The sequence below is a fragment of the Danio rerio genome, chromosome 8, assembly GCF_052040795.2.
Source record: "Danio rerio strain M-AB ecotype USA chromosome 8, GRCz13ab, whole genome shotgun sequence".
In the NCBI taxonomy this organism is placed as follows: domain Eukaryota; kingdom Metazoa; phylum Chordata; class Actinopteri; order Cypriniformes; family Danionidae; genus Danio; species Danio rerio.
Genome location: NC_141028.1, coordinates 36,360,520 through 37,500,505, shown reverse-complemented (window position 1 = coordinate 37,500,505; position 1,139,986 = coordinate 36,360,520). Strand labels below are relative to the sequence as shown.

Here is a 1,139,986-nt window from a genome sequence, read left to right as displayed (position 1 = left end):
ATTGCAGAATTTTGTGCCAGATTTTATAAAGATTTATAATCTTCTAAATTTTGTCAGGCATCCGCCACACATTTTTTTGATTCGTTATCCAACATAAATAAAATCAGTTCTGAAGAGAGTCTTCTGTGTGATGCTCCTATTAGTCTTACTGAAATTGCTGAGACAATTGATCATCTCAAATATAATAAATCCCCTGGAACTGATGGGTTGTCTGCAGAAATTAAAAAAAAACTGGCTCCTTTTTTACACAAAATGTTTTTAGAAAGTATTGAGAATTTAATGCTCCCTCCTACTTTATGTCAGGGTCTAATAACTCTAATACCCAAGTCCAATAGAGACCCCCTTTTAATAGAAAACTGGCGTCCAATCTCCTTATTGAACACTGACTATAAAATTATTGCCCTAGTCTTAGCAAAAAGATATTAAAATCTATTCTAAATAGTATAATAGATGAGTGCCAATCAGGTTTTATACCCCAGAGACATATATCTAATAATATCCGCTTGATTTTAGATTTATTGGATTATTCAGATCTTATTTCTACTGACAGTTTTATTCTTTTTTTGGATTATTATAAAGCATTTGATTGCCTAGAACATGATTTTATATTACACGCCCTGCGTAAACTTGGTTTTGGTAGTTTTTTCTGTAATTGTATAAAAATGTTTTATAATAATGGAAATAGTTCTATTCGGCTTTACAATGGCACTTCTCCCAGATTTGATTTAAAGCGTGGTGTAAGACAAGGATGCCCCATTTCCCCATATCTGTTCTTAATTGCTACACAATTTTTAATTTTACATATTAAAGAAAGTCCTCTTAAAGGAATTTCTGTCGCTGGAACAGAATTGATAATCAGCCAGTTAGCTGATGATACTGCGTTGTTTTTAAAAGATGTCTCTCAGATCCTGAAGAAGATTTCTATTCTCTCAGTGTGAAGTATTTTCTAAGTGTAAAGCAGTTAATTTTCTCTTCTCAAAATGTATGTAGTGTTTGCAGCAAACATGCCAGCCTGTGTTAAAAATACAGTGATATGTCTGTGTAAGATGAGAGTGCCTGCACAGAAGCAACACTAGGAGAAGGCTGAGTGACTGATTGTGTAGAATAACTGAATATGTAAAGCACTGATTATATATGTTAAATACTTCTATGAAGCTATATGTGTCAGAAGTTAGAATGAGTAACATATTATCAAGTGATTATGCTTTCATGACAATGTATGTAAACACTTAATCCTTTTGCATAAGTTGCATCTATACTTTGCTGACATAGACCTGTAACATCTCTGCTGACATGAGCTAGTGGGCTGAGAGCCAAGAATAGCAGGACCCCTTAGACTAGAAACCTATTCAAAAATGGTCAAGAGTTAAAAAGAGACTTAGGGGTGTGTCAAATAATCCTGTATAAAAATTGTAACAAACACACTGAAAGTTTAGAAGGTGCAGGAGAGACTTCAGAAGGTGTCCAGGAGAGACTTCAGAATGCTCTGGGGTCTGCTCTGCTCTTTCTCGGCTTTATTATGGAGAATAAAGTCTATTTTCTGATATTCAAAACCTCTGGTCTGATAATTTCTAATTGATTAGACGTCGAATTTACGACAAATGGCGCCCAACGTGGGGCTGGACAGAGACGAACGGGTGACACTGGACATGCTGGGGCTTGGAGGAAAAACACAAATATGTGGCCACGATAAAAAACGGTAAGCAATTTTCGCTTATACGTTTGTGTTTTTTCTACCAAGGATCTGCTTGTAATGGTAAAAAGTCACTTGAACTGTTTCTCCAGCTATAACGAACTACAAGTAAAACTAAAAAAGTAAAAGTAAAGATATAAAAGGAAAACAATGGGGTTTTGAATACCAGAAGAAAATAACAATTTGCATGCAAATGATCTGTGTTTCCTAAGAGGGCCTTGACGGATAGGATAAACGTTAACTAGTAACTGTTACTCATGTTTGGGAAATTTTTTAATATTATAAAGAATATGCATAGAGCATTTTTAAGTTTTAAAAGGAAGTTCTTAAAGTGTGGTGACAGTTAAGAGATTAAAGCAGATTAATAAAGTAGAGAGAAGCGCGCAAAGACCTCAGAGTACCCGTTCTGTTTTAATAATAATAAATATTATTATTCAGGAGGCTGGGGGAAAAAAGGCACAAATCCTGTGAAATGCTACTTTTACTGAAGAACAGTAAAGAGGGAGCAGAAGTAACAGGTCACTCAAGAGGAGTGTAGTGGAGAATTCTGTGGTTATAGCTCTAAGGTTAGAGGCTGCTCGGACAGGTCACTCAAGAGGAGTGAGGTGTATGTATGTAATTGTAAGTATTTGTGTATTTGTCAGTGTTGCTGGGGTGCTTAGAAGCTATCACCTTTGATCTAGAGAGACTAGAATAGAGGTGAGATTCAGGTTACACAGTGTAAGAGATGAGGTTAGGACGAGTGAGAAGTATGATTGTGTTTAGAAGTATGGTTGCAAAAAGAGTGAGTTTAAAAGAATTATCGTTTTATATTATAATATAAAAGAAGGACTGCATATGTTGTGTGATTAAGGAACACTAAGATAGAGAGTGATGCAGTTTAGGGAAGATATTGTGATACAGAGGAGGATTAAGCCTCATAAAATTAATTGAGATCATATTGCATTTGAAAGACACAGACTAAAAAGAAGAATATACGAGTTAAACATTTTTCTGAATAATCTCTGTGTGTTTGAAGTGTTTTTAAATATGAACTAGGCAGAGAGGTGACTGAAATTCCTGACATGTTGTAAGGTCCACCCAGCTGGTCCAATGCCGGTGTCCACTGGTGGATGAAGGTTCACTGCATGTTCGGTCTTTCCAGTGCACAATGTTGATTTATATTAAACTTAACTCATATCTGACTCCAATTTTAGTATGAGGTGGTTTAGAATATTAATATATTTATCCTCGTTTTATCTGACTCCAATTATAAAACATTAAGAAGATTATATCAATATGTAATTTAGATAAATGTTTGAACCGTTTGTCTTCACTAGTAACTATTACATTCGTTCATTCGGGTGCTCATGTCGCTCAGAGAAATCGCCTCGGCCGAAGGCGTCCCTCACGGTCACACTCCGGTCAGTCTTGAATATTAAACAGAGGTAAATTGACTAATACTTTAGATGGCCGCTACCAGCGCGCTCGTTCTAAAATACTTTAGTTAGTCCCGCTTAGATGTACACCTTTGAGTTAAGACAATCATCATTTCTAATTAGAGGTTAGGGCATTAATATAAATGTACCCGACTACTGGACTCTATAGTAACTTTAGTTTTCACCAAGCCCATGGTTTCCCATATGAACTTAATTTAGAATAATATTACCTTCAAACAAAGGTCGGGTACCCAATCTAGGTTAGTCATGCAACACCTTGTTGACCTAGACGGAAGTTATCGCCCTTTCCACCTAAGTACACATGAATCAATATCAAGAGTCAGCCGGATCGCTAAAACACAATTAGTGTGCCAATGCTCCATCTCAATTGGATTTTAGTCCGTCTACTGACCTGACGCAAGACGTGCGGAAACAAGGATACAGCGTAATCTACTTGAATGAATAATTACAGAGTGAGCAAAATATGGTCAAACATTACAATTTATTAGTCAGGTAAATGTATTATGCCAATTCAATCAGTCAATTCATAAATGATCAATACAAAACATCAAATTATCAAAGATAAATCCAAGATGAAAAAGATGCATTCCTGACTTTGTAATATACATAACATGGGGCAGACCCCATGTTATGGGCTGATCTGGTTAGGCAGAATCGCCCTGAGTTTTTCTTAGACCTTACCTTAAATAATCCAAGAATTCCCTCAAGGAAGGGGGTGTGTGTGTAAAAAGTCACACCCTTCACAGTGGTTCAAAAGATGCCTGAAGTTATATATTTATTGTTCTGATTATGTCTATTTCTGAGAGAATGAGACCATTGTACCAATCGCACTGAGACATTTCAAATGATATCAAACATGATAGTTAAAGTCAGTTTGGTTAATCTAAAACATTGAAACATTGAAATGACCATATGTGTGAGTTGGGGGGATGAAGCTGAGTCTCAGCATAGTCAGATGCAAATGCAGCAGGAACTGTTTTTTCACGCATTCCCCCCTGGTGGGTTGTGGAGTCCATTGGCCCTGTCTTCAGCTCATGTTTTGAATTGTCAAAGATATCAGAATATTTGTAATATTTCAATTCTTACAATGTCGACAGTCTGGAAGAAGGTCTGCTTCAGGAGTGGTAAGAATCTGTCTATTTTAAGAACAAAAGTTTCACAGGACAGATAGAAGCTAAAGAGTAAAAGAAATATTATAAGGATATTAAATAAATAGAAATATTATAAAGTAATGTAATAAGATAAATAAAATAAGAAAATATTAATGATAGAATAAGATTTAATAAATAAAAAGTGTTAATAAAAATGCAACTGGAAGCTATACTAATAAATATTAAGAAATTCAAAAATTGATGCATAGAAATATCTACATATGGAGATTAATAGTTATATTGATCAGGAAATAAATTTACTAAATCAGTATGAATAAAAATAAATAAGTTAATAATTTGAGTAAATAAAGAATTAGAAGAAAAAACTTTGATGAATATGGATTAATTGAAGAGTTAATGATCAAATGTTTAAGGAAAATAAGCTTAAAAAAAATTAATTAGGAAAATCTAAGAGACAAAAATGCTAATTTTTGAAAAGGAAAAGAAAATGGAGAAAAAAGAAGTCCAAACATTGTTTAATAGAATTAAAAGATAAGATGTTTAAAAATATATATTATAAAGTAATATAAGATAAAAATTAGAAAAAAACAGTAACATTTTGAAGAAAACAAGATTTGGCTTTAAAAGATAAAATTATGTTTAAGTGCAATAAAAAATTGTTGTGGAGTAATTTGACTGTTGTCATCTGTTTTAAAGTCAGCTACAGGCTGTCATCTGAGCCAACAGCTATTTGTAGTAAAAGCAGTGAGTTAGATGTAAAGCATAGACACTGAGGAGACATTAAAGAACAGCATAGTGAGTTCAAACATTTTATAGTTAATATTTTATGTACTTAAAACTAATTGACAATTAAAAATTGCATTTCAGATTGGAAAAATGCTTAAAGTAAACAAACATGTAGAGTTAAAATAGTACTATGAACTCTAAGCTATTGCAGTAAGGATTTTGAACAGTTATATCAGATGTAAGCACCATATAGTACTGTTGAATTAAAACAGGTATGGAAATGTTAGAGAAATTAAAATAGTGTAAGATGTAATGTAACTAGTGAGGAAACACTAGAATAAGATTAGGAAAAATAAGTGAAGCACAATCTAAAGCCAAAGAAATTAATTATAAGAACATTTAACAAATAGAAAATTAAGCATATTTACATATGATAAAAATGATTGAGAATGAAAAATAATTAGAGAAAATAAGTTGGTAAACAACAAAAGGAGTCTTTATTTGATGAAGGAAAAAAGGGGAAAAAAAAACAATTTATTAAGTCATGAGCTAAATTCTATATATATTAATTAAGAGGACATAGGGATGAACTTTGGGGGACTGTAGTCTTGTACCTACCAGACATTTCTGAGAACACTGGCAAATGGAAAGGTGTTTGAAAAACACAGAGCAAAATGGCTGTTGACACTTGTGACATGCTACAGCAGTGATGCAGGCACTGCATACTCAGGATTTACTGAGGACTGAAAAAGCTACATTTGTTCAGAGACATTCAAAAGAGAAACTAACAAGAGACTGATGAACTGATCAAAAAGAAAAAAACGCTCCACCAGAACTTTACATCAGCTGAGTCAAAGAAAGAAACCAGCCCAAAGAGAGAGGGGGAAACACTGTGCCCTGACATGAAGGAATTTCAGGACACCACAGAAGCACCAATTTGTGAGCTATAGTTGTCTCAGGTTGCGAGGGGGGATAGTCTGACAGTCCATCTCAAAGTAGTTCCTAAAGTCCAAATTAAGTTCAAGCATTACAGAAGGAAAATTAAGAACAAAAGTTTAGCTACCCATTCTTGTATCAAATCAGACTCCTGTCAATTTGAGAGAAATTATTATTATGCAAATTTTTAAGTAAGAAAAAGTGTTATAAGGTCATTTCATGGTGAAACTTTAAATATTGAATGATATATTATGATGAATGTTAAATAATTTAGGTTTAAGTTTTAATAGGTTTAATCATAAAAGTCCTTAAACATTGAAGGGTAAATTACAATGCAGCAGATTGACTAAAGAAAAAGAGAAAAAGCTTTTGATAAGGCAATAAATAATTTGGAGAATAAATAAGAATATAACTAAGTATTTAAATTAATATTAAGTAAAGGAAATATCTTAACATAATCTTATTGTGAATGGCCTAAATCAAGATTGAATATTAAAAACTGGAAAGAGATTCAAATTTAGAAAAATGATTTATAGTTAAAAAGAAGATTGAAATAACAATTTTAATTAATTCATAGGACAAAAAAAAAAGAATTATTATATAGATCAGAAAATAAATGAGTAAAGGAAAGAAGTGTCAAATTCCAACTAAATGATTGTCATTACAGGACTGAGATGCAGATAAAATCAGCCAGCACAGTGAGGTTAAAATGGATTAGATGCAGAATCTGCCCAGAAAGAAAACCACTAAATGCTGAAATAGGTATAAAACTCTATTGAAACGTGTAAAAATATAAGAGCACTAATAGAAACATCTAGATAATGTAATATGCAATCTGTCCTAGACATTTCTATTTAAATTTAAAGTAGTAATAAATTATAAGTAACTAATAATATTTAATTGAAGTTAAATTGATAATTGAAATAAATGGTTAATCAAGACAGATAAAAGAGGCTTAATGTTGATAATATGATTTAAGAGCAATCAATAGGAGAAGATTTTCCAGCTGAAGTTCATATTGTATGTGAAGATATGTTCTTTTGGATGGTAAATATATTAAGTGCTTAGTTTCTATTGAGTTCATTTTAGGTAACTACCAGAGGAGGGTAGAAACTTGTTTGTACTTGTGTAGCTTGATGAATAGCAAACACTGTATACACCAGAATGCATAAAGGGTTAAAATTAGGGAAAATATCTTAGGATGAACACTGTCACAATAGGTGGATGATTGAATTATCTACAGCTTCACAAAGATCTAGTTCATTTAAAATACTTGACTGGAGACCATTGCTCCAAACAGTGAGATGATGACTGTTTTTGGTGTTGACTGGATAGATAATTATTCTGTAAACAAGCACAGTTGAGAAACTATGATGAGTAGATGATTAGAGGTAGCATCAGGAGCAGATTATGAAGCAGGGATAGTTATTACATCTGTGACAAAAGAAGTACTTCCTAAATTTTGAAATGCCTTCAGAAATAAGTTCATAATGGGTTTGCATTCATGAAGTTAATGAATGATCAATAAATAAAAACATCTAAAGGAGTATGAAAAATTATGAATAAAGCAAAAGAGAGAATAATTGTATTATGCTCAATTACCAGAAATGGCTGAAAGAGATGAAGATGATCCATCAAGACCAACGCTCAATGAAATATGTGAAAATAATAAACTTAATGGGATTAATTTGCTAACAAGTGCATTGGTGAGTGATGGCATGGAAACTGACAGAAACAGGCATCTAACACTGCATCGCATGAACTACTCTTGGGTCGACCCTTGAAAGAAACCTTGAAAGAAACCATGAAAGAAACCTTGCAAGAAACAGCATGACCCTTGCAAGAAACCACATGAAACTTTGCATAAAACCTGGCATATAATCTCACCTATAACCATGCACATAACTCTTGGAATGGTTTGCAAAGATGTCTAATGCAGTAGGGACTTTTATGAAGAAACAAATAATTGCCATGTGCATAGCGATATCTGTGCAGGAAACCAGAAAGGAGCCATGTGAGAGAGCAGTGATACAAGGTCCAATTGGTCTAGGTGATTGAGTCTATCTGTGGATGCTCTGGAGAGCTCAGGAGGAAAGGACCATATCTGGATGAGGGCAAATCCAACAGCTGCCAAAGGGGATGCCATTGATGAGGTACCAATGCCTCAAAGGAGCGAAAGGGAACAACTCCAGCAAGGGAAAGCTGACCGGAAACAGAGGAGCCTAAATATTCCAAAGTTCTAAACTACTAAGTGCAACGTGTGGAAGCAAGAGGTTATCAGAGCAAAGTAAAGAGTGATTCTGATAATGTGCCTGAGTACCACATACAGCAGTGCCACAAGTCAAGGGATGATGAATGCACAACTGCAGATTTCAGAACTCAGACTCTTAACCACACATCTCCATCAACATCTTTTCAAAGTTTAATGAAGATGCTGATAGCTTACAAGAAGAGAAACAAGGATGAGCAAAGATCAAGATCAACATTTGATGCTTTTTACGTTTGCATATTGATTTTGTTTGCATATTTATTATAATATCACTTCAGTATATTCTACATGAGTGTGAAAACTAGCAGCTAGCACTGAACCAACTGAATACTTATGCTCAAAACATTGTTGTCTTTGATGTGTTAAGAGAAAAACAGAGTACAGTCTTTTACTTCCTTCAAATCAAGTGAGAGGGGAGATGTTTGGCTGGACTTCTGTCAAAGTACGGTGGCATAATCTGGTCAATTGATAACAGCTATGTGGCTAATATCAGTCACTAGATAGAGGTAATTAAGAGAACTGGATTATGAAATTGCACTTTGGGTTAAAAGACAATAATATTAAGACTAAAGTCTTTAGAGGAGGGATTGAAGAAGATTTCTATTCTCTCAGTGTGAAGTATTTTCTAAGTGTAAAGCAGTTAATTTTCTCTTCTCAAAATGTATGCAGCAAACATGCCAGCGTGTGTTAAAAATACAGTGATATGTCTGTGTAAGATGAGAGTGCCTGCACAGAAGCAACACTAGGAGAAGGCTGAGTGACTGATTGTGTAGAATAACTGAATATGTAAAGCACTGATTATATATGTTAAATACTTCTATGAAGCTATATGTGTCAGAAGTTAGAATGAGTAACATATTATCAAGTGATTATGCTTTCATGACAATGTATGTAAACACTTAATCCTTTTGCATAAGTTGCATCTATACTTTGCTGACATAGACCTGTAACATCTCTGCTGACATGAGCTAGTGGGCTGAGAGCCAAGAATAGCAGGACCCCTTAGACTAGAAACCTATTCAAAAATGGTCAAGAGTTAAAAAGAGACTTAGGGGTGTGTCAAATAATCCTGTATAAAAATTGTAACAAACACACTGAAAGTTTAGAAGGTGCAGGAGAGACTTCAGAATGCTCTGGGGTCTGCTCTGCTCTTTCTCGGCTTTATTATGGAGAATAAAGTCTATTTTCTGATATTCAAAACCTCTGGTCTGATAATTTCTAATTGATTAGACGTCGAATTTACGACAATCCCAATTGCTTTAAAGTCTCTTCAGTTTTTTACTAATGCTTCTGGCCTTCAGCTTAATATTGATAAGTGTGAGTTGCTTCCGATTAAAAAATGTGTTGCCACCTCTATTTATAATATTCCTGTCAAAGAGAATGTAAAATATTTAGGAATTAGAATAACAAAAGACATAAAACTAAGATGTAAGGAAAACTTTGACCCAAATTAGAAAAAACAAAAAAAATTTAATGTTTGGTTACTAAGAGATTTATCTTTAAAAGGTAGGACTTTACTTACAAAAGCTGAAGGCATCTCTAGGTTATCCTATGCGGCTCATTCTTTATTTGTAGATAAACCGACCTGTAAATTGATTGATGTAATGCTGTTTAAATTTCTTTGGAAGAATAAAACGCACTATGTTAGAAAATCAGTTATTTTAAATTCCTATAATAAGGGTGGCTTAAACTTCATAGATTTTGATTCACTTAATAATACCTTAAAAATAAATTGGCTTAAACGCTTTCTCCACAATCAATCTTCTATTTGGAATGTAATTCCTAATTTTATTTTTTCTCAATTAGGAGGCATTGACTTTTTATTAATGTGTAATTTCTCAATTAACAAACTGCCTATCAAACTTTCCAATTTTCATCAGCAAATGCTTCAGGCTTGGAAACTTGTTTATAAGCACAATTTCTCGCCACACAATTTTTTAATTTGGAACAATTGTAATATTTTGTATAAGAGGAAATCTATATTCTTTAATAATTGGTTCAGTAACGGTGTGATATTAGTAAAGCAGTTATTTGACAGTAATGGTAATTTATTTACTTACTCTGTTTTTACTGCAAGATATAGTCTTGACATATGTAAAAAAGAATTTAATATAGTTTGTAAGGCCATCTCCTCTGAAATCTGTATGCTTTTTAGAAATAATAATAATAATAATTCATTGATTTCTGCTTGTTCCCTTAGTCCTGATTCTACTGCTGTTGGTTCTATTTGTTTTTCCACTAAAAAATCCAATCATAAAATCAGATCTTTATTTTTAGACCTTATCATCACAAATCCTTCTTCTATTTCTTATTGGAACAACCTATTTGATGATATTAAATGGTCGTATGTCTGGTCGCTCCCCCAGAAATTTTTTTTAACAAATAAAATTAAAGAAAAACTTTTAAAATTATTCACAGGTTTTATCCCGGTTTTATCCCACAGGTTTTTAACAATATTTACAAAAATTCAAAAATGACATTGACATCTCTTGCACTTTCTGTGAAACCTCTTCTGAATCTGTTGCTCACTTGTTTTGGGAGTGTCCCACTGTTAAATCTTTTTGGTCTGATGTAAACTCTTTAATTGTCCAAAAGGTTTGTGGTGATTTTTCTTTAAGCTATCGTCATGTTATTTTGGGGCTATATATTAAAGGAAAAGAATTCCTTAATGCAACTTTTTGCATAAACCTCATTTTATTTATTGGAAAGTTTTTTATACACAAATGCAAATATACTCATAGTAAGCCTAATTTTTTATTTTTTAAACGAGAACTAGCTCTTTATTTAAAAAACATCATAGACTCTCACAATAAGAAAGCTATTAAAACTTCTAAAATATGTGGTTTATTTAATATTCTGCAATATTTTAATTTTTCTTTATGTGCCCTTAATTATTTATTTTTCTTCTTCTTTTCTCTCTCTTGTTCCCTTTAATTTCTTTTACATTTATTATATTTGTTCTAAATTTGTTACAATCCACTTTTTTCAAAAAGTAATATTTCTATTGATTGTACTATACTTCTTTCAGTTTTGTATCGGTATTTGTTGTAATGTAATGTTACTATTGCAATAAAAAAAAAAAAAATTCCAAAAAAAAAAAAAAGAATCAAATTTTAACACGGAAGAGTTTTTTTTGTCTCTCTCAAATTAAAGCAATATTTCTTAATCTTGTTGTTTTTTTTGTTTGTTTTTTTTTACTGTACAGTTGCCCCAGGTGTTAATCAGGTGTGATGCCTGCTCATCTGACCTTTGACCTCGGCACTTAACTGCTGCCAGTTTTCTTTCAATGCCATGAGATTTCTGAATTCTACATGCAGGAACCGATGCATTCCTTTTTTTTCCTTTTTTTTTTAAACAAAACAGATATGGCAGACACGGCCAAACATTGAAACTTTGGAGGGCATTGAGGGGGAAAAAAAAGCACAATATCATCAAGGGGAATAAAAGGTTTGATCAAAGCGTGCGTTTACACACGTTCATTTAAATATGGACAAAACCAACATTGGGTTATTTTTGTTATTAGATTTAAAATGCACGGACCCTATTTGACCCAGTGTTCATATATACATATGTTTTTATGAATGAATATTTTTGCATATAAAAGATAATAAAAGACTGACTAGACAGATTAGATAGTTTAATAGACAGATTGACACGTGTAGTCATTCGTTCCTGTGTATTTGATGACTAGCTTCAAGCAGTATCTGGCTGCAGACTTGCATGCAATCTGAGACACAAAGCACTCAGCGGAGCTAGTGAGGTCACTGTGAGAGGCGGGGTTAGGGGTGCACACTCACTGACAGCCTAGATTTAGCCTGGTTTTAACCAAGCCGTCTATTAGACTTTTAACCCTTATGTATTGTTCATATTGTTCAAGTGGCTGTTTTTGCCCCCAATGACCTCCATTATAACTAAACTTGTTTTAATTGCAAAGCCATGACACCAGATAGTAACTCATTCTTTATTGTTGGTGGTTTCCCTGTTGGGATGAGATAAAATGAGTCATTTTTACTTTTGATGGTCAGTTGGCACCTTTAAACACCCCAAAAAAATGCTTGCTGGGATGGTACCAAGAGGCTGTGCTCACTTCTGGACAGAGGGGGTGTAGACTTGCAGCTAGTGCCGATAAGAGGTGCAGACGCTGAGGCTGTTCTGTATGCGAGTGTTGAGGTTTTGAAACATCAGCTGACAACGTGTAGGTAGAGAGTAGCAGGTTCTGGGAGTAGATGAGCTTGTCACCGGTGTAGACTTTGACCGACTTGTGAAGTTACTCACAAGACCTCCGCTTATGGGACATTACCATTCAAATGAAACGTTTCCAGCAGAATATGACGCTTTAAAAAACTCCATCGGCACTGGTAACTATGAAAAACACGACTGAGCACTAATAGTGTACTCAACACTTTACACTGACATTTGAAGGATCACCTGACATTAAAGACTGAAGTAAGAACGCTGAAAAAAACCCATCAGATTTTAGCCCAGAAGAGTTTCTCTTTTCCTAAATTAAAGCAAAACTTCATGATATTGTGTTTATGAATTCATTCGTGTGTGTGTGTGTGTGTGTGTGTGTGTTGCACTGCTGGAGTGAAGGTTAACCAGTCCACACAGTTCATGCGGCTATAATCTTTATTATCTTTTATTAATAAACTATGTACAATATTTACACGTCGGCTCCAGGTCTCTTGGATGAAGGTCTCTCAGCGACGTGGTCTCTTCTGGTCGCCGCGCGTCTCTGGTGAAGATGGGGAGCGGGACCGTTTCCCTCCGGCGTCCCGGACCGAAGATGCCGCACCTGCTGAGGACGAGGAGGGCAAAGGCTCGGTCTGGCAGGAGAAGGACGGCCTCTTTCTCTTCTCAGCAGCATAGGCCTCACTGAACAGATCGAGCGCAAACACACACAAGCAGACATCATGTGAGATTTGGACAAACACTAGAACATGCGGCTATGCCAAGTACAGTTTACTCACACGTCTATGATGGGAATGACGTATCGGCCGCTGCCGTCTATCATGACTCCCTTTCGGTCTGGGTCGTCCACCTCCAACAGGAAGCTGCGGGGAATCCCTGTGCTCTTCCGGATGCGCTTGTGCGGCGCGGAGCGGCTGCCCTGTGAATTGAGGAGTGACAGTCAAACTCTGAGCAAACAATCTGACTGATGAGGACAAGAGCTCAAGTTCACAGCAACCGTGAGCTTGGAAAACCCAGTTACCACATTAGTGGGGCAGTGCCTAATGTGGTGTCCCGGGATCCCAAGCAGCCTCATGGCCTCACTAGTGAACATCAGAACCATGAGAATCAGCTCAGACATCTCTCACAAAGCAAACCTGTCAGTGTCTGAACGCTCACCTGCTGGAGTAGTAGCACAGGCTGGACTGGTACATCACCGCTTTCAGCTTGTCCTCCTCTGACGCCTTTGCCTCAGCCAGATTCTCAGTCTGTTTCACAGGCATTTGCACATTTGAATCTTTTTCACCCTCAACCCTTCAAACAATCTCAAATCTCCCTAAGAAGCTGAGTGCGTGTGCGTATATTGTGTGCTTTACATTGCTATTGTGCTATTCATTTGTTCAATACCTTCAACAACTGCTCCAGTGAGAGGAGTGAAGGATCAGCTCTAGGTGAAGGTTCACGCCAGCGTCCAGCTTGATGTCTGCAAAACAAAGGAGCTTGTGTGACTAAAACACCAGGGACAGACCAGGAGTCTTCATATAACATCTAACAGAGGACGCGTGTGCTCATTTCACAGCACTTACCCAACAAATCTTCTGTTTGAGGACTTCAGTCCCGCCGCAGGGATCCGTCTGATGATGACCGACGTGTTTTTAGGGATGAGAGCATCATCTGTGTATTCTGACAGCAAAATAAAATCAGAATCAGCACATAATTATGGAGCACGGTATACTTTGAGAGCCATTAGCCTTTTAAAACAGCCAAAACATCCCTACATGTCAGCATCAGCACCACCTTACAGCTTCCAGAAGTGTCTGATGTAACGCATCTAATGTTAGCGTAGAACAGTTGAAGTGTCTTTTCCTCAACTCACCTTCATCAGTCTGGGCGTTGCTGATCTTCAGCTGGCAGAACTTCAGCCTCTTGCTCCTCATGATCTGCCGCTTCAGCTGATGTTGAGGCCTTCAAACTGGAGCGAGTCGTAGGTGAGTCGACTCTGGAACCTGTAGTGAACACAAGACATACTGAACACAAACACAAAGCACAGCGTAATAAAAAGGGTCAAACCTGAGTGATGGGAACAGCAGGCGATCAATCGACGTATCCAACGATCAATAATATCGATAATCTGGAAAAATTGTCACGGAGGACGCAGAGATCAGATGCCAATCGACACAGCGAGATTCAAACAACACCCACAGGACGGTTGTCATGGATGCTGATGATGAACACGTGACGCATGCGCTGTACAACTTCCGGCAATATTATCATTATTAATATTAATTTTATTGATAGTAGTAGTAAAATCATTGCGATAAGTATAATAAAATAAACAGCAGAACAGTTGGCCATCTCTGAATAATACACAGCGACGTTTCCCTGCACGAACGATTCAGGCCTTCGCCAAGAAGACTCGGGTGAGTCGATGATTCAGGGATTGATTCAACTGTCCGTTCATCCTATTGGCTTCTTTGGCTGAATGAATCGTTCAATGCTTTACTCAAATAAAGCGGCCTCTTGCTGCCACCTATTGGGGGTTTGCTTTTTTGTTTTCAAAAGTACTTTGACACTTTTTTAAAGGCACCTTTAAGTTCATTTTTGCACAAAAGCTCGTCTCTGTGCGTTCCAAATGGTTTGAAATTTCCTTAGCACATGGTTTTCTTGATGCGTTTGAAATTTTCAATGTAAATCCACTCGTACTTGCATTTGATCTTTATTATGCCTTAAAATCAAAACTATACTAAAGGTGTCTTATCCAAATGCAGATTTTCATTCAAAACGTTATGACAGAACCATATTACTTTACAGTGGCCCATGGATATATATATATATATATATATATATATATATATATATGTGTGTGTGTGTGTTGCTTGTTTCTTATTTACCCATGCAGTGACTTTTAGGCATAAATACTATGTAGGCTTGCTAAAGGGTTGCATGAGAAATGTCATCATCGTGAGAGCTTGACTTTTTTTTTGTCGCTGCCTTTAGTTGTGGTGAAATGAGATGCATCATGTCGTTTATCTGTTTGTGCAGTCTGTACCTTCATTTCTGAATCGTGTGGCATCGTACTTGAAGCCAAGTCATTTAGCCCAAGGCATAGTTGTCTTAGAATGAGTAGTTTGCTGATCAAATTCCACATTTTGATGAGGCAAAACACATCTTGGATGTTTTAATTACTATTTTAGGTGAAAAACAAAACAATGAGATTTGTGTAAAATCTAAAGTTAACCAAGTCCAGCCCGCCATCTTGTCCTGCCTCTCAGTTCTCTTAAGCCTTGGGCCGGCTCTGTGAAGTGGCCTCTTTTGGGCTCATCATTGAAGACCGGACGAGCTGCAACATTTCGTTCTGCCAGGTTCTGGGAGTAGATGAGCATGTCATCGCTCTAGACTATGGTCAACTTGTGAAGTTACTCATACACCTCCGCTCATGGCATATTACCATTAAAATGAAACTTTTCCAGCAGAATATGACGCTCTAAAAAAAAAAAACTCCATCGGCACTGGTAACTATGAAAAACACGACTGAGCACTAATGGTACACTCAACAATTTACACTGACATTTGAAGGATCACCTGACATTAAAGACTGACGTAAGAACGCTGGAGGAACATCAAATTTTAACACGGAAGAGTTTTTTTTGTCTCTCTCAAATTAAAGCAATATTTCTTAATCTTGTTGTTTTTTTTTTTTTTTTACTGTACAGTTGCCCCAGGTGTTTATCAGGTGTGATGCCTGCTCATCTGACCTTTGACCTCGGCACTCAACTGCTGCCAGTTTTCTTTCAATGCCATGAGATTTCTGAATTCTACATGCAGGAACCGATGCATTCCTTTTTTTTTTTTAAACAAAACAGATATGGCAGACACGGCCAAACATTGAAACTTTGGAGGGCATTGAGGGGAAAAAAAAGCACAATATCATCAAGGGGAATAAAAGGTTTGATCAAAGCGTGCGTTTACACACGTTCATTTAAATATGGACAAAACCAACATTGGGTTAATTTTGTTATTAGATTTAAAATGCACGGACCCTATTTGACCCAGTGTTCATATATACATATGTTTTTATGAATGAATATTTTTGCATATAAAAGATAATAAAAGACTGACTAGACAGATTAGATAGTTTAATAGACAGATTGACACGTGTAGTCATTCGTTCCTGTGTATTTGATGACTAGCTTCCAGCAGTATCTGGCTGCAGACTTGCATGCAATCTGAGACACAAAGCACTCAGCGGAGCTAGTGAGGTCACTGTGAGAGGCGGGGTTAGGGGTGCACACTCACTGACAGCCTAGATTTAGCCTGGTTTTAACCAAGCCGTCTATTAGACTTTTAACCCTTATGTATTGTTCATATTGTTCAAGTGGCTGTTTTTTGCCCCCAATGACCTCCATTATAACTAAACTTGTTTTAATTGCAAAGCCATGACACCAGATAGTAACTCATTCTTTATTGTTGGTGGTTTCCCTGTTGGGATGAGATAAAATGAGTCATTTTTACTTTTGATGGTCAGTTGGCACCTTTAAACACCCCAAAAAAATGCTTGCTGGGATGGTACCAAGAGGCTGTGCTCACTTCTGGACAGAGGGGGTGTAGACTTGCAGCTAGTGCCGATAAGTGGTGCAGACGCTGAGGCTGTTCTGTATGCGAGTGTTGAGGTTTTGAAACATCAGCTGACAACGTGTAGGTAGAGAGTAGCAGGTTCTGGGAGTAGATGAGCTTGTCACCGGTGTAGACTTTGACCGACTTGTGAAGTTACTCACAAGACCTCCGCTTATGGGACATTACCATTCAAATGAAACGTTTCCAGCAGAATATGACGCTTCAAAAAACTCCATCGGCACTGGTAACTATGAAAAACACGACTGAGCACTAATAGTGTACTCAACACTTTACACTGACATTTGAAGGATCACCTGACATTAAAGACTGAAGTAAGAACGCTGAAAAAAACCCATCAGATTTTAGCCCAGAAGAGTTTCTCTTTTCCTAAATTAAAGCAAAACTTCATGATATTGTGTTTATGAATTCATTCGTGTGTGTGTGTGTGTGTGTGTGTGTGTGTATGTGTGTGTTGCACTGCTGGAGTGAAGGTTAACCAGTCCACACAGTTCATGCGGCTATAATCTTTATTATCTTTTATTAATAAACTATGTACAATATTTACACGTCGGCTCCAGGTCTCTTGGATGAAGGTCTCTCAGCGACGTGGTCTCTTCTGGTCGCCGCGCGTCTCTGGTGAAGATGGGGAGCGGGACCGTTTCCCTCCGGCGTCCCGGACCGAAGATGCCGCACCTGCTGAGGACGAGGAGGGCAAAGGCTCGGTCTGGCAGGAGAAGGACGGCCTCTTTCTCTTCTCAGCAGCATAGGCCTCACTGAACAGATCGAGCGCAAACACACACAAGCAGACATCATGTGAGATTTGGACAAACACTAGAACATGCGGCTATGCCAAGTACAGTTTACTCACGCGTCTATGATGGGAATGACGTATCGGCCGCTGCCGTCTATCATGACTCCCTTTCGGTCTGGGTCGTCCACCTCCAACAGGAAGCTGCGGGGAATCCCTGTGCTCTTCCGGATGCGCTTGTGCGGCGCGGAGCGGCTGCCCTGTGAATTGAGGAGTGACAGTCAAACTCTGAGCAAACAATCTGACTGATGAGGACAAGAGCTCAAGTTCACAGCAACCGTGAGCTTGGAAAACCCAGTTACCACATTAGTGGGGCAGTGCCTAATGTGGTGTCCCGGGATCCCAAGCAGCCTCATGGCCTCACTAGTGAACATCAGAACCATGAGAATCAGCTCAGACATCTCTCACAAAGCAAACCTGTCAGTGTCTGAACGCTCACCTGCTGGAGTAGTAGCACAGGCTGGACTGGTACATCACCGCTTTCAGCTTGTCCTCCTCTGACGCCTTTGCCTCAGCCAGATTCTCAGTCTGTTTCACAGGCATTTGCACATTTGAATCTTTTTCACCCTCAACCCTTCAAACAATCTCAAATCTCCCTAAGAAGCTGAGTGCGTGTGCGTATATTGTGTGCTTTACATTGCTATTGTGCTATTCATTTGTTCAATACCTTCAACAACTGCTCCAGTGAGAGGAGTGAAGGATCAGCTCTAGGTGAAGGTTCACGCCAGCGTCCAGCTTGATGTCTGCAAAACAAAGGAGCTTGTGTGACTAAAACACCAGGGACAGACCAGGAGTCTTCATATAACATCTAACAGAGGACGCGTGTGCTCATTTCACAGCACTCACCCAACAAATCTTCTGTTTGAGGACTTCAGTCCCGCCGCAGGGATCCGTCTGATGATGACCGACGTGTTTTTAGGGATGAGAGCATCATCTGTGTATTCTGACAGCAAAATAAAATCAGAATCAGCACATAATTATGGAGCACGGTATACTTTGAGAGCCATTAGCCTTTTAAAACAGCCAAAACATCCCTACATGTCAGCATCAGCACCACCTTACAGCTTCCAGAAGTGTCTGATGTAACGCATCTAATGTTAGCGTAGAACAGTTGAAGTGTCTTTTCCTCAACTCACCTTCATCAGTCTGGGCGTTGCTGATCTTCAGCTGGCAGAACTTCAGCCTCTTGCTCCTCATGATCTGCCGCTTCAGCTCCCCCGCGCTGATGTTGAGGCCTTCAAACTGGAGCGAGTCGTAGGTGAGTCGACTCTGGAACCTGTAGTGAACACAAGACATACTGAACACAAACACAAAGCACAGCGTAATAAAAAGGGTCAAACCTGAGTGATGGGAACAGCAGGCGATCAATCGACGTATCCAACGATCAATAATATCGATAATCTGGAAAAATTGTCACGGAGGACGCAGAGATCAGATGCCAATCGACACAGCGAGATTCAAACAACAGCCACAGGACGGTTGTCATGGATGCTGATGATGAACACGTGACGCATGCGCTGTACAACTTCCGGCAATATTATCATTATTAATTTTATTGATAGTAGTAGTAAAATCATTGCGATAAGTATAATAAAATAAACAGCAGAACAGTTGGCCATCTCTGAATAATACACAGCGACGTTTCCCTGCACGAACGATTCAGGCCTTCGCCAAGAAGACTCGGGTGAGTCGATGATTCAGGGATTGATTCAACTGTCCGTTCATCCTATTGGCTTCTTTGGCTGAATGAATCGTTCAATGCTTTACTCAAATAAAGCGGCCTCTTGCTGCCACCTATTGGGGGTTTGCTTTTTTGTTTTCAAAAGTACTTTGACACTTTTTTAAAGGCACCTTTAAGTTCATTTTTGCACAAAAGCTCGTCTCTGTGCGTTCCAAATGGTTTGAAATTTCCTTAGCACATGGTTTTCTTGATGCGTTTGAAATTTTCAATGTAAATCCACTCGTACTTGCATTTGATCTTTATTATGCCTTAAAATCAAAACTATACTAAAGGTGTCTTATCCAAATGCAGATTTTCATTCAAAACGTTATGACAGAACCATATTACTTTACAGTGGCCCATGGATATATATATATATATATATATATATATATATATGTGTGTGTGTGTGTGTTGCTTGTTTCTTATTTACCCATGCAGTGACTTTTAGGCATAAATACTATGTAGGCTTGCTAAAGGGTTGCATGAGAAATGTCATCATCGTGAGAGCTTGACTTTTTTTTTGTCGCTGCCTTTAGTTGTGGTGAAATGAGATGCATCATGTCGTTTATCTGTTTGTGCAGTCTGTACCTTCATTTCTGAATCGTGTGGCATCGTACTTGAAGCCAAGTCATTTAGCCCAAGGCATAGTTGTCTTAGAATGAGTAGTTTGCTGATCAAATTCCACATTTTGATGAGGCAAAACACATCTTGGATGTTTTAATTACTATTTTAGGTGAAAAACAAAACAATGAGATTTGTGTAAAATCTAAAGTTAACCAAGTCCAGCCCGCCATCTTGTCCTGCCTCTCAGTTCTCTTAAGCCTTGGGCCGGCTCTGTGAAGTGGCCTCTTTTGGGCTCATCATTGAAGACCGGACGAGCTGCAACATTTCGTTCTGCCAGGTTCTGGGAGTAGATGAGCATGTCATCGCTCTGGACTATGGTCAACTTGTGAAGTTACTCATACACCTCCGCTCATGGCATATTACCATTAAAATGAAACTTTTCCAGCAGAATATGACGCTCTAAAAAAAAAAAACTCCATCGGCACTGGTAACTATGAAAAACACGACTGAGCACTAATGGTACACTCAACAATTTACACTGACATTTGAAGGATCACCTGACATTAAAGACTGACGTAAGAACGCTGGAGGAACATCAAATTTTAACACGGAAGAGTTTTTTTTGTCTCTCTCAAATTAAAGCAATATTTCTTAATCTTGTTGTTTTTTTTTTTTTTTTACTGTACAGTTGCCCCAGGTGTTTATCAGGTGTGATGCCTGCTCATCTGACCTTTGACCTCGGCACTCAACTGCTGCCAGTTTTCTTTCAATGCCATGAGATTTCTGAATTCTACATGCAGGAACCGATGCATTCCTTTTTTTTTTTTTAAACAAAACAGATATGGCAGACACGGCCAAACATTGAAACTTTGGAGGGCATTGAGGGGAAAAAAAAGCACAATATCATCAAGGGGAATAAAAGGTTTGATCAAAGCGTGCGTTTACACACGTTCATTTAAATATGGACAAAACCAACATTGGGTTAATTTTGTTATTAGATTTAAAATGCACGGACCCTATTTGACCCAGTGTTCATATATACATATGTTTTTATGAATGAATATTTTTGCATATAAAAGATAATAAAAGACTGACTAGACAGATTAGATAGTTTAATAGACAGATTGACACGTGTAGTCATTCGTTCCTGTGTATTTGATGACTAGCTTCCAGCAGTATCTGGCTGCAGACTTGCATGCAATCTGAGACACAAAGCACTCAGCGGAGCTAGTGAGGTCACTGTGAGAGGCGGGGTTAGGGGTGCACACTCACTGACAGCCTAGATTTAGCCTGGTTTTAACCAAGCCGTCTATTAGACTTTTAACCCTTATGTATTGTTCATATTGTTCAAGTGGCTGTTTTTTGCCCCCAATGACCTCCATTATAACTAAACTTGTTTTAATTGCAAAGCCATGACACCAGATAGTAACTCATTCTTTATTGTTGGTGGTTTCCCTGTTGGGATGAGATAAAATGAGTCATTTTTACTTTTGATGGTCAGTTGGCACCTTTAAACACCCCAAAAAAATGCTTGCTGGGATGGTACCAAGAGGCTGTGCTCACTTCTGGACAGAGGGGGTGTAGACTTGCAGCTAGTGCCGATAAGTGGTGCAGACGCTGAGGCTGTTCTGTATGCGAGTGTTGAGGTTTTGAAACATCAGCTGACAACGTGTAGGTAGAGAGTAGCAGGTTCTGGGAGTAGATGAGCTTGTCACCGGTGTAGACTTTGACCGACTTGTGAAGTTACTCACAAGACCTCCGCTTATGGGACATTACCATTCAAATGAAACGTTTCCAGCAGAATATGACGCTTCAAAAAACTCCATCGGCACTGGTAACTATGAAAAACACGACTGAGCACTAATAGTGTACTCAACACTTTACACTGACATTTGAAGGATCACCTGACATTAAAGACTGAAGTAAGAACGCTGAAAAAAACCCATCAGATTTTAGCCCAGAAGAGTTTCTCTTTTCCTAAATTAAAGCAAAACTTCATGATATTGTGTTTATGAATTCATTCGTGTGTGTGTGTGTGTGTGTGTGTGTGTGTGTGTGTGTTGCACTGCTGGAGTGAAGGTTAACCAGTCCACACAGTTCATGCGGCTATAATCTTTATTATCTTTTATTAATAAACTATGTACAATATTTACACGTCGGCTCCAGGTCTCTTGGATGAAGGTCTCTCAGCGACGTGGTCTCTTCTGGTCGCCGCGCGTCTCTGGTGAAGATGGGGAGCGGGACCGTTTCCCTCCGGCGTCCCGGACCGAAGATGCCGCACCTGCTGAGGACGAGGAGGGCAAAGGCTCGGTCTGGCAGGAGAAGGACGGCCTCTTTCTCTTCTCAGCAGCATAGGCCTCACTGAACAGATCGAGCGCAAACACACACAAGCAGACATCATGTGAGATTTGGACAAACACTAGAACATGCGGCTATGCCAAGTACAGTTTACTCACGCGTCTATGATGGGAATGACGTATCGGCCGCTGCCGTCTATCATGACTCCCTTTCGGTCTGGGTCGTCCACCTCCAACAGGAAGCTGCGGGGAATCCCTGTGCTCTTCCGGATGCGCTTGTGCGGCGCGGAGCGGCTGCCCTGTGAATTGAGGAGTGACAGTCAAACTCTGAGCAAACAATCTGACTGATGAGGACAAGAGCTCAAGTTCACAGCAACCGTGAGCTTGGAAAACCCAGTTACCACATTAGTGGGGCAGTGCCTAATGTGGTGTCCCGGGATCCCAAGCAGCCTCATGGCCTCACTAGTGAACATCAGAACCATGAGAATCAGCTCAGACATCTCTCACAAAGCAAACCTGTCAGTGTCTGAACGCTCACCTGCTGGAGTAGTAGCACAGGCTGGACTGGTACATCACCGCTTTCAGCTTGTCCTCCTCTGACGCCTTTGCCTCAGCCAGATTCTCAGTCTGTTTCACAGGCATTTGCACATTTGAATCTTTTTCACCCTCAACCCTTCAAACAATCTCAAATCTCCCTAAGAAGCTGAGTGCGTGTGCGTATATTGTGTGCTTTACATTGCTATTGTGCTATTCATTTGTTCAATACCTTCAACAACTGCTCCAGTGAGAGGAGTGAAGGATCAGCTCTAGGTGAAGGTTCACGCCAGCGTCCAGCTTGATGTCTGCAAAACAAAGGAGCTTGTGTGACTAAAACACCAGGGACAGACCAGGAGTCTTCATATAACATCTAACAGAGGACGCGTGTGCTCATTTCACAGCACTTACCCAACAAATCTTCTGTTTGAGGACTTCAGTCCCGCCGCAGGGATCCGTCTGATGATGACCGACGTGTTTTTAGGGATGAGAGCATCATCTGTGTATTCTGACAGCAAAATAAAATCAGAATCAGCACATAATTATGGAGCACGGTATACTTTGAGAGCCATTAGCCTTTTAAAACAGCCAAAACATCCCTACATGTCAGCATCAGCACCACCTTACAGCTTCCAGAAGTGTCTGATGTAACGCATCTAATGTTAGCGTAGAACAGTTGAAGTGTCTTTTCCTCAACTCACCTTCATCAGTCTGGGCGTTGCTGATCTTCAGCTGGCAGAACTTCAGCCTCTTGCTCCTCATGATCTGCCGCTTCAGCTCCCCCGCGCTGATGTTGAGGCCTTCAAACTGGAGCGAGTCGTAGGTGAGTCGACTCTGGAACCTGTAGTGAACACAAGACATACTGAACACAAACACAAAGCACAGCGTAATAAAAAGGGTCAAACCTGAGTGATGGGAACAGCAGGCGATCAATCGACGTATCCAACGATCAATAATATCGATAATCTGGAAAAATTGTCACGGAGGACGCAGAGATCAGATGCCAATCGACACAGCGAGATTCAAACAACAGCCACAGGACGGTTGTCATGGATGCTGATGATGAACACGTGACGCATGCGCTGTACAACTTCCGGCAATATTATCATTATTAATATTAATTTTATTGATAGTAGTAGTAAAATCATTGCGATAAGTATAATAAAATAAACAGCAGAACAGTTGGCCATCTCTGAATAATACACAGCGACGTTTCCCTGCACGAACGATTCAGGCCTTCGCCAAGAAGACTCGGGTGAGTCGATGATTCAGGGATTGATTCAACTGTCCGTTCATCCTATTGGCTTCTTTGGCTGAATGAATCGTTCAATGCTTTACTCAAATAAAGCGGCCTCTTGCTGCCACCTATTGGGGGTTTGCTTTTTTGTTTTCAAAAGTACTTTGACACTTTTTTAAAGGCACCTTTAAGTTCATTTTTGCACAAAAGCTCGTCTCTGTGCGTTCTGACCGATCGCCCGGTCCCCACTATGTTTTGCCTTTAAAAGACTCAGGGGGCGTTGCTGATATGCCTAGTGCAGTTTTTTCACTGATCCCCACCTTGACCATTTACCTGAATTGAGTGTGTAAGTGTGTGTCGGCGCACTGCTCTATAGCGGTCCTGTAGTCGGATGGCGGTACTGCACCCTGACACACACTTGACGCAATTCACACACTCTGCCTACTGCACATGCGCAATCTCATAAGTGAATCCGACTTTAATCAACTTAATTAACATCTATCATCAAATTATTCGAATTTTTGGGTAAGTTAGAATGTTTTTCACCATCATAATGTAATAAAATAGGTTATATGACAAATACTTATGTTGCATATTTTGACAGTTATCAGGTATAGTTAATTAAATGTTTTAACGAATTTCCTGGGTGTTTTAATCGATGTTGTTTCAAATTACGTATTAATATAACACTGATAAGACACAAACTACAGTTCGGTATGTAATTTAACTTGTTTACACGAGTAAAAGTTACTCGCGCTAATGTGCTAACGTGCTAACTGCCCGGTGCTACGTGAGTCAGAGGCCGGGGTGGAGTGCATGAGCCGCGGTCAGACAGTCACCAATCACCGGGCGGCTAAATGGATCGACGGAGGATAAAACCATTAAAAGATGCGGAGAAACACATCACCAGCTCCACTGACAAGACCCATTCACTGGAAACCGAATATATAGAAGGTTACTAAGGTATGTTTTCATAGTTCTTGTATCGTACTTTTTAAATGGTTAATTGCTTTAAACATTTAACGTTAATCCTGAAATAACACTATTATATACTATTTATACGTTAATGTAGTAATATAACGTTAGAGGTTATAATTAAAATGTGGGGCTATCTGGTCCTAGAAATGTACTTAATTTATTGTTCTATGACGTGTAGAAACGTTTTATTTTAGATAAATAATTATAATACATAAATGTTCACTGTGTGTGTTTTATTTATTTATTTGCTGTCAACTGGTAGCCTTTTACAATAAGGTTAAATTAGTTAATGCTGGTTAATGCATTTACTAACATGAACAATAAATAATACTTTATTACAGTATTTGTTCATGTTTGTTAACTTTAGTAAATGAAAATAAAGTTGTTCATTACTAGTTGAACACGCACAATGCATTAATTATTGCAATGCATTATTACTGGTACAAGCATGAATGTAGATTTGAATAATGCATTAGTAATTAGTAAATGTTAAACTGATTAATAAATGCTGTACATGCATTGTTCATTACTAGGTCATGTTAGTAAGTACATTAACTAATAAAACCTAATTGTAAAGTGTGACCTGTAAACAATCGAAGTGGAAAAAAAGTTCTTTAAAACTGTCCTAAGAAAGAAGAACAGGTGTTCAATAGTATTAGAACAACATTGAGGAAAGGTTCTGATCCACTTCAAAAGGTTTACTGTATTTATAATTCACACACAGAGAGGATGCTAATGTGAGGTTTTTGTAGTTTTTGAACCCTACACATTTCATTAAATCTTTTAGGTCAGAGTTTGAGTTGTCCACATTTATTAAAGGAAGTTTTGTGGTTGAGTACAAATGATAGAGCTTGTGGAAGCAAAGCATATATGAGATATAATAAAAATACTGTCTTTATGTTTGACTTTATATGGTAAAACAAGAACAGGTGGTTAAGTGTTTTCCCCATTCAAATGTACATGTATATATTACATTCATTGTGTTTGTATTCATGCCATAGTTTAGCTTTTTATTGCTATGAGAGGGCATAATTAAAATGTTGCTTGCTCTTTTCTCTTAGTTTTGCAGCATTGATGCCGATCATGAGGACGATCTGCACCCTAACTGCACTGTCAATAAGATCGTTGTTCAGAGAAAACCTCATTTGTGCCTTTTTGCAATCAGGGATATTTTCTTTGGAGAGGAAATAACGTTTGACTATGGCGCATGTGATTGGCCTTGGAGAAAGGTTTGACATTTTGATTACTTAATACATTAATCCTTAATACATTCAGCAAAGCTAAGAGTTTTTTAATGTTAATATAGATTAAGGGTAAATCTGTTCAAAAATAAAGAGTTTGCATCATCCATAAGAGATAATGAAATCAATCTCTTAATATCTTCTTCTTGTCTTAATGGGTAAAAAAGTTTAATTAATTGGGTAATGCTTTACTTTAAAGGGGGGTTCATAAGACTGTCATGAAAGCTTTATAGTCATGACATGACTTATATAACAAAGCTGTTTTTAAATAGCTTTCATTGAAGGATGCCCATATGACTGCAGAAGAAAACTGCTCCGACAACTCTCTGATGAGGTATGTTTATTAGTATTATTATTATTATTAGTAGTAGTAGTAGTAGTAGTAGTAGTAGATGTTGTTGCTGTAGTAGTGCATTTAATTGTAATTATTTAACTTAGTGTGTGTCCTAATTTATGAACATATGCAATAGTGTAACATTGTGGGGACCAGAGGCATGTTAGAGAAGCTGTGAAACACACTTAGTCCTCAATACACACACAGTACGGTCTGACATAGTGGGGACCAGGAGCCCTGAGTACTACTGTCTAATTATTATTTTGTGTTTTTTATATTCAGCTTTCATTGAAGTATGATCATATGACGAGAAGAAGAGAACTGCTCTGCTCCAGTAGGAGACCCACAACCCTCTGATGAGGTGTGTTTAAATTTAATAATAATAATTATTATTATTAGTAGTAGTAGTAGAAGTAGAAGTGTGTGTCCTAATTGGTGAACGTATGCACTAGTGTAACATTGTGGGGACCAGAGGCATGTTAGAGAAACTGTGAAACACACTTAGTCCTGAATACACACTCAGTACGGTCTGACATAGTGGGGACCGGAACCCTTGAGTACTACTGTCTAACTAATATAAATTTTTTTATTTTCAGCTTATATTGAAGGATGACCATATGACAGAGGAAGAGAACTGCTCTGCTCCAGTACGTGACCCACAACTCTGATAAGGTGTGTTTAATGTTGTTGTTATTTTTATTAGTAGTAGTAGTAGTAGTAGTAGTAGTTGTAGTAGTTGTTGTTGTAGTAGTAGTGCATTTAATTGTAATTATTTTCTTAATCAAAATCTAGAAATGAAATAGAGTGTGTGTCCTAATTGGTGAACCCATGCACTAGTGTAACATTGTGGGGACCAGAGGCATGTTAGAGAAGCTGTGAAACACACTTAGTCCTGAATACACACAGTAAGGTCTGACATAGTGGGGACCGGGACCCTTGAGTACTGCTGTCTAACTAATATTTTTTTTTTTATTTTTTTTATTCAGCTTTGCTGAAGTATGACCGTATGACAGAAGGAGAGAACTGCTCTGCTCCAGTACGTGACCCACAACTCTCTGATGAGGTGTGTTTAATGTTGTTGTTATTATTTTTATTAGTAGTAGTAGTTGTAGTAGTTGTTGATGTAGTAGTAGTAGTGCATTTAATTGTAATTATTTAACTTAATCAAAATATAGAAATGAAACAGAGTGTGTGTCCTAATGTATGAATGTATGCACTAGTGTAACATTGTGGGGACCAGAGGCATGTACCAGAGGCATGTTAGAGAAACTGTGAAACACACTTAGTCCTGAATACACACAGTAAGGTCTGACGTAGTGGGGACCGGGACCCTTGAGTACTACTGTCTAACTAATATATATATATATTTTTTTTTATTATTCAGCTTTTATTGAAGGATGGAAGGATGACCATATGACAGAGGAAGAGAACTGCTCTGCTCCAGTAGGAGACCCACAACTCTGATGAGGTGTGTGTATAATAATAATAATAACAATTATTATTATTATTATATTATTATTATTATTATTAATATTATTAGTTGTAGTAGTAATAGTAGTTGTTGTTGTAGTAGTGGTGTATTTAATTGTAATTATTTAACTTAATCAAAATATAGAAATGAAACAGAGTGTGTGTCCTAATTGGTGAACATATGCACTGACATTGTGGGGACCAGAGGCATGTTAGAGAAGCTGTGAAACACACTTAGTCCTCAATACACACACAGTAAGGTCTGACATAGTGGGGACCACGACCCTTGAGTACTGCTGTCTAACTAATATATATTTTTTATATTCAGCTTTTATTGAAGGATGACCATATGACAGAGGAAGAGAACTGCTCTGCTCCAGCACGTAACTCACAACTCTGTTATTGCATATCAGATTTAACGAACCGTTTACTACGGATTTCATGTAATTTTGATAACTGCATTAATCAGATGTCATCAAGCTGCTGTGCCGTCAGCCAATCGTTGTATTGCTGATAATGATTTTGAGGATCGATAGATCTGTCACAACACACAGTCACAACACCTCTCAGATCAGTTTAATCTGATTCGCAAACTTTTTTGAAGAACCAAATTAGCCTAAGATGAGTTATCAAGATTAAAAGATCCAGGATCTGTAATATATTCTTAGATTATTTAAGCGAGGTCCGAAGAACAGACCCCTGGACCCTTGAGTACTACTGTCTAAATTATATTTTTCAAAATAAAAATTATAAATTATATATAAAAATATGTAAATATTTTTTATAAAATATTTATAAAATTATATATAAAATATATATTTTTAATTATATACAGTTGAAGTCAGAATTATTAGCCCCCTTGTTTATTTCTTGTACTAAATTTCTGTTTAATGGAAAGCAGATTTTTTAAACACATTTCTAATCATAACAGTGTTAATAACTCATCTCTAATAACTGATTTATTTTCTCTTTGCCATGATGACAGTAAAAATTATTTGACTAGATATTTTTCAAGACACTTCTATACAGCTTAAAGTGACATTTAAAGGCTTCACTAAGTTAATTAGGGTAACTAGGCAAGTTATTGGAGGGATAATAATATTGACCTTAAAATGGTTCATAAAAAATTAAAACTGCTTTTATTCTAGCTGAAATAAAACAAATAAGACTTTCTCCAGAAGAAAAAAATATTATCAGAAATACTATGAAAAAATTCCCTGCTCTGTTACACATCATTTGGGAAATATTTGTAAAAAAGTTTTAAAAAGGTGGGCTGACTTCAACTGTATATACTTTCATATATATATATCATTTCATATAACCATCATTATACAATAACTTGACTAATTACCCTAACCTGTCTAGTTAACCTAATTACCCTAGTGAAGCCTTTAAATTTCACTTTAAGCTGTATAGAAGTGTCTTAAAGAATATCTAGTCTAATATTATTTACTGTCGTCATGGCAAAGAGAAAATAAGTCCATTATTAGAAATGATTATTAGAAATAGTTATTAAAACTATTATGTTTAGAAATGTGTTGAAAAAAATCTTCTCTCCGTTAAACAGAAATTGGGGAAATAATAAACAAGCTGTCTAATAATTCAGGGGGGCTAATAATTCTGACTTCAACTGTATATAAAGAGTTTCATTGCAGAACGAGATATATCCATTTAAAAAAAATGTTGGTAATTTTGACATTATTTTTCAGGACATCAACAGTCAAGTTCATTCACAATTTTTGTACATTAAACTATAACTTGAGCTCAGTGAAGGCCAGGAACACAATATTTTCAAATCCAGGATATTTTTTATTTAATTTTATGTCTATAATTAAGTAAAAAAAGACATGCCAAAATGCTACATATTAATCCAACCCACATTGTCAAACATGGAATAATATATGCAAAGATTGATTAATAATAATAAGATTCTAAGTTAGATTTGGCCAGAATGTACACAACATAACATAACATAACTTTTTTTTTTTTTTTTTGCAAAACGCTACATCCACCTTAGGCTATATTATACTACATTAATACCATTACCAAAAGCTAGTGAATCAATGTTTTGTTTGATAAGTAAGATTAAGTTAGTTAGATAAATGACCTTTAGCTTGGTACAGAAAGAGTGGGGGGCGGCTCCTTCCACACCGCTGCAGAAAACCAAACCTGTATGATTAGAGCGGGCGGAGCTGAGTCCGTGACACAAACTTGCCTCGCTATGTCATATTTAATGAATTATTTCACTGTAATAATAATAATAGCTTATTTATTTGGTTGTGAAAAAGCTAAACCGTTTTCTCCATAACAACATGTGCCCTTTAAGTTCCTTTGTAATAAATCAACAACAACAAGAATTAATTTTAAATAATAGGTGCAACCACATAAATAAATCTTCAGATAGGCTACTCAGCTACATTTAAGAAATTATTTAAAAAATAAACTTATAAAGAACACTTGCAGACAGGTATCTTGTGATGGGGAGTAGGAAAAAAGGCGCTCCTAGGCCTTCTCTTGACATCAGCGGAGACTCGTTCCCTGCTGCATTTGTGTATTGTTGACGCAGAAGTATCTTATTCTGGTCCACTTTTGTGGCCTTTTTATAATTTTTTGTGAAGTTGAAGACTTCATCTTCTATCGCTAAATCAATGAGCAAACTCTGAGCACTTCACCGGTGATGACTCTCTTCCCAGGGGATGCTGAGCTCGCGCCGCATCCTGAACGCTCTCTAACTGTTATATCGCACTTTGTAAAGAAACTGGTCTGACGGATATTGCGTTTTGTGAAAAAAAATACGTTTTGTACTTGGCCTAAAATGTGCATTCTTAAATGTTATTAATGGCAGCAATTGACACATAGATTAAGGTACATCTGAACAGTGATTTCCAATAATAAAATCCAAATGTCAAAAAATGCCGTTTATCGCATTTTGCAACCGAACTCTTCATATGTATGTGTGTGTTATGACTGTATGACTGCAGAAGAGAACTGCTCTGTTCCCACAACTCAGTTTTTCTGGGACTTGAAAACAGACGCTCAGCAGATTTTAAAGGGGGGAATCTTGATCAAATCGTGGGTTTACACACAAACATGTAATACAGTGCCAGATTTTCTGGATGTTATATACACATTTGTATTTGCAAACATATACCATATTGTTTTAAATGATGTATTTTTGTGTGGGTTTTTACATTCAGAGAAAGTTACAGTGGATCGTGATTTTGGAGGAGGTGAAGTCCAATCTAAAAGGTAAAAATATTATTTATTTTTCTAATCAGATTTTTTCTTTTTTCAGAATGTTTATTTTTATCATGATATGTATGTGCTATGTTTGAAAACTATTTTTAAGCTACCATCACACGCTTTTACCCATTAAAAAGAACAACACAAAATCAAATAAATATTTTGGTAAGCTTTATGCAGAGAAGTCAACTCTCAGACTTGATTTTTACTTTCAGAGTCCCCTCAAGTATCATCACCATGGTACAGTGTCTGTGAAGATAGTGATGCAGACCCAGCATTCACAAAAAAGAGAGGTGTGATCATTAAAGTTAATTTGTGACTGACTTGTGTTATTGTACAAGTCCAAATGCACAAGCTCATTTACATAACATGTAGGGTAAAACAGGACAGAAGCACATTACTTCCATGATGATTTCAGTACAGTTGCACTTGATGTCTCATTTCATGTTAGTTAAACAATATTGCTAAATACTTTGGAAAAATATACTAATTGCATATCTGGTTACACTTTATTTTGATAATTTACTTTACTACTACTACTAACTACAAGTAACTGCAACTACTTGTCAACTAACAGTATTAGACTGTCTGTTAGAATCAACACTGCTAATGCTCTACTAAATTTATATAAGAATTAGTCATATTGTACTAATTTTGAGCGTAACCTAACAGTCTGCTGTACTATTTACTGAGACCAATGAGAGTTGGTTTTATTGAGGTAACCTTAACTGTCAGCTAATACTCTACACTCTAAAATTAATAAAAATAAGTAATAATAATTAAATTAGCAGTTTTTCATAATTTGTTTTTATGAAATCTGTTTGTTTCTGCTTTTGAATTGCATTATGGGATCTTGATCTTTCTTCCAACAACTTTTAATCTTAAAAAGTAAAAAAAAGTGACTTTTTGTTTGGGTTGTTGTTGTATATTATGCTACAGAAACCTTGTAATAAACTGCCGGTACATTTTCTGTTATTCTAAAGACTTATTTATCTCTATATATTATTTCTTATACATTATATTATTTCAAACTACTAAAATGTCAGTAAAAGTCACTTTGTTAAACTGTAGAGTTGAATTTTCAACATCAAAAGTGCACAGAGCAGAGATCAACATCCCATAATGCAATTCACCACCACAAAAAAACAAACAAAAAAAAAACACTTGTAAATCACAAAATACAGGAACTGGTAATGAACAGATATCTGTTACAGTGTAGTGTTTTGAGCTAAACTTGAGCTAACAGTCTGCTAATACTCTACTGATAATCAGATGAGCGTTAGTCTTATTGAAATACTCTAATACATAATACTTTACGGTGAGATAATTAACGTAGTTGCAGAGTTACGCATAGTTAGAAGAATGTCTAAACTGGACTATGGAATAAAGTGTAACCCCATTAACCAGATTTGGAGTTATTAGGAAGTATTTTTTAATCCATCTCCATCTTAAGTATTTTTAATAATAGGCAAGACATATTTTTCTAGCATTTTCTATCACAATATTAAACTAACATAACAGCACATGTTGTAAAAATGACTGAACATTTATGCAACTAAAACCACTTTTTTATATTTTAACCACCCATAGGTCCCATAAAGAGAAGATCCTGGAGCAAACAGGAAGTACATGCTGTGGTGAAAGCTGAACCATTGGCTCTAAAAACCAGAGATTGGTCAGCTTTGGATTTTTATATTAAAAACTGAATCTCGGCTCTTTAGATAAAAAATCTGAATAACACTTTTATAGTAAGTATACACTATACATCATTAGTTTAGCACTAACTCTACATTAATAGACTTTAGGAAGCAGTTTATAAATACAGCTTCAAACGCTGTATTCTTGACTTGACTTAATTGTATTTTCATGCTTTGTTACTGATTCATTTTTCATTACTATATTATGTATTGCATTATTTACAAACTATTTGTATATAAGAGTAGTTGGTGGTTTTTAAGATAATTCAGAATGAGTTATTAAATGATTAATAAACTATTCAAATGAGCATTTATACATGTTATATTCAGGCATATAGTAATTGTAACCATGTGTGTTAGTAAATGCTATAATAACACAACTTCATGCAGTTTTGTGACCTAAGGACTGTTTATAGTTGATAAATCCCTTATAAATGTCAATTTAAGGCTCAGTATCTAATGAACAATAAATCTTTGCAATCTTATTTAAAAAATTCTGTAAAGTTTAAACATTGCAAAATAAAAATACAACATCATTTCAAAACAACAATTAACAATATGACAAGATTCATTTCAGTGTTTCTGTGATGTTTGCACTGTACAGTAATTTTATATTTTGATAAGATTGCAAAGATTTATTTTTCATTAGATAGTTTCATTTGTGTATCTTGAAATTAATGGAAAAAAAAAATATATATATATCTTCTTTGGCCTTAGTCCCGTATGATTGCGGGGTCGGCTCTTTTTGGAACAAGGCCTTCAGTTTTAGACTTGTCCATATGATAACGACTTTTTTACACCTTCCGGCCAGCCTGTCATATGGGCCTGTCACACTCATACACTAGGGACAATTTAGCCTTCCCAATTCACCTGTAGCATGTCTTTGGACTGTGCCTTTGCACCCGGAGGAAACCCACACGAATGCAGGGAGAACATGCAAACTTCTCACAGAAATGCCAACTGAGCCGAGGTTCAAACCAGTGACCCAGCGACCTTCTTGCTGTGAGGCGACAGCACTACCTACCGCGCCACTGCTTCACCATATATATATATATATGTATATATATATATAAAGCTATAAATCACTCCCCCTTTTAATTTATTTCTTTTTTTCTGTGTAGAATATAGCTGAGATTTTAATTTTCATTTATAAGGGATTTATAAAGCATCAATAGTCCTCACTTTAGATTAGCTCACAAAACTGCATGAAGTTGAGTTAATAAAGCATTTATTATTAGACAGAGTAACCATTACTATATGCCTGATTAATAAGATATATAAATGTTGGGTAACACTATAATAACTGCACACAATGAATTATTTATGAAACATTAGCAAATAGTTAGTTGAACGTTTGTTAAGCATTAACGCTACATTAATAGACATTAGTAAGCAGTTTATAAATTATATTTATAAATATAAATTACAAATATTATTGACTTATAAGCACAATTATAATGTGCTTAATGATTGTTTTCATACTTGGTAAATAATGCAATACTTAATTTAGTAATGAAAAATACATCATTAACAAACCAGATATTTAAAAGTAGTAGGTGTTTTTTTTTAGATAATTCAGAATGTGCAAGTAAATGATTAATAAACTATTCAAAATAACATTGATAATTCTTATTATTCAGGCATATAATAAGTTGTTTAGTATGTTAATAAATGCTTTATGAACTCAACTTCATGCAGTTTTGTGATCTAATCTAAAGCGAGGGCTATTCATGCTTTATAAATCCATTATAAATGACAATATAAGGCTCAGTTACATTATATACAGGGAAAAAATGACTATTAATTTCTACTTATTACAAGATGCTCAAATGAAACTGTATCAAATGAAAAGTAAATCATTGCAATCTTGTCTAAATATAAAATTGCTTTACACGTAATGTATTGTTAAATTATTATATTGTTGTTTTATCAAATGATGTTGTATTTCGACACTCCTGTTATTCAGCAATGTTTAAAATTTACAGTAATTGTATTTGTTTAGGTATGATTGCAAATACTTATTGTTTATTTGATACACAGTAGGTAGTGCTGTCACAGCAAGAAGGTCGCTGGTTCGAGCCCTGGCTGGGTCAGTTGGCATTTCTGTGTAAAGTTTGCATGTTCTCCCTGTGTTGGTGTGGGTTTCCTCCAGGTGCTCCTACATGCGGTACAGGTGAATTGGGTAGCCTAAAATGGTCCGTAGTAAATGAGTGTGTATGTGTATGGATGTGTCCCAGGGATGGGTTGCAGCTGGAAGGGCATCCGCTGCATAAAAACGTGCTGGATAAGTTGGTGGTTCAATCCGCTGTTGCGACCCCGAATTAATAAAGAGAGAAAACCAAAATGAAAATAAATGAATAAATGAATGATTCTGAGCCTTTAATTGTCATTTATAAGGGATTTATAAAGCATCAATATTCCTCACTTTAGATTAGATCTCAAAACTACATGAAGTTGAGTTAATAAAGCATTATTTAACATGCAGAAAAACGTATTATATACAGGGCTCCAAACCGGTTCAAGGAACGGAAACGAAAAACAGAATCAAATGACGTTTTTCAGGAACAGAAACGAAAACCGAAAAAAAAAGATCAACTTTAATCGTTCTGAACAGAAATGTTTACAGTTAAACGGTTAATAATGTCATTTTATCGTTCTCTTTATTATATTATTTTTGGGAGACAAAAAGCATTAATTTAAAGCATGTGAACAAATGCGACGGTGACGCTCGTTTTTATATAAACTATAAATGTCTGGCCGTGATGCGTATTTAGGCCTATGCCAGTCTATAAAAGATAATGTAGCTTAAAACACTTTAAAATTTTAGAGAACGTAATACAGTTTGCACAACCAATGTTTGGTCTTAATAACCTGCCCATAATTAAACGTCATGTAGCCTACTTTTTGATTACTTGACCAGCGGATTAATGGCAGCACCAGCGGATAAACGAGATCTGAGCATAATAGGTATGACCAATATGTGCATAACCAATATGCAAAGTCAAGAGAGTGCACGACTCCATAGGGTAACGTAGCCTAAACTGCGCACACTTGATTATGTAATGTGTGAAATCGTGGACGCATCTCAAAGAGCAAAGCATAACTTATTAAATGCCCATGCTTAATCGGTCATCGATAAGGTCTATCGGTTTTAAAGGGTTACCGACAATAAATCAATCGAGTAATCGTTAGCATCCCTAGTTTAATCAATGAATGTGTTAAATTTTATATTTATATTAAAGATGAATAAGGCAAGAATATGATAATGATACTTTTTAGATTTTTACACCTACAAAAATATCTTGTGGTGGTGCACTTGTTTAATAAAAATCTTTGTAAATAGGTTATCTGTAAAAAACGCAATCAGAGCCAATGACATGTAGAAGTAGTGTTGCCTAAACGGCTATTAAATTTCTAATAAAATTAAAACCAAAGTATAAATCATTGCATTTTTCGTTTGATAAAAATATACAGAAACGAAATAAAATCATAAGGATGCTAGTTTGTAATTTATGTTAATAATAAATAAATGACATGCTTAGACTATAAGCTTAACGGCTATACGCTGCCAATAGGCCACTAATAAATATTATTTTACTTTGTACTGGATTATAATGTATATTTTACTATAAAAACTAAATATAGCATGTCTTACTGTCATTTAAAACAAGTAATTCAAAATACACATCAGAACTGTAGACCTGCTGTGTGTAAACTGTATACAGGGGGTGTTGGTCAATCAATAGCCTACAGCACATAATTGAACTAATTATGATGCTAACTGTTATTTAGCTCTTAATATAGGCCTACGATATATTTTCTGGTGTTTAATTTTGCATGAGCAAATAGCAGTATAGCCTAAAGTAAATTTTTTAAAAAGATTTTACTAATATTAATAATAATGGATATAATAAATTTAAATAATAATTGCACTGTGCAGTGTACTAAATATTTGTATTAGGCTACATGACTGAAAAACTATTTCATAACAATTTTCATAATTTTTACTGCTATTTCATATTATACAACATCTAAATGTAGGGCCGGGCCTGCGCTCGATACCAAGGAGTGGGGCTGTGTGTAGAGTGAACCGATTGGATTTTCTTTTTTTTTTTCTTTTTTTTTTAGCCCTGATTATATGCCTGAATAGTAAATGTATAAATGTTCATTTATATAGTATTTTAATCATTTATTTACTCATTCTTAATGATCTTAAAAAACACCAATTATTCTTAGACAGTTTGTAAATAATGCAATACTTCATTTAGTTATGAAAAATGAATTATAAACAAAGTATGAAAACACAAAAATTGAGCACATTACACATGCTTATAAGTCAACAATAGAGCATCTAGCTGTGTTTATAAACTGCTTACTATTAATGTAGAGTTAATGCTTAACAAATGATGTCTATTTGGAGTTTTGGTGGCTTGGTTATATGATGAAGGTTTTGCATTTGTGGGGTTCAGTTCTTTATTAATATATTTTAAAATATTTTTAATGTTTTTTTTTTCAAATAGTTAAAATACGACAGAAACAGAAATAGAACATACTGGTGGGTTTTAAAAGTTTACCCAAAAATGTACATTATATTATTAATTACTTGCCCTCATCTCACTCTAATCCCCTGAGACCTTCATTCTTCTTCAGACTCAAAGGAAGATAACTTAGATGAAGTGCAAGAACTCCTCATCCTCCATAGACAGCAAGGGATTGAAACAATTTGAAGGAGAGGAATTAATAAAAGAATCTTCATTTTGAGGTGAACTAACCGTTTAATATTATTTGCTATTGCACTTAACTAAATGTGCACGCAGACATGGAAGAGTTATGTGGAAGCTTGTTATACCCAATGAGAACTGCTTTTAGACAAGCAAGAGAGTTTCATGGATTTTGTGTTTACTGCTTTTTTTGTGTTTAAAGGTTTTGTGGAAATTATTTATAATAAATATAACATTTATTAAATCTATTCTGGACCATTTCCTGTTTGGATCTTGAGGTTCCTTCTGTATTCAAATTACATTTCTTATAAACTGACCTGCTCTTCAAATGAAAATTCTAAAGCAGTTTACTGTCAAATTACTTGATTGAGGTTTAAAATTTAATATTAGTAAGGGTGCTGATCTGATCCCCACGTTGCCTAAAAACCGGTAATGTGTGTGTAGAACTGGTCCTTACTTTGACTAAAAAACGGTAATGTGTGTGTAGATCTGGGGCCTCATGTATCAAAGCTGCGTACGCACAAAAACTTTGCGTACGCCAGGTTTCACGCTCAGAATCGCTCACGTTTGGATTTACTAACGATGAACTGAACGTGGGAATGTGCGCAGCTTCACGGCAGCTTTCTGGCAGGCGTACGCACATTTTTTGTGCGTGTCTGTTTTATTTCCATTGGCGACTCCTAGAGGCGGTTGTGTTAAATTCCTCTCTACAAAGTGTCTGAGCCTTGCAATGGCAGCTGTATGAGACGGGTTCAGCAGGTATATAAGGTTTCCATACCATACATTTGACCAGCTAAACATTAAAGCACAATTTGCAGCAGTCGCCTGTTTTCCCAATGTAATCTGAGCGATCTACCACACGCACATTGCTATAAAGACACTATCTGAAGATGAATTTGCATGCGTGAATCAGAAACATTTCCATTCAATAAATGTGCAAATAAAATATGATGCTTATTGATATGAAGTTATTGATTATTCCTACTTGTCTTTCTCGTGATAAATAGTTGGCAAAATCTGATATGTAGCGGGGGAAAAAACAAGAAAGAGTTCATCAGACGCTGGATTCGAGCCGAGTTCATGCTCGAACGTATAAATTCATGATCACATGCGTCTTACGAGTAGCGCCACTGAGACTGTCAAACGACCTGCAACATTTTACAGATATAAATCACACTATTTCTTTATTTTAATGCACTCAGTGCGATGTTCAGACCCAACTGTGTTGACCGCATCAGCTAAACTCTCCCACTCTATTTTTTTCTTTTGTTGTTAATTCCGGAAAACAAACTTGCAAATAACACCGCTTTTCTCCGGTCTACCTCCGAAAGCAGCGCCTCCAATTCACATTCTGTTAAAAGTTTCTGTTTTTGCTTGCTTTTGCCATTGCTTTTTCGTTGGGTTTTGCCATTAGCATAGTCATTAGCATATTAATACAGGGGAGGAGGCAGGGAGGGGTTTTGTGCTCGTGCATGTTGCGCTCAGTTTCACGTTCATTCAGATGTACAAAAGAATATGCGTGAGATTCGGCGTACGCAGTGTTTCTGTAAGAATTGAAATATTGCAAATATTCTGATATCTTTGACAATTCAAAACATGAGCTGAAGACAGGGCCAATGGACTCCACAACCCACCAGGGGGGAATGCGTGAAAAACCAGTTCCTGCTGCATTTGCATCTGACTATGCTGAGACTCAGCTTCATCCCCCCAAGTCACACATATGGTCATTTCAATGTTTCAATGTTTTAGACTAACCAAACTGACTTTAACTATCATGTTTGATATCATTTGAAATGTCTCAGTGCGATTGGTACAATGGTCTCATTCTCTCAGAAATAGACATAATCAGAACAATAAATATATAACTTCAGGCATCTTTTGAACCACTGAGAGGGGTGTGCCACTAAGTGTGAATGCCTTTTGTTCACACCAACTTCCTTGAGGGAATTCTTGGATTATTTAAGGTAAGGTCTAAGAAAAACTCAGGGCGATTCTGCCTAACCAGATCAGCCCATAACATGGGGTCTGCCCCATGTTATGTATATTACAAAGTCAGGAATGCATCTTTTTCATCTTGGATTTATCTTTGATAATTTGATGTTTTGTATTGATCATTTATGAATTGACTGATTGAATTGGCATAATACATTTACCTGACTAATAAATTGTAATGTTTGACCATATTTTGCTCACTCTGTAATTATTAATTCAAGTAGATTACGCTGTATCCTTGTTTCCGCACGTCTTGCGTCAGGTCAGTAGACGGACTAAAATCCAATTGAGATGGAGCATTGGGCACACTAATTGTGTTTTAGGGATCCGGCTGACTCTTGATATTGATTCATGTGTACTTAGGTGGAAAGGGCGATAACTTCCGTCTAGGTCAACAAGGTGTTGCACGACTAACCTAGATTGGGTACCCGACCTTTGTTTGAAGGTAATATTATTCTAAATTAAGTTCATATGGGAAACCATGGGCTTGGTGAAAACCAAAGTTACTATAGAGTCCAGTAGTCGGTACATTTATATTAATGCCCTAACCTCTAATTAGAAATGATGATTATCTTAACTCAAAGGTGTACATCTAAGCGGGACTAACTAAAGTATTTTAGAACGAGCGCGCTGGTAGCGGCCATCTAAAGTATTAGTCAATTTACCTCTGTTTAATATTCAAGACTGACCGGAGTGTGACCGTGAGGGACGCCTTCGGCCGAGGCGATTTCTCTGAGCGACATGAGCACCCGAATGAACGGATGTAATAGTTACTAGTGAAGACAAACGGTTCAAACATTTATCTAAATTACATATTGATATAATCTTCTTAATGTTTTATGATTGGAGTCAGATAAAACGAGGATAAACATATTAATATTCTAAACCATCTCATACTAAAATTGGAGTCAGATATGAGTTAAGTTTAAGATAAATCAACATTGTGCACTGGAAAGACCGAACATGCAGTGAACCTTCATCCACCATTGGATACCGTCATTGGACCAACTGGCTGGACCCTACAGTTTCATACATCTGAATTTTTTTCTGCGTACGCACATTTACAGCTTTGTGCGTACGCAATGTTTTAGTAAGATTTCCACGCAAGTCTTCGTACATGAGGCCCCTGGTCCTTGCTTTGACTCAAAACCAGTGATGTGTGTGTAGATCTGGTCCCTACTTTGACTCAAAACCAGTGATGTGTGTGTAGATCTGGGGCCTCATGTACGAAGACTTGCGTGGAAATCTTACTAAAACATTGCGTACGCACGAAGCTGTAAATGTGCGTACGCAGAAAAAAATTCAGATGTATGAAACACTGCGTACGCCGAATTTCACGCATATTCTTTTGTACATCTGAATGAACGTGAAACTGAGCGCAACATGCACGAGCGCAAAACCCCTCCCTGCCTCCTCCCCCGTATGAATATGCTAATGACTATGCTAATGGCAAAACCCAACGAAAAAGCAACGGCAAAATCAAGCAAAAAGAGAAACTTTGAACAGAATGTGAAATGGAGGTGCTGCTTTCGGAGGTAGACCGGAGAAAAGCGGTGTTATTTGCAAGTTTGTTCTCCGGAATTAACAACAAAAGAAAAAAATAGAGTGGGAGTTTAGCTGATACGGTTAACACAGTTGGGTCTGAACATCGCACTGAGTGCATTTAAAAAAGAAATAGTGTGGTTTATAACTGAAAAATGTTGCAATACCCTAAGCGGTCTCAGTGGCGCACCTCATAAGAAGCATGAGATCATGTACAGACAAATTCGAGCGTAAACTCGGCTCGAATCCAGCGTCTGATAAATTCTTTCTTCTTTTTTCCCCCGCTACATATCAGATTTTGCCAACTATTTATCAAGAGAAAGACAAGTAGGAATCATCAATAAGTTTGTGCATCATATTTTATTTGCACATTTATTGAATGGAAATGTTTCTGATTCACGCATGCAAATTCATCTTCAGATAGTGTCTTTATAGCAATGTGTGTGCGGTAGATTGCTCAGATTACATTGCGACTGCTGCAATTTGCGCTTTAATGTTTAGCTGGTCAACTGTATGGTATGGAAATGTTACATACCTACTATATGAACCCGTCTCATACAGCTGCCATTGCAAGGCTCAGACACTTTGTAGAGAAGAATTTAACACAACTGCCTCTAGGAGTCGCCAATGGAAATAAAACAGACACGCACAAAAAATGTGCGTACGCCTGCCAGAAAGCTGCCGTGAACCTGCGCACATTCCCACGTTCAGTTCATTGTTAGTAAATCCAAACGTGAGCGATTCTGAGCGTGAAACCTGGCGTACGCAAAGTTTTTGTGCGTACGCAGCGTTGATACATGAGGCCCCTGGTCCTTACTTTGACTCAATACCGGTAATGTGTGTGTAGATCTGGTCCCTACTTTGACTCAATACCAGTAAAGTGTGTGTAGAATTGGTCCCCACTTTGTCTAAAAATCGGTTGTGTATGTGGCGGACCCCACTTCTACACAAAACCTGAAATGTCCCCACAAGTGACCACTGTGTCAGGTCTAAAAATAAAATTGCAGAATATCCAAAATCTGAAGTGATTTTATGAAATAGTTTGTGTTTTTGTGTGGCAAACTATTTTTTTATGTCTCTAACATCATCAGAAAGGGCGGTCCCCATTACGTAACCACCGTGACAGGTGACCCCCACAATGCACAAAAACAAGTATGTGTGTGTTGCTTGTTTCTTATTTACCCATGCAGTGACTTTTAGGCATAAATACTATGTAGGCTTGCTAAAGGGTTGCATGAGAAATGTCATCATCGTGAGAGCTTGACTTTTTTTTTGTCGCTGCCTTTAGTTGTGGTGAAATGAGATGCATCATGTCGTTTATCTGTTTGTGCAGTCTGTACCTTCATTTCTGAATCGTGTGGCATCGTACTTGAAGCCAAGTCATTTAGCCCAAGGCATAGTTGTCTTAGAATGAGTAGTTTGCTGATCAAATTCCACATTTTGATGAGGCAAAACACATCTTGGATGTTTTAATTACTATTTTAGGTGAAAAACAAAACAATGAGATTTGTGTAAAATCTAAAGTTAACCAAGTCCAGCCCGCCATCTTGTCCTGCCTCTCAGTTCTCTTAAGCCTTGGGCCGGCTCTGTGAAGTGGCCTCTTTTGGGCTCATCATTGAAGACCGGACGAGCTGCAACATTTCGTTCTGCCAGGTTCTGGGAGTAGATGAGCATGTCATCGGTCTAGACTATGGTCAACTTGTGAAGTTACTCATACACCTCCGCTCATGGCATATTACCATTAAAATGAAACTTTTCCAGCAGAATATGACGCTCTAAAAAAAAAAACTCCATCGGCACTGGTAACTATGAAAAACACGACTGAGCACTAATGGTACACTCAACAATTTACACTGACATTTGAAGGATCACCTGACATTAAAGACTGACGTAAGAACGCTGGAGGAACATCAAATTTTAACACGGAAGAGTTTTTTTTGTCTCTCTCAAATTAAAGCAATATTTCTTAATCTTGTTGTTTTTTTTTTTTTTTTACTGTACAGTTGCCCCAGGTGTTTATCAGGTGTGATGCCTGCTCATCTGACCTTTGACCTCGGCACTCAACTGCTGCCAGTTTTCTTTCAATGCCATGAGATTTCTGAATTCTACATGCAGGAACCGATGCATTCCTTTTTTTTCCTTTTTTTTTTTTAAACAAAACAGATATGGCAGACACGGCCAAACATTGAAACTTTGGAGGGCATTGAGGGGAAAAAAAAAAGCACAATATCATCAAGGGGAATAAAAGTTTTGATCAAAGCGTGCGTTTACACACGTTCATTTAAATATGGACAAAACCAACATTGGGTTATTTTTGTTATTAGATTTAAAATGCACGGACCCTATTTGACCCAGTGTTCATATATACATATGTTTTTATGAATGAATATTTTTGCATATAAAAGATAATAAAAGACTGACTAGACAGATTAGATAGTTTAATAGACAGATTGACACGTGTAGTCATTCGTTCCTGTGTATTTGATGACTAGCTTCCAGCAGTATCTGGCTGCAGACTTGCATGCAATCTGAGACACAAAGCACTCAGCGGAGCTAGTGAGGTCACTGTGAGAGGCGGGGTTAGGCACACTCACTGACAGCCTAGATTTAGCCTGGTTTTAACCAAGCCGTCTATTAGACTTTTAACCCTTATGTATTGTTCATATTGTTCAAGTGGCTGTTTTTGCCCCCAATGACCTCCATTATAACTAAACTTGTTTTAATTGCAAAGCCATGACACCAGATAGTAACTCATTCTTTATTGTTGGTGGTTTCCCTGTTGGGATGAGATAAAATGAGTCATTTTTACTTTTGATGGTCAGTTGGCACCTTTAAACACCCCAAAAATGCTTGCTGGGATGGTACCAAGAGGCTGTGCTCACTTCTGGACAGAGGGGGTGTAGACTTGCAGCTAGTGCCGATAAGAGGTGCAGACGCTGAGGCTGTTCTGTATGCGAGTGTTGAGGTTTTGAAACATCAGCTGACAACGTGTAGGTAGAGAGTAGCAGGTTCTGGGAGTAGATGAGCTTGTCACCGGTGTAGACTTTGACCGATTTGTGAAGTTACTCACAAGACCTCCGCTTATGGGACATTACCATTCAAATGAAACGTTTCCAGCAGAATATGACGCTTTAAAAAACTCCATCGGCACTGGTAACTATGAAAAACACGACTGAGAGAGGACTTCCGGTTGCGCCACCGACAGGATGACTGCTTAATCTTCGAGCTCGCCGACGGTTAACAAAATAACCCCCTAAAACCTGATTTTGTAAAACTTTGGGAGTATTAAAGTAATGATGGAGAAAGGGGTCACCACAAGGAGCAAAATAACATCGAATGTATCAGAAAACAACCCTGAAACAAGTCAAGTAACGTTAAACAGAAGCCGTTCCCGGACACCATCACCTCATGGCGAAGAGGGCCCCGAGGTCAGTCTGCGGTGTATTCTCATCGAACTTCGAGAATTCAGAAAGGATAACATGGAGCAGTTTGACGAATTCAAACAGGAATTAAAAAGAACGAACGATAGACTGGAAGAGGCTGAGGAAAGAATTGAAGAGACCGAGACCACGCTACAATTAGCATCGACGCTAATCAAACGCCTCATACAGCGCCAAGCTAATCTGGAAGCCAGAGTGCTCGATCAGGAAGGACGGGCACGCAGAGATAATCTAAGGATTTACGGTATACCTGAAGACAAGGAAGGCACAGACATGATCGAGTTTCTAAATAATTTGCTGAAAAACGCATTGGACTTACCCCGGGACCGTGAACTTGGAATTGAACGAGCACATCGAGCATTACAACTGAAACCCAGTAACCCGGAGGCAAAGCCACGCTCAAAAGTAGTGAAATTTTCGAGCTACCGGACGAAAGAAGAAGTGCTTCGAAAGGCCTGGCAGAGAAAAAAGGTGTATTTTAATGACACTCGTTTCTTCGTAGACCACGACTTCCCTTTAGAGGTGCTTAAAAAGCGAGGAGAGTATGTCGAAGTCAAGAAAGTATTGAAGGAGAAGCAAATAAAATTCCAGACCCCATACCCGGCAAGGATGCGTGTTTTCTATGAGGATGGCACCCAACTGTACCAGAGTGCGACGGAGGCAACGAAAGACTTGGTCAAGCGTGGATTTACGGTCGCGGTGGTGAAACCTTCCGTGGCAATAGAACAGGAGGAAATTACAGCTAAACAACTAACCACCTGGCAACCGGTACTGAAACGACGGGACCGGGGAGAAGATCAGAGATACGGAGAGGTGGCCGGTGACGCACAACCCAAAAAAGCTTCCCGCAGTCAGTATAAGGAGAAGCTTAAGCAATTTAGAAAATGAACAAAAACGGAATTCTATACATCTAATCCAGGAAAACAGCTAAGATCTCATATGTCTTTCACACCAATATTTTATCCTATCTGACTGTTTTTGAAACAATCATCTGAATGAATAACGTTATATTCCTAATTGCGTTCGAATAATGTTTGAAAATGTCGGTACTTGATTATTGACTGTCATCCGAGGATAATTTTCTTTTGGAGTTAGACTTTTTTTTTGTGTTGTCTGGACTAATTTACGACCAATTAATAGGGCCCCACTTCTTGAATAAAGTGGACATTTCCCTTACGGAGGCTTAAAACGCAGTAAGCCCCATAAGGCTCTTTAGAATCGAGCCTCTACACCGGAAGCAACTGTTCTTGTTAGTTACGGTGGTGTAATGTTCTTTAAAATTGTTCTAATTTGGTATCAGTTTAGTATCTATAATTTAAGAGAGGCAATGTCAAAATATACACTACAGTCAATAAGAGAGACGCAGAGGGGAATTAAATTGGTTAGTAAACTACGAAAATATGAATAAAGGTAATCTTAAAGTTATTACATTTAATGTAAATGAAGTGTTGAATCCAGCTAAGAGGAGTCAAATACTGTTAAAAATGAAAAAAGAAAATGCAGGGATAGTGTTGTTACAAGAGACACACCTTACACCAATAGAACATGAAAAATTAAAGAGAATGGGATTTTCCAAAGTGTATTATTCTTCTTACAAATCAGGACATAGAAGGGGAGTAGCAATATTAATTTCGCAAAAAATACCATTTGAACACCTCTCAGAAATTTCAGACAAGGAAGGGAGATATATTTCAGTAACAGGGAAAGTTGAAGATATTAATATAACTTTATGTAATGTATATGCTCCCCCAGGAAGCAAGTTATCTTTCTATAGGAAAATAATTGACTTAATGATAGAAGGCAAAGGAATTGTTATATGTGGTGGAGATTGGAATATCCGTCTTAATCCAAATCTAGATTCATCAAAAAACTCTAAACTCGCACCCCTACATAAAAAAATAAAAATTGTAATGAATGAGCTAGGTATAGTAGATCTCTGGAGAGATCTTTATCCAACAGGCCGTGACTACACTTTTTACTCAAACCCCCATGATGTATACTCACGAATAGATTATTTTTTTGTACTCAAGCGAGATCGACATAGAGTACAAACCTGTGATATTGGAACGATTGACCTATCTGATCACGCCCCTCTCTCTTGTACTATACATATTAGAGATAATCCAGGAAGAACATTGTGGAGATTAAATACAAATATGCTGAATAATCAACAATTTCAAACTCAAATTAAGGAAGATATAAAGTTATTTTTTACAGAGAAGGATAATGGAGAAGTTAACCCAGCCATATTATGGGATACATTAAAAGCAGTCATTAGAGGTAGAATCATATCACTATGTGCTCAAGAAAAGAAACAAAAACGATTAAAATTAACAAACCTTAATGAAGAACTAAAAGATCTGGAATTACAACATAAGAAGGAAAAAAAAATCTGATTTAATGACTAAAATAAAGAAAATCAGAAACGAGATAAATTGAATATATGCACAAGAAATTGAAAGAAAGATTAATTTTACAAAACAAAAATACTATGAATCTGGTCCAAAGGGCACTAAATTGTTAGCAAGAAGGATGCAAAAACAACAAATTGAGAGATCAATATACAAAATAAGGGATTTGAATTCTAAAAATACACTACACAAACAACATGAAATACAAAAGACTTTTGAAAACTATTACGAGCTCTTGTATACTCAGCCACATTTAAAGAACGCCCAACAAATAGAACAATTTCTCGATTCTATCAACCTACCAGTTGTAACAGAAGAACAAAATAAAATATTAACTGCTGAAATAACTGAAACTGAATTAGTCAACGCTATTTCTAATCTTAAATCAAATAAGTCACCTGGCCCCGACGGGTTTTCATCAGAATGGTATAAAACTTTTCGATCAAACTTAACTCCAAGCCTACTCCAAGCGTGCAATATCACTATAAAAGAGGGTAAGATGCCCCCATCATGGAATGAAGCAGTAATCTCTGTTTTACCAAAGGAGGGGAAAGATAAATTAGAATGCGGTTCATATAGGCCAATCTCGATCTTAAATGTTGATTATAAATTATACACAGGCATTCTCGCCAAAAGACTAGAAAAGATTCTTCCGCAGCTAATACATAAAGATCAGACAGGTTTTATCTCGCAAAGACAAACTTATGATAATATTAGAAGATCCTTACATTTACTAAATCATATATATCAGAACAAAATGGAGGCTCTTTTAATCAGTCTTGACGCGGAGAAGGCTTTTGACTCTGTAAATTGGTCTTTTTTATATAAAGCTCTTGAAAGATTTGGCATACATGAAAACTTTATAAAAGGCATTCGTACAATTTACAATAAACCAGTAGCCCGGATAAAAATAAATGGATACCTCACAGACACCATAACATTACAACGTGGGACAAGACAAGGATGCCCAATCTCACCATTGTTATTTGCTCTATATATAGAACCTTTGGCACAATGGATAAGACAAACTAAAAATATTAAAGGTATAAACATAAATGGAGATATTCACAAGCTGGCATTGTATGCAGATGATATTTTGATTTATTTAAGCACACCCACAACCTCACTTCCTGAACTAATGACTTTACTGGAGAAATTTGGTTCCTATGCAGGTTATAAATTAAATATACAAAAAACACAGACCCTATCTTTTAAATATACACCCCCAGTAACTATAAAAGACAAATTGAATATGAAATGGGATCAGAAATCACTAAAATACTTAGGAATTCATTTAACAAAAGAGATTTCAACATTGGCAAAAGTAAATTATGATCCTCTACTAATAAATATTAAAAATGATATACACAGATGGAATGCCGTTTCTTTCTTGAGCTTTAGCCAGAGAATTGACGCAATAAGAGTGAATGTCCTTCCTCGATACCTCTATTTATTCCAAGCTCTCCCAACAGAAATACCCCAAACACATTGGTCAGAATTGAACAAGACCATTTCTAGATTCATTTGGCAGGGGAAAAAACCAAGGATTAAATTAAAAACAGTAGAACTTCCAAAGGAACAAGGAGGAATGGCTTTACCCTACTTTAAGGATTACTTTTATGCAGCCCAGACTAAATATCTGGTTAACCTATGTAACCCAACATATCAAGCAAAATGGAAAGACATTGAAATTACACTAATGAATGATCCTCCATTACAAGCGATATTGGCACATAAAAACCTGGGGGGATACATAGAAAAAACGCAAAATTTATGGATTAAAGCCCAATTAAAAATTTGGAACATTATAAAAGAAGAATACAAACTGAATGATAAACTACAAATAATTCAATGGTGTGCTTATGACACTGAATTCAAACCAAATCAAATGGACTATAGATTTAAATCCTGGATTTCTAAAGGAATATTAACATTCTACTCACTCACAGAGAAAGGCCTTTTGAAAGATTTTGAAAGGCTGAAGAAAGAATATAACCTGGATAAATCTGATTTTTATAGATACCTTCAATTACGTAACCACTTTGAAAATAATATTAAAATTAAAACAGATCTGGATGACTCAATACTGAAAATTTTTATAGATGCCTACAAAGGCAGTGGGAGTAAAGGTATAATTTCAAAACTTTATAAAGGATTTAGATCGATTAAACCCCATTCAACAGAATATGTTAAAGAAAAATGGGAAAAGGAAAGTAATGCCATTATTACGGTGGAAGAATGGTTAGACATATGTAGATTTACATCAAAATGTACTAATTCACATATGTGGAGAGAATTTGGATGGAAATGTCTAATGAGATTTTTCATCACGCCAAAACAAAGAGCATACACCACAGGAAAGAACACTAAGTGCTGGAGACTATGCGGGTCTCAGGAACCTAATCACTGGCACATTTTTTGGGAATGTCCAGTAATAAAGCAATTTTGGGTAGAAGTACATGGAGTAATAGAAAACATACTTAATATTACACTACCCTTTCAATTTATAGTTATTTATTTTGGAAGCTCTGATATCCAAATATGAAAATCTGATAAATACTTTTAAATTTTAAATATTTATAACTGTAATATTAAAATATTAAACTGATAAATATTTTAATACTCGCAGCCAAAAAAGCAATTACAAGACACTGGTTACTTCCTGAATCCCCAACAACCCAAGAATGGCTAGAGATAGTATATAATATCTATGTGATGGAAAAAATTACATTCTCCCTTCGACTCCAAATTAATACATTTAGAAACATCTGGTCCAAGTGGACTGATTACGTTAGATTGCTCCATCCAATCTTCATAGAAATATAAAACTATTACTATCTAATTCCCATCCACATAACAAACATTTTTTCAATTTACGACCCATTGCACTCCCCCTTTAATCATCTTTTTAAATTAGTAATTCACAGTTGATAATAACCTAAAGTTGAATGAATAAATAAAGATTTGACCCTCTCTGACCTATGGAAATTTAGTATTGTTATTATTTATGTTACCATTTTACTGTTATTTTCATATATTGTATTTGATGAAACCTTTATTTATTTTTTTTTATTTTTAATTTTTTTGTGTTCTGTTACTTTAGAGTTTGTGAAAAAGAAAAATGTTAAGCAGTCGGAAATGTTTTCTCCTAAGTGGTATCATTGTACTGTGTTTATTGCTACTACAAATAAAAAGTTATAAAAAAAAAAAAAAAGAAAAACACGACTGAGCACTAATAGTGTACTCAACACTTTACACTGACATTTGAAGGATCACCTGACATTATGACTGAAGTAAGAACGCTGAAAAAAACCCATCAGATTTTAGCCCAGAAGAGTTTCTCTTTTCCTAAATTAAAGCAAAACTTCATAATATTGTGTTTATGAATTCATTCGTGTGTGTGTGTGTGTGTGTGTGTGTGTGTGTGTGTGTGTGTGTGTTGCACTGCTGGAGTGAAGGTTAACCAGTCCACACAGTTCATGCGGCTATAATCTTTATTATCTTTTATTAATAAACTATGTACAATATTTACACGTCGGCTCCAGGTCTCTTGGATGAAGGTCTCTCAGCGACGTGGTCTCTTCTGGTCGCCGCGCGTCTCTGGTGAAGATGGGGAGCGGGACCGTTTCCCTCCGGCGTCCCGGACCGAAGATGCCGCACCTGCTGAGGACGAGGAGGGCAAAGGCTCGGTCTGGCAGGAGAAGGACGGCCTCTTTCTCTTCTCAGCAGCATAGGCCTCACTGAACAGATCGAGCGCAAACACACACAAGCAGACATCATGTGAGATTTGGACAAACACTAGAACATGCGGCTATGCCAAGTACAGTTTACTCACGCGTCTATGATGGGAATGACGTATCGGCCGCTGCCGTCTATCATGACTCCCTTTCGGTCTGGGTCGTCCACCTCCAACAGGAAGCTGCGGGGAATCCCTGTGCTCTTCCGGATGCGCTTGTGCGGCGCGGAGCGGCTGCCCTGTGAATTGAGGAGTGACAGTCAAACTCTGAGCAAACAATCTGACTGATGAGGACAAGAGCTCAAGTTCACAGCAACCGTGAGCTTGGAAAACCCAGTTACCACATTAGTGGGGCAGTGCCTAATGTGGTGTCCCGGGATCCCAAGCAGCCTCATGGCCTCACTAGTGAACATCAGAACCATGAGAATCAGCTCAGACATCTCTCACAAAGCAAACCTGTCAGTGTCTGAACGCTCACCTGCTGGAGTAGTAGCACAGGCTGGACTGGTACATCACCGCTTTCAGCTTGTCCTCCTCTGACGCCTTTGCCTCAGCCAGATTCTCAGTCTGTTTCACAGGCATTTGCACATTTGAATCTTTTTCACCCTCAACCCTTCAAACAATCTCAAATCTCCCTAAGAAGCTGAGTGCGTGTGCGTATATTGTGTGCTTTACATTGCGTTTTGCTATTGTGCTATTCATTTGTTCAATACCTTCAACAACTGCTCCAGTGAGAGGAGTGAAGGATCAGCTCTAGGTGAAGGTTCACGCCAGCGTCCAGCTTGATGTCTGCAAAACAAAGGAGCTTGTGTGACTAAAACACCAGGGACAGACCAGGAGTCTTCATATAACATCTAACAGAGGACGCGTGTGCTCATTTCACAGCACTCACCCAACAAATCTTCTGTTTGAGGACTTCAGTCCCGCCGCAGGGATCCGTCTGATGATGACCGACGTGTTTTTAGGGATGAGAGCATCATCTGTGTATTCTGACAGCAAAATAAAATCAGAATCAGCACATAATTATGGAGCACGGTATACTTTGAGAGCCATTAGCCTTTTAAAACAGCCAAAACATCCCTACATGTCAGCATCAGCACCACCTTACAGCTTCCAGAAGTGTCTGATGTAACGCATCTAATGTTAGCGTAGAACAGTTGAAGTGTCTTTTCCTCAACTCACCTTCATCAGTCTGGGCGTTGCTGATCTTCAGCTGGCAGAACTTCAGCCTCTTGCTCCTCATGATCTGCCGCTTCAGCTCCCCCGCGCTGATGTTGAGGCCTTCAAACTGGAGCGAGTCGTAGGTGAGTCGACTCTGGAACCTGTAGTGAACACAAGACATACTGAACACAAACACAAAGCACAGCGTAATAAAAAGGGTCAAACCTGAGTGATGGGAACAGCAGGCGATCAATCGACGTATCCAACGATCAATAATATCGATAATCTGGAAAAATTGTCACGGAGGACGCAGAGATCAGATGCCAATCGACACAGCGAGATTCAAACAACAGCCACAGGACGGTTGTCATGGATGCTGATGATGAACACGTGACGCATGCGCTGTACAACTTCCGGCAATATTATCATTATTAATATTAATTTTATTGATAGTAGTAGTAAAATCATTGCGATAAGTATAATAAAATAAACAGCAGAACAGTTGGCCATCTCTGAATAATACACAGCGACGTTTCCCTGCACGAACGATTCAGGCCTTCGCCAAGAAGACTCGGGTGAGTCGATGATTCAGGGATTGATTCAACTGTCCGTTCATCCTATTGGCTTCTTTGGCTGAATGAATCGTTCAATGCTTTACTCAAATAAAGCGGCCTCTTGCTGCCACCTATTGGGGGTTTGCTTTTTTGTTTTCAAAAGTACTTTGACACTTTTTTAAAGGCACCTTTAAGTTCATTTTTGCACAAAAGCTCGTCTCTGTGCGTTCCAAATGGTTTGAAATTTCCTTAGCACATGGTTTTCTTGATGCGTTTGAAATTTTCAATGTAAATCCACTCGTACTTGCATTTGATCTTTATTATGCCTTAAAATCAAAACTATACTAAAGGTGTCTTATCCAAATGCAGATTTTCATTCAAAACGTTATGACAGAACCATATTACTTTACAGTGGCCCATGGATATATATATATATATATATATATATATATATATATATATATATGTGTGTGTGTGTGTGTTGCTTGTTTCTTATTTACCCATGCAGTGACTTTTAGGCATAAATACTATGTAGGCTTGCTAAAGGGTTGCATGAGAAATGTCATCATCGTGAGAGCTTGACTTTTTTTTTTGTCGCTGCCTTTAGTTGTGGTGAAATGAGATGCATCATGTCGTTTATCTGTTTGTGCAGTCTGTACCTTCATTTCTGAATCGTGTGGCATCGTACTTGAAGCCAAGTCATTTAGCCCAAGGCATAGTTGTCTTAGAATGAGTAGTTTGCTGATCAAATTCCACATTTTGATGAGGCAAAACACATCTTGGATGTTTTAATTACTATTTTAGGTGAAAAACAAAACAATGAGATTTGTGTAAAATCTAAAGTTAACCAAGTCCAGCCTGCCATCTTGTCCTGCCTCTCAGTTCTCTTAAGCCTTGGGCCGGCTCTGTGAAGTGGCCTCTTTTGGGCTCATCATTGAAGACCGGACGAGCTGCAACATTTCGTTCTGCCAGGTTCTGGGAGTAGATGAGCATGTCATCGCTCTAGACTATGGTCAACTTGTGAAGTTACTCATACACCTCCGCTCATGGCATATTACCATTAAAATGAAACTTTTCCAGCAGAATATGACGCTCTAAAAAAAAAAAACTCCATCGGCACTGGTAACTATGAAAAACACGACTGAGCACTAATGGTACACTCAACAATTTACACTGACATTTGAAGGATCACCTGACATTAAAGACTGACGTAAGAACGCTGGAGGAACATCAAATTTTAACACGGAAGAGTTTTTTTTGTCTCTCTCAAATTAAAGCAATATTTCTTAATCTTGTTGTTTTTTTTTTTTTTTACTGTACAGTTGCCCCAGGTGTTTATCAGGTGTGATGCCTGCTCATCTGACCTTTGACCTCGGCACTCAACTGCTGCCAGTTTTCTTTCAATGCCATGAGATTTCTGAATTCTACATGCAGGAACCGATGCATTCCTTTTTTTTTTTTTAAACAAAACAGATATGGCAGACACGGTCAAACATTGAAACTTTGGAGGGCATTGAGGGGAAAAAAAAGCACAATATCATCAAGGGGAATAAAAGGTTTGATCAAAGCGTGCGTTTACACACGTTCATTTAAATATGGACAAAACCAACATTGGGTTAATTTTGTTATTAGATTTAAAATGCACGGACCCTATTTGACCCAGTGTTCATATATACATATGTTTTTATGAATGAATATTTTTGCATATAAAAGATAATAAAAGACTGACTAGACAGATTAGATAGTTTAATAGACAGATTGACACGTGTAGTCATTCGTTCCTGTGTATTTGATGACTAGCTTCCAGCAGTATCTGGCTGCAGACTTGCATGCAATCTGAGACACAAAGCACTCAGCGGAGCTAGTGAGGTCACTGTGAGAGGCGGGGTTAGGGGTGCACACTCACTGACAGCCTAGATTTAGCCTGGTTTTAACCAAGCCGTCTATTAGACTTTTAACCCTTATGTATTGTTCATATTGTTCAAGTGGCTGTTTTTTGCCCCCAATGACCTCCATTATAACTAAACTTGTTTTAATTGCAAAGCCATGACACCAGATAGTAACTCATTCTTTATTGTTGGTGGTTTCCCTGTTGGGATGAGATAAAATGAGTCATTTTTACTTTTGATGGTCAGTTGGCACCTTTAAACACCCCAAAAAAATGCTTGCTGGGATGGTACCAAGAGGCTGTGCTCACTTCTGGACAGAGGGGGTGTAGACTTGCAGCTAGTGCCGATAAGTGGTGCAGACGCTGAGGCTGTTCTGTATGCGAGTGTTGAGGTTTTGAAACATCAGCTGACAACGTGTAGGTAGAGAGTAGCAGGTTCTGGGAGTAGATGAGCTTGTCACCGGTGTAGACTTTGACCGACTTGTGAAGTTACTCACAAGACCTCCGCTTATGGGACATTACCATTCAAATGAAACGTTTCCAGCAGAATATGACGCTTCAAAAAACTCCATCGGCACTGGTAACTATGAAAAACACGACTGAGCACTAATAGTGTACTCAACACTTTACACTGACATTTGAAGGATCACCTGACATTAAAGACTGAAGTAAGAACGCTGAAAAAAACCCATCAGATTTTAGCCCAGAAGAGTTTCTCTTTTCCTAAATTAAAGCAAAACTTCATGATATTGTGTTTATGAATTCATTCGTGTGTGTGTGTGTGTGTGTGTGTGTGTGTGTGTGTGTGTGTGTATGTGTGTGTTGCACTGCTGGAGTGAAGGTTAACCAGTCCACACAGTTCATGCGGCTATAATCTTTATTATCTTTTATTAATAAACTATGTACAATATTTACACGTCGGCTCCAGGTCTCTTGGATGAAGGTCTCTCAGCGACGTGGTCTCTTCTGGTCGCCGCGCGTCTCTGGTGAAGATGGGGAGCGGGACCGTTTCCCTCCGGCGTCCCGGACCGAAGATGCCGCACCTGCTGAGGACGAGGAGGGCAAAGGCTCGGTCTGGCAGGAGAAGGACGGCCTCTTTCTCTTCTCAGCAGCATAGGCCTCACTGAACAGATCGAGCGCAAACACACACAAGCAGACATCATGTGAGATTTGGACAAACACTAGAACATGCGGCTATGCCAAGTACAGTTTACTCACGCGTCTATGATGGGAATGACGTATCGGCCGCTGCCGTCTATCATGACTCCCTTTCGGTCTGGGTCGTCCACCTCCAACAGGAAGCTGCGGGGAATCCCTGTGCTCTTCCGGATGCGCTTGTGCGGCGCGGAGCGGCTGCCCTGTGAATTGAGGAGTGACAGTCAAACTCTGAGCAAACAATCTGACTGATGAGGACAAGAGCTCAAGTTCACAGCAACCGTGAGCTTGGAAAACCCAGTTACCACATTAGTGGGGCAGTGCCTAATGTGGTGTCCCGGGATCCCAAGCAGCCTCATGGCCTCACTAGTGAACATCAGAACCATGAGAATCAGCTCAGACATCTCTCACAAAGCAAACCTGTCAGTGTCTGAACGCTCACCTGCTGGAGTAGTAGCACAGGCTGGACTGGTACATCACCGCTTTCAGCTTGTCCTCCTCTGACGCCTTTGCCTCAGCCAGATTCTCAGTCTGTTTCACAGGCATTTGCACATTTGAATCTTTTTCACCCTCAACCCTTCAAACAATCTCAAATCTCCCTAAGAAGCTGAGTGCGTGTGCGTATATTGTGTGCTTTACATTGCTATTGTGCTATTCATTTGTTCAATACCTTCAACAACTGCTCCAGTGAGAGGAGTGAAGGATCAGCTCTAGGTGAAGGTTCACGCCAGCGTCCAGCTTGATGTCTGCAAAACAAAGGAGCTTGTGTGACTAAAACACCAGGGACAGACCAGGAGTCTTCATATAACATCTAACAGAGGACGCGTGTGCTCATTTCACAGCACTTACCCAACAAATCTTCTGTTTGAGGACTTCAGTCCCGCCGCAGGGATCCGTCTGATGATGACCGACGTGTTTTTAGGGATGAGAGCATCATCTGTGTATTCTGACAGCAAAATAAAATCAGAATCAGCACATAATTATGGAGCACGGTATACTTTGAGAGCCATTAGCCTTTTAAAACAGCCAAAACATCCCTACATGTCAGCATCAGCACCACCTTACAGCTTCCAGAAGTGTCTGATGTAACGCATCTAATGTTAGCGTAGAACAGTTGAAGTGTCTTTTCCTCAACTCACCTTCATCAGTCTGGGCGTTGCTGATCTTCAGCTGGCAGAACTTCAGCCTCTTGCTCCTCATGATCTGCCGCTTCAGCTCCCCCGCGCTGATGTTGAGGCCTTCAAACTGGAGCGAGTCGTAGGTGAGTCGACTCTGGAACCTGTAGTGAACACAAGACATACTGAACACAAACACAAAGCACAGCGTAATAAAAAGGGTCAAACCTGAGTGATGGGAACAGCAGGCGATCAATCGACGTATCCAACGATCAATAATATCGATAATCTGGAAAAATTGTCACGGAGGACGCAGAGATCAGATGCCAATCGACACAGCGAGATTCAAACAACAGCCACAGGACGGTTGTCATGGATGCTGATGATGAACACGTGACGCATGCGCTGTACAACTTCCGGCAATATTATCATTATTAATATTAATTTTATTGATAGTAGTAGTAAAATCATTGCGATAAGTATAATAAAATAAACAGCAGAACAGTTGGCCATCTCTGAATAATACACAGCGACGTTTCCCTGCACGAACGATTCAGGCCTTCGCCAAGAAGACTCGGGTGAGTCGATGATTCAGGGATTGATTCAACTGTCCGTTCATCCTATTGGCTTCTTTGGCTGAATGAATCGTTCAATGCTTTACTCAAATAAAGCGGCCTCTTGCTGCCACCTATTGGGGGTTTGCTTTTTTGTTTTCAAAAGTACTTTGACACTTTTTTAAAGGCACCTTTAAGTTCATTTTTGCACAAAAGCTCGTCTCTGTGCGTTCCAAATGGTTTGAAATTTCCTTAGCACATGGTTTTCTTGATGCGTTTGAAATTTTCAATGTAAATCCACTCGTACTTGCATTTGATCTTTATTATGCCTTAAAATCAAAACTATACTAAAGGTGTCTTATCCAAATGCAGATTTTCATTCAAAACGTTATGACAGAACCATATTACTTTACAGTGGCCCATGGATATATATATATATATATATATATATATATATATATGTGTGTGTGTGTGTGTTGCTTGTTTCTTATTTACCCATGCAGTGACTTTTAGGCATAAATACTATGTAGGCTTGCTAAAGGGTTGCATGAGAAATGTCATCATCGTGAGAGCTTGACTTTTTTTTTGTCGCTGCCTTTAGTTGTGGTGAAATGAGATGCATCATGTCGTTTATCTGTTTGTGCAGTCTGTACCTTCATTTCTGAATCGTGTGGCATCGTACTTGAAGCCAAGTCATTTAGCCCAAGGCATAGTTGTCTTAGAATGAGTAGTTTGCTGATCAAATTCCACATTTTGATGAGGCAAAACACATCTTGGATGTTTTAATTACTATTTTAGGTGAAAAACAAAACAATGAGATTTGTGTAAAATCTAAAGTTAACCAAGTCCAGCCCGCCATCTTGTCCTGCCTCTCAGTTCTCTTAAGCCTTGGGCCGGCTCTGTGAAGTGGCCTCTTTTGGGCTCATCATTGAAGACCGGACGAGCTGCAACATTTCGTTCTGCCAGGTTCTGGGAGTAGATGAGCATGTCATCGCTCTAGACTATGGTCAACTTGTGAAGTTACTCATACACCTCCGCTCATGGCATATTACCATTAAAATGAAACTTTTCCAGCAGAATATGACGCTCTAAAAAAAAAAACTCCATCGGCACTGGTAACTATGAAAAACACGACTGAGCACTAATGGTACACTCAACAATTTACACTGACATTTGAAGGATCACCTGACATTAAAGACTGACGTAAGAACGCTGGAGGAACATCAAATTTTAACACGGAAGAGTTTTTTTTGTCTCTCTCAAATTAAAGCAATATTTCTTAATCTTGTTGTTGTTTTTTTTTTTTACTGTACAGTTGCCCCAGGTGTTTATCAGGTGTGATGCCTGCTCATCTGACCTTTGACCTCGGCACTCAACTGCTGCCAGTTTTCTTTCAATGCCATGAGATTTCTGAATTCTACATGCAGGAACCGATGCATTCCTTTTTTTTTTTTAAACAAAACAGATATGGCAGACACGGCCAAACATTGAAACTTTGGAGGGCATTGAGGGGAAAAAAAAGCACAATATCATCAAGGGGAATAAAAGGTTTGATCAAAGCGTGCGTTTACACACGTTCATTGAAATATGGACAAAACCAACATTGGGTTAATTTTGTTATTAGATTTAAAATGCACGGACCCTATTTGACCCAGTGTTCATATATACATATGTTTTTATGAATGAATATTTTTGCATATAAAAGATAATAAAAGACTGACTAGACAGATTAGATAGTTTAATAGACAGATTGACACGTGTAGTCATTCGTTCCTGTGTATTTGATGACTAGCTTCCAGCAGTATCTGGCTGCAGACTTGCATGCAATCTGAGACACAAAGCACTCAGCGGAGCTAGTGAGGTCACTGTGAGAGGCGGGGTTAGGGGTGCACACTCACTGACAGCCTAGATTTAGCCTGGTTTTAACCAAGCCGTCTATTAGACTTTTAACCCTTATGTATTGTTCATATTGTTCAAGTGGCTGTTTTTTGCCCCCAATGACCTCCATTATAACTAAACTTGTTTTAATTGCAAAGCCATGACACCAGATAGTAACTCATTCTTTATTGTTGGTGGTTTCCCTGTTGGGATGAGATAAAATGAGTCATTTTTACTTTTGATGGTCAGTTGGCACCTTTAAACACCCCAAAAAAATGCTTGCTGGGATGGTACCAAGAGGCTGTGCTCACTTCTGGACAGAGGGGGTGTAGACTTGCAGCTAGTGCCGATAAGTGGTGCAGACGCTGAGGCTGTTCTGTATGCGAGTGTTGAGGTTTTGAAACATCAGCTGACAACGTGTAGGTAGAGAGTAGCAGGTTCTGGGAGTAGATGAGCTTGTCACCGGTGTAGACTTTGACCGACTTGTGAAGTTACTCACAAGACCTCCGCTTATGGGACATTACCATTCAAATGAAACGTTTCCAGCAGAATATGACGCTTTAAAAAACTCCATCGGCACTGGTAACTATGAAAAACACGACTGAGCACTAATAGTGTACTCAACACTTTACACTGACATTTGAAGGATCACCTGACATTAAAGACTGAAGTAAGAACGCTGAAAAAAACCCATCAGATTTTAGCCCAGAAGAGTTTCTCTTTTCCTAAATTAAAGCAAAACTTCATGATATTGTGTTTATGAATTCATTCGTGTGTGTGTGTGTGTGTGTGTGTGTGTTGCACTGCTGGAGTGAAGGTTAACCAGTCCACACAGTTCATGCGGCTATAATCTTTATTATCTTTTATTAATAAACTATGTACAATATTTACACGTCGGCTCCAGGTCTCTTGGATGAAGGTCTCTCAGCGACGTGGTCTCTTCTGGTCGCCGCGCGTCTCTGGTGAAGATGGGGAGCGGGACCGTTTCCCTCCGGCGTCCCGGACCGAAGATGCCGCACCTGCTGAGGACGAGGAGGGCAAAGGCTCGGTCTGGCAGGAGAAGGACGGCCTCTTTCTCTTCTCAGCAGCATAGGCCTCACTGAACAGATCGAGCGCAAACACACACAAGCAGACATCATGTGAGATTTGGACAAACACTAGAACATGCGGCTATGCCAAGTACAGTTTACTCACGCGTCTATGATGGGAATGACGTATCGGCCGCTGCCGTCTATCATGACTCCCTTTCGGTCTGGGTCGTCCACCTCCAACAGGAAGCTGCGGGGAATCCCTGTGCTCTTCCGGATGCGCTTGTGCGGCGCGGAGCGGCTGCCCTGTGAATTGAGGAGTGACAGTCAAACTCTGAGCAAACAATCTGACTGATGAGGACAAGAGCTCAAGTTCACAGCAACCGTGAGCTTGGAAAACCCAGTTACCACATTAGTGGGGCAGTGCCTAATGTGGTGTCCCGGGATCCCAAGCAGCCTCATGGCCTCACTAGTGAACATCAGAACCATGAGAATCAGCTCAGACATCTCTCACAAAGCAAACCTGTCAGTGTCTGAACGCTCACCTGCTGGAGTAGTAGCACAGGCTGGACTGGTACATCACCGCTTTCAGCTTGTCCTCCTCTGACGCCTTTGCCTCAGCCAGATTCTCAGTCTGTTTCACAGGCATTTGCACATTTGAATCTTTTTCACCCTCAACCCTTCAAACAATCTCAAATCTCCCTAAGAAGCTGAGTGCGTGTGCGTATATTGTGTGCTTTACATTGCGTTTTGCTATTGTGCTATTCATTTGTTCAATACCTTCAACAACTGCTCCAGTGAGAGGAGTGAAGGATCAGCTCTAGGTGAAGGTTTACGCCAGCGTCCAGCTTGATGTCTGCAAAACAAAGGAGCTTGTGTGACTAAAACACCAGGGACAGACCAGGAGTCTTCATATAACATCTAACAGAGGACGCGTGTGCTCATTTCACAGCACTTACCCAACAAATCTTCTGTTTGAGGACTTCAGTCCCGCCGCAGGGATCCGTCTGATGATGACCGACGTGTTTTTAGGGATGAGAGCATCATCTGTGTATTCTGACAGCAAAATAAAATCAGAATCAGCACATAATTATGGAGCACGGTATACTTTGAGAGCCATTAGCCTTTTAAAACAGCCAAAACATCCCTACATGTCAGCATCAGCACCACCTTACAGCTTCCAGAAGTGTCTGATGTAACGCATCTAATGTTAGCGTAGAACAGTTGAAGTGTCTTTTCCTCAACTCACCTTCATCAGTCTGGGCGTTGCTGATCTTCAGCTGGCAGAACTTCAGCCTCTTGCTCCTCATGATCTGCCGCTTCAGCTCCCCCGCGCTGATGTTGAGGCCTTCAAACTGGAGCGAGTCGTAGGTGAGTCGACTCTGGAACCTGTAGTGAACACAAGACATACTGAACACAAACACAAAGCACAGCGTAATAAAAAGGGTCAAACCTGAGTGATGGGAACAGCAGGCGATCAATCGACGTATCCAACGATCAATAATATCGATAATCTGGAAAAATTGTCACGGAGGACGCAGAGATCAGATGCCAATCGACACAGCGAGATTCAAACAACACCCACAGGACTTCTTCTTCTTCTTCTTCCTGGTGTTTATTGGCGGTTCGCATTCTTATCAGAGCATTACCGCCACCTACTGTGGGTTATGGATCAGAGACTCTCTTATTTTTATTTATTTATATATATATATATATATATATATATTTTTTTTTTACCTCTTGACTCTTCAAAACCCGAGCCTTCGATGTTGCTGCGTGTTCAGCTCCTCCATCTACAGCTCAGGTCCTTCACAGCCGAGACATAGAAAACATAGTAGATGAGAGGAGAAAGCTTAATATTGTTATAAATAAAATAATAATTAAGTTAATTAAATAAATATATTTAGACATTCTATATCCTATGTATTAACTGAGTTCTTTTTAAGAATTGAATCAACCATTTCTTTCCTTCCTGATATAAAAACTCTTTCAGTGTTATTTGTTCATCATTTATCTGTAGGTCATTAATTAACATATTTCTTTCCTCTGTGTATTTATTGCAACTAATGATTACATGTTCTACTGTCTCTCTTTCTCCGCATCCATCACACAACCCTGTTGGATGTTTTCCTATCATGTGTAATGTAGTGTTCAGCCCTGTATGTCCTATCCTTATTCTTGAAAGAATACAATCCTCCTTCCTGCTCCCCCATGATTTCAAAATCTGTCCTACCTTTGGTTGTATTGCATATAAATGTCTGCCTTTTTGTTCATTGTCCCAACTTATTTGCCACTTTTTGTGTATTCCCTTTTTAATTACTGATTTAAGTTCAGCCCTACTATACCTGATTTTCATTTCTATCCTCTCTTTTGCCATTACTGTTTTTGCTAATCTATCTGCTGCTTCATTGCCCTCAACTCCTGAATGTGCTGGTACCCATACAAACTCAACTACTTTGTTTTTCTGTTCTAAATTTTGTAATAATTGAAGAATTTCTATTATAATGTCCTGTCTAGTTTCCGATTTTTTAATATCCAGGCATAGTAACGCTGAAGTTGAATCAGAACATATTATCGACTTGTTTAGATCCATTTCATAAACTTTGTTGACTGCTAGCATAATTGCTAGCAGCTCTCCTGTAAATACTGACAAATGATTAGATATTCTTTTCCCTTCTAACACATCTAAACTTGGAATAATATATGCGATCCCCACCCGGCCACTTTGCGGATCTTTTGATGCATCTGTAAAAATGTGTGTATACTGATCATATTTTGTCCCGATATACTCTCTTGTTAGATATCCCTCTGTTAACTCATGTCCTTTTTCCTGTCTGTCTTTCAATAATTTGAGGTCTATTTTTGGTTGTGGTAATATCCATAAAAGTGTTGTTGGTAGAACTATTGATGGTATAATATTATATTCATTTAATTTCATTTCCTGTACTAATTCCTCAATAATCCAGTTAAAGCTATTAATTTTCTTTTTCCCATATTCCCAACATACCTCCATTAGTGTTTTTACAGGATGATTAACCTCTTGGCCTTTTGTTCTTGCCCAGTATGTCAATATCAGTTGTTTCCTTCTTAGTTGAATTGGCATTTCCCCCATCTCCACCTGCAAAGCTGGAACTGGAGAGGAAGAATATGCTCCGCAACAAATTCTAAGAGCTTGGGATTGTATTCTTTCAAGTTTTTCTAATTGTGACTTTGCTGCTGAATTGTATGCCACACAACCATAATCTAAAATTGCTCTGATCATTGTTACATAAATAGTTTTTAAAGCTAGTCTATCTGCTCCCCACTCACGCCCAGAAATACATCTCATTACATTCAAAATTCTTTTGCATTTCTCCTGCATCTTACTGATGTGATTACTCCATGTAGCTCTAGAATCTAACCACATACCTAAAAACCTGATCATTTTTACTTGTTCTAATTCTATATTATATATTTTCAGTTTTAGGTCAATACTACTTTTTTTGTTTGTAAAGAAAATATATTTGGTTTTTTCCACTGAAAATTTAAAACCCCATTTATTTGACCAGTTCTCAACTTTAATTAATGCTGTTTGCATTTTATTAACTATATGATCCACATTTCTGCCTCTTAACCATAGAGCTCCATCATCTGCAAACAGAGATTTATTGATATTTCTTTCTAAACTTGAAAAAACATCATTAATCATAATTAGAAATAACAAAGGACTTATAACACTGCCTTGTGGAGTACCATTTTCAATAATTCCTCTACTCGACACATCTTTCCCAATCTTTACTCTAATATATCTTTCAATTAAAAACTCTTTAATCCAATTAAATAGTCTACCACTTATTCCTATTTGGTTCAACTTAATTAACAGGCCCTCCTTCCATAGCATATCATATGCTTTCTCAATATCAAAGAAAACTGCCACTACTGTTTCCTTATTAGTTAACGCTTTCCTAATGTCTGTTTCTAAATTAATAACTGAGTCCATTGTACCTCTTCCACTTCTGAATTCACTTTGATAAGGGGAGAAAAAGTTATTTTTCTCCAAGTGATACCCAAGTCTGTCAGTGATCATTTTTTCCATTAATTTACACATGTGTGATGTTAGTGCTATTGGTCTATAGCTTAAAGGATTACTAGGGTCTTTACCTGATTTTTTTATGGGTATAATTAATGAATCCTTCCATTCTAGAGGCAATTTTCCTTCTTCCCACACCCTGTTATAAAATTCCAGAATTTTCCTTAGTGACTCTTCACTTAACTTTTTTAACATCACATAGCTTATATCGTCTTGTCCTGGAGTTGATGTCTTGGTGTATTTTAATGCCCTTTTCATTTCTGAAAAGGTGAACAAGACATCTAACGTACCTTCGGTAACTGTCCTTTTTTCCATTATATTACAATTCCCGGATAACACTCTTTCTCTCATATTCTTACTTTCATTTGTCAAGTTATTGGAGCTGTTTACTTTTAAGAACTCATTTTTAAACATTTCTGCTTTATCTTTAACATTTACTGCATTCTTGCTTCCTACATTTAATACTGGGTATTCATATTCTCTTCTAATACCACTCATTTTTCTTATCATATTCCATACTTCCTCAACCGGAGTACTTTTCCCAATTTCATTACAAAACGATCTCCAATATTCTTTCTTCTTTTCTCTGATTATTTTCCTAGTTTCTGCCTGAGCTTTCTTATATTCTATCAAGTTTTGCAATTTATGTGTTCTCTTTAGAATTTTAAATGCCTTCCTTTTTTTTCTTACTGCTATTGTACACTGGTCATTCCACCATGGGACCATTTTCCCTACTCTTTTTCCTGAACTCTTTGGAATACTTTCATTTGCTGCATGCCGAATTACATTACTTAACTCTGCATATAGCCTTTCAATTTCAATATCTTCATTCATCTTAATTTTTTTCAACCCTTCTTCACTTATTTCTTTGAATTTCTCCCAATCAGCTTTCTCATACTTCCATTTTCCAGAATTACCTTTATTAACATTCTTATTCTCACTATTTATAATTGAACTAATAATAGGAAAATGGTCACTTCCAATTGAGCATTTCCTTATGACCTCCCATACTGTAATTCCACCCAGTGAATTTGACACAATTGTTAGGTCAAGTGCTGATTCTTTGCTTGTATTTACATCCATTCGTGTATATCCTCCATCATTCATGCATACCAAATTTTTCTTTTCTATAATCTCCTCTATTACCATACCATTTCTATCTGTTATTATTCCTCCCCATAGTGTATTATGTGCATTAAAATCACCACACCATATAACCCTTTCTTCATTTAGACCTTTAATTTCTTCCATACTATCCATTGTTAGTTTTTTACATGGGTTATAAAAATTTATTATAACATACTCTTTTATTCCATACCATATTTCTATCACTATATATTCCAGGTTTACTCCTTTTTCCAAAGTTCTATAAGGCATTCCTTCTTTTATAAACGTGACACAACCTCCACCTATACCTTCTTCCCTGTCCCTTCTTACACTTACATATCCCTTTAAAACAAAATCTAACCTTGAGTTCAACCAAGTTTCCTGAATACATATTACATTAGGTTTTTCTTTCATTTTACTTAAATATCCCTTAAACTCTTGTCCATTAGCACATAGACTTCTTGCATTCCATTGTAGGATTCTCAACATAACCCTACTAACCTATTCCTATCTCCTGACTCTCTTGAAAATCTGAACTGAGGCTTCTTCTTATATCATCACTCTTCAGACCCTTTATTTCCAGATACCTTTCTGCTGCTTTAATTATTATTTGTATCTTTTCTGTTCTTCTTTCTGTTTGGGCAGTGCAGTTAATTACTTCTACCATGAAGAGTACAAAATTTTTCTTGCTTACTAACGCCAAATCCTCTGATGACCTACTTTCACCAATTCTTTCTTCTCCTTCATTTTTCTTACCTGAATCCAATCTTACTGTTTCATTTGACTTCCTCTTTTCCCTCACCATCTTTACTGCTTCAGCGTAAGTTAGATTGTTTTTTTCTTTTTCCTGCTGAACTTCCACTGCCCTTTTTCTTGCCTCACAACCTCCATATGCAGCATTATGTCCTCCTCCACAGTTGCAACATTTCACCTCCACTCCTTCTTCACACTTTCCAAATTCGTGTTCCCCTCCACATCGCGCACATCTTATTTTTGATTTACATAAAGCTGCTGTGTGCCCATACCTCTGACAGTTGTAACATCTCATTGGAGGTGCATTGTATTCTATAACTGGGTAGCTGATGAATCCCATTCTGACTTTATCTGGCATTTCTCTTCCTTCAAATTTAATGCGCACCGACAGACTGTCCATTCTTCTTCCTTCTCTATTCATCTTCAATCTAACTGCGTCTATGACTTTACCTCCATCAAGATTCTTTTTTAATTCCTCCATTGTTACCCCAATAGGAACTCCTTTTATCACGCCAAATATCCATGAATTCTGACCTATGATCTTACTACTCGTAACAACCTTCTTCCCCACTGTTTTTACTTTCATTGCCTTATTTTTCTGTTCTTCGTTTTTGCACACAATCATTAACGCACCATCCTGAAGCACCTTTGCGAATGCGATTTCACCTACTTGTTTCTTTAATTCATGTGTCAACATCATTGGATTTATTCCTGAAACTCCCGTTTCTTCCTTGAATCTTAATATTATCCTAAATCCTAATTTGGCTTTTTCTCCAACCCCTTCCTCCTCACTCGCTAGCGAACTACTTTCCGATGCATCCTCCTTACCTTTTTTCCTTTTCCTAGATGCTTTTTTCCCGTATCGTCCTTCTATTTGTGTCCATCCTATATCCATATCATCCTCTTCCTCCTCTTCACCACTATTCTCTACTCTTAGAGTCTCCGATCCATTCCCAACTTTATTTTCTCGATTTCTATTCTTTGAATTATTTTGATTGTTTGAATTCGCCGCCATTACTCTGTCGACGTCATCAACCTTCCGCCTTCCGGTATATCGACCCCATCACACCCACAGGACGGTTGTCATGGATGCTGATGATGAACACGTGACGCATGCGCTGTACAACTTCCGGCAATATTATCATTATTAATATTAATTTTATTGATAGTAGTAGTAAAATCATTGCGATAAGTATAATAAAATAAACAGCAGAACAGTTGGCCATCTCTGAATAATACACAGCGACGTTTCCCTGCACGAACGATTCAGGCCTTCGCCAAGAAGACTCGGGTGAGTCGATGATTCAGGGATTGATTCAACTGTCCGTTCATCCTATTGGCTTCTTTGGCTGAATGAATCGTTCAATGCTTTACTCAAATAAAGCGGCCTCTTGCTGCCACCTATTGGGGGTTTGCTTTTTTGTTTTCAAAAGTACTTTGACACTTTTTTAAAGGCACCTTTAAGTTCATTTTTGCACAAAAGCTCGTCTCTGTGCGTTCCAAATGGTTTGAAATTTCCTTAGCACATGGTTTTCTTGATGCGTTTGAAATTTTCAATGTAAATCCACTCGTACTTGCATTTGATCTTTATTATGCCTTAAAATCAAAACTATACTAAAGGTGTCTTATCCAAATGCAGATTTTCATTCAAAACGTTATGACAGAACCATATTACTTTACAGTGGCCCATGGATATATATATATATATATATGTGTGTGTGTGTGTGTTGCTTGTTTCTTATTTACCCATGCAGTGACTTTTAGGCATAAATACTATGTAGGCTTGCTAAAGGGTTGCATGAGAAATGTCATCATCGTGAGAGCTTGACTTTTTTTTTGTCGCTGCCTTTAGTTGTGGTGAAATGAGATGCATCATGTCGTTTATCTGTTTGTGCAGTCTGTACCTTCATTTCTGAATCGTGTGGCATCGTACTTGAAGCCAAGTCATTTAGCCCAAGGCATAGTTGTCTTAGAATGAGTAGTTTGCTGATCAAATTCCACATTTTGATGAGGCAAAACACATCTTGGATGTTTTAATTACTATTTTAGGTGAAAAACAAAACAATGAGATTTGTGTAAAATCTAAAGTTAACCAAGTCCAGCCCGCCATCTTGTCCTGCCTCTCAGTTCTCTTAAGCCTTGGGCCGGCTCTGTGAAGTGGCCTCTTTTGGGCTCATCATTGAAGACCGGACGAGCTGCAACATTTCGTTCTGCCAGGTTCTGGGAGTAGATGAGCATGTCATCGGTCTAGACTATGGTCAACTTGTGAAGTTACTCATACACCTCCGCTCATGGCATATTACCATTAAAATGAAACTTTTCCAGCAGAATATGACGCTCTAAAAAAAAAAACTCCATCGGCACTGGTAACTATGAAAAACACGACTGAGCACTAATGGTACACTCAACAATTTACACTGACATTTGAAGGATCACCTGACATTAAAGACTGACGTAAGAACGCTGGAGGAACATCAAATTTTAACACGGAAGAGTTTTTTTTGTCTCTCTCAAATTAAAGCAATATTTCTTAATCTTGTTGTTTTTTTTGTTTTGTTTTTTTTTACTGTACAGTTGCCCCAGGTGTTTATCAGGTGTGATGCCTGCTCATCTGACCTTTGACCTCGGCACTCAACAGCTGCCAGTTTTCTTTCAATGCCATGAGATTTCTGAATTCTACATGCAGGAACCGATGCATTCCTTTTTTTTCCTTTTTTTTTTTTTAAACAAAACAGATATGGCAGACACGGCCAAACATTGAAACTTTGGAGGGCATTGAGGGGAAAAAAAAGCACAATATCATCAAGGGGAATAAAAGGTTTGATCAAAGCGTGCGTTTACACACGTTCATTTAAATATGGACAAAACCAACATTGGGTTATTTTTGTTATTAGATTTAAAATGCACGGACCCTATTTGACCCAGTGTTCATATATACATATGTTTTTATGAATGAATATTTTTGCATATAAAAGATAATAAAAGACTGACTAGACAGATTAGATAGTTTAATAGACAGATTGACACGTGTAGTCATTCGTTCCTGTGTATTTGATGACTAGCTTCCAGCAGTATCTGGCTGCAGACTTGCATGCAATCTGAGACACAAAGCACTCAGCGGAGCTAGTGAGGTCACTGTGAGAGGCGGGGTTAGGGGTGCACACTCACTGACAGCCTAGATTTAGCCTGGTTTTAACCAAGCCGTCTATTAGACTTTTAACCCTTATGTATTGTTCATATTGTTCAAGTGGCTGTTTTTGCCCCCAATGACCTCCATTATAACTAAACTTGTTTTAATTGCAAAGCCATGACACCAGATAGTAACTCATTCTTTATTGTTGGTGGTTTCCCTGTTGGGATGAGATAAAATGAGTCATTTTTACTTTTGATGGTCAGTTGGCACCTTTAAACACCCCAAAAAAATGCTTGCTGGGATGGTACCAAGAGGCTGTGCTCACTTCTGGACAGAGGGGGTGTAGACTTGCAGCTAGTGCCGATAAGTGGTGCAGACGCTGAGGCTGTTCTGTATGCGAGTGTTGAGGTTTTGAAACATCAGCTGACAGCGTGTAGGTAGAGAGTAGCAGGTTCTGGGAGTAGATGAGCTTGTCACCGGTGTAGACTTTGACCGACTTGTGAAGTTACTCACAAGACCTCCGCTTATGGGACATTACCATTCAAATGAAACGTTTCCAGCAGAATATGACGCTTCAAAAAACTCCATCGGCACTGGTAACTATGAAAAACACGACTGAGCACTAATAGTGTACTCAACACTTTACACTGACATTTGAAGGATCACCTGACATTAAAGACTGAAGTAAGAACGCTGAAAAAAACCCATCAGATTTTAGCCCAGAAGAGTTTCTCTTTTCCTAAATTAAAGCAAAACTTCATGATATTGTGTTTATGAATTCATTCGTGTGTGTGTGTGTGTGTGTGTGTGTATGTGTGTGTTGCACTGCTGGAGTGAAGGTTAACCAGTCCACACAGTTCATGCGGCTATAATCTTTATTATCTTTTATTAATAAACTATGTACAATATTTACACGTCGGCTCCAGGTCTCTTGGATGAAGGTCTCTCAGCGACGTGGTCTCTTCTGGTCGCCGCGCGTCTCTGGTGAAGATGGGGAGCGGGACCGTTTCCCTCCGGCGTCCCGGACCGAAGATGCCGCACCTGCTGAGGACGAGGAGGGCAAAGGCTCGGTCTGGCAGGAGAAGGACGGCCTCTTTCTCTTCTCAGCAGCATAGGCCTCACTGAACAGATCGAGCGCAAACACACACAAGCAGACATCATGTGAGATTTGGACAAACACTAGAACATGCGGCTATGCCAAGTACAGTTTACTCACGCGTCTATGATGGGAATGACGTATCGGCCGCTGCCGTCTATCATGACTCCCTTTCGGTCTGGGTCGTCCACCTCCAACAGGAAGCTGCGGGGAATCCCTGTGCTCTTCCGGATGCGCTTGTGCGGCGCGGAGCGGCTGCCCTGTGAATTGAGGAGTGACAGTCAAACTCTGAGCAAACAATCTGACTGATGAGGACAAGAGCTCAAGTTCACAGCAACCGTGAGCTTGGAAAACCCAGTTACCACATTAGTGGGGCAGTGCCTAATGTGGTGTCCCGGGATCCCAAGCAGCCTCATGGCCTCACTAGTGAACATCAGAACCATGAGAATCAGCTCAGACATCTCTCACAAAGCAAACCTGTCAGTGTCTGAACGCTCACCTGCTGGAGTAGTAGCACAGGCTGGACTGGTACATCACCGCTTTCAGCTTGTCCTCCTCTGACGCCTTTGCCTCAGCCAGATTCTCAGTCTGTTTCACAGGCATTTGCACATTTGAATCTTTTTCACCCTCAACCCTTCAAACAATCTCAAATCTCCCTAAGAAGCTGAGTGCGTGTGCGTATATTGTGTGCTTTACATTGCGTTTTGCTATTGTGCTATTCATTTGTTCAATACTTTCAACAACTGCTCCAGTGAGAGGAGTGAAGGATCAGCTCTAGGTGAAGGTTCACGCCAGCGTCCAGCTTGATGTCTGCAAAACAAAGGAGCTTGTGTGACTAAAACACCAGGGACAGACCAGGAGTCTTCATATAACATCTAACAGAGGACGCGTGTGCTCATTTCACAGCACTTACCCAACAAATCTTCTGTTTGAGGACTTCAGTCCCGCCGCAGGGATCCGTCTGATGATGACCGACGTGTTTTTAGGGATGAGAGCATCATCTGTGTATTCTGACAGCAAAATAAAATCAGAATCAGCACATAATTATGGAGCACGGTATACTTTGTGAGCCATTAGCCTTTTAAAACAGCCAAAACATCCCTACATGTCAGCATCAGCACCACCTTACAGCTTCCAGAAGTGTCTGATGTAACGCATCTAATGTTAGCGTAGAACAGTTGAAGTGTCTTTTCCTCAACTCACCTTCATCAGTCTGGGCGTTGCTGATCTTCAGCTGGCAGAACTTCAGCCTCTTGCTCCTCATGATCTGCCGCTTCAGCTCCCCCGCGCTGATGTTGAGGCCTTCAAACTGGAGCGAGTCGTAGGTGAGTCGACTCTGGAACCTGTAGTGAACACAAGACATACTGAACACAAACACAAAGCACAGCGTAATAAAAAGGGTCAAACCTGAGTGATGGGAACAGCAGGCGATCAATCGACGTATCCAACGATCAATAATATCGATAATCTGGAAAAATTGTCACGGAGGACGCAGAGATCAGATGCCAATCGACACAGCGAGATTCAAACAACAGCCACAGGACGGTTGTCATGGATGCTGATGATGAACACGTGACGCATGCGCTGTACAACTTCCGGCAATATTATCATTATTAATATTAATTTTATTGATAGTAGTAGTAAAATCATTGCGATAAGTATAATAAAATAAACAGCAGAACAGTTGGCCATCTCTGAATAATACACAGCGACGTTTCCCTGCACGAACGATTCAGGCCTTCGCCAAGAAGACTCGGGTGAGTCGATGATTCAGGGATTGATTCAACTGTCCGTTCATCCTATTGGCTTCTTTGGCTGAATGAATCGTTCAATGCTTTACTCAAATAAAGCGGCCTCTTGCTGCCACCTATTGGGGGTTTGCTTTTTTGTTTTCAAAAGTACTTTGACACTTTTTTAAAGGCACCTTTAAGTTCATTTTTGCACAAAAGCTCGTCTCTGTGCGTTCCAAATGGTTTGAAATTTCCTTAGCACATGGTTTTCTTGATGCGTTTGAAATTTTCAATGTAAATCCACTCGTACTTGCATTTGATCTTTATTATGCCTTAAAATCAAAACTATACTAAAGGTGTCTTATCCAAATGCAGATTTTCATTCAAAACGTTATGACAGAACCATATTACTTTACAGTGGCCCATGGATATATATATATATATATATGTGTGTGTGTGTGTTGCTTGTTTCTTATTTACCCATGCAGTGACTTTTAGGCATAAATACTATGTAGGCTTGCTAAAGGGTTGCATGAGAAATGTCATCATCGTGAGAGCTTGACTTTTTTTTTGTCGCTGCCTTTAGTTGTGGTGAAATGAGATGCATCATGTCGTTTATCTGTTTGTGCAGTCTGTACCTTCATTTCTGAATCGTGTGGCATCGTACTTGAAGCCAAGTCATTTATGTTATGTATTTGTGTTTTTTGTGCTCTGTTTTCTCTGTGTTTTTTTCCCTCTCTCTCTCTCTCTCGCTCTGTTCTCCCGTATCTGCTCTCATGTATTCTCAGGTTCTGTTCATTGGTCCATTCAGCTGTCAGTCATTCCTCTCCGGTTACGTCACTCTTACGTCACATCCAATAAGCAAAGACCTCCCGTGTTAAAAGCGCGCGCCAGACCACTCGCTCTTTCTTGTTTTCTTGTTTTCTTGCTTGCATTTTTCTCTTTTGCTGTTTGTCGCTTATTTGTATTTACTGCGTGCGTTTAGAAATTACCCCGTCTAACTGTGTTTTGTTGTTGCTTGTTTTTGTGTGCACGTTATCCGTCCGTTATTCGTACATTGTTCTTAGTTTATCGTTGTTTACGAGGCTTGGACGAAGCGGACAGGTAAGAAGGTCACGTGACATACATTTCGCAACACTCAGGACTGCTCTGCTGTCTAGTACACTAGGTTAGGGGCGAGCGCCACTCCTTGTACTTTTTGAATAGATAGATAGAGTAGATAGTTAGGGCTCGGAAGATCTTCGTGTGTTAATTATACTGTTTTTCACATAGTTAGTTAGCTAGATGCTTCTGGGAAGTTAGATTTAGTTTGGGTTTTGTTCTTTTCATTTCTTTAGCGCCGCCCGCGTCCCTTCTGCCAGCTCTCTTGTTTTCCCGTCTTTATTTGTTTCAGTGTTGTACATATTGTAAATAGTATATTTTTGCTTTACTTACTTTTTCTTTATTTTTGATTAATTCGTTGTTGTTGTTCACTTTGGGATTGTAAATAAAAGCACACATTTTTTGGCATTACTTTGGTTGTCTTTCCACTCATTCACTGTTTATACAAATATATTTTAATTAAATAAATGTCAAACCCCACACCCTAGACTAACATCAGGGGTTTGTAACATTTTTGGGGGCTCGTCCGGGATCATTTAACCCATTTTTAAACAATTAAAATTGTTTGTATTTATAGTTTGAGTGTGAAAGCAACCTGCTAATTTACAAAGGCCCACTGTAGGCCCGACCCGCGGAACGCGCTGCTCAGGTAAACGCGCACACACACACACACATTTCTCTCTGTATTGTTTCTGGTATAAGTAAATAAACAGGATGGCATTGTTTGATTTACAGACATTTATTAATAATCCAACCGTAGAACAATTCGACCGCTGTAGAAAAGATGAATTATTACAGATAGCGGACCATTTCAAAATTTCAGTGATAAAACAAGCTCTTAAGAAAAATATTAAGAGTGCCTTATACGAAAGGTTGGTTGAATTAAAGGTTCTCATAATGCCTGTTGTGGAAGAGGAAGAAACCGAGTTTCTTGGTGCTGGCGCGCAAAGCTCAAGTGCAGATGAGCCGGATGAAGGGCGAAATGAAAGCGGTGCTGCGGCTGCGCTCACTGAAGGCAAGCCAACACTGTCACCTTTCGATCCGTTTTCCCCCGTTTATTCTGGGTCTAAAGAGGATGGACGTTTAAAAGTCCGCCTGGCCCGTTTACAGTTTGAGGCACAGGAAAGGGCACAAGCGCGTCAGGCTGAGATGGAACTGAGACTCGAAATCCGCAGGCTTGAAGTTACGGCCGAAAAAGAGGTGAAGCTGCGTCAGCTGGAGTTGGAGGCTTTAAAAACTCCTCCTAAAGTGGCTGCGCAGTCCACCCGTGCTGAGACCTCTGTTGCTCCGGCGGGCGATCCAACCTCAACCACCTTCGATATAAGCAAATATGTATCTCTCGTACCAATATTTAGGGAATCCGAAGTCGATACATATTTTAGCGCTTTCGAGCGCATAGCGGCTTCTTTTCGCTGGCCTAAAGATTCATGGTCCCTTCTTCTCCAGTGCAAATTGGTTGGAAAGGCACAGGAGGTTTTTGCTACACTGTCCTTAGAGGACAGCCTTAATTATGATACTGCTAAATCAGCAATCCTCCGTGCTTATGAACTCGTACCTGAAGCATACAGACAGAAATTTAGAAATCACAAAAAGCTTTCTAGCCAGACTTTTGTTGAGTACGCGCGAGAAAAAGGTGTTCTTTTTGATAAATGGTGTAATGCAAATAAGGCAACTGACTTTAATTCGTTAAGAGAATTAATTTTGCTTGAAGAATTTAAAGATAGATTGCCTGAACGTGTAGTGGTATACCTTAACGAACAAAAAGTTATGTCGTTGTCACAGGCAGCTGTGTTGGCAGATGAGTTTGTGCTTACGCACAAAAATGTGTTCTATCCAGTCCGATCGGATAAAAATCCCACTGTTCAGTCTGGGAATTTTCCAAGAATTCTGACTGCTACTTCCCGACCTAAAGAGGCAATAGAGTGTTACTACTGCCATAAGAAAGGGCACAAATTATCTGAATGTTCCACGCTGAAGCGAAAAAATCCGCAACAGCCATCTAAAAGTGTTGGTTTTGCAAAATCTATTACAACCAACAGCAATGATGAGAGCACTGATCCGAGCTATACACCATTCTTGCTCAGGGGTCTAATTTCATTATCTGGCAACCCCGAAGATCAGTGTGAGGTTGTATTGCTGCGTGATACAGGCGCTTCTCACTCGTTTATGGTAGAAAATGCATTATCTCTGCCTGAACACTCATCTTGTGGATCTAATATTTTAGTCCAAGGCATTGAGATGGGTTTTGTAAATGTGCCACTATATCGCGTTCATTTACAGTGCGATTTATTCACTGGGTTTGTGTCAGTCGGCATTCGTCCTTCTCTTCCTGTTAAAGGAGTTTCATTTATTCTAGGTAATGATTTGGCAGGTGGTAAAGTAATGCCTATTTTAGAAGTTACTGATCACCCAAATCTTACCTATTGTCCAGACGAATTATCAGTAAATCACCCAGATACTTTCCCAGCATGCGTAATGACGCGCGCCATGTCACGGAAAGATGATTCAGTTGATTTATCAGACTCTTTTATTGCGCCAGTATTTTCTAAGAATGTAGTTTCTCCTACTGACAAAACAGCTACACAGAAACAACAGGAAAAATCAGAATATTTTAATTTTGATGGTGATGCTCTGAGTTTGCCCGTTACTCGTCAGCAGATTATTGCTGCGCAGAAAGATGATGATTCTTTGGTAAAGTGCTTCGACTCCGTTGTTGATTCAGATCAGATTGATAAAAAGCAAATTGCGTATTTCGTCGAAAATGGCTTGTTGATGCGCAAGTGGTGCTCTAATATTGAGACTGATGCTGATTGGAATAATGTCTATCAAATTGTCGTTCCCTCCGCTTACCGCCAACATGTATTATGTCTCGCACACGATCATGTGATGTCAGGTCATTTAGGTATCACGAAAACATACAATCGGATACTTAAACATTTCTTTTGGCCTTGTTTAAAGAAGGACGTCGTGCAGTTTTGTCGCACCTGCCATACGTGCCAATGCATGGGGAAGCCAAACCAGGTAATTCCACCTGCTCCTCTTTTTCCCATCCCAGTCATAGGAGAGCCATTTGAACATGTAATTATTGATTGTGTGGGTCCATTACCTAAAACCAAAACAGGTAATCAGTTTTTACTTACAATAATGTGTACTGCTACTCGATTTCCCGAGGCAATACCGCTCCGCAGAATTACAGCTCCTCTTATAATCAAATCATTGATTAAATTTTTCTCCACATTCGGCTTACCAAAAATCATACAAACTGACCAAGGATCAAATTTTATGTCAAAAATGTTTTCGCAAGTTCTAAAATCACTGTCTATCACCCACCGAGTATCAAGTGCTTATCACCCACAAAGTCAAGGTGCTCTCGAGCGATTTCACCAGACGCTCAAGTCTATGTTAAAGAAATACTGTGCGGATACCTGCAAAGACTGGGATGAGGGCGTTCCATTGGTACTATTAGCGGTGAGAGAAACTATTCAAGAGTCTCTCGGGTTTAGCCCCGCTCAGCTTGTATTCGGTCACGATTTGCGAACTCCTCTTAAACTTCTGAAGGAGAACATTTTGGAAATTAAGGAAAGTCCAAAAATGAATGTTCTTAGTTATGTCAGCCGTTTCAGAGAACGTTTACATGATGCTTGTAAATTGGCAAAAGAATCACTTAAAGCTGCGCAAAATGTCATGAAGCGTCAGTATGACACCCGAGCAGTCGCGCGCTCCTTTCAGCCCGGCGATCAGGTGCTCGTACTGTTGCCAATGCCTGGTTCTGCTCTCTCTGCCCGCTTTTCTGGACCCTATGAGGTGCAGAAAAAGTTAAGCGAGACAGATTACGTAATTGAAACACCTAAAAGAAAACGCAAATCGCGCGTATGTCATGTTAACATGTTAAAAACGTACCATGTTAAAGAGAAAACTCAGATCACCACACCTGTTCTTCCTGCTGTTGCAGTTGTGAGCGATGTTACGCATTCTGAAGTTGATGATAGCCTGGTGTTACGCAATGCTCCTCAGCAGTGCGCTCGTTTAACTAATTCAGAGATGCTGAAAAATCTGAATTCACATCTTACGTATTTATCAGATTCACAAAGGAAAGATATCATTAATTTAATTCAGAAATTCCCCAATCTTTTCAGTGACACTCCAACGCAAACATCCGTAATTAAACATGACATCAATATTCAAAATTCTTCCCCAATAAAGCAACATCCTTACCGTGTGAACGCACACAAGCGTGCTATTATGAGGAAGGAGGTTGAATATTTGATGGAAAATGGTCTTGCAGTTCCTAGTTGCAGTCCATGGAGTTCACCGTGCGTTCTGGTACCCAAACCAGACGGAACATTTAGATTCTGCACAGATTACCGTAAGGTTAATGCTGTCACTGTCCCAGATTGCTACCCTTTACCCCGTATGGAAGATTGTATTGACAACCTTGGTTCAGCTAGTTTTGTCACTAAACTTGATTTGTTAAAGGGCTACTGGCAAATTAAATTAACTCCGCAAGCTTCTGCTATCTCAGCCTTCGTTACACCAGATCACTTCATGCAATATTCAGTTATGGCCTTCGGATTGCGAAACGCACCTGCCACATTTCAAAGATTAATTAATACGGTTTTAGTCGGCGTTCCAAATTGTAACGCATATTTGGATGACTTAGTGGTTTATGCATCTGAATGGTCTGAACACATTTCTTTGCTGCACACTGTTTTTGAAAAACTGTCCAACGCCACATTAACATTAAATTTGGCAAAATGTGAATTTGCTAGGGCGACCGTCACATACCTTGGTAAGGAAGTTGGTCAAGGTCAAGTTCGGCCAGTCGCTGCGAAAGTCTCCGCCATAGCCGAATTTCCCGTACCTAAAACCAGGCGAGAGTTGCGCCGGTTTTTGGGTATGTCGGGGTACTATCGGAGTTTCTGCCGAAACTTTTCCAGTGTGGTTTCACCCCTAACGAATTTACTTAGTCCTTCTCAGCAATTTGTTTGGTCAGCTGAGTGTCAGCATGCTTTTGAGAGCATAAAAGCTTTGCTCTGCTGCGCTCCTGTCCTCGCGGCCCCAGATTTCACCACTCCTTTTAAACTGGAAGTAGACGCGAGTGCTTTAGGTGCTGGCGCGGTACTTATTCAGGAGGACCGTGATGGCATCGAGCACCCTGTTTGTTATTTTTCCAGAAAATTCAACAAACACCAAATTAATTACTCCACTATCGAAAAAGAAGCACTTGCATTACTATTGGCATTACAATACTTTGAAGTTTACCTTGGTTCCAGTTCGTTTCCAATCATTGTTTACACCGATCACAATCCGTTAGTTTTTCTCTCCCGTATGTACAATCAAAATCAGCGCCTCATGCGCTGGGCTTTGATTGTACAGAATTACAACCTGGAAATCCGTCACAAGAAAGGCACCGACAATATAGTGGCCGATGCTCTTTCCAGGTGTGTGTAGTTGGTCGTAATTAAACCGCATGGTTTGTTTTGCGAGTTTTTTTACTATTTCACAATTTTTTTTTTAACAAACAATATTATATGTTTGTTCTCATGGGTGGGAGTGTTATGTATTTGTGTTTTTTGTGCTCTGTTTTCTCTGTGTTTTTTTCCCTCTCTCTCTCTCTCTCGCTCTGTTCTCCCGTATCTGCTCTCATGTATTCTCAGGTTCTGTTCATTGGTCCATTCAGCTGTCAGTCATTCCTCTCCGGTTACGTCACTCTTACGTCACATCCAATAAGCAAAGACCTCCCGTGTTAAAAGCGCGCGCCAGACCACTCGCTCTTTCTTGTTTTCTTGTTTTCTTGCTTGCATTTTTCTCTTTTGCTGTTTGTCGCTTATTTGTATTTACTGCGTGCGTTTAGAAATTACCCCGTCTAACTGTGTTTTGTTGTTGCTTGTTTTTGTGTGCACGTTATCCGTCCGTTATTCGTACATTGTTCTTAGTTTATCGTTGTTTACGAGGCTTGGACGAAGCGGACAGGTAAGAAGGTCACGTGACATACATTTCGCAACACTCAGGACTGCTCTGCTGTCTAGTACACTAGGTTAGGGGCGAGCGCCACTCCTTGTACTTTTTGAATAGATAGATAGAGTAGATAGTTAGGGCTCGGAAGATCTTCGTGTGTTAATTATACTGTTTTTCACATAGTTAGTTAGCTAGATGCTTCTGGGAAGTTAGATTTAGTTTGGGTTTTGTTCTTTTCATTTCTTTAGCGCCGCCCGCGTCCCTTCTGCCAGCTCTCTTGTTTTCCCGTCTTTATTTGTTTCAGTGTTGTACATATTGTAAATAGTATATTTTTGCTTTACTTACTTTTTCTTTATTTTTGATTAATTCGTTGTTGTTGTTCACTTTGGGATTGTAAATAAAAGCACACATTTTTTGGCATTACTTTGGTTGTCTTTCCACTCATTCACTGTTTATACAAATATATTTTAATTAAATAAATGTCAAACCCCACACCCTAGACTAACATCAGGGGTTTGTAACATTTAGCCCAAGGCATAGTTGTCTTAGAATGAGTAGTTTGCTGATCAAATTCCACATTTTGATGAGGCAAAACACATCTTGGATGTTTTAATTACTATTTTAGGTGAAAAACAAAACAATGAGATTTGTGTAAAATCTAAAGTTAACCAAGTCCAGCCCGCCATCTTGTCCTGCCTCTCAGTTCTCTTAAGCCTTGGGCCGGCTCTGTGAAGTGGCCTCTTTTGGGCTCATCATTGAAGACCGGACGAGCTGCAACATTTCGTTCTGCCAGGTTCTGGGAGTAGATGAGCATGTCATCGCTCTAGACTATGGTCAACTTGTGAAGTTACTCATACACCTCCGCTCATGGCATATTACCATTAAAATGAAACTTTTCCAGCAGAATATGATGCTCTAAAAAAAAAAACTCCATCGGCACTGGTAACTATGAAAAACACGACTGAGCACTAATGGTACACTCAACAATTTACACTGACATTTGAAGGATCACCTGACATTAAAGACTGACGTAAGAACGCTGGAGGAACATCAAATTTTAACACGGAAGAGTTTTTTTTGTCTCTCTCAAATTAAAGCAATATTTCTTAATCTTGTTGTTTTTTTTTTTTTTTACTGTACAGTTGCCCCAGGTGTTTATCAGGTGTGATGCCTGCTCATCTGACCTTTGACCTCGGCACTCAACTGCTGCCAGTTTTCTTTCAATGCCATGAGATTTCTGAATTCTACATGCAGGAACCGATGCATTCCTTTTTTTTCCTTTTTTTTTTTTAAACAAAACAGATATGGCAGACACGGCCAAACATTGAAACTTTGGAGGGCATTGAGGGGAAAAAAAAGCACAATATCATCAAGGGGAATAAAAGGTTTGATCAAAGCGTGCGTTTACACACGTTCATTTAAATATGGACAAAACCAACATTGGGTTATTTTTGTTATTAGATTTAAAATGCACGGACCCTATTTGACCCAGTGTTCATATATACATATGTTTTTATGAATGAATATTTTTGCATATAAAAGATAATAAAAGACTGACTAGACAGATTAGATAGTTTAATAGACAGATTGACACGTGTAGTCATTCGTTCCTGTGTATTTGATGACTAGCTTCCAGCAGTATCTGGCTGCAGACTTGCATGCAATCTGAGACACAAAGCACTCAGCGGAGCTAGTGAGGTCACTGTGAGAGGCGGGGTTAGGGGTGCACACTCACTGACAGCCTAGATTTAGCCTGGTTTTAACCAAGCCGTCTATTAGACTTTTAACCCTTATGTATTGTTCATATTGTTCAAGTGGCTGTTTTTTGCCCCCAATGACCTCCATTATAACTAAACTTGTTTTAATTGCAAAGCCATGACACCAGATAGTAACTCATTCTTTATTGTTGGTGGTTTCCCTGTTGGGATGAGATAAAATGAGTCATTTTTACTTTTGATGGTCAGTTGGCACCTTTAAACACCCCAAAAAAATGCTTGCTGGGATGGTACCAAGAGGCTGTGCTCACTTCTGGACAGAGGGGGTGTAGACTTGCAGCTAGTGCCGATAAGTGGTGCAGACGCTGAGGCTGTTCTGTATGCGAGTGTTGAGGTTTTGAAACATCAGCTGACAACGTGTAGGTAGAGAGTAGCAGGTTCTGGGAGTAGATGAGCTTGTCACCGGTGTAGACTTTGACCGACTTGTGAAGTTACTCACAAGACCTCCGCTTATGGGACATTACCATTCAAATGAAACGTTTCCAGCAGAATATGACGCTTCAAAAAACTCCATCGGCACTGGTGACTATGAAAAACACGACTGAGCACTAATAGTGTACTCAACACTTTACACTGACATTTGAAGGATCACCTGACATTAAAGACTGAAGTAAGAACGCTGAAAAAAACCCATCAGATTTTAGCCCAGAAGAGTTTCTCTTTTCCTAAATTAAAGCAAAACTTCATAATATTGTGTTTATGAATTCATTCGTGTGTGTGTGTGTGTGTGTGTGTTGCACTGCTGGAGTGAAGGTTAACCAGTCCACACAGTTCATGCGGCTATAATCTTTATTATCTTTTATTAATAAACTATGTACAATATTTACACGTCGGCTCCAGGTCTCTTGGATGAAGGTCTCTCAGCGACGTGGTCTCTTCTGGTCGCCGCGCGTCTCTGGTGAAGATGGGGAGCGGGACCGTTTCCCTCCGGCGTCCCGGACCGAAGATGCCGCACCTGCTGAGGACGAGGAGGGCAAAGGCTCGGTCTGGCAGGAGAAGGACGGCCTCTTTCTCTTCTCAGCAGCATAGGCCTCACTGAACAGATCGAGCGCAAACACACACAAGCAGACATCATGTGAGATTTGGACAAACACTAGAACATGCGGCTATGCCAAGTACAGTTTACTCACGCGTCTATGATGGGAATGACGTATCGGCCGCTGCCGTCTATCATGACTCCCTTTCGGTCTGGGTCGTCCACCTCCAACAGGAAGCTGCGGGGAATCCCTGTGCTCTTCCGGATGCGCTTGTGCGGCGCGGAGCGGCTGCCCTGTGAATTGAGGAGTGACAGTCAAACTCTGAGCAAACAATCTGACTGATGAGGACAAGAGCTCAAGTTCACAGCAACCGTGAGCTTGGAAAACCCAGTTACCACATTAGTGGGGCAGTGCCTAATGTGGTGTCCCGGGATCCCAAGCAGCCTCATGGCCTCACTAGTGAACATCAGAACCATGAGAATCAGCTCAGACATCTCTCACAAAGCAAACCTGTCAGTGTCTGAACGCTCACCTGCTGGAGTAGTAGCACAGGCTGGACTGGTACATCACCGCTTTCAGCTTGTCCTCCTCTGACGCCTTTGCCTCAGCCAGATTCTCAGTCTGTTTCACAGGCATTTGCACATTTGAATCTTTTTCACCCTCAACCCTTCAAACAATCTCAAATCTCCCTAAGAAGCTGAGTGCGTGTGCGTATATTGTGTGCTTTACATTGCGTTTTGCTATTGTGCTATTCATTTGTTCAATACCTTCAACAACTGCTCCAGTGAGAGGAGTGAAGGATCAGCTCTAGGTGAAGGTTCACGCCAGCGTCCAGCTTGATGTCTGCAAAACAAAGGAGCTTGTGTGACTAAAACACCAGGGACAGACCAGGAGTCTTCATATAACATCTAACAGAGGACGCGTGTGCTCATTTCACAGCACTTACCCAACAAATCTTCTGTTTGAGGACTTCAGTCCCGCCGCAGGGATCCGTCTGATGATGACCGACGTGTTTTTAGGGATGAGAGCATCATCTGTGTATTCTGACAGCAAAATAAAATCAGAATCAGCACATAATTATGGAGCACGGTATACTTTGAGAGCCATTAGCCTTTTAAAACAGCCAAAACATCCCTACATGTCAGCATCAGCACCACCTTACAGCTTCCAGAAGTGTCTGATGTAACGCATCTAATGTTAGCGTAGAACAGTTGAAGTGTCTTTTCCTCAACTCACCTTCATCAGTCTGGGCGTTGCTGATCTTCAGCTGGCAGAACTTCAGCCTCTTGCTCCTCATGATCTGCCGCTTCAGCTCCCCCGCGCTGATGTTGAGGCCTTCAAACTGGAGCGAGTCGTAGGTGAGTCGACTCTGGAACCTGTAGTGAACACAAGACATACTGAACACAAACACAAAGCACAGCGTAATAAAAAGGGTCAAACCTGAGTGATGGGAACAGCAGGCGATCAATCGACGTATCCAACGATCAATAATATCGATAATCTGGAAAAATTGTCACGGAGGACGCAGAGATCAGATGCCAATCGACACAGCGAGATTCAAACAACACCCACAGGACGGTTGTCATGGATGCTGATGATGAACACGTGACGCATGCGCTGTACAACTTCCGGCAATATTATCATTATTAATATTAATTTTATTGATAGTAGTAGTAAAATCATTGCGATAAGTATAATAAAATAAACAGCAGAACAGTTGGCCATCTCTGAATAATACACAGCGACGTTTCCCTGCACGAACGATTCAGGCCTTCGCCAAGAAGACTCGGGTGAGTCGATGATTCAGGGATTGATTCAACTGTCCGTTCATCCTATTGGCTTCTTTGGCTGAATGAATCGTTCAATGCTTTACTCAAATAAAGCGGCCTCTTGCTGCCACCTATTGGGGGTTTGCTTTTTTGTTTTCAAAAGTACTTTGACACTTTTTTAAAGGCACCTTTAAGTTCATTTTTGCACAAAAGCTCGTCTCTGTGCGTTCCAAATGGTTTGAAATTTCCTTAGCACATGGTTTTCTTGATGCGTTTGAAATTTTCAATGTAAATCCACTCGTACTTGCATTTGATCTTTATTATGCCTTAAAATCAAAACTATACTAAAGGTGTCTTATCCAAATGCAGATTTTCATTCAAAACGTTATGACAGAACCATATTACTTTACAGTGGCCCATGGATATATATATATATATATATATATATATATATATATATATATATATATATATATATATATATATATATGTGTGTGTGTGTGTTGCTTGTTTCTTATTTACCCATGCAGTGACTTTTAGGCATAAATACTATGTAGGCTTGCTAAAGGGTTGCATGAGAAATGTCATCATCGTGAGAGCTTGACTTTTTTTTTGTCGCTGCCTTTAGTTGTGGTGAAATGAGATGCATCATGTCGTTTATCTGTTTGTGCAGTCTGTACCTTCATTTCTGAATCGTGTGGCATCGTACTTGAAGCCAAGTCATTTAGCCCAAGGCATAGTTGTCTTAGAATGAGTAGTTTGCTGATCAAATTCCACATTTTGATGAGGCAAAACACATCTTGGATGTTTTAATTACTATTTTAGGTGAAAAACAAAACAATGAGATTTGTGTAAAATCTAAAGTTAACCAAGTCCAGCCCGCCATCTTGTCCTGCCTCTCAGTTCTCTTAAGCCTTGGGCCGGCTCTGTGAAGTGGCCTCTTTTGGGCTCATCATTGAAGACCGGACGAGCTGCAACATTTCGTTCTGCCAGGTTCTGGGAGTAGATGAGCATGTCATCGCTCTAGACTATGGTCAACTTGTGAAGTTACTCATACACCTCCGCTCATGGCATATTACCATTAAAATGAAACTTTTCCAGCAGAATATGACGCTCTAAAAAAAAAAACTCCATCGGCACTGGTAACTATGAAAAACACGACTGAGCACTAATGGTACACTCAACAATTTACACTGACATTTGAAGGATCACCTGACATTAAAGACTGACGTAAGAACGCTGGAGGAACATCAAATTTTAACACGGAAGAGTTTTTTTTTGTCTCTCTCAAATTAAAGCAATATTTCTTAATCTTGTTGTTTTTTGTTTTTTTTTACTGTACAGTTGCCCCAGGTGTTTATCAGGTGTGATGCCTGCTCATCTGACCTTTGACCTCGGCACTCAACTGCTGCCAGTTTTCTTTCAATGCCATGAGATTTCTGAATTCTACATGCAGGAACCGATGCATTCCTTTTTTTTCCTTTTTTTTTTTTAAACAAAACAGATATGGCAGACACGGCCAAACATTGAAACTTTGGAGGGCATTGAGGGGAAAAAAAAGCACAATATCATCAAGGGGAATAAAAGGTTTGATCAAAGCGTGCGTTTACACACGTTCATTTAAATATGGACAAAACCAACATTGGGTTATTTTTGTTATTAGATTTAAAATGCACGGACCCTATTTGACCCAGTGTTCATATATACATATGTTTTTATGAATGAATATTTTTGCATATAAAAGATAATAAAAGACTGACTAGACAGATTAGATAGTTTAATAGACAGATTGACACGTGTAGTCATTCGTTCCTGTGTATTTGATGACTAGCTTCCAGCAGTATCTGGCTGCAGACTTGCATGCAATCTGAGACACAAAGCACTCAGCGGAGCTAGTGAGGTCACTGTGAGAGGCGGGGTTAGGGGTGCACACTCACTGACAGCCTAGATTTAGCCTGGTTTTAACCAAGCCGTCTATTAGACTTTTAACCCTTATGTATTGTTCATATTGTTCAAGTGGCTGTTTTTGCCCCCAATGACCTCCATTATAACTAAACTTGTTTTAATTGCAAAGCCATGACACCAGATAGTAACTCATTCTTTATTGTTGGTGGTTTCCCTGTTGGGATGAGATAAAATGAGTCATTTTTACTTTTGATGGTCAGTTGGCACCTTTAAACACCCCAAAAAAATGCTTGCTGGGATGGTACCAAGAGGCTGTGCTCACTTCTGGACAGAGGGGGTGTAGACTTGCAGCTAGTGCCGATAAGTGGTGCAGACGCTGAGGCTGTTCTGTATGCGAGTGTTGAGGTTTTGAAACATCAGCTGACAGCGTGTAGGTAGAGAGTAGCAGGTTCTGGGAGTAGATGAGCTTGTCACCGGTGTAGACTTTGACCGACTTGTGAAGTTACTCACAAGACCTCCGCTTATGGGACATTACCATTCAAATGAAACGTTTCCAGCAGAATATGACGCTTCAAAAAACTCCATCGGCACTGGTAACTATGAAAAACACGACTGAGCACTAATAGTGTACTCAACACTTTACACTGACATTTGAAGGATCACCTGACATTAAAGACTGAAGTAAGAACGCTGAAAAAAACCCATCAGATTTTAGCCCAGAAGAGTTTCTCTTTTCCTAAATTAAAGCAAAACTTCATGATATTGTGTTTATGAATTCATTCGTGTGTGTGTGTGTGTGTGTGTGTGTATGTGTGTGTTGCACTGCTGGAGTGAAGGTTAACCAGTCCACACAGTTCATGCGGCTATAATCTTTATTATCTTTTATTAATAAACTATGTACAATATTTACACGTCGGCTCCAGGTCTCTTGGATGAAGGTCTCTCAGCGACGTGGTCTCTTCTGGTCGCCGCGCGTCTCTGGTGAAGATGGGGAGCGGGACCGTTTCCCTCCGGCGTCCCGGACCGAAGATGCCGCACCTGCTGAGGACGAGGAGGGCAAAGGCTCGGTCTGGCAGGAGAAGGACGGCCTCTTTCTCTTCTCAGCAGCATAGGCCTCACTGAACAGATCGAGCGCAAACACACACAAGCAGACATCATGTGAGATTTGGACAAACACTAGAACATGCGGCTATGCCAAGTACAGTTTACTCACGCGTCTATGATGGGAATGACGTATCGGCCGCTGCCGTCTATCATGACTCCCTTTCGGTCTGGGTCGTCCACCTCCAACAGGAAGCTGCGGGGAATCCCTGTGCTCTTCCGGATGCGCTTGTGCGGCGCGGAGCGGCTGCCCTGTGAATTGAGGAGTGACAGTCAAACTCTGAGCAAACAATCTGACTGATGAGGACAAGAGCTCAAGTTCACAGCAACCGTGAGCTTGGAAAACCCAGTTACCACATTAGTGGGGCAGTGCCTAATGTGGTGTCCCGGGATCCCAAGCAGCCTCATGGCCTCACTAGTGAACATCAGAACCATGAGAATCAGCTCAGACATCTCTCACAAAGCAAACCTGTCAGTGTCTGAACGCTCACCTGCTGGAGTAGTAGCACAGGCTGGACTGGTACATCACCGCTTTCAGCTTGTCCTCCTCTGACGCCTTTGCCTCAGCCAGATTCTCAGTCTGTTTCACAGGCATTTGCACATTTGAATCTTTTTCACCCTCAACCCTTCAAACAATCTCAAATCTCCCTAAGAAGCTGAGTGCGTGTGCGTATATTGTGTGCTTTACATTGCGTTTTGCTATTGTGCTATTCATTTGTTCAATACTTTCAACAACTGCTCCAGTGAGAGGAGTGAAGGATCAGCTCTAGGTGAAGGTTCACGCCAGCGTCCAGCTTGATGTCTGCAAAACAAAGGAGCTTGTGTGACTAAAACACCAGGGACAGACCAGGAGTCTTCATATAACATCTAACAGAGGACGCGTGTGCTCATTTCACAGCACTTACCCAACAAATCTTCTGTTTGAGGACTTCAGTCCCGCCGCAGGGATCCGTCTGATGATGACCGACGTGTTTTTAGGGATGAGAGCATCATCTGTGTATTCTGACAGCAAAATAAAATCAGAATCAGCACATAATTATGGAGCACGGTATACTTTGTGAGCCATTAGCCTTTTAAAACAGCCAAAACATCCCTACATGTCAGCATCAGCACCACCTTACAGCTTCCAGAAGTGTCTGATGTAACGCATCTAATGTTAGCGTAGAACAGTTGAAGTGTCTTTTCCTCAACTCACCTTCATCAGTCTGGGCGTTGCTGATCTTCAGCTGGCAGAACTTCAGCCTCTTGCTCCTCATGATCTGCCGCTTCAGCTCCCCCGCGCTGATGTTGAGGCCTTCAAACTGGAGCGAGTCGTAGGTGAGTCGACTCTGGAACCTGTAGTGAACACAAGACATACTGAACACAAACACAAAGCACAGCGTAATAAAAAGGGTCAAACCTGAGTGATGGGAACAGCAGGCGATCAATCGACGTATCCAACGATCAATAATATCGATAATCTGGAAAAATTGTCACGGAGGACGCAGAGATCAGATGCCAATCGACACAGCGAGATTCAAACAACACCCACAGGACGGTTGTCATGGATGCTGATGATGAACACGTGACGCATGCGCTGTACAACTTCCGGCAATATTATCATTATTAATATTAATTTTATTGATAGTAGTAGTAAAATCATTGCGATAAGTATAATAAAATAAACAGCAGAACAGTTGGCCATCTCTGAATAATACACAGCGACGTTTCCCTGCACGAACGATTCAGGCCTTCGCCAAGAAGACTCGGGTGAGTCGATGATTCAGGGATTGATTCAACTGTCCGTTCATCCTATTGGCTTCTTTGGCTGAATGAATCGTTCAATGCTTTACTCAAATAAAGCGGCCTCTTGCTGCCACCTATTGGGGGTTTGCTTTTTTGTTTTCAAAAGTACTTTGACACTTTTTTAAAGGCACCTTTAAGTTCATTTTTGCACAAAAGCTCGTCTCTGTGCGTTCCAAATGGTTTGAAATTTCCTTAGCACATGGTTTTCTTGATGCGTTTGAAATTTTCAATGTAAATCCACTCGTACTTGCATTTGATCTTTATTATGCCTTAAAATCAAAACTATACTAAAGGTGTCTTATCCAAATGCAGATTTTCATTCAAAACGTTATGACAGAACCATATTACTTTACAGTGGCCCATGGATATATATATATATATATATGTGTGTGTGTGTGTTGCTTGTTTCTTATTTACCCATGCAGTGACTTTTAGGCATAAATACTATGTAGGCTTGCTAAAGGGTTGCATGAGAAATGTCATCATCGTGAGAGCTTGACTTTTTTTTTGTCGCTGCCTTTAGTTGTGGTGAAATGAGATGCATCATGTCGTTTATCTGTTTGTGCAGTCTGTACCTTCATTTCTGAATCGTGTGGCATCGTACTTGAAGCCAAGTCATTTATGTTATGTATTTGTGTTTTTTGTGCTCTGTTTTCTCTGTGTTTCTTTCCCTCTCTCTCTCTCTCTCGCTCTGTTCTCCCGTATCTGCTCTCATGTATTCTCAGGTTCTGTTCATTGGTCCATTCAGCTGTCAGTCATTCCTCTCCGGTTACGTCACTCTTACGTCACATCCAATAAGCAAAGACCTCCCGTGTTAAAAGCGCGCGCCAGACCACTCGCTCTTTCTTGTTTTCTTGTTTTCTTGCTTGCATTTTTCTCTTTTGCTGTTTGTCGCTTATTTGTATTTACTGCGTGCGTTTAGAAATTACCCCGTCTAACTGTGTTTTGTTGTTGCTTGTTTTTGTGTGCACGTTATCCGTCCGTTATTCGTACATTGTTCTTAGTTTATCGTTGTTTACGAGGCTTGGACGAAGCGGACAGGTAAGAAGGTCACGTGACATACATTTCGCAACACTCAGGACTGCTCTGCTGTCTAGTACACTAGGTTAGGGGCGAGCGCCACTCCTTGTACTTTTTGAATAGATAGATAGAGTAGATAGTTAGGGCTCGGAAGATCTTCGTGTGTTAATTATACTGTTTTTCACATAGTTAGTTAGCTAGATGCTTCTGGGAAGTTAGATTTAGTTTGGGTTTTGTTCTTTTCATTTCTTTAGCGCCGCCCGCGTCCCTTCTGCCAGCTCTCTTGTTTTCCCGTCTTTATTTGTTTCAGTGTTGTACATATTGTAAATAGTATATTTTTGCTTTACTTACTTTTTCTTTATTTTTGATTAATTCGTTGTTGTTGTTCACTTTGGGATTGTAAATAAAAGCACACATTTTTTGGCATTACTTTGGTTGTCTTTCCACTCATTCACTGTTTATACAAATATATTTTAATTAAATAAATGTCAAACCCCACACCCTAGACTAACATCAGGGGTTTGTAACATTTTTGGGGGCTCGTCCGGGATCATTTAACCCATTTTTAAACAATTAAAATTGTTTGTATTTATAGTTTGAGTGTGAAAGCAACCTGCTAATTTACAAAGGCCCACTGTAGGCCCGACCCGCGGAACGCGCTGCTCAGGTAAACGCGCACACACACACACACATTTCTCTCTGTATTGTTTCTGGTATAAGTAAATAAACAGGATGGCATTGTTTGATTTACAGACATTTATTAATAATCCAACCGTAGAACAATTCGACCGCTGTAGAAAAGATGAATTATTACAGATAGCGGACCATTTCAAAATTTCAGTGATAAAACAAGCTCTTAAGAAAAATATTAAGAGTGCCTTATACGAAAGGTTGGTTGAATTAAAGGTTCTCATAATGCCTGTTGTGGAAGAGGAAGAAACCGAGTTTCTTGGTGCTGGCGCGCAAAGCTCAAGTGCAGATGAGCCGGATGAAGGGCGAAATGAAAGCGGTGCTGCGGCTGCGCTCACTGAAGGCAAGCCAACACTGTCACCTTTCGATCCGTTTTCCCCCGTTTATTCTGGGTCTAAAGAGGATGGACGTTTAAAAGTCCGCCTGGCCCGTTTACAGTTTGAGGCACAGGAAAGGGCACAAGCGCGTCAGGCTGAGATGGAACTGAGACTCGAAATCCGCAGGCTTGAAGTTACGGCCGAAAAAGAGGTGAAGCTGCGTCAGCTGGAGTTGGAGGCTTTAAAAACTCCTCCTAAAGTGGCTGCGCAGTCCACCCGTGCTGAGACCTCTGTTGCTCCGGCGGGCGATCCAACCTCAACCACCTTCGATATAAGCAAATATGTATCTCTCGTACCAATATTTAGGGAATCCGAAGTCGATACATATTTTAGCGCTTTCGAGCGCATAGCGGCTTCTTTTCGCTGGCCTAAAGATTCATGGTCCCTTCTTCTCCAGTGCAAATTGGTTGGAAAGGCACAGGAGGTTTTTGCTACACTGTCCTTAGAGGACAGCCTTAATTATGATACTGCTAAATCAGCAATCCTCCGTGCTTATGAACTCGTACCTGAAGCATACAGACAGAAATTTAGAAATCACAAAAAGCTTTCTAGCCAGACTTTTGTTGAGTACGCGCGAGAAAAAGGTGTTCTTTTTGATAAATGGTGTAATGCAAATAAGGCAACTGACTTTAATTCGTTAAGAGAATTAATTTTGCTTGAAGAATTTAAAGATAGATTGCCTGAACGTGTAGTGGTATACCTTAACGAACAAAAAGTTATGTCGTTGTCACAGGCAGCTGTGTTGGCAGATGAGTTTGTGCTTACGCACAAAAATGTGTTCTATCCAGTCCGATCGGATAAAAATCCCACTGTTCAGTCTGGGAATTTTCCAAGAATTCTGACTGCTACTTCCCGACCTAAAGAGGCAATAGAGTGTTACTACTGCCATAAGAAAGGGCACAAATTATCTGAATGTTCCACGCTGAAGCGAAAAAATCCGCAACAGCCATCTAAAAGTGTTGGTTTTGCAAAATCTATTACAACCAACAGCAATGATGAGAGCACTGATCCGAGCTATACACCATTCTTGCTCAGGGGTCTAATTTCATTATCTGGCAACCCCGAAGATCAGTGTGAGGTTGTATTGCTGCGTGATACAGGCGCTTCTCACTCGTTTATGGTAGAAAATGCATTATCTCTGCCTGAACACTCATCTTGTGGATCTAATATTTTAGTCCAAGGCATTGAGATGGGTTTTGTAAATGTGCCACTATATCGCGTTCATTTACAGTGCGATTTATTCACTGGGTTTGTGTCAGTCGGCATTCGTCCTTCTCTTCCTGTTAAAGGAGTTTCATTTATTCTAGGTAATGATTTGGCAGGTGGTAAAGTAATGCCTATTTTAGAAGTTACTGATCACCCAAATCTTACCTATTGTCCAGACGAATTATCAGTAAATCACCCAGATACTTTCCCAGCATGCGTAATGACGCGCGCCATGTCACGGAAAGATGATTCAGTTGATTTATCAGACTCTTTTATTGCGCCAGTATTTTCTAAGAATGTAGTTTCTCCTACTGACAAAACAGCTACACAGAAACAACAGGAAAAATCAGAATATTTTAATTTTGATGGTGATGCTCTGAGTTTGCCCGTTACTCGTCAGCAGATTATTGCTGCGCAGAAAGATGATGATTCTTTGGTAAAGTGCTTCGACTCCGTTGTTGATTCAGATCAGATTGATAAAAAGCAAATTGCGTATTTCGTCGAAAATGGCTTGTTGATGCGCAAGTGGTGCTCTAATATTGAGACTGATGCTGATTGGAATAATGTCTATCAAATTGTCGTTCCCTCCGCTTACCGCCAACATGTATTATGTCTCGCACACGATCATGTGATGTCAGGTCATTTAGGTATCACGAAAACATACAATCGGATACTTAAACATTTCTTTTGGCCTTGTTTAAAGAAGGACGTCGTGCAGTTTTGTCGCACCTGCCATACGTGCCAATGCATGGGGAAGCCAAACCAGGTAATTCCACCTGCTCCTCTTTTTCCCATCCCAGTCATAGGAGAGCCATTTGAACATGTAATTATTGATTGTGTGGGTCCATTACCTAAAACCAAAACAGGTAATCAGTTTTTACTTACAATAATGTGTACTGCTACTCGATTTCCCGAGGCAATACCGCTCCGCAGAATTACAGCTCCTCTTATAATCAAATCATTGATTAAATTTTTCTCCACATTCGGCTTACCAAAAATCATACAAACTGACCAAGGATCAAATTTTATGTCAAAAATGTTTTCGCAAGTTCTAAAATCACTGTCTATCACCCACCGAGTATCAAGTGCTTATCACCCACAAAGTCAAGGTGCTCTCGAGCGATTTCACCAGACGCTCAAGTCTATGTTAAAGAAATACTGTGCGGATACCTGCAAAGACTGGGATGAGGGCGTTCCATTGGTACTATTAGCGGTGAGAGAAACTATTCAAGAGTCTCTCGGGTTTAGCCCCGCTCAGCTTGTATTCGGTCACGATTTGCGAACTCCTCTTAAACTTCTGAAGGAGAACATTTTGGAAATTAAGGAAAGTCCAAAAATGAATGTTCTTAGTTATGTCAGCCGTTTCAGAGAACGTTTACATGATGCTTGTAAATTGGCAAAAGAATCACTTAAAGCTGCGCAAAATGTCATGAAGCGTCAGTATGACACCCGAGCAGTCGCGCGCTCCTTTCAGCCCGGCGATCAGGTGCTCGTACTGTTGCCAATGCCTGGTTCTGCTCTCTCTGCCCGCTTTTCTGGACCCTATGAGGTGCAGAAAAAGTTAAGCGAGACAGATTACGTAATTGAAACACCTAAAAGAAAACGCAAATCGCGCGTATGTCATGTTAACATGTTAAAAACGTACCATGTTAAAGAGAAAACTCAGATCACCACACCTGTTCTTCCTGCTGTTGCAGTTGTGAGCGATGTTACGCATTCTGAAGTTGATGATGGCCTGGTGTTACGCAATGCTCCTCAGCAGTGCGCTCGTTTAACTAATTCAGAGATGCTGAAAAATCTGAATTCACATCTTACGTATTTATCAGATTCACAAAGGAAAGATATCATTAATTTAATTCAGAAATTCCCCAATCTTTTCAGTGACACTCCAACGCAAACATCCGTAATTAAACATGACATCAATATTCAAAATTCTTCCCCAATAAAGCAACATCCTTACCGTGTGAACGCACACAAGCGTGCTATTATGAGGAAGGAGGTTGAATATTTGATGGAAAATGGTCTTGCAGTTCCTAGTTGCAGTCCATGGAGTTCACCGTGCGTTCTGGTACCCAAACCAGACGGAACATTTAGATTCTGCACAGATTACCGTAAGGTTAATGCTGTCACTGTCCCAGATTGCTACCCTTTACCCCGTATGGAAGATTGTATTGACAACCTTGGTTCAGCTAGTTTTGTCACTAAACTTGATTTGTTAAAGGGCTACTGGCAAATTAAATTAACTCCGCAAGCTTCTGCTATCTCAGCCTTCGTTACACCAGATCACTTCATGCAATATTCAGTTATGGCCTTCGGATTGCGAAACGCACCTGCCACATTTCAAAGATTAATTAATACGGTTTTAGTCGGCGTTCCAAATTGTAACGCATATTTGGATGACTTAGTGGTTTATGCATCTGAATGGTCTGAACACATTTCTTTGCTGCACACTGTTTTTGAAAAACTGTCCAACGCCACATTAACATTAAATTTGGCAAAATGTGAATTTGCTAGGGCGACCGTCACATACCTTGGTAAGGAAGTTGGTCAAGGTCAAGTTCGGCCAGTCGCTGCGAAAGTCTCCGCCATAGCCGAATTTCCCGTACCTAAAACCAGGCGAGAGTTGCGCCGGTTTTTGGGTATGTCGGGGTACTATCGGAGTTTCTGCCGAAACTTTTCCAGTGTGGTTTCACCCCTAACGAATTTACTTAGTCCTTCTCAGCAATTTGTTTGGTCAGCTGAGTGTCAGCATGCTTTTGAGAGCATAAAAGCTTTGCTCTGCTGCGCTCCTGTCCTCGCGGCCCCAGATTTCACCACTCCTTTTAAACTGGAAGTAGACGCGAGTGCTTTAGGTGCTGGCGCGGTACTTATTCAGGAGGACCGTGATGGCATCGAGCACCCTGTTTGTTATTTTTCCAGAAAATTCAACAAACACCAAATTAATTACTCCACTATCGAAAAAGAAGCACTTGCATTACTATTGGCATTACAATACTTTGAAGTTTACCTTGGTTCCAGTTCGTTTCCAATCATTGTTTACACCGATCACAATCCGTTAGTTTTTCTCTCCCGTATGTACAATCAAAATCAGCGCCTCATGCGCTGGGCTTTGATTGTACAGAATTACAACCTGGAAATCCGTCACAAGAAAGGCACCGACAATATAGTGGCCGATGCTCTTTCCAGGTGTGTGTAGTTGGTCGTAATTAAACCGCATGGTTTGTTTTGCGAGTTTTTTTACTATTTCACAATTTTTTTTTTAACAAACAATATTATATGTTTGTTCTCATGGGTGGGAGTGTTATGTATTTGTGTTTTTTGTGCTCTGTTTTCTCTGTGTTTTTTTCCCTCTCTCTCTCTCTCTCGCTCTGTTCTCCCGTATCTGCTCTCATGTATTCTCAGGTTCTGTTCATTGGTCCATTCAGCTGTCAGTCATTCCTCTCCGGTTACGTCACTCTTACGTCACATCCAATAAGCAAAGACCTCCCGTGTTAAAAGCGCGCGCCAGACCACTCGCTCTTTCTTGTTTTCTTGTTTTCTTGCTTGCATTTTTCTCTTTTGCTGTTTGTCGCTTATTTGTATTTACTGCGTGCGTTTAGAAATTACCCCGTCTAACTGTGTTTTGTTGTTGCTTGTTTTTGTGTGCACGTTATCCGTCCGTTATTCGTACATTGTTCTTAGTTTATCGTTGTTTACGAGGCTTGGACGAAGCGGACAGGTAAGAAGGTCACGTGACATACATTTCGCAACACTCAGGACTGCTCTGCTGTCTAGTACACTAGGTTAGGGGCGAGCGCCACTCCTTGTACTTTTTGAATAGATAGATAGAGTAGATAGTTAGGGCTCGGAAGATCTTCGTGTGTTAATTATACTGTTTTTCACATAGTTAGTTAGCTAGATGCTTCTGGGAAGTTAGATTTAGTTTGGGTTTTGTTCTTTTCATTTCTTTAGCGCCGCCCGCGTCCCTTCTGCCAGCTCTCTTGTTTTCCCGTCTTTATTTGTTTCAGTGTTGTACATATTGTAAATAGTATATTTTTGCTTTACTTACTTTTTCTTTATTTTTGATTAATTCGTTGTTGTTGTTCACTTTGGGATTGTAAATAAAAGCACACATTTTTTGGCATTACTTTGGTTGTCTTTCCACTCATTCACTGTTTATACAAATATATTTTAATTAAATAAATGTCAAACCCCACACCCTAGACTAACATCAGGGGTTTGTAACATTTAGCCCAAGGCATAGTTGTCTTAGAATGAGTAGTTTGCTGATCAAATTCCACATTTTGATGAGGCAAAACACATCTTGGATGTTTTAATTACTATTTTAGGTGAAAAACAAAACAATGAGATTTGTGTAAAATCTAAAGTTAACCAAGTCCAGCCCGCCATCTTGTCCTGCCTCTCAGTTCTCTTAAGCCTTGGGCCGGCTCTGTGAAGTGGCCTCTTTTGGGCTCATCATTGAAGACCGGACGAGCTGCAACATTTCGTTCTGCCAGGTTCTGGGAGTAGATGAGCATGTCATCGCTCTAGACTATGGTCAACTTGTGAAGTTACTCATACACCTCCGCTCATGGCATATTACCATTAAAATGAAACTTTTCCAGCAGAATATGATGCTCTAAAAAAAAAAACTCCATCGGCACTGGTAACTATGAAAAACACGACTGAGCACTAATGGTACACTCAACAATTTACACTGACATTTGAAGGATCACCTGACATTAAAGACTGACGTAAGAACGCTGGAGGAACATCAAATTTTAACACGGAAGAGTTTTTTTTGTCTCTCTCAAATTAAAGCAATATTTCTTAATCTTGTTGTTTTTTTTTTTTTTACTGTACAGTTGCCCCAGGTGTTTATCAGGTGTGATGCCTGCTCATCTGACCTTTGACCTCGGCACTCAACTGCTGCCAGTTTTCTTTCAATGCCATGAGATTTCTGAATTCTACATGCAGGAACCGATGCATTCCTTTTTTTTCCTTTTTTTTTTTTAAACAAAACAGATATGGCAGACACGGCCAAACATTGAAACTTTGGAGGGCATTGAGGGGAAAAAAAAGCACAATATCATCAAGGGGAATAAAAGGTTTGATCAAAGCGTGCGTTTACACACGTTCATTTAAATATGGACAAAACCAACATTGGGTTATTTTTGTTATTAGATTTAAAATGCACGGACCCTATTTGACCCAGTGTTCATATATACATATGTTTTTATGAATGAATATTTTTGCATATAAAAGATAATAAAAGACTGACTAGACAGATTAGATAGTTTAATAGACAGATTGACACGTGTAGTCATTCGTTCCTGTGTATTTGATGACTAGCGTCCAGCAGTATCTGGCTGCAGACTTGCATGCAATCTGAGACACAAAGCACTCAGCGGAGCTAGTGAGGTCACTGTGAGAGGCGGGGTTAGGGGTGCACACTCACTGACAGCCTAGATTTAGCCTGGTTTTAACCAAGCCGTCTATTAGACTTTTAACCCTTATGTATTGTTCATATTGTTCAAGTGGCTGTTTTTGCCCCCAATGACCTCCATTATAACTAAACTTGTTTTAATTGCAAAGCCATGACACCAGATAGTAACTCATTCTTTATTGTTGGTGGTTTCCCTGTTGGGATGAGATAAAATGAGTCATTTTTACTTTTGATGGTCAGTTGGCACCTTTAAACACCCCAAAAAAATGCTTGCTGGGATGGTACCAAGAGGCTGTGCTCACTTCTGGACAGAGGGGGTGTAGACTTGCAGCTAGTGCCGATAAGTGGTGCAGACGCTGAGGCTGTTCTGTATGCGAGTGTTGAGGTTTTGAAACATCAGCTGACAGCGTGTAGGTAGAGAGTAGCAGGTTCTGGGAGTAGATGAGCTTGTCACCGGTGTAGACTTTGACCAACTTGTGAAGTTACTCACAAGACCTCCGCTTATGGGACATTACCATTCAAATGAAACGTTTCCAGCAGAATATGACGCTTCAAAAAACTCCATCGGCACTGGTAACTATGAAAAACACGACTGAGCACTAATAGTGTACTCAACACTTTACACTGACATTTGAAGGATCACCTGACATTAAAGACTGAAGTAAGAACGCTGAAAAAAACCCATCAGATTTTAGCCCAGAAGAGTTTCTCTTTTCCTAAATTAAAGCAAAACTTCATGATATTGTGTTTATGAATTCATTCGTGTGTGTGTGTGTGTGTGTGTGTGTGTTGCACTGCTGGAGTGAAGGTTAACCAGTCCACACAGTTCATGCGGCTATAATCTTTATTATCTTTTATTAATAAACTATGTACAATATTTACACGTCGGCTCCAGGTCTCTTGGATGAAGGTCTCTCAGCGACGTGGTCTCTTCTGGTCGCCGCGCGTCTCTGGTGAAGATGGGGAGCGGGACCGTTTCCCTCCGGCGTCCCGGACCGAAGATGCCGCACCTGCTGAGGACGAGGAGGGCAAAGGCTCGGTCTGGCAGGAGAAGGACGGCCTCTTTCTCTTCTCAGCAGCATAGGCCTCACTGAACAGATCGAGCGCAAACACACACAAGCAGACATCATGTGAGATTTGGACAAACACTAGAACATGCGGCTATGCCAAGTACAGTTTACTCACGCGTCTATGATGGGAATGACGTATCGGCCGCTGCCGTCTATCATGACTCCCTTTCGGTCTGGGTCGTCCACCTCCAACAGGAAGCTGCGGGGAATCCCTGTGCTCTTCCGGATGCGCTTGTGCGGCGCGGAGCGGCTGCCCTGTGAATTGAGGAGTGACAGTCAAACTCTGAGCAAACAATCTGACTGATGAGGACAAGAGCTCAAGTTCACAGCAACCGTGAGCTTGGAAAACCCAGTTACCACATTAGTGGGGCAGTGCCTAATGTGGTGTCCCGGGATCCCAAGCAGCCTCATGGCCTCACTAGTGAACATCAGAACCATGAGAATCAGCTCAGACATCTCTCACAAAGCAAACCTGTCAGTGTCTGAACGCTCACCTGCTGGAGTAGTAGCACAGGCTGGACTGGTACATCACCGCTTTCAGCTTGTCCTCCTCTGACGCCTTTGCCTCAGCCAGATTCTCAGTCTGTTTCACAGGCATTTGCACATTTGAATCTTTTTCACCCTCAACCCTTCAAACAATCTCAAATCTCCCTAAGAAGCTGAGTGCGTGTGCGTATATTGTGTGCTTTACATTGCGTTTTGCTATTGTGCTATTCATTTGTTCAATACCTTCAACAACTGCTCCAGTGAGAGGAGTGAAGGATCAGCTCTAGGTGAAGGTTCACGCCAGCGTCCAGCTTGATGTCTGCAAAACAAAGGAGCTTGTGTGACTAAAACACCAGGGACAGACCAGGAGTCTTCATATAACATCTAACAGAGGACGCGTGTGCTCATTTCACAGCACTTACCCAACAAATCTTCTGTTTGAGGACTTCAGTCCCGCCGCAGGGATCCGTCTGATGATGACCGACGTGTTTTTAGGGATGAGAGCATCATCTGTGTATTCTGACAGCAAAATAAAATCAGAATCAGCACATAATTATGGAGCACGGTATACTTTGAGAGCCATTAGCCTTTTAAAACAGCCAAAACATCCCTACATGTCAGCATCAGCACCACCTTACAGCTTCCAGAAGTGTCTGATGTAACGCATCTAATGTTAGCGTAGAACAGTTGAAGTGTCTTTTCCTCAACTCACCTTCATCAGTCTGGGCGTTGCTGATCTTCAGCTGGCAGAACTTCAGCCTCTTGCTCCTCATGATCTGCCGCTTCAGCTCCCCCGCGCTGATGTTGAGGCCTTCAAACTGGAGCGAGTCGTAGGTGAGTCGACTCTGGAACCTGTAGTGAACACAAGACATACTGAACACAAACACAAAGCACAGCGTAATAAAAAGGGTCAAACCTGAGTGATGGGAACAGCAGGCGATCAATCGACGTATCCAACGATCAATAATATCGATAATCTGGAAAAATTGTCACGGAGGACGCAGAGATCAGATGCCAATCGACACAGCGAGATTCAAACAACACCCACAGGACGGTTGTCATGGATGCTGATGATGAACACGTGACGCATGCGCTGTACAACTTCCGGCAATATTATCATTACTAATATTAATTTTATTGATAGTAGTAGTAAAATCATTGCGATAAGTATAATAAAATAAACAGCAGAACAGTTGGCCATCTCTGAATAATACACAGCGACGTTTCCCTGCACGAACGATTCAGGCCTTCGCCAAGAAGACTCGGGTGAGTCGATGATTCAGGGATTGATTCAACTGTCCGTTCATCCTATTGGCTTCTTTGGCTGAATGAATCGTTCAATGCTTTACTCAAATAAAGCGGCCTCTTGCTGCCACCTATTGGGGGTTTGCTTTTTTGTTTTCAAAAGTACTTTGACACTTTTTTAAAGGCACCTTTAAGTTCATTTTTGCACAAAAGCTCGTCTCTGTGCGTTCCAAATGGTTTGAAATTTCCTTAGCACATGGTTTTCTTGATGCGTTTGAAATTTTCAATGTAAATCCACTCGTACTTGCATTTGATCTTTATTATGCCTTAAAATCAAAACTATACTAAAGGTGTCTTATCCAAATGCAGATTTTCATTCAAAACGTTATGACAGAACCATATTACTTTACAGTGGCCCATGGATATATATATATATATATATGTGTGTGTGTGTGTTGCTTGTTTCTTATTTACCCATGCAGTGACTTTTAGGCATAAATACTATGTAGGCTTGCTAAAGGGTTGCATGAGAAATGTCATCATCGTGAGAGCTTGACTTTTTTTTTGTCGCTGCCTTTAGTTGTGGTGAAATGAGATGCATCATGTCGTTTATCTGTTTGTGCAGTCTGTACCTTCATTTCTGAATCGTGTGGCATCGTACTTGAAGCCAAGTCATTTAGCCCAAGGCATAGTTGTCTTAGAATGAGTAGTTTGCTGATCAAATTCCACATTTTGATGAGGCAAAACACATCTTGGATGTTTTAATTACTATTTTAGGTGAAAAACAAAACAATGAGATTTGTGTAAAATCTAAAGTTAACCAAGTCCAGCCCGCCATCTTGTCCTGCCTCTCAGTTCTCTTAAGCCTTGGGCCGGCTCTGTGAAGTGGCCTCTTTTGGGCTCATCATTGAAGACCGGACGAGCTGCAACATTTCGTTCTGCCAGGTTCTGGGAGTAGATGAGCATGTCATCGCTCTAGACTATGGTCAACTTGTGAAGTTACTCATACACCTCCGCTCATGGCATATTACCATTAAAATGAAACTTTTCCAGCAGAATATGACGCTCTAAAAAAAAAAACTCCATCGGCACTGGTAACTATGAAAAACACGACTGAGCACTAATGGTACACTCAACAATTTACACTGACATTTGAAGGATCACCTGACATTAAAGACTGACGTAAGAACGCTGGAGGAACATCAAATTTTAACACGGAAGAGTTTTTTTTTGTCTCTCTCAAATTAAAGCAATATTTCTTAATCTTGTTGTTTTTTGTTTTTTTTTACTGTACAGTTGCCCCAGGTGTTTATCAGGTGTGATGCCTGCTCATCTGACCTTTGACCTCGGCACTCAACTGCTGCCAGTTTTCTTTCAATGCCATGAGATTTCTGAATTCTACATGCAGGAACCGATGCATTCCTTTTTTTTCCTTTTTTTTTTTTAAACAAAACAGATATGGCAGACACGGCCAAACATTGAAACTTTGGAGGGCATTGAGGGGAAAAAAAAGCACAATATCATCAAGGGGAATAAAAGGTTTGATCAAAGCGTGCGTTTACACACGTTCATTTAAATATGGACAAAACCAACATTGGGTTATTTTTGTTATTAGATTTAAAATGCACGGACCCTATTTGACCCAGTGTTCATATATACATATGTTTTTATGAATGAATATTTTTGCATATAAAAGATAATAAAAGACTGACTAGACAGATTAGATAGTTTAATAGACAGATTGACACGTGTAGTCATTCGTTCCTGTGTATTTGATGACTAGCTTCCAGCAGTATCTGGCTGCAGACTTGCATGCAATCTGAGACACAAAGCACTCAGCGGAGCTAGTGAGGTCACTGTGAGAGGCGGGGTTAGGGGTGCACACTCACTGACAGCCTAGATTTAGCCTGGTTTTAACCAAGCCGTCTATTAGACTTTTAACCCTTATGTATTGTTCATATTGTTCAAGTGGCTGTTTTTGCCCCCAATGACCTCCATTATAACTAAACTTGTTTTAATTGCAAAGCCATGACACCAGATAGTAACTCATTCTTTATTGTTGGTGGTTTCCCTGTTGGGATGAGATAAAATGAGTCATTTTTACTTTTGATGGTCAGTTGGCACCTTTAAACACCCCAAAAAATGCTTGCTGGGATGGTACCAAGAGGCTGTGCTCACTTCTGGACAGAGGGGGTGTAGACTTGCAGCTAGTGCCGATAAGTGGTGCAGACGCTGAGGCTGTTCTGTATGCGAGTGTTGAGGTTTTGAAACATCAGCTGACAACGTGTAGGTAGAGAGTAGCAGGTTCTGGGAGTAGATGAGCTTGTCACCGGTGTAGACTTTGACCGACTTGTGAAGTTACTCACAAGACCTCCGCTTATGGGACATTACCATTCAAATGAAACGTTTCCAGCAGAATATGACGCTTTAAAAAACTCCATCGGCACTGGTAACTATGAAAAACACGACTGAGCACTAATAGTGTACTCAACACTTTACACTGACATTTGAAGGATCACCTGACATTAAAGACTGAAGTAAGAACGCTGAAAAAAACCCATCAGATTTTAGCCCAGAAGAGTTTCTCTTTTCCTAAATTAAAGCAAAACTTCATAATATTGTGTTTATGAATTCATTCGTGTGTGTGTGTGTGTGTGTGTGTGTGTGTTGGCATATGTGGTTTATGGAACCAATTTTCAGGTTTACCCACCAGCATTATGAGACCATTTAGTTTATGAGACCATTTTTGGTGGTCTCATAAACTAAAAATTTAAGTGGATATTAAAAATGGTTTAAATGATGATTATTCATTACAATGACCTAAATGATAATTATAAGACTTGTTTCAAAAGTTTACATTGTTATTTGGTTATTATTACACTTGGTGTGCTTTTTATGACCTTTACAAATATGGTCTTGTAAACCATGATGTGTATGTGTGATCTTTGAACAGCGCCTCTGTAGGCGGAACTTGGTACTGCATTTCTATACACACTCGCGCCAAATCTTACACAATTTCGCGCCATACATTCAATCGCGGGAAAACGTCCCTCATGAAGACTGTGGACGTGACAGTCGCGCTTCAAGCAGTGAAACATCAAACAAATAAGTCATTTGTTTTTAATACTTTGTACATTATTTATTATTATATGTACTGTATTATTCCACTTGTTATTCAAAATAGCAAGTTTATTTATATATTTATATCCGGCGCGTACTGTTTTAGACAATAATAATTAGTGACTGGGAACAGAAGATGAGAACAAATAAACGTTAGAAATAGGTGTTTGTAATGGCAGCATCAGACGTAGTTCTTCAAAATGTGTATTTGCTAATAATAGCACGCGCTCGGCCTGTATCTGGCTCGGAAGCGCCGGTGTCGATTTCACCCAGAACCGGGCAGAGCTCACTCCTCCGCGGTAAACAATTCGCCGTCTGATTCCATGAGATGTAACGTTATGATAGATGCACTATGTAACTGTGATTTTTTTTCTACACATACTTTTATGTGAGAAGCAATGACCATTCGAATATGGTATAAATAACATGGTAACAAGGTATATTAAACATAAATATGACGTAGAAACAATTTACTAAACTTGAATTATTAAGCATGATTGAACAAAATGTTTGAATTTAGTAATGTAAATGTGTGGTTTTATTTTTTCTAATGTTTTTTGTGATAAACTTGTGTTCAGTTAAACTGTACATTTGAATAAATGAACTTTTATTATGAAAAGAGGTTAACTTACCCAAGTTAAATAACTTTATTTGATCAAATTGTCAAAATAGTGCACTACTAACTTATATTTTGTTAAATGGTTTGAAATGTGATAACTGTATTATGAAATTTGATAACTATATTACTATTTTCTGTTTTGGTCTTCTTTAGAGAATTTTACACTACGTCACATATATTAATACTGCTTTGCATATGTGGTATTGTATTGATATTATAAACTGTGAAGTTTAACCTTATATAATATTTTAACAGTGAATGAATGGTGGTAAGAGTCAAAGCAGAGGATTAAATCCTTTGAAAGATGCTGCTCATCATGTGAGGTTGGGGAAGGATAAAGACATGCTTACGTGGAGGTACATCAGTGACATCAAAGGTACCAAAGTTTTGTACATGTTTTTTCTTACTGCAGGTAGTCCCCAGTTATTGTTTCATTATAAGCATAGTGTATAAAATGTTAAGATGCAAAAAGGAGTTTAATTTAACACAAAAAAATTAAGTCATGAATGATGATTTGATGACAAGACATTATAAATGTCAACAAATAACATTTAAATAATAATAATAATAAAAAGAAATGTCCTAATTGAAAACCACACTTTAAAATGTTAATGTTTAATTTAAGAGTCTAAAAAATGCTAATATTAATGATTTCCATATTAGTGAAAAGTTAAAACTATTAAAGATTGTACACTATCCAGGGCCTGATTAACCAATGGTTAATAACACACATTGATGGAATAAGCCATTTACACAAATTTTGTCAGACAAGTGATGTCTGACCGACAGAGACAACATAACTAAATAGCGCCAGTGGTGTAGCTTGTAATGCACAGCAACATGTTTTGACGCGATTGATCATCAACTCGAGTTCTAATATACCGTCTGCTGAACTTATTCTTATTTTTTTTCTCCCCATTGGATATCAGATGGGAAATACATTTATTTTTAGGAAACATTTAAAAAAAAATTAAAATAATGCAAATGTTAAATAAAGTCACAAGTGCCTCGTGTGTTTTGATGATGTTTATCTTATTTCTCTAAATAGGTATTTTAAATATATAATAAAGTTATTTTCAAATGTTAGCAACATCTTAATAGAATTCATTTGTATTTATTTATTTGTGACGTTAGTCACTAGGGGTGTAACGGATCACTGTTGATCCGTGATCGATACGGATCACAACCCACGGTTCGGAATGCGCGTGACCCGTAGATTAATAACTTTTTTTGAACTTGTAGGTTAATCCAACATTTATAACAATCGCAGAGAGATCGCCTCCCGTGTCATTCAAATTGCATGAATGAAAGCATTTTGGCTTCCCTGTAAAATATAATGATGACGTTGTGGGACCTACATAAATGCTTTTGGCTATTAAGGTGTTTTTTTGTCACTGTTTGTTTAGCCTGCATTAATGCATTCATTATGGTAAGAATAAAATCACTGTTTAATGAAACAAGATGCTGGTGAAAGCAACTACATTGTGTAACCAACAGATGGCGACAAACAAACATCAAAACTATGTAATTGAATAGGTTTTCAAATATAATACACCTACAGTATAATGAAACATGAAGTTTTATGTGTGAATTGTTGAATCATTAATTGAAGATAAATATATGTTGTGCAAGATTTCTATACATTTTGCATTATCAGCAACAGTAGCAAAGATCATATTTCATATTGAATACTTTTTTTTAGCTGGTTATTTCCTGATTTTTATTTTTTATTAAAATTACAGGTTCTATTTTCTGTTTGTTAAAAGCAATGTTTTATGCAGTAACATTTTTGTATAAATGGAAAGCAAATTGTCTCCTCCCTTTTTTGCTGATCCAAAAAATGGTCCGATCCATAACTCAAAAAACGTAGAGTGATCCGAACTGCAGATTTTGGATCCGTTACACCACTATTAGTCGCCCTTTCCCAAACCCTGGTTAGCCTGTCGATTATCATTTGCCACAACTAGCGCTACTTCACCCATATTCTCCTACCTCATGGCTCTGTTGAAGAGCATTTAATAGGTTGCACATGTCTTAATAAAGGTTGCCTCCCTCTCTTTAAAAACATTTTTTTTAGAAACTAGGCATTTCCTCTTAGCAAATAGTCAATATCATATATTAGGGGTGTAACGATACACTCAGCTCACGATACGATGTGTATCACGATATAGTGTTCACGATTCGATATGTATCACGATATTTGGAATAAAAATTGAAAATTTAACTGAAATGCAAATTTTACCAAGTAAACTATTTTTTATGTATTTCTTTTGTTTCAACTTGTTAAACTGAACCTTCTTTTAGAAAATATATTAAACAGGCCTGTCTCTGGAAAATAAAACAATTTAAAAACTTCTTAAAAAATATTATTGAAATGACAGAGACAAAATTAAGGAACAATTTAAGTAAAGGTGCAAAAAAATAAGCTTTCTATTCAATTGAATTTAACAGTGAGAGCTTAAGGCTTTGCTTGGTCACTTGCGTTTTTTGTGTGCAAAAAAAAATCTACATTTCCAGGTAATCAGCAGTTCTATAAGATAATCCTGAACTTATGTGTATCTGTCTGAGAGGCTATCAAGTGTATCATGTTGACATGCATTTTTGTGTACCTCTGTACTCAAATTTAGCTTTAAAGGGTTAGCTCGTCGTAATCATAACTCTAAAATCGATATGATTGTTTAAATAATGTGTACGTTTTCGGTTTCATTTACACTGCTAAGTGCTGTTCAAACTTCCCACGCTGCTCCTGAAAGATCACTCTGTTCCACAAACTGAATGTTGTTTACTACTTTATTAGTCACAACCTGCAGGTTCTGTTCACTGAAGCAGACGCGCGCGTATGGCAAGCCGTTTTAGCATTTAAACCTTTGTTCTGACTATCCATAAATATATGTAATTCATATTTAATTAAATTCATTTAGAGATATCTCTAATTATATTTTGACTAGTCGAATTATAATTATGACTAGTCAAAATATAATTAAAGATATCTCTAAATATATTTATGGATAGTCAGATCAAAGGTTTAAATGTTAAAACGGCTTGCCATACGCACGCGTCTATCATAGTCCGCCCTTTGTAGTAACAGCTCACGGTCAGCTCATGTCATGTGTGATTTTGCGGCCGCCAATACATCATATGAAGACAGAATGATATTTTAGGGTGAATTGTACCTTATAAATACAGTATGTGACTCTTTCAACACCATTAGGAGGTATCCCTGTCGCTGTGCAAAGTATGTAAATCACTGTGAAGACTTTAAAACTTAGGATGTGTGACCCAGTATGCGTGTCAAAAAGCGGACGAGTCTAAAGCAATTACTGTACAACCGAAATGTTGCCAGACGTCTGATTTTGAGAGGATGGGCCATCCTCTATTTCAACTCCACTCATCTTGGTTTGCTAACATTACTGCTGCTGCAATCTGAACTCACGTGCGACAGCAGGTGGAACGTAGCTCACGTGCAAACAGCTCAACTAATAAGAGAAAACGGACGTCATATCGTAATCATATCGTCATAACGCCACGATGCATATCGAGACATTTTTGCATCGCAATAAATCGTACAACGATAAATCGTTACACCCCTATCATATATTATTATTATCATTGTATTTAAATTGTCAGAAAATGTCACCATGTATAAAAAGCATGCAGATTTTTTCCTTTCCTTCTTTACTTTTTTTAACTAAACAGCATGCTTTAATTGGTGAAGTGCTTGTAAGTTTTGAAATAACCTGCACTGAATTGAGCGGACTGTAGTGTAGTATTTGCCGTAGATCAAAATGAGTGAACAAGTGGATTTGGCAATCACAAGAGAAAAAGAGGAGAGGGTGCATCTTTATTGAGGCATGTTTCATGTATTCACTCCTTCAAACAGACCCATGATGAGGAGAATGAGAGTATAGAAGACGTTATGGTAATGTTATGTGCAAGCTAGCATTAACCAGGTGGAGGATGCTAATGGCAGTGCAGACTGGATTCATCGTGTGTCTGAGGGCGTACTCGCACTGTACAGTTGCCATGAACCAGGCTGAAGCATGCTTTTCCCCCCTTCCGTCTCCCCCTACGGCCTGCACTCACATTGCATTCGTGCCTGGGCAGTCTTATGTCAACGAACGTGCTGTTCAGTAAGCGCTCTCGCAAAGCACAGTGGAGAATAGTAATAAATACCTTTTAAAATATATATTTTAGTACTGCTTCAGTTAGCTTGAACAAGTGTACTTATACCATCAATTTTCATTTTCATAAGAAAATTTTCATTTTCTTAAAAAATAAGTTAAATCTTTGTAGACTATATATATATATAATTTATTTAAAAAATGTGGGCAATATATTATAGATTTGTTTTGAAAAAAATGTATTCTATTCTTATTTTTTTTAATACAGACCTCTTGAGTTCTTAATCCGGGCCTGACACTATCAAATAGTAAAGTATTAGATAATTGTTTTGGGCCAGTTTCCTGTACAGTGTACTTTTTGTGCACTATTAAACCAACATAATGAATTTTTTCAATGATTTAGTTTCTTCTGTATCAGTTTTCACTGTCCAGAAAAGTTTGTGATGCATACTCTGTGGAGTCAGTGTTCATGTGTTGACAGAACTGTTTTTATTTGGCAGAGTTACAATTTTAATCTTGTATAAAAAAAAGTACCTTGTGTTTAATTTTAAAACATTGTTCTGCACGATATCACAACATACAATTGTAATTTTAGAGTGTGTCATGTGGAGGAGTTGACCTTCTCTCCTGTAACAAACATGAAAAAGCAAAGGTAGGGTATATTGGATTTTATTTTAAAAATTGGCATATTTTGAACCGTATGTAGTATTAAATATAATGTTTAATAATGTCTGTTTAGCACACACTTGAGTTGTTTTAGCTTTATTTTCTGTGTTTTGATTATGTTTTTCAGTCTCCTCATGAGCCATTATCTTTGAATTCTGAACAGAGTGAGCTTCAAAGAGGTTTGTCTATATAATTGTCTTTTAAATGTTGATCTGAAGAGATATTTTCTTATTGTTCCTGTATCTGTGCAGTTATTTTTATATAATAATACATTTAATATGGGTGTAGCGATACATTATTATATTGAGAATCGCAATATAACAATTCAAAGTTTTTTCTTTAGATTAGCCTCTATTCACACGGTGAGTATTATGTGTAACAGGGCTCGAAATTGCGACCATTTTGGTCGCATATGCGCCCGAAAATTAATCGATGCGACCTCATAATATATTTGGGCGCATTAGTGCGACCTGTTTTGATTTTTTTTTTTAAAACGTGCTGAATCGCTCTTCCCTGCCGCTATATTGGTTCATATTAGCTGTCAATCACTCAAGGCTATCCACTGTTAGATGACAGGGAGGGAGCTTTTATGTCCACGGGAAATGCAAACGGCTAAAGTGTGAAAACGTAAAGCACACAGGTTTGCAAAGTGCAAACCCCACCTAAAGTTGAGGCGCAGATGAGAGCGATCATGACACGTGGTGAATATTGATCCGCCAGCTGAGATCAATCGAGTACGTGCTTTTCGGAGAAGGTGGTCGAATCTCCATGCGTTGCATTCACTGCGTGTTCAGCGCAAATGTCCGCTAAAAGTCAAATCTAATACTGTATCATCGCCAAAGAAGCTCGCCTTTACTAAGTTTACACTGAAACTGCGTCTCATAACAAACAGCGGTATTGCGCCGGTGCTCAACCTGCTCATAAATTGGGTCGGCTGACTCGCCTGCTTTTCCACAAACACAGAAAAATGAAGATCAGCTCAGACTGAACATTTAAATTGACACAAACTGAAACCAAAACTTTTAAATAGTGATAGAAGTGAGACTTTATTTACTTTCTTTTGCCTATTCTTTCATGAGATGTATATTTTTTTTTTATTTAGTTACTGATGACTGTTTTGCAGCTTTCAGCCTTGAATTTAATATTTTATTATAATCTTTTGTTTGTTTTGCAGCTGAAATATTATTTATTAAACTGACATGCATATATATGCTGTTTAGCAGTACAAAATAAATATTTCTTACTGCAATGCTTCATTTTTGTTTGATGCAAACTATACATTTATTTTTCAGAAAGTAACAGACTTTTTATAGCAGATAACTTGCATTCAAGCACATTCAAGGCAGCATGATAATGACAAATGTAATTCATTGTTACTATTATTGTCATTTTCATCATCATTAATATTCTAGAATTTTAATACATACACATTTTGGAATTATTGCACACAAATATCAATGTCATCTCTAAATTTTTTGTGGTGCTCCTAAATTTTTTCTGGTGCTCCTAAATTTTTGAAGTTGGGAGCACCGGTGCTACCAAGTAAAAAAGTTAATTTCGAGCCCTGTGTAAGATTAAACGTTTACACAGTTGCAGTATAAACTACTGTTGTTAAATGATGAAAATAATGCAAGTTGAAATCTGATGATGACAAATGCCTGGTTATACCAGTGAAAATGATCTATTTGCATGTGGACCATAAGAGAGTGCAAGCATACATCTAACACTCATCTTCAGAATTTTGAATTTGTATTCTGATGTCATCTCTGTCCTGTGCATTAAAGACCAATTTAAAGTTTAACATGCCAGATCTATGCAAAATTGAGCATTTTAACCATTACTAGGCCTACATATTATAATAATATTGTTTTTTACCACATTTGAGAAATAACAAATATTACTAATATTTAAAGCTTTTTTTTTATAGCTTACAATATTGAGATATCAAGAGAAACAATGTCAAGTTTGCTGACCTATCAATAGGCTATTGTTTTAATATCTGTGTGTTTGCTCATGGTTTATGAGGACCAAGTATGTCTACTGAATGTGACTTAGCAGTAGGCTATTGTTTTGTTAAATCTGTTTATTCATGGTTTATGAGGACATGGTTTGTTATGCGAGACTTAAAGCTTTTAATGTTTTCTTCATCTTTCTTTGCTTCTCTCTTTCAGCGCCTCCATGAGCCTGTGGCTTTAACCAACACAAACAGAGCTGTCTTCTACAGAGGTTTGTTAATTATTTTGTCATGCTAATTTGACACTCCTTAAAGGGATAGTTCATCCAAAAAGTGCAATTGTCTCATTATTTGATCCCCCTTTACTTGTCTCAAACCATTATTGGGATATTTCTTCTGTTAAAGACAAAAGAAGATACTTAGAAAAAATATGGAAACCTGTAACCATAGACTTCCATATTATTTGTGTTTTCTGTTGTGGAAGTCAATGATTGCAGGTTTTCTTCTTCCATCAAAATATCTTGTTTTTGTTGTTTAACAGAAGTAATAAACCCTTAAATGTTTGGAACACTTGAGGGTAAATTAATAGTGAGTAAATATAAATTTTTGTGTGAATCATCCCTTTAAGTGCTAAAATGACAGTTTCATATTTCTACTACATTCAACGTAGCAGTCCTGTGTGTTTAGTCATGGTTTATGAGGACCAAGTATGTCTATTTTATGTGAGTTAGCAGCAAGCTATTGTTATATCAAATATGTGTGTTTACTCATAGTTTATGAGGACATGATTGGTTATGGAAGACTTGAAGCTTTCAGTAAGTGAATGTCATGTTTTCTTCATCTTTCTTTGCTTCTCTCTTTCGGTACCTCCATGAGCCCGTCGCTTGGACAAACACAAACAGAGTTGTTTTCTACAGAGGTTTGTTAATTCTTTTGTCAAGCTATTTTGACACTCCTTAAAGGCATAGTTCACCCAAAAATGAACATTTACTCACTATTAATTTACCCTCAAGTGTTTCAAACCTTTATGGGTTTCTTTTTTTCTGTTTAATAAAACAAATGAGATACTTTGAAAAAAGATGGAAACATGTATCCATTGACTTACATAATAGAAAACACAAATAATATGAAAGTCAATGGTTACAGGTTTCCATCGTTTTTCAAAGTATCTTCTTTTGTGTTTAACAGAAAAAAGAAACCCTTAAAGGTTTGGAACACTTGAGGGTAAATTAATAGTGAGTAAATGTTAATTTTTGTGTGAATCATCCCTTTAAGTGCTAAAATGACAGTTACATATTTCTGCTAAATGCAGTGTAGCAGTCCTGTATGTTTAGTCATGGTTTATGAGGACCAAGTATGTCTATTAGATGTGACTTAGCAGTAGGATATTGTTTTAATAAATCTGTGTGTTTACTCATGGTTTATGAGGACACAGTATGTGTAGGTTTACATGGTGCTAGCAGTAGACTATTATAACATGTGTTTCTTCATGGTTTATGAGGGCATTTTTTGTTATGCGAGACTTCAAACAGTTAGTAAACAAATGTTACATTTTCTTTATCTTTGTTTCTCTCTTTCAGTACCGCTATGAGCTCGTCACTTTGAGAGGTTTGTTAATTATTTTGTCAAACTATTTTGACACTTTTTAAAAGGATAGTTCTCCCAAAAAGTACAATTGTGTCATCATTTGCTCACCCTTTAATTGTCTCAAACCTTTTTGGGGTTATTTATTCTGTTAAAGACAAAAGAAAATACTTACAAATAATATGGGAGTGAATGATTACAGGTTTCCATCTTTTCTTGTTTTCTACCATGAAAGTCAATGATTGCAGATTTTCTTCCACCAAATGTCTTGTTTTTGTTTTTTATCAGAAGAAATAAACACGTAAAGGTTTGGAACCCTTGAGGGTAAATTGTTAGTGAGTAAATGTTCGTTTTTGGGTGAATCATCCCTTTAAGTGCTAAAATAACAGTTTCATATTTCTGCTAAATGCAGTGTAGCAGTCCTGTGTGTTTTGTCATGGTTTATGAGGACCAAGTATGTCTATTGGATGTGACTTAGCAGTAGGATATTGTTTTAATAAATCTGTGTGTTTACTCATGGTTTATGAGGACACTGTATGTAGAATGCAATGTTAGCAGTAGACTATTGTTTTATAACGTGTGTGTTTCTTCATGGTTTATGAGGACATGATTGGTTAAACAAGACTTAAAGCTTTCAGTAAGCGAATCTCATGTTTTCTTCATCTTTCTTTACTTTTCTTTTTCAGCACCTCCATAAGCCAGTCGCTTTGACAAACACAGAGTTGTCTTCTACAGAGGTTTGTTAATTCTTTTGTCAAGCTATTTTGATACTTCTTGAAAGGATAGTTTTACCCAAAAATGAACATTTACTCACTATTAGTTTACCCTCAAGTGTTCCAAACCTTTATGGTTTTCTTTTTTCTGTTTAACAAAACAAATAAGATACTTTGAAATAAGATAGAAACCTCTAACCATTGACTTCCATAGTAGTAAAAAACAAGTAATATAAAAGTCAATGGTTACAGGTTTCCATCGTTTTTCAAAGTATGTTTTGTTTTTAACAAAAGAAATAAACCCTTAAAGGTTTGGAACACTCGAGGGTAAATTAATAGTGAGTAAATGTTAATTTTTAGGTGAACCATCCCTTTAAGTGCTAAAATGACAGTTTCCTATTTCTGCTAAATGCAGGTTAGCAGTCCTGTGTGTTTAGTCATGGTTTATGAGGACCAAGTATGTCTATTAGATGTGACTTAGCAGTAGACTATTGTTTTATTAAATCTGTGTGTTTCTTCATGGTTCATAAGGACACAGTATGTGTAGGTTGACATAGTGCTAGCAGTAGACAATTATAACGTGTGTTTCTTCGTAATTTGTAAGGGCATGATTTGTTATGCGTGACTTAAAGTAATTTAACAATGTTAAAAAAATCTTATCTTTGCTTCTCTTTTTCAGTACCTCCCTGAGCCCGTCACTTTGACCAACACAGAGTTGTTTTCTACAGAGGTTTGTTTATTCTTTTGTCATGTTATTTTGACACTCCTTAAAGGGATAGTTCACCCAACAGTACAATTGTGTCCTCATTTGCCTACCCTTTACTTGTTTCTTTATTTGTTCTGTTAAAGACAAAACAAAATACTTTTAAAAAGATGTAAACCTGTAATTCATAGTAAGTAAATGTTCATTTTTGGGTGAACCATCCCTTTAAGTGCTAAAATGACAGTTTCTTAATTAGACTAAATGCAGTGTAGCAATCCTGTGTGTTTAGTCATGGTTTATGAGGACATGATTGGTTTTGTGAGACTTAAAGCTTTCAGTAAGCGAATGTCATGTTTCCTTCATCTTTCTTTGCTTCTCTCTTTCAGTACCTCCATGACCCAGTCACTTTGTCAAACACAAACAAAGCTGTCTTCTACAGAGGTTAGTTAATTCTTTTGTAATGCTATTTTGACACTCCTTAAAGGGATAGTTCACCCAAACAGTACAATTGTGTCATCATTTGCTCACCCTTTACTTGTTTTAAATCTTTATGGGTTTATTTTTTCTGTTGAACACAAAAGAAGATACTTTGAAAAAAGATGGAAACTTGTAACCATTGACTTCCATATTATTTGTGTTTTCTATTATGGAAGTCATTAGCCCCTTTCACACAGTGATACCGGTAAATATCTGGAAAATTTCCGGAAAGACTTTACCGGTATATTCAAAAAAGCGCTGTTCACACAGGCGAGGACGTTACGGAAATTTTCCGGAAAAGAGCATTCACACATCCATTCCAAAATACCGGTAAATTCTGACAACATTCACCACAAATGAGCTTTAAACGGCTGCGCTTGTATTTGTAAACATTTGACTAAATTACAAACTCTGTGGATGATCAATATTGTGAACAACTTTCGCAGGATCACTTTCGCATGTCGAGATGTTCATGATATGTGCATGTGCAAAGCTTGAAGGTAAACAAACAACGGCTTATCATAAGCATCTCATCGATGATTATTTACACAGTTATCATTAAGAAGAACATATAAACGTGATCTGACTAACTTCTAGCAGCTAAATGTGTCTGGAAAAATATTCAAAGGCTTTTATCCTCACAAACCGCGCGGACGTAAATGCGTCTGACTGTTGTGATTGGCTAAAGCAGACGTCTCACGTCAGCACGTTCTAGACGTGCACGCGCTTATTACGGGAATCTTCCTTTTGCATTCACACAGCGCAGCATTCCGGCACATTGCCGGTAATGTTACAACTTCTCTTTCCGGAAAATAGCCAGAACGAATTTACCGGTATTTTCAAAAAGGACCTGTTCACACATACAACCTTTCCGGAAAATTGCCGGCAATTTTCCGGAAAGGTCTGTATGTGTGAAAGGGGCTATTGATTGCAGGTTTTCTTCTTCCATCATAATATCTTGTTTTTGTTGTTTATCAGAAGAAATAAGCACATAAAAGTTTGGAACACTTGAGGGTAAATTCATAGTGAGTAAATGTTCATTTTTGAGTGAACCATCCCTTTAAATGCTAAAATTACAGTTTCCTTTTTCAGCTAAATGCAATGTAGCGGTCCTGTGTGTTTAGTCATGGTTTATGAAGACACAGTATGTCTATTTAATGTGACTTAGCAGTAGGATGTTGTTTTATGGAAACTGCGTGTTTCTTCATGGTTTATGAGGACACAGTATGTGTAGTTTTACATGGTGCTAGCAGTAGACTATTATAACGTGTGTTTCTTCATGGTTTATGAGGGCATGGTTTGTTGTGCAAAACTTAAAACAGTAAGTAAACGAATGGTAAATTTTCTTTATCTTTGCTTCTCTCTTTCAGTACCTTCATGAGTCCGTCACTTTGACAAACACAAACAGAGTTGTCTTCTACAGAGGTTTGTTAATTCTTTTGTAATGCTATTTTGACACTCCCTAAATGGATAGTTCACCCAAACGGTACAAATGTGTCATTATTTGCTTACATTTTACTTGTTTCAAACCATTTTGGGTTATTTCTTCTGTTAAAGACAAAAGAAAGTACTTTAAAAAAAGATGTAAACCTGTAACCATAGACTTCCATAGTAGAAAACACAAATAATATGAAAGTCAATATTCATTGGTTTTCAAAGTATCTTTTGTGTTTAATAGAAGAAATAAACCCATAAAGGTTTGGAACACATGAGGGTAAATTAATAGAGTAAATGTTAATTTTTGGATGAACTACCCCTTTAAGTGCTAAAATAACAGTTTCCTATCACTGCTAAATGCAGTGTAGCAGTCCTGCGTGTTTAGTCATGGTTTATAAGGACCAAGTATGTCTATTAGATGTGACTTAGCAGTAGACTATTGTTTTATTAAATCTGTGTATTTCTTCAGGGTTCATGAGGACATGATTGGTTATGCGAGCCTTAAAGCTTTCAGTAGTTTTCTTCATCTTTCTTTGCTTCTCGCTTTTAGTACCTATATGAGCCTGTCACTTTGACAAACACAAAGACTTGTCTTCTACAGAGGTTTTTGTAATTGTTTTGTCAAGCTATTTTGGTACTTTAAACCAATCATGTCCTCATAAACCATGAAGAAGCACACATTATAAAACAACAGTCTTCTGTTAACATTGTAAAACTACACATACTGTGTCCTCATAAACCATGAAGAAACACAGATTTAATAAAAAAAACATTGTACTGCTAAGTCACATCCAATAGTCATACTTGGTCCTCATAAACCATGACTAAACACACAGGACTGCTACACTGCATTTAGCAGAAATAGGAAACTGTAATTTTAGCACTTAAAGGGATGATTCACCCAAAAATTAACATTTACTCACCATTAATTTACCCTCAAGTGTTCCAAACCTTTATGGGTTTCTTTTTTTCTGTTTGACAAAACAAATAAGATACTTTGAAAAAAGATGGATACCTCTAACCATTGACTTTCATATTATTTTTGATTTCTATTATGGAAGTCATTGATTGCAGGTTTTCTTCTTCTGTCAAAATATCTAGTTTTTTTTGTAGGTTTGGAACACTTGAGGGTAAATTAATAGTGAGTAAATGTTCATTTTTGGGTGATCAATCTCTCTGAGTGTTAAAATGACAGTTTCCTATTTTTACTAAATGCAATTTAGCAGTCCTGTGTGTTTAGTCAGGGTTTATGAGGACCAAGTATGTCTATTGGATGTGAGTTAGCAACAGGCTATTGTTTTATTAAATCTGTGTGTTTACTCATGGTTTATGAGGACACAGTATGTGTAAGTTTACATAGTGCTAGCAGTTGACTTATAACTTGTTTCTTCATGGTTTATAAGGGCATGGTTTGTTATGCGTGACTTAAAAAGTCCCTTCAAGTGCTAAAATTACAGTTTCCTATTTCTGCTAAATGCAGTGTAGCAGTCCTGTGTGTTTAGTCATGGTTTACGAGGACCAAGTATGTCTATTGAATGTGACTTAGCAGTAGACTATTGTTTTATTAAATCTGTGTGTTTCTTCATGGTTCATGAGGACACAGTATGTGTAGGTTTACAATGTTACCAGTAGACTTATTTCATAACGTTTGTTTCTTCATGGTTTATGAGGACATGATTGGTTTTGTGAGACTTAAAGCTTTCAGTAAGTGAATGTCATGTTTTCTTCATCTTTCTTTACTTCTCTCCTTCAGCACCTCCATAAGCCAGTCGCTTTGTCAAACACAAACAGAGTTGTCTTCTACAGAGGTTTGTTAATAATTTTGTCAAGCTATTTTGACGCTCCTTAAAGGGCTAGTTCACCCAAAAGTACAATTGTGTCATCATTTGCTCACCATTTGCTTGTTTTAAATTTTTATGGGTTTATTTTTTCTGTTAAACACAAAAGAAGATACTTTGAAATAAGGTGGAAACCTGTAACCATTGACTTCCATATTTTTTGTGTTTTCTATTGTGGAAGTCAATGATTGCAGGTTTTCTTCTTCAATCAAAATATCTTGTTTTGTTTTTTATCAGAAGAAATAAACCCTTAAAGGTTTGGAACACTTGAGGGTAAATTCATAGTAAGGAAATGTTCATTTTTGGGTGAACCATCACTTTAAGTGCTAAAATGACAGTTTCCTATTTTTACTAAATGCAGGTTAGCAGTCCTTTGAGTTTAGTCATGGTTTATGAGGACCAAGTATGTCTATTGGATGTGACTTACCAGCAGGCTATTGTTTTATTAAATCTGTGTGTTTCTTCATGGTTTATAAGGACATGATTGGTTTGCGAGACATAAAGCTTTCATTAAGCCAATGACATGTCTTCTCAGGGCTCGAAATTAACTTTTTTACTTGGTAGCACCGGTGCTCCCAACTTCAAATATTTAGGAGCACCAAAAAATTTTTAGGAGCACCAGAAAAAATTTAGGAGCACCCACCAAAAATGAATGAGCACCGCTGCAAATTGTTTTTTAAGGGATTTATTGTATTTTAAAACAACATTAATAGGACTAACAAAAACCAGAAACAACTATCTAACTAATGCTGCGAAGACATTGATATTTGTGTGCAATAATTCCAAAATGAATGTCTAATAATTAGGCCATAGAATATTAATGATGATGAAAATGACAATAATAGTAACAATGAATTCCATTTCTCATTATGATACTGCCTTGAATGTGCATGAATGTAGGTTATCTGCTATTAAAAGTCTGTTACTTTATGAAAAATAATTGTATAGTTTGCATCAAACAAAAATGAAGCATTGCAGTAAGAAATATTAATTTTGTACTGCTGTTTTTATATGCATGTCAATTTAATAAATAATATTTCTGCTACAAAACAAACAAAAGATTATAATAAATCATTCAATTCAATGATGAAAGCTGCAAAGCAGTCATCAGTAAATAAATAAAAAAATAATATATACCTTAAAAAAGAATAGACAAAAGAAAGAAAGTAAAGTCTCGCTTCTATCACTCTTTTAAAGTTTTGGTTTCAGTTTGTGTCAATTTAAAGGTTCAGTCTGAGATGATCTTCATTTTTCTGTGTTTGTGGAAAAGCAGGCGAGTCAGCCGACCCAATTAATAAGTAGGCAGCGCAAGATTCTTGCGCTAACCATCGGCGCAAATCCGGTCTTTGTTATGAGCCGCAGTTTCAGTGTAAACTTAGTAAAGGCGAGCTTCTTTGGCGATGATATGTACAGTATTAGATTTGACTTTCAGCGGACATTTGCGCTGAACACGCAGTGAAAGCGACGCATGGAGATTCGGGCACCTTCTCCAAGAAGCGCGTACTCGATTGATCACAGCTGGCGGATCATTATTCACCACGTGACGTGTCATGATCGCTTTCATCTGCGCCTCAACTTAGGTGGGGTTTTCAAACTTGTGAGCTTTAAGTTTTTACTCTTCAGCCGTTTGCATTTCCTGTGGTCATAAAAGCTCCTTCCCTGTCATCTGACAGCGCAATACCTTGAGTGAATGACAGCTAATATGAACCAATATAGAGGCAGGGAAGAGCGATTCAGCATGTTTTTAGAAAAAACCAAAACAGGTCGCACTACAACCATTATCTGCAGTCGCACTAATGCGCCCAAATATATTATGAGGTCGCATAGATTAATTTTCGGGCGCATATGCGACCAAAATGGTCGCAATTTCGAGCCCTGCTTCTTAATCTTTCTGTGCTTCTTTCTTTCAGTATCTCAATGAGCTCGTCACTTTGACAAACACAAACAGAGCTGTCTTCTACAGAGGTTTGTTAATTTTTTGTCAAGCTATTTTGACAGTCGTTAAAGGGATAGTTTACCCAAAAATGACAATTGTTTCATCATTTGCTCATCCTTTACTTGTTCTAAACCTTATGGGTTTAATTCTTCTGTTAAAGACAAAAGAAAATACTTTTAAAAAAAAAGATGGAAACCTGTAACCATAGATTTCCATAATAGAAAATACCAATAATATGAAAGTCAATGGTTACAGGTTTTCATCAGTTTTCAAAGTATCTTTTGTGTTTAACAGAAGAAATAAACCCATAAAAGTTTGGAACACTTGAGGGTAAATTAATAGTAAGTAAATGTTAATTTTTGGGTGAACCATCACTTTAAGTGCAAAATTGACAGTTTCCTATTTTTACTAAATGCAGGTTAGCAGTCCTGTATGTTTAGTCATGGTTTATGAGAACTAAGTATGTCTATTGGATGTGACTTAGCAGTAGGTTGTTGTTTTATTAAATCTGTGTGTTTCTTCATGGTATATGAGGACACAGTATGTGTAGGTTTACAATGGTTTACATAGTGCTAGCAGTAGACTATTATAACATGTTTCTTCATGGTTTATGAGGGCAGAGTAAAGGAGTACACCCAAAAACGACAATTGTGTCCTCATTTGCTCACCCTTTACTTGTTTTAAATCTTTATGGGTTTATTTTTCTGTTAAACACAAAAGAAGATGGAAACCTGTAACCATTGACTTTCATATTTTTTGTGTTTTCTATTATGAAAGTCAATGATTGCAGGTTTTCTTCTTCCATCAAAATATCTTGTTTTTGTTGTTTATCAGAAGAAATAAACCCTTAAAGGGTTGGAATGCTTTGGGGTATATTAATAGCAAGTACATTTTCATTTTTGGATGAACCATCCTTTTAAGTGCTAAAGTAACAGTTTCCTATTTCTGCTAAATGCAGGTTAGCAGTCCTGTGTGTTTATTCATGGTTTATGAGGACCAAGTATGTCTATTGGATGTGACTTAGCAGTAGACTATTGTTTTATTAAATCTGTGTGTTTCTTCATGGTTCATGAGGACACAGTATGTGTAGGTTTACAATGTTACCAGTAGACTGTTATTTTATAACGTGTGTGTTTCTTCATGGTTTATGAGGACATGATTGGTTTTGCAAGACTTAAAGCTTTCAGTAAGTGAATTTCATGTTTTCTTCATCTTTCTTTACTTCTCTCTTTCAGCACCTCTATAAGTCAGTCACTTTGACAAACACAAACAGAGCTGTCTTCTACAGAGGTTTGTTAATTCTTTTGTAATGCTATTTTGACACTCCTTAAAAGGATAGTTCACCCAAAAATGACAATTTTGTCATCATTTGCTCATCCTTCACTTCCTTCAATCTGTGTTTCTTCATGGTTTATGAGGACACAGTATGTGTAGGTTTACATGGTGCTAGCAGTAGACTATTATAACATGTGTTTCTTCATGGTTTATGAGGGCATGGTTTGTTATGCGAGACTTTAAAAGTAAGTAAACGAATGTTGAATTTTCTTTATCTTTGCTTTTCTGTTTCAGTACCTCCATGAGCCAGTCGCTTTGACCAACACAGAGTTGTTTTTTACAGAGGTTTGTTAATTCTTTTGTCAAGAATTAACAAACCTCTGTAGAAAACAACTCTGTGACTGGCTCATACCCAAAAATGACAAATGTGTCATCATTTGCACACCCTTTATGGGTTTATTTTTTCTGTTAAACACAAAAGAAGATGGAAGATGAAAACCTGTACTCATTGACTTCCATATTTTTGGTGTTTTTATTTTGGAAGTCAATGATTGCAGGTTTTCTTCTTCCATCAAAATACCTTGTTTTTCGTTTAACAGAAAAAATAAACTTGTAAAGTAGAAAAGTCCAATAGTAGGAAAAATAATAACATGGAAGTCAATGAGTGCACGTTTTAATTTATTAAGAAAATAAACTAATAATAATTAAAATAATTAAATAATTTAAATAAGTGAATAATAATGTCTCTCTCACTTTTTCCCTTCAGGAAATAACAGGTGAATCTTGACAGAAATCCAGGAAGCCAGACAGTGATGGTGGTGATGTTAAGAATTTCTGTCAATAACAATGCAGGAAGAAACTAAGTAACTAAAATTACTTTAAAAATAATGTGCATTTTAGGCCTTTTTTATTTTAAGCAAATTTTAAGCATGATCTAAAGGGTTGAGTTTATTTTCTTAATGAGTTATAGGTGTATTTTGAGAATAAACCAATCAGAGTCTCATCTCCCATTCCCTTTAATAGCCTTGCATCGTGCCATAAGCGCATTTGCTATTTACATGACGTAAAGTAAGTTTAAGTGGAAAAACTGAGCATTTCACAAGCAAACAGTTAACAGTTATTTTTAACAGAAAACTGTTAAACAGAGCATCTACCGCGCGAGAATGAGAGATAAATGATCTACTTTCACTTTCGCTCTTGGTGGATAGGAAAATCTTTACGCACAGACATCAGTTAGCCTAATAATAATAATTAGTTGCGTTTGTTAAGCGCAAGTATTTGTTTCAAAACTATTTCTAAATGCAGTTCTAATTTTCAGCAAATGAATAAATGAACAATAATAACTAAGTGTTGTCATAAACCTGAGTTATATCCTAAAAAACATGTTGCCCGCATATGGTCTAAAACCTGCAGGTGGGCAAATCTAAGCTTTTTTTTAATAAAACAAATATAAATATGGATATAATAATTATTACTGCTAATAATAACATACAAAAGCAAATTGTTATGAATAAAAACTATTGCGTCGTAGAGTGATAAACAGTGTTTGTTATTTTAAAGTGATAGGACTAAGATGGTCAATAAATAAGCTTTTTATTTACCTATTAATTCACAGTTTTAATTTACATTTTGTTGATTATATTTTACTCTTACTTTTACCTATTAAAAATCTTATTTTTTTCTTATTATTACTCTTATTTTACTTTTATTATATTTATATTTTACTATTATGTTATTTTGTCTCAATTACTGTACATTAATAGCAAATTAATATTTAAGTAGGCCTAATTATTTATTTAAAAACATTACCAGCGAAATACTGAGAAACGGTCTGGCGCTATTTTTATATACAGGCCTATCATAATTTTAAAGAAAGCTGCAAGGTGTGCTACATTATTTTAAATTATTTTTTCTGTCTGTTACTTGAAGTTCAGTGCGTGTGCCTGTGCGCTGAGAGACAAGGCAATATTGACAAAATATTGAATTTTGTTTTTTATATTGCATTGCATTAATTTGCAGAGATGTTTTATAGTTTATACAGGCCTAAAATAAACGCTTTGGTACAGAGTTATTATTTTAAAACAAACCTGTGTTTGTAATGATAGATGTAGGTGTCACAAAATACTTTTTAAATCAGTGTTTTTATTAATATGATTATTATTTATTGTGGACAACACTTAATAAATACTGAAATGTCCTTAATACACACCTTATTTTTTTATCAATTACAGTGCTTCCCGCTAGGGCTGCTCTATTATGGGAAAAATCATAATCACGATTTTTTTGGTCATTATTTTAATCACAATTATTCAAAATGATTATCAGTTCAAGTCAAAATTATTAGGGCTCCTGTGAAATTATTATTATTATTTTTTATAAATATTTCCCAAATGATGTTTAACAGATTCAGGAATTTTTCACAGTATTTCCTATAATATTTTTTCCTTTGGAGGAAGTCTTATTTGTTTTATTTCAGCTAAAATAAAAGCAGGTTTAAATATTTTGAATTCTATTTTATGGTCAATATTAATAGCTCCCTTAAGCAAAGTAGTTTTTGATGGTCAGCAGAAGAAATTACTGGTATACAATGACTTGCCCAATTATCCTAATTAAGCCTTTGAATCGTACTTTAATCTGAATGCTTGTATTTTGAAAAATATCTAGTAAAATATGTGCTGTCATCATAACAAAGATGAATGAAATCAGTTATAAAAAATTTGTTATTAAAACTATTATGTTTAGAAATGGGTTAAAAAAAATCTTCTTTCCATTAATCAGAAATTGGGGGGGGAAAGTAGGGCTAATAATTTAGATTTCAACTGTATTCATTTATTTTCCTCCCTGCAAAGGAAAGGGAAATATGTACAATAGAATAAAAATATGAAACAAACTGTGCTTTAAGCATCTTCACTGTAAAAAAAAAAAACTTTGATTATAGCTACTAAAGTCCTTCAGACAAGAACAGTGAGGGATTGTCTTCTTTTGTTGTTTGATTAATGGTAAAAACAGTCGGCAGCAGGAATATCACGCACTTTCACTTTAAGAGCAGTACGGTTCTGATTTATGGTTTCTCTTTCACATGTCTTTTGATTCTCAACTAGTTTGTTTATTACTTAAATGAGAGTTAATATGAATAATCACTGAACATCGCGTTTTGATACCTATTTGACCATTAAAATGCTCACATTAAGATAACTTTAGATGTGTGTGCTTTGCTCTGAGCACACAGTGTGCGAATATGTGTGTGCCGCATACACAAACCATGCGGTCTCATTCATGCTTTTAAAACATGAATGATTCGAATGTACATCAATGAATGATGCACATGCCGTGCTGCAAAATTACAATGCATGCTTTTAGTAATATTCACGTGAAACTGAGCTTTGCAGAGCAACAAATGTGTACAACTGAAAAGAGGACGATATATGATGCAACAATCGTTTTATCTCGATTAATGATTTTCATATTCGTTTGAAGCCATAATCAAAATCGAATTTTCGATTAATTGCATAGCCCTACTTCCCGTATGTTTATAATATACTTGCGAGGGTAGCAGGCCCGGCGCCAGGATATCATAACTGAGGAGGCATTTTAATCCCATGACTAATTTTGGTCCCTCTTGTTCCTTTCATTTAGGCTATTTATTCACATTAATTATTACTTTGCATTACTGCCTAAGTTACTGACTCAAGGCAGTAATATACTTTTTTATAGTAATAATGATATGCAGTTTTGCTATTATTGATTTTATACCATTTATCAACGCAGACAGATCATGGTTCATTGCCAAACGAGTGCTTTATATCAAATTTTATTATCCTTATATGGGCCTATAATAGGCCTATAAAGGTTTAAAGTTTTAGGTAAAGACGTCAAACTATGCCCATACATGCAAGCCAATCCACGGTTAGACTATTCTATAACCGGTAAATAAATATAGTAAAATCAGCATTACTGAATCACGCTTCACAAAACCTTAACCAACCAAAATCAGTGTTAGGAAAAAGTTAAATGTTACAATCAAATGTCATTAAAAAAATTTTATTAAGTTACATTTTAAGGCATTAGTACGGAGACTCGGAAGGGACGTGATGGTGAAGAAAAAAATTGGGTGGAAGAAAAAAAAACTGAGTGGGAGAAAAAAAAAGGATGGTAGAAAAAAAAACAGTGATAGGAATATATATATATATATATTTTTAAGTTTTTGTTCCCTCACAAAGATGTTTTGCGTTATCCACACTTCCTGTTCACTTCATACCTGTCAACCCTCCTGTATTTTACCATTCTATCCCTCTATCATACTATTGTTAAGTATTTTCCCATATTTCTCATATATTTTTATTTTTGAAAGCATTCTGAAACAAATATAAAAATGTCTGCATTTACTTTCTTTCCATTAAAAGCTGTGGGTTGATCATCGCCCTTCATATGCAACCTCTGAATCAGGGAATGATAAACTGATCCCAGATCAACTTCTGTACATGCCATTTAAAGAGGAGCTAAAGTGCAGGATTCAGATCTGTGTTTAAACAGACAAATATACTTAACAATATGTAAACATGTTCGTCCTGTGTGTTTTATTTTAAACACAACTCATTTTCTCTTAAATGAGCACAGTTACTTAAGTAATGGAATACTTTCATTATAGATCTGTGCATTCTTAAATTGACACCTCTGATATGAAATAAAAGAAAATGAGAGATTCATTTGCTGCTCATCACTTGTTTGATAACAGAGGTGTCGCTTTAAATGGTGTGTATAGAAGCTGATCTGGGATCAGTTTATCATACCTAGCACATCCGTATACATGCATTCGCTAATTCACAGGTTGCATATGAAGAGCGATGATCGACCCACAGCTTTAATGGAAAGAAAGAGAAATATGGGAGAATCACAGCAAAAACGGAAGGCTTGGGAGAATCCTGGTAAAACAGGAGGGTTGACATGTATGAAGTAATCAGGAAGTGTTTGTGGAAAAACAGTTTTGCGAGAACGCAAAACATCTGCGAGGGAACGCAAAAACTTCCAAAAGAGGATTTTTAAATAAAAATATAGTCAAGGTAAAATGTTCAAAAACTAGGTCTGAGTCACTCCTTTTCTTCCGCCGTCTCATTAACACACCTTTATTAAATTACAATAATTAACAAATTGCACAAACAAACAGTAATATTTAAGAGTAAACTAATGAGCTATTTAAAAGTACACTTTAAAGAAAACCACATTTATAAGAGAGACTGTGCCTTAAAGCATATACTGCTCTGTCACACTGCTTTTATTTATTATTTTAGGTTTGTTTATGAATGAATTATTTAAGTTAAATATTTCATGTATGTGGTTTAATATTTAATTGGTCATTAAATCAAATGAAGAAGCTAGCTACTTTATTTTTTGACACTTCAACCGATCAGTAAACAAAGAAATGAACAACCACAGATTATTTTATTCTCTCTGTAAAGTATTTAGATACTTAGACTATACTAAATAATTAGACTATTCTATATAGTTTTTAACATTGTTTGGGCTCAGTTGGGATTATTTGTTAATGAACTGCCACTCATCTTTCCATTAAACATTTTGATATTAAAATTATGTTTTAACTTTATGTCTCCAAGATTGCATTGTAATTTTCTAAGTTAAACTAAACTAGTTAAACTAGACAATTAAAATATGCTGTAAAAAAGTTTAGGTTGATAACTATTTTATTTTGGCTGGAAATGATTTACTGCTGGTTTTATCTGACCAGAGAACAACACAATGTTGGAATTGACGTAGTAGCATTGTGTAAAGTGCGATATGAGACAGCATATTTAATCCTTGCACTATTTTAAGTGAATGCATATGTATTCCACCGACTCCAAAATTAGGAGTTAAGAGTCTCATCCAAAAAACCCAGAACCGAACATCCCTAATCGACGCCCCATTGATGTTTCTTTGAACATCAGGTGCCATTATTAACTGTTTATCAAGTTAAATTTCAAACTGAACCTATAACTGTTTTTGATTAATTCAAAGTATAGCCCAGACTATTTTTTTCCTTTTCAAAAGCAGAAGCAGTATAGCCTAAACAGGACAGTTTTACAAATGTACAGATAAGCATTTTTATAACTGAACATCACAAAAGGCCTACAAGAATTTTCAGTCCATTTTTATATACAGGCCTATTATAATTTTAAAGAAAACTGCTAGGTGGGCTATATTATTTTAAATCTAGCCTATATTATTTTTATTAATTTCCTCTGTATCTGTCACTTGCGATTCAATGCACATGTGCTGAGCGAGACGAGAAATAAGGCAATATTGACCATTTTTTATAGGCCACTATAGTATATAATAGTTTGTTTTTACATATAGTATTGCATTAATTTGCATTGACGTTTTGTAGTTTGTAGAGGCCTAAAATGAATGCCTCGATTTGGAGTTATTTAAAACATAATCCTGCGTTTTTAACATTCTTTAAACCAATGTTTTTTATTATTATTATTTAATGTGAATAACTTTTAATTAAAAATTGTAATGTATTTATTACACCACCTTATTGGGAAAAAAAAACGATCAATTACAGTGCTTCCCGCAGGTTTGAAATATAGGACTTGCAGCATTGAAACACCATTTACCCACATCACATAGTTAACTATGCGACAGACAAAACTTAATTGCATTTTTAATAATAATTGTATTTATTATGACACTTTTTCTTTTAATGGGTTAAAGTAAAAAAAAAAAAAAAGAATGTTACAAAAGAAAGAAATGCTTTATGCTATTTAGGAGCAATGTGCAGCCACTGACAGGTAAAATTCGCTTTTCTCTCACAAGTTAAAAAAGCAAATTAGGCTTGCCACGATAGACGGTGTTGACGGTGATACCGGTTTTAAGACGCAACACCGGTGACATCACGTTTTTACCGTGACACCGTCCTCACATTTGTTTTTTCTAAGTATTCGTTTTATTTATTTATTTTTTTATTAAATATTTATTTTAATTAAATGGAAAATAGAATTCGTAATAATTTACTTAAGGCCAGAGCATGCTTTATAATTAAAATCTGAACATAGTAATGCGTCATATTTCATTTATCACGTGAGAATAAATATGCAAGGCATACTCTCATTTTAAAAATCACGCGACCATCATCTCACAGTGTTTAATAATAAATATCTTATTTTTATTAAAACAAGAATGATGTAGCAATGCCGCGCCATCGACAAGCCAACTGCAGAGAAACAAAGCAATCATCACGGCAACTGAAGTGAGCACTTTTTCCGAAGTTCAGCTCTTCTTTTTTGCACTTTATGCATTTCATGTAAAAAAATAAAAGATGAATATGCCTACAAGAATGTAACCTGTGTGCGCGCGTCTTTTATCACTGAGGCCGCTGTCTTTAAAAACCGAAAGTTGCTTCATCTGTCTGGAAATATTTCGGCTTTTAATAAATGAAAAGTTAATTTAGGTGAGCCAATATTAAAAATTGCTATAAAGTAACTGTGAAGTGCGGCTACACATCGAATCTGAGGTCTGATCTCATCTCTCTCTCGCTATCATTCAGACATCGAAACGCCACACAGGTCAAGTCGCAAAACTGAGGCTGGTACCAGCTGACAGGTAGAACAGCTGAAGCCTTTGCGAAATCTTTCAAAATACAGCGCTGAAATTAACAGGCACAAATATCTTTGAGCCAGAAAGTCACGCCTTATCTGTCAAAACGCAATTCGAGCCAATAGGAGTTGTGTAGCCTATTAATTATATTAATTCTAATAAAATGAAAACCAAATTAAACTATTCATTGCATTTTTCGATTGATAAAAATATACGTAAACGAAAAAAAATCAAACGGTGGCTAGTTTGTATTAATGTGTCTTAAAATTAATAAAAATATGCTCAGCCTATTTAAGCTTCACGGTTATATGCTGCGAAGCATGTTACTGAACTACAATATCTCCGAGGGAGACTATATAACTCGATAGACAACATTACCTTGAGGGATTTTAAAAACAAAAGGTGTTTTAAAAAAGGAACAACACGCCAATCGGCAACAAATAAAACATCTTGCCAGGGTATGCTGTGTGTAATCCGCCACTGACAGTGACATAAGACACCTGCGCCTGTCAACTGTGCTTGTAAGAGAGCTCAAAGCTTGTATGGATATAACCAAAAAAAGCAAGATCATATAGTTATAAATATTCCATAACAATACTTATCGAAATATTTATACATTTACATGTTGATTATTTTTTTAGCCTGTTAAATAAAATTACTTTTATTTAGCCTGTCTTTAGATTTTTTACACAATGTTTAATTTCTTAACATTTCTTTCTTTTTTATTTAAAGTTTATATATAAAATGAGTGCTAGCTTGTTTAGTTGTGATCATTATGCAAGGATCATATTTCATATTCGGTTTATTCTTCACTAGCCTATAAATTCGTTAATAAGGCTATTTTATAAACGGATTGTTCATAAGGACTAAGCTATTAATATATAATGCAATAGGCTAAATAATACATTAAGAAATAGAGTGGAGGAACTAGGAACTATGACGTCACTTTGTAGGCTAATCGGCTGCTAGCATAAAACTGGTTCCCTCGTGGAAATCCCTATAGGATTTTCCCATAGGGTTTTCGAAGATTGCGAATAATACGCTCTGTGTTCAAACACTGTTCATTACACTTACACGTTTTGTTCAGCCGGATAATTGTCACACGAAAATATAACATTGAGCACTTTTGGATCTTAAATGCAAACGCAAGACTTAAAAAGCTAACATAAGGCTATAAACGGACTACAGCGCCCTCGGGGCGCTCGTCAGTGACGTCAGCCCCACCCTACTACAGACGACTTATCAAGCTTATTTTTAGAAATAACGTCCATGACAAAGAGTTAACCTCTCAGTATATTATATTGTAATCCACGCTATATATTATAAACTAATAAATACGCAAACACACATAGACCTTTGTGCCTTTTGGATCGTTTTTACGTGGGAAATACATGTTTTGCTTTGCGGTTGTTCTAAAAGTTTAAAAAATGTGTATAAATGTGCCTATATAGTATTATTATGAGACATATTTAAATAAGTGTATCGCTCGCGTGCACACAGCCCGCTTACCTTAACAGACGACGGCGTGAGGAGGAACAAGTCTATCAAATGCCTGCAGGTTTCATCATCATGGACACAGAATAACATTCAATATTCCTTTTGTGTCACGAAGTACAGCGAAAAACAGCCCAATACAGTCACATCTGCTATACGTTTTATGGAGGAGTGTAAATATTGCAGTTATGACAGAGTTAAATGTGTTGATGAAGAAAAAAAGACGAGAAATCACTTGATCACGTTAAAATGACAGTTAACATGCATGTATTTTTACACATTTATTCACACGTTTGCATTACTGAGAGCAGGAAAGAAACTGAGCAGTATCTTCATATTATCGTTTAATTAAAATGAATGATCAACAAATGAATCTGTCTCGACAGCCTTTACATGTGAAGGAATTATCTACACACAATCTGAATTCTCAATTAGAATAATACAACAAACTATAAAATACTATTCTGAAAATACTTAAATCACAGACTAATCCAAACGCCCAAGCGAGCTGCGCTCCAGACCAGATCAGCTCGATGACGTATAATGCCCCCGACGCAGCCTGTAGTCTCATTTAGCAACTTGATAGCAACCGTCTTTTTAAAGAAGCATAATCGATTTAAAAGTTGAAGAGTGTGCTGTAACTGATGTGTTTTATGTCGTAGAACAAAACGTGAAAGTATATTGAGTTGGTGTTAGCCACGGACCTTATTTGAGCGATTTTACTGAAACCCCATTCAAAAAACCCATTGACTTTGGGACGAGGGAACCGGAAGTGCTAAAATGCTAACTCGCTTCCGGGTTTTTGCATACAAATTGACGTCATAGTTCCTCCACTCTATTGAAGTCAGGTAGGACAACAAAAGACAACCAAACATGTTCCCCCTGTTAGCAAATGTAACCAAAAAGTATCTTTACGTGCAACAAGCTGCTCATCTGAGGGTGTGTTCAGCACGATGGGGAACATAGTAAGCCCCACAAGATCCCATCTTAAGCCAGAGATGGTCAACATATTGGCCAGGATTCCTCGCAAAGAACAAGTAAACCTCACTGTTAATAAATGCCAATTTACAATGTTTTATTTTTTATTTTTTTTTAAAGACTGTGTCAACCTGTCATTTTTGTAATGTAATTTTGAAAGCTTTTCTTTTATATTTGTTTCTTGTTCATTCGTTTAATCTTATTTAAACTTTGTGCAATTTAATTACTTATCTTGCTATTTTATTTTCTTATTCGTTTTAAAAACATTCTAACATTCATCACATTCGTCCATTCAAACAATTTACGCCGAATTGGCAATTCCCGCAAAACTGAAAGTGAAAGTATTATATGCATTTATAAGCTATTTAAAAGCAGAAAGAAAAGAGGAAACCCCGACCCCCACTATGATACCGGTATTACCGGTGTTGTCACATGTCGATTAACCGGTGGGGAAATTTCCTCATCGTCACAACCTTAATTTGAATGATTTTAGATGTGTATATAAAATAGCCTATGTAAAATATTAACATCATCAAATTAATAAAATAATGACAAATTTGAAATAAATGACAGAAAAGTTAATAAAAACAGACATTCTCTAAAAAATGTAAAAATCGCAATATTAAAATGAGTAGATTTTTTTTTAATAAAATGCGTTGATTAACTATTACTATTGGTGTATATATTTTACAGCCAGTCTAGATCTCATTACGTCCTCTCCCGAGTATATAGCCGAAGTTTTTCTTAGTCGTTTACATTAAAGAATCTATTATTTACTTTTTCTCTCTGTATCGCGGCTGAGTGTGCGCTGTCAGCTGAATATAGGCTTAAATTAAATCTAAAAAGCAACTAGCCTGCGAGCTAATATTTGTTTTTGTTTTTTTTCGCATAACAGCCAATTTCAACCGCGAGGAGATACCAACAGCTTGATATGCAACATTTTCTAAAATGTTATTTAGCTTGGAATAAAAACAATTCACAAAAAATGATTTAGTGTGTGTGTTTTTTTAAGATTGGATTAGCCTATTTCACAGTGTGTAAACATTAGAAATAATAATTAGGCTAAAATACAGTAGATTACCCCTTCATTCAGATATATGTCGTTGTTTGGGAAACTCTCCCCTGGTCTAGAAGTTTCTCTTGCTTCTTATCTGCTCCACAAGCGCAGCACGCTTCTTCCTCTGGCTCTGCACCAGGGCTGGGTTTCCCAAACAACAACGTAACTCGCGGCAGAAATATCATAGTACAATGTGTCGTTTGGGAAAAGAACGATGTAGTGACGAGTGTGTCCCAAAACCTGTAGTTTCTCTGTCACAGATCTATTGTTTGACCCACATTAGTTATAACGTAAAATGCCCATAATGATGCTCTAAACGAGGTGGTAACAATTTCTTTAGAGAGAGAGAAAAAAAAAAACATTATTTTATTTGCAAAGTATATTGTTTTACACAATCACACATTTAAAAAAAAAATCTATCATAGTTTTGGTGAAAACATGCACTTATATTCCATATTAATTGAAATATATATAACGGCACATATAAGACCTATATTTGTTTCCTTTACAAATATTATTAAGAATTTCATTTCTAATTTCATATATAAATCATTAATGGTTGTAGGCCTAATTTACAGTAGGCTATTTATTTAGAAATAGAAAAAACTTTTTAATATAATATTAATTATTATTATTATTATTAAAGTAGGATATTGCAAACAATATGCAAAATAAATGCAAACAATATTCCATGACTCCCAATATCAATTGCTACGAGCCTAATATAGAAATTTTAATTAACACGTAGTTCAGTCCATAAGTTGCTGTGAATAGAAACAGCCTATATAAGCCTACATTACCAGAAGTTGGCCTATAGGTAAAAGGTATATAACCGGGGATTTTGTGTCAACCTTGCTTGTGAAATATACTCAAGATATACCCCTGCCCTCATCTCAAACAAAATGTTTGGCTATTAATGAAGCAGCCTGTCTGAGGTGTTAATGGGGCATTGCGCTTTAACCGAAAACAACAACAACCCAAAAGCACTAAATTGGTTACAGGGGTTGCTTCAGAAAATTGCCTAATAATAATAGAAGTAGTAGTAATAATAATAATAATAATAATAACTACTGGCATGTTTATAACTAAAGTTGTTTTTACTTCGGTTGCACCACATGCTCTTAAGGCAAACCGTAGTTAGTAAGGTCATAAGCTCTCCGTAAAGCCATACATAGTTGCATTAAATCACCTAATATCAAATAAAAAGTGTTTCAATCGTTAAACTGATTTAGAATTCTGCAACTAATGCATCTACATATAACTGTTCTTTGAAAATTTGCTGTGAATGCACACAAATTACACAAAGTTATCAAAACATAAAACTTGATTTTTTAAATATTCTACACGTTAAAGAAAAAATAGCAGGGAGAAAAAACCCAGTCATAAAGAAATGTATGTTAACACAAAACATTTCTTGAAACAAAATTAAACTCTTCATTCACAAACCGAAAGAAATGCGAGATTTAGGAAGAAAATAAGGCTGTGAATAGAGGGAGATCATCGCAAGCTCCTCGATGTAAACTAATCTCACCGTCATCTCTTTTCTACCATTATACATGGGGGGAGGCTGCGGTAAATGTTTAGTTGGAACACAGCGTTAGGTTTAAACTGAGTGAAATGCTGCAACACAGAAATATTTAGTAGTGCGTACATTGTAAATTAGTGTCCCTTTAAGTCACAACTAGGCTTCATTTTAACTTACACACTGCTGGTGCAACTGGCCCCATGTAATCAAAAAAGGCTGCATATTAATAAGTGGGTCGCGGGTTATAATCTAAAAGCTATTGCCAGTCAAACACAGCACAGCCATTACAGCAAAATGGAGAGATTTAAATGTACATATTGCACATATGGAATTATCCACTCACTGCATGTCGTCTACCCTGATAAACATGCTAATTGTCTTATTATTATTAATATTATATTGTATGCACTTATGAAATTAAAGTTTATAGAGCCTGGTTTATACTTCTGCGTTATGATCGGCGTAACCCACGGCACATGCAAGCCGCGTAGCTGTTTATTTTACTTCTGCGCAATGTCTCTGTTGGTCTGCATTAACACTTTCAAAACGCTAGTTGGCAGTGAGGTGTTAATGTTCCTCTGTGTTGAGTTTCTTCGCTGTTGTTTTGTTTTTTCTAAACGCTTCCTGAACATGCAAGTGACTCAAACTCGCTCATTTTGAGGCTGGAACCGGCGGACGTGGAACAACTTTAACTATGAGATAAACACAAAACAAAACTTTCTATCCAGAGCTCCTTCATGGGACTCCACACGTGTAAACAATCGCTCTATTGGGCTCGCACCACTCGCACGGCTCTTGGTCCCGCCCCCAGACTTGTCAGCGCTGCCAAGCCGACCAATCACGACCATCAAACAAATCACGACCTTGCGCTCTGTGTCGTTGCGACTTGTAGTTACATTTTTTGAGAGGTGCACATCATCGACGCCGACGGCCAATAAACAATGCTTAAACATTAAAATGTGCTTTTAGAAACTTAAAATATTTATGTTTCTAATATTTAATTATACATTTGCTGTGTTTAATATAGGGGATAGAATAGCATACAGTATACAAAAAAAAAATTTTTTGTCCTTTATACCGAAATAGGCCGGCTATAAGAGGAGGCGCTCTATTAAACAAGCAGAAACAGCACAGACTGTTCACTCTGCATGCATGTGAAAGAAATGAACAGAGAAAAATAAACAGACAATAAATAATAGTCGACTCACCTTACGTGCCGATATGCCCATTTATTTAATTCATAACTGCCACTAATAGCTATGCAAAAGGGAACCTATTTTGAGTGTTTGGCATGTAGTGACAGATTTTCAAATATTTGTAACCTGGCCTATAATAAATAATAATAATTATTGATAAAGCAAGTTATACTGCTATCAGGTGATGTGTTTCATTGACTCGATAACCTTAATATTTTGTAGTGTGTGCTGTGACGCGATTTTCATTTCTTGCAATGTGCGCACGTTTAAGATTTGAGGTAATAACATCGCCATGATAGTCAAAGAAATGTAAACATTCTTTTTACCCCAACACAATTTAATAGGGCGCTATAAAGGCTAAACAACTTCATTCTTATATTTGTTTAATTTTTGCAGCCTGGGGCTATACTTCTCACCATCTATTGTATCTTTTCTAAAGCATACAGTATAGTGTAAAAGCATGTTTATTACTAAGAAAAAAGAAAATGTATTTTTTAATTGATCACATCACATAATCTACTGTAGGCTACATTACACATACAGTAAGGGCTGCTCTATTATGGGAAAAATCATAATCACGATTATTTTTGTCATAATTGCAAACAAGATTATTCAAAACGATTTTTCAGCTGAAGTCAAAATTATTAGCGCTCCTGTGAATTTTTTATTTATATTTTTTTAATAAATATTTCCAAAAGGATGTTTAACAAATTCAGGATTTTTTTACAGTATTTTCTATAATATTTTTTTTCTTCTGGAGGAAGTCTTATTTGTTTTATTTTGGCTAGAATAAAAGCAGGTTTAAATATTTTGAAACCTATTTTAAGGTCAATATTAATGACTTGCCCAATTATCCTAATTAAGCCTTTGAATTGTACTTTAATCTGAATGCTTGTACTTTGAAAAATATATAGTAAAGTATGTGCTGTCATCATAACAAAGATGAATGAAATCAGTTATAAAAAATTAGTTATTAAAACTATTATGTTTAGAAATGGGTTGAAAAAAAATCTTCTTTCCATTAAACAGAAATTGGTGGAAAATGGTTGCTAATAATTCAGGAGGGCTAATAATTCGGATTTCAACTGTATATATGCAGTTATTTTCCTCCCTGTAAATGAGCAAAGGGAAATATGTACAATAGAATAAAAATATGAAACAAACTGTGCTTTAAGCTTCTTATAAATGATCACTGAACACAGCATTTTGACACCTATTTGACCATTAAAACGCTCACAGTAAGATAACTTTAGATGTGTGTACTCTGCTCGTCTAGCCTAAGTGCACACACACAGCAGCATGTACAAATCAGATTATGAAAAATGATGAAGAGCATGCTTTTCCTTTTATCCTTTATTTTTAGTTTTTTTTTTTTTGTTTTTATTTACACATTTTTTTAAGTGGTGAGGACAATATTCACTGGTTCCCCCCTCCTGTATAATAATTAAATGTTACATTTTTAAGAACTTCACAAATAGCCTAAATAACACTTTTCAGTATCAGTGATAATATAAATAGTAACTAATAATAATAATGATAATAATAAAAAGAAGAACAAAAAATATTAGCCTATTGATAACAATATAAATGAGATGTTGAGGAAAAAACAGCGTAGGCTACTAACTCTCCACTGTTTTTGGTAAATTATTTGACAGAAAAGCTAACATGCTGACACATTGTCTGGATTAAGCAGACCTAGTTGGAGTCGCAATGTTTCCAGCAGCACTCAATACACGTTCAGACTTTCTATCGCAGTGCTTGTAGCGCAAATGCACAAATGCTTTTTCCTATGCTACATTTCTCGTCAATGTCTTCCATTTATCACTTTCTCTTTTGTATCTGGCCATTTTTAAATAGGGCTCTGCGATATCTGGCTGACAAAAAAATCAAAAAATAAATTTTAATTTTTATAATTTTATATATTTTTATTTTATTTTTTGTGCTCATAATATTGACCTTTGCAGTTTTTACCTTTTTATTATTCAGCTAAACTAAAAAACGGAAGACTTTCTCCAGTGGAAAAATATAATAGGGAATATTATGAAATTATTGATTGCCTTTTTTTAAAATTAAGAAAAGTCTTTACATGGAAAGGTCATATCACTTTCAATAGTCCACAATGATTCAAAGCAGCTACTGAAAGTTATACTCGCATATGTTGCTGTTAAATCATGTAGTTGTGTGATGTATAACCATGGTGTAAGTGCACACCTAAGGATTAACCTTTTTTCCAAGAAAGAGACTTTTAAACGATATTGATGAACAGTTGATATGATCTATTAAAAGTCAGTGATGCTAACAGTTAATCATCTTGTTTGCTTTCAGGCTCTAGCACTGGCAGAACAACCTACATGAGAAGACCATGGACAAAAGCAGACGTGAAGGCTGTAATGAGTTCAAAAGACTGATTATTATTATACACATTTTCATTTTTTTCCCTTGTCACAGAGTGACAATATTTAACCATTTTCAAACCCACTTCTGTTCCATGCCAGTGCTTCACAGTCCATCATCACTCTAGGGTAGTCTCTACATTGCTCTACAGTTTGCCTCTGCTTCTCAACCCATGTCTGCCACTACTCCACAGTCTGGTACTGCTCCACAGTCCAGGTCCACGTCTGCTTCATGAGCCTGGGCAATACCCATCACACAAAAATACATAACCCACAAATGCAGTCCCTCAGACTAAACATTTACAACAGTGTTGAGTAGCAAAAAGACATGTTTTTTGTTTTTTATTTACATGTTTGAAAATGGTCAAATATTGTCACTGTGACAAAAAAGTGAAAATGTGTATGATATTAATTAGTCACATTATAACACATTATATTACTGTCACATTACGAAATTTAGTTTTTAATCTGTTTTGTGTTCATATCATTCTGTATGTATCATTCAATTTGTGGAATCAAACTTTTATGTCTAGTTTTATCTTTTTTTCTTTTTATCTATCTTTTTATCTATTTTTATCCATCTATTTTTTGTTCTTGTCAGAGCGATAATAGTTGATGCATTTCATAATAAAATGTATATACATGTTTAGTTCCCCTGCTGTTTTCCTGGACTTCAAAAGTAAAATTAAAAAAGTTTATTTTTTTATTTCTGTCATTGAGTGGCAATGTTTTGTATTTGACAGTATTCTAGTGCACTACCATGTTGTGTTCTAGTATAAATATTTAAATTTGAAAAAGAATAATCTGTTGAACGACTTAATTAAATTTTAAAATACCATTAGTTTGTTTATAAGCTGTAATCATTCATTCATTCATTTTCTTTTCGGCTTAACCCCTTTATTTATCAGGGGTTTCCACAGTGAAATGAACCACCAACTTATCCAGAATATGTTTTACGTTGCGGTTGTTCTTCCAGCTGCAACCCATCACTGGAAAACATCCATACACACTCATACACACACACTACGGACAATTTAGTGTATTCAATCCCCTGTACCGCTTGTCTTTGGACTGTGGGGGAAACCGGAGCACCTGGAGGAAACCCACTCCAACACAGAGAACATGCAAACTCCACACAGAGTTCACAGAGGGGAACATTTGTGTTCTGGCAAAGTAAAAGAATAAAATAATGAATATGTTATCGTACAGTTGTGCTTCTGGTTGTTCATGGTTGAAGGTTCTTTGCCAATTATGTTCTTTTTTTATCTGAAGTTGCCTTTCAAAATATCTACTGTCCTATAAAATAAGAGCAAAGGCCCTTAAACAATTAACTCTTCATACTTTAATGTTAAAATGCTGTCTTTTTCAGGTTATTGTTCAACAGTACATTAAACAGATTGTTTAACTGATACAACACAATAAGCCTACAGAATTGTTAAATCAAAAGTGTATTTTAAGCAAAATAGTATTTTGTCATTTAAGAAGTGACAGGCAGAACCTTAGCAACTGAGATGGGTTTAGCAGGTGTCTAGCTGAGGAAAGCCAGAGTCTGTTCTGTTGTCACCCTTACTGCAATAGCAGAATAGTGTGATATGTAAAATGTGTTAATCAGTCCTTTTAAACCATGAAGGGGCTAGGTTTGTGTGTAACATGTAAACAGACCTTGTAAACCATGATTTTGTCTGTCCCCATAAGCCTGTGAAATGTCACATAGTTAATTTGAGTGTGTTGTGAAACTAAAATTGCTGTTTTTAAGCGTTGTTTGCCTTTTGTAGCTCAAATAAAAAATTTTGGCACAAGTTTTATGTTCGTAGGATGTTGGCAAAGGTATGTCCCCGTAAACCACCAAAAAGTCACATTGACCTCATAAACCATGTATGCCTGTATGTGTGTGTGTGTGTGTTGCACTGCTGGAGTGAAGGTTAACCAGTCCACACAGTTCATGCGGCTATAATCTTTATTATCTTTTATTAATAAACTATGTACAATATTTACACGTCGGCTCCAGGTCTCTTGGATGAAGGTCTCTCAGCGACGTGGTCTCTTCTGGTCGCCGCGCGTCTCTGGTGAAGATGGGGAGCGGGACCGTTTCCCTCCGGCGTCCCGGACCGAAGATGCCGCACCTGCTGAGGACGAGGAGGGCAAAGGCTCGGTCTGGCAGGAGAAGGACGGCCTCTTTCTCTTCTCAGCAGCATAGGCCTCACTGAACAGATCGAGCGCAAACACACACAAGCAGACATCATGTGAGATTTGGACAAACACTAGAACATGCGGCTATGCCAAGTACAGTTTACTCACGCGTCTATGATGGGAATGACGTATCGGCCGCTGCCGTCTATCATGACTCCCTTTCGGTCTGGGTCGTCCACCTCCAACAGGAAGCTGCGGGGAATCCCTGTGCTCTTCCGGATGCGCTTGTGCGGCGCGGAGCGGCTGCCCTGTGAATTGAGGAGTGACAGTCAAACTCTGAGCAAACAATCTGACTGATGAGGACAAGAGCTCAAGTTCACAGCAACCGTGAGCTTGGAAAACCCAGTTACCACATTAGTGGGGCAGTGCCTAATGTGGTGTCCCGGGATCCCAAGCAGCCTCATGGCCTCACTAGTGAACATCAGAACCATGAGAATCAGCTCAGACATCTCTCACAAAGCAAACCTGTCAGTGTCTGAACGCTCACCTGCTGGAGTAGTAGCACAGGCTGGACTGGTACATCACCGCTTTCAGCTTGTCCTCCTCTGACGCCTTTGCCTCAGCCAGATTCTCAGTCTGTTTCACAGGCATTTGCACATTTGAATCTTTTTCACCCTCAACCCTTCAAACAATCTCAAATCTCCCTAAGAAGCTGAGTGCGTGTGCGTATATTGTGTGCTTTACATTGCTATTGTGCTATTCATTTGTTCAATACCTTCAACAACTGCTCCAGTGAGAGGAGTGAAGGATCAGCTCTAGGTGAAGGTTCACGCCAGCGTCCAGCTTGATGTCTGCAAAACAAAGGAGCTTGTGTGACTAAAACACCAGGGACAGACCAGGAGTCTTCATATAACATCTAACAGAGGACGCGTGTGCTCATTTCACAGCACTTACCCAACAAATCTTCTGTTTGAGGACTTCAGTCCCGCCGCAGGGATCCGTCTGATGATGACCGACGTGTTTTTAGGGATGAGAGCATCATCTGTGTATTCTGACAGCAAAATAAAATCAGAATCAGCACATAATTATGGAGCACGGTATACTTTGAGAGCCATTAGCCTTTTAAAACAGCCAAAACATCCCTACATGTCAGCATCAGCACCACCTTACAGCTTCCAGAAGTGTCTGATGTAACGCATCTAATGTTAGCGTAGAACAGTTGAAGTGTCTTTTCCTCAACTCACCTTCATCAGTCTGGGCGTTGCTGATCTTCAGCTGGCAGAACTTCAGCCTCTTGCTCCTCATGATCTGCCGCTTCAGCTCCCCCGCGCTGATGTTGAGGCCTTCAAACTGGAGCGAGTCGTAGGTGAGTCGACTCTGGAACCTGTAGTGAACACAAGACATACTGAACACAAACACAAAGCACAGCGTAATAAAAAGGGTCAAACCTGAGTGATGGGAACAGCAGGCGATCAATCGACGTATCCAACGATCAATAATATCGATAATCTGGAAAAATTGTCACGGAGGACGCAGAGATCAGATGCCAATCGACACAGCGAGATTCAAACAACAGCCACAGGACGGTTGTCATGGATGCTGATGATGAACACGTGACGCATGCGCTGTACAACTTCCGGCAATATTATCATTATTAATTTTATTGATAGTAGTAGTAAAATCATTGCGATAAGTATAATAAAATAAACAGCAGAACAGTTGGCCATCTCTGAATAATACACAGCGACGTTTCCCTGCACGAACGATTCAGGCCTTCGCCAAGAAGACTCGGGTGAGTCGATGATTCAGGGATTGATTCAACTGTCCGTTCATCCTATTGGCTTCTTTGGCTGAATGAATCGTTCAATGCTTTACTCAAATAAAGCGGCCTCTTGCTGCCACCTATTGGGGGTTTGCTTTTTTGTTTTCAAAAGTACTTTGACACTTTTTTAAAGGCACCTTTAAGTTCATTTTTGCACAAAAGCTCGTCTCTGTGCGTTCCAAATGGTTTGAAATTTCCTTAGCACATGGTTTTCTTGATGCGTTTGAAATTTTCAATGTAAATCCACTCGTACTTGCATTTGATCTTTATTATGCCTTAAAATCAAAACTATACTAAAGGTGTCTTATCCAAATGCAGATTTTCATTCAAAACGTTATGACAGAACCATATTACTTTACAGTGGCCCATGGATATATATATATATATATATATATGTGTGTGTGTGTGTGTTGCTTGTTTCTTATTTACCCATGCAGTGACTTTTAGGCATAAATACTATGTAGGCTTGCTAAAGGGTTGCATGAGAAATGTCATCATCGTGAGAGCTTGACTTTTTTTTTGTCGCTGCCTTTAGTTGTGGTGAAATGAGATGCATCATGTCGTTTATCTGTTTGTGCAGTCTGTACCTTCATTTCTGAATCGTGTGGCATCGTACTTGAAGCCAAGTCATTTAGCCCAAGGCATAGTTGTCTTAGAATGAGTAGTTTGCTGATCAAATTCCACATTTTGATGAGGCAAAACACATCTTGGATGTTTTAATTACTATTTTAGGTGAAAAACAAAACAATGAGATTTGTGTAAAATCTAAAGTTAACCAAGTCCAGCCCGCCATCTTGTCCTGCCTCTCAGTTCTCTTAAGCCTTGGGCCGGCTCTGTGAAGTGGCCTCTTTTGGGCTCATCATTGAAGACCGGACGAGCTGCAACATTTCGTTCTGCCAGGTTCTGGGAGTAGATGAGCATGTCATCGCTCTAGACTATGGTCAACTTGTGAAGTTACTCATACACCTCCGCTCATGGCATATTACCATTAAAATGAAACTTTTCCAGCAGAATATGACGCTCTAAAAAAAAAAAACTCCATCGGCACTGGTAACTATGAAAAACACGACTGAGCACTAATGGTACACTCAACAATTTACACTGACATTTGAAGGATCACCTGACATTAAAGACTGACGTAAGAACGCTGGAGGAACATCAAATTTTAACACGGAAGAGTTTTTTTTGTCTCTCTCAAATTAAAGCAATATTTCTTAATCTTGTTGTTTTTTTTTTTTTTTTACTGTACAGTTGCCCCAGGTGTTTATCAGGTGTGATGCCTGCTCATCTGACCTTTGACCTCGGCACTCAACTGCTGCCAGTTTTCTTTCAATGCCATGAGATTTCTGAATTCTACATGCAGGAACCGATGCATTCCTTTTTTTTTTTTTAAACAAAACAGATATGGCAGACACGGCCAAACATTGAAACTTTGGAGGGCATTGAGGGGAAAAAAAAGCACAATATCATCAAGGGGAATAAAAGGTTTGATCAAAGCGTGCGTTTACACACGTTCATTTAAATATGGACAAAACCAACATTGGGTTAATTTTGTTATTAGATTTAAAATGCACGGACCCTATTTGACCCAGTGTTCATATATACATATGTTTTTATGAATGAATATTTTTGCATATAAAAGATAATAAAAGACTGACTAGACAGATTAGATAGTTTAATAGACAGATTGACACGTGTAGTCATTCGTTCCTGTGTATTTGATGACTAGCTTCCAGCAGTATCTGGCTGCAGACTTGCATGCAATCTGAGACACAAAGCACTCAGCGGAGCTAGTGAGGTCACTGTGAGAGGCGGGGTTAGGGGTGCACACTCACTGACAGCCTAGATTTAGCCTGGTTTTAACCAAGCCGTCTATTAGACTTTTAACCCTTATGTATTGTTCATATTGTTCAAGTGGCTGTTTTTTGCCCCCAATGACCTCCATTATAACTAAACTTGTTTTAATTGCAAAGCCATGACACCAGATAGTAACTCATTCTTTATTGTTGGTGGTTTCCCTGTTGGGATGAGATAAAATGAGTCATTTTTACTTTTGATGGTCAGTTGGCACCTTTAAACACCCCAAAAAAATGCTTGCTGGGATGGTACCAAGAGGCTGTGCTCACTTCTGGACAGAGGGGGTGTAGACTTGCAGCTAGTGCCGATAAGTGGTGCAGACGCTGAGGCTGTTCTGTATGCGAGTGTTGAGGTTTTGAAACATCAGCTGACAACGTGTAGGTAGAGAGTAGCAGGTTCTGGGAGTAGATGAGCTTGTCACCGGTGTAGACTTTGACCGACTTGTGAAGTTACTCACAAGACCTCCGCTTATGGGACATTACCATTCAAATGAAACGTTTCCAGCAGAATATGACGCTTCAAAAAACTCCATCGGCACTGGTAACTATGAAAAACACGACTGAGCACTAATAGTGTACTCAACACTTTACACTGACATTTGAAGGATCACCTGACATTAAAGACTGAAGTAAGAACGCTGAAAAAAACCCATCAGATTTTAGCCCAGAAGAGTTTCTCTTTTCCTAAATTAAAGCAAAACTTCATGATATTGTGTTTATGAATTCATTCGTGTGTGTGTGTGTGTGTGTGTGTGTGTGTGTGTGTATGTGTGTGTTGCACTGCTGGAGTGAAGGTTAACCAGTCCACACAGTTCATGCGGCTATAATCTTTATTATCTTTTATTAATAAACTATGTACAATATTTACACGTCGGCTCCAGGTCTCTTGGATGAAGGTCTCTCAGCGACGTGGTCTCTTCTGGTCGCCGCGCGTCTCTGGTGAAGATGGGGAGCGGGACCGTTTCCCTCCGGCGTCCCGGACCGAAGATGCCGCACCTGCTGAGGACGAGGAGGGCAAAGGCTCGGTCTGGCAGGAGAAGGACGGCCTCTTTCTCTTCTCAGCAGCATAGGCCTCACTGAACAGATCGAGCGCAAACACACACAAGCAGACATCATGTGAGATTTGGACAAACACTAGAACATGCGGCTATGCCAAGTACAGTTTACTCACGCGTCTATGATGGGAATGACGTATCGGCCGCTGCCGTCTATCATGACTCCCTTTCGGTCTGGGTCGTCCACCTCCAACAGGAAGCTGCGGGGAATCCCTGTGCTCTTCCGGATGCGCTTGTGCGGCGCGGAGCGGCTGCCCTGTGAATTGAGGAGTGACAGTCAAACTCTGAGCAAACAATCTGACTGATGAGGACAAGAGCTCAAGTTCACAGCAACCGTGAGCTTGGAAAACCCAGTTACCACATTAGTGGGGCAGTGCCTAATGTGGTGTCCCGGGATCCCAAGCAGCCTCATGGCCTCACTAGTGAACATCAGAACCATGAGAATCAGCTCAGACATCTCTCACAAAGCAAACCTGTCAGTGTCTGAACGCTCACCTGCTGGAGTAGTAGCACAGGCTGGACTGGTACATCACCGCTTTCAGCTTGTCCTCCTCTGACGCCTTTGCCTCAGCCAGATTCTCAGTCTGTTTCACAGGCATTTGCACATTTGAATCTTTTTCACCCTCAACCCTTCAAACAATCTCAAATCTCCCTAAGAAGCTGAGTGCGTGTGCGTATATTGTGTGCTTTACATTGCTATTGTGCTATTCATTTGTTCAATACCTTCAACAACTGCTCCAGTGAGAGGAGTGAAGGATCAGCTCTAGGTGAAGGTTCACGCCAGCGTCCAGCTTGATGTCTGCAAAACAAAGGAGCTTGTGTGACTAAAACACCAGGGACAGACCAGGAGTCTTCATATAACATCTAACAGAGGACGCGTGTGCTCATTTCACAGCACTTACCCAACAAATCTTCTGTTTGAGGACTTCAGTCCCGCCGCAGGGATCCGTCTGATGATGACCGACGTGTTTTTAGGGATGAGAGCATCATCTGTGTATTCTGACAGCAAAATAAAATCAGAATCAGCACATAATTATGGAGCACGGTATACTTTGAGAGCCATTAGCCTTTTAAAACAGCCAAAACATCCCTACATGTCAGCATCAGCACCACCTTACAGCTTCCAGAAGTGTCTGATGTAACGCATCTAATGTTAGCGTAGAACAGTTGAAGTGTCTTTTCCTCAACTCACCTTCATCAGTCTGGGCGTTGCTGATCTTCAGCTGGCAGAACTTCAGCCTCTTGCTCCTCATGATCTGCCGCTTCAGCTCCCCCGCGCTGATGTTGAGGCCTTCAAACTGGAGCGAGTCGTAGGTGAGTCGACTCTGGAACCTGTAGTGAACACAAGACATACTGAACACAAACACAAAGCACAGCGTAATAAAAAGGGTCAAACCTGAGTGATGGGAACAGCAGGCGATCAATCGACGTATCCAACGATCAATAATATCGATAATCTGGAAAAATTGTCACGGAGGACGCAGAGATCAGATGCCAATCGACACAGCGAGATTCAAACAACACCCACAGGACGGTTGTCATGGATGCTGATGATGAACACGTGACGCATGCGCTGTACAACTTCCGGCAATATTATCATTATTAATATTAATTTTATTGATAGTAGTAGTAAAATCATTGCGATAAGTATAATAAAATAAACAGCAGAACAGTTGGCCATCTCTGAATAATACACAGCGACGTTTCCCTGCACGAACGATTCAGGCCTTCGCCAAGAAGACTCGGGTGAGTCGATGATTCAGGGATTGATTCAACTGTCCGTTCATCCTATTGGCTTCTTTGGCTGAATGAATCGTTCAATGCTTTACTCAAATAAAGCGGCCTCTTGCTGCCACCTATTGGGGGTTTGCTTTTTTGTTTTCAAAAGTACTTTGACACTTTTTTAAAGGCACCTTTAAGTTCATTTTTGCACAAAAGCTCGTCTCTGTGCGTTCCAAATGGTTTGAAATTTCCTTAGCACATGGTTTTCTTGATGCGTTTGAAATTTTCAATGTAAATCCACTCGTACTTGCATTTGATCTTTATTATGCCTTAAAATCAAAACTATACTAAAGGTGTCTTATCCAAATGCAGATTTTCATTCAAAACGTTATGACAGAACCATATTACTTTACAGTGGCCCATGGATATATATATATATATATATATATATATGTGTGTGTGTGTGTTGCTTGTTTCTTATTTACCCATGCAGTGACTTTTAGGCATAAATACTATGTAGGCTTGCTAAAGGGTTGCATGAGAAATGTCATCATCGTGAGAGCTTGACTTTTTTTTTGTCGCTGCCTTTAGTTGTGGTGAAATGAGATGCATCATGTCGTTTATCTGTTTGTGCAGTCTGTACCTTCATTTCTGAATCGTGTGGCATCGTACTTGAAGCCAAGTCATTTAGCCCAAGGCATAGTTGTCTTAGAATGAGTAGTTTGCTGATCAAATTCCACATTTTGATGAGGCAAAACACATCTTGGATGTTTTAATTACTATTTTAGGTGAAAAACAAAACAATGAGATTTGTGTAAAATCTAAAGTTAACCAAGTCCAGCCCGCCATCTTGTCCTGCCTCTCAGTTCTCTTAAGCCTTGGGCCGGCTCTGTGAAGTGGCCTCTTTTGGGCTCATCATTGAAGACCGGACGAGCTGCAACATTTCGTTCTGCCAGGTTCTGGGAGTAGATGAGCATGTCATCGCTCTAGACTATGGTCAACTTGTGAAGTTACTCATACACCTCCGCTCATGGCATATTACCATTAAAATGAAACTTTTCCAGCAGAATATGACGCTCTAAAAAAAAAAAACTCCATCGGCACTGGTAACTATGAAAAACACGACTGAGCACTAATGGTACACTCAACAATTTACACTGACATTTGAAGGATCACCTGACATTAAAGACTGACGTAAGAACGCTGGAGGAACATCAAATTTTAACACGGAAGAGTTTTTTTTGTCTCTCTCAAATTAAAGCAATATTTCTTAATCTTGTTGTTTTTTTTTTTTTTACTGTACAGTTGCCCCAGGTGTTTATCAGGTGTGATGCCTGCTCATCTGACCTTTGACCTCGGCACTCAACTGCTGCCAGTTTTCTTTCAATGCCATGAGATTTCTGAATTCTACATGCAGGAACCGATGCATTCCTTTTTTTTTTTTTAAACAAAACAGATATGGCAGACACGGCCAAACATTGAAACTTTGGAGGGCATTGAGGGGAAAAAAAAGCACAATATCATCAAGGGGAATAAAAGGTTTGATCAAAGCGTGCGTTTACACACGTTCATTTAAATATGGACAAAACCAACATTGGGTTAATTTTGTTATTAGATTTAAAATGCACGGACCCTATTTGACCCAGTGTTCATATATACATATGTTTTTATGAATGAATATTTTTGCATATAAAAGATAATAAAAGACTGACTAGACAGATTAGATAGTTTAATAGACAGATTGACACGTGTAGTCATTCGTTCCTGTGTATTTGATGACTAGCTTCCAGCAGTATCTGGCTGCAGACTTGCATGCAATCTGAGACACAAAGCACTCAGCGGAGCTAGTGAGGTCACTGTGAGAGGCGGGGTTAGGGGTGCACACTCACTGACAGCCTAGATTTAGCCTGGTTTTAACCAAGCCGTCTATTAGACTTTTAACCCTTATGTATTGTTCATATTGTTCAAGTGGCTGTTTTTTGCCCCCAATGACCTCCATTATAACTAAACTTGTTTTAATTGCAAAGCCATGACACCAGATAGTAACTCATTCTTTATTGTTGGTGGTTTCCCTGTTGGGATGAGATAAAATGAGTCATTTTTACTTTTGATGGTCAGTTGGCACCTTTAAACACCCCAAAAAAATGCTTGCTGGGATGGTACCAAGAGGCTGTGCTCACTTCTGGACAGAGGGGGTGTAGACTTGCAGCTAGTGCCGATAAGTGGTGCAGACGCTGAGGCTGTTCTGTATGCGAGTGTTGAGGTTTTGAAACATCAGCTGACAACGTGTAGGTAGAGAGTAGCAGGTTCTGGGAGTAGATGAGCTTGTCACCGGTGTAGACTTTGACCGACTTGTGAAGTTACTCACAAGACCTCCGCTTATGGGACATTACCATTCAAATGAAACGTTTCCAGCAGAATATGACGCTTCAAAAAACTCCATCGGCACTGGTAACTATGAAAAACACGACTGAGCACTAATAGTGTACTCAACACTTTACACTGACATTTGAAGGATCACCTGACATTAAAGACTGAAGTAAGAACGCTGAAAAAAACCCATCAGATTTTAGCCCAGAAGAGTTTCTCTTTTCCTAAATTAAAGCAAAACTTCATGATATTGTGTTTATGAATTCATTCGTGTGTGTGTGTGTGTGTGTGTGTGTGTGTGTGTGTATGTGTGTGTTGCACTGCTGGAGTGAAGGTTAACCAGTCCACACAGTTCATGCGGCTATAATCTTTATTATCTTTTATTAATAAACTATGTACAATATTTACACGTCGGCTCCAGGTCTCTTGGATGAAGGTCTCTCAGCGACGTGGTCTCTTCTGGTCGCCGCGCGTCTCTGGTGAAGATGGGGAGCGGGACCGTTTCCCTCCGGCGTCCCGGACCGAAGATGCCGCACCTGCTGAGGACGAGGAGGGCAAAGGCTCGGTCTGGCAGGAGAAGGACGGCCTCTTTCTCTTCTCAGCAGCATAGGCCTCACTGAACAGATCGAGCGCAAACACACACAAGCAGACATCATGTGAGATTTGGACAAACACTAGAACATGCGGCTATGCCAAGTACAGTTTACTCACGCGTCTATGATGGGAATGACGTATCGGCCGCTGCCGTCTATCATGACTCCCTTTCGGTCTGGGTCGTCCACCTCCAACAGGAAGCTGCGGGGAATCCCTGTGCTCTTCCGGATGCGCTTGTGCGGCGCGGAGCGGCTGCCCTGTGAATTGAGGAGTGACAGTCAAACTCTGAGCAAACAATCTGACTGATGAGGACAAGAGCTCAAGTTCACAGCAACCGTGAGCTTGGAAAACCCAGTTACCACATTAGTGGGGCAGTGCCTAATGTGGTGTCCCGGGATCCCAAGCAGCCTCATGGCCTCACTAGTGAACATCAGAACCATGAGAATCAGCTCAGACATCTCTCACAAAGCAAACCTGTCAGTGTCTGAACGCTCACCTGCTGGAGTAGTAGCACAGGCTGGACTGGTACATCACCGCTTTCAGCTTGTCCTCCTCTGACGCCTTTGCCTCAGCCAGATTCTCAGTCTGTTTCACAGGCATTTGCACATTTGAATCTTTTTCACCCTCAACCCTTCAAACAATCTCAAATCTCCCTAAGAAGCTGAGTGCGTGTGCGTATATTGTGTGCTTTACATTGCTATTGTGCTATTCATTTGTTCAATACCTTCAACAACTGCTCCAGTGAGAGGAGTGAAGGATCAGCTCTAGGTGAAGGTTCACGCCAGCGTCCAGCTTGATGTCTGCAAAACAAAGGAGCTTGTGTGACTAAAACACCAGGGACAGACCAGGAGTCTTCATATAACATCTAACAGAGGACGCGTGTGCTCATTTCACAGCACTCACCCAACAAATCTTCTGTTTGAGGACTTCAGTCCCGCCGCAGGGATCCGTCTGATGATGACCGACGTGTTTTTAGGGATGAGAGCATCATCTGTGTATTCTGACAGCAAAATAAAATCAGAATCAGCACATAATTATGGAGCACGGTATACTTTGAGAGCCATTAGCCTTTTAAAACAGCCAAAACATCCCTACATGTCAGCATCAGCACCACCTTACAGCTTCCAGAAGTGTCTGATGTAACGCATCTAATGTTAGCGTAGAACAGTTGAAGTGTCTTTTCCTCAACTCACCTTCATCAGTCTGGGCGTTGCTGATCTTCAGCTGGCAGAACTTCAGCCTCTTGCTCCTCATGATCTGCCGCTTCAGCTCCCCCGCGCTGATGTTGAGGCCTTCAAACTGGAGCGAGTCGTAGGTGAGTCGACTCTGGAACCTGTAGTGAACACAAGACATACTGAACACAAACACAAAGCACAGCGTAATAAAAAGGGTCAAACCTGAGTGATGGGAACAGCAGGCGATCAATCGACGTATCCAACGATCAATAATATCGATAATCTGGAAAAATTGTCACGGAGGACGCAGAGATCAGATGCCAATCGACACAGCGAGATTCAAACAACACCCACAGGACGGTTGTCATGGATGCTGATGATGAACACGTGACGCATGCGCTGTACAACTTCCGGCAATATTATCATTATTAATATTAATTTTATTGATAGTAGTAGTAAAATCATTGCGATAAGTATAATAAAATAAACAGCAGAACAGTTGGCCATCTCTGAATAATACACAGCGACGTTTCCCTGCACGAACGATTCAGGCCTTCGCCAAGAAGACTCGGGTGAGTCGATGATTCAGGGATTGATTCAACTGTCCGTTCATCCTATTGGCTTCTTTGGCTGAATGAATCGTTCAATGCTTTACTCAAATAAAGCGGCCTCTTGCTGCCACCTATTGGGGGTTTGCTTTTTTGTTTTCAAAAGTACTTTGACACTTTTTTAAAGGCACCTTTAAGTTCATTTTTGCACAAAAGCTCGTCTCTGTGCGTTCCAAATGGTTTGAAATTTCCTTAGCACATGGTTTTCTTGATGCGTTTGAAATTTTCAATGTAAATCCACTCGTACTTGCATTTGATCTTTATTATGCCTTAAAATCAAAACTATACTAAAGGTGTCTTATCCAAATGCAGATTTTCATTCAAAACGTTATGACAGAACCATATTACTTTACAGTGGCCCATGGATATATATATATATATATATATATATATATATATATATATATGTGTGTGTGTGTGTTGCTTGTTTCTTATTTACCCATGCAGTGACTTTTAGGCATAAATACTATGTAGGCTTGCTAAAGGGTTGCATGAGAAATGTCATCATCGTGAGAGCTTGACTTTTTTTTTGTCGCTGCCTTTAGTTGTGGTGAAATGAGATGCATCATGTCGTTTATCTGTTTGTGCAGTCTGTACCTTCATTTCTGAATCGTGTGGCATCGTACTTGAAGCCAAGTCATTTAGCCCAAGGCATAGTTGTCTTAGAATGAGTAGTTTGCTGATCAAATTCCACATTTTGATGAGGCAAAACACATCTTGGATGTTTTAATTACTATTTTAGGTGAAAAACAAAACAATGAGATTTGTGTAAAATCTAAAGTTAACCAAGTCCAGCCCGCCATCTTGTCCTGCCTCTCAGTTCTCTTAAGCCTTGGGCCGGCTCTGTGAAGTGGCCTCTTTTGGGCTCATCATTGAAGACCGGACGAGCTGCAACATTTCGTTCTGCCAGGTTCTGGGAGTAGATGAGCATGTCATCGCTCTAGACTATGGTCAACTTGTGAAGTTACTCATACACCTCCGCTCATGGCATATTACCATTAAAATGAAACTTTTCCAGCAGAATATGACGCTCTAAAAAAAAAAAACTCCATCGGCACTGGTAACTATGAAAAACACGACTGAGCACTAATGGTACACTCAACAATTTACACTGACATTTGAAGGATCACCTGACATTAAAGACTGACGTAAGAACGCTGGAGGAACATCAAATTTTAACACGGAAGAGTTTTTTTTGTCTCTCTCAAATTAAAGCAATATTTCTTAATCTTGTTGTTTTTTTTTTTTTTTACTGTACAGTTGCCCCAGGTGTTTATCAGGTGTGATGCCTGCTCATCTGACCTTTGACCTCGGCACTCAACTGCTGCCAGTTTTCTTTCAATGCCATGAGATTTCTGAATTCTACATGCAGGAACCGATGCATTCCTTTTTTTTTTTTTAAACAAAACAGATATGGCAGACACGGCCAAACATTGAAACTTTGGAGGGCATTGAGGGGAAAAAAAAGCACAATATCATCAAGGGGAATAAAAGGTTTGATCAAAGCGTGCGTTTACACACGTTCATTTAAATATGGACAAAACCAACATTGGGTTAATTTTGTTATTAGATTTAAAATGCACGGACCCTATTTGACCCAGTGTTCATATATACATATGTTTTTATGAATGAATATTTTTGCATATAAAAGATAATAAAAGACTGACTAGACAGATTAGATAGTTTAATAGACAGATTGACACGTGTAGTCATTCGTTCCTGTGTATTTGATGACTAGCTTCCAGCAGTATCTGGCTGCAGACTTGCATGCAATCTGAGACACAAAGCACTCAGCGGAGCTAGTGAGGTCACTGTGAGAGGCGGGGTTAGGGGTGCACACTCACTGACAGCCTAGATTTAGCCTGGTTTTAACCAAGCCGTCTATTAGACTTTTAACCCTTATGTATTGTTCATATTGTTCAAGTGGCTGTTTTTTGCCCCCAATGACCTCCATTATAACTAAACTTGTTTTCATTGCAAAGCCATGACACCAGATAGTAACTCATTCTTTATTGTTGGTGGTTTCCCTGTTGGGATGAGATAAAATGAGTCATTTTTACTTTTGATGGTCAGTTGGCACCTTTAAACACCCCAAAAAAATGCTTGCTGGGATGGTACCAAGAGGCTGTGCTCACTTCTGGACAGAGGGGGTGTAGACTTGCAGCTAGTGCCGATAAGTGGTGCAGACGCTGAGGCTGTTCTGTATGCGAGTGTTGAGGTTTTGAAACATCAGCTGACAACGTGTAGGTAGAGAGTAGCAGGTTCTGGGAGTAGATGAGCTTGTCACCGGTGTAGACTTTGACCGACTTGTGAAGTTACTCACAAGACCTCCGCTTATGGGACATTACCATTCAAATGAAACGTTTCCAGCAGAATATGACGCTTCAAAAAACTCCATCGGCACTGGTAACTATGAAAAACACGACTGAGCACTAATAGTGTACTCAACACTTTACACTGACATTTGAAGGATCACCTGACATTAAAGACTGAAGTAAGAACGCTGAAAAAAACCCATCAGATTTTAGCCCAGAAGAGTTTCTCTTTTCCTAAATTAAAGCAAAACTTCATGATATTGTGTTTATGAATTCATTCGTGTGTGTGTGTGTGTGTGTGTGTGTGTATGTGTGTGTTGCACTGCTGGAGTGAAGGTTAACCAGTCCACACAGTTCATGCGGCTATAATCTTTATTATCTTTTATTAATAAACTATGTACAATATTTACACGTCGGCTCCAGGTCTCTTGGATGAAGGTCTCTCAGCGACGTGGTCTCTTCTGGTCGCCGCGCGTCTCTGGTGAAGATGGGGAGCGGGACCGTTTCCCTCCGGCGTCCCGGACCGAAGATGCCGCACCTGCTGAGGACGAGGAGGGCAAAGGCTCGGTCTGGCAGGAGAAGGACGGCCTCTTTCTCTTCTCAGCAGCATAGGCCTCACTGAACAGATCGAGCGCAAACACACACAAGCAGACATCATGTGAGATTTGGACAAACACTAGAACATGCGGCTATGCCAAGTACAGTTTACTCACGCGTCTATGATGGGAATGACGTATCGGCCGCTGCCGTCTATCATGACTCCCTTTCGGTCTGGGTCGTCCACCTCCAACAGGAAGCTGCGGGGAATCCCTGTGCTCTTCCGGATGCGCTTGTGCGGCGCGGAGCGGCTGCCCTGTGAATTGAGGAGTGACAGTCAAACTCTGAGCAAACAATCTGACTGATGAGGACAAGAGCTCAAGTTCACAGCAACCGTGAGCTTGGAAAACCCAGTTACCACATTAGTGGGGCAGTGCCTAATGTGGTGTCCCGGGATCCCAAGCAGCCTCATGGCCTCACTAGTGAACATCAGAACCATGAGAATCAGCTCAGACATCTCTCACAAAGCAAACCTGTCAGTGTCTGAACGCTCACCTGCTGGAGTAGTAGCACAGGCTGGACTGGTACATCACCGCTTTCAGCTTGTCCTCCTCTGACGCCTTTGCCTCAGCCAGATTCTCAGTCTGTTTCACAGGCATTTGCACATTTGAATCTTTTTCACCCTCAACCCTTCAAACAATCTCAAATCTCCCTAAGAAGCTGAGTGCGTGTGCGTATATTGTGTGCTTTACATTGCTATTGTGCTATTCATTTGTTCAATACCTTCAACAACTGCTCCAGTGAGAGGAGTGAAGGATCAGCTCTAGGTGAAGGTTCACGCCAGCGTCCAGCTTGATGTCTGCAAAACAAAGGAGCTTGTGTGACTAAAACACCAGGGACAGACCAGGAGTCTTCATATAACATCTAACAGAGGACGCGTGTGCTCATTTCACAGCACTTACCCAACAAATCTTCTGTTTGAGGACTTCAGTCCCGCCGCAGGGATCCGTCTGATGATGACCGACGTGTTTTTAGGGATGAGAGCATCATCTGTGTATTCTGACAGCAAAATAAAATCAGAATCAGCACATAATTATGGAGCACGGTATACTTTGAGAGCCATTAGCCTTTTAAAACAGCCAAAACATCCCTACATGTCAGCATCAGCACCACCTTACAGCTTCCAGAAGTGTCTGATGTAACGCATCTAATGTTAGCGTAGAACAGTTGAAGTGTCTTTTCCTCAACTCACCTTCATCAGTCTGGGCGTTGCTGATCTTCAGCTGGCAGAACTTCAGCCTCTTGCTCCTCATGATCTGCCGCTTCAGCTCCCCCGCGCTGATGTTGAGGCCTTCAAACTGGAGCGAGTCGTAGGTGAGTCGACTCTGGAACCTGTAGTGAACACAAGACATACTGAACACAAACACAAAGCACAGCGTAATAAAAAGGGTCAAACCTGAGTGATGGGAACAGCAGGCGATCAATCGACGTATCCAACGATCAATAATATCGATAATCTGGAAAAATTGTCACGGAGGACGCAGAGATCAGATGCCAATCGACACAGCGAGATTCAAACAACAGCCACAGGACGGTTGTCATGGATGCTGATGATGAACACGTGACGCATGCGCTGTACAACTTCCGGCAATATTATCATTATTAATATTAATTTTATTGATAGTAGTAGTAAAATCATTGCGATAAGTATAATAAAATAAACAGCAGAACAGTTGGCCATCTCTGAATAATACACAGCGACGTTTCCCTGCACGAACGATTCAGGCCTTCGCCAAGAAGACTCGGGTGAGTCGATGATTCAGGGATTGATTCAACTGTCCGTTCATCCTATTGGCTTCTTTGGCTGAATGAATCGTTCAATGCTTTACTCAAATAAAGCGGCCTCTTGCTGCCACCTATTGGGGGTTTGCTTTTTTGTTTTCAAAAGTACTTTGACACTTTTTTAAAGGCACCTTTAAGTTCATTTTTGCACAAAAGCTCGTCTCTGTGCGTTCTGACCGATCGCCCGGTCCCCACTATGTTTTGCCTTTAAAAGACTCAGGGGGCGTTGCTGATATGCCTAGTGCAGTTTTTTCACTGATCCCCACCTTGACCATTTACCTGAATTGAGTGTGTAAGTGTGTGTCGGCGCACTGCTCTATAGCGGTCCTGTAGTCGGATGGCGGTACTGCACCCTGACACACACTTGACGCAATTCACACACTCTGCCTACTGCACATGCGCAATCTCATAAGTGAATCCGACTTTAATCAACTTAATTAACATCTATCATCAAATTATTCGAATTTTTGGGTAAGTTAGAATGTTTTTCACCATCATAATGTAATAAAATAGGTTATATGACAAATACTTATGTTGCATATTTTGACAGTTATCAGGTATAGTTAATTAAATGTTTTAACGAATTTCCTGGGTGTTTTAATCGATGTTGTTTCAAATTACGTATTAATATAACACTGATAAGACACAAACTACAGTTCGGTATGTAATTTAACTTGTTTACACGAGTAAAAGTTACTCGCGCTAATGTGCTAACGTGCTAACTGCCCGGTGCTACGTGAGTCAGAGGCCGGGGTGGAGTGCATGAGCCGCGGTCAGACAGTCACCAATCACCGGGCGGCTAAATGGATCGACGGAGGATAAAACCATTAAAAGATGCGGAGAAACACATCACCAGCTCCACTGACAAGACCCATTCACTGGAAACCGAATATATAGAAGGTTACTAAGGTATGTTTTCATAGTTCTTGTATCGTACTTTTTAAATGGTTAATTGCTTTAAACATTTAACGTTAATCCTGAAATAACACTATTATATACTATTTATACGTTAATGTAGTAATATAACGTTAGAGGTTATAATTAAAATGTGGGGCTATCTGGTCCTAGAAATGTACTTAATTTATTGTTCTATGACGTGTAGAAACGTTTTATTTTAGATAAATAATTATAATACATAAATGTTCACTGTGTGTGTTTTATTTATTTATTTGCTGTCAACTGGTAGCCTTTTACAATAAGGTTAAATTAGTTAATGCTGGTTAATGCATTTACTAACATGAACAATAAATAATACTTTATTACAGTATTTGTTCATGTTTGTTAACTTTAGTAAATGAAAATAAAGTTGTTCATTACTAGTTGAACACGCACAATGCATTAATTATTGCAATGCATTATTACTGGTACAAGCATGAATGTAGATTTGAATAATGCATTAGTAATTAGTAAATGTTAAACTGATTAATAAATGCTGTACATGCATTGTTCATTACTAGGTCATGTTAGTAAGTACATTAACTAATAAAACCTAATTGTAAAGTGTGACCTGTAAACAATCGAAGTGGAAAAAAAGTTCTTTAAAACTGTCCTAAGAAAGAAGAACAGGTGTTCAATAGTATTAGAACAACATTGAGGAAAGGTTCTGATCCACTTCAAAAGGTTTACTGTATTTATAATTCACACACAGAGAGGATGCTAATGTGAGGTTTTTGTAGTTTTTGAACCCTACACATTTCATTAAATCTTTTAGGTCAGAGTTTGAGTTGTCCACATTTATTAAAGGAAGTTTTGTGGTTGAGTACAAATGATAGAGCTTGTGGAAGCAAAGCATATATGAGATATAATAAAAATACTGTCTTTATGTTTGACTTTATATGGTAAAACAAGAACAGGTGGTTAAGTGTTTTCCCCATTCAAATGTACATGTATATATTACATTCATTGTGTTTGTATTCATGCCATAGTTTAGCTTTTTATTGCTATGAGAGGGCATAATTAAAATGTTGCTTGCTCTTTTCTCTTAGTTTTGCAGCATTGATGCCGATCATGAGGACGATCTGCACCCTAACTGCACTGTCAATAAGATCGTTGTTCAGAGAAAACCTCATTTGTGCCTTTTTGCAATCAGGGATATTTTCTTTGGAGAGGAAATAACGTTTGACTATGGCGCATGTGATTGGCCTTGGAGAAAGGTTTGACATTTTGATTACTTAATACATTAATCCTTAATACATTCAGCAAAGCTAAGAGTTTTTTAATGTTAATATAGATTAAGGGTAAATCTGTTCAAAAATAAAGAGTTTGCATCATCCATAAGAGATAATGAAATCAATCTCTTAATATCTTCTTCTTGTCTTAATGGGTAAAAAAGTTTAATTAATTGGGTAATGCTTTACTTTAAAGGGGGGTTCATAAGACTGTCATGAAAGCTTTATAGTCATGACATGACTTATATAACAAAGCTGTTTTTAAATAGCTTTCATTGAAGGATGCCCATATGACTGCAGAAGAAAACTGCTCCGACAACTCTCTGATGAGGTATGTTTATTAGTATTATTATTATTATTAGTAGTAGTAGTAGTAGTAGTAGTAGTAGATGTTGTTGCTGTAGTAGTGCATTTAATTGTAATTATTTAACTTAGTGTGTGTCCTAATTTATGAACATATGCAATAGTGTAACATTGTGGGGACCAGAGGCATGTTAGAGAAGCTGTGAAACACACTTAGTCCTCAATACACACACAGTACGGTCTGACATAGTGGGGACCAGGAGCCCTGAGTACTACTGTCTAATTATTATTTTGTGTTTTTTATATTCAGCTTTCATTGAAGTATGATCATATGACGAGAAGAAGAGAACTGCTCTGCTCCAGTAGGAGACCCACAACCCTCTGATGAGGTGTGTTTAAATTTAATAATAATAATTATTATTATTAGTAGTAGTAGTAGAAGTAGAAGTGTGTGTCCTAATTGGTGAACGTATGCACTAGTGTAACATTGTGGGGACCAGAGGCATGTTAGAGAAACTGTGAAACACACTTAGTCCTGAATACACACTCAGTACGGTCTGACATAGTGGGGACCGGAACCCTTGAGTACTACTGTCTAACTAATATAAATTTTTTTATTTTCAGCTTATATTGAAGGATGACCATATGACAGAGGAAGAGAACTGCTCTGCTCCAGTACGTGACCCACAACTCTGATAAGGTGTGTTTAATGTTGTTGTTATTTTTATTAGTAGTAGTAGTAGTAGTAGTAGTAGTTGTAGTAGTTGTTGTTGTAGTAGTAGTGCATTTAATTGTAATTATTTTCTTAATCAAAATCTAGAAATGAAATAGAGTGTGTGTCCTAATTGGTGAACCCATGCACTAGTGTAACATTGTGGGGACCAGAGGCATGTTAGAGAAGCTGTGAAACACACTTAGTCCTGAATACACACAGTAAGGTCTGACATAGTGGGGACCGGGACCCTTGAGTACTGCTGTCTAACTAATATTTTTTTTTTAATTTTTTTTATTCAGCTTTGCTGAAGTATGACCGTATGACAGAAGGAGAGAACTGCTCTGCTCCAGTACGTGACCCACAACTCTCTGATGAGGTGTGTTTAATGTTGTTGTTATTATTTTTATTAGTAGTAGTAGTTGTAGTAGTTGTTGATGTAGTAGTAGTAGTGCATTTAATTGTAATTATTTAACTTAATCAAAATATAGAAATGAAACAGAGTGTGTGTCCTAATGTATGAATGTATGCACTAGTGTAACATTGTGGGGACCAGAGGCATGTACCAGAGGCATGTTAGAGAAACTGTGAAACACACTTAGTCCTGAATACACACAGTAAGGTCTGACGTAGTGGGGACCGGGACCCTTGAGTACTACTGTCTAACTAATATATATATATATTTTTTTTTATTATTCAGCTTTTATTGAAGGATGGAAGGATGACCATATGACAGAGGAAGAGAACTGCTCTGCTCCAGTAGGAGACCCACAACTCTGATGAGGTGTGTGTATAATAATAATAATAACAATTATTATTATTATTATATTATTATTATTATTATTAATATTATTAGTTGTAGTAGTAATAGTAGTTGTTGTTGTAGTAGTGGTGTATTTAATTGTAATTATTTAACTTAATCAAAATATAGAAATGAAACAGAGTGTGTGTCCTAATTGGTGAACATATGCACTGACATTGTGGGGACCAGAGGCATGTTAGAGAAGCTGTGAAACACACTTAGTCCTCAATACACACACAGTAAGGTCTGACATAGTGGGGACCACGACCCTTGAGTACTGCTGTCTAACTAATATATATTTTTTATATTCAGCTTTTATTGAAGGATGACCATATGACAGAGGAAGAGAACTGCTCTGCTCCAGCACGTAACTCACAACTCTGTTATTGCATATCAGATTTAACGAACCGTTTACTACGGATTTCATGTAATTTTGATAACTGCATTAATCAGATGTCATCAAGCTGCTGTGCCGTCAGCCAATCGTTGTATTGCTGATAATGATTTTGAGGATCGATAGATCTGTCACAACACACAGTCACAACACCTCTCAGATCAGTTTAATCTGATTCGCAAACTTTTTTGAAGAACCAAATTAGCCTAAGATGAGTTATCAAGATTAAAAGATCCAGGATCTGTAATATATTCTTAGATTATTTAAGCGAGGTCCGAAGAACAGACCCCTGGACCCTTGAGTACTACTGTCTAAATTATATTTTTCAAAATAAAAATTATAAATTATATATAAAAATATGTAAATATTTTTTATAAAATATTTATAAAATTATATATAAAATATATATTTTTAATTATATACAGTTGAAGTCAGAATTATTAGCCCCCTTGTTTATTTCTTGTACTAAATTTCTGTTTAATGGAAAGCAGATTTTTTAAACACATTTCTAATCATAACAGTGTTAATAACTCATCTCTAATAACTGATTTATTTTCTCTTTGCCATGATGACAGTAAAAATTATTTGACTAGATATTTTTCAAGACACTTCTATACAGCTTAAAGTGACATTTAAAGGCTTCACTAAGTTAATTAGGGTAACTAGGCAAGTTATTGGAGGGATAATAATATTGACCTTAAAATGGTTCATAAAAAATTAAAACTGCTTTTATTCTAGCTGAAATAAAACAAATAAGACTTTCTCCAGAAGAAAAAAATATTATCAGAAATACTATGAAAAAATTCCCTGCTCTGTTACACATCATTTGGGAAATATTTGTAAAAAAGTTTTAAAAAGGTGGGCTGACTTCAACTGTATATACTTTCATATATATATATCATTTCATATAACCATCATTATACAATAACTTGACTAATTACCCTAACCTGTCTAGTTAACCTAATTACCCTAGTGAAGCCTTTAAATTTCACTTTAAGCTGTATAGAAGTGTCTTAAAGAATATCTAGTCTAATATTATTTACTGTCGTCATGGCAAAGAGAAAATAAGTCCATTATTAGAAATGATTATTAGAAATAGTTATTAAAACTATTATGTTTAGAAATGTGTTGAAAAAAATCTTCTCTCCGTTAAACAGAAATTGGGGAAATAATAAACAAGCTGTCTAATAATTCAGGGGGGCTAATAATTCTGACTTCAACTGTATATAAAGAGTTTCATTGCAGAACGAGATATATCCATTTAAAAAAAATGTTGGTAATTTTGACATTATTTTTCAGGACATCAACAGTCAAGTTCATTCACAATTTTTGTACATTAAACTATAACTTGAGCTCAGTGAAGGCCAGGAACACAATATTTTCAAATCCAGGATATTTTTTATTTAATTTTATGTCTATAATTAAGTAAAAAAAGACATGCCAAAATGCTACATATTAATCCAACCCACATTGTCAAACATGGAATAATATATGCAAAGATTGATTAATAATAATAAGATTCTAAGTTAGATTTGGCCAGAATGTACACAACATAACATAACATAACTTTTTTTTTTTTTTTTTGCAAAACGCTACATCCACCTTAGGCTATATTATACTACATTAATACCATTACCAAAAGCTAGTGAATCAATGTTTTGTTTGATAAGTAAGATTAAGTTAGTTAGATAAATGACCTTTAGCTTGGTACAGAAAGAGTGGGGGGCGGCTCCTTCCACACCGCTGCAGAAAACCAAACCTGTATGATTAGAGCGGGCGGAGCTGAGTCCGTGACACAAACTTGCCTCGCTATGTCATATTTAATGAATTATTTCACTGTAATAATAATAATAGCTTATTTATTTGGTTGTGAAAAAGCTAAACCGTTTTCTCCATAACAACATGTGCCCTTTAAGTTCCTTTGTAATAAATCAACAACAACAAGAATTAATTTTAAATAATAGGTGCAACCACATAAATAAATCTTCAGATAGGCTACTCAGCTACATTTAAGAAATTATTTAAAAAATAAACTTATAAAGAACACTTGCAGACAGGTATCTTGTGATGGGGAGTAGGAAAAAAGGCGCTCCTAGGCCTTCTCTTGACATCAGCGGAGACTCGTTCCCTGCTGCATTTGTGTATTGTTGACGCAGAAGTATCTTATTCTGGTCCACTTTTGTGGCCTTTTTATAATTTTTTGTGAAGTTGAAGACTTCATCTTCTATCGCTAAATCAATGAGCAAACTCTGAGCACTTCACCGGTGATGACTCTCTTCCCAGGGGATGCTGAGCTCGCGCCGCATCCTGAACGCTCTCTAACTGTTATATCGCACTTTGTAAAGAAACTGGTCTGACGGATATTGCGTTTTGTGAAAAAAAATACGTTTTGTACTTGGCCTAAAATGTGCATTCTTAAATGTTATTAATGGCAGCAATTGACACATAGATTAAGGTACATCTGAACAGTGATTTCCAATAATAAAATCCAAATGTCAAAAAATGCCGTTTATCGCATTTTGCAACCGAACTCTTCATATGTATGTGTGTGTTATGACTGTATGACTGCAGAAGAGAACTGCTCTGTTCCCACAACTCAGTTTTTCTGGGACTTGAAAACAGACGCTCAGCAGATTTTAAAGGGGGGAATCTTGATCAAATCGTGGGTTTACACACAAACATGTAATACAGTGCCAGATTTTCTGGATGTTATATACACATTTGTATTTGCAAACATATACCATATTGTTTTAAATGATGTATTTTTGTGTGGGTTTTTACATTCAGAGAAAGTTACAGTGGATCGTGATTTTGGAGGAGGTGAAGTCCAATCTAAAAGGTAAAAATATTATTTATTTTTCTAATCAGATTTTTTCTTTTTTCAGAATGTTTATTTTTATCATGATATGTATGTGCTATGTTTGAAAACTATTTTTAAGCTACCATCACACGCTTTTACCCATTAAAAAGAACAACACAAAATCAAATAAATATTTTGGTAAGCTTTATGCAGAGAAGTCAACTCTCAGACTTGATTTTTACTTTCAGAGTCCCCTCAAGTATCATCACCATGGTACAGTGTCTGTGAAGATAGTGATGCAGACCCAGCATTCACAAAAAAGAGAGGTGTGATCATTAAAGTTAATTTGTGACTGACTTGTGTTATTGTACAAGTCCAAATGCACAAGCTCATTTACATAACATGTAGGGTAAAACAGGACAGAAGCACATTACTTCCATGATGATTTCAGTACAGTTGCACTTGATGTCTCATTTCATGTTAGTTAAACAATATTGCTAAATACTTTGGAAAAATATACTAATTGCATATCTGGTTACACTTTATTTTGATAATTTACTTTACTACTACTACTAACTACAAGTAACTGCAACTACTTGTCAACTAACAGTATTAGACTGTCTGTTAGAATCAACACTGCTAATGCTCTACTAAATTTATATAAGAATTAGTCATATTGTACTAATTTTGAGCGTAACCTAACAGTCTGCTGTACTATTTACTGAGACCAATGAGAGTTGGTTTTATTGAGGTAACCTTAACTGTCAGCTAATACTCTACACTCTAAAATTAATAAAAATAAGTAATAATAATTAAATTAGCAGTTTTTCATAATTTGTTTTTATGAAATCTGTTTGTTTCTGCTTTTGAATTGCATTATGGGATCTTGATCTTTCTTCCAACAACTTTTAATCTTAAAAAGTAAAAAAAAGTGACTTTTTGTTTGGGTTGTTGTTGTATATTATGCTACAGAAACCTTGTAATAAACTGCCGGTACATTTTCTGTTATTCTAAAGACTTATTTATCTCTATATATTATTTCTTATACATTATATTATTTCAAACTACTAAAATGTCAGTAAAAGTCACTTTGTTAAACTGTAGAGTTGAATTTTCAACATCAAAAGTGCACAGAGCAGAGATCAACATCCCATAATGCAATTCACCACCACAAAAAAACAAACAAAAAAAAAACACTTGTAAATCACAAAATACAGGAACTGGTAATGAACAGATATCTGTTACAGTGTAGTGTTTTGAGCTAAACTTGAGCTAACAGTCTGCTAATACTCTACTGATAATCAGATGAGCGTTAGTCTTATTGAAATACTCTAATACATAATACTTTACGGTGAGATAATTAACGTAGTTGCAGAGTTACGCATAGTTAGAAGAATGTCTAAACTGGACTATGGAATAAAGTGTAACCCCATTAACCAGATTTGGAGTTATTAGGAAGTATTTTTTAATCCATCTCCATCTTAAGTATTTTTAATAATAGGCAAGACATATTTTTCTAGCATTTTCTATCACAATATTAAACTAACATAACAGCACATGTTGTAAAAATGACTGAACATTTATGCAACTAAAACCACTTTTTTATATTTTAACCACCCATAGGTCCCATAAAGAGAAGATCCTGGAGCAAACAGGAAGTACATGCTGTGGTGAAAGCTGAACCATTGGCTCTAAAAACCAGAGATTGGTCAGCTTTGGATTTTTATATTAAAAACTGAATCTCGGCTCTTTAGATAAAAAATCTGAATAACACTTTTATAGTAAGTATACACTATACATCATTAGTTTAGCACTAACTCTACATTAATAGACTTTAGGAAGCAGTTTATAAATACAGCTTCAAACGCTGTATTCTTGACTTGACTTAATTGTATTTTCATGCTTTGTTACTGATTCATTTTTCATTACTATATTATGTATTGCATTATTTACAAACTATTTGTATATAAGAGTAGTTGGTGGTTTTTAAGATAATTCAGAATGAGTTATTAAATGATTAATAAACTATTCAAATGAGCATTTATACATGTTATATTCAGGCATATAGTAATTGTAACCATGTGTGTTAGTAAATGCTATAATAACACAACTTCATGCAGTTTTGTGACCTAAGGACTGTTTATAGTTGATAAATCCCTTATAAATGTCAATTTAAGGCTCAGTATCTAATGAACAATAAATCTTTGCAATCTTATTTAAAAAATTCTGTAAAGTTTAAACATTGCAAAATAAAAATACAACATCATTTCAAAACAACAATTAACAATATGACAAGATTCATTTCAGTGTTTCTGTGATGTTTGCACTGTACAGTAATTTTATATTTTGATAAGATTGCAAAGATTTATTTTTCATTAGATAGTTTCATTTGTGTATCTTGAAATTAATGGAAAAAAAAATATATATATATATCTTCTTTGGCCTTAGTCCCGTATGATTGCGGGGTCGGCTCTTTTTGGAACAAGGCCTTCAGTTTTAGACTTGTCCATATGATAACGACTTTTTTACACCTTCCGGCCAGCCTGTCATATGGGCCTGTCACACTCATACACTAGGGACAATTTAGCCTTCCCAATTCACCTGTAGCATGTCTTTGGACTGTGCCTTTGCACCCGGAGGAAACCCACACGAATGCAGGGAGAACATGCAAACTTCTCACAGAAATGCCAACTGAGCCGAGGTTCAAACCAGTGACCCAGCGACCTTCTTGCTGTGAGGCGACAGCACTACCTACCGCGCCACTGCTTCACCATATATATATATATATGTATATATATATATAAAGCTATAAATCACTCCCCCTTTTAATTTATTTCTTTTTTTCTGTGTAGAATATAGCTGAGATTTTAATTTTCATTTATAAGGGATTTATAAAGCATCAATAGTCCTCACTTTAGATTAGCTCACAAAACTGCATGAAGTTGAGTTAATAAAGCATTTATTATTAGACAGAGTAACCATTACTATATGCCTGATTAATAAGATATATAAATGTTGGGTAACACTATAATAACTGCACACAATGAATTATTTATGAAACATTAGCAAATAGTTAGTTGAACGTTTGTTAAGCATTAACGCTACATTAATAGACATTAGTAAGCAGTTTATAAATTATATTTATAAATATAAATTACAAATATTATTGACTTATAAGCACAATTATAATGTGCTTAATGATTGTTTTCATACTTGGTAAATAATGCAATACTTAATTTAGTAATGAAAAATACATCATTAACAAACCAGATATTTAAAAGTAGTAGGTGTTTTTTTTTAGATAATTCAGAATGTGCAAGTAAATGATTAATAAACTATTCAAAATAACATTGATAATTCTTATTATTCAGGCATATAATAAGTTGTTTAGTATGTTAATAAATGCTTTATGAACTCAACTTCATGCAGTTTTGTGATCTAATCTAAAGCGAGGGCTATTCATGCTTTATAAATCCATTATAAATGACAATATAAGGCTCAGTTACATTATATACAGGGAAAAAATGACTATTAATTTCTACTTATTACAAGATGCTCAAATGAAACTGTATCAAATGAAAAGTAAATCATTGCAATCTTGTCTAAATATAAAATTGCTTTACACGTAATGTATTGTTAAATTATTATATTGTTGTTTTATCAAATGATGTTGTATTTCGACACTCCTGTTATTCAGCAATGTTTAAAATTTACAGTAATTGTATTTGTTTAGGTATGATTGCAAATACTTATTGTTTATTTGATACACAGTAGGTAGTGCTGTCACAGCAAGAAGGTCGCTGGTTCGAGCCCTGGCTGGGTCAGTTGGCATTTCTGTGTAAAGTTTGCATGTTCTCCCTGTGTTGGTGTGGGTTTCCTCCAGGTGCTCCTACATGCGGTACAGGTGAATTGGGTAGCCTAAAATGGTCCGTAGTAAATGAGTGTGTATGTGTATGGATGTGTCCCAGGGATGGGTTGCAGCTGGAAGGGCATCCGCTGCATAAAAACGTGCTGGATAAGTTGGTGGTTCAATCCGCTGTTGCGACCCCGAATTAATAAAGAGAGAAAACCAAAATGAAAATAAATGAATAAATGAATGATTCTGAGCCTTTAATTGTCATTTATAAGGGATTTATAAAGCATCAATATTCCTCACTTTAGATTAGATCTCAAAACTACATGAAGTTGAGTTAATAAAGCATTATTTAACATGCAGAAAAACGTATTATATACAGGGCTCCAAACCGGTTCAAGGAACGGAAACGAAAAACAGAATCAAATGACGTTTTTCAGGAACAGAAACGAAAACCGAAAAAAAAAGATCAACTTTAATCGTTCTGAACAGAAATGTTTACAGTTAAACGGTTAATAATGTCATTTTATCGTTCTCTTTATTATATTATTTTTGGGAGACAAAAAGCATTAATTTAAAGCATGTGAACAAATGCGACGGTGACGCTCGTTTTTATATAAACTATAAATGTCTGGCCGTGATGCGTATTTAGGCCTATGCCAGTCTATAAAAGATAATGTAGCTTAAAACACTTTAAAATTTTAGAGAACGTAATACAGTTTGCACAACCAATGTTTGGTCTTAATAACCTGCCCATAATTAAACGTCATGTAGCCTACTTTTTGATTACTTGACCAGCGGATTAATGGCAGCACCAGCGGATAAACGAGATCTGAGCATAATAGGTATGACCAATATGTGCATAACCAATATGCAAAGTCAAGAGAGTGCACGACTCCATAGGGTAACGTAGCCTAAACTGCGCACACTTGATTATGTAATGTGTGAAATCGTGGACGCATCTCAAAGAGCAAAGCATAACTTATTAAATGCCCATGCTTAATCGGTCATCGATAAGGTCTATCGGTTTTAAAGGGTTACCGACAATAAATCAATCGAGTAATCGTTAGCATCCCTAGTTTAATCAATGAATGTGTTAAATTTTATATTTATATTAAAGATGAATAAGGCAAGAATATGATAATGATACTTTTTAGATTTTTACACCTACAAAAATATCTTGTGGTGGTGCACTTGTTTAATAAAAATCTTTGTAAATAGGTTATCTGTAAAAAACGCAATCAGAGCCAATGACATGTAGAAGTAGTGTTGCCTAAACGGCTATTAAATTTCTAATAAAATTAAAACCAAAGTATAAATCATTGCATTTTTCGTTTGATAAAAATATACAGAAACGAAATAAAATCATAAGGATGCTAGTTTGTAATTTATGTTAATAATAAATAAATGACATGCTTAGACTATAAGCTTAACGGCTATACGCTGCCAATAGGCCACTAATAAATATTATTTTACTTTGTACTGGATTATAATGTATATTTTACTATAAAAACTAAATATAGCATGTCTTACTGTCATTTAAAACAAGTAATTCAAAATACACATCAGAACTGTAGACCTGCAGTGTGTAAACTGTATACAGGGGGTGTTGGTCAATCAATAGCCTACAGCACATAATTGAACTAATTATGATGCTAACTGTTATTTAGCTCTTAATATAGGCCTACGATATATTTTCTGGTGTTTAATTTTGCATGAGCAAATAGCAGTATAGCCTAAAGTAAATTTTTTAAAAAGATTTTACTAATATTAATAATAATGGATATAATAAATTTAAATAATAATTGCACTGTGCAGTGTACTAAATATTTGTATTAGGCTACATGACTGAAAAACTATTTCATAACAATTTTCATAATTTTTACTGCTATTTCATATTATACAACATCTAAATGTAGGGCCGGGCCTGCGCTCGATACCAAGGAGTGGGGCTGTGTGTAGAGTGAACCGATTGGATTTTCTTTTTTTTTTTCTTTTTTTTTTAGCCCTGATTATATGCCTGAATAGTAAATGTATAAATGTTCATTTATATAGTATTTTAATCATTTATTTACTCATTCTTAATGATCTTAAAAAACACCAATTATTCTTAGACAGTTTGTAAATAATGCAATACTTCATTTAGTTATGAAAAATGAATTATAAACAAAGTATGAAAACACAAAAATTGAGCACATTACACATGCTTATAAGTCAACAATAGAGCATCTAGCTGTGTTTATAAACTGCTTACTATTAATGTAGAGTTAATGCTTAACAAATGATGTCTATTTGGAGTTTTGGTGGCTTGGTTATATGATGAAGGTTTTGCATTTGTGGGGTTCAGTTCTTTATTAATATATTTTAAAATATTTTTAATGTTTTTTTTTTCAAATAGTTAAAATACGACAGAAACAGAAATAGAACATACTGGTGGGTTTTAAGAGTTTACCCAAAAATGTACATTATATTATTAATTACTTGCCCTCATCTCACTCTAATCCCCTGAGACCTTCATTCTTCTTCAGACTCAAAGGAAGATAACTTAGATGAAGTGCAAGAACTCCTCATCCTCCATAGACAGCAAGGGATTGAAACAATTTGAAGGAGAGGAATTAATAAAAGAATCTTCATTTTGAGGTGAACTAACCGTTTAATATTATTTGCTATTGCACTTAACTAAATGTGCACGCAGACATGGAAGAGTTATGTGGAAGCTTGTTATACCCAATGAGAACTGCTTTTAGACAAGCAAGAGAGTTTCATGGATTTTGTGTTTACTGCTTTTTTTGTGTTTAAAGGTTTTGTGGAAATTATTTATAATAAATATAACATTTATTAAATCTATTCTGGACCATTTCCTGTTTGGATCTTGAGGTTCCTTCTGTATTCAAATTACATTTCTTATAAACTGACCTGCTCTTCAAATGAAAATTCTAAAGCAGTTTACTGTCAAATTACTTGATTGAGGTTTAAAATTTAATATTAGTAAGGGTGCTGATCTGATCCCCACGTTGCCTAAAAACCGGTAATGTGTGTGTAGAACTGGTCCTTACTTTGACTAAAAAACGGTAATGTGTGTGTAGATCTGGGGCCTCATGTATCAAAGCTGCGTACGCACAAAAACTTTGCGTACGCCAGGTTTCACGCTCAGAATCGCTCACGTTTGGATTTACTAACGATGAACTGAACGTGGGAATGTGCGCAGCTTCACGGCAGCTTTCTGGCAGGCGTACGCACATTTTTTGTGCGTGTCTGTTTTATTTCCATTGGCGACTCCTAGAGGCGGTTGTGTTAAATTCCTCTCTACAAAGTGTCTGAGCCTTGCAATGGCAGCTGTATGAGACGGGTTCAGCAGGTATATAAGGTTTCCATACCATACATTTGACCAGCTAAACATTAAAGCACAATTTGCAGCAGTCGCCTGTTTTCCCAATGTAATCTGAGCGATCTACCACACGCACATTGCTATAAAGACACTATCTGAAGATGAATTTGCATGCGTGAATCAGAAACATTTCCATTCAATAAATGTGCAAATAAAATATGATGCTTATTGATATGAAGTTATTGATTATTCCTACTTGTCTTTCTCGTGATAAATAGTTGGCAAAATCTGATATGTAGCGGGGGAAAAAACAAGAAAGAGTTCATCAGACGCTGGATTCGAGCCGAGTTCATGCTCGAACGTATAAATTCATGATCACATGCGTCTTACGAGTAGCGCCACTGAGACTGTCAAACGACCTGCAACATTTTACAGATATAAATCACACTATTTCTTTATTTTAATGCACTCAGTGCGATGTTCAGACCCAACTGTGTTGACCGCATCAGCTAAACTCTCCCACTCTATTTTTTTCTTTTGTTGTTAATTCCGGAAAACAAACTTGCAAATAACACCGCTTTTCTCCGGTCTACCTCCGAAAGCAGCGCCTCCAATTCACATTCTGTTAAAAGTTTCTGTTTTTGCTTGCTTTTGCCATTGCTTTTTCGTTGGGTTTTGCCATTAGCATAGTCATTAGCATATTAATACAGGGGAGGAGGCAGGGAGGGGTTTTGTGCTCGTGCATGTTGCGCTCAGTTTCACGTTCATTCAGATGTACAAAAGAATATGCGTGAGATTCGGCGTACGCAGTGTTTCTGTAAGAATTGAAATATTGCAAATATTCTGATATCTTTGACAATTCAAAACATGAGCTGAAGACAGGGCCAATGGACTCCACAACCCACCAGGGGGGAATGCGTGAAAAACCAGTTCCTGCTGCATTTGCATCTGACTATGCTGAGACTCAGCTTCATCCCCCCAAGTCACACATATGGTCATTTCAATGTTTCAATGTTTTAGACTAACCAAACTGACTTTAACTATCATGTTTGATATCATTTGAAATGTCTCAGTGCGATTGGTACAATGGTCTCATTCTCTCAGAAATAGACATAATCAGAACAATAAATATATAACTTCAGGCATCTTTTGAACCACTGAGAGGGGTGTGCCACTAAGTGTGAATGCCTTTTGTTCACACCAACTTCCTTGAGGGAATTCTTGGATTATTTAAGGTAAGGTCTAAGAAAAACTCAGGGCGATTCTGCCTAACCAGATCAGCCCATAACATGGGGTCTGCCCCATGTTATGTATATTACAAAGTCAGGAATGCATCTTTTTCATCTTGGATTTATCTTTGATAATTTGATGTTTTGTATTGATCATTTATGAATTGACTGATTGAATTGGCATAATACATTTACCTGACTAATAAATTGTAATGTTTGACCATATTTTGCTCACTCTGTAATTATTAATTCAAGTAGATTACGCTGTATCCTTGTTTCCGCACGTCTTGCGTCAGGTCAGTAGACGGACTAAAATCCAATTGAGATGGAGCATTGGGCACACTAATTGTGTTTTAGGGATCCGGCTGACTCTTGATATTGATTCATGTGTACTTAGGTGGAAAGGGCGATAACTTCCGTCTAGGTCAACAAGGTGTTGCACGACTAACCTAGATTGGGTACCCGACCTTTGTTTGAAGGTAATATTATTCTAAATTAAGTTCATATGGGAAACCATGGGCTTGGTGAAAACCAAAGTTACTATAGAGTCCAGTAGTCGGTACATTTATATTAATGCCCTAACCTCTAATTAGAAATGATGATTATCTTAACTCAAAGGTGTACATCTAAGCGGGACTAACTAAAGTATTTTAGAACGAGCGCGCTGGTAGCGGCCATCTAAAGTATTAGTCAATTTACCTCTGTTTAATATTCAAGACTGACCGGAGTGTGACCGTGAGGGACGCCTTCGGCCGAGGCGATTTCTCTGAGCGACATGAGCACCCGAATGAACGGATGTAATAGTTACTAGTGAAGACAAACGGTTCAAACATTTATCTAAATTACATATTGATATAATCTTCTTAATGTTTTATGATTGGAGTCAGATAAAACGAGGATAAACATATTAATATTCTAAACCATCTCATACTAAAATTGGAGTCAGATATGAGTTAAGTTTAAGATAAATCAACATTGTGCACTGGAAAGACCGAACATGCAGTGAACCTTCATCCACCATTGGATACCGTCATTGGACCAACTGGCTGGACCCTACAGTTTCATACATCTGAATTTTTTTCTGCGTACGCACATTTACAGCTTTGTGCGTACGCAATGTTTTAGTAAGATTTCCACGCAAGTCTTCGTACATGAGGCCCCTGGTCCTTGCTTTGACTCAAAACCAGTGATGTGTGTGTAGATCTGGTCCCTACTTTGACTCAAAACCAGTGATGTGTGTGTAGATCTGGGGCCTCATGTACGAAGACTTGCGTGGAAATCTTACTAAAACATTGCGTACGCACGAAGCTGTAAATGTGCGTACGCAGAAAAAAATTCAGATGTATGAAACACTGCGTACGCCGAATTTCACGCATATTCTTTTGTACATCTGAATGAACGTGAAACTGAGCGCAACATGCACGAGCGCAAAACCCCTCCCTGCCTCCTCCCCCGTATGAATATGCTAATGACTATGCTAATGGCAAAACCCAACGAAAAAGCAACGGCAAAATCAAGCAAAAAGAGAAACTTTGAACAGAATGTGAAATGGAGGTGCTGCTTTCGGAGGTAGACCGGAGAAAAGCGGTGTTATTTGCAAGTTTGTTCTCCGGAATTAACAACAAAAGAAAAAAATAGAGTGGGAGTTTAGCTGATACGGTTAACACAGTTGGGTCTGAACATCGCACTGAGTGCATTTAAAAAAGAAATAGTGTGGTTTATAACTGAAAAATGTTGCAATACCCTAAGCGGTCTCAGTGGCGCACCTCATAAGAAGCATGAGATCATGTACAGACAAATTCGAGCGTAAACTCGGCTCGAATCCAGCGTCTGATAAATTCTTTCTTCTTTTTTCCCCCGCTACATATCAGATTTTGCCAACTATTTATCAAGAGAAAGACAAGTAGGAATCATCAATAAGTTTGTGCATCATATTTTATTTGCACATTTATTGAATGGAAATGTTTCTGATTCACGCATGCAAATTCATCTTCAGATAGTGTCTTTATAGCAATGTGTGTGCGGTAGATTGCTCAGATTACATTGCGACTGCTGCAATTTGCGCTTTAATGTTTAGCTGGTCAACTGTATGGTATGGAAATGTTACATACCTACTATATGAACCCGTCTCATACAGCTGCCATTGCAAGGCTCAGACACTTTGTAGAGAAGAATTTAACACAACTGCCTCTAGGAGTCGCCAATGGAAATAAAACAGACACGCACAAAAAATGTGCGTACGCCTGCCAGAAAGCTGCCGTGAACCTGCGCACATTCCCACGTTCAGTTCATTGTTAGTAAATCCAAACGTGAGCGATTCTGAGCGTGAAACCTGGCGTACGCAAAGTTTTTGTGCGTACGCAGCGTTGATACATGAGGCCCCTGGTCCTTACTTTGACTCAATACCGGTAATGTGTGTGTAGATCTGGTCCCTACTTTGACTCAATACCAGTAAAGTGTGTGTAGAATTGGTCCCCACTTTGTCTAAAAATCGGTTGTGTATGTGGCGGACCCCACTTCTACACAAAACCTGAAATGTCCCCACAAGTGACCACTGTGTCAGGTCTAAAAATAAAATTGCAGAATATCCAAAATCTGAAGTGATTTTATGAAATAGTTTGTGTTTTTGTGTGGCAAACTATTTTTTTATGTCTCTAACATCATCAGAAAGGGCGGTCCCCATTACGTAACCACCGTGACAGGTGACCCCCACAATGCACAAAAACAAGTATGTGTGTGTTGCTTGTTTCTTATTTACCCATGCAGTGACTTTTAGGCATAAATACTATGTAGGCTTGCTAAAGGGTTGCATGAGAAATGTCATCATCGTGAGAGCTTGACTTTTTTTTTGTCGCTGCCTTTAGTTGTGGTGAAATGAGATGCATCATGTCGTTTATCTGTTTGTGCAGTCTGTACCTTCATTTCTGAATCGTGTGGCATCGTACTTGAAGCCAAGTCATTTAGCCCAAGGCATAGTTGTCTTAGAATGAGTAGTTTGCTGATCAAATTCCACATTTTGATGAGGCAAAACACATCTTGGATGTTTTAATTACTATTTTAGGTGAAAAACAAAACAATGAGATTTGTGTAAAATCTAAAGTTAACCAAGTCCAGCCCGCCATCTTGTCCTGCCTCTCAGTTCTCTTAAGCCTTGGGCCGGCTCTGTGAAGTGGCCTCTTTTGGGCTCATCATTGAAGACCGGACGAGCTGCAACATTTCGTTCTGCCAGGTTCTGGGAGTAGATGAGCATGTCATCGGTCTAGACTATGGTCAACTTGTGAAGTTACTCATACACCTCCGCTCATGGCATATTACCATTAAAATGAAACTTTTCCAGCAGAATATGACGCTCTAAAAAAAAAAACTCCATCGGCACTGGTAACTATGAAAAACACGACTGAGCACTAATGGTACACTCAACAATTTACACTGACATTTGAAGGATCACCTGACATTAAAGACTGACGTAAGAACGCTGGAGGAACATCAAATTTTAACACGGAAGAGTTTTTTTTGTCTCTCTCAAATTAAAGCAATATTTCTTAATCTTGTTGTTTTTTTTTTTTTTTTACTGTACAGTTGCCCCAGGTGTTTATCAGGTGTGATGCCTGCTCATCTGACCTTTGACCTCGGCACTCAACTGCTGCCAGTTTTCTTTCAATGCCATGAGATTTCTGAATTCTACATGCAGGAACCGATGCATTCCTTTTTTTTCCTTTTTTTTTTTTAAACAAAACAGATATGGCAGACACGGCCAAACATTGAAACTTTGGAGGGCATTGAGGGGAAAAAAAAAAGCACAATATCATCAAGGGGAATAAAAGTTTTGATCAAAGCGTGCGTTTACACACGTTCATTTAAATATGGACAAAACCAACATTGGGTTATTTTTGTTATTAGATTTAAAATGCACGGACCCTATTTGACCCAGTGTTCATATATACATATATTTTTATGAATGAATATTTTTGCATATAAAAGATAATAAAAGACTGACTAGACAGATTAGATAGTTTAATAGACAGATTGACACGTGTAGTCATTCGTTCCTGTGTATTTGATGACTAGCTTCCAGCAGTATCTGGCTGCAGACTTGCATGCAATCTGAGACACAAAGCACTCAGCGGAGCTAGTGAGGTCACTGTGAGAGGCGGGGTTAGGCACACTCACTGACAGCCTAGATTTAGCCTGGTTTTAACCAAGCCGTCTATTAGACTTTTAACCCTTATGTATTGTTCATATTGTTCAAGTGGCTGTTTTTGCCCCCAATGACCTCCATTATAACTAAACTTGTTTTAATTGCAAAGCCATGACACCAGATAGTAACTCATTCTTTATTGTTGGTGGTTTCCCTGTTGGGATGAGATAAAATGAGTCATTTTTACTTTTGATGGTCAGTTGGCACCTTTAAACACCCCAAAAATGCTTGCTGGGATGGTACCAAGAGGCTGTGCTCACTTCTGGACAGAGGGGGTGTAGACTTGCAGCTAGTGCCGATAAGAGGTGCAGACGCTGAGGCTGTTCTGTATGCGAGTGTTGAGGTTTTGAAACATCAGCTGACAACGTGTAGGTAGAGAGTAGCAGGTTCTGGGAGTAGATGAGCTTGTCACCGGTGTAGACTTTGACCGATTTGTGAAGTTACTCACAAGACCTCCGCTTATGGGACATTACCATTCAAATGAAACGTTTCCAGCAGAATATGACGCTTTAAAAAACTCCATCGGCACTGGTAACTATGAAAAACACGACTGAGAGAGGACTTCCGGTTGCGCCACCGACAGGATGACTGCTTAATCTTCGAGCTCGCCGACGGTTAACAAAATAACCCCCTAAAACCTGATTTTGTAAAACTTTGGGAGTATTAAAGTAATGATGGAGAAAGGGGTCACCACAAGGAGCAAAATAACATCGAATGTATCAGAAAACAACCCTGAAACAAGTCAAGTAACGTTAAACAGAAGCCGTTCCCGGACACCATCACCTCATGGCGAAGAGGGCCCCGAGGTCAGTCTGCGGTGTATTCTCATCGAACTTCGAGAATTCAGAAAGGATAACATGGAGCAGTTTGACGAATTCAAACAGGAATTAAAAAGAACGAACGATAGACTGGAAGAGGCTGAGGAAAGAATTGAAGAGACCGAGACCACGCTACAATTAGCATCGACGCTAATCAAACGCCTCATACAGCGCCAAGCTAATCTGGAAGCCAGAGTGCTCGATCAGGAAGGACGGGCACGCAGAGATAATCTAAGGATTTACGGTATACCTGAAGACAAGGAAGGCACAGACATGATCGAGTTTCTAAATAATTTGCTGAAAAACGCATTGGACTTACCCCGGGACCGTGAACTTGGAATTGAACGAGCACATCGAGCATTACAACTGAAACCCAGTAACCCGGAGGCAAAGCCACGCTCAAAAGTAGTGAAATTTTCGAGCTACCGGACGAAAGAAGAAGTGCTTCGAAAGGCCTGGCAGAGAAAAAAGGTGTATTTTAATGACACTCGTTTCTTCGTAGACCACGACTTCCCTTTAGAGGTGCTTAAAAAGCGAGGAGAGTATGTCGAAGTCAAGAAAGTATTGAAGGAGAAGCAAATAAAATTCCAGACCCCATACCCGGCAAGGATGCGTGTTTTCTATGAGGATGGCACCCAACTGTACCAGAGTGCGACGGAGGCAACGAAAGACTTGGTCAAGCGTGGATTTACGGTCGCGGTGGTGAAACCTTCCGTGGCAATAGAACAGGAGGAAATTACAGCTAAACAACTAACCACCTGGCAACCGGTACTGAAACGACGGGACCGGGGAGAAGATCAGAGATACGGAGAGGTGGCCGGTGACGCACAACCCAAAAAAGCTTCCCGCAGTCAGTATAAGGAGAAGCTTAAGCAATTTAGAAAATGAACAAAAACGGAATTCTATACATCTAATCCAGGAAAACAGCTAAGATCTCATATGTCTTTCACACCAATATTTTATCCTATCTGACTGTTTTTGAAACAATCATCTGAATGAATAACGTTATATTCCTAATTGCGTTCGAATAATGTTTGAAAATGTCGGTACTTGATTATTGACTGTCATCCGAGGATAATTTTCTTTTGGAGTTAGACTTTTTTTTTGTGTTGTCTGGACTAATTTACGACCAATTAATAGGGCCCCACTTCTTGAATAAAGTGGACATTTCCCTTACGGAGGCTTAAAACGCAGTAAGCCCCATAAGGCTCTTTAGAATCGAGCCTCTACACCGGAAGCAACTGTTCTTGTTAGTTACGGTGGTGTAATGTTCTTTAAAATTGTTCTAATTTGGTATCAGTTTAGTATCTATAATTTAAGAGAGGCAATGTCAAAATATACACTACGGTCAATAAGAGAGACGCAGAGGGGAATTAAATTGGTTAGTAAACTACGAAAATATGAATAAAGGTAATCTTAAAGTTATTACATTTAATGTAAATGAAGTGTTGAATCCAGCTAAGAGGAGTCAAATACTGTTAAAAATGAAAAAAGAAAATGCAGGGATAGTGTTGTTACAAGAGACACACCTTACACCAATAGAACATGAAAAATTAAAGAGAATGGGATTTTCCAAAGTGTATTATTCTTCTTACAAATCAGGACATAGAAGGGGAGTAGCAATATTAATTTCGCAAAAAATACCATTTGAACACCTCTCAGAAATTTCAGACAAGGAAGGGAGATATATTTCAGTAACAGGGAAAGTTGAAGATATTAATATAACTTTATGTAATGTATATGCTCCCCCAGGAAGCAAGTTATCTTTCTATAGGAAAATAATTGACTTAATGATAGAAGGCAAAGGAATTGTTATATGTGGTGGAGATTGGAATATCCGTCTTAATCCAAATCTAGATTCATCAAAAAACTCTAAACTCGCACCCCTACATAAAAAAATAAAAATTGTAATGAATGAGCTAGGTATAGTAGATCTCTGGAGAGATCTTTATCCAACAGGCCGTGACTACACTTTTTACTCAAACCCCCATGATGTATACTCACGAATAGATTATTTTTTTGTACTCAAGCGAGATCGACATAGAGTACAAACCTGTGATATTGGAACGATTGACCTATCTGATCACGCCCCTCTCTCTTGTACTATACATATTAGAGATAATCCAGGAAGAACATTGTGGAGATTAAATACAAATATGCTGAATAATCAACAATTTCAAACTCAAATTAAGGAAGATATAAAGTTATTTTTTACAGAGAAGGATAATGGAGAAGTTAACCCAGCCATATTATGGGATACATTAAAAGCAGTCATTAGAGGTAGAATCATATCACTATGTGCTCAAGAAAAGAAACAAAAACGATTAAAATTAACAAACCTTAATGAAGAACTAAAAGATCTGGAATTACAACATAAGAAGGAAAAAAAAATCTGATTTAATGACTAAAATAAAGAAAATCAGAAACGAGATAAATTGAATATATGCACAAGAAATTGAAAGAAAGATTAATTTTACAAAACAAAAATACTATGAATCTGGTCCAAAGGGCACTAAATTGTTAGCAAGAAGGATGCAAAAACAACAAATTGAGAGATCAATATACAAAATAAGGGATTTGAATTCTAAAAATACACTACACAAACAACATGAAATACAAAAGACTTTTGAAAACTATTACGAGCTCTTGTATACTCAGCCACATTTAAAGAACGCCCAACAAATAGAACAATTTCTCGATTCTATCAACCTACCAGTTGTAACAGAAGAACAAAATAAAATATTAACTGCTGAAATAACTGAAACTGAATTAGTCAACGCTATTTCTAATCTTAAATCAAATAAGTCACCTGGCCCCGACGGGTTTTCATCAGAATGGTATAAAACTTTTCGATCAAACTTAACTCCAAGCCTACTCCAAGCGTGCAATATCACTATAAAAGAGGGTAAGATGCCCCCATCATGGAATGAAGCAGTAATCTCTGTTTTACCAAAGGAGGGGAAAGATAAATTAGAATGCGGTTCATATAGGCCAATCTCGATCTTAAATGTTGATTATAAATTATACACAGGCATTCTCGCCAAAAGACTAGAAAAGATTCTTCCGCAGCTAATACATAAAGATCAGACAGGTTTTATCTCGCAAAGACAAACTTATGATAATATTAGAAGATCCTTACATTTACTAAATCATATATATCAGAACAAAATGGAGGCTCTTTTAATCAGTCTTGACGCGGAGAAGGCTTTTGACTCTGTAAATTGGTCTTTTTTATATAAAGCTCTTGAAAGATTTGGCATACATGAAAACTTTATAAAAGGCATTCGTACAATTTACAATAAACCAGTAGCCCGGATAAAAATAAATGGATACCTCACAGACACCATAACATTACAACGTGGGACAAGACAAGGATGCCCAATCTCACCATTGTTATTTGCTCTATATATAGAACCTTTGGCACAATGGATAAGACAAACTAAAAATATTAAAGGTATAAACATAAATGGAGATATTCACAAGCTGGCATTGTATGCAGATGATATTTTGATTTATTTAAGCACACCCACAACCTCACTTCCTGAACTAATGACTTTACTGGAGAAATTTGGTTCCTATGCAGGTTATAAATTAAATATACAAAAAACACAGACCCTATCTTTTAAATATACACCCCCAGTAACTATAAAAGACAAATTGAATATGAAATGGGATCAGAAATCACTAAAATACTTAGGAATTCATTTAACAAAAGAGATTTCAACATTGGCAAAAGTAAATTATGATCCTCTACTAATAAATATTAAAAATGATATACACAGATGGAATGCCGTTTCTTTCTTGAGCTTTAGCCAGAGAATTGACGCAATAAGAGTGAATGTCCTTCCTCGATACCTCTATTTATTCCAAGCTCTCCCAACAGAAATACCCCAAACACATTGGTCAGAATTGAACAAGACCATTTCTAGATTCATTTGGCAGGGGAAAAAACCAAGGATTAAATTAAAAACAGTAGAACTTCCAAAGGAACAAGGAGGAATGGCTTTACCCTACTTTAAGGATTACTTTTATGCAGCCCAGACTAAATATCTGGTTAACCTATGTAACCCAACATATCAAGCAAAATGGAAAGACATTGAAATTACACTAATGAATGATCCTCCATTACAAGCGATATTGGCACATAAAAACCTGGGGGGATACATAGAAAAAACGCAAAATTTATGGATTAAAGCCCAATTAAAAATTTGGAACATTATAAAAGAAGAATACAAACTGAATGATAAACTACAAATAATTCAATGGTGTGCTTATGACACTGAATTCAAACCAAATCAAATGGACTATAGATTTAAATCCTGGATTTCTAAAGGAATATTAACATTCTACTCACTCACAGAGAAAGGCCTTTTGAAAGATTTTGAAAGGCTGAAGAAAGAATATAACCTGGATAAATCTGATTTTTATAGATACCTTCAATTACGTAACCACTTTGAAAATAATATTAAAATTAAAACAGATCTGGATGACTCAATACTGAAAATTTTTATAGATGCCTACAAAGGCAGTGGGAGTAAAGGTATAATTTCAAAACTTTATAAAGGATTTAGATCGATTAAACCCCATTCAACAGAATATGTTAAAGAAAAATGGGAAAAGGAAAGTAATGCCATTATTACGGTGGAAGAATGGTTAGACATATGTAGATTTACATCAAAATGTACTAATTCACATATGTGGAGAGAATTTGGATGGAAATGTCTAATGAGATTTTTCATCACGCCAAAACAAAGAGCATACACCACAGGAAAGAACACTAAGTGCTGGAGACTATGCGGGTCTCAGGAACCTAATCACTGGCACATTTTTTGGGAATGTCCAGTAATAAAGCAATTTTGGGTAGAAGTACATGGAGTAATAGAAAACATACTTAATATTACACTACCCTTTCAATTTATAGTTATTTATTTTGGAAGCTCTGATATCCAAATATGAAAATCTGATAAATACTTTTAAATTTTAAATATTTATAACTGTAATATTAAAATATTAAACTGATAAATATTTTAATACTCGCAGCCAAAAAAGCAATTACAAGACACTGGTTACTTCCTGAATCCCCAACAACCCAAGAATGGCTAGAGATAGTATATAATATCTATGTGATGGAAAAAATTACATTCTCCCTTCGACTCCAAATTAATACATTTAGAAACATCTGGTCCAAGTGGACTGATTACGTTAGATTGCTCCATCCAATCTTCATAGAAATATAAAACTATTACTATCTAATTCCCATCCACATAACAAACATTTTTTCAATTTACGACCCATTGCACTCCCCCTTTAATCATCTTTTTAAATTAGTAATTCACAGTTGATAATAACCTAAAGTTGAATGAATAAATAAAGATTTGACCCTCTCTGACCTATGGAAATTTAGTATTGTTATTATTTATGTTACCATTTTACTGTTATTTTCATATATTGTATTTGATGAAACCTTTATTTATTTTTTTTTATTTTTAATTTTTTTGTGTTCTGTTACTTTAGAGTTTGTGAAAAAGAAAAATGTTAAGCAGTCGGAAATGTTTTCTCCTAAGTGGTATCATTGTACTGTGTTTATTGCTACTACAAATAAAAAGTTATAAAAAAAAAAAAAAAAGAAAAACACGACTGAGCACTAATAGTGTACTCAACACTTTACACTGACATTTGAAGGATCACCTGACATTATGACTGAAGTAAGAACGCTGAAAAAAACCCATCAGATTTTAGCCCAGAAGAGTTTCTCTTTTCCTAAATTAAAGCAAAACTTCATAATATTGTGTTTATGAATTCATTCGTGTGTGTGTGTGTGTGTGTGTGTGTGTGTGTGTGTATGTGTGTGTTGCACTGCTGGAGTGAAGGTTAACCAGTCCACACAGTTCATGCGGCTATAATCTTTATTATCTTTTATTAATAAACTATGTACAATATTTACACGTCGGCTCCAGGTCTCTTGGATGAAGGTCTCTCAGCGACGTGGTCTCTTCTGGTCGCCGCGCGTCTCTGGTGAAGATGGGGAGCGGGACCGTTTCCCTCCGGCGTCCCGGACCGAAGATGCCGCACCTGCTGAGGACGAGGAGGGCAAAGGCTCGGTCTGGCAGGAGAAGGACGGCCTCTTTCTCTTCTCAGCAGCATAGGCCTCACTGAACAGATCGAGCGCAAACACACACAAGCAGACATCATGTGAGATTTGGACAAACACTAGAACATGCGGCTATGCCAAGTACAGTTTACTCACGCGTCTATGATGGGAATGACGTATCGGCCGCTGCCGTCTATCATGACTCCCTTTCGGTCTGGGTCGTCCACCTCCAACAGGAAGCTGCGGGGAATCCCTGTGCTCTTCCGGATGCGCTTGTGCGGCGCGGAGCGGCTGCCCTGTGAATTGAGGAGTGACAGTCAAACTCTGAGCAAACAATCTGACTGATGAGGACAAGAGCTCAAGTTCACAGCAACCGTGAGCTTGGAAAACCCAGTTACCACATTAGTGGGGCAGTGCCTAATGTGGTGTCCCGGGATCCCAAGCAGCCTCATGGCCTCACTAGTGAACATCAGAACCATGAGAATCAGCTCAGACATCTCTCACAAAGCAAACCTGTCAGTGTCTGAACGCTCACCTGCTGGAGTAGTAGCACAGGCTGGACTGGTACATCACCGCTTTCAGCTTGTCCTCCTCTGACGCCTTTGCCTCAGCCAGATTCTCAGTCTGTTTCACAGGCATTTGCACATTTGAATCTTTTTCACCCTCAACCCTTCAAACAATCTCAAATCTCCCTAAGAAGCTGAGTGCGTGTGCGTATATTGTGTGCTTTACATTGCTATTGTGCTATTCATTTGTTCAATACCTTCAACAACTGCTCCAGTGAGAGGAGTGAAGGATCAGCTCTAGGTGAAGGTTCACGCCAGCGTCCAGCTTGATGTCTGCAAAACAAAGGAGCTTGTGTGACTAAAACACCAGGGACAGACCAGGAGTCTTCATATAACATCTAACAGAGGACGCGTGTGCTCATTTCACAGCACTCACCCAACAAATCTTCTGTTTGAGGACTTCAGTCCCGCCGCAGGGATCCGTCTGATGATGACCGACGTGTTTTTAGGGATGAGAGCATCATCTGTGTATTCTGACAGCAAAATAAAATCAGAATCAGCACATAATTATGGAGCACGGTATACTTTGAGAGCCATTAGCCTTTTAAAACAGCCAAAACATCCCTACATGTCAGCATCAGCACCACCTTACAGCTTCCAGAAGTGTCTGATGTAACGCATCTAATGTTAGCGTAGAACAGTTGAAGTGTCTTTTCCTCAACTCACCTTCATCAGTCTGGGCGTTGCTGATCTTCAGCTGGCAGAACTTCAGCCTCTTGCTCCTCATGATCTGCCGCTTCAGCTCCCCCGCGCTGATGTTGAGGCCTTCAAACTGGAGCGAGTCGTAGGTGAGTCGACTCTGGAACCTGTAGTGAACACAAGACATACTGAACACAAACACAAAGCACAGCGTAATAAAAAGGGTCAAACCTGAGTGATGGGAACAGCAGGCGATCAATCGACGTATCCAACGATCAATAATATCGATAATCTGGAAAAATTGTCACGGAGGACGCAGAGATCAGATGCCAATCGACACAGCGAGATTCAAACAACAGCCACAGGACGGTTGTCATGGATGCTGATGATGAACACGTGACGCATGCGCTGTACAACTTCCGGCAATATTATCATTATTAATATTAATTTTATTGATAGTAGTAGTAAAATCATTGCGATAAGTATAATAAAATAAACAGCAGAACAGTTGGCCATCTCTGAATAATACACAGCGACGTTTCCCTGCACGAACGATTCAGGCCTTCGCCAAGAAGACTCGGGTGAGTCGATGATTCAGGGATTGATTCAACTGTCCGTTCATCCTATTGGCTTCTTTGGCTGAATGAATCGTTCAATGCTTTACTCAAATAAAGCGGCCTCTTGCTGCCACCTATTGGGGGTTTGCTTTTTTGTTTTCAAAAGTACTTTGACACTTTTTTAAAGGCACCTTTAAGTTCATTTTTGCACAAAAGCTCGTCTCTGTGCGTTCCAAATGGTTTGAAATTTCCTTAGCACATGGTTTTCTTGATGCGTTTGAAATTTTCAATGTAAATCCACTCGTACTTGCATTTGATCTTTATTATGCCTTAAAATCAAAACTATACTAAAGGTGTCTTATCCAAATGCAGATTTTCATTCAAAACGTTATGACAGAACCATATTACTTTACAGTGGCCCATGGATATATATATATATATATATATATATATATATATATATATATATATATATATATATGTGTGTGTGTGTGTGTTGCTTGTTTCTTATTTACCCATGCAGTGACTTTTAGGCATAAATACTATGTAGGCTTGCTAAAGGGTTGCATGAGAAATGTCATCATCGTGAGAGCTTGACTTTTTTTTTGTCGCTGCCTTTAGTTGTGGTGAAATGAGATGCATCATGTCGTTTATCTGTTTGTGCAGTCTGTACCTTCATTTCTGAATCGTGTGGCATCGTACTTGAAGCCAAGTCATTTAGCCCAAGGCATAGTTGTCTTAGAATGAGTAGTTTGCTGATCAAATTCCACATTTTGATGAGGCAAAACACATCTTGGATGTTTTAATTACTATTTTAGGTGAAAAACAAAACAATGAGATTTGTGTAAAATCTAAAGTTAACCAAGTTAAAGTTAAAGCGGCCTCTTGCTGCCACCTATTGGGGGTTTGCTTTTTTGTTTTCAAAAGTACTTTGACACTTTTTTAAAGGCACCTTTAAGTTCATTTTTGCACAAAAGCTCGTCTCTGTGCGTTCCAAATGGTTTGAAATTTCCTTAGCACATGGTTTTCTTGATGCGTTTGAAATTTTCAATGTAAATCCACTCGTACTTGCATTTGATCTTTATTATGCCTTAAAATCAAAACTATACTAAAGGTGTCTTATCCAAATGCAGATTTTCATTCAAAACGTTATGACAGAACCATATTACTTTACAGTGGCCCATGGATATATATATATATATATATATATATATATATATATATATGTGTGTGTGTGTGTTGCTTGTTTCTTATTTACCCATGCAGTGACTTTTAGGCATAAATACTATGTAGGCTTGCTAAAGGGTTGCATGAGAAATGTCATCATCGTGAGAGCTTGACTTTTTTTTTGTCGCTGCCTTTAGTTGTGGTGAAATGAGATGCATCATGTCGTTTATCTGTTTGTGCAGTCTGTACCTTCATTTCTGAATCGTGTGGCATCGTACTTGAAGCCAAGTCATTTAGCCCAAGGCATAGTTGTCTTAGAATGAGTAGTTTGCTGATCAAATTCCACATTTTGATGAGACAAAACACATCTTGGATGTTTTAATTACTATTTTAGGTGAAAAACAAAACAATGAGATTTGTGTAAAATCTAAAGTTAACCAAGTCCAGCCCGCCATCTTGTCCTGCCTCTCAGTTCTCTTAAGCCTTGGGCCGGCTCTGTGAAGTGGCCTCTTTTGGGCTCATCATTGAAGACCGGACGAGCTGCAACATTTCGTTCTGCCAGGTTCTGGGAGTAGATGAGCATGTCATCGCTCTAGACTATGGTCAACTTGTGAAGTTACTCATACACCTCCGCTCATGGCATATTACCATTAAAATGAAACTTTTCCAGCAGAATATGACGCTCTAAAAAAAAAAACTCCATCGGCACTGGTAACTATGAAAAACACGACTGAGCACTAATGGTACACTCAACAATTTACACTGACATTTGAAGGATCACCTGACATTAAAGACTGACGTAAGAACGCTGGAGGAACATCAAATTTTAACACGGAAGAGTTTTTTTTGTCTCTCTCAAATTAAAGCAATATTTCTTAATCTTGTTGTTTTTTTTTTTTTTACTGTACAGTTGCCCCAGGTGTTTATCAGGTGTGATGCCTGCTCATCTGACCTTTGACCTCGGCACTCAACTGCTGCCAGTTTTCTTTCGATGCCATGAGATTTCTGAATTCTACATGCAGGAACCGATGCATTCCTTTTTTTTTTTTTAAACAAAACAGATATGGCAGACACGGCCAAACATTGAAACTTTGGAGGGCATTGAGGGGGAAAAAAAAGCACAATATCATCAAGGGGAATAAAAGGTTTGATCAAAGCGTGCGTTTACACACGTTCATTTAAATATGGACAAAACCAACATTGGGTTAATTTTGTTATTAGATTTAAAATGCACGGACCCTATTTGACCCAGTGTTCATATATACATATGTTTTTATGAATGAATATTTTTGCATATAAAAGATAATAAAAGACTGACTAGACAGATTAGATAGTTTAATAGACAGATTGACACGTGTAGTCATTCGTTCCTGTGTATTTGATGACTAGCTTCCAGCAGTATCTGGCTGCAGACTTGCATGCAATCTGAGACACAAAGCACTCAGCGGAGCTAGTGAGGTCACTGTGAGAGGCGGGGTTAGGGGTGCACACTCACTGACAGCCTAGATTTAGCCTGGTTTTAACCAAGCCGTCTATTAGACTTTTAACCCTTATGTATTGTTCATATTGTTCAAGTGGCTGTTTTTTGCCCCCAATGACCTCCATTATAACTAAACTTGTTTTCATTGCAAAGCCATGACACCAGATAGTAACTCATTCTTTATTGTTGGTGGTTTCCCTGTTGGGATGAGATAAAATGAGTCATTTTTACTTTTGATGGTCAGTTGGCACCTTTAAACACCCCAAAAAAATGCTTGCTGGGATGGTACCAAGAGGCTGTGCTCACTTCTGGACAGAGGGGGTGTAGACTTGCAGCTAGTGCCGATAAGTGGTGCAGACGCTGAGGCTGTTCTGTATGCGAGTGTTGAGGTTTTGAAACATCAGCTGACAACGTGTAGGTAGAGAGTAGCAGGTTCTGGGAGTAGATGAGCTTGTCACCGGTTTAGACTTTGACCGACTTGTGAAGTTACTCACAAGACCTCCGCTTATGGGACATTACCATTCAAATGAAACGTTTCCAGCAGAATATGACGCTTCAAAAAACTCCATCGGCACTGGTAACTATGAAAAACACGACTGAGCACTAATAGTGTACTCAACACTTTACACTGACATTTGAAGGATCACCTGACATTAAAGACTGAAGTAAGAACGCTGAAAAAAACCCATCAGATTTTAGCCCAGAAGAGTTTCTCTTTTCCTAAATTAAAGCAAAACTTCATGATATTGTGTTTATGAATTCATTCGTGTGTGTGTGTGTGTGTGTGTGTGTGTGTGTGTGTGTTGCACTGCTGGAGTGAAGGTTAACCAGTCCACACAGTTCATGCGGCTATAATCTTTATTATCTTTTATTAATAAACTATGTACAATATTTACACGTCGGCTCCAGGTCTCTTGGATGAAGGTCTCTCAGCGACGTGGTCTCTTCTGGTCGCCGCGCGTCTCTGGTGAAGATGGGGAGCGGGACCGTTTCCCTCCGGCGTCCCGGACCGAAGATGCCGCACCTGCTGAGGACGAGGAGGGCAAAGGCTCGGTCTGGCAGGAGAAGGACGGCCTCTTTCTCTTCTCAGCAGCATAGGCCTCACTGAACAGATCGAGCGCAAACACACACAAGCAGACATCATGTGAGATTTGGACAAACACTAGAACATGCGGCTATGCCAAGTACAGTTTACCCACGCGTCTATGATGGGAATGACGTATCGGCCGCTGCCGTCTATCATGACTCCCTTTCGGTCTGGGTCGTCCACCTCCAACAGGAAGCTGCGGGGAATCCCTGTGCTCTTCCGGATGCGCTTGTGCGGCGCGGAGCGGCTGCCCTGTGAATTGAGGAGTGACAGTCAAACTCTGAGCAAACAATCTGACTGATGAGGACAAGAGCTCAAGTTCACAGCAACCGTGAGCTTGGAAAACCCAGTTACCACATTAGTGGGGCAGTGCCTAATGTGGTGTCCCGGGATCCCAAGCAGCCTCATGGCCTCACTAGTGAACATCAGAACCATGAGAATCAGCTCAGACATCTCTCACAAAGCAAACCTGTCAGTGTCTGAACGCTCACCTGCTGGAGTAGTAGCACAGGCTGGACTGGTACATCACCGCTTTCAGCTTGTCCTCCTCTGACGCCTTTGCCTCAGCCAGATTCTCAGTCTGTTTCACAGGCATTTGCACATTTGAATCTTTTTCACCCTCAACCCTTCAAACAATCTCAAATCTCCCTAAGAAGCTGAGTGCGTGTGCGTATATTGTGTGCTTTACATTGCTATTGTGCTATTCATTTGTTCAATACCTTCAACAACTGCTCCAGTGAGAGGAGTGAAGGATCAGCTCTAGGTGAAGGTTCACGCCAGCGTCCAGCTTGATGTCTGCAAAACAAAGGAGCTTGTGTGACTAAAACACCAGGGACAGACCAGGAGTCTTCATATAACATCTAACAGAGGACGCGTGTGCTCATTTCACAGCACTTACCCAACAAATCTTCTGTTTGAGGACTTCAGTCCCGCCGCAGGGATCCGTCTGATGATGACCGACGTGTTTTTAGGGATGAGAGCATCATCTGTGTATTCTGACAGCAAAATAAAATCAGAATCAGCACATAATTATGGAGCACGGTATACTTTGAGAGCCATTAGCCTTTTAAAACAGCCAAAACATCCCTACATGTCAGCATCAGCACCACCTTACAGCTTCCAGAAGTGTCTGATGTAACGCATCTAATGTTAGCGTAGAACAGTTGAAGTGTCTTTTCCTCAACTCACCTTCATCAGTCTGGGCGTTGCTGATCTTCAGCTGGCAGAACTTCAGCCTCTTGCTCCTCATGATCTGCCGCTTCAGCTCCCCCGCGCTGATGTTGAGGCCTTCAAACTGGAGCGAGTCGTAGGTGAGTCGACTCTGGAACCTGTAGTGAACACAAGACATACTGAACACAAACACAAAGCACAGCGTAATAAAAAGGGTCAAACCTGAGTGATGGGAACAGCAGGCGATCAATCGACGTATCCAACGATCAATAATATCGATAATCTGGAAAAATTGTCACGGAGGACGCAGAGATCAGATGCCAATCGACACAGCGAGATTCAAACAACAGCCACAGGACGGTTGTCATGGATGCTGATGATGAACACGTGACGCATGCGCTGTACAACTTCCGGCAATATTATCATTATTAATATTAATTTTATTGATAGTAGTAGTAAAATCATTGCGATAAGTATAATAAAATAAACAGCAGAACAGTTGGCCATCTCTGAATAATACACAGCGACGTTTCCCTGCACGAACGATTCAGGCCTTCGCCAAGAAGACTCGGGTGAGTCGATGATTCAGGGATTGATTCAACTGTCCGTTCATCCTATTGGCTTCTTTGGCTGAATGAATCGTTCAATGCTTTACTCAAATAAAGCGGCCTCTTGCTGCCACCTATTGGGGGTTTGCTTTTTTGTTTTCAAAAGTACTTTGACACTTTTTTAAAGGCACCTTTAAGTTCATTTTTGCACAAAAGCTCGTCTCTGTGCGTTCCAAATGGTTTGAAATTTCCTTAGCACATGGTTTTCTTGATGCGTTTGAAATTTTCAATGTAAATCCACTCGTACTTGCATTTGATCTTTATTATGCCTTAAAATCAAAACTATACTAAAGGTGTCTTATCCAAATGCAGATTTTCATTCAAAACGTTATGACAGAACCATATTACTTTACAGTGGCCCATGGATATATATATATATATATATATATATATATATATATATATATATATATATATATATATATATATGTGTGTGTGTGTGTTGCTTGTTTCTTATTTACCCATGCAGTGACTTTTAGGCATAAATACTATGTAGGCTTGCTAAAGGGTTGCATGAGAAATGTCATCATCGTGAGAGCTTGACTTTTTTTTTTGTCGCTGCCTTTAGTTGTGGTGAAATGAGATGCATCATGTCGTTTATCTGTTTGTGCAGTCTGTACCTTCATTTCTGAATCGTGTGGCATCGTACTTGAAGCCAAGTCATTTAGCCCAAGGCATAGTTGTCTTAGAATGAGTAGTTTGCTGATCAAATTCCACATTTTGATGAGGCAAAACACATCTTGGATGTTTTAATTACTATTTTAGGTGAAAAACAAAACAATGAGATTTGTGTAAAATCTAAAGTTAACCAAGTCCAGCCCGCCATCTTGTCCTGCCTCTCAGTTCTCTTAAGCCTTGGGCCGGCTCTGTGAAGTGGCCTCTTTTGGGCTCATCATTGAAGACCGGACGAGCTGCAACATTTCGTTCTGCCAGGTTCTGGGAGTAGATGAGCATGTCATCGCTCTAGACTATGGTCAACTTGTGAAGTTACTCATACACCTCCGCTCATGGCATATTACCATTAAAATGAAACTTTTCCAGCAGAATATGACGCTCTAAAAAAAAAAAACTCCATCGGCACTGGTAACTATGAAAAACACGACTGAGCACTAATGGTACACTCAACAATTTACACTGACATTTGAAGGATCACCTGACATTAAAGACTGACGTAAGAACGCTGGAGGAACATCAAATTTTAACACGGAAGAGTTTTTTTTGTCTCTCTCAAATTAAAGCAATATTTCTTAATCTTGTTGTTTTTTTTTTTTTTTACTGTACAGTTGCCCCAGGTGTTTATCAGGTGTGATGCCTGCTCATCTGACCTTTGACCTCGGCACTCAACTGCTGCCAGTTTTCTTTCAATGCCATGAGATTTCTGAATTCTACATGCAGGAACCGATGCATTCCTTTTTTTTTTTTTAAACAAAACAGATATGGCAGACACGGCCAAACATTGAAACTTTGGAGGGCATTGAGGGGAAAAAAAAGCACAATATCATCAAGGGGAATAAAAGGTTTGATCAAAGCGTGCGTTTACACACGTTCATTTAAATATGGACAAAACCAACATTGGGTTAATTTTGTTATTAGATTTAAAATGCACGGACCCTATTTGACCCAGTGTTCATATATACATATGTTTTTATGAATGAATATTTTTGCATATAAAAGATAATAAAAGACTGACTAGACAGATTAGATAGTTTAATAGACAGATTGACACGTGTAGTCATTCGTTCCTGTGTATTTGATGACTAGCTTCCAGCAGTATCTGGCTGCAGACTTGCATGCAATCTGAGACACAAAGCACTCAGCGGAGCTAGTGAGGTCACTGTGAGAGGCGGGGTTAGGGGTGCACACTCACTGACAGCCTAGATTTAGCCTGGTTTTAACCAAGCCGTCTATTAGACTTTTAACCCTTATGTATTGTTCATATTGTTCAAGTGGCTGTTTTTTGCCCCCAATGACCTCCATTATAACTAAACTTGTTTTAATTGCAAAGCCATGACACCAGATAGTAACTCATTCTTTATTGTTGGTGGTTTCCCTGTTGGGATGAGATAAAATGAGTCATTTTTACTTTTGATGGTCAGTTGGCACCTTTAAACACCCCAAAAAAATGCTTGCTGGGATGGTACCAAGAGGCTGTGCTCACTTCTGGACAGAGGGGGTGTAGACTTGCAGCTAGTGCCGATAAGTGGTGCAGACGCTGAGGCTGTTCTGTATGCGAGTGTTGAGGTTTTGAAACATCAGCTGACAACGTGTAGGTAGAGAGTAGCAGGTTCTGGGAGTAGATGAGCTTGTCACCGGTGTAGACTTTGACCGACTTGTGAAGTTACTCACAAGACCTCCGCTTATGGGACATTACCATTCAAATGAAACGTTTCCAGCAGAATATGACGCTTCAAAAAACTCCATCGGCACTGGTAACTATGAAAAACACGACTGAGCACTAATAGTGTACTCAACACTTTACACTGACATTTGAAGGATCACCTGACATTAAAGACTGAAGTAAGAACGCTGAAAAAAACCCATCAGATTTTAGCCCAGAAGAGTTTCTCTTTTCCTAAATTAAAGCAAAACTTCATGATATTGTGTTTATGAATTCATTCGTGTGTGTGTGTGTGTGTGTGTGTGTATGTGTGTGTTGCACTGCTGGAGTGAAGGTTAACCAGTCCACACAGTTCATGCGGCTATAATCTTTATTATCTTTTATTAATAAACTATGTACAATATTTACACGTCGGCTCCAGGTCTCTTGGATGAAGGTCTCTCAGCGACGTGGTCTCTTCTGGTCGCCGCGCGTCTCTGGTGAAGATGGGGAGCGGGACCGTTTCCCTCCGGCGTCCCGGACCGAAGATGCCGCACCTGCTGAGGACGAGGAGGGCAAAGGCTCGGTCTGGCAGGAGAAGGACGGCCTCTTTCTCTTCTCAGCAGCATAGGCCTCACTGAACAGATCGAGCGCAAACACACACAAGCAGACATCATGTGAGATTTGGACAAACACTAGAACATGCGGCTATGCCAAGTACAGTTTACTCACGCGTCTATGATGGGAATGACGTATCGGCCGCTGCCGTCTATCATGACTCCCTTTCGGTCTGGGTCGTCCACCTCCAACAGGAAGCTGCGGGGAATCCCTGTGCTCTTCCGGATGCGCTTGTGCGGCGCGGAGCGGCTGCCCTGTGAATTGAGGAGTGACAGTCAAACTCTGAGCAAACAATCTGACTGATGAGGACAAGAGCTCAAGTTCACAGCAACCGTGAGCTTGGAAAACCCAGTTACCACATTAGTGGGGCAGTGCCTAATGTGGTGTCCCGGGATCCCAAGCAGCCTCATGGCCTCACTAGTGAACATCAGAACCATGAGAATCAGCTCAGACATCTCTCACAAAGCAAACCTGTCAGTGTCTGAACGCTCACCTGCTGGAGTAGTAGCACAGGCTGGACTGGTACATCACCGCTTTCAGCTTGTCCTCCTCTGACGCCTTTGCCTCAGCCAGATTCTCAGTCTGTTTCACAGGCATTTGCACATTTGAATCTTTTTCACCCTCAACCCTTCAAACAATCTCAAATCTCCCTAAGAAGCTGAGTGCGTGTGCGTATATTGTGTGCTTTACATTGCTATTGTGCTATTCATTTGTTCAATACCTTCAACAACTGCTCCAGTGAGAGGAGTGAAGGATCAGCTCTAGGTGAAGGTTCACGCCAGCGTCCAGCTTGATGTCTGCAAAACAAAGGAGCTTGTGTGACTAAAACACCAGGGACAGACCAGGAGTCTTCATATAACATCTAACAGAGGACGCGTGTGCTCATTTCACAGCACTCACCCAACAAATCTTCTGTTTGAGGACTTCAGTCCCGCCGCAGGGATCCGTCTGATGATGACCGACGTGTTTTTAGGGATGAGAGCATCATCTGTGTATTCTGACAGCAAAATAAAATCAGAATCAGCACATAATTATGGAGCACGGTATACTTTGAGAGCCATTAGCCTTTTAAAACAGCCAAAACATCCCTACATGTCAGCATCAGCACCACCTTACAGCTTCCAGAAGTGTCTGATGTAACGCATCTAATGTTAGCGTAGAACAGTTGAAGTGTCTTTTCCTCAACTCACCTTCATCAGTCTGGGCGTTGCTGATCTTCAGCTGGCAGAACTTCAGCCTCTTGCTCCTCATGATCTGCCGCTTCAGCTCCCCCGCGCTGATGTTGAGGCCTTCAAACTGGAGCGAGTCGTAGGTGAGTCGACTCTGGAACCTGTAGTGAACACAAGACATACTGAACACAAACACAAAGCACAGCGTAATAAAAAGGGTCAAACCTGAGTGATGGGAACAGCAGGCGATCAATCGACGTATCCAACGATCAATAATATCGATAATCTGGAAAAATTGTCACGGAGGACGCAGAGATCAGATGCCAATCGACACAGCGAGATTCAAACAACAGCCACAGGACGGTTGTCATGGATGCTGATGATGAACACGTGACGCATGCGCTGTACAACTTCCGGCAATATTATCATTATTAATATTAATTTTATTGATAGTAGTAGTAAAATCATTGCGATAAGTATAATAAAATAAACAGCAGAACAGTTGGCCATCTCTGAATAATACACAGCGACGTTTCCCTGCACGAACGATTCAGGCCTTCGCCAAGAAGACTCGGGTGAGTCGATGATTCAGGGATTGATTCAACTGTCCGTTCATCCTATTGGCTTCTTTGGCTGAATGAATCGTTCAATGCTTTACTCAAATAAAGCGGCCTCTTGCTGCCACCTATTGGGGGTTTGCTTTTTTGTTTTCAAAAGTACTTTGACACTTTTTTAAAGGCACCTTTAAGTTCATTTTTGCACAAAAGCTCGTCTCTGTGCGTTCCAAATGGTTTGAAATTTCCTTAGCACATGGTTTTCTTGATGCGTTTGAAATTTTCAATGTAAATCCACTCGTACTTGCATTTGATCTTTATTATGCCTTAAAATCAAAACTATACTAAAGGTGTCTTATCCAAATGCAGATTTTCATTCAAAACGTTATGACAGAACCATATTACTTTACAGTGGCCCATGGATATATATATATATATATGTGTGTGTGTGTGTTGCTTGTTTCTTATTTACCCATGCAGTGACTTTTAGGCATAAATACTATGTAGGCTTGCTAAAGGGTTGCATGAGAAATGTCATCATCGTGAGAGCTTGACTTTTTTTTTGTCGCTGCCTTTAGTTGTGGTGAAATGAGATGCATCATGTCGTTTATCTGTTTGTGCAGTCTGTACCTTCATTTCTGAATCGTGTGGCATCGTACTTGAAGCCAAGTCATTTAGCCCAAGGCATAGTTGTCTTAGAATGAGTAGTTTGCTGATCAAATTCCACATTTTGATGAGGCAAAACACATCTTGGATGTTTTAATTACTATTTTAGGTGAAAAACAAAACAATGAGATTTGTGTAAAATCTAAAGTTAACCAAGTCCAGCCCGCCATCTTGTCCTGCCTCTCAGTTCTCTTAAGCCTTGGGCCGGCTCTGTGAAGTGGCCTCTTTTGGGCTCATCATTGAAGACCGGACGAGCTGCAACATTTCGTTCTGCCAGGTTCTGGGAGTAGATGAGCATGTCATCGCTCTAGACTATGGTCAACTTGTGAAGTTACTCATACACCTCCGCTCATGGCATATTACCATTAAAATGAAACTTTTCCAGCAGAATATGACGCTCTAAAAAAAAAAACTCCATCGGCACTGGTAACTATGAAAAACACGACTGAGCACTAATGGTACACTCAACAATTTACACTGACATTTGAAGGATCACCTGACATTAAAGACTGACGTAAGAACGCTGGAGGAACATCAAATTTTAACACGGAAGAGTTTTTTTTGTCTCTCTCAAATTAAAGCAATATTTCTTAATCTTGTTGTTTTTTTTTTTTTACTGTACAGTTGCCCCAGGTGTTTATCAGGTGTGATGCCTGCTCATCTGACCTTTGACCTCGGCACTCAACTGCTGCCAGTTTTCTTTCAATGCCATGAGATTTCTGAATTCTACATGCAGGAACCGATGCATTCCTTTTTTTTTTTTTAAACAAAACAGATATGGCAGACACGGCCAAACATTGAAACTTTGGAGGGCATTGAGGGGAAAAAAAAGCACAATATCATCAAGGGGAATAAAAGGTTTGATCAAAGCGTGCGTTTACACACGTTCATTTAAATATGGACAAAACCAACATTGGGTTAATTTTGTTATTAGATTTAAAATGCACGGACCCTATTTGACCCAGTGTTCATATATACATATGTTTTTATGAATGAATATTTTTGCATATAAAAGATAATAAAAGACTGACTAGACAGATTAGATAGTTTAATAGACAGATTGACACGTGTAGTCATTCGTTCCTGTGTATTTGATGACTAGCTTCCAGCAGTATCTGGCTGCAGACTTGCATGCAATCTGAGACACAAAGCACTCAGCGGAGCTAGTGAGGTCACTGTGAGAGGCGGGGTTAGGGGTGCACACTCACTGACAGCCTAGATTTAGCCTGGTTTTAACCAAGCCGTCTATTAGACTTTTAACCCTTATGTATTGTTCATATTGTTCAAGTGGCTGTTTTTTGCCCCCAATGACCTCCATTATAACTAAACTTGTTTTAATTGCAAAGCCATGACACCAGATAGTAACTCATTCTTTATTGTTGGTGGTTTCCCTGTTGGGATGAGATAAAATGAGTCATTTTTACTTTTGATGGTCAGTTGGCACCTTTAAACACCCCAAAAAAATGCTTGCTGGGATGGTACCAAGAGGCTGTGCTCACTTCTGGACAGAGGGGGTGTAGACTTGCAGCTAGTGCCGATAAGTGGTGCAGACGCTGAGGCTGTTCTGTATGCGAGTGTTGAGGTTTTGAAACATCAGCTGACAACGTGTAGGTAGAGAGTAGCAGGTTCTGGGAGTAGATGAGCTTGTCACCGGTGTAGACTTTGACCGACTTGTGAAGTTACTCACAAGACCTCCGCTTATGGGACATTACCATTCAAATGAAACGTTTCCAGCAGAATATGACGCTTCAAAAAACTCCATCGGCACTGGTAACTATGAAAAACACGACTGAGCACTAATAGTGTACTCAACACTTTACACTGACATTTGAAAGATCACCTGACATTAAAGACTGAAGTAAGAACGCTGAAAAAAACCCATCAGATTTTAGCCCAGAAGAGTTTCTCTTTTCCTAAATTAAAGCAAAACTTCATGATATTGTGTTTATGAATTCATTCGTGTGTGTGTGTGTGTGTGTGTGTGTGTTGCACTGCTGGAGTGAAGGTTAACCAGTCCACACAGTTCATGCGGCTATAATCTTTATTATCTTTTATTAATAAACTATGTACAATATTTACACGTCGGCTCCAGGTCTCTTGGATGAAGGTCTCTCAGCGACGTGGTCTCTTCTGGTCGCCGCGCGTCTCTGGTGAAGATGGGGAGCGGGACCGTTTCCCTCCGGCGTCCTGGACCGAAGATGCCGCACCTGCTGAGGACGAGGAGGGCAAAGGCTCGGTCTGGCAGGAGAAGGACGGCCTCTTTCTCTTCTCAGCAGCATAGGCCTCACTGAACAGATCGAGCGCAAACACACACAAGCAGACATCATGTGAGATTTGGACAAACACTAGAACATGCGGCTATGCCAAGTACAGTTTACTCACGCGTCTATGATGGGAATGACGTATCGGCCGCTGCCGTCTATCATGACTCCCTTTCGGTCTGGGTCGTCCACCTCCAACAGGAAGCTGCGGGGAATCCCTGTGCTCTTCCGGATGCGCTTGTGCGGCGCGGAGCGGCTGCCCTGTGAATTGAGGAGTGACAGTCAAACTCTGAGCAAACAATCTGACTGATGAGGACAAGAGCTCAAGTTCACAGCAACCGTGAGCTTGGAAAACCCAGTTACCACATTAGTGGGGCAGTGCCTAATGTGGTGTCCCGGGATCCCAAGCAGCCTCATGGCCTCACTAGTGAACATCAGAACCATGAGAATCAGCTCAGACATCTCTCACAAAGCAAACCTGTCAGTGTCTGAACGCTCACCTGCTGGAGTAGTAGCACAGGCTGGACTGGTACATCACCGCTTTCAGCTTGTCCTCCTCTGACGCCTTTGCCTCAGCCAGATTCTCAGTCTGTTTCACAGGCATTTGCACATTTGAATCTTTTTCACCCTCAACCCTTCAAACAATCTCAAATCTCCCTAAGAAGCTGAGTGCGTGTGCGTATATTGTGTGCTTTACATTGCGTTTTGCTATTGTGCTATTCATTTGTTCAATACCTTCAACAACTGCTCCAGTGAGAGGAGTGAAGGATCAGCTCTAGGTGAAGGTTCACGCCAGCGTCCAGCTTGATGTCTGCAAAACAAAGGAGCTTGTGTGACTAAAACACCAGGGACAGACCAGGAGTCTTCATATAACATCTAACAGAGGACGCGTGTGCTCATTTCACAGCACTTACCCAACAAATCTTCTGTTTGAGGACTTCAGTCCCGCCGCAGGGATCCGTCTGATGATGACCGACGTGTTTTTAGGGATGAGAGCATCATCTGTGTATTCTGACAGCAAAATAAAATCAGAATCAGCACATAATTATGGAGCACGGTATACTTTGAGAGCCATTAGCCTTTTAAAACAGCCAAAACATCCCTACATGTCAGCATCAGCACCACCTTACAGCTTCCAGAAGTGTCTGATGTAACGCATCTAATGTTAGCGTAGAACAGTTGAAGTGTCTTTTCCTCAACTCACCTTCATCAGTCTGGGCGTTGCTGATCTTCAGCTGGCAGAACTTCAGCCTCTTGCTCCTCATGATCTGCCGCTTCAGCTCCCCCGCGCTGATGTTGAGGCCTTCAAACTGGAGCGAGTCGTAGGTGAGTCGACTCTGGAACCTGTAGTGAACACAAGACATACTGAACACAAACACAAAGCACAGCGTAATAAAAAGGGTCAAACCTGAGTGATGGGAACAGCAGGCGATCAATCGACGTATCCAACGATCAATAATATCGATAATCTGGAAAAATTGTCACGGAGGACGCAGAGATCAGATGCCAATCGACACAGCGAGATTCAAACAACACCCACAGGACGGTTGTCATGGATGCTGATGATGAACACGTGACGCATGCGCTGTACAACTTCCGGCAATATTATCATTATTAATATTAATTTTATTGATAGTAGTAGTAAAATCATTGCGATAAGTATAATAAAATAAACAGCAGAACAGTTGGCCATCTCTGAATAATACACAGCGACGTTTCCCTGCACGAACGATTCAGGCCTTCGCCAAGAAGACTCGGGTGAGTCGATGATTCAGGGATTGATTCAACTGTCCGTTCATCCTATTGGCTTCTTTGGCTGAATGAATCGTTCAATGCTTTACTCAAATAAAGCGGCCTCTTGCTGCCACCTATTGGGGGTTTGCTTTTTTGTTTTCAAAAGTACTTTGACACTTTTTTAAAGGCACCTTTAAGTTCATTTTTGCACAAAAGCTCGTCTCTGTGCGTTCCAAATGGTTTGAAATTTCCTTAGCACATGGTTTTCTTGATGCGTTTGAAATTTTCAATGTAAATCCACTCGTACTTGCATTTGATCTTTATTATGCCTTAAAATCAAAACTATACTAAAGGTGTCTTATCCAAATGCAGATTTTCATTCAAAACGTTATGACAGAACCATATTACTTTACAGTGGCCCATGGATATATATATATATATATGTGTGTGTGTGTGTTGCTTGTTTCTTATTTACCCATGCAGTGACTTTTAGGCATAAATACTATGTAGGCTTGCTAAAGGGTTGCATGAGAAATGTCATCATCGTGAGAGCTTGACTTTTTTTTTGTCGCTGCCTTTAGTTGTGGTGAAATGAGATGCATCATGTCGTTTATCTGTTTGTGCAGTCTGTACCTTCATTTCTGAATCGTGTGGCATCGTACTTGAAGCCAAGTCATTTAGCCCAAGGCATAGTTGTCTTAGAATGAGTAGTTTGCTGATCAAATTCCACATTTTGATGAGGCAAAACACATCTTGGATGTTTTAATTACTATTTTAGGTGAAAAACAAAACAATGAGATTTGTGTAAAATCTAAAGTTAACCAAGTCCAGCCCGCCATCTTGTCCTGCCTCTCAGTTCTCTTAAGCCTTGGGCCGGCTCTGTGAAGTGGCCTCTTTTGGGCTCATCATTGAAGACCGGACGAGCTGCAACATTTCGTTCTGCCAGGTTCTGGGAGTAGATGAGCATGTCATCGGTCTAGACTATGGTCAACTTGTGAAGTTACTCATACACCTCCGCTCATGGCATATTACCATTAAAATGAAACTTTTCCAGCAGAATATGACGCTCTAAAAAAAAAACTCCATCGGCACTGGTAACTATGAAAAACACGACTGAGCACTAATGGTACACTCAACAATTTACACTGACATTTGAAGGATCACCTGACATTAAAGACTGACGTAAGAACGCTGGAGGAACATCAAATTTTAACACGGAAGAGTTTTTTTTGTCTCTCTCAAATTAAAGCAATATTTCTTAATCTTGTTGTTTTTTTGTTTTTTTTTTACTGTACAGTTGCCCCAGGTGTTTATCAGGTGTGATGCCTGCTCATCTGACCTTTGACCTCGGCACTCAACTGCTGCCAGTTTTCTTTCAATGCCATGAGATTTCTGAATTCTACATGCAGGAACCGATGCATTCCTTTTTTTTCCTTTTTTTTTTTTAAACAAAACAGATATGGCAGACACGGCCAAACATTGAAACTTTGGAGGGCATTGAGGGGAAAAAAAAGCACAATATCATCAAGGGGAATAAAAGGTTTGATCAAAGCGTGCGTTTACACACGTTCATTTAAATATGGACAAAACCAACATTGGGTTAATTTTGTTATTAGATTTAAAATGCACGGACCCTATTTGACCCAGTGTTCATATATACATATGTTTTTATGAATGAATATTTTTGCATATAAAAGATAATAAAAGACTGACTAGACAGATTAGATAGTTTAATAGACAGATTGACACGTGTAGTCATTCGTTCCTGTGTATTTGATGACTAGCTTCCAGCAGTATCTGGCTGCAGACTTGCATGCAATCTGAGACACAAAGCACTCAGCGGAGCTAGTGAGGTCACTGTGAGAGGCGGGGTTAGGGGTGCACACTCACTGACAGCCTAGATTTAGCCTGGTTTTAACCAAGCCGTCTATTAGACTTTTAACCCTTATGTATTGTTCATATTGTTCAAGTGGCTGTTTTTGCCCCCAATGACCTCCATTATAACTAAACTTGTTTTAATTGCAAAGCCATGACACCAGATAGTAACTCATTCTTTATTGTTGGTGGTTTCCCTGTTGGGATGAGATAAAATGAGTCATTTTTACTTTTGATGGTCAGTTGGCACCTTTAAACACCCCAAAAAAATGCTTGCTGGGATGGTACCAAGAGGCTGTGCTCACTTCTGGACAGAGGGGGTGTAGACTTGCAGCTAGTGCCGATAAGAGGTGCAGACGCTGAGGCTGTTCTGTATGCGAGTATTGAGGTTTTGAAACATCAGCTGACAACGTGTAGGTAGAGAGTAGCAGGTTCTGGGAGTAGATGAGCTTGTCACCGGTGTAGACTTTGACCGACTTGTGAAGTTACTCACAAGACCTCCGCTTATGGGACATTACCATTCAAATGAAACGTTTCCAGCAGAATATGACGCTTTAAAAAACTCCATCGGCACTGGTAACTATGAAAAACACGACTGAGGGCATGCGCAACGGACGGTGATGGCTGCTTAGTGAAACGCGCTCTGCTTCAGATGTCCTTTTCTTTTATAAATATTCCTACTGAGCTTTAAACTGAGGTTTTAAGTATTCGCTTTTGTTAAGAGACGTCAGAGATGGCATCCAAACGAGAATTGCTACACTCGCCCTCCAAAAAACGACCTAAAGATGACGAACGCCTTTACGACGCCATTGCCGAGATGCTCGAACAACAACTGAGCGCTATAAAGCTAAGTATGTCTGCGATCGTTCGGGAGGAAATTTCAAAGATTTCTACACGTCTTAACTCCCTGGAAAATGATGTCAAAGCGGTCGGCGACAGACTGGATTATATGCAATCCACAGTGCGCGATATTAAAAAGGATTCGATTGCCAGCACGTCGCGTGTGGAGGAGCTACAGGAGAAGCTTTGGCTTTACGAAGACAAGGCCAGACAAAATAATCTAAGATTGGTGGGTTTACCTGAAGGCGCGGAAAGCAGCAATGCAATTCAGTTCCTGCAGACCCAGATTCCTAAGTGGCTGCCGGCCTTGCAAGGGAAGGTGATCGAGATTGAACGCGCACATCGCCTGTACGCGAACGAAGATTCCTCCAGAAAGAAAGCGCGCACTTTGATTTTCAAACTTCTCCGGTACAATGACAGGCAAGCGATTCTTAAGGAAGCCAGAAATTCTTCATCCCTAAATTACGAAGGAACCAAACTATGGTTCTTCCCCGATTACAGCAAGGGCACGTCTCAAAAAAGGAAAGTCATGTCAGAAAAAAGGAAACGTCTCCAACAGTTGGGCATTGAGTCTTTCTTGTTATACCCAGCAGTGGTGAAAGTGTTAAACGGCCGTGAGCAAATTCTCTTCAAAACACCCACAGATCTGGAGAAGTTCGTCTCATCGCTAAATGCTGACACTCCGATGGGAGAAAACCTGACGGCGCTATCAACTGACTAAATTTTGCCTCATATAAAGGGTGCTTACTACATATTTCAAGTAGGAATTTAAGTTGTATTACTGATATGGACATTTGATTAGGCGAGACACGGCTCCCTGGGTATAGCCGCGCAGCTCGAGCGCATGGCCTCGAATTTGTTTATTTTCCAGGCAGGTAAGAGAGACTGTATTCTCTCTCTACAGGCTGCCATTTATATTTTGTTTATTCTGTTTTTATTTAATTTAATCATTTCGTTGTTGTTAACAGGGTTTGCTTTTTCTTATTATATATTCAATTTGATGGTTCTCTGGGGAGACATTCTTGATTACATGTGTGCTATTTATGGGTTTAAAATGATCACTGTATCTGTTAAGTGTTTAATCTATGCGTTCTGTTATGAATGATATCAACGTGATATCGTGGAATGTCAATGGCTTGAATTCACCGGTAAAGAGAACAAAATGCCTGGATTATTTACATCGCAAGAGAGCCGATATAGCTCTCATACAAGAATCCCACTTCAGGGCCTCAGATGTTACTCGTTGTCAAAATAGACATTTTAAAATTATAGCCGCTTCATCTTACACTAGCGCTTCAAGAGGAGTGCTAATACTTCAAAATAGAAGATTCCCATTTATATTAGAGAAATCAGGGAGTGATGATCATGGGGCGATCACATATGTTTTGGGATCCTGGAATAGTTTAAAAATAGCTTTTGTTTCAGTCTATGCCCCAAATAAATTTGACAGTTTTTTTTCCTTCGCTTACCAAGCTCCTCCTTAGCTTTGGTGACTACAATCTGGTAGTGGGTATGGATGCTAATGCAGTTGTCAATCCCTCTATTGATAAGTCTCTCTCCGCACCGTCCGCTGTACACAGTGACCAGTCTTCCCGGGCATTGAATGAGCTTATTTTGGATAATGACTTGTGTGATATCTGGAGGCTGCAGAATGAAAAATGTAGAGACTATACCTTTTATTCTTCCCGACACAAGACATTTACAAGAATAGATTATATTCTTATATCAAAATATTTAATTCAGAGTGTAAATAACATAGGTATTCTCCCCATGCTCATTTCAGACCATTCGGCAGTAATTTGTAATTTATCACCCCCTACAGGATTTCAAAGGACAAAAAGGTGGCGCTTTAACACAACTCTGCTACTGAAAGATGATTTTATTAAACAGTTACGAGATAATCTGACCATGTTTCTTTCAGAAAACTCCAGTTCAGCAGTTAATCCGCAGATTTTATGGGAAACAACCAAGTGTTTTCTGAGAGGGAACTGTATATCATTTGCCTCCTATGAACATAGATCTAAAACTAAAGAATTAAATCATTTAGAAAAACAAATTAAAATAATAGAGAGAGACTTAAAGGAAACTTTTTCAGAACAGAAGAGCAGGATTTTAGGAAATTTAAAATCTGATTGCAATGCAATTTTATTAAGAAAGGCAGAATTTTTGATTCATCGCACCAAACAAAATTATTATTTTAATGCAGAACGACCCACTAAATTATTAGCTTTAAGGCTGAAACATAATGAGGCAATGTCATCAATAACAGCCATTAAGGATAGTATGGGCACCCTGCATACTGCTCCGGACAAGGTGAATGCTACATTCAAGAACTTCTATGAGCATCTTTACAGTTCCGAGGTGGGGATAGAGGATCAACAAACAATTGAATTTATATCAAAACTAAATCTCCCTTGCCTAAGTGATGAGCAACAGAAATTTTTAGACTCTCCAATTACATTAAGTGAAGTAAAAGAAGCTCTAGAGTCAATGAATAAAGGAAAGGCCCCGGGCCTAGATGGTCTACCCCCAGAGTTGTATTTGGTGATATGGGACTTGCTAGGACCACTCCTTCTAAATTCCTTAAATTTTGCAATAGATACAGGTTGTTTTCACAGAGATCAGAATACTGCCCTTATCTCACTGATTTTAAAAAAGGGAAGGACCCCTTTAGCTGCTCTAGTTACAGGCCGATTTCACTAATCTGTACAGACACTAAGGTTTACGCAAAAGTTCTAGCCCGCCGTTTAGATCAAATTGCCGGTTCTATAATTTCCCATGACCAGACAGGCTTTCTTAAGGGTCGCTCTGCTATGGATAATGTCAGACGACTTTTAAATATCATGGACAAGTCCAAACTTACTGAGGATCAAAGTGCTATTCTCTCACTAGATGCAGAGAAAGCCTTTGACCGGGTCGAATGGACATATCTCTGGTCAGTTTTGAAGTGTCTGGGCTTTGGTCCAAATTTTATACATATGGTACAAACTCTGTATCGTAATTCAGCTGCAAGGGTGTCAACAGGGTTGAGCTGCTCAAGTGCTTTTCTGCTGGGCAGAGGCACAAGACAGGGCTGCCCATTGTCACCATTGTTGTTTGCCCTTTCGTTAGAGCCTTTGGCCCAGGCAATTCGTCAGGATCATGTAATCGCCCCTATCATTATAGATAATTCTAAACATCACATCTCTCTGTTCGCTGATGATATTCTACTATATATGTCAGATACTTCTACCTCTATTATTCAATGTCTTAAAATATTTAATGATTTTAGAAAAGTGAGTGGGTATAAGATTAACTGGGAGAAATCTGTACTAATGCCACTGTCGGGGAGAAGTGATATCACGTCAGTGCCCGCTTCAATTCCAGTTAATAGCGCATTTACATATTTAGGAATTCAGATTCTTCCTTCACTTCAGGTGATGGTCAAACAAAACTATAGTTCCTTATTCAACAATATCAGACAGGACCTAGAGAGATGGGGCGCACTATTACTCTCTCTGCAAGGTAGGATTGCGATTATCAAAATGAATGTTCTACCTAGACTTCTATTTTTATTTACCATGATTCCTCTTTCTCCACATAAGACGTTTTTTAAAGAAATAAATTCCATTATAACTAAATTTATTTGGAACAACAAACGTCCTCGAATTAAACTTAAAACATTACAAAAAACACCTGCTAAAGGGGGGTTGGCAGTTCCTAACATTCAACTATATTTCTGGGCATGTCGACTGCGCAGTCTTAAGACTTGGTTGGAAGTAGATGCTGATATTGCTTGGCGTAACATTGAATCATCTGCTGTGCATCCACACCGACTACAAGATTTGTTATTTACGGGATTACCTAAAAGAAAGTAAAAAAAATTGATAATAGAATAGTGGTTGACTCCCTTAAAATATGGTATGATGTTTGCAAATTTACTGGATGCACCAACAAATTTACAAAAGAATCTCCGATTTGGAACAATTATCATTTACAATCTGGGGGTAAGCCCTTTATATATAAGCTGTGGTCAGATCAAGGTATTTCTGTGTTGGGTGATATCTTCGACAACCAGGGCTTGAGGTCTTTCCAGGATTTGAAAGAAGGTTACAATCTCCCCGGACATTCCTACTTTCTGTATTTAAGGCTGAGAAGTGCAATGCGCGCTTATGGAGTTCCGTGGAACTGTAATTTGGACAATCATCCATTGCGGGACTGTGTGAATTTCTCTCAGTCACGTGGATCAATCTCATGCATTTACAACAAACTGCTTAATTATGACTCTGTTGCACTCCCCATCATCACAATATGGGAAAAGGAACTGTCCTCTTACCAACTGAACTGGGACTAGATATGGGAAAGTATCCAGGTGATGTCTAAGAATCCTGCCCATCAACTCATACACTATAAACTGATCCACAAGGCTTATGCAACTCCATATGTGCTTCACCGCATGAAACGGTTACCTACCCCTTTTTGTACACTGTGTAATTCAAACTCTGTGGGGACATACATGCATATGTTTTTTGAATGTCCACTTATCAGTACATTTTGGGATAAGGTATTTCAAACTACTTCAGAATTGTGTGAGATGTTCATTCCCAAATACCCTAATATCTGTTTATTGAATGATGATTATGATCTAAACCTAAACAATTCCCAACGCAGGATATTTCATACTGCACTAACTGCAGCCAAGAAAGTTATATTTAAAATATGGCATGAACCCTCATTTCCAGCGGATAAAATGTGGCTTATTGAACTAAAAAATATTGCACTGTAAGAACGTTCCACTGCAAGAATTAACAGAGCTAAACCCCATACAATCAAAGCATGGTCCGATTTTATTGAGAAAATTTCTTATATAATAACTAGTTAATTCTCACCCCAGAGTTTTTTTTTTCTTTTTTTTCTGTGTATTGTTATTCATTTATTATTGTAATGTCTTTATTTTATTATTATTATTATTTGAAATTTCTTTATGTATTTTTATTTAATGCAAACCCTGGCTTGTATATAGTTGTTGCTAGCTATGTATGCTGGCTTTGTTCTGCAATAAATAAATAATAAAAAAAAAAAAACACGACTGAGCACTAATAGTGTACTCAACACTTTACACTGACATTTGAAGGATCACCTGACATTAAAGACTGAAGTAAGAACGCTGAAAAAAACCCATCAGATTTTAGCCCAGAAGAGTTTCTCTTTTCCTAAATTAAAGCAAAACTTCATGATATTGTGTTTATGAATTCATTCGTGTGTGTGTGTGTGTGTGTATGTGTGTGTTGCACTGCTGGAGTGAAGGTTAACCAGTCCACACAGTTCATGCGGCTATAATCTTTATTATCTTTTATTAATAAACTATGTACAATATTTACACGTCGGCTCCAGGTCTCTTGGATGAAGGTCTCTCAGCGACGTGGTCTCTTCTGGTCGCCGCGCGTCTCTGGTGAAGATGGGGAGCGGGACCGTTTCCCTCCGGCGTCCCGGACCGAAGATGCCGCACCTGCTGAGGACGAGGAGGGCAAAGGCTCGGTCTGGCAGGAGAAGGACGGCCTCTTTCTCTTCTCAGCAGCATAGGCCTCACTGAACAGATCGAGCGCAAACACACACAAGCAGACATCATGTGGTATTTGGACAAACACTAGAACATGCGGCTATGCCAAGTACAGTTTACTCACGCGTCTATGATGGGAATGACGTATCTGCCGCTGCCGTCTATCATGACTCCCTTTCGGTCTGGGTCGTCCACCTCCAACAGGAATCCCTGTGCTCTTCCGGATGCGCTTGTGCGGCGCGGAGCGGCTGCCCTGTGAATTGAGGAGTGACAGTCAAACTCTGAGCAAACAATCTGACTGATGAGGACAAGAGCTCAAGTTCACAGCAACCGTGAGCTTGGAAAACCCAGTTACCACATTAGTGGGGCAGTGCCTAATGTGGTGTCCCGGGATCCCAAGCAGCCTCATGGCCTCACTAGTGAACATCAGAACCATGAGAATCAGCTCAGACATCTCTCACAAAGCAAACCTGTCAGTGTCTGAACGCTCACCTGCTGGAGTAGTAGCACAGGCTGGACTGGTACATCACCGCTTTCAGCTTGTCCTCCTCTGACGCCTTTGCCTCAGCCAGATTCTCAGTCTGTTTCACAGGCATTTGCACATTTGAATCTTTTTCACCCTCAACCCTTCAAACAATCTCAAATCTCCCTAAGAAGCTGAGTGCGTGTGCGTATATTGTGTGCTTTACATTGCGTTTTGCTATTGTGCTATTCATTTGTTCAATACCTTCAACAACTGCTCCAGTGAGAGGAGTGAAGGATCAGCTCTAGGTGAAGGTTTACGCCAGCGTCCAGCTTGATGTCTGCAAAACAAAGGAGCTTGTGTGACTAAAACACCAGGGACAGACCAGGAGTCTTCATATAACATCTAACAGAGGACGCGTGTGCTCATTTCACAGCACTTACCCAACAAATCTTCTGTTTGAGGACTTCAGTCCCGCCGCAGGGATCCGTCTGATGATGACCGACGTGTTTTTAGGGATGAGAGCATCATCTGTGTATTCTGACAGCAAAATAAAATCAGAATCAGCACATAATTATGGAGCACGGTATACTTTGAGAGCCATTAGCCTTTTAAAACAGCCAAAACATCCCTACATGTCAGCATCAGCACCACCTTACAGCTTCCAGAAGTGTCTGATGTAACGCATCTAATGTTAGCGTAGAACAGTTGAAGTGTCTTTTCCTCAACTCACCTTCATCAGTCTGGGCGTTGCTGATCTTCAGCTGGCAGAACTTCAGCCTCTTGCTCCTCATGATCTGCCGCTTCAGCTCCCCCGCGCTGATGTTGAGGCCTTCAAACTGGAGCGAGTCGTAGGTGAGTCGACTCTGGAACCTGTAGTGAACACAAGACATACTGAACACAAACACAAAGCACAGCGTAATAAAAAGGGTCAAACCTGAGTGATGGGAACAGCAGGCGATCAATCGACGTATCCAACGATCAATAATATCGATAATCTGGAAAAATTGTCACGGAGGACGCAGAGATCAGATGCCAATCGACACAGCGAGATTCAAACAACACCCACAGGACTTCTTCTTCTTCTTCTTCCTGGTGTTTATTGGCGGTTCGCATTCTTATCAGAGCATTACCGCCACCTACTGTGGGTTATGGATCAGAGACTCTCTTATTTTTATTTATTTATATATATATATATATATATATATATATATATTTTTTTTTTACCTCTTGACTCTTCAAAACCCGAGCCTTCGATGTTGCTGCGTGTTCAGCTCCTCCATCTACAGCTCAGGTCCTTCACAGCCGAGACATAGAAAACATAGTAGATGAGAGGAGAAAGCTTAATATTGTTATAAATAAAATAATAATTAAGTTAATTAAATAAATATATTTAGACATTCTATATCCTATGTATTAACTGAGTTCTTTTTAAGAATTGAATCAACCATTTCTTTCCTTCCTGATATAAAAACTCTTTCAGTGTTATTTGTTCATCATTTATCTGTAGGTCATTAATTAACATATTTCTTTCCTCTGTGTATTTATTGCAACTAATGATTACATGTTCTACTGTCTCTCTTTCTCCGCATCCATCACACAACCCTGTTGGATGTTTTCCTATCATGTGTAATGTAGTGTTCAGCCCTGTATGTCCTATCCTTATTCTTGAAAGAATACAATCCTCCTTCCTGCTCCCCCATGATTTCAAAATCTGTCCTACCTTTGGTTGTATTGCATATAAATGTCTGCCTTTTTGTTCATTGTCCCAACTTATTTGCCACTTTTTGTGTATTCCCTTTTTAATTACTGATTTAAGTTCAGCCCTACTATACCTGATTTTCATTTCTATCCTCTCTTTTGCCATTACTGTTTTTGCTAATCTATCTGCTGCTTCATTGCCCTCAACTCCTGAATGTGCTGGTACCCATACAAACTCAACTATTTTGTTTTTCTGTTCTAAATTTTGTAATAATTGAAGAATTTCTATTATAATGTCCTGTCTAGTTTCCGATTTTTTAATATCCAGGCATAGTAACGCTGAAGTTGAATCAGAACATATTATCGACTTGTTTAGATCCATTTCATAAACTTTGTTGACTGCTAGCATAATTGCTAGCAGCTCTCCTGTAAATACTGACAAATGATTAGATATTCTTTTCCCTTCTAACACATCTAAACTTGGAATAATATATGCGATCCCCACCCGGCCACTTTGCGGATCTTTTGATGCATCTGTAAAAATGTGTGTATACTGATCATATTTTGTCCCGATATACTCTCTTGTTAGATATCCCTCTGTTAACTCATGTCCTTTTTCCTGTCTGTCTTTCAATAATTTGAGGTCTATTTTTGGTTGTGGTAATATCCATAAAAGTGTTGTTGGTAGAACTATTGATGGTATAATATTATATTCATTTAATTTCATTTCCTGCACTAATTCCTCAATAATCCAGTTAAAGCTATTAATTTTCTTTTTCCCATATTCCCAACATACCTCCATTAGTGTTTTTACAGGATGATTAACCTCTTGGCCTTTTGTTCTTGCCCAGTATGTCAATATCAGTTGTTTCCTTCTTAGTTGAATTGGCATTTCCCCCATCTCCACCTGCAAAGCTGGAACTGGAGAGGAAGAATATGCTCCGCAACAAATTCTAAGAGCTTGGGATTGTATTCTTTCAAGTTTTTCTAATTGTGACTTTGCTGCTGAATTGTATGCCACACAACCATAATCTAAAATTGCTCTGATCATTGTTACATAAATAGTTTTTAAAGCTAGTCTATCTGCTCCCCACTCACGCCCAGAAATACATCTCATTACATTCAAAATTCTTTTGCATTTCTCCTGCATCTTACTGATGTGATTACTCCATGTAGCTCTAGAATCTAACCACATACCTAAAAACCTGATCATTTTTACTTGTTCTAATTCTATATTATATATTTTCAGTTTTAGGTCAATACTACTTTTTTTGTTTGTAAAGAAAATATATTTGGTTTTTTCCACTGAAAATTTAAAACCCCATTTATTTGACCAGTTCTCAACTTTAATTAATGCTGTTTGCATTTTATTAACTATATGATCCACATTTCTGCCTCTTAACCATAGAGCTCCATCATCTGCAAACAGAGATTTATTGATATTTCTTTCTAAACTTGAAAAACATCATTAATCATAATTAGAAATAACAAAGGACTTATAACACTGCCTTGTGGAGTACCATTTTCAATAATTCCTCTACTCGACACATCTTTCCCAATCTTTACTCTAATATATCTTTCAATTAAAAACTCTTTAATCCAATTAAATAGTCTACCACTTATTCCTATTTGGTTCAACTTAATTAACAGGCCCTCCTTCCATAGCATATCATATGCTTTCTCAATATCAAAGAAAACTGCCACTACTGTTTCCTTATTAGTTAACGCTTTCCTAATGTCTGTTTCTAAATTAATAACTGAGTCCATTGTACCTCTTCCACTTCTGAATTCACTTTGATAAGGGGAGAAAAAGTTATTTTTCTCCAAGTGATACCCAAGTCTGTCAGTGATCATTTTTTCCATTAATTTACACATGTGTGATGTTAGTGCTATTGGTCTATAGCTTAAAGGATTACTAGGGTCTTTACCTGATTTTTTTATGGGTATAATTAATGAATCCTTCCATTCTAGAGGCAATTTTCCTTCTTCCCACACCCTGTTATAAAATTCCAGAATTTTCCTTAGTGACTCTTCACTTAACTTTTTTAACATCACATAGCTTATATCGTCTTGTCCTGGAGTTGATGTCTTGGTGTATTTTAATGCCCTTTTCATTTCTGAAAAGGTGAACAAGACATCTAACGTACCTTCGGTAACTGTCCTTTTTTCCATTATATTACAATTCCCGGATAACACTCTTTCTCTCATATTCTTACTTTCATTTGTCAAGTTATTGGAGCTGTTTACTTTTAAGAACTCATTTTTAAACATTTCTGCTTTATCTTTAACATTTACTGCATTCTTGCTTCCTACATTTAATACTGGGTATTCATATTCTCTTCTAATACCACTCATTTTTCTTATCATATTCCATACTTCCTCAACCGGAGTACTTTTCCCAATTTCATTACAAAACGATCTCCAATATTCTTTCTTCTTTTCTCTGATTATTTTCCTAGTTTCTGCCTGAGCTTTCTTATATTCTATCAAGTTTTGCAATTTATGTGTTCTCTTTAGAATTTTAAATGCCTTCCTTTTTTTTCTTACTGCTATTGTACACTGGTCATTCCACCATGGGACCATTTTCCCTACTCTTTTTCCTGAACTCTTTGGAATACTTTCATTTGCTGCATGCCGAATTACATTACTTAACTCTGCATATAGCCTTTCAATTTCAATATCTTCATTCATCTTAATTTTTTTCAACCCTTCTTCACTTATTTCTTTGAATTTCTCCCAATCAGCTTTCTCATACTTCCATTTTCCAGAATTACCTTTATTAACATTCTTATTCTCACTATTTATAATTGAACTAATAATAGGAAAATGGTCACTTCCAATTGAGCATTTCCTTATGACCTCCCATACTGTAATTCCACCCAGTGAATTTGACACAATTGTTAGGTCAAGTGCTGATTCTTTGCTTGTATTTACATCCATTCGTGTATATCCTCCATCATTCATGCATACCAAATTTTTCTTTTCTATAATCTCCTCTATTACCATACCATTTCTATCTGTTATTATTCCTCCCCATAGTGTATTATGTGCATTAAAATCACCACACCATATAACCCTTTCTTCATTTAGACCTTTAATTTCTTCCATACTATCCATTGTTAGTTTTTTACATGGGTTATAAAAATTTATTATAACATACTCTTTTATTCCATACCATATTTCTATCACTATATATTCCAGGTTTACTCCTTTTTCCAAAGTTCTATAAGGCATTCCTTCTTTTATAAACGTGACACAACCTCCACCTATACCTTCTTCCCTGTCCCTTCTTACACTTACATATCCCTTTAAAACAAAATCTAACCTTGAGTTCAACCAAGTTTCCTGAATACATATTACATTAGGTTTTTCTTTCATTTTACTTAAATATCCCTTAAACTCTTGTCCATTAGCACATAGACTTCTTGCATTCCATTGTAGGATTCTCAACATAACCCTACTAACCTATTCCTATCTCCTGACTCTCTTGAAAATCTGAACTGAGGCTTCTTCTTATATCATCACTCTTCAGACCCTTTATTTCCAGATACCTTTCTGCTGCTTTAATTATTATTTGTATCTTTTCTGTTCTTCTTTCTGTTTGGGCAGTGCAGTTAATTACTTCTACCATGAAGAGTACAAAATTTTTCTTGCTTACTAACGCCAAATCCTCTGATGACCTACTTTCACCAATTCTTTCTTCTCCTTCATTTTTCTTACCTGAATCCAATCTTACTGTTTCATTTGACTTCCTCTTTTCCCTCACCATCTTTACTGCTTCAGCGTAAGTTAGATTGTTTTTTTCTTTTTCCTGCTGAACTTCCACTGCCCTTTTTCTTGCCTCACAACCTCCATATGCAGCATTATGTCCTCCTCCACAGTTGCAACATTTCACCTCCACTCCTTCTTCACACTTTCCAAATTCGTGTTCCCCTCCACATCGCGCACATCTTATTTTTGATTTACATAAAGCTGCTGTGTGCCCATACCTCTGACAGTTGTAACATCTCATTGGAGGTGCATTGTATTCTATAACTGGGTAGCTGATGAATCCCATTCTGACTTTATCTGGCATTTCTCTTCCTTCAAATTTAATGCGCACCGACAGACTGTCCATTCTTCTTCCTTCTCTATTCATCTTCAATCTAACTGCGTCTATGACTTTACCTCCATCAAGATTCTTTTTTAATTCCTCCATTGTTACCCCAATAGGAACTCCTTTTATCACGCCAAATATCCATGAATTCTGACCTATGATCTTACTACTCGTAACAACCTTCTTCCCCACTGTTTTTACTTTCATTGCCTTATTTTTCTGTTCTTCGTTTTTGCACACAATCATTAACGCACCATCCTGAAGCACCTTTGCGAATGCGATTTCACCTACTTGTTTCTTTAATTCATGTGTCAACATCATTGGATTTATTCCTGAAACTCCCGTTTCTTCCTTGAATCTTAATATTATCCTAAATCCTAATTTGGCTTTTTCTCCAACCCCTTCCTCCTCACTCGCTAGCGAACTACTTTCCGATGCATCCTCCTTACCTTTTTTCCTTTTCCTAGATGCTTTTTTCCCGTATCGTCCTTCTATTTGTGTCCATCCTATATCCATATCATCCTCTTCCTCCTCTTCACCACTATTCTCTACTCTTAGAGTCTCCGATCCATTCCCAACTTTATTTTCTCGATTTCTATTCTTTGAATTATTTTGATTGTTTGAATTCGCCGCCATTACTCTGTCGACGTCATCAACCTTCCGCCTTCCGGTATATCGACCCCATCACACCCACAGGACGGTTGTCATGGATGCTGATGATGAACACGTGACGCATGCGCTGTACAACTTCCGGCAATATTATCATTATTAATATTAATTTTATTGATAGTAGTAGTAAAATCATTGCGATAAGTATAATAAAATAAACAGCAGAACAGTTGGCCATCTCTGAATAATACACAGCGACGTTTCCCTGCACGAACGATTCAGGCCTTCGCCAAGAAGACTCGGGTGAGTCGATGATTCAGGGATTGATTCAACTGTCCGTTCATCCTATTGGCTTCTTTGGCTGAATGAATCGTTCAATGCTTTACTCAAATAAAGCGGCCTCTTGCTGCCACCTATTGGGGGTTTGCTTTTTTGTTTTCAAAAGTACTTTGACACTTTTTTAAAGGCACCTTTAAGTTCATTTTTGCACAAAAGCTCGTCTCTGTGCGTTCCAAATGGTTTGAAATTTCCTTAGCACATGGTTTTCTTGATGCGTTTGAAATTTTCAATGTAAATCCACTCGTACTTGCATTTGATCTTTATTATGCCTTAAAATCAAAACTATACTAAAGGTGTCTTATCCAAATGCAGATTTTCATTCAAAACGTTATGACAGAACCATATTACTTTACAGTGGCCCATGGATATATATATATATATATATATATATATATATATATATATGTGTGTGTGTGTGTGTTGCTTGTTTCTTATTTACCCATGCAGTGACTTTTAGGCATAAATACTATGTAGGCTTGCTAAAGGGTTGCATGAGAAATGTCATCATCGTGAGAGCTTGACTTTTTTTTTGTCGCTGCCTTTAGTTGTGGTGAAATGAGATGCATCATGTCGTTTATCTGTTTGTGCAGTCTGTACCTTCATTTCTGAATCGTGTGGCATCGTACTTGAAGCCAAGTCATTTAGCCCAAGGCATAGTTGTCTTAGAATGAGTAGTTTGCTGATCAAATTCCACATTTTGATGAGGCAAAACACATCTTGGATGTTTTAATTACTATTTTAGGTGAAAAACAAAACAATGAGATTTGTGTAAAATCTAAAGTTAACCAAGTCCAGCCCGCCATCTTGTCCTGCCTCTCAGTTCTCTTAAGCCTTGGGCCGGCTCTGTGAAGTGGCCTCTTTTGGGCTCATCATTGAAGACCGGACGAGCTGCAACATTTCGTTCTGCCAGGTTCTGGGAGTAGATGAGCATGTCATCGCTCTAGACTATGGTCAACTTGTGAAGTTACTCATACACCTCCGCTCATGGCATATTACCATTAAAATGAAACTTTTCCAGCAGAATATGACGCTCTAAAAAAAAAAACTCCATCGGCACTGGTAACTATGAAAAACACGACTGAGCACTAATGGTACACTCAACAATTTACACTGACATTTGAAGGATCACCTGACATTAAAGACTGACGTAAGAACGCTGGAGGAACATCAAATTTTAACACGGAAGAGTTTTTTTTGTCTCTCTCAAATTAAAGCAATATTTCTTAATCTTGTTGTTTTTTTGTTTTTTTTACTGTACAGTTGCCCCAGGTGTTTATCAGGTGTGATGCCTGCTCATCTGACCTTTGACCTCGGCACTCAACTGCTGCCAGTTTTCTTTCAATGCCATGAGATTTCTGAATTCTACATGCAGGAACCGATGCATTCCTTTTTTTTCCTTTTTTTTTTTTAAACAAAACAGATATGGCAGACACGGCCAAACATTGAAACTTTGGAGGGCATTGAGGGGAAAAAAAAGCACAATATCATCAAGGGGAATAAAAGGTTTGATCAAAGCGTGCGTTTACACACGTTCATTTAAATATGGACAAAACCAACATTGGGTTATTTTTGTTATTAGATTTAAAATGCACGGACCCTATTTGACCCAGTGTTCATATATACATATGTTTTTATGAATGAATATTTTTGCATATAAAAGATAATAAAAGACTGACTAGACAGATTAGATAGTTTAATAGACAGATTGACACGTGTAGTCATTCGTTCCTGTGTATTTGATGACTAGCTTCCAGCAGTATCTGGCTGCAGACTTGCATGCAATCTGAGACACAAAGCACTCAGCGGAGCTAGTGAGGTCACTGTGAGAGGCGGGGTTAGGGGTGCACACTCACTGACAGCCTAGATTTAGCCTGGTTTTAACCAAGCCGTCTATTAGACTTTTAACCCTTATGTATTGTTCATATTGTTCAAGTGGCTGTTTTTGCCCCCAATGACCTCCATTATAACTAAACTTGTTTTAATTGCAAAGCCATGACACCAGATAGTAACTCATTCTTTATTGTTGGTGGTTTCCCTGTTGGGATGAGATAAAATGAGTCATTTTTACTTTTGATGGTCAGTTGGCACCTTTAAACACCCCAAAAAAATGCTTGCTGGGATGGTACCAAGAGGCTGTGCTCACTTCTGGACAGAGGGGGTGTAGACTTGCAGCTAGTGCCGATAAGTGGTGCAGACGCTGAGGCTGTTCTGTATGCGAGTGTTGAGGTTTTGAAACATCAGCTGACAGCGTGTAGGTAGAGAGTAGCAGGTTCTGGGAGTAGATGAGCTTGTCACCGGTGTAGACTTTGACCGACTTGTGAAGTTACTCACAAGACCTCCGCTTATGGGACATTACCATTCAAATGAAACGTTTCCAGCAGAATATGACGCTTCAAAAAACTCCATCGGCACTGGTAACTATGAAAAACACGACTGAGCACTAATAGTGTACTCAACACTTTACACTGACATTTGAAGGATCACCTGACATTAAAGACTGAAGTAAGAACGCTGAAAAAAACCCATCAGATTTTAGCCCAGAAGAGTTTCTCTTTTCCTAAATTAAAGCAAAACTTCATGATATTGTGTTTATGAATTCATTCGTGTGTGTGTGTGTGTGTGTGTGTGTGTGTGTGTATGTGTGTGTTGCACTGCTGGAGTGAAGGTTAACCAGTCCACACAGTTCATGCGGCTATAATCTTTATTATCTTTTATGAATAAACTATGTACAATATTTACACGTCGGCTCCAGGTCTCTTGGATGAAGGTCTCTCAGCGACGTGGTCTCTTCTGGTCGCCGCGCGTCTCTGGTGAAGATGGGGAGCGGGACCGTTTCCCTCCGGCGTCCCGGACCGAAGATGCCGCACCTGCTGAGGACGAGGAGGGCAAAGGCTCGGTCTGGCAGGAGAAGGACGGCCTCTTTCTCTTCTCAGCAGCATAGGCCTCACTGAACAGATCGAGCGCAAACACACACAAGCAGACATCATGTGAGATTTGGACAAACACTAGAACATGCGGCTATGCCAAGTACAGTTTACTCACGCGTCTATGATGGGAATGACGTATCGGCCGCTGCCGTCTATCATGACTCCCTTTCGGTCTGGGTCGTCCACCTCCAACAGGAAGCTGCGGGGAATCCCTGTGCTCTTCCGGATGCGCTTGTGCGGCGCGGAGCGGCTGCCCTGTGAATTGAGGAGTGACAGTCAAACTCTGAGCAAACAATCTGACTGATGAGGACAAGAGCTCAAGTTCACAGCAACCGTGAGCTTGGAAAACCCAGTTACCACATTAGTGGGGCAGTGCCTAATGTGGTGTCCCGGGATCCCAAGCAGCCTCATGGCCTCACTAGTGAACATCAGAACCATGAGAATCAGCTCAGACATCTCTCACAAAGCAAACCTGTCAGTGTCTGAACGCTCACCTGCTGGAGTAGTAGCACAGGCTGGACTGGTACATCACCGCTTTCAGCTTGTCCTCCTCTGACGCCTTTGCCTCAGCCAGATTCTCAGTCTGTTTCACAGGCATTTGCACATTTGAATCTTTTTCACCCTCAACCCTTCAAACAATCTCAAATCTCCCTAAGAAGCTGAGTGCGTGTGCGTATATTGTGTGCTTTACATTGCGTTTTGCTATTGTGCTATTCATTTGTTCAATACCTTCAACAACTGCTCCAGTGAGAGGAGTGAAGGATCAGCTCTAGGTGAAGGTTCACGCCAGCGTCCAGCTTGATGTCTGCAAAACAAAGGAGCTTGTGTGACTAAAACACCAGGGACAGACCAGGAGTCTTCATATAACATCTAACAGAGGACGCGTGTGCTCATTTCACAGCACTTACCCAACAAATCTTCTGTTTGAGGACTTCAGTCCCGCCGCAGGGATCCGTCTGATGATGACCGACGTGTTTTTAGGGATGAGAGCATCATCTGTGTATTCTGACAGCAAAATAAAATCAGAATCAGCACATAATTATGGAGCACGGTATACTTTGAGAGCCATTAGCCTTTTAAAACAGCCAAAACATCCCTACATGTCAGCATCAGCACCACCTTACAGCTTCCAGAAGTGTCTGATGTAACGCATCTAATGTTAGCGTAGAACAGTTGAAGTGTCTTTTCCTCAACTCACCTTCATCAGTCTGGGCGTTGCTGATCTTCAGCTGGCAGAACTTCAGCCTCTTGCTCCTCATGATCTGCCGCTTCAGCTCCCCCGCGCTGATGTTGAGGCCTTCAAACTGGAGCGAGTCGTAGGTGAGTCGACTCTGGAACCTGTAGTGAACACAAGACATACTGAACACAAACACAAAGCACAGCGTAATAAAAAGGGTCAAACCTGAGTGATGGGAACAGCAGGCGATCAATCGACGTATCCAACGATCAATAATATCGATAATCTGGAAAAATTGTCACGGAGGACGCAGAGATCAGATGCCAATCGAAACAGCAAGATTCAAACAACACCCACAGGACGGTTGTCATGGATGCTGATGATGAACACGTGACGCATGCGCTGTACAACTTCCGGCAATATTATCATTATTAATATTAATTTTATTGATAGTAGTAGTAAAATCATTGCGATAAGTATAATAAAATAAACAGCAGAACAGTTGGCCATCTCTGAATAATACACAGCGACGTTTCCCTGCACGAACGATTCAGGCCTTCGCCAAGAAGACTCGGGTGAGTCGATGATTCAGGGATTGATTCAACTGTCCGTTCATCCTATTGGCTTCTTTGGCTGAATGAATCGTTCAATGCTTTACTCAAATAAAGCGGCCTCTTGCTGCCACCTATTGGGGGTTTGCTTTTTTGTTTTCAAAAGTACTTTGACACTTTTTTAAAGGCACCTTTAAGTTCATTTTTGCACAAAAGCTCGTCTCTGTGCGTTCCAAATGGTTTGAAATTTCCTTAGCACATGGTTTTCTTGATGCGTTTGAAATTTTCAATGTAAATCCACTCGTACTTGCATTTGATCTTTATTATGCCTTAAAATCAAAACTATACTAAAGGTGTCTTATCCAAATGCAGATTTTCATTCAAAACGTTATGACAGAACCATATTGCTTTACAGTGGCCCATGGATATATATATGTGTGTGTGTGTGTGTGTGTGTGTGTGTGTGTGTGTGTGTTTGTTTTTATTACATGGTGGGGACCTCAGCATGATAGCACACTCACAAAGTGGGGACCAAAAACATAGTGGGGACCGATCGCCCGGTCCCCACTATGTTTTGCCTTTAAAAGACTCAGGGGGCGTTGCTGATATGCCTAGTGCAGTTTTTTCACTGATCCCCACCTTGACCATTTACCTGAATTGAGTGTGTAAGTGTGTGTCGGCGCACTGCTCTATAGCGCTCCTGTAGTCGGATGGCGGTACTGCACCCTGACACACGCTTGACGCAATTCACACACTCTGCCTACTGCACATGCGCAATCTCATAAGTGAATCCGACTTTAATCAACTTAATTAAGATCTATCATCAAATTATTCGAATTTTTGGGTAAGTTAGAATGTTTTTCACCATCATAATGTAATAAAATAGGTTATATGACAAATACTTATGTTGCATATTTTGACAGTTATCAGGTATAGTTAATTAAATGTTTTAACGAATTTCCTGGGTGTTTTAATCGATGTTGTTTCAAATTACGTATTAATATAACACTGATAAGACACAAACTACAGTTCGGTATGTAATTTAACTTGTTTACACGAGTAAAAGTTACTCGCGCTAATGTGCTAACGTGCTAACTGCCCGGTGCTACGTGAGTCAGAGGCCGGGGTGGAGTGCATGAGCCGCGGTCAGACAGTCACCAATCACCGGGCGGCTAAATGGATCGACGGAGGATAAAACCATTAAAAGATGCGGAGAAACACATCACCAGCTCCACTGACAAGACCCATTCACTGGAAACCGAATATATAGAAGGTTACTAAGGTATGTTTTCATAGTTCTTGTATCGTACTTTTTAAATGGTTAATTGCTTTAAACATTTAACGTTAATCCTGAAATGACACTATTATATACTATTTATACGTTAATGTAGTAATATAACGTTAGAGGTTATAATTAAAATGTGGGGCTATCTGGTCCTAGAAATGTACTTAATTTATTGTTCTATGACGTGTAGAAACGTTTTATTTTAGATAAATAATTATAATACATAAATGTTCACTGTGTGTGTTTTATTTATTTATTTGCTGTCAAATGGTAGCCTTTTACAATAAGGTTAAATTAGTTAATGCTGGTTAATGCATTTACTAACATGAACAATACATAATACTTTATTACAGTATTTGTTCATGTTTGTTAACTTTAGTAAATGAAAATAAAGTTGTTCATTACTAGTTGAACACGCACAATGCATTAATTATTGCAATGCATTATTACTGGTACAAGCATGAATGTAGATTTGAATAATGCATTAGTAATTAGTAAATGTTAAACTGATTAATAAATGCTGTACATGCATTGTTCATTACTAGGTCATGTTAGTAAGTAGTAGTACATTAACTAATAAAACCTGATTGTAAAGTGTGACCTGTAAACAATTAAAGTGGAAAAAAAGTTCTTTAAAACTGTCCTAAGAAAGAAGAACAGGTGTTCAATAGTATTAGAACAACATTGAGGAAAGGTTCTGATCCACTTCAAAAGGTTTACTGTATTTATAATTCACACACAGAGAGGATGCTAATGTGAGGTTTTTGTAGTTTTTGAACCCTACACATTTCATTAAATCTTTTAGGTCAGAGTTTGCGTTGTCCACATTTATTAAAGGAAGTTTTGTGGTTGAGTACAAATGATAGAGCTTGTGGAAGCAAAGCATATATGAGATATAATAAAAATACTGTCTTTATGTTTGACTTTATATGGTAAAACAAGAACAGGTGGTTAAGTGTTTTCCCCATTCAAATGTACATGTATATATTATATTCATTCTGTTTGTATTCATGCCATAGTTTAGCTTTTTATTGCTATGAGAGGGCATAATTAAAATGTTGCTTGCTCTTTTCTCTTAGTTTTGCAGCATTGATGCCGATCATGAGGACGATCTGCACCCTAACTGCACTGTCAATAAGATCGTTGTTCAGAGAAAACCTCATTTGTGCCTTTTTGCAATCAGGGATATTTTCTTTGGAGAGGAAATAACGTTTGACTATGGCGCATGTGATTGGCCTTGGAGAAAGGTTTGACATTTTGATTACTTAATACATTAATCCTTAATACATTCAGCAAAGCTAAGAGTTTTTTAATGTTAATATAGATTAAGGGTAAATCTGTTCAAAAATAAAGAGTTTGCATCATCCATAAGAGATAATGAAATCAATCTCTTAATATCTTCTTCTTGTCTTAATGGGTAAAAAAGTTTAATTAATTGGGTAATGCTTTACTTTAAAGGGGGGTTCATAAGACTGTCATGAAAGCTTTATAGTCATGACATGACTTGTATAACAAAGCTGTTTTTAAATAGCTTTCATTGAAGGATGCCCATATGACTGCAGAAGAAAACTGCTCCGACAACTCTCTGATGAGGTATGTTTATTAGTATTATTATTATTAGTAGTAGTAGTAGTAGTAGTAGTAGTAGATGTTGTTGCTGTAGTAGTGCATTTAATTGTAATTATTTAACTTAGTGTGTGTCCTAATTTATGAACATATGCAATAGTGTAACATTGTGGGGACCAGAGGCATGTTAGAGAAGCTGTGAAACACACTTAGTCCTCAATACACACACAGTACGGTCTGACATAGTGGGGACCAGGAGCCCTGAGTACTACTGTCTAATTATTATTTTGTGTTTTTTATATTCAGCTTTCATTGAAGTATGATCATATGACGAGAAGAAGAGAACTGCTCTGCTCCAGTAGGAGACCCACAACCCTCTGATGAGGTGTGTTTAAATTTAATAATAATAATAATTATTATTAGTAGTAGTAGTAGAAGTAGAAGTGTGTGTCCTAATTGGTGAACGTATGCACTAGTGTAACATTGTGGGGACCAGAGGCATGTTAGAGAAACTGTGAAACACACTTAGTCCTGAATACACACTCAGTACGGTCTGACATTGTGGGGACCGGAACCCTTGAGTACTGCTGTCTAACTAATATAAATTTTTTTATTTTCAGCTTATATTGAAGGATGACCATATGACAGAGGAAGAGAACTGCTCTGCTCCAGCACGTGACCCACAACTCTGATGAGGTGTGTTTAATGTTGTTGTTATTTTTATTAGTAGTAGTAGTAGTAGTTGTAGTAGTTGTTGTTGTAGTAGTAGTGCATTTAATTGTAATTATTTTCTTAATCAAAATCTAGAAATGAAATAGAGTGTGTGTCCTAATTGGTGAACCCATGCACTAGTGTAACATTGTGGGGACCAGAGGCATGTTAGAGAAGCTGTGAAACACACTTAGTCCTCAATACACACACAGTAAGGTCTGACATAGTGGGGACCGCGACCCTTGAGTACTGCTGTCTAACTAATATATATTTTTTATATTCAGCTTTTATTGAAGGATGACCATATGACAGAGGAAGAGAACTGCTCTGCTCCAACACGTAACTCACAACTCTGTTATTGCATATCAGATTCAACGAACCGTTTACTACGGATTTCATGTAATTTTGATAACTGTGCATTAATCAGATGTCATCAAGCTGCTGTGCCGTCAGCCAATCGTTGTATTGCTGATAATGATTTTGAGGATCGATAGATCTGTCACAACACACAGTCACAACACCTCTCAGATCAGTTTAATCTGATTCGCAAACTTTTTTGAAGAACCAAATTAGCCTAAGATGAGTTATCAAGATTAAAAGATCCAGGATCTGTAATATATTCTTAGATTATTTAAGCGAGGTCCGAAGAACAGACCCCTGGACCCTTGAGTACTACTGTCTAAATTATATTTTTCAAAATAAAAATTATAAATTATATATAAAAATATATAAAATATATTTATAAGATATTTATAAAATTATATATAAAATATACATTTTTAATTATATACAGTTAAAGTCAGAATTATTAGCCCCCTTGTTTATTTCTTGTACTAAATTTCTGTTTAATGGAAAGCAGATTTTTTAAACACATTTCTAATCATAACAGTGTTAATAACTCATCTCTAATAACTGATTTATTTTCTCTTTGCCATGATGACAGTAAAAATTATTTGACTAGATATTTTTCAAGACACTTCTATACAGCTTAAAGTGACATTTAAAGGCTTCACTAAGTTAATTAGGGTAACTAGGCAAGTTATTGGAGGGATAATAATATTGACCTTAAAATGGTTCATAAAAAATTAAAACTGCTTTTATTCTAGCTGAAATAAAACAAATAAGACTTTCTCCAGAAGAAAAAAATATTATCAGAAATACTATGAAAAAATTCCCTGCTCTGTTACACATCATTTGGCAAATATTTGTAAAAAAGTTTTAAAAAGGTGGGCTGACTTCAACTGTATATACTTTCATATATATATATATATATATATATATATATATATATATATATATATATATATATATATATATATATATATATATATATACACACAGTTGAAGTCAGAATTATTAGACCCCTTGGAATTTTTCTCTTCTTTTTTAAATATTTCCTAAACGATGTTTAACAGAGCAAGGAAATTTTCACAGTGTGTCTGATAATATTTTTTTCTTCTGGAGAAAGTCTTATTTGTTTTATTTTGACTAGAATAAAAACAATTTACATTTTTTTAAACACCGTTTAAGGGACAAAATTATTAGCCTCTTTAAGCTATATTTTTTTCTCGATAATCTACAGAACAAACCATCATTATACAATAACTTGACTAATTACCCTAACCTGTCTAGTTAACCTAATTACCCTAGTGAAGCCTTTAAATTTCACTTTAAGCTGTATAGAAGTGTCTTAAAGAATATCTAGTCTAATATTATTTACTGTCGTCATGGCAAAGAGAAAATAAGTCCATTATTAGAAATGATTATTAGAAATAGTTATTAAAACTATTATGTTTAGAAATGTGTTGAAAAAAATCTTCTCTCCGTTAAACAGAAATTGGGGAAATAATAAACAAGCTGTCTAATAATTCAGGGGGGCTAATAATTCTGACTTCAACTGTATATAAAGAGTTTCATTGCAGAACGAGATATATCCATTTAAAAAAATGTTGGTAATTTTGACATTATTTTTCAGGACATCAACAGTCAAGTTCATTCACAATTTTTGTACATTAAACTATAACTTGAGCTCAGTGAAGGCCAGGAACACAATATTTTCAAATCCAGGATATTTTTTATTTAATTTTATGTCTATAATTAAGTAAAAAAAGACATGCCAAAATGCTACATATTAATCCAACCCACATTGTCAAACATGGAATAATATATGCAAAGATTGATTAATAATAATAAGATTCTAAGTTAGATTTGGCCAGAATGTACACAACATAACATAACATAACTTTTTTTTTTTTTTTTGCAAAACGCTACATCCACCTTAGGCTATATTATACTACATTAATACCATTACCAAAAGCTAGTGAATCAATGTTTTGTTTGATAAGTAAGATTAAGTTAGTTAGATAAATGACCTTTAGCTTGGTACAGAAAGAGTGGGGGGCGGCTCCTTCCACACCGCTGCAGAAAACCAAACCTGTATGATTAGAGCGGGCGGAGCTGAGTCCGTGACACAAACTTGCCTCGCTATGTCATATTTAATGAATTATTTCACTGTAATAATAATAATAGCTTATTTATTTGGTTGTGAAAAAGCTAAACCGTTTTCTCCATAACAACATGTGCCCTTTAAGTTCCTTTGTAATAAATCAACAACAACAAGAATTAATTTTAAATAATAGGTGCAACCACATAAATAAATCTTCAGATAGGCTACTCAGCTACATTTAAGAAATTATTTAAAAAATAAACTTATAAAGAACACTTGCAGACAGGTATCTTGTGATAGGGAGTAGGAAAAAAGGCGCTCCTAGGCCTTCTCTTGACATCAGCGGAGACTCGTTCCCTGCTGCATTTGTGTATTGTTGACGCAGACGTATCTTATTCTGGTCCACTTTTGTGGCCTTTTTATAATTTTTTGTGAAGTTGAAGACTTCATCTTCTATCGCTAAATCAATGAGCAAACTCTGAGCACTTCACCGGTAATGACTCTCTTCCCAGGGGATGCTGAGCTCGCGCCGCATCCTGAACGCTCTCTAACTGTTATATCGCACTTTGTAAAGAAACTGGTCTGACGGATATTGCGTTTTGTGAAAAAAAAATACGTTTTGTACTTGGCCTAAAATGTGCATTCTTAAATGTTATTAATGGCAGCAATTCACACATAGATTAAGGTACATCTGAACAGTGATTTCCAATAATAAAATCCAAATGTCAAAAAATGCCGTTTATCGCATTTTGCAACCAAACTCTTCATATGTATGTGTGTGTTATGACTGTATGACTGCAGAAGAGAACTGCTCTGTTCCCACAACTCAGTTTTTCTGGGACTTGAAAACAGACGCTCAGCAGATTTTAAAGGGGGGAATCTTGATCAAATCGTGGGTTTACACACAAACATGTAATACAGTGCCAGATTTTCTGGATGTTATATACACATTTGTATTTGCAAACATATACCATATTGTTTTAAATGATGTATTTTTGTGTGGGTTTTTACATTCAGAGAAAGTTACAGTGGATCGTGATTTTGGAGGAGGTGAAGTCCAATCTAAAAGGTAAAAATATTATTTATTTTTCTAATCAGATTTTTTCTTTTTTCAGAATGTTTATTTTTATCATGATATGTATGTGCTATGTTTGAAAACTATTTTTAAGCTACCATCACACGCTTTTACCCATTAAAAAGAACAACACAAAATCAAATAAATATTTTGGTAAGCTTTATGCAGAGAAGTCAACTCTCAGACTTGATTTTTACTTTCAGAGTCCCCTCAAGTATCATCACCATGGTACAGTGTCTGTGAAGATAGTGATGCAGACCCAGCATTCACAAAAAAGAGAGGTATGATCATTAAAGTTAATTTGTGACTGACTTGTTTTATTGTACAAGTCCAAATGCACAAGCTCATTTACATAACATGTAGGGTAAAACAGGACAGAAGCACATTACTTCCATGATGATTTCAGTACAGTTGCACTTGATGTCTCATTTCATGTTAGTTAAACAATATTGCTAAATACTTTGGAAAAATATACTAATTGCATATCTGGTTACACTTTATTTTGATAATTTACTTTACTACTACTACTAACTACTAACTACAAGTAACTGCAACTACTTGTCAACTAACAGCCATTAGACTGTCTGTTAGAATCAACACTGCTAATGCTCTACTAAATTTATATAAGAATTAGTCATATTGTACTAATTTTGAGCGTAACCTAACAGTCTGCTGTACTATTTACTGAGACCAATGAGAGTTGGTTTTATTGAGGTAACCTTAACTGTCAGCTAATACTCTACACTCTAAAATTAATAAAAATAAGTAATAATAATTAAATTAGCAGTTTTTCATAATTTGTTTTTATGAAATCTGTTTGTTTCTGCTTTTGAATTGCATTATGGGATCTTGATCTTTCTTCCAACAACTTTTAATCTTAAAAAGTAAAAAAAAGTGACTTTTTGTTTGGGTTGTTGTTGTATATTATGCTACAGAAACCTTGTAATAAACTGCCGGTACATTTTCTGTTATTCTAAAGACTTATTTATCTCTATATATTATTTCTTATACATTATATTATTTCAAACTACTAAAATGTCAGTAAAAGTCACTTTGTTAAACTGTAGAGTTGAATTTTCAACATCAAAAGTGCACAGAGCAGAGATCAACATCCCATAATGCAATTCACCACCACAAAAAAACAAACAAAAAAAAAAACACTTGTAAATCACAAAATACAGGAACTGGTAATGAACAGATATCTGTTACAGTGTAGTGTTTTGAGCTAAACTTGAGCTAACAGTCTGCTAATACTCTACTGATAATCAGATGAGCGTTAGTCTTATTGAAATACTCTAATACATAATACTTTACGGTGAGATAATTAACGTAGTTGCAGAGTTACGCATAGTTAGAAGAATGTCTAAACTGGACTATGGAATAAAGTGTAACCCCATTAACCAGATTTGAAGTTAATAGGAAGTATTTTTTAATCCATCTCCATCTTAAGTATTTTTAATAATAGGCAAGACATATTTTTCTAGCATTTTCTATCACAATATTAAACTAACATAACAGCACATGTTGTAAAAATGACTGAACATTTATGCAACTAAAACCACTTTTTTATATTTTAACCACCCATAGGTCCCATAAAGAGAAGATCCTGGAGCAAACAGGAAGTACATGCTGTGGTGAAAGCTGAACCATTGGCTCTAAAAACCAGAGATCAGCTTTGGATTTTTATATTAAAAACTGAATCTCGGCTCTTTAGATAAAAAATCTGAATAACACTTTTATAGTAAGTATACACTATACATCATTAGTTTAGCACTAACTCTACATTAATAGACTTTAGGAAGCAGTTTATAAATACAGCTTCAAACGCTGTATTCTTGACTTGACTTAATTGTATTTTCATGCTTTGTTACTGATTCATTTTTCATTACTATATTATGTATTGCATTATTTACAAACTATTTGTATATAAGAGTAGTTGGTGGTTTTTAAGATAATTCAGAATGAGTTATTAAATGATTAATAAACTATTCAAATGAGCATTTATACATGTTATATTCAGGCATATAGTAATTGTAACCATGTGTGTTAGTAAATGCTATAATAACACAACTTCATGCAGTTTTGTGACCTAAGGACTGTTTATAGTTGATAAATCCCTTATAAATGTCAATTTAAGGCTCAGTATCTAATGAACAATAAATCTTTGCAATCTTATTTTAAAAATTCTGTAAAGTTTAAACATTGCAAAATAAAAATACAACATCATTTCAAAACAACAATTAACAATATGACAAGATTCATTTCAGTGTTTCTGTGATGTTTGCACTGTACAGTAATTTTATATTTTGATAAGATTGCAAAGATTTATTTTTCATTAGATAGTTTCATTTGTGTATCTTGAAATTAATGGAAAAAAAAAAATATATATATATATCTTCTTTGGCCTTAGTCCCGTATGATTGCGGGGTCGGCTCTTTTTGGAACAAGTCCTTCAGTTTTAGACTTGTCCATATGATAACGACTTTTTTACACCTTCCGGCCAGCCTGTCATATGGGCCTGTCACACTCATACACTAGGGACAATTTAGCCTTCCCAATTCACCTGTAGCATGTCTTTGGACTGTGCCTTTGCACCCGGAGGAAACCCACACGAATGCAGGGAGAACATGCAAACTTCTCACAGAAATGCCAACTGAACCGAGGTTCAAACCAGTGACCCAGCGACCTTCTTGCTGTGAGGCGACAGCACTACCTACCGCGCCACTGCTTCACCATATATATATATAAAGCTATAAATCACTCCCCCTTTTAATTTATTTCTTTTTTTCTGTGTAGAATATAGCTGAGATTTTAATTTTCATTTATAAGGGATTTATAAAGCATCAATAGTCCTCACTTTAGATTAGCTCACAAAACTGCATGAAGTTGAGTTTATAAAGCATTATTTAACATGCAGAAAAACGTATTATATGCAGGGCTCCAAACCGGTTCAAGGAACGGAAACGAAAAACAGAATCAAATGACATTTTTCAGGAACAGAAACGAAAACCGAAAAAAAAAGATCAACTTTAATCGTTCTGAACAGAAATGTTTACAGTTAAACGGTTAATAATGTTATTTTATCGTTCTCTTTATTATATTATTTTTGGGAGACAAAAAGCATTAATTTAAAGCATGTGAACAAATGCGACGGTGACGCTCGTTTTTATATAAACTATAAATGTCTGGCCGTGATGCGTATTTAGGCCTATGCCAGTCTATAAAAGATAATGTAGCTTAAAACACTTTAAAATTTTAGAGAACGTAATACAGTTTGCACAACCAATGTTTGGTCTTAATAACCTGCCCATAATTAAACGTCATGTAGCCTACTTTTTGATTACTTGACCAGCGGATTAATGGCAGCACCAGCGGATAAACGAGATCTGAGCATAATAGGTATGACCAATATGTGCATAACCAATATGCAAAGTCAAGAGAGTGCACGACTCCATAGGGTAACGTAGCCTAAACTGCGCACACTTGATTATGTAATGTGTGAAATCGTGGACGCATCTCAAAGAGCAAAGCATAACTTATTAAATGCCCATGCTTAATCGGTCATCGATAAGGTCTATCGGTTTTAAAGGGTTACCGACAATAAATCAATCGAGTAATCGTTAGCATCCCTAGTTTAATCAATGAATGTGTTAAATTTTAAATTTATATTAAAGATGAATAAGGCAAGAATATGATAATGATACTTTTTAGATTTTTACACCTACAAAAATATCTTGTGGTAGTGCACTTGTTTAATAAAAATCTTTGTAAATAGGTTATCTGTAAAAAACGCAATCAGAGCCAATGACATGTAGAAGTAGTGTTGCCTAAACGGCTATTAAATTTCTAATAAAATTAAAACCAAAGTATAAATCATTGCATTTTTCGTTTGATAAAAATATACAGAAACGAAATAAAATCATAAGGATGCTAGTTTGTAATTTATGTTAATAATAAATAAATTACATGCTTAGACTATAAGCTTAACGGCTATACGCTGCCAATAGGCCACTAATAAATATTATTTTACTTTGTACTGGATTATAATGTATATTTTACTATAAAAACTAAATATAGCATGTCTTACTGTCATTTAAAACAAGTAATTCAAAATACACATCAGAACTGTAGACCTGCAGTGTGTAAACTGTATACAGGGGGTGTTGGTCAATCAATAGCCTACAGCACATAATTGAACTAATTATGATGCTAACTGTAATTTAGCTCTTAATATAGGCCTACGATATATTTTCTGGTGTTTAATTTTGCATGAGCAAATAGCAGTATAGCCTAAAGTAAATTTTTTAAAAAGATTTTACTAATATTAATAATAATGGATATAATAAATTTAAATAATAATTGCACTGTGCAGTGTACTAAATATTTGTATTAGGCTACATGACTGAAAAACTATTTCATAACAATTTTCATAATTTTTACTGCTATTTCATATTATACAACATCTAAATGTAGGGCCGGGCCTGCGCTCGATACCAAGGAGTGGGGCTGTGTGTAGAGGGAACCGATTGGATTTTCTTTTTTTTTTTCTTTTTTTTTTAGCCCTGATTATATGCCTGAATAGTAAATGTATAAATGTTCATTTATATAGTTTTTTAATCATTTATTTACTCATTCTTAATGATCTTAAAAAACACCAATTATTCTTAGACAGTTTGTAAATAATGCAATACTTCATTTAGTTATGAAAAATGAATTATAAACAAAGTATGAAAACACAAAAATTGAGCACATTACACATGCTTATAAGTCAACAATAGAGCATCTAGCTGTGTTTATAAACTGCTTACTATTAATGTAGAGTTAATGCTTAACAAATGATGTCTATTTGGAGTTTTGGTGGCTTGGTTATATGATGAAGGTTTTGCATTTGTGGGGTTCAGTTCTTTATTAATATATTTTAAAATATTTTTAATGTTTTTTTTTTCAAATAGTTAAAATACGACAGAAACAGAAATAGAACATACTGGTGGGTTTTAAGAGTTTACCCAAAAATGTACATTATATTATTAATTACTTGCCCTCATCTCACTCTAATCCCCTGAGACCTTCATTCTTCTTCAGACTCAAAGGAAGATAACTTAGATGAAGTGCAAGAACTCCTCATCCTCCATAGACAGCAAGGGATTGAAACAATTTGAAGGAGAGGAATTAATAAAAGAATCTTCATTTTGAGGTGAACTAACCGTTTAATATTATTTGCTATTGCACTTAACTAAATGTGCACGCAGACATGGAAGAGTTATGTGGAAGCTTGTTATACCCAATGAGAACTGCTTTTAGACAAGCAAGAGAGTTTCATGGATTTTGTGTTTACTGTTTTTTTTGTGTTTAAAGGTTTTGTGGAAATTATTTATAATAAATATAACATTTATTAAATCTATTCTGGACCATTTCCTGTTTGGATCTTGAGGTTCCTTCTGTATTCAAATTACATTTTTTATAAACTGACCTGCTCTTCAAATGAAAATTCTAAAGCAGTTTACTGTCAAATTACTTGATTGAGGTTTAAAATTTAATATTAGTAAGGGTGCTGATCTGATCCCCACGTTGCCTAAAAACTGGTAATGTGTGTGTAGAACTGGTCCTTACTTTGACTAAAAAACGGTAATGTGTGTGTAGAACTGGTCCTTACTTTGACTAAAAAACGGTAATGTGTGTGTAGATCTGGGGCCTCATGTATCAACGCTGCGTTCGCACAAAAACTTTGCGTACGCCAGGTTTCACGCTCAGAATTGCTCACGTTTGGATTTACTAACGATGAACTGAACGTGGGAATGTGCGCAGCTTCACGGCAGCTTTCTGGCAGGCGTACGCACATTTTTTGTGCGTGTCTGTTTTATTTCCATTGGCGACTCCTAGAGGCAGTTGTGTTAAATTCCTCTCTACAAAGTGTCTGAGCCTTGCAATGGCAGCTGTATGAGACGGGTTCATATAGTAGGTATGTAACATTTCCATACCATACAGTTGACCAGCTAAACATTAAAGCGCAAATTGCAGCAGTCGCAATGTAATCTATTTACTAATCTAATCTATCAATTATTTATTATTATATGTACTGTATTATTCCACTTGTTATTCAAAATAGCAAGTTTATTTATATATTTATATCCGGCGCGTACTGTTTTAGACAATAATAATTAGTGACTGGGAACAGAAGATGAGAACAAATAAACGTTAGAAATAGGTGTTTGTAATGGCAGCATCAGACGTAGTTCTTCAAAATGTGTATTTGCTAATAATAGCACGCGCTCGGCCTGTATCTGGCTCGGAAGCGCCGGTGTCGATTTAACCCAGAACCGGGTAGAGCTCACTCCTCCGCGGTAAACAATTCGCCGTCTGATTCCATGAGATGTAACGTTATGATAGATGCACTATGTAACTGTGATTTTTTTTCTACACATACTTTTATGTGAGAAGCAATGACCATTCGAATATGGTATAAATAACATGGTAACAAGGTATATTAAACATAAATATGACGTAGAAACAATTTACTAAACTTGAATTATTAAGCATGATTGAACAAAATGTTTGAATTTAGTAATGTAAATGTGTGGTTTTATTTTTTCTAATGTTTTTTTGTGATAAACTTGTGTTCAGTTAAACTGTACATTTGAATAAATGAACTTTTATTATGAAAAGAGGTTAACTTACCCAAGTTAAATAACTTTATTTGATCAAATTGTCAAAATAGTGCACTACTAACTTATATTTTGTTAAATGGTTTGAAATGTGATAACTGTATTATGAAATTTGATAACTATATTACTATTTTCTGTTTTGGTCTTCTTTAGAGAATTTTACACTACGTCACATATATTAATACTGCTTTGCATATGTGGTATTGTATTGATATTATAAACTGTGAAGTTTAACCTTATATAATATTTTAACAGTGAATGAATGGTGGTAAGAGTCAAAGCAGAGGATTAAATCCTTTGAAAGATGCTGCTCATCATGTGAGGTTGGGGAAGGATAAAGACATGCTTACGTGGAGGTACATCAGTGACATCAAAGGTACCAAAGTTTTGTACATGTTTTTTCTTACTGCAGGTAGTCCCCAGTTATTGTTTCATTATAAGCATAGTGTATAAAATGTTAAGATGCAAAAAGGAGTTTAATTTAACACAAAAAAATTAAGTCATGAATGATGATTTGATGACAAGACATTATAAATGTCAACAAATAACATTTAAATAATAATAATAATAAAAAGAAATGTCCTAATTGAAAACCACACTTTAAAATGTTAATGTTTAATTTAAGAGTCTAAAAAATGCTAATATTAATGATTTCCATATTAGTGAAAAGTTAAAACTATTAAAGATTGTACACTATCCAGGGCCTGATTAACCAATGGTTAATAACACACATTGATGGAATAAGCCATTTACACAAATTTTGTCAGACAAGTGATGTCTGACCGACAGAGACAACATAACTAAATAGCGCCAGTGGTGTAGCTTGTAATGCACAGCAACATGTTTTGACGCGATTGATCATCAACTCGAGTTCTAATATACCGTCTGCTGAACTTATTCTTATTTTTTTTCTCCCCATTGGATATCAGATGGGAAATACATTTATTTTTAGGAAACATTTAAAAAAAAATTAAAATAATGCAAATGTTAAATAAAGTCACAAGTGCCTCGTGTGTTTTGATGATGTTTATCTTATTTCTCTAAATAGGTATTTTAAATATATAATAAAGTTATTTTCAAATGTTAGCAACATCTTAATAGAATTCATTTGTATTTATTTATTTGTGACGTTAGTCACTAGGGGTGTAACGGATCACTGTTGATCCGTGATCGATACGGATCACAACCCACGGTTCGGAATGCGCGTGACCCGTAGATTAATAACTTTTTTTGAACTTGTAGGTTAATCCAACATTTATAACAATCGCAGAGAGATCGCCTCCCGTGTCATTCAAATTGCATGAATGAAAGCATTTTGGCTTCCCTGTAAAATATAATGATGACGTTGTGGGACCTACATATGGAACAAAATCAATGCCTAAAGTCTTGAATTAAAAAGCTTGTTGAATATCACAAACTGAAAAAAATAATACACCGTATTAACAAGTTCTTGCATTTTAATGACTTGAATTCCAGGGTTTGTATTTTTAGGTCCTGAATTTTAACATATCTGTTTATTTAAGCTGTGAATATTTCAACGAAAAATATTTCAAACACGTTTTCATACTTAAAAATTTAATAATTCATATTCAATTTTCAGATTTCACTTAAAAAATATTCAATACCCTTTAAAAATACGATGTATAATATTCAAAAGGTCATTTTCAGTTCATTTTATTTCAGTTCTAATATTCGCTTCCATAAATTCAGTGGATCAAATTCGACTGATAAAATTCAACATTACATCCGGGAACTGCAGGAGAAGCAATAGATTGCAGATTGAAGATCGCCAGCTGCTCTAGCTTTCACCAGCAGGTGGAGATGGAATAATGTAAGATTTTTAACCCAGTAAACAGGCGAGAAAAAGGCTAATAGAGGCAAAAAAGTAGCATTTAATTTTGATATCAATGCCTTGGACATTATAAATAATAAAAAGTATGAGTAAAATGAGTAAATGAGGTTTTAGTCATCTATATTTGCCCTTATGTAACGGAAGCCAGCTGGTGATCGCGTAAAGCTCACTCCTCGGATCCAGGGACAGACGTTCTGCAATCTTATCGGAGCTTGTCTCCCATGCTGGCTCGTTACCTGCTCGGACCGGTGCGGTTACTTGCACATAAACCGTCTTTTGATGAATATGATGTTAAACATTGTCTATCTTTATTGACTCTTTCTTCCATAGACGCGAAGTATTATATTGACAGCTAAAGAATATAAACGTAAGAGAAACAGGAGAGGAAATATTATAATAATAATACAAAATAGATAAACATTGACAGGGCTAAGAACAATTACGAACAAAGATTTTCAAAACCAGAGAGATTTTATCAGGATGTCACAAAACAGTTTACTTGGAACTGTTAAACAGTGTTCAGGTATGATTTAAGGTTGGTTATGGATGGGGCGTCTAATTTAAAATAATTTAATATAATGTGCGAATGCATTAAAGGAGCGTCTTCAGTTATTCACACAGAACCGTCTAATATGGCATAACTATAAGGAGTAATGTTTGCGCTGTTTAAACGCAGCTATGTCAGGATTGGGATAGGTTATACATTTTCATCATTTAAATTATTATTATGATTGTTAATATTATTATTGTATGACATTTATTTGGGCTATTGCGCTTAAATAAGTCATCTGTAATTCTAAATTAATATTTCTATTTATCCTTTTTATCACTCTGCCTGTCTTTCTCTTCTTTTTTCTAGTTTTTGGGGTTCTGCCATGGTTAAACGTTTGCAAAATGTCTTAGTTTGTCCAGATTATTGTTTTATTGTTATGTAGCCTATAGGCGAGAAAAAGGTATTAACGCAAAAGTGGCAACGTCGCAGCCAATGATAAGTAATAAAATGAGTCGCCTATGGTTTGATAATAGGCAGTTATAACTGACTTTAATTAGTTTTTATTAAATGAGAAAACCGTTATTTATAACTTTGCAGCGACCGTTTGTATTTTATGATTAGCAAAGTTTATCTTTTTTGCAGTTATTAAACATATAAACTTATTTAAACTGGTTTAAATTTAATATAGTTGTCACTTCAGCTAGTTTCATAAGATTAATGTTTAGAATGCGTGGTTTGACATGCGTGGTTGAGGGGTTCCTGCAAAGCAGCTCAATGTTCATCCTCATGGGGTATTACTGAGCTTTAATCGCCATCCACTGTAGAGAATGTATTTGCTCATTTATTTTATTAACTCTTTTCTGCAAGTGTGTTTTATGATTTCACAAAGTCAAACCATTATGTTTTTATTTTATATTTTGAGATGATCATATTTAAATAAACAATTGCTAGGGTAGCTAATAGTTTCTTTTTTCTTAAAAAAAAATCAGTAGCTTATAAAATCATAATTTTTGCTTGACAAAGTTGTTTAGGATTCTGGATGCATTTTTGATGTGTTGGAAACTCATAATCTCACACTAATCAATTATATTATCAGAAATGACAGATATAAGAAATCCATTAATATTCATCACTCTTTTTACAATTATACAAGCAATTTCACGCAGACATCAGCTCCACTTTCGGAAATGGTAAACAGCGAGGTGTTATTCATATAAGCCCAAGCATGACATATGCCATGATAAATATAATAATCGAAACACTCTTGTAGGCTATTCTTGTGCTTGGCCAAATGTCATGACTTTCACTTTCATTTTACATTATTATGCACAAGCCCAGATATCATCTGAAACTTTGGAAGAATTCCTATCATATATTGGCAGCCATCCAGCATCTCTTAACCAGTTTGATATGCGGCGCTGGCTCTGACCGGCCACCGGAGCTCGCGGCCACTCGTTCGACTTTGTCGTGAGCAAGCCGCACCGCACATGCATAAAAACGTCAATCATTTCATTCATTCATCAATTCATTCATTTTCCTTCTGCTTTGTCTCTATTTTAGAGGAAAAGATAATCTGGACAAACTAAAGACATTTTGCAAACGTTTAACCGTGGCAGAACCCCAAAAATTCGAAAAAAAAGAAGAGAAAGACGATAGCAAAGTGATAGCTAAAAAGGATAAATAGAAATATTAATTTAGAATCACGGATGACTTATTTAAGCGCAATAGCCCAAATACATGTCATAAAATAATAATAATAACAATCATAATTTAAATAATGAAATTATAACCTATCCCAATCCTGACATAGCTGCGTTTAAATAATAACTGAAGACGCTCCTTTAATGCATTCACACATTGTATTAAATTATTTTAAATTAGACGCCCCATCCATAACCAACCTTAAATCATACCTGAACACTGTTTAACAGTTCCAAGTAAACTGTTTTGTGACATCCTGATAAAATCTCTCTGGTTTTGAAAATCTTTGTTCGTAATTGTTCTTAGCCCTGTCAATGTTTATCTATTTTGTATTATTATTATAATATTTCCTCTCCTGTTTCTCTTACGTTTATATTCTTTAGCTGTCAATATAATACTTCGCGTCTATGGAAGAAAGAGTCAATAAAGATAGACAATGTTTAACATCATATTCATCAAAAGACGGTTTATGTGCAAGTAACCGCACCGGTCCGAGCAGGTAACGAGCCAGCATGGGAGACAAGCTCCGATAAGATTGCAGAACGTCTGTCCCTGGATCCGAGGAGTGAGCTTTACGCGATCACCAGCTGGCTTCCGTTACATAAGGGCAAATATAGATGACTAAAACCTCATTTACTCATTTTACTCATACTTTTTATTATTTATAATGTCCAAGGCATTGATATTAAAATTAAATGCTACTTTTTTGCCTCTATTAGCCTTTTTCTCGCCTGTTTACTGGGTTAAAAATCTTACATTATTCCATCTCCACCTGCTGGTGAAAGCTAGAGCAGCTGGCGATCTTCAATCTGCAATCTATTGCTTCTCCTGCAGTTCCCAGATGTAAAGTTGAATTTTATCAGTCGAATTTGATCCACTGAATTTATGGAAGCGAATATTAGAACTGAAATAAAATGAACTGAAAATGACCTTTTGAATATTATACATCGTATTTTTAAAGGGTATTGAATATTTTTTAAGTGAAATCTGAAAATTGAATATGAATTATTGAATTTTTAAGTATGAAAACGTGTTTGAAATATTTTTCGTTGAAATATTCACAGCTTAAATAAACAGATATGTTAAATTTCAGGACCTAAAAATACAAACCCTGGAATTCAAGTCATTAAAATGCAAGAACTTGTTAATACGGTGTATTATTTTTTTCAGTTTGTGATATTCAACAAGCTTTTTAATTCAAGACTTTAGGCATTGATTTTGTTCCATACCTACATAAATGCTTTTGGCTATTAAGGTGTTTTTTTGTCACTGTTTGTTTAGCCTGCATTAATGCATTCATTATGGTAAGAATAAAATCACTGTTTAATGAAACAAGATGCTGGTGAAAGCAACTACATTGTGTAACCAACAGATGGCGACAAACAAACATCAAAACTATGTAATTGAATAGGTTTTCAAATATAATACACCTACAGTATAATGAAACATGAAGTTTTATGTGTGAATTGTTGAATCATTAATTGAAGATAAATATATGTTGTGCAAGATTTCTATATATTTTGCATTATCAGCAACAGTAGCAAAGATCATATTTCATATTGAATACTTTTTTTTAGCTGGTTATTTCCTGATTTTTTTTTTTTATTAAAATTACAGGTTCTATTTTCTGTTTGTTAAAAGCAATGTTTTATGCAGTAACATTTTTGTATAAATGGAAAGCAAATTGTCTCCTCCCTTTTTTGCTGATCCAAAAAGTGGTCCGATCCATAACTCAAAAAACGTAGAGTGATCCGAACTGCAGATTTTGGATCCGTTACACCACTATTAGTCGCCCTTTCCCAAACCCTGGTTAGCCTGTCGATTATCATTTGCCACAACTAGCGCTACTTCACCCATATTCTCCTACCTCATGGCTCTGTTGAAGAGCATTTAATAGGTTGCACATGTCTTAATAAAGGTTGCCTCCCTCTCTTTAAAAACATTTTTTTTAGAAACTAGGCATTTCCTCTTAGCAAATAGTCAATATCATATATTAGGGGTGTAACGATACACTCAGCTCACGATACGATGTGTATCACGATATAGTGTTCACGATTCGATATGTATCACGATATTTGGAATAAAAATTGAAAATTTAACTGAAATGCAAATTTTACCAAGTAAACTATTTTTTATGTATTTCTTTTGTTTCAACTTGTTAAACGGAACCTTCTTTTAGAAAATATATTAAACAGGCCTGTCTCTGGAAAATAAAACAATTTAAAAACTTCTTAAAAAATATTATTGAAATGACAGAGACAAAATTAAGGAACAATTTAAGTAAAGGTGCAAAAAAATAAGCTTTCTATTCAATTGAATTTAACAGTGAGAGCTTAAGGCTTTGCTTGGTCACTTGCGTTTTTTGTGTGTGCAAAAAAAAATCTACATTTTCAGGTAATCAGCAGTTCTATAAGATAATCCTGAACTTATGTGTATCTGTCTGAGAGGTTTTTATGGATGGCTGTCTTCATGTTGGGCATGAGTGACAGGGTGGCCGTCTTATCATTACACAGGACAGTCGTGACTCTTTTTAGCAGTTTAGGCAGGTTTACTATAGGCTCGTTTGAGGTGCGCCTCGCCTTGACTGCATTGTAAACGAGAGCAGGCGTGCGCAGTAAGAGGAGGGCTCAAAAATTACATCAGAAGTCGGACACCTGCCGAATCTCGCTGTTAAGCCACCTGGAAACGTCACCAGTGGCGGAGATCTCGTTCGCGTTTTTTATCGCAGACGAATGACCTCATGAAAAAATACTATGGTGATTTATAGTAAATATTATAGCATTTTTGAACATGTTTATTCAGTATTGTGTTGTGTTTATAGTTGTTGTGATACCAGAAATATAAAATTTAAATAGGCTATTTTATAACATGGTTCAAAAGCACAACAGTATACATTACTATAGTATTTTTAATATGGGAGTGGATGCAATAGAAATATCACTGTTTTTACATAAAGATGGTCAGAATTACAGAAGATGAACAGCTCATTAACTAAAAGGGTGTATTAAAAATATAATTCTGTATATTCAACAAACATTAAAAGAATAACAAAATAAACAGCTTATACAGCAAGAAAACTTTCAAGAAACCTAATTTGGCTACATTATAAATGAAGTAGCCATAGCAAGATGCTTTTGAGTGACAAGTCATGACAAATGTTTGTTTGACAAATAAATTCTTAGGGGGTTAATTATATTGACAAGCTTATTAGGTCTATATAAACTGCTTTTACTCCAGCCAGACTAAAATAAACAGCCCAAGACTTTCTCCAGAATAAAAACTATTAGACTGTAGGAAAAACTATCAAAATATTCTTGGTCTAATAAACATGACTTTTGACTTCACATACATATATATATATACATATGTGTGTGTGTGTCTTGTTTACTACACCCTTTTCACTTCTCATATGAAACCACACAAAGATAAGGCATAATGACAAAACAGTCTGATTATCTTTGTATTTCTGAATATATGTATATATTGGATTGACTTTAATGGAATAATGCTGCATAAAAATTACAATACAAAATTCACACAAACATACAAAAAGTGAAAATGACAACAAACAGGACTTAGAACTGAGAGAGAAATACACACACACATCCTAATGATTTATTAGTAACATTTAGTTATATTACATAGGTCACGTTATGTTTTACAAAGATGTGTTTTGTTTTTGTTTGTGTGTAAATCTAAATAAATAACCATATGTTATGCTCTTTATGACTTTTTTTAAAATTATCAACGAAAAAACAAAAAAAAAGTATTCAACAAATCCAGGTATAAACCTTAGTAAAACAAGATAATAAAGTGTAATGTGTCAGTCTCATCCAATCAGCATTAAGCTGTGTCGTCAGCCAGTCGTTTCCCATCATGCTTTTGGTAACGCAGTCTTTTGAGAGCAACTGCGGCCAACTGCTCTATCCGAGGTACCCGCCTCACGATCGCGAGAGTTTTTTGGCGCACGTCAGCGTGACATCAGAGCGAGGCGAAGGCAAGGCGGACACATTTCTAACCGGCATGCATCTTGCGGTGATCACCGGTGATCCATTCTGCGCAGATTTTGGCCAAGTCAAACGAGCCTTATTTCTTCGGCGTCGCTGATGTCGGCGCTATCAAGTGTATCATGTTGACGTGCATTTTTGTGTACCTCTGTACTCAAATTTAGCTTTAAAGGGTTAGCTCGTCGTAATCATAACTCTAAAATCGATATGATTGTTTAAATAATGTGTACGTTTTCGGTTTCATTTACACTGCTAAGTGCTGTTCAAACTTCCCACGCTGCTCCTGAAAGATCACTCTGTTCCACAAACTGAATGTTGTTTACTACTTTATTAGTCACAACCTGCAGGTTCTGTTCACTGAAGCAGACGCGCGCGTATGGCAAGCCGTTTTAGCATTTAAACCTTTGTTCTGACTATCCATAAATATATGTAATTCATATTTAATTAAATTCATTTAGAGATATCTCTAATTATATTTTGACTAGTCGAATTATAATTATGACTAGTCAAAATATAATTAGAGATATCTCTAAATATATTTATGGATAGTCAGATCAAAGGTTTAAATGTTAAAACGGCTTGCCATACGCACGCGTCTATCATAGTCCGCCCTTTGTAGTAACAGCTCACGGTCAGCTCATGTCATGTGTGATTTTGCGGCCGCCAATACATCATATGAAGACAGAATGATATTTTAGGGTGAATTGTACCTTATAAATACAGTATGTGACTCTTTCAACACCATTAGGAGGTATCCCTGTCGCTGTGCAAAGTATGTAAATCACTGTGAAGACTTTAAAACTTAGGATGTGTGACCCAGTATGCGTATCAAAAAGCGGACGAGTCTAAAGCAATTACTGTACAACCGAAATGTTGCCAGACGTCTGATTTTGAGAGGATGGGCCATCCTCTATTTCAACTCCACTCATCTTGGTTTGCTAACATTACTGCTGCTGCAATCTGAACTCACGTGCGACAGCAGGTGGAACGTAGCTCACGTGCAAACAGCTCAACTAATAAGAGAAAACGGACGTCATATCGTAATCATATCGTCATAACGCCACGATGCATATCGAGACATTTTTGCATCGCAATAAATCGTACAACGATAAATCGTTACACCCCTATCATATATTATTATTATCATTGTATTTAAATTGTCAGAAAATGTCACCATGTATAAAAAGCATGCAGATTTTTTCCTTTCCTTCTTTACTTTTTTTAACTAAACAGCATGCTTTAATTGGTGAAGTGCTTGTAAGTTTTGAAATAACCTGCACTGAATTGAGCGGACTGAAGTGTAGTATTTGCCGTAGATCAAAATGAGTGAACAAGTGGATTTGGCAATCACAAGAGAAAAAGAGGAGAGGGTGCATCTTTATTGAGGCATGTTTCATGTATTCACTCCTTCAAACAGACCCATGATGAGGAGAATGAGAGTATAGAAGACGTTATGGTAATGTTATGTGCAAGCTAGCATTAACCAGATGGAGGATGCTAATGGCAGTGCAGACTGGATTCATCGTGTGTCTGAGGGCGTACTCGCACTGTACAGTTGCCATGAACCAGGCTGAAGCATGCTTTTCCCCCCTTCCGTCTCCCCCTACGGCCTGCACTCACATTGCATTCGTGCCTGGGCAGTCTTATGTCAACGAACGTGCTGTTCAGTAAGCGCTCTCGCAAAGCACAGTGGAGAATAGTAATAAATACCTTTTAAAATATATATTTTAGTACTGCTTCAGTTAGCTTGAACAAGTGTACTTATACCATCAATTTTCATTTTCATAAGAAAATTTTCATTTTCTTAAAAAATAAGTTAAATCTTTGTAGACTATATATATATATATATATATATATAATTTATTTAAAAAATGTGGGCAATATATTATAGATTTGTTTTGAAAAAAATGTATTCTATTCTTATTTTTTTTAATACAGACCTCTTGAGTTCTTAATCCGGGCCTGACACTATCAAATAGTAAAGTATTAGATAATTGTTTTGGGCCAGTTTCCTGTACAGTGTACTTTTTGTGCACCATTAAACCAACATAATGAATTTTTTCAATGATTTAGTTTCTTCTGTATCAGTTTTCACTGTCCAGAAAAGTTTGTGATGCATACTCTGTGGAGTCAGTGTTCATGTGTTGACAGAACTGTTTTTATTTGGCAGAGTTACAATTTTAATCTTGTATAAAAAAAGTACCTTGTGTTTAATTTTAAAACATTGTTCTGCACGATATCACAACATACAATTGTAATTTTAGAGTGTGTCATGTGGAGGAGTTGACCTTCTCTCCTGTAACAAACATGAAAAAGCAAAGGTAGGGTATATTGGATTTTATTTTAAAAATTGGCATATTTTGAACCGTATGTAGTATTAAATATAATGTTTAATAATGTCTGTTTAGCACACACTTGAGTTGTTTTAGCTTTATTTTCTGTGTTTTGATTATGTTTTTCAGTCTCCTCATGAGCCATTATCTTTGAATTCTGAACAGAGTGAGCTTCAAAGAGGTTTGTCTATATAATTGTCTTTTAAATGTTGATCTGAAGAGATATTTTCTTATTGTTCCTGTATCTGTGCAGTTATTTTTATATAATAATACATTTAATATGGGTGTAGCGATACATTATTATATTGAGAATCGCAATATAACAATTCAAAGTTTTTTCTTTAGATTAGCCTCTATTCACACGGTGAGTATTATGTGTAACAGGGCTCGAAATTGCGACCATTTTGGTCGCATATGCGCCCGAAAATTAATCGATGCGACCTCATAATATATTTGGGCGCATTAGTGCGACCTGTTTTGATTTTTTTTTTAAAACGTGCTGAATCGCTCTTCCCTGACGCTATATTGGTTCATATTAGCTGTCAATCACTCAAGGCTATCCACTGTTAGATGACAGGGAGGGAGCTTTTATGTCCACGGGAAATGCAAACGGCTAAAGTGTGAAAACGTAAAGCACACAGGTTTGCAAAGTGCAAACCCCACCTAAAGTTGAGGCGCAGATGAGAGCGATCATGACACGTGGTGAATAATGATCCGCCAGCTGAGATCAATCGAGTACGTGCTTTTCGGAGAAGGTGGTCGAATCTCCATGCGTTGCATTCACTGCGTGTTCAGCGCAAATGTCCGCTAAAAGTCAAATCTAATACTGTATCATCGCCAAAGAAGCTCGCCTTTACTAAGTTTACACTGAAACTGCGTCTCATAACAAACAGCGGTATTGTGCCGGTGCTCAACCTGCTCATAAATTGGGTCGGCTGACTCGCCTGCTTTTCCACAAACACAGAAAAATGAAGATCAGCTCAGACTGAACATTTAAATTGACACAAACTGAAACCAAAACTTTTAAATAGTGATAGAAGTGAGACTTTATTTACTTTCTTTTGCCTATTCTTTCATGAGATGTATATATTTTTTTTATTTAGTTACTGATGACTGTTTTGCAGCTTTCAGCCTTGAATTTAATATTTTATTATAATCTTTTGTTTGTTTTGCAGCTGAAATATTATTTATTAAACTGACATGCATATATATGCTGTTTAGCAGTACAAAATAAATATTTCTTACTGCAATGCTTCATTTTTGTTTGATGCAAACTATACATTTATTTTTCAGAAAGTAACAGACTTTTTATAGCAGATAACTTGCATTCAAGCACATTCAAGGCAGCATGATAATGACAAATGTAATTCATTGTTACTATTATTGTCATTTTCATCATCATTAATATTCTAGAATTTTAATACATACACATTTTGGAATTATTGCACACAAATATCAATGTCATCTCTAAATTTTTTGTGGTGCTCCTAAATTTTTTGTGGTGCTCCTAAATTTTTGAAGTTGGGAGCACCGGTGCTACCAAGTAAAAAAGTTAATTTCGAGCCCTGTGTAAGATTAAACGTTTACACAGTTGCAGTATAAACTACTGTTGTTAAATGATGAAAATAATGCAAGTTGAAATCTGATGATGACAAATGCCTGGTTATACCAGTGAAAATGATCTATTTGCATGTGGACCATAAGAGAGTGCAAGCATACATCTAACACTCATCTTCAGAATTTTGAATTTGTATTCTGATGTCATCTCTGTCCTGTGCATTAAAGACCAATTTAAAGTTTAACATGCCAGATCTATGCAAAATTGAGCATTTTAACCATTACTAGGCCTACATATTATAATAATATTGTTTTTTACCACATTTGAGAAATAACAAATATTACTAATATTTAAAGCTTTTTTTTTATAGCTTACAATATTGAGATATCAAGAGAAACAATGTCAAGTTTGCTGACCTATCAATAGGCTATTGTTTTAATATCTGTGTGTTTGCTCATGGTTTATGAGGACCAAGTATGTCTACTGAATGTGACTTAGCAGTAGGCTATTGTTTTGTTAAATCTGTTTATTCATGGTTTATGAGGACATGGTTTGTTATGCGAGACTTAAAGCTTTTAATGTTTTCTTCATCTTTCTTTGCTTCTCTCTTTCAGCGCCTCCATGAGCCTGTGGCTTTAACCAACACAAACAGAGCTGTCTTCTACAGAGGTTTGTTAATTATTTTGTCATGCTAATTTGACACTCCTTAAAGGGATAGTTCATCCAAAAAGTGCAATTGTCTCATTATTTGATCCCCCTTTACTTGTCTCAAACCATTATTGGGATATTTCTTCTGTTAAAGACAAAAGAAGATACTTAGAAAAAATATGGAAACCTGTAACCATAGACTTCCATATTATTTGTGTTTTCTGTTGTGGAAGTCAATGATTGCAGGTTTTCTTCTTCCATCAAAATATCTTGTTTTTGTTGTTTAACAGAAGTAATAAACCCTTAAAGGTTTGGAACACTTGAGGGTAAATTAATAGTGAGTAAATATAAATTTTTGTGTGAATCATCCCTTTAAGTGCTAAAATGACAGTTTCATATTTCTACTACATTCAACGTAGCAGTCCTGTGTGTTTAGTCATGGTTTATGAGGACCAAGTATGTCTATTTTATGTGAGTTAGCAGCAAGCTATTGTTATATCAAATATGTGTGTTTACTCATAGTTTATGAGGACATGATTGGTTATGGAAGACTTGAAGCTTTCAGTAAGTGAATGTCATGTTTTCTTCATCTTTCTTTGCTTCTCTCTTTCGGTACCTCCATGAGCCCGTCGCTTGGACAAACACAAACAGAGTTGTTTTCTACAGAGGTTTGTTAATTCTTTTGTCAAGCTATTTTGACACTCCTTAAAGGCATAGTTCACCCAAAAATGAACATTTACTCACTATTAATTTACCCTCAAGTGTTTCAAACCTTTATGGGTTTCTTTTTTTCTGTTTAATAAAACAAATGAGATACTTTGAAAAAAGATGGAAACATGTATCCATTGACTTACATAATAGAAAACACAAATAATATGAAAGTCAATGGTTACAGGTTTCCATCGTTTTTCAAAGTATCTTCTTTTGTGTTTAACAGAAAAAAGAAACCCTTAAAGGTTTGGAACACTTGAGGGTAAATTAATAGTGAGTAAATGTTAATTTTTGTGTGAATCATCCCTTTAAGTGCTAAAATGACAGTTACATATTTCTGCTAAATGCAGTGTAGCAGTCCTGTGTGATTAGTCATGGTTTATGAGGACCAAGTATGTCTATTAGATGTGACTTAGCAGTAGGATATTGTTTTAATAAATCTGTGTGTTTACTCATGGTTTATGAGGACACAGTATGTGTAGGTTTACATGGTGCTAGCAGTAGACTATTATAACATGTGTTTCTTCATGGTTTATGAGGGCATTTTTTGTTATGCGAGACTTCAAACAGTTAGTAAACAAATGTTACATTTTCTTTATCTTTGTTTCTCTCTTTCAGTACCTCTATGAGCTCGTCACTTTGAGAGGTTTGTTAATTATTTTGTCAAACTATTTTGACACTTTTTAAAAGGATAGTTCTCCCAAAAAGTACAATTGTGTCATCATTTGCTCACCCTTTAATTGTCTCAAACCTTTTTGGGGTTATTTATTCTGTTAAAGACAAAAGAAAATACTTACAAATAATATGGGAGTGAATGATTACAGGTTTCCATCTTTTCTTGTTTTCTACCATGAAAGTCAATGATTGCAGATTTTCTTCCACCAAATGTCTTGTTTTTGTTTTTTATCAGAAGAAATAAACACGTAAAGGTTTGGAACCCTTGAGGGTAAATTGTTAGTGAGTAAATGTTCGTTTTTGGGTGAATCATCCCTTTAAGTGCTAAAATAACAGTTTCATATTTCTGCTAAATGCAGTGTAGCAGTCCTGTGTGTTTTGTCATGGTTTATGAGGACCAAGTATGTCTATTGGATGTGACTTAGCAGTAGGATATTGTTTTAATAAATCTGTGTGTTTACTCATGGTTTATGAGGACACTGTATGTAGAATGCAATGTTAGCAGTAGACTATTGTTTTATAACGTGTGTGTTTCTTCATGGTTTATGAGGACATGATTGGTTAAACAAGACTTAAAGCTTTCAGTAAGCGAATCTCATGTTTTCTTCATCTTTCTTTACTTTTCTTTTTCAGCACCTCCATAAGCCAGTCGCTTTGACAAACACAGAGTTGTCTTCTACAGAGGTTTGTTAATTCTTTTGTCAAGCTATTTTGATACTTCTTGAAAGGATAGTTTTACCCAAAAATGAACATTTACTCACTATTAGTTTACCCTCAAGTTTTCCAAACCTTTATGGTTTTCTTTTTTCTGTTTAACAAAACAAATAAGATACTTTGAAATAAGATAGAAACCTGTAACCATTGACTTCCATAGTAGTAAAAAACAAGTAATATAAAAGTCAATGGTTACAGGTTTCCATCGTTTTTCAAAGTATGTTTTGTTTTTAACAAAAGAAATAAACCCTTAAAGGTTTGGAACACTCGAGGGTAAATTAATAGTGAGTAAATGTTAATTTTTAGGTGAACCATCCCTTTAAGTGCTAAAATGACAGTTTCCTATTTCTGCTAAATGCAGGTTAGCAGTCCTGTGTGTTTAGTCATGGTTTATGAGGACCAAGTATGTCTATTGGATGTGACTTAGCAGTAGACTATTGTTTTATTAAATCTGTGTGTTTCTTCATGGTTCATGAGGACACAGTATGTGAAGGTTGACATAGTGCTAGCAGTAGACAATTATAACGTGTGTTTCTTCGTAATTTGTAAGGGCATGATTTGTTATGCGTGACTTAAAGTAATTTAACAATGTTAAAAAAAATCTTATCTTTGCTTCTCTTTTTCAGTACCTCCCTGAGCCCGTCACTTTGACCAACACAGAGTTGTTTTCTACAGAGGTTTGTTTATTCTTTTGTCATGTTATTTTGACACTCCTTAAAGGGATAGTTCACCCAACAGTACAATTGTGTCCTCATTTGCCTACCCTTTACTTGTTTCTTTATTTGTTCTGTTAAAGACAAAACAAAATACTTTTAAAAAGATGTAAACCTGTAATTCATAGTAAGTAAATGTTCATTTTTGGGTGAACCATCCCTTTAAGTGCTAAAATGACAGTTTCTTAATTAGACTAAATGCAGTGTAGCAATCCTGTGTGTTTAGTCATGGTTTATGAGGACATGATTGGTTTTGTGAGACTTAAAGCTTTCAGTAAGCGAATGTCATGTTTCCTTCATCTTTCTTTGCTTCTCTCTTTCAGTACCTCCATGACCCAGTCACTTTGTCAAACACAAACAAAGCTGTCTTCTACAGAGGTTAGTTAATTCTTTTGTAATGCTATTTTGACACTCCTTAAAGGGATAGTTCACCCAAACAGTACAATTGTGTCATCATTTGCTCACCCTTTACTTGTTTTAAATCTTTATGGGTTTATTTTTTCTGTTGAACACAAAAGAAGATACTTTGAAAAAAGATGGAAACTTGTAACCATTGACTTCCATATTATTTGTGTTTTCTATTATGGAAGTCATTAGCCCCTTTCACACAGTGATACCGGTAAATATCTGGAAAATTTCCGGAAAGACTTTACCGGTATATTCAAAAAAGCGCTGTTCACACAGGCGAGGACGTTACGGAAATTTTCCGGAAAAGAGCATTCACACATCCATTCCAAAATACCGGTAAATTCTGACAACATTCACCACAAATGAGCTTTAAACGGCTGCGCTTGTATTTGTAAACATTTGACTAAATTACAAACTCTGTGGATGATCAATATTGTGAACAACTTTCGCAGGATCACTTTCGCATGTCGAGATGTTCATAATATGTGCATGTGCAAAGCTTGAAGGTAAACAAACAACGGCTTATCATAAGCATCTCATCGATGATTATTTACACAGTTATCATTAAGAAGAACATATAAACGTGATCTGACTAACTTCTAGCAGCTAAATGTGTCTGGAAAAATATTCAAAGGCTTTTATCCTCACAAACCGCGCGGACGTAAATGCGTCTGACTGTTGTGATTGGCTAAAGCAGACGTCTCACGTCAGCACGTTCTAGACGTGCACGCGCTTATTACGGGAATCTTCCTTTTGCATTCACACAGCGCAGCATTCCGGCACATTGCCGGTAATGTTACAACTTCTCTTTCCGGAAAATAGCCAGAACGAATTTACCGGTATTTTCAAAAAGGACCTGTTCACACATACAACCTTTCCGGAAAATTGCCGTCAATTTTCCGGAAAGGTCTGTATGTGTGAAAGGGGCTATTGATTGCAGGTTTTCTTCTTCCATCATAATATCTTGTTTTTGTTGTTTATCAGAAGAAATAAGCACATAAAAGTTTGGAACACTTGAGGGTAAATTCATAGTGAGTAAATGTTCATTTTTGAGTGAACCATCCCTTTAAATGCTAAAATTACAGTTTCCTTTTTCAGCTAATTGCAATGTAGCGGTCCTGTGTGTTTAGTCATGGTTTATGAAGACACAGTATGTCTATTTAATGTGACTTAGCAGTAGGATGTTGTTTTATGGAAACTGCGTGTTTCTTCATGGTTTATGAGGACACAGTATGTGTAGTTTTACATGGTGCTAGCAGTAGACTATTATAACGTGTGTTTCTTCATGGTTTATGAGGGCATGGTTTGTTGTGCAAAACTTAAAACAGTAAGTAAACGAATGGTAAATTTTCTTTATCTTTGCTTCTCTCTTTCAGTACCTTCATGAGTCCGTCACTTTGACAAACACAAACAGAGTTGTCTTCTACAGAGGTTTGTTAATTCTTTTGTAATGCTATTTTGACACTCCCTAAATGGATAGTTCACCCAAACGGTACAAATGTGTCATTATTTGCTTACATTTTACTTGTTTCAAACCATTTTGGGTTATTTCTTCTGTTAAAGACAAAAGAAAGTACTTTAAAAAAAGATGTAAACCTGTAACCATAGACTTCCATAGTAGAAAACACAAATAATATGAAAGTCAATATTCATTGGTTTTCAAAGTATCTTTTGTGTTTAATAGAAGAAATAAACCCATAAAGGTTTGGAACACGTGAGGGTAAATTAATAGAGTAAATGTTAATTTTTGGATGAACTACCCCTTTAAGTGCTAAAATAACAGTTTCCTATCTCTGCTAAATGCAGTTTAGCAGTCCTGCGTGTTTAGTCATGGTTTATAAGGACCAAGTATGTCTATTAGATGTGACTTAGCAGTAGACTATTGTTTTATTAAATCTGTGTATTTCTTCAGGGTTTATGAGGACATGATTGGTTATGCGAGCCTTAAAGCTTTCAGTAGTTTTCTTCATCTTTCTTTGCTTCTCGCTTTTAGTACCTATATGAGCCTGTCACTTTGACAAACACAAAGACTTGTCTTCTACAGAGGTTTTTGTAATTGTTTTGTCAAGCTATTTTGGTACTTTAAACCAATCATGTCCTCATAAACCATGAAGAAGCACACATTATAAAACAACAGTCTTCTGTTAACATTGTAAAACTACACATACTGTGTCCTCATAAACCATGAAGAAACACAGATTTAATAAAAAAAACATTGTACTGCTAAGTCACATCCAATAGTCATACTTGGTCCTCATAAACCATGACTAAACACACAGGACTGCTACACTGCATTTAGCAGAAATAGGAAACTGTAATTTTAGCACTTAAAGGGATGATTCACCCAAAAATTAACATTTACTCACCATTAATTTACCCTCAAGTGTTCCAAACCTTTATGGGTTTCTTTTTTTCTGTTTGACAAAACAAATAAGATACTTTGAAAAAAGATGGATACCTCTAACCATTGACTTTCATATTATTTTTGATTTCTATTATGGAAGTCATTGATTGCAGGTTTTCTTCTTCTGTCAAAATATCTAGTTTGTTTGTAGGTTTGGAACACTTGAGGGTAAATTAATAGTGAGTAAATGTTCATTTTTGGGTGATCAATCTCTCTGAGTGTTAAAATGACAGTTTCCTATTTTTACTAAATGCAATTTAGCAGTCCTGTGTGTTTAGTCAGGGTTTATGAGGACCAAGTATGTCTATTGGATGTGAGTTAGCAACAGGCTATTGTTTTATTAAATCTGTGTGTTTACTCATGGTTTATGAGGACACAGTATGTGTAAGTTTACATAGTGCTAGCAGTTGACTTATAACTTGTTTCTTCATGGTTTATAAGGGCATGGTTTGTTATGCGTGACTTAAAAAGTCCCTTCAAGTGCTAAAATTACAGTTTCCTATTTCTGCTAAATGCAGTGTAGCAGTCCTGTGTGTTTAGTCATGGTTTACGAGGACCAGAGGACCAAGTATGTCTATTGAATGTGACTTAGCAGTAGACTATTGTTTTATTAAATCTGTGTGTTTCTTCATGGTTCATGAGGACACAGTATGTGTAGGTTTACAATGTTACCAGTAGACTTATTTCATAACGTTTGTTTCTTCATGGTTTATGAGGACATGATTGGTTTTGTGAGACTTAAAGCTTTCAGTAAGCGAATGTCATGTTTTCTTCATCTTTCTTTACTTCTCTCCTTCAGCACCTCCATAAGCCAGTCGCTTTGTCAAACACAAACAGAGTTGTCTTCTACAGAGGTTTGTTAATTATTTTGTCAAGCTATTTTGACGCTCCTTAAAGGGCTAGTTCACCCAAAAGTACAATTGTGTCATCATTTGCTCACCATTTGCTTGTTTTAAATTTTTATGGGTTTATTTTTTCTGTTAAACACAAAAGAAGATACTTTGAAATAAGGTGGAAACCTGTAACCATTGACTTCCATATTTTTTGTGTTTTCTATTGTGGAAGTCAATGATTGCAGGTTTTCTTCTTTAATCAAAATATCTTGTTTTGTTTTTTATCAGAAGAAATAAACCCTTAAAGGTTTGGAACACTTGAGGGTAAATTCATAGTAAGGAAATTTTTGGGTGAACCATCACTTTAAGTGCTAAAATGACAGTTTCCTATTTTTACTAAATGCAGGTTAGCAGTCCTTTGAGTTTAGTCATGGTTTATGAGGACCAAGTATGTCTATTGGATGTGACTTACCAGCAGGCTATTGTTTTATTAAATCTGTGTGTTTCTTCATGGTTTATAAGGACATGATTGGTTTGCGAGACATAAAGCTTTCATTAAGCCAATGACATGTCTTCTCAGGGCTCGAAATTAACTTTTTTACTTGGTAGCACCGGTGCTCCCAACTTCAAATATTTAGGAGCACCAAAAAATTTTTAGGAGCACCAGAAAAAATTTAGGAGCACCCACCAAAAATGAATGAGCACCGCTGCAAATTGTTTTTTAAGGGATTTATTGTATTTTAAAACAACATTAATAGGACTAACAAAAACCAGAAACAACTATCTAACTAATGCTGCGAAGACATTGATATTTGTGTGCAATAATTCCAAAATGAATGTCTAATAATTAGGCCATAGAATATTAATGATGATGAAAATGACAATAATAGTAACAATGAATTCCATTTCTCATTATGATACTGCCTTGAATGTGCATGAATGTAGGTTATCTGCTATTAAAAGTCTGTTACTTTATGAAAAATAATTGTATAGTTTGCATCAAACAAAAATGAAGCATTGCAGTAAGAAATATTAATTTTGTACTGCTGTTTTTATATGCATGTCAATTTAATAAATAATATTTCTGCTACAAAACAAACAAAAGATTATAATAAATCATTCAATTCAATGATGAAAGCTGCAAAGCAGTCATCAGTAAATAAATAAAAAAATAATATATACCTTAAAAAAGAATAGACAAAAGAAAGAAAGTAAAGTCTCGCTTCTATCACTCTTTTAAAGTTTTGGTTTCAGTTTGTGTCAATTTAAAGGTTCAGTCTGAGATGATCTTCATTTTTCTGTGTTTGTGGAAAAGCAGGCGAGTCAGCCGACCCAATTAATAAGTAGGCAGCGCAAGATTCTTGCGCTAACCATCGGCGCAAATCCGGTCTTTGTTATGAGCCGCAGTTTCAGTGTAAACTTAGTAAAGGCGAGCTTCTTTGGCGATGATATGTACAGTATTAGATTTGACTTTCAGCGGACATTTGCGCTGAACACGCAGTGAAAGCGACGCATGGAGATTCGGGCACCTTCTCCAAGAAGCGCGTACTCGATTGATCACAGCTGGCGGATCATTATTCACCACGTGACGTGTCATGATCGCTTTCATCTGCGCCTCAACTTAGGTGGGGTTTTCAAACTTGTGAGCTTTAAGTTTTTACTCTTCAGCCGTTTGCATTTCCTGTGGTCATAAAAGCTCCTTCCCTGTCATCTGACAGCGCAATACCTTGAGTGAATGACAGCTAATATGAACCAATATAGAGGCAGGGAAGAGCGATTCAGCATGTTTTTAGAAAAAACCAAAACAGGTCGCACTACAACCATTATCTGCAGTCGCACTAATGCGCCCAAATATATTATGAGGTCGCATAGATTAATTTTCGGGCGCATATGCGACCAAAATGGTCGCAATTTCGAGCCCTGCTTCTTAATCTTTCTGTGCTTCTTTCTTTCAGTATCTCAATGAGCTCGTCACTTTGACAAACACAAACAGAGCTGTCTTCTACAGAGGTTTGTTAATTTTTTGTCAAGCTATTTTGACAGTCGTTAAAGGGATAGTTTACCCAAAAATGACAATTGTTTCATCATTTGCTCATCCTTTACTTGTTCTAAACCTTATGGGTTTAATTCTTCTGTTAAAGACAAAAGAAAATACTTTTTAAAAAAAAGATGGAAACCTGTAACCATAGATTTCCATAATAGAAAATACCAATAATATGAAAGTCAATGGTTACAGGTTTTCATCAGTTTTCAAAGTATCTTTTGTGTTTAACAGAAGAAATAAACCCATAAAAGTTTGGAACACTTGAGGGTAAATTAATAGTAAGTAAATGTTAATTTTTGGGTGAACCATCACTTTAAGTGCAAAATTGACAGTTTCCTATTTTTACTAAATGCAGGTTAGCAGTCCTGTATGTTTAGTCATGGTTTATGAGAACTAAGTATGTCTATTGGATGTGACTTAGCAGTAGGTTGTTGTTTTATTAAATCTGTGTGTTTCTTCATGGTATATGAGGACACAGTATGTGTAGGTTTACAATGGTTTACATAGTGCTAGCAGTAGACTGTTATAACATGTTTCTTCATGGTTTATGAGGGCAGAGTAAAGGAGTACACCCAAAAACAACAATTGTGTCATCATTTGCTCACCCTTTACTTGTTTTAAATTTTTATGGGTTTATTTTTCTGTTAAACACAAAAGAAGATGGAAACCTGTAACCATTGACTTTCATATTTTTTGTGTTTTCTATTATGAAAGTCAATGATTGCAGGTTTTCTTCTTCCATCAAAATATCTTGTTTTTGTTGTTTATCAGAAGAAATAAACCCTTAAAGGGTTGGAATGCTTTGGGGTATATTAATAGCAAGTACATTTTCATTTTTGGATGAACCATCCTTTTAAGTGCTAAAGTAACAGTTTCCTATTTCTGCTAAATGCAGGTTAGCAGTCCTGTGTGTTTATTCATGGTTTATGAGGACCAAGTATGTCTATTGGATGTGACTTAGCAGTAGACTATTGTTTTATTAAATCTGTGTGTTTCTTCATGGTTTATGAGGACACAGTATGTGTAGGTTTACAATGTTACCAGTAGACTGTTATTTTATAACGTGTGTGTTTCTTCATGGTTTATGAGGACATGATTGGTTTTGCAAGACTTAAAGCTTTCAGTAAGCGAATTTCATGTTTTCTTCATCTTTCTTTACTTCTCTCTTTCAGCACCTCTATAAGTCAGTCACTTTGACAAACACAAACAGAGCTGTCTTCTACAGAGGTTTGTTAATTCTTTTGTAATGCTATTTTGACACTCCTTAAAAGGATAGTTCACCCAAAAATGACAATTTTGTCATCATTTGCTCATCCTTCACTTCCTTCAATCTGTGTTTCTTCATGGTTTATGAGGACACAGTATGTGTAGGTTTACATGGTGCTAGCAGTAGACTATTATAACATGTGTTTCTTCATGGTTTATGAGGGCATGGTTTGTTATGCGAGACTTTAAAAGTAAGTAAACGAATGTTGAATTTTCTTTATCTTTGCTTTTCTGTTTTAGTACCTCCATGAGCCAGTCGCTTTGACCAACACAGAGTTGTTTTTTACAGAGGTTTGTTAATTCTTTTGTCAAGAATTAACAAACCTCTGTAGAAAACAACTCTGTGACTGGCTCATACCCAAAAATGACAAATGTGTCATCATTTGCACACCCTTTATGGGTTTATTTTTTCTGTTAAACACAAAAGAAGATGGAAGATGAAAACCTGTACTCATTGACTTCCATATTTTTGGTGTTTTTATTTTGGAAGTCAATGATTGCAGGTTTTCTTCTTCCATCAAAATACCTTGTTTTTCGTTTAACAGAAAAAATAAACTTGTAAAGTAGAAAAGTCCAATAGTAGGAAAAATAATAACATGGAAGTCAATGAGTGCACGTTTTAATTTATTAAGAAAATAAACTAATAATAATTAAAATAATTAAATAATTTAAATAAGTGAATAATAATGTCTCTCTCACTTTTTCCCTTCAGGAAATAACAGGTGAATCTTGACAGAAATCCAGGAAGCCAGACAGTGATGGTGGTGATGTTAAGAATTTCTGTCAATAACAATGCAGGAAGAAACTAAGTAACTAAAATTACTTTAAAAATAATGTGCATTTTAGGCCTTTTTTATTTTAAGCAAATTTTAAGCATGATCTAAAGGGTTGAGTTTATTTTCTTAATGAGTTATAGGTGTATTTTGAGAATAAACCAATCAGAGTCTCATCTCCCATTCCCTTTAATAGCCTTGCATCGTGCCATAAGCGCATTTGCTATTTACATGACGTAAAGTAAGTTTAAGTGGAAAAACTGAGCATTTCACAAGCAAACAGTTAACAGTTATTTTTAACAGAAAACTGTTAAACAGAGCATCTACCGCGCGAGAATGAGAGATAAATGATCTACTTTCACTTTCGCTCTTGGTGGATTGGAAAATCTTTACGCACAGACATCAGTTAGCCTAATAATAATAATTAGTTGCGTTTGTTAAGCGCAAGTATTTGTTTCAAAACTATTTCTAAATGCAGTTCTAATTTTCAGCAAATGAATAAATGAACAATAATAACTAAGTGTTGTCATAAACCTGAGTTATATCCTAAAAAACATGTTGCCCGCATATGGTCTAAAACCTGCAGGTGGGCAAATCTAAGCTTTTTTTTAATAAAACAAATATAAATATGGATATAATAATTATTACTGCTAATAATAACATACAAAAGCAAATTGTTATGAATAAAAACTATTGCGTCGTAGAGTGATAAACAGTGTTTGTTATTTTAAAGTGATAGGACTAAGATGGTCAATAAATAAGCTTTTTATATACCTATTAATTCACAGTTTTAATTTACATTTTGTTGATTATATTTTACTCTTACTTTTACCTATTAAAAATCTTATTTTTTTCTTATTATTACTCTTATTTTACTTTTATTATATTTATATTTTACTATTATGTTATTTTGTCTCAATTACTGTACATTAATAGCAAATTAATATTTAAGTAGGCCTAATTATTTATTTAAAAACATTACCAGCGAAATACTGAGAAACGGTCTGGCGCTATTTTTATATACAGGCCTATCATAATTTTAAAGAAAGCTGCAAGGTGTGCTACATTATTTTAAATTATTTTTTCTGTCTGTTACTTGAAGTTCAGTGCGTGTGCCTGTGCGCTGAGAGACAAGGCAATATTGACAAAATATTGAATTTTGTTTTTTATATTGCATTGCATTAATTTGCAGAGATGTTTTATAGTTTATACAGGCCTAAAATAAACGCTTTGGTACAGAGTTATTATTTTAAAACAAACCTGTGTTTGTAATGATAGATGTAGGTGTCACAAAATACTTTTTAAATCAGTGTTTTTATTAATATGATTATTATTTATTGTGGACAACACTTAATAAATACTGAAATGTCCTTAATACACACCTTATTTTTTTATCAATTACAGTGCTTCCCGCTAGGGCTGCTCTATTATGGGAAAAATCATAATCACGATTTTTTTGGTCATCATTTTAATCACAATTATTCAAAATGATTATCAGTTCAAGTCAAAATTATTAGGGCTCCTGTGAAATTATTATTATTATTTTTTATAAATATTTCCCAAATGATGTTTAACAGATTCAGGAATTTTTCACAGTATTTCCTATAATATTTTTTCCTTTGGAGGAAGTCTTATTTGTTTTATTTCAGCTAAAATAAAAGCAGGTTTAAATATTTTGAAATCTATTTTATGGTCAATATTAATAGCTCCCTTAAGCAAAATAGTTTTTGATGGTCAGCAGAAGAAATTACTGGTATACAATGACTTGCCCAATTATCCTAATTAAGCCTTTGAATCGTACTTTAATCTGAATGCTTGTATTTTGAAAAATATCTAGTAAAATATGTGCTGTCATCATAACAAAGATGAATGAAATCAGTTATAAAAAATTAGTTATTAAAACTATTATGTTTAGAAATGGGTTAAAAAAAATCTTCTTTCCATTAATCAGAAATTGGGGGGGAAAGTAGGGCTAATAATTTAGATTTCAACTGTATTCATTTATTTTCCTCCCTGCAAAGGAAAGGGAAATATGTACAATAGAATAAAAATATGAAACAAACTGTGCTTTAAGCATCTTCACTGTAAAAAAAAAAAAACTTTGATTATAGCTACTAAAGTCCTTCAGACAAGAACAGTGAGGGATTGTCTTCTTTTGTTGTTTGATTAATGGTAAAAACAGTCGGCAGCAGGAATATCACGCACTTTCACTTTAAGAGCAGTACGGTTCTGATTTATGGTTTCTCTTTCACATGTCTTTTGATTCTCAACTAGTTTGTTTATTACTTAAATGAGAGTTAATATGAATAATCACTGAACATCGCGTTTTGATACCTATTTGACCATTAAAATGCTCACATTAAGATAACTTTAGATGTGTGTGCTTTGCTCTGAGCACACAGTGTGCGAATATGTGTGTGCCGCATACACAAACCATGCGGTCTCATTCATGCTTTTAAAACATGAATGATTCGAATGTACATCAATGAATGATGCACATGCCGTGCTGCAAAATTACAATGCATGCTTTTAGTAATATTCACGTGAAACTGAGCTTTGCAGAGCAACAAATGTGTACAACTGAAAAGAGGACGATATATGATGCAACAATCGTTTTATCTCGATTAATGATTTTCATATTCGTTTGAAGCCATAATCAAAATCGAATTTTCGATTAATTGCATAGCCCTACTTCCCGTATGTTTATAATATACTTGCGAAGGTAGCAGGCCCGGCGCCAGGATATCATAACTGAGGAGGCATTTTAATCCCATGACTAATTTTGGTCCCTCTTGTTCCTTTCATTTAGGCTATTTATTCACATTAATTATTACTTTGCATTACTGCCTAAGTTACTGACTCAAGGCAGTAATATACTTTTTTATAGTAATAATGATATGCAGTTTTGCTATTATTGATTTTATACCATTTATCAACGCAGACAGATCATGGTTCATTGCCAAACGAGTGCTTTATATCAAATTTTATTATCCTTATATGGGCCTATAATAGGCCTATAAAGGTTTAAAGTTTTAGGTAAAGACGTCAAACTATGCCCATACATGCAAGCTAATCCACGGTTAGACTATTCTATAACCGGTAAATAAATATAGTAAAATCAGCATTACTGAATCACGCTTCACAAAACCTTAACCAACCAAAATCAGTGTTAGGAAAAAGTTAAATGTTACAATCAAATGTCATTAAAAAAAATTTATTAAGTTACATTTTAAGGCATTAGTACGGAGACTCGGAAGGGACGTGATGGTGAAGAAAAAAATTGGGTGGAAGAAAAAAAAACTGAGTGGGAGAAAAAAAAAGGATGGTAGAAAAAAAAACAGTGATAGGAATATATATATATATATATTTTTAAGTTTTTGTTCCCTCACAAAGATGTTTTGCGTTATCCACACTTCCTGTTCACTTCATACCTGTCAGCCCTCCTGTATTTTACCATTCTATCCCTCTATCATACTATTGTTAAGTATTTTCCCATATTTCTCATATATTTTTATTTTTGAAAGCATTCTGAAACAAATATAAAAATGTCTGCATTTACTTTCTTTCCATTAAAAGCTGTGGGTTGATCATCGCCCTTCATATGCAACCTCTGAATCAGGGAATGATAAACTGATCCCAGATCAACTTCTGTACATGCCATTTAAAGAGGAGCTAAAGTGCAGGATTCAGATCTGTGTTTAAACAGACAAATATACTTAACAATATGTAAACATGTTCGTCCTGTGTGTTTTATTTTAAACACAACTCATTTTCTCTTAAATGAGCACAAACAGTTACTTAAGTAATGGAATACTTTCATTATAGATCTGTGCATTCTTAAATTGACACCTCTGATATGAAATAAAAGAAAATGAGATATTCATTTGCTGCTCATCACTTGTTTGATAACAGAGGTGTCGCTTTAAATGGTGTGTATAGAAGCTGATCTGGGATCAGTTTATCATACCTAGCACATCCGTATACATGCATTCGCTAATTCACAGGTTGCATATGAAGAGCGATGATCGACCCACAGCTTTAATGGAAAGAAAGAGAAATATGGGAGAATCACAGCAAAAACGGAAGGCTTGGGAGAATCCTGGTAAAACAGGAGGGTTGACATGTATGAAGTGAACAGGAAGTGTTTGTGGAAAAACAGTTTTGCGAGAACGCAAAACATCTGCGAGGGAACGCAAAAACTTCCAAAAGAGGATTTTTAAATAAAAATATAGTCAAGGTAAAATGTTCAAAAACTAGGTCTGAGTCACTCCTTTTCTTCCGCCGTCTCATTAACACACCTTTATTAAATTACAATAATTAACAAATTGCACAAACAAACAGTAATATTTAAGAGTAAACTAATGAGCTATTTAAAAGTACACTTTAAAGAAAACCACATTTATAAGAGAGACTGTGCCTTAAAGCATATACTGCTCTGTCACACTGCTTTTATTTATTATTTTAGGTTTGTTTATGAATGAATTATTTAAGTTAAATATTTCATGTATGTGGTTTAATATTTAATTGGTCATTAAATCAAATGAAGAAGCTAGCTACTTTATTTTTTGACACTTCAACCGATCAATAAACAAAGAAATGAACAACCACAGATTATTTTATTCTCTCTGTAAAGTATTTAGATACTTAGACTATACTAAATAATTAGACTATTCTATATAGTTTTTAACATTGTTTGGGCTCAGTTGGGATTATTTGTTAATGAACTGCCACTCATCTTTCCATTAAACATTTTGATATTAAAATTATGTTTTAACTTTATGTCTCCAAGATTGCATTGTAATTTTCTAAGTTAAACTAAACTAGTTAAACTAGACAATTAAAATATGCTGTAAAAAAGTTTAGGTTGATAACTATTTTATTTTGGCTGGAAATGATTTACTGCTGGTTTTATCTGACCAGAGAACAACACAATGTTGGAATTGACGTAGTAGCATTGTGTAAAGTGCGATATGAGACAGCATATTTAATCCTTGCACTATTTTAAGTGAATGCATTATTTATTCCACCGACTCCAAAATTAGGAGTTAAGAGTCTCATCCAAAAAACCCAGAACCGAACATCCCTAATCGACGCCCCATTGATGTTTCTTTGAACATCAGGTGCCATTATTAACTGTTTATCAAGTTAAATTTCAAACTGAACCTATAACTGTTTTTGATTAATTCAAAGTATAGCCCAGACTATTTTTTTCCTTTTCAAAAGCAGAAGCAGTATAGCCTAAACAGGACAGTTTTACAAATGTACAGATAAGCATTTTTATAACTGAACATCACAAAAGGCCTACAAGAATTTTCAGTCCATTTTTATATACAGGCCTATTATAATTTTAAAGAAAACTGCTAGGTGGGCTATATTATTTTAAATCTAGCCTATATTATTTTTATTAATTTCCTCTGTATCTGTCACTTGCGATTCAATGCACATGTGCTGAGCGAGACGAGAAATAAGGCAATATTGACCATTTTTTATAGGCCACTATAGTATATAATAGTTTGTTTTTACATATAGTATTGCATTAATTTGCATTGACGTTTTGTAGTTTGTAGAGGCCTAAAATGAATGCCTCGATTTGGAGTTATTTAAAACATAATCCTGCGTTTTTAACATTCTTTAAACCAATGTTTTTTATTATTATTATTTAATGTGAATAACTTTTAATTAAAAATTGTAATGTATTTATTAAACCACCTTATTGGGAAAAAAAAACGATCAATTACAGTGCTTCCCGCAGGTTTGAAATATAGGACTTGCAGCATTGAAACACCATTTACCCACATCACATAGTTAACTATGCGACAGACAAAACTTAATTGCATTTTTAATAATAATTGTATTTATTATGACACTTTTTCTTTTAATGGGTTAAAGTAAAAAAAAAAAAAAGAATGTTACAAAAGAAAGAAATGCTTTATGCTATTTAGGAGCAATGTGCAGCCACTGACAGGTAAAATTCGCTTTTCTCTCACAAGTTAAAAAAGCAAATTAGGCTTGCCACGATAGACGGTGTTGACGGTGATACCGGTTTTAAGACGCAACACCGGTGACATCACGTTTTTACCGTGACACCGTCCTCACATTTGTTTTTTCTAAGTATTCGTTTTATTTATTTATTTTTTTATTAAATATTTATTTTAATTAAATGGAAAATAGAATTCGTAATAATTTACTTAAGGCCAGAGCATGCTTTATAATTAAAATCTGAACATAGTAATGCGTCATATTTCATTTATCACGTGAGAATAAATATGCAAGGCATACTCTCATTTTAAAAATCACGCGACCATCATCTCACAGTGTTTAATAATAAATATCTTATTTTTATTAAAACAAGAATGATGTAGCAATGCCGCGCCATCGACAAGCCAACTGCAGAGAAACAAAGCAATCATCACGGCAACTGAAGTGAGCACTTTTTCCGAAGTTCAGCTCTTCTTTTTTTGCACTTTATGCATTTCATGTAAAAAAATAAAAGATGAATATGCCTACAAGAATGTAACCTGTGTGCGCGCGTCTTTTATCACTGAGGCCGCTGTCTTTAAAAACCGAAAGTTGCTTCATCTGTCTGGAAATATTTCGGCTTTTAATAAATGAAAAGTTAATTTAGGTGAGCCAATATTAAAAATTGCTATAAAGTAACTGTGAAGTGCGGCAACACATCGAATCTGAGGTCTGATCTCATCTCTCTCTCGCTATCATTCAGACATCGAAACGCCACACAGGTCAAGTCGCAAAACTGAGGCTGGTACCAGCTGACAGGTAGAACAGCTGAAGCCTTTGCGAAATCTTTCAAAATACAGCGCTGAAATTAACAGGCACAAATATCTTTGAGCCAGAAAGTCACGCCTTATCTGTCAAAACGCAATTCGAGCCAATAGGAGTTGTGTAGCCTATTAATTATATTAATTCTAATAAAATGAAAACCAAATTAAACTATTCATTGCATTTTTCGATTGATAAAAATATACGTAAACGAAAAAAAATCAAACGGTGGCTAGTTTGTATTAATGTGTCTTAAAATTAATAAAAATATGCTCAGCCTATTTAAGCTTCACGGTTATATGCTGCGAAGCATGTTACTGAACTACAATATCTCCGAGGGAGACTATATAACTCGATAGACAACATTACCTTGAGGGATTTTAAAAACAAAAGGTGTTTTAAAAAAGGAACAACACGCCAATCGGCAACAAATAAAACATCTTGCCAGAGTATGCTGTGTGTAATCCGCCACTGACAGTGACATAAGACACCTGCGCCTGTCAACTGTGCTTGTAAGAGAGCTCAAAGCTTGTATGGATATAACCAAAAAAGCAAGATCATATAGTTATAAATATTCCATAACAATACTTATCGAAATATTTATACATTTACATGTTGATTATTTTTTTAGCCTGTTAAATAAAATTACTTTTATTTAGCCTGTCTTTAGATTTTTTACACAATGTTTAATTTCTTAACATTTCTTTCTTTTTTATTTAAAGTTTATATATAAAATGAGTGCTAGCTTGTTTAGTTGTGATCATTATGCAAGGATCATATTTCATATTCGGTTTATTCTTCACTAGCCTATAAATTCGTTAATAAGGCTATTTTATAAACGGATTGTTCATAAGGACTAAGCTATTAATATATAATGCAATAGGCTAAATAATACATTAAGAAATAGAGTGGAGGAACTAGGAACTATGACGTCACTTTGTAGGCTAATCGGCTGCTAGCATAAAACTGGTTCCCTCGTGGAAATCCCTATAGGATTTTCCCATAGGGTTTTCGAAGATTGCGAATAATACGCTCTGTGTTCAAACACTGTTCATTACACTTACACGTTTTGTTCAGCCGGATAATTGTCACACGAAAATATAACATTGAGCACTTTTGGATCTTAAATGCAAACGCAAGACTTAAAAAGCTAACATAAGGCTATAAACGGACTACAGCGCCCTCGGGGCGCTCGTCAGTGACGTCAGCCCCACCCTACTACAGACGACTTATCAAGCTTATTTTTAGAAATAACGTCCATGACAAAGAGTTAATCTCTCAGTATATTATATTGTAATCCACGCTATATATTATAAACTAATAAATACGCAAACACACATAGACCTTTGTGCCTTTTGGATCGTTTTTACGTGGGAAATACATGTTTTGCTTTGCGGTTGTTCTAAAAGTTTAAAAAATGTGTATAAATGTGCCTATATAGTATTATTATGAGACATATTTAAATAAGTGTATCGCTCGCGTGCACACAGCCCGCTTACCTTAACAGACGACGGCGTGAGGAGGAACAAGTCTATCAAATGCCTGCAGGTTTCATCATCATGGACACAGAATAACATTCAATATTCCTTTTGTGTCACGAAGTACAGCGAAAAACAGCCCAATACAGTCACATCTGCTATACGTTTTATGGAGGAGTGTAAATATTGCAGTTATGACAGAGTTAAATGTGTTGATGAAGAAAAAAAGACGAGAAATCACTTGATCACGTTAAAATGACAGTTAACATGCATGTATTTTTACACATTTATTCACACGTTTGCATTACTGAGAGCAGGAAAGAAACTGAGCAGTATCTTCATATTATCGTTTAATTAAAATGAATGATCAACAAATGAATCTGTCTCGACAGCCTTTACATGTGAAGGAATTATCTACACACAATCTGAATTCTCAATTAGAATAATACAACAAACTATAAAATACTATTCTGAAAATACTTAAATCACAGACTAATCCAAACGCCCAAGCGAGCTGCGCTCCAGACCAGATCAGCTCGATGACGTATAATGCCCCCGACGCAGCCTGTAGTCTCATTTAGCAACTTGATAGCAACCGTCTTTTTAAAGAAGCATAATCGATTTAAAAGTTGAAGAGTGTGCTGTAACTGATGTGTTTTATGTCGTAGAACAAAACGTGAAAGTATATTGAGTTGGTGTTAGCCACGGACCTTATTTGAGCGATTTTACTGAAACCCCATTCAAAAAACCCATTGACTTTGGGACGAGGGAACCGGAAGTGCTAAAATGCTAACTCGCTTCCGGGTTTTTGCATACAAATTGACGTCATAGTTCCTCCACTCTATTGAAGTCAGGTAGGACAACAAAAGACAACCAAACATGTTCCCCCTGTTAGCAAATGTAACCAAAAAGTATCTTTACGTGCAACAAGCTGCTCATCTGAGGGTGTGTTCAGCACGATGGGGAACATAGTAAGCCCCACAAGATCCCATCTTAAGCCAGAGATGGTCAACATATTGGCCAGGATTCCTCGCAAAGAACAAGTAAACCTCACTGTTAATAAATGCCAATTTACAATGTTTTATTTTTTATTTTTTTTTAAAGACTGTGTCAACCTGTCATTTTTGTAATGTAATTTTGAAAGCTTTTCTTTTATATTTGTTTCTTGTTCATTCGTTTAATCTTATTTAAACTTTGTGCAATTTAATTACTTATCTTGCTATTTTATTTTCTTATTCGTTTTAAAAACATTCTAACATTCATCACATTCGTCCATTCAAACAATTTACGCCGAATTGGCAATTCCCGCAAAACTGAAAGTGAAAGTATTATATGCATTTATAAGCTATTTAAAAGCAGAAAGAAAAGAGGAAACCCCGACCCCCACTATGATACCGGTATTACCGGTGTTGTCACATGTCGATTAACCGGTGGGGAAATTTCCTCATCGTCACAACCTTAATTTGAATGATTTTAGATGTGTATATAAAATAGCCTATGTAAAATATTAACATCATCAAATTAATAAAATAATGACAAATTTGAAATAAATGACAGAAAAGTTAATAAAAACAGACATTCTCTAAAAAATGTAAAAATCGCAATATTAAAATGAGTAGATTTTTTTTAAATAAAATGCGTTGATTAACTATTACTATTGGTGTATATATTTTACAGCCAGTCTAGATCTCATTACGTCCTCTCCCGAGTATATAGCCGAAGTTTTTCTTAGTCGTTTACATTAAAGAATCTATTATTTACTTTTTCTCTCTGTATCGCGGCTGAGTGTGCGCTGTCAGCTGAATATAGGCTTAAATTAAATCTAAAAAGCAACTAGCCTGCGAGCTAATATTTGTTTTTGTTTTTTTTCGCATAACAGCCAATTTCAACCGCGAGGAGATACCAACAGCTTGATATGCAACATTTTCTAAAATGTTATTTAGCTTGGAATAAAAACAATTCACAAAAAATGATTTAGTGTGTGTGTTTTTTTAAGATTGGATTAGCCTATTTCACAGTGTGTAAACATTAGAAATAATAATTAGGCTAAAATACAGTAGATTACCCCTTCATTCAGATATATGTCGTTGTTTGGGAAACTCTCCCCTGGTCTAGAAGTTTCTCTTGCTTCTTATCTGCTCCACAAGCGCAGCACGCTTCTTCCTCTGGCTCTGCACCAGGGCTGGGTTTCCCAAACAACAACGTAACTCGCGGCAGAAATATCATAGTACAATGTGTCGTTTGGGAAAAGAACGATGTAGTGACGAGTGTGTCCCAAAACCTGTAGTTTCTCTGTCACAGATCTATTGTTTGACCCACATTAGTTATAACGTAAAATGCCCATAATGATGCTCTAAACGAGGTGGTAACAATTTCTTTAGAGAGAGAGAAAAAAAAAACATTATTTTATTTGCAAAGTATATTGTTTTACACAATCACACATTTAAAAAAAAAATCTATCATAGTTTTGGTGAAAACATGCACTTATATTCCATATTAATTGAAATATATATAACGGCACATATAAGACCTATATTTGTTTCCTTTACAAATATTATTAAGAATTTCATTTCTAATTTCATATATAAATCATTAATGGTTGTAGGCCTAATTTACAGTAGGCTATTTATTTAGAAATAGAAAAAACTTTTTAATATAATATTAATTATTATTATTATTATTAAAGTAGGATATTGCAAACAATATGCAAAATAAATGCAAACAATATTCCATGACTCCCAATATCAATTGCTACGAGCCTAATATAGAAATTTTAATTAACACGTAGTTCAGTCCATAAGTTGCTGTGAATAGAAACAGCCTATATAAGCCTACATTACCAGAAGTTGGCCTATAGGTAAAAGGTATATAACCGGGGATTTTGTGTCAACCTTGCTTGTGAAATATACTCAAGATATACCCCTGCCCTCATCTCAAACAAAATGTTTGGCTATTAATGAAGCAGCCTGTCTGAGGTGTTAATGGGGCATTGCGCTTTAACCGAAAACAACAACAACCCAAAAGCACTAAATTGGTTACAGGGGTTGCTTCAGAAAATTGCCTAATAATAATAGAAGTAGTAGTAATAATAATAATAATAATAATAATAACTACTGGCATGTTTATAACTAAAGTTGTTTTCACTTCGGTTGCACCACATGCTCTTAAGGCAAACCGTAGTTAGTAAGGTCATAAGCTCTCCGTAAAGTCATACATAGTTGCATTAAATCACCTAATATCAAATAAAAAGTGTTTCAATCGTTAAACTGATTTAGAATTCTGCAACTAATGCATCTACATATAACTGTTCTTTGAAAATTTGCTGTGAATGCACACAAATTACACAAAGTTATCAAAACATAAAACTTGATTTTTTAAATATTCTACACGTTAAAGAAAAAATAGCAGGGAGAAAAAACCCAGTCATAAAGAAATGTATGTTAACACAAAACATTTCTTGAAACAAAATTAAACTCTTCATTCACAAACCGAAAGAAATGCGAGATTTAGGAAGAAAATAAGGCTGTGAATAGAGGGAGATCATCGCAAGCTCCTCGATGTAAACTAATCTCACCGTCATCTCTTTTCTACCATTATACATGGGGGGAGGCTGCGGTAAATTTTTAGTTGGAACACAGCGTTAGGTTTAAACTGAGTGAAATGCTGCAACACAGAAATATTTAGTAGTGCGTACATTGTAAATTAGTGTCCCTTTAAGTCACAACTAGGCTTCATTTTAACTTACACACTGCTGGTGCAACTGGCCCCATGTAATCAAAAAAGGCTGCATATTAATAAGTGGGTCGCGGGTTATAATCTAAAAGCTATTGCCAGTCAAACACAGCACAGCCATTACAGCAAAATGGAGAGATTTAAATGTACATATTGCACATATGGAATTATCCACTCACTGCATGTCGTTCACCTTGATAAACATGCTAATTGTCTTATTATTATTAATATTATATTGTATGCACTTATGAAATTAAAGTTTATAGAGCCTGGTTTATACTTCTGCGTTATGATCGGCGTAACCCACGGCACATGCAACCCGCGTAGCTGTTTATTTTACTTCTGCGCAATGTCTCTGTTGGTCTGCATTAACACTTTCAAAACGCTAGTTGGCAGTGAGGTGTTAATGTTCCTCTGTGTTGAGTTTCTTCGCTGTTGTTTTGTTTTTTCTAAACGCTTCCTGAACATGCAAGTGACTCAAACTCGCTCATTTTGAGGCTGGAACCGGCGGACGTGGAACAACTTTAACTATGAGATAAACACAAAACAAAACTTTCTATCCAGAGCTCCTTCATGGGACTCCACACGTGTAAACAATCGCTCTATTGGGCTCGCACCACTCGCACGGCTCTTGGTCCCGCCCCCAGACTTGTCAGCGCTGCCAAGCCGACCAATCACGACCATCAAACAAATCACGACCTTGCGCTCTGTGTCGTTGCGACTTGTAGTTACATTTTTTGAGAGGTGCACATCATCGACGCCGACGGCCAATAAACAATGCTTAAACATTAAAATGTGCTTTTAGAAACTTAAAATATTTATGTTTCTAATATTTAATTATACATTTGCTGTGTTTAATATAGGGGATAGAATAGCATACAGTATATAAAAAAAATTTTTTTGTCCTTTATACCGAAATAGGCCGGCTATAAGAGGAGGCGCTCTATTAAACAAGCAGAAACAGCACAGACTGTTCACTCTGCATGCATGTGAAAGAAATGAACAGAGAAAAATAAACAGACGATAAATAATAGGCGACTCACCTTACGTGCCGATATGCCCATTTATTTAATTCATAACTGCCACTAATAGCTATGCAAAAGGGAACCTATTTTGAGTGTTTGGCATGTAGTGACAGATTTTCAAATATTTGTAACCTGGCCTATAATAAATAATAATAATTATTGATAAAGCAAGTTATACTGCAATCAGGTGATGTGTTTCATTGACTCGATAACCTTAATATTTTGTAGTGTGTGCTGTGACGCGATTTTCATTTCTTGCAATGTGCGCATGTTTAAGATTTGAGGTAATAACATCGCCATGATAGTCAAAGAAATGTAAACATTCTTTTTACCCCAACACAATTTAATAGGGCGCTATAAAGGCTAAACAACTTCATTCTTATATTTGTTTAATTTTTGCAGCCTGGGGCTATACTTCTCACCATCTATTGTATCTTTTCTAAAGCATACAGTATAGTGTAAAAGCATGTTTATTACTAAGAAAAAAGAAAATGTATTTTTTAATTGATCACATCACATAATCTACTGTAGGCTACATTACACATACAGTAAGGGCTGCTCTATTATGGGAAAAATCATAATCACGATTATTTTTGTCATAATTGCAAACAAGATTATTCAAAACGATTTTTCAGCTGAAGTCAAAATTATTAGCGCTCCTGTGAATTTTTTATTTATATTTTTGTAATAAATATTTCCAAAAGGATGTTTAACAAATTCAGGATTTTTTTTACAGTATTTTCTATAATATTTTTTTTCTTCTGGAGGAAGTCTTATTTGTTTTATTTTGGCTAGAATAAAAGCAGGTTTAAATATTTTGAAACCTATTTTAAGGTCAATATTAATGACTTGCCCAATTATCCTAATTAAGCCTTTGAATTGTACTTTAATCTGAATGCTTGTACTTTGAAAAATATATAGTAAAGTATGTGCTGTCATCATAACAAAGATGAATGAAATCAGTTATAAAAAATTAGTTATTAAAACTATTATGTTTAGAAATGGGTTGAAAAAAAAATCTTCTTTCCATTAAACAGAAATTGGTGGAAAATGGTTGCTAATAATTCAGGAGGGCTAATAATTCGGATTTCAACTGTATATATGCAGTTATTTTCCTCCCTGTAAATGAGCAAAGGGAAATATGTACAATAGAATAAAAATATGAAACAAACTGTGCTTTAAGCTTCTTATAAATGATCACTGAACACAGCATTTTGACACCTATTTGACCATTAAAACGCTCACAGTAAGATAACTTTAGATGTGTGTACTCTGCTCGTCTAGCCTAAGTGCACACACACAGCAGCATGTACAAATCAGATTATGAAAAATGATGAAGAGCATGCTTTTCCTTTTATCCTTTATTTTTAGTTTTTTTTTTTTTGTTTTTATTTACACATTTTTTTAAGTGGTGAGGACAATATTCACTGGTTCCCCCCTCCAGTATAATAATTAAATGTTACATTTTTAAGAACTTCACAAATAGCCTAAATAACACTTTTCAGTATCAGTGATAATATAAATAGTAACTAATAATAATAATAATGATAATAATAAAAAGAAGAACAAAAAATATTAGCCTATTGATAACAATATAAATGAGATGTTGAGGAAAAAACAGCGTAGGCTACTAACTCTCCACTGTTTTTGGTAAATTATTTGACAGAAAAGCTAACATGCTGACACATTGTCTGGATTAAGCAGACCTAGTTGGAGTCGCAATGTTTCCAGCAGCACTCAATACACGTTCAGACTTTCTATCGCAGTGCTTGTAGCGCAAATGCACAAATGCTTTTTCCTATGCTACATTTCTCGTCAATGTCTTCCATTTATCACTTTCTCTTTTGTATCTGGCCATTTTTAAATAGGGCTCTGCGATATCTGGCTGACAAAAAAATCAAAAAATAAATTTTAATTTTTATAATTTTATATATTTTTATTTTATTTTTTGTGCTCATAATATTGACCTTTGCAGTTTTTACCTTTTTATTATTCAGCTAAACTAAAAAACGGAAGACTTTCTCCAGTGGAAAAATATAATAGGGAATATTATGAAATTATTGATTGCCTTTTTTTAAAATTAAGAAAAGTCTTTACATGGAAAGGTCATATCACTTTCAATAGTCCACAATGATTCAAAGCAGCTACTGAAAGTTATACTCGCATATGTTGCTGTTAAATCATGTAGTTGTGTGATGTATAACCATGGTGTAAGTGCACACCTAAGGATTAACCTTTTTTCCAAGAAAGAGACTTTTAAACGATATTGATGAACAGTTGATATGATCTATTAAAAGTCAGTGATGCTAACAGTTAATCATCTTGTTTGCTTTCAGGCTCTAGCACTGGCAGAACAACCTACATGAGAAGACCATGGACAAAAGCAGACGTGAAGGCTGTAATGAGTTCAAAAGACTGATTATTATTATACACATTTTCATTTTTTTTCCTTGTCACAGAGTGACAATATTTAACCATTTTCAAACCCACTTCTGTTCCATGCCAGTGCTTCACAGTCCATCATCACTCTAGGGTAGTCTCTACATTGCTCTACAGTTTGCCTCTGCTTCTCAACCCATGTCTGCCACTACTCCACAGTCTGGTACTGCTCCACAGTCCAGGTCCACGTCTGCTTCATGAGCCTGGGCAATACCCATCACACAAAAATACATAACCCACAAATGCAGTCCCTCAGACTAAACATTTACAACAGTGTTGAGTAGCAAAAAGACATGTTTTTTGTTTTTTATTTACATGTTTGAAAATGGTCAAATATTGTCACTGTGACAAAAAAGTGAAAATGTGTATGATATTAATTAGTCACATTATAACACATTATATTACTGTCACATTACGAAATTTAGTTTTTAATCTGTTTTGTGTTCATATCATTCTGTATGTATCATTCAATTTGTGGAATCAAACTTTTATGTCTAGTTTTATCTTTTTTTCTTTTTTTCTATCTTTTTATCTATTTTTATCCATCTATTTTTTGTTCTTGTCAGAGCGATAATAGTTGATGCATTTCATAATAAAATGTATATACATGTTTAGTTCCCCTGCTGTTTTCCTGGACTTCAAAAGTAAAATTAAAAAAGTTTATTTTTTTATTTCTGTCATTGAGTGGCAATGTTTTGTATTTGACAGTATTCTAGTGCACTACCATGTTGTGTTCTAGTATAAATATTTAAATTTGAAAAAGAATAATCTGTTGAACGACTTAATTAAATTTTAAAATACCATTAGTTTGTTTATAAGCTGTAATCATTCATTCATTCATTTTCTTTTCGGCTTAACCCCTTTATTTATCAGGGGTTTCCACAGTGAAATGAACCACCAACTTATCCAGAATATGTTTTACGTTGCGGTTGTTCTTCCAGCTGCAACCCATCACTGGAAAACATCCATACACACTCATACACACACACTACGGACAATTTAGTGTATTCAATCCCCTGTACCGCTTGTCTTTGGACTGTGGGGGAAACCGGAGCACCTGGAGGAAACCCACTCCAACACAGAGAACATGCAAACTCCACACAGAGTTCACAGAGGGGAACATTTGTGCTCTGGCCAAGTAAAAGAATAAAATAATGAATATGTTATCGTACAGTTGTGCTTCTGGTTGTTCATGGTTGAAGGTTCTTTGCCAATTATGTTCTTTTTTTATCTGAAGTTGCCTTTCAAAATATCTACTGTCCTATAAAATAAGAGCAAAGGCCCTTAAACAATTAACTCTTCATACTTTAATGTTAAAATGCTGTCTTTTTCAGGTTATTGTTCAACAGTACATTAAACAGATTGTTTAACTGATACAACACAATAAGCCTACAGAATTGTTAAATCAAAAGTGTATTTTAAGCAAAATAGTATTTTGTCATTTAAGAAGTGACAGGCAGAACCTTAGCAACTGAGATGGGTTTAGCAGGTGTCTAGCTGAGGAAAGCCAGAGTCTGTTCTGTTGTCACCCTTACTGCAATAGCAGAATAGTGTGATATGTAAAATGTGTTAATCAGTCCTTTTAAACCATGAAGGGGCTAGGTTTGTGTGTAACATGTAAACAGACCTTGTAAACCATGATTTTGTCTGTCCCCATAAGCCTGTAAAATGTCACATAGTTAATTTGAGTGTGTTGTGAAACTAAAATTGCTGTTTTTAAGCGTTGTTTGCCTTTTGTAGCTCAAATAAAAAATTTTGGCACAAGTTTTATGTTCGTAGGATGTTGGCAAAGGTATGTCCCCGTAAACCACCAAAAAGTCACATTGACCTCATAAACCATGTATGCCTGTATGTGTGTGTGTTTGTTGCACTGCTGGAGTGAAGGTTAACCAGTCCACACAGTTCATGCGGCTATAATCTTTATTATCTTTTATTAATAAACTATGTACAATATTTACACGTCGGCTCCAGGTCTCTTGCATGAAGGTCTCTCAGCGACGTGGTCTCTTCTGGTCGCCGCGCGTCTCTGGTGAAGATGGGGAGCGGGACCGTTTCCCTCCGGCGTCCCGGACCGAAGATGCCGCACCTGCTGAGGACGAGGAGGGCAAAGGCTCGGTCTGGCAGGAGAAGGTCGGCCTCTTTCTCTTCTCAGCAGCATAGGCCTCACTGAACAGATCGAGCGCAAACACACACAAGCAGACATCATGTGAGATTTGGACAAACACTAGAACATGCGGCTATGCCAAGTACAGTTTACTCACGCGTCTATGATGGGAATGACGTATCGGCCGCTGCCGTCTATCATGACTCCCTTTCGGTCTGGGTCGTCCACCTCCAACAGGAAGCTGCGGGGAATCCCTGTGCTCTTCCGGATGCGCTTGTGCGGCGCGGAGCGGCTGCCCTGTGAATTGAGGAGTGACAGTCAAACTCTGAGCAAACAATCTGACTGATGAGGACAAGAGCTCAAGTTCACAGCAACCGTGAGCTTGGAAAACCCAGTTACCACATTAGTGGGGCAGTGCCTAATGTGGTGTCCCGGGATCCCAAGCAGCCTCATGGCCTCACTAGTGAACATCAGAACCATGAGAATCAGCTCAGACATCTCTCACAAAGCAAACCTGTCAGTGTCTGAACGCTCACCTGCTGGAGTAGTAGCACAGGCTGGACTGGTACATCACCGCTTTCAGCTTGTCCTCCTCTGACGCCTTTGCCTCAGCCAGATTCTCAGTCTGTTTCACAGGCATTTGCACATTTGAATCTTTTTCACCCTCAACCCTTCAAACAATCTCAAATCTCCCTAAGAAGCTGAGTGCGTGTGCGTATATTGTGTGCTTTACATTGCGTTTTGCTATTGTGCTATTCATTTGTTCAATACCTTCAACAACTGCTCCAGTGAGAGGAGTGAAGGATCAGCTCTAGGTGAAGGTTCACGCCAGCGTCCAGCTTGATGTCTGCAAAACAAAGGAGCTTGTGTGACTAAAACACCAGGGACAGACCAGGAGTCTTCATATAACATCTAACAGAGGACGCGTGTGCTCATTTCACAGCACTTACCCAACAAATCTTCTGTTTGAGGACTTCAGTCCCGCCGCAGGGATCCGTCTGATGATGACCGACGTGTTTTTAGGGATGAGAGCATCATCTGTGTATTCTGACAGCAAAATAAAATCAGAATCAGCACATAATTATGGAGCACGGTATACTTTGAGAGCCATTAGCCTTTTAAAACAGCCAAAACATCCCTACATGTCAGCATCAGCACCACCTTACAGCTTCCAGAAGTGTCTGATGTAACGCATCTAATGTTAGCGTAGAACAGTTGAAGTGTCTTTTCCTCAACTCACCTTCATCAGTCTGGGCGTTGCTGATCTTCAGCTGGCAGAACTTCAGCCTCTTGCTCCTCATGATCTGCCGCTTCAGCTCCCCCGCGCTGATGTTGAGGCCTTCAAACTGGAGCGAGTCGTAGGTGAGTCGACTCTGGAACCTGTAGTGAACACAAGACATACTGAACACAAACACAAAGCACAGCGTAATAAAAAGGGTCAAACCTGAGTGATGGGAACAGCAGGCGATCAATCGACGTATCCAACGATCAATAATATCGATAATCTGGAAAAATTGTCACGGAGGACGCAGAGATCAGATGCCAATCGACACAGCGAGATTCAAACAACACCCACAGGACGGTTGTCATGGATGCTGATGATGAACACGTGACGCATGCGCTGTACAACTTCCGGCAATATTATCATTATTAATATTAATTTTATTGATAGTAGTAGTAAAATCATTGCGATAAGTATAATAAAATAAACAGCAGAACAGTTGGCCATATCTTAATAATAATACACAGCGACGTTTCCCTGCACGAACGATTCAGGCCTTCGCCAAGAAGACTCGGGTGAGTCGATGATTCAGGGATTGATTCAACTGTCCGTTCATCCTATTGGCTTCTTTGGCTGAATGAATCGTTCAATGCTTTACTCAAATAAAGCGGCCTCTTGCTGCCACCTATTGGGGGTTTGCTTTTTTGTTTTCAAAAGTACTTTGACACTTTTTTAAAGGCACCTTTAAGTTCATTTTTGCACAAAAGCTCGTCTCTGTGCGTTCCAAATGGTTTGAAATTTCCTTAGCACATGGTTTTCTTGATGCGTTTGAAATTTTCAATGTAAATCCACTCGTACTTGCATTTGATCTTTATTATGCCTTAAAATCAAAACTATACTAAAGGTGTCTTATCCAAATGCAGATTTTCATTCAAAACGTTATGACAGAACCATATTACTTTACAGTGGCCCATGGATATATATATATATATATATATATATATATATGTGTGTGTGTGTGTGTGTGTGTGTGTTGCTTGTTTCTTATTTACCCATGCAGTGACTTTTAGGCATAAATACTATGTAGGCTTGCTAAAGGGTTGCATGAGAAATGTCATCATCGTGAGAGCTTGACTTTTTTTTTGTCGCTGCCTTTAGTTGTGGTGAAATGAGATGCATCATGTCGTTTATCTGTTTGTGCAGTCTGTACCTTCATTTCTGAATCGTGTGGCATCGTACTTGAAGCCAAGTCATTTAGCCCAAGGCATAGTTGTCTTAGAATGAGTAGTTTGCTGATCAAATTCCACATTTTGATGAGGCAAAACACATCTTGGATGTTTTAATTACTATTTTAGGTGAAAAACAAAACAATGAGATTTGTGTAAAATCTAAAGTTAACCAAGTCCAGCCCGCCATCTTGTCCTGCCTCTCAGTTCTCTTAAGCCTTGGGCCGGCTCTGTGAAGTGGCCTCTTTTGGGCTCATCATTGAAGACCGGACGAGCTGCAACATTTCGTTCTGCCAGGTTCTGGGAGTAGATGAGCATGTCATCGCTCTAGACTATGGTCAACTTGTGAAGTTACTCGTACACCTCCGCTCATGGCATATTACCATTAAAATGAAACTTTTCCAGCAGAATATGACGCTCTAAAAAAAAAAACTCCATCGGCACTGGTAACTATGAAAAACACGACTGAGCACTAATGGTACACTCAACAATTTACACTGACATTTGAAGGATCACCTGACATTAAAGACTGACGTAAGAACGCTGGAGGAACATCAAATTTTAACACGGAAGAGTTTTTTTTGTCTCTCTCAAATTAAAGCAATATTTCTTAATCTTGTTGTTTTTTTTTTTTTTACTGTACAGTTGCCCCAGGTGTTTATCAGGTGTGATGCCTGCTCATCTGACCTTTGACCTCGGCACTCAACTGCTGCCAGTTTTCTTTCAATGCCATGAGATTTCTGAATTCTACATGCAGGAACCGATGCATTCCTTTTTTTTCCTTTTTTTTTTTTAAACAAAACAGATATGGCAGACACGGCCAAACATTGAAACTTTGGAGGGCATTGAGGGGAAAAAAAAGCACAATATCATCAAGGGGAATAAAAGGTTTGATCAAAGCGTGCGTTTACACACGTTCATTTAAATATGGACAAAACCAACATTGGGTTATTTTTGTTATTAGATTTAAAATGCACGGACCCTATTTGACCCAGTGTTCATATATACATATGTTTTTATGAATGAATATTTTTGCATATAAAAGATAATAAAAGACTGACTAGACAGATTAGATAGTTTAATAGACAGATTGACACGTGTAGTCATTCGTTCCTGTGTATTTGATGACTAGCTTCCAGCAGTATCTGGCTGCAGACTTGCATGCAATCTGAGACACAAAGCACTCAGCGGAGCTAGTGAGGTCACTGTGAGAGGCGGGGTTAGGGGTGCACACTCACTGACAGCCTAGATTTAGCCTGGTTTTAACCAAGCCGTCTATTAGACTTTTAACCCTTATGTATTGTTCATATTGTTCAAGTGGCTGTTTTTGCCCCCAATGACCTCCATTATAACTAAACTTGTTTTAATTGCAAAGCCATGACACCAGATAGTAACTCATTCTTTATTGTTGGTGGTTTCCCTGTTGGGATGAGATAAAATGAGTCATTTTTACTTTTGATGGTCAGTTGGCACCTTTAAACACCCCAAAAAAATGCTTGCTGGGATGGTACCAAGAGGCTGTGCTCACTTCTGGACAGAGGGGGTGTAGACTTGCAGCTAGTGCCGATAAGTGGTGCAGACGCTGAGGCTGTTCTGTATGCGAGTGTTGAGGTTTTGAAACATCAGCTGACAGCGTGTAGGTAGAGAGTAGCAGGTTCTGGGAGTAGATGAGCTTGTCACCGGTGTAGACTTTGACCGACTTGTGAAGTTACTCACAAGACCTCCGCTTATGGGACATTACCATTCAAATGAAACGTTTCCAGCAGAATATGACGCTTCAAAAAACTCCATCGGCACTGGTAACTATGAAAAACACGACTGAGCACTAATAGTGTACTCAACACTTTACACTGACATTTGAAGGATCACCTGACATTAAAGACTGAAGAACGCTGAAAAAAACCCATCAGATTTTAGCCCAGAAGAGTTTCTCTTTTCCTAAATTAAAGCAAAACTTCATGATATTGTGTTTATGAATTCATTCGTGTGTGTGTGTGTGTGTGTGTGTGTGTGTGTGTGTGTATGTGTGTGTTGCACTGCTGGAGTGAAGGTTAACCAGTCCACACAGTTCATGCGGCTATAATCTTTATTATCTTTTATTAATAAACTATGTACAATATTTACACGTCGGCTCCAGGTCTCTTGGATGAAGGTCTCTCAGCGACGTGGTCTCTTCTGGTCGCCGCGCGTCTCTGGTGAAGATGGGGAGCGGGACCGTTTCCCTCCGGCGTCCCGGACCGAAGATGCCGCACCTGCTGAGGACGAGGAGGGCAAAGGCTCGGTCTGGCAGGAGAAGGACGGCCTCTTTCTCTTCTCAGCAGCATAGGCCTCACTGAACAGATCGAGCGCAAACACACACAAGCAGACATCATGTGAGATTTGGACAAACACTAGAACATGCGGCTATGCCAAGTACAGTTTACTCACGCGTCTATGATGGGAATGACGTATCGGCCGCTGCCGTCTATCATGACTCCCTTTCGGTCTGGGTCGTCCACCTCCAACAGGAAGCTGCGGGGAATCCCTGTGCTCTTCCGGATGCGCTTGTGCGGCGCGGAGCGGCTGCCCTGTGAATTGAGGAGTGACAGTCAAACTCTGAGCAAACAATCTGACTGATGAGGACAAGAGCTCAAGTTCACAGCAACCGTGAGCTTGGAAAACCCAGTTACCACATTAGTGGGGCAGTGCCTAATGTGGTGTCCCGGGATCCCAAGCAGCCTCATGGCCTCACTAGTGAACATCAGAACCATGAGAATCAGCTCAGACATCTCTCACAAAGCAAACCTGTCAGTGTCTGAACGCTCACCTGCTGGAGTAGTAGCACAGGCTGGACTGGTACATCACCGCTTTCAGCTTGTCCTCCTCTGACGCCTTTGCCTCAGCCAGATTCTCAGTCTGTTTCACAGGCATTTGCACATTTGAATCTTTTTCACCCTCAACCCTTCAAACAATCTCAAATCTCCCTAAGAAGCTGAGTGCGTGTGCGTATATTGTGTGCTTTACATTGCTATTGTGCTATTCATTTGTTCAATACCTTCAACAACTGCTCCAGTGAGAGGAGTGAAGGATCAGCTCTAGGTGAAGGTTCACGCCAGCGTCCAGCTTGATGTCTGCAAAACAAAGGAGCTTGTGTGACTAAAACACCAGGGACAGACCAGGAGTCTTCATATAACATCTAACAGAGGACGCGTGTGCTCATTTGACAGCACTCACCCAACAAATCTTCTGTTTGAGGACTTCAGTCCCGCCGCAGGGATCCGTCTGATGATGACCGACGTGTTTTTAGGGATGAGAGCATCATCTGTGTATTCTGACAGCAAAATAAAATCAGAATCAGCACATAATTATGGAGCACGGTATACTTTGAGAGCCATTAGCCTTTTAAAACAGCCAAAACATCCCTACATGTCAGCATCAGCACCACCTTACAGCTTCCAGAAGTGTCTGATGTAACGCATCTAATGTTAGCGTAGAACAGTTGAAGTGTCTTTTCCTCAACTCACTTTCATCAGTCTGGGCGTTGCTGATCTTCAGCTGGCAGAACTTCAGCCTCTTGCTCCTCATGATCTGCCGCTTCAGCTCCCCCGCGCTGATGTTGAGGCCTTCAAACTGGAGCGAGTCGTAGGTGAGTCGACTCTGGAACCTGTAGTGAACACAAGACATACTGAACACAAACACAAAGCACAGCGTAATAAAAAGGGTCAAACCTGAGTGATGGGAACAGCAGGCGATCAATCGACGTATCCAACGATCAATAATATCGATAATCTGGAAAAATTGTCACGGAGGACGCAGAGATCAGATGCCAATCGACACAGCGAGATTCAAACAACACCCACAGGACGGTTGTCATGGATGCTGATGATGAACACGTGACGCATGCGCTGTACAACTTCCGGCAATATTATCATTACTAATATTAATTTTATTGATAGTAGTAGTAAAATCATTGCGATAAGTATAATAAAATAAACAGCAGAACAGTTGGCCATCTCTGAATAATACACAGCGACGTTTCCCTGCACGAACGATTCAGGCCTTCGCCAAGAAGACTCGGGTGAGTCGATGATTCAGGGATTGATTCAACTGTCCGTTCATCCTATTGGCTTCTTTGGCTGAATGAATCGTTCAATGCTTTACTCAAATAAAGCGGCCTCTTGCTGCCACCTATTGGGGGTTTGCTTTTTTGTTTTCAAAAGTACTTTGACACTTTTTTAAAGGCACCTTTAAGTTCATTTTTGCACAAAAGCTCGTCTCTGTGCGTTCCAAATGGTTTGAAATTTCCTTAGCACATGGTTTTCTTGATGCGTTTGAAATTTTCAATGTAAATCCACTCGTACTTGCATTTGATCTTTATTATGCCTAGTGCAGTTTTTTCACTGATCCCCACCTTGACCATTTACCTGAATTGAGTGTGTAAGTGTGTGTCGGCGCACTGCTCTATAGCGGTCCTGTAGTCGGATGGCGGTACTGCACCCTGACACACACTTGACGCAATTCACACACTCTGCCTACTGCACATGCGCAATCTCATAAGTGAATCCGACTTTAATCAACTTAATTAAGATCTATCATCAAATTATTCGAATTTTTGGGTAAGTTAGAATGTTTTTCACCATCATAATGTAATAAAATAGGTTATATGACAAATACTTATGTTGCATATTTTGACAGTTATCAGGTATAGTTAATTAAATGTTTTAACGAATTTCCTGGGTGTTTTAATCGATGTTGTTTCAAATTACGTATTAATATAACACTGATAAGACACAAACTACAGTTCGGTATGTAATTTAACTTGTTTACACGAGTAAAAGTTACTCGCGCTAATGTGCTAACGTGCTAACTGCCCGGTGCTACGTGAGTCAGAGGCCGGGGTGGAGTGCATGAGCCGCGGTCAGACAGTCACCAATCACCGGGCGGCTAAATGGATCGACGGAGGATAAAACCATTAAAAGATGCGGAGAAACACATCACCAGCTCCACTGACAAGACCCATTCACTGGAAACCGAATATATAGAAGGTTACTAAGGTATGTTTTCATAGTTCTTGTATCGTACTTTTTAAATGGTTAATTGCTTTAAACATTTAACGTTAATCCTGAAATAACACTATTATATACTATTTATACGTTAATGTAGTAATATAACGTTAGAGGTTATAATTAAAATGTGGGGCTATCTGGTCCTAGAAATGTACTTAATTTATTGTTCTATGACGTGTAGAAACGTTTTATTTTAGATAAATAATTATAATACATAAATGTTCACTGTGTGTGTTTTATTTATTTATTTGCTGTCAACTGGTAGCCTTTTACAATAAGGTTAAATTAGTTAATGCTGGTTAATGCATTTACTAACATGAACAATAAATAATACTTTATTACAGTATTTGTTCATGTTTGTTAACTTTAGTAAATGAAAATAAAGTTGTTCATTACTAGTTGAACACGCACAATGCATTAATTATTGCAATGCATTATTACTGGTACAAGCATGAATGTAGATTTGAATAATGCATTAGTAATTAGTAAATGTTAAACTGATTAATAAATGCTGTACATGCATTGTTCATTACTAGGTCATGTTAGTAAGTACATTAACTAATAAAACCTAATTGTAAAGTGTGACCTGTAAACAATCGAAGTGGAAAAAAAGTTCTTTAAAACTGTCCTAAGAAAGAAGAACAGGTGTTCAATAGTATTAGAACAACATTGAGGAAAGGTTCTGATCCACTTCAAAAGGTTTACTGTATTTATAATTCACACACAGAGAGGATGCTAATGTGAGGTTTTTGTAGTTTTTGAACCCTACACATTTCATTAAATCTTTTAGGTCAGAGTTTGCGTTGTCCACATTTATTAAAGGAAGTTTTGTGGTTGAGTACAAATGATAGAGCTTGTGGAAGCAAAGCATATATGAGATATAATAAAAATACTGTCTTTATGTTTGACTTTATATGGTAAAACAAGAACGTTCGAGGTTACAGAAGTAACCCTTCGTTCCCCGAGGAGGGGAACGGAAGTGCCATGAATGGGAGGATTCGGATCAGAAGCCGCTTATCTGGAGAGTATTGAACGGGCCAATGAATGAAATTAATTGGCAGCGTAAGCTTGCGCAGGTGTGCGACATCTGCAATTATCTCAGCATATAAGCACACCTGAAGCCAGCAGACGCCATCCTTTTAAGCTGAAGAGACTTTCAAACAGCTAAGGGACAGTCATTATGGCGACGGAATATGGCACTTCCGTTCCCCTCCTCGGGGAACGAAGGGTTACTTCTGTAACCTCGAACGTTCCCCTTCGGTTGGGGAACTTCAGTGCCATGAATGGGAGAATATGGAAAGCGCCATAATGACTGCACCTTACCAACACCCCCGATGAGGAGATAGTCAAGCAAGCGTGACACACCCACATCATGGGGGGCGCGGTCCTCCAACGTGTCCCTGGCCCTAATTTATCCTACTTCAACAGAAGTTTTACGGATTAGATATATTTTTTGGGAAGTCGTGAGCATCTAGATAATTCTAGGAAATACGACAGTACGTTGGGAAGCGTGCAATCCCGATAGGGAGGACGCTGCGGAGGCCATCCGTTACCCAAGGGGGGGATAGATGGCAGAATTTACCTATGGACTAGCCCTAAAAAGGGGGAGTACGCATAGCAAAGAGTGGTTAGCGGAGAGGGAAGACACGGGTCCGCCCAGGGGGGGGACTTAACCGTGGCGGAATAAGCATATGGGATCGCCTAGTGGGGATCACGCATAGCAGGCACCTATACCCAAAACGCGGGCTGACCAGCGGGCAGACCTACAACGTAGTGGGCCAGCAAGTGACTCCTCCGCTGAGTCAGTGCTGGGGGCCACGGAGGAATCTGCAGGGCTCACCTGACGGGGAACTTTACTGACAGATAAAAAAGGCGCACGTACCTCCGTGTTAGGGAGAATGGCGCAGTAAGCGTGTTTCAACACCCTACCGAGTTGTCTCCTCAATCACCAAAGGGTTACCTAATACCCTTGAGGAAACCGGCTCCACTCGCAGATTGTAAAACCTTGCAAATGTGTTGGGTGTCGCCCAGCCCGCAGCTCTACAGATGTCTGTTAGAGAGGCGCCGCGTGCACGCGCCCAAGAGGATGCAACGCTCCGAGTGGAGTGTGCACGTACTCCCGGGGGACACGGCTGACCTCGACTCGAATAAGCGAGTGAAATGGCATCCACAATCCAGTGGGATAATCTTTGTTTCGATACGGCACTTCCCTGCTGCCGACCGCCATAACAGACAAAGAGCTGCTCAGATGATCTAAAATTCTGAGTACGGTCCACATAAATGCGCAGAGCGCGAACTGGACAAAGTAAAGAAAGGGCTGGGTCTGCCTCCTCCGGGGGCAGCGCTTGCAGGTTCACTACCTGATCTCTAAAGGGGGTGGTAGGAACCTTGGGCACATAACCGGGGCGGGGTCTCAGGATAACGTGAGAGTAATCCGGCCCGAATTCCAGGCACGAGTCACTGACCGAAAATGCCTCCAGGTACCCGACCCTCTTGATGGAGGCCAACGCAACCAGCAGAGCTGTCTTCAGGGACAGAAATCTTAGAGATACTGATTCGAGTGGCTCAAAGGGATCGGATCGCAGACTCGTGAGAACGAGGGCGAGATCCCAAGAGGGCATGAGAGGGGGGCGAGATGGATTAATTCGCCTAGCACCCCTAAGGAACTGGATGACCAGGTTATGCTTTCCCACGGTGCCGCCAGCTACCGCGCTATGATAAGCGGAGATGGCGGCCACGTAAACCTTGAGAGTGGAGGGCGACAGCCTGCTGTCCAACTTCTCTTGAAGGAAAGAGAGCACAACACTAATCTGGCAATTTCGGGGGTCTTCTCTGTGAGAGACGCACCATTCAGTGAATAGACTCCACTTCAGGGCGTAGGCGCGCCTCGTGGAGGGGGCTCTAGCCTGAGTGATGGTATTAACCACCGCAGTCGGTAGGTTACCTAAGTCTTCCTCGCGTCTAGGGACCACACGTGGAGGTTCCAAAGATCGGGGCGAGGGTGCCAGATGGTGCCCTGTCCCTGAGAGAGTAGGTCCTCTCTCAAAGGGATCCGCCAGGGGAGGGCCGTCGCGAGGAGTGAGAGCTCTGATATCCAGGTCCGGTTGGGCCAAAGGGGCGCAACTAGCAGAACCTGTTCCTCGTCCTCCCTGACCTTGCACAGAAACTGCGCGAGCAGGCTCACTGGGGGAAACGCATACTTGCGCATGCCCCGAGGCCAGCTGTGGGCCAGTGCATCCGTGCCGAGAGAGCCCTCGGTCAGGGAAAAAAACAACTGGCAGTGAGCGTTCTCGGGGGAAGCAAACAGATCGATCTGGGCCTCCCCGAATCGCGCCCATATCAGCTGAACAGACTCGGGGTGGAGTCTCCATTCTCCAGGGCGTAACAGCTGTCGTGAGAGCGCATCGGCTGCACGATTGAGCGTGCCTGGGACGTGAATGGCGCGCAGCGATTTCAGCCGCGGGTGACTCCAGAGGAGCAGACGGCGGGCGAGCTGAGACATGCGGCGAGAGCGCATACCCCCCATGCGGTTGATATACGCCGCCGCCGCCGTACTGTCCGTCCTGACCAGCACGTGTTGCCGCTCCAGCACCGGTAAAAAGCGGTGGAGAGCGAGGAACACTGCCAACAGCTCTAGGCGATTGATATGCCAATGCAGCTGGGCACCCTTCCAGAGGCCCGCAGCCGCATGCCCGCGACACACGGCCCCCCAACCCGTGTTGGAAGCGTCTGTTGAAACAACAACATGGCTGGACGCCTGTCCTAGAGGCACACCGGCCTGTAGGAACGAGGGGTCGTTCCAAGGGCTGAGGGCGCGGCGACACAGCGCAGTAACCGAGACCCGGTGTGTGCCCGCGTGCCATGCGCATCTGGGGACCCGATCGTGAAGCCAGTGCTGAAGTGGTCTCATATGGAGCAACCCGAGCGGCGTGACGGCGGCTGCGGATGCCATATGCCCCAGGAGCCTCTGAAAGAACTTCAGTGGGACCACTAGTTGCTGTCGAGCTCCCTCAGACAGTTCAGCAACAGGCGAGCGCGTTCCTCGGAGAGGTGCGCTACCATGGTGATCGAGTCCAGCTCCATCCCGAGAAAAGAAATCCTCTGCACGGGGGCGAGTTTGCTCTTTTCTCGGTTGACCTGAAGCCCCAGTAGGCGGAGATGCCGAAGCACCTCGTCCCTGTGCATAATCAATTGCTCCCGCGAGTGGGCTAAAATCAGCCAGTCGTCGAGATAACCGAGTATGCGAATGCCCGCGAGCCGAAGGGGCGCTAGGGCACCCTCCGCGAGTTTGGTGAAGACCCGCGGAGACAGAGAGAGCCCGAAGGGGAGGACCTTGTACTGCCACGCTCGACCCTCGAACGCAAACCGCAGAAATTGGCGGTGGCGTGGAAGAATGGAGACATGGAAATACGCGTCCTTCAGGTCTATGGCTGCAAACCAATCCCGAGGACGAACGCATTGGAGAATGCGCCTCTGCGTGAGCATTCTGAACGGCAGCTTGTGCAGACAGCGGTTCAAAACGCGCAGATCTAGGATTGGCCGTGACCCACCGCTCTTTTTGGGTACGATGAAGTATGGGCTGTAAAACCCACTCTCCATCTCGGCTGGAGGAACCGGCTCGATTGCACCCTTCGCCAGGAGGGCAGCAATCTCCTCTCGCAAGACAGGGGCGGACAGGGGGTTGACCCTGGAGAAATACACGCCCGTAAACTTGGGGGGCCGTTTCGCGAACTGAATCGCGTAACCGAGTCTGATTGTGCGTATGAGCCACCGCGAGGGGCTGGCCCGCGCTAACCAGGCAGGCAGAGCCCTCGCTAATGGAGTCATCGCTACAATCGCTGACGTACCAGCGGTGGGGCAGCGCGGAGTGGGTGTGCTGATCCGGGAAGCACGAGGGTCCCGCGGAAAAGCTGGAGGAGAGCGATTCGCTCTGGCTCCGCACCCTGACTCCGGAGAGGGGGCTGGAGGGCTGAGGGAAGGGAGACCGTCCCCCCAGCGCTCGTGAGCCACTGGCGAAGCACGTAGAGTCTGCGAGCCGGAAGGCAGCGCGTCCCGGACTGGCAGAACTCGTGCAGTCACATCCAGGGAAGGGAAAAAGTGCTCTTTTACTGATGTTTTGGTGGCACTGAAAAGTACCGTTGTTATCGGGGCCCCGCCCTCCAGCGGGGAAAGAGCCAGTTTCCTCTTCTCCGGATGGCCTGTCTCAGGGACGCTTCGCGGTCCGTTTACCGGACTTAACGGCGCCCTGGGCAGGAGGGGCTGCCTGCTTTCGAGGTGAACGCCGCGCCCGCTTGGCCGGAGGCGCAGGCGGGGGCGGGGCAGCACTCGTTGGCGGGCGCCCTCGGCGAGGAACAGCGGAGGTGGATGGCTCGGCGGGCGGAGCGGGCTTACGGCCACGCCGATAGATGACATTGCCCATCGCATCCGACTGCTCTTTCACCGCCTTGAATTCCTGGGTGAATTCACCGACGGTGTCGCCGAACAGGCCAGCCTGGGATATGGGCGAGTCAAGAAAGCGAACTTTGTCAACGTCGCGCATATCGGCCAGGTTTAGCCAGAGGTGGCGTTCCTGAACCACAAGTGTGGACATCGTCCTCCCCAGCGCACACGCGGCGGACTTAGTAGTCCGAAGAGCATAGTCGGTCGCGGTGCGCAGCTCATGTAATAAGCTTGGGTTGGACCCGCCCTCGTGCAGCTCGGCCAGCGCCTGCGCTTGGTAGCGCTGGTAGGTGGCCATCGCGTGCAAAGCAGAAGCAGCCTGGCCCGCAGCCTTATAAGCTCTGGCTCCGAGGGAGGCAGACAACCTACAGGCTTTGGACGGGAGGCGGGGCAAACCCCGCCACGTAGAGGCGCCGCGCGGACAAAGATTGACCGCGATAGCGCGCTCCACTGACGGGATCGCCTCATACCCCCTGGCAGCTCCGCCGTCAAGGGCGGTGAGGGCGGAGGCACTCGCAGCACGGGCAGAGAAAGGTGCCCTCCAGGACTGCGTGAGCCTACTGTGCACTTCCGGGAAGAAGGGGACGAGAGGCTTCGAAGGCTTCGCCTTCTGGTCCTCTACGTAGCACCCATCTAGTCGGTCCGGCCGCGGAGCTGGGGGATAAACCATCTCCAACCCCACGGCCGAAGCAGCCCGGGAAAGCACGGCTAACATGTCCGCTTCAGGATCCGATTTGACAGCGCTCACCTGCCCGGAGGGGGCGAGCGGGTCCGGATCTTCGTCGGACAGTGAAAGCCCACCCTCCGATGCCGCGGAGGACATCTGATCTCCGGTGTCAGCGAGTGTGAGAGCTACCATCTGGTTAGACGGATCACTCTCACCACCCGAAGCTTGGGTGGAGCGCCGTGAGGAGCGAGAGGTCCGCGAGCCCGTGGGCGGCGGATTAGCTCCCGCTGAAACCCTCAGATCTGCCCGAGCGCCCGCTGCTTTTTTAGAACAGGAGGCAACTGGGGTGGCTCGCTCTCTTGCGAAAGTTAGCCGCGATCTTAGCTGTGCAACGGTCATGGCATCGCAATGACGACATGAACCGCCCGCGAGCACCGCATTAACATGCTGGACCCCCAAACATGCAATGCAGTGATCGTGTCCATCATCCGGAGACAGGAAACCCCCGCATCCAGAAACGCACAGTCGGAGCGCCATCCTGAAAAGGACGTGCTGCACGACTGTGTTGCTCTTTTAGGAAAGTTGCAACTATACGCACCGCTCTGGAGGACCGGACCCAAAGGACCGCAGGCAAGGGAGTAACCCAGCTCGACCGTCTGCCACCGCGAAGACCCACTCTGGACCGGGAGACACACTCGTTCGCTCTGAAGTGCTGATCAGCAAGAGGAACCCTCATCGACTCACTCAGAAAGGATCTGAAGCGAAAAGGATGGCGTCTGCTGGCTTCAGGTGTGCTTATATGCTGAGATAATTGCAGATGTCGCACACCTGCGCAAGCTTACGCTGCCAATTAATTTCATTCATTGGCCCGTTCAATACTCTCCAGATAAGCGGCTTCTGATCCGAATCCTCCCATTCATGGCACTGAAGTTCCCCAACCGAAGGGGAACAGGTGGTTAAGTGTTTTCCCCATTCAAATGTACATGTATATATTATATTCATTGTGTTTGTATTCATGCCATAGTTTAGCTTTTTATTGCTATGAGAGGGCATAATTAAAATGTTGCTTGCTCTTTTCTCTTAGTTTTGCAGCATTGATGCCGATCATGAGGACGATCTGCACCCTAACTGCACTGTCAGTAAGATCGTTGTTCAGAGAAAACCTCATTTGTGCCTTTTTGCAATCAGGGATATTTTCTTTGGAGAGGAAATAACGTTTGACTATGGCGCATGTGATTGGCCTTGGAGAAAGGTTTGACATTTTGATTACTTAATACATTAATCCTTAATACATTCAGCAAAGCTAAGAGTTTTTTAATGTTAATATAGATTAAGGGTAAATCTGTTCAAAAATAAAGAGTTTGCATCATCCATAAGAGATAATGAAATCAATCTCTTAATATCTTCTTCTTGTCTTAATGGGTAAAAAAGTTTAATTAATTGGGTAATGCTTTACTTTAAAGGGGGGTTCATAAGACTGTCATGAAAGCTTTATAGTCATGACATGACTTATATAACAAAGCTGTTTTTAAATAGCTTTCATTGAAGGATGCCCATATGACTGCAGAAGAAAACTGCTCCGACAACTCTCTGATGAGGTTTGTTTATTAGTATTATTATTATTAGTAGTAGTAGTAGTAGTAGTAGATGTTGTTGCTGTAGTAGTGCATTTAATTGTAATTATTTAACTTAGTGTGTGTCCTAATTTATGAACATATGCAATAGTGTAACATTGTGGGGACCAGAGGCATGTTAGAGAAGCTGTGAAACACACTTAGTCCTCAATACACACACAGTACGGTCTGACATAGTGGGGACCAGGAGCCCTGAGTACTACTGTCTAATTATTATTTTGTGTTTTTTATATTGACGAGAAGAAGAGAACTGCTCTGCTCCAGTAGGAGACCCACAACCCTCTGATGAGGTGTGTTTAAATTTAATAATAATAATAATTATTATTAGTAGTAGTAGAAGTAGAAGTGTGTGTCCTAATTGGTGAACGTATGCACTAGTGTAACATTGTGGGGACCAGAGGCATGTTAGAGAAACTGTGAAACACACTTAGTCCTGAATACACACTCAGTACGGTCTGACATAGTGGGGACCGGAACCCTTGAGTACTACTGTCTAACTAATATAAATTTTTTTATTTTCAGCTTATATTGAAGGATGACCATATGACAGAGGAAGAGAACTGCTCTGCTCCAGTACGTGACCCACAACTCTGATAAGGTGTGTTTAATGTTGTTGTTATTTTTATTAGTAGTAGTAGTAGTAGTAGTAGTAGTAGTAGTTGTTGTTGTAGTAGTAGTGCATTTAATTGTAATTATTTTCTTAATCAAAATCTAGAAATGAAATAGAGTGTGTGTCCTAATTGGTGAACCCATGCACTAGTGTAAAATTGTGGGGACCAGAGGCATGTTAGAGAAGCTGTGAAACACACTTAGTCCTGAATACACACAGTAAGGTCTGACATAGTGGGGACCGGGACCCTTGAGTACTGCTGTCTAACTAATATATTTTTTTTTATTTTTTTTATTCAGCTTTGCTGAAGTATGACCGTATGACAGAAGGAGAGAACTGCTCTGCTCCAGTACGTGACCCACAACTCTCTGATGAGGTGTGTTTAATGTTGTTGTTATTATTTTTATTAGTAGTAGTAGTTGTAGTAGTTGTTGATGTAGTAGTAGTAGTGCATTTAATTGTAATTATTTAACTTAATCAAAATATAGAAATGAAACAGAGTGTGTGTCCTAATGTATGAATGTATGCACTAGTGTAACATTGTGGGGACCAGAGGCATGTACCAGAGGCATGTTAGAGAAACTGTGAAACACACTTAGTCCTGAATACACACAGTAAGGTCTGACGTAGTGGGGACCGGGACCCTTGAGTACTACTGTCTAACTAATATATATATATATTTTTTTTTATTATTCAGCTTTTATTGAAGGATGGAAGGATGACCATATGACAGAGGAAGAGAACTGCTCTGCTCCAGTAGGAGACCCACAACTCTGATGAGGTGTGTGTATAATAATAATAATAACAATTATTATTATTATTATATTATTATTATTAATATTATTAGTTGTAGTAGTAATAGTAGTTGTTGTTGTAGTAGTGGTGTATTTAATTGTAATTATTTAACTTAATCAAAATATAGAAATGAAACAGAGTGTGTGTCCTAATTGGTGAACATATGCACTGACATTGTGGGGACCAGAGGCATGTTAGAGAAGCTGTGAAACACACTTAGTCCTCAATACACACACAGTACGGTCTGACATAGTGGGGACCACGACCCTTGAGTACTGCTGTCTAACTAATATATATTTTTTATATTCAGCTTTTATTGAAGGATGACCATATGACAGAGGAAGAGAACTGCTCTGCTCCAGCACGTAACTCACAACTCTGTTATTGCATATCAGATTCAACGAACCGTTTACTACGGATTTCATGTAATTTTGATAACTGTGCATTAATCAGATGTCATCAAGCTGCTGTGCCGTCAGCCAATCGTTGTATTGCTGATAATGATTTTGAGGATCGATAGATCTGTCACAACACACAGTCACAACACCTCTCAGATCAGTTTAATCTGATTCGCAAACTTTTTTGAAGAACCAAATTAGCCTAAGATGAGTTATCAAGATTAAAAGATCCAGGATCTGTAATATATTCTTAGATTATTTAAGCGAGGTCCGAAGAACAGACCCCTGGACCCTTGAGTACTACTGTCTAAATTATATTTTTCAAAATAAAAATTATAAATTATATATAAAAATATATAAAATATTTTTTATAAAATATTTATAAAATTATATATAAAATATATATTTTTAATTATATACAGTTGAAGTCAGAATTATTAGCCCCCTTGTTTATTTCTTGTGCTAAATTTCTGTTTAATGGAAAGCAGATTTTTTAAACACATTTCTAATCATAACAGTGTTAATAACTCATCTCTAATAACTGATTTATTTTCTCTTTGCCATGATGACAGTAAAAATTATTTGACTAGATATTTTTCAAGACACTTCTATACAGCTTAAAGTGACATTTAAAGGCTTCACTAAGTTAATTAGGGTAACTAGGCAAGTTATTGGAGGGATAATAATATTGACCTTAAAATGGTTCATAAAAAATTAAAACTGCTTTTATTCTAGCTGAAATAAAACAAATAAGACTTTCTCCAGAAGAAAAAAATATTATCAGAAATACTATGAAAAAATTCCCTGCTCTGTTACACATCATTTGGGAAATATTTGTAAAAAAGTTTTAAAAAGGTGGGCTGACTTCAACTGTATATACTTTCATATATATATATATCATTTCATATAACCATCATTATACAATAACTTGACTAATTACCCTAACCTGTCTAGTTAACCTAATTACCCTAGTGAAGCCTTTAAATTTCACTTTAAGCTGTATAGAAGTGTCTTAAAGAATATCTAGTCTAATATTATTTACTGTCGTCATGGCAAAGAGAAAATAAGTCCATTATTAGAAATGATTATTAGAAATAGTTATTAAAACTATTATGTTTAGAAATGTGTTGAAAAAAATCTTCTCTCCGTTAAACAGAAATTGGGGAAATAATAAACAAGCTGTCTAATAATTCAGGGGGGCTAATAATTCTGACTTCAACTGTATATAAAGAGTTTCATTGCAGAACGAGATATATCCATTTAAAAAAATGTTGGTAATTTTGACATTATTTTTCAGGACATCAACAGTCAAGTTCATTCACAATTTTTGTACATTAAACTATAACTTGAGCTCAGTGAAGGCCAGGAACACAATATTTTCAAATCCAGGATATTTTTTATTTAATTTTATGTCTATAATTAAGTAAAAAAAGACATGCCAAAATGCTACATATTAATCCAACCCACATTGTCAAACATGGAATAATATATGCAAAGATTGATTAATAATAATAAGATTCTAAGTTAGATTTGGCCAGAATGTACACAACATAACATAACATAACTTTTTTTTTTTTTTTTTGCAAAACGCTACATCCACCTTAGGCTATATTATACTACATTAATACCATTACCAAAAGCTAGTGAATCAATGTTTTGTTTGATAAGTAAGATTAAGTTAGTTAGATAAATGACCTTTAGCTTGGTACAGAAAGAGTGGGGGGCGGCTCCTTCCACACCGCTGCAGAAAACCAAACCTGTATGATTAGAGCGGGCGGAGCTGAGTCCGTGACACAAACTTGCCTCGCTATGTCATATTTAATGAATTATTTCACTGTAATAATAATAATAGCTTATTTATTTGGTTGTGAAAAAGCTAAACCGTTTTCTCCATAACAACATGTGCCCTTTAAGTTCCTTTGTAATAAATCAACAACAACAAGAATTAATTTTAAATAATAGGTGCAACCACATAAATAAATCTTCAGATAGGCTACTCAGCTACATTTAAGAAATTATTTAAAAAATAAACTTATAAAGAACACTTGCAGACAGGTATCTTGTGATGGGGAGTAGGAAAAAAGGCGCTCCTAGGCCTTCTCTTGACATCAGCGGAGACTCGTTCCCTGCTGCATTTGTGTATTGTTGACGCAGAAGTATCTTATTCTGGTCCACTTTTGTGGCCTTTTTATAATTTTTTGTGAAGTTGAAGACTTCATCTTCTATCGCTAAATCAATGAGCAAACTCTGAGCACTTCACCGGCGATGACTCTCTTCCCAGGGGATGCTGAGCTCGCGCCGCATCCTGAACGCTCTCTAACTGTTATATCGCACTTTGTAAAGAAACTGGTCTGACGGATATTGCGTTTTGTGAAAAAAAATACGTTTTGTACTTGGCCTAAAATGTGCATTCTTAAATGTTATTAATGGCAGCAATTGACACATAGATTAAGGTACATCTGAACAGTGATTTCCAATAATAAAATCCAAATGTCAAAAAATGCCGTTTATCGCATTTTGCAACCGAACTCTTCATATGTATGTGTGTGTTATGACTGTATGACTGCAGAAGAGAACTGCTCTGTTCCCACAACTCAGTTTTTCTGGGACTTGAAAACAGACGCTCAGCAGATTTTAAAGGGGGGAATCTTGATCAAATCGTGGGTTTACACACAAACATGTAATACAGTGCCAGATTTTCTGGATGTTATATACACATTTGTATTTGCAAACATATACCATATTGTTTTAAATGATGTATTTTTGTGTGGGTTTTTACATTCAGAGAAAGTTACAGTGGATCGTGATTTTGGAGGAGGTGAAGTCCAATCTAAAAGGTAAAAATATTATTTATTTTTCTAATCAGATTTTTTCTTTTTTCAGAATGTTTATTTTTATCATGATATGTATGTGCTATGTTTGAAAACTATTTTTAAGCTACCATCACACGCTTTTACCCATTAAAAAGAACAACACAAAATCAAATAAATATTTTGGTAAGCTTTATGCAGAGAAGTCAACTCTCAGACTTGATTTTTACTTTCAGAGTCCCCTCAAGTATCATCACCATGGTACAGTGTCTGTGAAGATAGTGATGCAGACCCAGCATTCACAAAAAAGAGAGGTATGATCATTAAAGTTAATTTGTGACTGACTTGTTTTATTGTACAAGTCCAAATGCACAAGCTCATTTACATAACATGTAGGGTAAAACAGGACAGAAGCACATTACTTCCATGATGATTTCAGTACAGTTGCACTTGATGTCTCATTTCATGTTAGTTAAACAATATTGCTAAATACTTTGGAAAAATATACTAATTGCATATCTGGTTACACTTTATTTTGATAATTTACTTTACTACTACTACTAACTACAAGTAACTGCAACTACTTGTCAACTAACAGTATTAGACTGTCTGTTAGAATCAACACTGCTAATGCTCTACTAAATTTATATAAGAATTAGTCATATTGTACTAATTTTGAGCGTAACCTAACAGTCTGCTGTACTATTTACTGAGACCAATGAGAGTTGGTTTTATTGAGGTAACCTTAACTGTCAGCTAATACTCTACACTCTAAAATTAATAAAAATAAGTAAGAATAATTAAATTAGCAGTTTTTCATAATTTGTTTTTATGAAATCTGTTTGTTTCTGCTTTTGAATTGCATTATGGGATCTTGATCTTTCTTCCAACAACTTTTAATCTTAAAAAGTAAAAAAAAGTGACTTTTTGTTTGGGTTGTTGTTGTATATTATGCTACAGAAACCTTGTAATAAACTGCCGGTACATTTTCTGTTATTCTAAAGACTTATTTATCTCTATATATTATTTCTTATACATTATATTATTTCAAACTACTAAAATGTCAGTAAAAGTCACTTTGTTAAACTGTAGAGTTGAATTTTCAACATCAAAAGTGCACAGAGCAGAGATCAACATCCCATAATGCAATTCACCACCACAAAAAAACAAACAAAAAAAAAAACACTTGTAAATCACAAAATACAGGAACTGGTAATGAACAGATATCTGTTACAGTGTAGTGTTTTGAGCTAAACTTGAGCTAACAGTCTGCTAATACTCTACTGATAATCAGATGAGCGTTAGTCTTATTGAAATACTCTAATACATAATACTTTACGGTGAGATAATTAACGTAGTTGCAGAGTTACGCATAGTTAGAAGAATGTCTAAACTGGACTATGGAATAAAGTGTAACCCCATTAACCAGTTTTGGAGTTATTAGGAAGTATTTTTAAATCCATCTCCATCTTAAGTATTTTTAATAATAGGCAAGACATATTTTTCTAGCATTTTCTATCACAATATTAAACTAACATAACAGCACATGTTGTAAAAATGACTGAACATTTATGCAACTAAAACCACTTTTTTATATTTTAACCACCCATAGGTCCCATAAAGAGAAGATCCTGGAGCAAACAGGAAGTACATGCTGTGGTGAAAGCTGAACCATTGGCTCTAAAAACCAGAGATTGGTCAGCTTTGGATTTTTATATTAAAAACTGAATCTCGGCTCTTTAGATAAAAAATCTGAATAACACTTTTATAGTAAGTATACACTATACATCATTAGTTTAGCACTAACTCTACATTAATAGACTTTAGGAAGCAGTTTATAAATACAGCTTCAAACGCTGTATTCTTGACTTGACTTAATTGTATTTTCATGCTTTGTTACTGATTCATTTTTCATTACTATATTATGTATTGCATTATTTACAAACTATTTGTATATAAGAGTAGTTGGTGGTTTTTAAGATAATTCAGAATGAGTTATTAAATGATTAATAAACTATTCAAATGAGCATTTATACATGTTATATTCAGGCATATAGTAATTGTAACCATGTGTGTTAGTAAATGCTATAATAACACAACTTCATGCAGTTTTGTGACCTAAGGACTGTTTATAGTTGATAAATCCCTTATAAATGTCAATTTAAGGCTCAGTATCTAATGAACAATAAATCTTTGCAATCTTATTTAAAAAATTCTGTAAAGTTTAAACATTGCAAAATAAAAATACAACATCATTTCAAAACAACAATTAACAATATGACAAGATTCATTTCAGTGTTTCTGTGATGTTTGCACTGTACAGTAATTTTATATTTTGATAAGATTGCAAAGATTTATTTTTCATTAGATAGTTTCATTTGTGTATCTTGAAATTAATGGAAAAAAATATATATATATATATCTTCTTTGGCCTTAGTCCCGTATGATTGCGGGGTCGGCTCTTTTTGGAACAAGGCCTTCAGTTTTAGACTTGTCCATATGATAACGACTTTTTTACACCTTCCGGCCAGCCTGTCATATGGGCCTGTCACACTCATACACTAAGGGACAATTTAGCCTTCCCAATTCACCTGTAGCATGTCTTTGGACTGTGCCTTTGCACCCGGAGGAAACCCACACGAATGCAGGGAGAACATGCAAACTTCTCACAGAAATGCCAACTGAACCGAGGTTCAAACCAGTGACCCAGCGACCTTCTTGCTGTGAGGCGACAGCACTACCTACCGCGCCACTGCTTCACCATATATATATATATATGTATATATATATATAAAGCTATAAATCACTCCCCCTTTTAATTTATTTCTTTTTTTCTGTGTAGAATATAGCTGAGATTTTAATTGTCATTTATAAGGGATTTATAAAGCATCAATAGTCCTCACTTTAGATTAGCTCACAAAACTGCATGAAGTTGAGTTAATAAAGCATTTATTATTAGACAGAGTAACCATTACTATATGCCTGATTAATAAGATATATAAATGTTGGGTAACACTATAATAACTGCACACAATGAATTATTTATGAAACATTAGCAAATAGTTAGTTGAACGTTTGTTAAGCATTAACGCTACATTAATAGACATTAGTAAGCAGTTTATAAATTATATTTATAAATATAAATTACAAATATTATTGACTTATAAGCACAATTATAATGTGCTTAATGATTGTTTTCATACTTGGTAAATAATGCAATACTTAATTTAGTAATGAAAAATACATCATTAACAAACCAGATATTTAAAAGTAGTAGGTGTTTTTTTTTTTAGATAATTCAGAATGTGCAAGTAAATGATTAATAAACTATTCAAAATAACATTGATAATTCTTATTATTCAGGCATATAATAAGTTGTTTAGTATGTTAATAAATGCTTTATGAACTCAACTTCATGCAGTTTTGTGATCTAATCTAAAGCGAGGGCTATTCATGCTTTATAAATCCATTATAAATGACAATATAAGGCTCAGTTACATTATATACAGGGAAAAAATGACTATTAATTTCTACTTATTACAAGATGCTCAAATGAAACTGTATCAAATGAAAAGTAAATCATTGCAATTTTGTCTAAATATAAAATTGCTTTACACGTAATGTATTGTTAAATTATTATATTGTTGTTTTATCAAATGATGTTGTATTTCGACACTCCTGTTATTCAGCAATGTTTAAAATTTACAGTAATTGTATTTGTTTAGGTATGATTGCAAATACTTATTGTTTATTTGATACACAGTAGGTAGTGCTGTCACCTCACAGCAAGAAGGTCGCTGGTTCGAGCCCTGGCTGGGTCAGTTGGCATTTCTGTGTAAAGTTTGCATGTTCTCCCTGTGTTGGTGTGGGTTTCCTCCAGGTGCTCCTACATGCGGTACAGGTGAATTGGGTAGCCTAAAATGGTCCGTAGTAAATGAGTGTGTATGTGTATGGATGTGTCCCAGGGATGGGTTGCAGCTGGAAGGGCATCCGCTGCATAAAAACGTGCTGGATAAGTTGGTGGTTCAATCCGCTGTTGCGACACCGAATTAATAAAGAGAGAAAACCAAAATGAAAATAAATGAATAAATGAATGATTCTGAGCCTTTAATTGTCATTTATAAGGGATTTATAAAGCATCAATATTCCTCACTTTAGATTAGATCTCAAAACTACATGAAGTTGAGTTAATAAAGCATTATTTAACATGCAGAAAAACGTATTATATACAGGGCTCCAAACCGGTTCAAGGAACGGAAACGAAAAACAGAATCAAATGACATTTTTCAGGAACAGAAACGAAAACCGAAAAAAAAAGATCAACTTTAATCGTTCTGAACAGAAATGTTTACAGTTAAACGGTTAATAATGTTATTTTATCGTTCTCTTTATTATATTATTTTTGGGAGACAAAAAGCATTAATTTAAAGCATGTGAACAAATGCGACGGTGACGCTCGTTTTTATATAAACTATAAATGTCTGGCCGTGATGCGTATTTAGGCCTATGCCAGTCTATAAAAGATAATGTAGCTTAAAACACTTTAAAATTTTAGAGAACGTAATACAGTTTGCACAACCAATGTTTGGTCTTAATAACCTGCCCATAATTAAACGTCATGTAGCCTACTTTTTGATTACTTGACCAGCGGATTAATGGCAGCACCAGCGGATAAACGAGATCTGAGCATAATAGGTATGACCAATATGTGCATAACCAATATGCAAAGTCAAGAGAGTGCACGACTCCATAGGGTAACGTAGCCTAAACTGCGCACACTTGATTATGTAATGTGTGAAATCGTGGACGCATCTCAAAGAGCAAAGCATAACTTATTAAATGCCCATGCTTAATCGGTCATCGATAAGGTCTATCGGTTTTAAAGGGTTACCGACAATAAATCAATCGAGTAATCGTTAGCATCCCTAGTTTAATCAATGAATGTGTTAAATTTTATATTTATATTAAAGATGAATAAGGCAAGAATATGATAATGATACTTTTTAGATTTTTACACCTACAAAAATATCTTGTGGTGGTGCACTTGTTTAATAAAAATCTTTGTAAATAGGTTATCTGTAAAAAACGCAATCAGAGCCAATGACATGTAGAAGTAGTGTTGCCTAAACGGCTATTAAATTTCTAATAAAATTAAAACCAAAGTATAAATCATTGCATTTTTCGTTTGATAAAAATATACAGAAACGAAATAAAATCATAAGGATGCTAGTTTGTAATTTATGTTAATAATAAATAAATGACATGCTTAGACTATAAGCTTAACGGCTATACGCTGCCAATAGGCCACTAATAAATATTATTTTACTTTGTACTGGATTATAATGTATATTTTACTATAAAAACTAAATATAGCATGTCTTACTGTCATTTAAAACAAGTAATTCAAAATACACATCAGAACTGTAGACCTGCAGTGTGTAAACTGTATACAGGGGGTGTTGGTCAATCAATAGCCTACAGCACATAATTGAACTAATTATGATGCTAACTGTAATTTAGCTCTTAATATAGGCCTACGATATATTTTCTGGTGTTTAATTTTGCATGAGCAAATAGCAGTATAGCCTAAAGTAAATTTTTTAAAAAGATTTTACTAATATTAATAATAATGGATATAATAAATTTAAATAATAATTGCACTGTGCAGTGTTACTAAATATTTGTATTAGGCTACATGACTGAAAAACTATTTCATAACAATTTTCATAATTTTTACTGCTATTTCATATTATACAACATCTAAATGTAGGGCCGGGCCTGCGCTCGATACCAAGGAGTGGGGCTGTGTGTAGAGTGAACCGATTGGATTTTCTTTTTTTTTTTCTTTTTTTTTTAGCCCTGATTATATGCCTGAATAGTAAATGTATAAATGTTCATTTATATAGTTTTTTAATCATTTATTTACTCATTCTTAATGATCTTAAAAAACACCAATTATTCTTAGACAGTTTGTAAATAATGCAATACTTCATTTAGTTATGAAAAATGAATTATAAACAAAGTATGAAAACACAAAAATTGAGCACATTACACATGCTTATAAGTCAACAATAGAGCATCTAGCTGTGTTTATAAACTGCTTACTATTAATGTAGAGTTAATGCTTAACAAATGATGTCTATTTGGAGTTTTGGTGGCTTGGTTATATGATGAAGGTCTCTTTGCATTTGTGGGGTTCAGTTCTTTATTAATATATTTTAAAATATTTTTAATGTTTTTTTTTTCAAATAGTTAAAATACGACAGAAACAGAAATAGAACATACTGGTGGGTTTTAAGAGTTTACCCAAAAATGTACATTATATTATTAATTACTTGCCCTCATCTCACTCTAATCCCCTGAGACCTTCATTCTTCTTCAGACTCAAAGGAAGATAACTTAGATGAAGTGCAAGAACTCCTCATCCTCCATAGACAGCAAGGGATTGAAACAATTTGAAGGAGAGGAATTAATAAAAGAATCTTCATTTTGAGGTGAACTAACCGTTTAATATTATTTGCTATTGCACTTAACTAAATGTGCACGCAGACATGGAAGAGTTATGTGGAAGCTTGTTATACCCAATGAGAACTGCTTTTAGACAAGCAAGAGAGTTTCATGGATTTTGTGTTTACTGCTTTTTTTTGTGTTTAAAGGTTTTGTGGAAATTATTTATAATAAATATAACATTTATTAAATCTATTCTGGACCATTTCCTGTTTGGATCTTGAGGTTCCTTCTGTATTCAAATTACATTTTTTATAAACTGACCTGCTCTTCAAATGAAAATTCTAAAGCAGTTTACTGTCAAATTACTTGATTGAGGTTTAAAATTTAATATTAGTAAGGGTGCTGATCTGATCCCCACGTTGCCTAAAAACCGGTAATGTGTGTGTAGAACTGGTCCTTACTTTGACTAAAAAACGGTAATGTGTTTGTAGATCTGGGGCCTCATGTATCAACGCTGCGTACGCACAAAAACTTTGCGTACGCCAGGTTTCACGCTCAGAATCGCTCACGTTTGGATTTACTAACGATGAACTGAACGTGGGAATGTGCGCAGCTTCACGGCAGCTTTCTGGCAGGCGTACGCACATTTTTTGTGCGTGTCTGTTTTATTTCCATTGGCGACTCCTAGAGGCAGTTGTGTTAAATTCCTCTCTACAAAGTGTCTGAGCCTTGCAATGGCAGCTGTATGAGACGGGTTCATATAGTAGGTATGTAACATTTCCATACCATACAGTTGACCAGCTAAACATTAAAGCGCAAATTGCAGCAGTCGCAATGTAATCTATTTACTAATCTAATCTATCAATTATTTATTATTATATGTACTGTATTATTCCACTTGTTATTCAAAATAGCAAGTTTATTTATATATTTATATCCGGCGCGTACTGTTTTAGACAATAATAATTAGTGACTGGGAACAGAAGATGAGAACAAATAAACGTTAGAAATAGGTGTTTGTAATGGCAGCATCAGAAGTAGTTCTTCAAAATGTGTATTTGCTAATAATAGCACGCGCTAGGCCTGTATCTGGCTCGGAAGCGCCGGTGTCGATTTAACCCAGAACCGGGTAGAGCTCACTCCTCCGCGGTAAACAATTCGCCGTCTGATTCCATGAGATGTAACGTTATGATAGATGCACTATGTAACTGTGATTTTTTTTCTACACATACTTTTATGTGAGAAGCAATGACCATTCGAATATGGTATAAATAACATGGTAACAAGGTATATTAAACATAAATATGACGTAGAAACAATTTACTAAACTTGAATTATTAAGCATGATTGAACAAAATGTTTGAATTTAGTAATGTAAATGTGTGGTTTTATTTTTTCTAATGTTTTTTTGTGATAAACTTGTGTTCAGTTAAACTGTACATTTGAATAAATGAAATTTTATTATGAAAAGAGGTTAACTTACCCAAGTTAAATAACTTTATTTGATCAAATTGTCAAAATAGTGCACTACTAACTTATATTTTGTTAAATGGTTTGAAATGTGATAACTGTATTATGAAATTTGATAACTATATTACTATTTTCTGTTTTGGTCTTCTTTAGAGAATTTTACACTACGTCACATATATTAATACTGCTTTGCATATGTGGTATTGTATTGATATTATAAACTGTGAAGTTTAACCTTATATAATATTTTAACAGTGAATGAATGGTGGTAAGAGTCAAAGCAGAGGATTAAATCCTTTGAAAGATGCTGCTCATCATGTGAGGTTGGGGAAGGATAAAGACATGCTTACGTGGAGGTACATCAGTGACATCAAAGGTACCAAAGTTTTGTACATGTTTTTTCTTACTGCAGGTAGTCCCCAGTTATTGTTTCATTATAAGCATAGTGTATAAAATGTTAAGATGCAAAAAGGAGTTTAATTTAACACAAAAAAATTAAGTCATGAATGATGATTTGATGACAAGACATTATAAATGTCAACAAATAACATTTAAATAATAATAATAATAAAAAGAAATGTCCTAATTGAAAACCACACTTTAAAATGTTAATGTTTAATTTAAGAGTCTAAAAAATGCTAATATTAATGATTTCCATATTAGTGAAAAGTTAAAACTATTAAAGATTGTACACTATCCAGGGCCTGATTAACCAATGGTTAATAACACACATTGATGGAATAAGCCATTTACACAAATTTTGTCAGACAAGTGATGTCTGACCGACAGAGACAACATAACTAAATAGCGCCAGTGGTGTAGCTTGTAATGCACAGCAACATGTTTTGACGCGATTGATCATCAACTCGAGTTCTAATATACCGTCTGCTGAACTTATTCTTATTTTTTTTCTCCCCATTGGATATCAGATGGGAAATACATTTATTTTTAGGAAACATTTAAAAAAAAAAATTAAAATAATGCAAATGTTAAATAAAGTCACAAGTGCCTCGTGTGTTTTGATGATGTTTATCTTATTTCTCTAAATAGTTATTTTAAATATATAATAAAGTTATTTTCAAATGTTAGCAACATCTTAATAGAATTCATTTGTATTTATTTATTTGTGACGTTAGTCACTAGGGGTGTAACGGATCACTGTTGATCCGTGATCGATACGGATCACAACCCACGGTTCGGAATGCGCGTGACCCGTAGATTAATAACTTTTTTTGAACTTGTAGGTTAATCCAACATTTATAACAATCGCAGAGAGATCGCCTCCCGTGTCATTCAAATTGCATGAATGAAAGCATTTTGGCTTCCCTGTAAAATATAATGATGACGTTGTGGGACCTACATAAATGCTTTTGGCTATTAAGGTGTTTTTTTGTCACTGTTTGTTTAGCCTGCATTAATGCATTCATTATGGTAAGAATAAAATCACTGTTTAATGAAACAAGATGCTGGTGAAAGCAACTACATTGTGTAACCAACAGATGGCGACAAACAAACATCAAAACTATGTAATTGAATAGGTTTTCAAATATAATACACCTACAGTATAATGAAACATGAAGTTTTATGTGTGAATTGTTGAATCATTAATTGAAGATAAATATATGTTGTACAAGATTTCTATATATTTTGCATTATCAGCAACAGTAGCAAAGATCATATTTCATATTGAATACTTTTTTTTAGCTGGTTATTTCCTGATTTTTATTTTTTATTAAAATTACAGGTTCTATTTTCTGTTTGTTAAAAGCAATGTATTATGCAGTAACATTTTTGTATAAATGGAAAGCAAATTGTCTCCTCCCTTTTTTGCTGATCCAAAAAATGGTCCGATCCATAACTCAAAAAACGTAGAGTGATCCGAACTGCAGATTTTGGATCCGTTACACCACTATTAGTCGCCCTTTCCCAAACCCTGGTTAGCCTGTCGATTATCATTTGCCACAACTAGCGCTACTTCACCCATATTCTCCTACCTCATGGCTCTGTTGAAGAGCATTTAATAGGTTGCACATGTCTTAATAAAGGTTGCCTCCCTCTCTTTAAAAACATTTTTTTTAGAAACTAGGCATTTCCTCTTAGCAAATAGTCAATATCATATATTAGGGGTGTAACGATACACTCAGCTCACGATACGATGTGTATCACGATATGGTGTTCACGATTCGATATGTATCACGATATTTGGAATAAAAATTGAAAATTTAACTGAAATGCAAATTTTACCAAGTAAACTATTTTTTATGTATTTCTTTTGTTTCAACTTGTTAAACTGAACCTTCTTTTAGAAAATATATTAAACAGGCCTGTCTCTGGAAAATAAAACAATTTAAAAACTTCTTTAAAAATATTATTGAAATGACAGAGACAAAATTAAGGAACAATTTAAGTAAAGGTGCAAAAAAATAAGCTTTCTATTCAATTGAATTTAACAGTGAGAGCTTAAGGCTTTGCTTGGTCACTTGCGTTTTTTGTGTGTGCAAAAAAAAATCTACATTTCCAGGTAATCAGCAGTTCTATAAGATAATCCTGAACTTATGTGTATCTGTCTGAGAGGTTTTTATGGATGGCTGTCTTCATGTTGGGCATGAGTGACAGGGTGGCCGTCTTATCATTACACAGGACAGTCGTGACTCTTTTTAGCAGTTTAGGCAGGTTTACTATTTCTTCGGCGTCGCTGATGTCGGCGCTATCAAGTGTATCATGTTGACGTGCATTTTTGTGTACCTCTGTACTCAAATTTAGCTTTAAAGGGTTAGCTCATCGTAATCATAACTCTAAAATCGATATGATTGTTTAAATAATGTGTACGTTTTCGGTTTCATTTACACTGCTAAGTGCTGTTCAAACTTCCCACGCTGCTCCTGAAAGATCACTCTGTTCCACAAACTGAATGTTGTTTACTACTTTATTAGTCACAACCTGCAGGTTCTGTTCACTGAAGCAGACGCGCGCGTATGGCAAGCCGTTTTAGCATTTAAACCTTTGTTCTGACTATCCATAAATATATGTAATTCATATTTAATTAAATTCATTTAGAGATATCTCTAATTATATTTTGACTAGTCGAATTATAATTATGACTAGTCAAAATATAATTAGAGATATCTCTAAATATATTTATGGATAGTCAGATCAAAGGTTTAAATGTTAAAACGGCTTGCCATACGCACGCGTCTATCATAGTCCGCCCTTTGTAGTAACAGCTCACGGTCAGCTCATGTCATGTGTGATTTTGCGGCCGCCAATACATCATATGAAGACAGAATGATATTTTAAGGTGAATTGTACCTTATAAATACAGTATGTGACTCTTTCAACACCATTAGGAGGTATCCCTGTCGCTGTGCAAAGTATGTAAATCACTGTGAAGACTTTAAAACTTAGTATGTGTGACCCAGTATGCGTGTCAAAAAGCGGACGAGTCTAAAGCAATTACTGTACAACCGAAATGTTGCCAGACGTCTGATTTTGAGAGGATGGGCCATCCTCTATTTCAACTCCACTCATCTTGGTTTGCTAACATTACTGCTGCTGCAATCTGAACTCACGTGCGACAGCAGGTGGAACGTAGCTCACGTGCAAACAGCTCAACTAATAAGAGAAAACGGACGTCATATCGTAATCATATCGTCATAACGCCACGATGCATATCGAGACATTTTTGCATCGCAATAAATCGTACAACGATAAATCGTTACACCCCTATCATATATTATTATTATCATTGTATTTAAATTGTCAGAAAATGTCACCATGTATAAAAAGCATGCAGATTTTTTCCTTTCCTTCTTTACTTTTTTTAACTAAACAGCATGCTTTAATTGGTGAAGTGCTTGTAAGTTTTGAAATAACCTGCACTGAATTGAGCGGACTGTAGTGTAGTATTTGCCGTAGATCAAAATGAGTGAACAAGTGGATTTGGCAATCACAAGAGAAAAAGAGGAGAGGGTGCATCTTTATTGAGGCATGTTTCATGTATTCACTCCTTCAAACAGACCCATGATGAGGAGAATGAGAGTATAGAAGACGTTATGGTAATGTTATGTGCAAGCTAGCATTAACCAGGTGGAGGATGCTAATGGCAGTGCAGACTGGATTCATTGTGTGTCTGAGGGCATACTCGCACTGTACAGTTGCCATGAACCAGGCTGAAGCATGCTTTTCCCCCCTTCCGTCTCCCCCTACGGCCTGCACTCACATTGCATTCGTGCCTGGGCAGTCTTATGTCAACGAACGTGCTGTTCAGTAAGCGCTCTCGCAAAGCACAGTGGAGAATAGTAATAAATACCTTTTAAAATATATATTTTAGTACTGCTTCAGTTAACTTGAACAAGTGTACTTATACCATCAATTTTCATTTTCATAAGAAAATTTTCATTTTCTTAAAAAATAAGTTAAATCTTTGTAGACTATATATATATATATATATATATATATATATATATATATATATATATATATATATATATATATATATAATTTATTTAAAAAATGTGGGCAATATATTATAGATTTGTTTTGAAAAAAATGTATTCTATTCTTATTTTTTTTAATACAGACCTCTTGAGTTCTTAATCCGGGCCTGACACTATCAAATAGTAAAGTATTAGATAATTGTTTTGGGCCAGTTTCCTGTACAGTGTACTTTTTGTGCACTATTAAACCAACATAATGAATTTTTTCAATGATTTAGTTTCTTCTGTATCAGTTTTCACTGTCCAGAAAAGTTTGTGATGCATACTCTGTGGAGTCAGTGTTCATGTGTTGACAGAACTGTTTTTATTTGGCAGAGTTACAATTTTAATCTTGTATAAAAAAAAGTACCTTGTGTTTAATTTTAAAACATTGTTCTGCACGATATCACAACATACAATTGTAATTTTAGAGTGTGTCATGTGGAGGAGTTGACCTTCTCTCCTGTAACAAACATGAAAAAGCAAAGGTAGGGTATATTGGATTTTATTTTAAAAATTGGCATATTTTGAACCGTATGTAGTATTAAATATAATGTTTAATAATGTCTGTTTAGCACACACTTGAGTTGTTTTAGCTTTATTTTCTGTGTTTTGATTATGTTTTTCAGTCTCCTCATGAGCCATTATCTTTGAATTCTGAACAGAGTGAGCTTCAAAGAGGTTTGTCTATATAATTGTCTTTTAAATGTTGATCTGAAGAGATATTTTCTTATTGTTCCTGTATCTGTGCAGTTATTTTTATATAATAATACATTTAATATGGGTGTAGCGATACATTATTATATTGAGAATCGCAATATAACAATTCAAAGTTTTTTCTTTAGATTAGCCTCTATTCACACGGTGAGTATTATGTGTAACAGGGCTCGAAATTGCGACCATTTTGGTCGCATATGCGCCCGAAAATTAATCGATGCGACCTCATAATATATTTGGGCGCATTAGTGCGACCTGTTTTGATTTTTTTTTTAAAACGTGCTGAATCGCTCTTCCCTGCCGCTATATTGGTTCATATTAGCTGTCAATCACTCAAGGCTATCCACTGTTAGATGACAGGGAGGGAGCTTTTATGTCCACGGGAAATGCAAACGGCTAAAGTGTGAAAACGTAAAGCACACAGGTTTGCAAAGTGCAAACCCCACCTAAAGTTGAGGCGCAGATGAGAGCGATCATGACACGTGGTGAATATTGATCCGCCAGCTGAGATCAATCGAGTACGTGCTTTTCGGAGAAGGTGGTCGAATCTCCATGCGTTGCATTCACTACGTGTTCAGCGCAAATGTCCGCTAAAAGTCAAATCTAATACTGTATCATCGCCAAAGAAGCTCGCCTTTACTAAGTTTACACTGAAACTGCGTCTCATAACAAACAGCGGTATTGCGCCGGTGCTCAACCTGCTCATAAATTGGGTCGGCTGACTCGCCTGCTTTTCCACAAACACAGAAAAATGAAGATCAGCTCAGACTGAACATTTAAATTGACACAAACTGAAACCAAAACTTTTAAATAGTGATAGAAGTGAGACTTTATTTACTTTCTTTTGCCTATTCTTTCATGAGATGTATATATTTTTTTTATTTAGTTACTGATGACTGTTTTGCAGCTTTCAGCCTTGAATTTAATATTTTATTATAATCTTTTGTTTGTTTTGCAGCTGAAATATTATTTATTAAACTGACATGCATATATATGCTGTTTAGCAGTACAAAAAAAATATTTCTTACTGCAATGCTTCATTTTTGTTTGATGCAAACTATACATTTATTTTTCAGAAAGTAACAGACTTTTTATAGCAGATAACTTGCATTCAAGCACATTCAAGGCAGCATGATAATGACAAATGTAATTCATTGTTACTATTATTGTCATTTTCATCATCATTAATATTCTAGAATTTTAATACATACACATTTTGGAATTATTGCACACAAATATCAATGTCATCTCTAAATTTTTTGTGGTGCTCCTAAATTTTTTCTGGTGCTCCTAAATTTTTGAAGTTGGGAGCACCGGTGCTACCAAGTAAAAAAGTTAATTTCGAGCCCTGTGTAAGATTAAACGTTTACACCGTTGCAGTATAAACTACTGTTGTTAAATGATGAAAATAATGCAAGTTGAAATCTGATGATGACAAATGCCTGGTTATACCAGTGAAAATGATCTATTTGCATGTGGACCATAAGAGAGTGCAAGCATACATCTAACACTCATCTTCAGAATTTTGAATTTGTATTCTGATGTCATCTCTGTCCTGTGCATTAAAGACCAATTTAAAGTTTAACATGCCAGATCTATGCAAAATTGAGCATTTTAACCATTACTAGGCCTACATATTATAATAATATTGTTTTTTACCACATTTGAGAAATAACAAATATTACTAATATTTAAAGCTTTTTTTTTATAGCTTACAATATTGAGATATCAAGAGAAACAATGTCAAGTTTGCTGACCTATCAATAGGCTATTGTTTTAATATCTGTGTGTTTGCTCATGGTTTATGAGGACCAAGTATGTCTACTGAATGTGACTTAGCAGTAGGCTATTGTTTTGTTAAATCTGTTTATTCATGGTTTATGAGGACATGGTTTGTTATGCGAGACTTAAAGCTTTTAATGTTTTCTTAATCTTTCTTTGCTTCTCTCTTTCAGCGCCTCCATGAGCCTGTGGCTTTAACCAACACAAACAGAGCTGTCTTCTACAGAGGTTTGTTAATTATTTTGTCATGCTAATTTGACACTCCTTAAAGGGATAGTTCATCCAAAAAGTGCAATTGTCTCATTATTTGATCCCCCTTTACTTGTCTCAAACCATTATTGGGATATTTCTTCTGTTAAAGACAAAAGAAGATACTTAGAAAAAATATGGAAACCTGTAACCATAGACTTCCATATTATTTGTGTTTTCTGTTGTGGAAGTCAATGATTGCAGGTTTTCTTCTTCCATCAAAATATCTTGTTTTTGTTGTTTAACAGAAGTAATAAACCCTTAAAGGTTTGGAACACTTGAGGGTAAATTAATAGTGAGTAAATATAAATTTTTGTGTGAATCATCCCTTTAAGTGCTAAAATGACAGTTTCATATTTCTACTACATTCAACGTAGCAGTCCTGTGTGTTTAGTCATGGTTTATGAGGACCAAGTATGTCTATTTTATGTGAGTTAGCAGCAAGCTATTGTTATATCAAATATGTGTGTTTACTCATAGTTTATGAGGACATGATTGGTTATGGAAGACTTGAAGCTTTCAGTAAGTGAATGTCATGTTTTCTTCATCTTTCTTTGCTTCTCTCTTTCGGTACCTCCATGAGCCCGTCGCTTGGACAAACACAAACAGAGTTGTTTTCTACAGAGGTTTGTTAATTCTTTTGTCAAGCTATTTTGACACTCCTTAAAGGCATAGTTCACCCAAAAATGAACATTTACTCACTATTAATTTACCCTCAAGTGTTTCAAACCTTTATGGGTTTCTTTTTTTCTGTTTAATAAAACAAATGAGATACTTTGAAAAAAGATGGAAACATGTATCCATTGACTTACATAATAGAAAACACAAATAATATGAAAGTCAATGGTTACAGGTTTCCATCGTTTTTCAAAGTATCTTCTTTTGTGTTTAACAGAAAAAAGAAACCCTTAAAGGTTTGGAACACTTGAGGGTAAATTAATAGTGAGTAAATGTTAATTTTTGTGTGAATCATCCCTTTAAGTGCTAAAATGACAGTTACATATTTCTGCTAAATGCAGTGTAGCAGTCCTGTGTGATTAGTCATGGTTTATGAGGACCAAGTATGTCTATTAGATGTGACTTAGCAGTAGGATATTGTTTTAATAAATCTGTGTGTTTACTCATGGTTTATGAGGACACAGTATGTGTAGGTTTACATGGTGCTAGCAGTAGACTATTATAACATGTGTTTCTTCATGGTTTATGAGGGCATTTTTTGTTATGCGAGACTTCAAACAGTTAGTAAACAAATGTTACATTTTCTTTATCTTTGTTTCTCTCTTTCAGTACCTCTATGAGCTCGTCACTTTGAGAGGTTTGTTAATTATTTTGTCAAACTATTTTGACACTTTTTAAAAGGATAGTTCTCCCAAAAAGTACAATTGTGTCATCATTTGCTCACCCTTTAATTGTCTCAAACCTTTTTGGGGTTATTTATTCTGTTAAAGACAAAAGAAAATACTTACAAATAATATGGGAGTGAATGATTACAGGTTTCCATCTTTTCTTGTTTTCTACCATGAAAGTCAATGATTGCAGATTTTCTTCCACCAAATGTCTTGTTTTTGTTTTTTATCAGAAGAAATAAACACGTAAAGGTTTGGAACCCTTGAGGGTAAATTGTTAGTGAGTAAATGTTCGTTTTTGGGTGAATCATCCCTTTAAGTGCTAAAATAACAGTTTCATATTTCTGCTAAATGCAGTGTAGCAGTCCTGTGTGTTTTGTCATGGTTTATGAGGACCAAGTATGTCTATTGGATGTGACTTAGCAGTAGGATATTGTTTTAATAAATCTGTGTGTTTACTCATGGTTTATGAGGACACTGTATGTAGAATGCAATGTTAGCAGTAGACTATTGTTTTATAACGTGTGTGTTTCTTCATGGTTTATGAGGACATGATTGGTTAAACAAGACTTAAAGCTTTCAGTAAGCGAATCTCATGTTTTCTTCATCTTTCTTTACTTTTCTTTTTCAGCACCTCCATAAGCCAGTCGCTTTGACAAACACAGAGTTGTCTTCTACAGAGGTTTGTTAATTCTTTTGTCAAGCTATTTTGATACTTCTTGAAAGGATAGTTTTACCCAAAAATGAACATTTACTCACTATTAGTTTACCCTCAAGTGTTCCAAACCTTTATGGTTTTCTTTTTTCTGTTTAACAAAACAAATAAGATACTTTGAAATAAGATAGAAACCTCTAACCATTGACTTCCATAGTAGTAAAAAACAAGTAATATAAAAGTCAATGGTTACAGGTTTCCATCGTTTTTCAAAGTATGTTTTGTTTTTAACAAAAGAAATAAACCCTTAAAGGTTTGGAACACTCGAGGGTAAATTAATAGTGAGTAAATGTTAATTTTTAGGTGAACCATCCCTTTAAGTGCTAAAATGACAGTTTCCTATTTCTGCTAAATGCAGGTTAGCAGTCCTGTGTGTTTAGTCATGGTTTATGAGGACCAAGTATGTCTATTAGATGTGACTTAGCAGTAGACTATTGTTTTATTAAATCTGTGTGTTTCTTCATGGTTCATAAGGACACAGTATGTGTAGGTTGACATAGTGCTAGCAGTAGACAATCATAACGTGTGTTTCTTCGTAATTTGTAAGGGCATGATTTGTTATGCGTGACTTAAAGTAATTTAACAATGTTAAAAAAATCTCATCTTTGCTTCTCTTTTTCAGTACCTCCCTAAGCCCGTCACTTTGACCAACACAGAGTTGTTTTCTACAGAGGTTTGTTTATTCTTTTGTCATGTTATTTTGACACTCCTTAAAGGGATAGTTCACCCAACAGTACAATTGTGTCCTCATTTGCCTACCCTTTACTTGTTTCTTTATTTGTTCTGTTAAAGACAAAACAAAATACTTTTAAAAAGATGTAAACCTGTAATTCATAGTAAGTAAATGTTCATTTTTGGGTGAACCATCCCTTTAAGTGCTAAAATGACAGTTTCTTAATTAGACTAAATGCAGTGTAGCAATCCTGTGTGTTTAGTCATGGTTTATGAGGACATGATTGGTTTTGTGAGACTTAAAGCTTTCAGTAAGCGAATGTCATGTTTCCTTCATCTTTCTTTGCTTCTCTCTTTCAGTACCTCCATGACCCAGTCACTTTGTCAAACACAAACAAAGCTGTCTTCTACAGAGGTTAGTTAATTCTTTTGTAATGCTATTTTGACACTCCTTAAAGGGATAGTTCACCCAAACAGTACAATTGTGTCATCATTTGCTCACCCTTTACTTGTTTTAAATCTTTATGGGTTTATTTTTTCTGTTGAACACAAAAGAAGATACTTTGAAAAAAGATGGAAACTTGTAACCATTGACTTCCATATTATTTGTGTTTTCTATTATGGAAGTCATTAGCCCCTTTCACACAGTGATACCGGTAAATATCTGGAAAATTTCCGGAAAGACTTTACCGGTATATTCAAAAAAGCGCTGTTCACACAGGCGAGGACGTTACGGAAATTTTCCGGAAAAGAGCATTCACACATCCATTCCAAAATACCGGTAAATTCTGACAACATTCACCACAAATGAGCTTTAAACGGCTGCGCTTGTATTTGTAAACATTTGACTAAATTACAAACTCTGTGGATGATCAATATTGTGAACAACTTTCGCAGGATCACTTTCGCATGTCGAGATGTTCATAATATGTGCATGTGCAAAGCTTGAAGGTAAACAAACAACGGCTTATCATAAGCATCTCATCGATGATTATTTACACAGTTATCATTAAGAAGAACATATAAACGTGATCTGACTAACTTCTAGCAGCTAAATGTGTCTGGAAAAATATTCAAAGGCTTTTATCCTCACAAACCGCGCGGACGTAAATGCGTCTGACTGTTGTGATTGGCTAAAGCAGACGTCTCACGTCAGCACGTTCTAGACGTGCACGCGCTTATTACGGGAATCTTCCTTTTGCATTCACACAGCGCAGCATTCCGGCACATTGCCGGTAATGTTACAACTTCTCTTTCCGGAAAATAGCCAGAACGAATTTACCGGTATTTTCAAAAAGGACCTGTTCACACATACAACCTTTCCGGAAAATTGCCGGCAATTTTCCGGAAAGGTCTGTATGTGTGAAAGGGGCTATTGATTGCAGGTTTTCTTCTTCCATCATAATATCTTGTTTTTGTTGTTTATCAGAAGAAATAAGCACATAAAAGTTTGGAACACTTGAGGGTAAATTCATAGTGAGTAAATGTTCATTTTTGAGTGAACCATCCCTTTAAATGCTAAAATTACAGTTTCCTTTTTCAGCTAAATGCAATGTAGCGGTCCTGTGTGTTTAGTCATGGTTTATGAAGACACAGTATGTCTATTTAATGTGACTTAGCAGTAGGATGTTGTTTTATGGAAACTGCGTGTTTCTTCATGGTTTATGAGGACACAGTATGTGTAGTTTTACATGGTGCTAGCAGTAGACTATTATAACGTGTGTTTCTTCATGGTTTATGAGGGCATGGTTTGTTGTGCAAAACTTAAAACAGTAAGTAAACGAATGGTAAATTTTCTTTATCTTTGCTTCTCTCTTTCAGTACCTTCATGAGTCCGTCACTTTGACAAACACAAACAGAGTTGTCTTCTACAGAGGTTTGTTAATTCTTTTGTAATGCTATTTTGACACTCCCTAAATGGATAGTTCACCCAAACGGTACAAATGTGTCATTATTTGCTTACATTTTACTTGTTTCAAACCATTTTGGGTTATTTCTTCTGTTAAAGACAAAAGAAAGTACTTTAAAAAAAGATGTAAACCTGTAACCATAGACTTCCATAGTAGAAAACACAAATAATATGAAAGTCAATATTCATTGGTTTTCAAAGTATCTTTTGTGTTTAATAGAAGAAATAAACCCATAAAGGTTTGGAACACGTGAGGGTAAATTAATAGAGTAAATGTTAATTTTTGGATGAACTACCCCTTTAAGTGCTAAAATAACAGTTTCCTATCACTGCTAAATGCAGTGTAGCAGTCCTGCGTGTTTAGTCATGGTTTATAAGGACCAAGTATGTCTATTAGATGTGACTTAGCAGTAGACTATTGTTTTATTAAATCTGTGTATTTCTTCAGGGTTCATGAGGACATGATTGGTTATGCGAGCCTTAAAGCTTTCAGTAGTTTTCTTCATCTTTCTTTGCTTCTCGCTTTTAGTACCTATATGAGCCTGTCACTTTGACAAACACAAAGACTTGTCTTCTACAGAGGTTTTTGTAATTGTTTTGTCAAGCTATTTTGGTACTTTAAACCAATCATGTCCTCATAAACCATGAAGAAGCACACATTATAAAACAACAGTCTTCTGTTAACATTGTAAAACTACACATACTGTGTCCTCATAAACCATGAAGAAACACAGATTTAATAAAAAAAACATTGTACTGCTAAGTCACATCCAATAGTCATACTTGGTCCTCATAAACCATGACTAAACACACAGGACTGCTACACTGCATTTAGCAGAAATAGGAAACTGTAATTTTAGCACTTAAAGGGATGATTCACCCAAAAATTAACATTTACTCACCATTAATTTACCCTCAAGTGTTCCAAACCTTTATGGGTTTCTTTTTTTCTGTTTGACAAAACAAATAAGATACTTTGAAAAAAGATGGATACCTCTAACCATTGACTTTCATATTATTTTTGATTTCTATTATGGAAGTCATTGATTGCAGGTTTTCTTCTTCTGTCAAAATATCTAGTTTGTTTGTAGGTTTGGAACACTTGAGGGTAAATTAATAGTGAGTAAATGTTCATTTTTGGGTGATCAATCTCTCTGAGTGTTAAAATGACAGTTTCCTATTTTTACTAAATGCAATTTAGCAGTCCTGTGTGTTTAGTCAGGGTTTATGAGGACCAAGTATGTCTATTGGATGTGAGTTAGCAACAGGCTATTGTTTTATTAAATCTGTGTGTTTACTCATGGTTTATGAGGACACAGTATGTGTAAGTTTACATAGTGCTAGCAGTTGACTTATAACTTGTTTCTTCATGGTTTATAAGGGCATGGTTTGTTATGCGTGACTTAAAAAGTCCCTTCAAGTGCTAAAATTACAGTTTCCTATTTCTGCTAAATGCAGTGTAGCAGTCCTGTGTGTTTAGTCATGGTTTACGAGGACCAAGTATGTCTATTGAATGTGACTTAGCAGTAGACTATTGTTTTATTAAATCTGTGTGTTTCTTCATGGTTCATGAGGACACAGTATGTGTAGGTTTACAATGTTACCAGTAGACTTATTTCATAACGTTTGTTTCTTCATGGTTTATGAGGACATGATTGGTTTTGTGAGACTTAAAGCTTTCAGTAAGCGAATGTCATGTTTTCTTCATCTTTCTTTACTTCTCTCCTTCAGCACCTCCATAAGCCAGTCGCTTTGTCAAACACAAACAGAGTTGTCTTCTACAGAGGTTTGTTAATTATTTTGTCAAGCTATTTTGACGCTCCTTAAAGGGCTAGTTCACCCAAAAGTACAATTGTGTCATCATTTGCTCACCATTTGCTTGTTTTAAATTTTTATGGGTTTATTTTTTCTGTTAAACACAAAAGAAGATACTTTGAAATAAGGTGGAAACCTGTAACCATTGACTTCCATATTTTTTGTGTTTTCTATTGTGGAAGTCAATGATTGCAGGTTTTCTTCTTCAATCAAAATATCTTGTTTTGTTTTTTATCAGAAGAAATAAACCCTTAAAGGTTTGGAACACTTGAGGGTAAATTCATAGTAAGGAAATTTTTGGGTGAACCATCACTTTAAGTGCTAAAATGACAGTTTCCTATTTTTACTAAATGCAGGTTAGCAGTCCTTTGAGTTTAGTCATGGTTTATGAGGACCAAGTATGTCTATTGGATGTGACTTACCAGCAGGCTATTGTTTTATTAAATCTGTGTGTTTCTTCATGGTTTATAAGGACATGATTGGTTTGCGAGACATAAAGCTTTCATTAAGCCAATGACATGTCTTCTCAGGGCTCGAAATTAACTTTTTTACTTGGTAGCACCGGTGCTCCCAACTTCAAATATTTAGGAGCACCAAAAAATTTTTAGGAGCACCAGAAAAAATTTAGGAGCACCCACCAAAAATGAATGAGCACCGCTGCAAATTGTTTTTTAAGGGATTTATTGTATTTTAAAACAACATTAATAGGACTAACAAAAACCAGAAACAACTATCTAACTAATGCTGCGAAGACATTGATATTTGTGTGCAATAATTCCAAAATGAATGTCTAATAATTAGGCCATAGAATATTAATGATGATGAAAATGACAATAATAGTAACAATGAATTCCATTTCTCATTATGATACTGCCTTGAATGTGCATGAATGTAGGTTATCTGCTATTAAAAGTCTGTTACTTTATGAAAAATAATTGTATAGTTTGCATCAAACAAAAATGAAGCATTGCAGTAAGAAATATTAATTTTGTACTGCTGTTTTTATATGCATGTCAATTTAATAAATAATATTTCTGCTACAAAACAAACAAAAGATTATAATAAATCATTCAATTCAATGATGAAAGCTGCAAAGCAGTCATCAGTAAATAAAAAAAAAAATAATATATACCTTAAAAAAGAATAGACAAAAGAAAGAAAGTAAAGTCTCGCTTCTATCACTCTTTTAAAGTTTTGGTTTCAGTTTGTGTCAATTTAAAGGTTCAGTCTGAGATGATCTTCATTTTTCTGTGTTTGTGGAAAAGCAGGCGAGTCAGCCGACCCAATTAATAAGTAGGCAGCGCAAGATTCTTGCGCTAACCATCGGCGCAAATCCGGTCTTTGTTATGAGCCGCAGTTTCAGTGTAAACTTAGTAAAGGCGAGCTTCTTTGGCGATGATATGTACAGTATTAGATTTGACTTTCAGCGGACATTTGCGCTGAACACGCAGTGAAAGCGACGCATGGAGATTCGGGCACCTTCTCCAAGAAGCGCGTACTCGATTGATCACAGCTGGCGGATCATTATTCACCACGTGACGTGTCATGATCGCTTTCATCTGCGCCTCAACTTAGGTGGGGTTTTCAAACTTGTGAGCTTTAAGTTTTTACTCTTCAGCCGTTTGCATTTCCTGTGGTCATAAAAGCTCCTTCCCTGTCATCTGACAGCGCAATACCTTGAGTGAATGACAGCTAATATGAACCAATATAGAGGCAGGGAAGAGCGATTCAGCATGTTTTTAGAAAAAACCAAAACAGGTCGCACTACAACCATTATCTGCAGTCGCACTAATGCGCCCAAATATATTATGAGGTCGCATAGATTAATTTTCGGGCGCATATGCGACCAAAATGGTCGCAATTTCGAGCCCTGCTTCTTAATCTTTCTGTGCTTCTTTCTTTCAGTATCTCAATGAGCTCGTCACTTTGACAAACACAAACAGAGCTGTCTTCTACAGAGGTTTGTTAATTTTTTGTCAAGCTATTTTGACAGTCGTTAAAGGGATAGTTTACCCAAAAATGACAATTGTTTCATCATTTGCTCATCCTTTACTTGTTCTAAACCTTATGGGTTTAATTCTTCTGTTAAAGACAAAAGAAAATACTTTAAAAAAAAAAGATGGAAACCTGTAACCATAGATTTCCATAATAGAAAATACCAATAATATGAAAGTCAATGGTTACAGGTTTTCATCAGTTTTCAAAGTATCTTTTGTGTTTAACAGAAGAAATAAACCCATAAAAGTTTGGAACACTTGAGGGTAAATTAATAGTAAGTAAATGTTAATTTTTGGGTGAACCATCACTTTAAGTGCAAAATTGACAGTTTCCTATTTTTACTAAATGCAGGTTAGCAGTCCTGTATGTTTAGTCATGGTTTATGAGAACTAAGTATGTCTATTGGATGTGACTTAGCAGTAGGTTGTTGTTTTATTAAATCTGTGTGTTTCTTCATGGTATATGAGGACACAGTATGTGTAGGTTTACAATGGTTTACATAGTGCTAGCAGTAGACTATTATAACATGTTTCTTCATGGTTTATGAGGGGAGAGTAAAGGAGTACACCCAAAAACGACAATTGTGTCATCATTTGCTCACCCTTTACTTGTTTTAAATCTTTATGGGTTTATTTTTCTGTTAAACACAAAAGAAGATGGAAACCTGTAACCATTGACTTTCATATTTTTTGTGTTTTCTATTATGAAAGTCAATGATTGCAGGTTTTCTTCTTCCATCAAAATATCTTGTTTTTGTTGTTTATCAGAAGAAATAAACCCTTAAAGGGTTGGAATGCTTTGGGGTATATTAATAGCAAGTACATTTTCATTTTTGGATGAACCATCCTTTTAAGTGCTAAAGTAACAGTTTCCTATTTCTGCTAAATGCAGGTTAGCAGTCCTGTGTGTTTATTCATGGTTTATGAGGACCAAGTATGTCTATTGGATGTGACTTAGCAGTAGACTATTGTTTTATTAAATCTGTGTGTTTCTTCATGGTTCATGAGGACACAGTATGTGTAGGTTTACAATGTTACCAGTAGACTGTTATTTTATAACGTGTGTGTTTCTTCATGGTTTATGAGGACATGATTGGTTTTGCAAGACTTAAAGCTTTCAGTAAGTGAATTTCATGTTTTCTTCATCTTTCTTTACTTCTCTCTTTCAGCACCTCTATAAGTCAGTCACTTTGACAAACACAAACAGAGCTGTCTTCTACAGAGGTTTGTTAATTCTTTTGTAATGCTATTTTGACACTCCTTAAAAGGATAGTTCACCCAAAAATGACAATTTTGTCATCATTTGCTCATCCTTCACTTCCTTCAATCTGTGTTTCTTCATGGTTTATGAGGACACAGTATGTGTAGGTTTACATGGTGCTAGCAGTAGACTATTATAACATGTGTTTCTTCATGGTTTATGAGGGCATGGTTTGTTATGCGAGACTTTAAAAGTAAGTAAACGAATGTTGAATTTTCTTTATCTTTGCTTTTCTGTTTCAGTACCTCCATGAGCCAGTCGCTTTGACCAACACAGAGTTGTTTTTTACAGAGGTTTGTTAATTCTTTTGTCAAGAATTAACAAACCTCTGTAGAAAACAACTCTGTGACTGGCTCATACCCAAAAATGACAAATGTGTCATCATTTGCACACCCTTTATGGGTTTATTTTTTCTGTTAAACACAAAAGAAGATGGAAGATGAAAACCTGTACTCATTGACTTCCATATTTTTGGTGTTTTTATTTTGGAAGTCAATGATTGCAGGTTTTCTTCTTCCATCAAAATACCTTGTTTTTCGTTTAACAGAAAAAATAAACTTGTAAAGTAGAAAAGTCCAATAGTAGGAAAAATAATAACATGGAAGTCAATGAGTGCACGTTTTAATTTATTAAGAAAATAAACTAATAATAATTAAAATAATTAAATAATTTAAATAAGTGAATAATAATGTCTCTCTCACTTTTTCCCTTCAGGAAATAACAGGTGAATCTTGACAGAAATCCAGGAAGCCAGACAGTGATGGTGGTGATGTTAAGAATTTCTGTCAATAACAATGCAGGAAGAAACTAAGTAACTAAAATTACTTTAAAAATAATGTGCATTTTAGGCCTTTTTTATTTTAAGCAAATTTTAAGCATGATCTAAAGGGTTGAGTTTATTTTCTTAATGAGTTATAGGTGTATTTTGAGAATAAACCAATCAGAGTCTCATCTCCCATTCCCTTTAATAGCCTTGCATCGTGCCATAAGCGCATTTGCTATTTACATGACGTAAAGTAAGTTTAAGTGGAAAAACTGAGCATTTCACAAGCAAACAGTTAACAGTTATTTTTAACAGAAAACTGTTAAACAGAGCATCTACCGCGCGAGAATGAGAGATAAATGATCTACTTTCACTTTCGCTCTTGGTGGATAGGAAAATCTTTACGCACAGACATCAGTTAGCCTAATAATAATAATTAGTTGCGTTTGTTAAGCGCAAGTATTTGTTTCAAAACTATTTCTAAATGCAGTTCTAATTTTCAGCAAATGAATAAATGAACAATAATAACTAAGTGTTGTCATAAACCTGAGTTATATCCTAAAAAACATGTTGCCCGCATATGGTCTAAAACCTGCAGGTGGGCAAATCTAAGCTTTTTTTTAATAAAACAAATATAAATATGGATATAATAATTATTACTGCTAATAATAACATACAAAAGCAAATTGTTATGAATAAAAACTATTGCGTCGTAGAGTGATAAACAGTGTTTGTTATTTTAAAGTGATAGGACTAAGATGGTCAATAAATAAGCTTTTTATTTACCTATTAATTCACAGTTTTAATTTACATTTTGTTGATTATATTTTACTCTTACTTTTACCTATTAAAAATCTTATTTTTTTCTTATTATTACTCTTATTTTACTTTTATTATATTTATATTTTACTATTATGTTATTTTGTCTCAATTACTGTACATTAATAGCAAATTAATATTTAAGTAGGCCTAATTATTTATTTAAAAACATTACCAGCGAAATACTGAGAAACGGTCTGGCGCTATTTTTATATACAGGCCTATCATAATTTTAAAGAAAGCTGCAAGGTGTGCTACATTATTTTAAATTATTTTTTCTGTCTGTTACTTGAAGTTCAGTGCGTGTGCCTGTGCGCTGAGAGACAAGGCAATATTGACAAAATATTGAATTTTGTTTTTTATATTGCATTGCATTAATTTGCAGAGATGTTTTATAGTTTATACAGGCCTAAAATAAACGCTTTGGTACAGAGTTATTATTTTAAAACAAACCTGTGTTTGTAATGATAGATGTAGGTGTCACAAAATTCTTTTTAAATCAGTGTTTTTATTAATATGATTATTATTTATTGTGGACAACACTTAATAAATACTGAAATGTCCTTAATACACACCTTATTTTTTTATCAATTACAGTGCTTCCCGCTAGGGCTGCTCTATTATGGGAAAAATCATAATCACGATTTTTTTGGTCATTATTTTAATCACAATTATTCAAAATGATTATCAGTTCAAGTCAAAATTATTAGGGCTCCTGTGAAATTATTATTATTATTTTTTATAAATATTTCCCAAATGATGTTTAACAGATTCAGGAATTTTTCACAGTATTTCCTATAATATTTTTTCCTTTGGAGGAAGTCTTATTTGTTTTATTTCAGCTAAAATAAAAGCAGGTTTAAATATTTTGAAATCTATTTTATGGTCAATATTAATAGCTCCCTTAAGCAAAATAGTTTTTGATGGTCAGCAGAAGAAATTACTGGTATACAATGACTTGCCCAATTATCCTAATTAAGCCTTTGAATCGTACTTTAATCTGAATGCTTGTATTTTGAAAAATATCTAGTAAAATATGTGCTGTCATCATAACAAAGATGAATGAAATCAGTTATAAAAAATTAGTTATTAAAACTATTATGTTTAGAAATGGGTTAAAAAAAATCTTCTTTCCATTAATCAGAAATTGGGGGGGGAAAGTAGGGCTAATAATTTAGATTTCAACTGTATTCATTTATTTTCCTCCCTGCAAAGGAAAGGGAAATATGTACAATAGAATAAAAATATGAAACAAACTGTGCTTTAAGCATCTTCACTGTAAAAAAAAAAAAACTTTGATTATAGCTACTAAAGTCCTTCAGACAAGAACAGTGAGGGATTGTCTTCTTTTGTTGTTTGATTAATGGTAAAAACAGTCGGCAGCAGGAATATCACGCACTTTCACTTTAAGAGCAGTACGGTTCTGATTTATGGTTTCTCTTTCACATGTCTTTTGATTCTCAACTAGTTTGTTTATTACTTAAATGAGAGTTAATATGAATAATCACTGAACATCGCGTTTTGATACCTATTTGACCATTAAAATGCTCACATTAAGATAACTTTAGATGTGTGTGCTTTGCTCTGAGCACACAGTGTGCGAATATGTGTGTGCCGCATACACAAACCATGCGGTCTCATTCATGCTTTTAAAACATGAATGATTCGAATGTACATCAATGAATGATGCACATGCCGTGCTGCAAAATTACAATGCATGCTTTTAGTAATATTCACGTGAAACTGAGCTTTGCAGAGCAACAAATGTGTACAACTGAAAAGAGGACGATATATGATGCAACAATCGTTTTATCTCGATTAATGATTTTCATATTCGTTTGAAGCCATAATCAAAATCGAATTTTCGATTAATTGCATAGCCCTACTTCCCGTATGTTTATAATATACTTGCGAAGGTAGCAGGCCCGGCGCCAGGATATCATAACTGAGGAGGCATTTTAATCCCATGACTAATTTTGGTCCCTCTTGTTCCTTTCATTTAGGCTATTTATTCACATTAATTATTACTTTGCATTACTGCCTAAGTTACTGACTCAAGGCAGTAATATACTTTTTTATAGTAATAATGATATGCAGTTTTGCTATTATTGATTTTATACCATTTATCAACGCAGACAGATCATGGTTCATTGCCAAACGAGTGCTTTATATCAAATATTATTATCCTTATATGGGCCTATAATAGGCCTATAAAGGTTTAAAGTTTTAGGTAAAGACGTCAAACTATGCCCATACATGCAAGCTAATCCACGGTTAGACTATTCTATAACCGGTAAATAAATATAGTAAAATCAGCATTACTGAATCACGCTTCACAAAACCTTAACCAACCAAAATCAGTGTTAGGAAAAAGTTAAATGTTACAATCAAATGTCATTAAAAAAAATTTATTAAGTTACATTTTAAGGCATTAGTACGGAGACTCGGAAGGGACGTGATGGTGAAGAAAAAAATTGGGTGGAAGAAAAAAAAACTGAGTGGGAGAAAAAAAAAGGATGGTAGAAAAAAAACAGTGATAGGAATATATATATATATATATTTTTAAGTTTTTGTTCCCTCACAAAGATGTTTTGCGTTATCCACACTTCCTGTTCACTTCATACCTGTCAACCCTCCTGTATTTTACCATTCTATCCCTCTATCATGCTATTGTTAAGTATTTTCCCATATTTCTCATATATTTTTATTTTTGAAAGCATTCTGAAACAAATATAAAAATGTCTGCATTTACTTTCTTTCCATTAAAAGCTGTGGGTTGATCATCGCCCTTCATATGCAACCTCTGAATCAGGGAATGATAAACTGATCCCAGATCAACTTCTGTACATGCCATTTAAAGAGGAGCTAAAGTGCAGGATTCAGATCTGTGTTTAAACAGACAAATATACTTAACAATATGTAAACATGTTCGTCCTGTGTGTTTTATTTTAAACACAACTCATTTTCTCTTAAATGAGCACAAACAGTTACTTAAGTAATGGAATACTTTCATTATAGATCTGTGCATTCTTAAATTGACACCTCTGATATGAAATAAAAGAAAATGAGAGATTCATTTGCTGCTCATCACTTGTTTGATAACAGAGGTGTCGCTTTAAATGGTGTGTATAGAAGCTGATCTGGGATCAGTTTATCATACCTAGCACATCCGTATACATGCATTCGCTAATTCACAGGTTGCATATGAAGAGCGATGATCGACCCACAGCTTTAATGGAAAGAAAGAGAAATATGGGAGAATCACAGCAAAAACGGAAGGCTTGGGAGAATCCTGGTAAAACAGGAGGGTTGACATGTATGAAGTGAACAGGAAGTGTTTGTGGAAAAACAGTTTTGCGAGAACGCAAAACATCTGCGAGGGAACGCAAAAACTTCCAAAAGAGGATTTTTAAATAAAAATATAGTCAAGGTAAAATGTTCAAAAACTAGGTCTGAGTCACTCCTTTTCTTCCGCCGTCTCATTAACACACCTTTATTAAATTACAATAATTAACAAATTGCACAAACAAACAGTAATATTTAAGAGTAAACTAATGAGCTATTTAAAAGTACACTTTAAAGAAAACCACATTTATAAGAGAGACTGTGCCTTAAAGCATATACTGCTCTGTCACACTGCTTTTATTTATTATTTTAGGTTTGTTTATGAATGAATTATTTAAGTTAAATATTTCATGTATGTGGTTTAATATTTAATTGGTCATTAAATCAAATGAAGAAGCTAGCTACTTTATTTTTTGACACTTCAACCGATCAATAAACAAAGAAATGAACAACCACAGATTATTTTATTCTCTCTGTAAAGTATTTAGATACTTAGACTATACTAAATAATTAGACTATTCTATATAGTTTTTAACATTGTTTGGGCTCAGTTGGGATTATTTGTTAATGAACTGCCACTCATCTTTCCATTAAACATTTTGATATTAAAATTATGTTTTAACTTTATGTCTCCAAGATTGCATTGTAATTTTCTAAGTTAAACTAAACTAGTTAAACTAGACAATTAAAATATGCTGTAAAAAAGTTTAGGTTGATAACTATTTTATTTTGGCTGGAAATGATTTACTGCTGGTTTTATCTGACCAGAGAACAACACAATGTTGGAATTGACGTAGTAGCATTGTGTAAAGTGCGATATGAGACAGCATATTTAATCCTTGCACTATTTTAAGTGAATGCATATGTATTCCACCGACTCCAAAATTAGGAGTTAAGAGTCTCATCCAAAAAACCCAGAACCGAACATCCCTAATCGACGCCCCATTGATGTTTCTTTGAACATCAGGTGCCATTATTAACTGTTTATCAAGTTAAATTTCAAACTGAACCTATAACTGTTTTTGATTAATTCAAAGTATAGCCCAGACTATTTTTTTCCTTTTCAAAAGCAGAAGCAGTATAGCCTAAACAGGACAGTTTTACAAATGTACAGATAAGCATTTTTATAACTGAACATCACAAAAGGCCTACAAGAATTTTCAGTCCATTTTTATATACAGGCCTATTATAATTTTAAAGAAAACTGCTAGGTGGGCTATATTATTTTAAATCTAGCCTATATTATTTTTATTAATTTCCTCTGTATCTGTCACTTGCGATTCAATGCACATGTGCTGAGCGAGACGAGAAATAAGGCAATATTGACCATTTTTTATAGGCCACTATAGTATATAATAGTTTGTTTTTACATATAGTATTGCATTAATTTGCATTGACGTTTTGTAGTTTGTAGAGGCCTAAAATGAATGCCTCGATTTGGAGTTATTTAAAACATAATCCTGCGTTTTTAACATTCTTTAAACCAATGTTTTTTATTATTATTATTTAATGTGAATAACTTTTAATTAAAAATTGTAATGTATTTATTACACCACCTTATTGGGAAAAAAAAACGATCAATTACAGTGCTTCCCGCAGGTTTGAAATATAGGACTTGCAGCATTGAAACACCATTTACCCACATCACATAGTTAACTATGCGACAGACAAAACTTAATTGCATTTTTAATAATAATTGTATTTATTATGACACTTTTTCTTTTAATGGGTTAAAGTAAAAAAAAAAAAAAAGAATGTTACAAAAGAAAGAAATGCTTTATGCTATTTAGGAGCAATGTGCAGCCACTGACAGGTAAAATTCGCTTTTCTCTCACAAGTTAAAAAAGCAAATTAGGCTTGCCACGATAGACGGTGTTGACGGTGATACCGGTTTTAAGACGCAACACCGGTGACATCACGTTTTTACCGTGACACCGTCCTCACATTTGTTTTTTCTAAGTATTCGTTTTATTTATTTATTTTTTTATTAAATATTTATTTTAATTAAATGGAAAATAGAATTCGTAATAATTTACTTAAGGCCAGAGCATGCTTTATAATTAAAATCTGAACATAGTAATGCGTCATATTTCATTTATCACGTGAGAATAAATATGCAAGGCATACTCTCATTTTAAAAATCACGCGACCATCATCTCACAGTGTTTAATAATAAATATCTTATTTTTATTAAAACAAGAATGATGTAGCAATGCCGCGCCATCGACAAGCCAACTGCAGAGAAACAAAGCAATCATCACGGCAACTGAAGTGAGCACTTTTTCCGAAGTTCAGCTCTTCTTTTTTGCACTTTATGCATTTCATGTAAAAAAATAAAAGATGAATATGCCTACAAGAATGTAACCTGTGTGCGCGCGTCTTTTATCACTGAGGCCGCTGTCTTTAAAAACCGAAAGTTGCTTCATCTGTCTGGAAATATTTCGGCTTTTAATAAATGAAAAGTTAATTTAGGTGAGCCAATATTAAAAATTGCTATAAAGTAACTGTGAAGTGCGGCTACACATCGAATCTGAGGTCTGATCTCATCTCTCTCTCGCTATCATTCAGACATCGAAACGCCACACAGGTCAAGTCGCAAAACTGAGGCTGGTACCAGCTGACAGGTAGAACAGCTGAAGCCTTTGCGAAATCTTTCAAAATACAGCGCTGAAATTAACAGGCACAAATATCTTTGAGCCAGAAAGTCACGCCTTATCTGTCAAAACGCAATTCGAGCCAATAGGAGTTGTGTAGCCTATTAATTATATTAATTCTAATAAAATGAAAACCAAATTAAACTATTCATTGCATTTTTCGATTGATAAAAATATACGTAAACGAAAAAAAATCAAACGGTGGCTAGTTTGTATTAATGTGTCTTAAAATTAATAAAAATATGCTCAGCCTATTTAAGCTTCACGGTTATATGCTGCGAAGCATGTTACTGAACTACAATATCTCCGAGGGAGACTATATAACTCGATAGACAACATTACCTTGAGGGATTTTAAAAACAAAAGGTGTTTTAAAAAAGGAACAACACGCCAATCGGCAACAAATAAAACATCTTGCCAGGGTATGCTGTGTGTAATCCGCCACTGACAGTGACATAAGACACCTGCGCCTGTCAACTGTGCTTGTAAGAGAGCTCAAAGCTTGTATGGATATAACCAAAAAAAGCAAGATCATATAGTTATAAATATTCCATAACAATACTTATCGAAATATTTATACATTTACATGTTGATTATTTTTTTAGCCTGTTAAATAAAATTACTTTTATTTAGCCTGTCTTTAGATTTTTTACACAATGTTTAATTTCTTAACATTTCTTTCTTTTTTATTTAAAGTTTATATATAAAATGAGTGCTAGCTTGTTTAGTTGTGATCATTATGCAAGGATCATATTTCATATTCGGTTTATTCTTCACTAGCCTATAAATTCGTTAATAAGGCTATTTTATAAACGGATTGTTCATAAGGACTAAGCTATTAATATATAATGCAATAGGCTAAATAATACATTAAGAAATAGAGTGGAGGAACTAGGAACTATGACGTCACTTTGTAGGCTAATCGGCTGCTAGCATAAAACTGGTTCCCTCGTGGAAATCCCTATAGGATTTTCCCATAGGGTTTTCGAAGATTGCGAATAATACGCTCTGTGTTCAAACACTGTTCATTACACTTACACGTTTTGTTCAGCCGGATAATTGTCACACGAAAATATAACATTGAGCACTTTTGGATCTTAAATGCAAACGCAAGACTTAAAAAGCTAACATAAGGCTATAAACGGACTACAGCGCCCTCGGGGCGCTCGTCAGTGACGTCAGCCCCACCCTACTACAGACGACTTATCAAGCTTATTTTTAGAAATAACGTCCATGACAAAGAGTTAACCTCTCAGTATATTATATTGTAATCCACGCTATATATTATAAACTAATAAATACGCAAACACACATAGACCTTTGTGCCTTTTGGATCGTTTTTACGTGGGAAATACATGTTTTGCTTTGCGGTTGTTCTAAAAGTTTAAAAAATGTGTATAAATGTGCCTATATAGTATTATTATGAGACATATTTAAATAAGTGTATCGCTCGCGTGCACACAGCCCGCTTACCTTAACAGACGACGGCGTGAGGAGGAACAAGTCTATCAAATGCCTGCAGGTTTCATCATCATGGACACAGAATAACATTCAATATTCCTTTTGTGTCACGAAGTACAGCGAAAAACAGCCCAATACAGTCACATCTGCTATACGTTTTATGGAGGAGTGTAAATATTGCAGTTATGACAGAGTTAAATGTGTTGATGAAGAAAAAAAGACGAGAAATCACTTGATCACGTTAAAATGACAGTTAACATGCATGTATTTTTACACATTTATTCACACGTTTGCATTACTGAGAGCAGGAAAGAAACTGAGCAGTATCTTCATATTATCGTTTAATTAAAATGAATGATCAACAAATGAATCTGTCTCGACAGCCTTTACATGTGAAGGAATTATCTACACACAATCTGAATTCTCAATTAGAATAATACAACAAACTATAAAATACTATTCTGAAAATACTTAAATCACAGACTAATCCAAACGCCCAAGCGAGCTGCGCTCCAGACCAGATCAGCTCGATGACGTATAATGCCCCCGACGCAGCCTGTAGTCTCATTTAGCAACTTGATAGCAACCGTCTTTTTAAAGAAGCATAATCGATTTAAAAGTTGAAGAGTGTGCTGTAACTGATGTGTTTTATGTCGTAGAACAAAACGTGAAAGTATATTGAGTTGGTGTTAGCCACGGACCTTATTTGAGCGATTTTACTGAAACCCCATTCAAAAAACCCATTGACTTTGGGACGAGGGAACCGGAAGTGCTAAAATGCTAACTCGCTTCCGGGTTTTTGCATACAAATTGACGTCATAGTTCCTCCACTCTATTGAAGTCAGGTAGGACAACAAAAGACAACCAAACATGTTCCCCCTGTTAGCAAATGTAACCAAAAAGTATCTTTACGTGCAACAAGCTGCTCATCTGAGGGTGTGTTCAGCACGATGGGGAACATAGTAAGCCCCACAAGATCCCATCTTAAGCCAGAGATGGTCAACATATTGGCCAGGATTCCTCGCAAAGAACAAGTAAACCTCACTGTTAATAAATGCCAATTTACAATGTTTTATTTTTTATTTTTTTTTAAAGACTGTGTCAACCTGTCATTTTTGTAATGTAATTTTGAAAGCTTTTCTTTTATATTTGTTTCTTGTTCATTCGTTTAATCTTATTTAAACTTTGTGCAATTTAATTACTTATCTTGCTATTTTATTTTCTTATTCGTTTTAAAAACATTCTAACATTCATCACATTCGTCCATTCAAACAATTTACGCCGAATTGGCAATTCCCGCAAAACTGAAAGTGAAAGTATTATATGCATTTATAAGCTATTTAAAAGCAGAAAGAAAAGAGGAAACCCCGACCCCCACTATGATACCGGTATTACCGGTGTTGTCACATGTCGATTAACCGGTGGGGAAATTTCCTCATCGTCACAACCTTAATTTGAATGATTTTAGATGTGTATATAAAATAGCCTATGTAAAATATTAACATCATCAAATTAATAAAATAATGACAAATTTGAAATAAATGACAGAAAAGTTAATAAAAACAGACATTCTCTAAAAAATGTAAAAATCGCAATATTAAAATGAGTAGATTTTTTTTTAATAAAATGCGTTGATTAACTATTACTATTGGTGTATATATTTTACAGCCAGTCTAGATCTCATTACGTCCTCTCCCGAGTATATAGCCGAAGTTTTTCTTAGTCGTTTACATTAAAGAATCTATTATTTACTTTTTCTCTCTGTATCGCGGCTGAGTGTGCGCTGTCAGCTGAATATAGGCTTAAATTAAATCTAAAAAGCAACTAGCCTGCGAGCTAATATTTGTTTTTGTTTTTTTTCGCATAACAGCCAATTTCAACCGCGAGGAGATACCAACAGCTTGATATGCAACATTTTCTAAAATGTTATTTAGCTTGGAATAAAAACAATTCACAAAAAATGATTTAGTGTGTGTGTTTTTTTAAGATTGGATTAGCCTATTTCACAGTGTGTAAACATTAGAAATAATAATTAGGCTAAAATACAGTAGATTACCCCTTCATTCAGATATATGTCGTTGTTTGGGAAACTCTCCCCTGGTCTAGAAGTTTCTCTTGCTTCTTATCTGCTCCACAAGCGCAGCACGCTTCTTCCTCTGGCTCTGCACCAGGGCTGGGTTTCCCAAACAACAACGTAACTCGCGGCAGAAATATCATAGTACAATGTGTCGTTTGGGAAAAGAACGATGTAGTGACGAGTGTGTCCCAAAACCTGTAGTTTCTCTGTCACAGATCTATTGTTTGACCCACATTAGTTATAACGTAAAATGCCCATAATGATGCTCTAAACGAGGTGGTAACAATTTCTTTAGAGAGAGAGAAAAAAAAAAACATTATTTTATTTGCAAAGTATATTGTTTTACACAATCACACATTTAAAAAAAAAATCTATCATAGTTTTGGTGAAAACATGCACTTATATTCCATATTAATTGAAATATATATAACGGCACATATAAGACCTATATTTGTTTCCTTTACAAATATTATTAAGAATTTCATTTCTAATTTCATATATAAATCATTAATGGTTGTAGGCCTAATTTACAGTAGGCTATTTATTTAGAAATAGAAAAAACTTTTTAATATAATATTAATTATTATTATTATTATTAAAGTAGGATATTGCAAACAATATGCAAAATAAATGCAAACAATATTCCATGACTCCCAATATCAATTGCTACGAGCCTAATATAGAAATTTTAATTAACACGTAGTTCAGTCCATAAGTTGCTGTGAATAGAAACAGCCTATATAAGCCTACATTACCAGAAGTTGGCCTATAGGTAAAAGGTATATAACCGGGGATTTTGTGTCAACCTTGCTTGTGAAATATACTCAAGATATACCCCTGCCCTCATCTCAAACAAAATGTTTGGCTATTAATGAAGCAGCCTGTCTGAGGTGTTAATGGGGCATTGCGCTTTAACCGAAAACAACAACAACCCAAAAGCACTAAATTGGTTACAGGGGTTGCTTCAGAAAATTGCCTAATAATAATAGAAGTAGTAGTAATAATAATAATAATAATAATAACTACTGGCATGTTTATAACTAAAGTTGTTTTTACTTCGGTTGCACCACATGCTCTTAAGGCAAACCGTAGTTAGTAAGGTCATAAGCTCTCCGTAAAGCCATACATAGTTGCATTAAATCACCTAATATCAAATAAAAAGTGTTTCAATCGTTAAACTGATTTAGAATTCTGCAACTAATGCATCTACATATAACTGTTCTTTGAAAATTTGCTGTGAATGCACACAAATTACACAAAGTTATCAAAACATAAAACTTGATTTTTTAAATATTCTACACGTTAAAGAAAAAATAGCAGGGAGAAAAAACCCAGTCATAAAGAAATGTATGTTAACACAAAACATTTCTTGAAACAAAATTAAACTCTTCATTCACAAACCGAAAGAAATGCGAGATTTAGGAAGAAAATAAGGCTGTGAATAGAGGGAGATCATCGCAAGCTCCTCGATGTAAACTAATCTCACCGTCATCTCTTTTCTACCATTATACATGGGGGGAGGCTGCGGTAAATGTTTAGTTGGAACACAGCGTTAGGTTTAAACTGAGTGAAATGCTGCAACACAGAAATATTTAGTAGTGCGTACATTGTAAATTAGTGTCCCTTTAAGTCACAACTAGGCTTCATTTTAACTTACACACTGCTGGTGCAACTGGCCCCATGTAATCAAAAAAGGCTGCATATTAATAAGTGGGTCGCGGGTTATAATCTAAAAGCTATTGCCAGTCAAACACAGCACAGCCATTACAGCAAAATGGAGAGATTTAAATGTACATATTGCACATATGGAATTATCCACTCACTGCATGTCGTCTACCCTGATAAACATGCTAATTGTCTTATTATTATTAATATTATATTGTATGCACTTATGAAATTAAAGTTTATAGAGCCTGGTTTATACTTCTGCGTTATGATCGGCGTAACCCACGGCACATGCAAGCCGCGTAGCTGTTTATTTTACTTCTGCGCAATGTCTCTGTTGGTCTGCATTAACACTTTCAAAACGCTAGTTGGCAGTGAGGTGTTAATGTTCCTCTGTGTTGAGTTTCTTCGCTGTTGTTTTGTTTTTTCTAAACGCTTCCTGAACATGCAAGTGACTCAAACTCGCTCATTTTGAGGCTGGAACCGGCGGACGTGGAACAACTTTAACTATGAGATAAACACAAAACAAAACTTTCTATCCAGAGCTCCTTCATGGGACTCCACACGTGTAAACAATCGCTCTATTGGGCTCGCACCACTCGCACGGCTCTTGGTCCCGCCCCCAGACTTGTCAGCGCTGCCAAGCCGACCAATCACGACCATCAAACAAATCACGACCTTGCGCTCTGTGTCGTTGCGACTTGTAGTTACATTTTTTGAGAGGTGCACATCATCGACGCCGACGGCCAATAAACAATGCTTAAACATTAAAATGTGCTTTTAGAAACTTAAAATATTTATGTTTCTAATATTTAATTATACATTTGCTGTGTTTAATATAGGGGATAGAATAGCATACAGTATACAAAAAAAAAATTTTTTGTCCTTTATACCGAAATAGGCCGGCTATAAGAGGAGGCGCTCTATTAAACAAGCAGAAACAGCACAGACTGTTCACTCTGCATGCATGTGAAAGAAATGAACAGAGAAAAATAAACAGACAATAAATAATAGTCGACTCACCTTACGTGCCGATATGCCCATTTATTTAATTCATAACTGCCACTAATAGCTATGCAAAAGGGAACCTATTTTGAGTGTTTGGCATGTAGTGACAGATTTTCAAATATTTGTAACCTGGCCTATAATAAATAATAATAATTATTGATAAAGCAAGTTATACTGCTATCAGGTGATGTGTTTCATTGACTCGATAACCTTAATATTTTGTAGTGTGTGCTGTGACGCGATTTTCATTTCTTGCAATGTGCGCACGTTTAAGATTTGAGGTAATAACATCGCCATGATAGTCAAAGAAATGTAAACATTCTTTTTACCCCAACACAATTTAATAGGGCGCTATAAAGGCTAAACAACTTCATTCTTATATTTGTTTAATTTTTGCAGCCTGGGGCTATACTTCTCACCATCTATTGTATCTTTTCTAAAGCATACAGTATAGTGTAAAAGCATGTTTATTACTAAGAAAAAAGAAAATGTATTTTTTAATTGATCACATCACATAATCTACTGTAGGCTACATTACACATACAGTAAGGGCTGCTCTATTATGGGAAAAATCATAATCACGATTATTTTTGTCATAATTGCAAACAAGATTATTCAAAACGATTTTTCAGCTGAAGTCAAAATTATTAGCGCTCCTGTGAATTTTTTATTTATATTTTTTTAATAAATATTTCCAAAAGGATGTTTAACAAATTCAGGATTTTTTTACAGTATTTTCTATAATATTTTTTTTCTTCTGGAGGAAGTCTTATTTGTTTTATTTTGGCTAGAATAAAAGCAGGTTTAAATATTTTGAAACCTATTTTAAGGTCAATATTAATGACTTGCCCAATTATCCTAATTAAGCCTTTGAATTGTACTTTAATCTGAATGCTTGTACTTTGAAAAATATATAGTAAAGTATGTGCTGTCATCATAACAAAGATGAATGAAATCAGTTATAAAAAATTAGTTATTAAAACTATTATGTTTAGAAATGGGTTGAAAAAAAATCTTCTTTCCATTAAACAGAAATTGGTGGAAAATGGTTGCTAATAATTCAGGAGGGCTAATAATTCGGATTTCAACTGTATATATGCAGTTATTTTCCTCCCTGTAAATGAGCAAAGGGAAATATGTACAATAGAATAAAAATATGAAACAAACTGTGCTTTAAGCTTCTTATAAATGATCACTGAACACAGCATTTTGACACCTATTTGACCATTAAAACGCTCACAGTAAGATAACTTTAGATGTGTGTACTCTGCTCGTCTAGCCTAAGTGCACACACACAGCAGCATGTACAAATCAGATTATGAAAAATGATGAAGAGCATGCTTTTCCTTTTATCCTTTATTTTTAGTTTTTTTTTTTTTGTTTTTATTTACACATTTTTTTAAGTGGTGAGGACAATATTCACTGGTTCCCCCCTCCTGTATAATAATTAAATGTTACATTTTTAAGAACTTCACAAATAGCCTAAATAACACTTTTCAGTATCAGTGATAATATAAATAGTAACTAATAATAATAATGATAATAATAAAAAGAAGAACAAAAAATATTAGCCTATTGATAACAATATAAATGAGATGTTGAGGAAAAAACAGCGTAGGCTACTAACTCTCCACTGTTTTTGGTAAATTATTTGACAGAAAAGCTAACATGCTGACACATTGTCTGGATTAAGCAGACCTAGTTGGAGTCGCAATGTTTCCAGCAGCACTCAATACACGTTCAGACTTTCTATCGCAGTGCTTGTAGCGCAAATGCACAAATGCTTTTTCCTATGCTACATTTCTCGTCAATGTCTTCCATTTATCACTTTCTCTTTTGTATCTGGCCATTTTTAAATAGGGCTCTGCGATATCTGGCTGACAAAAAAATCAAAAAATAAATTTTAATTTTTATAATTTTATATATTTTTATTTTATTTTTTGTGCTCATAATATTGACCTTTGCAGTTTTTACCTTTTTATTATTCAGCTAAACTAAAAAACGGAAGACTTTCTCCAGTGGAAAAATATAATAGGGAATATTATGAAATTATTGATTGCCTTTTTTTAAAATTAAGAAAAGTCTTTACATGGAAAGGTCATATCACTTTCAATAGTCCACAATGATTCAAAGCAGCTACTGAAAGTTATACTCGCATATGTTGCTGTTAAATCATGTAGTTGTGTGATGTATAACCATGGTGTAAGTGCACACCTAAGGATTAACCTTTTTTCCAAGAAAGAGACTTTTAAACGATATTGATGAACAGTTGATATGATCTATTAAAAGTCAGTGATGCTAACAGTTAATCATCTTGTTTGCTTTCAGGCTCTAGCACTGGCAGAACAACCTACATGAGAAGACCATGGACAAAAGCAGACGTGAAGGCTGTAATGAGTTCAAAAGACTGATTATTATTATACACATTTTCATTTTTTTCCCTTGTCACAGAGTGACAATATTTAACCATTTTCAAACCCACTTCTGTTCCATGCCAGTGCTTCACAGTCCATCATCACTCTAGGGTAGTCTCTACATTGCTCTACAGTTTGCCTCTGCTTCTCAACCCATGTCTGCCACTACTCCACAGTCTGGTACTGCTCCACAGTCCAGGTCCACGTCTGCTTCATGAGCCTGGGCAATACCCATCACACAAAAATACATAACCCACAAATGCAGTCCCTCAGACTAAACATTTACAACAGTGTTGAGTAGCAAAAAGACATGTTTTTTGTTTTTTATTTACATGTTTGAAAATGGTCAAATATTGTCACTGTGACAAAAAAGTGAAAATGTGTATGATATTAATTAGTCACATTATAACACATTATATTACTGTCACATTACGAAATTTAGTTTTTAATCTGTTTTGTGTTCATATCATTCTGTATGTATCATTCAATTTGTGGAATCAAACTTTTATGTCTAGTTTTATCTTTTTTTCTTTTTATCTATCTTTTTATCTATTTTTATCCATCTATTTTTTGTTCTTGTCAGAGCGATAATAGTTGATGCATTTCATAATAAAATGTATATACATGTTTAGTTCCCCTGCTGTTTTCCTGGACTTCAAAAGTAAAATTAAAAAAGTTTATTTTTTTATTTCTGTCATTGAGTGGCAATGTTTTGTATTTGACAGTATTCTAGTGCACTACCATGTTGTGTTCTAGTATAAATATTTAAATTTGAAAAAGAATAATCTGTTGAACGACTTAATTAAATTTTAAAATACCATTAGTTTGTTTATAAGCTGTAATCATTCATTCATTCATTTTCTTTTCGGCTTAACCCCTTTATTTATCAGGGGTTTCCACAGTGAAATGAACCACCAACTTATCCAGAATATGTTTTACGTTGCGGTTGTTCTTCCAGCTGCAACCCATCACTGGAAAACATCCATACACACTCATACACACACACTACGGACAATTTAGTGTATTCAATCCCCTGTACCGCTTGTCTTTGGACTGTGGGGGAAACCGGAGCACCTGGAGGAAACCCACTCCAACACAGAGAACATGCAAACTCCACACAGAGTTCACAGAGGGGAACATTTGTGTTCTGGCAAAGTAAAAGAATAAAATAATGAATATGTTATCGTACAGTTGTGCTTCTGGTTGTTCATGGTTGAAGGTTCTTTGCCAATTATGTTCTTTTTTTATCTGAAGTTGCCTTTCAAAATATCTACTGTCCTATAAAATAAGAGCAAAGGCCCTTAAACAATTAACTCTTCATACTTTAATGTTAAAATGCTGTCTTTTTCAGGTTATTGTTCAACAGTACATTAAACAGATTGTTTAACTGATACAACACAATAAGCCTACAGAATTGTTAAATCAAAAGTGTATTATAAGCAAAATAGTATTTTGTCATTTAAGAAGTGACAGGCAGAACCTTAGCAACTGAGATGGGTTTAGCAGGTGTCTAGCTGAGGAAAGCCAGAGTCTGTTCTGTTGTCACCCTTACTGCAATAGCAGAATAGTGTGATATGTAAAATGTGTTAATCAGTCCTTTTAAACCATGAAGGGGCTAGGTTTGTGTGTAACATGTAAACAGACCTTGTAAACCATGATTTTGTCTGTCCCCATAAGCCTGTGAAATGTCACATAGTTAATTTGAGTGTGTTGTGAAACTAAAATTGCTGTTTTTAAGCGTTGTTTGCCTTTTGTAGCTCAAATAAAAAATTTTGGCACAAGTTTTATGTTCGTAGGATGTTGGCAAAGGTATGTCCCCGTAAACCACCAAAAAGTCACATTGACCTCATAAACCATGTATGCCTGTATGTGTGTGTGTGTGTGTTGCACTGCTGGAGTGAAGGTTAACCAGTCCACACAGTTCATGCGGCTATAATCTTTATTATCTTTTATTAATAAACTATGTACAATATTTACACGTCGGCTCCAGGTCTCTTGGATGAAGGTCTCTCAGCGACGTGGTCTCTTCTGGTCGCCGCGCGTCTCTGGTGAAGATGGGGAGCGGGACCGTTTCCCTCCGGCGTCCCGGACCGAAGATGCCGCACCTGCTGAGGACGAGGAGGGCAAAGGCTCGGTCTGGCAGGAGAAGGACGGCCTCTTTCTCTTCTCAGCAGCATAGGCCTCACTGAACAGATCGAGCGCAAACACACACAAGCAGACATCATGTGAGATTTGGACAAACACTAGAACATGCGGCTATGCCAAGTACAGTTTACTCACGCGTCTATGATGGGAATGACGTATCGGCCGCTGCCGTCTATCATGACTCCCTTTCGGTCTGGGTCGTCCACCTCCAACAGGAAGCTGCGGGGAATCCCTGTGCTCTTCCGGATGCGCTTGTGCGGCGCGGAGCGGCTGCCCTGTGAATTGAGGAGTGACAGTCAAACTCTGAGCAAACAATCTGACTGATGAGGACAAGAGCTCAAGTTCACAGCAACCGTGAGCTTGGAAAACCCAGTTACCACATTAGTGGGGCAGTGCCTAATGTGGTGTCCCGGGATCCCAAGCAGCCTCATGGCCTCACTAGTGAACATCAGAACCATGAGAATCAGCTCAGACATCTCTCACAAAGCAAACCTGTCAGTGTCTGAACGCTCACCTGCTGGAGTAGTAGCACAGGCTGGACTGGTACATCACCGCTTTCAGCTTGTCCTCCTCTGACGCCTTTGCCTCAGCCAGATTCTCAGTCTGTTTCACAGGCATTTGCACATTTGAATCTTTTTCACCCTCAACCCTTCAAACAATCTCAAATCTCCCTAAGAAGCTGAGTGCGTGTGCGTATATTGTGTGCTTTACATTGCTATTGTGCTATTCATTTGTTCAATACCTTCAACAACTGCTCCAGTGAGAGGAGTGAAGGATCAGCTCTAGGTGAAGGTTCACGCCAGCGTCCAGCTTGATGTCTGCAAAACAAAGGAGCTTGTGTGACTAAAACACCAGGGACAGACCAGGAGTCTTCATATAACATCTAACAGAGGACGCGTGTGCTCATTTCACAGCACTTACCCAACAAATCTTCTGTTTGAGGACTTCAGTCCCGCCGCAGGGATCCGTCTGATGATGACCGACGTGTTTTTAGGGATGAGAGCATCATCTGTGTATTCTGACAGCAAAATAAAATCAGAATCAGCACATAATTATGGAGCACGGTATACTTTGAGAGCCATTAGCCTTTTAAAACAGCCAAAACATCCCTACATGTCAGCATCAGCACCACCTTACAGCTTCCAGAAGTGTCTGATGTAACGCATCTAATGTTAGCGTAGAACAGTTGAAGTGTCTTTTCCTCAACTCACCTTCATCAGTCTGGGCGTTGCTGATCTTCAGCTGGCAGAACTTCAGCCTCTTGCTCCTCATGATCTGCCGCTTCAGCTCCCCCGCGCTGATGTTGAGGCCTTCAAACTGGAGCGAGTCGTAGGTGAGTCGACTCTGGAACCTGTAGTGAACACAAGACATACTGAACACAAACACAAAGCACAGCGTAATAAAAAGGGTCAAACCTGAGTGATGGGAACAGCAGGCGATCAATCGACGTATCCAACGATCAATAATATCGATAATCTGGAAAAATTGTCACGGAGGACGCAGAGATCAGATGCCAATCGACACAGCGAGATTCAAACAACAGCCACAGGACGGTTGTCATGGATGCTGATGATGAACACGTGACGCATGCGCTGTACAACTTCCGGCAATATTATCATTATTAATTTTATTGATAGTAGTAGTAAAATCATTGCGATAAGTATAATAAAATAAACAGCAGAACAGTTGGCCATCTCTGAATAATACACAGCGACGTTTCCCTGCACGAACGATTCAGGCCTTCGCCAAGAAGACTCGGGTGAGTCGATGATTCAGGGATTGATTCAACTGTCCGTTCATCCTATTGGCTTCTTTGGCTGAATGAATCGTTCAATGCTTTACTCAAATAAAGCGGCCTCTTGCTGCCACCTATTGGGGGTTTGCTTTTTTGTTTTCAAAAGTACTTTGACACTTTTTTAAAGGCACCTTTAAGTTCATTTTTGCACAAAAGCTCGTCTCTGTGCGTTCCAAATGGTTTGAAATTTCCTTAGCACATGGTTTTCTTGATGCGTTTGAAATTTTCAATGTAAATCCACTCGTACTTGCATTTGATCTTTATTATGCCTTAAAATCAAAACTATACTAAAGGTGTCTTATCCAAATGCAGATTTTCATTCAAAACGTTATGACAGAACCATATTACTTTACAGTGGCCCATGGATATATATATATATATATATATATGTGTGTGTGTGTGTGTTGCTTGTTTCTTATTTACCCATGCAGTGACTTTTAGGCATAAATACTATGTAGGCTTGCTAAAGGGTTGCATGAGAAATGTCATCATCGTGAGAGCTTGACTTTTTTTTTGTCGCTGCCTTTAGTTGTGGTGAAATGAGATGCATCATGTCGTTTATCTGTTTGTGCAGTCTGTACCTTCATTTCTGAATCGTGTGGCATCGTACTTGAAGCCAAGTCATTTAGCCCAAGGCATAGTTGTCTTAGAATGAGTAGTTTGCTGATCAAATTCCACATTTTGATGAGGCAAAACACATCTTGGATGTTTTAATTACTATTTTAGGTGAAAAACAAAACAATGAGATTTGTGTAAAATCTAAAGTTAACCAAGTCCAGCCCGCCATCTTGTCCTGCCTCTCAGTTCTCTTAAGCCTTGGGCCGGCTCTGTGAAGTGGCCTCTTTTGGGCTCATCATTGAAGACCGGACGAGCTGCAACATTTCGTTCTGCCAGGTTCTGGGAGTAGATGAGCATGTCATCGCTCTAGACTATGGTCAACTTGTGAAGTTACTCATACACCTCCGCTCATGGCATATTACCATTAAAATGAAACTTTTCCAGCAGAATATGACGCTCTAAAAAAAAAAAACTCCATCGGCACTGGTAACTATGAAAAACACGACTGAGCACTAATGGTACACTCAACAATTTACACTGACATTTGAAGGATCACCTGACATTAAAGACTGACGTAAGAACGCTGGAGGAACATCAAATTTTAACACGGAAGAGTTTTTTTTGTCTCTCTCAAATTAAAGCAATATTTCTTAATCTTGTTGTTTTTTTTTTTTTTTACTGTACAGTTGCCCCAGGTGTTTATCAGGTGTGATGCCTGCTCATCTGACCTTTGACCTCGGCACTCAACTGCTGCCAGTTTTCTTTCAATGCCATGAGATTTCTGAATTCTACATGCAGGAACCGATGCATTCCTTTTTTTTTTTTTAAACAAAACAGATATGGCAGACACGGCCAAACATTGAAACTTTGGAGGGCATTGAGGGGAAAAAAAAGCACAATATCATCAAGGGGAATAAAAGGTTTGATCAAAGCGTGCGTTTACACACGTTCATTTAAATATGGACAAAACCAACATTGGGTTAATTTTGTTATTAGATTTAAAATGCACGGACCCTATTTGACCCAGTGTTCATATATACATATGTTTTTATGAATGAATATTTTTGCATATAAAAGATAATAAAAGACTGACTAGACAGATTAGATAGTTTAATAGACAGATTGACACGTGTAGTCATTCGTTCCTGTGTATTTGATGACTAGCTTCCAGCAGTATCTGGCTGCAGACTTGCATGCAATCTGAGACACAAAGCACTCAGCGGAGCTAGTGAGGTCACTGTGAGAGGCGGGGTTAGGGGTGCACACTCACTGACAGCCTAGATTTAGCCTGGTTTTAACCAAGCCGTCTATTAGACTTTTAACCCTTATGTATTGTTCATATTGTTCAAGTGGCTGTTTTTTGCCCCCAATGACCTCCATTATAACTAAACTTGTTTTAATTGCAAAGCCATGACACCAGATAGTAACTCATTCTTTATTGTTGGTGGTTTCCCTGTTGGGATGAGATAAAATGAGTCATTTTTACTTTTGATGGTCAGTTGGCACCTTTAAACACCCCAAAAAAATGCTTGCTGGGATGGTACCAAGAGGCTGTGCTCACTTCTGGACAGAGGGGGTGTAGACTTGCAGCTAGTGCCGATAAGTGGTGCAGACGCTGAGGCTGTTCTGTATGCGAGTGTTGAGGTTTTGAAACATCAGCTGACAACGTGTAGGTAGAGAGTAGCAGGTTCTGGGAGTAGATGAGCTTGTCACCGGTGTAGACTTTGACCGACTTGTGAAGTTACTCACAAGACCTCCGCTTATGGGACATTACCATTCAAATGAAACGTTTCCAGCAGAATATGACGCTTCAAAAAACTCCATCGGCACTGGTAACTATGAAAAACACGACTGAGCACTAATAGTGTACTCAACACTTTACACTGACATTTGAAGGATCACCTGACATTAAAGACTGAAGTAAGAACGCTGAAAAAAACCCATCAGATTTTAGCCCAGAAGAGTTTCTCTTTTCCTAAATTAAAGCAAAACTTCATGATATTGTGTTTATGAATTCATTCGTGTGTGTGTGTGTGTGTGTGTGTGTGTGTGTGTGTATGTGTGTGTTGCACTGCTGGAGTGAAGGTTAACCAGTCCACACAGTTCATGCGGCTATAATCTTTATTATCTTTTATTAATAAACTATGTACAATATTTACACGTCGGCTCCAGGTCTCTTGGATGAAGGTCTCTCAGCGACGTGGTCTCTTCTGGTCGCCGCGCGTCTCTGGTGAAGATGGGGAGCGGGACCGTTTCCCTCCGGCGTCCCGGACCGAAGATGCCGCACCTGCTGAGGACGAGGAGGGCAAAGGCTCGGTCTGGCAGGAGAAGGACGGCCTCTTTCTCTTCTCAGCAGCATAGGCCTCACTGAACAGATCGAGCGCAAACACACACAAGCAGACATCATGTGAGATTTGGACAAACACTAGAACATGCGGCTATGCCAAGTACAGTTTACTCACGCGTCTATGATGGGAATGACGTATCGGCCGCTGCCGTCTATCATGACTCCCTTTCGGTCTGGGTCGTCCACCTCCAACAGGAAGCTGCGGGGAATCCCTGTGCTCTTCCGGATGCGCTTGTGCGGCGCGGAGCGGCTGCCCTGTGAATTGAGGAGTGACAGTCAAACTCTGAGCAAACAATCTGACTGATGAGGACAAGAGCTCAAGTTCACAGCAACCGTGAGCTTGGAAAACCCAGTTACCACATTAGTGGGGCAGTGCCTAATGTGGTGTCCCGGGATCCCAAGCAGCCTCATGGCCTCACTAGTGAACATCAGAACCATGAGAATCAGCTCAGACATCTCTCACAAAGCAAACCTGTCAGTGTCTGAACGCTCACCTGCTGGAGTAGTAGCACAGGCTGGACTGGTACATCACCGCTTTCAGCTTGTCCTCCTCTGACGCCTTTGCCTCAGCCAGATTCTCAGTCTGTTTCACAGGCATTTGCACATTTGAATCTTTTTCACCCTCAACCCTTCAAACAATCTCAAATCTCCCTAAGAAGCTGAGTGCGTGTGCGTATATTGTGTGCTTTACATTGCTATTGTGCTATTCATTTGTTCAATACCTTCAACAACTGCTCCAGTGAGAGGAGTGAAGGATCAGCTCTAGGTGAAGGTTCACGCCAGCGTCCAGCTTGATGTCTGCAAAACAAAGGAGCTTGTGTGACTAAAACACCAGGGACAGACCAGGAGTCTTCATATAACATCTAACAGAGGACGCGTGTGCTCATTTCACAGCACTTACCCAACAAATCTTCTGTTTGAGGACTTCAGTCCCGCCGCAGGGATCCGTCTGATGATGACCGACGTGTTTTTAGGGATGAGAGCATCATCTGTGTATTCTGACAGCAAAATAAAATCAGAATCAGCACATAATTATGGAGCACGGTATACTTTGAGAGCCATTAGCCTTTTAAAACAGCCAAAACATCCCTACATGTCAGCATCAGCACCACCTTACAGCTTCCAGAAGTGTCTGATGTAACGCATCTAATGTTAGCGTAGAACAGTTGAAGTGTCTTTTCCTCAACTCACCTTCATCAGTCTGGGCGTTGCTGATCTTCAGCTGGCAGAACTTCAGCCTCTTGCTCCTCATGATCTGCCGCTTCAGCTCCCCCGCGCTGATGTTGAGGCCTTCAAACTGGAGCGAGTCGTAGGTGAGTCGACTCTGGAACCTGTAGTGAACACAAGACATACTGAACACAAACACAAAGCACAGCGTAATAAAAAGGGTCAAACCTGAGTGATGGGAACAGCAGGCGATCAATCGACGTATCCAACGATCAATAATATCGATAATCTGGAAAAATTGTCACGGAGGACGCAGAGATCAGATGCCAATCGACACAGCGAGATTCAAACAACACCCACAGGACGGTTGTCATGGATGCTGATGATGAACACGTGACGCATGCGCTGTACAACTTCCGGCAATATTATCATTATTAATATTAATTTTATTGATAGTAGTAGTAAAATCATTGCGATAAGTATAATAAAATAAACAGCAGAACAGTTGGCCATCTCTGAATAATACACAGCGACGTTTCCCTGCACGAACGATTCAGGCCTTCGCCAAGAAGACTCGGGTGAGTCGATGATTCAGGGATTGATTCAACTGTCCGTTCATCCTATTGGCTTCTTTGGCTGAATGAATCGTTCAATGCTTTACTCAAATAAAGCGGCCTCTTGCTGCCACCTATTGGGGGTTTGCTTTTTTGTTTTCAAAAGTACTTTGACACTTTTTTAAAGGCACCTTTAAGTTCATTTTTGCACAAAAGCTCGTCTCTGTGCGTTCCAAATGGTTTGAAATTTCCTTAGCACATGGTTTTCTTGATGCGTTTGAAATTTTCAATGTAAATCCACTCGTACTTGCATTTGATCTTTATTATGCCTTAAAATCAAAACTATACTAAAGGTGTCTTATCCAAATGCAGATTTTCATTCAAAACGTTATGACAGAACCATATTACTTTACAGTGGCCCATGGATATATATATATATATATATATATATATATATATATATATGTGTGTGTGTGTGTTGCTTGTTTCTTATTTACCCATGCAGTGACTTTTAGGCATAAATACTATGTAGGCTTGCTAAAGGGTTGCATGAGAAATGTCATCATCGTGAGAGCTTGACTTTTTTTTTGTCGCTGCCTTTAGTTGTGGTGAAATGAGATGCATCATGTCGTTTATCTGTTTGTGCAGTCTGTACCTTCATTTCTGAATCGTGTGGCATCGTACTTGAAGCCAAGTCATTTAGCCCAAGGCATAGTTGTCTTAGAATGAGTAGTTTGCTGATCAAATTCCACATTTTGATGAGGCAAAACACATCTTGGATGTTTTAATTACTATTTTAGGTGAAAAACAAAACAATGAGATTTGTGTAAAATCTAAAGTTAACCAAGTCCAGCCCGCCATCTTGTCCTGCCTCTCAGTTCTCTTAAGCCTTGGGCCGGCTCTGTGAAGTGGCCTCTTTTGGGCTCATCATTGAAGACCGGACGAGCTGCAACATTTCGTTCTGCCAGGTTCTGGGAGTAGATGAGCATGTCATCGCTCTAGACTATGGTCAACTTGTGAAGTTACTCATACACCTCCGCTCATGGCATATTACCATTAAAATGAAACTTTTCCAGCAGAATATGACGCTCTAAAAAAAAAAAACTCCATCGGCACTGGTAACTATGAAAAACACGACTGAGCACTAATGGTACACTCAACAATTTACACTGACATTTGAAGGATCACCTGACATTAAAGACTGACGTAAGAACGCTGGAGGAACATCAAATTTTAACACGGAAGAGTTTTTTTTGTCTCTCTCAAATTAAAGCAATATTTCTTAATCTTGTTGTTTTTTTTTTTTTTTACTGTACAGTTGCCCCAGGTGTTTATCAGGTGTGATGCCTGCTCATCTGACCTTTGACCTCGGCACTCAACTGCTGCCAGTTTTCTTTCAATGCCATGAGATTTCTGAATTCTACATGCAGGAACCGATGCATTCCTTTTTTTTTTTTTAAACAAAACAGATATGGCAGACACGGCCAAACATTGAAACTTTGGAGGGCATTGAGGGGAAAAAAAAGCACAATATCATCAAGGGGAATAAAAGGTTTGATCAAAGCGTGCGTTTACACACGTTCATTTAAATATGGACAAAACCAACATTGGGTTAATTTTGTTATTAGATTTAAAATGCACGGACCCTATTTGACCCAGTGTTCATATATACATATGTTTTTATGAATGAATATTTTTGCATATAAAAGATAATAAAAGACTGACTAGACAGATTAGATAGTTTAATAGACAGATTGACACGTGTAGTCATTCGTTCCTGTGTATTTGATGACTAGCTTCCAGCAGTATCTGGCTGCAGACTTGCATGCAATCTGAGACACAAAGCACTCAGCGGAGCTAGTGAGGTCACTGTGAGAGGCGGGGTTAGGGGTGCACACTCACTGACAGCCTAGATTTAGCCTGGTTTTAACCAAGCCGTCTATTAGACTTTTAACCCTTATGTATTGTTCATATTGTTCAAGTGGCTGTTTTTTGCCCCCAATGACCTCCATTATAACTAAACTTGTTTTAATTGCAAAGCCATGACACCAGATAGTAACTCATTCTTTATTGTTGGTGGTTTCCCTGTTGGGATGAGATAAAATGAGTCATTTTTACTTTTGATGGTCAGTTGGCACCTTTAAACACCCCAAAAAAATGCTTGCTGGGATGGTACCAAGAGGCTGTGCTCACTTCTGGACAGAGGGGGTGTAGACTTGCAGCTAGTGCCGATAAGTGGTGCAGACGCTGAGGCTGTTCTGTATGCGAGTGTTGAGGTTTTGAAACATCAGCTGACAACGTGTAGGTAGAGAGTAGCAGGTTCTGGGAGTAGATGAGCTTGTCACCGGTGTAGACTTTGACCGACTTGTGAAGTTACTCACAAGACCTCCGCTTATGGGACATTACCATTCAAATGAAACGTTTCCAGCAGAATATGACGCTTCAAAAAACTCCATCGGCACTGGTAACTATGAAAAACACGACTGAGCACTAATAGTGTACTCAACACTTTACACTGACATTTGAAGGATCACCTGACATTAAAGACTGAAGTAAGAACGCTGAAAAAAACCCATCAGATTTTAGCCCAGAAGAGTTTCTCTTTTCCTAAATTAAAGCAAAACTTCATGATATTGTGTTTATGAATTCATTCGTGTGTGTGTGTGTGTGTGTGTGTGTGTGTGTGTGTATGTGTGTGTTGCACTGCTGGAGTGAAGGTTAACCAGTCCACACAGTTCATGCGGCTATAATCTTTATTATCTTTTATTAATAAACTATGTACAATATTTACACGTCGGCTCCAGGTCTCTTGGATGAAGGTCTCTCAGCGACGTGGTCTCTTCTGGTCGCCGCGCGTCTCTGGTGAAGATGGGGAGCGGGACCGTTTCCCTCCGGCGTCCCGGACCGAAGATGCCGCACCTGCTGAGGACGAGGAGGGCAAAGGCTCGGTCTGGCAGGAGAAGGACGGCCTCTTTCTCTTCTCAGCAGCATAGGCCTCACTGAACAGATCGAGCGCAAACACACACAAGCAGACATCATGTGAGATTTGGACAAACACTAGAACATGCGGCTATGCCAAGTACAGTTTACTCACGCGTCTATGATGGGAATGACGTATCGGCCGCTGCCGTCTATCATGACTCCCTTTCGGTCTGGGTCGTCCACCTCCAACAGGAAGCTGCGGGGAATCCCTGTGCTCTTCCGGATGCGCTTGTGCGGCGCGGAGCGGCTGCCCTGTGAATTGAGGAGTGACAGTCAAACTCTGAGCAAACAATCTGACTGATGAGGACAAGAGCTCAAGTTCACAGCAACCGTGAGCTTGGAAAACCCAGTTACCACATTAGTGGGGCAGTGCCTAATGTGGTGTCCCGGGATCCCAAGCAGCCTCATGGCCTCACTAGTGAACATCAGAACCATGAGAATCAGCTCAGACATCTCTCACAAAGCAAACCTGTCAGTGTCTGAACGCTCACCTGCTGGAGTAGTAGCACAGGCTGGACTGGTACATCACCGCTTTCAGCTTGTCCTCCTCTGACGCCTTTGCCTCAGCCAGATTCTCAGTCTGTTTCACAGGCATTTGCACATTTGAATCTTTTTCACCCTCAACCCTTCAAACAATCTCAAATCTCCCTAAGAAGCTGAGTGCGTGTGCGTATATTGTGTGCTTTACATTGCTATTGTGCTATTCATTTGTTCAATACCTTCAACAACTGCTCCAGTGAGAGGAGTGAAGGATCAGCTCTAGGTGAAGGTTCACGCCAGCGTCCAGCTTGATGTCTGCAAAACAAAGGAGCTTGTGTGACTAAAACACCAGGGACAGACCAGGAGTCTTCATATAACATCTAACAGAGGACGCGTGTGCTCATTTCACAGCACTTACCCAACAAATCTTCTGTTTGAGGACTTCAGTCCCGCCGCAGGGATCCGTCTGATGATGACCGACGTGTTTTTAGGGATGAGAGCATCATCTGTGTATTCTGACAGCAAAATAAAATCAGAATCAGCACATAATTATGGAGCACGGTATACTTTGAGAGCCATTAGCCTTTTAAAACAGCCAAAACATCCCTACATGTCAGCATCAGCACCACCTTACAGCTTCCAGAAGTGTCTGATGTAACGCATCTAATGTTAGCGTAGAACAGTTGAAGTGTCTTTTCCTCAACTCACCTTCATCAGTCTGGGCGTTGCTGATCTTCAGCTGGCAGAACTTCAGCCTCTTGCTCCTCATGATCTGCCGCTTCAGCTGATGTTGAGGCCTTCAAACTGGAGCGAGTCGTAGGTGAGTCGACTCTGGAACCTGTAGTGAACACAAGACATACTGAACACAAACACAAAGCACAGCGTAATAAAAAGGGTCAAACCTGAGTGATGGGAACAGCAGGCGATCAATCGACGTATCCAACGATCAATAATATCGATAATCTGGAAAAATTGTCACGGAGGACGCAGAGATCAGATGCCAATCGACACAGCGAGATTCAAACAACACCCACAGGACGGTTGTCATGGATGCTGATGATGAACACGTGACGCATGCGCTGTACAACTTCCGGCAATATTATCATTATTAATATTAATTTTATTGATAGTAGTAGTAAAATCATTGCGATAAGTATAATAAAATAAACAGCAGAACAGTTGGCCATCTCTGAATAATACACAGCGACGTTTCCCTGCACGAACGATTCAGGCCTTCGCCAAGAAGACTCGGGTGAGTCGATGATTCAGGGATTGATTCAACTGTCCGTTCATCCTATTGGCTTCTTTGGCTGAATGAATCGTTCAATGCTTTACTCAAATAAAGCGGCCTCTTGCTGCCACCTATTGGGGGTTTGCTTTTTTGTTTTCAAAAGTACTTTGACACTTTTTTAAAGGCACCTTTAAGTTCATTTTTGCACAAAAGCTCGTCTCTGTGCGTTCCAAATGGTTTGAAATTTCCTTAGCACATGGTTTTCTTGATGCGTTTGAAATTTTCAATGTAAATCCACTCGTACTTGCATTTGATCTTTATTATGCCTTAAAATCAAAACTATACTAAAGGTGTCTTATCCAAATGCAGATTTTCATTCAAAACGTTATGACAGAACCATATTACTTTACAGTGGCCCATGGATATATATATATATATATATATATATATATATATATATATGTGTGTGTGTGTGTTGCTTGTTTCTTATTTACCCATGCAGTGACTTTTAGGCATAAATACTATGTAGGCTTGCTAAAGGGTTGCATGAGAAATGTCATCATCGTGAGAGCTTGACTTTTTTTTTGTCGCTGCCTTTAGTTGTGGTGAAATGAGATGCATCATGTCGTTTATCTGTTTGTGCAGTCTGTACCTTCATTTCTGAATCGTGTGGCATCGTACTTGAAGCCAAGTCATTTAGCCCAAGGCATAGTTGTCTTAGAATGAGTAGTTTGCTGATCAAATTCCACATTTTGATGAGGCAAAACACATCTTGGATGTTTTAATTACTATTTTAGGTGAAAAACAAAACAATGAGATTTGTGTAAAATCTAAAGTTAACCAAGTCCAGCCCGCCATCTTGTCCTGCCTCTCAGTTCTCTTAAGCCTTGGGCCGGCTCTGTGAAGTGGCCTCTTTTGGGCTCATCATTGAAGACCGGACGAGCTGCAACATTTCGTTCTGCCAGGTTCTGGGAGTAGATGAGCATGTCATCGCTCTAGACTATGGTCAACTTGTGAAGTTACTCATACACCTCCGCTCATGGCATATTACCATTAAAATGAAACTTTTCCAGCAGAATATGACGCTCTAAAAAAAAAAACTCCATCGGCACTGGTAACTATGAAAAACACGACTGAGCACTAATGGTACACTCAACAATTTACACTGACATTTGAAGGATCACCTGACATTAAAGACTGACGTAAGAACGCTGGAGGAACATCAAATTTTAACACGGAAGAGTTTTTTTTGTCTCTCTCAAATTAAAGCAATATTTCTTAATCTTGTTGTTTTTTTTTTTTTTTACTGTACAGTTGCCCCAGGTGTTTATCAGGTGTGATGCCTGCTCATCTGACCTTTGACCTCGGCACTCAACTGCTGCCAGTTTTCTTTCAATGCCATGAGATTTCTGAATTCTACATGCAGGAACCGATGCATTCCTTTTTTTTTTTTTAAACAAAACAGATATGGCAGACACGGCCAAACATTGAAACTTTGGAGGGCATTGAGGGGAAAAAAAAGCACAATATCATCAAGGGGAATAAAAGGTTTGATCAAAGCGTGCGTTTACACACGTTCATTTAAATATGGACAAAACCAACATTGGGTTAATTTTGTTATTAGATTTAAAATGCACGGACCCTATTTGACCCAGTGTTCATATATACATATGTTTTTATGAATGAATATTTTTGCATATAAAAGATAATAAAAGACTGACTAGACAGATTAGATAGTTTAATAGACAGATTGACACGTGTAGTCATTCGTTCCTGTGTATTTGATGACTAGCTTCCAGCAGTATCTGGCTGCAGACTTGCATGCAATCTGAGACACAAAGCACTCAGCGGAGCTAGTGAGGTCACTGTGAGAGGCGGGGTTAGGGGTGCACACTCACTGACAGCCTAGATTTAGCCTGGTTTTAACCAAGCCGTCTATTAGACTTTTAACCCTTATGTATTGTTCATATTGTTCAAGTGGCTGTTTTTTGCCCCCAATGACCTCCATTATAACTAAACTTGTTTTCATTGCAAAGCCATGACACCAGATAGTAACTCATTCTTTATTGTTGGTGGTTTCCCTGTTGGGATGAGATAAAATGAGTCATTTTTACTTTTGATGGTCAGTTGGCACCTTTAAACACCCCAAAAAAATGCTTGCTGGGATGGTACCAAGAGGCTGTGCTCACTTCTGGACAGAGGGGGTGTAGACTTGCAGCTAGTGCCGATAAGTGGTGCAGACGCTGAGGCTGTTCTGTATGCGAGTGTTGAGGTTTTGAAACATCAGCTGACAACGTGTAGGTAGAGAGTAGCAGGTTCTGGGAGTAGATGAGCTTGTCACCGGTGTAGACTTTGACCGACTTGTGAAGTTACTCACAAGACCTCCGCTTATGGGACATTACCATTCAAATGAAACGTTTCCAGCAGAATATGACGCTTCAAAAAACTCCATCGGCACTGGTAACTATGAAAAACACGACTGAGCACTAATAGTGTACTCAACACTTTACACTGACATTTGAAGGATCACCTGACATTAAAGACTGAAGTAAGAACGCTGAAAAAAACCCATCAGATTTTAGCCCAGAAGAGTTTCTCTTTTCCTAAATTAAAGCAAAACTTCATGATATTGTGTTTATGAATTCATTCGTGTGTGTGTGTGTGTGTGTGTATGTGTGTGTTGCACTGCTGGAGTGAAGGTTAACCAGTCCACACAGTTCATGCGGCTATAATCTTTATTATCTTTTATTAATAAACTATGTACAATATTTACACGTCGGCTCCAGGTCTCTTGGATGAAGGTCTCTCAGCGACGTGGTCTCTTCTGGTCGCCGCGCGTCTCTGGTGAAGATGGGGAGCGGGACCGTTTCCCTCCGGCGTCCCGGACCGAAGATGCCGCACCTGCTGAGGACGAGGAGGGCAAAGGCTCGGTCTGGCAGGAGAAGGACGGCCTCTTTCTCTTCTCAGCAGCATAGGCCTCACTGAACAGATCGAGCGCAAACACACACAAGCAGACATCATGTGAGATTTGGACAAACACTAGAACATGCGGCTATGCCAAGTACAGTTTACTCACGCGTCTATGATGGGAATGACGTATCGGCCGCTGCCGTCTATCATGACTCCCTTTCGGTCTGGGTCGTCCACCTCCAACAGGAAGCTGCGGGGAATCCCTGTGCTCTTCCGGATGCGCTTGTGCGGCGCGGAGCGGCTGCCCTGTGAATTGAGGAGTGACAGTCAAACTCTGAGCAAACAATCTGACTGATGAGGACAAGAGCTCAAGTTCACAGCAACCGTGAGCTTGGAAAACCCAGTTACCACATTAGTGGGGCAGTGCCTAATGTGGTGTCCCGGGATCCCAAGCAGCCTCATGGCCTCACTAGTGAACATCAGAACCATGAGAATCAGCTCAGACATCTCTCACAAAGCAAACCTGTCAGTGTCTGAACGCTCACCTGCTGGAGTAGTAGCACAGGCTGGACTGGTACATCACCGCTTTCAGCTTGTCCTCCTCTGACGCCTTTGCCTCAGCCAGATTCTCAGTCTGTTTCACAGGCATTTGCACATTTGAATCTTTTTCACCCTCAACCCTTCAAACAATCTCAAATCTCCCTAAGAAGCTGAGTGCGTGTGCGTATATTGTGTGCTTTACATTGCTATTGTGCTATTCATTTGTTCAATACCTTCAACAACTGCTCCAGTGAGAGGAGTGAAGGATCAGCTCTAGGTGAAGGTTCACGCCAGCGTCCAGCTTGATGTCTGCAAAACAAAGGAGCTTGTGTGACTAAAACACCAGGGACAGACCAGGAGTCTTCATATAACATCTAACAGAGGACGCGTGTGCTCATTTCACAGCACTTACCCAACAAATCTTCTGTTTGAGGACTTCAGTCCCGCCGCAGGGATCCGTCTGATGATGACCGACGTGTTTTTAGGGATGAGAGCATCATCTGTGTATTCTGACAGCAAAATAAAATCAGAATCAGCACATAATTATGGAGCACGGTATACTTTGAGAGCCATTAGCCTTTTAAAACAGCCAAAACATCCCTACATGTCAGCATCAGCACCACCTTACAGCTTCCAGAAGTGTCTGATGTAACGCATCTAATGTTAGCGTAGAACAGTTGAAGTGTCTTTTCCTCAACTCACCTTCATCAGTCTGGGCGTTGCTGATCTTCAGCTGGCAGAACTTCAGCCTCTTGCTCCTCATGATCTGCCGCTTCAGCTGATGTTGAGGCCTTCAAACTGGAGCGAGTCGTAGGTGAGTCGACTCTGGAACCTGTAGTGAACACAAGACATACTGAACACAAACACAAAGCACAGCGTAATAAAAAGGGTCAAACCTGAGTGATGGGAACAGCAGGCGATCAATCGACGTATCCAACGATCAATAATATCGATAATCTGGAAAAATTGTCACGGAGGACGCAGAGATCAGATGCCAATCGACACAGCGAGATTCAAACAACACCCACAGGACGGTTGTCATGGATGCTGATGATGAACACGTGACGCATGCGCTGTACAACTTCCGGCAATATTATCATTATTAATATTAATTTTATTGATAGTAGTAGTAAAATCATTGCGATAAGTATAATAAAATAAACAGCAGAACAGTTGGCCATCTCTGAATAATACACAGCGACGTTTCCCTGCACGAACGATTCAGGCCTTCGCCAAGAAGACTCGGGTGAGTCGATGATTCAGGGATTGATTCAACTGTCCGTTCATCCTATTGGCTTCTTTGGCTGAATGAATCGTTCAATGCTTTACTCAAATAAAGCGGCCTCTTGCTGCCACCTATTGGGGGTTTGCTTTTTTGTTTTCAAAAGTACTTTGACACTTTTTTAAAGGCACCTTTAAGTTCATTTTTGCACAAAAGCTCGTCTCTGTGCGTTCCAAATGGTTTGAAATTTCCTTAGCACATGGTTTTCTTGATGCGTTTGAAATTTTCAATGTAAATCCACTCGTACTTGCATTTGATCTTTATTATGCCTTAAAATCAAAACTATACTAAAGGTGTCTTATCCAAATGCAGATTTTCATTCAAAACGTTATGACAGAACCATATTACTTTACAGTGGCCCATGGATATATATATATATATATATATGTGTGTGTGTGTGTGTTGCTTGTTTCTTATTTACCCATGCAGTGACTTTTAGGCATAAATACTATGTAGGCTTGCTAAAGGGTTGCATGAGAAATGTCATCATCGTGAGAGCTTGACTTTTTTTTTGTCGCTGCCTTTAGTTGTGGTGAAATGAGATGCATCATGTCGTTTATCTGTTTGTGCAGTCTGTACCTTCATTTCTGAATCGTGTGGCATCGTACTTGAAGCCAAGTCATTTAGCCCAAGGCATAGTTGTCTTAGAATGAGTAGTTTGCTGATCAAATTCCACATTTTGATGAGGCAAAACACATCTTGGATGTTTTAATTACTATTTTAGGTGAAAAACAAAACAATGAGATTTGTGTAAAATCTAAAGTTAACCAAGTCCAGCCCGCCATCTTGTCCTGCCTCTCAGTTCTCTTAAGCCTTGGGCCGGCTCTGTGAAGTGGCCTCTTTTGGGCTCATCATTGAAGACCGGACGAGCTGCAACATTTCGTTCTGCCAGGTTCTGGGAGTAGATGAGCATGTCATCGCTCTAGACTATGGTCAACTTGTGAAGTTACTCATACACCTCCGCTCATGGCATATTACCATTAAAATGAAACTTTTCCAGCAGAATATGACGCTCTAAAAAAAAAAAACTCCATCGGCACTGGTAACTATGAAAAACACGACTGAGCACTAATGGTACACTCAACAATTTACACTGACATTTGAAGGATCACCTGACATTAAAGACTGACGTAAGAACGCTGGAGGAACATCAAATTTTAACACGGAAGAGTTTTTTTTGTCTCTCTCAAATTAAAGCAATATTTCTTAATCTTGTTGTTTTTTTTTTTTTTTACTGTACAGTTGCCCCAGGTGTTTATCAGGTGTGATGCCTGCTCATCTGACCTTTGACCTCGGCACTCAACTGCTGCCAGTTTTCTTTCAATGCCATGAGATTTCTGAATTCTACATGCAGGAACCGATGCATTCCTTTTTTTTTTTTTAAACAAAACAGATATGGCAGACACGGCCAAACATTGAAACTTTGGAGGGCATTGAGGGGAAAAAAAAGCACAATATCATCAAGGGGAATAAAAGGTTTGATCAAAGCGTGCGTTTACACACGTTCATTTAAATATGGACAAAACCAACATTGGGTTAATTTTGTTATTAGATTTAAAATGCACGGACCCTATTTGACCCAGTGTTCATATATACATATGTTTTTATGAATGAATATTTTTGCATATAAAAGATAATAAAAGACTGACTAGACAGATTAGATAGTTTAATAGACAGATTGACACGTGTAGTCATTCGTTCCTGTGTATTTGATGACTAGCTTCCAGCAGTATCTGGCTGCAGACTTGCATGCAATCTGAGACACAAAGCACTCAGCGGAGCTAGTGAGGTCACTGTGAGAGGCGGGGTTAGGGGTGCACACTCACTGACAGCCTAGATTTAGCCTGGTTTTAACCAAGCCGTCTATTAGACTTTTAACCCTTATGTATTGTTCATATTGTTCAAGTGGCTGTTTTTTGCCCCCAATGACCTCCATTATAACTAAACTTGTTTTAATTGCAAAGCCATGACACCAGATAGTAACTCATTCTTTATTGTTGGTGGTTTCCCTGTTGGGATGAGATAAAATGAGTCATTTTTACTTTTGATGGTCAGTTGGCACCTTTAAACACCCCAAAAAAATGCTTGCTGGGATGGTACCAAGAGGCTGTGCTCACTTCTGGACAGAGGGGGTGTAGACTTGCAGCTAGTGCCGATAAGTGGTGCAGACGCTGAGGCTGTTCTGTATGCGAGTGTTGAGGTTTTGAAACATCAGCTGACAACGTGTAGGTAGAGAGTAGCAGGTTCTGGGAGTAGATGAGCTTGTCACCGGTGTAGACTTTGACCGACTTGTGAAGTTACTCACAAGACCTCCGCTTATGGGACATTACCATTCAAATGAAACGTTTCCAGCAGAATATGACGCTTCAAAAAACTCCATCGGCACTGGTAACTATGAAAAACACGACTGAGCACTAATAGTGTACTCAACACTTTACACTGACATTTGAAGGATCACCTGACATTAAAGACTGAAGTAAGAACGCTGAAAAAAACCCATCAGATTTTAGCCCAGAAGAGTTTCTCTTTTCCTAAATTAAAGCAAAACTTCATGATATTGTGTTTATGAATTCATTCGTGTGTGTGTGTGTGTGTGTGTGTGTGTATGTGTGTGTTGCACTGCTGGAGTGAAGGTTAACCAGTCCACACAGTTCATGCGGCTATAATCTTTATTATCTTTTATTAATAAACTATGTACAATATTTACACGTCGGCTCCAGGTCTCTTGGATGAAGGTCTCTCAGCGACGTGGTCTCTTCTGGTCGCCGCGCGTCTCTGGTGAAGATGGGGAGCGGGACCGTTTCCCTCCGGCGTCCCGGACCGAAGATGCCGCACCTGCTGAGGACGAGGAGGGCAAAGGCTCGGTCTGGCAGGAGAAGGACGGCCTCTTTCTCTTCTCAGCAGCATAGGCCTCACTGAACAGATCGAGCGCAAACACACACAAGCAGACATCATGTGAGATTTGGACAAACACTAGAACATGCGGCTATGCCAAGTACAGTTTACTCACGCGTCTATGATGGGAATGACGTATCGGCCGCTGCCGTCTATCATGACTCCCTTTCGGTCTGGGTCGTCCACCTCCAACAGGAAGCTGCGGGGAATCCCTGTGCTCTTCCGGATGCGCTTGTGCGGCGCGGAGCGGCTGCCCTGTGAATTGAGGAGTGACAGTCAAACTCTGAGCAAACAATCTGACTGATGAGGACAAGAGCTCAAGTTCACAGCAACCGTGAGCTTGGAAAACCCAGTTACCACATTAGTGGGGCAGTGCCTAATGTGGTGTCCCGGGATCCCAAGCAGCCTCATGGCCTCACTAGTGAACATCAGAACCATGAGAATCAGCTCAGACATCTCTCACAAAGCAAACCTGTCAGTGTCTGAACGCTCACCTGCTGGAGTAGTAGCACAGGCTGGACTGGTACATCACCGCTTTCAGCTTGTCCTCCTCTGACGCCTTTGCCTCAGCCAGATTCTCAGTCTGTTTCACAGGCATTTGCACATTTGAATCTTTTTCACCCTCAACCCTTCAAACAATCTCAAATCTCCCTAAGAAGCTGAGTGCGTGTGCGTATATTGTGTGCTTTACATTGCTATTGTGCTATTCATTTGTTCAATACCTTCAACAACTGCTCCAGTGAGAGGAGTGAAGGATCAGCTCTAGGTGAAGGTTCACGCCAGCGTCCAGCTTGATGTCTGCAAAACAAAGGAGCTTGTGTGACTAAAACACCAGGGACAGACCAGGAGTCTTCATATAACATCTAACAGAGGACGCGTGTGCTCATTTCACAGCACTTACCCAACAAATCTTCTGTTTGAGGACTTCAGTCCCGCCGCAGGGATCCGTCTGATGATGACCGACGTGTTTTTAGGGATGAGAGCATCATCTGTGTATTCTGACAGCAAAATAAAATCAGAATCAGCACATAATTATGGAGCACGGTATACTTTGAGAGCCATTAGCCTTTTAAAACAGCCAAAACATCCCTACATGTCAGCATCAGCACCACCTTACAGCTTCCAGAAGTGTCTGATGTAACGCATCTAATGTTAGCGTAGAACAGTTGAAGTGTCTTTTCCTCAACTCACCTTCATCAGTCTGGGCGTTGCTGATCTTCAGCTGGCAGAACTTCAGCCTCTTGCTCCTCATGATCTGCCGCTTCAGCTCCCCCGCGCTGATGTTGAGGCCTTCAAACTGGAGCGAGTCGTAGGTGAGTCGACTCTGGAACCTGTAGTGAACACAAGACATACTGAACACAAACACAAAGCACAGCGTAATAAAAAGGGTCAAACCTGAGTGATGGGAACAGCAGGCGATCAATCGACGTATCCAACGATCAATAATATCGATAATCTGGAAAAATTGTCACGGAGGACGCAGAGATCAGATGCCAATCGACACAGCGAGATTCAAACAACAGCCACAGGACGGTTGTCATGGATGCTGATGATGAACACGTGACGCATGCGCTGTACAACTTCCGGCAATATTATCATTATTAATATTAATTTTATTGATAGTAGTAGTAAAATCATTGCAATAAGTATAATAAAATAAACAGCAGAACAGTTGGCCATCTCTGAATAATACACAGCGACGTTTCCCTGCACGAACGATTCAGGCCTTCGCCAAGAAGACTCGGGTGAGTCGATGATTCAGGGATTGATTCAACTGTCCGTTCATCCTATTGGCTTCTTTGGCTGAATGAATCGTTCAATGCTTTACTCAAATAAAGCGGCCTCTTGCTGCCACCTATTGGGGGTTTGCTTTTTTGTTTTCAAAAGTACTTTGACACTTTTTTAAAGGCACCTTTAAGTTCATTTTTGCACAAAAGCTCGTCTCTGTGCGTTCTGACCGATCGCCCGGTCCCCACTATGTTTTGCCTTTAAAAGACTCAGGGGGCGTTGCTGATATGCCTAGTGCAGTTTTTTCACTGATCCCCACCTTGACCATTTACCTGAATTGAGTGTGTAAGTGTGTGTCGGCGCACTGCTCTATAGCGGTCCTGTAGTCGGATGGCGGTACTGCACCCTGACACACACTTGACGCAATTCACACACTCTGCCTACTGCACATGCGCAATCTCATAAGTGAATCCGACTTTAATCAACTTAATTAACATCTATCATCAAATTATTCGAATTTTTGGGTAAGTTAGAATGTTTTTCACCATCATAATGTAATAAAATAGGTTATATGACAAATACTTATGTTGCATATTTTGACAGTTATCAGGTATAGTTAATTAAATGTTTTAACGAATTTCCTGGGTGTTTTAATCGATGTTGTTTCAAATTACGTATTAATATAACACTGATAAGACACAAACTACAGTTCGGTATGTAATTTAACTTGTTTACACGAGTAAAAGTTACTCGCGCTAATGTGCTAACGTGCTAACTGCCCGGTGCTACGTGAGTCAGAGGCCGGGGTGGAGTGCATGAGCCGCGGTCAGACAGTCACCAATCACCGGGCGGCTAAATGGATCGACGGAGGATAAAACCATTAAAAGATGCGGAGAAACACATCACCAGCTCCACTGACAAGACCCATTCACTGGAAACCGAATATATAGAAGGTTACTAAGGTATGTTTTCATAGTTCTTGTATCGTACTTTTTAAATGGTTAATTGCTTTAAACATTTAACGTTAATCCTGAAATAACACTATTATATACTATTTATACGTTAATGTAGTAATATAACGTTAGAGGTTATAATTAAAATGTGGGGCTATCTGGTCCTAGAAATGTACTTAATTTATTGTTCTATGACGTGTAGAAACGTTTTATTTTAGATAAATAATTATAATACATAAATGTTCACTGTGTGTGTTTTATTTATTTATTTGCTGTCAACTGGTAGCCTTTTACAATAAGGTTAAATTAGTTAATGCTGGTTAATGCATTTACTAACATGAACAATAAATAATACTTTATTACAGTATTTGTTCATGTTTGTTAACTTTAGTAAATGAAAATAAAGTTGTTCATTACTAGTTGAACACGCACAATGCATTAATTATTGCAATGCATTATTACTGGTACAAGCATGAATGTAGATTTGAATAATGCATTAGTAATTAGTAAATGTTAAACTGATTAATAAATGCTGTACATGCATTGTTCATTACTAGGTCATGTTAGTAAGTACATTAACTAATAAAACCTAATTGTAAAGTGTGACCTGTAAACAATCGAAGTGGAAAAAAAGTTCTTTAAAACTGTCCTAAGAAAGAAGAACAGGTGTTCAATAGTATTAGAACAACATTGAGGAAAGGTTCTGATCCACTTCAAAAGGTTTACTGTATTTATAATTCACACACAGAGAGGATGCTAATGTGAGGTTTTTGTAGTTTTTGAACCCTACACATTTCATTAAATCTTTTAGGTCAGAGTTTGAGTTGTCCACATTTATTAAAGGAAGTTTTGTGGTTGAGTACAAATGATAGAGCTTGTGGAAGCAAAGCATATATGAGATATAATAAAAATACTGTCTTTATGTTTGACTTTATATGGTAAAACAAGAACAGGTGGTTAAGTGTTTTCCCCATTCAAATGTACATGTATATATTACATTCATTGTGTTTGTATTCATGCCATAGTTTAGCTTTTTATTGCTATGAGAGGGCATAATTAAAATGTTGCTTGCTCTTTTCTCTTAGTTTTGCAGCATTGATGCCGATCATGAGGACGATCTGCACCCTAACTGCACTGTCAATAAGATCGTTGTTCAGAGAAAACCTCATTTGTGCCTTTTTGCAATCAGGGATATTTTCTTTGGAGAGGAAATAACGTTTGACTATGGCGCATGTGATTGGCCTTGGAGAAAGGTTTGACATTTTGATTACTTAATACATTAATCCTTAATACATTCAGCAAAGCTAAGAGTTTTTTAATGTTAATATAGATTAAGGGTAAATCTGTTCAAAAATAAAGAGTTTGCATCATCCATAAGAGATAATGAAATCAATCTCTTAATATCTTCTTCTTGTCTTAATGGGTAAAAAAGTTTAATTAATTGGGTAATGCTTTACTTTAAAGGGGGGTTCATAAGACTGTCATGAAAGCTTTATAGTCATGACATGACTTATATAACAAAGCTGTTTTTAAATAGCTTTCATTGAAGGATGCCCATATGACTGCAGAAGAAAACTGCTCCGACAACTCTCTGATGAGGTATGTTTATTAGTATTATTATTATTATTAGTAGTAGTAGTAGTAGTAGTAGTAGTAGATGTTGTTGCTGTAGTAGTGCATTTAATTGTAATTATTTAACTTAGTGTGTGTCCTAATTTATGAACATATGCAATAGTGTAACATTGTGGGGACCAGAGGCATGTTAGAGAAGCTGTGAAACACACTTAGTCCTCAATACACACACAGTACGGTCTGACATAGTGGGGACCAGGAGCCCTGAGTACTACTGTCTAATTATTATTTTGTGTTTTTTATATTCAGCTTTCATTGAAGTATGATCATATGACGAGAAGAAGAGAACTGCTCTGCTCCAGTAGGAGACCCACAACCCTCTGATGAGGTGTGTTTAAATTTAATAATAATAATTATTATTATTAGTAGTAGTAGTAGAAGTAGAAGTGTGTGTCCTAATTGGTGAACGTATGCACTAGTGTAACATTGTGGGGACCAGAGGCATGTTAGAGAAACTGTGAAACACACTTAGTCCTGAATACACACTCAGTACGGTCTGACATAGTGGGGACCGGAACCCTTGAGTACTACTGTCTAACTAATATAAATTTTTTTATTTTCAGCTTATATTGAAGGATGACCATATGACAGAGGAAGAGAACTGCTCTGCTCCAGTACGTGACCCACAACTCTGATAAGGTGTGTTTAATGTTGTTGTTATTTTTATTAGTAGTAGTAGTAGTAGTAGTAGTAGTTGTAGTAGTTGTTGTTGTAGTAGTAGTGCATTTAATTGTAATTATTTTCTTAATCAAAATCTAGAAATGAAATAGAGTGTGTGTCCTAATTGGTGAACCCATGCACTAGTGTAACATTGTGGGGACCAGAGGCATGTTAGAGAAGCTGTGAAACACACTTAGTCCTGAATACACACAGTAAGGTCTGACATAGTGGGGACCGGGACCCTTGAGTACTGCTGTCTAACTAATATTTTTTTTTTAATTTTTTTTATTCAGCTTTGCTGAAGTATGACCGTATGACAGAAGGAGAGAACTGCTCTGCTCCAGTACGTGACCCACAACTCTCTGATGAGGTGTGTTTAATGTTGTTGTTATTATTTTTATTAGTAGTAGTAGTTGTAGTAGTTGTTGATGTAGTAGTAGTAGTGCATTTAATTGTAATTATTTAACTTAATCAAAATATAGAAATGAAACAGAGTGTGTGTCCTAATGTATGAATGTATGCACTAGTGTAACATTGTGGGGACCAGAGGCATGTACCAGAGGCATGTTAGAGAAACTGTGAAACACACTTAGTCCTGAATACACACAGTAAGGTCTGACGTAGTGGGGACCGGGACCCTTGAGTACTACTGTCTAACTAATATATATATATATTTTTTTTTATTATTCAGCTTTTATTGAAGGATGGAAGGATGACCATATGACAGAGGAAGAGAACTGCTCTGCTCCAGTAGGAGACCCACAACTCTGATGAGGTGTGTGTATAATAATAATAATAACAATTATTATTATTATTATATTATTATTATTATTATTAATATTATTAGTTGTAGTAGTAATAGTAGTTGTTGTTGTAGTAGTGGTGTATTTAATTGTAATTATTTAACTTAATCAAAATATAGAAATGAAACAGAGTGTGTGTCCTAATTGGTGAACATATGCACTGACATTGTGGGGACCAGAGGCATGTTAGAGAAGCTGTGAAACACACTTAGTCCTCAATACACACACAGTAAGGTCTGACATAGTGGGGACCACGACCCTTGAGTACTGCTGTCTAACTAATATATATTTTTTATATTCAGCTTTTATTGAAGGATGACCATATGACAGAGGAAGAGAACTGCTCTGCTCCAGCACGTAACTCACAACTCTGTTATTGCATATCAGATTTAACGAACCGTTTACTACGGATTTCATGTAATTTTGATAACTGCATTAATCAGATGTCATCAAGCTGCTGTGCCGTCAGCCAATCGTTGTATTGCTGATAATGATTTTGAGGATCGATAGATCTGTCACAACACACAGTCACAACACCTCTCAGATCAGTTTAATCTGATTCGCAAACTTTTTTGAAGAACCAAATTAGCCTAAGATGAGTTATCAAGATTAAAAGATCCAGGATCTGTAATATATTCTTAGATTATTTAAGCGAGGTCCGAAGAACAGACCCCTGGACCCTTGAGTACTACTGTCTAAATTATATTTTTCAAAATAAAAATTATAAATTATATATAAAAATATGTAAATATTTTTTATAAAATATTTATAAAATTATATATAAAATATATATTTTTAATTATATACAGTTGAAGTCAGAATTATTAGCCCCCTTGTTTATTTCTTGTACTAAATTTCTGTTTAATGGAAAGCAGATTTTTTAAACACATTTCTAATCATAACAGTGTTAATAACTCATCTCTAATAACTGATTTATTTTCTCTTTGCCATGATGACAGTAAAAATTATTTGACTAGATATTTTTCAAGACACTTCTATACAGCTTAAAGTGACATTTAAAGGCTTCACTAAGTTAATTAGGGTAACTAGGCAAGTTATTGGAGGGATAATAATATTGACCTTAAAATGGTTCATAAAAAATTAAAACTGCTTTTATTCTAGCTGAAATAAAACAAATAAGACTTTCTCCAGAAGAAAAAAATATTATCAGAAATACTATGAAAAAATTCCCTGCTCTGTTACACATCATTTGGGAAATATTTGTAAAAAAGTTTTAAAAAGGTGGGCTGACTTCAACTGTATATACTTTCATATATATATATCATTTCATATAACCATCATTATACAATAACTTGACTAATTACCCTAACCTGTCTAGTTAACCTAATTACCCTAGTGAAGCCTTTAAATTTCACTTTAAGCTGTATAGAAGTGTCTTAAAGAATATCTAGTCTAATATTATTTACTGTCGTCATGGCAAAGAGAAAATAAGTCCATTATTAGAAATGATTATTAGAAATAGTTATTAAAACTATTATGTTTAGAAATGTGTTGAAAAAAATCTTCTCTCCGTTAAACAGAAATTGGGGAAATAATAAACAAGCTGTCTAATAATTCAGGGGGGCTAATAATTCTGACTTCAACTGTATATAAAGAGTTTCATTGCAGAACGAGATATATCCATTTAAAAAAAATGTTGGTAATTTTGACATTATTTTTCAGGACATCAACAGTCAAGTTCATTCACAATTTTTGTACATTAAACTATAACTTGAGCTCAGTGAAGGCCAGGAACACAATATTTTCAAATCCAGGATATTTTTTATTTAATTTTATGTCTATAATTAAGTAAAAAAAGACATGCCAAAATGCTACATATTAATCCAACCCACATTGTCAAACATGGAATAATATATGCAAAGATTGATTAATAATAATAAGATTCTAAGTTAGATTTGGCCAGAATGTACACAACATAACATAACATAACTTTTTTTTTTTTTTTTTGCAAAACGCTACATCCACCTTAGGCTATATTATACTACATTAATACCATTACCAAAAGCTAGTGAATCAATGTTTTGTTTGATAAGTAAGATTAAGTTAGTTAGATAAATGACCTTTAGCTTGGTACAGAAAGAGTGGGGGGCGGCTCCTTCCACACCGCTGCAGAAAACCAAACCTGTATGATTAGAGCGGGCGGAGCTGAGTCCGTGACACAAACTTGCCTCGCTATGTCATATTTAATGAATTATTTCACTGTAATAATAATAATAGCTTATTTATTTGGTTGTGAAAAAGCTAAACCGTTTTCTCCATAACAACATGTGCCCTTTAAGTTCCTTTGTAATAAATCAACAACAACAAGAATTAATTTTAAATAATAGGTGCAACCACATAAATAAATCTTCAGATAGGCTACTCAGCTACATTTAAGAAATTATTTAAAAAATAAACTTATAAAGAACACTTGCAGACAGGTATCTTGTGATGGGGAGTAGGAAAAAAGGCGCTCCTAGGCCTTCTCTTGACATCAGCGGAGACTCGTTCCCTGCTGCATTTGTGTATTGTTGACGCAGAAGTATCTTATTCTGGTCCACTTTTGTGGCCTTTTTATAATTTTTTGTGAAGTTGAAGACTTCATCTTCTATCGCTAAATCAATGAGCAAACTCTGAGCACTTCACCGGTGATGACTCTCTTCCCAGGGGATGCTGAGCTCGCGCCGCATCCTGAACGCTCTCTAACTGTTATATCGCACTTTGTAAAGAAACTGGTCTGACGGATATTGCGTTTTGTGAAAAAAAATACGTTTTGTACTTGGCCTAAAATGTGCATTCTTAAATGTTATTAATGGCAGCAATTGACACATAGATTAAGGTACATCTGAACAGTGATTTCCAATAATAAAATCCAAATGTCAAAAAATGCCGTTTATCGCATTTTGCAACCGAACTCTTCATATGTATGTGTGTGTTATGACTGTATGACTGCAGAAGAGAACTGCTCTGTTCCCACAACTCAGTTTTTCTGGGACTTGAAAACAGACGCTCAGCAGATTTTAAAGGGGGGAATCTTGATCAAATCGTGGGTTTACACACAAACATGTAATACAGTGCCAGATTTTCTGGATGTTATATACACATTTGTATTTGCAAACATATACCATATTGTTTTAAATGATGTATTTTTGTGTGGGTTTTTACATTCAGAGAAAGTTACAGTGGATCGTGATTTTGGAGGAGGTGAAGTCCAATCTAAAAGGTAAAAATATTATTTATTTTTCTAATCAGATTTTTTCTTTTTTCAGAATGTTTATTTTTATCATGATATGTATGTGCTATGTTTGAAAACTATTTTTAAGCTACCATCACACGCTTTTACCCATTAAAAAGAACAACACAAAATCAAATAAATATTTTGGTAAGCTTTATGCAGAGAAGTCAACTCTCAGACTTGATTTTTACTTTCAGAGTCCCCTCAAGTATCATCACCATGGTACAGTGTCTGTGAAGATAGTGATGCAGACCCAGCATTCACAAAAAAGAGAGGTGTGATCATTAAAGTTAATTTGTGACTGACTTGTGTTATTGTACAAGTCCAAATGCACAAGCTCATTTACATAACATGTAGGGTAAAACAGGACAGAAGCACATTACTTCCATGATGATTTCAGTACAGTTGCACTTGATGTCTCATTTCATGTTAGTTAAACAATATTGCTAAATACTTTGGAAAAATATACTAATTGCATATCTGGTTACACTTTATTTTGATAATTTACTTTACTACTACTACTAACTACAAGTAACTGCAACTACTTGTCAACTAACAGTATTAGACTGTCTGTTAGAATCAACACTGCTAATGCTCTACTAAATTTATATAAGAATTAGTCATATTGTACTAATTTTGAGCGTAACCTAACAGTCTGCTGTACTATTTACTGAGACCAATGAGAGTTGGTTTTATTGAGGTAACCTTAACTGTCAGCTAATACTCTACACTCTAAAATTAATAAAAATAAGTAATAATAATTAAATTAGCAGTTTTTCATAATTTGTTTTTATGAAATCTGTTTGTTTCTGCTTTTGAATTGCATTATGGGATCTTGATCTTTCTTCCAACAACTTTTAATCTTAAAAAGTAAAAAAAAGTGACTTTTTGTTTGGGTTGTTGTTGTATATTATGCTACAGAAACCTTGTAATAAACTGCCGGTACATTTTCTGTTATTCTAAAGACTTATTTATCTCTATATATTATTTCTTATACATTATATTATTTCAAACTACTAAAATGTCAGTAAAAGTCACTTTGTTAAACTGTAGAGTTGAATTTTCAACATCAAAAGTGCACAGAGCAGAGATCAACATCCCATAATGCAATTCACCACCACAAAAAAACAAACAAAAAAAAAAACACTTGTAAATCACAAAATACAGGAACTGGTAATGAACAGATATCTGTTACAGTGTAGTGTTTTGAGCTAAACTTGAGCTAACAGTCTGCTAATACTCTACTGATAATCAGATGAGCGTTAGTCTTATTGAAATACTCTAATACATAATACTTTACGGTGAGATAATTAACGTAGTTGCAGAGTTACGCATAGTTAGAAGAATGTCTAAACTGGACTATGGAATAAAGTGTAACCCCATTAACCAGATTTGGAGTTATTAGGAAGTATTTTTTAATCCATCTCCATCTTAAGTATTTTTAATAATAGGCAAGACATATTTTTCTAGCATTTTCTATCACAATATTAAACTAACATAACAGCACATGTTGTAAAAATGACTGAACATTTATGCAACTAAAACCACTTTTTTATATTTTAACCACCCATAGGTCCCATAAAGAGAAGATCCTGGAGCAAACAGGAAGTACATGCTGTGGTGAAAGCTGAACCATTGGCTCTAAAAACCAGAGATTGGTCAGCTTTGGATTTTTATATTAAAAACTGAATCTCGGCTCTTTAGATAAAAAATCTGAATAACACTTTTATAGTAAGTATACACTATACATCATTAGTTTAGCACTAACTCTACATTAATAGACTTTAGGAAGCAGTTTATAAATACAGCTTCAAACGCTGTATTCTTGACTTGACTTAATTGTATTTTCATGCTTTGTTACTGATTCATTTTTCATTACTATATTATGTATTGCATTATTTACAAACTATTTGTATATAAGAGTAGTTGGTGGTTTTTAAGATAATTCAGAATGAGTTATTAAATGATTAATAAACTATTCAAATGAGCATTTATACATGTTATATTCAGGCATATAGTAATTGTAACCATGTGTGTTAGTAAATGCTATAATAACACAACTTCATGCAGTTTTGTGACCTAAGGACTGTTTATAGTTGATAAATCCCTTATAAATGTCAATTTAAGGCTCAGTATCTAATGAACAATAAATCTTTGCAATCTTATTTAAAAAATTCTGTAAAGTTTAAACATTGCAAAATAAAAATACAACATCATTTCAAAACAACAATTAACAATATGACAAGATTCATTTCAGTGTTTCTGTGATGTTTGCACTGTACAGTAATTTTATATTTTGATAAGATTGCAAAGATTTATTTTTCATTAGATAGTTTCATTTGTGTATCTTGAAATTAATGGAAAAAAAAAATATATATATATCTTCTTTGGCCTTAGTCCCGTATGATTGCGGGGTCGGCTCTTTTTGGAACAAGGCCTTCAGTTTTAGACTTGTCCATATGATAACGACTTTTTTACACCTTCCGGCCAGCCTGTCATATGGGCCTGTCACACTCATACACTAGGGACAATTTAGCCTTCCCAATTCACCTGTAGCATGTCTTTGGACTGTGCCTTTGCACCCGGAGGAAACCCACACGAATGCAGGGAGAACATGCAAACTTCTCACAGAAATGCCAACTGAGCCGAGGTTCAAACCAGTGACCCAGCGACCTTCTTGCTGTGAGGCGACAGCACTACCTACCGCGCCACTGCTTCACCATATATATATATATATGTATATATATATATAAAGCTATAAATCACTCCCCCTTTTAATTTATTTCTTTTTTTCTGTGTAGAATATAGCTGAGATTTTAATTTTCATTTATAAGGGATTTATAAAGCATCAATAGTCCTCACTTTAGATTAGCTCACAAAACTGCATGAAGTTGAGTTAATAAAGCATTTATTATTAGACAGAGTAACCATTACTATATGCCTGATTAATAAGATATATAAATGTTGGGTAACACTATAATAACTGCACACAATGAATTATTTATGAAACATTAGCAAATAGTTAGTTGAACGTTTGTTAAGCATTAACGCTACATTAATAGACATTAGTAAGCAGTTTATAAATTATATTTATAAATATAAATTACAAATATTATTGACTTATAAGCACAATTATAATGTGCTTAATGATTGTTTTCATACTTGGTAAATAATGCAATACTTAATTTAGTAATGAAAAATACATCATTAACAAACCAGATATTTAAAAGTAGTAGGTGTTTTTTTTTAGATAATTCAGAATGTGCAAGTAAATGATTAATAAACTATTCAAAATAACATTGATAATTCTTATTATTCAGGCATATAATAAGTTGTTTAGTATGTTAATAAATGCTTTATGAACTCAACTTCATGCAGTTTTGTGATCTAATCTAAAGCGAGGGCTATTCATGCTTTATAAATCCATTATAAATGACAATATAAGGCTCAGTTACATTATATACAGGGAAAAAATGACTATTAATTTCTACTTATTACAAGATGCTCAAATGAAACTGTATCAAATGAAAAGTAAATCATTGCAATCTTGTCTAAATATAAAATTGCTTTACACGTAATGTATTGTTAAATTATTATATTGTTGTTTTATCAAATGATGTTGTATTTCGACACTCCTGTTATTCAGCAATGTTTAAAATTTACAGTAATTGTATTTGTTTAGGTATGATTGCAAATACTTATTGTTTATTTGATACACAGTAGGTAGTGCTGTCACAGCAAGAAGGTCGCTGGTTCGAGCCCTGGCTGGGTCAGTTGGCATTTCTGTGTAAAGTTTGCATGTTCTCCCTGTGTTGGTGTGGGTTTCCTCCAGGTGCTCCTACATGCGGTACAGGTGAATTGGGTAGCCTAAAATGGTCCGTAGTAAATGAGTGTGTATGTGTATGGATGTGTCCCAGGGATGGGTTGCAGCTGGAAGGGCATCCGCTGCATAAAAACGTGCTGGATAAGTTGGTGGTTCAATCCGCTGTTGCGACCCCGAATTAATAAAGAGAGAAAACCAAAATGAAAATAAATGAATAAATGAATGATTCTGAGCCTTTAATTGTCATTTATAAGGGATTTATAAAGCATCAATATTCCTCACTTTAGATTAGATCTCAAAACTACATGAAGTTGAGTTAATAAAGCATTATTTAACATGCAGAAAAACGTATTATATACAGGGCTCCAAACCGGTTCAAGGAACGGAAACGAAAAACAGAATCAAATGACGTTTTTCAGGAACAGAAACGAAAACCGAAAAAAAAAGATCAACTTTAATCGTTCTGAACAGAAATGTTTACAGTTAAACGGTTAATAATGTCATTTTATCGTTCTCTTTATTATATTATTTTTGGGAGACAAAAAGCATTAATTTAAAGCATGTGAACAAATGCGACGGTGACGCTCGTTTTTATATAAACTATAAATGTCTGGCCGTGATGCGTATTTAGGCCTATGCCAGTCTATAAAAGATAATGTAGCTTAAAACACTTTAAAATTTTAGAGAACGTAATACAGTTTGCACAACCAATGTTTGGTCTTAATAACCTGCCCATAATTAAACGTCATGTAGCCTACTTTTTGATTACTTGACCAGCGGATTAATGGCAGCACCAGCGGATAAACGAGATCTGAGCATAATAGGTATGACCAATATGTGCATAACCAATATGCAAAGTCAAGAGAGTGCACGACTCCATAGGGTAACGTAGCCTAAACTGCGCACACTTGATTATGTAATGTGTGAAATCGTGGACGCATCTCAAAGAGCAAAGCATAACTTATTAAATGCCCATGCTTAATCGGTCATCGATAAGGTCTATCGGTTTTAAAGGGTTACCGACAATAAATCAATCGAGTAATCGTTAGCATCCCTAGTTTAATCAATGAATGTGTTAAATTTTATATTTATATTAAAGATGAATAAGGCAAGAATATGATAATGATACTTTTTAGATTTTTACACCTACAAAAATATCTTGTGGTGGTGCACTTGTTTAATAAAAATCTTTGTAAATAGGTTATCTGTAAAAAACGCAATCAGAGCCAATGACATGTAGAAGTAGTGTTGCCTAAACGGCTATTAAATTTCTAATAAAATTAAAACCAAAGTATAAATCATTGCATTTTTCGTTTGATAAAAATATACAGAAACGAAATAAAATCATAAGGATGCTAGTTTGTAATTTATGTTAATAATAAATAAATGACATGCTTAGACTATAAGCTTAACGGCTATACGCTGCCAATAGGCCACTAATAAATATTATTTTACTTTGTACTGGATTATAATGTATATTTTACTATAAAAACTAAATATAGCATGTCTTACTGTCATTTAAAACAAGTAATTCAAAATACACATCAGAACTGTAGACCTGCAGTGTGTAAACTGTATACAGGGGGTGTTGGTCAATCAATAGCCTACAGCACATAATTGAACTAATTATGATGCTAACTGTTATTTAGCTCTTAATATAGGCCTACGATATATTTTCTGGTGTTTAATTTTGCATGAGCAAATAGCAGTATAGCCTAAAGTAAATTTTTTAAAAAGATTTTACTAATATTAATAATAATGGATATAATAAATTTAAATAATAATTGCACTGTGCAGTGTACTAAATATTTGTATTAGGCTACATGACTGAAAAACTATTTCATAACAATTTTCATAATTTTTACTGCTATTTCATATTATACAACATCTAAATGTAGGGCCGGGCCTGCGCTCGATACCAAGGAGTGGGGCTGTGTGTAGAGTGAACCGATTGGATTTTCTTTTTTTTTTTCTTTTTTTTTTAGCCCTGATTATATGCCTGAATAGTAAATGTATAAATGTTCATTTATATAGTATTTTAATCATTTATTTACTCATTCTTAATGATCTTAAAAAACACCAATTATTCTTAGACAGTTTGTAAATAATGCAATACTTCATTTAGTTATGAAAAATGAATTATAAACAAAGTATGAAAACACAAAAATTGAGCACATTACACATGCTTATAAGTCAACAATAGAGCATCTAGCTGTGTTTATAAACTGCTTACTATTAATGTAGAGTTAATGCTTAACAAATGATGTCTATTTGGAGTTTTGGTGGCTTGGTTATATGATGAAGGTTTTGCATTTGTGGGGTTCAGTTCTTTATTAATATATTTTAAAATATTTTTAATGTTTTTTTTTTCAAATAGTTAAAATACGACAGAAACAGAAATAGAACATACTGGTGGGTTTTAAGAGTTTACCCAAAAATGTACATTATATTATTAATTACTTGCCCTCATCTCACTCTAATCCCCTGAGACCTTCATTCTTCTTCAGACTCAAAGGAAGATAACTTAGATGAAGTGCAAGAACTCCTCATCCTCCATAGACAGCAAGGGATTGAAACAATTTGAAGGAGAGGAATTAATAAAAGAATCTTCATTTTGAGGTGAACTAACCGTTTAATATTATTTGCTATTGCACTTAACTAAATGTGCACGCAGACATGGAAGAGTTATGTGGAAGCTTGTTATACCCAATGAGAACTGCTTTTAGACAAGCAAGAGAGTTTCATGGATTTTGTGTTTACTGCTTTTTTTGTGTTTAAAGGTTTTGTGGAAATTATTTATAATAAATATAACATTTATTAAATCTATTCTGGACCATTTCCTGTTTGGATCTTGAGGTTCCTTCTGTATTCAAATTACATTTCTTATAAACTGACCTGCTCTTCAAATGAAAATTCTAAAGCAGTTTACTGTCAAATTACTTGATTGAGGTTTAAAATTTAATATTAGTAAGGGTGCTGATCTGATCCCCACGTTGCCTAAAAACCGGTAATGTGTGTGTAGAACTGGTCCTTACTTTGACTAAAAAACGGTAATGTGTGTGTAGATCTGGGGCCTCATGTATCAAAGCTGCGTACGCACAAAAACTTTGCGTACGCCAGGTTTCACGCTCAGAATCGCTCACGTTTGGATTTACTAACGATGAACTGAACGTGGGAATGTGCGCAGCTTCACGGCAGCTTTCTGGCAGGCGTACGCACATTTTTTGTGCGTGTCTGTTTTATTTCCATTGGCGACTCCTAGAGGCGGTTGTGTTAAATTCCTCTCTACAAAGTGTCTGAGCCTTGCAATGGCAGCTGTATGAGACGGGTTCAGCAGGTATATAAGGTTTCCATACCATACATTTGACCAGCTAAACATTAAAGCACAATTTGCAGCAGTCGCCTGTTTTCCCAATGTAATCTGAGCGATCTACCACACGCACATTGCTATAAAGACACTATCTGAAGATGAATTTGCATGCGTGAATCAGAAACATTTCCATTCAATAAATGTGCAAATAAAATATGATGCTTATTGATATGAAGTTATTGATTATTCCTACTTGTCTTTCTCGTGATAAATAGTTGGCAAAATCTGATATGTAGCGGGGGAAAAAACAAGAAAGAGTTCATCAGACGCTGGATTCGAGCCGAGTTCATGCTCGAACGTATAAATTCATGATCACATGCGTCTTACGAGTAGCGCCACTGAGACTGTCAAACGACCTGCAACATTTTACAGATATAAATCACACTATTTCTTTATTTTAATGCACTCAGTGCGATGTTCAGACCCAACTGTGTTGACCGCATCAGCTAAACTCTCCCACTCTATTTTTTTCTTTTGTTGTTAATTCCGGAAAACAAACTTGCAAATAACACCGCTTTTCTCCGGTCTACCTCCGAAAGCAGCGCCTCCAATTCACATTCTGTTAAAAGTTTCTGTTTTTGCTTGCTTTTGCCATTGCTTTTTCGTTGGGTTTTGCCATTAGCATAGTCATTAGCATATTAATACAGGGGAGGAGGCAGGGAGGGGTTTTGTGCTCGTGCATGTTGCGCTCAGTTTCACGTTCATTCAGATGTACAAAAGAATATGCGTGAGATTCGGCGTACGCAGTGTTTCTGTAAGAATTGAAATATTGCAAATATTCTGATATCTTTGACAATTCAAAACATGAGCTGAAGACAGGGCCAATGGACTCCACAACCCACCAGGGGGGAATGCGTGAAAAACCAGTTCCTGCTGCATTTGCATCTGACTATGCTGAGACTCAGCTTCATCCCCCCAAGTCACACATATGGTCATTTCAATGTTTCAATGTTTTAGACTAACCAAACTGACTTTAACTATCATGTTTGATATCATTTGAAATGTCTCAGTGCGATTGGTACAATGGTCTCATTCTCTCAGAAATAGACATAATCAGAACAATAAATATATAACTTCAGGCATCTTTTGAACCACTGAGAGGGGTGTGCCACTAAGTGTGAATGCCTTTTGTTCACACCAACTTCCTTGAGGGAATTCTTGGATTATTTAAGGTAAGGTCTAAGAAAAACTCAGGGCGATTCTGCCTAACCAGATCAGCCCATAACATGGGGTCTGCCCCATGTTATGTATATTACAAAGTCAGGAATGCATCTTTTTCATCTTGGATTTATCTTTGATAATTTGATGTTTTGTATTGATCATTTATGAATTGACTGATTGAATTGGCATAATACATTTACCTGACTAATAAATTGTAATGTTTGACCATATTTTGCTCACTCTGTAATTATTAATTCAAGTAGATTACGCTGTATCCTTGTTTCCGCACGTCTTGCGTCAGGTCAGTAGACGGACTAAAATCCAATTGAGATGGAGCATTGGGCACACTAATTGTGTTTTAGGGATCCGGCTGACTCTTGATATTGATTCATGTGTACTTAGGTGGAAAGGGCGATAACTTCCGTCTAGGTCAACAAGGTGTTGCACGACTAACCTAGATTGGGTACCCGACCTTTGTTTGAAGGTAATATTATTCTAAATTAAGTTCATATGGGAAACCATGGGCTTGGTGAAAACCAAAGTTACTATAGAGTCCAGTAGTCGGTACATTTATATTAATGCCCTAACCTCTAATTAGAAATGATGATTATCTTAACTCAAAGGTGTACATCTAAGCGGGACTAACTAAAGTATTTTAGAACGAGCGCGCTGGTAGCGGCCATCTAAAGTATTAGTCAATTTACCTCTGTTTAATATTCAAGACTGACCGGAGTGTGACCGTGAGGGACGCCTTCGGCCGAGGCGATTTCTCTGAGCGACATGAGCACCCGAATGAACGGATGTAATAGTTACTAGTGAAGACAAACGGTTCAAACATTTATCTAAATTACATATTGATATAATCTTCTTAATGTTTTATGATTGGAGTCAGATAAAACGAGGATAAACATATTAATATTCTAAACCATCTCATACTAAAATTGGAGTCAGATATGAGTTAAGTTTAAGATAAATCAACATTGTGCACTGGAAAGACCGAACATGCAGTGAACCTTCATCCACCATTGGATACCGTCATTGGACCAACTGGCTGGACCCTACAGTTTCATACATCTGAATTTTTTTCTGCGTACGCACATTTACAGCTTTGTGCGTACGCAATGTTTTAGTAAGATTTCCACGCAAGTCTTCGTACATGAGGCCCCTGGTCCTTGCTTTGACTCAAAACCAGTGATGTGTGTGTAGATCTGGTCCCTACTTTGACTCAAAACCAGTGATGTGTGTGTAGATCTGGGGCCTCATGTACGAAGACTTGCGTGGAAATCTTACTAAAACATTGCGTACGCACGAAGCTGTAAATGTGCGTACGCAGAAAAAAATTCAGATGTATGAAACACTGCGTACGCCGAATTTCACGCATATTCTTTTGTACATCTGAATGAACGTGAAACTGAGCGCAACATGCACGAGCGCAAAACCCCTCCCTGCCTCCTCCCCCGTATGAATATGCTAATGACTATGCTAATGGCAAAACCCAACGAAAAAGCAACGGCAAAATCAAGCAAAAAGAGAAACTTTGAACAGAATGTGAAATGGAGGTGCTGCTTTCGGAGGTAGACCGGAGAAAAGCGGTGTTATTTGCAAGTTTGTTCTCCGGAATTAACAACAAAAGAAAAAAATAGAGTGGGAGTTTAGCTGATACGGTTAACACAGTTGGGTCTGAACATCGCACTGAGTGCATTTAAAAAAGAAATAGTGTGGTTTATAACTGAAAAATGTTGCAATACCCTAAGCGGTCTCAGTGGCGCACCTCATAAGAAGCATGAGATCATGTACAGACAAATTCGAGCGTAAACTCGGCTCGAATCCAGCGTCTGATAAATTCTTTCTTCTTTTTTCCCCCGCTACATATCAGATTTTGCCAACTATTTATCAAGAGAAAGACAAGTAGGAATCATCAATAAGTTTGTGCATCATATTTTATTTGCACATTTATTGAATGGAAATGTTTCTGATTCACGCATGCAAATTCATCTTCAGATAGTGTCTTTATAGCAATGTGTGTGCGGTAGATTGCTCAGATTACATTGCGACTGCTGCAATTTGCGCTTTAATGTTTAGCTGGTCAACTGTATGGTATGGAAATGTTACATACCTACTATATGAACCCGTCTCATACAGCTGCCATTGCAAGGCTCAGACACTTTGTAGAGAAGAATTTAACACAACTGCCTCTAGGAGTCGCCAATGGAAATAAAACAGACACGCACAAAAAATGTGCGTACGCCTGCCAGAAAGCTGCCGTGAACCTGCGCACATTCCCACGTTCAGTTCATTGTTAGTAAATCCAAACGTGAGCGATTCTGAGCGTGAAACCTGGCGTACGCAAAGTTTTTGTGCGTACGCAGCGTTGATACATGAGGCCCCTGGTCCTTACTTTGACTCAATACCGGTAATGTGTGTGTAGATCTGGTCCCTACTTTGACTCAATACCAGTAAAGTGTGTGTAGAATTGGTCCCCACTTTGTCTAAAAATCGGTTGTGTATGTGGCGGACCCCACTTCTACACAAAACCTGAAATGTCCCCACAAGTGACCACTGTGTCAGGTCTAAAAATAAAATTGCAGAATATCCAAAATCTGAAGTGATTTTATGAAATAGTTTGTGTTTTTGTGTGGCAAACTATTTTTTTATGTCTCTAACATCATCAGAAAGGGCGGTCCCCATTACGTAACCACCGTGACAGGTGACCCCCACAATGCACAAAAACAAGTATGTGTGTGTTGCTTGTTTCTTATTTACCCATGCAGTGACTTTTAGGCATAAATACTATGTAGGCTTGCTAAAGGGTTGCATGAGAAATGTCATCATCGTGAGAGCTTGACTTTTTTTTTGTCGCTGCCTTTAGTTGTGGTGAAATGAGATGCATCATGTCGTTTATCTGTTTGTGCAGTCTGTACCTTCATTTCTGAATCGTGTGGCATCGTACTTGAAGCCAAGTCATTTAGCCCAAGGCATAGTTGTCTTAGAATGAGTAGTTTGCTGATCAAATTCCACATTTTGATGAGGCAAAACACATCTTGGATGTTTTAATTACTATTTTAGGTGAAAAACAAAACAATGAGATTTGTGTAAAATCTAAAGTTAACCAAGTCCAGCCCGCCATCTTGTCCTGCCTCTCAGTTCTCTTAAGCCTTGGGCCGGCTCTGTGAAGTGGCCTCTTTTGGGCTCATCATTGAAGACCGGACGAGCTGCAACATTTCGTTCTGCCAGGTTCTGGGAGTAGATGAGCATGTCATCGGTCTAGACTATGGTCAACTTGTGAAGTTACTCATACACCTCCGCTCATGGCATATTACCATTAAAATGAAACTTTTCCAGCAGAATATGACGCTCTAAAAAAAAAAACTCCATCGGCACTGGTAACTATGAAAAACACGACTGAGCACTAATGGTACACTCAACAATTTACACTGACATTTGAAGGATCACCTGACATTAAAGACTGACGTAAGAACGCTGGAGGAACATCAAATTTTAACACGGAAGAGTTTTTTTTGTCTCTCTCAAATTAAAGCAATATTTCTTAATCTTGTTGTTTTTTTTTTTTTTTACTGTACAGTTGCCCCAGGTGTTTATCAGGTGTGATGCCTGCTCATCTGACCTTTGACCTCGGCACTCAACTGCTGCCAGTTTTCTTTCAATGCCATGAGATTTCTGAATTCTACATGCAGGAACCGATGCATTCCTTTTTTTTCCTTTTTTTTTTTTAAACAAAACAGATATGGCAGACACGGCCAAACATTGAAACTTTGGAGGGCATTGAGGGGAAAAAAAAAAGCACAATATCATCAAGGGGAATAAAAGTTTTGATCAAAGCGTGCGTTTACACACGTTCATTTAAATATGGACAAAACCAACATTGGGTTATTTTTGTTATTAGATTTAAAATGCACGGACCCTATTTGACCCAGTGTTCATATATACATATGTTTTTATGAATGAATATTTTTGCATATAAAAGATAATAAAAGACTGACTAGACAGATTAGATAGTTTAATAGACAGATTGACACGTGTAGTCATTCGTTCCTGTGTATTTGATGACTAGCTTCCAGCAGTATCTGGCTGCAGACTTGCATGCAATCTGAGACACAAAGCACTCAGCGGAGCTAGTGAGGTCACTGTGAGAGGCGGGGTTAGGCACACTCACTGACAGCCTAGATTTAGCCTGGTTTTAACCAAGCCGTCTATTAGACTTTTAACCCTTATGTATTGTTCATATTGTTCAAGTGGCTGTTTTTGCCCCCAATGACCTCCATTATAACTAAACTTGTTTTAATTGCAAAGCCATGACACCAGATAGTAACTCATTCTTTATTGTTGGTGGTTTCCCTGTTGGGATGAGATAAAATGAGTCATTTTTACTTTTGATGGTCAGTTGGCACCTTTAAACACCCCAAAAATGCTTGCTGGGATGGTACCAAGAGGCTGTGCTCACTTCTGGACAGAGGGGGTGTAGACTTGCAGCTAGTGCCGATAAGAGGTGCAGACGCTGAGGCTGTTCTGTATGCGAGTGTTGAGGTTTTGAAACATCAGCTGACAACGTGTAGGTAGAGAGTAGCAGGTTCTGGGAGTAGATGAGCTTGTCACCGGTGTAGACTTTGACCGATTTGTGAAGTTACTCACAAGACCTCCGCTTATGGGACATTACCATTCAAATGAAACGTTTCCAGCAGAATATGACGCTTTAAAAAACTCCATCGGCACTGGTAACTATGAAAAACACGACTGAGAGAGGACTTCCGGTTGCGCCACCGACAGGATGACTGCTTAATCTTCGAGCTCGCCGACGGTTAACAAAATAACCCCCTAAAACCTGATTTTGTAAAACTTTGGGAGTATTAAAGTAATGATGGAGAAAGGGGTCACCACAAGGAGCAAAATAACATCGAATGTATCAGAAAACAACCCTGAAACAAGTCAAGTAACGTTAAACAGAAGCCGTTCCCGGACACCATCACCTCATGGCGAAGAGGGCCCCGAGGTCAGTCTGCGGTGTATTCTCATCGAACTTCGAGAATTCAGAAAGGATAACATGGAGCAGTTTGACGAATTCAAACAGGAATTAAAAAGAACGAACGATAGACTGGAAGAGGCTGAGGAAAGAATTGAAGAGACCGAGACCACGCTACAATTAGCATCGACGCTAATCAAACGCCTCATACAGCGCCAAGCTAATCTGGAAGCCAGAGTGCTCGATCAGGAAGGACGGGCACGCAGAGATAATCTAAGGATTTACGGTATACCTGAAGACAAGGAAGGCACAGACATGATCGAGTTTCTAAATAATTTGCTGAAAAACGCATTGGACTTACCCCGGGACCGTGAACTTGGAATTGAACGAGCACATCGAGCATTACAACTGAAACCCAGTAACCCGGAGGCAAAGCCACGCTCAAAAGTAGTGAAATTTTCGAGCTACCGGACGAAAGAAGAAGTGCTTCGAAAGGCCTGGCAGAGAAAAAAGGTGTATTTTAATGACACTCGTTTCTTCGTAGACCACGACTTCCCTTTAGAGGTGCTTAAAAAGCGAGGAGAGTATGTCGAAGTCAAGAAAGTATTGAAGGAGAAGCAAATAAAATTCCAGACCCCATACCCGGCAAGGATGCGTGTTTTCTATGAGGATGGCACCCAACTGTACCAGAGTGCGACGGAGGCAACGAAAGACTTGGTCAAGCGTGGATTTACGGTCGCGGTGGTGAAACCTTCCGTGGCAATAGAACAGGAGGAAATTACAGCTAAACAACTAACCACCTGGCAACCGGTACTGAAACGACGGGACCGGGGAGAAGATCAGAGATACGGAGAGGTGGCCGGTGACGCACAACCCAAAAAAGCTTCCCGCAGTCAGTATAAGGAGAAGCTTAAGCAATTTAGAAAATGAACAAAAACGGAATTCTATACATCTAATCCAGGAAAACAGCTAAGATCTCATATGTCTTTCACACCAATATTTTATCCTATCTGACTGTTTTTGAAACAATCATCTGAATGAATAACGTTATATTCCTAATTGCGTTCGAATAATGTTTGAAAATGTCGGTACTTGATTATTGACTGTCATCCGAGGATAATTTTCTTTTGGAGTTAGACTTTTTTTTTGTGTTGTCTGGACTAATTTACGACCAATTAATAGGGCCCCACTTCTTGAATAAAGTGGACATTTCCCTTACGGAGGCTTAAAACGCAGTAAGCCCCATAAGGCTCTTTAGAATCGAGCCTCTACACCGGAAGCAACTGTTCTTGTTAGTTACGGTGGTGTAATGTTCTTTAAAATTGTTCTAATTTGGTATCAGTTTAGTATCTATAATTTAAGAGAGGCAATGTCAAAATATACACTACGGTCAATAAGAGAGACGCAGAGGGGAATTAAATTGGTTAGTAAACTACGAAAATATGAATAAAGGTAATCTTAAAGTTATTACATTTAATGTAAATGAAGTGTTGAATCCAGCTAAGAGGAGTCAAATACTGTTAAAAATGAAAAAAGAAAATGCAGGGATAGTGTTGTTACAAGAGACACACCTTACACCAATAGAACATGAAAAATTAAAGAGAATGGGATTTTCCAAAGTGTATTATTCTTCTTACAAATCAGGACATAGAAGGGGAGTAGCAATATTAATTTCGCAAAAAATACCATTTGAACACCTCTCAGAAATTTCAGACAAGGAAGGGAGATATATTTCAGTAACAGGGAAAGTTGAAGATATTAATATAACTTTATGTAATGTATATGCTCCCCCAGGAAGCAAGTTATCTTTCTATAGGAAAATAATTGACTTAATGATAGAAGGCAAAGGAATTGTTATATGTGGTGGAGATTGGAATATCCGTCTTAATCCAAATCTAGATTCATCAAAAAACTCTAAACTCGCACCCCTACATAAAAAAATAAAAATTGTAATGAATGAGCTAGGTATAGTAGATCTCTGGAGAGATCTTTATCCAACAGGCCGTGACTACACTTTTTACTCAAACCCCCATGATGTATACTCACGAATAGATTATTTTTTTGTACTCAAGCGAGATCGACATAGAGTACAAACCTGTGATATTGGAACGATTGACCTATCTGATCACGCCCCTCTCTCTTGTACTATACATATTAGAGATAATCCAGGAAGAACATTGTGGAGATTAAATACAAATATGCTGAATAATCAACAATTTCAAACTCAAATTAAGGAAGATATAAAGTTATTTTTTACAGAGAAGGATAATGGAGAAGTTAACCCAGCCATATTATGGGATACATTAAAAGCAGTCATTAGAGGTAGAATCATATCACTATGTGCTCAAGAAAAGAAACAAAAACGATTAAAATTAACAAACCTTAATGAAGAACTAAAAGATCTGGAATTACAACATAAGAAGGAAAAAAAAATCTGATTTAATGACTAAAATAAAGAAAATCAGAAACGAGATAAATTGAATATATGCACAAGAAATTGAAAGAAAGATTAATTTTACAAAACAAAAATACTATGAATCTGGTCCAAAGGGCACTAAATTGTTAGCAAGAAGGATGCAAAAACAACAAATTGAGAGATCAATATACAAAATAAGGGATTTGAATTCTAAAAATACACTACACAAACAACATGAAATACAAAAGACTTTTGAAAACTATTACGAGCTCTTGTATACTCAGCCACATTTAAAGAACGCCCAACAAATAGAACAATTTCTCGATTCTATCAACCTACCAGTTGTAACAGAAGAACAAAATAAAATATTAACTGCTGAAATAACTGAAACTGAATTAGTCAACGCTATTTCTAATCTTAAATCAAATAAGTCACCTGGCCCCGACGGGTTTTCATCAGAATGGTATAAAACTTTTCGATCAAACTTAACTCCAAGCCTACTCCAAGCGTGCAATATCACTATAAAAGAGGGTAAGATGCCCCCATCATGGAATGAAGCAGTAATCTCTGTTTTACCAAAGGAGGGGAAAGATAAATTAGAATGCGGTTCATATAGGCCAATCTCGATCTTAAATGTTGATTATAAATTATACACAGGCATTCTCGCCAAAAGACTAGAAAAGATTCTTCCGCAGCTAATACATAAAGATCAGACAGGTTTTATCTCGCAAAGACAAACTTATGATAATATTAGAAGATCCTTACATTTACTAAATCATATATATCAGAACAAAATGGAGGCTCTTTTAATCAGTCTTGACGCGGAGAAGGCTTTTGACTCTGTAAATTGGTCTTTTTTATATAAAGCTCTTGAAAGATTTGGCATACATGAAAACTTTATAAAAGGCATTCGTACAATTTACAATAAACCAGTAGCCCGGATAAAAATAAATGGATACCTCACAGACACCATAACATTACAACGTGGGACAAGACAAGGATGCCCAATCTCACCATTGTTATTTGCTCTATATATAGAACCTTTGGCACAATGGATAAGACAAACTAAAAATATTAAAGGTATAAACATAAATGGAGATATTCACAAGCTGGCATTGTATGCAGATGATATTTTGATTTATTTAAGCACACCCACAACCTCACTTCCTGAACTAATGACTTTACTGGAGAAATTTGGTTCCTATGCAGGTTATAAATTAAATATACAAAAAACACAGACCCTATCTTTTAAATATACACCCCCAGTAACTATAAAAGACAAATTGAATATGAAATGGGATCAGAAATCACTAAAATACTTAGGAATTCATTTAACAAAAGAGATTTCAACATTGGCAAAAGTAAATTATGATCCTCTACTAATAAATATTAAAAATGATATACACAGATGGAATGCCGTTTCTTTCTTGAGCTTTAGCCAGAGAATTGACGCAATAAGAGTGAATGTCCTTCCTCGATACCTCTATTTATTCCAAGCTCTCCCAACAGAAATACCCCAAACACATTGGTCAGAATTGAACAAGACCATTTCTAGATTCATTTGGCAGGGGAAAAAACCAAGGATTAAATTAAAAACAGTAGAACTTCCAAAGGAACAAGGAGGAATGGCTTTACCCTACTTTAAGGATTACTTTTATGCAGCCCAGACTAAATATCTGGTTAACCTATGTAACCCAACATATCAAGCAAAATGGAAAGACATTGAAATTACACTAATGAATGATCCTCCATTACAAGCGATATTGGCACATAAAAACCTGGGGGGATACATAGAAAAAACGCAAAATTTATGGATTAAAGCCCAATTAAAAATTTGGAACATTATAAAAGAAGAATACAAACTGAATGATAAACTACAAATAATTCAATGGTGTGCTTATGACACTGAATTCAAACCAAATCAAATGGACTATAGATTTAAATCCTGGATTTCTAAAGGAATATTAACATTCTACTCACTCACAGAGAAAGGCCTTTTGAAAGATTTTGAAAGGCTGAAGAAAGAATATAACCTGGATAAATCTGATTTTTATAGATACCTTCAATTACGTAACCACTTTGAAAATAATATTAAAATTAAAACAGATCTGGATGACTCAATACTGAAAATTTTTATAGATGCCTACAAAGGCAGTGGGAGTAAAGGTATAATTTCAAAACTTTATAAAGGATTTAGATCGATTAAACCCCATTCAACAGAATATGTTAAAGAAAAATGGGAAAAGGAAAGTAATGCCATTATTACGGTGGAAGAATGGTTAGACATATGTAGATTTACATCAAAATGTACTAATTCACATATGTGGAGAGAATTTGGATGGAAATGTCTAATGAGATTTTTCATCACGCCAAAACAAAGAGCATACACCACAGGAAAGAACACTAAGTGCTGGAGACTATGCGGGTCTCAGGAACCTAATCACTGGCACATTTTTTGGGAATGTCCAGTAATAAAGCAATTTTGGGTAGAAGTACATGGAGTAATAGAAAACATACTTAATATTACACTACCCTTTCAATTTATAGTTATTTATTTTGGAAGCTCTGATATCCAAATATGAAAATCTGATAAATACTTTTAAATTTTAAATATTTATAACTGTAATATTAAAATATTAAACTGATAAATATTTTAATACTCGCAGCCAAAAAAGCAATTACAAGACACTGGTTACTTCCTGAATCCCCAACAACCCAAGAATGGCTAGAGATAGTATATAATATCTATGTGATGGAAAAAATTACATTCTCCCTTCGACTCCAAATTAATACATTTAGAAACATCTGGTCCAAGTGGACTGATTACGTTAGATTGCTCCATCCAATCTTCATAGAAATATAAAACTATTACTATCTAATTCCCATCCACATAACAAACATTTTTTCAATTTACGACCCATTGCACTCCCCCTTTAATCATCTTTTTAAATTAGTAATTCACAGTTGATAATAACCTAAAGTTGAATGAATAAATAAAGATTTGACCCTCTCTGACCTATGGAAATTTAGTATTGTTATTATTTATGTTACCATTTTACTGTTATTTTCATATATTGTATTTGATGAAACCTTTATTTATTTTTTTTTATTTTTAATTTTTTTGTGTTCTGTTACTTTAGAGTTTGTGAAAAAGAAAAATGTTAAGCAGTCGGAAATGTTTTCTCCTAAGTGGTATCATTGTACTGTGTTTATTGCTACTACAAATAAAAAGTTATAAAAAAAAAAAAAAAGAAAAACACGACTGAGCACTAATAGTGTACTCAACACTTTACACTGACATTTGAAGGATCACCTGACATTATGACTGAAGTAAGAACGCTGAAAAAAACCCATCAGATTTTAGCCCAGAAGAGTTTCTCTTTTCCTAAATTAAAGCAAAACTTCATAATATTGTGTTTATGAATTCATTCGTGTGTGTGTGTGTGTGTGTGTGTGTGTGTGTGTGTATGTGTGTGTTGCACTGCTGGAGTGAAGGTTAACCAGTCCACACAGTTCATGCGGCTATAATCTTTATTATCTTTTATTAATAAACTATGTACAATATTTACACGTCGGCTCCAGGTCTCTTGGATGAAGGTCTCTCAGCGACGTGGTCTCTTCTGGTCGCCGCGCGTCTCTGGTGAAGATGGGGAGCGGGACCGTTTCCCTCCGGCGTCCCGGACCGAAGATGCCGCACCTGCTGAGGACGAGGAGGGCAAAGGCTCGGTCTGGCAGGAGAAGGACGGCCTCTTTCTCTTCTCAGCAGCATAGGCCTCACTGAACAGATCGAGCGCAAACACACACAAGCAGACATCATGTGAGATTTGGACAAACACTAGAACATGCGGCTATGCCAAGTACAGTTTACTCACGCGTCTATGATGGGAATGACGTATCGGCCGCTGCCGTCTATCATGACTCCCTTTCGGTCTGGGTCGTCCACCTCCAACAGGAAGCTGCGGGGAATCCCTGTGCTCTTCCGGATGCGCTTGTGCGGCGCGGAGCGGCTGCCCTGTGAATTGAGGAGTGACAGTCAAACTCTGAGCAAACAATCTGACTGATGAGGACAAGAGCTCAAGTTCACAGCAACCGTGAGCTTGGAAAACCCAGTTACCACATTAGTGGGGCAGTGCCTAATGTGGTGTCCCGGGATCCCAAGCAGCCTCATGGCCTCACTAGTGAACATCAGAACCATGAGAATCAGCTCAGACATCTCTCACAAAGCAAACCTGTCAGTGTCTGAACGCTCACCTGCTGGAGTAGTAGCACAGGCTGGACTGGTACATCACCGCTTTCAGCTTGTCCTCCTCTGACGCCTTTGCCTCAGCCAGATTCTCAGTCTGTTTCACAGGCATTTGCACATTTGAATCTTTTTCACCCTCAACCCTTCAAACAATCTCAAATCTCCCTAAGAAGCTGAGTGCGTGTGCGTATATTGTGTGCTTTACATTGCTATTGTGCTATTCATTTGTTCAATACCTTCAACAACTGCTCCAGTGAGAGGAGTGAAGGATCAGCTCTAGGTGAAGGTTCACGCCAGCGTCCAGCTTGATGTCTGCAAAACAAAGGAGCTTGTGTGACTAAAACACCAGGGACAGACCAGGAGTCTTCATATAACATCTAACAGAGGACGCGTGTGCTCATTTCACAGCACTCACCCAACAAATCTTCTGTTTGAGGACTTCAGTCCCGCCGCAGGGATCCGTCTGATGATGACCGACGTGTTTTTAGGGATGAGAGCATCATCTGTGTATTCTGACAGCAAAATAAAATCAGAATCAGCACATAATTATGGAGCACGGTATACTTTGAGAGCCATTAGCCTTTTAAAACAGCCAAAACATCCCTACATGTCAGCATCAGCACCACCTTACAGCTTCCAGAAGTGTCTGATGTAACGCATCTAATGTTAGCGTAGAACAGTTGAAGTGTCTTTTCCTCAACTCACCTTCATCAGTCTGGGCGTTGCTGATCTTCAGCTGGCAGAACTTCAGCCTCTTGCTCCTCATGATCTGCCGCTTCAGCTCCCCCGCGCTGATGTTGAGGCCTTCAAACTGGAGCGAGTCGTAGGTGAGTCGACTCTGGAACCTGTAGTGAACACAAGACATACTGAACACAAACACAAAGCACAGCGTAATAAAAAGGGTCAAACCTGAGTGATGGGAACAGCAGGCGATCAATCGACGTATCCAACGATCAATAATATCGATAATCTGGAAAAATTGTCACGGAGGACGCAGAGATCAGATGCCAATCGACACAGCGAGATTCAAACAACAGCCACAGGACGGTTGTCATGGATGCTGATGATGAACACGTGACGCATGCGCTGTACAACTTCCGGCAATATTATCATTATTAATATTAATTTTATTGATAGTAGTAGTAAAATCATTGCGATAAGTATAATAAAATAAACAGCAGAACAGTTGGCCATCTCTGAATAATACACAGCGACGTTTCCCTGCACGAACGATTCAGGCCTTCGCCAAGAAGACTCGGGTGAGTCGATGATTCAGGGATTGATTCAACTGTCCGTTCATCCTATTGGCTTCTTTGGCTGAATGAATCGTTCAATGCTTTACTCAAATAAAGCGGCCTCTTGCTGCCACCTATTGGGGGTTTGCTTTTTTGTTTTCAAAAGTACTTTGACACTTTTTTAAAGGCACCTTTAAGTTCATTTTTGCACAAAAGCTCGTCTCTGTGCGTTCCAAATGGTTTGAAATTTCCTTAGCACATGGTTTTCTTGATGCGTTTGAAATTTTCAATGTAAATCCACTCGTACTTGCATTTGATCTTTATTATGCCTTAAAATCAAAACTATACTAAAGGTGTCTTATCCAAATGCAGATTTTCATTCAAAACGTTATGACAGAACCATATTACTTTACAGTGGCCCATGGATATATATATATATATATATATATATATATATATATATATATGTGTGTGTGTGTGTTGCTTGTTTCTTATTTACCCATGCAGTGACTTTTAGGCATAAATACTATGTAGGCTTGCTAAAGGGTTGCATGAGAAATGTCATCATCGTGAGAGCTTGACTTTTTTTTTGTCGCTGCCTTTAGTTGTGGTGAAATGAGATGCATCATGTCGTTTATCTGTTTGTGCAGTCTGTACCTTCATTTCTGAATCGTGTGGCATCGTACTTGAAGCCAAGTCATTTAGCCCAAGGCATAGTTGTCTTAGAATGAGTAGTTTGCTGATCAAATTCCACATTTTGATGAGGCAAAACACATCTTGGATGTTTTAATTACTATTTTAGGTGAAAAACAAAACAATGAGATTTGTGTAAAATCTAAAGTTAACCAAGTCCAGCCCGCCATCTTGTCCTGCCTCTCAGTTCTCTTAAGCCTTGGGCCGGCTCTGTGAAGTGGCCTCTTTTGGGCTCATCATTGAAGACCGGACGAGCTGCAACATTTCGTTCTGCCAGGTTCTGGGAGTAGATGAGCATGTCATCGCTCTAGACTATGGTCAACTTGTGAAGTTACTCATACACCTCCGCTCATGGCATATTACCATTAAAATGAAACTTTTCCAGCAGAATATGACGCTCTAAAAAAAAAAACTCCATCGGCACTGGTAACTATGAAAAACACGACTGAGCACTAATGGTACACTCAACAATTTACACTGACATTTGAAGGATCACCTGACATTAAAGACTGACGTAAGAACGCTGGAGGAACATCAAATTTTAACACGGAAGAGTTTTTTTTGTCTCTCTCAAATTAAAGCAATATTTCTTAATCTTGTTGTTTTTTTTTTTTTTTACTGTACAGTTGCCCCAGGTGTTTATCAGGTGTGATGCCTGCTCATCTGACCTTTGACCTCGGCACTCAACTGCTGCCAGTTTTCTTTCGATGCCATGAGATTTCTGAATTCTACATGCAGGAACCGATGCATTCCTTTTTTTTTTTTTAAACAAAACAGATATGGCAGACACGGCCAAACATTGAAACTTTGGAGGGCATTGAGGGGGAAAAAAAAGCACAATATCATCAAGGGGAATAAAAGGTTTGATCAAAGCGTGCGTTTACACACGTTCATTTAAATATGGACAAAACCAACATTGGGTTAATTTTGTTATTAGATTTAAAATGCACGGACCCTATTTGACCCAGTGTTCATATATACATATGTTTTTATGAATGAATATTTTTGCATATAAAAGATAATAAAAGACTGACTAGACAGATTAGATAGTTTAATAGACAGATTGACACGTGTAGTCATTCGTTCCTGTGTATTTGATGACTAGCTTCCAGCAGTATCTGGCTGCAGACTTGCATGCAATCTGAGACACAAAGCACTCAGCGGAGCTAGTGAGGTCACTGTGAGAGGCGGGGTTAGGGGTGCACACTCACTGACAGCCTAGATTTAGCCTGGTTTTAACCAAGCCGTCTATTAGACTTTTAACCCTTATGTATTGTTCATATTGTTCAAGTGGCTGTTTTTTGCCCCCAATGACCTCCATTATAACTAAACTTGTTTTCATTGCAAAGCCATGACACCAGATAGTAACTCATTCTTTATTGTTGGTGGTTTCCCTGTTGGGATGAGATAAAATGAGTCATTTTTACTTTTGATGGTCAGTTGGCACCTTTAAACACCCCAAAAAAATGCTTGCTGGGATGGTACCAAGAGGCTGTGCTCACTTCTGGACAGAGGGGGTGTAGACTTGCAGCTAGTGCCGATAAGTGGTGCAGACGCTGAGGCTGTTCTGTATGCGAGTGTTGAGGTTTTGAAACATCAGCTGACAACGTGTAGGTAGAGAGTAGCAGGTTCTGGGAGTAGATGAGCTTGTCACCGGTTTAGACTTTGACCGACTTGTGAAGTTACTCACAAGACCTCCGCTTATGGGACATTACCATTCAAATGAAACGTTTCCAGCAGAATATGACGCTTCAAAAAACTCCATCGGCACTGGTAACTATGAAAAACACGACTGAGCACTAATAGTGTACTCAACACTTTACACTGACATTTGAAGGATCACCTGACATTAAAGACTGAAGTAAGAACGCTGAAAAAAACCCATCAGATTTTAGCCCAGAAGAGTTTCTCTTTTCCTAAATTAAAGCAAAACTTCATGATATTGTGTTTATGAATTCATTCGTGTGTGTGTGTGTGTGTGTGTGTGTGTGTGTGTGTGTTGCACTGCTGGAGTGAAGGTTAACCAGTCCACACAGTTCATGCGGCTATAATCTTTATTATCTTTTATTAATAAACTATGTACAATATTTACACGTCGGCTCCAGGTCTCTTGGATGAAGGTCTCTCAGCGACGTGGTCTCTTCTGGTCGCCGCGCGTCTCTGGTGAAGATGGGGAGCGGGACCGTTTCCCTCCGGCGTCCCGGACCGAAGATGCCGCACCTGCTGAGGACGAGGAGGGCAAAGGCTCGGTCTGGCAGGAGAAGGACGGCCTCTTTCTCTTCTCAGCAGCATAGGCCTCACTGAACAGATCGAGCGCAAACACACACAAGCAGACATCATGTGAGATTTGGACAAACACTAGAACATGCGGCTATGCCAAGTACAGTTTACCCACGCGTCTATGATGGGAATGACGTATCGGCCGCTGCCGTCTATCATGACTCCCTTTCGGTCTGGGTCGTCCACCTCCAACAGGAAGCTGCGGGGAATCCCTGTGCTCTTCCGGATGCGCTTGTGCGGCGCGGAGCGGCTGCCCTGTGAATTGAGGAGTGACAGTCAAACTCTGAGCAAACAATCTGACTGATGAGGACAAGAGCTCAAGTTCACAGCAACCGTGAGCTTGGAAAACCCAGTTACCACATTAGTGGGGCAGTGCCTAATGTGGTGTCCCGGGATCCCAAGCAGCCTCATGGCCTCACTAGTGAACATCAGAACCATGAGAATCAGCTCAGACATCTCTCACAAAGCAAACCTGTCAGTGTCTGAACGCTCACCTGCTGGAGTAGTAGCACAGGCTGGACTGGTACATCACCGCTTTCAGCTTGTCCTCCTCTGACGCCTTTGCCTCAGCCAGATTCTCAGTCTGTTTCACAGGCATTTGCACATTTGAATCTTTTTCACCCTCAACCCTTCAAACAATCTCAAATCTCCCTAAGAAGCTGAGTGCGTGTGCGTATATTGTGTGCTTTACATTGCTATTGTGCTATTCATTTGTTCAATACCTTCAACAACTGCTCCAGTGAGAGGAGTGAAGGATCAGCTCTAGGTGAAGGTTCACGCCAGCGTCCAGCTTGATGTCTGCAAAACAAAGGAGCTTGTGTGACTAAAACACCAGGGACAGACCAGGAGTCTTCATATAACATCTAACAGAGGACGCGTGTGCTCATTTCACAGCACTTACCCAACAAATCTTCTGTTTGAGGACTTCAGTCCCGCCGCAGGGATCCGTCTGATGATGACCGACGTGTTTTTAGGGATGAGAGCATCATCTGTGTATTCTGACAGCAAAATAAAATCAGAATCAGCACATAATTATGGAGCACGGTATACTTTGAGAGCCATTAGCCTTTTAAAACAGCCAAAACATCCCTACATGTCAGCATCAGCACCACCTTACAGCTTCCAGAAGTGTCTGATGTAACGCATCTAATGTTAGCGTAGAACAGTTGAAGTGTCTTTTCCTCAACTCACCTTCATCAGTCTGGGCGTTGCTGATCTTCAGCTGGCAGAACTTCAGCCTCTTGCTCCTCATGATCTGCCGCTTCAGCTCCCCCGCGCTGATGTTGAGGCCTTCAAACTGGAGCGAGTCGTAGGTGAGTCGACTCTGGAACCTGTAGTGAACACAAGACATACTGAACACAAACACAAAGCACAGCGTAATAAAAAGGGTCAAACCTGAGTGATGGGAACAGCAGGCGATCAATCGACGTATCCAACGATCAATAATATCGATAATCTGGAAAAATTGTCACGGAGGACGCAGAGATCAGATGCCAATCGACACAGCGAGATTCAAACAACAGCCACAGGACGGTTGTCATGGATGCTGATGATGAACACGTGACGCATGCGCTGTACAACTTCCGGCAATATTATCATTATTAATATTAATTTTATTGATAGTAGTAGTAAAATCATTGCGATAAGTATAATAAAATAAACAGCAGAACAGTTGGCCATCTCTGAATAATACACAGCGACGTTTCCCTGCACGAACGATTCAGGCCTTCGCCAAGAAGACTCGGGTGAGTCGATGATTCAGGGATTGATTCAACTGTCCGTTCATCCTATTGGCTTCTTTGGCTGAATGAATCGTTCAATGCTTTACTCAAATAAAGCGGCCTCTTGCTGCCACCTATTGGGGGTTTGCTTTTTTGTTTTCAAAAGTACTTTGACACTTTTTTAAAGGCACCTTTAAGTTCATTTTTGCACAAAAGCTCGTCTCTGTGCGTTCCAAATGGTTTGAAATTTCCTTAGCACATGGTTTTCTTGATGCGTTTGAAATTTTCAATGTAAATCCACTCGTACTTGCATTTGATCTTTATTATGCCTTAAAATCAAAACTATACTAAAGGTGTCTTATCCAAATGCAGATTTTCATTCAAAACGTTATGACAGAACCATATTACTTTACAGTGGCCCATGGATATATATATATATATATATATATATATATATATATATATATATATATATATATATATATATGTGTGTGTGTGTGTTGCTTGTTTCTTATTTACCCATGCAGTGACTTTTAGGCATAAATACTATGTAGGCTTGCTAAAGGGTTGCATGAGAAATGTCATCATCGTGAGAGCTTGACTTTTTTTTTTGTCGCTGCCTTTAGTTGTGGTGAAATGAGATGCATCATGTCGTTTATCTGTTTGTGCAGTCTGTACCTTCATTTCTGAATCGTGTGGCATCGTACTTGAAGCCAAGTCATTTAGCCCAAGGCATAGTTGTCTTAGAATGAGTAGTTTGCTGATCAAATTCCACATTTTGATGAGGCAAAACACATCTTGGATGTTTTAATTACTATTTTAGGTGAAAAACAAAACAATGAGATTTGTGTAAAATCTAAAGTTAACCAAGTCCAGCCCGCCATCTTGTCCTGCCTCTCAGTTCTCTTAAGCCTTGGGCCGGCTCTGTGAAGTGGCCTCTTTTGGGCTCATCATTGAAGACCGGACGAGCTGCAACATTTCGTTCTGCCAGGTTCTGGGAGTAGATGAGCATGTCATCGCTCTAGACTATGGTCAACTTGTGAAGTTACTCATACACCTCCGCTCATGGCATATTACCATTAAAATGAAACTTTTCCAGCAGAATATGACGCTCTAAAAAAAAAAAACTCCATCGGCACTGGTAACTATGAAAAACACGACTGAGCACTAATGGTACACTCAACAATTTACACTGACATTTGAAGGATCACCTGACATTAAAGACTGACGTAAGAACGCTGGAGGAACATCAAATTTTAACACGGAAGAGTTTTTTTTGTCTCTCTCAAATTAAAGCAATATTTCTTAATCTTGTTGTTTTTTTTTTTTTTTACTGTACAGTTGCCCCAGGTGTTTATCAGGTGTGATGCCTGCTCATCTGACCTTTGACCTCGGCACTCAACTGCTGCCAGTTTTCTTTCAATGCCATGAGATTTCTGAATTCTACATGCAGGAACCGATGCATTCCTTTTTTTTTTTTTAAACAAAACAGATATGGCAGACACGGCCAAACATTGAAACTTTGGAGGGCATTGAGGGGAAAAAAAAGCACAATATCATCAAGGGGAATAAAAGGTTTGATCAAAGCGTGCGTTTACACACGTTCATTTAAATATGGACAAAACCAACATTGGGTTAATTTTGTTATTAGATTTAAAATGCACGGACCCTATTTGACCCAGTGTTCATATATACATATGTTTTTATGAATGAATATTTTTGCATATAAAAGATAATAAAAGACTGACTAGACAGATTAGATAGTTTAATAGACAGATTGACACGTGTAGTCATTCGTTCCTGTGTATTTGATGACTAGCTTCCAGCAGTATCTGGCTGCAGACTTGCATGCAATCTGAGACACAAAGCACTCAGCGGAGCTAGTGAGGTCACTGTGAGAGGCGGGGTTAGGGGTGCACACTCACTGACAGCCTAGATTTAGCCTGGTTTTAACCAAGCCGTCTATTAGACTTTTAACCCTTATGTATTGTTCATATTGTTCAAGTGGCTGTTTTTTGCCCCCAATGACCTCCATTATAACTAAACTTGTTTTAATTGCAAAGCCATGACACCAGATAGTAACTCATTCTTTATTGTTGGTGGTTTCCCTGTTGGGATGAGATAAAATGAGTCATTTTTACTTTTGATGGTCAGTTGGCACCTTTAAACACCCCAAAAAAATGCTTGCTGGGATGGTACCAAGAGGCTGTGCTCACTTCTGGACAGAGGGGGTGTAGACTTGCAGCTAGTGCCGATAAGTGGTGCAGACGCTGAGGCTGTTCTGTATGCGAGTGTTGAGGTTTTGAAACATCAGCTGACAACGTGTAGGTAGAGAGTAGCAGGTTCTGGGAGTAGATGAGCTTGTCACCGGTGTAGACTTTGACCGACTTGTGAAGTTACTCACAAGACCTCCGCTTATGGGACATTACCATTCAAATGAAACGTTTCCAGCAGAATATGACGCTTCAAAAAACTCCATCGGCACTGGTAACTATGAAAAACACGACTGAGCACTAATAGTGTACTCAACACTTTACACTGACATTTGAAGGATCACCTGACATTAAAGACTGAAGTAAGAACGCTGAAAAAAACCCATCAGATTTTAGCCCAGAAGAGTTTCTCTTTTCCTAAATTAAAGCAAAACTTCATGATATTGTGTTTATGAATTCATTCGTGTGTGTGTGTGTGTGTGTGTGTGTATGTGTGTGTTGCACTGCTGGAGTGAAGGTTAACCAGTCCACACAGTTCATGCGGCTATAATCTTTATTATCTTTTATTAATAAACTATGTACAATATTTACACGTCGGCTCCAGGTCTCTTGGATGAAGGTCTCTCAGCGACGTGGTCTCTTCTGGTCGCCGCGCGTCTCTGGTGAAGATGGGGAGCGGGACCGTTTCCCTCCGGCGTCCCGGACCGAAGATGCCGCACCTGCTGAGGACGAGGAGGGCAAAGGCTCGGTCTGGCAGGAGAAGGACGGCCTCTTTCTCTTCTCAGCAGCATAGGCCTCACTGAACAGATCGAGCGCAAACACACACAAGCAGACATCATGTGAGATTTGGACAAACACTAGAACATGCGGCTATGCCAAGTACAGTTTACTCACGCGTCTATGATGGGAATGACGTATCGGCCGCTGCCGTCTATCATGACTCCCTTTCGGTCTGGGTCGTCCACCTCCAACAGGAAGCTGCGGGGAATCCCTGTGCTCTTCCGGATGCGCTTGTGCGGCGCGGAGCGGCTGCCCTGTGAATTGAGGAGTGACAGTCAAACTCTGAGCAAACAATCTGACTGATGAGGACAAGAGCTCAAGTTCACAGCAACCGTGAGCTTGGAAAACCCAGTTACCACATTAGTGGGGCAGTGCCTAATGTGGTGTCCCGGGATCCCAAGCAGCCTCATGGCCTCACTAGTGAACATCAGAACCATGAGAATCAGCTCAGACATCTCTCACAAAGCAAACCTGTCAGTGTCTGAACGCTCACCTGCTGGAGTAGTAGCACAGGCTGGACTGGTACATCACCGCTTTCAGCTTGTCCTCCTCTGACGCCTTTGCCTCAGCCAGATTCTCAGTCTGTTTCACAGGCATTTGCACATTTGAATCTTTTTCACCCTCAACCCTTCAAACAATCTCAAATCTCCCTAAGAAGCTGAGTGCGTGTGCGTATATTGTGTGCTTTACATTGCTATTGTGCTATTCATTTGTTCAATACCTTCAACAACTGCTCCAGTGAGAGGAGTGAAGGATCAGCTCTAGGTGAAGGTTCACGCCAGCGTCCAGCTTGATGTCTGCAAAACAAAGGAGCTTGTGTGACTAAAACACCAGGGACAGACCAGGAGTCTTCATATAACATCTAACAGAGGACGCGTGTGCTCATTTCACAGCACTCACCCAACAAATCTTCTGTTTGAGGACTTCAGTCCCGCCGCAGGGATCCGTCTGATGATGACCGACGTGTTTTTAGGGATGAGAGCATCATCTGTGTATTCTGACAGCAAAATAAAATCAGAATCAGCACATAATTATGGAGCACGGTATACTTTGAGAGCCATTAGCCTTTTAAAACAGCCAAAACATCCCTACATGTCAGCATCAGCACCACCTTACAGCTTCCAGAAGTGTCTGATGTAACGCATCTAATGTTAGCGTAGAACAGTTGAAGTGTCTTTTCCTCAACTCACCTTCATCAGTCTGGGCGTTGCTGATCTTCAGCTGGCAGAACTTCAGCCTCTTGCTCCTCATGATCTGCCGCTTCAGCTCCCCCGCGCTGATGTTGAGGCCTTCAAACTGGAGCGAGTCGTAGGTGAGTCGACTCTGGAACCTGTAGTGAACACAAGACATACTGAACACAAACACAAAGCACAGCGTAATAAAAAGGGTCAAACCTGAGTGATGGGAACAGCAGGCGATCAATCGACGTATCCAACGATCAATAATATCGATAATCTGGAAAAATTGTCACGGAGGACGCAGAGATCAGATGCCAATCGACACAGCGAGATTCAAACAACAGCCACAGGACGGTTGTCATGGATGCTGATGATGAACACGTGACGCATGCGCTGTACAACTTCCGGCAATATTATCATTATTAATATTAATTTTATTGATAGTAGTAGTAAAATCATTGCGATAAGTATAATAAAATAAACAGCAGAACAGTTGGCCATCTCTGAATAATACACAGCGACGTTTCCCTGCACGAACGATTCAGGCCTTCGCCAAGAAGACTCGGGTGAGTCGATGATTCAGGGATTGATTCAACTGTCCGTTCATCCTATTGGCTTCTTTGGCTGAATGAATCGTTCAATGCTTTACTCAAATAAAGCGGCCTCTTGCTGCCACCTATTGGGGGTTTGCTTTTTTGTTTTCAAAAGTACTTTGACACTTTTTTAAAGGCACCTTTAAGTTCATTTTTGCACAAAAGCTCGTCTCTGTGCGTTCCAAATGGTTTGAAATTTCCTTAGCACATGGTTTTCTTGATGCGTTTGAAATTTTCAATGTAAATCCACTCGTACTTGCATTTGATCTTTATTATGCCTTAAAATCAAAACTATACTAAAGGTGTCTTATCCAAATGCAGATTTTCATTCAAAACGTTATGACAGAACCATATTACTTTACAGTGGCCCATGGATATATATATATATATATGTGTGTGTGTGTGTTGCTTGTTTCTTATTTACCCATGCAGTGACTTTTAGGCATAAATACTATGTAGGCTTGCTAAAGGGTTGCATGAGAAATGTCATCATCGTGAGAGCTTGACTTTTTTTTTGTCGCTGCCTTTAGTTGTGGTGAAATGAGATGCATCATGTCGTTTATCTGTTTGTGCAGTCTGTACCTTCATTTCTGAATCGTGTGGCATCGTACTTGAAGCCAAGTCATTTAGCCCAAGGCATAGTTGTCTTAGAATGAGTAGTTTGCTGATCAAATTCCACATTTTGATGAGGCAAAACACATCTTGGATGTTTTAATTACTATTTTAGGTGAAAAACAAAACAATGAGATTTGTGTAAAATCTAAAGTTAACCAAGTCCAGCCCGCCATCTTGTCCTGCCTCTCAGTTCTCTTAAGCCTTGGGCCGGCTCTGTGAAGTGGCCTCTTTTGGGCTCATCATTGAAGACCGGACGAGCTGCAACATTTCGTTCTGCCAGGTTCTGGGAGTAGATGAGCATGTCATCGCTCTAGACTATGGTCAACTTGTGAAGTTACTCATACACCTCCGCTCATGGCATATTACCATTAAAATGAAACTTTTCCAGCAGAATATGACGCTCTAAAAAAAAAAACTCCATCGGCACTGGTAACTATGAAAAACACGACTGAGCACTAATGGTACACTCAACAATTTACACTGACATTTGAAGGATCACCTGACATTAAAGACTGACGTAAGAACGCTGGAGGAACATCAAATTTTAACACGGAAGAGTTTTTTTTGTCTCTCTCAAATTAAAGCAATATTTCTTAATCTTGTTGTTTTTTTTTTTTTTACTGTACAGTTGCCCCAGGTGTTTATCAGGTGTGATGCCTGCTCATCTGACCTTTGACCTCGGCACTCAACTGCTGCCAGTTTTCTTTCAATGCCATGAGATTTCTGAATTCTACATGCAGGAACCGATGCATTCCTTTTTTTTTTTTTTAAACAAAACAGATATGGCAGACACGGCCAAACATTGAAACTTTGGAGGGCATTGAGGGGAAAAAAAAGCACAATATCATCAAGGGGAATAAAAGGTTTGATCAAAGCGTGCGTTTACACACGTTCATTTAAATATGGACAAAACCAACATTGGGTTAATTTTGTTATTAGATTTAAAATGCACGGACCCTATTTGACCCAGTGTTCATATATACATATGTTTTTATGAATGAATATTTTTGCATATAAAAGATAATAAAAGACTGACTAGACAGATTAGATAGTTTAATAGACAGATTGACACGTGTAGTCATTCGTTCCTGTGTATTTGATGACTAGCTTCCAGCAGTATCTGGCTGCAGACTTGCATGCAATCTGAGACACAAAGCACTCAGCGGAGCTAGTGAGGTCACTGTGAGAGGCGGGGTTAGGGGTGCACACTCACTGACAGCCTAGATTTAGCCTGGTTTTAACCAAGCCGTCTATTAGACTTTTAACCCTTATGTATTGTTCATATTGTTCAAGTGGCTGTTTTTTGCCCCCAATGACCTCCATTATAACTAAACTTGTTTTAATTGCAAAGCCATGACACCAGATAGTAACTCATTCTTTATTGTTGGTGGTTTCCCTGTTGGGATGAGATAAAATGAGTCATTTTTACTTTTGATGGTCAGTTGGCACCTTTAAACACCCCAAAAAAATGCTTGCTGGGATGGTACCAAGAGGCTGTGCTCACTTCTGGACAGAGGGGGTGTAGACTTGCAGCTAGTGCCGATAAGTGGTGCAGACGCTGAGGCTGTTCTGTATGCGAGTGTTGAGGTTTTGAAACATCAGCTGACAACGTGTAGGTAGAGAGTAGCAGGTTCTGGGAGTAGATGAGCTTGTCACCGGTGTAGACTTTGACCGACTTGTGAAGTTACTCACAAGACCTCCGCTTATGGGACATTACCATTCAAATGAAACGTTTCCAGCAGAATATGACGCTTCAAAAAACTCCATCGGCACTGGTAACTATGAAAAACACGACTGAGCACTAATAGTGTACTCAACACTTTACACTGACATTTGAAAGATCACCTGACATTAAAGACTGAAGTAAGAACGCTGAAAAAAACCCATCAGATTTTAGCCCAGAAGAGTTTCTCTTTTCCTAAATTAAAGCAAAACTTCATGATATTGTGTTTATGAATTCATTCGTGTGTGTGTGTGTGTGTGTGTGTGTGTTGCACTGCTGGAGTGAAGGTTAACCAGTCCACACAGTTCATGCGGCTATAATCTTTATTATCTTTTATTAATAAACTATGTACAATATTTACACGTCGGCTCCAGGTCTCTTGGATGAAGGTCTCTCAGCGACGTGGTCTCTTCTGGTCGCCGCGCGTCTCTGGTGAAGATGGGGAGCGGGACCGTTTCCCTCCGGCGTCCTGGACCGAAGATGCCGCACCTGCTGAGGACGAGGAGGGCAAAGGCTCGGTCTGGCAGGAGAAGGACGGCCTCTTTCTCTTCTCAGCAGCATAGGCCTCACTGAACAGATCGAGCGCAAACACACACAAGCAGACATCATGTGAGATTTGGACAAACACTAGAACATGCGGCTATGCCAAGTACAGTTTACTCACGCGTCTATGATGGGAATGACGTATCGGCCGCTGCCGTCTATCATGACTCCCTTTCGGTCTGGGTCGTCCACCTCCAACAGGAAGCTGCGGGGAATCCCTGTGCTCTTCCGGATGCGCTTGTGCGGCGCGGAGCGGCTGCCCTGTGAATTGAGGAGTGACAGTCAAACTCTGAGCAAACAATCTGACTGATGAGGACAAGAGCTCAAGTTCACAGCAACCGTGAGCTTGGAAAACCCAGTTACCACATTAGTGGGGCAGTGCCTAATGTGGTGTCCCGGGATCCCAAGCAGCCTCATGGCCTCACTAGTGAACATCAGAACCATGAGAATCAGCTCAGACATCTCTCACAAAGCAAACCTGTCAGTGTCTGAACGCTCACCTGCTGGAGTAGTAGCACAGGCTGGACTGGTACATCACCGCTTTCAGCTTGTCCTCCTCTGACGCCTTTGCCTCAGCCAGATTCTCAGTCTGTTTCACAGGCATTTGCACATTTGAATCTTTTTCACCCTCAACCCTTCAAACAATCTCAAATCTCCCTAAGAAGCTGAGTGCGTGTGCGTATATTGTGTGCTTTACATTGCGTTTTGCTATTGTGCTATTCATTTGTTCAATACCTTCAACAACTGCTCCAGTGAGAGGAGTGAAGGATCAGCTCTAGGTGAAGGTTCACGCCAGCGTCCAGCTTGATGTCTGCAAAACAAAGGAGCTTGTGTGACTAAAACACCAGGGACAGACCAGGAGTCTTCATATAACATCTAACAGAGGACGCGTGTGCTCATTTCACAGCACTTACCCAACAAATCTTCTGTTTGAGGACTTCAGTCCCGCCGCAGGGATCCGTCTGATGATGACCGACGTGTTTTTAGGGATGAGAGCATCATCTGTGTATTCTGACAGCAAAATAAAATCAGAATCAGCACATAATTATGGAGCACGGTATACTTTGAGAGCCATTAGCCTTTTAAAACAGCCAAAACATCCCTACATGTCAGCATCAGCACCACCTTACAGCTTCCAGAAGTGTCTGATGTAACGCATCTAATGTTAGCGTAGAACAGTTGAAGTGTCTTTTCCTCAACTCACCTTCATCAGTCTGGGCGTTGCTGATCTTCAGCTGGCAGAACTTCAGCCTCTTGCTCCTCATGATCTGCCGCTTCAGCTCCCCCGCGCTGATGTTGAGGCCTTCAAACTGGAGCGAGTCGTAGGTGAGTCGACTCTGGAACCTGTAGTGAACACAAGACATACTGAACACAAACACAAAGCACAGCGTAATAAAAAGGGTCAAACCTGAGTGATGGGAACAGCAGGCGATCAATCGACGTATCCAACGATCAATAATATCGATAATCTGGAAAAATTGTCACGGAGGACGCAGAGATCAGATGCCAATCGACACAGCGAGATTCAAACAACACCCACAGGACGGTTGTCATGGATGCTGATGATGAACACGTGACGCATGCGCTGTACAACTTCCGGCAATATTATCATTATTAATATTAATTTTATTGATAGTAGTAGTAAAATCATTGCGATAAGTATAATAAAATAAACAGCAGAACAGTTGGCCATCTCTGAATAATACACAGCGACGTTTCCCTGCACGAACGATTCAGGCCTTCGCCAAGAAGACTCGGGTGAGTCGATGATTCAGGGATTGATTCAACTGTCCGTTCATCCTATTGGCTTCTTTGGCTGAATGAATCGTTCAATGCTTTACTCAAATAAAGCGGCCTCTTGCTGCCACCTATTGGGGGTTTGCTTTTTTGTTTTCAAAAGTACTTTGACACTTTTTTAAAGGCACCTTTAAGTTCATTTTTGCACAAAAGCTCGTCTCTGTGCGTTCCAAATGGTTTGAAATTTCCTTAGCACATGGTTTTCTTGATGCGTTTGAAATTTTCAATGTAAATCCACTCGTACTTGCATTTGATCTTTATTATGCCTTAAAATCAAAACTATACTAAAGGTGTCTTATCCAAATGCAGATTTTCATTCAAAACGTTATGACAGAACCATATTACTTTACAGTGGCCCATGGATATATATATATATATATGTGTGTGTGTGTGTTGCTTGTTTCTTATTTACCCATGCAGTGACTTTTAGGCATAAATACTATGTAGGCTTGCTAAAGGGTTGCATGAGAAATGTCATCATCGTGAGAGCTTGACTTTTTTTTTGTCGCTGCCTTTAGTTGTGGTGAAATGAGATGCATCATGTCGTTTATCTGTTTGTGCAGTCTGTACCTTCATTTCTGAATCGTGTGGCATCGTACTTGAAGCCAAGTCATTTAGCCCAAGGCATAGTTGTCTTAGAATGAGTAGTTTGCTGATCAAATTCCACATTTTGATGAGGCAAAACACATCTTGGATGTTTTAATTACTATTTTAGGTGAAAAACAAAACAATGAGATTTGTGTAAAATCTAAAGTTAACCAAGTCCAGCCCGCCATCTTGTCCTGCCTCTCAGTTCTCTTAAGCCTTGGGCCGGCTCTGTGAAGTGGCCTCTTTTGGGCTCATCATTGAAGACCGGACGAGCTGCAACATTTCGTTCTGCCAGGTTCTGGGAGTAGATGAGCATGTCATCGGTCTAGACTATGGTCAACTTGTGAAGTTACTCATACACCTCCGCTCATGGCATATTACCATTAAAATGAAACTTTTCCAGCAGAATATGACGCTCTAAAAAAAAAACTCCATCGGCACTGGTAACTATGAAAAACACGACTGAGCACTAATGGTACACTCAACAATTTACACTGACATTTGAAGGATCACCTGACATTAAAGACTGACGTAAGAACGCTGGAGGAACATCAAATTTTAACACGGAAGAGTTTTTTTTGTCTCTCTCAAATTAAAGCAATATTTCTTAATCTTGTTGTTTTTTTGTTTTTTTTTTACTGTACAGTTGCCCCAGGTGTTTATCAGGTGTGATGCCTGCTCATCTGACCTTTGACCTCGGCACTCAACTGCTGCCAGTTTTCTTTCAATGCCATGAGATTTCTGAATTCTACATGCAGGAACCGATGCATTCCTTTTTTTTCCTTTTTTTTTTTTAAACAAAACAGATATGGCAGACACGGCCAAACATTGAAACTTTGGAGGGCATTGAGGGGAAAAAAAAGCACAATATCATCAAGGGGAATAAAAGGTTTGATCAAAGCGTGCGTTTACACACGTTCATTTAAATATGGACAAAACCAACATTGGGTTAATTTTGTTATTAGATTTAAAATGCACGGACCCTATTTGACCCAGTGTTCATATATACATATGTTTTTATGAATGAATATTTTTGCATATAAAAGATAATAAAAGACTGACTAGACAGATTAGATAGTTTAATAGACAGATTGACACGTGTAGTCATTCGTTCCTGTGTATTTGATGACTAGCTTCCAGCAGTATCTGGCTGCAGACTTGCATGCAATCTGAGACACAAAGCACTCAGCGGAGCTAGTGAGGTCACTGTGAGAGGCGGGGTTAGGGGTGCACACTCACTGACAGCCTAGATTTAGCCTGGTTTTAACCAAGCCGTCTATTAGACTTTTAACCCTTATGTATTGTTCATATTGTTCAAGTGGCTGTTTTTTGCCCCCAATGACCTCCATTATAACTAAACTTGTTTTAATTGCAAAGCCATGACACCAGATAGTAACTCATTCTTTATTGTTGGTGGTTTCCCTGTTGGGATGAGATAAAATGAGTCATTTTTACTTTTGATGGTCAGTTGGCACCTTTAAACACCCCAAAAAAATGCTTGCTGGGATGGTACCAAGAGGCTGTGCTCACTTCTGGACAGAGGGGGTGTAGACTTGCAGCTAGTGCCGATAAGTGGTGCAGACGCTGAGGCTGTTCTGTATGCGAGTGTTGAGGTTTTGAAACATCAGCTGACAACGTGTAGGTAGAGAGTAGCAGGTTCTGGGAGTAGATGAGCTTGTCACCGGTGTAGACTTTGACCGACTTGTGAAGTTACTCACAAGACCTCCGCTTATGGGACATTACCATTCAAATGAAACGTTTCCAGCAGAATATGACGCTTCAAAAAACTCCATCGGCACTGGTAACTATGAAAAACACGACTGAGCACTAATAGTGTACTCAACACTTTACACTGACATTTGAAGGATCACCTGACATTAAAGACTGAAGTAAGAACGCTGAAAAAAACCCATCAGATTTTAGCCCAGAAGAGTTTCTCTTTTCCTAAATTAAAGCAAAACTTCATGATATTGTGTTTATGAATTCATTCGTGTGTGTGTGTGTGTGTGTGTGTGTATGTGTGTGTTGCACTGCTGGAGTGAAGGTTAACCAGTCCACACAGTTCATGCGGCTATAATCTTTATTATCTTTTATTAATAAACTATGTACAATATTTACACGTCGGCTCCAGGTCTCTTGGATGAAGGTCTCTCAGCGACGTGGTCTCTTCTGGTCGCCGCGCGTCTCTGGTGAAGATGGGGAGCGGGACCGTTTCCCTCCGGCGTCCCGGACCGAAGATGCCGCACCTGCTGAGGACGAGGAGGGCAAAGGCTCGGTCTGGCAGGAGAAGGACGGCCTCTTTCTCTTCTCAGCAGCATAGGCCTCACTGAACAGATCGAGCGCAAACACACACAAGCAGACATCATGTGAGATTTGGACAAACACTAGAACATGCGGCTATGCCAAGTACAGTTTACTCACGCGTCTATGATGGGAATGACGTATCGGCCGCTGCCGTCTATCATGACTCCCTTTCGGTCTGGGTCGTCCACCTCCAACAGGAAGCTGCGGGGAATCCCTGTGCTCTTCCGGATGCGCTTGTGCGGCGCGGAGCGGCTGCCCTGTGAATTGAGGAGTGACAGTCAAACTCTGAGCAAACAATCTGACTGATGAGGACAAGAGCTCAAGTTCACAGCAACCGTGAGCTTGGAAAACCCAGTTACCACATTAGTGGGGCAGTGCCTAATGTGGTGTCCCGGGATCCCAAGCAGCCTCATGGCCTCACTAGTGAACATCAGAACCATGAGAATCAGCTCAGACATCTCTCACAAAGCAAACCTGTCAGTGTCTGAACGCTCACCTGCTGGAGTAGTAGCACAGGCTGGACTGGTACATCACCGCTTTCAGCTTGTCCTCCTCTGACGCCTTTGCCTCAGCCAGATTCTCAGTCTGTTTCACAGGCATTTGCACATTTGAATCTTTTTCACCCTCAACCCTTCAAACAATCTCAAATCTCCCTAAGAAGCTGAGTGCGTGTGCGTATATTGTGTGCTTTACATTGCTATTGTGCTATTCATTTGTTCAATACCTTCAACAACTGCTCCAGTGAGAGGAGTGAAGGATCAGCTCTAGGTGAAGGTTCACGCCAGCGTCCAGCTTGATGTCTGCAAAACAAAGGAGCTTGTGTGACTAAAACACCAGGGACAGACCAGGAGTCTTCATATAACATCTAACAGAGGACGCGTGTGCTCATTTCACAGCACTCACCCAACAAATCTTCTGTTTGAGGACTTCAGTCCCGCCGCAGGGATCCGTCTGATGATGACCGACGTGTTTTTAGGGATGAGAGCATCATCTGTGTATTCTGACAGCAAAATAAAATCAGAATCAGCACATAATTATGGAGCACGGTATACTTTGAGAGCCATTAGCCTTTTAAAACAGCCAAAACATCCCTACATGTCAGCATCAGCACCACCTTACAGCTTCCAGAAGTGTCTGATGTAACGCATCTAATGTTAGCGTAGAACAGTTGAAGTGTCTTTTCCTCAACTCACCTTCATCAGTCTGGGCGTTGCTGATCTTCAGCTGGCAGAACTTCAGCCTCTTGCTCCTCATGATCTGCCGCTTCAGCTCCCCCGCGCTGATGTTGAGGCCTTCAAACTGGAGCGAGTCGTAGGTGAGTCGACTCTGGAACCTGTAGTGAACACAAGACATACTGAACACAAACACAAAGCACAGCGTAATAAAAAGGGTCAAACCTGAGTGATGGGAACAGCAGGCGATCAATCGACGTATCCAACGATCAATAATATCGATAATCTGGAAAAATTGTCACGGAGGACGCAGAGATCAGATGCCAATCGACACAGCGAGATTCAAACAACAGCCACAGGACGGTTGTCATGGATGCTGATGATGAACACGTGACGCATGCGCTGTACAACTTCCGGCAATATTATCATTATTAATATTAATTTTATTGATAGTAGTAGTAAAATCATTGCGATAAGTATAATAAAATAAACAGCAGAACAGTTGGCCATCTCTGAATAATACACAGCGACGTTTCCCTGCACGAACGATTCAGGCCTTCGCCAAGAAGACTCGGGTGAGTCGATGATTCAGGGATTGATTCAACTGTCCGTTCATCCTATTGGCTTCTTTGGCTGAATGAATCGTTCAATGCTTTACTCAAATAAAGCGGCCTCTTGCTGCCACCTATTGGGGGTTTGCTTTTTTGTTTTCAAAAGTACTTTGACACTTTTTTAAAGGCACCTTTAAGTTCATTTTTGCACAAAAGCTCGTCTCTGTGCGTTCCAAATGGTTTGAAATTTCCTTAGCACATGGTTTTCTTGATGCGTTTGAAATTTTCAATGTAAATCCACTCGTACTTGCATTTGATCTTTATTATGCCTTAAAATCAAAACTATACTAAAGGTGTCTTATCCAAATGCAGATTTTCATTCAAAACGTTATGACAGAACCATATTACTTTACAGTGGCCCATGGATATATATATATATATATGTGTGTGTGTGTGTTGCTTGTTTCTTATTTACCCATGCAGTGACTTTTAGGCATAAATACTATGTAGGCTTGCTAAAGGGTTGCATGAGAAATGTCATCATCGTGAGAGCTTGACTTTTTTTTTGTCGCTGCCTTTAGTTGTGGTGAAATGAGATGCATCATGTCGTTTATCTGTTTGTGCAGTCTGTACCTTCATTTCTGAATCGTGTGGCATCGTACTTGAAGCCAAGTCATTTAGCCCAAGGCATAGTTGTCTTAGAATGAGTAGTTTGCTGATCAAATTCCACATTTTGATGAGGCAAAACACATCTTGGATGTTTTAATTACTATTTTAGGTGAAAAACAAAACAATGAGATTTGTGTAAAATCTAAAGTTAACCAAGTCCAGCCCGCCATCTTGTCCTGCCTCTCAGTTCTCTTAAGCCTTGGGCCGGCTCTGTGAAGTGGCCTCTTTTGGGCTCATCATTGAAGACCGGACGAGCTGCAACATTTCGTTCTGCCAGGTTCTGGGAGTAGATGAGCATGTCATCGCTCTAGACTATGGTCAACTTGTGAAGTTACTCATACACCTCCGCTCATGGCATATTACCATTAAAATGAAACTTTTCCAGCAGAATATGACGCTCTAAAAAAAAAAAACTCCATCGGCACTGGTAACTATGAAAAACACGACTGAGCACTAATGGTACACTCAACAATTTACACTGACATTTGAAGGATCACCTGACATTAAAGACTGACGTAAGAACGCTGGAGGAACATCAAATTTTAACACGGAAGAGTTTTTTTTGTCTCTCTCAAATTAAAGCAATATTTCTTAATCTTGTTGTTTTTTTTTTTTTTACTGTACAGTTGCCCCAGGTGTTTATCAGGTGTGATGCCTGCTCATCTGACCTTTGACCTCGGCACTCAACTGCTGCCAGTTTTCTTTCAATGCCATGAGATTTCTGAATTCTACATGCAGGAACCGATGCATTCCTTTTTTTTTTTTTTAAACAAAACAGATATGGCAGACACGGCCAAACATTGAAACTTTGGAGGGCATTGAGGGGAAAAAAAAGCACAATATCATCAAGGGGAATAAAAGGTTTGATCAAAGCGTGCGTTTACACACGTTCATTTAAATATGGACAAAACCAACATTGGGTTAATTTTGTTATTAGATTTAAAATGCACGGACCCTATTTGACCCAGTGTTCATATATACATATGTTTTTATGAATGAATATTTTTGCATATAAAAGATAATAAAAGACTGACTAGACAGATTAGATAGTTTAATAGACAGATTGACACGTGTAGTCATTCGTTCCTGTGTATTTGATGACTAGCTTCCAGCAGTATCTGGCTGCAGACTTGCATGCAATCTGAGACACAAAGCACTCAGCGGAGCTAGTGAGGTCACTGTGAGAGGCGGGGTTAGGGGTGCACACTCACTGACAGCCTAGATTTAGCCTGGTTTTAACCAAGCCGTCTATTAGACTTTTAACCCTTATGTATTGTTCATATTGTTCAAGTGGCTGTTTTTTGCCCCCAATGACCTCCATTATAACTAAACTTGTTTTAATTGCAAAGCCATGACACCAGATAGTAACTCATTCTTTATTGTTGGTGGTTTCCCTGTTGGGATGAGATAAAATGAGTCATTTTTACTTTTGATGGTCAGTTGGCACCTTTAAACACCCCAAAAAAATGCTTGCTGGGATGGTACCAAGAGGCTGTGCTCACTTCTGGACAGAGGGGGTGTAGACTTGCAGCTAGTGCCGATAAGTGGTGCAGACGCTGAGGCTGTTCTGTATGCGAGTGTTGAGGTTTTGAAACATCAGCTGACAACGTGTAGGTAGAGAGTAGCAGGTTCTGGGAGTAGATGAGCTTGTCACCGGTGTAGACTTTGACCGACTTGTGAAGTTACTCACAAGACCTCCGCTTATGGGACATTACCATTCAAATGAAACGTTTCCAGCAGAATATGACGCTTCAAAAAACTCCATCGGCACTGGTAACTATGAAAAACACGACTGAGCACTAATAGTGTACTCAACACTTTACACTGACATTTGAAAGATCACCTGACATTAAAGACTGAAGTAAGAACGCTGAAAAAAACCCATCAGATTTTAGCCCAGAAGAGTTTCTCTTTTCCTAAATTAAAGCAAAACTTCATGATATTGTGTTTATGAATTCATTCGTGTGTGTGTGTGTGTGTGTGTGTGTGTTGCACTGCTGGAGTGAAGGTTAACCAGTCCACACAGTTCATGCGGCTATAATCTTTATTATCTTTTATTAATAAACTATGTACAATATTTACACGTCGGCTCCAGGTCTCTTGGATGAAGGTCTCTCAGCGACGTGGTCTCTTCTGGTCGCCGCGCGTCTCTGGTGAAGATGGGGAGCGGGACCGTTTCCCTCCGGCGTCCTGGACCGAAGATGCCGCACCTGCTGAGGACGAGGAGGGCAAAGGCTCGGTCTGGCAGGAGAAGGACGGCCTCTTTCTCTTCTCAGCAGCATAGGCCTCACTGAACAGATCGAGCGCAAACACACACAAGCAGACATCATGTGAGATTTGGACAAACACTAGAACATGCGGCTATGCCAAGTACAGTTTACTCACGCGTCTATGATGGGAATGACGTATCGGCCGCTGCCGTCTATCATGACTCCCTTTCGGTCTGGGTCGTCCACCTCCAACAGGAAGCTGCGGGGAATCCCTGTGCTCTTCCGGATGCGCTTGTGCGGCGCGGAGCGGCTGCCCTGTGAATTGAGGAGTGACAGTCAAACTCTGAGCAAACAATCTGACTGATGAGGACAAGAGCTCAAGTTCACAGCAACCGTGAGCTTGGAAAACCCAGTTACCACATTAGTGGGGCAGTGCCTAATGTGGTGTCCCGGGATCCCAAGCAGCCTCATGGCCTCACTAGTGAACATCAGAACCATGAGAATCAGCTCAGACATCTCTCACAAAGCAAACCTGTCAGTGTCTGAACGCTCACCTGCTGGAGTAGTAGCACAGGCTGGACTGGTACATCACCGCTTTCAGCTTGTCCTCCTCTGACGCCTTTGCCTCAGCCAGATTCTCAGTCTGTTTCACAGGCATTTGCACATTTGAATCTTTTTCACCCTCAACCCTTCAAACAATCTCAAATCTCCCTAAGAAGCTGAGTGCGTGTGCGTATATTGTGTGCTTTACATTGCGTTTTGCTATTGTGCTATTCATTTGTTCAATACCTTCAACAACTGCTCCAGTGAGAGGAGTGAAGGATCAGCTCTAGGTGAAGGTTCACGCCAGCGTCCAGCTTGATGTCTGCAAAACAAAGGAGCTTGTGTGACTAAAACACCAGGGACAGACCAGGAGTCTTCATATAACATCTAACAGAGGACGCGTGTGCTCATTTCACAGCACTTACCCAACAAATCTTCTGTTTGAGGACTTCAGTCCCGCCGCAGGGATCCGTCTGATGATGACCGACGTGTTTTTAGGGATGAGAGCATCATCTGTGTATTCTGACAGCAAAATAAAATCAGAATCAGCACATAATTATGGAGCACGGTATACTTTGAGAGCCATTAGCCTTTTAAAACAGCCAAAACATCCCTACATGTCAGCATCAGCACCACCTTACAGCTTCCAGAAGTGTCTGATGTAACGCATCTAATGTTAGCGTAGAACAGTTGAAGTGTCTTTTCCTCAACTCACCTTCATCAGTCTGGGCGTTGCTGATCTTCAGCTGGCAGAACTTCAGCCTCTTGCTCCTCATGATCTGCCGCTTCAGCTCCCCCGCGCTGATGTTGAGGCCTTCAAACTGGAGCGAGTCGTAGGTGAGTCGACTCTGGAACCTGTAGTGAACACAAGACATACTGAACACAAACACAAAGCACAGCGTAATAAAAAGGGTCAAACCTGAGTGATGGGAACAGCAGGCGATCAATCGACGTATCCAACGATCAATAATATCGATAATCTGGAAAAATTGTCACGGAGGACGCAGAGATCAGATGCCAATCGACACAGCGAGATTCAAACAACACCCACAGGACGGTTGTCATGGATGCTGATGATGAACACGTGACGCATGCGCTGTACAACTTCCGGCAATATTATCATTATTAATATTAATTTTATTGATAGTAGTAGTAAAATCATTGCGATAAGTATAATAAAATAAACAGCAGAACAGTTGGCCATCTCTGAATAATACACAGCGACGTTTCCCTGCACGAACGATTCAGGCCTTCGCCAAGAAGACTCGGGTGAGTCGATGATTCAGGGATTGATTCAACTGTCCGTTCATCCTATTGGCTTCTTTGGCTGAATGAATCGTTCAATGCTTTACTCAAATAAAGCGGCCTCTTGCTGCCACCTATTGGGGGTTTGCTTTTTTGTTTTCAAAAGTACTTTGACACTTTTTTAAAGGCACCTTTAAGTTCATTTTTGCACAAAAGCTCGTCTCTGTGCGTTCCAAATGGTTTGAAATTTCCTTAGCACATGGTTTTCTTGATGCGTTTGAAATTTTCAATGTAAATCCACTCGTACTTGCATTTGATCTTTATTATGCCTTAAAATCAAAACTATACTAAAGGTGTCTTATCCAAATGCAGATTTTCATTCAAAACGTTATGACAGAACCATATTACTTTACAGTGGCCCATGGATATATATATATATATATGTGTGTGTGTGTGTTGCTTGTTTCTTATTTACCCATGCAGTGACTTTTAGGCATAAATACTATGTAGGCTTGCTAAAGGGTTGCATGAGAAATGTCATCATCGTGAGAGCTTGACTTTTTTTTTGTCGCTGCCTTTAGTTGTGGTGAAATGAGATGCATCATGTCGTTTATCTGTTTGTGCAGTCTGTACCTTCATTTCTGAATCGTGTGGCATCGTACTTGAAGCCAAGTCATTTAGCCCAAGGCATAGTTGTCTTAGAATGAGTAGTTTGCTGATCAAATTCCACATTTTGATGAGGCAAAACACATCTTGGATGTTTTAATTACTATTTTAGGTGAAAAACAAAACAATGAGATTTGTGTAAAATCTAAAGTTAACCAAGTCCAGCCCGCCATCTTGTCCTGCCTCTCAGTTCTCTTAAGCCTTGGGCCGGCTCTGTGAAGTGGCCTCTTTTGGGCTCATCATTGAAGACCGGACGAGCTGCAACATTTCGTTCTGCCAGGTTCTGGGAGTAGATGAGCATGTCATCGGTCTAGACTATGGTCAACTTGTGAAGTTACTCATACACCTCCGCTCATGGCATATTACCATTAAAATGAAACTTTTCCAGCAGAATATGACGCTCTAAAAAAAAAACTCCATCGGCACTGGTAACTATGAAAAACACGACTGAGCACTAATGGTACACTCAACAATTTACACTGACATTTGAAGGATCACCTGACATTAAAGACTGACGTAAGAACGCTGGAGGAACATCAAATTTTAACACGGAAGAGTTTTTTTTGTCTCTCTCAAATTAAAGCAATATTTCTTAATCTTGTTGTTTTTTTGTTTTTTTTTTACTGTACAGTTGCCCCAGGTGTTTATCAGGTGTGATGCCTGCTCATCTGACCTTTGACCTCGGCACTCAACTGCTGCCAGTTTTCTTTCAATGCCATGAGATTTCTGAATTCTACATGCAGGAACCGATGCATTCCTTTTTTTTCCTTTTTTTTTTTTAAACAAAACAGATATGGCAGACACGGCCAAACATTGAAACTTTGGAGGGCATTGAGGGGAAAAAAAAGCACAATATCATCAAGGGGAATAAAAGGTTTGATCAAAGCGTGCGTTTACACACGTTCATTTAAATATGGACAAAACCAACATTGGGTTAATTTTGTTATTAGATTTAAAATGCACGGACCCTATTTGACCCAGTGTTCATATATACATATGTTTTTATGAATGAATATTTTTGCATATAAAAGATAATAAAAGACTGACTAGACAGATTAGATAGTTTAATAGACAGATTGACACGTGTAGTCATTCGTTCCTGTGTATTTGATGACTAGCTTCCAGCAGTATCTGGCTGCAGACTTGCATGCAATCTGAGACACAAAGCACTCAGCGGAGCTAGTGAGGTCACTGTGAGAGGCGGGGTTAGGGGTGCACACTCACTGACAGCCTAGATTTAGCCTGGTTTTAACCAAGCCGTCTATTAGACTTTTAACCCTTATGTATTGTTCATATTGTTCAAGTGGCTGTTTTTGCCCCCAATGACCTCCATTATAACTAAACTTGTTTTAATTGCAAAGCCATGACACCAGATAGTAACTCATTCTTTATTGTTGGTGGTTTCCCTGTTGGGATGAGATAAAATGAGTCATTTTTACTTTTGATGGTCAGTTGGCACCTTTAAACACCCCAAAAAAATGCTTGCTGGGATGGTACCAAGAGGCTGTGCTCACTTCTGGACAGAGGGGGTGTAGACTTGCAGCTAGTGCCGATAAGAGGTGCAGACGCTGAGGCTGTTCTGTATGCGAGTATTGAGGTTTTGAAACATCAGCTGACAACGTGTAGGTAGAGAGTAGCAGGTTCTGGGAGTAGATGAGCTTGTCACCGGTGTAGACTTTGACCGACTTGTGAAGTTACTCACAAGACCTCCGCTTATGGGACATTACCATTCAAATGAAACGTTTCCAGCAGAATATGACGCTTTAAAAAACTCCATCGGCACTGGTAACTATGAAAAACACGACTGAGGGCATGCGCAACGGACGGTGATGGCTGCTTAGTGAAACGCGCTCTGCTTCAGATGTCCTTTTCTTTTATAAATATTCCTACTGAGCTTTAAACTGAGGTTTTAAGTATTCGCTTTTGTTAAGAGACGTCAGAGATGGCATCCAAACGAGAATTGCTACACTCGCCCTCCAAAAAACGACCTAAAGATGACGAACGCCTTTACGACGCCATTGCCGAGATGCTCGAACAACAACTGAGCGCTATAAAGCTAAGTATGTCTGCGATCGTTCGGGAGGAAATTTCAAAGATTTCTACACGTCTTAACTCCCTGGAAAATGATGTCAAAGCGGTCGGCGACAGACTGGATTATATGCAATCCACAGTGCGCGATATTAAAAAGGATTCGATTGCCAGCACGTCGCGTGTGGAGGAGCTACAGGAGAAGCTTTGGCTTTACGAAGACAAGGCCAGACAAAATAATCTAAGATTGGTGGGTTTACCTGAAGGCGCGGAAAGCAGCAATGCAATTCAGTTCCTGCAGACCCAGATTCCTAAGTGGCTGCCGGCCTTGCAAGGGAAGGTGATCGAGATTGAACGCGCACATCGCCTGTACGCGAACGAAGATTCCTCCAGAAAGAAAGCGCGCACTTTGATTTTCAAACTTCTCCGGTACAATGACAGGCAAGCGATTCTTAAGGAAGCCAGAAATTCTTCATCCCTAAATTACGAAGGAACCAAACTATGGTTCTTCCCCGATTACAGCAAGGGCACGTCTCAAAAAAGGAAAGTCATGTCAGAAAAAAGGAAACGTCTCCAACAGTTGGGCATTGAGTCTTTCTTGTTATACCCAGCAGTGGTGAAAGTGTTAAACGGCCGTGAGCAAATTCTCTTCAAAACACCCACAGATCTGGAGAAGTTCGTCTCATCGCTAAATGCTGACACTCCGATGGGAGAAAACCTGACGGCGCTATCAACTGACTAAATTTTGCCTCATATAAAGGGTGCTTACTACATATTTCAAGTAGGAATTTAAGTTGTATTACTGATATGGACATTTGATTAGGCGAGACACGGCTCCCTGGGTATAGCCGCGCAGCTCGAGCGCATGGCCTCGAATTTGTTTATTTTCCAGGCAGGTAAGAGAGACTGTATTCTCTCTCTACAGGCTGCCATTTATATTTTGTTTATTCTGTTTTTATTTAATTTAATCATTTCGTTGTTGTTAACAGGGTTTGCTTTTTCTTATTATATATTCAATTTGATGGTTCTCTGGGGAGACATTCTTGATTACATGTGTGCTATTTATGGGTTTAAAATGATCACTGTATCTGTTAAGTGTTTAATCTATGCGTTCTGTTATGAATGATATCAACGTGATATCGTGGAATGTCAATGGCTTGAATTCACCGGTAAAGAGAACAAAATGCCTGGATTATTTACATCGCAAGAGAGCCGATATAGCTCTCATACAAGAATCCCACTTCAGGGCCTCAGATGTTACTCGTTGTCAAAATAGACATTTTAAAATTATAGCCGCTTCATCTTACACTAGCGCTTCAAGAGGAGTGCTAATACTTCAAAATAGAAGATTCCCATTTATATTAGAGAAATCAGGGAGTGATGATCATGGGGCGATCACATATGTTTTGGGATCCTGGAATAGTTTAAAAATAGCTTTTGTTTCAGTCTATGCCCCAAATAAATTTGACAGTTTTTTTTCCTTCGCTTACCAAGCTCCTCCTTAGCTTTGGTGACTACAATCTGGTAGTGGGTATGGATGCTAATGCAGTTGTCAATCCCTCTATTGATAAGTCTCTCTCCGCACCGTCCGCTGTACACAGTGACCAGTCTTCCCGGGCATTGAATGAGCTTATTTTGGATAATGACTTGTGTGATATCTGGAGGCTGCAGAATGAAAAATGTAGAGACTATACCTTTTATTCTTCCCGACACAAGACATTTACAAGAATAGATTATATTCTTATATCAAAATATTTAATTCAGAGTGTAAATAACATAGGTATTCTCCCCATGCTCATTTCAGACCATTCGGCAGTAATTTGTAATTTATCACCCCCTACAGGATTTCAAAGGACAAAAAGGTGGCGCTTTAACACAACTCTGCTACTGAAAGATGATTTTATTAAACAGTTACGAGATAATCTGACCATGTTTCTTTCAGAAAACTCCAGTTCAGCAGTTAATCCGCAGATTTTATGGGAAACAACCAAGTGTTTTCTGAGAGGGAACTGTATATCATTTGCCTCCTATGAACATAGATCTAAAACTAAAGAATTAAATCATTTAGAAAAACAAATTAAAATAATAGAGAGAGACTTAAAGGAAACTTTTTCAGAACAGAAGAGCAGGATTTTAGGAAATTTAAAATCTGATTGCAATGCAATTTTATTAAGAAAGGCAGAATTTTTGATTCATCGCACCAAACAAAATTATAATTTTAATGCAGAACGACCCACTAAATTATTAGCTTTAAGGCTGAAACATAATGAGGCAATGTCATCAATAACAGCCATTAAGGATAGTATGGGCACCCTGCATACTGCTCCGGACAAGGTGAATGCTACATTCAAGAACTTCTATGAGCATCTTTACAGTTCCGAGGTGGGGATAGAGGATCAACAAACAATTGAATTTATATCAAAACTAAATCTCCCTTGCCTAAGTGATGAGCAACAGAAATTTTTAGACTCTCCAATTACATTAAGTGAAGTAAAAGAAGCTCTAGAGTCAATGAATAAAGGAAAGGCCCCGGGCCTAGATGGTCTACCCCCAGAGTTGTATTTGGTGATATGGGACTTGCTAGGACCACTCCTTCTAAATTCCTTAAATTTTGCAATAGATACAGGTTGTTTTCACAGAGATCAGAATACTGCCCTTATCTCACTGATTTTAAAAAAGGGAAGGACCCCTTTAGCTGCTCTAGTTACAGGCCGATTTCACTAATCTGTACAGACACTAAGGTTTACGCAAAAGTTCTAGCCCGCCGTTTAGATCAAATTGCCGGTTCTATAATTTCCCATGACCAGACAGGCTTTCTTAAGGGTCGCTCTGCTATGGATAATGTCAGACGACTTTTAAATATCATGGACAAGTCCAAACTTACTGAGGATCAAAGTGCTATTCTCTCACTAGATGCAGAGAAAGCCTTTGACCGGGTCGAATGGACATATCTCTGGTCAGTTTTGAAGTGTCTGGGCTTTGGTCCAAATTTTATACATATGGTACAAACTCTGTATCGTAATTCAGCTGCAAGGGTGTCAACAGGGTTGAGCTGCTCAAGTGCTTTTCTGCTGGGCAGAGGCACAAGACAGGGCTGCCCATTGTCACCATTGTTGTTTGCCCTTTCGTTAGAGCCTTTGGCCCAGGCAATTCGTCAGGATCATGTAATCGCCCCTATCATTATAGATAATTCTAAACATCACATCTCTCTGTTCGCTGATGATATTCTACTATATATGTCAGATACTTCTACCTCTATTATTCAATGTCTTAAAATATTTAATGATTTTAGAAAAGTGAGTGGGTATAAGATTAACTGGGAGAAATCTGTACTAATGCCACTGTCGGGGAGAAGTGATATCACGTCAGTGCCCGCTTCAATTCCAGTTAATAGCGCATTTACATATTTAGGAATTCAGATTCTTCCTTCACTTCAGGTGATGGTCAAACAAAACTATAGTTCCTTATTCAACAATATCAGACAGGACCTAGAGAGATGGGGCGCACTATTACTCTCTCTGCAAGGTAGGATTGCGATTATCAAAATGAATGTTCTACCTAGACTTCTATTTTTATTTACCATGATTCCTCTTTCTCCACATAAGACGTTTTTTAAAGAAATAAATTCCATTATAACTAAATTTATTTGGAACAACAAACGTCCTCGAATTAAACTTAAAACATTACAAAAAACACCTGCTAAAGGGGGGTTGGCAGTTCCTAACATTCAACTATATTTCTGGGCATGTCGACTGCGCAGTCTTAAGACTTGGTTGGAAGTAGATGCTGATATTGCTTGGCGTAACATTGAATCATCTGCTGTGCATCCACACCGACTACAAGATTTGTTATTTACGGGATTACCTAAAAGAAAGTAAAAAAAATTGATAATAGAATAGTGGTTGACTCCCTTAAAATATGGTATGATGTTTGCAAATTTACTGGATGCACCAACAAATTTACAAAAGAATCTCCGATTTGGAACAATTATCATTTACAATCTGGGGGTAAGCCCTTTATATATAAGCTGTGGTCAGATCAAGGTATTTCTGTGTTGGGTGATATCTTCGACAACCAGGGCTTGAGGTCTTTCCAGGATTTGAAAGAAGGTTACAATCTCCCCGGACATTCCTACTTTCTGTATTTAAGGCTGAGAAGTGCAATGCGCGCTTATGGAGTTCCGTGGAACTGTAATTTGGACAATCATCCATTGCGGGACTGTGTGAATTTCTCTCAGTCACGTGGATCAATCTCATGCATTTACAACAAACTGCTTAATTATGACTCTGTTGCACTCCCCATCATCACAATATGGGAAAAGGAACTGTCCTCTTACCAACTGAACTGGGACTAGATATGGGAAAGTATCCAGGTGATGTCTAAGAATCCTGCCCATCAACTCATACACTATAAACTGATCCACAAGGCTTATGCAACTCCATATGTGCTTCACCGCATGAAACGGTTACCTACCCCTTTTTGTACACTGTGTAATTCAAACTCTGTGGGGACATACATGCATATGTTTTTTGAATGTCCACTTATCAGTACATTTTGGGATAAGGTATTTCAAACTACTTCAGAATTGTGTGAGATGTTCATTCCCAAATACCCTAATATCTGTTTATTGAATGATGATTATGATCTAAACCTAAACAATTCCCAACGCAGGATATTTCATACTGCACTAACTGCAGCCAAGAAAGTTATATTTAAAATATGGCATGAACCCTCATTTCCAGCGGATAAAATGTGGCTTATTGAACTAAAAAATATTGCACTGTAAGAACGTTCCACTGCAAGAATTAACAGAGCTAAACCCCATACAATCAAAGCATGGTCCGATTTTATTGAGAAAATTTCTTATATAATAACTAGTTAATTCTCACCCCAGAGTTTTTTTTTTCTTTTTTTTCTGTGTATTGTTATTCATTTATTATTGTAATGTCTTTATTTTATTATTATTATTATTTGAAATTTCTTTATGTATTTTTATTTAATGCAAACCCTGGCTTGTATATAGTTGTTGCTAGCTATGTATGCTGGCTTTGTTCTGCAATAAATAAATAATAAAAAAAAAAAAACACGACTGAGCACTAATAGTGTACTCAACACTTTACACTGACATTTGAAGGATCACCTGACATTAAAGACTGAAGTAAGAACGCTGAAAAAAACCCATCAGATTTTAGCCCAGAAGAGTTTCTCTTTTCCTAAATTAAAGCAAAACTTCATGATATTGTGTTTATGAATTCATTCGTGTGTGTGTGTGTGTGTGTATGTGTGTGTTGCACTGCTGGAGTGAAGGTTAACCAGTCCACACAGTTCATGCGGCTATAATCTTTATTATCTTTTATTAATAAACTATGTACAATATTTACACGTCGGCTCCAGGTCTCTTGGATGAAGGTCTCTCAGCGACGTGGTCTCTTCTGGTCGCCGCGCGTCTCTGGTGAAGATGGGGAGCGGGACCGTTTCCCTCCGGCGTCCCGGACCGAAGATGCCGCACCTGCTGAGGACGAGGAGGGCAAAGGCTCGGTCTGGCAGGAGAAGGACGGCCTCTTTCTCTTCTCAGCAGCATAGGCCTCACTGAACAGATCGAGCGCAAACACACACAAGCAGACATCATGTGGTATTTGGACAAACACTAGAACATGCGGCTATGCCAAGTACAGTTTACTCACGCGTCTATGATGGGAATGACGTATCTGCCGCTGCCGTCTATCATGACTCCCTTTCGGTCTGGGTCGTCCACCTCCAACAGGAATCCCTGTGCTCTTCCGGATGCGCTTGTGCGGCGCGGAGCGGCTGCCCTGTGAATTGAGGAGTGACAGTCAAACTCTGAGCAAACAATCTGACTGATGAGGACAAGAGCTCAAGTTCACAGCAACCGTGAGCTTGGAAAACCCAGTTACCACATTAGTGGGGCAGTGCCTAATGTGGTGTCCCGGGATCCCAAGCAGCCTCATGGCCTCACTAGTGAACATCAGAACCATGAGAATCAGCTCAGACATCTCTCACAAAGCAAACCTGTCAGTGTCTGAACGCTCACCTGCTGGAGTAGTAGCACAGGCTGGACTGGTACATCACCGCTTTCAGCTTGTCCTCCTCTGACGCCTTTGCCTCAGCCAGATTCTCAGTCTGTTTCACAGGCATTTGCACATTTGAATCTTTTTCACCCTCAACCCTTCAAACAATCTCAAATCTCCCTAAGAAGCTGAGTGCGTGTGCGTATATTGTGTGCTTTACATTGCGTTTTGCTATTGTGCTATTCATTTGTTCAATACCTTCAACAACTGCTCCAGTGAGAGGAGTGAAGGATCAGCTCTAGGTGAAGGTTTACGCCAGCGTCCAGCTTGATGTCTGCAAAACAAAGGAGCTTGTGTGACTAAAACACCAGGGACAGACCAGGAGTCTTCATATAACATCTAACAGAGGACGCGTGTGCTCATTTCACAGCACTTACCCAACAAATCTTCTGTTTGAGGACTTCAGTCCCGCCGCAGGGATCCGTCTGATGATGACCGACGTGTTTTTAGGGATGAGAGCATCATCTGTGTATTCTGACAGCAAAATAAAATCAGAATCAGCACATAATTATGGAGCACGGTATACTTTGAGAGCCATTAGCCTTTTAAAACAGCCAAAACATCCCTACATGTCAGCATCAGCACCACCTTACAGCTTCCAGAAGTGTCTGATGTAACGCATCTAATGTTAGCGTAGAACAGTTGAAGTGTCTTTTCCTCAACTCACCTTCATCAGTCTGGGCGTTGCTGATCTTCAGCTGGCAGAACTTCAGCCTCTTGCTCCTCATGATCTGCCGCTTCAGCTCCCCCGCGCTGATGTTGAGGCCTTCAAACTGGAGCGAGTCGTAGGTGAGTCGACTCTGGAACCTGTAGTGAACACAAGACATACTGAACACAAACACAAAGCACAGCGTAATAAAAAGGGTCAAACCTGAGTGATGGGAACAGCAGGCGATCAATCGACGTATCCAACGATCAATAATATCGATAATCTGGAAAAATTGTCACGGAGGACGCAGAGATCAGATGCCAATCGACACAGCGAGATTCAAACAACACCCACAGGACTTCTTCTTCTTCTTCTTCCTGGTGTTTATTGGCGGTTCGCATTCTTATCAGAGCATTACCGCCACCTACTGTGGGTTATGGATCAGAGACTCTCTTATTTTTATTTATTTATATATATATATATATATATATATATATATATTTTTTTTTTACCTCTTGACTCTTCAAAACCCGAGCCTTCGATGTTGCTGCGTGTTCAGCTCCTCCATCTACAGCTCAGGTCCTTCACAGCCGAGACATAGAAAACATAGTAGATGAGAGGAGAAAGCTTAATATTGTTATAAATAAAATAATAATTAAGTTAATTAAATAAATATATTTAGACATTCTATATCCTATGTATTAACTGAGTTCTTTTTAAGAATTGAATCAACCATTTCTTTCCTTCCTGATATAAAAACTCTTTCAGTGTTATTTGTTCATCATTTATCTGTAGGTCATTAATTAACATATTTCTTTCCTCTGTGTATTTATTGCAACTAATGATTACATGTTCTACTGTCTCTCTTTCTCCGCATCCATCACACAACCCTGTTGGATGTTTTCCTATCATGTGTAATGTAGTGTTCAGCCCTGTATGTCCTATCCTTATTCTTGAAAGAATACAATCCTCCTTCCTGCTCCCCCATGATTTCAAAATCTGTCCTACCTTTGGTTGTATTGCATATAAATGTCTGCCTTTTTGTTCATTGTCCCAACTTATTTGCCACTTTTTGTGTATTCCCTTTTTAATTACTGATTTAAGTTCAGCCCTACTATACCTGATTTTCATTTCTATCCTCTCTTTTGCCATTACTGTTTTTGCTAATCTATCTGCTGCTTCATTGCCCTCAACTCCTGAATGTGCTGGTACCCATACAAACTCAACTATTTTGTTTTTCTGTTCTAAATTTTGTAATAATTGAAGAATTTCTATTATAATGTCCTGTCTAGTTTCCGATTTTTTAATATCCAGGCATAGTAACGCTGAAGTTGAATCAGAACATATTATCGACTTGTTTAGATCCATTTCATAAACTTTGTTGACTGCTAGCATAATTGCTAGCAGCTCTCCTGTAAATACTGACAAATGATTAGATATTCTTTTCCCTTCTAACACATCTAAACTTGGAATAATATATGCGATCCCCACCCGGCCACTTTGCGGATCTTTTGATGCATCTGTAAAAATGTGTGTATACTGATCATATTTTGTCCCGATATACTCTCTTGTTAGATATCCCTCTGTTAACTCATGTCCTTTTTCCTGTCTGTCTTTCAATAATTTGAGGTCTATTTTTGGTTGTGGTAATATCCATAAAAGTGTTGTTGGTAGAACTATTGATGGTATAATATTATATTCATTTAATTTCATTTCCTGCACTAATTCCTCAATAATCCAGTTAAAGCTATTAATTTTCTTTTTCCCATATTCCCAACATACCTCCATTAGTGTTTTTACAGGATGATTAACCTCTTGGCCTTTTGTTCTTGCCCAGTATGTCAATATCAGTTGTTTCCTTCTTAGTTGAATTGGCATTTCCCCCATCTCCACCTGCAAAGCTGGAACTGGAGAGGAAGAATATGCTCCGCAACAAATTCTAAGAGCTTGGGATTGTATTCTTTCAAGTTTTTCTAATTGTGACTTTGCTGCTGAATTGTATGCCACACAACCATAATCTAAAATTGCTCTGATCATTGTTACATAAATAGTTTTTAAAGCTAGTCTATCTGCTCCCCACTCACGCCCAGAAATACATCTCATTACATTCAAAATTCTTTTGCATTTCTCCTGCATCTTACTGATGTGATTACTCCATGTAGCTCTAGAATCTAACCACATACCTAAAAACCTGATCATTTTTACTTGTTCTAATTCTATATTATATATTTTCAGTTTTAGGTCAATACTACTTTTTTTGTTTGTAAAGAAAATATATTTGGTTTTTTCCACTGAAAATTTAAAACCCCATTTATTTGACCAGTTCTCAACTTTAATTAATGCTGTTTGCATTTTATTAACTATATGATCCACATTTCTGCCTCTTAACCATAGAGCTCCATCATCTGCAAACAGAGATTTATTGATATTTCTTTCTAAACTTGAAAAACATCATTAATCATAATTAGAAATAACAAAGGACTTATAACACTGCCTTGTGGAGTACCATTTTCAATAATTCCTCTACTCGACACATCTTTCCCAATCTTTACTCTAATATATCTTTCAATTAAAAACTCTTTAATCCAATTAAATAGTCTACCACTTATTCCTATTTGGTTCAACTTAATTAACAGGCCCTCCTTCCATAGCATATCATATGCTTTCTCAATATCAAAGAAAACTGCCACTACTGTTTCCTTATTAGTTAACGCTTTCCTAATGTCTGTTTCTAAATTAATAACTGAGTCCATTGTACCTCTTCCACTTCTGAATTCACTTTGATAAGGGGAGAAAAAGTTATTTTTCTCCAAGTGATACCCAAGTCTGTCAGTGATCATTTTTTCCATTAATTTACACATGTGTGATGTTAGTGCTATTGGTCTATAGCTTAAAGGATTACTAGGGTCTTTACCTGATTTTTTTATGGGTATAATTAATGAATCCTTCCATTCTAGAGGCAATTTTCCTTCTTCCCACACCCTGTTATAAAATTCCAGAATTTTCCTTAGTGACTCTTCACTTAACTTTTTTAACATCACATAGCTTATATCGTCTTGTCCTGGAGTTGATGTCTTGGTGTATTTTAATGCCCTTTTCATTTCTGAAAAGGTGAACAAGACATCTAACGTACCTTCGGTAACTGTCCTTTTTTCCATTATATTACAATTCCCGGATAACACTCTTTCTCTCATATTCTTACTTTCATTTGTCAAGTTATTGGAGCTGTTTACTTTTAAGAACTCATTTTTAAACATTTCTGCTTTATCTTTAACATTTACTGCATTCTTGCTTCCTACATTTAATACTGGGTATTCATATTCTCTTCTAATACCACTCATTTTTCTTATCATATTCCATACTTCCTCAACCGGAGTACTTTTCCCAATTTCATTACAAAACGATCTCCAATATTCTTTCTTCTTTTCTCTGATTATTTTCCTAGTTTCTGCCTGAGCTTTCTTATATTCTATCAAGTTTTGCAATTTATGTGTTCTCTTTAGAATTTTAAATGCCTTCCTTTTTTTTCTTACTGCTATTGTACACTGGTCATTCCACCATGGGACCATTTTCCCTACTCTTTTTCCTGAACTCTTTGGAATACTTTCATTTGCTGCATGCCGAATTACATTACTTAACTCTGCATATAGCCTTTCAATTTCAATATCTTCATTCATCTTAATTTTTTTCAACCCTTCTTCACTTATTTCTTTGAATTTCTCCCAATCAGCTTTCTCATACTTCCATTTTCCAGAATTACCTTTATTAACATTCTTATTCTCACTATTTATAATTGAACTAATAATAGGAAAATGGTCACTTCCAATTGAGCATTTCCTTATGACCTCCCATACTGTAATTCCACCCAGTGAATTTGACACAATTGTTAGGTCAAGTGCTGATTCTTTGCTTGTATTTACATCCATTCGTGTATATCCTCCATCATTCATGCATACCAAATTTTTCTTTTCTATAATCTCCTCTATTACCATACCATTTCTATCTGTTATTATTCCTCCCCATAGTGTATTATGTGCATTAAAATCACCACACCATATAACCCTTTCTTCATTTAGACCTTTAATTTCTTCCATACTATCCATTGTTAGTTTTTTACATGGGTTATAAAAATTTATTATAACATACTCTTTTATTCCATACCATATTTCTATCACTATATATTCCAGGTTTACTCCTTTTTCCAAAGTTCTATAAGGCATTCCTTCTTTTATAAACGTGACACAACCTCCACCTATACCTTCTTCCCTGTCCCTTCTTACACTTACATATCCCTTTAAAACAAAATCTAACCTTGAGTTCAACCAAGTTTCCTGAATACATATTACATTAGGTTTTTCTTTCATTTTACTTAAATATCCCTTAAACTCTTGTCCATTAGCACATAGACTTCTTGCATTCCATTGTAGGATTCTCAACATAACCCTACTAACCTATTCCTATCTCCTGACTCTCTTGAAAATCTGAACTGAGGCTTCTTCTTATATCATCACTCTTCAGACCCTTTATTTCCAGATACCTTTCTGCTGCTTTAATTATTATTTGTATCTTTTCTGTTCTTCTTTCTGTTTGGGCAGTGCAGTTAATTACTTCTACCATGAAGAGTACAAAATTTTTCTTGCTTACTAACGCCAAATCCTCTGATGACCTACTTTCACCAATTCTTTCTTCTCCTTCATTTTTCTTACCTGAATCCAATCTTACTGTTTCATTTGACTTCCTCTTTTCCCTCACCATCTTTACTGCTTCAGCGTAAGTTAGATTGTTTTTTTCTTTTTCCTGCTGAACTTCCACTGCCCTTTTTCTTGCCTCACAACCTCCATATGCAGCATTATGTCCTCCTCCACAGTTGCAACATTTCACCTCCACTCCTTCTTCACACTTTCCAAATTCGTGTTCCCCTCCACATCGCGCACATCTTATTTTTGATTTACATAAAGCTGCTGTGTGCCCATACCTCTGACAGTTGTAACATCTCATTGGAGGTGCATTGTATTCTATAACTGGGTAGCTGATGAATCCCATTCTGACTTTATCTGGCATTTCTCTTCCTTCAAATTTAATGCGCACCGACAGACTGTCCATTCTTCTTCCTTCTCTATTCATCTTCAATCTAACTGCGTCTATGACTTTACCTCCATCAAGATTCTTTTTTAATTCCTCCATTGTTACCCCAATAGGAACTCCTTTTATCACGCCAAATATCCATGAATTCTGACCTATGATCTTACTACTCGTAACAACCTTCTTCCCCACTGTTTTTACTTTCATTGCCTTATTTTTCTGTTCTTCGTTTTTGCACACAATCATTAACGCACCATCCTGAAGCACCTTTGCGAATGCGATTTCACCTACTTGTTTCTTTAATTCATGTGTCAACATCATTGGATTTATTCCTGAAACTCCCGTTTCTTCCTTGAATCTTAATATTATCCTAAATCCTAATTTGGCTTTTTCTCCAACCCCTTCCTCCTCACTCGCTAGCGAACTACTTTCCGATGCATCCTCCTTACCTTTTTTCCTTTTCCTAGATGCTTTTTTCCCGTATCGTCCTTCTATTTGTGTCCATCCTATATCCATATCATCCTCTTCCTCCTCTTCACCACTATTCTCTACTCTTAGAGTCTCCGATCCATTCCCAACTTTATTTTCTCGATTTCTATTCTTTGAATTATTTTGATTGTTTGAATTCGCCGCCATTACTCTGTCGACGTCATCAACCTTCCGCCTTCCGGTATATCGACCCCATCACACCCACAGGACGGTTGTCATGGATGCTGATGATGAACACGTGACGCATGCGCTGTACAACTTCCGGCAATATTATCATTATTAATATTAATTTTATTGATAGTAGTAGTAAAATCATTGCGATAAGTATAATAAAATAAACAGCAGAACAGTTGGCCATCTCTGAATAATACACAGCGACGTTTCCCTGCACGAACGATTCAGGCCTTCGCCAAGAAGACTCGGGTGAGTCGATGATTCAGGGATTGATTCAACTGTCCGTTCATCCTATTGGCTTCTTTGGCTGAATGAATCGTTCAATGCTTTACTCAAATAAAGCGGCCTCTTGCTGCCACCTATTGGGGGTTTGCTTTTTTGTTTTCAAAAGTACTTTGACACTTTTTTAAAGGCACCTTTAAGTTCATTTTTGCACAAAAGCTCGTCTCTGTGCGTTCCAAATGGTTTGAAATTTCCTTAGCACATGGTTTTCTTGATGCGTTTGAAATTTTCAATGTAAATCCACTCGTACTTGCATTTGATCTTTATTATGCCTTAAAATCAAAACTATACTAAAGGTGTCTTATCCAAATGCAGATTTTCATTCAAAACGTTATGACAGAACCATATTACTTTACAGTGGCCCATGGATATATATATATATATATATATATATATATATGTGTGTGTGTGTGTGTTGCTTGTTTCTTATTTACCCATGCAGTGACTTTTAGGCATAAATACTATGTAGGCTTGCTAAAGGGTTGCATGAGAAATGTCATCATCGTGAGAGCTTGACTTTTTTTTTGTCGCTGCCTTTAGTTGTGGTGAAATGAGATGCATCATGTCGTTTATCTGTTTGTGCAGTCTGTACCTTCATTTCTGAATCGTGTGGCATCGTACTTGAAGCCAAGTCATTTAGCCCAAGGCATAGTTGTCTTAGAATGAGTAGTTTGCTGATCAAATTCCACATTTTGATGAGGCAAAACACATCTTGGATGTTTTAATTACTATTTTAGGTGAAAAACAAAACAATGAGATTTGTGTAAAATCTAAAGTTAACCAAGTCCAGCCCGCCATCTTGTCCTGCCTCTCAGTTCTCTTAAGCCTTGGGCCGGCTCTGTGAAGTGGCCTCTTTTGGGCTCATCATTGAAGACCGGACGAGCTGCAACATTTCGTTCTGCCAGGTTCTGGGAGTAGATGAGCATGTCATCGGTCTAGACTATGGTCAACTTGTGAAGTTACTCATACACCTCCGCTCATGGCATATTACCATTAAAATGAAACTTTTCCAGCAGAATATGACGCTCTAAAAAAAAAAACTCCATCGGCACTGGTAACTATGAAAAACACGACTGAGCACTAATGGTACACTCAACAATTTACACTGACATTTGAAGGATCACCTGACATTAAAGACTGACGTAAGAACGCTGGAGGAACATCAAATTTTAACACGGAAGAGTTTTTTTGTCTCTCTCAAATTAAAGCAATATTTCTTAATCTTGTTGTTTTTTTTGTTTTTTTTTTTTTACTGTACAGTTGCCCCAGGTGTTTATCAGGTGTGATGCCTGCTCATCTGACCTTTGACCTCGGCACTCAACAGCTGCCAGTTTTCTTTCAATGCCATGAGATTTCTGAATTCTACATGCAGGAACCGATGCATTCCTTTTTTTTCCTTTTTTTTTTTTTAAACAAAACAGATATGGCAGACACGGCCAAACATTGAAACTTTGGAGGGCATTGAGGGGAAAAAAAAGCACAATATCATCAAGGGGAATAAAAGGTTTGATCAAAGCGTGCGTTTACACACGTTCATTTAAATATGGACAAAACCAACATTGGGTTATTTTTGTTATTAGATTTAAAATGCACGGACCCTATTTGACCCAGTGTTCATATATACATATGTTTTTATGAATGAATATTTTTGCATATAAAAGATAATAAAAGACTGACTAGACAGATTAGATAGTTTAATAGACAGATTGACACGTGTAGTCATTCGTTCCTGTGTATTTGATGACTAGCTTCCAGCAGTATCTGGCTGCAGACTTGCATGCAATCTGAGACACAAAGCACTCAGCGGAGCTAGTGAGGTCACTGTGAGAGGCGGGGTTAGGGGTGCACACTCACTGACAGCCTAGATTTAGCCTGGTTTTAACCAAGCCGTCTATTAGACTTTTAACCCTTATGTATTGTTCATATTGTTCAAGTGGCTGTTTTTGCCCCCAATGACCTCCATTATAACTAAACTTGTTTTAATTGCAAAGCCATGACACCAGATAGTAACTCATTCTTTATTGTTGGTGGTTTCCCTGTTGGGATGAGATAAAATGAGTCATTTTTACTTTTGATGGTCAGTTGGCACCTTTAAACACCCCAAAAAAATGCTTGCTGGGATGGTACCAAGAGGCTGTGCTCACTTCTGGACAGAGGGGGTGTAGACTTGCAGCTAGTGCCGATAAGTGGTGCAGACGCTGAGGCTGTTCTGTACGCGAGTGTTGAGGTTTTGAAACATCAGCTGACAACGTGTAGGTAGAGAGTAGCAGGTTCTGGGAGTAGATGAGCTTGTCACCGGTGTAGACTTTGACCGACTTGTGAAGTTACTCACAAGACCTCCGCTTATGGGACATTACCATTCAAATGAAACGTTTCCAGCAGAATATGACGCTTCAAAAAACTCCATCGGCACTGGTAACTATGAAAAACACGACTGAGCACTAATAGTGTACTCAACACTTTACACTGACATTTGAAGGATCACCTGACATTAAAGACTGAAGTAAGAACGCTGAAAAAAACCCATCAGATTTTAGCCCAGAAGAGTTTCTCTTTTCCTAAATTAAAGCAAAACTTCATGATATTGTGTTTATGAATTCATTCGTGTGTGTGTGTGTGTGTGTGTGTGTGTGTTGCACTGCTGGAGTGAAGGTTAACCAGTCCACACAGTTCATGCGGCTATAATCTTTATTATCTTTTATTAATAAACTATGTACAATATTTACACGTCGGCTCCAGGTCTCTTGGATGAAGGTCTCTCAGCGACGTGGTCTCTTCTGGTCGCCGCGCGTCTCTGGTGAAGATGGGGAGCGGGACCGTTTCCCTCCGGCGTCCCGGACCGAAGATGCCGCACCTGCTGAGGACGAGGAGGGCAAAGGCTCGGTCTGGCAGGAGAAGGACGGCCTCTTTCTCTTCTCAGCAGCATAGGCCTCACTGAACAGATCGAGCGCAAACACACACAAGCAGACATCATGTGAGATTTGGACAAACACTAGAACATGCGGCTATGCCAAGTACAGTTTACTCACGCGTCTATGATGGGAATGACGTATCTGCCGCTGCCGTCTATCATGACTCCCTTTCGGTCTGGGTCGTCCACCTCCAACAGGAAGCTGCGGGGAATCCCTGTGCTCTTCCGGATGCGCTTGTGCGGCGCGGAGCGGCTGCCCTGTGAATTGAGGAGTGACAGTCAAACTCTGAGCAAACAATCTGACTGATGAGGACAAGAGCTCAAGTTCACAGCAACCGTGAGCTTGGAAAACCCAGTTACCACATTAGTGGGGCAGTGCCTAATGTGGTGTCCCGGGATCCCAAGCAGCCTCATGGCCTCACTAGTGAACATCAGAACCATGAGAATCAGCTCAGACATCTCTCACAAAGCAAACCTGTCAGTGTCTGAACGCTCACCTGCTGGAGTAGTAGCACAGGCTGGACTGGTACATCACCGCTTTCAGCTTGTCCTCCTCTGACGCCTTTGCCTCAGCCAGATTCTCAGTCTGTTTCACAGGCATTTGCACATTTGAATCTTTTTCACCCTCAACCCTTCAAACAATCTCAAATCTCCCTAAGAAGCTGAGTGCGTGTGCGTATATTGTGTGCTTTACATTGCGTTTTGCTATTGTGCTATTCATTTGTTCAATACCTTCAACAACTGCTCCAGTGAGAGGAGTGAAGGATCAGCTCTAGGTGAAGGTTCACGCCAGCGTCCAGCTTGATGTCTGCAAAACAAAGGAGCTTGTGTGACTAAAACACCAGGGACAGACCAGGAGTCTTCATATAACATCTAACAGAGGACGCGTGTGCTCATTTCACAGCACTTACCCAACAAATCTTCTGTTTGAGGACTTCAGTCCCGCCGCAGGGATCCGTCTGATGATGACCGACGTGTTTTTAGGGATGAGAGCATCATCTGTGTATTCTGACAGCAAAATAAAATCAGAATCAGCACATAATTATGGAGCACGGTATACTTTGAGAGCCATTAGCCTTTTAAAACAGCCAAAACATCCCTACATGTCAGCATCAGCACCACCTTACAGCTTCCAGAAGTGTCTGATATAACGCATCTAATGTTAGCGTAGAACAGTTGAAGTGTCTTTTCCTCAACTCACCTTCATCAGTCTGGGCGTTGCTGATCTTCAGCTGGCAGAACTTCAGCCTCTTGCTCCTCATGATCTGCCGCTTCAGCTCCCCCGCGCTGATGTTGAGGCCTTCAAACTGGACCGAGTCGTAGGTGAGTCGACTCTGGAACCTGTAGTGAACACAAGACATACTGAACACAAACACAAAGCACAGCGTAATAAAAAGGGTAAAACCTGAGTGATGGGAACAGCAGGCGATCAATCGACGTATCCAACGATCAATAATATCGATAATCTGGAAAAATTGTCACGGAGGACGCAGAGATCAGATGCCAATCGACACAGCGAGATTCAAACAACACCCACAGGACGGTTGTCATGGATGCTGATGATGAACACGTGACGCATGCGCTGTACAACTTCCGGCAATATTATTATTATTATTAATATTAATTTTATTGATAGTAAAATAAATAAAATAAACAGCAGAACAGTTGGCCATCTCTGAATAATACACAGCGACGTTTCCCTGCACGAACGATTCAGGCCTTCGCCAAGAAGACTCGGGTGAGTCGATGATTCAGGGATTGATTCAACTGTCCGTTCATCCTATTGGCTTCTTTGGCTGAATGAATCGTTCAATGCTTTACTCAAATAAAGCGGCCTCTTGCTGCCACCTATTGGGGGTTTGCTTTTTTGTTTTCAAAAGTACTTTGACACTTTTTTAAAGGCACCTTTAAGTTCATTTTTGCACAAAAGCTCGTCTCTGTGCGTTCCAAATGGTTTGAAATTTCCTTAGCACATGGTTTTCTTGATGCGTTTGAAATTTTCAATGTAAATTCACTCGTACTTGCATTTGATCTTTATTATGCCTTAAAATCAAAACTATACTAAAGGTGTCTTATCCAAATGCAGATTTTCATTCAAAACGTTATGACAGAACCATATTACTTTACAGTGGCCCATGGATATATATATATATATGTGTGTGTGTGTGTGTGTGTGTGTGTGTGTGTTTGTTTTTATTACATGGTGGGGACCTCAGCATGATAGCACACTCACAAAGGGGGGACCAAAAACATAGTGGGGACCGATCGCCCGGTCCCCACTATGTTTTGCCTTTAAAAGACTCAGGGGGCGTTGCTGATATGCCTAGTGCAGTTTTTTCACTGATCCCCACCTTGACCATTTACCTGAATTGAGTGTGTAAGTGTGTGTCGGCGCACTGCTCTATAGCGGTCCTGTAGTCGGATGGCGGTACTGCACCCTGACACACACTTGACGCAATTCACACACTCTGTCTACTGCACATGCGCAATCTCATAAATGAATCCGACTTTAATCAACTTAATTAAGATCTATCATCAAATTATTCGAATTTTTGGGTAAGTTAGAATGTTTTTCACCATCATAATGTAATAAAATAGGTTATATGACAAATACTTATGTTGCATATTTTGACAGTTATCAGGTATAGTTAATTAAATGTTTTAACGAATTTCCTGGGTGTTTTAATCGATGTTGTTTCAAATTACGTATTAATATAACACTGATAAGACACAAACTACAGTTCGGTATGTAATTTAACTTGTTTACACGAGTAAAAGTTACTCGCGCTAATGTGCTAACGTGCTAACTGCCCGGTGCTACGTGAGTCAGAGGCCGGGGTGGAGTGCATGAGCCGCGGTCAGACAGTCACCAATCACCGGGCGGCTAAATGGATCGACGGAGGATAAAACCATTAAAAGATGCGGAGAAACACATCACCAGCTCCACTGACAAGACCCATTCACTGGAAACCGAATATATAGAAGGTTACTAAGGTATGTTTTCATAGTTCTTGTATCGTACTTTTTAAATGGTTAATTGCTTTAAACATTTAACGTTAATCCTGAAATGACACTATTATATACTATTTATACGTTAATGTAGTAATATAACGTTAGAGGTTATAATTAAAATGTGGGGCTATCTGGTCCTAGAAATGTACTTAATTTATTGTTCTATGACGTGTAGAAACGTTTTATTTTAGATAAATAATTATAATACATAAATGTTCACTGTGTGTGTTTTATTTATTTATTTGCTGTCAAATGGTAGCCTTTTACAATAAGGTTAAATTAGTTAATGCTGGTTAATGCATTTACTAACATGAACAATACATAATACTTTATTACAGTATTTGTTCATGTTTGTTAACTTTAGTAAATGAAAATAAAGTTGTTCATTACTAGTTGAACACGCACAATGCATTAATTATTGCAATGCATTATTACTGGTACAAGCATGAATGTAGATTTGAATAATGCATTAGTAATTAGTAAATGTTAAACTGATTAATAAATGCTGTACATGCATTGTTCATTACTAGGTCATGTTAGTAAGTAGTAGTACATTAACTAATAAAACCTGATTGTAAAGTGTGACCTGTAAACAATTAAAGTGGAAAAAAAGTTCTTTAAAACTGTCCTAAGAAAGAAGAACAGGTGTTCAATAGTATTAGAACAACATTGAGGAAAGGTTCTGATCCACTTCAAAAGGTTTACTGTATTTATAATTCACACACAGAGAGGATGCTAATGTGAGGTTTTTGTAGTTTTTGAACCCTACACATTTCATTAAATCTTTTAGGTCAGAGTTTGCGTTGTCCACATTTATTAAAGGAAGTTTTGTGGTTGAGTACAAATGATAGAGCTTGTGGAAGCAAAGCATATATGAGATATAATAAAAATACTGTCTTTATGTTTGACTTTATATGGTAAAACAAGAACAGGTGGTTAAGTGTTTTCCCCATTCAAATGTACATGTATATATTATATTCATTGTGTTTGTATTCATGCCATAGTTTAGCTTTTTATTGCTATGAGAGGGCATAATTAAAATGTTGCCTGCTCTTTTCTCTTAGTTTTGCAGCATTGATGCCGATCATGAGGACGATCTGCACCCTAACTGCACTGTCAATAAGATCGTTGTTCAGAGAAAACCTCATTTGTGCCTTTTTGCAATCAGGGATATTTTCTTTGGAGAGGAAATAACGTTTGACTATGGCGCATGTGATTGGCCTTGGAGAAAGGTTTGACATTTTGATTACTTAATACATTAATCCTTAATACATTCAGCAAAGCTAAGAGTTTTTTAATGTTAATATAGATTAAGGGTAAATCTGTTCAAAAATAAAGAGTTTGCATCATCCATAAGAGATAATGAAATCAATCTCTTAATATCTTCTTCTTGTCTTAATGGGTAAAAAAGTTTAATTAATTGGGTAATGCTTTACTTTAAAGGGGGGTTCATAAGACTGTCATGAAAGCTTTATAGTCATGACATGACTTGTATAACAAAGCTGTTTTTAAATAGCTTTCATTGAAGGATGCCCATATGACTGCAGAAGAAAACTGCTCCGACAACTCTCTGATGAGGTATGTTTATTAGTATTATTATTATTAGTAGTAGTAGTAGTAGTAGTAGTAGTAGATGTTGTTGCTGTAGTAGTGCATTTAATTGTAATTATTTAACTTAGTGTGTGTCCTAATTTATGAACATATGCAATAGTGTAACATTGTGGGGACCAGAGGCATGTTAGAGAAGCTGTGAAACACACTTAGTCCTCAATACACACACAGTACGGTCTGACATAGTGGGGACCAGGAGCCCTGAGTACTACTGTCTAATTATTATTTTGTGTTTTTTATATTCAGCTTTCATTGAAGTATGATCATATGACGAGAAGAAGAGAACTGCTCTGCTCCAGTAGGAGACCCACAACCCTCTGATGAGGTGTGTTTAAATTTAATAATAATAATAATTATTATTAGTAGTAGTAGTAGAAGTAGAAGTGTGTGTCCTAATTGGTGAACGTATGCACTAGTGTAACATTGTGGGGACCAGAGGCATGTTAGAGAAACTGTGAAACACACTTAGTCCTGAATACACACTCAGTACGGTCTGACATAGTGGGGACCGGAACCCTTGAGTACTGCTGTCTAACTAATATAAATTTTTTTATTTTCAGCTTATATTGAAGGATGACCATATGACAGAGGAAGAGAACTGCTCTGCTCCAGCACGTGACCCACAACTCTGATGAGGTGTGTTTAATGTTGTTGTTATTTTTATTAGTAGTAGTAGTAGTAGTAGTAGTTGTAGTAGTTGTTGTTGTAGTAGTAGTGCATTTAATTGTAATTATTTTCTTAATCAAAATCTAGAAATGAAATAGAGTGTGTGTCCTAATTGGTGAACCCATGCACTAGTGTAACATTGTGGGGACCAGAGGCATGTTAGAGAAGCTGTGAAACACACTTAGTCCTCAATACACACACAGTAAGGTCTGACATAGTGGGGACCGCGACCCTTGAGTACTGCTGTCTAACTAATATATATTTTTTATATTCAGCTTTTATTGAAGGATGACCATATGACAGAGGAAGAGAACTGCTCTGCTCCAACACGTAACTCACAACTCTGTTATTGCATATCAGATTCAACGAACCGTTTACTACGGATTTCATGTAATTTTGATAACTGTGCATTAATCAGATGTCATCAAGCTGCTGTGCCGTCAGCCAATCGTTGTATTGCTGATAATGATTTTGAGGATCGATAGATCTGTCACAACACACAGTCACAACACCTCTCAGATCAGTTTAATCTGATTCGCAAACTTTTTTGAAGAACCAAATTAGCCTAAGATGAGTTATCAAGATTAAAAGATCCAGGATCTGTAATATATTCTTAGATTATTTAAGCGAGGTCCGAAGAACAGACCCCTGGACCCTTGAGTACTACTGTCTAAATTATATTTTTCAAAATAAAAATTATAAATTATATATAAAAATATATAAAATATATTTATAAGATATTTATAAAATTATATATAAAATATACATTTTTAATTATATACAGTTAAAGTCAGAATTATTAGCCCCCTTGTTTATTTCTTGTACTAAATTTCTGTTTAATGGAAAGCAGATTTTTTAAACACATTTCTAATCATAACAGTGTTAATAACTCATCTCTAATAACTGATTTATTTTCTCTTTGCCATGATGACAGTAAAAATTATTTGACTAGATATTTTTCAAGACACTTCTATACAGCTTAAAGTGACATTTAAAGGCTTCACTAAGTTAATTAGGGTAACTAGGCAAGTTATTGGAGGGATAATAATATTGACCTTAAAATGGTTCATAAAAAATTAAAACTGCTTTTATTCTAGCTGAAATAAAACAAATAAGACTTTCTCCAGAAGAAAAAAATATTATCAGAAATACTATGAAAAAATTCCCTGCTCTGTTACACATCATTTGGCAAATATTTGTAAAAAAGTTTTAAAAAGGTGGGCTGACTTCAACTGTATATACTTTCATATATATATATATATATATATATATATATATATATATATATATATATATATATATATATATATATATATATATATATATACACACAGTTGAAGTCAGAATTATTAGACCCCTTGGAATTTTTCTCTTCTTTTTTAAATATTTCCTAAACGATGTTTAACAGAGCAAGGAAATTTTCACAGTGTGTCTGATAATATTTTTTTCTTCTGGAGAAAGTCTTATTTGTTTTATTTTGACTAGAATAAAAACAATTTACATTTTTTTAAACACCGTTTAAGGGACAAAATTATTAGCCTCTTTAAGCTATATTTTTTTCTCGATAATCTACAGAACAAACCATCATTATACAATAACTTGACTAATTACCCTAACCTGTCTAGTTAACCTAATTACCCTAGTGAAGCCTTTAAATTTCACTTTAAGCTGTATAGAAGTGTCTTAAAGAATATCTAGTCTAATATTATTTACTGTCGTCATGGCAAAGAGAAAATAAGTCCATTATTAGAAATGATTATTAGAAATAGTTATTAAAACTATTATGTTTAGAAATGTGTTGAAAAAAATCTTCTCTCCGTTAAACAGAAATTGGGGAAATAATAAACAAGCTGTCTAATAATTCAGGGGGGCTAATAATTCTGACTTCAACTGTATATAAAGAGTTTCATTGCAGAACGAGATATATCCATTTAAAAAAATGTTGGTAATTTTGACATTATTTTTCAGGACATCAACAGTCAAGTTCATTCACAATTTTTGTACATTAAACTATAACTTGAGCTCAGTGAAGGCCAGGAACACAATATTTTCAAATCCAGGATATTTTTTATTTAATTTTATGTCTATAATTAAGTAAAAAAAGACATGCCAAAATGCTACATATTAATCCAACCCACATTGTCAAACATGGAATAATATATGCAAAGATTGATTAATAATAATAAGATTCTAAGTTAGATTTGGCCAGAATGTACACAACATAACATAACATAACTTTTTTTTTTTTTTTTGCAAAACGCTACATCCACCTTAGGCTATATTATACTACATTAATACCATTACCAAAAGCTAGTGAATCAATGTTTTGTTTGATAAGTAAGATTAAGTTAGTTAGATAAATGACCTTTAGCTTGGTACAGAAAGAGTGGGGGGCGGCTCCTTCCACACCGCTGCAGAAAACCAAACCTGTATGATTAGAGCGGGCGGAGCTGAGTCCGTGACACAAACTTGCCTCGCTATGTCATATTTAATGAATTATTTCACTGTAATAATAATAATAGCTTATTTATTTGGTTGTGAAAAAGCTAAACCGTTTTCTCCATAACAACATGTGCCCTTTAAGTTCCTTTGTAATAAATCAACAACAACAAGAATTAATTTTAAATAATAGGTGCAACCACATAAATAAATCTTCAGATAGGCTACTCAGCTACATTTAAGAAATTATTTAAAAAATAAACTTATAAAGAACACTTGCAGACAGGTATCTTGTGATGGGGAGTAGGAAAAAAGGCGCTCCTAGGCCTTCTCTTGACATCAGCGGAGACTCGTTCCCTGCTGCATTTGTGTATTGTTGACGCAGACGTATCTTATTCTGGTCCACTTTTGTGGCCTTTTTATAATTTTTTGTGAAGTTGAAGACTTCATCTTCTATCGCTAAATCAATGAGCAAACTCTGAGCACTTCACCGGTAATGACTCTCTTCCCAGGGGATGCTGAGCTCGCGCCGCATCCTGAACGCTCTCTAACTGTTATATCGCACTTTGTAAAGAAACTGGTCTGACGGATATTGCGTTTTGTGAAAAAAAAATACGTTTTGTACTTGGCCTAAAATGTGCATTCTTAAATGTTATTAATGGCAGCAATTCACACATAGATTAAGGTACATCTGAACAGTGATTTCCAATAATAAAATCCAAATGTCAAAAAATGCCGTTTATCGCATTTTGCAACCAAACTCTTCATATGTATGTGTGTGTTATGACTGTATGACTGCAGAAGAGAACTGCTCTGTTCCCACAACTCAGTTTTTCTGGGACTTGAAAACAGACGCTCAGCAGATTTTAAAGGGGGGAATCTTGATCAAATCGTGGGTTTACACACAAACATGTAATACAGTGCCAGATTTTCTGGATGTTATATACACATTTGTATTTGCAAACATATACCATATTGTTTTAAATGATGTATTTTTGTGTGGGTTTTTACATTCAGAGAAAGTTACAGTGGATCGTGATTTTGGAGGAGGTGAAGTCCAATCTAAAAGGTAAAAATATTATTTATTTTTCTAATCAGATTTTTCTTTTTTCAGAATGTTTATTTTTATCATGATATGTATGTGCTATGTTTGAAAACTATTTTTAAGCTACCATCACACGCTTTTACCCATTAAAAAGAACAACACAAAATCAAATAAATATTTTGGTAAGCTTTATGCAGAGAAGTCAACTCTCAGACTTGATTTTTACTTTCAGAGTCCCCTCAAGTATCATCACCATGGTACAGTGTCTGTGAAGATAGTGATGCAGACCCAGCATTCACAAAAAAGAGAGGTATGATCATTAAAGTTAATTTGTGACTGACTTGTTTTATTGTACAAGTCCAAATGCACAAGCTCATTTACATAACATGTAGGGTAAAACAGGACAGAAGCACATTACTTCCATGATGATTTCAGTACAGTTGCACTTGATGTCTCATTTCATGTTAGTTAAACAATATTGCTAAATACTTTGGAAAAATATACTAATTGCATATCTGGTTACACTTTATTTTGATAATTTACTTTACTACTACTACTAACTACTAACTACAAGTAACTGCAACTACTTGTCAACTAACAGCCATTAGACTGTCTGTTAGAATCAACACTGCTAATGCTCTACTAAATTTATATAAGAATTAGTCATATTGTACTAATTTTGAGCGTAACCTAACAGTCTGCTGTACTATTTACTGAGACCAATGAGAGTTGGTTTTATTGAGGTAACCTTAACTGTCAGCTAATACTCTACACTCTAAAATTAATAAAAATAAGTAATAATAATTAAATTAGCAGTTTTTCATAATTTGTTTTTATGAAATCTGTTTGTTTCTGCTTTTGAATTGCATTATGGGATCTTGATCTTTCTTCCAACAACTTTTAATCTTAAAAAGTAAAAAAAAGTGACTTTTTGTTTGGGTTGTTGTTGTATATTATGCTACAGAAACCTTGTAATAAACTGCCGGTACATTTTCTGTTATTCTAAAGACTTATTTATCTCTATATATTATTTCTTATACATTATATTATTTCAAACTACTAAAATGTCAGTAAAAGTCACTTTGTTAAACTGTAGAGTTGAATTTTCAACATCAAAAGTGCACAGAGCAGAGATCAACATCCCATAATGCAATTCACCACCACAAAAAAACAAACAAAAAAAAAAACACTTGTAAATCACAAAATACAGGAACTGGTAATGAACAGATATCTGTTACAGTGTAGTGTTTTGAGCTAAACTTGAGCTAACAGTCTGCTAATACTCTACTGATAATCAGATGAGCGTTAGTCTTATTGAAATACTCTAATACATAATACTTTACGGTGAGATAATTAACGTAGTTGCAGAGTTACGCATAGTTAGAAGAATGTCTAAACTGGACTATGGAATAAAGTGTAACCCCATTAACCAGATTTGAAGTTAATAGGAAGTATTTTTTAATCCATCTCCATCTTAAGTATTTTTAATAATAGGCAAGACATATTTTTCTAGCATTTTCTATCACAATATTAAACTAACATAACAGCACATGTTGTAAAAATGACTGAACATTTATGCAACTAAAACCACTTTTTTATATTTTAACCACCCATAGGTCCCATAAAGAGAAGATCCTGGAGCAAACAGGAAGTACATGCTGTGGTGAAAGCTGAACCATTGGCTCTAAAAACCAGAGATCAGCTTTGGATTTTTATATTAAAAACTGAATCTCGGCTCTTTAGATAAAAAATCTGAATAACACTTTTATAGTAAGTATACACTATACATCATTAGTTTAGCACTAACTCTACATTAATAGACTTTAGGAAGCAGTTTATAAATACAGCTTCAAACGCTGTATTCTTGACTTGACTTAATTGTATTTTCATGCTTTGTTACTGATTCATTTTTCATTACTATATTATGTATTGCATTATTTACAAACTATTTGTATATAAGAGTAGTTGGTGGTTTTTAAGATAATTCAGAATGAGTTATTAAATGATTAATAAACTATTCAAATGAGCATTTATACATGTTATATTCAGGCATATAGTAATTGTAACCATGTGTGTTAGTAAATGCTATAATAACACAACTTCATGCAGTTTTGTGACCTAAGGACTGTTTATAGTTGATAAATCCCTTATAAATGTCAATTTAAGGCTCAGTATCTAATGAACAATAAATCTTTGCAATCTTATTTTAAAAATTCTGTAAAGTTTAAACATTGCAAAATAAAAATACAACATCATTTCAAAACAACAATTAACAATATGACAAGATTCATTTCAGTGTTTCTGTGATGTTTGCACTGTACAGTAATTTTATATTTTGATAAGATTGCAAAGATTTATTTTTCATTAGATAGTTTCATTTGTGTATCTTGAAATTAATGGAAAAAAAATATATATATATATATCTTCTTTGGCCTTAGTCCCGTATGATTGCGGGGTCGGCTCTTTTTGGAACAAGTCCTTCAGTTTTAGACTTGTCCATATGATAACGACTTTTTTACACCTTCCGGCCAGCCTGTCATATGGGCCTGTCACACTCATACACTAGGGACAATTTAGCCTTCCCAATTCACCTGTAGCATGTCTTTGGACTGTGCCTTTGCACCCGGAGGAAACCCACACGAATGCAGGGAGAACATGCAAACTTCTCACAGAAATGCCAACTGAACCGAGGTTCAAACCAGTGACCCAGCGACCTTCTTGCTGTGAGGCGACAGCACTACCTACCGCGCCACTGCTTCACCATATATATATATAAAGCTATAAATCACTCCCCCTTTTAATTTATTTCTTTTTTTCTGTGTAGAATATAGCTGAGATTTTAATTTTCATTTATAAGGGATTTATAAAGCATCAATAGTCCTCACTTTAGATTAGCTCACAAAACTGCATGAAGTTGAGTTTATAAAGCATTATTTAACATGCAGAAAAACGTATTATATGCAGGGCTCCAAACCGGTTCAAGGAACGGAAACGAAAAACAGAATCAAATGACATTTTTCAGGAACAGAAACGAAAACCGAAAAAAAAAGATCAACTTTAATCGTTCTGAACAGAAATGTTTACAGTTAAACGGTTAATAATGTTATTTTATCGTTCTCTTTATTATATTATTTTTGGGAGACAAAAAGCATTAATTTAAAGCATGTGAACAAATGCGACGGTGACGCTCGTTTTTATATAAACTATAAATGTCTGGCCGTGATGCGTATTTAGGCCTATGCCAGTCTATAAAAGATAATGTAGCTTAAAACACTTTAAAATTTTAGAGAACGTAATACAGTTTGCACAACCAATGTTTGGTCTTAATAACCTGCCCATAATTAAACGTCATGTAGCCTACTTTTTGATTACTTGACCAGCGGATTAATGGCAGCACCAGCGGATAAACGAGATCTGAGCATAATAGGTATGACCAATATGTGCATAACCAATATGCAAAGTCAAGAGAGTGCACGACTCCATAGGGTAACGTAGCCTAAACTGCGCACACTTGATTATGTAATGTGTGAAATCGTGGACGCATCTCAAAGAGCAAAGCATAACTTATTAAATGCCCATGCTTAATCGGTCATCGATAAGGTCTATCGGTTTTAAAGGGTTACCGACAATAAATCAATCGAGTAATCGTTAGCATCCCTAGTTTAATCAATGAATGTGTTAAATTTTATATTTATATTAAAGATGAATAAGGCAAGAATATGATAATGATACTTTTTAGATTTTTACACCTACAAAAATATCTTGTGGTAGTGCACTTGTTTAATAAAAATCTTTGTAAATAGGTTATCTGTAAAAAACGCAATCAGAGCCAATGACATGTAGAAGTAGTGTTGCCTAAACGGCTATTAAATTTCTAATAAAATTAAAACCAAAGTATAAATCATTGCATTTTACGTTTGATAAAAATATACAGAAACGAAATAAAATCATAAGGATGCTAGTTTGTAATTTATGTTAATAATAAATAAATTACATGCTTAGACTATAAGCTTAACGGCTATACGCTGCCAATAGGCCACTAATAAATATTATTTTACTTTGTACTGGATTATAATGTATATTTTACTATAAAAACTAAATATAGCATGTCTTACTGTCATTTAAAACAAGTAATTCAAAATACACATCAGAACTGTAGACCTGCAGTGTGTAAACTGTATACAGGGGGTGTTGGTCAATCAATAGCCTACAGCACATAATTGAACTAATTATGATGCTAACTGTAATTTAGCTCTTAATATAGGCCTACGATATATTTTCTGGTGTTTAATTTTGCATGAGCAAATAGCAGTATAGCCTAAAGTAAATTTTTTAAAAAGATTTTACTAATATTAATAATAATGGATATAATAAATTTAAATAATAATTGCACTGTGCAGTGTACTAAATATTTGTATTAGGCTACATGACTGAAAAACTATTTCATAACAATTTTCATAATTTTTACTGCTATTTCATATTATACAACATCTAAATGTAGGGCCGGGCCTGCGCTCGATACCAAGGAGTGGGGCTGTGTGTAGAGGGAACCGATTGGATTTTCTTTTTTTTTTTCTTTTTTTTTTAGCCCTGATTATATGCCTGAATAGTAAATGTATAAATGTTCATTTATATAGTTTTTTAATCATTTATTTACTCATTCTTAATGATCTTAAAAAACACCAATTATTCTTAGACAGTTTGTAAATAATGCAATACTTCATTTAGTTATGAAAAATGAATTATAAACAAAGTATGAAAACACAAAAATTGAGCACATTACACATGCTTATAAGTCAACAATAGAGCATCTAGCTGTGTTTATAAACTGCTTACTATTAATGTAGAGTTAATGCTTAACAAATGATGTCTATTTGGAGTTTTGGTGGCTTGGTTATATGATGAAGGTTTTGCATTTGTGGGGTTCAGTTCTTTATTAATATATTTTAAAATATTTTTAATGTTTTTTTTTTCAAATAGTTAAAATACGACAGAAACAGAAATAGAACATACTGGTGGGTTTTAAGAGTTTACCCAAAAATGTACATTATATTATTAATTACTTGCCCTCATCTCACTCTAATCCCCTGAGACCTTCATTCTTCTTCAGACTCAAAGGAAGATAACTTAGATGAAGTGCAAGAACTCCTCATCCTCCATAGACAGCAAGGGATTGAAACAATTTGAAGGAGAGGAATTAATAAAAGAATCTTCATTTTGAGGTGAACTAACCGTTTAATATTATTTGCTATTGCACTTAACTAAATGTGCACGCAGACATGGAAGAGTTATGTGGAAGCTTGTTATACCCAATGAGAACTGCTTTTAGACAAGCAAGAGAGTTTCATGGATTTTGTGTTTACTGTTTTTTTTGTGTTTAAAGGTTTTGTGGAAATTATTTATAATAAATATAACATTTATTAAATCTATTCTGGACCATTTCCTGTTTGGATCTTGAGGTTCCTTCTGTATTCAAATTACATTTTTTATAAACTGACCTGCTCTTCAAATGAAAATTCTAAAGCAGTTTACTGTCAAATTACTTGATTGAGGTTTAAAATTTAATATTAGTAAGGGTGCTGATCTGATCCCCACGTTGCCTAAAAACTGGTAATGTGTGTGTAGAACTGGTCCTTACTTTGACTAAAAAACGGTAATGTGTGTGTAGATCTGGGGCCTCATGTATCAACGCTGCGTTCGCACAAAAACTTTGCGTACGCCAGGTTTCACGCTCAGAATCGCTCACGTTTGGATTTACTAACGATGAACTGAACGTGGGAATGTGCGCAGCTTCACGGCAGCTTTCTGGCAGGCGTACGCACATTTTTTGTGCGTGTCTGTTTTATTTCCATTGGCGACTCCTAGAGGCAGTTGTGTTAAATTCCTCTCTACAAAGTGTCTGAGCCTTGCAATGGCAGCTGTATGAGACGGGTTCATATAGTAGGTATGTAACATTTCCATACCATACAGTTGACCAGCTAAACATTAAAGCGCAAATTGCAGCAGTCGCAATGTAATCTATTTACTAATCTAATCTATCAATTATTTATTATTATATGTACTGTATTATTCCACTTGTTATTCAAAATAGCAAGTTTATTTATATATTTATATCCGGCGCGTACTGTTTTAGACAATAATAATTAGTGACTGGGAACAGAAGATGAGAACAAATAAACGTTAGAAATAGGTGTTTGTAATGGCAGCATCAGAAGTAGTTCTTCAAAATGTGTATTTGCTAATAATAGCACGCACTCGGCCTGTATCTGGCTCGGAAGCGCCGGTGTCGATTTAACCCAGAACCGGGTAGAGCTCACTCCTCCGCGGTAAACAATTCGCCGTCTGATTCCATGAGATGTAACGTTATGATAGATGCACTATGTAACTGTGATTTTTTTTCTTCACATACTTTTATGTGAGAAGCAATGACCATTCGAATATGGTATAAATAACATGGTAACAAGGTATATTAAACATAAATATGACGTAGAAACAATTTACTAAACTTGAATTATTAAGCATGATTGAACAAAATGTTTGAATTTAGTAATGTAAATGTGTGGTTTTATTTTTTCTAATGTTTTTTTGTGATAAACTTGTGTTCAGTTAAACTGTACATTTGAATAAATGAACTTTTATTATGAAAAGAGGTTAACTTACCCAAGTTAAATAACTTTATTTGATCAAATTGTCAAAATAGTGCACTACTAACTTATATTTTGTTAAATGGTTTGAAATGTGATAACTGTATTATGAAATTTGATAACTATATTACTATTTTCTGTTTTGGTCTTCTTTAGAGAATTTTACACTACGTCACATATATTAATACTGCTTTGCATATGTGGTATTGTATTGATATTATAAACTGTGAAGTTTAACCTTATATAATATTTTAACAGTGAATGAATGGTGGTAAGAGTCAAAGCAGAGGATTAAATCCTTTGAAAGATGCTGCTCATCATGTGAGGTTGGGGAAGGATAAAGACATGCTTACGTGGAGGTACATCAGTGACATCAAAGGTACCAAAGTTTTGTACATGTTTTTTCTTACTGCAGGTAGTCCCCAGTTATTGTTTCATTATAAGCATAGTGTATAAAATGTTAAGATGCAAAAAGGAGTTTAATTTAACACAAAAAAATTAAGTCATGAATGATGATTTGATGACAAGACATTATAAATGTCAACAAATAACATTTAAATAATAATAATAATAAAAAGAAATGTCCTAATTGAAAACCACACTTTAAAATGTTAATGTTTAATTTAAGAGTCTAAAAAATGCTAATATTAATGATTTCCATATTAGTGAAAAGTTAAAACTATTAAAGATTGTACACTATCCAGGGCCTGATTAACCAATGGTTAATAACACACATTGATGGAATAAGCCATTTACACAAATTTTGTCAGACAAGTGATGTCTGACCGACAGAGACAACATAACTAAATAGCGCCAGTGGTGTAGCTTGTAATGCACAGCAACATGTTTTGACGCGATTGATCATCAACTCGAGTTCTAATATACCGTCTGCTGAACTTATTCTTATTTTTTTTCTCCCCATTGGATATCAGATGGGAAATACATTTATTTTTAGGAAACATTTAAAAAAAAATTAAAATAATGCAAATGTTAAATAAAGTCACAAGTGCCTCGTGTGTTTTGATGATGTTTATCTTATTTCTCTAAATAGGTATTTTAAATATATAATAAAGTTATTTTCAAATGTTAGCAACATCTTAATAGAATTCATTTGTATTTATTTATTTGTGACGTTAGTCACTAGGGGTGTAACGGATCACTGTTGATCCGTGATCGATACGGATCACAACCCACGGTTCGGAATGCGCGTGACCCGTAGATTAATAACTTTTTTTGAACTTGTAGGTTAATCCAACATTTATAACAATCGCAGAGAGATCGCCTCCCGTGTCATTCAAATTGCATGAATGAAAGCATTTTGGCTTCCCTGTAAAATATAATGATGACGTTGTGGGACCTACATATGGAACAAAATCAATGCCTAAAGTCTTGAATTAAAAAGCTTGTTGAATATCACAAACTGAAAAAAATAATACACCGTATTAACAAGTTCTTGCATTTTAATGACTTGAATTCCAGGGTTTGTATTTTTAGGTCCTGAATTTTAACATATCTGTTTATTTAAGCTGTGAATATTTCAACGAAAAATATTTCAAACACGTTTTCATACTTAAAAATTTAATAATTCATATTCAATTTTCAGATTTCACTTAAAAAATATTCAATACCCTTTAAAAATACGATGTATAATATTCAAAAGGTCATTTTCAGTTCATTTTATTTCAGTTCTAATATTCGCTTCCATAAATTCAGTGGATCAAATTCGACTGATAAAATTCAACATTACATCCGGGAACTGCAGGAGAAGCAATAGATTGCAGATTGAAGATCGCCAGCTGCTCTAGCTTTCACCAGCAGGTGGAGATGGAATAATGTAAGATTTTTAACCCAGTAAACAGGCGAGAAAAAGGCTAATAGAGGCAAAAAAGTAGCATTTAATTTTGATATCAATGCCTTGGACATTATAAATAATAAAAAGTATGAGTAAAATGAGTAAATGAGGTTTTAGTCATCTATATTTGCCCTTATGTAACGGAAGCCAGCTGGTGATCGCGTAAAGCTCACTCCTCGGATCCAGGGACAGACGTTCTGCAATCTTATCGGAGCTTGTCTCCCATGCTGGCTCGTTACCTGCTCGGACCGGTGCGGTTACTTGCACATAAACCGTCTTTTGATGAATATGATGTTAAACATTGTCTATCTTTATTGACTCTTTCTTCCATAGACGCGAAGTATTATATTGACAGCTAAAGAATATAAACGTAAGAGAAACAGGAGAGGAAATATTATAATAATAATACAAAATAGATAAACATTGACAGGGCTAAGAACAATTACGAACAAAGATTTTCAAAACCAGAGAGATTTTATCAGGATGTCACAAAACAGTTTACTTGGAACTGTTAAACAGTGTTCAGGTATGATTTAAGGTTGGTTATGGATGGGGCGTCTAATTTAAAATAATTTAATATAATGTGCGAATGCATTAAAGGAGCGTCTTCAGTTATTCACACAGAACCGTCTAATATGGCATAACTATAAGGAGTAATGTTTGCGCTGTTTAAACGCAGCTATGTCAGGATTGGGATAGGTTATACATTTTCATCATTTAAATTATTATTATGATTGTTAATATTATTATTGTATGACATTTATTTGGGCTATTGCGCTTAAATAAGTCATCTGTAATTCTAAATTAATATTTCTATTTATCCTTTTTATCACTCTGCCTGTCTTTCTCTTCTTTTTTCTAGTTTTTGGGGTTCTGCCATGGTTAAACGTTTGCAAAATGTCTTAGTTTGTCCAGATTATTGTTTTATTGTTATGTAGCCTATAGGCGAGAAAAAGGTATTAACGCAAAAGTGGCAACGTCGCAGCCAATGATAAGTAATAAAATGAGTCGCCTATGGTTTGATAATAGGCAGTTATAACTGACTTTAATTAGTTTTTATTAAATGAGAAAACCGTTATTTATAACTTTGCAGCGACCGTTTGTATTTTATGATTAGCAAAGTTTATCTTTTTTGCAGTTATTAAACATATAAACTTATTTAAACTGGTTTAAATTTAATATAGTTGTCACTTCAGCTAGTTTCATAAGATTAATGTTTAGAATGCGTGGTTTGACATGCGTGGTTGAGGGGTTCCTGCAAAGCAGCTCAATGTTCATCCTCATGGGGTATTACTGAGCTTTAATCGCCATCCACTGTAGAGAATGTATTTGCTCATTTATTTTATTAACTCTTTTCTGCAAGTGTGTTTTATGATTTCACAAAGTCAAACCATTATGTTTTTATTTTATATTTTGAGATGATCATATTTAAATAAACAATTGCTAGGGTAGCTAATAGTTTCTTTTTTCTTAAAAAAAAAATCAGTAGCTTATAAAATCATAATTTTTGCTTGACAAAGTTGTTTAGGATTCTGGATGCATTTTTGATGTGTTGGAAACTCATAATCTCACACTAATCAATTATATTATCAGAAATGACAGATATAAGAAATCCATTAATATTCATCACTCTTTTTACAATTATACAAGCAATTTCACGCAGACATCAGCTCCACTTTCGGAAATGGTAAACAGCGAGGTGTTATTCATATAAGCCCAAGCATGACATATGCCATGATAAATATAATAATCGAAACACTCTTGTAGGCTATTCTTGTGCTTGGCCAAATGTCATGACTTTCACTTTCATTTTACATTATTATGCACAAGCCCAGATATCATCTGAAACTTTGGAAGAATTCCTATCATATATTGGCAGCCATCCAGCATCTCTTAACCAGTTTGATATGCGGCGCTGGCTCTGACCGGCCACCGGAGCTCGCGGCCACTCGTTCGACTTTGTCGTGAGCAAGCCGCACCGCACATGCATAAAAACGTCAATCATTTCATTCATTCATCAATTCATTCATTTTCCTTCTGCTTTGTCTCTATTTTAGAGGAAAAGATAATCTGGACAAACTAAAGACATTTTGCAAACGTTTAACCGTGGCAGAACCCCAAAAATTCGAAAAAAAAGAAGAGAAAGACGATAGCAAAGTGATAGCTAAAAAGGATAAATAGAAATATTAATTTAGAATCACGGATGACTTATTTAAGCGCAATAGCCCAAATACATGTCATAAAATAATAATAATAACAATCATAATTTAAATAATGAAATTATAACCTATCCCAATCCTGACATAGCTGCGTTTAAATAATAACTGAAGACGCTCCTTTAATGCATTCACACATTGTATTAAATTATTTTAAATTAGACGCCCCATCCATAACCAACCTTAAATCATACCTGAACACTGTTTAACAGTTCCAAGTAAACTGTTTTGTGACATCCTGATAAAATCTCTCTGGTTTTGAAAATCTTTGTTCGTAATTGTTCTTAGCCCTGTCAATGTTTATCTATTTTGTATTATTATTATAATATTTCCTCTCCTGTTTCTCTTACGTTTATATTCTTTAGCTGTCAATATAATACTTCGCGTCTATGGAAGAAAGAGTCAATAAAGATAGACAATGTTTAACATCATATTCATCAAAAGACGGTTTATGTGCAAGTAACCGCACCGGTCCGAGCAGGTAACGAGCCAGCATGGGAGACAAGCTCCGATAAGATTGCAGAACGTCTGTCCCTGGATCCGAGGAGTGAGCTTTACGCGATCACCAGCTGGCTTCCGTTACATAAGGGCAAATATAGATGACTAAAACCTCATTTACTCATTTTACTCATACTTTTTATTATTTATAATGTCCAAGGCATTGATATTAAAATTAAATGCTACTTTTTTGCCTCTATTAGCCTTTTTCTCGCCTGTTTACTGGGTTAAAAATCTTACATTATTCCATCTCCACCTGCTGGTGAAAGCTAGAGCAGCTGGCGATCTTCAATCTGCAATCTATTGCTTCTCCTGCAGTTCCCGGATGTAAAGTTGAATTTTATCAGTCGAATTTGATCCACTGAATTTATGGAAGCGAATATTAGAACTGAAATAAAATGAACTGAAAATGACCTTTTGAATATTATACATCGTATTTTTAAAGGGTATTGAATATTTTTTAAGTGAAATCTGAAAATTGAATATGAATTATTGAATTTTTAAGTATGAAAACGTGTTTGAAATATTTTTCGTTGAAATATTCACAGCTTAAATAAACAGATATGTTAAATTTCAGGACCTAAAAATACAAACCCTGGAATTCAAGTCATTAAAATGCAAGAACTTGTTAATACGGTGTATTATTTTTTTCAGTTTGTGATATTCAACAAGCTTTTTAATTCAAGACTTTAGGCATTGATTTTGTTCCATACCTACATAAATGCTTTTGGCTATTAAGGTGTTTTTTTGTCACTGTTTGTTTAGCCTGCATTAATGCATTCATTATGGTAAGAATAAAATCACTGTTTAATGAAACAAGATGCTGGTGAAAGCAACTACATTGTGTAACCAACAGATGGCGACAAACAAACATCAAAACTATGTAATTGAATAGGTTTTCAAATATAATACACCTACAGTATAATGAAACATGAAGTTTTATGTGTGAATTGTTGAATCATTAATTGAAGATAAATATATGTTGTGCAAGATTTCTATATATTTTGCATTATCAGCAACAGTAGCAAAGATCATATTTCATATTGAATACTTTTTTTTAGCTGGTTATTTCCTGATTTTTTGTTTTTATTAAAATTACAGGTTCTATTTTCTGTTTGTTAAAAGCAATGTTTTATGCAGTAACATTTTTGTATAAATGGAAAGCAAATTGTCTCCTCCCTTTTTTGCTGATCCAAAAAGTGGTCCGATCCATAACTCAAAAAACGTAGAGTGATCCGAACTGCAGATTTTGGATCCGTTACACCACTATTAGTCGCCCTTTCCCAAACCCTGGTTAGCCTGTCGATTATCATTTGCCACAACTAGCGCTACTTCACCCATATTCTCCTACCTCATGGCTCTGTTGAAGAGCATTTAATAGGTTGCACATGTCTTAATAAAGGTTGCCTCCCTCTCTTTAAAAACATTTTTTTTAGAAACTAGGCATTTCCTCTTAGCAAATAGTCAATATCATATATTAGGGGTGTAACGATACACTCAGCTCACGATACGATGTGTATCACGATATAGTGTTCACGATTCGATATGTATCACGATATTTGGAATAAAAATTGAAAATTTAACTGAAATGCAAATTTTACCAAGTAAACTATTTTTTATGTATTTCTTTTGTTTCAACTTGTTAAACGGAACCTTCTTTTAGAAAATATATTAAACAGGCCTGTCTCTGGAAAATAAAACAATTTAAAAACTTCTTAAAAAATATTATTGAAATGACAGAGACAAAATTAAGGAACAATTTAAGTAAAGGTGCAAAAAAATAAGCTTTCTATTCAATTGAATTTAACAGTGAGAGCTTAAGGCTTTGCTTGGTCACTTGCGTTTTTTGTGTGTGCAAAAAAAAATCTACATTTTCAGGTAATCAGCAGTTCTATAAGATAATCCTGAACTTATGTGTATCTGTCTGAGAGGTTTTTATGGATGGCTGTCTTCATGTTGGGCATGAGTGACAGGGTGGCCGTCTTATCATTACACAGGACAGTCGTGACTCTTTTTAGCAGTTTAGGCAGGTTTACTATAGGCTCGTTTGAGGTGCGCCTCGCCTTGACTGCATTGTAAACGAGAGCAGGCGTGCGCAGTAAGAGGAGGGCTCAAAAATTACATCAGAAGTCGGACACCTGCCGAATCTCGCTGTTAAGCCACCTGGAAACGTCACCAGTGGCGGAGATCTCGTTCGCGTTTTTTATCGCAGACGAATGACCTCATGAAAAAATACTATGGTGATTTATAGTAAATATTATAGCATTTTTGAACATGTTTATTCAGTATTGTGTTGTGTTTATAGTTGTTGTGATACCAGAAATATAAAATTTAAATAGGCTATTTTATAACATGGTTCAAAAGCACAACAGTATACATTACTATAGTATTTTTAATATGGGAGTGGATGCAATAGAAATATCACTGTTTTTACATAAAGATGGTCAGAATTACAGAAGATGAACAGCTCATTAACTAAAAGGGTGTATTAAAAATATAATTCTGTATATTCAACAAACATTAAAAGAATAACAAAATAAACAGCTTATACAGCAAGAAAACTTTCAAGAAACCTAATTTGGCTACATTATAAATGAAGTAGCCATAGCAAGATGCTTTTGAGTGACAAGTCATGACAAATGTTTGTTTGACAAATAAATTCTTAGGGGGTTAATTATATTGACAAGCTTATTAGGTCTATATAAACTGCTTTTACTCCAGCCAGACTAAAATAAACAGCCCAAGACTTTCTCCAGAATAAAAACTATTAGACTGTAGGAAAAACTATCAAAATATTCTTGGTCTAATAAACATGACTTTTGACTTCACATACATATATATATATATACATATGTGTGTGTGTGTCTTGTTTACTACACCCTTTTCACTTCTCATATGAAACCACACAAAGATAAGGCATAATGACAAAACAGTCTGATTATCTTTGTATTTCTGAATATATGTATATATTGGATTGACTTTAATGGAATAATGCTGCATAAAAATTACAATACAAAATTCACACAAACATACAAAAAGTGAAAATGACAACAAACAGGACTTAGAACTGAGAGAGAAATACACACACACATCCTAATGATTTATTAGTAACATTTAGTTATATTACATAGGTCACGTTATGTTTTACAAAGATGTGTTTTGTTTTTGTTTGTGTGTAAATCTAAATAAATAACCATATGTTATGCTCTTTATGACTTTTTTTAAAATTATCAACGAAAAAACAAAAAAAAAGTATTCAACAAATCCAGGTATAAACCTTAGTAAAACAAGATAATAAAGTGTAATGTGTCAGTCTCATCCAATCAGCATTAAGCTGTGTCGTCAGCCAGTCGTTTCCCATCATGCTTTTGGTAACGCAGTCTTTTGAGAGCAACTGCGGCCAACTGCTCTATCCGAGGTACCCGCCTCACGATCGCGAGAGTTTTTTGGCGCACGTCAGCGTGACATCAGAGCGAGGCGAAGGCAAGGCGGACACATTTCTAACCGGCATGCATCTTGCGGTGATCACCGGTGATCCATTCTGCGCAGATTTTGGCCAAGTCAAACGAGCCTTATTTCTTCGGCGTCGCTGATGTCGGCGCTATCAAGTGTATCATGTTGACGTGCATTTTTGTGTACCTCTGTACTCAAATTTAGCTTTAAAGGGTTAGCTCGTCGTAATCATAACTCTAAAATCGATATGATTGTTTAAATAATGTGTACGTTTTCGGTTTCATTTACACTGCTAAGTGCTGTTCAAACTTCCCACGCTGCTCCTGAAAGATCACTCTGTTCCACAAACTGAATGTTGTTTACTACTTTATTAGTCACAACCTGCAGGTTCTGTTCACTGAAGCAGACGCGCGCGTATGGCAAGCCGTTTTAGCATTTAAACCTTTGTTCTGACTATCCATAAATATATGTAATTCATATTTAATTAAATTCATTTAGAGATATCTCTAATTATATTTTGACTAGTCGAATTATAATTATGACTAGTCAAAATATAATTAGAGATATCTCTAAATATATTTATGGATAGTCAGATCAAAGGTTTAAATGTTAAAACGGCTTGCCATACGCACGCGTCTATCATAGTCCGCCCTTTGTAGTAACAGCTCACGGTCAGCTCATGTCATGTGTGATTTTGCGGCCGCCAATACATCATATGAAGACAGAATGATATTTTAGGGTGAATTGTACCTTATAAATACAGTATGTGACTCTTTCAACACCATTAGGAGGTATCCCTGTCGCTGTGCAAAGTATGTAAATCACTGTGAAGACTTTAAAACTTAGGATGTGTGACCCAGTATGCGTATCAAAAAGCGGACGAGTCTAAAGCAATTACTGTACAACCGAAATGTTGCCAGACGTCTGATTTTGAGAGGATGGGCCATCCTCTATTTCAACTCCACTCATCTTGGTTTGCTAACATTACTGCTGCTGCAATCTGAACTCACGTGCGACAGCAGGTGGAACGTAGCTCACGTGCAAACAGCTCAACTAATAAGAGAAAACGGACGTCATATCGTAATCATATCGTCATAACGCCACGATGCATATCGAGACATTTTTGCATCGCAATAAATCGTACAACGATAAATCGTTACACCCCTATCATATATTATTATTATCATTGTATTTAAATTGTCAGAAAATGTCACCATGTATAAAAAGCATGCAGATTTTTTCCTTTCCTTCTTTACTTTTTTTAACTAAACAGCATGCTTTAATTGGTGAAGTGCTTGTAAGTTTTGAAATAACCTGCACTGAATTGAGCGGACTGAAGTGTAGTATTTGCCGTAGATCAAAATGAGTGAACAAGTGGATTTGGCAATCACAAGAGAAAAAGAGGAGAGGGTGCATCTTTATTGAGGCATGTTTCATGTATTCACTCCTTCAAACAGACCCATGATGAGGAGAATGAGAGTATAGAAGACGTTATGGTAATGTTATGTGCAAGCTAGCATTAACCAGGTGGAGGATGCTAATGGCAGTGCAGACTGGATTCATCGTGTGTCTGAGGGCGTACTCGCACTGTACAGTTGCCATGAACCAGGCTGAAGCATGCTTTTCCCCCCTTCCGTCTCCCCCTACGGCCTGCACTCACATTGCATTCGTGCCTGGGCAGTCTTGTCAACGAACGTGCTGTTCAGTAAGCGCTCTCGCAAAGCACAGTGGAGAATAGTAATAAATACCTTTTAAAATATATATTTTAGTACTGCTTCAGTTAACTTGAACAAGTGTACTTATACCATCAATTTTCATTTTCATAAGAAAATTTTCATTTTCTTAAAAAATAAGTTAAATCTTTGTAGACTATATATATATATATAATTTATTTAAAAAATGTGGGCAATATATTATAGATTTGTTTTGAAAAAAATGTATTCTATTCTTATTTTTTTTAATACAGACCTCTTGAGTTCTTAATCCGGGCCTGACACTATCAAATAGTAAAGTATTAGATAATTGTTTTGGGCCAGTTTCCTGTACAGTGTACTTTTTGTGCACTATTAAACCAACATAATGAATTTTTTCAATGATTTAGTTTCTTCTGTATCAGTTTTCACTGTTTGTCCAGAAAAGTTTGTGATGCATACTCTGTGGAGTCAGTGTTCATGTGTTGACAGAACTGTTTTTATTTGGCAGAGTTACAATTTTAATCTTGTATAAAAAAAAAGTACCTTGTGTTTAATTTTAAAACATTGTTCTGCACGATATCACAACATACAATTGTAATTTTAGAGTGTGTCATGTGGAGGAGTTGACCTTCTCTCCTGTAACAAACATGAAAAAGCAAAGGTAGGGTATATTGGATTTTATTTTAAAAATTGGCATATTTTGAACCGTATGTAGTATTAAATATAATGTTTAATAATGTCTGTTTAGCACACACTTGAGTTGTTTTAGCTTTATTTTCTGTGTTTTGATTATGTTTTTCAGTCTCTTCATGAGCCATTATCTTTGAATTCTGAACAGAGTGAGCTTCAAAGAGGTTTGTCTATATAATTGTCTTTTAAATGTTGACCTGAAGAGATATTTTCTTATTGTTCCTGTATCTGTGCAGTTATTTTTATATAATAATACATTTAATATGGGTGTAGCGATACATTATTATATTGAGAATCGCAATATAACAATTCAAAGTTTTTTCTTTAGATTAGCCTCTATTCACACGGTGAGTATTATGTGTAAGATTAAACGTTTACACAGTGGCAGTATAAACTACTGTTGTTAAATGATGAAAATAATGCAAGTTGAAATCTGATGATGACAAATGCCTGGTTATACCAGTGAAAATGATCTATTTGCATGTGGACCATAAGAGAGTGCAAGCATACATCTAACACTCATCTTCAGAATTTTGAATTTGTATTCTGATGTCATCTCTGTCCTGTGCATTAAAGACCAATTTAAAGTTTAACATGCCAGATCTATGCAAAATTGAGCATTTTAACCATTACTAGGCCTACATATTATAATAATATTGTTTTTTACCACATTTGAGAAATAACAAATATTACTAATATTTAAAGCTTTTTTTTTTATAGCTTACAATATTGAGATATCAAGAGAAACAATGTCAAGTTTGCTGACCTATCAATAGGCTATTGTTTTAATATCTGTGTGTTTGCTCATGGTTTATGAGGACCAAGTATGTCTACTGAATGTGACTTAGCAGTAGGCTATTGTTTTGTTAAATCTGTTTATTCATGGTTTATGAGGACATGGTTTGTTATGCGAGACTTAAAGCTTTTAATGTTTTCTTCATCTTTCTTTGCTTCTCTCTTTCAGCGCCTCCATGAGCCTGTGGCTTTAACCAACACAAACAGAGTTGTCTTCTACAGAGGTTTGTTAATTATTTTGTCATGCTAATTTGACACTCCTTAAAGGGATAGTTCTCCCAAAAAGTACAATTGTGTCATCATTTGCTCACCCTTTAATTGTCTCAAACCTTTTTGGGGTTATTTATTCTGTTAAAGACAAAAGAAAATACTTACAAATAATATGGGAGTGAATGATTACAGGTTTCCATCTTTTTTTGTTTTCTACCATGAAAGTCAATGATTACAGATTTTCTTCCACCAAATGTCTTGTTTTTGTTTTTTATCAGAAGAAATAAACACGTAAAGGTTTGGAACCCTTGAGGGTAAATTGTTAGTGAGTAAATGTTCGTTTTTGGGTGAATCATCCCTTTAAGTGCTAAAATAACAGTTTCATATTTCTGCTAAATGCAGTGTAGCAGTCCTGTGTGTTTTGTCATGGTTTTTGAGGACCAAGTATGTCTATTGGATGTGACTTAGCAGTAGGATATTGTTTTAATAAATCTGTGTGTTTACTCATGGTTTATGAGGACACTGTATGTAGAATGCAATGTTAGCAGTAGACTATTGTTTTATAACGTGTGTGTTTCTTCATGGTTTATGAGGACATGATTGGTTAAACGAGACTTAAAGCTTTCAGTAAGCGAATCTCATGTTTTCTTCATCTTTCTTTACTTTTCTCTTTCAGCACCTCCATAAGCCAGTCGCTTTGACAAACACAGAGTTGTCTTCTACAGAGGTTTGTTAATTCTTTTGTCAAGCTATTTTGATACTTCTTGAAAGGATAGTTTTACCCAAAAATGAACATTTACTCACTATTAGTTTACCCTCAAGTGTTCCAAACCTTTATGGTTTTCTTTTTTCTGTTTAACAAAACAAATAAGATACTTTGAAATAAGATAGAAACCTGTAACCATTGACTTCCATAGTAGTAAAAAACAAGTAATATAAAAGTCAATGGTTACAGGTTTCCATCGTTTTTCAAAGTATGTTTTGTTTTTAACAAAAGAAATAAACCCTTAAAGGTTTGGAACACTCGAGGGTAAATTAATAGTGAGTAAATGTTAATTTTTAGGTGAACCATCCCTTTAAGTGCTAAAATGACAGTTTCCTATTTTTACTAAATGCAGGTTAGCAGTCCTGTGTGTTTAGTCATGGTTTATGAGGACCAAGTATGTCTATTAGATGTGACTTAGCAGTAGACTATTGTTTTATTAAATCTGTGTGTTTCTTCATGGTTCATAAGGACACAGTATGTGTAGGTTGACATAGTGCTAGCAGTAGACAATTATAACGTGTGTTTCTTCGTAATTTGTAAGGGCATGATTTGTTATGCGTGACTTAAAGTAATTTAACAATGTTAAAAAAATCTTATCTTTGCTTCTCTTTTTCAGTACCTCCCTGAGCCCGTCACTTTGACCAACACAGAGTTGTCTTCTACAGAGGTTTGTTTATTCTTTTGTCATGTTATTTTGACACTCCTTAAAGGGATAGTTCACCCAACAGTACAATTGTGTCCTCATTTGCCTACCCTTTACTTGTTTCTTTATTTGTTCTGTTAAAGACAAAACAAAATACTTTTAAAAAGATGTAAACCTGTAATTCATAGTAAGTAAATGTTCATTTTTGGGTGAACCATCCCTTTAAGTGCTAAAATGACAGTTTCTTAATTAGACTAAATGCAGTGTAGCAATCCTGTGTGTTTAGTCATGGTTTATGAGGACATGATTGGTTTTGTGAGACTTAAAGCTTTCAGTAAGTGAATGTCATGTTTCCTTCATCTTTCTTTGCTTCTCTCTTTCAGTACCTCCATGACCCAGTCACTTTGTCAAACACAAACAAAGCTGTCTTCTACAGAGGTTAGTTAATTCTTTTGTAATGCTATTTTGACACTCCTTAAAGGGATAGTTCACCCAAACAGTACAATTGTGTCATCATTTGCTCACCCTTTACTTGTTTTAAATCTTTATGGGTTTATTTTTTCTGTTGAACACAAAAGAAGATACTTTGAAAAAAGATGGAAACTTGTAACCATTGACTTCCATATTATTTGTGTTTTCTATTATGGAAGTCATTAGCCCCTTTCACACAGTGATACCGGTAAATATCTGGAAAATTTCCGGAAAGACTTTACCGGTATATTCAAAAAAGCGCTGTTCACACAGGCGAGGACGTTACGGAAATTTTCCGGAAAAGAGCATTCACACATCCATTCCAAAATACCGGTAAATTCTGACAACATTCACCACAAATGAGCTTTAAACGGCTGCGCTTGTATTTGTAAACATTTGACTAAATTACAAACTCTGTGGATGATCAATATTGTGAACAACTTTCGCAGGATCACTTTCGCATGTCGAGATGTTCATAATATGTGCATGTGCAAAGCTTGAAGGTAAACAAACAACGGCTTATCATAAGCATCTCATCGATGATTATTTACACAGTTATCATTAAGAAGAACATATAAACGTGATCTGACTAACTTCTAGCAGCTAAATGTGTCTGGAAAAATATTCAAAGGCTTTTATCCTCACAAACCGCGCGGACGTAAATGCGTCTGACTGTTGTGATTGGCTAAAGCAGACGTCTCACGTCAGCACGTTCTAGACGTGCACGCGCTTATTACGGGAATCTTCCTTTTGCATTCACACAGCGCAGCATTCCGGCACATTGCCGGTAATGTTACAACTTCTCTTTCCGGAAAATAGCCAGAACGAATTTACCGGTATTTTCAAAAAGGACCTGTTCACACATACAACCTTTCCGGAAAATTGCCGGCAATTTTCCGGAAAGGTCTGTATGTGTGAAAGGGGCTATTGATTGCAGGTTTTCTTCTTCCATCATAATATCTTGTTTTTGTTGTTTATCAGAAGAAATAAGCACATAAAAGTTTGGAACACTTGAGGGTAAATTCATAGTGAGTAAATGTTCATTTTTGAGTGAACCATCCCTTTAAATGCTAAAATTACAGTTTCCTTTTTCAGCTAAATGCAATGTAGCGGTCCTGTGTGTTTAGTCATGGTTTATGAAGACACAGTATGTCTATTTAATGTGACTTAGCAGTAGGATGTTGTTTTATGGAAACTGCGTGTTTCTTCATGGTTTATGAGGACACAGTATGTGTAGTTTTACATGGTGCTAGCAGTAGACTATTATAACGTGTGTTTCTTCATGGTTTATGAGGGCATGGTTTGTTGTGCAAAACTTAAAACAGTAAGTAAACGAATGGTAAATTTTCTTTATCTTTGCTTCTCTCTTTCAGTACCTTCATGAGTCCGTCACTTTGACAAACACAAACAGAGTTGTCTTCTACAGAGGTTTGTTAATTCTTTTGTAATGCTATTTTGACACTCCCTAAATGGATAGTTCACCCAAACGGTACAAATGTGTCATTATTTGCTTACATTTTACTTGTTTCAAACCATTTTGGGTTATTTCTTCTGTTAAAGACAAAAAAAAAGTACTTTAAAAAAAGATGTAAACCTGTAACCATAGACTTCCATAGTAGAAAACACAAATAATATGAAAGTCAATATTCATTGGTTTTCAAAGTATCTTTTGTGTTTAATAGAAGAAATAAACCCATAAAGGTTTGGAACACTTGAGGGTAAATTAATAGAGTAAATGTTAATTTTTGGATGAACTATCCCTTTAAGTGCTAAAATAACAGTTTCCTATCTCTGCTAAATGCAGTGTAGCAGTCCTGCGTGTTTAGTCATGGTTTATAAGGACCAAGTATGTCTATTAGATGTGACTTAGCAGTAGACTATTGTTTTATTAAATCTGTGTATTTCTTCAGGGTTCATGAGGACATGATTGGTTATGCGAGCCTTAAAGCTTTCAGTAGTTTTCTTCATCTTTCTTTGCTTCTCGCTTTTAGTACCTATATGAGCCTGTCACTTTGACAAACACAAAGACTTGTCTTCTACAGAGGTTTTTGTAATTGTTTTGTCAAGCTATTTTGGTACTTTAAACCAATCATGTCCTCATAAACTATGAAGAAGCACACATTATAAAACAACAGTCTTCTGTTAACATTGTAAAACTACACATACTGTGTCCTCATAAACCATGAAGAAACACAGATTTAATAAAAAAAACATTGTACTGCTAAGTCACATCCAATAGTCATACTTGGTCCTCATAAACCATGACTAAACACACAGGACTGCTACACTGCATTTAGCAGAAATAGGAAACTGTAATTTTAGCACTTAAAGGGATGATTCACCCAAAAATTAACATTTACTCACCATTAATTTACCCTCAAGTGTTCCAAACCTTTATGGGTTTCTTTTTTTCTGTTTGACAAAACAAATAAGATACTTTGAAAAAAGATGGATACCTCTAACCATTGACTTTCATATTATTTTTGATTTCTATTACGGAAGTCATTGATTGCAGGTTTTCTTCTTCTGTCAAAATATCTAGTTTGTTTGTAGGTTTGGAACACTTGAGGGTAAATTAATAGTGAGTAAATGTTCATTTTTGGGTGATCAATCTCTCTGAGTGTTAAAATGACAGTTTCCTATTTTTACTAAATGCAATTTAGCAGTCCTGTGTGTTTAGTCAGGGTTTATGAGGACCAAGTATGTCTATTGGATGTGAGTTAGCAACAGGCTATTGTTTTATTAAATCTGTGTGTTTACTCATGGTTTATGAGGACACAGTATGTGTAAGTTTACATAGTGCTAGCAGTTGACTTATAACTTGTTTCTTCATGGTTTATAAGGGCATGGTTTGTTATGCGTGACTTAAAAAGTCCCTTCAAGTGCTAAAATTACAGTTTCCTATTTCTGCTAAATGCAGTGTAGCAGTCCTGTGTGTTTAGTCATGGTTTACGAGGACCAAGTATGTCTATTGAATGTGACTTAGCAGTAGACTATTGTTTTATTAAATCTGTGTGTTTCTTCATGGTTCATGAGGACACAGTATGTGTAGGTTTACAATGTTACCAGTAGACTTATTTCATAACGTTTGTTTCTTCATGGTTTATGAGGACATGATTGGTTTTGTGAGACTTAAAGCTTTCAGTAAGCGAATGTCATGTTTTCTTCATCTTTCTTTACTTCTCTCCTTCAGCACCTAAAAAAGTCAGTCGCTTTGTCAAACACAAACAGAGTTGTCTTCTACAGAGGTTTGTTAATTATTTTGTCAAGCTATTTTGACGCTCCTTAAAGGGCTAGTTCACCCAAAAGTACAATTGTGTCATCATTTGCTCACCATTTGCTTGTTTTAAATTTTTATGGGTTTATTTTTTCTGTTAAACACAAAAGAAGATACTTTGAAATAAGGTGGAAACCTGTAACCATTGACTTCCATATTTTTTGTGTTTTCTATTGTGGAAGTCAATGATTGCAGGTTTTCTTCTTCAATCAAAATATCTTGTTTTGTTTTTTATCAGAAGAAATAAACCCTTAAAGGTTTGGAACACTTGAGGGTAAATTCATAGTAAGGAAATGTTCATTTTTGGGTGAACCATCACTTTAAGTGCTAAAATGACAGTTTCCTATTTTTACTAAATGCAGTTTAGCAGTCCTTTGAGTTTAGTCATGATTTATGAGGACCAAGTATGTCTATTGGATGTGACTTACCAGCAGGCTATTGTTTTATTAAATCTGTGTGTTTCTTCATGGTTTATAAGGACATGATTGGTTTGCGAGACATAAAGCTTTCATTAAGCCAATGCATGGCTTCTTAATCTTTCTGTGCTTCTTTCTTTCAGTATCTCAATGAGCTCGTCACTTTGACAAACACAAACAGAGCTGTCTTCTACAGAGGTTTGTTAATTTTTTGTCAAGCTATTTTGACAGTCGTTAAAGGGATAGTTTACCCAAAAATGACAATTGTTTCATCATTTGCTCATCCTTTACTTGTTTTAAACCTTATGGGTTTAATTCTTCTGTTAAAGACAAAAGAAAATACTTTTTTAAAAAAAGATGGAAACCTGTAACCATAGATTTCCATAATAGAAAATACCAATAATATGAAAGTCAATGGTTACAGGTTTTCATCAGTTTTCAAAGTATCTTTTGTGTTTAACAGAAGAAATAAACCCATAAAAGTTTGGAACACTTGAGGGTAAATTAATAGTAAGTAAATGTTAATGTTTGGGTGAACCATCACTTTAAGTGCAAAAATGACAGTTTCCTATTTTTACTAAATGCAGGTTAGCAGTCCTGTGTGTTTAGTCATGGTTTATGAGAACTAAGTATGTCTATTGGATGTGACTTAGCAGTAGGTTGTTGTTTTATTAAATCTGTGTGTTTCTTCATGGTATATGAGGACACAGTATGTGTAGGTTTACAATGGTTTACATAGTGCTAGCAGTAGACTATTATAACATGTTTCTTCATGGTTTATGAGGGCAGAGTAAAGGAGTACACCCAAAAACGACAATTGTGTCATCATTTGCTCACCCTTTACTTGTTTTAAATCTTTATGGGTTTATTTTTCTGTTAAACACAAAAGAAGATGGAAACCTGTAACCATTGACTTTCATATTTTTTGTGTTTTCTATTATGAAAGTCAATGATTGCAGGTTTTCTTCTTCCATCAAAATATCTTGTTTTTGTTGTTTATCAGAAGAAATAAACCCTTAAAGGGTTGGAATGCTTTGGGGTATATTAATAGCAAGTACATTTTCATTTTTGGATGAACCATCCTTTTAAGTGCTAAAGTAACAGTTTCCTATTTCTGCTAAATGCAGTGTAGCAGTCCTGTGTGTTCATTCATGGTTTATGAGGACCAAGTATGTCTATTGGATGTGACTTAGCAGTAGACTATTGTTTTATTAAATCTGTGTGTTTCTTCATGGTTCATGAGGACACAGTATGTGTAGGTTTACAATGTTACCAGTAGACTGTTATTTTATAACGTGTGTGTTTCTTCATGGTTTATGAGGACATGATTGGTTTTGCAAGACTTAAAGCTTTCAGTAAGTGAATTTCATGTTTTCTTCATCTTTCTTTACTTCTCTCTTTCAGCACCTCTATAAGTCAGTCACTTTGACAAACACAAACAGAGCTGTCTTCTACAGAGGTTTGTTAATTCTTTTGTAATGCTATTTTGACACTCCTTAAAAGGATAGTTCACCCAAAAATGACAATTTTGTCATCATTTGCTCATCCTTCACTTCCTTCAATCTGTGTTTCTTCATGGTTTATGAGGACACAGTATGTGTAGGTTTACATGGTGCTAGCAGTAGACTATTATAACATGTGTTTCTTCATGGTTTATGAGGGCATGGTTTGTTATGCGAGACTTTAAAAGTAAGTAAACGAATGTTGAATTTTCTTTATCTTTGCTTTTCTGTTTCAGTACCTCCATGAGCCAGTCACTTTGACCAACACAGAGTTGTTTTTTACAGAGGTTTGTTAATTCTTTTGTCAAGAATTAACAAACCTCTGTAGAAAACAACTCTGTGACTGGCTCATACCCAAAAATGACAAATGTGTCATCATTTGCACACCCTTTATGGGTTTATTTTTTCTGTTAAACACAAAAGAAGATGGAAGATGAAAACCTGTACTCATTGACTTCCATATTTTTGGTGTTTTTATTTTGGAAGTCAATGATTGCAGGTTTTCTTCTTCCATCAAAATACCTTGTTTTTCGTTTAACAGAAAAAATAAACTTGTAAAGTAGAAAAGTCCAATAGTAGGAAAAATAATAACATGGAAGTCAATGAGTGCACGTTTTAATTTATTAAGAAAATAAACTAATAATAATTAAAATAATAAAATAATTTAAATAAGTGAATAACAATGTCTCTCTCACTTTCTCCCTTCAGGAAATAACAGGTGAATCTTGACAGAAATCCAGGAAGCCAGACAGTGATGGTGGTGATGGTAAGAATTTCTGTCAATAACAATGCAGGAAGAAACTAAGTAACTAAAATTACTTTAAAAATAATGTGCATTTTAGGCCTTTTTTATTTTAAGCAAATTTTAAGCATGATCTAAAGGGTTGAGTTTATTTTCTTAATGAGTTATAGGTGTATTTTGAGAATAAACCAATCAGAGTCTCATCTCCCATTCCCTTTAATAGCCTTGCATCGTGCCATAAGCGCATTTGCTATTTACATGACGTAAAGTAAGTTTAAGTGGAAAAACTGAGCATTTCACAAGCAAACAGTTAACAGTTATTTTTAACAGAAAACTGTTAAACAGAGCATCTACCGCGCGAGAATGAGAGATAAATGATCTACTTTCACTTTCGCTCTTGGTGGATAGGAAAATCTTTACGCACAGACATCAGTTAGCCTAATAATAATAATTAGTTGCGTTTGTTAAGCGCAAGTATTTGTTTCAAAACTATTTCTAAATGCAGTTCTAATTTTCAGCAAATGAATAAATGAACAATAATAACTAAGTGTTGTCATAAACCTGAGTTATATCCTAAAAAACATGTTGCCCGCATATGGTCTAAAACCTGCAGGTGGGCAAATCTAAGCTTTTTTTTTAATAAAACAAATATAAATATGGATATAATAATTAATACTGCTAATAATAACATACAAAAGCAAATTGTTATGAATAAAAACTATTGCGTCGTAGAGAGATAAACAGTGTTTGTTATTTTAAAGTGATAGGACTAAGATGGTCAATAAATAAGGTTTTTATTTACCTATTAATTCACAGTTTTAATTTACATTTTGTTGATTATATTTTACTCTTACTTTTACCTATTAAAAATCTTATTTTTTTCTTATTATTACTCTTATTTTACTTTTATTATATTTATATTTTACTATTATGTTATTTTGTCTCAATTACTGTACATTAATAGCAAATTAATATTTAAGTAGGCCTAATTATTTATTTAAAAACATTACCAGCGAAATACTAAGAAACGGTCTGGCGCTATTTTTATATACAGGCCTATCATAATTTTAAAGAAAGCTGCAAGGTGTGCTACATTATTTTAAATTATTTTTTCTGTCTGTTACTTGAAGTTCAGTGCGTGTGCCTGTGCGCTGAGAGACAAGGCAATATTGACAAAATATTGAATTTTGTTTTTTATATTGCATTGCATTAATTTGCAGAGATGTTTTATAGTTTATACAGGCCTAAAATAAACGCTTTGGTACAGAGTTATTATTTTAAAACAAACCTGTGTTTGTAATGATAGATGTAGGTGTCACAAAATACTTTTTAAATCAGTGTTTTTATTAATATGATTATTATATATTGTAAACAACACTTAATAAATACTGAAATGTCCTTAATACACACCTTATTTTTTTTATCAATTACAGTGCTTCCCGCTAGGGCTGCTCTATTATGGGAAAAATCATAATCACGATTTTTTTGGTCATTATTTTAATCACAATTATTCAAAATGATTATCAGTTCAAGTCAAAATTATTAGGGCTCCTGTGAAATTATTATTATTATTTTTTATAAATATTTCCCAAATGATGTTTAACAGATTCAGGAATTTTTCACAGTATTTCCTATAATATTTTTTCCTTTGGAGGAAGTCTTATTTGTTTTATTTCAGCTAAAATAAAAGCAGGTTTAAATATTTTGAAATCTATTTTATGGTCAATATTAATAGCTCCCTTAAGCAAAATAGTTTTTGATGGTCAGCAGAAGAAATTACTGGTATACAATGACTTGCCCAATTATCCTAATTAAGCCTTTGAATCGTACTTTAATCTGAATGCTTGTATTTTGAAAAATATCTAGTAAAATATGTGCTGTCATCATAACAAAGATGAATGAAATCAGTTATAAAAAATTAGTTATTAAAACTATTATGTTTAGAAATGGGTTAAAAAAAATCTTCTTTCCATTAATCAGAAATTGGGGGGGAAAGTAGGGCTAATAATTTAGATTTCAACTGTATTCATTTATTTTCCTCCCTGCAAAGGAAAGGGAAATATGTACAATAGAATAAAAATATGAAACAAACTGTGCTTTAAGCATCTTCACTGTAAAAAAAAAAAAACTTTGATTATAGCTACTAAAGTCCTTCAGACAAGAACAGTGAGGGATTGTCTTCTTTTGTTGTTTGATTAATGGTAAAAACAGTCGGCAGCAGGAATATCACGCACTTTCACTTTAAGAGCAGTACGGTTCTGATTTATGGTTTCTCTTTCACATGTCTTTTGATTCTCAACTAGTTTGTTTATTACTTAAATGAGAGTTAATATGAATAATCACTGAACATCGCGTTTTGATACCTATTTGACCATTAAAATGCTCACATTAAGATAACTTTAGATGTGTGTGCTTTGCTCTGAGCACACAGTGTGCGAATATGTGTGTGCCGCATACACACACCATGCGGTCTCATTCATGCTTTTAAAACATGAATGATTCGAATGTACATCAATGAATGATGCACATGCCGTGCTGCAAAATTACAATGCATGCTTTTAGTAATATTCACGTGAAACTGAGCTTTGCAGAGCAACAAATGTGTACAACTGAAAAGAGGACGATATATGATGCAACAATCGTTTTATCTCGATTAATGATTTTCATATTCGTTTGAAGCCATAATCAAAATCGAATTTTCGATTAATTGCATAGCCCTACTTCCCGTATGTTTATAATATACTTGCGAAGGTAGCAGGCCCGGCGCCAGGATATCATAACTGAGGAGGCATTTTAATCCCATGACTAATTTTGGTCCCTCTTGTTCCTTTCATTTAGGCTATTTATTCACATTAATTATTACTTTGCATTACTGCCTAAGTTACTGACTCAAGGCAGTAATATACTTTTTTATAGTAATAATGATATGCAGTTTTGCTATTATTGATTTTATACCATTTATCAACGCAGACAGATCATGGTTCATTGCCAAACGAGTGCTTTATATCAAATTTTATTATCCTTATATGGGCCTATAATAGGCCTATAAAGGTTTAAAGTTTTAGGTAAAGACGTCAAACTATGCCCATACATGCAAGCCAATCCACGGTTAGACTATTCTATAACCGGTAAATAAATATAGTAAAATCAGCATTACTGAATCACGCTTCACAAAACCTTAACCAACCAAAATCAGTGTTAGGAAAAAGTTAAATGTTACAATCAAATGTCATTAAAAAAAAATTATTAAGTTACATTTTAAGGCATTAGTACGGAGACTCGGAAGGGACGTGATGGTGAAGAAAAAAAAACTGAGTGGGAGAAAAAAAAACTGAGTGGGAGAAAAAAAAAGGATGGTAGAAAAAAAAACAGTGATAGGAATATATATATATATATATATTTTTAAGTTTTTGTTCCCTCACAAAGATGTTTTGCGTTATCCACACTTCCTGTTCACTTCATACCTGTCAACCCTCCTGTATTTTACCATTCTATCCCTCTATCATGCTATTGTTAAGTATTTTCCCATATTTCTCATATATTTTTATTTTTGAAAGCATTCTGAAACAAATATAAAAATGTCTGCATTTACTTTCTTTCCATTAAAAGCTGTGGGTTGATCATCGCCCTTCATATGCAACCTCTGAATCAGGGAATGATAAACTGATCCCAGATCAACTTCTGTACATGCCATTTAAAGAGGAGCTAAAGTGCAGGATTCAGATCTGTGTTTAAACAGACAAATATACTTAACAATATGTAAACATGTTCGTCCTGTGTGTTTTATTTTAAACACAACTCATTTTCTCTTAAATGAGCACAAACAGTTACTTAAGTAATGGAATACTTTCATTATAGATCTGTGCATTCTTAAATTGACACCTCTGATATGAAATAAAAGAAAATGAGAGATTTATTTGCTGCTCATCACTTGTTTGATAACAGAGGTGTCGCTTTAAATGGTGTGTATAGAAGCTGATCAGGGATCAGTTTATCATACCTAGCACATCCGTATACATGCATTCGCTAATTCACAGGTTGCATATGAAGAGCGATGATCGACCCACAGCTTTAATGGAAAGAAAGAGAAATATGGGAGAATCCCAGCAAAAACGGAAGGCTTGGGAGAATCCTGGTAAAACAGGAGGGTTGACATGTATGAAGTGAACAGGAAGTGTTTGTGGAAAAACAGTTTTGCGAGAACGCAAAACATCTGCGAGGGAACGCAAAAACTTCCAAAAGAGGATTTTTAAATAAAAATATAGTCAAGGTAAAATGTTCAAAAACTAGGTCTGAGTCACTCCTTTTCTTCCGCCGTCTCATTAACACACCTTTATTAAATTACAATAATTAACAAATTGCACAAACAAACAGTAATATTTAAGAGTAAACTAATGAGCTATTTAAAAGTACACTTTAAAGAAAACCACATTTATAAGAGAGACTGTGCCTTAAAGCATATACTGCTCTGTCACACTGCTTTTATTTATTATTTTAGGTTTGTTTATGAATGAATTATTTAAGTTAAATATTTCATGTATGTGGTTTAATATTTAATTGGTCATTAAATCAAATGAAGAAGCTAGCTACTTTATTTTTTGACACTTCAACCGATCAATAAACAAAGAAATGAACAACCACAGATTATTTTATTCTCTCTGTAAAGTATTTAGATACTTAGACTATACTAAATAATTAGACTATTCTATATAGTTTTTAACATTGTTTGGGCTCAGTTGGGATTATTTGTTAATGAACTGCCACTCATCTTTCCATTAAACATTTTGATATTAAAATTATGTTTTAACTTTATGTCTCCAAGATTGCATTGTAATTTTCTAAGTTAAACTAAACTAGTTAAACTAGACAATTAAAATATGCTGTAAAAAAGTTTAGGTTGATAACTATTTTATTTTGGCTGGAAATGATTTACTGCTGGTTTTATCTGACCAGAGAACAACACAATGTTGGAATTGACGTAGTAGCATTGTGTAAAGTGCGATATGAGACAGCATATTTAATCCTTGCACTATTTTAAGTGAATGCATATGTATTCCACCGACTCCAAAATTAGGAGTTAAGAGTCTCATCCAAAAAACCCAGAACCGAACATCCCTAATCGACGCCCCATTGATGTTTCTTTGAACATCAGGTGCCATTATTAACTGTTTATCAAGTTAAATTTCAAACTGAACCTATAACTGTTTTTGATTAATTCAAAGTATAGCCCAGACTATTTTTTTCCTTTTCAAAAGCAGAAGCAGTATAGCCTAAACAGGACAGTTTTACAAATGTACAGATAAGCATTTTTATAACTGAACATCACAAAAGGCCTACAAGAATTTTCAGTCCATTTTTATATACAGGCCTATTATAATTTTAAAGAAAACTGCTAGGTGGGCTATATTATTTTAAATCTAGCCTATATTATTTTTATTAATTTCCTCTGTATCTGTCACTTGCGATTCAATGCACACGTGCTGAGCGAGACGAGAAATAAGGCAATATTGACCATTTTTTATAGGCCACTATAGTATATAATAGTTTATTTTTACATATAGTATTGCATTAATTTGCATTGACGTTTTGTAGTTTGTAGAGGCCTAAAATGAATGCCTCGATTTGGAGTTATTTAAAACATAATCCTGCGTTTTTAACATTCTTTAAACCAATGTTTTTTATTATTATTATTTAATGTGAATAACTTTTAATTAAAAATTGTAATGTATTTATTACACCACCTTATTGGGAAAAAAAAACGATCAATTACAGTGCTTCCCGCAGGTTTGAAATATAGGACTTGCAGCATTGAAACACCATTTACCCACATCACATAGTTAACTATGCGACAGACAAAACTTAATTGCATTTTTAATAATAATTGTATTTATTATGACACTTTTTCTTTTAATGGGTTAAAGTAAAAAAAAAAAAAAAAAGAATGTTACAAAAGACTGAAATCAAAAAGAAATGCTTTATGCTATTTAGGAGCAATGTGCAGCCACTGACAGGTAAAATTCGCTTTTCTCTCTCAAGTTCAAAGCAAATTAGGCTTGCCACGATAGACGGTGTTGACGGTGATACCGGTTTTAAGACGCAACACCGGTGACATCACGTTTTTACCGTGACACCGTCCTCACATTTGTTTTTTCTAAGTATTCGTTTTTTTAATTTATTTTTTTATTAAATATTTATTTTAATTAAATGGAAAATAGAATTCGTAATAATTTACTTAAGACCAGAGCATGCTTTATAATTAAAATCTGAACATAGTAATGTGTCATATTTCATTTATCACGTGAGAATAAATATGCAAGGCATACTCTCATTTTAAAAATCACGCGACCATCATCTCACAGTGTTTAATAATAAATATCTTATTTTTATTAAAACAAGAATGATGTAGCAATGCCGCGCCATCGACAAGCCAACTGCAGAGAAACAAAGCAATCATCACGGCAACTTAAGTGAGCACTTTTTCCGAAGTTCAGCTCTTCTTTTTTGCACTTTATGCATTTCATGTAAAAAAATAAAAGATGAATATGCCTACAAGAATGTAACCTGTGTGCGCGCGTCTTTTATCACTGAGGCCGCTGTCTTTAAAAACCGAAAGTTGCTTCATCTGTCTGGAAATATTTCGGCTTTTAATAAATGAAAAGTTAATTTAGGTGAGCCAATATTAAAAATTGCTATAAAGTAACTGTGAAGTGCGGCAACACATCGAATCTGAGGTCTGATCTCATCTCTCTCTCGCTATCATTCAGACATCGAAACGCCACACAGGTCAAGTCGCAAAACTGAGGCTGGTACCAGCTGACAGGTAGAACAGCTGAAGCCTTTGCGAAATCTTTCAAAATACAGCGCTGAAATTAACAGGCACAAATATCTTTGAGCCAGAAAGTCACGCCTTATCTGTCAAAACGCAATTCGAGCCAATAGGAGTTGTGTAGCCTATTAATTATATTAATTCTAATAAAATGAAAACCAAATTAAACTATTCATTGCATTTTTCGATTGATAAAAATATACGTAAACGAAAAAAAATCAAAGGGTGGCTAGTTTGTATTAATGTGTCTTAAAATTAATAAAAATATGCTCAGCCTATTTAAGCTTCACGGTTATATGCTGCGAACCACGTTACTGAACTACAATATCTCCGAGGGAGACTATATAACTCGATAGACAACATTACCTTGAGGGATTTTAAAAACAAAAGGTGTTTTAAAAAAGGAACAACACGCCAATCGGCAACAAATAAAACATCTTGCCAGGGTATGCTGTGTGTAATCCGCCACTGACAGTGACATAAGACACCTGCGCCTGTCAACTGTGCTTGTAAGAGAGCTTAAAGCTTGTATCGATATAACCAAAAAAAGCAAGATCATATAGTTATAAATATTCCATAACAATACTTATCGAAATATTTATACATTTACATGTTGATTATTTTTTTAGCCTGTTAAATAAAATTACTTTTATTTAGCCTGTCTTTAGATTTTTTACACAATGTTTAATTTCTTAACATTTCTTTCTTTTTTATTTAAAGTTTATATATAAAATGAGTGCTAGCTTGTTTAGTTGTGATCATTATGCAAGGATCATATTTCATATTCGGTTTATTCTTCACTAGCCTATAAATTCGTTAATAAGGCTATTTTATAAACGGATTGTTCATAAGGACTAAGCTATTAATATATAATGCAATAGGCTAAATAATACATTAAGAAATTGAAGTCAGGTAGGACAACAAAAGACAACCAAACATGTTCCCCCTGTTAGCAAATGTAACCAAAAAGTATCTTTACGTGCAACAAGCTGCTCATCTGAGGGTGTGTTCAGCACGATGGGGAACATAGTGAGCCCCACAAGATCCCATCTTAAGCCAGAGATGGTCAACATATTGGCCAGGATTCCTCGCAAAGAACAAGTAAACCTCACTGTTAATAAATGCCAATTTACAATGTTTTATTTTTTATTTTTTTTTAAAGACTGTGTCAACCTGTCATTTTTGTAATGTCATTTTGAAAGCTTTTCTTTTATATTTGTTTCTTGTTCATTCGTTTAATCTTATTTAAACTTTGTGCATTTTAATTACTTATCTTGCTATTTTATTTTCTTATTCTTTTAAAAACATTCTAACATTCATCACATTCGTCCATTCAAACAATTTACGCCGAATTGGCAATTCCCGCAAAACTGAAAGTGAAAGTATTATATGCATTTATAAGCTATTTAAAAGCAGAAAGAAAAGAGGAAACCCCGACCCCCACTATGATACCGGTATTACCGGTGTTGTCACATGTCGATTAACCGGTGGGGAAATTTCCTCATCGTCACAACCTTAATTTGAATGATTTTAGATGTGTATATAAAATAGCCTATGTAAAATATTAACATCATCAAATTAATAAAATAATGACAAATTTGAAATAAATGACAGAAAAGTTAATAAAAACAGACATTCTCTAAAAAATGTAAAAATCGCAATATTAAAATGAGTAGATTTTTTTAAAATAAAATGCGTTGATTAACTATTACTATTGGTGTATATATTTTACAGCCAGTCTAGATCTCATTACGTCCTCTCCCGAGTATATAGCCGAAGTTTTTCTTAGTCGTTTACATTAAAGAATCTATTATTTACTTTTTCTCTCTGTATCGCGGCTGAGTGTTCGCTGTCAGCTGAATATAGGCTTAAATTAAATCTAAAAAGCAACTAGCCTGCGAGCTAATATTTGTTTTTTGTTTTTTTCGCATAACAGCCAATTTCAACCGCGAGGAGATACCAACAGCTTGATATGCAACATTTTCTAAAATGTTATTTAGCTCGGAATAAAAACAATTCACAAAAAATGATTTAGTGTGTGTGTTTTTTTAAGATTGGATTAGCCTATTTCACAGTGTGTAAACATTAGAAATAATAATTAGGCTAAAATACAGTAGATTACCCCTTCATTCAGATATATGTCGTTGTTTGGGAAACTCTCCCCTGGTCTAGAAGTTTCTCTTGCTTCTTATCTGCTCCACAAGCGCAGCACGCTTCTTCCTCTGGCTCTGCACCAGGGCTGGGTTTCCCAAACAACAACGTAACTCGCGGCAGAAATATCATAGTACAATGTGTCGTTTGGGAAAAGAACGATGTAGTGACGAGTGTGTCCCAAAACCTGTAGTTTCTCTGTCACAGATCTATTGTTTGACCCACATTAGTTATAACGTAAAATGCCCATAATGATGCTCTAAACGAGGTGGTAACAATTTCTTTAGAGAGAGAGAAAAAAAAAACATTATTTTATTTGCAAATTATATTGTTTTACACAATCACACATTTAAAAAAAATCTATCATAGTTTTGGTGAAAACATGCACTTATATTCCATATTAATTGAAATATATATAACGGCACATATAAGACCTATTTTTGTTTCCTTTACAAATATTATTAAGAATTTCATTTCTAATTTCATATATAAATCATTAATGGTTGTAGGCCTAATTTACAGTAGGCTATTTATTTAGAAATAGAAAAAACTTTTTAATATAATATTAATTATTATTATTATTATTAAAGTAGGATATTGCAAACAATATGCAAAATAAATGCAAACAATATTCCATGACTCCCAATATCAATTGCTACGAGCCTAATATAGAAATTTTAATTAACACGTAGTTCAGTCCATAAGTTGCTGTGAATAGAAACAGCCTATATAAGCCTACATTACCAGAAGTTGGCCTATAGGTAAAAGGTATATAACCGGGGATTTTGTGTCAACCTTGCTTGTGAAATATACTCAAGATATACCCCTGCCCTCATCTCAAACAAAATGTTTGGCTATTAATGAAGCAGCCTGTCTGAGGTGTTAATGGGGCATTGCGCTTTAACCGAAAACAACAACAACCCAAAAGCACTAAATTGGTTACAGGGGTTGCTTCAGAAAATTGCCTAATAATAATAGAAGTAGTAGTAATAATAATAATAATAATAGTAACTACTGGCATGTTTATAACTAAAGTTGTTTTTACTTCGGTTGCACCACATGCTCTTAAGGCAAACCGTAGTTAGTAAGGTCATAAGCTCTCCGTAAAGTCATACATAGTTGCATTAAATCACCTAATATCAAATAAAAAGTGTTTCAATCGTTAAACTGATTTAGAATTCTGCAACTAATGCATCTACATATAACTGTTCTTTGAAAATTTGCTGTGAATGCACACAAATTACACAAAGTTATCAAAACATAAAACTTGATTTTTTAAATATTCTACACGTTAAAGAAAAAATAGCAGGGAGAAAAAACCCAGTCATAAAGAAATGTATGTTAACACAAAACATTTCTTGAAACAAAATTAAACTCTTCATTCACAAACCGAAAGAAATGCGAGATTTAGGAAGAAAATAAGGCTGTGAATAGAGGGAGATCATCGCAAGCTCCTCGATGTAAACTAATCTCACCGTCATCTCTTTTCTACCATTATACATGGGGGGAGGCTGCGGTAAATTTTTAGTTGGAACACAGCGTTAGGTTTAAACTGAGTGAAATGCTGCAACACAGAAATATTTAGTAGTGCGTACATTGTAAATTAGTGTCCCTTTAAGTCACAACTAGGCTTCATTTTAACTTACACACTGCTGGTGCAACTGGCCCCATGTAATCAAAAAAGGCTGCATATTAATAAGTGGGTCGCGGGTTATAATCTAAAAGCTATTGCCAGTCAAACACAGCACAGCCATTACAGCAAAATGGAGAGATTTAAATGTACATATTGCACATATGGAATTATCCACTCACTGCATGTCGTCTACCCTGATAAACATGCTAATTGTCTTATTATTATTAATATTATATTGTATGCACTTATGAAATTAAAGTTTATAGAGCCTGGTTTATACTTCTGCGTTATGATCGGCGTAACCCACGGCACATGCAACCCGCGTAGCTGTTTATTTTACTTCTGCGCAATGTCTCTGTTGGTCTGCATTAACACTTTCAAAACGGTAGTTGGCAGTGAGGTGTTAATGTTCCTCTGTGTTGAGTTTCTTCGCTGTTGTTTTGTTTTTTCTAAACGCTTCCTGAACATGCAAGTGACTCAAACTCGCTCATTTTGAGGCTGGAACCGGCGGACGTGGAACAACTTTAACTATGAGATAAACACAAAACAAAACTTTCTATCCAGAGCTCCTTCATGGGACTCCACACGTGTAAACAATCGCTCTATTGGGCTCGCACCACTCGTACGGCTCTTGGTCCCGCCCCCAGACTTGTCAGCGCTGCCAAGCCGACCAATCACGACCATCAAACAAATCACGACCTTGCGCTCTGTGTCGTTGCGACTTGTAGTTACATTTTTTGAGAGGTGCACATCATCGACGCCGACGGCCAATAAACAATGCTTAAACATTAAAATGTGCTTTTAGAAACTTCAAATATTTATGTTTCTAATATTTAATTATACATTTGCTGTGTTTAATATAGGGGATAGAATAGCATACAGTATATAAAAAAAAATTTTTTTGTCCTTTATACCGAAATAGGCCGGCTATAAGAGGAGGCGCTCTATTAAACAAGCAGAAACAGCACAGACTGTTCACTCTGCATGCATGTGAAAGAAATGAACAGAGAAAAATAAACAGACGATAAATAATAGGCGACTCACCTTACGTGCCGATATGCCCATTTATTTAATTCATAACTGCCACTAATAGCTATGCAAAAGGGAACCTATTTTGAGTGTTTGGCATGTAGTGACAGATTTTCAAATATTTGTAACCTGGCCTATAATAAATAATAATAATTATTGATAAAGCAAGTTATACTGCAATCAGGTGATGTGTTTCATTGACTCGATAACCTTAATATTTTGTAGTGTGTGCTGTGACGCGATTTTCATTTCTTGCAATGTGCGCACGTTTAAGATTTGAGGTAATAACATCGCCATGATAGTCAAAGAAATGTAAACATTCTTTTTACCCCAACACAATTTAATAGGGCGCTATAAAGGCTAAACAACTTCATTCTTATATTTGTTTAATTTTTGCAGCCTGGGGCTATACTTCTCACCATCTATTGTATCTTTTCTAAAGCATACAGTATAGTGTAAAAGCATGTTTATTACTAAGAAAAAAGAAAATGTATTTTTTAATTGATCACATCACATAATCTACTGTAGGCTACATTACACATACAGTAAGGGCTGCTCTATTATGGGAAAAATCATAATCACGATTATTTTTGTCATAATTGCAAACAAGATTATTCAAAACGATTTTTCAGCTGAAGTCAAAATTATTAGCGCTCCTGTGAATTTTTTATTTATATTTTTTTAATAAATATTTCCAAAAGGATGTTTAACAAATTCAGGATTTTTTTTACAGTATTTTCTATAATATTTTTTTTCTTCTGGAGGAAGTCTTATTTGTTTTATTTTGGCTAGAATAAAAGCAGGTTTAAATATTTTGAAACCTATTTTAAGGTCAATATTAATGACTTGCCCAATTATCCTAATTAAGCCTTTGAATTGTACTTTAATCTGAATGCTTGTACTTTGAAAAATATATAGTAAAGTATGTGCTGTCATCATAACAAAGATGAATGAAATCAGTTATAAAAAATTAGTTATTAAAACTATTATGTTTAGAAATGGGTTGAAAAAAAATCTTCTTTCCATTAAACAGAAATTGGTGGAAAATGGTTGCTAATAATTCAGGAGGGCTAATAATTCGGATTTCAACTGTATATATGCAGTTATTTTCCTCCCTGTAAATGAGCAAAGGGAAATATGTACAATAGAATAAAAATATGAAACAAACTGTGCTTTAAGCATCTTATAAATGAATAAATGATCACTGAACACAGCATTTTGACACCTATTTGACCATTAAAACGCTCACAGTAAGATAACTTTAGATGTGTGTACTCTGCTCGTCTAGCCTAAGTGCACACACACAGCAGCATGTACAAATCAGATTATGAAAAATGATGAAGAGCATGCTTTTCCTTTTATCCTTTATTTTTAGTTTTTTTTTTGTTTTTGTTTTTATTTACACATTTTTTTAAGTGGTGAGGACAATATTCACTGGTTCCCCCCTCCTGTATAATAATTAAATGTTACATTTTTAAGAACTTCACAAATAGCCTAAATAACACTTTTCAGTATCAGTGATAATATAAATAGTAACTAATAATAATAATGATAATAATAAAAAGAAGAACAAAAAATATTAGCCTATTGATAACAATATAAGTGAGATGTTGAGGAAAAAACAGCGTAGGCTACTAACTCTCCACTGTTTTTGGTAAATTATTTGACAGAAAAGCTAACATGCTGACACATTGTCTGGATTAAGCAGACCTAGTTGGAGTCGCAATGTTTCCAGCAGCACTCAATACACGTTCAGACTTTCTATCGCAGTGCTTGTAGCGCAAATGCACAAATGCTTTTTCCTATGCTACATTTCTCGTCAATGTCTTCCATTTATCACTTTCTCTTTTGTATCTGGCCATTTTTAAATAGGGCTCTGCGATATCTGGCTGACAAAAAAATCAAAAAATAAATTTTAATTTTTATAATTTTATATATTTTTATTTTATTTTTTGTGCTCATAATATTGACCTTTGCAGTTTTTACCTTTTTATTATTCAGCTAAACTAAAAAACGGAAGACTTTCTCCAGTGGAAAAATATAATAGGGAATATTATGAAATTATTGATTGCCTTTTTTTAAAATTAAGAAAAGTCTTTACATGGAAAGGTCATATCACTTTCAATAGTCCACAATGATTCAAAGCAGCTACTGAAAGTTATACTCGCATATGTTGCTGTTAAATCATGTAGTTGTGTGATGTATAACCATGGTGTAAGTGCACACCTAAGGATTAACCGTTTTTCCAAGAAAGAGACTTTTAAACGATATTGATGAACAGTTGATATGATCTATTAAAAGTCAGTGATGCTAACAGTTAATCATCTTGTTTGCTTTCAGGCTCTAGCACTGGCAGAACAACCTACATGAGAAGACCATGGACAAAAGCAGACGTGAAGGCTGTAATGAGTTCAAAAGACTGATTATTATTATACACATTTTCATTTTTTTTCCTTGTCACAGAGTGACAATATTTAACCATTTTCAAACCCACTTCTGTTCCATGCCAGTGCTTCACAGTCCATCATCACTCTAGGGTAGTCTCTACATTGCTCTACAGTTTGCCTCTGCTTCTCAACCCATGTCTGCCACTACTCCACAGTCTGGTACTGCTCCACAGTCCAGGTCCACGTCTGCTTCATGAGCCTGGGCAATACCCATCACACAAAAATACATAACCCACAAATGCAGTCCCTCAGACTAAACATTTACAACAGTGTTGAGTAGCAAAAAGACATGTTTTTTGTTTTTTATTTACATGTTTGAAAATGGTCAAATATTGTCACTGTGACAAAAAAGTGAAAATGTGTATGATATTAATTAGTCACATTATAACACATTATATTACTGTCACATTACGAAATTTAGTTTTTAATCTGTTTTGTGTTCATATCATTCTGTATGTATCATTCAATTTGTGGAATCAAACTTTTATGTCTAGTTTTATCTTTTTTTCTTTTTATCTATCTTTTTATCTATTTTTATCCATCTATTTTTTGTTCTTGTCAGAGCGATAATAGTTGATGCATTTCATAATAAAATGTATATACATGTTTAGTTCCCCTGCTGTTTTCCTGGACTTCAAAAGTAAAATAAAAAAAGTTTATTTTTTTATTTCTGTCATTGAGTGGCAATGTTTTGTATTTGACAGTATTCTAGTGCACTACCATGTTGTGTTCTAGTATAAATATTTAAATTTGAAAAAGAATAATCTGTTGAACGACTTAATTAAATTTTAAAATACCATTAGTTTGTTTATAAGCTGTAATCATTCATTCATTCATTTTCTTTTCGGCTTAACCCCTTTATTTATCAGGGGTTTCCACAGTGAAATGAACCACCAACTTATCCAGAATATGTTTTACGTTGCGGTTGTTCTTCCAGCTGCAACCCATCACTGGAAAACATCCATACACACTCATACACACACACTACGGACAATTTAGTGTATTCAATCCCCTGTACCGCTTGTCTTTGGACTGTGGGGGAAACCGGAGCACCTGGAGGAAACCCACTCCAACACAGAGAACATGCAAACTCCACACAGAGTTCACAGAGGGGAACATTTGTGTTCTGGCCAAGTAAAAGAATAAAATAATGAATATGTTATCGTACAGTTGTGCTTCTGGTTGTTCATGGTTGAAGGTTCTTTGCCAATTATGTTCTTTTTTTATCTGAAGTTGCCTTTCAAAATATCTACTGTCCTATAAAATAAGAGCAAAGGCCCTTAAACAATTAACTCTTCATACTTTAATGTTAAAATGCTGTCTTTTTCAGGTTATTGTTCAACAGTACATTAAACAGATTGTTTAACTGATACAACACAATAAGCCTACAGAATTGTTAAATCAAAAGTGTATTATAAGCAAAATAGTATTTTGTCATTTAAGAAGTGACAGGCAGAACCTTAGCAACTGAGATGGGTTTAGCAGGTGTCTAGCTGAGGAAAGCCAGAGTCTGTTCTGTTGTCACCCTTACTGCAATAGCAGAATAGTGTGATATGTAAAATGTGTTAATCAGTCCTTTTAAACCATGAAGGGGCTAGGTTTGTGTGTAACATGTAAACACCTTGTAAACCATGATTTTGTCTGTCCCCATAAGCCTGTGAAATGTCACATAGTTAATTTGAGTGTGTTGTGAAACTAAAATTGCTGTTTTTAAGCGTTGTTTGCCTTTTGTAGCTCAAATAAAAAATTTTGGCACAAGTTTTATGTTCGTAGGATGTTGGCAAAGGTATGTCCCCGTAAACCACCAAAAAGTCACATTGACCTCATAAACCATGTATGCCTGTATGTGTGTGTGTGTGTTGCACTGCTGGAGTGAAGGTTAACCAGTCCACACAGTTCATGCGGCTATAATCTTTATTATCTTTTATTAATAAACTATGTACAATATTTACACGTCGGCTCCAGGTCTCTTGGATGAAGGTCTCTCAGCGACGTGGTCTCTTCTGGTCGCCGCGCGTCTCTGGTGAAGATGGGGAGCGGGACCGTTTCCCTCCGGCGTCCCGGACCGAAGATGCCGCACCTGCTGAGGACGAGGAGGGCAAAGGCTCGGTCTGGCAGGAGAAGGACGGCCTCTTTCTCTTCTCAGCAGCATAGGCCTCACTGAACAGATCGAGCGCAAACACACACAAGCAGACATCATGTGAGATTTGGACAAACACTAGAACATGCGGCTATGCCAAGTACAGTTTACTCACGCGTCTATGATGGGAATGACGTATCTGCCGCTGCCGTCTATCATGACTCCCTTTCGGTCTGGGTCGTCCACCTCCAACAGGAAGCTGCGGGGAATCCCTGTGCTCTTCCAGATGCGCTTGTGCGGCGCGGAGCGGCTGCCCTGTGAATTGAGGAGTGACAGTCAAACTCTGAGCAAACAATCTGACTGATGAGGACAAGAGCTCAAGTTCACAGCAACCGTGAGCTTGGAAAACCCAGTTACCACATTAGTGGGGCAGTGCCTAATGTGGTGTCCCGGGATCCCAAGCAGCCTCATGGCCTCACTAGTGAACATCAGAACCATGAGAATCAGCTCAGACATCTCTCACAAAGCAAACCTGTCAGTGTCTGAACGCTCACCTGCTGGAGTAGTAGCACAGGCTGGACTGGTACATCACCGCTTTCAGCTTGTCCTCCTCTGACGCCTTTGCCTCAGCCAGATTCTCAGTCTGTTTCACAGGCATTTGCACATTTGAATCTTTTTCACCCTCAACCCTTCAAACAATCTCAAATCTCCCTAAGAAGCTGAGTGCGTGTGCGTATATTGTGTGCTTTACATTGCGTTTTGCTATTGTGCTATTCATTTGTTCAATACCTTCAACAACTGCTCCAGTGAGAGGAGTGAAGGATCAGCTCTAGGTGAAGGTTCACGCCAGCGTCCAGCTTGATGTCTGCAAAACAAAGGAGCTGGTGTGACTAAAACACCAGGGACAGACCAGGAGTCTTCATATAACATCTAACAGAGGACGCGTGTGCTCATTTCACAGCACTTACCCAACAAATCTTCTGTTTGAGGACTTCAGTCCCGCCGCAGGGATCCGTCTGATGATGACCGACGTGTTTTTAGGGATGAGAGCATCATCTGTGTATTCTGACAGCAAAATAAAATCAGAATCAGCACATAATTATGGAGCACGGTATACTTTGAGAGCCATTAGCCTTTTAAAACAGTCAAAACATCCCTACATGTCAGCATCAGCACCACCTTACAGCTTCCAGAAGTGTCTGATGTAACGCATCTAATGTTAGCGTAGAACAGTTGAAGTGTCTTTTCCTCAACTCACCTTCATCAGTCTGGGCGTTGCTGATCTTCAGCTGGCAGAACTTCAGCCTCTTGCTCCTCATGATCTGCCGCTTCAGCTCCCCCGCGCTGATGTTGAGGCCTTCAAACTGGAGCGAGTCGTAGGTGAGTCGACTCTGGAACCTGTAGTGAACACAAGACATACTGAACACAAACACAAAGCACAGCGTAATAAAAAGGGTCAAACCTGAGTGATGGGAACAGCAGGCGATCAATCGACGTATCCAACGATCAATAATCTGGAAAAATTGTCACGGAGGACGCAGAGATCAGATGCCAATCGACACAGCGAGATTCAAACAACACCCACAGGACGGTTGTCATGGATGCTGATGATGAACACGTGACGCATGCGCTGTACAACTTCCGGCAATATTATTATTAATATTAATTTTATTGATAGTAGTAGTAAAATCATTGCGATAAGTATAATAAAATAAACAGCAGAACAGTTGGCCATCTCTGAATAATACACAGCGACGTTTCCCTGCACGAACGATTCAGGCCTTCGCCAAGAAGACTCGGGTGAGTCGATGATTCAGGGATTGATTCAACTGTCCGTTCATCCTATTGGCTTCTTTGGCTGAATGAATCGTTCAATGCTTTACTCAAATAAAGCGGCCTCTTGCTGCCACCTATTGGGGGTTTGCTTTTTTGTTTTCAAAAGTACTTTGACACTTTTTTAAAGGCACCTTTAAGTTCATTTTTGCACAAAAGCTCGTCTCTGTGCGTTCCAAATGGTTTGAAATTTCCTTAGCACATGGTTTTCTTGATGCGTTTGAAATTTTCAATGTAAATCCACTCGTACTTGCATTTGATCTTTATTATGCCTTAAAATCAAAACTATACTAAAGGTGTCTTATCCAAATGCAGATTTTCATTCAAAACGTTATGACAGAACCATATTACTTTACAGTGGCCCATGGATATATATATATATATATATATATATATATATATATATATATATATATATATATATATATATATATGTGTGTGTGTGTGTGTGTGTGTGTGTTGCTTGTTTCTTATTTACCCATGCAGTGACTTTTAGGCATAAATACTATGTAGGCTTGCTAAAGGGTTGCATGAGAAATGTCATCATCGTGAGAGCTTGACTTTTTTTTTGTCGCTGCCTTTAGTTGTGGTGAAATGAGATGCATCATGTCGTTTATCTGTTTGTGCAGTCTGTACCTTCATTTCTGAATCGTGTGGCATCGTACTTGAAGCCAAGTCATTTAGCCCAAGGCATAGTTGTCTTAGAATGAGTAGTTTGCTGATCAAATTCCACATTTTGATGAGGCAAAACACATCTTGGATGTTTTAATTACTATTTTAGGTGAAAAACAAAACAATGAGATTTGTGTAAAATCTAAAGTTAACCAAGTCCAGCCCGCCATCTTGTCCTGCCTCTCAGTTCTCTTAAGCCTTGGGCCGGCTCTGTGAAGTGGCCTCTTTTGGGCTCATCATTGAAGACCGGACGAGCTGCAACATTTCGTTCTGCCAGGTTCTGGGAGTAGATGAGCATGTCATCGGTCTAGACTATGGTCAACTTGTGAAGTTACTCATACACCTCCGCTCATGGCATATTACCATTAAAATGAAACTTTTCCAGCAGAATATGACGCTCTAAAAAAAAAAACTCCATCGGCACTGGTATCTATGAAAAACACGACTGAGCACTAATGGTACACTCAACAATTTACACTGACATTTGAAGGATCACCTGACATTATTCAATTCAATTCAATTCAGCTTTATTTGTATAGCGCTTTTACAATGTAGATTGTGTCAAAGCAGCTTCACATAAATGGTCATAGTAACTGGAACAGTGTGGTTCAGTAACTGGAACAGTGTAGTTCAGTTTTTAGTGTTTAAGTTCAGTTCAGTTTAGCTCAGTTCAGTGTGATTTAATCATTACTGAGAGTTTAAACACTGAAGAGCCAATTCATCGATGCGTAGCTCTACCAATCCTGAACCATGCGAGGCAGTGGCGACAGCGGAGAGGGAAAAAAAACTTCACCTGATGGGAGTGAAGAAAAAAAACCTTGAGAGAACCAGACTCAGTTGGGCACGACCATTTTAATTTCTCCGCTGGCCAAAAGTCTAGTGCAGAACTTCATTCGTCGTGGTTTAGGCTGGAAGATGGCCTCCGCGAAGACTCGTCTGTCCCTGGAGCGTCGCTGGAATCAGACTCATGTTCTCCACTCCCCACGACCATCAGCGCAGCAGCAGCTCAGGATATGGCCTGGTCCCGGATATGGAATCCTTGGGATCATCACGTCGCTGGTCTTGGATCCAATCAGTGACTCCGCATAATCTGAGGACCTCGGGATGAGTATCCGCAGGTGAAAATAGAGAATAAAGAAAATAATTAGCGTAGCTGCTGTTCATAGTGTATATAAGCAAGATGTAGAAGCCAGTGTGGAACCCGCTAGGTGATGCATTGAGTGTATGCTTTACTAAACAGATAGGTCTTTAATCTAGTTTTGAACTGGGAGAGTGTGTCTGAGCCTCGGACGTTATCAGGAAGGCTATTCCAGAGTGTAGGAGCCATGAAAGAGAAGGCTCGACCTCCTTTACTTGATTTTGCTATTCTAGGTACTACCAGAAGCCCTGAAATTTGAGATCTTAAAGAGCGAGTTGGTTTGTAGCGAGACAGAAGGTTGGTTAGATTAACAGGAGCTAGATTATTTAGAGCTTTATAGGTGAGAAGTAATATTTTAAATTCAATACGAAACTTAACAGGCAGCCAGTGTAAGGAGGATAAAATTGGGGTTATATGATCATATTTTCTAGACCTGGTCAGAACTCTGGCTGCTGCATTTTGTACTAATTGAAGTTTGTTAATAGAGGATGCTGGGCAGCCAGCAAATAGAGCATTACAGTAATCCAGTCTTGAAGTCATAAAAGCATGGACTAGCTTTTCTGCATCTGAGATGGATAGCATATTTCGTAATTTAGCGATATTTCTCAGATGAAAGAAGGCAGTTTTAGTGACATGGGATATATGGTTTTTAAAAGTTAGATTGCTGTCAAATATGACACCCAAATCTTTTATAGTAGAGCTAAAGCTAACTTTGTATCCTTCTAATTGTAAATTGAGTTGCGAGATCTGCTGTGTGCAAGATTTAGGCCCAATAAGTAACAATTCTGTTTTGTCGGAGTTTAAGAGAAGAAAATTGTTGGTCATCCAGTCTTTGATGTCTTTGATACACTCAGTTAGTTTAGAAAGTTTAGACGTCTCGTCAGGTTTAGTTGAAATATATAATTGAGTATCATCTGCATAGCAGTGAAAGCTGATCCCATGTCTTCTAATAATGTCTCCCAGAGGTAGCATATAAATTGTAAACAGTAAAGGGCCTAAAACTGATTGAGGCACCCCATACTTTACTGGGCAGATTTGTGAAGGCTGTCCATTAAGATTCACAAACTGGTAGCGGTCAGTTAAGTATGACTTAAACCATTGTATAGCCTGTCCCTGGACACCTGTAGACTTTAAGCGATTTATGAGGATATTGTGGTCTATGGTATCAAATGCCGCACTAAGATCGAGTAAAACTAATAGCGAGACGCACCCTCGGTCAGCAGTTAAGAGTAAATCGTTGGTTATTTTCACTAAGGCGGTTTCTGTACTGTGGTGAGCCCTGAAACCTGACTGAAACACTTCAAAAATATTGTTCGTCTGCAGAAAAGAGCATAATTGAGTGGAAACAACTTTTTCTAGTATTTTAGACATAAATGGAAGATTTGAAATAGGCCTATAGTTAGCTAAGTTGTTGGTGTCTAGTTGCGGTTTCTTAATAATAGGCTTAATAACAGCTAGCTTGTAAGAGTTTGGAACATGGCCTATAGATAAAGAAGAGTTGATAATGTTAAGAAGAGGTTCTCCTATAGCAGGTAGCAGCTCTTTCAGTAATTTTGTTGGAATTGAGTCCAGCATACACGTAGCTGGTTTAGAGCTATTTATAATTTTTACTAACTCTTCATGTTCTATGATTTTGAAGCAGTGTAGGTTATTATTATGATTTAATGAAATATTTACAGGATTTGGAGTATAAGCCGGTGCAGAAAGTTTGGCATCTCCTATTTTTTGTCTAAAGCCTTCTATTTTATTACTGAAAAAATTCATGAAGTAATCACTACTTATTTGCGGTGGAGTAGTTTGTTCCAAGGATGACCGATTATTAGCTAATTTATAGATGGTGTTAAATAAAAATCTAGGATTGTTATGATTATTTTCTATCAGTTTGCGCAGGTGTTCGGTCCTGGCAGATTTTAGAGCCCTCCTATAGCTGGACATACTGTCTTTGTACGCAATTCTAAAGACCTCTAAATTAGTTTTTTTCCATTTACGTTCCAGGGCGCGGGTTGCTGTTTTGAGCGCACGAGTATGACTATTATACCATGGTATAGTTTTAATCTCTCTAGCCTTTTTTAATTTGATGGGTGCCACAGTATTTAGTGTGCTAGTAAAGATGGCATCCATACTGCTGGTTACTACATCAAGATCATTTGAGTTTGCGGGTGCATTACGAAATAGAGAAAGATCAGGTAAGTTATTGATAAATTCATCTTTAGTTGACGGAACAATAGTTCTACCAGGGCGGAGTATTGGAGCGGGTTTGCTGATTTCAGGTAAACACAGCTTATATAGTAAGAGGTAGTGATCTGTAATATCATCACTTTGTGGTATAATGTCTACGTCAATAACCTCGATTCCATAAGACAGAATTAGATCTAATGTATGCTTTAAGCGATGGGTTGGGCCCACAACGTTTTGCTTTATCCCAAGTGAGTGTATTAAATCCATAAACGCGAGTCCTAATGTATCATTAGCGTCATCTATGTGGATGTTAAAGTCACCTACAATTAGCATTTTATCAGTTTTGACTAGTAAGTCAGAAATAAAATCAGAAAATTCTTTTAGAAATTTGACATAGGGTCCTGGGGGTCTATATATGGTGATTAAAGCGAGAGATAACATAGGTTTTTGTATAGTATCTGGAAGCTGAACATTAAGCGATAATACTTCAAAGGAGCTAAACATAAGTCCGTTTCTCTGTTTAATATTAAGGAAATCACTAAAGATTGATGCAACTCCACCACCACGACCAGTTTGACGAGCCTCATGTTTATATAAGAATCCTGGAGGAGTTGCTTCATTTAAGCTAATATAGTCATTTTGTTTCAGCCAGGTTTCAGTGAGACAGAGTGCATTAAGATTGTTTGACGCTGGAGGAACATCAAATTTTAACACGGAAGAGTTTTTTTTGTCTCTCTCAAATTAAAGCAATATTTCTTAATCTTGTTTTGTTTTTTTTGTTTTTTTACTGTACAGTTGCCCCAGGTGTTTATCAGGTGTGATGCCTGCTCATCTGACCTTTGACCTCGGCACTCAACTGCTGCCAGTTTTCTTTCAATGCCATGAGATTTCTGAATTCTACATGCAGGAACCGATGCATTCTTTTTTTTCCTTTTTTCTTTTTAAACAAAACAGATATGGCAGACACGGCCAAACATTGAAACTTTGGAGGGCATTGAGGGAAAAAAAAAAGCACAATATCATCAAGGGGAATAAAAGGTTTAATCAAAGCGTGCGTTTACACACGTTCATTTAAATATGGACAAAACCAACATTGGGTTATTTTTGTTATTAGATTTAAAATGCACGGACCCTATTTGACCCAGTGTTCATATATACATATGTTTTTATGAATGAATATTTTTGCATATAAAAGATAATAAAAGACTGACTAGACAGATTAGATAGTTTAATAGACAGATTGACACGTGTAGTCATTCGTTCCTGTGTATTTGATGACTAGCTTCCAGCAGTATCTGGCTGCAGACTTGCATGCAATCTGAGACACAAAGCACTCAGCGGAGCTAGTGAGGTCACTGTGAGAGGCGGGGTTAGGGGTGCACACTCACTGACAGCCTAGATTTAGCCTGGTTTTAACCAAGCCGTCTATTAGACTTTTAACCCTTATGTATTGTTCATATTGTTCAAGTGGCTGTTTTTGCCCCCAATGACCTCCATTATAACTAAACTTGTTTTAATTGCAAAGCCATGACACCAGATAGTAACTCATTCTTTATTGTTGGTGGTTTCCCTGTTGGGATGAGATAAAATGAGTCATTTTTACTTTTGATGGTCAGTTGGCACCTTTAAACACCCCAAAAAAATGCTTGCTGGGATGGTACCAAGAGGCTGTGCTCACTTCTGGACAGAGGGGGTGTAGACTTGCAGCTAGTGCCGATAAGAGGTGCAGACGCTGAGGCTGTTCTGTATGCGAGTGTTGAGGTTTTGAAACATCAGCTGACAACGTGTAGGTAGAGAGTAGCAGGTTCTGGGAGTAGATGAGCTTGTCACCGGTGTAGACTTTGACCGACTTGTGAAGTTACTCACAAGACCTCCGCTTATGGGACATTACCATTCAAATGAACCGTTTCCAGCAGAATATGACGCTTTAAAAAACTCCATCGGCACTGGTAACTATGAAAAACACGACTGAGCACTAATAGTGTACTCAACACTTTACACTGACATTTGAAGGATCACCTGACATTAAAGACTGAAGTAAGAACGCTGAAAAAAACCCATCAGATTTTAGCCCAGAAGAGTTTCTCTTTTCCTAAATTAAAGCAAAACTTCATAATATTGTGTTTATGAATTCATTCGTGTGTGTGTGTGTGTGTGTGTGTGTGTGTATGTGTGTGTTGCACTGCTGGAGTGAAGGTTAACCAGTCCACACAGTTCATGCGGCTATAATCTTTATTATCTTTTATTAATAAACTATGTACAATATTTACACGTCGGCTCCAGGTCTCTTGGATGAAGGTCTCTCAGCGACGTGGTCTCTTCTGGTCGCCGCGCGTCTCTGGTGAAGATGGGGAGCGGGACCGTTTCCCTCCGGCGTCCCGGACCGAAGATGCCGCACCTGCTGAGGACGAGGAGGGCAAAGGCTCGGTCTGGCAGGAGAAGGACGGCCTCTTTCTCTTCTCAGCAGCATAGGCCTCACTGAACAGATCGAGCGCAAACACACACAAGCAGACATCATGTGAGATTTGGACAAACACTAGAACATGCGGCTATGCCAAGTACAGTTTACTCACGCGTCTATAATGGGAATGACGTATCTGCCGCTGCCGTCTATCATGACTCCCTTTCGGTCTGGGTCGTCCACCTCCAACAGGAAGCTGCGGGGAATCCCTGTGCTCTTCCGGATGCGCTTGTGCGGCGCGGAGCGGCTGCCCTGTGAATTGAGGAGTGACAGTCAAACTCTGAGCAAACAATCTGACTGATGAGGACAAGAGCTCAAGTTCACAGCAACCGTGAGCTTGGAAAACCCAGTTACCACATTAGTGGGGCAGTGCCTAATGTGGTGTCCCGGGATCCCAAGCAGCCTCATGGCCTCACTAGTGAACATCAGAACCATGAGAATCAGCTCAGACATCTCTCACAAAGCAAACCTGTCAGTGTCTGAACGCTCACCTGCTGGAGTAGTAGCACAGGCTGGACTGGTACATCACCGCTTTCAGCTTGTCCTCCTCTGACGCCTTTGCCTCAGCCAGATTCTCAGTCTGTTTCACAGGCATTTGCACATTTGAATCTTTTTCACCCTCAACCCTTCAAACAATCTCAAATCTCCCTAAGAAGCTGAGTGCGTGTGCGTATATTGTGTGCTTTACATTGCGTTTTGCTATTGTGCTATTCATTTGTTCAATACCTTCAACAACTGCTCCAGTGAGAGGAGTGAAGGATCAGCTCTAGGTGAAGGTTCACGCCAGCGTCCAGCTTGATGTCTGCAAAACAAAGGAGCTTGTGTGACTAAAACACCAGGGACAGACCAGGAGTCTTCATATAACATCTAACAGAGGACGCGTGTGCTCATTTCACAGCACTTACCCAACAAATCTTCTGTTTGAGGACTTCAGTCCCGCCGCAGGGATCCGTCTGATGATGACCGACGTGTTTTTAGGGATGAGAGCATCATCTGTGTATTCTGACAGCAAAATAAAATCAGAATCAGCACATAATTATGGAGCACGGTATACTTTGAGAGCCATTAGCCTTTTAAAACAGCCAAAACATCCCTACATGTCAGCATCAGCACCACCTTACAGCTTCCAGAAGTGTCTGATGTAACGCATCTAATGTTAGCGTAGAACAGTTGAAGTGTCTTTTCCTCAACTCACCTTCATCAGTCTGGGCGTTGCTGATCTTCAGCTGGCAGAACTTCAGCCTCTTGCTCCTCATGATCTGCCGCTTCAGCTCCCCCGCGCTGATGTTGAGGCCTTCAAACTGGAGCGAGTCGTAGGTGAGTCGACTCTGGAACCTGTAGTGAACACAAGACATACTGAACACAAACACAAAGCACAGCGTAATAAAAAGGGTCAAACCTGAGTGATGGGAACAGCAGGCGATCAATCGACGTATCCAACGATCAATAATATCGATAATCTGGAAAAATTGTCACGGAGGACGCAGAGATCAGATGCCAATCGACACAGCGAGATTCAAACAACACCCACAGGACGGTTGTCATGGATGCTGATGATGAACACGTGACGCATGCGCTGTACAACTTCCGGCAATATTATCATTACTAATATTAATTTTATTGATAGTAGTAGTAAAATCATTGCGATAAGTATAATAAAATAAACAGCAGAACAGTTGGCCATCTCTGAATAATACACAGCGACGTTTCCCTGCACGAACGATTCAGGCCTTCGCCAAGAAGACTCGGGTGAGTCGATGATTCAGGGATTGATTCAACTGTCCGTTCATCCTATTGGCTTCTTTGGCTGAATGAATCGTTCAATGCTTTACTCAAATAAAGCGGCCTCTTGCTGCCACCTATTGGGGGTTTGCTTTTTTGTTTTCAAAAGTACTTTGACACTTTTTTAAAGGCACCTTTAAGTTCATTTTTGCACAAAAGCTCGTCTCTGTGCGTTCCAAATGGTTTGAAATTTCCTTAGCACATGGTTTTCTTGATGCGTTTGAAATTTTCAATGTAAATTCACTCGTACTTGCATTTGATCTTTATTATGCCTTAAAATCAAAACTATACTAAAGGTGTCTTATCCAAATGCAGATTTTCATTCAAAACGTTATGACAGAACCATATTACTTTACAGTGGCCCATGGATATATATATATATATATATATATATATATATATATATATATATATATATATATATATATATATATATATATATATATATATATATATATATATATGTGTGTGTGTGTGTGTTGCTTGTTTCTTATTTACCCATGCAGTGACTTTTAGGCATAAATACTATGTAGGCTTGCTAAAGGGTTGCATGAGAAATGTCATCATCGTGAGAGCTTGACTTTTTTTTTGTCGCTGCCTTTAGTTGTGGTGAAATGAGATGCATCATGTCGTTTATCTGTTTGTGCAGTCTGTACCTTCATTTCTGAATCGTGTGGCATCGTACTTGAAGCCAAGTCATTTAGCCCAAGGCATAGTTGTCTTAGAATGAGTAGTTTGCTGATCAAATTCCACATTTTGATGAGGCAAAACACATCTTGGATGTTTTAATTACTATTTTAGGTGAAAAACAAAACAATGAGATTTGTGTAAAATCTAAAGTTAACCAAGTCCAGCCCGCCATCTTGTCCTGCCTCTCAGTTCTCTTAAGCCTTGGGCCGGCTCTGTGAAGTGGCCTCTTTTGGGCTCATCATTGAAGACCGGACGAGCTGCAACATTTCGTTCTGCCAGGTTCTGGGAGTAGATGAGCATGTCATCGCTCTAGACTATGGTCAACTTGTGAAGTTACTCATACACCTCCGCTCATGGCATATTACCATTAAAATGAAACTTTTCCAGCAGAATATGACGCTCTAAAAAAAAAAACTCCATCGGCACTGGTAACTATGAAAAACACGACTGAGCACTAATGGTACACTCAACAATTTACACTGACATTTGAAGGATCACCTGACATTAAAGGGGTGGTCCAGAATGTTATTTTAAAGGCTTGGTTGTGTTAATAAGATGCAAAGCAATGTGTGCTCATGTTTAACTTGAAGGAAATCGTGTTATTTTTTCATAAATCTCACTTTGATTATACACAGCTACTCAGCTAACATGAAAACGACTGTCATATTTCCTAGTTCCTCTAAAAGGCCCACCCTCAAGTGACTCTGATTGGTCATCATCATAATATGCTGTGATACGCCGATCGGCTTCACGTCACGCCCTGACAAGCACGCGCGTTTTGTGTAAACAGTCAGTCAATCAGTCAGTCAACACGTGTCTGTAACGAGTGAAAATGGGATGCGGCTCCTTTAACTGTTTCTGTGCCTTTTAGTGTGTTTATGCGTGTATACGATGAAGTATTTGTAACACGAGAAGCGCATGTGCGCGGGAGAGATTTTTATTGTTCTTTTTCTCTCATGCTCGGATTAAGTTATTTTCTGTGGTGACAGAATAAAGCACAAGATGTGAGAAGAGACCTTTGTGAGCCTGGATTGATTTGTTTTTGATGTTACACTCCAGTTGGGAAATCATTGCTGTATTTTTTTTTAAATCAATGCGTTACAGGACGTCTTTCATGCATATGCGGAATATGCCTGTGTAAGTAACATGAATCGTTCACATATCTTTTGCGACTTTATTGTCCGAGTTGTAAAACGCATAGCATAGCTGCCTATAGAGAGAAACTCTGCCGTCTCCCACAGAGAGACGCAGGTGCTGGCCAAGAGTGCGTGTATGTGTATGTGTGTGTGTGCGTTTACAGCCGTTTGATAAATATAGATTTGTAACGTTAGCTAAGTCGTTAGCGGTTACCATAATTTCCCGTTGTTTACATCTTTGCTACAACACACCGTTAAAGTTAGACACTGTACATGTCATGATCAATTTTAACAAATAAAAACACTTACAGGTCATGACTCAGAGTTCACAGCGTCTCCTTGCTCCATCTTTGAGGAGATTTTAACTGAATCCAGCACTGAACTGGGAGAGATTCTGGAAGCTGTGTTTTGTCAAATCATGCTTGCTATGTATTTTATAGTTCTCTGGAACATAATTAATATTGAACTGTAAGCACTTCTGTGTTTGGGTCGTGTCATTTGGAAGCCCAACAACAGAAACAGAACAGCTCTGTGGAAACAACAGGATGGCATTTCTCTCTCTGCAGTAACGTTACAGCGCCTCTGGCCACGGCCTTAACCTGCGCAGTGTGGGATGCGCAATAACGAACTTTTGTGATCTCACAGGGGGCGGAAGTATTTTTTGTAGTCCCCAAAATTCGTTAATTGTAGGCGTTGCTAAGCTAACTCTGTACAAATCAAGGTCTCCCTTTGCATTAAACTTTGAATATTTTACATTCAGAGATGCTGTTTATGTTCACACAGATACATTACACATCAACTGAAGTTTAAAATATAATATCGTAGTGGACCACCCCTTTAAAGACTGACGTAAGAACGCTGGAGGAACATCAAATTTTAACACGGAAGAGTTTTTTTTGTCTCTCTCAAATTAAAGCAATATTTCTTAATCTTGTTGTTTTTTTTTTGTTTTTTTTACTGTACAGTTGCCCCAGGTGTTTATCAGGTGTGATGCCTGCTCATCTGACCTTTGACCTCGGCACTCAACTGCTGCCAGTTTTCTTTCAATGCCATGAGATTTCTGAATTCTACATGCAGGAACCGATGCATTCCTTTTTTTTCCTTTTTTTTTTTTAAACAAAACAGATATGGCAGACACGGCCAAACATTGAAACTTTGGAGGGCATTGAGGGGAAAAAAAAGCACAATATCATCAAGGGGAATAAAAGGTTTGATCAAAGCGTGCGTTTACACACGTTCATTTAAATATGGACAAAACCAACATTGGGTTATTTTTGTTATTAGATTTAAAATGCACGGACCCTATTTGACCCAGTGTTCATATATACATATGTTTTTATGAATGAATATTTTTGCATATAAAAGATAATAAAAGACTGACTAGACAGATTAGATAGTTTAATAGACAGATTGACACGTGTAGTCATTCGTTCCTGTGTATTTGATGACTAGCTTCCAGCAGTATCTGGCTGCAGACTTGCATGCAATCTGAGACACAAAGCACTCAGCGGAGCTAGTGAGGTCACTCTGAGAGGCGGGGTTAGGGGTGCACACTCACTGACAGCCTAGATTTAGCCTGGTTTTAACCAAGCCGTCTATTAGACTTTTAACCCTTATGTATTGTTCATATTGTTCAAGTGGCTGTTTTTGCCCCCAATGACCTCCATTATAACTAAACTTGTTTTAATTGCAAAGCCATGACACCAGATAGTAACTCATTCTTTATTGTTGGTGGTTTCCCTGTTGGGATGAGATAAAATGAGTCATTTTTACTTTTGATGGTCAGTTGGCACCTTTAAACACCCCAAAAAAATGCTTGCTGGGATGGTACCAAGAGGCTGTGCTCACTTCTGGACAGAGGGGGTGTAGACTTGCAGCTAGTGCCGATAAGTGGTGCAGACGCTGAGGCTGTTCTGTATGCGAGTGTTGAGGTTTTGAAACATCAGCTGACAGCGTGTAGGTAGAGAGTAGCAGGTTCTGGGAGTAGATGAGCTTGTCACCGGTGTAGACTTTGACCGACTTGTGAAGTTACTCACAAGACCTCCGCTTATGGGACATTACCATTCAAATGAAACGTTTCCAGCAGAATATGACGCTTCAAAAAACTCCATCGGCACTGGTAACTATGAAAAACACGACTGAGCACTAATAGTGTACTCAACACTTTACACTGACATTTGAAGGATCACCTGACATTAAAGACTGAAGTAAGAACGCTGAAAAAAACCCATCAGATTTTAGCCCAGAAGAGTTTCTCTTTTCCTAAATTAAAGCAAAACTTCATGATATTGTGTTTATGAATTCATTCGTGTGTGTGTGTGTGTGTGTGTGTGTGTGTGTGTATGTGTGTGTTGCACTGCTGGAGTGAAGGTTAACCAGTCCACACAGTTCATGCGGCTATAATCTTTATTATCTTTTATTAATAAACTATGTACAATATTTACACGTCGGCTCCAGGTCTCTTGGATGAAGGTCTCTCAGCGACGTGGTCTCTTCTGGTCGCCGCGCGTCTCTGGTGAAGATGGGGAGCGGGACCGTTTCCCTCCGGCGTCCCGGACCGAAGATGCCGCACCTGCTGAGGACGAGGAGGGCAAAGGCTCGGTCTGGCAGGAGAAGGACGGCCTCTTTCTCTTCTCAGCAGCATAGGCCTCACTGAACAGATCGAGCGCAAACACACACAAGCAGACATCATGTGAGATTTGGACAAACACTAGAACATGCGGCTATGCCAAGTACAGTTTACTCACGCGTCTATGATGGGAATGACGTATCGGCCGCTGCCGTCTATCATGACTCCCTTTCGGTCTGGGTCGTCCACCTCCAACAGGAAGCTGCGGGGAATCCCTGTGCTCTTCCGGATGCGCTTGTGCGGCGCGGAGCGGCTGCCCTGTGAATTGAGGAGTGACAGTCAAACTCTGAGCAAACAATCTGACTGATGAGGACAAGAGCTCAAGTTCACAGCAACCGTGAGCTTGGAAAACCCAGTTACCACATTAGTGGGGCAGTGCCTAATGTGGTGTCCCGGGATCCCAAGCAGCCTCATGGCCTCACTAGTGAACATCAGAACCATGAGAATCAGCTCAGACATCTCTCACAAAGCAAACCTGTCAGTGTCTGAACGCTCACCTGCTGGAGTAGTAGCACAGGCTGGACTGGTACATCACCGCTTTCAGCTTGTCCTCCTCTGACGCCTTTGCCTCAGCCAGATTCTCAGTCTGTTTCACAGGCATTTGCACATTTGAATCTTTTTCACCCTCAACCCTTCAAACAATCTCAAATCTCCCTAAGAAGCTGAGTGCGTGTGCGTATATTGTGTGCTTTACATTGCGTTTTGCTATTGTGCTATTCATTTGTTCAATACCTTCAACAACTGCTCCAGTGAGAGGAGTGAAGGATCAGCTCTAGGTGAAGGTTCACGCCAGCGTCCAGCTTGATGTCTGCAAAACAAAGGAGCTTGTGTGACTAAAACACCAGGGACAGACCAGGAGTCTTCATATAACATCTAACAGAGGACGCGTGTGCTCATTTCACAGCACTTACCCAACAAATCTTCTGTTTGAGGACTTCAGTCCCGCCGCAGGGATCCGTCTGATGATGACCGACGTGTTTTTAGGGATGAGAGCATCATCTGTGTATTCTGACAGCAAAATAAAATCAGAATCAGCACATAATTATGGAGCACGGTATACTTTGAGAGCCATTAGCCTTTTAAAACAGCCAAAACATCCCTACATGTCAGCATCAGCACCACCTTACAGCTTCCAGAAGTGTCTGATGTAACGCATCTAATGTTAGCGTAGAACAGTTGAAGTGTCTTTTCCTCAACTCACCTTCATCAGTCTGGGCGTTGCTGATCTTCAGCTGGCAGAACTTCAGCCTCTTGCTCCTCATGATCTGCCGCTTCAGCTCCCCCGCGCTGATGTTGAGGCCTTCAAACTGGAGCGAGTCGTAGGTGAGTCGACTCTGGAACCTGTAGTGAACACAAGACATACTGAACACAAACACAAAGCACAGCGTAATAAAAAGGGTCAAACCTGAGTGATGGGAACAGCAGGCGATCAATCGACGTATCCAACGATCAATAATATCGATAATCTGGAAAAATTGTCACGGAGGACGCAGAGATCAGATGCCAATCGACACAGCGAGATTCAAACAACACCCACAGGACGGTTGTCATGGATGCTGATGATGAACACGTGACGCATGCGCTGTACAACTTCCGGCAATATTATCATTACTAATATTAATTTTATTGATAGTAGTAGTAAAATCATTGCGATAAGTATAATAAAATAAACAGCAGAACAGTTGGCCATCTCTGAATAATACACAGCGACGTTTCCCTGCACGAACGATTCAGGCCTTCGCCAAGAAGACTCGGGTGAGTCGATGATTCAGGGATTGATTCAACTGTCCGTTCATCCTATTGGCTTCTTTGGCTGAATGAATCGTTCAATGCTTTACTCAAATAAAGCGGCCTCTTGCTGCCACCTATTGGGGGTTTGCTTTTTTGTTTTCAAAAGTACTTTGACACTTTTTTAAAGGCACCTTTAAGTTCATTTTTGCACAAAAGCTCGTCTCTGTGCGTTCCAAATGGTTTGAAATTTCCTTAGCACATGGTTTTCTTGATGCGTTTGAAATTTTCAATGTAAATCCACTCGTACTTGCATTTGATCTTTATTATGCCTTAAAATCAAAACTATACTAAAGGTGTCTTATCCAAATGCAGATTTTCATTCAAAACGTTATGACAGAACCATATTACTTTACAGTGGCCCATGGATATATATATATATATATATATATATATATGTGTGTGTGTGTGTGTGTGTGTGTTGCTTGTTTCTTATTTACCCATGCAGTGACTTTTAGGCATAAATACTATGTAGGCTTGCTAAAGGGTTGCATGAGAAATGTCATCATCGTGAGAGCTTGACTTTTTTTTTGTCGCTGCCTTTAGTTGTGGTGAAATGAGATGCATCATGTCGTTTATCTGTTTGTGCAGTCTGTACCTTCATTTCTGAATCGTGTGGCATCGTACTTGAAGCCAAGTCATTTAGCCCAAGGCATAGTTGTCTTAGAATGAGTAGTTTGCTGATCAAATTCCACATTTTGATGAGGCAAAACACATCTTGGATGTTTTAATTACTATTTTAGGTGAAAAACAAAACAATGAGATTTGTGTAAAATCTAAAGTTAACCAAGTCCAGCCCGCCATCTTGTCCTGCCTCTCAGTTCTCTTAAGCCTTGGGCCGGCTCTGTGAAGTGGCCTCTTTTGGGCTCATCATTGAAGACCGGACGAGCTGCAACATTTCGTTCTGCCAGGTTCTGGGAGTAGATGAGCATGTCATCGCTCTAGACTATGGTCAACTTGTGAAGTTACTCATACACCTCCGCTCATGGCATATTACCATTAAAATGAAACTTTTCCAGCAGAATATGACGCTCTAAAAAAAAAAACTCCATCGGCACTGGTAACTATGAAAAACACGACTGAGCACTAATGGTACACTCAACAATTTACACTGACATTTGAAGGATCACCTGACATTAAAGACTGACGTAAGAACGCTGGAGGAACATCAAATTTTAACACGGAAGAGTTTTTTTTGTCTCTCTCAAATTAAAGCAATATTTCTTAATCTTGTTGTTTTTTTGTTTTTTTTACTGTACAGTTGCCCCAGGTGTTTATCAGGTGTGATGCCTGCTCATCTGACCTTTGACCTCGGCACTCAACTGCTGCCAGTTTTCTTTCAATGCCATGAGATTTCTGAATTCTACATGCAGGAACCGATGCATTCCTTTTTTTTCCTTTTTTTTTTTTAAACAAAACAGATATGGCAGACACGGCCAAACATTGAAACTTTGGAGGGCATTGAGGGGAAAAAAAAGCACAATATCATCAAGGGGAATAAAAGGTTTGATCAAAGCGTGCGTTTACACACGTTCATTTAAATATGGACAAAACCAACATTGGGTTATTTTTGTTATTAGATTTAAAATGCACGGACCCTATTTGACCCAGTGTTCATATATACATATGTTTTTATGAATGAATATTTTTGCATATAAAAGATAATAAAAGACTGACTAGACAGATTAGATAGTTTAATAGACAGATTGACACGTGTAGTCATTCGTTCCTGTGTATTTGATGACTAGCTTCCAGCAGTATCTGGCTGCAGACTTGCATGCAATCTGAGACACAAAGCACTCAGCGGAGCTAGTGAGGTCACTGTGAGAGGCGGGGTTAGGGGTGCACACTCACTGACAGCCTAGATTTAGCCTGGTTTTAACCAAGCCGTCTATTAGACTTTTAACCCTTATGTATTGTTCATATTGTTCAAGTGGCTGTTTTTGCCCCCAATGACCTCCATTATAACTAAACTTGTTTTAATTGCAAAGCCATGACACCAGATAGTAACTCATTCTTTATTGTTGGTGGTTTCCCTGTTGGGATGAGATAAAATGAGTCATTTTTACTTTTGATGGTCAGTTGGCACCTTTAAACACCCCAAAAAAATGCTTGCTGGGATGGTACCAAGAGGCTGTGCTCACTTCTGGACAGAGGGGGTGTAGACTTGCAGCTAGTGCCGATAAGTGGTGCAGACGCTGAGGCTGTTCTGTATGCGAGTGTTGAGGTTTTGAAACATCAGCTGACAGCGTGTAGGTAGAGAGTAGCAGGTTCTGGGAGTAGATGAGCTTGTCACCGGTGTAGACTTTGACCGACTTGTGAAGTTACTCACAAGACCTCCGCTTATGGGACATTACCATTCAAATGAAACGTTTCCAGCAGAATATGACGCTTCAAAAAACTCCATCGGCACTGGTAACTATGAAAAACACGACTGAGCACTAATAGTGTACTCAACACTTTACACTGACATTTGAAGGATCACCTGACATTAAAGACTGAAGTAAGAACGCTGAAAAAAACCCATCAGATTTTAGCCCAGAAGAGTTTCTCTTTTCCTAAATTAAAGCAAAACTTCATGATATTGTGTTTATGAATTCATTCGTGTGTGTGTGTGTGTGTGTGTGTGTGTGTGTGTATGTGTGTGTTGCACTGCTGGAGTGAAGGTTAACCAGTCCACACAGTTCATGCGGCTATAATCTTTATTATCTTTTATGAATAAACTATGTACAATATTTACACGTCGGCTCCAGGTCTCTTGGATGAAGGTCTCTCAGCGACGTGGTCTCTTCTGGTCGCCGCGCGTCTCTGGTGAAGATGGGGAGCGGGACCGTTTCCCTCCGGCGTCCCGGACCGAAGATGCCGCACCTGCTGAGGACGAGGAGGGCAAAGGCTCGGTCTGGCAGGAGAAGGACGGCCTCTTTCTCTTCTCAGCAGCATAGGCCTCACTGAACAGATCGAGCGCAAACACACACAAGCAGACATCATGTGAGATTTGGACAAACACTAGAACATGCGGCTATGCCAAGTACAGTTTACTCACGCGTCTATGATGGGAATGACGTATCGGCCGCTGCCGTCTATCATGACTCCCTTTCGGTCTGGGTCGTCCACCTCCAACAGGAAGCTGCGGGGAATCCCTGTGCTCTTCCGGATGCGCTTGTGCGGCGCGGAGCGGCTGCCCTGTGAATTGAGGAGTGACAGTCAAACTCTGAGCAAACAATCTGACTGATGAGGACAAGAGCTCAAGTTCACAGCAACCGTGAGCTTGGAAAACCCAGTTACCACATTAGTGGGGCAGTGCCTAATGTGGTGTCCCGGGATCCCAAGCAGCCTCATGGCCTCACTAGTGAACATCAGAACCATGAGAATCAGCTCAGACATCTCTCACAAAGCAAACCTGTCAGTGTCTGAACGCTCACCTGCTGGAGTAGTAGCACAGGCTGGACTGGTACATCACCGCTTTCAGCTTGTCCTCCTCTGACGCCTTTGCCTCAGCCAGATTCTCAGTCTGTTTCACAGGCATTTGCACATTTGAATCTTTTTCACCCTCAACCCTTCAAACAATCTCAAATCTCCCTAAGAAGCTGAGTGCGTGTGCGTATATTGTGTGCTTTACATTGCGTTTTGCTATTGTGCTATTCATTTGTTCAATACCTTCAACAACTGCTCCAGTGAGAGGAGTGAAGGATCAGCTCTAGGTGAAGGTTCACGCCAGCGTCCAGCTTGATGTCTGCAAAACAAAGGAGCTTGTGTGACTAAAACACCAGGGACAGACCAGGAGTCTTCATATAACATCTAACAGAGGACGCGTGTGCTCATTTCACAGCACTTACCCAACAAATCTTCTGTTTGAGGACTTCAGTCCCGCCGCAGGGATCCGTCTGATGATGACCGACGTGTTTTTAGGGATGAGAGCATCATCTGTGTATTCTGACAGCAAAATAAAATCAGAATCAGCACATAATTATGGAGCACGGTATACTTTGAGAGCCATTAGCCTTTTAAAACAGCCAAAACATCCCTACATGTCAGCATCAGCACCACCTTACAGCTTCCAGAAGTGTCTGATGTAACGCATCTAATGTTAGCGTAGAACAGTTGAAGTGTCTTTTCCTCAACTCACCTTCATCAGTCTGGGCGTTGCTGATCTTCAGCTGGCAGAACTTCAGCCTCTTGCTCCTCATGATCTGCCGCTTCAGCTCCCCCGCGCTGATGTTGAGGCCTTCAAACTGGAGCGAGTCGTAGGTGAGTCGACTCTGGAACCTGTAGTGAACACAAGACATACTGAACACAAACACAAAGCACAGCGTAATAAAAAGGGTCAAACCTGAGTGATGGGAACAGCAGGCGATCAATCGACGTATCCAACGATCAATAATATCGATAATCTGGAAAAATTGTCACGGAGGACGCAGAGATCAGATGCCAATCGACACAGCGAGATTCAAACAACACCCACAGGACGGTTGTCATGGATGCTGATGATGAACACGTGACGCATGCGCTGTACAACTTCCGGCAATATTATCATTATTAATATTAATTTTATTGATAGTAGTAGTAAAATCATTGCGATAAGTATAATAAAATAAACAGCAGAACAGTTGGCCATCTCTGAATAATACACAGCGACGTTTCCCTGCACGAACGATTCAGGCCTTCGCCAAGAAGACTCGGGTGAGTCGATGATTCAGGGATTGATTCAACTGTCCGTTCATCCTATTGGCTTCTTTGGCTGAATGAATCGTTCAATGCTTTACTCAAATAAAGCGGCCTCTTGCTGCCACCTATTGGGGGTTTGCTTTTTTGTTTTCAAAAGTACTTTGACACTTTTTTAAAGGCACCTTTAAGTTCATTTTTGCACAAAAGCTCGTCTCTGTGCGTTCCAAATGGTTTGAAATTTCCTTAGCACATGGTTTTCTTGATGCGTTTGAAATTTTCAATGTAAATCCACTCGTACTTGCATTTGATCTTTATTATGCCTTAAAATCAAAACTATACTAAAGGTGTCTTATCCAAATGCAGATTTTCATTCAAAACGTTATGACAGAACCATATTGCTTTACAGTGGCCCATGGATATATATATGTGTGTGTGTGTGTGTGTGTGTGTGTGTGTGTGTGTGTGTTTGTTTTTATTACATGGTGGGGACCTCAGCATGATAGCACACTCACAAAGTGGGGACCAAAAACATAGTGGGGACCGATCGCCCGGTCCCCACTATGTTTTGCCTTTAAAAGACTCAGGGGGCGTTGCTGATATGCCTAGTGCAGTTTTTTCACTGATCCCCACCTTGACCATTTACCTGAATTGAGTGTGTAAGTGTGTGTCGGCGCACTGCTCTATAGCGCTCCTGTAGTCGGATGGCGGTACTGCACCCTGACACACGCTTGACGCAATTCACACACTCTGCCTACTGCACATGCGCAATCTCATAAGTGAATCCGACTTTAATCAACTTAATTAAGATCTATCATCAAATTATTCGAATTTTTGGGTAAGTTAGAATGTTTTTCACCATCATAATGTAATAAAATAGGTTATATGACAAATACTTATGTTGCATATTTTGACAGTTATCAGGTATAGTTAATTAAATGTTTTAACGAATTTCCTGGGTGTTTTAATCGATGTTGTTTCAAATTACGTATTAATATAACACTGATAAGACACAAACTACAGTTCGGTATGTAATTTAACTTGTTTACACGAGTAAAAGTTACTCGCGCTAATGTGCTAACGTGCTAACTGCCCGGTGCTACGTGAGTCAGAGGCCGGGGTGGAGTGCATGAGCCGCGGTCAGACAGTCACCAATCACCGGGCGGCTAAATGGATCGACGGAGGATAAAACCATTAAAAGATGCGGAGAAACACATCACCAGCTCCACTGACAAGACCCATTCACTGGAAACCGAATATATAGAAGGTTACTAAGGTATGTTTTCATAGTTCTTGTATCGTACTTTTTAAATGGTTAATTGCTTTAAACATTTAACGTTAATCCTGAAATGACACTATTATATACTATTTATACGTTAATGTAGTAATATAACGTTAGAGGTTATAATTAAAATGTGGGGCTATCTGGTCCTAGAAATGTACTTAATTTATTGTTCTATGACGTGTAGAAACGTTTTATTTTAGATAAATAATTATAATACATAAATGTTCACTGTGTGTGTTTTATTTATTTATTTGCTGTCAAATGGTAGCCTTTTACAATAAGGTTAAATTAGTTAATGCTGGTTAATGCATTTACTAACATGAACAATACATAATACTTTATTACAGTATTTGTTCATGTTTGTTAACTTTAGTAAATGAAAATAAAGTTGTTCATTACTAGTTGAACACGCACAATGCATTAATTATTGCAATGCATTATTACTGGTACAAGCATGAATGTAGATTTGAATAATGCATTAGTAATTAGTAAATGTTAAACTGATTAATAAATGCTGTACATGCATTGTTCATTACTAGGTCATGTTAGTAAGTAGTAGTACATTAACTAATAAAACCTGATTGTAAAGTGTGACCTGTAAACAATTAAAGTGGAAAAAAAGTTCTTTAAAACTGTCCTAAGAAAGAAGAACAGGTGTTCAATAGTATTAGAACAACATTGAGGAAAGGTTCTGATCCACTTCAAAAGGTTTACTGTATTTATAATTCACACACAGAGAGGATGCTAATGTGAGGTTTTTGTAGTTTTTGAACCCTACACATTTCATTAAATCTTTTAGGTCAGAGTTTGCGTTGTCCACATTTATTAAAGGAAGTTTTGTGGTTGAGTACAAATGATAGAGCTTGTGGAAGCAAAGCATATATGAGATATAATAAAAATACTGTCTTTATGTTTGACTTTATATGGTAAAACAAGAACAGGTGGTTAAGTGTTTTCCCCATTCAAATGTACATGTATATATTATATTCATTCTGTTTGTATTCATGCCATAGTTTAGCTTTTTATTGCTATGAGAGGGCATAATTAAAATGTTGCTTGCTCTTTTCTCTTAGTTTTGCAGCATTGATGCCGATCATGAGGACGATCTGCACCCTAACTGCACTGTCAATAAGATCGTTGTTCAGAGAAAACCTCATTTGTGCCTTTTTGCAATCAGGGATATTTTCTTTGGAGAGGAAATAACGTTTGACTATGGCGCATGTGATTGGCCTTGGAGAAAGGTTTGACATTTTGATTACTTAATACATTAATCCTTAATACATTCAGCAAAGCTAAGAGTTTTTTAATGTTAATATAGATTAAGGGTAAATCTGTTCAAAAATAAAGAGTTTGCATCATCCATAAGAGATAATGAAATCAATCTCTTAATATCTTCTTCTTGTCTTAATGGGTAAAAAAGTTTAATTAATTGGGTAATGCTTTACTTTAAAGGGGGGTTCATAAGACTGTCATGAAAGCTTTATAGTCATGACATGACTTGTATAACAAAGCTGTTTTTAAATAGCTTTCATTGAAGGATGCCCATATGACTGCAGAAGAAAACTGCTCCGACAACTCTCTGATGAGGTATGTTTATTAGTATTATTATTATTAGTAGTAGTAGTAGTAGTAGTAGTAGTAGATGTTGTTGCTGTAGTAGTGCATTTAATTGTAATTATTTAACTTAGTGTGTGTCCTAATTTATGAACATATGCAATAGTGTAACATTGTGGGGACCAGAGGCATGTTAGAGAAGCTGTGAAACACACTTAGTCCTCAATACACACACAGTACGGTCTGACATAGTGGGGACCAGGAGCCCTGAGTACTACTGTCTAATTATTATTTTGTGTTTTTTATATTCAGCTTTCATTGAAGTATGATCATATGACGAGAAGAAGAGAACTGCTCTGCTCCAGTAGGAGACCCACAACCCTCTGATGAGGTGTGTTTAAATTTAATAATAATAATAATTATTATTAGTAGTAGTAGTAGAAGTAGAAGTGTGTGTCCTAATTGGTGAACGTATGCACTAGTGTAACATTGTGGGGACCAGAGGCATGTTAGAGAAACTGTGAAACACACTTAGTCCTGAATACACACTCAGTACGGTCTGACATTGTGGGGACCGGAACCCTTGAGTACTGCTGTCTAACTAATATAAATTTTTTTATTTTCAGCTTATATTGAAGGATGACCATATGACAGAGGAAGAGAACTGCTCTGCTCCAGCACGTGACCCACAACTCTGATGAGGTGTGTTTAATGTTGTTGTTATTTTTATTAGTAGTAGTAGTAGTAGTTGTAGTAGTTGTTGTTGTAGTAGTAGTGCATTTAATTGTAATTATTTTCTTAATCAAAATCTAGAAATGAAATAGAGTGTGTGTCCTAATTGGTGAACCCATGCACTAGTGTAACATTGTGGGGACCAGAGGCATGTTAGAGAAGCTGTGAAACACACTTAGTCCTCAATACACACACAGTAAGGTCTGACATAGTGGGGACCGCGACCCTTGAGTACTGCTGTCTAACTAATATATATTTTTTATATTCAGCTTTTATTGAAGGATGACCATATGACAGAGGAAGAGAACTGCTCTGCTCCAACACGTAACTCACAACTCTGTTATTGCATATCAGATTCAACGAACCGTTTACTACGGATTTCATGTAATTTTGATAACTGTGCATTAATCAGATGTCATCAAGCTGCTGTGCCGTCAGCCAATCGTTGTATTGCTGATAATGATTTTGAGGATCGATAGATCTGTCACAACACACAGTCACAACACCTCTCAGATCAGTTTAATCTGATTCGCAAACTTTTTTGAAGAACCAAATTAGCCTAAGATGAGTTATCAAGATTAAAAGATCCAGGATCTGTAATATATTCTTAGATTATTTAAGCGAGGTCCGAAGAACAGACCCCTGGACCCTTGAGTACTACTGTCTAAATTATATTTTTCAAAATAAAAATTATAAATTATATATAAAAATATATAAAATATATTTATAAGATATTTATAAAATTATATATAAAATATACATTTTTAATTATATACAGTTAAAGTCAGAATTATTAGCCCCCTTGTTTATTTCTTGTACTAAATTTCTGTTTAATGGAAAGCAGATTTTTTAAACACATTTCTAATCATAACAGTGTTAATAACTCATCTCTAATAACTGATTTATTTTCTCTTTGCCATGATGACAGTAAAAATTATTTGACTAGATATTTTTCAAGACACTTCTATACAGCTTAAAGTGACATTTAAAGGCTTCACTAAGTTAATTAGGGTAACTAGGCAAGTTATTGGAGGGATAATAATATTGACCTTAAAATGGTTCATAAAAAATTAAAACTGCTTTTATTCTAGCTGAAATAAAACAAATAAGACTTTCTCCAGAAGAAAAAAATATTATCAGAAATACTATGAAAAAATTCCCTGCTCTGTTACACATCATTTGGCAAATATTTGTAAAAAAGTTTTAAAAAGGTGGGCTGACTTCAACTGTATATACTTTCATATATATATATATATATATATATATATATATATATATATATATATATATATATATATATATATATATATATATATACACACAGTTGAAGTCAGAATTATTAGACCCCTTGGAATTTTTCTCTTCTTTTTTAAATATTTCCTAAACGATGTTTAACAGAGCAAGGAAATTTTCACAGTGTGTCTGATAATATTTTTTTCTTCTGGAGAAAGTCTTATTTGTTTTATTTTGACTAGAATAAAAACAATTTACATTTTTTTAAACACCGTTTAAGGGACAAAATTATTAGCCTCTTTAAGCTATATTTTTTTCTCGATAATCTACAGAACAAACCATCATTATACAATAACTTGACTAATTACCCTAACCTGTCTAGTTAACCTAATTACCCTAGTGAAGCCTTTAAATTTCACTTTAAGCTGTATAGAAGTGTCTTAAAGAATATCTAGTCTAATATTATTTACTGTCGTCATGGCAAAGAGAAAATAAGTCCATTATTAGAAATGATTATTAGAAATAGTTATTAAAACTATTATGTTTAGAAATGTGTTGAAAAAAATCTTCTCTCCGTTAAACAGAAATTGGGGAAATAATAAACAAGCTGTCTAATAATTCAGGGGGGCTAATAATTCTGACTTCAACTGTATATAAAGAGTTTCATTGCAGAACGAGATATATCCATTTAAAAAAATGTTGGTAATTTTGACATTATTTTTCAGGACATCAACAGTCAAGTTCATTCACAATTTTTGTACATTAAACTATAACTTGAGCTCAGTGAAGGCCAGGAACACAATATTTTCAAATCCAGGATATTTTTTATTTAATTTTATGTCTATAATTAAGTAAAAAAAGACATGCCAAAATGCTACATATTAATCCAACCCACATTGTCAAACATGGAATAATATATGCAAAGATTGATTAATAATAATAAGATTCTAAGTTAGATTTGGCCAGAATGTACACAACATAACATAACATAACTTTTTTTTTTTTTTTTTGCAAAACGCTACATCCACCTTAGGCTATATTATACTACATTAATACCATTACCAAAAGCTAGTGAATCAATGTTTTGTTTGATAAGTAAGATTAAGTTAGTTAGATAAATGACCTTTAGCTTGGTACAGAAAGAGTGGGGGGCGGCTCCTTCCACACCGCTGCAGAAAACCAAACCTGTATGATTAGAGCGGGCGGAGCTGAGTCCGTGACACAAACTTGCCTCGCTATGTCATATTTAATGAATTATTTCACTGTAATAATAATAATAGCTTATTTATTTGGTTGTGAAAAAGCTAAACCGTTTTCTCCATAACAACATGTGCCCTTTAAGTTCCTTTGTAATAAATCAACAACAACAAGAATTAATTTTAAATAATAGGTGCAACCACATAAATAAATCTTCAGATAGGCTACTCAGCTACATTTAAGAAATTATTTAAAAAATAAACTTATAAAGAACACTTGCAGACAGGTATCTTGTGATAGGGAGTAGGAAAAAAGGCGCTCCTAGGCCTTCTCTTGACATCAGCGGAGACTCGTTCCCTGCTGCATTTGTGTATTGTTGACGCAGACGTATCTTATTCTGGTCCACTTTTGTGGCCTTTTTATAATTTTTTGTGAAGTTGAAGACTTCATCTTCTATCGCTAAATCAATGAGCAAACTCTGAGCACTTCACCGGTAATGACTCTCTTCCCAGGGGATGCTGAGCTCGCGCCGCATCCTGAACGCTCTCTAACTGTTATATCGCACTTTGTAAAGAAACTGGTCTGACGGATATTGCGTTTTGTGAAAAAAAAATACGTTTTGTACTTGGCCTAAAATGTGCATTCTTAAATGTTATTAATGGCAGCAATTCACACATAGATTAAGGTACATCTGAACAGTGATTTCCAATAATAAAATCCAAATGTCAAAAAATGCCGTTTATCGCATTTTGCAACCAAACTCTTCATATGTATGTGTGTGTTATGACTGTATGACTGCAGAAGAGAACTGCTCTGTTCCCACAACTCAGTTTTTCTGGGACTTGAAAACAGACGCTCAGCAGATTTTAAAGGGGGGAATCTTGATCAAATCGTGGGTTTACACACAAACATGTAATACAGTGCCAGATTTTCTGGATGTTATATACACATTTGTATTTGCAAACATATACCATATTGTTTTAAATGATGTATTTTTGTGTGGGTTTTTACATTCAGAGAAAGTTACAGTGGATCGTGATTTTGGAGGAGGTGAAGTCCAATCTAAAAGGTAAAAATATTATTTATTTTTCTAATCAGATTTTTTCTTTTTTCAGAATGTTTATTTTTATCATGATATGTATGTGCTATGTTTGAAAACTATTTTTAAGCTACCATCACACGCTTTTACCCATTAAAAAGAACAACACAAAATCAAATAAATATTTTGGTAAGCTTTATGCAGAGAAGTCAACTCTCAGACTTGATTTTTACTTTCAGAGTCCCCTCAAGTATCATCACTATGGTACAGTGTCTGTGAAGATAGTGATGCAGACCCAGCATTCACAAAAAAGAGAGGTATGATCATTAAAGTTAATTTGTGACTGACTTGTTTTATTGTACAAGTCCAAATGCACAAGCTCATTTACATAACATGTAGGGTAAAACAGGACAGAAGCACATTACTTCCATGATGATTTCAGTACAGTTGCACTTGATGTCTCATTTCATGTTAGTTAAACAATATTGCTAAATACTTTGGAAAAATATACTAATTGCATATCTGGTTACACTTTATTTTGATAATTTACTTTACTACTACTACTAACTACTAACTACAAGTAACTGCAACTACTTGTCAACTAACAGCCATTAGACTGTCTGTTAGAATCAACACTGCTAATGCTCTACTAAATTTATATAAGAATTAGTCATATTGTACTAATTTTGAGCGTAACCTAACAGTCTGCTGTACTATTTACTGAGACCAATGAGAGTTGGTTTTATTGAGGTAACCTTAACTGTCAGCTAATACTCTACACTCTAAAATTAATAAAAATAAGTAATAATAATTAAATTAGCAGTTTTTCATAATTTGTTTTTATGAAATCTGTTTGTTTCTGCTTTTGAATTGCATTATGGGATCTTGATCTTTCTTCCAACAACTTTTAATCTTAAAAAGTAAAAAAAAGTGACTTTTTGTTTGGGTTGTTGTTGTATATTATGCTACAGAAACCTTGTAATAAACTGCCGGTACATTTTCTGTTATTCTAAAGACTTATTTATCTCTATATATTATTTCTTATACATTATATTATTTCAAACTACTAAAATGTCAGTAAAAGTCACTTTGTTAAACTGTAGAGTTGAATTTTCAACATCAAAAGTGCACAGAGCAGAGATCAACATCCCATAATGCAATTCACCACCACAAAAAAACAAACAAAAAAAAAAACACTTGTAAATCACAAAATACAGGAACTGGTAATGAACAGATATCTGTTACAGTGTAGTGTTTTGAGCTAAACTTGAGCTAACAGTCTGCTAATACTCTACTGATAATCAGATGAGCGTTAGTCTTATTGAAATACTCTAATACATAATACTTTACGGTGAGATAATTAACGTAGTTGCAGAGTTACGCATAGTTAGAAGAATGTCTAAACTGGACTATGGAATAAAGTGTAACCCCATTAACCAGATTTGAAGTTAATAGGAAGTATTTTTTAATCCATCTCCATCTTAAGTATTTTTAATAATAGGCAAGACATATTTTTCTAGCATTTTCTATCACAATATTAAACTAACATAACAGCACATGTTGTAAAAATGACTGAACATTTATGCAACTAAAACCACTTTTTTATATTTTAACCACCCATAGGTCCCATAAAGAGAAGATCCTGGAGCAAACAGGAAGTACATGCTGTGGTGAAAGCTGAACCATTGGCTCTAAAAACCAGAGATCAGCTTTGGATTTTTATATTAAAAACTGAATCTCGGCTCTTTAGATAAAAAATCTGAATAACACTTTTATAGTAAGTATACACTATACATCATTAGTTTAGCACTAACTCTACATTAATAGACTTTAGGAAGCAGTTTATAAATACAGCTTCAAACGCTGTATTCTTGACTTGACTTAATTGTATTTTCATGCTTTGTTACTGATTCATTTTTCATTACTATATTATGTATTGCATTATTTACAAACTATTTGTATATAAGAGTAGTTGGTGGTTTTTAAGATAATTCAGAATGAGTTATTAAATGATTAATAAACTATTCAAATGAGCATTTATACATGTTATATTCAGGCATATAGTAATTGTAACCATGTGTGTTAGTAAATGCTATAATAACACAACTTCATGCAGTTTTGTGACCTAAGGACTGTTTATAGTTGATAAATCCCTTATAAATGTCAATTTAAGGCTCAGTATCTAATGAACAATAAATCTTTGCAATCTTATTTTAAAAATTCTGTAAAGTTTAAACATTGCAAAATAAAAATACAACATCATTTCAAAACAACAATTAACAATATGACAAGATTCATTTCAGTGTTTCTGTGATGTTTGCACTGTACAGTAATTTTATATTTTGATAAGATTGCAAAGATTTATTTTTCATTAGATAGTTTCATTTGTGTATCTTGAAATTAATGGAAAAAAAAAAATATATATATATATCTTCTTTGGCCTTAGTCCCGTATGATTGCGGGGTCGGCTCTTTTTGGAACAAGTCCTTCAGTTTTAGACTTGTCCATATGATAACGACTTTTTTACACCTTCCGGCCAGCCTGTCATATGGGCCTGTCACACTCATACACTAGGGACAATTTAGCCTTCCCAATTCACCTGTAGCATGTCTTTGGACTGTGCCTTTGCACCCGGAGGAAACCCACACGAATGCAGGGAGAACATGCAAACTTCTCACAGAAATGCCAACTGAACCGAGGTTCAAACCAGTGACCCAGCGACCTTCTTGCTGTGAGGCGACAGCACTACCTACCGCGCCACTGCTTCACCATATATATATATAAAGCTATAAATCACTCCCCCTTTTAATTTATTTCTTTTTTTCTGTGTAGAATATAGCTGAGATTTTAATTTTCATTTATAAGGGATTTATAAAGCATCAATAGTCCTCACTTTAGATTAGCTCACAAAACTGCATGAAGTTGAGTTTATAAAGCATTATTTAACATGCAGAAAAACGTATTATATGCAGGGCTCCAAACCGGTTCAAGGAACGGAAACGAAAAACAGAATCAAATGACATTTTTCAGGAACAGAAACGAAAACCGAAAAAAAAAGATCAACTTTAATCGTTCTGAACAGAAATGTTTACAGTTAAACGGTTTATAATGTTATTTTATCGTTCTCTTTATTATATTATTTTTGGGAGACAAAAAGCATTAATTTAAAGCATGTGAACAAATGCGACGGTGACGCTCGTTTTTATATAAACTATAAATGTCTGGCCGTGATGCGTATTTAGGCCTATGCCAGTCTATAAAAGATAATGTAGCTTAAAACACTTTAAAATTTTAGAGAACGTAATACAGTTTGCACAACCAATGTTTGGTCTTAATAACCTGCCCATAATTAAACGTCATGTAGCCTACTTTTTGATTACTTGACCAGCGGATTAATGGCAGCACCAGCGGATAAACGAGATCTGAGCATAATAGGTATGACCAATATGTGCATAACCAATATGCAAAGTCAAGAGAGTGCACGACTCCATAGGGTAACGTAGCCTAAACTGCGCACACTTGATTATGTAATGTGTGAAATCGTGGACGCATCTCAAAGAGCAAAGCATAACTTATTAAATGCCCATGCTTAATCGGTCATCGATAAGGTCTATCGGTTTTAAAGGGTTACCGACAATAAATCAATCGAGTAATCGTTAGCATCCCTAGTTTAATCAATGAATGTGTTAAATTTTAAATTTATATTAAAGATGAATAAGGCAAGAATATGATAATGATACTTTTTAGATTTTTACACCTACAAAAATATCTTGTGGTAGTGCACTTGTTTAATAAAAATCTTTGTAAATAGGTTATCTGTAAAAAACGCAATCAGAGCCAATGACATGTAGAAGTAGTGTTGCCTAAACGGCTATTAAATTTCTAATAAAATTAAAACCAAAGTATAAATCATTGCATTTTTCGTTTGATAAAAATATACAGAAACGAAATAAAATCATAAGGATGCTAGTTTGTAATTTATGTTAATAATAAATAAATTACATGCTTAGACTATAAGCTTAACGGCTATACGCTGCCAATAGGCCACTAATAAATATTATTTTACTTTGTACTGGATTATAATGTATATTTTACTATAAAAACTAAATATAGCATGTCTTACTGTCATTTAAAACAAGTAATTCAAAATACACATCAGAACTGTAGACCTGCAGTGTGTAAACTGTATACAGGGGGTGTTGGTCAATCAATAGCCTACAGCACATAATTGAACTAATTATGATGCTAACTGTAATTTAGCTCTTAATATAGGCCTACGATATATTTTCTGGTGTTTAATTTTGCATGAGCAAATAGCAGTATAGCCTAAAGTAAATTTTTTAAAAAGATTTTACTAATATTAATAATAATGGATATAATAAATTTAAATAATAATTGCACTGTGCAGTGTACTAAATATTTGTATTAGGCTACATGACTGAAAAACTATTTCATAACAATTTTCATAATTTTTACTGCTATTTCATATTATACAACATCTAAATGTAGGGCCGGGCCTGCGCTCGATACCAAGGAGTGGGGCTGTGTGTAGAGGGAACCGATTGGATTTTCTTTTTTTTTTTCTTTTTTTTTTAGCCCTGATTATATGCCTGAATAGTAAATGTATAAATGTTCATTTATATAGTTTTTTAATCATTTATTTACTCATTCTTAATGATCTTAAAAAACACCAATTATTCTTAGACAGTTTGTAAATAATGCAATACTTCATTTAGTTATGAAAAATGAATTATAAACAAAGTATGAAAACACAAAAATTGAGCACATTACACATGCTTATAAGTCAACAATAGAGCATCTAGCTGTGTTTATAAACTGCTTACTATTAATGTAGAGTTAATGCTTAACAAATGATGTCTATTTGGAGTTTTGGTGGCTTGGTTATATGATGAAGGTTTTGCATTTGTGGGGTTCAGTTCTTTATTAATATATTTTAAAATATTTTTAATGTTTTTTTTTTCAAATAGTTAAAATACGACAGAAACAGAAATAGAACATACTGGTGGGTTTTAAGAGTTTACCCAAAAATGTACATTATATTATTAATTACTTGCCCTCATCTCACTCTAATCCCCTGAGACCTTCATTCTTCTTCAGACTCAAAGGAAGATAACTTAGATGAAGTGCAAGAACTCCTCATCCTCCATAGACAGCAAGGGATTGAAACAATTTGAAGGAGAGGAATTAATAAAAGAATCTTCATTTTGAGGTGAACTAACCGTTTAATATTATTTGCTATTGCACTTAACTAAATGTGCACGCAGACATGGAAGAGTTATGTGGAAGCTTGTTATACCCAATGAGAACTGCTTTTAGACAAGCAAGAGAGTTTCATGGATTTTGTGTTTACTGTTTTTTTTGTGTTTAAAGGTTTTGTGGAAATTATTTATAATAAATATAACATTTATTAAATCTATTCTGGACCATTTCCTGTTTGGATCTTGAGGTTCCTTCTGTATTCAAATTACATTTTTTATAAACTGACCTGCTCTTCAAATGAAAATTCTAAAGCAGTTTACTGTCAAATTACTTGATTGAGGTTTAAAATTTAATATTAGTAAGGGTGCTGATCTGATCCCCACGTTGCCTAAAAACTGGTAATGTGTGTGTAGAACTGGTCCTTACTTTGACTAAAAAACGGTAATGTGTGTGTAGAACTGGTCCTTACTTTGACTAAAAAACGGTAATGTGTGTGTAGATCTGGGGCCTCATGTATCAACGCTGCGTTCGCACAAAAACTTTGCGTACGCCAGGTTTCACGCTCAGAATTGCTCACGTTTGGATTTACTAACGATGAACTGAACGTGGGAATGTGCGCAGCTTCACGGCAGCTTTCTGGCAGGCGTACGCACATTTTTTGTGCGTGTCTGTTTTATTTCCATTGGCGACTCCTAGAGGCAGTTGTGTTAAATTCCTCTCTACAAAGTGTCTGAGCCTTGCAATGGCAGCTGTATGAGACGGGTTCATATAGTAGGTATGTAACATTTCCATACCATACAGTTGACCAGCTAAACATTAAAGCGCAAATTGCAGCAGTCGCAATGTAATCTATTTACTAATCTAATCTATCAATTATTTATTATTATATGTACTGTATTATTCCACTTGTTATTCAAAATAGCAAGTTTATTTATATATTTATATCCGGCGCGTACTGTTTTAGACAATAATAATTAGTGACTGGGAACAGAAGATGAGAACAAATAAACGTTAGAAATAGGTGTTTGTAATGGCAGCATCAGACGTAGTTCTTCAAAATGTGTATTTGCTAATAATAGCACGCGCTCGGCCTGTATCTGGCTCGGAAGCGCCGGTGTCGATTTAACCCAGAACCGGGTAGAGCTCACTCCTCCGCGGTAAACAATTCGCCGTCTGATTCCATGAGATGTAACGTTATGATAGATGCACTATGTAACTGTGATTTTTTTTCTACACATACTTTTATGTGAGAAGCAATGACCATTCGAATATGGTATAAATAACATGGTAACAAGGTATATTAAACATAAATATGACGTAGAAACAATTTACTAAACTTGAATTATTAAGCATGATTGAACAAAATGTTTGAATTTAGTAATGTAAATGTGTGGTTTTATTTTTTCTAATGTTTTTTTGTGATAAACTTGTGTTCAGTTAAACTGTACATTTGAATAAATGAACTTTTATTATGAAAAGAGGTTAACTTACCCAAGTTAAATAACTTTATTTGATCAAATTGTCAAAATAGTGCACTACTAACTTATATTTTGTTAAATGGTTTGAAATGTGATAACTGTATTATGAAATTTGATAACTATATTACTATTTTCTGTTTTGGTCTTCTTTAGAGAATTTTACACTACGTCACATATATTAATACTGCTTTGCATATGTGGTATTGTATTGATATTATAAACTGTGAAGTTTAACCTTATATAATATTTTAACAGTGAATGAATGGTGGTAAGAGTCAAAGCAGAGGATTAAATCCTTTGAAAGATGCTGCTCATCATGTGAGGTTGGGGAAGGATAAAGACATGCTTACGTGGAGGTACATCAGTGACATCAAAGGTACCAAAGTTTTGTACATGTTTTTTCTTACTGCAGGTAGTCCCCAGTTATTGTTTCATTATAAGCATAGTGTATAAAATGTTAAGATGCAAAAAGGAGTTTAATTTAACACAAAAAAATTAAGTCATGAATGATGATTTGATGACAAGACATTATAAATGTCAACAAATAACATTTAAATAATAATAATAATAAAAAGAAATGTCCTAATTGAAAACCACACTTTAAAATGTTAATGTTTAATTTAAGAGTCTAAAAAATGCTAATATTAATGATTTCCATATTAGTGAAAAGTTAAAACTATTAAAGATTGTACACTATCCAGGGCCTGATTAACCAATGGTTAATAACACACATTGATGGAATAAGCCATTTACACAAATTTTGTCAGACAAGTGATGTCTGACCGACAGAGACAACATAACTAAATAGCGCCAGTGGTGTAGCTTGTAATGCACAGCAACATGTTTTGACGCGATTGATCATCAACTCGAGTTCTAATATACCGTCTGCTGAACTTATTCTTATTTTTTTTCTCCCCATTGGATATCAGATGGGAAATACATTTATTTTTAGGAAACATTTAAAAAAAAATTAAAATAATGCAAATGTTAAATAAAGTCACAAGTGCCTCGTGTGTTTTGATGATGTTTATCTTATTTCTCTAAATAGGTATTTTAAATATATAATAAAGTTATTTTCAAATGTTAGCAACATCTTAATAGAATTCATTTGTATTTATTTATTTGTGACGTTAGTCACTAGGGGTGTAACGGATCACTGTTGATCCGTGATCGATACGGATCACAACCCACGGTTCGGAATGCGCGTGACCCGTAGATTAATAACTTTTTTTGAACTTGTAGGTTAATCCAACATTTATAACAATCGCAGAGAGATCGCCTCCCGTGTCATTCAAATTGCATGAATGAAAGCATTTTGGCTTCCCTGTAAAATATAATGATGACGTTGTGGGACCTACATATGGAACAAAATCAATGCCTAAAGTCTTGAATTAAAAAGCTTGTTGAATATCACAAACTGAAAAAAATAATACACCGTATTAACAAGTTCTTGCATTTTAATGACTTGAATTCCAGGGTTTGTATTTTTAGGTCCTGAATTTTAACATATCTGTTTATTTAAGCTGTGAATATTTCAACGAAAAATATTTCAAACACGTTTTCATACTTAAAAATTTAATAATTCATATTCAATTTTCAGATTTCACTTAAAAAATATTCAATACCCTTTAAAAATACGATGTATAATATTCAAAAGGTCATTTTCAGTTCATTTTATTTCAGTTCTAATATTCGCTTCCATAAATTCAGTGGATCAAATTCGACTGATAAAATTCAACATTACATCCGGGAACTGCAGGAGAAGCAATAGATTGCAGATTGAAGATCGCCAGCTGCTCTAGCTTTCACCAGCAGGTGGAGATGGAATAATGTAAGATTTTTAACCCAGTAAACAGGCGAGAAAAAGGCTAATAGAGGCAAAAAAGTAGCATTTAATTTTGATATCAATGCCTTGGACATTATAAATAATAAAAAGTATGAGTAAAATGAGTAAATGAGGTTTTAGTCATCTATATTTGCCCTTATGTAACGGAAGCCAGCTGGTGATCGCGTAAAGCTCACTCCTCGGATCCAGGGACAGACGTTCTGCAATCTTATCGGAGCTTGTCTCCCATGCTGGCTCGTTACCTGCTCGGACCGGTGCGGTTACTTGCACATAAACCGTCTTTTGATGAATATGATGTTAAACATTGTCTATCTTTATTGACTCTTTCTTCCATAGACGCGAAGTATTATATTGACAGCTAAAGAATATAAACGTAAGAGAAACAGGAGAGGAAATATTATAATAATAATACAAAATAGATAAACATTGACAGGGCTAAGAACAATTACGAACAAAGATTTTCAAAACCAGAGAGATTTTATCAGGATGTCACAAAACAGTTTACTTGGAACTGTTAAACAGTGTTCAGGTATGATTTAAGGTTGGTTATGGATGGGGCGTCTAATTTAAAATAATTTAATATAATGTGCGAATGCATTAAAGGAGCGTCTTCAGTTATTCACACAGAACCGTCTAATATGGCATAACTATAAGGAGTAATGTTTGCGCTGTTTAAACGCAGCTATGTCAGGATTGGGATAGGTTATACATTTTCATCATTTAAATTATTATTATGATTGTTAATATTATTATTGTATGACATTTATTTGGGCTATTGCGCTTAAATAAGTCATCTGTAATTCTAAATTAATATTTCTATTTATCCTTTTTATCACTCTGCCTGTCTTTCTCTTCTTTTTTCTAGTTTTTGGGGTTCTGCCATGGTTAAACGTTTGCAAAATGTCTTAGTTTGTCCAGATTATTGTTTTATTGTTATGTAGCCTATAGGCGAGAAAAAGGTATTAACGCAAAAGTGGCAACGTCGCAGCCAATGATAAGTAATAAAATGAGTCGCCTATGGTTTGATAATAGGCAGTTATAACTGACTTTAATTAGTTTTTATTAAATGAGAAAACCGTTATTTATAACTTTGCAGCGACCGTTTGTATTTTATGATTAGCAAAGTTTATCTTTTTTGCAGTTATTAAACATATAAACTTATTTAAACTGGTTTAAATTTAATATAGTTGTCACTTCAGCTAGTTTCATAAGATTAATGTTTAGAATGCGTGGTTTGACATGCGTGGTTGAGGGGTTCCTGCAAAGCAGCTCAATGTTCATCCTCATGGGGTATTACTGAGCTTTAATCGCCATCCACTGTAGAGAATGTATTTGCTCATTTATTTTATTAACTCTTTTCTGCAAGTGTGTTTTATGATTTCACAAAGTCAAACCATTATGTTTTTATTTTATATTTTGAGATGATCATATTTAAATAAACAATTGCTAGGGTAGCTAATAGTTTCTTTTTTCTTAAAAAAAAATCAGTAGCTTATAAAATCATAATTTTTGCTTGACAAAGTTGTTTAGGATTCTGGATGCATTTTTGATGTGTTGGAAACTCATAATCTCACACTAATCAATTATATTATCAGAAATGACAGATATAAGAAATCCATTAATATTCATCACTCTTTTTACAATTATACAAGCAATTTCACGCAGACATCAGCTCCACTTTCGGAAATGGTAAACAGCGAGGTGTTATTCATATAAGCCCAAGCATGACATATGCCATGATAAATATAATAATCGAAACACTCTTGTAGGCTATTCTTGTGCTTGGCCAAATGTCATGACTTTCACTTTCATTTTACATTATTATGCACAAGCCCAGATATCATCTGAAACTTTGGAAGAATTCCTATCATATATTGGCAGCCATCCAGCATCTCTTAACCAGTTTGATATGCGGCGCTGGCTCTGACCGGCCACCGGAGCTCGCGGCCACTCGTTCGACTTTGTCGTGAGCAAGCCGCACCGCACATGCATAAAAACGTCAATCATTTCATTCATTCATCAATTCATTCATTTTCCTTCTGCTTTGTCTCTATTTTAGAGGAAAAGATAATCTGGACAAACTAAAGACATTTTGCAAACGTTTAACCGTGGCAGAACCCCAAAAATTCGAAAAAAAAGAAGAGAAAGACGATAGCAAAGTGATAGCTAAAAAGGATAAATAGAAATATTAATTTAGAATCACGGATGACTTATTTAAGCGCAATAGCCCAAATACATGTCATAAAATAATAATAATAACAATCATAATTTAAATAATGAAATTATAACCTATCCCAATCCTGACATAGCTGCGTTTAAATAATAACTGAAGACGCTCCTTTAATGCATTCACACATTGTATTAAATTATTTTAAATTAGACGCCCCATCCATAACCAACCTTAAATCATACCTGAACACTGTTTAACAGTTCCAAGTAAACTGTTTTGTGACATCCTGATAAAATCTCTCTGGTTTTGAAAATCTTTGTTCGTAATTGTTCTTAGCCCTGTCAATGTTTATCTATTTTGTATTATTATTATAATATTTCCTCTCCTGTTTCTCTTACGTTTATATTCTTTAGCTGTCAATATAATACTTCGCGTCTATGGAAGAAAGAGTCAATAAAGATAGACAATGTTTAACATCATATTCATCAAAAGACGGTTTATGTGCAAGTAACCGCACCGGTCCGAGCAGGTAACGAGCCAGCATGGGAGACAAGCTCCGATAAGATTGCAGAACGTCTGTCCCTGGATCCGAGGAGTGAGCTTTACGCGATCACCAGCTGGCTTCCGTTACATAAGGGCAAATATAGATGACTAAAACCTCATTTACTCATTTTACTCATACTTTTTATTATTTATAATGTCCAAGGCATTGATATTAAAATTAAATGCTACTTTTTTGCCTCTATTAGCCTTTTTCTCGCCTGTTTACTGGGTTAAAAATCTTACATTATTCCATCTCCACCTGCTGGTGAAAGCTAGAGCAGCTGGCGATCTTCAATCTGCAATCTATTGCTTCTCCTGCAGTTCCCAGATGTAAAGTTGAATTTTATCAGTCGAATTTGATCCACTGAATTTATGGAAGCGAATATTAGAACTGAAATAAAATGAACTGAAAATGACCTTTTGAATATTATACATCGTATTTTTAAAGGGTATTGAATATTTTTTAAGTGAAATCTGAAAATTGAATATGAATTATTGAATTTTTAAGTATGAAAACGTGTTTGAAATATTTTTCGTTGAAATATTCACAGCTTAAATAAACAGATATGTTAAATTTCAGGACCTAAAAATACAAACCCTGGAATTCAAGTCATTAAAATGCAAGAACTTGTTAATACGGTGTATTATTTTTTTCAGTTTGTGATATTCAACAAGCTTTTTAATTCAAGACTTTAGGCATTGATTTTGTTCCATACCTACATAAATGCTTTTGGCTATTAAGGTGTTTTTTTGTCACTGTTTGTTTAGCCTGCATTAATGCATTCATTATGGTAAGAATAAAATCACTGTTTAATGAAACAAGATGCTGGTGAAAGCAACTACATTGTGTAACCAACAGATGGCGACAAACAAACATCAAAACTATGTAATTGAATAGGTTTTCAAATATAATACACCTACAGTATAATGAAACATGAAGTTTTATGTGTGAATTGTTGAATCATTAATTGAAGATAAATATATGTTGTGCAAGATTTCTATATATTTTGCATTATCAGCAACAGTAGCAAAGATCATATTTCATATTGAATACTTTTTTTTAGCTGGTTATTTCCTGATTTTTTTTTTTATTAAAATTACAGGTTCTATTTTCTGTTTGTTAAAAGCAATGTTTTATGCAGTAACATTTTTGTATAAATGGAAAGCAAATTGTCTCCTCCCTTTTTTGCTGATCCAAAAAGTGGTCCGATCCATAACTCAAAAAACGTAGAGTGATCCGAACTGCAGATTTTGGATCCGTTACACCACTATTAGTCGCCCTTTCCCAAACCCTGGTTAGCCTGTCGATTATCATTTGCCACAACTAGCGCTACTTCACCCATATTCTCCTACCTCATGGCTCTGTTGAAGAGCATTTAATAGGTTGCACATGTCTTAATAAAGGTTGCCTCCCTCTCTTTAAAAACATTTTTTTTAGAAACTAGGCATTTCCTCTTAGCAAATAGTCAATATCATATATTAGGGGTGTAACGATACACTCAGCTCACGATACGATGTGTATCACGATATAGTGTTCACGATTCGATATGTATCACGATATTTGGAATAAAAATTGAAAATTTAACTGAAATGCAAATTTTACCAAGTAAACTATTTTTTATGTATTTCTTTTGTTTCAACTTGTTAAACGGAACCTTCTTTTAGAAAATATATTAAACAGGCCTGTCTCTGGAAAATAAAACAATTTAAAAACTTCTTAAAAAATATTATTGAAATGACAGAGACAAAATTAAGGAACAATTTAAGTAAAGGTGCAAAAAAATAAGCTTTCTATTCAATTGAATTTAACAGTGAGAGCTTAAGGCTTTGCTTGGTCACTTGCGTTTTTTGTGTGTGCAAAAAAAAATCTACATTTTCAGGTAATCAGCAGTTCTATAAGATAATCCTGAACTTATGTGTATCTGTCTGAGAGGTTTTTATGGATGGCTGTCTTCATGTTGGGCATGAGTGACAGGGTGGCCGTCTTATCATTACACAGGACAGTCGTGACTCTTTTTAGCAGTTTAGGCAGGTTTACTATAGGCTCGTTTGAGGTGCGCCTCGCCTTGACTGCATTGTAAACGAGAGCAGGCGTGCGCAGTAAGAGGAGGGCTCAAAAATTACATCAGAAGTCGGACACCTGCCGAATCTCGCTGTTAAGCCACCTGGAAACGTCACCAGTGGCGGAGATCTCGTTCGCGTTTTTTATCGCAGACGAATGACCTCATGAAAAAATACTATGGTGATTTATAGTAAATATTATAGCATTTTTGAACATGTTTATTCAGTATTGTGTTGTGTTTATAGTTGTTGTGATACCAGAAATATAAAATTTAAATAGGCTATTTTATAACATGGTTCAAAAGCACAACAGTATACATTACTATAGTATTTTTAATATGGGAGTGGATGCAATAGAAATATCACTGTTTTTACATAAAGATGGTCAGAATTACAGAAGATGAACAGCTCATTAACTAAAAGGGTGTATTAAAAATATAATTCTGTATATTCAACAAACATTAAAAGAATAACAAAATAAACAGCTTATACAGCAAGAAAACTTTCAAGAAACCTAATTTGGCTACATTATAAATGAAGTAGCCATAGCAAGATGCTTTTGAGTGACAAGTCATGACAAATGTTTGTTTGACAAATAAATTCTTAGGGGGTTAATTATATTGACAAGCTTATTAGGTCTATATAAACTGCTTTTACTCCAGCCAGACTAAAATAAACAGCCCAAGACTTTCTCCAGAATAAAAACTATTAGACTGTAGGAAAAACTATCAAAATATTCTTGGTCTAATAAACATGACTTTTGACTTCACATACATATATATATATACATATGTGTGTGTGTGTCTTGTTTACTACACCCTTTTCACTTCTCATATGAAACCACACAAAGATAAGGCATAATGACAAAACAGTCTGATTATCTTTGTATTTCTGAATATATGTATATATTGGATTGACTTTAATGGAATAATGCTGCATAAAAATTACAATACAAAATTCACACAAACATACAAAAAGTGAAAATGACAACAAACAGGACTTAGAACTGAGAGAGAAATACACACACACATCCTAATGATTTATTAGTAACATTTAGTTATATTACATAGGTCACGTTATGTTTTACAAAGATGTGTTTTGTTTTTGTTTGTGTGTAAATCTAAATAAATAACCATATGTTATGCTCTTTATGACTTTTTTTAAAATTATCAACGAAAAAACAAAAAAAAAGTATTCAACAAATCCAGGTATAAACCTTAGTAAAACAAGATAATAAAGTGTAATGTGTCAGTCTCATCCAATCAGCATTAAGCTGTGTCGTCAGCCAGTCGTTTCCCATCATGCTTTTGGTAACGCAGTCTTTTGAGAGCAACTGCGGCCAACTGCTCTATCCGAGGTACCCGCCTCACGATCGCGAGAGTTTTTTGGCGCACGTCAGCGTGACATCAGAGCGAGGCGAAGGCAAGGCGGACACATTTCTAACCGGCATGCATCTTGCGGTGATCACCGGTGATCCATTCTGCGCAGATTTTGGCCAAGTCAAACGAGCCTTATTTCTTCGGCGTCGCTGATGTCGGCGCTATCAAGTGTATCATGTTGACGTGCATTTTTGTGTACCTCTGTACTCAAATTTAGCTTTAAAGGGTTAGCTCGTCGTAATCATAACTCTAAAATCGATATGATTGTTTAAATAATGTGTACGTTTTCGGTTTCATTTACACTGCTAAGTGCTGTTCAAACTTCCCACGCTGCTCCTGAAAGATCACTCTGTTCCACAAACTGAATGTTGTTTACTACTTTATTAGTCACAACCTGCAGGTTCTGTTCACTGAAGCAGACGCGCGCGTATGGCAAGCCGTTTTAGCATTTAAACCTTTGTTCTGACTATCCATAAATATATGTAATTCATATTTAATTAAATTCATTTAGAGATATCTCTAATTATATTTTGACTAGTCGAATTATAATTATGACTAGTCAAAATATAATTAGAGATATCTCTAAATATATTTATGGATAGTCAGATCAAAGGTTTAAATGTTAAAACGGCTTGCCATACGCACGCGTCTATCATAGTCCGCCCTTTGTAGTAACAGCTCACGGTCAGCTCATGTCATGTGTGATTTTGCGGCCGCCAATACATCATATGAAGACAGAATGATATTTTAGGGTGAATTGTACCTTATAAATACAGTATGTGACTCTTTCAACACCATTAGGAGGTATCCCTGTCGCTGTGCAAAGTATGTAAATCACTGTGAAGACTTTAAAACTTAGGATGTGTGACCCAGTATGCGTATCAAAAAGCGGACGAGTCTAAAGCAATTACTGTACAACCGAAATGTTGCCAGACGTCTGATTTTGAGAGGATGGGCCATCCTCTATTTCAACTCCACTCATCTTGGTTTGCTAACATTACTGCTGCTGCAATCTGAACTCACGTGCGACAGCAGGTGGAACGTAGCTCACGTGCAAACAGCTCAACTAATAAGAGAAAACGGACGTCATATCGTAATCATATCGTCATAACGCCACGATGCATATCGAGACATTTTTGCATCGCAATAAATCGTACAACGATAAATCGTTACACCCCTATCATATATTATTATTATCATTGTATTTAAATTGTCAGAAAATGTCACCATGTATAAAAAGCATGCAGATTTTTTCCTTTCCTTCTTTACTTTTTTTAACTAAACAGCATGCTTTAATTGGTGAAGTGCTTGTAAGTTTTGAAATAACCTGCACTGAATTGAGCGGACTGAAGTGTAGTATTTGCCGTAGATCAAAATGAGTGAACAAGTGGATTTGGCAATCACAAGAGAAAAAGAGGAGAGGGTGCATCTTTATTGAGGCATGTTTCATGTATTCACTCCTTCAAACAGACCCATGATGAGGAGAATGAGAGTATAGAAGACGTTATGGTAATGTTATGTGCAAGCTAGCATTAACCAGATGGAGGATGCTAATGGCAGTGCAGACTGGATTCATCGTGTGTCTGAGGGCGTACTCGCACTGTACAGTTGCCATGAACCAGGCTGAAGCATGCTTTTCCCCCCTTCCGTCTCCCCCTACGGCCTGCACTCACATTGCATTCGTGCCTGGGCAGTCTTATGTCAACGAACGTGCTGTTCAGTAAGCGCTCTCGCAAAGCACAGTGGAGAATAGTAATAAATACCTTTTAAAATATATATTTTAGTACTGCTTCAGTTAACTTGAACAAGTGTACTTATACCATCAATTTTCATTTTCATAAGAAAATTTTCATTTTCTTAAAAAATAAGTTAAATCTTTGTAGACTATATATATATATATATATATATATATATATATATATATATATATATATATATATATATAATTTATTTAAAAAATGTGGGCAATATATTATAGATTTGTTTTGAAAAAAATGTATTCTATTCTTATTTTTTTTAATACAGACCTCTTGAGTTCTTAATCCGGGCCTGACACTATCAAATAGTAAAGTATTAGATAATTGTTTTGGGCCAGTTTCCTGTACAGTGTACTTTTTGTGCACCATTAAACCAACATAATGAATTTTTTCAATGATTTAGTTTCTTCTGTATCAGTTTTCACTGTCCAGAAAAGTTTGTGATGCATACTCTGTGGAGTCAGTGTTCATGTGTTGACAGAACTGTTTTTATTTGGCAGAGTTACAATTTTAATCTTGTATAAAAAAAGTACCTTGTGTTTAATTTTAAAACATTGTTCTGCACGATATCACAACATACAATTGTAATTTTAGAGTGTGTCATGTGGAGGAGTTGACCTTCTCTCCTGTAACAAACATGAAAAAGCAAAGGTAGGGTATATTGGATTTTATTTTAAAAATTGGCATATTTTGAACCGTATGTAGTATTAAATATAATGTTTAATAATGTCTGTTTAGCACACACTTGAGTTGTTTTAGCTTTATTTTCTGTGTTTTGATTATGTTTTTCAGTCTCCTCATGAGCCATTATCTTTGAATTCTGAACAGAGTGAGCTTCAAAGAGGTTTGTCTATATAATTGTCTTTTAAATGTTGATCTGAAGAGATATTTTCTTATTGTTCCTGTATCTGTGCAGTTATTTTTATATAATAATACATTTAATATGGGTGTAGCGATACATTATTATATTGAGAATCGCAATATAACAATTCAAAGTTTTTTCTTTAGATTAGCCTCTATTCACACGGTGAGTATTATGTGTAACAGGGCTCGAAATTGCGACCATTTTGGTCGCATATGCGCCCGAAAATTAATCGATGCGACCTCATAATATATTTGGGCGCATTAGTGCGACCTGTTTTGATTTTTTTTTTAAAACGTGCTGAATCGCTCTTCCCTGACGCTATATTGGTTCATATTAGCTGTCAATCACTCAAGGCTATCCACTGTTAGATGACAGGGAGGGAGCTTTTATGTCCACGGGAAATGCAAACGGCTAAAGTGTGAAAACGTAAAGCACACAGGTTTGCAAAGTGCAAACCCCACCTAAAGTTGAGGCGCAGATGAGAGCGATCATGACACGTGGTGAATAATGATCCGCCAGCTGAGATCAATCGAGTACGTGCTTTTCGGAGAAGGTGGTCGAATCTCCATGCGTTGCATTCACTGCGTGTTCAGCGCAAATGTCCGCTAAAAGTCAAATCTAATACTGTATCATCGCCAAAGAAGCTCGCCTTTACTAAGTTTACACTGAAACTGCGTCTCATAACAAACAGCGGTATTGTGCCGGTGCTCAACCTGCTCATAAATTGGGTCGGCTGACTCGCCTGCTTTTCCACAAACACAGAAAAATGAAGATCAGCTCAGACTGAACATTTAAATTGACACAAACTGAAACCAAAACTTTTAAATAGTGATAGAAGTGAGACTTTATTTACTTTCTTTTGCCTATTCTTTCATGAGATGTATATATTTTTTTTATTTAGTTACTGATGACTGTTTTGCAGCTTTCAGCCTTGAATTTAATATTTTATTATAATCTTTTGTTTGTTTTGCAGCTGAAATATTATTTATTAAACTGACATGCATATATATGCTGTTTAGCAGTACAAAATAAATATTTCTTACTGCAATGCTTCATTTTTGTTTGATGCAAACTATACATTTATTTTTCAGAAAGTAACAGACTTTTTATAGCAGATAACTTGCATTCAAGCACATTCAAGGCAGCATGATAATGACAAATGTAATTCATTGTTACTATTATTGTCATTTTCATCATCATTAATATTCTAGAATTTTAATACATACACATTTTGGAATTATTGCACACAAATATCAATGTCATCTCTAAATTTTTTGTGGTGCTCCTAAATTTTTTGTGGTGCTCCTAAATTTTTGAAGTTGGGAGCACCGGTGCTACCAAGTAAAAAAGTTAATTTCGAGCCCTGTGTAAGATTAAACGTTTACACAGTTGCAGTATAAACTACTGTTGTTAAATGATGAAAATAATGCAAGTTGAAATCTGATGATGACAAATGCCTGGTTATACCAGTGAAAATGATCTATTTGCATGTGGACCATAAGAGAGTGCAAGCATACATCTAACACTCATCTTCAGAATTTTGAATTTGTATTCTGATGTCATCTCTGTCCTGTGCATTAAAGACCAATTTAAAGTTTAACATGCCAGATCTATGCAAAATTGAGCATTTTAACCATTACTAGGCCTACATATTATAATAATATTGTTTTTTACCACATTTGAGAAATAACAAATATTACTAATATTTAAAGCTTTTTTTTTATAGCTTACAATATTGAGATATCAAGAGAAACAATGTCAAGTTTGCTGACCTATCAATAGGCTATTGTTTTAATATCTGTGTGTTTGCTCATGGTTTATGAGGACCAAGTATGTCTACTGAATGTGACTTAGCAGTAGGCTATTGTTTTGTTAAATCTGTTTATTCATGGTTTATGAGGACATGGTTTGTTATGCGAGACTTAAAGCTTTTAATGTTTTCTTCATCTTTCTTTGCTTCTCTCTTTCAGCGCCTCCATGAGCCTGTGGCTTTAACCAACACAAACAGAGCTGTCTTCTACAGAGGTTTGTTAATTATTTTGTCATGCTAATTTGACACTCCTTAAAGGGATAGTTCATCCAAAAAGTGCAATTGTCTCATTATTTGATCCCCCTTTACTTGTCTCAAACCATTATTGGGATATTTCTTCTGTTAAAGACAAAAGAAGATACTTAGAAAAAATATGGAAACCTGTAACCATAGACTTCCATATTATTTGTGTTTTCTGTTGTGGAAGTCAATGATTGCAGGTTTTCTTCTTCCATCAAAATATCTTGTTTTTGTTGTTTAACAGAAGTAATAAACCCTTAAAGGTTTGGAACACTTGAGGGTAAATTAATAGTGAGTAAATATAAATTTTTGTGTGAATCATCCCTTTAAGTGCTAAAATGACAGTTTCATATTTCTACTACATTCAACGTAGCAGTCCTGTGTGTTTAGTCATGGTTTATGAGGACCAAGTATGTCTATTTTATGTGAGTTAGCAGCAAGCTATTGTTATATCAAATATGTGTGTTTACTCATAGTTTATGAGGACATGATTGGTTATGGAAGACTTGAAGCTTTCAGTAAGTGAATGTCATGTTTTCTTCATCTTTCTTTGCTTCTCTCTTTCGGTACCTCCATGAGCCCGTCGCTTGGACAAACACAAACAGAGTTGTTTTCTACAGAGGTTTGTTAATTCTTTTGTCAAGCTATTTTGACACTCCTTAAAGGCATAGTTCACCCAAAAATGAACATTTACTCACTATTAATTTACCCTCAAGTGTTTCAAACCTTTATGGGTTTCTTTTTTTCTGTTTAATAAAACAAATGAGATACTTTGAAAAAAGATGGAAACATGTATCCATTGACTTACATAATAGAAAACACAAATAATATGAAAGTCAATGGTTACAGGTTTCCATCGTTTTTCAAAGTATCTTCTTTTGTGTTTAACAGAAAAAAGAAACCCTTAAAGGTTTGGAACACTTGAGGGTAAATTAATAGTGAGTAAATGTTAATTTTTGTGTGAATCATCCCTTTAAGTGCTAAAATGACAGTTACATATTTCTGCTAAATGCAGTGTAGCAGTCCTGTGTGATTAGTCATGGTTTATGAGGACCAAGTATGTCTATTAGATGTGACTTAGCAGTAGGATATTGTTTTAATAAATCTGTGTGTTTACTCATGGTTTATGAGGACACAGTATGTGTAGGTTTACATGGTGCTAGCAGTAGACTATTATAACATGTGTTTCTTCATGGTTTATGAGGGCATTTTTTGTTATGCGAGACTTCAAACAGTTAGTAAACAAATGTTACATTTTCTTTATCTTTGTTTCTCTCTTTCAGTACCTCTATGAGCTCGTCACTTTGAGAGGTTTGTTAATTATTTTGTCAAACTATTTTGACACTTTTTAAAAGGATAGTTCTCCCAAAAAGTACAATTGTGTCATCATTTGCTCACCCTTTAATTGTCTCAAACCTTTTTGGGGTTATTTATTCTGTTAAAGACAAAAGAAAATACTTACAAATAATATGGGAGTGAATGATTACAGGTTTCCATCTTTTCTTGTTTTCTACCATGAAAGTCAATGATTGCAGATTTTCTTCCACCAAATGTCTTGTTTTTGTTTTTTATCAGAAGAAATAAACACGTAAAGGTTTGGAACCCTTGAGGGTAAATTGTTAGTGAGTAAATGTTCGTTTTTGGGTGAATCATCCCTTTAAGTGCTAAAATAACAGTTTCATATTTCTGCTAAATGCAGTGTAGCAGTCCTGTGTGTTTTGTCATGGTTTATGAGGACCAAGTATGTCTATTGGATGTGACTTAGCAGTAGGATATTGTTTTAATAAATCTGTGTGTTTACTCATGGTTTATGAGGACACTGTATGTAGAATGCAATGTTAGCAGTAGACTATTGTTTTATAACGTGTGTGTTTCTTCATGGTTTATGAGGACATGATTGGTTAAACAAGACTTAAAGCTTTCAGTAAGCGAATCTCATGTTTTCTTCATCTTTCTTTACTTTTCTTTTTCAGCACCTCCATAAGCCAGTCGCTTTGACAAACACAGAGTTGTCTTCTACAGAGGTTTGTTAATTCTTTTGTCAAGCTATTTTGATACTTCTTGAAAGGATAGTTTTACCCAAAAATGAACATTTACTCACTATTAGTTTACCCTCAAGTTTTCCAAACCTTTATGGTTTTCTTTTTTCTGTTTAACAAAACAAATAAGATACTTTGAAATAAGATAGAAACCTGTAACCATTGACTTCCATAGTAGTAAAAAACAAGTAATATAAAAGTCAATGGTTACAGGTTTCCATCGTTTTTCAAAGTATGTTTTGTTTTTAACAAAAGAAATAAACCCTTAAAGGTTTGGAACACTCGAGGGTAAATTAATAGTGAGTAAATGTTAATTTTTAGGTGAACCATCCCTTTAAGTGCTAAAATGACAGTTTCCTATTTCTGCTAAATGCAGGTTAGCAGTCCTGTGTGTTTAGTCATGGTTTATGAGGACCAAGTATGTCTATTGGATGTGACTTAGCAGTAGACTATTGTTTTATTAAATCTGTGTGTTTCTTCATGGTTCATGAGGACACAGTATGTGAAGGTTGACATAGTGCTAGCAGTAGACAATTATAACGTGTGTTTCTTCGTAATTTGTAAGGGCATGATTTGTTATGCGTGACTTAAAGTAATTTAACAATGTTAAAAAAAATCTTATCTTTGCTTCTCTTTTTCAGTACCTCCCTGAGCCCGTCACTTTGACCAACACAGAGTTGTTTTCTACAGAGGTTTGTTTATTCTTTTGTCATGTTATTTTGACACTCCTTAAAGGGATAGTTCACCCAACAGTACAATTGTGTCCTCATTTGCCTACCCTTTACTTGTTTCTTTATTTGTTCTGTTAAAGACAAAACAAAATACTTTTAAAAAGATGTAAACCTGTAATTCATAGTAAGTAAATGTTCATTTTTGGGTGAACCATCCCTTTAAGTGCTAAAATGACAGTTTCTTAATTAGACTAAATGCAGTGTAGCAATCCTGTGTGTTTAGTCATGGTTTATGAGGACATGATTGGTTTTGTGAGACTTAAAGCTTTCAGTAAGCGAATGTCATGTTTCCTTCATCTTTCTTTGCTTCTCTCTTTCAGTACCTCCATGACCCAGTCACTTTGTCAAACACAAACAAAGCTGTCTTCTACAGAGGTTAGTTAATTCTTTTGTAATGCTATTTTGACACTCCTTAAAGGGATAGTTCACCCAAACAGTACAATTGTGTCATCATTTGCTCACCCTTTACTTGTTTTAAATCTTTATGGGTTTATTTTTTCTGTTGAACACAAAAGAAGATACTTTGAAAAAAGATGGAAACTTGTAACCATTGACTTCCATATTATTTGTGTTTTCTATTATGGAAGTCATTAGCCCCTTTCACACAGTGATACCGGTAAATATCTGGAAAATTTCCGGAAAGACTTTACCGGTATATTCAAAAAAGCGCTGTTCACACAGGCGAGGACGTTACGGAAATTTTCCGGAAAAGAGCATTCACACATCCATTCCAAAATACCGGTAAATTCTGACAACATTCACCACAAATGAGCTTTAAACGGCTGCGCTTGTATTTGTAAACATTTGACTAAATTACAAACTCTGTGGATGATCAATATTGTGAACAACTTTCGCAGGATCACTTTCGCATGTCGAGATGTTCATAATATGTGCATGTGCAAAGCTTGAAGGTAAACAAACAACGGCTTATCATAAGCATCTCATCGATGATTATTTACACAGTTATCATTAAGAAGAACATATAAACGTGATCTGACTAACTTCTAGCAGCTAAATGTGTCTGGAAAAATATTCAAAGGCTTTTATCCTCACAAACCGCGCGGACGTAAATGCGTCTGACTGTTGTGATTGGCTAAAGCAGACGTCTCACGTCAGCACGTTCTAGACGTGCACGCGCTTATTACGGGAATCTTCCTTTTGCATTCACACAGCGCAGCATTCCGGCACATTGCCGGTAATGTTACAACTTCTCTTTCCGGAAAATAGCCAGAACGAATTTACCGGTATTTTCAAAAAGGACCTGTTCACACATACAACCTTTCCGGAAAATTGCCGTCAATTTTCCGGAAAGGTCTGTATGTGTGAAAGGGGCTATTGATTGCAGGTTTTCTTCTTCCATCATAATATCTTGTTTTTGTTGTTTATCAGAAGAAATAAGCACATAAAAGTTTGGAACACTTGAGGGTAAATTCATAGTGAGTAAATGTTCATTTTTGAGTGAACCATCCCTTTAAATGCTAAAATTACAGTTTCCTTTTTCAGCTAATTGCAATGTAGCGGTCCTGTGTGTTTAGTCATGGTTTATGAAGACACAGTATGTCTATTTAATGTGACTTAGCAGTAGGATGTTGTTTTATGGAAACTGCGTGTTTCTTCATGGTTTATGAGGACACAGTATGTGTAGTTTTACATGGTGCTAGCAGTAGACTATTATAACGTGTGTTTCTTCATGGTTTATGAGGGCATGGTTTGTTGTGCAAAACTTAAAACAGTAAGTAAACGAATGGTAAATTTTCTTTATCTTTGCTTCTCTCTTTCAGTACCTTCATGAGTCCGTCACTTTGACAAACACAAACAGAGTTGTCTTCTACAGAGGTTTGTTAATTCTTTTGTAATGCTATTTTGACACTCCCTAAATGGATAGTTCACCCAAACGGTACAAATGTGTCATTATTTGCTTACATTTTACTTGTTTCAAACCATTTTGGGTTATTTCTTCTGTTAAAGACAAAAGAAAGTACTTTAAAAAAAGATGTAAACCTGTAACCATAGACTTCCATAGTAGAAAACACAAATAATATGAAAGTCAATATTCATTGGTTTTCAAAGTATCTTTTGTGTTTAATAGAAGAAATAAACCCATAAAGGTTTGGAACACGTGAGGGTAAATTAATAGAGTAAATGTTAATTTTTGGATGAACTACCCCTTTAAGTGCTAAAATAACAGTTTCCTATCTCTGCTAAATGCAGTTTAGCAGTCCTGCGTGTTTAGTCATGGTTTATAAGGACCAAGTATGTCTATTAGATGTGACTTAGCAGTAGACTATTGTTTTATTAAATCTGTGTATTTCTTCAGGGTTTATGAGGACATGATTGGTTATGCGAGCCTTAAAGCTTTCAGTAGTTTTCTTCATCTTTCTTTGCTTCTCGCTTTTAGTACCTATATGAGCCTGTCACTTTGACAAACACAAAGACTTGTCTTCTACAGAGGTTTTTGTAATTGTTTTGTCAAGCTATTTTGGTACTTTAAACCAATCATGTCCTCATAAACCATGAAGAAGCACACATTATAAAACAACAGTCTTCTGTTAACATTGTAAAACTACACATACTGTGTCCTCATAAACCATGAAGAAACACAGATTTAATAAAAAAAACATTGTACTGCTAAGTCACATCCAATAGTCATACTTGGTCCTCATAAACCATGACTAAACACACAGGACTGCTACACTGCATTTAGCAGAAATAGGAAACTGTAATTTTAGCACTTAAAGGGATGATTCACCCAAAAATTAACATTTACTCACCATTAATTTACCCTCAAGTGTTCCAAACCTTTATGGGTTTCTTTTTTTCTGTTTGACAAAACAAATAAGATACTTTGAAAAAAGATGGATACCTCTAACCATTGACTTTCATATTATTTTTGATTTCTATTATGGAAGTCATTGATTGCAGGTTTTCTTCTTCTGTCAAAATATCTAGTTTGTTTGTAGGTTTGGAACACTTGAGGGTAAATTAATAGTGAGTAAATGTTCATTTTTGGGTGATCAATCTCTCTGAGTGTTAAAATGACAGTTTCCTATTTTTACTAAATGCAATTTAGCAGTCCTGTGTGTTTAGTCAGGGTTTATGAGGACCAAGTATGTCTATTGGATGTGAGTTAGCAACAGGCTATTGTTTTATTAAATCTGTGTGTTTACTCATGGTTTATGAGGACACAGTATGTGTAAGTTTACATAGTGCTAGCAGTTGACTTATAACTTGTTTCTTCATGGTTTATAAGGGCATGGTTTGTTATGCGTGACTTAAAAAGTCCCTTCAAGTGCTAAAATTACAGTTTCCTATTTCTGCTAAATGCAGTGTAGCAGTCCTGTGTGTTTAGTCATGGTTTACGAGGACCAGAGGACCAAGTATGTCTATTGAATGTGACTTAGCAGTAGACTATTGTTTTATTAAATCTGTGTGTTTCTTCATGGTTCATGAGGACACAGTATGTGTAGGTTTACAATGTTACCAGTAGACTTATTTCATAACGTTTGTTTCTTCATGGTTTATGAGGACATGATTGGTTTTGTGAGACTTAAAGCTTTCAGTAAGCGAATGTCATGTTTTCTTCATCTTTCTTTACTTCTCTCCTTCAGCACCTCCATAAGCCAGTCGCTTTGTCAAACACAAACAGAGTTGTCTTCTACAGAGGTTTGTTAATTATTTTGTCAAGCTATTTTGACGCTCCTTAAAGGGCTAGTTCACCCAAAAGTACAATTGTGTCATCATTTGCTCACCATTTGCTTGTTTTAAATTTTTATGGGTTTATTTTTTCTGTTAAACACAAAAGAAGATACTTTGAAATAAGGTGGAAACCTGTAACCATTGACTTCCATATTTTTTGTGTTTTCTATTGTGGAAGTCAATGATTGCAGGTTTTCTTCTTTAATCAAAATATCTTGTTTTGTTTTTTATCAGAAGAAATAAACCCTTAAAGGTTTGGAACACTTGAGGGTAAATTCATAGTAAGGAAATTTTTGGGTGAACCATCACTTTAAGTGCTAAAATGACAGTTTCCTATTTTTACTAAATGCAGGTTAGCAGTCCTTTGAGTTTAGTCATGGTTTATGAGGACCAAGTATGTCTATTGGATGTGACTTACCAGCAGGCTATTGTTTTATTAAATCTGTGTGTTTCTTCATGGTTTATAAGGACATGATTGGTTTGCGAGACATAAAGCTTTCATTAAGCCAATGACATGTCTTCTCAGGGCTCGAAATTAACTTTTTTACTTGGTAGCACCGGTGCTCCCAACTTCAAATATTTAGGAGCACCAAAAAATTTTTAGGAGCACCAGAAAAAATTTAGGAGCACCCACCAAAAATGAATGAGCACCGCTGCAAATTGTTTTTTAAGGGATTTATTGTATTTTAAAACAACATTAATAGGACTAACAAAAACCAGAAACAACTATCTAACTAATGCTGCGAAGACATTGATATTTGTGTGCAATAATTCCAAAATGAATGTCTAATAATTAGGCCATAGAATATTAATGATGATGAAAATGACAATAATAGTAACAATGAATTCCATTTCTCATTATGATACTGCCTTGAATGTGCATGAATGTAGGTTATCTGCTATTAAAAGTCTGTTACTTTATGAAAAATAATTGTATAGTTTGCATCAAACAAAAATGAAGCATTGCAGTAAGAAATATTAATTTTGTACTGCTGTTTTTATATGCATGTCAATTTAATAAATAATATTTCTGCTACAAAACAAACAAAAGATTATAATAAATCATTCAATTCAATGATGAAAGCTGCAAAGCAGTCATCAGTAAATAAATAAAAAAATAATATATACCTTAAAAAAGAATAGACAAAAGAAAGAAAGTAAAGTCTCGCTTCTATCACTCTTTTAAAGTTTTGGTTTCAGTTTGTGTCAATTTAAAGGTTCAGTCTGAGATGATCTTCATTTTTCTGTGTTTGTGGAAAAGCAGGCGAGTCAGCCGACCCAATTAATAAGTAGGCAGCGCAAGATTCTTGCGCTAACCATCGGCGCAAATCCGGTCTTTGTTATGAGCCGCAGTTTCAGTGTAAACTTAGTAAAGGCGAGCTTCTTTGGCGATGATATGTACAGTATTAGATTTGACTTTCAGCGGACATTTGCGCTGAACACGCAGTGAAAGCGACGCATGGAGATTCGGGCACCTTCTCCAAGAAGCGCGTACTCGATTGATCACAGCTGGCGGATCATTATTCACCACGTGACGTGTCATGATCGCTTTCATCTGCGCCTCAACTTAGGTGGGGTTTTCAAACTTGTGAGCTTTAAGTTTTTACTCTTCAGCCGTTTGCATTTCCTGTGGTCATAAAAGCTCCTTCCCTGTCATCTGACAGCGCAATACCTTGAGTGAATGACAGCTAATATGAACCAATATAGAGGCAGGGAAGAGCGATTCAGCATGTTTTTAGAAAAAACCAAAACAGGTCGCACTACAACCATTATCTGCAGTCGCACTAATGCGCCCAAATATATTATGAGGTCGCATAGATTAATTTTCGGGCGCATATGCGACCAAAATGGTCGCAATTTCGAGCCCTGCTTCTTAATCTTTCTGTGCTTCTTTCTTTCAGTATCTCAATGAGCTCGTCACTTTGACAAACACAAACAGAGCTGTCTTCTACAGAGGTTTGTTAATTTTTTGTCAAGCTATTTTGACAGTCGTTAAAGGGATAGTTTACCCAAAAATGACAATTGTTTCATCATTTGCTCATCCTTTACTTGTTCTAAACCTTATGGGTTTAATTCTTCTGTTAAAGACAAAAGAAAATACTTTTTAAAAAAAAGATGGAAACCTGTAACCATAGATTTCCATAATAGAAAATACCAATAATATGAAAGTCAATGGTTACAGGTTTTCATCAGTTTTCAAAGTATCTTTTGTGTTTAACAGAAGAAATAAACCCATAAAAGTTTGGAACACTTGAGGGTAAATTAATAGTAAGTAAATGTTAATTTTTGGGTGAACCATCACTTTAAGTGCAAAATTGACAGTTTCCTATTTTTACTAAATGCAGGTTAGCAGTCCTGTATGTTTAGTCATGGTTTATGAGAACTAAGTATGTCTATTGGATGTGACTTAGCAGTAGGTTGTTGTTTTATTAAATCTGTGTGTTTCTTCATGGTATATGAGGACACAGTATGTGTAGGTTTACAATGGTTTACATAGTGCTAGCAGTAGACTGTTATAACATGTTTCTTCATGGTTTATGAGGGCAGAGTAAAGGAGTACACCCAAAAACAACAATTGTGTCATCATTTGCTCACCCTTTACTTGTTTTAAATTTTTATGGGTTTATTTTTCTGTTAAACACAAAAGAAGATGGAAACCTGTAACCATTGACTTTCATATTTTTTGTGTTTTCTATTATGAAAGTCAATGATTGCAGGTTTTCTTCTTCCATCAAAATATCTTGTTTTTGTTGTTTATCAGAAGAAATAAACCCTTAAAGGGTTGGAATGCTTTGGGGTATATTAATAGCAAGTACATTTTCATTTTTGGATGAACCATCCTTTTAAGTGCTAAAGTAACAGTTTCCTATTTCTGCTAAATGCAGGTTAGCAGTCCTGTGTGTTTATTCATGGTTTATGAGGACCAAGTATGTCTATTGGATGTGACTTAGCAGTAGACTATTGTTTTATTAAATCTGTGTGTTTCTTCATGGTTTATGAGGACACAGTATGTGTAGGTTTACAATGTTACCAGTAGACTGTTATTTTATAACGTGTGTGTTTCTTCATGGTTTATGAGGACATGATTGGTTTTGCAAGACTTAAAGCTTTCAGTAAGCGAATTTCATGTTTTCTTCATCTTTCTTTACTTCTCTCTTTCAGCACCTCTATAAGTCAGTCACTTTGACAAACACAAACAGAGCTGTCTTCTACAGAGGTTTGTTAATTCTTTTGTAATGCTATTTTGACACTCCTTAAAAGGATAGTTCACCCAAAAATGACAATTTTGTCATCATTTGCTCATCCTTCACTTCCTTCAATCTGTGTTTCTTCATGGTTTATGAGGACACAGTATGTGTAGGTTTACATGGTGCTAGCAGTAGACTATTATAACATGTGTTTCTTCATGGTTTATGAGGGCATGGTTTGTTATGCGAGACTTTAAAAGTAAGTAAACGAATGTTGAATTTTCTTTATCTTTGCTTTTCTGTTTTAGTACCTCCATGAGCCAGTCGCTTTGACCAACACAGAGTTGTTTTTTACAGAGGTTTGTTAATTCTTTTGTCAAGAATTAACAAACCTCTGTAGAAAACAACTCTGTGACTGGCTCATACCCAAAAATGACAAATGTGTCATCATTTGCACACCCTTTATGGGTTTATTTTTTCTGTTAAACACAAAAGAAGATGGAAGATGAAAACCTGTACTCATTGACTTCCATATTTTTGGTGTTTTTATTTTGGAAGTCAATGATTGCAGGTTTTCTTCTTCCATCAAAATACCTTGTTTTTCGTTTAACAGAAAAAATAAACTTGTAAAGTAGAAAAGTCCAATAGTAGGAAAAATAATAACATGGAAGTCAATGAGTGCACGTTTTAATTTATTAAGAAAATAAACTAATAATAATTAAAATAATTAAATAATTTAAATAAGTGAATAATAATGTCTCTCTCACTTTTTCCCTTCAGGAAATAACAGGTGAATCTTGACAGAAATCCAGGAAGCCAGACAGTGATGGTGGTGATGTTAAGAATTTCTGTCAATAACAATGCAGGAAGAAACTAAGTAACTAAAATTACTTTAAAAATAATGTGCATTTTAGGCCTTTTTTATTTTAAGCAAATTTTAAGCATGATCTAAAGGGTTGAGTTTATTTTCTTAATGAGTTATAGGTGTATTTTGAGAATAAACCAATCAGAGTCTCATCTCCCATTCCCTTTAATAGCCTTGCATCGTGCCATAAGCGCATTTGCTATTTACATGACGTAAAGTAAGTTTAAGTGGAAAAACTGAGCATTTCACAAGCAAACAGTTAACAGTTATTTTTAACAGAAAACTGTTAAACAGAGCATCTACCGCGCGAGAATGAGAGATAAATGATCTACTTTCACTTTCGCTCTTGGTGGATTGGAAAATCTTTACGCACAGACATCAGTTAGCCTAATAATAATAATTAGTTGCGTTTGTTAAGCGCAAGTATTTGTTTCAAAACTATTTCTAAATGCAGTTCTAATTTTCAGCAAATGAATAAATGAACAATAATAACTAAGTGTTGTCATAAACCTGAGTTATATCCTAAAAAACATGTTGCCCGCATATGGTCTAAAACCTGCAGGTGGGCAAATCTAAGCTTTTTTTTAATAAAACAAATATAAATATGGATATAATAATTATTACTGCTAATAATAACATACAAAAGCAAATTGTTATGAATAAAAACTATTGCGTCGTAGAGTGATAAACAGTGTTTGTTATTTTAAAGTGATAGGACTAAGATGGTCAATAAATAAGCTTTTTATATACCTATTAATTCACAGTTTTAATTTACATTTTGTTGATTATATTTTACTCTTACTTTTACCTATTAAAAATCTTATTTTTTTCTTATTATTACTCTTATTTTACTTTTATTATATTTATATTTTACTATTATGTTATTTTGTCTCAATTACTGTACATTAATAGCAAATTAATATTTAAGTAGGCCTAATTATTTATTTAAAAACATTACCAGCGAAATACTGAGAAACGGTCTGGCGCTATTTTTATATACAGGCCTATCATAATTTTAAAGAAAGCTGCAAGGTGTGCTACATTATTTTAAATTATTTTTTCTGTCTGTTACTTGAAGTTCAGTGCGTGTGCCTGTGCGCTGAGAGACAAGGCAATATTGACAAAATATTGAATTTTGTTTTTTATATTGCATTGCATTAATTTGCAGAGATGTTTTATAGTTTATACAGGCCTAAAATAAACGCTTTGGTACAGAGTTATTATTTTAAAACAAACCTGTGTTTGTAATGATAGATGTAGGTGTCACAAAATACTTTTTAAATCAGTGTTTTTATTAATATGATTATTATTTATTGTGGACAACACTTAATAAATACTGAAATGTCCTTAATACACACCTTATTTTTTTATCAATTACAGTGCTTCCCGCTAGGGCTGCTCTATTATGGGAAAAATCATAATCACGATTTTTTTGGTCATCATTTTAATCACAATTATTCAAAATGATTATCAGTTCAAGTCAAAATTATTAGGGCTCCTGTGAAATTATTATTATTATTTTTTATAAATATTTCCCAAATGATGTTTAACAGATTCAGGAATTTTTCACAGTATTTCCTATAATATTTTTTCCTTTGGAGGAAGTCTTATTTGTTTTATTTCAGCTAAAATAAAAGCAGGTTTAAATATTTTGAAATCTATTTTATGGTCAATATTAATAGCTCCCTTAAGCAAAATAGTTTTTGATGGTCAGCAGAAGAAATTACTGGTATACAATGACTTGCCCAATTATCCTAATTAAGCCTTTGAATCGTACTTTAATCTGAATGCTTGTATTTTGAAAAATATCTAGTAAAATATGTGCTGTCATCATAACAAAGATGAATGAAATCAGTTATAAAAAATTAGTTATTAAAACTATTATGTTTAGAAATGGGTTAAAAAAAATCTTCTTTCCATTAATCAGAAATTGGGGGGGAAAGTAGGGCTAATAATTTAGATTTCAACTGTATTCATTTATTTTCCTCCCTGCAAAGGAAAGGGAAATATGTACAATAGAATAAAAATATGAAACAAACTGTGCTTTAAGCATCTTCACTGTAAAAAAAAAAAAACTTTGATTATAGCTACTAAAGTCCTTCAGACAAGAACAGTGAGGGATTGTCTTCTTTTGTTGTTTGATTAATGGTAAAAACAGTCGGCAGCAGGAATATCACGCACTTTCACTTTAAGAGCAGTACGGTTCTGATTTATGGTTTCTCTTTCACATGTCTTTTGATTCTCAACTAGTTTGTTTATTACTTAAATGAGAGTTAATATGAATAATCACTGAACATCGCGTTTTGATACCTATTTGACCATTAAAATGCTCACATTAAGATAACTTTAGATGTGTGTGCTTTGCTCTGAGCACACAGTGTGCGAATATGTGTGTGCCGCATACACAAACCATGCGGTCTCATTCATGCTTTTAAAACATGAATGATTCGAATGTACATCAATGAATGATGCACATGCCGTGCTGCAAAATTACAATGCATGCTTTTAGTAATATTCACGTGAAACTGAGCTTTGCAGAGCAACAAATGTGTACAACTGAAAAGAGGACGATATATGATGCAACAATCGTTTTATCTCGATTAATGATTTTCATATTCGTTTGAAGCCATAATCAAAATCGAATTTTCGATTAATTGCATAGCCCTACTTCCCGTATGTTTATAATATACTTGCGAAGGTAGCAGGCCCGGCGCCAGGATATCATAACTGAGGAGGCATTTTAATCCCATGACTAATTTTGGTCCCTCTTGTTCCTTTCATTTAGGCTATTTATTCACATTAATTATTACTTTGCATTACTGCCTAAGTTACTGACTCAAGGCAGTAATATACTTTTTTATAGTAATAATGATATGCAGTTTTGCTATTATTGATTTTATACCATTTATCAACGCAGACAGATCATGGTTCATTGCCAAACGAGTGCTTTATATCAAATTTTATTATCCTTATATGGGCCTATAATAGGCCTATAAAGGTTTAAAGTTTTAGGTAAAGACGTCAAACTATGCCCATACATGCAAGCTAATCCACGGTTAGACTATTCTATAACCGGTAAATAAATATAGTAAAATCAGCATTACTGAATCACGCTTCACAAAACCTTAACCAACCAAAATCAGTGTTAGGAAAAAGTTAAATGTTACAATCAAATGTCATTAAAAAAAATTTATTAAGTTACATTTTAAGGCATTAGTACGGAGACTCGGAAGGGACGTGATGGTGAAGAAAAAAATTGGGTGGAAGAAAAAAAAACTGAGTGGGAGAAAAAAAAAGGATGGTAGAAAAAAAAACAGTGATAGGAATATATATATATATATATTTTTAAGTTTTTGTTCCCTCACAAAGATGTTTTGCGTTATCCACACTTCCTGTTCACTTCATACCTGTCAGCCCTCCTGTATTTTACCATTCTATCCCTCTATCATACTATTGTTAAGTATTTTCCCATATTTCTCATATATTTTTATTTTTGAAAGCATTCTGAAACAAATATAAAAATGTCTGCATTTACTTTCTTTCCATTAAAAGCTGTGGGTTGATCATCGCCCTTCATATGCAACCTCTGAATCAGGGAATGATAAACTGATCCCAGATCAACTTCTGTACATGCCATTTAAAGAGGAGCTAAAGTGCAGGATTCAGATCTGTGTTTAAACAGACAAATATACTTAACAATATGTAAACATGTTCGTCCTGTGTGTTTTATTTTAAACACAACTCATTTTCTCTTAAATGAGCACAAACAGTTACTTAAGTAATGGAATACTTTCATTATAGATCTGTGCATTCTTAAATTGACACCTCTGATATGAAATAAAAGAAAATGAGATATTCATTTGCTGCTCATCACTTGTTTGATAACAGAGGTGTCGCTTTAAATGGTGTGTATAGAAGCTGATCTGGGATCAGTTTATCATACCTAGCACATCCGTATACATGCATTCGCTAATTCACAGGTTGCATATGAAGAGCGATGATCGACCCACAGCTTTAATGGAAAGAAAGAGAAATATGGGAGAATCACAGCAAAAACGGAAGGCTTGGGAGAATCCTGGTAAAACAGGAGGGTTGACATGTATGAAGTGAACAGGAAGTGTTTGTGGAAAAACAGTTTTGCGAGAACGCAAAACATCTGCGAGGGAACGCAAAAACTTCCAAAAGAGGATTTTTAAATAAAAATATAGTCAAGGTAAAATGTTCAAAAACTAGGTCTGAGTCACTCCTTTTCTTCCGCCGTCTCATTAACACACCTTTATTAAATTACAATAATTAACAAATTGCACAAACAAACAGTAATATTTAAGAGTAAACTAATGAGCTATTTAAAAGTACACTTTAAAGAAAACCACATTTATAAGAGAGACTGTGCCTTAAAGCATATACTGCTCTGTCACACTGCTTTTATTTATTATTTTAGGTTTGTTTATGAATGAATTATTTAAGTTAAATATTTCATGTATGTGGTTTAATATTTAATTGGTCATTAAATCAAATGAAGAAGCTAGCTACTTTATTTTTTGACACTTCAACCGATCAATAAACAAAGAAATGAACAACCACAGATTATTTTATTCTCTCTGTAAAGTATTTAGATACTTAGACTATACTAAATAATTAGACTATTCTATATAGTTTTTAACATTGTTTGGGCTCAGTTGGGATTATTTGTTAATGAACTGCCACTCATCTTTCCATTAAACATTTTGATATTAAAATTATGTTTTAACTTTATGTCTCCAAGATTGCATTGTAATTTTCTAAGTTAAACTAAACTAGTTAAACTAGACAATTAAAATATGCTGTAAAAAAGTTTAGGTTGATAACTATTTTATTTTGGCTGGAAATGATTTACTGCTGGTTTTATCTGACCAGAGAACAACACAATGTTGGAATTGACGTAGTAGCATTGTGTAAAGTGCGATATGAGACAGCATATTTAATCCTTGCACTATTTTAAGTGAATGCATTATTTATTCCACCGACTCCAAAATTAGGAGTTAAGAGTCTCATCCAAAAAACCCAGAACCGAACATCCCTAATCGACGCCCCATTGATGTTTCTTTGAACATCAGGTGCCATTATTAACTGTTTATCAAGTTAAATTTCAAACTGAACCTATAACTGTTTTTGATTAATTCAAAGTATAGCCCAGACTATTTTTTTCCTTTTCAAAAGCAGAAGCAGTATAGCCTAAACAGGACAGTTTTACAAATGTACAGATAAGCATTTTTATAACTGAACATCACAAAAGGCCTACAAGAATTTTCAGTCCATTTTTATATACAGGCCTATAATAATTTTAAAGAAAACTGCTAGGTGGGCTATATTATTTTAAATCTAGCCTATATTATTTTTATTAATTTCCTCTGTATCTGTCACTTGCGATTCAATGCACATGTGCTGAGCGAGACGAGAAATAAGGCAATATTGACCATTTTTTATAGGCCACTATAGTATATAATAGTTTGTTTTTACATATAGTATTGCATTAATTTGCATTGACGTTTTGTAGTTTGTAGAGGCCTAAAATGAATGCCTCGATTTGGAGTTATTTAAAACATAATCCTGCGTTTTTAACATTCTTTAAACCAATGTTTTTTATTATTATTATTTAATGTGAATAACTTTTAATTAAAAATTGTAATGTATTTATTAAACCACCTTATTGGGAAAAAAAAACGATCAATTACAGTGCTTCCCGCAGGTTTGAAATATAGGACTTGCAGCATTGAAACACCATTTACCCACATCACATAGTTAACTATGCGACAGACAAAACTTAATTGCATTTTTAATAATAATTGTATTTATTATGACACTTTTTCTTTTAATGGGTTAAAGTAAAAAAAAAAAAAAGAATGTTACAAAAGAAAGAAATGCTTTATGCTATTTAGGAGCAATGTGCAGCCACTGACAGGTAAAATTCGCTTTTCTCTCACAAGTTAAAAAAGCAAATTAGGCTTGCCACGATAGACGGTGTTGACGGTGATACCGGTTTTAAGACGCAACACCGGTGACATCACGTTTTTACCGTGACACCGTCCTCACATTTGTTTTTTCTAAGTATTCGTTTTATTTATTTATTTTTTTATTAAATATTTATTTTAATTAAATGGAAAATAGAATTCGTAATAATTTACTTAAGGCCAGAGCATGCTTTATAATTAAAATCTGAACATAGTAATGCGTCATATTTCATTTATCACGTGAGAATAAATATGCAAGGCATACTCTCATTTTAAAAATCACGCGACCATCATCTCACAGTGTTTAATAATAAATATCTTATTTTTATTAAAACAAGAATGATGTAGCAATGCCGCGCCATCGACAAGCCAACTGCAGAGAAACAAAGCAATCATCACGGCAACTGAAGTGAGCACTTTTTCCGAAGTTCAGCTCTTCTTTTTTTGCACTTTATGCATTTCATGTAAAAAAATAAAAGATGAATATGCCTACAAGAATGTAACCTGTGTGCGCGCGTCTTTTATCACTGAGGCCGCTGTCTTTAAAAACCGAAAGTTGCTTCATCTGTCTGGAAATATTTCGGCTTTTAATAAATGAAAAGTTAATTTAGGTGAGCCAATATTAAAAATTGCTATAAAGTAACTGTGAAGTGCGGCAACACATCGAATCTGAGGTCTGATCTCATCTCTCTCTCGCTATCATTCAGACATCGAAACGCCACACAGGTCAAGTCGCAAAACTGAGGCTGGTACCAGCTGACAGGTAGAACAGCTGAAGCCTTTGCGAAATCTTTCAAAATACAGCGCTGAAATTAACAGGCACAAATATCTTTGAGCCAGAAAGTCACGCCTTATCTGTCAAAACGCAATTCGAGCCAATAGGAGTTGTGTAGCCTATTAATTATATTAATTCTAATAAAATGAAAACCAAATTAAACTATTCATTGCATTTTTCGATTGATAAAAATATACGTAAACGAAAAAAAATCAAACGGTGGCTAGTTTGTATTAATGTGTCTTAAAATTAATAAAAATATGCTCAGCCTATTTAAGCTTCACGGTTATATGCTGCGAAGCATGTTACTGAACTACAATATCTCCGAGGGAGACTATATAACTCGATAGACAACATTACCTTGAGGGATTTTAAAAACAAAAGGTGTTTTAAAAAAGGAACAACACGCCAATCGGCAACAAATAAAACATCTTGCCAGAGTATGCTGTGTGTAATCCGCCACTGACAGTGACATAAGACACCTGCGCCTGTCAACTGTGCTTGTAAGAGAGCTCAAAGCTTGTATGGATATAACCAAAAAAGCAAGATCATATAGTTATAAATATTCCATAACAATACTTATCGAAATATTTATACATTTACATGTTGATTATTTTTTTAGCCTGTTAAATAAAATTACTTTTATTTAGCCTGTCTTTAGATTTTTTACACAATGTTTAATTTCTTAACATTTCTTTCTTTTTTATTTAAAGTTTATATATAAAATGAGTGCTAGCTTGTTTAGTTGTGATCATTATGCAAGGATCATATTTCATATTCGGTTTATTCTTCACTAGCCTATAAATTCGTTAATAAGGCTATTTTATAAACGGATTGTTCATAAGGACTAAGCTATTAATATATAATGCAATAGGCTAAATAATACATTAAGAAATAGAGTGGAGGAACTAGGAACTATGACGTCACTTTGTAGGCTAATCGGCTGCTAGCATAAAACTGGTTCCCTCGTGGAAATCCCTATAGGATTTTCCCATAGGGTTTTCGAAGATTGCGAATAATACGCTCTGTGTTCAAACACTGTTCATTACACTTACACGTTTTGTTCAGCCGGATAATTGTCACACGAAAATATAACATTGAGCACTTTTGGATCTTAAATGCAAACGCAAGACTTAAAAAGCTAACATAAGGCTATAAACGGACTACAGCGCCCTCGGGGCGCTCGTCAGTGACGTCAGCCCCACCCTACTACAGACGACTTATCAAGCTTATTTTTAGAAATAACGTCCATGACAAAGAGTTAATCTCTCAGTATATTATATTGTAATCCACGCTATATATTATAAACTAATAAATACGCAAACACACATAGACCTTTGTGCCTTTTGGATCGTTTTTACGTGGGAAATACATGTTTTGCTTTGCGGTTGTTCTAAAAGTTTAAAAAATGTGTATAAATGTGCCTATATAGTATTATTATGAGACATATTTAAATAAGTGTATCGCTCGCGTGCACACAGCCCGCTTACCTTAACAGACGACGGCGTGAGGAGGAACAAGTCTATCAAATGCCTGCAGGTTTCATCATCATGGACACAGAATAACATTCAATATTCCTTTTGTGTCACGAAGTACAGCGAAAAACAGCCCAATACAGTCACATCTGCTATACGTTTTATGGAGGAGTGTAAATATTGCAGTTATGACAGAGTTAAATGTGTTGATGAAGAAAAAAAGACGAGAAATCACTTGATCACGTTAAAATGACAGTTAACATGCATGTATTTTTACACATTTATTCACACGTTTGCATTACTGAGAGCAGGAAAGAAACTGAGCAGTATCTTCATATTATCGTTTAATTAAAATGAATGATCAACAAATGAATCTGTCTCGACAGCCTTTACATGTGAAGGAATTATCTACACACAATCTGAATTCTCAATTAGAATAATACAACAAACTATAAAATACTATTCTGAAAATACTTAAATCACAGACTAATCCAAACGCCCAAGCGAGCTGCGCTCCAGACCAGATCAGCTCGATGACGTATAATGCCCCCGACGCAGCCTGTAGTCTCATTTAGCAACTTGATAGCAACCGTCTTTTTAAAGAAGCATAATCGATTTAAAAGTTGAAGAGTGTGCTGTAACTGATGTGTTTTATGTCGTAGAACAAAACGTGAAAGTATATTGAGTTGGTGTTAGCCACGGACCTTATTTGAGCGATTTTACTGAAACCCCATTCAAAAAACCCATTGACTTTGGGACGAGGGAACCGGAAGTGCTAAAATGCTAACTCGCTTCCGGGTTTTTGCATACAAATTGACGTCATAGTTCCTCCACTCTATTGAAGTCAGGTAGGACAACAAAAGACAACCAAACATGTTCCCCCTGTTAGCAAATGTAACCAAAAAGTATCTTTACGTGCAACAAGCTGCTCATCTGAGGGTGTGTTCAGCACGATGGGGAACATAGTAAGCCCCACAAGATCCCATCTTAAGCCAGAGATGGTCAACATATTGGCCAGGATTCCTCGCAAAGAACAAGTAAACCTCACTGTTAATAAATGCCAATTTACAATGTTTTATTTTTTATTTTTTTTTAAAGACTGTGTCAACCTGTCATTTTTGTAATGTAATTTTGAAAGCTTTTCTTTTATATTTGTTTCTTGTTCATTCGTTTAATCTTATTTAAACTTTGTGCAATTTAATTACTTATCTTGCTATTTTATTTTCTTATTCGTTTTAAAAACATTCTAACATTCATCACATTCGTCCATTCAAACAATTTACGCCGAATTGGCAATTCCCGCAAAACTGAAAGTGAAAGTATTATATGCATTTATAAGCTATTTAAAAGCAGAAAGAAAAGAGGAAACCCCGACCCCCACTATGATACCGGTATTACCGGTGTTGTCACATGTCGATTAACCGGTGGGGAAATTTCCTCATCGTCACAACCTTAATTTGAATGATTTTAGATGTGTATATAAAATAGCCTATGTAAAATATTAACATCATCAAATTAATAAAATAATGACAAATTTGAAATAAATGACAGAAAAGTTAATAAAAACAGACATTCTCTAAAAAATGTAAAAATCGCAATATTAAAATGAGTAGATTTTTTTTAAATAAAATGCGTTGATTAACTATTACTATTGGTGTATATATTTTACAGCCAGTCTAGATCTCATTACGTCCTCTCCCGAGTATATAGCCGAAGTTTTTCTTAGTCGTTTACATTAAAGAATCTATTATTTACTTTTTCTCTCTGTATCGCGGCTGAGTGTGCGCTGTCAGCTGAATATAGGCTTAAATTAAATCTAAAAAGCAACTAGCCTGCGAGCTAATATTTGTTTTTGTTTTTTTTCGCATAACAGCCAATTTCAACCGCGAGGAGATACCAACAGCTTGATATGCAACATTTTCTAAAATGTTATTTAGCTTGGAATAAAAACAATTCACAAAAAATGATTTAGTGTGTGTGTTTTTTTAAGATTGGATTAGCCTATTTCACAGTGTGTAAACATTAGAAATAATAATTAGGCTAAAATACAGTAGATTACCCCTTCATTCAGATATATGTCGTTGTTTGGGAAACTCTCCCCTGGTCTAGAAGTTTCTCTTGCTTCTTATCTGCTCCACAAGCGCAGCACGCTTCTTCCTCTGGCTCTGCACCAGGGCTGGGTTTCCCAAACAACAACGTAACTCGCGGCAGAAATATCATAGTACAATGTGTCGTTTGGGAAAAGAACGATGTAGTGACGAGTGTGTCCCAAAACCTGTAGTTTCTCTGTCACAGATCTATTGTTTGACCCACATTAGTTATAACGTAAAATGCCCATAATGATGCTCTAAACGAGGTGGTAACAATTTCTTTAGAGAGAGAGAAAAAAAAAACATTATTTTATTTGCAAAGTATATTGTTTTACACAATCACACATTTAAAAAAAAAATCTATCATAGTTTTGGTGAAAACATGCACTTATATTCCATATTAATTGAAATATATATAACGGCACATATAAGACCTATATTTGTTTCCTTTACAAATATTATTAAGAATTTCATTTCTAATTTCATATATAAATCATTAATGGTTGTAGGCCTAATTTACAGTAGGCTATTTATTTAGAAATAGAAAAAACTTTTTAATATAATATTAATTATTATTATTATTATTAAAGTAGGATATTGCAAACAATATGCAAAATAAATGCAAACAATATTCCATGACTCCCAATATCAATTGCTACGAGCCTAATATAGAAATTTTAATTAACACGTAGTTCAGTCCATAAGTTGCTGTGAATAGAAACAGCCTATATAAGCCTACATTACCAGAAGTTGGCCTATAGGTAAAAGGTATATAACCGGGGATTTTGTGTCAACCTTGCTTGTGAAATATACTCAAGATATACCCCTGCCCTCATCTCAAACAAAATGTTTGGCTATTAATGAAGCAGCCTGTCTGAGGTGTTAATGGGGCATTGCGCTTTAACCGAAAACAACAACAACCCAAAAGCACTAAATTGGTTACAGGGGTTGCTTCAGAAAATTGCCTAATAATAATAGAAGTAGTAGTAATAATAATAATAATAATAATAATAACTACTGGCATGTTTATAACTAAAGTTGTTTTCACTTCGGTTGCACCACATGCTCTTAAGGCAAACCGTAGTTAGTAAGGTCATAAGCTCTCCGTAAAGTCATACATAGTTGCATTAAATCACCTAATATCAAATAAAAAGTGTTTCAATCGTTAAACTGATTTAGAATTCTGCAACTAATGCATCTACATATAACTGTTCTTTGAAAATTTGCTGTGAATGCACACAAATTACACAAAGTTATCAAAACATAAAACTTGATTTTTTAAATATTCTACACGTTAAAGAAAAAATAGCAGGGAGAAAAAACCCAGTCATAAAGAAATGTATGTTAACACAAAACATTTCTTGAAACAAAATTAAACTCTTCATTCACAAACCGAAAGAAATGCGAGATTTAGGAAGAAAATAAGGCTGTGAATAGAGGGAGATCATCGCAAGCTCCTCGATGTAAACTAATCTCACCGTCATCTCTTTTCTACCATTATACATGGGGGGAGGCTGCGGTAAATTTTTAGTTGGAACACAGCGTTAGGTTTAAACTGAGTGAAATGCTGCAACACAGAAATATTTAGTAGTGCGTACATTGTAAATTAGTGTCCCTTTAAGTCACAACTAGGCTTCATTTTAACTTACACACTGCTGGTGCAACTGGCCCCATGTAATCAAAAAAGGCTGCATATTAATAAGTGGGTCGCGGGTTATAATCTAAAAGCTATTGCCAGTCAAACACAGCACAGCCATTACAGCAAAATGGAGAGATTTAAATGTACATATTGCACATATGGAATTATCCACTCACTGCATGTCGTTCACCTTGATAAACATGCTAATTGTCTTATTATTATTAATATTATATTGTATGCACTTATGAAATTAAAGTTTATAGAGCCTGGTTTATACTTCTGCGTTATGATCGGCGTAACCCACGGCACATGCAACCCGCGTAGCTGTTTATTTTACTTCTGCGCAATGTCTCTGTTGGTCTGCATTAACACTTTCAAAACGCTAGTTGGCAGTGAGGTGTTAATGTTCCTCTGTGTTGAGTTTCTTCGCTGTTGTTTTGTTTTTTCTAAACGCTTCCTGAACATGCAAGTGACTCAAACTCGCTCATTTTGAGGCTGGAACCGGCGGACGTGGAACAACTTTAACTATGAGATAAACACAAAACAAAACTTTCTATCCAGAGCTCCTTCATGGGACTCCACACGTGTAAACAATCGCTCTATTGGGCTCGCACCACTCGCACGGCTCTTGGTCCCGCCCCCAGACTTGTCAGCGCTGCCAAGCCGACCAATCACGACCATCAAACAAATCACGACCTTGCGCTCTGTGTCGTTGCGACTTGTAGTTACATTTTTTGAGAGGTGCACATCATCGACGCCGACGGCCAATAAACAATGCTTAAACATTAAAATGTGCTTTTAGAAACTTAAAATATTTATGTTTCTAATATTTAATTATACATTTGCTGTGTTTAATATAGGGGATAGAATAGCATACAGTATATAAAAAAAATTTTTTTGTCCTTTATACCGAAATAGGCCGGCTATAAGAGGAGGCGCTCTATTAAACAAGCAGAAACAGCACAGACTGTTCACTCTGCATGCATGTGAAAGAAATGAACAGAGAAAAATAAACAGACGATAAATAATAGGCGACTCACCTTACGTGCCGATATGCCCATTTATTTAATTCATAACTGCCACTAATAGCTATGCAAAAGGGAACCTATTTTGAGTGTTTGGCATGTAGTGACAGATTTTCAAATATTTGTAACCTGGCCTATAATAAATAATAATAATTATTGATAAAGCAAGTTATACTGCAATCAGGTGATGTGTTTCATTGACTCGATAACCTTAATATTTTGTAGTGTGTGCTGTGACGCGATTTTCATTTCTTGCAATGTGCGCATGTTTAAGATTTGAGGTAATAACATCGCCATGATAGTCAAAGAAATGTAAACATTCTTTTTACCCCAACACAATTTAATAGGGCGCTATAAAGGCTAAACAACTTCATTCTTATATTTGTTTAATTTTTGCAGCCTGGGGCTATACTTCTCACCATCTATTGTATCTTTTCTAAAGCATACAGTATAGTGTAAAAGCATGTTTATTACTAAGAAAAAAGAAAATGTATTTTTTAATTGATCACATCACATAATCTACTGTAGGCTACATTACACATACAGTAAGGGCTGCTCTATTATGGGAAAAATCATAATCACGATTATTTTTGTCATAATTGCAAACAAGATTATTCAAAACGATTTTTCAGCTGAAGTCAAAATTATTAGCGCTCCTGTGAATTTTTTATTTATATTTTTGTAATAAATATTTCCAAAAGGATGTTTAACAAATTCAGGATTTTTTTTACAGTATTTTCTATAATATTTTTTTTCTTCTGGAGGAAGTCTTATTTGTTTTATTTTGGCTAGAATAAAAGCAGGTTTAAATATTTTGAAACCTATTTTAAGGTCAATATTAATGACTTGCCCAATTATCCTAATTAAGCCTTTGAATTGTACTTTAATCTGAATGCTTGTACTTTGAAAAATATATAGTAAAGTATGTGCTGTCATCATAACAAAGATGAATGAAATCAGTTATAAAAAATTAGTTATTAAAACTATTATGTTTAGAAATGGGTTGAAAAAAAATCTTCTTTCCATTAAACAGAAATTGGTGGAAAATGGTTGCTAATAATTCAGGAGGGCTAATAATTCGGATTTCAACTGTATATATGCAGTTATTTTCCTCCCTGTAAATGAGCAAAGGGAAATATGTACAATAGAATAAAAATATGAAACAAACTGTGCTTTAAGCTTCTTATAAATGATCACTGAACACAGCATTTTGACACCTATTTGACCATTAAAACGCTCACAGTAAGATAACTTTAGATGTGTGTACTCTGCTCGTCTAGCCTAAGTGCACACACACAGCAGCATGTACAAATCAGATTATGAAAAATGATGAAGAGCATGCTTTTCCTTTTATCCTTTATTTTTAGTTTTTTTTTTTTTGTTTTTATTTACACATTTTTTTAAGTGGTGAGGACAATATTCACTGGTTCCCCCCTCCTGTATAATAATTAAATGTTACATTTTTAAGAACTTCACAAATAGCCTAAATAACACTTTTCAGTATCAGTGATAATATAAATAGTAACTAATAATAATAATAATGATAATAATAAAAAGAAGAACAAAAAATATTAGCCTATTGATAACAATATAAATGAGATGTTGAGGAAAAAACAGCGTAGGCTACTAACTCTCCACTGTTTTTGGTAAATTATTTGACAGAAAAGCTAACATGCTGACACATTGTCTGGATTAAGCAGACCTAGTTGGAGTCGCAATGTTTCCAGCAGCACTCAATACACGTTCAGACTTTCTATCGCAGTGCTTGTAGCGCAAATGCACAAATGCTTTTTCCTATGCTACATTTCTCGTCAATGTCTTCCATTTATCACTTTCTCTTTTGTATCTGGCCATTTTTAAATAGGGCTCTGCGATATCTGGCTGACAAAAAAATCAAAAAATAAATTTTAATTTTTATAATTTTATATATTTTTATTTTATTTTTTGTGCTCATAATATTGACCTTTGCAGTTTTTACCTTTTTATTATTCAGCTAAACTAAAAAACGGAAGACTTTCTCCAGTGGAAAAATATAATAGGGAATATTATGAAATTATTGATTGCCTTTTTTTAAAATTAAGAAAAGTCTTTACATGGAAAGGTCATATCACTTTCAATAGTCCACAATGATTCAAAGCAGCTACTGAAAGTTATACTCGCATATGTTGCTGTTAAATCATGTAGTTGTGTGATGTATAACCATGGTGTAAGTGCACACCTAAGGATTAACCTTTTTTCCAAGAAAGAGACTTTTAAACGATATTGATGAACAGTTGATATGATCTATTAAAAGTCAGTGATGCTAACAGTTAATCATCTTGTTTGCTTTCAGGCTCTAGCACTGGCAGAACAACCTACATGAGAAGACCATGGACAAAAGCAGACGTGAAGGCTGTAATGAGTTCAAAAGACTGATTATTATTATACACATTTTCATTTTTTTTCCTTGTCACAGAGTGACAATATTTAACCATTTTCAAACCCACTTCTGTTCCATGCCAGTGCTTCACAGTCCATCATCACTCTAGGGTAGTCTCTACATTGCTCTACAGTTTGCCTCTGCTTCTCAACCCATGTCTGCCACTACTCCACAGTCTGGTACTGCTCCACAGTCCAGGTCCACGTCTGCTTCATGAGCCTGGGCAATACCCATCACACAAAAATACATAACCCACAAATGCAGTCCCTCAGACTAAACATTTACAACAGTGTTGAGTAGCAAAAAGACATGTTTTTTGTTTTTTATTGACATGTTTGAAAATGGTCAAATATTGTCACTGTGACAAAAAAGTGAAAATGTGTATGATATTAATTAGTCACATTATAACACATTATATTACTGTCACATTACGAAATTTAGTTTTTAATCTGTTTTGTGTTCATATCATTCTGTATGTATCATTCAATTTGTGGAATCAAACTTTTATGTCTAGTTTTATCTTTTTTTCTTTTTTTCTATCTTTTTATCTATTTTTATCCATCTATTTTTTGTTCTTGTCAGAGCGATAATAGTTGATGCATTTCATAATAAAATGTATATACATGTTTAGTTCCCCTGCTGTTTTCCTGGACTTCAAAAGTAAAATTAAAAAAGTTTATTTTTTTATTTCTGTCATTGAGTGGCAATGTTTTGTATTTGACAGTATTCTAGTGCACTACCATGTTGTGTTCTAGTATAAATATTTAAATTTGAAAAAGAATAATCTGTTGAACGACTTAATTAAATTTTAAAATACCATTAGTTTGTTTATAAGCTGTAATCATTCATTCATTCATTTTCTTTTCGGCTTAACCCCTTTATTTATCAGGGGTTTCCACAGTGAAATGAACCACCAACTTATCCAGAATATGTTTTACGTTGCGGTTGTTCTTCCAGCTGCAACCCATCACTGGAAAACATCCATACACACTCATACACACACACTACGGACAATTTAGTGTATTCAATCCCCTGTACCGCTTGTCTTTGGACTGTGGGGGAAACCGGAGCACCTGGAGGAAACCCACTCCAACACAGAGAACATGCAAACTCCACACAGAGTTCACAGAGGGGAACATTTGTGCTCTGGCCAAGTAAAAGAATAAAATAATGAATATGTTATCGTACAGTTGTGCTTCTGGTTGTTCATGGTTGAAGGTTCTTTGCCAATTATGTTCTTTTTTTATCTGAAGTTGCCTTTCAAAATATCTACTGTCCTATAAAATAAGAGCAAAGGCCCTTAAACAATTAACTCTTCATACTTTAATGTTAAAATGCTGTCTTTTTCAGGTTATTGTTCAACAGTACATTAAACAGATTGTTTAACTGATACAACACAATAAGCCTACAGAATTGTTAAATCAAAAGTGTATTTTAAGCAAAATAGTATTTTGTCATTTAAGAAGTGACAGGCAGAACCTTAGCAACTGAGATGGGTTTAGCAGGTGTCTAGCTGAGGAAAGCCAGAGTCTGTTCTGTTGTCACCCTTACTGCAATAGCAGAATAGTGTGATATGTAAAATGTGTTAATCAGTCCTTTTAAACCATGAAGGGGCTAGGTTTGTGTGTAACATGTAAACAGACCTTGTAAACCATGATTTTGTCTGTCCCCATAAGCCTGTAAAATGTCACATAGTTAATTTGAGTGTGTTGTGAAACTAAAATTGCTGTTTTTAAGCGTTGTTTGCCTTTTGTAGCTCAAATAAAAAATTTTGGCACAAGTTTTATGTTCGTAGGATGTTGGCAAAGGTATGTCCCCGTAAACCACCAAAAAGTCACATTGACCTCATAAACCATGTATGCCTGTATGTGTGTGTGTTTGTTGCACTGCTGGAGTGAAGGTTAACCAGTCCACACAGTTCATGCGGCTATAATCTTTATTATCTTTTATTAATAAACTATGTACAATATTTACACGTCGGCTCCAGGTCTCTTGCATGAAGGTCTCTCAGCGACGTGGTCTCTTCTGGTCGCCGCGCGTCTCTGGTGAAGATGGGGAGCGGGACCGTTTCCCTCCGGCGTCCCGGACCGAAGATGCCGCACCTGCTGAGGACGAGGAGGGCAAAGGCTCGGTCTGGCAGGAGAAGGTCGGCCTCTTTCTCTTCTCAGCAGCATAGGCCTCACTGAACAGATCGAGCGCAAACACACACAAGCAGACATCATGTGAGATTTGGACAAACACTAGAACATGCGGCTATGCCAAGTACAGTTTACTCACGCGTCTATGATGGGAATGACGTATCGGCCGCTGCCGTCTATCATGACTCCCTTTCGGTCTGGGTCGTCCACCTCCAACAGGAAGCTGCGGGGAATCCCTGTGCTCTTCCGGATGCGCTTGTGCGGCGCGGAGCGGCTGCCCTGTGAATTGAGGAGTGACAGTCAAACTCTGAGCAAACAATCTGACTGATGAGGACAAGAGCTCAAGTTCACAGCAACCGTGAGCTTGGAAAACCCAGTTACCACATTAGTGGGGCAGTGCCTAATGTGGTGTCCCGGGATCCCAAGCAGCCTCATGGCCTCACTAGTGAACATCAGAACCATGAGAATCAGCTCAGACATCTCTCACAAAGCAAACCTGTCAGTGTCTGAACGCTCACCTGCTGGAGTAGTAGCACAGGCTGGACTGGTACATCACCGCTTTCAGCTTGTCCTCCTCTGACGCCTTTGCCTCAGCCAGATTCTCAGTCTGTTTCACAGGCATTTGCACATTTGAATCTTTTTCACCCTCAACCCTTCAAACAATCTCAAATCTCCCTAAGAAGCTGAGTGCGTGTGCGTATATTGTGTGCTTTACATTGCGTTTTGCTATTGTGCTATTCATTTGTTCAATACCTTCAACAACTGCTCCAGTGAGAGGAGTGAAGGATCAGCTCTAGGTGAAGGTTCACGCCAGCGTCCAGCTTGATGTCTGCAAAACAAAGGAGCTTGTGTGACTAAAACACCAGGGACAGACCAGGAGTCTTCATATAACATCTAACAGAGGACGCGTGTGCTCATTTCACAGCACTTACCCAACAAATCTTCTGTTTGAGGACTTCAGTCCCGCCGCAGGGATCCGTCTGATGATGACCGACGTGTTTTTAGGGATGAGAGCATCATCTGTGTATTCTGACAGCAAAATAAAATCAGAATCAGCACATAATTATGGAGCACGGTATACTTTGAGAGCCATTAGCCTTTTAAAACAGCCAAAACATCCCTACATGTCAGCATCAGCACCACCTTACAGCTTCCAGAAGTGTCTGATGTAACGCATCTAATGTTAGCGTAGAACAGTTGAAGTGTCTTTTCCTCAACTCACCTTCATCAGTCTGGGCGTTGCTGATCTTCAGCTGGCAGAACTTCAGCCTCTTGCTCCTCATGATCTGCCGCTTCAGCTCCCCCGCGCTGATGTTGAGGCCTTCAAACTGGAGCGAGTCGTAGGTGAGTCGACTCTGGAACCTGTAGTGAACACAAGACATACTGAACACAAACACAAAGCACAGCGTAATAAAAAGGGTCAAACCTGAGTGATGGGAACAGCAGGCGATCAATCGACGTATCCAACGATCAATAATATCGATAATCTGGAAAAATTGTCACGGAGGACGCAGAGATCAGATGCCAATCGACACAGCGAGATTCAAACAACACCCACAGGACGGTTGTCATGGATGCTGATGATGAACACGTGACGCATGCGCTGTACAACTTCCGGCAATATTATCATTATTAATATTAATTTTATTGATAGTAGTAGTAAAATCATTGCGATAAGTATAATAAAATAAACAGCAGAACAGTTGGCCATATCTTAATAATAATACACAGCGACGTTTCCCTGCACGAACGATTCAGGCCTTCGCCAAGAAGACTCGGGTGAGTCGATGATTCAGGGATTGATTCAACTGTCCGTTCATCCTATTGGCTTCTTTGGCTGAATGAATCGTTCAATGCTTTACTCAAATAAAGCGGCCTCTTGCTGCCACCTATTGGGGGTTTGCTTTTTTGTTTTCAAAAGTACTTTGACACTTTTTTAAAGGCACCTTTAAGTTCATTTTTGCACAAAAGCTCGTCTCTGTGCGTTCCAAATGGTTTGAAATTTCCTTAGCACATGGTTTTCTTGATGCGTTTGAAATTTTCAATGTAAATCCACTCGTACTTGCATTTGATCTTTATTATGCCTTAAAATCAAAACTATACTAAAGGTGTCTTATCCAAATGCAGATTTTCATTCAAAACGTTATGACAGAACCATATTACTTTACAGTGGCCCATGGATATATATATATATATATATATATATATATATGTGTGTGTGTGTGTGTGTGTGTGTGTTGCTTGTTTCTTATTTACCCATGCAGTGACTTTTAGGCATAAATACTATGTAGGCTTGCTAAAGGGTTGCATGAGAAATGTCATCATCGTGAGAGCTTGACTTTTTTTTTGTCGCTGCCTTTAGTTGTGGTGAAATGAGATGCATCATGTCGTTTATCTGTTTGTGCAGTCTGTACCTTCATTTCTGAATCGTGTGGCATCGTACTTGAAGCCAAGTCATTTAGCCCAAGGCATAGTTGTCTTAGAATGAGTAGTTTGCTGATCAAATTCCACATTTTGATGAGGCAAAACACATCTTGGATGTTTTAATTACTATTTTAGGTGAAAAACAAAACAATGAGATTTGTGTAAAATCTAAAGTTAACCAAGTCCAGCCCGCCATCTTGTCCTGCCTCTCAGTTCTCTTAAGCCTTGGGCCGGCTCTGTGAAGTGGCCTCTTTTGGGCTCATCATTGAAGACCGGACGAGCTGCAACATTTCGTTCTGCCAGGTTCTGGGAGTAGATGAGCATGTCATCGCTCTAGACTATGGTCAACTTGTGAAGTTACTCGTACACCTCCGCTCATGGCATATTACCATTAAAATGAAACTTTTCCAGCAGAATATGACGCTCTAAAAAAAAAAACTCCATCGGCACTGGTAACTATGAAAAACACGACTGAGCACTAATGGTACACTCAACAATTTACACTGACATTTGAAGGATCACCTGACATTAAAGACTGACGTAAGAACGCTGGAGGAACATCAAATTTTAACACGGAAGAGTTTTTTTTGTCTCTCTCAAATTAAAGCAATATTTCTTAATCTTGTTGTTTTTTTTTTTTTTACTGTACAGTTGCCCCAGGTGTTTATCAGGTGTGATGCCTGCTCATCTGACCTTTGACCTCGGCACTCAACTGCTGCCAGTTTTCTTTCAATGCCATGAGATTTCTGAATTCTACATGCAGGAACCGATGCATTCCTTTTTTTTCCTTTTTTTTTTTTAAACAAAACAGATATGGCAGACACGGCCAAACATTGAAACTTTGGAGGGCATTGAGGGGAAAAAAAAGCACAATATCATCAAGGGGAATAAAAGGTTTGATCAAAGCGTGCGTTTACACACGTTCATTTAAATATGGACAAAACCAACATTGGGTTATTTTTGTTATTAGATTTAAAATGCACGGACCCTATTTGACCCAGTGTTCATATATACATATGTTTTTATGAATGAATATTTTTGCATATAAAAGATAATAAAAGACTGACTAGACAGATTAGATAGTTTAATAGACAGATTGACACGTGTAGTCATTCGTTCCTGTGTATTTGATGACTAGCTTCCAGCAGTATCTGGCTGCAGACTTGCATGCAATCTGAGACACAAAGCACTCAGCGGAGCTAGTGAGGTCACTGTGAGAGGCGGGGTTAGGGGTGCACACTCACTGACAGCCTAGATTTAGCCTGGTTTTAACCAAGCCGTCTATTAGACTTTTAACCCTTATGTATTGTTCATATTGTTCAAGTGGCTGTTTTTGCCCCCAATGACCTCCATTATAACTAAACTTGTTTTAATTGCAAAGCCATGACACCAGATAGTAACTCATTCTTTATTGTTGGTGGTTTCCCTGTTGGGATGAGATAAAATGAGTCATTTTTACTTTTGATGGTCAGTTGGCACCTTTAAACACCCCAAAAAAATGCTTGCTGGGATGGTACCAAGAGGCTGTGCTCACTTCTGGACAGAGGGGGTGTAGACTTGCAGCTAGTGCCGATAAGTGGTGCAGACGCTGAGGCTGTTCTGTATGCGAGTGTTGAGGTTTTGAAACATCAGCTGACAGCGTGTAGGTAGAGAGTAGCAGGTTCTGGGAGTAGATGAGCTTGTCACCGGTGTAGACTTTGACCGACTTGTGAAGTTACTCACAAGACCTCCGCTTATGGGACATTACCATTCAAATGAAACGTTTCCAGCAGAATATGACGCTTCAAAAAACTCCATCGGCACTGGTAACTATGAAAAACACGACTGAGCACTAATAGTGTACTCAACACTTTACACTGACATTTGAAGGATCACCTGACATTAAAGACTGAAGAACGCTGAAAAAAACCCATCAGATTTTAGCCCAGAAGAGTTTCTCTTTTCCTAAATTAAAGCAAAACTTCATGATATTGTGTTTATGAATTCATTCGTGTGTGTGTGTGTGTGTGTGTGTGTGTGTGTGTGTGTATGTGTGTGTTGCACTGCTGGAGTGAAGGTTAACCAGTCCACACAGTTCATGCGGCTATAATCTTTATTATCTTTTATTAATAAACTATGTACAATATTTACACGTCGGCTCCAGGTCTCTTGGATGAAGGTCTCTCAGCGACGTGGTCTCTTCTGGTCGCCGCGCGTCTCTGGTGAAGATGGGGAGCGGGACCGTTTCCCTCCGGCGTCCCGGACCGAAGATGCCGCACCTGCTGAGGACGAGGAGGGCAAAGGCTCGGTCTGGCAGGAGAAGGACGGCCTCTTTCTCTTCTCAGCAGCATAGGCCTCACTGAACAGATCGAGCGCAAACACACACAAGCAGACATCATGTGAGATTTGGACAAACACTAGAACATGCGGCTATGCCAAGTACAGTTTACTCACGCGTCTATGATGGGAATGACGTATCGGCCGCTGCCGTCTATCATGACTCCCTTTCGGTCTGGGTCGTCCACCTCCAACAGGAAGCTGCGGGGAATCCCTGTGCTCTTCCGGATGCGCTTGTGCGGCGCGGAGCGGCTGCCCTGTGAATTGAGGAGTGACAGTCAAACTCTGAGCAAACAATCTGACTGATGAGGACAAGAGCTCAAGTTCACAGCAACCGTGAGCTTGGAAAACCCAGTTACCACATTAGTGGGGCAGTGCCTAATGTGGTGTCCCGGGATCCCAAGCAGCCTCATGGCCTCACTAGTGAACATCAGAACCATGAGAATCAGCTCAGACATCTCTCACAAAGCAAACCTGTCAGTGTCTGAACGCTCACCTGCTGGAGTAGTAGCACAGGCTGGACTGGTACATCACCGCTTTCAGCTTGTCCTCCTCTGACGCCTTTGCCTCAGCCAGATTCTCAGTCTGTTTCACAGGCATTTGCACATTTGAATCTTTTTCACCCTCAACCCTTCAAACAATCTCAAATCTCCCTAAGAAGCTGAGTGCGTGTGCGTATATTGTGTGCTTTACATTGCTATTGTGCTATTCATTTGTTCAATACCTTCAACAACTGCTCCAGTGAGAGGAGTGAAGGATCAGCTCTAGGTGAAGGTTCACGCCAGCGTCCAGCTTGATGTCTGCAAAACAAAGGAGCTTGTGTGACTAAAACACCAGGGACAGACCAGGAGTCTTCATATAACATCTAACAGAGGACGCGTGTGCTCATTTGACAGCACTCACCCAACAAATCTTCTGTTTGAGGACTTCAGTCCCGCCGCAGGGATCCGTCTGATGATGACCGACGTGTTTTTAGGGATGAGAGCATCATCTGTGTATTCTGACAGCAAAATAAAATCAGAATCAGCACATAATTATGGAGCACGGTATACTTTGAGAGCCATTAGCCTTTTAAAACAGCCAAAACATCCCTACATGTCAGCATCAGCACCACCTTACAGCTTCCAGAAGTGTCTGATGTAACGCATCTAATGTTAGCGTAGAACAGTTGAAGTGTCTTTTCCTCAACTCACTTTCATCAGTCTGGGCGTTGCTGATCTTCAGCTGGCAGAACTTCAGCCTCTTGCTCCTCATGATCTGCCGCTTCAGCTCCCCCGCGCTGATGTTGAGGCCTTCAAACTGGAGCGAGTCGTAGGTGAGTCGACTCTGGAACCTGTAGTGAACACAAGACATACTGAACACAAACACAAAGCACAGCGTAATAAAAAGGGTCAAACCTGAGTGATGGGAACAGCAGGCGATCAATCGACGTATCCAACGATCAATAATATCGATAATCTGGAAAAATTGTCACGGAGGACGCAGAGATCAGATGCCAATCGACACAGCGAGATTCAAACAACACCCACAGGACGGTTGTCATGGATGCTGATGATGAACACGTGACGCATGCGCTGTACAACTTCCGGCAATATTATCATTACTAATATTAATTTTATTGATAGTAGTAGTAAAATCATTGCGATAAGTATAATAAAATAAACAGCAGAACAGTTGGCCATCTCTGAATAATACACAGCGACGTTTCCCTGCACGAACGATTCAGGCCTTCGCCAAGAAGACTCGGGTGAGTCGATGATTCAGGGATTGATTCAACTGTCCGTTCATCCTATTGGCTTCTTTGGCTGAATGAATCGTTCAATGCTTTACTCAAATAAAGCGGCCTCTTGCTGCCACCTATTGGGGGTTTGCTTTTTTGTTTTCAAAAGTACTTTGACACTTTTTTAAAGGCACCTTTAAGTTCATTTTTGCACAAAAGCTCGTCTCTGTGCGTTCCAAATGGTTTGAAATTTCCTTAGCACATGGTTTTCTTGATGCGTTTGAAATTTTCAATGTAAATCCACTCGTACTTGCATTTGATCTTTATTATGCCTAGTGCAGTTTTTTCACTGATCCCCACCTTGACCATTTACCTGAATTGAGTGTGTAAGTGTGTGTCGGCGCACTGCTCTATAGCGGTCCTGTAGTCGGATGGCGGTACTGCACCCTGACACACACTTGACGCAATTCACACACTCTGCCTACTGCACATGCGCAATCTCATAAGTGAATCCGACTTTAATCAACTTAATTAAGATCTATCATCAAATTATTCGAATTTTTGGGTAAGTTAGAATGTTTTTCACCATCATAATGTAATAAAATAGGTTATATGACAAATACTTATGTTGCATATTTTGACAGTTATCAGGTATAGTTAATTAAATGTTTTAACGAATTTCCTGGGTGTTTTAATCGATGTTGTTTCAAATTACGTATTAATATAACACTGATAAGACACAAACTACAGTTCGGTATGTAATTTAACTTGTTTACACGAGTAAAAGTTACTCGCGCTAATGTGCTAACGTGCTAACTGCCCGGTGCTACGTGAGTCAGAGGCCGGGGTGGAGTGCATGAGCCGCGGTCAGACAGTCACCAATCACCGGGCGGCTAAATGGATCGACGGAGGATAAAACCATTAAAAGATGCGGAGAAACACATCACCAGCTCCACTGACAAGACCCATTCACTGGAAACCGAATATATAGAAGGTTACTAAGGTATGTTTTCATAGTTCTTGTATCGTACTTTTTAAATGGTTAATTGCTTTAAACATTTAACGTTAATCCTGAAATAACACTATTATATACTATTTATACGTTAATGTAGTAATATAACGTTAGAGGTTATAATTAAAATGTGGGGCTATCTGGTCCTAGAAATGTACTTAATTTATTGTTCTATGACGTGTAGAAACGTTTTATTTTAGATAAATAATTATAATACATAAATGTTCACTGTGTGTGTTTTATTTATTTATTTGCTGTCAACTGGTAGCCTTTTACAATAAGGTTAAATTAGTTAATGCTGGTTAATGCATTTACTAACATGAACAATAAATAATACTTTATTACAGTATTTGTTCATGTTTGTTAACTTTAGTAAATGAAAATAAAGTTGTTCATTACTAGTTGAACACGCACAATGCATTAATTATTGCAATGCATTATTACTGGTACAAGCATGAATGTAGATTTGAATAATGCATTAGTAATTAGTAAATGTTAAACTGATTAATAAATGCTGTACATGCATTGTTCATTACTAGGTCATGTTAGTAAGTACATTAACTAATAAAACCTAATTGTAAAGTGTGACCTGTAAACAATCGAAGTGGAAAAAAAGTTCTTTAAAACTGTCCTAAGAAAGAAGAACAGGTGTTCAATAGTATTAGAACAACATTGAGGAAAGGTTCTGATCCACTTCAAAAGGTTTACTGTATTTATAATTCACACACAGAGAGGATGCTAATGTGAGGTTTTTGTAGTTTTTGAACCCTACACATTTCATTAAATCTTTTAGGTCAGAGTTTGCGTTGTCCACATTTATTAAAGGAAGTTTTGTGGTTGAGTACAAATGATAGAGCTTGTGGAAGCAAAGCATATATGAGATATAATAAAAATACTGTCTTTATGTTTGACTTTATATGGTAAAACAAGAACGTTCGAGGTTACAGAAGTAACCCTTCGTTCCCCGAGGAGGGGAACGGAAGTGCCATGAATGGGAGGATTCGGATCAGAAGCCGCTTATCTGGAGAGTATTGAACGGGCCAATGAATGAAATTAATTGGCAGCGTAAGCTTGCGCAGGTGTGCGACATCTGCAATTATCTCAGCATATAAGCACACCTGAAGCCAGCAGACGCCATCCTTTTAAGCTGAAGAGACTTTCAAACAGCTAAGGGACAGTCATTATGGCGACGGAATATGGCACTTCCGTTCCCCTCCTCGGGGAACGAAGGGTTACTTCTGTAACCTCGAACGTTCCCCTTCGGTTGGGGAACTTCAGTGCCATGAATGGGAGAATATGGAAAGCGCCATAATGACTGCACCTTACCAACACCCCCGATGAGGAGATAGTCAAGCAAGCGTGACACACCCACATCATGGGGGGCGCGGTCCTCCAACGTGTCCCTGGCCCTAATTTATCCTACTTCAACAGAAGTTTTACGGATTAGATATATTTTTTGGGAAGTCGTGAGCATCTAGATAATTCTAGGAAATACGACAGTACGTTGGGAAGCGTGCAATCCCGATAGGGAGGACGCTGCGGAGGCCATCCGTTACCCAAGGGGGGGATAGATGGCAGAATTTACCTATGGACTAGCCCTAAAAAGGGGGAGTACGCATAGCAAAGAGTGGTTAGCGGAGAGGGAAGACACGGGTCCGCCCAGGGGGGGGACTTAACCGTGGCGGAATAAGCATATGGGATCGCCTAGTGGGGATCACGCATAGCAGGCACCTATACCCAAAACGCGGGCTGACCAGCGGGCAGACCTACAACGTAGTGGGCCAGCAAGTGACTCCTCCGCTGAGTCAGTGCTGGGGGCCACGGAGGAATCTGCAGGGCTCACCTGACGGGGAACTTTACTGACAGATAAAAAAGGCGCACGTACCTCCGTGTTAGGGAGAATGGCGCAGTAAGCGTGTTTCAACACCCTACCGAGTTGTCTCCTCAATCACCAAAGGGTTACCTAATACCCTTGAGGAAACCGGCTCCACTCGCAGATTGTAAAACCTTGCAAATGTGTTGGGTGTCGCCCAGCCCGCAGCTCTACAGATGTCTGTTAGAGAGGCGCCGCGTGCACGCGCCCAAGAGGATGCAACGCTCCGAGTGGAGTGTGCACGTACTCCCGGGGGACACGGCTGACCTCGACTCGAATAAGCGAGTGAAATGGCATCCACAATCCAGTGGGATAATCTTTGTTTCGATACGGCACTTCCCTGCTGCCGACCGCCATAACAGACAAAGAGCTGCTCAGATGATCTAAAATTCTGAGTACGGTCCACATAAATGCGCAGAGCGCGAACTGGACAAAGTAAAGAAAGGGCTGGGTCTGCCTCCTCCGGGGGCAGCGCTTGCAGGTTCACTACCTGATCTCTAAAGGGGGTGGTAGGAACCTTGGGCACATAACCGGGGCGGGGTCTCAGGATAACGTGAGAGTAATCCGGCCCGAATTCCAGGCACGAGTCACTGACCGAAAATGCCTCCAGGTACCCGACCCTCTTGATGGAGGCCAACGCAACCAGCAGAGCTGTCTTCAGGGACAGAAATCTTAGAGATACTGATTCGAGTGGCTCAAAGGGATCGGATCGCAGACTCGTGAGAACGAGGGCGAGATCCCAAGAGGGCATGAGAGGGGGGCGAGATGGATTAATTCGCCTAGCACCCCTAAGGAACTGGATGACCAGGTTATGCTTTCCCACGGTGCCGCCAGCTACCGCGCTATGATAAGCGGAGATGGCGGCCACGTAAACCTTGAGAGTGGAGGGCGACAGCCTGCTGTCCAACTTCTCTTGAAGGAAAGAGAGCACAACACTAATCTGGCAATTTCGGGGGTCTTCTCTGTGAGAGACGCACCATTCAGTGAATAGACTCCACTTCAGGGCGTAGGCGCGCCTCGTGGAGGGGGCTCTAGCCTGAGTGATGGTATTAACCACCGCAGTCGGTAGGTTACCTAAGTCTTCCTCGCGTCTAGGGACCACACGTGGAGGTTCCAAAGATCGGGGCGAGGGTGCCAGATGGTGCCCTGTCCCTGAGAGAGTAGGTCCTCTCTCAAAGGGATCCGCCAGGGGAGGGCCGTCGCGAGGAGTGAGAGCTCTGATATCCAGGTCCGGTTGGGCCAAAGGGGCGCAACTAGCAGAACCTGTTCCTCGTCCTCCCTGACCTTGCACAGAAACTGCGCGAGCAGGCTCACTGGGGGAAACGCATACTTGCGCATGCCCCGAGGCCAGCTGTGGGCCAGTGCATCCGTGCCGAGAGAGCCCTCGGTCAGGGAAAAAAACAACTGGCAGTGAGCGTTCTCGGGGGAAGCAAACAGATCGATCTGGGCCTCCCCGAATCGCGCCCATATCAGCTGAACAGACTCGGGGTGGAGTCTCCATTCTCCAGGGCGTAACAGCTGTCGTGAGAGCGCATCGGCTGCACGATTGAGCGTGCCTGGGACGTGAATGGCGCGCAGCGATTTCAGCCGCGGGTGACTCCAGAGGAGCAGACGGCGGGCGAGCTGAGACATGCGGCGAGAGCGCATACCCCCCATGCGGTTGATATACGCCGCCGCCGCCGTACTGTCCGTCCTGACCAGCACGTGTTGCCGCTCCAGCACCGGTAAAAAGCGGTGGAGAGCGAGGAACACTGCCAACAGCTCTAGGCGATTGATATGCCAATGCAGCTGGGCACCCTTCCAGAGGCCCGCAGCCGCATGCCCGCGACACACGGCCCCCCAACCCGTGTTGGAAGCGTCTGTTGAAACAACAACATGGCTGGACGCCTGTCCTAGAGGCACACCGGCCTGTAGGAACGAGGGGTCGTTCCAAGGGCTGAGGGCGCGGCGACACAGCGCAGTAACCGAGACCCGGTGTGTGCCCGCGTGCCATGCGCATCTGGGGACCCGATCGTGAAGCCAGTGCTGAAGTGGTCTCATATGGAGCAACCCGAGCGGCGTGACGGCGGCTGCGGATGCCATATGCCCCAGGAGCCTCTGAAAGAACTTCAGTGGGACCACTAGTTGCTGTCGAGCTCCCTCAGACAGTTCAGCAACAGGCGAGCGCGTTCCTCGGAGAGGTGCGCTACCATGGTGATCGAGTCCAGCTCCATCCCGAGAAAAGAAATCCTCTGCACGGGGGCGAGTTTGCTCTTTTCTCGGTTGACCTGAAGCCCCAGTAGGCGGAGATGCCGAAGCACCTCGTCCCTGTGCATAATCAATTGCTCCCGCGAGTGGGCTAAAATCAGCCAGTCGTCGAGATAACCGAGTATGCGAATGCCCGCGAGCCGAAGGGGCGCTAGGGCACCCTCCGCGAGTTTGGTGAAGACCCGCGGAGACAGAGAGAGCCCGAAGGGGAGGACCTTGTACTGCCACGCTCGACCCTCGAACGCAAACCGCAGAAATTGGCGGTGGCGTGGAAGAATGGAGACATGGAAATACGCGTCCTTCAGGTCTATGGCTGCAAACCAATCCCGAGGACGAACGCATTGGAGAATGCGCCTCTGCGTGAGCATTCTGAACGGCAGCTTGTGCAGACAGCGGTTCAAAACGCGCAGATCTAGGATTGGCCGTGACCCACCGCTCTTTTTGGGTACGATGAAGTATGGGCTGTAAAACCCACTCTCCATCTCGGCTGGAGGAACCGGCTCGATTGCACCCTTCGCCAGGAGGGCAGCAATCTCCTCTCGCAAGACAGGGGCGGACAGGGGGTTGACCCTGGAGAAATACACGCCCGTAAACTTGGGGGGCCGTTTCGCGAACTGAATCGCGTAACCGAGTCTGATTGTGCGTATGAGCCACCGCGAGGGGCTGGCCCGCGCTAACCAGGCAGGCAGAGCCCTCGCTAATGGAGTCATCGCTACAATCGCTGACGTACCAGCGGTGGGGCAGCGCGGAGTGGGTGTGCTGATCCGGGAAGCACGAGGGTCCCGCGGAAAAGCTGGAGGAGAGCGATTCGCTCTGGCTCCGCACCCTGACTCCGGAGAGGGGGCTGGAGGGCTGAGGGAAGGGAGACCGTCCCCCCAGCGCTCGTGAGCCACTGGCGAAGCACGTAGAGTCTGCGAGCCGGAAGGCAGCGCGTCCCGGACTGGCAGAACTCGTGCAGTCACATCCAGGGAAGGGAAAAAGTGCTCTTTTACTGATGTTTTGGTGGCACTGAAAAGTACCGTTGTTATCGGGGCCCCGCCCTCCAGCGGGGAAAGAGCCAGTTTCCTCTTCTCCGGATGGCCTGTCTCAGGGACGCTTCGCGGTCCGTTTACCGGACTTAACGGCGCCCTGGGCAGGAGGGGCTGCCTGCTTTCGAGGTGAACGCCGCGCCCGCTTGGCCGGAGGCGCAGGCGGGGGCGGGGCAGCACTCGTTGGCGGGCGCCCTCGGCGAGGAACAGCGGAGGTGGATGGCTCGGCGGGCGGAGCGGGCTTACGGCCACGCCGATAGATGACATTGCCCATCGCATCCGACTGCTCTTTCACCGCCTTGAATTCCTGGGTGAATTCACCGACGGTGTCGCCGAACAGGCCAGCCTGGGATATGGGCGAGTCAAGAAAGCGAACTTTGTCAACGTCGCGCATATCGGCCAGGTTTAGCCAGAGGTGGCGTTCCTGAACCACAAGTGTGGACATCGTCCTCCCCAGCGCACACGCGGCGGACTTAGTAGTCCGAAGAGCATAGTCGGTCGCGGTGCGCAGCTCATGTAATAAGCTTGGGTTGGACCCGCCCTCGTGCAGCTCGGCCAGCGCCTGCGCTTGGTAGCGCTGGTAGGTGGCCATCGCGTGCAAAGCAGAAGCAGCCTGGCCCGCAGCCTTATAAGCTCTGGCTCCGAGGGAGGCAGACAACCTACAGGCTTTGGACGGGAGGCGGGGCAAACCCCGCCACGTAGAGGCGCCGCGCGGACAAAGATTGACCGCGATAGCGCGCTCCACTGACGGGATCGCCTCATACCCCCTGGCAGCTCCGCCGTCAAGGGCGGTGAGGGCGGAGGCACTCGCAGCACGGGCAGAGAAAGGTGCCCTCCAGGACTGCGTGAGCCTACTGTGCACTTCCGGGAAGAAGGGGACGAGAGGCTTCGAAGGCTTCGCCTTCTGGTCCTCTACGTAGCACCCATCTAGTCGGTCCGGCCGCGGAGCTGGGGGATAAACCATCTCCAACCCCACGGCCGAAGCAGCCCGGGAAAGCACGGCTAACATGTCCGCTTCAGGATCCGATTTGACAGCGCTCACCTGCCCGGAGGGGGCGAGCGGGTCCGGATCTTCGTCGGACAGTGAAAGCCCACCCTCCGATGCCGCGGAGGACATCTGATCTCCGGTGTCAGCGAGTGTGAGAGCTACCATCTGGTTAGACGGATCACTCTCACCACCCGAAGCTTGGGTGGAGCGCCGTGAGGAGCGAGAGGTCCGCGAGCCCGTGGGCGGCGGATTAGCTCCCGCTGAAACCCTCAGATCTGCCCGAGCGCCCGCTGCTTTTTTAGAACAGGAGGCAACTGGGGTGGCTCGCTCTCTTGCGAAAGTTAGCCGCGATCTTAGCTGTGCAACGGTCATGGCATCGCAATGACGACATGAACCGCCCGCGAGCACCGCATTAACATGCTGGACCCCCAAACATGCAATGCAGTGATCGTGTCCATCATCCGGAGACAGGAAACCCCCGCATCCAGAAACGCACAGTCGGAGCGCCATCCTGAAAAGGACGTGCTGCACGACTGTGTTGCTCTTTTAGGAAAGTTGCAACTATACGCACCGCTCTGGAGGACCGGACCCAAAGGACCGCAGGCAAGGGAGTAACCCAGCTCGACCGTCTGCCACCGCGAAGACCCACTCTGGACCGGGAGACACACTCGTTCGCTCTGAAGTGCTGATCAGCAAGAGGAACCCTCATCGACTCACTCAGAAAGGATCTGAAGCGAAAAGGATGGCGTCTGCTGGCTTCAGGTGTGCTTATATGCTGAGATAATTGCAGATGTCGCACACCTGCGCAAGCTTACGCTGCCAATTAATTTCATTCATTGGCCCGTTCAATACTCTCCAGATAAGCGGCTTCTGATCCGAATCCTCCCATTCATGGCACTGAAGTTCCCCAACCGAAGGGGAACAGGTGGTTAAGTGTTTTCCCCATTCAAATGTACATGTATATATTATATTCATTGTGTTTGTATTCATGCCATAGTTTAGCTTTTTATTGCTATGAGAGGGCATAATTAAAATGTTGCTTGCTCTTTTCTCTTAGTTTTGCAGCATTGATGCCGATCATGAGGACGATCTGCACCCTAACTGCACTGTCAGTAAGATCGTTGTTCAGAGAAAACCTCATTTGTGCCTTTTTGCAATCAGGGATATTTTCTTTGGAGAGGAAATAACGTTTGACTATGGCGCATGTGATTGGCCTTGGAGAAAGGTTTGACATTTTGATTACTTAATACATTAATCCTTAATACATTCAGCAAAGCTAAGAGTTTTTTAATGTTAATATAGATTAAGGGTAAATCTGTTCAAAAATAAAGAGTTTGCATCATCCATAAGAGATAATGAAATCAATCTCTTAATATCTTCTTCTTGTCTTAATGGGTAAAAAAGTTTAATTAATTGGGTAATGCTTTACTTTAAAGGGGGGTTCATAAGACTGTCATGAAAGCTTTATAGTCATGACATGACTTATATAACAAAGCTGTTTTTAAATAGCTTTCATTGAAGGATGCCCATATGACTGCAGAAGAAAACTGCTCCGACAACTCTCTGATGAGGTTTGTTTATTAGTATTATTATTATTAGTAGTAGTAGTAGTAGTAGTAGATGTTGTTGCTGTAGTAGTGCATTTAATTGTAATTATTTAACTTAGTGTGTGTCCTAATTTATGAACATATGCAATAGTGTAACATTGTGGGGACCAGAGGCATGTTAGAGAAGCTGTGAAACACACTTAGTCCTCAATACACACACAGTACGGTCTGACATAGTGGGGACCAGGAGCCCTGAGTACTACTGTCTAATTATTATTTTGTGTTTTTTATATTGACGAGAAGAAGAGAACTGCTCTGCTCCAGTAGGAGACCCACAACCCTCTGATGAGGTGTGTTTAAATTTAATAATAATAATAATTATTATTAGTAGTAGTAGAAGTAGAAGTGTGTGTCCTAATTGGTGAACGTATGCACTAGTGTAACATTGTGGGGACCAGAGGCATGTTAGAGAAACTGTGAAACACACTTAGTCCTGAATACACACTCAGTACGGTCTGACATAGTGGGGACCGGAACCCTTGAGTACTACTGTCTAACTAATATAAATTTTTTTATTTTCAGCTTATATTGAAGGATGACCATATGACAGAGGAAGAGAACTGCTCTGCTCCAGTACGTGACCCACAACTCTGATAAGGTGTGTTTAATGTTGTTGTTATTTTTATTAGTAGTAGTAGTAGTAGTAGTAGTAGTAGTAGTTGTTGTTGTAGTAGTAGTGCATTTAATTGTAATTATTTTCTTAATCAAAATCTAGAAATGAAATAGAGTGTGTGTCCTAATTGGTGAACCCATGCACTAGTGTAAAATTGTGGGGACCAGAGGCATGTTAGAGAAGCTGTGAAACACACTTAGTCCTGAATACACACAGTAAGGTCTGACATAGTGGGGACCGGGACCCTTGAGTACTGCTGTCTAACTAATATATTTTTTTTTATTTTTTTTATTCAGCTTTGCTGAAGTATGACCGTATGACAGAAGGAGAGAACTGCTCTGCTCCAGTACGTGACCCACAACTCTCTGATGAGGTGTGTTTAATGTTGTTGTTATTATTTTTATTAGTAGTAGTAGTTGTAGTAGTTGTTGATGTAGTAGTAGTAGTGCATTTAATTGTAATTATTTAACTTAATCAAAATATAGAAATGAAACAGAGTGTGTGTCCTAATGTATGAATGTATGCACTAGTGTAACATTGTGGGGACCAGAGGCATGTACCAGAGGCATGTTAGAGAAACTGTGAAACACACTTAGTCCTGAATACACACAGTAAGGTCTGACGTAGTGGGGACCGGGACCCTTGAGTACTACTGTCTAACTAATATATATATATATTTTTTTTTATTATTCAGCTTTTATTGAAGGATGGAAGGATGACCATATGACAGAGGAAGAGAACTGCTCTGCTCCAGTAGGAGACCCACAACTCTGATGAGGTGTGTGTATAATAATAATAATAACAATTATTATTATTATTATATTATTATTATTAATATTATTAGTTGTAGTAGTAATAGTAGTTGTTGTTGTAGTAGTGGTGTATTTAATTGTAATTATTTAACTTAATCAAAATATAGAAATGAAACAGAGTGTGTGTCCTAATTGGTGAACATATGCACTGACATTGTGGGGACCAGAGGCATGTTAGAGAAGCTGTGAAACACACTTAGTCCTCAATACACACACAGTACGGTCTGACATAGTGGGGACCACGACCCTTGAGTACTGCTGTCTAACTAATATATATTTTTTATATTCAGCTTTTATTGAAGGATGACCATATGACAGAGGAAGAGAACTGCTCTGCTCCAGCACGTAACTCACAACTCTGTTATTGCATATCAGATTCAACGAACCGTTTACTACGGATTTCATGTAATTTTGATAACTGTGCATTAATCAGATGTCATCAAGCTGCTGTGCCGTCAGCCAATCGTTGTATTGCTGATAATGATTTTGAGGATCGATAGATCTGTCACAACACACAGTCACAACACCTCTCAGATCAGTTTAATCTGATTCGCAAACTTTTTTGAAGAACCAAATTAGCCTAAGATGAGTTATCAAGATTAAAAGATCCAGGATCTGTAATATATTCTTAGATTATTTAAGCGAGGTCCGAAGAACAGACCCCTGGACCCTTGAGTACTACTGTCTAAATTATATTTTTCAAAATAAAAATTATAAATTATATATAAAAATATATAAAATATTTTTTATAAAATATTTATAAAATTATATATAAAATATATATTTTTAATTATATACAGTTGAAGTCAGAATTATTAGCCCCCTTGTTTATTTCTTGTGCTAAATTTCTGTTTAATGGAAAGCAGATTTTTTAAACACATTTCTAATCATAACAGTGTTAATAACTCATCTCTAATAACTGATTTATTTTCTCTTTGCCATGATGACAGTAAAAATTATTTGACTAGATATTTTTCAAGACACTTCTATACAGCTTAAAGTGACATTTAAAGGCTTCACTAAGTTAATTAGGGTAACTAGGCAAGTTATTGGAGGGATAATAATATTGACCTTAAAATGGTTCATAAAAAATTAAAACTGCTTTTATTCTAGCTGAAATAAAACAAATAAGACTTTCTCCAGAAGAAAAAAATATTATCAGAAATACTATGAAAAAATTCCCTGCTCTGTTACACATCATTTGGGAAATATTTGTAAAAAAGTTTTAAAAAGGTGGGCTGACTTCAACTGTATATACTTTCATATATATATATATCATTTCATATAACCATCATTATACAATAACTTGACTAATTACCCTAACCTGTCTAGTTAACCTAATTACCCTAGTGAAGCCTTTAAATTTCACTTTAAGCTGTATAGAAGTGTCTTAAAGAATATCTAGTCTAATATTATTTACTGTCGTCATGGCAAAGAGAAAATAAGTCCATTATTAGAAATGATTATTAGAAATAGTTATTAAAACTATTATGTTTAGAAATGTGTTGAAAAAAATCTTCTCTCCGTTAAACAGAAATTGGGGAAATAATAAACAAGCTGTCTAATAATTCAGGGGGGCTAATAATTCTGACTTCAACTGTATATAAAGAGTTTCATTGCAGAACGAGATATATCCATTTAAAAAAATGTTGGTAATTTTGACATTATTTTTCAGGACATCAACAGTCAAGTTCATTCACAATTTTTGTACATTAAACTATAACTTGAGCTCAGTGAAGGCCAGGAACACAATATTTTCAAATCCAGGATATTTTTTATTTAATTTTATGTCTATAATTAAGTAAAAAAAGACATGCCAAAATGCTACATATTAATCCAACCCACATTGTCAAACATGGAATAATATATGCAAAGATTGATTAATAATAATAAGATTCTAAGTTAGATTTGGCCAGAATGTACACAACATAACATAACATAACTTTTTTTTTTTTTTTTTGCAAAACGCTACATCCACCTTAGGCTATATTATACTACATTAATACCATTACCAAAAGCTAGTGAATCAATGTTTTGTTTGATAAGTAAGATTAAGTTAGTTAGATAAATGACCTTTAGCTTGGTACAGAAAGAGTGGGGGGCGGCTCCTTCCACACCGCTGCAGAAAACCAAACCTGTATGATTAGAGCGGGCGGAGCTGAGTCCGTGACACAAACTTGCCTCGCTATGTCATATTTAATGAATTATTTCACTGTAATAATAATAATAGCTTATTTATTTGGTTGTGAAAAAGCTAAACCGTTTTCTCCATAACAACATGTGCCCTTTAAGTTCCTTTGTAATAAATCAACAACAACAAGAATTAATTTTAAATAATAGGTGCAACCACATAAATAAATCTTCAGATAGGCTACTCAGCTACATTTAAGAAATTATTTAAAAAATAAACTTATAAAGAACACTTGCAGACAGGTATCTTGTGATGGGGAGTAGGAAAAAAGGCGCTCCTAGGCCTTCTCTTGACATCAGCGGAGACTCGTTCCCTGCTGCATTTGTGTATTGTTGACGCAGAAGTATCTTATTCTGGTCCACTTTTGTGGCCTTTTTATAATTTTTTGTGAAGTTGAAGACTTCATCTTCTATCGCTAAATCAATGAGCAAACTCTGAGCACTTCACCGGCGATGACTCTCTTCCCAGGGGATGCTGAGCTCGCGCCGCATCCTGAACGCTCTCTAACTGTTATATCGCACTTTGTAAAGAAACTGGTCTGACGGATATTGCGTTTTGTGAAAAAAAATACGTTTTGTACTTGGCCTAAAATGTGCATTCTTAAATGTTATTAATGGCAGCAATTGACACATAGATTAAGGTACATCTGAACAGTGATTTCCAATAATAAAATCCAAATGTCAAAAAATGCCGTTTATCGCATTTTGCAACCGAACTCTTCATATGTATGTGTGTGTTATGACTGTATGACTGCAGAAGAGAACTGCTCTGTTCCCACAACTCAGTTTTTCTGGGACTTGAAAACAGACGCTCAGCAGATTTTAAAGGGGGGAATCTTGATCAAATCGTGGGTTTACACACAAACATGTAATACAGTGCCAGATTTTCTGGATGTTATATACACATTTGTATTTGCAAACATATACCATATTGTTTTAAATGATGTATTTTTGTGTGGGTTTTTACATTCAGAGAAAGTTACAGTGGATCGTGATTTTGGAGGAGGTGAAGTCCAATCTAAAAGGTAAAAATATTATTTATTTTTCTAATCAGATTTTTTCTTTTTTCAGAATGTTTATTTTTATCATGATATGTATGTGCTATGTTTGAAAACTATTTTTAAGCTACCATCACACGCTTTTACCCATTAAAAAGAACAACACAAAATCAAATAAATATTTTGGTAAGCTTTATGCAGAGAAGTCAACTCTCAGACTTGATTTTTACTTTCAGAGTCCCCTCAAGTATCATCACCATGGTACAGTGTCTGTGAAGATAGTGATGCAGACCCAGCATTCACAAAAAAGAGAGGTATGATCATTAAAGTTAATTTGTGACTGACTTGTTTTATTGTACAAGTCCAAATGCACAAGCTCATTTACATAACATGTAGGGTAAAACAGGACAGAAGCACATTACTTCCATGATGATTTCAGTACAGTTGCACTTGATGTCTCATTTCATGTTAGTTAAACAATATTGCTAAATACTTTGGAAAAATATACTAATTGCATATCTGGTTACACTTTATTTTGATAATTTACTTTACTACTACTACTAACTACAAGTAACTGCAACTACTTGTCAACTAACAGTATTAGACTGTCTGTTAGAATCAACACTGCTAATGCTCTACTAAATTTATATAAGAATTAGTCATATTGTACTAATTTTGAGCGTAACCTAACAGTCTGCTGTACTATTTACTGAGACCAATGAGAGTTGGTTTTATTGAGGTAACCTTAACTGTCAGCTAATACTCTACACTCTAAAATTAATAAAAATAAGTAAGAATAATTAAATTAGCAGTTTTTCATAATTTGTTTTTATGAAATCTGTTTGTTTCTGCTTTTGAATTGCATTATGGGATCTTGATCTTTCTTCCAACAACTTTTAATCTTAAAAAGTAAAAAAAAGTGACTTTTTGTTTGGGTTGTTGTTGTATATTATGCTACAGAAACCTTGTAATAAACTGCCGGTACATTTTCTGTTATTCTAAAGACTTATTTATCTCTATATATTATTTCTTATACATTATATTATTTCAAACTACTAAAATGTCAGTAAAAGTCACTTTGTTAAACTGTAGAGTTGAATTTTCAACATCAAAAGTGCACAGAGCAGAGATCAACATCCCATAATGCAATTCACCACCACAAAAAAACAAACAAAAAAAAAAAACACTTGTAAATCACAAAATACAGGAACTGGTAATGAACAGATATCTGTTACAGTGTAGTGTTTTGAGCTAAACTTGAGCTAACAGTCTGCTAATACTCTACTGATAATCAGATGAGCGTTAGTCTTATTGAAATACTCTAATACATAATACTTTACGGTGAGATAATTAACGTAGTTGCAGAGTTACGCATAGTTAGAAGAATGTCTAAACTGGACTATGGAATAAAGTGTAACCCCATTAACCAGTTTTGGAGTTATTAGGAAGTATTTTTAAATCCATCTCCATCTTAAGTATTTTTAATAATAGGCAAGACATATTTTTCTAGCATTTTCTATCACAATATTAAACTAACATAACAGCACATGTTGTAAAAATGACTGAACATTTATGCAACTAAAACCACTTTTTTATATTTTAACCACCCATAGGTCCCATAAAGAGAAGATCCTGGAGCAAACAGGAAGTACATGCTGTGGTGAAAGCTGAACCATTGGCTCTAAAAACCAGAGATTGGTCAGCTTTGGATTTTTATATTAAAAACTGAATCTCGGCTCTTTAGATAAAAAATCTGAATAACACTTTTATAGTAAGTATACACTATACATCATTAGTTTAGCACTAACTCTACATTAATAGACTTTAGGAAGCAGTTTATAAATACAGCTTCAAACGCTGTATTCTTGACTTGACTTAATTGTATTTTCATGCTTTGTTACTGATTCATTTTTCATTACTATATTATGTATTGCATTATTTACAAACTATTTGTATATAAGAGTAGTTGGTGGTTTTTAAGATAATTCAGAATGAGTTATTAAATGATTAATAAACTATTCAAATGAGCATTTATACATGTTATATTCAGGCATATAGTAATTGTAACCATGTGTGTTAGTAAATGCTATAATAACACAACTTCATGCAGTTTTGTGACCTAAGGACTGTTTATAGTTGATAAATCCCTTATAAATGTCAATTTAAGGCTCAGTATCTAATGAACAATAAATCTTTGCAATCTTATTTAAAAAATTCTGTAAAGTTTAAACATTGCAAAATAAAAATACAACATCATTTCAAAACAACAATTAACAATATGACAAGATTCATTTCAGTGTTTCTGTGATGTTTGCACTGTACAGTAATTTTATATTTTGATAAGATTGCAAAGATTTATTTTTCATTAGATAGTTTCATTTGTGTATCTTGAAATTAATGGAAAAAAAAATATATATATATATCTTCTTTGGCCTTAGTCCCGTATGATTGCGGGGTCGGCTCTTTTTGGAACAAGGCCTTCAGTTTTAGACTTGTCCATATGATAACGACTTTTTTACACCTTCCGGCCAGCCTGTCATATGGGCCTGTCACACTCATACACTAAGGGACAATTTAGCCTTCCCAATTCACCTGTAGCATGTCTTTGGACTGTGCCTTTGCACCCGGAGGAAACCCACACGAATGCAGGGAGAACATGCAAACTTCTCACAGAAATGCCAACTGAACCGAGGTTCAAACCAGTGACCCAGCGACCTTCTTGCTGTGAGGCGACAGCACTACCTACCGCGCCACTGCTTCACCATATATATATATATATGTATATATATATATAAAGCTATAAATCACTCCCCCTTTTAATTTATTTCTTTTTTTCTGTGTAGAATATAGCTGAGATTTTAATTGTCATTTATAAGGGATTTATAAAGCATCAATAGTCCTCACTTTAGATTAGCTCACAAAACTGCATGAAGTTGAGTTAATAAAGCATTTATTATTAGACAGAGTAACCATTACTATATGCCTGATTAATAAGATATATAAATGTTGGGTAACACTATAATAACTGCACACAATGAATTATTTATGAAACATTAGCAAATAGTTAGTTGAACGTTTGTTAAGCATTAACGCTACATTAATAGACATTAGTAAGCAGTTTATAAATTATATTTATAAATATAAATTACAAATATTATTGACTTATAAGCACAATTATAATGTGCTTAATGATTGTTTTCATACTTGGTAAATAATGCAATACTTAATTTAGTAATGAAAAATACATCATTAACAAACCAGATATTTAAAAGTAGTAGGTGTTTTTTTTTTTAGATAATTCAGAATGTGCAAGTAAATGATTAATAAACTATTCAAAATAACATTGATAATTCTTATTATTCAGGCATATAATAAGTTGTTTAGTATGTTAATAAATGCTTTATGAACTCAACTTCATGCAGTTTTGTGATCTAATCTAAAGCGAGGGCTATTCATGCTTTATAAATCCATTATAAATGACAATATAAGGCTCAGTTACATTATATACAGGGAAAAAATGACTATTAATTTCTACTTATTACAAGATGCTCAAATGAAACTGTATCAAATGAAAAGTAAATCATTGCAATTTTGTCTAAATATAAAATTGCTTTACACGTAATGTATTGTTAAATTATTATATTGTTGTTTTATCAAATGATGTTGTATTTCGACACTCCTGTTATTCAGCAATGTTTAAAATTTACAGTAATTGTATTTGTTTAGGTATGATTGCAAATACTTATTGTTTATTTGATACACAGTAGGTAGTGCTGTCACCTCACAGCAAGAAGGTCGCTGGTTCGAGCCCTGGCTGGGTCAGTTGGCATTTCTGTGTAAAGTTTGCATGTTCTCCCTGTGTTGGTGTGGGTTTCCTCCAGGTGCTCCTACATGCGGTACAGGTGAATTGGGTAGCCTAAAATGGTCCGTAGTAAATGAGTGTGTATGTGTATGGATGTGTCCCAGGGATGGGTTGCAGCTGGAAGGGCATCCGCTGCATAAAAACGTGCTGGATAAGTTGGTGGTTCAATCCGCTGTTGCGACACCGAATTAATAAAGAGAGAAAACCAAAATGAAAATAAATGAATAAATGAATGATTCTGAGCCTTTAATTGTCATTTATAAGGGATTTATAAAGCATCAATATTCCTCACTTTAGATTAGATCTCAAAACTACATGAAGTTGAGTTAATAAAGCATTATTTAACATGCAGAAAAACGTATTATATACAGGGCTCCAAACCGGTTCAAGGAACGGAAACGAAAAACAGAATCAAATGACATTTTTCAGGAACAGAAACGAAAACCGAAAAAAAAAGATCAACTTTAATCGTTCTGAACAGAAATGTTTACAGTTAAACGGTTAATAATGTTATTTTATCGTTCTCTTTATTATATTATTTTTGGGAGACAAAAAGCATTAATTTAAAGCATGTGAACAAATGCGACGGTGACGCTCGTTTTTATATAAACTATAAATGTCTGGCCGTGATGCGTATTTAGGCCTATGCCAGTCTATAAAAGATAATGTAGCTTAAAACACTTTAAAATTTTAGAGAACGTAATACAGTTTGCACAACCAATGTTTGGTCTTAATAACCTGCCCATAATTAAACGTCATGTAGCCTACTTTTTGATTACTTGACCAGCGGATTAATGGCAGCACCAGCGGATAAACGAGATCTGAGCATAATAGGTATGACCAATATGTGCATAACCAATATGCAAAGTCAAGAGAGTGCACGACTCCATAGGGTAACGTAGCCTAAACTGCGCACACTTGATTATGTAATGTGTGAAATCGTGGACGCATCTCAAAGAGCAAAGCATAACTTATTAAATGCCCATGCTTAATCGGTCATCGATAAGGTCTATCGGTTTTAAAGGGTTACCGACAATAAATCAATCGAGTAATCGTTAGCATCCCTAGTTTAATCAATGAATGTGTTAAATTTTATATTTATATTAAAGATGAATAAGGCAAGAATATGATAATGATACTTTTTAGATTTTTACACCTACAAAAATATCTTGTGGTGGTGCACTTGTTTAATAAAAATCTTTGTAAATAGGTTATCTGTAAAAAACGCAATCAGAGCCAATGACATGTAGAAGTAGTGTTGCCTAAACGGCTATTAAATTTCTAATAAAATTAAAACCAAAGTATAAATCATTGCATTTTTCGTTTGATAAAAATATACAGAAACGAAATAAAATCATAAGGATGCTAGTTTGTAATTTATGTTAATAATAAATAAATGACATGCTTAGACTATAAGCTTAACGGCTATACGCTGCCAATAGGCCACTAATAAATATTATTTTACTTTGTACTGGATTATAATGTATATTTTACTATAAAAACTAAATATAGCATGTCTTACTGTCATTTAAAACAAGTAATTCAAAATACACATCAGAACTGTAGACCTGCAGTGTGTAAACTGTATACAGGGGGTGTTGGTCAATCAATAGCCTACAGCACATAATTGAACTAATTATGATGCTAACTGTAATTTAGCTCTTAATATAGGCCTACGATATATTTTCTGGTGTTTAATTTTGCATGAGCAAATAGCAGTATAGCCTAAAGTAAATTTTTTAAAAAGATTTTACTAATATTAATAATAATGGATATAATAAATTTAAATAATAATTGCACTGTGCAGTGTTACTAAATATTTGTATTAGGCTACATGACTGAAAAACTATTTCATAACAATTTTCATAATTTTTACTGCTATTTCATATTATACAACATCTAAATGTAGGGCCGGGCCTGCGCTCGATACCAAGGAGTGGGGCTGTGTGTAGAGTGAACCGATTGGATTTTCTTTTTTTTTTTCTTTTTTTTTTAGCCCTGATTATATGCCTGAATAGTAAATGTATAAATGTTCATTTATATAGTTTTTTAATCATTTATTTACTCATTCTTAATGATCTTAAAAAACACCAATTATTCTTAGACAGTTTGTAAATAATGCAATACTTCATTTAGTTATGAAAAATGAATTATAAACAAAGTATGAAAACACAAAAATTGAGCACATTACACATGCTTATAAGTCAACAATAGAGCATCTAGCTGTGTTTATAAACAGCTTACTATTAATGTAGAGTTAATGCTTAACAAATGATGTCTATTTGGAGTTTTGGTGGCTTGGTTATATGATGAAGGTCTCTTTGCATTTGTGGGGTTCAGTTCTTTATTAATATATTTTAAAATATTTTTAATGTTTTTTTTTTCAAATAGTTAAAATACGACAGAAACAGAAATAGAACATACTGGTGGGTTTTAAGAGTTTACCCAAAAATGTACATTATATTATTAATTACTTGCCCTCATCTCACTCTAATCCCCTGAGACCTTCATTCTTCTTCAGACTCAAAGGAAGATAACTTAGATGAAGTGCAAGAACTCCTCATCCTCCATAGACAGCAAGGGATTGAAACAATTTGAAGGAGAGGAATTAATAAAAGAATCTTCATTTTGAGGTGAACTAACCGTTTAATATTATTTGCTATTGCACTTAACTAAATGTGCACGCAGACATGGAAGAGTTATGTGGAAGCTTGTTATACCCAATGAGAACTGCTTTTAGACAAGCAAGAGAGTTTCATGGATTTTGTGTTTACTGCTTTTTTTTGTGTTTAAAGGTTTTGTGGAAATTATTTATAATAAATATAACATTTATTAAATCTATTCTGGACCATTTCCTGTTTGGATCTTGAGGTTCCTTCTGTATTCAAATTACATTTTTTATAAACTGACCTGCTCTTCAAATGAAAATTCTAAAGCAGTTTACTGTCAAATTACTTGATTGAGGTTTAAAATTTAATATTAGTAAGGGTGCTGATCTGATCCCCACGTTGCCTAAAAACCGGTAATGTGTGTGTAGAACTGGTCCTTACTTTGACTAAAAAACGGTAATGTGTTTGTAGATCTGGGGCCTCATGTATCAACGCTGCGTACGCACAAAAACTTTGCGTACGCCAGGTTTCACGCTCAGAATCGCTCACGTTTGGATTTACTAACGATGAACTGAACGTGGGAATGTGCGCAGCTTCACGGCAGCTTTCTGGCAGGCGTACGCACATTTTTTGTGCGTGTCTGTTTTATTTCCATTGGCGACTCCTAGAGGCAGTTGTGTTAAATTCCTCTCTACAAAGTGTCTGAGCCTTGCAATGGCAGCTGTATGAGACGGGTTCATATAGTAGGTATGTAACATTTCCATACCATACAGTTGACCAGCTAAACATTAAAGCGCAAATTGCAGCAGTCGCAATGTAATCTATTTACTAATCTAATCTATCAATTATTTATTATTATATGTACTGTATTATTCCACTTGTTATTCAAAATAGCAAGTTTATTTATATATTTATATCCGGCGCGTACTGTTTTAGACAATAATAATTAGTGACTGGGAACAGAAGATGAGAACAAATAAACGTTAGAAATAGGTGTTTGTAATGGCAGCATCAGAAGTAGTTCTTCAAAATGTGTATTTGCTAATAATAGCACGCGCTAGGCCTGTATCTGGCTCGGAAGCGCCGGTGTCGATTTAACCCAGAACCGGGTAGAGCTCACTCCTCCGCGGTAAACAATTCGCCGTCTGATTCCATGAGATGTAACGTTATGATAGATGCACTATGTAACTGTGATTTTTTTTCTACACATACTTTTATGTGAGAAGCAATGACCATTCGAATATGGTATAAATAACATGGTAACAAGGTATATTAAACATAAATATGACGTAGAAACAATTTACTAAACTTGAATTATTAAGCATGATTGAACAAAATGTTTGAATTTAGTAATGTAAATGTGTGGTTTTATTTTTTCTAATGTTTTTTTGTGATAAACTTGTGTTCAGTTAAACTGTACATTTGAATAAATGAAATTTTATTATGAAAAGAGGTTAACTTACCCAAGTTAAATAACTTTATTTGATCAAATTGTCAAAATAGTGCACTACTAACTTATATTTTGTTAAATGGTTTGAAATGTGATAACTGTATTATGAAATTTGATAACTATATTACTATTTTCTGTTTTGGTCTTCTTTAGAGAATTTTACACTACGTCACATATATTAATACTGCTTTGCATATGTGGTATTGTATTGATATTATAAACTGTGAAGTTTAACCTTATATAATATTTTAACAGTGAATGAATGGTGGTAAGAGTCAAAGCAGAGGATTAAATCCTTTGAAAGATGCTGCTCATCATGTGAGGTTGGGGAAGGATAAAGACATGCTTACGTGGAGGTACATCAGTGACATCAAAGGTACCAAAGTTTTGTACATGTTTTTTCTTACTGCAGGTAGTCCCCAGTTATTGTTTCATTATAAGCATAGTGTATAAAATGTTAAGATGCAAAAAGGAGTTTAATTTAACACAAAAAAATTAAGTCATGAATGATGATTTGATGACAAGACATTATAAATGTCAACAAATAACATTTAAATAATAATAATAATAAAAAGAAATGTCCTAATTGAAAACCACACTTTAAAATGTTAATGTTTAATTTAAGAGTCTAAAAAATGCTAATATTAATGATTTCCATATTAGTGAAAAGTTAAAACTATTAAAGATTGTACACTATCCAGGGCCTGATTAACCAATGGTTAATAACACACATTGATGGAATAAGCCATTTACACAAATTTTGTCAGACAAGTGATGTCTGACCGACAGAGACAACATAACTAAATAGCGCCAGTGGTGTAGCTTGTAATGCACAGCAACATGTTTTGACGCGATTGATCATCAACTCGAGTTCTAATATACCGTCTGCTGAACTTATTCTTATTTTTTTTCTCCCCATTGGATATCAGATGGGAAATACATTTATTTTTAGGAAACATTTAAAAAAAAAAATTAAAATAATGCAAATGTTAAATAAAGTCACAAGTGCCTCGTGTGTTTTGATGATGTTTATCTTATTTCTCTAAATAGTTATTTTAAATATATAATAAAGTTATTTTCAAATGTTAGCAACATCTTAATAGAATTCATTTGTATTTATTTATTTGTGACGTTAGTCACTAGGGGTGTAACGGATCACTGTTGATCCGTGATCGATACGGATCACAACCCACGGTTCGGAATGCGCGTGACCCGTAGATTAATAACTTTTTTTGAACTTGTAGGTTAATCCAACATTTATAACAATCGCAGAGAGATCGCCTCCCGTGTCATTCAAATTGCATGAATGAAAGCATTTTGGCTTCCCTGTAAAATATAATGATGACGTTGTGGGACCTACATAAATGCTTTTGGCTATTAAGGTGTTTTTTTGTCACTGTTTGTTTAGCCTGCATTAATGCATTCATTATGGTAAGAATAAAATCACTGTTTAATGAAACAAGATGCTGGTGAAAGCAACTACATTGTGTAACCAACAGATGGCGACAAACAAACATCAAAACTATGTAATTGAATAGGTTTTCAAATATAATACACCTACAGTATAATGAAACATGAAGTTTTATGTGTGAATTGTTGAATCATTAATTGAAGATAAATATATGTTGTACAAGATTTCTATATATTTTGCATTATCAGCAACAGTAGCAAAGATCATATTTCATATTGAATACTTTTTTTTAGCTGGTTATTTCCTGATTTTTATTTTTTATTAAAATTACAGGTTCTATTTTCTGTTTGTTAAAAGCAATGTATTATGCAGTAACATTTTTGTATAAATGGAAAGCAAATTGTCTCCTCCCTTTTTTGCTGATCCAAAAAATGGTCCGATCCATAACTCAAAAAACGTAGAGTGATCCGAACTGCAGATTTTGGATCCGTTACACCACTATTAGTCGCCCTTTCCCAAACCCTGGTTAGCCTGTCGATTATCATTTGCCACAACTAGCGCTACTTCACCCATATTCTCCTACCTCATGGCTCTGTTGAAGAGCATTTAATAGGTTGCACATGTCTTAATAAAGGTTGCCTCCCTCTCTTTAAAAACATTTTTTTTAGAAACTAGGCATTTCCTCTTAGCAAATAGTCAATATCATATATTAGGGGTGTAACGATACACTCAGCTCACGATACGATGTGTATCACGATATGGTGTTCACGATTCGATATGTATCACGATATTTGGAATAAAAATTGAAAATTTAACTGAAATGCAAATTTTACCAAGTAAACTATTTTTTATGTATTTCTTTTGTTTCAACTTGTTAAACTGAACCTTCTTTTAGAAAATATATTAAACAGGCCTGTCTCTGGAAAATAAAACAATTTAAAAACTTCTTTAAAAATATTATTGAAATGACAGAGACAAAATTAAGGAACAATTTAAGTAAAGGTGCAAAAAAATAAGCTTTCTATTCAATTGAATTTAACAGTGAGAGCTTAAGGCTTTGCTTGGTCACTTGCGTTTTTTGTGTGTGCAAAAAAAAATCTACATTTCCAGGTAATCAGCAGTTCTATAAGATAATCCTGAACTTATGTGTATCTGTCTGAGAGGTTTTTATGGATGGCTGTCTTCATGTTGGGCATGAGTGACAGGGTGGCCGTCTTATCATTACACAGGACAGTCGTGACTCTTTTTAGCAGTTTAGGCAGGTTTACTATTTCTTCGGCGTCGCTGATGTCGGCGCTATCAAGTGTATCATGTTGACGTGCATTTTTGTGTACCTCTGTACTCAAATTTAGCTTTAAAGGGTTAGCTCATCGTAATCATAACTCTAAAATCGATATGATTGTTTAAATAATGTGTACGTTTTCGGTTTCATTTACACTGCTAAGTGCTGTTCAAACTTCCCACGCTGCTCCTGAAAGATCACTCTGTTCCACAAACTGAATGTTGTTTACTACTTTATTAGTCACAACCTGCAGGTTCTGTTCACTGAAGCAGACGCGCGCGTATGGCAAGCCGTTTTAGCATTTAAACCTTTGTTCTGACTATCCATAAATATATGTAATTCATATTTAATTAAATTCATTTAGAGATATCTCTAATTATATTTTGACTAGTCGAATTATAATTATGACTAGTCAAAATATAATTAGAGATATCTCTAAATATATTTATGGATAGTCAGATCAAAGGTTTAAATGTTAAAACGGCTTGCCATACGCACGCGTCTATCATAGTCCGCCCTTTGTAGTAACAGCTCACGGTCAGCTCATGTCATGTGTGATTTTGCGGCCGCCAATACATCATATGAAGACAGAATGATATTTTAAGGTGAATTGTACCTTATAAATACAGTATGTGACTCTTTCAACACCATTAGGAGGTATCCCTGTCGCTGTGCAAAGTATGTAAATCACTGTGAAGACTTTAAAACTTAGTATGTGTGACCCAGTATGCGTGTCAAAAAGCGGACGAGTCTAAAGCAATTACTGTACAACCGAAATGTTGCCAGACGTCTGATTTTGAGAGGATGGGCCATCCTCTATTTCAACTCCACTCATCTTGGTTTGCTAACATTACTGCTGCTGCAATCTGAACTCACGTGCGACAGCAGGTGGAACGTAGCTCACGTGCAAACAGCTCAACTAATAAGAGAAAACGGACGTCATATCGTAATCATATCGTCATAACGCCACGATGCATATCGAGACATTTTTGCATCGCAATAAATCGTACAACGATAAATCGTTACACCCCTATCATATATTATTATTATCATTGTATTTAAATTGTCAGAAAATGTCACCATGTATAAAAAGCATGCAGATTTTTTCCTTTCCTTCTTTACTTTTTTTAACTAAACAGCATGCTTTAATTGGTGAAGTGCTTGTAAGTTTTGAAATAACCTGCACTGAATTGAGCGGACTGTAGTGTAGTATTTGCCGTAGATCAAAATGAGTGAACAAGTGGATTTGGCAATCACAAGAGAAAAAGAGGAGAGGGTGCATCTTTATTGAGGCATGTTTCATGTATTCACTCCTTCAAACAGACCCATGATGAGGAGAATGAGAGTATAGAAGACGTTATGGTAATGTTATGTGCAAGCTAGCATTAACCAGGTGGAGGATGCTAATGGCAGTGCAGACTGGATTCATTGTGTGTCTGAGGGCATACTCGCACTGTACAGTTGCCATGAACCAGGCTGAAGCATGCTTTTCCCCCCTTCCGTCTCCCCCTACGGCCTGCACTCACATTGCATTCGTGCCTGGGCAGTCTTATGTCAACGAACGTGCTGTTCAGTAAGCGCTCTCGCAAAGCACAGTGGAGAATAGTAATAAATACCTTTTAAAATATATATTTTAGTACTGCTTCAGTTAACTTGAACAAGTGTACTTATACCATCAATTTTCATTTTCATAAGAAAATTTTCATTTTCTTAAAAAATAAGTTAAATCTTTGTAGACTATATATATATATATATATATATATATATATATATATATATATATATAATTTATTTAAAAAATGTGGGCAATATATTATAGATTTGTTTTGAAAAAAATGTATTCTATTCTTATTTTTTTTAATACAGACCTCTTGAGTTCTTAATCCGGGCCTGACACTATCAAATAGTAAAGTATTAGATAATTGTTTTGGGCCAGTTTCCTGTACAGTGTACTTTTTGTGCACTATTAAACCAACATAATGAATTTTTTCAATGATTTAGTTTCTTCTGTATCAGTTTTCACTGTCCAGAAAAGTTTGTGATGCATACTCTGTGGAGTCAGTGTTCATGTGTTGACAGAACTGTTTTTATTTGGCAGAGTTACAATTTTAATCTTGTATAAAAAAAAGTACCTTGTGTTTAATTTTAAAACATTGTTCTGCACGATATCACAACATACAATTGTAATTTTAGAGTGTGTCATGTGGAGGAGTTGACCTTCTCTCCTGTAACAAACATGAAAAAGCAAAGGTAGGGTATATTGGATTTTATTTTAAAAATTGGCATATTTTGAACCGTATGTAGTATTAAATATAATGTTTAATAATGTCTGTTTAGCACACACTTGAGTTGTTTTAGCTTTATTTTCTGTGTTTTGATTATGTTTTTCAGTCTCCTCATGAGCCATTATCTTTGAATTCTGAACAGAGTGAGCTTCAAAGAGGTTTGTCTATATAATTGTCTTTTAAATGTTGATCTGAAGAGATATTTTCTTATTGTTCCTGTATCTGTGCAGTTATTTTTATATAATAATACATTTAATATGGGTGTAGCGATACATTATTATATTGAGAATCGCAATATAACAATTCAAAGTTTTTTCTTTAGATTAGCCTCTATTCACACGGTGAGTATTATGTGTAGCAGGGCTCGAAATTGCGACCATTTTGGTCGCATATGCGCCCGAAAATTAATCGATGCGACCTCATAATATATTTGGGCGCATTAGTGCGACCTGTTTTGATTTTTTTTTTAAAACGTGCTGAATCGCTCTTCCCTGCCGCTATATTGGTTCATATTAGCTGTCAATCACTCAAGGCTATCCACTGTTAGATGACAGGGAGGGAGCTTTTATGTCCACGGGAAATGCAAACGGCTAAAGTGTGAAAACGTAAAGCACACAGGTTTGCAAAGTGCAAACCCCACCTAAAGTTGAGGCGCAGATGAGAGCGATCATGACACGTGGTGAATATTGATCCGCCAGCTGAGATCAATCGAGTACGTGCTTTTCGGAGAAGGTGGTCGAATCTCCATGCGTTGCATTCACTACGTGTTCAGCGCAAATGTCCGCTAAAAGTCAAATCTAATACTGTATCATCGCCAAAGAAGCTCGCCTTTACTAAGTTTACACTGAAACTGCGTCTCATAACAAACAGCGGTATTGCGCCGGTGCTCAACCTGCTCATAAATTGGGTCGGCTGACTCGCCTGCTTTTCCACAAACACAGAAAAATGAAGATCAGCTCAGACTGAACATTTAAATTGACACAAACTGAAACCAAAACTTTTAAATAGTGATAGAAGTGAGACTTTATTTACTTTCTTTTGCCTATTCTTTCATGAGATGTATATATTTTTTTTATTTAGTTACTGATGACTGTTTTGCAGCTTTCAGCCTTGAATTTAATATTTTATTATAATCTTTTGTTTGTTTTGCAGCTGAAATATTATTTATTAAACTGACATGCATATATATGCTGTTTAGCAGTACAAAAAAAATATTTCTTACTGCAATGCTTCATTTTTGTTTGATGCAAACTATACATTTATTTTTCAGAAAGTAACAGACTTTTTATAGCAGATAACTTGCATTCAAGCACATTCAAGGCAGCATGATAATGACAAATGTAATTCATTGTTACTATTATTGTCATTTTCATCATCATTAATATTCTAGAATTTTAATACATACACATTTTGGAATTATTGCACACAAATATCAATGTCATCTCTAAATTTTTTGTGGTGCTCCTAAATTTTTTCTGGTGCTCCTAAATTTTTGAAGTTGGGAGCACCGGTGCTACCAAGTAAAAAAGTTAATTTCGAGCCCTGTGTAAGATTAAACGTTTACACCGTTGCAGTATAAACTACTGTTGTTAAATGATGAAAATAATGCAAGTTGAAATCTGATGATGACAAATGCCTGGTTATACCAGTGAAAATGATCTATTTGCATGTGGACCATAAGAGAGTGCAAGCATACATCTAACACTCATCTTCAGAATTTTGAATTTGTATTCTGATGTCATCTCTGTCCTGTGCATTAAAGACCAATTTAAAGTTTAACATGCCAGATCTATGCAAAATTGAGCATTTTAACCATTACTAGGCCTACATATTATAATAATATTGTTTTTTACCACATTTGAGAAATAACAAATATTACTAATATTTAAAGCTTTTTTTTTATAGCTTACAATATTGAGATATCAAGAGAAACAATGTCAAGTTTGCTGACCTATCAATAGGCTATTGTTTTAATATCTGTGTGTTTGCTCATGGTTTATGAGGACCAAGTATGTCTACTGAATGTGACTTAGCAGTAGGCTATTGTTTTGTTAAATCTGTTTATTCATGGTTTATGAGGACATGGTTTGTTATGCGAGACTTAAAGCTTTTAATGTTTTCTTAATCTTTCTTTGCTTCTCTCTTTCAGCGCCTCCATGAGCCTGTGGCTTTAACCAACACAAACAGAGCTGTCTTCTACAGAGGTTTGTTAATTATTTTGTCATGCTAATTTGACACTCCTTAAAGGGATAGTTCATCCAAAAAGTGCAATTGTCTCATTATTTGATCCCCCTTTACTTGTCTCAAACCATTATTGGGATATTTCTTCTGTTAAAGACAAAAGAAGATACTTAGAAAAAATATGGAAACCTGTAACCATAGACTTCCATATTATTTGTGTTTTCTGTTGTGGAAGTCAATGATTGCAGGTTTTCTTCTTCCATCAAAATATCTTGTTTTTGTTGTTTAACAGAAGTAATAAACCCTTAAAGGTTTGGAACACTTGAGGGTAAATTAATAGTGAGTAAATATAAATTTTTGTGTGAATCATCCCTTTAAGTGCTAAAATGACAGTTTCATATTTCTACTACATTCAACGTAGCAGTCCTGTGTGTTTAGTCATGGTTTATGAGGACCAAGTATGTCTATTTTATGTGAGTTAGCAGCAAGCTATTGTTATATCAAATATGTGTGTTTACTCATAGTTTATGAGGACATGATTGGTTATGGAAGACTTGAAGCTTTCAGTAAGTGAATGTCATGTTTTCTTCATCTTTCTTTGCTTCTCTCTTTCGGTACCTCCATGAGCCCGTCGCTTGGACAAACACAAACAGAGTTGTTTTCTACAGAGGTTTGTTAATTCTTTTGTCAAGCTATTTTGACACTCCTTAAAGGCATAGTTCACCCAAAAATGAACATTTACTCACTATTAATTTACCCTCAAGTGTTTCAAACCTTTATGGGTTTCTTTTTTTCTGTTTAATAAAACAAATGAGATACTTTGAAAAAAGATGGAAACATGTATCCATTGACTTACATAATAGAAAACACAAATAATATGAAAGTCAATGGTTACAGGTTTCCATCGTTTTTCAAAGTATCTTCTTTTGTGTTTAACAGAAAAAAGAAACCCTTAAAGGTTTGGAACACTTGAGGGTAAATTAATAGTGAGTAAATGTTAATTTTTGTGTGAATCATCCCTTTAAGTGCTAAAATGACAGTTACATATTTCTGCTAAATGCAGTGTAGCAGTCCTGTGTGATTAGTCATGGTTTATGAGGACCAAGTATGTCTATTAGATGTGACTTAGCAGTAGGATATTGTTTTAATAAATCTGTGTGTTTACTCATGGTTTATGAGGACACAGTATGTGTAGGTTTACATGGTGCTAGCAGTAGACTATTATAACATGTGTTTCTTCATGGTTTATGAGGGCATTTTTTGTTATGCGAGACTTCAAACAGTTAGTAAACAAATGTTACATTTTCTTTATCTTTGTTTCTCTCTTTCAGTACCTCTATGAGCTCGTCACTTTGAGAGGTTTGTTAATTATTTTGTCAAACTATTTTGACACTTTTTAAAAGGATAGTTCTCCCAAAAAGTACAATTGTGTCATCATTTGCTCACCCTTTAATTGTCTCAAACCTTTTTGGGGTTATTTATTCTGTTAAAGACAAAAGAAAATACTTACAAATAATATGGGAGTGAATGATTACAGGTTTCCATCTTTTCTTGTTTTCTACCATGAAAGTCAATGATTGCAGATTTTCTTCCACCAAATGTCTTGTTTTTGTTTTTTATCAGAAGAAATAAACACGTAAAGGTTTGGAACCCTTGAGGGTAAATTGTTAGTGAGTAAATGTTCGTTTTTGGGTGAATCATCCCTTTAAGTGCTAAAATAACAGTTTCATATTTCTGCTAAATGCAGTGTAGCAGTCCTGTGTGTTTTGTCATGGTTTATGAGGACCAAGTATGTCTATTGGATGTGACTTAGCAGTAGGATATTGTTTTAATAAATCTGTGTGTTTACTCATGGTTTATGAGGACACTGTATGTAGAATGCAATGTTAGCAGTAGACTATTGTTTTATAACGTGTGTGTTTCTTCATGGTTTATGAGGACATGATTGGTTAAACAAGACTTAAAGCTTTCAGTAAGCGAATCTCATGTTTTCTTCATCTTTCTTTACTTTTCTTTTTCAGCACCTCCATAAGCCAGTCGCTTTGACAAACACAGAGTTGTCTTCTACAGAGGTTTGTTAATTCTTTTGTCAAGCTATTTTGATACTTCTTGAAAGGATAGTTTTACCCAAAAATGAACATTTACTCACTATTAGTTTACCCTCAAGTGTTCCAAACCTTTATGGTTTTCTTTTTTCTGTTTAACAAAACAAATAAGATACTTTGAAATAAGATAGAAACCTCTAACCATTGACTTCCATAGTAGTAAAAAACAAGTAATATAAAAGTCAATGGTTACAGGTTTCCATCGTTTTTCAAAGTATGTTTTGTTTTTAACAAAAGAAATAAACCCTTAAAGGTTTGGAACACTCGAGGGTAAATTAATAGTGAGTAAATGTTAATTTTTAGGTGAACCATCCCTTTAAGTGCTAAAATGACAGTTTCCTATTTCTGCTAAATGCAGGTTAGCAGTCCTGTGTGTTTAGTCATGGTTTATGAGGACCAAGTATGTCTATTAGATGTGACTTAGCAGTAGACTATTGTTTTATTAAATCTGTGTGTTTCTTCATGGTTCATAAGGACACAGTATGTGTAGGTTGACATAGTGCTAGCAGTAGACAATCATAACGTGTGTTTCTTCGTAATTTGTAAGGGCATGATTTGTTATGCGTGACTTAAAGTAATTTAACAATGTTAAAAAAATCTCATCTTTGCTTCTCTTTTTCAGTACCTCCCTAAGCCCGTCACTTTGACCAACACAGAGTTGTTTTCTACAGAGGTTTGTTTATTCTTTTGTCATGTTATTTTGACACTCCTTAAAGGGATAGTTCACCCAACAGTACAATTGTGTCCTCATTTGCCTACCCTTTACTTGTTTCTTTATTTGTTCTGTTAAAGACAAAACAAAATACTTTTAAAAAGATGTAAACCTGTAATTCATAGTAAGTAAATGTTCATTTTTGGGTGAACCATCCCTTTAAGTGCTAAAATGACAGTTTCTTAATTAGACTAAATGCAGTGTAGCAATCCTGTGTGTTTAGTCATGGTTTATGAGGACATGATTGGTTTTGTGAGACTTAAAGCTTTCAGTAAGCGAATGTCATGTTTCCTTCATCTTTCTTTGCTTCTCTCTTTCAGTACCTCCATGACCCAGTCACTTTGTCAAACACAAACAAAGCTGTCTTCTACAGAGGTTAGTTAATTCTTTTGTAATGCTATTTTGACACTCCTTAAAGGGATAGTTCACCCAAACAGTACAATTGTGTCATCATTTGCTCACCCTTTACTTGTTTTAAATCTTTATGGGTTTATTTTTTCTGTTGAACACAAAAGAAGATACTTTGAAAAAAGATGGAAACTTGTAACCATTGACTTCCATATTATTTGTGTTTTCTATTATGGAAGTCATTAGCCCCTTTCACACAGTGATACCGGTAAATATCTGGAAAATTTCCGGAAAGACTTTACCGGTATATTCAAAAAAGCGCTGTTCACACAGGCGAGGACGTTACGGAAATTTTCCGGAAAAGAGCATTCACACATCCATTCCAAAATACCGGTAAATTCTGACAACATTCACCACAAATGAGCTTTAAACGGCTGCGCTTGTATTTGTAAACATTTGACTAAATTACAAACTCTGTGGATGATCAATATTGTGAACAACTTTCGCAGGATCACTTTCGCATGTCGAGATGTTCATAATATGTGCATGTGCAAAGCTTGAAGGTAAACAAACAACGGCTTATCATAAGCATCTCATCGATGATTATTTACACAGTTATCATTAAGAAGAACATATAAACGTGATCTGACTAACTTCTAGCAGCTAAATGTGTCTGGAAAAATATTCAAAGGCTTTTATCCTCACAAACCGCGCGGACGTAAATGCGTCTGACTGTTGTGATTGGCTAAAGCAGACGTCTCACGTCAGCACGTTCTAGACGTGCACGCGCTTATTACGGGAATCTTCCTTTTGCATTCACACAGCGCAGCATTCCGGCACATTGCCGGTAATGTTACAACTTCTCTTTCCGGAAAATAGCCAGAACGAATTTACCGGTATTTTCAAAAAGGACCTGTTCACACATACAACCTTTCCGGAAAATTGCCGGCAATTTTCCGGAAAGGTCTGTATGTGTGAAAGGGGCTATTGATTGCAGGTTTTCTTCTTCCATCATAATATCTTGTTTTTGTTGTTTATCAGAAGAAATAAGCACATAAAAGTTTGGAACACTTGAGGGTAAATTCATAGTGAGTAAATGTTCATTTTTGAGTGAACCATCCCTTTAAATGCTAAAATTACAGTTTCCTTTTTCAGCTAAATGCAATGTAGCGGTCCTGTGTGTTTAGTCATGGTTTATGAAGACACAGTATGTCTATTTAATGTGACTTAGCAGTAGGATGTTGTTTTATGGAAACTGCGTGTTTCTTCATGGTTTATGAGGACACAGTATGTGTAGTTTTACATGGTGCTAGCAGTAGACTATTATAACGTGTGTTTCTTCATGGTTTATGAGGGCATGGTTTGTTGTGCAAAACTTAAAACAGTAAGTAAACGAATGGTAAATTTTCTTTATCTTTGCTTCTCTCTTTCAGTACCTTCATGAGTCCGTCACTTTGACAAACACAAACAGAGTTGTCTTCTACAGAGGTTTGTTAATTCTTTTGTAATGCTATTTTGACACTCCCTAAATGGATAGTTCACCCAAACGGTACAAATGTGTCATTATTTGCTTACATTTTACTTGTTTCAAACCATTTTGGGTTATTTCTTCTGTTAAAGACAAAAGAAAGTACTTTAAAAAAAGATGTAAACCTGTAACCATAGACTTCCATAGTAGAAAACACAAATAATATGAAAGTCAATATTCATTGGTTTTCAAAGTATCTTTTGTGTTTAATAGAAGAAATAAACCCATAAAGGTTTGGAACACGTGAGGGTAAATTAATAGAGTAAATGTTAATTTTTGGATGAACTACCCCTTTAAGTGCTAAAATAACAGTTTCCTATCACTGCTAAATGCAGTGTAGCAGTCCTGCGTGTTTAGTCATGGTTTATAAGGACCAAGTATGTCTATTAGATGTGACTTAGCAGTAGACTATTGTTTTATTAAATCTGTGTATTTCTTCAGGGTTCATGAGGACATGATTGGTTATGCGAGCCTTAAAGCTTTCAGTAGTTTTCTTCATCTTTCTTTGCTTCTCGCTTTTAGTACCTATATGAGCCTGTCACTTTGACAAACACAAAGACTTGTCTTCTACAGAGGTTTTTGTAATTGTTTTGTCAAGCTATTTTGGTACTTTAAACCAATCATGTCCTCATAAACCATGAAGAAGCACACATTATAAAACAACAGTCTTCTGTTAACATTGTAAAACTACACATACTGTGTCCTCATAAACCATGAAGAAACACAGATTTAATAAAAAAAACATTGTACTGCTAAGTCACATCCAATAGTCATACTTGGTCCTCATAAACCATGACTAAACACACAGGACTGCTACACTGCATTTAGCAGAAATAGGAAACTGTAATTTTAGCACTTAAAGGGATGATTCACCCAAAAATTAACATTTACTCACCATTAATTTACCCTCAAGTGTTCCAAACCTTTATGGGTTTCTTTTTTTCTGTTTGACAAAACAAATAAGATACTTTGAAAAAAGATGGATACCTCTAACCATTGACTTTCATATTATTTTTGATTTCTATTATGGAAGTCATTGATTGCAGGTTTTCTTCTTCTGTCAAAATATCTAGTTTGTTTGTAGGTTTGGAACACTTGAGGGTAAATTAATAGTGAGTAAATGTTCATTTTTGGGTGATCAATCTCTCTGAGTGTTAAAATGACAGTTTCCTATTTTTACTAAATGCAATTTAGCAGTCCTGTGTGTTTAGTCAGGGTTTATGAGGACCAAGTATGTCTATTGGATGTGAGTTAGCAACAGGCTATTGTTTTATTAAATCTGTGTGTTTACTCATGGTTTATGAGGACACAGTATGTGTAAGTTTACATAGTGCTAGCAGTTGACTTATAACTTGTTTCTTCATGGTTTATAAGGGCATGGTTTGTTATGCGTGACTTAAAAAGTCCCTTCAAGTGCTAAAATTACAGTTTCCTATTTCTGCTAAATGCAGTGTAGCAGTCCTGTGTGTTTAGTCATGGTTTACGAGGACCAAGTATGTCTATTGAATGTGACTTAGCAGTAGACTATTGTTTTATTAAATCTGTGTGTTTCTTCATGGTTCATGAGGACACAGTATGTGTAGGTTTACAATGTTACCAGTAGACTTATTTCATAACGTTTGTTTCTTCATGGTTTATGAGGACATGATTGGTTTTGTGAGACTTAAAGCTTTCAGTAAGCGAATGTCATGTTTTCTTCATCTTTCTTTACTTCTCTCCTTCAGCACCTCCATAAGCCAGTCGCTTTGTCAAACACAAACAGAGTTGTCTTCTACAGAGGTTTGTTAATTATTTTGTCAAGCTATTTTGACGCTCCTTAAAGGGCTAGTTCACCCAAAAGTACAATTGTGTCATCATTTGCTCACCATTTGCTTGTTTTAAATTTTTATGGGTTTATTTTTTCTGTTAAACACAAAAGAAGATACTTTGAAATAAGGTGGAAACCTGTAACCATTGACTTCCATATTTTTTGTGTTTTCTATTGTGGAAGTCAATGATTGCAGGTTTTCTTCTTCAATCAAAATATCTTGTTTTGTTTTTTATCAGAAGAAATAAACCCTTAAAGGTTTGGAACACTTGAGGGTAAATTCATAGTAAGGAAATTTTTGGGTGAACCATCACTTTAAGTGCTAAAATGACAGTTTCCTATTTTTACTAAATGCAGGTTAGCAGTCCTTTGAGTTTAGTCATGGTTTATGAGGACCAAGTATGTCTATTGGATGTGACTTACCAGCAGGCTATTGTTTTATTAAATCTGTGTGTTTCTTCATGGTTTATAAGGACATGATTGGTTTGCGAGACATAAAGCTTTCATTAAGCCAATGACATGTCTTCTCAGGGCTCGAAATTAACTTTTTTACTTGGTAGCACCGGTGCTCCCAACTTCAAATATTTAGGAGCACCAAAAAATTTTTAGGAGCACCAGAAAAAATTTAGGAGCACCCACCAAAAATGAATGAGCACCGCTGCAAATTGTTTTTTAAGGGATTTATTGTATTTTAAAACAACATTAATAGGACTAACAAAAACCAGAAACAACTATCTAACTAATGCTGCGAAGACATTGATATTTGTGTGCAATAATTCCAAAATGAATGTCTAATAATTAGGCCATAGAATATTAATGATGATGAAAATGACAATAATAGTAACAATGAATTCCATTTCTCATTATGATACTGCCTTGAATGTGCATGAATGTAGGTTATCTGCTATTAAAAGTCTGTTACTTTATGAAAAATAATTGTATAGTTTGCATCAAACAAAAATGAAGCATTGCAGTAAGAAATATTAATTTTGTACTGCTGTTTTTATATGCATGTCAATTTAATAAATAATATTTCTGCTACAAAACAAACAAAAGATTATAATAAATCATTCAATTCAATGATGAAAGCTGCAAAGCAGTCATCAGTAAATAAAAAAAAAATAATATATACCTTAAAAAAGAATAGACAAAAGAAAGAAAGTAAAGTCTCGCTTCTATCACTCTTTTAAAGTTTTGGTTTCAGTTTGTGTCAATTTAAAGGTTCAGTCTGAGATGATCTTCATTTTTCTGTGTTTGTGGAAAAGCAGGCGAGTCAGCCGACCCAATTAATAAGTAGGCAGCGCAAGATTCTTGCGCTAACCATCGGCGCAAATCCGGTCTTTGTTATGAGCCGCAGTTTCAGTGTAAACTTAGTAAAGGCGAGCTTCTTTGGCGATGATATGTACAGTATTAGATTTGACTTTCAGCGGACATTTGCGCTGAACACGCAGTGAAAGCGACGCATGGAGATTCGGGCACCTTCTCCAAGAAGCGCGTACTCGATTGATCACAGCTGGCGGATCATTATTCACCACGTGACGTGTCATGATCGCTTTCATCTGCGCCTCAACTTAGGTGGGGTTTTCAAACTTGTGAGCTTTAAGTTTTTACTCTTCAGCCGTTTGCATTTCCTGTGGTCATAAAAGCTCCTTCCCTGTCATCTGACAGCGCAATACCTTGAGTGAATGACAGCTAATATGAACCAATATAGAGGCAGGGAAGAGCGATTCAGCATGTTTTTAGAAAAAACCAAAACAGGTCGCACTACAACCATTATCTGCAGTCGCACTAATGCGCCCAAATATATTATGAGGTCGCATAGATTAATTTTCGGGCGCATATGCGACCAAAATGGTCGCAATTTCGAGCCCTGCTTCTTAATCTTTCTGTGCTTCTTTCTTTCAGTATCTCAATGAGCTCGTCACTTTGACAAACACAAACAGAGCTGTCTTCTACAGAGGTTTGTTAATTTTTTGTCAAGCTATTTTGACAGTCGTTAAAGGGATAGTTTACCCAAAAATGACAATTGTTTCATCATTTGCTCATCCTTTACTTGTTCTAAACCTTATGGGTTTAATTCTTCTGTTAAAGACAAAAGAAAATACTTTAAAAAAAAAAGATGGAAACCTGTAACCATAGATTTCCATAATAGAAAATACCAATAATATGAAAGTCAATGGTTACAGGTTTTCATCAGTTTTCAAAGTATCTTTTGTGTTTAACAGAAGAAATAAACCCATAAAAGTTTGGAACACTTGAGGGTAAATTAATAGTAAGTAAATGTTAATTTTTGGGTGAACCATCACTTTAAGTGCAAAATTGACAGTTTCCTATTTTTACTAAATGCAGGTTAGCAGTCCTGTATGTTTAGTCATGGTTTATGAGAACTAAGTATGTCTATTGGATGTGACTTAGCAGTAGGTTGTTGTTTTATTAAATCTGTGTGTTTCTTCATGGTATATGAGGACACAGTATGTGTAGGTTTACAATGGTTTACATAGTGCTAGCAGTAGACTATTATAACATGTTTCTTCATGGTTTATGAGGGGAGAGTAAAGGAGTACACCCAAAAACGACAATTGTGTCATCATTTGCTCACCCTTTACTTGTTTTAAATCTTTATGGGTTTATTTTTCTGTTAAACACAAAAGAAGATGGAAACCTGTAACCATTGACTTTCATATTTTTTGTGTTTTCTATTATGAAAGTCAATGATTGCAGGTTTTCTTCTTCCATCAAAATATCTTGTTTTTGTTGTTTATCAGAAGAAATAAACCCTTAAAGGGTTGGAATGCTTTGGGGTATATTAATAGCAAGTACATTTTCATTTTTGGATGAACCATCCTTTTAAGTGCTAAAGTAACAGTTTCCTATTTCTGCTAAATGCAGGTTAGCAGTCCTGTGTGTTTATTCATGGTTTATGAGGACCAAGTATGTCTATTGGATGTGACTTAGCAGTAGACTATTGTTTTATTAAATCTGTGTGTTTCTTCATGGTTCATGAGGACACAGTATGTGTAGGTTTACAATGTTACCAGTAGACTGTTATTTTATAACGTGTGTGTTTCTTCATGGTTTATGAGGACATGATTGGTTTTGCAAGACTTAAAGCTTTCAGTAAGTGAATTTCATGTTTTCTTCATCTTTCTTTACTTCTCTCTTTCAGCACCTCTATAAGTCAGTCACTTTGACAAACACAAACAGAGCTGTCTTCTACAGAGGTTTGTTAATTCTTTTGTAATGCTATTTTGACACTCCTTAAAAGGATAGTTCACCCAAAAATGACAATTTTGTCATCATTTGCTCATCCTTCACTTCCTTCAATCTGTGTTTCTTCATGGTTTATGAGGACACAGTATGTGTAGGTTTACATGGTGCTAGCAGTAGACTATTATAACATGTGTTTCTTCATGGTTTATGAGGGCATGGTTTGTTATGCGAGACTTTAAAAGTAAGTAAACGAATGTTGAATTTTCTTTATCTTTGCTTTTCTGTTTCAGTACCTCCATGAGCCAGTCGCTTTGACCAACACAGAGTTGTTTTTTACAGAGGTTTGTTAATTCTTTTGTCAAGAATTAACAAACCTCTGTAGAAAACAACTCTGTGACTGGCTCATACCCAAAAATGACAAATGTGTCATCATTTGCACACCCTTTATGGGTTTATTTTTTCTGTTAAACACAAAAGAAGATGGAAGATGAAAACCTGTACTCATTGACTTCCATATTTTTGGTGTTTTTATTTTGGAAGTCAATGATTGCAGGTTTTCTTCTTCCATCAAAATACCTTGTTTTTCGTTTAACAGAAAAAATAAACTTGTAAAGTAGAAAAGTCCAATAGTAGGAAAAATAATAACATGGAAGTCAATGAGTGCACGTTTTAATTTATTAAGAAAATAAACTAATAATAATTAAAATAATTAAATAATTTAAATAAGTGAATAATAATGTCTCTCTCACTTTTTCCCTTCAGGAAATAACAGGTGAATCTTGACAGAAATCCAGGAAGCCAGACAGTGATGGTGGTGATGTTAAGAATTTCTGTCAATAACAATGCAGGAAGAAACTAAGTAACTAAAATTACTTTAAAAATAATGTGCATTTTAGGCCTTTTTTATTTTAAGCAAATTTTAAGCATGATCTAAAGGGTTGAGTTTATTTTCTTAATGAGTTATAGGTGTATTTTGAGAATAAACCAATCAGAGTCTCATCTCCCATTCCCTTTAATAGCCTTGCATCGTGCCATAAGCGCATTTGCTATTTACATGACGTAAAGTAAGTTTAAGTGGAAAAACTGAGCATTTCACAAGCAAACAGTTAACAGTTATTTTTAACAGAAAACTGTTAAACAGAGCATCTACCGCGCGAGAATGAGAGATAAATGATCTACTTTCACTTTCGCTCTTGGTGGATAGGAAAATCTTTACGCACAGACATCAGTTAGCCTAATAATAATAATTAGTTGCGTTTGTTAAGCGCAAGTATTTGTTTCAAAACTATTTCTAAATGCAGTTCTAATTTTCAGCAAATGAATAAATGAACAATAATAACTAAGTGTTGTCATAAACCTGAGTTATATCCTAAAAAACATGTTGCCCGCATATGGTCTAAAACCTGCAGGTGGGCAAATCTAAGCTTTTTTTTAATAAAACAAATATAAATATGGATATAATAATTATTACTGCTAATAATAACATACAAAAGCAAATTGTTATGAATAAAAACTATTGCGTCGTAGAGTGATAAACAGTGTTTGTTATTTTAAAGTGATAGGACTAAGATGGTCAATAAATAAGCTTTTTATTTACCTATTAATTCACAGTTTTAATTTACATTTTGTTGATTATATTTTACTCTTACTTTTACCTATTAAAAATCTTATTTTTTTCTTATTATTACTCTTATTTTACTTTTATTATATTTATATTTTACTATTATGTTATTTTGTCTCAATTACTGTACATTAATAGCAAATTAATATTTAAGTAGGCCTAATTATTTATTTAAAAACATTACCAGCGAAATACTGAGAAACGGTCTGGCGCTATTTTTATATACAGGCCTATCATAATTTTAAAGAAAGCTGCAAGGTGTGCTACATTATTTTAAATTATTTTTTCTGTCTGTTACTTGAAGTTCAGTGCGTGTGCCTGTGCGCTGAGAGACAAGGCAATATTGACAAAATATTGAATTTTGTTTTTTATATTGCATTGCATTAATTTGCAGAGATGTTTTATAGTTTATACAGGCCTAAAATAAACGCTTTGGTACAGAGTTATTATTTTAAAACAAACCTGTGTTTGTAATGATAGATGTAGGTGTCACAAAATTCTTTTTAAATCAGTGTTTTTATTAATATGATTATTATTTATTGTGGACAACACTTAATAAATACTGAAATGTCCTTAATACACACCTTATTTTTTTATCAATTACAGTGCTTCCCGCTAGGGCTGCTCTATTATGGGAAAAATCATAATCACGATTTTTTTGGTCATTATTTTAATCACAATTATTCAAAATGATTATCAGTTCAAGTCAAAATTATTAGGGCTCCTGTGAAATTATTATTATTATTTTTTATAAATATTTCCCAAATGATGTTTAACAGATTCAGGAATTTTTCACAGTATTTCCTATAATATTTTTTCCTTTGGAGGAAGTCTTATTTGTTTTATTTCAGCTAAAATAAAAGCAGGTTTAAATATTTTGAAATCTATTTTATGGTCAATATTAATAGCTCCCTTAAGCAAAATAGTTTTTGATGGTCAGCAGAAGAAATTACTGGTATACAATGACTTGCCCAATTATCCTAATTAAGCCTTTGAATCGTACTTTAATCTGAATGCTTGTATTTTGAAAAATATCTAGTAAAATATGTGCTGTCATCATAACAAAGATGAATGAAATCAGTTATAAAAAATTAGTTATTAAAACTATTATGTTTAGAAATGGGTTAAAAAAAATCTTCTTTCCATTAATCAGAAATTGGGGGGGGAAAGTAGGGCTAATAATTTAGATTTCAACTGTATTCATTTATTTTCCTCCCTGCAAAGGAAAGGGAAATATGTACAATAGAATAAAAATATGAAACAAACTGTGCTTTAAGCATCTTCACTGTAAAAAAAAAAAAACTTTGATTATAGCTACTAAAGTCCTTCAGACAAGAACAGTGAGGGATTGTCTTCTTTTGTTGTTTGATTAATGGTAAAAACAGTCGGCAGCAGGAATATCACGCACTTTCACTTTAAGAGCAGTACGGTTCTGATTTATGGTTTCTCTTTCACATGTCTTTTGATTCTCAACTAGTTTGTTTATTACTTAAATGAGAGTTAATATGAATAATCACTGAACATCGCGTTTTGATACCTATTTGACCATTAAAATGCTCACATTAAGATAACTTTAGATGTGTGTGCTTTGCTCTGAGCACACAGTGTGCGAATATGTGTGTGCCGCATACACAAACCATGCGGTCTCATTCATGCTTTTAAAACATGAATGATTCGAATGTACATCAATGAATGATGCACATGCCGTGCTGCAAAATTACAATGCATGCTTTTAGTAATATTCACGTGAAACTGAGCTTTGCAGAGCAACAAATGTGTACAACTGAAAAGAGGACGATATATGATGCAACAATCGTTTTATCTCGATTAATGATTTTCATATTCGTTTGAAGCCATAATCAAAATCGAATTTTCGATTAATTGCATAGCCCTACTTCCCGTATGTTTATAATATACTTGCGAAGGTAGCAGGCCCGGCGCCAGGATATCATAACTGAGGAGGCATTTTAATCCCATGACTAATTTTGGTCCCTCTTGTTCCTTTCATTTAGGCTATTTATTCACATTAATTATTACTTTGCATTACTGCCTAAGTTACTGACTCAAGGCAGTAATATACTTTTTTATAGTAATAATGATATGCAGTTTTGCTATTATTGATTTTATACCATTTATCAACGCAGACAGATCATGGTTCATTGCCAAACGAGTGCTTTATATCAAATATTATTATCCTTATATGGGCCTATAATAGGCCTATAAAGGTTTAAAGTTTTAGGTAAAGACGTCAAACTATGCCCATACATGCAAGCTAATCCACGGTTAGACTATTCTATAACCGGTAAATAAATATAGTAAAATCAGCATTACTGAATCACGCTTCACAAAACCTTAACCAACCAAAATCAGTGTTAGGAAAAAGTTAAATGTTACAATCAAATGTCATTAAAAAAAATTTATTAAGTTACATTTTAAGGCATTAGTACGGAGACTCGGAAGGGACGTGATGGTGAAGAAAAAAATTGGGTGGAAGAAAAAAAAACTGAGTGGGAGAAAAAAAAAGGATGGTAGAAAAAAAACAGTGATAGGAATATATATATATATATATTTTTAAGTTTTTGTTCCCTCACAAAGATGTTTTGCGTTATCCACACTTCCTGTTCACTTCATACCTGTCAACCCTCCTGTATTTTACCATTCTATCCCTCTATCATGCTATTGTTAAGTATTTTCCCATATTTCTCATATATTTTTATTTTTGAAAGCATTCTGAAACAAATATAAAAATGTCTGCATTTACTTTCTTTCCATTAAAAGCTGTGGGTTGATCATCGCCCTTCATATGCAACCTCTGAATCAGGGAATGATAAACTGATCCCAGATCAACTTCTGTACATGCCATTTAAAGAGGAGCTAAAGTGCAGGATTCAGATCTGTGTTTAAACAGACAAATATACTTAACAATATGTAAACATGTTCGTCCTGTGTGTTTTATTTTAAACACAACTCATTTTCTCTTAAATGAGCACAAACAGTTACTTAAGTAATGGAATACTTTCATTATAGATCTGTGCATTCTTAAATTGACACCTCTGATATGAAATAAAAGAAAATGAGAGATTCATTTGCTGCTCATCACTTGTTTGATAACAGAGGTGTCGCTTTAAATGGTGTGTATAGAAGCTGATCTGGGATCAGTTTATCATACCTAGCACATCCGTATACATGCATTCGCTAATTCACAGGTTGCATATGAAGAGCGATGATCGACCCACAGCTTTAATGGAAAGAAAGAGAAATATGGGAGAATCACAGCAAAAACGGAAGGCTTGGGAGAATCCTGGTAAAACAGGAGGGTTGACATGTATGAAGTGAACAGGAAGTGTTTGTGGAAAAACAGTTTTGCGAGAACGCAAAACATCTGCGAGGGAACGCAAAAACTTCCAAAAGAGGATTTTTAAATAAAAATATAGTCAAGGTAAAATGTTCAAAAACTAGGTCTGAGTCACTCCTTTTCTTCCGCCGTCTCATTAACACACCTTTATTAAATTACAATAATTAACAAATTGCACAAACAAACAGTAATATTTAAGAGTAAACTAATGAGCTATTTAAAAGTACACTTTAAAGAAAACCACATTTATAAGAGAGACTGTGCCTTAAAGCATATACTGCTCTGTCACACTGCTTTTATTTATTATTTTAGGTTTGTTTATGAATGAATTATTTAAGTTAAATATTTCATGTATGTGGTTTAATATTTAATTGGTCATTAAATCAAATGAAGAAGCTAGCTACTTTATTTTTTGACACTTCAACCGATCAATAAACAAAGAAATGAACAACCACAGATTATTTTATTCTCTCTGTAAAGTATTTAGATACTTAGACTATACTAAATAATTAGACTATTCTATATAGTTTTTAACATTGTTTGGGCTCAGTTGGGATTATTTGTTAATGAACTGCCACTCATCTTTCCATTAAACATTTTGATATTAAAATTATGTTTTAACTTTATGTCTCCAAGATTGCATTGTAATTTTCTAAGTTAAACTAAACTAGTTAAACTAGACAATTAAAATATGCTGTAAAAAAGTTTAGGTTGATAACTATTTTATTTTGGCTGGAAATGATTTACTGCTGGTTTTATCTGACCAGAGAACAACACAATGTTGGAATTGACGTAGTAGCATTGTGTAAAGTGCGATATGAGACAGCATATTTAATCCTTGCACTATTTTAAGTGAATGCATATGTATTCCACCGACTCCAAAATTAGGAGTTAAGAGTCTCATCCAAAAAACCCAGAACCGAACATCCCTAATCGACGCCCCATTGATGTTTCTTTGAACATCAGGTGCCATTATTAACTGTTTATCAAGTTAAATTTCAAACTGAACCTATAACTGTTTTTGATTAATTCAAAGTATAGCCCAGACTATTTTTTTCCTTTTCAAAAGCAGAAGCAGTATAGCCTAAACAGGACAGTTTTACAAATGTACAGATAAGCATTTTTATAACTGAACATCACAAAAGGCCTACAAGAATTTTCAGTCCATTTTTATATACAGGCCTATTATAATTTTAAAGAAAACTGCTAGGTGGGCTATATTATTTTAAATCTAGCCTATATTATTTTTATTAATTTCCTCTGTATCTGTCACTTGCGATTCAATGCACATGTGCTGAGCGAGACGAGAAATAAGGCAATATTGACCATTTTTTATAGGCCACTATAGTATATAATAGTTTGTTTTTACATATAGTATTGCATTAATTTGCATTGACGTTTTGTAGTTTGTAGAGGCCTAAAATGAATGCCTCGATTTGGAGTTATTTAAAACATAATCCTGCGTTTTTAACATTCTTTAAACCAATGTTTTTTATTATTATTATTTAATGTGAATAACTTTTAATTAAAAATTGTAATGTATTTATTACACCACCTTATTGGGAAAAAAAAACGATCAATTACAGTGCTTCCCGCAGGTTTGAAATATAGGACTTGCAGCATTGAAACACCATTTACCCACATCACATAGTTAACTATGCGACAGACAAAACTTAATTGCATTTTTAATAATAATTGTATTTATTATGACACTTTTTCTTTTAATGGGTTAAAGTAAAAAAAAAAAAAAAGAATGTTACAAAAGAAAGAAATGCTTTATGCTATTTAGGAGCAATGTGCAGCCACTGACAGGTAAAATTCGCTTTTCTCTCACAAGTTAAAAAAGCAAATTAGGCTTGCCACGATAGACGGTGTTGACGGTGATACCGGTTTTAAGACGCAACACCGGTGACATCACGTTTTTACCGTGACACCGTCCTCACATTTGTTTTTTCTAAGTATTCGTTTTATTTATTTATTTTTTTATTAAATATTTATTTTAATTAAATGGAAAATAGAATTCGTAATAATTTACTTAAGGCCAGAGCATGCTTTATAATTAAAATCTGAACATAGTAATGCGTCATATTTCATTTATCACGTGAGAATAAATATGCAAGGCATACTCTCATTTTAAAAATCACGCGACCATCATCTCACAGTGTTTAATAATAAATATCTTATTTTTATTAAAACAAGAATGATGTAGCAATGCCGCGCCATCGACAAGCCAACTGCAAAGAAACAAAGCAATCATCACGGCAACTGAAGTGAGCACTTTTTCCGAAGTTCAGCTCTTCTTTTTTGCACTTTATGCATTTCATGTAAAAAAATAAAAGATGAATATGCGTACAAGAATGTAACCTGTGTGCGCGCGTCTTTTATCACTGAGGCCGCTGTCTTTAAAAACCGAAAGTTGCTTCATCTGTCTGGAAATATTTCGGCTTTTAATAAATGAAAAGTTAATTTAGGTGAGCCAATATTAAAAATTGCTATAAAGTAACTGTGAAGTGCGGCAACACATCGAATCTGAGGTCTGATCTCATCTCTCTCTCGCTATCATTCAGACATCGAAACGCCACACAGGTCAAGTCGCAAAACTGAGGCTGGTACCAGCTGACAGGTAGAACAGCTGAAGCCTTTGCGAAATCTGTCAAAATACAGCGCTGAAATTAACAGGCACAAATATCTTTGAGCCAGAAAGTCACGCCTTATCTGTCAAAACGCAATTCGAGCCAATAGGAGTTGTGTAGCCTATTAATTATATTAATTCTAATAAAATGAAAACCAAATTAAACTATTCATTGCATTTTTCGATTGATAAAAATATACGTAAACGAAAAAAAATCAAACGGTGGCTAGTTTGTATTAATGTGTCTTAAAATTAATAAAAATATGCTCAGCCTATTTAAGCTTCACGGTTATATGCTGCGAAGCATGTTACTGAACTACAATATCTCCGAGGGAGACTATATAACTCGATAGACAACATTACCTTGAGGGATTTTAAAAACAAAAGGTGTTTTAAAAAAGGAACAACACGCCAATCGGCAACAAATAAAACATCTTGCCAGGGTATGCTGTGTGTAATCCGCCACTGACAGTGACATAAGACACCTGCGCCTGTCAACTGTGCTTGTAAGAGAGCTCAAAGCTTGTATGGATATAACCAAAAAAAGCAAGATCATATAGTTATAAATATTCCATAACAATACTTATCGAAATATTTATACATTTACATGTTGATTATTTTTTTAGCCTGTTAAATAAAATTACTTTTATTTAGCCTGTCTTTAGATTTTTTACACAATGTTTAATTTCTTAACATTTCTTTCTTTTTTATTTAAAGTTTATATATAAAATGAGTGCTAGCTTGTTTAGTTGTGATCATTATGCAAGGATCATATTTCATATTCGGTTTATTCTTCACTAGCCTATAAATTCGTTAATAAGGCTATATTATAAACGGATTGTTCATAAGGACTAAGCTATTAATATATAATGCAATAGGCTAAATAATACATTAAGAAATAGAGTGGAGGAACTAGGAACTATGACGTCACTTTGTAGGCTAATCGGCTGCTAGCATAAAACTGGTTCCCTCGTGAAAATCCCTATAGGATTTTCCCATAGGGTTTTCGAAGATTGCGAATAATACGCTCTGTGTTCAAACACTGTTCATTACACTTACACGTTTTGTTCAGCCGGATAATTGTCACACGAAAATATAACATTGAGCACTTTTGGATCTTAAATGCAAACGCAAGACTTAAAAAGCTAACATAAGGCTATAAACGGACTACAGCGCCCTCGGGGCGCTCGTCAGTGACGTCAGCCCCACCCTACTACAGACGACTTATCAAGCTTATTTTTAGAAATAACGTCCATGACAAAGAGTTAATCTCTCAGTATATTATATTGTAATCCACGCTATATATTATAAACTAATAAATACGCAAACACACATAGACCTTTGTGCCTTTTGGATCGTTTTTACGTGGGAAATACATGTTTTGCTTTGCGGTTGTTCTAAAAGTTTAAAAAATGTGTATAAATGTGCCTATATAGTATTATTATGAGACATATTTAAATAAGTGTATCGCTCGCGTGCACACAGCCCGCTTACCTTAACAGACGACGGCGTGAGGAGGAACAAGTCTATCAAATGCCTGCAGGTTTCATCATCATGGACACAGAATAACATTCAATATTCCTTTTGTGTCACGAAGTACAGCGAAAAACAGCCCAATACAGTCACATCTGCTATACGTTTTATGGAGGAGTGTAAATATTGCAGTTATGACAGAGTTAAATGTGTTGATGAAGAAAAAAAGACGAGAAATCACTTGATCACGTTAAAATGACAGTTAACATGCATGTATTTTTACACATTTATTCACACGTTTGCATTACTGAGAGCAGGAAAGAAACTGAGCAGTATCTTCATATTATCGTTTAATTAAAATGAATGATCAACAAATGAATCTGTCTCGACAGCCTTTACATGTGAAGGAATTATCTACACACAATCTGAATTCTCAATTAGAATAATACAACAAACTATAAAATACTATTCTGAAAATACTTAAATCACAGACTAATCCAAACGCCCAAGCGAGCTGCGCTCCAGACCAGATCAGCTCGATGACGTATAATGCCCCCGACGCAGCCTGTAGTCTCATTTAGCAACTTGATAGCAACCGTCTTTTTAAAGAAGCATAATCGATTTAAAAGTTGAAGAGTGTGCTGTAACTGATGTGTTTTATGTCGTAGAACAAAACGTGAAAGTATATTGAGTTGGTGTTAGCCACGGACCTTATTTGAGCGATTTTACTGAAACCCCATTCAAAAAACCCATTGACTTTGGGACGAGGGAACCGGAAGTGCTAAAATGCTAACTCGCTTCCGGGTTTTTGCATACAAATTGACGTCATAGTTCCTCCACTCTATTGAAGTCAGGTAGGACAACAAAAGACAACCAAACATGTTCCCCCTGTTAGCAAATGTAACCAAAAAGTATCTTTACGTGCAACAAGCTGCTCATCTGAGGGTGTGTTCAGCACGATGGGGAACATAGTAAGCCCCACAAGATCCCATCTTAAGCCAGAGATGGTCAACATATTGGCCAGGATTCCTCGCAAAGAACAAGTAAACCTCACTGTTAATAAATTCCAATTTACAATGTTTTATTTTTTATTTTTTTTTAAAGACTGTGTCAACCTGTCATTTTTGTAATGTAATTTTGAAAGCTTTTCTTTTATATTTGTTTCTTGTTCATTCGTTTAATCTTATTTAAACTTTGTGCAATTTAATTACTTATCTTGCTATTTTATTTTCTTATTCGTTTTAAAAACATTCTAACATTCATCACATTCGTCCATTCAAACAATTTACGCCGAATTGGCAATTCCCGCAAAACTGAAAGTGAAAGTATTATATGCATTTATAAGCTATTTAAAAGCAGAAAGAAAAGAGGAAACCCCGACCCCCACTATGATACCGGTATTACCGGTGTTGTCACATGTCGATTAACCGGTGGGGAAATTTCCTCATCGTCACAACCTTAATTTGAATGATTTTAGATGTGTATATAAAATAGCCTATGTAAAATATTAACATCATCAAATTAATAAAATAATGACAAATTTGAAATAAATGACAGAAAAGTTAATAAAAACAGACATTATCTAAAAAATGTAAAAATCGCAATATTAAAATGAGTAGATTTTTTTTAAATAAAATGCGTTGATTAACTATTACTATTGGTGTATATATTTTACAGCCAGTCTAGATCTCATTACGTCCTCTCCCGAGTATATAGCCGAAGTTTTTCTTAGTCGTTTACATTAAAGAATCTATTATTTACTTTTTCTCTCTGTATCGCGGCTGAGTGTGCGCTGTCAGCTGAATATAGGCTTAAATTAAATCTAAAAAGCAACTAGCCTGCGAGCTAATATTTGTTTTTGTTTTTTTTCGCATAACAGCCAATTTCAACCGCGAGGAGATACCAACAGCTTGATATGCAACATTTTCTAAAATGTTATTTAGCTTGGAATAAAAACAATTCACAAAAAATGATTTAGTGTGTGTGTTTTTTTAAGATTGGATTAGCCTATTTCACAGTGTGTAAACATTAGAAATAATAATTAGGCTAAAATACAGTAGATTACCCCTTCATTCAGATATATGTCGTTGTTTGGGAAACTCTCCCCTGGTCTAGAAGTTTCTCTTGCTTCTTATCTGCTCCACAAGCGCAGCACGCTTCTTCCTCTGGCTCTGCACCAGGGCTGGGTTTCCCAAACAACAACGTAACTCGCGGCAGAAATATCATAGTACAATGTGTCGTTTAGGAAAAGAATGATGTAGTGACGAGTGTGTCCCAAAACCTGTAGTTTCTCTGTCACAGATCTATTGTTTGACCCACATTAGTTATAACGTAAAATGCCCATAATGATGCTCTAAACGAGGTGGTAACAATTTCTTTAGAGAGAGAGAAAAAAAAAACATTATTTTATTTGCAAAGTATATTGTTTTACACAATCACACATTTAAAAAAAAAATCTATCATAGTTTTGGTGAAAACATGCACTTATATTCCATATTAATTGAAATATATATAACGGCACATATAAGACCTATTTTTGTTTCCTTTACAAATATTATTAAGAATTTCATTTCTAATTTCATATATAAATCATTAATGGTTGTAGGCCTAATTTACAGTAGGCTATTTATTTAGAAATAGAAAAAACTTTTTAATATAATATTAATTATTATTATTATTATTAAAGTAGGATATTGCAAACAATATGCAAAATAAATGCAAACAATATTCCATGACTCCCAATATCAATTGCTACGAGCCTAATATAGAAATTTTAATTAACACGTAGTTCAGTCCATAAGTTGCTGTGAATAGAAACAGCCTATATAAGCCTACATTACCAGAAGTTGGCCTATAGGTAAAAGGTATATAACCGGGGATTTTGTGTCAACCTTGCTTGTGAAATATACTCAAGATATACCCCTGCCCTCATCTCAAACAAAATGTTTGGCTATTAATGAAGCAGCCTGTCTGAGGTGTTAATGGGGCATTGCGCTTTAACCGAAAACAACAACAACCCAAAAGCACTAAATTGGTTCCAGGGGTTGCTTCAGAAAATTGCCTAATAATAATAGAAGTAGTAGTAATAATAATAATAATAATAATAACTACTGGCATGTTTATAACTAAAGTTGTTTTTACTTCGGTTGCACCACATGCTCTTAAGGCAAACCGTAGTTAGTAAGGTCATAAGCTCTCCGTAAAGCCATACATAGTTGCATTAAATCACCTAATATCAAATAAAAAGTGTTTCAATCGTTAAACTGATTTAGAATTCTGCAACTAATGCATCTACATATAACTGTTCTTTGAAAATTTGCTGTGAATGCACACAAATTACACAAAGTTATCAAAACATAAAACTTGATTTTTTAAATATTCTACACGTTAAAGAAAAAATAGCAGGGAGAAAAAACCCAGTCATAAAGAAATGTATGTTAACACAAAACATTTCTTGAAACAAAATTAAACTCTTCATTCACAAACCGAAAGAAATGCGAGATTTAGGAAGAAAATAAGGCTGTGAATAGAGGGAGATCATCGCAAGCTCCTCGATGTAAACTAATCTCACCGTCATCTCTTTTCTACCATTATACATGGGGGGAGGCTGCGGTAAATTTTTAGTTGGAACACAGCGTTAGGTTTAAACTGAGTGAAATGCTGCAACACAGAAATATTTAGTAGTGCGTACATTGTAAATTAGTGTCCCTTTAAGTCACAACTAGGCTTCATTTTAACTTACACACTGCTGGTGCAACTGGCCCCATGTAATCAAAAAAGGCTGCATATTAATAAGTGGGTCGCGGGTTATAATCTAAAAGCTATTGCCAGTCAAACACAGCACAGCCATTACAGCAAAATGGAGAGATTTAAATGTACATATTGCACATATGGAATTATCCACTCACTGCATGTCGTCTACCCTGATAAACATGCTAATTGTCTTATTATTATTAATATTATATTGTATGCACTTATGAAATTAAAGTTTATAGAGCCTGGTTTATACTTCTGCGTTATGATCGGCGTAACCCACGGCACATGCAACCCGCGTAGCTGTTTATTTTACTTCTGCGCAATGTCTCTGTTGGTCTGCATTAACACTTTCAAAACGCTAGTTGGCAGTGAGGTGTTAATGTTCCTCTGTGTTGAGTTTCTTCGCTGTTGTTTTGTTTTTTCTAAACGCTTCCTGAACATGCAAGTGACTCAAACTCGCTCATTTTGAGGCTGGAACCGGCGGACGTGGAACAACTTTAACTATGAGATAAACACAAAACAAAACTTTCTATCCAGAGCTCCTTCATGGGACTCCACACGTGTAAACAATCGCTCTATTGGGCTCGCACCACTCGCACGGCTCTTGGTCCCGCCCCCAGACTTGTCAGCGCTGCCAAGCCGACCAATCACGACCATCAAACAAATCACGACCTTGCGCTCTGTGTCGTTGCGACTTGTAGTTACATTTTTTGAGAGGTGCACATCATCGACGCCGACGGCAAATAAACAATGCTTAAACATTAAAATGTGCTTTTAGAAACTTAAAATATTTATGTTTCTAATATTTAATTATACATTTGCTGTGTTTAATATAGGGGATAGAATAGCATACAGTATATAAAAAAAAATTTTTTTGTCCTTTATACCGAAATAGGCCGGCTATAAGAGGAGGCGCTCTATTAAACAAGCAGAAACAGCACAGACTGTTCACTCTGCATGCATGTGAAAGAAATGAACAGAGAAAAATAAACAGACGATAAATAATAGGCGACTCACCTTACGTGCCGATATGCCCATTTATTTAATTCATAACTGCCACTAATAGCTATGCAAAAGGGAACCTATTTTGAGTGTTTGGCATGTAGTGACAGATTTTCAAATATTTGTAACCTGGCCTATAATAAATAATAATAATTATTGATAAAGCAAGTTATACTGCTATCAGGTGATGTGTTTCATTGACTCGATAACCTTAATATTTTGTAGTGTGTGCTGTGACGCGATTTTCATTTCTTGCAATGTGCGCACGTTTAAGATTTGAGGTAATAACATCGCCATGATAGTCAAAGAAATGTAAACATTCTTTTTACCCCAACACAATTTAATAGGGCGCTATAAAGGCTAAACAACTTCATTCTTATATTTGTTTAATTTTTGCAGCCTGGGGCTATACTTCTCACCATCTATTGTATCTTTTCTAAAGCATACAGTATAGTGTAAAAGCATGTTTATTACTAAGAAAAAAGAAAATGTATTTTTTAATTGATCACATCACATAATCTACTGTAGGCTACATTACACATACAGTAAGGGCTGCTCTATTATGGGAAAAATCATAATCACGATTATTTTTGTCATAATTGCAAACAAGATTATTCAAAACGATTTTTCAGCTGAAGTCAAAATTATTAGCGCTCCTGTGAATTTTTTATTTATATTTTTTTAATAAATATTTCCAAAAGGATGTTTAACAAATTCAGGATTTTTTTACAGTATTTTCTATAATATTTTTTTTCTTCTGGAGGAAGTCTTATTTGTTTTATTTTGGCTAGAATAAAAGCAGGTTTAAATATTTTGAAACCTATTTTAAGGTCAATATTAATGACTTGCCCAATTATCCTAATTAAGCCTTTGAATTGTACTTTAATCTGAATGCTTGTACTTTGAAAAATATATAGTAAAGTATGTGCTGTCATCATAACAAAGATGAATGAAATCAGTTATAAAAAATTAGTTATTAAAACTATTATGTTTAGAAATGGGTTGAAAAAAAATCTTCTTTCCATTAAACAGAAATTGGTGGAAAATGGTTGCTAATAATTCAGGAGGGCTAATAATTCGGATTTCAACTGTATATATGCAGTTATTTTCCTCCCTGTAAATGAGCAAAGGGAAATATGTACAATAGAATAAAAATATGAAACAAACTGTGCTTTAAGCATCTTATAAATGAATAAATGATCACTGAACACAGCATTTTGACACCTATTTGACCATTAAAACGCTCACAGTAAGATAACTTTAGATGTGTGTACTCTGCTCGTCTAGCCTAAGTGCACACACACAGCAGCATGTACAAATCAGATTATGAAAAATGATGAAGAGCATGCTTTTCCTTTTATCCTTTATTTTTAGTTTTTTTTTTTGTTTTTATTTACACATTTTTTTAAGTGGTGAGGACAATATTCACTGGTTCCCCCCTCCTGTATAATAATTAAATGTTACATTTTTAAGAACTTCACAAATAGCCTAAATAACACTTTTCAGTATCAGTGATAATATAAATAGTAACTAAAAATAATAATAATGATAATAATAAAAAGAAGAACAAAAAATATTAGCCTATTGATAACAATATAAGTGAGATGTTGAGGAAAAAACAGCGCAGGCTACTAACTCTCCACTGTTTTTGGTAAATTATTTGACAGAAAAGCTAACATGCTGACACATTGTCTGGATTAAGCAGACCTAGTTGGAGTCGCAATGTTTCCAGCAGCACTCAATACACGTTCAGACTTTCTATCGCAGTGCTTGTAGCGCAAATGCACAAATGCTTTTTCCTATGCTACATTTCTCGTCAATGTCTTCCATTTATCACTTTCTCTTTTGTATCTGGCCATTTTTAAATAGGGCTCTGCGATATCTGGCTGACAAAAAAATCAAAAAATAAATTTTAATTTTTATAATTTCATATATTTTTATTTTATTTTTTGTGCTCATAATATTGACCTTTGCAGTTTTTACATTTTTATTATTCAGCTAAACTAAAAAACGGAAGACTTTCTCCAGTGGAAAAATATAATAGGGAATATTATGAAATTATTGATTGCCTTTTTTTAAAATTAAGAAAAGTCTTTACATGGAAAGGTCATATCACTTTCAATAGTCCACAATGATTCAAAGCAGCTACTGAAAGTTATACTCGCATATGTTGCTGTTAAATCATGTAGTTGTGTGATGTATAACCATGGTGTAAGTGCACACCTAAGGATTAACCTTTTTTCCAAGAAAGAGACTTTTAAACGATATTGATGAACAGTTGATATGATCTATTAAAAGTCAGTGATGCTAACAGTTAATCATCTTGTTTGCTTTCAGGCTCTAGCACTGGCAGAACAACCTACATGAGAAGACCATGGACAAAAGCAGACGTGAAGGCTGTAATGAGTTCAAAAGACTGATTATTATTATACACATTTTCATTTTTTTTCCTTGTCACAGAGTGACAATATTTAACCATTTTCAAACCCACTTCTGTTCCATGCCAGTGCTTCACAGTCCATCATCACTCTAGGGTAGTCTCTACATTGCTCTACAGTTTGCCTCTGCTTCTCAACCCATGTCTGCCACTACTCCACAGTCTGGTACTGCTCCACAGTCCAGGTCCACGTCTGCTTCATGAGCCTGGGCAATACCCATCACACAAAAATACATAACCCACAAATGCAGTCCCTCAGACTAAACATTTACAACAGTGTTGAGTAGCAAAAAGACATGTTTTTTGTTTTTTATTTACATGTTTGAAAATGGTCAAATATTGTCACTGTGACAAAAAAGTGAAAATGTGTATGATATTAATTAGTCACATTATAACACATTATATTACTGTCACATTACGAAATTTAGTTTTTAATCTGTTTTGTGTTCATATCATTCTGTATGTATCATTCAATTTGTGGAATCAAACTTTTATGTCTAGTTTTATCTTTTTTTCTTTTTATCTATCTTTTTATCTATTTTTATCCATCTATTTTTTTGTTCTTGTCAGAGCGATAATAGTTGATGCATTTCATAATAAAATGTATATACATGTTTAGTTCCCCTGCTGTTTTCCTGGACTTCAAAAGTAAAATAAAAAAAGTTTATTTTTTTATTTCTGTCATTGAGTGGCAATGTTTTGTATTTGACAGTATTCTAGTGCACTACCATGTTGTGTTCTAGTATAAATATTTAAATTTGAAAAAGAATAATCTGTTGAACGACTTAATTAAATCTTAAAATACCATTAGTTTGTTTATAAGCTGTAATCATTCATTCATTCATTTTCTTTTCGGCTTAACCCCTTTATTTATCAGGGGTTTCCACAGTGAAATGAACCACCAACTTATCCAGAATATGTTTTACGTTGCGGTTGTTCTTCCAGCTGCAACCCATCACTGGAAAACATCCATACACACTCATACACACACACTACGGACAATTTAGTGTATTCAATCCCCTGTACCGCTTGTCTTTGGACTGTGGGGGAAACCGGAGCACCCGGAGGAAACCCACTCCAACACAGAGAACATGCAAACTCCACACAGAGTTCACAGAGGGGAACATTTGTGTTCTGGCCAAGTAAAAGAATAAAATAATGAATATGTTATCGTACAGTTGTGCTTCTGGTTGTTCATGGTTGAAGGTTCTTTGCCAATTATGTTCTTTTTTTATCTGAAGTTGCCTTTCAAAATATCTACTGTCCTATAAAATAAGAGCAAAAGCCCTTAAACAATTAACTCTTCATACTTTAATGTTAAAATGCTGTCTTTTTCAGGTTATTGTTCAACAGTACATTAAACAGATTGTTTAACTGATACAACACAATAAGCCTACAGAATTGTTAAATCAAAAGTGTATTATAAGCAAAATAGTATTTTGTCATTTAAGAAGTGACAGGCAGAACCTTAGCAACTGAGATGGGTTTAGCAGGTGTCTAGCTGAGGAAAGCCAGAGTCTGTTCTGTTGTCACCCTTACTGCAATGGCAGAATAGTGTGATATGTAAAATGTGTTAATCAGTCCTTTTAAACCATGAAGGGGCTAGGTTTGTGTGTAACATGTAAACAGACCTTGTAAACCATGATTTTGTCTGTCCCCATAAGCCTGTGAAATGTCACATAGTTAATTTGAGTGTGTTGTGAAACTAAAATTGCTGTTTTTAAGCGTTGTTTGCCTTTTGTAGCTCAAATAAAAATTTTTGGCACAAGTTTTATGTTCGTAGGATGTTGGCAAAGGTATGTCCCCGTAAACCACCAAAAAGTCACATTGACATCATAAACCATGTATGCCTGTATGTGTGTATGTGTGTGTTGCACTGCTGGAGTGAAGGTTAACCAGTCCACACAGTTCATGCGGCTATAATCTTTATTATCTTTTATTAATAAACTATGTACAATATTTACACGTCGGCTCCAGGTCTCTTGGATGAAGGTCTCTCAGCGACGTGGTCTCTTCTGGTCGCCGCGCGTCTCTGGTGAAGATGGGGAGCGGGACCGTTTCCCTCCGGCGTCCCGGACCGAAGATGCCGCACCTGCTGAGGACGAGGAGGGCAAAGGCTCGGTGTGGCAGGAGAAGGACGGCCTCTTTCTCTTCTCAGCAGCATAGGCCTCACTGAACAGATCGAGCGCAAACACACACAAGCAGACATCATGTGAGATTTGGACAAACACTAGAACATGCGGCTATGCCAAGTACAGTTTACTCACGCGTCTATGATGGGAATGACGTATCGGCCGCTGCCGTCTATCATGACTCCCTTTCGGTCTGGGTCGTCCACCTCCAACAGGAAGCTGCGGGGAATCCCTGTGCTCTTCCGGATGCGCTTGTGCGGCGCGGAGCGGCTGCCCTGTGAATTGAGGAGTGACAGTCAAACTCTGAGCAAACAATCTGACTGATGAGGACAAGAGCTCAAGTTCACAGCAACCGTGAGCTTGGAAAACCCAGTTACCACATTAGTGGGGCAGTGCCTAATGTGGTGTCCCGGGATCCCAAGCAGCCTCATGGCCTCACTAGTGAACATCAGAACCATGAGAATCAGCTCAGACATCTCTCACAAAGCAAACCTGTCAGTGTCTGAACGCTCACCTGCTGGAGTAGTAGCACAGGCTGGACTGGTACATCACCGCTTTCAGCTTGTCCTCCTCTGACGCCTTTGCCTCAGCCAGATTCTCAGTCTGTTTCACAGGCATTTGCACATTTGAATCTTTTTCACCCTCAACCCTTCAAACAATCTCAAATCTCCCTAAGAAGCTGAGTGCGTGTGCGTATATTGTGTGCTTTACATTGCTATTGTGCTATTCATTTGTTCAATACCTTCAACAACTGCTCCAGTGAGAGGAGTGAAGGATCAGCTCTAGGTGAAGGTTCACGCCAGCGTCCAGCTTGATGTCTGCAAAACAAAGGAGCTTGTGTGACTAAAACACCAGGGACAGACCAGGAGTCTTCATATAACATCTAACAGAGGACGCGTGTGCTCATTTCACAGCACTTACCCAACAAATCTTCTGTTTGAGGACTTCAGTCCCGCCGCAGGGATCCGTCTGATGATGACCGACGTGTTTTTAGGGATGAGAGCATCATCTGTGTATTCTGACAGCAAAATAAAATCAGAATCAGCACATAATTATGGAGCACGGTATACTTTGAGAGCCATTAGCCTTTTAAAACAGCCAAAACATCCCTACATGTCAGCATCAGCACCACCTTACAGCTTCCAGAAGTGTCTGATGTAACGCATCTAATGTTAGCGTAGAACAGTTGAAGTGTCTTTTCCTCAACTCACCTTCATCAGTCTGGGCGTTGCTGATCTTCAGCTGGCAGAACTTCAGCCTCTTGCTCCTCATGATCTGCCGCTTCAGCTCCCCCGCGCTGATGTTGAGGCCTTCAAACTGGAGCGAGTCGTAGGTGAGTCGACTCTGGAACCTGTAGTGAACACAAGACATACTGAACACAAACACAAAGCACAGCGTAATAAAAAGGGTCAAACCTGAGTGATGGGAACAGCAGGCGATCAATCGACGTATCCAACGATCAATAATATCGATAATCTGGAAAAATTGTCACGGAGGACGCAGAGATCAGATGCCAATCGACACAGCGAGATTCAAACAACAGCCACAGGACGGTTGTCATGGATGCTGATGATGAACACGTGACGCATGCGCTGTACAACTTCCGGCAATATTATCATTATTAATATTAATTTTATTGATAGTAGTAGTAAAATCATTGCGATAAGTATAATAAAATAAACAGCAGAACAGTTGGCCATCTCTGAATAATACACAGCGACGTTTCCCTGCACGAACGATTCAGGCCTTCGCCAAGAAGACTCGGGTGAGTCGATGATTCAGGGATTGATTCAACTGTCCGTTCATCCTATTGGCTTCTTTGGCTGAATGAATCGTTCAATGCTTTACTCAAATAAAGCGGCCTCTTGCTGCCACCTATTGGGGGTTTGCTTTTTTGTTTTCAAAAGTACTTTGACACTTTTTTAAAGGCACCTTTAAGTTCATTTTTGCACAAAAGCTCGTCTCTGTGCGTTCTGACCGATCGCCCGGTCCCCACTATGTTTTGCCTTTAAAAGACTCAGGGGGCGTTGCTGATATGCCTAGTGCAGTTTTTTCACTGATCCCCACCTTGACCATTTACCTGAATTGAGTGTGTAAGTGTGTGTCGGCGCACTGCTCTATAGCGGTCCTGTAGTCGGATGGCGGTACTGCACCCTGACACACACTTGACGCAATTCACACACTCTGCCTACTGCACATGCGCAATCTCATAAGTGAATCCGACTTTAATCAACTTAATTAAGATCTATCATCAAATTATTCGAATTTTTGGGTAAGTTAGAATGTTTTTCACCATCATAATGTAATAAAATAGGTTATATGACAAATACTTATGTTGCATATTTTGACAGTTATCAGGTATAGTTAATTAAATGTTTTAACGAATTTCCTGGGTGTTTTAATCGATGTTGTTTCAAATTACGTATTAATATAACACTGATAAGACACAAACTACAGTTCGGTATGTAATTTAACTTGTTTACACGAGTAAAAGTTACTCGCGCTAATGTGCTAACGTGCTAACTGCCCGGTGCTACGTGAGTCAGAGGCCGGGGTGGAGTGCATGAGCCGCGGTCAGACAGTCACCAATCACCGGGCGGCTAAATGGATCGACGGAGGATAAAACCATTAAAAGATGCGGAGAAACACATCACCAGCTCCACTGACAAGACCCATTCACTGGAAACCGAATATATAGAAGGTTACTAAGGTATGTTTTCATAGTTCTTGTATCGTACTTTTTAAATGGTTAATTGCTTTAAACATTTAACGTTAATCCTGAAATAACACTATTATATACTATTTATACGTTAATGTAGTAATATAACGTTAGAGGTTATAATTAAAATGTGGGGCTATCTGGTCCTAGAAATGTACTTAATTTATTGTTCTATGACGTGTAGAAACGTTTTATTTTAGATAAATAATTATAATACATAAATGTTCACTGTGTGTGTTTTATTTATTTATTTGCTGTCAACTGGTAGCCTTTTACAATAAGGTTAAATTAGTTAATGCTGGTTAATGCATTTACTAACATGAACAATAAATAATACTTTATTACAGTATTTGTTCATGTTTGTTAACTTTAGTAAATGAAAATAAAGTTGTTCATTACTAGTTGAACACGCACAATGCATTAATTATTGCAATGCATTATTACTGGTACAAGCATGAATGTAGATTTGAATAATGCATTAGTAATTAGTAAATGTTAAACTGATTAATAAATGCTGTACATGCATTGTTCATTACTAGGTCATGTTAGTAAGTACATTAACTAATAAAACCTAATTGTAAAGTGTGACCTGTAAACAATCGAAGTGGAAAAAAAGTTCTTTAAAACTGTCCTAAGAAAGAAGAACAGGTGTTCAATAGTATTAGAACAACATTGAGGAAAGGTTCTGATCCACTTCAAAAGGTTTACTGTATTTATAATTCACACACAGAGAGGATGCTAATGTGAGGTTTTTGTAGTTTTTGAACCCTACACATTTCATTAAATCTTTTAGGTCAGAGTTTGCGTTGTCCACATTTATTAAAGGAAGTTTTGTGGTTGAGTACAAATGATAGAGCTTGTGGAAGCAAAGCATATATGAGATATAATAAAAATACTGTCTTTATGTTTGACTTTATATGGTAAAACAAGAACAGGTGGTTAAGTGTTTTCCCCAATTAAATGTACATGTATATATTACATTCATTGTGTTTGTATTCATGCCATAGTTTAGCTTTTTATTGCTATGAGAGGGCATAATTAAAATGTTGCTTGCTCTTTTCTCTTAGTTTTGCAGCATTGATGCCGATCATGAGGACGATCAGCACCCTAACTGCACTGTCAGTAAGATCGTTGTTCAGAGAAAACCTCATTTGTGCCTTTTTGCAATCAGGGATATTTTCTTTGGAGAGGAAATAACGTTTGACTATGGCGCATGTGATTGGCCTTGGAGAAAGGTTTGACATTTTGATTACTTAATACATTAATCCTTAATACATTCAGCAAAGCTAAGAGTTTTTTAATGTTAATATAGATTAAGGGTAAATCTGTTCAAAAATAAAGAGTTTGCATCATCCATAAGAGATAATGAAATCAATCTCTTAATATCTTCTTCTTGTCTTAATGGGTAAAAAAGTTTAATTAATTGGGTAATGCTTTACTTTAAAGGGGGGTTCATAAGACTGTCATGAAAGCTTTATAGTCATGACATGACTTATATAACAAAGCTGTTTTTAAATAGCTTTCATTGAAAGATGCCCATATGACTGCAGAAGAAAACTGCTCCGACAACTCTCTGATGAGGTATGTTTATTAGTATTATTATTATTAGTAGTAGTAGTAGTAGTAGTAGTAGTAGTAGATGTTGTTGCTGTAGTAGTGCATTTAATTGTAATTATTTAACTTAGTGTGTGTCCTAATTTATGAACATATGCAATAGTGTAACATTGTGGGGACCAGAGGCATGTTAGAGAAGCTGTGAAACACACTTAGTCCTCAATACACACACAGTACGGTCTGACATAGTGGGGACCAGGAGCCCTGAGTACTACTGTCTAATTATTATTTTGTGTTTTTTATATTCAGCTTTCATTGAAGTATGATCATATGACGAGAAGAAGAGAACTGCTCTGCTCCAGTAGGAGACCCACAACCCTCTGATGAGGTGTGTTTAAATTTAATAATAATAATAATTATTATTAGTAGTAGTAGTAGAAGTAGAAGTGTGTGTCCTAATTGGTGAACGTATGCACTAGTGTAACATTGTGGGGACCAGAGGCATGTTAGAGAAACTGTGAAACACACTTAGTCCTGAATACACACTCAGTACGGTCTGACATAGTGGGGACCGGAACCCTTGAGTACTACTGTCTAACTAATATAATTTTTTTTATTTTCAGCTTATATTGAAGGATGACCATATGACAGAGGAAGAGAACTGCTCTGCTCCAGTACGTGACCCACAACTCTGATAAGGTGTGTTTAATGTTGTTGTTATTTTTATTAGTAGTAGTAGTAGTAGTAGTAGTTGTAGTAGTTGTTGTTGTAGTAGTAGTGCATTTAATTGTAATTATTTTCTTAATCAAAATCTAGAAATGAAATAGAGTGTGTGTCCTAATTGGTGAACCCATGCACTAGTGTAACATTGTGGGGACCAGAGGCATGTTAGAGAAGCTGTGAAACACACTTAGTCCTGAATACACACAGTAAGGTCTGACATAGTGGGGACCGGGACCCTTGAGTACTGCTGTCTAACTAATATATTTTTTTTTATTTTTTTTATTCAGCTTTGCTGAAGTATGACCGTATGACAGAAGGAGAGAACTGCTCTGCTCCAGTACGTGACCCACAACTCTCTGATGAGGTGTGTTTAATGTTGTTGTTATTATTTTTATTAGTAGTAGTAGTTGTAGTAGTTGTTGATGTAGTAGTAGTAGTGCATTTAATTGTAATTATTTAACTTAATCAAAATATAGAAATGAAACAGAGTGTGTGTCCTAATGTATGAATGTATGCACTAGTGTAACATTGTGGGGACCAGAGGCATGTACCAGAGGCATGTTAGAGAAACTGTGAAACACACTTAGTCCTGAATACACACAGTAAGGTCTGACGTAGTGGGGACCGGGACCCTTGAGTACTACTGTCTAACTAATATATATATATATTTTTTTTTATTATTCAGCTTTTATTGAAGGATGGAAGGATGACCATATGACAGAGGAAGAGAACTGCTCTGCTCCAGTAGGAGACCCACAACTCTGATGAGGTGTGTGTATAATAATAATAATAACAATTATTATTATTATTATATTATTATTATTATTATTAATATTATTAGTTGTAGTAGTAATAGTAGTTGTTGTTGTAGTAGTGGTGTATTTAATTGTAATTATTTAACTTAATCAAAATATAGAAATGAAACAGAGTGTGTGTCCTAATTGGTGAACATATGCACTGACATTGTGGGGACCAGAGGCATGTTAGAGAAGCTGTGAAACACACTTAGTCCTCAATACACACACAGTAAGGTCTGACATAGTGGGGACCACGACCCTTGAGTACTGCTGTCTAACTAATATATATTTTTTATATTCAGCTTTTATTGAAGGATGACCATATGACAGAGGAAGAGAACTGCTCTGCTCCAGCACGTAACTCACAACTCTGTTATTGCATATCAGATTTAACGAACCGTTTACTACGGATTTCATGTAATTTTGATAACTGTGCATTAATCAGATGTCATCAAGCTGCTGTGCCGTCAGCCAATCGTTGTATTGCTGATAATGATTTTGAGGATCGATAGATCTGTCACAACACACAGTCACAACACCTCTCAGATCAGTTTAATCTGATTCGCAAACTTTTTTGAAGAACCAAATTAGCCTAAGATGAGTTATCAAGATTAAAAGATCCAGGATCTGTAATATATTCTTAGATTATTTAAGCGAGGTCCGAAGAACAGACCCCTGGACCCTTGAGTACTACTGTCTAAATTATATTTTTCAAAATAAAAATTATAAATTATATATAAAAATATGTAAATATTTTTTATAAAATATTTATAAAATTATATATAAAATATATATTTTTAATTATATACAGTTGAAGTCAGAATTATTAGCCCCCTTGTTTATTTCTTGTGCTAAATTTCTGTTTAATGGAAAGCAGATTTTTTAAACACATTTCTAATCATAACAGTGTTAATAACTCATCTCTAATAACTGATTTATTTTCTCTTTGCCATGATGACAGTAAAAATTATTTGACTAGATATTTTTCAAGACACTTCTATACAGCTTAAAGTGACATTTAAAGGCTTCACTAAGTTAATTAGGGTAACTAGGCAAGTTATTGGAGGGATAATAATATTGACCTTAAAATGGTTCATAAAAAATTAAAACTGCTTTTATGGGGGGCTGACTTCAACTGTATATACTTTCATATATATATATCATTTCATATAACCATCATTATACAATAACTTGACTAATTACCCTAACCTGTCTAGTTAACCTAATTACCCTAGTGAAGCCTTTAAATTTCACTTTAAGCTGTATAGAAGTGTCTTAAAGAATATCTAGTCTAATATTATTTACTGTCGTCATGGCAAAGAGAAAATAAGTCCATTATTAGAAATGATTATTAGAAATAGTTATTAAAACTATTATGTTTAGAAATGTGTTGAAAAAAATCTTCTCTCCGTTAAACAGAAATTGGGGAAATAATAAACAAGCTGTCTAATAATTCAGGGGGGCTAATAATTCTGACTTCAACTGTATATAAAGAGTTTCATTGCAGAACGAGATATATCCATTTAAAAAAAATGTTGGTAATTTTGACATTATTTTTCAGGACATCAACAGTCAAGTTCATTCACAATTTTTGTACATTAAACTATAACTTGAGCTCAGTGAAGGCCAGGAACACAATATTTTCAAATCCAGGATATTTTTTATTTAATTTTATGTCTATAATTAAGTAAAAAAAGACATGCCAAAATGCTACATATTAATCCAACCCACATTGTCAAACATGGAATAATATATGCAAAGATTGATTAATAATAATAAGATTCTAAGTTAGATTTGGCCAGAATGTACACAACATAACATAACATAACTTTTTTTTTTTTTTTTGCAAAACGCTACATCCACCTTAGGCTATATTATACTACATTAATACCATTACCAAAAGCTAGTGAATCAATGTTTTGTTTGATAAGTAAGATTAAGTTAGTTAGATAAATGACCTTTAGCTTGGTACAGAAAGAGTGGGGGGCGGCTCCTTCCACACCGCTGCAGAAAACCAAACCTGTATGATTAGAGCGGGCGGAGCTGAGTCCGTGACACAAACTTGCCTCGCTATGTCATATTTAATGAATTATTTCACTGTAATAATAATAATAGCTTATTTATTTGGTTGTGAAAAAGCTAAACCGTTTTCTCCATAACAACATGTGCCCTTTAAGTTCCTTTGTAATAAATCAACAACAACAAGAATTAATTTTAAATAATAGGTGCAACCACATAAATAAATCTTCAGATAGGCTACTCAGCTACATTTAAGAAATTATTTAAAAAATAAACTTATAAAGAACACTTGCAGACAGGTATCTTGTGATGGGGAGTAGGAAAAAAGGCGCTCCTAGGCCTTCTCTTGACATCAGCGGAGACTCGTTCCCTGCTGCATTTGTGTATTGTTGACGCAGAAGTATCTTATTCTGGTCCACTTTTGTGGCCTTTTTATAATTTTTTGTGAAGTTGAAGACTTCATCTTCTATCGCTAAATCAATGAGCAAACTCTGAGCACTTCACCGGCGATGACTCTCTTCCCAGGGGATGCTGAGCTCGCGCCGCATCCTGAACGCTCTCTAACTGTTATATCGCACTTTGTAAAGAAACTGGTCTGACGGATATTGCGTTTTGTGAAAAAAAATACGTTTTGTACTTGGCCTAAAATGTGCATTCTTAAATGTTATTAATGGCAGCAATTGACACATAGATTAAGGTACATCTGAACAGTGATTTCCAATAATAAAATCCAAATGTCAAAAAATGCCGTTTATCGCATTTTGCAACCAAACTCTTCATATGTATGTGTGTGTTATGACTGTATGACTGCAGAAGAGAACTGCTCTGTTCCCACAACTCAGTTTTTCTGGGACTTGAAAACAGACGCTCAGCAGATTTTAAAGGGGGGAATCTTGATCAAATCGTGGGTTTACACACAAACATGTAATACAGTGCCAGATTTTCTGGATGTTATATACACATTTGTATTTGCAAACATATACCATATTGTTTTAAATGATGTATTTTTGTGTGGGTTTTTACATTCAGAGAAAGTTACAGTGGATCGTGATTTTGGAGGAGGTGAAGTCCAATCTAAAAGGTAAAAATATTATTTATTTTTCTAATCAGATTTTTTCTTTTTTCAGAATGTTTATTTTTATCATGATATGTATGTGCTATGTTTGAAAACTATTTTTAAGCTACCATCACACGCTTTTACCCATTAAAAAGAACAACACAAAATCAAATAAATATTTTGGTAAGCTTTATGCAGAGAAGTCAACTCTCAGACTTGATTTTTACTTTCAGAGTCCCCTCAAGTATCATCACCATGGTACAGTGTCTGTGAAGATAGTGATGCAGACCCAGCATTCACAAAAAAGAGAGGTATGATCATTAAAGTTAATTTGTGACTGACTTGTGTTATTGTACAAGTCCAAATGCACAAGCTCATTTACATAACATGTAGGGTAAAACAGGACAGAAGCACATTACTTCCATGATGATTTCAGTACAGTTGCACTTGATGTCTCATTTCATGTTAGTTAAACAATATTGCTAAATACTTTGGAAAAATATACTAATTGCATATCTGGTTACACTTTATTTTGATAATTTACTTTACTACTACTACTAACTACAAGTAACTGCAACTACTTGTCAACTAACAGTATTAGACTGTCTGTTAGAATCAACACTGCTAATGCTCTACTAAATTTATATAAGAATTAGTCATATTGTACTAATTTTGAGCGTAACCTAACAGTCTGCTGTACTATTTACTGAGACCAATGAGAGTTGGTTTTATTGAGGTAACCTTAACTGTCAGCTAATACTCTACACTCTAAAATTAATAAAAATAAGTAATAATAATTAAATTAGCAGTTTTTCATAATTTGTTTTTATGAAATCTGTTTGTTTCTGCTTTTGAATTGCATTATGGGATCTTGATCTTTCTTCCAACAACTTTTAATCTTAAAAAGTAAAAAAAAGTGACTTTTTGTTTGGGTTGTTGTTGTATATTATGCTACAGAAACCTTGTAATAAACTGCCGGTACATTTTCTGTTATTCTAAAGACTTATTTATCTCTATATATTATTTCTTATACATTATATTATTTCAAACTACTAAAATGTCAGTAAAAGGCACTTTGTTAAACTGTAGAGTTGAATTTTCAACATCAAAAGTGCACAGAGCAGAGATCAACATCCCATAATGCAATTCACCACCACAAAAAAACAAACAAAAAAAAAACACTTGTAAATCACAAAATACAGGAACTGGTAATGAACAGATATCTGTTACAGTGTAGTGTTTTGAGCTAAACTTGAGCTAACAGTCTGCTAATACTCTACTGATAATCAGATGAGCGTTAGTCTTATTGAAATACTCTAATACATAATACTTTACGGTGAGATAATTAACGTAGTTGCAGAGTTACGCATAGTTAGAAGAATGTCTAAACTGGACTATGGAATAAAGTGTAACCCCATTAACCAGATTTGGAGTTATTAGGAAGTATTTTTTAATCCATCTCCATCTTAAGTATTTTTAATAATAGGCAAGACATATTTTTCTAGCATTTTCTATCACAATATTAAACTAACATAACAGCACATGTTGTAAAAATGACTGAACATTTATGCAACTAAAACCACTTTTTTATATTTTAACCACCCATAGGTCCCATAAAGAGAAGATCCTGGAGCAAACAGGAAGTACATGCTGTGGTGAAAACTGAACCATTGGCTCTAAAAACCAGAGATTGGTCAGCTTTGGATTTTTATATTAAAAACTGAATCTCGGCTCTTTAGATAAAAAATCTGAATAACACTTTTATAGTAAGTATACACTATACATCATTAGTTTAGCACTAACTCTACATTAATAGACTTTAGGAAGCAGTTTATAAATACAGCTTCAAACGCTGTATTCTTGACTTGACTTAATTCTATTTTCATGCTTTGTTACTGATTCATTTTTCATTACTATATTATGTATTGCATTATTTACAAACTATTTGTATATAAGAGTAGTTGGTGGTTTTTAAGATAATTCAGAATGAGTTATTAAATGATTAATAAACTATTCAAATGAGCATTTATACATGTTATATTCAGGCATATAGTAATTGTAACCATGTGTGTTAGTAAATGCTATAATAACACAACTTCATGCAGTTTTGTGACCTAAGGACTGTTTATAGTTGATAAATCCCTTATAAATGTCAATTTAAGGCTCAGTATCTAATGAACAATAAATCTTTGCAATCTTATTTAAAAAATTCTGTAAAGTTTAAACATTGCAAAATAAAAATACAACATCATTTCAAAACAACAATTAACAATATGACAAGATTCATTTCAGTGTTTCTGTGATGTTTGCACTGTACAGTAATTTTATATTTTGATAAGATTGCAAAGATTTATTTTTCATTAGATAGTTTCATTTGTGTATCTTGAAATTAATGGAAAAAAAAAAAATATATATATCTTCTTTGGCCTTAGTCCCATATGATTGCGGGGTCGGCTCTTTTTGGAACAAGGCCTTCAGTTTTAGACTTGTCCATATGATAACGACTTTTTTACACCTTCCGGCCAGCCTGTCATATGGGCCTGTCACACTCATACACTAGGGACAATTTAGCCTTCCCAATTCACCTGTAGCATGTCTTTGGACTGTGCCTTTGCACCCGGAGGAAACCCACACGAATGCAGGGAGAACATGCAAACTTCTCACAGAAATGCCAACTGAACCGAGGTTCAAACCAGTGACCCAGTGACCTTCTTGCTGTGAGGCGACAGCACTACCTACCGCGCCACTGCTTCACCATATATATATATATGTATATATATATATAAAGCTATAAATCACTCCCCCTTTTAATTTATTTCTTTTTTTCTGTGTAGAATATAGCTGAGATTTTAATTGTCATTTATAAGGGATTTATAAAGCATCAATAGTCCTCACTTTAGATTAGCTCACAAAACTGCATGAAGTTGAGTTAATAAAGCATTTATTATTAGACAGAGTAACCATTACTATATGCCTGATTAATAAGATATATAAATGTTGGGTAACACTATAATAACTGCACACAATGAATTATTTATGAAACATTAGCAAATAGTTAGTTGAACGTTTGTTAAGCATTAACGCTACATTAATAGACATTAGTAAGCAGTTTATAAATTATATTTATAAATATAAATTACAAATATTATTGACTTATAAGCACAATTATAATGTGCTTAATGATTGTTTTCATACTTGGTAAATAATGCAATACTTAATTTAGTAATGAAAAATACATCATTAACAAACCAGATATTTAAAAGTAGTAGGTGTTTTTTTTTTAGATAATTCAGAATGTGCAAGTAAATGATTAATAAACTATTCAAAATAACATTGATAATTCTTATTATTCAGGCATATAATAAGTTGTTTAGTATGTTAATAAATGCTTTATGAACTCAACTTCATGCAGTTTTGTGATCTAATCTAAAGCGAGGGCTATTCATGCTTTATAAATCCATTATAAATGACAATATAAGGCTCAGTTACATTATATACAGGGAAAAAATGACTATTAATTTCTACTTATTACAAGATGCTCAAATGAAACTGTATCAAATGAAAAGTAAATCATTGCAATCTTGTCTAAATATAAAATTGCTTTACACGTAATGTATTGTTAAATTATTATATTGTTGTTTTATCAAATGATGTTGTATTTCGACACTCCTGTTATTCAGCAATGTTTAAAATTTACAGTAATTGTATTTGTTTAGGTATGATTGCAAACACTTATTGTTTATTTGATACACAGTAGGTAGTGCTGTCACAGCAAGAAGGTCGCTGGTTCGAGCCCTGGCTGGGTCAGTTGGCATTTCTGTGTAAAGTTTGCATGTTCTCCCTGTGTTGGTGTGGGTTTCCTCCAGGTGCTCCTACATGCGTTACAGGTGAATTGGGTAGCCTAAAATGGTCCGTAGTAAATGAGTGTGTATGTGTATGGATGTGTCCCAGGGATGGGTTGCAGCTGGAAGGGCATCCGCTGCATAAAAACGTGCTGGATAAGTTGGTGGTTCAATCCGCTGTTGCGACCCCGAATTAATAAAGAGAGAAAACCAAAATGAAAATAAATGAATAAATGAATGATTCTGAGCCTTTAATTGTCATTTATAAGGGATTTATAAAGCATCAATATTCCTCACTTTAGATTAGATCTCAGAACTGCATGAAGTTGAGTTAATAAAGCATTATTTAACATGCAGAAAAACGTATTATATACAGGGCTCCAAACCGGTTCAAGGAACGGAAACGAAAAACAGAATCAAATGACATTTTTCAGGAACAGAAACGAAAACCGAAAAAAAAAGATCAACTTTAATCGTTCTGAACAGAAATGTTTACAGTTAAACGGTTAATAATGTTATTTTATCGTTCTCTTTATTATATTATTTTTGGGAGACAAAAAGCATTAATTTAAAGCATGTGAACAAATGCGACGGTGACGCTCGTTTTTATATAAACTATAAATGTCTGGCCGTGATGCGTATTTAGGCCTATGCCAGTCTATAAAAGATAATGTAGCTTAAAACACTTTAAAATTTTAGAGAACGTAATACAGTTTGCACAACCAATGTTTGGTCTTAATAACCTGCCCATAATTAAACGTCATGTAGCCTACTTTTTGATTACTTGACCAGCGGATTAATGGCAGCACCAGCGGATAAACGAGATCTGAGCATAATAGGTATGACCAATATGTGCATAACCAATATGCAAAGTCAAGAGAGTGCACGACTCCATAGGGTAACGTAGCCTAAACTGCGCACACTTGATTATGTAATGTGTGAAATCGTGGACGCATCTCAAAGAGCAAAGCATAACTTATTAAATGCCCATGCTTAATCGGTCATCGATAAGGTCTATCGGTTTTAAAGGGTTACCGACAATAAATCAATCGAGTAATCGTTAGCATCCCTAGTTTAATCAATGAATGTGTTAAATTTTATATTTATATTAAAGATGAATAAGGCAAGAATATGATAATGATACTTTTTAGATTTTTACACCTACAAAAATATCTTGTGGTGGTGCACTTGTTTAATAAAAATCTTTGTAAATAGGTTATCTGTAAAAAACGCAATCAGAGCCAATGACATGTAGAAGTAGTGTTGCCTAAACGGCTATTAAATTTCTAATAAAATTAAAACCAAAGTATAAATCATTGCATTTTTCGTTTGATAAAAATATACAGAAACGAAATAAATTCATAAGGATGCTAGTTTGTAATTTATGTTAATAATAAATAAATGACATGCTTAGACTATAAGCTTAACGGCTATACGCTGCCAATAGGCCACTAATAAATATTATTTTACTTTGTACTGGATTATAATGTATATTTTACTATAAAAACTAAATATAGCATGTCTTACTGTCATTTAAAACAAGTAATTCAAAATACACATCAGAACTGTAGACCTGCAGTGTGTAAACTGTATACAGGGGGTGTTGGTCAATCAATAGCCTACAGCACATAATTGAACTAATTATGATGCTAACTGTAATTTAGCTCTTAATATAGGCCTACGATATATTTTCTGGTGTTTAATTTTGCATGAGCAAATAGCAGTATAGCCTAAAGTAAATTTTTTAAAAAGATTTTACTAATATTAATAATAATGGATATAATAAATTTAAATAATAATTGCACTGTGCAGTGTACTAAATATTTGTATTAGGCTACATGACTGAAAAACTATTTCATAACAATTTTCATAATTTTTACTGCTATTTCATATTATACAACATCTAAATGTAGGGCCGGGCCTGCGCTCGATACCAAGGAGTGGGGCTGTGTGTAGAGTGAACCGATTGGATTTTCTTTTTTTTTTTCTTTTTTTTTTAGCCCTGATTATATGCCTGAATAGTAAATGTATAAATGTTCATTTATATAGTTTTTTAATCATTTATTTACTCATTCTTAATGATCTTAAAAAACACCAATTATTCTTAGACAGTTTGTAAATAATGCAATACTTCATTTAGTTATGAAAAATGGATTATAAACAAAGTATGAAAACACAAAAATTTAGCACATTACACATGCTTATAAGTCAACAATAGAGCATCTAGCTGTGTTTATAAACTGCTTACTATTAATGTAGAGTTAATGCTTAACAAATGATGTCTATTTGGAGTTTTGGTGGCTTGGTTATATGATGAAGGTCTCTTTGCATTTGTGGGGTTCAGTTCTTTATTAATATATTTTAAAATATTTTTAATGTTTTTTTTTTCAAATAGTTAAAATACGACAGAAACAGAAATAGAACATACTGGTGGGTTTTAAGAGTTTACCCAAAAATGTACATTATATTATTAATTACTTGCCCTCATCTCACTCTAATCCCCTGAGACCTTCATTCTTCTTCAGACTCAAAGGAAGATAACTTAGATGAAGTGCAAGAACTCCTCATCCTCCATAGACAGCAAGGGATTGAAACAATTTGAAGGAGAGGAATTAATAAAAGAATCTTCATTTTGAGGTGAACTAACCGTTTAATATTATTTGCTATTGCACTTAACTAAATGTGCACGCAGACATGGAAGAGTTATGTGGAAGCTTGTTATACCCAATGAGAACTGCTTTTAGACAAGCAAGAGAGTTTCATGGATTTTGTGTTTACTGCTTTTTTTTTGTGTTTAAAGGTTTTGTGGAAATTATTTATAATAAATATAAAATTTATTAAATCTATTCTGGACCATTTCCTGTTTGGATCTTGAGGTTCCTTCTGTATTCAAATTACATTTTTTATAAACTGACCTGCTCTTCAAATGAAAATTCTAAAGCAGTTTACTGTCAAATTACTTGATTGAGGTTTAAAATTTAATATTAGTAAGGGTGCTGATCTGATCCCCACGTTGCCTAAAAACCGGTAATGTGTGTGTAGAACTGGTCCTTACTTTGACTAAAAAACGGTAATGTGTTTGTAGATCTGGGGCCTCATGTATCAACGCTGCGTACGCACAAAAACTTTGCGTACGCCAGGTTTCACGCTCAGAATCGCTCACGTTTGGATTTACTAACGATGAACTGAACGTGGGAATGTGCGCAGCTTCACGGCAGCTTTCTGGCAGGCGTACGCACATTTTTTGTGCGTGTCTGTTTTATTTCCATTGGCGACTCCTAGAGGCAGTTGTGTTAAATTCCTCTCTACAAAGTGTCTGAGCCTTGCAATGGCAGCTGTATGAGACGGGTTCATATAGTAGGTATGTAACATTTCCATACCATACAGTTGACCAGCTAAACATTAAAGCGCAAATTGCAGCAGTCGCAATGTAATCTATTTACTAATCTAATCTATCAATTATTTATTATTATATGTACTGTATTATTCCACTTGTTATTCAAAATAGCAAGTTTATTTATATATTTATATCCGGCGCGTACTGTTTTAGACAATAATAATTAGTGACTGGGAACAGAAGATGAGAACAAATAAACGTTAGAAATAGGTGTTTGTAATGGCAGCATCAGAAGTAGTTCTTCAAAATGTGTATTTGCTAATAATAGCACGCACTCGGCCTGTATCTGGCTCGGAAGCGCCGGTGTCGATTTAACCCAGAACCGGGTAGAGCTCACTCCTCCGCGGTAAACAATTCGCCGTCTGATTCCATGAGATGTAACGTTATGATAGATGCACTATGTAACTGTGATTTTTTTTCTACACATACTTTTATGTGAGAAGCAATGACCATTCGAATATGGTATAAATAACATGGTAACAAGGTATATTAAACATAAATATGACGTAGAAACAATTTACTAAACTTGAATTATTAAGCATGATTGAACAAAATGTTTGAATTTAGTAATGTAAATGTGTGGTTTTATTTTTTCTAATGTTTTTTTGTGATAAACTTGTGTTCAGTTAAACTGTACATTTGAATAAATGAACTTTTATTATGAAAAGAGGTTAACTTACCCAAGTTAAATAACTTTATTTGATCAAATTGTCAAAATAGTGCACTACTAACTTATATTTTGTTAAATGGTTTGAAATGTGATAACTGTATTATGAAATTTGATAACTATATTACTATTTTCTGTTTTGGTCTTCTTTAGAGAATTTTACACTACGTCACATATATTAATACTGCTTTGCATATGTGGTATTGTATTGATATTATAAACTGTGAAGTTTAACCTTATATAATATTTTAACAGTGAATGAATGGTGGTAAGAGTCAAAGCAGAGGATTAAATCCTTTGAAAGATGCTGCTCATCATGTGAGGTTGGGGAAGGATAAAGACATGCTTACGTGGAGGTACATCAGTGACATCAAAGGTACCAAAGTTTTGTACATGTTTTTTCTTACTGCAGGTAGTCCCCAGTTATTGTTTCATTATAAGCATAGTGTATAAAATGTTAAGATGCAAAAAGGAGTTTAATTTAACACAAAAAAATTAAGTCATGAACGATGATTTGATGACAAGACATTATAAATGTCAACAAATAACATTTAAATAATAATAATAATAAAAAGAAATGTCCTAATTGAAAACCACACTTTAAAATGTTAATGTTTAATTTAAGAGTCTAAAAAATGCTAATATTAATGATTTCCATATTAGTGAAAAGTTAAAACTATTAAAGATTGTACACTATCCAGGGCCTGATTAACCAATGGTTAATAACACACATTGATGGAATAAGCCATTTACACAAATTTTGTCAGACAAGTGATGTCTGACCGACAGAGACAACATAACTAAATAGCGCCAGTGGTGTAGCTTGTAATGCACAGCAACATGTTTTGACGCGATTGATCATCAACTCGAGTTCTAATATACCGTCTGCTGAACTTATTCTTATTTTTTTTCTCCCCATTGGATATCAGATGGGAAATACATTTATTTTTAGGAAACATTTAAAAAAAATTTAAAATAATGCAAATGTTAAATAAAGTCACAAGTGCCTCGTGTGTTTTGATGATGTTTATCTTATTTCTCTAAATAGGTATTTTAAATATATAATAAAGTTATTTTCAAATGTTAGCAACATCTTAATAGAATTCATTTGTATTTATTTATTTGTGACGTTAGTCACTAGGGGTGTAACGGATCACTGTTGATCCGTGATCGATACGGATCACAACCCACGGTTCGGAATGCGCGTGACCCGTAGATTAATAACTTTTTTTGAACTTGTAGGTTAATCCAACATTTATAACAATCGCAGAGAGATCGCCTCCCGTGTCATTCAAATTGCATGAATGAAAGCATTTTGGCTTCCCTGTAAAATATAATGATGACGTTGTGGGACCTACATAAATGCTTTTGGCTATTAAGGTGTTTTTTTGTCACTGTTTGTTTAGCCTGCATTAATGCATTCATTATGGTAAGAATAAAATCACTGTTTAATGAAACAAGATGCTGGTGAAAGCAACTACATTGTGTAACCAACAGATGGCGACAAACAAACATCAAAACTATGTAATTGAATAGGTTTTCAAATATAATACACCTACAGTATAATGAAACATGAAGTTTTATGTGTGAATTGTTGAATCATTAATTGAAGATAAATATATGTTGTGCAAGATTTCTATATATTTTGCATTATCAGCAACAGTAGCAAAGATCATATTTCATATTGAATACTTTTTTTTAGCTGGTTATTTCCTGATTTTTATTTTTTATTAAAATTACAGGTTCTATTTTCTGTTTGTTAAAAGCAATGTTTTATGCAGTAACATTTTTGTATAAATGGAAAGCAAATTGTCTCCTCCCTTTTTTGCTGATCCAAAAAATGGTCCGATCCATAACTCAAAAAACGTAGAGTGATCCGAACTGCAGATTTTGGATCCGTTACACCACTATTAGTCGCCCTTTCCCAAACCCTGGTTAGCCTGTCGATTATCATTTACCACAACTAGCGCTACTTCACCCATATTCTCCTACCTCATGGCTCTGTTGAAGAGCATTTAATAGGTTGCACATGTCTTAATAAAGGTTGCCTCCCTCTCTTTAAAAACATTTTTTTTAGAAACTAGGCATTTCCTCTTAGCAAATAGTCAATATCATATATTAGGGGTGTAACGATACACTCAGCTCACGATACGAAGTGTATCACGATATAGTGTTCACGATTCGATATGTATCACGATATTTGGAATAAAAATTGAAAATTTAACTGAAATGCAAATTTTACCAAGTAAACTATTTTTTATGTATTTCTTTTGTTTCAACTTGTTAAACTGAACCTTCTTTTAGAAAATAAATTAAACAGGCCTGTCTCTGGAAAATAAAACAATTAAAAAACTTCTTAAAAAATATTATTGTAATGACAGAGACAAAATTAAGGAACAATTTAAGTAAAGGTGCAAAAAAATAAGCTTTCTATTCAATTGAATTTAACAGTGAGAGCTTAAGGCTTTGCTTGGTCACTTGCGTTTTTTGTGTGTGCAAAAAAAAATCTACATTTCCAGGTAATCAGCAGTTCTATAAGATAATCCTGAACTTATGTGTATCTGTCTGAGAGGTTTTTATGGATGGCTGTCTTCATGTTGGGCATGAGTGACAGGGTGGCCGTCTTATCATTACACAGGACAGTCGTGACTCTTTTTAGCAGTTTAGGCAGGTTTACTATTTCTTCGGCGTCGCTGATGTCGGCGCTATCAAGTGTATCATGTTGACGTGCATTTTTGTGTACCTCTGTACTCAAATTTAGCTTTAAAGGGTTAGCTCATCGTAATCATAACTCTAAAATCGATATGATTGTTTAAATAATGTGTACGTTTTCGGTTTCATTTACACTGCTAAGTGCTGTTCAAACTTCCCACGCTGCTCCTGAAAGATCACTCTGTTCCACAAACTGAATGTTGTTTACTACTTTATTAGTCACAACCTGCAGGTTCTGTTCACTGAAGCAGACGCGCGCGTATGGCAAGCCGTTTTAGCATTTAAACCTTTGTTCTGACTATCCATAAATATATGTAATTCATATTTAATTAAATTCATTTAGAGATATCTCTAATTATATTTTGACTAGTCGAATTATAATTATGACTAGTCAAAATATAATTAAAGATATCTCTAAATATATTTATGGATAGTCAGATCAAAGGTTTAAATGTTAAAACGGCTTGCCATACGCACGCGTCTATCATAGTCCGCCCTTTGTAGTAACAGCTCACGGTCAGCTCATGTCATGTGTGATTTTGCGGCCGCCAATACATCATATGAAGACAGAATGATATTTTAGGGTGAGCTGTACCTTATAAATACAGTATGTGACTCTTTCAACACCATTAGGAGGTATCCCTGTCGCTGTGCAAAGTATGTAAATCACTGTGAAGACTTTAAAACTTAGGATGTGTGACCCAGTATGCGTGTCAAAAAGCGGACGAGTCTAAAGCAATTACTGTACAACCGAAATGTTGCCAGACGTCTGATTTTGAGAGGATGGGCCATCCTCTATTTCAACTCCACTCATCTTGGTTTGCTAACATTACTGCTGCTGCAATCTGAACTCACGTGCGACAGCAGGTGGAACGTAGCTCACGTGCAAACAGCTCAACTAATAAGAGAAAACGGACGTCATATCGTAATCATATCGTCATAACGCCACCATGCATATCGAGACATTTTTGCATCGCAATAAATCGTACAACGATAAATCGTTACACCCCTATCATATATTATTATTATCATTGTATTTAAATTGTCAGAAAATGTCACCATGTATAAAAAGCATGCAGATTTTTTCCTTTCCTTCTTTACTTTTTTTAACTAAACAGCATGCTTTAATTGGTGAAGTGCTTGTAAGTTTTGAAATAACCTGCACTGAATTGAGCGGACTGTAGTGTAGTATTTGCCGTAGATCAAAATGAGTGAACAAGTGGATTTGGCAATCACAAGAGAAAAAGAGGAGAGGGTGCATCTTTATTGAGGCATGTTTCATGTATTCACTCCTTCAAACAGACCCATGATGAGGAGAATGAGAGTATAGAAGACGTTATGGTAATGTTATGTGCAAGCTAGCATTAACCAGGTGGAGGATGCTAATGGCAGTGCAGACTGGATTCATCGTGTGTCTGAGGGCGTACTCGCACTGTACAGTTGCCATGAACCAGGCTGAAGCATGCTTTTCCCCCCTTCCGTCTCCCCCTACGGCCTGCACTCACATTGCATTCGTGCCTGGGCAGTCTTATGTCAACGAACGTGCTGTTCAGTAAGCGCTCTCGCAAAACACAGTGGAGAATAGTGATAAATACCTTTTAAAATATATATTTTAGTACTGCTTCAGTTAACTTGAACAAGTGTACTTATACCATCAATTTTCATTTTCATAAGGAAATTTTCATTTTCTTAAAAAATAAGTTAAATCTTTGTAGACTATATATATATATATATATATATATATATATATATATATATATATATATATATATATATATAATTTATTTAAAAAATGTGGGCAATATATTATAGATTTGTTTTGAAAAAAATGTATTCTATTCTTATTTTTTTTAATACAGACCTCTTGAGTTCTTAATCCGGGCCTGACACTATCAAATAGTAAAGTATTAGATAATTGTTTTGGGCCAGTTTCCTGTACAGTGTACTTTTTGTGCACTATTAAACCAACATAATGAATTTTTTCAATGATTTAGTTTCTTCTGTATCAGTTTTCACTGTTTGTCCAGAAAAGTTTGTGATGCATACTCTGTGGAGTCAGTGTTCATGTGTTGACAGAACTGTTTTTATTTGGCAGAGTTACAGTTTTAATCTTGTATAAAAAAAAAGTACCTTGTGTTTAATTTTAAAACATTGTTCTGCACGATATCACAACATACAATTGTAATTTTAGAGTGTGTCATGTGGAGGAGTTGACCTTCTCTCCTGTAACAAACATGAAAAAGCAAAGGTAGGGTATATTGGATTTTATTTTAAAAATTGGCATATTTTGAACCGTATGTAGTATTAAATATAATGTTTAATAATGTCTGTTTAGCACACAATTGAGTTGTTTTAGCTTTATTTTCTGTGTTTTGATTATGTTTTTCAGTCTCTTCATGAGCCATTATCTTTGAATTCTGAACAGAGTGAGCTTCAAAGAGGTTTGTCTATATAATTGTCTTTTAAATGTTGATCTGAAGAGATATTTTCTTATTGTTCCTGTATCTGTGCAGTTATTTTTATATAATAATACATTTAATATGGGTGTAGCGATACATTATCATATTGAGAATCGCAATATAACAATTCAAAGTTTTTTTCTTTAGATTAGCCTCTATTCACACGGTGAGTATTATGTGTAAGATTAAACGTTTACACAGTGGCAGTATAAACTACTGTTGTTAAATGATGAAAATAATGCAAGTTGAAATCTGATGATGACAAATGCCTGGTTATACCAGTGAAAATGATCTATTTGCATGTGGACCATAAGAGAGTGCAAGCATACATCTAACACTCATCTTCAGAATTTTTGAATTTGTATTCTGATGTCATCTCTGTCCTGTGCATTAAAGACCAATTTAAAGTTTAACATGCCAGATCAATGCAAAATTGAGCATTTTAACCATCACTAGGCCTACATATTATAATAATATTGTTTTTTACCAAATTTGAGAAATAACAAATATTACTAATATTTAAAGCTTTTTTTATAGCTTACAATATTGAGATATCAAGAGAAACAATGTCGTTTGCTGACCTATCAATAGGCTATTGTTTTAATATCTGTGTGTTTGCTCATGGTTTATGAGGACCAAGTATGTCTACTAAATGTGACTTAGCAGTAGGTTATTGTTTTGTTAAATCTGTTTATTCATGGTTTATGAGGACATGGTTTGTTATGCGAGACTTAAAGTTTTTAATGTTTTCTTCATCTTTCTTTGCTTCTCTCTTTTAGCGCCTCCATGAGCCTGTGGCTTTAACCAACACAAACAGAGTTGTCTTCTACAGAGGTTTGTTAATTATTTTGTCATGCTAATTTGACACTCCTTAAAGGGATAGTTCATCCAAAAAGTGCAATTGTCTCATTATTTGATCCCCCTTTACTTGTCTCAAACCATTATTGGGATATTTCTTCTGTTAAAGACAAAAGAAGATACTTAGAAAAAATATGGAAACCTGTAACTATAGACTTCCATATTATTTGTGTTTTCTGTTGTGGAAGTCAATGATTGCAGGTTTTCTTCTTCCATCAAAATATCTTGTTTTTGTTGTTTAACAGAAGTAATAAACCCTTAAAGGTTTGGAACACTTGAGGGTAAATTAATAGTGAGTAAATATAAATTTTTGTGTGAATCATCCCTTTAAGTGCTAAAATGACAGTTTCATATTTCTACTACATTCAACGTAGCAGTCCTGTGTGTTTAGTCATGGTTTATGAGGACCAAGTATGTCTATTTTATGTGAGTTAGCAGCAAGCTATTATTATATTAAATATGTGTGTTTACTCATAGTTTATGAGGACATGATTGGTTACATTGATTACATTTTCTTTATCTTTGTTTCTCTCTTTCAGTACCTCTATGAGCTCGTCACTTTGACAAACACAGAGTTGTCTTCTACAGAGGTTTGTTAATTATTTTGTCAAACTATTTTGACACTTTTTAAAAGGATAGTTCTCCCAAAAAGTACAATTGTGTCATCATTTGCTCACCCTTTAATTGTCTAAAACCTTTTTGGGGTTATTTATTCTGTTAAAGACAAAAGAAAATACTTACAAATAATATGGGAGTGAATGATTACAGGTTTCCATCTTTTTTTGTTTTCTATCATGAAAGTCAATGATTGCAGATTTTCTTCCACCAAATGTCTTGTTTTTGTTTTTTATCAGAAGAAATAAACACGTAAAGGTTTGGAACCCTTGAGGGTAAATTGTTTGTGAGTAAATGTTCGTTTTTGGGTGAATCATCCCTTTAAGTGCTAAAATAACAGTTTCATATTTCTGCTAAATGCAGCGTAGCAGTCCTGTGTGTTTTGTCATGGTTTATGAGGACCAAGTATGTCTATTGGATGTGACTCAGCAGTAGGATATTGTTTTAATAAATCTGTGTGTTTACTCATGGTTTATGAGGACACTGTATGTAGAATGCAATGTTAGCAGTAGACTATTGTTTTATAACGTGTGTGTTTCTTCATGGTTTATGAGGACATGATTGGTTAAACGAGACTTAAAGCTTTCAGTAAGCGAATCTCATGTTTTCTTCATCTTTCTTTACTTTTCTCTTTCAGCACCTCCATAAGCCAGTCGCTTTGACAAACACAGAGTTGTCTTCTACAGAGGTTGGTTAATTCTTTTGTCAAGCTATTTTGATACTTCTTGAAAGGATAGTTTTACCCAAAAATGAACATTTACTCACTATTAGTTTACCCTCAAGTGTTCCAAACCTTTATGGTTTTCTTTTTTCTGTTTAACAAAACAAATAAGATACTTTGAAATAAGATAGAAACCTGTAACCATTGACTTCCATAGTAGTAAAAAACAAGTAATATAAAAGTCAATGGTTACAGGTTTCCATCGTTTTTCAAAGTATGTTTTGTTTTTAACAAAAGAAATAAACCCTTAAAGGTTTGGAACACTCGAGGGTAAATTAATAGTGAGTAAATGTTAATTTTTAGGTGAACCATCCCTTTAAGTGCTAAAATGACAGTTTCCTATTTTTGCTAAATGCAGTTTAGCAGTCCTTTGAGTTTAGTCATGGTTTATGAGGACCAAGTATGTCTATTAGATGTGACTTAGCAGTAGACTATTGTTTTATTAAATCTGTGTGTTTCTTCATGGTTTATAAGGACATGATTGGTTTGCGAGACATAAAGCTTTCATTAAGCCAATGACATGTCTTCTTAATCTTTCTGTGCTTCTTTCTTTCAGTATCTCAATGAGCTCGTCACTTTGACAAACACAAACAGAGCTGTCTTCTTAAAGAGGTTTGTTAATTTTTTGTCAAGCTATTTTGACAGTCGTTAAAGGGATAGTTTACCCAAAAATGACAATTGTTTCATCATTTGCTCATCCTTTACTTGTTTTAAACCTTATGGGTTTAATTCTTCTGTTAAAGACAAAAGAAAATACTTTTTAAAAAAAAGATGGAAACCTGTAACCATAGATTTCCATAATAGAAAATACCAATAATATGAAAGTCAATGGTTACAGGTTTTCATCAGTTTTCAAAGTATCTTTCGTGTTTAACAGAAGAAATAAACCCATAAAAGTTTGGAACACTTGAGGGTAAATTAATAGTAAGTAAATGTTAATTTTTGGGTGAACCATCACTTTAAGTGCAAAAATGACAGTTTCCTATTTTTACTAAATGCAGGTTAGCAGTCCTGTGTGTTTAGTCATGGTTTATGAGAACTAAGTATGTCTATTGGATGTGACTTAGCAGTAGGTTGTTGTTTTATTAAATCTGTGTGTTTCTTCATGGTATATGAGGACACAGTATGTGTAGGTTTACAATGGTTTACATAGTGCTAGCAGTAGACTATTATAACATGTTTCTTCATGGTTTATGAGGGCATAGTAAAGGGATAGTTCACCCAAAAGTACAATTGTGTCATCATTTGCTCACCCTTTAGTTGTTTTAAATCTTTTTGGGTTTATTTTTCTGTTAAACACAAAAGAAGATACTTTGAAAAAAGGTGGAAACCTGTAACCATTGACTTCCATATTTTTTTGTTTCTTTTATGGAAGTCAATGATTGCAGGTTTTCTTCTTCCATCAAAATACCTTGTTTTGTTGTTTATCAGAAGAAATAAACCCATAAAAAGTTGGAATGCTTTGGGGTATATTAATAGCAAGTACATTTTCATTTTTGGATGAACCATCCTTTTAAGTGCTAAAGTAACAGTTTCCTATTTCTGCTAAATGCAGTGTAGCAGTCCTGTGTGTTTATTCATGGTTTATGAGGACCAAGTATGTCTATTGGATGTGACTTAGCAGTAGACTATTGTTTTATTAAATCTGTGTGTTTCTTCATGGTTTATGAGGGCATAGTTTGTAATGCAAAAAAATAAAACAGTTAGTAAACCAATGTAAAATTTTCTTTATCTTTGCTTCTCTCTTTTAGTACCCCAATGAGCTAAATGCTTCGACAAACACAGAGTTGTCTTCTAAAGAGGTTTGTTAATTCTTTTGTCAAGCTATTTTGACACTCCTTAAAGGGATAGTGCACCCAAAAATGACAATTGTGTCATAATTTGCTCACCCTTTACTTGTTCCAAACGTTTATAGGTTTAATTATTTTGTTAAAGACAAAATGAAATACTTAAAAAAAGATGGAAACCTGTAACCATTGACTTTCATATTATTTGTGTTTTCTATTGTGGAAGTCAATGATTGCAGATTTTCTTCTTCCATCAAAATATCTTGTTTTTGTTGTTTATCAGAAGAAATAAACACATAAAAGTTTGGAACACTCAAGGGTAAATTCATAGTAAGTAAATGTTAAATTTTGGGTGAACAACCCCTTTAAGTGCTAAAAGGACAGTTTCTTATTTCTACTAAATGCAGTGTAGCAGTCTTGTGTGTTTTGTCATGGTTTATGAGGACATGATTAGTTTTGCGAGACTTAAAGCTTTTAGTAAGCCAATGACATGTCTTCTTAAACTTTCTGTGCTTTTTTCTTTCAGTATCCCAATGAGCTCGTCACTTTGACAAACACAAACAGAGGTGTCTTCTACAGAGGTTTGTTAATTCTTTTGTCAAGCTTTTTTGACACTCGTTAAAGGGATAGTACACCCAAAAATTGTGTCATAATTTGCTCATCCTTTACTTGTTTTAAACCTTATGGGTTTAATTCTTCTGTTAAAGACAAAAGAAAATACTTTAAAAAAAAGATGTAAACCTGTAACCATTGACTTCCATAATAGAAAAAACAAATAATATGAAAGTCAATGGTTACAGGTTTTCATCGGTTTTCAAAGTATCTTTTGTGTTTAACAGAAGAAATAAACCCATAAAGGTTTGGAACACTTGAGGGTAAATTAATAGTGAGTAAATGTTCATTTTTGTGTGAATCATCCCTTTAAATGCTAAAATTACAGTTTCCTATTTTAGCTAAATGCAGTGTAGCAGTCCTGTGTGTTTATTCATGGTTTACGAGGACCAAGTATGTCTATTGGATGAGACTTAGCAGTAGACTATTGTTTTATTAAATCTGTGTGTTTCTTTATGGTTTATGAGGACACAGTATGTGTAGGTTTACAATGTTAGCAGTAGACTGTTGTTTTATAACGTGTGTGTTTCTTCATGGTTTATGAGGACATGATTGGTTTTGCAAGACTTAAAGCTTTCAGTAAGCGAATGTCATGTTTTCTTCATCTTTCTTTACTTCTCTCCTTCAGCACCTCCATAAGCCAGTCGCTTTGTCAAACACAAACAGAGTTGTCTTCTACAGAGGTTTGTTAATTCTTTTGTAATGCTATTTTGACACTCCTTAAAGGCATAGTTCACCCAAACAGTACAATTTTGTCATAATTTGCTCACCCTTTACTTGTTCCAAACCTTTATAGGTTTAATTCTTCTGTTAAAGACAAAATAAAGCACTTAAAAAATGGAAACCTGTAACCATTGACTTTCATATTATTGTTTTTTTCTATTGTGGAAGTCAATGATTGCAGTTCTTTTTTCTTCCATCAAAATATCTTGTTTTTGTTATCAGAATTAATAAACCCTTAAAGGTTTGGAACACTTGAGGGTAAATTCATAGTAAGTAAATGTTCATTTTTGAGTGAACCATCACTTTAAGTGCTAAAATGACAGTTTCCTATTTTTACTAAATGCAGGTTAGCAGTCCTGTGTGTTTAGTCATGGTTTATGAGGACCAAGTATGTCTATTGGATGTGACTTAGCAGTAGGTTGTTGTTTTATTAAATCTGTGTGTTTCTTCATGGTATATGAGGACACAGTATGTGTAGGTTTACAATGGTTTACATAGTGCTAGCAGTAGACTATTATAACATGTTTCTTCATGGTTTATGAGGGCAGAGTAAAGGAGTACACCCAAAAACGACAATTGTGTCATCATTTGCTCACCCTTGTTTTAAATCTTTATGGGTTTATTTTTCTGTTAAACACAAAAGAAGATGGAAACCTGTAACCATTGACTTTCATATTTTTTGTGTTTTCTATTATGAAAGTCAATGATTGCAGGTTTTCTTCTTCCATCAAAATATCTTGTTTTTGTTGTTTATCAGAAGAAATAAACCCTTAAAGGGTTGGAATGCTTTGGGGTATATTAATAGCAAGTACATTTTCATTTTTGGATGAACCATCCTTTTAAGTGCTAAAGTAACAGTTTCCTATTTCTGCTAAATGCAGTGTAGCAGTCCTGTGTGTTTATTCATGGTTTATGAGGACCAAGTATGTCTATTGGATGTGACTTAGCAGTAGACTATTGTTTTATTAAATCTGTGTGTTTCTTCATGGTTTATGAGGACACAGTATGTGTAGGTTTACAATGTTACCAGTAGACTGTTATTTTATAACGTGTGTGTTTCTTCATGGTTTATGAGGACATGATTGGTTTTGCAAGACTTAAAGCTTTCAGTAAGTGAATTTCATGTTTTCTTCATCTTTCTTTACTTCTCTCTTTCAGCACCTCTATAAGTCAGTCACTTTGACAAACACAAACAGAGCTGTCTTCTACAGAGGTTTGTTAATTCTTTTGTAATGCTATTTTGACACTCCTTAAAAGGATAGTTCACCCAAAAATGACAATTTTGTCATCATTTGCTCATCCTTCACTTCCTTCAATCTGTGTTTCTTCATGGTTTATGAGGACACAGTATGTGTAGGTTTACATGGTGCTAGCAGTAGACTATTATAACATGTGTTTCTTCATGGTTTATGAGGGCATGGTTTGTTATGCGAGACTTTAAAAGTAAGTAAACGAATGTTGAATTTTCTTTATCTTTGCTTTTCTGTTTCAGTACCTCCATGAGCCAGTCGCTTTGACCAACACAGAGTTGTTTTTTACAGAGGTTTGTTAATTCTTTTGTCAAGAATTAACAAACCTCTGTAGAAAACAACTCTGTGACTGGCTCATACCCAAAAATGACAAATGTGTCATCATTTGCACACCCTTTATGGGTTTATTTTTTCTGTTAAACACAAAAGAAGATGGAAGATGAAAACCTGTACTCATTGACTTCCATATTTTTGGTGTTTTTATTTTGGAAGTCAATGATTGCAGGTTTTCTTCTTCCATCAAAATACCTTGTTTTTCGTTTAACAGAAAAAATAAACTTGTAAAGTAGAAAAGTCCAATAGTAGGAAAAATAATAACATGGAAGTCAATGAGTGCACGTTTTAATTTATTAAGAAAATAAACTAATAATAATTAAAATAATAAAATAATTTAAATAAGTGAATAATAATGTCTCTCTCACTTTCTCCCTTCAGGAAATAACAGGTGAATCTTGACAGAAATCCAGGAAGCCAGACAGTGATGGTGGTGATGGTAAGAATTTCTGTCAATAACAATGCAGGAAGAAACTAAGTAACTAAAATTACTTTAAAAATAATGTGCATTTTAGGCCTTTTTTATTTTAGGCAAATTTTAAGCATGATCTAAAGGGTTGAGTTTATTTTCTTAATGAGTTATAGGTGTATTTTGAGAATAAACCAATCAGAGTCTCATCTCCCATTCCCTTTAATAGCCTTGCATCGTGCCATAAGCGCATTTGCTATTTACATGACGTAAAGTAAGTTTAAGTGGAAAAACTGAGCATTTCACAAGCAAACAGTTAACAGTTATTTTTAACAGAAAACTGTTAAACAGAGCATCTACCGCGCTGATCTACTTTCACTTTCGCTCTTGGTGGATAGGAAAATCTTTACGCACAGACATCAGTTAGCCTAATAATAATAATTAGTTGCGTTTGTTAAGCGCAAGTATTTGTTTCAAAACTATTTCTAAATGCAGTTCTAATTTTCAGCAAATGAATAAATGAACAATAATAACTAAGTGTTGTCATAAACCTGAGTTATATCCTAAAAAACATGTTGCCCGCATATGGTCTAAAACCTGCAGGTGGGCAAATCTAAGCTTTTTTTTTAATAAAACAAATATAAATATGGATATAATAATTAATACTGCTAATAATAACATACAAAAGTAAATTGTTATGAATAAAAACTATTGCGTCGTAGAGAGATAAACAGTGTTTGTTATTTTAAAGTGATAGGACTAAGATGGTCAATAAATAAGCTTTTTATTTACCTATTAATTCACAGTTTTAATTTACATTTTGTTGATTATATTTTACTCTTATTTTTACCTATTAAAAATCTTATTTTTTTCTTATTATTACTCTTATTTTACTTTTATTATATTTATATTTTACTATTATGTTATTTTGTCTCAATTACTGTACATTAATAGCAAATTAATATTTAAGTAGGCCTAATTATTTATTTAAAAACATTACCAGCCAAATACTGAGAAACGGTCTGGCGCTATTTTTATATACAGGCCTATCATAATTTTAAAGAAAGCTGCAAGGTGTGCTACATTATTTTAAATTATTTTTTCTGTCTGTTACTTGAAGTTCAGTGCGTGTGCCTGTGCGCTGAGAGACAAGGCAATATTGACAAAATATTGAATTTTGTTTTTTATATTGCATTGCATTGATTTGCAGAGATGTTTTATAGTTTATACAGGCCTAAAATAAACGCTTTGGTACAGAGTTATTATTTTAAAACAAACCTGTGTTTGTAATGATAGATGTAAGTGTCACAAAATACTTTTTAAATCAGTGTTTCTATTAATATGATTATTATTTATTGTGAATAACACTTAATAAATACTGAAATGTCCTTAATACACACCTTATTTTTTTATCAATTACAGTGCTTCCCGCTAGGGCTGCTCTATTATGGGAAAAATCATAATCACGATTTTTTTGGTCATTATTTTAATCACAATTATTCAAAATGATTATCAGTTCAAGTCAAAATTATTAGGGCTCCTGTGAAATTATTATTATTATTTTTTATAAATATTTCCCAAATGATGTTTAACAGATTCAGGAATTTTTCACAGTATTTCCTATAATATTTTTTCCTTTGGAGAAAGTCTTATTTGTTTTATTTCAGCTAAAATAAAAGCAGGTTTAAATATTTTGAAATCTATTTTATGGTCAATATTAATAGCTCCCTTAAGCAAAATAGTTTTTGATGGTCAGCAGAAGAAATTACTGGTATACAATGACTTGCCCAATTATCCTAATTAAGCCTTTGAATCGTACTTTAATCTGAATGCTTGTATTTTGAAAAATATCTAGTAAAATATGTGCTGTCATCATAACAAAGATGAATGAAATCAGTTATAAAAAATTAGTTATTAAAACTATTATGTTTAGAAATGGGTTAAAAAAAATCTTCTTTCCATTAATCAGAAATTGGGGGGGAAAGTAGGGCTAATAATTTAGATTTCAACTGTATTCATTTATTTTCCTCCCTGCAAAGGAAAGGGAAATATGTACAATAGAATAAAAATATGAAACAAACTGTGCTTTAAGCATCTTCACTGTAAAAAAAAAAAAAACTTTGATTATAGCTACTAAAGTCCTTCAGACAAGAACAGTGAGGGATTGTCTTCTTTTGTTGTTTGATTAATGGTAAAAACAGTCGGCTGCAGGAATATCACGCACTTTCACTTTAAGAGCAGTACGGTTCTGATTTATGGTTTCTCTTTCACATGTCTTTTGATTCTCAACTAGTTTGTTTATTACTTAAATGAGAGTTAATATGAATAATCACTGAACATCGCGTTTTGATACCTATTTGACCATTAAAATGCTCACATTAAGATAACTTTAGATGTGTGTGCTTTGCTCTGAGCACACAGTGTGCGAATATGTGTGTGCCGCATACACACACCATGCGGTCTCATTCATGCTTTTAAAACATGAATGATTCGAATGTACATCAATGAATGATGCACATGCCGTGCTGCAAAATTACAATGCATGCTTTTAGTAATATTCACGTGAAACTGAGCTTTGCAGAGCAACAAATGTGTACAACTGAAAAGAGGACGATATATGATGCAACAATCGTTTTATCTCGATTAATGATTTTCATATTCGTTTGAAGTCAAAATCAAAATCGAATTTTCGATTAATTGCATAGCCCTACTTCCCGTATGTTTATAATATACTTGCGAAGGTAGCAGGCCCGGCGCCAGGATATCATAACTGAGGAGGCATTTTAATCCCATGACTAATTTTGGTCCCTCTTGTTCCTTTCATTTAGGCTATTTATTCACATTAATTATTACTTTGCATTACTGCCTAAGTTACTGACTCAAGTAATAATGATATGCAGTTTTGCTATTATTGATTTTATACCATTTATCAACGCAGACAGATCATGGTTCATTGCCAAACGAGTGCTTTATATCAAATTTTATTATCCTTATATGGGCCTATAATAGGCCTATAAAGGTTTAAAGTTTTAGGTAAAGACGTCAAACTATGCCCATACATGCAAGCCAATCCACGGTTAGACTATTAAATAACCGGTAAATAAATATAGTAAAATCAGCATTACTGAATCACGCTTCACAAAACCTTAACCAACCAAAATCAGTGTTAGGAAAAAGTTAAATGTTACAATCAAATGTCATTAAAAAAAATTTATTAAGTTACATTTTAAGGCATTAGTACGGAGACTCGGAAGGGACGTGATGGTGAAGAAAAAAATTGGGTGGAAGAAAAAAAAACTGAGTGGGAGAAAAAAAAAGGATGGTAGAAAAAAAAACAGTGATAGGAATATATATATATATATATATTTTTAAGTTTTTGTTCCCTCACAAAGATGTTTTGCGTTATCCACACTTCCTGTTCACTTCATACCTGTCAACCCTCCCGTATTTTACCATTCTATCCCTCTATCATACTATTGTTAAGTATTTTCCCATATTTCTCATATATTTTTATTTTTGAAAGCATTCTGAAACAAATATAAAAATGTCTGCATTTACTTTCTTTCCATTAAAAGCTGTGGGTTGATCATCGCCCTTCATATGCAACCTCTGAATCAGGGAATGATACACTGATCCCAGATCAACTTCTGTACATGCCATTTAAAGAGGAGCTAAAGTGCAGGATTCAGATCTGTGTTTAAACAGACAAATATACTTAACAATATGTAAACATGTTCGTTCTGTGTGTTTTATTTTAAACACAACTCATTTTCTCTTAAATGAGCACAAACAGTTACTTAAGTAATGGAATACTTTCATTATAGATCTGTGCATTCTTAAATTGACACCTCTGATATGAAATAAAAGAAAATGAGAGATTCATTTGCTGCTCATCACTTGTTTGATAACAGAGGTGTCGCTTTAAATGGTGTGTATAGAAGCTGATCTGGGATCAGTTTATCATACCTAGCACATCCGTATACATGCATTCGCTAATTCACAGGTTGCATATGAAGAGCGATGATCGACCCACAGCTTTAATGGAAAGAAAGAGAAATATGGGAGAATCCCAGCAAAAACGGAAGGCTTGGGAGAATCCTGGTAAAACAGGAGGGTTGACATGTATGAAGTGAACAGGAAGTGTTTGTGGAAAAACAGTTTTGCGAGAACGCAAAACATCTGCGAGGGAACGCAAAAACTTCCAAAAGAGGATTTTTAAATAAAAATATAGTCAAGGTAAAATGTTCAAAAACTAGGTCTGAGTCACTCCTTTTCTTCCGCCGTCTCATTAACACACCTTTATTAAATTACAATAATTAACAAATTGCACAAACAAACAGTAATATTTAAGAGTAAACTAATGAGCTATTTAAAAGTACACTTTAAAGAAAACCACATTTATAAGAGAGACTGTGCCTTAAAGCATATACTGCTCTGTCACACTGCTTTTATTTATTATTTTAGGTTTGTTTATGAATGAATTATTTAAGTTAAATATTTCATGTATGTGGTTTAATATTTAATTGGTCATTAAATCAAATGAAGAAGCTAGCTACTTTATTTTTTGACACTTCAACCGATCAATAAACAAAGAAATGAACAACCACAGATTATTTTATTCTCTCTGTAAAGTATTTAGATACTTAGACTATACTAAATAATTAGACTATTCTATATAGTTTTTAACATTGTTTGGGCTCAGTTGGGATTATTTGTTAATGAACTGCCACTCATCTTTCCATTAAAAATTTTGATATTAAAATTATGTTTTAACTTTATGTCTCCAAGATTGCATTGTAATTTTCTAGGTTAAACTAAACTAGTTAAACTAGACAATTAAAATATGCTGTAAAAAAGTTTAGGTTGATAACTATTTTATTTTGGCTGGAAATGATTTACTGCTGGTTTTATCTGACCAGAGAACAACACAATGTTGGAATTGACGTAGTAGCATTGTGTAAAGTGCGATATGAGACAGCATATTTAATCCTTGCACTATTTTAAGTGAATGCATTATTTATTCCACCGACTCCAAAATTAGGAGTTAAGAGTCTCATCCAAAAAACCCAGAACCGAACATCCCTAATCGACGCCCCATTGATGTTTCTTTGAACATCAGGTGCCATTATTAACTGTTTATCAAGTTAAATTTCAAACTGAACCTATAACTGTTTTTGATTAATTCAAAGTATAGCCCAGACTATTTTTTTCCTTTTCAAAAGCAGAAGCAGTATAGCCTAAACAGGACAGTTTTACAAATGTACAGATAAGCATTTTTATAACTGAACATCACAAAAGGCCTACAAGAATTTTCAGTCCATTTTTATATACAGGCCTATTATAATTTTAAAGAAAACTGCTAGGTGGGCTATATTATTTTAAATCTAGCCTATATTATTTTTATTAATTTCCTCTGTATCTGTCACTTGCGATTCAATGCACACGTGCTGAGCGAGACGAGAAATAAGGCAATATTGACCATTTTTTATAGGCCACTATAGTATATAATAGTTTATTTTTACATATAGTATTGCATTAATTTGCATTGACGTTTTGTAGTTTGTAGAGGCCTAAAATGAATGCCTCGATTTGGAGTTATTTAAAACATAATCCTGTGTTTTTAACATTCTTTAAACCAATGTTTTTTATTATTATTATTTAATGTGAATAACTTTTAATTAAAAATTGTAATGTATTTATTACACCACCTTATTGGGAAAAAAAAACGATCAATTACAGTGCTTCCCGCAGGTTTGAAATATAGGACTTGCAGCATTGAAACACCATTTACCCACATCACATAGTTAACTATGCGACAGACAAAACTTAATTGCATTTTTAATAATAATTGTATTTATTATGACACTTTTTCTTTTAATGGGTTAAAGTAAAAAAAAAAAAAAAGAATGTTACAAAAGACTGAAATCAAAAAGAAATGCTTTATGCTATTTAGGAGCAATGTGCAGCCACTGACAGGTAAAATTCGCTTTTCTCTCTCAAGTTCAAAGCAAATTAGGCTTGCCACGATAGACGGTGTTGAAGGTGATACCGGTTTTAAGACGCAACACCGGTGACATCACGTTTTTACCGTGACACCGTCCTCACATTTGTTTTTTCTAAGTATTCGTTTTTTTTTTTTTTTTTATTAAATATTTATTTTAATTAAATGGAAAATAGAATTCGTAATAATTTACTTAAGGCCAGAGCATGCTTTATAATTAAAATCTGAACATAGTAATGCGTCATATTTCATTTATCACGTGAGAATAAATATGCAAGGCATACTCTCATTTTAAAAATCACGCGACCATCATCTCACAGTGTTTAATAATAAATATCTTATTTTTATTAAAACAAGAATGATGTAGCAATGCCGCGCCATTGACAAGCCAACTGCAGAGAAACAAAGCAATCATCACGGCAACTGAAGTGAGCACTTTTTCCGAAGTTCAGCTCTTCTTTTTTGCACTTTATGCGTTTCATGTAAAAAAATAAAAGATGAATATGCCTACAAGAATGTAACCTGTGTGCGCGCGTCTTTTATCACTGAGGCCGCTGTCTTTAAAAACCGAAAGTTGCTTCATCTGTCTGGAAATATTTCGGCTTTTAATAAATGAAAAGTTAATTTAGGTGAGCCAATATTAAAAATTGCTATAAAGTAACTGTGAAGTGCGGCTACACATCGAATCTGAGGTCTGATCTCATCTCTCTCTCGCTATCATTCAGACATCGAAACGCCACACAGGTCAAGTCGCAAAACTGAGGCTGGTACCAGCTGACAGGTAGAACAGCTGAAGCCTTTGCGAAATCTGTCAAAATACAGCGCTGAAATTAACAGGCACAAATATCTTTGAGCCAGAAAGTCACGCCTTATCTGTCAAGACGCAATTCGAGCCAATAGGAGTTGTGTAGCCTATTAATTATATTAATTCTAATAAAATGAAAACCAAATTAAACTATTCATTGCATTTTTCGATTGATAAAAATATACGTAAACGAAAAAAAATCAAACGGTGGCTAGTTTGTATTAATGTGTCTTAAAATTAATAAAAATATGCTCAGCCTATTTAAGCTTCACGGTTATATGCTGCGAACCACGTTACTGAACTACAATATCTCCGAGGGAGACTATATAACTCGATAGACAACATTACCTTGAGGGATTTTAAAAACAAAAGGTGTTTTAAAAAAGGAACAACACGCCAATCGGCAACAAATAAAACATCTTGCCAGGGTATGCTGTGTGTAATCCGCCACTGACAGTGACATAAGACACCTGCGCCTGTCAACTGTGCTTGTAAGAGAGCTCAAAGCTTGTATCGATATAACCAAAAAAAGCAAGATCATATAGTTATAAATATTCCATAACAATACTTATCGAAATATTTATACATTTACATGTTGATTATTTTTTTAGCCTGTTAAATAAAATTACTTTTATTTAGCCTGTCTTTAGATTTTTTACACAATGTTTAATTTCTTAACATTTCTTTCTTTTTTATTTAAAGTTTATATATAGAATGAGTGCTAGCTTGTTTAGTTGTGATCATTATGCAAGGATCATATTTCATATTCGGTTTATTCTTCACTAGCCTATAAATTCGTTTATAAGGCTATTTTATAAACGGATTGTTCATAAGGACTAAGCTATTAATATATAATGCAATAGGCTAAATAATACATTAAGAAATTGAAGTCAGGTAGGACAACAAAAGACAACCAAACATGTTCCCCCTGTTAGCAAATGTAACCAAAAAGTATCTTTACGTGCAACAAGCTGCTCATCTGAGGGTGTGTTCAGCACGATGGGGAACATAGTGAGCCCCACAAGATCCCATCTTAAGCCAGAGATGGTCAACATATTGGCCAGGATTCCTCGCAAAGAACAAGTAAACCTCACTGTTAATAAATGCCAATTTACAATGTTTTATTTATTTATTTTTTTTAAAGACTGTGTCAACCTGTCATTTTTGTAATGTAATTTTGAAAGCTTTTCTTTTATATTTGTTTCTTGTTCATTCGTTTAATCTTATTTAAACTTTGTGCAATTTAATTACTTATCTTGCTATTTTATTTTCTTATTCGTTTTAAAAACATTCTAACATTCATCACATTCGTCCATTCAAACAATTTACGCCGAATTGGCAATTCCCGCAAAACTGAAAGTGAAAGTATTATATGCATTTATAAGCTATTTAAAAGCAGAAAGAAAAGAGGAAACCCCGACCCCCACTATGATACCGGTATTACCGGTGTTGTCACATGTCGATTAACCGGTGGGGAAATTTCCTCATCGTCACAACCTTAATTTGAATGATTTTAGATGTGTATATAAAATAGCCTATGTAAAATATTAACATCATCAAATTAATAAAATAATGACAAATTTTAAATAAATGACAGAAAAGTTAATAAAAACAGACATTCTCTAAAAAATGTAAAAATCGCAATATTAAAATGAGTAGATTTTTTTTAAATAAAATGCGTTGATTAACTATTACTATTGGTGTATATATTTTACAGCCAGTCTAGATCTCATTACGTCCTCTCCCGAGTATATAGCCGAAGTTTTTCTTAGTCGTTTACATTAAAGAATCTATTATTTACTTTTTCTCTCTGTATCGCGGCTGAGTGTGCGCTGTCAGCTGAATATAGGCTTAAATTAAATCTAAAAAGCAACTAGCCTGCGAGCTAATATTTGTTCTTTTTTTTTTCGCATAACAGCCAATTTCAACCGCGAGGAGATACCAACAGCTTGATATGCAACATTTTCTAAAATGTTATTTAGCTCGGAATAAAAACAATTCACAAAAAATGATTTAGTGTGTGTGTTTTTTTAAGATTGGATTAGCCTATTTCACAGTGTGTAAACATTAGAAATAATAATTAGGCTAAAATACAGTAGATTACCCCTTCATTCAGATATATGTCGTTGTTTGGGAAACTCTCCCCTGGTCTAGAAGTTTCTCTTGCTTCTTATCTGCTCCACAAGCGCAGCACGCTTCTTCCTCTGGCTCTGCACCAGGGCTGGGTTTCCCAAACAACAACGTAACTCGCGGCAGAAATATCATAGTACAATGTGTCGTTTGGGAAAAGAACGATGTAGTGACGAGTGTGTCCCAAAACCTGTAGTTTCTCTGTCACAGATCTATTGTTTGACCCACATTAGTTATAACGTAAAATGCCCATAATGATGCTCTAAACGAGGTGGTAACAATTTCTTTAGAGAGAGAGAAAAAAAAAACATTATTTTATTTGCAAATTATATTGTTTTACACAATCACACATTTAAAAAAAAAATCTATCATAGTTTTGGTGAAAACATGCACTTATATTCCATATTAATTGAAATATATATAACGGCACATATAAGACCTATATTTGTTTCCTTTACAAATATTATTAAGAATTTCATTTCTAATTTCATATATAAATCATTAATGGTTGTAGGCCTAATTTACAGTAGGCTATTTATTTGGAAATAGAAAAAACTTTTTAATATAATATTAATTATTATTATTATTATTAAAGTAGGATATTGCAAACAATATGCAAAATAAATGCAAACAATATTCCATGACTCCAATATCAATTGCTACGAGCCTAATATAGAAATTTTAATTAACACGTAGTTCAGTCCATAAGTTGCTGTGAATAGAAACAGCCTATATAAGCCTACATTACCAGAAGTTGGCCTATAGGTAAAAGGTATATAACCGGGGATTTTGTGTCAACCTTGCTTGTGAAATATACTCAAGATATACCCCTGCCCTCATCTCAAACAAAATGTTTGGCTATTAATGAAGCAGCCTGTCTGAGGTGTTAATGGGGCATTGCGCTTTAACCGAAAACAACAACAACCCAAAAGCACTAAATTGGTTCCAGGGGTTGCTTCAGAAAATTGCCTAATAATAATAGAAGTAGTAGTAATAATAATAATAATAATAATAACTACTGGCATGTTTATAACTACAGTTGTTTTTACTTCGGTTGCACCACATGCTCTTAAGGCAAACCGTAGTTAGTAAGGTCATAAGCTCTCCGTAAAGTCATACATAGTTGCATTAAATCACCTAATATCAAATAAAAAGTGTTTCAATCGTTAAACTGATTTAGAATTCTGCAACTAATGCATCTACATATAACTGTTCTTTGAAAATTTGCTGTGAATGCACACAAATTACACAAAGTTATCAAAACATAAAACTTGATTTTTTAAATATTCTACACGTTAAAGAAAAAATAGCAGGGAGAAAAAACCCAGTCATAAAGAAATGTATGTTAACACAAAACATTTCTTGAAACAAAATTAAACTCTTCATTCACAAACCGAAAGAAATGCGAGATTTAGGAAGAAAATAAGGCTGTGAATAGAGGGAGATCATCGCAAGCTCCTCGATGTAAACTAATCTCACCGTCATCTCTTTTCTACCATTATACATGGGGGGAGGCTGCGGTAAATTTTTAGTTGGAACACAGCGTTAGGTTTAAACTGAGTGAAATGCTGCAACACAGAAATATTTAGTAGTGCGTACATTGTAAATTAGTGTCCCTTTAAGTCACAACTAGGCTTCATTTTAACTTACACACTGCTGGTGCAACTGGCCCCATGTAATCAAAAAAGGCTGCATATTAATAAGTGGGTCGCGGGTTATAATCTAAAAGCTATTGCCAGTCAAACACAGCACAGCCATTACAGCAAAATGGAGAGATTTAAATGTACATATTGCACATATGGAATTATCCACTCACTGCATGTCGTCTACCCTGATAAACATGCTAATTGTCTTATTATTATTAATATTATATTGTATGCACTTATGAAATTAAAGTTTATAGAGCCTGGTTTATACTTCTGCGTTATGATCGGCGTAACCCACGGCACATGCAACCCGCGTAGCTGTTTATTTTACTTCTGCGCAATGTCTCTGTTGGTCTGCATTAACACTTTCAAAACGCTAGTTGGCAGTGAGGTGTTAATGTTCCTCTGTGTTGAGTTTCTTCGCTGTTGTTTTGTTTTTTCTAAACGCTTCCTGAACATGCAAGTGACTCAAACTCGCTCATTTTGAGGCTGGAACCGGCGGACGTGGAACAACTTTAACTATGAGATAAACACAAAACAAAACTTTCTATCCAGAGCTCCTTCATGGGACTCCACACGTGTAAACAATCGCTCTATTGGGCTCGCACCACTCGCACGGCTCTTGGTCCCGCCCCCAGACTTGTCAGCGCTGCCAAGCCGACCAATCACGACCATCAAACAAATCACGACCTTGCGCTCTGTGTCGTTGCGACTTGTAGTTACATTTTTTGAGAGGTGCACATCATCGACGCCGACGGCCAATAAACAATGCTTAAACATTAAAATGTGCTTTTAGAAACTTCAAATATTTATGTTTCTAATATTTAATTATACATTTGCTGTGTTTAATATAGGGGATAGAATAGCATACAGTATATAAAAAAAACATTTTTTGTCCTTTATACCGAAATAGGCCGGCTATAAGAGGAGGCGCTCTATTAAACAAGCAGAAACAGCACAGACTGTTCACTCTGCATGCATGTGAAAGAAATGAACAGAGAAAAATAAACAGACGATAAATAATAGGCGACTCACCTTACGTGCCGATATGCCCATTTATTTAATTCATAACTGCCACTAATAGCTATGCAAAAGGGAACCTATTTTGAGTGTTTGGCATGTAGTGACAGATTTTCAAATATTTGTAACCTGGCCTATAATAAATAATAATAATTATTGATAAAGCAAGTTATACTGCAATCAGGTGATGTGTTTCATTGACTCGATAACCTTAATATTTTGTAGTGTGTGCTGTGACGCGATTTTCATTTCTTGCAATGTGCGCACGTTTAAGATTTGAGGTAATAACATCGCCATGATAGTCAAAGAAATGTAAACATTCTTTTTACCCCAACACAATTTAATAGGGCGCTATAAAGGCTAAACAACTTCATTCTTATATTTGTTTAATTTTTGCAGCCTGGGGCTATACTTCTCACCATCTATTGTATCTTTTCTAAAGCATACAGTATAGTGTAAAAGCATGTTTATTACTAAGAAAAAAGAAAATGTATTTTTTAATTGATCACATCACATAATCTACTGTAGGCTACATTACACATACAGTAAGGGCTGCTCTATTATGGGAAAAATCATAATCACGATTATTTTTGTCATAATTGCAAACAAGATTATTCAAAACGATTTTTCAGCTGAAGTCAAAATTATTAGCGCTCCTGTGAATTTTTTATTTATATTTTTTTAATAAATATTTCCAAAAGGATGTTTAACAAATTCAGGATTTTTTTACAGTATTTTCTATAATATTTTTTTTCTTCTGGAGGAAGTCTTATTTGTTTTATTTTGGCTAGAATAAAAGCAGGTTTAAATATTTTGAAACCTATTTTAAGGTCAATATTAATGACTTGCCCAATTATCCTAATTAAGCCTTTGAATTGTACTTTAATCTGAATGCTTGTACTTTGAAAAATATATAGTAAAGTATGTGCTGTCATCATAACAAAGATGAATGAAATCAGTTATAAAAAATTAGTTATTAAAACTATTATGTTTAGAAATGGGTTGAAAAAAAATCTTCTTTCCATTAAACAGAAATTGGTGGAAAATGGTTGCTAATAATTCAGGAGGGCTAATAATTCGGATTTCAACTGTATATATGCAGTTATTTTCCTCCCTGTAAATGAGCAAAGGGAAATATGTACAATAGAATAAAAATATGAAACAAACTGTGCTTTAAGCATCTTATAAATGAATAAATGATCACTGAACACAGCATTTTGACACCTATTTGACCATTAAAACGCTCACAGTAAGATAACTTTAGATGTGTGTACTCTGCTCGTCTAGCCTAAGTGCACACACACAGCAGCATGTACAAATCAGATTATGAAAAATGATGAAGAGCATGCTTTTCCTTTTATCCTTTATTTTTAGTTTTTTTTTTTGTTTTTATTTACACATTTTTTTAAGTGGTGAGGACAATATTCACTGGTTCCCCCCTCCTGTATAATAATTAAATGTTACATTTTTAAGAACTTCACAAATAGCCTAAATAACACTTTTCAGTATCAGTGATAATATAAATAGTAACTAAAAATAATAATAATGATAATAATAAAAAGAAGAACAAAAAATATTAGCCTATTGATAACAATATAAGTGAGATGTTGAGGAAAAAACAGCGCAGGCTACTAACTCTCCACTGTTTTTGGTAAATTATTTGACAGAAAAGCTAACATGCTGACACATTGTCTGGATTAAGCAGACCTAGTTGGAGTCGCAATGTTTCCAGCAGCACTCAATACACGTTCAGACTTTCTATCGCAGTGCTTGTAGCGCAAATGCACAAATGCTTTTTCCTATGCTACATTTCTCGTCAATGTCTTCCATTTATCACTTTCTCTTTTGTATCTGGCCATTTTTAAATAGGGCTCTGCGATATCTGGCTGACAAAAAAATCAAAAAATAAATTTTAATTTTTATAATTTCATATATTTTTATTTTATTTTTTGTGCTCATAATATTGACCTTTGCAGTTTTTACATTTTTATTATTCAGCTAAACTAAAAAACGGAAGACTTTCTCCAGTGGAAAAATATAATAGGGAATATTATGAAATTATTGATTGCCTTTTTTTAAAATTAAGAAAAGTCTTTACATGGAAAGGTCATATCACTTTCAATAGTCCACAATGATTCAAAGCAGCTACTGAAAGTTATACTCGCATATGTTGCTGTTAAATCATGTAGTTGTGTGATGTATAACCATGGTGTAAGTGCACACCTAAGGATTAACCTTTTTTCCAAGAAAGAGACTTTTAAACGATATTGATGAACAGTTGATATGATCTATTAAAAGTCAGTGATGCTAACAGTTAATCATCTTGTTTGCTTTCAGGCTCTAGCACTGGCAGAACAACCTACATGAGAAGACCATGGACAAAAGCAGACGTGAAGGCTGTAATGAGTTCAAAAGACTGATTATTATTATACACATTTTCATTTTTTTTCCTTGTCACAGAGTGACAATATTTAACCATTTTCAAACCCACTTCTGTTCCATGCCAGTGCTTCACAGTCCATCATCACTCTAGGGTAGTCTCTACATTGCTCTACAGTTTGCCTCTGCTTCTCAACCCATGTCTGCCACTACTCCACAGTCTGGTACTGCTCCACAGTCCAGGTCCACGTCTGCTTCATGAGCCTGGGCAATACCCATCACACAAAAATACATAACCCACAAATGCAGTCCCTCAGACTAAACATTTACAACAGTGTTGAGTAGCAAAAAGACATGTTTTTTGTTTTTTATTTACATGTTTGAAAATGGTCAAATATTGTCACTGTGACAAAAAAGTGAAAATGTGTATGATATTAATTAGTCACATTATAACACATTATATTACTGTCACATTACGAAATTTAGTTTTTAATCTGTTTTGTGTTCATATCATTCTGTATGTATCATTCAATTTGTGGAATCAAACTTTTATGTCTAGTTTTATCTTTTTTTCTTTTTTTCTATCTTTTTATCTATTTTTATCCATCTATTTTTTTGTTCTTGTCAGAGCGATAATAGTTGATGCATTTCATAATAAAATGTATATACATGTTTAGTTCCCCTGCTGTTTTCCTGGACTTCAAAAGTAAAATAAAAAAAGTTTATTTTTTTATTTCTGTCATTGAGTGGCAATGTTTTGTATTTGACAGTATTCTAGTGCACTACCATGTTGTGTTCTAGTATAAATATTTAAATTTGAAAAAGAATAATCTGTTGAACGACTTAATTAAATCTTAAAATACCATTAGTTTGTTTATAAGCTGTAATCATTCATTCATTCATTTTCTTTTCGGCTTAACCCCTTTATTTATCAGGGGTTTCCACAGTGAAATGAACCACCAACTTATCCAGAATATGTTTTACGTTGCGGTTGTTCTTCCAGCTGCAACCCATCACTGGAAAACATCCATACACACTCATACACACACACTACGGACAATTTAGTGTATTCAATCCCCTGTACCGCTTGTCTTTGGACTGTGGGGGAAACCGGAGCACCCGGAGGAAACCCACTCCAACACAGAGAACATGCAAACTCCACACAGAGTTCACAGAGGGGAACATTTGTGTTCTGGCCAAGTAAAAGAATAAAATAATGAATATGTTATCGTACAGTTGTGCTTCTGGTTGTTCATGGTTGAAGGTTCTTTGCCAATTATGTTCTTTTTTTATCTGAAGTTGCCTTTCAAAATATCTACTGTCCTATAAAATAAGAGCAAAAGCCCTTAAACAATTAACTCTTCATACTTTAATGTTAAAATGCTGTCTTTTTCAGGTTATTGTTCAACAGTACATTAAACAGATTGTTTAACTGATACAACACAATAAGCCTACAGAATTGTTAAATCAAAAGTGTATTATAAGCAAAATAGTATTTTGTCATTTAAGAAGTGACAGGCAGAACCTTAGCAACTGAGATGGGTTTAGCAGGTGTCTAGCTGAGGAAAGCCAGAGTCTGTTCTGTTGTCACCCTTACTGCAATGGCAGAATAGTGTGATATGTAAAATGTGTTAATCAGTCCTTTTAAACCATGAAGGGGCTAGGTTTGTGTGTAACATGTAAACAGACCTTGTAAACCATGATTTTGTCTGTCCCCATAAGCCTGTGAAATGTCACATAGTTAATTTGAGTGTGTTGTGAAACTAAAATTGCTGTTTTTAAGCGTTGTTTGCCTTTTGTAGCTCAAATAAAAATTTTTGGCACAAGTTTTATGTTCGTAGGATGTTGGCAAAGGTATGTCCCCGTAAACCACCAAAAAGTCACATTGACATCATAAACCATGTATGCCTGTATGTGTGTATGTGTGTGTTGCACTGCTGGAGTGAAGGTTAACCAGTCCACACAGTTCATGCGGCTATAATCTTTATTATCTTTTATTAATAAACTATGTACAATATTTACACGTCGGCTCCAGGTCTCTTGGATGAAGGTCTCTCAGCGACGTGGTCTCTTCTGGTCGCCGCGCGTCTCTGGTGAAGATGGGGAGCGGGACCGTTTCCCTCCGGCGTCCCGGACCGAAGATGCCGCACCTGCTGAGGACGAGGAGGGCAAAGGCTCGGTCTGGCAGGAGAAGGACGGCCTCTTTCTCTTCTCAGCAGCATAGGCCTCACTGAACAGATCGAGCGCAAACACACACAAGCAGACATCATGTGAGATTTGGACAAACACTAGAACATGCGGCTATGCCAAGTACAGTTTACTCACGCGTCTATGATGGGAATGACGTATCGGCCGCTGCCGTCTATCATGACTCCCTTTCGGTCTGGGTCGTCCACCTCCAACAGGAAGCTGCGGGGAATCCCTGTGCTCTTCCGGATGCGCTTGTGCGGCGCGGAGCGGCTGCCCTGTGAATTGAGGAGTGACAGTCAAACTCTGAGCAAACAATCTGACTGATGAGGACAAGAGCTCAAGTTCACAGCAACCGTGAGCTTGGAAAACCCAGTTACCACATTAGTGGGGCAGTGCCTAATGTGGTGTCCCGGGATCCCAAGCAGCCTCATGGCCTCACTAGTGAACATCAGAACCATGAGAATCAGCTCAGACATCTCTCACAAAGCAAACCTGTCAGTGTCTGAACGCTCACCTGCTGGAGTAGTAGCACAGGCTGGACTGGTACATCACCGCTTTCAGCTTGTCCTCCTCTGACGCCTTTGCCTCAGCCAGATTCTCAGTCTGTTTCACAGGCATTTGCACATTTGAATCTTTTTCACCCTCAACCCTTCAAACAATCTCAAATCTCCCTAAGAAGCTGAGTGCGTGTGCGTATATTGTGTGCTTTACATTGCTATTGTGCTATTCATTTGTTCAATACCTTCAACAACTGCTCCAGTGAGAGGAGTGAAGGATCAGCTCTAGGTGAAGGTTCACGCCAGCGTCCAGCTTGATGTCTGCAAAACAAAGGAGCTTGTGTGACTAAAACACCAGGGACAGACCAGGAGTCTTCATATAACATCTAACAGAGGACGCGTGTGCTCATTTCACAGCACTTACCCAACAAATCTTCTGTTTGAGGACTTCAGTCCCGCCGCAGGGATCCGTCTGATGATGACCGACGTGTTTTTAGGGATGAGAGCATCATCTGTGTATTCTGACAGCAAAATAAAATCAGAATCAGCACATAATTATGGAGCACGGTATACTTTGAGAGCCATTAGCCTTTTAAAACAGCCAAAACATCCCTACATGTCAGCATCAGCACCACCTTACAGCTTCCAGAAGTGTCTGATGTAACGCATCTAATGTTAGCGTAGAACAGTTGAAGTGTCTTTTCCTCAACTCACCTTCATCAGTCTGGGCGTTGCTGATCTTCAGCTGGCAGAACTTCAGCCTCTTGCTCCTCATGATCTGCCGCTTCAGCTCCCCCGCGCTGATGTTGAGGCCTTCAAACTGGAGCGAGTCGTAGGTGAGTCGACTCTGGAACCTGTAGTGAACACAAGACATACTGAACACAAACACAAAGCACAGCGTAATAAAAAGGGTCAAACCTGAGTGATGGGAACAGCAGGCGATCAATCGACGTATCCAACGATCAATAATATCGATAATCTGGAAAAATTGTCACGGAGGACGCAGAGATCAGATGCCAATCGACACAGCGAGATTCAAACAACACCCACAGGACGGTTGTCATGGATGCTGATGATGAACACGTGACGCATGCGCTGTACAACTTCCGGCAATATTATCATTATTAATATTAATTTTATTGATAGTAGTAGTAAAATCATTGCGATAAGTATAATAAAATAAACAGCAGAACAGTTGGCCATCTCTGAATAATACACAGCGACGTTTCCCTGCACGAACGATTCAGGCCTTCGCCAAGAAGACTCGGGTGAGTCGATGATTCAGGGATTGATTCAACTGTCCGTTCATCCTATTGGCTTCTTTGGCTGAATGAATCGTTCAATGCTTTACTCAAATAAAGCGGCCTCTTGCTGCCACCTATTGGGGGTTTGCTTTTTTGTTTTCAAAAGTACTTTGACACTTTTTTAAAGGCACCTTTAAGTTCATTTTTGCACAAAAGCTCGTCTCTGTGCGTTCCAAATGGTTTGAAATTTCCTTAGCACATGGTTTTCTTGATGCGTTTGAAATTTTCAATGTAAATCCACTCGTACTTGCATTTGATCTTTATTATGCCTTAAAATCAAAACTATACTAAAGGTGTCTTATCCAAATGCAGATTTTCATTCAAAACGTTATGACAGAACCATATTACTTTACAGTGGCCCATGGATATATATATATATATGTGTGTGTGTGTGTTGCTTGTTTCTTATTTACCCATGCAGTGACTTTTAGGCATAAATACTATGTAGGCTTGCTAAAGGGTTGCATGAGAAATGTCATCATCGTGAGAGCTTGACTTTTTTTTTGTCGCTGCCTTTAGTTGTGGTGAAATGAGATGCATCATGTCGTTTATCTGTTTGTGCAGTCTGTACCTTCATTTCTGAATCGTGTGGCATCGTACTTGAAGCCAAGTCATTTAGCCCAAGGCATAGTTGTCTTAGAATGAGTAGTTTGCTGATCAAATTCCACATTTTGATGAGGCAAAACACATCTTGGATGTTTTAATTACTATTTTAGGTGAAAAACAAAACAATGAGATTTGTGTAAAATCTAAAGTTAACCAAGTCCAGCCCGCCATCTTGTCCTGCCTCTCAGTTCTCTTAAGCCTTGGGCCGGCTCTGTGAAGTGGCCTCTTTTGGGCTCATCATTGAAGACCGGACGAGCTGCAACATTTCGTTCTGCCAGGTTCTGGGAGTAGATGAGCATGTCATCGCTCTAGACTATGGTCAACTTGTGAAGTTACTCATACACCTCCGCTCATGGCATATTACCATTAAAATGAAACTTTTCCAGCAGAATATGACGCTCTAAAAAAAAAAAACTCCATCGGCACTGGTAACTATGAAAAACACGACTGAGCACTAATGGTACACTCAACAATTTACACTGACATTTGAAGGATCACCTGACATTAAAGACTGACGTAAGAACGCTGGAGGAACATCAAATTTTAACACGGAAGAGTTTTTTTTGTCTCTCTCAAATTAAAGCAATATTTCTTAATCTTGTTGTTTTTTTTTTTTTTTACTGTACAGTTGCCCCAGGTGTTTATCAGGTGTGATGCCTGCTCATCTGACCTTTGACCTCGGCACTCAACTGCTGCCAGTTTTCTTTCAATGCCATGAGATTTCTGAATTCTACATGCAGGAACCGATGCATTCCTTTTTTTTTTTTTAAACAAAACAGATATGGCAGACACGGCCAAACATTGAAACTTTGGAGGGCATTGAGGGGAAAAAAAAGCACAATATCATCAAGGGGAATAAAAGGTTTGATCAAAGCGTGCGTTTACACACGTTCATTTAAATATGGACAAAACCAACATTGGGTTAATTTTGTTATTAGATTTAAAATGCACGGACCCTATTTGACCCAGTGTTCATATATACATATGTTTTTATGAATGAATATTTTTGCATATAAAAGATAATAAAAGACTGACTAGACAGATTAGATAGTTTAATAGACAGATTGACACGTGTAGTCATTCGTTCCTGTGTATTTGATGACTAGCTTCCAGCAGTATCTGGCTGCAGACTTGCATGCAATCTGAGACACAAAGCACTCAGCGGAGCTAGTGAGGTCACTGTGAGAGGCGGGGTTAGGGGTGCACACTCACTGACAGCCTAGATTTAGCCTGGTTTTAACCAAGCCGTCTATTAGACTTTTAACCCTTATGTATTGTTCATATTGTTCAAGTGGCTGTTTTTTGCCCCCAATGACCTCCATTATAACTAAACTTGTTTTAATTGCAAAGCCATGACACCAGATAGTAACTCATTCTTTATTGTTGGTGGTTTCCCTGTTGGGATGAGATAAAATGAGTCATTTTTACTTTTGATGGTCAGTTGGCACCTTTAAACACCCCAAAAAAATGCTTGCTGGGACGGTACCAAGAGGCTGTGCTCACTTCTGGACAGAGGGGGTGTAGACTTGCAGCTAGTGCCGATAAGTGGTGCAGACGCTGAGGCTGTTCTGTATGCGAGTGTTGAGGTTTTGAAACATCAGCTGACAACGTGTAGGTAGAGAGTAGCAGGTTCTGGGAGTAGATGAGCTTGTCACCGGTGTAGACTTTGACCGACTTGTGAAGTTACTCACAAGACCTCCGCTTATGGGACATTACCATTCAAATGAAACGTTTCCAGCAGAATATGACGCTTCAAAAAACTCCATCGGCACTGGTAACTATGAAAAACACGACTGAGCACTAATAGTGTACTCAACACTTTACACTGACATTTGAAGGATCACCTGACATTAAAGACTGAAGTAAGAACGCTGAAAAAAACCCATCAGATTTTAGCCCAGAAGAGTTTCTCTTTTCCTAAATTAAAGCAAAACTTCATGATATTGTGTTTATGAATTCATTCGTGTGTGTGTGTGTGTGTGTGTGTGTGTGTGTGTATGTGTGTGTTGCACTGCTGGAGTGAAGGTTAACCAGTCCACACAGTTCATGCGGCTATAATCTTTATTATCTTTTATGAATAAACTATGTACAATATTTACACGTCGGCTCCAGGTCTCTTGGATGAAGGTCTCTCAGCGACGTGGTCTCTTCTGGTCGCCGCGCGTCTCTGGTGAAGATGGGGAGCGGGACCGTTTCCCTCCGGCGTCCCGGACCGAAGATGCCGCACCTGCTGAGGACGAGGAGGGCAAAGGCTCGGTCTGGCAGGAGAAGGACGGCCTCTTTCTCTTCTCAGCAGCATAGGCCTCACTGAACAGATCGAGCGCAAACACACACAAGCAGACATCATGTGAGATTTGGACAAACACTAGAACATGCGGCTATGCCAAGTACAGTTTACTCACGCGTCTATGATGGGAATGACGTATCGGCCGCTGCCGTCTATCATGACTCCCTTTCGGTCTGGGTCGTCCACCTCCAACAGGAAGCTGCGGGGAATCCCTGTGCTCTTCCGGATGCGCTTGTGCGGCGCGGAGCGGCTGCCCTGTGAATTGAGGAGTGACAGTCAAACTCTGAGCAAACAATCTGACTGATGAGGACAAGAGCTCAAGTTCACAGCAACCGTGAGCTTGGAAAACCCAGTTACCACATTAGTGGGGCAGTGCCTAATGTGGTGTCCCGGGATCCCAAGCAGCCTCATGGCCTCACTAGTGAACATCAGAACCATGAGAATCAGCTCAGACATCTCTCACAAAGCAAACCTGTCAGTGTCTGAACGCTCACCTGCTGGAGTAGTAGCACAGGCTGGACTGGTACATCACCGCTTTCAGCTTGTCCTCCTCTGACGCCTTTGCCTCAGCCAGATTCTCAGTCTGTTTCACAGGCATTTGCACATTTGAATCTTTTTCACCCTCAACCCTTCAAACAATCTCAAATCTCCCTAAGAAGCTGAGTGCGTGTGCGTATATTGTGTGCTTTACATTGCTATTGTGCTATTCATTTGTTCAATACCTTCAACAACTGCTCCAGTGAGAGGAGTGAAGGATCAGCTCTAGGTGAAGGTTCACGCCAGCGTCCAGCTTGATGTCTGCAAAACAAAGGAGCTTGTGTGACTAAAACACCAGGGACAGACCAGGAGTCTTCATATAACATCTAACAGAGGACGCGTGTGCTCATTTCACAGCACTTACCCAACAAATCTTCTGTTTGAGGACTTCAGTCCCGCCGCAGGGATCCGTCTGATGATGACCGACGTGTTTTTAGGGATGAGAGCATCATCTGTGTATTCTGACAGCAAAATAAAATCAGAATCAGCACATAATTATGGAGCACGGTATACTTTGAGAGCCATTAGCCTTTTAAAACAGCCAAAACATCCCTACATGTCAGCATCAGCACCACCTTACAGCTTCCAGAAGTGTCTGATGTAACGCATCTAATGTTAGCGTATGTAAAAGGGGCACTCAGGGGTAGACCCTCGACCCCTAAGACTAACCCAAAGATGGTCTTCCCAATGGTAAGTATCCAAGTTAATGGACAGTGACAAGCAGAGTAATCACGGTTCAAGCAAATCTCAATTTTATTTCTTACATTTACTATTTAAAACATTGAGCTCAACATCACAATAAAAATGTTGCCTTAATTACACAGTGTTCCTAGTAACAAAAACACCAATTAAGGACACCGTCCTAACTCTGAATTCATAAGCGCTTAAAGTATCATCCCCACAAATGGACAGGTAGATGGATCAATGTGTACCCGATATCACTCTAGAACACCATACATTTAGCCAAAAAAAAGGAAATAGACGCAACAAAAAATCATAATAGACAAAATCAATACAATACCCCAAAAAAAAATCCATACAACCATAAACCCACCCACAAATGGCATAAACCGAATCAATAAAGCTAGTTGGGTGGTGATTCTAGAACACAACAAAAAAAAAAAATACATAGCAATAAAAAAACATTAAACAATATCAATACAAATACCAGGAAGACTATACCAATATAAATCCCACCCGCAATCAACAAAAATGAAATTGGTAATCAGTTGTTATTTCTTGGTTATTCAATGTGTCCCACTCCAGCATATAATAAAACCCAAATAGGAACCACTATGTAGGACCCCTAGATGTTGAAAACAAAATCATACACCCCAAACAAAACAAAAAATCAAAATATAGTAAATCATATACACCACAAACCACACAATTCAAAATATCACCGTCACACCAACCTTGGTTCCGATTGGGCAATACTAAGCCAATAAGTTAGTGTCACATCATCACTACAATCATAACAACGACACCACTTTCTAAAAATAATAATCATAAACTAATAATAATGACAACAGCAACCAAAGCAACCCATACAAAGAAAGAAAAAGAAAAACGAAATGGAATAACACTTCGTACAAACTCACATCACTCAAAGCAAATAACAAACACACTAGGCTAACATGGTTTCCGACGGCAACACTCGTAGATGGTTTGAGGACCTGTATAAATCATACAGCGAGCGCGCATGAATGAGGCAGCGCACATGAATTGGCCAAGGAGGATGGAGTCCGAAGCGCTTGCGTCTGATGTCCACACACGCACGCGTAGGAATGCCGTTCAGAATAGGGCCAGATGCCACTTAAATTACAGCAAAGCAGCAGCTAGCAGACTCTGCAAAACAACAACATTCCTTAAAACTGTTTTCCCTTTTTTTTTTTCTACGTTTACTCTAACACACAAAACTTACCTTTGGAATAAACTCTACATTACGCCCATAAATTGGCCGCACATAATCAGGTTAATTTCAGACTGCCACCACTATCCTTAAAAGAAAAATACACTCATGTAAACTTAATAATCCATTCCATCTTACTCACGGTTTCTAACATGCTCTACTCACTGGAGGGCTAGTGGAGAGACTCCCATCAACCGGTCCAAACAACAAAATGCCAACCCGAGATGGAGCGCGCACCTGCTCATATAAAGCCTTGACGTGATTGGCACGCAACGCACGCACCTAAAGGGTCCGCCTACCACAATCTACCCCCAGCTTTTCAATCATTGTCCCAATGATTTAGCTATAACCAAGGGCGAAAAGTCCTACCATACTCTTGCTCCGAGGGATTCCCAGCCTGTACCAATAAACTAGCCGATACATTACCAGTCACTGCTTTGGGCAAATGATAACGATTAGAATGCTTTCCTGCAGTCACTCTATTTGATCTCCGTAAACTCCCCATCCCTTCAACAGAGGGCCCCCCAACTGGTACGTTATGTACTGGGGCCAAGGAGGAAACCTCACTAGATGTTTTATCTTGGCCTATTAGCAACAAATCATCTTCCGAAGAAGTAGGTCCCAGAGTTTTAACTACAACCGCTACAGAATCGTCAGCACACTCGCATTGTCCAGAATCCTGATCTAGTAACCCTAAATCAATGTGGTTAGTCGGTTGTACAGTGGTAGGTGCCAACTTTAATAAGGACCTATGTACATGTTTAATCCGGGAAGGCTCTTCTAAAGGAGAAATGCTGTACACCTGCCCCCCATCCCGCGGGGCCCTCACTATCTTATACAATGTGGTCGACCAGTGGTTTTGAATTTTATTTCGACCCCGAACTCCACTTTCACGCAACTGCACAATATAGTTCTCCATCAAAGGTTGACCCTTCACTGTCTGATCGTACAACGTCTTCCTATAATCTGCTGCTGCGTCCAGCCGGGCTTTCACTCTTCCATATGTGTCTCTTAACCCTTCTTGATGCTTTGCCACCCAATCTTCCACACTACCCATAACCGGTTCTTCAACCGCAGCAAGCAGAAAATCTACCGGCAACCGAGGGTTCTGACCAAACATTAAAAAATGAGGAGACTCCCCAGTTGAATGGTGGCAAGTGGTATTATAAGTAAACACCACCTGTGCCAAGTGCGAGGTCCAAGAACGTTTCTGTTCAGGTGGAAGGGAACGGAGCAGATCATGCAGCGTGCGATTAAACCGTTCACACTGTCCATTCCCTTGTGGATGATATGGGGTCGTGTGCGTCTTCTGGATTCCATAAAGTTGACATAGTTGAGCAATCACCGCACTTTCAAAATTCCGCCCCTGGTCAGAGTGAATCCTAGCCGGCACACCCAGTTTATAAAACCATTCTTGGACCAAAACACTAGCCACCGTGGTCGCCCGCTGATCCCTTGTTGGCACCGCTAAAGTGTATTTAGAAAATACATCCGTCATAATTAGAACATGCTCACGCCCATCACTAGATGGTTCTATTAACGTGAAATCAACCGCCAATATCTGATTGGGCTTGGATGCCAACAAATGGCCCATGGGGGCACGTGCTGGTGGCTTGCTAGACTTCGAAATGGCACACTGCCAACAATTCTGGCAGCGTTCCTGCACATATGCACTCATACTTGGCCAATAACACCTCCTGCGAATCAAGTCATAAGTTCGATCTCTGCCCTGATGACCATGCCCATCATGCAGCTGCTGAAATACCTCATCCCACAGCACCTCTGGTAGTACTAATTGATCTATCTCCTCCCCCCCATCAGGGAGCTTCAGTTGCCGATACAACAATCCTCCCTTTAACGCCAATCTTCCCCATTGTCGTAAAAGCTCCAACCCAAACTTTGACATTAACTGTCGCTCCGCCTTTGAGGGATACTTCTTCATAGAAAAGAACCTGAGAAATGGCCCCACTGTTGGATCACCTGCCTGCATTTGCTGTAGTTGTTCTCTGGAATACAGTGGGAAGACAGTAATAGCATGTTGCTCTGCTCCTACCAAATCACCTTTTTCCCTCTGACAATTGTCAGCTGTGCGAAGCCTCTCAGGTAGTGGTGTACCAGACAATGGTTTCGACCTCCCAGAGGAATACTGTCTTGACAAGGAATCAGCATTTCCATTTACACGGCCAGGGCGATACTTTATCTCATAATCAAAAATCTCCAACTGGGACACCCAACGTTGTTCGGTTGCACCTAACTTGGCGGTACTCAAATAGCTCAATGGATTATTATCAGTATAAACTGTGCAGTGATGGCCCAAGAGATAATCCTTGAACTTTTCTGCCATTGCCCATTTTAGGGCAAGAAGTTCTAACTTCATAGAGCTATAGTTCTCCATATTCCTTTCTGTTGGCCTAAGCCCTCGACTAGCATAGGCCACTGGCCGCAACTTACCACCCTGCTCCTGGCTAAGCACTGCACCTAACCCTAAATGGCTAGCATCCACATCAAGCACGAATGGCTTAGAAAAATCAGCATATGCCAAGACAGGGGCAGTTACCAACTTATTTTTAAGATACTGGAACCCCTCTTCACACTCTGGGGTCCAGCAACTTTCCATTGGTTTACCTGACCCCCTTCTTTTCTTTGTGCCAATCAATTCTGCTACCAAGCGATGGAGAGGGGCAGCCAACTTTGCAAACCCCTCTACGAATCGACAATAGTAGCTTGCAAACCCTAGAAATGATCTTAGATCTGCAACATTGTTCGGCCGCTTCCATTCTGCCACTGTGCTTATTTTACCCGGGTCAGTAGAGACACCCTCCCTCGAAACAACATGCCCCAAGTAATGTACTTCTTGACGGAAAAAACAGCACTTATCCAATTTTGCTTTTAAGCCCTCTTGTTGCAGACGGCCAAACACCAACTCCAGCCGTTCCAGGTGTTGGGATACGGTGGACGAAAAAATAATAATATCGTCCAGGTACAACAACAATGTTTGGAACCGTTGATCCCCAAACATCCGCTCCATCAACCTTTGGAACGTGCTTGGGGCATTGCACAGCCCGAAGGGCATCCGATTAAATTCAAACAGCCCAAAGGGTGTGCAAAAGGCCGTCTTGCTCTTATCCTGCTCTGCCACTGGAACTTGATTGTATCCACTTACCAAGTCTAAAGTAGAGAACCACTGTGCTCCCGAAAGGGCGTCCAGAGTCTCTTCTATGCGAGGTAAGGGGAATGCATCCTTTCTTGTTTTCTGATTTAACTGACGATAGTCCACACACAATCGTATCTTACCATCTTTTTTCTTGACCACCACTATTGGGGAAGCAAATGGACTACTACTTTCCCGAACCACTTGACTTGCAAGCAGTTGCTGAACATGCTCTTTAACAGCAGCATAATCAGATGGTGGAATACGGCAATACCTCTGCCGTACGGGGGCAGGATCTATTAATGGGATCTCGTGTGTGATTAAGCTAGTACAACCTAAATCACACTCGTTACTTGAAAAGACAGATCTAAACCTAGTCAACAGATCCCTTACCTGACTCCTTTCCTCTAGGGAAAGATGCTCTAATTCTAATCCCTTAATTGCCTTACTCACCTCATCAATTTCCCCAACTTGTGACGAGACTGTGGCGCACAATTCCGGAGCTGAACCTGGACAAGAAACAATAATATTCCCTGGCCAATTAACCGGCTGAGCTGGACACAACCTTCCCACCACTACTCGTGGTTGCAACAGAACATCATGCTCACTAATATTGACCAGAGGAATTCTTGCAATGCTCGCTTGCACTGAAACCAGTGATATGGAGGCCAATACACCCGATGGAAGTGGGTTCCCCTCATCCAAAGGCTCATAAAGAGCCATAGACAAGGCTCCACAGTGTGCAGTACATGTAACCGAAACAAACTGTAAGGAATTGGCTGGAATACGAACAGCTCGCCTCCCCCTCACACGAACCAGTCCACCGGTAAATTCTGGCCTCCCCGAACCATCAGCTTGGCAGTACTGCATTGCCATCTGCCATGCTGGGGCTTCCTTAACTATGGGGAGATCAAACAACTCTGTCCCATGTTGATTAAACAGCTCTCGGAAGCACTCTCCTATCACATTCATTCCCAATAAGCCTGGCAGCCCTGAAGTTGTGAGGCCCTGAACAGGGTCCTTCACGATCAAGACCCCTTTCTTATGAATGACTCTACCCAATATAACAAAATCCAACTCCAGATATCCTACAAACGGAATAACTGAACCGTTAGCAGCACGAAGCTGCAACCACCCACAATTATTTAACCTTTCCTTACCCCAAGGCTCAAAATGTGCTAGAAAGAAACTCTCCGTGATCGTTGTTACCATAGAGCCAGTGTCCAATAAACATGGGACATTAACCCCACCCATGTTAACCATAACCGAAGGGCACTTACCCAGAAGGGTAGAAGGCGATTCATTAAGGGGGGCAAGAACTGCAGAGCCTGGTACTACCCCTTCTGAACTGCGGCTCGTCAGTGCAGAGGGTTGTAGTTTTCCGCCTGTCCATCACGTGCAAGTACATTACTACATACGCGGGCCTGTTGGTCTTTGGAGTAAGGCTGCGCTGACGTACAATTCCGAGCAATATGCCCAGGCTGATTACAACGCCTACAAATAATAGGTCCTTGCCGTCTAGCATAACCGCCTCCCTGTTGGGACTGGAGTTGCTGTAAATTTTGAGTAAGTAAATTAAGCTGTTCTTGCTGCGCTCTCATCATTTTCTTTATCTCCATTAACTCTGAGGTGTTAACATTAAGTGACTCAGAGGAAACCATCTGTCCCTGTACCCTATACTGAAGCGCAGAGGAAACTGGGACAGAATTACTTCTCTCCCTCATCTCATATTGAAATCCCTCTTCCACCCACCTAATGGCTTCTTTTCGAATATCCAAAAGAGTGGACGTAGGATTTAATCTAACATGCCGTTTAAGTTCCCGTCTCAACCCACTATCAAGCACATGTTCTACAAACTGGTCTCGAAGTAGGACGTCTGAATTAGGTATACCCCCTGGAGCCTGTTGGACTACCTTCTCCATTAGGGCAAACAGAGCATGTGAATACTCCTGTAGGGATTCCCCCTCTAGCTGTCTCCGAGCAAAAAAACTTTGCTGTAAAGCAATATAGGATTGTGGGTATCCATAAAGTTCTTGTAAAATCAAAAAGATTTGCTCTGGGGTTTCCCTATCCTTCTGGGCTCTATACTTAATTTCATTCTTAGCAGGACCCCCCAAATGATCAATCACAAACAAAACCTGCTCAGCTGAAGGCAAATGTCGACCCTTTAAGCAAGCCTGGATCTCCTCCACCCATTCAAATACACTGTCTTCACCCCTTCCACTAAAAACACGACACTTCCGTTCCCTAGGAACGTAGACTATCCGTTCAACTATGGGACTAGGGGCAGGAATGCTACTCACAGTCGATGAAGCTGTGGCTGCTGCAGCTTGACTCGACTGTTGTTGATGCAACCGCTCATTCTCTCCCCTCAGTGACTCCACCTGCTGTCGCAACTCCTCCAATTCCTTCTCCATACTTAGCTCTTACCACCAGGTAAAGGAAGAGGAAAACAGAAAACACAAACCCCTACAAATCACACGACTGAACTCACCAACTGCCAACTGCTGCTTTGCTGTAAAAAAACGAGATCAGAAAATAAGATACAACGCACAATAACAATACCACACACCGAACAATATGCAACAAAACTGGTAGGCGAGAAAGAGAAAAAAACAAAATCTAACCCACAATATGATATTCTCTGCTTGTCACAATCCTGCCGACTACGCCAATTGTAAAAGGGGCACTCAGGGGTAGACCCTCGACCCCTAAGACTAACCCAAAGATGGTCTTCCCAATGGTAAGTATCCAATTTAATGGACAGTGACAAGCAGAGTAATCACGGTTCAAGCAAATCTCAATTTTATTTCTTACATTTACTATTTAAAACATTGAGCTCAACATCACAATAAAAATGTTGCCTTAATTACACAGTGTTCCTAGTAACAAAAACACCAATTAAGGACACCGTCCTAACTCTGAATTCATAAGCGCTTAAAGTATCATCCCCACAAATGGACAGGTAGATGGATCAATGTGTACCCGATATCACTCTAGAACACCATACATTTAGCCAAAAAAAAGGAAATAGACGCAACAAAAAATCATAATAGACAAAATCAATACAATACCCCAAAAAAAAATCCATACAACCATAAACCCACCCACAAATGGCATAAACCGAATCAATAAAGCTAGTTGGGTGGTGATTCTAGAACACAACAAAAAAAAAAATACATAGCAATAAAAAAACATTAAACAATATCAATACAAATACCAGGAAGACTATACCAATATAAATCCCACCCGCAATCAACAAAAATGAAATTGGTAATCAGTTGTTATTTCTTGGTTATTCAATGTGTCCCACTCCAGCATATAATAAAACCCAAATAGGAACCACTATGTAGGACCCCTAGATGTTGAAAACAAAATCATACACCCCAAACAAAACAAAAAATCAAAATATAGTAAATCATATACACCACAAACCACACAATTCAAAATATCACCGTCACACCAACCTTGGTTCCGATTGGGCAATACTAAGCCAATAAGTTAGTGTCACATCATCACTACAATCATAACAACGACACCACTTTCTAAAAATAATAATCATAAACTAATAATAATGACAACAGCAACCAAAGCAACCCATACAAAGAAAGAAAAAGAAAAACGAAATGGAATAACACTTCGTACAAACTCACATCACTCAAAGCAAATAACAAACACACTAGGCTAACATGGTTTCCGACGGCAACACTCGTAGATGGTTTGAGGACCTGTATAAATCATACAGCGAGCGCGCATGAATGAGGCAGCGCACATGAATTGGCCAAGGAGGATGGAGTCCGAAGCGCTTGCGTCTGATGTCCACACACGCACGCGTAGGAATGCCGTTCAGAATAGGGCCAGATGCCACTTAAATTACAGCAAAGCAGCAGCTAGCAGACTCTGCAAAACAACAACATTCCTTAAAACTGTTTTCCCTTTTTTTTTTTCTACGTTTACTCTAACACACAAAACTTACCTTTGGAATAAACTCTACATTACGCCCATAAATTGGCCGCACATAATCAGGTTAATTTCAGACTGCCACCACTATCCTTAAAAGAAAAATACACTCATGTAAACTTAATAATCCATTCCATCTTACTCACGGTTTCTAACATGCTCTACTCACTGGAGGGCTAGTGGAGAGACTCCCATCAACCGGTCCAAACAACAAAATGCCAACCCGAGACGGAGCGCGCACCTGCTCATATAAAGCCTTGACGTGATTGGCACGCAACGCACGCACCTAAAGGGTCCGCCTACCACACGTAGAACAGTTGAAGTGTCTTTTCCTCAACTCACCTTCATCAGTCTGGGCGTTGCTGATCTTCAGCTGGCAGAACTTCAGCCTCTTGCTCCTCATGATCTGCCGCTTCAGCTCCCCCGCGCTGATGTTGAGGCCTTCAAACTGGAGCCTGTCGTAGGTGAGTCGACTCTGGAACCTGTAGTGAACACAAGACATACTGAACACAAACACAAAGCACAGCGTAATAAAAAGGGTCAAACCTGAGTGATGGGAACAGCAGGCGATCAATCGACGTATCCAACGATCAATAATATCGATAATCTGGAAAAATTGTCACGGAGGACGCAGAGATCAGATGCCAATCGACACAGCGAGATTCAAACAACAGCCACAGGACGGTTGTCATGGATGCTGATGATGAACACGTGACGCATGCGCTGTACAACTTCCGGCAATATTATCATTATTAATATTAATTTTATTGATAGTAGTAGTAAAATCATTGCGATAAGTATAATAAAATAAACAGCAGAACAGTTGGCCATCTCTGAATAATACACAGCGACGTTTCCCTGCACGAACGATTCAGGCCTTCGCCAAGAAGACTCGGGTGAGTCGATGATTCAGGGATTGATTCAACTGTCCGTTCATCCTATTGGCTTCTTTGGCTGAATGAATCGTTCAATGCTTTACTCAAATAAAGCGGCCTCTTGCTGCCACCTATTGGGGGTTTGCTTTTTTGTTTTCAAAAGTACTTTGACACTTTTTTAAAGGCACCTTTAAGTTCATTTTTGCACAAAAGCTCGTCTCTGTGCGTTCCAAATGGTTTGAAATTTCCTTAGCACATGGTTTTCTTGATGCGTTTGAAATTTTCAATGTAAATCCACTCGTACTTGCATTTGATCTTTATTATGCCTTAAAATCAAAACTATACTAAAGGTGTCTTATCCAAATGCAGATTTTCATTCAAAACGTTATGACAGAACCATATTACTTTACAGTGGCCCATGGATATATATATATATATATATATATATATGTGTGTGTGTGTGTTGCTTGTTTCTTATTTACCCATGCAGTGACTTTTAGGCATAAATACTATGTAGGCTTGCTAAAGGGTTGCATGAGAAATGTCATCATCGTGAGAGCTTGACTTTTTTTTTGTCGCTGCCTTTAGTTGTGGTGAAATGAGATGCATCATGTCGTTTATCTGTTTGTGCAGTCTGTACCTTCATTTCTGAATCGTGTGGCATCGTACTTGAAGCCAAGTCATTTAGCCCAAGGCATAGTTGTCTTAGAATGAGTAGTTTGCTGATCAAATTCCACATTTTGATGAGGCAAAACACATCTTGGATGTTTTAATTACTATTTTAGGTGAAAAACAAAACAATGAGATTTGTGTAAAATCTAAAGTTAACCAAGTCCAGCCCGCCATCTTGTCCTGCCTCTCAGTTCTCTTAAGCCTTGGGCCGGCTCTGTGAAGTGGCCTCTTTTGGGCTCATCATTGAAGACCGGACGAGCTGCAACATTTCGTTCTGCCAGGTTCTGGGAGTAGATGAGCATGTCATCGCTCTAGACTATGGTCAACTTGTGAAGTTACTCATACACCTCCGCTCATGGCATATTACCATTAAAATGAAACTTTTCCAGCAGAATATGACGCTCTAAAAAAAAAAAACTCCATCGGCACTGGTAACTATGAAAAACACGACTGAGCACTAATGGTACACTCAACAATTTACACTGACATTTGAAGGATCACCTGACATTAAAGACTGACGTAAGAACGCTGGAGGAACATCAAATTTTAACACGGAAGAGTTTTTTTTGTCTCTCTCAAATTAAAGCAATATTTCTTAATCTTGTTGTTTTTTTTTTTTTTTACTGTACAGTTGCCCCAGGTGTTTATCAGGTGTGATGCCTGCTCATCTGACCTTTGACCTCGGCACTCAACTGCTGCCAGTTTTCTTTCAATGCCATGAGATTTCTGAATTCTACATGCAGGAACCGATGCATTCCTTTTTTTTTTTTTAAACAAAACAGATATGGCAGACACGGCCAAACATTGAAACTTTGGAGGGCATTGAGGGGAAAAAAAAGCACAATATCATCAAGGGGAATAAAAGGTTTGATCAAAGCGTGCGTTTACACACGTTCATTTAAATATGGACAAAACCAACATTGGGTTAATTTTGTTATTAGATTTAAAATGCACGGACCCTATTTGACCCAGTGTTCATATATACATATGTTTTTATGAATGAATATTTTTGCATATAAAAGATAATAAAAGACTGACTAGACAGATTAGATAGTTTAATAGACAGATTGACACGTGTAGTCATTCGTTCCTGTGTATTTGATGACTAGCTTCCAGCAGTATCTGGCTGCAGACTTGCATGCAATCTGAGACACAAAGCACTCAGCGGAGCTAGTGAGGTCACTGTGAGAGGCGGGGTTAGGGGTGCACACTCACTGACAGCCTAGATTTAGCCTGGTTTTAACCAAGCCGTCTATTAGACTTTTAACCCTTATGTATTGTTCATATTGTTCAAGTGGCTGTTTTTTGCCCCCAATGACCTCCATTATAACTAAACTTGTTTTAATTGCAAAGCCATGACACCAGATAGTAACTCATTCTTTATTGTTGGTGGTTTCCCTGTTGGGATGAGATAAAATGAGTCATTTTTACTTTTGATGGTCAGTTGGCACCTTTAAACACCCCAAAAAAATGCTTGCTGGGATGGTACCAAGAGGCTGTGCTCACTTCTGGACAGAGGGGGTGTAGACTTGCAGCTAGTGCCGATAAGTGGTGCAGACGCTGAGGCTGTTCTGTATGCGAGTGTTGAGGTTTTGAAACATCAGCTGACAGCGTGTAGGTAGAGAGTAGCAGGTTCTGGGAGTAGATGAGCTTGTCACCGGTGTAGACTTTGACCGACTTGTGAAGTTACTCACAAGACCTCCGCTTATGGGACATTACCATTCAAATGAAACGTTTCCAGCAGAATATGACGCTTCAAAAAACTCCATCGGCACTGGTAACTATGAAAAACACGACTGAGCACTAATAGTGTACTCAACACTTTACACTGACATTTGAAGGATCACCTGACATTAAAGACTGAAGTAAGAACGCTGAAAAAAACCCATCAGATTTTAGCCCAGAAGAGTTTCTCTTTTCCTAAATTAAAGCAAAACTTCATGATATTGTGTTTATGAATTCATTCGTGTGTGTGTGTGTGTGTGTGTGTGTGTTGCACTGCTGGAGTGAAGGTTAACCAGTCCACACAGTTCATGCGGCTATAATCTTTATTATCTTTTATTAATAAACTATGTACAATATTTACACGTCGGCTCCAGGTCTCTTGGATGAAGGTCTCTCAGCGACGTGGTCTCTTCTGGTCGCCGCGCGTCTCTGGTGAAGATGGGGAGCGGGACCGTTTCCCTCCGGCGTCCCGGACCGAAGATGCCGCACCTGCTGAGGACGAGGAGGGCAAAGGCTCGGTCTGGCAGGAGAAGGACGGCCTCTTTCTCTTCTCAGCAGCATAGGCCTCACTGAACAGATCGAGCGCAAACACACACAAGCAGACATCATGTGAGATTTGGACAAACACTAGAACATGCGGCTATGCCAAGTACAGTTTACTCACGCGTCTATGATGGGAATGACGTATCGGCCGCTGCCGTCTATCATGACTCCCTTTCGGTCTGGGTCGTCCACCTCCAACAGGAAGCTGCGGGGAATCCCTGTGCTCTTCCGGATGCGCTTGTGCGGCGCGGAGCGGCTGCCCTGTGAATTGAGGAGTGACAGTCAAACTCTGAGCAAACAATCTGACTGATGAGGACAAGAGCTCAAGTTCACAGCAACCGTGAGCTTGGAAAACCCAGTTACCACATTAGTGGGGCAGTGCCTAATGTGGTGTCCCGGGATCCCAAGCAGCCTCATGGCCTCACTAGTGAACATCAGAACCATGAGAATCAGCTCAGACATCTCTCACAAAGCAAACCTGTCAGTGTCTGAACGCTCACCTGCTGGAGTAGTAGCACAGGCTGGACTGGTACATCACCGCTTTCAGCTTGTCCTCCTCTGACGCCTTTGCCTCAGCCAGATTCTCAGTCTGTTTCACAGGCATTTGCACATTTGAATCTTTTTCACCCTCAACCCTTCAAACAATCTCAAATCTCCCTAAGAAGCTGAGTGCGTGTGCGTATATTGTGTGCTTTACATTGCTATTGTGCTATTCATTTGTTCAATACCTTCAACAACTGCTCCAGTGAGAGGAGTGAAGGATCAGCTCTAGGTGAAGGTTCACGCCAGCGTCCAGCTTGATGTCTGCAAAACAAAGGAGCTTGTGTGACTAAAACACCAGGGACAGACCAGGAGTCTTCATATAACATCTAACAGAGGACGCGTGTGCTCATTTCACAGCACTTACCCAACAAATCTTCTGTTTGAGGACTTCAGTCCCGCCGCAGGGATCCGTCTGATGATGACCGACGTGTTTTTAGGGATGAGAGCATCATCTGTGTATTCTGACAGCAAAATAAAATCAGAATCAGCACATAATTATGGAGCACGGTATACTTTGAGAGCCATTAGCCTTTTAAAACAGCCAAAACATCCCTACATGTCAGCATCAGCACCACCTTACAGCTTCCAGAAGTGTCTGATGTAACGCATCTAATGTTAGCGTAGAACAGTTGAAGTGTCTTTTCCTCAACTCACCTTCATCAGTCTGGGCGTTGCTGATCTTCAGCTGGCAGAACTTCAGCCTCTTGCTCCTCATGATCTGCCGCTTCAGCTCCCCCGCGCTGATGTTGAGGCCTTAACTGGAGCGAGTCGTAGGTGAGTCGACTCTGGAACCTGTAGTGAACACAAGACATACTGAACACAAACACAAAGCACAGCGTAATAAAAAGGGTCAAACCTGAGTGATGGGAACAGCAGGCGATCAATCGACGTATCCAACGATCAATAATATCGATAATCTGGAAAAATTGTCACGGAGGACGCAGAGATCAGATGCCAATCGACACAGCGAGATTCAAACAACAGCCACAGGACGGTTGTCATGGATGCTGATGATGAACACGTGACGCATGCGCTGTACAACTTCCGGCAATATTATCATTATTAATATTAATTTTATTGATAGTAGTAGTAAAATCATTGCGATAAGTATAATAAAATAAACAGCAGAACAGTTGGCCATCTCTGAATAATACACAGCGACGTTTCCCTGCACGAACGATTCAGGCCTTCGCCAAGAAGACTCGGGTGAGTCGATGATTCAGGGATTGATTCAACTGTCCGTTCATCCTATTGGCTTCTTTGGCTGAATGAATCGTTCAATGCTTTACTCAAATAAAGCGGCCTCTTGCTGCCACCTATTGGGGGTTTGCTTTTTTGTTTTCAAAAGTACTTTGACACTTTTTTAAAGGCACCTTTAAGTTCATTTTTGCACAAAAGCTCGTCTCTGTGCGTTCCAAATGGTTTGAAATTTCCTTAGCACATGGTTTTCTTGATGCGTTTGAAATTTTCAATGTAAATCCACTCGTACTTGCATTTGATCTTTATTATGCCTTAAAATCAAAACTATACTAAAGGTGTCTTATCCAAATGCAGATTTTCATTCAAAACGTTATGACAGAACCATATTACTTTACAGTGGCCCATGGATATATATATATATATATATATATATGTGTGTGTGTGTGTGTTGCTTGTTTCTTATTTACCCATGCAGTGACTTTTAGGCATAAATACTATGTAGGCTTGCTAAAGGGTTGCATGAGAAATGTCATCATCGTGAGAGCTTGACTTTTTTTTTGTCGCTGCCTTTAGTTGTGGTGAAATGAGATGCATCATGTCGTTTATCTGTTTGTGCAGTCTGTACCTTCATTTCTGAATCGTGTGGCATCGTACTTGAAGCCAAGTCATTTAGCCCAAGGCATAGTTGTCTTAGAATGAGTAGTTTGCTGATCAAATTCCACATTTTGATGAGGCAAAACACATCTTGGATGTTTTAATTACTATTTTAGGTGAAAAACAAAACAATGAGATTTGTGTAAAATCTAAAGTTAACCAAGTCCAGCCCGCCATCTTGTCCTGCCTCTCAGTTCTCTTAAGCCTTGGGCCGGCTCTGTGAAGTGGCCTCTTTTGGGCTCATCATTGAAGACCGGACGAGCTGCAACATTTCGTTCTGCCAGGTTCTGGGAGTAGATGAGCATGTCATCGCTCTAGACTATGGTCAACTTGTGAAGTTACTCATACACCTCCGCTCATGGCATATTACCATTAAAATGAAACTTTTCCAGCAGAATATGACGCTCTAAAAAAAAAAACTCCATCGGCACTGGTAACTATGAAAAACACGACTGAGCACTAATGGTACACTCAACAATTTACACTGACATTTGAAGGATCACCTGACATTAAAGACTGACGTAAGAACGCTGGAGGAACATCAAATTTTAACACGGAAGAGTTTTTTTTGTCTCTCTCAAATTAAAGCAATATTTCTTAATCTTGTTGTTTTTGTTTTTTTTTACTGTACAGTTGCCCCAGGTGTTTATCAGGTGTGATGCCTGCTCATCTGACCTTTGACCTCGGCACTCAACTGCTGCCAGTTTTCTTTCAATGCCATGAGATTTCTGAATTCTACATGCAGGAACCGATGCATTCCTTTTTTTTTTTTTAAACAAAACAGATATGGCAGACACGGCCAAACATTGAAACTTTGGAGGGCATTGAGGGGAAAAAAAAAGCACAATATCATCAAGGGGAATAAAAGGTTTGATCAAAGCGTGCGTTTACACACGTTCATTTAAATATGGACAAAACCAACATTGGGTTAATTTTGTTATTAGATTTAAAATGCACGGACCCTATTTGACCCAGTGTTCATATATACATATGTTTTTATGAATGAATATTTTTGCATATAAAAGATAATAAAAGACTGACTAGACAGATTAGATAGTTTAATAGACAGATTGACACGTGTAGTCATTCGTTCCTGTGTATTTGATGACTAGCTTCCAGCAGTATCTGGCTGCAGACTTGCATGCAATCTGAGACACAAAGCACTCAGCGGAGCTAGTGAGGTCACTGTGAGAGGCGGGGTTAGGGGTGCACACTCACTGACAGCCTAGATTTAGCCTGGTTTTAACCAAGCCGTCTATTAGACTTTTAACCCTTATGTATTGTTCATATTGTTCAAGTGGCTGTTTTTTGCCCCCAATGACCTCCATTATAACTAAACTTGTTTTAATTGCAAAGCCATGACACCAGATAGTAACTCATTCTTTATTGTTGGTGGTTTCCCTGTTGGGATGAGATAAAATGAGTCATTTTTACTTTTGATGGTCAGTTGGCACCTTTAAACACCCCAAAAAAATGCTTGCTGGGATGGTACCAAGAGGCTGTGCTCACTTCTGGACAGAGGGGGTGTAGACTTGCAGCTAGTGCCGATAAGTGGTGCAGACGCTGAGGCTGTTCTGTATGCGAGTGTTGAGGTTTTGAAACATCAGCTGACAACGTGTAGGTAGAGAGTAGCAGGTTCTGGGAGTAGATGAGCTTGTCACCGGTGTAGACTTTGACCGACTTGTGAAGTTACTCACAAGACCTCCGCTTATGGGACATTACCATTCAAATGAAACGTTTCCAGCAGAATATGACGCTTCAAAAAACTCCATCGGCACTGGTAACTATGAAAAACACGACTGAGCACTAATAGTGTACTCAACACTTTACACTGACATTTGAAGGATCACCTGACATTAAAGACTGAAGTAAGAACGCTGAAAAAAACCCATCAGATTTTAGCCCAGAAGAGTTTCTCTTTTCCTAAATTAAAGCAAAACTTCATGATATTGTGTTTATGAATTCATTCGTGTGTGTGTGTGTGTGTGTGTGTGTGTATGTGTGTGTTGCACTGCTGGAGTGAAGGTTAACCAGTCCACACAGTTCATGCGGCTATAATCTTTATTATCTTTTATTAATAAACTATGTACAATATTTACACGTCGGCTCCAGGTCTCTTGGATGAAGGTCTCTCAGCGACGTGGTCTCTTCTGGTCGCCGCGCGTCTCTGGTGAAGATGGGGAGCGGGACCGTTTCCCTCCGGCGTCCCGGACCGAAGATGCCGCACCTGCTGAGGACGAGGAGGGCAAAGGCTCGGTCTGGCAGGAGAAGGACGGCCTCTTTCTCTTCTCAGCAGCATAGGCCTCACTGAACAGATCGAGCGCAAACACACACAAGCAGACATCATGTGAGATTTGGACAAACACTAGAACATGCGGCTATGCCAAGTACAGTTTACTCACGCGTCTATGATGGGAATGACGTATCGGCCGCTGCCGTCTATCATGACTCCCTTTCGGTCTGGGTCGTCCACCTCCAACAGGAAGCTGCGGGGAATCCCTGTGCTCTTCCGGATGCGCTTGTGCGGCGCGGAGCGGCTGCCCTGTGAATTGAGGAGTGACAGTCAAACTCTGAGCAAACAATCTGACTGATGAGGACAAGAGCTCAAGTTCACAGCAACCGTGAGCTTGGAAAACCCAGTTACCACATTAGTGGGGCAGTGCCTAATGTGGTGTCCCGGGATCCCAAGCAGCCTCATGGCCTCACTAGTGAACATCAGAACCATGAGAATCAGCTCAGACATCTCTCACAAAGCAAACCTGTCAGTGTCTGAACGCTCACCTGCTGGAGTAGTAGCACAGGCTGGACTGGTACATCACCGCTTTCAGCTTGTCCTCCTCTGACGCCTTTGCCTCAGCCAGATTCTCAGTCTGTTTCACAGGCATTTGCACATTTGAATCTTTTTCACCCTCAACCCTTCAAACAATCTCAAATCTCCCTAAGAAGCTGAGTGCGTGTGCGTATATTGTGTGCTTTACATTGCTATTGTGCTATTCATTTGTTCAATACCTTCAACAACTGCTCCAGTGAGAGGAGTGAAGGATCAGCTCTAGGTGAAGGTTCACGCCAGCGTCCAGCTTGATGTCTGCAAAACAAAGGAGCTTGTGTGACTAAAACACCAGGGACAGACCAGGAGTCTTCATATAACATCTAACAGAGGACGCGTGTGCTCATTTCACAGCACTTACCCAACAAATCTTCTGTTTGAGGACTTCAGTCCCGCCGCAGGGATCCGTCTGATGATGACCGACGTGTTTTTAGGGATGAGAGCATCATCTGTGTATTCTGACAGCAAAATAAAATCAGAATCAGCACATAATTATGGAGCACGGTATACTTTGAGAGCCATTAGCCTTTTAAAACAGCCAAAACATCCCTACATGTCAGCATCAGCACCACCTTACAGCTTCCAGAAGTGTCTGATGTAACGCATCTAATGTTAGCGTAGAACAGTTGAAGTGTCTTTTCCTCAACTCACCTTCATCAGTCTGGGCGTTGCTGATCTTCAGCTGGCAGAACTTCAGCCTCTTGCTCCTCATGATCTGCCGCTTCAGCTCCCCCGCGCTGATGTTGAGGCCTTCAAACTGGAGCGAGTCGTAGGTGAGTCGACTCTGGAACCTGTAGTGAACACAAGACATACTGAACACAAACACAAAGCACAGCGTAATAAAAAGGGTCAAACCTGAGTGATGGGAACAGCAGGCGATCAATCGACGTATCCAACGATCAATAATATCGATAATCTGGAAAAATTGTCACGGAGGACGCAGAGATCAGATGCCAATCGACACAGCGAGATTCAAACAACAGCCACAGGACGGTTGTCATGGATGCTGATGATGAACACGTGACGCATGCGCTGTACAACTTCCGGCAATATTATCATTATTAATATTAATTTTATTGATAGTAGTAGTAAAATCATTGCGATAAGTATAATAAAATAAACAGCAGAACAGTTGGCCATCTCTGAATAATACACAGCGACGTTTCCCTGCACGAACGATTCAGGCCTTCGCCAAGAAGACTCGGGTGAGTCGATGATTCAGGGATTGATTCAACTGTCCGTTCATCCTATTGGCTTCTTTGGCTGAATGAATCGTTCAATGCTTTACTCAAATAAAGCGGCCTCTTGCTGCCACCTATTGGGGGTTTGCTTTTTTGTTTTCAAAAGTACTTTGACACTTTTTTAAAGGCACCTTTAAGTTCATTTTTGCACAAAAGCTCGTCTCTGTGCGTTCCAAATGGTTTGAAATTTCCTTAGCACATGGTTTTCTTGATGCGTTTGAAATTTTCACTGTAAATCCACTCGTACTTGCATTTGATCTTTATTATGCCTTAAAATCAAAACTATACTAAAGGTGTCTTATCCAAATGCAGATTTTTATTCAAAACGTTATGACAGAACCATATTACTTTACAGTGGCCCATGGATATATATATATATATATATATATATATATATATATATATATATATATATATATATATATATATATATATGTGTGTGTGTGTGTTGCTTGTTTCTTATTTACCCATGCAGTGACTTTTAGGCATAAATACTATGTAGGCTTGCTAAAGGGTTGCATGAGAAATGTCATCATCGTGAGAGCTTGACTTTTTTTTTGTCGCTGCCTTTAGTTGTGGTGAAATGAGATGCATCATGTCGTTTATCTGTTTGTGCAGTCTGTACCTTCATTTCTGAATCGTGTGGCATCGTACTTGAAGCCAAGTCATTTAGCCCAAGGCATAGTTGTCTTAGAATGAGTAGTTTGCTGATCAAATTCCACATTTTGATGAGGCAAAACACATCTTGGATGTTTTAATTACTATTTTAGGTGAAAAACAAAACAATGAGATTTGTGTAAAATCTAAAGTTAACCAAGTCCAGCCCGCCATCTTGTCCTGCCTCTCAGTTCTCTTAAGCCTTGGGCCGGCTCTGTGAAGTGGCCTCTTTTGGGCTCATCATTGAAGACCGGACGAGCTGCAACATTTCGTTCTGCCAGGTTCTGGGAGTAGATGAGCATGTCATCGCTCTAGACTATGGTCAACTTGTGAAGTTACTCATACACCTCCGCTCATGGCATATTACCATTAAAATGAAACTTTTCCAGCAGAATATGACGCTCTAAAAAAAAAAAACTCCATCGGCACTGGTAACTATGAAAAACACGACTGAGCACTAATGGTACACTCAACAATTTACACTGACATTTGAAGGATCACCTGACATTAAAGACTGACGTAAGAACGCTGGAGGAACATCAAATTTTAACACGGAAGAGTTTTTTTTGTCTCTCTCAAATTAAAGCAATATTTCTTAATCTTGTTGTTTTTTTTTTTTTTTACTGCACAGTTGCCCCAGGTGTTTATCAGGTGTGATGCCTGCTCATCTGACCTTTGACCTCGGCACTCAACTGCTGCCAGTTTTCTTTCAATGCCATGAGATTTCTGAATTCTACATGCAGGAACCGATGCATTCCTTTTTTTTTTTTAAACAAAACAGATATGGCAGACACGGCCAAACATTGAAACTTTGGAGGGCATTGAGGGGAAAAAAAAGCACAATATCATCAAGGGGAATAAAAGGTTTGATCAAAGCGTGCGTTTACACACGTTCATTTAAATATGGACAAAACCAACATTGGGTTAATTTTGTTATTAGATTTAAAATGCACGGACCCTATTTGACCCAGTGTTCATATATACATATGTTTTTATGAATGAATATTTTTGCATATAAAAGATAATAAAAGACTGACTAGACAGATTAGATAGTTTAATAGACAGATTGACATGTGTAGTCATTCGTTCCTGTGTATTTGATGACTAGCTTCCAGCAGTATCTGGCTGCAGACTTGCATGCAATCTGAGACACAAAGCACTCAGCGGAGCTAGTGAGGTCACTGTGAGAGGCGGGGTTAGGGGTGCACACTCACTGACAGCCTAGATTTAGCCTGGTTTTAACCAAGCCGTCTATTAGACTTTTAACCCTTATGTATTGTTCATATTGTTCAAGTGGCTGTTTTTTGCCCCCAATGACCTCCATTATAACTAAACTTGTTTTAATTGCAAAGCCATGACACCAGATAGTAACTCATTCTTTATTGTTGGTGGTTTCCCTGTTGGGATGAGATAAAATGAGTCATTTTTACTTTTGATGGTCAGTTGGCACCTTTAAACACCCCAAAAAAATGCTTGCTGGGATGGTACCAAGAGGCTGTGCTCACTTCTGGACAGAGGGGGTGTAGACTTGCAGCTAGTGCCGATAAGTGGTGCAGACGCTGAGGCTGTTCTGTATGCGAGTGTTGAGGTTTTGAAACATCAGCTGACAACGTGTAGGTAGAGAGTAGCAGGTTCTGGGAGTAGATGAGCTTGTCACCGGTGTAGACTTTGACCGACTTGTGAAGTTACTCACAAGACCTCCGCTTATGGGACATTACCATTCAAATGAAACGTTTCCAGCAGAATATGACGCTTCAAAAAACTCCATCGGCACTGGTAACTATGAAAAACACGACTGAGCACTAATAGTGTACTCAACACTTTACACTGACATTTGAAGGATCACCTGACATTAAAGACTGAAGTAAGAACGCTGAAAAAAACCCATCAGATTTTAGCCCAGAAGAGTTTCTCTTTTCCTAAATTAAAGCAAAACTTCATGATATTGTGTTTATGAATTCATTCGTGTGTGTGTGTGTGTGTGTGTGTGTGTGTGTATGTGTGTGTTGCACTGCTGGAGTGAAGGTTAACCAGTCCACACAGTTCATGCGGCTATAATCTTTATTATCTTTTGTTAATAAACTATGTACAATATTTACACGTCGGCTCCAGGTCTCTTGGATGAAGGTCTCTCAGCGACGTGGTCTCTTCTGGTCGCCGCGCGTCTCTGGTGAAGATGGGGAGCGGGACCGTTTCCCTCCGGCGTCCCGGACCGAAGATGCCGCACCTGCTGAGGACGAGGAGGGCAAAGGCTCGGTCTGGCAGGAGAAGGACGGCCTCTTTCTCTTCTCAGCAGCATAGGCCTCACTGAACAGATCGAGCGCAAACACACACAAGCAGACATCATGTGAGATTTGGACAAACACTAGAACATGCGGCTATGCCAAGTACAGTTTACTCACGCGTCTATGATGGGAATGACGTATCGGCCGCTGCCGTCTATCATGACTCCCTTTCGGTCTGGGTCGTCCACCTCCAACAGGAAGCTGCGGGGAATCCCTGTGCTCTTCCGGATGCGCTTGTGCGGCGCGGAGCGGCTGCCCTGTGAATTGAGGAGTGACAGTCAAACTCTGAGCAAACAATCTGACTGATGAGGACAAGAGCTCAAGTTCACAGCAACCGTGAGCTTGGAAAACCCAGTTACCACATTAGTGGGGCAGTGCCTAATGTGGTGTCCCGGGATCCCAAGCAGCCTCATGGCCTCACTAGTGAACATCAGAACCATGAGAATCAGCTCAGACATCTCTCACAAAGCAAACCTGTCAGTGTCTGAACGCTCACCTGCTGGAGTAGTAGCACAGGCTGGACTGGTACATCACCGCTTTCAGCTTGTCCTCCTCTGACGCCTTTGCCTCAGCCAGATTCTCAGTCTGTTTCACAGGCATTTGCACATTTGAATCTTTTTCACCCTCAACCCTTCAAACAATCTCAAATTTCCCTAAGAAGCTGAGTGCGTGTGCGTATATTGTGTGCTTTACATTGCTATTGTGCTATTCATTTGTTCAATACCTTCAACAACTGCTCCAGTGAGAGGAGTGAAGGATCAGCTCTAGGTGAAGGTTCACGCCAGCGTCCAGCTTGATGTCTGCAAAACAAAGGAGCTTGTGTGACTAAAACACCAGGGACAGACCAGGAGTCTTCATATAACATCTAACAGAGGACGCGTGTGCTCATTTCACAGCACTTACCCAACAAATCTTCTGTTTGAGGACTTCAGTCCCGCCGTAGGGATCCGTCTGATGATGACCGACGTGTTTTTAGGGATGAGAGCATCATCTGTGTATTCTGACAGCAAAATAAAATCAGAATCAGCACATAATTATGGAGCACGGTATACTTTGAGAGCCATTAGCCTTTTAAAACAGCCAAAACATCCCTACATGTCAGCATCAGCACCACCTTACAGCTTCCAGAAGTGTCTGATGTAACGCATCTAATGTTAGCGTAGAACAGTTGAAGTGTCTTTTCCTCAACTCACCTTCATCAGTCTGGGCGTTGCTGATCTTCAGCTGGCAGAACTTCAGCCTCTTGCTCCTCATGATCTGCCGCTTCAGCTCCCCCGCGCTGATGTTGAGGCCTTCAAACTGGAGCGAGTCGTAGGTGAGTCGACTCTGGAACCTGTAGTGAACACAAGACATACTGAACACAAACACAAAGCACAGCGTAATAAAAAGGGTCAAACCTGAGTGATGGGAACAGCAGGCGATCAATCGACGTATCCAACGATCAATAATATCGATAATCTGGAAAAATTGTCACGGAGGACGCAGAGATCAGATGCCAATCGACACAGCGAGATTCAAACAACAGCCACAGGACGGTTGTCATGGATGCTGATGATGAACACGTGACGCATGCGCTGTACAACTTCCGGCAATATTATCATTATTAATATTAATTTTATTGATAGTAGTAGTAAAATCATTGCGATAAGTATAATAAAATAAACAGCAGAACAGTTGGCCATCTCTGAATAATACACAGCGACGTTTCCCTGCACGAACGATTCAGGCCTTCGCCAAGAAGACTCGGGTGAGTCGATGATTCAGGGATTGATTCAACTGTCCGTTCATCCTATTGGCTTCTTTGGCTGAATGAATCGTTCAATGCTTTACTCAAATAAAGCGGCCTCTTGCTGCCACCTATTGGGGGTTTGCTTTTTTGTTTTCAAAAGTACTTTGACACTTTTTTAAAGGCACCTTTAAGTTCATTTTTGCACAAAAGCTCGTCTCTGTGCGTTCCAAATGGTTTGAAATTTCCTTAGCACATGGTTTTCTTGATGCGTTTGAAATTTTCAATGTAAATCCACTCGTACTTGCATTTGATCTTTATTATGCCTTAAAATCAAAACTATACTAAAGGTGTCTTATCCAAATGCAGATTTTCATTCAAAACGTTATGACAGAACCATATTACTTTACAGTGGCCCATGGATATATATATATATATATATATATATATATATATATATATATATATATGTGTGTGTGTGTGTTGCTTGTTTCTTATTTACCCATGCAGTGACTTTTAGGCATAAATACTATGTAGGCTTGCTAAAGGGTTGCATGAGAAATGTCATCATCGTGAGAGCTTGACTTTTTTTTTGTCGCTGCCTTTAGTTGTGGTGAAATGAGATGCATCATGTCGTTTATCTGTTTGTGCAGTCTGTACCTTCATTTCTGAATCGTGTGGCATCGTACTTGAAGCCAAGTCATTTAGCCCAAGGCATAGTTGTCTTAGAATGAGTAGTTTGCTGATCAAATTCCACATTTTGATGAGGCAAAACACATCTTGGATGTTTTAATTACTATTTTAGGTGAAAAACAAAACAATGAGATTTGTGTAAAATCTAAAGTTAACCAAGTCCAGCCCGCCATCTTGTCCTGCCTCTCAGTTCTCTTAAGCCTTGGGCCGGCTCTGTGAAGTGGCCTCTTTTGGGCTCATCATTGAAGACCGGACGAGCTGCAACATTTCGTTCTGCCAGGTTCTGGGAGTAGATGAGCATGTCATCGCTCTAGACTATGGTCAACTTGTGAAGTTACTCATACACCTCCGCTCATGGCATATTACCATTAAAATGAAACTTTTCCAGCAGAATATGACGCTCTAAAAAAAAAAACTCCATCGGCACTGGTAACTATGAAAAACACGACTGAGCACTAATGGTACACTCAACAATTTACACTGACATTTGAAGGATCACCTGACATTAAAGACTGACGTAAGAACGCTGGAGGAACATCAAATTTTAACACGGAAGAGTTTTTTTTGTCTCTCTCAAATTAAAGCAATATTTCTTAATCTTGTTGTTTTTTTTTTTTTTACTGTACAGTTGCCCCAGGTGTTTATCAGGTGTGATGCCTGCTCATCTGACCTTTGACCTCGGCACTCAACTGCTGCCAGTTTTCTTTCAATGCCATGAGATTTCTGAATTCTACATGCAGGAACCGATGCATTCCTTTTTTTTTTTTAAACAAAACAGATATGGCAGACACGGCCAAACATTGAAACTTTGGAGGGCATTGAGGGGAAAAAAAAAGCACAATATCATCAAGGGGAATAAAAGGTTTGATCAAAGCGTGCGTTTACACACGTTCATTTAAATATGGACAAAACCAACATTGGGTTAATTTTGTTATTAGATTTAAAATGCACGGACCCTATTTGACCCAGTGTTCATATATACATATGTTTTTATGAATGAATATTTTTGCATATAAAAGATAATAAAAGACTGACTAGACAGATTAGATAGTTTAATAGACAGATTGACACGTGTAGTCATTCGTTCCTGTGTATTTGATGACTAGCTTCCAGCAGTATCTGGCTGCAGACTTGCATGCAATCTGAGACACAAAGCACTCAGCGGAGCTAGTGAGGTCACTGTGAGAGGCGGGGTTAGGGGTGCACACTCACTGACAGCCTAGATTTAGCCTGGTTTTAACCAAGCCGTCTATTAGACTTTTAACCCTTATGTATTGTTCATATTGTTCAAGTGGCTGTTTTTTGCCCCCAATGACCTCCATTATAACTAAACTTGTTTTAATTGCAAAGCCATGACACCAGATAGTAACTCATTCTTTATTGTTGGTGGTTTCCCTGTTGGGATGAGATAAAATGAGTCATTTTTACTTTTGATGGTCAGTTGGCACCTTTAAACACCCCAAAAAAATGCTTGCTGGGATGGTACCAAGAGGCTGTGCTCACTTCTGGACAGAGGGGGTGTAGACTTGCAGCTAGTGCCGATAAGTGGTGCAGACGCTGAGGCTGTTCTGTATGCGAGTGTTGAGGTTTTGAAACATCAGCTGACAACGTGTAGGTAGAGAGTAGCAGGTTCTGGGAGTAGATGAGCTTGTCACCGGTGTAGACTTTGACCGACTTGTGAAGTTACTCACAAGACCTCCGCTTATGGGACATTACCATTCAAATGAAACGTTTCCAGCAGAATATGACGCTTCAAAAAACTCCATCGGCACTGGTAACTATGAAAAACACGACTGAGCACTAATAGTGTACTCAACACTTTACACTGACATTTGAAGGATCACCTGACATTAAAGACTGAAGTAAGAACGCTGAAAAAAACCCATCAGATTTTAGCCCAGAAGAGTTTCTCTTTTCCTAAATTAAAGCAAAACTTCATGATATTGTGTTTATGAATTCATTCGTGTGTGTGTGTGTGTGTGTGTGTGTGTGTGTGTGTGTATGTGTGTGTTGCACTGCTGGAGTGAAGGTTAACCAGTCCACACAGTTCATGCGGCTATAATCTTTATTATCTTTTATTAATAAACTATGTACAATATTTACACGTCGGCTCCAGGTCTCTTGGATGAAGGTCTCTCAGCGACGTGGTCTCTTCTGGTCGCCGCGCGTCTCTGGTGAAGATGGGGAGCGGGACCGTTTCCCTCCGGCGTCCCGGACCGAAGATGCCGCACCTGCTGAGGACGAGGAGGGCAAAGGCTCGGTCTGGCAGGAGAAGGACGGCCTCTTTCTCTTCTCAGCAGCATAGGCCTCACTGAACAGATCGAGCGCAAACACACACAAGCAGACATCATGTGAGATTTGGACAAACACTAGAACATGCGGCTATGCCAAGTACAGTTTACTCACGCGTCTATGATGGGAATGACGTATCGGCCGCTGCCGTCTATCATGACTCCCTTTCGGTCTGGGTCGTCCACCTCCAACAGGAAGCTGCGGGGAATCCCTGTGCTCTTCCGGATGCGCTTGTGCGGCGCGGAGCGGCTGCCCTGTGAATTGAGGAGTGACAGTCAAACTCTGAGCAAACAATCTGACTGATGAGGACAAGAGCTCAAGTTCACAGCAACCGTGAGCTTGGAAAACCCAGTTACCACATTAGTGGGGCAGTGCCTAATGTGGTGTCCCGGGATCCCAAGCAGCCTCATGGCCTCACTAGTGAACATCAGAACCATGAGAATCAGCTCAGACATCTCTCACAAAGCAAACCTGTCAGTGTCTGAACGCTCACCTGCTGGAGTAGTAGCACAGGCTGGACTGGTACATCACCGCTTTCAGCTTGTCCTCCTCTGACGCCTTTGCCTCAGCCAGATTCTCAGTCTGTTTCACAGGCATTTGCACATTTGAATCTTTTTCACCCTCAACCCTTCAAACAATCTCAAATCTCCCTAAGAAGCTGAGTGCGTGTGCGTATATTGTGTGCTTTACATTGCTATTGTGCTATTCATTTGTTCAATACCTTCAACAACTGCTCCAGTGAGAGGAGTGAAGGATCAGCTCTAGGTGAAGGTTCACGCCAGCGTCCAGCTTGATGTCTGCAAAACAAAGGAGCTTGTGTGACTAAAACACCAGGGACAGACCAGGAGTCTTCATATAACATCTAACAGAGGACGCGTGTGCTCATTTCACAGCACTTACCCAACAAATCTTCTGTTTGAGGACTTCAGTCCCGCCGCAGGGATCCGTCTGATGATGACCGACGTGTTTTTAGGGATGAGAGCATCATCTGTGTATTCTGACAGCAAAATAAAATCAGAATCAGCACATAATTATGGAGCACGGTATACTTTGAGAGCCATTAGCCTTTTAAAACAGCCAAAACATCCCTACATGTCAGCATCAGCACCACCTTACAGCTTCCAGAAGTGTCTGATGTAACGCATCTAATGTTAGCGTAGAACAGTTGAAGTGTCTTTTCCTCAACTCACCTTCATCAGTCTGGGCGTTGCTGATCTTCAGCTGGCAGAACTTCAGCCTCTTGCTCCTCATGATCTGCCGCTTCAGCTCCCCCGCGCTGATGTTGAGGCCTTCAAACTGGAGCGAGTCGTAGGTGAGTCGACTCTGGAACCTGTATTGAACACAAGACATACTGAACACAAACACAAAGCACAGCGTAATAAAAAGGGTCAAACCTGAGTGATGGGAACAGCAGGCGATCAATCGACGTATCCAACGATCAATAATATCGATAATCTGGAAAAATTGTCACGGAGGACGCAGAGATCAGATGCCAATCGACACAGCGAGATTCAAACAACAGCCACAGGACGGTTGTCATGGATGCTGATGATGAACACGTGACGCATGCGCTGTACAACTTCCGGCAATATTATCATTATTAATATTAATTTTATTGATAGTAGTAGTAAAATCATTGCGATAAGTATAATAAAATAAACAGCAGAACAGTTGGCCATCTCTGAATAATACACAGCGACGTTTCCCTGCACGAACGATTCAGGCCTTCGCCAAGAAGACTCGGGTGAGTCGATGATTCAGGGATTGATTCAACTGTCCGTTCATCCTATTGGCTTCTTTGGCTGAATGAATCGTTCAATGCTTTACTCAAATAAAGCGGCCTCTTGCTGCCACCTATTGGGGGTTTGCTTTTTTGTTTTCAAAAGTACTTTGACACTTTTTTAAAGGCACCTTTAAGTTCATTTTTGCACAAAAGCTCGTCTCTGTGCGTTCCAAATGGTTTGAAATTTCCTTAGCACATGGTTTTCTTGATGCGTTTGAAATTTTCAATGTAAATCCACTCGTACTTGCATTTGATCTTTATTATGCCTTAAAATCAAAACTATACTAAAGGTGTCTTATCCAAATGCAGATTTTCATTCAAAACGTTATGACAGAACCATATTACTTTACAGTGGCCCATGGATATATATATATATATATATATATATATATGTGTGTGTGTGTGTGTTGCTTGTTTCTTATTTACCCATGCAGTGACTTTTAGGCATAAATACTATGTAGGCTTGCTAAAGGGTTGCATGAGAAATGTCATCATCGTGAGAGCTTGACTTTTTTTTTGTCGCTGCCTTTAGTTGTGGTGAAATGAGATGCATCATGTCGTTTATCTGTTTGTGCAGTCTGTACCTTCATTTCTGAATCGTGTGGCATCGTACTTGAAGCCAAGTCATTTAGCCCAAGGCATAGTTGTCTTAGAATGAGTAGTTTGCTGATCAAATTCCACATTTTGATGAGGCAAAACACATCTTGGATGTTTTAATTACTATTTTAGGTGAAAAACAAAACAATGAGATTTGTGTAAAATCTAAAGTTAACCAAGTCCAGCCCGCCATCTTGTCCTGCCTCTCAGTTCTCTTAAGCCTTGGGCCGGCTCTGTGAAGTGGCCTCTTTTGGGCTCATCATTGAAGACCGGACGAGCTGCAACATTTCGTTCTGCCAGGTTCTGGGAGTAGATGAGCATGTCATCGCTCTAGACTATGGTCAACTTGTGAAGTTACTCATACACCTCCGCTCATGGCATATTACCATTAAAATGAAACTTTTCCAGCAGAATATGACGCTCTAAAAAAAAAAAACTCCATCGGCACTGGTAACTATGAAAAACACGACTGAGCACTAATGGTACACTCAACAATTTACACTGACATTTGAAGGATCACCTGACATTAAAGACTGACGTAAGAACGCTGGAGGAACATCAAATTTTAACACGGAAGAGTTTTTTTTGTCTCTCTCAAATTAAAGCAATATTTCTTAATCTTGTTGTTTTTTTTTTTTTTACTGTACAGTTGCCCCAGGTGTTTATCAGGTGTGATGCCTGCTCATCTGACCTTTGACCTCGGCACTCAACTGCTGCCAGTTTTCTTTCAATGCCATGAGATTTCTGAATTCTACATGCAGGAACCGATGCATTCCTTTTTTTTTTTTAAACAAAACAGATATGGCAGACACGGCCAAACATTGAAACTTTGGAGGGCATTGAGGGGGAAAAAAAAGCACAATATCATCAAGGGGAATAAAAGGTTTGATCAAAGCGTGCGTTTACACACGTTCATTTAAATATGGACAAAACCAACATTGGGTTAATTTTGTTATTAGATTTAAAATGCACGGACCCTATTTGACCCAGTGTTCATATATACATATGTTTTTATGAATGAATATTTTTGCATATAAAAGATAATAAAAGACTGACTAGACAGATTAGATAGTTTAATAGACAGATTGACACGTGTAGTCATTCGTTCCTGTGTATTTGATGACTAGCTTCCAGCAGTATCTGGCTGCAGACTTGCATGCAATCTGAGACACAAAGCACTCAGCGGAGCTAGTGAGGTCACTGTGAGAGGCGGGGTTAGGGGTGCACACTCACTGACAGCCTAGATTTAGCCTGGTTTTAACCAAGCCGTCTATTAGACTTTTAACCCTTATGTATTGTTCATATTGTTCAAGTGGCTGTTTTTTGCCCCCAATGACCTCCATTATAACTAAACTTGTTTTAATTGCAAAGCCATGACACCAGATAGTAACTCATTCTTTATTGTTGGTGGTTTCCCTGTTGGGATGAGATAAAATGAGTCATTTTTACTTTTGATGGTCAGTTGGCACCTTTAAACACCCCAAAAAAATGCTTGCTGGGATGGTACCAAGAGGCTGTGCTCACTTCTGGACAGAGGGGGTGTAGACTTGCAGCTAGTGCCGATAAGTGGTGCAGACGCTGAGGCTGTTCTGTATGCGAGTGTTGAGGTTTTGAAACATCAGCTGACAACGTGTAGGTAGAGAGTAGCAGGTTCTGGGAGTAGATGAGCTTGTCACCGGTGTAGACTTTGACCGACTTGTGAAGTTACTCACAAGACCTCCGCTTATGGGACATTACCATTCAAATGAAACGTTTCCAGCAGAATATGACGCTTCAAAAAACTCCATCGGCACTGGTAACTATGAAAAACACGACTGAGCACTAATAGTGTACTCAACACTTTACACTGACATTTGAAGGATCACCTGACATTAAAGACTGAAGTAAGAACGCTGAAAAAAACCCATCAGATTTTAGCCCAGAAGAGTTTCTCTTTTCCTAAATTAAAGCAAAACTTCATGATATTGTGTTTATGAATTCATTCGTGTGTGTGTGTGTGTGTGTGTGTGTGTGTGTGTGTGTGTGTATGTGTGTGTTGCACTGCTGGAGTGAAGGTTAACCAGTCCACACAGTTCATGCGGCTATAATCTTTATTATCTTTTATTAATAAACTATGTACAATATTTACACGTCGGCTCCAGGTCTCTTGGATGAAGGTCTCTCAGCGACGTGGTCTCTTCTGGTCGCCGCGCGTCTCTGGTGAAGATGGGGAGCGGGACCGTTTCCCTCCGGCGTCCCGGACCGAAGATGCCGCACCTGCTGAGGACGAGGAGGGCAAAGGCTCGGTCTGGCAGGAGAAGGACGGCCTCTTTCTCTTCTCAGCAGCATAGGCCTCACTGAACAGATCGAGCGCAAACACACACAAGCAGACATCATGTGAGATTTGGACAAACACTAGAACATGCGGCTATGCCAAGTACAGTTTACTCACGCGTCTATGATGGGAATGACGTATCGGCCGCTGCCGTCTATCATGACTCCCTTTCGGTCTGGGTCGTCCACCTCCAACAGGAAGCTGCGGGGAATCCCTGTGCTCTTCCGGATGCGCTTGTGCGGCGCGGAGCGGCTGCCCTGTGAATTGAGGAGTGACAGTCAAACTCTGAGCAAACAATCTGACTGATGAGGACAAGAGCTCAAGTTCACAGCAACCGTGAGCTTGGAAAACCCAGTTACCACATTAGTGGGGCAGTGCCTAATGTGGTGTCCCGGGATCCCAAGCAGCCTCATGGCCTCACTAGTGAACATCAGAACCATGAGAATCAGCTCAGACATCTCTCACAAAGCAAACCTGTCAGTGTCTGAACGCTCACCTGCTGGAGTAGTAGCACAGGCTGGACTGGTACATCACCGCTTTCAGCTTGTCCTCCTCTGACGCCTTTGCCTCAGCCAGATTCTCAGTCTGTTTCACAGGCATTTGCACATTTGAATCTTTTTCACCCTCAACCCTTCAAACAATCTCAAATCTCCCTAAGAAGCTGAGTGCGTGTGCGTATATTGTGTGCTTTACATTGCTATTGTGCTATTCATTTGTTCAATACCTTCAACAACTGCTCCAGTGAGAGGAGTGAAGGATCAGCTCTAGGTGAAGGTTCACGCCAGCGTCCAGCTTGATGTCTGCAAAACAAAGGAGCTTGTGTGACTAAAACACCAGGGACAGACCAGGAGTCTTCATATAACATCTAACAGAGGACGCGTGTGCTCATTTCACAGCACTTACCCAACAAATCTTCTGTTTGAGGACTTCAGTCCCGCCGCAGGGATCCGTCTGATGATGACCGACGTGTTTTTAGGGATGAGAGCATCATCTGTGTATTCTGACAGCAAAATAAAATCAGAATCAGCACATAATTATGGAGCACGGTATACTTTGAGAGCCATTAGCCTTTTAAAACAGCCAAAACATCCCTACATGTCAGCATCAGCACCACCTTACAGCTTCCAGAAGTGTCTGATGTAACGCATCTAATGTTAGCGTAGAACAGTTGAAGTGTCTTTTCCTCAACTCACCTTCATCAGTCTGGGCGTTGCTGATCTTCAGCTGGCAGAACTTCAGCCTCTTGCTCCTCATGATCTGCCGCTTCAGCTCCCCCGCGCTGATGTTGAGGCCTTCAAACTGGAGCGAGTCGTAGGTGAGTCGACTCTGGAACCTGTAGTGAACACAAGACATACTGAACACAAACACAAAGCACAGCGTAATAAAAAGGGTCAAACCTGAGTGATGGGAACAGCAGGCGATCAATCGACGTATCCAACGATCAATAATATCGATAATCTGGAAAAATTGTCACGGAGGACGCAGAGATCAGATGCCAATCGACACAGCGAGATTCAAACAACAGCCACAGGACGGTTGTCATGGATGCTGATGATGAACACGTGACGCATGCGCTGTACAACTTCCGGCAATATTATCATTATTAATATTAATTTTATTGATAGTAGTAGTAAAATCATTGCGATAAGTATAATAAAATAAACAGCAGAACAGTTGGCCATCTCTGAATAATACACAGCGACGTTTCCCTGCACGAACGATTCAGGCCTTCGCCAAGAAGACTCGGGTGAGTCGATGATTCAGGGATTGATTCAACTGTCCGTTCATCCTATTGGCTTCTTTGGCTGAATGAATCGTTCAATGCTTTACTCAAATAAAGCGGCCTCTTGCTGCCACCTATTGGGGGTTTGCTTTTTTGTTTTCAAAAGTACTTTGACACTTTTTTAAAGGCACCTTTAAGTTCATTTTTGCACAAAAGCTCGTCTCTGTGCGTTCCAAATGGTTTGAAATTTCCTTAGCACATGGTTTTCTTGATGCGTTTGAAATTTTCAATGTAAATCCACTCGTACTTGCATTTGATCTTTATTATGCCTTAAAATCAAAACTATACTAAAGGTGTCTTATCCAAATGCAGATTTTCATTCAAAACGTTATGACAGAACCATATTACTTTACAGTGGCCCATGGATATATATATATATATATATATATATATATATATATGTGTGTGTGTGTGTTGCTTGTTTCTTATTTACCCATGCAGTGACTTTTAGGCATAAATACTATGTAGGCTTGCTAAAGGGTTGCATGAGAAATGTCATCATCGTGAGAGCTTGACTTTTTTTTTGTCGCTGCCTTTAGTTGTGGTGAAATGAGATGCATCATGTCGTTTATCTGTTTGTGCAGTCTGTACCTTCATTTCTGAATCGTGTGGCATCGTACTTGAAGCCAAGTCATTTAGCCCAAGGCATAGTTGTCTTAGAATGAGTAGTTTGCTGATCAAATTCCACATTTTGATGAGGCAAAACACATCTTGGATGTTTTAATTACTATTTTAGGTGAAAAACAAAACAATGAGATTTGTGTAAAATCTAAAGTTAACCAAGTCCAGCCCGCCATCTTGTCCTGCCTCTCAGTTCTCTTAAGCCTTGGGCCGGCTCTGTGAAGTGGCCTCTTTTGGGCTCATCATTGAAGACCGGACGAGCTGCAACATTTCGTTCTGCCAGGTTCTGGGAGTAGATGAGCATGTCATCGCTCTAGACTATGGTCAACTTGTGAAGTTACTCATACACCTCCGCTCATGGCATATTACCATTAAAATGAAACTTTTCCAGCAGAATATGACGCTCTAAAAAAAAAAACTCCATCGGCACTGGTAACTATGAAAAACACGACTGAGCACTAATGGTACACTCAACAATTTACACTGACATTTGAAGGATCACCTGACATTAAAGACTGACATAAGAACGCTGGAGGAACATCAAATTTTAACACGGAAGAGTTTTTTTTGTCTCTCTCAAATTAAAGCAATATTTCTTAATCTTGTTGTTTTTTTTTTTTTTTACTGTACAGTTGCCCCAGGTGTTTATCAGGTGTGATGCCTGCTCATCTGACCTTTGACCTCGGCACTCAACTGCTGCCAGTTTTCTTTCAATGCCATGAGATTTCTGAATTCTACATGCAGGAACCGATGCATTCCTTTTTTTTTTTTTAAACAAAACAGATATGGCAGACACGGCCAAACATTGAAACTTTGGAGGGCATTGAGGGGAAAAAAAAGCACAATATCATCAAGGGGAATAAAAGGTTTGATCAAAGCGTGCGTTTACACACGTTCATTTAAATATGGACAAAACCAACATTGGGTTAATTTTGTTATTAGATTTAAAATGCACGGACCCTATTTGACCCAGTGTTCATATATACATATGTTTTTATGAATGAATATTTTTGCATATAAAAGATAATAAAAGACTGACTAGACAGATTAGATAGTTTAATAGACAGATTGACACGTGTAGTCATTCGTTCCTGTGTATTTGATGACTAGCTTCCAGCAGTATCTGGCTGCAGACTTGCATGCAATCTGAGACACAAAGCACTCAGCGGAGCTAGTGAGGTCACTGTGAGAGGCGGGGTTAGGGGTGCACACTCACTGACAGCCTAGATTTAGCCTGGTTTTAACCAAGCCGTCTATTAGACTTTTAACCCTTATGTATTGTTCATATTGTTCAAGTGGCTGTTTTTTGCCCCCAATGACCTCCATTATAACTAAACTTGTTTTAATTGCAAAGCCATGACACCAGATAGTAACTCATTCTTTATTGTTGGTGGTTTCCCTGTTGGGATGAGATAAAATGAGTCATTTTTACTTTTGATGGTCAGTTGGCACCTTTAAACACCCCAAAAAAATGCTTGCTGGGATGGTACCAAGAGGCTGTGCTCACTTCTGGACAGAGGGGGTGTAGACTTGCAGCTAGTGCCGATAAGTGGTGCAGACGCTGAGGCTGTTCTGTATGCGAGTGTTGAGGTTTTGAAACATCAGCTGACAACGTGTAGGTAGAGAGTAGCAGGTTCTGGGAGTAGATGAGCTTGTCACCGGTGTAGACTTTGACCGACTTGTGAAGTTACTCACAAGACCTCCGCTTATGGGACATTACCATTCAAATGAAACGTTTCCAGCAGAATATGACGCTTCAAAAAACTCCATCGGCACTGGTAACTATGAAAAACACGACTGAGCACTAATAGTGTACTCAACACTTTACACTGACATTTGAAGGATCACCTGACATTAAAGACTGAAGTAAGAACGCTGAAAAAAACCCATCAGATTTTAGCCCAGAAGAGTTTCTCTTTTCCTAAATTAAAGCAAAACTTCATGATATTGTGTTTATGAATTCATTCGTGTGTGTGTGTGTGTGTGTGTGTGTATGTGTGTGTTGCACTGCTGGAGTGAAGGTTAACCAGTCCACACAGTTCATGCGGCTATAATCTTTATTATTTTTATTAATAAACTATGTACAATATTTACACGTCGGCTCCAGGTCTCTTGGATGAAGGTCTCTCAGCGACGTGGTCTCTTCTGGTCGCCGCGCGTCTCTGGTGAAGATGGGGAGCGGGACCGTTTCCCTCCGGCGTCCCGGACCGAAGATGCCGCACCTGCTGAGGACGAGGAGGGCAAAGGCTCGGTCTGGCAGGAGAAGGACGGCCTCTTTCTCTTCTCAGCAGCATAGGCCTCACTGAACAGATCGAGCGCAAACACACACAAGCAGACATCATGTGAGATTTGGACAAACACTAGAACATGCGGCTATGCCAAGTACAGTTTACTCACGCGTCTATGATGGGAATGACGTATCGGCCGCTGCCGTCTATCATGACTCCCTTTCGGTCTGGGTCGTCCACCTCCAACAGGAAGCTGCGGGGAATCCCTGTGCTCTTCCGGATGCGCTTGTGCGGCGCGGAGCGGCTGCCCTGTGAATTGAGGAGTGACAGTCAAACTCTGAGCAAACAATCTGACTGATGAGGACAAGAGCTCAAGTTCACAGCAACCGTGAGCTTGGAAAACCCAGTTACCACATTAGTGGGGCAGTGCCTAATGTGGTGTCCCGGGATCCCAAGCAGCCTCATGGCCTCACTAGTGAACATCAGAACCATGAGAATCAGCTCAGACATCTCTCACAAAGCAAACCTGTCAGTGTCTGAACGCTCACCTGCTGGAGTAGTAGCACAGGCTGGACTGGTACATCACCGCTTTCAGCTTGTCCTCCTCTGACGCCTTTGCCTCAGCCAGATTCTCAGTCTGTTTCACAGGCATTTGCACATTTGAATCTTTTTCACCCTCAACCCTTCAAACAATCTCAAATCTCCCTAAGAAGCTGAGTGCGTGTGCGTATATTGTGTGCTTTACATTGCTATTGTGCTATTCATTTGTTCAATACCTTCAACAACTGCTCCAGTGAGAGGAGTGAAGGATCAGCTCTAGGTGAAGGTTCACGCCAGCGTCCAGCTTGATGTCTGCAAAACAAAGGAGCTTGTGTGACTAAAACACCAGGGACAGACCAGGAGTCTTCATATAACATCTAACAGAGGACGCGTGTGCTCATTTCACAGCACTTACCCAACAAATCTTCTGTTTGAGGACTTCAGTCCCGCCGCAGGGATCCGTCTGATGATGACCGACGTGTTTTTAGGGATGAGAGCATCATCTGTGTATTCTGACAGCAAAATAAAATCAGAATCAGCACATAATTATGGAGCACGGTATACTTTGAGAGCCATTAGCCTTTTAAAACAGCCAAAACATCCCTACATGTCAGCATCAGCACCACCTTACAGCTTCCAGAAGTGTCTGATGTAACGCATCTAATGTTAGCGTAGAACAGTTGAAGTGTCTTTTCCTCAACTCACCTTCATCAGTCTGGGCGTTGCTGATCTTCAGCTGGCAGAACTTCAGCCTCTTGCTCCTCATGATCTGCCGCTTCAGCTCCCCCGCGCTGATGTTGAGGCCTTCAAACTGGAGCGAGTCGTAGGTGAGTCGACTCTGGAACCTGTAGTGAACACAAGACATACTGAACACAAACACAAAGCACAGCGTAATAAAAAGGGTCAAACCTGAGTGATGGGAACAGCAGGCGATCAATCGACGTATCCAACGATCAATAATATCGATAATCTGGAAAAATTGTCACGGAGGACGCAGAGATCAGATGCCAATCGACACAGCGAGATTCAAACAACAGCCACAGGACGGTTGTCATGGATGCTGATGATGAACACGTGACGCATGCGCTGTACAACTTCCGGCAATATTATCATTATTAATATTAATTTTATTGATAGTAGTAGTAAAATCATTGCGATAAGTATAATAAAATAAACAGCAGAACAGTTGGCCATCTCTGAATAATACACAGCGACGTTTCCCTGCACGAACGATTCAGGCCTTCGCCAAGAAGACTCGGGTGAGTCGATGATTCAGGGATTGATTCAACTGTCCGTTCATCCTATTGGCTTCTTTGGCTGAATGAATCGTTCAATGCTTTACTCAAATAAAGCGGCCTCTTGCTGCCACCTATTGGGGGTTTGCTTTTTTGTTTTCAAAAGTACTTTGACACTTTTTTAAAGGCACCTTTAAGTTCATTTGTGCACAAAAGCTCGTCTCTGTGCGTTCCAAATGGTTTGAAATTTCCTTAGCACATGGTTTTCTTGATGCGTTTGAAATTTTCAATGTAAATCCACTCGTACTTGCATTTGATCTTTATTATGCCTTAAAATCAAAACTATACTAAAGGTGTCTTATCCAAATGCAGATTTTCATTCAAAACGTTATGACAGAACCATATTACTTTACAGTGGCCCATGGATATATATATATATATATATATATATATATATATATATATATGTGTGTGTGTGTGTTGCTTGTTTCTTATTTACCCATGCAGTGACTTTTAGGCATAAATACTATGTAGGCTTGCTAAAGGGTTGCATGAGAAATGTCATCATCGTGAGAGCTTGACTTTTTTTTTGTCGCTGCCTTTAGTTGTGGTGAAATGAGATGCATCATGTCGTTTATCTGTTTGTGCAGTCTGTACCTTCATTTCTGAATCGTGTGGCATCGTACTTGAAGCCAAGTAATTTAGCCCAAGGCATAGTTGTCTTAGAATGAGTAGTTTGCTGATCAAATTCCACATTTTGATGAGGCAAAACACATCTTGGATGTTTTAATTACTATTTTAGGTGAAAAACAAAACAATGAGATTTGTGTAAAATCTAAAGTTAACCAAGTCCAGCCCGCCATCTTGTCCTGCCTCTCAGTTCTCTTAAGCCTTGGGCCGGCTCTGTGAAGTGGCCTCTTTTGGGCTCATCATTGAAGACCGGACGAGCTGCAACATTTCGTTCTGCCAGGTTCTGGGAGTAGATGAGCATGTCATCGCTCTAGACTATGGTCAACTTGTGAAGTTACTCATACACCTCCGCTCATGGCATATTACCATTAAAATGAAACTTTTCCAGCAGAATATGACGCTCTAAAAAAAAAAAACTCCATCGGCACTGGTAACTATGAAAAACACGACTGAGCACTAATGGTACACTCAACAATTTACACTGACATTTGAAGGATCACCTGACATTAAAGACTGACGTAAGAACGCTGGAGGAACATCAAATTTTAACACGGAAGAGTTTTTTTTGTCTCTCTCAAATTAAAGCAATATTTCTTAATCTTGTTGTTTTTTTTTTTTTTTACTGTACAGTTGCCCCAGGTGTTTATCAGGTGTGATGCCTGCTCATCTGACCTTTGACCTCGGCACTCAACTGCTGCCAGTTTTCTTTCAATGCCATGAGATTTCTGAATTCTACATGCAGGAACCGATGCATTCCTTTTTTTTTTTTAAACAAAACAGATATGGCAGACACGGCCAAACATTGAAACTTTGGAGGGCATTGAGGGGAAAAAAAAGCACAATATCATCAAGGGGAATAAAAGGTTTGATCAAAGCGTGCGTTTACACACGTTCATTTAAATATGGACAAAACCAACATTGGGTTAATTTTGTTATTAGATTTAAAATGCACGGACCCTATTTGACCCAGTGTTCATATATACATATGTTTTTATGAATGAATATTTTTGCATATAAAAGATAATAAAAGACTGACTAGACAGATTAGATAGTTTAATAGACAGATTGACACGTGTAGTCATTCGTTCCTGTGTATTTGATGACTAGCTTCCAGCAGTATCTGGCTGCAGACTTGCATGCAATCTGAGACACAAAGCACTCAGCGGAGCTAGTGAGGTCACTGTGAGAGGCGGGGTTAGGGGTGCACACTCACTGACAGCCTAGATTTAGCCTGGTTTTAACCAAGCCGTCTATTAGACTTTTAACCCTTATGTATTGTTCATATTGTTCAAGTGGCTGTTTTTTGCCCCCAATGACCTCCATTATAACTAAACTTGTTTTAATTGCAAAGCCATGACACCAGATAGTAACTCATTCTTTATTGTTGGTGGTTTCCCTGTTGGGATGAGATAAAATGAGTCATTTTTACTTTTGATGGTCAGTTGGCACCTTTAAACACCCCAAAAAAATGCTTGCTGGGATGGTACCAAGAGGCTGTGCTCACTTCTGGACAGAGGGGGTGTAGACTTGCAGCTAGTGCCGATAAGTGGTGCAGACGCTGAGGCTGTTCTGTATGCGAGTGTTGAGGTTTTGAAACATCAGCTGACAACGTGTAGGTAGAGAGTAGCAGGTTCTGGGAGTAGATGAGCTTGTCACCGGTGTAGACTTTGACCGACTTGTGAAGTTACTCACAAGACCTCCGCTTATGGGACATTACCATTCAAATGAAACGTTTCCAGCAGAATATGACGCTTCAAAAAACTCCATCGGCACTGGTAACTATGAAAAACACGACTGAGCACTAATAGTGTACTCAACACTTTACACTGACATTTGAAGGATCACCTGACATTAAAGACTGAAGTAAGAACGCTGAAAAAAACCCATCAGATTTTAGCCCAGAAGAGTTTCTCTTTTCCTAAATTAAAGCAAAACTTCATGATATTGTGTTTATGAATTCATTCGTGTGTGTGTGTGTGTGTGTGTGTGTGTGTGTGTGTGTTGCACTGCTGGAGTGAAGGTTAACCAGTCCACACAGTTCATGCGGCTATAATCTTTATTATCTTTTATTAATAAACTATGTACAATATTTACACGTCGGCTCCAGGTCTCTTGGATGAAGGTCTCTCAGCGACGTGGTCTCTTCTGGTCGCCGCGCGTCTCTGGTGAAGATGGGGAGCGGGACCGTTTCCCTCCGGCGTCCCGGACCGAAGATGCCGCACCTGCTGAGGACGAGGAGGGCAAAGGCTCGGTCTGGCAGGAGAAGGACGGCCTCTTTCTCTTCTCAGCAGCATAGGCCTCACTGAACAGATCGAGCGCAAACACACACAAGCAGACATCATGTGAGATTTGGACAAACACTAGAACATGCGGCTATGCCAAGTACAGTTTACTCACGCGTCTATGATGGGAATGACGTATCGGCCGCTGCCGTCTATCATGACTCCCTTTCGGTCTGGGTCGTCCACCTCCAACAGGAAGCTGCGGGGAATCCCTGTGCTCTTCCGGATGCGCTTGTGCGGCGCGGAGCGGCTGCCCTGTGAATTGAGGAGTGACAGTCAAACTCTGAGCAAACAATCTGACTGATGAGGACAAGAGCTCAAGTTCACAGCAACCGTGAGCTTGGAAAACCCAGTTACCACATTAGTGGGGCAGTGCCTAATGTGGTGTCCCGGGATCCCAAGCAGCCTCATGGCCTCACTAGTGAACATCAGAACCATGAGAATCAGCTCAGACATCTCTCACAAAGCAAACCTGTCAGTGTCTGAACGCTCACCTGCTGGAGTAGTAGCACAGGCTGGACTGGTACATCACCGCTTTCAGCTTGTCCTCCTCTGACGCCTTTGCCTCAGCCAGATTCTCAGTCTGTTTCACAGGCATTTGCACATTTGAATCTTTTTCACCCTCAACCCTTCAAACAATCTCAAATCTCCCTAAGAAGCTGAGTGCGTGTGCGTATATTGTGTGCTTTACATTGCTATTGTGCTATTCATTTGTTCAATACCTTCAACAACTGCTCCAGTGAGAGGAGTGAAGGATCAGCTCTAGGTGAAGGTTCACGCCAGCGTCCAGCTTGATGTCTGCAAAACAAAGGAGCTTGTGTGACTAAAACACCAGGGACAGACCAGGAGTCTTCATATAACATCTAACAGAGGACGCGTGTGCTCATTTCACAGCACTTACCCAACAAATCTTCTGTTTGAGGACTTCAGTCCCGCCGCAGGGATCCGTCTGATGATGACCGACGTGTTTTTAGGGATGAGAGCATCATCTGTGTATTCTGACAGCAAAATAAAATCAGAATCAGCACATAATTATGGAGCACGGTATACTTTGAGAGCCATTAGCCTTTTAAAACAGCCAAAACATCCCTACATGTCAGCATCAGCACCACCTTACAGCTTCCAGAAGTGTCTGATGTAACGCATCTAATGTTAGCGTAGAACAGTTGAAGTGTCTTTTCCTCAACTCACCTTCATCAGTCTGGGCGTTGCTGATCTTCAGCTGGCAGAACTTCAGCCTCTTGCTCCTCATGATCTGCCGCTTCAGCTCCCCCGCGCTGATGTTGAGGCCTTCAAACTGGAGCGAGTCGTAGGTGAGTCGACTCTGGAACCTGTAGTGAACACAAGACATACTGAACACAAACACAAAGCACAGCGTAATAAAAAGGGTCAAACCTGAGTGATGGGAACAGCAGGCGATCAATCGACGTATCCAACGATCAATAATATCGATAATCTGGAAAAATTGTCACGGAGGACGCAGAGATCAGATGCCAATCGACACAGCGAGATTCAAACAACAGCCACAGGACGGTTGTCATGGATGCTGATGATGAACACGTGACGCATGCGCTGTACAACTTCCGGCAATATTATCATTATTAATATTAATTTTATTGATAGTAGTAGTAAAATCATTGCGATAAGTATAATAAAATAAACAGCAGAACAGTTGGCCATCTCTGAATAATACACAGCGACGTTTCCCTGCACGAACGATTCAGGCCTTCGCCAAGAAGACTCGGGTGAGTCAATAGGTGCGTTCGACATGAAGCTCAGCTGCAGCCGGTGATCAACGAGATTAGCCGAGCGCAGGCGGGGGAGAAGTTGAAAACGGAGCCGTCAAGACGGACAGCTGGACACTTCGGGACTCAAAGTTGCTGCAGTCATGATGACCGATTACATGGCGTCATCATAATTTTTTTGTTATTTTAATTTATAACAACAAAACATTTACAAATAAAACAGAATACAGTTTCTACAAACTGTTGTTCCTTTTTAAACAATAAGAGAGAATTATGAATAAAATATATAACAAATGCATGAGAGAAATAAGAGGAAATGAGAGGTTAATATAAACATAAAAACGAACAGGTCTATTAAATACAAAGCAATACGCATAAATTCTAGGAGTTAAACATCAACCTTTAGGCTAATACTTCTTGTTTGAATATGCTAAAAAAGGGTTTACATATATGTACATTTATAGATAGGAAAATTTCCAATGTAGAAAGCAAAACAAGGTGTTTTGATTAGGTCTTAATAAATGACATCATTTTGGATAATGAATGAATTTTCAAAAAAGCATTTTAATTCAAAAAGATTGTGTTGAAAAGAACAAAAGGTAAAATAAGTGAGCTATGTAGAAGTTTCCAAGAAAGAGCAGGTAGCCTTTAAACTGCTAGACAGGAAATAAAATAGATATTTATATTATAATAATAAAACCATTTTATAATTATTTAATAAAATAGTTCATGGGGATGAATGCAGTAAATAGTCTGTATAAAAAAGTTAAAAATAAACCTGCGCAAACAAGCTAACCTTTATAACCAGATTATTTAACAAAAGATGATTACTGTAGTAAAATATTTGTAGTCTTTTAATAAGCAAGATGTGTACAGGATAGAGAGGGTGTGAAAAGTGAATTGTTTGTTTTGAAACTTTTGAATTGAAATTTGTCCAATTATAAACCCGAAATACACGTGTTTGTTGTCATGTGGTGAACTCGGCCAATCGTGTAATATCGGTGTCGTCATCAGAGCTCCTGCAGTCGATCTTCAGAAGCTGCACGGTCTGAGTTTGCCGTCTGATCTCGGAGCGCTGTCGCGGTACTTTGATGCCACATGTGACAGTCACATGGCGTCGGCGCAGCATCAATCCGGACAAGATTTCTAACCAGCATGCACCGCTTTAAGACAGATTTCGATCGATCTGCGCAGCGCTGCATGAAGTCGAACGCACCTGATGATTCAGGGATTGATTCAACTGTCCGTTCATCCTATTGGCTTCTTTGGCTGAATGAATCGTTCAATGCTTTACTCAAATAAAGCGGCCTCTTGCTGCCACCTATTGGGGGTTTGCTTTTTTGTTTTCAAAAGTACTTTGACACTTTTTTAAAGGCACCTTTAAGTTCATTTTTGCACAAAAGCTCGTCTCTGTGCGTTCCAAATGGTTTGAAATTTCCTTAGCACATGGTTTTCTTGATGCGTTTGAAATTTTCAATGTAAATCCACTCGTACTTGCATTTGATCTTTATTATGCCTTAAAATCAAAACTATACTAAAGGTGTCTTATCCAAATGCAGATTTTCATTCAAAACGTTATGACAGAACCATATTACTTTACAGTGGCCCATGGATATATATATATATGTGTGTGTGTGTGTGTTGCTTGTTTCTTATTTACCCATGCAGTGACTTTTAGGCATAAATACTATGTAGGCTTGCTAAAGGGTTGCATGAGAAATGTCATCATCGTGAGAGCTTGACTTTTTTTTTGTCGCTGCCTTTAGTTGTGGTGAAATGAGATGCATCATGTCGTTTATCTGTTTGTGCAGTCTGTACCTTCATTTCTGAATCGTGTGGCATCGTACTTGAAGCCAAGTCATTTAGCCCAAGGCATAGTTGTCTTAGAATGAGTAGTTTGCTGATCAAATTCCACATTTTGATGAGGCAAAACACATCTTGGATGTTTTAATTACTATTTTAGGTGAAAAACAAAACAATGAGATTTGTGTAAAATCTAAAGTTAACCAAGTCCAGCCCGCCATCTTGTCCTGCCTCTCAGTTCTCTTAAGCCTTGGGCCGGCTCTGTGAAGTGGCCTCTTTTGGGCTCATCATTGAAGACCGGACGAGCTGCAACATTTCGTTCTGCCAGGTTCTGGGAGTAGATGAGCATGTCATCGCTCTAGACTATGGTCAACTTGTGAAGTTACTCATACACCTCCGCTCATGGCATATTACCATTAAAATGAAACTTTTCCAGCAGAATATGACGCTCTAAAAAAAAAAAACTCCATCGGCACTGGTAACTATGAAAAACACGACTGAGCACTAATGGTACACTCAACAATTTACACTGACATTTGAAGGATCACCTGACATTAAAGACTGACGTAAGAACGCTGGAGGAACATCAAATTTTAACACGGAAGAGTTTTTTTTGTCTCTCTCAAATTAAAGCAATATTTCTTAATCTTGTTGTTTTTTTTTTTTTTTACTGTACAGTTGCCCCAGGTGTTTATCAGGTGTGATGCCTGCTCATCTGACCTTTGACCTCGGCACTCAACTGCTGCCAGTTTTCTTTCAATGCCATGAGATTTCTGAATTCTACATGCAGGAACCGATGCATTCCTTTTTTTTTTTTTAAACAAAACAGATATGGCAGACACGGCCAAACATTGAAACTTTGGAGGGCATTGAGGGGAAAAAAAAGCACAATATCATCAAGGGGAATAAAAGGTTTGATCAAAGCGTGCGTTTACACACGTTCATTTAAATATGGACAAAACCAACATTGGGTTAATTTTGTTATTAGATTTAAAATGCACGGACCCTATTTGACCCAGTGTTCATATATACATATGTTTTTATGAATGAATATTTTTGCATATAAAAGATAATAAAAGACTGACTAGACAGATTAGATAGTTTAATAGACAGATTGACACGTGTAGTCATTCGTTCCTGTGTATTTGATGACTAGCTTCCAGCAGTATCTGGCTGCAGACTTGCATGCAATCTGAGACACAAAGCACTCAGCGGAGCTAGTGAGGTCACTGTGAGAGGCGGGGTTAGGGGTGCACACTCACTGACAGCCTAGATTTAGCCTGGTTTTAACCAAGCCGTCTATTAGACTTTTAACCCTTATGTATTGTTCATATTGTTCAAGTGGCTGTTTTTTGCCCCCAATGACCTCCATTATAACTAAACTTGTTTTAATTGCAAAGCCATGACACCAGATAGTAACTCATTCTTTATTGTTGGTGGTTTCCCTGTTGGGATGAGATAAAATGAGTCATTTTTACTTTTGATGGTCAGTTGGCACCTTTAAACACCCCAAAAAAATGCTTGCTGGGATGGTACCAAGAGGCTGTGCTCACTTCTGGACAGAGGGGGTGTAGACTTGCAGCTAGTGCCGATAAGTGGTGCAGACGCTGAGGCTGTTCTGTATGCGAGTGTTGAGGTTTTGAAACATCAGCTGACAACGTGTAGGTAGAGAGTAGCAGGTTCTGGGAGTAGATGAGCTTGTCACCGGTGTAGACTTTGACCGACTTGTGAAGTTACTCACAAGACCTCCGCTTATGGGACATTACCATTCAAATGAAACGTTTCCAGCAGAATATGACGCTTCAAAAAACTCCATCGGCACTGGTAACTATGAAAAACACGACTGAGCACTAATAGTGTACTCAACACTTTACACTGACATTTGAAGGATCACCTGACATTAAAGACTGAAGTAAGAACGCTGAAAAAAACCCATCAGATTTTAGCCCAGAAGAGTTTCTCTTTTCCTAAATTAAAGCAAAACTTCATGATATTGTGTTTATGAATTCATTCGTGTGTGTGTGTGTGTGTGTGTGTGTGTGTGTGTGTGTTGCACTGCTGGAGTGAAGGTTAACCAGTCCACACAGTTCATGCGGCTATAATCTTTATTATCTTTTATTAATAAACTATGTACAATATTTACACGTCGGCTCCAGGTCTCTTGGATGAAGGTCTCTCAGCGACGTGGTCTCTTCTGGTCGCCGCGCGTCTCTGGTGAAGATGGGGAGCGGGACCGTTTCCCTCCGGCGTCCCGGACCGAAGATGCCGCACCTGCTGAGGACGAGGAGGGCAAAGGCTCGGTCTGGCAGGAGAAGGACGGCCTCTTTCTCTTCTCAGCAGCATAGGCCTCACTGAACAGATCGAGCGCAAACACACACAAGCAGACATCATGTGAGATTTGGACAAACACTAGAACATGCGGCTATGCCAAGTACAGTTTACTCACGCGTCTATGATGGGAATGACGTATCGGCCGCTGCCGTCTATCATGACTCCCTTTCGGTCTGGGTCGTCCACCTCCAACAGGAAGCTGCGGGGAATCCCTGTGCTCTTCCGGATGCGCTTGTGCGGCGCGGAGCGGCTGCCCTGTGAATTGAGGAGTGACAGTCAAACTCTGAGCAAACAATCTGACTGATGAGGACAAGAGCTCAAGTTCACAGCAACCGTGAGCTTGGAAAACCCAGTTACCACATTAGTGGGGCAGTGCCTAATGTGGTGTCCCGGGATCCCAAGCAGCCTCATGGCCTCACTAGTGAACATCAGAACCATGAGAATCAGCTCAGACATCTCTCACAAAGCAAACCTGTCAGTGTCTGAACGCTCACCTGCTGGAGTAGTAGCACAGGCTGGACTGGTACATCACCGCTTTCAGCTTGTCCTCCTCTGACGCCTTTGCCTCAGCCAGATTCTCAGTCTGTTTCACAGGCATTTGCACATTTGAATCTTTTTCACCCTCAACCCTTCAAACAATCTCAAATCTCCCTAAGAAGCTGAGTGCGTGTGCGTATATTGTGTGCTTTACATTGCTATTGTGCTATTCATTTGTTCAATACCTTCAACAACTGCTCCAGTGAGAGGAGTGAAGGATCAGCTCTAGGTGAAGGTTCACGCCAGCGTCCAGCTTGATGTCTGCAAAACAAAGGAGCTTGTGTGACTAAAACACCAGGGACAGACCAGGAGTCTTCATATAACATCTAACAGAGGACGCGTGTGCTCATTTCACAGCACTTACCCAACAAATCTTCTGTTTGAGGACTTCAGTCCCGCCGCAGGGATCCGTCTGATGATGACCGACGTGTTTTTAGGGATGAGAGCATCATCTGTGTATTCTGACAGCAAAATAAAATCAGAATCAGCACATAATTATGGAGCACGGTATACTTTGAGAGCCATTAGCCTTTTAAAACAGCCAAAACATCCCTACATGTCAGCATCAGCACCACCTTACAGCTTCCAGAAGTGTCTGATGTAACGCATCTAATGTTAGCGTAGAACAGTTGAAGTGTCTTTTCCTCAACTCACCTTCATCAGTCTGGGCGTTGCTGATCTTCAGCTGGCAGAACTTCAGCCTCTTGCTCCTCATGATCTGCCGCTTCAGCTCCCCCGCGCTGATGTTGAGGCCTTCAAACTGGAGCGAGTCGTAGGTGAGTCGACTCTGGAACCTGTAGTGAACACAAGACATACTGAACACAAACACAAAGCACAGCGTAATAAAAAGGGTCAAACCTGAGTGATGGGAACAGCAGGCGATCAATCGACGTATCCAACGATCAATAATATCGATAATCTGGAAAAATTGTCACGGAGGACGCAGAGATCAGATGCCAATCGACACAGCGAGATTCAAACAACAGCCACAGGACGGTTGTCATGGATGCTGATGATGAACACGTGACGCATGCGCTGTACAACTTCCGGCAATATTATCATTATTAATATTAATTTTATTGATAGTAGTAGTAAAATCATTGCGATAAGTATAATAAAATAAACAGCAGAACAGTTGGCCATCTCTGAATAATACACAGCGACGTTTCCCTGCACGAACGATTCAGGCCTTCGCCAAGAAGACTCGGGTGAGTCGATGATTCAGGGATTGATTCAACTGTCCGTTCATCCTATTGGCTTCTTTGGCTGAATGAATCGTTCAATGCTTTACTCAAATAAAGCGGCCTCTTGCTGCCACCTATTGGGGGTTTGCTTTTTTGTTTTCAAAAGTACTTTGACACTTTTTTAAAGGCACCTTTAAGTTCATTTGTGCACAAAAGCTCGTCTCTGTGCGTTCCAAATGGTTTGAAATTTCCTTAGCACATGGTTTTCTTGATGCGTTTGAAATTTTCAATGTAAATCCACTCGTACTTGCATTTGATCTTTATTATGCCTTAAAATCAAAACTATACTAAAGGTGTCTTATCCAAATGCAGATTTTCATTCAAAACGTTATGACAGAACCATATTACTTTACAGTGGCCCATGGATATATATATATATGTGTGTGTGTGTGTGTTGCTTGTTTCTTATTTACCCATGCAGTGACTTTTAGGCATAAATACTATGTAGGCTTGCTAAAGGGTTGCATGAGAAATGTCATCATCGTGAGAGCTTGACTTTTTTTTTGTCGCTGCCTTTAGTTGTGGTGAAATGAGATGCATCATGTCGTTTATCTGTTTGTGCAGTCTGTACCTTCATTTCTGAATCGTGTGGCATCGTACTTGAAGCCAAGTCATTTAGCCCAAGGCATAGTTGTCTTAGAATGAGTAGTTTGCTGATCAAATTCCACATTTTGATGAGGCAAAACACATCTTGGATGTTTTAATTACTATTTTAGGTGAAAAACAAAACAATGAGATTTGTGTAAAATCTAAAGTTAACCAAGTCCAGCCCGCCATCTTGTCCTGCCTCTCAGTTCTCTTAAGCCTTGGGCCGGCTCTGTGAAGTGGCCTCTTTTGGGCTCATCATTGAAGACCGGACGAGCTGCAACATTTCGTTCTGCCAGGTTCTGGGAGTAGATGAGCATGTCATCGCTCTAGACTATGGTCAACTTGTGAAGTTACTCATACACCTCCGCTCATGGCATATTACCATTAAAATGAAACTTTTCCAGCAGAATATGACGCTCTAAAAAAAAAAAACTCCATCGGCACTGGTAACTATGAAAAACACGACTGAGCACTAATGGTACACTCAACAATTTACACTGACATTTGAAGGATCACCTGACATTAAAGACTGACGTAAGAACGCTGGAGGAACATCAAATTTTAACACGGAAGAGTTTTTTTTGTCTCTCTCAAATTAAAGCAATATTTCTTAATCTTGTTGTTTTTTTTTTTTTTTTACTGTACAGTTGCCCCAGGTGTTTATCAGGTGTGATGCCTGCTCATCTGACCTTTGACCTCGGCACTCAACTGCTGCCAGTTTTCTTTCAATGCCATGAGATTTCTGAATTCTACATGCAGGAACCGATGCATTCCTTTTTTTTTTTTTAAACAAAACAGATATGGCAGACACGGCCAAACATTGAAACTTTGGAGGGCATTGAGGGGAAAAAAAAGCACAATATCATCAAGGGGAATAAAAGGTTTGATCAAAGCGTGCGTTTACACACGTTCATTTAAATATGGACAAAACCAACATTGGGTTAATTTTGTTATTAGATTTAAAATGCACGGACCCTATTTGACCCAGTGTTCATATATACATATGTTTTTATGAATGAATATTTTTGCATATAAAAGATAATAAAAGACTGACTAGACAGATTAGATAGTTTAATAGACAGATTGACACGTGTAGTCATTCGTTCCTGTGTATTTGATGACTAGCTTCCAGCAGTATCTGGCTGCAGACTTGCATGCAATCTGAGACACAAAGCACTCAGCGGAGCTAGTGAGGTCACTGTGAGAGGCGGGGTTAGGGGTGCACACTCACTGACAGCCTAGATTTAGCCTGGTTTTAACCAAGCCGTCTATTAGACTTTTAACCCTTATGTATTGTTCATATTGTTCAAGTGGCTGTTTTTTGCCCCCAATGACCTCCATTATAACTAAACTTGTTTTAATTGCAAAGCCATGACACCAGATAGTAACTCATTCTTTATTGTTGGTGGTTTCCCTGTTGGGATGAGATAAAATGAGTCATTTTTACTTTTGATGGTCAGTTGGCACCTTTAAACACCCCAAAAAAATGCTTGCTGGGATGGTACCAAGAGGCTGTGCTCACTTCTGGACAGAGGGGGTGTAGACTTGCAGCTAGTGCCGATAAGTGGTGCAGACGCTGAGGCTGTTCTGTATGCGAGTGTTGAGGTTTTGAAACATCAGCTGACAACGTGTAGGTAGAGAGTAGCAGGTTCTGGGAGTAGATGAGCTTGTCACCGGTGTAGACTTTGACCGACTTGTGAAGTTACTCACAAGACCTCCGCTTATGGGACATTACCATTCAAATGAAACGTTTCCAGCAGAATATGACGCTTCAAAAAACTCCATCGGCACTGGTAACTATGAAAAACACGACTGAGCACTAATAGTGTACTCAACACTTTACACTGACATTTGAAGGATCACCTGACATTAAAGACTGAAGTAAGAACGCTGAAAAAAACCCATCAGATTTTAGCCCAGAAGAGTTTCTCTTTTCCTAAATTAAAGCAAAACTTCATGATATTGTGTTTATGAATTCATTCGTGTGTGTGTGTGTGTGTGTGTGTGTGTGTGTGTGTGTGTGTATGTGTGTGTTGCACTGCTGGAGTGAAGGTTAACCAGTCCACACAGTTCATGCGGCTATAATCTTTATTATCTTTTATTAATAAACTATGTACAATATTTACACGTCGGCTCCAGGTCTCTTGGATGAAGGTCTCTCAGCGACGTGGTCTCTTCTGGTCGCCGCGCGTCTCTGGTGAAGATGGGGAGCGGGACCGTTTCCCTCCGGCGTCCCGGACCGAAGATGCCGCACCTGCTGAGGACGAGGAGGGCAAAGGCTCGGTCTGGCAGGAGAAGGACGGCCTCTTTCTCTTCTCAGCAGCATAGGCCTCACTGAACAGATCGAGCGCAAACACACACAAGCAGACATCATGTGAGATTTGGACAAACACTAGAACATGCGGCTATGCCAAGTACAGTTTACTCACGCGTCTATGATGGGAATGACGTATCGGCCGCTGCCGTCTATCATGACTCCCTTTCGGTCTGGGTCGTCCACCTCCAACAGGAAGCTGCGGGGAATCCCTGTGCTCTTCCGGATGCGCTTGTGCGGCGCGGAGCGGCTGCCCTGTGAATTGAGGAGTGACAGTCAAACTCTGAGCAAACAATCTGACTGATGAGGACAAGAGCTCAAGTTCACAGCAACCGTGAGCTTGGAAAACCCAGTTACCACATTAGTGGGGCAGTGCCTAATGTGGTGTCCCGGGATCCCAAGCAGCCTCATGGCCTCACTAGTGAACATCAGAACCATGAGAATCAGCTCAGACATCTCTCACAAAGCAAACCTGTCAGTGTCTGAACGCTCACCTGCTGGAGTAGTAGCACAGGCTGGACTGGTACATCACCGCTTTCAGCTTGTCCTCCTCTGACGCCTTTGCCTCAGCCAGATTCTCAGTCTGTTTCACAGGCATTTGCACATTTGAATCTTTTTCACCCTCAACCCTTCAAACAATCTCAAATCTCCCTAAGAAGCTGAGTGCGTGTGCGTATATTGTGTGCTTTACATTGCTATTGTGCTATTCATTTGTTCAATACCTTCAACAACTGCTCCAGTGAGAGGAGTGAAGGATCAGCTCTAGGTGAAGGTTCACGCCAGCGTCCAGCTTGATGTCTGCAAAACAAAGGAGCTTGTGTGACTAAAACACCAGGGACAGACCAGGAGTCTTCATATAACATCTAACAGAGGACGCGTGTGCTCATTTCACAGCACTTACCCAACAAATCTTCTGTTTGAGGACTTCAGTCCCGCCGCAGGGATCCGTCTGATGATGACCGACGTGTTTTTAGGGATGAGAGCATCATCTGTGTATTCTGACAGCAAAATAAAATCAGAATCAGCACATAATTATGGAGCACGGTATACTTTGAGAGCCATTAGCCTTTTAAAACAGCCAAAACATCCCTACATGTCAGCATCAGCACCACCTTACAGCTTCCAGAAGTGTCTGATGTAACGCATCTAATGTTAGCGTAGAACAGTTGAAGTGTCTTTTCCTCAACTCACCTTCATCAGTCTGGGCGTTGCTGATCTTCAGCTGGCAGAACTTCAGCCTCTTGCTCCTCATGATCTGCCGCTTCAGCTCCCCCGCGCTGATGTTGAGGCCTTCAAACTGGAGCGAGTCGTAGGTGAGTCGACTCTGGAACCTGTAGTGAACACAAGACATACTGAACACAAACACAAAGCACAGCGTAATAAAAAGGGTCAAACCTGAGTGATGGGAACAGCAGGCGATCAATCGACGTATCCAACGATCAATAATATCGATAATCTGGAAAAATTGTCACGGAGGACGCAGAGATCAGATGCCAATCGACACAGCGAGATTCAAACAACAGCCACAGGACGGTTGTCATGGATGCTGATGATGAACACGTGACGCATGCGCTGTACAACTTCCGGCAATATTATCATTATTAATATTAATTTTATTGATAGTAGTAGTAAAATCATTGCGATAAGTATAATAAAATAAACAGCAGAACAGTTGGCCATCTCTGAATAATACACAGCGACGTTTCCCTGCACGAACGATTCAGGCCTTCGCCAAGAAGACTCGGGTGAGTCGATGATTCAGGGATTGATTCAACTGTCCGTTCATCCTATTGGCTTCTTTGGCTGAATGAATCGTTCAATGCTTTACTCAAATAAAGCGGCCTCTTGCTGCCACCTATTGGGGGTTTGCTTTTTTGTTTTCAAAAGTACTTTGACACTTTTTTAAAGGCACCTTTAAGTTCATTTTTGCACAAAAGCTCGTCTCTGTGCGTTCCAAATGGTTTGAAATTTCCTTAGCACATGGTTTTCTTGATGCGTTTGAAATTTTCAATGTAAATCCACTCGTACTTGCATTTGATCTTTATTATGCCTTAAAATCAAAACTATACTAAAGGTGTCTTATCCAAATGCAGATTTTCATTCAAAACGTTATGACAGAACCATATTACTTTACAGTGGCCCATGGATATATATATATATGTGTGTGTGTGTGTGTTGCTTGTTTCTTATTTACCCATGCAGTGACTTTTAGGCATAAATACTATGTAGGCTTGCTAAAGGGTTGCATGAGAAATGTCATCATCGTGAGAGCTTGACTTTTTTTTTGTCGCTGCCTTTAGTTGTGGTGAAATGAGATGCATCATGTCGTTTATCTGTTTGTGCAGTCTGTACCTTCATTTCTGAATCGTGTGGCATCGTACTTGAAGCCAAGTCATTTAGCCCAAGGCATAGTTGTCTTAGAATGAGTAGTTTGCTGATCAAATTCCACATTTTGATGAGGCAAAACACATCTTGGATGTTTTAATTACTATTTTAGGTGAAAAACAAAACAATGAGATTTGTGTAAAATCTAAAGTTAACCAAGTCCAGCCCGCCATCTTGTCCTGCCTCTCAGTTCTCTTAAGCCTTGGGCCGGCTCTGTGAAGTGGCCTCTTTTGGGCTCATCATTGAAGACCGGACGAGCTGCAACATTTCGTTCTGCCAGGTTCTGGGAGTAGATGAGCATGTCATCGCTCTAGACTATGGTCAACTTGTGAAGTTACTCATACACCTCCGCTCATGGCATATTACCATTAAAATGAAACTTTTCCAGCAGAATATGACGCTCTAAAAAAAAAAACTCCATCGGCACTGGTAACTATGAAAAACACGACTGAGCACTAATGGTACACTCAACAATTTACACTGACATTTGAAGGATCACCTGACATTAAAGACTGACGTAAGAACGCTGGAGGAACATCAAATTTTAACACGGAAGAGTTTTTTTTGTCTCTCTCAAATTAAAGCAATATTTCTTAATCTTGTTGTTTTTTTTTTTTTTTACTGTACAGTTGCCCCAGGTGTTTATCAGGTGTGATGCCTGCTCATCTGACCTTTGACCTCGGCACTCAACTGCTGCCAGTTTTCTTTCAATGCCATGAGATTTCTGAATTCTACATGCAGGAACCGATGCATTCCTTTTTTTTTTTTAAACAAAACAGATATGGCAGACACGGCCAAACATTGAAACTTTGGAGGGCATTGAGGGGAAAAAAAAGCACAATATCATCAAGGGGAATAAAAGGTTTGATCAAAGCGTGCGTTTACACACGTTCATTTAAATATGGACAAAACCAACATTGGGTTAATTTTGTTATTAGATTTAAAATGCACGGACCCTATTTGACCCAGTGTTCATATATACATATGTTTTTATGAATGAATATTTTTGCATATAAAAGATAATAAAAGACTGACTAGACAGATTAGATAGTTTAATAGACAGATTGACACGTGTAGTCATTCGTTCCTGTGTATTTGATGACTAGCTTCCAGCAGTATCTGGCTGCAGACTTGCATGCAATCTGAGACACAAAGCACTCAGCGGAGCTAGTGAGGTCACTGTGAGAGGCGGGGTTAGGGGTGCACACTCACTGACAGCCTAGATTTAGCCTGGTTTTAACCAAGCCGTCTATTAGACTTTTAACCCTTATGTATTGTTCATATTGTTCAAGTGGCTGTTTTTTGCCCCCAATGACCTCCATTATAACTAAACTTGTTTTAATTGCAAAGCCATGACACCAGATAGTAACTCATTCTTTATTGTTGGTGGTTTCCCTGTTGGGATGAGATAAAATGAGTCATTTTTACTTTTGATGGTCAGTTGGCACCTTTAAACACCCCAAAAAAATGCTTGCTGGGATGGTACCAAGAGGCTGTGCTCACTTCTGGACAGAGGGGGTGTAGACTTGCAGCTAGTGCCGATAAGTGGTGCAGACGCTGAGGCTGTTCTGTATGCGAGTGTTGAGGTTTTGAAACATCAGCTGACAACGTGTAGGTAGAGAGTAGCAGGTTCTGGGAGTAGATGAGCTTGTCACCGGTGTAGACTTTGACCGACTTGTGAAGTTACTCACAAGACCTCCGCTTATGGGACATTACCATTCAAATGAAACGTTTCCAGCAGAATATGACGCTTCAAAAAACTCCATCGGCACTGGTAACTATGAAAAACACGACTGAGCACTAATAGTGTACTCAACACTTTACACTGACATTTGAAGGATCACCTGACATTAAAGACTGAAGTAAGAACGCTGAAAAAACCCATCAGATTTTAGCCCAGAAGAGTTTCTCTTTTCCTAAATTAAAGCAAAACTTCATGATATTGTGTTTATGAATTCATTCGTGTGTGTGTGTGTGTGTGTGTGTGTGTGTGTGTGTGTGTATGTGTGTGTTGCACTGCTGGAGTGAAGGTTAACCAGTCCACACAGTTCATGCGGCTATAATCTTTATTATCTTTTATTAATAAACTATGTACAATATTTACACGTCGGCTCCAGGTCTCTTGGATGAAGGTCTCTCAGCGACGTGGTCTCTTCTGGTCGCCGCGCGTCTCTGGTGAAGATGGGGAGCGGGACCGTTTCCCTCCGGCGTCCCGGACCGAAGATGCCGCACCTGCTGAGGACGAGGAGGGCAAAGGCTCGGTCTGGCAGGAGAAGGACGGCCTCTTTCTCTTCTCAGCAGCATAGGCCTCACTGAACAGATCGAGCGCAAACACACACAAGCAGACATCATGTGAGATTTGGACAAACACTAGAACATGCGGCTATGCCAAGTACAGTTTACTCACGCGTCTATGATGGGAATGACGTATCGGCCGCTGCCGTCTATCATGACTCCCTTTCGGTCTGGGTCGTCCACCTCCAACAGGAAGCTGCGGGGAATCCCTGTGCTCTTCCGGATGCGCTTGTGGGGCGCGGAGCGGCTGCCCTGTGAATTGAGGAGTGACAGTCAAACTCGGAGCAAACAATCTGACTGATGAGGACAAGAGCTCAAGTTCACAGCAACCGTGAGCTTGGAAAACCCAGTTACCACATTAGTGGGGCAGTGCCTAATGTGGTGTCCCGGGATCCCAAGCAGCCTCATGGCCTCACTAGTGAACATCAGAACCATGAGAATCAGCTCAGACATCTCTCACAAAGCAAACCTGTCAGTGTCTGAACGCTCACCTGCTGGAGTAGTAGCACAGGCTGGACTGGTACATCACCGCTTTCAGCTTGTCCTCCTCTGACGCCTTTGCCTCAGCCAGATTCTCAGTCTGTTTCACAGGCATTTGCACATTTGAATCTTTTTCACCCTCAACCCTTCAAACAATCTCAAATCTCCCTAAGAAGCTGAGTGCGTGTGCGTATATTGTGTGCTTTACATTGCTATTGTGCTATTCATTTGTTCAATACCTTCAACAACTGCTCCAGTGAGAGGAGTGAAGGATCAGCTCTAGGTGAAGGTTCACGCCAGCGTCCAGCTTGATGTCTGCAAAACAAAGGAGCTTGTGTGACTAAAACACCAGGGACAGACCAGGAGTCTTCATATAACATCTAACAGAGGACGCGTGTGCTCATTTCACAGCACTCACCCAACAAATCTTCTGTTTGAGGACTTCAGTCCCGCCGCAGGGATCCGTCTGATGATGACCGACGTGTTTTTAGGGATGAGAGCATCATCTGTGTATTCTGACAGCAAAATAAAATCAGAATCAGCACATAATTATGGAGCACGGTATACTTTGAGAGCCATTAGCCTTTTAAAACAGCCAAAACATCCCTACATGTCAGCATCAGCACCACCTTACAGCTTCCAGAAGTGTCTGATGTAACGCATCTAATGTTAGCGTAGAACAGTTGAAGTGTCTTTTCCTCAACTCACCTTCATCAGTCTGGGCGTTGCTGATCTTCAGCTGGCAGAACTTCAGCCTCTTGCTCCTCATGATCTGCCGCTTCAGCTCCCCCGCGCTGATGTTGAGGCCTTCAAACTGGAGCGAGTCGTAGGTGAGTCGACTCTGGAACCTGTAGTGAACACAAGACATACTGAACACAAACACAAAGCACAGCGTAATAAAAAGGGTCAAACCTGAGTGATGGGAACAGCAGGCGATCAATCGACGTATCCAACGATCAATAATATCGATAATCTGGAAAAATTGTCACGGAGGACGCAGAGATCAGATGCCAATCGACACAGCGAGATTCAAACAACAGCCACAGGACGGTTGTCATGGATGCTGATGATGAACACGTGACGCATGCGCTGTACAACTTCCGGCAATATTATCATTATTAATATTAATTTTATTGATAGTAGTAGTAAAATCATTGCGATAAGTATAATAAAATAAACAGCAGAACAGTTGGCCATCTCTGAATAATACACAGCGACGTTTCCCTGCACGAACGATTCAGGCCTTCGCCAAGAAGACTCGGGTGAGTCGATGATTCAGGGATTGATTCAACTGTCCGTTCATCCTATTGGCTTCTTTGGCTGAATGAATCGTTCAATGCTTTACTCAAATAAAGCGGCCTCTTGCTGCCACCTATTGGGGGTTTGCTTTTTTGTTTTCAAAAGTACTTTGACACTTTTTTAAAGGCACCTTTAAGTTCATTTTTGCACAAAAGCTCGTCTCTGTGCGTTCCAAATGGTTTGAAATTTCCTTAGCACATGGTTTTCTTGATGCGTTTGAAATTTTCAATGTAAATCCACTCGTACTTGCATTTGATCTTTATTATGCCTTAAAATCAAAACTATACTAAAGGTGTCTTATCCAAATGCAGATTTTCATTCAAAACGTTATGACAGAACCATATTACTTTACAGTGGCCCATGGATATATATATATATATATATATATATATATATATATGTGTGTGTGTGTGTTGCTTGTTTCTTATTTACCCATGCAGTGACTTTTAGGCATAAATACTATGTAGGCTTGCTAAAGGGTTGCATGAGAAATGTCATCATCGTGAGAGCTTGACTTTTTTTTTGTCGCTGCCTTTAGTTGTGGTGAAATGAGATGCATCATGTCGTTTATCTGTTTGTGCAGTCTGTACCTTCATTTCTGAATCGTGTGGCATCGTACTTGAAGCCAAGTCATTTAGCCCAAGGCATAGTTGTCTTAGAATGAGTAGTTTGCTGATCAAATTCCACATTTTGATGAGGCAAAACACATCTTGGATGTTTTAATTACTATTTTAGGTGAAAAACAAAACAATGAGATTTGTGTAAAATCTAAAGTTAACCAAGTCCAGCCCGCCATCTTGTCCTGCCTCTCAGTTCTCTTAAGCCTTGGGCCGGCTCTGTGAAGTGGCCTCTTTTGGGCTCATCATTGAAGACCGGACGAGCTGCAACATTTCGTTCTGCCAGGTTCTGGGAGTAGATGAGCATGTCATCGCTCTAGACTATGGTCAACTTGTGAAGTTACTCATACACCTCCGCTCATGGCATATTACCATTAAAATGAAACTTTTCCAGCAGAATATGACGCTCTAAAAAAAAAAAACTCCATCGGCACTGGTAACTATGAAAAACACGACTGAGCACTAATGGTACACTCAACAATTTACACTGACATTTGAAGGATCACCTGACATTAAAGACTGACGTAAGAACGCTGGAGGAACATCAAATTTTAACACGGAAGAGTTTTTTTTGTCTCTCTCAAATTAAAGCAATATTTCTTAATCTTGTTGTTTTTTTTTTTTTTTACTGTACAGTTGCCCCAGGTGTTTATCAGGTGTGATGCCTGCTCATCTGACCTTTGACCTCGGCACTCAACTGCTGCCAGTTTTCTTTCAATGCCATGGGATTTCTGAATTCTACATGCAGGAACCGATGCATTCCTTTTTTTTTTTTTAAACAAAACAGATATGGCAGACACGGCCAAACATTGAAACTTTGGAGGGCATTGAGGGGAAAAAAAAGCACAATATCATCAAGGGGAATAAAAGGTTTGATCAAAGCGTGCGTTTACACACGTTCATTTAAATATGGACAAAACCAACATTGGGTTAATTTTGTTATTAGATTTAAAATGCACGGACCCTATTTGACCCAGTGTTCATATATACATATGTTTTTATGAATGAATATTTTTGCATATAAAAGATAATAAAAGACTGACTAGACAGATTAGATAGTTTAATAGACAGATTGACACGTGTAGTCATTCCTTCCTGTGTATTTGATGACTAGCTTCCAGCAGTATCTGGCTGCAGACTTGCATGCAATCTGAGACACAAAGCACTCAGCGGAGCTAGTGAGGTCACTGTGAGAGGCGGGGTTAGGGGTGCACACTCACTGACAGCCTAGATTTAGCCTGGTTTTAACCAAGCCGTCTATTAGACTTTTAACCCTTATGTATTGTTCATATTGTTCAAGTGGCTGTTTTTTGCCCCCAATGACCTCCATTATAACTAAACTTGTTTTAATTGCAAAGCCATGACACCAGATAGTAACTCATTCTTTATTGTTGGTGGTTTCCCTGTTGGGATGAGATAAAATGAGTCATTTTTACTTTTGATGGTCAGTTGGCACCTTTAAACACCCCAAAAAAATGCTTGCTGGGATGGTACCAAGAGGCTGTGCTCACTTCTGGACAGAGGGGGTGTAGACTTGCAGCTAGTGCCGATAAGTGGTGCAGACGCTGAGGCTGTTCTGTATGCGAGTGTTGAGGTTTTGAAACATCAGCTGACAACGTGTAGGTAGAGAGTAGCAGGTTCTGGGAGTAGATGAGCTTGTCACCGGTGTAGACTTTGACCGACTTGTGAAGTTACTCACAAGACCTCCGCTTATGGGACATTACCATTCAAATGAAACGTTTCCAGCAGAATATGACGCTTCAAAAAACTCCATCGGCACTGGTAACTATGAAAAACACGACTGAGCACTAATAGTGTACTCAACACTTTACACTGACATTTGAAGGATCACCTGACATTAAAGACTGAAGTAAGAACGCTGAAAAAACCCATCAGATTTTAGCCCAGAAGAGTTTCTCTTTTCCTAAATTAAAGCAAAACTTCATGATATTGTGTTTATGAATTCATTCGTGTGTGTGTGTGTGTGTGTGTGTGTGTGTGTGTGTGTGTGTGTGTGTGTGTTGCACTGCTGGAGTGAAGGTTAACCAGTCCACACAGTTCATGCGGCTATAATCTTTATTATCTTTTATTAATAAACTATGTACAATATTTACACGTCGGCTCCAGGTCTCTTGGATGAAGGTCTCTCAGCGACGTGGTCTCTTCTGGTCGCCGCGCGTCTCTGGTGAAGATGGGGAGCGGGACCGTTTCCCTCCGGCGTCCCGGACCGAAGATGCCGCACCTGCTGAGGACGAGGAGGGCAAAGGCTCGGTCTGGCAGGAGAAGGACGGCCTCTTTCTCTTCTCAGCAGCATAGGCCTCACTGAACAGATCGAGCGCAAACACACACAAGCAGACATCATGTGAGATTTGGACAAACACTAGAACATGCGGCTATGCCAAGTACAGTTTACTCACGCGTCTATGATGGGAATGACGTATCGGCCGCTGCCGTCTATCATGACTCCCTTTCGGTCTGGGTCGTCCACCTCCAACAGGAAGCTGCGGGGAATCCCTGTGCTCTTCCGGATGCGCTTGTGCGGCGCGGAGCGGCTGCCCTGTGAATTGAGGAGTGACAGTCAAACTCTGAGCAAACAATCTGACTGATGAGGACAAGAGCTCAAGTTCACAGCAACCGTGAGCTTGGAAAACCCAGTTACCACATTAGTGGGGCAGTGCCTAATGTGGTGTCCCGGGATCCCAAGCAGCCTCATGGCCTCACTAGTGAACATCAGAACCATGAGAATCAGCTCAGACATCTCTCACAAAGCAAACCTGTCAGTGTCTGAACGCTCACCTGCTGGAGTAGTAGCACAGGCTGGACTGGTACATCACCGCTTTCAGCTTGTCCTCCTCTGACGCCTTTGCCTCAGCCAGATTCTCAGTCTGTTTCACAGGCATTTGCACATTTGAATCTTTTTCACCCTCAACCCTTCAAACAATCTCAAATTTCCCTAAGAAGCTGAGTGCGTGTGCGTATATTGTGTGCTTTACATTGCTATTGTGCTATTCATTTGTTCAATACCTTCAACAACTGCTCCAGTGAGAGGAGTGAAGGATCAGCTCTAGGTGAAGGTTCACGCCAGCGTCCAGCTTGATGTCTGCAAAACAAAGGAGCTTGTGTGACTAAAACACCAGGGACAGACCAGGAGTCTTCATATAACATCTAACAGAGGACGCGTGTGCTCATTTCACAGCACTTACCCAACAAATCTTCTGTTTGAGGACTTCAGTCCCGCCGCAGGGATCCGTCTGATGATGACCGACGTGTTTTTAGGGATGAGAGCATCATCTGTGTATTCTGACAGCAAAATAAAATCAGAATCAGCACATAATTATGGAGCACGGTATACTTTGAGAGCCATTAGCCTTTTAAAACAGCCAAAACATCCCTACATGTCAGCATCAGCACCACCTTACAGCTTCCAGAAGTGTCTGATGTAACGCATCTAATGTTAGCGTAGAACAGTTGAAGTGTCTTTTCCTCAACTCACCTTCATCAGTCTGGGCGTTGCTGATCTTCAGCTGGCAGAACTTCAGCCTCTTGCTCCTCATGATCTGCCGCTTCAGCTCCCCCGCGCTGATGTTGAGGCCTTCAAACTGGAGCGAGTCGTAGGTGAGTCGACTCTGGAACCTGTAGTGAACACAAGACATACTGAACACAAACACAAAGCACAGCGTAATAAAAAGGGTCAAACCTGAGTGATGGGAACAGCAGGCGATCAATCGACGTATCCAACGATCAATAATATCGATAATCTGGAAAAATTGTCACGGAGGACGCAGAGATCAGATGCCAATCGACACAGCGAGATTCAAACAACACCCACAGGACGGTTGTCATGGATGCTGATGATGAACACGTGACGCATGCGCTGTACAACTTCCGGCAATATTATCATTATTAATATTAATTTTATTGATAGTAGTAGTAAAATCATTGCGATAAGTATAATAAAATAAACAGCAGAACAGTTGGCCATCTCTGAATAATACACAGCGACGTTTCCCTGCACGAACGATTCAGGCCTTCGCCAAGAAGACTCGGGTGAGTCGATGATTCGGGGATTGATTCAACTGTCCGTTCATCCTATTGGCTTCTTTGGCTGAATGAATCGTTCAATGCTTTACTCAAATAAAGCGGCCTCTTGCTGCCACCTATTGGGGGTTTGCTTTTTTGTTTTCAAAAGTACTTTGACACTTTTTTAAAGGCACCTTTAAGTTCATTTTTGCACAAAAGCTCGTCTCTGTGCGTTCCAAATGGTTTGAAATTTCCTTAGCACATGGTTTTCTTGATGCGTTTGAAATTTTCAATGTAAATCCACTCGTACTTGCATTTGATCTTTATTATGCCTTAAAATCAAAACTATACTAAAGGTGTCTTATCCAAATGCAGATTTTCATTCAAAACGTTATGACAGAACCATATTACTTTACAGTGGCCCATGGATATATATATATATATATATATATATATATATATATATATATATATATATATATATATATATATGTGTGTGTGTGTGTGTTGCTTGTTTCTTATTTACCCATGCAGTGACTTTTAGGCATAAATACTATGTAGGCTTGCTAAAGGGTTGCATGAGAAATGTCATCATCGTGAGAGCTTGACTTTTTTTTTGTCGCTGCCTTTAGTTGTGGTGAAATGAGATGCATCATGTCGTTTATCTGTTTGTGCAGTCTGTACCTTCATTTCTGAATCGTGTGGCATCGTACTTGAAGCCAAGTCATTTAGCCCAAGGCATAGTTGTCTTAGAATGAGTAGTTTGCTGATCAAATTCCACATTTTGATGAGGCAAAACACATCTTGGATGTTTTAATTACTATTTTAGGTGAAAAACAAAACAATGAGATTTGTGTAAAATCTAAAGTTAACCAAGTCCAGCCCGCCATCTTGTCCTGCCTCTCAGTTCTCTTAAGCCTTGGGCCGGCTCTGTGAAGTGGCCTCTTTTGGGCTCATCATTGAAGACCGGACGAGCTGCAACATTTCGTTCTGCCAGGTTCTGGGAGTAGATGAGCATGTCATCGCTCTAGACTATGGTCAACTTGTGAAGTTACTCATACACCTCCGCTCATGGCATATTACCATTAAAATGAAACTTTTCCAGCAGAATATGACGCTCTAAAAAAAAAAACTCCATCGGCACTGGTAACTATGAAAAACACGACTGAGCACTAATGGTACACTCAACAATTTACACTGACATTTGAAGGATCACCTGACATTAAAGACTGACGTAAGAACGCTGGAGGAACATCAAATTTTAACACGGAAGAGTTTTTTTTGTCTCTCTCAAATTAAAGCAATATTTCTTAATCTTGTTGTTTTTTTTTTTTTTTACTGTACAGTTGCCCCAGGTGTTTATCAGGTGTGATGCCTGCTCATCTGACCTTTGACCTCGGCACTCAACTGCTGCCAGTTTTCTTTCAATGCCATGAGATTTCTGAATTCTACATGCAGGAACCGATGCATTCCTTTTTTTTCCTTTTTTTTTTTTAAACAAAACAGATATGGCAGACACGGCCAAACATTGAAACTTTGGAGGGCATTGAGGGGAAAAAAAAAGCACAATATCATCAAGGGGAATAAAAGGTTTGATCAAAGCGTGCGTTTACACACGTTCATTTAAATATGGACAAAACCAACATTGGGTTAATTTTGTTATTAGATTTAAAATGCACGGACCCTATTTGACCCAGTGTTCATATATACATATGTTTTTATGAATGAATATTTTTGCATATAAAAGATAATAAAAGACTGACTAGACAGATTAGATAGTTTAATAGACAGATTGACACGTGTAGTCATTCGTTCCTGTGTATTTGATGACTAGCTTCCAGCAGTATCTGGCTGCAGACTTGCATGCAATCTGAGACACAAAGCACTCAGCGGAGCTAGTGAGGTCACTGTGAGAGGCGGGGTTAGGGGTGCACACTCACTGACAGCCTAGATTTAGCCTGGTTTTAACCAAGCCGTCTATTAGACTTTTAACCCTTATGTATTGTTCATATTGTTCAAGTGGCTGTTTTTTGCCCCCAATGACCTCCATTATAACTAAACTTGTTTTAATTGCAAAGCCATGACACCAGATAGTAACTCATTCTTTATTGTTGGTGGTTTCCCTGTTGGGATGAGATAAAATGAGTCATTTTTACTTTTGATGGTCAGTTGGCACCTTTAAACACCCCAAAAAAATGCTTGCTGGGATGGTACCAAGAGGCTGTGCTCACTTCTGGACAGAGGGGGTGTAGACTTGCAGCTAGTGCCGATAAGTGGTGCAGACGCTGAGGCTGTTCTGTATGCGAGTGTTGAGGTTTTGAAACATCAGCTGACAACGTGTAGGTAGAGAGTAGCAGGTTCTGGGAGTAGATGAGCTTGTCACCGGTGTAGACTTTGACCGACTTGTGAAGTTACTCACAAGACCTCCGCTTATGGGACATTACCATTCAAATGAAACGTTTCCAGCAGAATATGACGCTTCAAAAAACTCCATCGGCACTGGTAACTATGAAAAACACGACTGAGCACTAATAGTGTACTCAACACTTTACACTGACATTTGAAGGATCACCTGACATTAAAGACTGAAGTAAGAACGCTGAAAAAAACCCATCAGATTTTAGCCCAGAAGAGTTTCTCTTTTCCTAAATTAAAGCAAAACTTCATGATATTGTGTTTATGAATTCATTCGTGTGTGTGTGTGTGTGTGTGTGTGTGTGTGTATGTGTGTGTTGCACTGCTGGAGTGAAGGTTAACCAGTCCACACAGTTCATGCGGCTATAATCTTTATTATCTTTTATTAATAAACTATGTACAATATTTACACGTCGGCTCCAGGTCTCTTGGATGAAGGTCTCTCAGCGACGTGGTCTCTTCTGGTCGCCGCGCGTCTCTGGTGAAGATGGGGAGCGGGACCGTTTCCCTCCGGCGTCCCGGACCGAAGATGCCGCACCTGCTGAGGACGAGGAGGGCAAAGGCTCGGTCTGGCAGGAGAAGGACGGCCTCTTTCTCTTCTCAGCAGCATAGGCCTCACTGAACAGATCGAGCGCAAACACACACAAGCAGACATCATGTGAGATTTGGACAAACACTAGAACATGCGGCTATGCCAAGTACAGTTTACTCACGCGTCTATGATGGGAATGACGTATCGGCCGCTGCCGTCTATCATGACTCCCTTTCGGTCTGGGTCGTCCACCTCCAACAGGAAGCTGCGGGGAATCCCTGTGCTCTTCCGGATGCGCTTGTGCGGCGCGGAGCGGCTGCCCTGTGAATTGAGGAGTGACAGTCAAACTCTGAGCAAACAATCTGACTGATGAGGACAAGAGCTCAAGTTCACAGCAACCGTGAGCTTGGAAAACCCAGTTACCACATTAGTGGGGCAGTGCCTAATGTGGTGTCCCGGGATCCCAAGCAGCCTCATGGCCTCACTAGTGAACATCAGAACCATGAGAATCAGCTCAGACATCTCTCACAAAGCAAACCTGTCAGTGTCTGAACGCTCACCTGCTGGAGTAGTAGCACAGGCTGGACTGGTACATCACCGCTTTCAGCTTGTCCTCCTCTGACGCCTTTGCCTCAGCCAGATTCTCAGTCTGTTTCACAGGCATTTGCACATTTGAATCTTTTTCACCCTCAACCCTTCAAACAATCTCAAATTTCCCTAAGAAGCTGAGTGCGTGTGCGTATATTGTGTGCTTTACATTGCTATTGTGCTATTCATTTGTTCAATACCTTCAACAACTGCTCCAGTGAGAGGAGTGAAGGATCAGCTCTAGGTGAAGGTTCACGCCAGCGTCCAGCTTGATGTCTGCAAAACAAAGGAGCTTGTGTGACTAAAACACCAGGGACAGACCAGGAGTCTTCATATAACATCTAACAGAGGACGCGTGTGCTCATTTCACAGCACTTACCCAACAAATCTTCTGTTTGAGGACTTCAGTCCCGCCGCAGGGATCCGTCTGATGATGACCGACGTGTTTTTAGGGATGAGAGCATCATCTGTGTATTCTGACAGCAAAATAAAATCAGAATCAGCACATAATTATGGAGCACGGTATACTTTGAGAGCCATTAGCCTTTTAAAACAGCCAAAACATCCCTACATGTCAGCATCAGCACCACCTTACAGCTTCCAGAAGTGTCTGATGTAACGCATCTAATGTTAGCGTAGAACAGTTGAAGTGTCTTTTCCTCAACTCACCTTCATCAGTCTGGGCGTTGCTGATCTTCAGCTGGCAGAACTTCAGCCTCTTGCTCCTCATGATCTGCCGCTTCAGCTCCCCCGCGCTGATGTTGAGGCCTTCAAACTGGAGCGAGTCGTAGGTGAGTCGACTCTGGAACCTGTAGTGAACACAAGACATACTGAACACAAACACAAAGCACAGCGTAATAAAAAGGGTCAAACCTGAGTGATGGGAACAGCAGGCGATCAATCGACGTATCCAACGATCAATAATATCGATAATCTGGAAAAATTGTCACGGAGGACGCAGAGATCAGATGCCAATCGACACAGCGAGATTCAAACAACACCCACAGGACGGTTGTCATGGATGCTGATGATGAACACGTGACGCATGCGCTGTACAACTTCCGGCAATATTATCATTATTAATATTAATTTTATTGATAGTAGTAGTAAAATCATTGCGATAAGTATAATAAAATAAACAGCAGAACAGTTGGCCATCTCTGAATAATACACAGCGACGTTTCCCTGCACGAACGATTCAGGCCTTCGCCAAGAAGACTCGGGTGAGTCGATGATTCGGGGATTGATTCAACTGTCCGTTCATCCTATTGGCTTCTTTGGCTGAATGAATCGTTCAATGCTTTACTCAAATAAAGCGGCCTCTTGCTGCCACCTATTGGGGGTTTGCTTTTTTGTTTTCAAAAGTACTTTGACACTTTTTTAAAGGCACCTTTAAGTTCATTTTTGCACAAAAGCTCGTCTCTGTGCGTTCCAAATGGTTTGAAATTTCCTTAGCACATGGTTTTCTTGATGCGTTTGAAATTTTCAATGTAAATCCACTCGTACTTGCATTTGATCTTTATTATGCCTTAAAATCAAAACTATACTAAAGGTGTCTTATCCAAATGCAGATTTTCATTCAAAACGTTATGACAGAACCATATTACTTTACAGTGGCCCATGGATATATATATATATATATATATATATATATATATATATATATATATATATATATATATATATATATATATATATATATATATATATATATATATGTGTGTGTGTGTGTGTTGCTTGTTTCTTATTTACCCATGCAGTGACTTTTAGGCATAAATACTATGTAGGCTTGCTAAAGGGTTGCATGAGAAATGTCATCATCGTGAGAGCTTGACTTTTTTTTTGTCGCTGCCTTTAGTTGTGGTGAAATGAGATGCATCATGTCGTTTATCTGTTTGTGCAGTCTGTACCTTCATTTCTGAATCGTGTGGCATCGTACTTGAAGCCAAGTCATTTAGCCCAAGGCATAGTTGTCTTAGAATGAGTAGTTTGCTGATCAAATTCCACATTTTGATGAGGCAAAACACATCTTGGATGTTTTAATTACTATTTTAGGTGAAAAACAAAACAATGAGATTTGTGTAAAATCTAAAGTTAACCAAGTCCAGCCCGCCATCTTGTCCTGCCTCTCAGTTCTCTTAAGCCTTGGGCCGGCTCTGTGAAGTGGCCTCTTTTGGGCTCATCATTGAAGACCGGACGAGCTGCAACATTTCGTTCTGCCAGGTTCTGGGAGTAGATGAGCATGTCATCGCTCTAGACTATGGTCAACTTGTGAAGTTACTCATACACCTCCGCTCATGGCATATTACCATTAAAATGAAACTTTTCCAGCAGAATATGACGCTCTAAAAAAAAAAAACTCCATCGGCACTGGTAACTATGAAAAACACGACTGAGCACTAATGGTACACTCAACAATTTACACTGACATTTGAAGGATCACCTGACATTAAAGACTGACGTAAGAACGCTGGAGGAACATCAAATTTTAACACGGAAGAGTTTTTTTTGTCTCTCTCAAATTAAAGCAATATTTCTTAATCTTGTTGTTTTTTTTTTTTTTTACTGTACAGTTGCCCCAGGTGTTTATCAGGTGTGATGCCTGCTCATCTGACCTTTGACCTCGGCACTCAACTGCTGCCAGTTTTCTTTCAATGCCATGAGATTTCTGAATTCTACATGCAGGAACCGATGCATTCCTTTTTTTTCCTTTTTTTTTTTTAAACAAAACAGATATGGCAGACACGGCCAAACATTGAAACTTTGGAGGGCATTGAGGGGAAAAAAAAAGCACAATATCATCAAGGGGAATAAAAGGTTTGATCAAAGCGTGCGTTTACACACGTTCATTTAAATATGGACAAAACCAACATTGGGTTAATTTTGTTATTAGATTTAAAATGCACGGACCCTATTTGACCCAGTGTTCATATATACATATGTTTTTATGAATGAATATTTTTGCATATAAAAGATAATAAAAGACTGACTAGACAGATTAGATAGTTTAATAGACAGATTGACACGTGTAGTCATTCGTTCCTGTGTATTTGATGACTAGCTTCCAGCAGTATCTGGCTGCAGACTTGCATGCAATCTGAGACACAAAGCACTCAGCGGAGCTAGTGAGGTCACTGTGAGAGGCGGGGTTAGGGGTGCACACTCACTGACAGCCTAGATTTAGCCTGGTTTTAACCAAGCCGTCTATTAGACTTTTAACCCTTATGTATTGTTCATATTGTTCAAGTGGCTGTTTTTTGCCCCCAATGACCTCCATTATAACTAAACTTGTTTTAATTGCAAAGCCATGACACCAGATAGTAACTCATTCTTTATTGTTGGTGGTTTCCCTGTTGGGATGAGATAAAATGAGTCATTTTTACTTTTGATGGTCAGTTGGCACCTTTAAACACCCCAAAAAAATGCTTGCTGGGATGGTACCAAGAGGCTGTGCTCACTTCTGGACAGAGGGGGTGTAGACTTGCAGCTAGTGCCGATAAGTGGTGCAGACGCTGAGGCTGTTCTGTATGCGAGTGTTGAGGTTTTGAAACATCAGCTGACAACGTGTAGGTAGAGAGTAGCAGGTTCTGGGAGTAGATGAGCTTGTCACCGGTGTAGACTTTGACCGACTTGTGAAGTTACTCACAAGACCTCCGCTTATGGGACATTACCATTCAAATGAAACGTTTCCAGCAGAATATGACGCTTCAAAAAACTCCATCGGCACTGGTAACTATGAAAAACACGACTGAGCACTAATAGTGTACTCAACACTTTACACTGACATTTGAAGGATCACCTGACATTAAAGACTGAAGTAAGAACGCTGAAAAAAACCCATCAGATTTTAGCCCAGAAGAGTTTCTCTTTTCCTAAATTAAAGCAAAACTTCATGATATTGTGTTTATGAATTCATTCGTGTGTGTGTGTGTGTGTGTGTGTGTGTGTGTATGTGTGTGTTGCACTGCTGGAGTGAAGGTTAACCAGTCCACACAGTTCATGCGGCTATAATCTTTATTATCTTTTATTAATAAACTATGTACAATATTTACACGTCGGCTCCAGGTCTCTTGGATGAAGGTCTCTCAGCGACGTGGTCTCTTCTGGTCGCCGCGCGTCTCTGGTGAAGATGGGGAGCGGGACCGTTTCCCTCCGGCGTCCCGGACCGAAGATGCCGCACCTGCTGAGGACGAGGAGGGCAAAGGCTCGGTCTGGCAGGAGAAGGACGGCCTCTTTCTCTTCTCAGCAGCATAGGCCTCACTGAACAGATCGAGCGCAAACACACACAAGCAGACATCATGTGAGATTTGGACAAACACTAGAACATGCGGCTATGCCAAGTACAGTTTACTCACGCGTCTATGATGGGAATGACGTATCGGCCGCTGCCGTCTATCATGACTCCCTTTCGGTCTGGGTCGTCCACCTCCAACAGGAAGCTGCGGGGAATCCCTGTGCTCTTCCGGATGCGCTTGTGCGGCGCGGAGCGGCTGCCCTGTGAATTGAGGAGTGACAGTCAAACTCTGAGCAAACAATCTGACTGATGAGGACAAGAGCTCAAGTTCACAGCAACCGTGAGCTTGGAAAACCCAGTTACCACATTAGTGGGGCAGTGCCTAATGTGGTGTCCCGGGATCCCAAGCAGCCTCATGGCCTCACTAGTGAACATCAGAACCATGAGAATCAGCTCAGACATCTCTCACAAAGCAAACCTGTCAGTGTCTGAACGCTCACCTGCTGGAGTAGTAGCACAGGCTGGACTGGTACATCACCGCTTTCAGCTTGTCCTCCTCTGACGCCTTTGCCTCAGCCAGATTCTCAGTCTGTTTCACAGGCATTTGCACATTTGAATCTTTTTCACCCTCAACCCTTCAAACAATCTCAAATCTCCCTAAGAAGCTGAGTGCGTGTGCGTATATTGTGTGCTTTACATTGCTATTGTGCTATTCATTTGTTCAATACCTTCAACAACTGCTCCAGTGAGAGGAGTGAAGGATCAGCTCTAGGTGAAGGTTCACGCCAGCGTCCAGCTTGATGTCTGCAAAACAAAGGAGCTTGTGTGACTAAAACACCAGGGACAGACCAGGAGTCTTCATATAACATCTAACAGAGGACGCGTGTGCTCATTTCACAGCACTTACCCAACAAATCTTCTGTTTGAGGACTTCAGTCCCGCCGCAGGGATCCGTCTGATGATGACCGACGTGTTTTTAGGGATGAGAGCATCATCTGTGTATTCTGACAGCAAAATAAAATCAGAATCAGCACATAATTATGGAGCACGGTATACTTTGAGAGCCATTAGCCTTTTAAAACAGCCAAAACATCCCTACATGTCAGCATCAGCACCACCTTACAGCTTCCAGAAGTGTCTGATGTAACGCATCTAATGTTAGCGTAGAACAGTTGAAGTGTCTTTTCCTCAACTCACCTTCATCAGTCTGGGCGTTGCTGATCTTCAGCTGGCAGAACTTCAGCCTCTTGCTCCTCATGATCTGCCGCTTCAGCTCCCCCGCGCTGATGTTGAGGCCTTCAAACTGGAGCGAGTCGTAGGTGAGTCGACTCTGGAACCTGTAGTGAACACAAGACATACTGAACACAAACACAAAGCACAGCGTAATAAAAAGGGTCAAACCTGAGTGATGGGAACAGCAGGCGATCAATCGACGTATCCAACGATCAATAATATCGATAATCTGGAAAAATTGTCACGGAGGACGCAGAGATCAGATGCCAATCGACACAGCGAGATTCAAACAACAGCCACAGGACGGTTGTCATGGATGCTGATGATGAACACGTGACGCATGCGCTGTACAACTTCCGGCAATATTATCATTATTAATATTAATTTTATTGATAGTAGTAGTAAAATCATTGCGATAAGTATAATAAAATAAACAGCAGAACAGTTGGCCATCTCTGAATAATACACAGCGACGTTTCCCTGCACGAACGATTCAGGCCTTCGCCAAGAAGACTCGGGTGAGTCGATGATTCAGGGATTGATTCAACTGTCCGTTCATCCTATTGGCTTCTTTGGCTGAATGAATCGTTCAATGCTTTACTCAAATAAAGCGGCCTCTTGCTGCCACCTATTGGGGGTTTGCTTTTTTGTTTTCAAAAGTACTTTGACACTTTTTTAAAGGCACCTTTAAGTTCATTTTTGCACAAAAGCTCGTCTCTGTGCGTTCCAAATGGTTTGAAATTTCCTTAGCACATGGTTTTCTTGATGCGTTTGAAATTTTCAATGTAAATCCACTCGTACTTGCATTTGATCTTTATTATGCCTTAAAATCAAAACTATACTAAAGGTGTCTTATCCAAATGCAGATTTTCATTCAAAACGTTATGACAGAACCATATTACTTTACAGTGGCCCATGGATATATATATATATATATATATATATGTGTGTGTGTGTGTTGCTTGTTTCTTATTTACCCATGCAGTGACTTTTAGGCATAAATACTATGTAGGCTTGCTAAAGGGTTGCATGAGAAATGTCATCATCGTGAGAGCTTGACTTTTTTTTTGTCGCTGCCTTTAGTTGTGGTGAAATGAGATGCATCATGTCGTTTATCTGTTTGTGCAGTCTGTACCTTCATTTCTGAATCGTGTGGCATCGTACTTGAAGCCAAGTCATTTAGCCCAAGGCATAGTTGTCTTAGAATGAGTAGTTTGCTGATCAAATTCCACATTTTGATGAGGCAAAACACATCTTGGATGTTTTAATTACTATTTTAGGTGAAAAACAAAACAATGAGATTTGTGTAAAATCTAAAGTTAACCAAGTCCAGCCCGCCATCTTGTCCTGCCTCTCAGTTCTCTTAAGCCTTGGGCCGGCTCTGTGAAGTGGCCTCTTTTGGGCTCATCATTGAAGACCGGACGAGCTGCAACATTTCGTTCTGCCAGGTTCTGGGAGTAGATGAGCATGTCATCGCTCTAGACTATGGTCAACTTGTGAAGTTACTCATACACCTCCGCTCATGGCATATTACCATTAAAATGAAACTTTTCCAGCAGAATATGACGCTCTAAAAAAAAAAAACTCCATCGGCACTGGTAACTATGAAAAACACGACTGAGCACTAATGGTACACTCAACAATTTACACTGACATTTGAAGGATCACCTGACATTAAAGACTGACGTAAGAACGCTGGAGGAACATCAAATTTTAACACGGAAGAGTTTTTTTTGTCTCTCTCAAATTAAAGCAATATTTCTTAATCTTGTTGTTTTTTTTTTTTTTACTGTACAGTTGCCCCAGGTGTTTATCAGGTGTGATGCCTGCTCATCTGACCTTTGACCTCGGCACTCAACTGCTGCCAGTTTTCTTTCAATGCCATGAGATTTCTGAATTCTACATGCAGGAACCGATGCATTCCTTTTTTTTTTTTTAAACAAAACAGATATGGCAGACACGGCCAAACATTGAAACTTTGGAGGGCATTGAGGGGAAAAAAAAGCACAATATCATCAAGGGGAATAAAAGGTTTGATCAAAGCGTGCGTTTACACACGTTCATTTAAATATGGACAAAACCAACATTGGGTTAATTTTGTTATTAGATTTAAAATGCACGGACCCTATTTGACCCAGTGTTCATATATACATATGTTTTTATGAATGAATATTTTTGCATATAAAAGATAATAAAAGACTGACTAGACAGATTAGATAGTTTAATAGACAGATTGACACGTGTAGTCATTCGTTCCTGTGTATTTGATGACTAGCTTCCAGCAGTATCTGGCTGCAGACTTGCATGCAATCTGAGACACAAAGCACTCAGCGGAGCTAGTGAGGTCACTGTGAGAGGCGGGGTTAGGGGTGCACACTCACTGACAGCCTAGATTTAGCCTGGTTTTAACCAAGCCGTCTATTAGACTTTTAACCCTTATGTATTGTTCATATTGTTCAAGTGGCTGTTTTTTGCCCCCAATGACCTCCATTATAACTAAACTTGTTTTAATTGCAAAGCCATGACACCAGATAGTAACTCATTCTTTATTGTTGGTGGTTTCCCTGTTGGGATGAGATAAAATGAGTCATTTTTACTTTTGATGGTCAGTTGGCACCTTTAAACACCCCAAAAAAATGCTTGCTGGGATGGTACCAAGAGGCTGTGCTCACTTCTGGACAGAGGGGGTGTAGACTTGCAGCTAGTGCCGATAAGTGGTGCAGACGCTGAGGCTGTTCTGTATGCGAGTGTTGAGGTTTTGAAACATCAGCTGACAACGTGTAGGTAGAGAGTAGCAGGTTCTGGGAGTAGATGAGCTTGTCACCGGTGTAGACTTTGACCGACTTGTGAAGTTACTCACAAGACCTCCGCTTATGGGACATTACCATTCAAATGAAACGTTTCCAGCAGAATATGACGCTTCAAAAAACTCCATCGGCACTGGTAACTATGAAAAACACGACTGAGCACTAATAGTGTACTCAACACTTTACACTGACATTTGAAGGATCACCTGACATTAAAGACTGAAGTAAGAACGCTGAAAAAAACCCATCAGATTTTAGCCCAGAAGAGTTTCTCTTTTCCTAAATTAAAGCAAAACTTCATGATATTGTGTTTATGAATTCATTCGTGTGTGTGTGTGTGTGTGTGTGTGTGTGTGTATGTGTGTGTTGCACTGCTGGAGTGAAGGTTAACCAGTCCACACAGTTCATGCGGCTATAATCTTTATTATCTTTTATTAATAAACTATGTACAATATTTACACGTCGGCTCCAGGTCTCTTGGATGAAGGTCTCTCAGCGACGTGGTCTCTTCTGGTCGCCGCGCGTCTCTGGTGAAGATGGGGAGCGGGACCGTTTCCCTCCGGCGTCCCGGACCGAAGATGCCGCACCTGCTGAGGACGAGGAGGGCAAAGGCTCGGTCTGGCAGGAGAAGGACGGCCTCTTTCTCTTCTCAGCAGCATAGGCCTCACTGAACAGATCGAGCGCAAACACACACAAGCAGACATCATGTGAGATTTGGACAAACACTAGAACATGCGGCTATGCCAAGTACAGTTTACTCACGCGTCTATGATGGGAATGACGTATCGGCCGCTGCCGTCTATCATGACTCCCTTTCGGTCTGGGTCGTCCACCTCCAACAGGAAGCTGCGGGGAATCCCTGTGCTCTTCCGGATGCGCTTGTGCGGCGCGGAGCGGCTGCCCTGTGAATTGAGGAGTGACAGTCAAACTCTGAGCAAACAATCTGACTGATGAGGACAAGAGCTCAAGTTCACAGCAACCGTGAGCTTGGAAAACCCAGTTACCACATTAGTGGGGCAGTGCCTAATGTGGTGTCCCGGGATCCCAAGCAGCCTCATGGCCTCACTAGTGAACATCAGAACCATGAGAATCAGCTCAGACATCTCTCACAAAGCAAACCTGTCAGTGTCTGAACGCTCACCTGCTGGAGTAGTAGCACAGGCTGGACTGGTACATCACCGCTTTCAGCTTGTCCTCCTCTGACGCCTTTGCCTCAGCCAGATTCTCAGTCTGTTTCACAGGCATTTGCACATTTGAATCTTTTTCACCCTCAACCCTTCAAACAATCTCAAATCTCCCTAAGAAGCTGAGTGCGTGTGCGTATATTGTGTGCTTTACATTGCTATTGTGCTATTCATTTGTTCAATACCTTCAACAACTGCTCCAGTGAGAGGAGTGAAGGATCAGCTCTAGGTGAAGGTTCACGCCAGCGTCCAGCTTGATGTCTGCAAAACAAAGGAGCTTGTGTGACTAAAACACCAGGGACAGACCAGGAGTCTTCATATAACATCTAACAGAGGACGCGTGTGCTCATTTCACAGCACTTACCCAACAAATCTTCTGTTTGAGGACTTCAGTCCCGCCGCAGGGATCCGTCTGATGATGACCGACGTGTTTTTAGGGATGAGAGCATCATCTGTGTATTCTGACAGCAAAATAAAATCAGAATCAGCACATAATTATGGAGCACGGTATACTTTGAGAGCCATTAGCCTTTTAAAACAGCCAAAACATCCCTACATGTCAGCATCAGCACCACCTTACAGCTTCCAGAAGTGTCTGATGTAACGCATCTAATGTTAGCGTAGAACAGTTGAAGTGTCTTTTCCTCAACTCACCTTCATCAGTCTGGGCGTTGCTGATCTTCAGCTGGCAGAACTTCAGCCTCTTGCTCCTCATGATCTGCCGCTTCAGCTCCCCCGCGCTGATGTTGAGGCCTTCAAACTGGAGCGAGTCGTAGGTGAGTCGACTCTGGAACCTGTAGTGAACACAAGACATACTGAACACAAACACAAAGCACAGCGTAATAAAAAGGGTCAAACCTGAGTGATGGGAACAGCAGGCGATCAATCGACGTATCCAACGATCAATAATATCGATAATCTGGAAAAATTGTCACGGAGGACGCAGAGATCAGATGCCAATCGACACAGCGAGATTCAAACAACAGCCACAGGACGGTTGTCATGGATGCTGATGATGAACACGTGACGCATGCGCTGTACAACTTCCGGCAATATTATCATTATTAATATTAATTTTATTGATAGTAGTAGTAAAATCATTGCGATAAGTATAATAAAATAAACAGCAGAACAGTTGGCCATCTCTGAATAATACACAGCGACGTTTCCCTGCACGAACGATTCAGGCCTTCGCCAAGAAGACTCGGGTGAGTCGATGATTCAGGGATTGATTCAACTGTCCGTTCATCCTATTGGCTTCTTTGGCTGAATGAATCGTTCAATGCTTTACTCAAATAAAGCGGCCTCTTGCTGCCACCTATTGGGGGTTTGCTTTTTTGTTTTCAAAAGTACTTTGACACTTTTTTAAAGGCACCTTTAAGTTCATTTTTGCACAAAAGCTCGTCTCTGTGCGTTCCAAATGGTTTGAAATTTCCTTAGCACATGGTTTTCTTGATGCGTTTGAAATTTTCAATGTAAATCCACTCGTACTTGCATTTGATCTTTATTATGCCTTAAAATCAAAACTATACTAAAGGTGTCTTATCCAAATGCAGATTTTCATTCAAAACGTTATGACAGAACCATATTACTTTACAGTGGCCCATGGATATATATATATATATATATATATATATATATGTGTGTGTGTGTGTGTTGCTTGTTTCTTATTTACCCATGCAGTGACTTTTAGGCATAAATACTATGTAGGCTTGCTAAAGGGTTGCATGAGAAATGTCATCATCGTGAGAGCTTGACTTTTTTTTTGTCGCTGCCTTTAGTTGTGGTGAAATGAGATGCATCATGTCGTTTATCTGTTTGTGCAGTCTGTACCTTCATTTCTGAATCGTGTGGCATCGAACTTGAAGCCAAGTCATTTAGCCCAAGGCATAGTTGTCTTAGAATGAGTAGTTTGCTGATCAAATTCCACATTTTGATGAGGCAAAACACATCTTGGATGTTTTAATTACTATTTTAGGTGAAAAACAAAACAATGAGATTTGTGTAAAATCTAAAGTTAACCAAGTCCAGCCCGCCATCTTGTCCTGCCTCTCAGTTCTCTTAAGCCTTGGGCCGGCTCTGTGAAGTGGCCTCTTTTGGGCTCATCATTGAAGACCGGACGAGCTGCAACATTTCGTTCTGCCAGGTTCTGGGAGTAGATGAGCATGTCATCGCTCTAGACTATGGTCAACTTGTGAAGTTACTCATACACCTCCGCTCATGGCATATTACCATTAAAATGAAACTTTTCCAGCAGAATATGACGCTCTAAAAAAAAAAACTCCATCGGCACTGGTAACTATGAAAAACACGACTGAGCACTAATGGTACACTCAACAATTTACACTGACATTTGAAGGATCACCTGACATTAAAGACTGACGTAAGAACGCTGGAGGAACATCAAATTTTAACACGGAAGAGTTTTTTTTGTCTCTCTCAAATTAAAGCAATATTTCTTAATCTTGTTGTTTTTTTTTTTTTACTGTACAGTTGCCCCAGGTGTTTATCAGGTGTGATGCCTGCTCATCTGACCTTTGACCTCGGCACTCAACTGCTGCCAGTTTTCTTTCAATGCCATGAGATTTCTGAATTCTACATGCAGGAACCGATGCATTCCTTTTTTTTTTTTTTAAACAAAACAGATATGGCAGACACGGCCAAACATTGAAACTTTGGAGGGCATTGAGGGGAAAAAAAAGCACAATATCATCAAGGGGAATAAAAGGTTTGATCAAAGCGTGCGTTTACACACGTTCATTTAAATATGGACAAAACCAACATTGGGTTAATTTTGTTATTAGATTTAAAATGCACGGACCCTATTTGACCCAGTGTTCATATATACATATGTTTTTATGAATGAATATTTTTGCATATAAAAGATAATAAAAGACTGACTAGACAGATTAGATAGTTTAATAGACAGATTGACACGTGTAGTCATTCGTTCCTGTGTATTTGATGACTAGCTTCCAGCAGTATCTGGCTGCAGACTTGCATGCAATCTGAGACACAAAGCACTCAGCGGAGCTAGTGAGGTCACTGTGAGAGGCGGGGTTAGGGGTGCACACTCACTGACAGCCTAGATTTAGCCTGGTTTTAACCAAGCCGTCTATTAGACTTTTAACCCTTATGTATTGTTCATATTGTTCAAGTGGCTGTTTTTGCCCCCAATGACCTCCATTATAACTAAACTTGTTTTAATTGCAAAGCCATGACACCAGATAGTAACTCATTCTTTATTGTTGGTGGTTTCCCTGTTGGGATGAGATAAAATGAGTCATTTTTACTTTTGATGGTCAGTTGGCACCTTTAAACACCCCAAAAAAATGCTTGCTGGGATGGTACCAAGAGGCTGTGCTCACTTCTGGACAGAGGGGGTGTAGACTTGCAGCTAGTGCCGATAAGTGGTGCAGACGCTGAGGCTGTTCTGTATGCGAGTGTTGAGGTTTTGAAACATCAGCTGACAACGTGTAGGTAGAGAGTAGCAGGTTCTGGGAGTAGATGAGCTTGTCACCGGTGTAGACTTTGACCGACTTGTGAAGTTACTCACAAGACCTCCGCTTATGGGACATTACCATTCAAATGAAACGTTTCCAGCAGAATATGACGCTTCAAAAAACTCCATCGGCACTGGTAACTATGAAAAACACGACTGAGCACTAATAGTGTACTCAACACTTTACACTGACATTTGAAGGATCACCTGACATTAAAGACTGAAGTAAGAACGCTGAAAAAAACCCATCAGATTTTAGCCCAGAAGAGTTTCTCTTTTCCTAAATTAAAGCAAAACTTCATGATATTGTGTTTATGAATTCATTCGTGTGTGTGTGTGTGTGTGTGTGTGTGTGTGTATGTGTGTGTTGCACTGCTGGAGTGAAGGTTAACCAGTCCACACAGTTCATGCGGCTATAATCTTTATTATCTTTTATTAATAAACTATGTACAATATTTACACGTCGGCTCCAGGTCTCTTGGATGAAGGTCTCTCAGCGACGTGGTCTCTTCTGGTCGCCGCGCGTCTCTGGTGAAGATGGGGAGCGGGACCGTTTCCCTCCGGCGTCCCGGACCGAAGATGCCGCACCTGCTGAGGACGAGGAGGGCAAAGGCTCGGTCTGGCAGGAGAAGGACGGCCTCTTTCTCTTCTCAGCAGCATAGGCCTCACTGAACAGATCGAGCGCAAACACACACAAGCAGACATCATGTGAGATTTGGACAAACACTAGAACATGCGGCTATGCCAAGTACAGTTTACTCACGCGTCTATGATGGGAATGACGTATCGGCCGCTGCCGTCTATCATGACTCCCTTTCGGTCTGGGTCGTCCACCTCCAACAGGAAGCTGCGGGGAATCCCTGTGCTCTTCCGGATGCGCTTGTGCGGCGCGGAGCGGCTGCCCTGTGAATTGAGGAGTGACAGTCAAACTCTGAGCAAACAATCTGACTGATGAGGACAAGAGCTCAAGTTCACAGCAACCGTGAGCTTGGAAAACCCAGTTACCACATTAGTGGGGCAGTGCCTAATGTGGTGTCCCGGGATCCCAAGCAGCCTCATGGCCTCACTAGTGAACATCAGAACCATGAGAATCAGCTCAGACATCTCTCACAAAGCAAACCTGTCAGTGTCTGAACGCTCACCTGCTGGAGTAGTAGCACAGGCTGGACTGGTACATCACCGCTTTCAGCTTGTCCTCCTCTGACGCCTTTGCCTCAGCCAGATTCTCAGTCTGTTTCACAGGCATTTGCACATTTGAATCTTTTTCACCCTCAACCCTTCAAACAATCTCAAATCTCCCTAAGAAGCTGAGTGCGTGTGCGTATATTGTGTGCTTTACATTGCTATTGTGCTATTCATTTGTTCAATACCTTCAACAACTGCTCCAGTGAGAGGAGTGAAGGATCAGCTCTAGGTGAAGGTTCACGCCAGCGTCCAGCTTGATGTCTGCAAAACAAAGGAGCTTGTGTGACTAAAACACCAGGGACAGACCAGGAGTCTTCATATAACATCTAACAGAGGACGCGTGTGCTCATTTCACAGCACTTACCCAACAAATCTTCTGTTTGAGGACTTCAGTCCCGCCGCAGGGATCCGTCTGATGATGACCGACGTGTTTTTAGGGATGAGAGCATCATCTGTGTATTCTGACAGCAAAATAAAATCAGAATCAGCACATAATTATGGAGCACGGTATACTTTGAGAGCCATTAGCCTTTTAAAACAGCCAAAACATCCCTACATGTCAGCATCAGCACCACCTTACAGCTTCCAGAAGTGTCTGATGTAACGCATCTAATGTTAGCGTAGAACAGTTGAAGTGTCTTTTCCTCAACTCACCTTCATCAGTCTGGGCGTTGCTGATCTTCAGCTGGCAGAACTTCAGCCTCTTGCTCCTCATGATCTGCCGCTTCAGCTCCCCCGCGCTGATGTTGAGGCCTTCAAACTGGAGCGAGTCGTAGGTGAGTCGACTCTGGAACCTGTAGTGAACACAAGACATACTGAACACAAACACAAAGCACAGCGTAATAAAAAGGGTCAAACCTGAGTGATGGGAACAGCAGGCGATCAATCGACGTATCCAACGATCAATAATATCGATAATCTGGAAAAATTGTCACGGAGGACGCAGAGATCAGATGCCAATCGACACAGCGAGATTCAAACAACAGCCACAGGACGGTTGTCATGGATGCTGATGATGAACACGTGACGCATGCGCTGTACAACTTCCGGCAATATTATCATTATTAATATTAATTTTATTGATAGTAGTAGTAAAATCATTGCGATAAGTATAATAAAATAAACAGCAGAACAGTTGGCCATCTCTGAATAATACACAGCGACGTTTCCCTGCACGAACGATTCAGGCCTTCGCCAAGAAGACTCGGGTGAGTCGATGATTCAGGGATTGATTCAACTGTCCGTTCATCCTATTGGCTTCTTTGGCTGAATGAATCGTTCAATGCTTTACTCAAATAAAGCGGCCTCTTGCTGCCACCTATTGGGGGTTTGCTTTTTTGTTTTCAAAAGTACTTTGACACTTTTTTAAAGGCACCTTTAAGTTCATTTTTGCACAAAAGCTCGTCTCTGTGCGTTCCAAATGGTTTGAAATTTCCTTAGCACATGGTTTTCTTGATGCGTTTGAAATTTTCAATGTAAATCCACTCGTACTTGCATTTGATCTTTATTATGCCTTAAAATCAAAACTATACTAAAGGTGTCTTATCCAAATGCAGATTTTCATTCAAAACGTTATGACAGAACCATATTACTTTACAGTGGCCCATGGATATATATATATATATATATATATATATATATGTGTGTGTGTGTGTGTTGCTTGTTTCTTATTTACCCATGCAGTGACTTTTAGGCATAAATACTATGTAGGCTTGCTAAAGGGTTGCATGAGAAATGTCATCATCGTGAGAGCTTGACTTTTTTTTTGTCGCTGCCTTTAGTTGTGGTGAAATGAGATGCATCATGTCGTTTATCTGTTTGTGCAGTCTGTACCTTCATTTCTGAATCGTGTGGCATCGAACTTGAAGCCAAGTCATTTAGCCCAAGGCATAGTTGTCTTAGAATGAGTAGTTTGCTGATCAAATTCCACATTTTGATGAGGCAAAACACATCTTGGATGTTTTAATTACTATTTTAGGTGAAAAACAAAACAATGAGATTTGTGTAAAATCTAAAGTTAACCAAGTCCAGCCCGCCATCTTGTCCTGCCTCTCAGTTCTCTTAAGCCTTGGGCCGGCTCTGTGAAGTGGCCTCTTTTGGGCTCATCATTGAAGACCGGACGAGCTGCAACATTTCGTTCTGCCAGGTTCTGGGAGTAGATGAGCATGTCATCGCTCTAGACTATGGTCAACTTGTGAAGTTACTCATACACCTCCGCTCATGGCATATTACCATTAAAATGAAACTTTTCCAGCAGAATATGACGCTCTAAAAAAAAAAAACTCCATCGGCACTGGTAACTATGAAAAACACGACTGAGCACTAATGGTACACTCAACAATTTACACTGACATTTGAAGGATCACCTGACATTAAAGACTGACGTAAGAACGCTGGAGGAACATCAAATTTTAACACGGAAGAGTTTTTTTTGTCTCTCTCAAATTAAAGCAATATTTCTTAATCTTGTTGTTTTTTTTTTTTTTACTGTACAGTTGCCCCAGGTGTTTATCAGGTGTGATGCCTGCTCATCTGACCTTTGACCTCGGCACTCAACTGCTGCCAGTTTTCTTTCAATGCCATGAGATTTCTGAATTCTACATGCAGGAACCGATGCATTCCTTTTTTTTTTTTTAAACAAAACAGATATGGCAGACACGGCCAAACATTGAAACTTTGGAGGGCATTGAGGGGAAAAAAAAGCACAATATCATCAAGGGGAATAAAAGGTTTGATCAAAGCGTGCGTTTACACACGTTCATTTAAATATGGACAAAACCAACATTGGGTTAATTTTGTTATTAGATTTAAAATGCACGGACCCTATTTGACCCAGTGTTCATATATACATATGTTTTTATGAATGAATATTTTTGCATATAAAAGATAATAAAAGACTGACTAGACAGATTAGATAGTTTAATAGACAGATTGACACGTGTAGTCATTCGTTCCTGTGTATTTGATGACTAGCTTCCAGCAGTATCTGGCTGCAGACTTGCATGCAATCTGAGACACAAAGCACTCAGCGGAGCTAGTGAGGTCACTGTGAGAGGCGGGGTTAGGGGTGCACACTCACTGACAGCCTAGATTTAGCCTGGTTTTAACCAAGCCGTCTATTAGACTTTTAACCCTTATGTATTGTTCATATTGTTCAAGTGGCTGTTTTTTGCCCCCAATGACCTCCATTATAACTAAACTTGTTTTAATTGCAAAGCCATGACACCAGATAGTAACTCATTCTTTATTGTTGGTGGTTTCCCTGTTGGGATGAGATAAAATGAGTCATTTTTACTTTTGATGGTCAGTTGGCACCTTTAAACACCCCAAAAAAATGCTTGCTGGGATGGTACCAAGAGGCTGTGCTCACTTCTGGACAGAGGGGGTGTAGACTTGCAGCTAGTGCCGATAAGTGGTGCAGACGCTGAGGCTGTTCTGTATGCGAGTGTTGAGGTTTTGAAACATCAGCTGACAACGTGTAGGTAGAGAGTAGCAGGTTCTGGGAGTAGATGAGCTTGTCACCGGTGTAGACTTTGACCGACTTGTGAAGTTACTCACAAGACCTCCGCTTATGGGACATTACCATTCAAATGAAACGTTTCCAGCAGAATATGACGCTTCAAAAAACTCCATCGGCACTGGTAACTATGAAAAACACGACTGAGCACTAATAGTGTACTCAACACTTTACACTGACATTTGAAGGATCACCTGACATTAAAGACTGAAGTAAGAACGCTGAAAAAAACCCATCAGATTTTAGCCCAGAAGAGTTTCTCTTTTCCTAAATTAAAGCAAAACTTCATGATATTGTGTTTATGAATTCATTCGTGTGTGTGTGTGTGTGTGTGTGTGTGTGTGTGTGTGTATGTGTGTGTTGCACTGCTGGAGTGAAGGTTAACCAGTCCACACAGTTCATGCGGCTATAATCTTTATTATTTTTATTAATAAACTATGTACAATATTTACACGTCGGCTCCAGGTCTCTTGGATGAAGGTCTCTCAGCGACGTGGTCTCTTCTGGTCGCCGCGCGTCTCTGGTGAAGATGGGGAGCGGGACCGTTTCCCTCCGGCGTCCCGGACCGAAGATGCCGCACCTGCTGAGGACGAGGAGGGCAAAGGCTCGGTCTGGCAGGAGAAGGACGGCCTCTTTCTCTTCTCAGCAGCATAGGCCTCACTGAACAGATCGAGCGCAAACACACACAAGCAGACATCATGTGAGATTTGGACAAACACTAGAACATGCGGCTATGCCAAGTACAGTTTACTCACGCGTCTATGATGGGAATGACGTATCGGCCGCTGCCGTCTATCATGACTCCCTTTCGGTCTGGGTCGTCCACCTCCAACAGGAAGCTGCGGGGAATCCCTGTGCTCTTCCGGATGCGCTTGTGCGGCGCGGAGCGGCTGCCCTGTGAATTGAGGAGTGACAGTCAAACTCTGAGCAAACAATCTGACTGATGAGGACAAGAGCTCAAGTTCACAGCAACCGTGAGCTTGGAAAACCCAGTTACCACATTAGTGGGGCAGTGCCTAATGTGGTGTCCCGGGATCCCAAGCAGCCTCATGGCCTCACTAGTGAACATCAGAACCATGAGAATCAGCTCAGACATCTCTCACAAAGCAAACCTGTCAGTGTCTGAACGCTCACCTGCTGGAGTAGTAGCACAGGCTGGACTGGTACATCACCGCTTTCAGCTTGTCCTCCTCTGACGCCTTTGCCTCAGCCAGATTCTCAGTCTGTTTCACAGGCATTTGCACATTTGAATCTTTTTCACCCTCAACCCTTCAAACAATCTCAAATCTCCCTAAGAAGCTGAGTGCGTGTGCGTATATTGTGTGCTTTACATTGCGTTTTGCTATTGTGCTATTCATTTGTTCAATACCTTCAACAACTGCTCCAGTGAGAGGAGTGAAGGATCAGCTCTAGGTGAAGGTTCACGCCAGCGTCCAGCTTGATGTCTGCAAAACAAAGGAGCTTGTGTGACTAAAACACCAGGGACAGACCAGGAGTCTTCATATAACATCTAACAGAGGACGCGTGTGCTCATTTCACAGCACTTACCCAACAAATCTTCTGTTTGAGGACTTCAGTCCCGCCGCAGGGATCCGTCTGATGATGACCGACGTGTTTTTAGGGATGAGAGCATCATCTGTGTATTCTGACAGCAAAATAAAATCAGAATCAGCACATAATTATGGAGCACGGTATACTTTGAGAGCCATTAGCCTTTTAAAACAGCCAAAACATCCCTACATGTCAGCATCAGCACCACCTTACAGCTTCCAGAAGTGTCTGATGTAACGCATCTAATGTTAGCGTAGAACAGTTGAAGTGTCTTTTCCTCAACTCACCTTCATCAGTCTGGGCGTTGCTGATCTTCAGCTGGCAGAACTTCAGCCTCTTGCTCCTCATGATCTGCCGCTTCAGCTCCCCCGCGCTGATGTTGAGGCCTTCAAACTGGAGCGAGTCGTAGGTGAGTCGACTCTGGAACCTGTAGTGAACACAAGACATACTGAACACAAACACAAAGCACAGCGTAATAAAAAGGGTCAAACCTGAGTGATGGGAACAGCAGGCGATCAATCGACGTATCCAACGATCAATAATATCGATAATCTGGAAAAATTGTCACGGAGGACGCAGAGATCAGATGCCAATCGACACAGCGAGATTCAAACAACAGCCACAGGACGGTTGTCATGGATGCTGATGATGAACACGTGACGCATGCGCTGTACAACTTCCGGCAATATTATCATTATTAATATTAATTTTATTGATAGTAGTAGTAAAATCATTGCGATAAGTATAATAAAATAAACAGCAGAACAGTTGGCCATCTCTGAATAATACACAGCGACGTTTCCCTGCACGAACGATTCAGGCCTTCGCCAAGAAGACTCGGGTGAGTCGATGATTCAGGGATTGATTCAACTGTCCGTTCATCCTATTGGCTTCTTTGGCTGAATGAATCGTTCAATGCTTTACTCAAATAAAGCGGCCTCTTGCTGCCACCTATTGGGGGTTTGCTTTTTTGTTTTCAAAAGTACTTTGACACTTTTTTAAAGGCACCTTTAAGTTCATTTTTGCACAAAAGCTCGTCTCTGTGCGTTCTGACCGATCGCCCGGTCCCCACTATGTTTTGCCTTTAAAAGACTCAGGGGGCGTTGCTGATATGCCTAGTGCAGTTTTTTCACTGATCCCCACCTTGACCATTTACCTAATTGAGTGTGTAAGTGTGTGTCGGCGCACTGCTCTATAGCGGTCCTGTAGTCGGATGGCGGTACTGCACCCTGACACACACTTGCAATAGTATGATCCTGCACAACTGGAGTAGCTGCACTCTCAGGACCGCATGTTTAGGACCGCATTTTTAGGACCCTAGTTTTTTGCGGAAGCGCCACCTACCGGATTGGATGACATAGTGAAACTGCATTTCTAAGACCCGTTTTGTAACTGCGCCACCTACCGAATTGGATTATATAGCGGAAACTTTCAGGCACTTTTATTACAGAGGTTAAAGTGTAAAAAGCTTGCTTTAAGTAACTATTTTAAAATGAAACAAATGAATTTACACCTAAAATATAAATGAATAATTAGAGTTGAGTGCCTTAAAAGTCTTAAATTCCTTGAAAAATACTGTATATTGATGAACCCCATTACATTGAACTAATTAGCTCAGTATTAAGGAAAATAAATTGAAATCAAATGGGATCAGCATTTGCAGTTACTAATTTAAAACCAGGTTGTAAAGGTTTTAGAGAGACAAGACGCAAGGATGATTCAAGAATGTACATTTATATAAATATCCACACTTTTATTTTTATTAATGCAATTCAACCACAAAAATGACCCCACTGTTTATTCAGTTGCTGCATTCAGACTGGCTGTAGACTTTAGCTCCTGTGAATGAGAGTGAAGAAGAAAGTTCAAGTATATATATATATATACACACATATATACATATAAATACATACATATAAATACACACATATATATATATATATATATATATATATATATATATATATATATATATATATATATATATATATATATATATACATATACATATACACATATACATATATATATATATATATATATATATATATATATATATATATATATATATATATATTTATATATATATATTTATATATATATACATACATACATACATACATATATATACATACACACTGGGGTAAATAAGTATTCAACAAGTTCCCATTTTTCTCAGAAAACATATTTCTAAAGGTGCTATTGACCTGAAAACCAAAGAAAAAAAATATATGAATAGAAAACAAATCTAATTACTTTACAAATTGTTATCAACATCTGGTGAAAATTTCAAGTCAACAGCACCTTTATAAATATGTTTTCTGAGAAAAATGGAAACGTGTTGAATATTTAATTCAATTTCAATTAATTTCATCTTTATTTCTAAAGCACTTTTACAATGTAGATTGTGTCAAAGCAGCTTAACATTTATTAAATTCAGTTCAGTTCAGTGTGGTTTAGTATTCACTGCTGAAAGTCCAAACACTAAAAAAAGCAAATCCATCGATGCACAGTTCCACAAGTCTTAAACCAAGCAAGCCAATGGCAGCATTGGAGGAACAAAACTTTACAAATTGATGAAAGTGAAGGAATAAACCTTGAGAGAAACTAGGCTCAGTTGGGCACAACCATTTCTCTTCTGGCCACACTTCACGTGCAGAGCTGCAGTCTAGGCGCTTGAGGCAAACATTGGGTGTCCATCGTGGAGAAGCTGCAGGTGTGAGTAGGTCACCAGCTGGTTTTCAGGCTGGACCACAGGGTCAATGTGGGCACTCATCTGTCACTGGGGTCTTTCATTAATTAATCTCATGCTCTCCACTTCTCCATGACCACCACAGCATCTGCTCATGATACGGTCTGTTTCAGGATTATGGATACATTTAGAAGTCCTCTATGGTGGCATCATCTCTTCACAGGTTACGATCTCTAGAGGCCTCTGGATGAATATCCCCAGGTGGAAATAGGGAACAAGGAAAATAATTAGCGCAGCTGCTGTTCATAGTGTATTTAAACAAGAGATATTAAATATCAAGACAAAAATGAAGTGCTAAGAGATAAAATAGCAGTTATATGAATAAACATGAAACGCACATGATTTATAACAAAATGTCTGGTGCATTAAGACAGCAAGAGTGTGTCCTCCAAGTGTTTTGTCAATCCCACTCACCCGCATAGAGCACATGGGGCAGCACAGTGGTTAGCACCGTCGCCTCACAGCAAGAAGGTTGCTGGTTCAAGCCCCGGCTGGGCCAGTGGTCATTTCTGTGTGGAGTTTGCATGTTCTCCCCATGTTCAAGTGTATGAGTGTAAATGGGTGTTTCCCAGTACTGGGTTGCAGCTGGAAGGGCATCCGCTGTGTAAAACATATGCTGGATAAGTTGGCGGTTCATTCTGCTGTGGCAACCCCTGATAAATAAAGGGACTAAGCCGAAAAAGAAAATGAATGAATATATATATATTCTTGAATATGTAAAACAATGTATATGAACTCAAAAGGTTAATCAATTGTTATGAAATTAAATTTAGATTAATATTTAATATAAGAGGTATAATAACAAACATTTGCTTTACAGTGTTAGCTATAATATATATATGTATATATATATATATATATATATATATATATATATATATATATATATATATATATATATATATATATATATATATATATATTTCTGGCTTAAGCGTATGCACTGTTGGGAGAACCAAACAGGAAACTACTCCCAACTTCATATTTTTAAGTATATAAGAGCAATACCCACCTATTGAATGGTCTCTCTTCTTTCGTCAGTTGTTTGTAAATCTGTCTGTTAAATTCTTTTACTTCACTGAAATAGAGAACAATCACTGTTGAGTAAACATATATACCAGTAACAAAAAGGCTCTTTGAGCATTGTGCAAAATTAACCATATTCTGACCTGTAATGATAATCTTTACCAGAAAGAAAGACCTGCTCAGCATCATCCAAAGACCAGCTCCTCAAGACACCCAGAGGATGTATGATGGCCTATGAAAAAAAAAAAATTTAAATATGAACTAAAATACCACCACAGAACAGCAAATCATTTTACATGGGTTCATAAATGAGTAGCACCCAGCATGCAGTTTATATACTTATTTGGCCAGACATTCCTCTGGAAAATGAACACCACAGATAAGCTGCACTTCATCATAGATATGCTATAAACTCAAGAACACAGCTAGCATTTGTAACTGTATTTATAAACTGCTTATCAATGTCTATTAAATGTAGAGTTAATGCTAAACAAATAAAATATTAATAAATTAACTAGTTATTAAATGCTTAATAATTATTTATTTATAGTATGCAGATGTTATAAAGTGTTACTCAACAGTTTGCGATGAAAATATTCCTGTAGTTTGTTTTCTTTTCCTCCTACAATGAGCCTAAGCAATCCAATCATATTGGCCATCACTTCTTATTCGCCAGGTAAAACATACCTGATGATATAAATTAAAGATATGAGACTCTATATGGTTAAGACCTGCAGAATAAGCCTAACTTTCAGAATCTCATTCATCACTGTAAAACGATGACAAAACATCAGGCTAATAACACATACAGTATTGTGGGGCAAACAGGCAGTCAGCACAATTTTTAATGTGCTAATGTAATACAACGAATAACACGAATTCAGTAAAATATAGATAAATCTAAAACGCTTACATCAAACGTGCTTTTACCATCTTAGTTTAATGCATGAGTCACTAAGCACATTAGCCGTTAAGTCAACAAGCCATTAAATCAACAATATTTCATTAAACCATGGTCACGAGCTACGAACGTCGTATAATCAAACTAGAAAACGAACTCTAGAAAATTATTAACAGTTATAGCAGCTCTCACTCTGGCTGTGTAAAATTATCCATATTTATTATTATAATATTTTATTCTTCTTCTGGAAAAAAAATCGTCACGTAACATTTTTGTCCCAGACCCTTAAAAGTGGGGTAAATCATGCAGGCTAATCTGGCATTTCTGCATAAACTCACAGTATAAAACAGCAGCATTACAAAATAAACACATACTTTAACAGTTTAAAATAAAACTTAATAGAAAAATCGGTACTTACACTTTCCTTGTCATCCGTGTCGTCCATTAGCGCATCCATGATCCAATCCGACAGGTGACGCTGTCACAAAAAACTAGGGTCCTAAAGATGCGGTCCTAAAAATGCGGTCCTGAGAGTGCAGCCACTCCAGTTGTGCAGGATTACCCTTCTCCACACTTGACGCAATTCACACACTCTGCCTACTGCACATGCGCAATCTCATAAGTGAATCCGACTTTAATCAACTTAATTAAGATCTATCATCAAATTATTCGAATTTTTGGGTAAGTTAGAATGTTTTTCACCATCATAATGTAATAAAATAGGTTATATGACAAATACTTATGTTGCATATTTTGACAGTTATCAGGTATAGTTAATTAAATGTTTTAACGAATTTCCTGGGTGTTTTAATCGATGTTGTTTCAAATTACGTATTAATATAACACTGATAAGACACAAACTACAGTTCGGTATGTAATTTAACTTGTTTACACGAGTAAAAGTTACTCGCGCTAATGTGCTAACGTGCTAACTGCCCGGTGCTACGTGAGTCAGAGGCCGGGGTGGAGTGCATGAGCCGCGGTCAGACAGTCACCAATCACCGGGCGGCTAAATGGATCGACGGAGGATAAAACCATTAAAAGATGCGGAGAAACACATCACCAGCTCCACTGACAAGACCCATTCACTGGAAACCGAATATATAGAAGGTTACTAAGGTATGTTTTCATAGTTCTTGTATCGTACTTTTTAAATGGTTAATTGCTTTAAACATTTAACGTTAATCCTGAAATAACACTATTATATACTATTTATACGTTAATGTAGTAATATAACGTTAGAGGTTATAATTAAAATGTGGGGCTATCTGGTCCTAGAAATGTACTTAATTTATTGTTCTATGACGTGTAGAAACGTTTTATTTTAGATAAATAATTATAATACATAAATGTTCACTGTGTGTGTTTTATTTATTTATTTGCTGTCAACTGGTAGCCTTTTACAATAAGGTTAAATTAGTTAATGCTGGTTAATGCATTTACTAACATGAACAATAAATAATACTTTATTACAGTATTTGTTCATGTTTGTTAACTTTAGTAAATGAAAATAAAGTTGTTCATTACTAGTTGAACACGCACAATGCATTAATTATTGCAATGCATTATTACTGGTACAAGCATGAATGTAGATTTGAATAATGCATTAGTAATTAGTAAATGTTAAACTGATTAATAAATGCTGTACATGCATTGTTCATTACTAGGTCATGTTAGTAAGTACATTAACTAATAAAACCTAATTGTAAAGTGTGACCTGTAAACAATCGAAGTGGAAAAAAAGTTCTTTAAAACTGTCCTAAGAAAGAAGAACAGGTGTTCAATAGTATTAGAACAACATTGAGGAAAGGTTCTGATCCACTTCAAAAGGTTTACTGTATTTATAATTCACACACAGAGAGGATGCTAATGTGAGGTTTTTGTAGTTTTTGAACCCTACACATTTCATTAAATCTTTTAGGTCAGAGTTTGCGTTGTCCACATTTATTAAAGGAAGTTTTGTGGTTGAGTACAAATGATAGAGCTTGTGGAAGCAAAGCATATATGAGATATAATAAAAATACTGTCTTTATGTTTGACTTTATATGGTAAAACAAGAACAGGTGGTTAAGTGTTTTCCCCATTCAAATGTACATGTATATATTACATTCATTGTGTTTGTATTCATGCCATAGTTTAGCTTTTTATTGCTATGAGAGGGCATAATTAAAATGTTGCTTGCTCTTTTCTCTTAGTTTTGCAGCATTGATGCCGATCATGAGGACGATCTGCACCCTAACTGCACTGTCAATAAGATCGTTGTTCAGAGAAAACCTCATTTGTGCCTTTTTGCAATCAGGGATATTTTCTTTGGAGAGGAAATAACGTTTGACTATGGCGCATGTGATTGGCCTTGGAGAAAGGTTTGACATTTTGATTACTTAATACATTAATCCTTAATACATTCAGCAAAGCTAAGAGTTTTTTAATGTTAATATAGATTAAGGGTAAATCTGTTCAAAAATAAAGAGTTTGCATCATCCATAAGAGATAATGAAATCAATCTCTTAATATCTTCTTCTTGTCTTAATGGGTAAAAAAGTTTAATTAATTGGGTAATGCTTTACTTTAAAGGGGGGTTCATAAGACTGTCATGAAAGCTTTATAGTCATGACATGACTTATATAACAAAGCTGTTTTTAAATAGCTTTCATTGAAGGATGCCCATATGACTGCAGAAGAAAACTGCTCCGACAACTCTCTGATGAGGTATGTTTATTAGTATTATTATTATTAGTAGTAGTAGTAGTAGTAGTAGTAGTAGTAGATGTTGTTGCTGTAGTAGTGCATTTAATTGTAATTATTTAACTTAGTGTGTGTCCTAATTTATGAACATATGCAATAGTGTAACATTGTGGGGACCAGAGGCATGTTAGAGAAGCTGTGAAACACACTTAGTCCTCAATACACACACAGTACGGTCTGACATAGTGGGGACCAGGAGCCCTGAGTACTACTGTCTAATTATTATTTTGTGTTTTTTATATTCAGCTTTCATTGAAGTATGATCATATGACGAGAAGAAGAGAACTGCTCTGCTCCAGTAGGAGACCCACAACCCTCTGATGAGGTGTGTTTAAATTTAATAATAATAATTATTATTATTAGTAGTAGTAGTAGAAGTAGAAGTGTGTGTCCTAATTGGTGAACGTATGCACTAGTGTAACATTGTGGGGACCAGAGGCATGTTAGAGAAACTGTGAAACACACTTAGTCCTGAATACACACTCAGTACGGTCTGACATAGTGGGGACCGGGACCCTTGAGTACTACTGTCTAACTAATATAAATTTTTTTATTTTCAGCTTATATTGAAGGATGACCATATGACAGAGGAAGAGAACTGCTCTGCTCCAGTACGTGACCCACAACTCTGATAAGGTGTGTTTAATGTTGTTGTTATTTTTATTAGTAGTAGTAGTAGTAGTAGTAGTTGTTGTAGTAGTTGTTGTTGTAGTAGTAGTGCATTTAATTGTAATTATTTTCTTAATCAAAATCTAGAAATGAAATAGAGTGTGTGTCCTAATTGGTGAACCCATGCACTAGTGTAACATTGTGGGGACCAGAGGCATGTTAGAGAAGCTGTGAAACACACTTAGTCCTGAATACACACAGTAAGGTCTGACATAGTGGGGACCGGGACCCTTGAGTACTGCTGTCTAACTAATATTTTTTTTTTTTTTTTTATTCAGCTTTGCTGAAGTATGACCGTATGACAGAAGGAGAGAACTGCTCTGCTCCAGTACGTGACCCACAACTCTCTGATGAGGTGTGTTTAATGTTGTTGTTATTATTTTTATTAGTAGTAGTAGTTGTAGTAGTTGTTGATGTAGTAGTAGTAGTGCATTTAATTGTAATTATTTAACTTAATCAAAATATAGAAATGAAACAGAGTGTGTGTCCTAATGTATGAATGTATGCACTAGTGTAACATTGTGGGGACCAGAGGCATGTACCAGAGGCATGTTAGAGAAACTGTGAAACACACTTAGTCCTGAATACACACAGTAAGGTCTGACGTAGTGGGGACCGGGACCCTTGAGTACTACTGTCTAACTAATATATATATATATTTTTTTTTATTATTCAGCTTTTATTGAAGGATGGAAGGATGACCATATGACAGAGGAAGAGAACTGCTCTGCTCCAGTAGGAGACCCACAACTCTGATGAGGTGTGTGTATAATAATAATAATAACAATTATTATTATTATTATATTATTATTATTATTATTAATATTATTAGTTGTAGTAGTAATAGTAGTTGTTGTTGTAGTAGTGGTGTATTTAATTGTAATTATTTAACTTAATCAAAATATAGAAATGAAACAGAGTGTGTGTCCTAATTGGTGAACATATGCACTGACATTGTGGGGACCAGAGGCATGTTAGAGAAGCTGTGAAACACACTTAGTCCTCAATACACACACAGTAAGGTCTGACATAGTGGGGACCACGACCCTTGAGTACTGCTGTCTAACTAATATATATTTTTTATATTCAGCTTTTATTGAAGGATGACCATATGACAGAGGAAGAGAACTGCTCTGCTCCAGCACGTAACTCACAACTCTGTTATTGCATATCAGATTTAACGAACCGTTTACTACGGATTTCATGTAATTTTGATAACTGCATTAATCAGATGTCATCAAGCTGCTGTGCCGTCAGCCAATCGTTGTATTGCTGATAATGATTTTGAGGATCGATAGATCTGTCACAACACACAGTCACAACACCTCTCAGATCAGTTTAATCTGATTCGCAAACTTTTTTGAAGAACCAAATTAGCCTAAGATGAGTTATCAAGATTAAAAGATCCAGGATCTGTAATATATTCTTAGATTATTTAAGCGAGGTCCGAAGAACAGACCCCTGGACCCTTGAGTACTACTGTCTAAATTATATTTTTCAAAATAAAAATTATAAATTATATATAAAAATATGTAAATATTTTTTATAAAATATTTATAAAATTATATATAAAATATATATTTTTAATTATATACAGTTGAAGTCAGAATTATTAGCCCCCTTGTTTATTTCTTGTACTAAATTTCTGTTTAATGGAAAGCAGATTTTTTAAACACATTTCTAATCATAACAGTGTTAATAACTCATCTCTAATAACTGATTTATTTTCTCTTTGCCATGATGACAGTAAAAATTATTTGACTAGATATTTTTCAAGACACTTCTATACAGCTTAAAGTGACATTTAAAGGCTTCACTAAGTTAATTAGGGTAACTAGGCAAGTTATTGGAGGGATAATAATATTGACCTTAAAATGGTTCATAAAAAATTAAAACTGCTTTTATTCTAGCTGAAATAAAACAAATAAGACTTTCTCCAGAAGAAAAAAATATTATCAGAAATACTATGAAAAAATTCCCTGCTCTGTTACACATCATTTGGGAAATATTTGTAAAAAAGTTTTAAAAAGGTGGGCTGACTTCAACTGTATATACTTTCATATATATATATCATTTCATATAACCATCATTATACAATAACTTGACTAATTACCCTAACCTGTCTAGTTAACCTAATTACCCTAGTGAAGCCTTTAAATTTCACTTTAAGCTGTATAGAAGTGTCTTAAAGAATATCTAGTCTAATATTATTTACTGTCGTCATGGCAAAGAGAAAATAAGTCCATTATTAGAAATGATTATTAGAAATAGTTATTAAAACTATTATGTTTAGAAATGTGTTGAAAAAAATCTTCTCTCCGTTAAACAGAAATTGGGGAAATAATAAACAAGCTGTCTAATAATTCAGGGGGGCTAATAATTCTGACTTCAACTGTATATAAAGAGTTTCATTGCAGAACGAGATATATCCATTTAAAAAAAATGTTGGTAATTTTGACATTATTTTTCAGGACATCAACAGTCAAGTTCATTCACAATTTTTGTACATTAAACTATAACTTGAGCTCAGTGAAGGCCAGGAACACAATATTTTCAAATCCAGGATATTTTTTATTTAATTTTATGTCTATAATTAAGTAAAAAAAGACATGCCAAAATGCTACATATTAATCCAACCCACATTGTCAAACATGGAATAATATATGCAAAGATTGATTAATAATAATAAGATTCTAAGTTAGATTTGGCCAGAATGTACACAACATAACATAACATAACTTTTTTTTTTTTTTTTTTGCAAAACGCTACATCCACCTTAGGCTATATTATACTACATTAATACCATTACCAAAAGCTAGTGAATCAATGTTTTGTTTGATAAGTAAGATTAAGTTAGTTAGATAAATGACCTTTAGCTTGGTACAGAAAGAGTGGGGGGCGGCTCCTTCCACACCGCTGCAGAAAACCAAACCTGTATGATTAGAGCGGGCGGAGCTGAGTCCGTGACACAAACTTGCCTCGCTATGTCATATTTAATGAATTATTTCACTGTAATAATAATAATAGCTTATTTATTTGGTTGTGAAAAAGCTAAACCGTTTTCTCCATAACAACATGTGCCCTTTAAGTTCCTTTGTAATAAATCAACAACAACAAGAATTAATTTTAAATAATAGGTGCAACCACATAAATAAATCTTCAGATAGGCTACTCAGCTACATTTAAGAAATTATTTAAAAAATAAACTTATAAAGAACACTTGCAGACAGGTATCTTGTGATGGGGAGTAGAAAAAAAGGCGCTCCTAGGCCTTCTCTTGACATCAGCGGAGACTCGTTCCCTGCTGCATTTGTGTATTGTTGACGCAGAAGTATCTTATTCTGGTCCACTTTTGTGGCCTTTTTATAATTTTTTGTGAAGTTGAAGACTTCATCTTCTATCGCTAAATCAATGAGCAAACTCTGAGCACTTCACCGGCGATGACTCTCTTCCCAGGGGATGCTGAGCTCGCGCCGCATCCTGAACGCTCTCTAACTGTTATATCGCACTTTGTAAAGAAACTGGTCTGACGGATATTGCGTTTTGTGAAAAAAAATACGTTTTGTACTTGGCCTAAAATGTGCATTCTTAAATGTTATTAATGGCAGCAATTGACACATAGATTAAGGTACATCTGAACAGTGATTTCCAATAATAAAATCCAAATGTCAAAAAATGCCGTTTATCGCATTTTGCAACCGAACTCTTCATATGTATGTGTGTGTTATGACTGTATGACTGCAGAAGAGAACTGCTCTGTTCCCACAACTCAGTTTTTCTGGGACTTGAAAACAGACGCTCAGCAGATTTTAAAGGGGGGAATCTTGATCAAATCGTGGGTTTACACACAAACATGTAATACAGTGCCAGATTTTCTGGATGTTATATACACATTTGTATTTGCAAACATATACCATATTGTTTTAAATGATGTATTTTTGTGTGGGTTTTTACATTCAGAGAAAGTTACAGTGGATCGTGATTTTGGAGGAGGTGAAGTCCAATCTAAAAGGTAAAAATATTATTTATTTTTCTAATCAGATTTTTTCTTTTTTCAGAATGTTTATTTTTATCATGATATGTATGTGCTATGTTTGAAAACTATTTTTAAGCTACCATCACACGCTTTTACCCATTAAAAAGAACAACACAAAATCAAATAAATATTTTGGTAAGCTTTATGCAGAGAAGTCAACTCTCAGACTTGATTTTTACTTTCAGAGTCCCCTCAAGTATCATCACCATGGTACAGTGTCTGTGAAGATAGTGATGCAGACCCAGCATTCACAAAAAAGAGAGGTATGATCATTAAAGTTAATTTGTGACTGACTTGTGTTATTGTACAAGTCCAAATGCACAAGCTCATTTACATAACATGTAGGGTAAAACAGGACAGAAGCACATTACTTCCATGATGATTTCAGTACAGTTGCACTTGATGTCTCATTTCATGTTAGTTAAACAATATTGCTAAATACTTTGGAAAAATATACTAATTGCATATCTGGTTACACTTTATTTTGATAATTTACTTTACTACTACTACTAACTACAAGTAACTGCAACTACTTGTCAACTAACAGTATTAGACTGTCTGTTAGAATCAACACTGCTAATGCTCTACTAAATTTATATAAGAATTAGTCATATTGTACTAATTTTGAGCGTAACCTAACAGTCTGCTGTACTATTTACTGAGACCAATGAGAGTTGGTTTTATTGAGGTAACCTTAACTGTCAGCTAATACTCTACACTCTAAAATTAATAAAAATAAGTAATAATAATTAAATTAGCAGTTTTTCATAATTTGTTTTTATGAAATCTGTTTGTTTCTGCTTTTGAATTGCATTATGGGATCTTGATCTTTCTTCCAACAACTTTTAATCTTAAAAAGTAAAAAAAAGTGACTTTTTGTTTGGGTTGTTGTTGTATATTATGCTACAGAAACCTTGTAATAAACTGCCGGTACATTTTCTGTTATTCTAAAGACTTATTTATCTCTATATATTATTTCTTATACATTATATTATTTCAAACTACTAAAATGTCAGTAAAAGTCACTTTGTTAAACTGTAGAGTTGAATTTTCAACATCAAAAGTGCACAGAGCAGAGATCAACATCCCATAATGCAATTCACCACCACAAAAAAACAAACAAAAAAAAAACACTTGTAAATCACAAAATACAGGAACTGGTAATGAACAGATATCTGTTACAGTGTAGTGTTTTGAGCTAAACTTGAGCTAACAGTCTGCTAATACTCTACTGATAATCAGATGAGCGTTAGTCTTATTGAAATACTCTAATACATAATACTTTACGGTGAGATAATTAACGTAGTTGCAGAGTTACGCATAGTTAGAAGAATGTCTAAACTGGACTATGGAATAAAGTGTAACCCCATTAACCAGATTTGGAGTTATTAGGAAGTATTTTTTAATCCATCTCCATCTTAAGTATTTTTAATAATAGGCAAGACATATTTTTCTAGCATTTTCTATCACAATATTAAACTAACATAACAGCACATGTTGTAAAAATGACTGAACATTTATGCAACTAAAACCACTTTTTTATATTTTAACCACCCATAGGTCCCATAAAGAGAAGATCCTGGAGCAAACAGGAAGTACATGCTGTGGTGAAAGCTGAACCATTGGCTCTAAAAACCAGAGATTGGTCAGCTTTGGATTTTTATATTAAAAACTGAATCTCGGCTCTTTAGATAAAAAATCTGAATAACACTTTTATAGTAAGTATACACTATACATCATTAGTTTAGCACTAACTCTACATTAATAGACTTTAGGAAGCAGTTTATAAATACAGCTTCAAACGCTGTATTCTTGACTTGACTTAATTCTATTTTCATGCTTTGTTACTGATTCATTTTTCATTACTATATTATGTATTGCATTATTTACAAACTATTTGTATATAAGAGTAGTTGGTGGTTTTTAAGATAATTCAGAATGAGTTATTAAATGATTAATAAACTATTCAAATGAGCATTTATACATGTTATATTCAGGCATATAGTAATTGTAACCATGTGTGTTAGTAAATGCTATAATAACACAACTTCATGCAGTTTTGTGACCTAAGGACTGTTTATAGTTGATAAATCCCTTATAAATGTCAATTTAAGGCTCAGTATCTAATGAACAATAAATCTTTGCAATCTTATTTAAAAAATTCTGTAAAGTTTAAACATTGCAAAATAAAAATACAACATCATTTCAAAACAACAATTAACAATATGACAAGATTCATTTCAGTGTTTCTGTGATGTTTGCACTGTACAGTAATTTTATATTTTGATAAGATTGCAAAGATTTATTTTTCATTAGATAGTTTCATTTGTGTATCTTGAAATTAATGGAAAAAAAATATATATATATATCTTCTTTGGCCTTAGTCCCGTATGATTGCGGGGTCGGCTCTTTTTGGAACAAGGCCTTCAGTTTTAGACTTGTCCATATGATAACGACTTTTTTACACCTTCCGGCCAGCCTGTCATATGGGCCTGTCACACTCATACACTAGGGACAATTTAGCCTTCCCAATTCACCTGTAGCATGTCTTTGGACTGTGCCTTTGCACCCGGAGGAAACCCACACGAATGCAGGGAGAACATGCAAACTTCTCACAGAAATGCCAACTGAGCCGAGGTTCAAACCAGTGACCCAGCGACCTTCTTGCTGTGAGGCGACAGCACTACCTACCGCGCCACTGCTTCACCATATATATATATATATGTATATATATATATAAAGCTATAAATCACTCCCCCTTTTAATTTATTTCTTTTTTTCTGTGTAGAATATAGCTGAGATTTTAATTTTCATTTATAAGGGATTTATAAAGCATCAATAGTCCTCACTTTAGATTAGCTCACAAAACTGCATGAAGTTGAGTTAATAAAGCATTTATTATTAGACAGAGTAACCATTACTATATGCCTGATTAATAAGATATATAAATGTTGGGTAACACTATAATAACTGCACACAATGAATTATTTATGAAACATTAGCAAATAGTTAGTTGAACGTTTGTTAAGCATTAACGCTACATTAATAGACATTAGTAAGCAGTTTATAAATTATATTTATAAATATAAATTACAAATATTATTGACTTATAAGCACAATTATAATGTGCTTAATGATTGTTTTCATACTTGGTAAATAATGCAATACTTAATTTAGTAATGAAAAATACATCATTAACAAACCAGATATTTAAAAGTAGTAGGTGTTTTTTTTTTTAGATAATTCAGAATGTGCAAGTAAATGATTAATAAACTATTCAAAATAACATTGATAATTCTTATTATTCAGGCATATAATAAGTTGTTTAGTATGTTAATAAATGCTTTATGAACTCAACTTCATGCAGTTTTGTGATCTAATCTAAAGCGAGGGCTATTCATGCTTTATAAATCCATTATAAATGACAATATAAGGCTCAGTTACATTATATACAGGGAAAAAATGACTATTAATTTCTACTTATTACAAGATGCTCAAATGAAACTGTATCAAATGAAAAGTAAATCATTGCAATCTTGTCTAAATATAAAATTGCTTTACACGTAATGTATTGTTAAATTATTATATTGTTGTTTTATCAAATGATGTTGTATTTCGACACTCCTGTTATTCAGCAATGTTTAAAATTTACAGTAATTGTATTTGTTTAGGTATGATTGCAAATACTTATTGTTTATTTGATACACAGTAGGTAGTGCTGTCACAGCAAGAAGGTCGCTGGTTCGAGCCCTGGCTGGGTCAGTTGGCATTTCTGTGTAAAGTTTGCATGTTCTCCCTGTGTTGGTGTGGGTTTCCTCCAGGTGCTCCTACATGCGGTACAGGTGAATTGGGTAGCCTAAAATGGTCCGTAGTAAATGAGTGTGTATGTGTATGGATGTGTCCCAGGGATGGGTTGCAGCTGGAAGGGCATCCGCTGCATAAAAACGTGCTGGATAAGTTGGTGGTTCAATCCGCTGTTGCGACCCCGAATTAATAAAGAGAGAAAACCAAAATGAAAATAAATGAATGATTCTGAGCCTTTAATTGTCATTTATAAGGGATTTATAAAGCATCAATATTCCTCACTTTAGATTAGATCTCAGAACTGCATGAAGTTGAGTTAATAAAGCATTATTTAACATGCAGAAAAACGTATTATATACAGGGCTCCAAACCTGTTCAAGGAACGGAAACGAAAAACAGAATCAAATGACGTTTTTCAGGAACAGAAACGAAAACCGAAAAAAAAAGATCAACTTTAATCGTTCTGAACAGAAATGTTTACAGTTAAACGGTTAATAATGTTATTTTATCGTTCTCTTTATTATATTATTTTTGGGAGACAAAAAGCATTAATTTAAAGCATGTGAACAAATGCGACGGTGACGCTCGTTTTTATATAAACTATAAATGTCTGGCCGTGATGCGTATTTAGGCCTATGCCAGTCTATAAAAGATAATGTAGCTTAAAACACTTTAAAATTTTAGAGAACGTAATACAGTTTGCACAACCAATGTTTGGTCTTAATAACCTGCCCATAATTAAACGTCATGTAGCCTACTTTTTGATTACTTGACCAGCGGATTAATGGCAGCACCAGCGGATAAACGAGATCTGAGCATAATAGGTATGACCAATATGTGCATAACCAATATGCAAAGTCAAGAGAGTGCACGACTCCATAGGGTAACGTAGCCTAAACTGCGCACACTTGATTATGTAATGTGTGAAATCGTGGACGCATCTCAAAGAGCAAAGCATAACTTATTAAATGCCCATGCTTAATCGGTCATCGATAAGGTCTATCGGTTTTAAAGGGTTACCGACAATAAATCAATCGAGTAATCGTTAGCATCCCTAGTTTAATCAATGAATGTGTTAAATTTTATATTTATATTAAAGATGAATAAGGCAAGAATATGATAATGATACTTTTTAGATTTTTACACCTACAAAAATATCTTGTGGTGGTGCACTTGTTTAATAAAAATCTTTGTAAATAGGTTATCTGTAAAAAACGCAATCAGAGCCAATGACATGTAGAAGTAGTGTGCCTAAACGGCTATTAAATTTCTAATAAAATTAAAACCAAAGTATAAATCATTGCATTTTTCGTTTGATAAAAATATACAGAAACGAAATAAAATCATAAGGATGCTAGTTTGTAATTTATGTTAATAATAAATAAATGACATGCTTAGACTATAAGCTTAACGGCTATACGCTGCCAATAGGCCACTAATAAATATTATTTTACTTTGTACTGGATTATAATGTATATTTTACTATAAAAACTAAATATAGCATGTCTTACTGTCATTTAAAACAAGTAATTCAAAATACACATCAGAACTGTAGACCTGCAGTGTGTAAACTGTATACAGGGGGTGTTGGTCAATCAATAGCCTACAGCACATAATTGAACTAATTATGATGCTAACTGTAATTTAGCTCTTAATATAGGCCTACGATATATTTTCTGGTGTTTAATTTTGCATGAGCAAATAGCAGTATAGCCTAAAGTAAATTTTTTAAAAAGATTTTACTAATATTAATAATAATGGATATAATAAATTTAAATAATAATTGCACTGTGCAGTATACTAAATATTTGTATTAGGCTACATGACTGAAAAACTATTTCATAACAATTTTCATAATTTTTACTGCTATTTCATATTATACAACATCTAAATGTAGGGCCGGGCCTGCGCTCGATACCAAGGAGTGGGGCTGTGTGTAGAGTGAACCGATTGGATTTTCTTTTTTTTTTTCTTTTTTTTTTAGCCCTGATTATATGCCTGAATAGTAAATGTATAAATGTTCATTTATATAGTATTTTAATCATTTATTTACTCATTCTTAATGATCTTAAAAAACACCAATTATTCTTAGACAGTTTGTAAATAATGCAATACTTCATTTAGTTATGAAAAATGAATTATAAACAAAGTATGAAAACACAAAAATTGAGCACATTACACATGCTTATAAGTCAACAATAGAGCATCTAGCTGTGTTTATAAACTGCTTACTATTAATGTAGAGTTAATGCTTAACAAATGATGTCTATTTGGAGTTTTGGTGGCTTGGTTATATGATGAAGGTCTCTTTGCATTTGTGGGGTTCAGTTCTTTATTAATATATTTTAAAATATTTTTAATGTTTTTTTTTTCAAATAGTTAAAATACGACAGAAACAGAAATAGAACATACTGGTGGGTTTTAAGAGTTTACCCAAAAATGTACATTATATTATTAATTACTTGCCCTCATCTCACTCTAATCCCCTGAGACCTTCATTCTTCTTCAGACTCAAAGGAAGATAACTTAGATGAAGTGCAAGAACTCCTCATCCTCCATAGACAGCAAGGGATTGAAACAATTTGAAGGAGAGGAATTAATAAAAGAATCTTCATTTTGAGGTGAACTAACCGTTTAATATTATTTGCTATTGCACTTAACTAAATGTGCACGCAGACATGGAAGAGTTATGTGGAAGCTTGTTATACCCAATGAGAACTGCTTTTAGACAAGCAAGAGAGTTTCATGGATTTTGTGTTTACTGCTTTTTTTGTGTTTAAAGGTTTTGTGGAAATTATTTATAATAAATATAACATTTATTAAATCTATTCTGGACCATTTCCTGTTTGGATCTTGAGGTTCCTTCTGTATTCAAATTACATTTCTTATAAACTGACCTGCTCTTCAAATGAAAATTCTAAAGCAGTTTACTGTCAAATTACTTGATTGAGGTTTAAAATTTAATATTAGTAAGGGTGCTGATCTGATCCCCACGTTGCCTAAAAACCGGTAATGTGTGTGTAGAACTGGTCCTTACTTTGACTAAAAAACGGTAATGTGTGTGTAGATCTGGGGCCTCATGTATCAAAGCTGCGTACGCACAAAAACTTTGCGTACGCCAGGTTTCACGCTCAGAATCGCTCACGTTTGGATTTACTAACGATGAACTGAACGTGGGAATGTGCGCAGCTTCACGGCAGCTTTCTGGCAGGCGTACGCACATTTTTTGTGCGTGTCTGTTTTATTTCCATTGGCGACTCCTAGAGGCGGTTGTGTTAAATTCCTCTCTACAAAGTGTCTGAGCCTTGCAATGGCAGCTGTATGAGACGGGTTCAGCAGGTATATAAGGTTTCCATACCATACATTTGACCAGCTAAACATTAAAGCACAATTTGCAGCAGTCGCCTGTTTTCCCAATGTAATCTGAGCGATCTACCACACGCACATTGCTATAAAGACACTATCTGAAGATGAATTTGCATGCGTGAATCAGAAACATTTCCATTCAATAAATGTGCAAATAAAATATGATGCTTATTGATATGAAGTTATTGATTATTCCTACTTGTCTTTCTCGTGATAAATAGTTGGCAAAATCTGATATGTAGCGGGGGAAAAAACAAGAAAGAGTTCATCAGACGCTGGATTCGAGCCGAGTTCATGCTCGAACGTATAAATTCATGATCACATGCGTCTTACGAGTAGCGCCACTGAGACTGTCAAACGACCTGCAACATTTTACAGATATAAATCACACTATTTCTTTATTTTAATGCACTCAGTGCGATGTTCAGACCCAACTGTGTTGACCGCATCAGCTAAACTCTCCCACTCTATTTTTTTCTTTTGTTGTTAATTCCGGAAAACAAACTTGCAAATAACACCGCTTTTCTCCGGTCTACCTCCGAAAGCAGCGCCTCCAATTCACATTCTGTTAAAAGTTTCTGTTTTTGCTTGCTTTTGCCATTGCTTTTTCGTTGGGTTTTGCCATTAGCATAGTCATTAGCATATTAATACAGGGGAGGAGGCAGGGAGGGGTTTTGTGCTCGTGCATGTTGCGCTCAGTTTCACGTTCATTCAGATGTACAAAAGAATATGCGTGAGATTCGGCGTACGCAGTGTTTCTGTAAGAATTGAAATATTGCAAATATTCTGATATCTTTGACAATTCAAAACATGAGCTGAAGACAGGGCCAATGGACTCCACAACCCACCAGGGGGGAATGCGTGAAAAACCAGTTCCTGCTGCATTTGCATCTGACTATGCTGAGACTCAGCTTCATCCCCCCAAGTCACACATATGGTCATTTCAATGTTTCAATGTTTTAGACTAACCAAACTGACTTTAACTATCATGTTTGATATCATTTGAAATGTCTCAGTGCGATTGGTACAATGGTCTCATTCTCTCAGAAATAGACATAATCAGAACAATAAATATATAACTTCAGGCATCTTTTGAACCACTGAGAGGGGTGTGCCACTAAGTGTGAATGCCTTTTGTTCACACCAACTTCCTTGAGGGAATTCTTGGATTATTTAAGGTAAGGTCTAAGAAAAACTCAGGGCGATTCTGCCTAACCAGATCAGCCCATAACATGGGGTCTGCCCCATGTTATGTATATTACAAAGTCAGGAATGCATCTTTTTCATCTTGGATTTATCTTTGATAATTTGATGTTTTGTATTGATCATTTATGAATTGACTGATTGAATTGGCATAATACATTTACCTGACTAATAAATTGTAATGTTTGACCATATTTTGCTCACTCTGTAATTATTAATTCAAGTAGATTACGCTGTATCCTTGTTTCCGCACGTCTTGCGTCAGGTCAGTAGACGGACTAAAATCCAATTGAGATGGAGCATTGGGCACACTAATTGTGTTTTAGGGATCCGGCTGACTCTTGATATTGATTCATGTGTACTTAGGTGGAAAGGGCGATAACTTCCGTCTAGGTCAACAAGGTGTTGCACGACTAACCTAGATTGGGTACCCGACCTTTGTTTGAAGGTAATATTATTCTAAATTAAGTTCATATGGGAAACCATGGGCTTGGTGAAAACCAAAGTTACTATAGAGTCCAGTAGTCGGGTACATTTATATTAATGCCCTAACCTCTAATTAGAAATGATGATTGTCTTAACTCAAAGGTGTACATCTAAGCGGGACTAACTAAAGTATTTTAGAACGAGCGCGCTGGTAGCGGCCATCTAAAGTATTAGTCAATTTACCTCTGTTTAATATTCAAGACTGACCGGAGTGTGACCGTGAGGGACGCCTTCGGCCGAGGCGATTTCTCTGAGCGACATGAGCACCCGAATGAACGGATGTAATAGTTACTAGTGAAGACAAACGGTTCAAACATTTATCTAAATTACATATTGATATAATCTTCTTAATGTTTTATGATTGGAGTCAGATAAAACGAGGATAAACATATTAATATTCTAAACCATCTCATACTAAAATTGGAGTCAGATATGAGTTAAGTTTAAGATAAATCAACATTGTGCACTGGAAAGACCGAACATGCAGTGAACCTTCATCCACCATTGGATACCGTCATTGGACCAACTGGCTGGACCCTACAGTTTCATACATCTGAATTTTTTTCTGCGTACGCACATTTACAGCTTTGTGCGTACGCAATGTTTTAGTAAGATTTCCACGCAAGTCTTCGTACATGAGGCCCCTGGTCCTTGCTTTGACTCAAAACCAGTGATGTGTGTGTAGATCTGGTCCCTACTTTGACTCAAAACCAGTGATGTGTGTGTAGATCTGGTCCCTACTTTGACTCAAAACCAGTGATGTGTGTGTAGATCTGGGGCCTCATGTACGAAGACTTGCGTGGAAATCTTACTAAAACATTGCGTACGCACGAAGCTGTAAATGTGCGTACGCAGAAAAAAATTCAGATGTATGAAACACTGCGTACGCCGAATCTCACGCATATTCTTTTGTACATCTGAATGAACGTGAAACTGAGCGCAACATGCACGAGCACAAAACCCGTCCCTGCCTCCTCCCCCGTATGAATATGCTAATGACTATGCTAATGGCAAAACCCAACGAAAAAGCAACGGCAAAATCAAGCAAAAAGAGAAACTTTGAACAGAATGTGAATTGGAGGTGCTGCTTTCGGAGGTAGACCGGAGAAAAGCGGTGTTATTTGCAAGTTTGTTCTCCGGAATTAACAACAAAAGAAAAAAATAGAGTGGGAGTTTAGCTGATACGGTTAACACAGTTGGGTCTGAACATCGCACTGAGTGCATTTAAAAAAGAAATAGTGTGGTTTATAACTGAAAAATGTTGCAATACCCTAAGCGGTCTCAGTGGCGCACCTCATAAGAAACATGAGATCATGTACAGACAAATTCGAGCGTAAACTCGGCTCGAATCCAGCGTCTGATAAATTCTTTCTTCTTTTTTCCCCCGCTACATATCAGATTTTGCCCACTATTTATCAAGAGAAAGACAAGTAGGAATCATCAATAAGTTTGTGCATCATATTTTATTTGCACATTTATTGAATGGAAATGTTTCTGATTCACGCATGCAAATTCATCTTCAGATAGTGTCTTTATAGCAATGTGTGTGCGGTAGATTGCTCAGATTACATTGCGACTGCTGCAATTTGCGCTTTAATGTTTAGCTGGTCAACTGTATGGTATGGAAATGTTACATACCTACTATATGAACCCGTCTCATACAGCTGCCATTGCAAGGCTCAGACACTTTGTAGAGAAGAATTTAACACAACTGCCTCTAGGAGTCGCCAATGGAAATAAAACAGACACGCACAAAAAATGTGCGTACGCCTGCCAGAAAGCTGCCGTGAAGCTGCGCACATTCCCACTTTCAGTTCATCGTTAGTAAATCCAAACGTGAGCGATTCTGAGCGTGAAACCTGGTGTACGCAAAGTTTTTGTGCGTACGCAGCGTTGATACATGAGGCCCCTGGTCCTTACTTTGACTCAATACCGATAATGTGTGTGTAGACCTGGTCCTTACTTTGACTCAATACCAGTAATGTGTGTGTAGATCTGGTCCCTACTTTGACTCAATACCAGTAATGTGTGTGTAGACCTGGTCCCTACTTTGACTCAATACCGGTAATGTGTATCTGGAACTGGTCCTTACTTTGTCTCAAAACCAGTAAAGTGTGTGTAGAATTGGTCCCCACTTTGTCTAAAAATCGGTTGTGTATGTGGCGGACCCCACTTCTACACAAAACCTGAAATGTCCCCACAAGTGACCACTGTGTCAGGTCTAAAAATAAAATTGCAGAATATCCAAAATCTGAAGTGATTTTATGAAATAGTTTGTGTTTTTGTGTGGCAAACTATTTTTTTATGTCTCTAACATCATCAGAAAGGGCGGTCCCCATTACGTAACCACCGCGACAGGTGACCCCCACAATGCACAAAAACAAGTATGTGTGTGTTGCTTGTTTCTTATTTACCCATGCAGTGACTTATAGGCATAAATACTATGTAGGCTTGCTAAAGGGTTGCATGAGAAATGTCATCATCGTGAGAGCTTGACTTTTTTTTTGTCGCTGCCTTTAGTTGTGGTGAAATGAGATGCATCATGTCGTTTATCTGTTTGTGCAGTCTGTACCTTCATTTCTGAATCGTGTGGCATCGTACTTGAAGCCAAGTCATTTAGCCCAAGGCATAGTTGTCTTAGAATGAGTAGTTTGCTGATCAAATTCCACATTTTGATGAGGCAAAACACATCTTGGATGTTTTAATTACTATTTTAGGTGAAAAACAAAACAATGAGATTTGTGTAAAATCTAAAGTTAACCAAGTCCAGCCCGCCATCTTGTCCTGCCTCTCAGTTCTCTTAAGCCTTGGGCCGGCTCTGTGAAGTGGCCTCTTTTGGGCTCATCATTGAAGACCGGACGAGCTGCAACATTTCGTTCTGCCAGGTTCTGGGAGTAGATGAGCATGTCATCGCTCTAGACTATGGTCAACTTGTGAAGTTACTCATACACCTCCGCTCATGGCATATTACCATTAAAATGAAACTTTTCCAGCAGAATATGACGCTCTAAAAAAAAAACTCCATCGGCACTGGTAACTATGAAAAACACGACTGAGCACTAATAGTGTACTCAACACTTTACACTGACATTTGAAGGATCACCTGACATTAAAGACTGAAGTAAGAACGCTGAAAAAAACCCATCAGATTTTAGCCCAGAAGAGTTTCTCTTTTCCTAAATTAAAGCAAAACTTCATGATATTGTGTTTATGAATTCATTCGTGTGTGTGTTTGTGTGTGTGTGTGTGTATGTGTGTGTTGCACTGCTGGAGTGAAGGTTAACCAGTCCACACAGTTCATGCGGCTATAATCTTTATTATCTTTTATTAATAAACTATGTACAATATTTACACGTCGGCTCCAGGTCTCTTGGATGAAGGTCTCTCAGCGACGTGGTCTCTTCTGGTCGCCGCGCGTCTCTGGTGAAGATGGGGAGCGGGACCGTTTCCCTCCGGCGTCCCGGACCGAAGATGCCGCACCTGCTGAGGACGAGGAGGGCAAAGGCTCGGTCTGGCAGGAGAAGGACGGCCTCTTTCTCTTCTCAGCAGCATAGGCCTCACTGAACAGATCGAGCGCAAACACACACAAGCAGACATCATGTGAGATTTGGACAAACACTAGAACATGCGGCTATGCCAAGTACAGTTTACTCACGCGTCTATGATGGGAATGACGTATCTGCCGCTGCCGTCTATCATGACTCCCTTTCGGTCTGGGTCGTCCACCTCCAACAGGAAGCTGCGGGGAATCCCTGTGCTCTTCCGGATGCGCTTGTGCGGCGCGGAGCGGCTGCCCTGTGAATTGAGGAGTGACAGTCAAACTCTGAGCAAACAATCTGACTGATGAGGACAAGAGCTCAAGTTCACAGCAACCGTGAGCTTGGAAAACCCAGTTACCACATTAGTGGGGCAGTGCCTAATGTGGTGTCCCGGGATCCCAAGCAGCCTCATGGCCTCACTAGTGAACATCAGAACCATGAGAATCAGCTCAGACATCTCTCACAAAGCAAACCTGTCAGTGTCTGAACGCTCACCTGCTGGAGTAGTAGCACAGGCTGGACTGGTACATCACCGCTTTCAGCTTGTCCTCCTCTGACGCCTTTGCCTCAGCCAGATTCTCAGTCTGTTTCACAGGCATTTGCACATTTGAATCTTTTTCACCCTCAACCCTTCAAACAATCTCAAATCTCCCTAAGAAGCTGAGTGCGTGTGCGTATATTGTGTGCTTTACATTGCGTTTTGCTATTGTGCTATTCATTTGTTCAATACCTTCAACAACTGCTCCAGTGAGAGGAGTGAAGGATCAGCTCTAGGTGAAGGTTCACGCCAGCGTCCAGCTTGATGTCTGCAAAACAAAGGAGCTTGTGTGACTAAAACACCAGGGACAGACCAGGAGTCTTCATATAACATCTAACAGAGGACGCGTGTGCTCATTTCACAGCACTTACCCAACAAATCTTCTGTTTGAGGACTTCAGTCCCGCCGCAGGGATCCGTCTGATGATGACCGACGTGTTTTTAGGGATGAGAGCATCATCTGTGTATTCTGACAGCAAAATAAAATCAGAATCAGCACATAATTATGGAGCACGGTATACTTTGAGAGCCATTAGCCTTTTAAAACAGCCAAAACATCCCTACATGTCAGCATCAGCACCACCTTACAGCTTCCAGAAGTGTCTGATATAACGCATCTAATGTAAGCGTAGAACAGTTGAAGTGTCTTTTCCTCAACTCACCTTCATCAGTCTGGGCGTTGCTGATCTTCAGCTGGCAGAACTTCAGCCTCTTGCTCCTCATGATCTGCCGCTTCAGCTCCCCCGCGCTGATGTTGAGGCCTTCAAACTGGAGCGAGTCGTAGGTGAGTCGACTCTGGAACCTGTAGTGAACACAAGACATACTGAACACAAACACAAAGCACAGCGTAATAAAAAGGGTCAAACCTGAGTGATGGGAACAGCAGGCGATCAATCGACGTATCCAACGATCAATAATATCGATAATCTGGAAAAATTGTCACGGAGGACGCAGAGATCAGATGCCAATCGACACAGCGAGATTCAAACAACACCCACAGGACGGTTGTCATGGATGCTGATGATGAACACGTGACGCATGCGCTGTACAACTTCCGGCAATATTATCATTATTAATATTAATTTTATTGATAGTAGTAGTAAAATCATTGCGATAAGTATAATAAAATAAACAGCAGAACAGTTGGCCATCTCTGAATAATACACAGCGACGTTTCCCTGCACGAACGATTCAGGCCTTCGCCAAGAAGACTCGGGTGAGTCGATGATTCAGGGATTGATTCAACTGTCCGTTCATCCTATTGGCTTCTTTGGCTGAATGAATCGTTCAATGCTTTACTCAAATAAAGCGGCCTCTTGCTGCCACCTATTGGGGGTTTGCTTTTTTGTTTTCAAAAGTACTTTGACACTTTTTTAAAGGCACCTTTAAGTTCATTTTTGCACAAAAGCTCGTCTCTGTGCGTTCCAAATGGTTTGAAATTTCCTTAGCACATGGTTTACTTGATGCGTTTGAAATTTTCAATGTAAATCCACTCGTACTTGCATTTGATCTTTATTATGCCTTAAAATCAAAACTATACTAAAGGTGTCTTATCCAAATGCAGATTTTCATTCAAAACGTTATGACAGAACCATATTACTTTACAGTGGCCCATGGATATATATATATATATATATATATGTGTGTGTGTGTGTGTGTGTGTGTGTGTGTGTGTGTGTTGCTTGTTTCTTATTTACCCATGCAGTGACTTTTAGGCATAAATACTATGTAGGCTTGCTAAAGGGTTGCATGAGAAATGTCATCATCGTGAGAGCTTGACTTTTTTTTTGTCGCTGCCTTTAGTTGTGGTGAAATGAGATGCATCATGTCGTTTATCTGTTTGTGCAGTCTGTACCTTCATTTCTGAATCGTGTGGCATCGTACTTGAAGCCAAGTCATTTAGCCCAAGGCATAGTTGTCTTAGAATGAGTAGTTTGTGAGGTGGATTTTATACTCTTTAAAGTGTGAAGTTAATATATATATTCAAAGTGTATGTATATAATCTGCTTGTAGACTTGCATACCATTAGAAGAATTACCATATCACAAGAACTGGATAAGTTATATAGTTACCAGGTTTGGGTCAGGGGTTAACCTAGGTGGAAATTGAGGTCAGGGGTTAACCTAGGTGGAATTTGTGTAATATATGGAGAACAAAGAAAAAAACTGGTGTAGAAGACTATTTAAACAGGCTAGAATTTGAGTGAGTCAGAATTTTTCAGACAGAGATGCTACTGGGGGTCTCCTGAAAGTTCTCCTTTGTTGTCGACAATAAAGTATATTCTTCTGATATTCATAACCTCCAGACTGAGTTTGATTTAGTAAGAGAAAAACCAAGAAAACCACTACATTTGGCGTCCCTCTGGGTGGGCTGGAAAGGAGCAGGACTGGTGTTGCTGTGCATGCTGGACTGGAGAGAAAACACAAATATGTGGCCACAATAAAAAACGGTAAGCGATTTTATGCTTATTAGTTTGTGTTTTTTCTGCCAGGACCTGCTTGTACAGGTAAATACACTTGAACTGTTTCTCCAGCTTTAAAGAATTAAAAGTAAATGTAAAAAAGATATTAAAGAAAAAAGGGGTTTTGAATAACAGAAGAAAAATAATTTGCATGCAAATGATCTGTGTTTTCCTAAGAGGGCCTTGATGGATAGGATAAACATTAACTAGTAACTGTTACTCAGATTTGGGAAATTATTAATGATATAAGATATGCATAGAGCATTTATAGGTTTTAAGAGAGAGTCTTCAATGTGTGGTGACAGTTAAGAGATTAAAGCAGAGTAAGGTATGCAAATGATCTGTGTTTTCCTAAGTGGGCCTTGATGGATAGGATAAACATTAACTAGTAACTGTTACCCAGATTTGGGAAATTATTAATGATGTAAGATATGCATAGAGCATTTATAAGTTTTAAGAGAGAGTCCTTAATGTGTGGTAACAGTTAAGAGATTAAAGCAGATTAAAGTAGAGAGATGCGCGCTAAGACCTACGATACCGCTTTGTTTGAGGAGATAAACAAAGGGCTGCATGGGTAGGCGAAAGCCTGTGGTTACCGCTCTAAGGTTAGAGGGCTGCTCGGACAGGTCACTCAAGAGGAGTGTAGTGAAGAGTATTTATTTAATTGTAGTGTTTGTGTATTTGTTGCTTCAGGTTGAGGCAAAATAGTCCACATTGGTGTGCAGAGAAGACTGCCTTCCTCCTCCTTGAATGAAATGAGGATGGGGGATGCAGCTCCTGTTACACTGAGTGGAGGAGAGGAGTGAATGAGAAGAGGAAAAGTAATAAGATTAGAAGTGTGAATGTGTTAAAAATGTGTTTTGAATGTGTTTTCAAAAAAGAGTAGGTTAAAATAATGATTATAGTATACTATAATATAAAAGGAGGGCTGCATATGTGTGGTGTGATTTAAAGAGCAAGAAGAAAAGTGATTGATGCAGTTTAAGAGAAGAGATTATGATAGAAAGAAAGGAGTCACCTAAATTAAAACTAATGGAACATGTGCATTTGAAAGACTCAGAGTAAAAAGCAGAAGAATAAACATTTTTCTGAAATTATCTTTGTGTTTTAAGTTTGAATATGTTAAAAAAGAACAATAGGCAGAGTGAACTTAAATTCCTGACATAGCAATAGGTGAAAGACAGTCTGCTCCAGGAGGGGGTAAGGGAGAGATTTATGGTGTCCATGTGTGAACAATAGATTGCCTATTTACAGCACTAGGGAAACAGAGAAGAGGAGAGTTAATGAGAGGAGATCAAACTATAGATGAAATAATGACATAGACATTAACATAATTTGGATAGAATATAAGTTATTACTGAATAGATAAATTATAAAGTAGTATAGTAAGATAAATTAAATGAAGAAAAACTAATAATAGAGTTATATTATATAGAAAAGAGTTTGAAACTTTACTAATGAAAAAGAATAAATGAAGCCATAGTGATCAATATATATAGAGATAAAGGTAATATGGAGTAAAAGAATGTAGTAATAAACAAATAGATTTAATAAATAAGTATGGATAAATAACATATAAGTTAGTTCTTTGATTGAGAATAAAATAGAAAAAGAAAACTTGAAAATGAATATTGATTAATTGAAGATTTAATTATAAAATGTGTAACAAAATAAGTTTTAAAATGTATAAGAAAACCTAAGAGCTAAAAACTTAAATTACAGAAAGGAAAAAGAATAAAATAGAAATAGGAAAAAATAAGTCCACTGTTTCATAGATAAAATTAGATGTTTAAAATATGCTTACAATATAGGCACATTGAACAGATAAGATAAAAAGAAAAAAGCAGTAACAATTTAAAGAAATAATTGACTTTAGAGAATTTGATTGGATTTAAGGGGAAAAAAATGTTTTGTCATCTTTCTCAAAGTCAGCTATGTCATTTGTTTGTAGTAAAGTACAGTGATTCAGATGAAAATCATAGAAGCTAGGTAAATGTTAAAGAATGCATTAGAGTGAGTTAAAAAATTAATTTTAAAGTTTAAGCAGTAAGAAGCTAAATTGATAAGTAAACATTGCAATTCAAAAATGAAAAATGCTTTTAGTAAATAAATATGTGAGTTTAAGTAATAATATGAACCCTGAGGTATAGCAGTAATGATTTTGAACAGTTATACCAGATATTGGGCCACCATGTAATACTATTAAATTAAATCAGGTATGGAAAAACAGATATGGAAATAAAAAATGCAATACTAAAATACGTGACAGAGAAAATAAAAGATAAGATAATGACAAATGGCAAACAGAAGAAACATTTGATGCAAGCAGTGAGAAAATAGAAACTGAGTATAGAAAATGTTAGGGAAATTAAAATTCGATGTAAAAATGACCGGTTAGTAGAGAAACACTAGCATAGATGAGGCGAAATGTAAAGTAAAGCATAATCTGAAGCTAAAGAAATTTATTAGAATAACACTAAAGAAATAGAAAATTCAACATATTTACATGTGATAAAATGATTGTGAATTAGAGAAAAATAAACTGTTAAGTGTTAAGTTCCCATAAGGGGAAGAAAATAGATGAGAGGAGTCTCCATTTGATGGAAAAAAATGGGAAAGAAGGAAATATTTTATAGGTTATGAGTTAAATTCCATATATTAATAAAGAGGACAAAAGGATGGACTTTGGGGGACTGTGGTCTCTTATCTACTAGACATCTCTGAGTGCACTGGCAAATGGAAAAGGTGTTTGAAAAACACAATGGAAAAACTGTTGGCTGTGGACATTTGTGAAAGCAGTGAAGCAGGCACTGCATGCCCAGAAATTACTGAGGACTGGAAAGGCTACTTATGTTCAGAGACACTAAAAAGAGGCAAACAAGCTAATGATGAACTGATCAAAGAGAAAAAGCGCTCCACCAGAACTTTACAACAGCTCAATGAAAGAAGCCAGCACTAAGAAAGAAGGGGGAAACACTGTGCCCTGATATGGACACCACAGAAAAGACTACACCAATCTATGAACCAGTTGTCTTCTCAGGGTGTGAGGAGGGGGAGTCTGGCAGTCCATCTCAAAGCAGTCGACCTATAGTCCAAATTGAGAACAATGTGACCACTCAGAGGGCAAAATAAGAGCAAAAGTGTAGCTACCCATTCTTGTATCAAATCAGACTCCTATCAATATGATAAAAAGAAAAGTATCATGTAAACTGTAAGAAAAGTCTTAGATGATAATGTACGATGAAACTTTAAATGTGTTATGTTGAAATGATAAATTATGAAAAATGTTAAATTATTTTGGTTCATTTTCATAGGTTAATTCATAGAGATTATTGAACATAGGAGGACAAATTATAATGCATGGTGGTGACTAATAAAAGAAAAAGAGACAGCTTTTATAACACAAAAAATAATTTGGGTTAGAAGTTGATGGAATTAAATATTTAAGTTAAAAATTAGGGAAAACTTATTTTGAGTAAACTAAACCAAGATTTAAGAGAAAAATTATGTCAGAGATTAAGACAGAAAAGTGATTTATATTTAAAGGGAATGAAAAAAAAAAAAAAAAGTGAAATGAACTCACAGTACTGAATAGGTCAAAAGGTAACTATTCTAAATGTACTAAAAGAATATTTGAAAGAGAAAAGTGTTTAAAAACAGAAAATAGGTTGTTTTACATATGTGAAGAAATAATTAAAAGCAAAAAGGATTAAGGACTAAAGATGAATAATCAGATCAGATAGAGAGGAACCTATAAAGAAATCCAGTGATTTTTCAGTCAACTTGTAGAAAATTACAACAAAAATTTATGAATAACCAGTTTGATGTGAGAACAGAAAGGAATTAGGAGCTGAAAATGCTGAAAAGTGAAAAATGTTAATTAATAGAAAATGCAAAATAAGAAATAGCTCAGAAATAAGAAATTACTTAGGTGTCAAATTTTAATAATGATTAACAGTTCAGGACATTAAGGAAAAACAAATCTAGCCAGCATAGGGAGGATTAATTAAAATTAAACCAGATGCAGGTCTGTTATATGCTGGAATAGGCATTATTGAAACTTTTGAGAACATAGCAATCAAGAAACACTTAGATATGTTATGGCATTTCTAATTAAAGTCAATTTCAATTTGGTTGTGATTGTATAGGTGAAGAATAAAATGGATTCTATTTGAATTTGATTTGAATTTAATTTTTGATTATGACATTAGTCAAAGCAGACAAAAGTAGATGTTGTAAAATTTATGATTTAAGAACAGTCAGTGATAGAGAATTTCTTAGCAGAGGTTCCTAACACGCGCTGCACTTAAATTTGTTAGTTTGGATACCAAATATGTTAAAGTAATTTATTTCTGTTCAGTTAATTATCAGAGGAGGGTAGACACTTGGTTACACTTAAAGTAAATAGGCTGTTATACATTCATTAGAATGCATAAAAGGATTTAGAATATTTCGAGATGGATATTGTAACGTGTAGGACTTAGTTGTCTGCAGGTACATTTAGCTCAAGCTAAGTAAAAGACATAAATAAAACTTTTTAGGGATGACGGGTTTAGTGTTAACAAGATTCTGTATCTATTCAAGATGCAATAATAACTGTTAAGCTGCTAAATAAGAAATTGATTTTGCTTTAAAGAAAATAAAGTAGCAGGTCTAACACTAGTATAGAGTCACAACCTTAATTAGATTATAGTACAAATAAACAACGTACTAGTCTTTATGAACATGTGTAGCATCAAAGGGAAGCAAAAAAAGATAGATATGATTTTTGTAATAGGAAGTACAGATTGTTGATACAACAGCATTTCCATATATTGGCATTTGAAATGTACATGGTTTGAATCAAGGGTGAAGTGGTAAGGAAAATTGGGCAGCAAGGATAATGATCTCATTTCTGAATGCAGTAATTATTGAATTGTTGTCCACATGTGACATTTTTGCAAAGTAGAATGTGAGTAGAGGAACAACAATAGATCTAATGGGTTATTCAAGAACTTGATAGTGGATGTTGTGATATAATAAAACTAGCTTAGGGCAAGAGATACAAACTTTTGGAAATAACAGTTGTGGTAAATGAGTGAAAGTAATTCCATCAGCAGAGCAGGGAAGAAGAAACAGGTACTATATTTATGACAAGAGAAGTAAGTCTCATATTTGGAATACCTTTAGAAATAAGTTTAATGTGTCTATATTGAAAAATAAATTAGAGTACTTAAAGTCAATTAAAGTGAATAAAGGTAATTAAGTAGATAAATAAGTGGATATGTGATTCAGAGAATAGATAAGTAAATGTGTTGATAAAGTATTGGAAATTGGAAAAAAAAAATTGAGCAATTACACACAATTGTAAGGAATGATTGAAAGAGCTAAAGATGATTCATCAAGGCCTAGTTTAACAAGATGTGTAAAATAATAAACTTGACTGGATTGCTTTGTTACCTTTTTGCATTAACAAGTGATTGCATGAAAACTGACAGAAACAAGCAACTAACATTGCATGAAGTACTATTGGGTCGACCCTTGCATGTAATCTCCTATTTAACCTTGTGGAATGTTTGGAGAACATTTCTAATGCATTGGAAAGAGGTTTGGTCTTTTATGAGGAAACTAACTGCCATGTGCAAAGCGATATCTGTACAGGAAACCAGAAAGGACCAGAAGCAGGAGATTAATTCGGTGATCGAGTATATCTGAGGTGTTCTGGAGAAAGTGGAGTGAAGTCAGGAGAAATGGACCTTATGCCAGGGTTGTCAAAGGGGATGCCATCAACTGGATACCATCTGGACCACAGCACAAGACAGCCAAAGGAAAAAGCTCCAGCAAGAGAAAGTTAACAGGAAACAGAGGAGGCAGAAATTCTTGAAGCTCAACGAAGTGCAAAGTGTGGCAGAAGGAGTTCATCAGAACAGTTAAAAGAGTAATTCTGATTATATACCTGAGTGACAAATACAGAAGGTGCCACAAATTCAAGTGATGATAATCACCACAACTTCAGGTTATAGACTCTCAACATAAAGTCTTTAGCAACACTTTTTAAGGCCTGAACGAAACAAAGAATGCTCGCAAGTATGTGCCAGATTTAGGGTCAAAAAGACGAACTAGTGCTAAAAATTTTTATAGTTTAGATAAAGAAGAGGATGATGAAGAGGATCCATGCCTTGGGTGCTAAGTGCTAGTAACCTCTACCCCAAAACGGCGGCTCTCTACGATACGCAAAGTATCTGGGCTGAAGATCAACATACTCTACGGATTATGTGTGTGGATGTTAGATTAGAACATTGTGTTGTGACCCTAGATTGGGAGATTGTGCATGTTTATTTTTTGTTTTAGTTTTATTCTTTACTGTATGTTAAATAATCATGACCCCCAGAAGCAAATAGATAACTAATTGTATGCTTAAAATACTACGTTTATGATGATATCAACAAAATAGAATCAAGTCTTTTACTGTGTCCTCGTCAGAACAGGACACAGAGGTTTGGCGTGATTTTATTCCAAAGTGCAATTACATGATTTGGTCATTTGTAATAATACTGTGACATATATTTGTCATTAGGTAATATGGCTGAGGGCTAGATCATAGAGTTGCACTATGGGCCAAAAGCAAGACTATTAAGACTTAAAGTCTTAAGAGGAGGGATTATATGAGGTGGATTTTATACTCTTTAAAGTGTGAAGTTAATATATATATTCAAAGTGTATGTATATAATCTGCTTGTAGACTTGCATACCATTAGAAGAATTACCATATCACAAGAACTGGATAAGTTATATAGTTACCAGGTTTGGGTCAGGGGTTAACCTAGGTGGAAATTGAGGTCAGGGGTTAACCTAGGTGGAATTTGTGTAATATATGGAGAACAAAGAAAAAAACTGGTGTAGAAGACTATTTAAACAGGCTAGAATTTGAGTGAGTCAGAATTTTTCAGACATAGATGCTACTGGGGGTCTCCTGAAAGTTCTCCTTTGTTGTCGACAATAAAGTATATTCTTCTGATATTCATAACCTCCAGACTGAGTTTGATTTAGTAAGAGAAAAACCAAGAAAACCACTACATTTGCTGATCAAATTCCACATTTTGATGAGGCAAAACACATCTTGGATGTTTTAATTACTATTTTAGGTGAAAAACAAAACAATGAGATTTGTGTAAAATCTAAAGTTAACCAAGTCCAGCCCGCCATCTTGTCCTGCCTCTCAGTTCTCTTAAGCCTTGGGCCGGCTCTGTGAAGTGGCCTCTTTTGGGCTCATCATTGAAGACCGGACGAGCTGCAACATTTCGTTCTGCCAGGTTCTGGGAGTAGATGAGCATGTCATCGCTCTAGACTATGGTCAACTTGTGAAGTTACTCATACACCTCCGCTCATGGCATATTACCATTAAAATGAAACTTTTCCAGCAGAATATGACGCTCTAAAAAAAAAAACTCCATCGGCACTGGTAACTATGAAAAACACGACTGAGCACTAATGGTACACTCAACAATTTACACTGACATTTGAAGGATCACCTGACATTAAAGACTGACGTAAGAACGCTGGAGGAACATCAAATTTTAACACGGAAGAGTTTTTTTTGTCTCTCTCAAATTAAAGCAATATTTCTTAATCTTGTTGTTTTTTTGTTTTTTTTTACTGTACAGTTGCCCCAGGTGTTTATCAGGTGTGATGCCTGCTCATCTGACCTTTGACCTCGGCACTCAACTGCTGCCAGTTTTCTTTCAATGCCATGAGATTTCTGAATTCTACATGCAGGAACCGATGCATTCCTTTTTTTTCCTTTTTTTTTTTTAAACAAAACAGATATGGCAGACACGGCCAAACATTGAAACTTTGGAGGGCATTGAGGGGAAAAAAAAGCACAATATCATCAAGGGGAATAAAAGGTTTGATCAAAGCGTGCGTTTACACACGTTCATTTAAATATGGACAAAACCAACATTGGGTTATTTTTGTTATTAGATTTAAAATGCACGGACCCTATTTGACCCAGTGTTCATATATACATATGTTTTTATGAATGAATATTTTTGCATATAAAAGATAATAAAAGACTGACTAGACAGATTAGATAGTTTAATAGACAGATTGACACGTGTAGTCATTCGTTCCTGTGTATTTGATGACTAGCTTCCAGCAGTATCTGGCTGCAGACTTGCATGCAATCTGAGACACAAAGCACTCAGCGGAGCTAGTGAGGTCACTGTGAGAGGCGGGGTTAGGGGTGCACACTCACTGACAGCCTAGATTTAGCCTGGTTTTAACCAAGCCGACTATTAGACTTTTAACCCTTATGTATTGTTCATATTGTTCAAGTGGCTGTTTTTGCCCCCAATGACCTCCATTATAACTAAACTTGTTTTAATTGCAAAGCCATGACACCAGATAGTAACTCATTCTTTATTGTTGATGGTTTCCCTGTTGGGATGAGATAAAATGAGTCATTTTTACTTTTGATGGTCAGTTGGCACCTTTAAACAAAAGAGGCTGTGCTCACTTCTGGACAGAGGGGGTGTAGACTTGCAGCTAGTGCCGATAAGTGGTGCAGACGCTGAGGCTGTTCTGTATGCGAGTGTTGAGGTTTTGAAACATCAGCTGACAGCGTGTAGGTAGAGAGTAGCAGGTTCTGGGAGTAGATGAGCTTGTCACCGGTGTAGACTTTGACCGACTTGTGAAGTTACTCACAAGACCTCCGCTTATGGGACATTACCATTCAAATGAAACGTTTCCAGCAGAATATGACGCTTCAAAAAACTCCATCGGCACTGGTAACTATGAAAAACACGACTGAGCACTAATAGTGTACTCAACACTTTACACTGACATTTGAAGGATCACCTGACATTAAAGACTGAAGTAAGAACGCTGAAAAAAACCCATCAGATTTTAGCCCAGAAGAGTTTCTCTTTTCCTAAATTAAAGCAAAACTTCATGATATTGTGTTTATGAATTCATTCGTGTGTGTGTGTGTGTGTGTGTGTATGTGTGTGTTGCACTGCTGGAGTGAAGGTTAACCAGTCCACACAGTTCATGCGGCTATAATCTTTATTATCTTTTATTAATAAACTATGTACAATATTTACACGTCGGCTCCAGGTCTCTTGGATGAAGGTCTCTCAGCGACGTGGTCTCTTCTGGTCGCCGCGCGTCTCTGGTGAAGATGGGGAGCGGGACCGTTTCCCTCCGGCGTCCCGGACCGAAGATGCCGCACCTGCTGAGGACGAGGAGGGCAAAGGCTCGGTCTGGCAGGAGAAGGACGGCCTCTTTCTCTTCTCAGCAGCATAGGCCTCACTGAACAGATCGAGCGCAAACACACACAAGCAGACATCATGTGAGATTTGGACAAACACTAGAACATGCGGCTATGCCAAGTACAGTTTACTCACGCGTCTATGATGGGAATGACGTATCGGCCGCTGCCGTCTATCATGACTCCCTTTCGGTCTGGGTCGTCCACCTCCAACAGGAAGCTGCGGGGAATCCCTGTGCTCTTCCGGATGCGCTTGTGCGGCGCGGAGCGGCTGCCCTGTGAATTGAGGAGTGACAGTCAAACTCTGAGCAAACAATCTGACTGATGAGGACAAGAGCTCAAGTTCACAGCAACCGTGAGCTTGGAAAACCCAGTTACCACATTAGTGGGGCAGTGCCTAATGTGGTGTCCCGGGATCCCAAGCAGCCTCATGGCCTCACTAGTGAACATCAGAACCATGAGAATCAGCTCAGACATCTCTCACAAAGCAAACCTGTCAGTGTCTGAACGCTCACCTGCTGGAGTAGTAGCACAGGCTGGACTGGTACATCACCGCTTTCAGCTTGTCCTCCTCTGACGCCTTTGCCTCAGCCAGATTCTCAGTCTGATTCACAGGCATTTGCACATTTGAATCTTTTTCACCCTCAACCCTTCAAACAATCTCAAATCTCCCTAAGAAGCTGAGTGCGTGTGCGTATATTGTGTGCTTTACATTGCGTTTTGCTATTGTGCTATTCATTTGTTCAATACCTTCAACAACTGCTCCAGTGAGAGGAGTGAAGGATCAGCTCTAGGTGAAGGTTCACGCCAGCGTCCAGCTTGATGTCTGCAAAACAAAGGAGCTTGTGTGACTAAAACACCAGGGACAGACCAGGAGTCTTCATATAACATCTAACAGAGGACGCGTGTGCTCATTTCACAGCACTCACCCAACAAATCTTCTGTTTGAGGACTTCAGTCCCGCCGCAGGGATCCGTCTGATGATGACCGACGTGTTTTTAGGGATGAGAGCATCATCTGTGTATTCTGACAGCAAAATAAAATCAGAATCAGCACATAATTATGGAGCACGGTATACTTTGAGAGCCATTAGCCTTTTAAAACAGCCAAAACATCCCTACATGTCAGCATCAGCACCACCTTACAGCTTCCAGAAGTGTCTGATGTAACGCATCTAATGTTAGCGTAGAACAGTTGAAGTGTCTTTTCCTCAACTCACCTTCATCAGTCTGGGCGTTGCTGATCTTCAGCTGGCAGAACTTCAGCCTCTTGCTCCTCATGATCTGCCGCTTCAGCTCCCCCGCGCTGATGTTGAGGCCTTCAAACTGGAGCGAGTCGTAGGTGAGTCGACTCTGGAACCTGTAGTGAACACAAGACATACTGAACACAAACACAAAGCACAGCGTAATAAAAAGGGTCAAACCTGAGTGATGGGAACAGCAGGCGATCAATCGACGTATCCAACGATCAATAATATCGATAATCTGGAAAAATTGTCACGGAGGACGCAGAGATCAGATGCCAATCGACACAGCGAGATTCAAACAACACCCACAGGACGGTTGTCATGGATGCTGATGATGAACACGTGACGCATGCGCTGTACAACTTCCGGCAATATTATCATTATTGATATTAATTTTATTGATAGTAGTAGTAAAATCATTGCGATAAGTATAATAAAATAAACAGCAGAACAGTTGGCCATCTCTGAATAATACACAGCGACGTTTCCCTGCACGAACGATTCAGGCCTTCGCCAAGAAGACTCGGGTGAGTCGATGATTCAGGGATTGATTCAACTGTCCGTTCATCCTATTGGCTTCTTTGGCTGAATGAATCGTTCAATGCTTTACTCAAATAAAGCGGCCTCTTGCTGCCACCTATTGGGGGTTTGCTTTTTTGTTTTCAAAAGTACTTTGACACTTTTTTAAAGGCACCTTTAAGTTCATTTTTGCACAAAAGCTCGTCTCTGTGCGTTCCAAATGGTTTGAAATTTCCTTAGCACATGGTTTTCTTGATGCGTTTGAAATTTTCAATGTAAATCCACTCGTACTTGCATTTGATCTTTATTATGCCTTAAAATCAAAACTATACTAAAGGTGTCTTATCCAAATGCAGATTTTCATTCAAAACGTTATGACAGAACCATATTACTTTACAGTGGCCCATGGATATATATATATATATGTGTGTGTGTGTGTGTGTGTGTGTTGCTTGTTTCTTATTTACCCATGCAGTGACTTTTAGGCATAAATACTATGTAGGCTTGCTAAAGGGTTGCATGAGAAATGTCATCATCGTGAGAGCTTGACTTTTTTTTTGTCGCTGCCTTTAGTTGTGGTGAAATGAGATGCATCATGTCGTTTATCTGTTTGTGCAGTCTGTACCTTCATTTCTGAATCGTGTGGCATCGTACTTGAAGCCAAGTCATTTAGCCCAAGGCATAGTTGTCTTAGAATGAGTAGTTTGCTGATCAAATTCCACATTTTGATGAGGCAAAACACATCTTGGATGTTTTAATTACTATTTTAGGTGAAAAACAAAACAATGAGATTTGTGTAAAATCTAAAGTTAACCAAGTCCAGCCCGCCATCTTGTCCTGCCTCTCAGTTCTCTTAAGCCTTGGGCCGGCTCTGTGAAGTGGCCTCTTTTGGGCTCATCATTGAAGACCGGACGAGCTGCAACATTTCGTTCTGCCAGGTTCTGGGAGTAGATGAGCATGTCATCGCTCTAGACTATGGTCAACTTGTGAAGTTACTCATACACCTCCGCTCATGGCATATTACCATTAAAATGAAGCTTTTCCAGCAGAATATGACGCTCTAAAAAAAAAAACTCCATCGGCACTGGTAACTATGAAAAACACGACTGAGCACTAATGGTACACTCAACAATTTACACTGACATTTGAAGGATCACCTGACATTAAAGACTGACGTAAGAACGCTGGAGGAACATCAAATTTTAACACGGAAGAGTTTTTTTTGTCTCTCTCAAATTAAAGCAATATTTCTTAATCTTGTTGTTTTTTGTTTTTTTTTACTGTACAGTTGCCCCAGGTGTTTATCAGGTGTGATGCCTGCTCATCTGACCTTTGACCTCGGCACTCAACTGCTGCCAGTTTTCTTTCAATGCCATGAGATTTCTGAATTCTACATGCAGGAACCGATGCATTCCTTTTTTTTCCTTTTTTTTTTTTAAACAAAACAGATATGGCAGACACGGCCAAACATTGAAACTTTGGAGGGCATTGAGGGGAAAAAAAAGCACAATATCATCAAGGGGAATAAAAGGTTTGATCAAAGCGTGCGTTTACACACGTTCATTTAAATATGGACAAAACCAACATTGGGTTAATTTTGTTATTAGATTTAAAATGCACGGACCCTATTTGACCCAGTGTTCATATATACATATGTTTTTATGAATGAATATTTTTGCATATAAAAGATAATAAAAGACTGACTAGACAGATTAGATAGTTTAATAGACAGATTGACACGTGTAGTCATTCGTTCCTGTGTATTTGATGACTAGCTTCCAGCAGTATCTGGCTGCAGACTTGCATGCAATCTGAGACACAAAGCACTCAGCGGAGCTAGTGAGGTCACTGTGAGAGGCGGGGTTAGGGGTGCACACTCACTGACAGCCTAGATTTAGCCTGGTTTTAACCAAGCCGTCTATTAGACTTTTAACCCTTATGTATTGTTCATATTGTTCAAGTGGCTGTTTTTGCCCCCAATGACCTCCATTATAACTAAACTTGTTTTAATTGCAAAGCCATGACACCAGATAGTAACTCATTCTTTATTGTTGGTGGTTTCCCTGTTGGGATGAGATAAAATGAGTCATTTTTACTTTTGATGGTCAGTTGGCACCTTTAAACACCCCAAAAAAATGCTTGCTGGGATGGTACCAAGAGGCTGTGCTCACTTCTGGACAGAGGGGGTGTAGACTTGCAGCTAGTGCCGATAAGTGGTGCAGACGCTGAGGCTGTTCTGTATGCGAGTGTTGAGGTTTTGAAACATCAGCTGACAGCGTGTAGGTAGAGAGTAGCAGGTTCTGGGAGTAGATGAGCTTGTCACCGGTGTAGACTTTGACCGACTTGTGAAGTTACTCACAAGACCTCCGCTTATGGGACATTACCATTCAAATGAAACGTTTCCAGCAGAATATGACGCTTCAAAAAACTCCATCGGCACTGGTAACTATGAAAAACACGACTGAGCACTAATAGTGTACTCAACACTTTACACTGACATTTGAAGGATCACCTGACATTAAAGACTGAAGTAAGAACGCTGAAAAAAACCCATCAGATTTTAGCCCAGAAGAGTTTCTCTTTTCCTAAATTAAAGCAAAACTTCATGATATTGTGTTTATGAATTCATTCGTGTGTGTGTGTGTGTGTGTGTGTGTGTGTGTGTGTGTGTGTGTGTATGTGTGTGTTGCACTGCTGGAGTGAAGGTTAACCAGTCCACACAGTTCATGCGGCTATAATCTTTATTATCTTTTATTAATAAACTATGTACAATATTTACACGTCGGCTCCAGGTCTCTTGGATGAAGGTCTCTCAGCAACGTGGTCTCTTCTGGTCGCCGCGCGTCTCTGGTGAAGATGGGGAGCGGGACCGTTTCTCTCCGGCGTCCCGGACCGAAGATGCCGCACCTGCTGAGGACGAGGAGGGCAAAGGCTCGGTCTGGCAGGAGAAGGACGGCCTCTTTCTCTTCTCAGCAGCATAGGCCTCACTGAACAGATCGAGCGCAAACACACACAAGCAGACATCATGTGAGATTTGGACAAACACTAGAACATGCGGCTATGCCAAGTACAGTTTACTCACGCGTCTATGATGGGAATGACGTATCGGCCGCTGCCGTCTATCATGACTCCCTTTCGGTCTGGGTCGTCCACCTCCAACAGGAAGCTGCGGGGAATCCCTGTGCTCTTCCGGATGCGCTTGTGCGGCGCGGAGCGGCTGCCCTGTGAATTGAGGAGTGACAGTCAAACTCTGAGCAAACAATCTGACTGATGAGGACAAGAGCTCAAGTTCACAGCAACCGTGAGCTTGGAAAACCCAGTTACCACATTAGTGGGGCAGTGCCTAATGTGGTGTCCCGGGATCCCAAGCAGCCTCATGGCCTCACTAGTGAACATCAGAACCATGAGAATCAGCTCAGACATCTCTCACAAAGCAAACCTGTCAGTGTCTGAACGCTCACCTGCTGGAGTAGTAGCACAGGCTGGACTGGTACATCACCGCTTTCAGCTTGTCCTCCTCTGACGCCTTTGCCTCAGCCAGATTCTCAGTCTGTTTCACAGGCATTTGCACATTTGAATCTTTTTCACCCTCAACCCTTCAAACAATCTCAAATCTCCCTAAGAAGCTGAGTGCGTGTGCGTATATTGTGTGCTTTACATTGCGTTTTGCTATTGTGCTATTCATTTGTTCAATACCTTCAACAACTGCTCCAGTGAGAGGAGTGAAGGATCAGCTCTAGGTGAAGGTTCACGCCAGCGTCCAGCTTGATGTCTGCAAAACAAAGGAGCTTGTGTGACTAAAACACCAGGGACAGACCAGGAGTCTTCATATAACATCTAACAGAGGACGCGTGTGCTCATTTCACAGCACTTACCCAACAAATCTTCTGTTTGAGGACTTCAGTCCCGCCGCAGGGATCCGTCTGATGATGACCGACGTGTTTTTAGGGATGAGAGCATCATCTGTGTATTCTGACAGCAAAATAAAATCAGAATCAGCACATAATTATGGAGCACGGTATACTTTGAGAGCCATTAGCCTTTTAAAACAGCCAAAACATCCCTACATGTCAGCATCAGCACCACCTTACAGCTTCCAGAAGTGTCTGATGTAACGCATCTAATGTTAGCGTAGAACAGTTGAAGTGTCTTTTCCTCAACTCACCTTCATCAGTCTGGGCGTTGCTGATCTTCAGCTGGCAGAACTTCAGCCTCTTGCTCCTCATGATCTGCCGCTTCAGCTCCCCCGCGCTGATGTTGAGGCCTTCAAACTGGAGCGAGTCGTAGGTGAGTCGACTCTGGAACCTGTAGTGAACACAAGACATACTGAACACAAACACAAAGCACAGCGTAATAAAAAGGGTCAAACCTGAGTGATGGGAACAGCAGGCGATCAATCGACGTATCCAACGATCAATAATATCGATAATCTGGAAAAATTGTCACGGAGGACGCAGAGATCAGATGCCAATCGACACAGCGAGATTCAAACAACACCCACAGGACGGTTGTCATGGATGCTGATGATGAACACGTGACGCATGCGCTGTACAACTTCCGGCAATATTATCATTACTAATATTAATTTTATTGATAGTAGTAGTAAAATCATTGCGATAAGTATAATAAAATAAACAGCAGAACAGTTGGCCATCTCTGAATAATACACAGCGACGTTTCCCTGCACGAACGATTCAGGCCTTCGCCAAGAAGACTCGGGTGAGTCGATGATTCAGGGATTGATTCAACTGTCCGTTCATCCTATTGGCTTCTTTGGCTGAATGAATCGTTCAATGCTTTACTCAAATAAAGCGGCCTCTTGCTGCCACCTATTGGGGGTTTGCTTTTTTGTTTTCAAAAGTACTTTGACACTTTTTTAAAGGCACCTTTAAGTTCATTTTTGCACAAAAGCTCGTCTCTGTGCGTTCCGAATGGTTTGAAATTTCCTTAGCACATGGTTTTCTTGATGCGTTTGAAATTTTCAATGTAAATCCACTCGTACTTGCATTTGATCTTTATTATGCCTTAAAATCAAAACTATACTAAAGGTGTCTTATCCAAATGCAGATTTTCATTCAAAACGTTATGACAGAACCATATTACTTTACAGTGGCCCATGGATATATATATATATATATATGTGTGTGTGTGTGTGTGTTGCTTGTTTCTTATTTACCCATGCAGTGACTTTTAGGCATAAATACTATGTAGGCTTGCTAAAGGGTTGCATGAGAAATGTCATCATCGTGAGAGCTTGACTTTTTTTTTGTCGCTGCCTTTAGTTGTGGTGAAATGAGATGCATCATGTCGTTTATCTGTTTGTGCAGTCTGTACCTTCATTTCTGAATCGTGTGGCATCGTACTTGAAGCCAAGTCATTTAGCCCAAGGCATAGTTGTCTTAGAATGAGTAGTTTGCTGATCAAATTCCACATTTTGATGAGGCAAAACACATCTTGGATGTTTTAATTACTATTTTAGGTGAAAAACAAAACAATGAGATTTGTGTAAAATCTAAAGTTAACCAAGTCCAGCCCGCCATCTTGTCCTGCCTCTCAGTTCTCTTAAGCCTTGGGCCGGCTCTGTGAAGTGGCCTCTTTTGGGCTCATCATTGAAGACCGGACGAGCTGCAACATTTCGTTCTGCCAGGTTCTGGGAGTAGATGAGCATGTCATCGCTCTAGACTATGGTCAACTTGTGAAGTTACTCATACACCTCCGCTCATGGCATATTACCATTAAAATGAAACTTTTCCAGCAGAATATGACGCTCTAAAAAAAAAAACTCCATCGGCACTGGTAACTATGAAAAACACGACTGAGCACTAATGGTACACTCAACAATTTACACTGACATTTGAAGGATCACCTGACATTAAAGACTGACGTAAGAACGCTGGAGGAACATCAAATTTTAACACGGAAGAGTTTTTTTTGTCTCTCTCAAATTAAAGCAATATTTCTTAATCTTGTTGTTTTTTTTTTTTTTTTTACTGTACAGTTGCCCCAGGTGTTTATCAGGTGTGATGCCTGCTCATCTGACCTTTGACCTCGGCACTCAACTGCTGCCAGTTTTCTTTCAATGCCATGAGATTTCTGAATTCTACATGCAGGAACCGATGCATTCCTTTTTTTTCCTTTTTTTTTTTTAAACAAAACAGATATGGCAGACACGGCCAAACATTGAAACTTTGGAGGGCATTGAGGGGAAAAAAAAGCACAATATCATCAAGGGGAATAAAAGGTTTGATCAAAGCGTGCGTTTACACACGTTCATTTAAATATGGACAAAACCAACATTGGGTTATTTTTGTTATTAGATTTAAAATGCACGGACCCTATTTGACCCAGTGTTCATATATACATATGTTTTTATGAATGAATATTTTTGCATATAAAAGATAATAAAAGACTGACTAGACAGATTAGATAGTTTAATAGACAGATTGACACGTGTAGTCATTCGTTCCTGTGTATTTGATGACTAGCTTCCAGCAGTATCTGGCTGCAGACTTGCATGCAATCTGAGACACAAAGCACTCAGCGGAGCTAGTGAGGTCACTGTGAGAGGCGGGGTTAGGGGTGCACACTCACTGACAGCCTAGATTTAGCCTGGTTTTAACCAAGCCGTCTATTAGACTTTTAACCCTTATGTATTGTTCATATTGTTCAAGTGGCTGTTTTTGCCCCCAATGACCTCCATTATAACTAAACTTGTTTTAATTGCAAAGCCATGACACCAGATAGTAACTCATTCTTTATTGTTGGTGGTTTCCCTGTTGGGATGAGATAAAATGAGTCATTTTTACTTTTGATGGTCAGTTGGCACCTTTAAACACCCCAAAAAAATGCTTGCTGGGATGGTACCAAGAGGCTGTGCTCACTTCTGGACAGAGGGGGTGTAGACTTGCAGCTAGTGCCGATAAGTGGTGCAGACGCTGAGGCTGTTCTGTATGCGAGTGTTGAGGTTTTGAAACATCAGCTGACAGCGTGTAGGTAGAGAGTAGCAGGTTCTGGGAGTAGATGAGCTTGTCACCGGTGTAGACTTTGACCGACTTGTGAAGTTACTCACAGGACCTCCGCTTATGGGACATTACCATTCAAATGAAACGTTTCCAGCAGAATATGACGCTTCAAAAAACTCCATCGGCACTGGTAACTATGAAAAACACGACTGAGCACTAATAGTGTACTCAACACTTTACACTGACATTTGAAGGATCACCTGACATTAAAGACTGAAGTAAGAACGCTGAAAAAAACCCATCAGATTTTAGCCCAGAAGAGTTTCTCTTTTCCTAAATTAAAGCAAAACTTCATGATATTGTGTTTATGAATTCATTCGTGTGTGTGTGTGTGTGTGTGTGTGTGTGTGTGTGTGTGTGTGTGTGTGTGTATGTGTGTGTTGCACTGCTGGAGTGAAGGTTAACCAGTCCACACAGTTCATGCGGCTATAATCTTTATTATCTTTTATTAATAAACTATGTACAATATTTACACGTCGGCTCCAGGTCTCTTGGATGAAGGTCTCTCAGCGACGTGGTCTCTTCTGGTCGCCGCGCGTCTCTGGTGAAGATGGGGAGCGGGACCGTTTCCCTCCGGCGTCCCGGACCGAAGATGCCGCACCTGCTGAGGACGAGGAGGGCAAAGGCTCGGTCTGGCAGGAGAAGGACGGCCTCTTTCTCTTCTCAGCAGCATAGGCCTCACTGAACAGATCGAGCGCAAACACACACAAGCAGACATCATGTGAGATTTGGACAAACACTAGAACATGCGGCTATGCCAAGTACAGTTTACTCACGCGTCTATGATGGGAATGACGTATCGGCCGCTGCCGTCTATCATGACTCCCTTTCGGTCTGGGTCGTCCACCTCCAACAGGAAGCTGCGGGGAATCCCTGTGCTCTTCCGGATGCGCTTGTGCGGCGCGGAGCGGCTGCCCTGTGAATTGAGGAGTGACAGTCAAACTCTGAGCAAACAATCTGACTGATGAGGACAAGAGCTCAAGTTCACAGCAACCGGGAGCTTGGAAAACCCAGTTACCACATTAGTGGGGCAGTGCCTAATGTGGTGTCCCGGGATCCCAAGCAGCCTCATGGCCTCACTAGTGAACATCAGAACCATGAGAATCAGCTCAGACATCTCTCACAAAGCAAACCTGTCAGTGTCTGAACGCTCACCTGCTGGAGTAGTAGCACAGGCTGGACTGGTACATCACCGCTTTCAGCTTGTCCTCCTCTGACGCCTTTGCCTCAGCCAGATTCTCAGTCTGTTTCACAGGCATTTGCACATTTGAATCTTTTTCACCCTCAACCCTTCAAACAATCTCAAATCTCCCTAAGAAGCTGAGTGCGTGTGCGTATATTGTGTGCTTTACATTGCGTTTTGCTATTGTGCTATTCATTTGTTCAATACCTTCAACAACTGCTCCAGTGAGAGGAGTGAAGGATCAGCTCTAGGTGAAGGTTCACGCCAGCGTCCAGCTTGATGTCTGCAAAACAAAGGAGCTTGTGTGACTAAAACACCAGGGACAGACCAGGAGTCTTCATATAACATCTAACAGAGGACGCGTGTGCTCATTTCACAGCACTTACCCAACAAATCTTCTGTTTGAGGACTTCAGTCCCGCCGCAGGGATCCGTCTGATGATGACCGACGTGTTTTTAGGGATGAGAGCATCATCTGTGTATTCTGACAGCAAAATAAAATCAGAATCAGCACATAATTATGGAGCACGGTATACTTTGAGAGCCATTAGCCTTTTAAAACAGCCAAAACATCCCTACATGTCAGCATCAGCACCACCTTACAGCTTCCAGAAGTGTCTGATGTAACGCATCTAATGTTAGCGTAGAACAGTTGAAGTGTCTTTTCCTCAACTCACCTTCATCAGTCTGGGCGTTGCTGATCTTCAGCTGGCAGAACTTCAGCCTCTTGCTCCTCATGATCTGCCGCTTCAGCTCCCCCGCGCTGATGTTGAGGCCTTCAAACTGGAGCGAGTCGTAGGTGAGTCGACTCTGGAACCTGTAGTGAACACAAGACATACTGAACACAAACACAAAGCACAGCGTAATAAAAAGGGTCAAACCTGAGTGATGGGAACAGCAGGCGATCAATCGACGTATCCAACGATCAATAATATCGATAATCTGGAAAAATTGTCACGGAGGACGCAGAGATCAGATGCCAATCGACACAGCGAGATTCAAACAACACCCACAGGACGGTTGTCATGGATGCTGATGATGAACACGTGACGCATGCGCTGTACAACTTCCGGCAATATTATCATTACTAATATTAATTTTATTGATAGTAGTAGTAAAATCATTGCGATAAGTATAATAAAATAAACAGCAGAACAGTTGGCCATCTCTGAATAATACACAGCGACGTTTCCCTGCACGAACGATTCAGGCCTTCGCCAAGAAGACTCGGGTGAGTCGATGATTCAGGGATTGATTCAACTGTCCGTTCATCCTATTGGCTTCTTTGGCTGAATGAATCGTTCAATGCTTTACTCAAATAAAGCGGCCTCTTGCTGCCACCTATTGGGGGTTTGCTTTTTTGTTTTCAAAAGTACTTTGACACTTTTTTAAAGGCACCTTTAAGTTCATTTTTGCACAAAAGCTCGTCTCTGTGCGTTCCAAATGGTTTGAAATTTCCTTAGCACATGGTTTTCTTGATGCGTTTGAAATTTTCAATGTAAATCCACTCGTACTTGCATTTGATCTTTATTATGCCTTAAAATCAAAACTATACTAAAGGTGTCTTATCCAAATGCAGATTTTCATTCAAAACGTTATGACAGAACCATATTACTTTACAGTGGCCCATGGATATATATATATATATATATATATATATATATATATATATATATATATATATATATATATATATATATATATATATATATATATATGTGTGTGTGTGTGTGTTGCTTGTTTCTTATTTACCCATGCAGTGACTTTTAGGCATAAATACTATGTAGGCTTGCTAAAGGGTTGCATGAGAAATGTCATCATCGTGAGAGCTTGACTTTTTTTTTGTCGCTGCCTTTAGTTGTGGTGAAATGAGATGCATCATGTCGTTTATCTGTTTGTGCAGTCTGTACCTTCATTTCTGAATCGTGTGGCATCGTACTTGAAGCCAAGTCATTTAGCCCAAGGCATAGTTGTCTTAGAATGAGTAGTTTGCTGATCAAATTCCACATTTTGATGAGGCAAAACACATCTTGGATGTTTTAATTACTATTTTAGGTGAAAAACAAAACAATGAGATTTGTGTAAAATCTAAAGTTAACCAAGTCCAGCCCGCCATCTTGTCCTGCCTCTCAGTTCTCTTAAGCCTTGGGCCGGCTCTGTGAAGTGGCCTCTTTTGGGCTCATCATTGAAGACCGGACGAGCTGCAACATTTCGTTCTGCCAGGTTCTCAGGTGTGATGCCTGCTCATCTGACCTTTGACCTCGGCACTCAACTGCTGCCAGTTTTCTTTCAATGCCATGAGATTTCTGAATTCTACATGCAGGAACCGATGCATTCCTTTTTTTTCCTTTTTTTTTTTTAAACAAAACAGATATGGCAGACACGGCCAAACATTGAAACTTTGGAGGGCATTGAGGGGAAAAAAAAGCACAATATCATCAAGGGGAATAAAAGGTTTGATCAAAGCGTGCGTTTACACACGTTCATTTAAATATGGACAAAACCAACATTGGGTTATTTTTGTTATTAGATTTAAAATGCACGGACCCTATTTGACCCAGTGTTCATATATACATATGTTTTTATGAATGAATATTTTTGCATATAAAAGATAATAAAAGACTGACTAGACAGATTAGATAGTTTAATAGACAGATTGACACGTGTAGTCATTCGTTCCTGTGTATTTGATGACTAGCTTCCAGCAGTATCTGGCTGCAGACTTGCATGCAATCTGAGACACAAAGCACTCAGCGGAGCTAGTGAGGTCACTGTGAGAGGCGGGGTTAGGGGTGCACACTCACTGACAGCCTAGATTTAGCCTGGTTTTAACCAAGCCGTCTATTAGACTTTTAACCCTTATGTATTGTTCATATTGTTCAAGTGGCTGTTTTTGCCCCCAATGACCTCCATTATAACTAAACTTGTTTTAATTGCAAAGCCATGACACCAGATAGTAACTCATTCTTTATTGTTGGTGGTTTCCCTGTTGGGATGAGATAAAATGAGTCATTTTTACTTTTGATGGTCAGTTGGCACCTTTAAACACCCCAAAAAAATGCTTGCTGGGATGGTACCAAGAGGCTGTGCTCACTTCTGGACAGAGGGGGTGTAGACTTGCAGCTAGTGCCGATAAGTGGTGCAGACGCTGAGGCTGTTCTGTACGCGAGTGTTGAGGTTTTGAAACATCAGCTGACAGCGTGTAGGTAGAGAGTAGCAGGTTCTGGGAGTAGATGAGCTTGTCACCGGTGTAGACTTTGACCGACTTGTGAAGTTACTCACAAGACCTCCGCTTATGGGACATTACCATTCAAATGAAACGTTTCCAGCAGAATATGACGCTTCAAAAAACTCCATCGGCACTGGTAACTATGAAAAACACGACTGAGCACTAATAGTGTACTCAACACTTTACACTGACATTTGAAGGATCACCTGACATTAAAGACTGAAGTAAGAACGCTGAAAAAAACCCATCAGATTTTAGCCCAGAAGAGTTTCTCTTTTCCTAAATTAAAGCAAAACTTCATGATATTGTGTTTATGAATTCATTCGTGTGTGTGTGTGTGTGTGTGTGTGTGTGTATGTGTGTGTTGCACTGCTGGAGTGAAGGTTAACCAGTCCACACAGTTCATGCGGCTATAATCTTTATTATCTTTTATTAATAAACTAGGTACAATATTTACACGTCGGCTCCAGGTCTCTTGGATGAAGGTCTCTCAGCGACGTGGTCTCTTCTGGTCGCCGCGCGTCTCTGGTGAAGATGGGGAGCGGGACCGTTTCCCTCCGGCGTCCCGGACCGAAGATGCCGCACCTGCTGAGGACGAGGAGGGCAAAGGCTCGGTCTGGCAGGAGAAGGACGGCCTCTTTCTCTTCTCAGCAGCATAGGCCTCACTGAACAGATCGAGCGCAAACACACACAAGCAGACATCATGTGAGATTTGGACAAACACTAGAACATGCGGCTATGCCAAGTACAGTTTACTCACGCGTCTATGATGGGAATGACGTATCGGCCGCTGCCGTCTATCATGACTCCCTTTCGGTCTGGGTCGTCCACCTCCAACAGGAAGCTGCGGGGAATCCCTGTGCTCTTCCGGATGCGCTTGTGCGGCGCGGAGCGGCTGCCCTGTGAATTGAGGAGTGACAGTCAAACTCTGAGCAAACAATCTGACTGATGAGGACAAGAGCTCAAGTTCACAGCAACCGTGAGCTTGGAAAACCCAGTTACCACATTAGTGGGGCAGTGCCTAATGTGGTGTCCCGGGATCCCAAGCAGCCTCATGGCCTCACTAGTGAACATCAGAACCATGAGAATCAGCTCAGACATCTCTCACAAAGCAAACCTGTCAGTGTCTGAACGCTCACCTGCTGGAGTAGTAGCACAGGCTGGACTGGTACATCACCGCTTTCAGCTTGTCCTCCTCTGACGCCTTTGCCTCAGCCAGATTCTCAGTCTGTTTCACAGGCATTTGCACATTTGAATCTTTTTCACCCTCAACCCTTCAAACAATCTCAAATCTCCCTAAGAAGCTGAGTGCGTGTGCGTATATTGTGTGCTTTACATTGCGTTTTGCTATTGTGCTATTCATTTGTTCAATACCTTCAACAACTGCTCCAGTGAGAGGAGTGAAGGATCAGCTCTAGGTGAAGGTTCACGCCAGCGTCCAGCTTGATGTCTGCAAAACAAAGGAGCTTGTGTGACTAAAACACCAGGGACAGACCAGGAGTCTTCATATAACATCTAACAGAGGACGCGTGTGCTCATTTCACAGCACTTACCCAACAAATCTTCTGTTTGAGGACTTCAGTCCCGCCGCAGGGATCCGTCTGATGATGACCGACGTGTTTTTAGGGATGAGAGCATCATCTGTGTATTCTGACAGCAAAATAAAATCAGAATCAGCACATAATTATGGAGCACGGTATACTTTGAGAGCCATTAGCCTTTTAAAACAGCCAAAACATCCCTACATGTCAGCATCAGCACCACCTTACAGCTTCCAGAAGTGTCTGATGTAACGCATCTAATGTTAGCGTAGAACAGTTGAAGTGTCTTTTCCTCAACTCACCTTCATCAGTCTGGGCGTTGCTGATCTTCAGCTGGCAGAACTTCAGCCTCTTGCTCCTCATGATCTGCCGCTTCAGCTCCCCCGCGCTGATGTTGAGGCCTTCAAACTGGAGCGAGTCGTAGGTGAGTCGACTCTGGAACCTGTAGTGAACACAAGACATACTGAACACAAACACAAAGCACAGCGTAATAAAAAGGGTCAAACCTGAGTGATGGGAACAGCAGGCGATCAATCGACGTATCCAACGATCAATAATATCGATAATCTGGAAAAATTGTCACGGAGGACGCAGAGATCAGATGCCAATCGACACAGCGAGATTCAAACAACACCCACAGGACGGTTGTCATGGATGCTGATGATGAACACGTGACGCATGCGCTGTACAACTTCCGGCAATATTATCATTACTAATATTAATTTTATTGATAGTAGTAGTAAAATCATTGCGATAAGTATAATAAAATAAACAGCAGAACAGTTGGCCATCTCTGAATAATACACAGCGACGTTTCCCTGCACGAACGATTCAGGCCTTCGCCAAGAAGACTCGGGTGAGTCGATGATTCAGGGATTGATTCAACTGTCCGTTCATCCTATTGGCTTCTTTGGCTGAATGAATCGTTCAATGCTTTACTCAAATAAAGCGGCCTCTTGCTGCCACCTATTGGGGGTTTGCTTTTTTGTTTTCAAAAGTACTTTGACACTTTTTTAAAGGCACCTTTAAGTTCATTTTTGCACAAAAGCTCGTCTCTGTGCGTTCCAAATGGTTTGAAATTTCCTTAGCACATGGTTTTCTTGATGCGTTTGAAATTTTCAATGTAAATCCACTCGTACTTGCATTTGATCTTTATTATGCCTTAAAATCAAAACTATACTAAAGGTGTCTTATCCAAATGCAGATTTTCATTCAAAACGTTATGACAGAACCATATTACTTTACAGTGGCCCATGGATATATATATATATATATATATATATATATATATATATATATATATATATATATATGTGTGTGTGTGTGTGTTGCTTGTTTCTTATTTACCCATGCAGTGACTTTTAGGCATAAATACTATGTAGGCTTGCTAAAGGGTTGCATGAGAAATGTCATCATCGTGAGAGCTTGACTTTTTTTTTGTCGCTGCCTTTAGTTGTGGTGAAATGAGATGCATCATGTCGTTTATCTGTTTGTGCAGTCTGTACCTTCATTTCTGAATCGTGTGGCATCGTACTTGAAGCCAAGTCATTTAGCCCAAGGCATAGTTGTCTTAGAATGAGTAGTTTGCTGATCAAATTCCACATTTTGATGAGGCAAAACACATCTTGGATGTTTTAATTACTATTTTAGGTAAAAAACAAAACAATGAGATTTGTGTAAAATCTAAAGTTAACCAAGTCCAGCCCGCCATCTTGTCCTGCCTCTCAGTTCTCTTAAGCCTTGGGCCGGCTCTGTGAAGTGGCCTCTTTTGGGCTCATCATTGAAGACCGGACGAGCTGCAACATTTCGTTCTGCCAGGTTCTGGGAGTAGATGAGCATGTCATCGGTCTAGACTATGGTCAACTTGTGAAGTTACTCATACACCTCCGCTCATGGCATATTACCATTAAAATGAAACTTTTCCAGCAGAATATGACGCTCTAAAAAAAAAACTCCATCGGCACTGGTAACTATGAAAAACACGACTGAGCACTAATGGTACACTCAACAATTTACACTGACATTTGAAGGATCACCTGACATTAAAGACTGACGTAAGAACGCTGGAGGAACATCAAATTTTAACACGGAAGAGTTTTTTTTGTCTCTCTCAAATTAAAGCAATATTTCTTAATCTTGTTGTTTTTTTTTTTTTTTTTACTGTACAGTTGCCCCAGGTGTTTATCAGGTGTGATGCCTGCTCATCTGACCTTTGACCTCGGCACTCAACTGCTGCCAGTTTTCTTTCAATGCCATGAGATTTCTGAATTCTACATGCAGGAACCGATGCATTCCTTTTTTTTCCTTTTTTTTTTTTAAACAAAACAGATATGGCAGACACGGCCAAACATTGAAACTTTGGAGGGCATTGAGGGGAAAAAAAAGCACAATATCATCAAGGGGAATAAAAGGTTTGATCAAAGCGTGCGTTTACACACGTTCATTTAAATATGGACAAAACCAACATTGGGTTATTTTTGTTATTAGATTTAAAATGCACGGACCCTATTTGACCCAGTGTTCATATATACATATGTTTTTATGAATGAATATTTTTGCATATAAAAGATAATAAAAGACTGACTAGACAGATTAGATAGTTTAATAGACAGATTGACACGTGTAGTCATTCGTTCCTGTGTATTTGATGACTAGCTTCCAGCAGTATCTGGCTGCAGACTTGCATGCAATCTGAGACACAAAGCACTCAGCGGAGCTAGTGAGGTCACTGTGAGAGGCGGGGTTAGGGGTGCACACTCACTGACAGCCTAGATTTAGCCTGGTTTTAACCAAGCCGTCTATTAGACTTTTAACCCTTATGTATTGTTCATATTGTTCAAGTGGCTGTTTTTGCCCCCAATGACCTCCATTATAACTAAACTTGTTTTAATTGCAAAGCCATGACACCAGATAGTAACTCATTCTTTATTGTTGGTGGTTTCCCTGTTGGGATGAGATAAAATGAGTCATTTTTACTTTTGATGGTCAGTTGGCACCTTTAAACACCCCAAAAAAATGCTTGCTGGGATGGTACCAAGAGGCTGTGCTCACTTCTGGACAGAGGGGGTGTAGACTTGCAGCTAGTGCCGATAAGTGGTGCAGACGCTGAGGCTGTTCTGTATGCGAGTGTTGAGGTTTTGAAACATCAGCTGACAACGTGTAGGTAGAGAGTAGCAGGTTCTGGGAGTAGATGAGCTTGTCACCGGTGTAGACTTTGACCGACTTGTGAAGTTACTCACAAGACCTCCGCTTATGGGACATTACCATTCAAATGAAACGTTTCCAGCAGAATATGACGCTTTAAAAAACTCCATCGGCACTGGTAACTATGAAAAACACGACTGAGCACTAATAGTGTACTCAACACTTTACACTGACATTTGAAGGATCACCTGACATTAAAGACTGAAGTAAGAACGCTGAAAAAAACCCATCAGATTTTAGCCCAGAAGAGTTTCTCTTTTCCTAAATTAAAGCAAAACTTCATAATATTGTGTTTATGAATTCATTCGTGTGTGTGTGTGTGTGTGTGTGTTGGCATATGTGGTTTATGGAACCAATTTTCAGGTTTACCCACCAGCATTATGAGACCATTTAGTTTATGAGACCATTTTTGGTGGTCTCATAAACTAAAAATTTAAGTGGATATTAAAAATGGTTTAAATGATGATTATTCATTACAATGACCTAAATGATAATTATAAGACTTGTTTCAAAAGTTTACATTGTTATTTGGTTATTATTACACTTGGTGTGCTTTTTATGACCTTTACAAATATGGTCTTGTAAACCATGATGTGTATGTGTGATCTTTGAACAGCGCCTCTGTAGGCGGAACTTGGTACTGCATTTCTATACACACTCGCGCCAAATCTTACACAATTTCGCGCCATACATTCAATCGCGGGAAAACGTCCCTCATGAAGACTGTGGACGTGATAGTCGCGCTTCAAGCAGTGAAACATCAAACAAATAAGTCATTTGTTTTTAATACTTTGTACATTATTTATTATTATATGTACTGTATTATTCCACTTGTTATTCAAAATAGCAAGTTTATTTATATATTTATATCCGGCGCGTACTGTTTTAGACAATAATAATTAGTGACTGGGAACAGAAGATGAGAACAAATAAACGTTAGAAATAGGTGTTTGTAATGGCAGCATCAGACGTAGTTCTTCAAAATGTGTATTTGCTAATAATAGCACGCGCTCGGCCTGTATCTGGCTCGGAAGCGCCGGTGTCGATTTCACCCAGAACCGGGCAGAGCTCACTCCTCCGCGGTAAACAATTCGCCGTCTGATTCCATGAGATGTAACGTTATGATAGATGCACTATGTAACTGTGATTTTTTTTCTACACATACTTTTATGTGAGAAGCAATGACCATTCGAATATGGTATAAATAACATGGTAACAAGGTATATTAAACATAAATATGACGTAGAAACAATTTACTAAACTTGAATTATTAAGCATGATTGAACAAAATGTTTGAATTTAGTAATGTAAATGTGTGGTTTTATTTTTTCTAATGTTTTTTTGTGATAAACTTGTGTTCAGTTAAACTGTACATTTGAATAAATGAACTTTTATTATGAAAAGAGGTTAACTTACCCAAGTTAAATAACTTTATTTGATCAAATTGTCAAAATAGTGCACTACTAACTTATATTTTGTTAAATGGTTTAAAATGTGATAACTGTATTATGAAATTTGATAACTATATTACTATTTTCTGTTTTGGTCTTCTTTAGAGAATTTTACACTACGTCACATATATTAATACTGCTTTGCATATGTGGTATTGTATTGATATTATAAACTGTGAAGTTTAACCTTATATAATATTTTAACAGTGAATGAATGGTGGTAAGAGTCAAAGCAGAGGATTAAATCCTTTGAAAGATGCTGCTCATCATGTGAGGTTGGGGAAGGATAAAGACATGCTTACGTGGAGGTACATCAGTGACATCAAAGGTACCAAAGTTTTGTACATGTTTTTTCTTACTGCAGGTAGTCCCCAGTTATTGTTTCATTATAAGCATAGTGTATAAAATGTTAAGATGCAAAAAGGAGTTTAATTTAACACAAAAAAATTAAGTCATGAATGATGATTTGATGACAAGACATTATAAATGTCAACAAATAACATTTAAATAATAATAATAATGAAAAGAAATGTCCTAATTGAAAACCACACTTTAAAATGTTAATGTTTAATTTAAGAGTCTAAAAAATGCTAATATTAATGATTTCCATATTAGTGAAAAGTTAAAACTATTAAAGATTGTACACTATCCAGGGCCTGATTAACCAATGGTTAATAACACACATTGATGGAATAAGCCATTTACACAAATTTTGTCAGACAAGTGATGTCTGACCGACAGAGACAACATAACTAAATAGCGCCAGTGGTGTAGCTTGTAATGCACAGCAACATGTTTTGACGCGATTGATCATCAACTCGAGTTCTAATATACCGTCTGCTGAACTTATTCTTATTTTTTTTCTCCCCATTGGATATCAGATGGGAAATACATTTATTTTTAGGAAACATTTAAAAAAAAATTAAAATAATGCAAATGTTAAATAAAGTCACAAGTGCCTCGCGTGTTTTGATGATGTTTATCTTATTTCTCTAAATAGGTATTTTAAATATATAATAAAGTTATTTTCAAATGTTAGCAACATCTTAATAGAATTCATTTGTATTTATTTATTTGTGACGTTAGTCACTAGGGGTGTAACGGATCACTGTTGATCCGTGATCGATACTGTAGGGTCCAGCCAGTTGGTCCAATGACGGTATCCAATGGTGGATGAAGGTTCACTGCATGTTCGGTCTTTCCAGTGCACAATGTTGATTTATATTAAACTTAACTCATATCTGACTCCAATTTTAGTATGAGATGGTTTAGAATATTAATATATTTATCCTCGTTTTATCTGACTCCAATTATAAAACATTGAGAAGATTATTTTGTTTCCTTTCACATTATTTTAGATTAAGATTGAATATTCTTTTGATTTGTTATTATACCTTATTCTCATTTACTCAGATTCCGATAGCATCTCGAGTCTTGCACCGGCCGGGTATACAATCTCTTAATACAAGCTTGTCAGTCTTGGTCATTAAACAGAGGCGATTAACCACTCTCCTAAAAAGGCAGAACCCTACTTACTCAATTTAGGAGATTTTTATGTGGTCCCCATAAATCTGTTATCTACTTAATCAAGACAAAGTATTTTAATAATAATCGCACAGGATTGTAAATTTGTAGATGAAGGCCTAAATATCCACATTTAAAGTAGTTTCAACAATATTTTGTTGTTCTAAATAGAAAACCCATAGTTGGCCTTTTGCAGTCTACGTATACATGAAATAATGCCAATTTGCTAGTCGGATCTCTAACAACATTGTTTAGCGTGCCACGCTGCTCCGTCTAACATGTTTTAGTCCGTTACTAACCTGTACAGTGGCTTGTAGTGCTATGGACAACAACATTTATCAGTGATAATAACACGAGGTTTGAATAGTTCAAAACATAACAATTTATTAGTCAGGTAAATGTATTATGCCAATTCAATCAGTCAATTCATAAACGATCAATACAAAACACCAAATTATCAAAGATAAATCCAAGATTAAAAGATGCATTCCTGACTTTTTACATAACGTGTAAATTTTACATAACGTGGAGCCTAAGCTCCATGTTATGGGCTGATCTGGGTAGGCAGAATCGCCCTGAGCTTTTCTTAGGCCTTACCTTAAATAATCCAAGAATTCCCTCAAGGAAGGGGGTGTGAATGTATAACAAAAGGCATTCACACTTAGTGTCACACCCCTCACAGTGGTTCAAAAGATGCCTGAAGTTATATATTTATTGTTCTGATTATGTCTATTTCTGAGAGAATGAGACCATTGTACCAATCGCACTGAGACATTTCAAATGATATCAAACATGATAGTTAAAGTCAGTTTGGTTAATTCTAGAACATTCAAACATTGAAATGACCATATGTGTGAGTTAGGGGGATGAAGCAGACTCAGATGCAAATGCAGCAGGAACTGGTTTTTCCCGCATTCCCCTTGCTGAGTTGTGAAGTTACCAGTCTCTGTTTTCAGCTCATGTTTTGAATTGTCAAAGGCATCAGAATATTTGCAATATTTCAATTCTTACAATACGGATCACAACCCACGGTTCGGAATGCACGTGACCCGTAGATTAATAACTTTTTTTGAACTTGTAGGTTAATCCAACATTTATAACAATCGCAGAGAGATCGCCTCCCGTGTCATTCAAATTGCATGAATGAAAGCATTTTGGCTTCCCTGTAAAATATAATGATGACGTTGTGGGACCTACATAAATGCTTTTGGCTATTAAGGTGTTTTTTTGTCACTGTTTGTTTAGCCTGCATTAATGCATTCATTATGGTAAGAATAAAATCACTGTTTAATGAAACAAGATGCTGGTGAAAGCAACTACATTGTGTAACCAACAGATGGCGACAAACAAACATCAAAACTATGTAATTGAATAGGTTTTCAAATATAATACACCTACAGTATAATGAAACATGAAGTTTTATGTGTGAATTGTTGAATCATTAATTGAAGATAAATATATGTTGTGCAAGATTTCTATACATTTTGCATTATCAGCAACAGTAGCAAAGATCATATTTCATATTGAATACTTTTTTTTAGCTGGTTATTTCCTGATTTTTATTTTTTATTAAAATTACAGGTTCTATTTTCTGTTTGTTAAAAGCAATGTTTTATGCAGTAACATTTTTGTATAAATGGAAAGCAAATTGTCTCCTCCCTTTTTTGCTGATCCAAAAAATGGTCCGATCCATAACTCAAAAAACGTAGAGTGATCCGAACTGCAGATTTTGGATCCGTTACACCACTATTAGTCGCCCTTTCCCAAACCCTGGTTAGCCTGTCGATTATCATTTGCCACAACTAGCGCTACTTCACCCATATTCTCCTACCTCATGGCTCTGTTGAAGAGCATTTAATAGGTTGCACATGTCTTAATAAAGGTTGCCTCCCTCTCTTTAAAAACATTTTTTTTAGAAACTAGGCATTTCCTCTTAGCAAATAGTCAATATCATATATTAGGGGTGTAACGATACACTCAGCTCACGATACGATGTGTATCACGATATAGTGTTCACGATTCGATATGTATCACGATATTTGGAATAAAAATTGAAAATTTAACTGAAATGCAAATTTTACCAAGTAAACTATTTTTTATGTATTTCTTTTGTTTCAACTTGTTAAACTGAACCTTCTTTTAGAAAATATATTAAACAGGCCTGTCTCTGGAAAATAAAACAATTTAAAAACTTCTTAAAAAATATTATTGAAATGACAGAGACAAAATTAAGGAACAATTTAAGTAAAGGTGCAAAAAAATAAGCTTTCTATTCAATTGAATTTAACAGTGAGAGCTTAAGGCTTTGCTTGGTCACTTGCGTTTTTTGTGTGTGCAAAAAAAAATCTACATTTCCAGGTAATCAGCAGTTCTATAAGATAATCCTGAACTTATGTGTATCTGTCTGAGAGGCTATCAAGTGTATCATGTTGACGTGCATTTTTGTGTACCTCTGTACTCAAATGTAGCTTTAAAGGGTTAGCTCGTCGTAATCATAACTCTAAAATCGATATGATTGTTTAAATAATGTGTACGTTTTCGGTTTCATTTACACTGCTAAGTGCTGTTCAAACTTCCCACGCTGCTCCTGAAAGATCACTCTGTTCCACAAACTGAATGTTGTTTACTACTTTATTAGTCACAACCTGCAGGTTCTGTTCACTGAAGCAGACGCGCGCGTATGGCAAGCCGTTTTAGCATTTAAACCTTTGTTCTGACTATCCATAAATATATGTAATTCATATTTAATTAAATTCATTTAGAGATATCTCTAATTATATTTTGACTAGTCGAATTATAATTATGACTAGTCAAAATATAATTAAAGATATCTCTAAATATATTTATGGATAGTCAGATCAAAGGTTTAAATGTTAAAACGGCTTGCCATACGCACGCGTCTATCATAGTCCGCCCTTTGTAGTAACAGCTCACGGTCAGCTCATGTCATGTGTGATTTTGCGGCCGCCAATACATCATATGAAGACAGAATGATATTTTAGGGTGAATTGTACCTTATAAATACAGTATGTGACTCTTTCAACACCATTAGGAGGTATCCCTGTCGCTGTGCAAAGTATGTAAATCACTGTGAAGACTTTAAAACTTAGGATGTGTGACCCAGTATGCGTGTCAAAAAGCGGACGAGTCTAAAGCAATTACTGTACAACCGAAATGTTGCCAGACGTCTGATTTTGAGAGGATGGGCCATCCTCTATTTCAACTCCACTCATCTTGGTTTGCTAACATTACTGCTGCTGCAATCTGAACTCACGTGCGACAGCAGGTGGAACGTAGCTCACGTGCAAACAGCTCAACTAATAAGAGAAAACGGACGTCATATCGTAATCATATCGTCATAACGCCACGATGCATATCGAGACATTTTTGCATCGCAATAAATCGTACAACGATAAATCGTTACACCCCTATCATATATTATTATTATCATTGTATTTAAATTGTCAGAAAATGTCACCATGTATAAAAAGCATGCAGATTTTTTCCTTTCCTTCTTTACTTTTTTTAACTAAACAGCATGCTTTAATTGGTGAAGTGCTTGTAAGTTTTGAAATAACCTGCACTGAATTGAGCGGACTGTAGTGTAGTATTTGCCGTAGATCAAAATGAGTGAACAAGTGGATTTGGCAATCACAAGAGAAAAAGAGGAGAGGGTGCATCTTTATTGAGGCATGTTTCATGTATTCACTCCTTCAAACAGACCCATGATGAGGAGAATGAGAGTATAGAAGACGTTATGGTAATGTTATGTGCAAGCTAGCATTAACCAGGTGGAGGATGCTAATGGCAGTGCAGACTGGATTCATCGTGTGTCTGAGGGCGTACTCGCACTGTACAGTTGCCATGAACCAGGCTGAAGCATGCTTTTCCCCCCTTCCGTCTCCCCCTACGGCCTGCACTCACATTGCATTCGTGCCTGGGCAGTCTTATGTCAACGAACGTGCTGTTCAGTAAGCGCTCTCGCAAAGCACAGTGGAGAATAGTAATAAATACCTTTTAAAATATATATTTTAGTACTGCTTCAGTTAACTTGAACAAGTGTACTTATACCATCAATTTTCATTTTCATAAGAAAATTTTCATTTTCTTAAAAAATAAGTTAAATCTTTGTAGACTATATATATATATATATATATATATATATATATATATATATATATATATATATATATATATATATAATTTATTTAAAAAATGTGGGCAATATATTATAGATTTGTTTTGAAAAAAATGTATTCTATTCTTATTTTTTTTAATACAGACCTCTTGAGTTCTTAATCCGGGCCTGACACTATCAAATAGTAAAGTATTAGATAATTGTTTTGGGCCAGTTTCCTGTACAGTGTACTTTTTGTGCACTATTAAACCAACATAATGAATTTTTTCAATGATTTAGTTTCTTCTGTATCAGTTTTCACTGTCCAGAAAAGTTTGTGATGCATACTCTGTGGAGTCAGTGTTCATGTGTTGACAGAACTGTTTTTATTTGGCAGAGTTACAGTTTTAATCTTGTATAAAAAAAAGTACCTTGTGTTTAATTTTAAAACATTGTTCTGCACGATATCACAACATACAATTGTAATTTTAGAGTGTGTCATGTGGAGGAGTTGACCTTCTCTCCTGTAACAAACATGAAAAAGCAAAGGTAGGGTATATTGGATTTTATTTTAAAAATTGGCATATTTTGAACCGTATGTAGTATTAAATATAATGTTTAATAATGTCTGTTTAGCACACACTTGAGTTGTTTTAGCTTTATTTTCTGTGTTTTGATTATGTTTTTCAGTCTCCTCATGAGCCATTATCTTTGAATTCTGAACAGAGTGAGCTTCAAAGAGGTTTGTCTATATAATTGTCTTTTAAATGTTGATCTGAAGAGATATTTTCTTATTGTTCCTGTATCTGTGCAGTTATTTTTATATAATAATACATTTAATATGGGTGTAGCGATACATTATTATATTGAGAATCGCAATATAACAATTCAAAGTTTTTTCTTTAGATTAGCCTCTATTCACACGGTGAGTATTATGTGTAACAGGGCTCGAAATTGCGACCATTTTGGTCGCATATGCGCCCGAAAATTAATCGATGCGACCTCATAATATATTTGGGCGCATTAGTGCGACCTGTTTTGATTTTTTTTTTAAAACGTGCTGAATCGCTCTTCCCTGCCGCTATATTGGTTCATATTAGCTGTCAATCACTCAAGGCTATCCACTGTTAGATGACAGGGAGGGAGCTTTTATGTCCACGGGAAATGCAAACGGCTAAAGTGTGAAAACGTAAAGCACACAGGTTTGCAAAGTGCAAACCCCACCTAAAGTTGAGGCGCAGATGAGAGCGATCATGACACGTGGTGAATATTGATCCGCCAGCTGAGATCAATCGAGTACGTGCTTTTCGGAGAAGGTGGTCGAATCTCCATGCGTTGCATTCACTGCGTGTTCAGCGCAAATGTCCGCTAAAAGTCAAATCTAATACTGTATCATCGCCAAAGAAGCTCGCCTTTACTAAGTTTACACTGAAACTGCGTCTCATAACAAACAGCGGTATTGCGCCGGTGCTCAACCTGCTCATAAATTGGGTCGGCTGACTCGCCTGCTTTTCCACAAACACAGAAAAATGAAGATCAGCTCAGACTGAACATTTAAATTGACACAAACTGAAACCAAAACTTTTAAATAGTGATAGAAGTGAGACTTTATTTACTTTCTTTTGCCTATTCTTTCATGAGATGTATATATTTTTTTTATTTAGTTACTGATGACTGTTTTGCAGCTTTCAGCCTTGAATTTAATATTTTATTATAATCTTTTGTTTGTTTTGCAGCTGAAATATTATTTATTAAACTGACATGCATATATATGCTGTTTAGCAGTACAAAATAAATATTTCTTACTGCAATGCTTCATTTTTGTTTGATGCAAACTATACATTTATTTTTCAGAAAGTAACAGACTTTTTATAGCAGATAACTTGCATTCAAGCACATTCAAGGCAGCATGATAATGACAAATGTAATTCATTGTTACTATTATTGTCATTTTCATCATCATTAATATTCTAGAATTTTAATACATACACATTTTGGAATTATTGCACACAAATATCAATGTCATCTCTAAATTTTTTGTGGTGCTCCTAAATTTTTTCTGGTGCTCCTAAATTTTTGAAGTTGGGAGCACCGGTGCTACCAAGTAAAAAAGTTAATTTCGAGCCCTGTGTAAGATTAAACGTTTACACAGTTGCAGTATAAACTACTGTTGTTAAATGATGAAAATAATGCAAGTTGAAATCTGATGATGACAAATGCCTGGTTATACCAGTGAAAATGATCTATTTGCATGTGGACCATAAGAGAGTGCAAGCATACATCTAACACTCATCTTCAGAATTTTGAATTTGTATTCTGATGTCATCTCTGTCCTGTGCATTAAAGACCAATTTAAAGTTTAACATGCCAGATCTATGCAAAATTGAGCATTTTAACCATTACTAGGCCTACATATTATAATAATATTGTTTTTTACCACATTTGAGAAATAACAAATATTACTAATATTTAAAGCTTTTTTTTTATAGCTTACAATATTGAGATATCAAGAGAAACAATGTCAAGTTTGCTGACCTATCAATAGGCTATTGTTTTAATATCTGTGTGTTTGCTCATGGTTTATGAGGACCAAGTATGTCTACTGAATGTGACTTAGCAGTAGGCTATTGTTTTGTTAAATCTGTTTATTCATGGTTTATGAGGACATGGTTTGTTATGCGAGACTTAAAGCTTTTAATGTTTTCTTCATCTTTCTTTGCTTCTCTCTTTCAGCGCCTCCATGAGCCTGTGGCTTTAACCAACACAAACAGAGCTGTCTTCTACAGAGGTTTGTTAATTATTTTGTCATGCTAATTTGACACTCCTTAAAGGGATAGTTCATCCAAAAAGTGCAATTGTCTCATTATTTGATCCCCCTTTACTTGTCTCAAACCATTATTGGGATATTTCTTCTGTTAAAGACAAAAGAAGATACTTAGAAAAAATATGGAAACCTGTAACCATAGACTTCCATATTATTTGTGTTTTCTGTTGTGGAAGTCAATGATTGCAGGTTTTCTTCTTCCATCAAAATATCTTGTTTTTGTTGTTTAACAGAAGTAATAAACCCTTAAAGGTTTGGAACACTTGAGGGTAAATTAATAGTGAGTAAATATAAATTTTTGTGTGAATCATCCCTTTAAGTGCTAAAATGACAGTTTCATATTTCTACTACATTCAACGTAGCAGTCCTGTGTGTTTAGTCATGGTTTATGAGGACCAAGTATGTCTATTTTATGTGAGTTAGCAGCAAGCTATTGTTATATCAAATATGTGTGTTTACTCATAGTTTATGAGGACATGATTGGTTATGGAAGACTTGAAGCTTTCAGTAAGTGAATGTCATGTTTTCTTCATCTTTCTTTGCTTCTCTCTTTCGGTACCTCCATGAGCCCGTCGCTTGGACAAACACAAACAGAGTTGTTTTCTACAGAGGTTTGTTAATTCTTTTGTCAAGCTATTTTGACACTCCTTAAAGGCATAGTTCACCCAAAAATGAACATTTACTCACTATTAATTTACCCTCAAGTGTTTCAAACCTTTATGGGTTTCTTTTTTTCTGTTTAATAAAACAAATGAGATACTTTGAAAAAAGATGGAAACATGTATCCATTGACTTACATAATAGAAAACACAAATAATATGAAAGTCAATGGTTACAGGTTTCCATCGTTTTTCAAAGTATCTTCTTTTGTGTTTAACAGAAAAAAGAAACCCTTAAAGGTTTGGAACACTTGAGGGTAAATTAATAGTGAGTAAATGTTAATTTTTGTGTGAATCATCCCTTTAAGTGCTAAAATGACAGTTACATATTTCTGCTAAATGCAGTGTAGCAGTCCTGTGTGATTAGTCATGGTTTATGAGGACCAAGTATGTCTATTAGATGTGACTTAGCAGTAGGATATTGTTTTAATAAATCTGTGTGTTTACTCATGGTTTATGAGGACACAGTATGTGTAGGTTTACATGGTGCTAGCAGTAGACTATTATAACATGTGTTTCTTCATGGTTTATGAGGGCATTTTTTGTTATGCGAGACTTCAAACAGTTAGTAAACAAATGTTACATTTTCTTTATCTTTGTTTCTCTCTTTCAGTACCTCTATGAGCTCGTCACTTTGAGAGGTTTGTTAATTATTTTGTCAAACTATTTTGACACTTTTTAAAAGGATAGTTCTCCCAAAAAGTACAATTGTGTCATCATTTGCTCACCCTTTAATTGTCTCAAACCTTTTTGGGGTTATTTATTCTGTTAAAGACAAAAGAAAATACTTACAAATAATATGGGAGTGAATGATTACAGGTTTCCATCTTTTCTTGTTTTCTACCATGAAAGTCAATGATTGCAGATTTTCTTCCACCAAATGTCTTGTTTTTGTTTTTTATCAGAAGAAATAAACACGTAAAGGTTTGGAACCCTTGAGGGTAAATTGTTAGTGAGTAAATGTTCGTTTTTGGGTGAATCATCCCTTTAAGTGCTAAAATAACAGTTTCATATTTCTGCTAAATGCAGTGTAGCAGTCCTGTGTGTTTTGTCATGGTTTATGAGGACCAAGTATGTCTATTGGATGTGACTTAGCAGTAGGATATTGTTTTAATAAATCTGTGTGTTTACTCATGGTTTATGAGGACACTGTATGTAGAATGCAATGTTAGCAGTAGACTATTGTTTTATAACGTGTGTGTTTCTTCATGGTTTATGAGGACATGATTGGTTAAACAAGACTTAAAGCTTTCAGTAAGCGAATCTCATGTTTTCTTCATCTTTCTTTACTTTTCTTTTTCAGCACCTCCATAAGCCAGTCGCTTTGACAAACACAGAGTTGTCTTCTACAGAGGTTTGTTAATTCTTTTGTCAAGCTATTTTGATACTTCTTGAAAGGATAGTTTTACCCAAAAATGAACATTTACTCACTATTAGTTTACCCTCAAGTGTTCCAAACCTTTATGGGTTTCTTTTTTCTGTTTAACAAAACAAATAAGATACTTTGAAATAAGATAGAAACCTGTAACCATTGACTTCCATAGTAGTAAAAAACAAGTAATATAAAAGTCAATGGTTACAGGTTTCCATCGTTTTTCAAAGTATGTTTTGTTTTTAACAAAAGAAATAAACCCTTAAAGGTTTGGAACACTCGAGGGTAAATTAATAGTGAGTAAATGTTAATTTTTAGGTGAACCATCCCTTTAAGTGCTAAAATGACAGTTTCCTATTTCTGCTAAATGCAGGTTAGCAGTCCTGTGTGTTTAGTCATGGTTTATGAGGACCAAGTATGTCTATTAGATGTGACTTAGCAGTAGACTATTGTTTTATTAAATCTGTGTGTTTCTTCATGGTTCATAAGGACACAGTATGTGTAGGTTGACATAGTGCTAGCAGTAGACAATTATAACGTGTGTTTCTTCGTAATTTGTAAGGGCATGATTTGTTATGCGTGACTTAAAGTAATTTAACAATGTTAAAAAAATCTTATCTTTGCTTCTCTTTTTCAGTACCTCCCTGAGCCCGTCACTTTGACCAACACAGAGTTGTTTTCTACAGAGGTTTGTTTATTCTTTTGTCATGTTATTTTGACACTCCTTAAAGGGATAGTTCACCCAACAGTACAATTGTGTCCTCATTTGCCTACCCTTTACTTGTTTCTTTATTTGTTCTGTTAAAGACAAAACAAAATACTTTTAAAAAGATGTAAACCTGTAATTCATAGTAAGTAAATGTTCATTTTTGGGTGAACCATCCCTTTAAGTGCTAAAATGACAGTTTCTTAATTAGACTAAATGCAGTGTAGCAATCCTGTGTGTTTAGTCATGGTTTATGAGGACACTATTGGTTTTGTGAGACTTAAAGCTTTCAGTAAGCGAATGTCATGTTTCCTTCATCTTTCTTTGCTTCTCTCTTTCAGTACCTCCATGACCCAGTCACTTTGTCAAACACAAACAAAGCTGTCTTCTACAGAGGTTAGTTAATTCTTTTGTAATGCTATTTTGACACTCCTTAAAGGGATAGTTCACCCAAACAGTACAATTGTGTCATCATTTGCTCACCCTTTACTTGTTTTAAATCTTTATGGGTTTATTTTTTCTGTTGAACACAAAAGAAGATACTTTGAAAAAAGATGGAAACTTGTAACCATTGACTTCCATATTATTTGTGTTTTCTATTATGGAAGTCATTAGCCCCTTTCACACAGTGATACCGGTAAATATCTGGAAAATTTCCGGAAAGACTTTACCGGTATATTCAAAAAAGCGCTGTTCACACAGGCGAGGACGTTACGGAAATTTTCCGGAAAAGAGCATTCACACATCCATTCCAAAATACCGGTAAATTCTGACAACATTCACCACAAATGAGCTTTAAACGGCTGCGCTTGTATTTGTAAACATTTGACTAAATTACAAACTCTGTGGATGATCAATATTGTGAACAACTTTCGCAGGATCACTTTCGCATGTCGAGATGTTCATGATATGTGCATGTGCAAAGCTTGAAGGTAAACAAACAACGGCTTATCATAAGCATCTCATCGATGATTATTTACACAGTTATCATTAAGAAGAACATATAAACGTGATCTGACTAACTTCTAGCAGCTAAATGTGTCTGGAAAAATATTCAAAGGCTTTTATCCTCACAAACCGCGCGGACGTAAATGCGTCTGACTGTTGTGATTGGCTAAAGCAGACGTCTCACGTCAGCACGTTCTAGACGTGCACGCGCTTATTACGGGAATCTTCCTTTTGCATTCACACAGCGCAGCATTCCGGCACATTGCCGGTAATGTTACAACTTCTCTTTCCGGAAAATAGCCAGAACGAATTTACCGGTATTTTCAAAAAGGACCTGTTCACACATACAACCTTTCCGGAAAATTGCCGGCAATTTTCCGGAAAGGTCTGTATGTGTGAAAGGGGCTATTGATTGCAGGTTTTCTTCTTCCATCATAATATCTTGTTTTTGTTGTTTATCAGAAGAAATAAGCACATAAAAGTTTGGAACACTTGAGGGTAAATTCATAGTGAGTAAATGTTCATTTTTGAGTGAACCATCCCTTTAAATGCTAAAATTACAGTTTCCTTTTTCAGCTAAATGCAATGTAGCGGTCCTGTGTGTTTAGTCATGGTTTATGAAGACACAGTATGTCTATTTAATGTGACTTAGCAGTAGGATGTTGTTTTATGGAAACTGCGTGTTTCTTCATGGTTTATGAGGACACAGTATGTGTAGTTTTACATGGTGCTAGCAGTAGACTATTATAACGTGTGTTTCTTCATGGTTTATGAGGGCATGGTTTGTTGTGCAAAACTTAAAACAGTAAGTAAACGAATGGTAAATTTTCTTTATCTTTGCTTCTCTCTTTCAGTACCTTCATGAGTCCGTCACTTTGACAAACACAAACAGAGTTGTCTTCTACAGAGGTTTGTTAATTCTTTTGTAATGCTATTTTGACACTCCCTAAATGGATAGTTCACCCAAACGGTACAAATGTGTCATTATTTGCTTACATTTTACTTGTTTCAAACCATTTTGGGTTATTTCTTCTGTTAAAGACAAAAGAAAGTACTTTAAAAAAAGATGTAAACCTGTAACCATAGACTTCCATAGTAGAAAACACAAATAATATGAAAGTCAATATTCATTGGTTTTCAAAGTATCTTTTGTGTTTAATAGAAGAAATAAACCCATAAAGGTTTGGAACACGTGAGGGTAAATTAATAGAGTAAATGTTAATTTTTGGATGAACTACCCCTTTAAGTGCTAAAATAACAGTTTCCTATCACTGCTAAATGCAGTGTAGCAGTCCTGCGTGTTTAGTCATGGTTTATAAGGACCAAGTATGTCTATTAGATGTGACTTAGCAGTAGACTATTGTTTTATTAAATCTGTGTATTTCTTCAGGGTTCATGAGGACATGATTGGTTATGCGAGCCTTAAAGCTTTCAGTAGTTTTCTTCATCTTTCTTTGCTTCTCGCTTTTAGTACCTATATGAGCCTGTCACTTTGACAAACACAAAGACTTGTCTTCTACAGAGGTTTTTGTAATTGTTTTGTCAAGCTATTTTGGTACTTTAAACCAATCATGTCCTCATAAACCATGAAGAAGCACACATTATAAAACAACAGTCTTCTGTTAACATTGTAAAACTACACATACTGTGTCCTCATAAACCATGAAGAAACACAGATTTAATAAAAAAAACATTGTACTGCTAAGTCACATCCAATAGTCATACTTGGTCCTCATAAACCATGACTAAACACACAGGACTGCTACACTGCATTTAGCAGAAATAGGAAACTGTAATTTTAGCACTTAAAGGGATGATTCACCCAAAAATTAACATTTACTCACCATTAATTTACCCTCAAGTGTTCCAAACCTTTATGGGTTTCTTTTTTTCTGTTTGACAAAACAAATAAGATACTTTGAAAAAAGATGGATACCTCTAACCATTGACTTTCATATTATTTTTGATTTCTATTATGGAAGTCATTGATTGCAGGTTTTCTTCTTCTGTCAAAATATCTAGTTTGTTTGTAGGTTTGGAACACTTGAGGGTAAATTAATAGTGAGTAAATGTTCATTTTTGGGTGATCAATCTCTCTGAGTGTTAAAATGACAGTTTCCTATTTTTACTAAATGCAATTTAGCAGTCCTGTGTGTTTAGTCAGGGTTTATGAGGACCAAGTATGTCTATTGGATGTGAGTTAGCAACAGGCTATTGTTTTATTAAATCTGTGTGTTTACTCATGGTTTATGAGGACACAGTATGTGTAAGTTTACATAGTGCTAGCAGTTGACTTATAACTTGTTTCTTCATGGTTTATAAGGGCATGGTTTGTTATGCGTGACTTAAAAAGTCCCTTCAAGTGCTAAAATTACAGTTTCCTATTTCTGCTAAATGCAGTGTAGCAGTCCTGTGTGTTTAGTCATGGTTTACGAGGACCAAGTATGTCTATTGAATGTGACTTAGCAGTAGACTATTGTTTTATTAAATCTGTGTGTTTCTTCATGGTTCATGAGGACACAGTATGTGTAGGTTTACAATGTTACCAGTAGACTTATTTCATAACGTTTGTTTCTTCATGGTTTATGAGGACATGATTGGTTTTGTGAGACTTAAAGCTTTCAGTAAGCGAATGTCATGTTTTCTTCATCTTTCTTTACTTCTCTCCTTCAGCACCTCCATAAGCCAGTCGCTTTGTCAAACACAAACAGAGTTGTCTTCTACAGAGGTTTGTTAATTATTTTGTCAAGCTATTTTGACGCTCCTTAAAGGGCTAGTTCACCCAAAAGTACAATTGTGTCATCATTTGCTCACCATTTGCTTGTTTTAAATTTTTATGGGTTTATTTTTTCTGTTAAACACAAAAGAAGATACTTTGAAATAAGGTGGAAACCTGTAACCATTGACTTCCATATTTTTTGTGTTTTCTATTGTGGAAGTCAATGATTGCAGGTTTTCTTCTTCAATCAAAATATCTTGTTTTGTTTTTTATCAGAAGAAATAAACCCTTAAAGGTTTGGAACACTTGAGGGTAAATTCATAGTAAGGAAATGTTCATTTTTGGGTGAACCATCACTTTAAGTGCTAAAATGACAGTTTCCTATTTTTACTAAATGCAGGTTAGCAGTCCTTTGAGTTTAGTCATGGTTTATGAGGACCAAGTATGTCTATTGGATGTGACTTACCAGCAGGCTATTGTTTTATTAAATCTGTGTGTTTCTTCATGGTTTATAAGGACATGATTGGTTTGCGAGACATAAAGCTTTCATTAAGCCAATGACATGTCTTCTCAGGGCTCGAAATTAACTTTTTTACTTGGTAGCACCGGTGCTCCCAACTTCAAATATTTAGGAGCACCAAAAAATTTTTAGGAGCACCAGAAAAAATTTAGGAGCACCCACCAAAAATGAATGAGCACCGCTGCAAATTGTTTTTTAAGGGATTTATTGTATTTTAAAACAACATTAATAGGACTAACAAAAACCAGAAACAACTATCTAACTAATGCTGCGAAGACATTGATATTTGTGTGCAATAATTCCAAAATGAATGTCTAATAATTAGGCCATAGAATATTAATGATGATGAAAATGACAATAATAGTAACAATGAATTCCATTTCTCATTATGATACTGCCTTGAATGTGCATGAATGTAGGTTATCTGCTATTAAAAGTCTGTTACTTTATGAAAAATAATTGTATAGTTTGCATCAAACAAAAATGAAGCATTGCAGTAAGAAATATTAATTTTGTACTGCTGTTTTTATATGCATGTCAATTTAATAAATAATATTTCTGCTACAAAACAAACAAAAGATTATAATAAATCATTCAATTCAATGATGAAAGCTGCAAAGCAGTCATCAGTAAATAAATAAAAAAATAATATATACCTTAAAAAAGAATAGACAAAAGAAAGAAAGTAAAGTCTCGCTTCTATCACTTTTTTAAAGTTTTGGTTTCAGTTTGTGTCAATTTAAAGGTTCAGTCTGAGATGATCTTCATTTTTCTGTGTTTGTGGAAAAGCAGGCGAGTCAGCCGACCCAATTAATAAGTAGGCAGAGCAAGATTCTTGCGCTAACCATCGGCGCAAATCCGGTCTTTGTTATGAGCCGCAGTTTCAGTGTAAACTTAGTAAAGGCGAGCTTCTTTGGCGATGATATGTACAGTATTAGATTTGACTTTCAGCGGACATTTGCGCTGAACACGCAGTGAAAGCGACGCATGGAGATTCGGGCACCTTCTCCAAGAAGCGCGTACTCGATTGATCACAGCTGGCGGATCATTATTCACCACGTGACGTGTCATGATCGCTTTCATCTGCGCCTCAACTTAGGTGGGGTTTTCAAACTTGTGAGCTTTAAGTTTTTACTCTTCAGCCGTTTGCATTTCCTGTGGTCATAAAAGCTCCTTCCCTGTCATCTGACAGCGCAATACCTTGAGTGAATGACAGCTAATATGAACCAATATAGAGGCAGGGAAGAGCGATTCAGCATGTTTTTAGAAAAAACCAAAACAGGTCGCACTACAACCATTATCTGCAGTCGCACTAATGCGCCCAAATATATTATGAGGTCGCATAGATTAATTTTCGGGCGCATATGCGACCAAAATGGTCGCAATTTCGAGCCCTGCTTCTTAATCTTTCTGTGCTTCTTTCTTTCAGTATCTCAATGAGCTCGTCACTTTGACAAACACAAACAGAGCTGTCTTCTTGTTGTAAATGAGGGCGATGCCAACCCTCTTGTGCACCACCAGAGGGAACCATCGCCAGAATTCTGATTCGACTCACGGACTCAAAATCCCATAGCCCTGCTACCTGGCACTGATTACGGTCCAGGTGCAACTCATCAGCTCTCGTGTATATATACCACACTCACGCTCCGGTTCGTTGCAAAGTCTTGATTTGCCTGGCTGTCATTTCTGAGCGTTCCATACTCCCTGCTTCGGACTGATCTGTGTTTCTGACCCTGTGCTTGTTCTACGATTACGAAAGACATCTGCCTGCCCCTGATCTCCAGCCTGTTATTCTGACCAGTAAGATATCTGCCTGCCTTTGAACTTTTGCCTGTCCCACGTTCTGTCTCCTGGATTGCCCCTTTGTGTTTGTTTGTATGTGTGCTCTTAATAAAGCTTGCAAATGGATTCAATGCCTTCTGACTCATCACAACAGAAGACTTCGCCACTACAGAATCCAGCAGCTTTAGCACAAGTCTCGACTGAACTTTCCGCTCAAGCCACTCAGTTAGCCACCCATCATCAACAACTCACCCATCTAACTTCTCTCACGGAGGAACTGGTGAGAGCTATGCAGCAACTCCGTCATCCGAATCCTGCAGTTACCCCGCCTGCTACCATGACAGCTTCTCAACCAACGCATGTCTCCAATGCTCCGGCTACCGTAAGTCCCCGATTAGCTTTTCCTGAAAAGTTTGATGGGTCACCTTCTCGCTGCAAAGGCTTCTTATTGCAATGCAAACTATTTGTTAACCAACAACCTGCATTATATCCCACTGATTCTAGTCGGGTGGCTTTTGTATGCAACCTGTTAACGGGGAAAGCGCTGGAATGGGCTACAGCGATATGGAAGGAGGAGGAATGTAACTATCCCACATTTGAAACTTTTCTCAAGCAATTTCGGGAAGTGTTCGAGCACCCAGCAGATGGGAGAAGCCCCGGTGAGCAGTTACTTTCTCTTACACAGGGGCGTAACACAGCTGCAGAATACGCCCTGTCATTTCGCACTCTCGCCGCTCAAACTAACTGGGTTGAGGATACACTGAAGACACTATTCAGACGGGGTCTGAATACCAATCTACAATCTGAATTGGCTTGCCGTGACGAAGGAAAGAAATTGAATGAACTCATTGAACTTACCATCCGTCTTGATCATCTGATTCGCAGCCGTAGAAATCCTCGCACACAGCTCCATGTTTCAAATGACACGCCCCCTGATGAACCCATGCAACTGGGTTTCACCCGTCTCACCCATGAAGAAAGAATGCATCGATTGCATAATCATCTATGCCTGTACTGCGGTCAATCAGGGCACAGGAAATCCACCTGCAGCGTACGACCTCAGACACCAGTTCAATCGGTGAGTCCTTCCCATGTTCCTGCACTTTTCAGTGTACTGATTCCTGTGATTATTAAATTGGATAAAAGAATGATTAATACTACGGCTCTTGTCGACTCTGGATCTGCCGGAAACTTTATATCTAAGAAATTTGCTTTATGTCACGAACTATCTCTCAGCTCATATGATTCCTGTCTTGCAGTGGAAGCACTAGACGGTCGTCCTGTGGGTGAAGGACGCATCCGTATGATTACGAATAAACTACAGTTACAAGTTGGTGTTCTACACATTGAAGAAATGCAATTCTACATTATTGATTCAGTTAATCATCCACTGGTGTTGGGACTGCCCTGGTTAAGGCGACATGATCCTCATATCTCCTGGAGGGACGGACAGATATTGCAGTGGAGTGAGTCATGCATGAAACAGTGCATCCAGCCCATTCACAAAATTCCATTACGAACCACCAATGTGTTACCTGAACTCGTTGATGAACTAATCCCCATTGAGTACCATGACTTACATGAAGCTTTTAGCAAACAAAAAGCTACTCAACTTCCCCCACATCGACCAAGTGATTGTGCTATTGAGTTAATTCCAGGTTCAAGTCCTCCAACGGGTCGAATATTCCCTCTGTCACAACCTGAGCACAAGGCAATGTCTGAATATATCGACGAGGAATTGGCCAAGGGTTTCATCCGACCTTCTACATCTCCTGCTTCAGCTGGGTTCTTCTTTGTAAAGAAGAAAGATGGCAGTTTACGTCCCTGTATTGATTACCGAGGGCTCAATGAAATCACCGTAAAATTCCGCTATCCATTACCCCTCGTACCTCCTGCCCTGGAACAATTAAGAAAGGCTAGATATTATACCAAGCTTGATCTTCGCAGTGCATATAACCTTGTCAGAATCCGTGCTGGTGACGAGTGGAAGACCGCGTTTTCCACCACTAGGGGGCACTATGAGTACACGGTAATGCCCTTCGGCCTGTCAAACTGTCCATCCGTGTTCCAATCTTTTATGAACGATGTCTTTCGGGATATGCTGGATCGCTGGGTCATCATTTACATCGACGACATCCTCATATATTCAAACACGATGAAGGAACATGTTGAACATGTACGTATGGTGTTGCAACGCATGATTCAACATCGTCTGTACGCCAAATTAGAGAAGTGTGAATTTCACCAGACACAGATCGCCTTTTTGGGATACGTCATCAGTGCAGAAGGGATTACCATGGATGATACGAAGGTACAGGCAGTTCAACGATGGCCGTTACCCCAGAATCTCAAGGAGTTGCAGCGATTTCTAGGTTTTGCCAACTTCTATAGACGGTTTATCAGAGGCTTTAGTTCAATAGCCGCACCATTAACAGCCATGACCAAACGAAATTCCCACAAACTATCCTGGTCCTCTGAAGCACGCCAAGCATTTAGCGATCTGAAGACTCAATTCACCACAGCTCCTATTCTCCGTCATCCCAACCCAGACCTACCTTTCATTGTGGAAGTGGATGCATCCAACACAGGAGTCGGTGCTGTGTTATCTCAACGTCAGGGTCAACCATCCAAAATGTATCCATGTGCCTTCTTCTCCCGTAAATTGACCAGCGCAGAACGAAACTATGATGTGGGAAATCGCGAATTACTGGCAATGAAATTAGCCCTGGAAGAATGGAGACACTGGCTGGAGGGGGCTAGTCAGCAATTCACCATATTAACTGACCACAAGAATCTGGAATATCTTCGCTCAGCCAAACGTCTAAATCCCAGACAAGCTCGTTGGGCTTTGTTCTTCACCAGATTCGACTTCATTGTCACCTATAGACCAGGGAGTAAAAACAGTAAGGCAGATGCACTATCCAGGCTATCAGAGGATAAAACCCCAATTAGTGATGAAACCATTATTCCTACGAACTTACTAGTGGCTCCAGTACAGTGGGACATACTTACCGAGATCCAAGAGGCCAACCGAGAAAACAACCCTCCAGTAGACTGTCCGAATCACCTGATTTTTGTACCCAATAACATACGTACCAGATTACTGACCCATATTCATGACACTCCCAGTTCGGGGCATCCAGGCATCACTGCAACTTTGGAGTTAGTCAAAGCCCGTTTCTGGTGGCCGTCCCTCACGAAGGATGTAATTAATTATGTTCAGAAATGTAAAATTTGCCAAAGCACGAAGGCATCTCACCAAACCCCTGCTGGCCTGTTACAACCGCTACCGGTTCCGCAACGGCCCTGGTCCCATATAGCGGTGGACTTCATTACGGATCTCCCTGTTTCCCAGAACAACACAGTCATTCTCACGGTGGTTGATCGTTTCTCCAAGGCTTGTCGCCTAATACCGTTGCCCAAATTGCCCTCTGCCTTTGAAACCGCAGAAGCCCTGTGCAATCATGTATTTCGAATGTTTGGCTTACCTGACGATATCGTCTCAGACAGGGGATCCCAATTCACTTCCCGGGTATGGTCCGCTCTCTGTAAAAATCTAAATATTAATGTTAGTCTCACCTCAGGGTACCATCCTCAATCCAACGGCCAAACTGAACGTATGAATCAAGAAGTCATTCGATTTCTACGTTCCTACTGTCATCAGCAACAGCACGACTGGAGTCGCTATCTGATGTGGGCAGAATATGCACAAAATTCATTAATAAAGCCAGCCACGGGTATTACGCCATTCAAATGTATTCTTGGCTACCAACCACCCCTGTTTCCATGGTCCGGAGAACCCACTGAGTTACCTGCTGTCACGGATTGGCTGCAGCGGAGTGAGGATGTCTGGAACCAGGCTCACAGACATCTCATGAGGGCAGTCAGGAGGAGAGAGATTCAGGCGAACCGTCACCGACGCCAGGGACCCACGTATCAACCGGGGCAGTGGGTGTGGTTGTCGACACGAGACCTTCGTCTGAGATTGCCCTGCCGCAAACTCAGTCCCAGGTATGTAGGGCCATTCAAAATTGTACGCCAGATTACTCCAGTGTCTTTTCGCTTAGCCTTGCCTAATCATTATCGTATTTCTCCTACTTTCCACATGTCATTACTCAAACCCGCTGGTGGTCCACGAGAGGAGGCGGTTGAGGAGGAATCGGAAACCAGGACCCCTCCACCTGTCATGATCGAGGGCGAGGAAGTTTACCTCGTTCGAGAAGTGCTGGACTCTCGACGTCGGGGTGGCGCCCTCCAATATCTGGTGGACTGGGAAGGGTACGGTCCAGAGGAACGGTCCTAGGTGAATGCTAGAGATATTCTAGACCCAACTCTCACGGAAGAGTTTCATCAAAGGTTCCCAGAGAAACCAGCCCCCCGACAGCGCGGTAGACCCCGGCGTCAGGTGCCTTCTCGCTTCAGGAGCCGCTCGCAGGAGGGGGGTTCTGTTGTAAATGAGGGCGATGCCAACCCTCTTGTGCACCACCAGAGGGAACCATCGCCAGAATTCTGATTCGACTCACGGACTCAAAATCCCATAGCCCTGCTACCTGGCACTGATTACGGTCCAGGTGCAACTCATCAGCTCTCGTGTATATATACCACACTCACGCTCCGGTTCGTTGTGAAGTCTTGATTTGCCTGGCTGTCATTTCTGAGCGTTCCATACTCCCTGCTTCGGACTGATCTGTGTTTCTGACCCTGTGCTTGTTCTACGATTACGAAAGACATCTGCCTGCCCCTGATCTCCAGCCTGTTATTCTGACCAGTAAGATATCTGCCTGCCTTTGAACTTTTGCCTGTCCCACGTTCTGTCTCCTGGATTGCCCCTTTGTGTTTGTTTGTATGTGTGCTCTTAATAAAGCTTGCAAATGGATTCAATGCCTTCTGACTCATCACAACACTTCTACAGAGGTTTGTTAATTTTTTGTCAAGCTATTTTGACAGTCGTTAAAGGGATAGTTTACCCAAAAATGACAATTGTTTCATCATTTGCTCATCCTTTACTTGTTCTAAACCTTATGGGTTTAATTCTTCTGTTAAAGACAAAAGAAAATACTTTTAAAAAAAAAGATGGAAACCTGTAACCATAGATTTCCATAATAGAAAATACCAATAATATGAAAGTCAATGGTTACAGGTTTTCATCAGTTTTCAAAGTATCTTTTGTGTTTAACAGAAGAAATAAACCCATAAAAGTTTGGAACACTTGAGGGTAAATTAATAGTAAGTAAATGTTAATTTTTGGGTGAACCATCACTTTAAGTGCAAAATTGACAGTTTCCTATTTTTACTAAATGCAGGTTAGCAGTCCTGTATGTTTAGTCATGGTTTATGAGAACTAAGTATGTCTATTGGATGTGACTTAGCAGTAGGTTGTTGTTTTATTAAATCTGTGTGTTTCTTCATGGTATATGAGGACACAGTATGTGTAGGTTTACAATGGTTTACATAGTGCTAGCAGTAGACTATTATAACATGTTTCTTCATGGTTTATGAGGGCAGAGTAAAGGAGTACACCCAAAAACGACAATTGTGTCATCATTTGCTCACCCTTTACTTGTTTTAAATCTTTATGGGTTTATTTTTCTGTTAAACACAAAAGAAGATGGAAACCTGTAACCATTGACTTTCATATTTTTTGTGTTTTCTATTATGAAAGTCAATGATTGCAGGTTTTCTTCTTCCATCAAAATATCTTGTTTTTGTTGTTTATCAGAAGAAATAAACCCTTAAAGGGTTCGAATGCTTTGGGGTATATTAATAGCAAGTACATTTTCATTTTTGGATGAACCATCCTTTTAAGTGCTAAAGTAACAGTTTCCTATTTCTGCTAAATGCAGGTTAGCAGTCCTGTGTGTTTATTCATGGTTTATGAGGACCAAGTATGTCTATTGGATGTGACTTAGCAGTAGACTATTGTTTTATTAAATCTGTGTGTTTCTTCATGGTTCATGAGGACACAGTATGTGTAGGCTTACAATGTTACCAGTAGACTGTTATTTTATAACGTGTGTGTTTCTTCATGGTTTATGAGGACATGATTGGTTTTGCAAGACTTAAAGCTTTCAGTAAGTGAATTTCATGTTTTCTTCATCTTTCTTTACTTCTCTCTTTCAGCACCTCTATAAGTCAGTCACTTTGACAAACACAAACAGAGCTGTCTTCTACAGAGGTTTGTTAATTCTTTTGTAATGCTATTTTGACACTCCTTAAAAGGATAGTTCACCCAAAAATGACAATTTTGTCATCATTTGCTCATCCTTCACTTCCTTCAATCTGTGTTTCTTCATGGTTTATGAGGACACAGTATGTGTAGGTTTACATGGTGCTAGCAGTAGACTATTATAAGATGTGTTTCTTCATGGTTTATGAGGGCATGGTTTGTTATGCGAGACTTTAAAAGTAAGTAAACGAATGTTGAATTTTCTTTATCTTTGCTTTTCTGTTTCAGTACCTCCATGAGCCAGTCGCTTTGACCAACACAGAGTTGTTTTTTACAGAGGTTTGTTAATTCTTTTGTCAAGAATTAACAAACCTCTGTAGAAAACAACTCTGTGACTGGCTCATACCCAAAAATGACAAATGTGTCATCATTTGCACACCCTTTATGGGTTTATTTTTTCTGTTAAACACAAAAGAAGATGGAAGATGAAAACCTGTACTCATTGACTTCCATATTTTTGGTGTTTTTATTTTGGAAGTCAATGATTGCAGGTTTTCTTCTTCCATCAAAATACCTTGTTTTTCGTTTAACAGAAAAAATAAACTTGTAAAGTAGAAAAGTCCAATAGTAGGAAAAATAATAACATGGAAGTCAATGAGTGCACGTTTTAATTTATTAAGAAAATAAACTAATAATAATTAAAATAATTAAATAATTTAAATAAGTGAATAATAATGTCTCTCTCACTTTTTCCCTTCAGGAAATAACAGGTGAATCTTGACAGAAATCCAGGAAGCCAGACAGTGATGGTGGTGATGTTAAGAATTTCTGTCAATAACAATGCAGGAAGAAACTAAGTAACTAAAATTACTTTAAAAATAATGTGCATTTTAGGCCTTTTTTATTTTAAGCAAATTTTAAGCATGATCTAAAGGGTTGAGTTTATTTTCTTAATGAGTTATAGGTGTATTTTGAGAATAAACCAATCAGAGTCTCATCTCCCATTCCCTTTAATAGCCTTGCATCGTGCCATAAGCGCATTTGCTATTTACATGACGTAAAGTAAGTTTAAGTGGAAAAACTGAGCATTTCACAAGCAAACAGTTAACAGTTATTTTTAACAGAAAACTGTTAAACAGAGCATCTACCGCGCGAGAATGAGAGATAAATGATCTACTTTCACTTTCGCTCTTGGTGGATAGGAAAATCTTTACGCACAGACATCAGTTAGCCTAATAATAATAATTAGTTGCGTTTGTTAAGCGCAAGTATTTGTTTCAAAACTATTTCTAAATGCAGTTCTAATTTTCAGCAAATGAATAAATGAACAATAATAACTAAGTGTTGTCATAAACCTGAGTTATATCCTAAAAAACATGTTGCCCGCATATGGTCTAAAACCTGCAGGTGGGCAAATCTAAGCTTTTTTTTAATAAAACAAATATAAATATGGATATAATAATTATTACTGCTAATAATAACATACAAAAGCAAATTGTTATGAATAAAAACTATTGCGTCGTAGAGTGATAAACAGTGTTTGTTATTTTAAAGTGACAGGACTAAGATGGTCAATAAATAAGCTTTTTATTTACCTATTAATTCACAGTTTTAATTTACATTTTGTTGATTATATTTTACTCTTACTTTTACCTATTAAAAATCTTATTTTTTTCTTATTATTACTCTTATTTTACTTTTATTATATTTATATTTTACTATTATGTTATTTTGTCTCAATTACTGTACATTAATAGCAAATTAATATTTAAGTAGGCCTAATTATTTATTTAAAAACATTACCAGCGAAATACTGAGAAACGGTCTGGCGCTATTTTTATATACAGGCCTATCATAATTTTAAAGAAAGCTGCAAGGTGTGCTACATTATTTTAAATTATTTTTTCTGTCTGTTACTTGAAGTTCAGTGCGTGTGCCTGTGCGCTGAGAGACAAGGCAATATTGACAAAATATTGAATTTTGTTTTTTATATTGCATTGCATTAATTTGCAGAGATGTTTTATAGTTTATACAGGCCTAAAATAAACGCTTTGGTACAGAGTTATTATTTTAAAACAAACCTGTGTTTGTAATGATAGATGTAGGTGTCACAAAATACTTTTTAAATCAGTGTTTTTATTAATATGATTATTATTTATTGTGGACAACACTTAATAAATACTGAAATGTCCTTAATACACACCTTATTTTTTTATCAATTACAGTGCTTCCCGCTAGGGCTGCTCTATTATGGGAAAAATCATAATCACGATTTTTTTGGTCATTATTTTAATCACAATTATTCAAAATGATTATCAGTTCAAGTCAAAATTATTAGGGCTCCTGTGAAATTATTATTATTATTTTTTATAAATATTTCCCAAATGATGTTTAACAGATTCAGGAATTTTTCACAGTATTTCCTATAATATTTTTTCCTTTGGAGGAAGTCTTATTTGTTTTATTTCAGCTAAAATAAAAGCAGGTTTAAATATTTTGAAATCTATTTTATGGTCAATATTAATAGCTCCCTTAAGCAAAATAGTTTTTGATGGTCAGCAGAAGAAATAACTGGTATACAATGACTTGCCCAATTATCCTAATTAAGCCTTTGAATCGTACTTTAATCTGAATGCTTGTATTTTGAAAAATATCTAGTAAAATATGTGCTGTCATCATAACAAAGATGAATGAAATCAGTTATAAAAAATTAGTTATTAAAACTATTATGTTTAGAAATGGGTTAAAAAAAATCTTCTTTCCATTAATCAGAAATTGGGGGGGAAAGTAGGGCTAATAATTTAGATTTCAACTGTATTCATTTATTTTCCTCCCTGCAAAGGAAAGGGAAATATGTACAATAGAATAAAAATATGAAACAAACTGTGCTTTAAGCATCTTCACTGTAAAAAAAAAAAAACTTTGATTATAGCTACTAAAGTCCTTCAGACAAGAACAGTGAGGGATTGTCTTCTTTTGTTGTTTGATTAATGGTAAAAACAGTCGGCAGCAGGAATATCACGCACTTTCACTTTAAGAGCAGTACGGTTCTGATTTATGGTTTCTCTTTCACATGTCTTTTGATTCTCAACTAGTTTGTTTATTACTTAAATGAGAGTTAATATGAATAATCACTGAACATCGCGTTTTGATACCTATTTGACCATTAAAATGCTCACATTAAGATAACTTTAGATGTGTGTGCTTTGCTCTGAGCACACAGTGTGCGAATATGTGTGTGCCGCATACACACACCATGCGGTCTCATTCATGCTTTTAAAACATGAATGATTCGAATGTACATCAATGAATGATGCACATGCCGTGCTGCAAAATTACAATGCATGCTTTTAGTAATATTCACGTGAAACTGAGCTTTGCAGAGCAACAAATGTGTACAACTGAAAAGAGGACGATATATGATGCAACAATCGTTTTATCTCGATTAATGATTTGCATATTCGTTTGAAGCCATAATCAAAATCGAATTTTCGATTAATTGCATAGCCCTACTTCCCGTATGTTTATAATATACTTGCGAGGGTAGCAGGCCCGGCGCCAGGATATCATAACTGAGGAGGCATTTTAATCCCATGACTAATTTTGGTCCCTCTTGTTCCTTTCATTTAGGCTATTTATTCACATTAATTATTACTTTGCATTACTGCCTAAGTTACTGACTCAAGGCAGTAATATACTTTTTTATAGTAATAATGATATGCAGTTTTGCTATTATTGATTTTATACCATTTATCAACGCAGACAGATCATGGTTCATTGCCAAACGAGTGCTTTATATCAAATTTTATTATCCTTATATGGGCCTATAATAGGCCTATAAAGGTTTAAAGTTTTAGGTAAAGACGTCAAACTATGCCCATACATGCAAGCTAATCCACGGTTAGACTATTCTATAACCGGTAAATAAATATAGTAAAATCAGCATTACTGAATCACGCTTCACAAAACCTTAACCAACCAAAATCAGTGTTAGGAAAAAGTTAAATGTTACAATCAAATGTCATTAAAAAAAATTTATTAAGTTACATTTTAAGGCATTAGTACGGAGACTCGGAAGGGACGTGATGGTGAAGAAAAAAATTGGGTGGAAGAAAAAAAAACTGAGTGGGAGAAAAAAAAAGGATGGTAGAAAAAAAAACAGTGATAGGAATATATATATATATATATATATTTTTAAGTTTTTGTTCCCTCACAAAGATGTTTTGCGTTATCCACACTTCCTGTTCACTTCATACCTGTCAACCCTCCTGTATTTTACCATTCTATCCCTCTATCATACTATTGTTAAGTATTTTCCCATATTTCTCATATATTTTTATTTTTGAAAGCATTCTGAAACAAATATAAAAATGTCTGCATTTACTTTCTTTCCATTAAAAGCTGTGGGTTGATCATCGCCCTTCATATGCAACCTCTGAATCAGGGAATGATAAACTGATCCCAGATCAACTTCTGTACATGCCATTTAAAGAGGAGCTAAAGTGCAGGATTCAGATCTGTGTTTAAACAGACAAATATACTTAACAATATGTAAACATGTTCGTCCTGTGTGTTTTATTTTAAACACAACTCATTTTCTCTTAAATGAGCACAAACAGTTACTTAAGTAATGGAATACTTTCATTATAGATCTGTGCATTCTTAAATTGACACCTCTGATATGAAATAAAAGAAAATGAGAGATTCATTTGCTGCTCATCACTTGTTTGATAACAGAGGTGTCGCTTTAAATGGTGTGTATAGAAGCTGATCTGGGATCAGTTTATCATACCTAGCACATCCGTATACATGCATTCGCTAATTCACAGGTTGCATATGAAGAGCGATGATCGACCCACAGCTTTAATGGAAAGAAAGAGAAATATGGGAGAATCACAGCAAAAACGGAAGGCTTGGGAGAATCCTGGTAAAACAGGAGGGTTGACATGTATGAAGTGAACAGGAAGTGTTTGTGGAAAAACAGTTTTGCGAGAACGCAAAACATCTGCGAGGGAACGCAAAAACTTCCAAAAGAGGATTTTTAAATAAAAATATAGTCAAGGTAAAATGTTCAAAAACTAGGTCTGAGTCACTCCTTTTCTTCCGCCGTCTCATTAACACACCTTTATTAAATTACAATAATTAACAAATTGCACAAACAAACAGTAATATTCAAGAGTAAACTAATGAGCTATTTAAAAGTACACTTTAAAGAAAACCACATTTATAAGAGAGACTGTGCCTTAAAGCATATACTGCTCTGTCACACTGCTTTTATTTATTATTTTAGGTTTGTTTATGAATGAATTATTTAAGTTAAATATTTCATGTATGTGGTTTAATATTTAATTGGTCATTAAATCAAATGAAGAAGCTAGCTACTTTATTTTTTGACACTTCAACCGATCAATAAACAAAGAAATGAACAACCACAGATTATTTTATTCTCTCTGTAAAGTATTTAGATACTTAGACTATACTAAATAATTAGACTATTCTATATAGTTTTTAACATTGTTTGGGCTCAGTTGGGATTATTTGTTAATGAACTGCCACTCATCTTTCCATTAAACATTTTGATATTAAAATTATGTTTTAACTTTATGTCTCCAAGATTGCATTGTAATTTTCTAAGTTAAACTAAACTAGTTAAACTAGACAATTAAAATATGCTGTAAAAAAGTTTAGGTTGATAACTATTTTATTTTGGCTGGAAATGATTTACTGCTGGTTTTATCTGACCAGAGAACAACACAATGTTGGAATTGACGTAGTAGCATTGTGTAAAGTGCGATATGAGACAGCATATTTAATCCTTGCACTATTTTAAGTGAATGCATATGTATTCCACCGACTCCAAAATTAGGAGTTAAGAGTCTCATCCAAAAAACCCAGAACCGAACATCCCTAATCGACGCCCCATTGATGTTTCTTTGAACATCAGGTGCCATTATTAACTGTTTATCAAGTTAAATTTCAAACTGAACCTATAACTGTTTTTGATTAATTCAAAGTATAGCCCAGACTATTTTTTTCCTTTTCAAAAGCAGAAGCAGTATAGCCTAAACAGGACAGTTTTACAAATGTACAGATAAGCATTTTTATAACTGAACATCACAAAAGGCCTACAAGAATTTTCAGTCCATTTTTATATACAGGCCTATTATAATTTTAAAGAAAACTGCTAGGTGGGCTATATTATTTTAAATCTAGCCTATATTATTTTTATTAATTTCCTCTGTATCTGTCACTTGCGATTCAATGCACATGTGCTGAGCGAGACGAGAAATAAGGCAATATTGACCATTTTTTATAGGCCACTATAGTATATAATAGTTTGTTTTTACATATAGTATTGCATTAATTTGCATTGACGTTTTGTAGTTTGTAGAGGCCTAAAATGAATGCCTCGATTTGGAGTTATTTAAAACATAATCCTGCGTTTTTAACATTCTTTAAACCAATGTTTTTTATTATTATTATTTAATGTGAATAACTTTTAATTAAAAATTGTAATGTATTTATTACACCACCTTATTGGGAAAAAAAAACGATCAATTACAGTGCTTCCCGCAGGTTTGAAATATAGGACTTGCAGCATTGAAACACCATTTACCCACATCACATAGTTAACTATGCGACAGACAAAACTTAATTGCATTTTTAATAATAATTGTATTTATTATGACACTTTTTCTTTTAATGGGTTAAAGTAAAAAAAAAAAAAAGAATGTTACAAAAGAAAGAAATGCTTTATGCTATTTAGGAGCAATGTGCAGCCACTGACAGGTAAAATTCGCTTTTCTCTCACAAGTTAAAAAAGCAAATTAGGCTTGCCACGATAGACGGTGTTGACGGTGATACCGGTTTTAAGACGCAACACCGGTGACATCACGTTTTTACCGTGACACCGTCCTCACATTTGTTTTTTCTAAGTATTCGTTTTATTTATTTATTTTTTTATTAAATATTTATTTTAATTAAATGGAAAATAGAATTCGTAATAATTTACTTAAGGCCAGAGCATGCTTTATAATTAAAATCTGAACATAGTAATGCGTCATATTTCATTTATCACGTGAGAATAAATATGCAAGGCATACTCTCATTTTAAAAATCACGCGACCATCATCTCACAGTGTTTAATAATAAATATCTTATTTTTATTATAACAAGAATGATGTAGCAATGCCGCGCCATCGACAAGCCAACTGCAGAGAAACAAAGCAATCATCACGGCAACTGAAGTGAGCACTTTTTCCGAAGTTCAGCTCTTCTTTTTTGCACTTTATGCATTTCATGTAAAAAAATAAAAGATGAATATGCCTACAAGAATGTAACCTGTGTGCGCGCGTCTTTTATCACTGAGGCCGCTGTCTTTAAAAACCGAAAGTTGCTTCATCTGTCTGGAAATATTTCGGCTTTTAATAAATGAAAAGTTAATTTAGGTGAGCCAATATTAAAAATTGCTATAAAGTAACTGTGAAGTGCGGCAACACATCGAATCTGAGGTCTGATCTCATCTCTCTCTCGCTATCATTCAGACATCGAAACGCCACACAGGTCAAGTCGCAAAACTGAGGCTGGTACCAGCTGACAGGTAGAACAGCTGAAGCCTTTGCGAAATCTTTCAAAATACAGCGCTGAAATTAACAGGCACAAATATCTTTGAGCCAGAAAGTCACGCCTTATCTGTCAAAACGCAATTCGAGCCAATAGGAGTTGTGTAGCCTATTAATTATATTAATTCTAATAAAATGAAAACCAAATTAAACTATTCATTGCATTTTTCGATTGATAAAAATATACGTAAACGAAAAAAAATCAAACGGTGGCTAGTTTGTATTAATGTGTCTTAAAATTAATAAAAATATGCTCAGCCTATTTAAGCTTCACGGTTATATGCTGCGAAGCATGTTACTGAACTACAATATCTCCGAGGGAGACTATATAACTCGATAGACAACATTACCTTGAGGGATTTTAAAAACAAAAGGTGTTTTAAAAAAGGAACAACACGCCAATCGGCAACAAATAAAACATCTTGCCAGGGTATGCTGTGTGTAATCCGCCACTGACAGTGACATAAGACACCTGCGCCTGTCAACTGTGCTTGTAAGAGAGCTCAAAGCTTGTATGGATATAACCAAAAAAAGCAAGATCATATAGTTATAAATATTCCATAACAATACTTATCGAAATATTTATGCATTTACATGTTGATTATTTTTTTAGCCTGTTAAATAAAATTACTTTTATTTAGCCTGTCTTTAGATTTTTTACACAATGTTTAATTTCTTAACATTTCTTTCTTTTTTATTTAAAGTTTATATATAAAATGAGTGCTAGCTTGTTTAGTTGTGATCATTATGCAAGGATCATATTTCATATTCGGTTTATTCTTCACTAGCCTATAAATTCGTTAATAAGGCTATTTTATAAACGGATTGTTCATAAGGACTAAGCTATTAATATATAATGCAATAGGCTAAATAATACATTAAGAAATAGAGTGGAGGAACTAGGAACTATGACGTCACTTTGTAGGCTAATCGGCTGCTAGCATAAAACTGGTTCCCTCGTGAAAATCCCTATAGGATTTTCCCATAGGGTTTTCGAAGATTGCGAATAATACGCTCTGTGTTCAAACACTGTTCATTACACTTACACGTTTTGTTCAGCCGGATAATTGTCACACGAAAATATAACATTGAGCACTTTTGGATCTTAAATGCAAACGCAAGACTTAAAAAGCTAACATAAGGCTATAAACGGACTACAGCGCCCTCGGGGCGCTCGTCAGTGACGTCAGCCCCACCCTACTACAGACGACTTATCAAGCTTATTTTTAGAAATAACGTCCATGACAAAGAGTTAATCTCTCAGTATATTATATTGTAATCCACGCTATATATTATAAACTAATAAATACGCAAACACACATAGACCTTTGTGCCTTTTGGATCGTTTTTACGTGGGAAATACATGTTTTGCTTTGCGGTTGTTCTAAAAGTTTAAAAAATGTGTATAAATGTGCCTATATAGTATTATTATGAGACATATTTAAATAAGTGTATCGCTCGCGTGCACACAGCCCGCTTACCTTAACAGACGACGGCGTGAGGAGGAACAAGTCTATCAAATGCCTGCAGGTTTCATCATCATGGACACAGAATAACATTCAATATTCCTTTTGTGTCACGAAGTACAGCGAAAAACAGCCCAATACAGTCACATCTGCTATACGTTTTATGGAGGAGTGTAAATATTGCAGTTATGACAGAGTTAAATGTGTTGATGAAGAAAAAAAGACGAGAAATCACTTGATCACGTTAAAATGACAGTTAACATGCATGTATTTTTACACATTTATTCACACGTTTGCATTACTGAGAGCAGGAAAGAAACTGAGCAGTATCTTCATATTATCGTTTAATTAAAATGAATGATCAACAAATGAATCTGTCTCGACAGCCTTTACATGTGAAGGAATTATCTACACACAATCTGAATTCTCAATTAGAATAATACAACAAACTATAAAATACTATTCTGAAAATACTTAAATCACAGACTAATCCAAACGCCCAAGCGAGCTGCGCTCCAGACCAGATCAGCTCGATGACGTATAATGCCCCCGACGCAGCCTGTAGTCTCATTTAGCAACTTGATAGCAACCGTCTTTTTAAAGAAGCATAATCGATTTAAAAGTTGAAGAGTGTGCTGTAACTGATGTGTTTTATGTCGTAGAACAAAACGTGAAAGTATATTGAGTTGGTGTTAGCCACGGACCTTATTTGAGCGATTTTACTGAAACCCCATTCAAAAAACCCATTGACTTTGGGACGAGGGAACCGGAAGTGCTAAAATGCTAACTCGCTTCCGGGTTTTTGCATACAAATTGACGTCATAGTTCCTCCACTCTATTGAAGTCAGGTAGGACAACAAAAGACAACCAAACATGTTCCCCCTGTTAGCAAATGTAACCAAAAAGTATCTTTACGTGCAACAAGCTGCTCATCTGAGGGTGTGTTCAGCACGATGGGGAACATAGTAAGCCCCACAAGATCCCATCTTAAGCCAGAGATGGTCAACATATTGGCCAGGATTCCTCGCAAAGAACAAGTAAACCTCACTGTTAATAAATGCCAATTTACAATGTTTTATTTTTTATTTTTTTTTAAAGACTGTGTCAACCTGTCATTTTTGTAATGTAATTTTGAAAGCTTTTCTTTTATATTTGTTTCTTGTTCATTCGTTTAATCTTATTTAAACTTTGTGCAATTTAATTACTTATCTTGCTATTTTATTTTCTTATTCGTTTTAAAAACATTCTAACATTCATCACATTCGTCCATTCAAACAATTTACGCCGAATTGGCAATTCCCGCAAAACTGAAAGTGAAAGTATTATATGCATTTATAAGCTATTTAAAAGCAGAAAGAAAAGAGGAAACCCCGACCCCCACTATGATACCGGTATTACCGGTGTTGTCACATGTCGATTAACCGGTGGGGAAATTTCCTCATCGTCACAACCTTAATTTGAATGATTTTAGATGTGTATATAAAATAGCCTATGTAAAATATTAACATCATCAAATTAATAAAATAATGACAAATTTGAAATAAATGACAGAAAAGTTAATAAAAACAGACATTCTCTAAAAAATGTAAAAATCGCAATATTAAAATGAGTAGATTTTTTTAAAATAAAATGCGTTGATTAACTATTACTATTGGTGTATATATTTTACAGCCAGTCTAGATCTCATTACGTCCTCTCCCGAGTATATAGCCGAAGTTTTTCTTAGTCGTTTACATTAAAGAATCTATTATTTACTTTTTCTCTCTGTATCGCGGCTGAGTGTGCGCTGTCAGCTGAATATAGGCTTAAATTAAATCTAAAAAGCAACTAGCCTGCGAGCTAATATTTGTTTTTGTTTTTTTTCGCATAACAGCCAATTTCAACCGCGAGGAGATACCAACAGCTTGATATGCAACATTTTCTAAAATGTTATTTAGCTTGGAATAAAAACAATTCACAAAAAATGATTTAGTGTGTGTGTTTTTTTAAGATTGGATTAGCCTATTTCACAGTGTGTAAACATTAGAAATAATAATTAGGCTAAAATACAGTAGATTACCCCTTCATTCAGATATATGTCGTTGTTTGGGAAACTCTCCCCTGGTCTAGAAGTTTCTCTTGCTTCTTATCTGCTCCACAAGCGCAGCACGCTTCTTCCTCTGGCTCTGCACCAGGGCTGGGTTTCCCAAACAACAACGTAACTCGCGGCAGAAATATCATAGTACAATGTGTCGTTTGGGAAAAGAACGATGTAGTGACGAGTGTGTCCCAAAACCTGTAGTTTCTCTGTCACAGATCTATTGTTTGACCCACATTAGTTATAACGTAAAATGCCCATAATGATGCTCTAAACGAGGTGGTAACAATTTCTTTAGAGAGAGAGAAAAAAAAAAACATTATTTTATTTGCAAAGTATATTGTTTTACACAATCACACATTTAAAAAAAAAATCTATCATAGTTTTGGTGAAAACATGCACTTATATTCCATATTAATTGAAATATATATAACGGCACATATAAGACCTATATTTGTTTCCTTTACAAATATTATTAAGAATTTCATTTCTAATTTCATATATAAATCATTAATGGTTGTAGGCCTAATTTACAGTAGGCTATTTATTTAGAAATAGAAAAAACTTTTTAATATAATATTAATTATTATTATTATTATTAAAGTAGGATATTGCAAACAATATGCAAAATAAATGCAAACAATATTCCATGACTCCCAATATCAATTGCTACGAGCCTAATATAGAAATTTTAATTAACACGTAGTTCAGTCCATAAGTTGCTGTGAATAGAAACAGCCTATATAAGCCTACATTACCAGAAGTTGGCCTATAGGTAAAAGGTATATAACCGGGGATTTTGTGTCAACCTTGCTTGTGAAATATACTCAAGATATACCCCTGCCCTCATCTCAAACAAAATGTTTGGCTATTAATGAAGCAGCCTGTCTGAGGTGTTAATGGGGCATTGCGCTTTAACCGAAAACAACAACAACCCAAAAGCACTAAATTGGTTACAGGGGTTGCTTCAGAAAATTGCCTAATAATAATAGAAGTAGTAGTAATAATAATAATAATAATAGTAACTACTGGCATGTTTATAACTAAAGTTGTTTTTACTTCGGTTGCACCACATGCTCTTAAGGCAAACCGTAGTTAGTAAGGTCATAAGCTCTCCGTAAAGCCATACATAGTTGCATTAAATCACCTAATATCAAATAAAAAGTGTTTCAATCGTTAAACTGATTTAGAATTCTGCAACTAATGCATCTACATATAACTGTTCTTTGAAAATTTGCTGTGAATGCACACAAATTACACAAAGTTATCAAAACATAAAACTTGATTTTTTAAATATTCTACACGTTAAAGAAAAAATAGCAGGGAGAAAAAACCCAGTCATAAAGAAATGTATGTTAACACAAAACATTTCTTGAAACAAAATTAAACTCTTCATTCACAAACCGAAAGAAATGCGAGATTTAGGAAGAAAATAAGGCTGTGAATAGAGGGAGATCATCGCAAGCTCCTCGATGTAAACTAATCTCACCGTCATCTCTTTTCTACCATTATACATGGGGGGAGGCTGCGGTAAATTTTTAGTTGGAACACAGCGTTAGGTTTAAACTGAGTGAAATGCTGCAACACAGAAATATTTAGTAGTGCGTACATTGTAAATTAGTGTCCCTTTAAGTCACAACTAGGCTTCATTTTAACTTACACACTGCTGGTGCAACTGGCCCCATGTAATCAAAAAAGGCTGCATATTAATAAGTGGGTCGCGGGTTATAATCTAAAAGCTATTGCCAGTCAAACACAGCACAGCCATTACAGCAAAATGGAGAGATTTAAATGTACATATTGCACATATGGAATTATCCACTCACTGCATGTCGTCTACCCTGATAAACATGCTAATTGTCTTATTATTATTAATATTATATTGTATGCACTTATGAAATTAAAGTTTATAGAGCCTGGTTTATACTTCTGCGTTATGATCGGCGTAACCCACGGCACATGCAACCCGCGTAGCTGTTTATTTTACTTCTGCGCAATGTCTCTGTTGGTCTGCATTAACACTTTCAAAACGCTAGTTGGCAGTGAGGTGTTAATGTTCCTCTGTGTTGAGTTTCTTTGCTGTTGTTTTGTTTTTTCTAAACGCTTCCTGAACATGCAAGTGACTCAAACTCGCTCATTTTGAGGCTGGAACCGGCGGACGTGGAACAACTTTAACTATGAGATAAACACAAAACAAAACTTTCTATCCAGAGCTCCTTCATGGGACTCCACACGTGTAAACAATCGCTCTATTGGGCTCGCACCACTCGCACGGCTCTTGGTCCCGCCCCCAGACTTGTCAGCGCTGCCAAGCCGACCAATCACGACCATCAAACAAATCACGACCTTGCGCTCTGTGTCGTTGCGACTTGTAGTTACATTTTTTGAGAGGTGCACATCATCGACGCCGACGGCCAATAAACAATGCTTAAACATTAAAATGTGCTTTTAGAAACTTCAAATATTTATGTTTCTAATATTTAATTATACATTTGCTGTGTTTAATATAGGGGATAGAATAGCATACAGTATATAAAAAAAACATTTTTTGTCCTTTATACCGAAATAGGCCGGCTATAAGAGGAGGCGCTCTATTAAACAAGCAGAAACAGCACAGACTGTTCACTCTGCATGCATGTGAAAGAAATGAACAGAGAAAAATAAACAGACGATAAATAATAGGCGACTCACCTTACGTGCCGATATGCCCATTTATTTAATTCATAACTGCCACTAATAGCTATGCAAAAGGGAACCTATTTTGAGTGTTTGGCATGTAGTGACAGATTTTCAAATATTTGTAACCTGGCCTATAATAAATAATAATAATTATTGATAAAGCAAGTTATACTGCAATCAGGTGATGTGTTTCATTGACTCGATAACCTTAATATTTTGTAGTGTGTGCTGTGACGCGATTTTCATTTCTTGCAATGTGCGCACGTTTAAGATTTGAGGTAATAACATCGCCATGATAGTCAAAGAAATGTAAACATTCTTTTTACCCCAACACAATTTAATAGGGCGCTATAAAGGCTAAACAACTTCATTCTTATATTTGTTTAATTTTTGCAGCCTGGGGCTATACTTCTCACCATCTATTGTATCTTTTCTAAAGCATACAGTATAGTGTAAAAGCATGTTTATTACTAAGAAAAAAGAAAATGTATTTTTTAATTGATCACATCACATAATCTACTGTAGGCTACATTACACATACAGTAAGGGCTGCTCTATTATGGGAAAAATCATAATCACGATTATTTTTGTCATAATTGCAAACAAGATTATTCAAAACGATTTTTCAGCTGAAGTCAAAATTATTAGCGCTCCTGTGAATTTTTTATTTATATTTTTTTAATAAATATTTCCAAAAGGATGTTTAACAAATTCAGGATTTTTTTTACAGTATTTTCTATAATATTTTTTTTCTTCTGGAGGAAGTCTTATTTGTTTTATTTTGGCTAGAATAAAAGCAGGTTTAAATATTTTGAAACCTATTTTAAGGTCAATATTAATGACTTGCCCAATTATCCTAATTAAGCCTTTGAATTGTACTTTAATCTGAATGCTTGTACTTTGAAAAATATATAGTAAAGTATGTGCTGTCATCATAACAAAGATGAATGAAATCAGTTATAAAAAATTAGTTATTAAAACTATTATGTTTAGAAATGGGTTGAAAAAAAATCTTCTTTCCATTAAACAGAAATTGGTGGAAAATGGTTGCTAATAATTCAGGAGGGCTAATAATTCGGATTTCAACTGTATATATGCAGTTATTTTCCTCCCTGTAAATGAGCAAAGGGAAATATGTACAATAGAATAAAAATATGAAACAAACTGTGCTTTAAGCTTCTTATAAATGATCACTGAACACAGCATTTTGACACCTATTTGACCATTAAAACGCTCACAGTAAGATAACTTTAGATGTGTGTACTCTGCTCGTCTAGCCTAAGTGCACACACACAGCAGCATGTACAAATCAGATTATGAAAAATGATGAAGAGCATGCTTTTCCTTTTATCCTTTATTTTTAGTTTTTTTTTTGTTTTTGTTTTTATTTACACATTTTTTTAAGTGGTGAGGACAATATTCACTGGTTCCCCCCTCCTGTATAATAATTAAATGTTACATTTTTAAGAACTTCACAAATAGCCTAAATAACACTTTTCAGTATCAGTGATAATATAAATAGTAACTAATAACAATAATGATAATAATAAAAAGAAGAACAAAAAATATTAGCCTATTGATAACAATATAAATGAGATGTTGAGGAAAAAACAGCGTAGGCTACTAACTCTCCACTGTTTTTGGTAAATTATTTGACAGAAAAGCTAACATGCTGACACATTGTCTGGATTAAGCAGACCTAGTTGGAGTCGCAATGTTTCCAGCAGCACTCAATACACGTTCAGACTTTCTATCGCAGTGCTTGTAGCGCAAATGCACAAATGCTTTTTCCTATGCTACATTTCTCGTCAATGTCTTCCATTTATCACTTTCTCTTTTGTATCTGGCCATTTTTAAATAGGGCTCTGCGATATCTGGCTGACAAAAAAATCAAAAAATAAATTTTAATTTTTATAATTTTATATATTTTTATTTTATTTTTTGTGCTCATAATATTGACCTTTGCAGTTTTTACCTTTTTATTATTCAGCTAAACTAAAAAACGGAAGACTTTCTCCAGTGGAAAAATATAATAGGGAATATTATGAAATTATTGATTGCCTTTTTTTAAAATTAAGAAAAGTCTTTACATGGAAAGGTCATATCACTTTCAATAGTCCACAATGATTCAAAGCAGCTACTGAAAGTTATACTCGCATATGTTGCTGTTAAATCATGTAGTTGTGTGATGTATAACCATGGTGTAAGTGCACACCTAAGGATTAACCGTTTTTCCAAGAAAGAGACTTTTAAACGATATTGATGAACAGTTGATATGATCTATTAAAAGTCAGTGATGCTAACAGTTAATCATCTTGTTTGCTTTCAGGCTCTAGCACTGGCAGAACAACCTACATGAGAAGACCATGGACAAAAGCAGACGTGAAGGCTGTAATGAGTTCAAAAGACTGATTATTATTATACACATTTTCATTTTTTTTCCTTGTCACAGAGTGACAATATTTAACCATTTTCAAACCCACTTCTGTTCCATGCCAGTGCTTCACAGTCCATCATCACTCTAGGGTAGTCTCTACATTGCTCTACAGTTTGCCTCTGCTTCTCAACCCATGTCTGCCACTACTCCACAGTCTGGTACTGCTCCACAGTCCAGGTCCACGTCTGCTTCATGAGCCTGGGCAATACCCATCACACAAAAATACATAACCCACAAATGCAGTCCCTCAGACTAAACATTTACAACAGTGTTGAGTAGCAAAAAGACATGTTTTTTGTTTTTTATTTACATGTTTGAAAATGGTCAAATATTGTCACTGTGACAAAAAAGTGAAAATGTGTATGATATTAATTAGTCACATTATAACACATTATATTACTGTCACATTACGAAATTTAGTTTTTAATCTGTTTTGTGTTCATATCATTCTGTATGTATCATTCAATTTGTGGAATCAAACTTTTATGTCTAGTTTTATCTTTTTTTCTTTTTATCTATCTTTTTATCTATTTTTATCCATCTATTTTTTGTTCTTGTCAGAGCGATAATAGTTGATGCATTTCATAATAAAATGTATATACATGTTTAGTTCCCCTGCTGTTTTCCTGGACTTCAAAAGTAAAATAAAAAAAGTTTATTTTTTTATTTCTGTCATTGAGTGGCAATGTTTTGTATTTGACAGTATTCTAGTGCACTACCATGTTGTGTTCTAGTATAAATATTTAAATTTGAAAAAGAATAATCTGTTGAACGACTTAATTAAATTTTAAAATACCATTAGTTTGTTTATAAGCTGTAATCATTCATTCATTCATTTTCTTTTCGGCTTAACCCCTTTATTTATCAGGGGTTTCCACAGTGAAATGAACCACCAACTTATCCAGAATATGTTTTACGTTGCGGTTGTTCTTCCAGCTGCAACCCATCACTGGAAAACATCCATACACACTCATACACACACACTACGGACAATTTAGTGTATTCAATCCCCTGTACCGCTTGTCTTTGGACTGTGGGGGAAACCGGAGCACCTGGAGGAAACCCACTCCAACACAGAGAACATGCAAACTCCACACAGAGTTCACAGAGGGGAACATTTGTGCTCTGGCCAAGTAAAAGAATAAAATAATGAATATGTTATCGTACAGTTGTGCTTCTGGTTGTTCATGGTTGAAGGTTCTTTGCCAATTATGTTCTTTTTTTATCTGAAGTTGCCTTTCAAAATATCTACTGTCCTATAAAATAAGAGCAAAGGCCCTTAAACAATTAACTCTTCATACTTTAATGTTAAAATGCTGTCTTTTTCAGGTTATTGTTCAACAGTACATTAAACAGATTGTTTAACTGATACAACACAATAAGCCTACAGAATTGTTAAATCAAAAGTGTATTTTAAGCAAAATAGTATTTTGTCATTTAAGAAGTGACAGGCAGAACCTTAGCAACTGAGATGGGTTTAGCAGGTGTCTAGCTGAGGAAAGCCAGAGTCTGTTCTGTTGTCACCCTTACTGCAATAGCAGAATAGTGTGATATGTAAAATGTGTTAATCAGTCCTTTTAAACCATGAAGGGGCTAGGTTTGTGTGTAACATGTAAACAGACCTTGTAAACCATGATTTTGTCTGTCCCCATAAGCCTGTGAAATGTCACATAGTTAATTTGAGTGTGTTGTGAAACTAAAATTGCTGTTTTTAAGCGTTGTTTGCCTTTTGTAGCTCAAATAAAAAATTTTGGCACAAGTTTTATGTTCGTAGGATGTTGGCAAAGGTATGTCCCCGTAAACCACCAAAAAGTCACATTGACCTCATAAACCATGTATGCCTGTATGTGTGTGTGTGTGTTGCACTGCTGGAGTGAAGGTTAACCAGTCCACACAGTTCATGCGGCTATAATCTTTATTATCTTTTATGAATAAACTATGTACAATATTTACACGTCGGCTCCAGGTCTCTTGGATGAAGGTCTCTCAGCGACGTGGTCTCTTCTGGTCGCCGCGCGTCTCTGGTGAAGATGGGGAGCGGGACCGTTTCCCTCCGGCGTCCCGGACCGAAGATGCCGCACCTGCTGAGGACGAGGAGGGCAAAGGCTCGGTCTGGCAGGAGAAGGACGGCCTCTTTCTCTTCTCAGCAGCATAGGCCTCACTGAACAGATCGAGCGCAAACACACACAAGCAGACATCATGTGAGATTTGGACAAACACTAGAACATGCGGCTATGCCAAGTACAGTTTACTCACGCGTCTATGATGGGAATGACGTATCGGCCGCTGCCGTCTATCATGACTCCCTTTCGGTCTGGGTCGTCCACCTCCAACAGGAAGCTGCGGGGAATCCCTGTGCTCTTCCGGATGCGCTTGTGCGGCGCGGAGCGGCTGCCCTGTGAATTGAGGAGTGACAGTCAAACTCTGAGCAAACAATCTGACTGATGAGGACAAGAGCTCAAGTTCACAGCAACCGTGAGCTTGGAAAACCCAGTTACCACATTAGTGGGGCAGTGCCTAATGTGGTGTCCCGGGATCCCAAGCAGCCTCATGGCCTCACTAGTGAACATCAGAACCATGAGAATCAGCTCAGACATCTCTCACAAAGCAAACCTGTCAGTGTCTGAACGCTCACCTGCTGGAGTAGTAGCACAGGCTGGACTGGTACATCACCGCTTTCAGCTTGTCCTCCTCTGACGCCTTTGCCTCAGCCAGATTCTCAGTCTGTTTCACAGGCATTTGCACATTTGAATCTTTTTCACCCTCAACCCTTCAAACAATCTCAAATCTCCCTAAGAAGCTGAGTGCGTGTGCGTATATTGTGTGCTTTACATTGCGTTTTGCTATTGTGCTATTCATTTGTTCAATACCTTCAACAACTGCTCCAGTGAGAGGAGTGAAGGATCAGCTCTAGGTGAAGGTTCACGCCAGCGTCCAGCTTGATGTCTGCAAAACAAAGGAGCTTGTGTGACTAAAACACCAGGGACAGACCAGGAGTCTTCATATAACATCTAACAGAGGACGCGTGTGCTCATTTCACAGCACTTACCCAACAAATCTTCTGTTTGAGGACTTCAGTCCCGCCGCAGGGATCCGTCTGATGATGACCGACGTGTTTTTAGGGATGAGAGCATCATCTGTGTATTCTGACAGCAAAATAAAATCAGAATCAGCACATAATTATGGAGCACGGTATACTTTGAGAGCCATTAGCCTTTTAAAACAGCCAAAACATCCCTACATGTCAGCATCAGCACCACCTTACAGCTTCCAGAAGTGTCTGATGTAACGCATCTAATGTTAGCGTAGAACAGTTGAAGTGTCTTTTCCTCAACTCACCTTCATCAGTCTGGGCGTTGCTGATCTTCAGCTGGCAGAACTTCAGCCTCTTGCTCCTCATGATCTGCCGCTTCAGCTCCCCCGCGCTGATGTTGAGGCCTTCAAACTGGAGCGAGTCGTAGGTGAGTCGACTCTGGAACCTGTAGTGAACACAAGACATACTGAACACAAACACAAAGCACAGCGTAATAAAAAGGGTCAAACCTGAGTGATGGGAACAGCAGGCGATCAATCGACGTATCCAACGATCAATAATATCGATAATCTGGAAAAATTGTCACGGAGGACGCAGAGATCAGATGCCAATCGACACAGCGAGATTCAAACAACACCCACAGGACGGTTGTCATGGATGCTGATGATGAACACGTGACGCATGCGCTGTACAACTTCCGGCAATATTATCATTATTAATATTAATTTTATTGATAGTAGTAGTAAAATCATTGCGATAAGTATAATAAAATAAACAGCAGAACAGTTGGCCATCTCTGAATAATACACAGCGACGTTTCCCTGCACGAACGATTCAGGCCTTCGCCAAGAAGACTCGGGTGAGTCGATGATTCAGGGATTGATTCAACTGTCCGTTCATCCTATTGGCTTCTTTGGCTGAATGAATCGTTCAATGCTTTACTCAAATAAAGCGGCCTCTTGCTGCCACCTATTGGGGGTTTGCTTTTTTGTTTTCAAAAGTACTTTGACACTTTTTTAAAGGCACCTTTAAGTTCATTTTTGCACAAAAGCTCGTCTCTGTGCGTTCCAAATGGTTTGAAATTTCCTTAGCACATGGTTTTCTTGATGCGTTTGAAATTTTCAATGTAAATCCACTCGTACTTGCATTTGATCTTTATTATGCCTTAAAATCAAAACTATACTAAAGGTGTCTTATCCAAATGCAGATTTTCATTCAAAACGTTATGACAGAACCATATTACTTTACAGTGGCCCATGGATATATATATATATATATATATATGTGTGTGTGTGTGTTGCTTGTTTCTTATTTACCCATGCAATGACTTTTAGGCATAAATACTATGTAGGCTTGCTAAAGGGTTGCATGAGAAATGTCATCATCGTGAGAGCTTGACTTTTTTTTTGTCGCTGCCTTTAGTTGTGGTGAAATGAGATGCATCATGTCGTTTATCTGTTTGTGCAGTCTGTACCTTCATTTCTGAATCGTGTGGCATCGTACTTGAAGCCAAGTCATTTAGCCCAAGGCATAGTTGTCTTAGAATGAGTAGTTTGCTGATCAAATTCCACATTTTGATGAGGCAAAACACATCTTGGATGTTTTAATTACTATTTTAGGTGAAAAACAAAACAATGAGATTTGTGTAAAATCTAAAGTTAACCAAGTCCAGCCCGCCATCTTGTCCTGCCTCTCAGTTCTCTTAAGCCTTGGGCCGGCTCTGTGAAGTGGCCTCTTTTGGGCTCATCATTGAAGACCGGACGAGCTGCAACATTTCGTTCTGCCAGGTTCTGGGAGTAGATGAGCATGTCATCGCTCTAGACTATGGTCAACTTGTGAAGTTACTCATACACCTCCGCTCATGGCATATTACCATTAAAATGAAACTTTTCCAGCAGAATATGACGCTCTAAAAAAAAAAACTCCATCGGCACTGGTAACTATGAAAAACACGACTGAGCACTAATGGTACACTCAACAATTTACACTGACATTTGAAGGATCACCTGACATTAAAGACTGACATAAGAACGCTGGAGGAACATCAAATTTTAACACGGAAGAGTTTTTTTTGTCTCTCTCAAATTAAAGCAATATTTCTTAATCTTGTTGTTTTTTTTTTTTTTTTACTGTACAGTTGCCCCAGGTGTTTATCAGGTGTGATGCCTGCTCATCTGACCTTTGACCTCGGCACTCAACTGCTGCCAGTTTTCTTTCAATGCCATGAGATTTCTGAATTCTACATGCAGGAACCGATGCATTCCTTTTTTTTCCTTTTTTTTTTTAAACAAAACAGATATGGCAGACACGGCCAAACATTGAAACTTTGGAGGGCATTGAGGGGAAAAAAAAGCACAATATCATCAAGGGGAATAAAAGGTTTGATCAAAGCGTGCGTTTACACACGTTCATTTAAATATGGACAAAACCAACATTGGGTTATTTTTGTTATTAGATTTAAAATGCACGGACCCTATTTGACCCAGTGTTCATATATACATATGTTTTTATGAATGAATATTTTTGCATATAAAAGATAATAAAAGACTGACTAGACAGATTAGATAGTTTAATAGACAGATTGACACGTGTAGTCATTCGTTCCTGTGTATTTGATGACTAGCTTCCAGCAGTATCTGGCTGCAGACTTGCATGCAATCTGAGACACAAAGCACTCAGCGGAGCTAGTGAGGTCACTGTGAGAGGCGGGGTTAGGGGTGCACACTCACTGACAGCCTAGATTTAGCCTGGTTTTAACCAAGCCGTCTATTAGACTTTTAACCCTTATGTATTGTTCATATTGTTCAAGTGGCTGTTTTTGCCCCCAATGACCTCCATTATAACTAAACTTGTTTTAATTGCAAAGCTATGACACCAGATAGTAACTCATTCTTTATTGTTGGTGGTTTCCCTGTTGGGATGAGATAAAATGAGTCATTTTTACTTTTGATGGTCAGTTGGCACCTTTAAACACCCCAAAAAAATGCTTGCTGGGATGGTACCAAGAGGCTGTGCTCACTTCTGGACAGAGGGGGTGTAGACTTGCAGCTAGTGCCGATAAGTGGTGCAGACGCTGAGGCTGTTCTGTATGCGAGTGTTGAGGTTTTGAAACATCAGCTGACAGCGTGTAGGTAGAGAGTAGCAGGTTCTGGGAGTAGATGAGCTTGTCACCGGTGTAGACTTTGACCGACTTGTGAAGTTACTCACAAGACCTCCGCTTATGGGACATTACCATTCAAATGAAACGTTTCCAGCAGAATATGACGCTTCAAAAACTCCATCGGCACTGGTAACTATGAAAAACACGACTGAGCACTAATAGTGTACTCAACACTTTACACTGACATTTGAAGGATCACCTGACATTAAAGACTGAAGTAAGAACGCTGAAAAAAACCCATCAGATTTTAGCCCAGAAGAGTTTCTCTTTTCCTAAATTAAAGCAAAACTTCATGATATTGTGTTTATGAATTCATTCGTGTGTGTGTGTGTGTGTGTGTGTGTGTGTATGTGTGTGTTGCACTGCTGGAGTGAAGGTTAACCAGTCCACACAGTTCATGCGGCTATAATCTTTATTATCTTTTATTAATAAACTATGTACAATATTTACACGTCGGCTCCAGGTCTCTTGGATGAAGGTCTCTCAGCGACGTGGTCTCTTCTGGTCGCCGCGCGTCTCTGGTGAAGATGGGGAGCGGGACCGTTTCCCTCCGGCGTCCCGGACCGAAGATGCCGCACCTGCTGAGGACGAGGAGGGCAAAGGCTCGGTCTGGCAGGAGAAGGACGGCCTCTTTCTCTTCTCAGCAGCATAGGCCTCACTGAACAGATCGAGCGCAAACACACACAAGCAGACATCATGTGAGATTTGGACAAACACTAGAACATGCGGCTATGCCAAGTACAGTTTACTCACGCGTCTATGATGGGAATGACGTATCGGCCGCTGCCGTCTATCATGACTCCCTTTCGGTCTGGGTCGTCCACCTCCAACAGGAAGCTGCGGGGAATCCCTGTGCTCTTCCGGATGCGCTTGTGCGGCGCGGAGCGGCTGCCCTGTGAATTGAGGAGTGACAGTCAAACTCTGAGCAAACAATCTGACTGATGAGGACAAGAGCTCAAGTTCACAGCAACCGTGAGCTTGGAAAACCCAGTTACCACATTAGTGGGGCAGTGCCTAATGTGGTGTCCCGGGATCCCAAGCAGCCTCATGGCCTCACTAGTGAACATCAGAACCATGAGAATCAGCTCAGACATCTCTCACAAAGCAAACCTGTCAGTGTCTGAACGCTCACCTGCTGGAGTAGTAGCACAGGCTGGACTGGTACATCACCGCTTTCAGCTTGTCCTCCTCTGACGCCTTTGCCTCAGCCAGATTCTCAGTCTGTTTCACAGGCATTTGCACATTTGAATCTTTTTCACCCTCAACCCTTCAAACAATCTCAAATCTCCCTAAGAAGCTGAGTGCGTGTGCGTATATTGTGTGCTTTACATTGCGTTTTGCTATTGTGCTATTCATTTGTTCAATACCTTCAACAACTGCTCCAGTGAGAGGAGTGAAGGATCAGCTCTAGGTGAAGGTTCACGCCAGCGTCCAGCTTGATGTCTGCAAAACAAAGGAGCTTGTGTGACTAAAACACCAGGGACAGACCAGGAGTCTTCATATAACATCTAACAGAGGACGCGTGTGCTCATTTCACAGCACTTACCCAACAAATCTTCTGTTTGAGGACTTCAGTCCCGCCGCAGGGATCCGTCTGATGATGACCGACGTGTTTTTAGGGATGAGAGCATCATCTGTGTATTCTGACAGCAAAATAAAATCAGAATCAGCACATAATTATGGAGCACGGTATACTTTGAGAGCCATTAGCCTTTTAAAACAGCCAAAACATCCCTACATGTCAGCATCAGCACCACCTTACAGCTTCCAGAAGTGTCTGATGTAACGCATCTAATGTTAGCGTAGAACAGTTGAAGTGTCTTTTCCTCAACTCACCTTCATCAGTCTGGGCGTTGCTGATCTTCAGCTGGCAGAACTTCAGCCTCTTGCTCCTCATGATCTGCCGCTTCAGCTCCCCCGCGCTGATGTTGAGGCCTTCAAACTGGAGCGAGTCGTAGGTGAGTCGACTCTGGAACCTGTAGTGAACACAAGACATACTGAACACAAACACAAAGCACAGCGTAATAAAAAGGGTCAAACCTGAGTGATGGGAACAGCAGGCGATCAATCGACGTATCCAACGATCAATAATATCGATAATCTGGAAAAATTGTCACGAAGGACGCAGAGATCAGATGCCAATCGACACAGCGAGATTCAAACAACACCCACAGGACGGTTGTCATGGATGCTGATGATGATGAACACGTGACGCATGCGCTGTACAACTTCCGGCAATATTATTATTATTAATATTAATTTTATTGATAGTAGTAGTAAAATCATTGCGATAAGTATAATAAAATAAACAGCAGAACAGTTGGCCATCTCTGAATAATACACAGCGACGTTTCCCTACACGAACGATTCAGGCCTTCGCCAAGAAGACTCGGGTGAGTCGATGATTCAGGGATTGATTCAACTGTCCGTTCATCCTATTGGCTTCTTTGGCTGAATGAATCGTTCAATGCTTTACTCAAATAAAGCGGCCTCTTGCTGCCACCTATTGGGGGTTTGCTTTTTTGTTTTCAAAAGTACTTTGACACTTTTTTAAAGGCACCTTGAAGTTCATTTTTGCACAAAAGCTCGTCTCTGTGCGTTCCACATGGTTTGAAATTTCCTTAGCACATGGTTTTCTTGATGCGTTTGAAATGTTCAATGTAAATCCACTCGTACTTGCATTTGATCTTTATTATGCCTTAAAATCAAAACTATACTAAAGGTGTCTTGTCCAAATGCAGATTTTCATTCAAAACGTTATGACAGAACCATATTACTTTACAGTGGCCCATGGATATATATATATATATATATATATATATATATATATATATATATATATATATATATATATATATATATGTGTGTGTGTGTGTGTGTGTGTGTGTGTGTGTGTGTGTGTGTGTTTGTTTGTTTTTATTACATGGTGGGGACCTCAGCATGATAGCACACTCACAAAGTGGGGACCAAAAACATAGTGGGGACCGATCGCCCGGTCCCCACTATGTTTTGCCTTTAAAAGACTCAGGGGGCGTTGCTGATATGCCTAGTGCAGTTTTTTCACTGATCCCCACCTTGACCATTTACCTGAATTGAGTGTGTAAGTGTGTGTCGGCGCACTGCTCTATAGCGGTCCTGTAGTCGGATGGCGGTACTGCACCCTGACACACACTTGACGCAATTCACACACTCTGTCTACTGCACATGCGCAATCTCATAAATGAATCCGACTTTAATCAACTTAATTAAGATCTATCATCAAATTATTCGAATTTTTGGGTAAGTTAGAATGTTTTTCACCATCATAATGTAATAAAATAGGTTATATGACAAATACTTATGTTGCATATTTTGACAGTTATCAGGTATAGTTAATTAAATGTTTTAACGAATTTCCTGGGTGTTTTAATCGATGTTGTTTCAAATTACGTATTAATATAACACTGATAAGACACAAACTACAGTTCGGTATGTAATTTAACTTGTTTACACGAGTAAAAGTTACTCGCGCTAATGTGCTAACGTGCTAACTGCCCGGTGCTACGTGAGTCAGAGGCCGGGGTGGAGTGCATGAGCCGCGGTCAGACAGTCACCAATCACCGGGCGGCTAAATGGATCGACGGAGGATAAAACCATTAAAAGATGCGGAGAAACACATCACCAGCTCCACTGACAAGACCCATTCACTGGAAACCGAATATATAAAAGGTTACTAAGGTATGTTTTCATAGTTCTTGTATCGTACTTTTTAAATGGTTAATTGGTTTAAACATTTAACGTTAATCCTGAAATAACACTATTATATACTATTTATACGTTAATGTAGTAATATAGAGGTTATAATTAAAATGTGGGGCTATCTGGTCCTAGAAATGTACTTAATTTATTGTTCTATGACGTGTAGAAACGTTTTATTTTAGATAAATAATTATAAATATATAACTTAGTGTAAAACATATATAAAAGTACATAAATGTTCACTGTGTGTGTTTTATTTATTTATTTGCTGTCAAATGGTAGCCTTTTACAATAAGGTTAAATTAGTTAATGCTGGTTAATGCATTTACTAACATGAACAATAAATAATACTTTATTACAGTGTTTGTTCATGTTTGTTAACTTTAGTAAATGAAAATAAAGTTGTTCATTACTAGTTGAACACGCACAATGCATTAATTATTGCAATGCATTATTACTGGTACAAGCATGAATTTAGATTTGAATAATGCATTAGTAAATAGTAAATGTTAAACTGATTAATAAATGCTGTACATGCATTGTTCATTACTAGGTCATGTTAGTAAGTACATTAACTAATAAAACCTGATTGTAAAGTGTGACCTGTAAACAATTAAAGTGGAAAAAAAGTTCTTTAAAACTGTCCTAAGAAAGAAGAACAGGTGTTCAATAGTATTAGAACAACATTGAGGAAAGGTTCTGATCCACTTCAAAAGGTTTACTGTATTTATAATTCACACACAGAGAGGATGCTAATGTGAGGTTTTTGTAGTTTTTGAACCCTACACATTTCATTAAATCTTTTAGGTCAGAGTTTGCGTTGTCCACATTTATTAAAGGAAGTTTTGTGGTTGAGTACAAATGATAGACCTTGTGGAAGCAAAGCATATATGAGATATAATAAAAATACTGTCTTTATGTTTGACTTTATATGGTAAAACAAGAACAGGTGGTTAAGTGTTTTCCCCATTCAAATGTACATGTATATATTATATTCATTGTGTTTGTATTCATGCCATAGTTTAGCTTTTTATTGCTATGAGAGGGCATAATTAAAATGTTGCCTGCTCTTTTCTCTTAGTTTTGCAGCATTGATGCCGATCATGAGGACGATCTGCACCCTAACTGCACTGTCAATAAGATCGTTGTTCAGAGAAAACCTCATTTGTGCCTTTTTGCAATCAGGGATATTTTCTTTGGAGAGGAAATAACATTTGACTATGGCGCATGTGATTGGCCTTGGAGAAAGGTTTGACATTTTGATTACTTAATACATTAATCCTTAATACATTCAGCAAAGCTAAGAGTTTTTTAATGTTAATATAGATTAAGGGTAAATCTGTTCAAAAATAAAGAGTTTGCATCATCCATAAGAGATAATGAAATCAATCTCTTAATATCTTCTTCGTGTCTTAATGGGTAAAAAAGTTTAATTAATTGGGTAATGCTTTACTTTAAAGGGGGGTTCATAAGACTGTCATGAAAGCTTTATAGTCATGACATGACTTATATAACAAAGCTGTTTTTAAATAGCTTTCATTGAAGGATGCCCATATGACTGCAGAAGAAAACTGCTCCGACAACTCTCTGATGAGGTATGTTTATTAGTATTATTATTAGTAGTAGTAGTAGTAGTAGTAGTAGTAGTAGATGTTGTTGCTGTAGTAGTGCATTTAATTGTAATTATTTAACTTAGTGTGTGTCCTAATTTATGAACATATGCAATAGTGTAACATTGTGGGGACCAGAGGCATGTTAGAGAAGCTGTGAAACACACTTAGTCCTCAATACACACACAGTACGGTCTGACATAGTGGGGACCAGGAGCCGAGTACTACTGTCTAATTATTATTTTGTGTTTTTTATATTCAGCTTTCATTGAAGTATGATCATATGACGAGAAGAAGAGAACTGCTCTGCTCCAGTAGGAGACCCACAACCCTCTGATGAGGTGTGTTTAAATTTAATAATAATAATAATTATTATTATTATTAGTAGTAGTAGTAGTTGTTGTTGTTGTTGTTGTAGTAGTAGTGCATTTAATTATAATTATTTAACTTAATCAAAATCTAGAAATGAAACAGAGTGTGTGTCCTAATTGGTGAACGTATGCACTAGTGTAACATTGTGGGGACCAGAGGCATGTTAGAGAAACTGTGAAACACACTTAGTCCTGAATACACACTCAGTACGGTCTGACATTGTGGGGACCGGAACCCTTGAGTACTGCTGTCTAACTAATATAAATTTTTTTATTTTCAGCTTATATTGAAGGATGACCATATGACAGAGGAAGAGAACTGCTCTGCTCCAGTACGTGACCCACAACTCTGATGAGGTGTGTTTAATGTTGTTGTTATTATTATTAGTACACAGCAAATTCTGGTCTTTGGAATAAACTCCCTGGGATTCAAAATCAACTCAATCTGAGTGTACATGCGTGACCATCAAATGTACTCCCATTCAGAGTTAAAATCACTCTGCTTTTGGAGTTGAATTTTAACACATTTTTTGGAGTTAGATTATAACACTTTCTGGAGTTAAAATTGTATTCCTACAGAGAGTACTTTTACATTTGGGTATAATATAAACTCCTTACCAATGTTAAAATGTAACACTTTTTAGAGTTAAAGTGTACTTCAAACAAATATATATATATACGAAAATGACTGAACTGATGCAATACTCTTTACTTACTGCTTTTATTCATGCAAATCCACACATTAGATTTAGAATTTCCATCGATGTACACACTTTGAAATTAATTGTCATCACAGCATTAAATTTAACAGCAAAACATTTACAATTAATATATGTTAGCAGCTAGTGCCAACTAAAACCAATGACTTAGTAAAATTGCATGAGACAATCAACACATTACATTATATAAAATTAACTTCACAGGAATCAAAAGCAGTAAAAAAATATCTTGTCATACTCCTCAATCACAGTCAACTCTGCTGGCTTTGATGTTAGAATTTGCTCGATTTTCTGAAACGAAGAAAAAAAAGTATTTAGAAAGATAACCAAAATTAACATTTTTTTAACAAAAAAAAACTAAATCTAATAACTGTGTTTATACTATGTTTTACTTTAAAATGCATTCATTATGTAACGTTATTTTGTAATGTTTACGGTATAATTTCTATGTATATGGAAGTTTAAAAAAAACTTTGATTTTTTTGGACACTGCCCATTAAAGGTTGAATAATTTGAGATCCAGAATCACTGCTGCTCAAACTGCTTGACACAGACAATGTATCTGTCATACTTGGGGAGGAGGGCACTTTAACAGCCCCTTGCTGCAGGACAGTCAAATCTGATGAAAAAACAACAACAACACGTGTCAGTAAATGGTTCTGAAATGCACACTTTCACTTTGAGTCATGAGACCAACTTTCAAAATTTATAAAAATGTTCTTAAATAACCTACCATCATTAGTGTGGATGACATGTTTCTTTGGTTGTTGCAAGTTCTTGAAATACATCCTCATCCACCTCTATGCCATGGTCATCTGTGACTTTCGATGCTGTATCCTCTGGTATCACAAACTTGTGCTGGACTACAACATAACAACAATGTATAATTTATCAAATAAATTTCAAAATGACTTATTATTATTATAATTTAAAAAAAAAACTCTGTTACACTAAAACTCACCCGCACTGAAAAAATCCAAGAAACAATCTTCTTCCAGTTTAATATATTTTTTCTTGCCTCCAAATTGCACTTTTATCAGCATCGTGGCCTGAAATAAAAAAGATAAATGTTATTTAACAACTTATGTTAGTGTGATTGAAAATGTAATGTAAATATAGCTGAAAACAGCATACTCTCACGGTCACGACTAAATCATGATACAATCCAAAACATTTCATGAGCAATATTACACATATTAAATCTTACAGACATAAAGCTCTATTGCTGGATAAAAGATATTGACATTACCTCGTTGTGTAAGTTAGCCTATTTGAAATGTGAACAGCAGGTTTCTCCATCTGATCAAGTAGGCCTACCACCTTTTTGACAGCAGAACACATATTTTTAGAAACACAGAGGGAAGAAAAGATTATTAGCTAGTGTTAGCTTGTTCAAATCCACAACATTTTTAAAAAAAAAACTGCCACATTGGAAAAGCTAACATGCTATGCTAAGTTAGCCACATGCAGTCACTAGCCTCACAGTACAAAATGAAACAGCTACAGCAAAACACACTTCTGCTACAAAACATCCAACATTTAGAAAAAGCTTTCTAAAACTTTCTAAACTTTCTAAAAATTTAACTCCAGTAAGGAGTTAAAGCACGTTTCTGAACACCAGAGAATGAACTCCAAAATACAACACAGCAAGGGGTATCCCATAACACAAAATCGTGTTAAAGTTTAAAAATAAACTCAAAAAAATTTACTCTCACACTTTTTTGCCTAACTCCTAATTTTTCAACTCCAAAAAATTTGCTGTGTAGTAGTAGTAGTAGTAGTAGTAGTTGTAGTAGTTGTTGTTGTAGTAGTAGTGCATTTAATTGTAATTATTTTCTTAATCAAAATCTAGAAATAAAATAGAGTGTGTGTCCTAATTGGTGAACATATGCACTAGTGTAACATTGTGGGGACCAGAGGCATGTTAGAGAAGCTGTGAAACACACTTAGTCCTGAATACACACACAGTACGGTCTGACATAGTGGGGACCGGAACCCTTGAGTACTGCTGTCTAACTAATATAAATTTTTTTATATTCAGCTTATATTGAAGGATGACCATATGACAGAGGAAGAGAACTGCTCTGCTCCAGTACGAGACTCACAACTCTGATGAGGTGTGTTTATTATGGTTGTTGTTGTTATTATTATTAGTAATAGTAGTAGTAGTAGTAGTAGTAGCAGTAGTTGTTGTTGTTGTAGTAGTGCATTTAATTGTAATTATTTAACTTAATCAAAATATAGAAATGAAACAGAGTGTGTGTCCTAATTGGTGAACGTATGCACTAGTGTAACATTGTGGGGACCAGAGGCATGTTAGAGAAGCTGTGAAACACACTTAGTCCTGAATACACACACAGTACGGTCTGACATAGTGGGGACCGGAACCCTTGAGTACTGCTGTCTAACTAATATATATATATTTTTATATTCAGGTTTGCTGAAGTATGACCGTATGACAGAAGGAGAGAACAGCTCTGCTCCAGTACGAGACCCACAACCCTCTGATGAGGTGTGTTTATTAATATTGTTGTTGTTGTTGTTATTATTATTATTATTATTACTAGTTGTTGTAGTAGTAGTGCATTTAATTGTAATTATTTAACTAAATCAAAATATAGAAATGAAACAGAGTGTGTGTCCTAATGTATGAACATATGCACTAGTGTAACATTGTGGGGACCAGAGGCATGTTAGAGAAGCTGTGAAACACACTTAGTCCTGAATACACACAGTAATGTCTGACGTAGTGGGGACCGGGACCCTTGAGTACTACTGTCTAACTAAAATATATATATTTTATTTTTTTTTTCAGCTTTTATTGAAGGATGACCATATGACAGAGGAAGAGAACTGCTCTGCTCCAGTAGGAGAACCACAACTCTGAGGTGTGTTTATAATAATAATAATAACAATTATTTTTAATATTATTATTATTATTATTAGTTGTAGTAGTGATAGTAGTTGTTGTTGTAGTAGTGGTGTATTTAATTGTAACTATTTAACTTAATCAAAATATAGAAATGAAACAGAGTGTGGTTCCTAATTGGTGAACATATGCACTGACATTGTGGGGACCAGAGGCATGTTAGAGAAGCTGTGAAACACACTTAGTCCTCAATACACACACAGTAAGGTCTGACATAGTGGGGACCGCGACCCTTGAGTACTGCTGTCTAACTAATATATATTTTTTATATTCAGCTTTTATTGAAGGATGACCATATGACAGAGGAAGAGAACTGCTCTGCTCCAGCACGTAACTCACAACTCTGTTATTGCATATCAGATTCAACGAACCGTTTACTACGGATTTCATGTAATTTTGATAACTGTGCATTAATCAGATGTCATCAAGCTGCTGTGCCGTCAGCCAATCGTTGTATTGCTGATAATGATTTTGAGGATCGATAGATCTGTCACAACACACAGTCACAACACCTCTCAGATCAGTTTAATCTGATTCGCAAACTTTTTTAAAGAACCAAATTAGCCTAAGATGAGTTATCAAGATTAAAAGATCCAGGATCTGTAATATATTCTTAGATTATTTAAGCGAGGTCCGAAGAACAGACCTCTGGACCCTTGAGTACTACTGTCTAAATTATATTTTTCAAAATAAAAATTATAAATTATATATAAAAATATATAAAATAATTTTTTATAAAATATTTATAAAATTATATATAAAATATATATTTTTAATTATATACAGTTGAAGTCAGAATTATTAGCCCCCTTGTTTATTTCTTGTACTAAATTTCTGTTTAATGGAAAGCAGATTTTTTAAACACATTTCTAATCATAACAGTGTTAATAACTCATCTCTAATAACTGATTTATTTTCTCTTTGCCATGATGACAGTAAAAATTATTTGACTAGATATTTTTCAAGACACTTCTATACAGCTTAAAGTGACATTTAAAGGCTTCACTAAGTTAATTAGGGTAACTAGGCAAGTTATTGGAGGGATAATAATATTGACCTTAAAATGGTTCATAAAAAATTAAAACTGCTTTTATTCTAGCTGAAATAAAACAAATAAGACTTTCTCCAGAAGAAAAAAATATTATCAGACATACTATGAAAAAATTCCCTGCTCTGTTACACATCATTTGGGAAATATTTGTAAAAAAGTTTTAAAAAGGTGGGCTGACTTCAACTGTATATACTTTTATTGCGACTTCCTGATGCCTCCTATAAGTCGCTCGAGAGGCAGTGAGGGTCCTTTATATTTGTGACGCGCTGGTGGCTTTAGACAGAGACACTGAGCCCAAGATGTTATATGGAAAACTTTATGTAACTTGAAGCATGAAAAAAACAATACAGCAATTTGTGTCTTTGAATACCTGTTTTGTATGGTGCCGATTATTGCGTTGGTGTGATGATTGTTGCGTGTGCCGTTGTGATACAGTTTTGCGTTGCATGGTTTGCGCTGCTGTTTGCGCTGCTGTTTGCGGTCAACAAAAAACCACCTGTGTGATTGTGCACGCGCTTTATATGTTCGAGCAGGTGTCAGTTATGCCCACGTGACCAAAACATAAAACGTCACTGTGAAACCCAAACCAATCAGTATACAAATAAACATTATAATTAAATGAAAAGTAATATGGCTCCTATACACCAGCCCCTAATTATTAGATCACCACATAATAATTATCCAAAATTACAGATAGGAGACATAAATCAAACACACAAAAGTTCAACTGTAAATTCCAACAGTAAAATGTCCATACTTTTCTTCTTTGTGTCCTAATGGCAAAATCCACAAAAAAAAAAACAAAAAAAAATAATCCACAAAAGGAATTATCAAAAAAAAGAAAAGAATTTAACTGTAGTTCATATTTAATCAAACTCAGCCTCCTGCAGCAAGCAGACCTTGGTAATAGGTCTTTCCAAACAGCTGGTTTTTGTTTTAATCCGTACTTGACGGACAAATCCTCCTCGGTCTGGGAAGGTTTGGATCACTCGACCTGTTGGCCAAGAATTTCTAGGAGCTGTGCTGTCCATAATGATCACAAGATCTCCCACAACGAGGTTCCTCTTAACTCCAATCCATCTCTGACGCTCCTGTAGCTGAGGTAAGTATTCCTTAACCCATCTCTTCCAGAATAGATAGGACATTTATTGTACCTGTTTCCACCTCCTAAGTGCATACATGTCTGTCGGTTGGAACAACCCTGGGGGTAATGATGGTGAAGTCTTTAACTGCAACAAGTGGTTTGGAGTTAGTGCTTCCAGGTCATTTGGATCCATGGAAGCCTTGGTGATTGGACGGCTGTTGATGATGGCTTCAATCTCACAGAGCACTGTGTGAAGACCTTCTTCATCCAGGTTTTGCACCTTAAACATTGATTTAAGGACTTTACGCACTGATCTTATTAACCTCTCCCATGATCCTCCATGATGAGAGCCAGCCGGTGGGTTAAAACTCCATCTGATTCCCTTCTGCAGCAAAAGATCATTGATCTGCCCCTGGTTCCACTGTTTAATAGCAGCTTTCAACTCACGTTCTGCACCTACAAAATTAGTTCCGTTATCTGAACGGATCTCTCGCACCTGTCCCCTTCTGGAAATGAAACGCCTGAGTGCATTAATGAATGAGTCCGTATCCAGAGATGGAGCAACCTCAAGGTGTACAGCTCTGATGGCAAGACAGGTAAATATAACCCCATACCGCTTTACCATGCTCCTTCGGCTCTTAACCTCAAAAGGTCCAAAATAGTCCACTCCCACTCGAGTAAATGGTGGTTCATCTGGGACTATTCTTTCGTGTGGCAAGTCTGCCATTTGCTGGTAAACTGGCAGAGCATTTAGACGGCGACAGACGATGCATTTGGACAGTACTTTCCTTATGGCTACACTGACACCAGTTATCCAGTACTTCTCCCTCAATTTGGACAGCATATGGTTCCGTCCACCATGCCCCACTTCCTGATGGATATGTCTCAGCAAGAGTTCTGAAATGTGAAGATCTTTTGTTAATATTATAGGGTGTTTAACTTCCACAGGCATAGCCAACCTACAGAGACGACCACCAACTCTCAGGATTCCATCTTGCAGCTGTGGACAGAGTTTATGGAGGTGACTGGATATTTTAATATGTTGCCCTTTCTCCAGACTGGCTAGCTCTTCAGGAAATCTCTGTCCCTGACAGAATTTAATGATGGCAAGCTCAGCCCGGTCCAAGTCCTCCACTGTAAGTTTACTGCTTGTCCTTTTAAAATAATCAATCTCCTCTGCCACGGAGGAGCTCTGCTGTGCATTGTTGTCAGACTGTACAACGGTCTGATGAAAGTGCCTTGTTTCCTTTAAACAAGACATGAGCCAGTCCTTGATCCTCAAGAACCATGCTACGGATTTCTTAAGGCGTGTCCAGGAAGAAAAATACTTGATCAGGTAAGTGACTGAATCTTCTTTGAGTTGTGTAACGTTTGTTGCAGCAACATTTTTGACCTCGGGGTCTTCAGGTGAAAGGTAGTTGACGTCCTTGTTTACAGGCCACTCACTCTCCGGATGTAAAAGAAAGTGAGGCCCTGACACCCATGTAGTGTTTTGAATAAACACATCCACCTTAACACCTCTAGATGCCATATCAGCTGGATTGCTTGCAGTGTCCACATACCTCCACTGCTCAGGACTGGAAACTTTCAGGATTTGAGAGACCCGATTAGAAACGAAAACTTTGAATCGTGAGGTTTCATTTCGGATGTATTTGAGCACAGATGTACTGTCTGTCCAAAACACAGACTCTAAAAGATCCATATGCATCTCTTTCCTCCAAAGAATATCCATGCGACTGGCCATGGTAGCAGCAATAAGCTCCATTCTAGGGATGGTTACGGATTTTAACGGAGCCACTCTTGCCTTCCCCATGATGAAAGCACTGTGCATTACTGAATGCTGGTTCTTCAGCAACAGGTAAGACACTGTTCCATACCCATCCTGACTGGCATCACTGAAATGGTGTAACTGGGCTGTAACAACATCTCCAAAGCATGATGGTTTCACACATCGGTCCACCTTAAACACATCCAACAAATGCAGCTGCTGCAGCCATTTCAGCCAATCCTTTGACACGGACTCCGGCACAGTGTCATCCCAGCCAATTTCTCTCCTGCACAAATCTCTCAGAATTTTCTTTGCTGTTAAAATGACAGGGCTTAGCATTCCCAGAGGGTCATAAATTGAACTGATAGTAGAGAGAATTCCTCTTCTGGTGAGTGGTCTATCCTTTAGTACAATCTTGAACTTAAAACAGTCTGATTTTATGCACCATTCCAAACCTAGCACTCTCTCCACAGGTAATGAATCCAACTCCATGTTTAACCCTTCCATGCCTCTTGCTCTGTGACTTTCAGGGATAGCTTCCAATACACCAGGCCTGTTGGTTATCCATTTTGTGAGGGAAAACCCACCCCTGGCACACAGAGAAACCAGCTCCTGGTAAAGTGACACTGCTTCCTTCTCTGTAACAACTGACACAAGGCAGTCATCTACATAAAAAGAGTTCAATAATTTGTCTACTGCATTCTCACTGTAGTGACATCCATAATCCTCTGCACACCTTCTGAGGGCATAATTGGCACAACTAGGTGATGATGCTGCCCCAAACAAATGCACCTTCATACGGTATTCAACAGGTTGTTGTTCCACATCTCCATTAGGCCACCAAAGAAACCTAAGCAGGTCTGAGTAATCCGAAGAGACCCGTACCTGGTAAAACATGGATTCAACATCAGCCATGATTACTACTGGTTCCTTTCTAAAACGAGTCATGACTCCTATCAAAGAACTCGTAAGATCTGGGCCCTGTAAGAGCTGAGCATTCAACGATGTTCCTTGATAACTCGCTGCACAGTCAAACACAACTCTCATCTTTCCCTTGGTGGGATGAAACACTCCATGGTGTGGTATATACCATACCTTTCCAGCACTGCGGTCTAGTTCCTCTACAGGCACCTTCTCAGCATAATCTTTAAGAAGCAGATCATTCATAAAGTTGTTATATTCAGCATGAAATAATGAATCTTTCTGAAACCTCCTTTTCAGATGATGCAAACGCTGTTCGACAATGTTCTTGTTTTTTGGCATGCTGACGTCAATGCTCCTTAATGGTAATGCAATTTGGTAGTGCCCATTCACATGTTTTACTGAATTACTCACTAGTTCTAGGAATTTTTGATCTTCTCTTGACATACCAGCATAATCATCGAGACTGTTTTCAGGGAAGTCAGTTTTAAACTGTTGGTGCCAAATCTCATCCAGATTTACAGCTGACACTCTATTAACCATTACCAGGGGCTGTTTCCAGTTAACCCTTTCTCCACTGTCTCCCATCAGTGGTCCATTAACAGTCCAGCCCAACATGGTTCTAATGGCATATGGTCCATCATTTACACTGCATACCACTTGTAATGGTTCCAGTGCTTTAGGGACATTGGTTCCTATCAGGAGTTCTATTTCGGAATTATTAGTTGGAATATTTCCTCGGTGCACTGGCATGGACTCTTGTGTATAAACTTTTGGCAGCTCAAGAAAACGATCTCCTTCCAGAGCTGCAACCTCCAAACCAGATATAATGTTGCTACTCACAACCTTCTCCTGCCCCATGGTTCGTAGAAGAATACGCCCCTTCCTTCCTGTAAGGTGAAGCTTGTGCATCAAGTTCTCTGTACAAAACACTGCAGTGCTCCCTTGGTCCAAAAATGCATAGGTATTAATAATTTTGCTTCCTTTATTAGATTTTACCTGAACCGGTACTATGGGTAGCTTGCAGTCCTCATCTCCAGCCCCTGTAAGACCACTTGACACCAGCATGTTGTCAACAGGCACCACTTTGATTTTATCAACAGCACGTTTACGTTCACATTGCAATCTCTCAATTTTATTCAGCAAGGCCTTTTGAGTGAGTTTGCTTTCCCTTTTCTTTCCCATCTCTTCAACCGAGCACGGGGTACCACCAGTTTGACTCATAGTGACTCTTTTGATTCAGTGTTCAGTGAATCACAACATCCAAACACAATGCAACGTTTGAACACGCTCAAACGATTCGATTCAATTCAACAGCAGTTCATTTTCCTTCCAAACAACATCACGGCATCACACAAACAAGCCGCAAAGTGCAGACTTCCTACAGACACCAAAGTAAGTCGCGCGACCTCGCGCATCCGATTTGCATTCCAAACAACTTTAACATGCACCAATGCCAACCAGATTCCTCATCCACACATATATCCACAGATAAACTTATCTGTCCTATGTAAACGAACACATGACGTGGCCCATTTGGTTTGCAATCGCATCACTTACTTGGCGTCTTCCTGATTCGTCTGTGCGCTGATTTTGCGAGCGATGATTTTCCTGATAAGATGCCGTTTTTGTTGACAAAATATTGCGACTTCCTGATGCCTCCTATAAGTCGCTCGAGAGGCAGTGAGGGTCCTTTATATTTGTGACGCGCTGGTGGCTTTAGACAGAGACACTGAGCCCAAGATGTTATATGGAAAACTTTATGTAAACTTGAAGCATGAAAAAACAATACAGCAATTTGTGTCTTTGAATACCTGTTTTGTATGGCGCCGATTATTGCGTTGGTGTGATGATTGTTGCGTGTGCCGTTGTGATACAGTTTTGCGTTGCTTGGTTTGCGCTGCTGTTTGCGGTCAACAAAAAATACGGCTACCCCACTCTCCTTCTCTCCTCCACCTGTGTGATTGTGCACGCGCTTTATATGTTCGAGCAGGTGTCAGTTATGCCCACGTGACCAAAACATAAAACGTCACTGTGAAACCCAAACCAATCAGTATACAAATAAACATTATAATTAAATGAAAAGTAATATGGCTCCTATAACTTTCATATATATATATATATATGTATATATATACAGTTGAAGTCAGAATTATTAGACCCCTTGGAATTTTTCTCTTCTTTTTTAAATATTTCCTAAACGATGTTTAACAGAGCAAGGAAATTTTCACAGTGTGTCTGATAATATTTTTTTCTTCTGGACACCGTTTAAGGGACAAAATTATTAGCCTCTTTAAGCTATATTTTTTCTCGATAATCTACAGAACAAACCATCATTATACAATAACTTGACTAATTACCCTAACCTGTCTAGTTAACCTAATTACCCTAGTGAAGCCTTTAAATTTCACTTTAAGCTGTATAGAAGTGTCTTAAAGAATATCTAGTCTAATATTATTTACTGTCGTCATGGCAAAGAGAAAATAAGTCCATTATTAGAAATGATTATTAGAAATAGTTATTAAAACTATTATGTTTAGAAATGTGTTGAAAAAAATCTTCTCTCCGTTAAACAGAAATTGGGGAAATAATAAACAAGCTGTCTAATAATTCAGGGGGGCTAATAATTCTGACTTCAACTGTATATAAAGAGTTTCATTGCAGAACGAGATATATCCATTTAAAAAAATGTTGGTAATTTTGACATTATTTTTCAGGACATCAACTGTCAAGTTCATTCACAATTTTTGTACATTAAACTATAACTTGAGCTCAGTGAAGGCCAGGAACACAATATTTTCAAATCCAGGATATTTTTTATTTAATTTTATGTCTATAATTAAGTAAAAAAAAACATGCCAAAATGCTACATATTAATCCAACCCACATTGTCAAACATGGAATAATATATGCAAAGATTGATTAATAATAATAAGATTCTAAGTTAGATTTGGCCAGAATGTACACAACATAACATAACATACTGTAACTTTATTATTATTTTTTTTTGCAAAACGCTACATCCACCTGAGGCTATATTATACTACATTAATACCATTACCAAAAGCTAGTGAATCAATGTTTTGTTTGATAAGTAAGATTAAGTTAGTTAGATAAATGACCTTTAGCTTGGTACAGAAAGAGTGGGGGGCGGCTCCTTCCACACCGCTGCAGAAAACCAAACCTGTATGATTAGAGCGGGCGGAGCTGAGTCCGTGACACAAACTTGCCTCGCTATGTCATATTTAATGAATTATTTCACTGTAATAATAATAATATCTTATTTATTTGGTTGTGAAAAAGCTAAACCGTTTTCTCCATAACAACATGTGCCCTTTAAGTTCCTTTGTAATAAATCAACAACAACAAGAATTAATTTTAAATAATAGCTGCAACCACATAAATAAATCTTCAGATAGGCTACTCAGCTACATTTAAGAAATTATTTAAAAAATAAACTTATAAAGAACACTTGCAGACAGGTATCTTGTGATGGGGAGTAGGAAAAAAGGCGCTCCTAGGCCTTCTCTTGACATCAGCGGAGACTCGTTCCCTGCTGCATTTGTGTATTGTTGACGCAGAAGTATCTTATTCTGGTCCACTTTTGTGGCCTTTTTATAATTTTTTGTGAAGTTGAAGACTTCATCTTCTATCGCTAAATCAATGAGCAAACTCTGAGCACTTCACCGGCGATGACTCTCTTCCCAGGGGATGCTGAGCTCGCGCCGCATCCTGAACGCTCTCTAACTGTTATATCGCACTTTGTAAAGAAACTGGTCTGACGGATATTGCGTTTTGTGAAAAAAAATACGTTTTGTACTTGGCCTAAAATGTGCATTCTTAAATGTTATTAATGGCAGCAATTCACACATAGATTAAGGTACATCTGAACAGTGATTTCCAATAATAAAATCCAAATGTCAAAAAATGCCGTTTATCGCATTTTGCAACCAAACTCTTCATATGTATGTGTGTGTTATGACTGTATGACTGCAGAAGAGAACTGCTCTGTTCCCACAACTCAGTTTTTCTGGGACTTGAAAACAGACGCTCAGCAGATTTTAAAGGGGGGAATCTTGATCAAATCGTGGGTTTACACACAAACATGTAATACAGTGCCAGATTTTCTGGATGTTATATACACATTTGTATTTGCAAACATATACCATATTGTTTTAAATGATGTATTTTTGTGTGGGTTTTTACATTCAGAGAAAGTTACAGTGGATCGTGATTTTGGAGGAGGTGAAGTCCAATCTAAAAGGTAAAAATATTATTTATTTTTCTGATCAGAATTTTTCTTTTTTCAGAATGTTTATTTTTATCATGATATGTATGTGCTATGTTTGAAAACTATTTTTAAGCTACCATCACACGCTTTTACCCATTAAAAAGAACAACACAAAATCAAATAAATATTTTGGTAAGCTTTATGCAGAGAAGTCAACTCTCAGACTTGATTTTTACTTTCAGAGTCCCCTCAAGTATCATCACCATGGTACAGTGTCTGTGAAGATAGTGATGCAGACCCAGCATTCAAAAAAAAGAGAGGTATGATCATTAAAGTTAATTTGTGACTGACTTGTTTTATTGTACAAGTCCAAATGCACAAGCTCATTTACATAACATGTAGGGTAAAACAGGACAGAAGCACATTACTTCCATGATGATTTCAGTACAGTTGCACTTGATGTCTCATTTCATGTTAGTTAAACAATATTGCTAAATACTTTGGAAAAATATACTAATTGCATATCTGGTTACACTTTATTTTGATAATTTACTTTACTACTACTACTACTACTAACTACAAGTAACTGCAACTACTTGTCAACTAACAGCCATTAGACTGTCTGTTAGAATCAACACTGCTAATGCTCTACTAAATTTATATAAGAATTAGTCATATTGTACTAATTTTGAGCGTAACCTAACAGTCTGCTGTACTATTTACTGAGACCAATGAGAGTTGGTTTTATTGAGGTAACCTTAACTGTCAGCTAATACTCTACACTCTAAAATTAATAAAAATAAGTAATAATAATTAAATTAGCAGTTTTTCATAATTTGTTTTTATGAAATCTGTTTGTTTCTGCTTTTGAATTGCATTATGGGATCTTGATCTTTCTTCCAACAACTTTTAATCTTAAAAAGTAAAAAAAAGTGACTTTTTGTTTGGGTTGTTGTTGTATATTATGCTACAGAAACCTTGTAATAAACTGCCGGTACATTTTCTGTTATTCTAAAGACTTATTTATCTCTATATATTATTTCTTATACATTATATTATTTCAAACTACTAAAATGTCAGTAAAAGTCACTTTGTTAAACTGTAGAGTTGAATTTTACACAGAGCAGAGATCAACATCCCATAATGCAATTCACCACCACAAAAAAACAAAACAAAAAAAAAACACTTGTAAATCACAAAATACAGGAACTGGTAATGAACAGATATCTGTTACAGTGTAGTGTTTTGAGCTAAACTTGAGCTAACAGTCTGCTAATACTCTACTGATAATCAGATGAGCGTTAGTCTTATTGAAATACTCTAATACATAATACTTTACGGTGAGATAATTAACGTAGTTGCAGAGTTACGCATAGTTAGAAGAATGTCTAAACTGGACTATGGAATAAAGTGTAACCCCATTAACCAGATTTGAAGTTAATAGGAAGTATTTTTTAATCCATCTCCATCTTAAGTATTTTTAATAATAGGCAAGACATATTTTTCTAGCATTTTCTATCACAATATTAAACTAACATAACAGCACATGTTGTAAAAATGACTGAACATTTATGCAACTAAAACCACTTTTTTATATTTTAACCACCCATAGGTCCCATAAAGAGAAGATCCTGGAGCAAACAGGAAGTACATGCTGTGGTGAAAGCTGAACCATTGGCTCTAAAAACCAGAGATCAGCTTTGGATTTTTATATTAAAAACTGAATCTTGGCTCTTTAGATAAAAAATCTGAATAACACTTTTATAGTAAGTATACACTATACATCATTAGTTTAGCACTAACTCTACATTAATAGACTTTAGGAAGCAGTTTATAAATACAGCTTCAAACGCTGTATTCTTGACTTGACTTAATTGTATTTTCATGCTTTGTTACTGATTCATTTTTCATTACTATATTATGTATTGCATTATTTACAAACTATTTGTATATAAGAGTAGTTGGTGGTTTTTAAGATAATTCAGAATGAGTTATTAAATGATTAATAAACTATTCAAATGAGCATTTATACATGTTATATTCAGGCATATAGTAATTGTAACCATGTGTGTTAGTAAATGCTATAATAACACAACTTCATGCAGTTTTGTGACCTAAGAACTGTTTATAGTTGATAAATCCCTTATAAATGTCAATTTAAGGCTCAGTATCTAATGAACAATAAATCTTTGCAATCTTATTTAAAAAATTCTGTAAAGTTTAAACATTGCAAAATAAAAATACAACATCATTTCAAAACAACAATTAACAATATGACAATATTCATTTCAGTGTTTCTGTGATGTTTGCACTGTACAGTAATTTTATATTTTGATAAGATTGCAAAGATTTATTTTTCATTAGATAGTTTCATTTGTGTATCTTGAAATTAATGGAAAAAAATATATATATATATAAATCTTCTTTGGCCTTAGTCCCGTATGATTGCGGGGTCGGCTCTTTTTGGAACAAGGCCTTCAGTTTTAGACTTGTCCATATGATAACGACTTTTTTACACCTTCCGGCCAGCCTGTCATATGGGCCTGTCACACTCATACACTAGGGACAATTTAGCCTTCCCAATTCACCTGTAGCATGTCTTTGGACTGTGCCTTTGCACCCGGAGGAAACCCACACGAATGAAGGGAGAACATGCAAACTTCTCACAGAAATGCCAACTGAGCCGAGGTTCAAACCAGTGACCCAGCGACCTTCTTGCTGTGAGGCGACAGCACTACCTACCGCGCCACTGCTTCACCATATATATATATATGTATATATATATATAAAGCTATAAATCACTCCCCCTTTTAATTTATTTCTTTTTTTCTGTGTAGAATATAGCTGAGATTTTAATTTTCATTTATAAGGGATTTATAAAGCATCAATAGTCCTCACTTTAGATTAGCTCACAAAACTGCATGAAGTTGAGTTTATAAAGCATTTATTATTAGACAGAGTAACCATTACTATATGCCTGATTAATAAGATATATAAATGTTGGGTAACACTATAATAACTGCACACAATGAATTATTTATGAAACATTAGCAAATAGTTAGTTGAACGTTTGTTAAGCATTAACGCTACATTAATAGACATTAGTAAGCAGTTTATAAATTATATTTATAAATATAAATTACAAATATTATTGACTTATAAGCACAATTATAATGTGCTTAATGATTGTTTTTATACTTGGTAAATAATGCAATACTTAATTTAGTAATGAAAAATACATCATTAACAAACCAGATATTTAAAAGTAGTTGGTGTTTTTTTTTTTTAGATAATTCAGAATGTGCAAGTAAATGATTAATAAACTATTCATAATAACATTGATAATTCTTATTATTCAGGCATATAATAAGTTGTTTAGTATGTTAATAAATGCTTTATGAACTCAACTTCATGCAGTTTTGTGATCTAATCTAAAGCGAGGGCTATTCATGCTTTATAAATCCATTATAAATGACAATATAAGGCTCAGTTACATTATATACAGGGAAAAAATGACTATTAATTTCTACTTATTACAAGATGCTCAAATGAAACTGTATCAAATGAAAGGTAAATCATTGCAATCTTGTCTAAATATAAAATTGCTTTATACGTAATGTATTGTTAAATTATTATATTGTTGTTTTATCAAATGATGTTGTATTTCGACACTCCTGTTATTCAGCAATGTTTAAAATTTACAGTAATTGTATTTGTTTAGGTACGATTGCAAATACTTATTGTTTATTTGATACACAGTAGGTAGTGCTGTCACCTCACAGCAAGAAGGTCGCTGGTTCGAGCCCTGGCTGGGTCAGTTGGCATTTCTGTGTAAAGTTTGCATGTTCTCCCTGTGTTGGTGTGGGTTTCCTTCAGGTGCTCCTACATGCGGTACAGGTGAATTGGGTAGCCTAAAATGGTCCGTAGTAAATGAGTGTGTATGTGTATGGATGTGTCCCAGGGATGGGTTGCAGCTGGAAGGGCATCCGCTGCATAAAAACATGCTGGATAAGTTGGTGGTTCAATCCGCTGTTGCGACCCCGAATTAATAAAGAGAGAAAACCAAAATGAAAATAAATGAATAAATGAATGATTCTGAGCCTTTAATTGTCATTTATAAGGGATTTATAAAGCATCAATATTCCTCACTTTAGATTAGATCTCAAAACTACATGAAGTTGAGTTAATAAAGCATTATTTAACATGCAGAAAAACGTATTATATGCAGGGCTCCAAACCGGTTCAAGGAACGGAAACGAAAAACAGAATCAAATGACATTTTTCAGGAACAGAAACGAAAACCGAAAAAAAAAGATCAACTTTAATCGTTCTGAACAGAAATGTTTACAGTTAAACGGTTAATAATGTTATTTTATCGTTCTCTTTATTATATTATTTTTGGGAGACAAAAAGCATTAATTTAAAGCATGTGAACAAATGCGACGGTGACGCTCGTTTTTATATAAACTATAAATGTCTGGCCGTGATGCGTATTTAGGCCTATGCCAGTCTATAAAAGATAATGTAGCTTAAAACACTTTAAAATTTTAGAGAACGTAATACAGTTTGCACAACCAATGTTTGGTCTTAATAACCTGCCCATAATTAAACGTCATGTAGCCTACTTTTTGATTACTTGACCAGCGGATTAATGGCAGCACCAGCGGATAAACGAGATCTGAGCATAATAGGTATGACCAATATGTGCATAACCAATATGCAAAGTCAAGAGAGTGCACGACTCCATAGGGTAACGTAGCCTAAACTGCGCACACTTGATTATGTAATGTGTGAAATCGTGGACGCATCTCAAAGAGCAAAGCATAACTTATTAAATGCCCATGCTTAATCGGTCATCGATAAGGTCTATCGGTTTTAAAGGGTTACCGACAATAAATCAATCGAGTAATCGTTAGCATCCCTAGTTTAATCAATGAATGTGTTAAATTTTAAATTTATATTAAAGATGAATAAGGCAAGAATATGATAATGATACTTTTTAGATTTTTACACCTACAAAAATATCTTGTGGTAGTGCACTTGTTTAATAAAAATCTTTGTAAATAGGTTATCTGTAAAAAACGCAATCAGAGCCAATGACATGTAGAAGTAGTGTTGCCTAAACGGCTATTAAATTTCTAATAAAATTAAAACCAAAGTATAAATCATTGCATTTTTCGTTTGATAAAAATATACAGAAACGAAATAAAATCATAAGGATGCTAGTTTGTAATTTATGTTAATAATAAATAAATTACATGCTTAGACTATAAGCTTAACGGCTATACGCTGCCAATAGGCCACTAATAAATATTATTTTACTTTGTACTGGATTATAATGTAAATTTTACTATAAAAACTAAATATAGCATGTCTTACTGTCATTTAAAACAAGAATTTCAAAATACACATCAGAACTGTAGACCTGCAGTGTGTAAACTGTATACAGGGGGTGTTGGTCAATCAATAGCCTACAGCACATAATTGAACTAATTATGATGCTAACTGTAATATAGGCCTACGATATATTTTCTGGTGTTTAATTTTGCATGAGCAAATAGCAGTATAGCCTAAAGTAAATTTTTTAAAAAGATTTTACTAATATTAATAATAATGGATATAATAAATTTAAATAATAATTGCACTGTGCAGTGTACTAAATATTTGTATTAGGCTACATGACTGAAAAACTATTTCATAACAATTTTCATATTTTTTACTGCTATTTCATATTATACAACATCTAAATGTAGGGCCGGGCCTGCGCTCGATACCAAGGAGTGGGGCTGTGTGTAGAGTGAACCGATTGGATTTTCTTTTTTTTTTCTTTTTTTTTTAGCCCTGATTATATGCCTGAATAGTAAATGTATAAATGTTCATTTATATAGTTTTTTAATCATTTATTTACTCATTCTTAATGATCTTAAAAAACACCAATTATTCTTAGACAGTTTGTAAATAATGCAATACTTCATTTAGTTATGAAAAATGAATTATAAACAAAGTATGAAAACACAAAAATTGAGCACATTACACATGCTTATAAGTCAACAATAGAGCATCTAGCTGTGTTTATAAACTGCTTACTATTAATGTAGAGTTAATGCTTAACAAATGATGTCTATTTGGAGTTTTGGTGGCTTGGTTATATGATGAAGGTCTCTTTGCATTTGTGGGGTTCAGTTCTTTATTAATATATTTTAAAATATTTTTAATGTTTTTTTTTTTCAAATAGTTAAAATACGACAGAAACAGAAATAGAACATACTGGTGGGTTTTAAGAGTTTACCCAAAAATGTACATTATATTATTAATTACTTGCCCTCATCTCACTCTAATCCCCTGAGACCTTCATTCTTCTTCAGACTCAAAGGAAGATAACTTAGATGAAGTGCAAGAACTCCTCATCCTCCATAGACAGCAAGGGATTGAAACAATTTGAAGGAGAGGAATTAATAAAAGAATCTTCATTTTGAGGTGAACTAACCGTTTAATATTATTTGCTATTGCACTTAACTAAATGTGCACGCAGACATGGAAGAGTTATGTGGAAGCTTGTTATACCCAATAAGAACTGCTTTTAGACAAGCAAGAGAGTTTCATGGATTTTGTGTTTACTGTTTTTTTGTGTTTAAAGGTTTTGTGGAAATTATTTATAATAAATATAACATTTATTAAATCTATTCTGGACCATTTCCTGTTTGGATCTTGAGGTTCCTTCTGTATTCAAATTACATTTCTTATAAACTGACCTGCTCTTCAAATGAAAATTCTAAAGCAGTTTACTGTCAAATTACTTGATTGAGGTTTAAAATTTAATATTAGTAAGGGTGCTGATCTGATCCCCACGTTGCCTAAAAACCGGTAATGTGTGTGTAGAACTGGTCCTTACTTTGACTAAAAAACGGTAATGTGTGTGTAGATCTGGTCCTTACTTTGACTCAAAACCAGTGATGTGTGTGTAGAACTGGTCCTTACTTTGACTCAAAACCAGTGATGTGTGTGTAGATCTGGTCCTTACTTTGACTCAAAACCAGTGATGTGTGTGTAGAACTGGTCCTTACTTTGACTAAAAAACGGTAATGTGTGTGTAGATCTGGGGCCTCATGTATCAACGCTGCGTACGCACAAAAACTTTGCGTACGCCAGGTTTCACGCTCAGAATCGCTCACGTTTGGATTTACTAACGATGAACTGAACGTGAGAATGTGCGCAGCTTCACGGCAGCTTTCTGGCAGGCGTACGCACATTTTTTGTGCGTGTCTGTTTTATTTCCATTGGCGACTCCTAGAGGCAGTTGTGTTAAATTCCTCTCTACAAAGTGTCTGAGCCTTGCAATGGCAGCTTTATGAGACGGGTTCATATAGTAGGTATGTAACATTTCCATACCATACAGTTGACCAGCTAAACATTAAAGCGCAAATTGCAGCAGTCGCAATGTAATCTATTTACTAATCTAATCTATCAATTATTTATTATTATATGTACTGTATTATTCCACTTGTTATTCAAAATAGCAAGTTTATTTATATATTTATATCCGGCGCGTACTGTTTTAGACAATAATAATTAGTGACTGGGAACAGAAGATGAGAACAAATAAACGTTAGAAATAGGTGTTTGTAATGGCAGCATCAGACGTAGTTCTTCAAAATGTGTATTTGCTAATAATAGCACGCGCTCGGCCTGTATCTGGCTCGGAAGCGCCGGTGTCGATTTCACCCAGAACCGGGCAGAGCTCACTCCTCCGCGGTAAACAATTCGCCGTCTGATTCCATGAGATGTAACGTTATGATAGATGCACTATGTAACTGTGATTTTTTTTCTACACATACTTTTATGTGAGAAGCAATGACCATTCGAATATGGTATAAATAACATGGTAACAAGGTATATTAAACATAAAATTTGACGTAGAAACAATTTACTAAACTTGAATTATTAAGCATGATTGAACAAAATGTTTGAATTTAGTAATGTAAATGTGTGGTTTTATTTTTTCTAATGTTTTTTTGTGATAAACTTGTGTTCAGTTAAACTGTACATTTGAATAAATGAACTTTTATTATGAAAAGAGGTTAACTTACCCAAGTTAAATAACTTTATTTGATCAAATTGTCAAAATAGTGCACTACTAACTTATATTTTGTTAAATGGTTTGAAATGTGATAACTGTATTATGAAATTTGATAACTATATTACTATTTTCTGTTTTGGTCTTCTTTAGAGAATTTTACACTACGTCACATATATTAATACTGCTTTGCATATGTGGTATTGTATTGATATTATAAACTGTGAAGTTTAACCTTATATAATATTTTAACAGTGAATGAATGGTGGTAAGAGTCAAAGCAGAGGATTAAATCCTTTGAAAGATGCTGCTCATCATGTGAGGTTGGGGAAGGATAAAGACATGCTTACGTGGAGGTACATCAGTGACATCAAAGGTACCAAAGTTTTGTACATGTTTTTTCTTACTGCAGGTAGTCCCCAGTTATTGTTTCATTATAAGCATAGTGTATAAAATGTTAAGATGCAAAAAGGAGTTTAATTTAACACAAAAAAATTAAGTCATGAATGATGATTTGATGACAAGACATTATAAATGTCAACTAATAACATTTAAATAATAATAATAATAAAAAGAAATGTCCTAATTGAAAACCACACTTTAAAATGTTAATGTTTAATTTAAGAGTCTAAAAAATGCTAATATTAATGATTTCCATATTAGTGAAAAGTTAAAACTATTAAAGATTGTACACTACCCAGGGCCTGATTAACCAATGGTTAATAACACACATTGATGGAATAAGCCATTTACACAAATTTTGTCAGACAAGTGATGTCTGACCGACAGAGACAACATAACTAAATAGCGCCAGTGGTGTAGCTTGTAATGCACAGCAACATGTTTTGACGCGATTGATCATCAACTCGAGTTCTAATATACCGTCTGCTGAACTTATTCTTATTTTTTTTCTCCCCATTGGATATCAGATGGGAAATACATTTATTTTTAGGAAACATTTTAAAAAAAATTAAAATAATGCAAATGTTAAATAAAGTCACAAGTGCCTCGTGTGTTTTGATGATGTTTATCTTATTTCTCTAAATAGTTATTTTAAATATATAATAAAGTTATTTTCAAATGTTAGCAACATCTTAATAGAATTCATTTGTATTTATTTATTTGTGACGTTAGTCACTAGGGGTGTAACGGATCACTGTTGATCCGTGATCGATACGGATCACAACCCACGGTTCGGAATGCGCGTGACCCGTAGATTAATAACTTTTTTTGAACTTGTAGGTTAATCCAACATTTATAACAATCGCAGAGAGATCGCCTCCCGTGTCATTCAAATTGCATGAATGAAAGCATTTTGGCTTCCCTGTAAAATATAATGATGACGTTGTGGGACCTACATAAATGCTTTTGGCTATTAAGGTGTTTTTTTGTCACTGTTTGTTTAGCCTGCATTAATCCATTCATTATGGTAAGAATAAAATCACTGTTTAATGAAACAAGATGCTGGTGAAAGCAACTACATTGTGTAACCAACAGATGGCGACAAACAAACATCAAAACTATGTAATTGAATAGGTTTTCAAATATAATACACCTACAGTATAATGAAACATGAAGTTTTATGTGTGAATTGTTGAATCATTAATTGAAGATAAATATATGTTGTGCAAGATTTCTATATATTTTGCATTATCAGCAACAGTAGCAAAGATCATATTTCATATTGAATACTTTTTTTTAGCTGGTTATTTCCTGATTTTTATTTTTTATTAAAATTACAGGTTCTATTTTCTGTTTGTTAAAAGCAATGTTTTATGCAGTAACATTTTTGTATAAATGGAAAACAAATTGTCTCCTCCCTTTTTTGCTGATCCAAAAAATGGTCCGATCCATAACTCAAAAAACGTAGAGTGATCCGAACTGCAGATTTTGGATCCGTTACACCACTATTAGTCGCCCTTTCCCAAACCCTGGTTAGCCTGTCGATTATCATTTGCCACAACTAGCGCTACTTCACCCATATTCTCCTACCTCATGGCTCTGTTGAAGAGCATTTAATAGGTTGCACATGTCTTAATAAAGGTTGCCTCCCTCTCTTTAAAAACATTTTTTTTAGAAACTAGGCATTTCCTCTTAGCAAATAGTCAATATCATATATTAGGGGTGTAACGATACACTCAGCTCACGATACGATGTGTATCACGATATAGTGTTCACGATTCGATATGTATCACGATATTTGGAATAAAAATTGAAAATTTAACTGAAATGCAAATTTTACCAAGTAAACTATTTTTTATGTATTTCTTTTGTTTCAACTTGTTAAACGGAACCTTCTTTTAGAAAATATATTAAACAGGCCTGTCTCTGGAAAATAAAACAATTTAAAAACTTCTTAAAAAATATTATTGAAATGACAGAGACAAAATTAAGGAACAATTTAAGTAAAGGTGCAAAAAAATAAGCTTTCTATTCAATTGAATTTAACAGTGAGAGCTTAAGGCTTTGCTTGGTCACTTGCGTTTTTTGTGTGTGCAAAAAAAAATCTACATTTCCAGGTAATCAGCAGTTCTATAAGATAATCCTGAACTTATGTGTATCTGTCTGAGAGGTTTTTATGGATGGCTGTCTTCATGTTGGGCATGAGTGACAGGGTGGCCGTCTTATCATTACACAGGACAGTCGTGACTCTTTTTAGCAGTTTAGGCAGGTTTACTATTTCTTCGGCGTCGCTGATGTCGGCGCTATCAAGTGTATCATGTTGACGTGCATTTTTGTGTACCTCTGTACTCAAATTTAGCTTTAAAGGGTTAGCTCGTCGTAATCATAACTCTAAAATCGATATGATTGTTTAAATAATGTGTACGTTTTCGGTTTCATTTACACTGCTAAGTGCTGTTCAAACTTCCCACGCTGCTCCTGAAAGATCACTCTGTTCCACAAACTGAATGTTGTTTACTACTTTATTAGTCACAACCTGCAGGTTCTGTTCACTGAAGCAGACGCGCGCGTATGGCAAGCCGTTTTAGCATTTAAACCTTTGTTCTGACTATCCATAAATATATGTAATTCATATTTAATTAAATTCATTTAGAGATATCTCTAATTATATTTTGACTAGTCGAATTATAATTATGACTAGTCAAAATATAATTAGAGATATCTCTAAATATATTTATGGATAGTCAGATCAAAGGTTTAAATGTTAAAACGGCTTGCCATACGCACGCGTCTATCATAGTCCGCCCTTTGTAGTAACAGCTCACGGTCAGCTCATGTCATGTGTGATTTTGCGGCCGCCAATACATCATATGAAGACAGAATGATATTTTAGGGTGAATTGTACCTTATAAATACAGTATGTGACTCTTTCAACACCATTAGGAGGTATCCCTGTCGCTGTGCAAAGTATGTAAATCACTGTGAAGACTTTAAAACTTAGGATGTGTGACCCAGTATGCGTGTCAAAAAGCGGACGAGTCTAAAGCAATTACTGTACAACCGAAATGTTGCCAGACGTCTGATTTTGAGAGGATGGGCCATCCTCTATTTCAACTCCACTCATCTTGGTTTGCTAACATTACTGCTGCTGCAATCTGAACTCACGTGCGACAGCAGGTGGAACGTTCGAGGTTACTAAAGTAACCCTTCGTTCCCCGAGGAGGGGAACGGAAGCACTATAAGTGGATTTGATTTGTAAAATCCACGCATTGGGAGGATTCGGATCAGAAGCCGCTTGTCTGGAGAGTATTGAACGGGCCAATGAATGAAATTAATTGGCAGCGTAAGCTTGCGCAGGTGTGCGACATCTGCAATTATCTCAGCATATAAGCACACCTGAAGCCAGCAGACGCCATCCTTTTAAGCTGAAGAGACTTTCAAACAGCTAAGGGACAGTCATTATGGCGACGGAGTATAGTGCTTCCGTTCCCCTCCTCGGGGAACGAAGGGTTACTTTAGTAACCTCGAACGTTCCCCTTCGGGGGGAACTTCAGCACTATAAGTGGATTTGATTTGTAAAATCCACGCATTGGGAGCCCATTGAAAGCGCCATAATGACTGCACCTTACTAACACCCCCGATGAGGAGATAGTCAAGCAAGCGTGACGCACCCACATCATGGGGGGCGCGGTCCTCCAACGTGTCCCTGGCCCTAATTTATCCTACTTCAACAGAAGTTTTACGGATTTAGATATATTTTTTGGGAAGTCGTGAGCATCTAGATAATTCTAGGAAATACGACAGTACGTTGGGAAGCGTGCAATCCCGATAGGGAGGACGCTGCGGAGGCCATCCGTTACCCAAGGGGGGGATAGATGGCAGAATTTACATATGGACTAGCCCTAAAAAGGGGGAGTACACATAGCAAAAGAGTGGTTAGCGGAGAGGGAAGACACGGGTCCGCCCAGGGGGGGGACTTAACCGTGGCGGAATAAGCATATGGGATCGCCTAGTGGGGATCACGCATAGCAGGCACCTATACCCAAAACGCGGGCTGACCAGCGGGCAGACCTACAACGTAGTGGGCCAGCAAGTGACTCCTCCGCTGAGTCAGTGCTGGGGGCCACGGAGGAATCTGCAGGGCTCACCTGACGGGGAACTTTACTGACAGATAACAAAGGCGCACGTACCTCCGTGTTAGGGAGAATGGCGCAGCAAGCGTGTTTCAACACCCTACCGAGTTGTCTCCTCAATCACCAAAGGGTTACCTAATACCCTTGAGGAAACCGGCTCCACTCGCAGATTGTAAAACCTTGCAAATGTGTTGGGTGTCGCCCAGCCCGCAGCTCTACAGATGTCTGTTAGAGAGGCGCCGCGTGCACGCGCCCAAGAGGATGCAACGCTCCGAGTGGAGTGTGCACGAACTCCCGGGGGACACGGCTGACCTCGACTCGAATAAGCGAGTGAAATGGCATCCACAATCCAGTGGGATAATCTTTGTTTCGATACGGCACTTCCCTGCTGCCGACCGCCATAACAGACAAAGAGCTGCTCAGATGATCTAAAATTCTGAGTACGGTCCACATAAATGCGCAGAGCGCGAACTGGACAAAGTAAAGAAAGGGCTGGGTCTGCCTCCTCCGGGGGCAGCGCTTGCAGGTTCACTACCTGATCTCTAAAGGGGGTGGTAGGAACCTTGGGCACATAACCGGGGCGGGGTCTCAGGATGACGTGAGAGTAATCCGGCCCGAATTCCAGGCACGAGTCACTGACCGAAAATGCCTCCAGGTCCCCGACCCTCTTGATGGAGGCCAACGCAACCAGCAGAGCTGTCTTCAGGGACAGAAATCTTAGAGATACTGATTCGAGTGGCTCAAAGGGATCGGATCGCAGACTCGTGAGAACGAGGGCGAGATCCCAAGAGGGCATGAGAGGGGGGCGAGATGGATTAATTCGCCTAGCACCCCTAAGGAACTGGATGACCAGGTTATGCTTTCCCACAGTGCCGCCAGCTACCGCGCTATGATAAGCGGAGATGGCGGCCACGTAAACCTTGAGAGTGGAGGGCGACAGCCTGCTGTCCAACTTCTCTTGAAGGAAAGAGAGCACAACACTAATCTGGCAATTTCGGGGGTCTTCTCTGCGAGAGACGCACCATTCAGTGAATAGACTCCACTTCAGGGCGTAGGCGCGCCTCGTGGAGGGGGCTCTAGCCTGAGTGATGGTATTAACCACCGCAGTCGGTAGGTTACCTAAGTCTTCCTCGCGTCTAGGGACCACACGTGGAGGTTCCAAAGATCGGGGCGAAGGTGCCAGATGGTGCCCTGTCCCTGAGAGAGTAGGTCCTCTCTCAAAGGGATCCGCCAGGGGAGGGCCGTCGCGAGGAGTGAGAGCTCTGATATCCAGGTCCGGTTGGGCCAAAGGGGCGCAACTAGCAGAACCTGTTCCTCGTCCTCCCTGACCTTGCACAGAAACTGCGCGAGCAGGCTCACTGGGGGAAACGCATACTTGCGCATGCCCCGAGGCCAGCTGTGGGCCAGTGCATCCGTGCCGAGAGAGCCCTCGGTCAGGGAAAAAAACAACTGGCAGTGAGCGTTCTCGGGGGAAGCAAACAGATCGATCTGGGCCTCCCCGAATCGCGCCCATATCAGCTGAACAGACTCGGGGTGGAGTCTCCATTCTCCAGGGCGTAACAGCTGTCGTGAGAGCGCATCGGCTGCACGATTGAGCGTGCCTGGGACGTGAATGGCGCGCAGCGATTTCAGCCGCGGGTGACTCCAGAGGAGCAGACGGCGGGCGAGCTGAGACATGCGGCGAGAGCGCATACCCCCCATGCGGTTGATATACGCCGCCGCCGCCGTACTGTCCGTCCTGACCAGCACGTGTTGCCGCTCCAGCACCGGTAAAAAGCGGTGGAGAGCGAGGAACACTGCCAACAGCTCTAGGCGATTGATATGCCAATGCAGCTGGGCACCCTTCCAGAGGCCCGCAGCCACATGCCCGCGACACACGGCCCCCCAACCCGTGTTGGAAGCGTCTGTTGAAACAACAACATGGCTGGACGCCTGTCCTAGAGGCACACCGGCCTGTAGGAACGAGGGGTCGTTCCAAGGGCTGAGGGCGCGGCGACACAGCGCAGTAACCGAGACCCGGTGTGTGCCCGCGTGCCATGCGCGTCTGGGGACCCGATCGTGAAGCCAGTGCTGAAGTGGTCTCATATGGAGCAACCCGAGCGGCGTGACGGCGGCTGCGGATGCCATATGCCCCAGGAGCCTCTGAAAGAACTTCAGTGGGACCACTAGTTTGCTGTCGAGCCTCAGACAGTTCAGCAACAGGCGAGCGCGTTCCTCGGAGAGGTGCGCTACCATGGTGATCGAGTCCAGCTCCATCCCGAGAAAAGAAATCCTCTGCACGGGGGCGAGTTTGCTCTTTTCTCGGTTGACCTGAAGCCCCAGTAGGCGGAGATGCCGAAGCACCTTGTCCCTGTGCATAATCAATTGCTCCCGCGAGTGGGCTAAAATCAGCCAGTCGTCGAGATAATTGAGTATGCGAATGCCCGCAAGCCGAAGGGGCGCTAGGGCACCCTCCGCGAGTTTGGTGAAGACCCGCGGAGACAGAGAGAGCCCGAAGGGGAGGACCTTGTACTGCCACGCTCGACCCTCGAACGCAAACCGCAGAAATTGGCGGTGGCGTGGAAGAATGGAGACATGGAAATACGCGTCCTTCAGGTCTATGGCTGCAAACCAATCCCGAGGACGAACGCATTGGAGAATGCGCCTCTGCGTGAGCATTCTGAACGGCAGCCTGTGCAGACAGCGGTTCAAAACGCGCAGATCTAGGATTGGCCGTGACCCACCGCTCTTTTTGGGTACGATGAAGTATGGGCTGTAAAACCCACTCTCCATCTCGGCTGGAGGAACCGGCTCGATTGCACCCTTCGCCAGGAGGGCAGCAATCTCCTCTCGCAAGACAGGGGCGGACAGGGGGCTGACCCTGGAGAAATACACGCCCGTAAACTTGGGGGGTCGTTTCGCGAACTGAATCGCGTAACCGAGTCTGATTGTGCGTATGAGCCACCGCGAGGGGCTGGCCCGCGCTAACCAGGCAGGCAGAGCCCTCGCTAATGGAGTCATCGCTACAATCGCTGACGTACCAGCGGTGGGGCAGCGCGGAGTGGGTGTGCTGATCCGGGAAGCACGAGGGTCCCGCGGAAGAGCTGGAGGAGAGCGATTCGCTCTGGCTCCGCACCCTGACTCCGGAGAGGGGGCTGGAGGGCTGAGGGAAGGGAGACCGTCCCCCCAGCGCTCGTGAGCCACTGGCGAAGCACGTAGAGTCTGCAAGCCGGAAGGCAGCGCGTCCCGGACTGGCAGAACTCGTGCAGTCACATCCGGGGAAGGGAAAAAGTGCTCTTTTACTGATGTTTTGGTGGCACTGAAAAGTACCGTTGTTATCGGGGCCCCGCCCTCCAGCGGGGAAAGAGCAAGTTTCCTCTTCTCCGGATGGCCTGTCTCAGGGACGCTTCGCGGTCCGTTTACCGGACTTAACGGCGCCCTGGGCAGGAGGGGCTGCCTGCTTTCGAGGTGAACGCCGCGCCCGCTTGGCCGGAGGCGCAGGCGGGGGCGGGGCAGCACTCGTTGGCGGGCGCCCTCGGCGAGGAACAGCGGAAGTGGATGGCTCGGCGGGCGGAGCGGGCTTACGGCCACGCCGATAGATGACATTGCCCATCGCATCCGACTGCTCTTTCACCGCCTTGAATTCCTGGGTGAATTCACCGACGGTGTCGCCGAACAGGCCAGCCTGGGATATGGGCGAGTCAAGAAAGCGAACTTTGTCAACGTCGCGCATATCGGCCAGGTTTAGCCAGAGGTGGCGTTCCTGAACCACAAGTGTGGACATCGTCCTCCCCAGCGCACACGCGGCGGACTTAGTAGTCCGAAGAGCATAGTCGGTCGCGGTGCGCAGCTCATGTAATAAGCTTGGGTTGGACCCGCCCTCGTGCAGCTCGGCCAGCGCCTGCGCTTGGTAGCGCTGGTAGGTGGCCATCGCGTGCAAAGCAGAAGCAGCCTGGCCCGCAGCCTTATAAGCTCTGGCTCCGAGGGAGGCAGACAACCTACAGGCTTTGGACGGGAGGCGGGGCAAACCCCGCCACGTAGAGGCGCCGCGCGGACAAAGATTGACCGCGATAGCGCGCTCCACTGACGGGATCGCCTCATACCCCCTGGCAGCTCCGCCGTCAAGGGCGGTGAGGGCGGAGGCACACGCAGCACGGGCAGAGAAAGGTGCCCTCCAAGACTGCGTGAGCCTACTGTGCACTTCCGGGAAGAAGGGGACGAGAGGCTTCGAAGGCTTCGCCTTCTGGTCCTCTACGTAGCACCCATCTAGTCGGTCCGGCCGCGGAGCTGGGGGATAAACCATCTCCAACCCCACGGCCGAAGCAGCCCGGGAAAGCACGGCTAACATGTCCGCTTCAGGATCCGATTTGACAGCGCTCACCTGCCCGGAGGGGGCGAGCGGGTCCGGATCTTCGTCGGACAGTGAAAGCCCACCCTCCGATGCCGCGGAGGACATCTGATCTCCGGTGTCAGCGAGTGTGAGAGCTACCATCTGGTTAGACGGATCACTCTCACCACCCGAAGCTTGGATGGAGCGCCGTGAGGAGCGAGAGGTCCGCGAGCCCGTGGGCGGCGGATTATCTCCCGCTGAAACCCTCAGATCTGCCCGAGCGCCCGCTGCTTTTTTAGAACAGGAGGCAACTGGGGTGGCTCGCTCTCTTGCGAAAGTTAGCCGCGATCTTAGCTGTGCAACGGTCATGGCATCGCAATGACGACATGAACCGCCCGCGAGCACCGCATTAACATGCTGGACCCCCAAACATGCAATGCAGTGATCGTGTCCATCATCCGGAGCCAGGAAACCCCCGCATCCAGAAACGCACAGTCGGAGCGCCATCCTGAAAAGGACGTGCTGCACGACTGTGTTGCTCTTTTAGGAAAGTTGCAACTATACGCACCGCTCTGGAGGACCGGACCCAAAGAACCGCAGGCAAGGGAGTAACCCAGCTCGACCGTCTGCCACCGCGAAGACCCACTCTGGACCGGGAGACACACTCGTTCTCTCTGAAGTGCTGATCAGCAAGAGGAACCCTCATCGACTCACTCAGAAAGGATCTGAAGCGAAAAGGATGGCGTCTGCTGGCTTCAGGTGTGCTTATATGCTGAGATAATTGCAGATGTCGCACACCTGCGCAAGCTTACGCTGCCAATTAATTTCATTCATTGGCCCGTTCAATACTCTCCAGACAAGCGGCTTCTGATCCGAATCCTCCCAATGCGTGGATTTTACAAATCAAATCCACTTATAGTGCTGAAGTTCCCCCCGAAGGGTAACGTAGCTCACGTGCAAACAGCTCAACTAATAAGAGAAAACGGACGTCATATCGTAATCATATCGTCATAACGCCACGATGCATATCGAGACATTTTTGCATCGCAATAAATCGTACAACGATAAATCGTTACACCCCTATCATGTATTATTATTATCATTATATTTAAATTGTCAGAAAATGTCACCATGTATAAAAAGCATGCAGATTTTTTCCTTTCCTTCTTTACTTTTTTTAACTAAACAGCATGCTTTAATTGGTGAAGTGCTTGTAAGTTTTGAAATAACCTGCACTGAATTGAGCGGACTGTAGTGTAGTATTTGCCGTAGATCAAAATGAGTGAACAAGTGGATTTGGCAATCACAAGAGAAAAAGAGGAGAGGGTGCATCTTTATTGAGGCATGTTTCATGTATTCACTCCTTCAAACAGACCCATGATGAGGAGAATGAGAGTTTAGAAGACGTTATGGTAATGTTATGTGCAAGCTAGCATTAACCAGGTGGAGGATGCTAATAGCAGTGCAGACTGGATTCATCTTGTGTCTGAGGGCGTACTCGCACTGTACAGTTGCCATGAACCAGGCTGAAGCATGCTTTTCCCCCCTTCCGTCTCCCCCTACGGCCTGCACTCACATTGCATTCGTGCCTGGGCAGTCTTATGTCAACGAACGTGCTGTTCAGTAAGCGCTCTCGCAAAGCACAGTGGGGAATAGTAATAAATACCTTTTAAAATATATATTTTAGTACTGCTTCAGTTAACTTGAACAAGTGTACTTATACCATCAATTTTCATTTTCATAAGAAAATTTTCATTTTCTTAAAAAATAAGTTAAATCTTTGTAGACTATATATATATATATATATATATATATATATATATATATATATATATATATATATATATATATATATATATAATTTATTTAAAAAATGTGGGCAATATATTATAGTTATATATTATATATTATTTGTTTTGAAAAAAATGTATTCTATTCTTATTTTTTTTTATACAGACCTCTTGAGTTCTTAATCCGGGCCTGACACTATCAAATAGTAAAGTATTAGATAATTGTTTTGGGCCAGTTTCCTGTACAGTGTACTTTTTGTGCACTATTAAACCAACATAATGAATTTTTTCAATGATTTAGTTTCTTCTGTATCAGTTTTCACTGTCCAGAAAAGTTTGTGATGCATACTCTGTGGAGTCAGTGTTCATGTGTTGACAGAACTGTTTTTATTTGGCAGAGTTACAATTTTAATCTTGTATAAAAAAAAGTACCTTGTGTTTAATTTTAAAACATTGTTCTGCACGATATCACAACATACAATTGTAATTTTAGAGTGTGTCATGTGGAGGAGTTGACCTTCTCTCCTGTAACAAACATGAAAAAGCAAAGGTAGGGTATATTGGATTTTATTTTAAAAATTGGCATATTTTGAACCGTATGTAGTATTAAATATAATGTTTAATAATGTCTGTTTAGCACACAATTGAGTTGTTTTAGCTTTATTTTCTGTGTTTTGATTATGTTTTTCAGTCTCTTCATGAGCCATTATCTTTGAATTCTGAACAGAGTGAGCTTCAAAGAGGTTTGTCTGTATAATTGTCTTTTAAATGTTGATCTGAAGAGATATTTTCTTATTGTTCCTGTATCTGTGCAGTTATTTTTAAATAATAATACATTTAATATGGGTGTAGCGATACATTATTATATTGAGAATCGCAATATAACAATTCAAAGTTTTTTCTTTAGATTAGCCTCTATTCACACGGTGAGTATTATGTGTAAGATTAAACGTTTACACAGTGGCAGTATAAACTACTGTTGTTAAATGATGAAAATAATGCAAGTTGAAATCTGATGATGACAAATGCCTGGTTATACCAGTGAAAATGATCTATTTGCATGTGGACCATAAGAGAGTGCAAGCATACATCTAACACTCATCTTCGGAATTTTGAATTTGTATTCTGATGTCATCTCTGTCCTGTGCATTAAAGACCAATTTAAAGTTTAACATGCCAGATCTATGCAAAATTGAGCATTTTAACCATTACTAGGCCTACATATTATAATAATATTGTTTTTTACCACATTTGAGAAATAACAAATATTACTAATATTTAAAGCTTTTTTTTTATAGCTTACAATATTGAGATATCAAGAGAAACAATGTCAAGTTTGCTGACCTATCAATAGGCTATTGTTTTAATATCTGTGTGTTTGCTCATGGTTTATGAGGACCAAGTATGTCTACTGAATGTGACTTAGCAGTAGGCTATTGTTTTGTTAAATCTGTTTATTCATGGTTTATGAGGACATGGTTTGTTATGCGAGACTTAAAGCTTTTAATGTTTTCTTCATCTTTCTTTGCTTCTCTCTTTCAGCGCCTCCATGAGCCTGTGGCTTTAACCAACACAAACAGAGTTGTCTTCTACAGAGGTTTGTTAATTATTTTGTCATGCTAATTTGACACTCCTTAAAGGGATAGTTCATCCAAAAAGTGCAATTGTCTCATTATTTGATCACCCTTTACTTGTCTCAAACCATTATTGGGATATTTCTTCTGTTAAAGACAAAAGAAGATACTTAGAAAAAATATGGAAACCTGTAACCATAGACTTCCATATTATTTGTGTTTTCTGTTGTGGAAGTCAATGATTGCAGGTTTTCTTCTTCCATCAAAATATCTTGTTTTTGTTGTTTAACAGAAGTAATAAACCCTTAAAGGTTTGGAACACTTGAGGGTAAATTAATAGTGAGTAAATATAAATTTTTGTGTGAATCATCCCTTTAAGTGCTAAAATGACAGTTTCATATTTCTACTACATTCAACGTAGCAGTCCTGTGTGTTTAGTCATGGTTTATGAGGACCAAGTATGTCTATTTTATGTGAGTTAGCAGCAAGCTATTGTTATATCAAATATGTGTGTTTACTCATAGTTTATGAGGACATGATTGGTTATGGAAGACTTGAAGCTTTCAGTAAGTGAATGTCATGTTTTCTTCATCTTTCTTTGCTTCTCTCTTTCGGTACCTCCATGAGCCCGTCGCTTGGACAAACACAAACAGAGTTGTTTTCTACAGAGGTTTGTTAATTCTTTTGTCAAGCTATTTTGACACTCCATAAAGGCATAGTTCACCCAAAAATGAACATTTACTCACTATTAATTTACCCTCAAGTGTTTCAAACCTTTATGGGTTTCTTTTTTTCTGTTTAATAAAACAAATGAGATACTTTGAAAAAAGATGGAAACATGTATCCATTGACTTACATAATAGAAAACACAAATAATATGAAAGTCAATGGTTACAGGTTTCCATCGTTTTTCAAAGTATCTTCTTTTGTGTTTAACAGAAAAAGAAACCCTTAAAGGTTTGGAACACTTGAGGGTAAATTAATAGTGAGTAAATGTTAATTTTTGTGTGAATCATCCCTTTAAGTGCTAAAATGACAGTTACATATTTCTGCTAAATGCAGTGTAGCAGTCCTGTGTGATTAGTCATGGTTTATGAGGACCAAGTATGTCTATTAGATGTGACTTAGCAGTAGACTATTTAAAGACAAAAGAAAATACTTACAAATAATATGGGAGTGAATGATTACAGGTTTCCATCTTTTTTTGTTTTCTACCATGAAAGTCAATGATTACAGATTTTCTTCCACCAAATGTCTTGTTTTTGTTTTTTATCAGAAGAAATAAACACGTAAAGGTTTGGAACCCTTGAGGGTAAATTGTTAGTGAGTAAATGTTCGTTTTTGGGTGAATCATCCCTTTAAGTGCTAAAATAACAGTTTCATATTTCTGCTAAATGCAGTGTAGCAGTCCTGTGTGTTTTGTCATGGTTTATGAGGACCAAGTATGTCTATTGGATGTGACTTAGCAGTAGGATATTGTTTTAACAAATCTGTGTGTTTACTCATGGTTTATGAGGACACTGTATGTAGAATGCAATGTTAGCAGTAGACGATTGTTTTATAACGTGTGTGTTTCTTCATGGTTTATGAGGACATGATTGGTTAAACGAGACTTAAAGCTTTCAGTAAGCGAATCTCATGTTTTCTTCATCTTTCTTTACTTTTCTCTTTCAGCACCTCCATAAGCCAGTCGCTTTGACAAACACAGAGTTGTCTTCTACAGAGGTTTGTTAATTCTTTTGTCAAGCTATTTTGATACTTCTTGAAAGGATAGTTTTACCCAAAAATGAACATTTACTCACTATTAGTTTACCCTCAAGTGTTCCAAACCTTTGTGGTTTTCTTTTTTCTGTTTAACAAAACAAATAAGATACTTTGAAATAAGATAGAAACCTGTAACCATTGACTTCCATAGTAGTAAAAAACAAGTAATATAAAAGTCAATGGTTACAAGTTTCCATCGTTTTTCAAAGTATGTTTTGTTTTTAACAAAAGAAATAAACCCTTAAAGGTTTGGAACACTCGAGGGTAAATTAATAGTGAGTAAATGTTAATTTTTAGGTGAACCATCCCTTTAAGTGCTAAAATGACAGTTTCCTATTTCTGCTAAATGCAGGTTAGCAGTCCTGTGTGTTTAGTCATGGTTTATGAGGACCAAGTATGTCTATTAGATGTGACTTAGCAGTAGACTATTGTTTTATTAAATCTGTGTGTTTCTTCATGGTTCATAAGGACACAGTATGTGTAGGTTGACATAGTGCTAGCAGTAGACAATTATAACGTGTGTTTCTTCGTAATTTGTAAGGGCATGATTTGTTATGCGTGACTTAAAGTAATTTAACAATGTTAAAAAAATCTTATCTTTGCTTCTCTTTTTCAGTACCTCCCTGAGCCCGTCACTTTGACCAACACAGAGTTGTTTTCTACAGAGGTTTGTTTATTCTTTTGTCATGTTATTTTGACACTCCTTAAAGGGATAGTTTACCCAACAGTACAATTGTGTCCTCATTTGCCTACCCTTTACTTGTTTCTTTATTTGTTCTGTTAAAGACAAAACAAAATACTTTTAAAAAGATGTAAACCTGTAATTCATAGTAAGTAAATGTTCATTTTTGGGTGAACCATCCCTTTAAGTGCTAAAATGACTTAATTTCTTAATTAGACTAAATGCAGTGTAGCAATCCTGTGTGTTTAGTCATGGTTTATAAGGACATGATTGGTTTTGTGAGACTTAAAGCTTTCAGTAAGCGAATGTCATGTTTCCTTCATCTTTCTTTGCTTCTCTCTTTCAGTACCTCCATGACCCAGTCACTTTGTCAAACACAAACAAAGCTGTCTTCTACAGAGGTTAGTTAATTCTTTTGTAATGCTATTTTGACACTCCTTAAAGGGATAGTTCACCCAAACAGTACAATTGTGTCATCATTTGCTCACCCTTTACTTGTTTTAAATCTTTATGGGTTTATTTTTTCTGTTGAACACAAAAGAAGATACTTTGAAAAAAGATGGAAACTTGTAACCATTGACTTCCATATTATTTGTGTTTTCTATTATGGAAGTCATTAGCCCCTTTCACACAGTGATACCGGTAAATATCTGGAAAATTTCCGGAAAGACTTTACCGGTATATTCAAAAAAGCGCTGTTCACACAGGCGAGGACGTTACGGAAATTTTCCGGAAAAGAGCATTCACACATCCATTCCAAAATACCGGTAAATTCTGACAACATTCACCACAAATGAGCTTTAAACGGCTGCGCTTGTATTTGTAAACATTTGACTAAATTACAAACTCTGTGGATGATCAATATTGTGAACAACTTTCGCAGGATCACTTTCGCATGTCGAGATGTTCATAATATGTGCATGTGCAAAGCTTGAAGGTAAACAAACAACGGCTTATCATAAGCATCTCATCGATGATTATTTACACAGTTATCATTAAGAAGAACATATAAACGTGATCTGACTAACTTCTAGCAGCTAAATGTGTCTGGAAAAATATTCAAAGGCTTTTATCCTCACAAACCGCGCGGACGTAAATGCGTCTGACTGTTGTGATTGGCTAAAGCAGACGTCTCACGTCAGCACGTTCTAGACGTGCACGCGCTTATTACGGGAATCTTCCTTTTGCATTCACACAGCGCAGCATTCCGGCACATTGCCGGTAATGTTACAACTTCTCTTTCCGGAAAATAGCCAGAACGAATTTACCGGTATTTTCAAAAAGGACCTGTTCACACATACAACCTTTCCGGAAAATTGCCGGCAATTTTCCGGAAAGGTCTGTATGTGTGAAAGGGGCTATTGATTGCAGGTTTTCTTCTTCCATCATAATATCTTGTTTTTGTTGTTTATCAGAAGAAATAAGCACATAAAAGTTTGGAACACTTGAGGGTAAATTCATAGTGAGTAAATGTTCATTTTTGAGTGAACCATCCCTTTAAATGCTAAAATTACAGTTTCCTTTTTCAGCTAAATGCAATGTAGCGGTCCTGTGTGTTTAGTCATGGTTTATGAAGACACAGTATGTCTATTTAATGTGACTTAGCAGTAGGATGTTGTTTTATGGAAACTGCGTGTTTCTTCATGGTTTATGAGGACACAGTATGTGTAGTTTTACATGGTGCTAGCAGTAGACTATTATAACGTGTGTTTCTTCATGGTTTATGAGGGCATGGTTTGTTGTGCAAAACTTAAAACAGTAAGTAAACGAATGGTAAATTTTCTTTATCTTTGCTTCTCTCTTTCAGTACCTTCATGAGTCCGTCACTTTGACAAACACAAACAGAGTTGTCTTCTACAGAGGTTTGTTAATTTTTTGTAATGCTATTTTGACACTCCCTAAATGGATAGTTCACCCAAACGGTACAAATGTGTCATTATTTGCTTACATTTTACTTGTTTCAAACCATTTTGGGTTATTTCTTCTGTTAAAGACAAAAGAAAGTACTTTAAAAAAAGATGTAAACCTGTAACCATAGACTTCCATAGTAGAAAACACAAATAATATGAAAGTCAATATTCATTGGTTTTCAAAGTATCTTTTGTGTTTAATAGAAGAAATAAACCCATAAAGGTTTGGAACACTTGAGGGTAAATTAATAGAGTAAATGTTAATTTTTGGATGAACTATCCCTTTAAGTGCTAAAATAACAGTTTCCTATCTCTGCTAAATGCAGTGTAGCAGTCCTGCGTGTTTAGTCATGGTTTATAAGGACCAAGTATGTCTATTAGATGTGACTTAGCAGTAGACTATTGTTTTATTAAATCTGTGTATTTCTTCAGGGTTCATGAGGACATGATTGGTTATGCGAGCCTTAAAGCTTTCAGTAGTTTTCTTCATCTTTCTTTGCTTCTCGCTTTTAGTACCTATATGAGCCTGTCACTTTGACAAACACAAAGACTTGTCTTCTACAGAGGTTTTTGTAATTGTTTTGTCAAGCTATTTTGGTACTTTAAACCAATCATGTCCTCATAAACCATGAAGAAGCACACATTATAAAACAACAGTCTTCTGTTAACATTGTAAAACTACACATACTGTGTCCTCATAAACCATGAAGAAACACAGATTTAATAAAAAAAACATTGTACTGCTAAGTCACATCCAATAGTCATACTTGGTCCTCATAAACCATGACTAAACACACAGGACTGCTACACTGCATTTAGCAGAAATAGGAAACTGTAATTTTAGCACTTAAAGGGATGATTCACCCAAAAATTAACGTTTACTCACCATTAATTTACCCTCAAGTGTTCCAAACCTTTATGGGTTTCTTTTTTTCTGTTTGACAAAACAAATAAGATACTTTGAAAAAAGATGGATACCTCTAACCATTGACTTTCATATTATTTTTGATTTCTATTATGGAAGTCATTGATTGCAGGTTTTCTTCTTCTGTCAAAATATCTAGTTTGTTTGTAGGTTTGGAACACTTGAGGGTAAATTAATAGTGAGTAAATGTTCATTTTTGGGTGATCAATCTCTCTGAGTGTTAAAATGACAGTTTCCTATTTTTACTAAATGCAATTTAGCAGTCCTGTGTGTTTAGTCAGGGTTTATGAGGACCAAGTATGTCTATTGGATGTGAGTTAGCAACAGGCTATTGTTTTATTAAATCTGTGTGTTTACTCATGGTTTATGAGGACACAGTATGTGTAAGTTTACATAGTGCTAGAAGTTGACTTATAACTTGTTTCTTCATGGTTTATAAGGGCATGGTTTGTTATGCGTGACTTAAAAAGTCCCTTCAAGTGCTAAAATTACAGTTTCCTATTTCTGCTAAATGCAGTGTAGCAGTCCTGTGTGTTTAGTCATGGTTTACGAGGACCAAGTATGTCTATTGAATGTGACTTAGCAGTAGACTATTGTTTTATTAAATCTGTGTGTTTCTTCATGGTTCATGAGGACACAGTATGTGTAGGTTTACAATGTTACCAGTAGACTTATTTCATAACGTTTGTTTCTTCATGGTTTATGAGGACATGATTGGTTTTGTGAGACTTAAAGCTTTCAGTAAGCGAATGTCATGTTTTCTTCATCTTTCTTTACTTCTCTCCTTCAGCACCTCCATAAGCCAGTCGCTTTGTCAAACACAAACAGAGTTGTCTTCTACAGAGGTTTGTTAATTATTTTGTCAAGCTATTTTGACGCTCCTTAAAGGGCTAGTTCACCCAAAAGTACAATTGTGTCATCATTTGCTCACCCTTTACTTGTTTTAAATCTTTATGGGTTTATTTTTTCTGTTAAACACAAAAGAAGATACTTTGAAATAAGGTGGAAACCTGTAACCATTGACTTCCATATTTTTTGTGTTTTCTATTGTGGAAGTCAATGGTTACAGGTTTTCTTCTTCCATCAAAATATCTTGTTTTTGTTGTTTATCAGAAGAAATAAACCCTTAAAGGGTTGGAATGCTTTGGGGTATATTAATAGCAAGTACATTTTCATTTTTGGATGAACCATCCTTTTAAGTGCTAAAGTAACAGTTTCCTATTTCTGCTAAATGCAGTGTAGCAGTCCTGTGTGTTTATTCATGGTTTATGAGGACCAAGTATGTCTATTGGATGTGACTTAGCAGTAGACTATTGTTTTATTAAATCTGTGTGTTTCTTCATGGTTCATGAGGACACAGTATGTGTAGGTTTACAATGTTACCAGTAGACTGTTATTTTATAACGTGTGTGTTTCTTCATGGTTTATGAGGACATGATTGGTTTTGCAAGACTTAAAGCTTTCAGTAAGTGAATTTCATGTTTTCTTCATCTTTCTTTACTTCTCTCTTTCAGCACCTCTATAAGTCAGTCACTTTGACAAACACAAACAGAGCTGTCTTCTACAGAGGTTTGTTAATTCTTTTGTAATGCTATTTTGACACTCCTTAAAAGGATAGTTCACCCAAAAATGACAATTTTGTCATCATTTGCTCATCCTTCACTTCCTTCAATCTGTGTTTCTTCATGGTTTATGAGGACACAGTATGTGTAGGTTTACATGGTGCTAGCAGTAGACTATTATAACATGTGTTTCTTCATGGTTTATGAGGGCATGGTTTGTTATGCGAGACTTTAAAAGTAAGTAAACGAATGTTGAATTTTCTTTATCTTTGCTTTTCTGTTTCAGTACCTCCATGAGCCAGTCACTTTGACCAACACAGAGTTGTTTTTTACAGAGGTTTGTTAATTCTTTTGTCAAGAATTAACAAACCTCTGTAGAAAACAACTCTGTGACTGGCTCATACCCAAAAATGACAAATGTGTCATCATTTGCACACCCTTTATGGGTTTATTTTTTCTGTTAAACACAAAAGAAGATGGAAGATGAAAACCTGTACTCATTGACTTCCATATTTTTGGTGTTTTTATTTTGGAAGTCAATGATTGCAGGTTTTCTTCTTCCATCAAAATACCTTGTTTTTCGTTTAACAGAAAAAATAAACTTGTAAAGTAGAAAAGTCCAATAGTAGGAAAAATAATAACATGGAAGTCAATGAGTGCACGTTTTAATTTATTAAGAAAATAAACTAATAATAATTAAAATAATAAAATAATTTAAATAAGTGAATCATAATGTCTCTCTCACTTTCTCCCTTCAGGAAATAACAGGTGAATCTTGACAGAAATCCAGGAAGCCAGACAGTGATGGTGGTGATGGTAAGAATTTCTGTCAATAACAATGCAGGAAGAAACTAAGTAACTAAAATTACTTTAAAAATAATGTGCATTTTAGGCCTTTTTTATTTTAAGCAAATTTTAAGCATGATCTAAAGGGTTGAGTTTATTTTCTTAATGAGTTATAGGTGTATTTTGAGAATAAACCAATCAGAGTCTCATCTCCCATTCCCTTTAATAGCCTTGCATCGTGCCATAAGCGCATTTGCTATTTACATGACGTAAAGTAAGTTTAAGTGGAAAAACTGAGCATTTCACAAGCAAACAGTTAACAGTTATTTTTAACAGAAAACTGTTAAACAGAGCATCTACCGCGCGAGAATGAGAGATAAATGATCTACTTTCACTTTCGCTCTTGGTGGATAGGAAAATCTTTACGCACAGACATCAGTTAGCCTAATAATAATAATTAGTTGCGTTTGTTAAGCGCAAGTATTTGTTTCAAAACTATTTCTAAATGCAGTTCTAATTTTCAGCAAATGAATAAATGAACAATAATAACTAAGTGTTGTCATAAACCTGAGTTATATCCTAAAAAACATGTTGCCCGCATATGGTCTAAAACCTGCAGGTGGGCAAATCTAAGCTTTTTTTTTAATAAAACAAATATAAATATGGATATAATAATTAATACTGCTAATAATAACATACAAAAGCAAATTGTTATGAATAAAAACTATTGCGTCGTAGAGAGATAAACAGTGTTTGTTATTTTAAAGTGATAGGACTAAGATGGTCAATAAATAAGCTTTTTATTTACCTATTAATTCACAGTTTTAATTTACATTTTGTTGATTATATTTTACTCTTACTTTTACCTATTAAAAATCTTATTTTTTTCTTATTATTACTCTTATTTTACTTTTATTATATTTATATTTTACTATTATGTTATTTTGTCTCAATTACTGTACATTAATAGCAAATTAATATTTAAGTAGGCCTAATTATTTATTTAAAAACATTACCAGCGAAATACTGAGAAACGGTCTGGCGCTATTTTTATATACAGGCCTATCATAATTTTAAAGAAAGCTGCAAGGTGTGCTACATTATTTTAAATTATTTTTTCTGTCTGTTACTTGAAGTTCAGTGCGTGTGCCTGTGCGCTGAGAGACAAGGCAATATTGACAAAATATTGAATTTTGTTTTTTATATTGCATTGCATTAATTTGCAGAGATGTTTTATAGTTTATACAGGCCTAAAATAAACGCTTTGGTACAGAGTTATTATTTTAAAACAAACCTGTGTTTGTAATGATAGATGTAGGTGTCACAAAATACTTTTTAAATCAGTGTTTTTATTAATATGATTATTATATATTGTAAACAACACTTAATAAATACTGAAATGTCCTTAATACACACCTTATTTTTTTATCAATTACAGTGCTTCCCGCTAGGGCTGCTCTATTATGGGAAAAATCATAATCACGATTTTTTTGGTCATTATTTTAATCACAATTATTCAAAATGATTATCAGTTCAAGTCAAAATTATTAGGGCTCCTGTGAAATTATTATTATTATTTTTTATAAATATTTCCCAAATGATGTTTAACAGATTCAGGAATTTTTCACAGTATTTCCTATAATATTTTTTCCTTTGGAGGAAGTCTTATTTGTTTTATTTCAGCTAAAATAAAAGCAGGTTTAAATATTTTGAAATCTATTTTATGGTCAATATTAATAGCTCCCTTAAGCAAAATAGTTTTTGATGGTCAGCAGAAGAAATTACTGGTATACAATGACTTGCCCAATTATCCTAATTAAGCCTTTGAATCGTACTTTAATCTGAATGCTTGTATTTTGAAAAATATCTAGTAAAATATGTGCTGTCATCATAACAAAGATGAATGAAATCAGTTATAAAAAATTAGTTATTAAAACTATTATGTTTAGAAATGGGTTAAAAAAAATCTTCTTTCCATTAATCAGAAATTGGGGGGGGAAAGTAGGGCTAATAATTTAGATTTCAACTGTATTCATTTATTTTCCTCCCTGCAAAGGAAAGGGAAATATGTACAATAGAATAAAAATATGAAACAAACTGTGCTTTAAGCATCTTCACTGTAAAAAAAAAAAAACTTTGATTATAGCTACTAAAGTCCTTCAGACAAGAACAGTGAGGGATTGTCTTCTTTTGTTGTTTGATTAATGGTAAAAACAGTCGGCAGCAGGAATATCACGCACTTTCACTTTAAGAGCAGTACGGTTCTGATTTATGGTTTCTCTTTCACATGTCTTTTGATTCTCAACTAGTTTGTTTATTACTTAAATGAGAGTTAATATGAATAATCACTGAACATCGCGTTTTGATACCTATTTGACCATTAAAATGCTCACATTAAGATAACTTTAGATGTGTGTGCTTTGCTCTGAGCACACAGTGTGCGAATATGTGTGTGCCGCATACACAAACCATGCGGTCTCATTCATGCTTTTAAAACATGAATGATTCGAATGTACATCAATGAATGATGCACATGCCGTGCTGCAAAATTACAATGCATGCTTTTAGTAATATTCACGTGAAACTGAGCTTTGCAGAGCAACAAATGTGTACAACTGAAAAGAGGACGATATATGATGCAACAATCGTTTTATCTCGATTAATGATTTTCATATTCGTTTGAAGCCATAATCAAAATCGAATTTTCGATTAATTGCATAGCCCTACTTCCCGTATGTTTATAATATACTTGCGAGGGTAGCAGGCCCGGCGCCAGGATATCATAACTGAGGAGGCATTTTAATCCCATGCCTAATTTGGTCCCTCTTGTTCCTTTCATTTAGGCTATTTATTCACATTAATTATTACTTTGCATTACTGCCTAAGTTACTGACTCAAGGCAGTAATATACTTTTTTATAGTAATAATGATATGCAGTTTTGCTATTATTGATTTTATACCATTTATCAACGCAGACAGATCATGGTTCATTGCCAAACGAGTGCTTTATATCAAATTTTATTATCCTTATATGGGCCTATAATAGGCCTATAAAGGTTTAAAGTTTTAGGTAAAGACGTCAAACTATGCCCATACATGCAAGCTAATCCACGGTTAGACTATTCTATAACCGGTAAATAAATATAGTAAAATCAGCATTACTGAATCACGCTTCACAAAACCTTAACCAACCAAAATCAGTGTTAGGAAAAAGTTAAATGTTACAATCAAATGTCATTAAAAAAAATTTATTAAGTTACATTTTAAGGCATTAGTACGGAGACTCGGAAGGGACGTGATGGTGAAGAAAAAAATTGGGTGGAAGAAAAAAAAACTGAGTGGGAGAAAAAAAAAGGATGGTAGAAAAAAAAACAGTGATAGGAATATATATATATATATATTTTTAAGTTTTTGTTCCCTCACAAAGATGTTTTGCGTTATCCACACTTCCTGTTCACTTCATACCTGTCAACCCTCCTGTATTTTACCATTCTATCCCTCTATCATACTATTGTTAAGTATTTTCCCATATTTCTCATATATTTTTATTTTTGAAAGCATTCTGAAACAAATATAAAAATGTCTGCATTTACTTTCTTTCCATTAAAAGCTGTGGGTTGATCATCGCCCTTCATATGCAACCTCTGAATCAGGGAATGATAAACTGATCCCAGATCAACTTCTGTACATGCCATTTAAAGAGGAGCTAAAGTGCAGGATTCAGATCTGTGTTTAAACAGACAAATATACTTAACAATATGTAAACATGTTCGTCCTGTGTGTTTTATTTTAAACACAACTCATTTTCTCTTAAATGAGCACAAACAGTTACTTAAGTAATGGAATACTTTCATTATAGATCTGTGCATTCTTAAATTGACACCTCTGATATGAAATAAAAGAAAATGAGAGATTCATTTGCTGCTCATCACTTGTTTGATAACAGAGGTGTCGCTTTAAATGGTGTGTATAGAAGCTGATCTGGGATCAGTTTATCATACCTAGCACATCCGTATACATGCATTCGCTAATTCACAGGTTGCATATGAAGAGCGATGATCGACCCACAGCTTTAATGGAAAGAAAGAGAAATATGGGAGAATCACAGCAAAAACGGAAGGCTTGGGAGAATCCTGGTAAAACAGGAGGGTTGACATGTATGAAGTGAACAGGAAGTGTTTGTGGAAAAACAGTTTTGCGAGAACGCAAAACATCTGCGAGGGAACGCAAAAACTTCCAAAAGAGGATTTTTAAATAAAAATATAGTCAAGGTAAAATGTTCAAAAACTAGGTCTGAGTCACTCCTTTTCTTCCGCCGTCTCATTAACACACCTTTATTAAATTACAATAATTAACAAATTGCACAAACAAACAGTAATATTCAAGAGTAAACTAATGAGCTATTTAAAAGTACACTTTAAAGAAAACCACATTTATAAGAGAGACTGTGCCTTAAAGCATATACTGCTCTGTCACACTGCTTTTATTTATTATTTTAGGTTTGTTTATGAATGAATTATTTAAGTTAAATATTTCATGTATGTGGTTTAATATTTAATTGGTCATTAAATCAAATGAAGAAGCTAGCTACTTTATTTTTTGACACTTCAACCGATCAATAAACAAAGAAATGAACAACCACAGATTATTTTATTCTCTCTGTAAAGTATTTAGATACTTAGACTATACTAAATAATTAGACTATTCTATATAGTTTTTAACATTGTTTGGGCTCAGTTGGGATTATTTGTTCTGCCACTCATCTTTCCATTAAACATTTTGATATTAAAATTATGTTTTAACTTTATGTCTCCAAGATTGCATTGTAATTTTCTAAGTTAAACTAAACTAGTTAAACTAGACAATTAAAATATGCTGTAAAAAAGTTTAGGTTGATAACTATTTTATTTTGGCTGGAAATGATTTACTGCTGGTTTTATCTGACCAGAGAACAACACAATGTTGGAATTGACGTAGTAGCATTGTGTAAAGTGCGATATGAGACAGCATATTTAATCCTTGCACTATTTTAAGTGAATGCATATGTATTCCACCGACTCCAAAATTAGGAGTTAAGAGTCTCATCCAAAAAACCCAGAACCGAACATCCCTAATCGACGCCCCATTGATGTTTCTTTGAACATCAGGTGCCATTATTAACTGTTTATCAAGTTAAATTTCAAACTGAACCTATAACTGTTTTTGATTAATTCAAAGTATAGCCCAGACTATTTTTTTCCTTTTCAAAAGCAGAAGCAGTATAGCCTAAACAGGACAGTTTTACAAATGTACAGATAAGCATTTTTATAACTGAACATCACAAAAGGCCTACAAGAATTTTCAGTCCATTTTTATATACAGGCCTATTATAATTTTAAAGAAAACTGCTAGGTGGGCTATATTATTTTAAATCTAGCCTATATTATTTTTATTAATTTCCTCTGTATCTGTCACTTGCGATTCAATGCACATGTGCTGAGCGAGACGAGAAATAAGGCAATATTGACCATTTTTTATAGGCCACTATAGTATATAATAGTTTGTTTTTACATATAGTATTGCATTAATTTGCATTGACGTTTTGTAGTTTGTAGAGGCCTAAAATGAATGCCTCGATTTGGAGTTATTTAAAACATAATCCTGCGTTTTTAACATTCTTTAAACCAATGTTTTTTATTATTATTATTTAATGTGAATAACTTTTAATTAAAAATTGTAATGTATTTATTACACCACCTTATTGGGAAAAAAAAACGATCAATTACAGTGCTTCCCGCAGGTTTGAAATATAGGACTTGCAGCATTGAAACACCATTTACCCACATCACATAGTTAACTATGCGACAGACAAAACTTAATTGCATTTTTAATAATAATTGTATTTATTATGACACTTTTTCTTTTAATGGGTTAAAGTAAAAAAAAAAAAAAGAATGTTACAAAAGAAAGAAATGCTTTATGCTATTTAGGAGCAATGTGCAGCCACTGACAGGTAAAATTCGCTTTTCTCTCACAAGTTAAAAAAGCAAATTAGGCTTGCCACGATAGACGGTGTTGACGGTGATACCGGTTTTAAGACGCAACACCGGTGACATCACGTTTTTACCGTGACACCGTCCTCACATTTGTTTTTTCTAAGTATTCGTTTTATTTATTTATTTTTTTATTAAATATTTATTTTAATTAAATGGAAAATAGAATTCGTAATAATTTACTTAAGGCCAGAGCATGCTTTATAATTAAAATCTGAACATAGTAATGCGTCATATTTCATTTATCACGTGAGAATAAATATGCAAGGCATACTCTCATTTTAAAAATCACGCGACCATCATCTCACAGTGTTTAATAATAAATATCTTATTTTTATTAAAACAAGAATGATGTAGCAATGCCGCGCCATCGACAAGCCAACTGCAGAGAAACAAAGCAATCATCACGGCAACTGAAGTGAGCACTTTTTCCGAAGTTCAGCTCTTCTTTTTTGCACTTTATGCATTTCATGTAAAAAAATAAAAGATGAATATGCCTACAAGAATGTAACCTGTGTGCGCGCGTCTTTTATCACTGAGGCCGCTGTCTTTAAAAACCGAAAGTTGCTTCATCTGTCTGGAAATATTTCGGCTTTTAATAAATGAAAAGTTAATTTAGGTGAGCCAATATTAAAAATTGCTATAAAGTAACTGTGAAGTGCGGCTACACATCGAATCTGAGGTCTGATCTCATCTCTCTCTCGCTATCATTCAGACATCGAAACGCCACACAGGTCAAGTCGCAAAACTGAGGCTGGTACCAGCTGACAGGTAGAACAGCTGAAGCCTTTGCGAAATCTTTCAAAATACAGCGCTGAAATTAACAGGCACAAATATCTTTGAGCCAGAAAGTCACGCCTTATCTGTCAAAACGCAATTCGAGCCAATAGGAGTTGTGTAGCCTATTAATTATATTAATTCTAATAAAATGAAAACCAAATTAAACTATTCATTGCATTTTTCGATTGATAAAAATATACGTAAACGAAAAAAAATCAAACGGTGGCTAGTTTGTATTAATGTGTCTTAAAATTAATAAAAATATGCTCAGCCTATTTAAGCTTCACGGTTATATGCTGCGAAGCATGTTACTGAACTACAATATCTCCGAGGGAGACTATATAACTCGATAGACAACATTACCTTGAGGGATTTTAAAAACAAAAGGTGTTTTAAAAAAGGAACAACACGCCAATCGGCAACAAATAAAACATCTTGCCAGGGTATGCTGTGTGTAATCCGCCACTGACAGTGACATAAGACACCTGCGCCTGTCAACTGTGCTTGTAAGAGAGCTCAAAGCTTGTATGGATATAACCAAAAAAAGCAAGATCATATAGTTATAAATATTCCATAACAATACTTATCGAAATATTTATACATTTACATGTTGATTATTTTTTTAGCCTGTTAAATAAAATTACTTTTATTTAGCCTGTCTTTAGATTTTTTACACAATGTTTAATTTCTTAACATTTCTTTCTTTTTTATTTAAAGTTTATATATAAAATGAGTGCTAGCTTGTTTAGTTGTGATCATTATGCAAGGATCATATTTCATATTCGGTTTATTCTTCACTAGCCTATAAATTCGTTAATAAGGCTATTTTATAAACGGATTGTTCATAAGGACTAAGCTATTAATATATAATGCAATAGGCTAAATAATACATTAAGAAATAGAGTGGAGGAACTAGGAACTATGACGTCACTTTGTAGGCTAATCGGCTGCTAGCATAAAACTGGTTCCCTCGTGGAAATCCCTATAGGATTTTCCCATAGGGTTTTCGAAGATTGCGAATAATACGCTCTGTGTTCAAACACTGTTCATTACACTTACACGTTTTGTTCAGCCGGATAATTGTCACACGAAAATATAACATTGAGCACTTTTGGATCTTAAATGCAAACGCAAGACTTAAAAAGCTAACATAAGGCTATAAACGGACTACAGCGCCCTCGGGGCGCTCGTCAGTGACGTCAGCCCCACCCTACTACAGACGACTTATCAAGCTTATTTTTAGAAATAACGTCCATGACAAAGAGTTAACCTCTCAGTATATTATATTGTAATCCACGCTATATATTATAAACTAATAAATACGCAAACACACATAGACCTTTGTGCCTTTTGGATCGTTTTTACGTGGGAAATACATGTTTTGCTTTGCGGTTGTTCTAAAAGTTTAAAAAATGTGTATAAATGTGCCTATATAGTATTATTATGAGACATATTTAAATAAGTGTATCGCTCGCGTGCACACAGCCCGCTTACCTTAACAGACGACGGCGTGAGGAGGAACAAGTCTATCAAATGCCTGCAGGTTTCATCATCATGGACACAGAATAACATTCAATATTCCTTTTGTGTCACGAAGTACAGCGAAAAACAGCCCAATACAGTCACATCTGCTATACGTTTTATGGAGGAGTGTAAATATTGCAGTTATGACAGAGTTAAATGTGTTGATGAAGAAAAAAAGACGAGAAATCACTTGATCACGTTAAAATGACAGTTAACATGCATGTATTTTTACACATTTATTCACACGTTTGCATTACTGAGAGCAGGAAAGAAACTGAGCAGTATCTTCATATTATCGTTTAATTAAAATGAATGATCAACAAATGAATCTGTCTCGACAGCCTTTACATGTGAAGGAATTATCTACACACAATCTGAATTCTCAATTAGAATAATACAACAAACTATAAAATACTATTCTGAAAATACTTAAATCACAGACTAATCCAAACGCCCAAGCGAGCTGCGCTCCAGACCAGATCAGCTCGATGACGTATAATGCCCCCGACGCAGCCTGTAGTCTCATTTAGCAACTTGATAGCAACCGTCTTTTTAAAGAAGCATAATCGATTTAAAAGTTGAAGAGTGTGCTGTAACTGATGTGTTTTATGTCGTAGAACAAAACGTGAAAGTATATTGAGTTGGTGTTAGCCACGGACCTTATTTGAGCGATTTTACTGAAACCCCATTCAAAAAACCCATTGACTTTGGGACGAGGGAACCGGAAGTGCTAAAATGCTAACTCGCTTCCGGGTTTTTGCATACAAATTGACGTCATAGTTCCTCCACTCTATTGAAGTCAGGTAGGACAACAAAAGACAACCAAACATGTTCCCCCTGTTAGCAAATGTAACCAAAAAGTATCTTTACGTGCAACAAGCTGCTCATCTGAGGGTGTGTTCAGCACGATGGGGAACATAGTAAGCCCCACAAGATCCCATCTTAAGCCAGAGATGGTCAACATATTGGCCAGGATTCCTCGCAAAGAACAAGTAAACCTCACTGTTAATAAATGCCAATTTACAATGTTTTATTTTTTATTTTTTTTTAAAGACTGTGTCAACCTGTCATTTTTGTAATGTAATTTTGAAAGCTTTTCTTTTATATTTGTTTCTTGTTCATTCGTTTAATCTTATTTAAACTTTGTGCAATTTAATTACTTATCTTGCTATTTTATTTTCTTATTCGTTTTAAAAACATTCTAACATTCATCACATTCGTCCATTCAAACAATTTACGCCGAATTGGCAATTCCCGCAAAACTGAAAGTGAAAGTATTATATGCATTTATAAGCTATTTAAAAGCAGAAAGAAAAGAGGAAACCCCGACCCCCACTATGATACCGGTATTACCGGTGTTGTCACATGTCGATTAACCGGTGGGGAAATTTCCTCATCGTCACAACCTTAATTTGAATGATTTTAGATGTGTATATAAAATAGCCTATGTAAAATATTAACATCATCAAATTAATAAAATAATGACAAATTTGAAATAAATGACAGAAAAGTTAATAAAAACAGACATTCTCTAAAAAATGTAAAAATCGCAATATTAAAATGAGTAGATTTTTTTTTAATAAAATGCGTTGATTAACTATTACTATTGGTGTATATATTTTACAGCCAGTCTAGATCTCATTACGTCCTCTCCCGAGTATATAGCCGAAGTTTTTCTTAGTCGTTTACATTAAAGAATCTATTATTTACTTTTTCTCTCTGTATCGCGGCTGAGTGTGCGCTGTCAGCTGAATATAGGCTTAAATTAAATCTAAAAAGCAACTAGCCTGCGAGCTAATATTTGTTTTTGTTTTTTTTCGCATAACAGCCAATTTCAACCGCGAGGAGATACCAACAGCTTGATATGCAACATTTTCTAAAATGTTATTTAGCTTGGAATAAAAACAATTCACAAAAAATGATTTAGTGTGTGTGTTTTTTTAAGATTGGATTAGCCTATTTCACAGTGTGTAAACATTAGAAATAATAATTAGGCTAAAATACAGTAGATTACCCCTTCATTCAGATATATGTCGTTGTTTGGGAAACTCTCCCCTGGTCTAGAAGTTTCTCTTGCTTCTTATCTGCTCCACAAGCGCAGCACGCTTCTTCCTCTGGCTCTGCACCAGGGCTGGGTTTCCCAAACAACAACGTAACTCGCGGCAGAAATATCATAGTACAATGTGTCGTTTGGGAAAAGAACGATGTAGTGACGAGTGTGTCCCAAAACCTGTAGTTTCTCTGTCACAGATCTATTGTTTGACCCACATTAGTTATAACGTAAAATGCCCATAATGATGCTCTAAACGAGGTGGTAACAATTTCTTTAGAGAGAGAGAAAAAAAAAAACATTATTTTATTTGCAAAGTATATTGTTTTACACAATCACACATTTAAAAAAAAAATCTATCATAGTTTTGGTGAAAACATGCACTTATATTCCATATTAATTGAAATATATATAACGGCACATATAAGACCTATATTTGTTTCCTTTACAAATATTATTAAGAATTTCATTTCTAATTTCATATATAAATCATTAATGGTTGTAGGCCTAATTTACAGTAGGCTATTTATTTAGAAATAGAAAAAACTTTTTAATATAATATTAATTATTATTATTATTATTAAAGTAGGATATTGCAAACAATATGCAAAATAAATGCAAACAATATTCCATGACTCCCAATATCAATTGCTACGAGCCTAATATAGAAATTTTAATTAACACGTAGTTCAGTCCATAAGTTGCTGTGAATAGAAACAGCCTATATAAGCCTACATTACCAGAAGTTGGCCTATAGGTAAAAGGTATATAACCGGGGATTTTGTGTCAACCTTGCTTGTGAAATATACTCAAGATATACCCCTGCCCTCATCTCAAACAAAATGTTTGGCTATTAATGAAGCAGCCTGTCTGAGGTGTTAATGGGGCATTGCGCTTTAACCGAAAACAACAACAACCCAAAAGCACTAAATTGGTTACAGGGGTTGCTTCAGAAAATTGCCTAATAATAATAGAAGTAGTAGTAATAATAATAATAATAATAATAACTACTGGCATGTTTATAACTAAAGTTGTTTTTACTTCGGTTGCACCACATGCTCTTAAGGCAAACCGTAGTTAGTAAGGTCATAAGCTCTCCGTAAAGCCATACATAGTTGCATTAAATCACCTAATATCAAATAAAAAGTGTTTCAATCGTTAAACTGATTTAGAATTCTGCAACTAATGCATCTACATATAACTGTTCTTTGAAAATTTGCTGTGAATGCACACAAATTACACAAAGTTATCAAAACATAAAACTTGATTTTTTAAATATTCTACACGTTAAAGAAAAAATAGCAGGGAGAAAAAACCCAGTCATAAAGAAATGTATGTTAACACAAAACATTTCTTGAAACAAAATTAAACTCTTCATTCACAAACCGAAAGAAATGCGAGATTTAGGAAGAAAATAAGGCTGTGAATAGAGGGAGATCATCGCAAGCTCCTCGATGTAAACTAATCTCACCGTCATCTCTTTTCTACCATTATACATGGGGGGAGGCTGCGGTAAATGTTTAGTTGGAACACAGCGTTAGGTTTAAACTGAGTGAAATGCTGCAACACAGAAATATTTAGTAGTGCGTACATTGTAAATTAGTGTCCCTTTAAGTCACAACTAGGCTTCATTTTAACTTACACACTGCTGGTGCAACTGGCCCCATGTAATCAAAAAAGGCTGCATATTAATAAGTGGGTCGCGGGTTATAATCTAAAAGCTATTGCCAGTCAAACACAGCACAGCCATTACAGCAAAATGGAGAGATTTAAATGTACATATTGCACATATGGAATTATCCACTCACTGCATGTCGTCTACCCTGATAAACATGCTAATTGTCTTATTATTATTAATATTATATTGTATGCACTTATGAAATTAAAGTTTATAGAGCCTGGTTTATACTTCTGCGTTATGATCGGCGTAACCCACGGCACATGCAAGCCGCGTAGCTGTTTATTTTACTTCTGCGCAATGTCTCTGTTGGTCTGCATTAACACTTTCAAAACGCTAGTTGGCAGTGAGGTGTTAATGTTCCTCTGTGTTGAGTTTCTTCGCTGTTGTTTTGTTTTTTCTAAACGCTTCCTGAACATGCAAGTGACTCAAACTCGCTCATTTTGAGGCTGGAACCGGCGGACGTGGAACAACTTTAACTATGAGATAAACACAAAACAAAACTTTCTATCCAGAGCTCCTTCATGGGACTCCACACGTGTAAACAATCGCTCTATTGGGCTCGCACCACTCGCACGGCTCTTGGTCCCGCCCCCAGACTTGTCAGCGCTGCCAAGCCGACCAATCACGACCATCAAACAAATCACGACCTTGCGCTCTGTGTCGTTGCGACTTGTAGTTACATTTTTTGAGAGGTGCACATCATCGACGCCGACGGCCAATAAACAATGCTTAAACATTAAAATGTGCTTTTAGAAACTTAAAATATTTATGTTTCTAATATTTAATTATACATTTGCTGTGTTTAATATAGGGGATAGAATAGCATACAGTATACAAAAAAAAAATTTTTTGTCCTTTATACCGAAATAGGCCGGCTATAAGAGGAGGCGCTCTATTAAACAAGCAGAAACAGCACAGACTGTTCACTCTGCATGCATGTGAAAGAAATGAACAGAGAAAAATAAACAGACAATAAATAATAGTCGACTCACCTTACGTGCCGATATGCCCATTTATTTAATTCATAACTGCCACTAATAGCTATGCAAAAGGGAACCTATTTTGAGTGTTTGGCATGTAGTGACAGATTTTCAAATATTTGTAACCTGGCCTATAATAAATAATAATAATTATTGATAAAGCAAGTTATACTGCTATCAGGTGATGTGTTTCATTGACTCGATAACCTTAATATTTTGTAGTGTGTGCTGTGACGCGATTTTCATTTCTTGCAATGTGCGCACGTTTAAGATTTGAGGTAATAACATCGCCATGATAGTCAAAGAAATGTAAACATTCTTTTTACCCCAACACAATTTAATAGGGCGCTATAAAGGCTAAACAACTTCATTCTTATATTTGTTTAATTTTTGCAGCCTGGGGCTATACTTCTCACCATCTATTGTATCTTTTCTAAAGCATACAGTATAGTGTAAAAGCATGTTTATTACTAAGAAAAAAGAAAATGTATTTTTTAATTGATCACATCACATAATCTACTGTAGGCTACATTACACATACAGTAAGGGCTGCTCTATTATGGGAAAAATCATAATCACGATTATTTTTGTCATAATTGCAAACAAGATTATTCAAAACGATTTTTCAGCTGAAGTCAAAATTATTAGCGCTCCTGTGAATTTTTTATTTATATTTTTTTAATAAATATTTCCAAAAGGATGTTTAACAAATTCAGGATTTTTTTACAGTATTTTCTATAATATTTTTTTTCTTCTGGAGGAAGTCTTATTTGTTTTATTTTGGCTAGAATAAAAGCAGGTTTAAATATTTTGAAACCTATTTTAAGGTCAATATTAATGACTTGCCCAATTATCCTAATTAAGCCTTTGAATTGTACTTTAATCTGAATGCTTGTACTTTGAAAAATATATAGTAAAGTATGTGCTGTCATCATAACAAAGATGAATGAAATCAGTTATAAAAAATTAGTTATTAAAACTATTATGTTTAGAAATGGGTTGAAAAAAAATCTTCTTTCCATTAAACAGAAATTGGTGGAAAATGGTTGCTAATAATTCAGGAGGGCTAATAATTCGGATTTCAACTGTATATATGCAGTTATTTTCCTCCCTGTAAATGAGCAAAGGGAAATATGTACAATAGAATAAAAATATGAAACAAACTGTGCTTTAAGCTTCTTATAAATGATCACTGAACACAGCATTTTGACACCTATTTGACCATTAAAACGCTCACAGTAAGATAACTTTAGATGTGTGTACTCTGCTCGTCTAGCCTAAGTGCACACACACAGCAGCATGTACAAATCAGATTATGAAAAATGATGAAGAGCATGCTTTTCCTTTTATCCTTTATTTTTAGTTTTTTTTTTTTGTTTTTATTTACACATTTTTTTAAGTGGTGAGGACAATATTCACTGGTTCCCCCCTCCTGTATAATAATTAAATGTTACATTTTTAAGAACTTCACAAATAGCCTAAATAACACTTTTCAGTATCAGTGATAATATAAATAGTAACTAATAATAATAATGATAATAATAAAAAGAAGAACAAAAAATATTAGCCTATTGATAACAATATAAATGAGATGTTGAGGAAAAAACAGCGTAGGCTACTAACTCTCCACTGTTTTTGGTAAATTATTTGACAGAAAAGCTAACATGCTGACACATTGTCTGGATTAAGCAGACCTAGTTGGAGTCGCAATGTTTCCAGCAGCACTCAATACACGTTCAGACTTTCTATCGCAGTGCTTGTAGCGCAAATGCACAAATGCTTTTTCCTATGCTACATTTCTCGTCAATGTCTTCCATTTATCACTTTCTCTTTTGTATCTGGCCATTTTTAAATAGGGCTCTGCGATATCTGGCTGACAAAAAAATCAAAAAATAAATTTTAATTTTTATAATTTTATATATTTTTATTTTATTTTTTGTGCTCATAATATTGACCTTTGCAGTTTTTACCTTTTTATTATTCAGCTAAACTAAAAAACGGAAGACTTTCTCCAGTGGAAAAATATAATAGGGAATATTATGAAATTATTGATTGCCTTTTTTTAAAATTAAGAAAAGTCTTTACATGGAAAGGTCATATCACTTTCAATAGTCCACAATGATTCAAAGCAGCTACTGAAAGTTATACTCGCATATGTTGCTGTTAAATCATGTAGTTGTGTGATGTATAACCATGGTGTAAGTGCACACCTAAGGATTAACCTTTTTTCCAAGAAAGAGACTTTTAAACGATATTGATGAACAGTTGATATGATCTATTAAAAGTCAGTGATGCTAACAGTTAATCATCTTGTTTGCTTTCAGGCTCTAGCACTGGCAGAACAACCTACATGAGAAGACCATGGACAAAAGCAGACGTGAAGGCTGTAATGAGTTCAAAAGACTGATTATTATTATACACATTTTCATTTTTTTCCCTTGTCACAGAGTGACAATATTTAACCATTTTCAAACCCACTTCTGTTCCATGCCAGTGCTTCACAGTCCATCATCACTCTAGGGTAGTCTCTACATTGCTCTACAGTTTGCCTCTGCTTCTCAACCCATGTCTGCCACTACTCCACAGTCTGGTACTGCTCCACAGTCCAGGTCCACGTCTGCTTCATGAGCCTGGGCAATACCCATCACACAAAAATACATAACCCACAAATGCAGTCCCTCAGACTAAACATTTACAACAGTGTTGAGTAGCAAAAAGACATGTTTTTTGTTTTTTATTTACATGTTTGAAAATGGTCAAATATTGTCACTGTGACAAAAAAGTGAAAATGTGTATGATATTAATTAGTCACATTATAACACATTATATTACTGTCACATTACGAAATTTAGTTTTTAATCTGTTTTGTGTTCATATCATTCTGTATGTATCATTCAATTTGTGGAATCAAACTTTTATGTCTAGTTTTATCTTTTTTTCTTTTTATCTATCTTTTTATCTATTTTTATCCATCTATTTTTTGTTCTTGTCAGAGCGATAATAGTTGATGCATTTCATAATAAAATGTATATACATGTTTAGTTCCCCTGCTGTTTTCCTGGACTTCAAAAGTAAAATTAAAAAAGTTTATTTTTTTATTTCTGTCATTGAGTGGCAATGTTTTGTATTTGACAGTATTCTAGTGCACTACCATGTTGTGTTCTAGTATAAATATTTAAATTTGAAAAAGAATAATCTGTTGAACGACTTAATTAAATTTTAAAATACCATTAGTTTGTTTATAAGCTGTAATCATTCATTCATTCATTTTCTTTTCGGCTTAACCCCTTTATTTATCAGGGGTTTCCACAGTGAAATGAACCACCAACTTATCCAGAATATGTTTTACGTTGCGGTTGTTCTTCCAGCTGCAACCCATCACTGGAAAACATCCATACACACTCATACACACACACTACGGACAATTTAGTGTATTCAATCCCCTGTACCGCTTGTCTTTGGACTGTGGGGGAAACCGGAGCACCTGGAGGAAACCCACTCCAACACAGAGAACATGCAAACTCCACACAGAGTTCACAGAGGGGAACATTTGTGTTCTGGCAAAGTAAAAGAATAAAATAATGAATATGTTATCGTACAGTTGTGCTTCTGGTTGTTCATGGTTGAAGGTTCTTTGCCAATTATGTTCTTTTTTTATCTGAAGTTGCCTTTCAAAATATCTACTGTCCTATAAAATAAGAGCAAAGGCCCTTAAACAATTAACTCTTCATACTTTAATGTTAAAATGCTGTCTTTTTCAGGTTATTGTTCAACAGTACATTAAACAGATTGTTTAACTGATACAACACAATAAGCCTACAGAATTGTTAAATCAAAAGTGTATTTTAAGCAAAATAGTATTTTGTCATTTAAGAAGTGACAGGCAGAACCTTAGCAACTGAGATGGGTTTAGCAGGTGTCTAGCTGAGGAAAGCCAGAGTCTGTTCTGTTGTCACCCTTACTGCAATAGCAGAATAGTGTGATATGTAAAATGTGTTAATCAGTCCTTTTAAACCATGAAGGGGCTAGGTTTGTGTGTAACATGTAAACAGACCTTGTAAACCATGATTTTGTCTGTCCCCATAAGCCTGTGAAATGTCACATAGTTAATTTGAGTGTGTTGTGAAACTAAAATTGCTGTTTTTAAGCGTTGTTTGCCTTTTGTAGCTCAAATAAAAAATTTTGGCACAAGTTTTATGTTCGTAGGATGTTGGCAAAGGTATGTCCCCGTAAACCACCAAAAAGTCACATTGACCTCATAAACCATGTATGCCTGTATGTGTGTGTGTGTGTGTTGCACTGCTGGAGTGAAGGTTAACCAGTCCACACAGTTCATGCGGCTATAATCTTTATTATCTTTTATTAATAAACTATGTACAATATTTACACGTCGGCTCCAGGTCTCTTGGATGAAGGTCTCTCAGCGACGTGGTCTCTTCTGGTCGCCGCGCGTCTCTGGTGAAGATGGGGAGCGGGACCGTTTCCCTCCGGCGTCCCGGACCGAAGATGCCGCACCTGCTGAGGACGAGGAGGGCAAAGGCTCGGTCTGGCAGGAGAAGGACGGCCTCTTTCTCTTCTCAGCAGCATAGGCCTCACTGAACAGATCGAGCGCAAACACACACAAGCAGACATCATGTGAGATTTGGACAAACACTAGAACATGCGGCTATGCCAAGTACAGTTTACTCACGCGTCTATGATGGGAATGACGTATCGGCCGCTGCCGTCTATCATGACTCCCTTTCGGTCTGGGTCGTCCACCTCCAACAGGAAGCTGCGGGGAATCCCTGTGCTCTTCCGGATGCGCTTGTGCGGCGCGGAGCGGCTGCCCTGTGAATTGAGGAGTGACAGTCAAACTCTGAGCAAACAATCTGACTGATGAGGACAAGAGCTCAAGTTCACAGCAACCGTGAGCTTGGAAAACCCAGTTACCACATTAGTGGGGCAGTGCCTAATGTGGTGTCCCGGGATCCCAAGCAGCCTCATGGCCTCACTAGTGAACATCAGAACCATGAGAATCAGCTCAGACATCTCTCACAAAGCAAACCTGTCAGTGTCTGAACGCTCACCTGCTGGAGTAGTAGCACAGGCTGGACTGGTACATCACCGCTTTCAGCTTGTCCTCCTCTGACGCCTTTGCCTCAGCCAGATTCTCAGTCTGTTTCACAGGCATTTGCACATTTGAATCTTTTTCACCCTCAACCCTTCAAACAATCTCAAATCTCCCTAAGAAGCTGAGTGCGTGTGCGTATATTGTGTGCTTTACATTGCTATTGTGCTATTCATTTGTTCAATACCTTCAACAACTGCTCCAGTGAGAGGAGTGAAGGATCAGCTCTAGGTGAAGGTTCACGCCAGCGTCCAGCTTGATGTCTGCAAAACAAAGGAGCTTGTGTGACTAAAACACCAGGGACAGACCAGGAGTCTTCATATAACATCTAACAGAGGACGCGTGTGCTCATTTCACAGCACTTACCCAACAAATCTTCTGTTTGAGGACTTCAGTCCCGCCGCAGGGATCCGTCTGATGATGACCGACGTGTTTTTAGGGATGAGAGCATCATCTGTGTATTCTGACAGCAAAATAAAATCAGAATCAGCACATAATTATGGAGCACGGTATACTTTGAGAGCCATTAGCCTTTTAAAACAGCCAAAACATCCCTACATGTCAGCATCAGCACCACCTTACAGCTTCCAGAAGTGTCTGATGTAACGCATCTAATGTTAGCGTAGAACAGTTGAAGTGTCTTTTCCTCAACTCACCTTCATCAGTCTGGGCGTTGCTGATCTTCAGCTGGCAGAACTTCAGCCTCTTGCTCCTCATGATCTGCCGCTTCAGCTCCCCCGCGCTGATGTTGAGGCCTTCAAACTGGAGCGAGTCGTAGGTGAGTCGACTCTGGAACCTGTAGTGAACACAAGACATACTGAACACAAACACAAAGCACAGCGTAATAAAAAGGGTCAAACCTGAGTGATGGGAACAGCAGGCGATCAATCGACGTATCCAACGATCAATAATATCGATAATCTGGAAAAATTGTCACGGAGGACGCAGAGATCAGATGCCAATCGACACAGCGAGATTCAAACAACAGCCACAGGACGGTTGTCATGGATGCTGATGATGAACACGTGACGCATGCGCTGTACAACTTCCGGCAATATTATCATTATTAATTTTATTGATAGTAGTAGTAAAATCATTGCGATAAGTATAATAAAATAAACAGCAGAACAGTTGGCCATCTCTGAATAATACACAGCGACGTTTCCCTGCACGAACGATTCAGGCCTTCGCCAAGAAGACTCGGGTGAGTCGATGATTCAGGGATTGATTCAACTGTCCGTTCATCCTATTGGCTTCTTTGGCTGAATGAATCGTTCAATGCTTTACTCAAATAAAGCGGCCTCTTGCTGCCACCTATTGGGGGTTTGCTTTTTTGTTTTCAAAAGTACTTTGACACTTTTTTAAAGGCACCTTTAAGTTCATTTTTGCACAAAAGCTCGTCTCTGTGCGTTCCAAATGGTTTGAAATTTCCTTAGCACATGGTTTTCTTGATGCGTTTGAAATTTTCAATGTAAATCCACTCGTACTTGCATTTGATCTTTATTATGCCTTAAAATCAAAACTATACTAAAGGTGTCTTATCCAAATGCAGATTTTCATTCAATTTTCATTCAAAACGTTATGACAGAACCATATTACTTTACAGTGGCCCATGGATATATATATATATATATATATGTGTGTGTGTGTGTGTGTGTGTGTGTGTGTGTGTTGCTTGTTTCTTATTTACCCATGCAGTGACTTTTAGGCATAAATACTATGTAGGCTTGCTAAAGGGTTGCATGAGAAATGTCATCATCGTGAGAGCTTGACTTTTTTTTTGTCGCTGCCTTTAGTTGTGGTGAAATGAGATGCATCATGTCGTTTATCTGTTTGTGCAGTCTGTACCTTCATTTCTAAATCGTGTGGCATCGTACTTGAAGCCAAGTCATTTAGCCCAAGGCATAGTTGTCTTAGAATGAGTAGTTTGCTGATCAAATTCCACATTTTGATGAGGCAAAACACATCTTGGATGTTTTAATTACTATTTTAGGTGAAAAACAAAACAATGAGATTTGTGTAAAATCTAAAGTTAACCAAGTCCAGCCCGCCATCTTGTCCTGCCTCTCAGTTCTCTTAAGCCTTGGGCCGGCTCTGTGAAGTGGCCTCTTTTGGGCTCATCATTGAAGACCGGACGAGCTGCAACATTTCGTTCTGCCAGGTTCTGGGAGTAGATGAGCATGTCATCGGTCTAGACTATGGTCAACTTGTGAAGTTACTCATACACCTCCGCTCATGGCATATTACCATTAAAATGAAACTTTTCCAGCAGAATATGACGCTCTAAAAAAAAAAAACTCCATCGGCACTGGTAACTATGAAAAACACGACTGAGCACTAATGGTACACTCAACAATTTACACTGACATTTGAAGGATCACCTGACATTAAAGACTGACGTAAGAACGCTGGAGGAACATCAAATTTTAACACGGAAGAGTTTTTTTTGTCTCTCTCAAATTAAAGCAATATTTCTTAATCTTGTTGTTTTTTGTTTTTTTTTACTGTACAGTTGCCCCAGGTGTTTATCAGGTGTGATGCCTGCTCATCTGACCTTTGACCTCGGCACTCAACTGCTGCCAGTTTTCTTTCAATGCCATGAGATTTCTGAATTCTACATGCAGGAACCGATGCATTCCTTTTTTTTCCTTTTTTTTTTTTAAACAAAACAGATATGGCAGACACGGCCAAACATTGAAACTTTGGAGGGCATTGAGGGGAAAAAAAAGCACAATATCATCAAGGGGAATAAAAGGTTTGATCAAAGCGTGCGTTTACACACGTTCATTTAAATATGGACAAGACCAACATTGGGTTATTTTTGTTATTAGATTTAAAATGCACGGACCCTATTTGACCCAGTGTTCATATATACATATGTTTTTATGAATGAATATTTTTGCATATAAAAGATAATAAAAGACTGACTAGACAGATTAGATAGTTTAATAGACAGATTGACACGTGTAGTCATTCGTTCCTGTGTATTTGATGACTAGCTTCCAGCAGTATCTGGCTGCAGACTTGCATGCAATCTGAGACACAAAGCACTCAGCGGAGCTAGTGAGGTCACTGTGAGAGGCGGGGTTAGGGGTGCACACTCACTGACAGCCTAGATTTAGCCTGGTTTTAACCAAGCCGTCTATTAGACTTTTAACCCTTATGTATTGTTCATAATGTTCAAGTGGCTGTTTTTGCCCCCAATGACCTCCATTATAACTAAACTTGTTTTAATTGCAAAGCCATGACACCAGATAGTAACTCATTCTTTATTGTTGGTGGTTTCCCTGTTGGGATGAGATAAAATGAGTCATTTTTACTTTTGATGGTCAGTTGGCACCTTTAAACACCCCAAAAAAATGCTTGCTGGGATGGTACCAAGAGGCTGTGCTCACTTCTGGACAGAGGGGGTGTAGACTTGCAGCTAGTGCCGATAAGAGGTGCAGACGCTGAGGCTGTTCTGTATGCGAGTGTTGAGGTTTTGAAACATCAGCTGACAACGTGTAGGTAGAGAGTAGCAGGTTCTGGGAGTAGATGAGCTTGTCACCGGTGTAGACTTTGACCGACTTGTGAAGTTACTCACAAGACCTCCGCTTATGGGACATTACCATTCAAATGAAACGTTTCCAGCAGAATATGACGCTTTAAAAAACTCCATTGGCACTGGTAACTATGAAAAACACGACTGAGCACTAATAGTGTACTCAACACTTTACACTGACATTTGAAGGATCACCTGACATTAAAGACTGAAGTAAGAACGCTGAAAAAAACCCATCAGATTTTAGCCCAGAAGAGTTTCTCTTTTCCTAAATTAAAGCAAAACTTCATGATATTGTGTTTATGAATTCATTCGTGTGTGTGTGTGTGTGTGTGTGTGTGTGTGTGTGTATGTGTGTGTTGCACTGCTGGAGTGAAGGTTAACCAGTCCACACAGTTCATGCGGCTATAATCTTTATTATCTTTTATTAATAAACTATGTACAATATTTACACGTCGGCTCCAGGTCTCTTGGATGAAGGTCTCTCAGCGACGTGGTCTCTTCTGGTCGCCGCGCGTCTCTGGTGAAGATGGGGAGCGGGACCGTTTCCCTCCGGCGTCCCGGACCGAAGATGCCGCACCTGCTGAGGACGAGGAGGGCAAAGGCTCGGTCTGGCAGGAGAAGGACGGCCTCTTTCTCTTCTCAGCAGCATAGGCCTCACTGAACAGATCGAGCGCAAACACACACAAGCAGACATCATGTGAGATTTGGACAAACACTAGAACATGCGGCTATGCCAAGTACAGTTTACTCACGCGTCTATGATGGGAATGACGTATCTGCCGCTGCCGTCTATCATGACTCCCTTTCGGTCTGGGTCGTCCACCTCCAACAGGAAGCTGCGGGGAATCCCTGTGCTCTTCCGGATGCGCTTGTGCGGCGCGGAGCGGCTGCCCTGTGAATTGAGGAGTGACAGTCAAACTCTGAGCAAACAATCTGACTGATGAGGACAAGAGCTCAAGTTCACAGCAACCGTGAGCTTGGAAAACCCAGTTACCACATTAGTGGGGCAGTGCCTAATGTGGTGTCCCGGGATCCCAAGCAGCCTCATGGCCTCACTAGTGAACATCAGAACCATGAGAATCAGCTCAGACATCTCTCACAAAGCAAACCTGTCAGTGTCTGAACGCTCACCTGCTGGAGTAGTAGCACAGGCTGGACTGGTACATCACCGCTTTCAGCTTGTCCTCCTCTGACGCCTTTGCCTCAGCCAGATTCTCAGTCTGTTTCACAGGCATTTGCACATTTGAATCTTTTTCACCCTCAACCCTTCAAACAATCTCAAATCTCCCTAAGAAGCTGAGTGCGGGACTTCCGGTTCCGGGGCGCATGGAGAAGGCTGCTCTTGTCTAAGCTCCAACAATCCTCCAAATAATTTAATACAATCGATCCTCAGATTTAATAATTACCTGTCAAAAAGTGTTTTCAAGAGATTCAAGAATACATTAAGCCTTGATAATGCCAAAAAACCCGAAAAAAGAAGGCAAAATACAAGAAGAAATAGACGACGTCCACGGCAAAGCTGGCAACGCAGAGGAGCTGAGGCAAGTTGTCAATAAAGGTGGCACAACTTCTCCAAATAATCAAGACATTATAGACGCTATAACAGCTTTAAATGCCTCAGTCAATCAAAAATTCGACACCTTTACGCAAACGATTGCAGAATTACGTACGACACTGACAACTAACACAGAAAAAATTGCATCGATTGAAGAGGCTTGCACTGACCACGAGGTACGCCTGTCAGCAGTACAAAAACAGTGTGCGGAACTGGTGGATGAATGCAAACGCCTCAGAGAAAAAACCGATGATCTCGAATCCCGCTCCAGGCGTAATAACATTCGACTTGTGGGAATTGCTGAAAAGGAAGAAAGCGGTAGACCCACCGAATTCATCGCGGAACTTCTCCCAAAACTGCTGGGCCCAGAAAACTTCATCAAACCAATACAGGTAGATCGAGCACACAGAGCGCAGCGAAGATTGAAGGATGATCGGCCGAGAGCATTTGTCATCAGATTACATCACTTCCAAACGAAAGAATTAATCATGAAGTTGGCTAGAGAGAAACCCCTGGAATACAAAGGATCAAAAGTGCATATCTTTCCAGACTTGACGACGGAGGTGTTAAAGCAGAGATCTCGATTTGCCGAAGTCAAAAAGACATGCAAGATCAATGGCATCAGACATGGATTCCTTTTTCCAGCGTCATTCATCTTAACCACAAAAAATGGCGAAAGTAAAACATTTGATTCACCAGAGAAAGCAAGCTCCTACCTGTCGCGTGTGGTGAACAACTGATCAGCGAATTAAAATAAGAAACACGAATGTGCAAATCTTAAATAAACATAAATAACGTTGACAATGACATTGTATGTTCTGGTGAAATAAGAGGATCATATCGAATATAATTTTACTCTTTAATTGTATGGAGGAATACGAGTTTGTATGTTTTTTTCCCTTTTTTTCTTCTTTGCTTCTCTCAATAAGGAATACGGAAGATTACGTTGCTTCGGTGGTGAGTTATCCAGCAGTAACGTGGAACTAAGCCATCTGACGTTAGATGTGGGGAGGGGGGAAATTGGGGTGTTCATCTTTGTATTTTCCTGCTTTGTCAGTTGTTCTTGGGAAGGGGTTACAGTTAAAGTTCTTGCGAAAGGCCTGTTGATTTATGTTAACTTTAGTCGGATGCCAAGATGGAGATTTTTACTTGAAAACCCAGAATAGTTCAAACAGTCAGAGAAAATGTAGTAAGGCTTTTAACCTGGAATGTCAGAGGCATGAATCACCCAGTGAAAAGACGTAAAGTTTATAATAATATAAGCAAGCTATGCGCCGAAATCATATTTCTGCAGGAGACTCATATAAAACAGACTGCTAAGGCACTTCTTAATCCTCATTGGGCAGCTCAAATATATCAATCAAATTTTTCTAACAAAACTAGGGGAGTGGCGATTATAATAAAGAAAAATGTTCCATTTATACATAAACAGACAATATCCGATAAATATGGCAGATACATAATCGTTCGTGGAGAAATAAACGCAGTCCCTATTACATTGGTTAATTTGTATGGTCCAAATTACGACGACCCTTCTTTCTTCAATAAACTCTTAGTTAAAATACCTGATGCGGCTTTACAAAATGTAATTATTGGGGGAGATTTTAATTGTGTCATTGACCCGATAAAAGATACGCGGCCTAGTCGTACCTTTAAAAGCAAGTCTGCAGCTGCGTTAAATAATTATTTTAGGAATATTAATATGGTTGATATCTGGAGGCATTTAAATCCATATTCTCGAGAATATTCATTTTATTCTTCAGTGCATAAATCCTACTCTAGAATAGATCTTTTTGTTGTAGATTCCAACTTAATAAAAATGGCTTCATCCTCCCAATATCACAATAGATTAATTTCAGATCATGCCCCATTGTCACTAGATTTAAAAATAAAGTTGGAAAAAGGAACGTACTGTTGGAAATTCGATAACTCGCTTTTAAATGATAATTTTTTTTGTAATTATATAACTGAAAAAATTGGGTATTTTTTATCTGAAAATGACAATGGCAGCGTTAATGAATCTGTATTATGGGATTCAATGAAAGCTGTAATTAGAGGTGAGATAATCTCCTTTCAAAGTAGAAAGAACAAAGAAGATAAAAAGAGATTAAATGAAATAGATGATCAGATCACTAAATTAGAAGAAAACTATAAAACTAACTTATGTTCAAAGACATTGAAGAAAATAGTAGCATTGAGAAGTGAATATAATTCTATTCTTTCCAAAACAATTGTTAAACAAATTAATCAAATTAAACAACGTCAATTTGAACTTGGTGAGAAGCCTCAAAAACTTTTAGCTCGTCAACTAAAGCAAGCTCAAACAAAAAAAGCCATTTATAAAATTCAAACTGAAAACGGGGAAACGATAACCGACCCTAAAAAAATAAATGAAAGCTTTGCAGAATTTTACAAAGAGGTCTATACATCTAATGGAAACACGGACAGAAGTGAAATAAACAAGTTTTTAAGTAATATTAATCTTCCTCAAATAAGTAAAGAAGCTGCTGAAACGTTAGAGAAGGATATCACCCTTAATGAGTTAAATGAAGTAGTGAAAAATCTCCCGGTTAATAAGTGCTCAGGCCCCGACGGATTTAGTGCAGAATATTATAAAAAATTTTGGGGGATTTTAGGTCCAATCTTTCTCCGCGTGATTAATTACTCATTTTCTCAATCGATACTCCCCTCAACGCTTTACAACGCTACTATATCACTAATACAAAAACCCGGACGAGACAAAATGAAAGTGACATCATATCACCCAATCTCAATTATCCCAATCGAGACAAAAATCCTTAGTAAAGTCTTAGCCAATAGATTACAACAATATATATGTTCGGTCATAAACCACGACCAAACTGGATTTATGCCAAATAGGCACATACATTCAAATTTAAGACGTCTTTTTAATATAATTTATACGAAACATACAACTAAAGCATGTGTAATTTCATTAGATGCTCAACGTGCATTTGATCAAATTGAATGGTCTTATATGTTTGCAACTTTATCTAGATTTGGATTCGGAGACAAATTTGTTCAGTGGGTTAAAATGTTATATGCTAATCCAAAAGCTTCAATCCTCACAAACTCTACACTATCACCTTCATTTCAATTGTATAGAGGAACACGCCAAGGCTGTCCCCTATCCCCTTATCTTTTTGCCTTAGCTATAGAACCATTGGCTGCAAGTATTAGACAGAATAGTCAAATCTCTCCTATTTTAATTAATAATAGACCCCAATATATATCATTATATGCAGACGACGTGCTTATATATATGACAAAACCGGAATTGTCCATTCCAACCCTTCTAAATGTATTAGAATCATTCAAAAAATTGTCAGGTTTTACAATAAATTGGGACAAAAGTGAGTTAATGCCCCTTACGGAGGATAATGATATACATTTTTTACAATCGACTCCATTTAAAATAACTCATAATTCATTTAAACATTTAGGAATTAATATTACAAAAAAGGCAGAGGCTTTATTAAAATCCAATTGGCACGTTAAATTAAATCAGTTAAAAGACAATATAAAATTTTGGATGACTTTACCAATTTCTATGGTAGGAAAAATTAACGCAATTAAGATGGTAACACTTCCCCGATTCTTATATTTATTTTTGTCCATTCCAGTTTTTATTCCAGTTAAACTATTCACAAAATTAGATTCCATAATAACTTCATTTATATGGAATTATAAAACTGTTAGGATATCTAAAAAACACTTATGTAAATCTAAAGTAAAAGGAGGATTCAACCTTCCTTCGTTCAAACATTATTATTGGGCTGCAAATTTACAGTCCCTTGCTTGGTGGAGACATACTCCAGAAGACATTAAAGAAATACCAGAATGGGTTTTACTAGAAAGAACCTCCTGTAAGACAACATCATTGAGAGCTTTACTGAATAGTCCATTAAAAGTTGAATCAAAAATCTACACAGATAATTTTGTGATAAATAACTCTCTCAAGATATGGAAACAGATTAAACTGTCCCTCAGTCTCCCAAATACTTATTTGGATTGCCCAATAAGTTCAAACCATGCCTTTATTCCTGGAACTCTAGACAAAACATTTACACGTTGGAAAGAAAAAGGATTAGTATATATAAGAGATTTATATGTTGATAATAAATTTGGCTCATTTAGTCAGTTAAAATCAAAATATAATCTTCAATCCTCTGAGTTTTTCAGATATTTACAAATAAGGGATTTTACTAGGAAAAATTTTCATGGTTTTGAAAATATGCCCATACACCAGACACTTGAGAATATAACAAAACACAGCCCAATAGAAAAAGGTACTGTCTCTTTTTTCTATAACTTATTATTGGATGAGGTTAATTCAAACACTGACAAAATTAGGAAAGAGTGGGAAAAAGAGCTAAATACAGTAATATCAGATGAGTCATGGGAAGATTATCTTTCCAAAATTCATGATTGCTCTATCAACACGAGACACAGACTGATTCAATTTAAAGTTGTTCACAGACTGCATTATTCTAAAGTGAAATTAAATAAGATTTTTCCAAATTCTTCCTCATTGTGCAACAAATGTAAAAACTCTGAAGGTACACTGGCTCACTCATTCTGGTCATGCCATAAACTTAGCTCATTTTGGCAGAGCATTTTTAATTTTATATCTGAAGTATACGGGATAAGTCTGTCACCAGATCCAAAATTGGGCATTTTCGGAGACACCTCAGAAATAGGAGATAAATATATATCACAGGCAGTATCTTTGTGTATGATATTAGCAAAGAAAATAATTTTACAAAATTGGAAGTCAGATTATGTGCCTGTTTTTGAAATATGGGTTAGAAGCTTAAGTTTCATGTTGCCCATGGAGGAAATGCGATATGGGATGATAAACAAACTAAACACATTTTTAAAAATCTGGAGCCCTATTATGTTCTATATCAGTAATGCTAACTTGTAACTTTTTATAAGTGAGATTGGTCTGGAGTAAATCGAATTGTGGAGCCTATGCATTTCTCTGTAAATTATTTTTGTTTCATATTTAATTCTATTTATTTCCTTATGCTTTCTGGATGATGTTGTATTATGTTGTATCTGACTATTTGTATATTTTGAAATGGCCTTTGTAACCCCCCTTATTTTTATTTATTTATGTAGTTTTTTTTTTTTTCTGTTTATGTTGTTGATTATTTCTTATGCTAAAAACAATAAAAAGATTTAAAAAAAAAAAAAAAAAAAAAAAAAAAAAGAAGCTGAGTGCGTGTGCGTATATTGTGTGCTTTACATTGCGTTTTGCTATTGTGCTATTCATTTGTTCAATACCTTCAACAACTGCTCCAGTGAGAGGAGTGAAGGATCAGCTCTAGGTGAAGGTTCACGCCAGCGTCCAGCTTGATGTCTGCAAAACAAAGGAGCTTGTGTGACTAAAACACCAGGGACAGACCAGGAGTCTTCATATAACATCTAACAGAGGACGCGTGTGCTCATTTCACAGCACTTACCCAACAAATCTTCTGTTTGAGGACTTCAGTCCCGCCGCAGGGATCCGTCTGATGATGACCGACGTGTTTTTAGGGATGAGAGCATCATCTGTGTATTCTGACAGCAAAATAAAATCAGAATCAGCACATAATTATGGAGCACGGTATACTTTGAGAGCCATTAGCCTTTTAAAACAGCCAAAACATCCCTACATGTCAGCATCAGCACCACCTTACAGCTTCCAGAAGTGTCTGATGTAACGCATCTAATGTTAGCGTAGAACAGTTGAAGTGTCTTTTCCTCAACTCACCTTCATCAGTCTGGGCGTTGCTGATCTTCAGCTGGCAGAACTTCAGCCTCTTGCTCCTCATGATCTGCCGCTTCAGCTCCCCCGCGCTGATGTTGAGGCCTTCAAACTGGAGCGAGTCGTAGGTGAGTCGACTCTGGAACCTGTAGTGAACACAAGACATACTGAACACAAACACAAAGCACAGCGTAATAAAAAGGGTCAAACCTGAGTGATGGGAACAGCAGGCGATCAATCGACGTATCCAACGATCAATAATATCGATAATCTGGAAAAATTGTCACGGAGGACGCAGAGATCAGATGGCAATCGACACAGCGAGATTCAAACAACACCCACAGGACGGTTGTCATGGATGCTGATGATGAACACGTGACGCATGCGCTGTACAACTTCCGGCAATATTATCATTATTAATATTAATTTTATTGATAGTAGTAGTAAAATCATTGCGATAAGTATAATAAAATAAACAGCAGAACAGTTGGCCATCTCTGAATAATACACAGCGACGTTTCCCTGCACGAACGATTCAGGCCTTCGCCAAGAAGACTCGGGTGAGTCGATGATTCAGGGATTGATTCAACTGTCCGTTCATCCTATTGGCTTTTTTGGCTGAATGAATCGTTCAATGCTTTACTCAAATAAAGCGGCCTCTTGCTGCCACCTATTGGGGGTTTGCTTTTTTGTTTTCAAAAGTACTTTGACACTTTTTTAAAGGCACCTTTAAGTTCATTTTTGCACAAAAGCTCGTCTCTGTGCGTTCCAAATGGTTTGAAATTTCCTTAGCACATGGTTTTCTTGATGCGTTTGAAATTTTCAATGTAAATCCACTCGTACTTGCATTTGATCTTTATTATGCCTTAAAATCAAAACTATACTAAAGGTGTCTTATCCAAATGCAGATTTTCATTCAAAACGTTATGACAGAACCATATTACTTTACAGTGGCCCATGGATATATATATATATGTGTGTGTGTGTGTGTGTGTGTGTGTGTGTGTGTGTGTGTGTGTGTTTGTTTTATTACATGGTGGGGACCTCAGCATGATAGCACACTCACAAAGTGGGGACCAAAAACATAGTGGGGACCGATCGCCCGGTCCCCACTATGTTTTGCCTTTAAAAGACTCAGGGGGCGTTGCTGATATGCCTAGTGCAGTTTTTTCACTGATCCCCACCTTGACCATTTACCTGAATTGAGTGTGTAAGTGTGTGTCGGCGCACTGCTCTATAGCGGTCCTGTAGTCGGATGGCGGTACTGCACCCTGACACACACTTGACGCAATTCACACACTCTGCCTACTGCACATGCGCAATCTCATAAATGAATCCGACTTTAATCAACTTAATTAAGATCTATCATCAAATTATTCGAATTTTTGGGTAAGTTAGAATGTTTTTCACCATCATAATGTAATAAAATAGGTTATATGACAAATACTTATGTTGCATATTTTGACAGTTATCAGGTATAGTTAATTAAATGTTTTAACGAATTTCCTGGGTGTTTTAATCGATGTTGTTTCAAATTACGTAATAATATAACACTGATAAGACACAAACTACAGTTCGGTATGTAATTTAACTTGTTTACACGAGTAAAAGTTACTCGCGCTAATGTGCTAACTGCCCGGTGCTACGTGAGTCAGAGGCCGGGGTGGAGTGCATGAGCCGCGGTCAGACAGTCACCAATCACCGGGCGGCTAAATGGATCGACGGAGGATAAAACCATTAAAAGATGCGGAGAAACACATCACCAGCTCCACTGACAAGACCCATTCACTGGAAACCGAATATATAGAAGGTTACTAAGGTATGTTTTCATAGTTCTTGTATCGTACTTTTTAAATGGTTAATTGCTTTAAACATTTAACGTTAATCCTGAAATAACACTATTATATACTATTTATACGTTAATGTAGTAATATAGAGGTTATAATTAAAATGTGGGGCTATCTGGTCCTAGAAATGTACTTAATTTATTGTTCTATGACGTGTAGAAACGTTTTATTTTAGATAAATAATTATAATAAACTCCAACTTAGTGTAAAACATATATAAAAGTACATAAATGTTCACTGTGTGTGTTTTATTTATTTATTTGCTGTCAACTGGTAGCCTTTTACAATAAGGTTAAATTAGTTAATGCTGGTTAATGCATTTACTAACATGAACAATAAATAATACTTTATTACAGTATTTGTTCATGTTTGTTAACTTTAGTTAATGAAAATAAAGTTGTTCATTACTAGTTGAACACGCACAATGCATTAATTATTGCAATGCATTATTACTGGTACAAGCATGAATTTAGATTTGAATAATGCATTAGTAAATAGTAAATGTTAAACTGATTAATAAATGCTGTACATGCATTGTTCATTACTAGGTCATGTTAGTAAGTACATTAACTAATAAAATCTGATTGTAAAGTGTGACCTGTAAACAATTGAAGTGGAAAAAAAGTTCTTTAAAACTGTCCTAAGAAAGAAGAACAGGTGTTCAATAGTATTAGAACAACATTGAGGAAAGGTTCTGATCCACTTCAAAAGGTTTACTGTATTTATAATTCACACACAGAGAGGATGCTAATGTGAGGTTTTTGTAGTTTTTGAACCCTACACATTTCATTAAATCTTTTAGGTCAGAGTTTGCGTTGTCCACATTTATTAAAGGAAGTTTTGTGGTTGAGTACAAATGATAGAGCTTGTGGAAGCAAAGCATATATGAGATATAATAAAAATACTGTCTTTATGTTTGACTTTATATGGTAAAACAAGAACAGGTGGTTAAGTGTTTTCCCCATTCAAATGTACATGTATATATTATATTCATTGTGTTTGTATTCATGCCATAGTTTAGCTTTTTATTGCTATGAGAGGGCATAATTAAAATGTTGCTTGCTCTTTTCTCTTAGTTTTGCAGCATTGATGCCGATCATGAGGACGATCTGCACCCTAACTGCACTGTCAATAAGATCGTTGTTCAGAGAAAACCTCATTTGTGCCTTTTTGCAATCAGGGATATTTTCTTTGGAGAGGAAATAACGTTTGACTATGGCGCATGTGATTGGCCTTGGAGAAAGGTTTGACATTTTGATTACTTAATACATTAATCCTTAATACATTCAGCAAAGCTAAGAGTTTTTTAATGTTAATATAGATTAAGGGTAAATCTGTTCAAAAATAAAGAGTTTGCATCATCCATAAGAGATAATGAAATCAATCTCTTAATATCTTCTTCTTGTCTTAATGGGTAAAAAAGTTTAATTAATTGGGTAATGCTTTACTTTAAAGGGGGGTTCATAAGACTGTCATGAAAGCTTTATAGTCATGACATGACTTATATAACAAAGCTGTTTTTAAATAGCTTTCATTGAAGGATGCCCATATGACTGCAGAAGAAAACTGCTCCGACAACTCTCTGATGAGGTATGTTTATTAGTATTATTATTATTAGTAGTAGTAGTAGTAGTAGTAGTAGTAGTAGTAGAAGTTGTTGCTGTAGTAGTGCATTTAATTGTAATTATTTAACTTAGTGTGTGTCCTAATTTATGAACATATGCAATAGTGTAACATTGTGGGGACCAGAGGCATGTTAGAGAAGCTGTGAAACACACTTAGTCCTCAATACACACTCAGTACGGTCTGACATAGTGGGGACCGGAACCCTTGAGTACTGCTGTCTAACTAATATAAATGTTTTTATTTTCAGCTTATATTGAAGGATGACCATATGACAGAGGAAGAGAACTGCTCTGCTCCAGTACGTGACCCACAACTCTGATGAGGTGTGTTTAATGTTGTTGTTATTATTATTAGTAGTAGTAGTAGTTGTAGTAGTTGTTGTTGTAGTAGTAGTGCATTTAATTGTAATTATTTTCTTAATCAAAATCTAGAAATGAAATAGAGTGTGTGTCCTAATTGGTGAACCCATGCACTAGTGTAACATTGTGGGGACCAGAGGCATGTTAGAGAAGCTGTGAAACACACTTAGTCCTAAATACACACACAGTACGGTCTGACATAGTGGGGACCGGAACCCTTGAGTACTGCTGTCTAACTAATATATATATATATTTTTATATTCAGGTTTGCTGAAGTATGACCGTATGACAGAAGGAGAGAACAGCTCTGCTCCAGTACGAGACCCACAACCCTCTGATGAGGTGTGTTTATTAATATTGTTGTTGTTGTTGTTGTTGTTATTATTATTATTATTATTACTAGTTGTTGTAGTAGTAATAGTAGTTGTTGTTGTAGTAGTAGTGCATTTAATTGTAATTATTTAACTTAATCAAAATATAGAAATGAAACAGAGTGTGTGTCCTAATTGGTGAACATATGCACTGACTTTGTGGGGACCAGAGGCATGTTAGAGAAGCTGTAAAACACACTTAGTCCTGAATACACACACAGTACGGTCTGACATAGTGGGGACCGCGACCCTTGAGTACTGCTGTCTAACTAATATATATATTTTTTATTTTCAGCTTATATTGAAGGATGACCATATGACAGAGGAAGAGAACTGCTCTGCTCCAGTACGTGACTCACAACTCTCTGATGAGGTGTGTTTAATGTTGTTGTTATTATTTTTATTAGTAGTAGTAGTTGTAGTAGTTGTTCTTGTAGTAGTAGTGCATTTAATTGTAATTATTTAACTTAATGAAAATCTAGAAATGAAACAGAGTGTGTGTCCTAATGTATGAACATATGCACTAGTGTAACATTGTGGGGACCAGAGGCATGTTAGAGAAGCTGTGAAACACACTTAGTCCTGAATACACACAGTAATGTCTGACGTAGTGGGGACCGGGACCCTTGAGTACTACTGTCTAACTAAAATATATATTTTTTATTTTCAGCTTTTATTGAAGGATGACCATATGACAGAGGAAGAGAACTGCTCTGCTCCAGTAGGAGAACCACAACTCTGAGGTGTGTTTATAATAATAATAATAACAATTATTTTTAATATTATTATTATTATTATTAGTTGTAGTAGTGATAGTAGTTGTTGTTGTAGTAGTGGTGTATTTAATTGTAACTATTTAACTTAATCAAAATATAGAAATGAAACAGAGTGTGGGTCCTAATTGGTGAACATATGCACTGACATTGTGGGGACCAGAGGCATGTTAGAGAAGCTGTAAAACACACTTAGTCCTGAATACACACAGTAAGGTCTGACATAGTGGGGACCGGGACCCTTGAGTACTGCTGTCTAACTAATATATTTTTATTTATTTTTTTTATTCAGCTTTGATTGAAGGATGACCATATGACAGAGGAAGAGAACTGCTCTGCTCCAGTACGTGACCCACAACTCTCTGATGAGGTGTGTTTAATGTTGTTGTTATTTTTTTTATTAGTAGTAGTAGTTGTAGTAGTTGTTGTTGTTGTAGTAGTAGTGCATTTAATTGTAATTATTTAACTTAATCAAAATATAGAATTGAAACAGAGTGTGTGTCCTAATGTATGAATGTATTTACTAGTGTAACATTGTGGGGACCAGAGGCATGTACCAGAGGCATGTTAGAGAAACTGTGAAACACACTTAGTCCTGAATACACACAGTAAGGTCTGACGTAGTGGGGACCGGGACCCTTGAGTACTACTGTCTAACTAATATATATATATATATATTTTTATTATTCAGCTTTTATTGAAGGATGGAAGGATGACCATATGACAGAGGAAGAGAACTGCTCTGCTCCAGTAGGAGACCCACAACTCTGATGAGGTGTGTGTATAATAATAATAATAACAATTATTATTATTATTATTATTATTATTATATTATTATTATTATTAATATTATTAGTTGTAGTAGTAATAGTAGTTGTTGTTGTAGTAGTGGTGTATTTAATTGTAATTATTTAACTTAATCAAAATATAGAAATGAAACAGAGTGTGTGTCCTAATTGGTGAACATATGCACTGACATTGTGGGGACCAGAGGCATGTTAGAGAAGCTGTGAAACACACTTAGTCCTCAATACACACACAGTAAGGTCTGACATAGTGGGGACCGCGACCCTTGAGTACTGCTGTCTAACTAATATATATTTTTTATATTCAGCTTTTATTGAAGGATGACCATATGACAGAGGAAGAGAACTGCTCTGCTCCAGCACGTAACTCACAACTCTGTTATTGCATATCAGATTCAACGAACCGTTTACTACGGATTTCATGTAATTTTGATAACTGTGCATTAATCAGATGTCATCAAGCTGCTGTGCCGTCAGCCAATCGTTGTATTGCTGATAATGATTTTGAGGATCGATAGATCTGTCACAACACACAGTCACAACACCTCTCAGATCAGTTTAATCTGATTCGCAAACTTTTTTGAAGAACCAAATTAGCCTAAGATGAGTTATCAAGATTAAAAGATCCAGGATCTGTAATATATTCTTAGATTATTTAAGCGAGGTCCGAAGAACAGACCCCTGGACCCTTGAGTACTACTGTCTAAATTATATTTTTCAAAATAAAAATTATAAATTATATATAAAAATATATAAAATATTTTTTATAAAATATTTATAAAATTATATATAAAATATATATTTTTAATTATATACAGTTGAAGTCAGAATTATTAGCCCCCTTGTTTATTTCTTGTACTAAATTTCTGTTTAATGGAAAGCAGATTTTTTAAACACATTTCTAATCATAACAGTGTTAATAACTCATCTCTAATAACTGATTTATTTTCTCTTTGCCATGATGACAGTAAAAATTATTTGACTAGATATTTTTCAAGACACTTCTATACAGCTTAAAGTGACATTTAAAGGCTTCACTAAGTTAATTAGGGTAACTAGGCAAGTTATTGGAGGGATAATAATATTGACCTTAAAATGGTTCATAAAAAATTAAAACTGCTTTTATTCTAGCTGAAATAAAACAAATAAGACTTTCTCCAGAAGAAAAAAATATTATCAGACATACTATGAAAAAATTCCCTGCTCTGTTACACATCATTTGGGAAATATTTGTAAAAAAGTTTTAAAAAGGTGGGCTGACTTCAACTGTATATACTTTCATATATATATATATACAGTTGAAGTCAGAATTATTAGACCCCTTGGAATTTTTCTCTTCTTTTTTAAATATATCCTAAACGATGTTTAACAGAGCAAGGAAATTTTCACAGTGTGTCTGATAATATTTTTTTCTTCTGGAGAAAGTCTTATTTGTTTTATTTTGACTTGAATAAAAACAGTTTACATTTTTTTAAACACCGTTTAAAGGACAAAATTATTAGCCTCTTTAAGCTATATTTTTTCTCGATAATCTACAGAACAAACCATCATTATACAATAACTTGACTAATTACCCTAACCTGTCTAGTTAACCTAATTACCCTAGTGAAGCCTTTAAATTTCACTTTAAGCTGTATAGAAGTGTCTTAAAGAATATCTAGTCTAATATTATTTACTGTCGTCATGGCAAAGAGAAAATAAGTCCATTATTAGAAATGATTATTAGAAATAGTTATTAAAACTATTATGTTTAGAAATGTGTTGAAAAAAATCTTCTCTCCGTTAAACAGAAATTGGGGAAATAATAAACAAGCTGTCTAATAATTCAGGGGGGCTAATAATTCTGACTTCAACTGTATATAAAGAGTTTCATTGCAGAACGAGATATATCCATTTAAAAAAATGTTGGTAATTTTGACATTATTTTTCAGGACATCAACAGTCAAGTTCATTCACAATTTTTGTACATTAAACTATAACTTGAGCTCAGTGAAGGCCAGGAACACAATATTTTCAAATCCAGGATATTTTTTATTTAATTTTATGTCTATAATTAAGTAAAAAAAAACATGCCAAAATGCTACATATTAATCCAACCCACATTGTCAAACATGGAATAATATATGCAAAGATTGATTAATAATAATAAGATTCTAAGTTAGATTTGGCCAGAATGTACACAACATAACATAACATACTGTAACTTTATTTTTTTTTTTTTTTGCAAAACGCTACATCCACCTGAGGCTATATTATACTACATTAATACCATTACCAAAAGCTAGTGAATCAATGTTTTGTTTGATAAGTAAGATTAAGTTAGTTAGATAAATGACCTTTAGCTTGGTACAGAAAGAGTGGGGGGCGGCTCCTTCCACACCGCTGCAGAAAACCAAACCTGTATGATTAGAGCGGGCGGAGCTGAGTCCGTGACACAAACTTGCCTCGCTATGTCATATTTAATGAATTATTTCACTGTAATAATAATAATAGCTTATTTATTTGGTTGTGAAAAAGCTAAACCGTTTTCTCCATAACAACATGTGCCCTTTAAGTTCCTTTGTAATAAATCAACAACAACAAGAATTAATTTTAAATAATAGGTGCAACCGCATAAATAAATCTTCAGATAGGCTACTCAGCTACATTTAAGAAATTATTTAAAAAATAAACTTATAAAGAACACTTGCAGACAGGTATCTTGTGATGGGGAGTAGGAAAAAAGGCGCTCCTAGGCCTTCTCTTGACATCAGCGGAGACTCGTTCCCTGCTGCATTTGTGTATTGTTGACGCAGAAGTATCTTATTCTGGTCCACTTTTGTGGCCTTTTTATAATTTTTTGTGAAGTTGAAGACTTCATCTTCTATCGCTAAATCAATGAGCAAACTCTGAGCACTTCACCGGCGATGACTCTCTTCCCAGGGGATGCTGAGCTCGCGCCGCATCCTGAACGCTCTCTAACTGTTATATCGCACTTTGTAAAGAAACTGGTCTGACGCATATTGCGTTTCGTGAAAAAAAATACGTTTTGTACTTGGCCTAAAATGTGCATTCTTAAATGTTATTAATGGCAGCAATTGACACATAGATTAAGGTACATCTGAACAGTGATTTCCAATAATAAATTCCAAATGTCAAAAAATGCCGTTTATCGCATTTTGCAACCAAACTCTTCATATGTATGTGTGTGTTATGACTGTATGACTGCAGAAGAGAACTGCTCTGTTCCCACAACTCAGTTTTTCTGGGACTTGAAAACAGACGCTCAGCAGATTTTAAAGGGGGGAATCTTGATCAAATCGTGGGTTTACACACAAACATGTAATACAGTGCCAGATTTTCTGGATGTTATATACACATTTGTATTTGCAAACATATACCATATTGTTTTAAATGATGTATTTTTGTGTGGGTTTTTACATTCAGAGAAAGTTACAGTGGATCTTGATTTTGGAGGAGGTGAAGTCCAATCTAAAAGGTAAAAATATTATTTATTTTTCTGATCAGAATTTTTCTTTTTTCAGAATGTTTATTTTTATCATGATATGTATGTGCTATGTTTGAAAACTATTTTTAAGCTACCATCACACGCTTTTACCCATTAAAAAGAACAACACAAAATCAAATAAATATTTTGGTAAGCTTTATGCAGAGAAGTCAACTCTCAGACTTGATTTTTACTTTCAGAGTCCCCTCAAGTATCATCACCATGGTACAGTGTCTGTGAAGATAGTGATGCAGACCCAGCATTCACAAAAAAGAGAGTTAATTTGTGACTGACTTGTTTTATTGTACAAGTCCAAATGCACAAGCTCATTTACATAACATGTAGGGTAAAACTGGACAGAAGCACATTACTTCCATGATGATTTCAGTACAGTTGCACTTGATGTCTCATTTCATGTTAGTTAAACAATATTGCTAAATACTTTGAAAAAATATACTAATTGCATATCTGGTTACACTTTATTTTGATAATTTACTTTACTACTACTACTACTACTAACTACAAGTAACTGCAACTACTTGTCAACTAACAGCCATTAGACTGTCTGTTAGAATCAACACTGCTAATGCTCTACTAAATTTATATAAGAATTAGTCATATTGTACTAATTTTGAGCGTAACCTAACAGTCTGCTGTACTATTTACTGAGACCAATGAGAGTCAGTTTTATTGAGGTAACCTTAACTGTCAGCTAATACTCTACACTCTAAAATTAATAAAAATAAGTAATAATAATTAAATTAGCAGTTTTTCATAATTTGTTTTTATGAAATCTGTTTGTTTCTGCTTTTGAATTGCATTATGGGATCTTGATCTTTCTTCCAACAACTTTTAATCTTAAAAAGTAAAAAAAAGTGACTTTTTGTTTGGGTTGTTGTTGTATATTATGCTACAGAAACCTTGTAATAAACTGCCGGTACATTTTCTGTTATTCTAAAGACTTATTTATCTCTATATATTATTTCTTATACATTATATTATTTCAAACTACTAAAATGTCAGTAAAAGTCACTTTGTTAAACTGTAGAGTTGAATTTTCAACATCAAAAGTGCACAGAGCAGAGATCAACATCCCATAATGCAATTCACCACCACAAAAAAAACAAAAAAAAAAAACACTTGTAAATCACAAAATACAGGAACTGGTAATGAACAGATATCTGTTACAGTGTAGTGTTTTGAGCTAAACTTGAGCTAACAGTCTGCTAATACTCTACTGATAATCAGATGAGCGTTAGTCTTATTGAAATACTCTAATACATAATACTTTACGGTGAGATAATTAACGTAGTTGCAGAGTTACGCATAGTTAGAAGAATGTCTAAACTGGACTATGGAATAAAGTGTAACCCCATTAACCAGATTTGAAGTTAATAGGAAGTATTTTTTAATCCATCTCCATCTTAAGTATTTTTAATAATAGGCAAGACATATTTTTCTAGCATTTTCTATCACAATATTAAACTAACATAACAGCACATGTTGTAAAAATGACTGAACATTTATGCAACTAAAACCACTTTTTTATATTTTAACCACCCATAGGTCCCATAAAGAGAAGATCCTGGAGCAAACAGGAAGTACATGCTGTGGTGAAAGCTGAACCATTGGCTCTAAAAACCAGAGATCAGCTTTGGATTTTTATATTAAAAACTGAATCTCGGCTCTTTAGATAAAAAATCTGAATAACACTTTTATAGTAAGTATACACTATACATCATTAGTTTAGCACTAACTCTACATTAATAGACTTTAGGAAGCAGTTTATAAATACAGCTTCAAACGCTGTATTCTTGACTTGACTTAATTGTATTTTCATGCTTTGTTACTGATTCATTTTTCATTACTATATTATGTATTGCATTATTTACAAACTATTTGTATATAAGAGTAGTTGGTGGTTTTTAAGATAATTCAGAATGAGTTATTAAATGATTAATAAACTATTCAAATGAGCATTTATACATGTTATATTCAGGCATATAGTAATTGTAACCATGTGTGTTAGTAAATGCTATAATAACACAACTTTATGCAGTTTTGTGACCTAAGGACTGTTTATAGTTGATAAATCCCTTATAAATGTCAATTTAAGGCTCAGTATCTAATGAACAATAAATCTTTGCAATCTTATTTAAAAAATTCTGTAAAGTTTAAACATTGCAAAATAAAAATACAACATCATTTCAAAACAACAATTAACAATATGACAAGATTCATTTCAGTGTTTCTGTGATGTTTGCACTGTACAGTAATTTTATATTTTGATAAGATTGCAAAGATTTATTTTTCATTAGATAGTTTCATTTGTGTATCTTGAAATTAATGGGAAAAAAAAATATATATATATATCTTCTTTGGCCTTAGGATTGCGGGGTCGGCTCTTTTTGGAACAAGTCCTTCAGTTTTAGACTTGTCCATATGATAACGACTTTTTTACACCTTCCGGCCAGCCTGTCATATGGGCCTGTCACACTCATACACTAGGGACAATTTAGCCTTCCCAATTCACCTGTAGCATGTCTTTGGACTGTGCCTTTGCACCCGGAGGAAACCCACACGAATGCAGGGCGAACATGCAAACTTCTCACAGAAATGCCAACTGAACCGAGGTTCAAACCAGTGACCCAGCGACCTTCTTGCTGTGAGGCGACAGCACTACCTACCGCGCCACTGCTTCACCATATATATATATATATATATATATATATATATAAAGCTATAAATCACTCCCCCTTTTAATTTATTTCTTTTTTTTCTGTGTAGAATATAGCTGAGATTTTAATTTTCATTTATAAGGGATTTATAAAGCATCAATAGTCCTCACTTTAGATTAGCTCACAAAACTGCATGAAGTTGAGTTTATAAAGCATTTATTATTAGACAGAGTAACCATTACTATATGCCTGATTAATAAGATATATAAATGTTGGGTAACACTATAATAACTGCACACAATGAATTATTTATGAAACATTAGCAAATAGTTAGTTGAACGTTTGTTAAGCATTAACGCTACATTAATAGACATTAGTAAGCAGTTTATAAATTATATTTATAAATATAAATTACAAATATTATTGACTTATAAGCACAATTATAATGTGCTTAATGATTGTTTTCATACTTGGTAAATAATGCAATACTTAATTTAGTAATGAAAAATACATCATTAACAAACCAGATATTTAAAAGTAGTAGGTGTTTTTTTTTTTAGATAATTCAGAATGTGCAAGTAAATGATTAATAAACTATTCAAAATAACATTGATAATCCTTATTATTCAGGCATATAATAAGTTGTTTAGTATGTTAATAAATGCTTTATGAACTCAACTTCATGCAGTTTTGTGATCTAATCTAAAGCGAGGGCTATTCATGCTTTATAAATCCATTATAAATGACAATATAAGGCTCAGTTACATTATATACAGGGAAAAAATGACTATTAATTTCTACTTATTACAAGATGCTCAAATGAAACTGTATCAAATGAAAAGTAAATCATTGCAATCTTGTCTAAATATAAAATTGCTTTACACGTAATGTATTGTTAAATTATTATATTGTTGTTTTATCAAATGATGTTGTATTTCGACACTCCTGTTATTCAGCAATGTTTAAAATTTACAGTAATTGTATTTGTTTAGGTACGATTGCAAATACTTATTGTTTATTTGATACACAGTAGGTAGTGCTGTCACCTCACAGCAAGAAGGTCGCTGGTTCGAGCCCTGGCTGGGTCAGTTGGCATTTCTGTGTAAAGTTTGCATGTTCTCCCTGTGTTGGTGTGGGTTTCCTCCAGGTGCTCCTACATGCGGTACAGGTGAATTGGGTAGCCTAAAATGGTCCGTAGTAAATGAGTGTGTATGTGTATGGATGTGTCCCAGGGATGGGTTGCAGCTGGAAGGGCATCCGCTGCATAAAAACGTGCTGGATAAGTTGGTGGTTCAATCCGCTGTTGCGACCCCGAATTAATAAAGAGAGAAAACCAAAATGAAAATAAATGAGTAAATGAATGATTCTGAGCCTTTAATTGTCATTTATAAGGGATTTATAAAGCATCAATATTCCTCACTTTAGATTAGATCTCAAAACTACATGAAGTTGAGTTAATAAAGCATTATTTAACATGCAGAAAAACGTATTATATGCAGGGCTCCAAACCGGTTCAAGGAACGGAAACGAAAAACAGAATCAAATGACATTTTTCAGGAACAGAAACGAAAACCCAAAAAAAAAGATCAACTTTAATCGTTCTGAACAGAAATGTTTACAGTTAAACGGTTAATAATGTTATTTTATCGTTAACTTTATTATATTATTTTTGGGAGACAAAAAGCATTAATTTAAAGCATGTGAACAAATGCGACGGTGACGCTCGTTTTTATATAAACTATAAATGTCTGGCCGTGATGCGTATTTAGGCCTATGCCAGTCTATAAAAGATAATGTAGCTTAAAACACTTTAAAATTTTAGAGAACGTAATACAGTTTGCACAACCAATGTTTGGTCTTAATAACCTGCCCATAATTAAACGTCATGTAGCCTACTTTTTGATTACTTGACCAGCGGATTAATGGCAGCACCAGCGGATAAACGAGATCTGAGCATAATAGGTACACTGTTAGACATTTCTGTAAATTACACAGTTATTTACTGTATTTCACCCAGTGTAATACTGCAAATTCCTTTTACGGTAAATAACTGTATTTACCGTTGCATTATGGGAATTTAGTGTGACGTCGAACAACATATACAGCGATGTACTGTATTTGTAAAAATTCGTGTATTATACTGTATTTTCCACAACTGCTTCAACGCCACCTTGCGGCGATTCGACTACTCTGCACCACATTTTGCCTGAGGACCCTGGAGCAATTCTGGAGGACAATTTATTAGTGTGCCTGAAGAACATACTGGATTTAACAAACTTTACTCTGGTAAGCTGAGGCAGTGTTTCATTTTACAGAATGTTTTGTGGACGAGAATAGAACAAAGTAAAGTATAAAGTTGGCTATTATTATTTTCTCTGGCTTGGCGTTATTTCGCCCATTTGAGAAATATATCATCTATTAAGATGTTACCTTTATTTAATTTATTACATTAACACTACTATTACTTTAAATAAGACTGTTTATGACTATTAGCCATTGTTCTCGTCATATCTTTTTATTTATTTACATAGGAACCGGTGTTGCAGCGGGTTTTGGTTTAGGAGGGAACCAGAGGTATGCAGACAGTTTTGGAGGACACTTAGCACGAGACAACGGTCCGGCAGAGAGTGTTTTCCCCCAGAAGAATATGAATGAAAGACCAACAAATAATCCAGGTAAAAGCGTGTCTGTCTGTGCTGACAACACTCGACATTGATTTGAGCACCTCTATTAGCATTTGTTTGCTCGGCAACATTGGCTGAAGCGATCTTAAAATGGTAATGTTAACTGTTAGCTAAACTGAGCTAAGTTTATACTGAATTGGACTCAAACTCATTTTAACGTGCAACGTTTAACTTATATTGATTTATACTATATATATTAGATGTTGTGAACTTATTTTTCTCTGGTTTAGAGTAACTTATAACGTTAGCTTGAGAAAATAACATCGCGACGTAACCTATAAGAACGTTAACGTAAATCTATAACGTTACAATATGCATAGAGGTAAAGTTATATTCGCACATTCGTTCATTTAGAAGACTCTATACTGTTTACCATGTTACTTTGAATATTCGATCAGAATTAGCATGCCAGTATGACTTGAAATCAACATTAACACTGTTTATTTGACCGTGAGCATGTTGTACTTTGATAGTCATTAGCTGCTAAAATGATTTCGCTATTTAGAGTTTGCAAATAATACTTTTATGAAATTAAATTATTAAGGGGGAAGTCTGAATCTGCTAATATAAAACCAATTTTACCTCTATGCATTATGCTAAGAACCACCTTTTTGCTATTTATTGTTTGCTAATTATTTTTTTATCACAACTCTTGACATTTGGTTTAACATAATTGTTACCATTATATTTTTTTCTATTTAGATATGGCACTGGCACAGCAGCAGGTTTTGTCTGAAGAAACAAACAGCATTTCAGAGGAACATCTTGATCAGCACAGCCTTATGCTTAAAAAATAAGCAAGACCAGTAAGCAACCAAGGTAAACAAATAAAAAAAGTTGTGTGGAGGTTGTGGATTGTAGCATGGTATTCTTACCTGTATTTTTGGCTTTTTTATGGTCTCAATATAGAATACTGGGAGCCTGCCTGTGCAAACTGGACCTCATACAACAGTAAGTACTGTACATCTATTTGTTTCTCAATATATTAACGTTACTTTAATACAAAATGTGTCACATGTTTAGTTGCTAGCTAAATAAAAAAATCATTTCCCTTTTTTATTAAACCATTTAGTAGATTTTTTTTTTCATCTTTGTTTATAATATTTTTGAGCAGATTGAGGTCTGTCATGGGTCAGACATTTCAAAATACAATAATTAGTATTGGGATACATGCATTTGTCTATGTATTAAATGTCTTTTTCCCCATTTCATGTTGCCTAAATATTTTGTAATAAATAAAATAATAAAATTTTTTGTATAAATAATTCCAGAGGATGAAACAAAATGCACAGCAACAACCAGAGTGAGCCAGAAGATAGCAGGAGAAGTACTGAAGAGAATGACAACCATGAACAACAGTGAGTTATCCTTCTTTCACCAGCTAACTGAGAACTTGGATTAGGTGAGACACTCTCAATAGTTTTATCAGTATTCAGTCAGTTTTAGTTTATTAGGAATACATAAAACAAATAGTCTAATCTGTCCTGCAGTGAATCAACCCATCACAAATGCTACAATGTTTTTGTAAAACCTTGTTAGGGGAAAAAATAAACAGGACATTCTGGTTAGTTATCTTTTAAACATGGTAGTGAGCAGGTTATGAGCAGGAGCCAGTTGCTCAGTACCAGCTGAAAACTACCCCAACCTAGCTGCCATGCTTCAAAATAATTAACCAGTATATGATTTTTTTTTTTTAAACAAGCTTCTTCTATGCTTATGTTAGTCTGTTTGTCCTTATCCAGAGTTCTTCATAATCCTGGACTGGGCCAAATCCTGACCATATGCTGTGGTGGTCATGGAGGAGTGAATCCTAAAAGACACACGTGATCAATGAGTTTCCGCATTGATCCAATGGGCCAGCCTGACCACCCGCTGGTGAACTTTCAAGCCTCTGGTGCCTAGACTGCGGCCTTGCACAAGTTTGGCTAGAGGAGAACTGGTCGTGCCCAACTGAGCCTGGTATCTCTCAAGGGATTTTATTCTACACTTTCGTCAGTTGGTGAAGTTTGTTCCATGCCACTGTCGCCACTGGATCACTTGGCTACGATTGGTGGATCGGTGGATTTGCTCTTCAGTGTTTGGACTTTCAGCAGTGACATTTACTGCTTCAATTCTGAAAACTGGACTGAAGCAGCTTCAATTTACAAGAACTTCTATGTTAAGCTGCTTTGACATCATTGATCTACATTGTAAAAGTGCAATAGAAATAAAGATGAATTGCATTTGAACATGTGAATTCAGACCTTGTTGAGCATTTGACACCAGAATCAGTAATATTTTAAAGTTGGGTTGTTTCTGAGTCGGCTAATAGTTACAAATATTTATTTTTCCAACAATATGCAATTCAGAAGTTTAAATTTTTATTGTACATGTATGTTCTAGTGCTTTGTGTGATTTATTTATTTTTAATGTGTTGATTTTATTGCTTAATGTAATTTTCACACATTTTCCTTAAATGCTTTAAGCATTATTAATGTTTTAAAGAATGGAATATTTTGTAATTGTGTCTGGTTTAATGTCAGTAGTACTTAGTACAATTGGGTTTTTTTTTCTCAACAATATGCAGGTCAGACACTTAAATTAGTTTTGTACATGTATGTTAATGTGCTTTGTCATTTTCAATGTTTTTTTTTCTTAAAATAAAATATTTTGAATGATTGAAATGTAATGTTTTTACACATTTTTAAGCTTGTTTTAAGCATCTCCAATGTTTTAAATAAAGAGTGTTTATTTTGTTAATATTTTGTAATTGTGTCTTTTTTAGGTCTATAGTATTAAAATAATATTAATAAAATTATATTATAAAATATTTAGGACAAAATTAAAAGGTTTACAGTAGCTAACTGTTAACTTAGGTTTTTACAGTAGTTAACCATTTTCAGACACTACAGTAACATGCTGTAAACGGATTTACAGTTGTATACTGTAAATCTAAAATACAGTAACTTACTGGCAACAGTGTTGCCAGTAAGTTACTGTAAAAACCCTTTGAAATGTCTAACAGTGTATGACCAATATGTGCATAACCAATATGCAAAGTCAAGAGAGTGCACGACTCCATAGGGTAACGTAGCCTAAACTGCGCACACTTGATTATGTAATGTGTGAAATCGTGGACGCATCTCAAAGAGCAAAGCATAACTTATTAAATGCCCATGCTTAATCGGTCATCGATAAGGTCTATCGGTTTTAAAGGGTTACCGACAATAAATCAATCGAGTAATCGTTAGCATCCCTAGTTTAATCAATGAATGTGTTAAATTTTATATTTATATTAAAGATGAATAAGGCAAGAATATGATAATGATACTTTTTAGATTTTTACACCTACAAAAATATCTTGTGGTAGTGCACTTGTTTAATAAAAATCTTTGTAAATAGGTTATCTGTAAAAAACGCAATCAGAGCCAATGACATGTAGAAGTAGTGTTGCCTAAACGGCTATTAAATTTCTAATAAAATTAAAACCAAAGTATAAATCATTGCATTTTTCGTTTGATAAAAATATACAGAAACGAAATAAAATCATAAGGATGCTAGTTTGTAATTTATGTTAATAATAAATAAATGACATGCTTAGACTATAAGCTTAACGGCTATACGCTGCCAATAGGCCACTAATAAATATTATTTTACTTTGTACTGGATTATAATGTATATTTTACTATAAAAACTAAATATAGCATGTCTTACTGTCATTTAAAACAAGTAATTCAAAATACACATCAGAACTGTAGACCTGCAGTGTGTAAACTGTATACAGGGGGTGTTGGTCAATCAATAGCCTACAGCACATAATTGAACTAATTATGATGCTAACTGTAATTTAGCTCTTAATATAGGCCTACGATATATTTTCTGGTGTTTAATTTTGCATGAGCAAATAGCAGTATAGCCTAAAGTAAATTTTTTAAAAAGATTTTACTAATATTAATAATAATGGATATAATAAATTTAAATAATAATTGCACTGTGCAGTGTACTAAATATTTGTATTAGGCTACATGACTGAAAAACTATTTCATAACAATTTTCATAATTTTTACTGCTATTTCATATTATACAACATCTAAATGTAGGGCCGGGCCTGCGCTCGATACCAAGGAGTGGGGCTGTGTGTAGAGTGAACCGATTGGATTTTCTTTTTTTTTTCTTTTTTTTTTAGCCCTGATTATATGCCTGAATAGTAAATGTATAAATGTTCATTTATATAGTTTTTTAATCATTTATTTACTCATTCTTAATGATCTTAAAAAACACCAATTATTCTTAGACAGTTTGTAAATAATGCAATACTTCATTTAGTTATGAAAAATGAATTATAAACAAAGTATGAAAACACAAAAATTGAGCACATTACACATGCTTATAAGTCAACAATAGAGCATCTAGCTGTGTTTATAAACTGCTTACTATTAATGTAGAGTTAATGCTTAACAAATGATGTCTATTTGGAGTTTTGGTGGCTTGGTTATATGATGAAGGTCTCTTTGCATTTGTGGGGTTCAGTTCTTTATTAATATATTTTAAAATATTTTTAATGTTTTTTTTTTCAAATAGTTAAAATACGACAGAAACAGAAATAGAACATACTGGTGGGTTTTAAGAGTTTACCCAAAAATGTACATTATATTATTAATTACTTGCCCTCATCTCACTCTAATCCCCTGAGACCTTCATTCTTCTTCAGACTCAAAGGAAGATAACTTAGATGAAGTGCAAGAACTCCTCATCCTCCATAGACAGCAAGGGATTGAAACAATTTGAAGGAGAGGAATTAATAAAAGAATCTTCATTTTGAGGTGAACTAACCGTTTAATATTATTTGCTATTGCACTTAACTAAATGTGCACGCAGACATGGAAGAGTTATGTGGAAGCTTGTTATACCCAATGAGAACTGCTTTTAGACAAGCAAGAGAGTTTCATGGATTTTGTGTTTACTGTTTTTTTTGTGTTTAGAGGTTTTGTGGAAATTATTTATAATAAATATAACATTTATTAAATCTATTCTGGACCATTTCCTGTTTGGATCTTGAGGTTCCTTCTGTATTCAAATTACATTTTTTATAAACTGACCTGCTCTTCAAATGAAAATTCTAAAGCAGTTTACTGTCAAATTACTTGATTGAGGTTTAAAATTTAATATTGGTAAGGGTGCTGATCTGATCCCCACGTTGCCTAAAAACCGGTAATGTGTGTGTAGAACTGGTCCTTACTTTGACTAAAAAACGGTAATGTGTGTGTACATCTGGGGCCTCATGTATCAACGCTGCGTACGCACAAAAACTTTGCGTACGCCAGGTTTCACGCTCAGAATCGCTCACGTTTGGATTTACTAACGATGAACTAAACGTGGGAATGTGCGCAGCTTCACGGCAGCTTTCTGGCAGGCGTACGCACATTTTTTGTGCGTGTCTGTTTTATTTCCATTGGCGACTCCTAGAGGCAGTTGTGTTAAATTCCTCTCTACAAAGTGTCTGAGCCTTGCAATGGCAGCTGTATGAGACGGGTTCAGCAGGTATATAAGGTTTCCATACCATACATTTGACCAGCTAAACATTAAAGCACAATTTGCAGCAGTCGCCTGTTTTCCCAATGTAATCTGAGCGATCTACCACACGCACATTGCTATAAAGACACTATCTGAAGATGAATTTGCATGCGTGAATCAGAAACATTTCCATTCAATAAATGTGCAAATAAAATATGATGCTTATTGATATGAAGTTATTGATTATTCCTACTTGTCTTTCTCGTGATAAATAGTTGGCAAAATCTGATATGTAGCGGGGGAAAAAACAAGAAAGAGTTCATCAGACGCTGGATTCGAGCCGAGTTCATGCTCGAACATATAAATTCATGATCACATGCGTCTTACGAGTAGCGCCACTGAGACTGTCAAACGACCTGCAACATTTTACAGATATAAATCACACTATTTCTTTATTTTAATGCACTCAGTGCGATGTTCAGACCCAACTGTGTTAACCGCATCAGCTAAACTCTCCCACTCTATTTTTTTCTTTTGTTGTTAATTCCGGAAAACAAACGTGCAAATAACACCGCTTTTCTCCGGTCTACCTCCGAAAGCAGCGCCTCCAATTCACATTCTGTTCAAAGTTTCTGTTTTTGCTTGCTTTTGCCATTGCTTTTTGTTGGGTTTTGCCATTAGCATAGTCATTAGCATATTAATACAGGGGAGGAGGCAGGGAGGGGTTTTGTGCTCGTGCATGTTGCGCTCAGTTTTTTACGTTCATTCAGATGTACAAAAGAATATGCGTGAGATTCGGCGTACGCAGTGTTTCTGTAAGAATTGAAATATTGCAAATATTCTGATATCTTTGACAATTAAAAACATGAGCTGAAGACAGGGCCAATGGACTCCACAACCCACCAGGGGGGAATGCGTGAAAAACCAGTTCCTGCTGCATTTGCATCTGACTATGCTGAGACTCAGCTTCATCCCCCCAAGTCACACATATGGTCATTTCAATGTTTCAATGTTTTAGATTAACCAAACTGACTTTAACTATCATGTTTGATATCATTTGAAATGTCTCAGTGCGATTGGTACAATGGTCTCATTCTCTCAGAAATAGACATAATCAGAACAATAAATATATAACTTCAGGCATCTTTTGAACCACTGAGAGGGGTGTGCCACTAAGTGTGAATGCCTTTTGTTCACACCCCCTTCCTTGAGGGAATTCTTGGATTATTTAAGGTAAGGTCTAAGAAAAACTCAGGGCGATTCTGCCTAACCAGATCAGCCCATAACATGGGGTCTGCCCCATGTTATGTATATTACAAAGTCAGGAATGCATCTTTTTCATCTTGGATTTATCTTTGATAATCTGATTTTTTGTATTGATCATTTATGAATTGACTGATTGAATTGGCATAATACATTTACCTGACTAATAAATTGTAATGTTTGACCATATTTGCTCACTCTGTAATTATTAATTCAAGTAGATTACGCTGTATCCTTGTTTCCGCACGTCTTGCGTCAGGTCAGTAGACGGACTAAAATCCAATTGAGATGGAGCATTGGGCACACTAATTGTGTTTTAGCGATCCGGCTGACTCTTGATATTGATTCATGTGTACTTAGGTGGAAAGGGCGATAACTTCCGTCTAGGTCAACAAGGTGTTGCACGACTAACCTAGATTGGGTACCCGACCTTTGTTTGAAGGTAATATTATTCTAAATTAAGTTCATATGGGAAACCATGGGCTTGGTGAAAACCAAAGTTACTATAGAGTCCAGTAGTCGGGTACATTTATATTAATGCCCTAACCTCTAATTAGAAATGATGATTGTCTTAACTCAAAGGTGTACATCTAAGCGGGACTAACTAAAGTATTTTAGAACGAGCGCGCTGGTAGCGGCCATCTAAAGTATTAGTCAATTTACCTCTGTTTAATATTCAAGACTGACCGGAGTGTGACCGTGAGGGACGCCTTCGGCCGAGGCGATTTCTCTGAGCGACATGAGCACCCGAATGAACGGATGTAATAGTTACTAGTGAAGACAAACGGTTCAAACATTTATCTAAATTACATATTGATATAATCTTCTTAATGTTTTATGATTGGAGTCAGATAAAACGAGGATAAACATATTAATATTCTAAACCATCTCATACTAAAATTGGAGTCAGATATGAGTTAAGTTTAAGATAAATCAACATTGTGCACTGGAAAGACCGAACATGCAGTGAACCTTCATCCACCATTGGATACCGTCATTGGACCAACTGGCTGGACCCTACAGTTTCATACATCTGAATTTTTTTCTGCGTACGCACATTTACAGCTTTGTGCGTACGCAATGTTTTAGTAAGATTTCCACGCAAGTCTTCGTACATGAGGCCCCTGGTCCTTGCTTTGACTCAAAACCAGTGATGTGTGTGTAGATCTGGTCCCTACTTTGACTCAAAACCAGTGATGTGTGTGTAGATCTGGTCCCTACTTTGACTCAAAACCAGTGATGTGTGTGTAGATCTGGGGCCTCATGTACGAAGACTTGCGTGGAAATCTTACTAAAACATTGCGTACGCACGAAGCTGTAAATGTGCGTACGCAGAAAAAAATTCAGATGTATGAAACACTGCGTACGCCGAATCTCACGCATATTCTTTTGTACATCTGAATGAATGTGAAACTGAGCGCAACATGCACGAGCGCAAAACCCCTCCCTGCCTCCTCCCCCGTATGAATATGCTAATGACTATGCTAATGGCAAAACCCAACGAAAAAGCAACGGCAAAATCAAGCAAAAAGAGAAACTTTGAACAGAATGTGAAATGGAGGTGCTGCTTTCGGAGGTAGACCGGAGAAAAGCGGTGTTATTTGCAAGTTTGTTCTCCGGAATTAACAACAAAAGAAAAAAATAGAGTGGGAGTTTAGCTGATACGGTTAACACAGTTGGGTCTGAACATCGCACTGAGTGCATTTAAAAAAGAAATAGTGTGGTTTATAACTGAAAAATGTTGCAATACCCTAAGCGGTCTCAGTGGCGCACCTCATAAGAAGCATGAGATCATGTACAGACAAATTCGAGCGTAAACTCGGCTCGAATCCAGCGTCTGATAAATTCTTTCTTCTTTTTTCCCCCGCTACATATCAGATTTTGCCCACTATTTATCAAGAGAAAGACAAGTAGGAATCATCAATAAGTTTGTGCATCATATTTTATTTGCACATTTATTGAATGGAAATGTTTCTGATTCACGCATGCAAATTCATCTTCAGATAGTGTCTTTATAGCAATGTGTGTGCGGTAGATTGCTCAGATTACATTGCGACTGCTGCAATTTGCGCTTTAATGTTTAGCTGGTCAACTGTATGGTATGGAAATGTTACATACCTACTATATGAACCCGTCTCATACAGCTGCCATTGCAAGGCTCAGACACTTTGTAGAGAAGAATTTAACACAACTGCCTCTAGGAGTCGCCAATGGAAATAAAACAGACACGCACAAAAAATGTGCGTACGCCTGCCAGAAAGCTGCCGTGAACCTGCGCACATTCCCACGTTCAGTTCATTGTTAGTAAATCCAAACGTGAGCGATTCTGAGCGTGAAACCTGGCGTACGCAAAGTTTTTGTGCGTACGCAGCGTTGATACATGAGGCCCCTGGTCCTTACTTTGACTCAATACCGGTAATGTGTGTGTAGATCTGGTCCTTACTTTGACTCAATACCGATAATGTGTGTGTAGACCTGGTCCTTACTTTGACTCAATACCAGTAATGTGTGTGTAGACCTGGTCCCTACTTTGACTCAATACCGGTAATGTGTATCTGGAACTGGTCCTTACTTTGTCTCAAAACCAGTAAAGTGTGTGTAGAATTGGTCCCCACTTTGTCTAAAAATCGGTTGTGTATGTGGCGGACCCCACTTCTACACAAAACCTGAAATGTCCCCACAAGTGACCACTGTGTCAGGTCTAAAAATAAAATTGCAGAATATCCAAAATCTGAAGTGATTTTATGAAATAGTTTGTGTTTTTGTGTGGCAAACTATTTTTTTATGTCTCTAACATCATCAGAAAGGGCGGTCCCCATTACGTAACCACCGTGACAGGTGACCCCCACAATGCACAAAAACAAGTATGTGTGTGTTGCTTGTTTCTTATTTACCCATGCAGTGACTTATAGGCATAAATACTATGTAGGCTTGCTAAAGGGTTGCATGAGAAATGTCATCATCGTGAGAGCTTGACTTTTTTTTTGTCGCTGCCTTTAGTTGTGGTGAAATGAGATGCATCATGTCGTTTATCTGTTTGTGCAGTCTGTACCTTCATTTCTGAATCGTGTGGCATCGTACTTGAAGCCAAGTCATTTAGCCCAAGGCATAGTTGTCTTAGAATGAGTAGTTTGCTGATCAAATTCCACATTTTGATGAGGCAAAACACATCTTGGATGTTTTAATTACTATTTTAGGTGAAAAACAAAACAATGAGATTTGTGTAAAATCTAAAGTTAACCAAGTCCAGCCCGCCATCTTGTCCTGCCTCTCAGTTCTCTTAAGCCTTGGGCCGGCTCTGTGAAGTGGCCTCTTTTGGGCTCATCATTGAAGACCGGACGAGCTGCAACATTTCGTTCTGCCAGGTTCTGGGAGTAGATGAGCATGTCATCGCTCTAGACTATGGTCAACTTGTGAAGTTACTCATACACCTCCGCTCATGGCATATTACCATTAAAATGAAACTTTTCCAGCAGAATATGACGCTCTAAAAAAAAAAACTCCATCGGCACTGGTAACTATGAAAAACACGACTGAGCACTAATGGTACACTCAACAATTTACACTGACATTTGAAGGATCACCTGACATTAAAGACTGACGTAAGAACGCTGGAGGAACATCAAATTTTAACACGGAAGAGTTTTTTTTGTCTCTCTCAAATTAAAGCAATATTTCTTAATCTTGTTGTTTTTTTTGCTTGTTTTTTTTTACTGTACAGTTGCCCCAGGTGTTTATCAGGTGTGATGCCTGCTCATCTGACCTTTGACCTCGGCACTCAACTGCTGCCAGTTTTCTTTCAATGCCATGAGATTTCTGAATTCTACATGCAGGAACCGATGCATTCCTTTTTTTTCCTTTTTTTTTTTTAAACAAAACAGATATGGCAGACACGGCCAAACATTGAAACTTTGGAGGGCATTGAGGGGAAAAAAAAGCACAATATCATCAAGGGGAATAAAAGGTTTGATCAAAGCGTGCGTTTACACACGTTCATTTAAATATGGACAAAACCAACATTGGGTTAATTTTGTTATTAGATTTAAAATGCACGGACCCTATTTGACCCAGTGTTCATATATACATATGTTTTTATGAATGAATATTTTTGCATATAAAAGATAATAAAAGACTGACTAGACAGATTAGATAGTTTAATAGACAGATTGACACGTGTAGTCATTCGTTCCTGTGTATTTGATGACTAGCTTCCAGCAGTATCTGGCTGCAGACTTGCATGCAATCTGAGACACAAAGCACTCAGCGGAGCTAGTGAGGTCACTGTGAGAGGCGGGGTTAGGGGTGCACACTCACTGACAGCCTAGATTTAGCCTGGTTTTAACCAAGCCGTCTATTAGACTTTTAACCCTTATGTATTGTTCATATTGTTCAAGTGGCTGTTTTTGCCCCCAATGACCTCCATTATAACTAAACTTGTTTTAATTGCAAAGCCATGACACCAGATAGTAACTCATTCTTTATTGTTGGTGGTTTCCCTGTTGGGATGAGATAAAATGAGTCATTTTTACTTTTGATGGTCAGTTGGCACCTTTAAACACCCCAAAAAAATGCTTGCTGGGATGGTACCAAGAGGCTGTGCTCACTTCTGGACAGAGGGGGTGTAGACTTGCAGCTAGTGCCGATAAGTGGTGCAGACGCTGAGGCTGTTCTGTATGCGAGTGTTGAGGTTTTGAAACATCAGCTGACAACGTGTAGGTAGAGAGTAGCAGGTTCTGGGAGTAGATGAGCTTGTCACCGGTGTAGACTTTGACCGACTTGTGAAGTTACTCACAAGACCTCCGCTTATGGGACATTACCATTCAAATGAAACGTTTCCAGCAGAATATGACGCTTCAAAAAACTCCATCGGCACTGGTAACTATGAAAAACACGATTGAGCACTAATAGTGTACTCAACACTTTACACTGACATTTGAAGGATCACCTGACATTAAAGACTGAAGTAAGAACGCTGAAAAAAACCCATCAGATTTTAGCCCAGAAGAGTTTCTCTTTTCCTAAATTAAAGCAAAACTTCATGATATTGTGTTTATGAATTCATTCGTGTGTGTGTGTGTGTGTGTGTGTGTATGTGTGTGTTGCACTGCTGGAGTGAAGGTTAACCAGTCCACACAGTTCATGCGGCTATAATCTTTATTATCTTTTATTAATAAACTATGTACAATATTTACACGTCGGCTCCAGGTCTCTTGGATGAAGGTCTCTCAGCGACGTGGTCTCTTCTGGTCGCCGCGCGTCTCTGGTGAAGATGGGGAGCGGGACCGTTTCCCTCCGGCGTCCCGGACCGAAGATGCCGCACCTGCTGAGGACGAGGAGGGCAAAGGCTCGGTCTGGCAGGAGAAGGACGGCCTCTTTCTCTTCTCAGCAGCATAGGCCTCACTGAACAGATCGAGCGCAAACACACACAAGCAGACATCATGTGAGATTTGGACAAACACTAGAACATGCGGCTATGCCAAGTACAGTTTACTCACGCGTCTATGATGGGAATGACGTATCGGCCGCTGCCGTCTATCATGACTCCCTTTCGGTCTGGGTCGTCCACCTCCAACAGGAAGCTGCGGGGAATCCCTGTGCTCTTCCGGATGCGCTTGTGCGGCGCGGAGCGGCTGCCCTGTGAATTGAGGAGTGACAGTCAAACTCTGAGCAAACAATCTGACTGATGAGGACAAGAGCTCAAGTTCACAGCAACCGTGAGCTTGGAAAACCCAGTTACCACATTAGTGGGGCAGTGCCTAATGTGGTGTCCCGGGATCCCAAGCAGCCTCATGGCCTCACTAGTGAACATCAGAACCATGAGAATCAGCTCAGACATCTCTCACAAAGCAAACCTGTCAGTGTCTGAACGCTCACCTGCTGGAGTAGTAGCACAGGCTGGACTGGTACATCACCGCTTTCAGCTTGTCCTCCTCTGACGCCTTTGCCTCAGCCAGATTCTCAGTCTGTTTCACAGGCATTTGCACATTTGAATCTTTTTCACCCTCAACCCTTCAAACAATCTCAAATCTCCCTAAGAAGCTGAGTGCGTGTGCGTATATTGTGTGCTTTACATTGCGTTTTGCTATTGTGCTATTCATTTGTTCAATACCTTCAACAACTGCTCCAGTGAGAGGAGTGAAGGATCAGCTCTAGGTGAAGGTTCACGCCAGCGTCCAGCTTGATGTCTGCAAAACAAAGGAGCTTGTGTGACTAAAACACCAGGGACAGACCAGGAGTCTTCATATAACATCTAACAGAGGACGCGTGTGCTCATTTCACAGCACTCACCCAACAAATCTTCTGTTTGAGGACTTCAGTCCCGCCGCAGGGATCCGTCTGATGATGACCGACGTGTTTTTAGGGATGAGAGCATCATCTGTGTATTCTGACAGCAAAATAAAATCAGAATCAGCACATAATTATGGAGCACGGTATACTTTGAGAGCCATTAGCCTTTTAAAACAGCCAAAACATCCCTACATGTCAGCATCAGCACCACCTTACAGCTTCCAGAAGTGTCTGATATAACGCATCTAATGTTAGCGTAGAACAGTTGAAGTGTCTTTTCCTCAACTCACCTTCATCAGTCTGGGCGTTGCTGATCTTCAGCTGGCAGAACTTCAGCCTCTTGCTCCTCATGATCTGCCGCTTCAGCTCCCCCGCGCTGATGTTGAGGCCTTCAAACTGGAGCGAGTCGTAGGTGAGTCGACTCTGGAACCTGTAGTGAACACAAGACATACTGAACACAAACACAAAGCACAGCGTAATAAAAAGGGTCAAACCTGAGTGATGGGAACAGCAGGCGATCAATCGACGTATCCAACGATCAATAATATCGATAATCTGGAAAAATTGTCACGGAGGACGCAGAGATCAGATGCCAATCGACACAGCGAGATTCAAACAACACCCACAGGACGGTTGTCATGGATGCTGATGATGAACACGTGACGCATGCGCTGTACAACTTCCGGCAATATTATCATTATTAATATTAATTTTATTGATAGTAGTAGTAAAATCATTGCGATAAGTATAATAAAATAAACAGCAGAACAGTTGGCCATCTCTGAATAATACACAGCGACGTTTCCCTGCACGAACGATTCAGGCCTTCGCCAAGAAGACTCGGGTGAGTCGATGATTCAGGGATTGATTCAACTGTCCGTTCATCCTATTGGCTTCTTTGGCTGAATGAATCGTTCAATGCTTTACTCAAATAAAGCGGCCTCTTGCTGCCACCTATTGGGGGTTTGCTTTTTTGTTTTCAAAAGTACTTTGACACTTTTTTAAAGGCACCTTTAAGTTCATTTTTGCACAAAAGCTCGTCTCTGTGCGTTCCAAATGGTTTGAAATTTCCTTAGCACATGGTTTACTTGATGCGTTTGAAATTTTCAATGTAAATCCACTCGTACTTGCATTTGATCTTTATTATGCCTTAAAATCAAAACTATACTAAAGGTGTCTTATCCAAATGCAGATTTTCATTCAAAACGTTATGACAGAACCATATTACTTTACAGTGGCCCATGGATATATATATATATATATATGTGTGTGTGTGTGTGTGTGTGTGTTGCTTGTTTCTTATTTACCCATGCAGTGACTTTTAGGCATAAATACTATGTAGGCTTGCTAAAGGGTTGCATGAGAAATGTCATCATCGTGAGAGCTTGACTTTTTTTTTGTCGCTGCCTTTAGTTGTGGTGAAATGAGATGCATCATGTCGTTTATCTGTTTGTGCAGTCTGTACCTTCATTTCTGAATCGTGTGGCATCGTACTTGAAGCCAAGTCATTTAGCCCAAGGCATAGTTGTCTTAGAATGAGTAGTTTGCTGATCAAATTCCACATTTTGATGAGGCAAAACACATCTTGGATGTTTTAATTACTATTTTAGGTGAAAAACAAAACAATGAGATTTGTGTAAAATCTAAAGTTAACCAAGTCCAGCCCGCCATCTTGTCCTGCCTCTCAGTTCTCTTAAGCCTTGGGCCGGCTCTGTGAAGTGGCCTCTTTTGGGCTCATCATTGAAGACCGGACGAGCTGCAACATTTCGTTCTGCCAGGTTCTGGGAGTCGATGAGCATGTCATCGGTCTAGACTATGGTCAACTTGTGAAGTTACTCATACACCTCCGCTCATGGCATATTACCATTAAAATGAAACTTTTCCAGCAGAATATGACGCTCTAAAAAAAAAAAACTCCATCGGCACTGGTAACTATGAAAAACACGACTGAGCACTAATGGTACACTCAACAATTTACACTGACATTTGAAGGATCACCTGACATTAAAGACTGACGTAAGAACGCTGGAGGAACATCAAATTTTAACACGGAAGAGTTTTTTTTTGTCTCTCTCAAATTAAAGCAATATTTCTTAATCTTGTTGTTTTTTTTTTTTGTTTTTTTTTTTTTACTGTACAGTTGCCCCAGGTGTTTATCAGGTGTGATGCCTGCTCATCTGACCTTTGACCTCGGCACTCAACTGCTGCCAGTTTTCTTTCAATGCCATGAGATTTCTGAATTCTACATGCAGGAACCGATGCATTCCTTTTTTTTTCCTTTTTTTTTTTAAAACAAAACAGGTATGGCAGACACGGCCAAACATTGAAACTTTGGAGGGCATTGAGGGGAAAAAAAAGCACAATATCATCAAGGGGAATAAAAGGTTTGATCAAAGCGTGCGTTTACACACGTTCATTTAAATATGGACAAAACCAACATTGGGTTATTTTTGTTATTAGATTTAAAATGCACGGACCCTATTTGACCCAGTGTTCATATATACATATGTTTTTATGAATGAATATTTTTGCATATAAAAGATAATAAAAGACTGACTAGACAGATTAGATAGTTTAATAGACAGATTGACACGTGTAGTCATTCGTTCCTGTGTATTTGATGACTAGCTTCCAGCAGTATCTGGCTGCAGACTTGCATGCAATCTGAGACACAAAGCACTCAGCGGAGCTAGTGAGGTCACTGTGAGAGGCGGGGTTAGGGGTGCACACTCACTGACAGCCTAGATTTAGCCTGGTTTTAACCAAGCCGTCTATTAGACTTTTAACCCTTATGTATTGTTCATATTGTTCAAGTGGCTGTTTTTGCCCCCAATGACCTCCATTATAACTAAACTTGTTTTAATTGCAAAGCCATGACACCAGATAGTAACTCATTCTTTATTGTTGGTGGTTTCCCTGTTGGGATGAGATAAAATGAGTCATTTTTACTTTTGATGGTCAGTTGGCACCTTTAAACACCCCAAAAAAATGCTTGCTGGGATGGTACCAAGAGGCTGTGCTCACTTCTGGACAGAGGGGGTGTAGACTTGCAGCTAGTGCCGATAAGAGGTGCAGACGCTGAGGCTGTTCTGTATGCGAGTGTTGAGGTTTTGAAACATCAGCTGACAACGTGTAGGTAGAGAGTAGCAGGTTCTGGGAGTAGATGAGCTTGTCACCGGTGTAGACTTTGACCGACTTGTGAAGTTACTCACAAGACCTCCGCTTATGGGACATTACCATTCAAATGAAACGTTTCCAGCAGAATATGACGCTTTAAAAAACTCCATCGGCACTGGTAACTATGAAAAACACGACTGAGCACTAATAGTGTACTCAACACTTTACACTGACATTTGAAGGATCACCTGACATTAAAGACTGAAGTAAGAACGCTGAAAAAAACCCATCAGATTTTAGCCCAGAAGAGTTTCTCTTTTCCTAAATTAAAGCAAAACTTCATGATATTGTGTTTATGAATTCATTCGTGTGTGTGTGTGTGTGTGTGTGTGTGTGTGTGTGTGTTGCACTGCTGGAGTGAAGGTTAACCAGTCCACACAGTTCATGCGGCTATAATCTTTATTATCTTTTATTAATAAACTATGTACAATATTTACACGTCGGCTCCAGGTCTCTTGGATGAAGGTCTCTCAGCGACGTGGTCTCTTCTGGTCGCCGCGCGTCTCTGGTGAAGATGGGGAGCGGGACCGTTTCCCTCCGGCGTCCCGGACCGAAGATGCCGCACCTGCTGAGGACGAGGAGGGCAAAGGCTCGGTCTGGCAGGAGAAGGACGGCCTCTTTCTCTTCTCAGCAGCATAGGCCTCACTGAACAGATCGAGCGCAAACACACACAAGCAGACATCATGTGAGATTTGGACAAACACTAGAACATGCGGCTATGCCAAGTACAGTTTACTCACGCGTCTATGATGGGAATGACGTATCTGCCGCTGCCGTCTATCATGACTCCCTTTCGGTCTGGGTCGTCCACCTCCAACAGGAAGCTGCGGGGAATCCCTGTGCTCTTCCGGATGCGCTTGTGCGGCGCGGAGCGGCTGCCCTGTGAATTGAGGAGTGACAGTCAAACTCTGAGCAAACAATCTGACTGATGAGGACAAGAGCTCAAGTTCACAGCAACCGTGAGCTTGGAAAACCCAGTTACCACATTAGTGGGGCAGTGCCTAATGTGGTGTCCCGGGATCCCAAGCAGCCTCATGGCCTCACTAGTGAACATCAGAACCATGAGAATCAGCTCAGACATCTCTCACAAAGCAAACCTGTCAGTGTCTGAACGCTCACCTGCTGGAGTAGTAGCACAGGCTGGACTGGTACATCACCGCTTTCAGCTTGTCCTCCTCTGACGCCTTTGCCTCAGCCAGATTCTCAGTCTGTTTCACAGGCATTTGCACATTTGAATCTTTTTCACCCTCAACCCTTCAAACAATCTCAAATCTCCCTAAGAAGCTGAGTGCGTGTGCGTATATTGTGTGCTTTACATTGCGTTTTGCTATTGTGCTATTCATTTGTTCAATACCTTCAACAACTGCTCCAGTGAGAGGAGTGAAGGATCAGCTCTAGGTGAAGGTTCACGCCAGCGTCCAGCTTGATGTCTGCAAAACAAAGGAGCTTGTGTGACTAAAACACCAGGGACAGACCAGGAGTCTTCATATAACATCTAACAGAGGACGCGTGTGCTCATTTCACAGCACTCACCCAACAAATCTTCTGTTTGAGGACTTCAGTCCCGCCGCAGGGATCCGTCTGATGATGACCGACGTGTTTTTAGGGATGAGAGCATCATCTGTGTATTCTGACAGCAAAATAAAATCAGAATCAGCACATAATTATGGAGCACGGTATACTTTGAGAGCCATTAGCCTTTTAAAACAGCCAAAACATCCCTACATGTCAGCATCAGCACCACCTTACAGCTTCCAGAAGTGTCTGATATAACGCATCTAATGTTAGCGTAGAACAGTTGAAGTGTCTTTTCCTCGACTCACCTTCATCAGTCTGGGCGTTGCTGATCTTCAGCTGGCAGAACTTCAGCCTCTTGCTCCTCATGATCTGCCGCTTCAGCTCCCCCGCGCTGATGTTGAGGCCTTCAAACTGGAGCGAGTCGTAGGTGAGTCGACTCTGGAACCTGTAGTGAACACAAGACATACTGAACACAAACACAAAGCACAGCGTAATAAAAAGGGTCAAACCTGAGTGATGGGAACAGCAGGCGATCAATCGACGTATCCAACGATCAATAATATCGATAATCTGGAGAAATTGTCACGGAGGACGCAGAGATCAGATGCCAATCGACACAGCGAGATTCAAACAACACCCACAGGACGGTTGTCATGGATGCTGATGATGAACACGTGACGCATGCGCTGTACAACTTCCGGCAATATTATCATTATTAATATTAATTTTATTGATAGTAGTAGTAAAATCATTGCGATAAGTATAATAAAATAAACAGCAGAACAGTTGGCCATCTCTGAATAATACACAGCGACGTTTCCCTGCACGAACGATTCAGGCCTTCGCCAAGAAGACTCGGGTGAGTCGATGATTCAGGGATTGATTCAACTGTCCGTTCATCCTATTGGCTTCTTTGGCTGAATGAATCGTTCAATGCTTTACTCAAATAAAGCGGCCTCTTGCTGCCACCTATTGGGGGTTTGCTTTTTTGTTTTCAAAAGTACTTTGACACTTTTTTAAAGGCACCTTTAAGTTCAATTTTGCACAAAAGCTCGTCTCTGTGCGTTCCAAATGGTTTGAAATTTCCTTAGCACATGGTTTTCTTGATGCGTTTGAAATTTTCAATGTAAATCCACTCGTACTTGCATTTGATCTTTATTATGCCTTAAAATCAAAACTATACTAAAGGTGTCTTATCCAAATGCAGATTTTCATTCAAAACGTTATGACAGAACCATATTACTTTACAGTGGCCCATGGATATATATATATATATATATGTGTGTGTGTGTGTGTGTGTTGCTTGTTTCTTATTTACCCATGCAGTGACTTTTAGGCATAAATACTATGTAGACTTGCTAAAGGGTTGCATGAGAAATGTCATCATCGTGAGAGCTTGACTTTTTTTTTGTCGCTGCCTTTAGTTGTGGTGAAATGAGATGCATCATGTCGTTTATCTGTTTGTGCAGTCTGTACCTTCATTTCTGAATCGTGTGGCATCGTACTTGAAGCCAAGTCATTTAGCCCAAGGCATAGTTGTCTTAGAATGAGTAGTTTGCTGATCAAATTCCACATTTTGATGAGGCAAAACACATCTTGGATGTTTTAATTACTATTTTAGGTGAAAAACAAAACAATGAGATTTGTGTAAAATCTAAAGTTAACCAAGTCCAGCCCGCCATCTTGTCCTGCCTCTCAGTTCTCTTAAGCCTTGGGCCGGCTCTGTGAAGTGGCCTCTTTTGGGCTCATCATTGAAGACCGGACGAGCTGCAACATTTCGTTCTGCCAGGTTCTGGGAGTCGATGAGCATGTCATCGGTCTAGACTATGGTCAACTTGTGAAGTTACTCATACACCTCCGCTCATGGCATATTACCATTAAAATGAAACTTTTCCAGCAGAATATGACGCTCTAAAAAAAAAAAACTCCATCGGCACTGGTAACTATGAAAAACACGACTGAGCACTAATGGTACACTCAACAATTTACACTGACATTTGAAGGATCACCTGACATTAAAGACTGACGTAAGAACGCTGGAGGAACATCAAATTTTAACACGGAAGAGTTTTTTTTGTCTCTCTCAAATTAAAGCAATATTTCTTAATCTTGTTGTTTTTTTTTTTTGTTTTTTTTTTTTACTGTACAGTTGCCCCAGGTGTTTATCAGGTGTGATGCCTGCTCATCTGACCTTTGACCTCGGCACTCAACTGCTGCCAGTTTTCTTTCAATGCCATGAGATTTCTGAATTCTACATGCAGGAACCGATGCATTCCTTTTTTTTCCTTTTTTTTTTTAAAACAAAACAGGTATGGCAGACACGGCCAAACATTGAAACTTTGGAGGGCATTGAGGGGAAAAAAAAGCACAATATCATCAAGGGGAATAAAAGGTTTGATCAAAGCGTGCGTTTACACACGTTCATTTAAATATGGACAAAACCAACATTGGGTTATTTTTGTTATTAGATTTAAAATGCACGGACCCTATTTGACCCAGTGTTCATATATACATATGTTTTTATGAATGAATATTTTTGCATATAAAAGATAATAAAAGACTGACTAGACAGATTAGATAGTTTAATAGACAGATTGACACGTGTAGTCATTCGTTCCTGTGTATTTGATGACTAGCTTCCAGCAGTATCTGGCTGCAGACTTGCATGCAATCTGAGACACAAAGCACTCAGCGGAGCTAGTGAGGTCACTGTGAGAGGCGGGGTTAGGGGTGCACACTCACTGACAGCCTAGATTTAGCCTGGTTTTAACCAAGCCGTCTATTAGACTTTTAACCCTTATGTATTGTTCATATTGTTCAAGTGGCTGTTTTTGCCCCCAATGACCTCCATTATAACTAAACTTGTTTTAATTGCAAAGCCATGACACCAGATAGTAACTCATTCTTTATTGTTGGTGGTTTCCCTGTTGGGATGAGATAAAATGAGTCATTTTTACTTTTGATGGTCAGTTGGCACCTTTAAACACCCCAAAAAAATGCTTGCTGGGATGGTACCAAGAGGCTGTGCTCACTTCTGGACAGAGGGGGTGTAGACTTGCAGCTAGTGCCGATAAGAGGTGCAGACGCTGAGGCTGTTCTGTATGCGAGTGTTGAGGTTTTGAAACATCAGCTGACAACGTGTAGGTAGAGAGTAGCAGGTTCTGGGAGTAGATGAGCTTGTCACCGGTGTAGACTTTGACCGACTTGTGAAGTTACTCACAAGACCTCCGCTTATGGGACATTACCATTCAAATGAAACGTTTCCAGCAGAATATGACGCTTTAAAAAACTCCATCGGCACTGGTAACTATGAAAAACACGACTGAGCACTAGTAGTGTACTCAACACTTTACACTGACATTTGAAGGATCACCTGACATTAAAGACTGAAGTAAGAACGCTGAAAAAAACCCATCAGATTTTAGCAAAGGAAGAGTTTCTCTTTTCCTAAATTAAAGCAAAACTTCATGATATTGTGTTTATGAATTCATTCGTGTGTGTGTGTGTGTGTGTGTGTGTGTGTGTGTGTGTGTTGCACTGCTGGAGTGAAGGTTAACCAGTCCACACAGTTCATGCGGCTATAATCTTTATTATCTTTTATTAATAAACTATGTACAATATTTACACGTCGGCTCCAGGTCTCTTGGATGAAGGTCTCTCAGCGACGTGGTCTCTTCTGGTCGCCGCGCGTCTCTGGTGAAGATGGGGAGCGGGACCGTTTCCCTCCGGCGTCCCGGACCGAAGATGCCGCACCTGCTGAGGACGAGGAGGGCAAAGGCTCGGTCTGGCAGGAGAAGGACGGCCTCTTTCTCTTCTCAGCAGCATAGGCCTCACTGAACAGATCGAGCGCAAACACACACAAGCAGACATCATGTGAGATTTGGACAAACACTAGAACATGCGGCTATGCCAAGTACAGTTTACTCACGCGTCTATGATGGGAATGACGTATCTGCCGCTGCCGTCTATCATGACTCCCTTTCGGTCTGGGTCGTCCACCTCCAACAGGAAGCTGCGGGGAATCCCTGTGCTCTTCCGGATGCGCTTGTGCGGCGCGGAGCGGCTGCCCTGTGAATTGAGGAGTGACAGTCAAACTCTGAGCAAACAATCTGACTGATGAGGACAAGAGCTCAAGTTCACAGCAACCGTGAGCTTGGAAAACCCAGTTACCACATTAGTGGGGCAGTGCCTAATGTGGTGTCCCGGGATCCCAAGCAGCCTCATGGCCTCACTAGTGAACATCAGAACCATGAGAATCAGCTCAGACATCTCTCACAAAGCAAACCTGTCAGTGTCTGAACGCTCACCTGCTGGAGTAGTAGCACAGGCTGGACTGGTACATCACCGCTTTCAGCTTGTCCTCCTCTGACGCCTTTGCCTCAGCCAGATTCTCAGTCTGTTTCACAGGCATTTGCACATTTGAATCTTTTTCACCCTCAACCCTTCAAACAATCTCAAATCTCCCTAAGAAGCTGAGTGCGTGTGCGTATATTGTGTGCTTTACATTGCGTTTTGCTATTGTGCTATTCATTTGTTCAATACCTTCAACAACTGCTCCAGTGAGAGGAGTGAAGGATCAGCTCTAGGTGAAGGTTCACGCCAGCGTCCAGCTTGATGTCTGCAAAACAAAGGAGCTTGTGTGACTAAAACACCAGGGACAGACCAGGAGTCTTCATATAACATCTAACAGAGGACGCGTGTGCTCATTTCACAGCACTCACCCAACAAATCTTCTGTTTGAGGACTTCAGTCCCGCCGCAGGGATCCGTCTGATGATGACCGACGTGTTTTTAGGGATGAGAGCATCATCTGTGTATTCTGACAGCAAAATAAAATCAGAATCAGCACATAATTATGGAGCACGGTATACTTTGAGAGCCATTAGCCTTTTAAAACAGCCAAAACATCCCTACATGTCAGCATCAGCACCACCTTACAGCTTCCAGAAGTGTCTGATATAACGCATCTAATGTTAGCGTAGAACAGTTGAAGTGTCTTTTCCTCAACTCACCTTCATCAGTCTGGGCGTTGCTGATCTTCAGCTGGCAGAACTTCAGCCTCTTGCTCCTCATGATCTGCCGCTTCAGCTCCCCCGCGCTGATGTTGAGGCCTTCAAACTGGAGCGAGTCGTAGGTGAGTCGACTCTGGAACCTGTAGTGAACACAAGACATACTGAACACAAACACAAAGCACAGCGTAATAAAAAGGGTCAAACCTGAGTGATGGGAACAGCAGGCGATCAATCGACGTATCCAACGATCAATAATATCGATAATCTGGAAAAATTGTCACGGAGGACGCAGAGATCAGATGCCAATCGACACAGCGAGATTCAAACAACACCCACAGGACGGTTGTCATGGATGCTGATGATGAACACGTGACGCATGCGCTGTACAACTTCCGGCAATATTATCATTATTAATATTAATTTTATTGATAGTAGTAGTAAAATCATTGCGATAAGTATAATAAAATAAACAGCAGAACAGTTGGCCATCTCTGAATAATACACAGCGACGTTTCCCTGCACGAACGATTCAGGCCTTCGCCAAGAAGACTCGGGTGAGTCGATGATTCAGGGATTGATTCAACTGTCCGTTCATCCTATTGGCTTCTTTGGCTGAATGAATCGTTCAATGCTTTACTCAAATAAAGCGGCCTCTTGCTGCCACCTATTGGGGGTTTGCTTTTTTGTTTTCAAAAGTACTTTGACACTTTTTTAAAGGCACCTTTAAGTTCAATTTTGCACAAAAGCTCGTCTCTGTGCGTTCCAAATGGTTTGAAATTTCCTTAGCACATGGTTTACTTGATGCGTTTGAAATTTTCAATGTAAATCCACTCGTACTTGCATTTGATCTTTATTATGCCTTAAAATCAAAACTATACTAAAGGTGTCTTATCCAAATGCAGATTTTCATTCAAAACGTTATGACAGAACCATATTACTTTACAGTGGCCCATGGATATATATATATATATATGTGTGTGTGTGTGTGTGTGTTGCTTGTTTCTTATTTACCCATGCAGTGACTTTTAGGCATAAATACTATGTAGACTTGCTAAAGGGTTGCATGAGAAATGTCATCATCGTGAGAGCTTGACTTTTTTTTTGTCGCTGCCTTTAGTTGTGGTGAAATGAGATGCATCATGTCGTTTATCTGTTTGTGCAGTCTGTACCTTCATTTCTGAATCGTGTGGCATCGTACTTGAAGCCAAGTCATTTAGCCCAAGGCATAGTTGTCTTAGAATGAGTAGTTTGCTGATCAAATTCCACATTTTGATGAGGCAAAACACATCTTGGATGTTTTAATTACTATTTTAGGTGAAAAACAAAACAATGAGATTTGTGTAAAATCTAAAGTTAACCAAGTCCAGCCCGCCATCTTGTCCTGCCTCTCAGTTCTCTTAAGCCTTGGGCCGGCTCTGTGAAGTGGCCTCTTTTGGGCTCATCATTGAAGACCGGACGAGCTGCAACATTTCGTTCTGCCAGGTTCTGGGAGTCGATGAGCATGTCATCGGTCTAGACTATGGTCAACTTGTGAAGTTACTCATACACCTCCGCTCATGGCATATTACCATTAAAATGAAACTTTTCCAGCAGAATATGACGCTCTAAAAAAAAAAAACTCCATCGGCACTGGTAACTATGAAAAACACGACTGAGCACTAATGGTACACTCAACAATTTACACTGACATTTGAAGGATCACCTGACATTAAAGACTGACGTAAGAACGCTGGAGGAACATCAAATTTTAACACGGAAGAGTTTTTTTTGTCTCTCTCAAATTAAAGCAATATTTCTTAATCTTGTTGTTTTTTTTTTTTTGTTTTTTTTTTTTACTGTACAGTTGCCCCAGGTGTTTATCAGGTGTGATGCCTGCTCATCTGACCTTTGACCTCGGCACTCAACTGCTGCCAGTTTTCTTTCAATGCCATGAGATTTCTGAATTCTACATGCAGGAACCGATGCATTCCTTTTTTTTCCTTTTTTTTTTTAAAACAAAACAGGTATGGCAGACACGGCCAAACATTGAAACTTTGGAGGGCATTGAGGGGAAAAAAAAGCACAATATCATCAAGGGGAATAAAAGGTTTGATCAAAGCGTGCGTTTACACACGTTCATTTAAATATGGACAAAACCAACATTGGGTTATTTTTGTTATTAGATTTAAAATGCACGGACCCTATTTGACCCAGTGTTCATATATACATATGTTTTTATGAATGAATATTTTTGCATATAAAAGATAATAAAAGACTGACTAGACAGATTAGATAGTTTAATAGACAGATTGACACGTGTAGTCATTCGTTCCTGTGTATTTGATGACTAGCTTCCAGCAGTATCTGGCTGCAGACTTGCATGCAATCTGAGACACAAAGCACTCAGCGGAGCTAGTGAGGTCACTGTGAGAGGCGGGGTTAGGGGTGCACACTCACTGACAGCCTAGATTTAGCCTGGTTTTAACCAAGCCGTCTATTAGACTTTTAACCCTTATGTATTGTTCATATTGTTCAAGTGGCTGTTTTTGCCCCCAATGACCTCCATTATAACTAAACTTGTTTTAATTGCAAAGCCATGACACCAGATAGTAACTCATTCTTTATTGTTGGTGGTTTCCCTGTTGGGATGAGATAAAATGAGTCATTTTTACTTTTGATGGTCAGTTGGCACCTTTAAACACCCCAAAAAAATGCTTGCTGGGATGGTACCAAGAGGCTGTGCTCACTTCTGGACAGAGGGGGTGTAGACTTGCAGCTAGTGCCGATAAGAGGTGCAGACGCTGAGGCTGTTCTGTATGCGAGTGTTGAGGTTTTGAAACATCAGCTGACAACGTGTAGGTAGAGAGTAGCAGGTTCTGGGAGTAGATGAGCTTGTCACCGGTGTAGACTTTGACCGACTTGTGAAGTTACTCACAAGACCTCCGCTTATGGGACATTACCATTCAAATGAAACGTTTCCAGCAGAATATGACGCTTTAAAAAACTCCATCGGCACTGGTAACTATGAAAAACACGACTGAGCACTAGTAGTGTACTCAACACTTTACACTGACATTTGAAGGATCACCTGACATTAAAGACTGAAGTAAGAACGCTGAAAAAAACCCATCAGATTTTAGCAAAGGAAGAGTTTCTCTTTTCCTAAATTAAAGCAAAACTTCATGATATTGTGTTTATGAATTCATTCGTGTGTGTGTGTGTGTGTGTGTGTGTGTGTGTGTGTGTGTGTTGCACTGCTGGAGTGAAGGTTAACCAGTCCACACAGTTCATGCGGCTATAATCTTTATTATCTTTTATTAATAAACTATGTACAATATTTACACGTCGGCTCCAGGTCTCTTGGATGAAGGTCTCTCAGCGACGTGGTCTCTTCTGGTCGCCGCGCGTCTCTGGTGAAGATGGGGAGCGGGACCGTTTCCCTCCGGCGTCCCGGACCGAAGATGCCGCACCTGCTGAGGACGAGGAGGGCAAAGGCTCGGTCTGGCAGGAGAAGGACGGCCTCTTTCTCTTCTCAGCAGCATAGGCCTCACTGAACAGATCGAGCGCAAACACACACAAGCAGACATCATGTGAGATTTGGACAAACACTAGAACATGCGGCTATGCCAAGTACAGTTTACTCACGCGTCTATGATGGGAATGACGTATCTGCCGCTGCCGTCTATCATGACTCCCTTTCGGTCTGGGTCGTCCACCTCCAACAGGAAGCTGCGGGGAATCCCTGTGCTCTTCCGGATGCGCTTGTGCGGCGCGGAGCGGCTGCCCTGTGAATTGAGGAGTGACAGTCAAACTCTGAGCAAACAATCTGACTGATGAGGACAAGAGCTCAAGTTCACAGCAACCGTGAGCTTGGAAAACCCAGTTACCACATTAGTGGGGCAGTGCCTAATGTGGTGTCCCGGGATCCCAAGCAGCCTCATGGCCTCACTAGTGAACATCAGAACCATGAGAATCAGCTCAGACATCTCTCACAAAGCAAACCTGTCAGTGTCTGAACGCTCACCTGCTGGAGTAGTAGCACAGGCTGGACTGGTACATCACCGCTTTCAGCTTGTCCTCCTCTGACGCCTTTGCCTCAGCCAGATTCTCAGTCTGTTTCACAGGCATTTGCACATTTGAATCTTTTTCACCCTCAACCCTTCAAACAATCTCAAATCTCCCTAAGAAGCTGAGTGCGTGTGCGTATATTGTGTGCTTTACATTGCGTTTTGCTATTGTGCTATTCATTTGTTCAATACCTTCAACAACTGCTCCAGTGAGAGGAGTGAAGGATCAGCTCTAGGTGAAGGTTCACGCCAGCGTCCAGCTTGATGTCTGCAAAACAAAGGAGCTTGTGTGACTAAAACACCAGGGACAGACCAGGAGTCTTCATATAACATCTAACAGAGGACGCGTGTGCTCATTTCACAGCACTCACCCAACAAATCTTCTGTTTGAGGACTTCAGTCCCGCCGCAGGGATCCGTCTGATGATGACCGACGTGTTTTTAGGGATGAGAGCATCATCTGTGTATTCTGACAGCAAAATAAAATCAGAATCAGCACATAATTATGGAGCACGGTATACTTTGAGAGCCATTAGCCTTTTAAAACAGCCAAAACATCCCTACATGTCAGCATCAGCACCACCTTACAGCTTCCAGAAGTGTCTGATATAACGCATCTAATGTTAGCGTAGAACAGTTGAAGTGTCTTTTCCTCAACTCACCTTCATCAGTCTGGGCGTTGCTGATCTTCAGCTGGCAGAACTTCAGCCTCTTGCTCCTCATGATCTGCCGCTTCAGCTCCCCCGCGCTGATGTTGAGGCCTTCAAACTGGAGCGAGTCGTAGGTGAGTCGACTCTGGAACCTGTAGTGAACACAAGACATACTGAACACAAACACAAAGCACAGCGTAATAAAAAGGGTCAAACCTGAGTGATGGGAACAGCAGGCGATCAATCGACGTATCCAACGATCAATAATATCGATAATCTGGAAAAATTGTCACGGAGGACGCAGAGATCAGATGCCAATCGACACAGCGAGATTCAAACAACACCCACAGGACGGTTGTCATGGATGCTGATGATGAACACGTGACGCATGCGCTGTACAACTTCCGGCAATATTATCATTATTAATATTAATTTTATTGATAGTAAAATAAATAAAATAAACAGCAGAACAGTTGGCCATCTCTGAATAATACACAGCGACGTTTCCCTACACGAACGATTCAGGCCTTCGCCAAGAAGACTCGGGTGAGTCGATGATTCAGGGATTGATTCAACTGTCCGTTCATCCTATTGGCTTCTTTGGCTGAATGAACTGCTCAAAGCTTCACTCAAATAAAGCGGCCTCTTACTGCCACCTATTGGCGGTTTTTAGATGTACTTTATCAGATTCGAATTAGTTTGCCACAAAAGTTAATCTCTGTTAAAAATTGTTTAAAACTCTCTAAGCTCATGATTTCCTTAATTTATTTATAATTGTAAATAAATCTTAATCATACCTACCTTAAAATCAACATAGCCTAATATTAAGACTTATCCAAACCTAAAGTTTAGTTCACAGCTTTATTATTTTATATAGGACAATATACTTAGATAGCCCATTGATATTTATTTATTTATATATTTATTTATTTATTTATTTATTTATTTATTTATTTAATATCCAGTGACTTTTAGGCATGAATAAATAAAATTTTTTTTTTGGTCAACACTCCGACCGAGTTTATGTTTTTAACCTTATCTGAGATCATTTTTATCTGTAGAAATGAAATGTAAAATGCAGACAGTGAGGCACTGTTTGTCTATTTGAGTCAGTGAGCCTCCATTAGACACACTAGATGATCTGTGCGTTTGATCGGTGTATACAATGTGAATGTCTCTGTAATCGTGGTTTACAGTGAGTTTAAACCAGTTTAGAAGTGTGTGATATGTATTGGCTCTGATAATCAAAAACACATTTTAAAAGTCCAAAAGCTTCTCTGCCTGATGAACCCTATACTTTTTTTAGTTTTGTTAGGATATTTTTTTGGTCCTGATGAGGAAAACAGCACATAAATCCAGAGAATGAAGTATTTTGAAAATGTCATAATGCAGAGTGTTTTCTGTGAGGGCTGGGTTTAAAGGTTTGGCGTAGGGTTGTTTGTATAAGAAATAAGGGCAGTACTTTTTAAAATGCTACAAGTTTGTACTAAAATGGTTCTGAGAGTGCAATTCAAGATTCAAGTATTACATCAGGATTTGCAGAACAGAATTGCAGCAAAGGATCACCATGTTACTGTGAATCAGTCTGTTGCAACTGTAGTGTGAAACTCTGGTGTACATCATGTATTCCCAGAAGTCCAAACCTACAGAGAGCAGGTGTTTGAGCTCACTCATACAATAGACCTGACAGTATCTGAACTCTAAATGAGCATATATGTGAGCGTTTAGGGAGAAGGTGTTGCTGCACATGAGGTATGCTGCCCCAGAGAGCCACGAGTGACTGTCTGAAGCCGATTCTGATTGGACGCCTGCATTTCACCAGGGAAATACAGCACTGTTGGTCTCTCTTAGCTCGATGTGATCTCAACATAAGTCATAAGAGAGATTAGAGTGCTGGAAGAAACAACAACGAGCTGATAAAGCATGAGAACAGGCCTAAAGAGATTGTAAAACAAGCATGAGGAGAGAAGAGAAGTAAGGAGAGCCGAGCATCATGAATGAGCAGACAACAGAAAACCCAGCCATCTTGAAGAAGTGGTTGCAAAAGACGAGAAGCAGAGACGACAAGGAGAAGGAGGAGATTAACATGCAAGTTGAAGCTGAGGAACAAGAAATTGAAGAGAAAAATGAAGAAGCCGCACGGAAAGAAAAGCAAGCAAGGGTCCATTCGGTCTTCTCTTTAGTAAGGAGTCAGATCAGGACACAAGCTGGTTTAGATGGTCAACGTGTGGGCATAATGGATGTTGTAAAGCAAATCACCAAGGAACTGGAGAAGAACAAGAAGGAACAAGATGAATCTACACCAGCGGTTGAAATCAGCGCACCTGAGCAGAACACAGAAGCTCGGACGGCTGAGAAGGACAATAATGAAGAGCAAATGACAGAAAGTGAAGATAGCAAGAAGGAAAAGGGAGAAGATTTATGCGTAGTCTTACTAGAGGAGATATTATTGAACTTAGAGTCATTAAGGTTAGAATTACGAGAGGAACTCGCTCAGCTTCGCCATGAGACGCAAAGCTACACAGACCAAGCGCTCTGCGGCCTAGAGACTCGCTTAACTAACTCACTGAGAATACAAGCATTGGCTCGCACAACTACACTTCCAAGAAACCACGTGGCTGAACCTATGGAGACCAAAAAACAAAGACCTCCCAGCATGCCTCCTCTGGGGACATCTAGGAGACGAGTGCTCAACCGCACAATGACCACTATCACCCCTAAATCTTGCCTACCTCTGTCTCTGGGGCCCCGCTCCAATTCAGAGCCGCTGGGGGCCTGGAGAAATGAGACGAGCGCCAACAACAGCCCTCCGAGGAGAGAAGAGGTGGCAAGTCATCCTCCTCTTGGGCCACTGCCTCCTGCTATTCCTCATGCACAGAAGGGCAAGAAGAATTTGCGAAGCAGGAATCGCATCGGTAAGCCTACAAGCTAGAGAGGTCTGCCATTCAAATATACACAGCTGACAGCTGGAAAAGGTTACTGAAGTAGCTGACAGGCAGATTTTTATGAAAGAAATCAGTAGCAAAATTTGAGAGCTTGCAAATCTGAATGTGAGAAATTGTCACGTTGATACACTGTCAGAAATAAAGGAACATGAGCTGTCACTGGGGTTATACCTTTTCAAGAGGTACACATTTGTACTTAAAGGGTCCATATTGGTACCTCAAAAGTATTTTAAGAGGAACACTTTTGTACTTTTTGGTACTAATATGTACCCCTGAGGTATTAATATGGACCTTTTAGGTACAAATTTGTACCTTTTGAAAAGGTTTCACCCCAGTGAGTTATTTCTGAGAGTTTATATGTATTTGTAAGTGAATATTTGAAATCTGTTTATTTTTATGTTTTATGATATTTAACAAAAAACAAAAACAAAACTGAAACAAATATTTATTTTGCATTGTTCATTGGTCAAGCTTCGGCTAATAGCATGAATTACGCCTGTGTGCAGTGGTTGAGAAAACTCAACGTGTTGCTACTTACATGCAAATAGAAAAAGTCAGCAGCAAATTAAGAAAGCATCTTCATCGGTTTGACAGCACACTTGAATTAAGAAACATGCTGCAAATCTTCAGAACATGTGCACATTTTGATCTTAAAAAAAAACAACAACAAAAAAGCTGACTGTACACTCTCAGGAAAAAAGATACAGGAGCTGTTACGTGGGGCAGTGCCTTTTCAAAAGATATTTGTACCCAAAGAGTCCACAGAGGTACCCCAAAAGTGCACATTAGTGCTCAAAAGTTCCTTTGAGGCACCATTATGGACCCTTCAGTTACAAATATGTACCTTTTAAAAAAAGGTACTGCCCCATTGACAGCTCCTGTACCTTTTTTTCTGAGAGTGTACCCAGATAGCAAAAAAATCTGGCCCATGTTGGCATCAAGCTGGCACAGCAGGTTATCGCCCGGCACTGGCGTACAGTATGTAGGCCAAACATGACTCAGCTTTGGCAGAGGTGGTACCCTCTTTAGGGTGGCACATTGGGTCAGATTATATAGTATTTGGCCCAGACGTTAAAGATTTATATGTGGGCTATGTAACTTTGGCCTATTTTGACCCACTTTTAAAATACAGTTTAAATAGTTTTTGAGTAAAGTAAAAATTCTACCAACCGGGTCGTTTCGAGAAAAAGTGCAGCCATAAAGTGAAATGCTTCATTGGTTTATCAAGTTCATTGCAGTCATGAGACACAAGCATATTTGGCCCAGTTCAGGCCTAGTTATTTGTTATTAACTTGGCTGAGACTTGGCCCAGATATGGTCCATGTTCAGCCCTTGTATGGAAGCCAGACTTGGTCCAATCTAGGCATGCGCCGGTATAAGATATTGATAGTATGATAATAACCTTGGATAAAAATATCACGGTTTCACAGTTTTGTGGTATTGTGATTACTGCTCTATATTCTTTTTAAAAGTCTGGGTAAAAAACAAAAACCTTTTTCTCTTTTAAACACAATATATATTTTTTAAAGAAACATTTATAATATTTTTGAAAAGTAAACATGTCAGGCTAAATCGTTCAAATGAATTATTGACTTCTGCTGTCTTTCTTTAGTTTCAAAAACACAGATTTGTTTTTACAATTTAAAACGGCATCTTTGGATATATTTTCTGCTGAAGATACTGTTATCCTAAAAAACAAACAAAAAAAAGTAAATAAAAAATCGTACACGTGCCTTGGAACGGTATTGCAGAAAATGTGGCGATTTTAAAACCTTGACTTTTCCAAACCTCGGTATACCTTGAAAACAGTTATCGTCCCATACCTAGTCCAATCATGTACCGTAATTCACTGCTGCATGTGGACAAAGCAAAAGCTGATTGTGTGGGCCAGAGCTGGGGCCACAATTGCTTGTGATTTTCTTTATGTGAATGCCATTTGATAAATTTATAACCATTATGCTGCAACTTTGAATTCAAGAAGCATGAGTGTTGGTTGATTTCTGTGTGTGCAAATCAAAAGATTCAGCTTTTAACATAAAAGCTGTGTGTGTAAATTTCAACTTATATATACAATATGCAAATATTGATATGACAAATCTCATATTGAGATTTGCAAGCACTCGGCTTTTGCTACTGATTCAAATGACCATTTACCTACTTTTGATGTTCTTTGGATATAGAAAAATCCAGTGATTGAAATTGAATTTGCTGTATGACATTACATGGAATGTTACAGAATTTTGGATGAATTAATTAAAAGTTGCAGTATGCGTGTAATCTGTGGACCAGTGTCTGTAAACTGCAAAAATATAATAGGATTTTTTGTTTTTTATTTTTTTAATGTTGGAATGTATGTCCTGCTCAGACAATGACAATGTGTCAAATTAAAAATTTAAGATATATATTACTATTTCTATAGTACATTAATATTATACCAAGTAATAACAATAATGCTACTGCACGATGGCGCAGTGGGCAGCACGTTCGCCTTACAGCAAAAAGGTTGTTGGTTCGAGCCTCGACTGGGTCAGTTGGCATTTCTGTGTGGAGTTTGCGTGTTCTCCCCATGTTGTCCTGGGTTTTCTCCGGGTGCTCCGGTTTCCCCCATAGTCCAAAAAGACATGCGCTGCAGGTGAATTGGGTAGACTAAATTGTCCGTAGTATATATATGTGAATGAGCATGTATGGATGTTTCCCATTGATGGGTTGTGGCTAGAAAGGCATTCGCTGCATAAATCATATGCTGAATAAGTTGGTGATTCATTCCGCTGTGGTGACCCCAGATTAAAAAAGGGACTAAGCCGAAAAGAAAATGAATGAATGAATAATAATAATAGCAATATTAATAAATTATTTACAAATTCTATAATAAATGGGAATAACAAAATTTGGAGGAAAATAAAAGAAAATACACTTCATAGAACTCCTAAAGTTAAATGTATAAATTAAATTGTAATTGGAAAATTTTACATAAAAAATGTATTATAAAATTTTATGAAATGGACCCTATTTTCAGAATTGGTTATAGAGATCTCAAGATATACTGTATGAACATTCAATGCAAACAACTATGAACCGAGGAAGTGATTTGATTTGATCTCTTCTGTGTTATTCTTTGTTGTTTGTCCACTATAGAGACTAACAAGAAAAATCTTTGAACTGAGTATAGAAATGAGTATAAATAGCATGTTTAAAGCTGAGTACTAAAGTACAGTGACAAACTATGGAGGATGAAGAACAAAATCACTTAAACTCCTTCAATATTTTTATAATTTTATTACTATTGTGTAATTTATTATATTAACCACATTGATTTTTGTAATCGAACTTAGTAAAATCTTTTCCAGCATGTTAAACAGTAAGACGTGTTCTGTATTACACTTTTTAAAACTGTGATCAGTAAAATTGTTACAATGTTTGTTTAGGCTTATATAAAGATTGTATTTTACAAAATGTCTCTTAATTTAGAATTCATAATTGATTTTTAAAGTTTTGTTTTTATTTTGAAGATTATATTAATGTCTTTTAAAAGAATCAGTTAGATTTTTATTGTCTTTGTGCATATCATTAAAGACATGACATTATTATTATTCATGCACATAAATATAATGTATATGATCAGTAACAAATAAAAGAATGTAACAATTGGTTTGTGTTGGGTTTATTTCGCATACATTTTCAATAGAGCTTACAAAATTTTAATTGCTTATAAGGTTAAAAAAATCTGCACACACACACACACACACACACACACACACACACACACACACACACACACACACACACACACACACACACACACACACACACACACACACACACACACACACACACACACTCACACAGACTGAGAATGCCATAAAAGAGACTCCAAAATTAAGAACACGGCTCTAAAAACAAAATTAAAATAAATAAAACCAAGCATGTAAGAAAGTAAATTTAAGTGACCACTTCAAAGTTAGGTCAATTTATACACACACATACTGTATATTTTCTCAAAGGTCTGAAAACATGGGATATGCCAGATTTACCTACTGCCTAAAAGACAATATTTTTATTTAGAAGTTTAGATTTTTACATTCTCTTTGATTTTGATTCAGAGCCATATACAAGCATCTTTACATGAAGTGCACGTTTATGAGGAGTTTATAGGTATGACATGATGGTAGCGACACCTGCTGGTCAAAACAGTTCAATACAAAAATGCATGTATCATTTTCAAATCTCAAGTAAATGCCTAAATTCAAGCAATATGTAATCGTTGCAATTTTATGTAGAAAGAAAACAATGGTGAAAAAAAATATTGTAAACAAAAAAGGAAACGCACACGCCGCAGGTCTGCGCAGGTTTGAATTGCGCTTGCGCATGCGCGCGTCCCCGTTTGATGACAGCTGTGCGCTGTGGCTGTTGCTAAAGGGAGGAGAAAAATCTCACGACGGAGGGCTTTTTATCTCTTTCATTCGCAGCTTGGACATTCGGAGGACTACACTGTTAAGCCGAGCCGTTCCCGTCCTGACTGAATTTAATAATTCACACCCAGCCGTCAAATTAGTCGGTGAGTATGTAACGTTAGTTCGCTGGCTCGGGCTGGTTAATGTGACACTTTAGCGGACTGAGCGTTAGCTACTTGGCCTGCTTGTCTCGGTCATGTTGTCACCTTTTGTTTTCAAGCCTATTTGTTGCCAAATTAAACTTTCAAGTACATATTTCATTTTCTTGTCGTAATGTGACATGACTGCAGATTTCAAAACGCTGCAGAGCGATTTACATTCATTTATGAGTGGTCTGTAAAACACGGTGATTTCTTGGGTTTTGCTCGCTGACTCTCCGTCTCTGGCAGCTTTTGTTATTGTCATGCATTTCTCATTGACAATCGAGCCGGTGCGTTAATTGCATCTACACAGTGTTATCTGATTTTAGTTTGAGGCCCTGTGTGGATTAATTATATATATATATGTTAACTTCATTATAAATTGCACATGGGTTTGCAGCCTGTGTTGTTTGTTGTTTAAATGGCGCGGTTTATATCTGCATATCTATTCACATGGCTGAATGTGATATTTCCATAGTCATGGAAGGCTTAGTTGTTTGTCAGATGTCAAATGCTCAGTCATGCAAACCCGAGACAGCATTGTTATCAGCACATCTCTATAATCAAAGGTTTGCACCTGACCACTTTTGCATAAATAGTCATTTTTCTGGGTATACGTGCCCTATAGTAACATCTCGTTTAGGTCTAACTTACTTGGCACATTTTCCACAAAGGCATTTTGGAGTGCTTTACACAGACATGATGAAATGTAATAAATCTAGCCATAAAGAATCCATAATTTAAGAATCTATTATACAACATTAATAATAAAAAATCTATACATGTAAAACAAAATCTGCCTAGCAGTAATATTACAAGTTTATTGCTGCATTTTACAAGCTTATTAAGCAAAACATTAATACTCAGTTTGTGTTCAGTTAATTGAATTCATGAAACTTAGTTTGCCAACAGTTTACTAAGAGTTTAACAATATATAATACAATATTTTCAATTCTGTAGGATAATAAGTTTAACTTTGCCAAATTCCATTTGTATCCATTTAAAAGATGGAATAACTGTTTGATTAATCTTAAAAAATAAAGTTATTAATGGAATTATTTCTGGAATACATTAAGTAAATTCTACTGTACATTAGTAATATGCCTATGTTTCTGTAACAGTTTCAAGTTAGTTTATTATTATATATATATTTTTTTAAATGTGTTGTTACTAAGACATGTGAGTTTGAGTTTCTGTGTGTACATTAAATGATAAATGTTTGTCTAGTGACTCCTGGGGGGTATTCCAGAAAGCTGGGTTAACTTACCATCTGCTAAAACCTAAACTCTCGGTTGATTTACCCAAAACCTGCTTACCGCGAGTATGTTGGTTCCAAAACAGGTGACAAGAGTTAGTTAAATCAACCTCCTGAAGATAACCGCGGGTTAATGCGCGTGCACGGCACACACCTGAAGGCATTTTCAGTAGATCGCCGAATTCACGAGTCACCATAGAAAGTCACGGTGAGAAAAAAAGGGCAACGCACTTTAAAGAGGCGAAACTGGAGGTTTTAAACACAGAGATTACACATCTGCTTCAACGAAGGAAAGAAATATAGAATAAGAAATAGATAAGAAAAGAAAAAATAAATAATAAGAAAATGTATTAGTTCATTAAATTACACATGCCATCCTCCATTTTATTGTAATGATAAATTAAACTACTCTTTAACATCCTTTTTGAGTATGTTGTATAACCATTCTTGCATTTATTTTTCTTGCCATTAATTTCTTAAGGCCACAATATGTGTATTGACTAATAAGGCTTATAGAAATTGTAATCTTTCTGGAGCTAGAACTCTGTCCAAAGTCATTAAACACAGAAACATTATCATAAAAGGTAATATTTAATTACTGGAGCTCTTTATTTAACACTCTGGAATATTCTTTCTGACATGCAGCTAATAGAAAGAGGCCTGTCTAACTGCTGTGTCCTATAATAAAGGCTTTTCAGTGGTTGAGTTTTTGATTTAAACCACACACTCTGTCATTGTTGTAAGTGATTGTTGTCAGATAGCTTTAGGTTCTTTTTATTTTGCATGCAGACGAAGTTCCTTCTGCCTCAACTAACAAGCAGTGTAAGAATTTTCTGCACTTTTCCATATTTGAATATTACTCTTGGATCACAAAATCTTTTATCTACATATTTAAATTATAAAGTAGCTGTATAAGGTCCATCTTCAAAGATAAAGTCACATGAGCATCAACTTAAGGTGAGAAATGTATATGAAAAATATGTTACACGTTGAAAGGTGTGTGTATAAAGCAGTGTACAAAATCATTCATTTTATTTCAGGAAATGAAGAAATGAACAGATCAAAATATTTGATTAAACATAGTTTTTTGACTAATTATATTTTTTTAGCACTCTTCCATCTGTTTTGTCTGCTTGGGTCACTGAGATTTCCTCTGGGTCAGGCTGCAGGTAGGGTGTCATCGTATAAGGCAGAAAAGGGTATCTTTTGTCCTCCAGCAAGTAACAATGTAGTGCCCAGTAATGATTCTATTTTATAATACAAATATAATAAAAATAAACATTGTGTTAAGCAACATTTGCTTTATAGTTTTTTTTTACTATATTTGTGTTATACACTTGAATCATTACTTCCTGAAAATCAGCCATTTAGCCTCAACATAGTGATAAGGTGGGGTGTGTGATGAGCTGGTAAGTGGAAGCAGTAATGAGTTTAATAGTTGAAACACCAAAAGATTAAGGATAGAAAATTAAGTTGTACCTGCACACTTATACTTTGGACAAATGTTATATTATCAGTGTCCTTTAGTGACTGATGGAGCTTTAAAATCGGCTGCAATTAATGCACACAATAGCATTTAGAAACCCTGAAAAAAATATTATATTAAAAAATGTAGGTGTGTGTGCGTGAATGTATATATAAGAACGACGTCCTACATCTTAAATTAAAGATATATTTTCCTACAAAAGACAAAGCTGCCACTTATAATATGATACAGAAAAATGTGAGGGTGCAGAAGGAGAGAAAAAACTCAAGATCTGTAAGTGAGATTCAAACTCGCTCCATTTTGCGCTCCGCTGTTCATTAACGACGCACTGTCCACTACACTATTGCCATGCTCTGAATCAACTACGTAATGATACGCAGTGATTTATGACCAAGGAACTGTACAAAAGTGTAAAAAACAGTTCAGTGTCAGGCATACTGTACAGGTGGTCATGCTGCCACATTGTACAGTTGCCTAAAATGCCCTGACGCAAATACAAAGAGCTGCACTGAATGTTTTTTATGGTAAGCGCAGACCCGCGGTTTGTCACATTTGATTTCAAAAAGGTTTGTTAAATACATTAACATTATAAATTTGGTTATGAAAAAAACTATGCACTTATAACCCTCTCACAACGAAAAAACTTGTATCTGTGTGTCCACATCCATTAATATTCCCATCAAAAGAGCACGCAATGCTCAGTAAACTCTCTAAAACAGACAAACTCTGAAACATAGCAACTTACTCTCTGAACATAACCTGCTCCGGAGCAGGTTATCTTCAGAGAGTAAGTTGCTATGGCTACTTAACATAACCAGAAGTTACCTCCGATTTTGGAACCAAAGTTGAGGTTATCCACCTACTTACTCTCAAACTTACCCGTGTATGTCACATAACCTGCTTTCTGGAATAGCCCCCTGGTAGCTCAGGGATTTCGTTATCACAGTCAGGCGTGCTTCATGTTTGATGAAACCACCATTTCATTTTACACATATCATGCATATTCATATACTAAATCTTCATATTATATATATTTTTTATTTTAAATAGACGTTGATGTGAAATTACAGCCCTTTTTTTGATTCTTTCACTCAATACTTGCAGTTCCTTGTCATGCAGTAATGTTACAGTAAATAAGTTTAAATTTAGGGCCCTACATTTATTTTGAAACACAACACCCACATCAAAATATAATCAATAAACAAAAGTCTCAGCTTAACATTAACATTTTATTTTTGACAAATTAATTCAGAGACACCTCACACTCGCTGTACAAAAGACATGTCACTATCATTTTATCACAGTTTTAACCACATATTAAAGCTAACTTTGTTTTTCACCATGTTACCCACAGAAACCCTGTCTTTCTGAAAGTCCCATTGGCGATAATAATATCAGCACTGGAGTGCTCCAATTGAACAATTAAGAGCAAGTATACAATAATCTGTTAATATTAATGAGTGGGTGTTTGAGTAATTTCAATGAAGGGAAACCAGGATCTGTACAAGCTTTTACACACACACTCTCGCACGCACATTATCTCAAAAAAGCTCGTCTTGTTTCTCTTAGAAGAATGCCAAATTCTAGAGCGCTCTTGTTTTCTAATCGCTCCTATGTGTGTGGCTGGCACAGGACGGACAGCTTCTCTGATCTGCTTCATCCACACCAACTGTTTCAGCCGTCCTCATGTACCCTTAATATCGAGGGTATTGAGCTCCTCCCATGGCATCTCCCCAACACATGCCAAAGCTGTGACATTATATCAGCAGTTCTCTTTAAGTAGCACACCAGAGTTGATTCAATGCTGTAACTAGTTTATGGCAGTGCTCATGTCTCCACACCTTCTTTCACTTTCTAGTAGAGTCAATGCAAAACAAGGACGTTTCATGATGCCAATTTACTCCAACCTCAGTCCTGATTTTTTTGGAGAGCCAAACATTTCGGTTTAGTGTTTTTTATCAGGATGCAGTCTTTGGTCATGCGAATGAGAGTGTGTACAAACAATAAATAATTTCAGCATTAATATTACAATATGCCAATCTGCAGTAGTGACATCGTGTGATCTGCAATATTTAGTTGGGATTCTGAAAGTTTTCATTTACAGTGCTCAACATAATTGAGTACACCCCATTTTGAAAAAGAACTTTATCCAGGTCTCAGTAAATATGGGTCATTTATTTTGGTGCATTTAAACAAAACTAATTTATCAAACGGATATATTTATTAAAATAATATTTTTGTTACCAAACATCTTTAGAAATAGGAAGATAAAACATTTAAATTTCAACAATTTCAACTAATGTTTAGTTTCAGCAACATTTTTAATATATATATATATATATATATATATATATATATATATATATATATATATATATATAGTTTCTTTTGAGTTTTGCTCTATTTAATTTTTTTATTTAATATTTTTCTCTTACATTTAAATTTGTGTACTAATTTTGGACCATTATCGTAAGTTATTTATGGGAGATTTTCTCCAGTTTTGGAACATGACTGACTAATAACATACTATTCTAATGTATATGCACAAAGATAATATGTTAAAGCATTTTATAGGAAAATTTTCATTTAAATGAGAGATTTGTGAGGGGTGTTCTCATATGTATAGCACTGTTGTTTGTTTAAGACCTGTGACTGATGCTATTCTTAAACCATTTGCGGACCAAAAGTGATAACCTTTGTAGCTTAAAGTAGAGCTGCACGATTCTGGCTAAAATGAGAATCGCGATTTATTTATAAATGTTTTTTGCTTAACATCAAGATCACGATTCTCTCACAATTCTGTAGATGTAAAATAAAGCTTAATATGAGTCAGCAATTATTATTGTTTTTTTTCTCAAACATATGGTAAAAAAAACAACAATAATATTATGTGTAGGTCTAATGGCTTCTATAAATAAATCTATTCTTCTTTTTATGATAATTCTGATGTTGAATTATGTTTTAGATATATGCTTGCTATCATTCACAACATTATTAGACTATTTAATTTACTGGTAAAATCAACATTGTATAGGCTAGAGTAGTTATACTGACACTGTAAACAGTTATTTTCATGCACAACTGTGTTCGCTATGAAAGAAAAAAATATCAAATGCTTGTCGCAATCATAACTCTAAAATGCGATATGATTATTTAAATGATGTACACGCTTTCAGTTTCATTTTCACTGCTAAGTTCTGTTCATACTTCACGCGCGGCACCCAAACGATCCCTTTGTGCCACAAACTGAATATTATTTACAACTTTATTACCTGTTAGTCACAGCAGGTTCTGTTAAAGGAGATGCACGCGTCCATCATTAAGCAGGGCGCGCGCCCGCACTACAGCTCAGGGTCAGCAACTCATGTCACTTGTGATTTCCCAGCCACGAATACAGCATTATATGAAGACAAAAATGAACATTTTTGGGGAATTATACCTTATAAATACAGACTCATTCAACATCATTTGGAGTTGTCCATGTCACTGAGCAACGTATGTCAGGGCTCGAATTTGCGACCATTTTGGTCGCATATGCGCCCGAAAATTAATCTATCCGACCTCATAATATATATGGGAGCATTAGTGCGACTGCAGATAATGGTTGTAGTGCGACCTGTTTAGATTTTTTCTAAAAACGTGCTGAATCGCTCTTCCCTGCCGCTATATTGATTTATATATAACTCAAGGTTTTCCGCTGTCAGATGACAGGGAAGGAGCTTTTATGACTACAGGAAATGCAAACGGCTGAAGAGTGAAAACTTAAAGCTCACAAGTTTGCAAACCCCACCTAAAGTTGAGGCGCAGATGAGAGCGATCATGACGAGGTGAATATTGATCCGCCAGCTGAGATCAATCGAGTACGTGCTTTTCGGAGAAAGCGCCCGAATCTCGATGCGTTGCATTCACTGCGTGTTCAGCGCAAATGTCCGCTAAAAGTCAAATCTAATACTGTACATATCATCGCCAAAGAAGCTCGCCTTTACTAAGTTTACACTGAAACTTGTGGCTCATAACAAACAGCGGTATTGCGCCGGTGGTCATCGCAAGAATTCTGTTCAACCTGCTCATAAATTGGGTCGGCTGACTCACCTGCTTTTCCACTAACACAGAAAAATGGAAATCAGCTCAGACTGAACATTTAAATTGACACAAACTAAAACCAAAACTTTTAAAGAGTGATAGAAGTGAGACTTTACTTACTTTTGTCTATTCTTACTTGAGGTGTATATTATTATTATTGTTTATTTAGTTAGGCTACTGATGACTGTTTTGCAGCTTTCAGCCTTGAATTTAATTATTTATTATAATCTTTTGTTTGTTTTTTAGTAGAAATATTAGTTATTAAACTGACATGCATATATAAACAGCAGTACAAAATAAATATTTCTTACTGCAATGCTTCATTTTTGTTTGATGCAAACTATACATTTATTTTTCATAAAGTAACAGACTTTTTATAGCAGATAATTTGCATTCAAGCACATTCAAGGCAGCATGATGATGACAAATGTAATTCATTGTTACTATTATTGTCATTTTCATCATCATTAATATTTTATATTTATTCGACATTCATTTTAGAATTATTGCATACAAGTATCAATGTCATCTCAGCATTAGTTAGATAGTTAATTCTGGTTTTTGTTAGTCCTAATTGATGTTGTTTTAAAATGCAATAAATCCCTTAAAATACAATTTGCAGCGGTGCTCAATCATTTTTGGTGTGTGCTCCTAATTTTTCTCTGGTGCTCCTAAATTTTCTCTGGTGCTCCTAAATTTTTGAAGTTGGGAGCACCGGTGCTACCAAGTAAAAAAGTTAATTTCGAGCCCTGTATGTGAAAGAATGAAATGACTCGTGCAGCCGCCTTTGCTTCTCCCCTGAGCTTGAAAATATGATTGACAGAATCGTAGAAATGCTGGATTAAGATCGTTTAGGGCAGGGGTTTTCAACTGGTTTGGACATGGGACCCAAATATTTACATGGTCATCAAGCCGCGACCCAAATTTTTAGGAACTATAATACAAATTTAGGAATTATACTTAATTTGTATTTATTTGTTAACATAACCAAGTAGTGACAGATACATCATAAGAAAATCACCAAGACTTGCAATTAAACACTATTTTATTGCTGTCATTTAACAAAATGTATCAAATTATAGAAATATTACAAAGTAGAAACAACAAACACTGCTAATAATAAACTGTTAATAAAACAATTACTGCTGAGCTTTCTGGTTTCTAAATGTTGTTTTAATTTAGAAGGTTTCATGCTCTCTTATGAGAGCACCTCACCACATATGACACTGAGGCTTTAAGTCTTTTTTTGTCGTCAATATACACCCATACTTTACATATTCGTGGTCGTACTTGCACTTTGACATTTGTTGCAATATTTAAATGAAATTTCACATGTCAAACGGTAGGGTTGTCGCACACACATTTCAAAATAAAAGTCCGAGATAAGCAAAATAAGTAAAAAATTTAACTTTTGTTTTTTTTTGATCACACACTCCGCGACCCACCAGTTGAGAAACACTGGTCTAGGGGGTCGAATCGAGATTGCGATCTTTTTACGATTAATTGTGCAGCTCTAGCTTAAAGGATTATTATGTTTTATTTACACAACAAAGAATTTACAGTGTTATTTTACAATTGAATATTAGTTTGTGTGTCTGAAAACTGTTTAAAACTATAAAGTTCATTGTACAAATAATTCAATAAATTTTTTATTAATCGTACAAATTGTACAATTTCTGAGTGCATCAAAAATGTGTCTTCACTGTCTTGATATATTTAGATCAGATATAGACCTTGAAAACGTATGTAAAAATGAAAACTTTTGCTTCATTATGGTAAAAATCTTTAATGCCTGTGGCTCCTGGTCAAATACAATTACAATTTAACACTGGAGATCTTGCGATGTGACTGTTGCAGATGCGTCACATTGTGATATCAATGCTGAAACAATATATTGTGCAGCCCTACCATAAAGCTTTAAACTGTTAATTTTATTTCTTTGCTCTGTTGTATATAGGGTTGTAACAATATACCGGTATGACGGTCTACCACGATTTGAACGTGCACGATTATCATACCATGAACAATTGCATATCAACGGTTTTAACCCTTAAAGACCGAGACAGCCGCCCGCGGCTAAAAATAAGTATTGCTCTTAAATGTTTAATAACTTTTGATCCGCTGATCCGATTCATACAATTCAAAGATTGGCATAAAGAAGAGAATCTCAGCTTTCCAGTGCTGTATCACATAACGCGGACTTTCAGAGGCTCCGGAATCAGTGCGGTTACGTCATCAAAATTTGACAACGCTGATTTGACAAAGAAACGCTCGTCACTGTGTCTCCGGACAAACCAGACAAGATACATTGATGCATTGTCCCTCCTCCATGCCCAGATTGGTTCAAACTCGCTATATCACAACCAATAAGCATAGGTTTCGCTTTTGTTTGTGGACCAACAATGAGCTCTTTGAACAACACGGAATGAGAAAAAGGCATACACTTATGCGCGGCTAAATAAAACGCAAAAAAAAAAAGTTTTGCATGAAATAATTCTCATACTAAGTACTTTTGCATGCACAGCAGCACAGAAACATGACAAAACAGTGACACAGCAAAGACGAACTGCTGCTCTTGCTGTTTTCAAAAGACGCAAATGAAGGTGCAGCTGTTTGTCTGCATTGCAGACAACCATATCCAAATCCATATCCACAGACAACCATATCCATGCTGGCACATAAAACCTAAGGATGGTCCATATTGAATCTAGTTTCGTTATGTAACTATTTATAGTATAGTAAATATTTATATCTATTTTTTTACTGAGGATTTGCACCATGTTTATTTGGACTTTATTTGGACTTTGACACATTATTTATTATTTTCTTATTTTTTTATTTGTTCATTGTAAGTGGTGTTGTTTATAGTAACTGAAAATATATTATTTGGAAAAAGTCAAATTTGCTTCACTGTTCTATTATTTTGTAACATTTGTAACATACCGTATACCGCGAAACCGTCAAACCGTGGTATTGTTTTAGACGATTATCATACCGTAAAAAATTCATACCGTTACAACCCTAGTTGTATAAATGCTTGAAACTTATGAATTTTTTCCTAATAGAGCTATTCATGTTATCTGCTGATATTGTATTTATATCGCAGAAAAGCAAAGTATCGCAATGTCACTATTTTTTAGAATCATGCCGCCCCAATACAAACCCAGGACGTGCAGCTGAGAGGTGATACTCGGGTCAAGCAGGATGTGTTTCCAGCAGGGTCAGGAGTTAGGAAGTGTGAAGCTCCAGATAGTTTGCGTTTGTGTGTGTGTGTGTGTGTGTGTGTTTGAGAGAGAGTGCGCTGACACGTATAGTAATGTCAAGGGGCCCTTAGCATATTTTTCTTGCCGCCTTGCTGTTGGGATTTAGCAAAACTGGACAGTTCTTGAACATCATGTGCTTGTAAACATACTGGGATGGGATCCATTCTTTCCTGACATTCAGCAACAGTGCGACAGATCCTTAACATGTTTTTCGGATTACTTTAAATAAGAAAGCACCTATAGAAAAATCTGGCAGAGATTTATGTCGGAATATTTGGTTTTTATTGCCGATAATAAATTCATGACTGAAATGAGCTTTTCAGAATTGTGTAAAAATGGCAAAAACCTAACAAAACACCTTAAATACTTTGATGTGGTCTACCCAAAACCCTCCTTATTTTGTTATAAGCCTTTATTGTTGTTTTTTCTTTTAAGAAATGTATATGAAGTGCATTTATGAATTACAGAGTCGGCGGTCAACAAATCTGTTTGGTTATTTTCTTCAAAATATCCTTATTTTCAAATCACAGAAAAGATTTTAAACTAATTTTAAAAATATAACAAATGTTTTACATTTGGTCTAACTTTTCCATTAAACACTTGCCTCAACATTCACAAAATAAGTCAATTATTGCCAAGTTACTAATAAAGCAATAGCCCTTAGTTAAATATCTAACATGAGCCATATAAATACCAAGCAGTAGTTAATAAATTAGTAAGTAAAACATTAATATTGTGAAATAGCCGCTGTGGCTGTATTATTTGTGCTCCATTGTACAAAGGTGTGTTTAAGAAAAAAACCTGAACTTGATGTTACATTCTTATGCTAAAATAAAGAAAAAGAAATCTAAATGGGTGAGAGGAAGGTTTGTTTTGTTTATTTTAATTGAGGATTCAGTTGTTGGCCTTGTCTTCATACATGCCACAGTTTCCAGATCTATCAACTTCTCCATCTACAACACAAGTTCAATTATGGTTTCTGGGAGCAGCTTGAAAATGTAATTCTCAGGAAGCTTTTGTCTCTGTGTTGATTTCTGCTTTAGACAAATCATGTTTTTCAGAAAATTGAGATATTTGGTCAATTTTTTACAGGCTTGCTATTTTTGCCTCCCTGTTTCCATTTTGGTACTCTATTTTTTCAAGATGTAAAAGTCGTGAGCTTCCTTGTAAAGGCTTGCACAGGTATTTCTCATTGGGCTGTTATATTTGGCGACTTTGTTGTGAAATCTCCAAGATGACTGATGCTAAGCTGTGCGTGTGTGTGGTTGTTATTTTATTCCAGGAATCTTTCCAAGGTCCTCAAAGATGCTTGCTGCACTGTTTCTGTAAACCACAGAGATATTGTTTTGCATTGTCTTCAGAAAGCATCCTGGGTTGGAGAGATTTCTGTGCTGCACTCCCACACCAGGCTGCTGCAATCAAATAGATTTCTCAGAAGAACTTGGTTATGGGGTTTTCAGTGGTCAGCCAGGAGCAGAGAAATGCAGATCTGAACACAGCTTTCAATATAAGCCCCACTGACCAAGGTTTATCTCTTTGCGCGCACATTTATAGAGTTGTAAGTGGAAATGCGGTTAGTATGCCTGGCCACAGAGAAAGCTTCCCACTCCACATCACATCCCCAGTTAGTCACGTTAACTGCTTTTATTCCTCAAATGATGGCTCTTTGTGCTCGTAATTGCCAGGAAACATTCTTGCACTCAGGATTTCTCATCCGCTCAGTCACCGGCACATCCACAATGGCGTCCTTTGCGGAGTCAGACGGCATTCACTGCCGAGCATGTGGGTAGTTTCTTTCATGAGTGCTTGGCTGTGGTGCATTGTAAACATGTGAAAGTGTGTGATGTTGCATTCAGGCTGCGAATCAGGTCCTGCAGTGTTTTTAAGGGCACCGAGAGAGCTGGCTCAACCAAACACAAAGAGGAAGAAGAAACGAAAAAAGGATCCTTGTTAAGGCACCTACATAACCTGAGAACTACACGCAGCTCACACTGAGCTCTTCCGGCTAGTCTGTCTTGCACACAATTATTTCATTCTGTTCAACACCAGTGCTTATTAGATTGGTGAAGTTAACGAGGAAATTTTTCTTAACATTTTACTTTATGGTTACAAATAAGTCAGGCTACGAGAAATCACAATATTGTATTTATGTAGTGCTCAGGTGTTTTCAACTCAAAAATGACTTGTTGCTTGTATAAACAACTTATTTAAAATCAGTTGAAACAAACACAATTTTTAAGTTTTTTTGGGACAACTTAATTATTTAATTACTTTACTGGCCGGCAGCAATAGCTCTCTGCGACTCTCACGTGGTCGCCCACTGAAGCTAAGCAGGGCTGTGTCTGGTCAGTGCCTGAATGGGAGACCACATGGGAAAGCTAGGTTGCTGCCACAAGTGGTGTTAGTGCGACCAGCTCAGGTCAGTGAGCGCCGTCTTTCGGATGAGACGTTAAACCGAAGTCCTGACTTTCTGTGGGCCAAACAAATCCTAACAATCTTTATCATGACTTTATCAGTCTATCTCCTCTCCACTAACCAGCTGGTGTGTGGTCTGGTGCAATATGGTGTCGTGTCATCCAAGTGGATGCAGCACACTGGTGGTAGATAAGGAGATTCCCTATCATTGTGTAAAGCTTTGAGTGTCTAGAAAAGTGCTATATAAATGTAAGAAATTCTTACTTTAATTCACTTAAATTTGTAAAAAAACAATTAATTTAACCTAATTGATTTGTGTTGAGACAACACTACCCTACAATTTTTATGGTGCTGTAGGTTTAAATCTTTTTGATTATTTTTTTTATTAGATATTAATAAACATGAGAGAACCCATCCTAAAAATTAAAATAAATATAAAAACCCAATTTGTCCTGTGAAATTTGCTGCATTTTTCATTTATTTTAATATTTAATGAACATAATATTTATGTTCTTTTTTTTTTGTAATATCAAATTGTATTTAATTTTATAATATTTTAAAGCATGTCTTTATATTAAATGTTCTATAATAATTTTTTCATGACCTTTTTTATTTTTTTATTTGTTCCTTTATTTTGCACTTATATATCTTAAGCCTGGAGTAATAGATGCTGCGGATGCATATTTTCCATCATTTTAATTTCAGATATATAAACGCTATATTAATAAGTAAATCAAAACAATATTTTTTTTTGATCTAAGAATTTGTAGGTTTGGACTAGAATAATTTTTTTCATTGTGATCATCATTTTTAAACTCTCCAGAAATCCGTCAAAATGATCTTGTAAAACTGTTTTTATATTGCAATATTTATTACAGAAAAATTAAATATCATAATATTAAATTTATGTTTATAATATTTTAAAGCATGTCTTTCTATTAAATGTTCTATAATAATATTTGATTACCTTATTTTTTATTATTTTATTTGTTTCTTTATTTTATGTATCTTAAGCCTGGAGAAATAGATGCTGCAGATGCATATTTTCCATCATTTTAATTTCAGATACATACACGCTATATTAATAATAATGTTTAACAATAATACCATTTTTATTGTTATCAACAAATTTTTTCAACGCTATTATGTGCACAAATCAATATAAAATGTTACAGTATATGTTATAACATTGGATTGTTGAATATCGCACAGCAATATGAAATGCATGTGATATATCAACAAGTATGAAAAGAAAGCGTTGGTAGTCAGACCAGTGTTATCTTTACATCCCTAGTTTAGAGCTTTAGGCTATATACTTGAACAAGCATAATAAAAGGCATTTTGTCCTCTTGCATAAGAATACACTGAACACAAAGCTCTCGCACCATTCCTCCTCCTCCTCCTCAGAGTGAGTCTTCTCTACCTGCTCATGTTGTCAGATCTAATCCAATCGCAGCTCTTCAGAACAGAGGAACCGAAAAAAGGACCTTCCCCCTGTTCCTAATGCTTTTAGAAAGTGTGCTTTTCTGTGTTGCTAAAAACAGCAGCGGCTGCTGTCCAAAGCCAAAAAAAAGCGAAAGTAGTCTGATCTCTTAGTTTTAGCTGCTTGTGTATTTGTCACGCTTGTTATTGAGAGTCAGGGAATCGTGTAATGCATTGTGTCTTATTTCAGATATGTTATCAATGTATACACAAAGTAGCCTAATAATATTATCATCTGTGTAAGATATGAAGCATTTCCAGGTTTCAAAGCTAAGCTCTTGTTGATCATTAAAATGGAGCAATTGTGCAGAGACATTTAGAAAACGGTGTCAAAAAAAGTAATCTAGGAAAATGTAAAAAAAAAACCCTAAATGTATTGCATGAAAAGAACTAAATTAGGTAAAAATAAATAAGTGATTCAACTGTTAACAGTTTAAAACTCACATAGTTTAGAACTAGAACTATAGAACTATATATCGTTTCAGCATCGATATCACAATGTGTGCATTCACAATAGTGACAATTTAAGATATCCAATGTTTAGTTTGAATTATAGTTGACCAGGAGCTACACGATTGAATTTTTGTATTTATACAGAATTTATAAGATTTGCGCAAAAAAAACCCAACATCTTAGAATTGTTGTTTTGTTTATCTACATTTTTATTTGAATATCTACATTTCAAAGCAAAAACAAGATTATTTGACTTGCCCCACTGACATAATTTTGTTTGTTTTAAGAAAAAAAAACTCTTTAATTTTGTCTAATGTTACTAAGTACATTTGCATTTACATTTAAATCAAAACAATATTTTTATTTGATCTGAGAATTTGTAGGTTTGGACTAGAAGCATTTTTTTCATTGTGATCATTCAATTTCTGTACCTGAATATTGTTAAACTCTCCAGAAAACCATCAAAATGATCTTGTAAAACTGTATTCATATTGCAATATTTGTCGCAGAAAAATTAAAAATCTAAATATCAAATTTTTCCAGTATCGTGCAGCCCTATTTTGATCATTTCAATTTGACGTTTATTTTTATTGTGAGAAAAAATGGACATTCCTCTCACTGTATTCTGAAGTATTCCATGCTGAACTATTTGCATTAATTTCATCAAATTATTTATTTATAGGCATGCACCCATGCTAAATAAATCATATCGCTTTTAAAACAATACCATTCTAACAAAGAGATAATCTGTGTAAAAAATCTAATGCTCTCAAAAGCTGCATTTGTTTAATAAAAATATAAACTAATTTTGCTAAATATTATTACAATTACATTTATTTTAAATCTAAATATTATTACAATTACATTTATTTTAAATCTAATGTACAGTTTAAAAAAAAAAGCTTATTTTTAATCCTGTGATGTGATGACTTATTCTGTAATGATTGTAGATTGAGTTAACCGACAATTTTACTCATTGATTATAATTTAGCACTCCATAAATATTTCGAATTCTTAGTGTTGTCACGGTAACTGAATTTGATACCAATTGGTACTTAAATTTTAAAAACGTCCATTTCCTGCATTTGAGCATTTGAGCGTTGTTGTTTTCTTATCGCTGTTCACATGCTCAACAGAAATGACTGTTATTGGCCGTGAAGTTCATCAGTTCACAGAACTCATTGCTGTTTACAGAGTGTAGCTACAGATAATGGGACACTGGAGCATTTTAAAGCAGTGAGGATCAGTCAATTCATCAGCAAATTTCTTTTATGTCAGCTTATAAAAAGACCAGTTGATCTTTGCTACTTTAAAAAGGTAGTAGTTAGGTTGTCGTTCTACTCCGTAAACAGCGATGGCAAATCAGCGATGTTTAAGTACTTGCTCTAATTTTAGCGGGAAATGGTCGTTTTTAAAATTTCAGCACCGATTGGTGTTGAATTCCAGTATTGTGACAATACTAATTCGTATGAATGTTGAAAACTGTTGTTTTGCTTCAATTTTTGTAAGCCTTGTAATTATTGTATTAATTACTATTCATTATTCATTAATAAATTGAAAATTCAAAGCATTAATTTGAAATTTTAATATTTTTAGCATATTTCTTTCTATAAACTCTTATTGTGTTAAATAATAATAAATAAAAAAAAAACATCTTACTGACCCCAATGTTATGATGAGCAGCATAAAACTGCCTAAAATTACCATATAAGCAAAGTGTTATTATGCTGAAAAATAGGCCTAGTCATTAGCTGGTGTTTTGCTTCTGTAAGCTTATTTAATGCTTACTCAGTGCGACCTGGTGCGCTCCTTCACTATTTATAAGTTTGACACACAAAGCTGTTACAACTCCCTTAAACTTTTCCGAAAAGTAGCAAGTGAATAGGTGGCCTTTTCCTCTGCCCCCAAGGCCAAAATCTTCACATACCACTGCATTCAACCGCAAAACACAGTGAGCACAGTGATGTGCTTTATTTGGCAGCAAGACAAGAGTTTGAGCTGATTCAGGAGTGAGGGTGCAAGAGGCCTCGGCGGATGTACAGATATTCAGCTCTATGTGTGTGTGTGTGTGTGTGTCTGTGTTTGTGAGCTGCTGTACGGATGCACAGGGGCCCGGGCACATTTGAGGGCGTCTTTGGGCTGCTCTTTATCCCACATTCTCCTGTGGATGTGCTCTTCACAAAAGCCCTCTTTGTGCCTGAGTGGCGGTCCAAGAAATGATTAGAATTTTCAGCATTTTCTCTGGTTTGAAAGTTTGCAATTGTGGGTGTGCGTGTGTCTGTGTGGGTGTTTTCTGTTTGTCTACACCCCTCTATTATATGTGAGAAAGCGAAGGCGACTAATGGGATTTGCATATTTATTTATTTTCTGGCCATTCATAAAACAGAATGTGTCTGGTGGGTCACGGTGGTCCAGACTTTGCAAGTGAGTGCATGATGTTTCTCAAGCTGATGATTTTTATTTATTTTTTTGTTCTTCACACTTTCAAAAGTTTATGCCATCTGTTCTTTTGTAGTTTAATATCAGTGTATTTTAGTGTTTTCCTTTTTTGTTTTAGCATAATGTACTATTATACGTGGACTAATTGGTTTTTCAATAATAAAAAAAAAAATGTGTACATTTTAACAATTCTGATCTGTTTTGCTTTCCTTAAAAAAAAACTAAAACCAAAAAAAAGTTCGGTATAAAGGCTATAGTTTTAATAAAATGTGGCTGCTCAGTGCGCGCCTTGGAAGGAATGCCTATTTTGTGAGTTTTTCATTTCCAAAAGAGGCGTACAACTTGTACGACACGCACATGGGAGTGACGCATATGTTGTGCAAACAATTTAAAACTATAGCCTTCACACCGAAACTTCATACTGAACGTTTTTTTTTAAACATCTGAACTTTTCTGAATGCCTCGAGTGCAAAGCGATTCATGCAAGCAGAACTAACCATTCTGTTTCATAATTTGTATGGAATATACACATTTCAGTAATAACGACAGGCTAAATGCCTCAGAAAAACACGGCGCATTCAAACACTGCAGCGCTTTTTACTTTTCTCCAAAGCTTGTGTTGGTACCTGCAGCAATGGTTTGTTTGTTTGTCATCCTCTTAGAAACCGCTTCATGGTCACTTAGTTAAGAAAGATGCCACTCGCGCTAGGGGTGTGCGAATACAAATCGCATTGAAAATGGTGCTTGTCACTATATATATGTATATTATATATATATATTTATATTTATATATATACGGCACTCTTTATATATATATATATATATATATATATATATATATATATATATATATATATATATATATATATATATATATATATATATATATATATATATATATATATATGATGCAAGGATGTCGCCAGAGTGGCTTTTTGGTTTCTTTTCTTGTGCATCCCAGCCACTAGCATGCCATCTGAAAGAGTTTTAGCATAGTGGGTAATATAATCATTCAACTTCACGATTTGTGATGTTGCAGTATGTATTTGAATAATGACGGCTAGTAACTTTACTTAAAAGCTCAGATTTAATTATCATAATTTGTGTTGTTTACAGAGTTTGAGGTTTACTGTATCATTACTAGTGACTTTTTACAGATGCATAACTACCTTCTTAAGTTTAAAAGTCTCTTTAACACTTATGTTTATTTTATTATAAAGAGATTGGATATTTTGTTTACTTTTTTGACTATTAAAACTATTTGTCTTATTAATGTTGGTAAATTAAAATTAAGTGGTTAAATGCAAAAAAGATCCTAATATTCATAAATTTATTGTTAAAATATTCCATAATTATCGATATTGAATTATATGAAACATGATATTGTGATTTATTTAATTTTTTTAGCAATATCGCCCTATAGTTTTGCTATTTATTTATTTATTTATTTATTTATTTATTTATTTATTATCTTTAATTGTGTTTGTCATTTTGATACTTTACATTTGATTATTATAGTTATTTAATTGCAGCGACAACTCAACATTTTTGTTAAAGTTTATATTTTGTGATGTCCTGTTTATATTTTAGCTAAACTTTTAAATTTATCAAAACAGTACATTTAAAAAAAAAAATTGGCTCTGAACAACTTTTTTCCTTTTTATTCCATGTTATAGGCTCATTCACAGTGCTTATTATATGATATTGACTGCATTACTAATGTAGGTCAATGGTAAAAAGAGGTTTTCAAGCAATTAAACAATAAAAAGGAGATAAAGCTTTCATTGATTAATCTGATATAACATTTTTACGTAGATGTATATGCTACATTGAGTTGTAGTGGAACATTAATTCCACTCATATTTATGTACAATTGTAGTCAGAATTATTAGCACGCCTATTAAATATGATTTATTTTATATTTTTCCTCCAATTTCTGTTAAACAAAAAGATTTTTTTCAACACATTTCTAAACATAATATTTTTAAAAACTCGTTTCTAATAACTGATTTATTTTATCTTTGCCATGATGACAGTACATAATATTTGAATAGATATTTTACAAGACACTAGTATTCAGCATAAAGTGCAAATTAAAGGCTTAACTCGGTTAATTAGGTATGTTACGTTAATTAGACTAGTTATTGTATAACCGTAATTTGTTTTGTAGACTATCAAAAACAAAATGCTCAAAGGGCCTTATTAATATTCACCTTAAAATTATTAAAAAACAGATTTTATTTTAGCTGAAATAAAACAAATAAGACTTTAAGAAAAAAATGCTATTGGAAATACAGTGAAAATGTCCTTCACTGTTAAATATCATTTAAAAAATATTTTATAAAAGAGTAACTATTGTAGCCATGAGCCGCTGTATGATTCTGATGGTATGATAACCTTGGATAAAAATATAACTGTTTTACGGTATTGTAATTACTGCTCTAAAATATATCCTTTTTAAATGTCTGGGTAAAAAACTGCAACTTTTTCCACTTTGAACACATTTTATTTTGAGAAACATGTTAAATATCTTGTGACAGTAAACATGTCAGGCTAAATTATTCACATAAATCATTAACCTCTGCTGTCTTCATTTGTTTCAAAATCCAGATTTCTTTACAATTTATAATGGCATTTTTGGACATCTTTTTTGCTGGAGATACTGTTGTCCTAAAAAATGTAAAAAATAAACAAATAAAAAACGTAAATAAAAAAAATCTTATACATACCCTAGAAAATTTGGTCTGTTTTAAAATTTGGACTTTTCCAAACCGCAGTTTACCTTGAAAACAGTTATCGTCCCATATCCAAACTATTGCACAGGAGGTCTTATAATTTTTGCCCCTAACTGTTTATTGCAATACAGTATATGTTACTTGCATTTGAGGTGCTTTCCTTGTCAGTACAATCACTTTTGTATGTTTAATTTGATGTAGACACCAAAATGAAATCACTTGTGTTTAAACCATTGATTATTCAATATAAAATAATTTGAATTCAGTATTTCAGTGCCATCAGCATTGGTCCCTGAAATACTAGATCACCCAGGAATGCATTGGATTCTCCATCTCTTTACATTTCTCAAAATCATTTGCTAAGCTTGTGTTGAAAGACAGAATTTGATGTGGTGTTTAGACTGACAGTCATTATGTTAGTGCATGATTTAACAGTGGATTACTGCTGCATAATCCTTAATACTCAAAGCTTCTTTTGTAAATCGATAGAATCATTTTGATCAAAGAAAACATCTGTTATTTTTTTCACACAAAACCAATAAGCAGAAATGATGCATTTCAAGCCTTCCTTCTTTTTATGACCGTTTCATGGGGTTAAAGCCAATATTTGCCATTGCTGTGTGCTGAGTCTGGGTTAAAAAGGTGAAGTAATTAAAAAAAAAGACTTTATGCCCTTTGGACCTTATAAACTTCATGTAATTTTCTTCTGCTGTACGTCTGTGTTTATAGTCTTGTTAGTTCCCTGTACGAAAATTGCTTTATTCTCTCCTGTCTCAGAGGAAATAGTGCAGTCTTCCTGTTTAGGCATAAGATTATTTGTCTTACACTGTTGGATTTGTGCTATTCAGCAGCTCTGTTTATTGACCTTATCTATAGTGGTTTTACTCATAATAGGCTTCATTAGCTTTTATGCTACCGAGGCACTGGTGTACTGTTGAGATATCCAGCTGTTATAATGGCTTGTGCTACTGAATCCATGTTGTTAAATTCACACCAATGTTTTGGATGACACTACACTTCAGAAGGAACTAAACTTACTGTCAGATAAAAACTACTGCTTGCTTCCCAGAAGCCCTTTTTTATTCCATACTAATTTATGGCGTGTAGAACACAACAACACAAGTTTTTTTGACACCAATGTTACTAAAACAAAGATGTGGGTGCCTGGGCGGGACTAAAAAATGAATAAATAAACAAAAAACATTTTAGAATCTGGTCCACAATGGCTTGCAGATGAGTTTGCACAGCATCATACAGGCATTTGATATGTTTTATTATGGTTTTATGAAGAAATCTTATTTCTGTTCAGTTTGCAGATTGTTATTAAAATGAGTTGTCATGTTTTGGAAGTTATGGTGTTTTGATATATTTTGTGTTGATCAACAGGATAATGACATTGAGCTGACTGGAAAACCTGAACGAGACAGTCCACTTCCATTATTTTTATTATTAGCTCATCTAATTAATTATGATTTCTTTTTCAGATCAAGTCTGTTTTTTATATTTATATTATATTATATTTTTTATATATTTTTTTTATTAGTATTCATTGTTGCTTAGCGTCACTGATACTTGGTGTGATGATGATAAAACTCATCATGTTTATGTATTACATAATGTAAAAATACTATGTATGCACTATGCATGGGCCGATATAAAATTTTGACTGTATGATAACCTTAGAGATATATATACCTACATATATATTTCACGATATTGAGATTACTGCTCAAAAATATATTCTTTTAAAATGTCTGGGTAAAAAACAAAACCCTTTTCCCCTTTGCACACAATACATTTTAGTTTGAGAAACATTTAAAATATTTTGGAGCAGTAAACATGTCAGGCTAAATAATTCAAATGAATCACTGACTTCTGCTGCCTTTATTGCTTTAAAAAAAGGCTGATTATTTTTACAATTTAAAGAGGCATCTTTGGAGATCTTTTCTGCTGGAGATACTGTTTTCCTAGAAAAAAATGTAGATAAAAAAATCTTACGGTACGGTATAGCAGAAAATTTTGACTGTTTTAAAACCTTGTCTTTTCCAAACAGTGGTATACCATGAACATGGTTATCGTCCCATGCCTAGTATACACCATAATAGATTTAATATTTTGGTATTATAGATCTAATACTTTTCTACTAATTCTGCTTATAGTTGAAGCTGAAAATTATTTTCATAAGGGCAATCAGTGCATTATTTACAGTTTAGTAATATCTCATAGTTTCAAACTATTTACCTTATTTTATTTTTTCTAAATGTGAGCTATTTTATGTAAACTAAAATATGTCATTAATCAGCCATTCTACAAAACATTTTTGTTGTTGTAAAAATACAGAAAAATTGTGTTTAAGTTTATTTATAAACTAATTTCGAGAAGATCACGTGCTTATGATTGAACACAGAGTTTCTTACCTTGGTTATCTTCGTTTTGAAGCATCCCCTCTTCCACCGCTTTCCCTTTTCCTTGATAAAGCAGCACGGCAGCCCAGTGGTTAGCACTGTTGCCTCACAGCAAGAATGTCACTGGTTCAAGTGTGCTTTTGTGGTTTTCCTTCGAGTTCTCCGGTTTCTTCCCACTGTCCAAAGACATGCGACATAAGTGAATTGACCAAACCGAATTGGCACTATAGACGAGCTCTTAATCAACAGTATATCTCTCCATAGCAATTGCTAATTTGCCAGTAGAAATAAATAAGCAGTTCTTGAGATCTACCTGAGCTCAAACTCCCCTCTCACCCAGCAAACGGGAAGGAGCCACAAGCTCAATGATCTTATGAGCTCAGGTCTCTCTTCCGGGACAGCATGCCAAACATGCTTTATCATCAGCTAAGTGTAAACTCTTGAAGTTACACTTACATTTAGTCATTTAGCCTTTGTCCAAAGTGACTTGCAATTGAGGGGGTACTTAGCATTTCAACAAAAACAGCTAATGCACACAAGAAGTACTAGTTATTCAAAGTAACTTGTCTGTGCTCAGAGAATTAACTGCTTTTTTGATCTCCTGGACCACTGAACTGGAAAAATCTGGAAACTGAAAAAAAAAAATCCTAGAGGGAAAATTAGTTTCATTTGTTAAATTTTCTTGTTAGACAATTTCCGTTTTCGTTATTGAAAATGAAATATGTTACCAAAAAAGTAAAGGCATGTCTGTGTGACGCTGTGACAGAAAAATCTGTATTTCAATGACTCTTTTGATTTAGGGATTCAGTAATTCATTCGTGAAGACAGCTGGTGCATCAGAAATTGCATACTGAGGTTTTTACTGTGTTTACTGAATTTAAATGTGCTTTTATAAAAATAATAGTAATAATAATAATAATGATGATAATAATAATAATAAAACATTTTATTTATGCTTTTCTTAAGTTTAAAGTGCTACAATAAATGCAAACAAAAGAGTAAATGACAAACTTGCATAAAATAAAAGTAGTAAACGTAGGGACGAACAGGCTTACATGATCCCATCCACATCAATGGGATGGCCGTTGAGCCTGTCTCATCCTTTAAGTTCCTGGGGACCCACATCTCAAAGGACCTTTCCTGGTCCACCAACACCTCCAGCCTGATCAAGAAGGCTCACCAGCGCCTATTCTTCTTAAGGCAACTGAAGAAGAACCAGCTTTCATCAGCCGTCTTGGTGAACTTCTAACGCTGCACAATAGAGAGCATTCTGACAAACTGTGTCACAGTCTGGTATGGAAGCTGCTCTGTTGCTGAGCGTAAGGCAATGCAGCGGGTGGTGAAAACTGCCCAACGCATCACAGGGACCACACTGCCAGCCATAGAGGACATCCAGAAGAAACACTCTTTGCGCCGAGCACGCAGTATTCTGAAGGACACCTTTCACCCTGCTCACAGACAGTTTTCTCTCCTGCCCTCCGGCAGGCGCTTCAGGCTCCCCCGGACAAAAACCAGCAGACTGAGGAACAGCTTTTTCCCCAGAGATGTCTCCCTCCTGAACTCTGCCCCACACTGACTCTTTTGCCCCCCCAATACACCCCCACTCTCCTCTAACTTAAACTCCTCGCAATAACTGCACTGTTTAACATTTGCACATTTAAAATGTGCACATTCACTGCACCACATTGAACTGTTTGCTTATTGAACTGTGCATACCCACTGCATATGGGCATTTGTAATTATGTACACACCCACTATACATATACACTTGTAATCATGCTTATTTATCTGCATACTACTGACTATTAATAGCAACCTGTACATATATTTATACATTGTAACATATAGACTTGTAATCATGTTCATCTATCCCTGTACATATATTCATACATTGTAACATATACACTTGTAATCATGATCATCTATCCCTGTACATCTATTCATATATTGTAACATATACACTTGTTATCATGTTTATCTATCTGAACACTACTCTTTATTTATAGCAACCTGCACATATATTCATATATTGTAAATCTGTTCATAGCTTATCCAACCTGTAAATAATGTTCATAGTACATCCATCTCTAAATATCACCATAGTTTTCTATAACTGCACTTTATAACTTATTCCTGTATCCTGCACTTGCTGCTATTGCACTGCTGGTTAGACCTAAACTGCATTTCGTTGCATTGTACTTGTACATGTGTAATGACAATAAAGTTGAATCTAATCTAATTTAATCTAAATTACAATGCAAAAGTCAGTAATAAAACCATAAACATAATTACAAATAGCATACAACATTCACAGTATAGATGCACCTTCTCTGATAAGCCAATTAATTGAGACCGGTTTTCCTGTCTTTTTAATATAAAGCCTATCAGTATCTGCGTCTTCCATGACTGACATAATATTGTTGTTTTATTATTGCAGTGTGGCTAACGTGCTTGTTTTTCTCTCCTTCTGCAGTGCGTCGGCTGAGCTGAACGATGGTGAAGCCAGACATTCACACTCTGGCCCACCACCTGAAGCAGGAACGTCTCTATGTGGCATCAGAGAAGCAGCTTATCCAGCGGCTCAACAACGAGGTGCTAAAGACAGCAGAAAGGCTCTACCGCGCAGCCTGGATCGCCAAACAACAGAGGATCAACCTCGACCGCCTCATTCTCACTAGGTGACACTCTTCTTGTTTCATGACTCATTAAATGTATCCCTGACTCATACCTGGTATTTAGATGTGTGTTTGTCTATGCGGTCATAAGTAGACAATGCTATGTACAGGTGCAAAATGTTTTGAGTTGTCCACTTTCGACCACTTCCAGAGGTGGTCAGTATACATTAGATCGGATTGCTCTAACAGTGTGAATGCATGAGTGCGGTTGAATCTATTGGAGCAGCCACTAAACACCACCTTCTCTCACCTATTGAGCTCATTGATAAACCCAGCTGCTGGAGAGGCCTATTTAAATCGTCATTGACAATCGTAGGTATTGTATTAGAAGCAAAACAATATCTGTATATTTGAAGCCAATATTCTCAGCACTCACCAATTTTTACAGATGGTTCAAAGGTGGAAAATAGCCTGTGCTTTACTTTTAGCATTGGAGTATATAGAAAATGCCCAACAAAATAAATCTGTTTTTTTACAGACTCCAACTCGGGCCTCCAAATGATGGAATCTACAAAAAATTATCATCCTGTGATTGATAATATTTTAACCAAAAGTTCACCGTCTAAAAAATCAGTTTTATCACATCATTTTTCGCTGGGTTCCAGGACATGTCGGGCTTTCAGGAAATGAGTGAGCTGATACAGCTGCTAAAGATGCTTTGAAGCAAGTGGTGAACCAATGTCAAATTCCTCTTTTGGAGATGAGACCTTTTATCAACGTTTACTAGGGATGTAACGGTATCAGAATTTCGCGGTACGGTAATACCTCGGTATGAATGTCACGGTACGGTATTTATTGAATCATTTACAGGAAAAAACAAAACTTATGAAAATACTCCAAAAAAGTGCCAAAAGTGTCAATGACATACAAATTAGCCATCTATCTGTAAGCTTTGAAACAGGAACTTAAATTTTAATAAAAAAAAATTATTAAACCATGTAAAAAAATAAAGTTTCAATTTAGTATTGTTGAAAACTCATCACATTCAACATTTAATCACACTCAGCCCATCTACCCAGATGAGAGCTCTGCTAGTCGGACTTCTCATCAAGCATCTCCCGCTGGATCTAATCTCACTATATTTATTAAACGGGATATTTCATTTATCTTGTTGTCTTTATCTAACGACATATTCCCTGACTTTGGGCATTGGAATCTATTACTTGTTCTCAGGTAACGTGTTTTGGCTGAGCGCAAAGATAAGTTAATGATTAATGTAACCACGTACATTCTGTATATTGACTGATCGCCTTTATTTCCTATAATGTAAAAACTTATTGTATGTTATACTTGTAAAATGGCCATTATCGATTCTTAAAACTGATACTCAGCAAAAGAGAGGCTGTGTTTCGTTTTTTCACTGAAATTGAAAGGAGGCAGTTGTTATCGGCTCCGTTTTGTTATAAATATCCACACAGTGATGACGCTCATGCAGCACGACGCCTCAACATTTCTGCTGTCTAAGTTGCTAATATTAAAATGAAAATAGGCAGTTCCTTAAATCATGTTTACATTTTATTGTTGAGAAAGTGAAACAACGAAGCCAGGGTGATGTGAATGAAGTTATAAAGTACACTGTTCCCTTTGAAGATTTACCCGTCTCCTCGGTATAATCTGCTTTTCCATATCAAACTGAGAAGAAGAGACTGCAGCCTTGATCAAACTTGCGAAGTCTGAACTTACACGGAGATAATGCAAGACTGAACTGTGCGTGTAAAGCAGGTCGCACACCAGAAGCGACGCTCGGCGGCGCGCCGCGCAGCGCCACGTATTTTAGAATTCTAATTATAGGTTTCTATCAGGATACACACACCGGCGCCGCAAGTCGGCGGCGCCCGGCGACGGCTCAGGACGCAGTTCATTTTTCAGCCGCGCCACAGAGCGCCATCTGATTAGTTTCATGTTAAATATCATTCGAATGTGCGCGTCTGGTGTGCGATACTTTAATCTGTCATGTACGCGCCGTGTCGCGGCGCTTCTGGTGTGCGACCTGCTTTAGAGTTTTCCAGCTCTTTTCATCCCCGCTTCTAGCAGCACACTCCATTTCCGCATTACTGGATCTGTAGCAACAACAGACCGCAAGGGATGATGGACAAGCATGGGCTGATGGCAATTGTAGTTTTCGTTACCTCCCGTTCGCTTCATTCGCCTGAGCAAATTTTCTCAGAAGACCTATAGTTTTACCGAGTCATGCGACTTCGGTAATATCGAAAAAAATTAATATTGCGGTATGACGGTATTTACAATACCGTTACATCCCTAACGTTTACATTTTAAATAAGTGGCAAGAGGAATGGGATGCATTGGAAAATAATAAATTACATGAAATCCAACCTAAAATCTCAAACAGAATTTTTAGACTGTTTAAGAATCTATTTGATCAAGTTATTTTTCTAGATGTCGTATTAGGCATACAAGATTAACTCATGCCTTTTTACTTAAAGATAAAGACCTCTTCCTTTACCGTAAAACACATTTTACTGGACTGTCCTGTTTTTAATGATTCTAGAAGACTTTTTTTATGAAATGAACTCTCTTAAGGACATTTTTAGTAAAGTGACACCAGAATTTTTAAAAAATTCTTATAATTTATTAACACTAAAATCGTATTTAACTTGTGTATTCATTTGTTTGTTGTTCTTAATTGTTTATTTATTATTGAAATGTTCTTGCCATGAAAATAGCCTTGGTTGCCGACATGACAATAAAAAAAAATACATTACATATTAGAAACAAAGACAAATCAGTCACGATATTTTTAATCTTTTTTTGTTTTACCTTGCAAAAATAAATAGGGTGAAATATGTCTCATACAGAGCTCATGCAGCGCTCGTGAACCAGAATTTTATAATAAGATACATGTTTTTAAAAATTGAAAATTATTTTATGCTATTTAAAGTAACATTCAGAAATGTGAGTTTAAGCCTCAAATCCTTTGGATATTTGGATGATGTGTCTTAGGGCTGGCTGTACCATATTGGAAAAATTGCGATGATTTTCTTTTAAAAAATAGTAATTTTTTTGATCAATTCAATTTCACCAGAAGGTAAATAGCTCTATTTGGAAAGAACTCATTTACATTGAATGGATGATGCTGTAGGAGATAAAATTATGCATAAAATATAAAAAATAATTACAAGCATAAATAAAAACAAAAGAGCAAAGATAATTAAACTGTGGATTTCTAGGAAAGGTGCAGAAATTGAATAATAAAACTGTCATCATAAAAATAACTCAAAATGATTCTTTATTAACCTCCCAGTGCTTAGTGGCCACATATGTGGACAGCACATTTTAGCTCTTAAGTGGCTATTTAAAATACTTAAAATGTTTCATATTTTGTTACAGACATACAGTGTCATCCTGCAACTGTTTTGCAGCATATGAAATGTCCCAAACACTAACTGTCCAAAATGGGAAACAAATGTTGTTTTTACTTTCTGATAGTCAAAACATGTTCAAAAATGTTCCGTGTTAAATATGCATTACAAAACAGTCAGGAAAAAGTGTTTTATGTAAATTCAGACCACGAGTCCACATATATGACATCATTTTTTTCTAAAAGTACATCATATCAAAAGATGATACTTAGGTTTTTATACTAATTAGGTTCCAATAAGCCCAAATAGCAAAGAGAAATAAAAACATGTTGGGCCTTAAGAAGTTAAAGTTACAAATAGTTATTTTTTTGACTAAATGCTTTAAACTCTCCTGAAATGCTCTTACATATACGTATAATAAACTTTTACTCCATTATGGTGAAACTGCAGTGATTCCACAAATCTCATGTCTTCTGATCTGGGGTGCTGGTCAACTGTAATATCTACATAATGATATCAATGTTGAAACTATTTATAATATGCAGCATTAATCTTAATATTGACCTAATTTATTTAATTTAGATGTTCTGAAATATTTACCATAAAAACAACAGCATATGAACATATAAGTTCCTTTAGACACTTCTGCACGGTAAAACTGTAAAACCGAACCGTATCTAGGCCTAATAAAAGTTTATGGGAAATGAAATGGTATCTATAATTTCATTAGTCAATGCGTAAAAGTAACTTGTTTATAAAGCATTTTAACTGTTCTGGGAGATTACTTTTAATATTATCTTTATAGTTTATGAAAACTGTGCTAGATTTCAAAGTGTTATAGATCAGAGAAATCCAATACTCACCCAGAAGAGAAGTTTTTGAAAGTTGACAAAATAAACGCATTTAAATGGCAAGTGTGAGCAGTAAGGTGTTTCTTTTGTCCACTTTTGATTAGATCAATGAAAATGCACCTTAATACCAGTGCAAACTAGTCCTCTGAGATCACTTTGTGGATTATCTCAGTGGTAGTGGCTGGGGAAAGAGCCGAATGAGTTATCTGGCTTTGCAAGTTCAGGCATCTGATTGACTAATGCTTGCTTTTATGTCTTGCATAATTTCAGACTTGGGAAAAATATTACTCAGCCTAATGTTCCTTCAAACCTGTATATGTTTTTTTTTTCTGTTTGAAACATTAAAAAGAAGCTTTCTTTTTTTCTTTTTTGCAGTTGTTCTAGTTTTGAGTTGCTGGGTTGTAGTTTTGTGCTGTCATCAGTGATAATACCATAATTGTTGTTGATTTTAATAAGGTGTGAACTGACAGCGAGTATGTCACTTTTTTTTTATTGTGTGCCAGTATGATTATAATTTTGATAGTGATTTTGTACAAGAACAGCCCACTATATGGTTAATATTTACAGAGTTACACTTTAGACTTAATGTTATATTTTTTCTGCTTTTCCAAGCAAACAAAACAAGAGCTGAAAATCATATATCTTAAATCTCTTTTAACCTGAACCATGAGAAATTCAGTTATTTCTTTTCATGGCTTAATTTGTCCATGAAACTGTAATTTTTAAAGATTCAGTTCAGATTCAGAAGAGTAATTCAGTCAATGACTACGTTTACATGGACATCAGTAATCAAATTATTTGTTTTAATCTGAATCAATAATATGATTAAGGTGTTTACATGAGTTGCTTTTTGAACATTCCTTTCGTTTTTTTTTTACATGTTACAGCACATAATTCGATTAACGTCATTGTCACCACAATATCCACATTTCCTCTGGAGTTTAATGTAATTTCGGGTGTTTCATTTTTAATTTGTCGACTTTAACTGCAGTTTCACTTTCATTCAGCAACATTTCATGCATGCCCCCCATGACAAACAAGATATTAGATGAGAGTAAGAACTGCTGGAAGAGTGTTGTTTTAATGGAATTTGATACTGCACGCTGAATGCAGGAATCTGTCGTCCTTCAATGCCTCTGTAGCTGCAGAGAATAGTGTCAAACAGCTGTGTGTTTATAGACTGTCCTGACGCAAAATACGGTGAAAATCCTACACAATGGTAATAGTTTGATTATTCCCTTTTAATATTGCATGATTAAGGAAATCAGCAAATATTATCTAGATATTTTTTTATCTCGACAGCATTTGCACCTTCACACCAATGAATTTCTGGGTCAATTTCTGGCTTATTTGGCATTTAGTCCTCTAAATATGTCTATTTTCTTTCCAGTGCCGAGGCCTCACCTGCAGAATGCTGCCAGCATGCCAAGTTTCTGGAGGACACACAGTTTGTGGATGGTTATAAAACACTGGGCTTTCAGGAGAGCATCTATGGAGAGTTCCTGAGCCGATTGAGGGAGAACCCGCGATTGGTGGCGTCCTGTCTGGTGGCAGGAGAGAGACTTAATAATGAGCACACACAGGGGGTCATACACACTGTCTTCACCACTCTCTATGGCAACTGCATCATGCAGGAGGATGAAAGCTACCTGCTGCAGGTAAAAGAAATGTATATTACCTACATACCTATGTAAATAAGGGAATAATATTTCCTATCTTACATACCCATGTATATAAGCATATATGTCTTTGCTGTTATATTACCTATAAGATAAGTATACATACGCTGGTTTACTAAAACAGGCCTTTTCTGACAAATTCTGACCCTACCATCTGAATAATGCAGCAGAAATCAAGACCAGACAGCATTTTTCAGATCTTCTGTTGCTTAAATTTAGCTTTTAGTTTGTTGTTGTTTATCGATAGTAGTTTTACTGGTGTAGCTTATCTGCTTCAAGGTTTGATGTGTTGAAAATTCACATATGCTCTACTGCAGACTTCAGTTATATCTAGTTGGTTATTTGAGTTACTGTCCAGTCTGACCATTCTCTTTTGACCACTAGGCATTGGATATTTTTTCTTTTTCGGATCATTCTCTTCTCACTGTAAAACTGTAGATCAGCAGTTTCTGAACTGATTCGGAATTAGTCCCAATAACTTTGCCATGTGTAAAGTCAGCTAAATAGTTTTTTCCCCTTCTTTTGATGGCTAACTGTTTATAATAATCATTTTAATGCGTTGATGTTTTGATCAAGAAATGATTCTTTTCGATTATTAAAACTAGAGCTGTGCATTTTGGACAAAAGAAATATATCATGATTTTCTTGAACAATATTGCGATTTTTGATTTTAATCACCATTTTGACACACAAATGTTTTACAGTGTGAATCTGAAACATTTTCTAAGGAAAACAATTAGGTCTTTAAGACCTGTAACAAAAAGGTGTAACAAATTGTGTGTGTGTGTTGTGTGTGTGTTTTGTGTGTGTGTGTGTGTGTGTACCATCAAACTCATGTAAGGCTCCAATGTTTTTCTTGACCACATATCAGAAGTAATACTTTTTTTTTTTTTAGAGCAAAGCACGTTAAAAATAATGAAGGAAGCAAGGCGCTCATGCTTTTCATGCACTTTTAGAAGTGAAATGTGACTGACAAGTCTTACAAATTACCTGGCTCTTTGATGGATCAGCCTTCCTGTATCCAAAGTAATCCCACACCATAGATGTTGACTTTGTTAGAGCACAAAGTCTTCCAATGCTGAACTCATCATTCCTGTTTGTCATTAAGTTCTGTCTCCTGTTCTTGCCCTGTGTTTTGACCGAGGGTGTCCAAACTCGGTCCTGGAATGTCGGTGTCTTGCATATTTTAGTTCCAACCCCAAATAAACACACCTGAACCAGCTAATCAAGCTCTTTTTAGGTATACTAAAAACTTCTAGGGACGTGTGTTTAAGGAAGTTGGAGCTAAACTATGTAGGACACCGGCCCTTCAGGACTGAGTTTGAACAACCCTGGTTCAGACGCACTGTGTTATGATTGGTTTAAATAGCATACTGCAGGAGCACACAGAACAATCATGCTGTAAGGTGATTTTGGTGAAATTGTGCATGTTCAAATCGCGATTTTGACACTATTTCAATTAACTGCTTAGCCCTTATTAAAACTGTTGGGTTTTTGTGAAAACAATGATACCTTTTTTCAGTTTTCATTGTGTGAAATTTCTAACAACTGAACATTTATTTAAAATATAAGTATTTTATGACATTAAAATATCTTTACGGTAAAAATGTTCTTGATTAATGAAATTATTAATTTCTTTTGTATACTAAGAATTGGAAGTGCATGAAGTATATAAATATATACATGTTCGATGGTGTTAAACACTTATCCAATAGGTTTTTTGTCTAATTTTTGCTGTCCTACTCTCATCAGGTGCTGCGTTATTTGGTAGAATTTGAGCTAAAGGAAAATGACAACCCTCGTCGGTTGTTACGGCGAGGCACGTGTGCCTTCAGCATCCTCTTCAAACTCTTCTCCGAAGGCCTGTATTCAGCTAAACTTTTCCTCACCGCTACTCTCCACGAGCCCATCATGCAGCTTCTGGTAGAGGACGAGGACCATCTAGAGACAGATCCAGCCAAACTGATAGAGCGCTTTACCCCAGCCCAGCAGGAGCGCCTGTTTGGGGAGAAAGGCACAGACGAGTACCGCAGAAAGGTTCAAGCAGCAGTGGAGGAAAATGAGGCCAAGCTGGTGGCTCTTGTAAACACCTTTATCGGCTACTTGAAGCAGAACACCTACTGCTTCCCACAGAGCCTGCGCTGGATCGTGTCTCAGATGTATAAGACGCTGGCACGAGTGGAGAGGTTGGAGGTTGGGGAGGTGAGGACGATGTGCACAGACTTGCTGCTCACCTGCTTCATCTGTCCAGCCATCGTCAACCCCGAACAGTACGGCATCATCTCAGATGCACCCATCAATGAGGTGGCACGCTTCAACCTCATGCAGGTAGAGGATAATGCTGTAATGTTAGTTTTATTATCAGTTATATTACAAATTAGTGCTGGACAAAGATTGAGATATAAAGTATCCAACATAAAGGTTTGCATTTACATAATACAAGTAGTGTGTTTACTGTGTATTCGTTTGGTAAATAAACACACGCACGAATGCATATATTTTAGTAAATGATTATTTATTATATAAAATAGATATGTATATGATACAAATTAATTTTTATAGATACATTTTAATGAATAAAAATAATAATCTATGTAAAACTTTTGTTTTTAATTATGAGTGTGTATTCCCTATATGTAATAAATATTAACATCAATTTTTATTTGGGATACGATTACAGTATTTCCTCTAGAATTTTTTCCAGCTGTGGCTGTAAGCCTTTTTTACACAGATCTACTAACTACCTGTGGCGTTATTTCAATGACAAATGTCTTAAGCGCAGCATTACAAGTCGAGATCGCATTTATGCAATAGCTTACGAGCATGCAAATCTCTTTGCTTGCGCGCCGATTTCCTCTGCTCGTGCACAAAACTTCTTGTAGGCCCCCTCAAATATACGCTGCTCAAGCGCAGATCTTCTTGTGCACTCTTAAATAAATGCTGCTGATGTGCGATTTGGTTGATTTAGTTTATGTAACAAGTATGTCTCCAACATTTATTAGATTTGCTAGGAATATTTATGAATGTCTTCAATAGACCTACAGAGTGGTATAAATGCGTCCTGAAGTAAAGTGAAATGGCTATGAGTCGTGTTTGCTGGACTTGCACATCACGCACCTGTCAGTCAGCCAGTCAGCCAGTCAGTCAGTCTGCACGTTACCTTAAAGGTTCAAACAAATGACGCACAGCACTACTACGGTTACAGAAAAGTTTGCGCTGTTATAATCCACTTACCTTTTAATACGTTTTAGTGCGATTATCACTCGCTGTTAAAAAAAAAAAAAAAAAAACATGACTGAATGTTTTAATTGAAAAGCTGTAATGTAGCCGTTGTGGGATAAATTTTGTCGTTTATATTTGGGATATGGGATAAATATTTGCCATTGTTAATTTTAATACGTTAACTAATATTTACTAATGAGATTTTAGTATAATAATTTGTACTTTATCATCCTTTTGCAATTAGTTTAAAGCATTATTTGCTCTGAACATGTGAATACAATAACACAATACACCAAGTATTTTGGGCTTTTGTTATGCCTGTTAAAGTAATCTTAGATCAACATTGTGATATATTGTATACCAGGATAAAACCTTCTGCAGTTTATCACAAGAAAATTCAACAAGCAAAGCTAATTTTGAGAGAGAATTTTAGACATAATATTGTCCTTTTTTGTTTTGCTCAATATCACACCCTAAACTGTTATCTGGTGTTTTAGGTGGGGCAGTTGTTGCAGCAGTTAGCAATGTCTGATGCAGATGATGGAGATCCTCGACGTAAAAGCAGTTTATTAAAGTTTGACAAGGTAAGATGCAATCCCAATTAAGCCTGCACGATATTGGAAACAACTAACATTACATTGTTTTGTTTTCATGCGATATATATTATGACATTACTGTAACTTCATAAGATAATTTAAATGACTATTCTGAATTCATATAGTTTTATTGTGATAATTTTGTAGGGAGTTTGTTTATTATGAAGTACAGTAAACAAATTATAATTAGAAGAATAGTTTTTACAAAAGAACAAAGATACAAATTAAATGGACAGTGCTTTATGGATATTCAAACAGCATTGAGGTAAATGTAATGTAACAATGTAATATGATTTTAAACAATGTAATCAAATATAAAATAACACTATCAGCACTGTATAGTCTTCATTGTAATAAAAAATAAACATTTTAACTAGAAAAAAAAAACTAAAATTTATAATTTTGTAGTGGCCAAATGCTATAAACTAATTTGAAATTTTACTAAGCCACATGCCTTTTATTTGTTCACTGTAGTCTTGATAAACTTTGCTTGTGTTCTGAACGGTTTCCTGGTTAATTATAATCACAACTCAACATCGCAGAATTCTATTGGCATAATCAATACTAAACGATATATCGATACTAAATGCTATATTGTTAAGCCCTAATCCCAATATTGCAAAGCTTTCTTGTGTTTATATATGCTGTAGCAAATTCTTAGTAAAACCAACACCATTGTAATGATATGATTCTCAACACTATTTGATCACACAATTAAATATGTCACTGAACATTTGCTGATAAATTTTTTAAAGCCAAACCTCATATTTCCTCACATGACAGTGTGTATTGCAATTAGTGCTGTCAATCGATTAAAAAAATTAACTAATTAATCGCACTTTAAAAAAAAATTAATCACAATTAATCGTGATTAATCGCATTTAAAAGACTGAAACTTGCAGTTTTGGCTATTCGAGTGTAAAATTAATGTAAACGCAAGACAAATACTGTTTAAATTCAAAATATAATTCATTATTAGAATTTTTGTTTAACTTGTAACACAGATTTCTTCATGTAAACAACATACCCACAATAAACCATCAAGATCCTGGCTTGACAGCCATAATTATTACAGAAATAAAAACACAGGCATGTTAATGCCATTTGAATTTCAAAACAACCAATGCCAATAAAGAAAACATTGATTTCCATGTTGGATTCTAAGTGGACTGCAAAAAAATGCCAAAATACAGGAATTGCAGATATGGAAAATTTTAATAATAATAATAAAGTATAGAACATCTGTGCATGCCCTTGAATAGGTTTACCAACTCCCATTCTATAAAAGCACAAAAACCATATATAGGAAATAACGAGAGTTGACAAATTAAAAAACTACTTTTTTCATTTATTTATTATTAAAATAAAATCATAATCCACTCTGGAAATGTGGGTGCCTGTGTGTTTTAAGGGAGCCTAGAAAATAATGCGCATAACAAAAACTGCCTGCTGACGCACACAGTTAATGTTAATTAATAAAATAAAGATAAATAATAAAAGCAATGTGTCAGAGACCCTAAACAAATGTATAACTCAACAATGAAACATCAAACGTAGCTCACAGCTTTTACATTGTCAATCAAATGAACTTAAACAATTAAAAAATGCAACAAATATTTGTTTGGGCAGAACTACATGTAAAAAAAAGTTGCTTAAGTTGCACACTAGCCCGGCCCAAAAAGTATGTCGAAACAGTGGGAAACTGCCCGGCGTCTGCCCCTGGCCACAACAGGAAAAAAAAAAAAAAGTGTTAATTGCATAAATTTTTTTTAACGCGTTAATTATTTCAAATTAATAGCATGCGTTAACGTGTTAATTTTGACAGCGCTAATTGCAATACATTGATTAAAGATTGAAATAAGTCAGATGGTGTATATTGTGTATCGACTCTAGTTTTTTGGTCTTTTCAGATGTGTGTTGCCGCCTTTTTGGACGTGGTCATTGGTGGAAGGGCTGTCGAGACTCCACCGATGTCGTCAATGAATTTACTGGAGGGCCTCACACGGACTGTTGTTTACATGACTCATAATCAGCTTTTAGCTTTGGTAAGTAATAAAGAAAAAGACACTCATGGAAGGAAGTTAATGTCAGCTGACTTTTATGGTTACGTCATCAAAAGTACAAATGAGCTCAATGTTGCCTTTCGCAAGGTTGAATGAAATAACAGGCCTGAGTAGTATTGGAGTGTGGGGTTTTGTAAGAATTCGCACTATGACTTGTTATATGAGTACTCCTTTGCACTTTCACATCCTTTTTTTTGGCAAAATGTTAGGGCTTCAAGAAATAGATTCAATGTTTCCGGAACAGCTCTCTTAAGATGAGTCTTTTTTTTTATTTTTATTTCAGCTTAGTCGATAAATATTCTGAACATAAAATTGACAATATTGTACATGCAGTAAAAAAGATATTTGATTTAATATTTACTTATGATTCTGTAAAATATAAAGATTTTCATCTTTATGTAATGTCATGTATAAATAAATAAACAATTAATAATACATAAATTTAAATAAAATGTAATAAATAAATTTACAAGAAAAAATTTATATACATTTTAAAATAAATAAGTGGAAATAAATAAAAGTGGAAAAATACTTGTGTGTATAAATCTAAAAAAACATGTATGTATTTATTTATTAATTTATTCATATTTGCCCTTTTACATTTACGTGTTACAAATAAAAATTATTATTTATACATTTGTAATTTTGTCAGACTTAGTGTTTCATACAGCTCCTGCACGTGAATCAGTACACAAGGACATTAACACAAAGTCTGATTGCACAATTGCAGTTTTTTTTCTTTAATTGTAGTTAAATCGAAACTGAAATTCTATTACCAATATCCAATTCCTGTAAGCGCTGTTAATAATGATATTTAGATGTATATGTAATTATGTGGTTTTATGCATTTTTGAGAACTACGAAAACCAGAAAACCCCTACTAAAAATTTATGATATTCTAAGTGTGGTCTCCTAGCTGTTCCTAAAACTCATCTGCGATCTAGGGTCGACAGGGTCTTTTGTCATTATGCTGCTCGCTGGACACTCTATGTACAGTTGAAGTCAGAATTATTAGCCCCCCTTTGAATTTTTTTTTTCTTTTTTTTTTAGATATTTCCCAAATGATGTTTAACAGGGCAAGGACATTTTCACAGTATGTCTGATAATATTTTTTTTCTAGAGAAAGTCTTATTTGTTTTATTTCGGCTAGAATAAAAGCAGTTTTTTTTTTTTAAACAAAATTTTAAGGACAAAATTCTTAGCCCCTTTAAGCAAATTTTTTTCCGACTGTCTACAGAACACACCATCATTATACAATAACTTGCCTAATTACCCTAACCTGCCTAGTTAACCTAATTCGTCTAGTTAAGCCTTTAATCATTAATGTCACTTTTAGCTGTATAGAAGTGTCTTGAAAAATATTTAGTAAAATATTATTTACTGTCATCATTGCAAAGATAAAATAAATCAGTTATTAGAAATGAGTTATTAAAAATATTATGATTAGAAATGTGTTGAAAATGGTTACTCTCCATTAAACAGAAATTGGAAAAAACAACTAAACAAACAGGGGCTAATAATTCTGACTTTAACTCTAGATAGATATAGATATACTTCTATAATTGTTGTATCATTAATGCATGTTGTCTTGATTTGTATGTAAAGTGCTTTAAGAAAGTAACTTTTACAGGTGCTATATAAAATAAATGTATTATTATTATTATTATTATTTATATTATTATTATTATTATTATCATTATTATTATTATGTCCATTTCAGTATCTTTGCACGTTCAGCAATTCTTTTACTTATCTCTGCTTTGTCCATGATACATTTTCATCCTTTTGCCTTTTATAACAGACCCAAAACATCATAGTATTGCAGACAGCCATTAACTGAAATTTCATCATACCTTTCTCATTTTGTTCTGTTTTCAATCACCTCTATTCATTAACATGTTTCTTTAATAATACATTTTTTAAGCATTTTTTCGTAATTTTACAATCACCTTTATTACTCAAATTCCTTAAATAATATATTTTTATACAACTTTTTTATATTGATTATCCTGACATTGTTTAAGAATCTGTTCTATGATTTCACACCACATACTGTATACAAACTTTTTAAAGTTGTCCCTGTTTTTAACCTCCTTAGCTTTTGTTCTTCTTTCAGGTTAAATCCCTCGTCTTTCATCAAATTTTTTTTATACATTTGAGAAAAAAATATTTCTAGCTTCAAACATAAATTGTGCCATTTTAAATTGAACTAAATCAATAAACTTAAGTATCTTCAATTTAGAAAATAAAGAACTTGTATGCTTCAAATATCCCACATTTTCTATCCTTCTAATTACCTCTGTATTGTGCATACGGGTTGTAAAATTAGATTTATATATATTTCTACAAATTTCAACACAAAAGCTCCTATTTGGCAACACAAGTGTGTTATATTATACATATATTGATTTATTGCCCATCCATCTCTGATATAGAGCAAGCAGTTTCAGATTCTTGAAAATAAACTTCAAATAAACGCTTTGATATCAGGGCCTTTAAGCCAAAATGTAGCAGCCAAGTAAATCAACGACTTTTTTCTGATCTGATATTTTACAGTTTATTAAATTGATAACTGTATCATGTCATTTATTAGTGATTACTAATCACTTTTTTATTCCTTTGGCACCCTTAACCACAACATATCACTCAGCTTTTTGCCATAGTCAGCTCTTACACAATATCTATAAAAAGTTCTCGTTCTGTCAAGAAACAAGAGATTGCAAAGTAGGCATGTCTGAACCGGTCCCGTTAATCCAGCAGTAACAGTCGCTCCACATACCTTCAAAGTCGTAATGCTTTAACTCTTCCTGCCCAGCACTGCTAACAGCTAATAACCCTGCCTTTCCCAGTTTTCTTCTCCGCAAGAGCAGCAAGGTGTTCATCATCGCACTGTCATTTACAGAGCCAATTAGCCCGACTCCTATGTTGTTATTGCATTAGACTCACTGTTTGAAATTCACTAATGATGATCGCTGAATAATGAGGCCCACCTGCTTTAATTACCAGGACTGATGAAGAATGAGTTCAAAGATTACCTGAAGACATAAAGAAATCTTATTGTGTATCTTTATAGGCCTTTTTTTCGATATGATATCGAAAAATACCTATTTTTTATTTTTTTTTGCTTTGTTTCCACCAAAATAAAATGTGCAGTGTGCAGTCGTTTCACAGATTCCCGCACTGGAGTTTTTGTTTATATTAACCCATGAATTGATTTAGTATTGTTGTAGTTTAGATATGTAGTTTATTGACACACTGTTATTTCCATCCACCTATTTTTTTGCACATTTTAGAATATTCAATAAGAAATGGTTAATGAAAACTGCAAGATGCTCATATATTTTGAAAATTTGCATTAAAAAAACTTAATGCGCACAACTGAGTTGGATTAACTTTTTATCCAATACCAAAATATGTGCATAAGCTACGATGGAAAGTCATTTGCTAAACAAATTTCAGTTTGCGCATCAAAAGTTTTGTGATTTTTGTTTTGACAAATAAAGATAAAATGGGACACAATGAGATTGTGGTAATGGAAAAACCTGCTAGCAGACCACATTGTAAAACATCTGAAATGTTGTTTTGGTCTTACTAAAACCTCTTAGTCCATGTCCGTCATTAAATTGGTTCAGTATTATTACCTCCCAGAGCGGTCTCAGACCTCTAAAAACCAGTTAAGACTGTTCATTGCGTTTTGTCTTTGTCTTCTGAGGCACAAGTAATTTTTCATATAAGAAAAGAATCGCACAGTGGCTTCTCCTACCACAGAAAGTCCGGTTAGATATTTGATGATCGTTTTATCAGGAAGTGGCGATTTTGCTCTCTTTGACAGGAAATGGTGCTTAATATGCAAATGTTTTATGCAATATTCTAGTCTAAGGATGTACTCACACTAGGTTATCTGAACATCGGCCGGTTGCATTTCCCGGTTCATTTGACAAGTAAGGGCGTACTCGCACTATGCTATCCGAAAGGTGCCCAGGCTGGTTTCCTAGATTGTTTGAGAAGTGTGAGTGCTCTGGATCGGACTTAGGCACGGTTCAGTTAGCCAGCCCTGGCCCGGTTGGAAAAGGTGCCAAAGCACTTGGGCTGTGTAAGTGCAAAGCACGCCTGAGCCTGAAAACTGAAGACGAGACGTGACTTTTAAGAGACTGTTTCATATGGATTAATTAATCATTCTTACTGTTTTATGAACGCAAACTGTCGTAGATTATTAAAGACGCAAACCCCTCAGTGGACGACAGCTGCACCTTTAGCAAACCTCCTAATGTCTACAGCACGAAGACTTTATGATTGCTTATGAACATCAAAAGTTGCTGATCTGTTCTGCGAAATATCTGACTGCGTGTCACTGCCTCCCAAAGTCAGAAACGATATAACGGTATAAAGAAATCTCCACTGTGCTGTGAGAGAGCGCTTTTTAAACTGAACAGCGCATCATCGATGATGTAGCGAGCTCGGGCCGAATGTAATGAGAGTGAGGGCCATTGCGGAAGATGGGAGGGGGCACAAGCGTGCTTCAGCCTGATTCAAGGCAACTGTATATAGTGGGAGTACGCCCTGAGAGTGTTGACTGTCCCTGGCCCAGTTGGAAGAGGTGTGCCAGAGCTTGGTTCGGTTGGGCTTTGGTGCGGTACTCCCCAGGGCTTATTTGTGCCAAAAAGCACCGGATCCGGCACCTCTGTAATCTGATCTGGCACCTCATTTTACTGATCCCCCGTTCATTGTTCACTTTCACTTTCCCAACCCTCTTCACTTTCGTCTGCGACAAACAACCGCTCTATACTTTCATCCTTAATCCTTTCAATCTGGACACCCCTCCGCCATCTAACATTTAATCCACTGCACCCACCCCCTGCTCTCCACTTTCGTGCGTGACACCTCTCCATCCTCGGGTTACATGCCGGATCGGTTACTCCGATCTGTTCCAGGACCTCGCAATTCACAAATTAAGCACTGGGTGTGCCTGTAGTGTGAGTGCAAAGTGCGCCAGAGTGCAAATCTGAAGACGCAACGTAACTTTTAAGGGACTGTTTAACCCTCTGGGGTCGAAGACCACGTATACGCGTTTTGACAGGTGGTGGCGTCAAACTGCTGAAATGAACTTAAATTACACTTTCAATTTTGATCGTACAGATAAGATCAGTACATCAATTGAATCTGTTAGGTGTCTACTTTTTGTTCTGTACACTCACAACAACAACAAACGTGTGTGCTTTTGCAAAATAAGGAAAACAAACAGTGTAGGCATTCTGTCTTTTCTCTCTCCGTGAACTGCTTTTAGAAACGAGTCAGTAAAATGCGCTAAAACTCAGCGAATACAAAACGCACACAGATGAGAAATGTATTTCTAGAAAACTTAAAGTGTCTACTTTTAAACGCAGCTATGCATGTTGAAAACAAACATTGCATGATAAAGTAATCAGTATGAAACCAACGCTATGTCTAGTTTCTCAGTCTGATCTCATTAGTTTTAATGCGACCACGCCCACGAGGCATTGTTATTACAAGCGTCTAAGGCGCGAGCAGACTGTGGTCAGAAAAACACGTCACTAAAATGAAAGGAAACGCAGCAAATAGTCAACAAAGAAGATAATTTATGATATCTATATAAAGCTTGATATGTCTACTTTTGCATTAACCAATTCAAGTCGAAAATAAATGATCTCTTTTTTATGTAATCCGTATAAAAGTAAGGACTGTACGGATTCTCCTATATCGCCTCATTACAGCAGCGTGGTCCCGCCTCTCAGTAAGCGCGCTTCATATGTAAATTCAGATGTGAAAACAATGGAGGTAAAGGACCAGTGGCAAAGAGAGCTAAAGTAGACAAGAAGTACTCCGAGTTTGCTCAGTAATGAGAGTCATTCCGACAAACTATTAGATGAAGATGTAGCCTTCAACTTCACAAAATGTTTAAAAACGCTACAGAAGTGGACCAAGATAAAAACAATCCTGCGTCTGTCAGTCTCTGCTGATGTCAAGAAGAAGGCCAGCGGTTACAATAAAATACTGCTTTTTTCCTGCCCTGCTCCCCATCACAGGATACCTGTCTGCAAGGTTACATTTCTAAGTGTCCTTTGTAAGTTTATTATTTAAATAATTACTGTGAATACTGAATGAGAGGATGATAACTTGCGCCAAAAGCTGCTGTGATGCACGCGACTGTTTAAAAGATTTCATTTTCGCACATGGTGTTGTTTTTCACCTGCTTTCTTTTGCTTACAGTAATTTTTGTTAATATGGATTAATTATCACTCTTTAAAATAACATTGCTCTAATATGAGATTACCAAAACTAACTCAGAATCGTATTATTATAATTTAAACTTTGTATATACTATTCCATATATTATAATGTATTGTTTTTTTTAACCATTTTAAGATGTTTGACAATGTTAAAATAATATGTTGCATTTTGGCATGTTTTTGACTTATTTATAAACTATTTATAGATATAAAGTTAAATTAAAAATATCCTGGATTTGAAGAATATTGTATTCCTGGACTTCACTCAGCTCAAGAAATAGTTTAATTTATAAAATTTTAAATGAACTTGACTGTTGATGTCTTAAATAATAATGTCAAATAACCAACATTTCTCAAAATGGATAAATCTAATTTTGCAACAAAACTCATTTACAAAAAAAATAAAAATAAAATAAATAAAAAATTAAAATCTGTAGATTTGCTATGTGTAAGTTTAAAAGTTTGCAGAGTTTTATACAGTGTACTGACTCTCACAAGTGTATCTCCAGTTATTTTGTGTGATTAATATATTTTAAATAAACTGCAAACAAAAAAGTAAATAATCTTTCCTCTGATTCCTTCTTGAAACTCTTCCCTCCTAGTCACATACTGTACCTGTCTGATGGCTCATTATGCAGCTCATTATGCAGATCTTTGTCTTCTCAGGTGTGACTCACTGCATAGTAATGATAGTTCACACCTTCCCGCATGAACCAATTTCACTCAAAAAGTGACTTAGAAATTTTAATCCATTATATTGTTTTCTGTGAGCAAGTGAACAAGATGATTCTCACATCATTTTAAAGTAAAAACACTAGACTACCAGATCCAATTCTCAAAGGTCTTGTGCACAAATGTTCTCTGTGTGTTTCACGGCCTTGTTTCAGTGATTTCAAAATTTTTGTTTTTCACTAACCACGCATAAACGTTTCTTTCTCAAAAACACAAACACATACAAACATGCTGCTTGGGTATTATTGTAGCCCAGCTTGTGCTGTTTACAGTGTTATCACACGTTAGCCATTTATATATTTTTAAGATGCTGAAAACAACACAAATGTCAGTGCATGTCAAAACTTTTCCAGAGCCCCAAAACACCCTCAGACCCCAGAGGGTTAATTTAAATTTAATAATCATTCTTATTTTTTTAATGAACATGAACCTTGCTGCACTTTCAGCAAACCTCCTAATATGTGCAGCACAATGATTTTATATAAGTTTATGAGCATCAAAAGTGGTGGATCTGATGAAGGGGAGGCGGACAATCGCACCCTGGCACGGTTCAATGCAACTGTGCCTAGTGTGAGTACACTTTAATTTGCATGTTTGGATGGAAACGGCTATTGTCATGTCATGATGTGTGAAAGACAATCAAAACACGAGCATCTTCACTCAAAGGAAAATGTATTTACTGTAAATAGAATGATTAGTATGATTGTTACATTATCATCACATGATTAGAATCATGTATTAAGTAATATACAGCAGGTCAATAGCACCGGCTCAGCTGTACAAACTGTTGACTGGTGCGTCTGTGTATATATTTTTTAAAATTAATATTTTTTTTGTGCAAAAATTATTTGTTAATGTGCATAATTTATGTTAAGCATATTAAGGAAAATCAGGCGAATGTGAGGACTTGAACGGATTACTTGAAGACACAAAAAGTTTCATTATATTTCATAAGAATTCAACTTGAAAAAATAATCTGAATTTTTGTTTGAATACGTTTGCCCACATGTTAAAACTTGTCTTATTTCTGTGTCCAGGTGGACTTTGTGCGCAGTGTTACAGCAGGCGATCAGCTCAGAGAGGAAGAGCATCTGGCTCTAGAAACTCTTCTTGCTAATGTTCCTCAGTCCCGCACAACAAAGAGCAACAGTCTGGAGCTCACGCCCTCAAACACACCCCAGCTCTCCCCTGCTACTACACCTGCAAACAAGAAGAACAGACTCCCCATTGGTATTGCTTCTATTTTAACTTTACCATTGATGAAGCAGAGACTAACACTGGTGATTGAAGCAGAGACTAACACTCTGATTTACACGCTTGTTTAAGATGTTCTTTTGATGAATTGATTCAAAATACATTAAACAAATTGACTTTTTTTTTTTTTACTTAATAAACCCACTCATTCCGATAGCTAACTGAACAAACTTTCTGTATGTTCATATTGAAAGCAAATTTTGTGCTTTTAAGGATGTGAAAGTTAAAATCAGTGCCATTACCAAAAAGTTTCTATAACTGTGTACCTTTTATGTAATGCATAATTTACATTCTCTCTCACACACACACACACACACACACACACACACACACACACACACACACACACACACACACACACACACACACACACACACACACACATACACACACACACACACACACACACGACAAGCAGGAAATGTTCATGGGCTAGTGACATCACTACATTGAAATAGTCTATTTCAGTGGTTCTCAAACTTTTTTCAACAAGTACCACCTCAGAAAAAATGGTCTCTCCAAGTGCCACCATAATTTTTCTACTAGTAGGCCTAATTAATCAGCTACAGCTCTGCGCAGTTCAAAACGTGATTAATTCTTCTTATTAATCATCTTTATTATTGTCAGCCACTTTAAACATTTTAAATAGTTTGAACAATAACACAGCACTGTGCTTATAGGAAAAAAATAAAATAAAACATCAGCGTTTAAATTAAAATGTGATTTTTCAAAGTTAATTAAAAATGGCACTTTTCTTAAAGTAAAAAGAAAACTGCTGTATTTAAATGTAAAGTATTATCATATAGTAGCCTATTCATCAAAACCTGGAAATGTTCCTTGGACCTCATAAATATAGGCTATATGTCATCATATTAATGTTCAAACTCTTTTTGGTAAAATTTTAAATATAGAAAAAAGTCACATATACAAGCAACATATATCTTTAAAATCTGAACATTAACTTGTATTTCAAATATATGAATTGAATTTACATACTTAAATTAGAAATTAGATCTGCTCACTGCTGATTAGAGTAGGCTTTGTCTGTCCGAAAAGCAAGTGATTAAACCATACCTGTAGTGTTGGGCCGATAGACGATGCTATCTTCCATCGCTGATGGACAATAGAGAACACAATGCTGAGCCGGCATCGCGATCCTTCGCTCTACCCCTGTCACAAACTCACTCTCGAAAAATACACACTTAGGCCCCATTTACACTAATACGTCTTAGTGTTAAAATGGCATTTTAGAACAAAAATGATCCACACCAAGTTTTACATAGTATTTTTGAACAGCCCTCCGTCCGCTGAAAACACACATCACATGACCACACAAACACAGCCACACACTGTCATGCACACAATAAGTTGCGCACCCTTCTCACCCAAGGATCCCTCCTCCCTCTTCAGACACGTCGCGCGCACTCTGTCAAACAACCCCAATGTTGTCTTAATGATGCCATCGTCCATCACGATGTTTCACATTAGACATCGTACAATGCCAAATTGGTCGACATCGCCCAACCCTACATACCTGTCGACATTGGGATAAAAAAATACAGGATACGCCTCCAACAACCGTTACAAATATGGAGACTAAATTATCTTCAAATGATAGAATACATAACAAACATTTGAAAATTGAAAATAGAATAAATGAATATTTACTGATCACATCTGTGTTACTGTACGTATCAAAGGATTAAAAGCGTGTTCATTTCTTTATTTTAATTATTCAGCAGTTCCTCTGAGTACCACTAGAAGGAAGCCTGCTTACCACTTGTGGTACACGTACCACAGTTTGAGAATCACTGGTCTATTTCATATCTGATAAATTTTACATATAAATCTATAGTCAACTTCTTAACACACTGGAACAGCTTTTCTGCATAACCTAATCAGACATGAACATTAGCTGGTGATCTTCTGTTAATTACCTACTGTTTGTTCTTCCACTCATTTACTGATCTTTAACACACTGTGAATCTTATCCACCAACTCTCTGATTCTCCCCTTCTGTCTCTTCCACCTTTTTTTCTTGCCTTGCTGACAATGATCATCAGGACAACAGTTGGCAGCCATAACATGTTGGGAGCCCTCTGCCACCTCCCTGTCCGCTCATATACCCTTAGTAACCCCGTTTGGTGGGTAACCCTGCTGTTCTACCATGACTGTTAAAACCCCTGTTCATCCTCCACCTCCCACCGCTTCATCTGTGCTTGGCCAGTGTTCGCTGTGTTTGGCATGTGTGTCACTGCTTTAGCTCATCTTGGTTGCATTACTTGCCTCTAGCGGTACACAAGTTGTTGTACTGTAGTTGCTCAGACAAGCAAAGACCATTTATGAGCATCATAAATCTTGTAAAATGTATGGCCACCTTTTTCCAGCATATTCCACACACGTTATTTTTCTTGATATTGATTCGATTAATTTGGTTTGCATTATTTACTGAAAACGGGGCATCGGAATATTGAAACAAGTCTTTCTAAATAGGTTTTATTATACGTAAAGGGGGACAGTACAGGTTTCTTTTAAACAGTGCGAGACTAAACATGTTAATCCTTCTAAAAGTCTTATTAAAAGTAGGCATATCCCTTTCCACAAACTTCCATGATCGACCATTGTTTAAATGAATGATCAATTATTAAATAAAATTTTAAATGTAATAATGTGTCTGCTTCAGTGGCATATGACACTCAAAACACACACAGAGGAAAATGTTTTTTTACTGTTATTAAATAGCTAGTAAGAGTGTAAAAAGAATCAGTAGTTGATGATTTAAAGGTGCCATAGAGTGCATTGATTCAATATTTGAATTGTTCACTGATATCTGCATAGTAGGCGTGTGGCTTAAATGCAAAAAAAAAAATCTCCAGAAATAGTTTTATATTCTTATTTACAACCGCTGGAGATTAACACTAAAATTATAATTGTCTACTAAAGTGACTTACACGGTTATTTCCACACAGGAAAGAGTTCATATCAACCGCTACATAAACCTATATTATATTTTTATAACAGTTTATTGAATTTCTTTGACTCTGAGAGATATGACAGGGTGCATAAACGTGTATTAAACACTTATAATTAGCAGTTTAAATGTTTTGTTGCCTCACTGCAAATATATTCACAGTTGATTTTACAGTATACACATTTATTTAATTAAACTAACCATAGATGCATTCAAACACACCTTATTCCGCTTCATGGTGGTGCTAAATATGTTTATAATTTGTATATCCTGCATTTTGAATTATGAAAGGCTGTAAACAAATAAGATGGCTATGATGTTTGACGCTCGCAATATGTCATTCCCATGTACTGATCTTTTATTGTTCAGCTATGCCTAAGTATATCCATATTTTCATTCTGTGGCAACCTTTAATATAAACATTGGTAACACTTTATAATAACTACACACTATGAATCATTTATTAAGCATTCACATCTAGTGAATTCATTATTTGTTAAGAATTAACTCTACATTAATAAACGTTAGTAAGCAGTTTATAACTGCAGCTATGAATGCTGTATTCTTGACTTATAAGCACATTTATAATGTGCTTAATAATTGTACTTTCATACTTTGTGACGGGTTGATTTTTCATGACTAAATAAAGTATTGCATTATTTACAAACCATTTGTTCAAGAGTAGTTGGAGGTTTCTAAGATCATTTAGATTGAGTTAGTAAATGATTAATAAACTATCGAAATAAAGATTTATTCATCTTATTCAGACATATGGTAATGGTTAGTATGTATGTTAATAAATGCTTTATTAACTCAACTTCATGCAGTTTTGTGACCTAATCTAAAGTGAGGAATATTCATGATTTATAAATCCCTTATAAATGTCAATTAAAGGCTTAGTCTTAAATAAACAATAATCTTTGCAATCTTATCTAAAAAGTAAAATTACTGTAAAATTAAACATTAGGAATGTCAAAATATGCCATAAATTATATAAAAGAACTACAATATAAATAATAATTTAACAATAAAATAGGATGTGACGTTTAAACTGTAAAGTAATTTTATTTTTGATTAGGTTGCAAAGATTTATTTTTACTTGATACAGCTTCATTTATGTATCTTCAAATGAATAGAAATTATTTTTTTAATGTTTTTTTTCCTGTTTACAATTTAACTGAGTTTTTAATTGGGATTTATAAGGGATTTTATAAAGCATAAATGGTCCTTACTTTAGATTAGGTCACAAAACTGGATGAAGTTGAGTTAATAAAGCATTTAGTAATATACAAAGTAACTTTTCATTTATGCCTGAATAATAAGATGGATAAATGTTAATTAGAATAGTTTATTAATCATTTACTAACTCATTCTGAATTATCTTAAAAACACCAACTATGCTTAAATAACTGGTTTGTAAATAATGCAATACTTTGATTTAATAACGAAAATGAATTATTAACAAAGTATAAAAATACAATTATTAAGCACATTATAAATGTGGTTGTAAGTCAAGAATACAGCATTTGTAGCTGCAGTTATAAACTGCTTACTAACGTGTATTAATGTAGAGTTAATGCTTAACAAATAATGAATTCACTATTTGCAAATGCTTAATAAATGGTTTATAGTGTGTAGTTACTGAAACATTTAATAAATTGAATGACTAATAAACAGCATGTCAATAGCGACGTCTCAGATGTATACACGGGTCAGCAAAAAATCTGCTAAAAGTTTTTAGTACTGTTAGTGTGTTTTTTTATTTTCCCCCAGATGTGCACAGGCTATTGTGTAAAATCTGGAAAAAAGCCCAATGATTATGTCTCTACATCTTTAGTACTTTATGTGCTGCACATTGACATTCATGATATTAAATGTTGCTGAGGTAATTATACCAGTTGATTTAGATGATTGCTGCATCCGAAACCTCTAAAATGCTTCTTTTGAATGGTAGGAAGACATCTCTAAATCCAAAATCTGCTTCACTTCCTGTCTCTTGAGGTACCTTCTTCTAATCAAGTTTTGAAGCCAGCATCGATATATCCTTCACTTCCTTATAAATCCCACAACCCTCACAGTTAGCCTAAAATAAGGCTCCGCTTTAAAGTCAGTTTATGTGTAAATGTATGTTCGGACTAACGTTTTCTACTTTTCACAATGTTTTTATCACTAAAGCCTTCTCTATTTGGTTGTATGTGATTAAAAGTTTATGCTGTCTCAGAATCTGTCTGAAATCCATTTTACGATGTGTCTTCCTGCAGAAACGCTGCGCAGCGAGGCAACAAGTCAGCAGCCTAAGCTTTTAGACGCAGCCAAAATGATGTATCCATTTCAGAAATTGAATGATCTGATTGTTCCGTCCTCCATGGATGCAGCACAATACACCCCCATACACTTTTCGGTTTCTTCAAGCAGAGTAGCAAGAGAGTTTTTAATGAACTCATGCATGCTCGCTTCATTTTATTCCCTCACATCTGCTGTAAATGTTTTCCATCAAAACGCTTACACTAAACTCATCAAAACTATACAAATAATAATGTTGAAGCTTAAAGGAGTAGTTCACTTCAAGAATTGAAATGCTGTCATTAAGTTTTTTACTTGATCCAAATACTTGTTTGTTTCTTCGGTTGAACACAAAAAAAGATATTTAGAAAAATGTTGACATACAGTTGATGGTCACCACTGACTTCTATAGTAGGGAAAAATATGAGCATCAGTGACCAATCATTCTGAAACTGAACAACTCCTTTAATGCATTTTTGATAGGATGTTTTGATTTAAAAAGATTATTGACAAATAATCAGTCAGTCCTTTGCATCTCTATAAAAAGCTATACTGGTGCACTTCTCTTAAAAGGTTGTTCACTTGTCATTTTAAGACTTTTTCTCACCCTCACCCAGCAGGCTCTCGCAGCCGAAGCCGATCCAACATGGCCCAGGAAGGAGAGACTGAAGCCAGTTCTCAAGAGTCTCTGCAAGAGGTCCCCGAGGAAGTGCTGGTCATCTCTCTAGGAACATCACCACAGACCATTCCCGGGATGATGTCAGAAAACGAGGTCAGAAGCTTGAGGATTTATGTCATTTGTTTTGATATTGTGATTTTTAGGGGAATTAATAAGAAATGAAGTGTGCAGATGCAAAAGCTGTCTAAAAGTCATTCTTCTGAAATGAGATTTTAGGATCCTGTGTTTAATATTAGTTATTTTTCCTTTATGGTGATGAAAAGGTTATTTGCATTGCCTTTACTGTGAAATAACTCAACATAAACAAAGGAGGCTGAGAAAAATACTCATTTTAGATGAACATTTTGAGATGACATTTAGAGGCTTTTGTATTTGAACTGTTCAAATGATTATATTGATAGTGCTCATATGCATCTGCAATGTCTCTGACTGTAGGTTCTGACTTTGCATCTTGGAGATGGAGGACAAGGTGACGCCCCTGTCGACGACACCAAATTACATGGCAAGCCTGACAAAACACTGCGCTTCTCACTTTGCAGTGACAACCTGGAGGGCATTTCTGAGGGTGTGTTTTCATCAGACAACCAGTAGATGGCTCACTTGTACATAATCTGTTTCATGTCCACCTGGCATTTTTCCTTTCTTTTCTCATTCTTTTTTTAAGGTAAAGAGAGAGACAAATACATTTTATATTTAGTTTGATAGTTCAGATTTTATTTTATAATTTCATTTTATTTTTATATATATTTTTAAGATAAATCATTTTGTGTTTTTTTAATTTGATCTTTTTTATTATTTCATTTGCATAAATCGGTTTACTATTCTAGTATTCTAGTTTGTTCTATTCTATTCAGTTGTATTCTATTCTATTTTAGAATAGAAGTTTAATTAGTTTAATTTTAATAGCCTGGTTAGTTTAGTAATATATTTATAAATATGGATTTTTTTTATGGTATGTCCGTAGGGCCGTCTAACCGCTCAAATTCAGTTTCTTCTTTGGATTTGGAAGTGGAGTCCGTGTCAGAAGGAGGACCAGGACCGTCTGGTAGTAACGGTGCAGAAGCCTTACAGCTACTGGAGCACGAACAAGGTGAGTTTGTGTCTTCGAGTATTTCACCAAACATCTTAAGAGAAAAACTTTACAATTAAACTGGTGTTGCTTGACACTCACATACTCTGTGTTGTCTGTTATGTAGCCACTACACAGGATAATTTGGACGATAAACTGCGCAAGTTTGAGATTCGGGACATGATGGGCCTGACGGATGACCGAGACATTTCTGAGACGGTCAGTGAGACTTGGAGCACTGATGTCTTGGGGAGTGACTTTGACCCCAACATGGATGAGGACCGACTGCAGGAGATAGGTACATGTGTACTTCTGCAGACTTCTGCAATGTCTGATTGCACAATATGGTTAAGAACAGTTCTCAACTCAAAGAGATGTACTGCATGCTTTAATGAGTTTTAATTACTTTCAATGCATACCTGAATACACAACATAACTCAAAACAGCTTCTGAAGTTTGTAGTCAGAATGATTTACAATAATTACTCATCAACAGTTACATTTTCTTGCAGTTTCTGTCATAAAACCATAAACATTTCAAAAGAAAGGATAAAACAACATGTGTGTGTGTGTGTGTGTGTGTGTGTGTGTGTGTGTGTGTGTGTGTGTGTGTGTGTGTGTGTGTGTGTGTGTACACATACATACATACATACATATATATATATATATATATATATATATACACACACATACACACACACAAACAATGTTTCAATTTTTTAAAAATAAAATGATGTAGAAAAATAAGGGAATAAAATAAGGCAAAAGAAATGTTTTGCTAATAAATATTGCTTTAAAAGAAATAATAATTGTTATTAAAATATTAATAGTAGTAGCAAAGAATAAATCTAGTTGTACCAAATCTGCCAGTTATTAATGAAATAGCATGAGTGTCATGGCTGGGAATTTGTCATCGGCAGGTGTGGCAAAATATTAGTTTTTGGCCTAATTTGCTGTGAGATGCAGTTCAGTTTAGCAAGCTGACCAACAAACCCATCGCTGCCTCCCTGTGGTCTGCGTAGAACTTGCACTTCTCAATGAAGTAGCTGAATTGTGATCTTTTACACTCTTTGTGTGAGTCCTACCTAATAGTGCTTTAGTAATTACTCCTGCAGTTTTCCTGTTTAAGACATTCCCTACTAATCATGGAGCGTTTTAGACATTTTTAAAATCACAATTGGGTAGCACTTTATTTGTGTCACTGAAAAAATGGATGCAACTTACCCTAAACTAAAGCGTGTTCTTCAACCTAACTCGAATTACTCATTACTTACTGTAGGACATGCTGTGAATTAATATTACTCAGTTCCTGAATTACATTTTAACAAGGACATAATGAAATGTTTTAAAGTTCTTATAGATTGTAATAGCAGCTAATTTACATGATTGAGTAAATTAAACATGCAGTAAGATATATTTTAGATGCTCTTTAAAGACCTGATTTACAAAGTGAAAAAATACTTGCTAAATATTTTGTTTCAATTGTTGCATGATTATTTTATCTTACTTATGTTGTTTATTATTTCTTTATTATTACAATAATCATATAATATCTCCTCTACAAAATATGGATAATTTCTCTTTTATATTTAATGCTGGTTATTTTAACATTATTGTAATTATTAAATTGGATGAGTTGATTACCTTTGACAATAATAACTGATTACTAATCTCATTTTGTTAATCTTTATTTTGTTAATCAAATAATTAATTATTTCTAATTAATTCTTTTTTTTCTTTTTCTTAGTTCCTGTGTGAGGCCCCTTGAAAAGCTCCTCATGAACAAATATAGTAATATAGTAAAATTATAATTAAATAAGCTGTTGTTGTGGTTGTTATAAAATGCAACCATTTTAATAATTTGGTTTATACATAATTTTAATAATTTTTTTTTATACAGCTACAGTAAATGGGGTTTTATCACTAGTTGCCTTGTTTTTATTCTGTAATACAAGATCTGTTTGTCTGTCTCTCTCTCTCTCTCTGCCTGTCTATAATTATAATCTATAATATCTATAATATGATATTATATTTTAGCTGTATTTAACCTTTATTAGATAGGACAGTGTAGAGAGAGGGAGATAGGAATTTGTGTGGAGCAAAGAGAGGAGAAAGATCAGCAAAGGACTTTGTGTTGGGAATAGAACTTGGGTTGCATTTCAGTGCTATAGGTCAACGCACTAACCATTAGACCAGGGATTTTCAACCGGTGGGCTGCGGCCCACTAGTGGGCCTCAGCGATTTTGCAGGTGGGCTTAAAATTAACTTAAATATTATGCTATAATTATTTGATTTCATTATTAAATATGTCATTAAAATGATAGTAGTATGGCATTTTCTGTTTTCTTCTATTGTACAGGCTAAACTCGGAATTTGACATAATCAGCCTCACTGTAAATTTTAGACATACAGTAAGTGGGTCTTAAACTTCCAAACGCTGCATGTTAACTTGTTTAAATCAAATCGAGCATGTCTGCGACTCGTACTGTATTAGAGTCGCACAAGTCCGTTGATATACAACCTGTGCGTGCTCTCTTTGTGTAAACAATTTAAATTATCCGCAAAGTTTAGCGCTTTATAACTGACGCGCTTTCTTACAGGAGGATCTAGAGACTCGGGGGTGTTTCAGTAGTGAACAGCTGTTTACTGTTCCTTTCAGCGAACTCCAATAATGTCCAGCTACAAACCAAACCGCATTCAGATCGATGCATTTCAAATGATTTAGAGGGTTTACTTTATTTTACATTTGGGGTTAGGGTTACTGTAGGTTGTTTATTTTTAAAGATATGAATAGTACATCAATAGATGATTAGAAGTCAGTCTAATTAAAAGCAGCAGCAGCAGTTTTTTTTTCTTCTGTCAGGTTCCTTTTCTGAAGAATAGGCCCAAATACTCTGCAGTTGTAAAGAATAACTGAAGTAAAGAATTCAGGAGCTTTGAACATGTCTGCATTTTATATATATATATATATATATATATATATATATATATATATATATATATATATATATATATATATATATATAAATATAAATATATACACACACACACACACACACACACACACACACACACACACACACACACACACACACACACATATACACACACACACACACACACACATATATATACGTGTGTGTGTGTATATATATGTGTGTGTGTGTACACATACATACATACATACATACATATATATATATATATATATATATATATATATATATATATATATATATATAATATATATACATACATACATACATACATACATATATATACACACACACATATACACACACACAAACAATGTTTCAATTTTTTAAAAATAAAATTATGCAGAAAAATAAGGGAATAAAATAAGGCAAAAGAAATGTTTTGCTAATAAATATTGCTTTAAAATAAGCATTTTCTCTAGACAATCAATTTGGGCCTTCAAAAAAATTTGAATTGGGCCTCAAAGGGAAAAAGGTTGAGAACACCTGCACTAGACTATTGATGCTGATATATAGGAACTGTTTTAATATGAACAATCCAAAGCTCTACAATTATGGTTATTCACTTACTTGAGAGTTTGTGAAACTGCATGCCTTTATTCGACCACTTATTTCCGTCAATCTCTCTCTTTTCCCTCCATCCCCTTGTCTACACTATTCTCTCTCTCTCTCTCTCTCTCTCATGCTCTCCTCTCTCTCTCTGACATTCACACAGTCCCTGCAGTCTTATTGACCTTGCTTCCTTCTCATTTGCATCCTCCATTTTTCATTCCTCGGAATATGGCATTGGGGGACTTTTCCATCATTAAGTGAATTTACAGCGATTTCCTTATGTGTTTTCTCCGAGGGATTGGGTTATGAGATACACATTAAATATCCATTAATACCTCATTATCCCACTGATAAGATTACCATGATAATGAGGCAGAAATTCTAATTGTTTCACTACTGCGGGTGCCACTCATTTAATCATGCACCTGAAAGACGGGCGGCCCCGAGCCCCTGCCTCACTCACTGTAAACAGGGCCAGCGGGGGAAAGCTTTCCTGCAGGCCCGCCGAAACCTGCCCTCATGCACAGTCCTGTGACCTGCCGAGAGCTTCATATGGAGTGCTCATGATCTCCGCTTCTGCCCGAGCATCAAGACGCCCCCGCCATGACATGTTGGCTGTTCACCCTCCCCTTCCCGGCTCTCCATCTCCATTCTTCTGCCTTGTTAGGCGCTAGCTCCTGTTGGGAATGTTGCAGAGAGAGAATAATGAGGTTATGAGTGATGCTCAGCTCCATCCACACCTCAAAGTCACAACCCTGATGATTGCATATGTGTGTGTGTGTGTGTGTGTGTAGAGGGTGGAGGCTGCCATTAACCTTTGTCCATCCCTGTCAAAGTCCGTCTACCTGCTGCTTTTGATCAGAGAGATACCTTATGACTAGGCCCACATGAAATCTGTACGCACATGAATACACAATTTTTTTAGCCCATCATTGAATTTGTTTATTTACTTACACAGGGTTACACAATTTGATACATTGCTTGTTTATCTATATTATCACATAGGGCCTTACTATCTTTATCTTCAACTCCCAGTAGTTGCTGTTCTTCTATTGGCTGACAAGAGTCAAGACGAGAGGAAAATTAAAACAGCCAATCAGTCAAAATAACTTCTCTATCACTTTCAGTCATTTATAATGTTTTAAAGACTAAATGTTTGCATGTTGACTTTTTTTGTTGCTGAAGATTTGTCGGCTACACTTTCATGATGCGAATCTTCCGTTCCACTACATCCCAAAGGTGCTCTATTGGATTGAGATCTGGTGACTGTGGAGGCCATTTGAGTACATTGTCATGTTCAAGAAACCAGTCTGTTATCCTGTTGCAATTAGCCATCAGAAGATGGGCACACTGTGGTCATAAAGAGATGGACATGGTCAACAACAATACTTCGGTATGTTGTGGCATTAATGCTCGAGAGGTACTAATGGACCCAAAGTGTCCCAAGAAAATATTCCCCACACCATTACACCACTACCACAAGCCTGAAACATGAATACAAGGCAGGATGGATGCACACTTTCATGTTGCTGATTTCAAATTCTGACCCTATCATCCGAATGTCGCGGCAGAAATTGAGACTCATCACACCAGGCAACATTTTTCCAATCTTCTATTGTCCAATTTTGGTGGGCCTGTGGGAATTGTAGCCTCTGTTTCCTGTTCTTAGCTGACAGGAGTGGCACCCGGTGTAGTCTTCTGCTGCTGTGCCCATCTGCCTCAAGGTTGGACGTGTTGTGTGTTCAAAGATGATCTTCTGCTGCATACCTCGGTTGTAACGGGTGGTTATTTACCTACGGGTGGTTATTTACTTTGGTTACTGTTGCCATTCTATCAGCTTGAACCAGTCTGGCCATTCTCCTCTGACTTTTGGCATCAACAAGGGATTTGTGCCCACAGAACTGCCAATCACTGCTGATCTACTGAATCTCAGTAGATCAGCAATTTCTAAATACTCAGACCAGCTCGTCTGGCACCAACAATCATGCAACGTTCAAAGACTCGTAAATGACCTTTGTTCCCCATTCTTATGCTTAGTTTGAACTACAGCAGATCATCTTGACCATGCCTACATGCCTAAATGCATTGAGTTGCTGCAATACAATTGGCTGATTAAAAATTTGCATTATCGAACAGTTAGACAGCTGTATCTAATAAAGTGGCTGGTGCATGTAAATTATACAGTACAGAGACTTGCTTTTTTCCCCCCAAAAAGTAGATCTTATTGTATTTGCATTGTAAACCATAAATAAAAGTTATTTTAATTTAATGTTTTATGTTTTTTTATTTACTATTCTCCAAAATCTTTCTGCATAAATCCTTTTCGGTTCAGAATTTAATAGCAAAAAAAATGTCGGCAGATTCTGTCTGGCCCTGCTTATGACTGTGTTCTCCATTCTCCATAGGGGCTGCAGCGGAGAATGCTCTGGGCAGCATGCTGTGTTTGCCTGTGCTTTTGGATCCATATGGTTCAACCATCTCAGAGACCACGAGCGAGGCTTGGAGTGTGGAGGTTCTGCCGAGTGACTCAGGTGAGGGATAAAAGCATGTGTATTCAGCACATCTTCTGGTGAGCTCTGTTAGTCTTAGAGAGATTTATTTAAAGGTGCAGCTCTGCTTATTGGTGCTGGCCAGTCAGCTTGCATAAAATATACACATTGTGATGTATTAGTTAGCAGCTACTACTGGAAACCCAGGTCCATAGATGGCAGGGATTAACCTTTAGTTTTGCATGTTAGAGACGAAGATGTTGAAATGTCAAAGCATTATATTTGGATCTGATATGTTGTTATAGCATGTAACCTTGTTGTTATTTGGTTAAAACACATGCAAGAACAGAAAAAGTAGTTGTATTTGTAAAATATAATTACAAGATTTGTAATTGTGTATATTTCTGGCAGCCATTTTATACATTACATCCTAAAATTGTTAATAATATGAATAATAATATTAATAATAATAGTAGGCTTGGGCGGTATCCAAATTTTGATACCGTCAAACCTCCTCCCTATTTTACCCCGGTATCCGGTATTACTGTGCATAATAAAAAAAATTACGATGTAAAGCTCAGACAGTGATGTCCCGTGATGACAATCACGCATACGCATTTGTAGGCATTAAATAAATAATATTTATTATTTAATACTTGTCTCCTATAGGTGCATTGTTTTTTATGACGGTTTAACATTATTGAAACTGAAACTGTTGCTATTTTTAGATCATATGTTTAGACCATATTACCGTATTATCGCTATAGCCTAAATAATAGTAATAATAATAAAAATAAAACATTTCTCACAATCCATGGTTGTGAAACAAGTGTGGACAAAAAAAATCTTAATGTTAATGCAAATATTTTTTACATTGCGTTGTTTATTTTTTTCTGGTTTTGAAAGCTTTTTGTTTTATTTAGTTTTTTAATTTAATTTAATTTAATTTAATTTAATTTTTGTTTTATATGGACATTTATATTATTTTTGAACTCTGCTTTTTATCCATTATTTTGTTCTGTGTTGTTTACAGGCTACTTTATTTTAATTTAGTTTGATAGTATTTTAATTGATATTAATTGTGCGTTTTGAAGAAAGCAGCGTTTATTTATTTTTTTGTTTGTTTGTTTCATATCAATAATTCAATTATGTACGTGACATTGGGCTCCACTCCAGAGATCAGATAGTAGTGACAGACATGATAAGCCTGTAATAAGGACTGGCTGTTAAATGTAAAACAAGACTGTGCCAGTAGCAGGCAGACGGCAGACTGTGTGTGGTCTTGTCTTCCTGCCCGTTTTGCATCACAAGCAATAGAAAGACTGAATGAGTGATTGTTTTTTGCTTTGCTTGGGTTGATTTCAGTTCTAGGTGCTGGGAAAAGTAGACTCCAAAGACCAATTGAGACCTGCATGATTACAAATGAGCACGCAAATGAGAGCCCTCAATGGGGATGCCCTGCTGCGTGTCTTTATGCGTGTGTGGATGCTGTGCACTGTTTTCTACAGCTAATGAATGTGTGTTGCAGAAGCTGCAGACCTGAAGCAGGAGGAACGTTTGCAGGAGCTGGAGAGCTGCTCCGGTGTGGGAAGCACTTCAGACGACACAGAGGTCCGAGAGGTCAGCTCAAGACCAAGTACTCCAGGACTCAGCGTTGTTTCAGGTAAACGTGCGCAGAAGTGACAGAATTCCATGACATGCTTAAGGTTACTGCACACTATATCTACATTTGAAAAAGCACTTTAAGAGGTGTTATCACATTTCAGAGCCACCTCACAAGCGAAAAGCTAAATACAGAATGCCATCATTTTAGCTACAGATAACTACAGTGCATACAGCCAAATACAGTGCATAAAAAAGTACAGAATGTTGCGGACGGTTGTGTTCGCCATTGGTGTGTTTGTTTAAATTGTGCGGTCCAATCAGAGACCGTCACAACCTATGCTGGATTCAGTGACTGGCACACATCTCCCCTGTTGCTATTTGAGGTGTGTGTGCATGCGTGTGTGCATGGCCATACATTTGATATACTGCCCATAGACATTATAATAGAAAGCATGGTCCGCTTTCGGTCCGTTGGTTCGATACGTCAATGCGGTTGCCATCTATTATAATGTCTATACAGCAGGTACTGCCATGTACTGCCTGTTCAGGATTTATTCATGTATGTAATGCAAATGTATGAAGCATCACAAGCAATGTATGAAAATTCCACTTATTTCCTGAAATAAACTGCATTTCAGGATAATCATAGCGCAGATCTTTGATCTTTCCTCTCTATGCAGTATTGGATGAACACATATATAACCTATTCCTCTTTTCTTTTCTATTTTGGAGATGAGAGAAGAGCAAAGTATCTCTGCTTGAACTGACTCTAAAATGTTTTGCGGTTTTTTTTTTTCTTAATGGATTAATTAGTACACATCGGACTCAGTGTGCAAGGTTTTTGAATGTGATGAATTTTTTTACATATGAATACGCAAAAAATGCATTTGAAAATTTCGGACTTCAGTGTGCAAAGACTTTGACTGTGAAGTTCTTTTTAGTTTTTTGAAAGAGAGAATTGTGAATTTAGGCATATGTTCACTCAAAAAATAGTTTTTATGCTTTGATCGAACTACATATATAAAATGAGCTAAAACAACACAATTCTTTAGTTTTTTGGGGAGGAAATCTTAATTGTTTTATCTTCAATCCACTTAAATTTGTAAACAAAATATTCAGTTAACTTAATCTAATTGTATTGGGACAACCTGACTGAATTGTGAGGAACCCAGCATTTTTTTTCAGTGTTCTATGTCATATCCTGTTATATTTTTTTGTCGCGATAATTGCGAAAGTGTTTATGATGATATACGGTGTTATTTCAATAATGACGTAAACTGTAAAAATAATTTGGCAGGTATAATAGCTAAAGTAGGTTTGTATTATTTTAATTTACATAAATCTTAAAAGTTGACAAATTTTTCTGACAAACTGAATTGCATAAGGATTAAAGTGTAATAAGTAACACTTTTTCAAAACGTTTAGTAAACATTAGCTAATGCATTGGTTAACCTCAGCAGTGAGGAACTTTGATATATGTTAGAAATGCTAATGTAAAAAAAAATAATACAACTGAACTTCATTCAGTTATTAGCTCCATTAATCAAACCCATTAAGATATTTAATTTGATTGAAAACATTATCTAAGAAGTAAAAGCCACCTAATATAAGTAGATGCTGCACAAGTAGTTTTTATGGTTTATTGTTTAATGATAATGTATTGAGGCTTGCGGTAAAGTGTTAAAAATAGAAGAATCAGAACATTTTCGATGAATCACTTGAGCATGTTGTGGATTAACTAGTAAAATGTTTTTTTGAAAAAAAAGTCCCTATTAAATCTTCAGTAAATTGGTGGTGTGAGGAACACAATCATAAATAAAATAAAACCTTTTTAAAGTTTATATAAGAAATATTTCATTAAAACATTTCGATACGTTTTCCATTCTGCACGCTTGTGTTTAACTGAAGGGCAATACGTTTTTACAGCTCAGTTCCTAAAGAATAAAATCTTTAAGAAGAAAACCTTTCAGTCTTACAGCCGGGATACATTAAGGTGTCTTTTTAGGCTAGTTTGTTTGCTTTGTTACATGTGTTGCCTTTCATTGTGCTCATGTCATATTGTTAGTTTGATTCAACATGTAGAGTTGATATTAGCAGTCGATGAGAGCACTCTGATTGGCTGTTCAGCTATAAATCGGTGCACAAAAACTGATGAATCAAAGCTAAAAATGCAAGGAACACAAAGAAGCTGGCTATCAATATGGATTATTAGACTGCTTAAATTCTGCTTTCTCTGCAGTTTGTATGTGTGCAGCAATAGTTCTGTTTTCCCTTTGTGGAATGACAGTACAGATACTGCCACCTGCAGGTGTAAACATACAAACTCACCCAGTCACAGAACAAGTTTTTGTTTCAGTTGTTCGTTGTCTGTCACAGCTTTTTAGTTCAGATGCAGGCAACACGAGGTGACAGCACGGTCAGTTAAAAAAAAAAACTGATAGTTTTTTGAGGTTTGATTTGGATGTTGGCTGATAAGCCTGCCTGTCCAATAAGATATATAGTAATATTGAATACCTTCACGTAAACTTGGGAGCATGTGTAAACCTTTTCAACCAAAATCAGTCCACTGGATTCAATAGACAAGCTAGGTAAAGTTTTATTACAAGCTGTTCACCAATTTGTAATAAAAAGATAGGAACATTATTCCAGATCGCAACAGTCAACGTGGAACCACAGATCTGAGCAACTCTTAGAAAGCAAGTCACATTTGAATGTTATTCTATCTCACTGACTTCTTCATAAAGTGACTCCTCTGCCTGAAATTGTTATGAAGATGAATAGGTAGCACATCAACCTCCCGACAGACTTCTTTTGGACAGTTTTCCCTGATGACTTCGGCAGATGGATCACCTTTCCCTTCTTCCTTCGTTCAGTCTTGCCATTTCCATCTCTCCTTCACCTACTTCGACCTCCCTTGGGATTCTCCTTCCTTCTTTATGTGCTCATGGGAGCAATGGCGTGGCTTCCCTCATTCCTAGAGGAGCTTGAAATGAGATGTTCAACATGCCTCTTCAACATGGCCACCACTCCATCACCTGCACACCAGATTTTTGCTTACTATCTGAACTGTATTTCTCAAAGATGTATGCAGAGTCAAACTCAGGACTGATTTTGCTTTTGCAGCAGAACTGCTTTTTTTGTGTGGTGTTTGCTCACAGAGAGTTTGTCATAAGAAAAGTTTCTCCTATGACAAACCAAACTAATTTATAGTTCTGAAGGTAAAATGATTTCATCTGTGATTTATAGTTGGAGGTTTTGCTGATTTGTTGCATATTGTTTGTGCAGGCATCAGTGCCACGTCGGAGGACATCCCTAATAAGATTGAAGACCTACGCTCGGAATGCAGCTCCGATTTTGGAGGCAAAGACTCCGTGACCAGTCCAGATGGAGAGGACTCTGCTCATGGTACAAACGCACACACTCTAATGACTGATGGAGCACACAAATATTGTGCTTTGTATTTAAAGATGCACCAAGGAAAGCTTTACTCTTCACTTAAACTTTAGTGAAATCAATTGTTATTAAGCTATTTTGGCTGTCAAATGATATTAGTTGATTTTAGTTTTATCCAAAACAATCTGTCATATTCCTATTTACATATAAGGTAAAATCGTGGAGCCAATATTTTTTTTTTATTTGTTTACAAGGTTTCATTAAATGAATCTAATTGTGACATTATAAATGTTTAAAATGTTGCAAAATATTAATATTTAAAACAAAGGGCTCTTTCGATCATTTTGTGTCAATTTTTAGCAAAATTTATTTAAGGGTTTCCATCAGATTTAACTTTGCTGTTAGAGGACGGAGTATATAATATATAAAAGTATATTAAAATAGAACAGTTTTTTATGTAATAATCAGGGATGTGATTCAGGGATACGTATTTCCGTATTTTCCAAGCTCAATTAGGGCGACCCCTGTAATTTGCGTAAATCCAAAAGTTTTTTTTGAGGAGGTCTCCGTGACGTTCATCGTCATCAGGGCAGAAAACCTGATTGATGTTTTGCAACTAAATTGTTTATCATTGTGCACAAAAAGAGCATTAACTGCTTCATTCTGGACTGTATTCAGGTATAATGATATTGTGTATCGAATAATTTGTTGCTGACAATATGCAATTATGAAATCACTTTGAATGCATGCGCGACTGTGCACTTCTTCCGCGCTCACATTTGCATGTCACGACCACGTGCACTCTATGTACATTAGAAATAAAGCCAGGACGCACTTTTGTTGTTATCCTCTGCAAGTCATCTGTCCAGATGTCTTCATGCTACAGCTTAGCACCTGAAATTTACCTTACATTGTCATGAAATTGTGTAGATGATAATACCAATTTATAAAAATACATTTAATAATTGGTTAAACCTATAAAAAAGCAGGGACTAGGCCGAAGGGAAAGTGATAAACTCGCAATACATGATATATTTTTCAGGATGGAATGTTAAAGCATATTAGGCTGCTTAATTCAACTGGACTTAATATTTTTACAGTTGAAATTGTTCACTGACTAGCAGTTTATTTATCACGTGGAATAAAGAGCCTCATCTTCTTTTTCTTTTTTTTTGTCTTCAGCTGATCACATGCCTGAATATTGTTTCACAATATTACTATTTTTATTTAAAATTGTGTAAAAACAAAACACATAAATCTTACTGACACCAGACTCGTGAATCATAGCAATTACTTTTTGCAACCATTTAACAATCATATACAGTAGTCATCATTTAAAGTAGATCAAAAAAGTTTCTCAAAATAGACGAGAATGGGTGTTGTTGATTAGTTTAGGACAACTTTGACTAAAGTTCTCAATTTTTCATATTGCACATCATAATTTTTTATTCAAATCATTAACAAATTTACAAGTCAGTGTAGAATTGAATGTGTCTTTCAGTGACTATAGCATTTAATGCAATTATTATTACCTTTAATATAATATTTCTAAATGTTTTTAAGTGAAAATAGGTGTCAAAAAGCATAATGCTGAAATGTCAGTTGTTTAAACACAATATCTTGTGAAACAAATGTAATAACTTGGTGCATCTTAAAGATAAAATTGTAAATTCTAATATATTCCAATGCATCTCTAAAGGTGAAAATCAAACATTTGATCTCATTTTTTTCATTATTAAATGTCATCCTGCACCGCTGTTGATCTTGTTTCTTGGTTTGTGTAATGTGGGACTAACAATCCTTTATCACTCATTTATTCATCCCTTTATCCATCCCTTCATTCTTCCACCTCTCTAGGAGCTCACAGTCTCTCCTGTGCACCTTCTCAAACAGATTCACTGCTGGCCATGTTCGATCCCCTCTCCTCTGGAGAAGGTAATGTCACTTCCCAGCATGCACTGCTGTAGAATGCAGTATTTACACATGTAAGAGCTACAAAGGAGTGCCATAAATGTGCCTAATGACAAGAATCCTCTAATCAGCATGTGCACTGTAAAATAACACAAGCGCCTGCCAGACTTCTGTCCTGTTATGGCTCATTCTGGTAAAATAAAAGGTTTATTATATCGGCATTTAAAAGCTACAATCAATTTGTTTCTGCTCTAGCTTGCTCATCTACAATGGAAAGTTGCGTAAATGTGTTGGTGGGACATTGTGAGAATCTATGTGTGTGGCGCAAGGTGAGGGGATGACAGGTTGCTAGACCTCACTGCAGGCGTTTTGGCTCAGAGGCCCGTCCCCACTGAGCTGGTGGCACAGGGCTGGCATCGGAAGGCACGCGGCAGAGATGCTGTACCCTTGGAACAGGTGGCCCACTTTCACCTGAGGTCTGTCCGACTCTGACAGCTCTCTCAAGCTCTCTCATGCACACACTCCTGCTGACGCTGTGCACTGAGGCTTTTTTATGAATGCCAGTCCAACAGAAGTCATGTCACGACCCTTGCATCTAGTTTTGTTTGTCAAGAACTGGAGGTTATGTGGCAAATACAGAAATTCCAAAAACTGAGTTATAGGAGTATATTAGAGCTGCTCGATATTGGAAAAATCTGACATTGCGAAGTAGTGTAGTGTCGTTTTTCTGCAATATGTATTGCGATATGAATATAATTTCACCAAATTTATTGATTTAGCTCTGTTTGGAAAGATTTTATTAATTTAGATCAAGGGATGATCATGTCTTTTTTTCTATGCAGTTTGTTTGCAAAAAAAAAAAAAAAAATTACAAGTGTATAAAAATACAACAGAGCAGTTAAGGAAACAGTGCGTTATGGCTTTGTGGAGATTCTAACAGTATTCAGGTACAGAAATTGAACAATCAAACAAAAAAACATGGTCATCGTTTTATATATATATATATATATATATATATATATATATATATATATATATATATATATATATATATATAGTATCATTTGTTTAAAAATAATAACATTTAATAATATCTTCATCTTTTAATCTTCAATAAGCAATCTAATCCTGCGATCTGACTATTGCGGATTCACAAGTTGCGATATCGATGCTCGAACGATACAGTTGAAATCAGCATTATTAAAATTTGGAACTTTGAATTATTATTATTTTTTTTATATTTCTCAAATGATGTTTAACAGAGCAAGTAAATTTTCACAGTATATCTGATAATACTTTTTCTTCTAGAAAATGTCCTATTTGTATTTTTTTTGGCTAGCATAAAAGCAGTTTTTAATTTTTAAAAACATTTTAAGGTCAAAACTATTAGCCCCTTTAAGCTATATTTTTTCCCGATAGTCTACAGAACAAACCATCTTTATACAATAACTTGCCTAATTACCCTAACCTGCCTAGTTAACCTAAGTAACCTAGTTAAGCCTTTAAATGTCACTTTAAGCTGTATAGAAGTGTCTTGAAAAATATCTAATATAAAATTTTTGTACTGTCATCATGGCAAAGATTAAATAAATCAGTTATTAGAGATGAGTTATTGAAACTGTATTATGTAGACATGTTGAAAAAATCTTCTCTGTTAAACAGAAATTGGGGACAAAAATCAACAGGGGGCTAATAATTATGATTTCAACTGTATATTGTGCAGTTCTTTTTTCAAAAGGTAAATAATTTAGCTGTTGACTTTTTTTAAAAATGAAATTTGCCAGTTTATTTACTTTTGTTTAGTAGAACATGACTATCATATGATAATGATGTGGATGGATGCATAATACCCCGCTGTCCATCTAATCAAATCGTATTGTGTTGCTGTGAATATCAAAACACAAGAGATTGTTTTAATGTGAAGACTGCACATTCTGCCTGTCTTTGTTGAGGGGTGATGCTGTTTGGTTTATTACATGCATACTGAAGCTTGATGCTTGTGGTGTTGTCAGCTTTTGCTATCTTACTTCAAGGACATAAAAAAAAAAAAAAAATTATGGGCACAAACTAATTAACAAAAGCAATATGCGAGTCACTTTTCTGGCATTTTATTGTTTTTAAAGCTGTCGTCATGTCATGTACAATTGGAAACTCACAGCTTCTCCAGGAAAATTTGTCAAAATAAAATCTGGTTTAATTTTAGCTTTTTGTTTTATTTGAAAAAAAAGTATTTTATAGGGGGATTGTTTTACATTTGAAACAAAATTTTTTTAGTCCAGAAAAATTGAATTCTCAAAATATAAACAAAATGTATTTGCAAGAACTTCATAGGGCCTTACATAATCTGCTCATCTGTAAATAGTGTGCATAGTCAATATGCTGAATATTAAATTTTTTAGACTAATATTAAAAGACATTGATTGCTGTAGATGGATCACAAGGGCCCAAATCTTGCAGTTGGTACACACATCTTTGTTTTCTTTCTTAATAAATAATATTCAGTGCTTGAAACAAGCTTGACAGGCCTCTACTGTATTTTTATGGATGTTTTGCCCTCAAGGTCTCTGCACCACTCCATGACTGAAAGCTATGAACTGTTTCTTGTTTGAGAAACCCTGTCATTTAGATACGTCACAATAGAGGAACATAGACTGTATTGCCACTTTAGTTTCTTGTTGACTTTAAATAAAAAAAACCTCTGAGTTTGTCTCAAATGTCTCTGCAGGTTCGTGCACTGGCACCATAGTGCGACCCAAGGTACACTATCCTCGTCCTCCTCACCCTCCGCCTGACCCACCCATTCCAGAGGCCAGCATAACCAGCCACATGGAACCCCGTCCGCCCCTCTTTCCTCCCCACCTGGCACAGGGTGACCTGGAGCACCCCAAGCAGAGGCACTCTTACCCTGAGAGGCTGGTGAGGAGCCGCAGCACAGATGTGGTGTCCGCTGGACGCAGACCTAACAGTGACCCCGGACTGAACCGCAGAACCATGATGGAGGAGAGAGACCCGGCTGGAGCTTACTCTACTGGGCCCACCTCCTCTCCCAGCAAGGATTCCCTCAAAGGAGAGGTAAACATAGACTTTGAAGGGTAGTACAAGTGCAGCAATATGTCCTTGAGGCTTTCTTATTATTATGATTTTGAAATATTTTTTTTAATGCCGAGTTAACATCTTAAAGTCAATAATCAAAACGGCAGTGTTGTGAAATGGTAATATATTTATTTGTGTTAGCAAAATATTATTTTCTTTTTTCTGTAAATCCAGTTTTTAGTATCACTTGCTCTTCCAGAAAATCACTCAATATGCAGAGTTTCTGCATATGAAACATTTATAATCATCATTGTTGGTGACATACACACTAACAACATCCACAACATCAATGTTGGTGGTCTATAGTTTTTTGGATCATTATAACTGTAAAGTAACTTTAGAGATTAGTGGATTTTTAATAAATGATTTCTTAGTATAATTGTTTTCAGACATTTGATTAATTATATAAATAATTCATTACATTTCCAGATGTTCCTCTTTACAACTTTTTTTTTCTTCACAAAAATTATTAAATAATTTACTTGCGTTACATTTTGGCTTATGTAATTGACCAAATGTAAATGTTGTTGTGAACTACAGTACTTTAACCATGCTTTTGCCTGTGTTTAGTCTGAGGACAGGAAGGACAGTGATGATGAGAAGTCTGATAGGAACAGACCCTGGTGGAAGAAGCGCTTTGTTCCTGCCATTCCTAAAGGTGAGGAGCCCAACTCTTCAGTAATGTTTTTGTGAGGAGTACAAGTCTGACATTATATGTGGGTCAGTGACCAGACAGATACATTAATATAGAAACTGCTGGCTAGAAATAAAGTGTATTCTGTTAAAATGAGGAACATGTTGCTGATCCTATATTTGACTAACTTGGTTAATGGCATATTTGGATTTATAGTAAACATTTTGAAGACTAAATCTGATAATGATGTTGGGACCACTGTAATCTCCATGCCTATAACTACAAGACTTCTATGAATATTTGAAATGCTTTATTGGGATAATTGAATTACTGAATGTGAATTAGTATATCAAATTTTGTAATTTAGACAATTTTTAAAGATAAATATTGTTCATGTAAAACAATTAATTATAAATTTAGTTCAGAATTTTTCCATTTAAATCCTTTTTAAAAACATAAGCAACAAAGCTTTCCCAAACTTTTGAACAGTCAAACACCCAAGTGCAACTCAAATCAGTTTAAGATTCTGCTGCCCATTAGCTATTAGCATTTAGTATGGATCGGGCAAAGAGTTTGTGTTTTTGAAGCCCAACCCTGTCTGTTGCTGTCTGTGTTCCTCACACAGTGCTCTATTGGACGGCAGAGGGTGAACTCCCAGGTAACCCGCTCTTCAAGCTCTCTCCCACTCAGACTAGTGCTGTACACTAGCGACCTTAATTTATGCTAGCACCCGTAGACTCTTCCTCACCGCTGCGTGATGGCCAGAGCTGTGACGTGACACAGTCTAAAGCTTCATCTTCTCATCCATGCAGCCGTTTTGGTTTCTTTTTGCAGCCGTTTGCTCTTTGTTATGCCACATTTTGGAACTGTTATTGGGAGCTTCTGAAATTGTGATATTTTGACCTCTTGCTTTTTTAGACTTCCTCTCATATGATGTAGGGGTGGGAATCACAGGTTAACTCTATGATACAGTCACAATATTCTGCCCACTTATAATCTATCATAACACCACTGATTCTGTGATAAATGATAGATTGCAAGAAAATCAAGCAAGGTACAGTATATCACAATTGTGTTCACACAAGACAAGCACTGTGTTTCATTTCAATCGCTTGTGCTGTGCAAGGGAGGGTTGTTGTCACGCTGACCAAAGCATAAGTGCAGCCATCGACTAACTTGCACCCTTGACGTTTCAAAATTCAAAATAGCTCAATATTGTGCTCTGGAAAATTTATGTTCACATACTTATCTATGCATTGATCGCACATGCTCACTCGAAAAACAAATCTGCACAAATAACACCCCAACGGGACATTTTTATAGTGGGTTAGGGTTAGACTTCAAAAGTGAGACCTTCGAAGTCCTCACAGGCTGAACGGAGCAGTTTGAAACGAGACGATCTAGCCTACAGAGGACTGATCTCGTCACGAGGCAACCATTACAGCTGCTATTAAAAAGCGCTGATAAAGTGTGTAATGCCTTTTCTAAAAACGTATTTAAACGTATTTTAAGTGATCTAAAGGCAAAACAAGGTATGCAGAAGTTTGAAATATTTTTCTTTTAATCTATACATGTACACATAAACATGTAACCCGTCTATAAAATCACTCTTTAGTAAAACATTACATACTCTTATTGTTTTTTTTAACGTGTTTAGATATGCAAGTAAAATAAACATAATTTATACATTTAAACTGGAGTTTTCATTTTAAAAACGTCCTGTCGTTATCGGCGTGCAATGAATCTTGGGATGTTCGAGGCCGCGAAGGATCCACCGATTGTGTCCTTTATTACCTGGGAACGAAGGACACATTTTAAGGCTGTGTTGAAGCAGCCTTTGAATTTTTTTGAAATGAGACCGCCTTCGTCGCGCCGTGATAACACAGCACACTTTGAATGCATCCTTCGGAGAATGCAGCCACTGACACAAAGAACTTAGAATGACCAAGAGGCGACACTCAATAGAACAATCCATTGCAACAGCTCCAGATTCCGCCATTTTGAAGTCTTATTGCTGTCGCGATGGCAAGCAGCTGCTTTGTTTTTTATTTATTTATTTAAAAAGCCCATTAAAGCTGAGATACAACCTTACAGCACACTTACTATGACAATCATCAGCCCTTTTGATAGTTTATTTTACAAACTTATAATATGCTGTTGTTCTTTTGAAGTTTTCATTCCAAAATAGCTGCCACCCCATCTAGTGGTTGTTTCCCAAATTGCACTGGAGTGTCGCCTCTTGGTGATTCTATGCTCTTTGACTGAAATTCCTGCTGCTTACAAAGGTGCTACTGTGCTGCAACACTGGTAAACTGACACATCTCGACTCGTTTGCTGTCACTAAAATGTGGTTAACAATGTTTAACTTAAGTTATGTTAAGAAATAAATTGAGTTGCGTTACAAAATTACTTAAAAATTGTTTATTATTTTATTAAATGTAAAGCATTTTTGTTTTCGGTTTTTGGCCAAGTGCATTCAGAGTTTTTAGTTTTGCTTTCAGGCTCAAAATTTTAATTTCAGTGCTTTCCCTAATCAAAAAATCTATAAAAGTCATGTCATGTAATTCACTTATTAAGAGTACGTTTATTCTATAGAATAAGTGCAAAGGTGTATAAACAGTTGTCAAACGGACATATACTTGAAACATGCTTATTTTCCAGAGGGAATCATTTGTGATCAGAGGGAATCATTTGATTCCAGAGGGAATCATTTGTTTCTAGTAAAGAAAGGCTGCATTTGCAACTGATCAGTCATAACTGCATCATCTCAAATCTGTTAAAATTACATATAAAAAGAAAAACATCAGTGTGGTCACATCTAAGCAAATCTTAAAGGCAGTTGTTCATCAAGCCAAACACAATAGAACATGTATAAAAAAAAATTGGCACACTGCCAGCTTAGCTCACCAAAGACAATTTTAGTTGGACAACATATCGACTTAAAAAGTCTTCATCAGGTCACTAGTACAAAGAAAACCCTACTTATAAGGTGCGTCCCAAATCGTATACTTGTGCTCTTTTTCTACGCCATTTTGTAGTATAAATAGTGTAAGTAATGCATTCACACTGAAAACTCTAAAAAGAGTAAGTGCACCCAGATGATGCACTTATTCAACCGTTAATATGAAGTGTGGAATGTTGGACACTTTACACACTCAACAGCCGCTGCTTTGTTTACAGAGCGGAAGGGGCTGAGGTTTCAGCCACTGATGCTGGATTATTTATTTTGAATTGTGAAAGCAAAATTCTCCTACACGAGATTATACCGCCTCCCAATGGTGAATGCGGTTATACTCATTGCAGGTATTATTTGATAGTTTAGTCATTTATTTCACTAATTTGTCAACCATCAAATGTCATCAGGGAAATGGTTTGAATTTCCACTTACTAAAAAAAATGTTAGTGTTCCATTTGGAGCGACACTACATTCATGTATTATGCTGTTGAGTGTGTAAGTGCATAAGTACTGTACATAGTGCAAGTGTATAGTGTACCATTTGGGACGAGGCTATAGTCAAACTCTTGACATCACAGCTGCAAACAACAGTTACCCCAATTAAACAATGAGTAAGTAATTACACAAATCAAAACAAATTTGAAGCAAACAGAAAATGATAAAAAAGACATAAAAAAAATCTCTCAAACTTCGTGGTTAGTGATTGTTTTAATGTGAAATACTTTATACTGTATGTAAATGTGCTTCTACACTCAAAAAGACATTCATCAACATTAATACATAATATAATATGAATTCATAAAAAATATTTGATAATACGCGAGCGCTAGTCTTTAAATTGGTTGCTGTTTGGGTCCAGTAACAAATAGATCCCAGCATTTGACCCTAAATATAGACGTTATTCAGTCCTCCTAAGTCAGAAATTTACTCCTGTCATAGACTTAAGAAAATGATACTTTGTATGAGTATAGATGATGTCTTGTAGCCAAAAAAAAGAGAGAAACTGACAGTTTTTTTTTCTTGTCCCACCCCTGATATAAAAACAATATCATCTCATCTTTGTTTCCTTCATACAGTCAAAGTTCACATGGAAATACACATGACATTTTGCACCACACAGCTCCACGTTACTTCACTTGTGACATGCTTCATTTCAGTTGCCCATTACTGATTATTTGATAGCGGCTCATGTGTGGAGCAAGCATGTTCCTCCATGTGGTTGCTCCACAGTACACTGGAGAGAATCTGTGCCTATTGGTCAAGCTTTCTCATAAAAAAAGAAAACAAACACACGACCGCAGCGTACTGCAGTATATCTGAGTATAATAGCTTTTGTTCATGTCCGCAGTGCCGATTGCCGGGCTTCGGAAGCGGGACAAGGCAGAAAAAGACGAGCAAGGAGCAGAGAGGGTCCCACAAGGTCTGCTCCCAATTAACTCTGTCATACACTCACTAAAACAGTGGTCACCGAACTTGTTCCTGGAGGGCCGGTGTCCTGCAGATTTTAACTCCAACCCTAATCAAACACACCTCAACAAGCTAATCAAGGTCTTACTAGGTATACTTGAAACATCCAGGCAGGTGTGTTGAAGCAAGTTGGAGCTAAAACCTGCAAGGACACCGGCCCTCCAGGAAAAAAAATTATATATATATATATATATATATATATATATATATATATATATATATATATATATATATATAATTATATAAATAATGTAATTTTCATCTATTAAGCAGTGACATAAATTTGTCTTAGGTTAGGCACAACTATATTCAATACAAAGAAACACACAATCAACAACGAAGAACACACTTAGTCCTATGATGCACCTTTAGAAATATCAGATCTAAAGCACAAGATCCTGCTTGACCTAATTGAATTCTTATTTATTGTGTGTCAGATGAGCCTTCACTGCTCAGACAGAGCTCCAAAACCCAGTCAGCAGAGGCAATTATGGACAAGTACATCAGGTACATGGAGAAACGACCCGCACAGGCTGACGGAGCAACTGCTGGAGGTTATGTTGGACAAGGTTTGTCAGAATAAAACACAACACACGCTCACCCAAAAAACAAGTGAGCAGTATTCTTCCTTATATTCAGTGTTGTGCAGGGTGTCCACGTAGTCTTAAAGTCTTAAATAAAAAAAAATTAGGGCTTAAAAAGTCTTAAACTCACTGAAATATTGACTTGAAGTTCTTAAACATTTTAAATGGGTCTTAATTTTTCATTGTCCATGTAAAGCTACCCAATCAGGCCAACACCCATACAGTCACCAGCAATACATCTCAGTAAAACTTTTAACAAAACTCTGTTTTGTTGATTTGGTTACTCACAATAACATTTGTAAGCTCTCCATGTGTTTATAGACCATATGTGGTGGGGACACTGACCTGGACAGACTGTTGTACATTTAGTTTATGATAGTTTTTAAAACTCGTCAAAGAATGGGGAAAAAGTGTAACTGTCAATATGGTGAATGAAGCCCCGCCTACTAGCACAGGATCAGCACAGTGCACTGCCGATCAGCAGTCGCTAAATGGTGAATAAAGCCCGCCTTTTAGTACAGGAGCCAATTAACGATTGCTTTAGAATGACAATTCTTCTGGTGAGGGGCTCTGACCAGATGTAAGTTTTTAAAGATTTTGGTGATACAAACATTTAGAAATGAAACTAAATAGACAGTTGTTGTTTAGTTTTATTGGTTATTCGTATTATGAAATGTAATGGTAAGCTTGGCAAGTATTTTTGGAGAATTTGATGTTTCCCCATTCAAGCAGAATGCTCAAGCATACTGCCCGAGAGGCATTTTAAAGATGGCTGCCGAGTGAAATGACTTGCCTTAAAGCAAAGTGTCCAAACTCGGTCCTGGAGGGCCGGTGTCCTGCATATTTTAGTTCCAACCCCAATTAAACCGTCTGAACCAGCTAATCAAGCTCTTTCTAGGAGTGCTAGAAACTTCCAGACAGGTGTGTTAAAGTAAGTTAGAGCTAAACTGAGCAGGACACCGGCCCTCCAGGAAAGAGTTTGGACACCCCTGCCTTAAAGCCTCAAGTAATTAGAATTTTTTTAATAGGACAAAAAAAAATTCTTATGGTTTAACCATGTCTGAAATTTAACTCAAAACGCTCTTAAAAAGCCTTAAATATGATTTTGTGAAACCTACAGAAACCCTGTTGGAGATGAAATAGAATATTTTCTGGAATATAAGCTGTGGCTAAAGCAGTGGGTGTAATAAAGCAAGAGAAACATGACACTTATCCAAAGGCATTTGTACAAGTTGCTTTTTCTTTTATAAAGTGCTTTTCCCACTCACCAACAGACTTTCATAATAAATGCCGTTTTAAGTCCACTTAAATTTCTGGGTGTTTTCTTTTCTCAACTTTTCTTTTTCTCAATACTTTTAAGAGTTTGTTTTAAAGGGAGGGGAAATATTTAAGGCCACTGGTGGATGTTGCATGAAATTAAACAAGAAGATACAATATCTTTTTTTTAACAAATTTATCATCTAGAAGTATGAGAGTAAGGAAATAAAGCAAATGTGTTTGAGCAGAAGCGATCTCATCGGTCAGTAAAGACTGTTATATCGCATCAGTGTTGCTTTATGTTAAGTGTCTGTTTCATTTGCTTGCATTAATATTGGCTTGTAGGAAAGATTGATTTATTTACTGATTTATGGTAGAGTTTGGGTTTGCATTTTAATTAACTGCATAAAACTGCTTCAACTGATAAATTACTGAAATGTTTTTTTTTTTTTTTTGCCCAACACTGCTTATTTTTCTCTATACTCTCATTCTGATCAAAGTGATCAGTAGTTTGTTATGCACTGATTTACTTTGTTTTTCAGAGTCTTGTCGAGAAGGGGACAGTGAGCACGACTCTCCTAAAGATGAAGCTCTGCAGAACATCTCTGCTGATGATCTTCCGGATTCTGCCAGTCAGACGGCACCACCTCAGGACAAGACTTTCTCCTTCAGGTCTTTCAGACTAGCAAACTCTTACTCTTATAAAAAAAAAAATTCTGATCATAAATTGGCATTTTTATTTGGAATCCAAAACGGCAGTGTAGATTAACAGATCCTCTCTGTTTAATTTCTGCAGTGATATTAAGAAGAAGCTACGCCTGGCACTTTGCTCTGCAGATTCAGTTGTGTTTCCCATCATTCCACCTGCAACAACACGCAACGGTCTTCCAGATCATGCAGATCCTGAAGGTTTGTGTTGCTCCTATTATTGTACATATTACTGACCCTTCAAAACTAATTTATAATGTACAGTTCTTCTAGTTTATGCCACTGCTACATTATTTATTTATGTATTATTGATATTAAAAGTAACAGTAATATTATTATTGTTATATTAAATATAAATCATTAAAAGTTCTTAAAACATGATTATTTTTTAATATAATATTTATGTATTATAGCAATATGAAATATAACATACAATAATAATTGTTAATGTTGTTATTAGTAACATTAAGAACCACTATTTCTAGCCTACTCTTTTTATAACAGTCATTACTTTTATTTTTTCATTTATATTAAATAACAATTACATTGTTTTGTTATTGCATATATCTTGTATAACATTATAAATATATTATTGTAGTTCATTTTATATTCAGCTGTTAGGGTTTATGAAATACAGTACTACTACTATTATTAAGAAGAAAAAGAAAAATATTGTTTAACAATAGCATTTTAATAATAGCCTTGTTTTTATTCATTATTTAATTATTATGACTACATAGTCCTGTTTCAAAGGAAATTCCCTTTTAAAATAAAGTTTTTGCAGCCTTGTACACATGGGGTGAAAGTAGCTGTTGTGAGGTTGAAGACGCTGTGCATTGATGTCTGGCCCCTGTCTCCTCTCTCTCTCCTCAGACAACGAGATTGTGTGCTTTCTGAAGGTGCAGCTGGCGGAGGCCATTAACCTGCAGGATAAGAACCAGATGGCACAGATCCAGGAGACCACGCGCTGCGTCAGCCACCTCGACCCGCGCACCTGCAGAAAACTGCTCACTGCCATGGCAGAGGACTACAGGTACACACATTATTCTTTTAGTGTCCCTAGCTTTCGGTCTCACTGGGTCTGTTTACATGGATACTAGTAATCTAATTATTTCCTTTAAACTCAGTGAAAAAAAATGATGGTTAAGGTGTTTACAGTAGTTTTTGGAATATTATTTTTATGTTCCTATGTCACAGTACATTGACGGATTAATGGTACAAGACATTTTGTCTCCATGTGGTGCAAACTCGCATGTCAATATACAGTTTGTCTTTGTTGCGGTACAATATACAGCTTTATGTCAAGTGCAGTTGACATAACTCAAGTGCAGTTACTTATTTGTAGGTCCACATAATCTGTGCATGTAATTAACCCATCATCGAGTCTATGTATTTATATAAGTTTATATGTGTTCAGTTTTTAAAAAATTATTTTCACTAATGTTATTGTGATATAATAATAATAATATTAAAATGTCCATATGTTTTATTTACAATATAGTTTGTAAAGTAATATTTTTCATCTTTTAGTAAATATATTAAATGAAAGACTTGCTTTGTTTAACAAATAAGTGTATCTAATTGGATTTGCATTGTAAACATTAAATAAAAGTTCAAATGTAATATTTTTTATTTCATATATTAAGTTTTTATTTACGATACTCCCAAAATCATTCCTCATAAAACCACAGATTTTTTACAAAATTCTCTGCAGAAATAGCAAAAAATGTCTGCAGAGTCTGTCTGGCCCTACCTTTTTGTCAACATGTACATGCATATAGATTATGGCACAAACAAATTCTTGCTGTTTTGTTTACCAATAAACTTTTGAGGATTGCCTTGTTTATGTTTCCATGTGTTGCAAAGTAGTGTGAAAAGTCCTGCATAGCAGTAGGTGTTTTCTGATGTATAACCACGAAATTTCTACCAAAGCACAAATATTTCAGATCTACTTTGATTCGTGTACTTTAAGTATGATTTTTCTGGAAAACCATAATAAAACCTCAGTATAGTGATTAATACCACGAAAACAGTGGTAAAATCAGAATATTGTTGTCCATTTAAATGTGTTGATTAGCTATGATTCTATCAAGAGTTAAAATCTATCAAGAGTTAAAATCTCAGTTCTCAAACCTATTTCTGGGGTACCACCATTCTGCATATTTGGCCTGTACAGTGTGTCTCGTTTAACACACCTGATTTAGATAAGCTCATGTTCATACCGACATGTTAGCTGCTCTTTAGCTCTTGCATATGGTAAATCGGCTGATCTCAAAGTTAACTTCACTTTGACACAAGAGATTTGCACCACACTGTTAGCAGCACCGCCAAATGAAACTTCTGACAGAAATGTGAAGCATTATTTACATTATATCATCACATTTGCATACAAGTCACGTTACACTCCGTTTTATACACTTTGAATTGAACACACTTCATTCAAACTGCAGCCATGGCAGAATATCTTCACAGGGCACTTGTGGTTGATTGGAACAAACCTCTGAAGTAGTAAGAGAAACATGCAACATAGGCAGAGCGGTGGTAAGCCAGGCATAAAATATTTGCGAAAAAAATTCTGATTCCGTGCCATGTGTTCAGGACTGGGAAAATAACGCAATCGTTTCTGTAAACTAAGAAACCACTTTTTTTCCTCCTGCACCTTTGCTTGGGTGTTTTCAGATCATATGATGAGATGAGATCATTCACTGGTTCATCTGGTTACCCAATTACATTGTCTGTTAAGGCAACAATAACATGACTTTTGACATGACATGACGTATACATTCTAAAATGTATTCCATAATGTGTTTCCATAGTAGTTTCTGCACCTTTTTTAGCAGATAAATAGTTTTTTAAAAGTTAAAGTTTATGTAAACGTTTATTTACAATTCAATTTTTGAATTTAAGCACATCTTAGCATTTTCATCCAACATCCAAAATGATCCCTTTTCTCTCTTTTACTTGCACACAACTTAAATTGTGCAGACAATTTTTTTGGCAAGACTCAATAATGAGTGTTTTGTGCGATAGGAAGCGGGCTCCATACATCGCCTATCTGACACGTTGTCGGCAGGGCCTGCAGACATCTCAGGCTCATCTGGAGAGACTCCTGCAGAGAGTGTTGAGAGATAAAGAAGTGGCCAACCGCTACTTTACCACTGTCTGTGTCCGACTACTGCTGGAGCACATGGAGTCCAAGATGCTTGACTTCATTAAAGGTTTGCATCAGCCTCTGCAAATGCGTTTTTATAATTTAAGTCAAGTCTATTCTGCTCACAAAAGCTGCACTTTACTCAATTAATAATACAGTAAAAACTGTGAAATATTATTCATATGTAAAATTACTGTTTTCTTGTTGAATGTAGCTTAAAACTTCATTTAATTCTATGGTTCAAAGCTGAATTTTTAGCATGAAGCAAGACATTTTTTTTCAACATTGATTATGATGATTTGTTTAAATATTGATTAATCATTGAGAACAGATAATAATTGTTGATAATAATAATAATAATAATAATAATAATAATAAATTATGCCAAAAAAAATATACATCTAATTTTTAACTTAATTTAATATATATATTTTTTGAATTGTATAAATATTTTTGATGTTTTACAGTTTTTACTGTGCTTTTGATAAACTTCATGCAGCCTTGGTGAGCAGAAAAGACTTCTTTTAGAAACATTAAAACGTCATGCTGATCCACAGCTTTTGGCCGGTAGTGTATAACTGCTTGTACTTTCACATTTGGTGTTGATTGCTGAATCCTGAAAAATCCGGACCTTTATTAGTCATATGGTCATTCTGAGAGCAGAGGTGGATATTTGTCTCATTAGAGCTGAAGGTCTTTAATTACCTGCCGGCCACTAGCCAGCTGGTGTTCTCTGTCAGAGACCAGTTCAGTGCTTATAAAAATACATGTGTTTTTATAGTTACTAATTTTATGTAGTACTTACACATGGTTGGCCCTTCTCTGGCCATAGTGGCTCATTAAGTTTCTATTTGGTGTATTGCTCTGGTGTTCAGTGTATTGATAATGCCTGAGATTCTTGGAGATGTGGTGGTGGATTACATTCTTATTAATAGTGTAGAAACATCACTGTCTGACTATTGATTTAGTTCATTAAAAATACGGTACTAATCAAGAAGTTTGGAATTTTAACATTTGTTTTCAATTAAATCTTCAAGACTGCAACATCCTAAATTAGTAATACTTGGAAATATAATTAAAATTTAAAATAAATAAATTAATAATTATTGTAATATTTTATTATTAATAATGTTATATTTTCCAAACTTTTTTCTTCACAAATAAAGTACAACTGTCTAACCCTACATTTTTAAACGGTTGTGTAAAAAAACGTAACTACAAAGCACTAGATTCACACAGACATGCTATTTGTAAATAAAATCATTTTTTGTCATCAATGGACAAAGAAGAGAGGCTAGAGTAGCTGCAGATGGTTAAAAATCTACAATATTGCCATTATACGGTATAAAATGACCAAGGGTTTTTAACTGATATTTAATTGAATGTAGCGTTTGACTTGTATTAAGAAACCGTGCATTTGAGACTGACTCTTCCTGTTGTTCTGCAGCATTTCAGGGATGCACAGCAGCTGATGATAAGACAGCAGCCGTGGAGGATTTCCTGCGTTACCTGTATGGAGCCATGGCCCATGATGCCATCTGGCAGTACGCCAGTGAAGAGCAGCTCCAGGACGCACAGATGGCCATCGAACGCAGCGTCATGAACCGCATCTTCAAACTGGCATTCTACCCCAATCAGGATGGGGACATCCACAGAGACGAGTGAGTTTTACCTGCTTCCTTTTCTCTTTTAATTCTTTCAGTGTGTCTGAACCACATGTGCTGCATCGAACAATCTCTTCTCCAGTTCAATCCAGGCGAAATTAGAAAGTATCCGATGCTCTGATGCTCTAAACCAGTGGTCTCACCTCAGGGCCATTTTAGTGACTGACAAAAAAAGTGGACACCTGACATAATTGATGCATCTGAGGATAACAGACATGACGGTTTTATTTCAACCGTTACCTGTCATCAGTGATAATGCAAATCAGCACGTTTATCGTGTCACACATAAGCTGCTGAAATATATCTGTTGTTGTTGTGTGTATGGCCAGGCGTTAGACACTCACTCAGTCATTTTTCCACAGATTATATGTCGTCAAAACTCCTCCGTCAAAACAGCTTTTTGTTTCTTGTTGTAAATATTGAAGGGGGAGTTTAAATTGCTATGCAAATACGACAAATAGTAGGCAAAATAGTTATTATTCTGTCCCAACCAATTGTATTGTCCCAATAGCGTAAGAACAGCAGAAAGCAGTTTGGGTAGCTTAAGAGACTTCACTGGCAAAATAAAGCTTTAGTTAAAAAAGTGCACTTACGGACATATTTTTTACTTTTAAATCTGCGACAGAATTAAAACACATGTGTGTTACTCTCGACTGTACACTGAGAGAAAATAAAAGTAGAACTAATCTGAATGCAGTACTTTAAATGAAGACTGGGTGGTGGGTCTAAACCACAAGTGACTAGATGCGACTGCACAACAATGATTGAGGTCCAAAAGCATGTTTTCAGATCTCATATTTTTGATGTCAGTTGCGGGAGGGAGGAGGAGGGCGTACTGTAAATGGCCCATGGGCCGGCAGATTAAGACCCCTGCTCAACTCATTTTGGGCAAGTCCCCATTTTTTTAGGATGTTATTATTAATATATTAATCTCAAGGTTATCTATAAGCTAATGTGCTTCAAAATGATGACAACATAAGCATTTAAAGGATGTAAGCATTCTAAACTTGTTTCCTTTGCCAAAATTGATCAATGATTTTTTTCAATGACATCACATCATGCTTCAATTTCTCAACAGATCTTCTGACCAGTCAAATGCTGTGTTAATATCTGAAGTGTCTCACCCCCTACTAGATGCTACTGCTGCAGTTATTCACATGAAACCGAGCGTTTATACCTTAAATATTCACCTAAACACTCTCTGGCTCTAAAAAACACACTAGCACGCAGCAGCAACCGCAGCAATAGAGTATTAGTATATCCATCTCAGCATTATTATTACAAACTGTGGTGGTTATAAGTCAGATGTGGAGCGCACATACTTAAGAGCGGTGTTGTCGCGCGCCTACTGAAGGGCGGTATGTGTCGCGGGGGCACTTTTGATCATTTTGGAAGGGCACTTTCTATCCAAGACTAATAAGGGCATGTGCACTGCACAGGTTGAGCCCTATGTGTGCTAGTGCCTGAGCTACTCAAAATGCCCCACCCTGTCATTATATTGTTTTACTTAAAATTACGTCTTGCAAAAAAATAAAAAGCTGGACTTCAAGGGGACCCTTAATGTCCAATAACGGGATGTCTCTTTTATTCAAGGCTATTCCATGAGCACATTCAGCGACTGTCTAGAGTGGTGTCGGCCAATCATAAAGCTCTGCAGATCCCTGAGGTAACCATTGGCTGTTTGTCTTGGATGTATAAGCAATTCTAAATGAAGACAGAAAAGCAGTCTGATGTGTTTGTGTGAATCTGCGCAGGTGTATCTGAAAGAGGCTCCGTGGCCTTCTGCACAGGCTGAGATCAAGACCATCAACGCCTATAAGACCCCGCGAGATAAAGTGCAGTGTATCTTGCGCATGTGCTCCACCATTATGAACCTGCTCAGCCTGGCCAATGAGGATGCTGTACCCGGCGCGGATGACTTCGTCCCTGTGCTCGTCTTTGTTCTGATTAAAGTAAGTCAATAGACACGTCTGCAGTGTGGTAATGCTGCTAATGGCTTTAAAGTGTGTTGTGTGTTCTGTAACAGCACAATGATCATTTCTAATACTCGGCACAAAGGCCCAAAAGCATTGGTGTCTAGGTAATCAAATATCCTTTGGCGTTTAATAAAAATATGTCTTTAGAAGCCGATTAAATGATTTCAGCTCGTTCTGTGATTGCAATTGTGGCACATCCACAGCACACAGTGACTTAATTAAACTGTTTTAGGATGTAATGAAAAGCTGCACATCTTTTTAAATGCAGCTCTCTAAAGGCTTAAAGATTCTTTTCTTAAGCCTTTAGAAAGAGCTCCAGTATTACCTTGTCTTTGCCTCTGAGGTTTAAAAACTTAATAGCATTATAAGTGCATTATAATGCTCGAGGAAAGGTTTAATTTAAATGAGTTAATACTAATATTATTATCTATAACAGGGATAGGGAACCTATGGCCCGGGAGCCACATATGACTCTTTAAACAAAAATATGTGGCTCTCCGCCTTTCTCCCTACAAAAAACAATTATCTCACTAAAAATCCGTTTCCTATTAAAAATACAATTAAAATGACCTTTTTATTTTATATTTTTACAGCAAAATGAATAAGGATAAAAATAAAAGGACATTTCAATGTGCATGTGCAGTGCTGTGGAGAAAAAAAAGAAAAAAATTCTATAAATTAACCTTTCTTAATTCATGGACTTGTCAACATGTGATGCTTATATATCCCCAATCGCTCTTTTAAAAAAATGCATTTGGCAAAAAAAAAAATCAGAAATAGCTCTTTGCTGAGAAAAGGTTCCTGACCCTTGACCTATAATAGTATATTATTATCTGCATTTATTTGTTAAATGCAAAAATAAAAATGATTTTAATGTAGAATTTTATTAAATATTAAGTTTAAAATTGTTAACATAGTAAAAAGTATTTCATATATTATATATAAGCAATCAGAGCTTGACATTAACTTTTTTTGATCACCAGCCGCTGTGGCTAGTAGTTTTCCAACATTAATACCCGCTCACCATTTTCACCAGCCACAATTTTGTTGTTGGGAAAAGATATGCATAAATATTGACTTTGGCATCCTAAAATTACTTGTTTTAAATTTTGTGTAATTTCCACATGCCTCCTCATTCATTTCACTTTTGTGTGTTGTGTGTGATCTTGCTCAACGAGCATGAGCAAATGGGTTGTGCTTTCATAGTGTCGCATTGCAATTAGTTTTTATTTTACATGACTTTTGATGGCTCAACCCTAAGGATTTCATTTACACCATAAATAAAAAAGAAACTATTCTTAGCCTAAAATAACTGTAAGCAAAAGAAAGCAGATGAAAAACATACTGTGTGCGGTTAATGAAAGGATGATCACGTGAAAGTTTAAAGCGAAAGCAACCTGCTGCTCACAAAAAGACCTTTAAAAAATCTGGAGCATCAGGACTGTGGGTGCATGAGTGTTGCTTTTTGTCCAGTCTATTTAAAGAGAACCGATTAAACCAGTTACGTTTCCAGGCACAGATGCTTCTCGCAAGGAACTGTTTTAACTTTTAGACACTCGCGTGCATTACATCACCTGAATTCCTCCTGGACACCGAAACCCTCATCAGTGCGTCAGGATCGCTTGTGTCTCAGATCATCCTCTCATTCATTATTCACCTGCTTTCTTTTGCTCACGCGAACACCGTGATTATTGTCGTCCATCATGCTGGCCCCTCAGTGGGCAACAGTTATTGTTGAACTCTGCTTTTTCAAGAAAACTACGATTTAAAATTTACTTCAACCAGCCAAAGCGGCTGGTGGAGAGTAGCTGTCTAACCCACCACAGCTTAAATCTACACACATTTGGCAGGTGTTATTGTCAAGCCCTGTTAGCAATTATATATAGGCACAATCATTAGCCCTCCTGTAAAACTGTTAAGTGGTGCTTAATGAAGAGATGATTTTTAAATATATAAATTTTAAAATAATTTAATCATATTTATATATTTTTAAATATAAAATAAAATATTACCTCATTACGTGTGTCTTAGCCATGATGTTAATACTAAGTGTTTTACTAGTTAGTTTACAAGATACTAGAATTCCGCTTAAAGTTTAAACTAAAAGGTTGAACTAGGTTCATTCGGTTAATTTGACAAGTGAAAGTAACATCATTTTTTAAATCATTAAACATTTTAAGAATATATCATGTCATTTAAACTTAAAAAAACATTTTTTTAAAGAATGTAATGCATCTTTCCTTATTACTGCTTAATTTTTGTCAAATATATTCATTTTAAACAGCATTGTACTTAAAATGTTAAAGCCTCCTAAGTCTTCAACAACAAACTCAATGCACCAATCCATATTTTGTTTGCTTGATGGCCTGTTATTGTTACATGTGGGGTTTTTTTCCCCCCGCATCTCCCCACCCAATAGCAATTTGTGTCTGCAATGCTCACGCCCACACCAGATTTTTCGCAACTTGTAAGTGCGCTTGAATGTGTAAGCATGCACAATGTGGGTGGTCAGATGTTAATTCCCCCCTCTCGCTCGTTCTCTCCCTTCCTCCAGGCAAACCCACCCTGCCTTCTGTCCACCATTCAGTACATCAATAATTTCTACGCCAGCAGGCTGAGCGGGGAGGAGTGCTATTGGTGGATGCAGTTCACTGCTGCCGTGGAATTCATTAAAACCATCGACGATCGCAAGTGAAGCAGAACAGCCACCTGTATGGGCAGACTGTAGGAAGGAGAGAGAAAGAGAGAGAGAGAGAGGACAGCGCGGATGACTACTCTTCCCTTCATCCAGATCTGTAAAGGTGTACATAAATAGACACTTTGATCAAAAATTAGACAGGTTTTACTTCAACGCCGTGTTAAACGAATGAAATCCATGTTAGCAAATGGCAACGTTGGCATTCTCTACTGATCTCGCTTATAACCCACAACCTTTTCTGTAGTATTTGGGGAGCAACCGGGGCTTAGAATCAACTCTTTCTCTATATTAAAAGCAGATTTAGCAAGTAATTAGCTCTGTTGAAACGTAGCTATCAAGCGAAAAAGGGACCAGGAACTATATACAGATCATGTGTCGGGACGCTTCAGTGTAAATCGTGCAATCTCACCCCCGTTCAACGCTACCAGTCACATTTCCAGTCATATCGAAGAACGCATCACCTAAAGATGCTGCCAATGTATCAATGTTACAGATTGAATGAATCATGCCATTATTTTAACAGGGCAGCTTGTTCTATGAATGTAAACAGGTGTTGTCATTATTGTACATTCATTCTTTTCCTACGTTTTCCGGACGATTTGAAAATAAGGGCCCACATATTTATATAAAATAAAATGTATTTATTACTTAACTCCTGTATTTAATGTTTTATTATACTTACTGGCTGGGTTAATGCACATGGTTCGGTCGAGGAATCTCACAGAGAGCTGCTAAAACAGGGTGTCTTCACATTAGTGGATTAGTGCCTTGCTGATATTTGCGCTAACACTCGTTCCTTCGGTTTTGGTGGATTTTTCAGCACACCTAGGGTTCCTTGCATCTTCCTGAACAAGTCAGGTCAGATCTGTCACATTTAAGTCTGGCTTAGCGTAGTTATTAATAACAATCTGGTACATGCCAAGTTTAAACACCCCACAATTGGATGCTTGGTATGTCGATGCTTGTTTGTCTTACAGTGTGGTCTTATATACTAGTCTCTGCTGTTGTCCCTGAAAATATTGACCTAGTGTTTAAAGTCTATGTTTAAAGTTGGGATACTTTAGGTTTAAATCACTGTTCCTTTTATAATGCAGCTCCCAAGTCAAACTATGAATTAGGAAAACTATTGCTGTTTCTTTTGAGGTATACGCTCAGATAATTATTATTATATATTTTTTATTTTAGAGGTACAACTTTTTACCACCTGTAAAGGAACCAGTTAATATTATGCAACCTTTAGGCAGGGAAAAGGTACAGCAGCTCCCTTTAAAGATATAATTCACCCAAAAATGAAAATTTGCTATTAATTTACTGATGTAACCAAGAAAAATACATTAGAACAAGATGATTTTTATGCATAACCACCTTTCTCTACCGACACAACAGACAAAACAAAAGAAATGCCCTGAAAAAACCTGCTGGTCTTATGAAGCGGAATGATTGGTCTCTACTAAAAAGTGATGATCATTTACAGCACAAGCTTGTTCTTCAGTCTGTTGTGAATGCATTATATTGATGTATATCTGTAGCCTCTCTAGGTGCCAGTAGTTGTTGAGCAGGAGTAAATTAACAGCAACATTTTGTTTTTGGATGATCAGTCCTTTTAAAGGGAGAAGGTGATCGCTGCAGAGCCACTTTGGTGGAGCTCACGTCCAATAAGGCGGAGCTTGAGCACCAGCTCTTCCTCCAGTAACCCAGCAAGCTTTTTTTGTTTTAAAAGATGTCTAATCTAAAAAATCTATTAGACGTCCAAGACTAGTCATCAAATGAACAGAAATAATGACTACACATATAAAGTCTGTCTAATCTGTCTATTTGATGACTAGTTTTTGGCTATTCTTAAGTGTCTAATAGATTTTTACTGATAGCTCAAGTTTAGCCTTGTTTTTGCCAAGCTGTCTACCTTTAGATGTCTATTAAACACAAAATTGTTTGCTGGGAAGCTGTCTTAATGCGTACACCTACCCTGTCCCTAACCCCAACCCCCAGTGACATCAATTGTAGAAGAAATGCAGCAAGGAGGAGCTGGAGCTCAAACTCCCCCTTACTGGAGCTCAGCTCTGCCCTTGTGGCTCTGCGGTGAGTACAACTTGTTTAAAGGTACTCTCCTGGTGATAACCTGTTGTACGCCTAAAGATGCAATTTTTGCACATTTTGTTTTCCTTCTGACAGTGTGTATAGGTTTAAATGGCAAAGATCGCTTTAAAACTGGCATCATTAACAGCGCTTGATTCTTAGTGTATCGATGTTGCTGAGGAGAACATATACATGTTATACAGGCTACCTCATGTGATAATCCCGCTAGCGCAGATCCTTCATAACACCTTCTGCTTTTCATATTAAGTGAATTACAGCACAAATAGGAATATAGAATATCCTCCTCGCGTATGTGTCGGTAAACTCGCCTTTATTAGATCAGAATTTCCCGTTAACCTTTGCACACAAGTAGAAGTAGGGCAAAAAGAACTGTAGCCCTAATATTTAGTTGTGCTTGTCAGCAGTTTTTCCTCCTTTAATGTCATTTCATGTTACTTCTAGAGATGTGCAAACATCTGAAAAAACAAACAAACTGAATCATGGTCCTAAGGATAGTAGATGCACTTAGAACAAATTAGTTCTACCTCCAACTATGTACATAAAGGGATGAATCAAATGTTGTATTGCATTAGCTTTTATAGCCTTTAGAGCTCTGTATATACTTTCCCCCTCATATTTTCTTCTGATTTGAATGATGCATGACTCAATATTGCCGTATATTTCTCATTTGCACAAACTGTAACAAAGAGCATCAGCTATAAGACTCTTTATTTGCAGTGCACTTTGAAGCAACACTGATATTCTGTATGATATAGCAGTTATATTCTATATAACAGAGCTTTTATATTCTATATAAGTGTTATTGCGGAGTATCTTTGTTCGTACTTATAATATTCCAATATAATTAAGAAAGGAATGAGTCAAACTGGCCTTTTCTCTAATGTTTCTCAGTTTCTCTAATGTGGAAAGGGGTTTGCAGTGCTTGATTTTTGTTTTAGTCTGTTTTTTCTAACTAGATGGCTCTGTTCACATTGGGGAGATTAGTTGCCAAAGTAAATCACTGACTATATTTCTAAAACATGTACTTTTACTGAGACTTTTTTGTTGTTGTGCTATCTAAAATATGCACCGTGAGGGTTGTGTAATCTGTGGGAAACATTTGAAGACGACTAAATCTGAATTTCTTTCTGTACATTCTTGAAAAAGTTTTGGCGTTCAGCATTTAACCTGAAGAAAAATGGCGAGGCTTCACTGTGCTAAATATTCTAACCCAAAAGGCTAATATCAAAAAATCTTGTTGGTTTCTAAGACGACTGTTCATTCAACTAATAAAACAAACGACTATTCTACTCAACACCCTGTTTTTAGTGTGATTAACAGGTGTAAACAGGGTTTTACTGTACTGAACTGGCTTAGTATTTACACACTATTGTTGACTGACAGTAAGGTGTTTCACTCGATGTGTTTAAGAGCTTTATAATCCTATCCGTACCATGTTGGTCCACTTTTTTGAAGAGCATGCAAAGAGAATTATGGGTAATGGCTTGCATTTGTGAGCTTTACTCACTTGGGGCTTCTGTTGGGAAGGCATTCTGTGTGTTATGTGATTTAATATAAACCTGTACATAATTCTTTAAAAAACGATTAAAGACTTTTTTTCCGTGAAAAAAAATGCAAAGGTCTGTTTTTCGGCAAATGTCCTGATGGAATCATGTCTGATAATGTATGTTCTGGTTACTTTTAGTTTTAAAGTTCAGAAGGCCTGTTTTTGCAACGCTTTCTTAGGGAAATTCGTAACTTTTTTGATTTAGTGGCGAATTTATATGAATTTGTACGATCTCATTCATACAATTTAGTACAATTTGCTCATCCCCGATTGATGGTTAGGTTTAGGGGTGGGGTTGTGTGCCACGCCTCCTTTAACAAAAAAAAACACATTTTAGTGCGAATTAGCCACTAAACTGACAAAAAATAAAATAGTTACGTTTTCTCGTGAGATCAGGTTGGTTTTGCCTACTCCTGTAAAACCCAACAGTTAGCTTTATCAAATGAAATGAGTGTAGTTAACTCAAAATTTACTGGATGTTAATTTTACTCATTTAAAAAAAAAAGAGTTTTGAATTCAATGTTGAAGGAGTTAATTAAATTCCTCATTACTTCAACCAAAATGGAGTAAGTTCACAGTACTCGTATAGATTAGTTTTTTAAACTCAAATGGTTTGTCACAATCAGCTTCCTCAAACGGTTTGAGTTGCCCTAACTTATTGGGTTTTCCAGTACTCAGTTGGTTTGAGTTGCCGTAACTTATTGGGTTTTACAGTACTCAGTTGGTTTAAGTTCTTTTCATTTATTGGGTTTTATTGTGCTCAAATTGCTTCGTTTACTCAAATAGATAAAGTTTACAGTACTCATTAAGATTACTTTTTGAACTAAAATGGTTGTTTGCAATCGGTTTTCTCAAATAGTTTGAATTACCTTCATTTTTTGGGTTTTACAGTGCATGTTATAGAAAAGGCATTTGTGACCTTATTCTGTAATCATCATTATATACCTATTGTATTTCACTTGTTTTTTTTTCTCGCGAAGCAAATTTTTTAAAATTATGATATTCAGAATAGTGTAGGAAAGCCCTCTTTATGAATTCCTATAAAGACTTATTTCTTAATTTATTTACATCTCAGTCCTGACAGATCTCAAAAATTCAAGATTAAAGACTTATTTTCGACTGTTTACATCTCAGAAATGATATTAACCTCTTCTAATTCTGTCTTTTCTCATAATTGTGACTATTTAACCCTTCTGCTCTGAGGAATAAATCATAATTGTGTAATTCAGAATTCTAAAGACATACTATAAAAATGTTGTGTGTAATTGTCAACTACACTAATATACACTACCTGAATAAAGTCTTGACGTCGATCCAGTTGTAAGAGCAACAAATAATAACTTGACTTCTAGTGGATCATTTGGAAAAGTGGCAGAAGGTAGATTTGTCAGATCAATCATCTGTTGAACTGCATCCCAATCATCACAAATACTGCAGAAGACCTATTAGAGCCTGCATGGACCCAAGATTGACATAGAAATCAGTCAAGTGTGGTGAAGGAAAAATCATGGTTTGGGGTTACATTCAGTATGGGGGTGTGTGAGAGATCTGCAGAGTGGATGGCAACATCAACAGCCTGAGGTATCAAGAAATTCGTGCTGCCCATTACATTACTAACCACAGGAGAGGGCAAATTCTTCAGCAGGATAGCGCTCCTTCTCATACTTCAGCCTCCACATCAAAGTTCCTGAAAGCAAAGAAAGTCAAAGTGCTTCAGGATTGCCCAGCCCAGTCACCAGACATAAACATTATTGAGCATTTCTGAGGTAAGATGGAGAAGGAGGCATTGAAGATGAATAAAGAATCTTGGTGAACTACAGGAGTCCTGCAAGAACGCTTTCTTTGCCATTTCCAGATGACTTATTAATAAGTCATTGCAGAGATCTATGGATGCAATTGTCCAAGCTGATATTAATCTTTTTCCTCACTGCACCATGACTTTAAATTCTATGCTGTACATCATACTGCTATGTCAGACTTTACTGTCCTAATTAAATAATTAAAAATCATGGCATGATCATATTTTATTTTGGTAAAATAAGCATATTGGGGCCTTTGCCTTTCATATAAGCCACATCTGATACCAAATGATCAACTAGACATCAAGTTATTATTTGTTTTTCCTAAAGCTTGGATAGGCGAAAAGACTATTGTCAGATGTGTGTATCAATTTTTTTATTTTACAAAAACAATTGTGTATTATGAAAACATTTTTGCTGCTTATTTGTCAACTACCTTAAATATACTTGACTTATATATAATTTACTTAACTAATATACTTGCCCAAATATAGTATTGCTAAAAAAAAAAAACATTGTATATACTATAATTAAAGTCTCATATGGCAAAGTCTTAAGAGTGAGGAAATTTTCCAAGCTTTATTATTATTAATATATTAATTTACCCCTTGATTTTCAAAAGAAACAGGAGATCAGATTGTTGTTAACATCTTAAATAAAGGCCATTTTCTCAGTGACTGAATCTTCCACACTGTTGTCCATCACTCTCACATCCAGCTCATCACCGGACCCCAGAATGACGAAACAAAGCCAGCCACAAATAGCAAAGCCCCCGCACTCGCCACACATTTAATTACCACTGACAACTGTATAGTGGATTTGTAATTGGAGATTTTTTTTTTCTCCATCCTCAGCGTAATAGTCTCTCTCTCTCCTGCCCTCGCCACTCCACTGCTCTAATTGTAATCTCTCCATCAGAGGAAAAGAACTCAGCGGGACGCCTTTTGCTTCTCTTGATGATATCTCCGAATGTTCATTTAAATTCAAATTTGGCCAGAAAAAGGGGTAATTAGTTGTATTAATAACCCGAAATGACTGGCTTCGGTCTGGAGATGAGATGGCTTTTGTTTAGGTGAGATCGGGCTGGATATCGGCGGCCCGCTGCGCGAGATGGAGGCCTTATTGGCGAAACAGGCTATGATATGAATAAACTTTGATTAGACAACACGAGGTCGTCGCCCCCCCATCTGAACACATTTGGCAGTCCCGTGGCCGTGTTATTGTCGTTTATGCGTTTGTAAACAAAGGTTCTTGGGGGTTTGCTGATTGGATTGTGCACGCTGGATTTGGGAATGGGTTTTGTCTGATGCAACTGTGTTACATATTGATGTCAGATTGTTGCGTGAAGATCTAAACAGCCTGAGGGCCGAGCCCAGATGGCACTGAAATCACAGATCATCAGTCCAGTGAGGCGCACACATGACTACACACACACATACACACTATGCTCAGTACTTGTAAATATTTTGATTTATTTATCTATAACAGCAGAATTTATCGTGGGTCAGTCACCTTTAGCACAGGCTAAACACTTGCTGCTTGTTCAAACTATTTATTTTAAATGAGTTGAAACAACACAATTCTTGTTTTATTTTGGGACAACTTAATTGTTTTATGTTCAAACCACTTAAATTTGTAAAAAAAATATTTAAATATGATTTGATCAAAGGAAATGTGTGGAAACCAGGATTTCATTACAATATACTGTAGGCTGGTACGACTCTACCTAGACCACAGAATGTTAAGTTGCACAAGTATATTTTTGACAACGGCTAAAATAAAAAAATAAATAAAAACATGACTGCAAATGGGTCAAAATAAATATTTAATGCCACAAAATCATTTGATATTAGGTGCACAATGATCCATGAAGGAAATATCATAACACTGTGTTTTATTATGCATTGCCAAGCGCTTCATTTAGACAACTTTAAAGCTGATTTTCTCTGTATTTTGACTTTCAGACTCCAGATTTTTTAAATACTTTTACCTCTGTTCCTAATATTGTTCTGTTTAATAAACCCTACATCAGTGGAAAGTTAATTTATTCAGCTTTCAGGTTTTGTATAAATCTCTATTTTTTTAAAAAAAGAATTGTCGTTTATGACTGATTTTGTGTTTTCAAAATCGCCTTTGGTACATATGAAATGATTCAGTTCAATTCACCTTTATTTGTATAGAGCTTTTACAATGTAGATTGTGTCAAAGCAGCTTCACATAGAAGATCATAGTAAATTGAAACAGTGTAGTTCAGTTTTCAGAGTTTAAGTTCAGTTCAGTGTGGTTTAATAATCACTACTGAGAGTCCAAACACTGAAAAGCAAATCCATCGACGCGCAGCTCTACAGATCCTGAACCATGCAAGCCAGTGGCGACAGCGGCGAGGACAAAACTTCACCAACTGGCGAAAGTGAAGAATCAAAAAACCTCAAGAGAAACCAGGCTCAGTTGGGCAAGACCATTTCTCCACTGGCCAAACGTCTTGTGCAGAGCTGCAGTCAAGGCGCCAGAGGGAGGAAGCTGGACCTCAGCGAAGACATGTCACTCCCTGGAGAATCACAGGAATCAGTCTCATGCTCTCCACTCCTTCATGATCACCACAGTAGCAGCTCAAGATACGGCCTGGTCCAGGATATGGAAACCTTGCGATCATTGACAAATAAAAGTAAAATATAAACACAAACAGTATATGCACAAAGTTATTACAGTACAACATTAGCTTTGCACTTACTAAAAATATAAAAACTATAGCTAAAAACCATATTTTGTTGTGTGTTAAAGGGCACTTATAATACCGATTTTACAAGATGTAAGATAAGCCTTTCAACTCCAAATACCCATCAGATTATTTATTATAGCCTCGAGATTCTGCCTATTTTGGTATCTGAATATATTGTAGCTGTTTTTGTAGCCTTTAAATCCAAATGAGTTGCCCACCGCTCCCACGAGCGTGTCTGCTTCTCATCACGAGTTACATCAGATAAACAGCACAGTGACAGAGACAGACTCAGAAGAAGCTGATTACGGCTTATTAATCAAAAATACCAAGTAAGTTTGTTTGATGTATTTGTGGTGGTTTATTCAAGCCTTTCTGAAACGATGAGTCAAACACAAATGCATTTGCAGTACACACACACACACATATATATATATAACTTAAAAAAAAAAATATATATATATATTATTTAGTTAATAATATATATATTATTAACTTTTAAAAATCACAATGTTGTATTAATATATATAAATATTTGAATCCCAGTTTATTTGCAAAAAATAAAGTTCTGTGGACGTGTATACGTGGTGCCTGTCAATCAATTCGGTAGGCGGGAAAAACTGCACATCTATTGTCACTTTATGGTGGGCCTCAAAATTTGTGGGATTTGGATCTTATTTTAATGTCAGAAAGTAAAAAAAAAGAGACTTTTTGTGTTTCTAGCACTCCAATCTGACTGTGGAAAGTTTAAAAAAGCTGATTTTCATCAGTGCCCTTCAAACATTTACAAGTTTTGCTATTAATCATCATAATCCAGTGAGACTTTTTTATAATCGGTCTGACAGCTCCACACAAGAGATCTCACAAAGAAACAGAATAAGTCTTGAAGGACTGTGCCAACAGCTCCAAGATACTTCCAGAAACCTTCCTGAATATGAAGATTTAGGCACTTGTTTTTATGCTTTCAAAAATAAGAGAAATAGGTTTTCTTTACCAATTAGCTCAGTTAAAGCAACATTTAGTGTAACCATCCCTTATTGTTTATAACTGCTATGGTCTTGGAAATGTTGCTATAGTTCTTGTCCTTTGCTCTAGTTATGTGGGTGTGTGTTTGCATGCAGATTTTTATTCCTAAGTATGTCTTTATTCTCTCTCTCTCCCTCTTTCTCTTTGTCTCTCTCTCCAAACTTTCTTTATTGGTATGACAAATGTTTTAAAAAGTAATAATAATAAACAAACAATAAAATACTAATAAATAATGATAAAACAGTATATTTAAAAATCAGTATCTATCTATCTATCTATCTATCTATCTATCTATCTATCTATCTATCTATCTATCTATCTATCTATCTATCTATCTATCTATCTATCTATCTATCTATCTATCTATCTAAAGTATATCAACTTATAGTAACATATATGTGGCTCAGAACATTGTATTTATGTTATTTTTGAATTTAGTATTTTTGAATTATTTAATAGGTAATATGACAATAATGCAAAATTTGACCACTGTATAAAGTAGAATTGTGTATTCTTTTTCAAAACTTGTGTAGAAACACACTATTTTTTCCAGTTTTTAAATTTTAAATTTTTAAAATTTAAAAACATATTTTAATTTTTTTTTTATTTTAAAATAATTTTGCATTGTATCCAGTGCAAATGATGGCGCTTTATGTAACACAACTGGAGGTGTGAAACTGCGCAGTTTTCCCATTCTAAATGAACAAAGTCAAACGCTTTTAACAGAGTCCTGTCAGTCGTTGTCTTTGAGAGTGTCCTACTTGCGGTGACCGCCAGATGGCAGCCGCGCCATTCGGCAACTGCGCTTCTGTCCACCGAAACAAAGAACACAGTCAGGTGCTGGAGCTAAAACACACACCATTTTGAGAAGCCTTCCTTTAAAACAAACGATTCACACAGAAATTCTGATAAAAAAAAAACTACAAATAAAACAGGTATGTGAGAAAACTAAACGTCTAACAATCTAAAAATGTGACATGTGACATCATGAAATTAAATATGATGCCAAAATTGAAGTATTTGTTGTCATATAGCTGGATTTTTACATTAAATTATTCAGTGGTTAATTATATGAGATATTTCAGATTATATTTGAAAGATATATGTGCCATTTTAACTACATTTTGTTAGAATCAATTCATGTGTTATTTTAACTTTTACATAATAGGATACACTGTAAAAAAATGCTGGGTAAACACAATTCCTTCATGTTGTGCCAACACAAATCGATTAAGTTAATTTAATTGTTTTATAAAAAAATAAGTGGTTTGAACATAAAATAATTATGTTGTCACAAAAAACCCTCCATAATTGTATTGTTTCAGCTCGTTTTAAATAAGTAGTTTATACAAGCAGCAAAACATATTAAGTGTAAATTGTTTATTTCAGTTTTTACTTATACTAATGTAAGTTAATACTCTATTTAATAAGAAAATACTTATAATAAAATGAATAAACACTGACAGTTTTTTTAAGGAAATTATTGGCTTCTGTGATGTACAAACAAAAAAAAAAAACAAAAGCTTCACATAAACAAAATCACATTAAAATTTTTTAAAATCCTGCTTCTCAAATACATAAAATTATAAGAATATGCTATTACCCTGAAAATCATACCTCATTACTTGCTCTCTACGTGCTGTTTGTAAACGAGTTTACCATCCGCCTACACACTATTAACTAACTGCTAATTTAGAGGCGACGTTAACCAATGCACATAACTGATATAAGCAGCATTATAGCACTCTCATAATAATCCCAGCCATTTATAATCCAGTCAATCAGATTACACAACACAATTCTGCTGATGCCACTGCTGCATTTATTGCACATGCCCAAAGGTGCCACATGCAATTGTAATGTAATAGAAAAAACTCCCTGACTTTAACCTCCCCATGAGCACGCTTGCATAAATTCATTTTCACTGTCTGTCCACACACAATAAAAGTTCTGAAACAACAGCGACATTATAGAAGCATTAGAGGATGAGAGGAAAGAAAAAAAAACACAGACGACAACAAAACAAAACAAGGCAGCAGCATGTCAATTAAATTAAAGGGGGAAGCTAAATGAACAAAACGTCAAACGCACATATTAAAGCTAAATGAAATAGCCTCGAGGAGCCTGTGAGACGTGCAGATTAGAGCTCAGGAGGATCCGCAGAGATGTAAATAATGAAACTCAGCTCAACCTGCACGCAATGGGATTGCAGCATGGACACGGGAGACGTTTAGCATCCAAACCAAAAAATAAAATAAAAACAGGATCTCCAGTTGCGAATATGTTAGGAATCTAGCTGCCTGTTAAAATAGTGTTAGTGAAAGGCATGACCAGCACACCAGGACTGCTCTGTGCATTCAAAACCTGAGGATAGAAGTCGTTTATGCAGCTTTCTGCTGTAGATAAGCTTATTATACGATACAGCTTATGGCAGATTAATAACATCCAGGTAAAAATATGTGGCGTTTTTAGGATCATGTAAGAATATTAGATGCTTCAGCTCTTAAGGACCGACTAGTAGGATGAATTGTGGTATTATGTTCTGCTTTTTAGTGTTGTTGCAGCTGGGAAATTTATTTTTAAAGTCGCCTGAAAATATGCAGGATATTTTAATTGCATAAAGTGATGTATTAAAGAGCAAAAAGATATTAATAAACATTATGCCAGTCTGCACCCCATTCCCTTTCACCCTTGAAGTCTCAGATTAGTGTGTGTGTGTGTGTATATATATATATATATATATATATATATATATATATATATATATATATATATATATATATATATATATATATACATACATACATACATACACACACTCACACACACACACCAGTCATGGATTTAATGGAAAATACAGTGTTTTGTAACTGCATTGAGTGGAATTGAATATGAATTGACTTAAATATTGTCTAAATATACTTTGGCTACTAAATTTGTCACCGGTAAAGGAGAGTTTTGTCTAAACTAAATATAATATTCTAAACAAGTCCAGGAAAGTATTTAGAAACTAAATCAAGACAGTTTTAATGTTAATAATATATTAACATCTAATCACACACTGTAAAAAAATAAAGTCATGAATTGCTAAATTATAAATTATTATTATACTGCATTAATTTCTGCTCAGTTAGCTTTTTATGTTGAAAATGTAGCTCTCAGGTGAATTTCTAGCAGAAATAACATATTTCTAAATACCCATAATTTGTGCCAGAATCAAACTTGATATTTTAACCGGTCAGACTCTAAGAAAAGAAACAAACAAACCGTGAAACAATAAATGTCAATATGTGAACTTTTTTAAAGTCAAAAGTTATCGAAGCAAAGATCAAGCTCTTATTGTGGAATTCATTTGGAAGCAAAAATTAATAGAAAACACCAGTGAATCAGACAACGACAACAAAAGGTGAAAGTGTTAATGAACCCTACTTGAATAAATTAGTAAATACTGTGGTGTTTGTAAACCATGATGTGGTATAGTGTATTATTAAGTGTATATTATAGTATTTATAAATAGCATATACTGTAGTGTGAACAATAGTGAAATGATAACCTGTAAATACAGTAAATTATTTACGTTTTACTACAGTGAACTGCGGTGTATTGTAGTATAACTTATGTCGTTGTAGAAACGTATTACAGTGTTGGGTGACTTGTTTAAATTGGCCTGCCATATTGCCACAGGAACTATAGAATTAACACAACATATTTTTCAAGTACTTTACTATAGTATGGCTCATGAACACTACAGTATTTACTTTATGTTTCTGTTTTTATGTGGGAAAAATATTTTTGTAAACTGATATATGGCAATACATGCAAATCACAAACAGTATATCATATAGGTTAATGCTAGGATTTTGCATAAAAAAATCCAAATTATTGTAACATTAGTAAATACACTGTGAGTAAACATGAACAAACGATGAACAGCTTTATTTTCATTAACTGATATGTTTTTCATTAACTGAGAGTAATATGTTAGATAATTTACTGGAATGTTCCACAATTTGAAATAGTATGGCTTTTGCTCTTTATTATTCATCTATGTTAAGTTGCTTTGACACAGTATGCATTGTGAAATAAAGATAAATTGAATAAATTTAACAAATGTGAATAAATACTGTGATAAACGTATTATTCGTTGTTTGTTCATGCTAAAGGGGTTAGTTCACCTCAAAATGAAAATCTCCATCATTTAGTCACCCTGCACTTGTCTTGTTCCATACTTGTTTGACTCACTTTGTTCTGTTGAACACAAAAGAAGATATTTTGAAGAAAGATGCAAGCCTAAAAGCATTAACGTCCATAGTATTTGCTTTTCCTACGACAGACATCAATGGTTACATGTTTTCGGCTTTCTTCAAAATATCTTTTTTTGTGCTGAACAATAGAAAGAAACTCATAAAGGTTTGGAACTACTTGAGAGTAAGTATAAATAGTGAGTACATTTTCATTTTTTCCATGAGTTATATCTTTAGTCTATCACAACTAATATCCTACCTGTACCCTATTAAGTGTTTCAGTAAGAGTTTGCCAGAACACAAAGACGAGTAACTTATTGTCATCTTTTTGAACGGACTGTCCCTTTAACATCTCTTGACGAGTGTTCACCTCAGCCTAGAATGCTCATCTCAGAAGTTGATATATTTTATCAGAGCCGTCTCTAAAGTCCACCAGCGCGATCAATCAGACATGCATCATCTGTAGCCAATGGCTCCCGCCGAGTGAGAGCGATCTGGCCTAAGTATGTATGCTTGACGCCTGCTTTTGCTGATTTCTGTCAGCGTTAATATGAGAAATGAGCTCTGAGCTGCGTCGCTGATGTGCCTGAGGAAACCGAATTGACGGGCGCACAGTTTCCCTCACTCCACCGGTACCAGTGCCACTGCTTCTTCATTGCTGTGACTGGTCTCAGTCTCGTCCCTCAAGCAACAGGTGACAGAAAGTTACACGCCAATGTGTCTCGGGCCACAGCTCGGCCCCGCTTTGAGGACCCGACCCTGGGCAGACTGTCTGGCGACGTGCCCGATGGAAAAGTGAGCCGTCTCCACCGCCGACATGCAGCGAGCAGAGGATGTCAAGTCACGTCTTCATCGGAGAAGAGTTTAATCCACGTTTGAGGGGAGAAAATGCAGTTGTCGTCATGGCTGAAGAGATCTGATCTCAGCACAGGCAGGGCAGAGATGTATATTCACAGTAGGAAGCTGCTGGATTTTTCTTGTGGTAATAACAGGGCATTTGTTGCAGTGTTAACTGTGAATGGAAAAGTTAATTGTTATCGTTCATCCCTTTATTGTTCATTGCGTAATTATCTTTTCTCTTTTCAGAGAGTGTGCATGTGATTTGATTTTGGTAAGGATGGAATGACACTGGGAAGCAGTTTTGAAAAACTGAAAGGTATGTGTGATTGCTTTTATACAGTTCTTATTAATGATAATATTAATTATTGGTCTACAGCAAATCTAATTTTCTTAGGATTTATTTTAGGAATTCTTGAATGTAAATATTTTATACTAGGTGACACGGTAGCTCAGTGGTTAGCACTGTCACCTCACAGCAGGAAGGTCGCTTGTTCAAGTCCTGGCTGGGCCAGTTGGCATTTCTGTGTGGAGATCACAGGTGCTCCGCTTTCTTCACAGTCCAAAGACATGCGCTATAGGTGAATTGAATAAACTAATTTGGCTGTATAGTGTATGTGAGGGTGTATGGGTGTTTCCCAGTACTGGATTTCAGCTGGAAAGGCATCTGCTGTGTAAAACATATGCTGGATAACTTGGAGGTTCATTGCGCTGTGGCGACCCCAGATAAATAAAGGGACTAAGCCAAAGGAAAATAAATGACATATTTCATACTGGCCATAATTTATCGACTCTTTCACAGTAGTTTTCTGAAATTGTATCATTCAATTTAAATAATAATTTGTTTATTTAAACTATAACAGCATATTACATTACATTTCATTGTTTTTTTTTAATATGTATTTTTTGGAGTAAAGTCTTTTTCTCCCCTTCATTATCATAACTCATGATTCTTCAGGATGAGTTCTAATATTGTTTGCTGCTCATGCTATAATTTATTGAGAAATATTTTATTTTATTGAAAACTGCAATACTGTCTTTTGAGGATTGGATGCGATTCGTAGTTACTAAACAGAAGCATGTATTGTCCTCATTAAAAAATGTGACTTTTCATTTTTCATTTACCAGCATATTTATTACATAGCAGCACATGTAATGTTTTATGGTTTCATTTTTAAATAGTTTCCAACCTGGCAAGTATTTATTTATTTATTTCTGAAAACTTACGATAACTATCAAAGCAAGAGATGTGCAATTACACTTTTTGAACTACACAAAACAGCAGAACCATAACAGAAAAAAAAAAAAAAAAAAAAAAAAAAAAATATATATATATATATATATATATATATATATATATATATATATATATATATATATATATAAATAGATATATACAGTTGAATTCAGAATTATATTTTATGATATTATATTATAAATATTTCCCAAATTATGTTTAACAGGGCAAGGAAATTTTCACAGTATGTCTGATAATATTTTTTCTTCTGGATAAAGTCTTATTTGTTTTATTTCAGCTATAAAAGCAGTTTTTAATTTTTTAAAAACATTTTAAGGTAAAAATGTTTAGCCCCTTTAAGGTAATTTTTTTTCAGATCATCTACTGAACAAACCATTGTTATACAATAACTTGCCTAATTACCCTAACCTGCCTAGTTAACCTGAATAACCTAGTAAAGCTTTTAAATTTCACTTTAAGCTGTATAAAAGTTTCTTGAAAAATATCTAGTAAAACATTATTTACTGTCATCATGGCAAAGATAAAATAAATCAGTTATCAGAAATGAGTTTTTATGTTTAGAAACGTGTGTTAAAAAATATTCTCTCTTTTAAACAGGAAAAAATACAGGGGCTAATAATTCTCAATTTAATATATATATATAACCCACATGTGCAAAATTCAATGTTCTATCAGTGTAACACAGACTGTTGCTATTCTGTAACTTAGTTCAAATTAAACCTGCAACTTATGTGTGTCATCAAATCCTGCCAGGTGAGAGTTCCTGTTCCCCACCTCTCCTTTTTTTAGATGCCCTAGTTCTCTTTCCTCCCTCCATTTCTCTCTTCTTCTCCCCCGGTTGCCTGGAGTCTGCCCTGCAGGTATTTAACACAAGCCTGACTTTTCTGCTGCGCAATGCTGTTTTACAGGGCACAGGCATTAAACAGGGCTGGTCCTGGCTTCCCTGCCCTGCTTGTCAGCCCAGCAGGCTAACAAAGGTGAATTTGCTCGCTATTAAAGAGGCTCTTGTTGAAAAAGTGCTGTGTGATAACGGCGCCGCAATGCTTGGTGTAGAATCCCACCATAGACTGACCATTAATTTTTTTGGGGGTGGATTTACTGAATGCTATACATATACTGCTTCGACAACTTTGCTGTTTAGTTTTAACTCCAAAGCAACTACCTCAAGAAACAGAGACATGTTATGCCTGGTTAATAATTAAATATGTATTATATTTTATGCACCCTTGCATTTTTTTTGTAAAGTATGACAATAATTCAGTATCCTCAAATTAATTTCATCAAAATTAATTATACTAATATAATGCTTCAGTTTGAGAGTGCATGAGTTTATTTGCATGACCATTGCCAGGGTTTGGAAATTGTGAGATCTGGGGGAGGGGTTGATAAAATTGTGTTAAATAATGGCTACAATACATAATATGTGTAATTTTGTTTAATGTATCAGTAGTTCATTTTTTTAAAGTTTACATTTTTTAAAGTTTACATTTTCTCTAATAGGATATGGTGTATGAAGAATGAATGACAACTTAAGCTGTACAAGATTTGCATAAACAATAAATGTTTAGGAGTTTAAGTGTGACTTCCACTGTAAATGTAGGTAGTATAACTAAACGTAATGAAATACTATAGTCTACATTCTTGCTAGTGTTTTTTAATTTCTGTATTTCTACAAACATATCTGTTTAAGGGTGATTATGCTACAGTTTAAATGGCTTTGACAGTTTCATATTGTTGATGTGATGATAATTATATTTGTTGTATGCATATGCATTGAATATGGTTTTCTCACAGCAATAAACTGTCCACACACTTCGTATTTGATTGCCGCTTGTCCATTTAAAGGGATAGTTCACCCAAAAATGAACCTGTTCAAACTGTTGAGTTTCTTTGGTCTGTTGAACACAAAAGAAAATATTTTGAAGAAAGCTGGAAAACTGTAGCAATTGACTTCAATGGTAGGAAAAACAAACGGGAAGTCTATGGTTGCAGGTCTTCAGCATTCTTCAAAATATCCTCTTTTGTGAAACAGGTAAAGGTAAAGTAAATGATAGAATTTTCAGTTTTGTGTGAACTATCCCTATAAGTGTCTTTTTATTGAGGTTTGACAAATATTACTATAAAACAAACAAACGAACGAAAGAAAATTGTACAAAAAAAAGTTCAAATATTGTTATAGGAAACAGAATCGCTAATCCCAAACCTCATCACTCTTTATTACAGCCCTAGTGACTTAATTAACACTTTTTGTATTAGTATTAAATAACAAATCCAGTGACAAAATGCTTATAATGATTACGTGTACATCTGGCAACTTGGAGAAGTGGAGGCGGCTGTATGATTCTCTTAAAGGGTTGTTTGTTTGGACGAGGGATGCAACGATACAGTTAGCTTACGGTTCAATACATACCTCTGTTTTTTAACACGGTTTTCGGTTCTGTTCGGTTCTCATGGCTTAACGTGTGTTTTTTTTTATTCTATAGGCAATAGAAACAGTAAGATTTATTGCAATTGCAATACTCATTTTGTTTTATTTAAAAGCCAAGAAAAGTACACTAAAAAAAATTAACACTGAAATCTCAAAGCTGCTGGTAGCCCATATACTAACTGGGGAACACATAAAATCCTACACTATCAAAATAAACATACATGTGAAGTTAAATAAATTGACCATTTCAAATAAAAATATTTGTACTTAAGTAAACATAAATAAACTTGGTGTTGAAAAAATGCGAGACTGTTGACTGTAACGCGGATCGAGTGCTTCTTATAAAATGACAAAAGTCTGCATCTCCGATCACGGAAAACGGCTGCAAATCTTTAGCAATAAACATCCGCACTGCCTTTGTTATTTTAATGTGTCTCTCGGAATTAGTTGGGTAGATCTAGCGAGGGATTGTTGGTATTTGGAGGACTTTATTACTCTATCTGCTATCCTGCCTTTAGACAGTGATATTGCTGGGTGATGGCGCTACAGATGTGCAGTCATGGTTATACGTGTATAACAACTCTTGCTCACAGTTATTTTTTGTTCACCATTTTTTCTTTTATTGGCATTATGCTTAAAACAAAACTGAATTGTCCTCACGCTGCAGATTTGAAAGACGGTAGCACTTTCTCGTACTATTGCCTCACTTTGCTGTCGCTTCCTGGTACTGTTGCCTCAGCCTCGCTTCACCGCCGCTTGCCATGCTAAAGTGTGGAATGAAAGTCAAGCCCCCCCTAACTTTAGAGCATAGTGAATGGATATTTACTCCCGGGGAGGAGCTTCCTTATCTCAGCTCGTGGACTCACAGGCACACACAGTCAATTCAGGGAGATATAAAACGCACATAAATTATTTAAACGCAAAACCGAGAAAACCGCAATTCACAAGCGCGTATTGAACTGTGGAGGTCGTTCCGTATGGTTTAATGTTATATTGAGAACCGTGGCATCCCTAGTTTGGACTATGCTTTAAAGTCCACGTAAAATCAAAACTAACCATATGATTTTGTCGGCTCACATTGCTAGTTTTGTGGTGAACAATTCATCTGTGCATGTCATTAAGAAAAAATAAATTGTTTGCCCTCCTAATCTTTAATAAAAATCTGAAAATGGATTTCATGTTTGTTTTTAGTTAAATTGTCAGATAGCGTATATCTTAGCAAGTGGGCGTGGCTAGCTGCTCCAACTGTTGGTTTTGGCAACAAACAGAAATGGTGAGGAGACTGTTTGTTGTAATAACTCTCCCGTATACAGGATATAAACGGTCACAGCTTCCAGTTCACGGGCACTTTAAAGAGATAGTTCAGCCAAAAATGAAAAGTGCCTCACCATTTACTCTCTCTCATGTGGTGTAAAATCTTTGAGTTTTTTCTTCTGTTGAACACAAAAGGAGTTATTTTGAAAAATGCTGGTAAAATCATGGTACTCCATAGTACGAAAAATAAGTTTGGAAGTCAACAGGTACCATCAACCAATGTTTGTCATAAAAACTACCTTTGTGTTCATCAGAAAAAAGAAACTCAAATAGGTTATGAAGTGTAAAGTGTATTAATGATGAGATTCAATTTTTTTTGCGTGACCATCCCTTTAGCAGATGAGCTTTTCTTTTCATTATTTATGGGTATTTGGTATTTTTATGTCATTATAATTAAGACAATCCTGATTAGGTTTTTTTTTTGCCTCCGAGTCATTTGATTTTGAGTATGGACCAATTCCAAAACCTGATCTGATACTTCTAAATAAAGGAGAGCAAAGAACTAGAACCAGACTTTTCCTTATTTTTATTTAATTCACCTTATTGTAACATTTACCAATACTGTTAACAAACAGAGCACTTCTGTGAGGTAGCTTGAACAGTCAAATATTAAATAACATCCATTCTTCAATTTTGGATTTTTGTGCAACAGTGAATATAAAAACAGATAGCACCTCAGCTTAAAATACCCAGCAGGCAGTTTACATATCTCACAGTTTGCCATGGCAATGTTGTCATCATCAACTTTATAATACCTCCAGACCGCAGACATACTCGTGCTTTCTGCTTTAAGCTGCTTCCGTGTTCTACTTTTGCAGGCATTTAACCAATAGTGTCTCTGCAACATTGTGATGTCATGCTGCACGCAATGCTGTTTCTGTGTGAAGTCTAGAAAGAGGTCTAACTTTGTGCTACCTCATAACTATAGATGTGTCCGATTCCAAGTCTAAAATCTGATCTGGACATCCCTAATTACAATAGGGGATGTAAACCGTTTGAGGATTTACCTTATACTGTATACACTGAGTTACCAACTGAGTTGCTGGGTGGTACATAGGGTGGGAATTGCAATTGTTCAGATCTCATTTCAGTAATTTAGTTTCAGTTTCATAATTTTAATTGTATTTTTTTAAGCTTTTTGCCAGTCAAAAGAAATCTAAGACAATCAACAAATGTTTTATTTTCTGTAATGGTTCTTTGGGAATGCAAAACTGGTTTGCTTGCAGCACAACTGTAAAAACCGTCTTTTGGAACCTCATTTTTTTTTAAGCAAGTCACATTTTACACCAAAACCACATGAGGGTTCGCAGAGGTTTTTTTTCTCCCCACGCCATGATGGACACTTCATTCGCAAACATCGGTGCACGTAAACACGGCTAAGCGCATGGCAGATTGCATGTCATTTCAGGAGACACTGCGCTAAGATTAATACACTATGCTTGTCAACCTGTTTAGCAGGGAGGCCATTTAAATCGAATATTGTCATGGATATAGAAAAATACCATTCCACAGAAGCCAATGAAGTAATTCGATTAGGCTTCTAAAATGGGAAATCTAACATGAACTAGCTCACAACTCATACAAATCTGATTTAAAAAGACATTAATAGAGAGGCCTAATGGGAAAAATGCCAATTAAGCATTGATTGCCCTGAAATGAATGTGCTCGGCGTTATAGAAGAAATGTGTGTGTGTATGTTTGTGCACGAATGTTCCCAAAGCAACCGACCTGAGTGTGTGACCTCGGCCCTGAATGACACACACACACATTCAAGCCTCCACAGGCGTCTCTCTCTCTTTCTTTCTCTCCATCACACAGCTATAGCCGCTCGCCCATGGAGGGGATGACAACGCTATATATTAATTGAGGGTTTTCAGAAATAATAATAATAACAATAAAAAAATACCTCTCTAGCATATCTCTGGCACTCCATGCGGCCCCCCGCTGTCAGCCTACATTAAGAGGTGCATGCAGAGAAAGAGCGAATGAGAGAAAGAAGAGAGGGGGGGCGATGGAAGAGACGAGACGCCATCTCGTCTCTCCTGAAGGCAGCAACAATTTCGCTCCATTGTAACAAGGTGCAGCCTAAACTGATAAATTGCAGATTAAATGACGGCCACACTTCACTTGCTCTCTCCCATCACGCGTATACACACACACACACACACACACACACACACACACGATGCCCTCCTTAATTTCACACGTTTCTGCTATTCGCTACCTTCTTGGCCTGTCAATTCTGCCTAATAGCAAGAGGCACTAAAACACCAGGGCCTGACAGACTCAGATCAAGAATGATGAACATCTCTTAGCAGTGAGAGACACGGCTCGACTTCAGCGAATGGCTCAAACTTCTGCTGCTGTGATCCTCACTGAAGAGCTAAAGCTGACCGTGCTAAGAAACGTCAGACAAATTGCTTTTGGGTGATATTATGAGGTTGTATTATAACAAAATGATGTTTTATGGCGCAGAGGTCATTATTGAGAGTAGTCGTTTATGAACTTGTTAATGCCAAGGGCCAAAACTATAATAAAACCCTAAAGTATAATGGCAGCTATGTAATTTCTAGCATGAGGGGTAATAATCATAATCTGATTATGATTTTAGCAGTGTATACATATGAGTGTATGAATTTATACACAACACTTCATTTTGTGTGTTTTGTACTTACTATTAAATTATTTATTAATGTTTTATGTAACATAAATGTCAACCTTAACATTTTTTAATGTTATATACTGCTTTAATGTTTATGAATGTATGTCATATGCCATAACGCCAGCTTAACTTTTTGTGTGTGTGTGTGTGTGTTTGTGTGTGTTCTTTCAATGTGAAAATGATATTGAAGTATTTATTAATATTTTATATGATTATGTTGAAATGCCAGTCTTAACAGCTCTGGTGTATAACAAAACAATACCAGACATAATTTATTCTGTGCTTATTCTTCTGAAAGATGTATTTTTCTATATTTGCTTAACAATATAGCGCAAAAAAGTAACATTTTGGATATTAAAATGACAATCAGCGGATGTTTTGTGCCATTTATCAGTTTGACTTATTTATATTTTTCTCCAGATGAATAATGTCAGGAAAAAAGTCTTTAAAAGTCTTTAATTTCAAAAAATAAATTGTATTCTCTAAAAAGTTTCACATTTAATGAAATGTTGTGCTGTAGGTCTTAAATCCTTTGAAAACATGTCTTAATTTTCCTTTGCTCATGTATAGCTACCCAATCTGTTCATTAAATTAATAATAAAACTTTTCACTTTTTATTTAAGACTTTTGAACTCTATTTACCTTAATGGTTTAATTATTTTTCTTACAATAACATTTGTTTAAGAGTTTTCCATGTGTTTACTGCTGAGGAAGCTGACCTGGACAGACTGTTGTCCATACATTTAGTTTATTAGAGTTTAAAAAATTTTTTAAAACTTTTTTTTTCTTTTTAAGAAAGGTTATATTGAGAAAAGTGTATACAACTAAACCTTGCTTGTTTTTGACAATATTTAAAATATTTTGCGCAGATTTAACAAAAATAATTATTTGTTTTTAATTATTAAATTATTATTGTATTAGTAAATGTATTCAATTATAAAATAAGTTTAATAGGGCAAATTAAATGGTCACACTTTATTTTGATGGTCTGTTTGTTGAATTAAGTTACATTGCATCATGCCAACTAATTCTCATTAGATTATAAGTAGACTGTTAGGTTAGGGTTATGATTGTGGCTAGTGTAAGTTGACATGTACTTGCAAAGTTTCTTACAGTCAAGTAAAAGTCTGTTGAAGGAGCAGTATCAGCAGATATTAAGCAGACAGTCTATACTCAAATGGAAAAATCAATCAAATCAAAATAAAGTGTTACCAATAGGGTTGTAACGGTATGAATTTTTTGCGGTATGATAATCGTCTAAAACAATACCACGGTTTGACGGTTTCGCGGTATACGGTATGTTACAAATGTTACAAAATAATAGAACAGTGAAGCAAATTTGACTTTTTCCAAATAATATATTTTTAGTTACTATAAACAACACCACTTACAATGAACAAATAAAAATAAGAAAATAATAAATAATGTGTCAAAGTCCAAATAAAGTCCAAATAAACAAATCCTCAGTAAAAAATAGATATAAATATTTACTATACTATAAATAGTTACATAACGAAACTAGATTCAATATGGAACATCCTTAGGTTTTATGTGCCAGCATGGATATGGTTGTCTGTGGATATGGATTTGGATATGGTTGTCTGCAATGTAGACAAACAGCTGCACCTTCATTTGCGTCTTTTGAAAAGAGCAAGAGCAGCAGTTCGTCTTTGCTGTGTCACTGTTTTGTCATGTTTCTGTGCTGCTGTTCATGCAAAAGTACTTAGTATGAGAATTATTTTATGCAAAACTTTTTTTTTTTGCGTTTTATTTAGCCGCGCATAAATGTATGCCTTTCTCTCATTCCGTGTTGTTCAAAAAGCTTGGTCCACAAACAAAAGCGAAACCTATGCTTATTGGTTGTGATATAGCGAGTTTGAACCAATCTGGGCATGGAGGAGGGATAATGCATCAATGTATCATGTCTGATTTGTCCGGAGACACAGTGACGAGCATTTCTTTGTAAAATCAGCGTTGTCAAATGTTGATGACGTAACCGCACTGATTCCGGAGCCTCTGAAAGTCCGTGAATGTTATGTGATACAGCACTGGAAAGCTGAGATTCTCTTCTTTATGCCAATCTTTGAAATGTATGAATCGGATCAGCGGATCAAAAGTTATTAAACATTTAAGAGCAATACTTATTTTTAGCCGCGGGCAGCTGTCTCGGTCTTTAAGGGTTAAAACTGTTGATATGCAATTGTTCATGGTATGATAATCGTGCACATTCAAATCGTGGTAAACCGTCATACCGGTATATTGTTACAACCCTAGTTACCAATAAAAATCTTTTTCAACTAGGCCATTCGAAAAACTCCTTAGCATTTAGCCATGTCTAAAATTTGATTCCTAACAGACTTAAAAAATGTCTTAAAAAGTTTTAAATTTAACTTGCTGAAACCCTGCATATGTGTAAAAGTATGTAAACATATACTTAGTATAGTATATATAAGATAGTATAGTTAGATTACTGCTCCAGTATGTTAGTTAAGCATGGGTTTAAACATCTCTTGCATCCAGTGTTGTGCTCATATTTATGCTTATGTTTATTTTTGTAGCACCGTGGTCATGCGAGACAGCATTTCTGTCCACCTTATGTCCACACATGTAGTGCAATGACACTAAAGCTCAACTTGACTCATTCCAGCGTAATATGCAGAATTATAGTAAACCAAAAAAGCCCTTTGTGTATTTATTCCTCTTAAATGTATTAACAGAGTCAGTTAGGACTTCAAAACGTTCTTCTGTTTGTTTCAGGATCTTGATCAGCCCATCAACAGTAGCTCAACCAATGACCAGTGGGTTTGACTGTCCAATGACTAATGACAAACAAGGTGAGTGTTTAAGGAAACCTGTTTGAAAACACTCATGGTGCACACTAATCTATACTTATTTGGCATTCCTTTGAGGCTTAAATAGTGGTTTGACTCCATTTTTTTATACATTTGTTTTTGTAGCCAAAGGTTTTCTCACTTTTAAAACAAAAGCCCTACCACAAACACTAAGCTAACTTACACAGGCCTCAAAACACTCCTCCATTTTGCAAAAATCATATTTAAACTAATGAAGGAAAGACACAATTCTCATTTCCACAAGTCTGTGCCAGCCCCCGCCCCTGTAACAGGAAAAAAAGCACAGGAAGACATGAAACAGGGTCATTAAAAACCAAAACAGTGAGTAGATGCTTGTCTTCCACGGGTAGATTTGTATTGTATATTCTAATTTTACTGCCTAAATTAGAGAAATAAGCATTCCCATGTAAATTTATTCATGGTGAAGGAGAGGAGTCTTGGGGGGGTGCACTAAGATCTGCCAGATAATGCATAATTTCAGAGCTGAGACCCTCATTTCTGCATCAAGCCCCTGCCGTAGCGCCTGGTCATTAAATGCTAAAATAATGGCAACCTCGCAGCTTCCTCAGCCTAATTGCCTCCTTCTCTAGCACTGCATTCTCAAGACAATAATGATGTAGTGTGCCTGTAGCACCAGCCTTTCTATTAATAAGATTGTATTTCTAAGTGTGCTGGATGACGCCAACGTCTTTGGAGTTCAATGCATGCTGTGTGTGCGAACAAGAAGTGACTGCCGTTTTCATGTTTACCACGCAATGCTTTAGCACATATTCCGCTCTTTACTGTGTGTGTGTGTGTATGTATATTTTTAAAGGTCTAGGATTTCACTGCGGATCGTCTTGATGCAGGGAGGCAAGCAAAGAAGAAAAATTCTCATTAATAAAGCGTTATGTCCACGTGTTTGCGCTGTGTTGGTGGATCAAGACTAAGCGTGTGGCATTTTAATGAAATTCACCCCCACTTTTTTAATTGGCGGGCTTTAAGGAGAACTGCGTGTGGATTTCAAAGCCAGATCAATGCGTTTGAGTTATTTTCTTGGATGAGCAGTTTTTCTCTTTCCTCCAAGTGTGGCCGTAATGAAGCTTTCTCTCTGCCTTTAAGTTTATAGGCTAATACGATTAGCGTACAGTTCTGCCCGTGCCAAACAAACATATATAGGATGTGCAAACTTAGAGAGAAAGCTTACAAAACGCTGTAGAACTGTTTATTTTTTTCAACCATTTAGTGATCAATTCTTAGAAGAAACTTTTGGGGTTTTTTCATAGGGTATGTCATTTTGCCATTTATTTACCCCACAATGCCATTTTGGTGGGCTTAAATAACACATTTTTGAAAAGGAGATTACATGTTCCCAAATATTATACTGTTTTACCCCAATGTTAAGTGCAAAAAACAAGATTTTGTGAAAACAATGACACCATGTACAGTATATTGCCTAAACTAGCAGTAACATTCGTTCATTCATTCATTTTTTTCCCGGCTTCGTCCCTTCATTAATCTGGACTGCCTATGAACTGCCAACTTATCCAGCATATGTTTTACACAGTGAATGCCCTTTCAGCAGCAACCCATCACTGGGAAACATCCATACACACTCATGCACACACATACACTACGATTACTACACATAGACTACCCAATTCACCTATAGCATATCACCAGGGCTTGGCATTAACTTTTTTGATCACCAGCCACTGTGGCTAGTAGATTTCCAACATTACTAGCCACTCGCCATTTTCACTTGCCACAATTTTATTGTTGAGAAAATATATTTTATACATATAAATATGACTTTGACATAAAAATGTATTTACTAAAATTTCTTGATTTAGATCTTGCGTTATCTCCACATGCCTCCTCATTCATTTATTTTGTGTGTCGTGTATGAGCTTGCTCATTGAGCATGAGCAAATGGGTCATAGTTTTATAGTATTACAATTTGTTTTTATTTCATATAATGTTCAGTGCTCAAAATGAAGGGTTTACCAAATTTATCTCTGATCACATCAAACATAAATTATTATGTTTGATGTGTTTAAAGTTCAAATGTGTCAAAGAAAGCAAAATAAAGCTGTATACTATACTTTTAATTTAACAAAACATACGCACAGTAATCTGTTCTGCAAGGTTCCAGATCACCAGTTAACTACACATAAATGGGGAGTTAATCTCCCTTTTAAAGCAGGGGTCACGAATCTCGGTCCTGGGGGGCCGGTGTCCCTGCAGGGTTTAGCTCCAACTTGCCTCAACGCACCCGCCTGGATGTTTCAAATATACCAAGTAAGACCTTGATTAGCTTGTTCAGTTGTGTTTGATTAGGGTTGGAGCAAAAATCTGCAGGACACCGGCCCTCCAGGAACAAGTTTGGTGACCACTGCTTTAAAGCAATGCTATTGTAAAAAACGACAATTTAACCATATTAATGCAGAAGAAAGCAGTTAAAAACATACTGTGTGATTATGAAAGGATGATCACACACGCACGGTTAACGTTAGACCCATAAATAATCTGTTCAAAGAATGGTTAAAGCGAAAGCAACCAGTTTTGCTTACAAAAAGACAAATCTGGAGCTCTTGAAAGCAGTAAGACTGTGGGTGCATGTTCATCACTTTTTGTCCTGTCTATTTGAAAGAGAACTGATCATATCGGTTGTGTTTCTAGACACAGTTGCTTCACACAAGGAAACGGGAGCGAGCACGGGTTTTAAACAGTCACGCGCATCACCTCAGCTGTTAGCGGTAATGATCTTCCTCTCATTCGGTATTCACCTGTTTTCTATTACTCACGTGAACGCATTTATTTTTGTCAATCATGCTGCTTCTCGATTCTAAGATCGGACCATTAATTCTGCTTTAAGAATTATTATCTGGGAAAATTATTTTCAACCAGCCAAAGTGGCTAGTGGAAGCGTTTGTTTTACCCGCCACTGCTAAAATTTACCCGCATTTGGCTGGTTGGCGGGTGTTAATGTCAAGCCTTGCCTATCACCTATAATCTATACCACTGCACCACTGTGAATGTAAATATACATACAAAATATAAATATTCTAAGGAATCTTTATACCTAAGCCTGTTTTAAAGCAAAGGTTCTATAGATGTTGAAGCTTGTTGATAGAATCATCATTCTGGAACCCTGTATCTTAACACCTTTTCCTCCTTTTGTGGAAAAAGCAAGGTTTTAGTGGATGTCAAACCTGCAACACCATAGGCTCGTTCTTATTCAGCATATGTTTTACGCAGTGAATGCCCTTCCAGCTGCAACCCATCACTGGGAAACATCCATCCATGAACACTCATTCACTATGGACAATTTAGCTTACCCAATTCACCTATAATGCATGTCTTTGGACTTGTGGGGGAAAACAGAGCACCCGGAGGAAACCCAAGCGAACATGGGGAGAACATGCAAACTCCACACAGAAATGCCAACTGACCCAGCCGGGGCTCGAACAAGCGACCTTCTTGCTGTGAGGTGAAACCAACTACGCCACCATGCTGCCCCTATAACAATTTCAACACAGACACACCTATATGCAGCAAATCAGTGTGGGTTAATATTGACCTGCTTTCAGAGAAAAGTATCACAGAATATATATGCGACCTGAGAGAGGACATACATGAGTTTTTTTTTTGAGTAGCACGAAAACAAATAATCTGCTCTATACAGCATATAAATTGGCAATTTGTCTCTGGTAAAACATTGAAATGCTATATAACAATCAACAAACAATATATGTGTAAAATACACATACGTATGCATGCTCAGTGGTTTGAGTCCTGGTCAGTTTCTGTGTGGAGTTTTCATGTTCTCCCTGTGGATATGTATGAATGTAAGAGTGTGTGTTGGTTCCCAGTACTGGGTTGCAGTTGGAAGGGTATCTGCTGTGTAACACACATGCTGATAAGGTAGCGGTTCATTCTGCCGTGGTGACCCCTGATGAATAAAGGGACTAAGTCGAAGGAAAATGAATGAATGAATATGCATTATACTGTATATAGATATAAAATAATGCAAACACTATACCAAACCTAAATTAGAATATGATGATGATGACAATCAAGTCTTTGGCTGTTTTCCGAGACTCCCATGATTACACATACAAGCTTAGTAAATATTCAATGCGACGGTCAATAGGGGGCAAATGCCAACAGTTATGTCCGAATGCCGTGTACAATGGAAAAGCAGCTTCAGTAAAGTGTAACCCATCAATAGAGAGAGTCTCTATTCGGTCTCTTCCTCACTCTCTGGAATGCTTTTAATGATGTTAGTTCAGCTGAATGTTAGTTCAAGTCTGAAGTTCTGCATCAACATCAGTTCCTCAGTTTGCGCTTTTGAACGTGTGCACATGAGTGTGTAAAAACACTCTGCTGGTGACGGCCATAATGGGCTCAGAAGTTAACGCTCGAAGCTCTTCCTCGCACACTCCGGCTCAGAGGAGTCTTTCCACAGGGCACTTAAGGCTTTATCTGGCCGTTGAGGGGAACCTCAAGTGGTTTTGACGGCATTGACTACCTTAAGCACCCTCTCAGCGCTCACTCTCTCTGAAACATTTAGCCTCTGCTCATCTTCTCGCATCCTTAAAAGCTGAAATTAATGACAGGAGCTCAGCCGCTCATTTATAATTGCTTCATTATACGGCCGTGTTCTCCTGACAATAATGGTGTTTGTGGTGTATTTCTAATTATGTGGCATTTTTTGCGCTCGTTATCAAGGACTTCAGGTTTCCTCTAATTGCACAGAAAATAATGACTGCCTCTGCTAAGCCTCGTCTGCTGCTCTCTCTTGGATTGCATCACAAACAGTCGCGCCGTGTCGCTGGAGTCTCGTCAGGATGGCCACAAATGCCCAGACATCACTTCTGGCTGCCTTCAGCTGTCCTCTTTTGGCCCTGGGGTTCACAGCAGTGACTTTTTTTATAACAAGGAGTTATTGTTCTAAATATTAAAACATGTTTTTTTTTTTTTTTTTTTTTAGATAATTAGCAAGCTTTGTGTGTGTTTATCTATCCATCCATTATTTTATTAAATGTAATATTTCTTTTTATTATTTGATTTTTCCATCCATCCATCAAACATAATATCTTTCTTTTGTTCATCAGTCTATCCTATTGTCCTGTTGTTCATCTGTCTTTCAGTCTTTTCTTTCATCCATGTATTCGTCCATGATTTTATCAAACTTATTTTTTGTTGACCCATCAACCTTCTGTGCTTCCATCCATTCCATCCATCTGTTCGTCCAGTCATCCATTCTTCCAAGTAACCATCCATCCATCCATCCATCCATCCATCCATCCATCCATCCATCCATCCATCCATCCATCCATTTATCTGTCCATCTAGCCATCCATCATTTTATCAAACATGATAATATATTTTTTTGTTGTTCCATCCATCAACTTTCTGTCCATCCGTTCCATCCGTTTGTCTATTCATCTGTTATTCCATCCATCCATCCATCCATCCCTCCGTCCATCTATCCATCCATCCATCCATCCATCCATTCATCCATTCTTCCCTCATTCACCCATCATTTTATCAGACATAATATCTTTCTTTGTTGTTCGTACATTCATCCATTCTTCCAACCAGCCCTTCTTCCTTCTGTTCTTCCATCCATCCATCCATGAATGGACAAACAGATGGATGGAACGGATGAAGGAACAGATGGTTGATGGATGGAACAACAGAAAAACTTTTTTTTTTTCGTTCCGCCAATCCATCCTTTGTCCTTCTGTTCGTCTGTCCTTCTGTCTGTTCTTCCATCCATCAACCTTCTGTCTTTCCATCCGTTCCTTCCATCAGTTTGTCTATTCATCCGTTCTTCCAACCATCCATTGATCCTTCCTTCCTTCCATCCTTCCATCCATCCATCCATCCATCATTTTATCAAACATAATATCTTTTTCTGTTGATCAATCCATCAAACCTCTGTCCTTCCATCCATTCCATCCATCTGTTTGTCTATTCTTTTTTTCAACCATCTCTTTTTCATTCTGTTGTTCCATCTGTTTGTCCGTCCATCTATCCATCCATCCGTCCGTCCATCCATCCATCCATCCATCCATCCATCTGTCAGTACGTTCTTCCAACCATTCCTTTTTCCTTTCGGTCTTCCATCCATCCATCCATCCATCCATCCATCCATCCATCCATCCATCCATCCATCCATCCATCCATCCATCCATCCATCAATCATTTTATCAAACATAATATATTTTTCTGTTGTTCCATCTGTCAACATTCTGTGCTTTCATCTGTCTCTTCTTCCTTCCGTTCTTCCATTCTTCATTGCTTTTTTGTCCATCCATCCACCTGTCAGTCCTTCTATTCTTCTTACATCCATCCATCCATCCATCCATCATTTTATCAAAAATAATATCTTTATCCATCCAACAATCCATCAAACACATATTTCTATTCTGTTGTTCCATCTGTCCATCCTATTGTGCTTCTGTTTGTCTGTCTGTTTGTCTGTTTTTTGTATTGGTGAATAAAGTGACTTATTTGTATGAATTCATGATTCATATGAAAACACACAACTCTTAAAAGAAGGCATGCCTCCAAACCCCACCCCTGAACCCAACCATCATTAGGAGATAAACAATTTGTACCAAAAGGTAAGAATGAGCCTATAAAGTTATGAATTGCTGTGAGTTTGTGCTGAGAATGAATTTCATTGACAAATACAATAATTGTTTAATTTCAGAGTTTAAATAAATGTATTAAATATAAAATTCCAGTAACAGTTATACAGAAATGATTTTTATTAATTAAAAATCAAGTTGTTCCAGCTGAAAATAGTGAATGATCTGAACACTTTTAATTAATATTTCAAAAAAGATTTGCAAAGATTATGAATGCTGAAAATATTTGTTATTCAATATTAATGTTAGTTAATGAATCAATTACTGTCAACAAATGAACACTTATGTTATAGTTACCTAATCATTAATATGCTTGATCAGTGAATGTTTTAAGTTAAGATACATTTTTGATTAAATTAGTGTGAAATAATTTGCGCCTGTTCTGAAGCAACCGACATGCTGCACACGGCACTTCAGCGCAAACATTGCTCTGCCCAGCAGGGTAAGCAAATTTTGAACTAAATGAAAACAAACAAACACAAAAATCATAATTATATCCAATAAGGCCCCTGAGGAGATAATCTGGCCACCCGACGTGTACGAGCGATGACATTTGATGATGCATCCCGCTTAATAATCTGTTGCAGTGATGATGATAGCATCGCCAATAAAGTCTTCTTTAGATAGAAGCTTAATTCAACTGCAGGAGATTAAAAACCTGCGCTTAACGCCCACTGCGCTCAGCTGTTCCTTCACTCCGTGTTACATCGACGGATATGGATAATGCCATTATAATAATTAAAGTGTGTCATGAGCTGAACAAGCCTTGCTGTTTGGAGTGGTGTGTAATGGTGACCACCACTGATACTTCCATTTGGGAAGGAAATCCATTTACGTCTGAAACAAATAATAAAACACCAGGAGCATTAGAGTCAGTTTTATTCCTCGGTTTAAAGAAAGACGAAGGCAAGTCTAACTCTCTCACTCTCTCTCGCTGTCGTCTTTTTTTGGATTCTGCTGTTGCAGCATCTACCTCCACCACAGTAGGAGCCCTCAGAGGCGGACTTAATTAGTTGCTAAGAGAAAGCGGCTCTAGCGTGGAGCCGCTAGTTCTGTACGGATCCAAGTTCTACTGTGAACTTTGCTAATTATCAGGTAGTCTGTAATTTTCCCCTCTCCCATGTGGCCCCTGACAAAGAGCTGCTAGAATAGAGGGAACAATTAGATGAAAATGATGCATAGATGTTGAGAGGGGGGTGAAAAGCGAATGGATATATTTCATTTTCCGCTCTCAATGCACTCGGGCTGCCTGGCGAGCGCTCATTGTTTTAAAGTCGTGATTGAGACCTCATTGACATATTATAATGCAACAGATTTTCCGCTTAAGCGCATACACGTCTGACTGGAGCTTGGTATGCAGAGAGGCGATGATGAAACATACTGTATTGTGTTTGGAGGTTATTGTGATTGTGGTTATAATGTGATTATGGTACTATTTTAATACCATACTGCCTGTCTTAAATTTGTAAGTTGAATCAAACTAACGTAATGAGTCATTCATTCATTTATTCCTTTACCCTTGGGCTTAGTCCTTTATTTAACAAGGGTCACCACAGCGAAATGAACCGCTAACTTTTCCAGCATATGTTTTCTGCCTCAATCATACAAGCAGCGACTTTGTAGCTGCCTGTCGGTCTGGGTGGCGATGTTGGTCTACAGCACGGAGAATACAACTGGCCCCTGAGCAAGCTGAGAGAGGATCATGTGAGCTCTACTGGGGTTCCTATTGGCTGTCATTCAAGAAAGTCTTCATTTGCATAAAGTTGAAGGATTCTCAATTTTGTCACATCGCTCAACGCCCTCAACTGGTTGCCAACAGCCGCTGTCGTTCACATAGATGTAGGTCGCCAGAAGTCGCTAACTCTCCATTTAAATAAACGGTCGCTTGTTGCTTGTCGCTTGCCGCTTTGCCACTGCAAGTTGCTCATAGTGTAAGTGAGGATTTACACAGCGGATGCCTTTCCAGCTGCAACCCATCACTGGGAAACACACAGACACTCTTGCATTCACACACACACACTATTGCCAATTTTGCTTGGCCAATTCACCTATAGCGCATGTCTTTGGACTGTGGGGGAAACCGAAACACCCGGAGGAATCCACCGCAAACGGGGAGAACATGCAGTCTCCACACAGAAATGACAACTGGCCCAGCCGGGACTCAAACTAGTGACCTTCTCGCTAACCCAGGCTTATTCCAACCCAGGCTTATTCTGAAAACATACCTCTACATACATTTCTGGAGACCACGAAATACATCCCAGGGGGGTACATTTTTATGCAGTTTTTGTTTTTGCGAATTCACGAGAGGCTGCTGTGTATGCTTTTTGAGATCTCAAATTCTCACGCTACTGCCATTCGTGCATGCTGTTCTCGCGTAAACCCACCTGAATGACTGTTTGACTGACTGAATGACAGAATGACTGATGATTGACTGACCCACACCCTCCTCCTTCCCTAAACCCAACCAATTTTATTGATTGACCTGCCCACCCACCCATATCCTTAAACCCAACCAACAATTTCAAAAGCAATCCAGAAAAAAAAAACCCTCTTCTGATTTTTACCACGTTTTCAGAATCTCACCCTGTTATTTTCTTGTTTATTTAAATTTTTGGATTCTGTTTTTGTCTTTCCTGCTTTTGCAACCTTTCAAACCCCATCGTCGTGGTCAACGTACATGGCGAGTCAAGTGGACAAACTGGTTACAGTGAGAAAACTGATCATACGGTCAGCTGGTAAGTGCAAAAAGGAATGCCGTCATACCCCCTCGTAGCTTCATTTAAAAAATGAAATGCAGCCATACGTACCTCCGGCTACATGATTCGCGCTTTTAGATAGGACTACGTTTTCAGAATTAGCCTGTGTTGATTTTAACTTAAATTACAGCGTGTATAAATTTAAAAGAATGTTACAAATATGATTAACTTATTTTAACAAGTTATAATTAACAGAAAGTGTCTGGGAACAGTTGTCATGACTTTTTATTGTGTAAATTTTTTTACAGTGTAAAATGTGAAAATATGGTAAGTAGAGCTTAATTTTAATTTCAGTAACACTTTATATAAGTCATTTTGTTAACACTATTACGTCACAATTCATGCTGTTAAAAAACCATTACCTCAATAAACTAATAATTAGTGGCTTAGGGTCTAGGTTTCAGATAGGATTAGGAATGTAGACTAAGATCATACTTTATAAGTACTAATAAGCAGTTAATATCTTAATGATAGGCAGGTAATAAGCCAGTAATTAAAGGTGCAGATAGGTGATCTGCCAAAATGCTAACCGGTTAGCATATTATCTTTGGACGGCAGGGAAGGACTGTGTTTTAAAGCCACGCCTCCTGAAATTGCAAACAAGCACACCGCAGCATGACAGCAGACAACCCACTAGTACATGTCATTCGCCAGTTAGAAATGTAGTTAGTGGTTGGCCGGCAGCGTGCAGGAATTGGACTTAATTCTAAGCCACACTTACATGCTATTTCAGAGCAAATATTCAGAGTAGCATGGTAGACAGTATAGGAAGGTTGTCATTGCTCAAAAACACAACAATGTGAATATAAAAGCAACTTCAGCTCAGTAAAGCAGACTAGGCGGAATAGCGCTATTTACTGATGTTTTGTTGTCAAACTACATAAAAATCTACATTTTGTAGTAGATTACTACTACAAATGCTGTAAAAGGACCTTATGAAACTGAAAATAATCACATTAATCATTCGCCAGAAGATTTCAGTGGCTTAACATCATGTCTGTGCATATAACCCATTCATAACACAACACACTCTACCGCAGTTTTGGGGGATTAAAATTGATTTAAAACAGAACATTACCTGTCTAACAGAAATACTTCAGATATGGTGTCATCATTCTCCAGCGTGCAAAAGTAACTCCAATATTGAGTCAGGATTTTAAAAAGTTTCAATTTAGCATTTGATTTTACTGTGACTGTCAAGTGTGCACGTGTCGTGAACACACGGCGCGCATGCAGGCGGGCACGCGCTATGCCTGAACGGAGATGCGCAGAAGCCCAAATCTACATTTGTTGACAGACAGTTTAGGCTACTTATCGAAATTATGGGAGATGTCGGCCCAACAATATTTAATTAGATAAACATTTTTTTAGTTTTATGGCTTGCCCAGTATATAAAAATACATATAAATACATTTAGATTTACTTGGACTGTGAAGAGACTTTCAACCAGCACAACAAAAATTGTTTCTGAAGACAATCACCTACTGCAGCTTTAATAGGGAGAATTGTGACTTATACTGAAGTGTTATCGTAATTTCTTCGTTACTGCTATTGTCTTAGAAACATTGTCTTACAGACATATAAAACTGTACTGGTGGATGTAAAGATAATATTGATATCAACTGAAATATGATTTGAGAGTATTTTACTCTCAGTATTTGCTGTACTTTAATATGTTAATCAAAACATCAAAATAACGTAATAACGGCATTAACAATTGTGTAAAATGTAAATCAAAACATTCATATTCAGCATTTTTATGGATGTGAACATTGACTCTTCAAATACAACTGCCTTTTATTTCAGTGATTTTTTATTTTATATTTATAATATCAGTTTTTTTTGTATTTTATATTGTAATTACCTATAAGTAATTTTTGTTTACTTAAATCTTAATCTTTCCAGTACATAGCATAGCTACTGTAGCACATGCGTGAGCAGATGAACATTACATTTCTAACCTTGATTAAATGTACACTCATAATATACTTCATATCTTAATAGTACAGTATTTTAACAAACATACTCTAAAGATTTGAAACACATTACAACTGTGCATATTAGCCGCAACATTCATTTGTTAGCGTATGGCAACTTCATTGTTGGTCACTTTGAATGGAAGAGTGTCTGAGGAATGTGAAAGCAGTCGAGTGTGCGCTAGCAAATGGTTTTGAATGGCTTTGTGCATGTTCATTTCTGTGATCTATTATGAAAGAGGTGTGACATGATAAGATCGGGATTCAGGCATTTGCCAGGACATTTATGAGGACATTGCCATCAGCATTAACCCATTAATATATTCAAATGCCAAGAGTGCCAGGATAAAATTTCTGTTCTGTCTTTTAAATAGACACCCGGTGTCACTTCATGCCAGTTTGGTAATGGTCTTTGCTTCTTGAGTGGCCTTTAAAGTTCAGTGTGTCAACATCACAAGCCATTTCAAAGTCTTTAGCATTATCATGGAAAAATTATGAGATCGTTAAATACCCAAGGGGATCCTGATAATAGCAGGACACCCTATCAGATAAAGGACAAGAGAGAAATAGTAGGCTGAAAGTACAAACTGAAACTTCAATAATTCTGTAATTATGCCGCCATAACTTCCAGTTCTCAAATCTGATTGGCCAATTGTTGTTTCAGAGTGTTGTTTAAAGTTTATAAATCCAACAGTGTAATGCTCCCAACTTTAAACTTTTCCAAACCTGCACAACTTTTGGAACACAAATTAAGATATTTTAAATGAAAAAATCTACACAATAGTTACTTGGCTCATTTATGCAGACATGTCTTCTGGAAGTTAGACACTTATACATTTACAGTTGAGCTGTCGACGAATATATTGAATGCATACTACAGTATACACTATAGTAAGAACACTGATCAATGTTTTTGTTTGACTAAAAGTCTAAATTAAATGTGTTTATCAAATATAGCAGGGGTCTCAAATTCGTGGCCGATAGTTTGTGGCCCCCGCCTTAATTTGGAAGTTTAATATTAGTGCGACCCGCGAGTTTGATATGTAAAGCACTTTACAGTTTTGTTTGTGGAGCTGAACAAACCCACCAATCAGGGTGGGGCATATGGCTCTTGGGGGCGGGAAATCAGCTGGGCTAAGGGCTTTATGCAGGCATTGGATGCATGCAGAGAAACATTTCTCAATGAGTGAAAGTTGCAGCAGCGTTGCAATGGAGTGTTTTCTTTCATGCCTCGTTTCTATTGGGCATACGCGGACATTCATCCCAGCGCGCTTCATTCACAAAACTTAAAAAAGTATTATTATTATCATCATTGTTGTTGTTATTATTATTGTTCTTAACCTCTTAATAATGATTAAAACTTTAAAGTCACTTAATAACAAAAAAAAAGTTTGGAATATATATATATATATTTATATATATATCCCAAACTATTTTTTTTTTTGCTATTAAGTGACTTTAAAGTTTTAATCATTATTAAGAGGTTAGGTTAATTAAAATGGCATCAGATTATGGCAGGTGAATGTTAACATTACTTTGATTAAGCTTGAACATAAGACTTAGCCTTAGAGTTAGCCTGCCCTGGACCAGGCTAGTTTCATAGCATAAGTTGCCAGGGTAACTAAGTTTGAACTATCGTTAATTTGATTTTTGAAACTGAATCCGCCATTAATAAACCTGACTTACCAAAATAAGCCTGGCTTTTTCAGTTAGCTTGGTTTATGGAATAGCCCCCTGCTCTTGCTCCGTCAGACGATGCGGACTCACAATTTTTGTGTCTTGTGTTTCCTCTTCCTTTTGTGCTTTTGCTCTCCAGAGATGCTTCAGCATACTGTAGTATTAAGAATAGTGAACTGATAAAATTAAATACAGTGTAGTTTTACTGCAGTAAAGTGTGGTGAATTGTAGTATAATATACCCTATATTGTAAAAAAAACAACAACAACACTGTGTAGTTTGTTTATAATACACTTGTTGTGTTACCATAGCAACTAAAGTATTACCACAACAGATTAATTAAAATACTTTACAAAACACTGTACAGCAGACACTAGTTGACTTTATTTTAATTGCCATGATAAAATGGGATTGATAGTGAGATTTATTTGAATAGTGAATAGTGCAGTAGGCTATAATAGCTTATGAACTTCCCTATTTTCTATCACAGTTACATTTCTACTTGCATTAGTTATATTTAATTTCTTTTTTTTAAATTTTATTAGTATGGTGCGCCTTATGGATGTTTAATAAATGTTTTTTTTTTTAACTATTCTCTGTGTCTTTAAGTGTTTGAAACTGGAAATATCTCATCATATAACATACAGCCAAAAATGTTATTAAAAATGTAATATGTAAGTCTATTTTAGTATTTTAGTTACTCGTAATAAATAGTGCACCAATATAAATCATACAAAAAGAAGAATGTACTGAGAGCGAGCAAGAAAAATTGTGCGTGAACTGCATATTTGAGAGTGAGAAAAGTTGCGCAGTTTTTTCCACAAACAGAGGAAATCGGTGCATGAGTAAAGAGATTCGCTCACTCGTATTACATTTATGTGCTCTAGACTTGTCAGTGAAATAATGCCATAGCGGAGCTAATGGAATTTTTTGAGACTCGGGAGAAGTTTGCACGGCACCATATTTGATTTGAGTTGAATATGAAACACTTTGAAGAGATTTTGTCTGAAACAGGTACCTCTGTACCGACATCTTTATTATCCGTCCATGAGTGATCATAGGGATAACCAGATGACCAATAATTCTTAAGTTTGTTAAAAAAAAAAGAGGCCCCCAAAAATATCTTCAATGAAATTAATGATTATCTTTTTATTCGTCTGATTTTACTGTGTTTCTTTCGAACACCCCATGTCATTTAAAAGAATATCTCAATGGCGAATGCATCAAGTATAAAAGCCTCATCCATTTCGTGAGGTGATGCGATGCGGCGCCAGGCGAAAGTATATATCAACATTGATGGTGCATATAACCTGTCTTTAGTACTGTTAAATATATATACATTTATTTTACCACATATTTTGTGATTTTACATTTACTCTCGCGTGTTTTTATATTGGGATATAGGTCTTAAATTTAATACTTAATGGTCTTAAAAAGGTCTTTAAAAGTCTTAAATTTGACATTATGTTATCTTCTGAAATCCTGAGCAAAGAAACTTCATATAAGACTAAAGTAATGTTTTCTTGTAATCTTTGACAATTTGTAAAAAAACAAATCAAGTGTAAAAAAGCAATATCACACTTAAAACACAACTCTTGTGTCTCCCCTGTCATAACGCCACCACCATCTCCCTCCAGACTCTCTAAAAGTGAAACAAGTTTTTGTTTCCCTAAACATTCCCAGCCCTCGTCTAATAACCATCAGAAGTTTCTTGTTTTTAAGATGCAAGTGTGTCTTTCTCTCCACTCTCCTCCACCCCATCCTCCATCTCCCCCGTCCACCAGATCACTACCGAGTCTCGGTGTCAGTGATACCAAGGGAAAAACTTTTAACATGCACGCCAGAGAGCTCACAGAAAAGACTCCTCTTCTAGCACACTGCCTTTAATTGTCCCTCAGAGACCAGTGGAATTGGAATCTAAGTGGAAAAGCAGTCTAACTCTCCATCCCTTGCTCTCTCTTTCTTCTCTCCGTCTCTCCAGGGTGGTGGTGCTCAAGATGGAGGAAGAAGTGGCAGTTTGTTTTGGGGCCTGCGATGTGACGTGGCTGTCTTTATATCGTAGCAGGAGCCCGGTCTGTGCCTGTTCTTCGGCAGTCTCTTGCTCGGCTCCAGACTGTTGGGCTTTATTAACCCTCCTAAGCACGGGGGACCTAAGGGAGGTCAGACATCGGTCGTTAAAAATCTATTGTGACTCGTCGGGAAAATGAATAAATGAGCACATTATTCCCCCCTTCGTGTTCCGCGCTGTTTGTCTAATCAAGTGCGAGCGGCGGGCGAAGTCAAGCGGGGCTGACGCGCACATTTTATTTAAGTTTTTTGGTCTGTCAGAGGAGCTTAGAGGTGTAATGAAGAAAGGAGCGGTGATTTGAAATATAATCCCATTACCCTGATGAAATTACAAAGACGGTGAGAGTTCACAAATCACACGCTGTGTTTTCTATCAGCAGTGATGCCCCTGTTGAGGTGGTGGCACCCAGTGGAAGGCGGCGCAGCCAATGAGAAGTGACAGCACTGTAACAGCACTGAGAGAGGAAAGCGGCCGGCTGGATCCCTCTGCACCTCACGCTGGGCCTGCGCTGTAGATTGTCCTGCACGCCGAGGTTTAGATATCGACCACTGTCATGGCCTGGTAGGTTCATTAAACATTTTTTTGGGATTTGTGTCCTGTTAAAATGCATATACTGTAAATGAAGACTGATTCATCTCTGTGTAGGTTAGACTAACAAATTAAATGTGAAAATGCAATGAATGTAGTAGTAGAAATAATAATAAAATAATAATAATATTATTTATATTTTAAAATAATAAATAGTTTTAAAAGGAAAAATGAGGTTTCTTATATAGATATTTTGTAATGTTTTTATAGACCATGAAAGTCATTCATTCATTTTCATTTTCCTTTGGCTTAGTCTCTATTTTGGTAGGTCACCACAGCAGAAAGAACCGCCAACCATTCCAGCATACAGTATGTTTTACACTGCAAATTCCCTTCCAGCTGCAAACCATTACTAGGAAACACCCATAAACTCATTCACAAACACTCAACACACACACTCATACCCTATGGCCAATTTAGCTTACCCAATTCACCTACAGCGTATGTCTTTAGATTGTGGGGGAAACCGGAGCACCCGGAGGAAACCAACAAGAACACGGTAAGAACATGCAAACTGAAATGCCAACTGGCTCAGGTGGGACTCAAACCAGTGACCTTCTTGCTGTGAGGCGACAGTGCTAACCACTGAGCCACCGTGCCGCCCCTATGATAGTTGTAAAGGGGGTTAATTAAAAAGAGTTACATTAAGGTATAGAATACACACACTTTTATATATAGTTTAAGAGGAATCTCCTTAGGCGTAATATGCAGTATATTTTATACTGTAAAAACTGCTTATTATGTGGCTTTAGCCTACTTCTCTTTCTAAACCCAACCCGCACAGGATATCTGTGACAAAAATGTCAAAAGACCTCATTCTAACACTTTAAAATAATGGTCTATTAGTAAATGTTAATTAATGTATTCACTAACTTAACTAAGTATAAATAATCTTGTAAGGCATTTACAAATCATACTTTATTGTTTACTAATGCATTATTAAAATCAAAAGTTGTGCTTGTTAAAATTAGTCAATGCACAGTGAGTTAAAATGAATTTTATTTAATGTTATTTTACTTAAATACTGTTAATTTACATTAACAGAGATAAATATGGCCTGATCCCAATTCTACGACTTGCTCATCCCCCAATGACAGTTGGGTTTAGGGGCCACGCCTCCTTTTAAAAATTGTACAATTTTGTACGACTGAACTCTGAATTAGCCACTAAACTGGCAAAACGTAAAATACTTACATTGTTTCGTGAGATCGGCTGGATAGCTGCACTCGGAAGTCAGGAGATCCACATATTTAGTATTTGTTGTCATTATCATGAATTTTTACAACAAACAAACATATGTTTTAATATATTCAAACTGCATTCGTCTTTTACCGTCATGCTTTATAAAAAACGCTAAATTTCACTATGTATAATCCCTGATAATAACTCTTGCATAGCAGTCCCACAACGTTCTGTCACTTGATGACACTCGAATACCTTGTCAGAAAAGTGTAGTGGCTGGGAATGGGCTTTTTATAGTGTCTGGTGTAACGCTGATGTTGTTTTCTTGTGTTTACATTGATGAATATGGCCAGGGTGTAAATGCACAATACAGTTATGATCTTATTGCCACATTATATTTTCATGATAACGTGATATCGTTGCCTTCAGTCATTTACTGAAGAAAAATACCAAACAAATAAAGCAACTGGAATAACTACAGCAGTCGCGATCGTCTGATCTCATATGAAGCAAGAGCTCACGATGACATATGATGACGTGAGCAGGTGCTGTCCCATTTCTTAAGGGTAAATTTTGAAGCCTTTCCCCTTCACACTCTGTCTGAAGGGCGAAGGGGTAGGGGTGCAAAAGTAGAATTGGGATTGGGCCAAATACATGAATTAGTAATTGTTTGTTCATGTTAGTAAATAATTAACTGACATTAACCATTATTTTAAAGTTATATGGACCCCATTAAGTATGATTTTTACGCATTTTTATATTATAAGCACAAAAGAGTCCAACTAAGTCATACCTTTGTCGTTATACATTATTGTGTGCTCGTAAACCTCATAAACAGGTACAATAAGACCATTATTTTACAGGTTGGTCAAATGTTTATGCAAAGGACATTTTAAACAACGTAGTAGTTTGAAATTTGCATTTTTATTCAGTGTTTGACGTAATCTCAACTGAAACTGAAAGTGAGAGTGGGAAATAGAGTAGCTCCTCCCCTTTTAAAAATAATAGCATTTTGTTTTATCACAGCTTTATCAATGCAAATGTGAAGCCTCTCGTAGGGGGCGAGACATGTCAGATATTACAGAGCATTTCGCTGATCAAGATTGGAAGAGAAACTGAAGTATGAGATGAAAAAATTGTTGATCCATTTATGCGGAAGTGACAAACTGCAAGCTTTTGACGTTTATTTTAAGTTCGTATCTTTTAAATGCTAATAGCTATCCTTAAAAATAACACACTGATACAAACATCTTCGGCTTAGTCCCTTTATTATTCAGGGGTCACCACACTGGAACGGTAACCCACTCAAACACGGAGATAACATGCAAATTTTACAAAGAAATGCCAACTGACCCAGCCGGGGTTCGAACCAGAGACCTTCTTGCTGTGAGGCGACAGCACTACCAACTGCACCACAGTACATTTAATTATTGAAATGTTTTATGGTTATTGCAGTGTTTCCTTAGATTATAGTTCATTATATTGTTCAACTTCATGGTCAAATTGCTATAATGGATTTGAATTGTTTTACCAAAAAGTGAATAAGGTCTTGTATGTGTGTGTGTATATGTAAAGGCCATATAACAAGCTCATGTAACTCACAGACTAGTTCTTAAATCTTTGCACAATGTTGGCAGTTATGCAACTTACCCGTTGTTATAATAAAAATCAACCCCTAAGGCATAAAACTGCCCCAAAGATAAAAAAGTCTCAATTTATTGACCAAACGTGATTACATTGTTAAAACACTTCCATGGGGTTTACACACATTTACACGTGTATACATTTACAGACCCATTGTGTGACGAATAAAGATACATCAAGCACAATGACCATGTTAGCCACACATCTGCGCAGTAATAGAAAGATTATGTGCGTCCTCTCTCAGGTACTTTCGGCGTAATCTCACAATTCAATCTGAAGCAATCCCAGCGAAGTAGCCATTCTGTTATTTGTGAGAGCGGAATCCATATACCCTCTTTGATTTTTCCATTTGATAAGGCCAATGCGAGCTATTCGTTCCTCAGGAAATAAAATACAGTCGCATTCCGGATGCGCAGGGCGCGAGGGGTAAATATTATCTTTCAGAGTTCCCCTTCTTTTTCTCTCTCAGAGTTTCTGGTTTAATTGGTTGCCTCGCATGCCCTTTAGAAAAGCATTACAGAGGGCTAATAATGCTAAAATCTACATCTGCCTATAAAATGCTAGCCATTTTTAACACTAATGAAGTCAATAGTGTCTCGCTTGGTGTGAAGCAGTGAGTGTGCAGATGAAATGTGGATTAGGCTTCAGTGCAGGAGTACGTTATGCCGCAGATTGGCCTTTCTCAGAATAGAGTCGTATGGAGGTTATTTGTGTCTAATTGGTGTGGTGGAATGATAATGACTTGACTGAAATGCCCTTTTAAGCATCGTAAGCTCACACGTTGCTTCTCCATTGCCCCGGCGTACTCGACTTATTGACCACACGGACGCATCTCAAGACTCTAATGCGGAAACTTCTTCAATAATTGCATTATGAATCGCAGCTGTCTCCAATTAGACCTGACTCTACATCACTGATGAATGCTGAAGCCTGGAGACATAATGCAACCAGCAACTGCATGCATCACCCCAATTCTGGAAAAGTTGGGATATTTCAGAAAATACAATTATATCAAGTGTAGACAAGTATATGTGATTTGTTAATTCTCTGTAAACTTTATTTAACAGACAAAAGTAGAAAGAGAAGATTTCCAGTGTTTTACTGAACAAATAAATTGTATTCTAATAAAATATAAATACGTTTAGATTTCGATGGCTGCAATACACTTCAAAAATGTTGGGACAGAGTCATTTTTAACACATAAAATCAACTTTCTTTCTATTTACAATGTTTAATTTTGGAGTTTTGGGAATTAAATGTACTGTTTGTTAGTACCCTGGTTTTACAAGCAATATTTTTGACCAATCTGGCATAATACCAGATATCAAGAGATGGAAATTCTGTCATAATTTACTCACCCTTGATTTGTTCCAAACCAGTTTGAGTTGTGTTTTTGTTCCGTTAAGCACAAAAGAAGATACTGTGTTTTGAAGAATGTTGGAAACCTGTAAACACTGATTTCCATAGTAGGAAGAGGTTAGTAGTTACAGTCTAATATTTACACTTATGGGTGATCTTTTTTAGCTGCTCAAAACTTAATGATTTCCTTTTTAAAATTTTTTAAAAATATTATCCCAATATATGCCTCGATGTCAATGGTACTGTAGCTTCATGAAAGTGAGTTGGCTTGACAAACCACCTGTAGGAGACGCACTTTTTTTCCTCTGCATACAGTGTGCACCAGACGCTTTCATAAAGACTCCATGTTCCTTGAAAAATATCGTGCAATTCTGAGTGGATCTCACAACATCAACAATAATACCTGTCAAACTACTTCTAAAGACTCGAACACACCAGGACGCTTTTCGTTTGCATTTATCGTCAGCATTTTACGAGACGTTTTTTACATATTGAAACCCAATCGATTTTCACTGGCGTCGAACAGAAGAGTATGCAAAATCACTTCTTGACATTAGATAGCGCTACACAACTTTAAGCTTCTGACACCCGCTTATAACACAGAAGAAGAGGAGGAGAGGAAGTTTACACGCTTGTTGTTAAAGTTACTGGTGACTCGATCAAGCATGGATGTTTCAAGTAGTAGCTCCAGCTCAGGCGATGAAGAAATGATTATTGTTCACAGAGCAATTAGCAGCTAAACGTTCACATCGCCTCTTGAGCATCTTCTTCAATGTGCGCTCACATTGACAGTTTTGTGCTTGAGCGCCTCCAAGTGCTGCTTACTGTAACTTTAGTAGCTCTGTGCACGTGAACAAAAGTGGCGATCTGATTGGTGGAGAAGGTTTTGACGCGCATCTGGGGGTCGATCACATTGATGCCCTTTATTTAATCACGAGGCGTTAAACAGCGATGGAAAACGCGCGCAAAAAATGTCTCTGTGTGCATGGGCCTTTAGACTTCTCATGTATTTATTCTCATCTACATATTGCAGCTCTCTAGTGATTTTAAGTGCTTCTTTTATCCTCATTTGTAAGTCACTTTGGATAAAAGTGTATTTTAATTTTATGCCAGTCACACATAACATTTTTTTGCCTTTGCATCTGTCACTTATAAAAGTCCGCAAAAATGATATGATCAATTTATTATGAAGACATAAACTAAAGAATTAAGTTGAAACATAATTAAGTTCAATGAATAAGTTATATTAAGTTTTAAATTCAAAAACAGTATTATTTTCTTATCCGACAAGTCAGATTAGCAGACAAGCAGATTAGTTTGCTAATTTTAAGGAAAAACTTTTTTTTTTCACTTATTATTTCTGAAAATAAATGTTTGATATTTAGACTAAAAGCAAGACAAAAAACTTTAAATAGGAGAAACTTTTTTTACAGTGCTGCTAATTATTTATTGCTTCAAAATTTGTTGGATCTATAATCTATTTTGCGTTGTCTTAACTTTTTTTGCAGTGTATTGCAGCAGTTTAAATCAAAACATGTTTTGAATTTACAAAATGTCATTTACTTTATGAAAGTGGATTTAGTTTTGTTGTCATTTTGTCTGATAAGACTTAACAAATATGCAATTCAATTAAATTTATGTTTATTTCTATAGCGCTTTTATAATGTAGATTGTGTCAAAGCAGCTTAACAAAGAAGTTCTAGTAAATTGAAACTTTGTCAGTCCGATTTTCAGAGTTGAAGTTCAGTAGTTCAGTGTAGTTTAATTTTCACTGCTGAAAGTCAAACACTAAAGAGCAAATCCATCGATACGGAAATAACATATTCATAATGTTTTTGCATTTTACAAAATGTCCCAACTTTTTTTTCTTCAAAATTAAGCTTGTAGAAAGTAGTCATACTCCATATATAGTTTTAGTCAAAATTATTAGCCCCCGTTTATTTTTTTCCCCCCAATTTCTGTTTAACGAAAAAAAAAATAAAAAAAATTTCAACACATTTCTAAACATAATAGTTTTATTAACTCATTTATAATAACTGATTTATTTTATCTTTGCCATTATGACAGTAAATAATATTTGACTAGATATTTTTAAGACACTTCTATACAGCTTAAAGTGACATTTAAAGGCTTTACTAGGTTAATCAGGGTAATTAGACAAGTTATTATATAACGAGGGTTTGTTCTGTAGACTATAGAAAAAAAATTGCTCAAAGGGGCTAATAATTTTGACCTTAAAATGTTGTTTAAAAAATTAATAACTGCTTTTATTGTAGCCGAAATAAAACAAATACAAATTTCTCCAGAAGAAACAATATTATCAGACATACTGTAAAAATGTCCCTGTTCTGTTAAACATCATTTGGGAAATATTTAAAAAAGAAAAAAAAATCAGAGGGGGGCCAATAATTCTGACTTTATCTGTATATGTATGCCTATTGTCATATTACTGACCAATCAAATTCTAAACTTGCTCAATATCCGCTCATCTATTCGCCTCACGCAACAGCTCATCATGTGCTTGAGAGCAGATTGTACAGAAAAAATACTTTGCTTTCCCCTCTGCCCAGTGGAAAACATGGCTGTCATGTGCCCGTCCACGCTCATCTCCATGCTCAGCTTGCCCAGCCGCCTTTATTCAAAGTGACAGTACAAGGGCTGGGGACCTTCTCCTCTGGCACCCCGGCTCCAGGCCTGCCCATGCGTCTCTGCGGCAGCACATTAATTCTAATAAAGCCTCGCTTTAGCGGACGAGAGTCCCGCGTCGGGGGGTGGGGTGGTGTTGCGGAGTGGTATAAATACACACTTTAATGAAGGGAGGACATGGGCGCAGGTGGCACGGCTGGGCAGGTGGCACCTCACGCCCTCGGGCTCCTGGGCGACACCGCTGTTGCTGCGTGCCCCGCTCTGGGGGGTTGAAGTGGTGGAGATTGCATTTTAATTACCAACCACTTCTTCTCTGTCCTTTACAGGGGTCACAGCCTGCATGAGCCTCTTGGAGTTGAAGGTGGGAGATGTTGTGGCGCAGGTAAAATGTGTGAAGGTTTAGAGGATTGAACCTGCATTGTAAGAAAATTTCAATTAAATAAAAAAGGTTATCTGTACAATCTTTTAGGGTGTTTTCAGTCCTACAGCATGATACAGTGCTTAATTCTAGGTCCTAGTAAAAGGTGAAAAACTCTTTAAACATAATACTGGACATTGGGCCTTGTTTACGGACCTTTAAATTAACTTAATTGTAGTTTATTAACATATGGACAGTATATTATTGCATATTTTACAACAGAAACTGCAACAACAAAAATAAAGAAATATATATATATATATATATATATATATATATATATATATATATATATATATTTTAAATGTACTAAAGAACACGAAAAATTCATTTGTTCATTTTCCTTCGGCTTAGTCTTTTTTATTCATCCTTTAGTCCCTTTAATCATGTAAACTCCACACAGAAATGCCAACTGACCCACTTGGGATTCGAACCAGTAACCTGTTTGCTGTGAGGCAACAGTGCAAACCACTAAGCCACCGTGTCACCCACATGAAAAATGATAAATAAAATTAAACATTTTAAAAAATCTCTCTCTCTCTATATATATAATGTATTTTAGTGCCTTTTAATCAAATCAGATCACTTTTATTGCCATCATAAGCAGCATGTTTGCTCTGATGAGTGAAAAGCTTAGGTGCTGGTTTCAGAATATACAACATAGACTGTGCAAATAAAATAACAGTGCAAAATACAGACAGTGCAAATACAATGACAGTGCAAAATACAACAGCAGGGGTTCTCAAATACAACACCTGAGGTTCCCAAACTTTTCAGCCCGTGACCCCTAAAAATAACAATGTCCGTGACTTGTGACTCCCACCTTCCTCAGATCTGGTTATAAATCTACAAATGTTGCACACACAACAATAAGCCTACACTGTAAAAAATGCAGGGTTCCACACAATTCATGTTGTTCCAACACAAATCGATTAAGTTAACTTGACACTTTTAACAATTTATGTATATTGAACAAAAAATTACGTTTTCCCAATGAAATGTCAAGAATTGTGTTGTTTCAGCTCATTTTAAATAAGTCATTTGAATGAGCAAAAAAAAAAAAAAAAATTGAGTGTATGTAAACACAAGCATATTGACAACAGAAATTTTCAGCATTCTTGGTTTAAATTTGGACCGCCACTCAGAGATCATCCTCAATGTCCAGTTGTGGCCTGTATTAATTTTTGATATATTTCATTGCCATAAAGATGTCAGAAAGTTTGATCTGGTGCTATCAAATCAGTCTGTGGTGTTAATCTAACCTACAATCTAATCTAACACACAATTCTATGAAAGAATTTTTAAAGGCTGATTATTTGCAAATTGTTGCTTTTTGTAACTATTAACCTCTTTTTATCTAAAATGAAGTAACACAACAAAATGAACTGCCTATTATTTCTTATAAACATCAATGTTAAATGTATTTAAAGCTGCAGTATGTAACTTTTTTGGTTAAGGTTATTGAGCTAGAATATCAGTATTCATAACTCTCCCTACCTTATCCTGATTTGTATTGCTCAGCTTTTTAAATGATTTTTTACTAGAGCCTTTTAAGTTTGATTTCTCAGCAAGTGTCATTTTGAGGTAATCTGTCTTAGCTTGGGTGTCCTTAAACAGAAAGAAGATCCTGCAATTGTATTGCATTTACTGATCATGGTACCCGTCTTTGGTTTTACAGGGAATATTTGTTTTCCGTTTGAATTGTTATATTTAAAAGTTGACATTTCAGACTTTCTGTATACGTGACTGTGTGTTCTATCTCATGATTATGTGACAAGATGCACTGATATTTAGTTGAATTGTGTGACACACTACAGAAAGGAGTTCAAGGCATTAGCAGAAAGCATCCCCTCATCCATGAAACCTGGTACTGCAGAGAGCCTGAAATCAAAATGGAAAAGTTACAGATAGGCTCTATTTTGAAGATCCATGTGCAAAGTCCAAAGCGCAGGACGCAAAAGCATTAAGGGCGTGTCCAAATCCACTTTTGCTTTTTTAAGGATGGAAAAATCCGCTTTATTCTCTTAATGAGTTATAGGTGTGTTTTGAGAATAAACCAATCAGAGTCTCATCTCCCATTCCCTTTAAGAGTCCGTTGCTTCACACCATAGCGCATTTGCTTTTTACATGGTGGACTTTGTAAGTGGAAAAACTGAATGCTTCACTAGAGAGAAAACAGTTAAACAGAGCATCTGCAGCACGAGAATGAGAGAATGAGCCTCTTCATTCTTTATTTTCACTTTTACTCTCGTGGATAGGGAAACGTGTTGTACGCGCAGACATCCATTAGCCTATACATAATTAAATCCGTTTTTTAAGCGCAAAGATTTTACTATTTCTGAATTAATTTCCAATTTCCAGCAAACAAATAAATGAACAATAATAATGAAGTGTGTTTAAAAACTAAGTTATATCCAAATACACATCCTATGCCCCATATGGTCCAAAACCTGACAGGTGGGCATATCTAAGCTTGTTTTTATTAAAACAAATATAAATATGCATATAATAATAAATAATGCGAATAATAATAACATTATACAAAAGCAAATTGTCATGAATAAACTAAAAAAGCCCCCTGAGATGAAGAAGGCATGGAGGCAGTGGTTTTTATATTTATGTAGACTAGAAAATAGTATATTTTTTAATATTTTATCCTTTATTTATTTTTCATTTGTTAAGATATTTGTGTATTGCTGTACATTCTGTGTATTATGCAATATTTAAGCGAGGTGCACAACTAAAGCGCTCTGCGCCAGACTTAAGACCTGCTTTGATCTGGTCTATTGTGCGGTCTATTATAGTTCCTCAAAATAGCAACACGCCAGCAACGCCTATGGGTGCACATATGAGCGCAAATGCATTTGCTATTTAAACAGCACGCTGCAAAACGTCAAAATGACTCTTGCGCCGAGCTGAAACTAGCAAACAACAATTGCGCCCCATTGCGCCAGGTGTATGATAGGGCCCTAAGACTAATTTATTGATTATACTTTTGAACAACTAAGATGCTTCAGTTGTTCAGTAGTTAGCTAATTTGCAGTCTGAATCAGATTAAAGAGATCTAAACCAATTTTTACCATTTTGTGGCATGTAAACAAAAACAATGGTCCCAACGCATTTCCCGTTTTACATATTTAATTTCTAAATTCAATTCAATTCAATTCAGCTTTATTTGTATAGCGCTTTTACAATGTAGATTGTGTCAAAGCAGCTTCACATAAATGGTCATAGTAACTGGAAAAGTGTGGTCCAGGTTTTAGTGTTTAAGTTCAGTTCTGTTCAGTTTAGCTCAGTTCAGTGTGATTTAATCATTACTGAGAGTTCAAACACTGAAGAGCAAATTCATCGATGCGTAGCTCTACCAATCCTGAACCATGCGAGGCAGTGGCGACAGCGGAGAGGGAAAAAAAACTTCACCTGATGGGAGTGAAGAAAAAAAACCTTGAGAACCAGACTCAGTTTGGCACGACCATTTTAATTTCTCCGCTGGCCAAAAGTCTTGTGCAGAACTTCATTCGCTGTGGTTTCAGAAGCTTTCTAAAGCTTCTGAGAATTTAAAAAGAGCAACATATTGATAAATAATGTGATGATATCGGTGTTAACATTAATTTATGAGAGAATTGCATTTTGTTACAATTATGAAATAGTTTGATAACAAGCAGGAAATGTTTATGGGCCAATGACATGCGCTTGCCCCGTGGATGGTATGGGTCCCCAGCCAGAGAGGGTGGCACTTCTGCAATGGAGGTCAGGGTTGAAAGCCATCCTAATTTGGAGCCTGGGCCCCCAGAGAGGGCGTGGGTCCTTGGGCATAGAGGGTGGCATTTTATTGAAATGGTCTATATGTTATATACCTAAATAACCTGTCAGTTTGATGACCTCAGTCACAATTTTCTACCCTCTTAGAATTAATTTGCTATGAGCGAATGAAAAAAGAAAGCGCCTCCCCCAGTCTTATTCTTTTTATTTAGATGGAAGTACATACAACATATTGAAGTCTCAGCAGTTTTTCGAGTCACTCAGACTGGTAAAGTTTTTATCCAAAATACCAAAAGTACAACTAATGGGTCATAATTAAGCATTTTTGTGTATTGCAAAATATATACAATATGTAAAGATTGTGTGTCATAATAAAATATTGTGCACATTTTCTACAAACTCAACAGGTGATTTTCTCTGTATTTTGATTATTTTCAACCTTCACATTCCAGATTCCAGAGTCAAATCTCTGCCAAATAGTGACTAACAAACTATACATTACTGAAAAACTTATTTACTCAACTTTTATTATTTTCAACGTTTAGATATTTTGACTGGTTTTGTTCTCCGGGGCTCACATTTAGGCTAAAAGAACACAATGCCATAGAACTTGGGCAAAGGAAAGCTAGTTGTGTCTCGTATCAAGACAAAAAATGTATTTCCTCTAGAACACACTAGAGCCGATAGACAGCTAGCATGTATGGAGTTCTGCTACTCACAGATGAGCCCAACTGCTGATTCGACATGCAGAATTGACTAAAAAAACAGCTGACAATGTCTAACTAAAGCCAATGGTGCAAAACACATAAAAAAAAACAAAAAAAAAAAACAAGATGTCTGACATTGAAAATCACCTGACAATGCCTGGTTTGACTGCATGTCCTCCCTTCTTATTGGTGAAAAAGAGAGAAAACTTCAGGCATCCTAAACAAACCCCTTATGCTCACTTTTCCACTGATGTAAAAGTTTCGGGTCGATCCGCATTCCAAGGCGGCAGTCTGAGTGCAAGCCCTGAGTTATCCTCAAACTGCGAGAGAACTTGACATATTTACAGCGTGCACTCCCCAGTCCCTGAATCATGTGTATGTCCAGTGCATTTCCATGGGGGAAAGGGGGGGAAATGTAGAGCCTCGCTCATGTGTTAAACCACCCCGGGGGCCCATTCATTAAACATCACTTAAAACCGAAGTGAAGTCCACACCTGGTTTTCTTCTCTCGTTTTTTTCGCACGTGCTCTCGCTCTCTCTCTTGGGGTAGGCCATCCTTCTCTCCTCGCAGTGCTAACTCAAAACTCCTGACGTTTTAAATGTTTCTTTTCTGGGATTCGGGTTTCGAGCGTGAGCAGTGACCTTGGTGGAAGATGCTTTATGGATTTGACCTGGGAGTCCCCTCGACAAGCTCGGCTCCTGGATCGGCAGCCTGACGGAGGGAAGGAATGAAGTAGGGCTGCACAATATATCGTTTCAGCATCGATATAGCAATGTGCATCACCAGGGTATGCAATATATACACTCACCAGCCACTTTAATTAGATCACCTGTCCAACTGCTCCTTAACGCAAATTTCTAATCAGCCAATTATATAGCAGCAACTCAATGCATTTAGGAATGTAGACATGGTTAAGACAATCTGCTACATTTCAAACTAAGCATCAGATTAGGGAGAAAAGGTGATTGAAGTGACTTTGAACGTGGCATGGTTGCTGGTGCCAGACAGGATGAGTATTTTCAGAAACTGCTGATCTACTGGTGTTTTCATGCACAACCATCTCTAGGTTTTACATAGAATGGTCTGAAAAAGTGAAAATATCCAGTGAGCGGCAGTTCTGTGTGCGCAAATGTCTTGTTGGTGTTAGAGGAGAATGGCTAAACTGGTTTGATCTGATATAAAGGCAAGAGTAACTCAAATAATCACTTGTTACAACCGAGTTATGAAGAAGTGTATCTATGAACACGTCCAACCTTGAGGTGGATGGGTTACATTAGCAGAAGATCACACCAGGTGCCTCTCCTGTCAGATAAGAACAGTAAACTGAGGCTACAACTTGCACAGGCTCACCAAAATTGGACAATAGCAGGTTGGAAAAACGTCTGGTCTGATGAGTCTCGATTTCTGCTGCGACCATTCGGATGGTAGTGTCAGAATTTGACGTCACCAACATGAAAGCATGGATCCATCCTGCCTTCTATCAACAGGTTAGGCTGGTGGCGGTGGTGTAACAGTGTGATATTTTCTTGGGACACTTTGGGCTCATTAGTACCTATTGAGGATTGTGTCAACACCACAGCCTACCTGAGTATTGTTGCTGACCATGTCCATCCCTTGATGACTACAGTGTGCTCATCTTCTGATGGCTACTTCCAGCAAGATAACACATCATGTCATTAAGCGCGAATCATCTCAGAGTGGATTCTTGAACATGAGAAAGAGTTCACTGGACTCAAATGGCCTCCACAGTCATCAGATTTAAATCCAAGAGAGCACCCTTGGGATGTAGTGGAATGGGAGATTTGCTTCATGGAAATGAAGCCGACAAATCTGCGCCAACTGCGTGATGCTATCATGTCAATATGGACCAAGATCTCTGAGGAATTTTTTCCAGTAGCTTATTGAATCTATGCCATGAAGAATTAAGGCAGTTTTAAAGGCAAAAGGGGGTCCAACTTGTTACTAGTCATGTGCACCTAATAAAGTGTTCGGTGAGTGTAGTTGACCAGGGGCCTGTACCATGTAGCCAGATTAGCTGGCTAGCCAGTTAAGTTTCACTTTAGTTTATATTAATTCCGGGTTTTAGGTACTTTGAAGGTACCTCAGTTCAGCTGATTTATAATACCATGGCAACATAGAGTGATTAAAGTCGAGCTTGTTTCCTAAACTGAAACTTAACTATCTAGCCAGCTAATTCATCATCATGGTACAGGCTTCAGGAGCCTAAACATATGAGATTTTTGAGTATAACCATAATGGTGCAAAAGTTCATTGTCTGCCTCTGTGACTGGGAGAGCATTTCAAGAGAGTTTAAAGCATTCAGGTACTATGAATTGGATCATTTGTAACTTTAAAAAAGCTGAATTTGATTTTAATATTCATACAATGAAGACGATGCAGTGTAATTTTACATTTGATTATCCAACTTCTGTACCTGAATACTGAAATACTGAAAACCAGAAACCAAAACCAAAATACTGAAAACCAGAAAGCACCGTTGCTTGTAGTTAGTTAATATTTTTATGCATGATTCACTGCCTTTTTGCAATCAATTTGTATTAATGAACATTTCAAAACTATTCAAGATTTCTGGTGAAACTATATTCATATCACAGTACATCTAATGCAGAAAAACTAAATATCGCAATGTCAGACCTTTCCAATATGCAACCTGAGAATGAAAGCAAAACGGAGAAGGATGGTGGAAACTGGGGGTTGGGAGGGTGTCTGAAAACACAGGACAGGTGAAGCTGCTGCCTCAACCGCCCCCCCTCTCTCTCGTCCCGGGACTCTAGGGAAGAGGCACTTCAGCACGCCAGCACAGATGTTGTTGCATTGTCTGGAGCTCCAGCCCAACGGGGAGCAAGCTCTCATTAGCTATTGTCTTCCACTCACCGTAGATCCCTGTGATAAATGCAGCAGTCGCAGCTCCACCGCCGAAAGAAACGCATCTCGGATGGCTCAGAAAAGAAAAGGAGCGTCCTCAACAAGTCTGCTTTTAATTCGACATATTCATTTTCTCCACGAGCCTGTATGCATTTTATCATGTTAATGTGTCTATGGGTTAGTAGTTTAAAGCATTCAAACTCACTCTTGTCTGTCAGCGCGACGTCTATACGAGCTCCCATCAGCCTCACTGTATTTGTCATAAAAGCAGGTCTTAATGGTGAAATCATTGGGGTGTGTGGAATACAGGAAGTCATTGGTGTTTTATGAAGATTAACCATCGTATAGAGCACAGAGCGTGCTGTCAGGTAGGACCATGGTGATGGAATTTACACAATATGTAATGTACTCCACCATGAAGAGAATGAAAGAAGAATCCCATGATTCTTTTAGGCCTTGAAGATGAAATCAGTCTTATTGATCTTATTCTGCGGAAGTAAACTCTTTTATGTGATTGTTTTAGAACTTCTGATTCAGTTGCCTATGGGGAAAGAACTAATAACTGGGCCCACTCTGAATCTGTGCGAGTAGAAATCTGCAGATTTCCACAGATTTTTAGCCCATCATTAATGTCGAGTTCAGACTGTATGATTTTCAAAGTAGTCGTATCAGAGATGTTTTCACACCGCATGACTATCTGGGCTAGCTTTTTGTCACTACTTTGTTTGCACTGCAAGATGGATCGGCGACAGGGGCTTTCACATTGCATGACTTTACAATAGGAAGAATCGCCAACAACTTTGTCCAAACTACATATCACAGCCAAAAACATGTAGTATATCTTTTGTTATTAACTACATAACGAGAAAGAAGCCTTCAATGGGGTACAAAAATGTACATATTTGCTCACATGGGTTTGAAGACAAAACAAGTTTTTGAAGCAAAAACATGCTTTAAACCAAATTTTGGAATGATGGGATGTGATTCTCTTGATAGCTGGATGTTTAAGTGAAGACTTGAAAATGAAAGTGGAGAATGAGTGCTAAAAAGTGCTTGGACTAATGATCTTTGTTGCCATCCCTTACAAAAAGTAATACAAAATATGATAAAAAAAAAGAAAGGATGCAGATCAGTTTAAAGAAACAACCCAACAAATGGATTTGTTTATGTTTTACCCAAGTTTGGATTGAAACAGGCGACACGGTGCTCATTGGTTAGCACTATCGCCTGACAGCAAGAAGGTCACTGGTTTACGTCCTGGCTCGGTCAATTGGTATTTCTGTGTAGAGTTTGCATGTTCTTCCTGTGTTGGTGTGGGTTTCCTCTGGGTGCTCCGGTTTCCCCCATAGTCCAATGCACTAGGTGTGCCAGTGTGTGAATGAGCATGTTTTCCTGTACTGGGTTGCGGCTAAAAGGGCATCCGCTGTGTAAAACATATGCTGGATAAGTTGGCGGTTCATTCCACTATGGCGACCCCTGATGAAAAAAGGGACCAAGCTGAAGGAAATAATGAATGGATTGAAACAAAAAAAAATTACTATCAAATCTTAACACATTTATCTGTATTGGAAACTATAAAATTACAAATTTTATTTTATTATATATATTTTTTTACTGTAGCTTAACAATGGTATTTTAAGTAAAACTTTGTTATTAAAGCACAAAGAAGTAAAAATATAAAAGTGGTTACTACACCTGGCTAGAGGTAAAGCCAGGCTTATTTTCATAAGATGGAGGTGCTTATATATATAATGCCTTAACCCCCAGGGGTCGAAGACCGCGTATACACATTTGGACAAGTTTTCACCTCATAAAGCTGAAATGAACTTAAATTACGCTTTCAGTTTTGATCGTACAGAAATGATCAATACATCAATCGAATCTGTTAGGTGTTTAGTTTTCAATGTGTGCACTCACAATGACAACAAACGTGTGTGCTTTTGCAAAACAAGGATAATAAACAGTGTAGGCAATCTGTCTTTTCTCTCTCCGTGAACTGTTTTTAGAAACACGTCAGTAAAATGCGCTGAAACTCCACGAAAACAAGTATAAACAAATAACTCTTAACCCTGTTTTCTAAATCATAATTTTTTCTTATACATACATTTTTTTTCGGAATTGACTGCATAATTTTTAATCAAAATGTCAACTGAACCGTTCAGCCAGGTTGCCAGGTCCATGCAACAAAACTCACCCAATTTTACAAAATATTTGCTTCAGTACTTTATTATTTTGTGTACGTTTATTCTACAGTCACAAGTTATGATAATCTGAAATAATTTAATCTTTATGTTTAACTTATTCTAGACTTAGTACTACTACAAAATTATTCTCAGCAAAACATACATAATTTTTTTATTAGTTTTTTAAATTTATTTTATATATATATTTTTTAGTTTTATCATGGGGCAAAGCAGTGGCGCAGTAGGTAGTGCTGTCGCCTCACAGCAAGAAGGTCGCTGGGTTGCTGGTTTGAGCCTCGGCTTAGTTGGCGTTTCTGTGTGGAGTTTGCATGTTCTCTCTGCGTTCGTGTGGGTTTCCTCTGAGTGCTCCGGTTTCCCCCATAGTCCAAAGACATGCAGTACAGGTGAATTGGGTAGGCTAAATTGTCCGTAGTGTATGAGTGTGTGTGTGAATGTGTGTGTGGGGTTTCACAGAGATGGGTTGCGTCTGGAAGGGCCGGATAAAAAATGCCGGATAAGTTGGCGGTTCATTCCGCTGTGGCGACCCCGGATTAATAACGGGACTAAGCCAACAAGAAAATGAATGAATGAATGAGTTTTATCATACAAATATTTTTCGCAATGAAGAGTGTAGTCCACCATACAGAATTATGTTCAGACTATGACTAGACACGTCCTCTTATAATCTATTGCCATCCAGACAGCATTTTTAAAAGAACATGACCTCTGCATCTCGGTGCAGGGAATATTATGAAAGACTCAGTGTTAGATTCACCTCTTTAATGTCCTCGTCCAGAAAGACATGAAGGCCGTAGTATTGTTTTCTCTAATCCTTTCTTCCAAAGCCTCTCACCGCTCTGTTCTTGTTTTCCCCAGCCGGGGCTGTGAACACATTGCAGTGCCCGAGGGCAGCAGCGTGGGCAACCTGTGCTCTCCTCACATGAGTGAGCGGCGCGCGGTCCAGGGATCTGAGCTGGCACGCTCAGCCAAACAGGTGTATGATGGGAAGATGCGGGCTGTGAAGGGTGAATTTTCTTACGTGGAGGTAATGTTGCTTTTGGAGCCAGTCTCGCTGTTTGGATCTGACTCAAGAAGCTTTTACACATATTGCAAACTGACTGTTTTGAATAAAACTGCCTCACGGCTGTGAAAGGCATGAATTTTTGATTATGCCACGAATGGTCCTTTTTTCTTAACCCCATTGGCTGTGGTCTGTTGCAAGACATTAGGTATGTTTGCATGGGTGCCAATAGTTCGATTTTTACTATCAAGACAATACTCTGTTTAAGAGTCTATACACACGGCTGTTTGACACTATTCTCTGCACCTACCGAGTCAGTGAAGGACCCAAGAGACCTGAATCAAAGAAATACCGAATTTATTTATTAATTTTTTTTATATATATATATATATACGGTGTGTGGCAGGGGCGTTGCCAGACATAAAACTCTACTGGGGCACAGCTCCCCCTCAAAAAAAAAAAAAAAAAAAAAAAAAAAAAAAATATATATATATATATATATATATATATATATATAGTTTTTATATGTGTAAGTTTGAATATATAAGTTTATATATATGTTTTTTTAATAAAACAATAAAGTAAGTATAATTGTAAATAAATAACAGTATTATTGTTAGTATACAATTATTATTCTAAATAAATAACAGAAATTAATGTAACTGGAAAACAATCTAAAGACAGAACTGGAGTGATGCTACAATAATTTAATAAATCTTCTGCATGAATATTAAAACTAATATACTAATACTATTATAATTAGCATACTAATACTAATATTTATTGAAATAAAATTCTCTAGACAGTTCTATAGAATACAAAAAAGATGTTTTATAGAATTATCTGTTGTATTTGGTATTACCCGACTTATAGCCGAGAATTAGGTTGATTAAGTCTTACCTCCCTGACTCATCGTCCCCTCTTTTTGCTTCATGCAAAAAAATATCAGGAGCCATGATTAGGATAAATAAGATAACCATCATATTATTTGTTTTTTTTTATTTGCAACACTCCTTCGCACAAAAGACCTTCGCACAAAAGACTGTATCTCGGGCAACAATGCATGAGCGGTGCCAGCCTGATCTCATGAGAAAACGTAAGTATTTTACGTTTTGCCAGTTTAGTGGCTAATTCGTATGAATTCGTACGAGTTCAGTCGTACGAAATGGTACGATTTTAAAAAGGAGGCGTGGCACCTGACCCCACCCCTAACCCCAACCGTCATTGGGGGATAAGCAAATCGTACTAAATTGTACAAATTAGATCGTACGAATTCATACGAATTAGCCACTAAATGAAAAAGTTACGAATTGCCGTGATATTGTGTTGGCGGTGCATAAGCAGCACGGCTATCTTTCCGGAATGAATGTTCACAATCGGGACTTTTTCCAGGAGCATAGCAGCGCGTCAGTATCAAGCAGGAGCATGCGTAAGGCGCGCGGGTATGTTTTTTTTGCGCACATGCTCAGTTTGCTTTTTGATTACTTTCATCAGAGTTGATTCAGTTGCATAAAGAGAATAACGACTTCACTCTGGGATTATCACACTCAATAATGCATATCCATAAATCGTATAAATCGTATCTCAAAGCATTTACTGGGGCACTGGCAATTTTCAATATCTCGTTTGTCACGAGGAGCATGAATGAAATGTTTCTAAATGAAAGTGAAAGTGCTCAACTGCAGTTAAAGTCGACAAATTCAAAATGAAACACCAGAGGAAATGTGGATATCATGGTAAAACAATGATGTTAATCAAATTATGTGCTGTAACATGTAAAACGAGATTATGAAAGGAATATTCAAAAAGTAACTCATATAAACACCTTAATCATATTAGTGTCTTTTTCAGAATAAAGCAAAACATTCTATTTTTAATTTTTTAAATGATTTGTTTGTGTAATTTTATTTATTTTCTGTCATTTGTCTTTATTTCAACTGTATATTTTATTTAACACAATTTAAGGTCAACTTATTAGCCCTGCTGTGAAATGTATATTCTTTTTCAAATATTTCTCAAGTATTTTGTTTAATATTTTTCTTCTGGAGAAAGTCTTAATTGAATGAATGAATATGGTCATTATTATTAGCCTCTTTAAGATATTTTTTTCAATTGACTACAGAACAAATTACTGTTATCCAACGACTTACTAATTAATGAAACTGTCTAGTTAACCCAGTTAACCTAATTAAACATTTAAATTGTACTTTAAGCTGAAGCTGAAGTAGCATCTCTCAATATATATATATGTATGTATATATATGTAAATATATATATATATATATATATATATATATATATATATATATATATATATATATATATATATATATATATATATATATATATATATAAAACACATTATGTTTGTGTGTGTGTAGTTACATTATTAATAAGGATACATGGTAATATACCACCTTTAATAATGTAATACCACACCCCAAATTCAAATGCAATATATCTTTGCAGTCAAAACAATATCCTGTTGTCTAGGGATGTCTGACTCTTAATAACGTGGTGTAAAAAGCTGAGTTAGTCCCACTCTACACATTGGAATAAAGAAATGACACAGACTCCCTTAGGAGTCACTAAGCCATTGGACATAAATCTCAAGCAGTCCTGCTCTTGAAGGCTAGACCTTGGGTTACCATAAGAGACCATGCTAGTGGTTATTAAGTGAAAGTTTCCAATCGATAGCCAGAGAGGTGTAATCAGGGAGGGTTTAATTGCACTGGGAGACGACATCTATTCAGGTTATTGCCTCAGCTGTCCAGCGAGGGTTCATTTCCGCTTGGCGCCTATTTCTCTCCTAGTCATGAACCCGTCCCGGGCTGTGCATGAGAGCAGGGAAATGGATAAGAATGACCCTAACCTTTGACCTGTTCACCTTTTTAGTGTGAGGTCACCCGACTGGAATAGATTTTTAATTCAACGCATTATAATATCACTATAGCAGACTGATTGCATGCGCAGTAAAGAAAGGCTACAAAACGATCGCTTTATGGGCCTTGTCTCATTCAAAATGATGAGCCCCTGAAGTCTATTAAAACACTTTTTTTTATTTTTTTTTATTTTACCAAGAAATCGACAAGTGAGACTTCAACTTTCTTGGATTTTAAAAAAGGAAAAAGAAACATGTATCAAAAAAAGAGAACAGTGGATATGCTTACATGGACGCTAATCATCAGTTATCCATTTTATTTAAAAAAATCTGAATAAGACAATGCTATGATGAGGTGTTCACATGAGTTGCTTTTAAAATATTTATTTGACTTCCCCTTTTTACATATTACACAATATATATGGAATAATGGCACACACTTTTATGTCCCATCTAACACCAACTGACGTTCCCCCACCATTTTAAATTTGAACTTTCATTTTGTCTTCACAGTTTTGGGTATTTCATTCTTAATTTTGTGATATTAGGGCGTCACGTGATCCCTTTATCCCATGATGCATACCTTGCACATAGCCAGCTTCATTGTGAACATTTCTAATACACTTCTGCATTTTCTCTGTGCTGTTCTGGTGATAACACAGCATTGCTGTTTTCGTCATGGCACATCATGGAATTGGCCTTAAAAGATGAGCTTTTTTAATGTTTTTAGAATGCAGTGCCATATATAGTGTTGTAGGATTGTCTGGCGAAACCTTCCTATAAAGTATGTACTGAATCAGAACACAAATTTTGGTTGTGCTTATTTGCTTGAGCGTTTGTTCAAAAATTGGGAAATTGGAAGCCTGCTTTTTTTATCAGTGAGCCACATTTCAATTTGGTAAACTGTAAATATTTGCATTCATTGTTAAACCTGCTTACTGAAAGCATGCAGCCAATGGACAGTCTAACTGTCTAGAGGTGTATCGCAGCTTGAACATTTCTTTGAATCTTTTAGTTCAGTGGTCCACAACCGCAGACTGGTACCGGTTCGTGGATCAATTGCTACCGGGCCGCAGAAGAAACCGTTAATTATTTTCTTTTATTTATTATCTAAAGTCTGAATGATCTTTTATTTTGAAAAATTACTGTATTCTCTGGCTTGCATCTCAGTCTCTTGAGTACCCAAATTTAATCCACAAGCAGCAAAATGAGTGAGAAACAGACGTCTTTGAAAAGTTTCTTTGCTAAGAGGAAAAGGCCCAGTATAGGACCCGCGAACTGCCAAAGAATAGATCCCCAACCCATTTGTCAACAAATCAGGTAGATCCACCATGTCTGTTCAAGAAGATTAACTGCTGAGGATTGCAAATGATGGCGGCCTTTTAGGGGCCGTTTGCATATCGCATCTTTTCTAGAGTTCACGCTCCAATTTCCAATGGAGTTGACCCGCTCACACCTTCCAGATGCACACAGTTGAATGAATACCAGGAGTACTGCACTGCGAGTTACCTGACAAGAACTAACCAGCAGCTTCAGCTTGTATCGAATAGACAAATTTCAGTAGACTAATTATCTTAGGCAAACACAGAATATCCAAACACTGCAGTGCTTTGTACCCCCCACCTACCCCGTCAACCGAAATAAAAAGGTTGGGGACCACTGATTTAGTTAACATTTTGTGTTAAATTATTGATTATAAGTGGTTTTGGTAATAAAGCAAGTTGCTTTTTAAAAGGTACGTTTTATGAAAAAAAAAAAACAATTAGGGGGTTGTACACAATTATGTGGCAACAGTGTGTTAATACAGCTAACCTCTAATGGTAAAAAATTATAAATTCTATTTTTTTTTTTTAAATCACATTTGATAAAAAAAGTGTGCAGGAATACTTTGATTTAGATTCTCCTTTTGTACATGTCATTGAAAGGGGAAAGTCCCTCCCATTAGTGACAATCTCACCCTCATTAGCATAAACAGCCCTGAGTGAGAATCAGCCGCCCGCCGGTAGAGTTTTTTCCTGCTCAAAATAATATCAGCAACTAAGTTGCATTATAAGTTGCATTATAAATGTGGAGTTTTTGGATGCACAAGTGAACATTGTAGTCTCCATAGACTGCCTTCTTCTGAGGCACTTTTTTTTTGACATATTCACTTTTACACAGGGATAATATTAGTCTAATTTGAATCTGCTTTGCTGACACACAGGCATTTGTAGCTCCGCTCTCTTTTTAAAAGAGCACAATTTCATTTGAAATTAAGGTGACAGTCACCAAAACGACACAATTTGGTTCAAAGGCTAAAAGGGGCAGTTTAAAAGAGTTGTAAAACATTATTTGTGGAGTATTTTGAGATGAAACTTCACATACACACTCTAGGAACATCAGAGACATATTGTATACATTTTGTAAAATGGTGCATGATAGGTCTCCTTTAACATCTTCGAGCATTGTTTTGCTATTCTCTTTAAAGTATTGTTTCAGGCACCAATGACTTTTAAAAGTATTGATTTGATACCCGTATTGTAAATAGCTTGAGCACTACCCAACCCTGCATGAGAAGCTTTAATATATGTGAGATGTGAATGCAACAGTCAACTAATGTAAAAGTAGGAAAAACATTCTGTGTGAATGGCCCTAAAGTCTTTCTTAGACAGACTGATGAACTTTATCACAAGAATTCCTCATACTGTAGTTTTTTTAAATGATAACAGCTACATCAACAACAGCAAAATAATAATAACAACAACAACCCTTCTTTGGCTTCTGGAGGCATGATTTGTAATTGCTGTCTCAGTGTTATTTTTCCATGTACACAGTGTAATGAATTCTGTATTATTCTGCTTATTTTAAATTGAGAAGTTACAATGTTCATCAAGGCACCAAATAAGCCTCCAATATGTTAACACAAATGTGATTTGCATTTGGTGTAATTGATCAGACATACATGGACAAAGCTAACAAACTTCCAACAAAGTGTCTGTCAGCGTCTGTCTGTACAGTCAGTGTTAAACTGCTTTTAACATTTTTAGAATGCTGTATCATGCGCAAGATGTTTTACAAGACAGGAGATGTGAACACAAAAGCCAGACGTGTCCTTCTATTGCTAAAAAAATGGAAAGGTGACACAGTTGACACGAAAAAAAAAGCTAATTCTATAAGAACAGCTGTCTTGGCTACACTGACAAACTCTGTCACAAAATAGATTCCTGTTACTTCTTGCTTTTTACATCTTCCATACAAAATCCTCTCTTAATACTCTTTCAATAGCCTCGCTGTTATTTTTCTACAAAAGCAATGCAATTAATTACCATTACATCTATATTAACTGGCATTTCATATAATTAATTGGATTAATCACTCGATAGCCCTCGTAATAAAATGCTCAATGTGTCTCTCTGAAACAGATAATAAAAAACGCCTCAGCATTTAACTGTTAGAGAACGAGTGCCACAGTGAAACTGTGCACCATACGGGACAGTCTGTGAGAATGGGAGATCGTTTTTTTTTTTTTTTTGGAGAGGAGCTGATTTGGCCCCGTCTCCCCTGTAAAGGCTGCGGGCTATTAATTTCTAGCTCCATGTGCTGCCTGATCACCAAAAAATTCCACGGGGCGACTTATTGCGGGGCAATTTAGTGCCACCAAATGACACTGATGTGTATGGATGGCTGGTGTCGCGTCAAATCTGGTGGATGTCAGTAAATTGGAACATATGTTGCTTAAACCATAACATCAGGATAATTCTCCCTTTTAAGATGGCTCATAAAAAGGCAATTTACGAGCTCAAATTTGAGGTGACGATAACATAGATAATTTTTAATGGAAGGTTAATGTGGGAATCAAAAGATAAAATCCGAAGCCTTTGGCCTTTTGCGAGAGAGCTGTCTACAGTGTGGCTGGTTGAAAAAAAGCGAAAGAAAAAGTACATTTTATGCACCGTGGGGTGTTCCCCTTTCATTACACTTTATAGCTTAAGGCATAAAAATATACTGAATATTTTCATGGATAATAAAATATAAGATCCAAGCATGACAGGGAGCGACTAAAGAAATAAAAAAAAGAGAAGAAGCTCTGAGCAAAAGGGAGAGCGAGTAGTCCAGAAATCCCGATGCATGCAAAAACTCAAACTGTTCCCCATCACCCAAGATTTAAGATCCCTCTGGATTGTGCTGAGGCTTTCTGTGCGTCTCGTCCTCGCCGCTTTTCTCTCTCAGGACCCGCGACTGAACAGTTGGCAATTGGCGGGCCACGTTATTCCCAGAGCTGCTCCTTCCTAAATAGGCCACATCAGAGAAAACATGACTTTTCACTATTTTAATAAATGGAGCCCTGTCGTCTTCATTATTAATAGCGTCCCGGCGTACTTTTCGGATTCGGTTTGTGCAAAGCTACATGAGTAATTTATATTCACGTGCACGTGCGAGACATAGGCCTCCGGTGTATGTATGCTCACCGTCTTTTCTTCTGTCAGATATGTGTAGCAAGATAAAATTTTAATGTTTACCAGGGCATTTCTGACCTCTCTAATCCACCTGGTTATTCGTGAAATCAACGCAGGGCAGAGACACAATTAATCAGCGTACAGTAGCCTACTGTATAACATTCAAACATATGCATGCTGTGCTTTGAATAACACATGTACTAATATGTGCTCGGACTAAAAGCAGGAAAAGATACTAGAACAACTACATAGTTTTTATGTTGTTGTTTTATATGCTGTAGCTACTAGGAAATATTTCAAGTTTAACATACCTTATACATTGAAATATCATTTTATTACATATAAATGGAACTAAACCAAACCAAAAATTAAACTAAAATAACAACTTCATAAATGTTATATAATGTATGTATATATTTTTTTAAATCTCAGAAGCTCACAAAATATTTTAACAAGTAATTTTATATGTTTAGAAATATTTCTAATGATGGAATCATGCAGTATAAAGCAAGCTTTATATTCTTATATATATGGAAAATGGAGCATAGATTTTTGCTTTATGATATGTAAAGATAACATCTAATGAATTGTAAAGATTAGCTTTCACTTATGATTGAATTAAAGCTAAAATAACATACATTTTAGGGTTTAATTACACTCAACGGCCACTTTATTAGGTACACCTGTCCAACTGCTAGTTAACTCAACTTTCTAATCAGCCAATCACATGGCAAGAACTCACTACATTTAGGCATGTAGACGGGGTCAAGATGATCTGCTGCAGTTAAAAATGAGCCTCAGAATAGGGAAGAAAGGTGATTTAAGTGACTTTGAACGTAGCATGGTTGTTGGTGCCAGATGGGCTATTCTGAGCATTTTAGAAACTGCTGTACAACTGGAATTTTCAAGCACACCCATCTCTTGGGTTTACAGAGAATGGTCTGAAAAAGAGCAAATATCCAGTGAGCGGCAGTTTTGTGGGTGCAAATGCTATGTTGATGCCAGAGGTCAGAGGAGAATGGCCAGACTGGTTCGAGCTGATAGAAAGGCAGCAGTAAATCAAATAACCACGAGTTACAACCAAGGTTTGTAGAAGAGCATCTCTGAATGCACAACACATTGAACGTTGCATAGGCTCACTAAAATTAGACAATAGAAGATTGGAAAAATGTTGCCTGGTCTGATGAGTCTCGATTTCTGCTGCAATATACGGTTGTTAGGGTCAGAATTTGGCGTCAACAACATGAAAACATGTATCCATCCTGCCTTGTATCAACGGTTCAGGCTGCTGGTGGTGGTGTAACGGTGTGGGAGATATTTTATTGGCACACTTTGAGCTCATTTGTACAAATCATCTCAGACTGGTTTCTTGAACAAGACAATGAGTTCACTGTACTCAAATGGCCTCCACAGTCACCATAGCTTAATCCAATAGAGCCCCTTTGGAATGTGATGGACCGGGAGATTCAGATCATGGATGTGCCGCCGTCAAATCTGCAGCAACTGTGTGATGCTATCATATGAATATGGACCAAAATGTCTGAGAAATATTTCCAACACCTTGTTGAATCTATGCCACAAGCAATAAGACAGTTCTGAAATTAAAAGATGCTCCAACCTGGTACTAGTAAGGTGTACTTAATAAAACGGCCGGTGAGTGTAGTTTATATACTTTATACAATACAGTGTATAAGTTAGAAGCATTGTCATTCAACTTTGCATAAGATTTATATTTTACGTTTACATTTACATTTAATCATTTAGCAGATGCTTTTATCCAAAGTGACGTGCAAATAAGGATAGAAGAATATATGGTATGACAAGTACTGTATTAGATGGTTTATGCAGATTAGTTTGTGCTTGCACATAGTATAAAAAAGTGTCTGGTGCATATGGAGAGTACTGTATGCCTCTATTCTGTTCTATGTCTCTATTCTAATCTATTCTATCTATATATATTTGTTCATGCTACATTACCTGACAAAAGTCTTGTTGTCGAACCCAGTTGTAAGAGCAACAAATAATAACTTGATTTCTTGATCATTTGGAAATGTCGCAGAAGGTAGATTTTTCAGATGAATCATCTGCTGAACTTCATCCCAATCATCACAAATATTGCAGAAGACCTATTGGAACCCGCATGGACCCAAGATTGTCACAGAAATCAGTCAAGTTTGGTGGAGGAAAAATCATGGATTGGGGTTGCATTCAGTATGGGGGCGTGTGAGAGATCTGCAGAGTGGATGGCAACATCAACAGCCTGAAGTATCAAGACATTTGTGCTGCCCATTACATTACAAACCACAGGAAAGGGCAAGTTCTTCAGCAGGATAGCACTCCTTCTCATACTTCAGCCTCTTTATCAAAGTTTCTGAAAGCAAAGAAGGTCAAGGTGCTCCAGGATTGGCCAGCCAAGTCACCAGAAATGAACATTATTGAGCATGTCTGGGGTAAGATGGAGGAGGCATTGAATATTAATAGAAAGTATACTGATAAACTTTGTGAGTTCTGCAAAAACGCTTTCTTTGCCATTCCAGATGACTTTATTAATAAGTTATTTGAGTCATTGCAGAGATGTACAGTATGGATGCAGTCGCTCATGGGAGTCATACACAATATTAATTCTTTTCCCACTGCACCATGACTTTATATTCTGTACTGTAAATTATTTCTGTTAAATGACAACTTTTGTCTAACCAAAGTTAGAGCTTACTGTCCTAATTAAATAATTAAAAATCAAGGCATAATCATATTTTATTTTGGTAATATGAGCATAACCTAGAGGCCTTTGCCTTTCATATAAGCCACTTCTGACACTAAATGATCAACTAGAAGTCAAGTTATTATTTGATTTTCCTAAAACTTGGATAGGCGACGAGACTTTTGTCAGGTAGTGTATTAACTCATACTGTAATTTTCATTTATCCCAAAGTTGTCAAAAGTATGATTTTAAGGTAACAGATAGTAAAGTAAACATAATAAAGTACTGGCAGCACATCAACATTCATTCATTTTCTTTTTGGCTTTGTTCCTTTATTAATCTGGGGTTGCCACAGCAGAATGAACCGCCAACTTATCCAGCACATGTTTTGCACAGCTGATGCCCTTCCAGCTGCAACCCATCACTGGGAAACATCCATACACACTCATTCACACACATACTCTACGGACAATTTAGCTTACACAAATTAACCTATACCACATGTCTTTGAAGCTGTGGGGGAAACCGGAGCACCTGGTGGAAGCACATCAACAATTTATTTAAAAAACCTAATTTGCATGTGAAGCTGAGAACAGTTTAAAACTATAAAAAACTGTAGAAAAAGTCAGTTTGTTCAACTTTTCAACACCAAAATGTGTCAGAGCAGAGATCAAGCTCCCATATATTAACTCAATTCAGAAGCATAAAATCGGAAAAAACGCCCACGAATCCCAAACAAATATTTTTTCACAGTATAGTATACAGTATGTAGATCAGCAGTTGTGTATATAACATCATGCACAAACAACGGAATCTTCAATCCAGTGAACATTCCCAGATGCAGCCAGTGAGTGTCAGGATCTGCAGCTAGACAAAAGCAGAGATCTGAGCTTATTCACAAACAGTGCTAGTGATGCTGTGTTCTCTGGCCTAGATTCACAGACCCCCGGGCAGAGAGAGAAGCCTGGCTGTGGGGGGCAGAGACACAGAGACCCACTCACACGTCCAGACCAAACCCACACTGAACCACTGCTGCTCTCCATCTCACAAACACACTGCAGATACTGGACAGATGAGCACATCCTCTTTTCTGAGGGACAAAATCATGGAATCAGGGAATTTATAAATGATATGAATTGGCGGTTCATTCCGCTGTGGCGATCCCAGATTAATAAAGCGACTAAGTCGAAAAGAAAATGAATGAATGAATAATTTGTGCATAATTACACAACAAAATTGTAGTTTGAGTACTAAAGTACAATTATTCAGAAGTCTCTTTTGCACCAAGAAGTTTCTGTTTATTTGAACAGAAATACAGTAAATACAGTAATATTGTAATTTTTGATTATTTTCTGTTTTTTTTTGTTTCTGTGGTTCAAAGCTGAATTTTTAGCATCATTTCTCCTATCTGCAGTGCCACATAATCACTTAGCATTTAATCATATCATGCTGAAACATTTCTTGATATTATTAATGTAGTTGTGCTGCTTAATATTGTTTGTACAAACATTTATACATACGTTTCCAGAATGAATTCATGAGCAAATTTTAATAGCATTCAGTTGAAAGTCATTTGCTACTAAATTTAATTATTTAGTCAACAAATATTTTAAATTGAGGTACAAACAATTCTATCCTTCTATCCAACCACTCCAATTATCCATCCATCCATCCATTCATCCATCCATCCATCCATCCATCCATCCATCCATCCATCCATCCATCCATCCATCCATCCAAACACACATATACACATTTTTTTTCATAAATAAACAAAATATAATGTTTTGAGACACATTTTTTAAACAACACAATACCAATGTTTTCACTTCAGAAGAAACCCTGATTTTCTTAAAGAAGAAATTTAAATTTCATTTTGAAATGATCCTTTCTTCTGCCAGTTGTCATTTCACAGGAAAAATTTAATTCTTTTTTTTTTTTTTTTGTATCTAGGTGGTTTGCATTGTCACCTCACAGCAAGAAAGTCACCAGTTTGAGCCCCGGTTGGGTCAGTTGACGTCTCTGTGTAGAGTTTTTAAGCTAAATTTGCTGTACTGTGAGTGTGAATGCAAGAGTGTAAGGGCGTTTCCCAGTGCTGGGTTGCCAATGGAAGGGCATGCACTGCGTAAAACATATGCTTGATAAGTTGTCAGTTCATTCCGTTGTGGTGACCCCAAATTAATAAAGGGACTAAGTCAAAAAGAAAATGAATGAATGTATTGAAAGATTTAGCTCATCATTCACAGCTCATGTTTACAATGGTGGTTAGAAATAAAATATGCCACTTCTGAACACAATAACAAAATAACATCACAAATAGTTCATTCTAACACGATCTCATGGCAATTTGTAACTTTTTTATTTAGTGGTTAATTCGTATGAATTTGTACAATCTCATTCGTACAATTTATGATTTGCTTATCCCCTAATGACGGTTGGTGCCTAAAATCGTACATTTTCATATGACTCCTACAAATTACAGTAGCTACTAAACTGACAAAACGTAAAATAGTTATGCTTTCTTGTGAGATCAGGCTGTTATATCCCATTGACAGTCGATTCAATTCCTCAATTCAAATGCAAAATCGCAAAGCTAAACTCAGAATACTCAGTAAACTCAGTTCAGTATTTGGTTAAAGCTCTTTAAACTAAGATCATACATAATAACATTTCCTTTGTTTAATATTTTAACATGCATCTATTTATCTAATATCTTCTCTTCTAATATAGCTTTACAACAGTGTTAGGAAAAATCAATGACTGTATACATGTATGTGAAAAATGTCTACAGTTAAAACTGATTTCCTAAATTTGCACAATAAATAAAACAAAGATTATTAGCATGGATTTCAACTTCAGAATAACACATTAAATTCAAACATGTTACTTGTTCTTTCTTTGTAGTTTGTGTATTTTATAAGCACGTTTTTCCCCCTCCAGTTTAACATGAATACACAGTTAAACACAGAACAAAATAAAAGCCTTTTCTCCATTAACAGTGGCACAATTTGTTTTGGAGGGCAGAAGCAGACCTCTGGTCACATTCAGACACTGGACGGAAAGAGGAGAGGCATTTAGTCCTGATGGTTGAGATATGAGAGCTTGAATATTGCATGACCTACAAGGAGAAGCCAAAGACGGTTTGAGTGCGAGGGAAGGAGGGGTGGATGGATGGATGGAGGAGAGTGAGAGAACGAGGAGGAGGAGGATGGGGAACAGATGGTTGTGGCCCCCGTCTCTTCAGCACAACAGACGGGGGCCGCAAGATGGCGAGAGCATTCGCAAGAGTCAGCTGCGTTCGGGGAGAATACGAGACGTCTTTTAATAACCGTCGAAAGAAAAGGTGGAGTTAATCAGAGTGAGGGCCGTATAGACCAGGCTTTCTGAATGTGTGTAAGTTCTCACACATGATCCTGCCGTGACGTCTGACAACAAATGACAATGCAGACACTGAAGTTTGAAGTCGAGAGTGAAAAGTCATTTCTGTAAGATTGCCATTATTGACTGATGAGTCTTACTGACAAATACTGAAGAGTAAATAAATCAGTTTGTGCACTGAGTCAGCTGTGTGCTTTCGGAAAACACACATCAAGATTTATTTTGCATTCAGTTTTATTTGATGAGTTATAATGAGAAAAGAGATGAGTTATCCGAACCTGTTCTCTTGGTTTAAGAGTCAAACTGGAAGTATACATTTTTGTGGCAATAGAAAACAAAGAAAATCCCATTATAAATCAAGTTAATAATAATAATAATAATAATAATAATAATATAAATTAACAATAATTCACTACATTTAAATAGCGCTTTTCTGTACACTAAAACTGCTTTCCACATTTTTGGGGGAATCTCTGCATGTGCATCCACCTGGATGACACAACAGCAGCCATTGCATCAGACCACATACCACACATCATCAGAGTGATGAAGCCAATTATGATATGGGGATGGTTAGGACGGAGGCCAGTGGGCAAAATAGCCAGGATGCCAGGATTAAACCCCTACTCTTTTTGAAGGACAGCCTTGGATTTTTAACAACCACATAGAGTCAGGGCCTCAGTTTACGTCTCATCCAAAAGACGGCGCTCACTGAGCAGTATAGAGTCCCCATTAATATACCCACACAGCAGCAAGACAGACAGACAGCAAGTTGTGCTCCCCCTGCTGGTCTTACTAACACCACTTCCGGCAGCACCCTGGCTTTCCTATGTGGTCTCCCATCCAGGTACTGACTGGGCGCAGCCCTGCTTAGCTTCAGGGGGCGACCACCATTACTTTTGTATATAATTTTTATAATAATTTGGGATAATCTGTTAATTTCAATTAAGCTAAATAATATTAAAAAGCAAAAATAATTAAAGTTATAACTATTATTATTATGCTCTAAAAAATACTGTTTTTTCTAACCCATTTTGGATATACAGTAATGTGGACAAAACAATCTGCTGGGTAATTTTTTTTTAATTAAATGCATGTTTAATGATAGTAATGTCTTTGTTATTAGTTCCATTACTGATTTGTTTGTATGGCTTTCTGAATGTTTGTATTTTGCATTCACTTTTATTTGATGAGGTATTATGAGAAAAGAGTTGGGTTATCTGAAGCTGTGATGGTTCTCTTGGTGTATGAATCTAACTGTTTGCTATTTAAATGGCGAGAGAAATAGAAGAACATCTCATTAGAAATCTAATTACTATGCATAAAAATCACTATTGCATATCATTTTGCATATTATTTGGGATAATCTGTGTCAATTTCAATTAAACTTAATAATAATAATAATAATAATAATAATAATAATAATAATAATTAAAGATATAACTGTTCTTATGACACTCTAAGAAATTCTGTTTTTTTAACCAATTTTGGACATAATCTGGACAAAACAGTCTACTGGGTAATTTTTTATTTAAATTTATGTTTAATATTAGTAATGTCTTTGTTATTAATTACATCACTGCATCGACTACTGCTTCAACTATTAATTGTAATACAAATGTAGCCATTTTAATAGACACAACCAAACTTGGGGTGTTTTGTATGCTGTGCATCACACCAAAAAAATATTGTTTTCTAAAATAGTGCCATAATAGCATAATGTCAAAGATGCTGCCAGAAATGACTTGGAAAAAATGCCCCGGACCAAAATTGTGGAGGCATGTAATTTCAGATTAAAATGTTTCTCCCATTTCTCCCATTACAATCATTATTAAGAATTAGTTTTATGAACTGATGTTATTGTCATTTTTAAACCCAGCTGCCCCACACACTTGGCAACTAAAAATAATAAAAACATGTCCTTAGAGACAAGTGTGTAAATACTGCAAAACAAATATATTATTGCACAGAATCTTTGGCTATATTCTACTGGTTCTTTTGCAAAAAAATATAATAATAAACGATTTAGTTGTTGCTAACTTTCAGCTAATTTGTGACAGTTTGACACGGGAGTTTGCCAGAACACTGTGTCTGTGCTTGCAATGAGACAAGTTTATTTTTGTCATGCTCAACAGCTTAATAACAAGAGAAAACACACAGGAACATCACACCCAGAAACACAAAACGGTTAACAGAAAAATGATTTCAAAGAGCAAGACGAATGCTAATGCTGGTACTTTGCTAAATGACATTAGGTGCGCTTCTGCATTTATATGTGCACACGTGACGGCGTTAAGCTTCAAACTGTCTTTAAACCGCCGCACTTTGAAGAATGAGCGGTCAAAGTTCCAAAACCTTGGCATTTCATCATCATGTTAATTAAACATCATTATGATACACCAATCGTTAACATAAATTCCCTGTGCAGAAATTGTTGAATAATTAAAAAAAAAACCTTTGAAAAGCATTTGATAAATTAGCCTCTGGTGTTGCTAATGTCCAATCCATATTTTACATCTCGCTGATAAAAAAAGAACAGTCAGCGCAACTACTAATTGAGGTTTAATTAGTATGTTAATGTATGCACGGTGTCTGCGATGAGTAAGAACGAGGGGAGAGCAGAGAATGATGAGGATTAGTGGTATGAGGTGGCATCGCAACATGCTTTTCCTCCATCTTTCTCTCTCTCTCTCCCTCTCTCTGTCTCTTGCTCTCCGTCTGTCAGTCTGCGGTTTCTCTCTCGACCACAAGGGCCACTTGAAACACCTTTGCTTTCAGCTCCAATCACAATCTCGGCTTCTTCAACAGCTAATAGATTAATGAATACTAATGTAAATCAAGCAGCGGGCCCTGTAAGCAAAGGGAAGCCAGCATATGGATATTTCTCAATTCCCAAATGGAGACCTTTTATATTCGAGGGGTCCTGATAGTTGGCGTAATCAATGACGGCATCTAAGTGGTCCTCTTTCTCTCTCTCTTCATCTCTGCCTCCCTCTCTTACTGTGCTCTTTGCAAAGGGCAAAGGACCGGAGCGAAAGAATCATGCATCTTTGGGAATAAAAATTAATAAAATCATAGCATGTCAAAGTGTGCTGGAAAAATGGTGCCCGCTAATGGATTTTCAAACGAAAACAGCTTTTATGCAATCAATCTTTTGGTGCGGGGACCAATTATTTAAGTAATTGTTCATTGCAAATGCTACATGAATTTGCCCATTTGACGTCATTTCAAGTAAACATCTTTTTCTGTCATAAGGGCTCTGAGAGGTCTTTCTTTAACTCTTTAGCGGCTGCGGCTCCACTTTCTGCCTACTACAGAAGAAATCCTTTGAACGCTTTTTAATACAATCCATTTGCTTTGAATCACATCCTCAAACCAATTGGGAACGTTTAACCTGACATACAGTGCTCAGCATAATTGAGTACACCCTATTTTGAAAATTTATATTTTTATCCATTTCTCAGTGAATATAGGCAATGTATTTTCGTGCATTAAAACAAAACAGATTTATAAAAAATATATTTAACACATTCATATTTTAGTCACCGAACATTTCAAAATTGGAAGTTAAAACAATTGAATTCAAGCAAAATAGTGCAAAAAAAAAAAAAAAACTAAATTTTTCTTTCTTTTTTTTTATTTCTCTTGATTTTCCTCTTTTTTAAATCTGTATTTAATATTTTTCTATAACGTATGTGGGTGTACTAGTTTTTGGTCCATTAGCATAAGTTATTTTGTTAGATAAGCTCCAGATTTGACTTCAGTACTGACTAATGTAATGTATTTGCACAAATATAATTTTGTATAGCTTCCTTTCAAAACTATGAATTTAAGAAATAGATTTGTGAGGGGTGTACTTATTTATGCTGAGCACTGTACATATGTATTGGTCTATATGTGAATATGTCTGTATATAAATTCTTCCAAACTATCGATCAATCTGAAATCAACAATGAGCAAGGTGGTCTCAACCAGGCTATTTATTAAGACTATAAGTTTGCTTGTGGTGAGAGTTCTGACCTGATGAGTTATTATGGACGCTAAATATAAAAAATAAACATAAAATAAAAAAATTAGGTCTTGATTCTTTTTCAAAAAGTACACAAAGCCACATGACTGATAAGAGCAGAATCTCAACACATAAACAAATTGACATGACATGTTTTAGAAATATGATAGAATATTTCTATTAAAATGACTCAAATCAAAAAGACACTTTTAAAATTTTAATCCCTGTTTTAAAAAAAAAGAAACGATCCACGGGTGTCAAAATACGTTTTATTGTAATTAACCTTACTTACTTTTAATAACTTATTTTTATCCCTGTGTTGGTGTGGGTTTCCTCCAGGTGCTCAGGTTTTCCCCACAGTCCAAAGACATGCGGTAAAGATGAATTGAATAAGCTAAATTGGCCGTAGTGTATGTGTGTGCAATGCAGTGGCGCAGTAGGTAGTGCTGTCGCCTCACAGCAAGAACAGCTGGGTTGCTGGTTCAATCCTCGGCTCAGTTGGCGTTTCTGTGTGAAGTTTGCATGTTCTCCCTGCGTTTGCGTGGGTTTCCTCTGGGTGCTCCAGTTTCCCCCACAGTTCCCACATGTGGTACAGGTGAATTGGGTGGGCTAAATTGTTTGTAGTGTATGAATGTGTGTGTGAATGTGTGTGTGTATGTTACCCAGAGATAGGTTGCGACTGGAAGGGCATTCGCTGCGTAAAAATGTGCTGGATAAGTTGGCGGTTCATTCCGCTGTGGCGACCCCTGATTAATA

General features: G+C 37.4%; 77 protein-coding genes, 13 long non-coding RNA genes and 1 pseudogene across 292 annotated transcripts in view; 13 read left to right on the top strand and 78 right to left on the bottom strand.

The window, feature by feature from the left end:
• LOC147842742 (uncharacterized) overlaps positions 1–1,550 on the bottom strand; it is a 103,360-nt gene extending 101,810 nt beyond the window's left edge. The window contains exon 1 of the long non-coding RNA XR_015498231.1: positions 1,424–1,550. This is a non-coding gene — a long non-coding RNA (uncharacterized LOC147842742). The remainder of the gene's footprint in view (positions 1–1,423) is intronic.
• Positions 1–138,516, top strand: part of LOC141375869 (uncharacterized) — a 178,411-nt gene extending 39,895 nt beyond the window's left edge. Inside the window, exons 1-17 of one of the 5 annotated variants that reach the window (XR_015498153.1) lie at positions 103,071–103,147; positions 104,033–104,153; positions 108,494–108,550; positions 108,692–108,743; positions 110,736–110,790; positions 111,060–111,437; positions 112,099–112,126; positions 112,789–112,839; positions 113,495–113,545; positions 113,905–113,959; positions 115,366–115,420; positions 117,186–117,240; positions 119,181–119,235; positions 120,442–120,496; positions 121,248–121,344; positions 136,650–136,711; positions 136,820–138,516. This is a non-coding gene — a long non-coding RNA (uncharacterized LOC141375869). Of the gene's footprint in view, positions 1–103,070; positions 103,458–104,032; positions 104,154–108,493; positions 108,551–108,691; positions 108,744–110,735; positions 111,438–112,098; positions 112,127–112,788; positions 112,840–113,494; positions 113,546–113,904; positions 113,960–115,365; positions 115,421–117,185; positions 117,241–119,180; positions 119,236–120,441; positions 120,497–121,247; positions 121,345–136,649 lie in introns of those variants that run through there. The other 4 variants (XR_015498152.1, XR_015498154.1, XR_015498155.1 and 1 more) reach the window with 4 other exon arrangements.
• On the bottom strand, positions 11,534–14,545 carry LOC147842741 (E3 ubiquitin-protein ligase RBBP6-like; annotated as a pseudogene). The gene is made up of 7 exons (XR_015498114.1): positions 14,222–14,545; positions 13,932–14,028; positions 13,753–13,828; positions 13,525–13,613; positions 13,388–13,448; positions 13,146–13,285; positions 11,534–13,050 (listed from the first exon to the last, which is right to left on the bottom strand). The product of XR_015498114.1 is annotated as an E3 ubiquitin-protein ligase RBBP6-like (transcript).
• Positions 17,473–19,237, bottom strand: LOC141375729 (E3 ubiquitin-protein ligase RBBP6-like). 2 transcript variants are annotated; one of them, XM_087264941.1, is made up of 7 exons: positions 18,904–19,237; positions 18,614–18,710; positions 18,435–18,510; positions 18,207–18,295; positions 18,070–18,130; positions 17,828–17,967; positions 17,473–17,732 (listed from the first exon to the last, which is right to left on the bottom strand). In XM_087264941.1, exons 1-7 carry the CDS (start codon positions 19,061–19,063, stop codon positions 17,558–17,560), a joined length of 798 nt encoding a protein of 265 aa, XP_087121067.1. In that variant the 5' UTR covers positions 19,064–19,237; the 3' UTR covers positions 17,473–17,557. The 2 variants fall into 2 exon arrangements, with proteins under 2 accessions (XP_087121067.1, XP_087121069.1); XM_087264943.1 differs by lacking the exon at positions 18,070–18,130.
• LOC141375678 (E3 ubiquitin-protein ligase RBBP6-like) lies at positions 22,139–23,920 on the bottom strand. 2 transcript variants are annotated; one of them, XM_087264946.2, is made up of 7 exons: positions 23,587–23,920; positions 23,297–23,393; positions 23,118–23,193; positions 22,890–22,978; positions 22,753–22,813; positions 22,511–22,650; positions 22,139–22,415 (listed from the first exon to the last, which is right to left on the bottom strand). In XM_087264946.2, exons 1-7 carry the CDS (start codon positions 23,744–23,746, stop codon positions 22,241–22,243), a joined length of 798 nt encoding a protein of 265 aa, XP_087121072.1. In that variant the 5' UTR covers positions 23,747–23,920; the 3' UTR covers positions 22,139–22,240. The 2 variants fall into 2 exon arrangements, with proteins under 2 accessions (XP_087121072.1, XP_087121073.1); XM_087264947.2 differs by lacking the exon at positions 22,753–22,813 and having other exon boundaries at positions 22,145–22,415.
• LOC141375700 (E3 ubiquitin-protein ligase RBBP6-like) lies at positions 50,672–52,443 on the bottom strand. Of its 2 annotated transcripts, XM_087264948.1 has the most exons (7): positions 52,110–52,443; positions 51,820–51,916; positions 51,641–51,716; positions 51,406–51,494; positions 51,269–51,329; positions 51,027–51,166; positions 50,672–50,931 (listed from the first exon to the last, which is right to left on the bottom strand). In XM_087264948.1, exons 1-7 carry the CDS (start codon positions 52,267–52,269, stop codon positions 50,757–50,759), a joined length of 798 nt encoding a protein of 265 aa, XP_087121074.1. In that variant the 5' UTR covers positions 52,270–52,443; the 3' UTR covers positions 50,672–50,756. The 2 variants fall into 2 exon arrangements, with proteins under 2 accessions (XP_087121074.1, XP_087121075.1); XM_087264949.1 differs by lacking the exon at positions 51,269–51,329.
• LOC141375691 (E3 ubiquitin-protein ligase RBBP6-like) lies at positions 55,394–57,158 on the bottom strand. Of its 2 annotated transcripts, XM_087264925.2 has the most exons (7): positions 56,825–57,158; positions 56,535–56,631; positions 56,356–56,431; positions 56,128–56,216; positions 55,991–56,051; positions 55,749–55,888; positions 55,394–55,653 (listed from the first exon to the last, which is right to left on the bottom strand). In XM_087264925.2, exons 1-7 carry the CDS (start codon positions 56,982–56,984, stop codon positions 55,479–55,481), a joined length of 798 nt encoding a protein of 265 aa, XP_087121051.1. In that variant the 5' UTR covers positions 56,985–57,158; the 3' UTR covers positions 55,394–55,478. The 2 variants fall into 2 exon arrangements, with proteins under 2 accessions (XP_087121051.1, XP_087121052.1); XM_087264926.2 differs by lacking the exon at positions 55,991–56,051.
• On the bottom strand, positions 60,073–67,230 carry LOC100536005 (E3 ubiquitin-protein ligase RBBP6-like). 3 transcript variants are annotated; one of them, XM_087262695.2, is made up of 9 exons: positions 67,018–67,230; positions 61,998–62,067; positions 61,510–61,918; positions 61,220–61,316; positions 61,041–61,116; positions 60,806–60,894; positions 60,669–60,729; positions 60,427–60,566; positions 60,073–60,331 (listed from the first exon to the last, which is right to left on the bottom strand). In XM_087262695.2, exons 3-9 carry the CDS (start codon positions 61,667–61,669, stop codon positions 60,157–60,159), a joined length of 798 nt encoding a protein of 265 aa, XP_087118821.1. In that variant the 5' UTR covers positions 61,670–61,918; positions 61,998–62,067; positions 67,018–67,230; the 3' UTR covers positions 60,073–60,156.
• LOC147842740 (E3 ubiquitin-protein ligase RBBP6-like) lies at positions 68,914–71,955 on the bottom strand. The gene is made up of 6 exons (XM_087265067.1): positions 71,622–71,955; positions 71,332–71,428; positions 71,153–71,228; positions 70,918–71,006; positions 70,539–70,678; positions 68,914–70,443 (listed from the first exon to the last, which is right to left on the bottom strand). Exons 1-5 carry the CDS (start codon positions 71,779–71,781, stop codon positions 70,579–70,581), a joined length of 522 nt encoding a protein of 173 aa, XP_087121193.1. The 5' UTR covers positions 71,782–71,955; the 3' UTR covers positions 68,914–70,443; positions 70,539–70,578.
• LOC100007007 (E3 ubiquitin-protein ligase RBBP6-like) lies at positions 81,754–84,012 on the bottom strand. 2 transcript variants are annotated; one of them, XM_087262593.1, is made up of 7 exons: positions 83,196–83,529; positions 82,906–83,002; positions 82,727–82,802; positions 82,492–82,580; positions 82,355–82,415; positions 82,113–82,252; positions 81,758–82,017 (listed from the first exon to the last, which is right to left on the bottom strand). In XM_087262593.1, exons 1-7 carry the CDS (start codon positions 83,353–83,355, stop codon positions 81,843–81,845), a joined length of 798 nt encoding a protein of 265 aa, XP_087118719.1. In that variant the 5' UTR covers positions 83,356–83,529; the 3' UTR covers positions 81,758–81,842. The 2 variants fall into 2 exon arrangements, with proteins under 2 accessions (NP_001373454.1, XP_087118719.1); NM_001386525.1 differs by lacking the exon at positions 82,355–82,415 and having other exon boundaries at positions 81,754–82,017; positions 83,196–84,012.
• Positions 85,065–88,263, bottom strand: LOC147842739 (E3 ubiquitin-protein ligase RBBP6-like). The gene is made up of 6 exons (XM_087265064.1): positions 87,930–88,263; positions 87,640–87,736; positions 87,461–87,536; positions 87,226–87,314; positions 86,847–86,986; positions 85,065–86,751 (listed from the first exon to the last, which is right to left on the bottom strand). Exons 1-5 carry the CDS (start codon positions 88,087–88,089, stop codon positions 86,887–86,889), a joined length of 522 nt encoding a protein of 173 aa, XP_087121190.1. The 5' UTR covers positions 88,090–88,263; the 3' UTR covers positions 85,065–86,751; positions 86,847–86,886.
• Positions 98,068–124,541, bottom strand: LOC100535429 (E3 ubiquitin-protein ligase RBBP6-like). 4 transcript variants are annotated; one of them, XM_087262691.1, is made up of 7 exons: positions 99,506–99,839; positions 99,216–99,312; positions 99,037–99,112; positions 98,802–98,890; positions 98,665–98,725; positions 98,423–98,562; positions 98,068–98,327 (listed from the first exon to the last, which is right to left on the bottom strand). In XM_087262691.1, the coding sequence occupies exons 1-7, from the start codon at positions 99,663–99,665 to the stop codon at positions 98,153–98,155; spliced, it is 798 nt and encodes a 265-aa protein (XP_087118817.1). In that variant the 5' UTR covers positions 99,666–99,839; the 3' UTR covers positions 98,068–98,152. The 4 variants fall into 4 exon arrangements, with proteins under 4 accessions (XP_087118817.1, XP_087118819.1, NP_001373483.1 ...); XM_087262693.1 differs by lacking the exons at positions 99,216–99,312; positions 99,506–99,839 and adding an exon at positions 124,023–124,541 and having other exon boundaries at positions 99,037–99,137; NM_001386554.1 differs by lacking the exon at positions 98,665–98,725 and having other exon boundaries at positions 98,090–98,327; positions 99,506–99,854.
• A 144-nt stretch (positions 138,517–138,660) lies between the features above and the next one.
• Positions 138,661–140,425, bottom strand: LOC141375858 (E3 ubiquitin-protein ligase RBBP6-like). 2 transcript variants are annotated; one of them, XM_087264963.2, is made up of 7 exons: positions 140,092–140,425; positions 139,802–139,898; positions 139,623–139,698; positions 139,395–139,483; positions 139,258–139,318; positions 139,016–139,155; positions 138,661–138,920 (listed from the first exon to the last, which is right to left on the bottom strand). In XM_087264963.2, exons 1-7 carry the CDS (start codon positions 140,249–140,251, stop codon positions 138,746–138,748), a joined length of 798 nt encoding a protein of 265 aa, XP_087121089.1. In that variant the 5' UTR covers positions 140,252–140,425; the 3' UTR covers positions 138,661–138,745. The 2 variants fall into 2 exon arrangements, with proteins under 2 accessions (XP_087121089.1, XP_087121090.1); XM_087264964.2 differs by lacking the exon at positions 139,258–139,318.
• Positions 140,426–143,341: 2,916 nt separating this feature from the next.
• Positions 143,342–145,106, bottom strand: LOC141375857 (E3 ubiquitin-protein ligase RBBP6-like). 2 transcript variants are annotated; one of them, XM_087264906.1, is made up of 7 exons: positions 144,773–145,106; positions 144,483–144,579; positions 144,304–144,379; positions 144,076–144,164; positions 143,939–143,999; positions 143,697–143,836; positions 143,342–143,601 (listed from the first exon to the last, which is right to left on the bottom strand). In XM_087264906.1, exons 1-7 carry the CDS (start codon positions 144,930–144,932, stop codon positions 143,427–143,429), a joined length of 798 nt encoding a protein of 265 aa, XP_087121032.1. In that variant the 5' UTR covers positions 144,933–145,106; the 3' UTR covers positions 143,342–143,426. The 2 variants fall into 2 exon arrangements, with proteins under 2 accessions (XP_087121032.1, XP_087121033.1); XM_087264907.1 differs by lacking the exon at positions 143,939–143,999.
• Positions 145,107–148,028: 2,922 nt separating this feature from the next.
• Positions 148,029–149,793, bottom strand: LOC141374984 (E3 ubiquitin-protein ligase RBBP6-like). Of its 2 annotated transcripts, XM_087264908.1 has the most exons (7): positions 149,460–149,793; positions 149,170–149,266; positions 148,991–149,066; positions 148,763–148,851; positions 148,626–148,686; positions 148,384–148,523; positions 148,029–148,288 (listed from the first exon to the last, which is right to left on the bottom strand). In XM_087264908.1, exons 1-7 carry the CDS (start codon positions 149,617–149,619, stop codon positions 148,114–148,116), a joined length of 798 nt encoding a protein of 265 aa, XP_087121034.1. In that variant the 5' UTR covers positions 149,620–149,793; the 3' UTR covers positions 148,029–148,113. The 2 variants fall into 2 exon arrangements, with proteins under 2 accessions (XP_087121034.1, XP_087121035.1); XM_087264909.1 differs by lacking the exon at positions 148,626–148,686.
• Positions 149,794–152,711: 2,918 nt separating this feature from the next.
• LOC110438815 (E3 ubiquitin-protein ligase RBBP6-like) lies at positions 152,712–154,487 on the bottom strand. 2 transcript variants are annotated; one of them, XM_087264929.2, is made up of 7 exons: positions 154,154–154,487; positions 153,864–153,960; positions 153,685–153,760; positions 153,457–153,545; positions 153,320–153,380; positions 153,078–153,217; positions 152,721–152,982 (listed from the first exon to the last, which is right to left on the bottom strand). In XM_087264929.2, exons 1-7 carry the CDS (start codon positions 154,311–154,313, stop codon positions 152,808–152,810), a joined length of 798 nt encoding a protein of 265 aa, XP_087121055.1. In that variant the 5' UTR covers positions 154,314–154,487; the 3' UTR covers positions 152,721–152,807. The 2 variants fall into 2 exon arrangements, with proteins under 2 accessions (XP_087121056.1, XP_087121055.1); XM_087264930.2 differs by lacking the exon at positions 153,320–153,380 and having other exon boundaries at positions 152,712–152,982.
• Positions 154,488–155,101: 614 nt separating this feature from the next.
• On the top strand, positions 155,102–318,101 carry LOC141375856 (uncharacterized). Of its 12 annotated transcripts, XM_088651083.1 has the most exons (24): positions 155,102–155,214; positions 155,485–155,652; positions 156,729–156,896; positions 157,181–157,242; positions 157,525–157,603; positions 157,839–157,914; positions 158,229–158,305; positions 158,627–158,710; positions 159,041–159,095; positions 161,910–161,961; positions 162,171–162,248; positions 163,546–163,703; positions 168,304–168,415; positions 232,150–232,270; positions 242,212–242,268; positions 242,410–242,461; positions 244,453–245,154; positions 246,506–246,556; positions 247,213–247,263; positions 309,552–309,602; positions 310,258–310,308; positions 310,668–310,722; positions 312,129–312,183; positions 318,004–318,101. In XM_088651083.1, the coding sequence occupies exons 17-23, from the start codon at positions 245,059–245,061 to the stop codon at positions 312,137–312,139; spliced, it is 366 nt and encodes a 121-aa protein (XP_088507209.1). In that variant the 5' UTR covers positions 155,102–155,214; positions 155,485–155,652; positions 156,729–156,896; positions 157,181–157,242; positions 157,525–157,603; positions 157,839–157,914; positions 158,229–158,305; positions 158,627–158,710; positions 159,041–159,095; positions 161,910–161,961; positions 162,171–162,248; positions 163,546–163,703; positions 168,304–168,415; positions 232,150–232,270; positions 242,212–242,268; positions 242,410–242,461; positions 244,453–245,058; the 3' UTR covers positions 312,140–312,183; positions 318,004–318,101. The 12 variants fall into 12 exon arrangements, 1 of the variants encoding a protein (XP_088507209.1); XR_015944772.1 differs by lacking the exons at positions 155,102–155,214; positions 155,485–155,652; positions 156,729–156,896; ... (16 more) ...; positions 309,552–309,602; positions 318,004–318,101 and adding exons at positions 279,516–279,628; positions 279,903–280,066; positions 287,269–287,436; ... (13 more) ...; positions 307,499–308,200; positions 308,862–308,889 and having other exon boundaries at positions 312,129–312,184; XR_015944770.1 differs by lacking the exons at positions 155,102–155,214; positions 155,485–155,652; positions 156,729–156,896; ... (17 more) ...; positions 312,129–312,183; positions 318,004–318,101 and adding exons at positions 279,516–279,628; positions 279,903–280,066; positions 287,269–287,436; ... (14 more) ...; positions 307,499–308,200; positions 308,862–308,889.
• On the bottom strand, positions 181,241–183,005 carry LOC141375855 (E3 ubiquitin-protein ligase RBBP6-like). Of its 2 annotated transcripts, XM_087264937.1 has the most exons (7): positions 182,672–183,005; positions 182,382–182,478; positions 182,203–182,278; positions 181,975–182,063; positions 181,838–181,898; positions 181,596–181,735; positions 181,241–181,500 (listed from the first exon to the last, which is right to left on the bottom strand). In XM_087264937.1, the coding sequence occupies exons 1-7, from the start codon at positions 182,829–182,831 to the stop codon at positions 181,326–181,328; spliced, it is 798 nt and encodes a 265-aa protein (XP_087121063.1). In that variant the 5' UTR covers positions 182,832–183,005; the 3' UTR covers positions 181,241–181,325. The 2 variants fall into 2 exon arrangements, with proteins under 2 accessions (XP_087121063.1, XP_087121064.1); XM_087264938.1 differs by lacking the exon at positions 181,838–181,898.
• Positions 186,693–188,457, bottom strand: LOC141375854 (E3 ubiquitin-protein ligase RBBP6-like). Of its 2 annotated transcripts, XM_087264961.1 has the most exons (7): positions 188,124–188,457; positions 187,834–187,930; positions 187,655–187,730; positions 187,427–187,515; positions 187,290–187,350; positions 187,048–187,187; positions 186,693–186,952 (listed from the first exon to the last, which is right to left on the bottom strand). In XM_087264961.1, the coding sequence occupies exons 1-7, from the start codon at positions 188,281–188,283 to the stop codon at positions 186,778–186,780; spliced, it is 798 nt and encodes a 265-aa protein (XP_087121087.1). In that variant the 5' UTR covers positions 188,284–188,457; the 3' UTR covers positions 186,693–186,777. The 2 variants fall into 2 exon arrangements, with proteins under 2 accessions (XP_087121087.1, XP_087121088.1); XM_087264962.1 differs by lacking the exon at positions 187,290–187,350.
• Positions 189,994–258,260, bottom strand: LOC141375851 (E3 ubiquitin-protein ligase RBBP6-like). Of its 3 annotated transcripts, XM_087264950.1 has the most exons (7): positions 192,839–193,172; positions 192,549–192,645; positions 192,370–192,445; positions 192,142–192,230; positions 192,005–192,065; positions 191,763–191,902; positions 189,994–191,667 (listed from the first exon to the last, which is right to left on the bottom strand). In XM_087264950.1, exons 1-7 carry the CDS (start codon positions 192,996–192,998, stop codon positions 191,493–191,495), a joined length of 798 nt encoding a protein of 265 aa, XP_087121076.1. In that variant the 5' UTR covers positions 192,999–193,172; the 3' UTR covers positions 189,994–191,492. The 3 variants fall into 3 exon arrangements, with proteins under 3 accessions (XP_087121076.1, XP_087121078.1, XP_087121077.1); XM_087264952.1 differs by lacking the exons at positions 192,549–192,645; positions 192,839–193,172 and adding an exon at positions 257,742–258,260 and having other exon boundaries at positions 192,370–192,470; XM_087264951.1 differs by lacking the exon at positions 192,005–192,065 and having other exon boundaries at positions 190,137–191,667.
• On the bottom strand, positions 194,802–197,836 carry LOC141375852 (E3 ubiquitin-protein ligase RBBP6-like). Of its 2 annotated transcripts, XM_087265005.1 has the most exons (7): positions 197,503–197,836; positions 197,213–197,309; positions 197,034–197,109; positions 196,799–196,887; positions 196,662–196,722; positions 196,420–196,559; positions 194,808–196,324 (listed from the first exon to the last, which is right to left on the bottom strand). In XM_087265005.1, the coding sequence occupies exons 1-7, from the start codon at positions 197,660–197,662 to the stop codon at positions 196,150–196,152; spliced, it is 798 nt and encodes a 265-aa protein (XP_087121131.1). In that variant the 5' UTR covers positions 197,663–197,836; the 3' UTR covers positions 194,808–196,149. The 2 variants fall into 2 exon arrangements, with proteins under 2 accessions (XP_087121132.1, XP_087121131.1); XM_087265006.1 differs by lacking the exon at positions 196,662–196,722 and having other exon boundaries at positions 194,802–196,324.
• LOC141375853 (E3 ubiquitin-protein ligase RBBP6-like) lies at positions 206,058–213,208 on the bottom strand. The gene is made up of 8 exons (XM_087265044.1): positions 212,996–213,208; positions 207,977–208,046; positions 207,483–207,891; positions 207,193–207,289; positions 207,014–207,089; positions 206,779–206,867; positions 206,411–206,539; positions 206,058–206,315 (listed from the first exon to the last, which is right to left on the bottom strand). The coding sequence occupies exons 3-8, from the start codon at positions 207,640–207,642 to the stop codon at positions 206,141–206,143; spliced, it is 726 nt and encodes a 241-aa protein (XP_087121170.1). The 5' UTR covers positions 207,643–207,891; positions 207,977–208,046; positions 212,996–213,208; the 3' UTR covers positions 206,058–206,140.
• On the bottom strand, positions 214,752–217,927 carry LOC141375846 (E3 ubiquitin-protein ligase RBBP6-like). Of its 3 annotated transcripts, none has more exons than XM_087265033.1 (7): positions 217,620–217,927; positions 217,330–217,426; positions 217,151–217,226; positions 216,916–217,004; positions 216,779–216,839; positions 216,537–216,676; positions 214,752–216,441 (listed from the first exon to the last, which is right to left on the bottom strand). In XM_087265033.1, exons 1-7 carry the CDS (start codon positions 217,777–217,779, stop codon positions 216,267–216,269), a joined length of 798 nt encoding a protein of 265 aa, XP_087121159.1. In that variant the 5' UTR covers positions 217,780–217,927; the 3' UTR covers positions 214,752–216,266. The 3 variants fall into 3 exon arrangements, with proteins under 3 accessions (XP_087121159.1, XP_087121161.1, XP_087121160.1); XM_087265035.2 differs by having other exon boundaries at positions 217,522–217,872; XM_087265034.1 differs by lacking the exon at positions 216,779–216,839 and having other exon boundaries at positions 216,173–216,441.
• On the bottom strand, positions 272,388–274,159 carry LOC141375847 (E3 ubiquitin-protein ligase RBBP6-like). 2 transcript variants are annotated; one of them, XM_087265013.1, is made up of 7 exons: positions 273,826–274,159; positions 273,536–273,632; positions 273,357–273,432; positions 273,122–273,210; positions 272,985–273,045; positions 272,743–272,882; positions 272,388–272,647 (listed from the first exon to the last, which is right to left on the bottom strand). In XM_087265013.1, the coding sequence occupies exons 1-7, from the start codon at positions 273,983–273,985 to the stop codon at positions 272,473–272,475; spliced, it is 798 nt and encodes a 265-aa protein (XP_087121139.1). In that variant the 5' UTR covers positions 273,986–274,159; the 3' UTR covers positions 272,388–272,472. The 2 variants fall into 2 exon arrangements, with proteins under 2 accessions (XP_087121139.1, XP_087121140.1); XM_087265014.1 differs by lacking the exon at positions 272,985–273,045.
• Positions 275,670–321,298, bottom strand: LOC141375848 (E3 ubiquitin-protein ligase RBBP6-like). 5 transcript variants are annotated; one of them, XM_087265029.1, is made up of 7 exons: positions 278,439–278,870; positions 278,247–278,343; positions 278,068–278,143; positions 277,840–277,928; positions 277,703–277,763; positions 277,461–277,600; positions 277,104–277,365 (listed from the first exon to the last, which is right to left on the bottom strand). In XM_087265029.1, exons 4-7 carry the CDS (start codon positions 277,872–277,874, stop codon positions 277,191–277,193), a joined length of 411 nt encoding a protein of 136 aa, XP_087121155.1. In that variant the 5' UTR covers positions 277,875–277,928; positions 278,068–278,143; positions 278,247–278,343; positions 278,439–278,870; the 3' UTR covers positions 277,104–277,190. The 5 variants fall into 5 exon arrangements, with proteins under 5 accessions (XP_087121154.1, XP_087121155.1, XP_087121152.1 ...); XM_087265026.1 differs by having other exon boundaries at positions 278,537–278,870; XM_087265028.1 differs by lacking the exon at positions 277,703–277,763 and having other exon boundaries at positions 275,670–277,365; positions 278,537–278,870.
• Positions 321,299–335,267: 13,969 nt separating this feature from the next.
• On the bottom strand, positions 335,268–337,185 carry LOC141375845 (E3 ubiquitin-protein ligase RBBP6-like). 2 transcript variants are annotated; one of them, XM_087264957.2, is made up of 7 exons: positions 336,852–337,185; positions 336,562–336,658; positions 336,383–336,458; positions 336,155–336,243; positions 336,018–336,078; positions 335,776–335,915; positions 335,268–335,680 (listed from the first exon to the last, which is right to left on the bottom strand). In XM_087264957.2, exons 1-7 carry the CDS (start codon positions 337,009–337,011, stop codon positions 335,506–335,508), a joined length of 798 nt encoding a protein of 265 aa, XP_087121083.1. In that variant the 5' UTR covers positions 337,012–337,185; the 3' UTR covers positions 335,268–335,505. The 2 variants fall into 2 exon arrangements, with proteins under 2 accessions (XP_087121083.1, XP_087121084.1); XM_087264958.2 differs by lacking the exon at positions 336,018–336,078.
• A 2,915-nt stretch (positions 337,186–340,100) lies between these two features.
• LOC141375844 (E3 ubiquitin-protein ligase RBBP6-like) lies at positions 340,101–341,865 on the bottom strand. 2 transcript variants are annotated; one of them, XM_087264910.1, is made up of 7 exons: positions 341,532–341,865; positions 341,242–341,338; positions 341,063–341,138; positions 340,835–340,923; positions 340,698–340,758; positions 340,456–340,595; positions 340,101–340,360 (listed from the first exon to the last, which is right to left on the bottom strand). In XM_087264910.1, the coding sequence occupies exons 1-7, from the start codon at positions 341,689–341,691 to the stop codon at positions 340,186–340,188; spliced, it is 798 nt and encodes a 265-aa protein (XP_087121036.1). In that variant the 5' UTR covers positions 341,692–341,865; the 3' UTR covers positions 340,101–340,185. The 2 variants fall into 2 exon arrangements, with proteins under 2 accessions (XP_087121036.1, XP_087121037.1); XM_087264911.1 differs by lacking the exon at positions 340,698–340,758.
• A 1,511-nt stretch (positions 341,866–343,376) lies between these two features.
• LOC141375794 (E3 ubiquitin-protein ligase RBBP6-like) lies at positions 343,377–346,555 on the bottom strand. 2 transcript variants are annotated; one of them, XM_087265048.1, is made up of 7 exons: positions 346,232–346,555; positions 345,942–346,038; positions 345,763–345,838; positions 345,535–345,623; positions 345,398–345,458; positions 345,156–345,295; positions 343,377–345,060 (listed from the first exon to the last, which is right to left on the bottom strand). In XM_087265048.1, exons 1-7 carry the CDS (start codon positions 346,290–346,292, stop codon positions 344,886–344,888), a joined length of 699 nt encoding a protein of 232 aa, XP_087121174.1. In that variant the 5' UTR covers positions 346,293–346,555; the 3' UTR covers positions 343,377–344,885. The 2 variants fall into 2 exon arrangements, with proteins under 2 accessions (XP_087121174.1, XP_087121175.1); XM_087265049.1 differs by lacking the exon at positions 345,398–345,458 and having other exon boundaries at positions 344,799–345,060.
• A 1,899-nt stretch (positions 346,556–348,454) lies between these two features.
• LOC141375736 (E3 ubiquitin-protein ligase RBBP6-like) lies at positions 348,455–351,230 on the bottom strand. 2 transcript variants are annotated; one of them, XM_087265046.1, is made up of 7 exons: positions 350,907–351,230; positions 350,617–350,713; positions 350,438–350,513; positions 350,210–350,298; positions 350,073–350,133; positions 349,831–349,970; positions 348,455–349,735 (listed from the first exon to the last, which is right to left on the bottom strand). In XM_087265046.1, exons 1-7 carry the CDS (start codon positions 350,965–350,967, stop codon positions 349,561–349,563), a joined length of 699 nt encoding a protein of 232 aa, XP_087121172.1. In that variant the 5' UTR covers positions 350,968–351,230; the 3' UTR covers positions 348,455–349,560. The 2 variants fall into 2 exon arrangements, with proteins under 2 accessions (XP_087121172.1, XP_087121173.1); XM_087265047.1 differs by lacking the exon at positions 350,073–350,133 and having other exon boundaries at positions 348,806–349,735.
• Positions 351,231–354,141: 2,911 nt separating this feature from the next.
• LOC141375694 (E3 ubiquitin-protein ligase RBBP6-like) lies at positions 354,142–355,906 on the bottom strand. 3 transcript variants are annotated; one of them, XM_087264972.2, is made up of 7 exons: positions 355,475–355,906; positions 355,283–355,379; positions 355,104–355,179; positions 354,876–354,964; positions 354,739–354,799; positions 354,497–354,636; positions 354,142–354,401 (listed from the first exon to the last, which is right to left on the bottom strand). In XM_087264972.2, the coding sequence occupies exons 4-7, from the start codon at positions 354,908–354,910 to the stop codon at positions 354,227–354,229; spliced, it is 411 nt and encodes a 136-aa protein (XP_087121098.1). In that variant the 5' UTR covers positions 354,911–354,964; positions 355,104–355,179; positions 355,283–355,379; positions 355,475–355,906; the 3' UTR covers positions 354,142–354,226. The 3 variants fall into 3 exon arrangements, with proteins under 3 accessions (XP_087121098.1, XP_087121096.1, XP_087121097.1); XM_087264970.2 differs by having other exon boundaries at positions 355,573–355,906; XM_087264971.2 differs by lacking the exon at positions 354,739–354,799 and having other exon boundaries at positions 355,573–355,906.
• A 614-nt stretch (positions 355,907–356,520) lies between these two features.
• Positions 356,521–370,041, top strand: LOC141375763 (uncharacterized). 6 transcript variants are annotated; one of them, XR_015498188.1, is made up of 14 exons: positions 356,521–356,633; positions 356,908–357,071; positions 358,148–358,315; positions 358,600–358,661; positions 358,944–359,022; positions 359,258–359,333; positions 359,648–359,724; positions 360,046–360,129; positions 360,460–360,514; positions 363,329–363,380; positions 363,590–363,667; positions 364,966–365,123; positions 369,593–369,627; positions 369,723–370,041. It is a non-coding gene; the product is annotated as an uncharacterized LOC141375763 (long non-coding RNA). The 6 variants fall into 6 exon arrangements; XR_015498184.1 differs by lacking the exons at positions 369,593–369,627; positions 369,723–370,041 and having other exon boundaries at positions 364,966–365,753; XR_015498185.1 differs by lacking the exons at positions 369,593–369,627; positions 369,723–370,041 and having other exon boundaries at positions 356,904–357,071; positions 364,966–365,753.
• Positions 370,042–382,263: 12,222 nt separating this feature from the next.
• Positions 382,264–384,422, bottom strand: LOC141375696 (E3 ubiquitin-protein ligase RBBP6-like). 2 transcript variants are annotated; one of them, XM_087264935.2, is made up of 7 exons: positions 384,089–384,422; positions 383,799–383,895; positions 383,620–383,695; positions 383,392–383,480; positions 383,255–383,315; positions 383,013–383,152; positions 382,656–382,917 (listed from the first exon to the last, which is right to left on the bottom strand). In XM_087264935.2, the coding sequence occupies exons 1-7, from the start codon at positions 384,246–384,248 to the stop codon at positions 382,743–382,745; spliced, it is 798 nt and encodes a 265-aa protein (XP_087121061.1). In that variant the 5' UTR covers positions 384,249–384,422; the 3' UTR covers positions 382,656–382,742. The 2 variants fall into 2 exon arrangements, with proteins under 2 accessions (XP_087121062.1, XP_087121061.1); XM_087264936.2 differs by lacking the exon at positions 383,255–383,315 and having other exon boundaries at positions 382,264–382,917.
• Positions 384,423–387,351: 2,929 nt separating this feature from the next.
• LOC141375810 (E3 ubiquitin-protein ligase RBBP6-like) lies at positions 387,352–389,116 on the bottom strand. Of its 2 annotated transcripts, XM_087264955.1 has the most exons (7): positions 388,783–389,116; positions 388,493–388,589; positions 388,314–388,389; positions 388,086–388,174; positions 387,949–388,009; positions 387,707–387,846; positions 387,352–387,611 (listed from the first exon to the last, which is right to left on the bottom strand). In XM_087264955.1, exons 1-7 carry the CDS (start codon positions 388,940–388,942, stop codon positions 387,437–387,439), a joined length of 798 nt encoding a protein of 265 aa, XP_087121081.1. In that variant the 5' UTR covers positions 388,943–389,116; the 3' UTR covers positions 387,352–387,436. The 2 variants fall into 2 exon arrangements, with proteins under 2 accessions (XP_087121081.1, XP_087121082.1); XM_087264956.1 differs by lacking the exon at positions 387,949–388,009.
• Positions 389,117–392,064: 2,948 nt separating this feature from the next.
• LOC103911535 (E3 ubiquitin-protein ligase RBBP6-like) lies at positions 392,065–393,855 on the bottom strand. 3 transcript variants are annotated; one of them, XM_087262711.1, is made up of 7 exons: positions 393,496–393,829; positions 393,206–393,302; positions 393,027–393,102; positions 392,799–392,887; positions 392,662–392,722; positions 392,420–392,559; positions 392,065–392,324 (listed from the first exon to the last, which is right to left on the bottom strand). In XM_087262711.1, exons 1-7 carry the CDS (start codon positions 393,653–393,655, stop codon positions 392,150–392,152), a joined length of 798 nt encoding a protein of 265 aa, XP_087118837.1. In that variant the 5' UTR covers positions 393,656–393,829; the 3' UTR covers positions 392,065–392,149. The 3 variants fall into 3 exon arrangements, with proteins under 3 accessions (XP_087118837.1, NP_001373493.1, NP_001373492.1); NM_001386564.2 differs by lacking the exon at positions 392,662–392,722 and having other exon boundaries at positions 393,496–393,855; NM_001386563.2 differs by lacking the exons at positions 392,662–392,722; positions 392,799–392,887 and having other exon boundaries at positions 393,496–393,855.
• A 1,455-nt stretch (positions 393,856–395,310) lies between these two features.
• Positions 395,311–398,495, bottom strand: LOC141375822 (E3 ubiquitin-protein ligase RBBP6-like). 2 transcript variants are annotated; one of them, XM_087265007.1, is made up of 7 exons: positions 398,162–398,495; positions 397,872–397,968; positions 397,693–397,768; positions 397,458–397,546; positions 397,321–397,381; positions 397,079–397,218; positions 395,467–396,983 (listed from the first exon to the last, which is right to left on the bottom strand). In XM_087265007.1, the coding sequence occupies exons 1-7, from the start codon at positions 398,319–398,321 to the stop codon at positions 396,809–396,811; spliced, it is 798 nt and encodes a 265-aa protein (XP_087121133.1). In that variant the 5' UTR covers positions 398,322–398,495; the 3' UTR covers positions 395,467–396,808. The 2 variants fall into 2 exon arrangements, with proteins under 2 accessions (XP_087121134.1, XP_087121133.1); XM_087265008.1 differs by lacking the exon at positions 397,321–397,381 and having other exon boundaries at positions 395,311–396,983.
• Positions 398,496–401,408: 2,913 nt separating this feature from the next.
• Positions 401,409–403,173, bottom strand: LOC141375809 (E3 ubiquitin-protein ligase RBBP6-like). 2 transcript variants are annotated; one of them, XM_087264953.2, is made up of 7 exons: positions 402,840–403,173; positions 402,550–402,646; positions 402,371–402,446; positions 402,143–402,231; positions 402,006–402,066; positions 401,764–401,903; positions 401,409–401,668 (listed from the first exon to the last, which is right to left on the bottom strand). In XM_087264953.2, the coding sequence occupies exons 1-7, from the start codon at positions 402,997–402,999 to the stop codon at positions 401,494–401,496; spliced, it is 798 nt and encodes a 265-aa protein (XP_087121079.1). In that variant the 5' UTR covers positions 403,000–403,173; the 3' UTR covers positions 401,409–401,493. The 2 variants fall into 2 exon arrangements, with proteins under 2 accessions (XP_087121079.1, XP_087121080.1); XM_087264954.2 differs by lacking the exon at positions 402,006–402,066.
• Positions 403,174–404,655: 1,482 nt separating this feature from the next.
• LOC141375823 (E3 ubiquitin-protein ligase RBBP6-like) lies at positions 404,656–407,840 on the bottom strand. 2 transcript variants are annotated; one of them, XM_087265003.1, is made up of 7 exons: positions 407,507–407,840; positions 407,217–407,313; positions 407,038–407,113; positions 406,803–406,891; positions 406,666–406,726; positions 406,424–406,563; positions 404,812–406,328 (listed from the first exon to the last, which is right to left on the bottom strand). In XM_087265003.1, the coding sequence occupies exons 1-7, from the start codon at positions 407,664–407,666 to the stop codon at positions 406,154–406,156; spliced, it is 798 nt and encodes a 265-aa protein (XP_087121129.1). In that variant the 5' UTR covers positions 407,667–407,840; the 3' UTR covers positions 404,812–406,153. The 2 variants fall into 2 exon arrangements, with proteins under 2 accessions (XP_087121130.1, XP_087121129.1); XM_087265004.1 differs by lacking the exon at positions 406,666–406,726 and having other exon boundaries at positions 404,656–406,328.
• Positions 407,841–416,061: 8,221 nt separating this feature from the next.
• On the bottom strand, positions 416,062–423,212 carry LOC141375830 (E3 ubiquitin-protein ligase RBBP6-like). The gene is made up of 8 exons (XM_087265045.1): positions 423,000–423,212; positions 417,981–418,050; positions 417,487–417,895; positions 417,197–417,293; positions 417,018–417,093; positions 416,783–416,871; positions 416,415–416,543; positions 416,062–416,319 (listed from the first exon to the last, which is right to left on the bottom strand). The coding sequence occupies exons 3-8, from the start codon at positions 417,644–417,646 to the stop codon at positions 416,145–416,147; spliced, it is 726 nt and encodes a 241-aa protein (XP_087121171.1). The 5' UTR covers positions 417,647–417,895; positions 417,981–418,050; positions 423,000–423,212; the 3' UTR covers positions 416,062–416,144.
• Positions 423,213–424,718: 1,506 nt separating this feature from the next.
• On the bottom strand, positions 424,719–427,941 carry LOC141375824 (E3 ubiquitin-protein ligase RBBP6-like). Of its 2 annotated transcripts, XM_087265009.1 has the most exons (7): positions 427,608–427,941; positions 427,318–427,414; positions 427,139–427,214; positions 426,904–426,992; positions 426,767–426,827; positions 426,525–426,664; positions 424,719–426,429 (listed from the first exon to the last, which is right to left on the bottom strand). In XM_087265009.1, exons 1-7 carry the CDS (start codon positions 427,765–427,767, stop codon positions 426,255–426,257), a joined length of 798 nt encoding a protein of 265 aa, XP_087121135.1. In that variant the 5' UTR covers positions 427,768–427,941; the 3' UTR covers positions 424,719–426,254. The 2 variants fall into 2 exon arrangements, with proteins under 2 accessions (XP_087121135.1, XP_087121136.1); XM_087265010.1 differs by lacking the exon at positions 426,767–426,827.
• Positions 427,942–428,851: 910 nt separating this feature from the next.
• Positions 428,852–917,331, top strand: LOC141375838 (uncharacterized). 50 transcript variants are annotated; one of them, XR_015944744.1, is made up of 32 exons: positions 428,852–428,962; positions 429,237–429,400; positions 430,483–430,650; positions 430,935–430,996; positions 431,276–431,354; positions 431,590–431,665; positions 431,971–432,025; positions 435,152–435,203; positions 435,412–435,489; positions 436,796–436,949; positions 440,160–440,194; positions 440,290–440,401; positions 442,082–442,202; positions 452,141–452,197; positions 452,339–452,390; positions 453,191–453,245; positions 453,908–453,958; positions 454,614–454,664; positions 455,024–455,078; positions 527,273–527,323; positions 589,592–589,642; positions 590,298–590,348; positions 639,745–639,795; positions 819,082–819,132; positions 894,139–894,189; positions 894,845–894,895; positions 895,257–895,311; positions 896,718–896,772; positions 898,536–898,590; positions 899,260–899,314; positions 900,066–900,123; positions 915,465–917,331. XR_015944744.1 is itself a non-coding variant. In XM_087265054.1 (26 exons), exons 16-26 carry the CDS (start codon positions 525,119–525,121, stop codon positions 896,726–896,728), a joined length of 570 nt encoding a protein of 189 aa, XP_087121180.1. In that variant the 5' UTR covers positions 498,909–499,021; positions 499,296–499,459; positions 500,542–500,709; positions 500,994–501,055; positions 501,335–501,413; positions 501,649–501,724; positions 502,024–502,078; positions 505,202–505,253; positions 505,463–505,540; positions 506,847–507,000; positions 510,212–510,246; positions 510,342–510,453; positions 512,177–512,297; positions 522,272–522,328; positions 522,470–522,521; positions 524,513–525,118; the 3' UTR covers positions 896,729–896,773. The 50 variants fall into 50 exon arrangements, 9 of the variants coding, with proteins under 9 accessions (XP_087121180.1, XP_088507198.1, XP_088507200.1 ...); XR_015944742.1 differs by having other exon boundaries at positions 429,233–429,400; XR_015498122.1 differs by lacking the exons at positions 428,852–428,962; positions 429,237–429,400; positions 430,483–430,650; ... (14 more) ...; positions 454,614–454,664; positions 455,024–455,078 and adding exons at positions 498,909–499,021; positions 499,296–499,459; positions 500,542–500,709; ... (12 more) ...; positions 524,513–525,214; positions 526,566–526,616 and having other exon boundaries at positions 915,465–915,526; positions 915,635–917,331.
• On the bottom strand, positions 475,168–478,820 carry LOC141375825 (E3 ubiquitin-protein ligase RBBP6-like). Of its 2 annotated transcripts, XM_087265011.1 has the most exons (7): positions 478,473–478,820; positions 478,183–478,279; positions 478,004–478,079; positions 477,769–477,857; positions 477,632–477,692; positions 477,390–477,529; positions 477,036–477,294 (listed from the first exon to the last, which is right to left on the bottom strand). In XM_087265011.1, exons 1-7 carry the CDS (start codon positions 478,630–478,632, stop codon positions 477,120–477,122), a joined length of 798 nt encoding a protein of 265 aa, XP_087121137.1. In that variant the 5' UTR covers positions 478,633–478,820; the 3' UTR covers positions 477,036–477,119. The 2 variants fall into 2 exon arrangements, with proteins under 2 accessions (XP_087121138.1, XP_087121137.1); XM_087265012.1 differs by lacking the exon at positions 477,632–477,692 and having other exon boundaries at positions 475,168–477,294.
• On the bottom strand, positions 483,979–488,649 carry LOC141375834 (E3 ubiquitin-protein ligase RBBP6-like). 2 transcript variants are annotated; one of them, XM_087265066.1, is made up of 7 exons: positions 487,935–488,649; positions 486,692–486,831; positions 486,402–486,498; positions 486,223–486,298; positions 485,988–486,076; positions 485,609–485,748; positions 483,979–485,513 (listed from the first exon to the last, which is right to left on the bottom strand). In XM_087265066.1, the coding sequence occupies exons 2-6, from the start codon at positions 486,750–486,752 to the stop codon at positions 485,649–485,651; spliced, it is 423 nt and encodes a 140-aa protein (XP_087121192.1). In that variant the 5' UTR covers positions 486,753–486,831; positions 487,935–488,649; the 3' UTR covers positions 483,979–485,513; positions 485,609–485,648. The 2 variants fall into 2 exon arrangements, with proteins under 2 accessions (XP_087121192.1, XP_087121191.1); XM_087265065.1 differs by lacking the exon at positions 487,935–488,649 and having other exon boundaries at positions 485,253–485,513; positions 486,692–487,025.
• Positions 491,497–538,320, bottom strand: LOC141375805 (E3 ubiquitin-protein ligase RBBP6-like). Of its 3 annotated transcripts, XM_087264903.1 has the most exons (7): positions 492,935–493,268; positions 492,645–492,741; positions 492,466–492,541; positions 492,231–492,319; positions 492,094–492,154; positions 491,852–491,991; positions 491,497–491,756 (listed from the first exon to the last, which is right to left on the bottom strand). In XM_087264903.1, exons 1-7 carry the CDS (start codon positions 493,092–493,094, stop codon positions 491,582–491,584), a joined length of 798 nt encoding a protein of 265 aa, XP_087121029.1. In that variant the 5' UTR covers positions 493,095–493,268; the 3' UTR covers positions 491,497–491,581. The 3 variants fall into 3 exon arrangements, with proteins under 3 accessions (XP_087121029.1, XP_087121031.1, XP_087121030.1); XM_087264905.1 differs by lacking the exons at positions 492,645–492,741; positions 492,935–493,268 and adding an exon at positions 537,802–538,320 and having other exon boundaries at positions 492,466–492,566; XM_087264904.1 differs by lacking the exon at positions 492,094–492,154.
• LOC100329917 (E3 ubiquitin-protein ligase RBBP6-like) lies at positions 494,780–498,007 on the bottom strand. Of its 4 annotated transcripts, none has more exons than XM_087262646.1 (7): positions 497,550–497,981; positions 497,358–497,454; positions 497,179–497,254; positions 496,944–497,032; positions 496,807–496,867; positions 496,565–496,704; positions 494,780–496,469 (listed from the first exon to the last, which is right to left on the bottom strand). In XM_087262646.1, exons 4-7 carry the CDS (start codon positions 496,976–496,978, stop codon positions 496,295–496,297), a joined length of 411 nt encoding a protein of 136 aa, XP_087118772.1. In that variant the 5' UTR covers positions 496,979–497,032; positions 497,179–497,254; positions 497,358–497,454; positions 497,550–497,981; the 3' UTR covers positions 494,780–496,294. The 4 variants fall into 4 exon arrangements, with proteins under 4 accessions (XP_087118772.1, XP_087118771.1, NP_001373477.1 ...); XM_087262645.1 differs by having other exon boundaries at positions 497,648–497,981; NM_001386548.1 differs by lacking the exon at positions 496,807–496,867 and having other exon boundaries at positions 496,212–496,469; positions 497,648–498,007.
• On the top strand, positions 535,027–551,346 carry LOC147842737 (uncharacterized). The gene is made up of 3 exons (XR_015498203.1): positions 535,027–535,123; positions 550,438–550,499; positions 550,608–551,346. It is a non-coding gene; the product is annotated as an uncharacterized LOC147842737 (long non-coding RNA).
• LOC100002202 (E3 ubiquitin-protein ligase RBBP6-like) lies at positions 552,443–554,313 on the bottom strand. Of its 2 annotated transcripts, XM_087262532.1 has the most exons (7): positions 553,885–554,218; positions 553,595–553,691; positions 553,416–553,491; positions 553,181–553,269; positions 553,044–553,104; positions 552,802–552,941; positions 552,447–552,706 (listed from the first exon to the last, which is right to left on the bottom strand). In XM_087262532.1, the coding sequence occupies exons 1-7, from the start codon at positions 554,042–554,044 to the stop codon at positions 552,532–552,534; spliced, it is 798 nt and encodes a 265-aa protein (XP_087118658.1). In that variant the 5' UTR covers positions 554,045–554,218; the 3' UTR covers positions 552,447–552,531. The 2 variants fall into 2 exon arrangements, with proteins under 2 accessions (NP_001373450.1, XP_087118658.1); NM_001386521.1 differs by lacking the exon at positions 553,044–553,104 and having other exon boundaries at positions 552,443–552,706; positions 553,885–554,313.
• Positions 555,729–601,337, bottom strand: LOC141375828 (E3 ubiquitin-protein ligase RBBP6-like). 5 transcript variants are annotated; one of them, XM_087265024.2, is made up of 7 exons: positions 558,498–558,929; positions 558,306–558,402; positions 558,127–558,202; positions 557,899–557,987; positions 557,762–557,822; positions 557,520–557,659; positions 557,164–557,424 (listed from the first exon to the last, which is right to left on the bottom strand). In XM_087265024.2, exons 4-7 carry the CDS (start codon positions 557,931–557,933, stop codon positions 557,250–557,252), a joined length of 411 nt encoding a protein of 136 aa, XP_087121150.1. In that variant the 5' UTR covers positions 557,934–557,987; positions 558,127–558,202; positions 558,306–558,402; positions 558,498–558,929; the 3' UTR covers positions 557,164–557,249. The 5 variants fall into 5 exon arrangements, with proteins under 5 accessions (XP_087121149.1, XP_087121150.1, XP_087121147.1 ...); XM_087265021.2 differs by having other exon boundaries at positions 558,596–558,929; XM_087265023.1 differs by lacking the exon at positions 557,762–557,822 and having other exon boundaries at positions 555,729–557,424; positions 558,596–558,929.
• LOC141375829 (E3 ubiquitin-protein ligase RBBP6-like) lies at positions 614,100–617,233 on the bottom strand. Of its 2 annotated transcripts, XM_087265042.1 has the most exons (7): positions 616,900–617,233; positions 616,610–616,706; positions 616,431–616,506; positions 616,203–616,291; positions 616,066–616,126; positions 615,824–615,963; positions 615,467–615,728 (listed from the first exon to the last, which is right to left on the bottom strand). In XM_087265042.1, the coding sequence occupies exons 1-7, from the start codon at positions 617,057–617,059 to the stop codon at positions 615,554–615,556; spliced, it is 798 nt and encodes a 265-aa protein (XP_087121168.1). In that variant the 5' UTR covers positions 617,060–617,233; the 3' UTR covers positions 615,467–615,553. The 2 variants fall into 2 exon arrangements, with proteins under 2 accessions (XP_087121169.1, XP_087121168.1); XM_087265043.1 differs by lacking the exon at positions 616,066–616,126 and having other exon boundaries at positions 614,100–615,728.
• On the bottom strand, positions 660,894–662,658 carry LOC141375812 (E3 ubiquitin-protein ligase RBBP6-like). Of its 3 annotated transcripts, none has more exons than XM_087264920.1 (7): positions 662,227–662,658; positions 662,035–662,131; positions 661,856–661,931; positions 661,628–661,716; positions 661,491–661,551; positions 661,249–661,388; positions 660,894–661,153 (listed from the first exon to the last, which is right to left on the bottom strand). In XM_087264920.1, exons 4-7 carry the CDS (start codon positions 661,660–661,662, stop codon positions 660,979–660,981), a joined length of 411 nt encoding a protein of 136 aa, XP_087121046.1. In that variant the 5' UTR covers positions 661,663–661,716; positions 661,856–661,931; positions 662,035–662,131; positions 662,227–662,658; the 3' UTR covers positions 660,894–660,978. The 3 variants fall into 3 exon arrangements, with proteins under 3 accessions (XP_087121046.1, XP_087121044.1, XP_087121045.1); XM_087264918.1 differs by having other exon boundaries at positions 662,325–662,658; XM_087264919.1 differs by lacking the exon at positions 661,491–661,551 and having other exon boundaries at positions 662,325–662,658.
• Positions 665,559–676,043, bottom strand: LOC141375833 (E3 ubiquitin-protein ligase RBBP6-like). Of its 3 annotated transcripts, XM_087264898.1 has the most exons (7): positions 675,710–676,043; positions 666,709–666,805; positions 666,530–666,605; positions 666,302–666,390; positions 666,165–666,225; positions 665,923–666,062; positions 665,561–665,827 (listed from the first exon to the last, which is right to left on the bottom strand). In XM_087264898.1, the coding sequence occupies exons 1-7, from the start codon at positions 675,867–675,869 to the stop codon at positions 665,653–665,655; spliced, it is 798 nt and encodes a 265-aa protein (XP_087121024.1). In that variant the 5' UTR covers positions 675,870–676,043; the 3' UTR covers positions 665,561–665,652. The 3 variants fall into 3 exon arrangements, with proteins under 3 accessions (XP_087121025.1, XP_087121024.1, XP_087121023.1); XM_087264899.1 differs by lacking the exon at positions 666,165–666,225 and having other exon boundaries at positions 665,559–665,827; XM_087264897.1 differs by lacking the exons at positions 665,561–665,827; positions 665,923–666,062; positions 666,165–666,225; ... (1 more) ...; positions 666,530–666,605; positions 666,709–666,805 and adding an exon at positions 672,766–673,922.
• Positions 677,543–680,711, bottom strand: LOC141375832 (E3 ubiquitin-protein ligase RBBP6-like). Of its 2 annotated transcripts, XM_087265050.1 has the most exons (7): positions 680,380–680,711; positions 680,090–680,186; positions 679,911–679,986; positions 679,683–679,771; positions 679,546–679,606; positions 679,304–679,443; positions 677,543–679,208 (listed from the first exon to the last, which is right to left on the bottom strand). In XM_087265050.1, the coding sequence occupies exons 1-7, from the start codon at positions 680,438–680,440 to the stop codon at positions 679,034–679,036; spliced, it is 699 nt and encodes a 232-aa protein (XP_087121176.1). In that variant the 5' UTR covers positions 680,441–680,711; the 3' UTR covers positions 677,543–679,033. The 2 variants fall into 2 exon arrangements, with proteins under 2 accessions (XP_087121176.1, XP_087121177.1); XM_087265051.1 differs by lacking the exon at positions 679,546–679,606 and having other exon boundaries at positions 677,687–679,208.
• LOC141375811 (E3 ubiquitin-protein ligase RBBP6-like) lies at positions 682,210–685,391 on the bottom strand. Of its 2 annotated transcripts, XM_087264933.2 has the most exons (7): positions 685,058–685,391; positions 684,768–684,864; positions 684,589–684,664; positions 684,361–684,449; positions 684,224–684,284; positions 683,982–684,121; positions 682,210–683,886 (listed from the first exon to the last, which is right to left on the bottom strand). In XM_087264933.2, the coding sequence occupies exons 1-7, from the start codon at positions 685,215–685,217 to the stop codon at positions 683,712–683,714; spliced, it is 798 nt and encodes a 265-aa protein (XP_087121059.1). In that variant the 5' UTR covers positions 685,218–685,391; the 3' UTR covers positions 682,210–683,711. The 2 variants fall into 2 exon arrangements, with proteins under 2 accessions (XP_087121059.1, XP_087121060.1); XM_087264934.2 differs by lacking the exon at positions 684,224–684,284 and having other exon boundaries at positions 683,588–683,886.
• LOC141375548 (E3 ubiquitin-protein ligase RBBP6-like) lies at positions 688,344–690,116 on the bottom strand. 2 transcript variants are annotated; one of them, XM_087265040.1, is made up of 7 exons: positions 689,783–690,116; positions 689,493–689,589; positions 689,314–689,389; positions 689,086–689,174; positions 688,949–689,009; positions 688,707–688,846; positions 688,351–688,611 (listed from the first exon to the last, which is right to left on the bottom strand). In XM_087265040.1, exons 1-7 carry the CDS (start codon positions 689,940–689,942, stop codon positions 688,437–688,439), a joined length of 798 nt encoding a protein of 265 aa, XP_087121166.1. In that variant the 5' UTR covers positions 689,943–690,116; the 3' UTR covers positions 688,351–688,436. The 2 variants fall into 2 exon arrangements, with proteins under 2 accessions (XP_087121167.1, XP_087121166.1); XM_087265041.1 differs by lacking the exon at positions 688,949–689,009 and having other exon boundaries at positions 688,344–688,611.
• On the bottom strand, positions 692,373–696,260 carry LOC141375547 (E3 ubiquitin-protein ligase RBBP6-like). 5 transcript variants are annotated; one of them, XM_087264995.1, is made up of 8 exons: positions 694,695–694,824; positions 694,491–694,630; positions 694,201–694,297; positions 694,022–694,097; positions 693,794–693,882; positions 693,657–693,717; positions 693,415–693,554; positions 693,058–693,319 (listed from the first exon to the last, which is right to left on the bottom strand). In XM_087264995.1, the coding sequence occupies exons 2-8, from the start codon at positions 694,549–694,551 to the stop codon at positions 693,145–693,147; spliced, it is 699 nt and encodes a 232-aa protein (XP_087121121.1). In that variant the 5' UTR covers positions 694,552–694,630; positions 694,695–694,824; the 3' UTR covers positions 693,058–693,144. The 5 variants fall into 5 exon arrangements, with proteins under 5 accessions (XP_087121122.1, XP_087121120.1, XP_087121124.1 ...); XM_087264994.2 differs by having other exon boundaries at positions 693,043–693,319; positions 694,491–694,824; XM_087264998.2 differs by lacking the exons at positions 693,657–693,717; positions 694,695–694,824 and adding an exon at positions 695,668–696,260 and having other exon boundaries at positions 693,051–693,319.
• Positions 697,119–699,521, bottom strand: LOC141375546 (E3 ubiquitin-protein ligase RBBP6-like). 2 transcript variants are annotated; one of them, XM_087264927.2, is made up of 7 exons: positions 699,188–699,521; positions 698,898–698,994; positions 698,719–698,794; positions 698,491–698,579; positions 698,354–698,414; positions 698,112–698,251; positions 697,740–698,016 (listed from the first exon to the last, which is right to left on the bottom strand). In XM_087264927.2, exons 1-7 carry the CDS (start codon positions 699,345–699,347, stop codon positions 697,842–697,844), a joined length of 798 nt encoding a protein of 265 aa, XP_087121053.1. In that variant the 5' UTR covers positions 699,348–699,521; the 3' UTR covers positions 697,740–697,841. The 2 variants fall into 2 exon arrangements, with proteins under 2 accessions (XP_087121054.1, XP_087121053.1); XM_087264928.2 differs by lacking the exon at positions 698,354–698,414 and having other exon boundaries at positions 697,119–698,016.
• LOC141375545 (E3 ubiquitin-protein ligase RBBP6-like) lies at positions 702,455–704,205 on the bottom strand. Of its 3 annotated transcripts, none has more exons than XM_087264983.1 (7): positions 703,774–704,205; positions 703,582–703,678; positions 703,403–703,478; positions 703,175–703,263; positions 703,038–703,098; positions 702,796–702,935; positions 702,455–702,700 (listed from the first exon to the last, which is right to left on the bottom strand). In XM_087264983.1, the coding sequence occupies exons 4-7, from the start codon at positions 703,207–703,209 to the stop codon at positions 702,526–702,528; spliced, it is 411 nt and encodes a 136-aa protein (XP_087121109.1). In that variant the 5' UTR covers positions 703,210–703,263; positions 703,403–703,478; positions 703,582–703,678; positions 703,774–704,205; the 3' UTR covers positions 702,455–702,525. The 3 variants fall into 3 exon arrangements, with proteins under 3 accessions (XP_087121109.1, XP_087121107.1, XP_087121108.1); XM_087264981.1 differs by having other exon boundaries at positions 703,872–704,205; XM_087264982.1 differs by lacking the exon at positions 703,038–703,098 and having other exon boundaries at positions 703,872–704,205.
• On the bottom strand, positions 707,134–708,898 carry LOC141375542 (E3 ubiquitin-protein ligase RBBP6-like). Of its 2 annotated transcripts, XM_087264944.1 has the most exons (7): positions 708,565–708,898; positions 708,275–708,371; positions 708,096–708,171; positions 707,868–707,956; positions 707,731–707,791; positions 707,489–707,628; positions 707,134–707,393 (listed from the first exon to the last, which is right to left on the bottom strand). In XM_087264944.1, exons 1-7 carry the CDS (start codon positions 708,722–708,724, stop codon positions 707,219–707,221), a joined length of 798 nt encoding a protein of 265 aa, XP_087121070.1. In that variant the 5' UTR covers positions 708,725–708,898; the 3' UTR covers positions 707,134–707,218. The 2 variants fall into 2 exon arrangements, with proteins under 2 accessions (XP_087121070.1, XP_087121071.1); XM_087264945.1 differs by lacking the exon at positions 707,731–707,791.
• Positions 712,974–714,777, bottom strand: LOC141375543 (E3 ubiquitin-protein ligase RBBP6-like). 3 transcript variants are annotated; one of them, XM_087264965.2, is made up of 7 exons: positions 714,444–714,777; positions 714,154–714,250; positions 713,975–714,050; positions 713,747–713,835; positions 713,610–713,670; positions 713,368–713,507; positions 712,996–713,272 (listed from the first exon to the last, which is right to left on the bottom strand). In XM_087264965.2, the coding sequence occupies exons 1-7, from the start codon at positions 714,601–714,603 to the stop codon at positions 713,098–713,100; spliced, it is 798 nt and encodes a 265-aa protein (XP_087121091.1). In that variant the 5' UTR covers positions 714,604–714,777; the 3' UTR covers positions 712,996–713,097. The 3 variants fall into 3 exon arrangements, with proteins under 3 accessions (XP_087121092.1, XP_087121091.1, XP_088507197.1); XM_088651071.1 differs by having other exon boundaries at positions 713,011–713,272; positions 714,346–714,777; XM_087264966.2 differs by lacking the exon at positions 713,610–713,670 and having other exon boundaries at positions 712,974–713,272.
• Positions 717,058–719,460, bottom strand: LOC141375544 (E3 ubiquitin-protein ligase RBBP6-like). Of its 2 annotated transcripts, XM_087264931.1 has the most exons (7): positions 719,127–719,460; positions 718,837–718,933; positions 718,658–718,733; positions 718,430–718,518; positions 718,293–718,353; positions 718,051–718,190; positions 717,679–717,955 (listed from the first exon to the last, which is right to left on the bottom strand). In XM_087264931.1, the coding sequence occupies exons 1-7, from the start codon at positions 719,284–719,286 to the stop codon at positions 717,781–717,783; spliced, it is 798 nt and encodes a 265-aa protein (XP_087121057.1). In that variant the 5' UTR covers positions 719,287–719,460; the 3' UTR covers positions 717,679–717,780. The 2 variants fall into 2 exon arrangements, with proteins under 2 accessions (XP_087121058.1, XP_087121057.1); XM_087264932.1 differs by lacking the exon at positions 718,293–718,353 and having other exon boundaries at positions 717,058–717,955.
• On the bottom strand, positions 722,371–724,137 carry LOC141375541 (E3 ubiquitin-protein ligase RBBP6-like). 2 transcript variants are annotated; one of them, XM_087265031.1, is made up of 7 exons: positions 723,804–724,137; positions 723,514–723,610; positions 723,335–723,410; positions 723,107–723,195; positions 722,970–723,030; positions 722,728–722,867; positions 722,374–722,632 (listed from the first exon to the last, which is right to left on the bottom strand). In XM_087265031.1, the coding sequence occupies exons 1-7, from the start codon at positions 723,961–723,963 to the stop codon at positions 722,458–722,460; spliced, it is 798 nt and encodes a 265-aa protein (XP_087121157.1). In that variant the 5' UTR covers positions 723,964–724,137; the 3' UTR covers positions 722,374–722,457. The 2 variants fall into 2 exon arrangements, with proteins under 2 accessions (XP_087121158.1, XP_087121157.1); XM_087265032.1 differs by lacking the exon at positions 722,970–723,030 and having other exon boundaries at positions 722,371–722,632.
• On the bottom strand, positions 727,074–728,838 carry LOC141375807 (E3 ubiquitin-protein ligase RBBP6-like). 2 transcript variants are annotated; one of them, XM_087264912.1, is made up of 7 exons: positions 728,505–728,838; positions 728,215–728,311; positions 728,036–728,111; positions 727,808–727,896; positions 727,671–727,731; positions 727,429–727,568; positions 727,074–727,333 (listed from the first exon to the last, which is right to left on the bottom strand). In XM_087264912.1, the coding sequence occupies exons 1-7, from the start codon at positions 728,662–728,664 to the stop codon at positions 727,159–727,161; spliced, it is 798 nt and encodes a 265-aa protein (XP_087121038.1). In that variant the 5' UTR covers positions 728,665–728,838; the 3' UTR covers positions 727,074–727,158. The 2 variants fall into 2 exon arrangements, with proteins under 2 accessions (XP_087121038.1, XP_087121039.1); XM_087264913.1 differs by lacking the exon at positions 727,671–727,731.
• Positions 731,805–733,569, bottom strand: LOC141375806 (E3 ubiquitin-protein ligase RBBP6-like). 2 transcript variants are annotated; one of them, XM_087264916.1, is made up of 7 exons: positions 733,236–733,569; positions 732,946–733,042; positions 732,767–732,842; positions 732,539–732,627; positions 732,402–732,462; positions 732,160–732,299; positions 731,805–732,064 (listed from the first exon to the last, which is right to left on the bottom strand). In XM_087264916.1, exons 1-7 carry the CDS (start codon positions 733,393–733,395, stop codon positions 731,890–731,892), a joined length of 798 nt encoding a protein of 265 aa, XP_087121042.1. In that variant the 5' UTR covers positions 733,396–733,569; the 3' UTR covers positions 731,805–731,889. The 2 variants fall into 2 exon arrangements, with proteins under 2 accessions (XP_087121042.1, XP_087121043.1); XM_087264917.1 differs by lacking the exon at positions 732,402–732,462.
• On the bottom strand, positions 736,567–738,331 carry LOC141375817 (E3 ubiquitin-protein ligase RBBP6-like). 2 transcript variants are annotated; one of them, XM_087264923.2, is made up of 7 exons: positions 737,998–738,331; positions 737,708–737,804; positions 737,529–737,604; positions 737,301–737,389; positions 737,164–737,224; positions 736,922–737,061; positions 736,567–736,826 (listed from the first exon to the last, which is right to left on the bottom strand). In XM_087264923.2, the coding sequence occupies exons 1-7, from the start codon at positions 738,155–738,157 to the stop codon at positions 736,652–736,654; spliced, it is 798 nt and encodes a 265-aa protein (XP_087121049.1). In that variant the 5' UTR covers positions 738,158–738,331; the 3' UTR covers positions 736,567–736,651. The 2 variants fall into 2 exon arrangements, with proteins under 2 accessions (XP_087121049.1, XP_087121050.1); XM_087264924.2 differs by lacking the exon at positions 737,164–737,224.
• On the bottom strand, positions 741,248–743,012 carry LOC141375814 (E3 ubiquitin-protein ligase RBBP6-like). Of its 2 annotated transcripts, XM_087264939.2 has the most exons (7): positions 742,679–743,012; positions 742,389–742,485; positions 742,210–742,285; positions 741,982–742,070; positions 741,845–741,905; positions 741,603–741,742; positions 741,248–741,507 (listed from the first exon to the last, which is right to left on the bottom strand). In XM_087264939.2, the coding sequence occupies exons 1-7, from the start codon at positions 742,836–742,838 to the stop codon at positions 741,333–741,335; spliced, it is 798 nt and encodes a 265-aa protein (XP_087121065.1). In that variant the 5' UTR covers positions 742,839–743,012; the 3' UTR covers positions 741,248–741,332. The 2 variants fall into 2 exon arrangements, with proteins under 2 accessions (XP_087121065.1, XP_087121066.1); XM_087264940.2 differs by lacking the exon at positions 741,845–741,905.
• On the bottom strand, positions 744,659–747,699 carry LOC141375815 (E3 ubiquitin-protein ligase RBBP6-like). Of its 2 annotated transcripts, XM_087264959.1 has the most exons (7): positions 747,366–747,699; positions 747,076–747,172; positions 746,897–746,972; positions 746,669–746,757; positions 746,532–746,592; positions 746,290–746,429; positions 745,918–746,194 (listed from the first exon to the last, which is right to left on the bottom strand). In XM_087264959.1, exons 1-7 carry the CDS (start codon positions 747,523–747,525, stop codon positions 746,020–746,022), a joined length of 798 nt encoding a protein of 265 aa, XP_087121085.1. In that variant the 5' UTR covers positions 747,526–747,699; the 3' UTR covers positions 745,918–746,019. The 2 variants fall into 2 exon arrangements, with proteins under 2 accessions (XP_087121086.1, XP_087121085.1); XM_087264960.1 differs by lacking the exon at positions 746,532–746,592 and having other exon boundaries at positions 744,659–746,194.
• LOC141375049 (E3 ubiquitin-protein ligase RBBP6-like) lies at positions 750,643–753,062 on the bottom strand. 3 transcript variants are annotated; one of them, XM_087264986.1, is made up of 7 exons: positions 751,969–752,400; positions 751,777–751,873; positions 751,598–751,673; positions 751,363–751,451; positions 751,226–751,286; positions 750,984–751,123; positions 750,643–750,888 (listed from the first exon to the last, which is right to left on the bottom strand). In XM_087264986.1, exons 4-7 carry the CDS (start codon positions 751,395–751,397, stop codon positions 750,714–750,716), a joined length of 411 nt encoding a protein of 136 aa, XP_087121112.1. In that variant the 5' UTR covers positions 751,398–751,451; positions 751,598–751,673; positions 751,777–751,873; positions 751,969–752,400; the 3' UTR covers positions 750,643–750,713. The 3 variants fall into 3 exon arrangements, with proteins under 3 accessions (XP_087121112.1, XP_087121110.1, XP_087121111.1); XM_087264984.1 differs by having other exon boundaries at positions 752,067–752,400; XM_087264985.1 differs by lacking the exon at positions 751,226–751,286 and having other exon boundaries at positions 752,067–753,062.
• LOC108179597 (uncharacterized) lies at positions 753,512–756,920 on the bottom strand. Of its 7 annotated transcripts, XR_015498209.1 has the most exons (7): positions 756,877–756,920; positions 756,137–756,244; positions 755,701–755,789; positions 755,544–755,609; positions 754,946–755,200; positions 754,376–754,714; positions 753,512–753,618 (listed from the first exon to the last, which is right to left on the bottom strand). It is a non-coding gene; the product is annotated as an uncharacterized LOC108179597 (long non-coding RNA). The 7 variants fall into 7 exon arrangements; XR_015498207.1 differs by lacking the exon at positions 756,137–756,244; XR_015498211.1 differs by lacking the exon at positions 756,137–756,244 and having other exon boundaries at positions 754,946–755,131.
• Positions 756,974–770,540, top strand: LOC141375837 (uncharacterized). Of its 5 annotated transcripts, XR_015498183.1 has the most exons (13): positions 756,974–757,139; positions 757,414–757,577; positions 758,654–758,821; positions 759,106–759,167; positions 759,450–759,528; positions 759,764–759,839; positions 760,151–760,227; positions 760,549–760,632; positions 760,963–761,017; positions 763,833–763,884; positions 764,094–764,171; positions 765,469–765,553; positions 770,222–770,540. It is a non-coding gene; the product is annotated as an uncharacterized LOC141375837 (long non-coding RNA). The 5 variants fall into 5 exon arrangements; XR_015498182.1 differs by lacking the exon at positions 770,222–770,540 and having other exon boundaries at positions 765,469–766,256; XR_015498179.1 differs by lacking the exon at positions 770,222–770,540 and having other exon boundaries at positions 757,410–757,577; positions 765,469–766,256.
• Positions 776,018–777,839, bottom strand: LOC141375819 (E3 ubiquitin-protein ligase RBBP6-like). Of its 2 annotated transcripts, XM_087264975.1 has the most exons (7): positions 777,506–777,839; positions 777,216–777,312; positions 777,037–777,112; positions 776,802–776,890; positions 776,665–776,725; positions 776,423–776,562; positions 776,018–776,327 (listed from the first exon to the last, which is right to left on the bottom strand). In XM_087264975.1, the coding sequence occupies exons 1-7, from the start codon at positions 777,663–777,665 to the stop codon at positions 776,153–776,155; spliced, it is 798 nt and encodes a 265-aa protein (XP_087121101.1). In that variant the 5' UTR covers positions 777,666–777,839; the 3' UTR covers positions 776,018–776,152. The 2 variants fall into 2 exon arrangements, with proteins under 2 accessions (XP_087121101.1, XP_087121102.1); XM_087264976.1 differs by lacking the exon at positions 776,665–776,725.
• On the top strand, positions 778,845–786,310 carry LOC147842736 (uncharacterized). Its single transcript, XR_015498229.1, has 2 exons — positions 778,845–778,970; positions 786,111–786,310. It is a non-coding gene; the product is annotated as an uncharacterized LOC147842736 (long non-coding RNA).
• Positions 788,336–790,107, bottom strand: LOC141375808 (E3 ubiquitin-protein ligase RBBP6-like). Of its 2 annotated transcripts, XM_087264914.1 has the most exons (7): positions 789,774–790,107; positions 789,484–789,580; positions 789,305–789,380; positions 789,070–789,158; positions 788,933–788,993; positions 788,691–788,830; positions 788,336–788,595 (listed from the first exon to the last, which is right to left on the bottom strand). In XM_087264914.1, exons 1-7 carry the CDS (start codon positions 789,931–789,933, stop codon positions 788,421–788,423), a joined length of 798 nt encoding a protein of 265 aa, XP_087121040.1. In that variant the 5' UTR covers positions 789,934–790,107; the 3' UTR covers positions 788,336–788,420. The 2 variants fall into 2 exon arrangements, with proteins under 2 accessions (XP_087121040.1, XP_087121041.1); XM_087264915.1 differs by lacking the exon at positions 788,933–788,993.
• On the bottom strand, positions 791,606–794,818 carry LOC141375827 (E3 ubiquitin-protein ligase RBBP6-like). 2 transcript variants are annotated; one of them, XM_087265036.1, is made up of 7 exons: positions 794,485–794,818; positions 794,195–794,291; positions 794,016–794,091; positions 793,781–793,869; positions 793,644–793,704; positions 793,402–793,541; positions 791,606–793,306 (listed from the first exon to the last, which is right to left on the bottom strand). In XM_087265036.1, exons 1-7 carry the CDS (start codon positions 794,642–794,644, stop codon positions 793,132–793,134), a joined length of 798 nt encoding a protein of 265 aa, XP_087121162.1. In that variant the 5' UTR covers positions 794,645–794,818; the 3' UTR covers positions 791,606–793,131. The 2 variants fall into 2 exon arrangements, with proteins under 2 accessions (XP_087121162.1, XP_087121163.1); XM_087265037.1 differs by lacking the exon at positions 793,644–793,704 and having other exon boundaries at positions 793,045–793,306.
• On the bottom strand, positions 797,610–799,534 carry LOC141375820 (E3 ubiquitin-protein ligase RBBP6-like). 2 transcript variants are annotated; one of them, XM_087264921.1, is made up of 7 exons: positions 799,201–799,534; positions 798,911–799,007; positions 798,732–798,807; positions 798,497–798,585; positions 798,360–798,420; positions 798,118–798,257; positions 797,610–798,022 (listed from the first exon to the last, which is right to left on the bottom strand). In XM_087264921.1, exons 1-7 carry the CDS (start codon positions 799,358–799,360, stop codon positions 797,848–797,850), a joined length of 798 nt encoding a protein of 265 aa, XP_087121047.1. In that variant the 5' UTR covers positions 799,361–799,534; the 3' UTR covers positions 797,610–797,847. The 2 variants fall into 2 exon arrangements, with proteins under 2 accessions (XP_087121047.1, XP_087121048.1); XM_087264922.1 differs by lacking the exon at positions 798,360–798,420.
• LOC141375826 (E3 ubiquitin-protein ligase RBBP6-like) lies at positions 800,884–803,929 on the bottom strand. Of its 2 annotated transcripts, XM_087265001.1 has the most exons (7): positions 803,596–803,929; positions 803,306–803,402; positions 803,127–803,202; positions 802,892–802,980; positions 802,755–802,815; positions 802,513–802,652; positions 800,884–802,417 (listed from the first exon to the last, which is right to left on the bottom strand). In XM_087265001.1, exons 1-7 carry the CDS (start codon positions 803,753–803,755, stop codon positions 802,243–802,245), a joined length of 798 nt encoding a protein of 265 aa, XP_087121127.1. In that variant the 5' UTR covers positions 803,756–803,929; the 3' UTR covers positions 800,884–802,242. The 2 variants fall into 2 exon arrangements, with proteins under 2 accessions (XP_087121127.1, XP_087121128.1); XM_087265002.1 differs by lacking the exon at positions 802,755–802,815 and having other exon boundaries at positions 801,124–802,417.
• On the bottom strand, positions 821,024–830,671 carry LOC147842735 (uncharacterized). Its single transcript, XR_015498233.1, has 3 exons — positions 830,024–830,671; positions 824,736–824,813; positions 821,024–823,386 (listed from the first exon to the last, which is right to left on the bottom strand). It is a non-coding gene; the product is annotated as an uncharacterized LOC147842735 (long non-coding RNA).
• On the bottom strand, positions 848,002–851,239 carry LOC141375821 (E3 ubiquitin-protein ligase RBBP6-like). Of its 3 annotated transcripts, none has more exons than XM_087264980.1 (7): positions 850,808–851,239; positions 850,616–850,712; positions 850,437–850,512; positions 850,202–850,290; positions 850,065–850,125; positions 849,823–849,962; positions 848,002–849,727 (listed from the first exon to the last, which is right to left on the bottom strand). In XM_087264980.1, the coding sequence occupies exons 4-7, from the start codon at positions 850,234–850,236 to the stop codon at positions 849,553–849,555; spliced, it is 411 nt and encodes a 136-aa protein (XP_087121106.1). In that variant the 5' UTR covers positions 850,237–850,290; positions 850,437–850,512; positions 850,616–850,712; positions 850,808–851,239; the 3' UTR covers positions 848,002–849,552. The 3 variants fall into 3 exon arrangements, with proteins under 3 accessions (XP_087121106.1, XP_087121103.1, XP_087121104.1); XM_087264977.2 differs by having other exon boundaries at positions 849,406–849,727; positions 850,906–851,239; XM_087264978.2 differs by lacking the exon at positions 850,065–850,125 and having other exon boundaries at positions 849,406–849,727; positions 850,906–851,239.
• Positions 854,159–855,956, bottom strand: LOC108190973 (E3 ubiquitin-protein ligase RBBP6-like). 2 transcript variants are annotated; one of them, XM_087264987.1, is made up of 7 exons: positions 855,597–855,956; positions 855,307–855,403; positions 855,128–855,203; positions 854,893–854,981; positions 854,756–854,816; positions 854,514–854,653; positions 854,159–854,418 (listed from the first exon to the last, which is right to left on the bottom strand). In XM_087264987.1, exons 1-7 carry the CDS (start codon positions 855,754–855,756, stop codon positions 854,244–854,246), a joined length of 798 nt encoding a protein of 265 aa, XP_087121113.1. In that variant the 5' UTR covers positions 855,757–855,956; the 3' UTR covers positions 854,159–854,243. The 2 variants fall into 2 exon arrangements, with proteins under 2 accessions (XP_087121113.1, XP_087121114.1); XM_087264988.1 differs by lacking the exon at positions 854,756–854,816.
• Positions 856,929–893,449, top strand: LOC141375836 (uncharacterized). 4 transcript variants are annotated; one of them, XR_015498170.1, is made up of 20 exons: positions 856,929–857,039; positions 857,310–857,477; positions 858,580–858,747; positions 859,032–859,093; positions 859,371–859,449; positions 859,761–859,836; positions 862,240–862,315; positions 862,634–862,710; positions 863,014–863,086; positions 863,403–863,517; positions 872,164–872,215; positions 872,425–872,502; positions 873,795–873,948; positions 878,418–878,452; positions 878,548–878,659; positions 880,512–880,632; positions 891,384–891,440; positions 891,582–891,633; positions 892,433–892,487; positions 893,404–893,449. It is a non-coding gene; the product is annotated as an uncharacterized LOC141375836 (long non-coding RNA). The 4 variants fall into 4 exon arrangements; XR_015498168.1 differs by lacking the exon at positions 893,404–893,449 and having other exon boundaries at positions 873,795–873,879; XR_015498169.1 differs by lacking the exons at positions 878,418–878,452; positions 893,404–893,449 and having other exon boundaries at positions 857,314–857,477; positions 859,761–859,811; positions 863,403–863,457.
• Positions 860,182–862,098, bottom strand: LOC141375841 (uncharacterized). Of its 2 annotated transcripts, XR_015498216.1 has the most exons (5): positions 861,914–862,098; positions 861,448–861,518; positions 861,160–861,247; positions 860,932–861,061; positions 860,182–860,817 (listed from the first exon to the last, which is right to left on the bottom strand). It is a non-coding gene; the product is annotated as an uncharacterized LOC141375841 (long non-coding RNA). The 2 variants fall into 2 exon arrangements; XR_015498215.1 differs by lacking the exon at positions 861,914–862,098 and having other exon boundaries at positions 861,448–861,871.
• LOC141375818 (E3 ubiquitin-protein ligase RBBP6-like) lies at positions 917,323–919,240 on the bottom strand. 2 transcript variants are annotated; one of them, XM_087264967.2, is made up of 7 exons: positions 918,907–919,240; positions 918,617–918,713; positions 918,438–918,513; positions 918,210–918,298; positions 918,073–918,133; positions 917,831–917,970; positions 917,474–917,735 (listed from the first exon to the last, which is right to left on the bottom strand). In XM_087264967.2, exons 1-7 carry the CDS (start codon positions 919,064–919,066, stop codon positions 917,561–917,563), a joined length of 798 nt encoding a protein of 265 aa, XP_087121093.1. In that variant the 5' UTR covers positions 919,067–919,240; the 3' UTR covers positions 917,474–917,560. The 2 variants fall into 2 exon arrangements, with proteins under 2 accessions (XP_087121094.1, XP_087121093.1); XM_087264968.2 differs by lacking the exon at positions 918,073–918,133 and having other exon boundaries at positions 917,323–917,735.
• Positions 919,241–922,141: 2,901 nt separating this feature from the next.
• On the bottom strand, positions 922,142–929,458 carry LOC100006815 (E3 ubiquitin-protein ligase RBBP6-like). 2 transcript variants are annotated; one of them, XM_087262589.2, is made up of 7 exons: positions 929,129–929,458; positions 928,839–928,935; positions 928,660–928,735; positions 922,926–923,014; positions 922,789–922,849; positions 922,547–922,686; positions 922,142–922,451 (listed from the first exon to the last, which is right to left on the bottom strand). In XM_087262589.2, exons 1-7 carry the CDS (start codon positions 929,286–929,288, stop codon positions 922,277–922,279), a joined length of 798 nt encoding a protein of 265 aa, XP_087118715.1. In that variant the 5' UTR covers positions 929,289–929,458; the 3' UTR covers positions 922,142–922,276. The 2 variants fall into 2 exon arrangements, with proteins under 2 accessions (XP_087118715.1, NP_001373452.1); NM_001386523.1 differs by lacking the exon at positions 922,789–922,849 and having other exon boundaries at positions 922,192–922,451; positions 929,129–929,428.
• Positions 929,459–930,398: 940 nt separating this feature from the next.
• LOC108190972 (uncharacterized) lies at positions 930,399–940,742 on the top strand. Of its 7 annotated transcripts, XR_015498193.1 has the most exons (14): positions 930,399–930,511; positions 930,774–930,941; positions 932,046–932,213; positions 932,498–932,559; positions 932,843–932,918; positions 933,220–933,296; positions 933,621–933,698; positions 933,996–934,068; positions 934,391–934,468; positions 934,790–934,873; positions 935,213–935,267; positions 938,331–938,382; positions 938,592–938,668; positions 939,958–940,741. It is a non-coding gene; the product is annotated as an uncharacterized LOC108190972 (long non-coding RNA). The 7 variants fall into 7 exon arrangements; XR_015498198.1 differs by lacking the exon at positions 938,592–938,668 and having other exon boundaries at positions 930,778–930,941; positions 939,958–940,742; XR_015498196.1 differs by lacking the exons at positions 935,213–935,267; positions 938,592–938,668 and having other exon boundaries at positions 930,778–930,941.
• Positions 940,743–941,774: 1,032 nt separating this feature from the next.
• On the top strand, positions 941,775–946,492 carry LOC137496369 (uncharacterized). 2 transcript variants are annotated; one of them, XR_015498176.1, is made up of 6 exons: positions 941,775–943,355; positions 943,601–943,744; positions 944,456–944,572; positions 944,663–944,704; positions 945,025–945,111; positions 945,496–946,492. It is a non-coding gene; the product is annotated as an uncharacterized LOC137496369 (long non-coding RNA). The 2 variants fall into 2 exon arrangements; XR_015498177.1 differs by having other exon boundaries at positions 942,473–943,355; positions 945,025–945,155.
• A 1,829-nt stretch (positions 946,493–948,321) lies between these two features.
• On the bottom strand, positions 948,322–954,964 carry LOC147842734 (uncharacterized). The gene is made up of 3 exons (XR_015498238.1): positions 952,985–954,964; positions 951,531–951,633; positions 948,322–950,059 (listed from the first exon to the last, which is right to left on the bottom strand). It is a non-coding gene; the product is annotated as an uncharacterized LOC147842734 (long non-coding RNA).
• A 681-nt stretch (positions 954,965–955,645) lies between these two features.
• On the bottom strand, positions 955,646–957,447 carry si:busm1-37i06.3. 2 transcript variants are annotated; one of them, XM_087262903.1, is made up of 7 exons: positions 957,088–957,421; positions 956,798–956,894; positions 956,619–956,694; positions 956,384–956,472; positions 956,247–956,307; positions 956,005–956,144; positions 955,650–955,909 (listed from the first exon to the last, which is right to left on the bottom strand). In XM_087262903.1, the coding sequence occupies exons 1-7, from the start codon at positions 957,245–957,247 to the stop codon at positions 955,735–955,737; spliced, it is 798 nt and encodes a 265-aa protein (XP_087119029.1). In that variant the 5' UTR covers positions 957,248–957,421; the 3' UTR covers positions 955,650–955,734. The 2 variants fall into 2 exon arrangements, with proteins under 2 accessions (NP_001296571.1, XP_087119029.1); NM_001309642.1 differs by lacking the exon at positions 956,247–956,307 and having other exon boundaries at positions 955,646–955,909; positions 957,088–957,447.
• Positions 957,448–958,899: 1,452 nt separating this feature from the next.
• On the bottom strand, positions 958,900–962,157 carry zgc:77614. Of its 2 annotated transcripts, XM_087262993.1 has the most exons (7): positions 961,798–962,157; positions 961,508–961,604; positions 961,329–961,404; positions 961,094–961,182; positions 960,957–961,017; positions 960,715–960,854; positions 958,900–960,619 (listed from the first exon to the last, which is right to left on the bottom strand). In XM_087262993.1, the coding sequence occupies exons 1-7, from the start codon at positions 961,955–961,957 to the stop codon at positions 960,445–960,447; spliced, it is 798 nt and encodes a 265-aa protein (XP_087119119.1). In that variant the 5' UTR covers positions 961,958–962,157; the 3' UTR covers positions 958,900–960,444. The 2 variants fall into 2 exon arrangements, with proteins under 2 accessions (XP_087119119.1, NP_957188.1); NM_200894.3 differs by lacking the exon at positions 960,957–961,017 and having other exon boundaries at positions 960,356–960,619; positions 961,798–962,143.
• A 1,481-nt stretch (positions 962,158–963,638) lies between these two features.
• On the bottom strand, positions 963,639–966,877 carry LOC100006889 (E3 ubiquitin-protein ligase RBBP6-like). 2 transcript variants are annotated; one of them, XM_087262592.1, is made up of 7 exons: positions 966,504–966,837; positions 966,214–966,310; positions 966,035–966,110; positions 965,800–965,888; positions 965,663–965,723; positions 965,421–965,560; positions 963,639–965,325 (listed from the first exon to the last, which is right to left on the bottom strand). In XM_087262592.1, the coding sequence occupies exons 1-7, from the start codon at positions 966,661–966,663 to the stop codon at positions 965,151–965,153; spliced, it is 798 nt and encodes a 265-aa protein (XP_087118718.1). In that variant the 5' UTR covers positions 966,664–966,837; the 3' UTR covers positions 963,639–965,150. The 2 variants fall into 2 exon arrangements, with proteins under 2 accessions (XP_087118718.1, NP_001296570.1); NM_001309641.1 differs by lacking the exon at positions 965,663–965,723 and having other exon boundaries at positions 965,062–965,325; positions 966,504–966,877.
• A 1,466-nt stretch (positions 966,878–968,343) lies between these two features.
• Positions 968,344–971,596, bottom strand: LOC573060. 2 transcript variants are annotated; one of them, XM_087263800.1, is made up of 7 exons: positions 971,211–971,544; positions 970,921–971,017; positions 970,742–970,817; positions 970,507–970,595; positions 970,370–970,430; positions 970,128–970,267; positions 968,344–970,032 (listed from the first exon to the last, which is right to left on the bottom strand). In XM_087263800.1, the coding sequence occupies exons 1-7, from the start codon at positions 971,368–971,370 to the stop codon at positions 969,858–969,860; spliced, it is 798 nt and encodes a 265-aa protein (XP_087119926.1). In that variant the 5' UTR covers positions 971,371–971,544; the 3' UTR covers positions 968,344–969,857. The 2 variants fall into 2 exon arrangements, with proteins under 2 accessions (XP_087119926.1, NP_001296568.1); NM_001309639.1 differs by lacking the exon at positions 970,370–970,430 and having other exon boundaries at positions 969,769–970,032; positions 971,211–971,596.
• Positions 971,597–972,536: 940 nt separating this feature from the next.
• Positions 972,537–975,833, top strand: LOC141375666 (uncharacterized). The gene is made up of 2 exons (XM_087264900.1): positions 972,537–974,325; positions 974,442–975,833. Exon 1 carries the CDS (start codon positions 973,192–973,194, stop codon positions 974,128–974,130), a length of 939 nt encoding a protein of 312 aa, XP_087121026.1. The 5' UTR covers positions 972,537–973,191; the 3' UTR covers positions 974,131–974,325; positions 974,442–975,833.
• A 2,699-nt stretch (positions 975,834–978,532) lies between these two features.
• gapvd1 (GTPase activating protein and VPS9 domains 1) lies at positions 978,533–1,064,177 on the top strand. Of its 8 annotated transcripts, none has more exons than XM_087263127.1 (29): positions 978,533–978,698; positions 1,003,224–1,003,428; positions 1,008,987–1,009,254; positions 1,011,028–1,011,603; positions 1,012,995–1,013,081; positions 1,015,004–1,015,138; positions 1,023,174–1,023,366; positions 1,025,454–1,025,534; positions 1,029,265–1,029,416; positions 1,029,759–1,029,888; positions 1,030,288–1,030,413; positions 1,030,520–1,030,690; positions 1,036,345–1,036,470; positions 1,037,957–1,038,091; positions 1,041,319–1,041,438; positions 1,043,284–1,043,361; positions 1,046,063–1,046,409; positions 1,047,001–1,047,088; positions 1,047,690–1,047,722; positions 1,051,369–1,051,440; positions 1,051,925–1,052,056; positions 1,053,871–1,054,000; positions 1,054,125–1,054,237; positions 1,054,910–1,055,069; positions 1,057,067–1,057,254; positions 1,058,635–1,058,848; positions 1,060,445–1,060,517; positions 1,060,606–1,060,803; positions 1,063,382–1,064,177. In XM_087263127.1, exons 2-29 carry the CDS (start codon positions 1,003,244–1,003,246, stop codon positions 1,063,520–1,063,522), a joined length of 4,452 nt encoding a protein of 1,483 aa, XP_087119253.1. In that variant the 5' UTR covers positions 978,533–978,698; positions 1,003,224–1,003,243; the 3' UTR covers positions 1,063,523–1,064,177. The 8 variants fall into 8 exon arrangements, with proteins under 8 accessions (XP_087119253.1, XP_087119252.1, XP_087119257.1 ...); XM_087263126.1 differs by having other exon boundaries at positions 1,029,262–1,029,416; XM_087263131.1 differs by lacking the exon at positions 1,025,454–1,025,534.
• Positions 1,064,178–1,073,495: 9,318 nt separating this feature from the next.
• LOC147835724 (uncharacterized) overlaps positions 1,073,496–1,139,986 on the top strand; it is an 83,502-nt gene continuing 17,011 nt past the window's right edge. For 2 of the 12 annotated variants that reach the window (XR_015498140.1, XR_015498141.1), the window contains exons 1-5: positions 1,073,496–1,073,644; positions 1,078,040–1,078,109; positions 1,088,210–1,088,286; positions 1,103,805–1,103,989; positions 1,121,681–1,121,849. Coding sequence is in view for 1 of the 12 variants with exons in the window: in XM_087265097.1 (XP_087121223.1) it covers positions 1,103,982–1,103,989; positions 1,121,681–1,121,849; positions 1,134,843–1,134,941 (276 nt within the window). In the remaining 11 variants the exon portion in view is untranslated. Of the gene's footprint in view, positions 1,073,645–1,076,973; positions 1,077,936–1,078,039; positions 1,078,110–1,088,209; positions 1,088,287–1,103,341; positions 1,103,990–1,111,173; positions 1,111,309–1,121,680; positions 1,121,995–1,134,842; positions 1,135,402–1,139,986 lie in introns of those variants that run through there. The other 10 variants (XM_087265097.1, XR_015498139.1, XR_015498138.1 and 7 more) reach the window with 10 other exon arrangements.

What these genes read in the sequence shown, in the direction of transcription:
- LOC141375729 (XM_087264941.1), bottom strand. Translation starts at nt 19,063, where the DNA reads ATGTCTTGTGTTCACTACAGGTTCCAGAGTCGACTCACCTACGACTCG. An exon ending in CACTGGAGCAGTTGTTGAAG is followed by an intron (nt 18,296 to 18,434) that starts GTATTGAACAAA and finishes CCTGTGAAACAG; the next exon opens with ACTGAGAATCTGGCTGAGGC. An exon ending in GGCACTGCCCCACTAATGTG is followed by an intron (nt 17,968 to 18,069) that starts GTAACTGGGTTT and finishes CTCAATTCACAG; the next exon opens with GGCAGCCGCTCCGCGCCGCA.
- LOC141375678 (XM_087264946.2), bottom strand. Translation starts at nt 23,746, where the DNA reads ATGTCTTGTGTTCACTACAGGTTCCAGAGTCGACTCACCTACGACTCG. An exon ending in CAACGCCCAGACTGATGAAG is followed by an intron (nt 23,394 to 23,586) that starts GTGAGTTGAGGA and finishes TTTTGCTGTCAG; the next exon opens with AATACACAGATGATGCTCTC. An exon ending in CTGTGCTACTACTCCAGCAG is followed by an intron (nt 22,814 to 22,889) that starts GTGAGCGTTCAG and finishes GATGTTCACTAG; the next exon opens with TGAGGCCATGAGGCTGCTTG.
- LOC141375700 (XM_087264948.1), bottom strand. Translation starts at nt 52,269, where the DNA reads ATGTCTTGTGTTCACTACAGGTTCCAGAGTCGACTCACCTACGACTCG. An exon ending in TCAAACAGAAGATTTGTTGG is followed by an intron (nt 51,717 to 51,819) that starts GTGAGTGCTGTG and finishes TTTGTTTTGCAG; the next exon opens with ACATCAAGCTGGACGCTGGC. An exon ending in GTCATTCCCATCATAGACGC is followed by an intron (nt 50,932 to 51,026) that starts GTGAGTAAACTG and finishes CGATCTGTTCAG; the next exon opens with TGAGGCCTATGCTGCTGAGA.
- LOC141375691 (XM_087264925.2), bottom strand. Translation starts at nt 56,984, where the DNA reads ATGTCTTGTGTTCACTACAGGTTCCAGAGTCGACTCACCTACGACTCG. An exon ending in CACTGGAGCAGTTGTTGAAG is followed by an intron (nt 56,217 to 56,355) that starts GTATTGAACAAA and finishes CCTGTGAAACAG; the next exon opens with ACTGAGAATCTGGCTGAGGC. An exon ending in GGCACTGCCCCACTAATGTG is followed by an intron (nt 55,889 to 55,990) that starts GTAACTGGGTTT and finishes CTCAATTCACAG; the next exon opens with GGCAGCCGCTCCGCGCCGCA.
- LOC100536005 (XM_087262695.2), bottom strand. Translation starts at nt 61,669, where the DNA reads ATGTCTTGTGTTCACTACAGGTTCCAGAGTCGACTCACCTACGACTCG. An exon ending in CAACGCCCAGACTGATGAAG is followed by an intron (nt 61,317 to 61,509) that starts GTGAGTTGAGGA and finishes TTTTGCTGTCAG; the next exon opens with AATACACAGATGATGCTCTC. An exon ending in CTGTGCTACTACTCCAGCAG is followed by an intron (nt 60,730 to 60,805) that starts GTGAGCGTTCAG and finishes GATGTTCACTAG; the next exon opens with TGAGGCCATGAGGCTGCTTG.
- LOC147842740 (XM_087265067.1), bottom strand. Translation starts at nt 71,781, where the DNA reads ATGTCTTGTGTTCACTACAGGTTCCAGAGTCGACTCACCTACGACTCG. An exon ending in TCAAACAGAAGATTTGTTGG is followed by an intron (nt 71,229 to 71,331) that starts GTAAGTGCTGTG and finishes TTTGTTTTGCAG; the next exon opens with ACATCAAGCTGGACGCTGGC. An exon ending in CTGTGCTACTACTCCAGCAG is followed by an intron (nt 70,679 to 70,917) that starts GTGAGCGTTCAG and finishes CTCAATTCACAG; the next exon opens with GGCAGCCGCTCCGCGCCGCA.
- LOC100007007 (XM_087262593.1), bottom strand. Translation starts at nt 83,355, where the DNA reads ATGTCTTGTGTTCACTACAGGTTCCAGAGTCGACTCACCTACGACTCG. An exon ending in CAACGCCCAGACTGATGAAG is followed by an intron (nt 83,003 to 83,195) that starts GTGAGTTGAGGA and finishes TTTTGCTGTCAG; the next exon opens with AATACACAGATGATGCTCTC. An exon ending in CTGTGCTACTACTCCAGCAG is followed by an intron (nt 82,416 to 82,491) that starts GTGAGCGTTCAG and finishes GATGTTCACTAG; the next exon opens with TGAGGCCATGAGGCTGCTTG.
- LOC147842739 (XM_087265064.1), bottom strand. Translation starts at nt 88,089, where the DNA reads ATGTCTTGTGTTCACTACAGGTTCCAGAGTCGACTCACCTACGACTCG. An exon ending in CAACGCCCAGACTGATGAAG is followed by an intron (nt 87,737 to 87,929) that starts GTGAGTTGAGGA and finishes TTTTGCTGTCAG; the next exon opens with AATACACAGATGATGCTCTC. An exon ending in CACTGGAGCAGTTGTTGAAA is followed by an intron (nt 87,315 to 87,460) that starts GTATTGAACAAA and finishes CCTGTGAAACAG; the next exon opens with ACTGAGAATCTGGCTGAGGC.
- LOC100535429 (XM_087262691.1), bottom strand. Translation starts at nt 99,665, where the DNA reads ATGTCTTGTGTTCACTACAGGTTCCAGAGTCGACTCACCTACGACTCG. An exon ending in TCAAACAGAAGATTTGTTGG is followed by an intron (nt 99,113 to 99,215) that starts GTAAGTGCTGTG and finishes TTTGTTTTGCAG; the next exon opens with ACATCAAGCTGGACGCTGGC. An exon ending in CACTGGAGCAGTTGTTGAAG is followed by an intron (nt 98,891 to 99,036) that starts GTATTGAACAAA and finishes CCTGTGAAACAG; the next exon opens with ACTGAGAATCTGGCTGAGGC.
- LOC141375858 (XM_087264963.2), bottom strand. Translation starts at nt 140,251, where the DNA reads ATGTCTTGTGTTCACTACAGGTTCCAGAGTCGACTCACCTACGACTCG. An exon ending in CACTGGAGCAGTTGTTGAAG is followed by an intron (nt 139,484 to 139,622) that starts GTATTGAACAAA and finishes CCTGTGAAACAG; the next exon opens with ACTGAGAATCTGGCTGAGGC. An exon ending in GTCATTCCCATCATAGACGC is followed by an intron (nt 138,921 to 139,015) that starts GTGAGTAAACTG and finishes CGATCTGTTCAG; the next exon opens with TGAGGCCTATGCTGCTGAGA.
- LOC141375857 (XM_087264906.1), bottom strand. Translation starts at nt 144,932, where the DNA reads ATGTCTTGTGTTCACTACAGGTTCCAGAGTCGACTCACCTACGACTCG. An exon ending in CAACGCCCAGACTGATGAAG is followed by an intron (nt 144,580 to 144,772) that starts GTGAGTTGAGGA and finishes TTTTGCTGTCAG; the next exon opens with AATACACAGATGATGCTCTC. An exon ending in TCAAACAGAAGATTTGTTGG is followed by an intron (nt 144,380 to 144,482) that starts GTAAGTGCTGTG and finishes TTTGTTTTGCAG; the next exon opens with ACATCAAGCTGGACGCTGGC.
- LOC141374984 (XM_087264908.1), bottom strand. Translation starts at nt 149,619, where the DNA reads ATGTCTTGTGTTCACTACAGGTTCCAGAGTCGACTCACCTACGACTCG. An exon ending in CAACGCCCAGACTGATGAAG is followed by an intron (nt 149,267 to 149,459) that starts GTGAGTTGAGGA and finishes TTTTGCTGTCAG; the next exon opens with AATACACAGATGATGCTCTC. An exon ending in TCAAACAGAAGATTTGTTGG is followed by an intron (nt 149,067 to 149,169) that starts GTGAGTGCTGTG and finishes TTTGTTTTGCAG; the next exon opens with ACATCAAGCTGGACGCTGGC.
- LOC110438815 (XM_087264929.2), bottom strand. Translation starts at nt 154,313, where the DNA reads ATGTCTTGTGTTCACTACAGGTTCCAGAGTCGACTCACCTACGACTCG. An exon ending in GGCACTGCCCCACTAATGTG is followed by an intron (nt 153,218 to 153,319) that starts GTAACTGGGTTT and finishes CTCAATTCACAG; the next exon opens with GGCAGCCGCTCCGCGCCGCA. An exon ending in GTCATTCCCATCATAGACGC is followed by an intron (nt 152,983 to 153,077) that starts GTGAGTAAACTG and finishes CGATCTGTTCAG; the next exon opens with TGAGGCCTATGCTGCTGAGA.
- LOC141375855 (XM_087264937.1), bottom strand. Translation starts at nt 182,831, where the DNA reads ATGTCTTGTGTTCACTACAGGTTCCAGAGTCGACTCACCTACGACTCG. An exon ending in CAACGCCCAGACTGATGAAG is followed by an intron (nt 182,479 to 182,671) that starts GTGAGTTGAGGA and finishes TTTTGCTGTCAG; the next exon opens with AATACACAGATGATGCTCTC. An exon ending in GTCATTCCCATCATAGACGC is followed by an intron (nt 181,501 to 181,595) that starts GTGAGTAAACTG and finishes CGATCTGTTCAG; the next exon opens with TGAGGCCTATGCTGCTGAGA.
- LOC141375854 (XM_087264961.1), bottom strand. Translation starts at nt 188,283, where the DNA reads ATGTCTTGTGTTCACTACAGGTTCCAGAGTCGACTCACCTACGACTCG. An exon ending in CAACGCCCAGACTGATGAAG is followed by an intron (nt 187,931 to 188,123) that starts GTGAGTTGAGGA and finishes TTTTGCTGTCAG; the next exon opens with AATACACAGATGATGCTCTC. An exon ending in TCAAACAGAAGATTTGTTGG is followed by an intron (nt 187,731 to 187,833) that starts GTAAGTGCTGTG and finishes TTTGTTTTGCAG; the next exon opens with ACATCAAGCTGGACGCTGGC.
- LOC141375851 (XM_087264950.1), bottom strand. Translation starts at nt 192,998, where the DNA reads ATGTCTTGTGTTCACTACAGGTTCCAGAGTCGACTCACCTACGACTCG. An exon ending in CTGTGCTACTACTCCAGCAG is followed by an intron (nt 192,066 to 192,141) that starts GTGAGCGTTCAG and finishes GATGTTCACTAG; the next exon opens with TGAGGCCATGAGGCTGCTTG. An exon ending in GTCATTCCCATCATAGACGC is followed by an intron (nt 191,668 to 191,762) that starts GTGAGTAAACTG and finishes CGATCTGTTCAG; the next exon opens with TGAGGCCTATGCTGCTGAGA.
- LOC141375852 (XM_087265005.1), bottom strand. Translation starts at nt 197,662, where the DNA reads ATGTCTTGTGTTCACTACAGGTTCCAGAGTCGACTCACCTACGACTCG. An exon ending in GGCACTGCCCCACTAATGTG is followed by an intron (nt 196,560 to 196,661) that starts GTAACTGGGTTT and finishes CTCAATTCACAG; the next exon opens with GGCAGCCGCTCCGCGCCGCA. An exon ending in GTCATTCCCATCATAGACGC is followed by an intron (nt 196,325 to 196,419) that starts GTGAGTAAACTG and finishes CGATCTGTTCAG; the next exon opens with TGAGGCCTATGCTGCTGAGA.
- LOC141375853 (XM_087265044.1), bottom strand. Translation starts at nt 207,642, where the DNA reads ATGTCTTGTGTTCACTACAGGTTCCAGAGTCGACTCACCTACGACTCG. An exon ending in CACTGGAGCAGTTGTTGAAG is followed by an intron (nt 206,868 to 207,013) that starts GTATTGAACAAA and finishes CCTGTGAAACAG; the next exon opens with ACTGAGAATCTGGCTGAGGC. An exon ending in CTGTGCTACTACTCCAGCAG is followed by an intron (nt 206,540 to 206,778) that starts GTGAGCGTTCAG and finishes CTCAATTCACAG; the next exon opens with GGCAGCCGCTCCGCGCCGCA.
- LOC141375846 (XM_087265033.1), bottom strand. Translation starts at nt 217,779, where the DNA reads ATGTCTTGTGTTCACTACAGGTTCCAGAGTCGACTCACCTACGACTCG. An exon ending in CACTGGAGCAGTTGTTGAAG is followed by an intron (nt 217,005 to 217,150) that starts GTATTGAACAAA and finishes CCTGTGAAACAG; the next exon opens with ACTGAGAATCTGGCTGAGGC. An exon ending in CTGTGCTACTACTCCAGCAG is followed by an intron (nt 216,840 to 216,915) that starts GTGAGCGTTCAG and finishes GATGTTCACTAG; the next exon opens with TGAGGCCATGAGGCTGCTTG.
- LOC141375856 (XM_088651083.1), top strand. Translation starts at nt 245,059, where the DNA reads ATGTCATGTTTTCTTCATCTTTCTTTGCTTCTCTCTTTCGGTACCTCC. An exon ending in CAGAGTTGTCTTCTACAGAG is followed by an intron (nt 309,603 to 310,257) that starts GTTTGTTAATTC and finishes TCTCTTTTTCAG; the next exon opens with TACCTCCCTAAGCCCGTCAC. An exon ending in CAGAGTTGTTTTCTACAGAG is followed by an intron (nt 310,309 to 310,667) that starts GTTTGTTTATTC and finishes TCTCTCTTTCAG; the next exon opens with TACCTCCATGACCCAGTCAC.
- LOC141375847 (XM_087265013.1), bottom strand. Translation starts at nt 273,985, where the DNA reads ATGTCTTGTGTTCACTACAGGTTCCAGAGTCGACTCACCTACGACTCG. An exon ending in CAACGCCCAGACTGATGAAG is followed by an intron (nt 273,633 to 273,825) that starts GTGAGTTGAGGA and finishes TTTTGCTGTCAG; the next exon opens with AATACACAGATGATGCTCTC. An exon ending in CACTGGAGCAGTTGTTGAAG is followed by an intron (nt 273,211 to 273,356) that starts GTATTGAACAAA and finishes CCTGTGAAACAG; the next exon opens with ACTGAGAATCTGGCTGAGGC.
- LOC141375848 (XM_087265026.1), bottom strand. Translation starts at nt 278,696, where the DNA reads ATGTCTTGTGTTCACTACAGGTTCCAGAGTCGACTCACCTACGACTCG. An exon ending in CAACGCCCAGACTGATGAAA is followed by an intron (nt 278,344 to 278,536) that starts GTGAGTTGAGGA and finishes TTTTGCTGTCAG; the next exon opens with AATACACAGATGATGCTCTC. An exon ending in TCAAACAGAAGATTTGTTGG is followed by an intron (nt 278,144 to 278,246) that starts GTGAGTGCTGTC and finishes TTTGTTTTGCAG; the next exon opens with ACATCAAGCTGGACGCTGGC.
- LOC141375845 (XM_087264957.2), bottom strand. Translation starts at nt 337,011, where the DNA reads ATGTCTTGTGTTCACTACAGGTTCCAGAGTCGACTCACCTACGACTCG. An exon ending in CAACGCCCAGACTGATGAAG is followed by an intron (nt 336,659 to 336,851) that starts GTGAGTTGAGGA and finishes TTTTGCTGTCAG; the next exon opens with AATACACAGATGATGCTCTC. An exon ending in GTCATTCCCATCATAGACGC is followed by an intron (nt 335,681 to 335,775) that starts GTGAGTAAACTG and finishes CGATCTGTTCAG; the next exon opens with TGAGGCCTATGCTGCTGAGA.
- LOC141375844 (XM_087264910.1), bottom strand. Translation starts at nt 341,691, where the DNA reads ATGTCTTGTGTTCACTACAGGTTCCAGAGTCGACTCACCTACGACTCG. An exon ending in TCAAACAGAAGATTTGTTGG is followed by an intron (nt 341,139 to 341,241) that starts GTAAGTGCTGTG and finishes TTTGTTTTGCAG; the next exon opens with ACATCAAGCTGGACGCTGGC. An exon ending in GGCACTGCCCCACTAATGTG is followed by an intron (nt 340,596 to 340,697) that starts GTAACTGGGTTT and finishes CTCAATTCACAG; the next exon opens with GGCAGCCGCTCCGCGCCGCA.
- LOC141375794 (XM_087265048.1), bottom strand. Translation starts at nt 346,292, where the DNA reads ATGAGGAGCAAGAGGCTGAAGTTCTGCCAGCTGAAGATCAGCAACGCC. An exon ending in CTGTGCTACTACTCCAGCAG is followed by an intron (nt 345,459 to 345,534) that starts GTGAGCGTTCAG and finishes GATGTTCACTAG; the next exon opens with TGAGGCCATGAGGCTGCTTG. An exon ending in GGCACTGCCCCACTAATGTG is followed by an intron (nt 345,296 to 345,397) that starts GTAACTGGGTTT and finishes CTCAATTCACAG; the next exon opens with GGCAGCCGCTCCGCGCCGCA.
- LOC141375736 (XM_087265046.1), bottom strand. Translation starts at nt 350,967, where the DNA reads ATGAGGAGCAAGAGGCTGAAGTTCTGCCAGCTGAAGATCAGCAACGCC. An exon ending in CACTGGAGCAGTTGTTGAAG is followed by an intron (nt 350,299 to 350,437) that starts GTATTGAACAAA and finishes CCTGTGAAACAG; the next exon opens with ACTGAGAATCTGGCTGAGGC. An exon ending in CTGTGCTACTACTCCAGCAG is followed by an intron (nt 350,134 to 350,209) that starts GTGAGCGTTCAG and finishes GATGTTCACTAG; the next exon opens with TGAGGCCATGAGGCTGCTTG.
- LOC141375694 (XM_087264970.2), bottom strand. Translation starts at nt 355,732, where the DNA reads ATGTCTTGTGTTCACTACAGGTTCCAGAGTCGACTCACCTACGACTCG. An exon ending in CTGTGCTACTACTCCAGCAG is followed by an intron (nt 354,800 to 354,875) that starts GTGAGCGTTCAG and finishes GATGTTCACTAG; the next exon opens with TGAGGCCATGAGGCTGCTTG. An exon ending in GGCACTGCCCCACTAATGTG is followed by an intron (nt 354,637 to 354,738) that starts GTAACTGGGTTT and finishes CTCAATTCACAG; the next exon opens with GGCAGCCGCTCCGCGCCGCA.
- LOC141375696 (XM_087264935.2), bottom strand. Translation starts at nt 384,248, where the DNA reads ATGTCTTGTGTTCACTACAGGTTCCAGAGTCGACTCACCTACGACTCG. An exon ending in CACTGGAGCAGTTGTTGAAG is followed by an intron (nt 383,481 to 383,619) that starts GTATTGAACAAA and finishes CCTGTGAAACAG; the next exon opens with ACTGAGAATCTGGCTGAGGC. An exon ending in CTGTGCTACTACTCCAGCAG is followed by an intron (nt 383,316 to 383,391) that starts GTGAGCGTTCAG and finishes GATGTTCACTAG; the next exon opens with TGAGGCCATGAGGCTGCTTG.
- LOC141375810 (XM_087264955.1), bottom strand. Translation starts at nt 388,942, where the DNA reads ATGTCTTGTGTTCACTACAGGTTCCAGAGTCGACTCACCTACGACTCG. An exon ending in CAACGCCCAGACTGATGAAG is followed by an intron (nt 388,590 to 388,782) that starts GTGAGTTGAGGA and finishes TTTTGCTGTCAG; the next exon opens with AATACACAGATGATGCTCTC. An exon ending in CACTGGAGCAGTTGTTGAAG is followed by an intron (nt 388,175 to 388,313) that starts GTATTGAACAAA and finishes CCTGTGAAACAG; the next exon opens with ACTGAGAATCTGGCTGAGGC.
- LOC103911535 (XM_087262711.1), bottom strand. Translation starts at nt 393,655, where the DNA reads ATGTCTTGTGTTCACTACAGGTTCCAGAGTCGACTCACCTACGACTCG. An exon ending in CACTGGAGCAGTTGTTGAAG is followed by an intron (nt 392,888 to 393,026) that starts GTATTGAACAAA and finishes CCTGTGAAACAG; the next exon opens with ACTGAGAATCTGGCTGAGGC. An exon ending in CTGTGCTACTACTCCAGCAG is followed by an intron (nt 392,723 to 392,798) that starts GTGAGCGTTCAG and finishes GATGTTCACTAG; the next exon opens with TGAGGCCATGAGGCTGCTTG.
- LOC141375822 (XM_087265007.1), bottom strand. Translation starts at nt 398,321, where the DNA reads ATGTCTTGTGTTCACTACAGGTTCCAGAGTCGACTCACCTACGACTCG. An exon ending in GGCACTGCCCCACTAATGTG is followed by an intron (nt 397,219 to 397,320) that starts GTAACTGGGTTT and finishes CTCAATTCACAG; the next exon opens with GGCAGCCGCTCCGCGCCGCA. An exon ending in GTCATTCCCATCATAGACGC is followed by an intron (nt 396,984 to 397,078) that starts GTGAGTAAACTG and finishes CGATCTGTTCAG; the next exon opens with TGAGGCCTATGCTGCTGAGA.
- LOC141375809 (XM_087264953.2), bottom strand. Translation starts at nt 402,999, where the DNA reads ATGTCTTGTGTTCACTACAGGTTCCAGAGTCGACTCACCTACGACTCG. An exon ending in GGCACTGCCCCACTAATGTG is followed by an intron (nt 401,904 to 402,005) that starts GTAACTGGGTTT and finishes CTCAATTCACAG; the next exon opens with GGCAGCCGCTCCGCGCCGCA. An exon ending in GTCATTCCCATCATAGACGC is followed by an intron (nt 401,669 to 401,763) that starts GTGAGTAAACTG and finishes CGATCTGTTCAG; the next exon opens with TGAGGCCTATGCTGCTGAGA.
- LOC141375823 (XM_087265003.1), bottom strand. Translation starts at nt 407,666, where the DNA reads ATGTCTTGTGTTCACTACAGGTTCCAGAGTCGACTCACCTACGACTCG. An exon ending in TCAAACAGAAGATTTGTTGG is followed by an intron (nt 407,114 to 407,216) that starts GTAAGTGCTGTG and finishes TTTGTTTTGCAG; the next exon opens with ACATCAAGCTGGACGCTGGC. An exon ending in CTGTGCTACTACTCCAGCAG is followed by an intron (nt 406,727 to 406,802) that starts GTGAGCGTTCAG and finishes GATGTTCACTAG; the next exon opens with TGAGGCCATGAGGCTGCTTG.
- LOC141375830 (XM_087265045.1), bottom strand. Translation starts at nt 417,646, where the DNA reads ATGTCTTGTGTTCACTACAGGTTCCAGAGTCGACTCACCTACGACTCG. An exon ending in CTGTGCTACTACTCCAGCAG is followed by an intron (nt 416,544 to 416,782) that starts GTGAGCGTTCAG and finishes CTCAATTCACAG; the next exon opens with GGCAGCCGCTCCGCGCCGCA. An exon ending in GTCATTCCCATCATAGACGC is followed by an intron (nt 416,320 to 416,414) that starts GTGAGTAAACTG and finishes CGATCTGTTCAG; the next exon opens with TGAGGCCTATGCTGCTGAGA.
- LOC141375824 (XM_087265009.1), bottom strand. Translation starts at nt 427,767, where the DNA reads ATGTCTTGTGTTCACTACAGGTTCCAGAGTCGACTCACCTACGACTCG. An exon ending in CTGTGCTACTACTCCAGCAG is followed by an intron (nt 426,828 to 426,903) that starts GTGAGCGTTCAG and finishes GATGTTCACTAG; the next exon opens with TGAGGCCATGAGGCTGCTTG. An exon ending in GGCACTGCCCCACTAATGTG is followed by an intron (nt 426,665 to 426,766) that starts GTAACTGGGTTT and finishes CTCAATTCACAG; the next exon opens with GGCAGCCGCTCCGCGCCGCA.
- LOC141375825 (XM_087265011.1), bottom strand. Translation starts at nt 478,632, where the DNA reads ATGTCTTGTGTTCACTACAGGTTCCAGAGTCGACTCACCTACGACTCG. An exon ending in GGCACTGCCCCACTAATGTG is followed by an intron (nt 477,530 to 477,631) that starts GTAACTGGGTTT and finishes CTCAATTCACAG; the next exon opens with GGCAGCCGCTCCGCGCCGCA. An exon ending in GTCATTCCCATCATAGACGC is followed by an intron (nt 477,295 to 477,389) that starts GTGAGTAAACTG and finishes CGATCTGTTCAG; the next exon opens with TGAGGCCTATGCTGCTGAGA.
- LOC141375834 (XM_087265065.1), bottom strand. Translation starts at nt 486,851, where the DNA reads ATGTCTTGTGTTCACTACAGGTTCCAGAGTCGACTCACCTACGACTCG. An exon ending in CACTGGAGCAGTTGTTGAAG is followed by an intron (nt 486,077 to 486,222) that starts GTATTGAACAAA and finishes CCTGTGAAACAG; the next exon opens with ACTGAGAATCTGGCTGAGGC. An exon ending in CTGTGCTACTACTCCAGCAG is followed by an intron (nt 485,749 to 485,987) that starts GTGAGCGTTCAG and finishes CTCAATTCACAG; the next exon opens with GGCAGCCGCTCCGCGCCGCA.
- LOC141375805 (XM_087264903.1), bottom strand. Translation starts at nt 493,094, where the DNA reads ATGTCTTGTGTTCACTACAGGTTCCAGAGTCGACTCACCTACGACTCG. An exon ending in CAACGCCCAGACTGATGAAG is followed by an intron (nt 492,742 to 492,934) that starts GTGAGTTGAGGA and finishes TTTTGCTGTCAG; the next exon opens with AATACACAGATGATGCTCTC. An exon ending in CACTGGAGCAGTTGTTGAAG is followed by an intron (nt 492,320 to 492,465) that starts GTATTGAACAAA and finishes CCTGTGAAACAG; the next exon opens with ACTGAGAATCTGGCTGAGGC.
- LOC100329917 (XM_087262645.1), bottom strand. Translation starts at nt 497,807, where the DNA reads ATGTCTTGTGTTCACTACAGGTTCCAGAGTCGACTCACCTACGACTCG. An exon ending in TCAAACAGAAGATTTGTTGG is followed by an intron (nt 497,255 to 497,357) that starts GTAAGTGCTGTG and finishes TTTGTTTTGCAG; the next exon opens with ACATCAAGCTGGACGCTGGC. An exon ending in CTGTGCTACTACTCCAGCAG is followed by an intron (nt 496,868 to 496,943) that starts GTGAGCGTTCAG and finishes GATGTTCACTAG; the next exon opens with TGAGGCCATGAGGCTGCTTG.
- LOC141375838 (XM_087265054.1), top strand. Translation starts at nt 525,119, where the DNA reads ATGTCATGTTTTCTTCATCTTTCTTTGCTTCTCTCTTTCGGTACCTCC. An exon ending in CAGAGTTGTTTTCTACAGAG is followed by an intron (nt 525,215 to 526,565) that starts GTTTGTTAATTC and finishes TTTCTTTTTCAG; the next exon opens with CACCTCCATAAGCCAGTCGC. An exon ending in CAGAGTTGTTTTCTACAGAG is followed by an intron (nt 590,349 to 639,744) that starts GTTTGTTTATTC and finishes TTTCTCTTTCAG; the next exon opens with CACCTCCATAAGCCAGTCGC.
- LOC100002202 (XM_087262532.1), bottom strand. Translation starts at nt 554,044, where the DNA reads ATGTCTTGTGTTCACTACAGGTTCCAGAGTCGACTCACCTACGACTCG. An exon ending in GGCACTGCCCCACTAATGTG is followed by an intron (nt 552,942 to 553,043) that starts GTAACTGGGTTT and finishes CTCAATTCACAG; the next exon opens with GGCAGCCGCTCCGCGCCGCA. An exon ending in GTCATTCCCATCATAGACGC is followed by an intron (nt 552,707 to 552,801) that starts GTGAGTAAACTG and finishes CGATCTGTTCAG; the next exon opens with TGAGGCCTATGCTGCTGAGA.
- LOC141375828 (XM_087265021.2), bottom strand. Translation starts at nt 558,755, where the DNA reads ATGTCTTGTGTTCACTACAGGTTCCAGAGTCGACTCACCTACGACTCG. An exon ending in CACTGGAGCAGTTGTTGAAG is followed by an intron (nt 557,988 to 558,126) that starts GTATTGAACAAA and finishes CCTGTGAAACAG; the next exon opens with ACTGAGAATCTGGCTGAGGC. An exon ending in GGCACTGCCCCACTAATGTG is followed by an intron (nt 557,660 to 557,761) that starts GTAACTGGGTTT and finishes CTCAATTCACAG; the next exon opens with GGCAGCCGCTCCGCGCCGCA.
- LOC141375829 (XM_087265042.1), bottom strand. Translation starts at nt 617,059, where the DNA reads ATGTCTTGTGTTCACTACAGGTTCCAGAGTCGACTCACCTACGACTCG. An exon ending in CAACGCCCAGACTGATGAAG is followed by an intron (nt 616,707 to 616,899) that starts GTGAGTTGAGGA and finishes TTTTGCTGTCAG; the next exon opens with AATACACAGATGATGCTCTC. An exon ending in TCAAACAGAAGATTTGTTGG is followed by an intron (nt 616,507 to 616,609) that starts GTAAGTGCTGTG and finishes TTTGTTTTGCAG; the next exon opens with ACATCAAGCTGGACGCTGGC.
- LOC141375812 (XM_087264918.1), bottom strand. Translation starts at nt 662,484, where the DNA reads ATGTCTTGTGTTCACTACAGGTTCCAGAGTCGACTCACCTACGACTCG. An exon ending in CTGTGCTACTACTCCAGCAG is followed by an intron (nt 661,552 to 661,627) that starts GTGAGCGTTCAG and finishes GATGTTCACTAG; the next exon opens with TGAGGCCATGAGGCTGCTTG. An exon ending in GTCATTCCCATCATAGACGC is followed by an intron (nt 661,154 to 661,248) that starts GTGAGTAAACTG and finishes CGATCTGTTCAG; the next exon opens with TGAGGCCTATGCTGCTGAGA.
- LOC141375833 (XM_087264897.1), bottom strand. Translation starts at nt 673,824, where the DNA reads ATGGAGAAGGAATTGGAGGAGTTGCGACAGCAGGTGGAGTCACTGAGG.
- LOC141375832 (XM_087265050.1), bottom strand. Translation starts at nt 680,440, where the DNA reads ATGAGGAGCAAGAGGCTGAAGTTCTGCCAGCTGAAGATCAGCAACGCC. An exon ending in TCAAACAGAAGATTTGTTGG is followed by an intron (nt 679,987 to 680,089) that starts GTAAGTGCTGTG and finishes TTTGTTTTGCAG; the next exon opens with ACATCAAGCTGGACGCTGGC. An exon ending in GGCACTGCCCCACTAATGTG is followed by an intron (nt 679,444 to 679,545) that starts GTAACTGGGTTT and finishes CTCAATTCACAG; the next exon opens with GGCAGCCGCTCCGCGCCGCA.
- LOC141375811 (XM_087264933.2), bottom strand. Translation starts at nt 685,217, where the DNA reads ATGTCTTGTGTTCACTACAGGTTCCAGAGTCGACTCACCTACGACTCG. An exon ending in CAACGCCCAGACTGATGAAG is followed by an intron (nt 684,865 to 685,057) that starts GTGAGTTGAGGA and finishes TTTTGCTGTCAG; the next exon opens with AATACACAGATGATGCTCTC. An exon ending in GTCATTCCCATCATAGACGC is followed by an intron (nt 683,887 to 683,981) that starts GTGAGTAAACTG and finishes CGATCTGTTCAG; the next exon opens with TGAGGCCTATGCTGCTGAGA.
- LOC141375548 (XM_087265040.1), bottom strand. Translation starts at nt 689,942, where the DNA reads ATGTCTTGTGTTCACTACAGGTTCCAGAGTCGACTCACCTACGACTCG. An exon ending in CACTGGAGCAGTTGTTGAAG is followed by an intron (nt 689,175 to 689,313) that starts GTATTGAACAAA and finishes CCTGTGAAACAG; the next exon opens with ACTGAGAATCTGGCTGAGGC. An exon ending in CTGTGCTACTACTCCAGCAG is followed by an intron (nt 689,010 to 689,085) that starts GTGAGCGTTCAG and finishes GATGTTCACTAG; the next exon opens with TGAGGCCATGAGGCTGCTTG.
- LOC141375547 (XM_087264994.2), bottom strand. Translation starts at nt 694,650, where the DNA reads ATGTCTTGTGTTCAATACAGGTTCCAGAGTCGACTCACCTACGACTCG. An exon ending in GGCACTGCCCCACTAATGTG is followed by an intron (nt 693,555 to 693,656) that starts GTAACTGGGTTT and finishes CTCAATTCACAG; the next exon opens with GGCAGCCGCTCCGCGCCGCA. An exon ending in GTCATTCCCATCATAGACGC is followed by an intron (nt 693,320 to 693,414) that starts GTGAGTAAACTG and finishes CGATCTGTTCAG; the next exon opens with TGAGGCCTATGCTGCTGAGA.
- LOC141375546 (XM_087264927.2), bottom strand. Translation starts at nt 699,347, where the DNA reads ATGTCTTGTGTTCACTACAGGTTCCAGAGTCGACTCACCTACGACTCG. An exon ending in CACTGGAGCAGTTGTTGAAG is followed by an intron (nt 698,580 to 698,718) that starts GTATTGAACAAA and finishes CCTGTGAAACAG; the next exon opens with ACTGAGAATCTGGCTGAGGC. An exon ending in CTGTGCTACTACTCCAGCAG is followed by an intron (nt 698,415 to 698,490) that starts GTGAGCGTTCAG and finishes GATGTTCACTAG; the next exon opens with TGAGGCCATGAGGCTGCTTG.
- LOC141375545 (XM_087264981.1), bottom strand. Translation starts at nt 704,031, where the DNA reads ATGTCTTGTGTTCACTACAGGTTCCAGAGTCGACTCACCTACGACTCG. An exon ending in CAACGCCCAGACTGATGAAG is followed by an intron (nt 703,679 to 703,871) that starts GTGAGTTGAGGA and finishes TTTTGCTGTCAG; the next exon opens with AATACACAGATGATGCTCTC. An exon ending in GTCATTCCCATCATAGACGC is followed by an intron (nt 702,701 to 702,795) that starts GTGAGTAAACTG and finishes CGATCTGTTCAG; the next exon opens with TGAGGCCTATGCTGCTGAGA.
- LOC141375542 (XM_087264944.1), bottom strand. Translation starts at nt 708,724, where the DNA reads ATGTCTTGTGTTCACTACAGGTTCCAGAGTCGACTCACCTACGACTCG. An exon ending in TCAAACAGAAGATTTGTTGG is followed by an intron (nt 708,172 to 708,274) that starts GTAAGTGCTGTG and finishes TTTGTTTTGCAG; the next exon opens with ACATCAAGCTGGACGCTGGC. An exon ending in GTCATTCCCATCATAGACGC is followed by an intron (nt 707,394 to 707,488) that starts GTGAGTAAACTG and finishes CGATCTGTTCAG; the next exon opens with TGAGGCCTATGCTGCTGAGA.
- LOC141375543 (XM_087264965.2), bottom strand. Translation starts at nt 714,603, where the DNA reads ATGTCTTGTGTTCACTACAGGTTCCAGAGTCGACTCACCTACGACTCG. An exon ending in TCAAACAGAAGATTTGTTGG is followed by an intron (nt 714,051 to 714,153) that starts GTAAGTGCTGTG and finishes TTTGTTTTGCAG; the next exon opens with ACATCAAGCTGGACGCTGGC. An exon ending in GGCACTGCCCCACTAATGTG is followed by an intron (nt 713,508 to 713,609) that starts GTAACTGGGTTT and finishes CTCAATTCACAG; the next exon opens with GGCAGCCGCTCCGCGCCGCA.
- LOC141375544 (XM_087264931.1), bottom strand. Translation starts at nt 719,286, where the DNA reads ATGTCTTGTGTTCACTACAGGTTCCAGAGTCGACTCACCTACGACTCG. An exon ending in CACTGGAGCAGTTGTTGAAG is followed by an intron (nt 718,519 to 718,657) that starts GTATTGAACAAA and finishes CCTGTGAAACAG; the next exon opens with ACTGAGAATCTGGCTGAGGC. An exon ending in GGCACTGCCCCACTAATGTG is followed by an intron (nt 718,191 to 718,292) that starts GTAACTGGGTTT and finishes CTCAATTCACAG; the next exon opens with GGCAGCCGCTCCGCGCCGCA.
- LOC141375541 (XM_087265031.1), bottom strand. Translation starts at nt 723,963, where the DNA reads ATGTCTTGTGTTCACTACAGGTTCCAGAGTCGACTCACCTACGACTCG. An exon ending in CACTGGAGCAGTTGTTGAAG is followed by an intron (nt 723,196 to 723,334) that starts GTATTGAACAAA and finishes CCTGTGAAACAG; the next exon opens with ACTGAGAATCTGGCTGAGGC. An exon ending in GGCACTGCCCCACTAATGTG is followed by an intron (nt 722,868 to 722,969) that starts GTAACTGGGTTT and finishes CTCAATTCACAG; the next exon opens with GGCAGCCGCTCCGCGCCCCA.
- LOC141375807 (XM_087264912.1), bottom strand. Translation starts at nt 728,664, where the DNA reads ATGTCTTGTGTTCACTACAGGTTCCAGAGTCGACTCACCTACGACTCG. An exon ending in TCAAACAGAAGATTTGTTGG is followed by an intron (nt 728,112 to 728,214) that starts GTAAGTGCTGTG and finishes TTTGTTTTGCAG; the next exon opens with ACATCAAGCTGGACGCTGGC. An exon ending in GTCATTCCCATCATAGACGC is followed by an intron (nt 727,334 to 727,428) that starts GTGAGTAAACTG and finishes CGATCTGTTCAG; the next exon opens with TGAGGCCTATGCTGCTGAGA.
- LOC141375806 (XM_087264916.1), bottom strand. Translation starts at nt 733,395, where the DNA reads ATGTCTTGTGTTCACTACAGGTTCCAGAGTCGACTCACCTACGACTCG. An exon ending in GGCACTGCCCCACTAATGTG is followed by an intron (nt 732,300 to 732,401) that starts GTAACTGGGTTT and finishes CTCAATTCACAG; the next exon opens with GGCAGCCGCTCCGCGCCGCA. An exon ending in GTCATTCCCATCATAGACGC is followed by an intron (nt 732,065 to 732,159) that starts GTGAGTAAACTG and finishes CGATCTGTTCAG; the next exon opens with TGAGGCCTATGCTGCTGAGA.
- LOC141375817 (XM_087264923.2), bottom strand. Translation starts at nt 738,157, where the DNA reads ATGTCTTGTGTTCACTACAGGTTCCAGAGTCGACTCACCTACGACTCG. An exon ending in CACTGGAGCAGTTGTTGAAG is followed by an intron (nt 737,390 to 737,528) that starts GTATTGAACAAA and finishes CCTGTGAAACAG; the next exon opens with ACTGAGAATCTGGCTGAGGC. An exon ending in GGCACTGCCCCACTAATGTG is followed by an intron (nt 737,062 to 737,163) that starts GTAACTGGGTTT and finishes CTCAATTCACAG; the next exon opens with GGCAGCCGCTCCGCGCCGCA.
- LOC141375814 (XM_087264939.2), bottom strand. Translation starts at nt 742,838, where the DNA reads ATGTCTTGTGTTCACTACAGGTTCCAGAGTCGACTCACCTACGACTCG. An exon ending in CACTGGAGCAGTTGTTGAAG is followed by an intron (nt 742,071 to 742,209) that starts GTATTGAACAAA and finishes CCTGTGAAACAG; the next exon opens with ACTGAGAATCTGGCTGAGGC. An exon ending in GGCACTGCCCCACTAATGTG is followed by an intron (nt 741,743 to 741,844) that starts GTAACTGGGTTT and finishes CTCAATTCACAG; the next exon opens with GGCAGCCGCTCCGCGCCGCA.
- LOC141375815 (XM_087264959.1), bottom strand. Translation starts at nt 747,525, where the DNA reads ATGTCTTGTGTTCACTACAGGTTCCAGAGTCGACTCACCTACGACTCG. An exon ending in GGCACTGCCCCACTAATGTG is followed by an intron (nt 746,430 to 746,531) that starts GTAACTGGGTTT and finishes CTCAATTCACAG; the next exon opens with GGCAGCCGCTCCGCGCCGCA. An exon ending in GTCATTCCCATCATAGACGC is followed by an intron (nt 746,195 to 746,289) that starts GTGAGTAAACTG and finishes CGATCTGTTCAG; the next exon opens with TGAGGCCTATGCTGCTGAGA.
- LOC141375049 (XM_087264984.1), bottom strand. Translation starts at nt 752,226, where the DNA reads ATGTCTTGTGTTCACTACAGGTTCCAGAGTCGACTCACCTACGACTCG. An exon ending in TCAAACAGAAGATTTGTTGG is followed by an intron (nt 751,674 to 751,776) that starts GTAAGTGCTGTG and finishes TTTGTTTTGCAG; the next exon opens with ACATCAAGCTGGACGCTGGC. An exon ending in GTCATTCCCATCATAGACGC is followed by an intron (nt 750,889 to 750,983) that starts GTGAGTAAACTG and finishes CGATCTGTTCAG; the next exon opens with TGAGGCCTATGCTGCTGAGA.
- LOC141375819 (XM_087264975.1), bottom strand. Translation starts at nt 777,665, where the DNA reads ATGTCTTGTGTTCACTACAGGTTCCAGAGTCGACTCACCTACGACTCG. An exon ending in TCAAACAGAAGATTTGTTGG is followed by an intron (nt 777,113 to 777,215) that starts GTAAGTGCTGTG and finishes TTTGTTTTGCAG; the next exon opens with ACATCAAGCTGGACGCTGGC. An exon ending in CACTGGAGCAGTTGTTGAAG is followed by an intron (nt 776,891 to 777,036) that starts GTATTGAACAAA and finishes CCTGTGAAACAG; the next exon opens with ACTGAGAATCTGGCTGAGGC.
- LOC141375808 (XM_087264914.1), bottom strand. Translation starts at nt 789,933, where the DNA reads ATGTCTTGTGTTCACTACAGGTTCCAGAGTCGACTCACCTACGACTCG. An exon ending in CAACGCCCAGACTGATGAAG is followed by an intron (nt 789,581 to 789,773) that starts GTGAGTTGAGGA and finishes TTTTGCTGTCAG; the next exon opens with AATACACAGATGATGCTCTC. An exon ending in TCAAACAGAAGATTTGTTGG is followed by an intron (nt 789,381 to 789,483) that starts GTGAGTGCTGTG and finishes TTTGTTTTGCAG; the next exon opens with ACATCAAGCTGGACGCTGGC.
- LOC141375827 (XM_087265036.1), bottom strand. Translation starts at nt 794,644, where the DNA reads ATGTCTTGTGTTCACTACAGGTTCCAGAGTCGACTCACCTACGACTCG. An exon ending in TCAAACAGAAGATTTGTTGG is followed by an intron (nt 794,092 to 794,194) that starts GTAAGTGCTGTG and finishes TTTGTTTTGCAG; the next exon opens with ACATCAAGCTGGACGCTGGC. An exon ending in CACTGGAGCAGTTGTTGAAG is followed by an intron (nt 793,870 to 794,015) that starts GTATTGAACAAA and finishes CCTGTGAAACAG; the next exon opens with ACTGAGAATCTGGCTGAGGC.
- LOC141375820 (XM_087264921.1), bottom strand. Translation starts at nt 799,360, where the DNA reads ATGTCTTGTGTTCACTACAGGTTCCAGAGTCGACTCACCTACGACTCG. An exon ending in GGCACTGCCCCACTAATGTG is followed by an intron (nt 798,258 to 798,359) that starts GTAACTGGGTTT and finishes CTCAATTCACAG; the next exon opens with GGCAGCCGCTCCGCGCCGCA. An exon ending in GTCATTCCCATCATAGACGC is followed by an intron (nt 798,023 to 798,117) that starts GTGAGTAAACTG and finishes CGATCTGTTCAG; the next exon opens with TGAGGCCTATGCTGCTGAGA.
- LOC141375826 (XM_087265001.1), bottom strand. Translation starts at nt 803,755, where the DNA reads ATGTCTTGTGTTCACTACAGGTTCCAGAGTCGACTCACCTACGACTCG. An exon ending in CTGTGCTACTACTCCAGCAG is followed by an intron (nt 802,816 to 802,891) that starts GTGAGCGTTCAG and finishes GATGTTCACTAG; the next exon opens with TGAGGCCATGAGGCTGCTTG. An exon ending in GTCATTCCCATCATAGACGC is followed by an intron (nt 802,418 to 802,512) that starts GTGAGTAAACTG and finishes CGATCTGTTCAG; the next exon opens with TGAGGCCTATGCTGCTGAGA.
- LOC141375821 (XM_087264977.2), bottom strand. Translation starts at nt 851,065, where the DNA reads ATGTCTTGTGTTCACTACAGGTTCCAGAGTCGACTCACCTACGACTCG. An exon ending in TCAAACAGAAGATTTGTTGG is followed by an intron (nt 850,513 to 850,615) that starts GTAAGTGCTGTG and finishes TTTGTTTTGCAG; the next exon opens with ACATCAAGCTGGACGCTGGC. An exon ending in CACTGGAGCAGTTGTTGAAG is followed by an intron (nt 850,291 to 850,436) that starts GTATTGAACAAA and finishes CCTGTGAAACAG; the next exon opens with ACTGAGAATCTGGCTGAGGC.
- LOC108190973 (XM_087264987.1), bottom strand. Translation starts at nt 855,756, where the DNA reads ATGTCTTGTGTTCACTACAGGTTCCAGAGTCGACTCACCTACGACTCG. An exon ending in CAACGCCCAGACTGATGAAG is followed by an intron (nt 855,404 to 855,596) that starts GTGAGTTGAGGA and finishes TTTTGCTGTCAG; the next exon opens with AATACACAGATGATGCTCTC. An exon ending in GGCACTGCCCCACTAATGTG is followed by an intron (nt 854,654 to 854,755) that starts GTAACTGGGTTT and finishes CTCAATTCACAG; the next exon opens with GGCAGCCGCTCCGCGCCGCA.
- LOC141375818 (XM_087264967.2), bottom strand. Translation starts at nt 919,066, where the DNA reads ATGTCTTGTGTTCACTACAGGTTCCAGAGTCGACTCACCTACGACTCG. An exon ending in CAACGCCCAGACTGATGAAG is followed by an intron (nt 918,714 to 918,906) that starts GTGAGTTGAGGA and finishes TTTTGCTGTCAG; the next exon opens with AATACACAGATGATGCTCTC. An exon ending in GGCACTGCCCCACTAATGTG is followed by an intron (nt 917,971 to 918,072) that starts GTAACTGGGTTT and finishes CTCAATTCACAG; the next exon opens with GGCAGCCGCTCCGCGCCGCA.
- LOC100006815 (XM_087262589.2), bottom strand. Translation starts at nt 929,288, where the DNA reads ATGTCTTGTGTTCACTACAGGTTCCAGAGTCGACTCACCTACGACTCG. An exon ending in CACTGGAGCAGTTGTTGAAG is followed by an intron (nt 923,015 to 928,659) that starts GTATTGAACAAA and finishes CCTGTGAAACAG; the next exon opens with ACTGAGAATCTGGCTGAGGC. An exon ending in GTCATTCCCATCATAGACGC is followed by an intron (nt 922,452 to 922,546) that starts GTGAGTAAACTG and finishes CGATCTGTTCAG; the next exon opens with TGAGGCCTATGCTGCTGAGA.
- si:busm1-37i06.3 (XM_087262903.1), bottom strand. Translation starts at nt 957,247, where the DNA reads ATGTCTTGTGTTCACTACAGGTTCCAGAGTCGACTCACCTACGACTCG. An exon ending in GGCACTGCCCCACTAATGTG is followed by an intron (nt 956,145 to 956,246) that starts GTAACTGGGTTT and finishes CTCAATTCACAG; the next exon opens with GGCAGCCGCTCCGCGCCGCA. An exon ending in GTCATTCCCATCATAGACGC is followed by an intron (nt 955,910 to 956,004) that starts GTGAGTAAACTG and finishes CGATCTGTTCAG; the next exon opens with TGAGGCCTATGCTGCTGAGA.
- zgc:77614 (XM_087262993.1), bottom strand. Translation starts at nt 961,957, where the DNA reads ATGTCTTGTGTTCACTACAGGTTCCAGAGTCGACTCACCTACGACTCG. An exon ending in TCAAACAGAAGATTTGTTGG is followed by an intron (nt 961,405 to 961,507) that starts GTGAGTGCTGTG and finishes TTTGTTTTGCAG; the next exon opens with ACATCAAGCTGGACGCTGGC. An exon ending in GGCACTGCCCCACTAATGTG is followed by an intron (nt 960,855 to 960,956) that starts GTAACTGGGTTT and finishes CTCAATTCACAG; the next exon opens with GGCAGCCGCTCCGCGCCGCA.
- LOC100006889 (XM_087262592.1), bottom strand. Translation starts at nt 966,663, where the DNA reads ATGTCTTGTGTTCACTACAGGTTCCAGAGTCGACTCACCTACGACTCG. An exon ending in CAACGCCCAGACTGATGAAG is followed by an intron (nt 966,311 to 966,503) that starts GTGAGTTGAGGA and finishes TTTTGCTGTCAG; the next exon opens with AATACACAGATGATGCTCTC. An exon ending in CACTGGAGCAGTTGTTGAAG is followed by an intron (nt 965,889 to 966,034) that starts GTATTGAACAAA and finishes CCTGTGAAACAG; the next exon opens with ACTGAGAATCTGGCTGAGGC.
- LOC573060 (XM_087263800.1), bottom strand. Translation starts at nt 971,370, where the DNA reads ATGTCTTGTGTTCACTACAGGTTCCAGAGTCGACTCACCTACGACTCG. An exon ending in CAACGCCCAGACTGATGAAG is followed by an intron (nt 971,018 to 971,210) that starts GTGAGTTGAGGA and finishes TTTTGCTGTCAG; the next exon opens with AATACACAGATGATGCTCTC. An exon ending in CACTGGAGCAGTTGTTGAAG is followed by an intron (nt 970,596 to 970,741) that starts GTATTGAACAAA and finishes CCTGTGAAACAG; the next exon opens with ACTGAGAATCTGGCTGAGGC.
- LOC141375666 (XM_087264900.1), top strand. Translation starts at nt 973,192, where the DNA reads ATGAATGAGCAGACAACAGAAAACCCAGCCATCTTGAAGAAGTGGTTG.
- gapvd1 (XM_087263126.1), top strand. Translation starts at nt 1,003,244, where the DNA reads ATGGTGAAGCCAGACATTCACACTCTGGCCCACCACCTGAAGCAGGAA. An exon ending in ATGAAAGCTACCTGCTGCAG is followed by an intron (nt 1,009,255 to 1,011,027) that starts GTAAAAGAAATG and finishes TACTCTCATCAG; the next exon opens with GTGCTGCGTTATTTGGTAGA. An exon ending in AGCAGAGAGGGTCCCACAAG is followed by an intron (nt 1,051,441 to 1,051,924) that starts GTCTGCTCCCAA and finishes ATTGTGTGTCAG; the next exon opens with ATGAGCCTTCACTGCTCAGA.